We start from the raw sequence: 1,118,628 nt of genomic DNA, 5'->3' as shown, positions 1-1,118,628 counted from the left end.
ATTGTCCTCGTTCTAAGTAAATTCAAGATAGAAAGATTAAGTATCCGTATTTATGGTAAAATTATTTTCTTTTACAAGGCTTAATAATAATAAGAAATTTCAAAATTAATACGAATCTAAATAATTTTCAAGTAACATGAAAAGCTACAAATTTATACTCATCACACAATTATGTTCACCCGTACAATTCAAGATCATTATGTTTAAAAATTGAAATGCATCTAAACTATGGATATTTCTCGTAGGACATAAACATCTTCTAACAGAAATAAATAAAAGATGCGGTTCGAACTTATAGGAATTCGTATTTCGTTTTGTTTTCCACATTAATAGCAATTACAAAGGTTCGAGAAGTATGTTGACACGTTACTGCGTATGCTCTTTTGCGTCAGAGCGATATCGGGGTAGAATTTGAGTCGGGCGTCAAAGGGGATGAACCGGGACCGTTGGGAGCCGGCAGGGATAGGAGCAATCCGGTGATGCACCCCTGACAGTTCACTACGATAAGATCTGCTTTTCCGCCGAGTCGGCTCCATTTGAATTCTGTTTGTGAGCCCCAGTAACGCTACTCTTTCAATGTATTGTGCTTCTATCGATGGAAGAGAATATTACCATCTGCTGATTACCGGTAATCCTTATTCTGTGCTATTGAGTTTCCTTTTCTCTGCAACTCTTATAATATGATGGCAATAATAATAGTATGTGATGTTTGTAAAACAGGTATGAGAAGAGCTAAACTATCGTGAATTATGAGCGTAAAAATATATTTTAATATATTCGTATAAAATGGAAAATACAATTTGATTTATTTTTTAACAGGGCCATATCTTTTATTATTTTTGTCACGTTTACTTGTTTCAAACAATTCTTCCTTAGTTTTATAATATCTATACTTTTTGTTGACATCATGTTTCACTCTATGTTTGTCGTTATATATATATTGCTTTTAATACCGCACTTCGGTCTTCTTCTTACATATGTTTCCTTGCTATTTCGGATTGTTCCTCTTATACAGTATACAGTGGCGTGAAGAAGCTTTCGGAATTTCTCTTTATGTTACAATAAAAATAAAGAACATTTAGGTACGTAAAGAACTCTTTCACGTACGATTCTATCAATTAAATATTCAGTGTAGCTTATCATAAAACGTGCTTATGATAAAAAGATTTCTTAGCAAGTTCAAAAAGATGTTATATTGAAAACGATTCCACAGCATCAGTTCCATTTGACTTGTGATACAAGCTGATCATCTACTACACAGTGGAAGTACAAAATAAATCGTTTTTATTGTTACTATTGGCAAAATATGAAAAATGAAAAAAGTACGAATATTAATATTTGTACTTTAGTAATTCTTTATAAAAGAAAGAGGGAAAATACTACAATTTATGGCAGATATGTTATCCTAGAAAAGGTCTACAGATCATGATATATGTACTGTGTATATCTCTTTATCTATCGTAACACGAAGAGAAGTTCTAAAACCTTTTTCACACCATTGTATGTGTGTTAGAAATTATTGAAGAAAGATAAAACTGCTAGTTATTTGGAGACACGTAAGCTTCAAAATCATCTGTTTAAAAAATCGCTACTGTTAACTTATCAATGTAAGAAAGTACACTAGAAGACTAATGAAAGCTATCTCAAGTCATCAGAAATAGTAGAGTTTCTCAAAAAGCAATGCAAAAAAGTTACGAAACGAGATTGACACAAGCTCATAAATCGGAAATAAAGGTATCTGATTTAAGTTTGTTGTAAATAAGAATAGCAACGACAGTAAGAACGACAGCTAAGTATTAATTGCAACAAACTATTTTCGTGTATTCCATGATTAATAAGTTAGAGATCGTATCAAGCTTTCTCTCTTGCGGATTTACTTCGTTTTGATGAACGAGCGAAAAAGAAAAAAAAAGAAATCCTTATCAATAACAATTTCATTCATTGAAATATTTATTTGTAGATTTATGTTCTGATCAGTATATTATATTAAATGACGATTAAACTCTTTCTGAATATATCTATTATTATATTTCATAGAGTTCAATGATGAGCAACATTTATTAATTGTTGGTATTTTAATGATGTTTATTTAACCAAGGATACAATTTTTTGTTACATTTTGGTATTCATAATAAACTGTGAATTTTGGTAATGATGTGCTAGGCTGGATGACATGTTTCATAATGAGAACGATGTTCATCAACTCGCCAGGTTGGCCGAGCGGTCTAAGGCGCCAGACTTAAGTTCTGGTTCCCGATTGGGAGCGTGGGTTCGAACCCCACACCTGGCAAATATTTTTTTTTACAATATACTTTGGATAATAAATGGATTATAAATATATAATTATCAAATGTTTCATTATCTCTACCAACATAAGTTTCATTATGTAAATTTTATAATAATAGAAAGATCCCTATTATTGTCGTATGCATCCCAATTTTAACATAAGTACACTGGATAAAATTGTAATGTATAAGAAACAAGTTTAAATTGATATTCTAATGTATAAGTTCTTCGAACTTTATTGTAAACTTTAATTGCGAAGTATGTATATATTAAAAAATTCAACTGCTGAAGATCAATGATGTCGATAAAAGAAATCTCTACAATATTTACACGTGATATACATATACATGTATATAGTTGAGACACAGACGAGGCACAGGAATAGACGTAACATTCAATCGCAGACTTGCCATAGTGAATGATTTAATTAATGTTCTGTATCTTGTCTGTTGGGCAATGGTTAGGTCATCAGATCAATGGTCAATCATCAGGTCAATGATATGAGTGTTATCGATCGTAGATAATACAATATATGTTGTATGAATGGTATGAAGAAATCTGTGTTATCAGCTATTGAATTAGAGGTTTCCAAATGATCAGTGGATAGCAAAGCTTTTTAACAACTGTAAAAACATTGTGATTTTTTTTAATAACTACGATAAATTAAATAAATTCTGTATAACATCGTGTTTTAAGAAAATGATATCCATATAAAATAAAGGAGAATGTAGTTCAAAATTAAGATTTTCATTTTTTCTTACATTATCTTTAATTACTATTTATTTATACAGTTACTTTTAATACTTTTGGTCCAAATCAGTGCATTGCTTTTACAACGTATATACCGACTATTCATATTATTTTATTGGTACAAAAACACAACGTTATTTTAAATCAAAATGTTTCAAATGTCGAAGTTGTTACGTAACTGTAACGATTTGATGACATACACGAATCTTCTTTTACATATTTGGCAATGAAATAAATTTAAAAAGTTACACTGATCTATGCTATTGCTAAATCAAAGCAGTAAGGCAAATTGCACGATATAGATAAATAGATTTTTAATCCTGATCCTTTAAATAATTTCTGAACGAATCGTATTCTTCTATCGTTAGAAAACTTTTTTTTAAAAAACCATGGAAGAACCTACCTATAATATCTAAGAATGTAAAAGAAGAAGAAACAAAATACATATTAAGAATCATTAAGAATTATTAATATGCATGACATCCCGTTCCACTTGTATGCTAATGATTTTTTAAGAACCTTCATGGCAGGATTAAGGATATAAGTTCCGTATCTCTATATATAACAATATAGGATATTACGTTAATAATTCGTTTCATTTCAGTCCTATAGTTTATTTATGTATTTCATTAAAAATTTCGCAATAAATTTGATCGAAGCGAAGAATTTGACCGAACCCTTCGTTGAGATTAATTTATTCCTTCTTGGTTCTTTCATAATTCATCGCTTCGAAAGAGAAATTTTCATAGAATCCATTAATTGCTCGTTAATTCAATGCAGTAGTTCTGCTAATCGTATTCGTTGCAACGTGGTGTTGGCGCGTGAAAAGTTGCTTGTAATACGCATCGATTCGTGGCAGAGCAATAAAGTTGCCCGTTCCGAATGACACGATAAGAGGAAATGTTGGTCACAGAAGGCCGCGGGGAAAGGTCAGGACAGAAACGAAACGTAATTGCATTATAAACGCCTCAATACGCCCTCGGGATAGGAGGCGCGCTTTAATCGAAGACTCTTTATCTCCAGCGCGTAAATCATACCGAGCCGTCAAATCGGGCCGCTGTTCGCGCAACAAACGCAATGCGCTTCCCTGGCAATTACGACAAATTAACCGTGAAATGGCTCGTTAATAAGAACGTTATTCTCGCATAACATTGTGTCAAGAATTCGTTCGCGAGACGTTTGCCTGCGATCGATCTAATGTATATATATGTATATATATGAAATTTAATATATATCTTTGAACAAGAGTGATACTATATGAACATATCTTGCACGCTCCTATGTATATTTAAACAAAAATAATTGCTTATTTGATCTTTATTAAATACATCGAAATATAGGTTTCGAATCCATTTGAAATTTATTTACGGCAAATTTATGAAAATAACGTAGATCGGATTCTCTTACAAAAAGATTCTCATCAAGGTTTCTTATTTGCACAAATTTCCAATTTTAAACTTTACATATAAATGTCATAGATAAGGTTTTGAAGATATGGTATTCCATCGATTTTTTATTCTAAATAAATGTTATAAGGAGCGAATATTTGTAACGTTAGATTTCGATTATTGTTATATAAGTTCTTACGTTGCTTCTTCGAGTCATTATTCTTTTAGTATCATATTTATTCTGAAACGGTTGTAGAATTGATTCTAGTATCGATTTTACAACTGTTAATTGCAATTATTATTTATTGTATTTAGCTGTTTATGATCATGAATTATAACATATCTAAATCTTAGGCTTAAAAGTTACACGAAGAAAAAGAAAATATCAGGTAAAGAATTCCAAGCTTTATGGATTTACACGGAATTTTAAAACAGAATCTGTGTGCTAATACTTTTACGCATTACTGAGGTAAAAATTCAGTGTAAATAAACTGTTTATTTTTTAAATTGAAGGAGAAGATATTTTGGAACCTGTGTACCCGGATGCAAGAGGGAAATACCAAAGTACCGATTTCCAGGCAACACGTATTCTCTGAATTCCTCAAATTACAATAATGACACGTTTATTTATCATTACAGAGCAGATTAAAATTTTACACAATGAAATATAGCTTGCCTTGTTTCCGGATCTCACACTTCTTACGATTACCAAGATGTCGCTTATTTCGAGATCAGTATTTCTTTTTTAAATCTGATATTACATTTAATAATTATTGGCACTATCTTTATTACGATATATATTATTTATTTTATTACAATATCATGACACGTGCCTCAGCATTCTTACCAATTAATTATGTAGGTCAATGTGATGTTATTAGAATTCCATTGTTGCAGTAACATTATTGAGATGATTCATTTATTTTCAAAATTATATCTTGATGCTATAAACATGATAAAAAGCAATAAATTAGCTACATTTAAAGTAAGGGATATTTTCTATGCCTAATAATTACATAATATTATTGGTTTATGTATCAGTGAATTTTTCAACAATATGTACGTATATGGTTTATATTTATATAGTACGTTTATATTTTATATTTATATAGTTCTATAATTGATCGTTTATCACTCTATATTAACGTGATTTCTTTGACAACTACACCTTTGCTGCAACATTACAAAACTTACATGAACACGGAATATTTACATAAAATAGTATTAAAACGGTTCTTCGTTGCAATTAAATTTCAATCAAATGTTTTGCTCAATATCACATTGATTTTATCTACCTCAATTAAGAAAACTTTTTACGTTCTTATCATCGACAAATCGAAATATTCTCAAGTGTTTGTTTCTTAGGTGTTGAAATGGATTTCACGTTTAACCGTAATATAAATTGTTCAATTAACGTAATTAATTGATGAGTATTCTATACTTTGAACACATTAAGCGGAAATAAATCCATACTGAATAAACGTGAAACCTACCTAATGGTCGACGGTACCTAATAATAAATAATAGTATAAATTGCAAATTTTGAAAAAATAACATTTATTGGATAAATCTTTAGACTATTCTGTCGGTACAGTATCCTGTAACAAAGCACACAGTATACATATAACAACGGGCCATAATAAAAAAAGATAGAAAACTAAGTAATCCATTGAGATTTGAAGATATAGCGTGCTTGATAAAATCATCAAACGATGTGTCTCGAATATTTTATTTTTGCAGCGATTAAAAATACGTTTATAACCCAATTATGTAATTGCATATTTTTGACAAATTATTTATATAATAAATGACAAGTTCTGAACTTATATTCATATTCCTATTCGTTTTTGTTACTACGAAACTGTCGATGTATCATTCTAAATTCTATTCAGGTTCTAAATCGCTAATCAATCAATAAATATTAGATAGAAAATATAGTCTGTAGATGAGAAAGCATGATTAAACTCACAATGATTTTCATTAATTTCCCGTCAAGTTTCCGATATGTTAGAGATGCAGCTTGTACGATGAAACGACTCAGTAATATTGTGAAAGTAAATTTCATCAATGAAGAATATAGAATGTAGCGTCTACAAACAGTATTGGCACACGCTATTATTTTTCAATGAAGCATCTTCCATCATATGCTGTATTTCATTTTCATAGTATGAAATTTTATACGAGAGTACTAGTAACCAAGCGAAACAAAATTTAATATACTTCGATCTAATTAATCGACTAATATGTAAGTATTGAAAGTCGACTTTTGTGCGAATTTACATTTTTATAGGTACGCGTAACGAAATAGAATCTAAATGGAGATTTGTCTCACCTACTAAAAACCGTGACGAATATCTTACTTTGAATATTTTATATATATTTTTACATATTTCAATTTAGATTTAAATTTAAATTTAAATGCATGAAAATCCTAGCTGTAATAAATACAGTGGCATACCAATATTTTGTATAACCACTATACTTACAAGCGAGTTTATGCAAGAGAAATGATGAAATAACGAAGGGAGGAACGTAGGTCGGCTGATAAAGAGACGATTGGATAAAGAAATCCAACGACGATAGCCGTGTGACAGGCAAGTGAATGGTCAGAATCCGCGTTAATTTGGTTTTACGTTTCAGAGTGATTATACGTGCCTCGGCCGCGTAACGCAATACGGATTTGGGCGGTTCCTTAATCCGAAACAAAGCGCCGGTTTCGGTAGGCACACGTGGATGTGGAAGAGACCTCACACATCGTTTTACCGCGAGTTTCGTTCCTTTCCTCTCGTCGCGTCGCGTCGCGTCCGGCAGCGCGAAACACAACTTCCTCCTAGGCGGGACGCCTTCTTTCGAGAAACTAGATGCTATGTTGGGCTATAATTACGTGCAGCCGGTTACGCGACCTCTTTCTTTCCACCATGGATCAGAAATCAATTATTCTTCGAGGCCAACTTTTTCTCGAAATTACCCTGCCTCCCTGGAATTTACCATACACTGGAACTCCGTTTGTCTGAGCTCGTTGAGGGACGTGTTAGTTCGTACAACAGTTCACGCAATTAGAGTTCTTGCCGTTGGTTTTGCTACGAGTCTAATGCAATTAAGGGAGATAAGGTTTTCAGGAAATTGGTTCGGAATAAAAAGATGCGAATTGAAGTAGAAAATGCATTAATCGAAGAGTTGAAATGATAAATAACGTAAGTGTCGAAAGCATAGATTTCTGATAGAAACGAAAGCAAAACATTTCTGTTCATTTTACCACTTACATCATTTATCGTTCGAACGTTATGGACTTTCAGCAGTTATCACGTTTATGGATTTAAAAGGCGGATAAATGGTATTTATAAGTGAATTATACCTTCGTTTTTATTTACCACTTATGTATACCAAAATTGCTGAGAAAGTTGTGTTTAATAAATACGAGAGATTGAAGAATTTTAAACAAGTTGCCAAACAGGTGAAAGTTAAACACATGAGCGGTGTTTTGATTTGATTTCCCAAATAAATATTATCCTTAAAATGATAATATTTATATCATTGAGTGTGTTTTTAAATGGCTTCGAGTGGCTTAAATAAAAATATGCTAGATATCTTGATATTTTCCAACAAGTTAAAGTTATATAACGTTAAAATTACTGTTACACTGAGAAATGTTTATTGGATCACCGATGATACAAACGATAGTTTAGGTATTAACTTTGTTTATTAGCAGGAACTCAAGGAAACAACGCTATAATTACCCAATCTGTTGAAAATTCTTACTTTATTTCCGTTTGACCGTTATATAAAAAACGCAATTGTTAATTGAATAAACAAATGCTTCCATCGTTGTGTTACAAAATTAGTTGATATTATTGGACTAATAAATTGAGATAATGAAAGGTAATCACATCGTTAGTGTGATAATTATCGAAACCATAAGATAACAGTCGTTGTCACTGTCTACGTAACATTCTTCGTACAAATTTACTCAAAGAAGAGTAATGTATTCCACCTATTACGTCAGTTCTTTTACGTTTGTTCGTTTATTTGCAATAGATTTTTACACGTGACTTACAGCCACTCTCTGGCTGAGAGTCTTCATTATTACTGTCAACATGCAACAAAATATCCTGCTTCTTTGTATCGAAATATTGTTTAGAATATATAGGAAATTTTAAAAAGATTGGGGACAAGTTTGGGTTTAAATTCAGTGTCAAAGTAAGAAAATACTTTATTCAAAGATATCTTCCAAATTGCATCTTTGCGAATATGTACTTTGTGTATTTTTTACAAATTGATTACCAGTTGAACTTTTGCATACAGTTTAAATAGAAAATGAAAAAAAAATGATTTGAAACAGATAAAATCTTTATAAGTTGAAGCGTTGGGAATCGTAACATATAGAACGTAAGTAATCTTCGCGATTAGAAAATCGTTGATAATCGAATCTTTACGATTTTGATCATTATGATACTTCGATACATCAAATCAGACGTGTTCAAATTGTCACACTTTTGCGATTAAATTCTTTCGCGATAAAAGTTCGGACACACATCTGACTTTATTCTTATCAAAATATCTTGTCTGATATTTCTGAAATGTGTCTTTCAAGTCGTATTTGAACGATTATATTGAATACATAATAATCGTAACACTTTTCTGCTGTTTCCTATAGAAAAAAATATGAATTCTTCCAAGAATTAAATATCTATGTAAAAATATGAATTTCAAAAAAATTCAAATGAATGTTAGCGATTGACATTAGAAGCTCTAGATTGATGATTCTGTGCTCGAAATTGGAACAGGCTACGCTATACCTAATTAATGAAGGCGTTACATCCTCAGCATCACAATAGCTAAAAGAATTACGATTGAATAGATTTTTAAAATTGCATACAACGGCCATTATACTCACTGGTTGTAAAAATGCAATTTAATCTATTAGTGACAAAACTTGCATAGACGATATTATAATACACAATAGAAACTAATCATTCAGTGTCTGAAAAAGGAAAGACAACTGCCTTTACTTGTATCCCTTCACGCGTAGGCGTTTTTAGCAATCAAGAAACGCAACAAAGCAACAAAAGAAACGTCTAATTTGTGCGATAAAAGAAAATTCTTTGAAAAGTTTCTCAACCGCTCTTTAAAGACATTTCAATATTTAGCAAAAGAACTTGTTACAGCACCATACAATACATAATATACAATATTAATACCAAGATAATAAAAGAAAAAAAAAAAGATAGTTTCGACAGTTTCTTTAATCCACTAATCGTCGAGTACGTGTTATACATAGTGGCCAATTTGTTTGCAGATAGCCAACAGATTATATAGTCTTTAACACGAGTTGGAACGATGCCAATGTATTTTAACATGGAAGAGCGTATACTCTCGTATATTATGCTTATCTGTAAAGATATTGTCGTTTTGAATCCCCATGGATTAGAAGCTTTGCATAAACACACATAGTTGTCATCGTAAAAACAAATCGTAATTACAAGTTGAACGACACGTAGTTGCTCGCGTGATCTCCTTCGACGTACATATGTACGTAAGTACTAATGTGCAATATGTACTTACCATGGCAGAGTAAGATTTAGAGTTCTAAGTTCAAGTGGTTGAGCAATGTTTCGCGCTTGCTATAGGCTCTATGCTCGTGATCGTTGGACACAGCACATATGTATCTAATAATACGTTCAAATACAACGGTAAATTAACCTTGAATTAGCTTCGTTTCGAGACATGGCTTTTCGTTGTAATTAGTAGAGCAAACAACGGATTGTGTGCCGGGTCGCGTCTCCACGATAAATCGCGGCACTATAAAGCGTGTTCCAAGACGTTCATTTGAATACGATATACACACGTATACAGTATACATACAGGGAGTGTCAGGGTGATTCTACAACAGAGTAGAAAGTGATTGTGTATGTAGAATAAAACTTGCTCGCATAAATTTCCATCTATGTATAAGTTGAATTTAGAGATTTATTCTGAACACATACAAGTTTATAAATTATTATTATCAATAACATGATATTTACTTTGTACGAAATAGAGCTTTCCTTTATGAAAGAACGAAGAAAAATTAATCCATTTACAGCTGTTTCCTGTATACTTTCTATTCTGTAGTATATATGTTATACATATACGTACATATTTACTTTTATAGAAACTTGTACATACATATCGTAAAGTATCTTAATAACTTTAGCGATCAAAAATATTATCATTACATTACATAACATTTTGCAGGTGGAAGATTTTCGAAGATCTCAAAGTCACTTGTACTTCTTAAAGATAGCATACTGTAGAATTCTTAGTAGATTCATTTCTATTTTCAACTTCATTCATTCCTGGTAGAATAGCCTATGCTTAAACATCTTCTGCTTTCCAGAAGCTGCTCAAGTCTTACATGATAAGAGGTGCTCGACGCGGTACTCATTTGCATCGATCCAACATTGCAATCGTCCGATTTCTAAAAATAACGAAGATGTTCAAGATATTCAAAGTTCTTGGCACACTCTGCATAAACTTATTTAATGTACCGTCCTCTAGTTACGAATAACTAATATACTCACGGGTATATACTTCCAAAACATCGCGATTCAAGCTATCCGCGAGAAAGATTCCATCGAGAAAAAATCAGGAAATACCAAAGGCAACGGAGCTTTTATTGTCCCGCGATATGATCCAGCGGTGGAACGTAAGAACGGCCGGAGCAAGTGATTGAACGTCACGTCGGAACCGAAAGCTTCGTAGCTCGCACGATCGGTTTTCCGCGGTGGCAACAAAGATGGAGCGTTTCTTTCTCTGTGAAGCCTGACAAATGCGGTCTATTTGTATCGGGGAGCGTGACCGGAGGCTGAAAAGGGGATTGATTTACCGGCTCGCATCTCTGCCGTTAGCCGTTGGTGATTTTTCGTATCGGCCACCGTATTTATGAGACGGTACCACGTCGTATTAATGGGCCCTCGGTATGGTACATCCGGCCGTATCGACGCCACGATCTTGTCTTGAATCTTGGCCTATCGATACGTACCAATTCGACCATCCTACCTGCGACGCTATCTTCCCACGCGGATACGCTGTATCTTCGTCGTACATTGCCGGCCAGAAGTATTAGGACACCTACTGGCACCTACTGGTTACGCATACTGAAAAATTATAACAGATTTTACTTTGTTTAACATTTTACGTTGTAAAACGTAATGTAATACGATTAAATAACAGATTTGTAATAAAATAATTAGAAAATAAAAACAGGGAAAAGCATTCAATTTATGCTAAATATATCGATATTTAGTACAAATATATCTATCGAGATATGCTAATATTTATTGCCGACAGTATATATGCTCGTATATAGCCTCTATCGGTTGTGTGTTTTATCTTATTCCGTTATTTAATGGTATACGACACCCGGTATATCGTTCTGCCTTAGTTCTTACGGATCGTGAGATACGTCTTGTTTTCTTTTCTCGCGGGTTTCTCTGTTAGACGCTTCTTCGAGAAGCGGGTCTCGATAACGGCCCTGTGCCGCGACTGGCCATTTCGGATCTTCTACGTGGTGGTCGGTCCTCGTCCTTACCAAATTCGGTAGAACTCTCAATCACGAGGTTACGTTGACCACGGAACGAGAAAGGTGTCAGTTTTGCTTACTTTCTGGTGTTCGGAAATATCCACGGTCGATTCTATCTCAACCGTAAGACGAATAATTATCTTCCTTAAATACACGATTACTTCAAATGTGTTAGATCGATGCATGTGAAATCTTTTAAAGACACTTAGTTTCATTTAAACGTCAGATGATATTCGATCAAGATAATTCACACATATCGAATACACTTTTCCAATGACTAAATAGTTTCTTTATTGATTGATATTCGATTTGTTGATATAATTGGTTCTAAGATTTAACAATTCTTATATTCTATCATCGAGGAATATCCAAATATTGAAAGATATTTTTATCCGTTGAATCGCCAAATGAATGTAATACGTTCTGCGATTTGTGCTTCCGCGGAGAAAAACGCGACCCACGTGGGTAGCAGCGAACAAGCAAAATAATTGGATGATACAATTGATTCCACAGGGTGTATCGAATAAATCCTGCTTCGTTTTTAGCTTTCTCACTGAACTGAAGCAGTCCCAAAAAAAGAAAGTCCTCTTATTTACGAGGAAATTTTATACATAAACATTTCACTTACAAGAGCTTAATTTGCTTCGAGGTACTGAATTTATCGTAATAATAATTTCGTATTGTAGATTGTCGAGTTCGCTCCAATAACCATTCTCACGCGGTATACAAATCTTACAACAATATTTCAATTTAATTGATAATCCAGTAATATTGCATGTCTTGTTATTCTAATTATTGCCTATAATTCTTCTCTAAAAAATAATATATAATATGTGACGATACTCTCAGCTTTTACTTTGACTTTGGAGAAAGTTTGAAATACAATCAAACAGACCATAGTTCCATTGTTCACAAATTAATACATACGAATACAAAATATAAATTACGACGTGCCCTTCTAAGGTAGGATTTCACGTACATCAGACTTTATTTATGACTTGAGACAAAGTATGCCTCACCAAATCTGTACGGAATTTCGTGTCGGAGGAATAGTAAACTTCCAGCATGTATTGTACAAGCAGCCTCGAATGAAACATCGCTCCAAAACATTGGGAAAACATTCAATGTTTCGACGTCGACAGAACTCCATAAAAGGTACGAAGGATATATTGCAGATGCTAAACTTTAACATTCTTTGGAAACAGAAACTAGATTTAGGATGATATTAATGATAAACAAGAGGCATTAAAAACGTAAAACACATGGGATATCCATGTTCCTATTGAATAAAAATTGTAGGAAAAAGTAAACATTCTGATCGTAACGTAATCAATAGGTATATCAGAAATGTAATGAATCTTTATTTATTTTCACATCTTTTGTGTGTTCAAAAGTACGATTGATTAAATTGATCGTTTACATGTAAACAGGAAGCAATATTTATACTTTGTTGTATAGGAAATTGTCAAAGAATTCGATGTTTAACGATTTTTCTCCAAGTCCATACTTGTTTCTAAATCTATTTGCAAATACATTCACTTGTATCTGCCTATTCCTTTAACGGAGAAAACAAGCAATTCAACGCATAAAGATAGTTGCCCATCGAAATTAGAAAGTCAAATCTATCCGATGGTTCGGTTGGTATTGGGTAGACGCGGGACAGATAACTCGTTTTTCTTACGCGCAGTGTTTACGATAAGATTATGGTTTTATTATTCATATTCGTTTTAGGAAGTAAGCTGCGTACTAGTTCTTAAATCCATAACATAGACACTGATTGAATATAAATATGTGTTCCTTAAAAGCTCGAATAAATATAGCGCATATTTCGTGATGGAATTAAAATTATTAGATAATAAGCACTGCTTACATATTACGTCCTTAATCGCGTGAGAAATCCGGAACGATGGTAAGTTACTTCTTGAAAGTATGTAGAATTTTACATTTATTCCAATTTATTACTAATTTTTCATTTTTTAACGTAACGCGATACGAATAATCTTAATCGTTCTTAGTCACTGGAAATGAAAGAATCTGTTCCTTACAATACAGGAAGGAAAAGCATAATTAACGCAATCAACAATGTTTCCTCACTTTGTATCAATATTGAAGAAGTGTGACTTAGCGTCTCTTGCTAAATGGATTTCAAAAAGACATAAATCTACATTCTCGATCATAATGTAAATATAGTCTACTTTTAAAATCAGAGATAAAATATCAATTAAGAGCAGGAACGTGTTATGAAACAAGATGTGAATAAACGTAACGAAAGAATTTATACAAATAGGAATGGAAATGTGTATAGTAATACTTATAAGTATACGGTATATGCATATATAATAGGCAAACAAATGATATTAATTTAAAGTAAAAAAATATTTTTGCGAAATAATTAAAAATACGTACACACTGTTCGACTAAAAAATTTAACAGAAATTGAAGTATACAGACGCAAGATCTGAAAATTAATAGCACTGTTTAATTTCGAATCGCATGCTGCTCCACTGGTAATCGTCGATCGCCAAAATTAATACATAAGATGACAAAATATTCGCAAGCTCCAGTGAAGAGATACGAAGAGAAGCAAAAGTACGAGTAGAAATCAGCTTTACGAAGCCAGTGTGATGGGACGAGAAGGCTGGTTGGCCAGTTCCAGTTTCTCCAATGATTTGTAATTACTGCCACTAATATGATACAGTTGGCTACAGCGGCTCCCAACCGAAACATCTACCAAGATAGAATCGGAACAAAGGCTGTTGAACGAAGAAAGTTCTGGTTGATGGCGATTGTTGGACGAAGAGAAACCTGGCTGATGGCGAATAGGCCCATCACGAGCCCTCGGGCTTTACGATCTCTTACGGCGCCGCAGGTTAATCATTTGAGCCTTCCATTTTGCTCTTTACAGACTTTGTATCCGCCCTCGCTCTTCCTTTTTTTCTCAACCCCATTCGAAGAAACGGTGCTTCTGTTTCATGTTGGACCCTGGCTCCTGCCGATAGCTACTGTCTCGGATGATTCAAGAGGCGAAACGGCGAGATCGATGGACGCAAACGAACTCCGTCCAAAATTCCAGAAGCCCCAGGACCAGCTGCATCCCTCTGAATCACCACCCACGGTCTCACTGTCGTTTCCTTAAATCATGCCCGATGAAAAAAGCAATTATCACTTGTCGTCGAATGGGTTTGTCATCCAGCATGCGGACCACAGATGCATCGCTTCCCGGATGACGACGATAATGCGCGTAATTTTATCGGTTTCATTAAGTATTTGTAACGTTGTCACGGCTCAGCGTGATTCAACGCTGTATCGGATAAAACGAAACAGTACCGATCTATAAAATATCTCTGCAACTTTATGAATTACAGATACCATTTTGACTTTAATTTAGTTATTTTAATTGTATAACGCGATAACGGTATATTTAATTTCATTAGTAACACGTAATATACTGTATACTGTGTTCCATGCAGATGAAATTATAAAGAGATATCCTTAAAACAGTTATAAATAGAAAAAGTGTTATAAATAGCATTTGTTTTAAATTACGCAAAATATTTAGCATATTAGAAGTTATTTTCCTTCATATGTTGAATATATACTTTAATAATATATGAGATATGTTTGTCAACATATGTTAACACAAAGTAATTTATTTATATGATGACAATAGCCTATCACAACAAGTATAGTAATTTTCTGCGTATTTGAAGTTTTCTGAAATTAGTCGTCAATATTTGTTTTGGCAAAGGTTAAAATTTGTCTTTCTTTATATATTACAATTCCATATGACATAGATTGTCCCACATATGTCTTCCGGTATAGGTCTATTCATCGTGCAAGTGCGATCACGATGACAGCACTAGCCGGCGCGGTTCCGTCTCGTAGTCGTCGATTTCAATCTTGCGAGGAAACGACGTGACGAGGCGTGGTGTGGTTGAAGGGGACGTGCAAATTGATTTGCGGTTCGTCGTGTGCCGATATACGGTTCTGGCGCCACAACGGCATTCCAGCATTTCCGGAATGGCATAACTGCCTTCTCCTTCCTATCCAACTTGACATTAACGTGGGCCTGTTAACGAGAGAGGAGAATCGGCTACAGACGCGCCGCGTTCAGTCTCGCGTCCCTTTTTTGCGCTCGTCGCCATGATAAAACGGTAATACGATAAAAGCATTCGGCAAATTAAAATAAACCTAAACGAAATAACCATTTCAGAGATTGCCTTTCTCATTTCGTTCATTTCATTTGTTCGATTATTCTATCGAAGTGACGCGAAATTATGAATTAGTTTTATAAAATTATCTTTTTAAAAATGTCCACAGAAGTCAGGAAATAGCATGGTTTCCTGGATTTAAATGAAGTCTCCGATTGAGTCACAAGATACGATTCTTCTGTTTGATAGAAATTTGAACATAGAATTAATTTTTATATGCTATACGCGTGTGAAATCGCTCAATAAAACTGATAAACCTTTTTACATTTTATTTTTCGTATTTCGTTAGAGCATATAGTATTACGTAATATATATACAAAATACTCGAAAACACGCATCAATCACGATATTGTATGGTTTACAAACTGCACATTTGTAAGATTTGTTCAAGACCTTGGTCTTATCTATAATCTTACAAAACTATCATTTCCATATCTTTCTTCCTATGTATCTCGATAGTTATGTTCAAGGGTTATATTTTTAGATTAAAAAATGAAAATTAGAACGTAAAGGAATAATTTAGGAAACAATAGAGATTTCTATACTAAGCATAATTTTACTTCGCACGAGCTTCTCACATTGAACACCCAATTCCAAGGAAGAATTCATCCGCATTTTCCAAATGAAATATATTACTAAGTAATATGCTTGTTTCATTCTACAGATATCACTAAGCGACGGTTTACAAACTAACCGTCAGTTATGGATTAATTTCCTTAATATTTAAACGGCTGATGTAATCGCAGGGAAAACCTACAACCAGAAATTTTTGACTCGTCGTAAAATTCTGCGACAATCTAACTAACTCCTGAGAGCGCGTAAAACCGCGGGTGGTTGCGTTGCACCGTAAAGTTCCGTTTACACCCGAAACGCGAGTGGTCTTAAGCCGGGTCGAAATAATCTGTGGGAACCGGGACCGCACGGCACAATGGCGGGCTTATTAAAATTCCTGACTGTATTTTATGCTCGCGAGATGGTGGGCAACGTCGCGAGAAGGTACGCGAGCCGCGGTAGTAGGTATGAAACGGTGTAAGAAAAAGAAAGGGAATGGGACAAAGGTGGAAGAAGGGAAGATAGGGTCGGAGAGACTGTAAGACCGAAAAAAAACGAATACGGTATAAAAAGACAGAGAAACGGATAGGAGGAAGAGAAATTGAGGGAGACGGAATGTGCACCGAGAAATGAAAAGGGTTACGGCAGAGAAGGAGAGAGATGGTTGTCAGATTAACAGAGAGGAGAAGGGAGAAGGCCACGCGACTCAGAGAATCCAGGCGTAATCTCGCTACATCTACACCCACGCTTACTAACCAACCACTATACCACTGGACTCCACCGAGAGTATTTCGCCGTGACCACTTTAGGTTCCATCCTCTCCTCGGCCTCATTTCTCCTCTTTCTGATTGCCTTTTCCTTACTTTCTCTTATTTTTTATCGGCGCAGAACCATTTTAAGCGACTGGTACATCGTAGAAAAGAGTTAACTTTTTAGTTTCGTTAACTTTTAGATTTTGCGTTTAACTAGCATATCTTCCTTCTTAGTAACGAATAATTTTTTAATCGAATTTTACGTCAGTATTAAGAAAATTTGCATTGTATCAACGCAGATTTTGTAATATTTCAAAAATTAGACGGATAGAGAGAAAGCTAATAAATATTATACTATATCGCAGTACATCAATGAGCATAAAAATTGATAAAAAAATTAATTAGAATATTATTTCCAGAATTAGAATATTATTATATTACTTAAGTGTCAAACTCAGTAACTCAGTACATGGAAATATATTTAACTATTGTTAACTCTTACTTTTCAATAAAAATTTTCGCTATTTCAATATCCACGAGTAAGTTTCCCTTACTTCTATATTTCTATAAATTTTGCAAGATTTCAACAATTGGGATAGAGCAGAAACGACTCTTTGTCAGATTGTTAAATTACTCAATATTCCGAGATAAAAGCAGAAAATATAAAAGATGATAACGGCCCACCTTGCGACAGATATCACGCGCATCATGGAAATCCCCTTTCTGCTTATCGGCGGTATATCCGGCGAATACGATATCATTACACATTATATTCGCAACGAAAATTCTCTGTATGAAATGGGCTGTGGCGCATACGCAAACAGAGTACGTTACCCTCGTGTATCGCTCTCTCTTATCGCTCGACAACCGCTTATCAAGCGCCAGTCTGGCAGACTCCCTCCGCAGGTGAATACAGGTGTATATATATGTACCTATATTCGCACCTATCTCCTCACCTATACAACTTAGAGAGAGAACGCTCTTTTTGTATCTTCCCTGTTATCGCGAATTCCGGACTGGCGAGCTTCCATCTGCCACGTTCTAAACGGTAATAGAATTCTCTGTACTTGCTATTCGCTGATACGCTCCCGCATATTCTACATACATGCTATAATAAAAGAGTAGCCGCCTCCTCTCTACCATGTCATATTCGGTCCATAGATTTTGCTTTGTATTTCTTTACATATGCTCTATCGAAGATACGATATTATTTATTAACTCTGTAATTCGTTTCCGATAAGTGTATTACATATGATGATTCTGAATGAAGAATACGGCTACTGATACTATGGTGATTGGTTGTATGAATATTTTAATAAATACGATAAATGATAAATTGTGGACTATAAAGTCATAAGAATGACTTATACATATAAATGTGTATTTCATATTACGATATTTCCATGAAGCAATACGGTAATATACCTTGCAATAAATATTATACGAATAGAAATGTAAGAAAATTGATGACGTTTATCATGAATGATAAAATTCGTATTTTTACGAACATAACTAAAGGAAGGAAAGCTAAATATAGATTTGTTTTACCTTGAAAACAATTTCGGATATTTTGTATATTCTGACTTCCTCCTGAATGCATATGTATATGTAATTTAATTAATTTTCCTTAATAAATTTTATTACAATATATAAATTAATGGGAAACTTCTAATCGAAAACAGTCCATGTTATTTCCTTATAGAATCAACAAATACGTATGATACAAAATTTAAATGAGTAAATGCATGAGAATAGAATAAATTTATTTCATCAGAGAAAGGTAGATTTCGAAGTACTTTAATTCCTGGAAAAAATGTAGAAAATCAATAGTGCTTCGAAGAAGGCTATCGCGTGAACTAAATTTTACTTATCAATTTCTACGAATCTCTATAATAGACATGACCATTATATGTAAAAAAGTGTTACAGTTTACAGTAATAGAACTGGGTAAAACTTCGATGCATTGCCATAAATAGAAGACTACTCCTTCGTACGTGAAGAGGAATGGAAGATCGAGAGCGCGAAATTGAATTCCTTTATTGGAAGACGAGTTCTTAATTTAAGGAAATTCAAGAAACTCGCTGAGAAGTTTCTGGAAGAAGATTCTTGTCCAGTTGGCCCGTAGCCAGAAGCAAATTAACTTAACGAGGGAAAGACGGGCAGTTTTCACTGGAAATCACGCGGGTCTCGACCAGAAAGGGGAACAGAGAGAACACCGGTGAAACGAACGATCCTTCTTGGCGAAAGAATTCGCTGCCAATGGTACACCTTCGAAGACCTCACACCCACGAGCAGAAAACGGACAAGCTGGGCCGGAGTAACCAGGGAGGGGATCGAATTCAATGGGACACCATTGTTATTTATTCTCCTAGGTGTGACTGGTCCTGGTCCAACGGCCCACGTGGCTGCGATTATTTATAAAATCGGTACCGAATAGGACGACGTGCTGAGCATTAACGAGGACTGTACCACACGTCGTTATGCAATCCGTAACGAAACACCATTCTTCCATAAATAAGAAAAGAATGAACGTGGTGGATAATACTAGCGACACCGTGCCTACTCCTAATATCACAGTGGCTTTTACGTCAATCGAGCGATGATTTGTACTGCTATCTTACGCTCCGCGTAATTGGATGGTTCTTTAAGGTAATGCAATTGGAAGACGCGCAGGATTTAACGAGTACGTCATCAAAATATATTTTAGATAGATTTATTACCCCTTGTCCTTGAACGCTTGATTTACAGCGGTCGTTAAATTTAATAATGCCACAATATGTAATTGCTTAATTTAAGGTACACCAGTTAAGCACGGAAAGACCAACGGGCAAATATGATTAATCGTATTTGGAGATCTATATAGGTTTCGTTCAGACGCTTGGTTTTGTCAGACGTTGACACATTATCACATTATAACATTGCATAACTCATAATGAATGAAAGTAATATACTGTACGCATTTTATATTCCGCTTTTTCACATACATTAATGACAACAAATAGATATAAACCGAAATTATTCTAATAGATGAAAATAATAATACCAGAAGCATAAAATTTAATCCTGAGACAAGAAAGGAGATAATTATTGAAAAAGACAGAGATATAGGAGAAAGCGTGTGTAAAAATGTATATAATAATAGAAAAGTATAACGTGGAAAATGTAAGAAGGAACATCTGAGAATAAGATTGGTGTTCACGAGGTGGGTGTTTGAATTATTCATCGAAGAAGTATACGCTTAAAAGGTAGGCCAGAGATAAGCAGTAGAATTGTGCGTTGCCCGCGAAATGCATTAAAACCGCCAATAATCATTGCGCTCGCGCGGAATGCCAATAAATTATGCGTTGGCAATCCTCTTCTTAACAGATATTGGCGAACGAAAACGAATGCATCACGGTGGCCATGGACTTGGAACGTGGTAAACTCGAAAAAACGACAAGTTCTTCGTTTATCTACACCGCCTAACGAGTTTACGTCTTAATCACTTGATCGATCGATCTTAATCGATATTTCTCCCTTTCCTATAAATCTTCGAGGTTCCCCGGCTTCCACGATCGCGGAGGTCTCTTACGACAACATTCGCTTCTGTGATACGACTACCGGCATTCCACACATTCATTCGTTTTACCTCGATATTCTATGGGGTATTTCTTTACCAAACACTGATTTGCTTTCATAAGGTAGAATACGTATTGATCGATGGCTTTACGAATTATTATAGTTTTATGAAGTTCGATGTTGTATGACACTTGGAAGAATGTCGTGCAATTCTATAGCGATCGATAGAAAATTATATCTTATTTATAATATTGTAGTAGATATATATTTAGGATATGGTTTAGATATTTCATACAATGAGTTTTGATATAAAAATATTCTTTCATTGGATCGTAATAAGTTACTTTGCATTTATGTGAGAAATCACTGCAAGCGCAGTTTAATGTTTATGTATAATTTACATATTGAATATTTATTAGATACCTACCTTCATATTATTTTCAAAATAATTAAGACGCAGTATGTTACGATCTCTAAAATCATTGATGTTAAGTATACGTGATTCATCAAAAGAGTAAAAGCTTTTTCGTGATTATTAATATCGAGAATAGTCCATGGAATATTCCACATAGGCGCGTTCCAGATTTTTCAGATTAAACTTCGTTAGTACGTGCTGTGGCTATAAATAGTTTTAAAAAGGCGTGTAAATATGGGTCGTAAAAAACTTCATTAAAAAATTGCAACAAAAAATGCTAAATACAAAGAAACCAATACTTTGGCCTGCAAGAACGCCTGATTTCACGTCATTAATCATTTACCTGTGGGAGACCGTAAAAGACTACCTAAGTTAAACAAGTATTACTACACGCGATACACTTGATTTTATACTACTGAAACATTCACGATCGTTTCAGTCGAATGTTATTAGTAATTAATATTATCAATATTTATTTCCTATAGAAACTTGAAAGTAATAATAAGTAGTAAAAATAATAGCAAGAATAGCATGCGTTAATAACAAAAAGACAGATAAGTATACAAATACCTTGCGCATTCAGTATGTAGAAAAATTATACAGCTACATGAGCTGAATGCAAGGGGATTGAATTAAATTCCATACGACTCTCTGGCTGAAGTACTTACCTTCGGTGTGTGTTTTCGAGGGCGTTACAGAGCTCTCAAACAAGGTTTCTGTGGAACGTAACAAAGGGAAACCATACGCTATGCGTTACTGGTATTATGTATTGCTGCAAAATGACGGAAGGGTAAATATAACGAGGGTGATGAATATTTATAATAGCATTCTCAATTGATCTGGTCGCGAAAGGGATTTGCGTGCGTGTAGCATGCCGATGCATCGTGATCCACGTAAAAAATATATGGGGGGTGAATAATTAAAAAGAACTCCCGGCATGAAGCACCTTGGTAGTAACGTCCATAGATTTACGCTCGTTTTACGGGTTCAACGTATGACTGAGTTACGGTTAGTTCGTAATTTTACGCCCTACTTCGTGTACATGTCGCTTGATGAAAGGTCCGGTTGATCCACGATTCAGATATGGTATTCTTGAATATTTAACTATTTCGGGAAAATTGAAACTGAAATTAGCTGCGAACGTTATTGGTATTATTAAATTGTTTCATAAACGATAGAGATAGTAAAAACTTTATATTCTATACAATAAAAGATAATGAGAACGTGCAGCTGTATCTTCGAACAATTTGAGTAAATAGAAAAGAATGTATATAAAAATCAGGTCATTTTTCAAACACGCTGTAGGCGTATTCATAGACAATCACATATACAAATATTACTTTCGTTATTTGTGTATAAGTTTTTACATTATTACATTATGACTGTAATCGTACTTAAGGAACCTTTTCCATCATAGTTTTTTATCTTGACCTTCTGACAATAATAATAAAATGGTACTTTTCGAAGAGCGTTGCGCGGATACTTTTTTAGAAAGAGAAGAACAAAGAAAACCGACGTCTATAAGATAAGCATCACAAGATTGTGTCATTATTCGTTTTAGTAGAGAATGTCTTCGAATAACGCTTCTACTTTCGTTCAAAGTGACTTGCAAAAATATGGGAGAGGTCGAACGAGACTAGTAGGGGGTTTCCAGGCACTCACTAGATTCTTTGATCTGTTACGATTCCGCTTGTGCCATCTATCCATTCGAAAGCCAAAATCTTACTATTTTAATAATTCCAATACATTTGAAGAAAATTATTGTAACTTATGTATGTGCATTCTGTACATTTCGTATCTTTGAATTTCCTACAAATACACAAAAATCCGCAGTTATCACAGACTTATCGTTACTTAAAATACTAATATCTATCTACGTATTCTTTCGTTTATTCTTCACTATATCATCCTGATTTAATATTTTCATGTGCATTTCAATTATTTAACATTCCGAATTATTAATGTACAGTCAACTAAATAACGAAATACATATCCTTATTGCTAGATACATATATTCGTCGAAGCAAAACTGCTTGGAAATCCTCGAATACAAATTGGTCAACTTGAAATTTTTCACATGCAGAAGTTCGAACCGTGAAAGTTCTCCGTCATACCTTTTTCCTTTGTACATCTCTGCGTTTTCCTCCCCTACTGTGCGCGTTAAGCCGCGTACACACGCGCTAGTCGACCATGCGTACGGTAGGAACGTGGTAGGCAGAGGTGTAAAATGAACGAAAGCATATATCATGGTGCAGTAATGCAATATCGGCTGTGCCTTTCTTGGCCCAGGGGCCTGACATGGTGCCCGTATGCCCGTGTAAGTATAAGTAATGCCTGTTATTTGCCGGGTATTAGTTTTTGTGCGGGGCTAACTTATCGTCCTCGTAAACTGGCGCACAATTACCTGTCTCTACTGTGCGAGCAGCAATGGAGAGTCTCGCAACGATTGCTCGTGTCACGTCCAAGAGGTTACCTCCGTGAAATTACATTTACGTTCTACTGACAATAAAACGACGACAAGACGAATGGGCGAATTAGCGTAAAGGGAATTACATACATCAGAATGCGCGGTGCAATACGTTACCTAGAATCTGTCTTTATTTTTACTATTTATCATTTTATGATAATTTTATAGTGTACATCGCCCAATATTGTATGTGACTTTTAATTTTAAAACGGGGGTGGTTCGCAAAGTATCGAGGAATTTTATCACAGACTTTCGTGATTTTATATTTTCTTGATAATGACAATGCCGAAATAAATTAATAGTATCGGCAATTTAAGATTCGTGATATTTGAGGGATATTAATGTTCTTTAAAAAGTATTAATATATATATATATATATTTGATGAAACGTGTTTAATAACAGTGAAGTATAATATGTATCATTGATTACATTTTAGAAAAGTACAATTTCGAAGAATCAATTTATTTTTGATTTCTAAATAACCAAAAACGAATACACATTTATCACGAACTTCCCTTATTACGTGACTTGCATTAGTAGTAGTTCGATTAGTAACAAATTCTTTGCTTGAAAAAAAATAAGGAAATTCTGAAACAATCATGTTAATACACCATGCTTTTTATATTTATCCTTTAAAAGATGATTCTATTTAATAGTTCATACATTTTTTAGGAATATCAAGAATTATTGTACACTAATATCTACCTATAGTCCAGATTAATGACGCAGGACTCTGTGATTTACTGGGTTTTTCATTATTGTGCCCAGTAATTGTCCGTCATGACAAATATCTCAAGCATTTTTTGTGATAGTAATCAACGAATTATGCGGTCGTTATATAAGAAATAACGAAGCCTTCGTATGTTATCGTGTCGTATGAACTAAAAGTATGTCCATTACATGAAGCAATCGTAAATCTTTGAAGGTTCAGCAATAAATTGTTATCACTATTCATCTGAACGTTAGATTATATTGTAGTCTTCTCGACTCGAAAATTAGCTGTTCTTCTATGCTATACATTTGAATAAATTTGTATTATCCGCATCCAAAATTGTGCGGAATTTACAAATAAAAATATTACAGAGATGTTCGTGTTATCGCACAATCGGATTATTTATTATTATTGTTATGCAGTATCGTTGATATCTAACAGGTATTAAAAATAATAAAGCTTACGCCCAATTTATATGCAGTTGAGAGTTTCAATTTTCATAAATAAGCATATTAAAATGCACATAAATGTTAGAAAATGCTATATATGTATATAATAAAATTTCTAATAAATTGCTTTTAATAAATTCACTGTAAACAACTTATTGGCAAATATAAACCGCAATTTCAGCTACTAACAGAAAATTGAATTAGACAAATACCTCAATAAACTGACAGGATTAATAAATAGCCATTAATTTTGCTTCAATCAAATAAATGTACGTGCAGACTTGCAGGCCATTACTGTCGTGACACATAGCGACTCGTAGACACGATAATGTTATCGAATTCAACGAATCAGCCTTTAACTGCAAGTCAATGTTCTCGTCGATGCGCTTCGTTTGAAGCTATCAGATTTTCCTTTTCTTTTCCTGTCTTTTTTTCTCTTTCTTCTCCTGTTCCCTCCTTTTTTTCTATCCCATTCGTTATTTATCTTCTTGCTTTTTGCTCCTTCATTCTTACCTCTCGTTCTTTTTGTACTTTTCTTCGTCTCTGAACTTTCGTTTCGTGGTGCAACCATTTAGGATCGGCGACATTTCCGGTTAGTAGCAGCCGTTACAAATAACGACCTGATAAAGGCGATCACCGAAAGAGCAGTATTTATGTGCGTGTATATGTACTCACGGTTGGTCCAATTAAGACGACCCAGTGACGCAAGATTCCAACGATTCTCTAAGATTTATTCATAGCCTCTAGTCGACCACACGCAAAATCAATAAACGTTCTATGAGCTCAACGGATTGAAAAAAACTGATTTCATTTGCTGTTAATTATAGCAATTAACTCAGTATCAATTAAGAAGAAGAATTAATTAGAGGAACTGAGAGCGTTTAAACTGAACTGTGTATTTACGGTATAAAAATTGAATAATTAACCCGCTGATTGGCAAAGTATACAAAGTCTCAAAAGATTATATGGTTTTATAAAAGAGAATATGAGATACAATTATACTTATTACTTATCGCTATAAAACTATTATAAGAATAATTGCCCGATAGAATCTGTTAATAAAAAGCTCTTTGATCATTCGATATGTTTTCGTTTCCTAACAAAAAATATCTCTCACGAATTCGACGAAAATGCTCCTTCTCCAAAACACAAACTCTCAGAAATCAAATCACGGTACAATCAGCGATTAAATTTTTAACACTCGACGGTCAATAATCGCGTTTGATAATCATTATTAAATCAGAAACTTTTATTACGAAGTTAGAAGTATACAAGCAACAATTGAAGCGTTTCACGGTATCAATAATGACTTACTTAACGAGACAGGAAGTCGATGTAATCGATCCATTAATCTGAGACAGCTAACGACATGGGAAATTTATATCGATGGACTAAAAAAGAGTCTCACGCGGAGGTAAGAATCGTTTCCGTTGGCCTCGTAGAGAATTGGGAGGTCGCTCGTTCAAACGATCTCGAGGGTGAAAATCCAGTGAAAGTACACCTGGCGCTACCGTCACACGCAACTACAAGGGATGTCGTGGGGCGGGGTAACGCGCGAAAAATCTACACGAAATTCCCTTGAAATTTTTCCAATGGCAGTGTGACCACCCAGAATGCTCGCACATAAATTCATCCATGACGGAATTCATAACAATTAAAGAAAAAGGCGTCGGTGGTCAGAATACTGTGGGCTGCCCGTTTCAATGTTTACGAAGGTGAACTTCTCATTGTCGTGAAAGCAACCACGTTGGTCAAGCCATGCCGACTTTTCATTATAATATGGATTTTAGGGAAAGCTGCTTTCAATATCCTGTGACACATGCATTCAAAATGCATTGCCTTTCTTGGACGGTGGTGTGAGTCTTTTAGCTTCAATTTAACATACGTTTTATTCAGTATTTCATACTAGATTTATGTATTTTGAATAATTTGCAAGTGCGTATAAGTATGGGATGGATTAATCTTATTTTTAATTGGACGAAACTCTTTATGGAAATCTGTTATTAACATATATGTGCAATTCAATATTATTTTAATTTCAACTTTATAATGTGTATAGTGAAGTACGTATCCGCCTATATCGCGTAAAAATGGATTTTTTTTACCATTCTCGTTCTTATGATTACTTTCTTTCAAGCTTTTTACTTGCTTTGTGGGTAGCTAATCTTGTTGCCAGTTATAGGATTGTATTGTAGTCAAGCGTGAATAGCCAAACCATACCTAATTCAGCGACTAATGGTTTCATTGTGACTGCCCGCATTATGTCACAGGATAGCAGGAAAAACGACATTTTAAAAATTTGTAAATAGAAACGACCGCATAGCATTTCAATAAAAAGGAATAGTTCGGAAAAATCAAAATATGTCAAATGTAGTATTTATATTTATTCACAGAAACTTCGAAATCCATATTTTTTGCATGATACGACCAGAAAACCTTCTTCGGAACCCTCGACACATTTATACCTTTAAAATTATACTTGAAAAATTATCAACGAGAATATAAAAAAAAAACGAATAATATACGAATTCACCAAAATCAACAAAAATTTCTGTACTTACAACTTACAGTATCTCATCACTATTAAAAATTGAATTAAATAATAATGCCCCGATAAGATAAAACCAATCTATTCGATCTGCTTTCATCGATCTATCATATTCATTTCAGAGAACGTTCGAAATATATCAGGACCGATCGATGTCCGCAAAGAGTAAAAATTGAGTTCAGTCCTAATTGCACTGTTCCCCTATGAAACTTTGTTTCGAAATAGTATGGTCTTGTATCTGGTATATAGCGAGCAGGGATAAAGATCAAGAAGGGATCTCCTCTAATGATCGCATTGATCGCTGACTTAATATTCTCTGGACGTCCGTACTCGATTTAACGAGGGCGGCACTGCTGTGGACCACAAAGCACGCGTGTGCACGCAGGTGAAGCAACGGCCGAGAAATAGACCGGCTATTCTCGATTCGAGCTGGCCCCTTGATCGAGAAACGTGCACCGCTGACGCCAGTTAGCTGCAGCCGCCACCAAGAGAAACGCGCGGGAACCTGTCCCAACCAGGCCGACAGATAAGAAACTGCAAGATAAGATACGCTAATTGAGAGATCTTAATTGGAGGCCGCACAGGACCTTTTCGGCCTTTTTCGTTCGCGGACATACCGCCAGCGTCACGGTTATTTCTTCCGCGCGTTCGTGAATCTCTTAACTTCATACAAATATCAAGTAGACTTTTAAACTTAGAAACTCTTTTTCGCTTTTATTAATATTTAATTTCGCGATATATAGAATATCTTTTAACATAATTTTTTAAATTCTTGTTACGTATAAGGTGAATATTGAAGCGCATGATGGAGAATATCGAACGTTTTCTATCTTGTTTTCAACACATTTGGAACTTATCGCATAAATACCCTGAAATATTCCTTGTACACATTAGACTCTTGTACTTTTTCAGTAACAGCAATTTTTCTAAACTATAATTTTAAATGGAAATGCAAGAATTTTTACTGGGGATTAAAGAAGTTCATAGATGACAGATATTGAGCAGAAACTGAACATTATTAATAACATTAAATATTTCTTCATCGCTTAGAAACGTTTGCGTTCTCTCGTTCTCTAAAAACCATGGTTATGGCGTAGCGTGCTTAAGATTTACCACAAGATCATTTAATAAAGATCTCCATAGAACTATGTGATGAACTTGACGCGAGCAGTCGCACGACACAAATCTAGTATTTTTCGTGGTTGATACCATCTGTCCGAGTATAGGTTTCACGTGAATCTGGTCCCCGAGGTAAAAGACACTAGATCGTCTGGGCGAAAGCGGATCGCAAAGCAGGTATTATCCCGTAAGATAAAGTTTCCGGTGGCGGAGCTCAAAAACGTCCAACGACGAAGAAGGTAATCTTAGGATCTAGATGCGGGAACGCAGGGTACGGGGGACATATGCCGAGGCAGTGGCGCGTGAATCTATACGGGACTAAGGGGAACGCATAGTGAACCGAGGTGACTGAATGAAGGACAGAAAGGGGTAGGAAGAGGAAGAGAAAAGGGGGTGAAACTTAACGGCTTCGTTGATTCCCAGACGCGTGATTTCTAGATCAAACACTCGAGAGCGTTAAGAAGGAAGTTGGAAGGGGTGCTTATTCGAGTCGGCCGGTCTGTGTAAGAAAAGGGGGTGTCAACGAGCTGTTACGAGGGATCGAAATTGGGGGACCCACTCGTTTTTTTTTTTTGGTTATTCTCCGTCTCGTTTTTGTACTACCAATTCTTCGTATTTCGATCTCTCTCCTCCGATATCCCCGTGGTAGAGAGAAAAAGGGGGAGGTATACAGCCAAGAGGATTTTTGGACATTATTTAAGAAGCCCTTCAGAGTCTAGTTCCAAGGAAATCAACGGTCGGAGTTGGAGTGGCAGCGGGAGTGAGTCTTGTATCTACACCTTCCCGCCCTTCTTTGTATATAGAAGAACGTAATACCTTCAGAACCATCGCAGTAAACAGAGAATCCAATGGTCCCGATCCGATCTGATCGCCACGAGTTGTTTGATTTTGGCTTTCGGCCTCGAGTGATTTGAGCGGATTTGCGCATCGACGGACATACAAGTACTTCTGGACCCTGGTAAATTCATTCTCAGGAAGACTAAAATACTCGATAAAATCTTCCATGAATTGTATAATATTCATAAAAGCCGATCGTTGTTTAATTACGATATTATTTCCATTGAATTTTAAATAGCCGAACGTTTTCATATCTCGATAGCAAAAAAATCAATGCTCAAATAGGGGACTTAACATTCAAATGCATTTTGTTAATGGACATTAAATAATGCCAAAATAAAATATTTTATGTAATCCACGTTTGCTTCAAGTGTGTTTATACATATTTGTATAGAGCAGAGTGATTTTTAAGATGTTGCTTAAGTAACTATACGATTTTTATTTGCAGATAATACTTATATATGATAGAAAATATTAAAAGTATCTCATATACTATACATACAATTTATTGTATAAATAAGGGAACTCTTATATAACATATGATCAGTCTTTTAAAGAAATTATTTTTTACAAACGAATGGAAGAACCTCTTCAAATGGCAACCTTAATTATCATATATCAAAATTGAAATGCAAGATGAACTGAATTTTTATATAGAAATGTTTGTTGAATTACTCCATATTTATTGAAGTTTTGATGAATGCTTGTTTAGGTTTTAATATTCCCTTCCAATCGTAGATTGCTCGCGTATTCAGTTTATATTTCACAACTCGTTACCATATAAACGGTTATAAATCATTTATTTTTCCTTTCTTTATACAGACGTTTAAGACTGAAGGGTTGCTTAATTACCAGTATTAAATTACCGGAGAATAAATCTTTGGCAGAAATTATTTTGTAATAAATTTATTCACTTTGCATAACTCGTTGACATAAATCAAACGATAACGACTTTATCACTATCGACTGGTTTAACAGCCGCTCCTTTAACACTGCTTCGTTCAATCTCGTATGAGTAATTACTATTACTACTAATTATTTCTGCTTGCACTGTATGTGCAACTTTGTTCAAATGTTTTTATTGATACTGACTAAATGAAAATGGCATTTTCTTGTTCTAAACTGTATTATAAGTAATCAGTTGTTATAATTATTAATATATTAAAAAAGAGTAAAGTATTAATAAATTTCATACAATATCCAATATAAGTAAAAAAATTCTAAATAATATAGATATAAAATATATTCGAACTAACATTTAACGCATTTTACTTTAGAAATAATATTTAGAAAGGTAACAAAGAAGATTAAAAACCTAATAAAATGCATATAAATTTTTCTATCTCTCTTATTATTGTTTACTAATTGATTTGTGGCTAAGCGTAATACGTTTGCGTAATAGTAACGCATAGTTCTATTATGAATAGTAACGAAGGATGAGGTGTAACTGAAATAAATACCACAAGTATGTAGCAGTGTATGAGCGTGTATTTGACAGTGTTTTTTTCTCTCTCGTACGGCGGCACACATTATTAGAATTCGCAGTACGTACGCGATTTAAGTTGGAATGTTATATTATTGCTAGTTGCTCCAGGCGTGCTGCACTCGTAGTAACGAGCTGCTTTACAACGGAACCAGCATTCTCGATACGATTAATACTGAGAATCGTAAACGGTTCGAAAACGATTTCGTTTAGCTCAGATGCCGGAGGTCGTTGGACATCGACCAGATAATGGCCTTGTTCGGTCTTTCTCATAGAAAAATCTGAGTTCGTGACTTATTGGCCGATGTCCAACGTCCGCCGCCCATGGAAACGCAATTTCCGATTTCCCTCGACGCGTGTACGAGCGAAGCACGTCCGGGATACATCGACACATCGATTTTAGTGGGTAACAGGTGGGTCTCTATATTACAACGCGAATTACAATGTAGAATAACATTATCATCATCATCGTCGTCGTCGTTCGTTATACAACAATCATCGTAATAATTATTATCATCGTTTCATCGCAATCGATCATCGCGGTGTGCTTAAGACAAATCAGTATTAAATATCTTACATACACATCATCTTCCATATATATATTTATACTTTACCTTTTTTTTCTTTATTCATTATATATACTATCTATCTATAGGGTAGTCAGATTCATCTCTCGTGTTTCATTCGTTTCTTTATATCCTTTTTAGCCGTTCGCGTTTGTAGATTGTGAGAAAGTAAAAAAAAAAAAAAAAGAAACAAAGGAGGGATTGATAGGTCGCTTCGGTGCTCGAGGTCAAGGCACGCGTCAACGACAGGAAACTCGACGAATGTTTTTTTGTGCTATTTTCGCGTCATTAAAAATACTACTTGTTTTCTTTTCTTAAATTGCTTCTTAAAATGCTAAACGCAACTAGATACTCGTGTCGCTCCGAAATATCGAAATATGATCGTAGAAAAAATGTGTGAAGTTTCGTAATATAAAAACTAAATGCCAAGTGACTTGACATCGAGCAAACTCATGATTCTAAGGAAGTACGCTCGTCGAGAATCGTTACGCGCTTTCCCGCAATGTACGTCGATTCTTTGCTTGTTGTTCGATGCAATAGAACAGGAATAGAAGAAATTTTCACGCGTAAATATCCGTTCTTTTAGTACCGCTTCTAATTGCTGCAAACATCGCCGCGATTCTCGACGCAGTGTTACGTGACGCTACGCTTACACATACAAAACGAGTAGGTTAATTTTTACTGGTGGAGTTACAATATCATATTACAATACAATATTTATTTTTTTTTCTTTCTTCCTTAATGGTCAACAGCTGGCATTTTTTATTCTGTTTCGCGCGCGAAATTTTATCGTACTTAGCTTGCACGCGCCACGCACCGATAGATGAAACTGTGAAATGAAACGATGTAGAAATAGCATTTTCCTAATTTTATTGTTATCATACTTTCGTTGCTTCGAAATACAATACAATAAAATTAATGGCGCATTAAATTTGATCGATAAGAAAGGCCACGAAAAAGACATCAAAGAAAACGCAACTGATAAAGTAATTTCACGTGTTTATTTTCAGCTACATTTTCAATTCATCAAACGGAGCGTGGCATTTCTACGAACAATTTGCTGTCTACTTTTTTTTTTCTTTTTAGCGACACGTACAAACACCATTCGGGGTGGAAATAGGGCCTCTACGCACTGCCACTCGTACGAAAATGAAATTAACTAATCAGGTATTGAGTATTTTCGGATTTAAGACTGATAACGTAAAGATAGAAGGTGAGAAGAAAATAAGTACAACAATGAGAATGATATCGAATATGGTTACTTAAAATATCGTGAATATGAATAGAAATATCGTTTCCATAATTATTTACGTCAAATAAAAAAGAAATTGCATTGAAACGTCACACGTCCGCTAAACAAAAGATAATATTCTACATATTATACAATAACAAATAAACCGATTTCGATTAATTTATCTTGAAGTATTAAAACGCGTTCTCCAAGAAGACAAAGAGGAATGAATAAAATAATGACTTCGTACGAAAATTCATGAGCGATAATGAAAAAAACGAAAAAGCCATGAAATTGGCGATAAGTAAAATAAGAGAGAGCAGCGCACATTTCAGTACATATACGAGGAAAAGGTGTTCTCGGGCGGTTTGGTTTCCGTAGTATCTAAACATGATTTCAATAAATAAGCTACCTAGGGAGCGAGTTCTTTTTGGGAAAAAGGGGTAGACGCTCCTCACGTGGCGAATCTGCGAAAACGAATGAATCAGGGATGGCTCCATGCGACTTTATTTCGTACTTTAAATTACGGTGTACACGAGCGGTTGTCACCGATTTAGAAAAGCACACAGGAGGTAAAGCTACACGGAAAGAATTCTCACGAGGCCGAGGAACGCTACCCTTTGATTCTTTTCGTCGAGTCGCCACCGCTTCATATATTCGTGTACCTAACCTAGTAATACAGTCTGCGATAGCGTCCTAAGGATTAACTTCATTAACGATCATATAATATATTACACGCAGTCACACGCGTTCAGAGGCAAATACGTACGCACGCCAAAATGCACACAAATAATTAAGCTCGTACACGAACACGCAGTTTAAGCCGATACTCTCAGTAATTATTTCACTCTCATTCCTATCAGAAAATAGATTTTCTGTATGAATTACACCCGTTCGACGCGATGAAAATCACATCGAAAGTAATAATCATATTCATTATTTCAAATACATGTATAAAATACTCAGAGATCCTGTTATTATTTGTCCATTACGTTGTCCAACGACTGTTTTCTGAATAGAGTTTACGAAAAATATATATACACTATCGCGTATATTGCTCTCCTGAAATTACTGCATACCGATTCTCTGTTTAAGAAAGTCTCTCTGTTCGTTTGTGTGTATGTGTGTGCGTTCCGAGTAGTCGACTTTCACGCACGCGTGTATATCTTCTGCTTTTCTTATATTTTTCTTTTGTATAAATAATATCGATTAGAATAAAAGGTAAAAAACGGTCAGGTGAATGGAGCAGCCGTTGATAAAGTAGCGATTCGAAAACGACCGCAACGCGAGCTTCGACATCAACGCGACGGTGAGAACTGCGTGTACGTCGCGAGCACGCACGCACGCACACATTATTCATACACGCAGGCAGGCAGGCACGCATGCACGCACGCACGCTACATTAGGCGGCGTAATTAGCACAGCGAGCGAGAGAGTCTTGCGCAGCGTGAGCTCTACTGCGCGAGCACGCCAGAGAGTTACACCTTTTCAGCGCGTCTCTATACCGGAAATATTTCCTTCCTGGACAAATTCCATCGTCACGAATAAACACGCGATCCGAGAGTATAATTATCGTTCCATTAAATTCCGATGATCGACATCGAGAGAAACGTTACGGCTAATCAACGTGATTCACTTTCGATTTATTTTTGATTAAACCCGATCGCCTTTTATTAAATCCAACCTACGTACACTCGACATGCAATCACGAGATCGTAGAATCGTTTAAGTTCGAAATTTATACCGAAGAAAATAATTCCATAGACGTATGCTGTTCGTGCATCTCTCCGCGCATCTATTGCGGTTTGTGACAGCGCTTGAAGCACGGTAGCTATCCGATTGCGCAACGATTTAGGCCGATCGCGCGCAACATATTCATCCATCGCTAAATCGACTGATCCTAGACTTTCCGACGAATTCGCATTTTTTTTCTTTTTTCTTTTTTTTTTTTTTTTTAATTTTTCTTCGAAACTTTAGCTATTTCTCGTATAGTTTCGTACGCGGAACTTTGGATTATTAAACGAGACAACGAGAACGATCGATAATCGATGAAAATGAAAGAAACAGTACGCCGTTGACCGACGACTGCCAACTAATCGTATCAAAAATTTAGCGATGGAACGAAAGGGGGGAGAAATTATGATATCGTGCATACTTGCCTGAAAGGATTCAGTCGGGGCAAGTGTGAAATGGAATTTAACGACGCATAACGAAAGCTCTAGCCAACAAGACTGTCATCCTGCAAGTTGGTACGCTCGTGTCTTGCGAACAATTTTTCGTTGTTGCTCGTCTCTTCTGTGCAGCGAAATTGCGGTTGGTCGATAATTGTTGTACGCAAGCGAGCAGGAGACACACGAGGCGAGCTTAGCTTTGTTCGTTGCGATCAATCGAGGCGCGTGCTTCGAGCCGCGTTTCACGTGATGCCGCGTAGTGGGTTCCTGAAATCTCGACCGTACGTTCCACCAGCGTATTTGGCAGTCTGATCTCAGGTTCTCACAGGTGTAAATGAGGCAGTCTTGATCGGCGAGCCAGTGCGCGGCTCAATACTTGTTGGCCTCGAAGAGAGGACTCTCGAGCCGTCTTCGCGGTGCGGAGACCTTCTCGCCGGGACGCTTCCAACTTCGATTCGGGTGTCGATAACGATGCGTCGTATGAACGATCTCCCTCGTACTGTCGGCCTGCAACAGGGAGTTCTTCGTGGCCCTCATCACGGGCGACGGTTTCCTCGATACCACGTAAGGATCCCGTGGGTCCATTCCGCCCATGTCCGCGTTCACCAAGCTGTTGTGGTGATCGATGTCGGCGTGAGGATTGTACTTGATGAAATTGAAGCACTCCTGTCGACCACGGTGGTTCTTCATCGGTTTGCCAAACTTGTTAAAGCCCAGATACCGCGAGCTATCTACGACGCTTCTGTATGTCAGATACGAGCCGTTGTAGTCCTCGTAGAATTGACACATGGGACCCTTTTGCTTCTTAGGCTGGAAACAAAATAATAGAGTCTTTTCATACTTGTATTTCTGATGCCATACACAGGCTTGCGAATGTATTTGGACACTTTTAGACGTCATTTATGAATATATTATCTTTGCAATAAGTAAAGTATTTTTGTGGCTCAGGTAATATATATGTTGCAAAAAATAGGCAAGTATTTAGCTACTTCTGAATGATAATCTATACCGGAACTTCATTTATTTCAATTTATCAGAGAAAAGAGTAACAGTTCACGTGTATGATAGAAATTCATATAATAGGTGTTTACTTATTTTAAGTTTAATGACGAGGAATTCATTTAATCGAGCACTCGTTAAAATGTTGTTCTGAAACGAACGGAGTTATGGAGTCTTGCTATAAATATACTTTGTTAATAATCTTGTAAAATAATAAAAGCAAAAACCGTTGTATTCTAACTGCCAGAAACACATTGATGATTGAAATCATTCATATTTTCACTCGCAAATTATACTTTTAGCGAAGATGTTTTCTAGGTAGCCACTGGTAAAGGGATAATATGAGAGATGAATATAAACGTCTGAACCGTACAATCCGGTGCATTTACTAATGCCTATAAATTTACTCGCTCTTTCACGTTGATGAAATATGTCTACTAATTGGTAGGCAAGTAATTACCAGGCCGATGGGTTTCCATCGCTTGTTGAAGCAAATGTATCGCTGGCTTTTCTCCGCGAAGATGTACAACTTCCTACTGAAGTCCTCGGACTGAGTCGTAAGTTTTTCTGTAACATTAAACGCAAAGACAAATTCAATTATCAAACTGAATAAATTACACAATATAAACTGATGAATATTACTATGAATCAATTAGTTAATATAAATTTTCGATCGATCAGGATGAATTACATATAATGTAATTCGTTTTGCAAATTCCTAGAATCACTTCAAAATCACGAAATAACTAACTATTCATTTGGAAACTATAGATTTACAACCGTACACTTTCAGAGATTTGAACAATTTTCTCTAAAATGTACAAATAAAAGCTTCTTTCTCTTTCATTATATACTTTTTCATATACTTTTCATATCATTGGTCGTTGGCAGTTCTAGTGTTAAACTACTCATCTCCACAATTCAATATCTGCATATCTTAAATATAAAATAAAACAATAGCCATTAACGAATTATAAATTTCCAAAAGATTCAGTTAAAACTATCTCGCGCTAACCTCATGACCGACGTCGCGTTGAAGAGGCAAACGAGTAACCTAAGGAAAACTAATGGAGTTTATAAAATCAGGCGAAGGCATTAGTTATCGGGGACAAACCGCAGGATACAGGAGGTAAACCGTTTTGTGCGTTCGGTATGCGAGCTGGCATATTTCCGAGAAGAGACCTCGTCGAGGTTTATAGCGCGAGTTGTACCTACATCGATGCTCAGAGACCCTCTTCCAGGCACTCTTCGGCACTGAGAAAGGAAGAAAAGGTTGGCTAAGCTTGCCGCCGAGGCTAGTTGGTGCTAATGAAGGAGGCACAGACCGACCGGTGTGTACTTTGCCACTTAGCGGGTCCTGTCGTGCCTCGACCCCGAACCGTGCACGTTGCGCTATGCTTGCTGCAACGGCGTGTCTCCCTTTTTCTTTCGCACCAGCTATTACGAAATTCTGCCGACCCGAGAAGTAGGCGTCCTTTGTTCCGGATAACCAAAGAAAAGAAAAAAGGGCTGGCTTACAGGTGCACAACCGACGCTTTCGAGCTTACCATTTGGAAGAACAGAGTGCTTGTGAAACGACTGTACCACGAATATCGTGCTTGTAACGGGATTATTTTATTTGTGCACCTTCGGAGAGATTTCACTGCTATATATATTCCCCAAGGCCCTTTTTTTTTACAGTGTACTATGCTATTGTTAGGTATAACAATGTTTCTAGAATAAAGCGTTCCATGAATTGAAAAAATAATTGCCTGAGTTCTTGTCGTTATCTTCATATTTGTGGACTGTAATACGATGACTTTAAGAAATTTATACGAATCGATCACATGAAAGTATTTTTGAAGAGAAGAAGATATTTTGTAAGACAGAATTTAAGTTTAGTAATTTTGTACATTCGATATTTATAATATTTATTAGATACTTGTATAATATTCTGACTTATGAAATGATTGTATAGTAAGTGTAACTGGTATATAGAGTGCAGAGAATTAATATTTAAAATTGTTAGTTTTATTTATTTCTTCTTTTAGATATTAGTAGTAGTAACTAGACGCGAGAGTTTCCATCTTGAAAGAAGAAGATGTGCAACTTTCAAGAATGTATGTAATGGGGTTGTGCACCTTGCTTAGTTCACAGTGATAATGTAGATGGAAACTGTTTTCGCAAACATTTTAGCAAGAATTAAACAGAAACTAAGTGGATGCTTGATAACTGTTGAGAAAAGTTTTATAACGAATGAATGGAAAGAACGAAGCAAGATATACATCGCTATTCGAAGTTGATGAAGTCAATGATAGACATCGATATAGGAATTTAGTTAAATTCGAAAATATGTAAGAAATATCTTGTCTATTTTTTTTAATTAATTGTTTGCAGTGGCCAGTATAATAAATTATTATTACCAACTTGGTTGAAACTAAGGTTGAGTCTTATAATTTTTAGAAAAGGTAGCTTCGTTTTAAAAATGTTACTAGTTCGGGTTAATAGTTATCAAACGTTTGATCAATATTTTTGAGTCATTCTCTATAGATAAAAAATCTAAATTATAGTCTAATATTTCCCAAATCAAAATATGTTCATACATAAAGGAAGTTCATATGATTTACCCGCATTAGCTTAATTTCCCGACGTCAAAAATAATAAATTTTCGCTGCCGTTATGAGACGGGGTTTCTTAATTGATAGACGCTTGACGATATAAAATATGATGTCATGATTATGAGTTTTTCTGGCTTCTTTGTTTGCGGGCCATATGAGAATGGGTATAAGCATCATACGTAGAGAAAAGGAAGGAGGTAAGTCTGCAGGGTGGCCCATTTGCTGGAGCCTCGTTAAATTCAAGTGGTTCTCGTCGGGTACCTTCCCAACATCGAAATCAAGAATGTCCCCGAACTGCCTCGTAAAGTCCTTCTTTCTCTCTACTAGCTCACCTCTCTTTCCCTCCTTCGTTTTCCTTTTACATTTCGTTTTCTCTCACCGCCTCCTACCAGTCTTCAGGAACCAGAAAAAGCACGAGAGGACTTAATCGGAGACTGTTCTCCGGCAAACCTACCGTGCTCTATACTCCGCGCCAATTAATTGTGCCACTTTTCTTAATTAATTGAATTCACCTTTCAGCGGATGTCTATCGCGACAACATCCCTCTTAGTCAGCGGGTCAATTTGTTCTTTTCTCAGCTACTAAATTTACCTTATCTAGGTAAACGAAAATTCTTCTCTCCGTGATTAACGTTTATAAGTCAAGTGTGTCTCGGTAATATTAATATATTGTATTTGTGATAATTAACAAAGAATGATAATTCAATTAAGAATTAAATGCAGTAATTCTCGAAAACATTTGAACGTTTACTATGGAACATTTTTATGAATATCTTATGTGTGTTATACGAAACTTTTTGAAATTTCATTAAGATCGTAATGAGACAAAATTATCGTGATTACATTGGTAAAGTTTAGAATTAATTTGAAGATGTATCTATATAGGAATTATACATTAATTAGAGTAAACATACATTTAGTAAATATTTCGTATATTGCGTAAATAACGGTTGATACAAAGTACAGCATTTACGCCAGTTCATTTAACAATATCATTTGACCCGCGAAACAGGACAAACTTAATATCCGACGTTCTAAAGGTGATTGAATTGGTTCAATTTGTTACCAGGGCCATAAAAATATCGAAATAATGTTATCAACGGCTCATAATAAAGCTGAATATCGTTGTTTTCTTCGAACTTGATAAAGTTTCACGAAAATATATTACATTAAGCATCGTTTAAGCCGCTATCGAATCGGAAATTACCCGAACTGCCAGTTAAAAATAGTTCCGTGAAATCGACGAATACGGAAATATAATGGGCATTATCAGCGATAAAGTTCCGTCACAAGTATGGCAAAACAAGTTTGAAACTATCGCCAGAATTTTTCCCCCTGTTCCGTTCCGCGACGTCCGCTTTCCAATATGAAACACGATGTGTATGTACCTGCGTGGTAGCAGCGGAGAAAAGTATGACGATAACAACCTGACACTAATACCACTAACTCCGGAGACGATATGTGTATGCTGTTTGCTCGTTCCAGTTAGCCATTACCAAACTCCTATACTTCCGATACCTAGTCGCCGTCGAAGCAATCGGCGACGAAACTTCGACGGTTCGTTTTGATATGATGCTTATCGTTATCAAATAAGGGAAGTGAGATCGTTCTGGCGCGGCGCAACGTTCCTCGGGACAGTGACGACTGTATGCGTTTGTTAGTAACTTGCCAGACGTACGATGACTCGAGACAGGCGTCACCGACACACTGATTGCAATGTTTTGTCTAACCAACTGCTAAGTAATCTCTCTTCTCCTTGAAAGCTTGTCAACCAAGTTTCGCGTGCAACTCGAAGCATATCTCGTAGTTCCGAGGAAATTGTGCGAAGATATGGGTGGCATTGAACGTTCAATTCTATCATAAGTAGTTCTTTTCTTCGTATGTATCGAATATTATTTCTGATGTATAGTTAAAGAAGTTATTCATGAAAATTAGAAATGGAGAATGCGAGAACTAAAAAATATTGTGAAAATGAATCTCATATTTTGAAATAGATAATTTATTGAAATAAAGAGACAGGAAAGGTGTGGTCATTATTAACCATTTTATTATACACGTACCTAGATATAATAGATATAGCGTTGTTTTCCAAGAAATGTTACAAAAGTGAATCAATTTTCATTGATATTTTGAGATTTTTAATTTTTTAAATAATGTTTCGAAACATTGCTCGTTATATAATACTAAAATATTGAAAATATTAAAATATTACTTATCGTAATAATTATATTGACATAAAACTTCCCCAACTTTCATCTTTGAATCTAGTAGGCTCTTTTCAATTATGTTATATTAAAATCCTCCTGGGTAGGCAATAACGAAACAACATAAAAGTATATAAAATATAGTCCATTAAACAAATGGATTTATTTAAATAATAAAGAAAATTTATAAAAATTACCATCTATACAATCGATAGTTTATGATCTTAAGCCCGATATACATATAATATCATATAAGGCGATCAGGCAGAGGGTTGAAGAAGCAGCAAGTAAATGTTGCGTTTCGCTTCGAACCTCTGTCTTCCGTTCTCCAAGTATCCCCTTCTCCCTCACTCTTGTTTCCTCTGATCGGAGCCGCCACGAGATTAGAGGCTGCCAAATGAATTAAAAGCCAATTTTAATCAAAAGCGGGCACCGGCTTTTAGGCACGATTACCGCCGATAATAACTGGTAGGATGGGCCCAGCGCATAAGTGGGAAAGAGCGAGACAGAAGGAAAGAAGAATGGATCCCATATATTACTTCTACGTGCTCTTCGCGATACAGGAACCGATTCTCTGTTCGTTATAGGTTCGCAACTAATAGCTTTTTTCTATAGGAACCCTTGTACCCCCGAATCTTCGTTCATCGGAAATATCTTTCGTTTGTTACAAAGAAATTCTGCCATTATAACCGATAGTAAAATACAAAAGAAACAAAATGTACAAAAATCCTAAGGTATCGACGAAATTGAAAATCGAGTAAGAAAAATTTCGATATTTTTCCACGAGATAAATAATTGCTTGAGAACCACTGCAGCGCCACAATTTCGCGGCGTCGGCGTTATGAAAGCTATAATATGACGCGAAAGCGAGCAGGCCGGTACCGACCGCGTAAGCAGAGGAAAAAAGTGCAAAAGAAGGAAAAAACGCGGTTATAACCGCGGTTCTTGTTATAAGCCTGGCACGTATAATAGCGTTCCTGTCGTTAACACCTAAACGCACGATTGGCCGATACACGGGATCGTCCTCCTCGGTCAGAAGCATCCGCCGTGAACGCACGAGATTACAACGGCACGCAAATGAGAAGAATACATATAGATACCGGTTGTCCCAGTGCTGGTCAAAACTATGACAGGTGAAACCCTGATTTGCTCGACTGACGCGATAATCACAGCTCTCCGCGACTAGAATAATTAAATTCCAACCTGAACGAACGCCGCTGCGGTTGTTATCTCTCTTTCTTCGTTTTCCAATAGAGTTCATTTTCTCTTTCCATTCTCGTAGATTTCTTCTTCGTTTCAAAGTTTCACTACGTGAAAGATATCGTAACTGTTGGAGATGCTGCTAGTCATTTAAGAAAATTGGAGTTCGTAGGCCGATTAAGGTTGTTTAATGTGATAAAAATGTTATGGAGATCGATGTAATTACGACTATTATACGGATCGGGGAGTGTCACTCTGCTTTTCAATCGGATAATAACGAGTTAGTAATTATTATTTGTCTTAACGCCGATAATAGTTATTATCGAATTATATTTGACACGCGTAGATTACGCGTTTTCAGTATACGGTTAGTGTTTATCGTTGATTGTAATTATCGTTTTGAATATAGTTGTTGGTTCATTGAACAGATATGTTAGTATCAAATACTTACTAGGTATTAGAAATATGAAATCAACTGATAAATTCATATCAATTTGCCATTTTTTATCTGCAATTTTAATTACGTTATCGCATCTTCAATTGTATTATTTTACTTAAATCAGTATTTAAATCAATTTGTTGGAAAGCACAAACCTAATTTCAGAAAATTCTCGTACTTTGCTGACGATGGCTATTGTGATACTCTAATTCAAGTTTCACAGATATTTTGAAATAGGATTTTTACATAAAATAAATCTTTATTCGTCGGTTTATTCATAAGTAAGGAAGCTACAGAGACAGCGATAGTCACTCATAAACTATTCCTCATAATTATCCAACTTACAAAACGATGCAATATTCTCAAAACCGAGGTACCTAATTAGCGACAAGTATGCAAAGAAGCAATTTTCCACGCGAGGTTAATTATCTTTCGTATCCGCCGACGCAGGAGGAATTCGCGAAGCCGCTAGCCGGCAGTTAAAGTCCAAAGCTTCAAGGTCGCTCTCACGGTGTCTGAAACTCTCGTGCAGTGCGAGTCGAGTCGGTTCATTTCACGAATGGAGCTTGAGTAATCGTCGGTCCGGAGAGGCTCGTTGTCGAGAGTAAAGTGCCGAGAGAGGTAGGAGATACGGAGTAACAGAAGGAAAAGGTGGAGGCAGTGCAGCAGCAACGGCAGCAACGGCAGCGGTGGCAGCAGGAGACGAAAGAGGTGGAAAAAGAAGGAAGAGGTGGACGAAGGTGATGGATCTCGGGGAGGTGCAGACGCGGCGCAGCGTGCGGCGCGAAAACTGGCTCCTCTGTTTGCACAAGCCTTCTTCCCTCCTTTCAGACCTTCCTTTTCTCCCCTACTTCGTTTCTGAGAGTCAGAAAAGGAGCCGCCTCGCGCTCACGCCGCGGATAGGGCGGACAGCTTGTTCGTGCCTTCGAATACCTTTAGAAATTCCAAGATACCGCGAAATCATATTCGCAACGGTGATTACGACTGTGCCTCTGTTGCAGAGTTGGAAAGTATTCGAATGTTTTCGAATAAATATTCATTTAAGATAATTGATCTAGTAAATTCATTGTAAGGGAATATTTTATCCGTATAATTATTCCTCATGCTTAACAAATTATTCTCTCTATTTATTCGAATAATTATACGGTAATCAATAGAATAGTGCGAATAGTTGTTTGTTTCCACTACTTTCCTAAGAATTATAAAAACAAAATAAAGAGATATGAAAAACTAATTTATAATACAATTATATACAAAGTCTAAGCGACCAAATTAAGGATTCAACTGTTTCTGGATTTGAGTACATAATTTGCTTCGAGTAAATTGTTCACTCTAAAATATTTTATTCAATTCCAACAAACTGCTTTCGTCACTGCAAGTTATTAATTATTTTCGTTCTTAACACATTTACATACGATTTTGGAATAATTAGTCATGAAATTACTTGTCCATACGTCCCGATAAGCAAGAAACGATAAATTTCCTTCGTAAGGAATCGTTGCGGTATTAAGACTACAAATTTTTCTCTCTAGCTGCTATTAATAACTGGATTCCTAGGGGAATGACCATGAACTGTGGTACAGGCATGACGACGATAGTCCTAATAAATAACCATAAAAAGGAACTCGTCTGGACAGAGCCAATGACGAGATAGATAACGTCTAGTCGAAAACAATCGCAACAAAACGAGGCAACGGGACCGCTTTGATTTAACTTGGTTTCGTAGCTTTTCCTTTGGTGTAGGTTAACATACTTCGCGGAAATCGAGTTCGGTTATTAGTTCGTAAAGATAAAAGCGGAGATCGGATGGGACCCACGATGGCGCTTGGTAGCGAAAGCGAACGAGATAAGGCCCTGACCTTAGGTCGATCGATAAGAATCCCTATAAATTCAGATCTTTACTGCTCCAGCTTTAGACTTTTATTTCTTCGAAGGAGTATCTACTATTAATCTATCGTTCGGAATCCTCATTGGTCTAGAGAACTATCGATCGGAAGAGATAACGTCACGGTCGAGTGCCTCGTGTCAGCCAACTGTACGATTCGATTCAATTAACCAATCGACCTATCCTGTGTACAATGACTGCACACGTTGCGACGATGAATTTATTCGAAAGCCGTTTAAATGCTGGTGTCGCGTGACTGCTCTCGTTTCCAATCGTTAACGATAAATTTTATTATACTCGATCGATCCATGAATAAGACTTCCAATTCTACATGCCTTTCACTAGTTTATCATCTTAGTTAGCATATACATGTTGCTGATACGCTTCGACTGCGATTATTATTCTTTCAATGGACACGTTGATTTACTAAACCGTAAATGTAGATCGACTATTAGCGTAACAGCTAAAATTATTGTCTCCACCATATGATATGACATTACAAATACGAAGTTAAAGATTTATTTAGGCGTGGTTTTAAGAAATTATTGACTAGTAGATTGCAGGTGTCTACGCAAAGTCGCAGTGTCTACTCATATCCTTATGAATACAATTAAAAGAATAGAACATATAAATAGAGAAAATTTCTATACCAAATTCAACTTGAATCGAGTAACTAAATAGAGAAAATTTCTATATAGTAAATTCGATGTAATCAAAGTTATCAAATAGAGGTAAATCTTTGTATCAAATTAAACTTAATTTAATATAATTTGTGATTACAAAACTAAATGAAATTAAATATGGCATAAAAAGTTTTCTTAATTATATGTTCACTATTCTATTCAGGTATAATAAATTTATCGTTTCTTACACGATAAAATGAAAAGAAGATCCGTAGAATAAGTCGAATGTTTAAAGTGTAAGACAATTGATCTTCTGGTAAAGTAGCATGATTCATTAAAATCCTACTTACGGTAAGGGGCATTATGATCATCGCGTCCCAGGGCCTTGATCGTGCGGCCAGTTACGGTAACATTGCCGCTGCTGCAAGTCGAATAGAGACTCACGGAGCGCACCATCGCCGGCACCGCCCCGCACATCACCACCTGCAACCGACAAACAATTTTGTACCGGTCTAAATCTCTGCAAAACCAATCGTAAATTATAATGAGTACGTTATCGGAATTCTTGTCCATCTTAATAAAGAAAACTCACGGGGAAGTTACATGTTCGAACCGACGAAAGAAATCAGACATTTCTATTTAGAAATATAAAGCTTTATTAACCAATTCGATGGAAGTAAAAATCAAAAATTAATTCTTACTAAGAAATGATGTCCGAAAATTATTTCATATATTGGTAACATAATTGTAGGTAACTTTACTATAGTATGAATTTCGTTTTTATATTCGTGTATATAAATGTAAGTAGAAAGTTTATTAAATTCTTAGAACAACTTCGTCATACATACTGCTGATCTCTATTTTACATGTACAGGGTATGTCAAAGAAGTTGTCGCAGCTTTATTTAAAAAAGAAATTAAAGAAATTTATTGAAATAAGAATAACCATTTTATTAAATAGAATTATGTTTCCTTATATTTTTGCATCATTCTTTTCTGTCATAAAAGAAACAAAGAATTTTGTTAGTCGTCTAGAGGATTACAATATTTGAAATATAATTGTTGCATATTTGCGTCAATTTGAAAGTGTCCAAATACTTGTAAACGGTAGTGAATGTAAATCGGTGTATTATCGCAAGATTGACCATCGCTACTTGTTATTCAAGAAGTGATAAATGGCAGCAGCATCGTTAAAATAGACAATCAATTTTTAGTACATATTTTGAAAGGATAAAATAACAGACAGGAATTTACAAAGGATGTTTCCAGTTCGACGACCGAACATGAAAACGTTAAAGACGTCGCAATTCCTTCACGACTGCGGGCAAGAACATTTTTACGACAGATTCACATATCATGGCATCGAATCATTCGTTGAGTCGTTCACGCGGAACCTTTTTGCGGTTCATTCGTGAGAATAAAAATGCACAAGGCATCGAAGAAAGATAGAGAAACATCGTTACAGCAGAGACCACAAAAGATGAATACCGACAAGATTTGTTAACGAGCGAACACGAGCTGTCCATTAATGGTCGTAGAATCTGACACTTCTTTTATTCCAAGAATGGCGCCGTAACAACGTTATGATGGCAAGACTACAGATCTTGTCAGGCCAAGTAGGTGCTTTGTACAGTTAAAGTATCATAAAGTACTTCTCTTTTGGCCTAAATATAAAAATAATGTTCAATTAATTACGTAAAATCGTACACTTAATTCTCACAATACGTTCGCTTAAAAATAAAATTCGTATCTGTTTATATACACATTTTATAAAGTAGAAAATATCTCTGAATGGTTATTTCGTGATATTTATTGCAAGTAAATTTACATGCATATTATCTTTTGGTTCACTTGTGAAAAAGGTATCTCATCAGAAATTTTAATGGAGCCGACTTAAATCTCTTCGTTGACACACGCGTACAAACGACGAGAGACATAAAAAAGCCTGAGCGTAATAAAAAATATTAATTTATGATTATACATGCTAATCTGTTAAAATTAGTCAATAACTTTTACATATTACCCGAACCTTACGATGAGAAGTTATACTGTTTCAATTTCTCTTGGAAACTGACCACGGTTGAAAGTATGGATAAGACTAACCACTATAAACCCGTTGCTTTCGTATCTTTTAAACGTTAAACATACGGCTGTGGTTAACAGTTTTTCTAACAACGAGGTTGCTGCACGCGACCATTGCATTTTCACGTAGCCGCATTGCAGTATTATATATTCTAACGATAAACTCTCAATTTTCTAGTTAATTCCACGTCACCATTACGACGAACGTATGTTGTATTGCGGTTGTTGTAAAAGTCTTTTAAGAATTACGCGAGGGAACAATTCTAAACGCAAATGAAACGTCTTGGCAATTTTACGCGTTGGTTGTTCATTAAATTCTCACATAACTGTTGCATCGTCGAGGTTATAGTTATTCATTTGTATTAATTTCAATTTACTCGAGAACGATTTCACTAAGAAACATCTAAATTTATCGACGCGAACTCGTTTAATTACTTATTGGACAAACCATTTATCGCGCTACTCGCAACCGCTACTGGAGACACATAAACTTCGTTTAAATTCGATTCTGTCCATAACAATTCTATCGTAGCTATCGTCCTGTATCGTTCTTGATGCCTTTTATCGATCGTAGATCATAATTCGCGCTAAAGCAGAATGTGCAACGTTCGTTTCTCACACAATTGAAGTTATTATATTTAAGTTACATATTGATTTATTATGCTACTTAATAATGAAGTAGGAAAAATTGAAGCATGTTAATGAAATATGATTTATTCGATAGGTAATAGAAAACAATTCAATAAATTTTAATTAACTTATGATCTCCCATATCTATAGATAACCGTTGTATTCACGTATGTTACTGTGTGATAATCGTTGTAATTTTAATAAAAAACTGCATATTCTGATAAATTATAAAAAACAGTTTCAGTCGGTATCGTTTTAAAATAATTATAACGAGAAACATTAATTAGTCAGGAGATACGAAATCACTTTTGGAAGATTATTTCGATAATTATTCGGCTCGTTCACGTTTTATCGATTCCATTAATCGTTCTCGAATAGCTCAATTAACGATGCAATCAAGTTTATCGAAGTTAGCGTACACGAAAGCTTGAACTAACGATAGTAAGTTTCGAAGTTGAACTAATGGACGAAGTTCAAGTACGGAAGCTGGAACATAGAAACGTCGAAAGAAAAGTTTACTGCATACTTTAACGTACTACTCGAACTTAGAAAGAGACCATTAAAACGAGAATAGATGTAGATAGCCTCGTTTCGTGCAAAATGGAGACCCAAATTGCAAGGTAAATACTTTTACGTGTACCGGCTAAAAAATGTGCAAGACGTTGAATCGTATAGTTCGACGGTTTATACAAGGACGAACACTCAATCATGCACGACATTCAATGAAAAAAAAAATTGGAATCGACAAGGAGAACTGCAAATGACCATAAATTGACTTCTTCGAAGGCGTACCACTGACTACATACAGTCACTTGCAAAAGTCCATATACATTTTTTAAATTTGATATATTATAATAAAAATATTAGCTCTAGCGTAATATTTATAGCATCCAAGTTTATATTATGTGAGCACGTATTTTAAAAAATAACGGAATTTATTACACATATTAAAAGAACGTATTCAAGAAGAAGTATCAATTCCTTCAGGATATTCGTTAATATACCGAGCAAATTCATTTTCAATTCATTCATTCAATTCAATTAATATACTCAGCAAATCTTGTGCTGATATTTACGTATACGTGACTCCGTTAAAAAGTGAGTTTTTAATTTGTCCCTTTTTTCCTCAATAAATAAGACAAATATAGAAAACTTGACGTGTATGTAGACTTTCGTAACGGACTGTAGAACCAATTACTAATCTGTACTAGGTAAAATGCACGTGAACGTAATCATCGATTTTCAAAGTCCTAGAACGATTTTTAACATGCAATCCTGTCGAAACTCGGCTTCTTCGTGCAACGAGTATCTCCGATCTGACCTAGTCACCGTTCATACACAAAGAGCTGGCACGTATCCGCTTTTGTATCCATCGAATAAGTATGCAAGTTTACGGATTCCGCACGAACGTGGCCAAAGCCCTCGTTCAAATTTTACACGGCTCGTTAGAGGCAACGTATCTGGGGCAGCAGTATTTCCCTTAAACTATGAACATAACGCGAAAACACTTCAGGCAGCTGGAATTCTTTTTTGAATGTAATTGTGGGGAACTGGAACGGTCGTATCTCTCCTGGATACATAGATAATACAAGAGATATATATCATTTGGGATTCGTATTTCCATCGTGGAGATTTTTATGCCTGGAATATTGATAGCTCTATTAATAATGTCATATTTCAAAGTGACTCCAGACGTAAGTTAGTATCTAACGTCTTCTAGCGCAAATGTAAAGTATAATTTTGTGTTGATTTATATATTCGTCTCTTTTATCGAAATGAAATACAAGCGGACAAGTCTGTAAAATTTTACGATAACATAATAAATACGAGATTAATAATGAGAACATAATATAATTGTACAGCATAATTTAAGTAATTGACTATTAATGTTTTTAATATTTGAATGTATTCTTTTACAAGTACCATAAATCTGCATTTTTAAAATTTTTCGGAAGTTGACATGTAAATAAATGAAAAATATAAATTTGGTATATAAACTTTTCTACAGTTAATGTGCTTTCTACTTCATAGTTATATCAAAAAAGTTTATTTTTTGTTTCCAGCAACGTTGTGAATGTTTGAGAGCATTCAACTCGAAGATTATATCATTATTTATTAAAGAGTTATTTAAGATTATGTACACATAATAACATTAAAAAAATTTTCTAACTAAAATTATAATATTGTTTAATGTAGAAAATGTCACTTACCATCAGGAGGCACAAAATCTTCGCTAAAACGGCAAGCTGTGGTAACCTGCAACAAAAAAGAACATTCACATTGATTATTGCTTTTTCTGCCTGAAACGCGAGATAAATAAAAACCATTTAATCTACGTGTGCTGAATATAAAGACATAAGTAAAGAGAAATGATTTCGCGACTGGCAGGTATTTGCTGTTGCTGTTACATTTTCAATATTTCAATTTGTGGCACGCAACCTAATGGTTCGCGATCTCCGTATGATTTATAGTATGCAAATAAATTTCGCGTGATTATGGAGTAGAGTCCTAACCGACGGAGGTTACTATTAGTAGCAGTACAAATTGAAAGCACAGGAAGCCGTGGATCGTTTCTGACAGATAAGGAAAACGTATATGAGATAATTAGCGGTGGAACCAAATTACGTCGGACAGATTGTAGCCTGTGTAAGATTCTGTATTCTTTCCAAAATAAATAATATTTCTTCAAGTGACAGAGTTACTGCCATTATATTGCTTCGCGTCATTTTTCTTCTTTAGTTTGTGTTTAACAAAAAATATATTGTATCTTTTACAATAAATTATTATCGCAGCTAGAATTATCAGATTAGAAGTTTCCGTAAATGTTTTCTTTTAAAGTGGCAATGATTCCCGGATTGGAGAGAAAGTAAGTTTCTCAACTGGAAGAATATTTATTTTCTCAACAGATATTTCTAAACAATTGTAATTATATCTTGTACATGATAAAAAAGATTGTAGCAAATCACATATTGCTTGTGCAAGCTGTATAATTATTCTCCTTGTTTCCACACTTGTTCAGATAATATCAGAATGAAAATGATAACCATCGTATCTTCATACTTATACTTTATTTAATAAAATCTGGAAATAAGAAAATAAATAGCGATGGTATGTGCAATTATTTAGACGAATTTGAAGCTTGAAGGATAAGAAGAAAAATATAATATGCAAAAACAGTCATTACATTATTATTAAACTACGGATATTTATGCGCTTATAGGAAGATACAAAAATATACAAATTACACGTAATAACTTTTATATCTATCATTCTCGACATTTCGTCTACTCGTACGTAAATCTGAAGAACAAAGTAAACATACGATCACCCGGAAGCTATAATTTCGCATCAATGGCCGCGTTATCGTTTTATATAGTAAAGAAGTTGGTTTCACTTTCCACGGTCTATAAACTTTCTCGTTGATCATTGTCCTGAAAAATTCTGCATTCGCAACAGCCTCGTTAGTTCTGCCGTTCAATCAAAACACCGTAGCAACATTGTTATCCTATCAATGTCGTGGGTTTGTGAATTACGAAAATAGGAAATCGGGAAACGTGGATATTAAAAGTAACGGCGAAGAGCGCCACGGGTTGTAAATAATAACCCAGTTGCGTACGAGATACATGTGGTGAGCCGCTGCAACTCGTTGCGTAATGTGAATGCATCTCGTGTTACAGAACACAGGTGACCAGCAACACCGGCGCGCGGCAGCAATGACGTCGCGAACGTTCATTATCCGTTCACTTTAATTCTCCTGGGTTATTGGCTCGCTGATGGAGCCGCGGGGTGGACCAAACCGTTCCTTTCGTTCGCATCATCCCGCCTACCTCGTTCGAATGCGCTGCGATGCACTGCCGAGGAATTCCGTTTGCCGCGCCAATGCTCTTAAACCGTTTACTTTATTTTGCCCACGTCAACTGAATCTTCGTAGAAAACGATAGTAAACCCTTCTATCGAACTGTCTGGGAACTGTTACTTCTCGACACGATGTAATTTCATTTTCTCGGAAACTTAGATACTTTTCGATTGTGTTCACTAGCGTGTAAGAGAGAAACGCGGCGGTGTTGTTATTTGTGCATTACGAGATTGGAAATTACTCGCTGGTTTTTGTCGAAAACTTGTAAATTCATTTTGGATGAAGATAAATGAGATGCACGATTCTGACAGCTAGGTTTTTTGTTATATATCTTGACTGTTCTTTCTTTTTTTCATTTTGATGATTAGTAAATTAGAATTGAAAAATGGATTGGGTATTCTTAAATACGTATAATCGATCAGATTTTTATAAACATGAATAATTCGAATCGATATCCATATCTTTCTAATTCTGATATCATTGAAGTTGAAATTACTGAACTTTAGAACGATACTTTGGTATCTGCTTTGTATCATGAACTATTTTATATATAGTATTATTTTTTATTTTTAACTGAGTCATGATATGCCTGATTTTTATTTCTTTTTTATATAATGTAGGATATGAAAATACTTCCTTTGCACTTAAGAGCGCTACAAATATAGAATAGGTTCCAAATTTTTATTTCGAGTAATAATTACATATAAAATTAAGTGGAATTTGACATGAACACCGTATATTATAAAAATTTGTTATAGAAAAGTTGCTATCAGAATTGCACACGTCATTTATCTTTATCTAAAATTAATCTATAGCTTTGGCAACATATACGGCTTATGCTATATTTAATAAACATTTGATCGTTACAAAGAAAAATTACGATTACGATCTTGTCATACATTATTCATAATATTATGACATGCTTCACAAAAAAGACAAGCTCTGTTTTTAAATATAATAATATCTTTGAATGCAATGCACAATATTTTACAGCGTATGACAATGTCAACTTCAAAAGCTTTATATCATACGGAATGTAATTGAAAAACATTATACATTTACATATATAAATACGTATTTATTGAGAGTCTTTGCATTGAGACAAAGAAGATACACGGTTCGATTGTAGCATAAAATTTATGCGATGCTTTCATGCATTTATCATCGAGCATTCGGAACGATATACATACATCAAGTTATAATGTGCAGTGTGGTGTAGCAAATGTTGTCGACTCAAGTTTCGTGGTTTAATTGCACTACCACCATCACCGCGGAAATTGTACGAGTAGTTCATCGAATATAAAATGTGCGTTTCATACACAAACGTCGAAAATGAGTTAGAGTTATGGAAAATCATGAAGATATATCGAGCGTATTTTTAAAATACGATGAATATAATGATATACATAAATGAATGATGCATCAAAAATGTGCAGAAACGGTAATATGTATATAATGGCATCCTTATTATCGAATAATACATACGACAGCAAAACAGAAATCGATTCAAAGAATGAAAATAAAAGTGACGAAAATTTGAAGCCAAACGAAATTCCTCCACTTACGAAATTCGTACTTTATAAATTCAATTGTCAATAGAAGAAAACGATGTTTCGTTCTAAGTATGAATGAATATGATATGAATGAACATTGAAGTCTAACGATCACGCTTGCATTGCTTTTTGAAATTTCCATAGTCTACACAATTTTTAAAAGTCACAACGACTCCCTACAATTTTATATTACGAATTATTCATGTAACAATGATATTTTTCGAACTTACACATTGTATACTGCTCATTCTCTATTTGAAACATCTGTAAGTTTTCTATTTATCGTGATATTGACTCGCATAATTGTAAAGCTAGCCACGGTAACGTTTCGCTGACAGCGCAGGTTAACCATCTTGTTAACGGCCATGGATCAAGATGAATAGAAGAATATATTTTACTATACTTTGGTACGATGGTATCTGTCACACTGTAAGGTGTGGGATGCATTAATATTGAAATTTCTTACCAGTCATTACGTAACGGAGAAAATGTTAAAACCGCGGTGTTTCATTGGTAGACACGAGGAAGGAGGGAAAGGATGTTAAGGAGGAAAATTTCTAACAGCGTAGACTATGTGGCACCAGTTGCAATAAACAGCAGCATGCTCTCCGTGAAAAATCCAGTATTTCCAGTATTTCTAGTATTGACGAGAAGGAGTCACCGAGGCCGAACGCAAAGGTGGGTCTTCAGGGCGATTCCGCCATTACGAAGACTTCCATGTCGTACGTCACAAGATTCAAAGCATGCATTTAAGTGCTTTTGTTCGATAATATTTCGATAACGCCTTCGATCTCTAATTTTTTGTACAATTTTTTCCCACAAAAGTAATTTCGGTATGCGATATCTATCAATTCATTATTAAATTATCGTATCAGAAAAATAGTTTTAACAGTTGTTTACAATTTTTAATTGTAGTATCTTCAAGATCATTTATTTCTAATCATAATTTGAAAACTCAGTTATCGGATTTTTAAAATAAATTTTTAGTTAAAAAAATGTAGTGTAGTATGATTCAAATTTAATTTTGATATATATCATTAATAAGTAAATGAGAAATTTTACTAAAAATATATGTATCTCATATGTTGGGATATTCCTGTCTTAATTTTTTTAGAAATTCAATACAATTAAAATTCTATTTAATTACAATTACAACTTATAAACATAATAAATTCTTGTTCATATCAAATTCTTATATAGTTTCGTGTGACTAATATATTTTACAAAAACAAGTTATTAGCCATACAAAAGGGATTATTAATCCGACAGAAGTAATGTTTGGTTACGGACAATATTTCCTACCTTACTTGAATACGTCGTTAAATCTGTCATAACTCACCAAATCGCCTTAAACATATCTGCGCGTCACCACTCTGAAGTGTCATCTCAATCCATGCACTAAGTAAGAAGAATCGTGACACTGATCCGACTCAAAGACTGAATTATTTTCTTTTAATCGTCTATTCAAGAGATCACTGATCATCTAACTTTTTATTAGATTTATGAAGAAGCTGACGCGATTTACGACCAATAAATTTCACACACAGTAGAATACGTCCGTTCGGTTAATGACACATTAAACGTTTATTGTTAAACGTTTCGGAATGCTTTTAATCGGAAATCCTAAAAAAGCACAACAACAGTACGTCACTCGACAAATCTTCGTAAAGTCACAGATATTGAATGCTCGCGCAACTGATTCATAGAAGGTATATAAATTCGGCGACGTTTAAACGAATTCTTCTATAAGTGCTAACGTATCGAGATTCCCTATGAATTTGCCCGGATTAATCGGGATTATGTCATATCGATGTCAATCGCCTCGTAAATGCTGACGTAATGAACAAACGCTGAAATTGGTTTGAGGTAAAACTGTTCGTATCTTTGGGTCGTTGCTAAACAAGTGGTTGACTGTTCTTCTTTACAAGATTAAATCGAATGGACTAGGTCACCAAATTTTGCAACGATGACTAGAATCGACAGTTACGACTAGAACATTGAAAAGTCACTTCGCAGTAACTTAATAAAGGATGATCGAGGACGAATTATTAAAAGTCGAATTCGAAAGAAAATTTATGCACACGTTACGAATCACTTGCGTTTAGTTGTACGTATCACTTTTAATTTCGTTCCGTGACGAGTCTCGCGCAGGAACTTTGACTAGACTTAGACGATTGCGATTCAGGATCCGGAAAAGAGACACAAGTCAGTTGCGCGGTTTGCTGTCACCGACGCGAGATCAGCACGATGAATGCTGCCGAGGGTACAATCCGGCATGACATCCTCGGCCACGTGGGGACTCATCTAAAGGGGGATTTTAGTGGGGATATTTGTCGCCTGCCGCGTGAAAAACTGCCAACACTTGAATAGGCCCCGACTCGTCGATGAAAAACGCGGCTACCGACCCGACGCCGATGGCTCTCAGCTGGACACCGCCTGTCGGCTAAATGCCCCGCGTCGATGTCGTGGATGACGATTCTTTCATCCATCCTGACAAACAGCGTCGTCTTGGTGGTCATTCTTCTGAGACGATGTTCCTCGCCCCGATGTTACTTAATGAACTTTGCCAGGATAACACGTGAATTGAGTATATGCTGCATCTATACAAGGATATCGATAATGCATGTAGAATTTGATGTTTGGTGTCATCCTTAACGTTACAAAAGAGTTAAAAATTGTTCGTTAAATTGTAAAAAAAAGAACAATTTTGCTCATTGCCAAATGGCTGAGTAATTAGGTACCAATTTTCTGTTTCAAATTAATTTCCCGATTTCATTATTCCATAATGATAACCAAGAGAAAAATATGCGTTACGCGAACAAATTCTTTAAATTGTTTTAAAATTAACAAAATCTTCCGTATCGATACTTTTATATCATGCCCTTCAACGGCACATATTTTCCACATGACAAATTGATCAATTCGAAGGTTTCTATCGTTATGGAAAACCGAAGAAAAACACGGACGTCTCCATTGAAGAAACCATCAAATTTACTGCCTTTCTAGTGACCCGAGCACGAGCCGGCTCGTATGAATGCCCCGCCAAGCATTCGACTCACGAAAAAGTCACCTGGTGTTGCGTCGACAATAGCAAACCCGGGAATGTTTCTTAAATAAGCGTGGTAGGTTGCGACAAATCACGCGTGTCAATGAATTTCCGACGGCACCGGTAAATTGTCGTGACCGATCTTTACGCCACCGTATCGGCAGCGGTTCGTTTAACGTCGGCGAGTAATACGCGCGATCGAACGTCTATAAATTCCACTGCTAAAAGCCTACCACAAATCATTCTACAAACTCAATTTGTGACCCGATACGTATCATTGGCAATTTGCGTCTACGCGCAGAAACATGACAGATAAGTCAATTTTCGATTCCGTGACATTTGATCAATATGTGAATGTATTCAACCGACCGTAAAATTGGCCAGATAGCTAAGTTGAAATAATTCCTTGCAACGAGATATTTTCAGGATATTGTTATTGCGAATATTCAGTGTTCTATTCGCTGGATGTTTCGTTCATTTTAATTTAATATGATATCTTAATACAGTATTTTAATTCGACAATATTTTAAGTTATTTTCCAATTTTAATTTGTATTATTTCGTATATGTGTGGAAAAATGATATGCATAACATGCAAGCATGTTAACTTATCTAAAAGTCATATTGCAGCAGAATTTCGTGATCGTGTAGCTATATTTCCCAAAGGTAGTCTCGCGTTAACAGACTAGCGCGTTATCGCTTGAACTTGTCATAGTAGTCGTAAAACCGTATCTCTTAGCTCAAATGGGACTTAATACCTTCGACACTCTTTACCGCTTTACCATAAAATATTCCTGTCCACGATTGGTGCTTGTTGTATTGATTAGCATTTGAATATAACAGTATCGAGAAAGCAAGCGACATTTAGTATTTCGAAGCACTGTTAACACGTTAATTATAATTAAAAATAATTAGGCAATAATTATCTTCTATGAAGATTCATTTTAATTTAAATATTATATAGAATCTTCTTTCATAATTGAATTAATATTTAGCCCACTTTACACTTTTCCAAGTTACGAATTATCGCTAATAAAATCTTACATAACAGATCACGACTTTGATAATAAAATAACTGAAATTCCACCAGGAAATTTTAGTACAATAAAGAAATTTTTCGTATAACAGAAGTATATAACCTATAACTTGTAAACTGTTGCTTTTGAATACAGCAATTGGCAAATTATTACCATGTGATAATCGTAACACGTTCAACGGCATCAGACATTCTATCTGCGATAGATAACACATAAATTCGTGTGTATCACTAAGATACAGCAATAACCACTGTTGTGAAAGATGACTAATCTCATTATGTTACTAGATGACTTATTTCGAATTTATGTGACGTCTACTTTGTACGTATATATTACATCCACGAAGAGATCTTTGTCATTTTTCCACAAAAACTACACGTACACCAGATTCGTCTATCCAATTTCGTAACGTTCATTCGTCTAATTCGCACGAAAACTCAATTTTCAGAAACGAATGAATTTTTCCACGAAAAATGAAAAATGCCGTCAACTCGTCCACTTTTTCACCAGAAGCGTCACGAAATTCATCATCTAGATCTCTCATTTGCACGATAATTTACCACCTAATAATTTCAGTAAATCGACAAGTTACAAGTTACAAGTTAGCAGATAACTTGTGATTTAATAACTCCTATAATACGTATTTTAAAAGCAAATTACACATTATTCGATTATAACGAAATATGATAAAATTGTGAAACAAGAATCTGCAACCTGCAACTTCTAACTTCTCGATATATACTAATACTATTAGTTTGTAAATTATTATTGCACAAGAGGGCTGTACTAGTAACATAAAACGCCAGGTTGCGTAGAACTCAATCACGGAGGTTTTTTTCCGTGGCGCGTACGCGCGGCATGCAAATTATCTCGTTGATTGAACCAACCATTTTCCGTTGCACGACGAGAACACTCGTGACTGGAGACTGGTGGCAACGTGAAGTGGCAGATAGTAGCCGTCGACGTCGCCCGACGAACGGCTTACGTGGAACGGCTAAGGAGACGAGCAACGACTGAACGCATCCTGGAACGTTACATAGAGGACCGTCCTCGTGCGTCAAGTGTTCCACGGTCGAGAAGTCAACCTGGAGCAGACGGGAAAGAGAGAGGAATACGAGGAAAGAAGAGGAGAAGGAGAAGAAGATGAACAAGAAGAAGAGACACGCGAGAAGAGTACACGACGTGGTTTTTGCTACGGAGCCGCGACGTTCCGCCGGCGTCACATTCATTCTGACACGCTCCTCGTCACTCCCTTCTCTCTTTTTCTTCGATTACCGATAGAAAAACAACGATTCGATACCTATGATAATAGAGGGAATGATATAACATTAATATTTTAGTATATATTATTAATCTATTGGTTACATGGAAAATAACTTTCAATATTTCATATTCATTATTCATTATTCTGTATTCTTAGAACGTAAATTCATCTTATTTTTATATTTATTAATTTGTTACAGTGTACGTGATACACGGCGTTTGTAAAATGTATTGTATTTGCGCATCATTTTACTTAGTATAGTTTTTATCTATTTTATCATTGTTTTGCTTGGAGCAAAGAAGCGATAACGAATAAAATTCATGACAAATGGTATCGGAGACCTCGGAGTTGTAATTTTGATCTTTCTGACTGCGAATGAAAATTCTGCCCGCATTCAGCAAGAAAGTTTTTTTACAAGTTTAGGCGAGCCAGGAAACAATTTATTGTTATCTGACTGAACTAGAACCGATGCAAAAGAAAAACAAATAAATGAATGATAAAATAGTTATTAAAAAAAAGAGACGGATTTCATCTGTATAACTAATATTAAAAAATGACGAAACTTTTGGTTTCCATCTGATATTAATTAGAATTCTGAATTCACAAAATTCACGCATTCGTTCGAAATATCAAGGTCCTAGCTGCTCTTTTTCATTATCAACCATCATGTCGAAGATATTAAACCGTTTCGTAAGAATCTGAAACCTCGAAACTTTCACCGAATTCACAGTTTCAACACCTGCGATATCAAAGACCGTTTTGTTTCCCAAACAATCAAAGGCATAGTTTCATCGGCCACGTAATTCTCACGTGTCGCTTCTTTTAATCTACGGGCGTATATTTTTTCATGGCTAGTGTCACCAGAAATAGCCGGCGATGAATCACCGAGAAAACGGATCGCTTACCCTGTCGATCAAGCACCATCGAGTTGTTCCCCGCATTCCTGGCGTTTTACTTAGGTCTACTTAAAAGGGTTGGATAGCCCGAAGGCTCTTAGGGCGGATATCGTGTTCGAGAGATTCGTCCTCTCGGCTTGACCGGTTACGAACCAAAACTACTAAACAAGGTGTATCCTGCGGGATCATTCATTACTCGGCTCGTCTCGTTCGTTAAGCCGGTTAAGAAGGCTACGGTTAATTGAGTTTTAGGAATTCATTTCGTCGCCGATAACCTCTGCCGGTGGCCTTCTTCGTTCGCGTTCACCGTGACCAACGTCTGGGAATTTCGAACATGACAATATCTTTCGATAGGCCAGCGCCCAGCACTCTTCCCCATCGAAATCTAAACTTGAGCTTGTGGTTTACGTTCTATTAAAGCTTTTACGTGTATCTGTGCGTAACATACAAGTATTATACGTTATACAGTGGCGGATATATATATACATACATAAATGAGAATATTGTTTTTTCTTTTATTATTTACGTACAGTTAATCAAGTCTTATTAGTTGCAGTTTGCGATTATAGATTACTGTACAATTTATAGATTATTTTGATTATCAATACCATATTTTTTGTTTACAAAATTGTGGATTTACTCATATTTGTAAAAATATGAATGCTTATGTTTATAGAAATATGAATTCATACGAATATCCTCAGTCTGGCTATTTAATTGCTTTAATAAATATATTTCATTTATGCACAAAAGGATGTAGACAGGAAGGTAACGGTATAACTTTTGCAGAGTAAAATAATATGTGTTATTATGAATAGTTTTTGTGTTATTCACCTAGAAACAATGAAGTCAGTGTTATATCACTCATGTAACTAAAAAAAGTGGAGCAATTCGTGCAATGGCATATCGCTTGAACTCATTAGCCGGTTAGTGTGAATATGATTCATCTACGATTGCGACAAAGGGGCACGAAACGTCGCCAGATGACGTCAACGATTCAAGAACGTAAATACATGTCGATGTTAAAGAATTCTGATCATTCACTATGTTTAATTCAACACATATCTTCATAGTTATATTTATGGATGCATTATATAACATGTTAAACGTATAGTTTATGCGTATCTGCTTATTCCATTCATAATATCCGTAATGATTGAGAATGACTGTGTAATCCCTATTATTAAGTAGTAATTAGAATGCTATGCTATTATTAATATTATTTATTATTTAATTCCAAATGTCATTTGAGCGGAGTTTCAATTTTACTTTTATATCGTACAAGAAATTTTACGGACTTTTTAATTATCATATATTCGATAGCATGCATAACAATTTATCCGAGAATTTTGTTAGATTGGTATTAATTTTTCGTAAAATATATTTCTTGAATCTCTCTTTTCTTGCAACACTATCTATTTCTTCGAATAATACGTAATACATAAGCAGATATACCTGTTATAAGTTCTACTAAAAATTAACGATACAACAACGTGTTTGTGTCAAAGCAAACAAGGGAATTACAAGTAAGGGAATGAAAAACAAATGCTAGATATTAATTTCAGTAAACATGACCATATTTTCGTGAATATGTTTCTCTTTCATTAGCTTTGAGTCGGTCTTCTTTGTGTTGGCACTCTGAGTATTTACAGAGAAAGATCTAAAATTATACGAAAATCCTTAGCAGACTAAGTGGTTCACTGATTTATTCACGCAAATGGAACGAAAGGGAATAATATGTCTCGAGGTAAACGCGATTCATCTCGTACATCGACCCCATTGTTTACTCCGAAGATCACGTAGAGCGTTTCGAAGGTATTCGTTAATACGTTACTCTTTCTTATCTGGAGGAAAGTAGACTCGCTTCTCAACGAATTAATCTATGTGTGACAGTGAATGAAGTACAAATAACCGAGGAGGAGAATGAACAATGCAAATGAAGCAAATACTACAAATTAAATAGTCTCTTACTCTGACTTACAAATTATCTATGTTTTCTTGTAGATAACTGAAATTTATGATCTGCTGAGTAGGAAAAAGTTATCCTCAATTATTACCGTTAATTATTAAATACTATTAAATATTATTAAATATTATCGTTAATTTGTACACTGTGATCAAATTCAAATACAGTTACTACAAATCAATCGAATTGTCGAAATTAAGAATGCTACATAATGTAAGTATATATTCCCGCTTTACTTGAACATAGTTCCTTCAATATCCTCCACATTCTAATTTTCATCCTTCAAAAACATTTTGCCGGGAAATAAAAATTGCCATATAGTCGTAATCGTATCGTATCGTTTCATTGAATCTTCCCTTTCAACAGGAGAAACGCAATTCCCATTCGCGCTCTCGCGGATATCTGGTTATTTATCGTGTCACGTAACATCGTGAATTTCATTGTGAACAGAAGCAACAATACCGTGCCAATCATCGAAACATTGTCCGCGGCTGAAAGTGGAAGCCGTTTACATCGGCCATGGTAAAAAGGAAGTTTTATCTCGGAAAGTATCGCCGTTCGTTCTGGCTCATCCGCGCGGGCATTTGTTGTTCGACCTGTAATCTCTAATGGACTCTATGGGCATTTAAATAACCATCTCGCCCACCCACCATCACTTAACTCTCTCCGTCTTTTCTCCGAACCCTCGCACTATCTGGAGGCTTCGTACGCTCTGACGACACGAAGACAACTGCTCTTCTCCTGGCCTTTCCATTTTTTTACCGTTACGACCGGCCCAAACAACGTGGTTACCATTATTTGCCTTCGTCCTACGTGTCTTTACGAAATGTTCACACAATTGGCGAAAGACAGCCGTCGTTTCTCGAACCAACGTTTTTCTTCTCTTTTTCTTTCTTTTTCCTTTTTTTTTTCTTTTTTTGTTTTCGAATGTCGAATCGACCAAAGGAAGAGAAGAAAAAACGACGAGGATTGGGTTGGATCGCGCGAACCGTAGGAAATCGAGCGACGCGACGCGACGTCGCGGATAGTTTCTTCGACAAAATCAATGTCGAGAAAGCCACAATTCCTTCTCGTACGTAATGTTCACGATGAGTCAGTGGAGTTAGTCATACGAAACTGGGAGCCGGCGAATCCGCACAAGAGCCGGTGCACTTTTAGGGCACTCTCCTGGCAACCCGAGCCAACGAACCAAACTTCGCTTGATTATCGATTCAACACTTAGCAAATTCTTCTGGAAAGAAAATTTAATCAGCGAGCTGATGGAGGATCGTCCTATGATTTTCGCCTGGGAAGCGTGTTTTGAAGGATTTTCATCTTAATGTTCTAGGATCTATGCTTCTGTTTGAAACTCTTATATATTATAATCATGAATTCTAATTTGTTTGGATTCTTTATTGAAGTAGGTTTTACGAAGTATTTTTAGCAAAATATTATTCAGTGCAAATTGTAATAAAATACCAAGGACCAAAATGAATATAATTTCCAGCAAATCTTGTGTTTGCTATAGCTAATCCTTTCACAATGTAATAAAATAAAAAGTTCGATACAGTGATTATTTTAGGAAGAATCTTGAAAATAATTATTTCTTTGTCGTTGAAATATCCTTTGGTTCTGACATCAGATTTGACGTTTAAAATCAACGTGTTTAATAGGCCTTGAGTTAAAGCAAACATTACATACTTCGCATGAAGATACTTTGTATAAATTTCTTGCAATATTGTTATCTACATTTGTTGATCGAAGAATGAAAATTTATTGATCATATCGTCGAGTGTATACGGAATTGAATTTTATTTTTACGTAAAGAAACACCATATTCAAATTCAAATATCTTTAATGGAGAAATACGAAAGAAATTTATATCTTCGAATTGTTGGTACGTATGACCGACTAAGTTCAATTTTGTGCTCTAGGAAATGTCACACTCGAGTTGGAAAACTTTTGTTGAAAAAGATATGAAAGAGATGGTTAAAGAAATTTATATCAATTGTCGAGTGTTTCATTAAAGAAACCCACCATTACATGTGTAATAAGATTACTTCTACGTATTGTGTATTAATACGTGCTAAAAAAGGCACATCTTAAATTCCATACACCGGCAAAATATTATTTTCGGATCGCTTACGCGGTAAGAAAAGCATTCATGTGACGCGACGTAACGAACGTTTAAGGATTACCGATAACAGAAGCGTGGGAGTACGTGGAGATAAGCTCGCAAAGTGGACGATGGAATTTGTGTAATCATTTTTAGGAATTTCATGGAGATCGGTCGCGTGGAATGGAGCTCAAAAAGAAAAGGAGCGTTACGTGAATGACTTAACGCGCATCGTTCGATACTGACGTTGCACAACGTGACCAATATGGCCGAATGTTTACTTACCCCAGAAAAGGGTTATGATATGGAATTGTTATCAGTCGTTCATCGATGTTGTTCTCGACAGTTCTTAGTCGTAAATGATAACTATTAATAATTTCATTCGGCAACACCCATCATTACGTTTCACAATATCTCACTCTCACACAGCCAATATTATCTTGCAACAATAACAGATACAATTATGTCAAATATATGTTAGAGGAATTAATAAATATTGAGATTTTACTGAAAATAACATTAATGAAAAATTCTCAAATATGTATATAATGTATAGATGTTTAAATGAAGTTGTAGTGTACAGAGTATTCCAGGAAGTTGAGGTCAAGCTTAAGGAGTATGTAGTAAGTACGCATCAGACAAGCAAACGAGTCTTAATAAACATGAGTCCAAATATTCTACTATGAGTCTAAAATAATGTAAGAAACTGCAATCTAATTTTTGAAAATCGTGTGTATTTAGATATGTATGCATTATTTACATTTGCGTTTATATTTATAATCAGAGTCAATTCCTTTTTGCAACGTGTAATTTCATACATTATTAATTTACAAGTAAACGATAAAAGTTCAAAACCAAAAATTAGCAGTCTCATGTAAAAAAATACATTTTACATTCTTCTTTTCTAATCAGATAGTTTATGATATATAATGATAATTTGTTATGCGTGTTGAAAAAGTACTTGTACAAAGAAATAATCGATTATTCTGTTTGTTTCAAGTAATTATGCTATAATTATGTATCTATGCTTTTATTCAAAAAGTAATTGTATATACATTATTAGAACGCAATTAGATTCAATAATTTAAAACTAGGCGTTACAATATAAAAAATATCGATTAAGGAGATAAGAGGAGTTTTAGCAATTAGTAAAATCACGACCTTTAAAGATTTGCACGGTGTTAAGTGTATCGGAACAATTGAGAGCACAAGATCGATTTGAAAGTAGCGTGAAATGAAAGACCGAAACTACCCGGTTTTAACGACTTCTTCATCGCAAGAAGCGCCGCCGATAACCACAAAATTCACTTATTGTCCTTCCTCGTTCTACTCTTCTCTAATTGCAATATAAAAATTAAGATGCTGCTTTGTAAAAAATACATCCTAATAGCGTCAAATATTAATTGTTATTCGTTTGTTTTCTCGAAACTACTTTTGCCAGAGCTACGATTAAATATGAATTGTTTCTATAACACTGTGATGGACAATTTCTGTTAAAAAAAAGAACGTAATGTAGAGAGAATATTTTAAAAATTACCAATAGCTAATAAACAAAAGGAATATTCATTTCAAAAACATTGACATTAACATTGAAATACATTATTTTGTACAATGCACAATGACCATTAACATTCAAAATTCTACAGATATTAACATAGTCTATAAACGTCTATATACAATTCATATAACTTGATCTAATTATAACACGCATTTAAGAATCTACTTACTGTCCTTCATCTTTGATCGTTTTCCTTCCATAACCAATTTATGCGCACCATTTTAGATGTAATTAGCGGGTGATTTGCACTGAGTAACGATAGCGACAAGGCAAGAGAGGGGAAAAAAGAGAAATTGGAAGGCTGTTCTTAGAGTAGAACCAGTTCAGAGACGGATGTATGTAGTATGTGCGTCGAGTAAGGCGAACGGTCCTCTCTCGAAGCAGGAGGGACTTCGTCATGGCCGAGTGATATCCAATCAGGAAACACAGCCATCAAGAACGCGGTATCCAATTGGAGGTATCTACTATTGCTAATTACCGCTGATAGTCTTGATAGCTTAAGAATGATTTAACAGCGCCTAGGTGGTCTGCTATAATATTTTCGTAATATTACAAATAATAATTATATCGAAGTATCGAATTATATTCTTGTATTGAATACTATCGTTGAACGTAATGATTAGAAAATATTAACGATAATAATGATAATATTATGTTTCTTTGCAATTAAGAACGATTCAAATGAAGAAACTGTTATATCGATCTAACGTAAAAAAGGTTATAGATATTTGTCTAATTTGTATACTAAAGGATGAATTAGGAAACGACGTTGGTGGTCCAGCATACTTCTTAATTAGCTTTAGTAGCTCGAGGGTGCGTGGGTAGTCGAAACAGAAAAACAACCCTTTTGAGACCTTTTTATCGACTCGCAAACATGCCTTTATTCCCTAAGGGGATCTCGACAAGGCCCATCTTCTTTGAATCACAAAAGAACACAATGAAACTCAAGTAACCAATTCAAGACACGAGACATTTTCAATATTTGAGTTATATAATTTCCCGAATTCTGTAAATAGATTTTACAATTTTTGTCAATTACAATACTTGTTTATTCGTTTCAAGAGAAAAAAAGTGCTAAAACACGATGTCTTTCTGTCATCTTATTAATTCCTTCACGGTATGTCAAAAATAGTTGACGATCAAGTCTCTTGAAAGCATTGCAAAGAGACTTTGTACTTGCTAATTGAGCCACATCGTCATCATCGAGATGGAAATTCCGCGTAAATAAAGAAACATCAATAAACGGGAAAAGAATTTTTTCTCAATAAAAACAGTTTGTCTCCGTATCGAAAAGTCCTGAACAGATCTTTTTGGTGCAACGAATAAATTTGCCGCTTTTAAGTAAAATTTGTTGAATTCATTAAGATGCTATATCTAAAAGACGTACGTTCCACTGAAAATAGATATCATGCGCAAAATTATTAAATCGTTTTACTTCGTTCGCAAGGCAAGCTTCGAAAATGAATACAAGTAGATAACGGCCGCACTAGTCAGACGCACTAGCCAGACTTCGCCACTTTCACCGTTCTGTAACTTCGCTATTATAACTGTATATTGTACATATAAGAGCTGTATTTTGAAAATTCCTTATGCAAATAGTTACATGTGTCAAAACCTGTGTGAGGTAATACTAATTGCATAAATAATATTAAGAAACTTGTTAAATGCAATGTCGTACCTTTTTAAATGATTTTATGGTAAAATAACATTACAAGTAATATATAGAATTTCTGAAGTTCTAAAGTGATAAGTATATTAAACAATTTTTATTTAGCGAACTTTTCAATATTAATGAAATCAGAAACTACTCGTTTACAATATTAATATTTTTATTTACTCTATACGGAACAGTGCTATTATACACGTATTTAAATATTTAAATAAGAAGAAAAGCAAAAACTACCCAATGTATGAATTTTGCCGGTGTGAATTCGTTACATTCATTCTAGATAAGATAGAGACATTTTAACTGGCACAGTTCACATACACAGTTTTTGGAGGAGCTTGCAACTTACTTGCATTTTTATTCGTATTTGTGAGCACAGTTACATGTTCTCATATTCTATCAAGCTAGTGTGCAAACTAGGTACCTACACAAATACCAGGAGTCGCTCGGTCGAGGTACTTTTGTTTTTACGACTTTACGAGCCGTATCGCCGATTGCTCCGTTTGTTCAGGTTCAACGATCGACACCGGGATTCCGAACGCGGTTCATCGTCATCTTCAAGCTCGCAAGCACCGTCTCGTTCTAACCTTCGACCGAATTCACCCTCCTACGATCCTCGTTTCTTCTCTTCGGAAGCTCCCGTCGCGTACGAGAAAACTTAAGCCATTAGAGACCTCGATTGGTTCTCTAGAACGGTCTATCTTCGAATCTTTTTTGTACAGTCGACGAATTTACGAATGCACCGGTTTCGAAAGGAAGCCATGATATCTGACAAGATATTAGAATCGAATCGAGGAAACTGTGTGAAACGCTATTCATGATAAATGTGTCATTTCGATTTACTTTGCTCTTGCAATTTGATCTGGAACTGTTTAATGCTAACCTAGTTACAGTACCGGTACTATAATCGATCTCTGATAACGGTATGTGGATTTTTCCGAAAAATTTATACAAATTGATAATGAATTAATAATTAGAAACAACACTTGGATACTAACTTTTTTATGGAATTACAAGAAGATAACGCTACTGACTTAAAGGTACTCCAAAAATGAAAAAATCTGAAGACAATAAGTTTGTCCAATATATCACAAAATAGTCCTATAAGGTTTGACAATTTACTCAATTTACATTCTTATTTAAAAGTTTTAATACTAATATTTAATATTTTCAATAAAATAATAAAATGGTTGAAAATAAATGGTCCTCTATCGTATGGAAACAAAGTTATTCAATTATCTTACCATTGCTCCTAATAACCAAAATTCTACGGTAAATTATAAACGATCACGATGAAAGCACTATTTAAACAATCGTTAAAGCGTTCAAAGGGGACGTACGTAGAATGTTACCAACCCTCGTATAATTCTACACGAAGCTCCCTATTAAGTAGACTAATCCGAAAATCCTGGGGTATCGACAAATTTGTACGTACATGGTCGAGCCTTGTCCGAGCTTTCGCGTGCTATATCCCGGATACATATGCGAGTAGTTGTACAAGCGTATCGGTACACACCCTCCGATAACCGCAAACATTGTGTCATTGTCACGAGAGCACGCGTAGTATCGCGTGTAGGCAGACGCCAGCCAGTCCGCACGATGAATTATACATCGTGAATGTTTTCGGGCTCGAAATTTGCATCGGCCGAACGGCTACCGCCTGCTATTCTTAGCCCTGTGGGACACCCTTTCTCCCTTCTCTTTCTATCCCTTCGTCGTGCTCTCTTACTCCGTTTATTGGACGTCGAAAAAGCAAGAGCCTCGTATCTCCTTCTCTGTTCGACTCTCTTTCTCTGTTCGACGAAGTAAAAAAGAAAGAAGCAAGGGGCAAGATGTACGGCCTTAAGACCGGTCATCGTTTCTAGCTATATGGTAAACGCAGCCTGGCGCTACGTGCGGTCACGATGCGATCTCGATGAAACTAGAAATTAATTATCCGCGGTCGCGTGTCTACTAGCCTGAATTAACGAGCCAAATTTCTAGAGGGCCTAACTCCTAAGGACAGAAGACATCCTTCGCGCGTACGACACGCGATAAAATTAGAATGCCAAGAGTCGCTCTGACGAAATGAAGAATTATGGAAACCGCTAAAGGACGAAGGTTAAGTCGATTATTTATATCACGGCAGTGTTCCCAAATAACGAATAAATTTATATTTTTACGATTCGATGTTGCGTGATTGTAATATTGTATTTTAATAAGTCTTTAAACAACTAGACAATTGGTGTAGTCTTTTCAATAATGTTCTAATAAAATGGAAATAATTAAAGGTCTAATTGGTAAAACCAACAAAAGAATACATCGAATGCGATGTTTCTTTTTATTATAATCTAATCGCTAATTACTAACTAAATTTGACCAGGCGAAAATACATAGTGAAATTTTCCCGTTTGCGCTCCACTTATATTTTCCACGAAAATCTAATATCACGAAGGATTACTTTTGAGAGAAAACGAGGAAATAACTAAATTTGTAAAGATATACCTTTTAAATACACATAACGTAAAAACGCGTATATAAATGTACTACCTTCAATCGTCGATTAAACATTACGTTGTTATTACTATTATTGATATCAAATTATATAGTGTTCAAATTTTACAAAGAATACTCACTTTATAAACATATTTAATTACGTGGTAGAATTCGTGTTAAATCACGGACGATGTTTTGACGACATCAGCAATCCGAGTGCGGGGGACGATAACAACGTTTATGATGTCACATTGTGCGAGTTCTTGCGTGAAAGCTCGAAGAGACTCCGAGTATGTGCACGCGCGCAAACGGAAGTTTCAGGAATGGAACTCCTTGTTCTGGCGACGTGCAAGCGGACAACGAGGGCTGGAGAAGGAGCACTAGCATCAAGAGAGGAACGCTTATCGCGAGACACGCGCGATAATAAACGTCTGCTTTACGAGCGTGGAAAGTAGATACGTCGTAGCAACTGTACCGAGTAAACGAAAGGACGAAGGAGAAAATAAAAATGTGAGGGAAAAGAAGGGAAAGAAGAAAGAAACGGCGAAAACTTGCGGCGGGGGGAGGCGAAGCATGGGGGGAAAAGGGTTGTGGACGCGACTCGCGTACCAGCGAAGCGTCGCCGTTTGTTTTGCACGCGCCGGCGGAAACGAAGCTCCTCCGATAAAAGGCGGAGTTACGATCGAGCCCGAACTCGAGTTGGGAAAGAGATTGCCAACGTAATGGCAACTGTGCTCGCTGGCTGTGTAACGCGATTCGGATCGATATCGCATTAATTGCATGCCTTACCGATTGTGCATTCGCGGTTTTAGTAGGAGAGTCATTGATGACGCAAACTCCTTCCTACCTGCCTCGGGTTTTTCTCAAACATCTTTTCATATTATTTTACGTGTGTTTTGAACCTTAGCGAAGAGTCATCGATATTTGCTTTTGCTGGAAGACTATCAAAACGTTATTCTTATTGCGTGTTCGAGTGTTATCGTTGGGTTGTAAACGATTCACAAGTATGGATTAGATTAAGAACTGGGTAACTTCATTTTAGGTTGTATCGACTTCTCGCTTCTTGTCTCCTGATAAAACCCTTCTTTTCAAGAAATTGATAAAAATGTACTGAAGTTGTTGAACGATCGCAGGATGATTTTTTTTTCAGAACTTTGCAGAATTTTTTTCAGTGGAGAAACACGTCGTCAAAACGTCTCTGCCTCTCCCCTCTCCCCACTCTCTCTCACTCCCCTATAAGAACAAAGCAACGCGTCACGTTGATGCGTGCAGAAAGCACGGCAAACAGCTAATGCGCTGACGAAACCGCAAATGCTCTAGAATCTAGAAGGTCAACGTTACGAGCGGAGAAAAAGATGAAAACCGTGGCAGAAAGAGATCAGGAGGTCCGCGAATAAAGGCAATTGCTGTACGACACTGTGAGAACAACGGAGAACTTGGAGCTCGGTCGAGTGCGAAAAAAGTGCGAAACGAGCAAAAAAGCTGACGTGCGTCAGACACGCAATAGCGACGCCCCCGTTGTAAATTAGCTCGCAGGAGGTGAGCGGTACGCAGGTAACTCATACGACACAGACAAAGCGGAGGTAAAAGGAAGAAAGAACGCGCACACGAGAGGCAGAGGGGAGCAAGTAGGAAGAAGAAAACATCAGAGAAAGGAACCGCGACCACCGGAGCGAAATGTAATTGTGCGTGCGTCGTCTGAACGGGTCGAGGGTCCACCCGAACCGACTAATTAAGAGCTCAGGCTAATTCAATTATAATTTATACCTCGAGGGGTGAGCTTGTAGAGAGGAACCTCTCTTCTCACCAGGTTCTAGCTACGAGCAATCAATTATCCACGGCTAAACGCTACATGTCCACCAAGCAATAATTTACAGCGATTTCGACCTTTCGTCGAAGTAGATACCTAGATGGATACCGTGTGTGTACGAACAGGATCATCCTCGCGAATGAGTATCTACGGGGGATGAACGATCGCAACCAAGAGAGGAGACTGTCTACTACTAGACGGGATTGAGACGTTCTAGGTTATTTGTTTTGAGTGCAACGCGCCCCGCCCAGCTCGTCTCGAAAGTCTTCTTTTGGCCGTGTCGTCGTTGCGTCTTCGTCTCATTCCCCTGTTTCTTCGAGACTTCTCGCATCGTTCTCTTCTTCTGACATCTCCGACGGCACGTTTTTTCTCCTCGTCGCTATTGCTACGAGAAACGACCAAACAGGACCATGTACGATATCCTCGTGTGGGCGATGCACTTAGGACAAGGCATCCTTGGAATTCTGTAGGCTTAGACATCGATGATTACAAGAGCCGATGAAATATTTCTACGCTTCCGTGTCAAGGACTTTAACTATGCCATTAGATATCTGTCAGAAGAGTCGCGGCGTAATTGCGTTAACTATTCGTTGACCTGAATTAAATGGAACGCTCGTAATTGATCGCCTCGATTTACTGGCTCGATAGACGGACGCGTTTCCATCAATTGATTGCAAATCGAATTAATGAAAACGAAGCTCTTGCTGCATGTATATACGCCTTGATAATCTCAACAAAATTCAATTATCACGTTTCTCGCTGAAGATCGATGGTTTTGAAGTCAATTTTTATTCTAGTATAATATATATGTAATATGTTAGTCTAATTCTTGTTCGATGTATTCTGTTTTTTGTTCTGTAACAAAACGAAAGAAATAGTTTAGACAATAGAGAATATCGCATTTTAAAATCGTTCTTCGTTAAAAAATGGAAAGTTTGTTTTGCCATAACATTTCACACCCAGTAGCCTTCGGATCTTTTAAACAACTTTTCCAATTTGAAAAGGTTCTTCGCCCGGAGCACAGTATTTTGAACAAACATTTCGACACAGAGAGCGACAGAGATTTAAGAATTTATTAATCATTCGAATTGTATAAATTTCTTGTAAAGTTTCCACCTTGATGTACAAGGAGATATCTTAATTAAAACCAAGTAAATGTGAAAGATCTCTCAGGAACGATGGGTAAACTGCCTTGCTCGTCCAATAAAAATTTTCCCGGATCATAGTGAAGCGGGCAGCGCGTTTCGTAACGATCGATTAAAATTCCACGTTAAAACCGGCGCTCTTACAAAATCAATCTCGAATGACACCCGCGTACTTGTTCTTGTACGCCGTAGCTCCTGCTGCTTTTTATCGCCTTACCCGCTAATCTAGCCGGCAACCACGGCACAACGACCCAATCAATGTTTTCCTGGTATATACGGTTCGAATTCCTTCGTAAAGAGAAACAAGCGAACGATTGGCCGCGGTCTAATCGTCAGAGCAAATATCGGTGTGATCGCCATCGTAGCCGTCGCCGCCGACGTCGTCGAAATGCAAATTAGGAGAAAGCTTTGCCCGTGCACGAAACAAGGATTCACAGAAATCCTCGCGTGACTCGCGTGCATCCATCAACGATTCCGGGTTCGAGCGTGTACGACGAAATATGTGAACCATTGTGTTAGAATACAAATTCTATTTAGATCCTTCCCTGATAATATGATCGATGCATTTTTAAATGCTGCAAGTTAGTTACAAAGATCTAATCTGCTTTATGCAACTTCATTATCCAAATAATAGATACTATATGTCTTTATTTAATTAATTATCATTGTGAAATGTATAATTTATGACTGTATTATATACAGTGGCTATAGAAGCTATCGATACATATCATTGTTTTCCAATGAAACGTATCTTTCACGTTTTACATTTCATTTCCATAATGTCAAATTTTTCTAATTATATGAAGATGCTACTAAATGATACTTAAAATGATGCAGAATAGAATGTGATGTGCCAATACTTCTTACAGCTACTGTATAACGCATAAAATTCATAATCTTGAATAAACGATACACATTAGGTTGCTACTTAATTCGTATTTAATTCCGTATATTGTCAATGCTGATGAATTCACGAGCTTTGTTTGTAATTCAGAGACGAATGGAAGTGTCGAAAAATGTTACAGAAGTATCGATAAACTTACGGCTTTAATATATTTAGACATTTCACTGGTCGCTATTATGTCTCGACCTCGTCCTGCAATAAATCGTGGTGCTAAACTTGCAACTGCCTTCAATGGAAATTATGCAATATACATGCTACCTTTATGAGAATGTTTACTAACTGAATGGAATATCGCGATCAGTCCAATGTTCGCGGATAATTACGACAGAGTCGATATCGAAGAAGATCGATGAAAAGGTACTACAGTGAAATTCGTTCTCGTACAAATTGCCGTCTCTTACGTTCCTCACAATTAGTCCTATTAATTTGTACTCTCCCCACCGAAGGTGTTATATTTCGAACAATTTAAGGCTAGATAAATCGTTATTGATAATACATTGCATTCAAATTCATCAGCGTAGAATAAGCTTCTTTGACAAAACAATACTACAAATGCGTGGTCCTAAAATGTCCTATTCCAATACACGCAATAATATTAATTTTAGGCTACACAAAACTAAGAGATCTTTTTCATCATCTTACTCGTCTTCACCTTGCCTTTTCTTCCAGGAATCATAAATTCAAGCTGATCTTCAAAAATCAAATGCACCTAGACGATTGTTCTCGTATCCAAACGGCACTGAAATCAGAAATCTGAAGACAGTGGCGAGATTGAAATCTATCGAAAACCAACTCACTGTAGCGTTCAGGACAGGGAAAGCGGAAATGCAAAGAGGAAACTATGGTTCTTTCGAAACGACCAGTGAATAACAAAGACTCGAGGCGCGGTGATCGCAAGTCTAGACGTTGACAAGGGGAGAAGCAAAGAGAACAGAAAAGATGTGCTTCGTGTTCCCTCTATAAATACATTTACCTTGTTTGCAGAGCACTTGTAGTTGGCGGCTTGTATTCGTGGAATGCGACTCTCTTCGTGTTTCGATCGGTTTTCTCTGAGGGACGTGTGGTAAAATTTGGTCGAGAAGAACGTCAGTCAAGGGTTTCAAGACCGTGCACTTACGACATATAGTTCGTTGGTGTTCGTTCGAAAGTTATTAACCTAATTTGAGCTTTCGTGTGTATGCGTGAGAAACATATTGCACTCCACGAAAGCACGTGCTGCACCTTGTCGTGTCCGACAAATACTTGCATTGCAAGTATACGATCGTTCGATCTTATCTTCGCTCAAAGCGAGGTTAAATTAGATTGCTACCAAATGCAAGCTAAGCATGCACGAAGATTATTATTTACGGTACTTTAATGACATCCTGCCGTGCACCACGTGCAACTTGATTATCTTTATGTTATATGATACTGATAATTATCTTTTTCATAATTAATATCATTTTAATCGTTGTTGATTGATCACAGCTGTGATAAAGATTTCTCTACGTGGTTCAGAGACAAGAATGTGCCGTTGACTTTTTTTTTAGTCAATTCGCTGGTTAATAAGTCATGCTGGGACAGGAATGATTGTGGAACAGCATTAATTGCTACTGATCGATCATACAGCGTGTGACAGATTTTATCGTCACGTGTGATTTTGCGTCTTAAAAAAACGCCTTGTTTCTATTGGAATTTTCATGAGTCATATGTGGTTCAGGACTTTGGTTATGAAATTTATAGATCTGATGCTCGTAGGAATGTAAATGCAAAGTTTATTAACCCCTTAATCTACGATTTACGTTCGAGAATGCCCGTAATATTTACGTTTGTTCCGATCATCTACTACGGGCTATGCCCGTAATATTCATGTTTGGCCCGATCATCGTACTACGGGCTATACCTGTAGTTGTAGGCTAAGAGGTTAAATAGCTATTATTCGTTAATAGCATTTCAAAAAATAATATACAGATAGAATATCTATATATTTTATGAAACAGAATGACATCTAAAATGTGTAGCAATTAACCAATAACACAAAAATGTAAGAAACAAAGAACAAGAGTATGAGAAGAACACGATAAGCCCACCTTTGTCGATATCTTGATTTCGAATTTCTTAGGTCCACAGATATAAATTTCTTAAACAATCAAATAAAGAATAATCAAGTATAAACTAAGAGAATAGGAACAAAGAGCAACATACTCTTACAAACACGATCCCGACTAACACAATCATAAATACGTCATCTAATAACCATCGTGGATGTTTGAAACCGAGAAATTTAAAATAGGCGAATAATTAATACAAATTTATTCGTTGAATATCGTAACCGAGTGTCATTTTTTCGAAACGTATTGTATGAATAAGTTATTCATACGCGAAGACCTATGGTTTCGTTAATGGAGCGGAGCAACGAGAGCAAACCGTCCTCGTGCTGCAACGACATATTATACGTTCTTCTGGCGATAATGCCTTTGGTCAATAATCGTGAAGCTCAAGCGACACGCACGTAGACGCACTCAGGAGGGCATACGAGCTCGCACAGCCTTCGCGCAATGCTAACAGGCCTTTGCGGAAAAAGTTGGCGCCAAAAATATTTACCGTCCGACGGCCACTATACGAGAGTGTGCTGCAGCGCGGATAGAGACGCGGAGAGCCATCGAAACCGCGGTTACATCGGTATTTTTCATTTTTATTATGTCATTTCTCTTGTATCAAAAATCGCTGAATAGCGGAACGATTGAATATCGAAAGAGTTCGAAGTGATTTTTTACGTGAAAACTACACTGAACTGACGTTAAAATAAAAACAATTTTATCATGTTATTTCTCTGTTGGGAAAAAGCGTCAAATATCAAAAGAGTTCGAAGCGATCATTTACGTGAAAACTACGCTGGACTGTCGTTACAATACAATCAAAAACTAATCGCAGATATACAGTTTGCTGGAAAAGGTCAACATCTTATCGTGATATCTGCTAAAGATGCACTTCATACTGGTAAAAATATCAAAGGAATAAGAACAATTGCGCGATTTCACGTACATAGAGTCTTGTAAAACAATAGCGCCAGTGATGTAACTGCAAATAAGAAAAACTTGCGTAGATAAGCATATTTTCCTTTTCTGCCTCGTGCAAAATAGAGCGGCCTTAATGACCAGTAAATTTCCAGAAGTTGTATAGCCTAGTTTCAAAGGACATGATTCACTGCAAAACCGGATCGTTGTTTCTCTTTCACCGAAATAAAACAGTCAAGCGGCAGTTAAGCAGTTTTCTGGGTCCCACTTATGTAATAATACAAATTTAATTACTGTCAATTAAATTTTTAGACAGATCGCTTAAATTTTAAATTGTTTTCGGAGAAAAATATCAGATAATAATAACACAGTACTTTAAAAGACAATTTTTGTGGATTTACAACTTGCAACATTTGCCATTTTCTTGTAATTATAATTTATATGTTTGTCTAATTAAATTTATCATAATTTTTAAGAAACTTCGTATTTTCATAAAGGAAAATTTTCAAACTGTTCAACAAACATCAATTTAGAACTGTGCGTTATTTTCATTTTCTGCGACGTATAGACGCCATTGTATTCACAGTCGGTAATCTAATCTGATAATACATGGCTGTATGTCTTCTGTACGTCTTCTATATGTCTTGTGTGGGTGTGAATCGTACACGAAACAAAGAAATAAATGAACAAAAATGGAAACAAATGGAAAAGTTAAAAGAGAAAAACTGTAAAAACGGAGCTAGAATCGTAAAATGGATTTAAAGTGATAGCTAGATAAAAGCGAATGGTGAAAAGATGTTATCCTAAATTCAGTCGAGTTGTCTTTGCAAAATCGTGCGGTCATCGATCGACCGTTATGTAAGCGTCGTACAATTAGCTATACCGGTTATCCAAACGCGCAGCTAAAGTTTTATCGAGACTGCTATCGTGACTAATAAAAGACAAGTAAGCTTCACCTGTACGATGATAGGTCGATTATCGTCTGACTGATAGAAAACTGCCATTTAAAAATCAACACTGGAACATGTAATATTAATATGTTGACTAATATAATAACAATATTTTTTAATAACGATTAATAATAACTTTCTTTTAAAATCGTTTACAGTATGTATAAAAAAATTGTTAACAATTAACATTTATTTACCTTTCCCAAATATGATTGATATCTTGTAATAAAAAAATTGTATCGTTTAATAATATATAATGACAATTAATATGTAAAAATAATCATTCTGTAACATTTAATGCAATTATTTATTATACATTTAATATGCAATATTAATAGAGAACCATTACTTTAATTTACAAAGGGTAAGCAAGCGACACGAACCCATTCCACCGTACGATATATTAAAAATATACATTTAATTACGTATCATTTATCACAGTAACAATTAGTCTTAACGGTATAAACCCTCGAATTGCAAATGAATTTATTGGTGCCATAAAAATTTTCGGCGATTAATAACGAATTTTAAAATACTTTTTATGGAAATTTATCAAGGGAAATGAATGTACGGACGATTGAAATTTATTACGTTCAATGTTTCAAAACACGGAGGAGAAACTCGCGAACAGAATGATACAATATATTCGTAAATGATCAATATTTAATCGTTCTTGTACGCATAACCGGCCTATCTTGAACAGCAATTATTCTCAATATCAAACAGCCTTTACTTTTCAATCCATGGATGAATTTACTTTGGTATAAGGCATAAATTATATACGTACACGCAAAAGTGTTACGTATAAACGTATAGGTGCAGTCCGTTACGCTGGCACGAAAGGTATATCACTGTGCTTTATCGTAGCCATTAAGGAGACATTAAGTCTCTTTACCAAGGAGAACAGCTTGACGGAAAGGGTAAAAAAGGTTCGGTAGATTTCGCTTGCGAGCAACCCTTGATATCTGCCAGTTACTTCCAATGATACGATTCGGAACGCGTGACAATGTACGAACTATTTTTTTACGCTAACATCTATCTTATCGTTATCGGTAACCTATCAAGCATCATATTATTGTCGGAAAATTCTTGTGTCCCTCTAGCTTATTAATGACGATAATCAATTTTCTAGCTAAGAATAACATTAATTACTGTACATTTGTTCTAGAGATTTACTTTTCTTCACATTTACCTATATACTGCGTTTCATAATTATTGTATTAAATTATCTAAAACTTTCCAATTCTTACATACTGCAATCGATATGATAAGCACAAATACACTATATTGTAATAGCACTTTACGAATAAAAAGAACATTTTCATGTAAAATACGTAGATAAAAATGGAAGCGATCGGTAAGATCCAAAGATATAATTGACATCGTAGATTTTAATTACTTTTAACTTCCGTAAAAGGTAATATAGAACCGGCATAGTTATATACAGAATATTTTATTATACAAAAATGGAACTCGAGATGCAATGGAGTGAAATTATAACAATAACTTGATAATGCATCCCTCTTCGTTTTCAGTAGGTTTAACTATTCGATTTTTGCAATGTTTCTAATCAGGTTTTATGTCGTGTTGCATCTTGTAGCCCGTACCTCTGTAACAAAGAATGTTACAAACATAAGTTCGTAGTAACATAAGTGGCTGAACTGTATACGCTTCACGTGAATCAGTGATTACATTCTTAGCTCTTTGCAGCAAAAGTCAGCAAAGGTAAAGAGTGGAAAGTAACAGTCGTGTAATGTCGAAGAATAATGGGAGTACCATGTCACACGAGGGCCGATTCCAAGAAAATCAATCGATTTTATGTACGTAGAGCACAAGGTAGTGTACGTACTAAATTTGCTTTTACAACGCGAACAACGTGACACCGCAAATGAATACTCAGATGCGCAAGAAAATTACGTTTACTATCGAATTGGTGGGAAGGAGCTCGAATCGATGGAATACGCCCTATTTCAAAGTATCGATAGCAAAAATTGAGCGGTGAGAGCAAACCGAAAGAGAGGCAAAGGCAGAGCCGAGAGGCACATTAACATTCCGAACATAATTCCGACATAAATATCGGCTCGTAAGATATGCAAAGTGTGATCAGCAGAAAATATCCGGCAATTACATTCACTTTGGATGCCGCCTGCCCGCAAGGTAGTTGATATAGTGCATATCGATCGGAACCCTTCTGTTAAGCGAATCGTTAGCAACATGTCATTTGCGAAACAGTGACCCTTCTATAGTATCGACATTGTCGTAAAAATAGCGGCGAGCTAGATTTTACATAAGAATATGACGGAAGCATGGTATATGTGACTTCGTAGAAAAAGACGCTGGACCTTCCTAATGATAAGTTCATAAACATAATTCCTTCAAGACTGATCAACATTTTAAGCGCTTCGATCTAAACATATAACAAGATAAATGCGAGATTATCTAAATGATCGATGGATCGAGTAAACGAAGTATCCATAATCCGCTAATTGTGTAACAATTGTGTTATTGACATTTCTAAAATTGTTTGTATTACTAGTCGTTTCTTGGATTTTATTTCTCTGGTTTGAGTTACTTTGCGATTTACTTGAATATACAACACATGCGTATGTCGTTGAGGAATGTAGAATTTAAAACAGAAAAAGAGATAAGATAGTAGAGTTTGAGACAAGTACTTTAACACAAGTAATTTAACAAAATTATGACCATTGATTGAGACCGTGAAATTCTTTGTAGAGATAATTTTCATCATTCTTTTTTTTTTAGTTTGCCTTGCGTATTATATTATTTTTAAAACTGCTTATCATATTACTTAATTATATTAAAAGTAGCTAGTTTTCTCAAACATTTTAGCACTCAAATCAATGAGTTTGTCTTTGTAAGTAGCACCTTCCAAGCTAAACTTCTTTAACGAATCTATAATGTTATAAATATATTTATTAGCAAAAGTTAATAAATAACAGCAAACGATTGTATAACGCGTACTTAAATTTATGAAGAAACAATTAAATTTATTCATATAAAAAACTAAAATAAAACAAGGGAAGCAAAATATAGTACCCTTTAAGTAGAATAAAATACGCTTTATGAGACATATGTAGTTATTTCGAAACTATTTTATCGAAGTATAAAATACTGCGTGAATTTCTAAAATATAATTGCTACTAGAACACAATTATTCGTTACCTAATAACATTGTTTATGCTTAATCCAAATTAAAACCGTGAAAGGTATAACCATAACACCGAATACTCCCACTATAGGTGAAAAGTTTATGCTACGTATGTACACGTGGTGTTATTTAATTGCTTCGCATTAATCAAACACGTGACGATAAAAGTTCATTGTGAAGTGCTCTTTTTGTAATCGACGTGTTGGCGCTTTTTAGTCTCATATCATTCCATTATTTCTCACGAAGTATGTTTTTAGCCAATTATTACACGTTTGTAACACTTTTTAAAGAAATATAACAATATTTGCAATGATCTATACCTTGACATACAATAGATATGTCGTTCTACTTGTGTCTGAATTTAATCAATTTCAATAATCTTGTCGTATAAAAAAATGTATTACCAGCAGAAGAAATAAAACACTTCTGTGATATCCATGATTATCCATTGTCGAAGTTCGACATCAATTCCTACATTATAGTTCACATCGAAGAAAACTTGGAATTCGTTGAAAACGTTCGACGAATTTCGAAGATCAGCTTTCGTTGTCACGTCTGGAAAAAGAGTAGGGTCGCCGACGGACAAGATATATGAAGAAGCGTGATGTGGAACGAGGAAAGGCGGCATCGGCCGCATAAATAACGAGTTGATCGTCACGCGTGGCAATTCCGGTGGACGTTACACCGATACCGGACCGCACTCGGTGCAACAATTTTCACTGCCGATGGAACACTATGATTATCAGTTGCAGTACTGATATATTGTTGCGGGAGTTATTATTCTCTGATTGAATATGTAATTGCAATCTGGTTCGTGCGAAATAACAGCCCATTAAGCATAATCTCGCACGAAAAACTGTTCGATCGTGCGTAAGGTATTGTGAAATATCCTTTTTCGATACTTCAGCCGATGAGACGTCGCAGACAGTAAACCGCAATATGCCTTTGCCTTAAAATAATTTGTAATTTTCGATAATTCCTTCGACACTGAGAGTTCTGAAGTTTCTTTATCGCGATGTTCCTTTTAAATATACTTTTGTTATATCGTGATCTATTCAGAGCATATAGTTTTTCCACTTTAACGAGACAATATTAAGCTTACTTACGGCTTTTAATAAGATCAATAACATTGATATAGAATATGATAAAGTGAAATATAGAAGTGATAACATGAAATAACGAACGATATGATATAAATGTTTATAATCGAAGATAAAAATGTACAATTGCATTATTACTCGACAACATAACATTTCAGCGAATGTTTAGCTATAGAATGTAACTTCATCGTATATTTAACTGAACTGTGCGTATTTGATTTCGTTGAATATTTATCAACTGCAATACCTGTGTTACATTTCAACTTTGCTTTTGAAATTACAATAGCTTCATAACGATGAAATCATAAAATAGCGGTAACGTTTTTACGAAAAATCCCAAATTTATGAACTTAAATTTACATATTCATATACTTCTTTTTTGTTAACCTACATGCACACTGTATGATAATATATTTAGAAAATACTGTTTCAAGTTGCAGGCTCTTTATCGTCGAATATCGTACCCGTTTTTTCATTTATGTCACGATTAAATCTATCTCATCGTATACTTAATCATAATTATTGTTACTGTTTAGTAATAGCAGCGTCAATAGTTCGACTTGTTTCAATTAATACGCTTAATTTCCGATCAATAGGTAGGCAATTATTCAGTTTTGATAGGCAATAGCAGTTTTACGATTATCAATTATAGCCTCGACACATCGTTATTAGGATTATTACTGCTTGATCGAATGCGCAGTTGTGCTATAGTGAGTTCGAAATAACGGCCCATTAGAGTTGATCACGCGCGAAACGAAGGCGCGAGATCTTTCTCCCGACCCTAATCGATCGGGCTATTAATCCAAGCGAACAACAGGCCCACGAATATCTCCAAAATGTAACCTCGAATTTACCGAACATGTTGGCGTGGAAACGCAAACACGGGAACCTCATCATAGGTGGTCTTTCTACATAGATGATCCTACAAAATCATTTAACACTCATACTCCTGCAACCGTACGATGTCACTGGTTCTTCTAGTTAGCGCTTTTTCCTTCTATTTTTCCTTTGCAAGCTTTACGTGACATTTATCTATTAATCGAGTAATTAACTTGATCACCATGTCTTGCAAATCATGGTGCATGTGCTCGTTAACTAATCTACACTAATACGTAACGTACAGTTTATTTTAATACTTCTAGAGATCTACATACATGGAATACCTTCCATTTTGATAATTTTATGTTTGATAAAAGCATATTTACAAAAATTGTATCGATTAAAAATATAAATTCATAGGAATTTTTGTCGATACTTAGGATTTCTTCATAACTGTTATTGTACATAACGTTTGATTAAAAAAGTTGGACTTTCTATGATCCAATCTGTCCACGTTCAATTAATGTCCATCGATATGTATGAGTATAGCAGATGATACACCGTAGATACTTCAGAGGCACTCTATAACTACAAGTCGAGGCCGCCCGCGTCGTGAACTCAAGATGTTTGTTTGGTTTTCCCACGAAGAATGCCGTGAAGCACACTCGAAACTCAGGGGACCGTGCACGTCAAGTATCCAAGAGTTTCCAAGACTAGATACTTCGATCGTCATCGTTGGCGATGTCCTGGAATCGAGGTGCAACGAACAAGGTACGAACCAAAGTACCGTAACCCAGGGCATTTCCAATTTCAATGAGAAATATCATGCTCGGTTCGTCCATAGGTAAATTACATAAGCCTGGTAAACATCTTTCTTAATAGATTTCAACAAGATAATTGTATGGAGATCTCGAATAATAATCTACAGTACATTTTGATCAAAGTTGAAATAACAGTAAAATATAGTTCTATAATCATTGCCGATCGTCTTAGTAGATACAGGTAGCAGATTTTTCATCAAAAAGTGATGTAATGTTGAATAGAAGAAACACATTACAATTTATTGAGTATAGTACAATTTAAAAGCCATTTTATTTCCATTCAATTATTCATAGGCTTAAATTTCAAACTCTTTGCCTTTTTACTTGTTTGCCACTTTATTATTCATTTTTTAAGTAATTTGTCTTTTTCATATTTCTTTATATTCCATTATATTTTATGGTATATTGGCGAATATACATAGGAAAATTTAACAAATATATTCTCTGCAAACTACATTCATCAATTTTTAATTTAACAATAGAGATGTTCAGAAACCAGCGAGATAGAATAGAATGTAAAAGAAGGCGAAATAATACACTTGAAGTTAAATCTGTGTGAATCTGTATTAGAATGTGATAACTGAAACAACAGTTCCACAAATACTCTTGCCAACGTCTTAAAAATTACAGCCAGGCTGTCTGGTAGTAATACCCCCTGTTATCTTTCCACATGATATTTACAATACTGCTATCTCCCTAACAGTTATGCGAATATGAACATTACTTTACACTATTGTCGTTTAAATCCTACACGTATATCATTGTATTTGATAAATTAAATCTTCAAAAAGTAAAAGATTTGTAGAAGCGGGATACTTTAAGGCGAAAAATATAACGTGTACGTAGATATTATGAGCACATCTTTTAATTGTACGCATGTATACGATGCACGTGTTCAAGTTTTAAGTGGTATTGTGGACTACTTGTAGTCGATAAGGGATCGTTGGTAGAGACTAATTCAATAGACGCAAACTCATGAATTTTTTAAAACATTGTGAGGGGTCGACGGCTCTGTAAGTCGATACCGCGGCTCGAATGCCACGGTTTGGTCTTCGCTTTACTTGGAACTACCTCGGCCTCAAAGTACCTTCGATTTTTTATTGTCAGTGATGTGTAAGTTCATCGATTGTTATTTTTGCTGCTGCAGCTGACAAATTTTCCAGAGATACTATTTATAACGTTTGCAAATTTTTATTATTTAGTGTATATTTTCTTTATGCAAGTAATGACGATTTCACATCTATTACGTGTATCAATGTAACAATGTATTTTTCATTAAAATCTGAAGAAAAAAAAAAAGTAGAATGTAAGCGTCTCTCTAATAATTCTCAATAACCGATGACTTTCTAATAACTTCACGGGTGAGATAATTGCGCACAGGTTTGCTAAATAGAGAAGCGCTGTACAATTCTCGATAATATTGATAGGAATGAATTCAGACATCAATCTTCCTTTAAATATTTAGCTTCTCGATCACTGACCCGTCTCAACGAGATCGTCATTGTAAACGCGCCATTCCAATCACGTGGTGTGGCTCCAGCAGCACTGGATGCAGAGCTTATAACAGCAGCAACAGCAGTTCAATGTAGCTGACCGATGCGATACTCGCCTTTACCACCAAACGAGTACGATAACACACTTGCCTTGTTATCGTATCTGCATCGTATTTCCAACCCAGACGATTTCTGATATCAACGCGAGCCTACATCGCAACATTTTTCCCACTTTCCTTCTTAATTTTATCTTTACCTATATATTGTGAAGTTTGTGTTTACTATGCAACTTAAGAAGGTCCTCGCAGTTTTAGAAGATCGAAAACCCTTAAATTTTTATCTTATTTAATCATTAAATTTAAAAAGTCTTTTAATTTTTCGGAAATTTTAATTAATAATAATAAGTCTTCTACGTAAAATTTAAAAAATGGCGAGAAATATTGTGCCTTTGATAAGGAATGTTTTTAGCTGTCTTTTAATACTTCGAGTGAATTGTAAAACTTGTCCACTACACAATGGGTGGATTAGTCCTGGTGGACAATCTTCATCATCGCCACGATCCCCGGACTTGATGCCATCAGATTACTTTCTACTTTTACGTTTATAGAAAATTTCGATATGAAACATTCTTTTATGAAGGAAATACTTTAAAAACCACCCGAGTATGCAAAAAGCCATTCAGAATTTAAAAATATCATTGCGAAAACAACTGACAATTCCATATTAACTAGGACAAAAACTTTCGAAATCATAAAAACGTAGAAAGTAGGAACACAGCGTAAAATCCCATAGCAAAGAAACTCCTCTTTGAAACGCGCATTGACATCCTCGGTTAACATTGTTCGATCGTAAAATCTGTCTCGAAGAATTTTCTTTTGCGTTTCTGCGGTACTCGAGAAGGCGATAGCAGTAGCAGCACCAGCTCGGACAACTGGAATTTTTATCCCGGTAGCACCGTTCTTCAACGAGTTACGTGACGAGGATTCTGGGTTCGACGGCCGACAAGGGATTGCAGAGGTAGGAAGCAAAAGCCGGGGCGAACCCGGACAAAACAAGACACGGGGAACTCGCGACAAGTCAGCGGAATAAAGTTTTCTGAACGGCGGCAATAGTGGCGCCCGGAAACTTACGAAAACTGGAAGTGTCCCTTGGACTCAGGTTACTACGTTTTCTCGATGAGAGCCAACGGCCAGGAGGGGATGAAAGGGGCAAGAGGTGAACGACGATGGAGGCAATACTCTAAAACTCTAAACTAAACTGAAGTCGATGGCCGACGTTCTAGAGATGAGAATTCGCTGTAGAAAGAACGTTAGAGAACGACGATCGACTTGCTAAGTTCAATCTGTAAACAGAATTTTCTATAATGGGAAACTGTTACATCCTGAGTAATAATTCTCGCTAGTTTCAATGGAAGCGATGGTGGAAACGAGAACAGTGGATATGCAAATTTTTACTGAAACACACTAGTAAATGGTGTTTTATTATAAACCGCTGTTCAATGCGAACTACCAATTATAGAAGCAGGATTATAATTATAACGAATATTTATTCTGCAAGAGTACGGTGCATCCTTTGCTTTTTGGATAAAACGAATTTTTTGGTACATTTTTCAGAAAAATAAGAATATTATGAAAATATTTATTTATTGCGTTTAAGGAAGTCATTATTTCTTTCAAAATCCTGACGTGCTGCAATCTTTTGAAATCCTAATATGCTCCAAATTTTCTATTAATGCTGTACCTCTATTAAATTGTTTAGTTATTCAAAGTGTCTTATCTTCCGAATTGTTGGAATAAATGAAATTGTACGATATATATATTATAATAACGTAAAAATAAAAAATAAGCGACAAATGAAATTTGCCAAAAACTTTTATAGATAGAAAGATATCAATATAAACTTTAAGTCCTTCTACCAATCTTGAAAAATTACTAGCTAAATACACGCACACACACATACACACCCACTCAGAACGTTGTGATCAGTGCGTCAACGTTGATATCAAGGTATCGATATGGACACTTCAAGAGAAACACTGATATAATCTATTGTTACAATTTCATGTCTCTCGACGATAGCGAACACTTCGATAACTAAGCCCCACACAATTATATATAGATACAAGAAATATATTCGCCTAGTGGAAGATTAGAGTGAACTAAAAGAAAAGAAATACCTGAAACAGATATAAAAAGAGCTTCAGAATGTTGAAGCTTCACTATCGCGTATTACGAGTTCAAAAAGGGTTTGATATATAAATAATAAACAGGGAAACATTTTGATCTATTTAATTTTATATTAAAATAATGTAACCAGCAAGTGCAACCGAAAGATTGATGAAAGCCACTCCAAGCCATCAGAAATAATATAACGTTTTTCGAAAAGTAATATAAGAATTATACGAAACGTAGGAAATGATATGCTTATGATTCGCTAAAAAATAACGAAAATCTGTGCAAAATGTCAAGAACTTTACGATATCATATATTAAAAAATTAACCGCTAATCTTGGCTCCGCCGACCTTCTTATTTCATCTTCGACATGGCTGTCATCACTCTTGGCATCCCATTAAACTTTCACGACATAAAAATTAATTGCTGGCAGGGCAGTCGCTGCAGAAGACACTCGTTAGAGGGTCCTGAGATCCCAGTGACGTCAGGCATAGTAACGAGGACATGGGGGCCGACTTTCATGTCCTGTTCTCTACCCTTATAGAAGGTTGGCATGCATGGTGGTAGTCGATTCATCGAGTGGATCCACGACTCCCCGTCCCGTTCGTGCTACTTGGCCGTTCATTGTGATTTACACGATCATTAACGATACCGACCACCAGAGAAAGAGAGATTTACGCCGTTTCGGGGGAAACAGCTGTCTCTCGAGGATTATACCCAGGCCTATCTCGAGGAACAGGGCACATATGAACATTCACCAACTAAATCTTTTACGAGTGGTCTAGCTCGTTATTCCTCCAACCGAAATGATGCTCTCATCATCGACTTTTTATCTAGGCTATCAGGACCGTTTTGTACAGCAATAAACGATTCGTAGCTGGTCCTAGTTTATTTCAACGTATAAATCTAGCTTTATGACAATCTTTCGTATACGTCTTATTAATTGAGATATCGTACAAAATGATAATCTGTTAACCGAGTCGGCGGCATATGGCAAGAATCTTTTATGGCCACGAAATTAAAAGCTAATTGAATAACTAGAATTATTGATTTTTATATAAAATAGGTAAATAATTAAAAAATTTAATATCATTCATTTGGATTGGTTTGGTCGATCTGGAGTTACTAAAGACCAGAAAACTATACAAGAAATAAGGGATCCTTAATAAAAATATTATGTCTAAGTGATTGGCAACCTGAATGGCGAGTTAACGTGTCCTCTCCGGGTTGGTTGTTAACAGGTTAATATTAGAGCAAATCTATAACGATCGACCAATCCATGTTTATAAATATCAAGAAAAGATATATAAGAAATAAACGATTTAACTAAATACTTTCGCTTATTAAAGCAACAGTGAATCTTTTAATTACAGACATCTTTGTACAAGAGCATATAATCTTCCTTCGTAATGTGATACTATTTGTAAATCACACACTGGTTATTCAGATTACCAGCGAAAGGTGTAACGTATCACAGAGGTAATCTCTGGTTTCTCTCTTGCCGGCTCTTCTTGCTCTCGTCCATGGAATGGGCTGATTGACTTTTTAATTGAACCACCGCGTCAGGCAATTACTATGTACTTGTCTTCCTTCTGTTCTTCTTGCATATGATTTATATGCACGACTATCATATCGGTATGTGTCTTTAACTTGTTTTGGTATTCTTTTCAACGATTTACCAGAATCAATTTCTTTATATACGCACAATTGTTAACGATCGCATGTAATACGAATTTTATCCATCTAAAAATATTTCGGAAAAGAATAATTTATTTTGGATCAATTAGGTAAACTCGTAATTAATAATCGAAAAGTACGATTAGATTAATTTACAAGTAATAATGGGAAATAAAATTACACGAAAGAATTTAGAAAATTGAGAGAAAAAAAAGGGGAATCCTTGAAACTTAGCATGTGAAAAGTTTTAACAATAATTTGGCGACGAAAAGAACACACAAGGAATCTGATGAATCAGTCAGTCAATGTATCCCTTCCTGGAAGTAGCACGGCGCATCAATCGGTTATTAAGGATGCAAGGCGTGTCCGTAGATCACGATATACTGGCAGGAAGATAATTTATTAGATTATACGCGATATCTTCTCGGTACAGGTATAATAAAATCTATAGAATGCAATTTTATACATGTTTAAGCTATAATTAAGCAATCTTATACACCGGTATTAAAATATTTCGTTTTTAGAAACTCGACCTTTTTGTTTGAACAGCAATGTACTCTTAACATACATACTTTATATGTAATTTTGAAACCGCTTTATTAAATGCTAAATATTTTTGCTCATGTTGATTTTTAGCTGTCAAATAAGAATTTATTATTTATTATTTTATTATAGAACTTCAATTAATGCCTATAAAAGAAACTTCCGAACTTTTTGACAAGAATCTTTCTAGTAGAATTCTGCTGTGAGAAAGTTATAAAATCCTTATCTTTTGGTGATTTCTTCATGTATTTCTGGGTTATCTTCATATATGTCGTCATTACGTATAGTTATTATGTATACTTATTATATCAGGTTGTCCCAAAAGTGTCTTTCTTCTACAAACATGCCTTTCTCAACAATGCATCTTTGTATGAACATGATACCTGATCTGTCAAATGTTATGGTTTTTATCTTAATAGAACAAAATGGATCAGACATAATTCAATTAAATAATATAAAACAAAAAATGTTGTGCATCTACTGTTTTTTTGTAAAGCGAAAGAAACTTTTGGGACAACTTAAAAGATATACATAATTCATAAAGCATAATTTATGGATTTGTAGCAAGTTAAGACATGTGTTCAAGCGATAGCCCAATCTTTTGCATTTTTGTGAAGTATTTTATAATTTTTCGTAACTCCTTGAGGGACGAGACACATCCACTCTATTCAAAATTTTCCACAACTCTAATAGGTATCCTAACACTTACTTATGTATACGTACCCGTATCTTTTATTTTACCCGTAACATTTTCAATAACCACTATGACAAACAAGGATATTTCTACGATTCCATTCCAATTTTAATGAGTGAACTTAAAGTGCAAGCAAAATTAAGTTTTTAAACTTGCAATGAAAAAGATTACTGAAATTATTGTACTATTACTGCATAAAATTTATACACGTAACAGATCTATACATATATAACTATGATCGTGCCTATTATTCTTTAAAAATATTAAATTTAATACCAGCGAAAGAAATTTATACAATAATTTGATTTTCCTGAATTTTAAATTAATCTGTTATTGTATCTGTATAACAAGTTCCCTCGTTGCAAAATAAAATACTAATACAAAATAAAGGTATATATACTTCACTGATCAAAATCAGACTCTATAAATCTTTCTCACTCAATTCAAGACTAGCATAAATTCTCGATAAAGTAATAAAATCCCGCGAAGGATGGTCTACGGGTATACGAAATCGATATACGATGCAATAAAGAAACAGAAAATATCGGCTCGTAGAACTCGTGCGAAAGTTTTTTGCGCGTGAGATGGACGCGACAGCGGCAGACGAGCTGTTCCACGAGACACGTGGAAAAAAGGGTGTCGCATAATCGATCGCGAGAAGTGCTTTACGTATTTCCCTGTCGTCTATCGGAGAACAATGAGTCCTGCCACGCGAGCGCGTGGGCAGAAAAGGCGAACGAACGGTCCCCATTATTTCGCGAGGGTGGGAACGACGCACGGTCGCCCGTGCGAACCTAAGCGCCCGTATTCTCCCTCCTTCTCTTACATCTTTTATATTTTATACGAACTCGAGCACCAGCTTCTCCATATGCTTCTTTGCGGCGAAAATCTTGGATATTTCCCAGGGAGGCGACATTAAAAGTGCAATAGCCCGATCTCAATGCGGCCTCGACGTTCGGTTAACGACCGTCAGAAATGGCCGCATTTTGGCTCGTCTCTGCCGACTCTGGCTAATAACAAGCGAAAAAATGGAAAGATTCGAATGGACGCGGCAATCGTACTCGCGTCATTTGCCCGTGGTTTTCCCGTTTCCGGTTCGTATCGTTCGAGATCCATCAACGTAGATCGCGATTGTTAACCAGAAAACCGTATTGTGAGCTTTGTAAGCTGAGGGCTGGCTGCTCTTCTCCGCGTCTTTTGTGCCCCCGGCGATTCCACCGAATGCATCGATCGTTCTCTCCCTTGCTTTCATACTCCGAGATTTATTTTCCCGTTCGATAACGCGCTTTGCGCCACATTACATCGGACGTTTGCTCAAAGTAAATTACGTTTCATTATGTTTGAGGTACTTTCTATACGACAAACGATCCTTGGCCTGTGTGATATTATCCTTTAACTCGATTTCTGCTGTCCTTTAGTTGTTTAGTTAGAATCCTTTGAAATGTGCAGCGTATGTAAGCGTGTTTGAGTTTCAGGCTTGATTTATGGAACATTTGGATTATGAATATTTAAATAAACCTTTGAAGTAGGGTAACAACTTTCTATTCGACATTTTTTGCCTAGTATAGAATAGAGACTCAAATTGTCAAGTGAATTACCCAACATTTCAGAAAGTCAAGTTTCAAATACAATATTTAAAATATTCTATATAATGTTAAACATTCTTTTTATTTTGTGGTTAATCACAATATTATTAGGGACAATATTATTATGTACGGAAGATGAACATTATATTAACTTGTTTCTTGATAAACATTATTGTTATTTCTCATCGCCTGTTCCATTTAAAAAAAAAACATAGAATGAATTCAATCTCTAATTTCAATTTTTAATTTACATCATAATAAGCCATAGTCTGTGTAATAACGAAATTTACTCTGTACGAAACATATATGTGTATATTACATGTATACGTTATATATACCAAGACAGCTAACATCGGACAGATTTAACGACACTATCCATAAATATCACCTTCGCTTAGAGAAGGAGTAAAAGCAGAAGTTATAGAGATCTGTAAGCAAGAACCTATGAAAAAGGAAATATAGCGTGAAACGATGAATCCAAGTATAACATACGGGTGAAAGTAAATACACGTAGTATAAGCCAGTCGACCGCCCAAGTGGCTCGTTGGGAAAAATAAGAGTACCACCTTGTACCCGCTAGTTAGTCTTCCTCCCGCGAAAGCGGCACTAGCAGCTGTTGGAAACCGCGCGCGTAATTTCGAAGGATTAGCCGTTACCTTACACCGATTCGACTTGTACGCCCCGTAACGAACACCGAATGTAGAAATACCCTGAGCCAGCGCACTACCTTGCCTCATGCACTGCTACCTGGTAGCACTGGTAGCATTTAGCCGCTAGCACACAGTGGCGGGAGCCCGCTCCCGACGTTTGCCTCGAGGTCGAAGCTCAATCTGACGCGAGAGCCCTGGCGCCGATTGCCACACCGTGAACCATGCGCGAATAACTTAAACACTGTGAACAATCGATTGCTCGCTTGCTCGTTTCTCATCGAATATTGCGTCACCGTTGATGTTAATTGCGAAATCTTCAGATAATACGTATTATCAAAATATTTGGACGATCTCTTATCCCTTGAGCAGACGTATCTAGGACAAATATGTATGTGGACTTATTAAAATCTTAACATGGCGATTGGGATGTCAGATTAAGTATGAATTGTCGAAATACCGTTTCCAGTGATTTCTACATTATTCGAAGCATGTCGTAATCTGTGATTATCTAAGACAGTGGATTTGTCAATTAAGTACATATCGTTGATTTTCTACAAGAGTACTTGCCAAAAATGATGGACATAAGAATAGTGTTATAAGTAAATCTATTTGAAATACGAGGCTTGAAATAGAAGATTATTAGTAACTCGGTCATTTGACGATAAAAAGATCTGTTTCTTTTATAATCTAGGTAACAGTGCTTGTGTCATGAGGATTTTTAATAAAATATCGTTTATATATATATTGTTTATTATTAGAAAAAGAAACACTCTTTGAACTTCGAAATACTTCTTATAAAGCATAATTTTATTAGCAAAATAATTACATATTCGTCTTAAGAAATAATTTAATTTTAATGTTGGTTTTTGTATATACTTCAAAATTGACAATTTTTTGGGAATGTTGGGAATGTTTGGGAATGCTGTTGGTAAAACCATAATAAAAATTCGTAAATTTTCAATCGAAGCTATTTTGAAATAATCACTTGACCGAACAATTTTGTTTGAAATTGTATGCAGATTATTGAGTATACATTAAATCTCTAAATTTGTTTGACTAAATCATTGGATGAATAGATGACCTTCTTGCTAGTTATAAGCTCTTTATATTCGCTGATCTCAGCCCAAGGCGTTGCACGTGCTATCGTTTGCGGTATTGAAATGTACAACCTGAACGTATGCGTTTGGCCGTGTCACTCTTTCAAACGCTCCCCCGTGTAGTCTAGAAACGCGTGCTTATGTGCATGAAGGGAGAATGAGTACGCGCGATACGCACGGCGCGGCGCGTTAAGTTACTTTCATACCGTGTTTGTTACGTGGCCGTACTCTTTCAAACAGCGTTACGGAAATTCCTATTAAACAACGATGATGTTAGGTCTTTGTTAGAATTCTTGCTCTTGTCAATTTATTTAAAGTAATGTCCAATAGGTAGATATTTGAGAAAAAAATCATCAAATAAAATATAGAATATAAAAATGTTTACATTTCCATTCATTTACAGTTTCTCTTAAAATGATTTTGTGCATGAAAAAGCTGCCTAATAGAGGATAACTTTACCTTTTCTCGAATGCCAAATTTCTTTTCAACAACTTTCATATAGATTAATATGAAATAAATTTATTATTATTCTCATTATATGTCTTCATTATTCACGATTACTAATAATGACATTTCCAGATTTTTATGAACATTGAACAACGTGATTCATATTAAATTTCTTCTTCCCTAATATAGTTTGATAAAATTTAATAAAAAATTTAATGAATATTCATCAAATTCGAACTTCGAAAAAATTAGATTTTATATTCACCAACCTAGTAAGTGAATTAAAAAAACGAAACATTGAAAGAAATTATAGTTATGTATAAATTGAAACCATCTTATCCCCATTTATTAGATAACTCGGATACATGGACAGGTTTTTTGGTAATCGAGTATAAGACGAAATATTTGGAATTCTAGGGTATCGAAGAAGGGATGACAGAAACCAATGGAGCCTGTAATAGCGTGGCAATAGCTTGATCGGATGGCTGCTTCTACACGTTTAATGTCTCCAAGTAGATAACTTAGCTGATGTTACTTATTCGTACACCTGCTACGAAAAGAGAAATACCACTACCCATAAACGAGAACCTTTACTTAACACATTATCGAACCTCGTAATTGACCAAATTACTGATAAGAAATTGCCGGTCGATTTCTGAGAAAATCAGTCCTGTACTCTCGTGCCTTTCCTAACCGAGTAAGAAGCAGCAAAGTGCTTGACTTCGAGTCGGAGGTTGAAACAACGATAAAGGTAATGGATCTTCTATTAGAGCACCGAATAGGTTTAGAAAATCTTTTACTCGCCACTTTCCATTCTAATCACAGATCGAGAGACACTACTCTTTGGTATTTTTACCTAAATGACACCTAAGTGAATTAGGAACTTATTAAATCGAAAAGATACAGATTTCGAGAGAAAAAGAAAAAAGAAACGCTTATGGGCCTTCTCGGGTTTCGATTGCTCACATTTTCCTTCTCACCAGATTAGTCGTCACTGAAATTAAACGATCGTCTGACAATGTTTTACTAATTGTGGCAAATTTCTTGCAGTAGTTTTTGCACTGTTTTTTAGTACTTACTACGCCGTAACAAATATAATTTATGACTAGACATTAATTTGTGAGTAAATTAAACAAGTATAACTATAAATACATATTTTTATGAGTTTATACGAGACTAAAGAAATAAAGCGTAAATGAAATTTTGAGACATAGAAACGAGTGCTTTACTTTGGCCATTTGTTTACTTTTATCTCATGTAAATTCCGTATATTTTCATGAAATATAATTTAAGTTTTCATTAAGTGCATAAATATTCGTACCCTATTTATAAAATTATTAATCGATATTAATATAGATTCAATAGCAATCTGAGTACGAGGTCACTTGGATAATATTATTTTCATATTGCAATTGTTATGTATTTTGCATCGTGATATCGTGGTTCTACTGATTCTGGAAATTTGAAGGGAATGTTGGCACGCTATATGCTCACAATGCTCAAATCTATTTGACGAAGTCTTACCGCTATAGTATTCGATATCAATCCGTGACACGAGGCGGATAATATCGTTACCGCGACCTTGTTTTCCCTGATTGGATTGCCCTCGTACTTGTATCGGTATAGGCTACTATTCGATATACTCTATCGGAAAGAAAGAAAATGCTAAGACCTCCAATTCTATCAATCGTGATTGAGATCTTAGTTTATACTATATTTCAATTGAAACTTTATATCTGTGACTTAATCATACTTTCTAAGAATATTATACTTTTATACTTGCCATTGTGATAATAGATATATAATACTATATAATTACTGGATGTTATAATCTTGTGATAACATACCACAAATACTAACCTTAAACAAATAAAACATATTTTGGAAGAAGTAAAGCAAAATTCGCTCAAAATTCAATATGCAAATTTGCTTTATATTTACAAACTCAATCGGCAATCGTTATAACTATACTTCCTAATACTACTGTTTCCACTTTTTACCTACTTAGAAAGGTCACAATGTAAATTCTGCGTGCATAACATCAACATCAATGCTATGTGTTATGCAATTGACGAAACTATTCGCAATACTGCAGAACAAGGTTTAAAGCGTTGCACTTCACATATTCTTGCGACGCACGTCAATAATGGATCGAAGTGCATCATCGATCAATACAACCGGATTTACGTCCGCTAAAATCTTTCTTGTGTTCGCTTGTTATTCATCTTAGCACATGTGTCGCCAGGATTTGAAACGTTCGCGTGTTTGTAGCGTGAATTGAGCTTCATTACGTTCATCACGTCATATTCGTCGAACATTTTCACTATTCAGATCGGTAGCCGAGGAAAATTTCGTAAGAGTTGGATGTTTTGAAATTAATCTAGCATTTCCTTTTACATCGATCGTATTAGATCGAGCGTACGCTTGATTTTAACACTCGTTTGATTTTAACCGTAAGCGTTTGCTATCCTGCTAGAAATATAATATATCGAAAGAGCCATTAAAAATAACGCAGGGTAATTGGAAGCAAATGTAATTGACCGGTTTGTTATCGTCGACATACACGAGGTGGAGACTGATTACGTTATCAAAACATGTGTTCAATATGTGTAAAAATAACATTTGACCACCTATTGCTAGAGAATATAGCGTTGGCCAAATATCAGACAGATTTATATTGTATGGTGGTCAATGACCAATTCTCTTCTAATAGCAAAATAGATAACATTAAAAAGAAAGATTAGCAAATTGTCGCAATACCATTTTCTTCTGATTTTCAAATATTTATTTAAGATATTCTTCTGTATTTGTCTCAAATGCTTTAAAGAATTAAATAATAAATCTTTATAAAAAAATATATATTAAAAAAAAAATTACGACAATAATTATGCAGTATTATCGATTATCACAATTTATAGGATACGTAAATAAAAATTAAGTATTCTCATTTTCACGTGTCAACTAAATGATGAATTAGAGAAGTAAATTAATTTATTTCTATAGTTGAAGTAATAATTACGATTCTATTAGACACTATATATGGCGATTAATGAATGTACGTAACTAAGCTATTGTAATTATTTTACAAAACTGTGTCACGCAAATGTTTTTGAATTTTTGTTTTATTATTACTGATTTTACAGATAAATGAAACTGAATTGACCATATAAAATCAGAATCTCGATAAGGAATTGCACAAAGCTAACTATACATGCTATCTTACTGGACAAAAGAGAACTGTTACAGCAAGCGGGTTTTTGATTTATCATTCCAGAAGAAAGAAGAAGGAAGAAGGTTCAAAACGGTTTGCAGCAATCGAAGATTAGTCGAGATGTCGGAAACGGAGGAAGATAGAGCAAGAAAGAGATAAGAAGGGAGAAATACAGAAGAAAGTAGAACAGTAACGAGCGTGAGAGTCGGATAGTCTATGCGATCGTTGGTTAATCTAACGAGTCTCATTCAGAAAGCATTTTAATTGCGCGTTTCGCTTATCTAAAATATGTTGGCTTATCGTCGACGTATCGTTTGATTTTTCAACTGACAATTCATCGCTTTTGATAACCACCAAAGAAACAGAATTCCATCATCTTCATAGGTTGCATCCGATCGAGGATCTACGGATTGCTACGCTTTTATCCGTCGCGTCGGTCACGTAAAATTAAACTTACGCTTGTTCTTAGAAGACTTGTACGATATCTTGGAGAATGGGAGATTAGAACACGTGACAGATCGATGGCTTCAAAATAAATATCTTATTGAAGTGGCATTGTATCAAAGATTTGAAAATTTCTAGATACGTATGAATACCATCTGCCGAAAAATAAATGAATGAATATTATGATAAACAATTTTTTTTTATTTGAATATTCTTTAAGAATCGATATTTAGATAAGATTCTTTCATAGAGTAAATATCGGAATTATAAACAATCCACTTATTTAGAAAAATGTAATATTATGCATCGAGAATATGGTAATCTAAGAAAATTATGATATTACAAGAAAATATCTGTTTTCATTTCTTTTCGGATAAAATCAGGATTATTAATAATTTTTAAGTAATAACGAAATTTCACAACTAATGTATTTTGGATCTAGCTGGAAGATATAAACGCGTCATAAAATCTCCTATAATTTAACTTCAACCCTCAACTTTCAATTAGTTAAATTAAAAGTATTTTGAGTTTGACTAAAGTAAGACAGAATTCCAATAATGAAACATTTAACAGATTTCGATCACTAACACTATACTCATAGAATGTTCAAGAAGTACGAACAATGCATCAGCTATGAAACGCAGTGCAATCTTTATAAGAGCTCACATCGAACACGACATAAAGTCTCGTTTTATATAACTTCACTTTCTCAATGCGTGTCGTAGAACGGGAAATATTAGTTCCACGTTACACGTCTATTTGCATGGTTTGTAGACTGTATCACTAGTTCCTAACACTTCACCCCCTGCCAGCTAAAGTACCGTTATCCAAGCATACACAGCTCGACCAAGTTCCCTCTGGCGTTAAACGCGTTCCTCGCGCAAACCTCTAAAGATGTTCGCTTTCGAACGAGCAAAAAAATGGTTCCATTCATCGTCGCGTAACCATGAAGATAACAAGATAAAGGAGATAGAATTTAACGAAATACGCGGTAGAGCATATTTCAAGATACATGCTGTACGTGCTTGCTAAAACACTTACATTTGGTTCCGCGTTAGACGATGTAGATTGACGAGATCGTAAAGAGAGCGCGTAATCCGAAGCGGACGTCATCCCAGTATTCGTATACGAAAACCTTTGTCAGCCCGGAGTCAGGATCATTCACCACCGGTCGTCGCGTGCGCACTCGCGACCACTACCACCAATAGCAACACAACTATCGCACCACGGCTACCACCGACTATACAGAATGGGGTGATCGACAATGGATATCGAAACAAACAACTAAAACGCGCACGTGTAAATCACGAGCCACAGGAACGAACATTCAAGTATCCGAATATCGTGGCGGACATGCCGAGATCATTCTTTTACCCGATCGCTTTCGAACCATTTTTAACCCGATCGCACGCTAAACAATTCAGATGGAAGAAAAATCGGATCCTCGAACGATCCAGCGGGATCGCTTCGAGGTAAAATCTTCACTCGAATTTCAATCGCCGCTATTTTTTTCTTTCTTATTTCAACTTGTTCAAAATTAAGGAAATCGGATCACTCACGTGCTTAAAGTGAGACGCATCCAGGCGCGTTGCGTCAGCAGCGTCGACGCATCGCGTCGGGCTGGCCTTCTGGAGCTACTTTCAAAATCCTTGCATTCAGCGACTTCTTATTATGCGATTATCTTCTCTTGACGATACTTTTCACGGTTACTTCTCCCGGCGACTTCACTGATCGAATCTCTCTTACACTATCGCGCGAACACCGCAACAATGTTACTCTCTCGCCTCGTTCGATGATCGGCCAATGTACCAGGTGTATCCGTCATTAAGTCGAACCAGATCGCGAACTAACAGATTCACACATTACACTTTTGAACAGGCGAACTGAATAAAAAGCTGGTAAAACTTGAATAATTCGCGGAAGAAGCCGAGTGAAAACCGTTCGTGCACCTTCGATTACTTCGCGCACTGCTACATGTAAACACTGCGCCGTGGCGGCGTTCGATTCCCTCGCAGCCACCACCGATCGAGCAAACGAACATGTAACAAACCAAACTCCTCAATCGCATCGGACACTTCAGCAAGATCGTGTTCACGATCGTTTAACCCCTGAAACCTTTGATCCTTAAACTCGCACTTTCTCACCGTGTTTGTTACAAGATCGAATTGGAAACGGCGAAAACGGCAAGAACCCCAGCGCGGCGCAGGTAGCAGGAAACCACTGGGCGCACTTGGATTTGTGCCAACATCGTCGTGACTGAGCAGTCGGTGCGTTACTGGGGATCGTTGGCGCTCACCCAAAGTGGCGTGTTACGATGCGACGAGGGTGAACGGTAAAAAGCTCCGAGGAAAGAGAGAGAGAGAGAGAGAGAGAGAGAGAACTCCTTTCGGAGTGAGGTGTCCTCGTGTATTTGGTCAACCTGCGTCTCTCCTCAAACTTCTTCCTGCTTTTCTCGTGTATGCGATAAAAAACAAAAGAACGAAAAGAAGAGGCGGCAAAGACAGGTCGATGGTCGGTTGCTTTCTTTAGCTGGAATTTTGTTGGCAATACGTTCGATGTTAGATCGTTGACGATCAACACGTAGGAGCACGACGGCGCGTTGTCACTGCACGAGCACAACTACGACGTAGCGGCGACGGTGGCAGCGCAACAACACGACCGTAGAACGCGTAGCACGACGATATACAACTTGTGAGAGTCCCGGAGGCTCGGAGGCGCGCGAGTCAGCCCCACTAGTGTTCGCTCTTCGCTTACCTGGCCGCTGCCCTGCTGCCGTTGCTTGCCTAGTCCGTACCCCCACCCCTCTCGTGCTACCCCTCCACTCGTTGCGTACACGAGGCTGCCCCTCCATCGCTCTTACTTTACCCCCCTCTCTCTCTCTCTCGCTGTGTTACTACCCCCTCCCAACAATCTTTCTCTCTCTCTTTTTCTTTCTTCTTAACTCTCTTTCCCTTCTTTTCACCTCCTACCCCTTTTTCACTCCCTCTTAGTCTTCACATCTTTCCTGACTGCCCATAGACCCTATGGGTTACGGGTATCCTTGCAACCCTATCGATATTGTTCTATTCTGCAAGGTAAGAAGGTAAATACGTTAAAAAAGCTGTTGGCGTTACTTTAGGATCAAAGTCGGTTTGAACCCTCCGGAAGTTGAGAGAACAAAAAGAAGTAAGGAGTAGCACTTTTCTCGAGGTTTGGGGGATCGATCGTTGTTGAATGATTTCGATTTAAGTCCACGCAGGAGGCGTGTCGTTCGTAGTTCCTTTATTTACCTTGTATTCTCGTCGGAAACAATAATCGATATCCTTTTATCGATAAATGTACATTGGCTTCAATACATCGAGTAAAAGCAACACATCGAACATATCCATTGTTCGTATAATAGTCTTTCTTCGTAATTAGGTTCGTAATATTGTTTTCCTTTCATTTGCTTTGCTCAATTGCAAAAATTTCGGCATGATTAATCAATTTCACAGCTTTATCGACACATTTATTTCGTGTCGTTTTTTCCTTATTCGATTCCAATTTGGATGTAAATATTTACGTATTATACTGCATACTGCGTGACAATTTACACGACAATTTACGTGACAATTTAAAAATTCCAACATTCAACTCGTTTATTCGGATCAAACATACAAATCAATCGACAGATCAATGTATCGTACGTGAGAATTCACATCAGTGGCATAAACAACGTAACAACATTAACGTGCATCCTATCGATTGGATTCTTTCATATTCCGTCGTTACTTATTATTTTTATTTCGCAGCGAAGATGACGGCCACACGATATAAATTACGGCACGCACCTATACACCGTCTTCTTCTTTGTGTTGAATCAACCATACCGAGGATGACGCGCGGCTCTTACGCAATGTCCAGCCAGTTCGAAGTTTGTTTTCTCGAGAGAGTCAACGGCACAGTTCTTTTAATATACTTCGATAAATGTTAAAGTTACAGTATTCTCACGATGAACGTCCGACTGGTTCGAAGAGCGTCGAAGAAGAACAAAGGTGATCGCGAAGGAAAGAAAGTCGGATTGGTTGGAGAGCTGGTTCATCTCGCCCGGCCGAGGATGAGGTACTGGCTTGCAAACCGTACCGACTCACGTCTCGTCGAACGCATGCTCAACAACGAGATAATTAATTATCAATTGACCAGTGATTATCAGCAACACGCGTGTGATCGCCAGAATGTCAGACAGAAAGTTGGCGGATCACGCTCGTTTCGTGGAGTCGTTCGCTGCGTCGCTAGTGATGGAGAATTACATTGTGCGAGCGAACATTTCGCGTATGCCAGATACATAAGTACTGAGTACATCTCATAACTATAAAACCAATCTAAAATTTTTATTTCTTACGTAAACTTACGAAGCTATTCGAATATTCCTAGACATACGCTGCGAATATATTATGTGCGTTATATGAAACATTTTGAAAATTCATTAGCGCTGCTATGATAGCAGAATGTCATGATCGTATTAGCGAAACTTGACAAAAATCGAAGATAGCTTCAATATTCAGTAGGAGTATTTTTAATAGTTGTTGTATGCTTTAAATGGTTATTCATTGTATGTAACAATGTTCTTCCGTTTTTCTTTTTTCGTTTTCAATGAACGTGATCTATCCTTTTTGTAGAAGAAAAGGGAAAATTCTTTCTAAATACGATGTCAAACATGGTGTACTTCGTTCTTTTGTTATCGAGTTAACATCTAAAAATGTATAACACGAGATATAAAGATTGAAAGCTTTTGAGTGGTTTCATATATTTACAGTCATGAGACACAGTGTATTATGCAAAGTCTAGATTCATCGCATTCCGATGCAAAGACTCTTTCCATTTTCCTAGTTTTCATATGTGTGCGTTGGCAGTTATACTTTGCTTATGCGTAAGAAATGCGATAGTCTGTGATCCAGATAATAGTGAGACACGATCTAACATAAGAATTCAGCTTTGTATGTTTAAGCAAATTTAATAAATCTACGTCTTCTGTTGTAAATATAGCTTTGATGACACTATTCGTATTTTAAGTTACATTCCACAGAGTAGATGAGTTAATTCGTCATTTGGAAAAGAATTAAATTGCTAATAATTTCTAATAGTATCCCCAACTTTTTAAGAGACGGAAGATAATTGTGATCCGAGAAGGACAATATTTGCCCGGAGGGTCGTTAATTAATTTCTGTCGATACCCCGAACTGTTTGAAAAGAGATTGTCACTCGAAATTCATGGAAGACAGCCGAGCCAAGGTTTCTCTAGGTCTTATTAGAGTTCCGACTCGTTGTCGCCAAATCGTATTCTGAATGGTCTAATTTTCCGTTCACGGAAAAAGGACTGTTGTGTGAGAGAGTTTGGCACCTCGCAGGGCCGTACCATATTGACACAGTTCTACCGACATTTGCCCGTTTCTGTCTATGTAAATCTTGCGTGAAATCTCGATCTCTTCTCCTAGCGACGAAAAAAAGCGGTTATGTAAACCTAAACAGTTTATCGATAGTACTAAGTAAAAAGCTAAATGGAATGTTTGTTATTTTCAAATAACTTTGGCAAACGTTGGCGAGTATGTAATAGTACGTTCCTGAAGATCGGTACGTTTGATCCTGGAGAGACACGATTCTTTATCTTGACTATCTGGCCCACTGTTGTTATGCTACACGTTACACCGTTTTCCAGTTGCCCCGGAAGGAAAGAAACAAGCAGTTAGCTTACTGCTGAAGATGAGAAGTCGGCTCCAAGAAAAAAATGGTCAGAACGCTTACCCGGGAATAAGGAAAAATTTGGGTGCACATTTAATTACTGAAGGTGACAAATGCCGGTGCCAAGTGCAGGTCAAATTTACGAAAGTACCTGACTAAAATACCTGAGTCCTGCGACGGTTTAAGTCATCGTACAATGCAACAGGACCTCTGTCTTGCTTATCAGGTGGAACCAAGACGCCTACCGGGTCGTGAAACTCCGATTCCATTTACGTTCTACAAAGAAATACCCTTCTCACTACACGAAGTCTCCATCGAACGACCAAACTGCAAGATTTCACACTAGCACAAATTCATTTTTCGGTTTCTTTCTTTGTCGACAACTTTTTCTTTCTACAACTGAAGCACGACCCACTTTTTTCTTTTTTTTTTTTTTTGTTGGATCTGAAGCCTTTACTGCAACTATTATATTTCAATCATTACATTTTAATAAAATATATTTAAAATATACGATTATGTTCATCGATTAATATAAATGAACCTTTATTCTGAAATTTTCGTTAAGATAGTATAAAAGTAGTTGATAAAGTATAGAATTTTTCAATTGTTTTCATGTATTCATTTGTATCAATTGTTATCATTTACTCATGTAGCCGAAGATAAAACGATTGAAAATTAACACCGTATCAATAAAATCATAGTTTTATAAACAGAAATGTTAAACTTTAGAATTACCAATAACTATAGTATTGAATTAAAATTATTCATGTATACTGAAAAAAAATATTCTGAATGTCAAACAATAAAAATAAATGAGATTACACGCACGTTTCCTAGCTAAAAAAAGAAAAATCACGAGTGCAAATGTATATCAATTATAATTCGCCAAGATTCTTGTTGACACGTGACATTACATAAGTTATGTGCATTAGCTACGTCCTTCAACATTGAGTATTCGAATCACGAAGGAGGGTAATGATCACTTTTTATTCTTTGATAAACGTTTACGGTAAAATTTGAAATATCACGAGCCGATATTGATTAAATCTATCTTCTTTCTACGATTTATTGCTGTTTATCAAGGAAACCAAATTTCTCGAGAAAACACTGCCTATAACATTAATGTTTCATACACAGCACATGTATTTTCCCATACATTTGCTAATAAGCAAACACTAATTTAAATTGAAAAAAGGCTAACAATAAAATGTATTATTCATACTAATTGTACGTTGAATATGTAACTAATTGTTAACGTGTTTTTCTTGTATTCTTAATTTTCCACTTAATATATTTGTTTTCCTATCAATATCATTTAATGACTAAATATTCAGTCTTGAAGGTTAAAATACTTTTCTAAAGTAAAAAGACACCTGGACGAATAAGAGACTTAATCAGATAAGTTGGTTTATCTTTATGAGATTTGGCAGATTAAAAACTATCCACTATGGAATTTCTAAGAATTATATAATTACGATTAATATAAGAATATTCTATTGAATAATATTATACTATATAGTTATTATCACAGTTATTATAATATAATTTAATACTGAATTTTTTTATTCATAAATCAATTTTAATATTAATTTTTTGGAATTTACTGAAAGACTATCAACTTAATCTAATACAGAGTTGCTATCATTTGGAACGTCCTGATTACATTGATTGTTTTAATCACGAAAATTTCAATTACTATGATAATGTGATTTAAAAAATCCGTATACTTCAGATACGTTAGTCTGCTAGATACAATTCAACTAATTTCGTTATTTACGAAATTCTTTTCTCTTCCAAGTGAAGAGTATTCATGATATTACGTATATTATTTGGCAACTTTATTCTCGATTAATAAAACATTTTGTATTTTAATCTAATTAAATTATACAATATGTACGATATGTAACATTAGTCATAACGAAAATAAGTAGGTATATACAATCATATTTCTATCTTAATAAATGTTAATTTCTTAACAGCACTGGTATATAGGGTGTGCCCAAAATCGTGATACAAACTGAAAGGGAAGGATTTCCTAGGAAAAAATAAATGGAAAATGTAGAGTGACAATTTGTGAAACAAGTTTTCGGTTGCGAGAGAATCTACGATAAAATTTCGTCAAGTACACGTGCATTTAAGAGATAACGAGAATCGGTTAAATAGGTTTCTACGCATTTAGGCACTCTATTCGGTGATACAAGCCGAATCTCCTGATGATTCTCCGTGCAAAGTAAGTGGAAAACGTAGACTGACAGTTGTCAATATAAGACTTCATTTCCGAGAACATCAACTTTGAAGTTCAGTCTAGTTGACTTTCGTTACTTTTCAAGTGCACGGGTATTAAATTTCCGGCTTCCTTTGTACAGAAAATCATCTCCATTCGGTTTGTATCACTAAATAGAGTACCTGAGTGCGCAGAAACTCCTTCAACCGACTCTCGTTATCTCTTAAGTGCACGCGTACTTGACGAAACTTCATCATTGATTTTCTTGATAACGAAGCGTCGTTTCAAAAATTTTCACTCTACATTTCCGATTTGCTTTTGCATAACAAATCACCTCTGGTCGACGTAACATTTTCGAAGCACCCTGTATTTTTAGTAAATGCAGAAAGAAAAGATATAATTATGAGACTCATCGTTTTAACGAATTTGATAGTTCCAGTGTTTAATCATAAGACACATAAATTATCAGACATTAATATGCCTTACCATTTAATATAAAACTAATATTTTTGTATATTTCTGGATCTTAAAAGTTTCAAGTTTACATTTTTAACTTGATAATTTATACATTTCAAGTGATGTACATAGTTTCAATGATAACGATTAAAACCAGATGACAGCAATGATAGAAATGGAATACAAATATAGGCAGAAAATTGATTGAAGAAAAAGATCATAAGGTGACCCAAGTGACCGTAAAGAATACAGTACATTGTATATCACAAGTACATAAGTCACAAGGAGTTTCTTTCAGCTCGTGTAGCTTGCAGGCCGGTACCGAGCCCTGTGGCGTAGCAGCATAGTCTGAGTAAACCGCATTTAATCAGTTTGCGGTCGCGGCCCGCTCTCTTATATCCTTTTAATACGTTTTCTCCTTTCTTCTCTTTCTTTACTCTCGCGCGACACCACGTAATTCAACTCCCGCGCATATGTAAGCCAGCTACGCAATATCTACGCGCTGTACGTTCCTTCCTTTCTCCGGATAAATGACCAGAATGCCCTAAACACGAATCTTTTACAATAGTTCTAGTTACTCTTTGATCTTATCGGAAAAAGAAAAATAAACGGTCTACATATGATTATTTTTCTAGCTAATTCTTATAAACATTTTAATACTCATGAGCATTATTATTGGGACACTTCGTGAAATTTGTTGTTTTTTTTACTTCGAGAAGGTACGTGCTTTAAATAACTTATATATATTTCTGCAAACTGCAATACCTGTTTTAATATATTAGAAAACAATCAACTATATATGCAATGATAAAATATCCCGTATATTATCGTACATGGATATTAATAACAGTCACTGTATATGTATAACGCCAGGTTTCAAATCAAATATTGTATATATCATTAATTACACACGTTTAGATAATATAAGATGCAATTTCCCCTAACAGCTAGGTGAATAGTTTTAGTACAAGATAATGATCGGAATTCAAGATGGAATTACTTTATAATAGCTATCATTTAAGATTGAATCTTAAAGACATCGCTTTTTTAAATTCTAGCCTTTGCCTACGATAAGAAAGACATCCGCTATATATAAAGATCTTTGTGACTTGTATTAATTAATTCGATGTATGTAATACGATCACTCAATTAACTTATCACAAGACTCGATAAGTTTCAAATGAAACGGGAAGTGGTGGCGTATCCAATATTTTTAATCGACTATATAAATTAGCGTGATAACGATCTGCGTTATTGGTTGAAAACAGTATTGAACTTTGTATTCGTTTGTATTCGTTTAAATTCGTTTTCGTAGAATTCGGGAGTAAGAAGGTCCTGCGGCAATTTTTAAGAGGTTTTACGCCTGTTTCGGAGGCCGACCGGCAATTTGGTGGAATTAAATAATAGTCCGTCCCATTAACGTAACGATGCGGCTGAGGATGTCCCGCAGGATCCACGAGAGGATTTTGAAAGTGGATGGAGGCATACCAGGTACGTTCACGTTTTATTTCATCGTAACGTGCCACGAGGTATACGTATACCTTCATCTCAGAAGTCAGGACCCTCCAAGGATTCATCCTCGATCCTGTGTGGTCCTCCACGGCTCCTCGAATTATTACCAACGATTTCGGACATTCCTGCGTCAATCTTAAAATTTGTCAAGAATCTCAAACCCGCGATCACACGTTCCTGGTGATGTATTCCGAACGAATCGGCTGGGTGATCTATGAATTCACTGGTAAAACCGATTCTGCGTCAAAACGTGGTATATGTATGTATACATGTATGTAGTCTTGATATCGCATGGGAAAGATATGATATTACGTGTTATTTATATTTTTTTAAACGTTTTGTATATACTTAGTCCGAAAGTTAAATAAGAAAACAGTTTTGATATGGAATTGATGAGCAGTGTATTGAATTTTAAAATTGCTCTTCTATAAAAAAAATATAATTGACGCATTTTCACTTATAATCTTCGTTTATAAACTTTACAATTGCAGTTTTGTCATTCGTAGTTTCTCTGTCTCTGTAGTTTATATTCCAATTTATCCGAACGTAAGTAAGGTGAGAAATTTCTGTGTACTAGAAATTGCATTGAAATACGTTCACGGTCGTTAAATTAACTGTAGAAGTGGCAACAAATCCTTCAAAATCGACTTAGCATCCATCCAAGAAACATCGGATCCAATAAAAGTTAACGATTAGTTTCGTGCCAGCGATGAGAAAATGAAGACGTAGATGTAGGCATAAAAGGACAGTGAAGCTGATAATCAACGCCCGGCTCGATCCTTGGTAATACCTTTTAGGATGCTGCGCGTGAAACTCGAGCTCCTATAAGCGCAAGAATGTGCATCGAATGTTGCAAGTTGTCACGTTATGGTGCCTCTCACGGTAAATTTACAGATGGATTGGTAGTGATTTTTCTGGGACCTGAAAGAGACGTATTTGCCAGTGACGATATCTTTAGGTGATACACACAACGGACGGAATGCCGCGAGACCCACCGCAGCTTTGTGACACCACAACTTTCTGCTGCAATAACATTCGCGCCTTTACAACAACAGCTTGTCCTCTGAGACGAGAGATCCACTCTGCAACAATAATACTGCATGTGTGGCCTTCCCAGTGGTGCTCAAATTTTTCGCATCGTTCATCATCGACTACGTAAATCCAATTGTACGCAAATTGCGTATCTACAATTATTCCTATACACTTCGATTAATTATTTTCATCAATTTAAACTTAGAATTTTTTACCACGCTAGTGTTAAACATCTTTTTCTAAATATATGAACATCGTTTGCCATCAAGATATGAATTTATTATCTTCTTTTAAATTAGCCTAAATATAGGAAGCTTCATTCTAAATTCTAGACTAAATGGTAAAAGACAAATTTCGAAATTTCTCTTCTTTTCAAAAACATGATATTTTACAACAAAATCTACAGTGCTGACAGTATTTCTAGTCTTCTTCGTGCATCGAGATATTCTATAAATTTATATATATGGGAATATATAAATTTATATATAGCATTTATTAATAATATTACCATTAATTTTAGGAGACTTATTTACCAATTATAGATATATACATAAAGATACTCTTCTGTTTTAATTCCGTATCTATCGAAGATTTTAGATAATAATATAATTAACACGAAAATTCACTTATCTAATCGTAAAAACGTATCGAATTATGTGTAATAATATTTTGGATCAAATTCGAACTTTTCATCGAGCGTAAAATTGAATGAAGAAGTACCTCTATAAGATTTTAAAGAAGCCATAACCGATAGGAATGCAAGATGAAACGCGAGTCGGGAAGTGAAACGATGCAGGAACGTCGTCAAGGAAACGTTCTAAACTACGAAGGTAATATTTGCAAACAGGTAATAGACGCCTTAGGACGGCGCCTCGATAAGTGGCGGACTGTTCTCTTGTTGTTCAAACCGACGCGTATGTGTGAATGAATTTTCTGTTCGCAGAAAGCGCGGAGAGTTTCACAAGATTTCCATTCAAGGAGCCCTCTTTCGTTGCTCTTGCCAGCTTCTTCGCTGTCAATCACTGAACCGTGGATTGAAAAGTACACGGAAATAACACGGGACAATTTAAAGTCTGCCAAGGATCAGATACATGTGTAGTATCTCGTGGTGTAAGTATATACTTTGGAAGAATTAGAATACGGAAACGATAAGAAATTATTTTGTTGCAAACAATTTGTTACTTATTACGATATTTTTACGATAGTTCAAATAATATATAAAATATATAAAATGTGTAAAGTATAAAACGATTCGTTTATATCTCGATTTTGAATGAAGAGTAAAAGTACTCTAAAATAATATTAGTGTGATATGTCGCTCATGAATTGTAACGTTTAGACTATAATATATATGAACACTTTATTTTAATATTTTTCCAGTTGACCGCTATTAATTTAAAAAATTCGTAATTAATTAGATTATAAGTAATATGTAAATAATATTTTTCACAGTTCACATCTACTTCCACATAATTTATCACTCCATTTAGAATCAACTAATTCTAATAATTTGTAACGTGTGTTTAAATTCACGTTAATGGTTTAGGCATTAAATCCATTTCATCGCTTTCCTTCCTTGAAGCAACGAGAGTACATAATAAGTGATATCAGAGTCACATTGAAGCGCGCTTTAAATCGCAATGTCGCTAAATGCATACGTACTTACACACTCGTGATTTTACTCACATGCATGACTATGTGCGAGAGCGGCAATCGCACATATAATAGAAACACCGCCGCTGATTGGAAAATAAATTCGAGACATCGGCGTGCCTTCGATAAGATTGCAGGTCCGCTGTCGTTACTCTCTCGTTATCGCGACTTATTTATTGTCTGCAGATACACCTATACCGGTACCAAACCGCGATAGGATGAGCGCGTGCTCCGTTTCCAACGAAGATACCGCTAACAGTAATTCCCATAACCATTCTGTGATCATACTTTCTTCTTTTGATTTCCACTTTCCTGTTTCTTTGTATCGTGGTTTACTCTGCTCTGTTCATGGTGAAGTCGTATCGGCGCTCTGTGAATTCGATTCTTAGAAGTGGAATCCGTTCGAGAAATCTGACTATACCAGTATGCACTCCTCGAGTTTTTGTATTTTAATCTCATCGTTGTTTCAGCGAACCAAAGAACTTTCAGTTTCCAGTTCTTTTGGAACAAGGCAGAGAGAAAATTCTACCGCATTATATGCATTAGAAGTCAACGATGAATTTCTCAACAAGAATCTAACCACTACAAAACTCAGTCGAAAACAATAGATTAGAGATGTAGCGACGAAGGTTTTGGCCGACTAGCCGACTAACCGATTAATCGACTCTTAAGAAGCCGACTAGTCGGTCGACTAGTTTGGTCATTTTGGTCATTTTCAAGCACTTGTGCAAAACGCGTTAAATTTATGCTTATTTAATATTGCGAAAGCAACGAAGATTGTTTAATATTGTTTGTTATTTTTATTTTATTACGTCCTGTTTCTTAGTTTTAAAGAGATTTTTGTTATGGTAAAATTGAGAAACAGTGACCAAAGCTCCTAATTAATTGGTACTGATTTAGTTTATTTCAATAAATACTAGTTATTATTTCTAACTTTTTATGCAATAATTGTATTACATATAAATATGTGCCTATAAGTAAGTATACCGCATACTAGAAAATATTAAAATTATACTAACGACGGTAAAGATAGAACATCGTAATTTTATTTCTGTGCCCTATCAAGTTATCAGCAACACAGCTGATCAATCGGCTTTTTTTACCGACTACTCGCCGACTAGTCGTCGGCTACAATAGGAGCCGGATAGTCAACTTAACTGACCAATCGTCGACTACAAAAGTGGCCGGATAGTCGGCTTAATCAACTAGTCAGCCGCTACAGTCGGCACATCCACACGATAGATAATATTAAACAGATTTAAAAGTGACCACACTATATCTACACGTGTATTCCTAATTTCAAAACCTGATCCACCAACGTATAATATTTGATATTGTCCAATCATTATTTAAAAAGAAACCTTTTTATAAAGAACGCAATAAGGTTTAGTATTTCAATATATGCTATAGCATGAAAGCGATGACCGATTATTGACAATTTACACGTATATTTGTGAACGCGTGAGTTAAACGTGCGAATGAAAATTGCAGACTGATAATAAAAGTAAAACAATCGCGTGTCGAGAATTTATTCGAGCGGATGAACAGATAATAAATTTTTACTTAATGCGTAAACACATAACGAAGTTCACTAAGTATGAACATTGTCGCAAAGGAAAGGAAACAATAAACGAGCATGGCAGCAAATGAGATTAAACAAATAAGAATGATGAATAACAACGAATGTCTCTAAGGAACGAAGTACCAAGTGAACAATGTTCACTTATCGAAGATAATGCAATAACACTAATTCGTTTGCGGGAAATACGTACTCACTTTACCAAGAACGAACGTGTTTAACAATGAGTTAGGGAATTTCTCATTGTTGTGTGCCAAAGAAGACTCCAAGCTCATTGCGCGAAGAATGTAATTTATTCGTTACGGTAGTCCGCCTAATTCTCATGTGCCGTAAATATTAGATTTTTAAGAAAATGTAATTTTGTTGCTGACAATCACCTAATTTGGAGTATATACTATAATACTCACTGCACACGTACTTATTCACTGCTATTATCAAATACAATTTTGTTTTATAAAATTATAGTATCTTTTATACCACTTACATTTAAATTTTCTTTTGTCCGCTACCATATGTATATTATCTTACAAATCTATGGATCCAGTTGTCGTCCGCCGTCATCGACGCTTCGGAAACAAAAGATGTCGATTCACGTCCTCCATCCGTAACGTGTTAATTTTCAAATAAAAAAAAAAAAAAAAGAAGAGAAGAGGAGTTGGAAAACACAAAGTAAGGAGAAGCGTTGACGAAGAACAGAGGTGGTTGAACCACGTGGTCCGGTGAACGAAGGTTACAAAGTCCACGTGTCGACGTGCTGTAACCCACGTGTCAATGGGACAGGGACGCGCGAATACGTGCGCGGCTAATCGAAAGACTTAACGCGGCCCTTTACGCAAGCGCCAAGTACTAACCCGTCTGACGCAAGTAACACTGGCGCAAAGCCGTCTTATCAAGATGTCTCGCATAAGCTGTAGCTAAGAATCATTTAATTGGGGATCAGCCTGATCTTACTGTCCATAAAACCGAACGGTCCAGAACGATACGTAAGTGGAAGAAGCTGTCGGTCGACTTCCGACTTCCGCACGGACGGACGCTCACTTCGCATTTCTCTAATGGAACGGGCATATGGCGAATCGCGAAGAGAATGAACAAACGTGAAAATCTGATGGTTAGTATCTTGTAAGGCTTAAGAAAACAAAAGTTGTATAAATTTTACGTATAGCATAAATACAATTGTGTAAGATGAAAAATTGGAATTATAGTGAGTTAACATTAAGATTATGATTAAGTTTGACGTAAAGATTTATGGCATTTATGGCACTTTTTATGGAAATTTATAACTCTATTAATATAATCGAAGAATCTATCTATCTATAATCTATAATCGAATCTATAATTAAATATAAAAATAATATAATCTGTAATCGAATCGAAATAGAGAATTACTTCACACCCTACATATAAAAATATATCACATAAAATGTTACCAATATCAAGATAATTATCTGTAAATATCGCTTGAAGATATTTTAGCTGTCTTCCATAGATTTCCTGTTCATGGCGCCAACGTATCAGGAAAATGCGACATTTTTTAAAGAAAGTTGCAAGGAATTCTCAGAAGAATCACCAATGGAAATGAAGGCCAGATTAGAAAGTGATCTACAAGATTAACTTGATTATCAATAATTATCTCTAGCCGATTGTCGAATTCTGATAAAAGTTTCGCAACTGTTTTCCTTTTCGTAGAAGAAAAAAGGGTTTTATTCCTGCTTCTGTAGAATAATAATATCCCAAGGTCTGGCGTTCTACAGTGGCGCCGTAGTATTTAGCGCTGACAATAAGATATCCGTGTGATATCCCCGTATCGACAACGTCGCAGTAGTTTCGCTTATTGTTAATCAACTGTAAGTACTTTCTTAAGAAAATTCGAGAAAAATGTTATGTTTGTAGTCGTTATACGTGATTATGAACGCGATATAGATCATGAATGAACTGCAATCGTTGGGTTATATGATTCATTTATAGCACATATCGGAACTATATTTAACAGTATATTTTATGATAAATTGCACTTTACGTTTTATTTTTGTTCTTTGATAAAATTAAGCTTTTTTTCCTACTCTTAAATTAGCTCCCATAACATCTTTCCTCCATTATATTTTCAGTCGAAGTTATACGGATAATTTATTTCACATACACAAAGTAATTTTGTGCCTGTGTGTTTTATACGATTATATAATTTATTTATTAAATTTAATAACTTGCATAATTTAATTTTGTTTTATAATTATTTTATTCCGCTATTTACAGATAAATGTACTTATCGAGAGATTGAATTATTTTTATCGTATCGTACTTCGGCAATTCAAGTGATTACTCCAAACGCTATCCTACAGTTTCGTACTGCTGATAGATTAACGCAATGCTCGGATAATATCGGCCATGGTTAAGATTAACAGCCTTATCACCGATGTTATTCCGAATTAATCCACGATACAGAATTATGTGGATGTTTTTTTCCACAATATATATTATCTTTATGCAGAAATATTGCGAATATCGTTACTATTTGTATCTAAAAAAGTTTCTTAGTATATTAAATGTTACAATACATTCATAATAGATTTTTAATAGAAATGTTTAAAACAGATAGAAATATTTTTATCTCTAATTTAAATTTTACTTATATTTTCATGAACAGATAAGAGGTTATTTTATCATGGGACATTTAGGACTCTAAGAACAAATACCAATACAGTTTCAGCTGTTGTATTTCATTTCGTTCACTTGCCATTAAATACTAATTAGAAAAATAGATTATAAACAGAAAATGATATCCCTCGTTGAAGATATATAATGAAAAAACATGAAATGGCTTTGCAGGTCAATAAAAAATTTCATCACGGAATATATTTCACAGGAAATAGCAACAGGAAACTCTTACACATGGTATTTCCTTTGTTGGGTAAAACTCTATCAGATAACTTTTAAGAAGTTAATACGAGTTAAGCACAAAAGTATTTATTGTAAGAGAAGTTAATACCGATCAACACAAAAGTATTTATTGTAGGGGAAACTCGGTCAAAATTGTGTGGCTGTGTGTGTTTGGGTAAAACTGGGACATAGGTACGTCTATTTTTAAAACGATTTAAAATTTCCCAGCCGTTGTTATTTGTATTAGTTGCTCAAGAGAAATCGATACACGCGCGCTTTCTACTGTTATGATATATTTTGTATTTTTAAGTATCCAATTGTGAATTTTTATAATCTATCGAGTCACACACTCGTGGTATTATCATAAAAAAAGTAACGTAACGTTTAATCCCTTTAAATATTCATTACATGATAATAACGATTTAATGATGCTGCCAAATAATTATATGACATTTGTATTAAAATATCAGATATAATCTTTCAATATTTCAAAACTTTCTGCCCAATATACAAAGAATATGATATACTGAAGTAAAGGCGCCTTCCGGTGAGATGGCACCGATCAGCATTCCATTCTTTCATTTTCGCGGAAAAAGAACGCATTCCTGTTTGTCGATCACAGATAACAATTGCAATCATTGTGCCAATAGAATCCATCAGTTATTTGTTAAACACCCACTTGTTTTCTTCCTCCGACATTCTTCCCTTCAGCGCAGTCTTTACAACATCATTGATAAAGATTATATGCACCAACATAAGCATTGACAATTTTTCTTAATGTACAATATAGCGAAAAAAACATTTTCTTCGTGAAAATTTAATACTCACGATTCAAGAACAATCTTCCTTTTTCTATAATAATCAGATTGTTGTTAGTATATAATGTAAAATATAATGATAGTATATAATTAATAACTATAACTAATAATTTCCCATAGAGAAAATAATGATTTATGCGTTATCTTTTAAGTTAATGCTGAAGTAAAAAGTTGTAAGATCCTGTGTTGAAAATTATAACATTTAATTAACATAAACTATTAGAGGTATTCGGGATCATTATCTGTACGACGAGTTCTTAAATATCTTTTTATCAAAGATCAAGTGAGGTACATAACATTTTAGAATTCAATAATGCAATGACAATATTTGTCACAATAAGTGATTTCGATTTGGTGATGTCATTTTTAAGGATGAAAGTGCAACTCAGGATTCTTATCTAAATACACAGCAGGTAAGATTGTAGTTTTTTGTATCGAAATACCTTTGCTCTAAATGAGATTCCCTTAAATATTGACTTTCGGTGATAAGAAATTTTTCACTTTTAATTTCTCTTACTCTGATGTAGAAACAATTACATAATTAGGTTCAAAAGTATTATTGAATACACATCGCAAAGTGTTAGAATTCCAATCTGGCGCCTAATAATTTTCCACGCTTTGTCACTTGATACGTTCTGTCATCGTGCTATATTATGAACTATCAAATTATGTCTATGAATATTACAGTTATTTTCTACTACTTTGCTTTTCAAATACATTGTATGCACATGTCTTCCGTATCTCCGCAAAATCTTATTTTGAAACGATAAAACGAAAACCTTCGGAATTCCAGATATGTATTCGCTTTTCACAAAGCTTATCGGTAATTGTATCTATCCCATCTGAATCCATTAAAGTCACAATCTTGTACGAAATGTCAGTATAAATAATAATATAAGTGATATAATAACGAATTACAATAATACGGGCAGATAAAACTCGATTAAATTTTTCGAACGAAGAAACTAATTTCAAACTATAACTTTTTTCTAGCAATAACATTGCGAAACAAATTCCCGTCAAATTTTTCAACTTTGTAAATAATTCATATTCTAACAGTAAAAGCGAAGCTCGCAACATAATGCGATTGATATTAAAAAAGTGATATAGGCCTTAACCCATTGTTGAATAAGGATCATTATATCAATGATTTATGTCAAAGATTTTCTTAAAACGTCCAAAGCTCTTTTCTTACGACACTAAAACGAGATTAAAATGTAAAAAAGAAGAAAATTTAGAGAAGCGCGACTTGAAAAGGATTGCACGTGCGTTAACGTTCTAGGAATTCCTTTAACTTGCCGCGTCGCGGCAAGAATCAGAGTGCTATTACGACGTAATATTCCAGGATTATAGTCCAAGTACAATATCGGTACAAAGACAGATTAAGATTTGCAGATCAATTATTGATAAGGATCGGCTGGTAACAATGATCCAAGGTGGTAAGAAATCGGAAAACAAGGCGGAGCGGGGAAGAATGAGATCGATCGATCGGCCAGTCGGTCGGATGTGTGTGTTTCCATCGGACGTTTGCTCGCAAAGGTGGCCGCATTCTCGGCGCTTGGCGCCGCATGGCCGTCGCACTGAGTCCGGTAAACACGGACGAGAGTCAATAAGTCATAAAATCCAACATCTAGGCATCAGCCATTCGCCTATCTACGCTTTGCTGTAAGCACTGCACTGATCCATCGATAGAGTGTATCCTATACGTGTATTCCTTTGTGTGCTTAGTGGTAGCGATACAACAAACTTGCACAGTGATTGCAGTTTACAATTTTCGACCAATAAATAAATATTCAATTAGAGATATACCAATATAGTATTACTTAAGTAAGTAATTAATGATAACGATGAAAGATATTTAATTAAAGATAGATTAATTAGAATATAACTACGTCTGTTTGGACGAAATCCTGTCGATCAAATTGAATAGGCAATTCTTTTTCAGTCATATTAAGTTAGATCAAGAGAAATTCTTCTGACGGAAGAAACGATCAGTCACGGTGTTTAATTTTGGAGAAAGAAGCAATGCTCTGGTAAACCACAGACCACACACAAAACGGGGACCCATGAAATTGGCTGATATCTTGCCCCAGGGAAATATTTGACTTTCCTTTCATCCTGTATATTATTTCAGTTAAATCCTCTCGAACAGCAGTTACGAAGAAAAAGCGGACTCACCTCTCGCTTCTGATAGCTTTTACCATACCCTCCAGGAATTCTAAGAATTCTTTGCAAAAATCGTGTCGCTATATTGCGTTGGTTTGAAAAAATAGCAACTTACGATTCGACGAATCAATTTTAAAATTTCCGAAAATTATAAAACTAAACGAATAATAATCCAATTTACAGTTAGCAAAATGCATATTCTCGCTCCTTTCGAGAAATTAATCCTGTATCAATAAATCCAAATACCAACAGGGTCGAACTTCCTCGGGCATAAACTGCAACTTGAAAGGAACAAACAGCGATGATACTGCGAGGAGAACAAGAGCTTAGAGGGTGATTCGACGCGAGTGTGTTATAAAATTCGTCGAATGCGGAGTACATGAGTCGTGTTGGAGGATGAACAACACATTAGTCAAAGGCAGTTTACATGTTCGGCGAGTACGCGATGTAACCGGCGCGCTGGTATTTGTGACTTGTCTACCAATTTGTTTCAACGTTTGACAAATGCATTCGGCTGCAGGATGGGCAAAACTCGTCTGACAGAACAAAACGGCAAAAGGGAAAAGTGGGGAAAAATAAAGTGGCACGAATGGTACACGGTATGTCGTGTGACGATGGTAGTGGTGTGGTTCCGTGTTACTCTAAGCTTCTGGATCCCGGGATTGACGTTGGCATCCCGTGTTATCGTTGGTGTTGGTTTTGCTTCCGTTGTTGGCGTCGCTGTCTGTGACACGCATGAATCGCGATGATGTTGGTATCGATGATGACGGTGAAGGAAATGGAACGTTCGTGTTGGTAACAAACGATGCCGCTGGTTAGTGTGTGAGTGGAGGGGAAGGGTGTACCGACGAAAGGAGAAGAGGATGGTAGAGGGTGGCGGATCGGCGCTCTGATTTGGGTTACTAAACTGTAAACAAATTCCAACTTTTTGTTCCATCGATTATCGATCGGTGCCGAGTGCAGAGACCTCCGAGTACACTGGCACGGTATGCGCGGTATACTTACACACCGCTTCTATGAATAATACGAGCGGGAATACCAGCTAACGGGTGTCTCTAAGGGTACTATCTTTTTATAATACTCGATTACTACCCCGTCAAAACTTTTAAATTGTAATAAAATAGATTTATGTATGTATTTTCCAAAGTTGAATTCTTAGACTAGTATTACCTATTCCTATCGCTTGCATTGTTCTTTATGACGGATTTTTTATGCTTGTTTGTGAAATATTCATTTCAGAACGTGCATATATGATGTACAATTTGATGTAATAGAATTTAGTACTTAAAAGTTACTCCGTCAATATTTTTTAAATTGTAAAAATGCTGTAAAAAAATGTACGTACGAATATACATATTTTTCGAAAGATTTGCTAGTGCATTAGTTCAAGTGAAAAACAAGCAACAAGGAATTTGTAATGCGATACATTTTTCGTTGATATTCTGCGTTTGTAGAATTGCGAACATTTTGGAATGTAACTACCAGACAACAAGGATATCAGAAATATCTGTCGCATCTCTTAAACCTCTCGTACCTTAGAATAATTTGTCACCGTTCCTGGTCTTCTTTCGAAGTAGCAGAATTTCTTCGAAATCACTTTCGCGGTCGAAACTTTCTCGCGATATTAAACGCAACGAGGTGTTGGCAAGCGTCATCACGGAAGAATTTTTATCGTATACAAGACCTACGGCGATCCACCGATGACAATCGAGGACGAGGAAGAGCGCGACGCACATTTCAGATAAATATAAAAATGCAAATGCGAATGGAGAAGACGAGGTAGTCCGTGGTAGAAGGGGCCCGTGATCGTAAACCGACGCCACACCAGCGGAAACATGCGAGAATTGCAACTCAAACATGATATGACTCGAAGAAGGACGAAGAACTGGTGCTCTGTTCAGTGAAATACACCGGGCTACCGCGTAATCGGACTTCGAACCGGATTGAACGTCCAAACTGCGTCACTGCCAGATATCCCAAATCGGGAAACACCCTACATACTTCAATTACGGAAGAACGCGATAAAAAAATTGAAATTTTATTCGTTAATTTGTTAAAAGAACTCTTTAAAGAGAGAAGAGTTTCTGGAAAATAACGATTGAAGTAGCCAATGCAATAGCGAAGTAGCTCTACTTTCCAATAATTGGAATAAACCAACGAAAACAAACTTAAAAATAATGAAAGCTATAGCAATTTTGTAAACGCGATGTGAAATTGTAATCAACTAATAGTCAAGAAATTTTGGCATTTTTAAATATGAAACTTGTACTTTCTTCCTCCATCAATAAAAATAAAATTTTTAGTCGTGTCTTTATTGCTATAATAGATATGGATAATATCGATAAATATTCTATTTAAAAGTAAACAAATGTTCCTAAATAAACTTAGAAAAGATTCAAGCGACAGATTCATGATGGTTGGCGTATGTTCAAGCTATTCGGTCAGCATACCGGAGGATTTTCATACAGAGGATACAATGCATAGCGAAAAGACTGACGACATTTCGTCTTCTCGTTCCGCCTTCTTGCGGTCCATTTGGTAAAAGAGGCACACGGTTGTTAATCCTTTTAGCTGGGCCTAAGCCGCTATTCGAATATAAGCCGGATAGAAAACAAACGTCAGGGCCGCACGATGCTGAAGAACGTTTCAATGGTCATTTAGACATTGGTCTATTCATCGAAAGAGAAAAAAAGCAGATTCCACGACCTGCAAGAATGGGTCAACCTTTAAAGAGAGCGAAAGTAAACGACGGAACCTCGAATGCATCACAATGTACCTCATGCTGAGTTAAAGGATGCAATGACTGTATAGGAAGCCTTGCTTCGTGCCACCTCGTGTATTCTAGCGTCACGAGAGGTATTATGTATTAGCTCGAACGAAATATAATTTTTTACGCAACGATTAGCAGCCGACTTTGCCATTTATCGTTCGGGTAACGGAGATCGTAAATTTCAAATTCTGCAACTGTAATCAATCAATTAACGAACGGCTAACTTGCAAGAAAAATATCACACGAAAAGCATCGAGTCGCCTTTAGTGTAAACTAGTGAATCAACGTCCAGCGATTAAACCGTAAGGCAAAAACTATTCGATACGTGTTGTTAGTCCTCGAAAAATGGTAAATTGTTAATATCGTTATTTGCTATTTAACCCTTTCATTATGAACCATGTATACACCGTGTACCCAAATTTGAGGTACAAGCAAAGTCAAGGAAATTCTACGGCTCGAGAATAATAGAATTGAGTCGAAGGCTTCATATTTGAGGAAATTAAGTTTGGAAACTTGTCAGGTATACGTGTATGTGACTCATTCCCAACTGGATAGAAGCGAGCAATTGACAGAAGATTATTCAACGTTTTCGGAAATTTTGTCGAGTGTACCGAGCTAATTCTTGACCGAATGTATTCAAGTTCCATTTTTTCCGAAACAAAACCTTCTATTTTATTCTACATTTTTGACTTATTTTTGTATAGAGAATAATCACCTGCAAATTGCCTACTATTGTCTTGTCGGACTACAAAGGAAAGGACTACAAAGATCTTCGATATTTTCGCACGTACAATGTTTTTTAATCGCATAAAGCCGGATGAATGTCAGTAGGGAGATAAATACAAATTAAAATTCAATTGATGCAATTCCCAGTAAATATTCTGACACCTTAAACTGCTAATAAAATTACGAAATTGTTGCAAATAATGGCGCACAGAACTAAATAGCCGTGAAAGATTACTCTGTGAATACAGAAGAAAGGAAACCCAGAATACTACTTTGACTCACAACTGCTCCATTATTGCTAGATCCCCAACAAATGGTCATTGTCAGAAGCGTCAGAGGTCTTTGAAACGTACAATCGAGCCAGGATGAAGTGCAATGACCACGAAAGAAGAGAAGACAGATTTTGTCGACCTAATCTGATTAACTCGACCACCGTTTAGCAGCTTGTGATCGAGACTCGTGGATATCCAACATAAAGGACCCTATATCATCCCGTTTGCGCAGCTGTAAACAGACCTGCGCCTCGCAACATGTTGCTATTTTGCACTTTTGATTCACTACTTTTCTATTCTGTTTACTATTCGCCTCATATAGTAACCAAATTATGATAAGATATTGCTATTAAATGTTTGTCTTAAAGAACAGCTTGAAAGTTTTTAGTCATAACCTTCAATAAGATATATTGTTAATATTAATTTTAATAAAATTTTAATAATTCAAATTGCAACATATTTTTTACTTGGTAAAGAATTTTCTAGCAAATAGAAATTTCTCGAAGCGATATTATCAAAGATAACGAGACAATTCCTACTACATTTCCACATAATAAATGATTAATTATCTTACTAACAAAGAAATTTATTTTCAATAAAGTTAGCTTGAAATCTCAGTATTATGTTTTCCTAAACATCATAAAAGCTGAAAAATATATCTCTATTCTGAATTTCGAGATTAAAAAAGAGAATGCACCATCCTGTAAGGGTTAATTGTCTTCGTTTAATAATCATCCTGAGACCAATAAATCGAAAATAAATACCATGCTGGGAAATTATAATTACCCTTTAAAAATCTTTCAACGCCCTCGCGGCCCCTCGCTGAAAAATATTCTGGTTGAATTGAGAGGGGAGCGTCGAAAGATATTAGCGAGGCCTATGCCAGCCTTTTCTGCGTGGCTAATATACGAAGAGCGGTAAGGCGACGAATATAAAACCTGCCGGCTGCGGTCGTTTCTTCTTTCGGCCAGCACGACTAATAGCCGGCATGGTTTTGCAACTGAAAGGAACAGCGACGCGGTTGAATCCGCCAGCGCCAGTCCGCGTAAATTGCCTAATTTAGGCGCGAGGCCAGACGGGTCACCGTTTCTTAGCAAGGGCAATCAGGAGGTATAGTAAGGGGTTGCGAAGCTTGTTAGGCTACCGCACAGCGACAAAACGCGCGTGGCTTCTGCGTTAAAACATTCTCCTCCGTTTTCCTCTCAATTAACTCGTCTGGAATTCTCTTGAAAAAAAGGAACACGAACTAAGCAAGGAAGCGAATGGACGAAGGAAATATGTTTACATAAAAGAGCGAGAAATCATAGTGAAATATAACAGTGGGAGGTAATATATCACGTTGAGAGAATACGGGAATACCATATACAATAGTTGTTTTGATATATTGTATGATATAGATGTTTCTTTCTTAAAATTGGTAATAATGTAATAAATTACTTTATGACGCAAATAAACTATGTCAAAAGATATACGTATATTTTTACAATTTATTTACGATAATATTTTATGATTGAAGTTAATTAATCAACAGGAACGTTGAAATTAATTATTTTATACTGCATATTATTTTATGATAAACAGAAGTATTTGACCGCGAATGGTAACTATATACATATTGAAACAAGCTGTCGAAGATGTATTTACGTGGCTGTATCATTTCATAAAAGTGACATAATTAATGACTTTTTGAAATTACACTTTTCATATCTTCCTATTATAAATTCAAAAAGAATTTTGAAATTTAATAAACTTGAATTTTATGTACTTATTATAAACCGTACTAAGAGAGTAAGAAATGTTGATACATTCCACGTTCATTTTTAAACGATACACGTAAAAATAATTTAGTGCAAAGCTGAGAATAGAAATTTTCATAATTGCAATAACAAGTTTATCCTTTATATATACATAATCTGATTCTGTTCGATTTAGTATGGGTTCGTATAATTAGATCTATATTTTGATGTAATCGTTACTCGTACAGATTAAAATATATTCAGTCTATACAAAATAATAAACGATCAAAATAACAAATAATAAATAATAATAAATATCCGAAATTGCAATTTCAAATTCAATATTATGATAATACCATAGTCCTTTATTATACCATATCATACCATAAACCTGTATTAAGATAGTATCATATACTATCTACAGAGTTGTCTTGCATTAGTCATAAAACCATATAAGAAATCACAGAGATCGTTGTTTTTTCCAAATTCTTGGCATATCGATACCCGAGATTGCGTCGTAAAGGGACACAGTTATGGCACAAAAAGACAGTCGAAACGTAACAAAGATGTTGCCTTCTGTCAACGGAATAGCTGCGCGTAGACAAACGAGGGAAAGAAACGATAGAGGAAACGGATCGCGGACAGTAAATTTGCTTGATAGAAATACGCGTTTCTGTTATTACGGGGAGGTTGTGGGTAACAGGATGCCGGCACGGTACTGGTGTACGGCGCGGCGTAAAGTCGATGTATCACTACGTTCCAAAGCGAGCAAGTAAATAAGTAAGCGTGCGAATGGCTTGCCTGTAACTACTGAACCTCGACGAGCTGAAGCAATTTGTGGCACGCGAGGTTTGCACCATGCCTCGGGCCCTCGCCACGCGCCACTCGTCTTCTATATGGAGCACCCAGCTCACTTCACCTTCGAGATTTCAATCATCGAACCATTACTATCGTTTCCGATCGCGGCATGGACAATCGGTTACACATCCATTCCTCGAGACTATAATTACATTCCCAATTTAATTCTTGATATCCGATTAGCTTATTATCTACTGACCTAGATTTATTGCAAATTTCTTCGCGAAACTTCCTGCAATATCCCCTTAAAGCAACATCATAGGAAATTGACGATTAATCTTATTTGTTTAAATTTATTTAAAGGCAACTTAATTTTACTGTTTTTATTATATAATATTGAATTATATTACTGAATATTAACCTATAATATAGAATATAATGACCATTCATTCCGTAACAAGTAATAATTTTGCGAAAAATTCGCATATGTGCTGTAGCGTCACGTGTTGATTGTGGTTGTAACGTGGTATTCTTTACATTATATCGACATTTGGATAACGAAAGCGTGTTTAAATAATTAATTCACAAAGGTAAAATGAAATATGGAATGAAGAAGGTGTTGACACATAAGACCTGCATGAGCAAACAATTTGATTATAACGTCATGGAATTTATAGAAGGACCCCTATGCAACAAAAAGCTCCCGGCTACACGACTAACTTATAAATATGTACGAACAGCATGTGCGCGTATATCAAACTGAAAGGGTTCAAAGTCTTTGTCGGTTTCCTCGAAGCAAGCACAGCGAGCTGTATATCAACCAATGTAGCTCGTAAATACGACTTTACTTGCATCTACTTATTGATTCGATTTTAAATATTTGTCGCTTACGAACTTTCGTTGAAAATAGCGAATTTCTAGTATCAGTTACATATTACAAATAAAAGAAGATATTTATCCAAACCCTTAGAATCACAGGATTCGTGTGTGCGAATTTTATACGCGGTTAACAGAAATGATTTAATTATTTCCATTTTCCATCGGCAGATGTATTATAAATATGTACGTTTATTCCTAAAATCATTTACAGATTTTATACTACATCATTCGAAGATAGATATATTACATTAATTATCACATTCATATCAAAAGTTCTCACTAAAAGATCTCTCTCGTGTTTATATTAAATTATAAGATTTATCTCGTCATATTAAATAGAAAGCTATCCGTACATAATTTTCGACTTTACGCGCAAAAAATAAAGATAACAAAATAATTACACCTCTTTAGAGATTAGCCCATGTTTGTCAGCGTAACTTGGAAAGTCCTTTGTCCGTAGGAATTAATGTTCCCTTTAATAATAATTCACCGGATGTATATTGTGTGGAGCACGTGTTAAAAGGCTGTAAGACCTTGACAATATGAGAATGCAAAAAGGTAAATGAGAACCCCTGAGCTTGGACGAGCCGCGTGGCCGCGGAAGATAACCGAGAGCTTAATTGTTTCTGGTCTGGCAACTCTCTATGCAGTCTGCAATACGTAGCAGGCAAAGGTGTGCCTTTGTTCATCGAATCGAACGCAAAATTTGCATGCACCGCCGAACGTGAACCGCCCTCTGAACTTTGAACCATTTCAGACGCAAAAAACAATGACCACGCCTTTCTCCAAATGCGATTCATTTATGCGCCATGGTGATCTGCAGCCGTTTTCCCCGTTCTGGAATCGAAGCTCATCCGAACTTCGAACTTATTTCCGATTTAGAATCCGCTTTATCAGTCTTGATATCCCGATAGCTGAAATTTGCATTCTTCAGTTCGTGCATTTTTTGGTACTGTTCCAACAGATAACCAAAACTTGGAGATAAGGGAGCTTGCGCTTTGGGATCCAACCTTGCAACAATGTACTAGGTCGAGCGAAAAGTTTTGTCATCAAATTTTGTTTCATAGGTACACTTTGTTATAAGATTCACAGAAAGCACAGATTAGGTGAAATGTACGGTAGCATAGGGTTATTTAAGTCACATAAGTTTCAGTATTTTAAAATTCAATCTTCAATTTTACGCGGAATAATTAAACTCGTTGTATAAAAATTTGAACCAATGGTATAGTAGCCAATAAATTAAAATATATAAATAAATAATAGAAGTATAACGACAAATGTTAGGAGAAAAATGTGTTCTAATGAAATAAATTCTGAAGCTTTACGGGGATAAGCAATAATTCATCGCCAATCTATTTAAATCTCACTAAATTTCATATAAATAATTAAAAAAATAAAAGTCGGAAAGGAATCGCGTTGACTACAAGCGTGTTATATCCTGTATTTTCGAAATCAGCATAAAAATCATATAAATATTTATCTTATTTCATATCAGATCTGAAATCAACGTTTCCATTTCCATTTATTACACATTGTAACGTATCACTTTATTGACAGTGGTTACAAATAGCAACAAATTTTCATCGGAATGAAACTCAAGGACTAAGCGACCGGATACCAAAATCGGACACACACCCGTACATATTGTATCAGGCTAACGCTAAAAGACGCGAAGGAAGTACGATCGCGGAGGACCTTTTAAGAACAGAGTCTATTATGGCCGATTATTACGAGTAAATTTGTAGCAGTTTCGAACGGAACGTTGTGATTACCTCGCGTTAATCCGCGACATAATAAAGACGTTTGAATGCGTATTATTTGGTCCGGATCCGCGGATCCTGGCCTAATTACTATATAAAATGCTGAAACATGGCCGTTACGACGGAGCAATAAAAAGAGCACCAGCAAAACTGGCTGAACGTTTTGGCGCCTATAATGGCCACCCATATCCTTTTATGCTCCTTCCTCCAACTTTCCACTGTGACCGTCGAGGCCGACCATATAATACCTTGGTGTGCATTGAATTTAATGGAAAAGAAAGAAAAAAAGAAAGAACAGAAGAAGAAGAACAATTTCAGAGGAATATCCATATCACTCGCTATATTTATCAATCGTCCTTAGTTTTACAGCGTTAATCTATCGATACTTCAAGTTCGTCTTTGACGTTTTATTATCGTGAAAAAATGATGGCAAAGAAAGCTGAGAATGTAACGCGTTTCGCGAGTCCTCCATAAACATAGGTAGGTAGCATAATATACGATGCGACGCTTTACGATTTCTTATATACGCATGTGTGTGTGTATTTGTTTACGCGCGCGCGTGCGACACACGAGGACAAGATGGTGCACGTGTACGTGTATGTCAGCGTATGTACGTGGCGCTTATTTAGTGGCGCGTCGGCTCCTTTTTTCCCCTGAGGGCCTCGAGGTCGCGGGGTCAGTTCGACGGGGAACGAAAAATCTTTTTCTCTGTCCTTCCAGGTTCCTATCCAGATTGCGCGTATTTAGAAAGAACGGATATGTACGACTTTTTATAGATAAACCAGTACAAATAACGACTCATTGTGCTTTCGATAAGGAATGATTGCAACATTGAAAGTGAAATAAGATCTACTTCAATTTTATACCAGGCCAGTTTCAGTATTTTATTCTCCTTAGTTAAAAAATATCCGTTTCTGAAGGTATGTTAGAATGTTCGAAGCTCCCCATTTCTTTTCTTTTCTTCTTTTTTTTTTTCTTTTTTCTTTTTACCTCTTACGTAAAGTGATGTTATACAAGTTGTATCGAAATGACGACGAAATGTTTGAAATTGAACGAAGAAAATAAGGATGATAGGAGAAAAATGATAAAACTGCAGTTTTCTTCAGTTTCGACACAATAAATAGCACATTTTAATTAAAGGGGGTAGTATAATATATAGGATAATAAAATAATGTACATGTAAAATTTGAAGATCGCTATGAGCATACTAAACATTAAGTTTACCGAGGTTAAATTTTCCGCCTTGACGCATCAGCTACATTTTATCTCAGAATCTAGGTGTTGGTAGGACTGTATGGTATTAAATTTATAGAAAAACATGAAGGGAAACGACGATGTAGCGGGAAGGCAATTTCCAAGGTTTAAAATAACATTTCTCCATCCCATCTTCAAAATGATAAAACAATGTGCAGAATGTTGTGGAATTACGCAGAAGAATCGTAAATCGGTAGTTTGCGCGGTGAAACGGGATGGTCAGTAGCCATTCGGATTCGACAATAATGTCACAAATTTACAATCGATAAAGTCGAAAGGGGCGCGAGAATGTGCAGGCGGACGACAATTGTTAAAAACGCTGAGGAACGGTGCGAAAAGGAGTACACGGCTATTGACCGTAAATAAGCAAGGGAAAAAATAACCACGGAGCGCGAACATGGCTTTTCTCGAAAAAGCGCTCTCCTTTAACGCAGTCATAACTAATCGAGACCAGACATTACTTTCTTTTTACTTCTTTTTCTTTGCTCCATCCCCCTGTATTTACTTTATTTTACTAGAATCCTTGAGTTCTATGATATTTTTATATTTATTCTCAATCTTCTAGTTATTTGGTACTCGATGTTGTTTACTTCTATCCTTACCTCTCCCCGCTCCACTTCTTTAGAATAGGTTTCTTTCGTTACTTTCTTCTCTATCATCACACTCTTATTTACCTTTTATTAAGCAACTCCATTGATATTGTTTTTTGATTTCATAGAAAAAAAAAAAAGAAAATATATAATGCAGCGTAATTTGCTATCTACTATTTAACTCTGTTGTGTTCTTTCGATTATTTTCGACCCAATTGCATTTGTTTGTGAAACAAATATTTCAAGTTTGAGCAAAATGTATGACTACATACATAGTGGTAGCTAAAAGTATTTGCACATTAGGAAAGTGAGGTTTAATGGTAAATCATTTTATCAGTGACATCATGAACTATGAAGTATGTACATATCGATGCTCTAAAGAGGCATCTTTTTTAGGGCAGATAACATAAATAAATCTAAAATAATTTTATCTTCGCGGTACAAGTATGTTGATTTTACATAAAGTGCTAAAATATTTGAAAATACTTGGGCGATTTTATGGTGAGCGTGATATAATATTTGCGGTGTCATCCTGAACCAGAAGCTCAAAATTATACGTAATAATTGATCGACGAATGACGCAACAAGAGTACCTTCGCTAAAATATATAGATAGAATTACATATAAATAGAAGATTATAGAATTCTACATATTACGACAAGTAATTCAGGAAATTTAATAACCCGATGATGAAAAACGTTAAAAATATAAATATGATAAAATTTAACAAATGTCTGAGAATGAAACAAATCTCTTAGGTTCCATTTTTAATTGCGTCCACGAAAACATGAATTTACTTAAACACGTACAATCTAGAACTCACATTCTAGAAGTCACAATTATGCTTTTTCCTCTCCTACCAACACATTATTTAACAAGTCAGAAACAACTAGACTGTTAACCTGTAAAAAATCTAAATTTGCAAACGCGAGCTACAGATCTGGATAATCTGAGCGTACTAAAATTTTCGTTTCCTCATATTTTCCGTAGCAACGTGTGCCAGTGACCGTTCGTTTTCTGTTTTTTCCAGGCGTCCCGTTCCGCTCGGTTGGTACGCATACATTCCGCGGCCAAAGGCTGTAAACATTTTGGCACCGCGATACAAGAACAATAATTTAGTGTTCGCAAGGGGTCCGTCGAGTGCGGCGAGGCCCTTTTTGCCGGCACGGTTGGCTACGGAGGTACATTCGAGTGCTTGTAACCCGGCACGAACGCGCGCCGCACGACGTCGACTTGTCGATTTTTGCGAAACGACGCGCGTACCCGTCTTATTCGTGCCGCGGTCGTTCACTTGCCGATTCTCACTGCGAAGGATATAAGCGGATTCACACGGGACGATAATTAGCAGTAAATCACCGGGGCCAATATACAGAGATCGCTTTGGTACTCCGTAAAACACGGGGGTGGTGAAATTATAATAATCGCGCGCGCGTTGCGCACAAAGAAAAATGAAGAAACCTCGTATTTAAATCTTAAAAGGGAGGAGAATCGGATATCTTTCCTCCCAAAATTATTGCGAAACTGCAAACTTGATCTTTTTCTTCTTTTCGTTTTATGTAAGACTTCTTACGAACGTCTCTGTATATTATAAGTTATAACGTGCGATGAAGAATGTGAGATTAATATGAAATTGCATGAATTTTAATCGAGTAGTTGTGCATTTGAACATTTCTCTACCGTAATTGTATGACAAAAAATATAAAATTGATTTGACGAACTGATTTAATGCAATTCAACTGTTAGGTAACTAACTAAATTTCTAATCCAGTTGACAATTAAATGAACCCACTCCAATTGTTAATTGCAATTATACGTCCGTTGAACAATCATTCAATCCTTAATCTCGACCGATAAAATACTTCAATTGCAATCGATAATTGTTAATTGCATTAAATATTACGTAACATTGATCATAATGAGCACAAGGTACGGGATATTCGACTTCTTCCTGCATACTTCTTGCGTTTAAACTGAAATTTATAATACAAGTCACAATGATTACCTGTTAATTACAACAGCACGAATAGAAATGAATTTTTTGAGGGGAAACAAGTATGGCGAAAAGAAAGAAGATCCGGAGGAGCCGCTAGCCAGGTACAACCAGATATTCATACACGCGCAGACATATGGATGCACGTTATGGGATACCATATAGGTTAGCGCCGCGTTATTATTTTTAAGACTGGTTGGATTGAATTTTTATAGGTCTGTTGGCATACGCTTAGCGAATGCAGTGGTGCTCAAGCCGCGGGATGAATTTCAATTTTTATGGTATCGTTAACGAGGCAACACCGAATGCTTGAACACCATCAGTACGGTAACAAGGCCCACGGACAACCCCATGAGACGCGTTAGCATATGAATGCCAGGGTGGTGGAGCTACAAGGAACGAAATACAGCTAATAAAAGGAAGAAGTTTTTGAAAGGGACGCCGCGGTGGATCGGTTTCGTATAATAAGCCCCTACCTCCGTTTCAGAGGGTGTTAAGGTCCCCGCAAAAAAAGGGTTGAATCCACCCTTTGAACCCTACCACCATTGTTAAGAATACAAACGACTTTGGAACTCGTAATTTTCGATCGACTACCGACCGAGGAAATATTTTATGTTCTCGACGAAATCCCCGTATTTGTGTTCTCGCTCCGTGGCTAATCGTAAACGAAAGGCTCCTTTATGTTGACCAGATAAACTTGTCAAACGTGATATCGTAAATATTCTACGCCTTTCGAAACCTACCTCTATGGAAAAATATAGCGAGGTAGGATTATTATTCGAGTCAGGCAGACTTCAACATCCTAAAAATCGATCGTGAACTTCGTACAGTTATGAACTTTGTACAATGAAACTTGTACATTATGAAACATCATTAATCTTTAACGTAATAACAAGTCAGTCTATTTTCAAACGTAGGTATTTTAAAAATTGTTCGTAATCGAATTTGACGAATTACGAGGCAAATTACTTAGCTCCAGTCAAATATCCTTCTGATTCAAATAACTTGCATCTATCGTCGACATATCCATGTCACATACGTTCAACTAAACTTGCATCGAATGTAAAAAAAGAAGTGAAAACTAGTAAAATACAAAATTTGTATATAGTAGGTACAAAGAAGATCACATATTTATATGTGACATTTATTAAAATTTACGACGTGCTATTCCAGTCGCAAATCTAGTCAAAAAACGACTCAATCTGCACGCCTAAAAAATTTATATAGACCGTGAATCAGAAGATAGACCTCTCGTACCGACACCCATCGTGGGTTAAAGATCACGCGGGTCAGGGCCAGCTTAATTGACATATTTAGATATCGACTATCTATAACACGTTTTCTGCCTTCCTCCTTCCTTCACGATTCTTTGTACTCATATGGTGGATTCGTGGCTTAATAAACACAGAAAGCATATTCACCACCGCACGAGTATCGTCGCTCCGGCGGATCATAATAAAATAAATTATGTGGTGACCGCGCGTCAATGAAATCTTCTTCAATTTTTATCGTTTTATACCGTCGTAAATTCTGCTGGTGGGTAACTGTTACGAAACGCGCTGTTCCTCGTCGAGTTGGCTGTGATCGTTTCTCAGGAATCTCTGATTGATTTAAACCGTGAAAGGGTTAGCGGCGCAGGGCAGCCAGAAAAATAGGTAGAGAGGAAAGAAGAACGGGTTGCTCCCTATCCACCGATTCCGGAGTGGTAGATACGTACCACGTTCGGAAGAACAAAAAGAAAGGGAGTCGTTGCCCGATGCTGTCGAGCCACGAAATATACAGCAGGTACACCGAGTCGCGTTCTAGGACAAGAGAAGGAAAAGAAAGAAAACGAAACTGGGGGAACTGGAAGAAAGAGAACAAAAATTATGGAGAGCGAGCCTCGGCAGTAATAACATCAGCGGCTCTTAATGGAGGCATCAGCCAATGCTTGTGGCACAATTTCATGGGGTTTACGATGGCGTATATCAGAGGTCCTGCGGAGCGGATTAGCCCCCGGGGTATTCACATATGTCCCACTGTGACATTCGTACCTTTGCTTCTCGTCTTATACTTTCATCCCTTCGATTATTCCAATTTCGCTTTCCTGTATCGGCTTTCACTTGCTGAGTTCTCAATGGGTGCGACGTTGATTTTGTTATTGTGATTCTATTTATCACTATTCATCATCTATTTTTCAGGATAATTGGATTTAATTTAATATGGAAATTCTATGTGCTTTTATACAAAAATGTTTTTACAAAATTTGATTCTAAGTAATTGATAAATAGTTCGGCGAACTTAAAGATAGATGTATCGGCATAATCTGATACAATTCAAGTAATAAATACAACGTATAATAAGGAAAGTATCTTTGGATAACGATAAAGAACTCTAGTCCTTTACCATTTGTGACCGATATATTTAAAAACGTTTTATCTGAAAATAGAAGAAAAAGGGTTTTGTTGCGTGAAAAGTCTTCTTTTTCACTGAAAATGAACACGGTTCAATGAACGAGAGCTACAACTCCGTTTAAGATATTTCACTTCGGAATGTTAATGGTACAATTTGCACCTCCACTCGATGACCTCTTTTCTGCAATGTCTTATCTCTTTAAGGTAGTGAATCGAGCGTCATTTAGAAACGTTCATTCAAATGCATTCAACCGCACGTTTCAACCACGCAAATTTCACTGCGGGGAACGATTGTGACTGGCGCTCAATTTACGCTTGAAACGCGTTCAAAATGAACAAGGTTTTATGTCATTCCTCTCAAGTGAACATCTAATATTTTGGTCCTTGAGTTTTATAACAAGCAAAGGCATATTCAATGGTTAATATATTCTATAAATTTCTACGATTTCGTAAAATAAGCGATCAACGATGTTATTAAAATTTTCGATGTATATACTTATACAATGGAAAAAAACAAAGGTCGTCAGAAAATCGAAAGACAAGCAGAAATAAAAATTATTATCGTTATTAAGATTTTCCATATGTACAATATCGTTTCATATTAAAAGATTATGATAAATCGACATTTAAAAAGGAATGTAATTATTTCGAAAAGATTTGCAAAGGAACCTGATTGAATATCATCGTAATCTGTTTAGAATACTACAAATTATCATAAACGACAAATCTAATAAAGCCAATTTGCATAAAGTATGATTAATTGTAAGAGCGCAGCGTGACTATTTCAATGGCTAAGTATATAGCTAAAAAAAAGGAAGAGTAGCCGAGTTGATTGACAGAACGGCATATTGAAACACATTAAGTCAACACCAACCAATTAAGAGAAGCCGTCGAAGCTGATACCAGAGATACGATCCGACGAGTAGGAGGGCGTATACTTGGAGGGAGCAGGTGATGGGCGCTATTGTCTCGAGTCATTCTGGCTCCAACAGCGGCCTATAACTTCTTCGAGATGTCTGATAGCGTCGACGTAGCGCCGATTGAGATCGATATATGCCCGCGAGGACACGGCCGCTGACAGCTTGACCCGACTTCGGTAGGGTCGAATTGAGAGAGGTCAAGATCTTCTGGACAAATGCCACAGAGTTTCGTGACGAAGAAACCGGGGACATTCACCTTTAAAGCATTGTCATCCGTGCATTCGTAATTAAAGGGAGTTGAAGAAATGTAACTTGATTATTTACGACTAAGTAGATACTATAAAATACTCTTTTTATTGTTATATTCTTTCTTTTAAGGATTTATGAAATCTTTAATTTTATTTAATTTTGTCAAGTATTTTATATGTCCGAAAGTAATTAAATTTGGTAAAGTATATATTTTTTGTTAATTGCAATGAAATTTTGAAACTTATTTGTTGATGTATTTATTTATGAATTTTTATTGATATAAATATTTGTTTGTACGATGTATTCACATAATAATGTGATAACGTTCATGATGTGACAATGAGTATGTACTTTATAAAGTTATATGAAAATTGTGTGATTAAATGGCATTAATTTTTATACTTAATTTTGTAACTTTAACTCAAAATTTAATTTTTAGCTTTACAAAGGTAAAGGTATCATATCGTTTATATTTTGACATTACTATTTCTTTCTCTGTGTATAGCTCGGATATGTAAGATAATTTTAAGCCAGTTGAAGGTCTACAGAGACACAAGTCAGAGAATGGAGTCTGATCGAGAATGCCTGACATATTTTCGATGATCGATGCCTCGCAATCCAACGATCCTAGAGGAGGTTCGAGATGTCAGGTGCTTATGGGACACTGTGTATCTCCACAAGGCTGTATAGAAGCAAGAATAAAGGAATCTTGTTTTTTAAGGACAGACAGCGCTATCGCACCGCCCTCTATTAATCATCGGTCGATGACGGGTACTCGCTCGGTTTCTCACGCATTCGATTCATCAAACTTACGTTTCGTGACGAGCCATCAGCTCTTTTGTCTGTTATCGAAAGTTGGAGCTACTTCAAGCCTTCTTTGACTCGGTGGCGCTACCTCTGTCCTATTTCTTGTAAACAGTTCAACGTGATTGTGTTTGCCGGTCACGTAATTAACTGAATTATTAAATAGAAAACTGTACACTTTCAATGTCAATGTTGACATTCTTGACTAAACATCATTAATTATATCGTAGTGATACACGAAACAGTTGTAACACTTGGTGTCGCAATCCAGCCAATTGCTTAATATCGATAGCTTCCTCGAACGAAATGTTACTAATATCAAGTTCACTTCGTTGCATTTATATTTATATAGTTCACATTTAGTAAGTAATTATTTATTTGAATTCAGAATAGTCGCCTAGATCTATCGCGATCGTCGAATTTCGATATTTCAATTTTGTTCGTATGTTAGCAATCACAAAAGATTTGTAATGTTTTAAGGAAATACCTAACATAAAATTGAATTGAGGAATCGTATATAATTATAACAATTTTTTATATTTATCTATAATTTCCAACAATTGTAATCCATCAAACGTCTAGAGAATGTCTCACAATTGAAACTCGTATTATGTCTTAATCGCTTTATTAAATTGCCATTAGAAACGTCACAATTTTACATTCTCAATATAATATCATCGATATATTAACAAAATGTTTAAAAACAATTTTCAACGAGTCTAATCCATCAAACACCTAAAAAATGTTTTCTCTCGTTTCGCAACCATAAGAAATACGATGTAAAGATAAAAGACAAGAAGAATCTCTTCTGGAGGTGAATGTCACGATAATATGAGGCGAAATTGAATTTATAATCTCGGAAGTGCTGTAAGAAGAGCCGACTGTCGGTCCATGAGCTAGGGCGTTTGACCTGCCACCCCTCTGGACAAGCAACCCCCATGAAACACGCGACACGTACGATAAAACCATGTGTGCCACGTGTATGTGCACGCGTATACCCCCAAACCAACCCATGTTCCATCGGCTGGCAGCCATGGGAGCCCTTCAAGGGATCTGAATTAAATTTCACAGCTCGTGAACGAATGTCAGCTTTGTCTGACCAACTAGATGCCGCCAACGTCTTCCTCTATATGCTTGTTATGATGATGCGAACGCATATCCGTGGCCCTTCTCCCTTGTATCACGGCCAAGTATATTAATTATGAGGAAAGGTATCAAAAATATAATCTCGTGCAGACATCCACGTCGAGCGATGTTTTCAAATGAACGCAACCGTGTGCGTTCTGTGCTTTCGAAGATTGAAATTCCTATTCGGTTTCTTTCTAACTTGCATTTCTTATTATACTCTTTCTTTCGCTTCGTTTATTGTGATACGAGATACAACAGCAAGATATTTTTAAGTTTATTTTATTGGATTTTTATGTTTATGCAAATTTATGTTTTTATGGACACGGCTGAGAAAACGGAACCCGGGTAGAAGATCGCTTTACTCACTAAATCCGAGTAACAAATGCTATACTTCGGATATTTTATATTTCATATTTTACGTACATTCTGTTTTGTACGTCAACGCTAGGGCTAGAACCACGTTAATTCTTTATTTTTAAACAAATATTAATAACATTAATATTGACTTTTATTACGATAGAAACATAATTATTTACCATTCGTTCTCATTATAACATTTTCTCATATTACATTACGTAGTATATTAGTTGTATATATATTGTATATATATATTGTTATATATATTTATTGTAATATATTAAAGATAATTCAAATGTTGTTAACAATAATAAAAAAGACAATTGGAAGAGCATTGCATCGTGAATAAGAGATTGCGAATATCTCCGTTCCAATTATTCGTAAGTCGTCCACACACTTGACGATACCACCATAGCTTATTCGAAAGTATGCATACGAGACGTTATAGATTTATCAAGGAACATTTCCACTCTATTTATTCAATTTGACAAAGCATTTTGCTCGAAGGGTCCTTAGAACTGAATTCAATTCCAGTGACGCATTTCTGCGGGTCGAGAAAAGGGGTGACCTCGGGTGAACTCGGAAAGATCACGGGGATCTTTTCGCCAAGCGACCGGCTCATTACATTGTCTTAAGTTTCAAGTTCTACGAGTACCTCTTGGACAGGAGGTGGGACCCACAGATGAGTATGACGAGGGTGAGGGCTACGCGCGATACCAGGAGAAACTGATGTATAAGAATACGAGGAAGAAGCAGCGGAGAGGGAGGGAATATGGAAAAAGTGGAAGGGGACGATCTCGGAACGAAGGGCCCTCAGTGTCGTATTATTTCAGGTTTGCATACGTTTCGTGTTTCAGTCCATTATGTTCGCGAGAGGTTCTCTCGGTGCCGGCTTGCACCAAAGGAGTACTCATCGTTGCCTAAAAGGGACGCGAGAGAAAGCAAAGAAGGGGCCGCTAGGTCGATGCGCGAAGGAAAAGGACACGTGAACGAAGTTTCACGGATATCTGTCTGAAATCGTAATATCCTGGTATTACCGCATGCCAACTATCAAGCCGAAATACGCCGGGACCGTTACCGATAAAGTTGTCGCCGCGATGAAAAACTGGCAGGCAACGTCGCCGTACGCGTGCAAACCCACACCGAAAAGAATTTTTCTTGTTTCCCCCAAAAGAAATTAAAGGCAAACGATCGAAAGGATCGCGAAGGACGCCGTACGAGTCCGCCGGTCGTCGAAGCGTGCGACCAGTTTGGCTGCCTATCGTACATTCCAATCGACAGAAAACCCGACGCGGTCAAATGCGCGAAACAACTTCGTAAATGTTCCGCTCTCCCAATTGCAGCAGTTCTCCCCTCCCCGCCTCCCCGTATTAATTTCCTCGCACAATTTTTCGACATCCTCGTTCTCGTTCTCTTTTTTCTCCGCCGTTAACGAGTGATTTTCCAGCAACGACCGCCAGACAATGAATATCCTTATGATTTCGTTTCTTTATTTTCTCCCTTGGCATTTGTTTGCAAGGATAACGACCCGGGCAATGCTGTATTTCCTTAAGCAAAAGAACGAAGTTTTACGACCCTGCTTTAAATAGTAACGAAGGCCGTTGGTGACGAAGAAAAGGTTTTCAGGATGTCTTCTGAAAATATTGCTGCGAGCAAACGACAGTTGTAGCGTGGAACGTTAGAGGTATTTGTCAGCTACAGCGTAGAACGTTAAAGGCTGTATCGTGGTGGAAAATTATGAAGACAGTCGATCTTTACCGATATCCGGGTTATTCGTTTAATAGAAACCACAATCAGACGTTTCTGAAACCTTGAAGCGCAAAAATGTATTGCGAAACGAATATTTTTGTATTGTACGGTGGAACTCCGTTCATGTGAATTTGTCACAGAACAAGCAGACGCGTAATAAATGTTAAATACGGCCTTAAACATGGTTCAGTGATCTCTGCGATAAGTGTACTTACATTAAATATCTTCTAATTTTTATATCTATTTTCAAACTTGACCGATATAATTATGACAGTCGTGTATTATTACAATGTTAATGAAATTTCAAAATGTTTTATACAACACGCAAATAAAGTTTCTTATAAAGTAAATAGATGGATGAATCTATGTACGCTCTGAATAATAATTTGGCATAACCAAGAACAATCTGATATTAATGATGTAACGTAATTCAAAAAGTGACATTTTCGCACGTGTTCCGAATTTGTTTTTCAGGAACTTAAGTATAAAGTATTAAGTATTAAGTATACTGTGTCGTATAAATTTGCAAAAGATAATTGCACAGAATATTCTAAATAAGTATATAAAGAGAGAAAATAACCAACCCTGCAACGGTATCTTCTCCCTTACCATTGTTGCGGCTGTGACGTGTGTATCGCGAATTCTATAACAAAATTCTACGCTGTGACTGATTAGAAAATATCTTTCGTTGGAGAACGTCTGGACGATCGGCGGGATGCTGAGCCGATCACGCGGATATACGGACGAGATAACGATGGAAGGGACGAGAATGGGGTGGCACCGTTACACGCTAACACAATTACCGGACACCAAGCGTTTCTGCTCTCCTACAACATGCTGCTCTACAATCTCGTCTCTGTGGCACAGAATGACATAGGGTTATTGCCATACCACAGGCTACTATCTGCTTTCACAGATCAGCTCGTAATTGTTACAAATCGCTCGGTCTTCTCGCAAACATCGATCCGCTGTGCAAGCTCACAAGTAGTTAGCCGTAAAGAGACGAGCTAACTAGTAGGGAAATTATGGCATTGATTGGCCGAATTTTGAAGTTCCTGTTACTGGCGTACAACTTTCTAAATGTTTAAATGATACAAATTATTACAGGGTAAGTTAACAAAAATGTTTTCATATTTCTTGTTTGTATAAATCGATTTCTAAATATTGCCACTTTCATAGTATCCCTACGTGGGAAATAATTTCTTCCTTGCTACATAAAAGAAATTTGGTAGCCCATAAAATTAGTTAATTATCTATTTGTCCATACAAAAGTGATGACGCAATGTGCGAACATAAACATACTAATAAACATTAAGTACTCGAAATGCATGCTTTTATTAGCAGAATTGCCCACCATTTCGTATTCAAAATTTCAATATAAATCCAGTTAATGCAGCTTTTCAACTTTATTTGCTAATTAATTAATTCTCGTCGTCGAAACTGCAGAAATAAAACTTTACTAATTAATCGATATTTCTTAATGAGATTACGGGAAAGTAAACACAAGAAACAATCAATTTCATGCGTGATTATGTTTGAAATATACAAATAAACTGAACCGAAAGTCTTATTGGTAAGTCTCTTAATCGTTATCGCAAGTAATTACGTTAAAGTCATTAAAATGCTTTGGGAGAAAAGAGCACAAAAGAGCACCAGAGCTATTAACGCGGCATAGTAATAAAGAGGTAACGCGTCGTCGTTGTACTTAGTTGTTAGTTGGAACCAGCAATACCAGTGGATCATTCCGTGTGTAAAAGGGACAAGACATAGAATACGAAAGTACCTTGAGATGATTGAGCGAGCCCGGTAACCACCCTGAACCTAATTCCATTATGCGAAATGGTTATAAGGACTCGCTACTGCTATTATAATCAACATTACTAGCGTACGCAATAAATATACATTATTGTTATTATCGTTGGCTCACTCAGCGAAATCTCGCCATGAAGTACGTTCACGCGTATACATTTGCACTACGTATTGTCTATATCATTTTAACTACGTGATGTTTGTTGCTTCGCGCCACTATAATGATTTTCGTGCGAATAATTAAAAATCGTATTACATGAAACGTGATAATCGATCTGGATAATTAGAACGATATAACGATATTAAAAAGACGATTTATCCATTAGAATTTTTGATTCGTGCAAGATAACGGTCCGAACTGTTGTGTATAATACGATTTACTGTTCACGAGTATTACATATAAGCATAATTATATACTAAACGATATGGACTTCGGTTAATTGAAGTCATTAAAAAACAACAACATTAAATATAATTTTCAGATTACATTAGAGACAACCTTGTTAATTACGCACGCCCTTATATCCATATCTGCACAAATTATTTTAATGAAACTCATCCCATCATAGTCCGTATTTCACACGAAAGTTTCCAAAGCACGTGCACCGACTTTCAAAGTAATACATTTTACCTTTACAGCCGAAAATCTGATATAATTTTTCAGCGGATCCGCTAAAGACCGCCGTTTCGATGCAATACGTTAACCACATTTTCTCTTATGGTTGAAATTGCAAGAACTTGTACTCGAGTACCGGTTCCCGTCTTACAGATGTTATCAGGCGCCACTGCGATCCTCGCCACGTCTACCCTCGCGATTTTACAAAGAAGTTGCTTCTGTTTATAGGATATTGATGCAGCTCCATGTTTTTTTAATCGCCGTTTAACGAACGCCAATCAAGGTCTCTGACTTTCTGTCAACGATTTATATGAGACTCATATGTTATAAACAGAAAGTTGATGTGTTAATTATTGCGTTATTTACAGTCATTCATCAGTAGCGTGTTATCTTCGCGTGATATAAATTGTGAAATATTAAAAACAAAGTTGAAAGTAGTTAATGAAGACGTACTTTAAAATATAGGGCGTTCCACGTTATTTCCCGTTAAATGACACGTTAAATTTACCTGTATATTGTTGTTGTTATTATTAAAACGTTATAAGAAAAAAAAAACGAAATGTTAAGGCTACTTGCAATTAGTATCGTATACCACAGTATATTACCGAGAAAATGTTGCAAGCGACGTCCATATGTTTTCAAAATCCACTCTTTCATCTCGAGTTGTTTCAAAGCTTCTTCATTGACACGATAAAATTTGAAACAATATCTTCGATAAATCAATTTTCATTAATTACGGATAACTCTTCGCCCTCTTGTAACCGCCCTTTATCCGATGCTTAAAATTCACGTCCTCGCCTAAAGCAACCTCATTTGCTCGTTTCTTTTTGTCGAAAAGAAGATTGAATTAAATTAAATCGAATCTGCTGATTATTAATGCAAGGATAGACGGGATGATAGCATACATAGCTGAGCGCGGTGAAAAGCTGAAGACGCTTATCTCGCCGTGAAGCGAACGTGTCATGAAAAAAACCATCATTTATTTTCCTCTGGCGGGTATCTACTTGCAAATCACGATTTTCCGCGTTACATCGTACATGTAAATCGAGAACACGGCGCCGAGAGAGAGATTCCAACTAAAGATGTTGTCTGCGATCGCGGGATGAACCTTCGAAGAGGTTTGCAATCTCTTCGCCGTTGCGGAGGAAAGAGAGTTCGGACGGGAACCGGGAGATCACGACGATAATGATGATGACGGCGATTACGAGATGACGAGAGAACGATGAGGGCGCGAAGCATGGCAAAATGGCTCGTAAAACAAATCGACGAGACTCGTTCGATGTTGGCCAAGTTACAAAGGTGCGCCTCGGCCGTTTACGACCCTCGGCAGCGATCGTATCTCGACAGCCCGTTGACAGACAGGTTTAATATCGTTAGACCGTTTCATTTAGGATTCGTTTAAGCTCAGTTACATGCGTTGGCGCGAACGGTTTCATGCAAATAACGTCGTCTTTGGACTTAGGTTAATTATACGGACAACCACGCCATGCTGCAGGAGAAAAGGTTCGCGCGCTTTTCGTCTGTCACTTGCTCCAAATCTACTTATACCTATGTATATATGTATGATGCTATACTTGGATTTTCAAGCGTTTTGTACGATTGTGACTCAGTAATCTTTCTTCTTTCTTTTATTATGCGTATTTGAATCTTTCAAAGGGAATTCTTCGAAAAATTATTTCGCTGTGCACATTCTTCGTTATAAGTGAAAAATACGAATTATAAATATATTATCTTCTAAAGTTATTAGGTTATTATTGATTTTGTGTTCTAAATTATCATTAAGTTATAATAAAGTGTTTCGAAAATAGGGGAAATTATTAAAGATATAATTACGGACAATAATCTATTATTTATATTATTTATATTTATCGCTGTATAGAATTTCTATAGAGGTAAAGATAAAGATATATTCCCTCTCGACACGGTTTATATGTATTTTATATTGTCGTTTATTATATTTATTTTGCTTTATCGGTTTATATGTAGTACATATAACCGAACACATCTAAATCAATTACAATATAAAAGATAAAACCTATGCTTGTTCTGTGTCAATGTCAATATTATAAACCAGTTGGACATATGTTAATAACTACATATCTCAGTCCTATTAAAAAAGAGAATTGAGAATTGATGTACAAGTAAATTGTAATACATTGTATCAACGTATAAAATACATTGAAAAATATCCATTAAACAGACTGACGAAAACAGAAATACTCGTTTGAAAGTAGCCTCCGCTATCGGTAATCGTAAGTAGTATAATCCGATTACAGCTCGACCGTTCACTAAAGAAAACGCGAAAGCCAGACGAGTCACCATCACTCCATCTCGCGTCTTTTAAAAAAGCGCATTAATAAAATGGTAACTGGTTGCTGATACTCCCAGTATTGATGTTGATGAATAGTTCGATCTACCGATATTCGTAGTCCATTTTGTTGCTACACGCGCATATTACCCTTCAACGCGGATTAAGCCGCCTGTTGCTGGCTAACAAAAGGAAGAAAGCGAAGGTTTGGACATGTTTCAAAAATTTTGAAAACGAGCGTACATGTAACTTTGCGCGTAAAGGCGAGAAGGAAGGCGAGAACGGAATGCGAGGACATTGCTCATTAGCCACCGAGCAATCAGATTATAGAAGCTGCCTTGGCAAGCCTGGTGGCAGCCTGTTTCGTCCTCGGCTTGATTGGCCAGCGTCGATACTCTTCGCGAGACAGGGGCCCTTTCCTAAGTATTTTATCGAGAACCACGTTCTCCATCGAGCGGTGTTTCAATGATTTTATTATTTGGCGCCTTGAACATCGCCGTGTCATTATGCAACGGCTCTTAAGCGTAAACCCCTTATCTGTTGTGCGGCGATTACTTTCGCTCGAACTTGAAGTACTTGTTCTTGCACATTATTGGCCACTTAATACGATCGTTATATCTTAACTCGTTTGCACCGGAGAACAGAATAGGTAGCGCTTCTCTAGTAGTTACGTATCGCGGGAGCAATGTCTGTTAAACGTTAGTTTCTTTTGTTGTTGTTTCTTGCTTTATGTTAAGATAAATGCGACATCATTTTAATAACCTGAACTTTATATTTAAAGCAGAGCTGTTCCTTACAACTTTGTGATATCCAGGAAATGGAAACGGTTATGAAACATATAAAGATCGTTCACGAACCAGCTAAATCATAGCTTATGCGTCTTCGGGATAGCAAGTCGATAAATATTAGCGTTTTTTACCATGCTTGTATGTATGAATTAAGAAAATTAATTTTCGAGTCGTAATCAATTTAATTTAGATATTGTTGTGTCATATCCTTATAAAATAATTCCTAATCCATTGCTTTAGAATGAGAAACAAATTCACCGCTTTAACTATGCAGAATAGAAAGAAATGTTAGAGGTAAATTTTATCAAGTTCAACAGCTATCCAAACGATAAAAAAGATTTGCTTTTAAAAAGAATGCAATTATGTATACGTTAAACTGTGTTTAATATTTCTGTCAAAAATCGATGATAACTAAATATACAGGTTTATTTTGCTCTACGTATCATAGCGCATTTATTTGTACCTAGCATTAAGTTAATGTTTTACATTATGCAAGAAACTAGTAATAGTATATTACTTCAGCAACGGACTATTATAAAATGATTTTATGCGCTTCTATTCATAAGTTACTCCATGATTCCATTGATAAATCTATCGATAAAATAGTAACATCTAATACAGTTTCCTATCAAATACAGGGATTTGTATACATTACTCGCTACCTTAAATGTTCGATGATCGCGTTTTATTTACTTTTCCATAAATAAAAGATCACAAATGGTACAAACTGGCACAAACACCTTCAGCGTATTCAATATTAAAACCGATACATCTTCCTACGATCTGATAAGCGAAAACGTATGCTCCGTAAAAAGCACGCATCTTGATATAATGAAGACATTGCCACACTCCCAGGCGACACGATGTAGCTCGGAAACCGTTACAATTACATCGAAATATTATGAAGTATACTGAAAGTTATAATTACATTGTTGAAACGAAATTGATCGTTCCGAAGTTAAAGCGGTTCCTCGTATATCAAATTAGTAGTGAAACGATGGGCATGTAAGGGCACGACGAGCGTACGCGTGTAAGCGAAACGACGATAAAGAGGACAAGCACGATGAAGACGAGGAGAATGTTTCTTACGAAAGATAGACCATCAAAGGAGGGGGACAGGTCGAACGTGTGGTCAAAGGAAGGAGGAGAGAGATCAAGACGCGAAGCGAGGACCGATCAATCGAGGCGAAGTGACAGGCGGCCGGTGGTATCGCAAGCATCGACATGACGACAAGTGCCTTGCACACCGTTCCGAATTACCTGCGGGGCTATAAAGCGTCTCTTCATTTCGCTGACGTAGGTATACTCGTAACAGTGAGTCGGACCGAAACATGCTTGACAAACGCAACGATCTCGTAGGTCTTTAAATTGAACGTTACTTCGAAAGTAAGCTAATGAGTGAGCTAAAAATATATCTCTTTACGTTAGGTGTAGAAAAGGACGATCAGCTCTTTGTTTCATACTCTATGTACTTGCTTTCGTTGGTTGGTTAAATATATCTTCGTATCTAAACATTTTATTATATTACGTGTGCGAAAAAGAAACCTATGTTTTTAGTTGTATATTGCGAAGGAAATACATTTTCATTTTTGTAAACCACCGAAGTATCGAAGCTGTTGATATTATCTACTGACTACCTTTTTACTTATTGGCTATTTCGATTCAATAATTCAATAATTTCGAACCTGAAACCTTCTCTTCTAAGCACCTTCTCGCACTAAATAAACGAGGAATTAGAAGAAGGAAGAATATAATCCATTCGCTAACTTGATTTTAAGCATGTCATGAAAGAAACCTCAGAAAAAACATTGATTTATTGAATTGCAAAAATAACAATGTTTCGTACAAACGATGCAAGAGCGATTAAATCGTAAATAGGGCGGACACTAAAACTGTGCTATTACATCACGGTAACGTTTTATAAAGTCGTGGGAAATGAAAGAAGTGGCGGAAGGGCAAAGGAGCGGAATAGATGTTGTCGCGGCTAAATTGAGATGGTAATTTTTCGTTGGTAAGTACAACGCCGCAAAGAACCCCGTCATCGTGCTCATGTGCAAAAGAGGCGGCCGCGAGAGAGACTGCGAGCAGATGGATTAATGTAAAGGCGTACGACCCTAACAAGCGAATTATCTCCGAGATATATTGTGCCGCTTCACGGGTGGTTAACTCCGCGCGAGCAGTCCTCTCAAGAAAGAGGAGGAAAGTTAGAGAAGGACGAAGATGAAGGGAAGAAAATGAGAGAAAGAGAGCAAAAGAGAGAAGCAGAAGAGTCCCAAGAGTACCGATGACGAGCGGTAAGAAAGTAGGAGGAGGAAAAAGAAAGCGAGATCAAGCAGCTTCCAAGTTGAGATGACTGTGGCCAGCCTCCTTCCGCCTCGTCCCCGTCGTAATGCCTTGTAAGCTCTACTAATCCTTACCGGTCTTCTCTCTTGTTGATTTACCGAGATGTTTTCATTGTCTTTGCTGACTATAGCAACCGGTCGTAAAAAGTCGCGACAAGCGGTCTTTTCAGCGAACGTTATCCGTATCTATGTGCTGTCGATGCAATCGTTTCCTAAAAGAACCCGATCTGATTCTACAGCACGCTCCGATTATGCGATTCCATCGACTTTTCACGTTCACTCTAATCGTAAGAACTTTTTGATGATCCAGTAAAGTTTCTTTTCGTGTCGACATGGAAAATGTTCACGATCGATTTCAAGATACGTGATCGCTACGATAATTTGTATTTTGTCGCCTCTGATTTCGGTGGAGAAATTATACAGCGTTGTCTGATTGGATCGTGCAATTAATTGTGAAATTGTTAGTTAGATCGATGATGATTCGATTAATTACAACGTTGAATTGATGATCGAATGATTTTAGTCAGCCCGCTTTAACTCGTGGTCTTATACAAGAAGAAAGTAGGTTTAATAAAATTCATTATGCAACTATATTGACGCTGTCTCAAGAGAAGATCATACGATAATTTTAACTCTGTCGTTATATACATATGGAACTCTAGTATATCAATTAAAAATTTCTCCTTAAATAAATTCCTACAAATTCCTACGGTAAAAGTAACGTAGTTTTATATAACACACGGTTAAATGATAACGTGAAAAAGACATATTTTCGTGCAACCAACGAGAAATGTGTTAATACGTTATCTCATTCATGGTTATAATGATAAGCTACTACAAGACCAATAAATCAACTCGTATTGCATCGTGTTTCTTTTACCTGTTGTTTATTAGCTTCAGACAAAAGACCTGACAATAAACACACGAGTTTTTATCGTGCCACGACGTTATTACCGTAGCAGTCATAAATTTCCAAGCGAAAATCACCAACGTACGTCGAGCCAAAGACAAAATGTCCATCGCAATAATTAACACGAGTATCTAACTCTCTGGTGTCCTAATTATCGTTCAGACGTCCGAGAGGAGAGTTTAGTGACCCTCTCCCGATTTGCAGAAAATCCAGTTAAAAGCTGTCTGCCGCTGCAGATACGTAGAAGCTTGGAATCTTTGGTTCGGTGGAGCGACGACTTTTTCTTGGAAGAATAATATTTTCTTATGACGAGCGGAGAGAGGAAACAAACTCTCTCCTCGTGTCCCAACCTACCACGCCGATCAATGGGGGAACCGAATCCGCCTCTGCGTCTCCGCGATGAATTTTTCCACGGCACGCACCGACGAGCAGAGAATATAATGGCGGTACATTGCACCCCGAACATAAATTCTGCGATCAAAGTGCATCGCGTCGCACCAGGGCGAACTTTAAGGATTTTATGTGATTAAGTTCTTCCACGTCTCTCGCTCTTTTCCCTGGATTCCACCTTTCGTCTATCTCGTTCGTTTTCGTTCGTTTCACGAGTGATCCAGCTTATCCCTTTCTTTCTCTCCTCTTATCGTTTCACTCGTACACCCTCTCCTTCCCACACACCCCCGCTTTCCTCTGTCGGTTGTCTTCTTTTCTTTATCTCTTCGGCACTACCACCGTCTCCGTCATCGATTGGCCACCTCGTTCCTTGCCGTATACCCTTCCCGTGTCCATTCTTTTCTAGGCCGGTAGTACGACGCGATAGATCCTAGCGCTTTATCGAGTTCGACTCCAACACGGACGACAAATCGTCCAAGTTTTAAGTATTTTCAAAAGGAATCTATCCTGCGAAAATATCGCGGACCCGATGTTCAGACACGCTCCCAATACTTGTGCGATAGCGAGTAGGTGGTAGTATCGGAGAGTTTGCACGGAGAAAAGAAGAAAAGGGGGGTAGAAACGCGAGAGAGGGACAGAGTAGAGAGGGAAAGGGGAAAGAGATAGAAAGCCGAGGAAGCTGGCCATAAAATACGTGTGCATGGATGCATTTACGAAGTCGCAGGCCCGTGGCAACCAAGCCGAGTTTCTGCAGGATGAGGGATGAGGGTGTAGCAGGAGCGGTTGGTCCCTCTTCTCTCTCACGTAGTAAAGTTGCTGCCAGTTGTTTTCCAGAGGCACAAATTTATAACTTCGTCTCGCTTCGAGAAGTTCGAAGAGAACGAACGAAAAGTCATCGCAACCAGAGTAGGGGATTCGATATTAGTTTTTCGTAGACGAATTGGCAACGCGTATCCTGGTTACATGCGGTTTGTACAATTAGCACGATCAGAATGGATAATCTTCGTCTCGACCCACTTTTCACCGAGATCTTGACCAAGTTTCTAGTAGACGGTATATTTCGAGCGAAGTTTCAATAATGATGATAAGAAAATTTGTACGATATGGCTATGGTCGTTAAGGAAACTATGTAGGTTACGGTAAATCTAGGCATTTCTCGTTGCGCTTCAAACGTGAATATTCAGGTTCTTCGCGCGATTCGCGGGCCAAATAACCGTGTATCCGCGAAAAGACAGAAGCCAATGAGATAAGAATAACGATAATACTGATTTCTGATGGAAAATAAATAAAATAAAAGTATATCATTCAATTTTGTAACCGAAATCATTTTTCCTATCAAGTAATCGAAATCTTTTTAATCGCACAATTTGCACAAAACATCAAAACTTCAAGAATCTTGTCACGTATAATTTTTCAAACTGTTAATAAAATCTTAAAATAATAGGAATTACAATAACATTACAAACGAAAATTCTAGGTAACAAAAATATTAACGATATATTGACAATATTATAGACTCAAATATTTCTTAATTTCTTAAAAGAAGAAATACAGAAGTAGTGAAATTTCTATTCAGTTTTATGTAATTTCTGCAAAATATCAAAATACGTCTACAACATTTATCACGTATAATTTTTCAAGAAGAAAATAGGGTTTCTATTTTGTCCTGTAGCGATGTAACACTGTAAAGGAAAACCCTAATAGGCAAAAATTAATACGTCATGCGGTCGGCAACTCGAACGAACCGTATCGGATATTTTCTGGAAACGTGGTCAGCCCTGTTATTTTCTCACATTGGTACCGTGACGCGTCGTAATTTTCACTCGGCTAAGAATGACCAAGCCTCCAGGCGTTCGGAATTCAAGTCGAAAATTGTGCTAATCCCTTTAAAGTGACCCGTGTTCCGAATGATCGGTCGGCGAGGCGTAAGTAACACAACAGGTAGGTAGAAACAGAGGGCCACCGTGATTCTAGAGTGGAAGAGAGGGAGAAAGACAGAGGTTGAAAGAACAAAAGCAACGCCCAAGCTCTACAGGTGCTCTCGTGAGTGGCTTTTCGTTCGTTTGGATAACCGCGGACGAGTCGCCAAGGCGTTAGAGCAAACAGCGACCAAGACGAACTTTCTAATGCTACGCTAACGCCGCTGGTTGGCCCCTTCTTCTTCAGTCCCTCCAAGGTCTCCACTCTTTTATCCTACCTGTCCATTTTCAACCGCGAAACTGTTAGTTGTCTAGAAAGAATGTAGTTTTAATTTACGAGGAAGACACTTCGCGGAATCATTCTTGTTGGATTCATTCAATATTCCTTCACTGCATTTAATTTTAGAGCAAGGATGAAGTCAGTGTGAGAGAAATGTGATGAAAGGATTTTTGATGCTGCTTGGACAGCGATGACAGCTTTGAACAAATTTAATTAAGACGACGATATGTATATTATAGTTTTTATCGTACTTTGTATGCTTTTATTTTATACTAACAGTTATATTTGGATAAAGATTGATATTTAAGAGAATTTTATTTGTTTTGATATTGCTGTTTTGTATCAATTTTAAGGGGAAAGAGAAATATAAAATTTATATGGAAATGAAAATATTTTATATAAATTACATAGTATTTTGTAATTTATATAAAATTGTTTAAAATAATCTATAAACTTTTGATTATTTCTCAAAATATAAGATCCGTTATTTGCAAACGGAGTACATGTAAGTAAAAGCAAATACTCGTACGTACGGCAATCAACACGTTTCGATTTGTTTGCTCTTATCACGTTTCACGTGACTATGACTTACTCGGTAAAATTGCAATGTCACTTCACAGCTAACGTACACACAACCGAAAAGAATTAATAATTTTTAAGTAATTGGATTAATGTATTTGAATTCTAAAAATTTATTCATCAAATAAAATAATAATTTCAAAGAAGAAATAGAGAAAAAAATTAAAATTAATATCAAACGTACAAAACGTACTTTCTTCTGCAATATAGAGACAAGAAACGATCTGAAAAGAATTATTCGTTAAAAAGAAACCCTTGTTTATTTATTTACTAAAACCCTACAGATATTATAAATTGTATCCTGTGCTTGTGTTTTTTTAATTTATAAAATGTTCCTAGATTACGTAAAAGAATAATTTAAAAAAAAAAAAGAAAGATCAGAGAGAACAAGCCGCTTAGATTAATATGAAACGTGCAGAAGTTCGAACGGAGTAAAAAACATGAGAAACAACTTTGAGAATGCACCGTATAGATGATCTTTCGTGGGAGTGATAGCAGGACAAGCGCATTGGCCGGTTCGGTCCATAGGGATCGTCAAGGACCGTTTTACGATCGCCGATGAACACAGATCAACAATCGGGAGGCGATAGCCGTCTCAATGAGCCGCAGTAAACTGACTTTATTGTGGGATCTAAAGTGCAGAATATCCGACCTGCTCAAAGAAGTGCGAACGCGTCTCGTAACGGCACCTGACCCGCTCCTACCGGATGCACTTTAAATACTGGTACCAAACAATGGGCTGGACCGCGCGACGCCAGAATATGATTTACAGTACAATTCCTGCGACGCGGAACGTAAACAGGTACACAACGCCCACTACTTCGCGTTGTCGATATATAAATCGTGAGATGTCGCAAGTTTCGGAATGAAAATGGTGATACCCCGTTACGCAATCAGTTTGTCCGTGCACACGCGAATACTATATCATTTTGTTAGTTACTGCGCTCGTAGAAACGACTATGTGTGTTTTGTGAGTTTAATTATTCGATAAACTCGATAAAATACTTTTGTATATAGAATCACGAAAATATTCCAACACTCGTAGACGCCTTTATGAATATATTATGTGTGTTATGGGAAATTGTTACTATTACAGGACTTGATTATATTGGACAAGTTTAATACAAATCTGAAGGTACATTATAGAAATTACAAGATATTTGGTACAAATGTATGTAAGTAGATTAAAGGTAGACAGACAATTATCCGTTATACTTGATTACAACAGTAAATCTGAATACTCAGTTGGATCGTACTTAACGCTATTATACGTTTAAGACAACTGTTCATACCACATTATGTTAACCTCTTACCAAGTTTATGTTTGCAATAAATGTCACGTTACTTCTGTATACATTTTCAGATTTGTTCCAAATTTTACCGACATGATCATAGCATTCGTATCTCGTTACGGTGCTAATGAAATTTCAGAATGTTTTACACAGGACGTACAACATGAGCCATAAACGACTTTCTATGTTAAGTGTTCAAATACTTTCATGCGAACCAGTGTAGCTTACTTGGTAAGATTTAGTAGAGAAGATCCTTTTAACGAAATGAATGCAAGAAATTAAATGTAATACCGATAATAAGGTAAAGAGATTCAAGTTACACGAATTAAGTTGCTTGAATCCAGGTAACTCGGCTGAATAAAGCTTAATCGTTCGATAAATTCAAAATATTCCGTATATAGCTTATCCAGTAAGATTCAGTGGAGAGAGCTCTTTAATGGAATGAATACAAGGAACTAAAAGAGGTTAATAGTACGAAGCGCTGAATATGTACTTCGATCGGGCGTTTACCCCTGCTTGTCCGAATATATAACCACCGCCTCGGAGTTTATTTTTCAAATGTCGGTCAACGATGGGAATAATATAATTCGGAATAATATCGGACTCGATAATAATAATATCTATGCTAATTGTTCAGTGTCTTTTATTATCAGTCTCGTTCATCTTTCTCGTATCGAGACCGATATAAACAAGTTACAAGGGGATAAGCTTCGTTTTGTTCTCGATAATAGCGAACTTGCTTCCAACATCGAATCGGGGAACAGATTATAATATAATAATTGCGAAATTATAAAAATAAGAAGCTTATTGTCCGTTTGGGAAATAAGAAGCTTATGCAAAACTTTTATTGCTTATCGAGTCTGTTTAAGCGAACTGTTTACAATATGAGAATATATAATATTTATACATATCGCACAACAATTTCAGCGTTTTAGAATATTAATACTAAAGGACATAGATACTTAATTAACTGCCTTGTTTATGGTCGTCCTTCTTCGTTAGAAATGAAACCATTGACTTAGTTTCGTTCCGTGATGTTATCCCGAAGTAAAATCGGAGGAGAAAAGAAAGCCAAAAAAGATAATGTCGCTGCATGCTCTCTCACTATCTCACTATCCATTATTTTTCCTTTTAAACGACTTTTTGGCCAGGTCTTTTCAATCATGACAAATAAACTTGTTACTCGATGTTATTGAATTTGAAAATTGACCGGAAGTATAAAAATTTATGTACTATTTCATTCAGGGAAAGATGGGAGGAAATTTGTCCCTGCAACGAATAGTAATAAATGCAACAAATATTGGCACCATTTTTACTACCTTGGCAGAGTCAGTCTATTTATACACAGAGTGATTCAGGTCTTTTCTGTCAAACAATGCTAGCGTACTCGTATTATATCAGCAAAAAAAAAAAGACATCACATTGCCCTATGAATATTTTATAAGAAGGTTATAACGAAGATTAACAATTGCGGTAATAACGGACTGGTTTTTTATTCGATAATTCGCAAAAGTAAATTATTCGTATTTATATCAGTTCCATTTTCAAGTATTCTTTATATTCATTCCTAACAAATCTCAATATTTTCTTGATAAACTATTTCGTTAAAATACGCCAGAAATAAAAATCCAAGCCTCGCATGGGTCAAAGAATCGATCTTCGACCTGTCTATCTTTGAAACCAACGCTCATTTGTCAAACAAAAATTCATCGAATAAAAACTCAATCATTTCCAACTTCTTCATACTTTTCTTATTACTTTTTAATATACAGCATTTATGATTCCATATTTCTCTTATTTTCATTTATAGAATGTATTAGTATGATTTGATAAAAAATACCTGAATATCCTTTATATTAAAAGAACACTTCGTAAACTAAATTACTTTACACTCTGTTTGATAAATAATTTAACAACGCGATAATATTACGTTAAGAAACTGAACTATAAGACTCCAAACTATACCAGTCCCTGAATGATCGATAGTTGGAAACTTTATCTTGTATATTTCACGATATTATTGGAATTCACTGGAGACTACTTCGCACAACATTCCTTTAAGTTAGCGATGTGACGAAAAGAATGCGAAACTTACTTTTCAATGGTAAAACTCCTCGAATGCTTTCTCTATATCGATGTCTATATGAATATAACGCAGATCCTTCTTGCATTTGTTTTATGCGGACCGACATCGAATCCCGGGCTTTAAATTCGGTGAACTTACTACCGTCAATGACGCGTGCTATACAAACGCGGTACCCAGTCGGGCGCAAAGGGCGAACGTCACGTTACTTTACATTCTTTGCCGAATTTTACGATGTAGCTGTACGTTGTAAAAATCAATATAGGGAATTCGTATGTACATGGCAGCAAAGTATCGGAGCAAAAGGTTTCGCGAACAGAAACTTTCAGCTCGAAAAGGGAATCGCAACGTCTCCGCAGTTTCTCCCACAGTTTCTCTCTTGTATTACAGATAGTAAAGTTTTTTTAAATATTTAGATAAAAAATTTTTTATTTCACAGTACTAGGTATTTTGTACATCGTATTCGAATATAAAATGGATGAAATACGTTTGTTGCGAGTATATAATACTGCGTATTCTCTTGCGTTCTCTATTGTATTCGCGAGTTTACGTCATTTTTGTAGGAAAGTTTCTACGCTTCTCTAGCTATGTAAAAACTCGTTATTTGTGTATGCTAACACTTGGAACAAATAATAACCGAATCATAATGATGTTTTGCTCAAGGAGTGTTATTTTCCATTTCAAGGAAAGTAAAAAGATCGAGAATTGTTTGCGAGAGTGTTGACTCGTGAATTTCTTTGAAACACGTCTCTAATTCTTCTCTACGTTGATATTTCATATCTTTTTCCCTTTACTAAGTTGTTTCGTGGTCTTGCAATTAAAATATACGACTGCTTGCTTTCCTTCGAACATCTTAAAGCTGTTCATTAAAAAAGAAAAAGAATCTGTACTCATAAAAACATTTTTACAGATAAACAGATGAAAAACTGATAACCAATATTACATAATAAAATATTAATTGTTCCAATTAAATATAATAATGTCGTCAAACTGAATACGCAATATGTGTCAATGACAATATTAAATACATCCTTAAAAGCAGAATGTAGTGTTTTAAAGTAAAATTACCGTAAACTACAAATACTATTCTAAAGCCGATCCAAACGTTATCAAAATACGATATCAACAGCGATATCATATCACGAAATAACCAATTGCAAGTATAAGGGGAGCATTGTACTATCCATGACCGAGTAACCTTTCACACCTATAAATAACAATTCCAAATTATGTCCGAAAAAAACCACAATTCTAGTAACTTTGTTCAGCTCCAAACTCTTCTGAAAGAAAAAAGCAGCCGTGAAGGCGCTGCTTTCGACAAAGCTGCAAATAAATAACGACCTTCCCGTCGACTAAATGTCAATCTCGGTAAAAAAGTGCAAGCCGTCGAACAAGCTACATACACAAGGTACATTTTAGGGAGGCTCTATGTTGAGAGCTGTGCATCGATTATCGAGGAAGTATTTACGATCAACTATGGACGCCGATAATGTGGGCGGTTTAGCTCGTGCGAACGTGCACACTGCACACACGTAATCGAACATTTATGAAGTGTCCATGGTAATAATGAACCGTGATTATAATGCACACGTCCGAAGAAGTGCGTCTCGATGCGACGGCACGAACTCGGTTACACTGTTCAGGGTGAACGAGTCAAGGCCCCTGTGTTACTCTCTTCTGCATCGGACTTTTTCTTTCTCTCTCTTTTTCTCTCTCTCTTTCTGTCTCTTTCTTTCTCTTTGTGTGTGTGGCCACTATCCTATAGCTTGCAACGACCCAGTTTTGTTCATCTCCAAGATACGACGTGAGTACAAGTACAAATGGGAGAGTGGGAGAAGATAAAGAGAGGAAGAAAGGGGGAGGGCAGATGGGGGAGAAAAAAGAAGTAGGAAGATCCAGGAAACAGAGAGAGCGCAAGCAGGTAAGCGAGGAATCGCGATTGGATCTGTGCCAATTCCTCTCGGCAGATACGCCGATTTGAAATTCAACGCGATGAAAGGTTTGCCTTCTCTTCTCTTCTTCCCATCCCTGTTCGTCCACTTCTCCTTCGTATTCTAGCGCGCGCTTTCGGCCGCGTCCAACTCGCTAAACTAGTTCGACCCTGTAATATACGCGGGCTCTAAAGTATATATCCCAGTTCGCTAACCCAGAGACCGGAAGCACTGGCAGCCTTTCAAGTTTGGCAGGTTCGAAATCCTTTTAATTCAGATTGAATTCTTAATCGGTTGAAGTATTTTTTTTCTAATTTCATTAACCCCTCCGGTGGTAATGGAGGAGTCGAGGATGTCCTGTAGACCGAGTTTCACGTGGGTGATAGCGTTATTTGGAAGTGGCGACGTCAAAGAGAAATGCACGTTTACGTTTCGTTGTGAAATATTAGCATTCGTGAATCGTTCGCTGCGATTCGACGTAATGACGCAAGAGTTTGATCGGTTTATGAGAAAATTTGGTTGATTCTATGTACTCGAAATATGTGAAACGTGCAATTTTTAAAGAGTTGTATTTCACCGATACCTTTATACGTGTAAAAATTGGGAAATTAAAATTATACATGAGAAACGAAAGTTTCGACAAAATTGAATATTCATTTAGAACATATACAAGAACTAAATTGTCGAAACTTTTTCATGTCACCAATGAAAGTCTAACGCGTGTCTAATTTTGGTACCGAAATATATAGAATGTACTTATATATTTCAACTGCAATTTTTCTTCATATTGCATTGATAATTATAATATATTTAAATATGTTTAGAATCTCTGATCCTAGTCTACCATATAGTAAGCTTTCTTCTGATAAGAGAAAATTTTATCTTGAACCTGTTATGTCAAAAATTCCCTTAATATATTTGCTCCAGCATAAAAATATAATACAAAAAATTGATTCTATCTCAAGCATACATTTTTCCGCATTTGTGTGAAACACAATCGATCGTATTGTAATAAATAAAGGCAAAAGAAGAAAATATATATAGTGTTATCCAGGAATTTATTACTTAGAAAACAATGTGATATGAGGGAAGAAAAAAAAAAAGAAAAAGAAAGAATATATCATGTATCAGTGTGAATGTATGAACGATCCATGCGTAATGTTCTTATATAAGACTGGTTTAGGTTTGTAGGGGTCGGAAGACGGAAGCAGATTAAATAGAAACGGGTCGTCGATCACGGATTCTTTTGGAAATTCTCCCCCCCTTGCAAAGTCGCGCGTTACATGGCTCTTTGTACGGCCAGAGAACAACAAAATGAGGGGCAAGCGAGAACGTCGTTGACTCGGAAATATCGCGAAGGGTCTCGCTTTTGACGAAACTTCACGAGCCGTAAGAGCCATCATTGCGCGTGCAAGTATGTGTCACAAGGGATCGAGATGTTTCTTTCGTACGAAATTCTCCGTCTCGGCAATGTGTTCGACGAGTACGTAAAACCGCCAACAGAGAATACGTTTTTGTCTCTGTGAAAACAAGTCGCGAATTTGTTGCGTCAACTATCCGATTGCTCCGTCTTGGAAACTAATCCTGTGCACTTAGAAATTTCCGTTGCAACCCACTTACTGCGTTAATCCGTTGACACACGCGTATTTTCGACGCAGAAAACAAGAAAAGACGTCTTTTGGACGGAACCTTTTAATTTCACGGGATAAAAAATGAGAAGATTACTACAGTTGAATAAGAATGCGAAAATTCAACGAGGGATAGACGAGTCTATTTCATCTTTAATTTACTTTTATGTAATTTCCCCGTAAAGAAATGCTTTTATTTGAGAGATGGATAGGAGCTTGCTCCAATCAAAGGAGATTTCATAGTCGATACGAAAGTGTAAGCACTTTGAAAAATTAAAAAGAATTCTTCAGTTAAAAAATTATCATACAGTTATAATTCTACAGTACGTTATAGTTTTAAAGGCGTACCAACAATAGCAATTTGTTACTTACCACAATTTATAGATCAATGGTTCGATTATGTGCGAATTATATTAAAAATAAAATGCACACAGCTAGCTTTAAATTTGTAAAAATCATTTCCTTATAAATTATAAGAATAATAAAAATGTAAAAAAAAAGAAAGAAAAGAGACACAGCTTCTTTTTGCGTAACAAGTAACATAAATATGAAGCAACCGTAAATGAACCGGCATTTCGATCAACAAAAAATCAGCACAACGAACACAGATCGTTCAAGTCACATTTTTTAATTAAAATTTCCATCGAAATATTCACTACTAAAAATCATCGAAATTGTAAGCGTGTAGTTAAAATCCGTTACCGTGTAAAAAGTACGTGACAAATCCTCGATTGTATCCACATCGCGATCGCAAGTGTGTCCCGTGAGTGTTGCCTCGTAAGGTGTCGGGTGAGAAATCAAGTAGAAAAGTGAGAGAAGCTCAGCTTATCGAAGTAACTACGAAGACACCACGTACATTTCGTGCACTGACCTTATAACGAACATGTGTCTCCCGTGGTCCCTGGATGGACAGTCATTGGGTCTCACACGGGGTGGCTCGTAGCAGTCAGACGACGGTGGTTTAAATATGTATTCACGCACGCACGCACCGTGCCGGCACGACCTTGACGTGGCGGGTACTTGGCGACGGACACGCGTGCACGCAGCGCGCCGTCGTGGGATCCTCGTGGCCCGTCCGGATAGATCCACGAAAGATCGAACAGGTTCGAATCTTCCGTTAGCCGTGTCGATCCTCACCGATTACTTTCTCTTCGTCAACTATATTTCCTTCGTTCTTTCGTTCCGCTCGAACTTTTCTTGGTTTCGTTTCTTGCTGTCGTTCTCCGAAATCACCGAAATCACGGGGTAATCGAGACGATGACGACGACGCGAGAACACCAGGAAGGATGACAAGGAAGACAACGACAGATGAAAACGAAGACGAAGACGAAAACGAAGACGACGAGGACGACGACGACGACGGTGTCTCGTGGCGGTGGTCGATAGCGCGGCGCTCTACTGACGTCGCGACGCTTCGTCGTGTCGTGGCCCGCGGCTCCTACTCGCCCTCCCTCCGCTACCCCCCACGACGACCCACGACGCCCTCAACTCACTCCGGAACAACCCGGAAACTGACGAACCTCCACCCCCACTTCTGAAAACTACCCTTATTTTCTACCCCCACCAACACCGCCGCCCCCGCCGCTACCACCTCCACCACCCCCACCACAGTTACAGGCCGTCACCGCCGCCGCCACCCTTGCACGAAGGACGAAGGACGACGCGATTCGACTCTATCACGCGGAGGAGCTTTCCTCCTACACTGAGACTCTTTTTCTTTTCGTATTACTTTCTTCCCGAAAGGCGGACCGGTCTCTCTTTCTGATTTGCTGCTCACCGACCTCACCAACTAAAGATACGCGTCATCGACCAAAAGCCACTTCCGATCAGCCGATTTCTGGTTCACTGGATCCGTGACATTCGCGACGTTTTTGATTTCATTGACGTAATAAGCGTTACCATCGCGAAATACAAAGATTCCGCTTCGGTGAATTTTATTTAAGTACAGATCATCGAATTCTCTCACTTAGTCCGTTATGCGAAAGTGTGTCGGTTCCAGTAAAACGATTTCGTTCTTGTCAAGCAATTGCACCAGATTATGGGTAGTCGTGTTATTCGTCTTCTTTCTGCTAACTAATAACTTGTAGAATTTTTCTGTTTGATCGTAGAAAACTAGTTCTCATTTGTCAGTGTATAATCGGCTTTTACTTTCCTTTCGATTTATAAAAGTAACTTAATCTAGATTCTATCAATGGCATATTTCTCAACCGCAGGATACGTGACATTTTAAATTTCATTGTTGGAGTAAGCGTCGCATCGGATAAAAGACGCCAGATTTTCATTGAGTGGGTTTCTACAATGTATAAATCTTCAAACTGTAGTCCTCGACCCGTTTATTTCTCAAAGACACAAAGGCGAACCTAGCCGAGACTAGTAAGCGAAAGTCGGGAACAGCTTTGAGCTAAATTACAGTTATGAAGTTACAGCTAAATTTGAGCTTCAATTTTACAGTAGGTATCGTTTCAACGTTCTATTATTGTTGAACGAATTCGTTAAATCGCTCTTTTTCGCTTGTTTACGATTCGTTCGAATTTATTCGTTATTCCACTTTCCATCATTTCGGTTTAGCCATATTTAATCCTATTTTCGCAATTGTCGAACCGATTTCACAACTACTTTATTTATCACGCGACAGTAATTTCTCCGTCGACGTTTTCCGTTGTCTCCTTGATATAATTCAGTTGCAACGATTTCTAGGACGTTTTCGATTCGTATTTAGTTTGCAAAAGAAGGATGCGTGACGCAATCCACCGATTTCCTGTAATAATATCCTGGATTCCCTGGATTTATGACGTCACTGACGATTTAGATTTCGTTGCACCGGATGAGAGTCGTGAAATTTTCAAGAAAAGAGATTCAACGATATATAAATCAGCGAGATGCAGTCCTCGACCCATTTATCTCGCGGAGTTAGAAACGTTCGGACAATAAGAGAATATCAGAAAACTCTACGTCCAAACACTAACCGATCTTCCTAAAAATCATCATTCAACGATCGCATAATCTTTCCACAATACGCTACAATTTTTGTCGAAATAAAGATGTTAAAAATTTCTCGAGAAATAAAACGATTTTCATTTCGTTCCTCGTATTATATACACAAATACCAACAGGTATAATATCATATACTGTTCGAACACTTTAATCGATGTGCATGTATGTACATATTATATTGCACATAGAAATAATCATACATGAATTTTATCAAAGTATACAAATTAATGATAAATTAGTCTAGTATTTAGAAGTAATATTTACTACCGTTTCATGGAATCATATAAAAAGCCACAAATTTAAATTAGCAGTAAAAAATACAACAATAATACTTTAGTATTTATTATATATATTATTGCTTACATTTACTATTTTAATATCATTGATTGTATTAGCATCGATAATTTCTCTACCAGTTTAGGGAAAACTCTGTAATCTGACTTCTAATTCAAGAAATGAAGAAGCGAAGAAGGTATAGTTTGATCTCTATGAACTGGCTTTCTCGCATCAACTTAATCGTCCGATTAAGCTACGATGATTATAATAAATAAAATCATTGCAGTTCAACTTTTTAAAAATAATTTTATAATCTTGTAGCGGTACATGAGTCATAGGACGATTCGAATCGAGAATGACTCATATTGTTGTTTTGCCTGGAAATATTAACACCGTTACAATGTACGAAATATAATAATAAACAAATTTCGGACAAAACAATATCGCCGCTACGTGCAACCGTCAACTGGAGTCAAATTCAAACTTTCCGGTCCTCTCCTGACCAGCATAAGTAGACGATCATGCTCTCCAAAAAGTTAGTATCGAGAGAACGTAAGCATTACCTAGTATACGAGTATCGAGTATCCTTACAACGAGTAGCATCGAGCGAGCGACGATTACGACTAACTGTATTCTGTATTCTGTACTTAGAATAGTTTTAAATATATCTGACTATATCAAGTATTAACTTGTTTCATCATTTGAAACAACACGTTCGATATCCACCACAATATTGTTGAAAATGAGCAAATATTTGTGTACTTATAAGTAGCGTAAAAGATAATTCAACTTTGAAATAAATTTCTCGATAGATAAAGAGAGATAGATTCTCAGTATGGTATTCGTCAACGGAGAAATTAAAAATTCGTTCGAAAAATACAGCGACTTTTATCCTCATACTATACACAAAAGTGGCAACAAGTATAAATGCTGAATTCAACTTTGAGACTTACAGTCTGTCGCCGTAAAAATTCGCTGTGGAACTTCACCATACAAAATTCCTCATAAATCAAAAGAAGTAGATTTACGATTACAAATGTTCTTCGATTTGGATCTCCGTCCGACTGGAATTTTCGTTACGTGGTATTGCGTGCGCGCGAATGATACGCGAGGCACACGACTGCGTGCGAGGAAAGAAGAACGAAAGAGGAAAGAGAAACGAGAGAAAGAGAAAGAGAGGAAGAAAGGAGGGTAGGAAAGGAGAAAAGGAGAAGGAAAGAGAAATCCCGCGGGCAGTCGGCCGACCACGTGGGTGCCGCCCCCGTTGCCCCCGACATGGCCACGTGCCAAATAACTCACTTGGCACGCGTAAACAATTACTCCGAAACTCATGTTATCGCGCTACATTACGCGTATATATCTCACGTTGCCTGTCCGCAAGGCGTGCGTTTCGCGTCGTCTTCCGAGCGCTCAACCTTCAGAAACGAGCTGGTCCCGCGCGGGAAAGTTTCCTCCTGGGAACGTTCTCCTGAGGGATTTGTCGTTCTCCGCCGCTCTACAGATGAGACATACGTCGTATATACCATTTCTGCCTTGATACAATTATTCTGGCCAGAAAAGAATCTGGCTTAAATGCTTCCAACTTTCTATTGTTTGAAAATTATCTGGTTTCATTGCAGTTAATATTGTAAAACTAGTATATATGCAACATTGTGTTAAATATTATTGCATTACATTTGAGGATAAATTTGTTTTAAAAGAACAAGTTTTTGTTGAAAAATATGAATACCTTTACTTCATGTTTTTATCATGTTCTGTATGTAAAATTTGAATCTCGTTTAAGTATTAAAATTGTACAAAATGGGAATTTTGAATTGAAGAAATTTATATTTGTGCAAGTTATTGTTAGTTTTAAGAGTATGCGATACTTAAGAAATATTATTTAACAAACTGACGAGACAAAATATGTATGCACATATGTATTATAAAAATGTCAACTATTATTCTATGTTAACAATGGTATATATTTTAAGAGTAACAAAATCGTATTCTCTCGCAGTATACTCAAACTACTATATTTTCTACAATAGATCACGAAATATTTTATGTTCTTTATTATCGATATACAACGTAAAATTAACTTCGTATTTATAAATTAATATTATTTAAAATAGAACAATCCTAATAAATCATAATGCAAATTATTTTCGCAACAAGAAAACATGAAGAAGTACAGAACGTATTACATATAAGAAACATTAAATTAGGAAATCGTCCAAATAACAAATTATCAATTTTTTAATATGAAAAGTAATACGACAAGCTTGTAATTAATAATTAAATTCTTCGTGTATATTAACCGAAACACTGAAGTCCGATACCTGAAATTTATAAAATTTCGCTGACATCAATTTTTATTATAAAATGATTTAGTTCTTTCTTATGCAATTATGTTAAATATAATGTTTATAATTCGAAGGATTATTGATTGCTATCCAGAAACCCGGTAAAACTCTTGATATCGGTTTGTTTTTATTCATTGGATATAATATTGGTGATTAATTACTTTGGCTGTGAGCTAAGGTACGGTATCAGTGTACACGAATACCGTATTATGATACTCAATCAGGCCTATACGAGGAATTCGACGTTTCTCGGGCAGCTTCCTTTCCGTGTTCGTGGATCACTGGCTAGAATCCTGCATCTGCAGATCGTTTTGGGTATCGGCCAACGTCGATTCTCGATATCGAGGGTCGAGACCCGTGGTTACACGCCTGTTCAATGTTCGGAATTCGATATTTCCACTAAAGGAACGGCCTGAATCGAGTTTTCACCGATAAAGTATCCCCCGATGCTGCTGTCAAGTTACATTTCGCCCACTTGTCTGTCTGCGTGGTGGATGTAGCGCAAGATGCCTGTTATAAATTTTCGCAATCGTTACTTAAATAGGAGTGAGAGATCATTCTCGCGCCGTAGAGCTTCATTCAATCGTAAACCTGATAAAATATTTAGAATTTATATATATCTGCGTTTCATATATTTTAACTAATTTTAACAAACTGAGAAATACCAATCTGAATGTACAAAAGTTGAACATCTAACAGACAGATTTACATCTTTCTCAAGCATTTCAAAACAACTTCAATTGCATAACTTAAACAACGTCTAAATAATCGTGGTACTATAAAAATAGAATGTAAAACTGGATAAAAAAACGCTTCATTGAAAAACAACCATCGTAATACTTGACAAAAAATTCATATTTATAAGCGGTGAGCTGACGTGGACTGTAGAGCCTATTTAAGGAGATTCAGCGTGATCAGACTACCTCCTGTGCACGCACATTGTCAGCTTTCGTTCCGGTTATCAGCCAGACGAAATATATTCCGATTGTATAATAAACGGTCGTTCTCTGGCGTATAAGTTATGCAAATCGATGCCGCGAATGATTTAGATGATAAACTGGATCGCGGTGGTGGACCACACACGACGTTCGCTCGCACCTCTCCTTCGAAATTGTACGTTTGGCCGCGCTAAATCGTTCCTCAGAGTAAATCCGTCGGGCCGCTGTCGTATGATTTACGGAACCACTGATACGTCGTAATATCGATAAAAATCTTGCTCGATCTTAAAATCGTGCGACTTGATGCATCGCACGCCATCGTACGTTGATAAATTACAGCGATCTCTAGCTATGGAAGAGAGCTTGTACAATACAAAGTCAGAGATAGAAACAAGAGTCGTAAAGGAATAAACGATGTTGCGGGTAACGCGGCCGATGCACCGATAGAGTCAAATAAAACGTCCTGCCGACAAAGATACCGACTCGTTAACAACACTAGTGCCTCGGTTACGACGGTCTTTCGATTCTAGTTTGTGAGACCAAAAGTCGGTTTGAAGAAGATTCAGGTAAAATCACTGGCGGAGAATCGGAGATTTTATATCGTGCTTCAAAGAGTTGTCAGAACTCGATAATACCAACGAGAAACTCGTATAAACGAACTCGACAGTTGCGATCAAGGACCATAGATATTTATGGATGCTGGATTGCTGGGAATGTTAGGGTGGAAATAGATTGTTTAGTTCAGAGTAACAATTCATATTAATAAGTTTTCTGAGAAAACATTCCTCTTACTGCGAGAAAAATTTCCTGAGTAATACAATGGGTCGAGGTATAGAAAAATGCACTCTACTTAACTCTTTCGCGACTTTAAACAAGACATCTTACTATTACAATGTCGGTTATGCAACGCTATGGAGACATCTAGATATAAGTTTTTAAATTTGATTATTACTTTAGATAATCACACACGGATTGAATAATATAATTATCGAGAAATATATTAATGAAATTATCAATGTATAATATACAACGCGTGTGTGTGTAATATATAATAATGCGTATAATGTAATGCAATGTAATATATCAATATATTATAATATATAATAATATGTCATATGCATCTAATAAAATATATTCTCTTTTTAACATCAATTTTACTATGTAGACGAATTATTAAAATTGTGTTCGATCATGATTACAATCGTCTTTAAAAAAAGTTACTTATTATATGTAAAATACTTATCGGTAAGATAAAATACTCAAAAATCCTCTATTCTTAGGGAGGAGGTTATATTAAGAAACGAATTTCACAGTCATCCGGTTCTGTGATGATACCGTATTCGGTTGACTCGATACAAAGAATTCATGGAATTTCGCTCGGTTCAACTACTTCTTCATGGAATTCTTTTTATTCCGATTGATATCGCCGGCATTGTGATTCGCGGTTTATTTTCAGCGGAGAGCAGTCTAATTTTGCGAACGCGCCGGCTGCCATCGAAAAAACATGAACGATCGCGTGGGCAGACCTTTCTTTGCTTTCGTTCGTCTTCCCTTGTCCCCTTTTGGTTCTGGTCGCAAATTAACCGACGCGTGTACAGGCACGAACGCGAGAAGTGTTCGCGAGAGCAAACTGGCTCTTCTACCTTCTTTAAGTTTTGCGTGGTTGAATACTAATTTGTTGACACGCGGCGCGTTTAGGCGCCACGTCGGAGCGACCAAATTCCAAACGGCGCCATCCTGATATTTATTCAGCGAAATTCCTACGGTTAAGATATTCTTTATGTTTTTTTCTTGACGCACGGATGCAGTTATTCCTCCACGCTTTATTAGTGATCCCACTTCCGTCACACGTTACTACGTTTATTTTACGAACAGTTCGGAACTCTGCCTCGAATATATCATATCCTATTAGGATGCTTGCAATGGCACATGAATTTCGAAGTATCGTGCATGATAATAAAATGGAAACGTAATTGTTGTCCCAGATCTTCGTATGGATTTAATTAAATTTTTAACAAGTCATAATCAGGATCCTTTTGTATTATCGAACTAACATTATTAAGCTTCACAAGTTATAAGTTATTCGTAGGTATGTATCATTAAATTCTCTTGTATTATGATAACAAGTTTGGTAATAAAATACATAAAATCTTTTAGAAGTAAATTTCTCGAATTACAAGTTATTTGACTGTGTTATACTATTTACATGTGTGACTTGTGTCGTAAACTTGTGAGAACGAAATCTATAAACTAAATAAATTATTAAAGTAAGTCTAATAACTCAATAAACTATAAATCTAATAAATCTATAAACTAAATTAATGAAGTAAATCATTGTATATAAGGTGATAGATATACGCTTTCATTCATAAACGAAAAATCTACAAAATGTACGTAATATTAGAAAGTTAAAATTATGTACACTTAAATCTCTCCTACGATTTGTTAAAATTTAAAAGCTAGTTAATTTATCAAAAGAAATAATCTCATTAAATAAAAAAATCATAATTACCATTACGATAAAAGAAACCATAGAAAGACAGAATTACAATATGTATCTATTCTACATATAGTAAATACGTTTTTTAGAACGTACACTCAAAAGAGAACAGACGACGTATCATCAAAGATTTCAGTTTGTAAAAACAAAAGAAAAGAAGCACGAATTTGCGTCGGTGTCTACTGCGAAACGTTTGTCACCGATTTTACGTCATAATCGAACAGATGCGTTCTGAGCATTTTTCCAGAAGAGGTGCGTGGGTTTCGACGTAGCGTTAACGCCAGAAATTGCGTTGCCAGTGATATTTGCTAGCGTACAGTTTTCACCCTGATTTGCTACCCGTTTTCCATTAACCGCGTTACTTTTCACCGGTGACCTTCGTTCTGTCGTCGCTAAGGAGCCACGAATTTCGACCGATTTCACGTTTCGTCGACGACAGACGGTAGCTGGGATTCTGGTAGCAGCCCGCAGACGGAATTCCTATCTTGCTGCTCCCATCATCGGGTCGACAATGCAAAGGTTATCGACAATGGCGCACGGCCAGGAATAGCAGACGGTGCATTGTGTTTAGCAGTGTATAGGATATCCGGATAGAGGACGTCCACGAGTGCTGGAGCTTCAGGGAGAAAAGGGGTGGGACATTCGCGGTTCCGGATTCACAATCGTAGAACCGTTTGCTTGCATCATCCCGCGGTTCCAGCCCAAATATTTCTAGCTTATGTAACCGCTAATTGCAATCAGAAAGTAGGTCTTTTGTTAGCCTGATCTCGGTCAGGACATTTGCATATCGTGTCACGTCTTTAAAAGCTTATTCTGTTACTTTAAAATGTACAATGTAGTTTAAGTAATATTAGTTTTATAGCTTATCAGGTGACCGAACGATATTTGTACATATCTATAATTTGTTTATATTTTATACTCCACCGCTTATAGTATTAAACATAAAAAGATAAAGGTTACGACTGTATAAGAAAATATAAGATATATCCTAAAAAAATTGTTGCGAATAATTGGCAAATTTTTTGACATTTGATGGTTCACTGGACCCTTTCATAGGATAAGTGGGACACCGTTGCTGCTCTTCCGTGGAGAAGTTGCACGCCCCCTTCTTTCTCCTCCGTATGAATTGGCACATAAAATTCTGCACTTAAAACAAATAACATTTGTTTCAAAAATTTGTCTCTACAGGGAGTACTTAAAAAGACACAATGTTAATTAATCTTTAGAGAGATAATTCTATTACTGTTATTACTAAAATTAATTTATAATTTAATTTACGTCTTCAAAATTTGTGGTTGATTCTGACACGCATTTAAAATTTGATCCATTCACTTCTAAATGTTAATTTCTTCAGCTCGATAGTAACAATCATAGTACTATAATAACATAAATTTAAACGCTGAGAATTCACGTTTATGCTGCGAAAAATCCAAAGAATTACTTAAAATAGGACAAAATTTTATATAACTGCTAATAATGTTCAAGAGAAGACACACATTCTTCTCGTTCCAACAAACGGCTCGCAATTCCATCAAAGTATAATCGCCGTATACGCGCGACGTGGAGGCTGCGTCAGATGAAAAACAGATCGATCGAGTTCTCCTCGGGCAAGAGGTTCTGGAAATAACCGGGCAGCCGAAAAGCTCGACATTTAGGTTTTCCTATCATCCTGCCCGATTATTACCAATGCCGCCCGTTGCATCGTAAATACACGTTTTTAATATATCGACGATATAATTTGTTCAGCGACATCGAATATATTTCACCGTCGTCGACGTACATCCACTATTTGATGATTTGTAACGCGATTTCCGTGACCTATGCGGCGTCAACCCCGAGCACACATCCATGAGATAGGAAGGAAGTTACGTCGACGGCCCACACAGAGAGGCCGAAAGGGGATTCTCTCAAATAATCTTCGCATCGATCCGTTGAAGAAAAAGATTGAAAAAGGAAAAGAGGGTTCCCTGTACTGCGAACGAAGAACCTGCCTACGATGGAGGCTTCGATTCCACCCTTGCCACTCTTCTACGCCCACTCTCTTATGAATCAGTGGATGAATGAATCGACTTTGCCCTACTTTTCTACGCGTAGGAGTATCGTATCAGCCGGCTCGTCTGACATTTTCGCGACGCAACCACCCCTGGCCAGGTCAGCATCGCGGCGACGTCGTGGGCGTTGCTGACTCTATATCTACCCACGTAGTAGACAAAAGTCTGGGCTACACGACCACGCAAAAATTCATTTCCACGGTCGCTTCGTTTCGTTGGGAAAACAAAGTCGTATCGTCCGCGGATGCCAAACCGCGATGCAACCGCCGACGTCTGTACACACTACACACGTATGGATTGTACTTGGTTTATCATTTGTTCCACGTTTTCGGCGATTGTCGATCGCAATCAATCGGTCAATACCACAATCGGTGTCACGTTGCTTGCTGTGACGTAGTCTCTCGATGAATTTGCTACAGAGTCGTCGGTATGGATTGACAGCGAGGTTGGAGCGCGACTTAGAATATCGGGTAAATTTTGTGGGTGAAATTGTTTTGGACTTTATTAATCGTGGTTTGAAAAAGAATAAAGTTATTGAGTTTAATATTGATGGTTTTATTAAAAATATGTCTTGTGACATATGTGTGAAAAGCTCAGAATATAATATAATATTGTTATATATGTATTAATTGTACTTTCTTTCTTAAAGAGTATTATCATTTTTTATCAGAAGTATCTTTGCACTCTGCTTTATTGTCAAACCTTATTTTGGTATCAAGCAGTTGAAGCAATCAAAAATCAATGAATTATTATGCCAGATAGTATGCAGATTCAACAGCAATGAAGATTTGATAAGAATTGAAACATAATAAATTGTGACAGCAATGTCATTGAGATAATTGTGTCAAAATGTTATTGAAATGATTGATAAATATCGCACGAAAATTGACAAAGAAACACAAAATATAACGCATTGAACAGAATATATAATTATAACAAAAATTTTGTATGGAAACGAAATATAATGAAGTATAATAATTGTAGAGCTATATGTTTGTATTAGGGATAAAACTTACGGTGAATGTAACGAACCTGGAAATAAAGTACACTACGAAGATATCGTATAGTGTCGTAGTAGTGAGCGTAAACTGGACTGACGTCAACTATGTCCCTGGTATTTCGATTATCCATTAGCTTCGAGTAATCATTGAAAAATATAAAACGGAATTTCGCAAGCAAAAAATCACACTTACATACGGTATTCGTCCACACACTGTTACTAAACTGTCATGCAAATTAACAGCTTTCACCTATATAACGTAGACACTTCTTCATTTATTACGAACTTGATAAAACACGTTAAATGAAAACAGTAAACGAAAATATAAATACAAGATATATTTTTTGAATGAGACGATAATATTAAAACAAAATTTCCATGGGTGTGAAGTCTACTCTATGTGATAGGTAATTTAAAAATTAGTAACTATTATAATTATCAATTCAGGCATAGCTGATATGGAGAAGCCAGAACTGCAACTTTCTTTTAAAATTTACTCATTTTATCATTTTGTTTTACGAGCCTTTCTTCCAAAACGTTTCTGAATTATGACATGCGCTACAAGATACGAAGAACTTTCAATACTTTTTAATCTTTCGAAATATTTTATCGATTCATTAAGTTTGATTTTGTCTCGTGAACTCTTTTCCCGGAGTCTTTTTCATACTCTTTCCATACAAATTTTATGTACCTTTAAAAAATATTTTATCATTGATTATGTTTGATTTTTATAACTTATGGGAATATCGCGTGTTTCGCTAATTCTTACTAGATTCTAAATAAACAGGTTGGATAAAGTTGTGACAGGTGACGCAGCACAAATAAATCGAAGTGTACCGGGGTCGTTTACCGAACGTGAGCACGCGCTCGCGAAGCAGCAGCGTTTTCGCAAAGACTGAGAGGCAACGTCCGCCGTCGTGGCCGTTGCATCCTCTTCGTAAACGAATCGGCCACGTGCGTCGGGGAATTACCGTTTCATTATACTTCACTGCAAAGAGAAACAGAAGAACAGCCTGTGAACACGATGTTGAGGCAGGCTCGCAGTGTAGTAAGCATAAAATAAACTCGGAGACGCATGGGGTTCTACGTATGCCTCACGCACCAACCAATACGAATCGTGTGTAGCTGCAAATAATAACGACCTTCGTACAACGCATTTCAAAATCTGTGCAATGTTCACGCTTGGTACATCGTACACATTCAAGATCTCGTTGCGATAGGCAAAGAAATTCGTTTTATCAATTTGATATCGCGAATAGGAAATATATATGACATATTCAATTTTCCAACGCGTAAATTATTGTTGTACGCTGTTGTTTGTAAGTATTAAAATACTTGCTAGTCTTATAAAAGACGTAATAATTAATCAAAATAACGAATAGAATCAAGATTTCATGCAAAGTAACGATTCGGAATATGCAGTCAGAATGTTAAACATTTTTACAGGCAAGTTCGATCAATAAACAAATATACGCGAACCATCGCCAGTACCCTATGTATCTTGTAAAATCATGTAAAACCAATACTACAGAACGTACGTAAGAAGAAGGAAATGCGTATCATCGATCACAGTTATCATGAACTATACGAACTTTAAGCTATAGTCATGTACGATCTGTCGTTCGTTTGCTAGAATATTCGTAATATCTATCCCTCTAACGTTCCGCGAAATCGAGGATAACATTACGAAGAAGTGTTGGCGGTACGTAGTTGCCGCAATACAAGGAGGATCTATGCAAGAGCCGTATATAACCGATCGAACATGATCCAAAGAGGCGGAACTTCCACGTTCTTAGATATCGTGCCATTCTCTTCGATAGCCATACATAACTATCTATGCTCCCTTTTCTCAACGGTCTGCTATTCTATCTCGTTCTCGTTCAAGCGTTCGTTCATTCAGAACGCGAAATCAATGAACGTTATTTTGGGTGGAAGCTGCCGTCTACGAGTGACTGACGCAAGCTACGCACAGCTTTTTGTAACTGCATATTTGCGTTCGCGTTTTTACAAGCGTGCTTACGCGAAAAATATTTTACACCCGACCGAAGGCAAACGGATGTGCACCATTTTTGTATCAGACGAGTGAACTGCTCGATATTATTTCGTACGACAGCGTGCTTGGAAGTTTCTTCTGCTCTTCATAAGTAAGATATAAATTACAGGACAGATTTCGTTTTGATCCAAATTGATCGATTTCTATGTTTACTGATCGATTAAGCTAACATTTCGAAAACTATGTAGATGGAAATTGATTGTACTTATTCTCGCATATTTCCACTAATATTAATTATCAGCGTGTATTTGTAATTTTATACGTTGCACAAAAGAATTATATATTGGTATAAATAATATCTCTTTATAAATTCTGAGTATGTTACAGTAGATAAATTAATTTTTGTAAGAAATTTAATAGTAATTAATCAATGAGTTTTTATATATCTTTGTTTTATATTTTATATATATAGTTTTTATAATCTTACAATTAGGGTACTGATCTCTGTACATTCTGATGTATATAACTATATAAAAACATAATGAAAATGTGTCAAGAAGTGGCATTTATAAATGCTTCCAATTAACTTGAATTCACGTTTAATTAATGCCAAGAACTTTTTTCCGAATAAGAGGCCAAGAAATCTCTTATAATGTTATAATTAACTATAATTAATATAATTGCATAGAAACTGCAAATGTTTCATAATTACAAGAGACACTCACCACTTAGATTTTATTCGCTGGCATAGTTATTTGGTAATTATTCAATTTAGTATGTCAAGCGGTCGTACATAGGGGAAGACAAATGTACTCCGTTCAACCATGTAGTACAATAATTTACTGGTGCGTGACTTTCGACTGAATTAGGATTTGTGGTGGTCGGGGTAGACGTTATTTTTAGTTCTGTAGCGATGAATTGAAACAGCCCAAACTCGTTGTTTTCCAAACAAGTTATATGACAATACGATCACCACGTAATTTGCCTATCAGTTTATTTAAAAGAAATAAAGGATTTGTCAGAGATGTTAAATATAATTTTATATCGAAGAAACTTACTGTCTGTAATTTTTCAAATATGCTTCGTTATTTTTATGAAGTAACTAGTTGAAGTCGAAATTTATATTCAAAAGTGAAATTTTGATTTAAATATCATATTTCGATTATTCTATATTCTATCATAATCGATATTATTACAGAAATAAATATTTTTATTAATTCTTTATAACAAAAAGTATTAATATGAAATTAAACATTCCTTTTTTACATCTGCAAACAATGTACGAACGTTCGTTTGTCGTAAAACGAAACATTACACTTTCTCATAAATAATAATTTTTTTAATAACAATTCTTAATCGTATTCTCCATTCATACAGAGATATAATGTAGAAAAATCATCGTCATACGACAGAACTACAGATACCACAAACCGAGCTAAACGAAGGTGATAAACTTTATAAACTGTCTGCGAGGAGGTTTCTCTCAGTTTTATTGTTTCAGCCACGTTAAATCTTCACAATCAACGCTGTTTCATCATCCCTCGTGTCGGTGCAACATAACGAGGGTGTGTTCGGGCTTATTCATTTCCATCGCTTCACGAGAAGAAAACGGATAGTTAAATCTAATCGTTCGATGTTAAACGCGTTATTTCTTGCCTTCGACATTTTTTTGTTCTACAGTGACTAACAAATACATATTGGCACCGACCAGACTTTACTGTGTAAAATCCTGTAAAATGTAATTTTGGAGTCTAGAACCTAAATGTAATACAATTCATAATCAAATAATGAGCAAATAAAAGCAAATAATGAAATACGTGCAATGACTTTACAAATAATGCAAGTTTTAAGATGTAATATATATTTATGAAATTTCAGAATGTTCTACATACCTCACATGATATATTTATAAAAGCTTTTCATAGTAGATACCTTTAGGAAGGTAGATAATTTTATTGATAGCTTTCAAACATTTCAATCTGTCAATACGATCGATTAAAATTGTATAAATTTAATTCTAGGGAATGTTTCGAAAACAATAAACTTTTCCTTTTTTTATGAAAAATATTCTGTTATAATAAGTTCTATGGATATGGCAAATTACTATTTGTATTTATACGGTGTATCATAGATAAAACTTACATTGTACAACGTGTCGTTGATAAAACTTTTAAAGGGACTTAAATGAACGTTAAAATCGATCGGGAGTCGCGTAAAGTAATTTTCGGAATTTTAAAGACCGGTTTCACTGATTTACCATGTAAGACTCGTTCTTTGTTTACGGCGCAATCTCTTCCTCAATTAAACGAAATTATCTGCTGCCCGGTAGAAAAACGTGGTGGAAATTAACGAGTCGTAAAATTCTGGACGTTAATAATGACATTCTTACGCTGCGCCGCGGCGCTGTTTCGATTCGAGGTCGGCACCATCTCCAGAATATCGAAAGAAATACTCGACTTGAATGGCGTTCGCATTGTCATTTTTAGTAACGGTGAACAGCCAAACATAAAACGGATCGTCATAAGGATGTACCGAATTACGATCTCGCTCGCCTCGTGCACATCGAGACTTTTAAGGTGGTCAACGCGTTTCTTTCGCATCTTTCTCTCGGTTAATCCTTTGGTGCATGGGTTTTTCCGTCGTCGCGACATCTCTTTATGACATGTTCATAGCGGTCTAAACGATGCAAGGTCAAAGCCCGACGTGCAAATTTCTCATGCGACAACACGATGTAAATTTACGTATTGCATGCCATTTTGAAACATGAATCTACGAAGTGGACATTAAATGAATAATGCATCGTCATGGAAGAAAATATTTATATGGTTTGTACAAATATAAAGTAGATTTACATCGTCTCCCTCATGTGGTATACTTTTTTATTTGATTTACATAAATATTTCGTTAAAACTAAGAATCTATTATTTTTTAAGTTAATTTTATGAGCTGACAAAGGGTAAAGGATAGTGAGCATTATCATCGTTGTTATCAAGAGGTTTAACAAATATTACAAACTTTGTATCCTATTTTGAATCCTAAAAAGATAAACTTGTACCGGTAAGCCATGTTTTGTTCAGGCTTATAACTTCTGTTGATACTTAGTTGATAGAAAGAAAATGATCGAAGAATTTCTTTTTCTTCTATATTTCTTCTATATTATATTCTTCCTAGGTTATTCCTAGTTTTAACCGAAAATATTCTTATACCATAAAGAAAAGGCAAGTGTAATCTTCAAAACACTTTGACATGTTAAAAGGAATGTAAAAAGTCTTTCGTGCGTTTGCGACGAATCAGAAAGTATCGATTTGTACCTGATAATGTACCACCTAGCGCTGCGCAAACATCAATTATCACCTGACGAATTGCAACTGATACGCGAACAAACAAAGGAAAAAACCATAAGAACAGGTATTTAAAAATCATCGTATTTTATCGATGTTTCAAAGTCGAAAGCTCAGAAAAATCTTATTCGCGGTAACATACAATAATGTAAAATTTCGTACGAGAAAATATATGTTACCGTACAATATATCCATAAAATAATGGTTTTATAATTTCCTCGAATATTATACAATATGCTTGAAAATCTATTAAACACGTCTAACCGCAAATATTTCCATTCAAAGAACATGTCGTCGAATTATACGATCTCCGATGCGACACGAAACATTTGAACAATTTTTTAACGAAAATTTTATACAGCACATATGGGTGATATATTCATAAAATAATGTTAGGTGTTCAAATACCTTCACGAGTCCCTATACATGTATACTCAAAAATTTATCGAACACATCTAGCCGCAAATATTTCTATTCAAGAAACACGTTGTCGAATTATACGATCTTCGACGCGACCTTTCAACCGAAGCTCCAACTGTTACGGCCCAGTAAACCGCGAATATCTTCGCAGCGATAGCCGAACGTAAAAAAGACAGAAACAACGAAGGAAGAAGAAAGCTAGGCAGAGCGCATAGCATAGCGCGATAATGTCGCAGGACGAGCATGTAGAACCGGTTGAGAGAGAAGCAAACGCGCGGCGGTGATGCGGTCGCGCGCTCTCCTCGTCGCTGGCACGTGTGAGTGAAGTGCGCGTTGACAGAAAAGTGAGCGATGGCTCGTCAAGCTAGCTGCCGCTGACAATCGATGACAGCCACAGCCACGGGCACAAGCACACACACTGGACCACACACAAAAGTATAGCAGCGATGCGCGCGAGTACGTGCGTCTCTGTGTGGCTACCATAGCACGACCGCTCCTTTTCACGGTGCTCACCAATTCATATGGTAATCGCGAGCCCCGCCGCGTTATTCTGGCTTTATTAAGTGCACCGCGTCTGACCCATTTCGCCTGTCAGCCCAGCTCCAGGAATTTCTGAGTCACTCGAGCCACGATACACCACGCGACTAATGCTTACGGTCTTCCTCACATTTTGGGCCTTACAACTTTTAACCTATTCGTGGTCTTTTTAGTGAACTTGCAAGCTTCAACTTTTACGGTGTCATCTTTTAATCTATACTAATATTATAAGCAGAGAAGACCTGTACCTAGGTATGTGCGCATGTATCCGAGGTAATCAGTGAAGCTGTTCGATCGATTTGCATATTTCTTTCACCGTTAGAGAGCACATTTCCTCCAGATGGACACACGTTATATTTTATTACGTTTGCTCCTCAGCGAACAATGAACATAAATGCGACCCAAGTCGGATTAACGCAACTTGCTTTCCACTGTACTGTTACGCCTCACTCGATCGACAGTCGATCGTCGTTTCCTATGAATATTTCTCCAATGGTGTTTGCTATTTTGATTTATATTGCAAACGACAGTGAATTTAGAGTCGTGAAATTAAATTCAGATCGGTTCATCTCGATTCTACGCTGAGGAAGTCGCGGACAACAGCTAGTTATATACTTGTTAATATACTGCGGATACTTTCGTGAATACGATCGAAGACCACGTGGGAAAATTACGATTAGTGTATATTTGTGGATTTTTTAATTTTTATATTACTCGGTGACTAAAAAATTGTATTGTAATGTGAAAAGAAAAATGATCTCTGTGCAAAGATAGATATATTACTTTTTAAAACTAGGTAATAAGTCCGATATAAGACCAGCAGAACAGCTAATATAACAGTATACAATGTTTACAAAATACTCAAAAATGCATAGATAGCAAGAGCACGTATCTCATCCTAAAATTGTATAATAAAAGAAATCGTATAAAAAATCGGTTTAAATAATATGAAAGTCGACAGCGTACTGAATTAAAAAATTGCACTCCTATAGAAAACAGAAAGTATGACATATGATAATCCTCACCTATAATTTTTTATAGGTGATTGAACAAATAGAACTTCAACAGAGCTTTGTCCTGCCTACTAAATATTACAACAATTACCCTAAATAGTGCCTCAAATATATTTTTGCATTTTTCTTCTTAATTTATATTTCTTCGAAATTTCATGATTTTTATTTCTTCTGTTCCACGCCGATGTCGTTGTAACGTCTCGTAAAACTAAAAATTCCTACAAACTTGAACTCGAAATGTACGCACGTTAACAAAATGCACGATCATCGAGTCATTCCCATCGAACAGTAGTATAAGCTTAAAGTTCCGGTGAAACGACGACGAAAGAAACGTTCTCATCTCGGTACGTACCGTTGAAGCCGCTAATTTCAACTGGTTGCAGCTTGTGGAGCGGCAAAACGTGGTTAATCGTCGAGCTCGTTTCGAGGGATCGTTGGTGAAACAGCGGAATGAATAGCCATGGTTATTTGGCCGGAAAGGGTGGAACGGGCCGCCCGATGAAGGGAAGAACGACGCCGCGAGTCGAAAGCGGCGAGGCGGAGAGGGCGGACTGTCATAAATTTAAGCAACAATTAACATTCAGAGTCGGTCTGTTCCCACAGAACCGCCATACGTATCTGTATCGCGGTGAGCGGCCGTACAAAGTCAGCTTCGGCACTGCAGCTCCGTGAAAAAGATGCATGCACGCGAGTCTGCGTTCGGTCGGTACGCGGAGAAAGGAATGGAACGATAGACGCAAAGGTAAAAGGAAGAAGGAGCACGATACATCGTTCAGAGGTTACAGGTTAAACTGTTCTCTCAACGCCGTCCCTGATTTATTAATCATCGCCGCAGCCGCAGGCTACCTATATTATTATCCTCTTTCCATCTGCCACTTCATTTTTCTCCTCGAAAAACATCCGCGCGATTTTTAGCCGAAACACGACACCATTATACCGATGAAAGTCACTTTACATTGGTCGACGATGTACGATTGCCTTGTCGTATGTAAATTCATCAAAGTCGTCGTCATCAAAATTTGTAATGCTTGTTGATAAACCAGTTATTAAGTGTGAGTACGTTAACTAGAAGCAGGTCTGGAAATAAATGTCTAAAAGCAAATAATTAAGTAACGCAATATTCAAATACAAATTTATCCTCCTAAGACGTGACTATATATATGAGCGCTTACGTTTTATAAATATAAAATAATTCAACTGAGGATATTCGTAAAAATGTTTTATTTTTGTAGACACAATTGAAAAAACGAAAGCTGGAAGTTTGTTCTATCCATTGAATATTGTGAATGATGATACTTTATATCAGTTGCAAAAATCGTAACTATGATAAGAATGTTCTATGTATTTTTGTATTTATTTGTACATTCCGTGTATTTTTACAGTATTGTTATTACTTATAAATTAAAACGTTGATTTTGATATTCTATTATATCTTAATTGCTGGAATAACCTCAGCAGACGAAACATTATCGATTATTGAATCAACGTTGACGCGACGAGCTTCATATTAAATTCGGAAATGGATGCGACACTCCTTCCGAATTGGATGGAAAGAGGAACGAAGTGCTTTCGCCAACCAAGCTGCCTAATGCAGACATCGATAAGAGGTTCGACGATTAATATGGCATTACACGTGTACGCATAGTTCAAGATCGTATCGCGTTGCTACTTTGGTGCCAAGAAATGAATTTCAATTACAAATATGATCTGCTGTAACTATGTATATTTTACCACAAACAATCTATTATTATCAAAGTGCAAGCTACAAATTTTTAAACTACAAATATTCTGCTACATCAGTTTCCAAAATCTTTGCGATAGATTACAAAACATATCTTTAAGCTACGAATGTCATAATTTCAGACAAATATTAGTACAAATTTTGTAAATTAGTAATAAGGAAACCATTATTTTTTAACAAATACGTAGAAACCATTATTATGAAAAATTAAAACAAAATTGGTTGTCGAATGGAAATAAATATAAACTTTTACTACGTCCCAAAATAAATTCACGAAGAGGATTGAAATTAAAATCGTAGATATTAACTTAAATTATGTTATGGATGTTTATCACTTAAAATCATGTTGTTTACTATGTCAAATTATCTAAATAAAACAGATTCTGTGAAAAGTCAATTAACAGTAATACAGTTAGCAAGCATTCTTGTTAAAATGAAACATCTCATCGATTAATGTTAATCTTAAATTATTCATAGTTTTTAGATAAGATTGTTCGAAACTTGAAATCATAGTAAAATATTTGGGGCATTCGTAAGGCAATTTTTAGAGCAATAAGATTTAAAAGCGCCAGAAATAATTCTCGTGCGCCATCAGTCACTGCTTTCACGTTCGTTTCAAGCGATCAGTAGCACAAGTCTGTCACATAGCCACCAGTCGCGTCTTTCATACGATGAATTCGCGATAATTACATGTTATACTACTACCTACATGTATTTACACGATGAAAATATCCATGTTTATCGCGAACAATAGCGCACAATTAATGTAATTTCTAATCAAAGATAAAGAAAAAATGACTTTTAAATATCAATAAACTATTCCATAAATCGTGATATTTAAAATTTACTTATTGTAACGTTTTAACATTTTAAATAAATTATTACTTTATTAATATCATCGTTGTTACATTTCTTTCCTTTTCTCTAAGAAATTTAAGAGAAGAACAAAGTGCAACTCTATCACGTTAAAACAAAACTTGTCAATTTCCTTTCAAAATTTCAATGTTTCATCAATATTATTTGTTTCAACACAATAGATTTATTTTATCACTCTTCTTTAAAAATTCTCTCGTTATTGTACCTTCTATCTAAATACAATTTTTCGCAGAAGTAAATTGTCTTGTTTATCGCACAATACATAACTACAAATGTTCCGTGAAAATGTTATCGAAATAAACTGTGATGTAAAATTTCTATATGTATATGTACACTAAAGATATATTCAATACGATATTTTTAAAACACTTTCTCATTTTGATTAACAAAAGCCAGCTATAATTACGATTGTCAAGAGTTTTAATTAAAGATTTACATTATTTGTCCAAGGTGAAGTACCACGCGATTGAATACCTATAATAAACATCCCATTCCCTCCCTCTCATTGTTAGCCTTTTTGTATCCATCGATAGCATCGCTGGTTATGTATCACGACTTCGTGTAATGCAACACCATCCACATTTATCTGGACTTAACCGTACGATAAGATCTCGCCGTTATCGATATCTGTTCGTATCGATCAAAGGACTCGAGGATAATAAGAACATTCAACGATGTCGTGGGAGGTAAGAAGTGGAAGATCTCAGACTGGTCTTCTCGATCACACGAATCCAACTACAGTTCATTCGCACGTTCCGATTACGTGAGATTCGTACTTTGTTCGTTTTAATTAGAATCAGTACGGGTCCATGTTGTCATCGTAAGTTGTGCATAAATGCACGCGATATCATTATCTATTGCGTTATTGGAAAACAAGTACATATATCTCTCACAAATATCATCGCACTAAGTGATATTTGTTAAACTCAATTAAAATAGATTAAAATGTTATTGGAAGACAAATGTATCTCTCAGAAATACATCTCGTATCATAACGTTAGATGGTATTTTTTAAAAGCAATCGAAATAGGTCTGTTAGCTAATTCTAAAATAAGAAAAATTAATCCGTAAGAAGATTTGTAATTGTATTGAATGCTATGTAGATAGTTTCAAGTAAATAATGGATCACAGTAAAATCGGTTATTTGCGTATGTTCGGAAAAATCTTATGTCTCTCTTGTTCTTATTCACTGAACTCTGAAATTATTTAAAACTTTTCGATCTTTTATTATCAAGAAAAATGTATTAGTCAGCCACTTGTGTGGCAGTATTGTATGATTACATTTTGTATGAAATCAGCGGGCTCAATTATTTTTCCATGCTAAAATTGAACAATGACTAAAATCTGAACGATAAATATCCGAAAATTGATCGTCCATTTAATAGAAATATATAAAGCCCATGATTCGTTCACAGCTTCTCAAGAATTCCATCTCCATTAACCCCATTTATGCACGAGATACCTGCACTTTCTTGAAACACGGACTTGACACGCGAAAATGAAAAATACGATTATTTGTTTGAAGTCAAAGGTATTTTCGGAATCTTATCACGGTTTGAAAAGGGGTAACGACACGGGAGTATAAAAGCTAGAGATATCGCGGCTACTTTCATCAGTGAATTATTCAACGTTACCAGCGTGCAGCCGCGATCGTGTATTGCTACGAGCCAACTAGCGCTCCATATGAGCCAACAGCTGACTGTTTGCAGTACTAACGATGCACACTAATCGCCAATTGCAAACCGCTTTAATTATCGACTCATTGTTCGAGAACCGCGTACATAAATAAAGTGTGCGAAAGTACGGTGACGTGTAGCAACTTTATCTGAGGATGCCTCGTTCAGCCTCCGGGCTGCCACTGGTTACACATCGACATATGGTACAACTCAAGTACACATTGTTTCGCTTAGCACATTGCTGATGAGTGGGCTGCGGCCTTTTATACATTTTTGCGAAATTTAAAAATACACAGAATGCGTGTACTAATATAGAAAAGTACACAGAATATCCAACATGGTGTACTCACTATAATTTTTGACAGCTAAAATGAATATTTAGATTCTATTTTCCATTACCTGTATCCATAAAAGTATATTCGCATAGAAATCTACAATCTATTGGTGAAAAATAAGAAATCTCACTTTTCTATAAATTTTGCTAATTCGAAATCCTTCTGCGTGATTTAATTAAGGATACTCTACGAAATACAATGTTTCCCAAAATTGTTATACGTATCCGTAAATACTTCTATGTGAATATTTATAAAGGAAGAGGAATTGTATTTTGTCTCGCGAAGTAGAAAAAATAATGTACAGACATATTGGGAAATATAATCGATTGCCTTGTCAAGTCATAAGTTACCCAGGAAAACTATAAATTACAAGTGCTAGTCACAAGTCAAAGGGTAAAGATAGTTGGTTCGAAGAATTTAATGTACATATTTATCACCACTTCTTGCATCTAATGTCAGGACATACCGAATGTTCAAGACACTCTGACGCCAAAAATTTATCCTCCTTTTTCTGTCATAGAAATATTCGTAGGGAACTGAATCTAATAAAGTCATTTTTGTGGAGAAATTCTCTTATATAACAATACTTCTTCAATTACAAATTAAGTTCGTATTTGTATAGCACTTTAAATACCATGAAACTAAAGGAACAATGAGGATGATCTGACAAATCATCGGCTTTATAATATGCTAAGTATTCGATTTTTGACATTTTATCGTATGATATTACGTACAAACAATTTATCAAAACTTCGTGGAAGTAACTGAAACGATGGCGATGAGAAAGTTTCAGTTGACACCATGCAGCTCCTGTATCTTTTACTCTCGAATGGAAAAATCGGATAAGAGGGACGCGATCCGGAACGAAGGTAATCGCAGACCATCGGAGTTGGAATTGTAAACACGGCTTAAAGTCTGGATAGACGAATGCGGCGCCAACGTAACGCTGACGCAACACGTAAGAGGAGAGTAAACGCGAGACGATATGTCTCGCGGCGAAAGGCAATGTCGTATCATCCTGGATTTTCCGGGAGAACAGGCGGCTACTTCGCTTTTCGAGTGAATTCAATTGTCGCAAAAAAACTGCACTGCAGTTTTTATCAGATTACTGTTACGCAACAATCGATATTCCAATGGAAAGAAAAATGACAAAATGCAAATTGCGTTCTGAAAGAACGTTTCCCATTTTTCTATTTCGACAATTTTGCATATTCCCAGGTTAACAAGGATTCTGTGTCAATGCATGAATTTGTATAAAAATTTATTTTTATGTATAGTTTATATATAGTTTATGTACAGTTTTACCAAATTTTTACAAAATACTACGCGATGTATTCATACTTCTTTTAATCTTTCTGATCTTAATAATATCACATATTAAATATATAAATAGCTTTACGGTACCAAAAATTACAAACTTACCAAGAATAGACGTGAAGCGTATGTTTTATTAACCCTCTCACGTTTCATGCGTATACGCAACATTATGCATATTTTAGTAACTTATTAATTAACTAGTTGATGCGAATGCATTTATTTTTTGTAAATCTGGTCTTAAACCTTAGTACGTTATGCTTTGTTTATAATCCAGAAAATATGTTTTTATATCTTAATAACTAATAAAGTAAACAATTTTGCTGCCCAGCTAAACAAAAATTTGATCTTGAAAGGAGTAACAATAATACCAAAATGTTTGTGTTCCATACATAACGCGTTAAATCGAGGGTGTTCAGAAGGAACTTGCAAGCCATCGGGCTTTTGAAATGGAATATTTCAAGAATTTGTCGTTCGTTATACAGCAAGGATGATAGCAAATGGATTCCATCGTCCATCCTATGACGCACGCGATATTAATCAACTTTCTTCGAATCGCCGTACGCCCAAAGACCGAGATTATTTTTGGCCGAATGTTTTCTGCTAAAATTTCGCGATCGATGCGTCTGACGTAGCTCGTAACGTTACCATTCGCGTCAAAAACAGTCTGTTATTACCCTGTAGCCGACGTTTTTGGTGCGTCATACACACGCTATCTTTCTCCAACGGAATGTTCAACTACTATGCTTTCCCACAATGATGTCCCCGATATATTCGCGTTATAATACGTTAATTGTTACCGATGATTGGAATCACTAAGTTGATGAACTCGTCGTTTATTAGCAAATGAGACTTTGATTCTTACTTTTCATAGTATTTTATATAATTAAAGCAAATAGGGTGGTATTATTTATTCCAAAATATATACTGGCATATACAGGGTGGTTGGTAACTGGTGGTACAAGCGGAAAGGGGGTGATTCTACGCGAAAAAAGGAGTCGAAAATATAGAATAAAATTTTTTTTTAAATTTCTTTTTTTTTAATTTTTCCATCGAGACAACGATCTACGGTGAGATCCGTTATAACGAAACGTGATAAAGTGCACGCGTACCGAGCGAAAATTCAAAGTCGATTTTCTCGAAAACAAAGCCTCAAACGAAAAATTTTTATTCTATATTTTTGACTTCTTTTTTCGCGTAGAATCACCCCCTTCCCGCTTGTACCACCAGTTACCAACCACCCTGTATATTTCTGTATCGATTTGTCGATTAAGAAAGGGCACTAAATACAAGTTAAGAGAAATAATAAATAAATCTTCGTTTTTAAATAGTATAAAATTCTTTAACAACCATAATGATTATTAATTCGGACGTGACTAATATTACACTAGCACTAACTAACACTAACCAGTACTAGGACTTCCGACGTAATTTGTTCCACCTAATATATCGTCTTATGGACCCTTTTTCCAGAAAGTTGTGCGACTATCAATTTGCATACCGTCACAAGATTCTCGAATAAAAACACACGTACAATTTAATGATATTTAAAGATATTTACAAGTGTATCATGAATAGACAACTTTAACAATCACCTCTCCTACCTTTCCTAATCGAGTAAAAAGCGAGAAAAAGCTGTGTACCACTGAAAAGAGGTACAGAGGAACAAGAAGATCCACGCAGCGGCTTCCAACGACGTAACAAAATAAACGATAGCGAAGGACGAAGAAGAAAAGAAAAAGGAATGAAAAAGGAAAAAGAGGGATGATGAGAGCGAAAGAGAAGAAAAGAAATAGGAGGAAGAGAGGAAGGAGGGGAATTCGCAAAATCGGCGTGGCGAGGGCCTCGAGGTGGACGATGCGTAAGGCAATAAATATCGTGCGATTAGATCTTCGAAGCAGCCGCTGTTGGGGTTGCTTACGAACAGAGGGAGCGTCTATTAATCACTCGACGTTAATCAAGCCAACCGCTAAGTAGGCCGCGCCACGGCATTAAAGTGCATTGCCACGTATATCTCAGTGGCGCGGCGCTCGCTGTAGCATGCGATTACGCGACGAGATTCAACTCGGTTAGTCCGGTCCAATTTTACGTAGAAAAGATGCGTCTGTAAACAAATTGATAATAAAAATGTTTTCGCATATGATTGGAAACAACGACATTCGAGTCTCGTATTTGTCAAATCAATTAACTCCGCGAAACAAGAAACAGAGGAAATCGATGAAATTATGTCAGATAAGCATCGACCAAATGTTTTGACACTATATAATTTAAATATATAATTCTACACTTCATCTTCGTAATATCAAATTGTTGTAGTCATATCGAAATATTGCTAAATAATACGAAATTTGATACAGGTCTTAGACCTAATTAATTACTACGTGAATCCCGTAATAAATTCAGCGATGTCCAAATACTTTTCGTATTACCATTACTTTGGATATTTTTCATTGTATAACCATCGAAAAGTAAAATCGAATCACTTGAGTTCAAGTGACTTGATAAATACGAGCGAGCCTTACATCGAATCATCTGATTTCAAGTCGCTTGAATTCAAACAGTTTGACTAATGTGAACAAGGCTGAACAGATACGCGTACAATGTGTCTAAATCGGTGGAAATACTCTGCATAAGCATAGATACAGATAGACAAATAGGTAGACGAAGATCGTGGAAGAAGAGTGAAAAAGAAAAGTAGGGCTATCTATTCGAGCTAGGCCCACGTGTGATGAGCCTTCAGCCTCCTATTATTCGAACGAAGGCCCCTACCTACCGCAGACCACGCGCGTGCATCTTTCTCTCCCCATTTTTGAAGAATTAATCGAAACTAATTGCCAATCTGCGCCTAAAGGGAACCCGAGCCCTTTCGCCGCATAGAATTACGTCGGTCCAACTGCACGAGTTTTTCTCCTTCCGAAGACCCATCTTCCGCGAATATTCTGTCCGTGATTTACCGTCTAAGCTAGTCAGACAATTTCTGAAGAGTAGAAAATTTGTTAATATTACACTGCGGATTGTATACCGTGTAATCAAGATAAGTAAAAATAGAGTTTAAATTTATCGATGTATATTAATAACCATTTCGAATTACCACTGTCTGTTAGATAAGCTTCTTTGTGTGTCTAGTAAGCCAGGAATTATAAATATAATAAAAGAAAAATGAGTAAGAAATGCGATGCCTCGTTGTAATTCTACGATATTAAAGCATAAAAATAGCGAATATCTGCTAATCTTGTTTAATACTTGACATAGTTTTATTTAACATACCCAACATCTGTGTTTTTAACCCGGTTGTTTACCTTCAACAAATCCACTTACCACGATACTAAAAGCAAAGTATAATTCCGTGATGTTATATTTTGACACGTAAATGCTACTCGGTATCTGGAAAGTAGCTGCTAAAGTTAGTAGGGAACACTGGACGAATCCAAAAGTTATAAGTATTCGTTGCAAAATATTTGAAAGAGATAGTCGTTCGATATCTAACGAACGTGAATTCGAATTTTATTGCATCGTGACACGCGTATTTTGAATATATCGCGGCGAAATGTGAAACTTCCGTTAAACGGCTAGCCGAAAGGAGAAACTGTAAAAGCGCAGAAAGAGAATAAGAAATAAAGAAAGAAAGAAAGAAAGAGGAAGCCGACTCTTTATGGACTTGTTTGTCGCTGCGTGGCTTTTTACGAATTATTCGAAAAGTTTGAATCCGCGTCGAGGCGCATTCGCAGTACCGTTTTAGACGATCGCGCGGCAGTTAGATGAGATGATTTCCTTTTTCACAAGTAACCGAGTGCCGAGCATGAACATTTTTCTAAACAAAAGTTTGAATCACGAAGACCAGTTTGCAAGCTTAATTTGCCCTTTATCTATTTATCCGTAATCTATAGACTATCCCTAAAAACCGTTCTTGCAGAGACGAATTATCAAGATTATAATTAAAGTTTGCTAAAATATAGTAGGTATTTAATTACAAATTAAATTATTTTAATTATTTTTCTAAAGTACGAAATTACTTTTTCAGATAAAATTTCTCTTGCGACGTCCAACAGTATTCGACTAGGTAGTTTAAACGTATATATACACCGAACAGACAGCGAACATTCCTTTCTTCGAGTATGACCGAGAATGTTCCCCTTTATCTATTTCGCATCATCATCATCTCGTTTTGGGTCTCCTCTTGTTCAACCAGCGTATTCTCTTCGCAATGTGTCTGGCAAATCTGAAACAAGGCGAACAGAATTCTCAGATAGCCAGAAACGAGGAGGGTCGAAAGGGAGAAAGGGAACTGGTATAGACTGGGACGAGGTGGATTGTCGTTGTACAAAAATAAATAAAGTCTGGCAAAAGACTGAGAAAATATGTCGATAAATCTAATGTCTAGCTGAGATAGGTGGCGAGCGAATGCTTAGCGGAAAACTACTGTCTCGAAGGAAGACGAGCATTAGCCGACTCAAGCGGACTATTATTTCTCGTGATCGTTGCCAGGCTTGTGCAGAAGTTGCTGTTGAATTGTCCCCGTGTACCAGGAATCGCGGTGAGCAGGGCGACGATCCTTCCACCTCGAGCTCCGCTTTCCCCGTTGTCTTTTAGTTCGTCCAACTCAACTACGATTGCCTTACCGAGATTTGTGTACCCTTTCGAATTGTTCCACTCCGTCGTGACAAATTATACGCTTCTATATGTGTGATCTAGTTTCATAGTGGCACGTCGAATCGCCACGATGATATTTACTTCCGCGCGGGGAATCGAGTCCGCTTTCAAAAATCTTTCGCGTCCCAGTGACTCGCTGCACAGTTCGTCGTACTTTCTTGGAGAAGTCATTCGTACAGATTACCCTAAGCGAAATCAGCGACAAACTCTTCGTTCGATTGATCGCTTATCGTTTCTTGCCGCCTTTCTTTCCCTGTGATTAAGATCTGTTTTGAATTCCCTTATTTTTCACCTACGTCTCTCGCCGATATTACTTCGCCTCGTGAGATTGCAGATTTCGCGGGTCACCGGTATGAAAACTGATCCTTCGAATTGCGTTTAATAACAAAGCTGCATGGTTATTCGACAAATTGGAACGGTGAATAATTTACGGGCCTGCAATTTGAAGAAATTTATCAGGAACTGTGCGAAGATATCACCATTCCATATATTTATATTTTAGAAGCTAATAATTACTTTACATGTATCATACTATAGCTTTGCTTCGTATCGTATTCCCACATTTTGCTTATTTTATATTTCATACCCCTCCCATTAAGCATTGATTATATTATATCACAGTAAACATATGAGACAAGCAAAATAATTCAATTTTAAATACACAATGTCTTTTTTTCTCATAATTGCTATGTAATATCATAATACATATACATACGCATACACATACCTAGGAAAGTGTAGCGTGTAAATAACACTCGATGCAATTTCAGTAATTTTTCACTTTATTAATAGCAGGAGCTTTCGTGTATGTAAGAATTACATAATCTCCATTTTACATATTTTTATACTAAAAAAATAACACATGCGACATAAGTACATTTGGAATATTTTCATCGTACGAAATATATGCTTCAGTTTCCTTACATTTTTATACAATACCTCGTTAACAAAGAGCAATTTATGCTTCACGATGTTACACTTCCTTAACCACTACGTACTTAGATATTATACAAAAATATTTATTCTAACATTTATACAGTATTTTTCACAATTATAGGAATCAAAAGTGCTTGGGAAGAACCCTCTTTTTAAACTGGGTGATCTTTTAATACCACTGTATACCTTTACATATATTCTATATTTTTCGAAATATTTAATCACCTCCATTTAAACCGAACACTGTACACGCGTGGAGAGACTCGAAGAAATCGTATACTTTCCTTCTAAACTTATCTTTCTTTTTTTACATTTTCTTTACACTTAACAATCCTTATTAATAAAATATCGATAGACGCGTAACGATCGCTGTTGCCTAAAAGCACAGTGTATAATAAGAAACTACTAATATTAGAGAAGAGCAGGGTTTCTCTATTTTCTTTATTATCGAACAATTTATAATATCCGCCTTTACAAGCAATTAGTTTCACTTAAAATATTATTTCAATGACGTTTTTAATTCTTCTTCTACATTTCCCCTTCTTTGATATATCACGAATTTGCCACTCAGAACTTAGCCAATACTTTAAACAAACATATAACAAATAAATCTCATATTCAACTGCTCCGTTATTAAACATGGAAAATACGACTTATGATGTTCTTTACCCGTAGTGTTCGCATACATTTAGCGCAGAAAAAACAGCGTTTGTAACTTGAAGCGTTCGATGATTAGACATAAAATAGCTGATAGCTAGATACGTAATCTACATATAGTTAATTTATATTCTTCCTTGTTTCAAGCTACGTATCCAAGGCCACTGGCAGAGATCGCCAAGAGTCTCAGGGCGTTACTCGCGTATGACGCGTGCAATTTCTCGTGGAATTATTCCACGCACGCCAACGGCAGTTCGTGATATATGGACAGGCGCATAAAAGACATGTCCCTCCTACACGAGTGACCTATGACCGGAGCCGAATATTGAATCACTTTAATATCTCAGAACGAGACAAGGGACGTACGACGACGAGTCACGGCTCGTGTCCGACCTTGTCCCCTCTGTACGTTCTCCATCGTGTCTGTATCACGTGCAATACCTACCTACGTAACAGAACCAACGTAAAACATCGAACATTCCTTACTTAAACGTTACGAAATCCATTCCTCTCGCCCTCCAAATATCTAGCTTCGCGCGTTCAACGTGCGTGAATTCCGCGTGGTACTCAGGAACGCTCAGGTTCCAGAGGGTACAGTGGGATATGTTATAACGAATGATCGTAAAATAAATAAATGCTTTAACTAGACTGCTGATGTTTGTTCATGATCGGGAAATTTGAAAAATGCGAAAACACTCTATTTGAACATAGCATAGGAAAATATATAAAATATTTGAAATACAGAAAATTATTAGATGCTTAGAATATTGGATATTTCTATATCTAAAATTATAAAAGGTTTGCAAAAATATCTAAAGTTTAGTGAATGAAACGAATCTCTGGTTAGATACTGTTTGTTCGATTATATTCACAAAGATATGAGATAAACATCTGCAATATAATTATAACGAACAGTTCTTAGGACTAACATCACAATGTACGCTATTATATATGTATTTTTTACTCACATATATGTATGTTAGAACGAACTGATGTTATAATGAAGTTCTAGGACCAATTATTTCGTTCTACTATATCCCATTGTATATATATTTGTGAGGGAATACATAGAAAAATTTAAAGGTACATAGTTCAAGAACAGTGATACAAATATAAAACAGATACAATGGCGAAATACAGTAATTAAAGTATTGTGAATATTATAGGATCCTTAAACGAGAGTGCACGCAGTAACAATAATTTATTGGTAATTTAAATTACTGTTTCGGTCAAGCTTTGTACAACGTAACAACTTGCTTCCGCTCGATAGAAGTTGCGTCAATTTCTATTGAGATATACAGAAAAGTACTTAGATACGAAACGAAAAAATTAGGAACCATTTATGTAAAATATAACACAGTTATTGCTTAGCGAAATTAACGAATTCTAAGGACTATAAAAAGGTTTATTTGTTTATTTATTCGTTTATATAAGGGAAACTGTCTCATTACAAATCTGGGTTACAATATTTTGGAATTTTGTTCGTCATATCGTAGTACGCACGAGTAAAATAATATTATCGCGAAATTACAAAGAATGTATGAAAACAGTGAAATAAATTTAATTTCTGTTTGGATGGTCATGGTCAACAACAAGTAGAATGGAAGTTTTGAAGGGTTTGACAGATCCAAAAGCAAAGATCTTGGAGAGTTACGTATTTCACTGTTCTGCAGCAATTTTGAGAAGAAGGTGGAGAGGAGCGAAAAGATCTTGAAAGAACATTAAGTTCATTTTTACATTTATAAGTTTAAACGGAAAAATAAGATCGTTAATACGTCTTCATTCTTCTGGAGAGCAATGAAGAAAGGTTTGAATATAAGCTTATAACTATGATCGTTTTCTACCATAGTACCTTCCGTCATAAACCATAAAAATCTAAGAAACTTATATCTTTTTTGTTTTTTTAACTATTTTTTTATTTATCTTGATTGACGACAGTCCGGATTATGCTGGCATACTTTAAAATAGGCCTAATTATCGATATATAAAAGTGCTATATATATATAATTATATATATATAATATAATATATAATTATATATATATAGCACTTTTAAAGACGTTACACCTGTTACAGGTTGAGCATGAACGTTTGATTATGCTTAGAGATTTCTATGCCTTATTAATCGTACGACAAATACATTGATGGAAACAGAGTCGTGAATGTACTATAATAAATATTTCAATGACGTTTTTAATTCTTATAATATTATGATATAATAAATATACCCAACTCCGAGGATCGCAGACTTCTTCGATAATGTCGCACATTTACATTACGTTACGTAATTCGCGTTATACGGCATTTCGATATATTTAGTTCCAGTTCGTTCAAAGAACGTCAGTTTGCTAATCTGGTTAGAACAGATTGCAAGTTCACTTAATGTTCGATTAAATCGACTTTCAGATACACAGTATAATAAATAACACATTAACATGGGCAAATTCATTGGTTAAATTATTGATGAAAATAACAGATAATATGGACCAAGATGTGATCCTGGCAATACTCTTCATTTGACTTTGATTACCTTAGAAAAGTTATTACAAACGAGCACCATTTGGGTTCTGTTATACTTCCACGGGAACCAAAATTGTATAACTTTTATGCGATGGTTGATTGTCTGAGAAACCTTATAAAAATCAGTGAAGATAACATGAATTTACTTTCTTCTGTCAGGAGCTATTGATACATAATTACCGAAAACCGATAGCTTTGTAACTGTCGACCTATCAATTATATAACCATGTTGAGATTTACGCATAAGATTCTTACATTGTTTATGAATCATGTGTACAATAATTTCTTCAAAACATTTTAGAGAAACATCGGTAGATTTAGGTAAATAATTAATTTTAGACACGAACGTATCAATAGCACAGAGGAGATTACTATGTAGAAAATCTCTACCATTGCATCGGTGATTAGACTTTCGAGTTCGTCATTTCAAACGTTACAATTCAAATCTTCAAAAAATCTATCTCAAGTCCCTTTCTGTTTTGTTGCAAGGATACCAGCTTTCTTTCGCTCCTCCTCATCTTTGCTGCAACGAGCTTTACACATTGCTCATCCGTTATTTAGCAAACGTTGAAACAATCGATTTCAATGTTTAATTGCGTTATCTGCATCATTGATAAAATGCTTTTGTAGCTATCATTAAAGACGCCGACAACTGTAAATAGTTGCAATATCAATTGTATGTTTTTCATAAACTGATGTTTTTGGAGCCCTATAGTATAAATAGGAGAATTCAAACTTTCGAATTTATCTTTTCTATTGCGTAACAGCACTGATTTCAAAAGACGGCGTTTTAGAAAGGCTATCTGCCTCTATTCCGTCAAACGTAAAATCTTCAATGAATTCAAACTTCTGTTACTCTTTTGTGTAAATCCAACTTCGTGTAAGTTCGCATAATTTTAACACATCTTCTAAGTTGACTTCTTCGTAAATTGGGCCAATTACATCTCGAACAATTTGGGGAAGGAGACGTTTGTGCACATAATAGCGTAATGTGTTCTTTGTCTTTGCTTGTCGCCAAATGCACCAAGAATTTTCGTCAGTTGAACACATTTGCTGCTGAACATTTTCATTGGTTGATATTTTGTGATGGAAAGTACTTCACATGACTTTCTTCGTTTCTTTCTTACAATGAGAATTTCTCTTGATAACAAGATCATAATATACAGTCAATTCATTTACTAATTCATCAATAAATTTTTGCTCACTGCCTTGCATTTCGCAACAGACTTCCCGTCCTTTTCCTCATTTTCTTCGCATGGCCAATGTATTCCTTTTTGAGGATTACTTGGTCTCTAGAAAGTCTGATTTTGCATCAATTGCAGCTTTGAACGTTCTATTGTCCCCATCCTCTATATAATTTCTATAATATTACAGAATACTTTTTTTGTAATCTTTAGGACAGTTCTATACATCGACTGCATGTTCCCTGACGATTCTTCGTAATTGGCACTTTGATATGTGTGTTAAAAAACACGTAAAATATGATGTATTTATAAAATCTTTATTTTTATTATTCTTTTTTTATATTAAAACTTATATTAAAGCTAATAAAGAAAGTTTTTTTATGTGACTTCGCCAAATATTAACTTATGTTAATTTATGTTCACTTACATTAACTTATTTTAATTATGTGAAAATCAATTCATAGACAGCTTTAGTTTATTTTTTTTTTTTTTGGTACTTTTATTTGGCTTATTTGCAACTTATTCATAAATTTATTATAATTCATGTAGTAAGAAGAGTCACAAATAAAAGACTCGTTGCAAGCCTGTACATTTGTGCAGATTTCATAAATCCACCTACGCCATATAAGATAATGCACTTAATCAACTATTTCGAATATACGAAGAGAATCACAAAATACGCACATCTCTTCCGCAGACATTTGCATTTTTAGTAGAAACCATCCCCTATAAGAAGAATACATTATCAGTATAAAATAATGTAATATTAATCATAGGGGAAAAATATAACATTTCCTTCCAAATGCACCAATGTCTTGTGATGGAAAGTACTTCACATGACTTTCTTCGTTTCTTTCTTACAATGAGATAACAAAAGGAATAAAGACATTTTAACAAAAAGACATTTTGATACCCGTGTATCTGATTTTACCCACAATCAAATACCTGGCTTTATCTCGAACGAAGTAATTTATTAAATATTACATATTTACATTTCAACATGCGACAAGAATTCAGGTAAAATATTATTACCGTGTAAGGATTACACAATACAATTCAGTACTTACTGTAATAGATTCCTTAAATCCAAAGCGCGAAAAAGGCCAATTCGCCAACACAGTGAAACTTTTCAACCCGAAATTTTTAAACTTCGCTGCATGACAAACTATGATGTTCCTTGTTCTATGATTCATCTAATAATGATGCGATATTCATACGAATGTAACATCACATATTGACTCCATGTGCAACAATAAATTTATACATACATGCGCAATAATATGTACCTATCCGGCTATACATGTATACTTCTATTTTGATTTTCTGCCTCTGGCCCTTTTCAAATTTTGCCTATTCCAAGGTCGATGATTTTTTTAAATATTTTCGTGCCAGTTTTTTAAATATTGATCATCCTTCTTGGTCCAAAAATTTCCGTTTCAATCCATTCATATTCATTTATCACAAATTATATAAATATATAATAACTAAGTAAACTAAACCTAAATAAATATATAACTAACAAACTAATTAAATAATGATAAACGTATAATTAAGGAAGTAACAAAATAATCTAAATAATAAGGAATCATAAAGGCTGACAAGAGAATTACACGACTGTTGCAAGATACTCGCTCGACGACGCTCATTGAACTAATACTGGAACTCCAATTGTATACGAAATAACACAAAAGCGCATGATCTCTGTAGCTCTGTTAACTGTCAGAATTTTGAAAAATCGCTTTGACATAATGTACTCTACATATATTTGAAACTTTCAGAAGATTAAATAAAAAGAAACTGAAACAAAAAAACAAAAAAGGATTAAATTGTTATATATTTTTATAATTAATTTTAATTGATTTAATCTAATTAATTAATTTTTAATAATTTTATAAAAAAATGTGAAATTAAAAATTTTGGCGAGTTTAAAAAAGTGTTTTTAAAAAAATAAACTATAACAATTATTTAAATAAACTCTTTTTCTGCCGTTGTTTAGTTCACCCATAAGAAAGATATATAATAATTTAATCCGTTTTTGGTTTTTTGTTTCAGTCAAGAATTACGAGGTGGATCTTTCCCGCCGATTGAAGACTGTAGCGGCAAGACGTCCATGAAATAAGCTTAGAAATCTGTTATAATTTATTTTTTTTACTTTAAAAAAATTTTTTTGTATTCGTTAAATATATATATAACCATACCTCAAAATTTAATAACTTCATTTCTTTCTTTCTCTTCTAAAAAAAAATCACAGAAAAACGCTGTTTTAGAACATTCTAATTCAGGATACCCCCTTAAGACGATTACGTTCATGCTCGAAATATTTACTAACGTAAGATGTTACATTTAAAATATAAATTCTCTGTAACAGTATGCAGATAAATTTTTTTTCAATCACAATTTCATCAGGTTATAAAATCTGCAAGAAAATATCTTGATTTCAACGTGTTATTTATCTTCCACATTTAATTATATATACAAGTTATTTTAAATACTACGAAAACCTAGTAAAGTATAGTCTCCTCGCGTTTTACTTTTCAAACGATTCAAGCTCCATCTTATTGAACAAAGAATAGCTGCTTTTGTCTTTACGTGACATTGCTAATAACATTGATCGTATAACATATTTTCTGACAAAAAATTTTCTTAATCTTCATGATTTACAACGAGAATTTACATCTACTGTACTCCATTTACAGAATGCAAACGCCAACGACGCTAAGGAAATCAAGTAGAAATTCTTCTTCTCATCACATTGTTTCTTACCGTTATTAACATACGATACAATTAATGAAAAATATGAAAGGATCGAATTACACACAAAAATCATAATATGGAATGATTTACGAAGAAATAGCACAATTATTATGTTAAGTATAGGATGAAAATAAATGTTTGTAGCACAGTATTTACAAATCTCTTAGTCAAAAACATTTTCAAGTTAATACGCTTGAGATTTAAACTGTACAGAGATAAATACATTATTATCTACGAAATAAGTAATAAACCTAACATATTATACCTTAGTATAAGATAATCTTTTATTGCCATAATTATTATAAATCAATAATAATAAACAAGTAGTCCTTAATAAAAAAAATAGATTTTTTAAAGAAGGTCGCTCGAAATGATTTGTAAGGAATGAAGCCGATCGAGAAATTAAGGATTCAATGTATTTGCAGTCATAAAACATAATTAACGAGTCGTTTGAATTGTCTACACGTATTTAAAGATATGATATACAGTATTTGCAAATACTGCACTTAAGGCTAACTCTGCCCGAAAGATTTATTTTCACTCTAAAACTAAACACAGAGATCGAACTGTAATCTTTTGAGTCGGAATTAACAATAGCAATAATCGCCTGTAGTCAATTAAGTACTAGATCATAATCCTCGATCATGAGTTATTTAAATAATTAATTACAGAAGGAGAATGGTGATGGATTGGATCATAATAATATCATCGACAAAGTGTATTTATTCTCAGAAATGATGAAAGTACTCGTAAAATAATGTCAAGGAACATGTTGCATGGGGTAACGAGAAAGGGGCGTCGTGTAGGATGGCCGTCAATCGTACTGTACAAGTTTTCACATTTCATATAAACACACTCAAAGTATATTTTTATGCTTCTTTGCTGTCCAAGTCAGACAAATTTCCATAGTCATGTTAATTAGTAGCCGTTGTCCATTCTCGCAACTGCTTATTCCTTTAATGGCTAACGAAACCCTCGCAGAAAACTGCGAATTTCGGTAACAGCGAATTACACGGGATGTTGAACGTTTAAGTAAACGTTTCATGACTCCTAAATGGCACGTCGTCACTTGGTTTGATTGAATTTTCCTTTCGTTGGCCGCCTGTTCGATTGAGTCGAGACGGCGAGTAAATTTTCTTCGAACGTATCTACCGTGAAGTCCTGTTCTTTCACTAACTTCGGTAGTATCCTACTCATTTGGCTATTTTGCCTAATAACACCGGCGGGATTTCTAGACAGCGATACAATGCCATTTCGCACATGCGACTTTCGTTTTTGCCCTTGCAATCGCTTCAAAACGACAGGTTGCGTTGACGAAGAATGTGGAACGGGATGTGGAGGGATTTTTGGCGGTGGTAACCGAGTTGGTGGAACATGAGGTAACCTTACAGCGGGTGTTCTGGACGGACAAGGTGGAGGAAAACCTGGAATAGGGAATGCGAAACCTGGTCGAGGTGGCGGTGGACACATGGCTGGTCGCAGTGGCGGTCTGTACCTGAATGACCTCGGTCCGTACATAGACGAAGGACCTGGTGGCGGTGGTACTAGCGGCATGCCAGGTGGAGGTAGCATAGGACGAAAGCCTGCTGGCGGACCGCCAAAACTAAAATGTGGCAACGAAAATGGACCGTCTTGTGTGAAACCGCGTCGCGGTGGTACGAGACCTGGCGGCCCCATCGTATATGTTTGGGTTGGGTGTGGAAGCCAATCCCTCGGTCGCGCTTTGACTTTACCCGTTTTGCTTTTCTCGCGTGGTATTTTCTGCAACGCGTTTATATAGTTTTTACGCTCGATCTGATAGCCACGAGCCTCTTCGAATGCTGAAACAAATACGTAAAATTCGCTTGTGTAACAGGTATAGAAACAAACGGGAGAAGCTAAATTTCAATAAAGATATGAATTTTAGAAAGGAATTTTTCTTTAACCTATATTTTTTCTCATTTTCGTGTGTATCTATTGCAACGTAGTTGATCTTATTCGATGCGTTCAATATAGATAGAATTATAATTTGTCGTTATTAGACTGCGAATATTTATGCATTTGTGGAAGATTAAAATGTGTACGAATCCATGGCATGCGCATGACATACAAAACTAGGCACAGTATTCATCAAAGTAAAGTATTCGTTATAACATTTAGTAGGTGAAGTATATATATTTATTTAGTTTCTATATAATTATGTTTATAAAAGTATGAATTTTGTAATTTATGGTTCACTTACCTTTTAAACAGGTATCAACTTCCCAACCTAATTGCTGTACAAGATACCTGTAACAAAACAAATGAATTTATGTACATCATTAGTTTTATTAATTTAATTGCAAATTAATAACGTATTGATTTTCTAAAATCTTGTGTGTGTGTGTGCGTGTGTGTGTGTGTGTGTGTGTGCGTGTGTGTGTGTGTGTGTGTGTATATATATATATATATATATATATCGAATTAGGATCAGAATTTTGGGCGTTCGATGAACCTTCACTCAAATTTACCATAGCGGATATAGCTGATATTTATTCGACGATCGGATGCAATCCACGTGCAAGTAAAACTTTTCTGCATGAACTCTACCAAAATCCAAGTGAAACTGCCCTTATATATTCCTCTCCCCACCTCTCGGGCCAATCTTTGTTTTTAAGGAAAGCCATATAATCATTCCATCCCTCTGTCAGGTACACGTCCCTTCCGTGACCGTAGCTACGTTCAGTGACCTGCTATGTCATTTCGAGCCCAAGCCCATCGTCATAAAATCGGATTAGAACATTAAAACTATTTCTTATTTTTATTACTTAAGTGTAACAATAGTAAAAGTCTGGATTAGGGTATTGGGGCTTTTCCCAACATTCCAAAAGGGAAGTCCCGATGTCCTTTCATCTCCGACATATATATATATATATATAATCTTTCAACATGTAAAACATATTTGAGATAATCTTTAATAACCATATTTGATATTTTGCTTAATATAATATACTAACCTACAAATAAGATATCCCGAACGGTTTACGCCATGAGTGCAATGAACTCCCACAATATCGTCTGGAACAAAAGAACAAAGCAGCAATCTTCAATTTGCATTCAAGTACACATTAGCATTGTACATAGAGATATCGCGGATAACATAGAAAATACAAAATTTTACTTTTAAGATTCAGTCAAAATTCAGTCAAAAATATATTACAAATAGTCACTACTATAATCATCATATTAATACTTCAACTAAATTCTTTCCATTTAAATATTTTTAAAATAACTAATTTTTCAATAACATGAAGTTATATAGTTTCGCTCGTGGCACGATAGTGTGCCGACTATAAAATATCACTTTCGAAGGATCAACCTTTTGGTAATATACGAAAACCGCTTTGTTCTCAATTACACTATAAAGCAAAACTATACGATGCAGATATACTTGTGCGAGAAATCTTCGCAAACTGTTACAGAGAAATCTTACGAAACTTCTGAAACTGAATGTTTGGACGTCCCTTTAAATATTCGTCCCTTTATACTAACTAACGAAATATAGCCAATTTACTTAATTGGTTAATCAGTGCCTATCGTATCCCTTTGCACGACTCTATTTAAACCTCGAGCACTCCTCCCCCATCAAGCTGGTCCAAGTCACGGGTCCAGCGGCGCGAATTAGGCCCAAAAACCAATTTCGTTTGCTGATTGTCAATGTGTTTAAGTACTGAGCTACAGATTTATGACACGTTACTACTATTAAAGGTGCAGAGGCGAAAGCTTAATAACTCATCTGACCCCCAGATGTGCAATTCCGCGAGCACAGAGTTAACTTCTAAGCTTCAACTTTTTAAGCAAAAAGATTGAACAACGATAGATCTGAAATCTATAGTAAAAATAGCAATTATGCGTCTGTCTGTGTCATAGATCAGAGAAATCGAAGCAATACTTAACACCCGACTCAATAATTATATTTAAACCAAAGAACCGTAATAAATTCGCAGAATAATATATTCGTGTTGAGATATTAATATATAAGAATAACTAGTGATGTGCATTCAAAGGTGTTAACTGTAAAAGATATTTTCGAGGGTTCGGTGGGTTAATGACGTAAGAAAAGGATACTAAAAAGATGTACTCGCGCGAAGCAAGTCCAATAAGAGGAGCATACGTAAGGCGAAACGTACGATTCCACGGGTCATCAATTTAGCCCAGAGCACAGGGTCGGCACCTCCTCAGGCTCAGCAAGGGGCTGATTATAATATTACCGCAAATTACCGGTAAAATCTGCGACGAATACACGACGATTCGTGACTCGACTCGGCGCTTTCACGTAAGGGCCACAACACTGATGAAAGTAGCCGCGTAATAACGATCGCCACAACCCTATCGCCTCTTTTCTCCTTCAATTTCATCCTCCGTATTTCCCTTTTCCGCATGAGCTGTAGATAAGTACCGAGCACTTTAGAGCCACTTCGTACCTCTTTACCTCGGGTTACACTGGGAATTAAGTGGCCATCGAAGATCATGCGATATGTTGTTTGACCTTGGCGAGCTTCTTAAAAGGATCGTTCGCAGAAACGCGATGCGATTTATACGCGGAGCGGAGAGTTTGATATTTTAGCACTACTATGCAATATACCGGTGAATTTAACAGCAAGCTGTGGAAAATTATATCTTCGATGTTCGCAAGAGATGTAAAAATCACAATGCGCCCTTGGATATCTTGATGTGGCATTCTCAGCACTGAGAATAGTAGAAATACCGAAATATGCGCTCCGTTCGCAAGAATTTGACTTACAATAAAGAAGATAAACGCAACAAATCATTACGGTCTTAGTGAAACTTGTGTTCCGTATTGAATCGTTAATTTAAAATTATAATAAACTTGATATGTCTCATTTGGCACGTTTTAGTACGAAGAAATTTATACATACTACATTCACAAATTCGCTTATCCGTTAATTAATCAATAGCTTGTTAGAGTTATTAATAATGTACAATGCTGCGCATACACGGCATGAAGAATGAAAATGTTAACGTATAATATTATACAATGGTATATCAATGATTCATTTAAAAAATATGTCCGATGAAAAGACATTTAACAATCTGTGAGAAGAGATTGAGAAACGAAGACATGCGTATTTAATTCAAAAGAATGCCGGCACACAGAAGTAATTCAAGGTTGCCTGTTTTGTACGTGGAGAACGAGCAAGGCTGACTTATACCACATTCCTATCTATCACAGGGTCATCTCGTTTTTGCATACGAAAGAACAGATGTCGCGCAGAAGACAGGAATATTCTCAGAACACGTCGGCATCTAATGTAAATCTAGAGCGTGCACCCCTGCGGAGCTCCGACATACTAAGTCTGGTAAATAAGCCGATCTTCAGAGAGATTGCCAAAGACCTACGACCTTTTCTGATACGCTGTATTGATTTTCACAGATGATTAAATATCCAGTAATACATCTTTTCCTTCGGTAATATCAAAACTATGACATAGTAATTAATATCTTTTAAGCATAAGCTCTCGTTCTAACGTGTTCAATCTATTGTTACCCGTGGCTGATGATTATAGTTCATGTTTCTGTTGCTTAGATGTTTCTCAAACGTAACCTTGATTATCAGTATTAATTGAAATCACGTTGATCAAGCGATCAATCTTCCTACGTAAACGAATGGTTATGGTTCTACCCAAGGAGTGGTCATTCATTATGCGATATTACATCAATCAGTCAAAACAAATGGCATAGTTAAAAATTACATTCTCAAGATTATTCCTTTTCCTTCTTTAGATCGTCCCTGATTATCGTTAGGCTACGTTCGAATCATCGAACAATATCTTCGATATGGAAATAATATTTTTCCCAACACCAGAAAGGTCTTTCATTCCTCTAAAATGTAAGAAAGAAATTCAATGTAAATCCAATCCATGTTTCTATTCACCTTAGTGGCGGACGAGTAGGAACCAGGGATAGAGAACAGTTATGATATCGATTTCGGTTCTTAAAACAGTTATGTACTATCTTTATTCTGAATAACTGTTATAAGGAATCGAAATTTATCTCATATCGGTTGTACAACCGTTATTTTCTCACTTTTATAACAATTCTAAATCGATTCTCCATTTCGTATAAGAATGCCATTTATTATTTTAAAAAAACTTAAATTTATTAATCAACAGATTAAGAGAAACTACTACTTCGTAACATGAAATATAAATGGGGTCGAGGATTATAATATAAATATAAATGGGGATATAGGATTCAAAAAAATAGCGGTTTTAAAATCATTATAAGAACTGATAGGCACAGTAGATATTCGGAACGAATTAAAAAGTTTCATTTAATGATTGATAATAAAATCTCATGTACTCGAATTAAGAATTGTTGTCAAAACAACTTGAAGTTTAAGCGTAATTGGTCGGACAAGGTGGTTGCGAAATAAAAAAAAAGGGGGTATATAGGCAGAGGGGTGGAGGGTACTTGGTATTGCATGTCAGTCCTTGGTAAACGTTAAGGTTGGTTTTCGGGCTACTAGAGTAGTCGCGAAGTACGACCCGAAGCGACGTGGTTAATGTGGCAATATGATATATAAGCGGGAGGTATGTCGGCTCAAATAGCCTCTGGTAGAAAGGGACCATGGGTTCCCCTTTCGTGTTCCTGCATCTTCTAGTAAGAGCGTAAACTCCTCTGAAAATATATGTAAGAGCCGCTGAAACGGGGAAGGACTTTAACGTCCAGTCGTGCGCGTACATAAACATGAAAATATCGTCGATACATACAGAGAACGCGACGGCTTTTCGGCCAGCCGATTACTGCCGTCTTAAATCAATCGAACGATCGAACTTCTCGAATGTGCCTCGTATCGCTGGCTCTACACACGAACTATACACATGGAGCATCGCAAACGCGTATAAACGTGCACCTATACACATAGGTGATTCGTCGAGAGTGCTACATGACACGCAGGATGGATGCAAGACGATTAACGACATCTTATGTTCCGCGGCCAATAAATCACTAGCCACTGTAAATGGACTCGGCTTACTTATCTCTCACCTTGCGTACCTTCGTGAAATGCCGCTGCCAGAGAAATTATAATAACGTACTCTCGCGGCACGTACGACCGCGCCAGTATCGCTAACTGTCTAGATATTATATAGGCTACTGTTCACGCGACACCTTTAATTATACAATCGCGAAAGTTCATTGAAATGATAAATAGTAGTTACCGGTGTATAGGCAGGCAAAATAAACTCGCGAGAAAATGTAGGAATCCAAAGACACGTGGTCGAATATAAATCACTGATGCTATGTTACGTCTTACGTTAAACTGGCTCGAATTACACCGGATAGAAATAAAATCCACTAGATGGAGTTGTTTACGTAACAGTGCAAGAAACAGTGCTGCGAAGAATTATGAAATCCCTACGAGATCTAAATCCACAATTCATATAGGTAGAATGCAAGAAATCTATGTATTGTCTTGTGTGATTATTCATTGATTGGTTAAAATTTTGGATTTCTGATAGTAAATTCATCTTACAGTTAATATGATATTTTGCACTAGCTTTGAAGACGTAATTTAAATTTTATATTTAATCTCCTAATATAGCACTGCCTAACGCTTCCTAATATAGCAGCGATAAACCTTGATCTTGATTAAAGTGTAATATTAATAACATCATCATGCAATTTAGATATGTCTATTGTTTATAAATACACCTTCATAGTAGGTTCATACAAGATATTATCTAAACATACGTGATAAATTGTGAAAATCGGGGTACATAAATTATAAATTATTTATGATATCGCTCGATTGCCAGTGGAAATCACTTACATATTTACTGATTCTTTTTCGATATTAATCTTCTTGTATAGATATCAATAAAAAGTTCTGTTATGTATTACAGTCTTCTAATATAAATATTTTTAACGCTTCTAATGCAGATCTAACATACAATGTTACCGCGTTATAAAAAAAAATATCCGCGATTATTATTATCAATCTGAATGTAAAAATGAGAGTATTTATATTTATGTTAGGGTAATTAACTGTACATTGAAAATTACATTAAAATAAATTGCGGGAAAAGATACAAATGAACGTTTCAGAAGCCCATAATAATGAGGAAATATATCGAAATTGCAATTAAGAGTTTCTTCTTTTACACTGTGGCGTGTCAATAGGATAATGGGCGTTGGATGGAAGGTATTGATAAATGCTAAGTGACGGTCAATGGATGGTCGATGCAGCGGCGTCTTCGCTTTGGAATGTGTTTCGACACGTTTTTCAGTCAGCTCTCTTCCGAGTTTCGCTTCTTCGATTTGTAAGCTTTCCACGAACATTTTAAGCACTATAAACAGTATTCATTATTAACATGTACATCTTTTTTTGAATATTACACGAAGAAAAGACAAAATAACATGGAAAAAAAATGTTACCTGATGTTTCTATTTTATATTGTGTATAATTCTATAAGTAACACACAAGTTTAATCTTTAACCTTATAGTTTTTATCCCATGATCTACTTATATAATTGAAAGATATTCTTTATTCTTTCACTAATTTCTTTTAAAAATCGAGGTCTTCTAGAATATTTTTTATTACTTTTATGTTTTTTATACTATTATCTAATATAAAATAGAGTTCAAATTTTATACTGTTATTCATACACTATAAAACTATCATAATATATTTAACAGTATAATATTATCCATGTAAAATTGTCACAATTCTGTCACACTGTTCATTGATCTTGTCTGTCTCGTGTATGTAAGTACCAGATCAAGAATGGTTTGGAAGAAAAACAGAGATGGAATAGAAAGGGAAAAAAAGAGAACGGAAAGGTCCGAGGAGGATGAGAAGCGAATGAAAGAAAGAGGAAGGAGAAATGCCAAAGGAAAGTTTCTGCTCTACCGGTTGATAAACGGCGGCAGATAATTAACAACGCCCTGGTATACGTGGCTGTGCGTGGGCGATCCACTGCTTCACAAACTCTGTCCAGATTCGTAGCGTGATCACCGTCGTCATTCTCATTTTTCCTGGGAATCGTTTCTTTTTTCCCAGCCGCAGGAGCCAAACTGCATTTTACAGTTAAAATAACCGTACAAATGTTTCAGGTTCATTTTCATGGACTTAACCTTTACCAACATAGGAACACGATGATTTACTTAGACTCTTAGTTTCTTCGATAAACTATTTGTTGAGATAATATGTAATGTACGTAAATTATTTCTATAAATCACTGAGTCTAGATTGCGTTATATAAATTGCTACGTTTTAAATCGATGCATACATTACTTTCACATCGCAATACGTAATATTATAAAAGCCATGCAACTCTCTTGTCCAGACATACGTATTTTGTAACTACTTTCATCTTATTGTCATCATCGGTAATTGACATCAGAAATTAGTTACATTGTTATAAAGCGTGAGTGTGTATTTTTAGTATACTATAATGCATAATTACAAGTTTAATTTAAAATCTGAATTTAATCCGATTAATAATTAAAACCATTTTGCATTATATTCCTTTTTTCATAATAGAAAATCAATCAAACGACAAACAATTTCCAATAAAGAAATGTAATTTAAGAATTTTAGTAATTTAATTTGTTGTCGACATTTCCTCGAAAATTTTCCAAAACGAAAATTTATTTGACATTGTTCAGAAGGAAATATTTAAATCCTTTGTAGTTAAGAAAATTAAAGCATTTTTCGAATAAAGAGTTGAGAGAAGATATTTGGAATGTAGGATATTAGAATAATAGTAGACAAGATTGATGATATTACAAGTAGAATATACAGAGTCAGTATGATGTAATGCAGACTCACCTTCACCACAAGCTGACATAAAATCATCCATCGTTTTAAAGAATCTGAAAGGAAAAAGAACACATATATTTACCTTTGGAAAATCAAGAAGACGTGTATTCCGAATTTAATAAAATTTTGATTACGAGAAAGAAATGGAAAAATGTAATGTAATTTTTTTCTTCCAAAGAATTTTATCAATTTTCATCATATTTTAACATTTCTTTTACGATTATTCCTGACAAATTATTACAAAACTTAGAAAATTCTAGATACGTGTTTGACTTGCAGAGAATTTTTCTTACGATTACTGTCACCATATACCTGCAATTATTATCTCATTATATTGCAGTTTGTGACTAACAAGTTGTTTTTGAACGTAAGTTGCATTACGTCGATTTATATATATTAATGAAAGTTACTTGAAAAAACGTAAATTATTATAAATTAGTGTAGATACTATATGGTATCTATACTATATGTATTCTTATAACTTTTATACTTTGTACCTATTAGGTAATAAGTTGTAACAACAAATTATGAATATATTGATTATTTCAAATAAGTATACAAATGGAGTTTACACTTACGATAACTGTATTTCAACAATTTATTTTGTAACATAAATTAATGTTATAATGACATGAAAACGACATGAATCATCGTCCCTGCAATTTTGATTAATCTACTTATCGTGAATTGTAACGTAGCATGATAGGGGGATATTTTATAAGAGTTTGCGGATGTTTCTCATGCATAGAGTGTGTAATAAGAACATGAGGAGGAGGGCAAAGCGAGCGGCGTCCTTCCCTATACTTTCACGTTACTGATAATTTTTCAAAATAACTACAAATAGCGATCGAATTTCCATGGTGTCGATAAAAAAATAATCAGCTAAATCAATATTCAAATATGGTAACCGGTCTGGAGAAGTGACAGTGTAATAACTGCGTAATAGGCATGCAGGGACTCCGTAGCAAACGAACGAATATGGTAATGAAGCTTAAGAACGTGAATGTTACACACCTTGAATTGCAACGAATACACCAAGAATGGGAATCCACGTGTCAGGAAAACATTAACAAATGGAAAAATTGATTACGGTTTGTATGATCAAAATATTGTCATATTATATTGTGTCCTTTAAGCATACGTCGATATCGTCAAATTGAAAATTTAATTTATAACCAATAAAATAAATTTTCATCTTTCTTGACAATACATGAAATATAACAAAACACTTATCGATTATATAAATATAAGAGAGTTTATAATGTATTTTCTTTCTCCTTCGTTTAAGCTATCACCGATTTAATTCAATTCGTTAATCGTAGACTAATTTATGCTTAAAATTAATAACGAATGCGAAATAATAAATTTTTCCTCTGTCATTATACGATTTCTGTAGATTCATTGAACGGTTCTTTCTTATAACGCACAGCAAAGGAAATACTAGAGAGAAAAGATACGAAAGGAGGATGAGAAAAAGATCTCTGAAACTTTGCAGATTCGAAGATAGGATACCGCTTGTAATAATTCATTGGGCGGAGTCGTGCGTCGCCATCCCTTTTTTGTCTGTCCGGTTAAAAAAGGAGAGAACGGGAAAGGGAGGTCTTATTAACGGATTAAGCCTACTTCGGCTACTCGATAAATTATCGCAAGGTGTTCATTCCCCTTATACATTCCGTCGAGATTCCAGAAACATTCCGAACGCGCTCGGAGATATCTCGACTTTTGCTTCTGCTCCCTCCAGCCTGATATTAATACGACTTTAATTTCTCATCTCGCTATTACGCACGCTTGCATTTCAGTTACGACGTTTACGCTGAAATCTTTGCATCTTCGATTAAATGGTATCTTAAATTGGCCAGCTCGTTCAAGTAATTCGTAATATTGCTGGATAAATCGCACGAAACGACGTTTATGGTGGAAGTAGTCGCTATTAAAATTATCCGTATGAAGCATCTACGCAGCTGCTTAATTTTATATGCACGTTTTATATAAATAAAGATAACTGTTGAATTTCTTTTCGTTACAAATAGAAATTCTCGTGAAGCATTAAGGGTCAGCGTTGCTGACGTTAACGCAACAATTCACACTCAAATTTCGAAGTTTTCAGATCTTCAAATTCTTCGATCTTCGAATCTACAAATATGTTATTACGTAATAATGTTACGTTCGCGCGCTTATTACGCTTTATTCCGCTACCTAGTTCTTTGTGGGTTGAAGAATAATGCGTTGGAAGAAGACTTTGTTCGATTAACCTTTAGTAAAAGTAGTTTTATTTTGTATCCATTTAGTGTATCTTTATTAATAAATTCACCAACAAAAGAAACGAAAACTGTTCTGATAAGCGTGAAATCGTTTCGATTTCTCCTCCTAAATATATCTACGATGAGGTTGGTTCCACGAAAAGTTATTACTCGTCATTGTGTGAGAATAGGGTGGCCCAATAGTGCTTCTCTATAGAGGCTTAATAGGACCGTTTTAGTGCCCCTGGTCCCTTTTACCTTTAACGTGGACTTCCTATAACACCGATTAGACTAACACGATTACAAATGGTAACTCATTCACCGACTTACCGACTGCTTTCCATCGTCGTTCAGTATCGATACGTTATAAGAATAGGGATACGCGCGTAACTTATTACGTATCCTCAGATCTAATGGTTACCTGCTAGTAGACGAGAATTTTTCAAACTGAACTGATGGATGATCGTATACGACATAACTGATTAAAAAAACATGCATTAAAATTAATTTAAAGAATACATTATTAAAATATATTAAACATTTATAAATATATAAAAACACTATAAATACTATATGTTACTAAAAATATTCTTAATATACTATATATAAGAAAAATATTAGTAGAATATATATTTGTTACTAAAAATGTTACCAACAAATGCACAAAGAATAATTTTTAAGCATAAAAGTCTTTCAACGTTCTTAATTGTTATATGCTGACAATGCGTCATCGTGTTATAACTGCGTAACAATAGGATGGCTACTTCGAAAAATGTGTAAACACATACTTACGGTCGATGAATGATACGACAACTTTACAAATGTTTTGACGTAACATGAAAGTAGATTCTTTCACTAATGTATCGTATGCAAGTTAATTCACGAAGTATTTCAGTATGCTGATAGAAACTAACTCAGACGATAAAAGACGTTAAATATAATTCACTCATGTAAACAGATAAATTCAGATTATTATTTCAATATACGAATTCCACAAGTTCTTCAACGCACGCGTTAACGGAATAACTGAATAAAAAGCCTGTTTATTTCTACGAATCGTAGTTCCTTAACGAGCACATGCGGTAAATAGCGGCAATTAGCGTGAAATATACATGCAATATAGCTTCTTTTTACATAAACTAATTATCAATTAAATTATACGATACTAGAAAGATCTAATTACATTTTGCAATCTCCTACATAGTATTGACTTGTTTCTTCTCTCTCCCTCCCTCCCTCCCTTTCTCTCTCTCTCTCTCTCTCTCTCTCTCTCTCTCTCTCTCTTTCTCTCTCTCTCTCAGATATTATAATTTTTAAATTAAAAACTCAAATTTCTAGACTGCTTGAAACGATATTTGGATGAGAAATCCTAATTGTTCGATCGGTTAAAACAATTTTTAGATTTAAATTTATGTCCCATAATATTTCAAGTAGGCACTACACGTTCTTCCGTGTCGAGATAGCCGAACCTCGAGAAGACACATCTATCAGAAAAGAGATAGTACCCCCTGAGAATGAAATATCGAAAAATGGCTGCCGGAGATCCGCGTACCGTGGCGCCGGCGGTATGTGAAAAATGACGAGCGTTAAATTAATTTGACTTCGAATTTGAATTACAGATTCGACGTGGACGTGGAGGTGTCTGCGGACAAGGCGCTTCGCACCCTGCTCGCTTGGAATTTCCCCATTGAAAGAACCAGCTATCGAAACCGGGCATCATCAACGCGTTCCGATCATCATTGCCGCTGTTCTTGTCATCGTTAACGTTGTTCTTTCAATTCTTTTCATCTTTACCGAAAAATCGATCTCACCAGAGTTTTACTATGTAGGATAGACGACCATTATAATACTTTTATAATATCTATCATTCGACAGTAATATTATTCTTCTCAACTGGCAATATAAAAAAGTATCTAATACTTTATTAACATTTAAATGGAAGGTACTTATTGACATATAAAATGGAATAATTTCTTTCCTTGTATATCCATTAAACTTTTTGAATGAATGTCTTTTCATGTTTAAACTTAAATTTCTTTACACGTAATATGGCAATATTTTGAAATGATAATTCATTGATTCGTTGTAAAGTTTATTATTCGGTGAATGCAGATCAACGATATGTGGATATGATAATGTATTAGAATTTATTAGAAGATAAATATAATAAGTACGTTATATTTGTAAATCGTCGTGCATTAAAAATTATTTCTCAGCTTTAATAAATTTTCACGGGAAAATATCGAGGACTTTGCAATCTTCGTGTATCAATTTATGCACATATGACACGTGTTACGATATGTTTATCACATCACGACTGTGACTGTATAACGTATATTGTAGTTACGTTTAATTATTATTATTATTAGCCATACTGGATAAAAAATGTCTTGAATTGCATATGCATAAAGACAACTTGCACTTAATTTTGTTAAAAACTAAATGTACATATGTGTAATACATATAATAAAAAATATCCTCTATTGTCAACTTTTGATTTTGCACGTTTGATTTTATTTCTTGCATACCGCAAAATTTGACACGTTACAATGGATCTTTTCTCTCGTTCATGTCAAGAAGCCTTAGCTCGAATACCAAAAACATCGAAAGGGAGTTGCTGGCCACCAAATCGCAATATTTGGTCTGCATGAAATCATTAAAACTTCAGTGGCTCTACGTGTCACACAGTTCAATCGAAATAAGGAGATGATCATGAAACTGCGAAATGACGTTTACGGCAGCATGATAGTACAGCAGAAGCGAAGTTCATTTGAATATCGCACGCTGTGTGGTCTTGTACACGCGTATATCGCGCTACATATACGTTATGTATAGCAGATATATGTGTAAAATGAACCTAGAATTGCGATTAGGCACTTAAATTATCATTCAAATATAAAAACTGCTTACTAAAATTACTGTTTAACTTGATCGAAAAAGACTTGCTGCATAAAAACAAGATAAATCTCTTAATATAAAAGTTAATCGTTATTTAACGATTTCAAATAGTAAAACATTATTATATTCGCAATTTAAAGTGTAAGAGTATGTATCAAGGATTAATTATTAAACACTAAATGCATCATGACCGATAGCGGGAATAAAATAATTCTTAGACTTACGAATGAGCAATCGAACCAGGCGGCTGGTAAAAAAAATATGATAGTTGAAAGTAACATTACACTTGTCAAAATGTGATTTTTTAAATTATCCTATACAAAATAATTAACTTTGGCAACAAATTCAAAATTACATATCTTATATTTATGATCTAATTTACATTTTACTACGCTATGTGTTCTTGTAACAAACAAGAATGCACCGATGATTTTTTCAGTCTTCCGTACGAACAAGAGTGAGTAACCTATTTTTAATTACCCATAAAACGAACATATAAACATAAATATTAATGTATTCAGCGTAAACGTGAACATAAACATAGATGAACAAAATTATCAAATGATTAAATTTGTCAGTCGCATGTTTCATGAATCACTCACGATTATCATAAATAAAGCTTCATATAAGGAAAACATCTTCCGCCATACGTACCTTTCAACTAAACATTTATAAGGAAGATAAGAAAGAGAAGATCAATGATTTAGGAGCGAGCATAATATAATATAATATAATATAACTTTTTCACTAGGATTTAAGGTTATTCTATAGCACATGATTTTTTAAATTAGGACATATTAATATTCTTGATCTATTAACCTAGCAACTTTTTTTAATTACGAGATTAGAAGCTACTAGAAGGATACGTTAATTGTAGCTATTCAGTTTTAGCGCTTACGAAATGTAAATATAATATAATTTATTTTTGAAAAAAAATGACACGTCACGTATGACCATATATTTACAATTTTAATATCGAATTAACTCATCATCTTTGGTTACGTTAAACGTTACGTATACGTTAAACTTCACATGTTTGATAAACAAACAGATAATAAATTACTCCATTCTTAAATAGTCTTAAATACGTAATTACAATTTAAGATTTATTAGTAATTATCAAACTAAAATAAATGATATGTGCTGTCAAGTGTCAGTCGTACACGAAATATCGTTTAAATAATATAAACAACCATAATGATAAAATGTATTGAGTTAATTAGCAAGATAAGAGTTTAGAATGTAAATGTAGATATGATGTCAACCGGAAGCCATCCCAAGTCAAAAGGCAAGGATGATAATAAATCGTGAAATAAAATAAATATTTATAACATCATTTATATGGTATTTGAAGACTAAGCTCGCAAGAAGCATCATGGCGAACACCAGTAGATCAAATCGTTGAAGACTCTTATGACGAATATTGCTCGCCTGCCTGTGCAACCCCAGCAACCCCAGCAACCCCAGCAACCCCAGCAACCCCAAGAACTCCTGTATCAGCCCGACGAGAATTCCGTACGCCAGCTGCGCCACTTAGAGTACTCAGCCAACGCCGCGATCTAAGACAGGGAGTAGCTGTAGCATCTCGTCGTTTGAATTGTATGTCAACCAATAATGTACAACCATACTTATACATTTCATACTTATAATAATGGCACTATGATGATGTAACGTACTCGTGGTTCTGCGAGTTTCGATCATGTTTTTGATAGTACGAGTTGTTCACTTCTTCAGAGCAGGTCGGAAACTTCAGGTCTTTCTTTCTGGAAACTCTACAAGAGTGTCATGTCTGCTTCGAGGAAGTAAACTGGAATGTTCACTGAAACGGTGGAACAAAGAGCGACGTACTATCAAAAACACGGTCGAAACTCAAAGAACCACAAATACGTCATCCAATAAACATCATGAAAGTTTAACATTTAAAAAACTATTACATATAATCATAAAGATACGGTAATATGACAGTTTCACAAGCTTAATTATTACCTCAAATAATTTTTTTAAATTAAAATCATTGTCCACAGACGATATTATAGCAACAGGAGACAACACATTCGATAGCCTGGACACAGACGATAGTACAGGCTCTTCCCGTAAGTTATTTTCATTATTTAATTATCCGTGTATATTTGTAAAACGCGTGTTTCATTATCTCGAAATTATGACAAGTAACCGGATTTTGACATTAATTTCTGCACCTAGAACGAATTATACGCGAAATGTTTCGATGTGCTCCTTCGTCTACTCTTCAAACTCTTCCAACTCCCCAAACTCGTACAGGGAAACTAGCACAAACATCTTATCGACTCCGTAACAGACCATTACCACCAGAAAGACAATATCTACCCAGAATAGCTAGAATGACACCTTGTGGAAAATGCTTAAGAGTAAACATCATAATATGCACATATAGGGTATTGCAGGTACTTCCAGCCACGGTCTGTCAGTATATTCTATGAGTATAAATAAGGACAAAAGCGTTACATAAATACAGATTGTTGGAAGATTTATTAAAAATGGGAATACATAACAAGGGAGATAATATTATCCGATTTCATGCAACTAGTGACTTTTCTGTAGGGTGACTCTGATCCTAACAAAATCTGGCTGGAAAAATCTGGAACACCCTTTTTAAGCTGATAATTAGATGTTCGTATGAAACATCTAACGCTTTCGATACTAATTTTCAGATTTGAAGACAACGAAATGAAAGACTAATCGACGAAACTAAAATGTAATTCATACAAAGTACAATTACTACATTTCGAAAAAAACGTGGTCTGCTTTCTCTAGACAAATTGTAATCCATAAGATCACTCTCGAAGAGGATTTTTATATTTGAAAATAAAACTATTTCTTCGTCTTACGAAGATATTGTACATATCGTGTTAAACATTTCGAATTGCTTGTACAAAAGATATGGAAAGATGAATTTGGTAGCAGAGTATAAAGAGAAATTCTCTATGTTTGAACATGTTTAATGCATGGATCTCGTGGTCGTGGATAAGTGAATGATTCACTAATATTTGTATGACCGTTTTCTCGACATGGTATGATTATAGAAGTACTCTGCAAATACGCTTAACTGTTTTTCAATTAGAACCACAATTGTCCGCTTATACGAGCAAACACGTGTCGTTTCTATTGCTTCACCCAGTTTTCAGGATTATGTATTTTCAAAAAAAAGCAAAATTTGCCATTATATCCAAAATTCTATTTAATCTTCAACTTGGATCTTTGCGTTGTAGGTTATATATCAAACGATGGTAGGTCAGACTGTAAATGTTAATTGCAGATCTTGAGAAATGATAGAAAAATGGCCTTGAAAGTCGAAATTATTCATCACAGTGTTCGTCGTACGATGTAGGTACACCTATGTTTTCTCTACACGATTTTATTCATGTGGGAAATAATAGCAACACGAAGGAAGGTGACGCAAACAAAATACCTTGTATATTACAACGTGTTATAAATTTATAAAAATAGGTATCTTGTGTATATTTGTAAAACATGTATTTCGAACAAATGTGAGCAAATGTCGTGAATATATGAATATACAAGTTTGTATAAACATACAATGAAAAAGAAGTTACAACCTCATCCAAAAATTTCTATATTTAATATAGGCATTAGTCTATACTTTTATTTATTTTCCTATACTTCATTTGCTGTCCAGTTTTTGAACGTATACGAAAATTTTTCGAATTGAAGCAATGCATCGATAAATATTTCGAAAGACTTTACACATTTCATATGCAACAATCATATTTAACGTATGGAAATCGAAGTAGAATGTTCACATCAAAAAATGAAATTTTACTTTTACGCGTATAAATGTTGTAATATGTAAATTGAGGCGATCGGACAGTGTCGAGATTGAAAGAAACGCAACACTTTCTTGAAGGAATTCGTGGTTGGATATGGGTCGAATAAACCCATCTCAAATATTTTGATACGTATCATGTCCACCATACGAGAAACGAGATTCTGTGACAGTGTTGGCACAAAGATGAAAGAGAAACGTTTTGGGAAGCGGTTGTGGGTGGTAAAAGATGCTTTACGTTCTCTTGTATGCATAATATGAGAACGTGTGCGTGTTGCTTCATACTTCCGGTGCCGTTAATTCGACCCATGGACCCAGCAAACGTTGTTGTGAGTCGTCCTCGAAAATTCTCATCGTCTCTCTTTGTTTTCTCCATCTTGGGAGCATTGCCAAGATGACGAGAAATGCGTCTCACGCTTGGGACCACCCGGATGGATCGCTTCATTACGTAAATTCGCCACTATCTATCTTCCTTGGTTTCGCTTCTCGTTTCCCAAGCACGATACTTGTTAGCATTACACGTGCTATAAGCGCTAATTTAAAAAACAAAAAAAAAAAATACTAACTACATCGTGGCTTGTTTATGTAATTTCAAAGACAAAGACTAAAGAGAAAAAACATGATAAATCACATTCCTCTTTGGTGTTACCCGGAAGGCAATTTAAAAAGTCAGTACGCTATTAATTATTCGGCTTTTGATCGTACTGGCCAAACTAAACAATTTTAGGTGACTCATCTATGTTGTTTGCGATAAAATCATTTTATTAGGATAAGAACTTGAATTATAAAATCCCAATTACATTAAGATTCACAGCTAGCAACGATTCCTAATTATAATTTATAATTTGTGTATAATTTACTGACAAATTCAAAGCAACGTTTGAATAGAAATCACAATAAAAATCTGTTTAAAGATAACTTCTTAAAATGCAATAAGTATCGTTTTAAAGGTAACTGTTTATTTAAAATTGATGTATTTGTTAACCAAAACTGTTGATAAGAGACAAGTATACGGTTGTATCGAAAATCCAATTCCTTTCCCTATGTCTTCACGTACTCTTTGAACATCGTCAGGGTATTTCTCTGTATCCGTGGAATATATGAGCATTGTCTTACAATACAAGGCAGGGAACACGTGGAAACCTATGTTCGATGTCTCGACAAATAAAGACGTCGTTGCTGAAGCGTCAACACCCACGTGCATTGTCGCACGGCGCGTACATCGTAGTCGACTTGCCTCGAATCCTCACAGAACACGATTCAAACGTATTTAAGGAACCTGAATGCACATATTGTCGACATGATAATGAATATAACGTAACGTGATCTTTGTTAGGTATATCTCGTTACACTAACTTGTAAAACTTTAAATTAAGTTGCGCTAATATATACGTGATATAATAAATTTTAAGTTTAACATTTACTCGAACTGATCGGTATAATAGAATGTAAAAACTCTGTATCTGCCTAAAAAACTTTGCATATTTCTAGAGAGTAACGGACTAGCAATAAATAATTTATACCGACTGATTAAAACGTATGTCTATATTTTGGTATATCAAGGATGCATTTAATTACACGTCGTGCTATATTCAAGGTACAAAACCGTCAGATCTCGATTAAAAAAATCAACAAAAAACTATGCTTGTCCGGGATACGACCACGATGAGAATCGTTGGTTGTTCACATTCTTCTTGGCTATTAACAGACGATGTGAATCACCATTTTATCCTCGAATTATACAAATCGAGTCGGAGGCTTTGTGCGGTTCAAACAAACGATCGAAGGGAGCCGAGAAACTCCACAGTTTCCGAGGTCGTTCTCTGACCTACTGCGAGAGAATTCGGAGACGAAATCGTGTCAGTAGCTTATAATGTTACATACGTCCGTAATAGTTCCACGTTCACTTCGGAAGTTTTTACGTATATATGTGATAATTATAGAAATTAAAGTTTTTAAAATATACTCGATGTTTTTGTTTTAGAAAAATTTATCGTTTTTTACAACTTTGTTAAACGATATCTTTTCGAGTATCGAACAGCTAAAATGTTCTGTAAAAAGTTTCTAAAATATATTCGGTGTTTTTGTTTTAGAAAAATTTATCGTTTTTTACAACTTTGTTAAACGATATCTTTTCGAATATCGAACAGCTAAAATTCCATTAAAAAAAAAAAACATCTCACAAAATTGAAATTTCAATTGTTACGACATTTAATAATCACAGCACAAAAAAATTAGGCATCATAATTAACTCTATTAAATTCACCCTTAAATCCATTCTTAAATTCATTCACTGCATTAAATTCATTGCTTCAGGTTCAACAAGTTAAGGTTTCCTGGACGCTGTAATACGACTCGCTATATAGTGAGTACTTTACAACCTAAATTAGTAAACCAAAATTATTGACGAAACAACAATCGTAATTTTTACGCATTTTTCTTGCCGCGCATATTCAGGAGCAGAAGAAAAAAAAGAGAAAAGTATTCAGGTCTTTTGAACGAGATGATATATAATTTTTTCTACCATACCGTTATCTGTATAATGTGAAACAAGCGTCGATTGATCGACAATTATCGCTCTGATATTTGGAAGTATAGTAAGTACGAAATGCACGTGGCATTAAACTAGACAGATTGTTTAAAGAATGTATCTATTACTATTCTATAGGCAAGCTCCTATTTAATAGAAATAGTTTCGTAATATCACTTTCACTGTATACGAAGATAGTTCATTATTCTATAACTAGTAACAGATATAGTTAGTATACCTTTTAGTAGTAAATTTCCTTTCCAAAAGTGAAGAAACATTTATATAATTTATATTTCAATGTATTATAACCTCAATATCAATACATTTGCGTTTGTTTAAAAAAGAAAGTCGACTTCTACTGCACTTACCTGTTCACCAAGTCCACGGAGGGAATTTCCCGGCCATAAACCATAATTTTTTCATATTTGACACCAGAATTTGTAAATTCCTGTAACAAAATAATACCAAAAATAAACAAATAATCGTTAGTCACAAATTGAATTACATAAAAATTACGTCAAAGGTACATAACGATTGTTTGATCTCGCTTTCAAAAAAGAATTAATTACTAAAATTATATTAGGATAATTTCGTCCAATAATATTCCTCTTAGTAACAAATATATATAATTATTTTATGAAACCATAAGAGAATGATAATCACTGTCAAAGAAGTCCGGCTGGTTATATTAAACCAATTATATCTGACTGATCGGTGAACATGACACTGACGACGATGACACGCACTCTCCTCCGTTCATTTCTCCTTCATACCATGATCTCATAAAATCAAAAATTAAAACTAAAATAAATGCACCATAAAGACAACATCTATAGACATTTCTTCTTTCATGCTTTATTCTTCTACATTGATATTTATCAATGTATATACCTACAGGTTGTAACAATTTTAATACTATATATTCACCACTTCTTATACGTATTCGATAAATATCTAAAATATAAGAATAAATTACGATAACAAGAAATTATAATATCAATAAAATAATTCGTGAATTTTAGTGTTTTCAAAATGAGAATAAAATTGCTTAAATTAGATATTAAAAAAAGTTAATAGCATCTTTACGAAAACTCATGTTTGATACTAATTTAATCTTCCTAGTGAATGAACCTCTTTCCTCTAAACTACACCATTCACAGCCCAAAAATTAAGGGTTCCACTAAGTATATTATTAGGTATAATATGCTCTAATTAGACGCGGGAGACAGCAAAAGGTATTCGTGTTAATTGCCGATACCTTGCGGCACCATTGATGCTCAAAAGCGTTGTAGTATTTCTAAAGCATTTTCTATCATAGATTCCAGGCCTCTTCGCATAGCAAATGACTGTCCATGAAGGGAAAAAGGGAGGAAAAAGAAACACGGAACAACCGAGAAAAGTCTCCACTCCAGAACTTATTAATATAATTGATCGGTCTTAGGTTGTGACAGGTCTGACCTAAAAAAAAAACACATACACTCTCACTATGTGGACATGAAAGTTCAGCGATCGAGATGTCGACAGTCAGTTATTCCAAAAATCTAATAATAAGTTCATTAGCCCTCGTCGTCCCTTGATCCTTCGTACAAATTAGTTGGACGCACTCGACTAATTTTAAATACCAAATAAAGCTCGGGCTGACACAGACGAAACGTTAGGCTTTCGTGAAAGGAACCAGAGGTAAAGCGAAAAAAGGGAGGCGAAGGCGTGCGAACGAACGAGCCAAAGGAAAAAAGAGAGATGACAGATAAACAAAGATAAGAGGAGAACCGTGTAAAGGAGCCACGTTCTCGAATATCTGCTCGATCAAGGAACGCAGCTAGGGATCGCTTGCGAAGAAAAAAAAGACGAACATTTTTCGGTTTCAATTACGGAAAGATAAAAATATTCAAATCAATGGACATGATTTAGCATTTTTTGTATCGTTATTATGACAAATTCTATTGTAGGATCTTTACTACAATTAATTTATTTACAATAAATAGATTAAACAGGTGTTGGTTAAACAGGAAACGATGGTTGTTTAACGTGAACTATATACAATAACGTACTATAATTTAGGCAACTAGATGGTTAATTTGCAACACTCGTCACCACGGATCCAACGCTCTCTCTCACGTGGACCACACTCTCTCGACAACGCAATTCGCACTCTCTGACTTCTCGATTCACAATCTCTGGCTTCTCCATTGATACTGACTATTAATTCATCTTCGTCCCTTAGCATCCCTTTGTCTTTTGTCTTGGCCCCACCACGCACGTGTTCCGCAACCGCTTGTGGCCAGTGTCACGCAGATCTTTTCCGCGAAACTATTCGATTGAAGGACCGACGATACATCGTTGGTCTTATCGGCACTTCCGCTTTCTCGCGACATTGTTTATAGTTCACCCGATATCTCTTAGACCTTTCGTCCACGATACTACACTATTTTATTATATGAAATTTAATACTGCTCTTATCATCTTAGATAATATTCTTAAAACAGGGTTAACGTTAAACCGACATTTAACAGTAATTACAAACACATGACATTAATCGATAATTTTGATTGTTGTTTCGTACATATAATTTTATATATTGCAAATATTTTAGCTTGCCTGTTTATCATAGTAACGATCCGTATTTGTCAAGTCGATGATGTACTTGAGCCGTGGAAATGCTTCAAGCAGTACCGACGTTGTAAATCTGTAACAATAAATATATGCAACCAAATTATAAACATTAAACGTTTCAATTTCATTTACTGATTACTGCGATCATTACAAATAAAAAAAATCTCTACAAAAATTTATATCGTCCATTAAATAGTAACACAGTATTCATTCAGAACATATTATAAAACACATACGATATGACTGAAACAACACATTCATAAGAAAACAAAAACAGTGAAAAATATCTAATTTGTACTAAATATCAGGAAACGTTCTAATACCTACTGCCAATGGTGTATTTTTGTGAGTTTTATATAAAACATATAAATCTTATATTTATTTTATATGCATATTTTATATAGATAATGTATGTATAATATATACGTTATACGCATAACATGCATCCACTGTCTGAAGAATTACTCTTAAAGAATGCTCTCCCTATTCGTATTGTAGACAGACAGACAACTTCATCCCACAGTCGAAAGGGGGAGAACACAAAAAAATCCGCCGACTGTCACGATGGTCTGTGTTACGAGAGAATCTTTTTCAAGGGCGCGATCTGGACAACGCGATGATATATTAGGGGAACAAAGAATCTGGTCCCGAGCTAAAGGGCCGGTATTAAGCGGGGGTGTCGGCCCAAATAGTTTCACCATCCCTTTCAATATATCAAATTCTCCAAAGGCTTGTACCAGGGATGATAGCACGGGCCCGCTTGTCTCGAATAAATATTTCTCATAAATAAACAACCGTCCTGGTCCGTGTTTGAAAGTTATTAAAAAATCGAAATTTATTAGAAGACTAATCGATTTAAAAGCCATTAACGAACACCTTACGCGTTTCGACAGATTTATATCTTGAACAGAAGAAACTTGGTAAAGTGTATAAATTCATCTTTTTCCAATGTAGTTTTACGCTTAGCAAATGTTAATAATCGAATGATGTACACTGGCTCGTGAAAGTATTCGAATAATAAGGAATAATAATGAAATAATAATAAAGAATAATAAAGAAAAAAAAATAAAGAAAGTAATTCGAATTTCTCAAAAACGTTTTATGTACAATTACAGAAAATATTTTAAGAGCTCACTCGCATTGTAACGAGACATAACAATTTTAAAAATCTCTCAATTGAGGAATAACATTACTTATTTAATACATATTTGCTAAAAAATGAATGCAAAAACTTATCATGTACGTATGAAGTACTTATTATATGAGAAATTTAAGAGAATATTAAGGTAGTAGTATAGTGTGAAAATATGCAAAATATATAATAAATGCAAATTAATCGAATGACGAATTACCATGCTAATCAACTTACCGTTCTTTCGGCTCTAGCTTGTTGCACAGTGCCTAAAACAAAAAGAAGAAAACAAATCTAATGAATTATCTAATGAAAGTGTATAGGGAATAATTAATAACCCCGGATATTGGCACGTGAGTTGTATCTTCACGCGCGAAGTACTTTAAAAGAGACGTTGAAAAGCATATTCGGGTAGCTGCATCATTTATGAGAGTTACAACATTACACTGACCCGTATCTATAGCGAAGATAAGATAAAATACCAGTCATCTTCTAACTAATTAATGACGTGTACAAAACCGAAACAAATAAGAGGAACACGAGTATCATTCACGAATTTCATTTAATTTTCGAATGATCGATTGGCTGCCGTCTATTGTTAAATAAAGATAGACGATGATAGTGACAATCATAATAGAAATGTACATAACTTTTCAAACAATAATCGTACAATACTCAAAAATATTGTTCTAAATCTGTTATTACACTATTCTACCTCATTTTACAAATATAATACAAATATAGGCAGTATGATATAATGAAATAAAACCATAATTATCTCCAAATTCACTTTCTACGTTATCTAGATCATTCACTGTCAAGTTGTATGATCTCAAGCTTTGTTAATTAAATTTACCAATTTATTATTAACTAATTAAATTTATTAATAATGAAATGCGAATCTGATAAGGAGTAAACGATATAAAACGAACCACATGACAGATTCGAGTGAAATCAGCTACATAAAAAAATGGAAAAGCTTGATCGAAAAGTGAAGGAGCGGAAAGAGTAAACACACGTCTCGCATCTATTTCACATAGTTTGGATAGCGTACAGCTATGAACACGTAAATTGAAACTTTGCTTCGTCCGCTTGTAGCATCGCACTCGCTATGGGTGGGCTAATGATAATTACGGGTTTAGAGTCCGCGATCCGATTGACTGGGCGGAGAGATCGTATCTACGGATGAGTACGGAATGAGTATCGGTCGCATTAATAACGGGCTTGTGGTAAAACTTTCGTATCCAAGCATAATAATCCATTGTTGACTAGGTGTGGGACTTTGGTAGCGCTGTTATAGTTGCACCACATCTAACTTATGGAAGTGCAAGTAATCCGTTCATACTTCTCAGATTGACAAGCGTCATATATATATATAAAACTACGTACATCCTAAGTTATAAGCATTAAAATACCTACAGAAAGTGAGAAATATTTCATGAATGATTTTAGGAAATTACTAAAACGTTTAAGAATTATTACCTCGTTCAAACCTTACATAGAGATATATAAAGATTCTAGGATCTTAGAATAAATAAATATCAATGTGTAATCGAGACAATTGTACTTAGAAGACACAAAAAGAAATTCCGAAACAATTAATACATATTACATTTATTAAGAAGTCATATAAAAAGTGTTACCGTGCTGATAGTACAAGCCGAAAGGTGATGAATCTACATTAAAAAAGAAGTGAAAAATATACAATACAATTTTTCTGTATGACCGTGCGTGAAAATCCAGTTTGACAATTTGCCAAGTATTCTTGAACTTGACTTATCCCAGACTGAACAAGAGCAGATATTCGGTAGGAGGTAATACTACACTTGAAAGTAAGTCAATACTGTAGAATAGAATTTTGTCGTAAGTTGCTTTCTTTCCGAAAAAAATAAAATTGAAAATTTATTATGGGCGTGTACCAGTTTCTTAACTAAACACGTTCCAACTTTTCTTCAAAACTGTGCCTGAAATGGGAAAATTGCATTTTGCATCGTTCACCTATTTTCACATGTATTATATTAGAATAATCTTCTGTTGATCGTTTACGCATGCCTAGTTCGTAATTAGCCAAGTTTTAGTATATTTGATAAATTTTCAAACTCAATTTTCTCGAAAACGAAGCGTCACACGAAAAAATGTTTCTCTATATTCTTGAGTCATTTTTCACGTAGGTTCATCTGTTTTCGGCTTGTACCAACAGATATCGGCAACACTATAGTTGTCGAATCTAATGCTTACTAATTGAAAATTACTTTAAATGAAAATAATTCATATGCTATAATGAAAATACTAAAAGAACATGAATTTCAAGAGTAAAACAGTAAAAAGGTTGAGAACATATAGAAACGCGAAAGAGAAGAAGCGAGCAAGAAGCCGCAAAGAAGGAGAAATTGAAGCTGTGGGATGCTGCCCACCTGTAAAATTTACTAACCCTGGCCACGTCAGGGGTAGTTTATTTTTCGCACAGTATAGTACAGCTTCCTCTGGTTGAAAGCAGGGTCGGTCTCTCTGCTGATTCCACCATTCAATTTCACGATCCTTAGTCTAATATACGACCGCGACTAAATCAGGATTATCGACCGGCGAGCTGCGCCTCTATTGTAAGCCTTCGTGGCGGTCCGCACGAACTCATGCAAGAGCAGCTTTTTCGTGAGTGCATCTTCCCACCACCGGTACTTTCCTATTCGTTCTTCTAACTTCTTTTTGCTTTAGTTACAATCGCAAAATACCGTGTCATGTCGATACATCGCTTGTCCTACTCTGTTGTAATAATTATCAGGATTTAACGGTAGCTATAATTACGAGTAAAGAGTTTTATATAACCAGGTACATGTAAGTGTTTTCAGAGGAAAACGAACGAATGGTAGCTTTGAATATTGTAGAAATAAAGCTTCAATGTAAAACGTAATGGTACACGTTTTTACATTATTTAAGCTTTACCTGTTTCGTAACGAGAATAATCGGTAGATGTAAATACGATTATATCGGTAGGATATATATATACCTTAAAAGGTAGAGAGATATCTTTTTATTTGGAAAGACATTAAAAAATGATGTGTTCAATATTGCAATAAGTATAAACATATATCACAGTTAATTAATCTATATGATATTATGTCTATCTATATGATTTCGCAATATGACAAATGTAAATATAGGATGTTCATCATTGTCCATTTTATTTTCAAAAAATATATATGAGCAATATAAAGATAGATATATCTTTTATACTCGCTCATTTTAACTAGAACTAAAAGGATTAAATTTAATAAAAAATTTGAAGTAACTTTTAGCTAAATCCAATTAATTAACTTCATGGGATTATTAAAACCCCTTTAGAAAATTTTATACGGTTATTATTCATTTATGCATTTATTAGACATTTTTAGATTTCTCGCTATCTATTAGGTAGTCGATGAAAAATATATTCTAGGAAATAATTACTTGCACACACCTATATTCTTGATACACACACGAAAGAGAAAAAGCGAGGTACTGTGACGTAAATATCTTCACGGTGAAATCCGTGGACGCCTTTCGCGATTCTTTTCGTGAAATTTCTCACGGCAGTTCCGCTGAAATTACGCCGTCGCGTCGGTTTTGGATGACGGGGCGAGGACCTTCGAAGTATTACGGCCCACTCGGCTCGAAAGCATGAAAGCGCACCCCTCATAAATATTCCCAATAAATACTACCAATATCTACCGTTGGGAGACGCCTACGTCGCACGCCGGCGTCTCCTTTTTGCAAAAGCTCTTTGCTGCATTCGCGCCTGATCAATTTATTCATTTGTTACGATACTTAACCCATTAACACGTTAACTGTCAAGCGAATTTTATATATTTTTCCCTGGAAGCCACAATAGATGGAAATATACTAGGCTATTGAATTATTACAAAATATTATATTCTATTTGCGCACCTTTCTCTGACAATGTTATCTAAATTTGTTAGTCTGGAATAAATTATAAATAATACGTAAAATTATTAATAGCATTAAGCAAAAAACACTATAGAATTAATTTGCAAATACACTATAACGCATAAATTACAGTTCTATCAAATGATACTTTAACAATAGAACTACCAAATCCGTCAAAATGACGAATTTTTAATTTTATTTTTCCGCAATAATTATCGAAAACATACAGGTATTTTTATCAAACTTAATATCGAATTTTGTTTAAACAGACGCATAATCATACAGATTTATTTATTTTAATTAATAGCATTTGAATTATACTGATCTACATGCAGAGCATTTGCTACATATGAAAAACCGGTTGTTCTAGCGTTAATGAATAGTTTTAAAAAATATATCATCTATTTAAAGAAGTCTATAAACAACTTACAATCGAGCCAACCAGATTCGCCAATTCCCGCGGAACATGATTCACGACTAAGCGCATCAACAACGATCGTTCGAATGTTGTAAAAGTATTCTGATCGGCGAACATTGCACCGGCTGAACCAAACGACCTCCGTTGCACAAAACGGTTCAGACGATTTCTGTTAAATTCTCTTATGGACAAGGAGCAAGTTCGAGAGACGAAGGAAAGTACATAGAGAGAAGACAGAAAGGACAACTCGCGGGAAGAACATTTCGTTGCACGAGTGCGGCCAACGGTTATACTTTCTTATATAGAATCGTACAGAAACGCCATATAGACTACTATATGACTGCCGCCAACTGATATATACGCGACGCTATCTGTATCCACTTACTTCCTCGTTTGGCAAACGATTCGAAGCGATTTAAAATGGGTCATCCTAACTAGAAAGACATGTACAACAAAGGAACGTGTCGGGAGCAGCACCCGCAATCAAATTCTTGAATCATTTCCACCGATTATATTGTCTTCGATGTTCACCGAACGAAACACACGATTCTCGTGCTTTGCCTTATGACATTTAAATTCTTGCGGTCGAACAAGCGAATTCAACAACAAGGGAAGAATTTTTAATTCGTACGAACTACTGTCATATCAATGATATCATTTTAAATTGGTAATAATCCCGCGTGAATAATTTTGAATTTCCTTTAAAGTATCCATAAATTAGAGGAATTTACAATAGCATCAATAAAATTTCTAGACGAATCATAAATAATTCATCGTAGCCGGAAATTCCAATAATATGTCTATGGAAAGCATAAACACAGTGTTATTCAGTTTAGCATAGATCAAAACGATCCATCGAAGTCGAATAAGAAACGAAATGTAAATCCATTAATCTTTTCTATCATTTGCAGGCAGTAGGTATAGTTTTTCGAAAATGAAACGACTTTCCGAAGGTCCGTCGAAAATTGATTCACCACCTGTGTTGCGTGCCTAATTATTATCACAGAATTCGGCGTTCATTTATGCAGGTGGAATTCCGCGGAAAGAATATATTGACAGTTATCGATTAATAACTACTTGTTGAAATCTACTGCGCCAAGTAAGCATATGAACAAAAATATTCACAGAAAAAATTAATTTTTCATTTTCAATACTAAATAAAATATTTGTACTTTATTATTAAAATTTTGCTTCAATGCAATATCAACATTTTGAAATGTGACAACTCCTTAAATTCGCCGCTGTCACATTATTTATACCTAAGTTTAGAAACCATGTGATACCTGTGAAAACCACATGAAAAATAGCTCTCTGTCGGCAAGATGGGAGAAACAAAAAATTCCATGATTCTTCCGAATCCTCCCATCGTGTCAGTAGTGGCGATCGATTGTCCAAGCAATATTGGTACCGGTAGCTGTGGGAGTCCTTTAAAACGTCTCTCTATGTCGTTCTCCGATCTTTTCTCCGCTCCTTTCAACAGATCCGCGCAGCAGATAAACTGACAATTAAAGCACACTGTGCAGTCTGTCTAGAGAAATCGTTAAGTATGAAAATAACTGTCCTATTGGACTTTCCCAAGAAGAAAGAATTCTCTCGAAAAGAATAGAAAGGGCCCTGTCATTTTCCATAAAATTTAGTATATCATGGTCACGCTGGGCTCCATAGTTTTTATCACCTTTCCATCGACAAGGACATTTTTATTCGATCGTAAAAAAGATAGTACAAGCGTTTAGGAATTAATTACAGACCTTGTACGTCCTGATATGGCAGTATACCTTCGCTATTCTACGTGTAGTATGTACATAGATAACAAATTAGTATCGACTCGGCACGAAACTTTATAGACTGCCATTAGACACCGTGTGTTTCCTATCACCAGGCATCGTGAAAGCTCGCAGCTCAACGGCTGAGAACGTGTTTCTGGTTGAACATAAATAATAGAACCACGTCGGCAATCGCTATAATTCAATTCACACCTGATAACCGCGACCACAGAATTTCCATATTACAGGCAGTAATAAAATTAAAAATATTTTCGGGGCGGTCCGCACGCTTCGGGGGGTCCCGCCGCTCTTCTCTTCGCTCCAGACGAACGAGCCGAGGTTCGCGATCCTTCACGTCTGCTGTCTTACGAATTTGTTCCTCGAATTTGTTTCTCGTTGTCTCCGGTGGTCTTTCCTTCTATACGACAAATGGCAACCGAACCGACAAACCTAAATGCTGCTGGGAGACTACCACTTTTTTTGGAATTCCTACTTCGAATAGTGACTTATGCTCGGGAACAGGCAAATAATTCTTTTAACTCGTTTCACATTGTTCTATAAACGAATAGAACAACCATTTAAAATTATCTCGAATGAAATGTCGAAACGTTCGGTATTTATTCCTCTTTCCTTTAACAAATCGATTATGCTAAACTAGTGGACGCGTGTAAAACAAATTTGAAACGTATTGGAGTGAAACGTATGTATCCGAATAAAGAACGCTTTGCTTCGTTTATTAATTGGAAATTATAAAATAATCAATCTTAATCCACATAATCGTAATTCATACCTCGTTAAATCAACGTTCGAAGGTTTAAAATTCCACTCGACAAATAAATCACGACATTACGAAAAAGGAATCTATTATGGCCAAGCACCTAACGGACATCCAGCTGACAGTCATAAATTTCAGCCAAAAAACTGACCGAAGAATCAATTTCGCCGACAAGAAGATGAATTCGGTAACCTATAATCTATACACCTAATCCGTATTACACTCACAGGCGTTATTTCCCTGGCGTACCTTTCACCGGCGATTCCTGGGTCCGTCCAGTTGATTGTTTTAGCTACAGGGGTGAGAATACATTATACATTAACGAACAAACCGGCACGACCAAAAATAAGATTAACGACTCGCAGGTATTTACGACCGTGACTTGTCGGGATCGTTTAAACAAATGTTTGTTTCTTGGCTGAACGACTCCGCCTCGTCAGCCTTTCTTTGCAGGTTGTGCAAGGAGTTCCTTTGGATCTTTTAAGTGGCGGCGTACGCGCTCGTGGCACCACACCAATCACCCCCAAATATACGCCCACTTTTGTCATCCCCATCGGTGCCGCATTCTATCCGACCGCATTGCCAAGAAGTTCATTTTTGTGGACGAAACAGCCGGCGAGCACGCGTGTACTCGATCAACGAAATTACTTCCCAACGTTTTCCATTCGATCGTTTGTACGCGATCGCATGTACCTAAACGCCAATTTTCTCGATATAACGCGCAGATTTACGATGCACCGTTTACCTCCGTTTCCCCTGTCGCAAACAAATCAGGGAAGGACGGTGAAGAAATAACGTGGAGGAAAACAGCCAACAGATTATAAATTTGACAATTTCTTCGCATGCCGCTGCGGCATCTGATGAAAGATGTTACACTTAACGCCGTTGTAGATAACGTTGCTGCGTCCAAAACCATTTGAGGTTTCGAGACGCAAGCTGCGTCCAAGAGGAAAAAGTTCCAAACTTCTGCCTCCTGGACACGACTTATAGTCAGAAGTCTCGAACAGTGTTGAACGCAAGGAAGACATCTACAACAGTGCTAAGTATGACATTGTTAACCGTGATAACTCGATCCGTGAAAGCCTCAAAACTCTCAGATGAAAGATGGGAAGAAAGAGGAAAACTAGGGTTAACCGAAGATATAGAGGAAGAGGAGAAAATCAGACGAAAACGAAAGGATACCGCGAAGAAGGACAAAGAGGGGAAAAAAGGGAAAATGTCTGTGGGGACAGAGGGGTGGAAGGAGAGGCAGGTAGAACAGAACGGTGGGCACTGGCTCATACGCGCGCCATTCAGAAGAAATTTATGTACCAGAAGCATAAAGCCACTGCCGCGTCTTCCAGACCCTAGTGCATCGGAGACATCCAAACTACCGAATTCACAAATGTTCTTTTCTTCCCCATTCTCTCTGTCTTCCCCCTCTTTCGTCGAACTCATTCCTCTCTATACGCGTATTGTAGCTACAATTCAAACGGATGCTGCATTCCAGCGGATATAGTAATGTCGGATATAAGAAACGCGAATCTGATGGAGGTGGACGAGGAGAGAGAGAGTGGAGAGATAAAAGAAAAGTAACACTATTGCCCCTCAACGATCGTCGTTCGGTCTATGAGAAATTCCTTACGGGACGTCTGTATGCCATTATTCGATGCGTTTGTATTAAAGGGAGTCCCCAGTACACGTATAGCCGATGTCATTATGTTCCCTTAACGTTTGAACACAAGCACATAGTATTGTTTAAATGAATGTCACTCGGTACATCCCGGAATGGTTCTAGGTGGAATGGTAAGACTTCGACGTTAAAAGGACAAAGATCCTACATATCCAAGCAATATTCCAGGATCTATTCTCTTTAGACGAATTTATATCAGACTGTTGAATACCGTGGAAACCACGAGTTTCTTATCTCTGTCAAACGGCCAGAATCGATCAAAGTAAAGTAAAATAAAGGATTTTTATATGCACTGCTTGTTATATGGAATATTTGAATATTATACCAAAGGATTTATCTTTACATTATAAAACTCAACAATTTTGTATTATGAAATATTGCGTTCTTGCATTCGGCCCAATAAGAAGTTACTTATCCACACACAGACATATTTTATATACAATGCATCGTACAATTTTTACGCTGCATATTATAAATTGAATTTTGTCTAACTAGGTCTACTAACTTGTAATCCATTTTATCATCTAATTTTTAATTAAACCAGTTAATGGAATAACAGAATACCTGAATAGCAGAATAAGCTTCTAAGATAGAAGCAAAAAAAAAAAAGTTTAACTTCTAAGAGCGCAATATTTTAACGTTTTAAGCTTCCTAGAGTTATGTAAAAAAGATACGTATAAACAACACATACACACATAGTAGCGTAATTATGAAAAGAAAGTACTTAGCAAATTCTAGGTAATGATTCCACCTCTGTAATGATTTCGTAGAACGCAATATCCGTGAGCAGGTAAACATCAACCAGGCGGATTGGTTGCACGCGTATGCAACAGACCACGCACCCACATACGGCAGTAAGTACATAGTACCTGCGCGTAACGATGGCTCGCAAAATAAGAGAAACGGCGAAACACGATCGGGCAGGAAGATAAGGTTGGCTACTGCAAGATCTCCTTTACTCCGCGGGGTTCCCGGAAAGAGAGGGCCTCGAGATGGACACTCGCCATCTCATCTAGCAGAGATAGGCTGTGGCCCAGCTACCATATCTGATGAAACGCGATGGATGGGACAGCGTGACACTAAAGTACGAAACAAAAGTGTCCTTCGCGGCGTGCTCCGCTCTGCCCCACGGTATCTAAAACCCTATGTTTCGACCACCCCCTTCGGCACCCACACCTGGAACCACACGATGACCGCGTTGGGACCCGACAAAAACTTTTACTATCTTTTCGTCAATTTGTTACCTACTTTCACGTTAGTCACCGAGTCAGCTCCCTCTATAACGTTTGCCTTTTTTATCCTTACACTGGACACGTATAAAACTCGGAATCTTCCCCCGTATGAATACATAGCGGTGTCATTTTATGTATTATCATGTTTCGTGTAGTCAGACGTTCATACGATTGTCTACGGATTTTTATGCAAATTTATACTTTTACGAGTACAACCGAAGAAATAGAAGTTAGACAGGGACGTTTGTTTTTTATTTATTAAAAGTTATAACGAGTACCTTGTATATTTTATATATTTTCGCATAAAATGACCGATTTTCCACATTTCTGCCCTTTACAATCGCTAAAAATTTGTAGATGATCTTGGCAAAATTAATGTTTGCCTATGTTCAGGTAGAAATATACTCATATACAAAATTTAATAAAACGATTTAGATTCCTCATTTTATCCCAGTATTCTCTATTGGTCTGGTTAATTGGAGTTCTTGGAACAGTAGCCCGCTATTTCTCTCGATATCCATGATTTTTCGTTCACGTAATAGAAGCTGGTGTTCAAACAAATCGATTCAATCAGACGAAATTTCATGAATCATGCATTAACTAAAGTTTCGTTTAACTACATGTACTTCCACTCAGCTTTATTTCTTTACTAGCAGACGAAAATATTAGAACTTGATCTTCTCAATACATAAAACTATTTTACGATATCTCTTGTTCCTTCAGCCGTCGCTCGATTTCTACAAATGTTCGACGACGATTGCGTATAGAGATTCGCGACAGTGCAGAGAAGAGCTATGTAAGGCGAACAAGTTCTATCAACGAATGACATGTTTATATGGTTTCCTCGGTGTCGATCGTCGTGGAACTTGGAGAGCAAAATCGCTGTAGCGCAGTGGGTCTCTCGACGTGACGCACGATCCCCTTACAGGCGCCAGCCTGCTAGAAGAAGAGGCGGACGAAGAAGACGAAGAAGAAGAGAAAGAAGGCGTTCCGACGAAACGGAGCGCGGTGTCGGAGCCAGATAAGATCTCCGAAACGGGGATCAGTAATATTTTACAAAGTCATCGAAGTTGCTCGCTAACTTCGGCATAAATTACAATCGCCGTCTCCTTCTCTCTTTCTTTCGCCCAGTCTTTGGCGTTCATCCCTTTCGCGAAGTTCCCTTCTACGGCTATGGGAAGATGGGAAATTGTACTCATCGTTCCCCATCACGAGTGTTAAACAAACATTTACCATCGTTTAATAACATAGGACATCAGGCCCACCTTGTTGCAAGCCAATAGATCTGTTCAAAGAATACGCCAGAATCGAAAAATCGCGGGAATTAATAAACACGTGAATACTGGCTAAATAAATAAAGCTCTTCAGAGATTGAGGATGTTTATATGAACATAGTCGTGGTAAATTATGTATCCACTCGAGTATCGAACGAGGAGGTGGTATAAAACGAGTAAAGCTACGTATTGTTGATTTAACGTAGCTTGAACAATGTCATGCAAGTTTCGAGTAGTTTCTTCTGATATATTAATTGAAGTTGTTAGATTTATTTTACCATTAGCTGATAATCGTATTTTGTATAATGTGTACGAGATAGATTATGACATTGATAAAAAACAAGAAGTTATTATTAATTTCCATTGAGAAAGTCCTTCTGTCTTCCTGCTTTTACAGACGATATAGAATGAAGAAAATTTTTTATGAAAATTTCAAAATACTTTCATATTTTTACGATTTCTTTCTCGATAATTCGAAGTGATTGCAATAAATTGAGTTATTTAATTCAACAGATTAATTGCATAACGAAAGAATTACTCATTTAACAGTTTGCCATGATTTTAAAATACCATTAGTATAATCAAGTATGACCTTATTCTATTCACCCATATTATTCATATTCACCCATTTTAGCAATTAAAAAATGTTAGGTGTCAAAAAATGTTCGGCAATTCAATATCAGAAAAGTTAAAGTTCCTGTCCGTCCTAGATTTGTAAATGGACAGCACGATGTTTGTATTCAGACAGATTTCGAAAGTTTGGGATAAAAGTTGCGCACAACCATAATTCCTCCACCATGAAATCGTGTGTTTGCCCGCGAGATTAGCGTCTACGACAAGGCACAATACCGCCGTTTATTACTTCCGACAGTGAACAAACCGATTACCATCGTCGAAGCCCGTTACTTAACATTTCGCTGAAAGAAAAAAAGAAAAAAAAAAGAAAAAAGAAGAAGAACGAAACGAAAGCCAAAAAGTCCGAGAAACACGAAGTCCGGACCATGACACGAATACATTCTTCACTACAAACTTTGCCAGGGACTTGTTCATAAATCATATCTGAAAAAAATGTTTGCAGTGCTGTGCGACATGCGCTAGCAAAATATCACGTATGGCAGCGGTGAATGATGGTTTCGGTATGCCTGACAAATTAATTCGATGTCTTCGACGCGTAATTTTGAAGATTTTTAATGTTTCTTCGATTTTTATGTGTTCGACGATCCCTCAGCTACGAGCAAATCGCATGGTGTAAAAACTTTATGAATTATTACAGCCTGTATTATTAATCAGACAAATCATCGCGCATGTTAAATCGTACATCTACATGAATTCCTCTGGAAGAAAGGTTCGCATCATAAATATTGACGGAGATTTCATTCTGAAGGTATCCACGTTACAAAGTTATTTACAAGAAAGATGCTAATTTTATCATAGATCATCCGTCAAGTGAGCTTCTTTAATTTATATGTATCGAAGAATGAAGTTTTTCGAATCAAATTATATTAAAGCAGTAGAACAAACTAATAAAAGCTACGTTAGTTTAGCAACAGAGTATTGGAAAGTATTAGATTATGCGAAAAGTTTCTTTCGTTTCATAAGGTGATAACAGATGAACAACAACTTCTGTTTTATATTATTTTATTGAATTAGGTATGATCCATTTCGTTCTATCTCTATTATTATGTTCGTGCACAATGCAATAAACTAATATAAAAGAAAAAACATTGTGCGTCTATTATTTCCTCATAAAACGAAAGTAACTTTTCGGACGACCTAATAATTCTCGAAAGAAGGAAGGAAAAAGGAAGATTCGTGACTGATGTTACTCGTACTATATTCATTCCCGTTTCTATGAATTATTTCAACCGATACATCCAAGGAAAAATACGTCCAACACAGATTTATTTAAATAAATAAAATAGATAAATCATATTTTCTTGTAATACGCACGGTTTGTGACAAAATACACGAAATCACGATTTCTCGAGACAAAGCAAAGTGACTTTTACCTCCGTGAAAACAACGAGGGTGGTTAGCCTGAATGTAACCGAGAAGTTAACACGATAGCGATCTGAATTTTGAAGATTTCCAAGGGTTGAAATACAGATATCACCCACGAAGACAACCTATCCATTTTCGAGTGGATTCCAACCTGAACTTAAGTCAGAAATTAATATTCTTCTTCAACATGCAGAATTTGCCTACTGCGGTTGAACGGTCTCAGGGGAAAATCTCAGGTATTCTGGCTGAACTGCATGGAATGGTAAGAATGAAGGAATACTATACGATCCGATATGTATGTATGTGTGTGTATGCGCCTATCTGCCTTCTGATTTCCAACATTTACATCATTCCTTTTGTGCTAAAGAATGAGAAAATTTATCTCCGTCTATACATATTTTACTCTATTGTTAATCTATCCATCATACAATACAATTCATTATCTATATATTCATTCCACTTTCAATAGTATTAATGTACAATTGTTGTTAATTTTAATAACGAGCATTCTACCTTATATTTATTTTTCACTATAATATTAAATGGCAACGTACTGAATGAAAGATTCGCGTATATATAGCGAGTATCTACACTCACTTTATGAAATGCAAACGAAAAAAGAACTTTCGAAGCGATAAACATCGGCACGAGCGATGAAAACATTTCAATATTCTTCGCTGCTGACATACTGCAAGTAACGCGTATAACCATGTCTATCATTTCATCTTTTAGTCATTTATCTTTCGTGCTGCATCTTTTCTCACGATAAATAAGCCTTATGAAACTCGTAATATACAAGACGAGCAAAGTTAAGTGGATAAATGTGAAATATTAAATTTATCGCAAATTCGATCAAAAAGTGGTTTGATTATGTAATTCTAATAAATTAGCACGACTACTCGTACTCGTATAACGAGTAAAATATTCGTAAATGTGTTCCCACTGTTAATGGAAGAAATCACAACTCTCGTTCGAATTAGTCAAACTACCTGATTATAACGAATATATAATAATAATTCACAGGAAAGTTGCATGTATACTAATATTAATTATTAGTACCAATTGTATGTATACTAATATTAATTATTAGTACCTCTATTATCGTTCTCTTCTTCCACCCCTCGTTTAAAACGTAATAAAAATAATAATAAATATAATAAAAACCTTGTGCAAAGGATGAAAGAAAAGAAAGTTTATATGATAAACTCAAGCTCAACAAATAACTATCATAAACGCTAACTGGAACTATTGACACAAAATCTAAATAAGCAATAATATCAGCAAGTGATTGATTAGATTAGATGATAGAAGATTACAAGAATAGAACCAAAGACGAAGGAGATGCAGTACATTAAATGCATGAATTATAGCATCGATCGTGTAAAAGAATAGTAGCGTGAAACAATGACAAGTACGTACATACAACGTAAAACCTAAAAGCCAAGGCCGCGTTAGCCTAAAGCTAAGCCATCGCGAAGCGAGCTTCCAGAACGATCCTCGACAAGCATCCTCCATCCACCGATTCCTTGGCAAATTACACGCGTACGAAATTCAATCCAAAATTAAAATCGACTTTAAAGCGCATCTTTTACAATGTATATGGTGACTAGGGGTTATCGGCTTAAATTCATCGAGGACGGTGTCCGGAGTGAAAAAAATGAAAAGAAAAGAAAAGAAAGTAAAGGGGGAGAGAAAGGTAGAAAGCGTACAGCGTGTCGGCGAAGACGATATCACGTTTCGTGTGAGCCGATATTTGTTACACGTTCTTATAGAAGATGAAGAAGCGGTCCGTCGTGCGGTCTCAAGGCGCAGAGGTGAGCGAGAATGGGTGCTGGCACGAGTACGAGAGCACGAGCACGAGCACGAACACGAAAACAGGAGAAGAGAAGAGAAGAGAAGAGATGAGAAGAGAGGAGAGGAGAGAAGAGGAGAGAAGAAGAAGAAGAGGAGAAGAAAGAAGAAGAAAAGAGAGAAAGAGAGAGCACAAGCACACGCGGCCACGAGCTCGCACGGGTATTTCAGGGCCCTATTAACGAGTGGCCCCCCGCGGCCGGCGCAACGGGCCCAATCAACCCAACTCCAATTCCTGGCCCTCGCTTCGACTTGTTTTATGTAATGCCCGCGACGCCAGAATCAATTAGTCGGGGCACCCTCCTATTTTGCGTATGCATGCACGCCTATATGCATAGCGGTCAATCCCGGCCAAAAAGGTTCCGAACTTATTTGCAACTGTCCGCTGTTGGTCCAGGGGACGTCGGTAGACGAGAAAAACCGGTTCGCTTGGAGTTAGACGGAAATTAAATGACTCGAAACAAACGGGAATAGCGGTGCCCTCCTGACTCGTCTCCAGCCGTGCGTATCCGATTGCTAACGCCGATTTTCACATGGAAATCTATTCACCGTTGATACCACTTTTCATTACATCTGTAAAACACTCAAGTCCACAATGAACGTCTCTATACAGTCATTCTCAATTCCAAAGGCAGGTAGTTCTTATATTTAGGAGAAATACCTTCAAAATTGTTTCATTCGATACCTTTGTTTGTATATAAACCCTCAACTGATATCGAGTGGTGCGTAACCATAATAGTTTGATCGATTAATTTTAGAGTATCCTAATCTGTATTCTGATAATATGTATTACACAAAATATAAAATAAAAATTAAGACGAAGTATTCTAAATCAAAGTAGCTTAACCCAAACTTCTTTTAGATTATCTATTATCCATCGATTTAATCTTTAATCTAAATCTTCCAATATAAAGATACTGAAGAAGAAGTAACTTAACCCAAACATTCTTTACATTATCTATTATTCATCAGCAACAATTGAAGATATTATTTAATATATCAAACAATTTTTATTTCCTAGTATCTCTCGAAATTGTCCATAATCAAATTACAAATCTTTCGATATAAAGATACAATCTAAGAACCGTTACCTTAATAAAAGTAAGCAGAAAAACGAAGAAAAAATGTCACTGAATCACGTATGTATACGTATCCTGAAAATCAACAAACTTCAGTGAATGCCGCTAGATCACAGCACGACTGCGATACATACATCACACAGCGGCAACCAGCATGGGAGCGTACGATCGCACTTTGTTCAGCTACTAGGCAAACAATCGAGCTGAGCTATTCACGATCCAAAAAGCACTGCCGCGCATATCGAACGAAGTGTGTGCATACATCAAGCTTGTTTATATCTACGCTGGAGTCAGGACATGCAACAATACAGCAATTTGGCTTGGACCGATACCAGATCTCACGGAGGTGCCTTTCCCACCTTACCGTTACTAACACGGTCCATCGACAAACAAGCCTCCCTCGTTCCCAATGCCACACCAGTGGTATAGAACCAATTTTTATCCAATGAACACACACATTTTTTTCACACCTAGTATATATATTTTAAATCAACTCCTAGTTTCATTTTCTATTTTTATTGAAAACGAATAGTTAATATTTAATAAGTGCAACATCTAGGTTTCATTTTTCTAATTACATATTCGTACACAGTGCTATAAATAACAATTTCTTTCTAACAATAACATTTGACCGTACAATAGAAGTATTTAACAAAGAATTATTTACATATTTTCAAGCTACAATAAATGCTTCATATTTTCATAGAATATACAACACGATAATTAAATCATCCTCTCTTATACAAAGCAACAAATATATGTTATCTATATGTGTCTAAATATTGTCTGTATCTATGTTATATATGTCTAATATACTATACTGAATGTGAGTAGCTGTATATATATTTGTAAAAAAATAAATTTGCATAAATATTAGCAGTCTAATTATCATTTATTAAATCATTATGAAAGAGGCTCAAATATTAATTTGTCACGTGTCTCATTATTTGTACCTTATCGATCAATGTTACTGTAAATAAAAATGGTTTCTATACCACTGGCATGCATCGATTTCACGGTGGCCCGTGCCACGTATCTCGGAACGTGTACACGCATACCTAAGTCGTACGAGACGCACCAACGCGTATGGATACCGGCACTGTATCCTCTATTTCTGGAATTCGATGCGATCTTATCTCAGCTTCGAAGCCGCCACGACCCCCGCGAAGAGGATGTTTGATTTACTATGAAAGGTAAGAGAAAAAGAAACACAGTAAAGCGACTTCGACGACATCGACCATGCGTTTAACAGCGACGGTTCTAAAAACAAGATTTGCAAATGAAAATCATTTTTCTAACTTTCTTTTAAAGAAACTTTAAGCTTCAAATTTCGAAATATTTAAAACAAGATAAAATTTCTCGAGTAATACGTATCTTATTCTACTTCGATTCTGCTTATTCTGATGGTAATTGTATATTTTAATTATTACTATTTCAATAACGCAAGAAATATTTCAATTGCAAGATAACTTAATTATTCCATTCAATCATAAATTTTTATTTATCTTTCAATTTTGTGTATTTTACAGTTTGTATTCTATATTGCATACAAAAATTATAGGTCGTTAAAAAGAAACAAATTCTTTGACAAACTATATCTGAATTACTATAAATAAAAATATTGAGCAAAATCCTTTAAAAAACATTTGAATCAAATTTCAAACATACTTGAACGGTAAATTTGTAATTACATTTACAATTGCAATTATAAGAATCATATAACTATATTACATATTTTCCACTTATAATTAGTAAACTTATTGACGAGAACATTGCAGTTTGTAAATTTATTAGAAACGAAAAGTTAGGGTATGTGCGAAAAAGGTACGGAACCTATATATTAAATTACAAATTTCATTTGTTTATTAACAAGAACACTCACCTCTTTCAATGGAACTTTAAAGGGAAGAATTTTTGTACCACTGATTACTGTGCCATAGGGTTTATATTCCAACCACCTAAGATAGAAAATAATAATAATGAATAAAGATACAATACACTTAAATTATGTAAAATATGAACACATACATTTATTTATTCATCTATTTAATATACATTCATTATACATATAAGTACACATATCACTGAACAACTATAAGCATAAACAGATAATGTTAAACAAAAAGAAATAGCGCCGCGTGAGCACTTATTCGGATTCATTCTTGATAATTTTAGATAACAGAAGTTGAAATTATTTAACACTCAACAATAATGGCATTTGAAAAATTTTATTTAATATATACAATCGGAATAATGTATTTTAGTTTATATAATAATATCTATCTACATATATATAATATATATTAATATTAGAAAAAAGTACCGTCTATGAAATTACCTTACAATAAAGAAAAATGTGTTTCTCGACCGATAAGTTAACTACCATACAAACCGCATCGAGTAAATGCATTTAGAAATATTAAAAATGTAGTATTAATTGCGACTACAGAGCAGATAAACCTGAACACATTTGATAATCTTTTAATTCACAATTACATTCCTACCGTTAATATCGCTTAGAAAAGAAATATTAAAAACAATACAAGGAAAGTCAGAATAACATAACCTCTATGCAATGTGACCTCCGATTTAAATGATTGAACAAATAGTTTTAAATGCCTCATTAAACTCAATGGAATTATAAAAAATAAAAAATAAATAATACTTGCCTTTCGGGTATTGATTTCATCATATTCTTTGCTTATTTAGTATTATAATGCGGAATTATAAGCATAACACCGAAACGCAATACCACCAACACAGTTTACACGGTACACATACATAGTAGCAAGATGCAGTCGATAGTACTCGCGACGCAGAACGAATGAATGATCGATCTATCGATTTCTCGATTTTCGCGCGCGCAATGCCGCTATGTTGAAAAATTAATTTTATACAAAAAGTATTTATAAAGATTATTTCTCTTAACCAAATTAAAAAGAATAAAATACTTACCGTTTGATTACTATATGCATGAAAATTATATAGATTAATATTTTTAAATAAATTTTTCAATAAATTTTCAATCAAATTTTCAGTTATATATAATAATGCGTTTATTTTATATGATATTAATGATAAATATTATAATGTGAAATTTAATTTCTTTGACTTCATTTTCTAAATATGACTGTGGACAAGCAAAACAGAAAAATATTTTTAGAAAAAAAGATTTTATTAACTTGTTGGACACTGTACATCACCATCTTTTCTTGCTTTCAGTTGTAATATTTCATCTAATACCTTTTTTTCCAACTCCAGAAGTGCAGGTGGTTTTTTATACTATAAAAAAGAGATAAACATAACAGTTATATATAGATTGCAGACTTTTATGCATTTGTAGAAAATTTAAAGGTGCAGAAATGCATAGAATAATATACAGAACTATATAAAATATACAAAATATTTAATAAATGGAATCACTACTTAGATCCTGTCCTTCGACTTATATTCACAAAAATATAATATTGCATAAAAGTCTGCAGTCTAGTTATGTACATATATTAAAAATACAGATACTTCTCGTACCGTAATAATTAGCGTACTGTATTGATGTGTGAAGGATATTCTATCTTGTACTACTTTTAATCCAGCACGTTCTAAATCTGGAACTATTATCTTTTTAAAATATTTTTTGTTGGTTGTACGAACAGTTATTGTGTTATCATCTTCTGCTGTTACACTATATACATTCTGTGGATATGGCAAATTCCTTATGCGCCATTCAAGTGCAGTCTTTGTAATTCTTCTTGTAATAAATGGCTATTATAAAGATATATATAGTAGTGATTATTATTCATTATATCTTGGAAAATTCAAACATGTATTTAGATTAAATAGGTAATCATGTATTAGATACATGATATAATCTTATACTGTGCAAAATATACTTTACATACAGCACTTGAACTTTCCTGAATCCCACATGCTTCAATATTATTTTGTCTAGGTTCAGGGTCTCCAATTTCTACTTTCCAACCTACATCTTGTCCAAGTTTACCTTTCTCTTTCCACGCTCTCCGTACTAAAACATTCGTTTCTAAGTGGTATTCTTCTACCATTTCCCTACCATCTTCCATTAAAAAATGGACTTTTCTTTTTCCTATATATAAAAGTATGTAAAAACATTACATCTGATATAATTTTAAGAAGATGTAACATTGCTTTATGTAACCATATGTAATTATATACATCAAATTACATCTGACAACATATGTTAAAATAACATTTAAATAGCTGACAAAAGAAATAAAAATGCCAATAAAATCATATACTAGGCATATTCATATCTGTAATTTTGTAAAGCACATTTACATTTTACATCACATGTAAATGAATTTTACATATAATATATAACACATTTTACATATAATACATAATTCAATTATAGAGAAACGTTTGAGATTAATCCATGACATTATCAATAACAAACGTATAATACAAAATTTCAAATGACAGTGTTTATTGATTAAACATTTTGAAGGTTAAAACCGTACATTTAAAAATCTTTACATTTAAGCAATCTTTGAATAATTCTTACACAAAAAAGTTCAATACATAACGAAAGCTTTAAGTATATGACATTGGTATATTTTTAAATTATCTTACCATCTTGGATAATTGCAGTTTTCGTAGCATTTTGAATAAGTCTCAACCACTCCTCAGACGCCATTGGTAAATACTTCATCAATCTCCTAGCAACTCTCCGCAATTACATATATTTCATATCACGGTAACTATTGATACTTTACTAATATTCAAAATACTATAGTTAAAGAATTATTAAACGATTTGATTAGAAAGAAACATGTTTAAATATATAAATAATGTAAATATCATAATATATAAAATAAATTGTTAATATTTCTCATTAGCCACATTAATTATTTACAGCTGTTTACAAAAGGGAATACATAGGTACATACATTTCACTTGACTTATAAATAGTAAAAGTCCTTGGGACCTTGAGGGGAGAAGTTTTTATATTCATCACTTATTCAGGGAATATATTCTTCACAATACATTTACAATAAATTATATGCTATAATTTTTATATGATGTTTAACTTTCTTGTTATATGCTATGAAAATTATTCTTTTACTTACGTATTATATGACTATTCTAGTATGCTTTCTAGCATCACATGTAATATATATAAGCAATAAATATTATAATTTTTTGCAAATATATTGCAGAGGTTATTTATTATTATTCATAGAGAAATATATTGCAAAGAGCCAAAGAAATAAAATAGTATTAGGCAAAATTGGGTTTTGCGAAATGATCTATCAGACTATCCTGAATATTTTTGGTCTATAACACTGTAACTTCATTTAAAATTTCAACTTTTGTTCATATTAAAAAATCTATGTTACTTTTGCATATAGAAATATATCATGTAATATTTTTATTGTAAAAATTATTTTTGTTTATCAGCATTATAATTACATAGGTAACAGCTTTCACAGTTTCATTTTTATTTTTAAATTCTTAATTTTTCAAAAATAGCATGAAGATGGACAAGTATCATGCACATATTATATTAAAATGTATACAGTAATTTCCCCAAAGGTTTATTCAGCTTTATTTATACAATATAGAAATTTAATGACATAGGAGATCTTAAAATGACAATGTGATCAGATGGAATTGAGGTGTATAAATCTAGTTCGTTTGTACAATTCACGAACAGAGTAATTGTAAATTATTCTTTTTGCAGTAATTCTTAACAATGTGATCTCCATTCGCTAAATACAGTACGTAAAGGCAGCCTACACCCAATAATATAAATACAATTGTGTATGTAAATGTTAATAAAGACATGACTATTATAAATTGTCGGCGTAAACAGTATTTCTTTTTCGTTTTTAATCTTATAACATATATCTCAATTATTACTCTGCATATATGTATTTATACATATACATGTATATACATAAATACATATGTTCGATATTTATATATGTATAATATTTATAGAAAATTATTCTAACTATATTAATATATATATACAAAGACAAATGTGAAATACCTAAACTTTATTCGTCCCTTACTTTATAAAAATATGTGTATTTGTTATGTTTTCATTCATGTTTCAAACAATACTATTATTAATATTGTAGCAGTACAATACGTTGCGTTAAAAGTATCCACATAGTCACATTAATTGCTAGATATCTCCCCACTTTATATTACAATTTATCGTTAATATTTCATTTGAACGGACTGAAATTTAACATTTTTGGAGCAGTTTACTGTACAGAACACTAAACAGTTCATAGAACAATATATATTATTCGATGCTTTAACACACATTTTTTATTATTTAAATCGTTCCTTCCATTTAATTTCCAATTTAATAAATGCAAGTTTAATTTTGCATTCCTGTTTTTTATCATTGCAAATTACAAACATGTTGTCCAACAAATGTTTATTTCCCTAGCATTGCATATTTGTGCAGATATATTTTATCTCTTCCCCATTGAGTTATGTATAACAAACTCAATGTAACTCCCTTTTTTATACCCTACCAAAATATGCAAATATTTATGAAATTTGGCAAGTTTATATAATTTTGAAAGTGATTTAATTTAATAGACACGAATTATGTTGAATAATTATATTTCGATGTGATCGTAGATAGTTAACACCTACGTCAGTTATATATCAAATATATATCATATGTATATATATTTATAACTGAAACAACTGCATCGAAACGCGTTAAATCCTCTTCATAAAAATGTAAGTATATGTAATATACTCACTATATGTATATGTAATATACCCACGGTGCGTAAAAAACATACATGTACATATACATGCATTTAGGATTAAAACACACTTGTGTTATAAAAATAACAAAAGAGAATTGTAAGAAAATTATTTTAATTGGATTATTATTATACTGTTCCCTTGAATTTGAATAGAAAAAAAGTGACACTTAAAAAATTTTATAATATGATTCTTTTTTTTTTTTAAATGAGCTCGTGATTTTAAATCAACTCATAATGATATCGTTGTTTAAAATAATAAATAAAAATTTTACATTAAGAAATATAACGCAGACTTTTATAAATGTTGTCTACTTTTTTTCTATTTATATTGTTTATTGATTTATTTATGCTATATAACTATATGTACAATCGACATTTCTTACGTTTGATGATTATTCTTCAGTCGTAAAGAAACGTGAGACTCAATGTGAGTTTCTGCAAAACTTTTGAAAAATTTTTTCATTTATTTGAACATGTGTGAAATATATCAGTATTAAGTAATAAGCTTTCTACGCAAACTCGTCATTGTGGTATTTAAAATTGTAAGTAATTTTTATCTCAGCACCGCCTTTATGTTTGTTTTGCAAAAGTGCAGCCGGTATATGAAGAAAATAGAGTTCCTCTTTCCAAACGTTTTAAAACGTGATTTCTTGATAATTTCATTCCTTATGTTCAGGATCAGGTTTTGTTTTTGGTTCCATTGTTGTAGGACGTGGATGGTGAGGATTTGTCTGGTTCCTTGGCACTAACAACACATTTCCATCGGCAGACTGTTGAAGACTGTATTCGTAGGGATGATATTGATTGCCATCAGGATCGCGCAAGGACTGTAAATTAAATGGTAAAGTTGTTTTTAATTTTAGTATACGAATAATATTACATCCAATTATTAACTTATATTATTTACAAGCGAATTTCCAATTTATTTGCAAAATAAATAACTAATAGAATATACTAACTTGAAATACATGACGATAAAGTTGACTAAATTTGTCTTTTACACGTTGTCTTTCAATAAGCATGAATTCTCGTTCACGAATAAGCCTCATCTTGCGGTCTCTCATCTCCTTTACTTCGTCAGCAAGACTAATGATTTGATCTAGCTTACGCTTGCGACAGTTTTGGGCGGCAACTTTGTTCTTGCCCCGTCTTCTAATGTCACGTATCAAAGACAATTGTGCTTCGCTGAGATCATATTTACTAAGACGTTCGTTAAATTCGTCCATTGGTAGATTAATAATATCATTCACCGGAATAGGGACGTTCAACGCCCTTGCTCTTTTCTCATCTCTAGTTAGGTGTTCCTCGCTATCACTTTTACGTACTAAAAAAGGCATCAACGAAGATTACAAATGTAATACTATTGAATTATAAATATTACATGTTATTAAAGTATATTTTTATAAGTTATTAATATTATTAATATTTTTAATAATATTTTTTAATTATTAAAATTAATAATATGGTATTATTACATTATAATATTATTAAAGTATGCAACAATCATGTTGCCAGTTTGATCTATGCAATTCACCTTTTTTGTCACGAGAAACTGGACGTTGAAGAGATCCGGAACTTTCTGCAGGTAAATGGTACGTGTGATTATGATGAACGTGTTCTATAGCTGAACGTCCTGATGATATAAAAAAGAAGCAACTATTATTATGCTTAATACCTGACACTTCTCGCTTACTTAAATAATACATAATACATTTTATTTAAAATATTTTATCGTCTTAGAGCTCTGTAAGGTAAAGCTAAGAAATATCTGTTTGATATGAATATTCAGAAGCTAAGAGGTCAGTTTTACCTGATTGATGACGACTGAAATCTACACTACAACTATATTTTATTTCAGGTTGAGGCCCAGCTGCACCCTCGATCGGACCAGAATAGGCATTTCCTGGTGCCCCAGCACCGACTGTGTGCGATTCATATTCATATTTCATTGGAGTGGTAGGATGTGCTGTAGCTCCGAGAGGCGAACCTGCCATGTATGAAAAATAGATGTAAAATCCATTAAATCTTAATTACATATGATGCCACATTGTATCGATTGTTTATATATATACATATAAACTAACCAGTTCCTTGTTCCTGGAAGTATCGTTTTGCAAACATCTGATGTTTTTTTTGAGCAACTGGAGGCATTGTACGCTCTGTTTGACATCTTGGAGAACCAGCATTCCTTCCAGAAACGGAATAGCTGCAGTCGTATGACATGCGGTATTTGCTAATAACAAAATGACTAATATAATTACATAAACATTATTAATATTATGATTTACAATTTACGTCATTTACTTTCATTTATCGACAAAATTATATAGTCTTAGAAAAACTATAACTTGCGACAGTCGTATCTTACATGACTAATTATTAATTATTGTAATTTGTAAAATTATATTGCAAAACTTTATTTGTTTCATTACCATCTTGTTTTTATTATGTAAGAGCATTTAATAAAAATTTCAGTAATAACGTTAATTCGAATAAGAAGCGAGATTGCAATACAAAATATAGGAATTACTTATCAATTTGTCCGATTGGTAAATAATATTCTATTGAAATTGTTTCATTATTTCAATATAATTTAATCACCTAGCATAATCCATAGTATAATGAGAATCAGCTTGTGTATGGCTAGAATTAGATCCAGTTTCCATCCACTCGCCATCCGAAAGGGATGGTACACGTTCGCTGCCCATGCTGCTGACAGCACTATCACTGGATGCATCCATCCTTTCGTCTGTTACACCCGGAAGTGTCGTAACTCCTGTTGCCGAAGAGGTCGTACCACCAGCTGTCTGAACTCCTGACAAGGCTGCTGCTCCCGTTGGACCAGAAGCGTTGTTGTTACCATTATCTAGCATGCGCATGGTATACATGCCTGTAACATTTTATTTTAATAATAATATGTTATCATTATATATTATATTAATGTAATTTAAGTTATAATATAAATCATATAACTAAATCATATAATTAAATTTATCTAATAAAAGGATTTTTGTAGAACCAAAGAGAGAGAGAGAAAGAGAGAGGGAGAGAGAATTAAGGCAAAAATATAAATACGGACAAATATGAAAATAAAGACTACTTTATGAAATGATATATGTATATGATAATATGAAAAGGCGATTTTATGAAATGATCGATCTTGCATTTCCTTATTTACTTGACTTACAATTTTGCTTAGCAATGATGTCTATAGATACGTTAATAATTGCGAAAAAGTGTACTGTATACATACATTGCATTTGAAATCTTAGCACAAATAAAAGTGTTAATTCCTTTAATTAAAGCGGTTTTATATTACGACATTTTCAGTAAACGGATAATTTTAAGCGTCATCCACAACAATTAAATTATATTTAAGAATTATTAAGTCTGTCTTAAAATATCCACTGAAATATGTATTGTATTATATTAAGCATGCACTATTAAAATACATGAAATGATAGAATATTAAATTTTTAATAGTACATTTTTATAAGTTACACATTGTGTGTAATTATTTCTGTAGAAATAACATTTATTTTTACTAAAGTTATCAAGTTATGGTGCAAGTGAATCAGTCGTGTGTAATAAGAAACATTCGCATGATTTTATTAAATAATTACTTGAGAGACAGTGCATGTATATATTTCATTTAACGAACAGTGTGAAAATACACATGCCGTAAGAAGAGGAAGGCTCAAGCTCAAGGTCTATTGGTCGCGTGGATTACTTCTTGATCAACCATGCCTATTAATATGCGCTATATCTTCAAGATAAAATCAAGAAATCGTAAAAAAATTATACAATAAATGAAAGAAATATGTATAAGACTATGTTTATTTCACATGTTATCGACTCTACTTGCCCTAGTTTAATTTAGAATGAACTTATCGAAACATATTCTACATATTTATTCAACGAATCAAGCTTATTACCAATACGAGATATATGTATGAATCAATAATTTAAACATAAGATAACTAGTAAATTTTATCAAATATACATACGTATATAGATATACAAAATAAACACAACTTGACAAGTTTATCGGAGAATAACATATTGCGAAAAAGATAAAAATTTAAAAAAGAAGTCAATATCGGCTGTAGAATCCATGCCGGATATATGACAAGAAATTAACGCAGGAACGTTGCATTCAAAGAGATTAAGATGCGCTGGTACAGTGATACCGCGTTTCTTAGAAACATTCAGCACATTCAGCTGCAACAGAATCGTACGTGACTAAGATCAAGTTTCATTCGTTCTTATCAACTAATTTTGCGAAAAGAAATACAATGCTTTATTACCATTTCTATTTTTTTTTTTTACTCCTCACTATACTAACGACTATATACGTATCTCAGATAAGAGCTACGATATATTTTTAAATTGTTGATTTTTTCAATACATTATCCTTATTGATGCAAGTTTCTCAAGTAAGTTTGTTTGCCTCAAGGAGAAATATGTAAATTATACTGCGAGGAATAATAATGGTTTCACATTACCAACGAATGGGTGAAATGTCTGTGCGATTTAACATTTGATTAGTTGTATGTTTGCTGCATAATATCTATATATATTATTATTATATAATTTATTTATATAATTATATTATATATATTATTATATATTTAACTAGTATACGTGCTATATACGTACATTGCATTTGAAACTTTAGCACAAAAAAGAGAATTAATGCTTTCAATTAAAGCGATTTTATTAAACGCATTTAATTAAATCTCAATTAAAGCATTTCCAGTAAACGGATAACTTTGAGCACAACAATTAAATTATATTTAAAAGTTATTAAGTCTGTCTTAAAATATCCATTGAAATATGTGCTGTATTAAGCGAGCACTATTAACATACATGAAACGATACATATATGTAGTATAACTTAATGGTTCACACTAGGCTTGTTATACTCATTCAAATTTTGTTATTTACCATTTTTCATTTAATGCGCTGAAGTATATTCAATAACAGACTATCCGTTATATATAGCGATGTAAGCATGAAAAAATATGAGGTGCAAGAAGAAAAAATATAGTAAGAATGCACAGAGTAAATCGTTAAATTGTTGTGACTCAGCACTTTCGATCTCAGCGATAAGCTATCAGACTAACGAATTCACTTTTCAATGGAACCTATAAATGAAAAACGTATTATGATATAACATCATTCTTATTCAAGAAGCACGTAATTTCAGTCTTTAAGTATCGCTTAAGTGCTTAAGTCGAACGCTATTTGAGTTCAATAGATTCAATGCTGGTCACAGAGTTAATCCAGAGTACATGTAGGTCGATGGCATATCAAACACGTGATATACTCTGCACATTGTGAACTATGTATATACCTAACTATATATACGAATTCCAAAGCTCGCGCATATTATGTTTCTCTCTTCCTTCTTACGACAAAATCAAGCAGTCTCGAATATTATTTATAACTTCTTACGATTTTTCATCGTAAATCGGTTTGAATAAACATACTATAAACGAGACGCCAAAAATGTAAATAGTAGTAATTTGCATAGTTCATCTTTAACGAGACAAGGTCTACAACGAAGTAAGAACCTAGCGCGTGAAATATGAAAACACGATATTATTTTGCCGATCACCGATAAGTCGAGCATGAGTCGACGTCAAATGCATACGTTTAAATATTACTCATTCTCGGGAAAAAATTACCTACGTGGTATATATACGATAACTCCCATAGTCGCCATTTAAGCTCTAGAAGAGCTTAATCCAAAAATCAATGTTTTCGATCGATACGCTTTAACATCAGCAGAATATCCTCACTATATATCCTTCTCTTCGATTGATCGGTCGTTTCACTTTAGACGTATCTACGTATAAACCGGTACTATATCTCGAGAATTTTCAAGGTACAGTAAACGGTACAATACGTGTAGGAGTACATGTTCGAGAACGTCGCCGGCGTAAATGTGTTTTCTCGTAGTAACCAGCTCTTTAGCACCTTTACTTTACCAGATGTTCCTTTCTCTCTTTCACAACAATCTTCCGCGGCATATTGAATCTACCTCCTGCTGGTGCATATTAATCGCGCCGAGATAAACACAAATATATCTACACTGTGTCCCCCTTTCTTTACACGCAATTCAACAATGGCTCGGTGCTAAGGACAAAGATACAGTTATCAACTCAAGTTTAGATTCTTGCGATTAAGAATCCGTTTGTTCGTCGATACGATTCACTATGTTTTAATCGATAATCACTTCTGTCGTTCAACAATATCGAATTCGATATTGTTCACTATATCGACACATTTTAATGAATTAAAATAAGTGAACGCTTAATGAATCACAAACTGTCACACAACCGCATGATTATGCAAAATTTGATACGAGTCGTTAAAAAAAACTTTATTATAGATTCACGGAATCATAGTTCATCGTTGATGAGATGCACACAGACGGGAATCTATCATGGCCAATGATTTCTCCTCGGAGAACACATTATGCCCGTCTAGACTCGTACGATTACCGCGACATCACGAGATATGTTAGATAGGCATTCGATCGCGAACGCAGCGTAAACATAACTACAGTATTTTAGTTGGTGGCGCGTAGCCGAGAGGCTGACCCGGCGCGGGGCGTCACCACTCGCTTCAAGAGGCTGGTGACTAGCGTCACTTTTCACTTCGGCATTGGACGGACACCGACGACGGTGGGAGCGACGTCGTACAGCTACGTCGCGTGTCCACCGATTCGTCATATAGTCAACTCTGCGTACCCTTGGACAATTCGTTCATCGATCAGTAACTTAGCGTATTTCATGTTAATCTGTTAAGTCATCTAGCTACACGTTTTAAAAATACTATGTCAAGGAACGATAGCAATTGTCATGTATATAACACTATTGTAATCTATTTACTTATCATAAAAACAAAGCGATAGTTTTACTACATTTTCACGTTACTATTACGGAAGTATTTCGTTATTTACCTTAGAAACTTTTTATGTGTTTATTATAATATATGAAACATTTTGAAGTTTCACTGGTACTGTCAGGATACTAGTACTGTACCGATCTGAAAATGTATACGGATGTTACAAGACATTTACTGTAAGTAAAAAATTAGTATACGATACGAACAACAATTTTAACCATATAATAACAGGCGATAAAAATAGTCTTGCTGAGGCCATCCAAGCTTATTAATATAATAAATAATTTGATTGTTTAGATATTTTGCTCGTCTCTGTGAAACATATACTTTCACTAACTATATTGTAGCTTTTGTGTATATTTTCAGATTTGTTTCAAATTTTACCAATACGACTACTATGATAGTCGAGTGTTATTCAGTACTGATAAAATTTCAAAATGTTCCGTATAACACACGTATCCATATAATATATTTATATCATACATGGCAAGGTATATTTGTAAGGAGAAACAGTTACAATTCTTCTCGTGCGTATCAGTAGCATAGTATCAAGAGTCTACGGAAGAACAATTTAATTACAAATATCTCATTTTCCTCTTTTTCGTGTTCCATTGCTATCAAAGAAATAGTAGAGAACTGACCTTGCTAAAAACAAGTTCGTTTTAGCGCGGTCACAAACATATTTTATCATTTATACCGCTTCGCTATGATTGGACTTTAGAGTCCTGTCTGATAAACCCTTGTACTCTAAAAAAGTGGGAAACTTCCTTGTGATACGTTACGTGCCACTCTCTGTCGAATAAAACGAATGAAATCGTTTCTAGGTATGGCATACAAATTTAATTGATAAATCAAGTTTTTATTGATATTAACGTTGTATTTTTACTATACGAAGTGAGATAACAAGTAACTGAGGAAGACAGAAATTGATTGGGAATATCATACGATGTTGCTGTAGGATATAATCTCGAGTGCAATCAAAGCTGATAAACAAATAACAACGTTTTAAGATGAAAATTTATGGTGCGTTCTATATGTTATGAAATTTAACAAAACGCTGATTTCAGTAGAACGATGAACACAATCAGAAGAAATAAAAAAGTTGTTTATCATACGCATGGACTTTTCATGTTACTACGTTACTTCTAATTTTATCAATGACATAATAGGCTGTCTTGAAAGCGGTTGTATCTTCTTATGCGATATAAAATTTTCCAGACTAAAAGTCACGTTTCTTTTTATTCGTAAAAATCACATTCTTTCACTTCTCTCTTCATAATTAAATGCGCGCAAGAAAACATAGTATTACTGATAACGTCTTCGAGATATTAGCAGCAACATAAAAGAAACGCGAAAAATTGAAGTTGCAGTAAATATTGCTGCTTAATTGACGTATGCGCAAATGCAATTCCAGTATCTATATAATGGCGCGATTTTACGGCATACAGTTACTCATTAATTTTGATAAATAGACGGAACGAATTGTATTCCGAGTATAGCGATTTGCATATTAAATTGAAAATTGAAGAAAGAAGAAACGTGTTAGTAAGTAACACCAGTAATAACATTAACAAAGAAAGAACTTAAATAAAACTTTTAATTTGGGACGATCTTACTTATGTAATTCATTTCAATTAATATTTATTTTATATATTAAAAAGCAAATTGAGCTATTTGCGACATTAGAATCCAACGACGTCAGTAACAAAATTAAACAAATTTAAAGAAAGAATTTGGATTTAACATTTAATGTGACACCATCGATTTATACGATTTATTACAATAAAATTTTCCGCAATTCCATGGAAATGATCATCAATCAGCGCAATTAACGTGCGTCTTGCCCACATATAGTGCAAATGTTCGTCTATCGTAATCACGCGATATAACAGTGTAAGGAAACGTAACTACATAAGTATGCAGCCGACAGTCATTCGTACTTTCACCGCTGTTCGTGGGTGTAGTTTTGCAAACTTATCTGCCGCGTGTACGTAATTATCCCTTTTGTTTTGCATATCCTGCTGTTTTACACGGACGTTAAAAACACAGAAAGCGTTCTTTTTTTATGCCAGGTGTTATTATGCTGGAAAGAAAGAATAGGCTCGTCGAATCTAATTAAAACGGGACACATTTACGCTTCCTACAGCCCAACTATACGACATTAAAACAGCACATGCGACAATTTTACGCTTTATCGTTTACATCTAACTGCTGTAACATTCATTCGTAACCATCTGCGTCATCTTAAAATTGTCAAGGATAAATGGCGATCACCAAATTGTTGTCTCATGAAGCAAGCCTGCAAAATATTTTTATAGCGGGATAATATAATAATAAAGAGCGCTCGTAATAATTTACGTTGCCAGGTTCCAGGCATGACACGACAATTTTTTTCAAGTAAATATATATATATATGTGTCTCTGTGTGCATTCCCCTTAATATCTAAATAGTCTATCAAGATATCAAGTATCTTATCGTACCAACGATAACGTTTCAGGGGAATCGTTCAGAAATCGTTTTTTAAGAAAGTTCATTACCTACGAGAAACATTCTTCCTTCGCTGTTACGAGATGCACTTTGCACAGACCTGTACTCTCAAAATTCATCTGTAGCGAACTAAATAGAGGAGAAGCCTTTCGAATAACCGAGGTCGCGTGACTAAGCATCTCAAATATGGATGCGATATCTGTTCGCAAACCTCGCCAAGTGATAATAAAGCACATGCGGTCGCGCACGTAACTATTAATAGCGGTAGTTTCCGACTTGATTTTGGGTGACGCTACAATGTTTTTGTTTTTAATGCTATGTTTACGTCAAACGAAACTTATTACATGGTTTTCCTGAGATCTCGTTACAATTATCGATATTTCAATTTGTAGGCGATACGTTTTTTTCGAAGATAAACGCATGAAATACGAGTACACAGAAGACGATGAGTACGCGCGATGACTGAATGGAAAATAATTTGAAACGATAGTTTAATGTACGGAGAGGGAACGGCGCACGTTTGGCAAAAGTTGCAAAACACTTCATCGGCGTTCAAGTGTTAATTAATCACGATACAAGCGCAAATTTATGTGTGCAAATAGAAGTGTGACTGTAAGACAGAGAAGCAAAAGACGACACACCTGTGTAATACACGTGACACGTGACAAGCTCGTAAAGCAAATAGCCAACGCTTGTTATCGTAAATATCAAGCTAAATTCAATAGCCGTATGCTAGTTAGCCGAGTATGTCATGTGGAATGTGTAAAGAAAACAATATTACGAAATTAGAACGACAGCGCTTCACAACGTTTTATAGCAGTTTGTCCTCCAGCCGATAACCATTCGCGATATCAACATAATAACGTCGAATCGACGACCTACCATTGACGACTATATTTGTAATTTAAAATAAAAAGCAGGAAGAGAGAGAGAGAGAGAGAGAGAGAGAGAGAGAGAGAGAGAGAGAGAGATAGGCTTGAAGAAATGGCCAGAACGTTATCACATATAACTGCACAATAAATCGTATGATGTAGCATGAACAGATACACTCTTGAAGGATCATTTAAATCAAGCTGTATCTTCTCGTTAAGAATCGCTGAAATTGTTCATTACGCCGGAGTTATTAATTTTATAGTAATTACGATTATTTCAAATAATAAATGATTTTTTAACAAGCACGTATGATGAATCATGAAAGTATTTGATGAATGCGTTATCGCAGAAAAATTTTTATGGCCATATTACATAAAAAAAAACTTTTTGAAACGTTATTAATGCTGCAATAGCACATGACTATTACGTTTATGTTGGTAAGGTTGATCTAAGGCTGAAATTAGAAGTTAGTTTTAATTAAACAAAATAGAGTTGGTTTTAATAAAACAAAATACTACATAATTTCATTACAAAATTAGTGCGTTTAATGCAAGACGATTAAGAGCTGTGTTATGTATACTTTATATGATATTGTACTTTAAATAAAAGCGACTCTTTCATAAAGTATACAATGGTATTTTTGCAACGATTGTAATTAGTGGAAAAGGTGTTTTCACTAAATACAAGGAAGCTTATTAATGTAAACTGGATAATTTATTGATCAAATATTTTAATGGCTCCTGTGAAATATGTTTGCAATAACTATCTTCTAATTTCCATGTACACTTTCTAATTTTTTTTTCAAACTTCACCGATATAAACACGATACCTGGCATTTCATTGCGACGCTAATGAAATTTCAAAATATCCCGCGAAATACATACTGAAACGAACTTTTATGGGTATATTAAGCGTTCAAATTTGCGAAATACAAAATACAAAGATTTCATATAATAATGAATATTTATAACGAAAGGAACACTTCTAAAAAAAAGAGACAAAGATATTAAGCTTTCTAAACATATAACAGAAATCGTAGTGTAAAAACGTACATATTTTTGATTGCGAAAAAATGTTTTGCACGTAGACGATTTCATAGTAATTTTTCCTTGATAGAATTTAAAGACGTTTAACTCAATGTTTAAAAACACTTGTAATATCAGTAATACGATATAATTACTAGAAATGTATTCCTCTGTCCATGTGTCGTCGATCCAATTGCCGATCGAATAAACGATATGTATGAAGTTGCAGTTTGGTTATCAACTGGAACGCGTAAAATCATGATTAAAGATAAGATTTTAGTCAGCGATGATACAGTAAATAGCAATTGATACTGTCAGTATCGTCATAAAACTCTTAATCGTATTTCCATTCTAAAATTGTATTAGTGATTTTAAATAAATTAATCAAACAACTATGATTCAAATACTCTATTAATATATATATAATTGGTACGAGCATTCTTTGTAGTCGTAAATGAATACTATACCAGTACGTATCATAGCAAACTAATAAAAGAAGGATAAGGAAAAAGCGAAATGGAGAAGAAAAGGAAATTTGCAAAGTAAATGTTAGTATCTCGAACGTTATTATATTATATAATAGAATAACCTAACTACAGTGCAATTTTTTATTGAAACATAAAAAGAGATCATGTAAGTAAGACGTGAGATATCTACATAGCAAGTAGAGTATTTTGTTCTTTTGATGAAGTCAACTAATAAAAAAGTTAAATCTCGTGGAACTACAATAATTGTGCAAATGAATTCAATACAGTATTAAATTTTTTTTTAAATTTATACTTTACAATTTTTCCAGCTGGACATTCGGCAAATTTTTCTAGCTTATAGTATTAAATGAACATTAAAATCGAACATCCGGTATTTTTAACAATTGTATTTTTCATTAATATCTATCTTAATACTGGATCATTAACTAGGCAATACTTAATTTTGCAATATGAGAATACATGCGTATATACATATATACGTATTTATGCTATTCAAGTTTTTGTGATGTAAATCCATGATTAGAATCATGTTTGCTTTTGTTCACAATTGTCTAGTCCACATATGTTATCTAACGAAGATTGTAAACATTAAATTTCATTACCTTTGTGCGATATCTTATTAATGAAATTAACGATAAAATAAGACAAAATCAAGATATTTTTAATGAGATCAAGATTAAAGCGTTCAAGAAAAATATAGTTTCTGATTGTCTTGCAAGCACAAAGTATAAAATTATTTTTGCCACATGATTTTTAAGGATTTTTCACTATTTATTGAAATTCACGATGAAGATAATAAAAAAATTAACAACGTTCACTTTTTATATAAAATTCATTTGCTTTGAAGTCAGTTGTCTGTTATATAAAAACCATTTACATTACAGTTAGTTGAAATCATTAAACATAATTAATATAGTCAAGTGTAGTAGTATTAAAAAATGTTAACGAAGAATTTATTTTCTATTAAATGATTGAAAAAATTAGGTTCCTCCTTCGTGATTAAATAATGTTTATAGTTCCATCCAAAATAATTCTTTTCGTTATTTATAAATGACCTATAAATTTCCCGAAAAAGATTATCCTAAAGTATAATTCTTCTTTGCAAAAGATCACTAACGCATAAACAGACTAATTTTTATCATTCATTCATATTGACTGAGTATATAAAAATATCTCTACGTCGTTTTCTATTAAATTTAATAATATATTTAGTAGAAGAATATTTAACTATATATCTGTTGTAGACCGAGATGAATTATTACAAACAAGTTAATTTTACATTTGTAATACTTGATATATACTTCTTGATACATATAATTTCTATCTTAGCATAAATTTGACAACCGCTGCATAAATGAGTTGTTCTGAGTAAACAAAGATCTCTGAGAATTGGGACTGGAATGATGTCACGCGAGACATTATAGTTTCATATTCTACAATTAAGATCTTCTTTACCAATTCATGACAAACGTCTTTCAACAAAGATCTTGACGTCTCAAATATTTTCTAACAGTTCTTGACATACTTTTGGTCAAATTCCATATATGCTATATTATTTTACTGAGTTTCAATCTTCTTTTCTTATAATTACTCAAAATATGTATCCACGTAGAAGTTCCAAAAAAGAAAATAATTCCAAAAAATTAATGTTGTATTGAGATCGAGAGATGATTATTTCAACTATAATTATAATTAAGTTACTATTAATATTATTACTATTAATATCTACTATTAATATCTACAATATTAATAGCTACTATTAATATCTACAATTGTTAATGTGTAGTATATTTAAGCACAAATTAGAAGTTATTTCGATGTTACAAATCGATCGATATACGTTCATAAGACCAGTATTGTACTAATGCGGCTATAAAACTGAACAATTCTCCTGAATTGTAATCTCCCGTAAGTTGTAGCAAAAGCAACAACGACAAACAGATTGTACACACCATGGACCTTCTATTGTAAGATTTATTACATCAATAAATACAAAAACTATTTATGGGAGCAAATTTTAAATTAGCAGGTAAATTCTTTTCGCTGTCGAAAAACACAGTTTCACGAAAATTAAAGAATGCGAATTATGAGCATGTAATACTATATAGTTATTTATTTATTTACAATGTTAAATTGCTGCGCATTACTGAGATTTCATACTATCTTGAGCAACTGGTTGTTACAATAGACAAAAATAAATTTTACTGAATCATGTAACGGAACCGTGACTTTATTTGATATTCAATTCGCGTGATTACAAATTTAACATTTGCATAAGTGCGCGTCATTTATAGATATTAATATTCTAGAGCACTTTAATCAGATAATTATTCAAAGATAGATGTAATGTATAATATGACGTTTCTGGAGTAATCAGAAAATTATTATACAGAAAGAAAATGTTTACAATTTGCTAGGCTTGATTCGTATCTATTTTTCTTCTTTTTTTTTTGGAATCATAATTCCTGTTGAAAGAACATTTTTTTCATTATTAATAATAGAAATACATTTCTTTCGATGCTTACAAAGAAATTCCTAAACAATAAAATCTAAGACCAGCTTTGGCAAGATCATTATCAGATACGCTTATCATTTAGATAATTACTATATTAGCAAAATACAATTGCTTATATTTATATTTATATCTTCATTGTTTAAATGCTCCAAACAAGCTATATTTATTAAAACAATTCAAACAGTCCAATAACCCAATAAACCGAAACTCGTCCTAATTGCTTCAAGCGTCAAAGCAAATTGAATTTTATTAAACTGCCCCAATTGTTTCTCTATCATGCTCAAAGTATCTCGCTCAAGCGATCGTATATCGTTTTATAATAAAAGAAGTACTAGAAATAGCAGATAAACGATATCTTTATTCTATCTGCGGGGTAAGTATCTGGCTACGAAACGAATCACCGGTGAGGCGAGTGAATCAATTTCGTTCTATTATTACGATCGGCTGACGAGATGCAATGGCAAAAGAAGGGAATGAGTCACTTGCCGGCTTGTGACACACATATGCGAATACAGCCGCGTTCCCGTATGCACATGTGGCAATAGCCAGGCGTACGTGTCCGCGAAACTCGTTCGAGTCCTAGCTTTAAGCCATGGATAGCAGAAGAGGATTGTCGTGCTCTACCGCGGCAGTAATCGCTCTATCCCCTTCTTCTTCCGTTACTCATCGTTCTGGCGAATCATGCAAATCACGTTTCGAGTAAACATTCGTACATATACCGTATACGTACAATGCATTAATACGTCTACAATACCGTTTCTGTTTGCATTTTCGCCCGAACGCTTACGTAATGCGCGTCATAATTATCCTTAATGGGTGGCTGAATGTGTGCGATAGTATGAATATTTTGACTCGTTTCGATATTTTTCTTTCTTCGAAGTAAATGCGTTTAACTACTGTTCAAAAATATCTTTACATATAGTATTACGTACACAGTATGTATCCGAATATCTGTTCATTCTTGACAAGGTGTATTTCAATTTACAAATTACTGATATAAATGAGATCGCGGTATTTTTATTTCTTGTGATTATTGTAGCTACGTTTAATAGAATAAAATTGCTATAAACATTGAACCTCGTAGAAGAACTAGTTTGTCACTTCTTCTCAAGCTTTTTATCTTTAAATTCTTTAACTTCTAACTGAACGATCAGCATACATAATACATTCTCATGGCCTCACCATTAAGTCACCTTAAGCGATAAGACCTATTCCAGAGAGTCATGAAATATGTAAACAGAAAGATTTCATCGGGATATATCATTTGTTTATTTTAAACATGACCATATGTCTCGTATATCCTTTTCAATGGTACTATCACGTATCACGTGTAGTGGTTTACGAAAATATTTCAACTCATGTATATGTAGAAACTTTTCCTCCATATATTATGTATATTATTACAAAAAATGTTGTATAATATATCGAGCGTATATATATTAGCACTATATAAGAAGTTGCTGATTCATGAAGATATGAATATTTATCATTATCGTATCAGTATCATTGTTTTTGTTACTAAATCAAGTCAATTAATGCGCTTTTATTTATTCATATATAAACGATTTCACATTTAGTTATTAGGGCTAATTTTACTTATGGAACTAATAAGAAAAGATAAACGTCTCTTTACTTTTGTCTTAAAATCTTTGCTACGCTTTCATTGCATTTTAATAAATTTCGTTAATTCGTTAAAAGCATGCGAATTTAAGAGATATAAACATTATATGTATTATAGATAATTAATATTCAGTGATGTGATTTATTGTCATGAAATATTTTTAGGGAAGTTTGTAAGTTAATAATTTTGTTGATTTTTCCTTTAATTACTAATTCTCTATTATATTTTTTATGTAAAGCTTTTATGTAAACTTTTCTAAGAATGTTTTACAGCAAATCTCAACACTGAACACACTTTTCTACATCTGGTCCGATGAAGAATTGGAAGTTTACAACACTATTGCATTTACGTTCTTTGCGCACTTCAAAAAGGTAGGCAAATGGTTTCGAAGTTTATTTTACTACTATTCAAGGACGCAAAGAACACGTGAGTCAACTGTGTGCCATTTGGGTATAAGGATGGTTACTTCGTTGTTACAAAGAACAATTGATTTGAAAAGAATACATATATTAAAAACCCTATACGAGTTTTTGTATTTACTATCGTTTATGTACTTGTTGCCGTTTATAATAATTATTTCTAATTTTCATTTCTAATTATTACGAACCTTAATCCCTTCTCTTTCTTCATAATATTTCATACATCTTTAACAATTAATTGCAGGCTAATTTACATGAGTCAGTGTTTGCAATACATAATCAAAAAAATATCAAAGCTTTTACGATTACAAGTATTTCTTTATTTAATCTAATTTAGTTAAATTTGATCCAGTTTATATAGTTACGCATAGGCAATATTATACTCTAATATTTCATAAATTAACTAAAGGATAAGTGTATTTGTTTTCGGAAAAACCGATCTTAAATATTAATGCTTTATGTTTCCTTCAAAAAATCATCCAAGAAATGCATTTCTATTGTAGATAATTGATAAAAAGTAATTTCTTTCGAAAGCTAAACAAGAATTCGATTCTTAAATGGATTAACAGATAGTTATAGAAAACAGGTTACATAATAGAAATTAATAGATCTTTTGTTCTTGTATCAATGTATATAGATATATATTACTATTATTAGAACAAACGTGTTTTCTCTTTTTTCATCCACTTCAACTTTCTTTTTGGATCATTTATACCTTTTTTAATAATCTTATCTTCAAACGTCTTTTCTGATGCGTAATCTTACTGAAATGAGTAATTATCCTGATCGAAATACATAAGAAGTAAAGTTGCAATTTGTGTTAAGCTTCGCCAGTATTCAGTTCATCGCTTATTATGCTAAAAACTGTTCGCATTAAAGAAATAAGGTTTACCAACCAATAAGGTTTTTACCAACTGGAATAAGTATTGTGATATATTAAAAAACAAACGATTCTAACGCTGTCATAAATAAATAAATAAATAAAGCAATAATCTCTTAAATACTGTGGTATCCAAATATTATTTAATAAGAATCATTGTATCTGGATGTTTCGTTCAATAAACCGAATGTTTGAAAACCACAATAGATACATAATTGTACGTACTGAAAACTAGCCCTACAGCTGCTACTATGGTACATCTGCTATACTTTTTCTCTTTCACACATTCCTTTGTCTTATTCATTGTCATTGATACATGTGCGCCGCGTTTAGCGCTTTTATCTTGCTGTACGGATTAATGTGTATGCATCGTTATGATGAATTGCATGATCCGAGACAAGCAGATTCATAACAGAAATGTGATCACGGTTTTGCTGTATCAATGACGTCAATTTCCAAGATGCTCTCGATCTTGCTACAATGTAATTAGCAGACTGCCGATATTTATACATTTATAAGAGATTCGAAGATGTAAAATTGCATAGGCTATATATGATATGCAAAAGATACTCAAAGTGTTCAAAACAAAGTATATACTCGTTATATTAGTTAGAAAGTAGAACTTTTCACTGAAATTGCATTTCTTTAATTACGTCTTAGTAATGCAACTAAAATTTAAAAGATGTTTAAGATTCGATAATTTAACATACATGTAGGATTTAACAAGTTAAAATAGAATGAATTTTACATTAGATATTTTGTAGCATTGAAAAAGAGAAAAATTATTCTTTAGACATCAGCCTTCTGAGGATTAAAATAAGATATCTATTTTTGATGTTTCGCGCTGTGTAATGAAATTTTAAATAATAGTCAATATTGATCTAATGAATATTAATATATTATATTAAAATACTAAAATGATCAATGAATTTCGCTATCTTTTTTTACAAGTGAATAAATGAAATAATTTTTTATTTTACTTTCTAATTGAATTTTCATAATTTAATGCTTATATAATAAGCGTAGTGCATGAACCAAATGTATTATACTATATATTACTAACTTTAATTATTTTATTTATGCATATAAGTCTAACTGTCTTTACAGTAAAGATAAGAATACAAGAGCATATACGTTACAGTTATATATTGTTAGTGATTAAAAATGAAGAGAGAACATCCATCTAAAACATAAATAAGAGTTTAGCAAGGAGTTCTTTCATCGATGGAATTGTAAAAAATTATTTTAGACGAATAATTCATAATGGCTCATGAAAAGTTATGAATTTTAATATTATTAAAATGCGTTTAAAAAAACTATTTTTATTTTATTTATTCTGATAATCAATTTATAACATTATTAATGTTAAAAAACATTATATATTTGTTTGCTTTCTCAAGTATGTAGATATTCCTTCTCTGAAATGATGTGGAAAAGGCAAAATTCTACTAGAAAGGTGTTGCGATCTTATCTATTATGTTGTGATATTATCTTTAAGCCTGTATATTTGTAAACGTTGAAGTACAATATTTCTGCAAATGTTCACTAAGAAGTAACATTGTTACATGAAAGTGTTATATAAGAATCAAAGTTCAACTTATATTCCTAAGTATAAATAAAAATGTAATAGTAATGATTTAACTAACAATAAATTTGCACAATCATCACTGCAAACTAGAAAGGTAGCATTCATTAAATAATTATTTTTATGATACCATATAAAAATTACGAAAATAACATCAATAGAAATTTGAACAAATAGTAAAATAGCAGCTATTTAGTGATAATATACAATTTTTATTTATTATTTAAAGTTTTATTAGATGACAAAAAAATATTATCAACTGGCACTGAGAGTGTACTATATATATAAATATCGATATTTCTAGAAATGCTTTTCTTTATCTTTTAATGTATATGTAATATTTTTATGTATGTTTCGTTTTAAATAATTTGTTTTATTATAATATAGACATAGTAATCAAGTTGATAAAAATTGTTAAATAAGATAGAAATTATTCTAGAATGTGCGCAATGTTAATGTTATATAAAGGATATATTTTGCAATTTGAGTGAAAGAAATGATTTGGTATATAAACATTTATAATTATGATGCTATAATCATTTGCGGCTATTGTAAACTTAACATTCTCTGAAGATATCTATATAAAAGTTAATCGACAGGAAATTGCAACCACATTGTATACAAAGAAAACTTGACCTTGAATATTATTGGCCTTTTATCTAAAGCGACTCTAGCAGTTGTTTTCGTATGGTTTCTAAATGAAAGTAACTGATTTTTAGATAAATATTTCCCTTCAACCGACTTAAAAGATTCCACAATAAATAATGTATTTTTTATCTTTGCTGTAGTAATAAGTAATACAATTTTGGTACTAGAATATCATCAATAGAATATCATCAATAGAATATCATTAAGTATGTGAATACTTAACATATATTGTAAAATAACTCAGGAAATAAAGAAGCAAATACTACCAAAATACAACTTTGAAATAATTTTATGAAAACCAAAGATGTTTACTGACAATTATAAACAACACCATACAAATATTAAGATCATTTTAGACTTCCAAAATTATTATAAAGTATCGTATCGTTTATTTGTTTGAAAATTATGTTACCTTTGTTTAAGAAACTGTTTAAGTTAAATTTTTCATTCATAAATTATTCTTCTAATATATTTCTAATAAAAATATAACATTTTCAACAAATTATTATTTTAATAATTTATTATTTGTATTTGAAGTGGATATGTGTAAATCTGAGAAAGGTATAGGTTCGTTAATGCCTTACTACGATGTTGAGCAAGCTAAATGCAGTGTGGATAGCGCATGCGCACTGCTTCAAAACTCGATAGTTTATTCCTGAGAATCAGTTTCCTTTAAGTTGGCTGCTCTGTCATCTCTTTGTTCGTACTGGCAACGGTTTGTACAGGCAACGGTTCGTACTGGCAATACTGTCTATTCTACTCTCTACTCTTATGGTTGGGTGGTCTCATTCGTCTTTCGGCAGTTCAAAAGAAAAACGATCTGTTATATTGATCTGTACAACGCACGACTCTCTTAATTGCAAGCTAATTGAAATTTTCGCTTCTATTCTTCTATCAACAATCAAAACGTAAGTATCGTTAAACTAGACTAGCTTTGTTCATGGTTAATAGTGATCAGCCATGTTTGCCGGTAATCATGTTTTCTTATACTTTTACGTATTATATTTACTACGCGCTAGAGAACAAGATATTTAATTAGTATTGATTGTCATTTATATGTGCATAAATAAAACAGATGAAGTAGAGATGAAGTGAAGTAGATATCAATATCATAATTAGTGTATAATTAATAGTTTTACAAATATATGTTTTGCATTTCAACGCATACAAATAAAGCTATAGTACAAAGGGAGATCATTAAGTCAAAGAAAAAAAGACGGTCTGTTCTGTTTTCTAACATTTTTTTGAAGTTCTGTGTACATGATTGGTGTTTATATTGTGAGAGATATAGCTTACAGTTTGTATCGATCTCTATTTTCACGAATTACTAATTTAAACTGATGCCCTTGTAAACCGGTTGTAACGGAAAGTATTTTGGAATGTTTTCGAAATAAAAGTAAATAGTATAATAAATATCAATTGTAATTTTCTAAATATGTGTATGTATATGAACTACATGTATTATTTAGATTATTTTTATTTAATTTTGTTTATAATATTTTCAAAGTGTTTTATTTCAAATTGGAATATTATCTTTTAATTATTGTCTTTTAAATTAGATTATTGTTGTTTATTATGTAAACTTTTTTCTATTCTTATTGTAAAATAAAAATAAAATTTGTTATAGGATACAATGGATTGTGAATGGTCTGGAGAAACTCAAACTCAAACTTCTGTAAGTATTAGAATCTCAATACTAGAACAGTTTATGATAAAAAAAATGATTGTCATTTTTTATATTAGTATGAAAGTAATGGACGTAGTTATGGAAAAGGGCGAGGCTTTATACCGCACAACAATAATAATATGAACAATAATGAGTGGGATTCTAAAGACGCAGAAAATACCAAGACTGAGCAATCTAATACTGACAAATTTTGGCAATCTGGTACTGATGGTAATGATGATTATAAAGTAACAACCAGTAAAGTGGAAAAAGACGGAGAAGGAAGAGGCAGGGGCAGAGGGAAAGGCAGAGGCAGAGGAGGAGAAGGAGGAGGAAGGGTTGGTCGAGGAAGAGGTACATTTAAAAATAGGGATGAAAATGATAATGATAATAATGATTACAGAAGAAATAATAATTATGAAGATGATGCTGATGCTGGTAATCAGAATGACCAAGATGGTAGATCAAAAAAAACAGGTGTTGCACAAAGCAATAGTGCAGGAATGTCACAGAAACCTAAAGAACAGTATATTCCACCAGATTTACCCAGTGATGAAAAAACCTTATTCAGTAGTGGTGTTGAAATGGGCATAAATTTTGATAAGTATGACTTTATTGGTGTTAAAGTAACTGGAGAGGATCCACCTCCGCAAATAGAAAGTTTTGAAAATAGTGGCCTTAGAACCATTGTTTTAACAAATATAAAAAGATCAGGATACACAAAACCTACTCCAATACAGAAGAATGCCCTTCCAATTATAATGAGTGGTCGAGATTTAATGGCTTGTGCACAAACAGGTTCAGGAAAAACTGCTGCATTTTCAATTCCCATTATAAATATGTTATTACAAAGAGGTGCTGATCTAGGGGTATCCTCAGCATACTGTGAACCACAAGCTCTTATCGTATCACCTACTCGAGAACTTACTATGCAAATATGGCACGAGTTTGTTAAGTTTTCATTCAATTCAATTATAAAGACTGCAGTTGCATATGGTGGAACATCTGTTCTTCACCAAAAGGGAAGGCTTTCTGCAGGTTGTCATATACTTGTAGCAACACCTGGAAGGTTATTAGATTTTATAGATAGAGGAAGAATTAAGTTTTCTTCCCTACAGTTTCTTGTATTGGATGAAGCTGATCGTATGTTAGACATGGGATTTTTACCTAGTATTGAAAAGATTGTAGATCATGAGACCATGCCCACGATTAACAGGCAAACATTAATGTTTTCTGCCACCTTCCCTGATGAAGTACAGCATTTGGCAAAAAGATTTCTAAACAATTATTTGTTCGTCGCAGTTGGTACTGTAGGTGGAGCTTGTGCAGATGTGGAACAAAATTTTTACGAAGTTGCCAAGGGTAAGAAGAAAGACTTGCTTAAAGAAATTTTACAAAGAGAACACGATGCTGGTACTTTACAAGGTACTTTGGTGTTTGTTGAAATGAAGAAGAAGGCAGACTTTATTGCAGTCTTCTTGTCCGAGAGTAATTATCCTACTACCAGTATTCATGGCGACAGATTACAGAAACAAAGAGAAGAAGCATTAGCTGATTTTAAAAGTGGGAAGATGTTTGTTTTGGTAGCTACGGCTGTTGCCGCTAGAGGTTTAGACATAAAGAATGTGGCACATGTTATAAACTATGATTTACCAAAGGGAATCGACGAATATGTTCATCGAATTGGAAGAACCGGTCGTGTAGGAAACCGAGGAAGAGCGACTTCCTTTTTTGAACCTGATGAAGATGCACCACTACGTGACGATCTTATTAAAATATTGAAACAAGCAGAGCAACCTGTTCCAAATTGGTTGCTGAGTGCAAACTCGAACAGAAACTACATGCCAGGAAGAGGCATAAACAGATACGGAAGTGCAGACATTAGAGAGGTGTGTAACTTTCTCCATTATCATACTATAATTGTATATGTAATTATATTTTATATGATAAATATGCAGTAGTATTTAAAAAATGAATAATAATGTATATTTTTTTTTGTACAGTACGTAGGCGGATTTGCCGAAACAGTGTATATGTCACCTACACCAATGAGGCCGCAAGTAACAGTCGAGCCAGAAGAGACATGGTAGAAAAGTTTCTCTTTTTTTTGTTTACATACTTTTTGGTATTATTGTTAGGAACAAGGTAGTATACTTTGTTTCTTTATTCCATAAGTCAGAGGTACAAAGAATTTTCTATTCATTAAAGTTTAATATGTTTAATAGTATTCTTCAAGAAGATTAACAAGTAATAGTAAGTTTGTATTTTATCTAACCAAATCGTTACTGATGTTTGACTGAAACGAACCAGACTGGATTACTACGTACCTCTTTAGAATTATAAGTTATGTATAAGATCATATAATGCTACTTTTTGTTGATGCAATATGATACGCAATTTCCGAGAAGATGTGTATTCTTGAATACAGTTTAATACACTGCATTGATCGTACAAATATTAGTTTTTAAGAACAAATAATAACTTCATGATAACCACTTAGAAACAATAGTTTATTTTTATGAAATGTTACTCTCAAAATATTATATTCAGTGTTTTGTACGTTTCCTTTTATAATAAAAAATGCAATGACCAAATGCCTTATTTTGAATATCTTTTTAGTCATTTTTACCAAAAATATATTTACTACATAAATTTCGATTTCAAATTAACATGTATTTTTACGATATATGTATATGGGGTCTTAACTTATATACGGAAAACAAATTAGAAATTATTATTATTACTATTATTGGAAAGAAATTTTCATATTAGTTCGCGTAAATACATATGTAACACATAAATGTGTATGGCTATATAAAAAGAGATATTTTTTCGAGATATTAAAAGAGATTTTTTAATAAAAATTATTTTATTTACATTTTATAAAATTTTATAAATTAAAAAAATATTTTATACATATATTAGGTTTTAGAAATAATTAAACTTTTATATTAGCTTATAGCATTATAGGGGATGAAAATTCAATCAGTAGTGAATGAGTTAAGGAATCAATATAAATGATTGCGTATGTATATAATTCATAAATAATTTAAAAAATAAATTTTGTACATACCATCATTCATCGCCATATCCATCAGATGTAAATCCTCGTCATTAAGGAGAGATGAAAGAAAACCATCGGTGGTTTGATTGATCGAATCGGAAGTTGGTGTATGGTAGTACATCATATCCGCCGGCTCGGATTTATAAGCTGCTCCACTTTCTGCGCCCATTGGTTCGCTACTGTTTGTTAAATTCATTGACGTTGCTACGGCCGAACCCAGATTTGATGACCCACCTGTGGCAATTAGTATTTTAGTTCCAAAAGATTAGGTACTTATTAACATTTATTTTTCTATGCTGCCCTTTTTATTATATTGATAGCATTAACAATATAATAATACTATTAGTTAATTCTAACACTTGTACTACGTATAAGAATATCATTTTAGACATTTTCTAAAAACTTTAATACTTCTAATAATATACTATAACATTTAGGAAAATGTTCAGTATCATTTAGATAGCGTCTGTTTAAAACAATATGTAAAGATTGATCAATTAAAAATGTAAGAATTAGGTCTTTTATAAAAATGATGCATTTTATCTTACAATATTTCAGGAAATCTACTAATGAATCATTTTTAATACAGATGTTTGCATTTATATCTATTTGGTTTCCTTTAACTGAAAAATAAGATTTTGTGAAAGACGAAATATTCTCATATCTCATTTCTTCAAGATCAGCAAATTATCGTATAGAAAAATATAATACAAATGGTTACTTCCTAATAAGTTGACGTATGCCCATAATTTGTCGTATTTATTTCGTTTGATAATTATAGATTTGTAAATACTTTTGCATGTATTTTAAAATACGACATTTATTTAATTTTTCTTAATATATAAATTAAGTTATGTATAAAATGACCTATTTTTGGTATACTTAAAAGCCATTTAGAAATTATATAAATATGTAAATATATACACACATTGTATATGTACATCTTATAGAGAAGAGACACGAGGAACTTGATTTAATTTATGTAAGTATAAATTTTTGTGTAATGAAAGTAAAATGTTTAATGTAGATCACTCACCCACATTGTGATACGGGCTCGTCGCATTAAGATCACCGACCGGTGGGGCCAAAGTAGCATTGTGAAGCAATACATTACGTTGTGCTTCATAATGACTGTGGCTTATACCGTGCCCTGGGTATCCAGGATGTGCTGGATGTGCAAAGTGATCTGGTGCACCAGGTAGCGATAAAAGAGATGCTAGATCTTGCCACCGTTGTTCCATACTCATTGCACGCATGAATGGCATGCGACCCTGAAGCATGTAAATTACAAATTAGCGCATTTTCCACCTTCATATATTCTAACAAGCATTAATAATTGTATCAAACGATAAAAATACTATATATATATATATATATATATATATATACATTATAACGTTTTATTTTTCCATTCGAAAGGAATTTACTGCTCTTCAAAAAATTGTACACGCTAAAAAGAAAAACAGATACAATTTTCGAAAAGGTTTTTCTGTTTTCAAACAATGCAACGCGAACCACCCATATTTACTGCAATAATAGAAAGAATAGATCGAGTATAAACCAGATGCGCTACTCGAAAATAATACCAAAAATACAAATCTTGAAATGTTTGACCTCCGGAGATTCCTAGGCATTGAGATATCGCGACTGATTTGTTCAGGGTGTTTCCACCTCGTTGAAATTGCAAATGTCTGAACTTGGTTGAAGCATGTGAGACTGGATGGGAAATGACCTGAAGAAGTTATATTGACCATCTTGAGGACGGGGGATGGAAATACGGTTTTTAAAGGATTGGTAGCCTTTTATATACTCTGTTTGTTTCACGCGAATGCCAGTTAGAAAAAGAACCAGTAAAAGAAACATCAAATTTTACTTTTTCTCCAAATATCTTACATGTTTCGAATATTTCCTTCGTTATTTCAGGATTTAAATTTTCCAGTAAAATATAGCTTCTCACAAATCAAATGCTATATTTAATCTTTATTACGATATAAAAGCAATCAAAGATATTGAAAACAATTGTTGTAATAACAACAGGCATACGTGAACACATTTTATCTCAATAATCACATTTATATCAAATGAAATCTATATATCGTAAGAATTACGCTCTCTTTATATCGTGTTGTCATTGATTCATGTATCAATCCACTGTCACGTCTACAAAATTCCGCGGCTATCGAACCTGTCAAATCTCAAATCGGTGGATGTTCGGATTCTAGCAAGATAGAAACCCTGCTGATCGCGTAGGTGTTGGCCACACGTAAGGTCGGGCAAGATATTAATGACTTTGGTATACCACGTGTCAAATGTATCTTTCCGGCTGTGTAAGAACGCGCACCGATCATGATCAAATGTCAAACCATGCGTCAAGTATGGAAATTACGAGCAAGAAAAATTTTTATTCAAAGAATGATATTTCGATACGATAAGGAGAACAATTTCGTAGTCCATACGATCATAATTCAATAAATGAATTGCCCGTGTAATGAACGAATTATACAATGAAATATCTTCAAATTTAATAATTTTGATATCTCTTTAAAGAAATGATTAGGTTTTTAAGCACAAACTTCAAAGTAAGCGACCTTACATTTGTATACTATGTATATAATATACAAGAATATTATGCACTGTATGAAGAATTCAAATAAATTAAATTACATTTTTTGTTTTTTCAATAAACATTATAGCACAAGAGATAAAAAGACATATGTACGCTGGTTGCTTACAAAATGACCTAGTGTCCACTGAACGAGAGTTAATTTATCTCCTTTATCCAATCTGATACCATCGAGCGTATGTAGAAACACGATATTTCTCGTATCAAAAATATATTCAATGAACACGTTAATACGTTTTCTCTCTTACGTTTCGTCGAAAGAATCTATGAGTTATTAACACCGCTATCTTCCCTCTAACAACACACGTAATATTAATACAAGACTTGCTCTTGGCTCCATAAATCTCAAGTAACACAGCGAGTGTTAAAATGGTACAGGAACGCGTAGTAAAACGTCGGCGAGAAGTTCGCCAGGGCAACGGAACGGCATGGCAGGAACAGCAGGAAAGAGCTTGGCGCGGCGAGTTGCGCGTAAGTACAGTAGTGGCCAGTGGCGCTTAATGCACGTTGGTATTGTCGCTAATGCATCGGGCCGCAAGAAGAAGATGAATAGGGAAGCTGGCGTAGCGCGGATCCGGCGCGATTGTTGTTCGGCCGCATCAATCAGTCGCCGGTGCAATCTGTCGAGCGCGACGCCTTTAAGGTGATTCTCGCTTGTCAGCGCATCTGTCGGCTGTAGGCCGCGAAATGTAGGACGAGACGTTTGTTCCGCGACGATTTGTCCTGTACGGAGGCGCGCGGGTTTTCTAATGGCCGCAGCTTTACGCTCGTTCTGTTTCGATGCAACGCTCATGATTGAGCCGCTACGGGGAGAGAGAATGAAAAAAAAAAAAAGAAAAAAGAGAACCTTCTACACGCGTTTATACCGTTTCCAAGAACGCCGCTGAGAATTTGACACGCGCACACCAGTGGCCAGTTCACCGTGCTTAAACAATTTCTCATGGTCTTTCTGGCACTCGGTTTTCGGAGATCGGTGCTATTTCTATCGCAGCGCGGTTGTTGCACCTTCAGGAAATCATTTTATCATCTATTTCATGCGTTTACCGTAACGTTCGGTTACGGTTCTGATTTTTGGATCACCGCTCTTCCGTTGCAACAGAAATAAAAATTTGCCCGTTCTTCGGTTACTGTTTCGGGCATTTATGTTAGGGGGGAAATGAGAATGTGTTCGCTGAGCTGTAAGAATATCGATTATCGGCAATCATTTTGTAACATTTTGCTGCGGATATTTAAATGTTTATATTCGTTTCAAATATCCTATTACTAATATCATACTTCTTCGCACTTTACTGGAAATATCAAAATATCTAAGATTTTTGTGCCCTTTCCTCCTTTTATTGTATATCGAATACATTACGCAAAAACTTAACTCAAACAGTTTGTACGTTACGTTACTTCTTTGCACTCTAGTCCAGAAAATAAATTACCCAGACGATAAATGGAGACATTAGAATTTCCAAACACTATTGTTACTTAACTATAACTTTCGAACTGTGGATCCTTGAACGTTTCAAAAATTTCACGACATCGAGCTAAATTTTTGAATATACATATGCGAATGCCAAATATGATCTTCGAATATTGTATGCGTTTCTCCACTAGACTACTGCTGCTCATGATTTATGTATCAACATAATACACATATACTTCATACACATATACTATACTATATATATTCGCGTAAGTACCATACGTGTACATACGCATATCTAGAAGCGAGGTGCACGATCTTGCTTCGCGTATAGGAGATTCCGTCACAAGCCATATGAATCTGCGAGACTGTGAGGAAAGAGATCTGCGAGCGAACAGATGTTTGAAACGCGCTGTCGAGGACTCGCTAGTTTCTTCCGAGCTCTCTCTTCCTCCTTCCTTCGTCTTCTTAAATCTGTTTTCTATTCCTCTCTCTTTTTCCTCTCTTTTTCATAAATTTCTATCTTTACGCTTTTAATCCTTTCTGCGATCTAATCGAATAAGAAAATGATCGTATTTATTCGCAAAATGTATAATCTTGCACACTCGAAAATATAACACGTTCGTACGCCGATAACTTAACCATCTTTCAAGATATTCGGGACAACAATATTTCAATAACTCGATACACGTAACGAATATTTTAATAATAAAGATATTTCAATTTATCAATTGAAAGCTGAAGCCCTTTTTGATCTCTCGAAATATTTCGTCGAAGTTGCTCGTTAAAGTTGCATAATGTTTTTTTTTTTATCAATGTTATCGAAAATTTCGTTTACGTAGGCGAAAAAGAATCGATTTTGATTTATTCGTAACCTCGCTTCATAATCTCACGTACTTCTGTGCATTGCTGTTAATGCAATTGATTCAAACTGAAAGGCACGACAGCGATCAAGCAGGTATTTGATACCTGCCAGCATCGTTTACCCTAACGTCCGCGTCCCTTCGATCCTTGATCGCTTACCTACTTTTTTACCGTGCCACATCGTTCATGTTTTCGTACGTGACTGCCAGTAAGGTTCGTTTCTGTCACGAAAGTTGTGAATCAAAATATTGGGGGATAGCGATTCAATCCCTTGCACTTTACAGCCTATAAAAAAATATTTTGTCTCTCATATTCGTCGTTTCGTCTTACTTATTTAAAATTGTTTACGTTCGTTACGTACGAACGCGTTAAATTCGTTTGTTATCGATTTACTAAAAATCAATCTTATATACACACCTACAAGCTTTATTACATAAAATTCGATAATATTCTAATTCTATATGGTTAACAGAGCATTGCATTGTTTTAAAATAAATACATTTTTTTACAGCAGCCTATAATATCTGTATCTTTTACTTTTATTTTTGTGTTTCGAGTTCAGTATTGTAATTCACTAAGTATAATTAATAAAATTAACCGGAGCATTGAATCTCCTTCGAATAAGTACTCTTTTTATTCACACGATATTCTACGTTTCCACGCTCCTTCTCTTCCTTCTTTTTGATGTTCTGTTTCAACGCAGTTAACACAATCAATCACAGCACGACCGTCTTTTTTGGTTTTAAATTTGTTTCCACGTTTTGATACTCGGCTTGTAAAATAACGTAATTTTTGCCAACAAAAAAAAACTTATAATTTCGATATATTGAGAAATTACGAGAACGATAAAAAATAGAGAAGAGAATAACACTTTGTAAAATTGCTTCCTTTTGATCTGAAATCCTAAATTGTTGTACGTTTATTCGGAGGATAATTCGAGGATCGAAATTGTATTAATTATATTCGCATTTCTACGACTATCAAGCATGGAATTATCTTTACTCTTTAGACTTACGGAGGAGCTTGATGATTGCACAAAGAGGTAAATTCGTTTCACACATCTTAGATAGCTCATACCGCGACGCATTATGTATTTCACAGTGCATAAGTCCAGCAGCTGTTTGGAATCTCTGACGAACGGAACGGACTGTGACGCCCCGTCGCGTTTCTTGGTTCTTGGTGAAAATTGCTTGATCGTTGTACAAGAGTATATAGACTCACGTACCTTGAAAACGCGCTAAAAACTGGACTTTCCTTATAAAATGATCAGATGGTCGCGTCTCATGCGAAAGACGTGGAAATAATTTTGTCGTAATGGATTTGTCGCGAGCGAATTTTTCGTGTTGGAACAAAAAGATTGACAATTTTCTACTAACTCTTTGCCAAATGCATGTGGCAAAAACTACGTGTTAAAAGTACGCTCGATACAAGGAGCTTTTAGAAGATAAAAAATCATCAATAATCAACGAGACGAAAAAATGAATGGAAGAGAATAATCTTACGAGACTGGAATCTTCGTAACGTTTAGTAAGCGTACATAGTGTGAATAAGTATAAAAAAAGTCGAAACTGTTCTGTACGTTTTATAGCCTATCTGATATGGTTAAAGCGAAAAGTTGACTTTGTAAGAAATTCAGATGAAAAGATAATGTGCAATATGTCGAGTATACTCGTAAAAATGGTAAACACGTGGAAACGAAGACACTTGGTTTCGTCATATCGAAACTACCATAACGTTTCTCGAATATGTCGTTTACAGTTTACAAAAACTTGTACCATTTATCGTCAAATTGAATATAATTTAAATAAATGAAATGTAATTTAAGTAGGAAAACGTTTGCTTGTGCTGTAAGGCAAAAAAGCGGAGAAAAAAAGAATCGAAACGTAATGTATGAAACATATGTAGATTTTTATCCCGGTTTGATGAAAAAGTTGTGCAGTGTTTCATACAGGTATTCGACTTTATCGCCGAACTTGCTAATCACATCATCATGTCTTTTCGATTAATCATGAAAAAAAAAAAATATTTACTAAATTATCTATTTCATAAATTTGGCCACGTTAAGGGAACATCGAATTGTTATAAATTGTAAGGGAAAACGTGTACTATGACACTGTCAGATGGGCTGCTGATATCCAAAAGGTATTCTTTGTTACCAAAAACTTCTTTAACATTCAATGTCAAATTGGTCAGACTATCTATAATAGATCGACTTTATCGAAAACCTATTTGAGTTATAGAAAGGATGTTATCACGTTCTGTATGTACTTTAACTGTTTTTTAACGTTGCTTTAAAAAGCTCGTGTAAACAGATTATACGATAAAGATATCTATAACTCAGAGTTAGCCTGAACATTCTTTATATCTAATGTATTTATTCCATTTATTAATATAAATAATTTAAATTTTAAAGTAAGTAAAAATCACTGTCCCACCCACTATCAACAATTTTATCGCTCGTTAAAGAGTAACCGAAAAATATGTAGCACATGGAACGAAAGCAAAGTGGGCGATAGTTAACCGAATACAATAATCTCGACGCCAAGTATACTATCGACAAAATACAAGTAATTAAAGATACGCAGAGAAAGCATGCGCATTACTTATGGTCGGCGGTATACTCTCATGGCTAATGGGCCAAGATATTAATTATGATTCATTCAGATAGTCATCAGATTAATGCACACTGGCATGGGTTACCGCGGCAGGCTCGCGCCAAGTCCTTCAAGTATCGCCACAAGTGCATCCTAATGCCTCGGTCGGTCTCCCTCTTTCCTTCAGCTTCTCATTTCCATATTACATACCTCGTTTCTCTTATTAATTTCGTCTTACGACTCTGCTCGCTCGCGATCCAACATACTCGCCACTATCTTTCAGGCCGTAGCTCTCGGATCGCCCTCTCTCACGATCTCGGTTCTTTTCTGTTCCTTTATCTTGCTTCATCTCCATCTCGATCTCCATCTCGATTCTCCGTCTCTATTTCTACTTCAAGACGCGCTTTCTTTCCTCTCTCCAATCGTAACTCGATGTTGCGTGTAAATATTATGGAAAGTCCAAGGATACTTGGAGGGTTCTTCTTCGCCGTTCAAGGTTCTAAGCAAATATCCAAGTGGCATAGTAAATAAAGCGCTACCGCTCCTCTCGGTCTGGCAAATCCTTGTAGAAAGATATGCAACACCAAGTCCGTCGATCACGGTCAAAGGTCGGCCTGAATTTTTATAATTCCACGATGACCGGTGTCTAAGTGCTTGTCTAACTTTGTGTCGTTGCGAAACGTTAAGAGGAACCGGCGTATCAAACGATAGATGAGTTTTATTATCTGTTCGGTACTTCGTTAGGCGATTCCATTCGTTTATATTGACGGAAATTAGCAGAATATGGTAATTCGTCGTCGTTCTTTTGTTTTCTTTTCTCTTTTTATCAGAGTTGTCTCGTGTGAGTGAAGCCTTCGGTAGAAATTTTTTGTTCCCATACGTTTTCATCTTGTTTATATGCACAAACAACGTTATTCCTCCAAGTATAAATACATGTTTGTGCTTGTCTTAATCTTTACATGTTTCATGTCATATCCTTTACGTGTATAAAACAACAGTAAATAAATATTCAAAGAAATAGTAGTATAGGGTGGTAAAGATATATTTAAATGCGTATTTTTTTTTTTTTTAAGAATTTTCTATGTTTCCATCGATTGAAAAAATGTAACTTTCCCAAAATGAGAACATTCAATTTTCTGTACAGCTCTTTCTTTGAAAAAGGATCTTACATTTGAATCGATCCGAAAATGTACTGTTTTTAAGATAAGAAAAGGATTTGCTGTTTGCATTATATTCGTCGTGAATTATTTATAGAAAAGTGAAAACACATATCTTTGGGTATTTACCAGTATATAAATTATTATTTTTCGAATTTGCACGAAGATATTTAAATTGTTTTGCACTTGTATTTTCCAACTACTTCCATCAGCGCCGGAGGGCTGCGGCTGTAATTACTATTGCATTCTGATGCGCTCAGGTTCGTTCTCTCGTTACTTGCGCGGATCTCTTAAAGTTGCTTTTTGTAATTCCTGCTCGTTACCCACGTATAGAGCATCGTTGGCTTCTCTCGCTTTATTTTTAATCATACGATATTATTTTCGAACTTATTTGGAATACACCTAAAGCCATTTTATGCTATTCCCTGTAGCTTGGATATTTCATTGTTCTTGTTTTGTCATTAGGTCGATCAAAAAGTTCTATGGTTCTTGATGCTGAAGGAAATCGGAGAAATTAAAATCATCTTAATTTCTAGAAATATTCGATAGACATTAAAGTTATTAATATATTGCTATGAACTTTAATTTTCTATTATGCAATTACGATTGTCTTGTGTTATTTGATGGTTCGAAAATTTCAAGTATCAAATGCAAAATACATGTTATAATGATTTCCTTTACGATCAATTGGAAGTTTATAAAATAATTGCTATTCCATTTTAGAAACGTAAGTATGAAACGTGTGCTGCAACCTTACGAAGATTTATTGTGTTGGAACAGAATAAATTGGTGGTGACATTGGTCTAGAGGTGGTTAAGGTACAGAAACGATATTGGTAGCTCACAAAGGATAAGTGGCGACGAGTCGTAAAAATGTCTCACTTAATTAGCACTTAAATCCTTTTTGCAGATCCCTTTTTCTGTCAAAACTGTGAACGTTTAAGATTTTTCGCCCTTTACTGCCGAAGATGGAAATATTTTTACTGTGAAGCCATAAAGTACCTGCCCCGATCCTTCACGGTCGATACCTGCGAGTCTCACGAAGGGTTCGCCTTCTGGTTAAGCTTCTATATGGAGAAAAATTATGGAAGCTGAAGGGCTGCTTAACAGTATTACCATTTTCGAATTCTTATATTTCAATTTTGCTTTCGTTTTAGCAAATAAACAGAATATGTAATGTCTCCAATAAATGTAAAACGTAAAACTATAACAAAATCAGATTCTATGCAAGAGAAGAAGAATCACGTGTGCAATAAAATTGAAATATGAAATTACGAAATTTCATCATTTCAGTGAAAAGAAATTTCATTGAACAGTACAGAAATGGATAAAGCGATATAAATAGCAACATGCTAGAATCATAATACAAGTTTTTACATAGTCCTTATATAATGATGTAAACTGAAAACACGGAATTTGCATGTATCATTTCCTGGATAGTAGACTGATGAAATTAATCGTGAAATAAACGAAGTCAAAGATCTTATCGATACTACTATGAGTTAATATATTGACATAAAAGAAACCACGCAATTAATTAACATTTGTAATTTAAAATATACGGAAAACTACTAATAATGTATCGATTTCTTTACGTATAGAATAACTAGATGATCAAATTTGTGAAAAGCAGTCCGATTTATGTTAAATGTTTCCGATTGTCCAGATAATCCAACAGCGTACTACATCATAGTTGCTTCGTACGATATCAAAGGTGGTGCGACTCGTTCAAGGTTATCGCAGAAGAATACGAGCGAAGAATAAAAATGCGACGATACGTAAGAATATAACGTGGTAGCGAGTATAATGGGACGTATTATGTATATGCGCCGTCTGTATCTTGGTGTATGGTAACAAGTAGCAATTACAGGTGAGTGAGGTCAGTGTTAATACGACAGTCGCGTGAGAGAAGAGTTCCAAAAATGATATGGTTCGCGAGCGGCGACACCGTGTCTTCTTGCGTAATCTCTCTGTACAATACGCACAGTACAACCTTCTCTTAGGCAAAGGTCCCGGCAGTGGGCATATATGTATTAATTTAGCTTGCTCATTACGTATTGAGAGTCCTGCGGACGCTCAACGCTGGATATTACATGTTCGTGGCCATCATAATCACCGCTTTACACACTTCCACACTAGAGGCAAGGTCGCGAGATCCAACTCCTATGCGTGTGACTATATTACGAATACGAATTTCTTACCAATGTCCACCTAACATACGTCTGCTTTTTCTCTTCTTTATTTTTAGCAAAAGTCAATTTAGATCGTAGTGTCACGTGGAATTGTTTGCCTGCTATAACTTCAAGATTTGCGTTCGCGTGGAATTCATTTTCGAAGAATTTTGTTCTTAGTGCGAGAGAATCAAATTGGTAAATCTCTTTGATAAAACCGATATAAATGGACATAGAGCGTAGAACGTTCTTTTTCACGCGTGATTTTAATTCTTCGACAAAGACTTCGACTGAATGACAAAAACATATTCCTTAGAACTTATGTGAATCTATAAACATCATGAATTATAAAGTATCTATTAGAATTAATAATTCGTGAATAATTATTCACGAGAATAATTTATGAAGTCTGATTGATGGGGTTGGTATAATTTGACTTTCTTACATTAGTAAATTAACACGTTCGCTCTGTTGATCGGATTTTTATTGGCACCGTAAATCATTCCCGAAGAATATTTGTTTTTATATTGTACAATTTTACACGTGACGCATATAAATAGAGAATTTCATTTCTATCTTTTTTTTCTATAGGATGCATAGAATTTATAAATACATTTCTTTTACTTTGAAGCACTATAAATAGATAATATCTTCCAAATTATTGTTTCAAGTAATAACTACGAATTAAATTAAATTAAATTTGATTGAAGACTTTTCTACTTACTGCTTTCTACGAATTATTATGAAATTTTTCCTGCTTTCTACCGTTCTTTTCAACTTTCATTACCTTTGATTCATGCGCCGAGTTCGAGTCAATATCATCGTAAAATTATGTGCCGAATCAAATCCGAAGCATACGCCGCGAACGTGTTAAATATAATCATTCAATATTCATTCATCGATATAATATTCTTTCTGGAAGATAATCACGTATGAAAGGCGATAGTTATTAGTAAGGAAAATAATATGGCACATACAGAATCAGTGTAATAGTACGTACGCTCGTTACATTCGTCAGATATATAATTTAACTGTCGAACGATGTTAAACTACTTTTCAATCTGTGAATGTTCAATTGGTTTGTAAATCGATATTTCCCTGTTACGTCTTCTACTTCATTATGTAATTATTTACCTTGCAGTACGATAACGTGTTTCTTGTATGTACCTGAAAAAGACCTTCGTCCACAACGAGATTCCAACATTCTGAACTAGCTTGGTATTGTTGTTCGATGCTCTGTGAATGAGACTTAACGACAAACTGCTGCACGTCATTCATGTGTGTCTGTTGCAGTCAAAAAGCATTCGTTCCCTCGACAGTTTCTTTTAAAACAATTGAAAATCGTCGATTTCTCGAATCGAAGCGAACAATAGATCTCGACTGAGACTAATGAAGCTAAATTCTGCGACAGCGATAGCCATTAGCCATCGCAAATACACGAAACAAATATTTGTACTGTCTCTCGTATTCTTATGTAGCGATCAGTTCCTCCGTTGTCACCGCGAATACAGTATCATCGTGTAATTAATATTCGCGTAATGTCGCGGATTTTCAACAGTAAATCATGCACAAAAATGATCACAAAACGAAGCACGCACTTGTGTATAACTGTCACGGTGCTCTTAAAGTAATCAGATAAAACCGAATCGATTTATCAATCGATAATGCCTGTTGACTCTAGTCGATTTTTCCTCGTACCTTGAAGATTGCAACGAAAATAAATAATCCATGTATACCAAATTATACTATATCACGAAATGGGGTAGATTTCCTTCGAATCACACATTCTACCTTATATTCTTACTAAGCCTAAGTCAGTTTGAAATTTGGACGATCTTTGTCAACAGAAACACTACACTTCCTCGCGTCACAATCGCCTTTCTATATAATTAGCGATTTAACCCGGGACTCCGTTTCAACGATGTTAACGGGTCAAAGTTTTTCGACGAGGGAAAAAATGGCACGCTAATTTCCCACAAGGTTTACGTTTACTTCGAGCCGCATGTCGTCCGCGAGTGTTAGTCGCGGCCGCGTTGCCAGGAATACAACGCGATCACGATCGTGCTCGGCAAGGATCATGGTAGGGGTCCCCGAGTTCTCCGATTGGCGGCAGTTTTCAGGTGTAGTTCTCCACGTGCATGCACCAAGTCCTGTGCACGTATGCATTGCGTCACGTTCGCGTCTCTCGTTGCCCGACGAGGACTATCTCGGTAGGTCATTGTCACGATCCTCCTCCCGACTAACAACGTGACTTATTTCGCCGGCTATTCGCGACGTAAACGTAAAAACGTCCAACCTGCGAGTCTAGGAGAGACGTTTATTCCACGAAGAAGCTTAACACGTTGACAGCCGTAATAATTAGAAATAATTATTTTTAGTCCTTTCTGGCGAGAATTGTTTTATCCTTGAATAGGATAGCGGTAACGTTGTTCAAGTGTCGAATATAGAGGAAAGTAGCCAAATACGGAATATCATTTTGTTCGTTGAATTTCGCTTTTACATACTCGTCCGCAACAAATATACGATTTTTATGGCTATTCAGTTGCGTTATACAGGCATATACGTTCAATTTAAGAGAAGTCCTATGTTTCTAACGTTATGATCACTTTTCAATATTGAAGTAACATTAAAAAAAAAAAGACATAAATTGTACTTCGTCGTACGCAATAGGAAGCCAAATATCGAACACTTGAAATTAGGTACAATATCTTAAAAAAAGTAATTTTATTCTTCTTACTGATTACAACGCTTTGGTTCATAAAATCACATTTTTAAAAGATAAAAAGCGAGTTATTTGAGATAATCAGATATTCACACGTGAAACTCTACATGAGGAAATTCGTGATGTACTCAGAGTCTGCACATTAGACACTTGATCCATATTTCTCCAGCAGAGTATTGCGAGAAAAGTTCTTGCCAAAGTAAACCGGTACTAAAGTTTAGCTTCTAACTTATAACCGTTTGACAGATATTCATTTGTCAGAGCCTTAAAAATTGCATTATTCAATAATAAATTAGCTATACTGTTCGATACTTGCCTTTTAACTTGCATATTTTAATTTCCACTATTTCCCCCACCCCTCCAAAAAACTGTATTTTTCACTGTTCTTTTTTACTAAGAAGCACCATACGATTTACATGTGACGGTGTTTGAGAATCAATGAATTTTTAATATTCGCAGCTTTTGTAGTAACTTCTCTGAGCCTCAAATTGTGCATTTCACAACAGGCAACGTGTTAAAATCCCGTCTTGAAGCCGCGTCTTCTCTCGTCTCGTAGATTTCGATCTAAGCGACAGACGTTCGTTGCATTAACATTAACCGATCCTATCTCGGACGTTACGCGCATCTTATGTGTGTCAGTAGGTTCGAAGAAATGTGGTAGAAGTTGGAAAATATAGTGCAACCTCAATTACCGAAACAACTATTTCTCTTTGTAGCCAACTCCGCGTTTCTCCTTTCTGAGACGCGAGTTTCTTCCCGCTGTTATGAGCTCTTTTTTCAGTAGCGTGATTCGAAATGGTATTAACCTTCCGGAGCTCTAATCTATTAGGTACATAGGAAATCTTTTTAGTAATATCTTTTTGACGGACATATTGTTAAAGTGAATGAAATTTGCCGATGATAAGTAGCTATTATACGTGCAATACATTAACACCGGAGTCATCAATTCGTCATTTTTAGCGGTTAATATATCAAATACGAGAAAAGCTTTTTATAGATATCCTTAAACAGATACATTGTAGAGGTACGATGCATTAACGCCAGAATTATCCGTTTTATTAAATTTTCCATCGAAATTTTGTACGCTTGCAATAATACATTTTTGAAGATGCGAATGATTGTAAGGTACGTGGACGAAAATTCGAATTTTCCTTTGTATCATACGGTTTTCACGTAGCTTTCACTGTGGTCTTTTGGGTAATTTTATGTTTCGTGTTTCACGTTTCAGTTATTGATAATTCTACTGTTTATAAACTTTTCAGTGCTTAAAGACTTGAAAATAATTAGTATCTATATCCAGAGTAAAATTGTTAATATAATAAAATATATAAGAAATATATAATATATAACAAGTAATAATAAGTAAATATGTGACTATATTGGTTATATGTTATAATATATATTGGCAATATAACAAAATAAACTGATATAGGTATTCACATATTTGATAAGACAACTAGATCTTTGCTATTATATTCGTCGAACTACATGTGTCATTTATCGAAAACTGGTATTAGATATAGATAAGTTGTTTTAGAATTAAGTCATTTAAAGTGTAACAAATCGCACGCGACATATACATACATTGAAATTCATATAAATACATTGAAAATATACAAATATCAAGCTGTTTTGATAGAAATTTAATATCGAAGACATCGTTCGTACGTCGATGTGCTATACATATTTAGAGCTTGTAGATTTGCAATAAAATATCTTCGACTGTGTACGATGAATAATAATAACGTAAATTTATGAACAATACAAACTTAACAGACAATAACAGACAATCAAAACATTTTCTTGTAATCGTCATCCTGAAATTCAGATCAGTTTTTTATTTATAAAAATTAATGAAAATACGAAATTCATTGCAGGATAAAAATTGTTGGTTATGAATACTGGAGTTTTCTTTAACCTAATTGAGTTAGACATAGAATATACATAGTTTGTTAATTATAATCTGGAATATTTAGTACTTTAGTATTTTTTAGTATAAATGCATTTTATGAGAAAATGTATAAAACAAAATTTAACGAACTAAGATAAAATATATTCCAAGTCATAAATAAAATGCGATATTTATTACGTACAATCGCTTTTTAATTTGCTACAATTTTCTCATTCTAATAATTACTCAGTTCAAGAATGTAAATTTTATTCCCTTCTTTTTTCACCAGCAATTTAAATCTCCCGAGTAAATTTTCAAATAATCAATAATTATGATAATTGTATTGATATTTGAACAATTATGACAACTGCATAATTATATCAACATTAGTCACATCTATAGTGATCTACATGCCGCTACATTATTACATAAAGGCTGATATTGTTCGTATAAACGAAATGCATAGAAACGTGAACTAAACGTTTGAGATTTATCAACTGACGTTGAAATATGATTATGAGATGTAATTTTCAAGCAACCTAATGAGATAGAAAGATATGATTTCAGATCAATGGAATTATTCCACCTGTTTTCATAAAGCTGCGAGTATGTACTATGCGCTATTTATGGTTCATAAATAAAAACATTTAATTATGGAATAATTATACCAACTATATGCTGCCTTTGTAATACACGTATACGTATGTTATAATAATATTGTTTACGATATCAGCTAACTTTTAAATATCTATATTATTGAATAATTAATCTTGAAAAGGTCATCCTCGTAGAAGAAATGTAACTTCAACAATTTTGAAACTTACACAACTTATACAATCATAGAAGTTACAATTTATGAAATAAATTTTTAGAAGCAAGAAGGTATACCAGAATCGAATTACGTAGAGTTAATTAGTAAATGAAAGTTTTATTAGCTTGAAAACCATTTCCTAATAACGCGAATATTGATGATTCCTAACAAAAAGTGTCTGGATACTTGTTAATAATATAAACATACATATGAATATATGTTATATAATAATATGTAATAATATAAACATATACATAAATCGATCGTTGAATATAATTACTTAAAGCTAAACGGCGACACGTTTCATTAACAATCGTCTTACTCGATGCTGCATCGGATGAAAAAAAAAGTTAATGAAAATGCTAGTTTTTCTAGAATTACACAACTTGGCACATTGATATCCAACAGGAGATAACGATAAATTGAAGAAAATAAAATCAAGGTCGTACGTACTTGCAAGGAACGATGGTGTGGATGATGGGGATGATGAAACTGCGGTGTGTGAATCATGTCGCCGGTCTCAGGATCCTCGCACCTGGATGACTTCGCGACCTCGACGCTGCTCGAGCTGGTAATAGCCGACTCGTCCTTTGCACTCGTGGATTCTTCGATGCTATCTTTTTCCTTCTTCTTCACTTCCGGCTTCGTTTCCTATATAAGCAATCTTCATATTATAATGCCAATGTCAGCTTTTCGTTAACGACAAGTCGCTCGAATGGTTAATCAAACTGCACGATTTTGGGATATTTTACATTGTGAAAGATTAAACCTTGGCTGGATTTATTGTATTTTCATTAGGATCATTCGATTTTCCCGTATTACATCGTCCAAAAATGGATGAAATATTTTATCGGTATACCTGAAGTTTAAACTAAACGTATCTTAAATATGTATTTTAAATATCTCAGCTCATTTTAAGTAGGTAAATCTATTTAATCGTTTATTTATTTATTCCACTTGTATCGGAGTTGACCTTGTAATTGTAATGATAATACATAATTTCATTTACTATGCTTTTATAGTAAGTCGGGTATAGTCTAAAAAGAAACGGCTGGAAAATTCGTACAGGTATAATTGGAATTTTGATCATAATGTTAATATTAGATGAAATATTCTATTTTCTGTATACCACTACCTTGTATTTGTTATTTATTATTTCCAAAGATTACAGTGATGGATCGCAATTTTATATTTTTATAGATGGATAATAAATAGACAATCGAAAATTAAAAATTTATAACAGATATAAAACTTTAGAAAGAGCCACACGTTTCTATCTTGGGGAAGATTATCGCTACGTCGCTATTTTATAACGCTATAATAAATTCAGTTAATTAGATACAAAAATGAAGAACTAAATATTTTAACATCGACTTAACAATTCTACGATGGTGAAATAAATGATAAACTATCACACTGTATTTTTATAAAGTAAATTAATATAAATACAATTTACTGTAACGATTTGAAAAGTCTATTTTAAAATGTTTATAGTCACAAACTTAGGATATGTGTACTATAATTGTATAGCATAAATAAATATACTCTAAATTAGAGTTAAATGACTACTGAATCTTTCTAATGATAATTGTGAAATGATTTCAACAAACAGGATGGAAAGAAGTGACTCTCGTTTATAAGACATTATAAAATATATTAACACCTATCAAATATCGATTTTTGTTATATTCGTTTTTAAAGAGAAACACGGAATAACCTGAAATATTGCTAGCAACCATAGAAGAACAAGTGAAATCAATATATTACTCTATACACGCAATGCTAAAAATAAAATCCTTCTGCGTAGACTTAATGCGTACACTTAAGAATAATTAGTACATTGCCAATATTCATGCAAATTTATACTTTTGAAGACATAATTAAAAAGATAGAACCTCGCTGGAAAATTGTTTCATGTTGTAAGAGATACTACACTTTAGTCAATTTACATATTTTTTCATATTACATACATTCGTAATTCATGTTACGTAGAATTTTGTATTTTCAAATTTCTTACAAATGCATAAAAATCCGCAGTCTAACGATTAGAACGTAGGCGTAGAAAATAAGAAAAATCTCTCTGCCTACCGAGATATATGTCGCAAGAAGCGAAAGCTATTATTATTATTATTAAAGAAAAACAATTCCAAAAATGAATACGAGATAAAGCTCACTGAAATATCAGCAAATAAAGATCGAACGAACCTCTGATTGAGCCTCATCGAGACCAACAAGTTGTAATGCCTCCTCGAGGTTGAATCCGTCGGGAAGACCCAAAGTATCGTTGTTGAGAAGGCCTTCGACGTTTGCGCTTCCTAAGAGGCCACCTTCCAGTAAGTCCGAAGGGAAATCATTTTCGAGTTCTAAAGTGTTGGTTAATCCCAAAGAATCGTCGGCTAGCCCGGCCAACGGGTGATTGTCTAAATCTAACGACGCGTCTCGAAGGAGTTGATCGTCTTCTTCGATCGCGTTGTTTCCGTTCTCCCCTTGACTGCCGGAATTGAGGATATATTCACCTGTAACACAAGACACGTTGAGTTCAAGCAGATCGAACATTTGCCAGAGAATCAAGGTCATCGATATCGTTCAAGAGGAGAAAAATTGTTTAATCGTGAAAAAGCGTTATTACTCATATTCCAATCTGTCGCATCAGTCTCATCTAATAGCGACTTTTGTCCCGCCTGACTCACAGAAAGAACGCACGCGATCAAATTATCGGTTGACGAAACATAAGTAAGCGTAAACAGAATCGCGTGCCCAAGTACGACTCTTAAGGATCATTTAAAACTATTTAATTGCAGTTAAGATTGTATAGTACCGGATAGATTGCGTACTTTAATTCTCCACTATTACATTCCGCACGTTATTTATTGACAACTATAATTCATCGCTTGCTATCCTTCTTTCTACCAGCTAATAGCAGACCTCGAAATGTGAGAGAAATATTTTTGAGGGTGGGACGCGCGTTACGATTATATGCAGGTTTAAGAATCGTAGTAGTGTAAATCGGTTTGCTGCTATCTTTCGCGAAACGGCGTATCGTTGTCAAAGATTCAGTATATTTTTTCAAGTTGTGAAATGTACCGAGACGGAAAACAAAGTTATACATGGGTAGCTTAATCAATTGCGAAACTATAGAAACGATGATTCTAAGAATTGAAACTGGATTTTCAAAACTTTGTCTTACACCACTATAATTTTCAATCTGTCGTATATGAATAGAGTATATAAAAATATATATTACTTTGTATGCTGAATTCCAAGCCATGGTTCAATATTTAGAACTTGTATCGCTATATTTTTTAATATAATAAAACGATTAAAAGATTTGTCACAAATCTTAAACGCAGCAAAAGATGTTTGTTAGATCACGTACGTTTAGTTCAAACGTTTAATTCTTTGCACTATTATATCACATAATAAAAGTCGTCTTTCTTTCACATAGTATCCTTACAAACATTCTTCATATAAAGTTCACTAAATAAATCACTCGTGAAAACATCATCTTATTATTATTACATCTTAATATTATTGAAAATATTTCATCAAAATCAACACTTTACACGATCAGCGATACATCGTTATTACATGTACAAATGAATATTGGTAAATCGATGTGACATGTACGAATCGACGCATACATCCAAATCTGTAAAAATTCTAGAAACGTAATATTTCCACGAAAAAATCTACCACGCGTTATATTCATTTGACGATTGGGCGTTCGAACATGTTTAAAAAAAAGATTATACATAAAAATGGTTCTAGGAGGATTTGAGCAAACCGGATTCTCTGTGACTCGACTAAAACTCGAATCGTCTGAAGGCGCAGCACTCGAAAACTGACTGTAGCCGACGGACAGGTAAAATTTCGGAGGAGGGACAGGAAAGGAAAAAAACGTAACTAATTGAGGGACAAAGGGGTGTTGTTGAAGATCCACCTGCTGGTTTGAACAACCCCCAAATGTTCCCGCCCCACGGCCAATCGCGCGTCCCCGTTTCTACCCTACTTCATCCCTTACGCACGCTCCGAACGCGATCTCGTTCTACATTTACCTTACCGTCGCTCTTCAAAACACGCAACGCACCATCTACAATGCGTACAAATTTCTAAAGTGCTTGTTCTTCGAATCGATGCTTCACTACGCAAATATTGTACGTCCACTTTTCGTGAAATTTGAGTTTTCATATACAACTGATAGAGTCCTTCACTGTTCTTTACACGACTCGTAAAAATTACATTTATATTTATTTCGTAGATTTGTGAAAAATAATATTTTTGTTTATTGTATCTGATAGAGATATTTTTAAGAACCACGATCCATCTTCGTCGCTTTATGCGGTTGGAAAGGGTCAATGCACGATTTGCAACCAAATTTTATGATAGCATCGACGAAGATAAATACAAAGTAAAATGTATTTATTTATACATATTTATTATTTGTACATATTTATTTATTTATGAAGTAGCATCAAATTTTTAAAACTGTTTCTCTCGAAAAGCGCTGAAAGCGAACACACATAATATCTGTGTGGTAAGCAATCGAAATTAGGGTTCGACGTTCTCAATATTTTTTAGCTTCTAATGTAATGATGCATATGGGACATTGCATGTAGTTTCTTCAAAACGTCATACATATAGCCCTATTCATAAGTATTAGAATAGTTGCGACAAAATGAGATAATCCAGACAAATCATTAGATACTTAATTCCTCGACGCTCGTGCCCGTTGTTTAACTATGAGAATACGAGAATGAAAGAGTACGACGATGAAAGGAACTATGCGATGAATTTAGATGTGTGATACCGTACGGTAATAAATTAATTGCTATATACACGACCGTCAACGGATTGAATAATAATCTGGACAGTCAAAGACAATCTACCTGCAGAAGGAATTTCCGACGAACAATTACTCGCAAAGTAAAACGAAGTAATCCGCGGTAATTTTTACGTTCCACATATCACGTAACAAAGACATGGCTACGTTAATTAAAAGCAAAGAGCGAATCTTCAAAGTGACTCTTCGCTGTTGTTTCATAATTTATGTAAAACGGATAAGAGGACTAAATTTCAACAATACGTGACACCTGTATCGAGATAATAACTTGACATACAGATTATTTGCAGGGTACGCGACAAATCGATTGCAACTTTACCAATGGCGCAAAGCTTCGCTCTTTCCGCTAATTAGTCTCGTTTTGGCGTGCGCAGGAAAAAAGAAGTTAAGAGACGGAGTGAGAAATTTTCGACAGTAGATAGAGGTCTTTTCGTTTTTTCCTTGCGAGCTGATGTTATTAGAGATAATAATCTCATAAAATAATAATTCTTCGAAGGCTGCTCGAATACGGACAGGTCGGAGCCGAACGACAGGCGGGTCGGCAAAAGAAGAAGAAGAAGCTTTTCGTTCTTCTGCTGGTCATGAGTATGGTATCTGCGAAGAAGGAAGATCCCAGCTTGGGATGGCTATTACATTAACGAGTAGTGGCGGCCATTGTCTGGCCCAAATGCGTGCCAGACCGCACAATAATGGCCACCTATAATTTAGGAACTTCAAGCATTCTCCTCAACAGACTGTGCACCATTTTTTTTCAAATTTAAAGAAAGCATAAGATATATTAACCACGTATGTGTTCGGAGGAAGATAATTCTCGAGTTTTATTTATGAAAACTGAACGTCTTAGAGGCGCGAACGAATGAAGATAATAATAATAATAATAAAAATAATAATAACGATAATGATTTCATTATTTAGGAGAAATTGAATTGAAATGTAATTTATTTGTTTACAAGTTATTTAGTTTTTATTTCATGATCATTTGTAAAAGTAAAGTGCAATGTCAAGCTTCGAATGAAATATCTAAATAGATAATAAAACGTAAAAGTTGTTTCGTTTCTTTTCTATTAAGAAAGTTGTAAACGAGATTGATGAGCTATGAAACTGTCGACATTTCAGAAGTAGACAAAATGTTTCATTGGAAAATATTTTAAGATGCTATACGGTAACGCATGAAAATATTTCATACTTGTTGAAACCTCTTGTACATACAATATTTTATGCGTGTTACACGAAACATTCGCTCGTATAACGAGACTCTATCATTATCATGATCTTGAATGAAATCTGAAAATGTACCTAAAAACTACAAGATATTTAGTAGAAATAGTATATGCATTCATAGAGATCGTAAAAGTATTTAGATACACAATTTAATCATTGCATTTAATTTAAAGGACACTTATTATACGTTTAAGATGACTGCTGTATATACTAATTTTTTGTTCAATTTACGTTTGCGATAAATATGTTATAACTATTATGTACCTGGATTTCTTTGAAACCTTATCAGAATGTAATCACGACAACTGTGTCTTATTATAGTGCTATTACAAATTTAAAAAAGTATTGTATAAGCTATATATTATACCCATAAAAATGTTCTGCGGCGAATGTCAAAAATACCTTTGTGAATAGCTGCATGAAGCATCCATTCAAAAAGATTTAATATATTCTTAACAAATGTGTAAAAATATGTAATATTATTTTATCATATGTTTTTTTCAGTATCCTTCCCCTCTGTGCTGGAACGGACTTCTAGTTACATTTTGTTATGGTCTACTTTCCTAGTCATCAAACTTATATGTAATACAGTTACGAGAAAAGTAAAAAACCATAAAAGGAACTAACCTTATTCATTGATGGAATTTATGTAGAACTAACTTTTTGATAATCCAATTCCATAAGCTCTACGCTAAGACTTTACTACATACACGTTCGCGATAAATATACAGGGTGGTTGGTAACTGGTGGTACAAGTGGAAAGGGGTTGATTCTACGCGAAAAAAGAAGTCGAAAATATAGAATAAAAATTTTTTTTTTTAATTTTTCCATCGAGGCAACGATCTACAGTGAGATCCGTTATAACGAGACGTGATAAAGTGCACGCATACCGAGCGAAAATTCAAAGTCGATTTTCTCGAAAACAAAGCCTCAAACGAAAAATTTTTATTCTATATTTTCGACTTCTTGTTTCGCTTAGAATCACCCGCTTTCCGCTTGTACCACCAGTTACCAACTACCCTGTATATTCTTCTATTAGTTTGCCCGAAATGTTTCTTTCGTTTTACAAGGAAATAATAGACGCACAATGTTTTTTGTTTTATATTAGTTTATTGAATTATGCACGAACATAATAATAAAAATAGAACGAAATGGATCTTAATTCAATAAAATAATATAAAACAGAAATGTTGTTCATCTATTATCACCTTATGAAACGGAAGAAACTTTTCGGACAACCTAATATATACGTACTTTTTCCAATTTGTTTCAATTTTTACCAGCATAAACTTGATAGTCGTGTCCTGCTACGCAGCTAATAAAATTCGAAAATGTTTTATATAACATATATCATGTAGAATGTAACGTAGAATCTGTCCACGGTAACTGTACGAATACTTTTGCGGGTCGCAGTCTATACATATTTTTATCGAAACCCGGATAGAAACCCGAGTAGAAGGCAAAAGAAGAGCGAAAGAACGAGATGTCTCTGGGGAACGAATCTTTTCCTGTTTAAATCCAACGCAAGAGCGAATTCGCTGGATCACGGTGCGTCTAATGGCGCGGTTCTCAGTCTTCTTCGATTCTACGGCTTCTTTGAACTTGCGGTCGGCTTTTTCCACGGCCACGGGAACGTCGACAGATCATTTCTCACATTTCGCGCGCGCCTAACGACCATTTTCTTTTTCTTCCATAGCACCCCTGCACCGTCGCCCCTTTTTCGGATAATAATTCCTGCATTACTCGACAAAATTTTTCGACCAATGGCCCTTTGGGCCGAAGCGTCGAAAAGGTACCACGCCACCAATGTTCGTGCCTCTAATGCCGCATCCACTTCCTAGAGACTCGTACACGAATGTTTCAATGCCAGAGAGGCGAAAAGAATTCTACGATACGAATGCGCTAGCACGATTATCCTTACCCTTGTGGATGATAAATATATCGGGGACAAATCTTATTTGCAGGCCTTGACAAAAGGGTGCCAATGACCGATACCGACACGCTTCCAATTCCATTTGACGTCTCATTTTCCCGTTTGCTTAGTAGACGCGCGAATGGGCGTGCAACGTGCCCTGTGCGTCACCTGGTGCCACTATAAATAGCCTAACTTATAATCACGCTCATTGATTCTTGCTAGATCATTAATTGTTGTCGTTGACCGGTGTCATCGATGCTTATCGAGCAACGTTTACCGGAACGTATCGACCGAACAACCATACAGAATGTAGAATCGGAGTCTCAACGTTAGGAATGGTTAGAGTTCCTTGTCTTTCACGTTCTTCTTGGGTAGGATTTTTGTTGTAATATAAAATTAATTTTTGATTCGAAAGAAATATTTGCTATTACTTCGTACAAGATATAGAAAAATATTTCGGTTCCTTTAATTTTACTGCGTTCGTTCAATCGGTTTGGACCGAACCGTGTTGTTCTATCGTTGACAAATTTCCTACGTTTGAGCGAAATAAAACTGAGGTAATGTATGTATATGTTACTAGATATATGAAAGTATAAGAGTCTGGCAGTGACGCGAGAGTTGCACAGAAAGTTACACAAAGCATACGATCGCAATGTGAAATTGGCAATACGTTCAGATTTTAATTTGATTTCAAATTGATACGATCATTCATTGCACAAACTTTTGATTGACTCCCAACGCGCCCGAATATTTTAGCGATATTTTTCAAGATAGTATCATGTTCTCTACTTGGAATCTAAATTGTATATATCCATCAAATTTTTATATTATTTTCACATTATCGTCAGGTGATTTTCAACAAACGAATGTCCACTTCAAATATTGGACAGTATTGAAAATTTGAACTTTCAAAATGATCCTTTGAGTCCTTATGATCCAAGAATAGAATAAAATTTCTATGCAAATCTAAATCTCGTTGTAATTTAAGAAGTTCAGATTATTTATTGCCTATCGAATCCGTGTTATTATTTGTTGTAACCGCGCGGCTGCAGCCGTCGCAACCACGAAGTATCGAGAAACTACTTGAAAATTGTCTATAGAAATAAATTACTTTTATTTCACAAGCTTTAAAGGTACAATGAAAGAGCAATGACTTAAACAAAGATACAAAAACGATGTTAAAAGCGCCATTATTATTGTATTGAATGAAATCCTATAAACAATATAGTACAATGAATCCTGCTCGAGACATTTATTATCAAATTACATCATAATTACTATAAACAATTACTACGGGTAAACGGGTGCACATACAACGAACAGCTGTTCGACATTATCGAAGGTACGTTAATAATAAAATTCTTTCTCTATATCGACATACCTCAAGGAGTATAATCCATAAAACAGGTAATCCACAATGCGATTAGAACGAAACGATCACAGTGCATCACAGTTTTACAAAGTCACATTCGTGTCCGTAGCGGCAAAATTAATTAAATCGTACCTGAAAGATAGAACTTGTACACTGTTCACGTCACTCGATGCAAACAACTCGTGGAACCCTAAAGTAGAAGCAGCAACGACCCAATCACTGTTCAGACAAAACCTGCAGCACTTCACATCGCTCGTATACACTTTTGCGTAGAATCGTTTCTTATCTGTGCTTATTCTACTGAAATTTCTGGGACCTCGAAACGAGAGGAACGATTATTCGCAGTAGTACGTTCCAGTAAAGTTAGCTACGACCTGGCAAGCCTCATTGATATAGCGAACGCGCATTAACGATGGAAATCCAGAGAAACTCGAAGAATTCGACTTTCCGAGGGAATTTCCTTTCATGGTGACGCGATCATCGTGATTCCTGCATGATACCTCGTCGACACGACCTCGAGGAGAATCATAACAGCCGGCACTGGCAGATGATTTTGATGCAGGCACAGCATGGAGTCGACTGATAGTCTATCGCGTAGCGAGGCATTGCCTAACCATGGCCAGGAACAAGTATTGTGCCAAGCGACGGGTTCTCCGTTAAAAAACGGACCAATCACGACGGGGTTGGCTGTTATTCCAATATGGCTGCCAGACAATGCGCGCTGGAGGTCTGGAGAGAAGGGAGGGAAGGTCTCTACCCATAATGCCATTCTCCGACTCCCCACTGTGACCAGGGAGCGTATACCGAGTCTTGATCGGTCGACGTTGCCGCGTATACGAGCTTTAACCAGGGGTGCATCCTACTAGGACATAGCCCCGAGTCATTGTCCTTCGACTTTTACCCTTGCAAAAATCTGTATCGACGTCTGACGAAACTCGAAGATCGGTTTAATGATTCATCTTCCGTCTCTGATACGGCTATTTTGCAGAAATATTTATGTTTCATCTTCTACTCGTGTATATTGCAGTGCTATGGTCGTTATAGTATTGTTTATCGCGTTTAATGGTACTTTTCCCTTACATAATTTGTTGGAAAAATTTGTTTCCATGTCTTATGGTACTCTGAGATCGATTTAACGATTCATCTTCTGTCTCTGATACGGTTATTTTGCAGAAATATCTATGTTTCATCTTCTACTCGTGTATATTGCAGTGCTATAGTCGTTATAGTATAGTTTATCCCGTTTAATGGTATTTTTCCCTTACAAAATTTGTTGGAAAAAGTTTTTTCTATACTTTATGGAACTCTGAGATCGGTTTAACGATTCATCTTTCATCTCTAATAAATATGTATGTGTGAACTTTTGTTTATGTATATTATAATTATATAGTCGTCGTAGTATTGTTTATTACGTTGAATGGTATGTTTCCCGTGTAAAAATTCTTGCAAAATTTTTTTTCCATGTCTTATGGAACTCTGAGATCGGTTTAATGATTCATGTTCCTGATACGGGTATTTTGGATAAATATTTGTCAAACTTCTGTTTTATATTGTATCATGTTGTATATTATATAGTGAATATATTGATTAAATGTTTAGAATTATGCAGTGAAAAGAGATAGTACACGTTTGTAGGTATTTAGTTACTACAGTTTTGTGTGTTATATGCATTTTGCATATTTTTGTATTTTTCTCTCAACAATCTTTCCTCATATGTATAAAAACCCCGGTCTATTTATATGTATATTAAACAAATATTTATGAACATATAGTGAAAGGAGATGATATTTGTAGACCGTAGAGTACTTATTCTTAGATTCAAGTACATTAAGACATCGTTGACCAGACCAGGCGCGAGTACACTCGTGCTCGCATACAAACCAAGCTGTGTAATTGTCAAAGTAGAAAATTGTAGTTATTACTGTTTATCAAGCATCTGCACAGTGTCTGCGTAATTTTGATATTATCTATTTTCCTGCACTTTTGCATTTTAATTACGATTTTAGTAGCATTAAAGCTCCTACAAACACGAGAATTTTGTGACGAAGGATTTTTTACATCATACATAGATAATATTTCTACGTGCCGAATGACAAACAGATGGAAAATTTAACAAATGTGTGTAAACATTTTTTATATTCGCCTTATATACATAAACCTAAGTAAGATATAATCTTCTTATTATATATTCTTACAGTGTTCGAAGGAATTTACCTTTTTATGTCCTGAAGTCATATCATTTTATTAAAATTATGTGTAGTACAGATTCCAAATTTATTAAATATCATCTTCTTTTGCATAAATGTAAATAGCGCAGTCGGATTTAAAACAAGATTCTTATGCATTGATATAAATATATTTTACTGATGTCTGACGGTGACTAGCGATTCCCAGTGCCAACCAGTAGGTTAGACTCGACAGATGATAAAGGCTGTAAACCACTGCTGTTAAGATGGTATCTAAATCCTGTCAAATGCCTGTTCTATCGATACCCTTTATTCCTGTGTCGTCACTCTTATTCGAACTCTGTCTCGCGCGCGCGGGACGTATCAGATTAATTTCCTAATTACCATCGACACGGCCTCACTACCAATGCCGCATATATTACATATTACGTAAAAGTAATATCCTCAAATGAAATTTTTGGAACAAACCCTTCCTTCGATCGTTACTAAATACAAAAAACGTTATGCCCGCAACGATGAATTTATAATTCATGCTCAGGAGTTGATATGGTTATCTGTTGTTTAAGAAAAAGTAATTACCATGTAATTGTTATGATAGCCGTTATTTATTTGTCATTTTATCGATATCTTACGCTGCTTTATAGTTTTACATTTTAAGTGCATTTACCCTGTTTTTATACAAATATACTGAAAAGCTAATTTCGTCTTTCTTAATTATTTTTTAAGGGTATTTTTTAGCATGTCAACTGTACGAAATATTAGAAAGATATTCTTAATTAAGCGTATAATGTATCGTGAAGTATCGTATTTTGGTTTGCAAAAGTCAAAGAGAAAGATTGACTACATACGAGTGGTAACTAGAATTTCGGAGCATTGATTTATTAATCAATAAGTGCAAATCATTGTAGCCCATGGCGAACTATTCTGTATAAGCGAAATGCGATCACCGACAAAAGTATAACGTAACAATGCGTGCTCGATCTTCTGGAACGTTCGTGGAGGAACCAAGTCTAGGACATCCTCTGTATACGATAAATAATAGTGGCTGCATGAACTTGTGCTTTTCCAACATCGCGGCCCGTCTCCGCAATACGTACTGATAGATACGATCCTGGTTTTTAACTTTTTCCTTCGTTTCTTTGCGAAATGAGTACGCAGCGACACGATATAGACCTAATTTCTGTAAATTATCAACAGTATTTCGGAAATTAGAAAGTTAGAAAAATATAATACACTCCTTTTTTGAACAGTGTCGATATTTTTGTTTTACATAGAATTGCCTGAAATTATTCGTTTCCTTTTTTAAATCTATTCTAAAACGTTCTAAATTAAAAAAGAAAGAAAACGGAATACTACTAAGTACCGTCTTCTCTAATATTCTATTTATATTTATTGATAACGTAACGTAACGTTTGTTCGTGTAAAGTATTTGTACGTATAATGTCTCACCAGATCGTACAAACGTTTTGAATGAGTTAGAGATAGTAACTTCCTCTTCTACAATTTAATGACTTATACGTATAGTAAATAACGTATTTTATACGTTTAATAATAAAGTAAAAATGTAAATTATTGTTAAATATAAATGTAAATATGGAACACGCACTATTTCTTGATTTGTGTACTAAAAAAGAGCTGAGAAGTTCCTGCAATCTGGGACATTATTTATGGATGTATGTATCTGCGTATGTGGCAGTGATATGACGAAAAAGGTTATCAACTTACAGAAACCATTTGCATAATATTAATATGTTATGATTAAGTATTGGTTGTTGCACAAGATATTAATACGTTGTACGTTGTAAAGTTTCGAGAACTTTGATTTCTTCAAATCGAAATTAAACTACTGGGTAATCAAAATTTTCCTATTACGTGTAAACACGTAACGTCCTATCACTTTTTACACTGTGTATTTATGTAACCGGACTCTAATGTTTTTTACACTTGCTCCCTTTTTTCCGCAACTTACATAATACGCATAAAATAATGTTTACCATATCCGATTCACTGACAGGCTTTCCTATACCACTGATATATAAAAACCACATCTCATGTGATGTTGTATCAATTAATTGCATCTACTTGATTATTTAAGTTGCACCTGTGTACATAGCTCTTCGACCATAAATTACTTCTTTTACGGTGTTCAGTGTAAATATTACGCAGAAGTATTTGAAGTTTTTGTAACCATATGAAGGTAAATACCATTAAGTGATACGAGATCTATTATAATTGGATCGCATTAACTAATACACAAATACAATAGTGGTTAAATGCAGTGGCGTATAAATACTGTTTTATTCACCGTACACCACAAGATAGACGACTGTTACCGATATGTTAAAAATCTTTTGATACAAAGGTTGCTAACTTTCTTTCGTCAACGATATATATCTCAGAAATCTTATCTAAACCATATACCAAACTGTGTTTCAAAGGAATTAACTAGCAAGTAGTCGCTAATAACTGAAGATAAAACAAATTATTAAAATTCATAGTGTATCGATTTCTAGCTTTTCTTTATCTGCCACTATAGAACCTGGTAAAAAGAAGTATTTCATTGGAAAATAAGACTATGTGCCAATAATCTTTGTAGCCATTGTATATCGTATTTTATGACCACGTGAGTCTAAAGTTTTCATAGCGATGGAATTCTGTATTTAACCAACATTGAGCCGTAATGTATAGCCAGGCAATAGCAAAGGATTCTGTGAACGGGGTCAGAGACCTAGTTAACACCCTCGTACACACCAGTCATTCTGGATGTCAAGTTCTGCCGTCAATGAGCATTGTTGCCACCTCATACTATGACGTTCGCTCTTCATGTTTAGCTTGCACTTTTCGTTGGCCACGCGTTCACGAGAGCAACGGTAGCCCAGTCATGCTTAGGCGGTGCATTTTTCTCGTTTCGACATTCGAAAACTTCTTCTCTGATCGTATTTGCTTCCGTATCCGTTCCTCCCTTCCTCCCTTATCCGTTTTGCTCGTTTCAAAATAACGTAATAGCGAACTTTTTCGCGCGGAAACTGGAACGTGATGCCATAACGCTCGAATAGCAGATTTTATTTTAACTCGTTCAACACGCAATAAATTATCCGATTAATTATATACAATTTACAAAGTATACACGGTTGACGTATCACGAGATCCTTCTTTGTAAACGAGGTATGATCTTGTCTGGGTAATGTATGAAATTTGGCGCGGTGATATTGCAAGATGCAGGTTGCGAGGATCTTGATCTTGATCTTGACATCTTGGAAATTCAGAGTTTGCGAAGCTCAGTGACGCGTCTTCGTCCTTTATTTCGATGGAACAGAAACATATCATAACATATTATTTGTTAGTGTACGAGTTTTACCACCACAGGCGTAAAACGAAGCTTTCGAGAAAAGGAAAAGATCATGGTGACTGGAAATCTCTGTTTGGAAAGATGTTTAAATGAAATTGACTTGTATCCGTTACCACTTTTCCTTACAACGATGCCTTAAAAGAGACGTCTCGTTCCCGAAAACAAGATTTTGTTGAACCTTCGACGTGTTGCAAGTTGTCATGATGCACGAATTCTCTCTCGAGATGCAGTGGCACAGTGACCTATTCCATGACAAAACATATTTTGAATTAGTCGATCGCTAGCTTCGTGCGCTACTTATACACTGTGGTCCTAAATTCGTGGTACGAACGAAATCAGGCAAATTCAATGGCTCAAAACAAGATGAAAATCAAGAATAACAAAATTGCGTTTGGAGGTCTCATTTATGCCACTTCAAGTGTCACAAATATATTTTTCTCAGTACGAGCAAGCGGTTTTCATTATGTGCTTCAGTTAACTACAATTATTTTCAATCACGATTTAGTTTTATGCTTTTTAGATTTGATCGAAGATCTTCAAGAACGTTTGGGAAGTAACGAACAATATTGACGTGAGAGCTAAGTTTTTAGAAATGTTAGAATAATTTTCTTTAGGTCACAAGATCTTCGTTTCACTTTTTAAAAGGAATTTCTCATGAGAGCCAGTTGGAAAAATGGCTTGATGCAATAATGACAGGTTGAAGGTTGACTGAAGAGAGACTGTCTAGAAAGGGCTAATGGTACTTCAAGTGACAGGTCGACCTTAACCAACCTGGTCTGATACATATCTATCCTAAATCAACAGAATTCTCGGCCAAAAGCTTACCTTATGCCTTGGCTACCTTTTATTTAATGTTTGGATTTGCATTTTTCTCTATTCTTCAATTTGTATTTTTGTTCCTTGGATCACGAACGTAAAGTATAAGTGACATTTCCTATATTGGATAATCCATTTTGTAATCAATTCTGAGAAACAGATGTATTTACTGATCTTGTAAAATTACTAATTGTTGCGATTATCCGACGGAAATTGCGTATTATCTGTTATAAAACTAATCTTTCATAGCAAATTCAAATATACTTATCTACCGCACGTTCAATGATAATTTACGATATATCCGATGCGAGAAAATTGGAAAATCAAACCAATCACCTTCAAAGCTTGCAATAATTTTATCTTTTTCATATTAAATTTTCCAAACGTATTATTTTATTAAAACCAATTCGATGTACAAAATTCAGAAATCGTTCGATCTTCAATGGATACCTTAAATAAATTTTTATAATTTATGTAATGTCTAGGAAAAATGAATTGACACAGAACTAAAAAAAGAGGGGGGAAAAAGAAATACGTACAATTTGACAAAACAATTAATAACGACTTTCATATCTGACTAAAAGCCAGGCCCAACAATGAAAATCTTAACGAATCTTTGGATACGCTCGCCGCTTATGGAGCAGGGATGATTTGCAAAAAAATATCTAAGGAAATCGTAGAAGCAAAGCGGACCAGGTAAAAACTCTTATAGTTCATAGAAAAGCTCTATTGTGGCGACACGAGATCTTTGAAAAGGTAAAAAAAGGGGCGGAGGAGACACCACCGAGCTAACTTTTCAACGCTACCGGCAACTGTCGTTGTGTTCTGACTCGGATGCTTTAGCACAACTTTTATATTAATGTTTTAATCCATCGATTGAAATATTTCTGGCGCACAGTCAACGAAAGAGACAGTCTTTTGTCAAAAAGAAGAGATCTCACTGAAGGAGATAGAATTATAGCCCGTTTAACTGTCGCTGACTTCAGATGGAGTCGCCATATTTAATCTAAGGTGGGAAAGCTAAAGCGAGTTAAATACAGCTAAATATAGTAGCTTCCGGCTTAATGTAATTCTTTTGCCTCGGTTGGACAACGACAGATATCTCTATTACGTTAAATAGAAATCTTTGTGTCTACCTGCCTAAATCATAATTTCAATTAAAAGCTAACGTAAATTCAGCAAACCCTAATAAAATAAACTCAAATTTCGACTAAAACCTTACTAACAATTAGTAACAATTACTAATTTCGATAGAATTAAAATTTTTTACTTAAAAGGATTTATTTAGTACGTTTGTCGTTTCAATTATTATGACTGTTACAGTACATAATTATTTCTTTTTTCAATAATAAAATTTCCATTCTTTAGTCATAAAGTGGTGTTAAAATACAAAAATTCAACAAAAAATGAACTTATCTATGATATGATATTACCTGCGTATAAAGAAATGTAAGCATATTAAATTGACGAATGATTCTTACAAGCCGATATTCAAAATACTTTTAATAAAATGCATAAGAATCGTAAACACGACTACAGTGATTAATGCCGCCAATTAATGATTTAATTTACGATCTTGTTATTTTCCATCGATACGCGTTCGTCGACAAAACTCTGCGCTTCAAATTCAAATACAAATTCAAATGCAACTCGCGTAGAAAGATATATTTACGCAGGAAGATACTGCTTTTTTTCAATACGTCACATCTATTGTTGTATATTTTCATCCCTAAGCTTCCTGGAAGTGCCCTCCCGAATTCGTTCTGAATCCGTGGCGTGCAACGAGCCACGATATGAGTAATGATGCGTGCTCGTGTTATAGGGGTGGATACAGCAAGTCATGGCTCCGAGTATCCCTATAACCCCATACATACCTCACCATCCAGCTGCCCCCCAAACACCGTCCTCCATGGGGGTTTCTCACTGAAATAGCCGAACTAACATGGCGGAACACGTACGACTCCAAATATTGATTCCCTCTTGGGATTTACCAGCGACTTGAATCGCTTCCAAGGATTCCACCATTTTCTTTCAAATTTCACAAAAGAAATTAAATACAATATGCCGATCTTTATTACGAAAAATTTCGAACTCGTGAAATATCTGGCTGATAATATACTCGAATTACATTATATTCGAATTTATATTATTATATTATTATTTATACTATTATTATATCGAATTTATATTCGAAGTACGAAATCCTTCAACATCTAATATGAGTAATCTCTCCTTTTCATTTTCTCGTTGTTAATTCTTTTCTTGCTGAACTCAAAGTATATAACACTTTTCAATTTCTTCGTTACTATATTAATATACAGCGAATAATATGCATCAAGCTTTTTTTATTATATCAATATACGATGAATAACCTAACAGGTAAGCGTCAGGTCGCATAATATACCTACGCAAGTTTGATTATTACGCGTGAAGTTCAAGATGGAACTTAAAAATGTCCAAGTCTTACCAAGATTCATATAACTCTATCTAATCTCGCTAATAACGATATAAGTAAATATTGCGTGTCTGTCTTTTTATTATGGAAGGAAACTTAATAATTTTTGTATTTTATATGCTTGAGGAATAGGTGGTTCACGAAGGGTCCGTTCTCAATTCCGTATCCACTTTCGATGAAATTAGTCACGGTTGTTGCTACGCATCGAGCCAGTCGGATATTATTTTTTTCTCTCTTTGTGAGCGCTCGTGACGAATCGAAGCGGAAATTAATACAACACTGGGAATAAATTGCATTCGATCGTTCTCAATGCTTCTTGCTAATTTTATTGCGACGAAAAACTATGTATGGATAATATAAAAAACCAAGCGCCTATACTATATAAATGTACAATACAGAAATGAATATAACCATTGTATCAAGATAAACACGTTCGTCGTTCAGAATTAAAGATGACGTGATAGCTAAGTATTATGTAGTCTTTTATAAGATACGTTATACGTATTACCCATAGCAACATGCTTCGTGCAAGTTTGCAGAGCGTTGAACAAATTTACTGATGCGCGCATCATTTATTTTTTAATGACTCTTAAAATATTTATATATTTTTTTATACAAGTAAAATATTTATTTATATTGAAATAGAAGAAAAGAGTATATAGGTACGCATATATAGTTAAATGCGCGCACACGCATGGCGGATGCGGCCATGCTTTCACGATCTCTTCCCCCTTGAGATTTCTGTCGTCCACGCACGAATACGCACTGTGTACCGCCCGCGCACGTGGCAGATGTTCCATTTTACGTACTCACGCATGCGTTTTCCATGCTGTTTCCCCACCATTCGCGATTCTACTATCCCCATCCGATTTCACGTTCCCACCAATTGACCATCCGCTTATCCTTCAATTCCTATACAATTTATAATTATACCATAAATGACGATATATTTACAGCTAATTGTTACGCTAATAAGATATGTTTTTCTGTTATCGAATATCAACACGAAGAAAATATCGTAATGTTATCAAACGTCCTTGCTATGGAACTTAAGATATCTAATTAATACCTATATCTTTCGCTGTATTCGTCGATCGTTCAAATAAATGTTAGGAATCAGGTATGTTGCAAACAAGATAAAAAGTATTAAGTTTTTATCAACTATAATGAATAAAACAAAGATTTTAGTACTAATGGAATATTGAAAATAATTTAATTATACTTGCAGACACTTGTTGTTAGAAGCGTTTTAATTATCTGTATGTTACGTATATTATCGGTGAAGCAGTTACTATATTAATGAATCATGAAATTATCAGTTGTCACGAAAAAGGTATATGTTGGCGGCTAGAAACTATCTTCATACTTAGTCATATATCACATTATATTTTCATAGTACCGAATAATTGTATATTTTCAAATTATGTACTACTGTTATTTCAGATATCTTATGCGTAGATATCCGTTCTTTCTTAATTTTATTTATATAAAAAAGCTTGTAACTATATAACCATATAACTTATATTTATATAAAAACTTATTATATATACATATCTGTGTGTGTACAGTAGCTATATATATAACAGGTAGCAGTACGTTTTGTAAAAGCATCGAGAAAGCAAGATCCATTCGCTGATCTCACTGCATAGTGATAAAATTCTAATAGCGATCTCACGAACCGTGGCTAGCGAAGCGAATCAATAGTCAGTGTCACTTCTTACAGCTTAATCAATGCCAGCACGAAACTTACTGCTTCTTTGTAAGTGAGGGAGGAAACGGTCATCATTTGAAAAAAAGAAAAAGAAAAATAAATTACATTATCTTGCAGACATAAATATTAATATCCTTTTTCTGACCTCCAGATTAAAAAAAAGATTTCATTATCAATGTAGGTTAAAAGATATTTATGCTATTGTGCTTTATACACTATGGCAAAGCAATTAGAAAAGTAAGTAAATACGATTAAACCTTTATGTTGAGGTAAAATAATGAAATGAATATTACAATACAAATACCTGTTAATAACTATTTGTTGAAATCCTATTAACATGACACGAATAATAAAAAAAAGAAGAATGTCTGCGTGTGTAGATTGATAAAATGACATTTTCTAATTTTTATGCCTTATTAGATCGCTTTCGTTCGATATTCAACCTCAACCTATCTTCGATTCCTTCCTCTATTCGATGAATTATTAAAGGCAGAGATAAGTCTGTAAGTATATTGAAGAAGGCGGAGTCGGTCACGTTCAACGCCTATTACAAAATTTCAATGCGGCAATTGAAAGTCAATACAAATGACAAAATAGAAATGTATGTACTACATATGTCTATTTTAATACACTATATACATCCGATGTATGACATTAAGTAGAATTATTCTTCGTTCCAATTGTTTGCTGCTTGTCCTACAAAGTTATTATTTTAAACAGATTTATTTAATTTCGCACAGTCTGTATGCTAAATAAATGATAATTGTATTTCAAATAATTATTCACGATAGTTAGTGCAAATCAAATTAGAAGATTATTATATTTCGAAGGGACTTTAAATTACTATAGGCAGCTATACGTTCATTAAAGATAATACCAAATGCATGATAATTGCGGATGTTTATGTAAATTCATATTTTTATGAACATACTTATACTATACTTAAAGAAGTGGAGCTTAAACTAATTTTTTTCGCTTGCTATATAATATAATATTGTAACGAATACTTTAGATCGAATTCTTGCTTATTACTTACTTTCTTTTCCTATTAAACAGGAACATTCTATAAATGTGTTCGCTTTAATACAAAGCGCTTCGATCAAAATGTTAAATAAAAGCAATTCTTTTCTAAATTAAACATAGAACAAAGACAAGTAATTGGAGAACTAATAATAATCCTATCAAATAGGAAGATAATTCAATTCTCTGTCTCTTTTAAAAGTATCCTATTCGTAATTGAATTTATTCAACGAAATTTTTCCACCGTAAATAACGTAACATCAAATAAACTAATATTTCAGAAATCATGTTCAAAACCACGAAATTAGAATTCGCTTGGCAATACGCTTCACGAGATAAGTCCGAGCGAATTTTTAATCATGGCGGAACATTATCGATAACGTAAGAAAGAAAAATACATTGTGTCGATCGAAGGGGAACACTTTGCGGCGCACCCAAAGTCTTCGTGGCGAGACAATGCTATGATAATTTATTCCTCGGATATAAACTTTTTATAAGATCCGTCGTGTAATCCATCATGCTTCGTCAAATTGGTACAAGCGCCTTGTATGTCGACGGCATCATACAGCACCTTTTTATCCTCCTCTTTACCCCACCTCTTGATTCCTTTTTCACGAAAGCACTTGGTCCTCGTGCGTGAAGATCGCGATTCGCGCGGAGCCATGTCTATGTAACCGCCAGGAAACGATTTGTAATAGTGTTAGGGATTACGTGTTGCGAATAAATTTACATGTAATCGTAAGAAGTCCCTTCGAATGCAACTCTATATCGAGCTACAACAATATCGTTTTGCAATTTCCCAGCGGTCAAGGTATTATGGCGCTTGATTATTCACCCAAGCTTCCCAGTGCACTGAACTTTTACCGTAGATATATCATCCGCAGTTTAATGAATTATTTGTTCATTAATCAGATAACGACCGGCTTTCGTTCCAAAGGCAACCGTTGCGTGTCATTTTTTCCATTTTTTCCCCGCTTTTTTTCCTTTTTCTTATTTCAAAGAGCAAGGCAGGTTCTCAGTAATAGGAATGAGAAGGGCCATGTTTGGAAATGAAGACTGCAGGAAGAACGCGATAAGTCGTATTTCCCATTTTTTTCAGAGGCTGGCTGCTTTAAAATTCAGTACGTTGTTAATTAATTGTAGCAAGATAAATTAATCTTATTCGAGATAAGCTAGGTAATTCACCTTGTAATTTGGCAAATTCGGTTATGAACGATTCTTAAACGATCTATATTTGAAAACAGACTAGGTATTTAATTCTTTATTAGTAGCGTGACAAACATGCTTGATAGCTAGATAGCCATAATTTCTTACAAGAATATAACTTCTAGTCGTTAAGGAAAAAGAAGTTGGTTCAATTAATGCTAATATCCGCGATTGTGACTATTATGATTCAGTCGTGTGTGTATTACCTTATTTCTGGAAGTTATTTTGTTATTTACTTTCTTAGTTCTTATACGTATAATACCTCCTCGCCGAGCCAAATAAACCTGCTAAAGGGTTATTCGAACCGTTTTCTCGTTTTTGTTATTTTCTCTTGCTGAATCTGAAGTTACGCGGTATTTCCTCATTCCTTCGCTTTTATATCAAAGATTAATGAAGCTCCATAATACACAACGAGTTTGGTCATTGCATGCAAAATTCAAGATAGAATTTTAAGATGATGAATCTTAGATGACTCAAGTAATTCTACCTTACTCTGTGTTATCGAAATTATTCTTCAATTTCGCTTTGGGACTAAACACGTATCTTTTCACCATCTGCATAATATAAAGATATTGTCTTTGATACAATTAAAATATTACTAATATCAAAATACTATTTGTCTCAACAATTATATCTTTGGCTGGATGTAACAGGTTCTTCTCATTCTCAACTATTCTGCTTAAAAATATTTCTTCTGAATCATATGGCGACATTAAAATCCAAATGTCGTTTACTTTATACGCTAAAATTATTAGGACATAGCTATGTCAGGTAAAATGTTAAGCGATAAAAATACTTTTTTTTTCTCTCGAAAGGTCTGTATCTTGGTTGGAGCCCCGTTCGTTATTCTCTATTTTTCTCTTAGTAAATCTTAAAGAATAGCGACGCCCAAGGAATTTGTGCTTTCTTTTGTCGAGCGACTCATTAATCACACAATGCCGTACGTCGAGTCGATCGATCGACGACGAGATAGCCGCGTAATGAGCTCCGCTGCTCTTGTTAGTCTGGTCGGTGCTTTGTAAAACGAACTTATTATTGCGGAATCGAATTAATTTACTACACCAACGGTTCTGTGTCGTGCAACAAATAAGTAAACCGTAAATTGCGGTAAATTGTAACGGTCGCTCTTTAACTCTCGTTATTTTTCTCGTAAATGACAAAATAATTTATCATGCTGCAGCTCTGCATATTGTTTCGGAAATAATAAAAATGTAAAAGAGTCATGATGGTAATTATATCGTTTAATTTAAGAAACACTTTCATTTTTTAAAAACAATGAACACGTGCATATATATCAACGTATGGTAGAAAAATATTTTCTGTGTAATCTTGTTTCTCAGTATATTCGACTGCTGTTTAACGTAATGTTACACATTTGCATTCTCTCCCTACGGTGAAAAATAATTTTTAACGACGCGTGGATTAAAATCAAATCCCGCGTTGAATATTACCTATGCAGCGTAAAAATGAAAGGCAACGAATCAATTTTCTTTTTCGTTTTCTTTTTCACATACGTGCATTTCACTCCGTGCACATACGCTGGCTCAAAGTATTCAAACACTTACAGAAACTTTCTTACGATTCTATTACGTGTACGTGTAATGATACACGACGATCATGACTATAATTGATCAAATTTGTAACGAATCTGAAAATATCTACAGAAATTAGTGTATTTATCGCAAGAATATATTTTGCAGAAATCACGAAGATATTTAAAACCCCAAGTGCACATTATGTACCTACTCGTTATTCAGCGGGATCATTTTTAACATTCGTTATACATTTAAAACCGCTATTCGTGCTATGTATTAATTGTTTACTAAATAAACGTTACGTTAGCATCCTAGCGTAAGTATCCTGTAACTTTTATATACATTTGTCGATCCGTTGCAAATTTGACCAAAGCTGCCCTAATCACGAAAGTCGTGTCTCGCAACGATACCACTGAAACCTCAAAACATGTTTTTTTTATATAAAACATTCAATATAGACATAAAACGTATATACTAAATACTTCATGAGCCATTTTTGCAACCTATGTAAAATCAAATCGTCATACAGGGAAGTGCTTTCGAAGCATCCATCGATCAAATTTCTCGATTTTCTTTTTCCCGAAAAACGGGGAACAAAAACGAGACTCGAACGAAACAAAAAAAAAAAAGAAGAAGAAAACAGAAAAAAAGGAGGAAGAGAAATAAAGAACGAGGTTCGCGGATACGCCGACATTTTAAAAAGGTTTTAACGAGCGAACCTTCGTCAAGCGTCGATACGAAACACGACGTAGAGTGGATCGCGGTGGGCTAGGCGCACTCTCTGGTCGTCGCGACGTAAAGTAATTAAATGCAGAGAAGGGGAAACCGAGCGAATACGAAGGGCTGCTGAGGATGGTGGGGTTCGAAGGTAAGGGAGGGAAGAAGGCAGCGAGGGCGTTCCTGTAGCCACTCCCCGACTTCTCCACGAGACTTTACGAACTGGAACCTCTGGCTCTCTGAAATCTCTCACTCCCGCCGTACCTGGACAAAGTGTATCCTACCAGCCAGCCAAACGCTCAGCTTCGTGTTAGACGATCCTTCCTTCTCTGCATACGTTCATTCTTGATCTCGTACCAACGCGCAAAAGTGTCTCCACGAATTATTTTCCGATTGTCCGGCAACGTTCTTTTCACGCTGGTTGGCCACAGTCTTTCGGATTATGCAACAATTGCGCGAAAGAAATTCTCCTCGGTGAGGTCTCTATACACAGGAATGTACTTGCGCGAAATTTAACGCAACTATCAGTACGGAGAGGTAACAACAATGGAATGAAATGTTTTCGTTCTCTTTTTTTTTTCTTTGAGCTACGTTATAGGGGAAGAAGGTGATAAGTCACGTTGTTCATTTTTTAAAGGGAAGCAATTTAAAAATTTTATGAGCGTTAAAATGAATTAAATGTATTTATAACCGGCTATCGAAATTGTGTTTGCTTTTGGGGCTAAATATGTATTTTTCTTACTCGTTTAGTTAGATACTTATCAAACATGTTACTTGTCGGAATATAAAAATATGAATTGTATTAATAATTTTATTATTAATTAGGTATTGCATTTGCTTTTGTTGCAAAATTTCGTTGTGTATATTTTTCCACGATATTAACTATACATATATTAATATTACATGTACGAAATTCCTTCTGTTTTATTTGAGTTATCCGAGCGATATTGGAATCAACAACTTAACAGTATCTGTACTTACCATGACTTTTTCTATAACGTGGAATTGAGTATAATAGAGCGCGCAATTTATATATTGAGACATAAATTGTTGGAATGTCACGTTACATAATCGTTCATATAAATTTTGTGTCACAAATAAAACTACTAATACGATTTCTACTTACGATTTTATAAGACAACGCTTATCGCAATTTATAGTTAGACCACATAGTTGCCGATACACGTCATTTACGCTTTTCATAGCGTTAACATTCTTTTTTGCCTTCGTTTGCCGCCGTCACTACCGAATTATCTACCAATGACTAATCGATATAAAAATGATTCGACTAAGGAAATAATCATCGAGTAGACTACATTTAATCAACGCGTTTATGGTAATTAGATTCGTGAGAGGTGCGGCCAGGCGCGGTCGTGGCTCCTAACTGCAGCGAACCTTTAAATTGGCTTTTACAAATTGCAACGTTAATTTGACACGCTTTGAATAGAAGGTGCTACGCGAACTAGCTGTATATAATTGTCCCTGGTTTTTACAGGCGTATTAGGACGTCTACGGTATACGGACGGTGTCTATCACCTTTGATTGGCTCTTTAATTAGAGACTGATACGCAAAGCAAGCGTTCAAAGCAGCGCATAAACGTATTATGTAATCAAAATTATGAACACCTTTCATAGTGCTGCTGTGCTTGTTATATGGTTCTTTTGGATATATAAGTATCTCCCTAGTTATTCTCGCATAGTTTGCACAAATATCGCAATATTTCTTTTACAAGTAAAATTTACAAATAAAAATTTGATACAAGTTTTATCTTAAGTTGTTTAATTGCACGATAAAACTAATTTGCACTTACCAGTTTCGAGATCGACGGTATAAGGAAGGCCTGCCCATGGATCATCCTGTGGCTCGTCATATTCCTTTGTGTCTTTCTGGAAATGAAACACCGAGGAAATGTTCCTAGCAGCCAAGAATATATTCCGTTGAGCGAATAAAACCGGACTTAGTCACGAACCTAACTTTTTTCTTGTCTGCTTCAAGATACGATGACACCCAATCGAATCAATAGGAAGAACTCTTTGATACTGAGAAATGTTTACGTAGCCAATTCCTCGTAAACAAGCCGCAATTAGCAATTATGTTGGGTTTAGATGTCGTTAAATAAACGGAGTAATAAATTAAGAAATTACCGTGATAAATATCTAACAAATCTAAGACGTCAAGTGTCAATTGATTTCTTAACAAAGCTTTTCGCGTTTAGAAGACATCCAGTAAACTGAATTATTTATATTCATTTTAAAAACGTTATTCATATTTAATTCCCACTGAACATTATTTACAATGTTAACAACTTTGCGTCTATGTGATGTTTCATTTCTAACTTGTTTTCATTACTTTACAGTATTAACGTCATTATATTCATCTTTTCAACGTGTCAAAAATTTCATCGCCACTTTTCTTATCATTTCTCTACCTATCTTATCTATTTATCCTTCACATAATCTTTTGTATTACTGTTACAAATTTTTCTCAACTACCGACACTAGTCGTTCCATCGAAAAGAGACTGACAGATTGTTCGTACATCGTAGCAAAAGCTCGCAATATCACGGATGAAGCCGTTTTCAAATTTGGATACGGCGGCCGACTTTTGAAAACGCCATTCCGTTGATAATGAAAGGATCGAAAACGACGCCGCGTAACAATGGCTGAATTCACTCGGATGGCATTCGAGACCGTGAAGGTCGACGATCATAGAGACGTCATAATCAAGGGAACCTAACGGCAACGTGAAAAAGAAGCGGAGGGCGCTCATATGGCCGAGACCATAGGCTGGCCGTACCCCGTGTTATATACGGGCTGCAGTGAAATGAGTTTAATGAAAATAGCATTGTACTCGACCATTAATCATAGCGACTCTCTGATAGTAGCTATCCAACCACTGGCTTCTCTCTCTCTCTCTCTCTCTCTCTTCTCCCTTTCCTGGCCTCCAGCTTTTCATCCCCTTCTATCGTTGCCTCAGTCTCTTTTTCATTCAGTGTGATGTATCGTCGTTGAGTGGTGAGTTATACCAAGATCCGGGGTTATGAATACAAACTTCGATCAATCCTCTCTCCACCCCTCAATCGAACAACTCCCGCGAAATGAAACTAAGTGCATCGCAGTTACGCGCCATCAAGGATCCGCGTGCATTCTCGTGCTCACTGTTTCCTGTTTAGATTCGCAGCTAACTTTCCTCGCTTTAATTTTACTGTTAAACTTTTTCGACTTTAGAACTATATCGATATTGCTATATGTATAATCTAAACATAAGGATAATTTTGTTTTACGTAATTTTGTATGTACGAGCTGTTCGGAAGACACGTTGATCAAGTACATTAATTGGAAAGCCGAAAGAAGAGATGATATTATTATATCGCAAACGTTACTTTTCAAATTTACCTTGGAATGGATGGAAGTATAAGTTAATTTGTTTTTACAGAATTGAATATTCATGACGTATCTACGTAGGAAATGAAATTGAGAGATTGACAAAAAGTGGAGTTGATCAGTTTGGTTTCCGAGTTGATCATATATGTAATATCACATGTTGCATCAAATTGAATATTCACTTTTGCGTATACCTATCCTTCTGCTGATATGTCATTTAATTCAAAGGATAGCATTTGAAGCAATATATCGAAAATATGTAAACACAAAATAATTTCAGTTACCTAAATCGTTAGAATTGTTTGTTCCCATCTAGATACTCGTCATTGTATGTACCCATAATTTGTATTATACAGGGTGGTTGGTAACTGGTGGTACAAGCGGAAAGGGGGTGATTCTACGCGAAAAAAGAAGTCGAAAATATAGAATAAAAAATTTTTTTTTAATTTTTCTATCGAGACAACGATCTACAGTGAGATCCGTTATAACGAGACGTGATAAAGTGCACGCGTACCGAGCGAAAATTCAAAGTCGATTTTCTCGAAAACAAAGCCTCAAACGAAAAATTTTTATTCTATATTTTCGACTTCTTTTTTAGTGTAGAATCACCCCCTTTCCGCTTGTACTACCAGTTACCAACCACCCTGTATATAATTATTCATTTGCAATCTAAAGAATTGCGATAGTAATTAGGATATGATCACGAAAGTAACTGGAAACCAAAGATCTAGCAATATAACTATAAAATTTTTATATCTTATTATCTTTATCTTGTTTATTCGAAAAAGACATGGCTCTTCTTCTCAACGACACGGTCGCCCGTATGACAATGGAGGTCCTGTCATCGTTATGAGTTTGCATCGTTCGCGTAGCTCTCAATTAAGATTTTCGAACTACTTAGAGTCCGCTTATTTCGGCCGTCACGAACGATCTGTCGGTTGAAAGCATGGCTAGAATCTGTATTGATCTCCGCGAATATGTACGAAATCAATGGGCCACCGTGACCATCGAGCCAGCTATTGAAGTCGCCAGGTTGTTGCCAGTCACGGTTCTGCGAATAATTCGTAACCTGTCGTCTTTTCGAATTCGCAACACACCGATCCTGGCACCTTTTATCCTGGTTCTATTTTAAAAATGATAACTTCAGCTCTTGATTCGTTTGATTATTCTCACTGCCAACGAACATATAGATACGAAGTATACGTAGAAAGAAAATAACAAATTGTTTTTAGTCCGACAAAGACTAAATACATGCGACTAATTATAAGAAGCACAATAAGAAGTATAATACGTATGAAACACCTCGTATGTTTCTTCGTCTACAACTATACCTATCTAACCCTATACTGCAATAATTCAATTAATTAAAAAAAAAACAAGTGTTGCAATCAAAACGTCAAGGATCCAGCAACGACTAAAATTCTAGCTCGTTACTTGTAATTTCTATCTATATTTCTATAACGATTTGAAAACTATAAATAAGTAGTTGATTGAAACTATTCTCTGCCTGCGAAGAAGAAACAATTGTTCGAACAGGAACGAAAACGAAGTATGTACGTATGTGAATAATGAAACTATAGGTAAGTATGGATGGAAACAATCCCGAAATACAACATCACGGGATCGACCGCCATTTTCTCCCGAAAATTCATCCGACAGAAACAATCAGGGAAGAGAAGGAGGCCAAACCCACTTCGGTTCGCTGGGCGCGTTTTCAATTTCCAGGACCATCAATACGTCCCTCAGAATCCCCCTGCCATGCTGCTCCAATCTCTTTGGCCCTGCTCTCCCCTCTCTTTTTATCTTGCTCTCTCCTCTCTTTTTTTCTCGGCTACGTCCCGCGACCAACCGGCTTTCTTCTCCCTCGCCCTAACCCTCATCTTCCTTTCCAGCTTGCTTTATCGATGCCGCCCCTCGTCCAGAGGGATGCTGTACATCTATCATTTTAACAAACCCTCAGCGATTGCATCCCGCCAACAAATGAACGCCATCCGTTCCGATGTTTTTACGAATACATTTTAGCTGGCTCCTGTCGTTATGCAAAAGAAAGCGAGAAGCCATCATCGAGCATCGTTCTTATGTTCTTCCGATTATATCGAGAATTTAGCGATTCTTTAGGAACATAGGTGAGCGAAGTACGTCGTAGTAAGCGTCAGAAAAATGGAGAAATGATTTGTTCAGTGGGACGAAGGATAACAGAAACGAGTTCTCTTGTTTTTAGTGAAAATTCTTACTTTTGATACTTACGTCGTTTATCGTTTAAAACACTCTAATCGTAGGTAGAGTTTGGAGTTTATATTGAAACTATCGATGATCGAATTACAAATTTCTGTAGGTAAAGAAATTGAAGAATAAAATTGAAGAAATTGAAGAAAGAACGAAGAATACGTGGATAATATGGAAAGAAACAGGATTTAGGAGAAATTATATTTAGGGGAAAAAATCACAGGAAAATGTCTTAAAATGCATTGTTATAAATCTGCAAAGTTCCTAAATAAATTTATTCAATTTTAAATAAGTTTCTATAGGAAGTTAAAAAAGGGTCTTCTAGGACTTTGAGTTTCCATTAGATTGAAAGAAATTATTTCCTTCGTATAAATGGAGCAAGTCGCTATAATCGAACCTGTCACCATTGCGAACGCGGATCGTTTGAAATTTCAGCCGAAGTCGTAAATTAAATATTCACGCCAGTCACTCCGAATGAGCGCCATTATTTTACGCTGGAACATAATACGCTGTACTCTTCGAGTATTCTCGTCCTATTAAATTGGAATCAACGATAAAAGATAATTTAATAGTCGCAGGCAAATTTAGATCGAAATTTTACCATTAATCTATTAGCATCCCGTTTCATATAAAAACAGACAAACCGTATACTCAATATTATTAACGAAATTACTAAAAAAAGAAAAAAAGAAGCATATCGTATATTTTCCAATCAATCGGGCAAGAAAGTTTCCAAATTCCTCTGTTTCGAGAAACCTACAAGAATTCGATAAAAATCTTTCGAAGAACTTAAGTTCAGCGTTCGATCGAAACGAGGAAGATAGACTCGTATTTTTAAAGATATTCGCAGTTAAAACAATTTCAGGACTAAATATCGGGACAATGGCTGTCAATATACAGCGAAAGAAATTGGAGGAAGATGGGACAGAGGAGTGGACTGGCCTTTGTTCTCAGCTGTTCGCGAACCACACTTTGGATCGATGTGTCTGCTTTCGATCGGGATCGAGGATATTCCCCGTATTATTGGAGCCTCGAAGACGGCGGTCCCTTCACAAAGGTGGAACCCGTTGGAACAATACGATCTTCGAGGAGGAAGAGCCCGAAAGACGAAGCGAGTTAGATAGGGATTGGAGAGAGGAACGAAGGAACACCGACTTTACTACCGAAGGCCGTGAGAGCAAAAGAGAGAGTCAAAGTGGAAGAGTAAAGGAGACAAGAGACCGGAGAACGGAGAGAAGAGACGATCAGAGAGGAGAAGAGAAAAGAAGAGAAGAGAAAGAACGTCGAGAAGTCTGATGGGTTACCCGCCCAGAACGTCATGCAACGTCATTGTCGGTGACCACGGTATGGATGAGCTCTCGTTGGCTCGAATCTTCGTGGATACTTAAACGCTCTTCGTGCTCATCGACTGAAACGCGTCAGATGAAGGAAATCGACGTTGAAAAAAGTTGTGTCGTAGAATAGAAAGTGAATTAAATCAGTCGATCTGGAGTGAACTGCAGACACGATTTTAGATTCTTAAGGAAACTACGCATCGTTGAACAGGGTACAATAGAATCGTGACCGAATAAAATTCATTGAATCAAACCGCTGCAATCAATATAGGTACAATCATGCAGTCGTTCAGTCTTCGATTATTTTAAGTTTTCCGAACATATTTCCTTTTTTTTTTTTGGACACTGCTAATAATAATAAACTTTAACTTGTATTTACCCCAAGATCAAGATTTATACTGTTACTTACTAGCTTGTGGAATTCATGATTCTGAATAAGATTACGAATTGCGCGAATAGATGGAACGCCTAACAAAATTGATAAGACGAAGAGGGAAAGACGAGGTGGCAAATCTGGAGGAAGGAGATAAAGTACAGTAGTTTCGAGATATTCTCACGTACAGGAAATTAGAGGGAAGAGACAAGACGAGAAGCCGACAGTTTGGGGTTCGAATTATCGACCGAGATCATATCCGAGTGCGCGTGGGATGGTTCCTTCTAGCCTAATCTCTTTGGTATCTATCGAACATAGCTTCCATGGGTTCTGCAGGATTATACCTTTTGACTGATCTATGTTTGACCGATTATCACGGTGGGAGTCCACATGCAGACACTTGATAAGAATTAGGAGACCTACAGGGAAGAAGGGCAGCTTGTACTTGCTAGTGATTCGCACGTTCTATGAGATAACTTATATAGAACATAGTAAAAAGTACAGATATGTTCGCAAACTTCAAATGAATAAAATAAATGAAACAAATTCTCTTAAATTTTGTTCAAATATAATAGATGGAAGGTAGATTTACCTAACTGAATTTGACTAACTCAATGAGATATTTTCTAGACAAGGATTCGAGTAACGTTTATACAAAACAGGACAGTCGGTCGAGAGATTGTAAAGAGATAGCCACCCCGAGTGCCGAATTCTTCTGTTAGTCCATCGAGTGGCGTCACTTTTGTTTGATGCCTCACCGTCGACTTCACGACGAATCGATACCGATCTATCGACACGGATCGCTTGCCTCTCATGGCCGTATCCACTCGAGTATTAATACGATCAAATCTTAACCTTTTTTCTTTTTTTCTTTCCCTGTCGTTTCCGATGAACAATCAAACTTCCGACTAGTGAACTGTTTCGAACTCGACGACTCAACGACGACGAACGTATTCCCACGAAATAGTTCCGACAAGCGAGAACGTACATCTAAATCATGACTTTCTATCGCTGATAATCGTAAGGAAGACACAAAAGACGGAAAGGCTGAACGCCAAGACGAACTATCAGAAAAGATACACTACCGGACAAAAGTTTAGGTATCTGTGAAAGGTCCTTCAATTTTCCTACCGTTTAACTTACTAATTTTAATGCTTCTATTCTGTCAATGTTAACACGGTGATTCATATTATGCCATATCGTTTAACTTTACTTTCATCGGAGTATCGACTTTTAACCCTTAAGCCGAAACTTTTAGCCGATGGTGTACGTTAGAAACGCGAATTTGAATGTCACACGAGAAAAGGCAAAATGTTAGGTTCTCTGTAATGTGAAAGTATACGAAACTCGATAAACAATATGTCATTAATTGCTAATTGCGGTCCGTAAACGGGAGAAAGCGTGGCAGAGATCGAAGTCGATTTACGATTCGAAATTAAGAATAAGAATATAGGTACTTATCGAAGACAGATCGGTGGGTTCGGTTGAGCATGTTATGACAAAGATAAGGGTAATGTTACATACCTTTTCGTTAGTCCCATTGATCGCTTCCAGAGCTTTTAATTTCTCGATCTCATCGTCGGACTCCTTTTCCAACGTGGACGCCTTTTTCGTTGTTGTTGTTGGTGCTTCCACCAACGTAAATCCCAGATCCACGTCTTGCTTCCAGAGCACTTCGATTAAATCCATATCCTGAAACAATACGTAAGCGTTTGTGAAAAAGTGTTGGTAAGTTAGATACATAAATTGAAAAAAATGAAAAGAACTGTTACGTTGACACAAATTCATATTTTTATTAGATACAAATTTTTATTTTTACAAAAGTAATAAACTAAATAGAGGTTCGTTTCATCTAGTAAATATTGTAATATATGTTCCACTTCGGATATTTTACGTTTTTCTTTATATTAAATATGTATTCTATAAATTTTTGCTTTTTAGTAATTTGCCATAATTTCGTGAACGCCCGCTGTATATCAATATTTGTTAAATATTATAATTAATAATGTACTGTTAGAGGCAGTGTAAAAAGTATAGATACGATAATTAATTTCAACGAAGATAACGTAGAATGTCGTTTATTAACAATTTTTTAAATAATAAAAAATATGTATATATTCTTACAAGTCAGCAGAATAATTTTTACAAAAAAAAAAAAAAGAAAGAAATGGCATATGTATAGTCTGTGAGAAAATATTAAGAGATATCTAAAAAATGAAAAAAATATATACGTAAAAGATATTCGTAAAATTGCAGTTTAATGAAGAAAATTAATAACTCTGATATATAGGAGAGGAAATTACTAAATTTAATTATTTTTATACTTAGTGAAGTTTTCTTTTGGTTTTACTATGGCTTGAAGCCGTCGTGATATTGAATTTATTAAATCGATGTGTACTCTAGCGGAAATGATTTTCCATTCTTCTAAAATAGTTTTTTTCCTATCATTTCTTGATGAAATACGCTGACTTCGTAATTTCCCATTTCAGGTGGTCCCACATATTTTTAATAATGTTTATATCTGGGGATTGTAGAGGTATTTCTAAGTGTTTTCAAGTATTATACAAGATCGATGCTCCTGTGTTAGTAGCATTATACTTTGGACGGTTATCACGCATCATAATGAAAGTGTTTTTCAAACTCATTTTCTTTTGATGCAGATTATTTTTTAAAATACCTATGGTAATATTTATATTTAATATTAATATTCATTATAATAGTAATAATATTTATTAATATAATATTATATATTTTTGTAAGTTGCTAGATGTTTATTAATATTTTCACAATAGGAATAGATATCGCAGTCTTTTCTTCTTGAAAATTATTCTGAAGACTTGTAAGAATACGTAAATATTTTGATTCGATTAAAACCTTGTTACTATACGATGTTTTGCAATAACTCTGTTAAAGTTCAGTACTGTGCAAACACTTTTTACAGTGACTCTATACTTTTACGGAGTAGAGAATTTATAATTTCTGAAAACTGCAGTATGTACCTACCTATGTATCTGAATTTAGATATTGAATTTCATACTGATTTAGTTTATTCTTCAATATCCGTAATAACCCATTTAAAAAGGATTAGATGTCACTTATCGTAAATTGCAAGAAAACTTTTGCAAATTATAAATTGCAAATTGTAAGAATTCTATTCTACACTTCCAATTAAATTTTTCGCGTACTCGCACGACTAAAATAAGTATAATTGATGATTACATGTTTACGCGTAGCATAGTAATTAATAAGTACAAGGATTTCGTGGTAGCACAACAAGTTTTGCGTGCTCGCTTTATGTAAGTTAATAACGTTTCGATCACGATCGAGTTGTTCGAAATCGAAATCACGATCCTGAAGATTCATTTTGTTGCGGGCCAAGATGTCCCTCGCAGGGAGTCCCATCGACGAGTGTGTACAAAAGTGCATGATTAATGACGGGCCGAGTATCGATGCATCTCGAAATGGAGGAGATCGAAAGGAGAAGAAAGAACCTGGGAAAAAGGACCAATCACATGACGGGGCACAATTGTCGGGGCAGCTGGCCCGTAGCTTTTAATTGAGCCAATTTCGCCGAGTTCGTATTCAACCTCGTTAACTAATCTACAGATTTTCTTCGCTAATTTAAACCTGACCGTTATTACAACCTGTGCAAGAAGAAGTAATGTCGAGTAACGGCGACCGTAATTAGATTTCGCAATTAATTCGACTCTGTTACAGTTTTTAGTGAAAAATATTCGATAAAAACACTTTGGTTAAGATATCCATGTTGCAGACTACGAAGTTACAGAAGTTAAAGATCGATTAATTTTTATCGCTAATTAGAACGTTTGTTTTTAACGGTTGATCAGCAACTATCGGTAATTTAGTGGTTTTGTCAATTAAGTACAAATAAATGAAATTATATATATACACACATATCTATTTGCCTCAGCTTTAGGATATACGAAATTAACTTGTACTGCTCTTTAATAGATGAATATGCTCTTTTTAATTTAATAGCTGTAACAAGTTTTACTTATTCGTAAGGAGATAGCGGAACAACGTTTTCATATTATAAATAGACTACGTATGCGAAGATGTTTAAAACGATGTTTCAGTAATTTAAGAAACTTATAGATACACCTATACAGCTATACGTATGATTTAAAAGTGATCGATTTTTTAATCAAAAAAACATTGATCAAAGATAAATTGAAATTACTCCGGAGAAGCTTTCCTACCGTACATTTCTGCAAATATATAATAAATAATTCGCGTCCAATGAATCGTATTCGCGGATTAAGTGACTAGCAAATTGCAACTACTTATCGTGTCATAGCGGCAACAGGACGTGAGATTTTTGAAGTAGTATTAAGAACACAACGACGTCTTACTACGTCCAAGAGAAATGTCAAAAGCCTCGTTACGATTTCATTAAAAATTGTGAGTGAAAGAGGGAGAGAGATTGCATTGGTATAACAGCCGGTTATACAGATAGGTGAATGAAGACACGATTAGATTTGCTAATTTTTGTTGGAACGAGCAAGCGTGACAACTCGTGGCCTGCTTATTAAAGTCTAAGAACGGATTTGTATGTGTTCATTTGATGTACTTGTTTATACTTTCATAGAAACGTAAAATTTCTCTTATTTGTCGATCTCATTAGATCTCATTAGATTAAGGAATGCTGCTTGTTAATTAGAAGGCAATTAGAAATTCTGCTACATAAATTTAAATATGAACGTCTCGTCTGTTCTAAGTCTGAATAAAAATATGCAGTTCTTTAGTGGAACAATCTCTTTAAAACTTTCTCTATTATATATTATATTATTATATATTACATTTATAGGATGTATAGGTTACATCTCTTCTGTGTTATAGGAAAATCAAGTTGATCTGTAAAATAAACCAAACAATATAAAGTTTGAATAAATAGTTTTACTTGTATATATACATCGATATGAAATACAGATACAGTTAAATAGAAATACATGTCGTCTTTAACAGAAGGCTTAAACATTAATTCGCTTCATAAATTTATATCTAACATATCTTCAACTCTACCAAATAATACGAATTCTATTATTAATAATACTAATTCTATTTCACATTTAACTTTCATCGATATTTTACCAGTTTATTCTTGCAGAACTGTATTTTCAGAGCGGTCGCTACGTCCTTGATCAGATAAATTTGTTAAAAAAAGAGGAAATATCTAAAGCTTCACTATCGCAATTACCTTACGATGCAGGAGAAACGATTAAGCGTGTAAAACGATGGGATTATCAATAATATCACATATCTCTCGTTAGTTTGGAAAATTATTTCTTCGATCACAAGAAATACCGAATTGATTTTAGTTCAGTATTACTTGTACGTACTTGAAAGTTTCTTATCATTATAGCCGCTACGCGATCGATCATATATTCATCACGAATTAATTCCAAATATAATTTGAAATTGTTACAGACAATTCTGAACTATAAAATCAATCCAATAATACTTATTTACATACACGTGGGTAATCCGATAATTTTTCCAAGCTAACAAGAAACATATGATTAATCATTCCGCCGTTTTACACGCTCGATCGTTCTTCCTGCAACAGATCACGGTCCCGATAGAATTTATTTATTTAGCTCGTGTATACGCATAATTTCATATGGATCAATCGGAGGAATCATTTGATGGTTAATACACGGGGTAAAGACAGAGCCGGTTGGCTCGTAGCCATTAATCTTTGGCCATCGTTATCGGTGATCGCAAATTTTAACACGGCGCATCGGAACCGCAGGATAACGGATATGTTTCTGCATCACGCTCGATCACGAACGCGCCATCGAAAATTACTTCACCGAGCGTGTAATTTGATGCTCCGGAGGAACGAGAAAGAAATGGAGGACGCGATGAAAAAGAGAGCCAGAGCGTGGGTGTGCATAAGGTGTCGGCCATGTTGGAGAAACACAGCGGGATATCCGCCGCGCCCACAGCTGGGCACAGCTCTCCTCGAGAAATCGAATCGACTTCGATGCCTAGGCCAGCAGCGCGTTTCACCTGGCACCAGCGCGCTCTTTCCAACGACACCGACGCCTTTAATTTTTATTCGATTAGCCACGCGGCAAGATAAAGCGTCGGGATACCGACTCGTAGCAACCGAACGGACAGCAATTTCTTCTTTTACGTTCTCATTGATCCCTTTTTATCGCCGTAACGTAATAAATCAATGGCTATCTAATTGAGATTTTGGATTAAATACACAGAGAAAATATAATTTCAAGAGACAGTAGGTACAGTAAATTAAATTACGTGCTCATCATCGAAAGATCGCTTCGTTGCTTTCGTACGATTCCTGGGATTTGGGAAATAACGAGGAAAGTGAAACGCGGCCTAAGGAAATAATACCAAAGGGACGATTTGCGCGTAAAGAACATGCAAGTTCCGAAGCTGAAGAAAATTCGTATCTCCCGCGCTAGACGTTTCTAACTGTAGGTATGTAATGATAAATAATACACGAAGATATATACCGTGAGCCTAAATGAGAGAAATGAAGTCGTTGAAGTAAGACGAAAATCAAGAATAACAAAATTACATCGGATGGTTCGAATGTTTAGTCAAGAATTAGTCCGGTACACGCATTTTTGTCAAAAATAATAATCTTCCAATGCAATTTTGCATTTGATAGTGGCAACATTTTCTTACAATCAATGTGAAAAGTGAAAATAAATAAGAAAAAAAAAAAAAAAGAAGAAAACGGAAAGTGGAAAGCAACGGAGGAGCGAGAAAGAAATCGACGATTTTGTTACATAGGTGCAAAAGAGATAGCGTGGTCGTGGAATTAGAGAAGAGATAAAGTTTAGTCGTTTCGAGATTCCGAACAAACAAGATTGGCAGAAACGATATAACGAGGAGGTAAAATCGGTTAGGAGTGAAATTTACACGTTATAAGTGTCAGAACATGTGTCGAGACACTTTTACAGAGATAAGGACTTGGAGCTCTTTCCAAGACGTACCGATATCAATTCGAAACTGTTTCCTATTGTTTCTTTGAAAAGTCCTGATTTTCAGCAACTACAAATTAATTTTTGTTTACTGGGCAGGAGATAGTAGAGACTTGCTATGGTGCAAATTTCATCGTTTAATTGTGAATATCAATATCCAAATAACTCTTCCTAATCTTAAATGTTGCATGAATGAGCGTAACTTCTCAACGATTTCATTTACAATTGCGCTCTGGATATCGTTCCTGCTTGTCTGCGTACATACTGGTAATAATTACATAACTGAGAAGTTACCTCTTGCATAATAATTCACTGATCAAATAACGATATCACTGAATCGAGACAACTGAGAAATTACAGGCTACAAATTTCTATTTTACAAATACTTTTCACAATTTTACAATTTACAATTACAAGTTAAATAAGGCGATTACCTTGGCTGTAATTTGTGACGATAAATTTTAAGACTTCGCTCATTTCATTATAAATCTTGTTATTATCATACGAAGGAATTTATATATTTATCGATAATTTATAATACGTACAATGTAACATATTACGATAATATAAGTTCCAAAATTTTTTTAATAATATCAAATAAATAGAGCCTGAGTGTCCTGTCCGCGTAATATCGTCAACTTTTTCGACCATGAAGCTATGCGAATCGTATGTTTTACATTTTGAAAATTATGGAATATAACAACGATCTTCGTATCGAGATCACGTGTCCCATCTTGATTACTTATCTTGAAAAATAGTTTTGCGGTTGATTGTTTCTTCGTCCCTGAATAACAGGTGCAACGATCTCCACCAGTCTTGAATCGATCTGTCTTCCTAAAGGAAAAGACTTCGCTTCTGCGGGACACGAGCCGATGACTATACGTTTTATAACTTACTGCATCGAATGTCGATCATACAACACCGTGATAATGTAATTACTCTCCATTGTCGCCGATGACAACGAGTACAGCCAATCTTCTCGAATAATCAAACGCTTCTTCGGGGAAACGACGGTTTATCGTCGGTATACTATATAGCAACAGATCAGTTGCGTTCAAGTGGACTTTTCTGCAAAGTTTGATTGATTACACGATCGGTTAATTCGTGTTCTTGATACGATTCTTTGGTATTTGTACTGTACTCGACATTCTCAACGACACCGTGAAACTTAAAGGAATATTTCGTCAGAAAAGTATCGAAATATTTGTAACTGTTTTTAGCACTTTTATATGACACTTCAGGAATTATAAACTCGTATCGATTATTAATGATTTATATATCATGAAATATTAATTTTAACTATCAGTAATATTCTAGAAGTTATGACACATTATTTGAGGAAAGAATAACTATGCACTTTCGTTTGCAAGCTGATGTTTTAATCTACTTTTCTGGGAATCAGTGCTTTAGTGGTGCCAGAATAATAAAATTATGTATGTAAAAATGAGGAAACTGCATTACATATAAAGATATACGTAGTTTGATAAGTAAAGATTCGTCGAACATTCTGGTTGATAAGAGATACGAGTATAGATATTCTTATCATTAATTGATATTTATATAAAATATTCTCTCGGTATACAGAATTAGCAACAAACGATTAATTCTATTATCCTGAAGTCTAGAAAGATATAGAATTATAAAACGTATATATACATACGAACAACGATTGACATGGATATTTTATGAAAACCTTGATCCTCTTCTTGATAAATCCATGACATTGTGACTTCATATTTTCATGTAACCTGAAGTTCTCACTTTGTCCTCGAATTTCTTATATTTAAATTCTTCCTAATTTCTTATCTTTAAGCTTCACTTTTCCTATTCCTTTGTTCTCTAACATCTCTTACTGCGACCAAAATACTTACTTTAACATTGAAATTATTTCCATAAGGTGTTAGTTTATTAGACGTTAGTTGAGTGTTTATTTAATAAACGTAGAATGGAATTCCATTTATTGGAACGAAATTTTAGACACTGTCTGATTAAATAAATTCTTGAAGATTAAATCCACTTACGTGTCTGAACGTAAACATCCAATTACACGAATAAAAAGTCATAAGACAATGAAGTGAATCAGTGAATTTCTATTTATGAATTTCAATTAGATATACGATCTGTTTTTGTCTCTCGATGTGCACAAATAAACGGAATTCTACAGTATTCTTATCTTATGATTATCTTTTTCCAAATTAATCTACACTGTCTTACATTATTTATTTATTCATACTAATGGCCGAAGCATGTTTTAAAAACCCAGACCACAAAGCACTGGAGTCTTATTTTTCGAGAGAGATGTTATTTTCAAATCAATCATGGACTTGGTTGATAGTAATTAGTGATACGAATTTCATTACAGATTGCTATTGTAATCATTTCTCTATTTACACAGTACGGTATCAGACATCTCGCTGATAGATCATTAAGGACACACAATGTACATAAAGAAGAAAAAAAGCAGTAACACAGCTTATTTGCTAGCAATATTAAGCTATTAATTACTTTTTTTCACATCTGATAATGAACAAGCTGAACATAATAAGTGACAGTAAATTGTTCATTGAGTTTATATAGCGCATTATATTAAACAAAATATTGAAAATTTCGGTATATCTATCGTTGACACGGGCACAATATCTATCTCTTAACTAAAATAACAAACATAATTTCGAAATAGTTTATCAATTTATGTGAAAGATGAATCAAGAAGCCTTCGAGAAACAGGTACTATGAGCTCACGGTTATGCTAATTAAATTACACCGTATTCGAATTGCATCGTAATTAAATTACGTTGTATTTGAATTACATAATTCAAACTTTTCAATTAATTCAATCGCTAATTACCGTAATCGTGGGTATAATTGGAATACAATGCAATTGAGTGACAGCTCGGAACTCCGAAGAAGCGAGATAAATGTTTATACAATTCATCTTTCATATTTGTATTTTTTTAACGTCCACGCTGCGTATCTTCCACTTCCCATTCATGCGTGACGCAATTTTACATTTATGTCCTAAAATTAGATTATTCGATTGTACTTTCTAATCGTGCAATTACGAATCATATTGTAATTTAATCGAATAAGAGATATGAATTACGAATTACAATGTAATTGAATACGATGCACTAATCGAATTACTTTGTACATTGTAATCATAATTCATAGATTAATTCAATTGTAATTTTGTACACTTTCGTACGGTTTATAATTCACGATAATAGTTACCCATATCGATACGATTAAATACTCGATCTATGATGAAACGTGCGATCATCGAAATGTGAGAATGAAAAACTAAAAGGAAAAACGTTCGAAGATAAATGTAATACGAGTCAAAGATTAATTACACCAAATGGTGACTAGCGAGTTAGAAAAGTGGCTTGCCGGTAATAAGTAATCTTTACAAATTTATCGGTAATCTCGTTATGGCATAACGCCAGTTTTGCCTCTCTTTCGACGGCTGTTGTGTATCGAATCCTCAACAGAACAGTGTACTTCTTAGTCGGTGAACCTGTCAGGATGTACCTGGCTTTGAACGATAAATAGGCCTAATGGTGGTTCTACCGTTAGGTTGACCAGGCATTATCCTCGATTTTCACGCCACCCTTTCGTATCTAGCCGAGAACGTACCGACAGCTTAGATCCTCCTGTATCAGAAATAAAAACTATCTACCGACGTAGCTTCTTGTTGCGTTCGTCAAAAAAAAGAGAACGTTCAGAAGCGTTTGAAAATGGAGATCATCATCCCTGAAAGGTTCTACTATCAACGATTATTTGAATTATTAATATTCATTGCAAAGATTATCATCCGAGCTGTTACTATTAAGAATATTAAATTATTATTATCGTTAAGAAAGATTGCAATAGTGAAAAATGAAATTTCGTTTATTTCTAACGCAAAAGACAGAAATGTATCGCAAGAATTATAAATGATTCGATGCTTTGAAATTCAATTTTCTCAGTTTTGAAAGCTACAACGTAGAACAATGTTGCAATGCTTGATATACGAATACGATCTAATGCAACGAAAGTTATCATAATGATTTACGATCATAGAGTTACGTTGGATTAACGATGCATGAAGTGGGAAGTGTAACTAAATGAAAAATCCTAGGGAAGGATCTTTCTGCACTGCTTGTAAAGTAATGACTACGCTATAAATAAAAAAAAGGTAGGAACCGTAGCGAATGATGTTCCGCAAATCCTACTTGCTATTCATAAATTACTTAGTATTCGCGTAGTTACAAGTGCCTTTGAACATTTTGCGGTAGACCAAGATAGGCAACTGACCGCTAATGGGTCCCATGGGTCACGCCTACTCATCTTCTTGCTCCTTCCGGAAAAGGGATTGTAAAGGACCATTTTCTTACCGGTTCCGATTCATCTGTTTGATCAGATAGTAGATGTCACTGAAAGCAATTTTTATCCAAGTTTCTACAAATCCATCGAATAGGTTGCGGTATCGCGTAACTAAAGAAATTCATCTGGTTCTTGGTAAAGTTATTTTTACTTAGAAAAATTTCGCAAATTAATTGTTACTGATACGATTTCTCGCTTATATTGTACGATGATAAGTTCTTTAAAACATTGATTTTCTCCTTCTTAAAAAAACCCTTTTTTCGGTTGAAATTAAAAAGCGAAATCTAAATATAAAATTAAAGAGTCGCAGCAGCGATCGAACCTGATATGATTTGCGTATGTGTTTTAATTTGCTTTCATTTAATTATCACGTTACATCTATGTGTTATACTTGAAAACAACGCGATGAATGCAGTACCTAGGCATTGCGTGCAAATGGGTCGGAAAAATTGTTCTAATGATAAATCACTCGAAGATACCTAAATCGCGTTCACGGAAATGCTTCATTAATAATAACGAAAAATTACGTGTCGCGAAAATAATTCTGCATTACCATATGTCAAGAATTTTCGCAACCATTTTAAGGAAATTTCTCATTCGCCGATTCACACTCGGTCGCTCAATTTTTAATATGAAAATCCTTGTAAACATTCTTGGCTAACTGATAAAACGTTATCATAATCGTATTTCATACGAACTTTATCGGTCTGTACGAAAAAAATGTAAGTAGGTACCACATAACTGTTCAAGCAAATACAGGAATTACAATATCGAAATACAATCGAATGCGTAGACGTTCCCGTATCAAAGAATATCCGAGAAATCTAATCAATCATTATACATTAATAGGACGTTTTCTTGAAAAGTGTCCCGTTAGGTGATTCAAAAGTTAAATTCCTATAAGGTTGATTAAAGAAATTGAGCAACTTTCTAAAGGCTGGGTTACGTCTTCTACAAAGGGAGAAAGAAAGAAAGGAGGAAAGAAAGAGAAAGAGAGAGATTCAAAAGCATAAAGCATTAATTTCCTGGTTTTAATTAATGCGTCGTGCACGCAGCCGTACAGTAATGGCGGCCGAACCGTCGTACTACGAAGAGGGGATAAAGGAGGGGGAAGAGGGAGGCGCGGCTAAAAGGGGAATTTGATTAATGATCCTGCAGGATCTGGGACGCGAGGAGGGAGAGAGGAAGCGTATCCTGGGGGACGCCTGTCTTGCCACAGAGCACCGATCACTACCAGAACATACCTCCACTCTACGGAACACATTTTTCAGATTTTTTGAATACACTTTTGCATCGAATATTTTTGAAAAATAGTTCCAACAATTTATTCTTTCTCTGATAAACGAACGATAAAAGAGAGAGAGAGAGAAAGAGAGAAATATATAAAAGATACGTTAAAGCATATAGGACAGAAATATATATGTGCATATATATATACAGGACTATGAATGACAAACATTTACAATTAGAATGTAGAAATCAAATCAACAGAATGACGTAGTTGCGTAGGAATTAAAATTACGCAAGTTGTATAAAACTTACGCGCATGTTTACATTACGTTGAAAAATAAGTTGAAACACGTTAGGGTAAGAAGTAAATTACAGAACATAACCTATTTATCTTCTAAAGCAAAGCACCGAACAGTTCTTTTAATTTCCACAGCTATTCGCGTTATATAATTCGAAATAAAAAAGAAAACGGTGCTCCAAGAATGCTGAAAGATAGTTTGCTTATACCCTATTTTGAATATATGTTTTCCATGAAAAATTCCTGTTCCATAAACGTTGAAATAACTCGGGTCCCGTAAATTAATGGAATTACGAACATTCACGCACGGCAATTAATATTTCAACACGCTGAAACTCCGTTCCTCCTATCAATCACGATAAACGATCCTTAAACGCCGCTATCTCTAGAAAATTACACTTCTCAACAAATCTACCCGTTTTGTCAATGAATCATTTTGCGATAAAAAAGAAGAAAGGAAAAAAGAATGAACGAAACAAAAAAAAAAAGGAAAAGAAAAAACAAGACAAGAAAGAAAGATTGATCAAGGAAAGAGAGGATGTCGGTAGGAAGATCAGCCGTCTCGGCTGACCGAAGAAAAATAGTTTGGTTATCGACGCGGACTGGAGCCAAACCAGCCCCTATCTCGTGTCCCATCGACGTATCATCAATGTAATTCGTATAATGTATCCACGCAAGTCGAACTGGTGAAAGAGGCAGAGAGGGAGAGAGGGAAATAGGGAGGGGGAGAGCGTGCAGGAGAGGGCGAACGCGTACTTATGTTGTGGGATATATCGGTGAGAGGCAAAAGCAGTGAGGGGCGGTGCGTGTGTACAAAGGGAACGCCGACGATGCCGTCACGAACGTTCACCCCAACAGGGGCGTACCTATCTCTATCTCTCTCTTTCTCCTTCTCTTTTTTCAACCCCCGCGCCGCGATGTATCCGAGGTGTACCGCCAAGCCCACGTATTATGTATTCTCCGCTTTTTATTCGTATATACCTCGAAGACGTGCGTGTACTGTTGATCGTAGATGAAACAAGAAACGCTGGGCGATAATTTTAAAAGAAGAAGAAGAAGAAGAAAAAAAGAGTATGTGCGCGGCTCGACGTTAAAGAGGAAACTATAAATCTTATTATAATTATTAACGTATAGCGTTATCTTCTATTATCGCACGTGCTTTTCAACGTACGCCTCAGACTTGTCTCACTAATATCTGTACTTAAGGCATAGAACGCATTATAATTTTATCTATACGTCCATTTCGATTTAATTACTACGCGGATAGATTTCTTTGGCATCGGTGGATCGCTTTGAAGCGGCTAACTTATCGGATCAAGATGGAAAGCAAGGTAAAGCAAAGTTGGGAAATTTTGTTTTACATTTAACGTGATTTCGTATGGCACATATTTGTTAAGTGAAGTTTAGAGCAAATCATTTTGTACATTCTACATTATACTGTCTTTTGTTATTTCAAACACCTAATATTTGATTCTCTTTCGTAGCTTCAAGTTGAACGTTAATCGAACGCCATGGGAATGTCTCAAAATTCATTTTAATATACGTGATAGCATAGACGACATAGAATCTTTTGCTCGATAATTTTATACGATAATCTTAGCTGTAGATATCTTATATTAATCACATTTCCTACAGATTTATATATTTATTTATCGTTACGAGATATAACAGTAACATTCATAAACGATCCAATTTATTGCGCGATTTGTTAAACGCACATGCGTACTATATGCAGTGTACCTGTATAATCTTTTATATCGCAAATAGATGAGGCAAATTTTATTTTCAATTCGAAACAAGTCAACTTCTTCCCGGCTAAGTTAATCATCAGAGAAATTCTTTTCCTTTACGATCAATCTCGGAGTCATACATAATCGAACAGGTAGGTATGTTGTTTTTCTACACGATGTTAGGAAGCTTGATTCTTTCGCTTTTCTATACACGAGATTACTTTTTTGACGTCGGTTTCGCCGTTCCTCGACGATTATTAATAATTAACGTGTCCCGGCGTACGATGCTTCCGCGAAAACCCATAAAAATGTCGTTTTTGATTAAATCGACAAGATCCGCAGATCGAGCGGCGATTTTTTCTGAGATAGCGCGCGATCGGTTCGAAGCTTGTAATTACGCGGGGAAGAAAACCGGTCTTGCGTCCAGCGATTTCACGACGGACGCCTTCACTCGGTTATGGCCGCCATTAGTGCAAATAAGATTCTGGACTGTCAGACTAGCCGAACTAATCACCTCGTGTCCTCTTCGTACGAGACTTTCGAAGGCGTTAATTATTTCTACTGACTCGATGTCTGCCCTACGATTCACGTATCATGACAATATATTGCAGATACTTCGTACTGATTTTAAATATTCTACAGTAGACAACATCCCCACTGCACTGATGGTGAATTTTCATGGCAAACTTAATCCCAGTGTGAGCAATCCCCCGAGTGACGCCACCCTTTTTCTATATTTCTTTCGAGAATTCTTTATTTCGTAGTTAAAATATCATAAAACTTCCCCGAAAATCTGCCTTCTTTGATTTTCATGAATTTTATGCAATAAAGTTTTAAATGAGAAGGCGTTAAACTTATTTATATATTTTTGTAAGACTTTGGTTGCCTATGTAAAAGTTTAGATTTTCGGTTTAGCTTCAGATTAGTCAAAGTCGCTCGAGTTCGAGGAACCAGACTACGAGTAAATATTTAACCTCTGCAAGCTACTACTTCACTCGATGCGAATTTTCTTTTAATATTATCTCACCATAGGATCATTTTTTCGCTACTGATATTTTTCTTACTGAGCTAAAAGTACATGGTATCTTCTCATTTTGACGTTATTATATCAAAAACTAATCCCGTGGCTCGTAATGTACAACAAGTTTGGTTATTCGTCGCAAACTTCAAAATTGAACTTTTAAGATGTTAAAGTCTAGACAGTCTCCTAACTGTAGGTATCCTGTAAATTTCTTAGAAAAAGACAAAGATAGGTAAGAATGATCTTTGCCGCGAACTTGTAAAATTCGCGCAAAAGTTTATAAAATAAATTGTTCCGTGGCAGCACCGCCATTGTAAATAATTCCTAGGTAATCCTAATCTATTTCCAATTAGTTTATATACTCGTAAATAACTCTGTTGCGAATCGTAAACGTTTCGCATTTACTTTGTTTTCTTCTGCAAATATACTTGGAATTATCCATATAACACGATCCACGGCAATTGTGATTACGCGGAACGACCATCGACGCGGTTGATCGTGGAAAGTCGCGGGAATATCCAAGAAACTGTAGAAACGAACAGATGTTAGCGGGTCGCTTTGATTCGTCGTGAGCCGCGCTTCTGTGAGAATCAAACGGAGAACTGCAGTCCATGCAGTGCGCGTCCGCCGCGAAGAAACTGCAATTCACGATGTAATCTCTGGGGAACTGGCATCGATCACACGGGGATCTTGCTCGACGTCAAAATATTTCCAGAGACATTTTGTACGCCCCGGGAACGGAATCGCTTGATCCATCGGAAGCTGACCGTTAAATTTTGAATGTATTTTTCTGTTGTTAAACATCCGAAAGAAAGAATTAGACGCGACAGAATCGATCCCCGAGGAATAGCGAGACACTTCTCGAACTTCTGCCGCCGCGTCGCCTGGAATTGATTGCCTTACGATCGTGCCATAAAGCAATAATAATACATGGTTACGTAAGAATATCGTATTTGCAGCTTTGAAATTGTTCCTGAGAAATAATATTTAAAAAATTGCATAATAAGACTATATACAGCTATAAAAATATATATAAAAAATAGTATGAAGCAACGTGCCAATTATTTATCAGGTAATGTACATATTTAATGAAGTATGAAAGTACCTTGGTATATTAATGACCATATTTTTATGTACGATCATTATCTTGCCGTTACTGTTACCGTTTAAACGTTAACACGACACGTTTCTTATGACACAATATCGCTGCCATTCTACGATCCCACGTTCTGTTTCTGGTTTTCCTTGCTTCTTCTCTTTCAGCTAATTGGTTATAGCGGCAGAAGTGTTGCTTTATTGGCCAATTGACATTTACAGATGTCTTACATCTATACGTACATACATACTTTTTTACTTCGATACTTTTATTATTTCCAACTTCGCTTGAGCTTCGTCAACCTATTTTACGTTAAATTGCTCGCGCAGGTGAATAAAAATAACGAAAACGTAAATACTTTTCGTCATACGTATGGATCGAGGTATATAAACGAATAAGATGAAATATTTCGATACTTGGAAGAGACGAGTGTACTTAATGTAACGCTGGCAATTGAAAAACCAGATAATACGTACGCTGTATAGAAATGAAACATTTAAAGAAAGAATAGAAATGCGACTTATATCACGTTCTTCCCCTATAATTCTCATACTTCGTATTACACGCGTACACGTATTATGCCAATAGATAATAAGAAAAGTTATAAATTCCGTGATGATATCCGTATAAAAAATATGAGACGGTGAAAGGAGGGAGAGTGGGACGAAGGGAATAAGAAAGAGCAGAGAAAGCAAGATCGACGTGACTGGCCGTAGTGGGATGATGGTCCTTTCTTATCGTAGAATAGTTAGAAGGCGTAGCAAGGAGGGCCGAAGAGGCGGTTGACAAATGAAGAAGACGGCGTCCCTTTGAATTTATAGGCTATAAAGGAGTGTAAACGCATCCGGCACGAATCAACCGAGTATCGTGGCAACGGTGAACACGTTGCCGAGTATTCGGACTCACGGTGTCGATTAAAAAAATGTTAACGAGCCGGATATGGCTGACGGCAGGAAGGTTAAGGCAAGAATCGCGAATCCACCCCAGAGTTCGATAGGTCGGCAGCTTCAAGGAATTGGATGGACAGCCGATTGACGGAAAGAGACACCGATGTAAGTACCGATAATATCTCCGATATAACGCCTGCATTATACTACGCCGACATACCCAGACTTATTATACAACTGTCTTTGTTCCCATCATCGTAATTACTGGCCAATCATGGATTTTTTTCTTGTTAATGAACGAGAATTCGTCCCCTAGTTTATTATTGACGCAAACTGTCGAAAAGATGATTTATAAAATTGCTTAGCGTGAATTTGAAACGTTTGTTCAATCTCATTTTTATTTTTTTTTTTTTTTTTGTTTTATTTCTCCAACCCTACGATTATTTGAATTATTTCCTCGTTTTTTGGATATTTTTTTATTGTTGAATATAAAATACACGACATTTTCTTATTCATAGCTTAAAAGCTCATAGCGCTTCGTAATATACGAATTGAATTATTTCGTACGAAATTCGAGAGATTGTAAGACATTGGAGCTTGATTGATCCAAATAATCCTACGTTTCAGATACTTGATGTAATAGCCTTGTGATGAAAAGAAAAGGACTTCACTAACAAAAATTAATTTTCTTTTTAAAGCTATAATAAGTCAAATGAAATTGCGGTTAAAGTGACGTGGTACGTTCCTGACTTTCTCTTCTATGTTTTCTCGTGGTCCTCTCTTTCCAAAGTATTTCAGTATCATTAGTCATTGCCGCAACATTTCTCCTCGAGAAGGGACGCAAAACTATTCTACCTACTTTGTCCGTGATAGAGGGTGGTAAACGTGTTTATGGTAATCTTACAAAAATTCTACGTAAACGTCAAAGGTGGTCTGTCATAACCATCATTTTTCACAATAAGTTGTACATTTGAAACCTCTAGCGGCAGTCTTTGAAGAAACATCAATTGTCGGCTCATCTGACACACAAGTAGACATTTGCGGTTAAATTAATTAATCTGTGAATGTATAATATAACGATAACACCGGAATTATGGTTTTTTAAATTACCAACAAAACTCTATAATGCTATACACAATCACAGTCAGCAGGAACTTTATTACGCATAGAATAGAAATTTAATTCTGCGTAGAGGAGAAACTTTCTTTTAATACGAATTGAAATGAAATATTTCAATGTAACTCTTAAGCTTTTAAATTTTAGCAGAATTTTAATTTCACGTATAATAAAAATTTTGTTTATTACAAATTAATAATAACCAACTTGATATAATTTTCGTGTGTTAAAATCTGATAATACAATTCTAATACTTCGTTTTATATTTTCAAAGAGCGAATATGGAATCAGCAGAGAAAATAAGAATATTAAAAATAAGATGTAGTTTGAACGAACATAGATAATGTATGTGCTATGCCAAGGTACAGTTCTGAACCGTTCCAAAGAACAAGTCCTGACACATTGACAACAACCTGATGCGAGACCACCTTTACTACATCAAGGTGTTTATCTTACCTGTTATCTTGAAGCTACTATAATTTGTCAAACTGAAGCCGACATAACCGAGGAACGATCCTGATTGCTTGTTTAGTTTTGATTTAGGTTGCTATAATGTCGTGATTCGTAGATATACAGGTAGCTTCAAGCAATGTTATTTTAGTCAATTAATTTTCCCAATAATATTACTTCATAAATTCAATATTTTACGTAATAGAAATGTCCTATGAAAAGCTACACATATGTATAGGTGTAAAAAAATACACGTATTTGAATATATTTTCGCATTGAGATTCGATATAGGAATCTGCAATATCCTATGTGCTTCCATCGCCACCTATTGGAGTCATATTAACACTGGATAACAACTCAAATAATTTATACGAAGTTTCATCAACCGGTAACTTGGTAACTCTATTCCGGTAAGATGAATCGTATTGAACGAGGACTGCTCGTCTGTGGATAAATTTTATACAAAATGCGTGTACCGGAAAATCGTAATATTGAACAAGTGGAATTCAATAGAAAAACCAAGAATCGATCTTATTTATTTTTCTACACTCTTTAAAATTCTCCAAGTGCACGTAGAAACTTTCGTGCTGAATGAATTAAAATTGTATTATGTGCGTGAATTATATTTTCGTTAAACAGTAAGTATTCATCATATGTCGGATTTCAGAATTGAAAAATGAAAGAAACTTTACAAAAGAATTTTTCTTTGATAACGTTGATAACGTAATGTTGTCTCTTAAGTCTCTGCTTTATATTTATTATATTCTGCTAAAAACTATACTTAAACTATAAATTCATTAGAGGAGAAACCTATCTAGTGATATGTTACAATAAAAACTATTTCAGTATTCGAACACTCTGATAAGGCCATAGTATTAAATTTCTTAAAATATTATACATTGTTTACTTTAGCTATAGGTACATGTATACTTCAGTATCGATTTAAAAATTCTGATGCAAGAGATATGGCTCATACCCAATAAAAATGAGTATTTTAAGTAACATACTGATATCGCGTATCTTACCAATCTATTATGAATATTTCAATTATTAAACAAGCACTTTTCTGATAATTTCCTCAAATTGAAACTTTATTACGTAACGTATGAAAGAGCCATAAACTCTTCATTTTATCTGTACTTTATCTGATTGAATCTTAACTATATAAGCACAATTTTACTGAATCTAGTTTACTAAACTAATAACGATAAAACTGGCCGAACTAGTAGTTCGTGATATTACAGTACTACTACAGATACTACAGATACAGTAAATACTATCTGTTATATAATGTTGCTTGATATAATGCTACAATAAAAATGATGTAATGAGAAATGCTCCAGTAACACAAAATTGTACAGAGCTTTTGATTTCTTTCAGAAAAGAAACTTTTAATAGAAAGTAAATACAAGAAGAAACATATTATTGTTTGATAGTGATTTTATAATAGTCATAAATCTTTGAAAATCTGAAAAACACAGTAGAGTATCTTTGAAGTATAAAGTTAATACGATAATCATTTTCGTATACAAAAACTGGATCAAATAACATTGTATTCCGTCGAATATAAAATAAATGTGATTTTATTACTGAATTTATAATAGGATCTTGTAAAACTTGTAATAAGATAACTTCATCAAAAATAAATTATTACAAAATATTAAAAAATAATGAACTGACATGAAGTTATTGAAAAGTTCATCTGTTCTATTGGAAAAATTAATAAACTTTTGTAAGCAATGTTTGCAATTTCCTTCAATTACCTAAAGTTACTATGAGTAACGTAAGCATATAATGTAATCTACAAAATCTTTTAATGCGAAATCTATTAAAATTGGACACGAAAACGTGTTTAACTAGTTATGCAAATTTATGTTTTACCAAAATCATAGTTAATCTTCTATACTGAAGTTCTAACCATTAAACGACCACTATATTATTGTTTGAAGTACGTTATATATTTTGAAAAAATAGATTTTTAATAATAATAGATTAGTATAAATACAATACAAAATCAAGTAATACAAAATTCAGTAATTTGAAGAGTTTACGAATAAGATGTATTCTAGAAGCTCAGGTTTGTTTAAGATAAATGAAAAATACGTAAATTTTAAAAACAAATAACTACTTAATAACTACTTTAGTTTTCATTTAACTTAATTTACGATTTTCTTCTGCGTTTAGTTCAACTAAAAAGAGAACAGAACCATTGTATAATATTGCTGAATAGAATTATATAATTATACATTATATAAAAAAATAATTATTAGTATGTTACAGATATACGATGTCAGGAAATGAATCTTTAAAGGTGGAAAACTTTAATTTACACCAGCTCGATGATTCTAATCATTGAAGGAACGATTCATGCCAAGAAAATATATTATTGCGCCATGCTTTGCACGTGTCAACAGTATAATCATAGATGCATATACAGGGTGGCCTGAAAATCACTACCTATTCGCGATTTTTTGCAATTCCGCATTTGCAAAAGCTGGACAAAAAAATGTTTCGAACAAAAAGTGATCAGCTTTCAATCGACTACAGATCGCGATATTGAAAATTTCAAAAACAAAAATCGATGAAAGGTCAAGGTAAGCTCTATTTTTTTTAAACGGAATAATACATTTTGTTATACACCATTTGATGCATTTTTTTAATTCTCTACAAAGAGGTATTAAGGTACTTGTGTCGAAGAATGATTAGTTTAAAGGATAGTGTAAATCTAATGTCGTAAAACTTATTGTACGAAAGACAAGAAAAGACAATATAGCAGTTGGTTATTTCTATGGGTTCCCTTAAAAAAGATTTCTACAAAACAAGAAAGTAGAGGTGTCCTTTTCATCGAAGTAAAATCTTTTTTTTTCATTTTTAATATCACGATCTGTAGCCGATTTAAAGCTGGTCACTTTTTGTTCGAAATACTTTTTTTTTTTTTGTTCAGCTATTGCAAGTACCCGAAAAACCATGGAGGATGATTTTTAGATACGATCAAGCTGTATATCAATGGCAAAAGGGAATTTAAAATCAGAATTGTGATATTTACTAGTAAGAGCGAATCTACGCAACAAATTAATTTCGAAGAATAAGAATTTACTCTCAGATAAAGGAAATAAAAAAATCTTGAAAAGGCAATATGTTAAAACATGTATATTTGTAAATTATTTGTTTTACTTATTCATTTGCGACACTATAAAGAAACACAATTTTATATATGTACAGTACCTTAATAAACCTATAAATTAAGGTTATAGCAATTAAGAGAATTAACTAAATATTAAATTATTACAATTAAAAACATTTAAGTTGAAAATTGATTCAAGAGAATGAAACAGGGGAACAGAATTTTTATTGTATTCCATTAAATAAATGATTTTAAGTTTAACTCTATGTGGAATAAAGATGCTTTCGGCAATCGCCGCTAGAGGGTTCCCATAACATTCTGCAATATATCACTTTTCCAATATCTGACTTTTGCTTTTCAGTACTTGTGGAGTACATTGCTTTCCTGATATTGAACGGGTCTACTATACATTAAACTACAGATATTTAAGTAGTCTTAGCGATAAATCTATCGAAGACCAAAGCTAATTGTCCTTCCTAATATTTCTCCATCAACGTCCGAAAGTAAGGTTATGATATGGCATGTAGTAGCTAAGTACCTTCGTTTAATAACTATGGTAAGAATAATATTTTTATATTTCTGCTGTATCCTACGTAACTAATAAAAGGAGTTTGAATCGAACCGATTAAATTTTCTTTTTATATTGATTTTCTTAAATGTATAAACTTAGAGATATTAAGAAAAGAAACATACTTGGCAACTTTCGAAAATCGAAACGAAACGAATCGAAAGACCAAATGGTTTACTTGAAACAATAAATTTATTTTAGAAAACTTACTTAAAAAAAATGATGTAAATGCAGTAGTCAAAATTTAATAAAAAGCATAGAAGCAGATGAAGAAGTCTAAGCAATTCTAGATTTAGACTCTCTTTTTTTTCTTGTTTTAGATTTAGATTTTCTTCAACTTACCACCTTAGACATTTTGATCGAGTTAAATATTCCGTACAGTTAAAAAAAAGTAAATCTTACTTAAAAGATATATCACTGTGAAAACTCTGATAAAAACTTCGTTTTCGGTCTACACACCGCACTTATGTTTTACTGGATGTAGAACGTCACCGCTATTTTAGGTTGTGTTTCGTCGAAACTCACAGTTTTCACTTGAATACTTCACGAAATCAATTTACTGAGAAATCAACGAGCAATGCTAGTAGTGTTGCCCGAAAGACACTCCGAAAACAACATCGAATACTTATTGAAAACGATGTATCGATCAAGTAGTGACATCGACGACGATACTACTCAGGAGAATGACTTTAATGACGACGACGACCAGAATGAAGACAACGATTACGACAGATTGGTCTGTGCATGTGAGGAGATAACGACCAGTACCGGATAGGCATTGGAGTGCTCCTACCCATACCACGAACTGGTTGAATTTCGCCGCGAGCGAAAATCATGCTGTTTCTGGTCTTAAGTCGACTGTCGATTATTGTTTCCGGACTTTGATACGGGAGAAAGTTTTATATTATGGGACTACTAATATTAACCCAAACCAACCTACTGGCATTGGTTCACGAGCACATTCTAACGCTGTGATAAGATTATGATTGGCCAAAAGAATCGGTAATTACTCAGCTCTGTTAGCCTAAAGAATCTTTATGAAATCTGTATTTATTATTAGTCGATTTTTATCTGTGTGGAACATGTAAAGATACAAGAATGCATGTAATGTGTAAAAATATGTATACAAAGTGTTCAAAGTACAGCACTTATTACAATATTTACGATCAGAAAGAAAAATCAACGTCTACCTAGCTTTTTAAGTACCTCAAAAAAAAAAAAGAAGAGAAGAAAAACGGAAAAGAAGAAAAAGCAATGAATCTGTATAGAAATCCGAAGTGCGATTGCGAGTTTGTAGTAAAAGTAAACTTGTGCTATACTAGAAGATGAAATCGAGTATAAAGTTTGTAATGCGTAATTGATTACGAAGTTTGCAACATTTGCAACATTTGCATGTTTATACACGAAATTTCTATGATTATACATAAAATTTATAAAACTATCCGTTTACGGTGGAAGTTTTGCAAATTTATGACTATTTGAAACTAACATCCAACTGTATGATATTTCATATCGCACGAAGAAACAAGCGTTTGTACACTACTGTATACTACTGTGCGAATGGCGTCGAGTTACGTCACGCACTAGCGTTATGTCGGTAATTATCATCACAAATCACAAGTGAGCAGTGGTTGGGGAAATAACCACAGAGTGAGAGAAAATTGGCGGTAGACTTTCAGAACAGTATGTGTAGTTATGATTAATAGGATGATTAACCAACATATCAAGTTATTGTGCATGTTTAAGTTTCCAACACGCGGTCAGGTGTCTTAAGTTCAAGGTTTCCCGATGACTTCTAAGGCGATATTGTATCGAAGTCTGTGATCCAAAGATGAAGATTATAATTTTCGGAGAAGGCATACATTTTCTGATATAATTACACGTGTTTGTCGCTCTTTAAAAAAGATGACTAGGTACGCAGTATATAAGATTATGTAACTTACTGTATTAAGATCTTTTTACTTTCAGAAAATTCTTGTGAAAATTATTTAGGAATTAAATTCTTCTAAAAAGTGCAACTACCTTCGTATATAGGATAAAATAACATTTAATTAAAAAATAGTTACAATAATGCAGTTTTACGTAATTTTTGTAGAATTCAATTGTATTTAAATTTCTTTGAATTTTTCCTGAATTTATAAAAAATATTTAAGAAAATACGTTGCACTAACCTTTGCGTAAAATAACATATGCATATCTATTAATAATAATTAATAACAATTATTATTATTTTTTAGTTTAAGCAAATTTGTTGTATAATCAGCGTTGTAATTATGTACGCTTATTATGTATCTAAGGTGGGTACTATCTAATTATACAGTATGTTATTTTCAGCTAAAGATAATATTAAACGTACATGTATCGAGTGTTCTAAGAATAATATTAAGATATCTTAAATTGCATCGATTTAGATGTATGAAATTCTATTATTAGGGGGGAAGTACAATGAAATATTACTATTTAGGTAACACTTGAAATATAGTGTATAAAACAACGTGACATTGTTCTTAAATATATAAATATCTGAGACATATGCTATATTTTAATATATCAGAGTAGGTAAAGTAATTTGCTGTACCATCATGTACGTTTCATTGTTTTCGAATATAATACACGCTATAAATTATTACAATAACAGATGCTAATTTAGAAACAATTTAAACAAATGTTATTGATATCCTTAAAAGAAAAGTATGAATTTCATATTAGTTAAAAATACATATATATTTTTTATTTTTGTATGCGTATTTTTATACATGCTTACATTGCATAGCATAAAAATAAAATATGTATTACATTTCCTCTGAATCAGAAATAGTTCACTATAGAAATAGTTCAATAGATTAAGTTTGATAATCTTTTTATAAGAAAACGAAGCTAAAATATATGACAGTGACAAACAAATGAATAAGTTAAGTGTAATATGTATAAGTTAAGTATAAGTATATTTAATTAACAAAATGTAAAATAATAACGCTAAAAATTGTAATCGATAAATAAGTTTTTACAGTAAATCTAGACGAATCATTTTGATTTAACAAAATGATTTAACCGATAAATGGTAATAAAGATACCACTTGTATCAACTGATCGATTACTTCGATCTATCGATAAAGAAAAAGTACTTTGGACAAAACAGGATAATAGTGATACAATGCTTATAAATTATATTGTCAAATATAAATTTATATCAGTATAATAATTTAAAAAATATATATAAATGTAGCTAGAGTAATTATAATCTTCTATAAGCACTTTTCAGAACTTTTTACTTTCTATAATTTGTTTGAATGTATAATTGGAAAAAGGAGAAAAGCATAGAATCAAGATACTACGAGTTTGAGGCCAAATATGCGTGGGTACAATTTGCGAAGGTTACAAGAACATTGCACTCGAAAGAACGGACGTTGTAAAGCACAGAATGTAGTTATTTTTGCAAAGGCTGTTGTGACTGGTTTCGATCTTGTTAACCTTGGCTGAAATCTTTTTAAAACACTTTTCCCAAACAATCTGAAGAATTGCAAATAATCACAATTTCTTGTATTTTTAGTTAGCACTCGTGCATTTTTTCCTATCATTAATTTTTAAACTCTGAATCGTAATACGTAACTAAAACTGCTAAATGTTTGCACATTAAGATTAAGATGACACGAATGTACCGTGACTATTTTGCAATGTTACTTATTTCGTTTTTCTGATTCATAAGAGTGTACTATTTCTTGCTATATATCTAATATATGTTTTCATGTTAAAATAATAAATATTAATCGGAGATTTAACGATGAAAATAACAAATGGGGCGATACTCTTTAACCTCATATGCTATACATGAGATTTATACCTCGTATTTATACACGATAGAGATTTCATCGTAGTAATCCGACATTCGATATATGAAAAACTTACCATAAATGTTGGTACAATAAATCAACAGAACTTTTTCTTAACAAATTCTAAAAAACTTAGTTTTGTCACACAGAAGAGTAGGATATTGAAAATGTTTAAATAATGTTCATTACCAAATGAAGTTGGATTAATAGTACATACCTGAAACAGAAACAAAAAAATACAAATTTTTTTTACTAAGTAGGTACTCTAAATATAAGAATAAAATTCTACGTGCTAATGTTATATGTACATTATTAATATGTTATTTATTAGTTAATTTATTATTTTAGTTTCCCACTACAAAAAAAATATATATATATAATGTATATTGTATAAAATAGTTTTATCTATTATAAATTAATTATATATTTTATTTGTTAAAATTTATGAAATAATATTAAAATTTTATAATATTATTCTAATCATTGTCGCAATTATTTATACTTCGTATATGATGAATTATTCACTGATTTTTATTTACTATACATATAGATATTAAATAATATAACAATTACAAGTGTAATCTTCGAGATAAGCATTTCAAACAAATTATTGTGTAAAATTGAAATAATTATTTCAAACAAATTATTGTGTAAAATATGATTTTATTTTTTTCATATAGAAAGCATTATAACTTACAACACTTTTCACAAGAGAACATTTAATATACGATTAAGCAAAGTCTGAAACCTACATCATCATGTACAAAGACAGAGATCATTCGCGGCTGCTTTTTCTTCCTTCGCGCCATCTTACGTGCCAATTAACCGGAAGTAACTCCAATTTAGTAAATTTACGTAGAAAGACACACATACACAACGGCTAACCTAAATCTTGTCTCGGGTACAACACGAGTCGCACTAGAAGATATCCAACTGGGATTCCTACTGGTGAATACGTGCGAGAAAAGGTGTATACCTTTGTTCTTCCACCATATCGGGTCAGCAGGGTTATCATTTGCATATCTTTACTATGCTGATTTATGAAAATTTATGGATTACTATTTCTGTGACGCGAACGAAAAATCTTTACGCCTGATAAAGTATTTTAAAATCTTCTTTACAAGTCAATAAACACTCTTTCTATACAGGAAATATAGTGAATAAAATCTGTAACCGAACTTTATATAATGATAAATGGACAAGGTCAATTACGTATAATATATATATTTTAATAAATACTTCTTATATTGCATTTACGACTTTGATGTGTATCACAGCAATCTAGTGGAAACGAAATGACGTTCTAGAGATAATATACATATCATGAATCAGCTTAGTTTTCCTTCTACGAGTAAAATATAAATGATACGAGTATTGCAATTAAATGTATAAAGTATTTTTCAGCAACTATTAGTAATTTTATGGTAAATGTTTATCAATATATTAGGAAAATAAAATCAAGAATTATAAGCGTACAATTCTGTTCTTCGCAAGTGCAAATAAGAATTTCATATATTTCATTCATTATATCTTTCCTGTTGATAACTAAATCAATTCGCTAATAAAATCATTATATAACATAGTCTCTTTGAACTTGTTACATTTTTTAAAAGTATGTTTTATTATATACAGGGTGGTTGGTAACTGGTGGTACAAACGGAAAGGGGGTGATTCTACGCGAAAAAAGAAGTCGAAAATATAGAATAAAAATTTTTTTTTTTTTTAATTTTTCCATCGAGACAACGATTTACAGTGAGATCCGTTATAACGTACCACACACGTACCGAGCGAAAATTCAAAGTCGATTTTCTCGAAAACAAAGCCTCAAACGAAAACTTTTTATTCTATATTTTCGACTTCTTTTTTCGCGTAGAATCATCCCCTTTCCGCTTGTACCACCAGTAACTAACCACCCTGTATATATACATATATACTCTTCAAGAAGAGATAAAAATCAAAAAGCTTTCTATTAACGTGAATTAAATCCCGTGGGTAAATTTCGTGTAAATGAAGTACGAATATATTGAATATAGATGCAAACAATGAAATATCTCAGAAAATGTAAGAGATCGGATTTCTGACCAATGATGCGTGAAATCAAAGGGAATAAACGAAAGAGACATTTATTTGACCACGTGGTAACCTTGATCAGATATAGGAAGATGATGATTAGGTTCTCAATTAATACATATTTTCCGTTCGTATTATGTATTGAAACTATTACTTTTCGACAGCCATTTTAAAGCCAATCGCATCTCTTTAATGTTAAAAAATACCTTAAGTTTGAGTAGACTATGAAAGAGTCGTTATTTGTATTTTTCCTTTAAACTGAACTAGTTTCAAGACAACATTAAGAGAGATTACATTAAAAAGGGACAATTTTCCACTTGCGAACATATGTATAAGATAATTCTCTCCGAGTTATCAACTATCATATTAAGGCATATCAGACAATCTCTACTTCAAATATAACGCAATATTGCGAAAGCGATTGTCGTAAATAGATATTAAAATGTCAAAAAAACGTACGAAGCTGAATTTAAGTTTGTCTTGTCGAAGGCAAAAATAAACATCATTCAAGACGACTGTTAAAAAGAAAGATATAAATATAAAATTGGACAAGGCATCAGTGAATATTTCTTCTCCTTGAACTATACAACTAAACGGTTAATACTTCTAGGAATTAAAATACATAATAAAAATCGAAAATTTTAAGAGAGAAACAGAAATTAGATGCGAGACAACTACGAAGGATATTTACGAAAATGCTTAATATCCTAATCGCATCGAACTTCGAGGACAAATATGAAAATGTATGCGCTGTTAAAGAAATATTATTACAGAAAGAAGTGAAGGAAAAGATTCATCGTTGAAACAAGGACACACGCATTGCTGCTTAAACAATTAGGTATTATATACCTAGCTACGTTTCACTGCCATTAAATAGTAAAGAAGATAAGCTGCTAGACATTCATTGCGAGGTCTATCATACAAAATTGAAGGCAGACTACGCTATGTTTCCGAATATAAATACGTACAAAAATAAGCTAAACGAAAGTATTTGGAAATTTCTTATTATTTGAATACTTAATAATAATTCAATATATTATAATGTATTGAATACTTAAGCATTCATTATGGATAAAAGGTGAAAAATATTTCAAGCAAAAATTCCTGATGTTATGCATGATAAAAAGTCTTAACTGTGTTTAGTTAAATATATTTCCTTAATGTTGCTTAAATTTTAGTCCAGAACATGATTGCGAGCGGAAAAAAATGTAAAAAGATGCATAGTTGTATTTTTATGCAAAAGAGGAAGCCGTTATCGTTACTTTTATAAGACATATTACAAACAACGATACGGGTGTGAGAATTTTCACAGACCGAGCAGTAGCGAGTTTTGCATTTAGAAGATAATGAAACGATGTAGCGGAAAATTATGAACTTCTTATACAAATGTTAGAATGTAATTGGCAATTTTTTGAGGAAAGAAGAAAAGAAAATCATTAGCGGAAAAAGCGATTCGGCAGAGCGTCAAAGTTTTCTCCAATAGTTAAACGAGCAGCGCTAAGAGAAATTTTGCAAATAAGAGTTTGATTGTAATGAGTGCAACGATTTCAATTAGAATGTGATTCAAGTTTGACAAGAAAGCGGCAAAGAGAAAACGAACAAATATCTTAAATACTTGAGCAAATCATCCCTTAGAAAATGTTGTATGAAACACTGTTTGATTTTTGCAAAGACGTAATTAAAATTTTAGTTAAATATAAGACAGAAAATAAATTGAACGCAGTGTCTGTATATATTAAATCAAAGAACGTCACCGACAATAAAACCATCATTAATTATAATATATATCTTGTTGCGTTCTTTGAACTATTTTTGATCTCCTCAACTGTGTTCTTATATTTTTAAAGTTCCATTTGGTCTGCAGGTCAATGAGATAAATAAAAGTCAAACAAACTGACGTAAATTACAATTTTATTTAATCTAACTGAATATATATTTGAATCCACGACACGCCTTAGTCAACAATAAAAATTAAAAAACAATAAACCTATTTAGTAGTAATTTAACAGCAGTTTTATTCTTACGTTCATTTCCACTCGCTGTTTATTTTATCAACTGAACACAAATGGGTTAATTCTGGGAATGAAAACTTGCTACGAATTCGATGACATCAACTCCGCCCCCGATGTTTTCACACTAACAGGGTTTTACCATGATTGTCACAAATATTGAATATTTGTTTTATATAAACATATGTATATATAGCATTAACACCATAATTAATTATACCCAAAAATGAAGGTTATAATTATAATCTTATTTCCAAGAAAAATGTACGGGGAAAAATGTAATTTAAATATTTTTGCAATACGTCCTTATAAAATATTTTGCGAGATATTACTCTAGAGGAAACAAACTTTTTATAGATCGAATACAATCAATTAAAAGATTTTAATAATTTAACTACACGCCGATATTGCTAACCTGTGTACTTCCTTATTCGTAACACGAGTACAATAAATGAAAGATAAACACAAAGTAATAATAAATGTAAGTGACCTAAATGATAAGACAATACTGTCTATTTATAAATAGGAAACACCTGTAGTTTCTAAATGATTTGAATTTATTGAAATCTAGATTTTAATGGTCAGACCATTAAATTAGAAATTAATCTTGCAAGCAAGAACTATAACGTTTGATTACTACTATAAGTATACAAAGATAATATGAATGTTAATTAAAAGATTATTTACATATATTTATACCTTTTATATAGGCTGTTCTATTAAAAGGAATATACATAATTAATTTTACCATTCAGAATCTATTCAACCTTAAAATTTATTGAAAAATTTCATTTTTTATTAAAAAAACAGAAACTGAAAGGTTGAGACAAACAAGGTATATAAAGCACTTAAACATTTAACTATTAGCTAACATAAGTAGCTACATCGTGAATAATAGAATTCATTTTCACTGATGTAAGCGGCAATAAATGTCAACGTGGCTAAGTTACCACGTATGTATATCATTCTCGTTTTTAATATAAATATGTGGCAGTTGACAATGAACAGATACTTGAATTTTAACAAACAATATGTAATGACCAGTCGATCGTGCTAAGGTTATACAAATAAGTGATGTAAAGTTAAAACGCGCTTGCGAAACTCATATTTATTAGAGATACTTTACAAATATAGTTGCAACTTATCTGATTTCTCTTTTGCTCCACATATAGTAAAGTAAAGCGCGCATGTACAACTTGGGATACAGCGCAATAGAGAAAACGCAAGTGGATGCGGCAGAATGCCAATTATAAATACATGACAGAAGAAGAAAGAAATTATGAGTAATGGTAGCATACAAGATAAAGAGTGCTTTATAAAATCCTTTGTTCAACGAACATTGGACTAATAACAATTGACCCCTTTTATTATCAAATAATATTCATATTTTACTTGAATTTATTAATAATATTCTTATATATATTTATATAATAATTTATTTTATTATAATTTCTTAAATTAAGTAGTTGTTTGTTTTAAATCAAATGTTGAATATTGTTATACAATTACAATATAATATCTTTTGTATGTTGTATATTACTTTTGTTTTTCACGTTTATAAGTAATAATAATTGCGTAGAAGAAGAAATACAATATGCTCATTCTCTTTATAAAATATCATCATCCAATTGCCAGAGAAATTTAGGCAATTGGCACAATGCAATGTTTGTATAAACGAATATTGTTTCTTACTGCGTAAAAAGGCAATACATGTGTGTCCTTTGATAATAGATGATAATTAAATCCGTTAAATAATTCGCTTTGATTCTATCAGATTGTACCAGACGGCTGGTCAATTTATCGGCACAATATGTGTGACGCTATTCTTCAATAAAATAAATATATGTTTTATTAATGTGAATATTATATTTTTAAAAAATATTATGATATTATTTAATATTAGTATATAAATAGAAATATGTCCATAGCAAACAAGTAAAAGAAAAGTTATATTCCAGGAATTAAGTTTTAACAGAATTTTTATTTTGTTATCAATAAATTCTTAATTTTTTTTTTTATTGATAATAAACACTCAATAAATCATAGAATATACTCATACGCTGTTATTTCAAGCAAGAATATCTACTAGATTCCGAAAAAGAAAGCACGTTTCGAAAAACTTTTTCGTCAATTTTCAACGAATCGAGGTCGCATCTGGCATTTTCGCCTCTTTTTTTCACGAAACCGACCAGAAACGCGTTTATATTCGTGTATTTCCACACAATTATTTTTGCAATCGAGGCCGTTGTACGAGAATTCGCAGGAAATTTTGATGATGCAGTGCCACGCGATAAAAAGAGGTCTGCGATCACCGACAAGTCACATGTGCTTATAATCACAATATTTATAATTCATGATTAAAAACCAAATTTACTGATCAAAGAAAGATAAATTACCGCGATCAAAATATTTAATTACTGTACTAATGAAAATGTTAAGTTTCCAGGAGAACGAAAAGTCTTTGTAAAAGAGAAGCGTAGGGCATCGGTATCTAAATCTGTGACATTCTACAAATCTTCAAGTTCATTGAGTTAGTGACCAACTGATAAAATAAATGAGAAGAGTTTCTCATATATGTATATTGGAAAATATTATTTTGATTTTTATACTAATCAACTTACTCTTTGTATCTGTTATTTATAATTTTAAACGAATTTTAAAAACTGATATCTAAAATTAAAATCTCCACAATTGAGTACTTCTTTTTTCTTACGATAAGATTCCTCTTCGCGTGTAATATATAATTGAAAATTATACATAGTATATGTAAAAGTAACAAAATACGTTTTGGAATTTAATAGCCCTCTTTGTATATAAAATTTTTACTTCTGTAGAAAATATTTACCGTTTTCCATGTTATGTAACAGTTACAATTGGAATGGAATGAAATAAATTGATAGTTAATTAAATCGTATGATCCAATGACAAAGGTTGTCTGTAGAAGGAAGTATACACAAACAGTATGCAGAACGTGAGCGATTTACAATACATATATATGTATATTTATCTAATCAGAGAATACCTAATCGATTTACGGACATATTCATGATGTATAGTACAGAACATTTACATTTAGACAAAATAATAATTAGTTATCTTGCAAGCTGAGTTTTCTTAATTTTCCAATTCATAATTTTAAAATGTTTATCGCGGTATTATTTTTAAATACATATAAAATTTATTAATTTTAAAAGCATTACTTTTATTGAGATATATGTATTTAATTTTCTTTAAATGTGATTTTCAAAGTATACTTTATAAAAAAATATTCCTTGAAAATATTCTAAAAGCATGCGATACACGTCTAAATACTGGATTAAAAAATAGAAACGCAATTAATTAACCTAGTTAACTGATATGGGTGACCTGGATATTCAAGGGTATCGCTAAGAAAATGGTATCAGTAAATACTACTTATGTGGAACTGATAGAAAAATTGCTAAAATATAGCTAAAATAACATAAAATAACCTGGTTAACTTGTGTATTTTATTTAATTAGCTTTATTAATTAATATTATACGTTTCCTTTTATAAATATCAATAAACTAAATACGGTATATAGTGAAACAACTTTAAATGCCTCAACTTGCTAATATTGAATTTAAATATAAATAAAACGTTTCGTCTTTGTTTTACTGACTTCAAATTTAAATTATTACTTTTGGACATGCTTTATATATAATTAGACGGAACAAAGTTATTTAAATTACTTGAAATATTTTGTACCTACATATCAGATAATATATGGAAATACTCTCGTAATTTGAATAGTACTTCAATGCAAAATGAGAACCTCAATAGTACTCGGTCGGTGATACTAACACATAGGCAATATTCTTTATGTACACAAAATTTCAAATACAAGATAACAACAGTGATTGATTTATTCTAAACAAGTTTAAAAATAAAGAAATGTAACTTTTATATTTTCTTGTAAATATAAACTTTTCAATAGTATCAATATAGAAAGAAAATAAATATAGAATATAAAGAAAACGTTATAAGGTTAAAAATAAAAGAATATTATCGGAAATATGAATATACTGGTCTTCGGTCGACATAACTAAAAATATTGCAAAATTTTTGACCGCTGTAGGTCATTACAAGGACTCAAGGACACGTGATAATGTATTTTTGACAATACGATCGCTGACACGGCATACTGTTATTAAGTTGCATCTTTTAACTAAATTTTGTTTTTTATTGCGATAATATAAAATATTATCAAGGAGAGATAATTTGTAAAGAAATGATGAATAATTAATTAAATATTTTCATTACATAAAATAATGTTTAAGTATTTTAAAAATGTTTGATTATTTTCATTTTACTTTTATTTTAAATGCATGGTAATATTAACAAGTTATTATTAAGTTATTATTAACTTGTTAATATTATCGTGCATTTAAAATAAATGTAAAATAAAAATAATGAAATTAAAATAAACAACTTATGTACACATACTGAACTATAAAATATTTTCTCAGTTACATAAAAAAATGTTCAATTAAAAGAATTGTTAGAAGATTATACATTTTATAATTTTAAGATAGGAAGAGAAAACTCTGGTATATATATTTTGTACTATAAATTTATAATTTAAAAGTAATGAATACTGTCATATAAAAACAAATAAATCTTGGATTAAATGCTTTGCTTCAGCATTATAATTACTTTGTTGTATTAAAAAAATAAGTATAATTTATGTATATCAAACATATGTAAAATTATCCAATAATTTTAGTACTCGCATTAGTATCTTCTACATCTGAATTAATTATAATAATAATGATAAAAGTAGAGTAACGGTCAAATTAAAGTTAAACCCAAAAGTTACATTAACAAGTATAAGAAAAAAAATACCTCTTGAGTAAGTTCTGCCGTATTAGCCGGTTCGTCAGGACTTTGCGAAGAATTTGATGGGTCAGGTGATGTTATATTCCTAGTTAGGTCTGTAGAAAATGATATACTAGGTCCTGCTATATCAACATCTCTTCCAGATTCCTCAGTATTTAACAGATATGCATGGATGTCATTTAAACCAGAATTTATTCTATTATATCTTCCTAATGAATTTAAGTCTTCAAATAAATCTCTCTCATAATTTAAAAGCATAGAATCTAGATTTTTTGGGTGAACAAAGATAGGGCGATGAACTATTGTATGAACATCGGTGTGCCACCTAGACCCATTGTTTAGATCTAACGAACCTACACCTATGGTTTGAATATCCAAACCAAGGTAGGATTCTGGATCTAGTCTTAATAAGGAAAGTAGCAATGCTAATTGGAATAGTTCCTCGTGGTATAACTTTTTTATACACAACATTTTGTGTTTTTGATATTTAAATTACTTCCAATTGACAAATTTATTTATAATCCGAATTAGTTCAGCTTATTGTCACAATGGCTTGGCACGTTTTGAGGCAAGTTATCACAAAGAAACAAATGTTCATGTTGAACCGTTGTTTTGTTGATGCCTTAGATCAGTCTGAATATTTAATAACGTTTCCATGACTGTTCACAGATATAATATGCTGACTATGAATAAAATTTTATCCACTACTTTATAATAGGGAATCCAATATCGTGTCCTTAATTATTATTAATGTTATCAAACACCACTCTTTAAACTTTTGTTTTTTTTTTTCAGTGTAACCAATACAGAATTTAAATTAGATTAGGAAAGATGATTTTCAATGTTCTCGCTGAAGGAACTTATTCGACAGACTGTCAGAATGAAAATAAAGATTCGGAGCTCTCTTTAAACAAGTATAGGTCAGTTACACGAACACAAAAATAACCTCAAAACACACACTAACCACGTCAAACTTCGGTACACGTCGCGCACGTCCTACGCATGCCTCGAATTTCGTTTGACAATTCAAGGCGATACTTTTTTGAATTAATACTAACACTTCATTTTCACTGACACACCGTTGCAGCTCCAGTAAAAAGTAAGAACTTCGATTTAATTGTAGAAACTGACAGATACACGAACTACCGGGCCTAAAGCTGCCTTAAATTCGTTTCCATTAAATATTCGAGGCCCGCGACAAGCGCCAAGTACCTCCTTACTTAAATCATTTTGGATTAATGATGTTATAATTCTAACAGTGATAACGTTATACTAATGCAATACAGTGCATTTCACAGAGAAACGAACTAGCACACCTTCCTGGGAGAGATCGTTCGCGATATGTGACTCAGCATTCACTTCGGCAACGTCGTTTCTCAGGGCCGCACCAAGTCTATGCTTCTCCCTATATGTTTCCATAAACGACCAATCCGTTTGTCATTAAACTGTCCTCATTGGATTTAAATTTCTGACGTACACCATTTCTTATTCCAATTTACGGAATATTAATTTCTTTGTTTCAAATGCTAATGGCTATTGGAATACCGTGATACCGTAGGATGATGCAATGAAGATTACAAATTAATATACAAATACACGTGGTATTAACTCATTCGAGGTTATTTACGGCGTAATTTATAAAGTAGATAAACATAAATGTTTCAAAAGTTCATTTATACGTGTACATATTTGTATAGTTTAATTAAATACCGAAATTAAGCAGAAGATGAATGTAACGGTTAGCAGAGATATTCTGATTTTCGAAACGAATTATCGATGCTTTATTAAAGTGCAACATATTATACTTACTTATATAACGATGTTATTATTTCATTGCATTTTCACCAGTTTTTCTATTGCATGGAAGTTTGCACTCATTACGTAACGGTTTCGTTAACATCCATTTGCATATGCACAGATATAATACATTTTTTACTATTGCTTTATTGATATATGATCATTCTGATTTCAGAGTATACACAATAAAACTTCTCGAGATTATATTTACACGTATGTATAATTACGAATGCTGTCGTTCTTTTCTGTAGTAATAATTATATTTATAGTTATTTTTCTGTCATTTGAATTTATTCCGTTACTTATTATAAAATCACATTGTTTGAATGGATAATGATATTGACTAATCCTACTTGAATAGCAATAATAATATAAATGTACATATTTTCTACCATTAATATGTTAATAAAAACTATATAATTTGCAAGTTAGATTGATAGTTAAAGTATGGCAAAATGACAACTAAGGTATCTTTCTTCGTAGTTTTCATAGAAAACAAAAGTATTTGTCGATAATTCGATAAATCATGTCCGTTTAAATTCCTATATAAATAATTTTGTATTGTGATAAATGTAAATACAATTTGTAAGTGTAAAAGAAAGTTCTTTTAGAAACTTGTAATTTGTTAATACATTAGTATTTATTATTTTTAGGTACGAAAGGAACATAGAGAGGGAGAGAGAGGGAGTGAGGGAGAGAGAGTGGGAGAAAGAGAGGGAGAGAGAGAGGAAGGGAGAGAGAGAGAGAAAATGTGTGTTTACGCGTATGCCTGTGAAAGAAAGAGAGGGAATGGAATTGTATAAAATCAAATTAAAGGAACTTCGCTTACGGTCATGTTGGTACACACTGTGCGTAGTTGCCATATTTAAACTGTTAATACAAGTTCATGAGTGATCAAGCAAGTACGTGGACATGTATGGAAGCATTCACATGTGTGAATAAGTATATGTACATATGTAAAAATGTATGTATATACACTCACAAATTACACATATATGTACATCACAAATTTTCATACATTTAGTATTTACCTTGCTGATAAATTCTGCTAACTTCAGAACTATTGCCTTGTTGCCGGGTGACAATGGTGTCATACGCGGTAAATCATCTGTTTGAAGCATGTCTCTATTTACTTTTTAATTTTAAAACGTATATTGTTTTAAAACAAGTCACTTGAACACTGGGAAACACAGGGTGGAGACTCTTTACTGGTAATTACCCGCATGGAAGTAAAATACATTACGTCACTTAATTTCGAACAGCACTCTGCCACTGTAATAAATCCTTCTTCGAAGATATGTTGCGAACTTTCGTATTTTAAGCCACGTTTCAGTTAAAACTCAATGACAAGTATTTCTGTAACAAAATTTTCCTTCTCGCAATGATGCAGTTATTAGGATCAACGCAAAAGCAACCGTCTGTCGTCTCAGTATGAGATAATTGGAATTTTTCTTGGACTACGTCACTGAGTTACAACCGCGCTATTTAAACATGGCGCGGACAGCAAACACATCGTTCCGTTACGTCGATGTTTCCGTATCCGATGTGCTGATACGCCGGCGCACTTGATTGGCACCAAGATGTAGATTTTAAATATATGTTCAGTAGTTATGCATGCCAAATAACGGCTACACGTGTTTAATCACTAGAAACTCATTTAATGTTAAATTATTTACTAGTTATTAAGTTTTCGTTACTTACCTTGCAACATAGTAATATATTAACAAGCATTACACTTAATGCAATACAGTACCAGAAGAATAAAGATTTTGGCAGAATATAATGGAATTTTTATTATTTAATATCATTTGATGTTATGTATGTACATTATTATACACATATTATAAAATTTTTAGAAACAAGTAACATATCTTTAATTATTAAGCTGTTATACCTCTTCTTATAAATAATATTATTATTTATAAACAAATACAGTTTCTTCATAAATAAAATTATAGTTTTTTTTAGGAGACTTACAAAGAATGATACGGATTTCGTAATTTATTTTGTAATACATTTAATTAATTATATATATCTGAAAATAATAAGGACAATTCTAGACAAAATATCATAAGAGACATAATTTATATTTAGTCGCAACTGTTTTTGCAAGAAATGTATCCGTAATACCGAGCTATAAAAATATTTACTTTATATCCTAAATTTTTAGTTAATATCTTCATAGCTTCATATAGATGGATAATATGTACTTAGGTAAAAATGTTTATGAAAGAATGAAATGACGTGTACGTTATTTTAAACATATAATATATTCATTTGTATGCTTGTACATATCTCGCATTCTTTTATACAACAAAATATCTATGACAACAGTACAGTAGAGAACGGTATACAATATATAGTTGCATCAATAATTCATTCATAAATATGAGATGCAAGACAGCCTCGTTCTCTTAAGACATAACGTTATCGGGTCGTGATTGCATAAAATACATATAAGTATGTACTCATCTTGATTATTCTGATGTCCAGTCTTTCGGTAGAACTTTTGCATCGGTTTACTCCGCGTCTAGTGGATTCGATTTTTTTTTTATTATTTATTAAATCGTTCTTAAACTCGAAAAACAAATATATATTGTTATTATTCGATATAATCCTTAACACCACGGTAAAGAATGGTTTTTTTTCTAATACTGTTAGACCTTTGTAATTAGTGATAAAAAGAAGAAAATAATCGATAAAATAATAATAATCGTGCGTGACTTTCATGACAGTTACACTTACGATTAGACGTAAATCTATATTTTTTGTAAAGGAACATGACGATCTGTGCGATTTTCGCTCTTAAACGAAAGCGAGAGAACTGCGTATTACTTCTTAAACAAGTACTTTCGGCTATAATACGAATGTTGTAAAGTAGGCCAATCGGTTCGTGCTCCCTTCGTACTGAAAATGGCGAACCGGCGAACCGGCGAACCGAACGCTTTCGCAAATATCGTGGAGCGACTTCGTCCGTTTAAATCTTTAACAAGAGAGAATATCCGTTAGTGAAAAAATATGCTATTTACATGTAAGGTATCTAGTTGTGCGTCGATTCATTAATTCGCCGTTGGAGTGTATCAAAATCTACTTAAAGGGATGAACGATCCATGCAGTCGTTTATTTTCATAAATCTTTTTTTTTCCTTTTTCTAAATGTAAACATGCGTGTACAGTTCCGGCCAGAAAATCCTAATTCGATAAAAGTCGACGATATTTTATACCAAGAAACGTTACTCGTCGGGATTTCAAGTAATTGTACTCTGATTGAAAATATGTAAAAAATGGCATGAACCTCGAAAAAAATGCTATTCCTTTCTTTTCTCTTGTTCGCGGGGGGATTCGAATTGCAAGCATCGTCGGCAGTTTTTTTTTTATTGATAGATTAAGGATAGAGAGATCAATCGTGTCCTATGTGCTCTAACTAATTATAGTGAAATAACTAATTATATTGTGAATGTCTCTTTGTTAGATAACGAGTGCTTTGATTGTTTAACGAGAGTGATGAGAACACGTAAAATTGAATATTCGTGAGATCTGGTCGACCATTGGATACGGGCAGTGGAAGATAAGAGACGCATAGAAAATAGCTCTCGTGGAGTAAAATCCAAACGTATACAGAGTGTCTCGAGTTCTTTTCTGATTGGGCTAAAAATTTGTTTTGCGTTGAACCTAGTTCTTTCTGTACTATACATATTATACATATAACACCACCGCACCGAAATATCCTCGGTACTTTCTGATTTTTTTTCAGCGCGTTCTGTACAGTTATCTAGATTTTGGTGTTTTAACCTTCAAATGCTAAATCGATTTTTCATTTATTAGAAATAGTGGCAAACGAAATCGTTCTTTCTGTTTTAAATATTTCCCTGTTATATCGTTTTATATTTTATGTTTATTGTCGATAGAGAATTAGAAGAACGTAGAAAGTGATGTAAGTACACGACGAATGTATACCTAACGTTTAAGAGTGGTTAATTTCAATTCAATCACATTAGCATTTCAAGATTACGAATCATACCAAAATCACACGAATATTTCTTTTTCTTCTTCTTTTTTTTTTGTAAAGGCCAGCAGTTAACTTTGGCATTAACATATTTTGTATGCATCTAGATACCTTTTCTTTTAAATATATCCGATCACACAGAGCACACAATTCTCTTACGCTAATATGTACATACCATACAAAGCATCACAAGATTACATACATAAATTTATACACTTTTTCATAATAAAATATCCGATTCTCTATTATGCTACTTCACATGGAGAATGATCAGCTCCACGCGAGACATATCCCGCGCATCCAGTGTTCTGCGGTAATATAAATACACGACACACACGGTACATCAATTTTTCGCGATTATTTCCGAGGGACGATACAATCCTCGTAATATGTTCTTTCTTTCGAGGCCAAATCTTCACCGTTCCCACGAAACTAGAATTCTGTTTTGACGAAAGATTTGGCTGAATTAATCTGTCGAACACTTCTCCAATATTGATATGCTACTTATATTAACTGACTGTTCGTAACAATCGTTTCGGGCATTTTCTGTAATTACTTGATTAGTACTAACGCAATTTAACGTCGTTCCTTGATTTTCTTTTTTATGTATTTACAGCGAATCACACTATCCTTTACAAGAGCAGCTGAGTTTCATCGAAAAATGGATTTCTAATGATCGTCATCGATTATATTACATATTATAATGTAATTCGTTAATTTTTTCTTTTTTTACTGACTGTACAATTGACATTTACCGCTACAAAAATTTTGTATCAATAAAATAATCATGTAAATATCTTGTAACTTTATACTTGTATATATACAATAAACGTTAAACGGAATAAAAATCTTACGTACTCTAGCACAGGCCAAAATATTATTCTGTATTACTGATCGTATTTATAGCTACTCTTTTTTTTAATATAGAGCTTAGGGCTGACTCATGAAATATGTTAAGTAGCGTTTCTCGTCAAATCTTCAGCATTCCGTTGAATTACTGTACTGGATGGATCAGGAATGGGGCTTGGGCATCACGTGGAGATAACTAACTGTCACTCCTTGTAATAAAGTATAGTATTATTTGGGAGACTAAAGTGTCAACGTTAATAGGCGTACGTCGTTAGCCCTTTTCTTCTTCCCGGAAAAATTCGGTGGGTTAGCGACTACCCTAGGAACAACGTTGTTCTCTCCTCGCTATAATCTCTCTCTCTCTCTCTCTCTCTCTCTATTTATATATAATAAATCCAATCTGCACGCACTGCGTGTATAATAAATAAATACTTTCGAAAGTGCGTATAAATCGGTGTATAATGTGTTACATATAAACAATTCGGCTTTGTTTCGATTCATCGAAAGATTTCTTCCAACGGACAAAAATCTGATAGTACGAACTTTGGTATGAGTTTAATACTTCTTGGCACTCCTACACGATTGAACTGATATTTGTGCAACTTTACAAGTCACAAAGTACAAACCATTGTATAATATCATTAATAAACTCTCTTGTATCATATTAAGAAATTTGATAATAAAAGGAATGAAATGTTAAGAGTGAATTTTACAAATCATTTCCTATTTGACGGATAAATTGTAAAATTGTGGAATAATTTAGAATGTACAGCCTGTAAATTGTCAAATGACTAATATTATTAGTTGGTAAATTATTGTGCAAGAGGCCTCGCAACTTGACAAAGTATCGGTCGATCCTTCGTCCGTTGAAGGATCATTGATTTTTAACCGATGAGAAGAATCTTTTGATGGGTACGACGGAAATGGGTCATTTTTGATCTGCGAATTATTATGTATATACCTAACTAAGTGGTAAATAAACGGTTACCTTTTGGATAGTAACAAACGTCTTACTTTTTTCTTAGACTATATCGTGTCACACGAAGATATCATGTATCGATGAGCACCATGAAAAACGTAAGTATTGTTACGAAATGTATGGATGATAATTTCGCGTCATTCGTGTCCCATTCCCGATAAACAAAGGGTTAACTTGTGTGACTGTCCAAATAATTTATGAGCCATCGATCAACGACATCTGCATTCTGTTTTACCCAATGTATATTGAACTTGATTGTTTCTAGGCTTTGTTCTAATGCTCCCCGACCACTTCCGACATCCACTTCCTTAAAGAATTCCGAAACCTAAGACGCAACGTCAAAAATACTTATTACAGGCTCGTATGGAAAGGATTATTAATTAAATATGGAATTTTTGAAAGTTTCAGCAATTGAATCGTACAAAAATATGCGTAATCTTGCTTATTTTTATAGAATATACTTTAGGTACAGAATTACAGAAAGAAGAAGCCAGGATAATTTTATCCTTTATTAGAGCTATCGAGTATTTAACGATAAAATTTAAAATGATTCACTTGCAAGTAATACAATGATAAAATTAAAAATAATTCTTTTACAAGTGTTATTTGGAACATTATTAATAAAGTGTTTCATTATAAAATTGTGTTTAAGAAATGAAACAGTATATTTTTTACTTACCTCGTGGTAGTCGTATTCCGTGAAAAAGTCAGAAATTACAACAGATATAAGACTACCCATGGTCAGCGATCCATTTCCGAATAAAACATGTATCTGAGGCCAGTAAGCTTTGAGATGACGCCATGCAAGGAATTGACCCTCGGGATTGGTAGCGACAGAGGCTATAACAGTTTCAACGTCTTGTGATCTCACCATATCTCGATTTAACGATCGTAAAAGGTAACGTTGTAGCAACCAAGAATCTGTCGTCGCTCCTAACGCTTGCAACATTATTCGTTTCTCGCTTGGTACCTGAGTTTCTTGATAATTTTTCCAACAATGATTCCACTCTTTCTCACCACCAAATTTGATTCCTGTACAAAAAAAAAAATGTACGATGTAACGAATGATTGAATAAAATTTGATTCTTGTACAAAGAAGAATAAACGCAATGCAATGAATAAATATAATGAATTTACAAGTGAATGAATAAAACGCATCTAGAAATGATCTGAATATCAGTGAATCTGCAAATAAATAAATGGATCTACGAATGAACGTGGTGAATATATTAGATGTATGATAAAAATAATATTGTATCACCTGCAACGTATACGACGTCTCGTATATTTGGGGCAATTCGTTTGCCTTTTAACATCCAGTCTTCGAAAAGGTTTTTTGCTGGTTTTACAACATCGTCCAATTTTACTGATACAGCTGATTGAAGCACTGCAATTCTTAATAACCTGTGGAAAAGAAACGTAGCGAATTTAAGATACTCGATGTACAAGAATTGTACAATTATTCTAATCTTCCTAATCTTAGAAACTTTGTCAGTTATAAAAATGACTTGTTGGTGTTCTAAAGTTAACAAGATTTTATATTTACTTTTTCAAATGTGATCCCTCGTCTGCCCAACCAACGTATTTGATAACTGGAGTTAACAAAAGCTTCAAGAATGTGATATATCTTTTATATCCGGGACTTTCGCTTAATCTATCTTTCCAAGAATGTAAATATCCCAGTGCAGTAGTCCATGGCACATAATCTCTCTCATTCAAAAGATAAAGAGATAATTCAAGAGGTACGGTAGCGTTCAACTCGCCTGTTTCGGAAAGCGTAAACGCATCGTCAATAAGATTAGCACGGTCCGCTGGACTAAACTTGGTGTGATTATTCAATAATGTAGTGATGATTGATGCCCACATCTCTTCCGGGTAAGATACACGGTAAAATCCACTTTGATTCACATTGCATTTTATGTATTCCACGTCGGTAGGTATTTCGAACGTTACTGAAAATATGTAGTAATTTTTGTTTCCATGAGGTCGAAGATATGGTTCAATTTATTATCAGATAACAAGTTCACTCGTATCAAGAAATATATTTTCCATGCATGAATTTGGATTATATTATATATTACCTTTTAATTTAAAAATGCACGAATGAAACTCACGTTATTCGAAAAATGAGATCTACGAAACGAATGAAATTGCCAGCTAATAATTCATAAAGCCCAATAACTGCAAAGCTATTCGAAAACCATATAAAATTATACGCAATTGATTTTTCTTAATTTTTTGTACTTTAAGATTCATTTATGAACCACCTTGATTTCCCAGCTTAATTTTTCAATTAGATAAAAAACACAGTCAACGAAGGTCATTTTATTTTTATCAAAAATCATAGTTGTCAATATGTTCCTCTCCTTTTCCATCTAACATCGGCGGGAAAGATAAGATCGAAAATCAATAAATCTCCTATGTAGGAATTGTAGTAAAATGAAAAAAAGATCAATTGGAAATAATTTTATATCGCCTTTGAACGGACTCCTTTAACGATTTCTCGCTTAATGCTGTTAAACATCTCTAAAAAAAATGTTCGTTATAATTGTCCTATGTGTTACCATCGGTTAAATTCATCCATATGTTGTGAAGCTTGCGCGGTTCTTTGTCTGTGTAGTAGCTCAACGGGACATACCACTTGTAGTCAAAGGGCGATTTTGATTCTTGCAGTTCTGTATCGTTTTCTTTTGGCGAAATTAGAAATCTCTTCTGAGTTGCTGTGATGGTATTCCCATTACGTGTGATCGTAATCAGAGGAAAACCCATTTGTTGGGTCCATGTATCCATAATTGCCTGCCGACACATTGTATTTCATGGAACACCAGAAATTATAAGTTTTTAAAATTAATCGTTCAAACTTATACCTACTTTTACGTCAAAAGTATTATTTGTATGTTTTGTAAAGACCGCCCAGAGGTCGTTCGTGTCCGCATTTCCATACGCGTGCGAATTTAGATAGTCGTTCAATCCACTTTTCAGAACATCCTCGCACAAAAACCCCTCAAGCATGTTGAGTATGGAGGCGCCCTTACTATAACTGATATCATCGAATATAGCTTCGATTTCATTTGGATCTTTAACCGGAACGCTTATGGGATGACTGCTTGCCAAAGCATCGAGATCAAGCGCTGGTTGAGTTTTGTCTAAAATAAACTGATCCATCATGCTCCACTCAGGTGAGATATGATTCACTCCTTTGTATTCGAAGAAACTGGCCGCTCCTTCGTTTAACCATAAATCGTTCCACCATTTCATAGTGACGAGATTACCAAACCATTGATGAGCTAATTCGTGAGCGACAACTATAGCGACCCACTCGTGAGCATTGGTTGATGTCTCTTGTGGATCATAAAGTATTGATGTTTCTCGGTACGTGATTAGGCCCCAGTTTTCCATTGCACCAGCGGCAAAGTCAGGAATAGCTATTAAGTCTATCAGAAATTAATAAAATTTATATGTTAAAAACTGATATAGGATATATAAGGTGTTTCGAGTTTTTTCAGTCATATTTTGTCAGTATATCCTATGAATAGAAATAAGAAAAGAATGTTATAAAATTAAAATAGAAATGTTATTAAATGAAAGCTGTACTTCAAAATATAACGGAGTTTGTTAGCTTAATTGCAAAACATTTTTTTCTTATTCATAGTCATACAGTGTACTAGAAATGTCTGTTCAGAGAAACCTGGTACACCATGAATAAGAAACTTTCTGTTGCACCAATGAAATTACAATTACTTTTATATTCTGATTTGATTACGTACCTTGTTTAGGCAATGGATAATGTACCCCGAAAAAAGATTCAAAGTAATCCATTGTACGAGCAGCTGTAGTTACCGCGTATTTTGCCTGTGGAAGCATCGTCTCTGCTGCATAAACACTCACGGAAATATTCCTTTTAGTCAATTCGGAGACTCGTTTGAAGTCACAAACCACGAAAGCTACCAGGTACGTCGACATTTCTACAGATTCTTGAAAATCATCGCGAAGCTGAAAATGTTTGCAATAGATGTTGTTATTTACGTACATATAGTACAATTATAGTAACATAAATTATAGACTGTACTATATAGTATTCGTTTTTCTTCCAGTATTATTGTACTATACATTTTAACTAAGAAGCTTTGTAAAATTATAGTACGTTTAGCAACGTACAACAATATTTTGTAAATCAGATATGTAAAACAAGAAATAATAATAATGATATGTGGTTTCAAATATTTCATGAGGAAGAAACAAAGGAAAATGTTTGGCCAATAATAATATATCATAATATAACACTAATTTAATAAAATAATTTAACAAGAACATAACTTCATTAGTTTCGTACTCACCAGTCCGGTGCCCATGTAAAATCCAGCATCCTCGGTGTTCATCACAGGCATATTGCATAGCGCGATATGAAATCTGTCCCTAAATATCGAAACCTTAAATTTAGCCTTAAATTGTGGCTCGTCAAAGCATGGGAATGCCGAGCGTGCATACGTAGGTTCGAAATGAGTCGTGGCGAGATACCTATAGTCGAAAAAATAATTCAGTTACGATCTCGTTCAAAATGAAGATACGCCTTGAGCAATTTCCCAAACAGAAAATTATTACAGTTTCAGAGTGACCTCTTTTCTCCTTCTGGGGTGACATAGCTGCTAAGATAAAATCCTTCGAGTTCACTCGTCAGTTTCGAAATAAACCTCAAGTGTACTGTGTAATTCCCTCTCTTCCGAAATTTACTCTCTTCCAGTTCTAAATACAACTGTTGATGTTTCGGATATTCCAGTAATTTTGCAATTTTTAATCTGTGGCCTTTACGGTCCTGAATCATCTAAAAACCAGTTTTTAGCAATTAGAAAGTAGATAGAACATGATACTGATGTATGTACAGTGGCTCATAATAACGTATGAAATTTACATAAATATACATAATATATTAATAAAATATGTCTGTAAGTGTACGAATACTTCGAGCCACAGTACACGCATATTATTTTAAATACTCACTTTCTCATTTATTGTCAAATTTTTACTATGGAAGACGATATAGTTGGTCTCTTTATCGACATAGAATTCGATTGTGACCTGTCCTGCAAATGGAAATTAAAAATTATTTTTTTCTTCGTTCTTAAATATTTTAGTGCAGAGCATTACGGAAACATTACTTTTTTACTTCAGAAATTAATTTCCTAATTTTAAAGATACTGTAAGATTTCTGTCTTAGATGTCTTTCTACATATTTATGATAAATAACGTTTTGGAAAAGTTTGATAAATTAAAACAAATTCTTTCGCAATAAAAATGTAACAATCGATATTCTCGAACGTTAGCTAACAACTAGTTAACGATATACTACTTACCTTTTACTTCTAAGGTGGTAAGATTTGGATGGATAGTGATATTGTACCTAGTAGGATGCACAAACGTAGGTAGCCTCACGTTATTCCAAGGAAACACCTGTAACAGTTCCATTCAATTAAATTATTTTTAGACCGTTAGTTGAGCGAGCTACTGCAATTGCATACATTTTTTATCTTCGATGCTAAAGATATACTATTTATGTAACTGCTAGTAAAATATGAATGATCAACAATAAAATTGATCAAATAACCGGCAATCCTAGATTATGATACTTTAGACTCTAGGGTATGGAAATTTATAGTACTATAGACGTCTTGCAATTGATTTCCCGCCAAGACGTTTTATAGCTCGTTCACAGTAAGCTTCAAGCAAAGGCTCAGGCACAAGCATTGAAATGTGACATACAAAAGAACACACTTTGCATACACATATACGTACATGACATACCTATATATTTTGCATTTCTATACGTCCTAATTTTTTCTTTTTACGTACCGCGGCATAGAAAGGTTTCAGGTCAGATAGATTTTTCTCTTTATGTTCCAAAAGTAATATCTTCAACAACTGTGTTTTGTATTAAAAACTTTGCATCATTTTTGTGATGAAAACTAGTAATTTACTATTTTCTTATTTTATAATATACAGAATATAGTATATGATTCTTCAAATTTTTGTGGAAGATTAAAATGAATACTACGACTTGTATCTATACAAAAACATGAAATTAAAATTCTTTAATGTACTTATCACGATATAATCCTTTAAATATTCTAATATTTTATATATAATTAAATATCTTAATATTTTAATATATCATTAAATATATTTTTATAAAAATTTAATGTAATATCATTGTTCGACGATTATTTGAAATCATATGGCATGTATGAATAACATTGACGAATCTACATTATTCATTGTACCATTTGAGAACTTGAGTATATACGGTCGTTATTACTTGTGCATTATGTCTAGAATATGTGTTACGAAGTATATGTTTTGTTCCACTTCGATCGTATAACCAGCAGAGCAAACACAAATAACCATACCTCTCCATTAGTTGCAAGAGGCTCGCTACTTTTTTCATCGTCTTCGATTTCCAGATTGGGTGGCTTCTCTCCAGCACAAGGGCAGTCTATTAAAAAACGAAAAGGAGAAACCAATAATAAGCATCGAGTAATACAGAAACAAAATTGAAATGTTATTTACATTAAGGGAACGTTACATTACCATTTTGTGGTCCCGCGAAGGCAATGATGAGTGATATGGCGAAAAGGATCGCAAAAACAACGGTAGCTACGCAGAGAGCCCTTTTTTGAGAACACACAATTCCATTGTGCTCATAAATACTACGTTTGTGCAATCCTGTGTTACTGTCTCCTGGAACAAAGAGTCTCCTGAAGAATGATCAAGCGTCCATACGCTCCCTATTCTGAAGCATGAGAAACGCGTTGAATTTGTTTTGGCAACATTACGTATGTTGTCTATAATATCGAATGAAATATATATACCAAGAGGTACGAATATTATTGAAAATTGAAGAAGTAGGTGAAACGTATAAGTTCCCAAACGTGAAATGTCCACTAACGTGAGAAACAAGTTTCCTGTCCTCGGTTACACACTTGACCTAGATTTTTGACTGCCGAGCGACAGTCCACAGTGACGTTAATGCAGTTACTCCAACAAAATACGTGAAATGCTGTGTATATATCTTATCATCGAATGACAGCTCTATAACATCCAATCAATTTAAATTCAATTTGAATGGATTGGTAAGAATGGCGCCATTACAAAATAGTACGCTGAATACGCATAATTTTAAGAGACGTATGCTTAAAGCTTCCTTCAACGCAAGCGAAGTATAAAGTAAACAAAAGTTAATATCAACGTATATAGAATTCTGAGACAATTTTGCTCGAGAAGTTCACGTCATTTGAATAAAGTGGCTTGTTCTATACGATACATGTTGCAACATATTGTATGGTTCTGTGTCAAACAGATGTGTTTACGCACTTTGCAAGTGGTTCTATTTGTTGTCACAGGCAGGATGATAATTAGTTAATCGGTCAACAAGAAGATACATATACATAAACGCATGAGGCTAGCCGGGTTGCGTGTTTTAATTTGAAAGATCAGAAGCTTGTCTCTTATTGATCGCACGCACGTGCTTCTCGTATAGTCTATTCGTAACCCGGAGGGTCGTAAGTGGGCCATCTGGTCGAACGATTTCAAAGGAAAAGGAGAGAACCGCGTGTGAAGAAAAGAGAGGGAAAAAAGAAGCAAAGGAAAAGAAGGACGAGGAAATGAAGGGAAACCGTGAAAAGGAAGGGAGGTCAAGGGGCAAACAGAGCTGTCAGAAGTGGTAGGAGCTACCCCTGGTATGAGATTGCAACGGGAACGAAACTAGAGCCTGAGCTTCACTCGATAAAATCCACAAAGATTCTCGAATGCCTGTTCTGACGTGTCTCACCTGTCAGAAAGGCAACGTCATCCACATCTTGTTCGCTCATCGTGAACCGATTTGGCGGCGGTCTCCGACGAACGATTTCTTTTACCTGACCGTCGTTCGTAGCATATAAGATTTTGATCAAGGGCTCTCTCTGTTCAGCCAGAATTCGGGCGGTCGTACTCGTAGCTTGCCTGCTTCGCCTAGTAGTTACTTTCGTTGATACACCGTCGGTTCGAGTGTCAAGGTCAAGGAATCACCGAGGAAGACTGGCAGATTTACCTACTGGTTCACTGGGGGCTTGCGGTTACTTTAGGCTCAACCTTCTTTCCTTGTTCTCGTTCCGTTTTTCTTTTCCTTTTTCTTTCTTAATCGTTTGTCGTGCGTCTAGTTCAAAGCTTAATCGGCAGAAGCGAGCTTGCTCGAGTAGATCGACTCGAAATTCCTGAAGTAGCAAGCACGGGCACGAGCACGAGCACGAGTTGAAGAAGCACGGGCACGGGCACGGGCACGGGAACGGAGACGGGGAAGCTCACAAACACAGTCGTGAACACGAGCACGAGCAGAGGCACGAGCACGAGCACGAGTACGAGCACGAGCACGAGTACAAGCAGAAGCCCGAGTAGAAGCGCGACCAACGAGGTCCCGAGGACCCGCGACAACGTGACGCTTACGAAGTCACCGAACAGCTCGACAACGTCGGCGAGTCTATAACGCGCGACGTGCCTTGACATTTCATTGGTATTAAAACGTGAATATAGCGACTGCGGAGTTAGACAGAAATGGCGACTTTCCAAACCCCTTGGTGGCGGATCGCTTTACGGGGGTGAATTTGCAGCTCTCGCCACGCCGCACCTCGCTTCGCCTAGAGTTGCAGCGGGGGTGGTTGGTTGCTTTTACTGTGGCGCCATCCGTGACCCACCCTTCACAGTGATTCCTACCCTACTTGCCATTTTACTTCCACGCTTGGGTTGGTAAGAAGATTCTCTACCATTTTTGGTATTTCCCTCTGCTTTTCTTTAAGGTTTCAATACTCCGCGACTCGTATTTTAGCACTAAACATTTTCGCGAAATTATGTTATTTCATTCATTTCGTTGTTAAAATATCCGTGTTAAAATCATCATTTTGTTGTACATATTTAATGTTAGAAATATTAACTATGCAATTATAGATAAAAAGAAAAAATTTAATTCTTTGCGAAGTATTGTATTTCTTTTCTATAATCGTACACTTAACATTTGTACTCTTAACGATGAACGAATAACATTCTACTATTGCGCATATATTATATTGACGCATTATTTAGCAACGAAATGATTTAAATGATATAATTTTATGAATATTCTTTGTTTGAAAATTAATTTATACGATATTAACGAAAATATTCATAGGTAATAAATTCTTGTGTAAAAAATGGATTTTCATTTTAGTTCGCTACTAACACAATTACTTTACAAAGCTATTGAACGGGATATGAAGTATTGGCATTTTAAACATTCGATACGAGAACTCTCGTTTTTGCATACGATAGAAACACCGACAGTGCACACAAAAGCCATGCATATTCAATATGTGTTTTGCATTGTCATCGTTCTAGACCTAATAAAATGAGTTTTATCTTAATCGCTATATTATAGTTTGCATCGAGCGTGCTATGTCGTTTAATAATATTAAGATTTAGAACGTAATAGGACACTACAATTTATTTTACTTTAAGTATTTTAGAATTCTAAAATTAATCATTTCTATAAATTTAAGATAATGAAATTAATTAATATGGAAATAATTTCGTATAAGTATATGTATAATGCGATTAAAGTTTTATTTGAAGATACATATATTTCATATATACACCATTCGTATATTTACACATAGTAAGTATTTTTTGTCTTCTATCCATTCTAATTATCTATATTATCCCGAGCACGTTTATATTCCCGATAGCATTGACATGAAATCCACAGAGACACTAAACATGATTTTAGAAATATCTTCGACAAAAGTCAAATTAGAAAGAATCCTTCATAAATTTGTTGTTAAATAATTATATGTATATAATATTATAATTATATACAGAATTTCTGTTTAGTAAATAGTTAAGTAATTCTTTAGGCAAAACCAAATAAGGAGCGGAGACTGAAATATTTTTACGTTACAATGATTAATTAGTCGAGTCCCCTAATAATGCTAATGAAATTTCAAAATGTTTCGTACAGCATATACAATATATTCATAAAACGTGTCTACAGATATCTAGATTCCATACGATCGTTATAACAGAGTTCGTCTAGTAAGCTATTCGAGTTGGAACGATGGAAGCTGACATTATCAAGAAATGAACGCGAAATCAGCATAAGAATATACGAGAAAAAGATTGGAACACGTCAATGCAATGCAAGCACGGAATAAAATCCTGTCCTTGTATTAGCGATTATGGAGCTATCGAGGACCTCTTAGAAGTTTTCAGTTCGTAGTATGAATGAGGGTACTCGAACCGTTCGGATTGTCGAAGTTCAATATCCTTGACGGACAAAGTCTCCGCTGAATGCTGGCAATGGCATTCAAACTAGAGAAAGGGGCAACATTTCCGTTTCTTGTCTGGCTTTTGACCTGCGAATGAAGTTTTAGGGATACGGGGAACGGCTCTTATGTGAAACAGATCGATATCGTTGCAACATTTGTTGCCAACTCTGAGAAATCGGTATGTATATAAAAATAAATTATTTGGAATCTATATCTGAATATAAAAAACAAAGCTAACTGACCGATTCATCAACACCAAGCCCACACCGTTGTACGTGGAAACATGAAATTTGGATAGTGTACTTCTTTTTAGACGTTACGATAAGGTCGAATTTTGGGAAATACAAACCCTGAAGGGGTAAAAAGGAGGTCAAATTTTTTTTTTTAAAGGACACTCATATTTCACGAGTTGCTAATATTGCAGACGCGAAATTCAACATTTCGAGCTCCTCATTAAAAATAAATAAACGTATTTGAGCATATTTCAAAATTCAACCATTTTAGGGGTGAAAAGGGGAGTAAGGTGTTTTCTCAAAGGGTAACCGTAACCCTATATTCGCTAAAGCTGGAAATTTGAGGCTCGGTAAATGAACTGCTCGTTAAAAATGAACACGCTCGTATCTCATGGTCTTTCGAAATTCAACTCCTAAAGGGATGAAAAAGGGGCAAATCGATTTTTCAAAGGATGGGCGAATCTCTAAATCCACTAAAGTTGTGTTAAATGTGAAATTCAGAGAATAGATTCCTCAAGAAAATCCACGTGTGGTAATTTGTTAAAATTCAATGTTAAAAGGTATAAAAATAATATTCGCTTAAAATCTTGTCGTGTAAAAAGGAATTTGTCATAAATCTAGTAGTTCATTGTTAAATTGTAGATTTTTACGTATTTGTGATAAAAAGGATATAAAAATGTACAGATTGTATAAATGTATAAACATGTATAAGATATCTGTATGAAATATTTTTTCAAAATTCATAATAATATATATTTACAGGTAGCAAAATCTGTTATCATAATCGAATTTGTTCAACTTCTACGTTTTTAAACATTGCGTGCGTTTGAAAGATTTTGCCTCCTGATTTAAAATTAATCTTTTTATAAATAAATTGATTATTACGTAATAATAGTAACCGTGGTTAATTATACGTTAAACTGTATTATTCTTTATCGTGGTTTTTAGATATAAATAAAAAACCACAGTTATATATATGTAGATATGGGTTAGATTGTGATTGGGTATGTAACAGAATTATAAGGTCAATTAAGCAAGGTGTGTTATAGGACGATAAAAGGAGTATTTTATATAATATACACGTGCTCAATCTTATGTTCTTTGTTTAAAATAAAGGTTTAAAAATACAGGCCTTTAACACCTGCCAACAAATAATTTTCTATCTTTTAGATAATAATGTTTCTACCGAATTGTTTCTACAGAATTTCTATAAAAATTTAGATTATGCAATGCATGATATGAGAACTATCTATGTTATTTTGATTTCGTATTTAATTTTGGTCAGTATCTGTTAACATCAGCTACAATATCTTTGTGAATACATCAAATAATCATATTACATTTTACAGTAATGTTAATACTTTAAACCTAAATTATCTAATTATTTAGAATGTCATATAGGAAGGAATGTAATATTTATATTGCAATGTAATTGAATTAACATGTATCTTAAATAATCTTTAATAAATAATATATAAATAATAATAAAAACCTCTTTAACATATTCTTAAATCTTTATGTCAATAGTTCAATTAATTTGAAAGACACAATTCAAAGGAAATGATCAAACTTTTCTCATTTCTGATTACTTTCTAAAAATGTTTCCGGTAACAAGTCATTGCTTGTCGCAAAGACGTGCCGCTGATAAAGTGTTAATTGCTGAGCACTATTGTATTTTTATCTTCATTGAATAAAAAAAAGATTATTTTGATATAACTACATACATCGACTATATAAAAAAATATCCGGCCACGAACTAATACCAAATTCACGGTCTCTATGTTGCTCCTGAATCTTTTACAACATTGCACTACTTGTAGGCTCACTCGTAGCTTTAACTCACGAGGAAATGTATATTTCTAAGTTTAAAATGCACGAGACTCATCAATATTAGAATGATTTGTGTCAAAAGCTGGGTAACTTTTTAAGGCGGAAACAAACCTACATAAATACGTTAAAATAAAACAGGTCACAAGTTCAAAAGTTCAGACATCTATAAACGCTGTGATTCTATCGATATTGATCAGATTTGGAAACGGTGTTCACTAGAATAGTACATAAACTCGACCAACTTAAATATATTTTCATGGTTACTAGTTACTACTTGATTGTAAAAATTATTCTTGGATCATAATCGCGTTGTTTTCATATAAAGAATCATCACTTTACACGATAATAAAGTTTTATAGATACGATAAAGGTCTTTAGATTCTTATCAGGTACACGAACTTTATGAAACATAAACGTTTAATAAAATAGCAATTCTGAATCTTTCCTGATTAAACCCGTTTTTCATTTTGTGCTAAAACAACTTGATAAACACTTTGATCATAATCTATTATAGGTGTTGCATTTTTAACGATGGCAATTATTGTTGTTACAAGTCAAAATTTTGTCGATCAATGAAAAGATGGTATCTAAAGATATAAGGTCATGAATAATAGTGATATGTGCTTTGAAACCAGTAATTACGCTTAATACATACGCTTTTCAAGCTTTGTGCATAATAAAACACACACACCGTGACCGTATTTCAAACGTAAAAAAATGTACGTTTTGTGTTAATTTAAATTTTTTAAAATCCATTCCAAGCTAACTTCTATACATTATGATAAGAAAGTATAGAGAAAATCAATCTCTAGTTCTAATTGTTAAACACATTTGAATAAAAATACAAGTTTTCAAATTATGCAAAGAAATTGCATGTTCACCGCAGATTCGTTGCGTATAAAACTTGTTTTTTTCCGCAACAGAACCGCCAAGGGAACAATTTTATTTACTACGGTTGTAGAATACCGCTGAGACCATTTTTGTTCCCCAGTGTTAATGAAATTTCAGGTTAAGAGTCCGTACGAGGTTGGCAGTAAGTTAACTCATTAAAGAGAGTAGTAAACGTGCTTTCTCGGTGCAAGTGGATTTTTACTCACCTGAATTTATCGGCACCTCGGTGGTGGTGTTAGCGGTTCCGTTTTGCCCGGGACTTCGCGAACTCGAGGTTCTACCTAAAGGCTCCATCCGGATCGCCTCGCTGCTTTCTCGCGTCGAAGTTCCCCCTGGCATTTTGCTTTTCTCCCTCTGCCTGCCTTTTTATCCAGTAAGCTCGCACTGTGTGCAGTTTCGAGCGGAAGATGCACGCTTCCTTGGCTCCCTATTTCTCGTGACTCGATGCGAATTACATTCTTCAACGTTGATGCTTTTAGAGAACGATGCACTTTTGTATTTCTCTTTTGCATCCGTGTCAACGGATCGAGGAATTTTCATGCGAACTATGTAACTCTCATTCGTTCGACGCTTTGCTCTAAACATTCGTCACTTCTTTTTCACGATGTATTTGCTCGATCTATATTTAATACGAGTCGATAGTTTTCGTAACGTATTTTTATTATTTTATCTATTCGTCGTGTGCAGACGGATGTCACTCAAGGCGAAGAATTTTCTATACATTGGTCCCCGACACAAAGCGTTGGAAAATGTCATCGAGAAAAAGATTTGTAGCTGTTACAAAACGATAGTTCCGCGTATAAATTTCGTACAAATATTCGTGGTTTATAAAAGGAGTAGTCTATTAATCGTTTTAGTTAAATTTGAACCCTTAGTCGGGCAGTGCACGTGGATCTAGTCAATGATTGTTTTTACACTAATTACTTTCGTAACTATTGGATGATATTGTATTATAGTTCTATGTGTCTTTCTATTTTAATGGTAAAGTTCACTAGTTTTTGTAAAACTGTATGCGTGATATAAAGCTGCACTATATGTGTGCGAAGGCTGGTCATATTTTAAACAAATACAACAAGCAGTCATTAATATTGCAAATTAAAAGAGATTGTTATATTAAATATACGTATTAACTTTGTAAACAGTTAACTGGCTGGTGTTTGTTTGATTGCTTGCTAACGATGGATTAATAATTTCCTTGTAAAGTTGCGCAATATTTCCTTAGTGTATCGCTAGACATGGTATCTGAAACAAAGTACGAAACATATATACAATATTTTTATACGTTGTATTTTAAATTATTTTTATACATTATTCTCATCCTTCTCTCGAAAATATTCTCTAAATATATACAACATGTTGTTCGTAAACCTATGCATTGTTAACTACTAATATACACATAATGTGAATATAATTAATAAGTAATATTAAATGTAATAATATCATAATTAATTTTGGCAGATATTTCTTATTAAAGGTGTTTAAACTGTCGAAAACATTGTTTTTTAAAAATAATCATCGTTTTATATAATGTATAAAATATAATATATCTTCATATTGTATCCTTGAAGGACATACTTTATTATCTCTACATAATCCAAGATTCGACCTAAGACATTATTAATTTATACACGCGCCTTAAGAGTTTAAAAATCGATTAAATTTTTATAATGCACCATATATTATTCGTTCGTTTTATATAGATAATAGGCCAGCGTTGTTTGGTTATTATTGACTTAATCAGGCTTATAATTATAATACATGGTCGATATAATAGGTCAGTGCGATCGTACGTTTCACACTCAACGCATATTTTATAAAGTTATTTTTATAGCCACAACAAAGCTGCCAATTATATGCATCAGTGTCTTCGCTGTTTTTCACGTCCTCTTGTTTAGGTGTTCGTTGAGGTGTATTTAAAAATATATATATATATATATATATATACGGCGGGAAATTGTTCATACAACAGACACTGGATTGTCCTGTAGAACTTTCATTTTAAACGAAGGTTTTACCCGAGACGTTGTAATTAGAGTTGTCGAGGATAAGAGGACCGCTAGAATCACGAACGACACTTTCTTTCCATTTCGGTAGCAGGTAATTATGCATTTACCGAGTTGGGTGCTAATTCATCTCCATTATCGTCGTCTCTCGTTTACACGTACGAATTGTTTCTCTTTCAATTCAGACACGCTACGTGCCTCTCAATTTCATTAATTATATAATTACACATGTCCTACTCTGGTCAAGGTAAGTGAGTATTGTTGAAAATATCATCGATATTAGGATGTAAGTGAAAGTTAAATGATTCAGTGATAAATGTTACATACATAGATCCATGGTTTAATTGGTATAATACACGTTTGTACTTGGTAAATTTAAAGATGATCTTTTTTGTGCACTAATGAAATTGCAAGAAAATCAAGCATAATAGTATGAAATTTATTTAATACAGATTATTTAGTATTTTCTAATTATTCTGTTAAGAGATACATATATATATATTTATAATCTTCTAATAAAAAGGAATCAATTTAATCATGGCTACAAGATTCACATCCATGAAAAATTAAATTCATTATATTAGGAATTCCTTATTGATTTCCCGTAATCTCGATGAACAGATTACGAAGTCTATACATGCTGATCTCTCATGAGTATTAATTTCCTGGTAAACTCTTTCCCTTAAAGTTCCTCACGAATTCCAGCCACGTCTCTTCCTTCTTTTATTTTACATCTATATACACATTTACTAATTTTTTAGTGTAACAATTTATATCTTATCAGATACACAGCTGGAGCAAATATGGTACAAATTAAAATGTTTTCAAAGCGTAAATAAAGTCGATCATATTTGATGGATTACTCGCAATTTAGAAACTCTTTTACTTATTTGTCCCAATTAGAAAGGAAATAACAACTGAAGGTTCAAAAATCCAAGTATGCTTTCAAAGTTATCTTAACATTGCTATTTTATAGACATCATCATTTTTCTTCGAGTTAAAGCAATTGGTCGACATATGTACTTACATTAGCTATCGAATATTTAAAGAACTCTAATGGGGAAACACAAGGGAATTTTTACGTACAATGGAAATTCGTCTTTTGTTTTGTTAGCTTGTACAAAATCGAAACAATTATGCGTTATTGTTCGTAGTTATAGAACTTTCATACATATAACTATAAGTCTGACTATTTCTGCAGTCAGCCTCGTTTGCAAATAACTTAATAACACTTTATATGCACAACCTTACGTAATAAGTGATATGCATGTGCAAGCTACTGAAGGTTACGCGAAAATTGTCTGTAATTTCAGAATATTTTCTACATTGAAACAGAGTTTATTTCTACGACAGTAGATGGATTATTTTCTTAAAACCAAGCGTGTTATGCAAGATGCATGAATTATAAATATCTATATCAGATATAGATACTCTTAGCTATTATGTTTCCTTAAGTTTATTTAGTAGAAACAGAATTAGTAAATTTCTTGGTGAATTGCCACAATTAAGTGAAAAAGCAAAGTATAATTATTTGTCTTCAGTAGTCATAACTGAGTTATAAATTATGATAATACTAAGAAATTTTGTTTTACACGTAGATTTTTATAGATTAAAATTCATAGACAACATTTTTATCAAGTAACACAATGATCACAACAGTAACACAAGTATCTAAAAATTGATTACGAGTTGATTAACGAATGTGAATTTCTAATGTGAACGCATTTAATACGATTAGTATCATACGAACAACAGAAGCTTTGTAGAACGTCCGAGGAGTCTCTCAGATTTTTCTAGTTTTTTCTATAATTCTGAGAAACTAGCGTACGAAACGAACTGTTCTCTTATTCAGCGAGTGAATTTTCAACAGAGAGAGAAACAGTATGCAACTTTTTGTTTCATCCTACTTCCGTCTGCTACACAGGTAACAGCATTCGTGTGCGCGTCTAATACACGGACGCGGTACCTCGTGATAGAACGTTGACCCTGCCCATTTTCGCGGTCGAGAAATCCCTCCAAACAAACGAAGCTAATATAACATACAAAGACCTCTCTGTGACTTCCCACTATCCTTAACGTCTCTCAATTATTCGGTGCCCAGTTCAACCGAAAACCAAACCGAATAACGATAATACAAAACGCTGGATATATTCAATCGCAAAGAATTACACGACGAAGGTACACCAAGGTTCAAAGGATCTTAAGATCTAAATAAAGTATGAAATGTAGATGACTAACCTTCTGCAGGCGAGAGAAAACGCGAACACCGAGGAAAAGGATTTCCCTCGTCGAGGAAGAAATCCAGCTGGTCGATTCCATGGGGAACCGATCAATATTCTCGAGATTCGTCGATTTCGTTTTCTCGATACCAGTGGCGTATGTGAACACGATGAACCGGCACCTCACCGTGAGACTATCGAAACATTGTACCGGAAGGGTATATTTACGTACGCGGCGGGTCGAGCGGTTCGAGCGAGAAGAAAAAGGCGCGGCGTTTCTGTGCTCGATTCGGCACCAGTTCGCAACTGTACGAGCCACGATTGCATCGCCGAATGATTTAAGCTTCGCACAGGCTGTATGGTAGAGACGGGGCTTCTTTCGTTACGAGAACAGCCACCATCGTCACATGTATGCAGTCGAACGGTGAGAATGGCACTGAAGGGAGTTTGAGAGTCGAGCGTGGCTAAATTTCCGGACGCAGGGAGGCGCGGCGGTCAGGATCAGCCACAGGTTGCGCCCGTCTCGTTCACGCAGGCCGGGCATCTTGGCTGATCGCAAAGCGGGGAGGACACCCTCTCTGGCGAAGCGACAGAAAGAGAAATCGATTAACTTAACATCCAGTAGTATACGTTCTTTCTCGACGTCCGCGGCTCGTGCGTTACGATTTCGATCGCTTTCCGACTAGACTTTCGTGCTAACGTATTGTACGATAGCCGCTCGATATATGCACGTACGTACAGTATATAGGAATGAGATCGGGAATCTTCGTCACGGTTTCATGTTCCTTGCCAGTTTGAATTTTAAATAATTCCGATTCGATCGATCGAGTGGAGATTCTGAAAATATACGTGAAAGTATTTGAACACTTGGCATAGAAAAGTTTGGGTCATGACGAATAGGATGCAGATCTGCTGCTCTCTTGTTCATCAGTTTCGAAGCCAGTGAATTTCTTATTTTGTGCAATCGTAAAAGAAATTGTTGAATAATTTCGGGTGGTTGGATTACATCCGTTGGACAATTTACACATCGCGTTGAATATCGTTTTTATCGAACAAAGTCAATGCGTAATGTTAGGAAGAAATTTGAACGGAATGTAGATATGTGAATCTGAAATTGTCTAAATAGCGAGAGAGAAAGAAAGAAAAAAAGAAAGGAAGGATGGGAGGAAGGAACGAACATATAGAGGGTGTCTCAGGTAAATGGGATCACTTAAATATCTGCCTTATTTACAATTGTGGAAAGAATTTTTCCTTAAGATCATTTTTGCACGAGATTTCATTTATATTTTTAAATCGAATTCTATATATCTTTATCCATCAATTGATGGGTTTCTTTAATACTCTATATGAAAGTATTAAACAGTTCTCGTGTAACAATAACAAAGGCAAATAATTTTTATGAATCGTTTTAGACTACCTATTAGCTATATGAGATTAAATCTTTTTAAAATATAAATATAGTCTTGAAATAGAAATGTAATCTTTGTTATTTCCATTTTTCTTATTGTTTATCAACTTTCTAAACAGCCATGATTAATAACATTTTGAACTGACGTGCACGATAATTAAAAAGCTAATTAATCGATTAATCATTTTCAGACAAAGTTCGCTTTGTTACAAACTTCTCCAGAGATTGAACCTCAAATTTCTAGTTGATTGTTTGTTTATAATATTCTTTTAAATAATATGAATTCAATTCATTTGCCAGCAAAAGTAAATTATTCTTCTAAACGCTAAAACTTTTCAATTTTTCATGCTTTCACTTCAAATCGTTTCGTTTTTCGTTCAATCCCAGCGTAAACTGTCTAACTTTAAGAAAATTTCGCAACTTTTGCATTCTAATGACTGTGACAAATGCTATGCTGCACGCCAACGATGAATTACTGAACTAAATTACGTTTGTGCTTCAAAATTATCTATTTATATTACAATAAGGTCTAGTTCCATACAACCATTAGTTAATCTAAAATAAATTTATAAAAATCACTTGCTTTTATTGTTGTTACACGAAAATCTGCTTTTAAACTATTTATGTTTGAAAATGTTTAGTGTAAAAAATATTTTAACATTAATTTTGTGGAATTTGGCCTATGAGAGACAAGGAAAGACGCAAAGTTATACTCTGGTGTACTTCATATACAACATTTGATGAGATGAAAATTGAAATACCTTTTAAACTATGCATTTTTTGATATAAGTACCTCAATAGTCTTGTACAGAGAATAAAAAATCTCATCCACTGTTGTAAAAAAAATATATATATGTAGTATCGTGGAGGGAGGACCTGTGATGGTGCTCGATAATGAATACCACCACTCGACACTAACTAGTGTCGGACGACGGTAGCGCAGTGGTTAGCGCACCCCTCCCCCGCCCCCTCCCCCCTCCCCCGCCCCCTCCCTATTATCCCCTCCAAAGGCATTCAGCGCCAAAATGTAAATTACCGATAAGTCCTGTTTTGCGACCAAGTTTCAGGACAAAAAAAAAATCAAGCAAGAACAAAATTACATAAAAGCTCCGCCCCCCAGCGGCTTAAATCCAAAGAATAGACAAAAATCACAAAAAAATTGTAAAACACCGACACATAATATAGTATGGCTACGTCGTACCGTCGCGTATCGGTACTTTTGCCTAGCACACCATTACCAAAATTCACAGTTTATTTGAATATCAAAATGTAACGAAAATTGTATCCTTGGCTTAATAAACATTATTAAAAAAAAAAAAAAAGCAGTGGTTAGCGCCTTAGGTTGCGAACGTTCGGGACCCGGGTTCGAATCCCGGCGACCGGAGTCCGATTTTTCTTCCACGATACAGAAATTAGACGAAAAGCGGCCGTACCTAGCAGCGCCATCTGCAGTTTATACTACATATATACCTTAAAAACGACCGATGACCTTGAAATGTCATTAAAAAATGATCTTGAGAAAATATTCTTTCCACCGTTACATATGACCCTTAAAACAGTTTAATTTTGTTCTGAGAAAATATTTCGTACAATTATAAATAAGGCAGTTATTTAAATGATCTCATTTAGCTGATGATAATATACCCGGTACAATGATAAATCTAAGGTATCTGCGTGCGACGATAGATGGTATTTTCCCTGCATCTGGCTTCAAAATGCAAGCACATTACAAATAAAGCAAGTTCGAAAATTAATGAAATTTTAATCTTCTTTTTGTAAGAGAACGGTTGAGTTGCAATACATGGTTTCTTTGAGACCTTTCGTCCTCATGGACAACGGAGTACAATGCAATAAATGAAATTCGACCTTGAATTTCAAGGACAAGATGATTAGAGTCACGCGGTCGCGACACGTAATTTCCTCGAACACAACACTCTTTCGTCAGATTAATAGAAAAAACAACTTTTTATTAATATTCCATTAAAAGATACTTGTAAAAATTTGCAAGACAGTAATAACAAAAATGATCACCTTCACATGTAATAAATGGTTATATTCTATTGTAATATTTTTTTTTAATTTGTTTTGCATATAATTTTATATAATTCTATATAGCAATATAATAATATGGGAAGTTGAGAAATATAATAATATAAGTTAGGCCATTGATATTTTTCATAAAATAAGAATTCTCCTTTATTGTTATAAAGCATTCTCTCTCTCTCACACTCACCCACTTAATATATTTTTAAAAATTATAAATATATTTCGTAATATTTACTATTTTTGATCAATTAATTTAGTCTTAGCTCACTATACAATAATGTAGTTATATGGCACATTATCAAAATTGTTATCAAGAGCGTAATATTTCGATTACGTTTAAGCTTTTTCATACGAGAAACTATTGTTCGTTTCTATACGAAATACGAATATTTCGACATTTTTATTACAGCCAAAGTATTATTCTTACTAGTCACAAGTAAAAATTAATTTCTTAATATAATAATGTATAATTCAGTCTTACCTGAACGTTATTGAAATGTCAATCTACTCTTTGAATTATTTCTTCATAATTGCGTCACGATTGGGCCATTATTATAGGCCTATTGACAATTACGCTCATTATTCAAACGCATTTAAAGAACGACTCTAAGTTGTACCATGCCGCAAATGCTTGGTTGAAAATGCCTGCCAATCATCGATCAAACTGTTCTATCTTTTATTTCAGGAAGCAGTTTCATCGATTAGTGAACATGCAAAGTAACAAGTAAATGAACATTTCAGGCGATAAATAGAACATAAATACACAAATTATGTGCTAACTTATGTAATTACAGATGTAATATACAAGATATGAGAAAATATTTATTTTTGGGCATAAAAAAAGCATTCGACGAAGTCTGGTACGAAGGTTTACTGCAATTTACCAATTATTAAAATCTTACCTAAATAACCAAACATTCTACGTAAAAATAAATGATTCGTACTGAGACCTACAAGCAACAAACGCTGCAGTACTACAAGGAAGTCTGTTACGTCTAGTACTTTACACTTTATACACAGCAGACGTTCTAGCAACACAAAACACTACACCATGTATATAGCAATGAGTGGAAATCCACAAGAAGCAGTTGAGATCTTACAAACCTACATAAGTTCACTGATGAATGGTTGCTAGAGCAGAGAGTAATGGTCAATTATAATAAGTGTAATTACATTGTTTTCACTTTTCGTAGACACTCTAAAGACCACGCTTCACATCAATGAATACCGCAAACAAAAGTGATCAAATATCTGGAATTCCATTTACACTCGAAACTAACTTGGAAACAGCATGTACATAAAAAGATGCAACAAGAATTAGGAGGAAAAACGCGTCGTGGTTAACTAACCGTCGTTCGAAACTTAGTATAGAAAACAAACTACTAATCTACAGAGTATTATCTAGGGTATTTCTATATAGGGTATCTATAGAGAGATAATAAAACTAATATGGACGTACGGCATCCAATTATGGGATATAGTGGCTAAAAGCCACCAAAGCATTGCCAAAGTGGAAGCTATACAATCATACTTCGTACCATAGTAGACGCACTTTGTTACATACTAAATGAAGAACTACGCAAAGATCTTCAAATGTCCGCTATAAAGGAGAAAATTCAGTGAATATCCGGCAGACATAAAACAACACCAATGAACTACCCAAACGCGCTAGCCAAATAAACTGTACACTGACAGTGTCGTTTAAAGATTGAAAAAGAAACGACCGCAGCATCTAGAGTGACGCAAGATCAAATATTGAAACATTCTTGTATAGTGCTAATCCAATGAGATTAAAGTGTAGGAATCTACTGGGAGTTATTAAAAAAAAAAAAAGAAAAAATATGCAGCGCAAAACACGTACTTAATTACGATTGAGAGTAACCTATAGTTATTTGCATTATTTAAATATTATAATATCGACATCTGTGAATATTGGTATGAATGCAAGTAATTATATACTTATTATTCAAAGTTGTTGAATATAAATTATTTACATCTAAAAGAATGTTTCGATTAAATTTTTAATGTTACGAAGTATAATGCATCGACGTATTTTTTTCAGTATTCACTTCGTGTGTTGTATTACACAACATACATTCATTTTCCATTCATTGTTGTAAGTTTACCGCACTATTTATCGATGACAAGACGACAAGGTCTTTAGGTGTCGTCGTAAAACAAAGCGAAAGAACTCAAGTTATTCGAAGTTATTATTACTTTAGAGATCGTTTTAAAATTTACTTTATTACTTTGAATTCTATCTTTAAAAAATACGTCGTACTTAATACCTTTAGAATACTGATAAAATATATTTGCTACTTAAAATAGTGAACTACCTTTCCTAGAACATATAATTATCATAACAAAATATTTTTAGAAGTATGGAAAATCCGTAAATAAAGTTTTAGTTTTAGCAAATTTATGTACAAGTAGATAAGATAGACCACTTCAACAGAAGTTACATTATTCTATTAAATTAAATGGTAACTATTCGGAATAGAGGCTATTACGTCGATTTCAATGACCTTGAAATATGTTGTAAAAGTCAATATTCTGAGCAAGTATGTTCTGTTTAAGCGGTAATGCACAAATATCTGAGAAAATACAATGATACGAAAAGATGTTTCAGACAAAAGTGGTATGGTATAGCGAGGTACATGCTGAGCTTTTATCTACTTGACCTTGAGATGATCGTGAAACAGCCTGTAAAGGCGACATTAAAATTTTTATATGAATACCTCCATTTTTTATTATATATTTTTGTAGCTGACATTCAGATCTCATCAAAATACTATAAACTCTTATCTTCTGTGTAATCCACTATGAAAATATGAACTTTAAAATTCAATGTGCCGTCGGTATTAGCGTTACACGATGTACACCACAGAGACATATAAAAATCATTTTCATAAATGCTGCACTGCCCAAACACAAAATCGGAATTTTCTAATATTTCCAAAGTAGTCAGTCATTTCTGAGCAGTCACTTTTAGCTGATATTTTGTATTATTCTTTTGAATTTGAGAGTTTATATCATGATAGCAAATGGTGTGGAAGAGACAAGATTGTAATGTTCTGAAAACGTCTCTATGTCACCTATACGAATATGTGATAAAAATGGAAATTCCCATTTAAAAATTGTAATGTCACTATCATAACAGCTGCCAAAATTACCGCAAGATCAAGTACACGAGAGTATAATATATCTTCGTCCATGTCAGGCAATTGTTGTCTGAAACATTTTTTCGTATCATTGATGTTTTTCAAAATATTTGTGTGGTTTGAGATAAACTCGACATACTGTATATACTAAATCATTATTAAAAATAAAATTAATTTTTTTACTAATTTTAAAGGAAATATTCTTCAATCTGCCATATTAAACTCCGAAGGTCGTATACTTGTTTCTTAACATCTTTGTGAACAATCTTCATCCATAATTTTTGATACACGGTCCGTTTATTTTGAAAGTGACATAATTGAGGATTTTCCTTTGTTTTCAGATATTGAAGTGTTCGCGTTCCCACTGATTGAAAAATCCTAATAGGATCTTCTTAGTTTGTTCACGTCTGTATGCGTTTAAATAGATGTAAATACATTATACAAATAGATCTTTGAGAATGAACTAAATGTCCTTCATATATGTTATTATTTACTAATTATCTACGGAGACAAAGAATTAGAGGAAACACTAATCTTCTCTACTTGAAAATTCCACAGGGCGGTTTCCGATATGTTATTATGGATTTCAATGAGTAAGCAGGTTTAATATTTAATCTACGATTTGAGGGTCGCTGTGCACTCCGCTGCTCGAGCTGACCTACTTTCGTTCGTGTAAGAAGGTTTGCTCGCGCACAGGGATATTTCGGTTGATTTTTAATTGTCAGTGACTAAAAAACAAAGTCAGAAACGCAATATTTCTTATTCTTGATTTTCATCTTATTTTAGCCTCAAGAATCATCCCTCAAATTTTGTTACACCTGTAGCCGAAGACGCTCTATATACAAGGTGTACCTCATGATGCGATTCATTTTGCATACGTTCTTACCATTTGCGGGCATGTAGCAAGAAATGTTTTTAACCGTATTTTAATAGTGTTGAGTGTAATATACAGATGACGATAAAAGAATTCCGATTGCCGCAAATTAGTTTTTGCATTACGCGCAACAATATCTCGTTGTTATCCGTCCGGATTTTTCCGGATTTGTTCTAGTTTTTATGAATATTGCTCACTCGCTGAACAAACGGTCAGCCTTCATCGATCATCCGTATTATCATGCTATACGTGCGTTGCGTGCAGTGATCTGTCATGCGTCAGACGCATCTATACTAATATACCGGGTAGCAATGCATTTGTTTTTTCTAGGAACGATTTTTAAGTATTGTGTTCGTATCAGATGCATTAGGTACAATCTACATGCAAACACACCGCTACCCGTCTACAATTTATAATTTACAGAAATTTGCATCGTGGATATCTAACCTAAAAAAGCATGTAGCTAGAGTTTTTAGACTTCAGGCGAAGAAGTCCGGGATTTTAATGCTCTTTATCCCAGATTAATAATTTTATGAATGGTAAACTTATTTAATGGTGATATCAGTTCGGTCAGCTTTTGATTGCTTAGTCATTTCCAAAATATGTTATTATAACTTCGATTAAGATATTTTATATTCTACTTGATTATTTTACATAGGACACCCTATAAATACAGGGTGACTGAGAATATCGCTATTACATCGGGGACTATTTGACAGTCAACAACGACGATTACTATAGTAGAGACAGTTGTATTAGTAATTGTATTTTGTATAGTAGTTGCATTAGTAATTTGTATAGGCGTAATTTAACGTATAGGTAGAAGTTATTTTAAACGATTAATTGCCTGTTATTAATTCTACTACTGCGACGTAACGAAATTTGATATCACGATAGTATGGATAATTTTAATAACGTCCCGATTTGAAACATTAAATTAAACGATTATCGTGTTAATTTATAAAAAAAAAACTAGGTGAAAAGAAAAATTACTGGTACGTGTAAGTCAGTAAGAATAACGATTGATCGATAAGTTATCTATAATTTGATAAAGAAGCCGAGCGGAAATTTGATGCTTAGCGACCTCATAAGACCATATGCAGTCTTTGTGAAGATACTCGATACTGTATTTTATTCTTGCAAAAATGCATGTAAGTAATGGAACACTTAATCTTTACGTTATAATGTGATAAATTTTCTTTCTTCGTCTGATGGAACTGATTTACGTTAGATGTCATTTCATCTCGGTAAAAATGAAGTTATTTTGTTTGATGAATGGCACGCGATAGATGGACAAGGTATTGGATGGTCGATGGTTGGTATTATTCTTTTGACGTCTATATATGAAGGATTAAAAAGCTATCGGTGAGTGATTTACGATTATTTTTATAATTAAGATATGTGTTACGGGTGAAATTATCGAAATATATTAATTTGTTTCTTTCTTTGTGTGTATATGTGTGTTTAGTGATCATTTGTTCATCAATACAGCACGGTTATGGAAAACGAAAGATAGGAGATCTAGGACGTATGTATTTTATCTTTCAGATATTTTTATTTAAAGTCATCGGGATTTTTATTGCAATTATTGATACTCGATATCCTTAATTTTTGTTATTTTAGACATACGAGATATAACATTTGTCGTTCGTGTGAATTTATTTAAGTTAAGAGCTAATAAATTTAGAATCAAAGATTGTTATAATAATGATACTGTAAAGTCACTTTGAATAAGTAACTAATATGTAAATAAAATAAATAGTCCCATGATAAAACAAAAGTTACTTATTTTCTTCAAAAATACGCCTATTTATTGATAAAAAAATTAATTTAAACGAATTTTATAACAATTAAAGTATCTGAAACATGAATTTATCAAAACTATTTCTCAATATACGAAGCATTTTAATTTTGGATTTAGATTATTACTGTGTTTTGTCAAAGTTAGTTCTTATATCTTTTCCGCAATTTACTATTTCTTATAACATTAAAAAAAGTGTGTTGCTATTAAATGGAGATAAATATATTATTATTACCATAAATATATTATTATTAAACACCGAGAATACCATTTACTAAATATGTTTTGTTTCAGGTCATTCCTGTTTTCGAAAATACACTTCTTCCAAACAATTATCCACATTATTCAATTGATCATAGGATATTGCCTTATGCTAATTTTCATGACGTACAATATTTGGCTTTGCCTTGCTGTGGCGTTAGGTGCAGGTCTTGGCTATTGGCTGTTCGCTTGGGAAAAGTCCAGTGGTGATAATATTGATTGCTGCTTGTAAATCTTATAACAGTATTTCGTAATGATATAATTAATCCCGTATTATCGTGCTCTTAAAGCGCTCATATAGAATTAAAATTATAATGTAAATAATTTGTACATCATTTATGATATTGAATTTGTGAAAATAGTCCTACATATTTATTTATAAAGCGTCAATTTTGTTTCAGAGGCATTTGAAACAGTACTTTGACAGAAAATATTTTTTAAATGAAAATAAATGTAACTTTCTGGTATATAATAGTGTTATAATAGCACTAATATATAGACAGAATTATTATGTATGTATTATCGTCAAAGATTTAAATATAAATAGAAAAAAACTATAAACTCATAATTTTTTACATAGATCATGCAAAAAACAAGCGTGTACATAGAGTGTTAAATTTGCCTGTAATAAACATTTCTCTATAGTCATGTAATAATTATATCATTCGTCATTTATATATGTATAAATAATAACTTTCTGATAAATTTTTGTATAGTAGTCATAATTGACTAATTAAATGATGTTGTACAGAATGTACTATAATCAACTGGACACGATCGTTATCTAATCTGGAGTCACTATTTATTGTACAACATAATCAGTATTTCGATCATTCAGTGTATCGTCGGTGCAAGAGAGCTACCACAGGTTAAATATAAAATATTTCTTGTAGTACAAAAATAGTAACAAAGATAAGTTTAAGATGAACGCTTATAGTCAAAGCGGAGAAGCAATTTGCGGCACAAGCACAAGAATTGTATTTAAAAAAGAGTTCAAGACAGTTAATGATATAATACTCGGATGGGATACATTTAACAGTATAACGTTAGTTCTCTTCGTGGTACTCTTTTGTGTTTGGTGTATAATGTTCTTTAGAATGTATGATTCAAGTGCTATGAGTCATGGAGATCATTCAGCTCACCAACACTAAGAGCATTAACTCAAGATACACCGTTTTTAACAATACGTAAGTGTTACATATACTATTGAACAAAAAGATAAATTCAATAGACAAATAAATTATCTAGAGCACTCTGATGATAATTAATAGTTATTAATGCTCTAGTGTTGGAATTATCTATTAGCTATCACAAATGTATAAATATAATAACAAACAATAGTATCAATTCATTCTGTAGAATCATTTATTTCTATTATAATTCTTCTATACTTTTATATCAGGTCTTAGATATTAGGTTTTAGATATTAGGAACGATTCTTATTGTATTTTTATTCTTTCATATTTTTCTTAGAGAACAGAGAACAATATATTGCCATATTATGAATATTATGTTTCTGTTTTAGGTAATAATAAATTTACTTGTACTGCCCGAGAAGAATATAATAAGCCTTCAGGTCCGAAGTTTACCTACATCGTATTTTCAAGTGAAAAACGAATTTTTGATATTTGCGAAGAATTTCGGAAAAAGAGCTCGAAACAACTCTGTAGCAAGTGTATACTACCATTCAGGTTTTCTAATTTATTCTTTATATTCCATAATAAATGTAATATTTTATATACTATTCTTTTTAAGTTCCTCCATTAGGATATTTCCTACAGTAATTAATAAATAAAATTAGAAATACGTATTCCAATATGGACAATTCTAAGAAATATTATTCTGTACAGTTTGAACTGAAAATTTCACGTCCGGTGAGCAATCGTCTGATAAACAATTTATATCACTGTAACAAGCGTATCAGAAAGTGTCAGAGATTAAACGATATCCTCGTTAAGAATGGTAACGAGGCGTCGTAATCGTTTGTTCATTTGCCTATGCCTGAACGAAAATCATTATACCAAAACAGAAGTTTCTTTCTTAAAAACAGAAGAAAGAAAAAGACATCACAAATTGTTCACATATGTCCTTCCCATTTATTTTCATTCCTGTTGGCATCTGGTGGCATCTAGATACGGTTCACACAGGTAGTACGAACCGTCAAGTCATTATACTTGACACGACGAGTCTCGCACAATTGCACGCTGCGTTTTATTCACCCTTTCGTGAAAAGAGAGACAGAGTAAGGGTGAAGTACTCTTCGTCATGACATCTGTCACGAGAATGGTACAGAAACGTTAGATGGTACAGTAGGCGTAATAAAAATTTGCTGAAACTATTATCTACTCACGCAAATCATTTGCTTTGTTTAATGGTAACCGGATAGTTTCTGTTACAGTGATTGAATTTATTACGTAATTTGAGATAAATTTACGCGTTAAATATATTTCAATAATTCACATATTTAAAGTCAATGCCTTTATATTATAACTCGTCTGGACAACGCGGATGTTTATGCAAATTCATTGAAACGAATGGAATTTAAATAGAGTTTTATTTGTAAATTAAATATTGTAACAAATATCTTGTATATTTTTGAAGTACTCTGTAGAATCCATGTACATCTTTAAACTTCAAGTTTAAAAGAAAATATAAATATTTAATTGAAAAAGGTTGAATACCACAACAATATTATACATATACTTAGCTAGATGCAAAGTATAACACTCTACAACATATGCATTGCTTTGAAAATAACTTGCATTTCGGACATCAAAATTTAGTATTAGAATCCAGGTTTTTCTTGTAACAGTATAACACAAGAATAATTTTGTTAGATCGCTCTATATCCACCAGAAAATCTTCCTTTTTTAATTTACGATATCTAGTAACATTGTTAAATTGGTCGTAGAATAATAGTACTCGAAGTCGACAATAAAGGAACATCGCCAAGAACATTTTCGTCGTTCGATCGTACGGTAAATACCGTATCGGAGTCTCATTGTTTTCAAGATAATGTCACGTGCTTATTTCGGTTCTTCTGTCGCCGTTCGAGGGCAGAGTCGACGAGAGATCAACAGTTATCGCGCACCCCTTTCGTTTCAGCACTATTCATCCGCTTTCTTCCTGAGACACACCCTCCCAACTTCACCACATCCACCTGCCTTGGGCGGCCTTTGTGCATTAAGCCTTTTGAACCTGATAATCCATAGAGATTGCAGCTCAACGGTTCATGGTCTTTCGCCTTTTTTATTTTCTTTTCTTTTTTTATGTCACAACTTCCTCTTCGCCTTCTTCACCCCTCCCCTTCCTCTGAAACATCGCAATTTACAATATAAGGATATTCATCGTACGAAAACAGAATTGATTCGTGCGAAGCTACGATTCATGTATATGTATATGATCCTGTCCAAGTTCGTGAAACTTGCCAGCGAGTCGCGTTTTAACAGCTAAGCATGACTGACAGCCTGTGTATCCACATAATTAATTCTGAATCACGTACAGACCCCGTGTAGATCACTTAGCGCAGTTAAACCATACATGTTCATTGTAACGTCCAAATCATTTTCAATTTATCATTTCTATACTGTATACAGCATGTTCGATAAATAACTGACTAAAAATTTGATAGTGTGAAAATTAAACATATAAAACTTGATAAGAAAACGCTTCATTCAAAAATAAGGGTATGTGCCAATGCTATTTGTACGATCACTATTATATGATCAGTTTTAAGTTTTCGTAGCCATTCTGTATGTGAGCATTAATATACCGGTAAACTCGTTATTTTTCAAATCGCCTATTTTGACATAGTACTCAAGTAACACGATAGTCTCATTCTTTATTATTCCGCCAGGAAATAAATTATCATAACGTTCGGTTAATTTCTTTTTACTCGGGTTCCTATTTGTTTGTAAAGAGCACGTGTTTCCTTTCACGATCATACTTTGTATTCTTTTTAATGACGAGGAGGTATCAGACAGTTGAATGTCTCCTGTAGGGTGTATATGGTGGAACGACCATGATATATTGTTTCTATTCTAAGTTAATATAATAGGGCCGCATTGAGATAATGAGTTACGCTCAGAGAGATTAATTCTAAGGTGTCGACTAGCTTTTGTCATTTTCTGCGTTATAATTGCAGGTTCTACAACGAGGTGGTTGAATTTAATTTAAGATTAGGTTTCAACACAGCTAGGTGGTTATAATGTAATTAATCGATGGTCAATTTATAATTACTCGATACACGGTTCTATTGTCTTTTAAAATATTTTAAATACGAATACATCTTATAATACATGACGATATTACTAGATTTGTCGATATTAAAGCCACGTGGAATTTAATTATTATAATAACGCTATTAGCTACAAACAGAATCAAAATGTATGATAGTAATAATAACGATCAATATACTTTTAAAATTACTTGTTAGTCAAATATGCAAACTTGATGTTTATAAGAAGAAAAGTATCATCACATAATATAATTATCGTTATTAAAACTAGGAGCTGTATGCGCGTAATATATTACCGATCATCCCATGAGATGGTAGAACCATGGGAATGCTCTCCCATGCAGGTGGCAGAGCTACAAGTAGGAGAGACAGCAACTGGTCGATATTGGCGTGTTATCATATTACAAATCCAGTTGATGTTGGAATTCGACAAAAATTTTTGTTGACCAGTATAATATTAAAATTGAAGAATTAAAGTCGAAAAATATAAAGATCCTTTAACTTTAGACCCATTTAACTTTAAAGAAACTTTTTAACAAACAAATGAAAATCTTTAATCCAGCACAATTTCTTTCAAACTTCCAACTTTAAATTTGAAACATTGTTCGTTACAATAAGCAAATATAATTCGCTTAAATATCTATAGCATCATCAATCATCGTTAAAACGTTGAAGATGTATTATAAGCAGATATAAGATGCATTGGAAGAGCAATAACAAGTTGGCGAGTAAGTACACGCTTCGTTAGAGAGAGTCGATCTAAAGTGCATTAACGGGTATCTCGGATTGTCGCGGAATCTTAAACCTTTGTTTGCACATCGATCAAAGTAAAGCTTTCGCATCCGATGGGTGACTCGCGAGAGAAAGGGAAGGTGACCTGATGGATCGAATAATCGGAGGAGAGTCATCCCCAACCATCCAGACGCCGTAGCGCGGTGTGAGTAGATGTACGCGTGTGCGGCCGATCGATATTGACGTCGGCTGCTAGTAAGCTGTGCATTCTCCTTTTACGCACCCTGAAACGTCGCATTTCCTCTCTGTTGCAACCTTCTGCCCTCGTACCACCCCTAATAATGTTGTATAACCATGCAAGTAACTTGTACGCTTAATCGACAGCGCATTGCTTATCGTTAACGTAATCGGACAAATAACAAGCTACTCTGCTAATCAGATTGCGACGACGCACAGTGGTGGTATACAGACAAAAATCGAAATAATCATTGTTTGATTTTCGTTTTATTATTCGATGATATTATCAATTTCTAATTAAGTAATATAAATGTAAACAACAAGTCCTCCTCAAAATCGATAAAGGATTAGTAAAAATCGCTTCTACATCACAATCCAATCACTTGAGAGTTGGCTTACGCATTCGTTATACATTCTTGTTTGTTAATTCTCATTCGATAACGTTTGTTACACTTTGAATATGGAGATATTGGGCAAAGACACGCATAATTTTAATTTCCAATCTAAAAATTTCTCTTTTTCTTTAAAGAATTATTATAAAAGAAAAAAAAAAAACGGAACCATCCTCTAATTTTGATTATTCTGCCTCAAGGAGATATTGTACTGCATTGCTATATAATTCTTTTCCGCTGGATGTTGTTTATTTATTTATTTATTTATTTATTTTGTGAAATACATTTGTGATCGCGACTTATTTGAAGAGAGGATTTACGACCACGATTATTCCAAGGAAATTTTAGAAGTTATACAAAAATTCTGTTGGCTGCTAAATGCCAGTACAATATCTGACAAATTGAAAGGGAGGATAAGTGACATTTACGAGAAAAACGTACGTTTGACAAAGAAATAGGTATTCAAGATATTTAAACTGAGCCAGAGTGTAGGGAATAGAATAAATTCCGTTTATGTGTTAAATTTTTAGTAGAATTATATACATTATTAGCTGAAGATACTAGAACACCTGTGGAACTTCTTACATGATGGTTTACTAATCAATAATATTCGTGAATTAACAAGTTGCGAAATGTAGGATGCAGAGCCTCTTTTTGCCATTTTTCAAATTAACATTATACAAGGTATGACTCGTAATTTACAAAATTTATTTTATTCGTTTTGTCACCAAACCTGTTACTGTTATAGAAAAGAATTTGTTATACCTAATATATGTATGTATGTACATATATCTTTACTAGTTTACTAAGGATTTATATGTGCATCCTAAGACAGATTTGATGAATCTATGTAAAATTACACTTATTTACATTAAAAAAGAAGCTTTTTAAGTATATCTAACAATAAATGATATCGGCAATGGATAAAGAGATTCCTACAAAAGTTACACTGAAATATTAATTCGATTATCTTTATGTAAAATGAAGACAATTTTACTACTAAAATAAACAAATACAGTAAATAAACAATTACAAATACAGTAAAAAAATATTTCATCTTATATCTAGAATTTTACAGTAAGTTGCAGTAAGTTTTCAAATAATATATCTTCCTATAAATAAGATATTATTAATTACATTATTTATTGAGTACATTATCATTCATTATGCTTAGCAATTTATGCATTTACTTTAATAGATTTAACTTATATATTATTCTAGATTTAGAGTTCGAAGAATATTCAAATCAAGTGGAAAATGTATAGTTGCTTAATTAAATTTTAATGTCAGTCAGAAATTTGATCACTGAAAGGATATACATACCTGGCTGGTAGGTAAACGAATTTCCGTTCTCCGGTTTGTTGCAGTTTGGAAATTTCCGGGAAGATTGTAGTACATATCGACCAATGGTAATTACATTGCCGCCAAGACGACCAAAAAAGGAGTCGATGCGACCAGCTATATCCGTCTCCAAACAGAAAGTACTTGGCCACTATCCAAATTGACATCTACCTACATGTTGCTTCTTGTCGAACGTTTTGTTAGCTTCAAATATTATAATAACTTACAAGACTCGTATATTTCTTTCGAGAGCATAATAAATTCATTAAATTTCACGATAGAAACCTTCGTTTCTGTGGTAAAACATTTTACGCGTGCTATTATCATACATGTACGTTTATTTATTTATAGAATCATATTTTACGTGACTCACCTTTTTATCTAGTTTTAACGTTTTCTGTCTTATTCTAATCAGTAATTTTTGCATATTTATCTGTTCATATATTCCTGACATAAACGTTTCTGTAATTATGGTATCCTTCATGAGTAAGTAAAAATTGTCAATATTTTAATTGTAATATACAATTGTCAATGTAACTGCGATCTTCATCGTATTTGTGATAGATATTGAGGCATATTATAGATATGATAAGATATATCACGAATTGCATTTATTGATTATCCGCAATGTTAAGTATTTCCTGGATAATTTGCAATACAACATTATTGACTTCGTATTGCGAAATGCATGGTATTATTCCAGTTCGAGCTTACAATCCGCGACGGTAGTTGGCAGCACATGCTTTGTATGTGCATCCCATTTGCAGGATATTATTAATACAAATTTATGTATTTTGAGCTCGTCAATATTTTGAAATTAAACGAACTACATATATTGAATTTAAATTACATATCGCTGCTGTTTTTATCTTCCATTTTCTGGCATTCTCCCTCTTTCTGTAGGAGTTTCTCTAAAATAAATCTGACTCAATATTTAAAAACATGTGCAAAGGAAGAAAATAAGAGTGGTAAAGGGTAAAAATATAATACGATTACTCATGTAACGTTTCCCTTGTGCTTTGATTAAATATAGTTCGTCCACACTAAAAACATGCTAATAAATTCGTAGGAGTAGCATTTGCGTGTTTCGCATATAAAATTCATTTAAATAAGTATTATTTCTTTCAGGCCGAAGCTGTTTCGCATCAATATCGAACAACATCAAGCATAGGTGTCAGAAACTCGTTTATTAGGCTTAATTGTATTATATTAATCACCTCCTTTAAAAATCATATATCATTAAATTAAGTATATTTTATGTTATTGACCTCTTACTTATCTTATACTTATCATATTGTGCTAAAAATCTCGGACGGTTAATTTTCCATAAGAAGGTATTAAGTCCTAGCTATCTTAAATTTGTATACAGTTAGATTATCTACAATAAGAAAGATAAGTAGTAAGGCATTGAACATTCAAAGTCACCTTGATATTTCGTAAAATAGGTTATTCGAGAAACCGTTTTAGCATCATGTGTACCCTTCAATATATCATGCAATTTATATATGTAAAACACTTTTCTCAAGAACACATAAATTAGACACATAAATACCAACACAAGAAACACAAATAGTTCAGAAATATACCTTTTATCTATGATACAATTACAAACCATTTACATATATCGATAACGTAAATGGTTTCGTGCATTATTTTTAAGTTTGATATTTTTTTACTATGTATCTAAATATATTATATCGTGACTGATAATAAAATTGTTCACAATTAGTGTCAAGAAATATTGAAAATAATAAAAGAATTCAAGTATTCCAACGCACTTTGTTAATACCATATATATTTGTGAAACCAACCTTGCAGTTATATCAGGATTCAGATATTAATATTATAATGAATTACGAATGAAAACATTATGAAACATTGCGTCTCAACGAGCAAATTAAAACAGCAATTATAAAAATATGCATGTAAAAGGTTGCAAGAACATTGTTTCTATGGAGTGTACTGCGTAAGAATCTTATAAGTGGTCGTAAAAAAAAAAAAAAGAGTAAAGCGCGCAGTTGTTTAGAAGCTTGTATCGAAATAAGAATCTTTGACGTTCCTGCACAAAGTATATCTTACTTTATTGTAATAATGATAATAATGCAACAGAAATCTCCCTGGTTTCTAAATACAATACGATATTTATTATATTAAATTATATTTATTACTATATTAAGAATTTTATGAGATTCAAGAAAATAACTTTTTAAAGCAATTATATAATATAATTATATAATAATATGAGCACAAATTATGATCCTATATTAAAAACAATTTTTCTATTACACTAGAATAGATTCTTTTACCAATATCAATTAAATAAATTTTGAAGGAAACACCAAAATCGTATGACACATTTTGTTCAACAATTCTTCGGTTATACTGTTACGTTACATGATGCAATAGTGTAGTAAATAATGACCTCAGAGCGTATAAATTTCCATTAGCCTGTCATTCTACTTTTCACGGAACACATTCGTAAGAAAAAAAAAAGGAAATAGATCTCTGCCTAAATAATAGCGTTAAAATACAGCGAATCCTCGTCGACTAGTAGGTATACTAAAAAAAGCAAGATGTTTTAACGAAGGTGAAATATTTTGTCGGTGAAATGGTACTAGGATCGCTATACAACCCCTTAAGACGAGTCGAGGATCGTCAGTGGTGACCTTGGCCTCTGTGGTGGCTGGTTAGCACATAACGCAAGACACACATAAGAGAGGGTAATGCTAAGCACGCGATCCAATGTGTATAACCCAACTGCAAGGAAATCGCTGCGACAAAAGGCTCGCCAGACGTTCCGCGTTCTCCTTACGAAACCTGTATTACACTGTACGCTGTACACGTAGAGAGTTGGGTTGAATTTATACCCTTTCGAGCTCAGGCACACGTTGCAATTTGCACTTACAGATTGCTGACTACCTTTTAAATTTCTCAATGCCGGTCTGCTTCTCGCCCCGAGACTTTCGTCACGGCTAGCCAACTACGATACCAAGCACGAATTTCTTGCGACGAGATTCACATCGGCGACGTTGAAATTGTACGAGAAATTGCCGTGTGATACGATACGCTCATCGCGAATTAGACCTTATCGCTTCTCTGTATTCTTCGACCCTCTCTTTTCTCCTTCATTCGATCGTACTGTAATCGTAGACAAGCGTATAATTTCGTTTTCTTATGGAGCGGCTTAATTTTAAAGTTAAATTTTAAAATACGCGTAATGTTTAGGAGGGAAGATTATGTATAGTATAAAGCAGAGATACGAGACAATATAATTAATTAAGAAATTGATGTTGAAATATTTCAGCGTGATAGAATGGAATATCTATTGTTCTATTGTGCTTATTAAACCAAGTCTGCCAGTTTCGATGCCAATTTTTATGGAAACAATTTGGTGCAGTTTAGATATAACGTGTAATTTATATAATACTTTTTAAATTACTTTGGCTGTTTTTGTAAGAGCAGTAAGTAAGAAAATATAGTAACAAATGTCATAATTTTTATTTTAGTTTTAAAAATTTCCGGAAATGTTAAATAGTCTTTTATGGTAATTTATAATTACAATTCGTTACATACTGTAACTTATGATAATACATTTACATTTTCTCGTTCCATTTATCTACTTATTTGTCCTATTCATCTACTAAGTTGCTATCGTGTACTTCCTAAATTTGTTATTGGAAAGCACAAGATATACGCGCCAATAGAATCATTTCTGTTTGGACAATATCTTAATGAGACAGATTATAATAAGTGCAGTCACGTGAAAAAGAGCAAGGTTCGAGGCTCTCCTGGCCATTTTACGAGATTAAAGTCACACGTTGAGGAAGAAGCTTCAAATATCGTGCCGATGCGGTCTCAACCGCAGCGTCACTTCCTGATCGCACGAATGGCTTCTAACCCATTTTACGAGGAAAGAAGCCAGGTCGAGCCTCTATCAGCTGTCCATCTGGTTGGCGTGTGACCTTTCGCATCCTTCTGCACTCCACTGTTAGCGAATAACAAATGGAACGAACGTTACGGCTGATGGAATGCCGCCCCTTCTTTTCGACATTTGATAATATGACAGAGGAAATCAGCAAATGGATAAATAGCTTCGCTCTATTAATTTTCAATCTTCATTCAATTAAATGTAATTTTTCACTCATTCTTAATGCTGAATGTTAACGTAACATCGATTTCCCACTTATGGCAACATTAAATTAAAATATTATACACTAGCTACAAAAAATATTTGCATACTTCTACTTATTTTCTAATGAAGTATTTTTTTTATCAGGTTGTACATTTTCATAGAATAATTCTATTTCATAGAATTTCATAAAATCAGCGTAACAATATAAAAGCATTATTTAAATCATGACACTAAATTTACTGTGTCTATTTGGACCTAATTAATTAGTATGTAAATGCTACTAATAAATTCTTGTAGTCATATAAAAACACTACTAAGCGATATGAAATTTAATGTACTTAGATCCGATTAATTAATACGTAAATGCCATAACAACGATAGGTGGTATTGATACTTTTTGCAATTACTTTCACAGAACGAAATATTATAATCTGTTTATAATTTGATAGCGATACAGGAGACCATTACGAAATTCGCAAGAAATCGCATGTTCTGGATTTTCGTTGCACATGAAGGTGCATTTGTAAAAGTTTGATAAATTTACTGATTTACGATAAGAAAATACGGTCGAAGCACGGAAGTGGTCTATCCGCGAAGAAAATATGAAGAAATTACATAGCAAGGAAAGAGTCGAATGGCTGACATTTACGAAACTACTAGGACGTATCTGTCAAATATTATGGCCTGGTTTGTAACGGAGGAAAGTTAAATTTACTAAACGCGATTTATATTTGAAACAGTGAACCACTGATACGTCGAGAGGTGGTTACTATTAGTTGTACGTTGGATAGGACAAGGCTAAATTTATCATTTGATCTGAGTACGAAATATAAAGAACGAAAGATTAAGTGCATATAATGATAGTACTGCTTACTGCTATATTGTAATCGGTCAATGATCTATAGCTCGATGAAATGTTGAGATTAAAGTTCAGCTAATTATTCTTCGCCTCCTCATCAAAGATAACATCTAATGAAACGTAATAGTGTATGGTAATGCGTGATGAATACAGATACGTATTGTTGCATCGCACTTTATTCTTCAAGTATCGCAAAGCAACACGATGATCATTTACCTGAATGTACAATAATTTCATTTAAGGGTACAGGTATATTTCCGCTTTATTTCCAAACAATCTTGAATCGATCAATAGCTAATAATATGGAATTCATTTGCGTTATTTACACAACAGAATGATCTTACTATGTATACGTCCTTTCCTTGATGAATCATTAAAATTGAATTCAGTGTTAAAAGTGGTTCGTCAAATTTGATCCTGTGGTAACTCAGAAATATCGATATCTACTCAAGACTCTTCCGTCTATTCCTAGTTGGCAGAATTTTAATTTCAGTAATAAAAATAGCTAACCTCTTTAAAATTGCTACGAAATATTCTACAAGAATATTAACTCTATTTCTAATAATTTCTGTTCACATAATTCTGTGACGTCTTAACGTTGGTTACTTAGTATTTTTGTAAAACTATAATTGGTTACTATCAATATAACACCTACATATCATAATACTTACCTAAGCAACGTGTTACAACTATTAAAAAATCATTGCGTGATAAAGTTTATTACACGTTTTCATGTATATTCTTTTACAAGTGTATCATTGAGTTTAGGTTTACAAGCAGGCAGAAGGCGATATGGGAGGTCAGTCGCAGAACGGATCTATATTTAAGAAATATGCCTTGACCTCTCTTTTTCGTGACGTCATCGTTATCACGCATCCGAGTTAGGCAAAACGTCATCCGAGGTTTCCCCTAAGAGCATTGCTCTACCAGTGAAAATAGCCACCAGATTTGTGGTATAGTTCCATAATCGCGTGCGCACCATTCAATCTATCCTAGAATCAGCTATTGAGCTCTTGAACGCCAAATTTTCCCAAACTGATCTCGATGGTCGGATATAGCTCTATTCAAATCAGTTTCATGTCACGTCAATTGTTGGATAAAAGGATGGTTAAGAAAAGTGGCAACCAACGTAGTGGTTTCATTTATTTTTCCGCTTATTGTTTTATCACGGCATATTCTCCGTACAATACTCTTATAATAAATTGTACGAATATTTTCAAAATACGATGAGAGTTTAAAATTCCGTAGGATTTTCACGATTGAGAAATTTGTATGTTCTTGAATTTTTAAAAAGTAGATTTTTGTATCTACTTCAGAATTTGTATTTTCTTTAATCTTATCTTTATAAGTTATTAAATAAACAGATGAGAGAACATTAAAGCTATACAGTTGGAAATATCATCGATACAATAATATCAATACAGTTCGAATCATTAAAAAATTCTATTTTGATATAATAAATGGTTTTTGTGATTCGCAATTATTTACTTAAATATGCGATAATTTATTTGTATAGAGCTTTCCATAGGAAATGACGGAAGTTTATAAGAATGCTATCACACTCGATAAAGATTATTATTGTTCATTAAAGCAGAGGTTATCGTATATGATAAAAAATTCTACGTATCAGGATATGGTAATCGTCACGTACCGTCAGCACACAATCTGCTGTGTTCCAAAGATCAATACATCTATTCCACTAGTTGCATTGGTGATGTATGATCGTCAATAACTAAGGTCGCTAAATATTACGCGTTAAAGATAATTATGCGGCAACTCGGTATTTTACTCTCGTAATTAATAATATATGTAAATATAAGTATATATATTAATATGTAAATGTACTTATAGATCGTAAGGGCGGGATTACACCTATTACTTTATCGATTTATCAATCTTTAGTAGAGATATGAAAAAAATGTACGTTAGAAGATTGTTGAAATATCTGGTCTAATATCTCCGATAACTTTTATCAACATTGTTACCAGAGATTCTGATATACATATTCGAACATTGATTGAAAATTAAAATTAAACATTTATGTAAATCAATTTTCTTTTCCAAGTGTATGTCATATTATACTACTCAACTCAAAAATTTGTTAAGTAACGTTTAAACATTATTTTCCTCGTGAACTTAAAACGTTTCAAATTATCCGATCTTGATTATTCGGTACCACCATGGGACCATATTACAGAACTCCCTGTAGAATGCAGATGTTTTTCTCTGAGTCATTAGTCAGTTCAAGAGATGAACTTGACTGACTAATAAAACTGATATGGCGTTCTGGAACAGTAGATTAATTATTGAAAACGATGTTTGCGTTATATAAAATCTTTCTCGTTATATCTCAGTGTTGATAACACATTTATCAGGAACTAATATTAAGGTGTTAACGATAAGAGTGATTGTTATATTTCGTGGTGATATTACCAACTGGGCCAACGAATTACTTGTTATATCGTTGTCACGAGAAGAAAAAAATTATGTCATGGATAGTACAAAACATATTACTATATTTATCGTTAGCTTTACAGTAATGATAGGCTTTGGTTTCTATATTGAAAATGTTGAAGTTAGAAGAAATTGCATAATATTTTATGACTTGAGTTATTTTAATAATGTGTATTCATTAGGGGCAGGTTAAGGTTTCTTTAATTAATAATTATAAATTTAGAGATAGGCAAACTCTACTAACAAATTTTGAGAAAGATTTATTATACAATACAAATATAATATATAATGTATGTACAGGGTGGTTGGTAAAACTGGTAGTACAAACGGAAAGGGAGTGATTCTACGCGAAAAAAGAAGTCGAAAATATAGAATAAAAATTTTTTTAAAATTTTTTTTTCTTAATTTTTTTTTTAAATCTACAGTGAGATCCGTTATAACGAGACGTGATAAAGTGCACGCGTACCGAACGAAAATTCAAAGTCGATTTTCTCGAAAACAAAGCCTCAAACGAAAAATTTTTATTCTATATTTTCGACTTCTTTTTTCGCGTAGAATCACCCCCTTTCCGCTTGTACCGCCAGTTACCAACCACCCTGTATATTACATATATATGTTATATTGTATATTTATATTGTATAATTATATATTAGGTTGTGCGAAAAGTTTCTTTCGTTTTATAAGGAAATAATAGACGCTTAATGTTTTTTGTTTTATATTAGTTTATTGAATTATGCACGAACATAATAATAGAAATAGAACGAAATAAATCATACCTAATTCAATAAAATAATATAAAACAGAAATTGTCGTTCATCTATTGTCACCTTATGAAATGAAAGAAACTTTTCGCACAACCTAATATATAAGTTATATAGTAGAAATGTATGTTTTTTAAAATAATATTATTATCAAATATAAATACATAGCTTCGTAGTATTTTATTATATTATTTATGAAATACTTAATCCAAAAGAAGATAATTTACTGTTTATGCTTTTGGCACAATATTTGTAACTAATCGTGTTTATTAACTTTGAATTAAATTAACATGTTTGTTAGCAGGAGTGATAGTGAGATCAGTCCTATAATACTGGTTTGCTACCTGAAAAAATCACATACATTAATATAATATATTATAAGTAATACTTTGCAAAGAGTAACTTTACTATGCGAAGCTAATAAGTAGACGAAAAATAGTTTTTTGCTTATTATAGCTGCTACGATAAAACGCTTAGAACAGACATATTAATGCAAAAAGTTTCAGTTTCTTCAATATCAACTTTTTTAAAATTAATAATCAACATTTCTTAACACCATATTTCAAGATACGAAATAATATGATTAAAAGTAGTGTAGCAATGTGCTTTAAAAAAATAAATATATATCGCAGATAAATTCCTGGTCTTCATACAACTGACTAGTTTACGAAGTTTTTATTACACATTTTTAAGTCAATTAATATTAAAATAAATAAATTAATAGCATGGAAGGTAGATAATAATATTGTTATATGTGTTCTACATTGTTACGTGCTCAACTGCAGCCAAGAACTAAAAGATAAGGGACAAAAATACAGAAGTAAAAAAGAAATATAAAAATGAAAATGTGGCAAACACGAAAACATATGCAGTTCCAAGGAATATTATTATTTCTTGTTCTTGTGCGAAAAGATTCGTTTCAGATGGGTTACGTAGTCTTACCAATACGTCTTATCACCCTCTACAATCGCAAAAATTGCAACGCAACTTATTTGCAAGAAAGCATGCGAGCAGTCGAAAGGTAATTGCTACCTAGTTATATTATTTTACCGCATAGTAGTGTTCCACGTGCAATCCAAAAAACTACCGGTTAAAGCTTCAGCGCCCTGTTTCTTTTGTATCGTCGGGAATCAAATGCAAGGAAACCTTCCAATCGGTCACAAGTCAAGGTTACTTACTGTTGAAGTCGCATATAGTGTCATTTCGTTGAATGTAATTCCAGTCGCATGCGCTCTGACTGTTCCTGCAGAACGCTCCAACCCCGGAATTCAGATAACATTCTCCGAGATTCTCGCAGTTCATAGCAAGAACTGGAAGAATTCAGCGAACAAAAGTATTTTTATTAATTTACATGCAACTAACTGAAGAAAGAAAATCTGTTTAAATATCGTGCATTTAAGCATCCTACACTACTAACGCAAACACTACACAATTTTCAGCGAATTGTTAGATGTCCAATGCCATCTTCAACTTGTTTGTTCGATGTACGTCTTATTCAAGTGGTTCTAGATAATTGTACGACTACGATCGCAAATTCGTCATTTTCCTATTTACTCTTGCGCATTTTTCATTACGTAGATGTAAGATATCATCAGCTAGCAATTCTTAAGTATGTAATGGCAAAGTATGACGATATTACATCTCGAATGAGAGATAAAAAAGAAGCGAATAATATTCGAATTTCGCAATAAATCCATGAAATGGACGTGATAATTTCTGGCATTTAATAAATCATCCGGCAATGAAAATATGAATTGTCATGAAATTATTACCAGCCGATTATTAACGTTTGCCTGATAAAAATTAGTCCAAAAACGACGTTATATCTTTGATTGTCAACGAAAAAGGATAATTGAACTTAATAATTGTAAGGAGCTTTGCAAGAAATAATTTGAATGAGATTAAATTTTGGCTTTTTCTTATATGCAAAATTTCTTTGCGATCTATTATTTATCACATTACGAAGAGAAAATATATAAATTGCGGGTTTCGAATTGTTACTGGCGAATATAATAAAAAAAAAAAATTTTTGGATCGACGCGACAAAATCTTATGTAAGGGAATGTATTTGTGAACATTAATACGCCTTTCCTTGTTAACAGGTTAATTAACGAGTCGTGAAGTTGTACGCAGCACATATGTATATATTTTCGTACCTTTGCGTTTGAAACATTTCTTGAACTTGTAATGGTAACCCTTAGGACAAGCGCATACGGAACTCGAGTTTGAAGTTGGATGAGGTAAACAAACTGCGTGTGGTGTCACAGCAGAACACTGAATACTTTTATCGCAAGGTTTTCCATACGAAAGGGCTAAAAAGATATAATTGTACTTCTTGTTATTACGTTACGTTCTTTATACACTTGCGGATGTTTGTGCATTTATGAGAAATTGAAAAGTGCAAAAATGTACAGAATGCACAGAATAACGAAAGCAAAGTAGTCATAATATTTAGTAGGTGAAACAAATCTCCATTTAGATTCTTCTCTTTTAATTATATAGACACATAAAAATATGAATTCGCGTAAACATTCGCAGTTACATACATATGTATTATTCCATGTATCTGAAACTATGTAAAAGAAAATCTATCTTTTGTATTTAAAACGATGAATTTCCATCAAATATGATAATTTTTTCAATAAAACTTCGCTTCGAAAAATAAACGATTTATGTTACATTTTGATATATGTTTTAAAGAGGGTTCTTACCTTGAACACACGTGTCGACTGATTCAGCAATGTACTGTTCCTTATAAATGAAATCATTCGATTTGCATATTGAATCTTTTGGTACACAACTAGCATTGGAAATACAACTGGAATTGAGACCTGGAAGAAATATAATTTTAATAAAATTTCTGACTTCTTTGTATCTTTGGATATGAAATGATATCGTTTGAAAGTACAACAATGAAAGTCAAAATTACCAGGCACGCATTGCTTGTTTAATTCGCAATAATTATCTATACAATTATCTATACAAATCATGCCTGTACATTTTGCATTCTTGATCCGTTTTATACAATCGTTATCTACTTCAGAAATATCTCTAAGGTCTGGAATTAAATTGTATATAATATCAATGTTTACAAAAACTGTACAATTTATTACTGCGCGATGATTTTTAGTTTCAACGTATAAAAAGCTGCATATTACAAATAACTCATTATAATAGTCTGTTTTATGTACAGTGGCTCATGAATGTATTTGGACACTTATCATATTGTCTGCGTGTCTTGTATAAAACATTTTGAAATTTCATTGCAGCTGCAGTGAAACACGATATCATGGTTATATTGACAAAATTTTAAACCAATCTGAAAATGCATATATAAAAGTTACATATTTTCTCTAAATATATATTAAATAAAAAATTAGTATATAATATGGACAGCCTTAATATAAGCATTAATATATGGTAAGCATTCATAATGGTTCCACTGAATATCGAGGCTAATTGATACAATGAGTAATAATTTAAATACCTCTTCTTTGTGCATTGCATATTTGCACTAAATATCTTGTAGCCTTCGTATACATTTACAAATTTGTTTCAAATTTTATTAATATAATCATCACAGTCTTATCTTCTTAAAGTACTAATGAAAGTTCAAAATGTTTTGTATAACATACATAACGTATCCTCAAGAGGTTTCTGGCTGTTCAAATATATTCGTGAGCCATTATAGACATAACTTAAAACGTATCGTACCAGTTATATCTTTCATTGTCTTATTATTGGTTGCATGAGTTGGGCAGAAGCATAACTTACTTGCATCGCAAAATAACTTAGTATCGATACCATCAATATAACAATCTACGTTTTGGTGACACGATTCTCCTATCCCTCTTTTTATCCAACAAAACAACTCAGTCTCGTTAAACCGAGATTTCTCATTTCAAGCACATCGTTTATCTTTACAGATAGCATTCGGCCCGAAAGCCTAACATTGCACATCGTTTTCGCAAGTACCGTTACTACAATGAACAGAAAAGAATGTTAATTGTTTATAATAATAATACTCGTTTCGAATAGAATTTTGTGTGAAAATTTTTGGATCTATCACTTACCTGTTTCGCATTTTCTATTATCTTTAGAAGCAACTTTCTCCAGTTTACAATACCATGTGCCGTTTCGACATTCCGAACCTTCGATTTGAATTTCATTTGTTCCAGTTTCACATGATTCTCCAAGTTCTACAAGAATAGTTTGCGTTAAGAAATGTTTGTTTTCATCATTGTTTAAACAAAGAAGACATTTCAGAAAATTTTGCAATGATAAAATACATAGTTATAAGTCTCTTGGAACATTTCCAATCTTCTTTGATATTAACACTATCAGCGGCTCATCTGTACTAAAAAATAGTACAAAAATAAAAAAAATAAAAATAGAAAAGCGAATTTGGCGGATAGAGCATTTTAACAAATATATATAAATCTTTTTTTATGATATTTAACTTTCAAGCAGTGTTTATTGTTTGTTCGGACATGTTCCACATTTAATTCAACTGTAGTAGCCATTAATTTTTCATTAAAGTTTTAATGGATAAAGACATGTGAATAATTTTACCTGGAATACATTTCTCTCTTTAGTTGTGTTAAAAAAATTTGCACGATTACATCTACAAATTTTCAAAGATCCGCAAGTTGCATTTCCAAATTCTTTACAGTCCGCATCCTTTGTACATTTCTTTTCAATGTTGTGTTCTGTTTAGGATAAAAAATGTACTCTTTAAACTTTACATTCTTGTCGTTGTCATTTTAATTCCCATATTAATAAATAAAAGTACTCTCATATTAATAAAAAATGTGCTTACAAACCTTTCTTGATTGTATTTTTTTTTTTTTCAATATTATCATTATATAAGAGTCTTGACGTATTTTCATGTGTGTGCGAAGTATCACATATAGTTCTCACACGTACTGTTGATCCATCCTTTGCAATCGTTATTTATGATACATCTTTTACCATGCACTATGCAATAAAAATATCGAAACTATGGAAGAAAATTAAAAAATTGTTATTATTAACAGTGATTATGACGAGAAACATGAACATTTCAATCAAAGTTATATTAAAGAGATTATGATTACTTAAGTTATTGAAAAAATATTGATTAAATGAAGTATAAAGAAAATTTTTAATTCTATAACAACGTTACGAATTGAATGTTTCTCTGATTGAAATATAATATAATATAATAATCTTATTTGTACTTTTACAAGGAAATTGATAGGTTCTTATTCCAAATTTCTTACGCTATATTATATTCTTACGTTCATCTGTAAGTTACTATATTATACTATATTACTATTTTATTTTTATTACTTTATTTATTTTGGAAAAATGATCTACTGAATAATTGCAAAATATATTCTTTCTCATATTGATAAATTTTCTGTTTAATACTTGCATATATATTGTATAATACTGTAAAAAACGGACAATAATGTATCGTATACATTAGATGTATATAGAATAGAATAAATCATCAGTTTACAATAACCTACTTTATGAGACTAGAACGTATAAACGTGTTTTCATGTGATATGATTATATTTTATCAGTTATTATTATTTTAGAATCAGAAAAACCTACCTTTCGCATCTGAACGACAAGTTCTATATTTTCGCTGATAATATCCAGGACTACAGTTGCAAATGTTATTTATGCAACGTGACGCTTGGAAATCGCCGTTTACATAGCAATTGCCGTCTTCTTGGCATTTTTCGAGTAATCCTGTAAAAGTTTATTTCGTGAGAAGTTTGCGATATTATTATCTAGATAATATTGTGAAATGCACGATATACCTGAATATGCACGACATTTTCCATGTATATAATAATATCCCTTAGCACATACGCAAATTCCATTTCTGCATATTCCACCTCTCGATAAATACGCAGAGCACTGCATCGATTCTTGGTAATCGTCACCATACGCGCTGATAACTATAAATATCGCAGAAATAAACGTAACAACTTAATAACGACGCTCGGTGACGTATAATGACTTTATGATTAAACGGAATATTTTATCTAAGCTCGTTCTAACGTACAGTACAGTAGAAGCTCGATTATTACAACATCGATTAATGGAAAATCGATTTATCGAAGTTTTGTAAACGGTCCTCTGAAAGAAAGATTAAAAGATGAGAACAAAAATTTGAAGTTTTGTTCCTGATTAAATTCCAATTTCTCCGTCATTTGTTTACACCGTCAAAGATGAAATAAGCTAATTAGATCATGGTATTTTCCCGATTCCTAGTCTGTGATTTGCTTATACTTTTTATGCTTGTTCTAGTCATTTTAACACTTAAATTAAACACTTTTCTCAAGCAGAAAACACAAAGAACGAGTTGGATTGTTTTATTTATTTTTCTATTGTCCTACAAGACATAAATTGGCAATTTCAAAGTGTTTCACATTTGAAAGAAATGACAAACTAATTTATTATGATTAATTGAGTTACTATACGTTTTTACACGTAATGATAAACGTTTGATCATAAATAGATCATAAATAGATCATAAATAGATAGAACTTCCATCGAAAATATAATCTGGATAATCACATTGACATGTACCATTGATACAACTATTACGATTTACAGAGCAAGCAGACGTAGCAGTAAATTTCCAATCAATAAGATCTGTTAATAATGTTTCATTATCAGTAGAATACGTTTCTTTTGCTTCAATCCTGTGCGTTCAATTTAAAATCGTGAATTATAAGTTCCTAATTACGTGCGAGTTGAACTGTGATCGTGAAACATTAATGTTGCAACCAAATCATGTATCATCGACGGTAATTGAGGATCATACTTACTTTTAGATGTTTATGATAGTTATAAAAATATATTGAAGTAATATTGCGTGATGCACTTTGAAAAAATCCGTTAATACTGTCTATGATTTCTTAAACCAATATGACAAAAATGTGAGGGATTAAGATGTATGTATAGCTTTATTTGATGCGCACATTTCACGAATTACACAATCACATGTAATAATTGCATGGACATAATTTCTGAGCTAGACGCGTGCAAAGGAAAATTTATCTTCTTTGACAAAAAAATAGACAAGATATATATGACAAACAACACGCTGCGCTGTTAAATACTATTAATGAAGAAAAGTTATTTCACAAATCACTATTCGATTAACTCATTGAATATTAAAGACTCATACTGGAAATGAGCTAGACGTTCACTTGAAATTGAACGTCCTTTTGACAGAAATTGACTAAAATCTTTTACGGTTTTAGAATGAAAATATATTTAATAAGATAAAACAAGAAAATATATGTTATACACGTTTCAAAGTAACATATAAAATTAGAAAAATTCTTACCACTGTGTAAAAAACATGTTAAATAAAATAATAGACAAACCACTACATTTGAAATACGCAACATGTTTAGTACATCTGCTTCTAACTGAAACGTACAAATTTCCGATACGACGATCGTTGACGAATTTTATCAAGTTAATCGTATCTGATAGAAAATGTACACCTACATTGTTATCAAAAAAATATTAAATTATCTGAGCAAACAATTTTTCCGTAGTCATTTGGATTACTGTTCTCTTAATTTTCGAACAAAAAAAGGTGTTTCCTATAATTTCACGTAAAATATAATAATTTTATCAATGAGGACAAGAGTATTTGTAGTAAATATATATTCCACGAATTATTAAATTCCTGATTTGAGATTTAAATACACAAAATCATGTGTTTTAAAATTCTATAATTTTGAAAATTGCTATTGTTAATAATTGGTTAATAATGAAATAATATGAGGAAGATTGATATGAATGTATATAGGTAGTATAATGTCTTATATGTCTATAATCGTAGCTTATCTGATAATATTCCCGATTATACCAATTGTAAAGAAAGCATGAGTCTTCAGTAATCTTTATCTCTATAATCTATAATTATTAAATCAAATGGTGCTTATTTATCAAACGAAAATCGTCTTGTATGAATTACGATTGTTTGACATTCTTTGAAACTGTTTACAAAATATCATTTTCGAAAATATTAAGGGAATCCCCTAACTATTTTTTAAATCAGAAGGTCATTAGACATAAAGATTAGTTCAATACTACACACTTTTATTCGATATCTTTCTCGATAAAAATGAAAACAGACGTAAAAATGAAAATGTAAAGTGAAAACAAATCACTGAATATGTCATACAAGTAATATTTCCAATATTATGAAGTTATCAAAATACGTAGTATTAAAATTACAAATATTATTCTACGTACACAATATTTTCCTGGAACATACTTTACGTAATAAGTGAAGATGAATTTATTCCTACAGCGCAACGTCACGAAAATGTAATATCACATTCTGCGTCAAAATGATATGTTATATAACTTTAATTTGTTTCCTTTGTGCGTACATTAATAAAGAATCATTTTAGTTTCAAATCTAATAAAAAATGTCGTTGTTTTAGAATCGTGATTGAGAATATATAATTTAAGGAAATGCTTATTCGACAAAACAGTTAGCAAAACAATTAGCAAAACAAAAGCAGGTTTCTTTATTCACAACAAGCATAAAATTGTAGATGACCTATAGGAGATATGTCTTGACCTATGGACATCTTCCTCGTAGTATGAAACTTGTGGTAGGAGACTAAGTTTTATCGTTGATGCGACCTTTTATTTCTCTTTATGCTAAACTTTGCCAGGTCGAGGTTAATTTGTACTTTTGCGTTTACCATTTAATGTTCTTTCTTCCTCAATAGTTAGTTTATGGCAGATCGTTCATCATGAAGGAACAGTGGAGCATCAGTAATGGTAAGTTTATTCTCTTTATATTTATTGTTTTTATTACGCGTGCACATGTAAATTTTACAATGCATAATTAATTAATCTTCGTATAGTTTTTTTAATGCTTCGTTTCACAATTTGTAAAAAAGTATTTTTTTGAGAAATAGAAATATTTATGGAAAAATCACTTTGAACCATCCAGCAGTCTTTTTATATGATCATGGTTAACTGAAATTATAATTTATTATGTGACACTCTAATAAACGAGAGAAATATTCCATTTCAACTTCTTATAAATGTTAATTTGAACTTGTACTTACACTTAGTGTTATACATAAACATTCCACATATTCCACATATAGTTATTATCCCAGGAATTAACTTCTCCTGTTTATAAGGAAAAACGCCAAAGTTCAAACATGTATTAGTGCGTTCTTTTTAATTTCAGCATATCAATATGCATTTTTAATGAATTGAATGTTAATAACGTGCATAGATATCATCCAAAAATTGCGAATTTAAAGCGTTAGTATATCGAAACTTTGTTAAGAGAGTGTGCAGAAGACAAGTGATTCTGAAAGTGATTTTACTCCACCAGTTATTATTTAATTATATTTGACTATTTAGAGATACTTTAATTCGTTGTCATCAATCTTTTTCAATGCAACACATAAACTACAACTTATACTCTTTATTTCTTTTATCACAGAGAAGCTTATAAGTGTGGAGGAGGGACATGGAAATTCAATTCCCGACAAGAAAGGTTTCACATATTTGAAACCCGTGAGCACACACCACATATGTGAACAAATAATACAATGCGTGAAACTAATCCTGTACTTGGAACTGCTACTGTTTGTCGGATGGGCTTCTTACACAATATGGCAAAGTTATCATATCAATTCGATGGAAGCCAAGGCTATAGACAACATTCGAGAAGCAGAATCAAAAAATTTATTCGACCAACAATCGACGTTTGACAAAAGTACTGTTGCACCCGAAGAATTGCACACATCGGAAGATAAAGTAGTATTGACAAACACAATGGGACATGTAGAAGATTCGCATCACGATAAGGAACAGCCCTTCAATGAAGAACACGACATTATACCGATAGCAAAACCCGATCGAGATTCTCCAACAAAAGACAGTGAATCGTCATCTGTATTGAAAGTTGATAGTGCAAAAAACACTGACATTAATGAATCAGATAAAGAAACTACTGTATATAATTGTTCCGAAATACAAGATCACTTTATAACCGAAGAACCGAAGCAAGTAGAAAATGGGAAAGAAGAAAATTCGGAATATTATGCGCTTCTTTCGTTGCTACTACAAAATGCTATGAAGACAGAACCTATGAAAGATTATACCACCGATAGCACTATCAACTTGCAAGATGCTTCAGTATTAAGTGAACCAATCTATACACCTATAGATGGGCTTGAAAATCTGGAAATTCAGGAAGATCACGAGAAGGAAAATCAGGAAATTTGGGAGTACCTGGGAAATCAGGAAAATTGGTATCCGGAAAATATGGAAAGTCAAGTAAATCAATATCACGAAAGCGGGGAAAATCTGGAAAATCTAGATACCCAGGGAAACTTGGAAAATCAGGAAAATTGGGAGAATGAAGAAAATGACAAGGTTCAGGTAAGTGAGGTAAATCAGGATAACCAGGAATATCAGGAGAATCAAGAAAATATGGGTATTCTGGAAAATCAAGAAAATCAGGAAAGTCAGGAAAATTTGGATGTTCTGGGAAATCAAGAAAATCAGCAAAGTGCTCCAGGAATTCAAGAAAGTCCGGAAATTCTGGAACACGTCGAAACACCGATACTAATTATGGATGATGATTATTTCGAAAAAAATTGGAGAAAAGACATGCTTTCTATGTTCCGGACATCAAAAGACCCATACTTCGCTGATAAATCTGATGACCATTTAGAAAGAATTAGTGATATGCTTCGAATAGATTACGAGGATGGACTGGACGATTTGGATTACAGATTTGTACCTTATTTAAAATTGGACCCATCTTCAGGTTTAGAAAAAGAGGATACATGGGCATTGTCTGAGTATCCTTACGATAATTATAAGTCTGATCCGTACTTATTTTTGTAACGAAATATTGTACAGGGTATTCCACTAATTTTGTCCATTTGAAATATCTTCGTTATGAGAAATAGTATGCGAAAAAATTTCGTATAACAATTGAAAAATAATCCTAATATGGTGGCAGCAACAATGTCTTTATATGGGGCAGGATGAAGGAGATGTCGAGATCAATTTTCATTTCTAAGATAGATATTAAAGTAAGTTTTATATTTAGAATTCGTGATCTTGTCGAATTTAAACTCAAAAGAATAAACATTTTCTCTATTAAAAATGAGAATTAATTTACTCATCCCCTCATGTTATGTTTTTGTTAGAGCGACTACTATTTTTATCAGTAATATTATCATTCATTATTTGAAATAAAGAAGATATTTTAGGTGGATAATGTTGACGGAGCATTCTGTATAATACAAGAAAATTTCAGTAAATAATCTCATGTAATAATTTCTTGTCATGGTTACAGAAGAAGCAACCCGTAGTTACGATATCTATCGTAAAAGTATAGTAATAATTTGAAAATATGTGTTTCGTATTTCTTTGTATCTCTTTATAATTAATCTTTTAATTTAAATAACTTATAGTAACTTATTGAACAAGACAAAAGTGAAATTGTAAAAGAAAATGTTTTGTGAATTCTATTTGCTTATTTTGTTTTAATCCATATTTGGTTATTTCACATTCTGAGTCATCTTGTAGAGAATTAAAGTAATACTATTAGAATTTTAATACTAGTAGAATTTTACAAGTCGCAAGTTACAAGTTAATATGAATGAGCGATCCTAGTTGGATAAGAAAAGAAATGAAAGTTCACAAATTTCATGTTATCTGATTAATATATTTGGTAAAAAATTATAAAATCGTAAAAGAAAACTTTATAATCTACAGCTTGTAGCTTGTCAATTTATTAATATTGTTAATTGGTAAATTATAATTTTATTTATATAGGAATTTGGAGAAGCAACTTTAATGGAAGGCATGCTTTAAGAAAATCGTATTATACTTTGTCAGACACGCAATTGAAATTGCAATTGTGAAAAAGAAAATGTTTTGTGAATCCTAATCTTTATTTTATTTAAAATAAATCTTGTATGTGTTTACAATTACAAACATCATTCATAAATGTTCAATACAAAATCGTGGCATATTTTGAATTCCGCATATTTATTTTATTTAATCCATATTTCACAAACGTACCTGTTTATAATTACAAATATCATTCATAAAGGTTAACGCTATTTGACAAAATCATGTCGTAGAAAAATTAATGCATCATTCGCACAGCTGCGCATGGGCCTTGAACTTATTTATGCTAATATGTAACGATTTACACCAGAGTTAGTCTGATAACGTTTCCATACGTCGGCTAATAGGCAATTACTATTGGTCGGTCAGCGATTACGAACTGCTGAAGTAGGTCAGTCTAAACCATGTTTTTTGAAGGAGATCTCTATCAAAGAACGCACATAACCCTTATAACTTTTTATGATACGCTATAAATTGAATACCTGTGCTTAAGAAATAAATATGCCACTCCTGTTTCGTCTTTATATTAATTCTGACTCGGGACAACGAATTTAACTGGATGATTTGTATTTTCTTATTCTTTACTCGACGATACTACGTTTTCTTTCGATGTTAACGTCGTTATTCGAATACTAGATTTGGGAAAAACTACAGAATCGTAGGAGGAGATTCTTACGTGAATAACAAGCTTTATATCAATTCTATGGTATAATTTTTCTCGTAAGTATATCGGTACACTTGCAAAGTGCACTTAATGAGTTCAATCGAATTTTATATAAACTGATTCAACCAGTGATTCTGTGAATTCTATGTACCGTAAATAATTACAAACTCAATTCCATTTTTTAATTTTTCACAATATCAGAAAAAAAATTGACAAACTATATAATTATATAATTTCATACTATAACATAAAATAAACCTGAGGATGCAACAAACAAAAATTTTCTTCTTTTGAAGTCTGCAAGAAATTCAATTTTCTTTTAAACTTGTGTTTTTGAGTATGAAGAAATATAACCTAACTTTTTATTTTTCTACGTTTTCATTCAATATATAGTGGATTTTTCTTCATTTTCCATTACTTCTATTAATCTGTTAGATACGCTATCCGCTAACTTATTTAAAGTTTCATTTGTAATATCCGCTCACGCGGATTTATTCTTTTTTTGTAAGTTCAACTTTTCTTGCTAAAATTCGCTACAGATCCTTGGTCGGGTTCAGATCAGAACTCAATGTTGATCAGGATAATAATTTTATTGTGAAACCTAGAAATCACGTTTTTCGTAGTGACAGCTGTATAAGTAGGAACAATGTCTCGCTGAAAATTTGTTTTTTTATCTTTTAGACTCAGTTATGAAAGGCAATAATATTTATTAATAATTCGCCATTCGCATGATATAACCAGACAGGATTAATGATTTCTTGGAAATATTGAAACAATAATGCAGAAAATATATCTGAGTTTATAATTATTCACAGCACTGTAAAAGATATACTGTAATATCGTTGAAAATTCAACATTTCGCGAGACATTCAATTTCTTTTGAAACTATAGTAAGCACACAAACTAGAAATCTTTTGGCATATTTCCTTCCCATTACATTTTCCATATTATTACCATTACCAATCTAACAAAGAATAAGAAAGAAAGATTGCAGTGATTGTTTGTCAAGCAACCAAGAATTTAGGGTTAGGCGTGCTTTCATGATATCTGGCATATGTATTACAATACACAACACTTGCAAATTCTAATTCGTTAATGGCATTCTGCTATTTTTATAGGTTCTAAAGGTTAACATATTCTGTTTTAAACGCGATATGCAACAACTGAGTAACACGAGTCTTAAGTTGAGCTTCAACCATTCAAATGTACCTATTTCTGAATTAACTTTGAAATAATGAGTTTACTATGCTTTGCTTTCCGAAAGAGGGACAATTGTGAGCAACGGTCGCCTTTCTCACGAGCTTCCGATTAATAATAAACCATTTACAATTTACAGCGTGTATTATTCATCATTTGCCTCCTCTTTGAATATTTACCAACATCTTTTCAATTTTCAAATGTCGTCCCAAAAGTTTCTTTCGTTTTATAAGGAAATAATGAATGCACAACATTTTCCGTTTTATATTATTTTATGGAATTACGTATGATCCATTTTGTTCTATCAAAATAAAGATCACAACATTCGACAGATTAGGTTTCATGTTTGTATAAAGATGCATCGTTGTAAAAGATGGGTCTGTAAAAGAAAGACACTTTTCGGACAACCTAACATAATCCTTTTCTTTCCTCTATTTGAATTCTTTCGTTTTTCACTGTACAAGGTAGAATAGAAAGAAACAACACATTAGCTGCTCTCAGTGACCTTCTTCTTCCCAATCCTACAATACTTTTTCCTTCTTCTATTTAAATTCTTTCGCTTTCCATTATACAAGCTGGAATAGGAAGAAACAAGGAATTAGGAAGAAACAGATTAGCTGTTCTCAGTGACCTTCTTCTTCTCAATCCTACAAGACAGGTGAACCTAGACATTAATGTTACTAGAATTCCAATGTACATATGCCCATTAAGAATGTACATAAATTATATAGAAATCAATTATCTTGTTCATGTCGGGGTAATTGTTACCCGTTCAATAAAACACGCAAACGAACCACGTGAATATTCACGATCCACTTCCGATACCTTCTTCTTTCGAAAATACGAGACAGGCCCGACTGTTACGAAATCTTCGTGATATGTCGACAGCATGCAGTAATTGATGCTCGAAGGTAATACAATATACGTAGCGTGCATGAACACACACTTCTGCAAATTTCAACCATAAGATAGTAGGAACAACGTTATAAATTTCTCAACTTTCGTATACGTATTTCGGGCATGCATATTTGCTATGTTTAAACCAAACTATGTTAAATTTAATCGTCAGCTACAGTTACTTTGATACCGTTTACTTCCTTTATTTATAGAGGACAGCAGGAAACTCCTTGTATGCTTGCCAAAAGTAAATTGTTTAATTTAATCGATACAAAATGTCGTAAGATCAAAAAAATGTAATAACTGGAAAACGCAAAGAAATAACTTAGATTATAGTATTATTAACTTAGACAGAGATTGATAAAGTTAAGCAGGTGGAATTTACTATTATCCAATACCTAGATGAATAGATGAAAAATTAGTGTTTGCAGTGATTACAGATAAGAGCGAAATCTAATCCAACAACGCTTCTCTAACGTTTAACGATATACTGTTTCAAAGTGTGCTACTTTCTAATAGACTTAACTAGCCACCAAGAAGACGTACATTAAAGATAATTTTTTGGAAGTTCTCGTTGATCGTCTCTTTCCCATAAATGTACATTGTCTTCTCCGGAAAATGACCAAAGTCCTGAAGACTACAAAATGTCAGTGGCGATATCAACTTTTATGGCGGTTATATCACTAGAAGCAGGGTTGTAACAATGTTCATCAGAGTAGTGTTCGTTTACGCGTCGAAAAATCGGCTTCTATTGCATGAACTGCTTGTCTCGAAAACAAACAAATTAAAACGTTGCACTATCCACCTCGTTCGTCAGACTTAGCATCGTGCAATTTCATCTTGTCTCGACAGCTTCAAATAACAACGAAGGGGAAACGACAACTTTCAAGACATCCGGAAGGCTGTGACTCAGTATTCTCGAAAGAATTTCACAAAGAGACGCGCCACAATTATGCAACGTATTAATTGGCCGCGTAAATCGTTGTATCGCCACACGAGGAATATGTCTCGAATAAAATAAAACATTTTCCTCAAAACAATGCCTCTGCTTTGCTATCCTTAAAAAGATCAGTTACTTTTGGAATATCCAGTTCTCCGTTATCCTAGCATCTGTGGCACGAGCTTGCAAGGATAACAGGATTATCGATAAAGCCACTAGCAGAGGACTCAGAACGACAGAACGAAAGTTACGGTTCATTCACGCCATATAAAGTACCAGAACTTCATATTTATACATTAAATACCGATAGCCGTCGCAAGCTCGTGAAAGGGCGTGTGAGTAATTCGTGGGTATCGCGAGGATGGAAAGAAATTCTGCAGAAAAAATGCGGGTCCGATCGGTGGTTGTTCTTGACAAACTCAAGTAGGAGTAAGTAAAATTAAGTAAGTGTATTGTCCGAAAGTGGTCACATATACAAACAAAACAATGTAGCAACGCATGACGATGAGCGATAGTAAAGAGTACACGCTTTGAGCCTATACCGTTCATGGAAAATTCTTTCCATCTCTATATTATACTTGACAATCTAGCTCCACCATCTTGCCAACTTCTAATTGTTAGTTATCAAAGTGGGCGGGGATGTTAAGTATGTTAGGAGGACTATCAAGTCGAAGTTGTCGTGATTCGCTAGTTGTGTTACCGCCTATTCCTTGTAACTTATTATAAATCAATACAATACCCACACTGCCGACCGTACATTATGAAACATTTCCCAACTGTAATTATAAAAATTAATAAAATAATGTAATAATACAATTTAGGTTTCCTTATAACATGTGCGGTTAGTAAATGTCAATTTCAGTTTCTAGTTACAAAACCCATTTATGTCTAGCCTAGGTGTACTAATAAGTGTTCAGTGAATTAACGTTAGTGTTACAGTAGAACTCCACTTATCGAACAAACAACGATGTCCGATGAAGGAATTATAATTGTTATACCGCGGATTTTTATGCATTTATAAATTAAGTATGTAGAATGTGTATATGATTTTGTTGAATGGGTGTTTTAAGTCGAGGTCCTCGAATTTTGATGTCTCATTTTCTTTTATTAATAAGAAAAAGATTTTTAATGGTTAAGAAGTATTTTAACATATATGTAGCCAAATGAAAAATCACGTATGTCAGTAACGGTTCTTTCGTATTTTCCTCAATCTTAAGAAATTTGTTAACAATACGAAAGCATGATAACAATGTTAATACAGTAAAAATCAACCAATTCGTTAATACTGTTATATACGACAATGTATGTAACAACAGTGTATTCATAATGTATACCCAGATATCAACGCGAGCCACTGCAAGAATATGTAGGCAGCTGATAATTCCCAGAACACCTATTTTCAGGATAATAACCGATTCGCCGCGAAGTGATCCTGGATCAGTTAAATGGGCGTTCCACATTTCATTTTATCGATTACGGTATTTTTGACATTTTCATCCCTAACATTATAGCTAAAATTCATAAACATTTGTTTAAAATAAATCTTGAAATGTGTGGCAATCTTTTAGAATTATTTAAATATAGTTGAACTATATATACCTTCAAAAGTGAAGTTTTTATCCAGAAAATCAGTTAGAATGAAATTAACATTTTTAAATGAGATACTAAGCTTTAAATGAGGCTTGATTTTCTAATGGATAGGGGAGTTGTATGACCGTTAAGGTTTCGTGACTGTGTAAAACGAAACACGACTTTTCGTGTACTACTTCCTTCGAAACAGTGATAAACTTTGTGATTTTTTTCACATTTATCATATATGACCCTATCAAATTAACCTTTGCTACATCTAAGAAAACTTGTCAAACGTCGGTAAAACTGTCAAAAGTTGGGTTATTGTAATTATTAAATGTATTCTCTGAAAGAAACGTTAACAATCGTTATGTGATTTTACAGAACGATTTTTTATACTACTTTTATTCTGCTTTCTTCAGACCCTGTCTAGCTGTAAATTTGAGCTCATGTAGTATATCTCATGAGTCTTAAAATGTGCAGTTTTCAAACGATAACACCACCGTGTTGAGTTCAACGAAAATTTTTATTATCCCTTGTTAAACCTACTCATAAAAATAGACGTTTGCAGAAACTGTAATAAAATTCCTGGAAAATTTAACAGTTCATGGATGAAAAAACACGGTACAAACAAAATTGAAATTTTGATATCCCTCTAAAATATAACAATACTAGGCTCTTCGGTAATCGCTTTAAACACAAGTGATTATGATAATAAAATATTAATACCATAAACCATTACAAACTGCATATACATATAACGATGTACCACATAATGAATAATAATTAGAACAAAATATTTGACATTTTAATCACATGACAATATTTGTTGCAATTTTTAACTACATACTTATTAACTAGCATTCTAACTTTCAATAGCTCGAAGCACGTAACGAAAATATTTATAACATATCATTGCATATAACGATGTAAAATCTATTTAATGTATCTAGAATTAATTATATAACGTTTCGATTATATGACGGTATTCTCTGTAATTTTTTTTTTTACATATATCTATTACATATTATTGCAACTTTAACAACCCGAAATATGTAGCAAATATGCAGTTTCAAAAATCCATCGATAATTTTTTAAATAGTTAAATATTATTCTAATCCAAAATAAGCAGCCCAAAATACGTAGGAAAATATTCAGAAAATATGCAGTTTCGAAAATGTATCTATTCAATGTAATAAACAGTTGTTTGACGAAAGCGTGAAAGTACAATATATCGTGACGAAGTTAAAGTTGAGATGCTTTGTTCTAGCACGGAACCGTTCTATTTCTCCTGGCCACAACTCCTGCCACGATCGAAACTTAAGGGAGCGAAAGCATACTCCGATTCTTCAACGATGTGGTAGGCCAACCACGTTTTGGTGTAGAGTACTTTCTACTTCGGTGGTGGCAGCACATGGGGTACAGGGTGGGGATGCTTCAAAGGCTTAAAAGGCCTTCCAACGTCCTTGTAACACGCAGTTCTCGAATAGAACGTAATCGTATTCCGTTCAAATAAAAATCAACTTGAAAGCAACAGCGAGTAAATTTTTCTTCCACCTTCTCTCGCAAATTTAAACGTTATTACTTGTAATGATACTACGATAGTCATTTAGATATCAGTGTACATCGAAGCAATTTGAAAAGTTTGTGCGGACGTTAACTTCGTTGCAACAAAAGACGGTCAGGGTTGATATCTTGGTGAACAGCAGCGAGTGATTTCTGTCTTGCAATCGAAACTTTGTAACTTCGAAAGTTAGTGACTAGTGAACAAGCTGAGTGTTGAATAGGCATTTTGGCGGGTTTTAAGTACATATATCGAAGCTGCAACAAGTAAATCCGGCGAAAATGAAGAAGACGAAAAATCTTCAATTACTTGCGACGTTTCTTTTATTGGTGTTTTTCGTATCACCATCGTCTACTTGGGCTCTTACGACATTCGGCAAACCCAGCCCAACGCAGAACCAAAATTCTCCACCACCACCTACACCAGGTTAATCAAAGAGACTTATCAACTTAAGGAACAATCTGTCAATTCTCTCAATTAAATTAAAATGTGTGATTTTTGTCAGACATTTGAAAGGAAAACTTTTCAGATATTCAAATTCTTGTGACTTATTGGTCTTGACGATGACTCTTGCTAATTGTAACAATGCACTTTCGTATGATTATAAAGTATTACTTTACAGCACTGTTATCCAAAAGAATGTATATACCACCGTATTTCATATTATTTGTATTAAACAAATAGAAACTATAAAAAAGAATGTTATCATTCTTGGACAGATCTATAATTTCTAGACAAATACAAATAAAATAGCAAAATTTAGAAAGTTAGAAAACGCTTTCACGCATAAGGATTGGTTGTAATTTCAGTCGGGAAAGCTCGAGAATGTAAATTGGAGTCTGATTGCGCTGGAATCCAAAATACAACATGTATGTCGGATCATCGTGACGGAAGAACACGTTGTCTTTGTGGAGACTATTCCGCTCCTCTTAATGGCGCGTGTACCAATAAATTCAAAGGTAATTTATTCTTCCTAAACATTTTTAGAAACTTGAACTTTTTTATTTGTGACGATCCACGGAGTTTATAATTATTATGGTTTAATTGTTATATACATATGTGATCGTTATTATAATTCTTATTTAATTTATATAATTATACACTTGAGAATTTAAGATCGTGCATAGGAGATTATGTTATATTTATTTTAAATAAATCTTGGATTCAATTAAAAAAGAAAGATACATATTGAATTTCTTCGTACACAAGGTACTACTGTCATTTGCATATACTCACGTGCTCTCTTGCAATATGCGAACATATGATGGTGTTGGTACCAGCACCGAGGTTATCTATGCAAATTGAAAAGCTTTACGAATATCATTGTAGCTTGCTATACCCCAACACCAATTTACTTGTTTTCTAATATACTCTTGCTATTTCATGATGCAAACATAAAAGTCGATATATCACGTAATTTGAAAATTAGTTGAATATTGCTATTAAAGGTATTACGTATTACATTTTCGAATTGCAAAGAAATTAAATTCGTAGTGAATTACTTCGTATTAGGATTTTAATTAAATATTTAGAATGAGAGTTTTTAGATTTATATTAGTAATTATTATTGTAGATGCTTAATTTAGTAGATATCAGAGAAGAAGTAATTTGAAAATTTTGTTACATTGATTACGGGATTATCGTAAATAAAATGGTTGAAAGTTACGCGTCCGTATGAATTTAAAATGCATCTTTTACGATGATTAGGAACATTTGGTTCTGCTCTAAGAACAGATATAAATATATAGATATTGATTGTAGCAAGAGCAAAAGATTTTAACAAAATGATAATACTCCATTAAGATATGCAATGTGCGAATACTATAGAAATTCTAAATTAAATCTGCCAAACTTTGAAATGAAATTGTCATCACGCGTAAGATTTCGCATATAATGTAATATACATATATTTTAAGTATTCATAGCCAACATTGTTCATCCAAACGCTTATTACAAGTTCTATAATCTCTTTCTTAAAAAAGAATATTTGATAAATATTCATTTGAAAATTATTTCACTTGAATTTGAATTAGTCAGCATCCATATTCCAGTGAGATACCTTTTTATTATTAATTTAAATCTATGTATACAATATAATTACAAATATCATACTTTAAATGCTCTTACAGTTATCTAACGAAATAAATGTAAATGTAAAAATTTAATTCACTTCTATATCTAATTAATAACATACCTGATCAATGTATATTTCTATTGTAGCGTTACATACTTCATGTAACGATGATTCTGAATGCATTGAGGGTGCACATTGCGTACAACGGAACAATACCATGTCCGGAAAACGTTGCTATTGCCAAGAAGGATATAACGAAGAGGGTGTATTATTTTGCAATGGTATGTCATCACGTTCTTGGTTTCTTAATCTGTTAATCGAGTCATCTCTTAAGCAAAAATTTCTATAATCGCAAAATTAAGAATCACATGTAACTTGAAAAAGTTTCTAACTGCAATAAATTTTTTTCACAGGTAGCTCATCCGTCCTCATATTTCACACAACACTTCTGTTACTTACATTGAGTATTATGAAACAAAACTTCTGTTAATTTGAATATTGCAAGATGAACCTTATAAATTCTTCAAAATTTTGAACCTGCTAAAACATTGCTGAAGCTCTAAACTATGAATCAACCAAAAATACCATATTGTGTAGAGTTAGAAAATAGTCTTAAGTTTACCACAATTATAGTACAAATTTTAAATGTGTTTCATAACTACTATTGGGTTTAATAACTGTACTTGGAAAGTAACAAATTACTTATACGCGACATAACTTTAAAAAATATATTATATTTTCATTGCAAGTAATTGTGTTTAAAAATATATCTTTCGTGTATTTAAAATAAATACTACTTACGCATATTTAAAATATTTTATTGTATTTTTGGATAATTCATTTTATGAAAAAATATGTGCAATATCAATAGGTACAAAACATAATATATTCTAATTCTTAATTGTCCTATGACCTTCGTTATGATTATGGTATGTTTCAGTTGTCAATAGTAATGCAATTTAGTAACATATGTATAATCATAATTCAAAATAGTTAATTTTTTAAAATATACGTATTTCATATTTAATGTTGACAATCTCTCATAGATTTGTTTTGTACTATTAAGAATTAAATTTTATTCCATAGTGCAAACGTCTATTATACGGTATATTAAGATACTTAAAGATAATTAAAATATTTCAATAACATATCGTTATTTAAGTATGAATATGTAATGAATCCTTCACTTAAGAGCAATTTTTTCGTAAAACTTTGTAGTAGGGTTTTGTAAAATGTTTTACCTACATTTTATCGTAATTTCAATCTCTGTATTGTATGTCTATGATTATTGATTCTTATCTTTTAAATATTTATACGTATTATTAATACTTGGAACTTTGCAATAAAAATTATATTAGCGTAGAATATTAGGTAATTCACGGGACATATTAGAATCAACGACTTAGATATAAGTAAAGAGTTTTAATTCATGATCGAAACATTTTGTTCTGCAATTTGTTGTCTAGTTGTATTTAGTTGCATGTACACGTAAAGTTTATAATTTTCTTAGAGTATAGAACATTAACATATATGTACCATAATTATGTTTAACTTCGTTTGAATATTTTATAATGTGCTTATGATATACCGATTATATTAATTAAACTGCGAAGTCAGCTCTTCTTTTGAATATTATCGAAAGTAATGATAGAATTTGTTCGTTTCATGTAAAATTTGTCAATTCATTTCTAGACTAATCTAAGTTGATCTACACTAGTTTACAGAATACAAAAATTTGACTTTTTATATTATATATATAATATCGTGTTATATGATAAAATATAATTTCATTCAAATATCATTTGCGAAATTATGATCTACTCCTTTTGTATCAAAGATTCAGTAGCGCTACATAATTCTAGCTATAAATATACAAGATGTCTCAAGACAGATTATATGATCAAGTAGGAAGATATTATATCGTATATGCGAAAGACGGAGAAGAGAATAATGCTTTTTTATTTCATGTGTAGTCGAGAAAATTGAGTTTCAAAATTCATGAAGTATATATACGTGCACTCAGTGTGGCTATTGATCACTTCTATTTCAAATCCAATTTTCTCAAATATGTAACTTTAAACAAAGAAAGTAAAGTAAAAAGTTAAGTAAAATCATATTACTTGTGGGGTCGGTAATTAGCCATATCTGTTCGACAAATTTTCGAATTTAGTTTTCACGGAAACAGTGTATCAAGTTAAAAAAATTGTTTTTTATTCATCTTGGTTCTTAGCTGATTATATCACCCGCACTAGGACACTTTATGTTTACTAATTTTTATTTTTGAAGAACATTTTTTTAAAATTTCAATTCTGTAAAAAGTTCAGTTATTAAAATTTAACGTGCCTAATGAAATTTTATATGATATAACAACTTCATTCTATATATTATAAAAAAAGTTGTCGTAACTTAAGATATTATTATCACACAATTTTGTTAAATAGAATATAGTAAGTACTATTACAGATCGTTCAATTTAGTATCTATATAAGTAAAAAACAATGTCTTTTCGTTCACGATTTATTAGTAGTTACAGCTAGCAAATTTTAAATCGATAATCCCAGTGTAGCAGTTAGACGTACGTAAATACATATAATATAAAGTTTTAACATGCCAATAATGCCTCAAGTACCAATGACTGTATGAAACAAACTATGTAATAACTATACAACTAAATAATATGTATACTGATAATTTACGTTAATGCGAATTTATCAGAACACAAATGGACAGCAATATTTATTTCGATTATGATGCATAGCATTTTATAACATTTGTAAATTGATAATAGCATAATAACGAACTGTACTATTCGTCTCCACTATTTGAATATGTTATTAGCACGAATATATTATGCACTAATAAATTTTTTCTGTATTCTGAACATATGTATCACCGTACTTCTTAATAACATATTAATTGTAGATTATACGAGTCAATTATAAAAAGTAAATAAATGGAATACTTCATATATTTTGTTAATCGACCTTTTTATTATTTCTTTTGGAGAACTAATTGTGTTACAATGTTTCCAGTTTGTCCACCAAATACAAATGTGTCAGCAGGAAGCACGTGTAAGATGTCAAAATCTAAAATATTGTAAATTATATTAATGTTATTAATATTGTCATATATGCCTTATATTAATATATGATAATCTATGATAATAAAGATTAATTCGTTATTAACGAATGTAATTGTTGCTTCAAATAATAATATAACTTACAATTTTGAAAATGATTCTCTATTTCTTCTTTAGTCCAATTACATGAAGTTAAAACTAAGTAACCAGAAGGTAACAGAATTTTGTATATATTTTCTATATACTTTTGCCGTTTTGACGAAGGATCTTCTGGATGTAAGCTGATGGCATCGTAAGTTCCTTTATCATGTACTAATTTAAAGTCAATCGGTAAATTAAAATTTTCTGAATCGAGTATATCGCAAACTTTTAATTCGACGTGTGACATATTATTTCCCTTCAGTACTTCACGAGCTAAGTCCACTGCCTTCTCTGAATAATCTACACCTAGCAATTTTTCAAAACCTTGTTTTGTAAGTTCCACTAATGTCATTCCGTTTCCACATCCTATATCGACTATTTTGTCATCTTTGTTAAGTTTTAATTGCGTATTAATCCAACTGAAATATTGGACAGAATATTAATAAGGAATACATTTAAAAATATATATAATATATTTTATTTACATATATAATATATTTATATATAAATATTTGATGCTAAATAATTATACCAGAACTCCGATCATATAATAAGCAATAATATGTAGATATGAATAAAATTATAGGAGCTGCTACTATTATATAATTACTATACATATATATAATTATCATCATAATTATTCTAATTATGAGCTCAATCGTATAAAAACAAGTAGAAATTATCTTATTTGAATTTGAATAAGCGATTTAAAGATTTTATCTTCTCATGATACATATTTTAGTAGCTATAACTTACGAAAGATAGCAGCACTAGTCTCACGAGTAAAATACTGTACTGTTTACGTGAAAAGTGCTTCTATTATATATGTGTACTTGTATATAGGTACTTTCCGCGTTGTTACATGAAATTTTCGTGTCTTGTTCGAATAACTTACCGTATGACTTTTAGTGTATTATTTCTACCAAACCATATTTCACCTACATCTCCGTGTTCCTTAAAATTATCAAGTTCTTCTGAATAAATCCTTTCCCAACTGAAACATAATTGTGACATAAAGTAATGCTTATCGAGTGTTTCACATTTACGAATACGGTATGTATTACTTACTAATCAAGTGTGCCTAAATCCGATGGTCCGAGTTCTTCAATGTTTTTATCTGTCATGATTTTATTTTGACTGTACGAAGATTATGATTAAATCGTAATATTATGTATTAAATGTATTAATCCTAGTTATCTTTTGTATTTTCATTAAATCAATGATTTATAACAAAAACGCGTGTCTAAAATTTCATTTGACGTGAACATATAATTACTTACGTTATGCGGAATTCTATTAGGCGAACATAACCTCACTCCTAAGCCTAACCTATATTTTAATGATACAGTGAATAAGACATACCACATAAGCGTGATTGTGCAAGAATCACAATCCTTGCAAGTATTTGACAGATAAAATTGTCTTTTCGAAAGTGTTAATTTGTTAAAGATGGTTAGTAAATTAATGAACGTACTTCAAATTGGTAAGTAAAATATATATTATATACATTTTATATTTGTATATAGGTATTTTAGATTTTTTATTGTGTAGTTAAAGTAGTTTACACATACGTATGCAAACCATTAGATAGTAAAAATATACAAATTATATATTGTATTAAAATAAGAATATGAAAATTAAGTCTAGTACTATTTCATGTATTAAATATTTTGATGTTAAAACCAGAGTATGTTCTTATATATAATTTTTGGTATTGTTAATTTTTGCTTTAGTATTTACTTTTTTAAATATATTCTTATGTCGATATTCAGGGAAACAATGTGTAAAATCTTCCATTTTGCCTTGGCATCAATTTTCTACAACAAATTTAAAACAAAATGATGTTAAACCAAAAACTGGTATCTTAATGTTAAATATGGGTGGTCCCAGTAGGGTCGATGAGGTGCATGAGTATTTATTACGTATAATGACTGATCGTGATATGATTCAACTGCCATTCCAAAGGTTTAGTTTGATGAATTTTGATAATTTATAGCAACCAAATCAATGTTAAGTTAAGATTCCATGTAACAATATGTATTACAGCCATTTAGGTCCTTGGATAGCAAGATTCCGTACTTCTAAGGTACAGGCAAAATATTCAGAAATTGGTGGCAAATCTCCCATTTTAGAATGGACAAACACACAGGGTAAACTTTTGTGTGAGAAATTAGATAATATTTCACCAGAAACTGCACCTCATAAACATTATGTTGCATTTCGTTATGCTAATCCCCTTACTGAAGATACATTGCAAAAGATAGAAGAGTAAGAATGCTAAATATAGATATAGAAAGATAGAATATATGATCAACTGAAGATAAATACTGAATAAAGTTAATAAAATGTAACAAATAATTTTCTTTTAAGCAATATATATACATTTTCATTTTAGAGATGGAGTTGAACATACAGTTGTCTTTTCTCAATATCCTCAATATTCTTGTGCCACAAGTGGATCGAGTTTTATTGAAATATATAGATATTATTTGAACAGGTAGTTACTTATGAATTCTTTTTGCAATATTGTTACAATAAAAGAATTAAAAGCTGTTAGTGTATTATATACATTTTAAAGTAGATGTGAAGATGTTAAAATCTATTACCACTGCACTAAAGTGCCAGCATGTTTTAAGATATGTATTTTATAAGTATAATCATACATGGTATGCTATAAAAATTGTAATTATTTATTATCCTACAAATTGTTGAATTTGAAATTACATAATACTTAGTTTAATATGATTAATCATCTTTGACACAATATTTAATTTTTATTTTTTTCGCTGCATATTGATTATTTATTTGATAACTAATTGGAAAAGAGCTTTCACTAATATTTTATAAAGAAAAAAAAATATTCAGGCAACTCATACATTTTCATTTTCTTCAGATGTCACACGCATATATTTTTCCGTGTCATATTTAATTTGCTTAAGTCATGCTATAGTTGATTTTTTTAAATATTTTCTTTAGCTAGTATGAAAGGTATAATTAATCTCTTTGACTGCCCGATAAACAATCGACTAGTCTTTTAAATCTCCGTATTTACGACACGAAACTTTCGTCGAGATTTGAGAAAACTTAGCTTACTTATAAGTAGAGATTGGACAATACGATATACATAGATGTGTAATCAAGCATGCAACGAATATTTTTTTATGCAAAATCTTTTCTTAGCATGTCAAAAATTATTGTATATAATTTTTTAAAGATGAAGCAAACCTTTAAACATGTATATTATTTATTTTATTCGTGTTTATATGATTCATTACTAAACATAGACAATTCGACTTTTATAGAGATCCTTTATTCGACTTTTATTTGATAAAGATGCCGTATAAAATTATTCTAGCGTGCACATACTGTAAGCATTCTAAGCTATCTATATTTCTAATAAAAAAACATATAACTTGCAAAAAATGTGCTAATAAATTTACATATATATATACACATATTTATAAATAAAATCTAATGAATATATTTAATCACAAAGATTGATCATAATATCTTATCGTTTCACGTCTTTTCATTTTTTTTCGTGATATATAAAAGATTGTATAATAAATATTAATAATAATAATAAATATTTAGATAGTAATAAATATTTTAATTAATGAAAACATAAAAGCACAAAGAATTAACTTCAGACCTTAAAACGAAGAATTTATTAGAATATAAAATGTACTGCCATTTTAGTGCGCATTTTGCTTTATATTCATAACTAATCCTTCTGAAGTATATTTATCGAAACATAATGATAAGATAAATTAATATCTCGATACAATGCAAAAATGTATTAGATAGTACTCAGAAATTCATAATTTACAGAAAATTACCTTCTAACATGAAGTGGAGCGTAATAGATAGATGGGCAACGCATCCATTGTTCATAGAGACAATTACAGAAAGAATTAAAGAGAAATTAGCTCAGTTCCCTAAGGATATAAGGGACGATGTCATAATTTTATTTTCGGCTCATTCGCTACCAATGAAGGTTACTTTTCAGTATTAAGAGCAAATTGATGTGTATTACAATTACTTGAACATTGCGTTTTGCACTGTATTTTAGGCCGTATGTAGGGGCGATACTTATGCATCTGAGGTAGCAGGTACAGTTGCCTTAGTAATGGAAAAATTACAACATTGTAACCCATACAAATTGGTATGGCAGTCAAAGGTACAGACATTGTTTTCGTGTTATTAATCAATTTTATTTATTTTTAATTATACTGAAGCAATATTTCCTTATTTGAGGAGGATAAATTTATGAATACAGTTTTTTTATAAGATTTTAAAGGTAACTTCATTGTTAAATTATTTACTGATAATTGATAGTTAGCACTTGATTGCACAAGGCAAGAAACCGAAAATTGATGTTAATATTTAATATTAAAGTTAATATTTTCGTTATGTTTAATCCTACCAAAAAGCATTCAATAAGAAAATTATATATATTAAAAACGCAAGGTGATATTGGTTTTATTCTGAATGTGATGCTTTCCAAGTTTTCGAAATTATTCACGTTTTGTTAAATGGAATGTTATATGCAACGTATTGACATATTCTTTTTAAAAGAATGAATTCTGTCACACCAAATATATCATGCATAGTGAAACTGCTAGGAGTAAAATTACAAAGTTTTTGACATTTACTGGTTCATTAAAATTCACGGATTCTTTGATATGCTAAATGAAATACCGTTGCTGTATCCTCTTCTACGGAAAAGTCTATTTCTTTTTAAATGAAATTGTATCTCGATTATTGCACCTCGTTATAGTTCACTTGAAAATAAACAACATTTGCCACATTTTTCTTTCCATGGAATAGTTAAAACCATACAACGAAATACATTAAAATTTATGCTAATTTATATTCTGATTTATTACTGTGTATATTTAGGTTGGACCTGTACCTTGGTTGGAGCCTTTTACCGATGACGCAATAAGAGCGTATGTAAAGCAAGGCAAAAAGCATTTTATAATAGTTCCAGTAGCATTTGTTAACGAACATATTGAAACTCTTCATGAATTGGACATTGAGTATTGCAAAGAATTAGCGGAGGAAGTAAGTGTTGCATATTACTTTTAATTCAGAAAAAGAGAATCTAACTACGGAGAAACATTTTTTACCTTCTTTTGTATTTAGCTTGGCATTGAAAAAATACGGAGAACTGCTGCACCTAATGATCATCCTACGTTTATAGCAGCTTTGTCAGATATCGTTGCTTCTCACCTAAAATCGAATAAGCCAGTGAGTCCTGTGTTTTTAACACGTTGCCCCCATTGCGTTAGTATGAATTGTGTAAAAAGCAAGAATTGGTATGCGGAAATATGCAAAAATTAAAAGGGAAAAATGTTTTATTTATCGTACATGTCATATATTGTGTATATGTAAAAAGCAAATATATAATTTATACAATTTGTTACTATTTCTCATAGTAATATCAGTGTAAGTGAGATTAAGATTAAATATTTAATAATTACAATTTAGAAATTGTACAAAATACAGGTTATCTATGTAACATAATGTGTTGAATAAAATATTGATATTTCTTTCTAAATATTTTTGCTTTCTTTTTACCTTAACTCTAGTACATATTATATAGTACTCTGTACATATTACCTCCTTTAATATGTTTTTAAAAACATAAGTCATATCATAAATGCACTAGGTATTCTTAAATATTCATCTCTTACAGAATAAATATTACTTCAATGTAACATAAATTATATCTCGAACTTAGGAACAAATTTATTTTTCGAATATTTATAAAAAATACTTTTATACCTTAGCTTTTGCATAAATGACATTATAATACTCTCAATTTTTTAAATTTAAATTTTGGGAAAAGAATATTTTCATACAATGTTCTCATATTTCCCAAAAACATCTTACTTCCATTAAATAATTGTGTAGTATCAGCCAAATTGTGATGTGAAACAAAATGAATTTCTCTCAAACAAAAATTATTATAGATTATCAGTACGTAAAGATAAAATGACTAACAAGACTCTCGTAAAAAAAATGTTATTCGAAATTAGAAAACTTAATAAAACGATAATAAAATTATTTTCCTGTCAAAACTACTAAACAAAGAAAAATGATTTCTTATAGAAACATCGAGAAAGATTACTCGATAAGCTGTTAAAAAGGAGTATAATACAAGGTAGTTTCACAGCATTTATGACAGTAACCCTTCGATTTCTTTGCAGGTTACTCCCGAGGGAGTTATCGCGGCGACAGCAGAGAGCGTCTGCCGCGCTCTAGGTATCGAACGCGAGTGGCGCGGCGCTGGGTGCCGCGACGCTTATATAAATGCGCGGCGTCGGCAGGCGCGTTCAGTATGTGTCATGCTTTGCGAGCGCGAGCGTCGTCTGTGATGGCGGCTCGAGTGCGGTTGAAGATGCAATGCGGCACCGTCGTATTGCTCCTCGTCGTCATCATCGTGGTGTGTGGTATGGATCTTGTGTGTGGAATGTTCGAGCATCGTCACTGCAGTCACCAGCATCCCCGGGCGCACGAGGTAAGCGGTTACAAAAAGGACCTCGACCCTCCTCTTTTCTCTTTTACACACTCTTACTCTCTTTTCACCTTTGTTGTCTGCCTGCCTGTTCGCTTGGTAGACGCACACCAACCAACCTAACCAACTGGACTGCTAATGCTCGTTCTGCCAGTGCCACTTCCCTTTTATCGCTTTTCCTCACCGCTCTTTCTCTTCTTACCTTTCTTTCGTTCGACGATTTTCTCTCCTCTTTATTACGTCAAATCTCTTAGTCCATTTTTCGTCTCTGTGGGTATAAAATCGCGTGATTTCAACCAAGCGTGCGTTTCACGTGTCACGTGCTCCTGCTGTCCTCCTCGCACACCTGTATTTCGCGTGCGCTCCACTTCAACCTGAACCGATGAGCTCTGTTCTCTATACGCTACATCTTCAGATACTACTATCCTGTTGTTAAACATATGCATTATAGACGCGCTGTGTTGACATTTTCTCCATATTTATGACTCTAATAGGATTATAACGTACGTCATTCTAATAGGATTAGAAATGTCTGCTTTATAAGATTAAATGTCAACATCGAAAGTCGACTTCGATAGTCAGTTTCGTTTGTCGAGATCTCTCGTTCGTAATAACAGATTTATATCGCATGTGAAATTTCGTAAACGTGGTTGGCGTTTTTCGAAGACTAAGTTATGTAGTTGGTTTCGTTTAGTAACGTTTGTTACGTTTATAAGTGTATTACGGTAACTGTGAAATAAATAGCGCGCTACGTGTAATGTATCTACTGTGGAATGTGACTTTGATCGTGCGGAGAAAGGTATCCGTGAACTTGTTTTCATGCGCCGCTGAACCACGTGTTTTGGGAACGGGCACGCGCCCCTGTGTATTTAGTTGCACGACTTTTTGCTACTCCGCTTCTCTTGTAAGTGGTTATATTATTTTTCATTAACTCTGATTGAGATTTATTAATTCTCTTTTATATTCAATCAATTTTTATTTGATATATGGATTCCATAGAAATATGTTTTGCTGTGAATGACGGATTTCATTTTATATCAAAATATCTAAGTGAAAATTTTATATCATTCTTATGTTACGTTGTTGTTAGTAGAATTGAATTTTCTTTTATATGTTGGATATCAAAAAAAGTTTTATGGTTTTGTACTATATAGGCGCTAGTGGAATTATAGGATGATTTCATAAATGCGATGAAAATAATTAGGAGGCTACACGCCTGTAATAATGGTAAAAATACAAAGGTCTGTAATTGAGACTTATAAGAGAATATTCTATCAAACTTATTTGCAACAATATAATGCAAAAATAAAATATATTAAACTCATGCGCGTATCCATGTAGATCGTATATTTTACATGTATAAAATGAAAAAATATGATGACAGTTAGTTGTTAAAATTGTATTTTCTGAAAAAGTATTTTATTCTTTTTCACAAACCAAGATTAATATGGATATATGTATGTATGTATGCATTTATTAATAAATTCATTTTTTGAGACTTTTAACATCTGCACCATTTAGTAATTACATTTCTAAATGTTCTTTTTCAGTATTTACGTAATATTCATCTAATTTGAACAGTATGTGCATTACCGGCATTTTTGCATTTTTAAGCATTCATAAATCTGTAACACCCACAGTCTGGTTATAAATAATGATGTCTCATTTACAAGTAAGAGAAATGCAAATATTAATTACAATCTCAATAAATTGGTAATTGAGAAAGAGAAATTGAAGATATTGTAATAGAAATAAATTGTAATAAATTTCGATAAATCTCAATACATTTCAATAAATTTCAATTAATTTCAATAAATTTCAATAAATCTCAATAAATTTCAACCAATTTCAATATCTTGTATAGAGCTGTTCACAGGCCAATGTGGTTAACTCTACATTTCCAAAAAAAAAAAAAAGTCATCTGTATCATATCATATTATCATACATGTATAATATCATCAATTTTCCCCACTTCCTGTTTTGTAGAGATAACCGATTTGACAAATAAGCGGCTCATATAAAGTACATTGACTGCGCGCTCAAAATCCTTTCGTACGGCCATGCTTCAGATTTTAGGTCCTTTTTTCTTATCTCCTCATATTTCTGCCAATTTGCTTGCTCTGACACTCGAAGCGTGTTAATTTTAAACCTGATTTTTTTATAAACTCACTACACCCTGATCCGGCCAGGCTTGATGAGATTGTTCAGACTTGAACGGTTAAGTGTAAGCTTGGTAAAATATCATAAATCTGAAAACCGTTCTGTTTAAGTTGCGGTAAAAACTAATCTAAATTTAGAAAAATGTGAACGCGTGTGTTTTAGGCGTTCCACGAGCGCAGTTACAAAAAGTATGAATTTTGTGGGTTTGCGTCACGAGTAGGTTTAATTTCAGCATACTTTTAGGACATCGTGAACAGTTATTGAAATACCTTTGCGTGGAAAGGGTGGACGATACCTGGATGGATGTGGGGCTTTGAACGAATTTTATGACGAGGCCGTTTTGTGATGAGGAATTTTCCGCTTGGTCCGGTTTTCGACCATGCGAACCGTTATGCACTGATTTTAATTAACGTTTAAAACGCCTAGTTGATGATATCTATGAATATTGAGGACGGTAGATCCTAATAGTTTTAAGCTATTGATGATCACACGGTGAATTAATATGAAGATTACAGGAAAATAACTTGATAAGTTATATTTTTCTTTTCTTACAAGAAGACAATTTAAAAATTGAATTCTATTTATAGATTAAACAAACTTTTGCGCAGGTTGGCAAGTTATTATGTAATTGTTTGGTAAATCTTCAATTGATTGGCAAATTATTGTGCAAGGCAATCCAGTTATCGTATACGAATATTCGTATCAGAAGAATCTATAATATTTACAGTTATTTTGTTAATTTAGTACCAAGTTTACGTGTTATAATTTGTGCCTGTATGTTTAAGAAACTTTATGTCTATTAAGATTGTGTCACCGTGAGAAAAATCCAGATGAATTAACTGAGTGGTTGTACAACAATGTAGCAAACAATAGTTGAGAGAACGCGGTTAATTATGAGAAGGAAAAGATGTTGCAATGTCACTTGACGTAGCTGGACTTTTACTTTCGAAGAAGTAAATATGATTCTGTGAAGAATCTTATAAGAATGTAATATTGTTCGCGTATCTTTTCTAATAAGTGTAACATTCAACACTCTCGCTTAGAATTCACTTAGAATACTTTTTACTTAGTAATTTGTAAGAAGATATAATTTTATCAGAGAATTAAAGATAAATCATGCAAATACTTTACTTATTTAATTAACGGAAAGATACAATTCTTTGATAATAAATTACATTACAACTTACGATTAGATGGACACTTTACTATTGAATTAAATTGTTCTTAGTCACATTTTTTATTTCCTACACGAGAATAGCTTAAAAATTAGTTACTCTTCATTTATACGTAACTTTAATTTGTTGTAGAATAATTTAGTTACTTTTATCTTGTTGCAAATGTTTAAAGTTACTTAAAACGACTTTAGGTCGATGAGAATCTTGTTCTTTTAAAAGCAATTACGCCGAAAAGTCGAAGTAATTTCTAAATACAAATAAAGTTTTAAGCTTATCTGGTTTTATTAACCTGTTTGTTTCCTTTCTGAGCAAAAGTTATTCAATTTGCTTGAACGAAACAGTTTTATCATGTTTATTTCTCTGTTCCGTTTGATCTAGCAACAGTATTATTTCGTCGAGTTTTCGCTTGGCTGGCTTCATTGATGTTTAGTTTATGATCACTTAAAAACTTTGAAGTATAATCTATCCGTCACAGTCTCCGTTCCCTTAATTCAATCCTTTAATTTCTATCTTCAGTTCCCAAAAATATCTTTCCATTCATTAGGTATAGTCGTAGCAGTCACTATAGTAAATTATTAACGATTCATAATTTTTGACAAATATTATTTTCCTATCAAAAGCTTATGTTTTACCCACAGTTAAAGAAGAAATATTCAAATTCAGTAACAGATATAATATAAGAGTTAACAACCACCAAAACCCATTAGTTACCCAATTATAATACTTGATACGACAGATCAGATCCGCAGACTAAAAAGACATTACCCTTTAGATTTAAGCATTAAATTCAACTAGAATCAAACATACTATAAACACTTGTAATCCAAGTTACAGTATCACGCCAAAATAATTTACTTATAATTCTCAATGAGAATTGATTGTAAAAATTCTACCAAATAAAAAAAAAAGAAGAAAAGTTTATGTTTTGATAGGACTGTTCATTTTAAGTTCCTACAGTAATAGAACATACTATATGATAAAATTTCTTAAAGATCGAAAATCGATTAATTTACCGTACGTAGAAGTTACGCAAACATTTAAATTTATGGGATGCGCTACCTTTTTATCACAGAGCGAAGATTATACCTACGGTTTTTTGCATTTATATTGTGATTAGTTTCCGTAGAACGAACTACGTGGCTTATTTGCGTAGTAAAATTATTTTCTAGCAATTTTAGGCGATCATTAAGTAAAAGTGGTTCGCTCGTAAAAGCAAACTTTAAAAATCGTATCAAAGAGAATTTGAATGGGAATAAAAGTTTACGGCGGACGTGATGTGTCAGCGTATAATATATAGTGTGTCTGTGTTTATTGGTGTACTTGAATTTCGATGTTATGAGCGTCTACCCGTAAATTCGAAAAAGTTCCTCTCGGAATATCCGGCCGCATCGTCACGTGTTGATTTTTCCTGCTATTGCTCTCTGTCGTAATTTATAATTTAATCCGGTCGGTTTGTTCTAGAAGGACTTGCGGTGAAAGAGAGAGAGAGAGAGAGAGAGAGAGAGAGAGAGAGAGAGAGTTACGGTGGAATTGTGCGATCCTTTATTGGATTCTAGCCAAATATTTTCTCTGGCGTCGCTGTTGTCATTTTAATAATGCAGCATGCATCTTCGAGTTTCGAATTCGCGAAAGTTATAGGTTTATTTCGTGTCGTTGCTTCTCACGAGAGTTTTGTTTAAGAATTAGTTTATAAAACCACGTACGTACTACATTCTCAAAAATTCTACAAGATAAAAATAGAAAATGTAGCTTATGTTCTCCTTGATTCAGAAAAAAAAGAATAATACCAGTTTTACATATTTTAACTTCGTTTATAAAATACGAACTAAATACAGTACGTAATTTTGACTGTTTATACATATTTAATGAATCGGGATAATTAGGTAGTGTATGATACAATTTAAGGCAAGGAATACTTACATTAATTCTGTACTTAATTGTAGTGTGTTTCTAGTTTTAAAATTGATCTTATGAAATATGAATTCATATATGAATATAAAAGATATATATATACATATAGAAAAATTTAAATGAATTTAGTATCCAGTAAAATAAATGTCTGAAAAATAGTTAGTTTAAAGTAGCCATTTTCTGCAATTACAAATTATCCTTTTTCTGCATATTAGCTTTTCCTTATGTAGTCGTGATAATTTTGTGATTGAATTACGTATATTACTGACTGTATATATAATAGCTGTAATTATGATTACATATGTTAAAGAGATCAAGATACTTTTGAATGTTAATACAAATCAGATCAAGATACTTTTGAATGTTAATACAAATCAGATCAAGATACTTTTGAATGTTAATGTATATGTAGGCAACAAAGTTACTGTATCTTATTGCTTAATAATTAATGATAATTCGTCTATAGATGGAAACAGGTAGGTTTCTAATTCAAGCGTGTCGTTATTTTTGTGGCTATTACGAGAGTGACTGTTATGAAAACGGAATTACTACCGAAAATCGATTGATTGCGCAGTTCTTATTGCGCTACTATAATGTGCACGTTCATCGATAATCGTTTATGGGACGGATGTACTCGACTACTCATGAATGCACATTGAAAGTAGCATTCGATTTTCTGTTATGTTCTCAAATTATCATACTCGAGATCGTGCCACATTGTGATTTAAAAAAAGATAAAGAAGATTTGATCAATTTTGTGATTGCGTTTATCGTTTTACACATATTTGCACGTTATAGGAAATATTTGTATGCAAGGAGGAAGAACCTTGAACGACTGGGAAAAAATTGTCAATAAGTAGAAGGTTGTTATATTTCTATCTCTTTACTTATTTAATACGCATACTTTTGCATTCGTAGGAATCATTCATTTTCCTGTTGTATAATATTATCAATATTATTGTGTTCGCTCTCATTCATTTGGAAGCTAAGAATATACTGAAATAATATTTCCTTTTATAATGATAATATCGATTATCTCATTGCATGCACGGGAGCAATGAAATTACGAATTTCGCGATGCAAACTGATTAGCAATGGTATTTTCGTATTTAAAGCGTAATCGAAATTTTCTCGCGTCGAGCAGAATCGTTTACGTAATTGATCGTAACTTTTAGTCGAAACGATTTACTTTCTACCTGTGGATTATATTATCTTACATTAGCTGAAATCAAATTTTGGCTGGAAATGTACGTATATATGTATGTATTATATGTCAGATATTAAATTCAGTGTTTTAAGATTAGACTTGTATTGTTACGCAATTCCACGTATATGACTATGTGTACCTGCAGAAATAAATCTAGTTTTAAACTCCGCAAACAGAGTCGTAATGAATTTGTTGCTGTAAATAACTTCAAATAAAGTGAATATTCGTTACTTCGCTTAACAATTAGTATGAATTTGTTGGATGACCACTTATTTCTTGTTTAATAGAAAAATCCCAACATTTATAGATTGTTATAAATTTCCTCCTTTTGCGGTTGTTAGTGTTTCGCGAAAAGTTGCATAATTCAATTGACATATTGAATGAAGTACTTATTTCATTTCTGAAATTTAATATACAGTATAAAGGAAATTTGTATTTTAACTGCTTATTTGTTGAAGTATTTACATTGCGGAAATAACATCTAGATATAGCGATATTACATTCTTATCATTTGGTTTTATTTTCTTTAGGGTATAGATATAGACATTATAAATTATGTTAAAATGTACTGACGTACATAATAGTAACATATTTTATTTTATATTGTTTGTTTTTATTAATACAGTTTTTAAAATACACCGATCTTCTCCAAAACCTATATATTTCCAGAAATTATAATTTCGACTAAGTCACCAAATGAAAATGTCTATTATGCGAGTGTAAACAATCAATGAGACGAAATCATAATTCAGGTCTTGTATCGTAAGAACGAAATTCTTAGAATAACTAGATTCAATTTAATCTATACTTGATAATAATAATAACTTGATTCAATTTACCTTTAGATTTTGAAAGATGAATTGAGTGAGTTCGAATTAATTAGCCAAAATTATGTATACCTTTTGTAGGGACCGAAAGTTTGGTCTTCTGGTAGACGAATGAAAATGGATGGTCGACTGCTTCGCGCGCGAAACATTCTTTCGTCTTTTTCTTCCTGTCTCTCTCGTCATTCGTCTTTTCTTTCTTTTTACACCCGCTTTTTATCCGCTCAACTTTTGCGCCTCTAGGGATCGTACGAATTGCATAGCCATGCATATTCGAAACTTTTCCAGGGCTTTCTGCCGGTACGCTAACTTCAACCCTTCCTTTCCTTAATAAAGAACGGTCTATTTGGGATATGCCATCGATCCTAAAAATAGACCGCAATTTTCCACTTTTCCATGGCTTATATCGAGAATATTTTTATTGAAGCATACTTCTTTGTCAAGAGCACAAATTGTGCAATTAGAATATTTTTTCTTCTCGTGTCTCTTCTCTATAATCTATGCTGAAATGATCAATTGTCAATTGTTAACTCTGATAAATTGTGTATTTCACTCGATAAATTGCGATTGGCAGATTTATTTTATTTATTTGGTATTTAATTAAGATTTATTTAGTTAAAGTATTGGCAATATCAGATATTAATACTGGGAACAAGATAAATTTTATTTGAAATTCTGTGCCACGAAATATTATATTTCGTATCATATTTATTACTTAAAATGCAAATGGTCTGCTATATTTTTACGGTAATATGACTGTGACACAAAATATTTGAAGCTTTATTGCAAAATTTTAAGTAGATACAATGTACTTTTTTATATCTACATATTACAAGTTAAATTACATATCGTCGACCTGTAGAAGAATGATATATTTAAAAAATCATCGATACAAAAATGATTCACGTTGTAATTACTTAATTAACATATATACTATATATATATATAGTATATATGTATATATATATATATATATGTATATATAGTATATATATATAAACCTAAGTTTGTCTTACGTCATAAATGTAAAACTTAGAATCTAGCTCTTAACTAGATAGCTAATCTGCGAGAACAACATTTCTTTGGGATAATTATCCCATAAAATTATAGATACTACGTAATAAGAACAGTGTCACAGTCCAAAATAAAGTTGCCTCGATATTTTGTTAACAATAATATACCACCCTAAACAATATTTTGTTAGAGATTTTCGAAATCTAAAGACGTTGAAAAATCTCGTTGAGAAATTCATTGTTAAATAGATGAGTATAATTAACAATTTCCTGCTGTAAATTTTCCATTTCCAACTAATTTTCAGATAAATATATTTTTCCTATTGTTAGTTGTGCCATTTTTCTAGGAAACTGACGATATGGTGTAACATTTTGCGTAACTCTACATGTTAAAAGATAGTTTCTATGGTTGAGATAAAAGTTTTTTAACGTTTCTGCGTCTTAACAACTCCCAGTTAACCACATAAAAGTGTTACGTAATTGGCAATGTAGTAGAAAATGTGGACATAGCTGTGAACTGTGTCTTTATGAGGCAAGTGTCACGGAAGAATTGACACTACGTAAAAAGTATTATTTTTTTAATTATCGCTGATCTCTCTACCTCTGGTGAAAAACACATTGATGATGATTCAGATCAATAGTCACTAGGAATTTTGATTGTCGTGAGTCGCCTGGTGCTTCCATTGGAATTCTTGTCCGCTTGTTCACAGGTTTGTCATAGTTTTCACTGAAAACGTTCCGAATTAATCACGAGGGATTGTTTGAACAGACAATGGTAGTCATAGTAAACTCGAAGCGGACTGAATAGAGTCCAGAGGAGAGGACCATGAAGGTTCGAAGCAATGCCACAGTGCTAATTAGTACGACGTTCGTAGACGAATGTAATATCTCATCTTTAGGAAGGTGAGCAGTTTTAAATATTTAGTACATTTGTCCTTTGAACGCGCAATCTATTGCTGCGCTACTGCGATTATCTTAGGAAGTTCATCACAAGGCATTTTGTTTCATGTAGATGAATCTAATAATTTTAGATCTGTATAATCGGCTACATGGTATCTCACGTCTTACATAAATAAATATGTACAAAAAGATTGTCTTGTGTAACAGAAACATTCAAATTTAATTAAAAATTCTTCGTATATTTGAAGAGATCCTGTAGTGATGCTCAAAAGCCTTTGCGTACTTTATAAAATGACCATTTTTATTAAAATAAAATACTATCAAATTTCACTGCAAATTTCGTATATTCTATATTTAATTAGAAGGACTGAGAACTGTTTTATTATTGCCTCATATGTTGGCAAAATCCTCTGCTGCTAGATCATACTTTAATATTAATATTACTGTTTTACAAAAGATAACTCAGGAAGTTTTAATAAATTTAGATTGACCTTCGAATCATCTTCGATTGACTCTATTGTTTATTTCGATCGTCTATCGTAAATTTGAAGAAAATATTAATATGCGTAATTTCTCGTTTCGAATGTATGCTAAAGATTTCCTCATAATATATGTGTAAAGTTTTTTATTTGATTGAAATTGAAGCTAGATTGAGACATACGAGATTAACCTAATTTAAAGATTAATGATACTCATTTTCTTATATTAGTTGCAAACATCTCATTTATAATAATACCTATTAAATATCGTTGTTGTTAAATAAAGGTTTTGTCAATAACTTCCCCGTTGAAATTAATGTAATAGCTAGGAGAGTCATCGGTGTTTATCATTATACCAATTATGTATATCTATCATGCTAATATTATAATGCAGTATGTAAATGATGTTATCCAAACTATAATATTATACTAACAAGGGAAGATACGCGCAGCTATTAGATTACAGAAACAGATTTATTAATTAGTACAATTACATGCACTGAATTATTAATTTATGTAAAAAACATCTTTCTTCAGAAATTTATTATTTCTTCTTCTTCTTCTTCTTCTTACAGGCTCTCAATCAATTCTTGACAAAATCAATATTTACAAATCCGATGTGGATTATTGTATTATTAGATTGCGATAAGTTTCCAACAAGATGAACACTTGTAGAAACCTTTATTTGTATCCTGGCTTTAGCGTGTTACAAAGTTTCGTTGTCAGGTATCGAAAAGGGCCACTTTATTTCCTCACGGACGAAGCGCGAAAGATTTTCGGAGGTGGATCCTGCACGATCAAAGGAAATTCGAAGCGAAGTGGTCATAGAAGTAAACCAATCTGGTCCGGCTTTACGTCGGTTTCGTTCTTTGCTAAAAGTTTCTCGGTAGATGGGGCGGAAGACTCGGTGTAACCGACGGTACGCCTGTAGAGATGCTCGAGAGGGATGAATGAACGGACTTTCCTATCGATTGAACAATTGGAATATACCTATACATACATACATATATATATCTACTTTTGTCGGCTGACTTTTATGCATTCGTGGTTTTTTCGTAAATTAAAGGTCATTGATTCTTTGGACTTTAGACGCCGCACTATTTTGCAATATTTGCTTAATTTTATTTAAAATATACAGGGTGACCCATTTCGGCGGTAGATTCTGCACATGCAAACAATAAAAAAAAATTCATATATACATATGACCTGCTTGATCTTGTTTCAGAGCTATGACTAGTTTTTTTTTTTTGTTTTAACAAACTGTATCTGTATAACTTCGCGAGACCTATCCAACATGACGTCTTTGCTTCTAAACACAAACTTAGAAACATTTTACCATTGACTGTATTACCCTTTCCTTTTCTCTAAGTATTGTTCTGAAAGCCTTGTCCAATTCTCTCGCGAAGTAATTCGTCGCTGTCTTAAAACTTATTACAACTCGAAAAGAAGGTCAAACAGTGCATTTGTTTATATGAACCTTTTTTACCATTTTCATGTGCAGAATCCATCGCCGAAACGCTATATTACGCGAAATTTGCTTTCTCGATGAACGAAAATTAAAAATGTAATGTATAGATTTATAAAAGTAATGTACAGATTTATAAAAATAATGTACAGAGTTATAAAAGTAATGTACAGATTTATAAAAGAAGATTTATAAAAAAAAAAGGCTGAATGGATGGAACTTAAGTGGATTCCCTATAGATTGAATACATGTAATGTGCGCTTCGTTCCATACCTGCATTGTACTTTCCTAATTTTATTTTATTTTGTTACATTTAAAATTATTAATGATTAGACTGCAGACGTTTATGTAAATTTATATTTTTGTGAATATGAATACAGATGTATATTGCGTATTGACATTTTCCTATCCAAAGTATGTCTGTATATTACATCAGATCGATGAGACACATTTGCAATATTAAATCATCCAAATATTAAAATAATAATAGGCTAAACAATCAGAGACAAGATTCTATACTTTTCGACGAACTACGTAAATCTGACATATAACATGAATATGATGAATATTTTCCCGACAGCTTTCGACAGATCTGAAATCTATAAATTAAATGTAAACATTAAAATGCATTGGAAAAAGCGTTAAACCGGCCTGATGTATTGTGCAGAATTGTAGCACCGGTTGATTGTATTTTAATCATTCGGAGTATAAATAGTCAATCGATTCGCAAAGCTAGATACGAACCAATTAAATGCAAATTGTCGTGATACCGATGTCGCATAGTATGATTCTGCGATATCGTGGAGTACATTCGGCATAGGCGTAGGTAGTGGAAGAAATTAAAACGTGAAATGCCTCATTTGGCTGGAGGTTTTAAACGTATCAATATTTATGAACAAATGGTTCGGCAGTTACAGGGAAAGCGAATATTTGTACGGTAGAACGGATTTGCTGGATTTGCACGGGACGAAAATAATGGTAATCCTTGCGTCCCGACGCGGCTTTCCGTTAATTCGACTGTAACGTACGATCGATCCAGATCGAAATCGAAATCAGAACTGAACGCCGGTCCTCTCGCTGTTACAACCGGATCCGGCTGCTTTTCGCAAATATTTGCGCGTAATCGCGCCTTCGGGTGCGAGGACTTAAATTAAACTATTAATTATTCCGCTGCCGGCTGAAGTTAGCCGATTTCGAAAGTGAATCGTGCCTACCATCCACCTGGCCAAGAAATAGATTGTCATTCGACGCGGATTATTTTAAATTTATTAATTACAACGACATTCAATTATTATTTCAATTTTGATACTGTTTAAAATTTGCACAGTTGATTGAGAGCCATAGTAGTGTAAGTCAGTTTAGTGATATTTTTGATTAAGAGACTTATTGTTATAGGAAACTCGTTATGACATTTTCGATGGCATACTCGTTATCACGGTAGAAGGCAAAATTATAATTCAATGAATTGTGATGTTAAAGGAGTTATGATTTTAAAAGTAGAAATACGTGACTAGATTCCAGTATGTGAAACTTTGACTCACTTTCACTACTATGATTTTGAATATGTCATTTGTTTCATGACTTGAGAACTGCATATAATTTTGCTATTCTTCGTACCAATTCCTTTATTTATTCTATTGGTTGCATTGTATTCGATATAACAAATCGTTTCTTCAGTCAATAAATTATCATGATCTAATAAGAAAATTGTTACATATATGTGACTCGTGCAACTTTTTATCTTGTTCTCTGTACAAAATCCAAATATTAGTCAAATATTTGATGTATGTTAAGTATTTGATGTTTGTTAGTGATATAGAGTCTCGATGAATTACTAGCAACTAAACTATATGTTTATTTACTCTCAGCTATTTCTTACGTAATGAGTCGAGTATCTTGAACTTGTAGTACTTGTTTGTAAACAGGTTTTCTTAGTAAAGATATTTCGTGATTTAAAGGTTTCCAAATAGCGTTTCTGAATAAATAAGCGAAACGTATAAGTCAATACAACCTGGTATTTATTGCTAGTGTTTACAAATTCTGATTGTATATTAATTATGATTGAACGCTGTTGTATGTTTGCCAAATTTATTGTTTAAAGATGCCTATGTACACACCTGATATAAATCGTGAATTATTCATGTTGGAAAAACAAGTATATAATCCAATGCACATACGTAATGTTTTAGCTGGTTTTATCATGATCGTTTGTAAGAGAAAATTGTTAACATACTATGCGATTAGAGAATAGTAAAAGTATTATGTAGTTAAATAATATTTTATATCTTTTCTATTAAATTGATTATTTTATTTAACAGTTTGAAAGTTGTATACTTATAATAAACGATATTTTATTTGTTACTTTAATTTCCTAATCGTCTCCTTTTTTTTGTTTCAGGTAAGGAGCATCATGTATACATAAAAGGCCATTTATCTGTCAATTTTGCTTTGGAGAAATCGTAAGTAACGATTTTTATTATAGTTTGTCAATTAAAAGTTAGGTTCTTATAAAATATAGTAGACTTATTGAGATCTATAACTGAATTGCGGATGTTTATGTAAATTCATATGTTGATCAATACATTGTAACCAATAGATATAACGACAAATAATATTAGTTTATTTTGCATATTTTGTACATTTTTGTACAGTATATGCATTATATGCATTTTCACACGTTCAAATATTCCGTAAAAAAATAAACACTCGCAATGAATTTATTACACAGACACCGAATCACGATTCGAGGAACTCCTATTCCCTTTCTAGTGATTTTCTTCACGTTATATTAATTCTTTATCGTGTAAACAAAGTATATACCGGCTGTTACCATAAAATTAAAGGTACACGTTCTAAATCCATAAAATTAATAGAAGTCGAAATTACAAACTATAAAATTACTGGTATAAAATGAATTGCGCGCATGCTATCTCCGAATATAAATTCCAATCGTGAAAAATGAAAATGGTTAGAACAACTCCGATCAAATCGTATAAAATGATAATCGCGTATTTATACGAAACGCGAGGTGAAAATACACTCGATTCTTTCGCAATGTGTTTTCGTTAAGGATCTATCTTTTTGCGTGTATCCCATTTTCGACCGACCATAGAAGATTCGAATCGATGAAAACCGCGCGTTGTTCGCGATTGTATTTTCATAAGAGAAGTGTACGGTGGATAAAAAGTGGTCTCGCGTTTTAGTGATTTTACGAGCCGGGAAATAAATAAAGTGTTTGCACTACCACGCGCGGCCTCGCACAGCGCTGGTTCGATTCTTATTGCCCACCGTGTTCTCGTGTTCGACGGGATTGCAAAAGAAATTTACGGTAAACTGTGGATAGTATCCGAACGATCTACGCTTCGATGAAATCTGTTGTTGCTTTAAAGGACGTAGCCTTATCGATCAGGATCGCAGTACAAACGTTCGTTTCCAATAGTATCGGGACGAAAGATAGGAAGACGCAGCGTGCTACTTGATTTTACAATTCGACGAGTTATCCATGAAACTTTCCTTCGGAGCGTTCCGAGTTTCCCGCTTCTTGCCCAAATGGAATTTCCTACGCTAAACTTATTCCATTCGAGTGAAGAAAGGAAACACAATACAGAGGAACATGAAAGAGACAGAAATACGTGCGAGAGTTTGAGAGGCAAAAGGAATGGTAGGGGAGGCGAGAGACCAGGCGTTTGATATTTGAGAGAAGGTGTACGGAGACAAGATTATAGTGTTTTTTTTGTCGATAGGTTCTTTTGTGACGTGGGATATTTGCAATATCGGTATTTCGATTGGCTATTGCATGATCAAAGTCTTCAGTTTAATCGATCGATTAGCTGTCACGATTAAAAGAAGTTAAATTGGCATATTAATATAAAAGTAATAATAATAATTACTTCTTAAGAAATGAAACCAACGTTACAAGGTTATAATATATTCTCAGCTATTGGTTGCGTTTGTACAAGTTGATCTTCGTTTCATTTGATCATAGTCATACATATTGAAAGTTTGATGCTTTGACTATCAAAGTTTACTTTCTTTTCACGGACTTTCACAGTTCTTTTCTGTAGCCATTGAATACTCGCAGAATACTCGACATCAACCAAAAGGTTACGGCAACCACACGAACTCTATTGTGCATTTCATAATCCGAAGTTGGTAAGCGTAACGAACCTTGTTTACGCAAGCGATACTGCCTTTAGTATCAGAGAGTCTTTGATCTTGTATAATCTTTCCGTTAAATATACATATTTCTAAGCATTCGTAAAAATACGTTTCAAAGAAGAATTCGTTTAGGCTTATGAAATCGTCGCGAATTTATCTTTGATGTATGAACTATGGACGTATATTCATTATTCACATTAGGTATTGTAATCTGCCGTTATGGTGAAATACGTTCGCAGAAATTCGAGTACTTCGTATACGTACATGGATACATACTATAGCGCTATATGCAACTTGTGTGTCGTGTATTCACAGTGGACTGGAATGTATATTAATTGGTAACCAGACCTTGATGTAGGTCAAAGCAGCGCTTAATATCCATATCTATTGGTCAATTTACAATACCATTGCGCGTAATGGTCGAATATATATCTGTTTTTATCTCATGCATAAATAGAAATTTATTTTAGTAAGTGTTTTTTTTTTTATATTTCTCGTTTGTCAATGAATACTTGAGTTCTAAAATTCACTGCAATAACAGCGAATGCTGGTTCTTTATTTATTAAATTGTTCATAGTTAAAATTTTGGATCTAGCGAATTCTAAAGTTGATAACAATTATTCAATCACAAGCATATCTTTGGTGTGATATATTTCTGTGTAGGATACTTGGTCATATGAACGTTGTCTACAGGTTGTCAAACAAATCAGCCTACATTTAGCGGAAATACAACCTACATATTCTACTTTTCTTAAAAGAAACTAAACGATATCGATTTAGAAATCTTTCAGACGATTTCATGAACAACATTTGTGCAACTTACTGTCATACGAATAATATACTAATAATAATTATCATTAATATGTAATAATATATATTATAAATTTCCTTCGTGGTCTTAACTTCGTTCTTGCTTTTTATATGACTATTATATTTCTATGTGTAACAATTCTATAACACGATATAGAGAAATCAATAGAATCGTAACGGTCATTTAAATGGGAATATTTTCTTTTATAAAGATAATATTATAGACATAGATATAACTATAAATTAAGATAGATAACAAATAAGTAGACTATAAAAAATACAGTAAAATATAGTGAAATAGAAAATGTAGTAAATTGCACTAAAGCAGAAGATGTCTGTTCTTGAAAGATCACATTAGAGTGATCACATTAGAGAAATGCAGTATTAATTTAGAAACGGGGATGTTAGGTGTATTTGTAGGAGCATGTATGTCCCCAAAGAGACTGGAAGATGCTAATAGGTGCTGAGACAGTGATGAGAATCGAAGGCGCGCTTCCAATATCCGTCTTCATTAGTCAGATCGCAACACGAACTGCCTTCGGAAATCTAGATGGGTTGCGATGCTCTGGGTAGCTTGGTACCAGTACTTGGATACGCAGGTACAACTGGAGGGCACGAACCATCGTGAATTCGAGATTCTGAATTCGAATCGATTGGTTGGTTCTCCGGGACACCCGTTCGCTCGTCTAATCAGATCCTGTTTGTAGGCGGGCCACGATCAAGCCCTCCAGGCTGGAAAATCGAAGGGGTCGAAACTGTACGTACCTATACTGAACAAACCAAATACGCTAACAGAACAAAAGGTTGGTTTCATACAACACACGGTGGTCCGACTTTGTCTCCCATTTCTTCTCCGTCTCTGCGTAGTTTCATCAAATTTTTCCACTTTTTGGTAGAATTCTGAATGCACAGGTTCTTTTTTTTTAAAACCTCCTTTGATATTTGAAAAATACGCTGTCTAGTCATTATACTTTCGTTTCCATGTATCAAGTTGTTTTTCAATCGAATTAAAATGCTTTGCAAAAGTGCAGTTTCTTAATATTGATACACCATGACTGCAGAAATATTCGATGTAATGATTCACTATCTTTTTTTTAATGCCGCGTAAATTGTCTATAAACGGTAGAAAGCAATTGATTGTAGATTTAAACTTTCACAGAAGCGGTAAATATTACACTGATTCGCTTGTACGTAAGGCGATGACCGATTTCAACGGAAAATAAAAGAATTCTGAACGCAAGAATTTGAAAAAGAAATTAATTTAGAATTCTACTATGTTCGACAAGTCAGCCGGCAAATCCAAGTAAAGAGGTTTGTTTGAAAGAATTTATATCTTTCACTTTGATAAATCTTTCGAATAAATTTCTGACCATAAAATTACAGGTGATTCAATGTTGGTACAGCTGGAAAAGTGATTGCAAATTTTTGGTCAGTAATTTATATTTCAAAAAACCAATTGATGTAGAGTGAAACGTAAAATAAACGTAAAAAATGAGACGGTACCGGTATTTTACTCACCTTTTGAAATTTAAACGATGTCATTTCGAACATTGCTGTTCGGCGATCAACATGATATTAGACTTGTTTTACCTAAGTCGTAAATATTCGTACGCATGATGATAGCGGTGGCTCGTTCGTGCCATGAATTTCAATATATTAGCTAGCAGACCGTTTTGAAGGAGGACTGAATACCAATAGTTCGTCAACCTACTGCCTTACATACAGCTAATTGTAAGTTCAAGCGTCTAGGATACCATTTGAGTTGCAGTTACGACTGTCGAACGATACTATACGCGTCTTATTTTGCCTCAATTTTCTCATTTTTTCTAACTTCTGCGAACAAAAAAAAAAATTTATTGATGAAATTTTTTATTGATAGAAATTGATTGTAGAATGTATAAAAATAAATTTCTGTGTTTCATTTGCGTATAATAGTATTCTGTCGTTTTCTTCCTGTTGTTTTTCTGGTTCTTGCTTTCTTCCTGACGTTTACGTATATTCAACTGATTTGAGCAAAATTAGGATAATACAATCGAGAGAAAGTAGAGGAAATAGCGGCGTAATGGTTCCAACTTTTGTGATAAAATTATGTAAACTATGGCAATTTTCTTTTGTATTTCCTGATCGTATCTCTATTTCTAAAGTCTTTGCGGAAATACTCTTAAATTTTTTAACAATCTGCATAGAATTATTTAAAAGAATTTCGTGTAATCTGTAAGATTTATCTCTATAAATTTCCTTTTATTCTTTTTTTTTTTTTTTAATCAAACTTCTGTTGTTGCTGTTGTCAAGAAGCAGTTTATAACTTGTAAGTAACTTGTAAAATTTCGCTAATAATATTAGTTCAATTGTGCAACAATTGACAGTACTGACAATGGTTTTTCCCATACATCGCCGCACTTCAAAATAAAATTTATTACGTGAGATATTTACCGCTTACTCCTGATGGGTAGAAATCGGTTTTCTTTGTGTTTTCAATTGAATAGGTACGGTTTTTCGCGTAAAGGAAATATCTATCGGCGATCGTTCCCGTTCTCATTCGGTTTCTCCTTCTTCGACCAATCAAGATTGGAAGTGACGAAGCACTGCTTCTGTTCCCGAAAGTCACCCACATGCTCGAAATTGAACATTTAATCTTAACGACGTATCTGTCGTTCTTGGTCGTGGTCTCATGTTCGCCACTGAAAAAATTGTACTATTTGAGCGATGATAGATGGTTCCCTTGAATCAGAATCTGCATATGTACGGACGTAACATAAACAAGCAATTTTTAGCATATCGATATTTCTGTCGTTTCCATTTCATTGCAAGAGTGTCTCATGCGACTGGGCCAAAATATAAATTTAACTCTATTGCGGTATTCGAATTTTTATTTATCGTATATCTTCTAACATCAATATTTTATTTTTATTTATTTATCTACTTATTTTTTATTCATATGTTAGCCTTTCGCCTGTAATATTACAAAAATATATAAGTAGATAATATAAATAGATATATAAGTAACAATATCTTTAACTTTAATATCTTTTATTAGATGTATAATAGTGAGAAATAAGCATTCAGATCAGAAAACAACACTCAATATGTATTACGACGATCAAGTACGTATTCGAAATATGTTTTCTGATTTCTAATTTATTCTAGGAATATTTAAAAACATTGTATGTACGTAAACGTATTAAAAATCCAAATTTCACGATGTTTTTAATTTTAATTCTGGCTGACAGAATATTACTCGGTTTGGAATGAAGTAATCTAAACTCTGATTACTTTTATCCCATACGCGTAGTTTACCATGGGAAACAAAATATACATGAATTATTGATGATACACACTGCACGCCGACGGGAAATCAGATAAGCATATGACAAGATCAAACCATTCATTCCTTATAGCTTATAAGGCATACTATGCATGGTAGTAATATATTTATAATAATACGCGATAAAAATTTAAGAAATAAGTGAATGATTAACAATTTAATAATTTATCGAAATTGTAATCGTTCTCGCAAATGTATTATGTGTATTAAGGAATTTGAAAGTAAAGTCAGAAATTAAAATTGTTGGATACAATCGCAGTTGGCCTTCGTTGTATTTCAGCCATAGTCTACACGACGAATATGACATGGTATTATAAAACAAAGACGTATCCAATAATTCTATCCAATTTTATCTTTACACGATTGATAGATTTTCGATGAACCGTACAAAAACGAAAAAAAAAGATAAGAGGAAATATATGAAAAAATATAAGATTGATTAGAGACGTAAAAATACAGTACAAATAACTAGTTGTTTTCGAACAAACCAGATCAAATTCTGTAGTTGAATCTTCCTTTGCTTTTTATTCGATTGTAATATTTCTTGTTATATTATATTGTTTTAATCTATATAGTGACATATTATTAAATTTTATTCGCTGCCACTTTTTGACGGTAGACGCATTCCTTTGCATGAGACTGTAATTGAATCAGTTTCGCCGCTTCGAACGACATAATAAAAATACTAAAACGAGCTTCAAAGAATTAAATTCCAATGGAAATTTTTTAAATGACACCATCCGAACCGTGTTAAATCGAATTGGTTCGTGCAAAAAGAGAATTGTTTGTTTTTTAAATCGTGCTGAATTAAAATCGTGTGAAGCAAATCCGTTTAAAGACAAAATTGATTATATTTATATTTTAAACACATGCGATTATTAAAATCAAGTATTGGATATTGTATCCTCAATGGATTGCTCAAGAATGAAACAAATAAAGTACTATAAAAATGAAAGCCAAGCGTAGATGAATGTAAAGAAGAATAAATTTAAAGTCATTGTGAAATTTTTATATAAACCAACTGCGAGCGGGCGATTAGTTACGTAAACTTCAGAAATAGCTGTAATAAAAACGATTGGCTTATTACAGTTTGAATTGTTAGTGCTCTACTCTTAAGTTAGCCAATAAAGGGGATAATCATTGCTAGCAATTTAGGATGGTAATCCAAGATATCTCCTTCGAGGGCAATGGATATCGTATCACGCCGGGGTTCACCAAGACAGCTTTCTTAGAGTCGAACTACTCTAAAACAAACGTACCTAATCGTAACAGTAATAGTCTCACTGTATTCACTATTATTAGAAATTATGAGATAATTGTTTTCTATAACTAGGATCGACATATTAATTTACATATATATTTGGTGATTATGTTACGTGTAGATTATGGATGTTTATGCATTTTTGTGTAAAATTATGGGGTCTCCTTTTCTCGAAAATAATAATTACGAAATAACTTTAGTTAATTGTTGTAAAAGAATATGAAAAGTATACTTGTATAGATTTATACAAAAAAATGAAATAGAAGATTTGAATTTGTGATATTAACATTGCATTGCATTGCTTTAAAACGAATTGCTTAAATTGCGATTGCTTTAAAATATATTTAAAAATAAATGTTGATATATCAATTGTACCATACACGTATAAAGTAGTACTTTTCACGGGGGATCTATATTGTAATCTCATATATATTTCACGATGTTCCATTTCTTCTACCTTCAGCAATAACCTTTTCAAAGCAAGCTACTAGTCCGAATTTTGAACGTTATTGCGATTTGCTATGGGGCAAATGACTTTCGCTTGAAAGAGTATAGTTTTCGACTATAATCAAACGATAACGTGACTTCCATTCGGACGATCGTGCACGTGAAAGCGTTGCTCCGTTGCTCGAGAAAGTTAACGACCTATGTTCCGATATGCCATCAGCGCCGCATAACTGTTTGATGCACGTTCAGATGTTTAATCTGCGAATCTCTGCGCACTTGTAGAAATTATTGAGAATACTCAATATCGAAGTTAAATAAACGAACATCAACAATCAATTATTATTTCGCCTCTCTATACGTTGCAGCATCTTGTTGCAGTCATCTTACTTTTATGATATATTGTATCATGAACTTATCATATTTATCATTATAGTAAAAGATTAAAAATTCATTATAGTAAAGAAGATTAAAGTTTGGTTACATTAGGAAAACAATATTTGGTTAATTAGTTTCTTATTTAGTGTTTTATATTATTTATTTTGAGCTGAGTTACGTAGAACCATGAGAAGGGAAACATCATTGTCAAATAAAAGAAAATGTATTATTATAACAATTTCATTGTTAGTAAACGATATTCGTCTCATAAATTTGAAATTTGATCAATATTTAAACTGAGGACGATTGAGCATAAATGTCATTTGAGTTCCCCTTCGTATTGAAGTCCTTGAGTTAGTGGGAATGAAGCTTAATGATTCCTAGATTAACAAATTAAAGTTACCATACTTTTCTAGTCAGTGATGAACGGTTTATATAACAGTGCCAATAGTGTTGTACTAGTTGCTCAAAAATATGTCTGCTCCAATAAATATTAACAACGAACAAAGTATGCCGTGTAAGTTTTATTAAAAGTCTTTTCGAAATGATTTCTTTCAAATATTAGGATAAGATATTGTAACTTTAAATTTAACGTACTCTGCGAATTAAATATTCTTGATCATTCAGTTATCCATCCAATAGTACTTACTAGCAGCGACATTAATAACTCTGGCGTAACTTCCAACCTCATTTTTCTTCGAGAGATCGTGCGAAGTCATGCAGAAGTAACATTCTTAACAAAAAATAAAGTGTTTGACAAAATCAGCCCATAATGGTTCAACTTACAAGATTATACGTTTCGCTGAACCAGTTTTCTGTGCGGAACGTTCGTCATAACGTGTGCTTCTTTGCACGAACAGTCTCACCATACAATATATGTATACACATATACATCCGCACATGTACAGAGGTAAATGTATGATCACGCGTTATGAAAAAGTCATTTTTGCCCGATTTCATCTCGCGGTCTCTACGTTGGTTATCTGTGTGTGCTGTTCACGTATGCGCGCGAACCGTAACTATACTGGCGCGCGTATGTAGTGGAATTGATGCATACAGTTTTCTGCATATTTCTGTAGCTAGATACACATATCCTTGAATTCCATGAGCAACGAGGCGAGAGTGCCACAGATTCAACCATAAATTTCGATTTCCATCGCGACGGGAGACCATTCGATTCTACTTGACGACCTATATCTGTGATAGCGTAATGTACATACATAGGCCGGCTGAAATTCGGAAAATCATCTGTATCTATCTTATCGTCGAAGATCATCAGTGGCTATTAAAATTTTGATCTACACTTTTTAAAATACGGTAGGATCCTGTATATCATGGAATTTCTATACCGCAGAACGTATCTTCTATTTGTCCTACTGTATGTATTTTAACACGTTGATCGGCACGATGGTCATCGATGATGCACGTTTTACTAGATTTTTTAAAATGATTAAAATAAGATCAATTTCATGAATTAAAAGATTTTCAACGGTTTGAGTGATATAGATATAACGTTGTCAAGAAAAAGTATGCAAATACAATGACGTCTTGCGAAAATTAAACGTTATGGTGTAGTATATCTCAATCTATTGCGGCTACCAGGGCAAAATACACAAAATTCACGTGGTAGTCAACGTGTTAAGATATTTCAATCGTTTCAATATTTCACATGTTTCTGTTTTCATAATGTTAGGGCTCTTTTGCACGATCGAACTGGTAATACTACAGTAGAATCTTGTTCATCCGAACAGTTCATCAGTTATCACAGCTCGTATTATTAATTCTAAAAATTGAATTTGGATAGTTGCTTCTGAATCATGCTTAATTCCTAGTCAAAATATGCATGTTAAAATAACTTTAACAATAAGTATTTTTACATTTGTTCATAAAAGATAAACATTTCCGTTTGGTAGTTTAATCATTTTTCACTGTATGTTCACCGTACTGAGGTTTATGGTGAGTGGGCTGCGCTTAGTCAGTTGGATGATAAGGCGCGAATAACCCATCTTGGTATATAATGGGACACAAAATTCACCATTCTCGGGTTTATGCCGGTGCCTAATAGTACAATTTTCAACGAAATATTTCACCATTACAGTGTTTTATCCTAGAGACATTTTTTCACATACTCTGTTATTTAGTGTTGAGTTCACTTGATACTTATGATTCTTGAACAAGGTTTAAGAACTTCAAAAAATATAATACTTTCTTAGTTAAATTATAAGCTCTAGTGTAGTAATCGTTAGAAAGCAGAGCTTTTTAACATAATGTGTTCTAGCTACAAGAAAAATATTATCAAAAATTACCAACGAGAAATTCTTATCGTGTTCATGCCCACATATTTGGTATGCTAGAACAGGATAAAATTACGGTTAGTTGTAACATATTTTTTAGAATGAAATTTAAATGTGACGCTAGAAAATTGTTAAGGGTCTATGTATTTACGAAAACTATGTCCATATTATGTACAGCAAAATTCAAAATTGTACCGATAAGAATAATTGCATAAGCAAATGCGTACCCATTACACAATTTGTGGATCAAAACTGCCTTAAAAGAAACAGTACTTAATTATTACATTAAAATGTTCACGCATTTGTTAAAGTAAAATAAATCTAAATTAATATATTTAATATATAACCAGCTGCTTTTACATCTTATCGTATTAACATATAAATAAATTTTCAATTTCTGTGCTATAACTTTTATTAATTTAATGTTGTACCTCGCTAAAAATTAACTTGAAAACTTTCCATTACGTATATGTACATATTATATGTATAATGCTTTGTATCTCTATTTATATATACCATAATATAATATCTTGTAGTGTCAGTCTTTTAAAAATATTATAAAAATTAGAAAAAGTTTGATTTTGAAATGTATCTGAGATGTCTTTCTATGTACCATCTTACCTGAATAATCTTGTTGTAGAACTCAATCTTAATCGAATGAATATAAGAAAGTGAGAAAAAGCAAAGACTAATGAAAATGCAATTGTGTAGTTGCTTCTTATTGCGCATAGTATACATGGTATGCAATGTGTTCGTGCTATGACATCATGGCGCAGGTTTCACCAACTAGACGGTTGCACTTGGTAACTACGACACTCTAAGCATTGTTCACACTTTCACCTATCTCCCATTTTCCGTATCATTCCTCTCGAGCTCTCCTACTCTCTGTGTGATATCTAACGGATCGATATTTACGCGGGAACAGGAATGTCCCCTTAGTCTGTGTTACCCCGAAGAGAAAGAGCAAGTATTTGGCCGGGTATACGTTACAGCTTTAACTCGAGAGAAATGTTAGTTATGATAGTTATGATTCTTCGTCCTTATATTCAGACATTTTATCGTCCGATTCCGTTTCCGTTTCGAGGAAGCGAAGTATATCTTTGAATTTCCTGAAATGACATTCCTGCTTTTATGCTTCAGTGAAAAATATTCCGAGAGTGCCGTTTAATTAATTAATCAATTAATTTACTTACTTAAAGTTATATTATTAGTGACTATATATGTTATAATACACAATCTCGTCATATCACGAAATAATAAATGTAGTATTTATCTTGAATCGTATTATGTAACTATAATTACACTACGGATGCATATGATATACAGGGTGGTTGGTAACTGGTGGTACAAGCGGAAATGGGGTGATTCTATGCGAAAAAAGAAGTCGAAAATATAGAAGCTTTGTTTTCGAGAAAATCGACTTCGAATTTTCACTCGGTACGCGTGCGGTACGTTATAACGGATCTCATTGTAGATCGTTGTCTCGATGGAAAAATTTAAAAAAAAAAATTAAAAAAAAATTTTTATTCTATATTTTCGACTTCTTTTTTCGTGTAGAATCACCCCCTTTCTGCTCATACCACCAGTTACCAATCACCCTGTATAAAAACATATCAAATATGCAGAGGAAAAATTTATAAATAAATGGACAGTCACCTGAAGAAGGCTACATCAAACCTCGTAATAGAAACAGGATTATAAAATCCTATTGCAGTAGTCAAAACATACACACAATATGGTGTAATCGATATTATAAACATTTATATTTCTTAATTTATTGTCTATTGAAAATCTACTGGTCTAAAATTTCATGATTCAGATAGATATAATTCATCCCTATCGTAATTACAGACACACTTATTGAAATCTGTAGAACAGGAATTAGAGATGTTATAATATCCTTCAGTTTTTCTTTTTATTATTTTTTCTGAAAAGAGGCAAACACGGACGAGAATTCTTGGTTATTAAATGAAAAGTAAATTTCTTCTTATAAAGAAAAACTAAACTAAAACTTGTCTATCCAACAGTTCCTACTTTTGACATCAAATACACGTTTCCTTTGAGTAATTTTCAAGTATCTGGAATAGTGTGTTAACTAATATTTTTTCAGTATATTATTCCTAGTTGAAATGACTGGAATATCAAAGCTTTCTTGGTTGAAAATAGGGCTGACGCAGGGAGACAAAGGAACGAGTCGTACATTAGGGGCAAGAGTCTTTTGTTCGTGATGAAAAGTCCTACTGTGATGCTCGCGAACGCCCAGATTATATGTTCAAACTAGAAAAGTACCGAACTTTGTAACGTTTTTGATTGAAATACTCTTTCGACCGAGTTTGCAATTATTCCCGGATGTCTGTCGAACTGAAGCGACGCGCAGAAATTTAAATTCCTATGGCATTCCGACTTCGTTCATTCAACCGTATTATTGGAGGCGGACGTGCTCGCGTAAAGTAATTCGATACATCTCGGGCAGGTTTTCATGAAACTTACAAGGAGTATCTCCACGGTAATCAACAACGTATTGATTATAAGAAAAGTTTCGAGAGGAATAGCCTTTTTTTAAACTTTGTAATTGGTGCAAAACAGAGTGCAAAATACAATTGAAATGGATCCATTTTTCTTGTAATTATGGACCGATAATACTGTGACTGGTTTTAATCCTACCAGCTTTGGTATCTTGATGTTTGAAAATGAATAAACGTAGAAATATTTTATCGGTATATGTCGTTCTTCATTTTATGAAATCACGTACAAATTTTATTATAAACAAAACACATAAATAATACGTAACAAAGAATGACAAGTAATAACACCAATATTATTATACACAGTGTTCCTTTTATTTTTATCACCACATTCCATGTTTAATAAAATACAGCGTACATCCTTGTCACGTATCATTTGACGTTTTATGAAACCGCGTATAAATTTTATCGTAAACAAAGTGCAACAAGAAGTTCCAACTAGTTCCAAACGTACGTACGCAAATGGTTCGTTCAAGAAGATCGATGGAGCAGCAATCTGTCTTTAAAATCGTTTGGACTGATTCGTTCGTTCTTGCAATCCTTTTCGAAATGAAATTCGATAAAATAGCGTCTTTCCGTTAGAATGTCAGAATGTGAAATCGATCGAAATCACATCCCGAAAAATTGAAAGAAACTGACTGTGATCGTTGTAAAAATTAATCGAATCGTTGATTCGCAAACTGTCCTGATTTTTCGTCGAATTATTTTACGCATCCCGCAAGATCATAAATATGACGAATAAACAAGAGCTATCATAACTTGCAATCATTCATTCGGGTGAACTTAGGTGCACAGGTTATGCGTTTTGGCTTGATAAACTGGATTACGATTTCCTCTATATCACGCCCTTCGTGTTCGTTGTTCTTACCTTCTTGTTCGGTGTCTCCTTCTATTCCGCTCGTCTTTGCATGACTCTATATTATAGTCTCGTTCATTGCACCGCGTAAACCAGTAGCTGTACACGTTGAAGGTCCTCCGCTGGTCCCAAGTTTACGTCCCTGCGGCCATCCACAACGTCGTTTATCGAATATTGCAGTAATGTACAAGGCCAATACACTTTCAAGCAAAACCTATCGACCAGGCCTGTTGATGCGGTTCTCGTAGTTTTTCTCCAACACATTTTCAGTGTTCGCGCTATTTGCCAAACCCTCTGCCGGTAAACGTGCGCATCGCGCTTCAGTGTTTTCTGATAAAAGACGTGAAATGGTTCTCAAATTGCGTTATCATTTATAAAGATAGTATTTTGTTCGTGATTTGAACAGTTTTGAAACTGAAAATTTCTTTGTAGTTTTCAACATTACGATATCGGTTTTTCGACGTAAACGAATTTTAGATTAAATGTGTTGAAAATATAATATAATAGAAAATATAATATAAATATTTTCGAAAATATAGATAAAGAAAAAAGAAAACAATTCTATGCGATAGATAGAGTTTCCGAGATAAAAATTTTCAAGTGCGGTTTGATTTTCTAAAAATAGACAAGAATTGAAAAATTAATAGGTTGATATTTCTGAAACGAACTCGAAACCATCAAAATAATAATTGAATTTTACATGGGCTGTATAATATTTTATTTTTAATAAAATCCTTAACATCGACGTCAAAAAGTAATCGATTTATCGTCGAATGAAGTAGAGCCATTGACGAATCCCTACACGCAGAAATGACTCATACACTAGCCATTTCAGACTGTTTCATTTGGTTTTGTGGTGTTTTCCTCTATTCATAACTGTGCCAAAGGTATTGCTCAACTCATTGTCAGTTGTACGGTATAGGCCATAGCCTATAGCCTATAGCCATATATGGACTATATCAATGTTACGTCCACAGAGGGAATCTATTGTTTAACGCAACAATACATGACAATATCTATTGTTATGTTCGTCAGTATTAAATGTTGTGATATGATTTTTCGGTTTGTAAAATAAAAGGACTTCTACTAGATTATGACGTTTTATCTATGCATATAATGTAACAGTAATAATAATATTTGCGATATATTGTATGAAAATTCATATTTTTATAAATAAAAGGAACGAGTCCTGCACTTTGGATTTTCGAATATTTTTTTCCATATTACGTACATTCTGTACATTCTTGTGCTTTTAAATTTTCCATACATATGGAAGGATAGTTACAGTTTATTATACAATTAATATGGTATTATTTAAGATTACATCGTTTACGAGAAAAGAATGTTTTCTACAAGGGCATGTGTTTTCTAGAGATTTCTCGATATTTGGGTAGAAACTACCATGTTGTAAACTCAAAGAGCAGCGTTCATCATATGATGTTTAATAGACCCTGTCGCCGTCGTTGTAGCATTCATGAATTTTCAATCGTTCCCAAAACTGACAGTGTCCAGGTGGAATATACTTGATTCCTTCGAAGGAAACAAGGATGGCTTTTGCCAAAGGTGAATCGTTGATTAAAATTTCACTCATCGCGACGTAAATTATAGCGTAAATAATTAACGTAGAAACTGAATGAAATCTACTGTTTAAATAAGAGTCTGTAGCAAAAGAAGAATCTATTTTTCCGCTTTTATAAAGAATACGAAAAAATAAAAAAATCGATATTGAAGCTTCGTCGAGTATAAATATACTTACGCATAGTTTTAAGAAATATTTTTAACAGGACAGGTAACAGGGCAATCACATTGGCCGTTCCAAATATAATACGAAAAGACGTAAATGTCTTTATACGAAAAGGAGGATGAAAATAAAGAACGATGTCTCAAGGTTTACTTTCGAGAAAATCGAAATTGAAGCTTTTACCGAGTATAGACACTTATGCACTGTTTCAAAGTATATCTCTAATGGAATTGTAGGGAAATGCATTGTAATTTCTTGTAGCGAGAAGAAACATACTTTCCAAAATATACTTCGTAGAATGTAGATAATTTGAAAATTTTTTATTACATTATATTAATTTCTGGTATTGAATATATTCGTAACTAATTCACTTTTAAAATATAATAGAAGTCCAGAATAAAAGCTATTGTAGGAGATTGAAGAACAGAGAGAGATGGATTGACACATCTCTCATCAAAGATAATAATTGTACCTTTTCATTTAAAGCTGCGAACAGAAACTTCAGATTATCGACAGTAACTTTTAATGACTTAATCAACGTACGCTTCAAGAACTTTAGAAGTACCTTTGTCTTGGTTTATTGTAAAAGGAATTCATTTTACGAGGATTATTGTAATGTAAATTGCAATATAAAACTTGACAAGTTTTACAATCTTTTATTTACATGTCGGGCGACAAACTGTTAAATTATAAAATGTACAAAATATTTAGTTGTTTTTTGTTCATATAAGTTAACCACTCGCAACTACATGGTAAAACTCAATTATTTTGAAAAGAAAAGCTAATATTATTGCAGAATAATAATATCATTACAAAGTTAATATTTAATATGCTCTTCTTTATCATATTAGTATAAATATTTCTTTGATTAAAAGAATTCATTAGTACATTTAACTTGTATAATTTATATAATGTATATAAAAAAGTTGTATCATAATAAAATTTTTAGGTTCCTATATCTCTCGTTGAAAATTTGTTACATGAAAGTTTCAAAGGGCTGTACTGCTGTTAAACGCAAAATATAGGAACAATGGATCAGGTAAAAGAACCCAGTTGAAGAGAATTCATCGACATTTGAGCTCGATTGGCCGTCAGCAGCTTTGTAACAAGAGAAGACTCGTACCAAGCTATGCAATATATCGAGGATACGGTAAAGCAATGAATGCGAAGAAAAAGTGTGTAGTATGTTGAGTAGAATGGCATCGTTGTCAAGCACAGTATAGATGTGTGAATATATGTATGTATACATATACGTACACGCGTTTCGTCGAAATGTTGGATATGTTGAAACGATTAACGACATGAATGTGGTGGTAATGATGCGGTTTTTCAAACTTTGTTGCAAATGGTTCTCGACATACTGGGTAGTGTATTAACGAGTATTGTAGAAATGCACTTTAATAGAACGACGTGAAAAGGACATTGTACGAATTATAGTTATTTCATTGTAATCTAACTTATAGTTTAAACGATTACACGATTTAAATGATTATATATGCTGTGAGTAGTCAGTGAATCGGTAGAGTTGTGAAATATAAATGTGTATAAATGCGTGGAATGATTTGGGAACATCTATACATAGATTTCATTTCTTTTATTGTAGTCATAAAAATTTGCATAAACATTTGTAGTCTATTCACGAGCAGTTGATTGCATATGATTTTGTTATACAAGAAAGTATGAATGAACTATTATCGAAGAAAGCTATTTATAGATGGCTCTTTAATAGTTAAGAGACTACAAAACTCGTGGTCATTTTGTTATTTATTCTTATTTAAATTTTAATAAATATGCAATATACTTCTATATAAATTGTAGTTTTAAATACCGAAACCATGGACATGGTTCCGGGTTAAGCTCTATTCGTATAAAACGTTCCACATTTTATGACTTAACTTGATTAATTCTTTCTAGACTGTCATGATGATACGTCCCAGGGTAACAGTTTCATAAAAATTATTAGCTTGTACAACCTTTTATGTTACCATTGAGACCTGTTAAGATATGTATTTTCATTAAATAAAGAATTAATGAAGAATAATATATATCCCATCTTAAAAATTGCTCTTAACATTCTCTTTATTAATTTCAATGTGTTATAGTTTATACCATTGTAGCGTCTACATAACCCATTATAAAACGATTTCATTGACCTAGATCTTCCAAGGTCAGCCAAGGTCATTTGCCATCGTTTAAATTATCCTTTCGCTGAACGTCCAGAGAATGTTCTTCACTTTTTGCATTTGAAAGGTCAACCATGAGTATTAACACATTCGTTTGCGCGTATTCTGTCCATGAATAAACGAAAACTTTATCTCCTAGGCAGTTGTGTCCTGATAATTTGTTACTATCATTCGAGACTTCACTTTATCCGGAATAATAAGTTTTTTCTGAATAAACCATGTTCCATAAAATTCTGTTTTTTCTTTTCTTTTTTAAGTCAACGTGTCAAATCCGGGAATCTTATAATTAATGGAAAGCGAGAAGGTCATTATGCTTGCTTTTTTAACTCAATAACCAGGAAGCATGCTATTTAGTGTTCGTTGAAATTAACAGTCATTATGACTAGCAATGTAATCACGATGGAGTTATTATACATCCGTTTTTTGGTTGCGAGTGAAACGTTATCCAAAAGATTTTAAAATTGGCGAGGAAATCATCATGTTTCGAAGCGTGCTATATCATTCCTTTTAAGCTTTCGGACAATCAATATTGTTGTCAATATTATTCTCAATATGCAACATTGTCGTACGTAAGAAACCCTTGAGGCGATCGATATACACGGTGTAACAGAACATGCGGAACCCACTTTGCGAGCTGATCGCAGGCCTAAGGACAGTGAGAAAAGTTCGTATAAACATATGTTCTACCTGTCTTCGTTTATGAAATATAACGAATCTATTGCGTACGCAATACACCTATTGAAAATGTTGAAATACCAAGGTTCAGAATAGAACAAACTTTTCAACAACTTCAGGAAATGCAAGAAACCGTTCAGAGTGTAACCGCATCCATGACAAGATGTCCACAGGCTTGCCTTGAAACGCAAGGTGGCCATATTGAGCATCATCTGTAAAGGTAATTAGATAACACAAAATCAAGACAGAAAATTCGTTATATCTTGTAAACGAAATCGAAGTCTGTACGAACATATTTCATTGTTTTTTAGTTGTACAATCAGTTGCTCACGAAATGGATCCCATTCGTTTTGTTACACTCTGTATATTGTCAATACAATGTTGAGAACTCTGAATATTGCCAATATTATTGACAAAAATATTGGTCGTCTAATAACGCTGCTATAACAATGTAATTTTTGCAATATGGGTGCTATGTAACTTAGAAATCATATAACACTGAATTGATGCTCCGCGTTATAAGGGTCAGTGTACGTATATATAAATTAATTATATCCAGGATGATCAAATTTGTCAAGAAAGGTACGATTTCAATGGAAGTTTGTGACAACTACGTTGTCGCGGTCTCTTGGCTGCTCATCGCTCACTTTAGTCGACATGCGTGCGATGCTCTTTCATTTGTACAAAGCTCCGTAATTCCGCGACCTCTACGCTTTGTACTGTGAATACAAGAGAACGTACCAGCGGAGGCATTTACCGGCCTTTGACGGCTCATCCTTTAACGTCGTTTCTGCGTTTACGTTTCTACGAACGAACAAACGAGCATCGCGAAGCAATTTGCCTTTTCACCGATGGTATATTTATCCTGTGAAGTTTACATGGGACTAGTGCACTTCTCTTTGCTACAACATTCTACAAAGAATGACGTCCATTTTTATATTAATTTAATTTAAAAAAATACGATACATAGGATAGTCAATAAAATCGGAGTAGAAAGAACTGTACTGAGAAAGCTAACTCACATAGAGGTAGAAAAAGAAAATCTCGTATACATAACATATTATCATATTATCTAACATATTATCGATAACAATTATCTTAAACTGATGAATATTTTTGAAGCAATTGCAATTGTTTGAATATATGTGTGTCGCAAGTGTTTGAATCTTGTTTTGCAAGAAGTAATGATAGAATTAAAATATCAAGCATCCTTCTTGAAGGTAAAATAGTTTTGCTCGAGGAAAACATTTGAAAAATTATCTACGCCTTGTACGTGTCAACGTAACATTAAAATAACATGAAATATTCTTCTATTTTTCCCTCAAACTAGAAAATTCCGCTTGATACATAATCCATTCCATTGTGCGTAATAATACATAACGGTTAGCGAAAGTTTTCGATCAAAGTGTAATTCTATTTCGATATAATTTACATATTAATAGAATACTTTTTGCAAAAATTTATACAATATTGTATTTCAGGAGGCATTGTTTCATGCTGTATTGGTGCGACAGATTTTTATTCTTAGAAAATCTTTATCTCAACGATATAATAAAATTACGTTTTGGCCGCTGATAGAATCTTCCACTAGCCACTTTATATAAATATCATGTATTTCCATTCGGTAATGAAATCGTTAACTTTAATACGTTCTAATAGAAAAGGAATAAAAATACTCCCGGTATTTAATAGAGGAATTATTATTCTCGATTCTGCTGTTAGTATTTCATGAAGCAGAGCGTTCCAAAGGAAATTTCTCGCATAGTTTCGTCTCTATTCATATTTCAAATGGATCGAAACCCTCATTATTATTGGAGGTAAATTTTTCAAATATTTGGTATTACATGGTATGTAAACTTTTGATTGAATTTATTTCTTATTTGTTGGATGGGTGTACAGGAGCAGTTTTACGAAATAAGTATTTCCAAGTTATCGAAGAAAACATAGCGGACTAATTACTCTTAAATTAACAATTTACATGTACAGTGTTACGTGTACAGTGACCTACGAAAATATATGGACGCTCAACCCTTATAGAATCTTTTTACGAATATGTTACGTGTGATATACAACATATTTTTGGAACTTCATTAGCTTTATGACGAGGCATGATCGTTGTTATTATATTAGTAAAATTTTAAACGAATTTGAGATTTTATATACAAATTGCAAGATATATGGGATGAGATGAAATTAATGAATTGCTAGATAGGTGAAAGACGATTAGAAGTAACGATAAATATTATACTGAAAACTAATTACTCGAAGTTTTAAATGAAACAATCAACGCGTGTGACAATGGTTTAAAAATTGAATCCAGAACTAATCGTTTATTCATTGCTTTATCACGTTTTCTGATTACGTAAACATTGGGAAATATGAAAAATTGATTATTCATATCCTCCCTCCTCCATGAATTAATGTTACGTAAAATTTCATGCTGTTAACATATTCAAGGTCGGCTGGTCGGTTATATTGTGAACGTTGAGAATCACTGGTTATGCTATTACGCGCACTTCAGGTTAACGAATGGCTAGTTAAGCCGTTCGTTAGCTCTTCATTGAGCAATCGATCTGAACGATTATTCATCGCTGTATAGTGTGGAGTATCGTCGCAGCTTTCATAACAACAATGGGACATGATGCGGATATAACGTAAAAATTGGTACCCTATGAAATAAACTTAAGTATTATATATTATTGTGATTTATGGCATAAAAATTTTAACGTTATTCATGATCTGTATTTTCAAGTATATATACGAACTAACTGTATTTCTAACAAAAACTTGTTATAGAATGACATATTCTTATTATTGGGTTGGTAATTAAGTGATTGCGGATTTTGTCATTAGGTGATAATGACAAAACCCGCAAACACCTAATTGCCAACACAATATAATCATTGCATCTTGTACGATCGATGCATTCTAAAATTATTATTTGATAGTCATGTACAGTAATATCAACCATAAACTAACACCAATCATACGAAATTGTATAAATATGTTATGTATGTTATGCAAAATTTTCGAAGTTTCATTAGCTTTGACGAGACATGACCAACATTATTATAATGATCAAATTTGAAACTAATGTGTGAATACAATAATTACACGATGCTCACTGCAAGCATACACTTTCTAAATAATTGCTATATAATCTGGATAGTCGTTTAAAACTACCATCCTCGATAAATATAAAAATATAAAAACAAAGAGAATTTAAATACGTAGTGGAATACGTATATTGATAAATGGAAGCTTTTACTATTTAAAGTAAAATTGCAATTTTTTTCGTAATAGAAGCTTTTTCTATTTATAACTATATAATAAGTTATGCAAGCTGTAGGCGAAACTTCTTATACAATCGAATTGGACACTTGGAGGCTTTCGTTGAACGAAACGCGTTCCGTGTTCGTGTGATGTTTTATGGTATCGTTGACATGACAACGTTGATTTCACCTGTAAGAGAATGAAGCCTTGATGAAACTTCAGATAATTATCATGCCGTTATAATGAAATGCACGACAACGTAGGCAATCCATTGTTTCATCAACCGAAGTGGCGCAGGAGAATAATTGTTCTACGTGAGAAACTTGTTGTAAAATATGACAAAATAATCAAATTATAAGGGAATTAAGCATTGTCGTTGTAGTATTTCTTCTTCGCTATATTCTCTTTTCTCCGAACTATTTCTCTAACAAGTTATAAGTACAGTTGTTAGATGCATTTTTCCCTGCCATTCAACACGTTAGCACGAATCATATTTTTTATTTTATATCGTATTTTTTCATGAAGTACTTATGTTGTATATATTTCTTGCATATTTTCTACTCACGTTTAAACGAGGAATTATTACTTTTTCAATTGTGCTATTGTTTTAAAGAAACTTTAATATAGAAGTGAAAGTGAAATTTTTACACCGTGAAATTAATGCGTAATTATTGTTTCTAGTATTATACTTTTTATTATCAAACATATGTATAACTCGGTGCTTAATTTTAACTTCGTAATATCGCTCAATCTACTAACGAAGTAATTAATGCAATTAATTATCATACAGGAGTTTAGTTACATAATACAGTGAAATTGGACAAATTGATGTTTAAGTAATTGTCCTTACTCACTCAGTCACGCTTTGTAGTGCATATTCGTCTTGTCCAACTTTGAGCATGCATTTCTAACATAAATCAAAACTTGGTTCCTGAGTTGTAGTTTAGCTTTAGGGTATGGTGGTCCTTTATTCTGTATATTCCATCTGTACCTCTCCAATGCCAGGACCATAAATGTGATTCATTTACATATAGCGTATAAATGTAAGAACACAGCAGGTGCATAGTGAATATCGGCTGTCATGTCATACGCTTTCATTGATTTTCTTCTAAGATGAACTCGATCACAGTCTCAATTTTTGTCAACAAAGGATATTTTTTATTAAAATATATTTTAGTTTACCTCAAATACGTTAACCGTAGTTAACTGAATTTCCACGTATATTAGTTAGACTTCTATTAAAGGTAATGCGTGGGACAGGGGAAAGATAATTAGGAAGGTTGAACCACAGAATGCCGAATGGATATGGTTAATGAACCGAGTTCAAAAGCCGCTAGTGGCAATACCACCGCGATATTTGTGTGTACAGTAGTGTACACCTACCTACCGGTTCTATACGATTACGTTATGTATATATGTTGTACTACGATTTGCAAATTTTCTAGAATTCTGCTACGAATTGATCCATAGAAGAGAGCACGAATTGCTTACAATGCTACTTACAATGTTACTTGCAATTTAAAACAAAATTTTTAATATTCTTTTTGAACATTCTTACTCTAACGATTTAATAGACTGTATTTGATTGAATTTTTATATGATACAAAACGTTGATACGTCTAGCGATGAACTATTTATTTTGGAAGTTTCATCCATATTGCGTGAAACATTTCCTTAGTGTTGCAAAACTGTTACTTTTCATTTTAGGCTAACGCTAGAACTACCAAAATGACTGGTTTTTAAAAAATACGTAATAATAGAATATTTTTATATTTATTATTTATTACTTATCACTTATTATTTATTACTTTCTTGCAAAGAAAATTCCATATTATGTAGTACATTTTTGGTATTATTAATCCATCCGGGAACATGATCCTTAAATGGAGGTTGGCACATTTATAAAATTGTAGAACCAGTGATTTTGGCTGGTGGTTCTAGTGCTAATAACGTTCTACAGTGTGCTTGAGATATTATTTATAGTACCCATGGAGTTATCGAACATATGCATAAGATAGCTTTTGCTCTACTCTAAGCTCATACAGTTTAAGCAGTGTTTTTGACTAAGCTCCAGTATTTTGAGGATTACCGCGAGTTCGCTAGCTGAGTTTGACGAGTTTATATTTTTACGAAGATGATTAGAATTATCTATAGACTATAAGATAATGTCGATAAACTTTGTGTAAGTCATGTTAATCCTCAACAGGCGTGGTGCAGATCAGATCGCTGATAAATAAGTAATAAATGAAAAATTAGTAAAAAGACTTAGTTAGCAACTGTGCTTGCATGAGTTTACAATTAGTAAAAACTGCAAGTCGGATGAAAGAAATAAAAAGGTATGGTCAACGATTTAACCGCTTGAGAGTTATGTGTAATTGCTAGAAAATTATTGATAGTCTGAAAGAGTTTTTAAAAAATGTTTAATATTCGATATAATATTTGTAAAATAGCAAGATGTAATTGTGGCTACTGAATTTTGGCTCCTTCAGCAAGAATGCTAGTAGAATATTTGCTGTAGTCAGCAGGGTGTTCTCTCGTGGCAATTTATGCAGGCTGATGTGTCTGGGATTTTGGATGTCATGGGATCTTGCACACTTCACGCATTTAAATTGCTTGTTGCAATTTACAGAGGTACAACCGTATACTTGATCCTGGTAACATTGGATAAAGAGTTCATGAGAGTCAAATTTCTCCCAGTACAACCTGATGTTTTGTTGACATCTAATTTGTCTCTTAACTTGCAGTAGAGTTTCTTTCGACAAGCTCTCCGCATTGCGCAATTCTGCCCATTGTGCATCTCTCTAGTCATATTTTTTAGTCGCTAGGATTTTCTTAGACTTTAATTTCTAACCGTAATTTGCATCTTTCACGTTTGCTGGCATTTTGAATCGCAGATTTGTGTCTCAAGCCACTTTATACAATTATTACCAAATATTTTTTGTACCATAGCAACAATTTTTGTTACATTTTAACGTTACTATTGGTTAGCTTCTCCGACTTCACTTAACAGAAGGATTTGCAAAAGGCGCTATATACTTTTTAGTTTAATGTTCGCAAAACTAAATCATGTAGTTTTTGCTTTCCTTTTTTGTCAATCGCAGAGTAAATTCCGTAGTTTTGTGCGAAATATTCGTTAGTTTGATCCATTCGGCCCATCAATTAAACGACTGAAATTACGTCTGAAGGAAGAAGTCAAATTTCTATGAATTCGGTTTGCGCATTTAGAACGTGATATGACAGTGATACGGCCTGACAAGCATTGTCTAGTAATAACACGACTTTTCCTATACGTGTTTCTGCTGTCATTCATCTGATATAATTAACTCTGGTACAAAAACGAATTCAAACCAGATAGGAGAAGATTCATCGTTCGCCCAAGTTTTTAGTTCTTCGTTGTATAGTCTATTCTTAATAGGAGATTGATAGTGTGTCCATATTCGTATTTTCAGGCATAAATTCTATCCTTTTCTCTTCATTAATACCACAACAAAGAAAATCTTTTATTAAACTTAGTTTTGTCCAATTCTGTACATATAAAACGAGGAAACCTTAGTGAATGGTTATCAAAATTTTATATTAACCTCCAATTATATTCTTCCTATTCAACGTTACCCTATTGAGTGAAATCGATCAATGTTCTTCCTATATCACTGGAACAAAGGGAATTCATTACTGGCGCAGCGCTCTTCTCTTATACCGTAATCAAGTGGTGGTTCACGCGACCATTACAATAGATGTGAACATATTTGACGCATGCCAACAAGATTACATCTGACAAAAACACTTTAATTAATTTGCGAGAGATCGATTCGACGATTAGATCGATTCCTTTGGTCCTATTTTATAAAACGGAATAAAATGAAAGGAGTTTCCGGAATTGTAAAACCAATTAGAACGAACGCGAGAGGAACGAAGTGTGAGGGTGCGAGCTAAAGTTGGTGTTTCATTTCAAAGGATTACAATTAGGTTCTCCTCATTATCGCTGAAAGCTTTCACAGTCGCGTGCTCATGAGCTAGCAACGTAATAATCCGGTGACCCATTCGGCAAAGTCGCCAAAGTGGAAAACATTGCCGCACGAATAAAGGTGAACTCGCTAATTACGGAAAGAGGTAGTATGATTTCCTCTGACGGTGAATCTGTCTGAACCAGGATCGATGTGTCGAGGGCAATTTAATGGGTTACGTTTTAATGGCCATTAAATTCCATTCTATGCTATTTATTATTATATTTAATGCTTTTTATTATTTATATTTACGCTCATTATTTTAAGAAATGGATAGCAACGATTTCTTAATGATATACGTAAAATTTTAATAAAAATACATAATTTATGTTGTAATGATCGATTATGACGTGGATTCATATTGCTTGCCAGATACTTTGACGATTTCGGTAGTTGAACGAATAAGAATCTGCTCTTTTCTTCATTGCCATTACCAGTGAGCTTTTCCTTCTTACGCGAAACTCCAGACTAAACTACAAACAACCTTTAGCGGTTGGTTTAATTAAAATCTCCCAAATACGACGCGTCTAGCCCATTTATTGCTTGTCTGGCTGCCCTCCCCTTCCGAAGCATCTCCTTTCCGCGTTACAATTCTTGGCAGTGATGGTTGTTGGCAACCGGCCAAGATCAACCGGTCGACGATATGACCGTAGAAGGGGATGCATCCAGCCGAGATAACGTAATTAAGACTCTTACTTTGAAATCTCACAACGCTCACCCCACTTTCATCCTTTGGTTTCTTAAATTCACCACTTTCTACGGACTATGCCGTTTTTAATTCCACAATTCTACCGGCCATGACGTACTTATGTAATGCCGTGGTTTTCAATGCACGGAACAAAAGCTTGTTTGTTTCTTCATTTTTCATTGCCTGTACGATTGCGAGGTGCTTTCAGTGCTTAAACCGATTATTTAGGAGATTTGTTTTAAATCCCGGTGCTTCTTATCAGTATACTGTCGTCGTGCACAATCAACGCTTGAAATATACGTCTTTAACCTTTTTGAAACTGAACGTTTGTTTCGCCAGCGAGAAAAATTATTTCTTAGCAATTATTAACAGTAGAAATGCATATACCGGATGATTTTTTGAAAAAGATACAGCAGCGGATAAAAGAAAAATTCAAAACTGATGCACTATGGATTTTATCAGTTTTTCTACTAAAAATTTTTGTCACATTGATAACAGTTATTCTGTGGTATACACTGTAATATATAACGGAATAATTAGAAACGTCGACTTTTAAGCGCTTCCTTTGTCATTGTCCCTTTAATATTTACGCTGTACAAGTTAGCATTACGTGGAAATGATGTTGACGACGGGTCAGTTGTTGTTGCGCATAATAGAATAAGAAAATGAAGTAACGAAGAGGCTAAGAGGAAGGTTCTACGGTTCGAAGCGAGAAAACGGTCGGGCAAAGCGGAATAGGAGGACCTTTAACTTTGGAAACGTGGAGCCACTTTGTATTCCGAGATTCATTGTTCACCGCAACTCGAGTAACCTACAAGCTTAAGCCATGTATTATGTGGGACCGCCGCGGCAAGACGCCATATAAATGCTCCGGAAGGTTACTCTTCCCTGTCGGTCCTCATCCTGTCCGCGGTCTGGCTTGTCGTGTCGCGTGTCACTGTGTCTTAAACAATACCATTCTACCTGTAGAAATCTCTGCTTTCCATAGATGGAGACGTTTACTGCCAACAGACGTTTAGTACTGTTTCATATGTTCGAGCAGATTTCCTTTGTTTCGTGAGTTATTAGCTTTCCGTTCAAATGATTAATCTTGTCAGTTTTCCAAAGTATCTGTATTTGTTCTTGATAGTAATTAAGGCAATTTAAGTCTCTACGAAGAGATTATTTTCCATAGGCGAAGACATTTATCAATTGATTGACATGATATAAAAGACATTTATTAATTAATGTTTATTACTATTTCACGTCATCGCGGAGACTTCCCTTGTTTCGCGAGTTATTAGTTTTTGGTTAAGTGATCAATCTTGTCAATTTTTCAAAATATATTTGTTTCTAATATTATTAGAATAATTTAAATTTATGTAAAGAAATTATTTTCTATAGACGAAGACATTTATTGCTAACAGAGGTTTATTACGTAAATACCGTTTCATATCTTCGCACTGACATCCTCCGTTTTCTATATTTTTTACATTCGTTATCGAATTATTAGCTTCCGAGTTAAGCGATGAAACTTGTCAGCTTTTCAAAGTATATTTATTTTTAATATCATTCGAGTGATTTAAGTCTCTGTGAAGAGATCATGGTGTAGTATGTTGTACATTATACATGATCTCACGAGAAAGAATACAATATTTCAATATTTCTTGATTTTTTTAATTCTTCTGCCATTTGATGGCTAAAACACAGTGTTGTAATATTTGAATAAACGACTTGATATGTGGAAAGACAGATATATTGTTTTAAAAATAGGCGACGAATGTATAATATTAATGCATGTTGAAATGTTACAAAAAATTTTATTCAATTCAAATGAATCAGTTGTCAAACAATTCGACCGAGCGAGCACCTGAAAATAAAGTGATTGTTTCATTTGGAATTAACTTTTGTGAATTCGTGGAACTTCCTTCACGCGCTGTCACATCTCACAAACATTTGAAAAGTTGATTATTGCAGGCTTTTTTGTACTCTGTAATAAAAGTTGCACGAAGTTAACTTCCTGCGAGGATACATCATGAGAAATATTTAGAGCGTCAGCAACTAAAAATATGTGTATTTCCACTTCGAACAAGTGACGTTTAATTTGTAAAAACACCATGCGTTTGTTAAATCACCAACGGAAATATCAATATGAATGGTAATAATAAAAATAATTAAAATATAACAATTAAGTTGTTATGCACGGCAATTTACGAATTCTTTAGCTGAATAAATATGCAATTCTTTATTGATCTTTGTTCGTTTTTGGCAACTCGTTCTTTTAAAGAAATTTAAAAGAATTAAAAGCAATTTCAATTATACAATTTCTTGCACAGTCTTTTTCATATCGTCGAGTTACATCACAAATGAAAAGCGCGTGTAAAATATGATTTTTCAAAATATTTCATGATACTTATTTATACAACTGGAACGTGCAAGTCAATTTCCTTAAACTGTTGCTTTCAGAGTTCGCTCTCAAGTGATTAAAATGCACGCTTTGCTCCTCATCGTTTACGAATATACATACACTCACTCTTATATACATTTATACGCGAATGTATATGTGTGTGTGTACGCTTTTCCAAAGCTAAACAGCTACGAAACTAACGCCGTACTTAAGACTAAAGAAACTCAGTTAACGGCAGTTAAATAGGATTGCACACTCCAAAACTATCTTTCCTTCAAAGGTGAACTTTACGACCCTCAACATTTGATAAATTCAATAGTCTTTCGAGCTAAATATCAATCAAATTTTACCCTCAGATAATAGAATATTCGTTTAATGAAATATCATGATTTGTAATTAGTATTTAATAATAGTAAAGCAAAAAAGTTGACAGAAATAAATATATCAGTATGAGAATGTGTGAGGACAAAAATATCCTGTTCAAACATTCTTATGTTCTTTCAATCTTCTTTCAAGTTCTTTAAAATTTTAATTAATTCTTTAGATGGACTATATTAAACAATATAAAGCAACAATCAATCAAATCTTTACTTTTATTTACTAAATTTAAAGATTAAGAATCATCATAAATTTTAATATATCTTTTAATTTATTATCCTATAAAGTAATAGAAAATACTGCATTAATCACAATAATTTAACGTATCTACGTAAATATAAAAGTTAGAAAAATGCTGTGTGAAAACTTTTTATATTTTCTAACCTTTCATTGTATGAAACAATAATATAACAACAGCTTCTGAAATGTTTGTTCAATAGAAAGCATAAATTGGACATATTAACGCATCTTACAAGTGGGATTTTCTTCGTGTTCGAAACAGTTATTTTTCTTTCTTACAATAGTCTTCTCTTTTCGTTTTGCCAATATCCTTTTTGCACTATACTCTCGCCTCGTACGTGCTTGGGATTGTAGTTGCTTGGCGATAGAGCGTAAAATAAAAAACAAAAGGGATGGCAGTATCAAGGGAGGAAGGAGATAGAACAAGTGGAAAGGGAGGACATTGCTGAAAATGGGGTTGCTTGCAATTATACGCTATGCACTCGAGACTTATCTGTACTATAATATAAATCATAAGCTTCTGTCTTGGTTAATGCAATCCTTACCACATGTAGTTTATCATTGTTTGCTATATTCCTCTCACGTTGACAATAAAACGGTATTGTTCCTATTCTTTATACATATGTGAAAATTATACGTACGTATGAAACATGGCATTAGTAATTCATTTTTACGAATACAAATACTATTTGCGTTTATTACACGAATAATGCACTGAATAAGTTGAGCATATGTTGTGGTTCTGTAATAATGGTAGGCAGTCGGTAATTCAACAAACGAATAAAATCTTATTTACGAGAAATGAATAGATATGCTTAAACAAGTAACAAGACAGAAACTTGTCACTCTGTTCCGTTTTAACATACGAAGCTGTACGTCGTTTGCTAATCTAAATTGTACAATTTCCAGTAAATAAAGATATCTTCGCTGTTTATCTGAGAGCTATAGGCGATGTGCTAAAATCGTCTGCCATATCTTAAGGACAAAATTATAACACAGCAATTGCTACTGAGCAGTCGGCGAGATCTTAATTAGTCATTAGGGTTCGTCGTCTCTTTGGATTATGAGCGTAGTAGAGTACCTGTTCTCGGTATAAGATATTCTTAAAAATAGTAGCTAGTAATCCTTACCTATACTACAAATTTTAACAATCACAATAATGGCTCGTATATCGTACTGAATGCAACTCATAAAATGATATATTGATTGATGTTTTTCAAAATAATATTATTTTCCCTATGTTTAAGCAACAAAATATTATAATTTTCGTACCGTTTTTAGCTAATACTAAATAAAAAACCTGATAAGAAAATTACGATTAAAACGTAGTATCAGTAGAATATAATAAGATTACGTTGTAATCATCCTCTTGGAATGGATGTCGTATCTACGTTAAACAAATAAACGAAACACGAAATAAAACAGTGTTAATCCTAACACATAAAGTGAATAAAGCTTTCTTCTAAATAATAAGAAAACGAATCTTATCTGAAAATACAAGTAAACTCTTGGCACATTAATCCAAGCTAACTACCGTAAAACAAGCAGAGTCTTATATTCGACGTTCGGAATTTGTACTGCGGAATCCTCTTCAGCCCTCGTAAATCGGACAATCTACATGGCAAGTCTAAAAAGTAATGGGAGTGCTTCTGTAGTAACATCCATTACCGATTGGATTACAAATAGACATTATTCTTTCCAAAAGTTTCCTTGTTTTCGATACTGAAAATAATGCTGAAAGTTTTCGAATGCAGCTGCGTTCAATTGGCATGTTATAAAGTTTTAACACAGCGACTGGGTACCGATGAAACGAAGAACTGAAAATTGATAATAAAAAATAGCGAGGCTTTGTGAAACGCCCTAATAAAACGTTTCATACCTAAAGACAAATTTCCAGCTGACAATTAGTGGGAATTTTGATTTAGAAAGTGCTACATTGGATTCTAATGAGTGTTATTCCTTGTAATTCAGACACTGTACTCTTTGTGATTTGGAGTGCTATTCTTTTTAATGGCGTAACTAGTAATTTTATTGCAGCTCTATAGTCTGTAATGATGATTGTATTATATCTTTAAATAAAAAAGAAAGAAAACGGATTCTATTCTTTGTAATATACACACAGGGAACTATTGGAAATACGAGAAGTAAAACGGAGAATATTACTACTCTTTCTCTCTCATAATGGTAGCTCTTGCAGTACTATTATCTATAATGGCTGCTCCTTTGCCAGGGTGGAATGCATTTACAGTTGGTCTCAGAAACATTCAGACACCAATGTAATTTCAAATCCTGTGCTTTACATTTCGAATACCTACGTAACGAGGATTTTTCACTTGACAATTATATACTCTAAAAATAAAGGAAGCTTTTCATTTCTTATGTACAATTGTTGTCACAATTGTCAATAGAATTAAATAGACTACGCATATATAATTCCGTTTTACTAACTTCCTGTTATTTATTCAGTTGATCCATGATAAATTTGTAGGTGTAATTGTATATTCTAGACGTAATCACTTCCTTATCTTAAAACAAATTTCTAAAGATTTCTCACCTGTCCTTTATCGAAATATCAGGTTCGACGCTTTTATTGACAAATGATACTTTTTCCTGTTTGTTGATTCCAGTTTTTGATGAAGAATGTATAGACAATACAAGAATATATCAAAAACGTCACGTGCTTTCCAAACAACCTAACACGAACTTAGATGGACGCACGTCAAATATTACTAGATCAGATATACACAATGATCAAGTCCGATTATCCTTATTTTAACATATTTGCATAAAAGATAAGAAGCCATGTCATTTTCCATATTAACCAAACATTTTGCTCGTTTGTCTAACTCGTGTAGTTACGAAACAGCACACAGGAACCCTCTGCAAGATGACGACTGCTATTGTCGTTATTGGCTGGCGTCATTACGAAGACGATCGATAAAGCAACCGTCGAATAAACCGTAATAACTTTTCTCTGACAGGAGTTTAATCGTTGTCCCAAGTGTACCTTGGTCGATGTAGTATCGACAACAGTGGTGAGTGCAATAACCCAGGCGCTGTATCCACTTTCCCGGTAACCGTAATTAAACGCACGTGTCAGTGGCAATGATAACGCTTTGCGATATGTCGGCGTCGTGCACCAGATCCGGTGGGAACGTCGCATCCGCTTCAAGATAATTGTGAGCGATCGCTCATTACGAGCGTCGTTAACCATGAGAAGCGCCATTGGTTCGAAGCGTGCTTGTCATTGCAGACATTAGCCGATGATGCTTTACCGCTTTCCTCCTGCTTCGCAGCTCACCTAGATTGCCCGAAATGACACCTCGCGTCACAAGATGGGTCTTACATCACGTTCGTGTTCTCTGACCGACAGATTTTAACAGCTGTTGTTGCACTCACGTGGAATTAGTTAAGTACATATATATGCCAAATAGCGAGAATCGTCATTATCGATAGACTGGGATTTCCATGCAAATTTAAATATTTTCATAAATATAATTATGCTGTGATCCTCGAGTTTGTTACGTTCCAATCAATTGGGTCTAACCAAGAAAAGGACCTTTAATGTTGCGTGAAAATTTGTTGCATACAATTTAAAACGAGAAATTGCACATATTAACAACGATTGCTGTTTATTTTTGTGAAAGTTAAGAAATTTTTAACGATAGAGAAATATGATTCGCTGGAAAATGTTCCAAAGAACGAAGGAGCCTTGAAAAAGTAGAACATCGAAGGAAAATTGTTTTACCTAGTACGTGTTATAGAAAGCACTGTACTTTGGATGTTTTATAGATTTTTCATAATTTTTCCTATAAATATTTTCTTCTATAAATACCTTTTCCTATAAATGCATAAAAATTCCTAGTCTAGTTGTCTACGTGTTAACCGAGTCGTTCCTGGGTTAAAAGCTTCTAGAATTAGAATCGAAAATGGGTAAAGCTGATCGATTTTAATTATAACAAGCACGAGTTTATATATAATGATGCTCTTCAAATTATTTCTGCATATTCTCACATACAATGAAACACCATGTATACGATTCACTCTATTCTTGTCATGATCTTTTCCTATCCATATCTTTTTTTCGATGCATTTGTTACATTCCCACATAGGTACCTTTATCTCTCGTTCATTAATCACGCGGCAAATCCATTCATTTTTCTATTCTGTTACGCTAATCCATCAGTTCGTTTTTACACATCCTACCCCGCGCTTACCTGTCTTTTTCGCGTCCATTATCTATTTGTTGGATTTCGTTGATCGACGATTTTTGAGAAATTCCTCGAAAGGCACCGATAAAGTAAATTTTATGTGTTGTCTTAATCGGTCGTATGTTTTGGTCGAATCATGATTCAAATTACTCACTAAGATCTGTAAAATAATTTATTCGTCTGAAACGTGAAAATAATTCAAAGGGTTAAGGAATATCGAGATGAGATTGGGTAGGCTGATTTCATGAATTAACTTGGAAATTACCTTGTCTGAAGTGTCAAGAAGTATACTTAAAATAGCCAACTTGGTTGATGAGGTACTCCTTACTTCTTGATAGAGGGGCTCGTCTTAAATCTTTCTCTGAACGTGTAAAGGTTGAAATTTCAAGTCGTCTCTGGAACCACAGAATTCTAGTTTCACGCAGTTGAATACATCTTCCTGGCGTTTCCCTGATTTCAAGTGACAACCTCTTGGGAATCATTCTATCGTCTGTGATCTGCTCTTGATGAGTTGAATCAGTTTGCGCTCCTCGACCACTTTTGTCTTACATCTATATTCTGAGAATACTGAACATAGAATTACATAAAAACGTAGTTTGAAAATCTTGTTATATAATCAAACGTGGCGAATATTTCTTACAGAAAGCTTTGGTTTAAAACTTTTATCCTACGACTAAAAAGTGGGCTATATTTCTTCCAAAAACTTTGTTTTAAAAGTTTTGTCGTACGATCAAAGCATTTCTGACGAAAAATTCTAGTTAAAAAATCTTGATTAGAAATAGGGAATATTTGTATGAAAAATGTATGAGTGAAGCTATTGACTGGTCTTCGAGATTGGTAGAAGTCAAAATCTGTCGACACAAGAGCACTGTTGTTGCAAGGGTGACGTTGCGATAGGTGCAAAGGTATTTTGTAGTTCGGACCCGGAGGTCGAAATTTGTAGCAAAATTTCAACCTTATAACCATTGTATGGTGAAATGCAACGCTATGTGTGGGAGATGTTTCCGTACGTGACATTTTGCTAAGAGGATTTATGGAACTCCATGCGAATGGAAGTACGGTAAACATGGTTGCCTTGTTTTATTCTGCAGTATCATTATTTAATCAAATATCATTCGTTTGCTTTTCATAATTGTATGTAGCAGTATAAAACTGAAACTCCCTGGAAAATTTATTTTTGAGAGAGACAAGAAATTTTACATCACGTGTATGATATACTGCATTAAATAATTTAGAAATATATTTACAAAATAATTTTTATACCTTTCTTTCCTTGTTTTTCGTTTTAATCCAACACTTTTCTTTTCAACGACACTTCTTTTATGTTAAATACAATATTATTTCTTTCTTTGAATGTTTCAAGTAGCAAATAGAAATAAAAAAATTGAATTAATAAATTCAACAAACAAATTTCAAATAGCGAACCATACTATCTTGAAAGACGCTATATTAGAAAGAAGAAAAACTGGAAATATCTGGATTAACTAAATAATAATGAACATAGGATGAATTATTATTCTACTTGTTTGAATTTGTTAAATGTTTAATATTTAGTGTTCGTACCATACGGCATACAATTTTACTCAAATCATCATGCTTCTTCCTCCCATTTAACAACTTGTCGCTATTGTGCTCATCTTAAGTCATGGTAGTGTAATAACTCTAGCCATCAAGCTCATCTAAATTGAACTTCTTTTCACTCGTAAAGATAACACTCCTTCATTTTTCTTCCATTGAATATGCTCACGAATAAATTGCAGACGAAGCTCATTGTGTTGCTCCGTTAAAGGTTGCTTCAATTTCCTGCTCTTAATATTTTTAGCTTTCTGTAGAACGCATTTAATATTTTTAATACTTTTTAGTCTTAGCACATTCTTTTTATGCTCCACTATATCTTTGAAGTTTAAAGTCAAGAATATGACCAACGCTACGAACATCAATATGTTTGAACCTAATTAATTAGTATGTAAATGCTTATATAAATACAACGACGTATGAATACATTTTCATAGCCAGTGCATATTTTGCAACGGTTCGCTTCAATTTATAAGCCATAGATAAAATTGCACTGGTTGGTGAAATACATGTTGTACAAAACTATCTGTGAAAAATCAGATGAAGCTTACGATACAAAGAATACAGATGTCCTGAACAACTAGTTACACAAGATCGAATGGTCATATGAACCAGAAAGATATGTCGTTCAAGATTATAAATGTAAAATCAGAGAAAGATACGTCACGCAAGATTGTAGATTAAAGGATCAAGGGTATATGTTGCGCAAGATTGTATATTAAAGAAGCAAAAAAGAAGCACATCACAGTAGCATAGAATGAATGAATTTTATTTTGAAAAATTGTTACTGCATCCAGTCAAGTGCTTATTTATAGACCGCGGGTGTTCATGCATTTATGTGAATTTTGCAGCAACGGAAACGCGAAGAACACATGTAATATGCAAGAATACATAAAATATACAAACTAAAGAGCTTTTTTTAATGTAGATGAAATAAATCTCTGCATAAGTTCTCTATTTCTTTAATTATGTTTATAAAAATATGAGATTACACAACATCCTCAGTCTACTTGTGTATGTAATTTGGAACAGTCTATTAAACGTGTTTTTATACTTTATCACGATAAATGAGAGGGTTGAGAAAGAGCGAAAGGGTATGTGACGTTTATAAGGCATTAATTACGATCGTACTAGCAACGGAGTCATTTATCATGAAAAAAAAGGAGCGGAAGAAAGAAAAAAAGTGGAATGGAGATTAGATACTCATTCGCTGCAGTCATTCTTTGTAACTTTCTTCGTAAGATTCGTTTATATAAACATGTTCCCAATAATGATAGGTACGTGTAGCACAGGAAATAAGATCTTCAATTAACAGTATGTTATCATGGTTAGATTTTGTTACGATTAATCAAAAATCATAGGCGACTTACCATGACATTTTAACATTTAGGATTTAATACAATCGTAATGTCGCAACAGTCTGTATGCATAATTGTGCACAAGGATATTCCGTTAGATATGCTACTATTCTATTTGATACACTAATAATAATTAATCTCTATTACGGGTCAGATTATAATATCCACCAATTCAAATTTGCAGAGTATCAATATGTCGAGAATTGCACGTACGCTAATATACACGTATGTATATATACGATGATCCACATTGATGACTATGATCAATAATTCCACGAAATTAAGATTTGAGATTAGCTTTCATGGTAGCAAAATAATGTGCTTTGTTTGTTATCTTTTTCCATGCGAGGCCTTAAAAGTTTCAAGCTTACAATCATTATTTTAATGAAATTGTAATTCCTAAAGGTAGGTACGATTTAATAATCATATGTCGTGAATGATTCGTTCAATTCAATATTTTTGAAATTGTTTCAAAAACATGTTTCAACCTGAGTAATCCAATTGATCGCGTTGGAATATGAATACTATAATTAACTTTTATATAATAGATATAATTCTCTATTGTATTCACGCAACTCTGACGATCCTTTAGAAATCAGCTTAAACTCCGTACGCATGCCAAAAGTCATTAATTTAAGCACTATACATAATTATTCATGGGTTGTATCGTCCAACTACTATCGTGGTAACTTTGTGCAAGCTCATTTAACTTTGCTTAGCTATGAATTCACTTGGATTATAGCTCATTCAACTCATTGTTAAAAATCTGTAGATGTGATATATGTATATTTACATATGTAGAGGGTGTCTCAGTAACTCTGTTACGAAGCGATCTCTGTATCTCTGTATCTCCGCTAATTTTCGAAGAGACAAATTTTGTTGACGCGAAACTTTCCTTTTCACGATCGTATCTTTTAAGATTTACATGTTCCTCTATTTTTCTTTTAAACAGAACCTTATATTTTGTTAGAAACCAATCGATGCGTTTTTACATTTTCTGTACAAAAGTATTAAGACATTTCTGTCTGCTTAGATTCCATTTCTTTAATTAGCACATTTCTTTAATATGCATATTATCCGCAGTATCATTTTTATAACTATTAAAACCATGGATACTTAATGCTATACATATAAATAATCGAAATAAAATCAATAATTATGAATTATTATAATACGTTTGTACGTCGACGGTCTGATAATTTAATAAGCAAAATATGAATATTAAAAATGTGACGGCGTCTACGACAGAATTTACGAACTAGGAGTTCGTAACGGAGTTAAACAGAGTTCTATGTATCTTCAATCACTATATTACATGCATGTCGTATCATAGAATCTTTGATCGAAGCTGCAATTTACCTGACCTACTTTATGGAAGGAATGCTCTGAAACAAAGTTTGTTCCTTGACGTATGCATATTCCACAAAACTGTAAACATGTTATGTTAATTTTCTATAGATATTTAAAAAATTTACAAAAAAATTTATATAAATTTTGTGTATTTTTTATCACTAGATATTTTCTATCTTTATAATACACGCAAAGTAACAACGCTTCAATATGGTAATAAGCGTATTCAAAATAGAAATGGATCTATTCAGTATAGAAGTTCCAACTGTATCGTCCTTCGTTTCGTTCCTTCTTGTTTCTCCGCTTCTATCTATTTGAGAAAACATTAACGTTCCATTTTACACAAGGGAAAGATATCTCCGGAGTGTCATTTTGCTCTGAAGGAACGTTTTCAGGATGCACTTTTACAAGATCGCTTTATCATCGGTAACTCGTAAAGTTTAGTCGGTTCTCCAACGTATTTCAGTGTTATCGCTGAAAATCTTTGTTTAACACGCGCCAGAAGTTGAAGAAAAGGATACCGAATATCGACAAAGTAGAGGAAAAATTACATTTATTCGTGCTATAGATACTTATCAATATTCCTTGAAATTTATTGATAGAAATATAGAATTTTGAAGTTAAAATTGATATTATATATTAAATATTATTTGTTAAATATTATTTAATATACAAATCAAAACTTCGTTTGTATTTAAATCAAGAAGATAGTACTTGCATGGTATAAACAACGAGGCTGACTGTAAAGAAACAAAGTCTTTTTACACACTGTTTCTGAAACATGAAAATACTACTGGAACTCAAACCGAAGAAGATTTAAAGCGGATAATATTTTCCCGTAAACAGCGTTTGTTCATTTTACCTGACAAAATGCTATTGCTATTTACATTTCAACGAATATGCAGAAGGCAATACATATATCTAAATTTGTACAGCACCGAAGTAATTTGTTCGTCTCTTTCATCTCTTTCGTTTGGAAGTATAGGTAACGTAAAGTATGATTGATTGCCGCACTCTTGGAAAGCTACTATAAATTTAATACTCCAGCATATATCCGAAAAATGCATGTTATTTTTATAATGGCAAAAATCCATTATGTTCATGACGCTTCTGTTTTTAAATCGTTTTAAATAAATGGATAAAGATATGACGCATTATTTACTTATTCATGTTTCACTTAGTGGATTTATCAGCTATCATTAAAAGATTTATATCATTGGATCTGAGCTGTGACAGTTTGTTCCCTGATTCAATTATGTTATAATAAAATAGATTTATTTAATCACCAAGTTACAGAAAAATTAAAAAATCAACAAACGTGAATTGCGTATATTTTTGCATAAGACTTTTAGTTTATATTTGCAAAGAACTATAATTTCATATTTGTTTATCGTTAAGGAGAAGTGTTAATCTTAACTTATAATAACTTCTTTTTTACACTTCTATCGTGTTTAGTTTATGTGCCACAAATGGAGAGTTTCTGAAGTTAAGAAATTAATTTTCCTGCAATTAAGAAATTATGTTACGACGTGCTTTCATGCATACTTTCGTGTTGATCCAATGATATCGAATTAATCAATGTGGTCACTTATATGTACATATTACTTACGCGAGTCAAAATAATCTTTTTTTATTATTTAATTTGTACTTTACAATTTATCCAGCTGGTCATTTGGTAAATTTTTCTAATTTAATTGCTAAATAACATGTGGATGGCTACCCCCAGCGGGATACCATCTTCGAGTTTGACTATTTTATTTCTTTAGTGAGGTCAGTGGGGTGTTTTTCTTTTTAGTCTTCTTTCTAGGAGAGTTTTGCTCGCTTCAGCAGCTGGTTTGGATGTGTTGCCGTTCTTTCCTTGTATTTTTCTGCGTACATGCCGATTTCTTTTTTGGCCGTTGGTATTTTTAACTCTTTGCGTATATCCTCGTTTCTGAAATACCATGGGTCATTGACTATTGTTCTCGGTATCTTCGATTGTAACGACTCTAGTTTATTTATGTGGTTCATTGCAATACCCATAGCGGCATTCCGTACTTCCAAATTGGTTTTATTATCGTTTCGTAAATTTTTAGTTTATTTTCTATGCTAAGTTTAGAGTTTCGACTAGCTAGGCAGTACATCTGTCTTCTTTTTATCCGTATTTCGTCTATAATTGATTTAGTATGTTGTTTCCATATAAGTTATGTGCCTAAGTGGAGTCCTAGGTATTTAAGTTGACTTGTTTGTGTTATATGCGTGCCATTCAATTGGATATTTGGTGGTTTCCGTTCTCTTAGTGTAAATGTAATATGGTTGAGTCAATATAGTTACTCTGAAACTATACTAGAAAGATTAATTCCATGAGAATTGGAATTATGAAATTGAAAATTGCGATCAATATTCATTTTATGTATTTTTTTTTAATGTATCCTTTTACTGAGTGATATTATACATGGTATAAAAAGCTTTAGTTATATTTGTATGTAGAAAATATTTGCTTTACAAATATAACGACAGAAATACTAGCTTCTATTAAGATGTTATATTGTAACGTCTGTAAAAGTAGGATTTCATGTAACTTCTAAAATTGTATTGAACAAATACGTTGAAATATTACATATAAATATTAAACTCATTAAATACTTCAAAGCGAAGTCAATCACTGATAGTCATCTCCAATATTGATAGATGCCACGTGATAAATCAAAGCCTTGATTGAAGTTTCTGGAAGTAGCGTTTTGAAAGCAGCGGAAGATCCATCAGTTTGCTGGTTTCTAGTTATACGTGTTTCGTTACAAATCAAAGATTAGATCGAACCTCCGTCACTAAGCGTCAGCTTCGATGCTGAAAATCGATCGACGAGCATGCTGTTCCGTCTTTTGTGTACACAGAGAGCAAGATGAAAATTATAACTTGTTTTAGACAAGCGGAACAAAAAATATATAGGGGGGAAAAACCCGAGAGGATGAAAAAGAGTTTCAAGAGTTTCACGGTCGGCGTAGATACGTGAAATATTTTTGCTTGGGGGTATTTTTCGAGTTGAAACAGAATTTTTGACACGACTGGTGCATGAAAAACCGTCGAAAAGGTCGATAGAAGCCAGACAGGCTAAGAGTCAACTCTTCAGACTCCATAGCCACTTGAGTGAGCATCAGAGAGCAGTGAATTCGTAGAACGGACGAGATTCTTTCTTTTTAGGATGGTTTTATCGTCGAAAATAAATGACCTGAATTTACACAGTAAATCTGTTCAATATCCAATATATTATTCACGCTCATTACCTTACATTCCAACGATTTGTCGATTTCTGCGAAATATAAAACGTGTTTATAAATGATGTACCAACGTGAATTAAAACCAGGACAATTTCATTCTACACGTAGCACGAATCATTGTTCAGATTTCGAAATTTCGGAATAATAAAACATAGGTAGAAAATTAATTTTTGAGAATCATGTTATCATGTTTAAGAATCTTGCACTATGTAACAGACCTCGTTTCTACATTACAATTATTATTCAGGGCACTTTCAGAATTACCAAAGTTTATGACGCAGACATGTAATCTGTTATTTTTAAGACTGCTGCATACAAAGAAGAAGTATACTGTTAGATTTACAATCCAGAGGAACGGCGAACGAACTTAATAACCATATAATTAGGGTCACGTCGTCGCCTGCTCAATAACGAACGACGCCTGCCGTGTTATAACCTTGCTCGTATAACGAACGACGTTGGTGATGGGCCTACACAACACGTGAGTCACAGCTCTCGAATGTAAATGCACATATGCTGAGATACTCTTGATTGCGGGACAAACTATATTAAAATTAACAGCTGAATTAGACGCCAAAAGTGGACAATCACAGTTTTTTAAATTGCGGTTGCGTGATCAAGATGTTTTTCAAAGCTTAGACTATACCAGTTAGATTAATTTTTAGAGATAATTGTACAATTATAACTCGAAGCTTGGAAAAAAAGAACGATGTTTTAAATTGATACGATTCTTTTATAATTAACCCAGATATGTAACTATCACTGGTCATGCAAAAATGTCACTTCTCTAATTACGATATAGGTACTCGTGTACACAAATATTACTACATGTCAGATAAATGACAATTTGCTCTAGATTGTCCAAATTATTATTAAATATATAATATGTGGCACGACCATAATATGTGGCAGTCACATAATCTGATCAAAAATGTTTCAAGCAAAGTGGAAACATCTCTCTGTAGTCATTTTCGACCATCGAATTGTCCGGTTTGAAAACATCAAATTTATAATACGATGGCGCATGTAGCACATATTAGAAAAGATACAAAAGCGTAATGCAAAAGAGTGCAAATAATCAACAAGTATCTATACAGCACCTTGGTAATTAATAAATTTTGTTATCAGACTGCACGCTCCTTACACTTCCCAATTTTAGTTTAGCAAAAATATGAAAAATGTCGATGGTTTCCAGTAGCCTTAATGCGACTGCATACAGTTGAATTTTGTTACTGTCCAAATGTTTTTGACAGTATAATATTTTTTATGTTATCTGTATAATATCATCTTTCTCGCTCTTTGTTCATATTCCGTCATTTTCTCGGCTTCGTCTTTCTTCTTCATTATCGAGTCTGTTTAGTCATCCGTTTAATTATCCACGTCACCGTGGTCGCACGACTTTCTCCTACCTTTCAACAGAACTTCAATCATATTCGCGACCTGGTTGCTTCTTACTGATCTTACGCGCACGAGATAAGTAAATTGGGCTTATCAAGCGAGATGTATCTGACGTTTGTAATTAAATGAAAATTACGTTGAAATTATTCGGAACGGAACATGTAAAATGAGATATCCAGAATGGTTCCCATGTTATTACAGATAAGAAAAAATGCTTCCTACGAAAGCTTTCCAACTATTAAATTTCCCGCGGGCTCCACTGCAAATTTATATTGTAAGCGTGCGTATATTCCAGAGATACGTTGCCCTAGTAAAAATATACTAGATTGTGTACAGTAATACGTATCACAAGTGATTTAAATATAAATAAAATGAAGATAAGGGCGGAGATGTAAAAGTTGCTAAAATAATCTGCCTGCATTTGCATTTAAAAATACTCGCGAATAAAAGTGTTCATAAAGATTATACAGAACAGAATAAGAATGATTAAAAATCACTCGCTTTCTTATATCTTTATTAACATACACGTCCTGCAGATACTTTAGGAAAATTGTGCTTCAGATTTCTTTCAAACTTTACCGATATAATTATCACTTTTAAGTGTCGTATACATATTAAATCAATGTACGAATTTCCTCCATAAAAATTGTAACACTAATGAAAAACGTAAATCGTAATTGCTGTAACGTCGTTCGTTCGTTCGTACTCCTATACTGTAATACGGTTAGTATAGAATTCTTAAGAAACAGATGATAATCGTGATAACCTAGCCTTCCTTATGAATTGTAACATATTCATAAAAGATTCCTATAACTGTTGGAATAGTTTCGCGAGTTTCTTTCGTCGAAGAAGATGATGTGGAAGGACGATGAATTTTGACAGAGACAGAGGACGGAAGAAGCATGGAAGAGAGTAGAGCGTGGGTGGGAAGATTCTTCGTTCACGGCCGAGCGACAACGTGAATCATTTTCCCTTAAAGCTCCCTTTGCCTCGGGCAGTCTTCCGTTCCGAAAGCAATTTGCCCTGCCGAGCGTTGCGCCACGTATACCTTGGTGGGTCCAACGGACTGGCAAAAAAAGGATTCAGGCTCGTTACGTCTCTCGGATGAGGTAAATTCAGGGTGCAAAGGGTGGGAGGGGAAAAAACAAGCCAGAAATTCTCTTTCGAGCTAACCGCGAAACAGGGGTCCCAGTTTCCATTAGTCGGTCTCGAGGCTGTGTGGACAGCGTTCCGCCGTTGCGACTTTCTTTCAATTGAAAGGATAAAGTAATCCACTTGACCACAATTTACCGATTGTCATTTTTCTGTTACCTTCGTTTTTCAACGACCTGGCCAACCATTCTCGAAACGTGAAAGGAGGACACGTAAGGGAACAATGGCTAATGCGAGACATTGTGAAGTTTTGTCTCCCCGCGTTCGCCTGTCGAATATCGCGCATCGCGTATTTGTCATTCTGATAAATGGATTGTTGTTTGAATGCGGATTTGAAAACACGAAAACGAAGAGACTAGATGTAATCTGCAAGAAATAGAAGACCAGAGTTCTCAACGTGTATTAAAGTCATGGTTGTACTTCAATCCTTGTAATTCTTAGGGAAGCTATGCTCGTGTATGATTTCGTCAACTGTTCCTTATTTCTGATACCTTAAAATTGTTTTTAGCTATGTAATGTACAGAATTATTACATCGAAGAGTTATCTTATCTGCAATTTTTCAAATTTAGAAATTTTGTGTCTCGTCAAATGTCACTGTCTACCTGATTTGTTAGCAGCGAAAAGTCTCGGACAGAAAACAGCGTTATATTGACGAAAGTAACGCAATCGCAATAATACGGTAATATCGGAATCACGATGCAGCAAAGCGATTCTCGTTCCACTTTCGTCATCCTCGTCGCTGAAACTCGGTGGTTTCTCGGTCGGTGCTCGTTGTTCGAGACCAATCGTCGATCGACTCGAAATCTTTGGTTAAGTTACGCTCTCCTCCTCACGATAAATAAAGAAAAGAATATCTTGAAAGGATCGACGCCCGTGACTTCATCCAGGGAAAGTCTGGGCTTAAAAACTGTTCCTTTCTTATTCCTTCGTCTCTCTTCCTTTGGCTGAGTCGTTGTCTTCGGCTCTTTCTTCAAATTAATCGCGACTCTCTTGAGACTGCTCTCGAGGGAAGGTAACTTCGCCGAACTGAACTTGCATTTATCGGTTTTACGTACTTGCCGCTCTTTCCTTTCCTACCCCTTCTCCTTTTTTTTTTACATAATAACAAGAAGGGAAAGGAACTCCCGAGGGGCGCGTCCTTGTGCCGACGCGACGAAAACGTCTCAAATCGAACGAACCAATTTTTCCTCGATCACTCTCGATACTTGGAACATAGAAATTGACACTGTGATGATTGAACGAATAGTCACGAAGGTAATTTTCAGATCAAGAATTTTAGTAAGTATGGTTCAGCTATTTACTTCGCTATTTTAATGGGTGAATATATTGTCGATCAGCTTGTAATAATTAAAATTTCTTAATTTTATAAGAAGATGATGAGTATTGTTCTTAGCCTGTAGTTTCTCATTCATTCGTATATTTTATTAACATTTGTGTACTATTATTACAAAGATATCTATTGCGAATATATATTTAGTAAAAAAATCAATACACACTATGAATAGTCACTTCAAACATGTAATAATTGTTCAGAATTCTACTGAATATTAAGATTTATCAATATAATGAATAATTAACTGTTTGTTCGTACAACGTACATGATATATCCATAAATGATTTTTACAAGTGTTCGAATACTTCCGTGAGCAACTATACATTGTATGTATGTTGTGAACTAATAGTTAATAGTTACATAGAGCTAGTCAAGCGTCACTGCTTGTCATACTGTTAAAACACGTGCATACAACTGTATACATAAATATGTCACAATTGCGTGCGAGGTTAAGGCGTGCGTGTTCTTTGAATATACTGAACTCCGGTGAGAACGACTTATCGTGATCTACAGTGCGGTTCTTCTAAACCGGTTGAATCGAGGAATGGAAAAATATCGTGAATTACGAATTATTAACGGGGCTGTAGTTTAAAGGTTACACAGCGTAACAAATAGATTGATAAAAACGTAGCCGAGTCAAAAGATCGACCCAGAGTAATATTCCTTAGAAGCACCAACCTTCGTGCATTCCACGATCTTCCAGAAACATCGATATTCTACAACTAACTGTGCAAAGGAAGATACCGAAATGGAGAATTAAATACATCCACAGATGACGCAAGTATCGTGAACAGTTTCTTTCATTTCGAATAATCGTGCTTGATACAGATTATTATATTATTCGAATTTTGATTTTAATTAGTACATAATTAGAAAAGCAATTAAGCCATCTATAGATCTTCTATTTTCTAATTCATCGTATAGGTTCTTTTAAAAATCGATTATATCATGTACATATTTCCAAGGATTAAGGTTAATCAACTTAAAATTAATTTTCTTTTATTGATTCTTAATTCTATGATTACAAAAATACCAGATTAGGAAATGACCCGGTTTACAGGTTAAGATAACGAACCAAGAAGTAAATGAAAAAAAATGAACCGGTTTTACCTTTAGGACAAGTTAATAAATTAAATTTAAGGTAATTTCATTTTACGTCTTTTGTTAGATGTTTTAATGCAAATACATTTTGACCTGAAATTTTACGAATTTATTGTACTTTACTTTATCAACTGTTCCATTTTCATGATACACTTCACGAACATAAATAAGTGGATGTACCTCATTTTTGGATATGTCGATGAATCCGTTTTATTACATTTCTACATTTACTATTGGAAACTCATACTTCCTCATGTTCTTTCAGACGACGACATCTTCTAGGTTCTATCGAAATTATTTCCGTAGAACTTGGCAAAGGAAGATGCCGAGTCATAGCCTTGAATTTTACGTACATAAACTTGTTTATTTCTAAATTCTTTGATCCGCTGCCTTTCTTGATACGCGAAGACGTTTCTTCGATGGTACGTATCATCATGGTATGTGTCTACATTGCGGTCCACCATGATGCAAATTTACGCGCTATTTTAACTTTATTAAATCCACAATTTGTTATACGACTTGAAAGTTTTTGTATTCTTGACAGGTTTCTGAGTAGTAAAGGTACCTTCATTTAATGTTTGAGATCTGTTAATATTATTGTATTGTTACAAGTGTTTTGATTATGGGTGACCATAATATTATGAAATAGATTTGGATTGGTTTAGTTATTTAATTATAGAGAATTTTTCTTTACAAGGAGAACAAATTTTCTCGGAATTTTATCATTGGTCATTTCAATTTTTAATCGGCGTTATCGAAATTATACGGTCTTTACGACGAGTATAATCTCGTGTTGCAGCTCTTTTTTCTGACCTTTCAAAGTAATTTCTCAGAGTCAAAGGAAGATGGTATTATACGTTGTGACATACTATGCTAAAATATTTTGCTGACCGACTGCTTCAATGCTGTTAAATGTAACTTTACCGATTCTTCTTGTTACGTATAGTTATTCAACGTACATTCAATATTCAACTTTTGAAATGTAACTTGCACAGAATTTATTTAAAATAGCAATTCAATGGAATTTTAAAATACTATTATTGTGAAAATCAGGAATAAAATTTATTTTATGTGACGAGTGTATCAATGCAATAACGCTCTTGCAAATGATAAAACGCGTGTGATGTGCATTATAAAAATGATTGCGGTCTGAATGTATAATCATTTATTACTCGGTAATAAAGTAGGACATCCATTACATTGTGACAAATGCAGCATACTTGATGGATGATGCACATGTTATCGATTACAGCATGTGCATTGGAACGAGTACTACTACTTTAACTTTGATTAATTAAAGTATTGTCTATCTTCAACGGAAGCATGGAATCAATTTGAAGATTGTTCTTCTCAATAACTTAAGCTTGATATTTTGTCTTGTTAATTTCTAATGCAATTTAATGTAACGTTCTCGACAGAATGAAGATCGGAGAGATAAATAATTCTATGTAATTGTCAGTTGTGTTAAGCCGGATATTTCGATTCCGTTTTGACATAATTTCTGTTCAGTGGAACAGATCAATGATAATCGAGACAGTGACAAACTATTAATTATTTATATAATACATATAACGTAGGATACTTCACGGTTTTACGTCAATGTATAGACATAAAGTTCACTTTCCTAAGTTGCAAATTTGTTGTCATCTAAAATATTTCGAAGGCGATAAAACTGATATTCTCTGCTGAAACTACTCTTTGTGTAACTTTTCTCCGTTTACACAAACAATAAATTTCAACAGTATGAACAGATTTAGAGGAAATCTTTTCTGAATTTCCAAGTAAGCACAAGTACTGGCATTATTGTATTTTCTTCTAGAGAAACGATACTTCGCGAATTTTATAATTTTTCTCCAAATATTTGTACGCATTGTTCTGAAATGTTACTATGCATACATTCTCGTATTCTGCAACGTGGTTCGGTTCAAACAGTGTTCTTTGTATCCCGCGTTAGATGTCTAACGTTTAGAATTTTGACGTGTACATGTTCTTGAAATTAATTTACTTTTAGATGCATAAAATTAGACGCGAATTTTGTACATTTATGAGATTGTTTGAAGATGCTAAAGTACGTACAATATATCTATAATAAATGAAATAATATCTTCGAATTTGATAACATCTCTTATTGAGAAGATTAATCTTATATAATCTTTTAATCGCTACAATTAATAGTTTCGTTCAATTAATTTTGATGCTTTCATCATCTGGCAGAGTGCAACTGTTGTAATTTCCAGACGAAAGCCGTGACCTCTTTGAGAAAGTGTTTCATTTCTCCAACATCATAACTCTTTTTTTTATGAACTACATATGTATAGTGTGCGTCTTCAGAATGTAATTATTCGACTGGTATTATTTTGTGTAACGTTAATACGATTTACTTATCTCGCGTACTTATCTTATTGAAGTACTTTAACACTTATACGGTTTCGCAGTACTTCCGAAAGAAATATTAATTATTATCCAATTATCGTATTATCCTGGTGAAATATTATTTATTCTTCCAGATATTATTCGAGGAAAATATTACTGACTTTTCAATATATATCACAAGAAAATGTTACGTAGTTTTTAATTGTTTTTGTTCTCTCTAACAGAATTTTATGCACTTTGTTGGTATTCTGTTATGGCCAACCGTAGGTACACACACATATAACTCAATCTAGTGCATCGCTCACATTCCTAACTCGGTATGCAGTAAAGCAAATTTGTTGCATGGTAACAAAGAATTATGGTCATGAGAAAAAGACAATTATTAGAAAAACTAATATATGGACTCCGACACATCTGTATATACAAGATATTGTATCATACATCTTACTAATATTTGTTAACATAATAAATTATTTTTTAAGCACTTTATCAGATACTATTGTAGGAAAATGGTATAGTGCTAGTAGGTTACAATATCGTTTTATGTTCCATCAATCTATGTTTACACAATCACTATTCGTCACTAACTTCGTTACAACAGTACTTTTAAAAATACGCTGTCAACACACCATGACAACGTTGACAGCACACACCCGATATCTCTCAGGCAATCCGTCCACGATACTACACTATACTACATTCCTACACTATTATTATATTAATACTATACTACTTTTAGTTAATAACATCGACATATTTATGTGTTTCAGGTATGTAACACGTTTTGTGCAGTATACACCATAGATGGAACACAATCGACTTTCCCGTTAAATAGTTCCATACTCGTATGTATAACCATTTGATAAGTATAAACACGGTAGTATAAAATATTTCATAAAATTATTGATTGTGGATTATGTACATTCTGTGCAATTTCGCACTTCCAAATTTTTTACAAAGAATGAGAAGCATAAAAATCCGCTCTCACTTAGAAATCGGTTGTTTGCATCTATAGTTTTTGGATATGGTTGAGCCCAAAATAAGAATAAATGATGCTCGTAATCGGGAAACTGTTCAATCGCAGATTGATTTCTTGAGATATTCATAAAATTTCTAAAGGTTGATTTTTAATAAATCATATTGCAACCTGAACGATGATGCGGATATTGCGAATGAATCGTTTGACATTTACTAATAGAGAATGCCTTATAGATTATTGCAATTGTTTGAGTAACGTTACAACTCTGGCGATAACGTATAGCTTCGATTCCTCCTCCGTTCGAAGTTTTCAATGAGACCTAATTCGCCTCGTATCTCGTCGAGGATATTGACCTGTTTACGCAACGCTTCGATTCGTTCACGAAGACGCATTTTCCTACCGGAGTTTCGTCTTACGACTAGTATTTGTCTGTCATTTTTCCAGTGATAATTTACGCTTTTTCCTTATTTCTCATTTCAACATTTCTCGTTCTGTAATTACTTATGAAAAAAAATATTCCCAAATCTCAGCTACGTATTTCCAGACGTAGTCCGATCTTCATAAATTCGGTTACAAGCGATAAACAGCTGTAAACAATTTCGCTGTTCTACCTTTTCGAGAGAAATTGAACAGTCTGCAGCAACAAGGAAGCGGAAATCGAACAGTTTGCAACAAAGCGTGAATTTATTGCACGTTTGAAAAGCTGCTTGAGTTTTAATTGGTTTTACTCAAATCGCCGCACAGTAGAGTTATTTCTTTATTGCAACGGTGCTTTCAATTGCCATTGCGTATAACGACGTAGATCGCTAATCTAATACATACGTCGAAGCACAAAAGCGTTGTCAACGAGCGTACAACGAAGCCCGAGAATATTCTATTGTACGTTCTATTGAAAGGTCGCAGGCTTTAACGCAATGTCGAGAACTTTTGATTTCGAAAATGGCGGTAAGGGACCCAACGCTGGCGAATAACAGGAAGGGTAGGAAGGGAGAAACAGCAACATTGATTGCGTTCGCGCCTTTATGCTGGTTCGCGTGTATTGGCACAGCTTCTGCGTAGCGTCAAAGCGGTAACCGTGTGACGCCTAGCTTGTTACTCGATTCACGGTTCACCTTGCGTTAGCTTTGTGGAAGAAATCCTCCTCTAACAAAATTCAATATCCACCAAGTGGTGTGCGAACTCGTGTCGCAGAAGGCTAGACTCGTCAAGCTGCCATGCGTCACTTTCTGATGTAACATTCTTTCTTTCTCGGAAAACTCTTTTCCAGAGTTTCTATAATTCGGAAACTTTCTACGCAATGTTAACAGCGACGATATCACAGCGCGACATGCGATAGACGAAGGTGGAAATAATTGTTGTTTGATGTCAATTTTATTATTCGATTAAATCATCACTCTGTAAATATGTAATATAAATGTAAATGATAATTCCCTTCAAAAGAGAATTAGTAAAGATAGTTTGTACATCGGAATCTGATTCACTTGAGACTTAGCACACTCGTTCATTATATATTCTTCTTTGTTAATACTTGTTAAATAGTGTTTGTTACATACGGAGAATTAGATATGGAGAAGTTGAACGAAGATATGTATAATTTAAATTTACGATATAAAAATTTCTTTTTTTCTTTAAAGAGCAGTTTAACAATAAGCTTGCCAGATCCGGTTAAATGACCGGTTTCATAATTTAATTTAAAATGGTACATTCATTTTATTTCTCTTGTTCATCTAACTTTATGTAAATTCTTATACTATCTGATTAAACAATTTTTCAATCTTTGTTAATAGAAGAATTTACGTAAAGTTATTAAAAAAAGATAATCCTGTAATTGTGATTGTTCTATGTCAAGAAGGTATTGTGTTACATTGCTGTATAATTTTTTTCTACTATAAACTGCTACAATGGATGTTCTTTGTTTTTTCAGTAAAATCTAGTCATAATCACGACTCAATTGAAGAGCGAATTTCTCTTTTATTCCACAAAAATGTGTAAAGTTACACAAAAACTCCGTTCATCGCTAAATGCACAAAAACTGACGAAATGGAAGGCAGGATAAATGGTTTCTGCATGATATTTACGAAAAAATGGAGAGATTGTTCCCGGCATTGGCACTATTTGGTTAAACATCACCGTGTATGGTTAGACAAAAAAAGAAAATGATATTTAAACGGAGCTAGGAAGTAGGGAAAATATTAAAACAAACGTATCAGGTTTCAGGAAAACTGCAGATTATATATATTTTTTGATCCTTGTCCCAAATTCTCATTTAAATGCTGCACCGTGAGAACATTGGCTGTGCACCTGGCCTGCGAACGCACGTACCTGGTCTGCGAACGTGCGAACGTAGCCAGCGAATTTTGATCTTTTTCCCGAATGCTCATTCAAACGTCGCACTGCGGAACGTAGTAAATATTAAATCCTTATTTTCAGTGTTTAATTGCTTTATCGCATTTACGTGGAAAGCTTAATTGTGAAAATTTTAATTATGTTTTTATTATATTTCTTGGGCTAATAGTTTTTTTATCATTCAACTCTTATTTACCTTCGTCTATGTAGATATTATGGTAAAAGTGCAGTTTCACTTTGGAGATTGAAAATATTTAATATAAAGTAATACAAGGTATAATTTTTAATCTGCTAGAAAGCTAAGCCCCTGTTTCATAATTTTTGTACCAGCTCCTTGATTAAATATTATTTCTTGTAATTTGCAATATTCAGTGTTACGTGTTGTAATGGCGCATTTAACCAATCAAGCCAATGCTCGTTCTTTGTTCACTTTAGTAAAATTTACTAAAATACAGTGTGTATATATATAACAAATACAATGGTGTATAAATATCTTTGGTAGCCGCTGTATATTAAATGTAGATAAAAAGCGATTGTGCGTGTGCCTGTAAAAGCTTAAATTTATAATAAAAAAGAACGTTTAATAAACTATTAACTGAGAAACAGGGTATAACACAATTCCTACCATCGTATAAATTGTATGATCGTGCCGCTCCATAAGCGCGGATAAAAGATGATGAAAAAAGTAGTTTTGCGCTTCACTTGTCCCCTGTATGAAAGACCTTTACCCTTGTACACTGAGTGTTCAAAATGCCTAGCTGCGATTCTGTTCACATTACACGCAACGTACGCTGTCAATCCCTTTGATGTCCTCCAGAATAGCGATTTCAAATGAATCGGTTTTTCTTTGCTATAGACCGTAACATTCACCCCATAGCCAGATTTCAAAACGCACCAATTACCTTGCGGTTTTTTGCAACACGGCATAAAAAAATGTATATTTACTAGAGAGATTTATACGTGGTATAAGAACAAAAATTATTATTACTTTAATTAACCCTTTGGTATGTGTTTCCTTCAATCGTATAATAATAAAGTATATTGAAATTACTAATTTATGTGACACAAAATAGGAAGATAATTTTTAAATATTCATTTTTTATTTTCCCTTCTTTATTTGTATTTTCTTTTATCTGAGAATGGGTTTTGTAGCTAAATGGCTGTAAATTGCGTGCGTGTTTCCTGTAGCTTTGAATACTATAGACTAAATTACTAGTACAGGTATCTATTAAAATATTGTATTCTTAATTTGTAATTGGTTACTTACGGTTTCGATCTTATGTATTTTTCATTATATAAATTTCAGTACAAATCGAAATTACTTGAACGCCGATTTTGTTCGACGAAAATGTTTCACATTATGTAAATTTCATTAGAAGTTGAAATTATTTCAACGTTTTCGTGTTCGATTATAATATTCTTTTATAATATTCCCGTTTACTTACAGGTGCTCTATCCCATAGCATAATAAATCTACTCTGCCCCTTTTCTCTTTACTTTCCACTTTCTCCTGGGAGAGTCTCAGTCTCTGCCTCCTAATACAAATTTTCTCTCCATTCCATACTCACTCTTCTTTTCGTTCTCTTAATATCACTCAATCCCAATATACCTCCCCACTTGTCGTTTTAATGGACCATTTGCTGAGGAGGACATTTCGCTCCGTTTAAACGCATTTTCCCCGTCTACTTCGTTGCGATTGTCTTTCCCATATTTCCCAACGAGAATTCATTTTTAAAAAATTCAATTGAAGTTAGATATGTATTCGCTTGTTTCTCTAGCTTATTATCCAATAGTATTTCTTCTACTGAACACCCTCTGAAATTTTCTGTTGAAATATATATATATATATATATATATATATATATATATATATATATATATATACACGATCGATTTATCTTAGAAGAAAAATAGTAGATTGATATTTAATGTAAATTAAGTGCGTACGAGTTAAAAATGAATAACAAATTTAAGTGACATAGATATAGAATAATATATACAAAGAATAAAATCAGCTCGTACTTCGTGTACGTTTATCGTATTTTTTTGTCAGTTTTTATATGTACGATACATATAAGAAGTTACGTTAACAGTACAATCTATTACTCTGAAAGTAGAAACTTATATACAAACCTGATCGTAAATATTCAAAACAGAGTCATAGTTGGAATAGAATTAACTCGTAATTGATTTGTCGTTATTAATGTCTAATCTCTGATTTCAAAATGCTCAGGCTGATGAATTTAATTCAATCAAGTTCGATCTGTATTACATGAATAAGCAAAGAAGATGAATTTTAGTCACGTTGTATCATTTAAAATTCAATCTTATACTTTGCTCTTCGCTTCTTGTAATTTGCTCTCTATATTTCATTTACTTTTGCCTCACGGATTGATACAGTTTAAAGTTGAAGCGAATAAACTCCCAGCAACGATACCGTGATATTGATTATAGCCCGCGGTTATCTCAAAATCTACTATCGTGTACATAAATTTTGGGAAACGTGGCCGAAGCCAGAGGGACATTGTTGCGGCGATAAGGCGGATACGATTATAAAAATGAAATTGCCGGAGTGTGACAGTGCTAAGTTCTGGATTTAGATTCTATCGTACGTGCGGTAGAAACGCGACCCGTTTCTATAATGTAACAATATGATGCATGTGCTTTCCTAGCTCTTAGGCTAACCGGGTCGTGCAGTATGAGTTATGAACGCTGGTGGGACTGTGGCGACCCTGGAAGAACCGAGGAATGGTATCCGGCGTGTTTAACATCCGAAAGAGCTTCGAGAGTAGGTACCTGCAGTCTTACCGTAGTTCAAGAGAATCTTTGCCCGTTGCTGAATTAATATATCGTCGGGGCGTGACGTTAAGTTCGCTTTTCTAGCTACTGCCTTCCGGCGCTATTAATTTCTCGTTAATTAACGACCAGCATTCCGGTGATTATCGTATCTCATTCTCCCTACGGCGAAAAATAACTTTCGATTATTACGATATTCTGTAAGTGGACATTATTATATAATTGGAGATGTTATGGAATTTGTGGAATTTATCAGGATATTTGATTATTGGCGAAGAGATTTGATTCTAACAAATTCTTTCTGGCAAGATTAATTAAGATTGGGTAGTTCGTATTATTAATCGGTTGTAGTTAGCTTGAAATTCTATCGAAATTTGATAATATACGTATATTCGAGTTAGAAAATTAAAACCATTTCTCAATGGAGCAGGAGATTCTCAGTTTTACTAAAATATATAAAGAGATCTTCAAGGAGACGAAAATACTTATTTTACAAAGAGAGTTAGGAAATTGATATTATGATATAATAGTCCAGAAGAATATTTGATAAAGTAATAAACGTATGCAGTTCCATAATCACAGCAGAATAACGTACAGAAATTACAATAAGCTGCAATAATCGTTTATTTGACAAAAATTGAAATAACGTTATAAGACGTTTATTACGCTCCTTGTTGCGCTATATTTTATTCCATGTACTCCCCTATTCAAAAAGTTCTTTCAAGTAAGCCTTATGTTCGTTTATGGCAACTTCCTTAAGTATTTAGCGTGTCTATGTTTTTTCCGGCCCTCTCACTACTTGAAAATGACTTCTTGGTCTTTTTAAAAAGTACCACGAAATTGAAGTAATATGCTAAAAGAAGCGTATGGAGAGAATGCTGTGAAGCCAACAACCATTTACAAATGGATGGCGAGTAAGAAGAAGAAAGAGAAAACGTGGAAGATGATACTCGCGGAGGTCGACCTTTCACGTCGCAAATGAGAGTTTTGAACGTGTTCATGAACTTGTGTTATCAAATCAGTGAATCACTGTCCGGATAATCACCGAAGAGCTTAGTATCGGTCGTTTAGAAAGTTTAATGTTAAAAAATAATTTATCAATGCGAGAACTTGTTGCTAACATTGGCTCACAGTTTGCTGATGGCATTCTACGAATTTCTTGAACAAAGTGTACTATACACACTGGTATCAAAACTAATTGGTTTATAAATTACCGCATTCTAGTAGATGCAGCGTTCTGCACTTGCTAAAGGGTATTTTTCATTAACAAATTCATTTCTCATTATTATATTTCTCACAAAATACCATAGAGTTCTTTTCCATTGGAAACATTTCGTGCAATCGTTGCTTGTTAGCTGATGGCTTCCCAGCTCTCTAAAAGAGCGATTACATATCAAAAGCATGATTTTCATAGGCTACAAAGCAAATACTACTTAATAGTATTTTCTGTTTTTGATCGCCTCGTTTCTACGTTCTTTATCAGTTTTTCCAATTTATACGAACGAACGTGTTTTCTTTCTGGAGTTTCTGCGAAATGCGCGAAAGCATCATGAATATTTCACAAAAGTGGTAGGTCTGTGGAAACGGTGAGGCTAGGTGGGTGGGAATTGATCTCTCGTCACGAATATTAAAATATCGAAAAGAGGTAAATGAAAGGGTGAACTGCGGTGACGATCGCTTATGTTCCGTACAAACAGCGGAAGAATCAGAGAATGAAATGAAAAATGTAAGAACGAAAGGAAATGGGACGATAAGTTGAATAATAGAAAAATGTGATCCATATTCCAGGTAACGCAATAGTCGCTTGCTGGATACGATTATTTTAATCAACTTATTGAAAAAATATTTTTTATACTCTTCCAATCGATTTTACATGGACATTAACAATTTTAACCTAAAGTTTTGCTAAATATTTATACTCTTTGCTTATTTATACTCCTCGGGGGAGAGTCGGAAAATTCAAATTCGTCTTTGTTCGACGGTTGCACGTAGCGGCGACATTATTTTGCTCAGAGTTTATTTATTCTTACATTACGTGTATTCTAACGATCTTCATACTCCGAGGCAAAACAACATGATTTGAATTGACCTCTAACTCATGTGCCGCTACAAATACATAGTTTCTTTTCTCTATTCGTCTATATTTTAGGTATCAGGTAAAAACCAGTTGAATTTTACATATTCATTACACAAGATAGAAACATATGTGGCGGCACTCGACCACGGAAATTTCCAACGGCTTCGCGACACAAAGCGCTATACCTTCAAAGCGTAAAGTCGACAGGCCTAATGTACCATCGATATCTCTACAGTTCTTTCGCCGAATATTCGGAAGAATGCATACGCGGCACCGTCGCGGATTTCTAATAAACGCGCGCATGGTGGGGATATCGAGGGTCAACAAAGAAAAGAATCTGTTTGATTTCGAACTAAAAGATTCATTCTGCCCCGAGCTGCGAAGTGCGAAAAGTTAAGTGAAGCAAACACAATTAGAGAAACCGGGTTATTGACTCTTGATAGTTCAGTGTTAATCGTTGTTTGTTATTAATCGTTGTTAATCGTTAACCGTTGTTAATCATTAATCATGGTTAATCGTTATTTGCTGTTAATTGTTAAAAGTTTAATAAACGTTGTTGTTGAAAATCAAGAGTATTTCTTGTGAGCACCTTCATCGACGATAACCTTACATATTTAATTTTCTATAACTTGTCTACCGAGCAATTATTATATTTATTTATCATTTTCTAATATATTTCCTAGCAAAGAAATGATCGATTTATTATTAAGTTATAAATTTCGCGTAAAGAACCTCATAAAAGTCATAAAACTATAAATAGCTTCATTGTGCTAATAAGGATTTTACATTAATCGCTGTACGGTCACAAACGAAATCTTGTCTGAAGTCTAGTTTTTTATATTTTTAACCGAGAGGACATGGTTTTACTCATGCAATTTTTTATGGATGTTACGTTGATGCGTATAAAACGTTTTATAAAATGAATCTGCGACCGCACATATACGGTCTTTTTTCAATACCACATATATGCACAATATTTAATCAAAATAATTTTCACGTGACGGCGCATCTCCTAATGATAAATTTATTTTATTTATTTCACTGAAATTATTTTATCGTTAAACATATAAAAAATATCAGCGGAGGATATGTCATTCGAAATCATGAATTTCATTTAGTTTATTCACGATGATGTGTTGCATCTTAATCACGTAGCGAGACAGTTCTTGAATAAACTACATTACAAAAATAGCTGTTATTCGAAAACAATTTTCAATTATTATAAATGTACCTATATTAATCAATGCGACATTCAACGTTAATTAACCATTTTTATTATTATTATATGTTTATTAATTAACCAATTAACAATGCTTAACCAGTAACTTACGTTTAACTTAAAAATTGGCGAGAATAAAACAGGATAAAAAATCTCCTGTAAGTGCGTTATATTAAAAGTAAAAGGAAGAAATGCGAGGTCATTATCGAAAAGAGATGTAGATCATGTAATCACGAAAACGCAGTTAGAATGCTTTGTGCAACGAGGGAACGATTCATTGCGGAAAGTAAGAAGGATTCTCCGAATATTCGAAGATGACGACAGCTAAGGGAGTGCGAGACATAGCTGCTTAGACAGTCTGAGCATCATCCTGATTCTATTAAGATGGCGGCCTATTGGGCTTATGCTTCTCCAGTCAGCTCTCAAGCATACATATATTCTATTTACTATGCAGAGCACCTAGTAGAGGTGATAGATATCTTACATGGTCTATTTCCAAATCTACACCACAGCCGCGCAAGCAGGATATTATAAGGATGTTCATTAAGGATTGTTATTTCTTGCCTCATATTAAATTCTATCACTATACTTAAATAAATGGAACGATCGATCGTGTTCCCAATACGAAAAATAAAACCGGCGCAAACACCGACCCATTTGGATTAATTAATATTTTAGTATGCTTCTGATCAATATAGTAGTCTGCGTACATATCTTAATTCAGTTTAGAACAGATAAATTTACTTTCGTCGATAAGAACGTCTTTTTCTTTTATTCAATAAATATGCTAAATGCAACGCTACTTTAATTCATTAATCTATGAATCGAAGTTTGACTATTGGTCCTTTTTCCATTTCAACGATTTACTTACTTTAATTTAGCCTTTCTTTAAATATTATTTTACAGTATAGGGAATTTTTACCGCCAGATCATGCTCCAGTAGCGATTTTTCTTGTATAGAAGACAACTTTAAAAACTTCGTTCTTAGGTCTTCCTTCTTCAGATGGTGTAGTCTTGGGATTTTATCAAAGAATATTGTTTCTTCTTTAAACACAGACTCTTTATAAATCTAGAAGAAACATTAGCGGTGATAATTTTTCTAGACCCAAGGAGCAAACAATGAACAGGCACGAACCTAATTTCAGTGAGAGTCTGTAAAGTGTCAAGGACTAGCCACGTAATTAAGGTATTGCATGGGATAAATTATATCCTTTCGTCGGATCCCAAGTGACATTCAAGTAGAAACAGCTTTAAAACTAATTTTAGAAAATGTGTAGATAATTGAACTTGCTATTTTTGGTCCTATTATACGTTTGTTTCATTGACGCAAAAATTACGACCATTTTGTAAGGCGTAATCTTCCCCAATTTTCAGATCCACACAAGATTGTAATAATTCTTGCAATTCTTAACTTTCGTTAAAAGATATGTTTAACTACGGCAAACACATATCACAGTCAATGTATATTTTCTCAATCAATAGGCTGTTATTACATTTACATGTAGATTGGAATTATATCAGAAAGCAATTCAATAAATATAATAAGAAGGATTTTTTATTATTATCACCATTAAATACGTTTATTTAGTTCGAATTTAAAGCTAATTCCGCCAAATAGTTTGAAGCTTATGTTAATGCAATACCATATCCAAGTGTACCATAGCGTCGTAAGTGAATTACACTCGTTTTACTTCATACGGAATGTTCCTACGTCGCGCAGCCCTCTACTCGTTCACTTTTTCCGGCTGGAATTAATGGAGTGGATGGAGAGAAACTTATCTCAAGGGAGAACGAAGAAAATGTGAGGACTTGAAGTAAACCTCGTTAAATGCTTTGCACAGGAGTAGCAAGTGTAATCTGTTCTCTAATATGTGCTATCTTATATATATCTATATTTTATATAATATATATATATAAATATATATATATTTTATATTATATATATATATATATATATATATATATATATATATGTACGTGTAAATTGTGCTTATATACGAAGAGCCTTTAATTAGAATTTATGAAATGACAGCGTTAACATTTTTAATTTTGACTTTCTTTGGCGGCTAAAAGAAATTGCTTTAATGCGAGTGAAGAAACAGATACAAAAGGAAGAGATATAGAAAATACTTAAATGAGGAAAGGAAATAACCTGTCACTCTCAGAGGTATTTATATACAAATCTTTTAGAAATAAATGATAAATTTATGACGCTTCGTAAAATTTTTAAAAGCCGAGTAAAAGGACAGTCTTCATTGTATATTTAAAATGTTGAAGTACTTTCACACGAACAGTTTTGACCCTTCTTGAAGACACGATTGATACGATGAACGATACTATTACTATCGTGCATTCGCCAGAGATAAATTCTCGAGGGTGAATATCATTCGAAAAGGAAGATAGGCTCGAGGAGGTGGAGGAGAGGTCGATTTGGCAGATTTCACTTCACATCCATTTCACGGGCAGCCACTTACTCCAAATGGTGCAAAATGACGGGCAATTATTTACTACAACTAGTCGAAATAGTGAAAATTGGAAACAGCCGGTCTAATTTCATGGCAGAGTTACCAGCGCGGTCGCGACCATTGAATAGAATGAAGCAGGGCAGACAAGTTGGTTCCTGCTTCTCTAACGCATTCTCGTAGTCTTCTACCTATCACATGAAAACTATATCGTCGAATTTTGACGTTGCATTAGATGTTAGAAATTTATTCAATTTGAAATTTCTAATCGTTAGGTCGATAAAATTATTTAAGAGACAATATATTTTCATATTTCCTTCCTAAATTATATTTTAATATGTTTAATGGACAGATCTTTTCTATCCAACAAATCATCGATACGATTTTGAATTTTAGTTACAAATATAATTTTTATAATTATAAAATCTATGTCACCAAGTCACAAATTTTTCTAATCCACAATATAGATTCTCGTATCGTATTGATGGAAATTATCAAATACACTGATAGTTAATTCCAATAATTAATAAGATTGGAATGATACCTATAAAAACATGGCATCAATTTAATGCTATGAAAACTACGATCTTCTTCTTACAGCATGTTAAAAGATAATGACATAAATCCGATCATATTGTTTTATGTATATCATGTTCCTTGTAATGGTACGTTACCATACAGTTCTCCCTTTCATAAAGAGCCGGGAAGTAATTTAAAAATAAAATGAGACGACGACGTGTACACGAAACAGCAAGAGGTTCGCCATAACTCTTTTTCCATCCTAGGTCTTTCCATAATGTTAAATCCCTACCAACTCATTACCACGTGAGATGCAAATTGCGATAACCCAACGCAGGATTGCAACACACCGCGGATCCATATGTAGATTTGCTGTTGCTGTTCACGAGGGTGACCGAGTATAGGGGAAGCTTGGAGAGTCGAGCATAATACAAAGGATATTACAAAGCTTAGTATGCAAAGCGAAGCATCGAAAATCTTTCCCCACTCTCCTTTCCATCTTGAATCCTTGCTATCCCCGAATCCTACAGCCGTGCTTGCGTTATGCCAACATACTGAGCATAACGCTGGTTCTTGCAAGGTTATACCGATTGACCTGCTGCTCTGGAATTTTACCAGATGAGAAAATATCACATCTATTTCAGTAGATCGACACGATCAATAAAAAGTATCAACGTCTCCTGTTTCCTCTTATATGTACAGTGCAATTGACATTGTTGCTTAGAATGGAATAAATGTTCTCTGGAATTGACCTTCTCGCGTCTCTTTTTTATGCATTAGAAGCGTAGACTTATAGAATTAATAAATTCTATGTTGGAACGCAATACTATTATCATTATGATATTTAAATATCATATAATAACATATGCAGTAATATCAGAAAATACAATAACATTACGTGTATGATATAATGTGTTTCTCGTTTTCTTCTTTTTACCGAATATTTGATATGAAATTACAGAAAAACATTATAAGCTAAGCCAATCGATGTATATTGCCTCGTTTTCTGTCACGTATTTCTGCTTAGAAACTACCGTAACTTTTCTATTTCTAATTCATAAAATCTCCGCGATTTAGAATTTAACAAACATTTAAAAATTTTTATTCCTGCAAAAGTTTCTTACCAAAAATCTTGGAAACTATCTTCTATATCTTCTTAAATATATAATCTAGAATCTACGGACGAAACGCAATTAATTTAAAGCATATAAGAGTTTCTTATATGGTAAATGGTCAAATAATTTTGCGAGGCATTGTAAGCACGTAAATGTGTTCACACCGCGTGGTTAACAATGTTTCGAAACTCATATACATCTACCGTGTTGAAAGGCTTTATACACAGAAGAAATAATAGCATTTACTTTATGTAACGTTAACTTTGAATACTTGAAAAACCACATTGAGTAGTTGCATTCCGCGTCTTGCTTCCTTATCATGATAGACCTCCTATTGACGTATGGTATATACGGTTTAGTTGCGTGTTGGCATCGCACGCGATGGCATACTAGTCCGAACGTAGCCTACCAGCTCCTTTTTTGATGTAGCAATTAGACGAACATCGTGACGATAATTACGAATATACTCGATGTAGTCAATTTTATTCATACCACTTACCGAGCTACTAACTTCCGAGTATATAAATACTACAATTTCAAACTAATGGTTAAATGAAATTCGATTCATGAACCATTTACAAATTGCACCCAAATTGGATTTTATACGCTTATAACAAAATCTGGTAACATTAAACGTTTGAAACATCGATCATATCTGTCTGAGACTATATCGACATCTATATTACTATATTGCACCATATTATTGCACCTTGACTCTCATTACACGTTTCAACAATGGTAGATGTAAATAAAAGATAGTATATAATGAATCTTTCACGGTGAAAAATTTTCTAAGGTATCAGAATTCTAAGCTGGTTCACTTTATTGTTTTATTCTGTGGATTCTATGGAATACAAAGTGATTCCATACTCTCGAACACGAGAGTATATCGAGAGTATATTGCGATATACGCGAGAAACATGAAAATATTTGTTTATTAGTTGTGATATCGAAATATGCTACACATATGAAATTTATTAAAAAATATCGATATTTCTATCGCATAAATATCTACCCAAAATATGTTCCTACTTAGCAACCAACCTTTCTATTTCTAATTTATAAAATCTCTTGGATTTAGGATTTAGCTAAAACAGTTTTAGAATAATTTCCTTCTTGCAATTTTGCCTAGTTAATTTCTTAATGATCCCGAGTATCAGGAAAAATAAATAACGCATACGCGACCTATCTATTCTCTTTAGATTGTACTATTCCATCAGATTTTTTCTAATTTCTAATTTTCTAATTTCCTTCGTCTACTTTGGCGAGTAACTACTTCGGGCGAGAACGATCCTAAAAACAGGGGTCTCGTGAAATTGCAACCCCTTACGGGATTTCCACCCCAATGAGAATCTTTCTCTTCTTCGGCAAAAAAATTTCGTCGGTACGAAGGTCGGGGAAAAAGTTCCATCTTGACGTCTTTCCTCCTTGCGACGGAATTGAACCGTGTGACTTGGTAAGAGAGGAAGTGCCAAGGCTGCCAAGTATTCGTGCACGGTGAACGAAAACGACTGTAGCATCTTCAACCATTGCCAACACTACTACCAACGCTATCTTACCTCTAAACAAATTTAATTAAACTGGAGATGAGCGAGAAAGTGCCGCTCCGGGTAGAAATTGAAATTAGACGCACGGTTCATCGTATTTATTTTAATTTTTTCCTTACAGTTAGTCGTTACATTCTCCCGTGCGTGTTCCTGTTATTTTGTTTCTGCTTCTGTTTCAAGAACTTTAAGATTTGTATTTATTTATCGGTATACTTCGAACAATTGTTTATTTGAGATCTTTTAAGACTGTATATTTTTGAGAGTCTTCTATTGTATTTAAATGGAATAGTGGGTAAGTCAATGTAAAATAAACTATAAACTAAACAGAGAACGCGTACGATATAAAAATATATGAAACATTCATAGTTAATTTAATTAAAAAATAATTAATTGGGAAAAATAAATTAACACGTTGCTTTGTCGCCCATTTTCTGGCGTATGATTTTTGTTAAATTATTTTTCGGAAAATGGAAAGAAATATGCTTTAAATAGAGTGACATATTTTTGAAACTTTAAAAATCTCCTAGTATGCCATACCATAGAGAATACATTCGAAAATAATTTTCAATATTCGTTTCCCGGTTCAATAGAAATTACTACATTGTTGTGTCATATGCGTTTCAATATGAATGACAACATCGTTATTTTTTCTATTCATATGTCAACGCGTTCATAAAATTTGGTTACTTGTTCAAGGATACCTGTATGTTTAAAATCACGGAAAAATGTGTATCTCAATAGAACGAATAATTTTGTACAATAATTTTGTAAAGGTCCAACTTGCTTTCTCCTTAACAGTGAACAAAGTTGAAGAAACTTTCACGAAAAGTTTCGTACAGAAATCTCTCGAGAATTTTCGTCATATATGAGCCGCGGTTTTTTAGGGTTAATAAAAACTAATTTCCCTGTTGCCCCTTGAAACTTTTGGTTTTATGACACGCTTATTCTTTATCGAGGTCGAGAGAAACGATCATTTCAAATTACGTGCAATAAGTTTTGCGTCCGCCCACGAGACAAAGCTCAATATCTAGTTCCTTAAAACAGATCTAAGTGTATTAAATTTGTATTGTAACCCCTGCTGCCAATAAGTAACACGAGTAACATTCGCCCTGTTGCATTTCTTGGGTCATATTTGTTCGAATTATGTTTCGTTATTGTTAAAAAATTTCTTAACGTTGAAGAAAATGAAGAACAATTATTATTTATTTGGTGTGATTTCAATCTTGCTATCTTAAAATTACGGAAAAACGTTTATCTCAATGGAACGAATAATTTTGTATCTAATAATCAGATCATCGCTTTATGTTAATGTGACTGATGATATCTAATATTGTTAATTTATCATGGATATAAACTAAATAGTGCACATGATGCAGATACATAAACGAATATTAAAATTAAGAACAAAAATAAAATTGGAGTAGTCAAGAAAATATAAACAATATGATTGAACCTTCCTGTTGGTGTTATTATATTATTATGATATATTGTATTATTCCTTATGAAGCTTTATATGATACAATTTCTGTGCCATTATAACGTGCTGAAATGTTGTGTAGACAATTTAGCGGAGATGTACTTTTCTACCAATTCGAATTCCTCAGAGCGAGCGCAGGAAACCAAGATCGATTTTTATAGTATACCTGTCGTTACTGGAAAGAGTTATTTTACGATTGGTGCACGCAATCGCTCCTTTTTCGTTCCTTTATACGAACAAAGTGCCGAGTTCGACAATTTCCGGCTATCCGCTTTTCTCATCAGCTAAAAATCCGGTGTAAGTTCACTTCTATGTCAGATTTCGCAAAAAAGAAGTTAAAATGGTCTAGATGAGAGGTAGAAATAAACGAAAATCTATATAGCTTTAATCGAATAATGCTAAAAAAAATTAAAATAATTGTAATTTAATTAGTAATCGATGCGGAAACTACATAATCACGTATTTTAGTCTAAATTAAAATTAAATAGTTTCTTACTGTAATTACATTTTGGTAGCATTACTGTAATAAAGTCGACTGTTATTACTGGATTCAGATATGCAATTAGATTTTAATTAAACTATATTTAACTTTGTATTGTTGGAATTCTGTCAAATGGTACGGTTACTTGCACAGGGTTTAGCCGAACAACACGTGAAAGCGGACACAATGTGATTCCTTGTGGAAAGATTGGAAAAGAATATAAAATAATCTTCTTTTCATTCTGGCTTCATTCTTGAAAAAATCAAGTTTGAATATTTATCAAGAATACTTGAACATGGTTAATTTTGAACTGGACAGAACTAAGTAATCGACAGTAGGTTATTATAAGTGTGAAAATAAATCGAAAATGTAGAATAAAATTTCTCTGTTTAAGACTTCATCTTCAAGGAAACAGAGTTTGAACATGTTTAATTAAGAATCACCGTAGTAAATGCATGTAATAAATTCCCAAATTTATTTTTTTCGAAAACTATTCCGAGAATGAAAAAAATGTTATTTTACATCTTTTGATTATTTTTCCACAAGGAATCACGTCGTGTTCGCTTTTACATGTTATTCGAGCGGACTCTGTATTTCATTAATTGTCAATATTAATATTCAGTGTCTCGACAATTATCTGTATTTTATCGTCATGAAATGTATTGTATAAAAGTATGAAATATATTATATTACTACGTAAAATATTTGTTATTAAATATTTGATAGGTAGTTTAATTCGCCGTGAGTAATACGATGCACAATTACATCAAAGAGAAAATTCTGCGTTAGATGTACGTTGAATTAATTACTCCAAGCTGCTGTCTGTTATACCTATTATGTTCTCAATAATTGAACAGATATACATATGAGAAAACTTGTGACGATTGTATAGAACGCAAACGTATCGTATGGAATAATACATTTGCGCCAATATACATATATAAACTTCCCGTTAAATTTTTTCAAATTCTAACTTTATTTTTTAGATGAACTAAAATTGATTGATTTCACGAATAGAAATGAATTTCCTTTTTCACGTTTCTTCAATTGCAATTAAACTTACGCACTTTATTGTATGTTATATATTACTACGGATATATTATCCCATACGATACATTTTCTTACCTTTATTCTACATCACCTCAATTATTGAAAGCGTAATGAGCATAAGAGACAGCAGCTTCGAACAATTAATTCAACGTATATCTAGTACATTTGTTTGGACGTTTCAAGCAAGATCCTTATCTAATTTCCGTTTCTAGCATTAAGCAACATCAAATTAATTACCAGGAAAGGTGTTGTCGATATCAAATGCGTCTCGTCTCGCGTGGCTTGGATGTCAAGTTACGCCGGTTCCGAGGAATGAGTATCGGTCGAATTCAACCTGCAATCCGAGCTAGACGTTAATTGCAACACAGAGAAAATCCGTATTCGAAACTTAGCCTCTACACCACGGTTCTACCTCGTGTAAAACAAACAGCAAATAAGTATCATTTGATTGATTAAGCCCCATCGGATCAATTTGTGTTAAAATTCTTTTAATCAATTATCAATGCTCCAATATTTTACAATTATTTCGAAGATCTTGTAAAATGCTATTTAATATTACGATCTATTTAAAAGCAATTTTAATGTATTTTCCTGTTCATACAGTTACCCTATCGCAGATTCAGTTTAAAAAATACGTATAGAACAATAGGTTGTTCTACATTTTGCAATTTTCATTATAAGATTGAATATATGGATTCTTTATTTTTCTAGATTTCAAACCAGATAATTCTTAAAGGTTTTAACGAGTTTTTAATCATTTCAAAGATTTATCTCATACTCTGTAACTGTCGTAATAGTTAGGAAGGTGTATATTATTTTTCTCATAAAATGCGTTTGAAATAAATAAAATGGAAAAATAAAAAATAATTCTATCTTTTCATCGAAGAGATTGAAGTATTACTGTAGTAGGTAACGTGCATAATCATCGAATACGAAGATATTCAGAGAAATTTCAACTGAAGAGGAATAAGTTGTGCCAAAGGCGATTGACTTAAACTTATCTCGAGACGCGTAGTATAACGTTTATAATTCGTATTGCGGAAGTGATTTTCGCATATCAGGTGTACTCAGTCGCTAAAATCAAATTTGTCGAGCGAGCTACTTCATGAGCCGAGGAGCTGCACGTGGATTAACCTCGTTCTGTCTTTCAACGAGGTTCGTGACTCAACCTTGCTATCTTACGTTTCGTAGAATTTCAAGGATTCGTGAAGCTTACGATCATTTCGCGACGAGTGGGTTTACAGTGGTTTCGTTTCAATCAGACCAGCCAGCTTCGAATTGCAACATCGAAATTTATTCCCTTTCGACAGAACCTACGTGTATATACATGTCACGTAAAACTTAACCGCCTTTTCAAACTCTCATGCCCTTCTTCTTTATACTTTACTAGTTATCAAATGTTAAAATATTCCGATAGCACGTATTTCTGTAAATGTAATAATCATGGTATGATAGAATAATGAAATTTGCAAAAAAGTTGTTTAACTTGACGTTTGTATCGATGATGTAACTGCATACGTATCAGAACATTTATATTGTGTAGTTATAAATAAAGTTAGATTTTTTCTTATTGAGAAAATTTATTCTAGAGAGAAAAAAGTATCGTAGACAGCGAAAGAGATAATTTGTTTATGAGTTCAGTGAGGTCAAACGAGCTCTAATTTGGCACAGCAAATAGCAGAATGCACAACAAGAAACGGTCTGGCATGCAAGTTTCGATCGATTATGTCGTTGCTTTCGTATTGCTTCCGTTTACGTAAACGCCAGATTTTAGGCAGAACACGATAAATGTTCTGAACTTGCTATTGTTATGTTAAATGTTGTTCGAAAGTGAATAGTATATAGATCAAAATGTAATGGATTTAGTTAAATACTTCAAACCTTATGATTGAAAAATAAATTTTGTTGGATTTAATTGTGACTCATCAATATTTAATCCATTGATAAAAAGTAATTTGATGTAATATCATAAATAATAGTAGAGAAATTATATTACTATACATAATTAAATTCATTTTGATATCAGTCACATATAAAATGTGGCGTGATTAAAAATGCATAATTCCATATTGTATTTGTATGATACTATGAATATCAGAATTAAACAAATTTTTAATTATTTAACGAATTGGAATTAACTTCGAAATAGACATATAATAGCTTTAATCAATTCTTTAAATCACTAAATTTAATTGTTTAGCAAAGGCAATAAAACTCGAGCGTTTCAAACATTACTGAAACTGATTGAAGAGATGTTTAAAATTGAATCACTTTCGCTTGTAAGATTGATCTTGCAAAGTCTTAACCGACTTAAATGACTTCGAATAATTCTGTTTGTCGACTAATTGCCAACTTACTTGTTACTAACTTCTCGCTACCATGTAACTTCCACTAATTACCTGGCACTTCTCTTCGACACGCAAAAAAAAGGTCCAACTTGCTTTCTCCTTGACAGCGGACGAAGTTGAAGAAACATTCACGAAAAGTTTCCTACAGAAATCTCTCGAGAATTTTCGACATATATGAGCTGCGATTTTTTAGGGTTAATAAAAATTAATTTCCCTGTTGCCCCTTGAAACTTATGACTTTATGGCTTATTCCTTATCTTATTCCTTATTTTGTGTCCGCCTACGAGACATAGCGTATCATCTAGTTCCTTGAAACAGATCAAAGTGTACTAAATTCGTATTGTAACCCCTGCTGGCAATAAGTAACACGAGTAACATTCGCCCTATTGCGTTTCTTGGGTCATATTTGTTCGAATTATGTTTCGTTATTATTAGAAAATTTCTTAACGTTGAAGAAAATGAAGAACAATTATTATTTATTTGGTGTGATTTCAAGTTTCAATTTTATTGAGCTACGGATATTTAAAAAATATTACAAATTTTCCTCTCTTGCTTCCCCTGTTGGAATGCGACAGTCTTATATTAGGTTGTCCGGAAAGTGTCTTTCTTTTACAGATACGTCTTTTACAACGATGCATTTTTATACAAATATGAAACCTAACTGCCGAACGTTATGATCTTTATTTTGATATAATAAAATAGATCATACGTAATGCGATAAAATAATATAAAACGGAAAATGTTGTGCATCCACTATTTTCTTATAAAACGAAAGAAAATTTTCGGACGACCTAATATTATTTTATAGCATCCGAAAGTTGAAATCAAATAGTATTATAATTAGACTTTCATGAAGGTTTTCTTGTACTTTTATTTTAATTCCTTTATCAGATACGGCATAGCATACCAATTTGTATTCTTTAAATTCTACCAAAATTCTCTACAGTTAATGTACTATATTCATTAAGTAGTAACAATTTCTTTTTTAATTTGTTGTTGTACTCGTGAATTTACGAACCGTACTTTATTGTTGATATTTTACGAGATCAATTTTTCATTAGAAAAAGAAACAAAAAGTGCAGAACTATAAGGCTTGCAGAAATAGTGTACTTTTTCATTTGTAAATCGACTAGATGGAAAGTTAGCGTTCCTTTCGCTGTTTTCTCATTTGGAGAGGAAAGTCATGAATTGCGCTGGCCTGCGCGTTAAAAGTGTGACTAACTTCACTCGATCGAAACAATTCAGTCTAGAGTTTTAATCCGTTTTCCATTAAAAGCTTTGCAAAGCTCTAAAGGGTGATGTTTTATATTCGTTAGATTTTTCGTGCACAGAAATAACAGGTAAAGCAGCCGTTGCATCATTCATTTTGTTTTTCGTAGCCTGTAAAATAGGGTCTACTTGTAACAGGAACTTTGTATTTTAGAATACCCGGTGTATCAATTGACTTCCAAATTTATTGTAAATACTGTAAAACATTCGCACGTTTGTTACGAAACATAGGTCAAATATACATACCTATTCGGAAGTCTAGGGATAATTACCATATGTATTTGCTAGAAAATTGGAAAAAATTATAAATTAATTGCGTAATAATTAATTGTAGTGTTTCATTTAACCTGTTACTTTATACGATAAAAGAAGTACATGCTGTTAATTTATTAAAAAATTATATAATGCAATCCTTAAGGCTTGTCACGGATGAAATTCCACAAGAAATTTTCTATAATATAGGAAAACATGCCATCTTCTACGATATTATCTTCTCGTCAAAGGCTTTCATGAATGCTTATTGAATTTACATTTTAATTCGTTGCATCTCTTGCCTCTGGGTATATTGCATTACACCTTTTAAAGACGAGAACGTATCTTATTTGCATTGACATCGTTTGAGTTTCGTTCAATCCACGTTTTTCTCTTTACTCTTTGAGTAAATTGTAAAGCTATAATAAAGAAACGAGGGGAGAGGGAAGATCGAATGAAAGAAGATTGAGAGAGAGAAAGGAACAGAGAAGCATTACATCCGAGACGTACCAGTGAAATCGTTTTCTCTGAATTAAAGGATACGTACTTACGTACGTATATTTTGATAGACCTTAGAAATATGCAAATTCATATTTCCTACGATGTAATGAAGGAAATGGAAGCTAAGTAGAAAATTATTCTATCTATCGAGTATCGTAATATGTATTGTACAAAGCACTATACTTTGAATATTTTATATATATATTTTCATGTTATGTGCATTCTGTGCAATTTTTCATTTTCGAATTTCCCATAAACGCATAAAAATCCTCGACATAATCGTTAGAAACGATTATTGAATCTTTTGATAGATAACGTGATAAAATGAAGAATAATTAATGATTAGTACGTGGTCCTAGATACATAACAATTCGTTGTGATTTCAATTAAATGATAATTCGTTGATAAGCAATTAAAATCGATGAATCCGCAGTTGGAATGGTCGATGACTCGTGACTATCTCACCGCAACCGTCGTGTCACGCTATTCTAGATGCGTGAGATGCACGTACCAATTAGCGGAATAATCTCGTTGTTTAGGTCGATTGGGGCTACTTGCTGGCAAATCTAACCATCCTGCCGTGCATCCGGGTGATAAACTTGAACGGAATAGTAGTCTCCTAGGGGTACAATATCAGTCTACGTTCTCCATCCTTGTCTCGCTTGTTCCATTTATGAAATTTACGGCCAATGCCGTCTGTTCTGTCTACTCTCAAGGAGGATTGCTTTTCCATGATAAGGGCATCTGCGAAAATTCAATTCAGTGCCCATCGCGAAAGATGACGATGATGAGAAAAATGTGCATGTGATGTTAGTTGAACAACGAAGTCTTTCTCTAACGATGATGTTGTATAAATGGCTTTTATTCGATATATTTCTTATACTTAAATATTATTTTTCCTTTTTTATTCCGTTTACTGCGAATTTTAACATTTGGAGTTTTATCTGTGATTTATATTAAATAGACAGATTTTTGTACGGTATTAAGTATAATCAACCAGACAGATTTTTCATGTTATATTCTAAAAGCAACAGATATTATTATATAATTATATAACATCAGTTAAAATTCTTTAAGTTATCGCTACTGTTCTATAAAATGATAAAAATTGTCTAGTCGAAAACTTCTACTGTTTCAATACACTTTACTGAAACAAGCTTCGTTTCAAACACGATACTGATAATTAGTCAAATAAGCTAAGCCAAGGACGTTGAGCATACATATAAAATGTATAGCTTGGTACAAACGCGTACTACTGTTCATATATGTATCTTTTATTTATATATTCGCTAACCACGGATTAACGTCGGAATTTCCATAAAAACAAACTCAGTTGAAAAAGTTAAACTCCTCTGGAATAAGCGGATGCTATTGATACGCGGATTGCTACATATATTTACGGAATTAAAGCTGCGGTTATATGTATGTACACGAAACGTTGGTTACAAATTCAATTTATTACGAAACCCAATAATCCCGGTAATATTTTGAAAGAGACGCAAGCAGGCAATATGCAACTACGTGATTCATGTTACCACCGTGAAAAGTCAAAAAAAAAAGGTATATCAAGCGAGCTTCTGCCGAATTTTCGTGAAAAGAAGCTAACAGGAAACACGTGCGTAATACATGCGAAGATACCTATGCTTGTGTAAGGTATCTTTATGTTACGAGTAGCTGCATCCATTTCATGCATATGTAAAAGGACATGTATCTACGTATGTATAAGAAATTCCATGTTTTCAAATGATAGGAACGCTTGTACGATGCCCATGATGATGTAACTGCCTGGATGAAATGAAAGTAATTGGATAGAGCAATTTCGAATTTACGTTTGTAGAATGCATTATATTTGCTTTTTTATTTATACACAATTTTCCGTATTATCTTTTTCTTTTTGTATATTTATTGGCTACATGCTGTATGTAACACTTTCTATACAATGCACAGTATACAAAAAATAAGAGGAAATTGTGAACCAAGACCCATTCAGATAAATAAATAAATATATATATACTATACAAAAGGTAGTGGAAAGATATTTTTTTTAGATTAAAGTAATTGATAATCGAAAGCGAAGAATTGTCTCAAATTGTTTATATAATTGCGATGTACTACCATTAAACCCACTTTTGACTTTCTAGAAAATTTTACTTGTTAGTAATGTTATGTAGACTTGTTAGTATAATAACGATAGTACATAGACATTCTTAGTTAAAATTATCTAAATACCATTTAAAAACTGAAGGTAACCGAAGTTTTATCATTTTCTAAGTAGGACATTTCAACTAAGAATGGTAATATACATACGTATATTATCGTCATTGGTCGTAAAAGAACGTTCAGAATTTTTACCGAACTTATCTTTGATCCACTAAATCTTGAAAACAAGTATAGAAGTCCTTAGTTTTCCTTGGAAATATTCTTGGCGCATAAATAACGCTAGAGTGCCTTATTTATAAGTGCACCTGCGAATCTACGTACGCGCGTCTGACACAACGCTGAGACTTGTTACTTGTACGTACGAAGCGTCACGAAAGAACATAAATTAAAGACTGTCCGTTCTAAACAAGACTTCAACTGCATATTACCACTTTTTATGATACCTATATTTTTGAGAACACAGTTGTCATGGTTTATATGTTTTACTTGTATGCAGGAAGCGATAAGTAATAAACCTGAAGAATAAATGTTAAGTAATAATTTTACGTGATAAACATAAAGAATAAAACGATTCAAAGCTTTAATATCGTATATGATGAAATTAATCTAAAATCTTGTCATTTTAAATGATTCCTTTCCTTTCGTCAATGTTTTTTTGCTAGAATAAAAATGGAAAAAATCAGCATTCTTCCTACTAGTATGATTTTCTTTTAGCAGTAATTCTTTTTTTTTTATCTTTTAGTTATTTCTTATAATTACCAATAAGAAATCAAAGTCCATTGTACATCCATGTAGTGTAATCTTGAGAATAATTCAGTTACATTTTACAATTAATCATGATTATACTATGCACTATCCAATATCGTGCTTTGGCCTGTTCAATCTTTCCTTTTCCACCCAAAATGAAAACGTCAATATTGAACGCATTCCCATTCTTTTTTACTGTTTCATCAAATCCCTTCAGTAATTTTACTCTTGCGCAGAATTCATATAAAAGTCTCGTATGAATTTTAATTATAAAATCTAGTTATATTGTATTTTCATATTTACTATGCGTTCTATTCTGCGCTGCACGGTTTTATCTGTATTGTATTGAAACTGTTTTCGGAATACTATCGGTTTGTTTGTCTGCCGGAAAACATATTGAATACAAATATATATATGTATATATAAAACTGGAAAGTTCTCTTAGTTTTATTTTCAGATAAAATTTAGTCTGTTAGACACTTCTTCTTTGAAAACAGTATGCACATGGTGGATTTACTAATAATTCTTTATTATGTTATTTTATTTTATAAAATCAATAATAATCGATAAAATATTCGTTTTATTTGGAAACGTTAAAGAAAAACAATCCATGTTTGTTATTTTTTTCGCTGTATAACGCATATTGTTTGTTTAACATATAGATTTCAGGTGTATCTATCTTTCTCATCTCTTTTTTATAAATTCTAAAAATAGAATATTTTTGTCTATAGATTTCACTGGTATCGTTTGCAGTCTAAAAACACTGTCGATGTTTCGCGCATGTAACAATATACCTTTTTTAAACTGGGAAATTGAGTTTTAAAACTGTTATACCATCCCATATAAAGTGCCCTTAAAATATAAGTATAGTAAGAGACGAAATAGATATTTCTATTTGCAAGATGCAAGAACTGTTTCGTTTCAATATGCATTGACACAGTAATAAATATAATATAAAACAGAAGTTCTTACTTACAGAATTTATTACTGACTAACATTAGCAAAAAAAAAAAGAAAAAGAAAGAAAATGTTCTATTTCAATAGAAATGAAATATTAATATAACATTATTAATAATAATACTAATATGTTGCAATAATTTATAATACTTATTTTATTTTATAATACAGAAATAAATAATTTGTTTCAGTTTTTTTATTAACGTTGCTACATTAAACATGCATTAAAAAAGACAATGTTGATCGGCAATAAATAATATTTACAATTAATAATGCTTTTATAGTATAGTATATTTTGTAATACATTTTTGTTCCATAAATATGTAGTATTTAAATAAAACATTTCCTTCATTAATTCTTGACCTATAAACGTATGCTATAACGGTGAATGTGAAATCTTTTAATTGATTTCACTGCAAATGGAGATACGAAATATGAGAATCAAACTTTTATATTCATATAGAGGTACTTCTGTATTGGTACAGGATCAATATATGATATCTTTTACTCATCTCATATTTTTTCTATTTTAAACATACCACGTATCTAACGCTATTGATTAATGCACAAAAGGTATATATTTCATCACTTTTAATTGGAATTCTAAATAAATCGAATATTTCTATAAATTTACTTATCAATTCACTGCAATTATTTACTGTATATTAAACTATACTTCTCAAAAGTTCGATTTTTCTTTATTAATATCTTGACTAATTATTTTAAAAATTAAAAAAAAAGGAACAAATATTTTCTATTCTTAAGTAACTAATTTTTGATGCAATTATTCCTAAATAAACAAGTAATTTATAATTTCCTATTTTAAATCAATTTCTTCAAAAATTTGATTTTATTAATCGCTTTGGTTAACAAATCGGCGATATGCTGCATGTGTTATATTTACACAAGATAAACGCATATTTTTTCACGGAAAGATTGCAAAAACGATCGCGAAAAATCCTCTTCGATGGTTAAAATAGAAATACCTGTAACGCCGCGAAACATGTTACATGTCCTCTGGCAAATGCAACTCTGAAAAAGCCTCTGTAAATTACTTTTTGTGACGGTAAAAGCTGGACGTTGCATCAGGGGACGCAGGCAACGAAATCGTAGTAATTATATTCGTTTAAAACATACGTTTGGCATATATCATCAAGTTGTTGCAACAAACTGTATTATCATTAAGTATCCAGAAAATTCTATTTGTTATGCTTCTGAAATAAACAATTTGTAAAATATCTGAATATATTAAAAATATTTCTATATGTATATCAACTGTATGTTAATATTAACAAGTTTTTAAAGTTTGATGGTTCTAGTGTTAAACTTTATATCAAAAGAAGAAAAAAAAGAAAAAAATTTCCAACCAGAATAAGCAACCGTTCGCAGAGCCTGTCAATTCTTTGACTGATTAAGTCCTTTCCGTTTTTCTCGTGTCTTCAGAAAATACTTTCTTTCATCTTGTATTACCTTCCTCGAAACTTACGCAAAGAAAGTCTATCGATCATTTTGAATCTTTTCCACTTTACGAGGCGAGACAGGCGAGAAAGATCGAGCTGAAATCCGAAATCGTTTATCGAGTAACGTTTAGTTGTGAGCCAACGCCCGAATCAAATATTCCACCTGTAATGCGTATCATTCTTGTCCGAAACGAGATGGGAATGTCGAATCCAGTTCCTCGATCCCATTCCACTTAACTTCTTGTTCGATTTTTCGCGAAAGAGTTACTCCTGGTAAAGGTTTAGTTTCAGTGAAACGACGCCCTTACATCGTCGAAAGAGCAAAACGTAACAGCAAAAAAAAAAGAAAAAAAAGAAAAGAGAGAAGGTTAGCACTTCATCAAAAGCTGCCGACCAATGTGATGACTCCACGGAAATTATTCGTTTGTCCGTAGGTCAGGCGCGGAGAATCGAACAATCCTGGAATGGCATTAATCTTCCGTTGGCAATTGGCTGTCTGAGATGGTGCCGGATGCTGGCAAATTTTTCATTCCCCGTCTCTGTCCCTTCCACCGATTCTTCGAATATTTTCCTTCGCAAATATCGACGAAATTCTCATTACTTTCTCATTAAAAACTCGTCGAAGGTTGTCAGTAAAATTGAACGGTTGTCTTCCAAACTGAAAAACAAAGGGAAATATCTTGGTATTTGCCTCGCGGAAGTAAACTGATCGATTCCGCTTTTTATTAATTTCTTAAATATTTATTATTACATAAATATTAATATCAATGTAATGTGATTAATATTCGATGAATGAATGTCTTTCTTTTAGAAGTTTACTCGTCGCAAGAAGATGATATAAATAATAGCAAATTTAACGATGAATTTAAAAAGAGTACAATTAAAATACAATAAACGTAAAAGGAGTAAATCGAAATAGTTGCATGTTGTTTAATTTTTGTCAATGTTGAACTGAGATTCTACATTAGGACACGCGAATGAGTTAACATTATAAACCAATAAAATCGACGTCCGCTAGATATTAATTAACACCGATATGAACTGATTACCTTAATTTCCTGGGAATAATTAGCTAGCATCATTACGTTAGAATCAGGTAACCAATAGTGTATTTAGTATAGCAATACATCACGTAAAATTAGTGAAACGTAGCTGGTGTAACTGTCTATCGATTAACGTGTAATTACGAAATCGATATTATGTGATTGATATGGAAGATACTTCGAATATTAAGAGGAATAGTGTGTTGATGATAGTAATTGATATTGACTGTAATTGATGATAGCTTTCGAAGATAATTCTCGTATTGGATATTACCGTTAGTAATAACGACGCAATAACGTGTTTTAATATTTCAATGCCTATTTCTCGAAAAACCAAAGACGATGAAATTTTTACGGTGAGACATTTTGTTCATAAACCGGTATTGGTATGAAGTTTAAATAAAAAAATGAAAATTGAGGTGGAAAAAAGAAAAACAGAGGGATGATTGGTTCGTTTAGTTCTAAACTAATTAGCTAGAAAAATAATGTAAGGGATAAAGGGAAATGTGGTAGAGCGCAGAGAGGTCAGTATAGGACAGTGTACATAGTGAGCCCCAAAAGGGTGAAAGGGCCTTTTACGGTAATTTTGGGGCAAGTCGACTGTAATTGGGGTGCTCGTTGTCCCATTGTAATGAAAATTAAAACCTCACAGGTACTTTTTGCAAGGACCACAGAATACAGCTTTTGTATGTGTTTATTGTCTATGTCCTCAGTGGTTTAATTAATAACTATTATGTACTAAAGAGGATTGTTAGACATTTTTAAATAACTAAAAAATGCAATGTATTTTCGTTTTTCGAAAAGGTATAAGATCTTAATTAATGATCGACAGATTCTGTCGTAAAGTTTAATCTTTCATAAAATATTGGAGAACTTATATTTAGGCCATCTCTTCGATTATCGCATTTGCTAGATATTAATAAAATAACGTCTGTTTATTATTCGATGCATTATTCGTTTCGATACATAAAGAATTGGGAATTTTTATATTATATTCTTATTAAATCTTGCTCATTTATCAACTGGAAAATGAATTATTCTATGAAATAATAATGTAAGCGGTAGAAATGAAGAAACTACGAAGAATACCAAGTAGAAACATTAAAAATACGACATTCAACGAATGCATAAATTACGGTTGCGCCGGTAACTAAAAGGGAGGTAAAGAAACAGCAACAGAAGAAGATAAGAAAAGAGTTTCTTTTATAATTCATAAACGCGAATCTCACGATTAAAAGTTTGTAAGGATGGACACAAAACTAAACTAATGGAAACTAAAACACGAAGTTGTAGATATTATCGAGCTCATTGTGAAGAATAGCGTTAGGAACGTCAAACGTAGAAACAGGCAACGTTCCTTTGAAAATTTCTTTATTCCACACGTTTGAGAATGTTACTACCGTGTAACAATTTCAGTAGCAAAGGTGCGATTCTCTTGATTTACGATTTTGGCGAAACGATCGGGTTGATTTACGTCTTACAAACTCGCTGCTTTTATTTCCCTCTTTCGTGTCAACACGCACATCAGCTAACGTTGATATGCAAACTCTGATAAGTCGCTCTGTAGCCACACGTTTCTATAAAGTTATTATCTTTATCGTGTCATTGATCACACTGGCAATATGGCCGATATCATATCGCCAGATCATTTTTTAATTCTCTTCAAACATCTTACTTTACGTCCAATACCTTCACTGATGTTTCAGTAAATGTTCGTGTAAATAGTAACGATCTATCGAACGTTAGTTGATTTTAATCTTCGTGCAAAATATGACAAGCATTTACGATTACTTTTATCTTTATGGAAATACTGTAACCCGACAATCACATTGATTATAGGCTTTTTTATTTGCTACCCAAGATATAATCAAAGTTTTTTAGTAACCATAGTGTGTTGTTTTAATATTATTATTTTAGAAAGGTACTTAATACTTGAGACTTTATACTACAGTCAAAACTTTTTTATGAGTCTTTTTATTTTTAATAGAACTTTTTAGTATTTGATATAAGTTACTAGCTTTAAATTGCATGCACTTTTAGTAGACGATCATGCAGAAAAACACTTCCCAGGTTTCAATGGTGAAATATATTGTCAATATTCCGAACAATTTTTATAATAAATTTAGTTTCCATTGCACATCATTCTGGCATATACTTTTTTTTTATTTAGTTGTTTACATTCACAATTTGTCCGATTTGAACATTTGGGAGAATTTTTTGGCTCTAGCATATACTTGGTGTTCGATCCCTCGCGGAGAGACGCGATCGCGAGGAAACACGTCAACGGGAGTCGAAAATTCCCGTTACGATTAGATAATCGACGCCACGAAATGATCGATCCCCTATTTCGGTTAGGATAATAGAGGTGGTTTAATTGAGTAGTTACACTGATTCAACAGGTATAACTTTATGTTTATTCCAACAACTTTGTAGAGAAATGATTACACTGATGCGAATGTACAAGTTAAGTAAGTAGTTGACTTGACCCTCCTAGTGTCGTAGGAGAAGTCGTTGACTTGACTTTCCTAATGTCGTAGGAGAAGTGAGTTAAAGTGACGATGCTGTATCGGAGGAAAGCTAGTCGTGGGTGTGTCTAACGCAAGGGATCATCGGATTTGTTGGTGACAATTTTGGTTAGGAAGGGCAGTAGACATTGCTTCTGATTGGGTAAAAGAAGGTTGGTGGACTAGGAAGGGCCTTAGCCGCCCTCGATAGAAAATTGCTGGTGGGAAGCATCATACGTGAGAAAAAACTAACTTTCCCGTGTCAAACCATAGTCGACAATACTCTTTAGAAGGCGATTTAGAAAAGGGATATTTGTTTGGTCTGAAGGACCTTAGCTAGTAAGTTATTGAGATTTATGATGGGTCCTTGAGACTATTGAGGGTAGGCAGTGAGGACGAGCGGACATCTGGTTACCATCTTGCCCGCGGTGTATGGCCTGGTCTAGATAGAATGTCGCCCGACGTAACACTTGGCTAAATTTTTCTATAGCCGAACCTAAACTTAACTCAGTGATACTAATCATGTTTGATATAAATAAAAGAAGATAAATAAATGGGTTATTGGTTAAAGGTTTAATTAGATGTTACATTAATGTCCCATCGTCGCATCGTGATGCAAGCTTCACTCAATTTTTATTTCATGCGATTTTCTAAGTGTATAGTAAATTCGATTAATACTATTTATTATTATTTACATATTATTCCAGCTTTTTGCGTATAACTCAAAAAAACAAGGCCGTGCATTGTTATCATTATCGTATTGACTTTAAATATTAGTATTTACACTGCAAACAGACAGATAAGATATACTGCAACATTTCACATATCGTTAGATTCATGGAAAATTATTTGATCGCTAGCAAGCATACTGCTTCGAATACTATTAATGCAACCCATAAACAATTTATATATTTTTTTATTTATACAATATTAAAAATGATTATCCCTCTTAACAACGAGTTATCTTTGGTAGTTGGACTATATGAAAAAGCACCTGCCTACTGCAGAATGAGGAGTAATCCTAACATAAATTGTATTTAAGCTTTTTGCGAATATCTCGGAAAGTAAAACCGAGCGATGGTAACATGTAGAAGGAAATCTCGTTCAGAATGCTGACTTTGGCAACATATTTTAAGGCCCTTGAAATCGGTAAGGTATGCCCTTTCCTACATACATAATTACCATATTTAATTTTGAATACATCGGTTGCTTTCTTTGTCGTACAAAATATCAAGTTAATGCAACATTTTATCGTTAAAATCTCTGTAAATAGACCCATACAATTGCACCTTCCATTTTTTGGTCTGAATTCAGCGAAGGAAACTGTGATTGGAATTGGAAATTTCGTTGCTAGCCTCCTTCTTGTGTACGTATATACTTACATATATATCCGGACTTATGTAGTTCTCAACCAATTTCTTCTCGGAATTGATCCGTAATCGGACGGAGAGTATGAAAACTATTCGAAAGGGACTACATTGCAATCCTGCCTGAACCAAGTTCAAGAAAGGAACTCGAATAGAGTGTCGGCTCCGTAAAAGTGCAGCTGACCCTTCTAAACCTTGGCGAAATCCCATAGATATCTAGATCGAGGATTACATGAGCCGAAGAATTGTCTCTTAAACTATCATTTCTAAGATGAGTGTTGCCAGATATGAAGGACGATTCGCGTTTCCAGATATGAAAGACAATTCGCGTATGGTAGCGAGATCCAATCACGTCAAATACAGCGTTAATAAATTTAATTGTTAATTTTCTCTTGTATTAAATTTCTTTAGTCAGTAACTTAATCTCTACCCATCCAAACAAATTCATGCGTGTAAAATGCATTTTTCCAAATAATACTTTCATTGTCCTCGCTTAATTAGTTTCGTTATTTCGAGTTTATACAAATTATTAATCTCAAAATTGGACTAATTTGTAGGCATCAAATAACGAGAAACGAAAGGAGAGTATTAATTATATTATGTCAAATTTCTGAAATTATTACTACAATATTGAATATATGGTTCCTTTATAGTTTAACGTTTCACATAAAATAATAATTATTAATGATTTTGATCAATTCTTAATGATTTTTTGGATTTACCTCAGTTTTCATAAGTGTCACTCTCATCAACGGATTGTGTTTATCGCTTATTTTGTGGTAAGAAGAGGACAGAAAAGCAGTACCTAATTTAATTGTAGAATATCGTGTTTCAACCTGGTAAAAGGAAGGGGTAGTTATTATTCCTTTGTTCCTGTCTGGCTGCATTGAGAAAGTTTAAACGTATCGGCAATTATTCTGGAATTGTCAGTGATCTCTAGCCACGTCTGATCATGGACTGTTCAATATCCGCGGATTACAAAAGCTAATAATAAAACAATTATTGTCAGATCCTTCAATGGTTTATAGACCAATAAAATCACGATGTGACAACGTTATGATATATAATTAATTAATTAAATCACTATATTGAAATTATATATGAATATGTTATTAGCAGATGCAAAAATGTTTGAGATTACAGACAGATGTTGCGCGCATAAATTAAAGCTTTATGTTAAGAACTTCGATTGCAAAGAGATGGTCGGATCAATTGCTATTCTTGAATGATAAAATTTAGCGTTGGAGCTTTTACACATTGTTAAATATGTTGTTGGAAACGCTTACAATGTACAAGTAAAAATGAAAATTTCAACTGATTTTAATACAATTGATATAACAATACCATATTTTTGTGAATTTCTGACGACATTGTTACGCACATGGATAGGATAATTTGGTATAAAAAGGAAGGAGAAATATTTATTATATCTCTATCCTTGCTCATTAGTAGTCACATAATAATTACAATAATCGATTTTGCCACGTCATCATCTACGTTGATGTTGCTGTTTTCCGCTTCCTCATTCGTCAAAGTTGTTCCCGTAGTCATCTGCATGTGTCACATCAAATACCAACACTATGTAGAATGTCATTTGCATCAAACTGTGTCGTCGCATTCATCGATCATTCTACCACAATCTGAAATTCCCTAGTCATCGTATAGAAGTATAAACAGATTGTGTACCTTGTTTTTGCATCTTATGTGCTTTTATAATAATGATTAATCGATATGTGCACACGGTAATCCGTATATCTTTATCGTCTGATATATGTATCTTTATTTATTTTCAAGACAAGTTTAAATATTTTTAACGAATTATTACATTTTACGTGAACAGGACACCTTGTAATTATAGTATAATTTTTATAAATATTTGAAAGAACTTATACAATTCTACTTGAGACACGTTATAATTATACAGTGGACAATTTCTTGCAAAGCCACTTTCTTCTTTATTTTCTTTCGCAATTATAATACGATTATTCTTCTTTGTTTAAGTTTTCGAACGCTGGCGTTGAAATGAAACTCGACATCACTACACGTAAGCTGCTGACGATTAAAAACTTGGTGACAATTTTATGACGCGTGACGTAACTATTCGGGAACATTGAGTAGCACTGACTCGACCGTCATTATGAAGCACTGTAATTGGCTTCCTGAGAGGCAGACCAAGCCTCTCGGATATTTGCCGAACTTCATACCCGGAAGTTTGACTGACCGTTCAACCAGTTAGTTAGGTACCAGTTACCACATACATTCTGACTCTCGATGGAACAAGCGTATCTGAAAACTGTTAGCGGTTAGATATAGGTCGGTCCTTATGCTCTTGACACGCCACAAACGTTTACTATGTTCGCATTTGACTGGCTTTCAAACATCAATACTATTCAAACACAAACGTTGTAGATGCTAATACGGCTATTATTATGCTCATATTTTCAATTATTGTTTTTTACTTCTTCGTAAGAATATGATTATCAGATACAGAGAAAACTAATATCGTAAAGTGGGAAAATATTGGTGGACATGAATTCGTAGTTTTAGCAAAATTTTTACAATTTTTACAATCAGTACAAAAAAGAAGTTGGGGAAATGTTATGGTATGAGAATATTGGTATAGATAATTCGTATATTTTTTTTATCAAGATTTTATTTCTTTTTATGTGATATTTAAGAACAAACGTGATGTCGAAAAACAGACGAGGGAAAAAATTAATAGTAAGAAAAGTATTTGAGAAACTTAGACTGGGAAGAGATTTTAATAAATAAAGGGGTGGTAAATAATATTACGTGTGGATGCTTCTACGTTTATCTTTTAATCTTAATGATACACAGCAAAACGTAACAAAAACCTATCAATGTTCTCTTACTTTATGACAATTAATTTGCAATTTCTGTGTGCATGTCCAATGTGTTTTAGTATATCATTTGCATAAATTATGTATATACGTAAATGTTTGTTCGTGTGGGTAATGTTGTATATAGTTTGTACGAAAATAACTTACAGATATCGATTTCATAACGCAGATCTTTATTTCACGTGCATTAAATTTATCTGTAGATCGAACCATGTAATTTTTAGGATATCCGTGTATCAGAGGTTTCTATTTCGTATAAACATAAATATACCAGTACACATACATTAACGTTATTAATAGTGATTTTACATACGTTAGCACGATTTTCAACATGAATTGAAAATACACATGTAACGTGTATTGGGAAATTACAATCAATTCGATCAGTATCGAGCAGGTTTGAATGTGTTAAATAGAAGAAATTTTTGAAAAATATATAGTATCTATAGGCATTAAAAGAGAATTTTTACTGAATAACAGAACGCGAAAATTAGAAACGACTAGCAGAAAATTCGTTTTTTACTGATTGAGAACGTTACAAGTCATGTCACGTTGTTCTGTGTCGTTCGTAAGTAATTGCTACAAATAAAAAACGCGTGTATTGTTGCAATATATCAACACAAAAGGAAGGTTATCTACGTAAAACAAATGTACGAGATATACAAACAATTTTTATTTACTAAAAACGAGTGATTTTCAAATAAACATTTTTGTTTCATCCACGTATATTTTCCTTTCAGTTATATCTAGCTATAACTCGAGGATAAAGACAAATAAAATACACATTTATATAAGCTTTTATCATTGTTTTTATGCCCCCTATTCACCACTAAAGTGCGTTTCATACGTTACAAAACACTCTGTGTACTCAGTCAGCTAGAAAAATATCATATATAGCTAAAATAGAAACAGTTCAATATTTGGAAAGCTAGTTGTAGGATTGTAAATCATAAAACTCTAATAAATTGTCAAAACATAAAAAGAAAAAACATTATTTTCATATAGTTTCTAAGTATACTATTGTATTGAAGTTCTGACATCATTTTTGTATTAATAGATTTAATCTTAAATCTCGGTCTCGTTAAAATTATTTTCAGATGTATGAGATCTCTTAGTGTCAATTCGTTTACTTTAACAACATTTTGTACTGTTATAATTAGCAAATTTTGGTTCTATATAGCGCATGTTATTTTACAACTTCCTAGAAACTTCACCACTACTTCTGAAATTTATGTACTTATGGTCTTTAATAAGTTTTAGTTAAATGCGATGAGAAAGTTTTAGACGTACGGGATATTTAGTGTTTAAATATTGATATTTAGATCCTGTTTTACGGAAAATGTTCTTGAGCAAGACAGTACATCTTTTCGTATTGTACATCCGAGCAAGACAGTAAATCCTTTCGTATTTTTGTGATCTTAATTACCTGTGAATTTTGATCATCTGCGAATGTCGATAAACTTTTTCAAAAATCTTTCTTCCTAATCAAATATTATCTCATTATTATAATCTTCTACTTTCTTAATTTTTGTTAATGATTAAAAATTAATCTTCCCATAGGTTCCATCCACCTCACCTCACCATTAACGAATATTCTTTGTTAATCATTAATAACTGCTAAAATGTGATTAATAAACTGCTTCATAATTTTTTTTGTATAATATATTCGAATTTGGCACATCACAATTTTGCACGATAGTTCCAACTTACCTTGACTAATTTTTCATACGTCATCTAGTTGCTCTCACTATTTTCTTGATTTTTTTCTTTACGGAGTTCGATGGAGCTTGTTGTTAAAACAAATGAAGAGCATAGTGGCATAATTAACGAATCATTTGTTTCGAAAGCTTCGTGAATAGTCGTTTTGGGAATTTGCAATCTTCATATAAAGTACCATAGGGGCGACGTCTGCCATAGGAAAGATTGTAAGAGGTCAAGAGGGTTGCAGGTGCTACGCGACTAACGAGACCCTTAATTACTGTGACATGACTTCGAACTTATGAGGTGCCAATAAGAGGGCTTGAGAGTTGAAAGGATATAGGTCTACCAAATTTATAGTAATATGCCACTTGCAACGTGGCTTCTGCCCTTTATTACAATGCCATTTGTTACGTTCTTGGAGGATTGCTAATTGCCTAATAATCTTCTAAGACAGACGATTCTAAAAGCGCATTGAAGAAACAATTTGTTTTAGCGAGAGAGGATGTGTAAGGTTCATGAGAAATGCAGTGGGAAAAATATTTGTAGAGGTTGTTTAGTCATGTTCAACTCACGTCGGGGTTACCAATTTGTAGAGGTTTATGTGTAGACGGCGGTTGGTCGGTGAGGTTTAATGGACGATTGCTCGTTGTTGAAACCGTCGAATATATTTAAAATGATAAATTAGTATACAGATAATGCTCGCAGACGCTCGTACTAACCGATTCGCTGAGACAGTGTATAAGTCGTAAAATAGGATCGCTATTGACTCGTTAATTAGATCGCTGATAATTCGTTAATAACTGGTTAATAACTGATCGACAACTAACTGTAACTCATATGCCGCTACATATTCGTCATTTTAAAAATACTAGAGTGAGTTGAAATATGAATTTAAAATTCACGTGAATTTGAAATTTCTTTACTCGAGAAATCTTTTCGGAATTCATTTTGCCATCATCTTTTTGTATACGCTAATATGTGCTAATATTTCTATGCATAAGATGCTTATGCTATTAGTTCCCTGCGTTTCTCTCGTAAATGATAAGTCTGAGCAAGATACGAAAGAGGAAAAAGTCGAATGATTCCGAGTGAACTACATATTCAGCATCATATTTGTTTCGCAACTGTAAAAATGCATGTACATTTTGCAGCTGCACTACCTTTTCAAATGGAAAACTTCCTCTTCCCTTTTTTCCGTACATCAAATCCTCTCGTCATTCTGCAGAAAAGGTATTACGTTAACACGATCGAAAACTGATTAGTTTAAAAAATAACTTTTGAAATTTTGCAGAATATCTGTTACGTCGCGTGAGATGATCCGTGCGACGTCCTTCATTGTCTGACCGTCAAAGCCCAAGCACCATTAAACAGACCCTCAATGAACCTTTTTTTTTACGTAGAGGAATCCTCATGGACACTCCGCTGTTGCAATAATTGCGTAACAGCAGAGTAGTGTCGGACTCCTATCGACTAAAACTCCACGATGACCATCCTACGCGTATGACAGGGGTGCTCCCGGAGCCTCTTATGAATTAACTTCAGTTGGACTCCCTTCCCGCGTTCTCTTGTTCTAGCCAGTCCTAATACTTCCTGACTATTGAATCGGCGTTGGGAGGGGGGCATTGCCCCTAGCGCTGTCTTATTGATATTCCTTATTGATATTCAAGGGAGACTTGCCTTGTGCGCTTCGACCATCCAGCGCCCCAGAGGTATCATGTACCTCGTAGTCTGTATCATCGTCGTCCTCGTCGTTTCCAAGACATTTCCAGTTGAAGTTCACGATCCAAGAACTGTCGTGGATCACCTCCGACCTGAAAGTATCGTGGAACGCCTTGATCCAGGAAGTGTCGGGGACTAGATGTTCTACGACACTTCCAGGTCCGAGGTGACCCACGACAGTTCGTGAATCGTGAATTTCAACTGAAGATTTCTTGGAAACGACGAGGACGACAGACTACAAGGTAGACAACGTGCCCTCAACGCAACGGCCTTTAGGCCGTGCCATCAATTTTCCTTGGCAGCTACGGCATCTACGGACGGCAACAACTCACGCGGAAACGTGCATCTTGGATCGGGATGCAAAGAAGATCTTCCCACTACCGATCCGACCCTATCCAGCGGAACACGGGCAACAACAATCAAAGTCGAATTCCTCCACTTCAAATCGAAGTCCCACCTCGTCAAGCAGAAGATCAGCATCATCCCCGTCAACTACAAGCAGTCGGAAAACCGCTTGAACGCGCAAATCGTGGACATCACGAACGAACTCGCTTCCAAGTTCACCCGTCAGTCCGAGACGGACACATAAGAAGTGACGCCAACAATCCAGAACTCCAGTGAAGGCCGAAAACACCAGACCAATAGCCTCCGAGGTAATGATCTAGTGATCACAGCCCAAGTCCACATGCTGACCGACAAACAGCAACCGATCCGTTGCCGAGTCCTGCTCGACACCGGATCCAGCATGAACTTCATTACGGAAGAGCGGGAAAATTCCCTTGGATGAAAGCAAAAGAAGTGTTCGGTCCCAATTGGAGTTCTGGATACATTAACGACGACATCAAGTCGATACATAACGACAACGATTCCTTCCACTAACGGCAAATACGGACGTACATTAACGTTCCTCACCATTCCAGCCATATCGACCCTGATCCCAAGCCAACACATCGATCGCTCGACACTTAACATACCCCGAAATATCAATCTAGCCGATCCACGATTTCATTTGCCAGCCCCGATCGATGTCTTATTAAGCTCGGGTGCAACACTTGCGTCGATGTGCGTCGGACTAATTAATCTGACGCAACCGGACGAGCTGGAACTGCGTTTACAAAAAACACGATTCGGCTGAGTAATCGGGGGAAATCCAACTTCCCAAACCGCGACAAACACATTCTACGCATCCACAACGGCTCTGCAAGCAGACCTCACGCGGTTTTGGGAAATCGACGAAGGACCTCCGATTCAACACATCTCAGAAGCTGATCGACGATGCGAAGAACACTTTAGAGCTCACGTCCGACGCACCAGCGAAGGACGATACATCGTCGCCCTCCCATTGAACGACCAGTTCCCATCGCTTGGATCCTCCAAAGCGCTAGCGATGAAACGACTCGCATCACTCAACCGCCGATTCCAACACGACAAACGCTTTAAAGCCGACTATCGAGCGGTATTACAAGATTACCTGAATAGGGGACACATGTCAAGAATCAGTACGGACAACGCCGACGATAGCGGGTATTATCTACCACACCACGGCGTAATCAAGGCATCGAGCGAAACAACCAAACTCCGTGTCGTATTCGACGGATCGGCGGCGAGCAACACCGGAGTTTCGTTAAACGATACGCTCTATACAGGTCTCAAACTACAAGAGGATCTGTTCGATATCCTTCTTAGATTACGCCTTCAGCAGTATGTACTCACCACATATACCTTCGTACGTCCGCGGGGAGACGCGATTTCGAAGAAGCGCGCCAACTGGAGTCGTAAATTCCCGTTATGATTTGACTAATCGACGCCACGAATCGTTCGATCCCTTATTTCTTGTGGGGTAATAAGTATGGTTGATTGAATATGTTGAGATATGTATAATTTTCTGTGCTGGACTGGGTTAAATGAGTAGTAGAGATACTTGTATGTGGGTATCAGTGTGTGGAGGTATGTGTGTGCGCGGCGCCTCGAAAACAGATGAGTGTAAACTATTCAGTCGGTCAATAGTCGAGTATAGAAGAAAGTGCTGAGACGCGTGCAAGTGTGTATCGATGAATGTATAAGAAATCGTCTATAAAATAAATATATAACTATTCTAATACTAATTCCAAGTGTAAATTTAGTGTTCCTGTAACATTATTTCGGCTTCAAAGATCCACAATGCTCAACATGGTAGCAAAAATCGTGGTTGCCGAGATTCAAGGTTATGGAACCACGTGTAACCGGGGAGTTCTGAAGAGACAAAAAGGCTATTGGCAGAACAAATGATAGGAATCTGGATAATAAAGAGAACTGTTTTTGAAAAAGAAGAAAAAAGGGTGAAAATAAAAAACGAATCAAGATTCCGATAGATGATGAAATTAAACTTCAAATATTCGATGGACGTGATTACAAAATGTGGAAGAAAAGAATATTAATGTATTTAAAGTGTAAAAAATGGTATGAACCGGCTACACGAGAGAAAATAGACACGGATACGCAAGATAACTGGAATGAAAGGAATCAATGGGCGATGAGCTACATCTATGGTAGTGTAACAAATGAACAATTAAAATTTGTTGGTGATCAGGACACTGCTTTAAAAATAATGAAAAAATTTGATGAAATGTATATGAAGAAATCAAGAGCATTGCAAATTTGTATAAGAAGTAGACTAGACATAATAAGGCTGAAAGACTTTGAAGAATCAAATTCATTTTTCACGGAATTTGAAAAAACGATAAATGAATTAAAGAGGGCTGGTGCAAATGTAAGTGAACGTAAAAAACTCGACTACATGCTGAAAACATGATCGAACTTGTGAATTTTTAAAAAATAAAATTACAATGTGGAAAACGCGTAGCGAGAGGGAAAATGATAGGAAAAGGTCAAATATATTCAAAGTCGAAAAAGGAACATAAAGTGCCATGGCTGTGGAAAGTGCGGCCACGTGGTAAGAAATTGTACAAACACGTGCAGAGGTGAAAACAATGGCGGAAAAAATGGAGGAGCGCAATGGCAAGGAGGTGCGTATCAGCCGCAGCAGAATAGGGGTCGCGGCGAACGAGGTTTTACTCAAAGAGGACGAGGATATGGTCAACGAGGATTTGGCCTGCGAGGACGAAGCAAAGGCTGGCAACAACGCTACAACGGGACAAGTCAACAAGACGCAAATTATTCATACAACGAGGGCTACGACGACCAAGAAATTGGATCCTTCCTAACGCGAGTAGAGCGCGATAATAGTAAGAATGACATTACAGTATATACTAGCGATACGCGAAAAATAGGTTGGATATTGGATGTTCAGATCTATCATTGTAAATAATGACACTTATTTTGTTGAGTACGAAAATTAAAAAAAAAACCGATAAATGTAAAGGTAGGAGACGGTAAAATTCTAAAAGAAACAAAAGTCGGAAAAATTTTAACTTACTTTGAAGTAAACAAAAGGAGGATTAAAATTATAATGTCTAATGTATTTTATGTGAAAGAAATGGATAATAACTTGGTTAGCTATGCGAGAGTAACGAATGAAAATAAGATAGTCTCAGTAGGAAATACTTCAAAGATATATAACAAATACAGAAAGTTGATAGGGATCGCATTCAAAGATCATGGTTTATATAAAATAAGTAGTTACATTGAAAGGTAAGAATCTCACGCTAAAAATGTAGGAAAAATGACAAATAATGAAAAATTTCACAAGATCTTAGGGCATGTAAACTTTAATTATTTAGATACAATGTGTAAGAAAAAATTAGTTGAGGGAATGCCAGAAAATGTTGAGCAAGTACAATTAAAATGTGGTACATGTATCCAAAATAAAATGCACAATTTACCCTTCCAAAATAACCGTAGTAGAGCACGCAAGATTTTAGAATTAGTACATACCGATTTAAATGGACCTCATAAAAATACCGGGTTTGATGGATCCAAATATTTCTTAACATTTATAGACGAATACAGTAAGTGCGCATTGATTTACACTTTGAAATCAAAAGATGAAGTTTACAATTGTTTCCTTGATTATATAAACAAAGTTGAAAATCTTATTGGTAAGAAGATGTTACGACCGTTCGCGGAGAAACGCGGTCGCTAGGAAAACGCGTCAGCGAGAGGCGTAAATTCTCGCTACGATTCTGTTAATCAACGCCGCGAAATAATCATTCCCCTGTTTCGATTAAGATAACAGAGGTGGTTCAATGAATGTAACACTATTCACAGGTTAACATAAAATAATATATTTGATAATAATATGTTGAACACGCCACAAATTGTTTAACAATGAATAAAGTAATATACTATAGAAAGTTGACCCGACTGTACAATATCTTTCAATGAATTCGTTAGACTTTGTGATTTTGATTTTTCTCGTCAGACCTCTCGTTGTGTAACGTTTGGCTCGTCAGAAGGGACTGATCGCCTTTCGATCATTCCTTTGTCTTGTTTGGAAGACGATCCCCACTATGCTCGGGTCACGCCACCGCTCGCGCTTATGATCACGTATGCCGCCTTCTTGTGTGGAAAACGTAACGGACAAAAATCGACGTTTCTAGAGCTCGCTGCTTGGCAACAACTATGCGCTCATCGATACATTGTATATAATCCGCCGGGCAGATAAGACGATCTGCCTGCGACACTGTAGGACCGCGAGCGACGGTTAGAAAATACAACCTGTGGTACGCCTCGTGGCGTAACAGAAGATAAAGAGATTAAGATGCGATAATGGAAAAGAATATATGAACAAAAACATGTACAATCTAATTAGGGAAAAGGGAATTGTCGTAGAACCATGCCCACCTTATGTTCACGAGTTAAATGGAACAGCTGAGCGCTACAATAGAACAATCATGAATTCCGCTAAATGCTTATTACATGATTCAAAGCTGAATATTAAATATTGGCCGGAAATAGTTAGAGCCGCGGCGTACTTAAAAAATAGAACCATTACGAACACATATTAAAATAAAACACCATTTGAAATATTTTTTAAAAGGAAACCGAATATAAATAATTCAAGATTGTACGGAAGTAGAGTTTTCGTAAGAATACCTGAAATTAAAAGAAATTCGAAATGGGACAGAAAAGCAGACACTGGGATACTTGTAGGTTATGAAAACGTTGGATATAGGATCCTAGTTAATAATAAAATTATAATTGCAAGACAGGTAGAATTTATAGGTAAAGATAACTTAGTAGGATTTCAAGGAGAAGATGAGTCAGATAATGAAACAGAAAATTTTGATGACCATTCAGATTCAAACGAAATTCATGAAAATGAAATAAATGACGAAAAGGTGAAGCAGGTAGTAATAAAAAAGGAGAGAAATATACGTAACGAATCAGAAGAAAAATTTGAGGATATAGAAAATAATTTGAGAAGGTCAGGGGGGGAAAGAGAGAAACCTCAAGGATATAGCCAAACAAGCTCATATTTTATTTATGTGAATGTAGTTAGCGAAGACAGTCCTCAATCCTATGAAGAAGCTTTAAGTGGTGATGACATTGGTTCGTGGAAAGAAGTAATGGATCGAGAAATGAATAGTTTAATCAAAAATAAGACCTGGTAATTAGTAGAGAAACCAAAAGACAAAAAAGTATTAGATTTGAAATGGATATATGCGAGTAAATCTGATAATCATAAGAAAGCGCGACTAGCTGTTCGAGGCTTCCAACAAAAGGAAATATTGGAAGATTTATACTCTTCAGTGGCAAAAATGCAAACGTTGAAGTTATTAGTATCTTATTGTTGTCAATATGATTTGACCATTATGCAAATGGATGTATAAACAGCATTCCTAAACGGAAATATAAAATCGGAAGTATTTGTAAAACAGTTACGACGGGATCCATTATAAATATGCATTGAGAATTTTGAAATACTTATATTTAACTAGGAAATTAAAATTAACTTATAAAAGAAATTTGAATGCTGAAGTTATTGATTGTTTTGTTGACGCTGATTGGGCTGGAGATAAAGTAGATAGAAAATCGAAGATCGAGACACCAATAAAAATTTACGAAGATAATTCTGGAGCGATTGCGATATCAAAATTTAGAAACTTAACAAAAAATTCTAAGTACATTGAAGTTCACATCCCTTTTGTGAATGAAAGTTACGAAAATAAAGAGATTGACATTATAAAAGTAGACTCACAAAATAATGTAGCTGATATTTTAACGAAGGCTCGATGAATATATAAGAAATCGTCTATAAAATAAATATATAACTATTCTAATATTAATTCCAAGTGTAAATTTAGTGTTCCTGTACAATTCTCAACAGAATATAACGCTACTATTAACAGTTATTACATACTTGACTAATATAAGATTGCGTATGTGAAATGACAACTAAGAACGAGTACGACCTGTTGACTCCTTTCGTGTCGACGACGGTGAGGATATCTTCTGTCGATTGACTGTCCCAGAGTTGTAGATTCTGCTTGACTTCTGACTCTTGCTGTTCCTTGTGAGGTGCAGTTGTGTTGTCCGTGATGATTGTAGCTGCTGGCTGCAGATGTCGCTGCTGGGGTACTGCTGACTTTCTTCTGATTTTGATGCGTGGAAGAAAAATCGGACTCCGGTCGCCGGGATTCGAAACACGGGTTCCGAACGTTCGTAACCTAAGGCGCTAACCACTGCGCTGCCGTCGTCCGGTCACTAGTTAGTGTCGAGTGGTGGTATTTTGCTGTTGAGTGTCGCCACACTTGCACTGTCCTTTGAGTCGAGTTGATGTAGACTAACTGATGAGCTTTAACTGTTACTTGAATGTTACTGTGGAACAAGTCTAGAGCGCAAGTAAAAGAAGTTGAGTTGACCTTCCTGATGTCGTAGAAGAAGTATAGAGATGAAGTAACTGCTCTGTAGTCTAGAACACATGTCTAGAGGGATGAAGTGTCTGCTCTGTCGTAATGGGAACAAGTGAGGTTCGTTCTTGTGTGACTACGGAGGAAAGTTCGATGTGGGTGTGTCTTTTGAACTAAGGACGTGGATTCGTTGTTCACACTTTTCGTTAGAAAAGTGAGGGTAACGATCCGCGATGCCCATTGGTTATAGCCAACGTGAATAAATGAAGATTGGAGGTGGAAGCCCCCTACCGGCGTGGCTCGTGGGTGACTTTGTTCATAGGAAAAATCGGCTTTTCCGTTAGACAAATTCACCTTTTTCGTTAGGTAACTACTTTTGGTACTGCAAGTTAATAAGATTCGATTCATGGTAGGGCCTTAGGTTTGAGGGTCTGTCTAATGGTGCTTGGGCCTTGACGCTCAGACAATGAAGGACGTTGCACGGACCATTTCACACGACGTAACAATATCATATGAAAGAAGAAGAAAAGACGTAAGGCGATACTCATGTATTTATGTTTCCATTATCGTACATATATGATATATTCTTTTATTATTTAAAGTTAAAATATCTTTTAAACTAATTAGTTTTCCACTGTGTTACCCTAATACTTCTCTTTCTAGAATGACGAGAGAATTCGGCTTATGCGAGAAAAAGGGGGCTTTTCACTGAAAAAAGAAAAAAATAGTGCAACTGCAAAGCACATGCATTTTTGCATCTGCGGAAAAAATAGATATTATCGTGAATATGTAGTTCACTTTGAACCATTCATTCTTTCCTTCTTTCATTTTTTCCTCATTATTTATCGTTTGCGAGAAAAAGGCTGAAAACTAACTACTAGCAGAAACGTCCTGTATGTGCAACTATAGTAATAGCTGTTACGTCGGGCGACACTCTACCTAGACCAGGCCACACACCGCGGGCAAGATGGTAACCAGATGTCCGCTCGTCCTCACTGCCTACCCTCAATAGTCTCAAGGACCCATCATCAAATCTCAATAATTTACTAGCTAAGGTCCTTCAGACCAAACAAATATCCCTTTTCTAAATCGCCTTCTAAAGAGTATTGTCGACTACAGTTTGACACGGGAAAGTCAGTTTTTTCTCACGTATGATGCTTCCCACCAGCAACTTTCTATCGAGGGCGGCTAAGGCCCTTCCTAGTCCACCAACCTTCTCTTACCCAATCAGAAGCAATGTCTACTGCCCTTCCTAACCAAAATTGTCACCAACAAATCCGATGATCCCTTGCGTTAGATACACCCACGACTAGCTTTCCTCCCATACAGCATCGTCACTTTAACTCACTTCTCCTACGACATTAGGAAAGTCAAGTCAACGACTTCTCCTACGACACTAGGAGGGTCAAGTCAACTACTTTACTTAACTTGTACATTCGCATCAGTGTAATCATTTCTCTACAAAGTCGTTGAAATAAATATTAAGTTATACCTGTTGAATCAGTGTAACTATTCAATTAAACCACCTCTATTATCCTAACCGAAATAGGGGATCGATCATTTCGTGGCGTCGATTATCTAATCGTAATCTAAATCGGGAATTTACGACTCCCGTTGACGTGCTCCCTCGCGATCGCGTCTCTCCGCGAGTGATCGAACAATAGCTTTTCGTTGTTTCTCGCTGGAACCATACATAATAATAGTACTATTCATTTTTAATGTTCGAACAATAATATTAATAACAATTTTCGTTGTATTTACATATACACATTTGTTTAGATATCGTTCAATAATATTACAATCTTAGTTGGAGTGTCTTGTGTCTCCTGCAAAAGAATTGGATGCGTTTAAAATTTGAAAGATTATACGTTTATTTATGCAGAAGCTATAAAGAAACTCAGTTTTCTTTATCAAATGATTACGATAAAATGATATGAAGGATCTGATGTTACAATGACACGGGAATGATGCATTAATGACGAAAAAGGTTATGCGTAGTTTTATGTGTTAGAGGGCGTGAATGGCACCCGCAGCGTTGATCGTTTCACCCTTCCGCAGTGTAACGTAAACACCAGGCTATCTCGACACGATCCCCCGTATAATCTGCGAGAATTTTGTCCACGCTTGCAGTTTCGAATATTTGCATAAGCCCCGGGAATCCATGCTTTACGTGTATGAAGTGGCGAAGGACGAACAGCGCGCATATCAAAAACGAATATACCTGCTAACTGCGTGCGATTTACGTCCTGTCTCATAAAGCAAGAAATTCCCACTTCCCGTTATCTAACAAATGTCAGTTATCTGTAATTCAAAAATAATATAATTTTAAACTAAAAAAGTTTCAGTACTATCTTTGTTATTATCTTGTGTCAGCATAGATATTTTCTAATAATATTATTATTTTACAATGACTTACCCGGTAGATATCGTTATCAGGATAGTGAATATAAATTCAATAGCATTTTATTTATCTGAACTGCATTTATTATAGCGAAATTTTAATTGGTACTCGATCATGGAATTAGTGTAAATTCACTTACAGCGGTTATAAAAGATATCGTCAAGTTATTCTACTTATTATAACACTTACATACATAATTAATTATATAGTTAATTAGATCCGATTATACTGTACCATAAGTATTGTATCTAAACGAGAATTTCTATGATACGAACAAAACATCATAGATAGTGAACAGAATCAGTGAACCATTAAGATTAAATGAACCATTTGTCTCTTGGTCTTTAATCATGGGATAATTTTATATCCTAAAAATTAGCTAAGAATTAGAACCACCGTTTTGAAATAGGAATAAATAAATACGAAAGGCAATAAATTACGATAATAGATAAGTAATAATCGCAATGTCTGGTGCATTAAAAAGTATAAATATGTTGTGAAATGGCAACGTTAGGCATTTAAATAGCTACTTTTAAATGCTTTCTCTTTGGAGTTACATCTAGCGGAGTTGGAGAACTTCTTTTATGTAGCCTCCACTTCTTTAAATTGTTACTAGTCGAACGAGATCCCTAACAGAAGTATAAAGGGTGGTGTGTCGTTTGTATTCCGAACGCTTTGAAATTACTCGCGAACGAACAATTGTCGAGTAAGCCTTCTGTCTGCCAGTAATATTCATTTTCCTTCGCCTGGTATTCGAGACTTCCGCATCGAGGCTGGGGATTTGAGTGTTCGAAGCTTTTTCCATTTCCTCGCAAATCCCTTGCGCTAACACGCATAGTGGTGGTCCGACTTAACTTACATTTTCAACTTGTCCTTTTTCACTTTGCTTTTGTTTCCTTCCCCCTCCCCCTCTCTACTGCCCATTCTTATGGCTCTACTAAAACCTCGTTTATTCCGGATATCACACGAGGTAAATCGAGTGTCAATCAATGGATACGAACGCTTTTTGATGCTAGAAAAGCTTTCAGAGAACAAAACGCATCGAAAAACGTTAAACGAACCGATTTCATTGAACGCATCAATAATGGAATACGAAAAAGTATGGATTGTAACGTTCTGTTGTTTAACAATAATTGCGTATTAATTCATTTCACTTATTCTACAATTCGACAAGCTTTCAACAAATTTCATTTTTTGTAGATCATTCGGTTGCGATTTTATATGGTATATTTTTTTATCGTATTTTTTTTTTACAACACGCAGTTCTATTTGCGTACATGCGTGATCACTTTTATGTGAACAAATTATGTGCAAGTTACATGGCGTATGAAGAAGAAAATCTAAAATTTTAAGGATTTATGTTGATCCTAAAAATCATTAAAAAATGCTTGATATCGTGGACTCTATAACCAACATTTTAAATGTAAAAAACGGGTCCGTATTTTTTATGGTGTTTCATAATGTGTTTAATGTATCGAAAATAAGAAAACGCGACAGGCTTGTCTATATAATTTATCTTCTAATTAAACTAATATTGTTATTTTTTGTGTTTGAAACATTCGCGAACACGCTCGTAATTTGCGTATCAAGGTTCAGCTGTTATATAGTACATTTTCATGGCTTAATGGATGCAGAATATATCCATATTTTGAAACTGAACAAAATGTTAGATCCTTTATGAGATCTGTTGGGTGTTTCCTTTTTAGTCTTCTTTCTATGCTTGATGTGTTGATCGTTTCCGCTGTCAGCTGGTTCGGGTGCGTTGCTATCCTTTCTCTATACCTTCTTGCACATCTGCTAATCTAACTGAACAAAATGAACACAATTGGAGGAACCAGAAAAGGTGCCCCTCTGGGATAGCTAACAGCTGCCGGCTTCAATGCCATAATTCCTAGAAATAAATATTGTTTTACCTACCTACAATGTATTTTCTATTTTTTTTTTCTTTTTTAAACGTTTCGAAATTGACATTCCTCTGAAATAGAAATGAAAACGCAAAATTATTTCAACCTGAATATCAGAGAATTGCTACAGTAAAATGTTGATTTTTTAAATTTAAAGATGAAAGGTAATATCAGTAAATGCAAAAGTAACATTTAGAACGAAGTGAAATAATTATTATTATTACAGAATGAAATTATCGTTTTCAAGTTCTATTATTTCAAATAATTATGCAGTCTAATTTATTGTATAATACGTATCTTAATTATTTTGATGTTACATGTTCGTTATCTTCTATTTATTCTAAATGCGTCCAACACGTAGAAGGTTTGAAATAGATACAACGTACTCTAGTCAGTGATAATCAGTATTATTGTTATATAATTATTGTAATAGTAGTATAAATACATATACCTATTATATATATGCTATGTGCATAATATACTTCAAGTTCATTTCGCGGCTAATACGATATGAATGAAAATATGGTAATGATGTGCGCATTATCGCGAAAATATTGGTACATAAATAATATAAGTAATTTAAAAATCGAATATTTAAGGTTGTACATGTATAACATTTACCCTCTCTACGTTTTTTCTACAGAATTTTAAAGTTCTCTGTCTTTATTCTACTTTTTCTATAATACTTTACTTAAGGTAATTTGTTAATACCGTTAATGGATATTGTTACTCGAAAGTTACAAATTACTTTTATGTTTTATAAGCTTCCACAACACCCGAAGTGAAGATAGTTCCACTAGAGGCTATACATCTAACAATGTTTTAATTAAAATAATGCTGCTGCTCCTTGATAACAGGCTTGATTATCTTTTAACAACTTCACGAAACTTTTCTCATCATCGATAGTAGTTTCTTGACAAATAATTTTCTATAATTTCTTTCCAACCTAATAGACTTCTTTAAAGTCAAATGCAACGATAGTGCAGCAACATGTTTTCGTTAAAACTGGCTAAACTTTAGTCAGTTGCGTGTTTTTATATCATAAACTGCGGATATTTACAGTATACCTTTATGGAAAATATTATAGTATAGAAATACAGAATACATATAATATGCAAAAATATATAAAATGTATTAATTACGGTGTTTAATTTTATAATAAATATTAATTAATATCTTTATTCAGATTCGAGTTATTTATTTGTGTCTGTAAAATTTGTATAAACATTCGTCGCGTGTAGTTTTCTCGTGTCAAAATTAATAATTAGAAAGTAACAAAATACAATTCCGTTAAAACAGCAGAGCCGAATCAGAAGAGGTAAAGATAGGTATAATATTATGAGAGTTTACCAATAATTACTCCCTTATCCTGTACACAATGTATTCATTGTACATTCATATACACATGTTAAACTAATTTTAGATGAGGTTCAGTTTAGAGCATAATGCAAGCACGAGGTAATAAGTTTCTATTCTACTACGTTAGAGGTTGAGATACGTAATTCGAGACGTAAGTTATGACGTCCAGGATAATATGAAATTTAAATAATGAAGTTTAAGGTAGAAGTTTCGTGCCAAAGTACTAGTTGCTTCAATTTGGGCGTGTAGTTCGAAGTCTTGCTGCATATTAAATTTCATTTTTGACAAATTCTTCTTTGAACGTGGCCTTGAAGTTTTCAAGAATGTGGGTAGGTAAACTTCTTCAATACGCCATTCCCGTAAAATTCTGAACGTTCTTTGTATTGGACCGTACACCATCACTTCTTTATTCGAGAAAATTGACTCATAAATCACAAGTTCTATCGATGCACGTAGCTTTACAACGTGTTTATTATCTTGATGTACGTTTATAAATAATAATGAATTTTTCCGGAATATATATATTTTTTTTATTTATTAATATTTACAATCAATTCTCGCATTGAGAATTTTCAGTAATTTTTTCTGGCGTGGCGCAGTGACATGGCTAATTATTTATAATAAGTTAATACTTATTATAGATAAGTATAATTTATAAGTAAGTGTTATAAATAAGTAAATATTACTTAATATAAATATCTAATTAAATCTAGTGTTTAGGTCTAACGGGTAGTATCTTTCCAGCCTGCGGATCTGGTCCGCCGTGTCAAGTAATCCAGTAATTAGGGGGTTTCGATGTTTGTTGACTCTTTTGCTATATCTGTCGCTATATTTTGCTATTTCCTCTTTGACTGTGGGTATCTTGAGGTCGCGATGTATTAGTTCGTTGGTGACATACCAGGGTGCATTTATAATGGATCTTAGCGTTTTCGATTGGAAGCATTTTTTGTTGAAGTATTTTAATGTTGGAATTACTTGCTGTTCCTCATAGTTGGATTCCGTAGGTCCGGACAGGTTTCATTACGGTCTTATAGAGGGTAATTTTATTCTGTGTGTTTAGTTTGTAGCGTCGGCCAGTGAGCCAATAGAATTTTTTGAGTTTGTCCTTTAGTTGCTTCGTTTTGTCTGTGATATGATTTTTCCAAGTTAATCCATAATTGTCCAGGATCATGCCCAGGTATCTGACTGTGTCCTTGCTAGGAATTATTGTATTGTTGATGGTAACCTGGGGGCTCCGGAATATTTCAAAAATATTTTATAATGTGCTTGCTGTCATCGATTTATAAATATTAATCAATCTTTATATGGTATACTTTGCTTTCCTTTCTTTTTCATTCTTTGTTTCGTATAAATCATATCGAATTATATTCTGATAAAGGCAATTGAGTTGACTTAGCAAAGCACACAAGAATATATCTCAGCAGAGTAATTTTATTAGCCTCCATTAACTACCATTTAGCTGCAATGTTTTATGCTTTTACTATAATACCCTTTTAAAAGGATTTCATACTACGCTTGCTGGAAATACATATCGTAATTCAGTCTATTAGGTGCGATTTAAGTCATATGTACCGATATAACATAAAATATTATGCAGCGAAGCTGTGTATTTTCTGAAAGTAAATTCGCTATGAGCGTTCGAAACAACACGATATTTTAGTCAGTGGAAATGGACGAGTATAGTATTTGAAACAATTTATTCGGATGAACGAATTATATATCTACAATAGCTAAGATCATTATACGAATTTGTTAGGGATTAGAATAAATTGGAAAGTGCAAGTTGTAGCAAAGATAGCGAAGGATGTGAGTGACAGCCCCTTCCTCTAATTTACGGTTGAAACTGACAGGTTGACATTCTGTTGCAATGTAATAAACGCGAATGCTTACAAATCCCCTTCTCTGGACATAGTATTGAATTACTATGGATGCTAAATGCTAAGGGAAGGAGGGTTGAATAAAGCACAGGGTTTCCTCGTTTCCCCATTGTAATTAACGCCTCCACGTAAACCTGTGCCAAAGCTGAAACCTCGTTCTTACGTCAGTGTTTAAAGTTATCTACTCGATTCCCTTTTATCTTAATTAAATGCAATTAATGTCTGTTTTGCTCATTATTATAATTAAAACTTTTTAGATCAAAGGCAAGTAACAGTCGAATTTCGAGCTTGCTAAGTCGAACATTTTCAATTAATGTACATATTTACTCTTAAACTATAAATCCAGACTATAAATTTTAGATTATTAATTATTAATTACTAATTTATATTATATATGATTTGTTGTGTTTACCTATGTTTCTCGAATAATTAGAAATGATTTATGTCCGTAATATTCAATTTTATAAAGTATTTTATAATTATGCGAAAATATTTTTATGAATTAAATAATTCTTGTTTTATATAGTAGGATCATATCGTATTATATTAAGGATATCATTGTATTTTTATGCAGGCAAATTAATTGTTGATTCTCTCTTAGTAACTAATTTTTTAATATTTTGTTACAGGTGAGAGAAACTAATCTTACAAATATTCGAGTAAACGAGAAATATGGCATCTCCGTAGGGTAAAGTATTATTAAAGCAAATAAAATAATATATTAACATTTTTAAAAAGAACACTAAATCTGAATGAGTTTAATATAAATGTTACGTTACGTACAATATTAATGTTACGTTTATTTTAAAGATCGCATAAACTCTATTTGCTTGTATTAAATTTGCATTCCTCCAAGTGGGGTACTTTATACATGTGTTTGAAGAGACTTAAAAATTTGAAGAGCGTGTAATATTCACGGGAAACGTAAGAAAACGTTTGATCAACATGAGTCTAGTAACTTTTCAAAAATGAAGAATTCAACTATTTTCGCATAAAGAAATTTTTAGCTCAAAACGACGACAAAATTTCTACCCCCTGATGCTAAAACGAGCTTCTACCTATGTGTAGCTAAATTAACATTGTATATTTATGAACCATCTCAAACGACAAGTAATTCTGATGCATAGATTAAAGTACTGAAAATAATATAACAAGTACATCTTCTATAAAAATGATGAAAAATTTGAAAAAATTTCCGAACCTATTTCTACATATTTTATAATATTTAATATAAATTTGATATTGTAGCAATTTATTATAGTTTACTAATTTTAAGGTAATTCTGTAAAAATTTCGATCATTTTTTGTAAATTTTATTATTGAGAATCAATCTCATGAAATATCATATTTTTCATTAAAGCACACATAGATATGTCTTTTTGGAAATTATTATTCATTAAAAATATTTGAATATCTTCATTTCCAATAAAATATACAAATATTTTCTGCAAATTACATTATTATACATTTAATACTCGAAACCAGTAGCAGGAAAATTATCGTATTTATAAATAGGTGAAATTGCATGTACATATTTGAAATAATGCTGAACGAAAGAGAGATTATATAATATGTATAGAGAAGAAATAAAAATAGAAAAAAATAAAAATAGGAACATTTGCATTCGCTTGCAGGAAACTGTTATATGTAACCTCATTTACAATAGACGAACGTAATTACACGTTACTGTCACAACATGCTTCGCTCTAGAGACAGTATTTACTTAACGTGATTGATAAACAGTCCCTTGAGAGTCAGAGTACTAGTAGTACACTCGTGTTTCGGTCTGGTGGGCCCTCTAGGGATTCGAGAACGCTTACCTCACACGTCACAGAGACGTCGTACAGTGTAGGTACTTTACGATCCATGTTTCACCATGCCATTTATATCTTGTTTTATATTTTCTTTTGAGCTTACATACGATGCGTTGCTAACATCTAAATTATTCGTATCCTTCAATGTCTAAACGTTCTAGCTTTTCCTTAGAAGAGTTAATCCTCAATAAATTTCTGAATTATGCAATTTATAAATCGACTATAAAAATTTACTATAAATTTTTTTGTAATTACGTTGGAATACAACTTTCAATCAATGGAAAGTCTATATTAGTATATACGTAATTGCGTAAAACAAAATTAAAGTCATTCGTTGTATTTAAGTAAGAATTTATTCTCAATTAATCTTTTAATTAGACAGCTTACCTCATATATTTCTACACATATTTATGTACCTCAGTTTCTCAGCAACTGCGGTACAATCGACATGCTTATACTCGTTTAGTTAAGAACTGGTTTGGTACACGCGCTGAAAAAATTTTCAGATTTCCTGTCTTCGAAAACAAAGTCTTATGAAAAGTTTAATCAGCCGAGCTCAAGTGTGCTTGATAGATTTTCAATCTCGATTCTCTCGGAAATGATGTGCCATATGAAAAATTTTTATCCTATATTTTTGACTTATTTTTTCACGTAGAATCCTGTATATTTAGATAAATTTATTATAAATATTTTATAATCAAAATGGAATATAATATTCGATCGATAAAAACTCTATATTAGTACATACGTAATTTGTTATCTAATCGTATTGAAATAAGAGTCAGGTCATGAACTATATTGATTAATGCAGCTGATATTAAACGAAGCTGTATTTAATAATCGATTGTCCTTAACAGATAATTAACATCGATGAAATTTTATTGGAATTTTTATCGGATTCGTACATACAGAGGATGTTTGCCAGGAAAGTTTCCGACTAGTATTCGAATTGGATTTAACGAAGTTTCTTGCTTCGCGCGTTAAAATTCAATCTTCTCGGCGTAAAGTATATCCCGGCTTTTTGTTTCTCGGAAAGTAATTAAAGCGGGATTTCGCGTACCAAGCTGCGTCGTAATAACGTGGGAAAGGGATAGAAGCTAGAGATTCAGTTTACCCGTCGTTTTGTACGCGGCTGATCGCTGTAACAAAGGGGGATAAAAACGCACCCCTCATTCCTTGTTCCCTCCTCTCTTTTCGAAATTTCTCTTCCGCTTCAACATCATTCTGTACTTGTGGTGCACCGCGATACTCTCGCATATTATCACGGTGTCAAATAATCCCGTCGTCGAACGTGAATTTATGCCGCACACCCTACCAATTTCATTCTCTATGAACCGTGTTCACCCTTACGAGACGTAACTCGTGTTTTTGCCAATATTCTGTTCTCAACTTGCACCTTAAGATCGTAGAAATGGGAAGAGAAAAGAAATATACGAACGTCTAAAGCTTTAGAAATATATATAGTTTTAGGATTAAATTAATAAAAAATTAATCTTTCGGAAGATTACCTTACCCTTACTGATTGTTAGCCTTCAACATATTCTGTTTCTATATCTGTATATTATAGATATTTAGAAATATTTGAAAATATTAATTATTATAATAAAGCTGAAGTTAGGAACATTTTATAAACAACGCCTATAAAACAATCACGAAATCGTTAAGTATTATATTTTTTTATTTAGTTCTGATTCAATTCATTTCATTTTCATTTCATTTTGATTTAATTCGATATGTCAGTTTCTTCTAAAGACATAGCACTATTAGGTAAAGTATCTATGTCTATAGAATTATGAATGGGAGTTTGCTGTCGTCTGACCTACATTTCTTCCAGGAAAGGTGTAGATACATTTAGTACTGTGTGTAGTAATAGTAAAATAGACGCAGACGTTGTCTGTCACTGACCAATGCGCTATTAATTGTAAGAAAATTGTGATTGGTTAGTGACACAGTACGAATAAGAGGTCCGAGCGTGTGAGAAAGACAGCGATAGGGAATTATCGAAAAATTCGATTCTCTTCAAACGATGATATCTCAGCAACGGAAAGTTGGATGGAAATAAAACGAAAAGAATTCTACAGAGGAAGGTTCATTCTTTCTAACGACTACAACTGGACTCGAAGATCTTCGTTAGTTTTGCAACAGTAATCATTTAAACTTTTAGTAGTTTTAATAGATGTTATTCGTGTATTTAAGATTTCTCGGAATAAATGTGTATATTTTTTGAATAATGCCGAATAATGTTATTTATAGTGGTTTTTATAATAATCCATATATTAATTACAATGTAGAAGAAAAAGTTGGAATATTGCTCAGCTTGCGCATCACATTGGTTGAAATGTCTTCCATAGAACCGAAATGCATCTGTTAAGCAAAATATAAATTTCAAAAGAGAAAATTGGCTTTTGCCGTTGCATCCGCTAAATTTGATTAAATTTTTATCCAGGTGCAATTATTAATCCACTTGTGATTATATTTTTCAATCTAAATTTGACCTGATTCTTTTACGTGTGTTGGTTTCCTGTGTTTAAATATTTTCCAGGAAATGTTGAAAATTGCAATATTTGTAGCTAGATAATTATATTTCCTTTTAAACGACATGAATATACATTTTAAATAATCTCTTTTCCATTGCATATAGTCGCTTATATGAAATATTAACGACACAAAAAATGAAAGGTTGTGATTACAAATTAATGTACGTATAACTCAAAACATTGTAAGTATTTTAGTAATTCTTATATTGATTTATGTAAATCAATAAATTATTATTTTACTATTATTTTAAATGATTAAATTACCATTATTAAATTTTTTTAATTACTATTTTATTATTATTTATAGCGAGTTTCGTATCGAATTGTATTTTAAGTTGTACTTTGAAGATTATACCTCGTCTTTCTGTATAAATACACAAAGCTTTGCATATTTCGTCGCTAAATATTAATGTACCTATCACCAGAAATACTTAAAATCAAAACCGGATTCAGCGAGAATGCATCAGTTTGTGTGTTTATTCGTATAACAAGAGCTGTATATCATTATATAAGGTAAACGCGTTGTACAAGTAGCTTTCAAAGGCGATCATCAAACAATCGTCCCGCGTTTAAAATGGAGGTCTCTGCGTCAACACGGCTGATTCTGCATATTCTCTGACTACGCAGTTCCGGAGGCAACCCCATGCGAATCACCTCAATCTCCCCTCTGAGGATAAAAGTTGAGCTCTGTCTCGAGAGCCCCATCTAATGTTTGTCAGAGCATTGTATTTCCCGATGTTGTTTACCATGTCGTTCCAATGATAATAAACCAATCTTGTGGTCATTTGTATCTCTTGACGTTAATTTTAAAGATTCCGTTTTAAAAGAGGAATTGTTTCGTATCTCAAACTTGCAGCAATACGGTCATATTTTTTCTTTCTAATTTTTGGACACCCGGTCTTTACGGAGAATTTTACAGGATAAAAATTTATTTACAATTTTTAATACTACATAAATCAATTGTAAAAAACAAATGTTATTTCAATACTTTGAACCTTCTACATTTATAGTATTATAGTATCGAGTGTTATCTTTTTATTTAAATTTTCCTTATCTAAGTATATGTATCAAAATGGTGATTTATAAAAATGAATTATAAATATGAAAATAAATATGAATGAAAATAGGAAGATTTGTAAATCATAAAAATAAGAAAAAGGAGGAAGAGAAATGACAGAATTATTGTTACATATAATTATTAGATTTTTCAATATTAACCATACAAAGAGTTTATTTAGCAAATTGTAGAATAATTTATTCGCGAAACATACGGTTTGATTGTTATTACAAACACAATTAATCTTTGTTAGGACGCTGATATCAGCCTGCGATGCACATTTATAATAAATTATGTATTCAATTTTAGTTGATATTAATTATTTCTCATTAATGAAAATAAACGTTGGAGCATTGAAATTCTGGTTTATTTTGAATTCATTTGTAATATATGGGTATAATTACACGATGATGCATTTTGTACATTAGCATATATTTTAAACACGATTATACGAAACTGGTTTCAGTTATTAACAAAACATTAATTACACCTGTCGTTTATAAGTATATTTTCAGGTATGCACGTTTATAACTACGTAATTTTCAATACTGAAATATGAGAAGTCAAATCACAATAATTATCCGAAATTATTAATAAAAATTGAGTGCTCAAGTCATAGCATAAACTGAATCAAACTTGAGTTACCAACGTCAAGTTTAGCTAGTAGATTTTTTATGACATAACGTCGTTGCCCTCCTTACCTAACCTGCCTTAATTACCATTTAAAAATTAAAGAAGACTAAAGATTCATTATTTTCTTTGTCTCATCTTTGTTATTATTCTTCCAATTCAGAATACTTAGTTGTTATTTCGTAACAGTAGCACAAGTTTACCTAAGAGGTAATGCACAAGTAGAATTTCAAATACTTTGATGTATCTCGAAAAATGGAGAAAATGCTGGATAGAGTATTTTAAAGGAAAAATCAATCCTTAGAAAGATTAAAGTAATTCTTAATAACCGAAATGTTTAAATATGAAAAGAAGATCAAACCCAAATGAATAAAAGTTTGTTGTTCCAAAACTTTGTCCCCTCATTATTTATTTCTCAATGTATACGAATGAAAAATATGGGAGAAAGACGGAATCCTGCGAAAGTTGGCTTAATAGGATCCCTGTTTCGACATGGATCTGGCATACAGTTTAATAATGGAACCAGCATCCCATCTGTCTTTTGAACAGCGTGCTGCTGACAACCGAAGGTATGGGTTCTTCGAGACAAATGAAACAAAAACAAGTGACAGTACAAATAATAAAATAAAGGAAGAAGCTGGCACGGTCGGATAACCGTGCCTACAATAAATCTGTCAACATAGTAAAATATGCATCCGACGAAAGCGTGCGTCCTGCGCAATCAGAGCGCGAGCCTGGAACAAATGTACCCCACCAACCGAATGTCGGTCGTTATCGGAAAATAGTTTTGCGGCTCTGAATCGTAACGTTTCTCGTCAAGGGCGTTCCAAGCTTTTGCTATCTTCCACCCAAGGATTTCTCGGTATTACTTCCGTGCAAATTTAGTATCTACGATCAGTCATTCCCGTAGAACTAGTCTAATATTAGCTCGATATTTTACTTTCGTTAGGATGTCGAAATAAGAGTGCTCGAGTATCGGAATTAGATTTTAAATATTGAAATGTGACTGTCTTCTGATCCAAGAACCAAGTTCGGAGAAAGGTGGGGTCGAGAAGATTTTGGAAATAGGAAATAAATAGAATAATTGGCTGTATCTAATGTTTAATCTGTTTTACGTCGCCTGGTAATTTTATTTTCTTTTACCCTTCATGTTGCTTCGGATTTTCACTCACAGCGTTGTAGTTTTTACACTGCAATATGACGCGCTTGATAATATTTTAGATATGAAAACTTACGATAGTGAGATGTCATCATCTTGGCTTCTCGAGAACAGTCGTGTAACTGGTGCACTTGCACTTTGTACATGCACTTTGTGCCCCCACTTTCGTAAACATTGTAGTTTACTTCTTCAGGGCAGACCTTAAACTGCTTCAACAAGTGCAAAATACAAGTGCAATATCATGACATACATGACAGTAGCTGGTACATTACATTTTTCACAGATTGAGTGTTCTTGCTTGTCGAATAAATATTTATTAATTAGAGCCGCGTGAACTATCATCATTCTATCGATCCAATTGGACTGGGAAATTTTTTCCACTCGATATCATTTCCTCGTGTTAAGTATCCACGGATAGCTGAGTAATTTCTCGCAGTTAATCAGCGATTCAAATGTATCCCAGAAATACACCCATTGTCTCTTGAAACTGTAAAAATTAATAAATTTGATAACAATTTTTTGAATGTTTGCTTATATTTTTGTATCTCAGAAGACGTGGTGAATTCAGATATCAATCTCAAATTAGGTTGCACGTGAGATGTCGATAGCAGAGTCTCGAAGCGTCGTATGTAACCTCTCACCTTACCGGTTACATCAAAATATATGACCTCAAAACTCTTTCGAAACTGTCCCCACGGTTTTTCCTCCAGAATGTGGCTTAGTAATGCTTCGATGTGATCTTGTATCGTATGGAACTTATCCAGTAGCTGCACGTACCTGCTGACTCGAGGGATGTCGACTAATGTGGCCGTACCATGTGCGTCCCAGTTTTTAAACTTCGTGAATATTACAACAGAATAGTAAACTTCCAGTTAGAGTGGTATACTTTTGCATGCATCGCGATCTTTAAATAAATAAATACTTGAAATGGTGGTTTCAAAAAGATGTAAAAATCGTGTAATTTTTATATGTATTAATGCGTGATTTCTACACGTGATCGATCATTTTGGGATTATTGAGATTTTGGGAAATTGCGTTAATGGTATAGCTGGATCAAACATAAAATCAATCTGAAGGTAATATACTCTGGTTGATTTTAAATTAAATGGCGCTATCTAATGGTTTCCTTTGAAAGTTACTTTGATTTTGGGGGTAGATTGGTGTTCCCAGCGCTCACGTATTTAGAAATTCCAAGCCCACCCTCTGACTTCGTTAATACTATTACTCCTTCATTACTCACCGCTATCAATTGCCTGCGGATATTAAACGGGGTTTCATCTTTTAATGAAAGAAATTTAATTACCGTAAAAATAAATGGGCTGTTTTAATACTATTCGGTATATTATATAATCAAATTATTTGTAAGAAATATTTGCAAGAAATTTGCGTCTCCTTTATTATATTACTATTGTTTATTAGAATATTGTGACTAACGTTTCAGATACACGAATGTATTAACTAGTTGTTAATTGTTCTGCAGTGAAATGTTTCTGTTATAAACATTTCGTTATCGTATACTTTACTACTGCGATTTTTTTCATAAAGCTTCAATTCCACTAATTAAACCATATCAATTCCTTGTAAAAGTATGATAAATATAATATTGTTTCTGAGTGATTCTGCACGACTATAAAAATATTGCGTTATTAATAACTGTTTAAAACATACAAATTATATCTTTCCTTGTATATAATTTTAACTTTATATATTGCAGCTAGAACAGTTAAAGTATAATTAATTAATACGATTAGCTTGCAACTGGAAACTATTTAGAAATGATTATGCAGCTACTTAATAAAAAAAAAAAAAATGTCAAAAATTAGAGTAGATATATTGTTCAACGATGATACGAAACACAAATATTTATCTCGAATTTTACTTTCCCTAAACATTACCAAGCAACCTAACTCCTGATATATTCCAAGAAGCTGGCACGAGAAAAATCGATCGATAAGCGAGTCGAATAACAAAGTATAGACTTCGTTGCTGGAAACGAGATATCAACAAATAAATGCATCGATGATGCGCCATAAAAGGCAGTGGCAGTGTATATTATCTAGCAAGCGACAGGTTCCAAGTTTACAATTTAATGCATGTTAAATCGCTGGAGTAGAAACGAACGCCGCGCCATATATAATAGAAGGTAACGTGGTTCGCGAACCTCAGTCGTCATCGCTAAGTGAGAAAGGGTTGACGTCCCGAGAGATAGATAGATGGGACCATGTCGCAACATTATTGCTAGATAGGCAGTGCAATTAAAGCTAAAGGGTGAACAACGTAAGTGAATAAACCAAACAACGAGCGTACGAGAGAAAGATGCACAAAGATGAAGAGGACTGTTTCACATTAATTCGACATACGAAACATACAGTAGGCATTTGTATTAATATCACGGATCTGCTATGCAAATATGTGTATACGACGAGTAAACGGTAATGATTTAAACGAATTTAATGTCGCTATTAAATCTTGGTGGGTCTATGAAATTAGTGGAGCATGTAACGTGTATAAATATTTCGAGGAAAATCATCACACGTTTTCGGCTTTCTATATGTTCTTGTTCAGTCATATGAAAGAGTGTACAGAATTGTAGCTATTTCTTTTGAACGGTTTTTAAAACATCCAGCGTTTGAAAAATTGAATGCGATCTGTTTTGATGCGTTAGCACTTCAAAATCCATTCTTTCTTTGCCATTTTTCTGAAATTTCCATATAGAGAATATAGAGAATACGGCTTATTGTAAATTTTGACGTAACTTAAAATAATACTCCCAAGTTTCGGAAATGAATGTCGAATAATCTGAGCAGGTTTCAATATCTTCTTTTTTACTTGTTAGGTGCTCTTGCAAAAGTATCAATTCATATCTGTAGTCTGGGTGTAATTTGATTTAACGAAAACCGTTTGGTGTATAATTCAAATAGAAGAATTAATTAACAATACAAAATTCAGCACGTGTTGCCACATATCGTTGAATAATACATCTATGCTAACCCGATTTTGACGCCGAGGAAAATGTAGCTAGTTGTACGAACATACTGAGCAAACTTGTTTAATACGTAGCGGATAGAATATTTTAAAAGTTGCCAGTTTAATACTTAAAATATTTAGAAAATTTTCTTCGAGTCGTCCTTTAAGTTTGCTTTTTCATAAAACGGATACTAGTTAATAAAAGTTGACGGTTTATCAGAAATGCTATTGCTTTATCTTTAAAGAATCGTTTATTTATCCAATTGTAAAGCTTATATACAAAACTATTTATAATCGTAAGAAAATTTATATATTTGTTTAACAGATCTCAATAGATAATTCTATCTTATGGAATATTTCAGATTTTATGTACGACCCATACGATAAGTCGTATTAATTATATTTTTGTACAGTAATCATCCAGAAAACTGACATTAGGTTGATGCATACGAAATACGCAAGCTTCTCAAGCAACCGAATACGTTCGAATTATTAAAAAAATTGGCAAAAGTAAAATTTGACAAACTATATTGCCTATATCGCTCGATAAAATAGTCTTTCTATCGCATTATCTAAAACACGTCAAATTGCATAACAAATTGCGCTTCTTACGTTACTAATATAGAAGCGGTTGATACAACACTAAACGACAGAAATAAAAAGAGTTGCTTTTCTAAGATAGCACCTCACATAAGGAAGTTATGCAACAAATCTATAAAATAAAATAGGAGATAGAAGCAAGTTGATTGACCATATAACGAATTTCAACCTTGGCCGTTACTGTCGCGACGAATTTCGTGTTAGAAGCGTGGAAACGCGCGTAATATGCAAATTGCTTTAATTTATACCGTATCTGGAGACTGTTGTTTGGCCAGGTTAGCGACTGCTAGCCAGATTGGAGAGAGGTCGAGGTCTGGCGAACGTGCCTGAGCATCGATTGCCACGCTTTGCAGCGTACTACTTGTACCGTGGAACCCGATGATCTGTGACTATGCGTGCTTGACTACTGTTGCTACCATCTGTAAATCGCCATGCACGCGAACATGCGTGCATGCGCGAACAGCTTAAGTGCTGTACCTTTTTACCCTGTTCTTGTTTTTTTTCTATCAGCTATTGGATTCTGTGGCAAAATTCGTTCGTATTTCTTTGAGAAAATGTCAAAGAGTGCTACTTTCGTAGAAGATTTATGTGTTTAATCAACGATATACGTTACTCGTGGAAGCATGTGAACAGTTGGTCGTTCTAGTACTTAAATGTTGTAAGTTTGTTTTTCAAAATAACGTAATTAACCAATCCACGTATGTCTCAGTGATATGAAGAATACAAATTCATGATAAAATTCTACTTAGAAAGAGTCGTAAGCGGGAACAATAAAATGAAACATCATAAACTCAGCTTTTTCAATTTACAAACTAACGCAGATAGAACGGTTAAGAACTAGAACGACAACTTGTAGAGATCTTGTCTGAATATATTGTGCGTGTTGTACGAAGCACTTCGAAATTTCATTAGTACTGAGATGAGATCCGACTGTCATGATTATATTGGTGAAGTTTGAAACGAACCTGAGAATGTACATAGAAGCTACAAGGTATCCAGTCCAAGTATATGTTTCACAGTCGTGTCTCACAATTTCGAAATATTTCGTGTAATACATACAATATGGACATAAAATTTGTCTATCGTAAGTGTTAAAATATGGTGTTTTCCTTTGCCAGTATACATTGCAATTTTTATCCTATATTCACAAAAACCAAATTTGGCTACATTTCATACGAATTAATCATTAAAGATCCAGCAATAGTTACTTATAATGTTCTAAATTTCTTCTTATTTAAATCAATCAAATTTACTATCAACAAGTTCTGCATGTTCTGTACCATTCAAACTAGAAATCGGCGTATAGACATAGCAGCGTTGCACTTCTGCGAATCGTGTGGATTACTAGGCACTTGCTTCCGTGTGTTCGATAGCAGCAGACATGTCATAAACTCGTAATATAGCGTGTTGCTAATCAGTGAATACGGAGCTGCTTCCCTTTGGGCCTGACTCTGTCGTTGACCTGCATCTCTAACTCGTTAACTTCCGAACCACTTTGATCGACAGAGTGCTACTGGGTTCAAAAGGACTGTAGAGCTGAGACGATTACCAATTTGCTGATCAGATTAATGATTATCTACTATTTCTTTTTTCTACACTATCGTCTACTCATTCTAAACAAAAGCTAAAAAGGAAATTAGAATTTTATAAAGCAGAAATTTAGAACTGTATGTTAACAAAAATGTGTAATTTCGCAGTTCAGAAAGGTTGGAAGACAGATTAGAAGACCAGGAAAGGTATAACTAAAACTATTTTGCTAAAGTATAATCGTATAATATTTTATTTATTTTATAACATTTAGATTATTACTTTTATCGAACAAGTCTGAAAATGTTGTATTGTATTGAAATTGCTTGAAAGCTTCTCTAGCATACACTGTATCAATTGCGTTGTTAAGAGTAATAATTAAACTAAATTGATATGTCATTTACTCTATGTAATAATAGATATATAATTTACACGAGTTTCAAGCTATACTTCCCTTTTGTTAACGACATTAATTATCGAAATAGAAAAAGCTTGAATTTAATAATCTTATTTACGATATACCGCATAGCTGCGTGTAAACGCGAAAATGGTTCTGCACCGTGTATTGGCATTTGACCAAAGCGATCGACCGAATAAATTACATCGCCCGGTAAATTACTTCCTCTGCTCTGACAAATTACAAGGGATAGCCTGTTTTAATAAAGGTAAAATCCAATTTTTTATACATTCAGTAGCAAATCTATTTCCATTTAGAATTTCTTTTCAGATATATTTAAATGAAAATGTTTCTTCATCAATTACAACAGATTATTATTACTATTATAACGACATTTGACTCTAGAAATAATATTTAACAGTTACAAATCCAGATTATTATATTTCACAGATTTCTTTTAATTTAATTATTTTCTTCGCAGATTACATAATTTCGAAAGGCGATTTCCCAACGATAGAGGATATTCTCTTTCTAAACGTACCAAGTTAATACGCGTTGTGAATTTATAGCCTGGCAAATAGATTTAGAGAATTAAGAGTATCTTAATCATTTTTTTTACTACGAATCGTGCCGCGTTATTCATTTGAATGAGAATTCTGAAATACCACCGGTCGTGGACCTTTTTATCGTGCTCTCGTTGGTTCGCAAACCGACTGCTGCATAATTCATGGTATAAACGGCGTCAGCGAGCCGCGAACTGGACGAGCAAAGATCCGTAATATCGAAGAGACCTCGGTGCATCACAAACTCGCAGAGGCACCAAAGACTTTCCAGGTGGATTCGACTTCAGAAAAGAGGATTGGCTCGGCAGAAGTTGGAACGGTTAACAAACGATATCTATAACTGCGGCAGGCCACGCTGCATTAATTTTACAATAGTTGACAATGCACCAAGTCTTACATGAATTCCAACTTTGCACCCCGAATTTTTTTCTATTTCCTTCACGCTCGATTATCGTTCGTTCCAGATGCTGAGAAAATTCTTTTAATATCATTGTGCGATGCGTAGTGGACTATGGATACGTATCGTATGAAATTTAAATTGTTTATTTACAATTTCTTTAATAGCATATTAATATTAAATTAAATAAACGATTTGTCGAAGTATTCGTTGATTTTTAATATTGAATGTTATTATCAGAATTCATCACGATTTATTCTGTTTATTTATTAATTTATTCGCAATCTCCCTGTTTAGAGAAACTGATGAATATTTTGAATGGCTAATTAATTTCCTAAACGACAAAACTGCTCCATACCACAAACGATAGCTTAATATTCTATGGTAGCTGTAACGAAACATTGTGCTGGGTCTTTCTATACGTAATTTTGTAACTAATTATATTATCTATTAGAAAACTTAGTAGCAAAGCGTATTTCAATAATTTGATTGTATATTTATGATTATAGTACACAACATCGTTTGGTAAATTCTACGTTGTTACCGATATTGTAAATTTCGGGAAGCTACTGTTATATAGAAGGTCAATTGCCTTTGGTATTAATCGTAAAACTAAGCTACGTATAGATAGCTTTACGTCAAGATTGTATTGTTATCAGATGTTGTAAAGCCAAATACCCTGAGATTGCCAACGCAATCTTCGGCACTTTGAGGATGCCAATTTAGCTTAGAAGCCTAATTCCATAGTCTCTGCCTATTGTGCATAGAGAGGAAGCTAAGAGGATTATAGTCGTACATAATCAATGAATTATGAGATTGACCAAGGGAGAAATGACAGACAATAAGGGTACGTTTATATTATAATAAACCATTGAGTATGTACTGTTTGCGAATCAAATCAACTTATATTTATATATACATTTATATATATATATTTTTTTTTATATATATAGATTGTATAAAAATAAATTACATGTGTTCGAAACAAATAAATCTATCACAGTCATGATATTCAATCGTTTTCAATAAACATTCGACATAATGTTCAATAAATTAATAGTATCATGCTATTTTTATAATACTGATTAGTTTTGTTCATAAATAAGTGCTAGTATTTTTCCTCTTTATATGGAATTATTTTTATTGGTTTCAAATGTCAGAGGTTCTAAATTTTAACCTAATAATATCGTGAAATATTAATCAGGGCAAAAGTAGGCGAACTTATACCTAGAATTCTGGGTCATGTTTCGATTATATTTTAACTTCGATAAATATTGATTGATTGAAACCGAATTTTTATTATGTATTTTCTATGATCTGAAAAATAACTTTCTTTAGAGGCGAGAAGTTTCATTTAAAAAGTAAATCGGTGTTAAGATCCTTTTACGCACCTTGATACGTATCTATGTGTCATCGCTATAAGAAATAATGAGAGTTCGGAAGGAGCTCAACAATTTTAACACGATTTTCCTTTCCTTCTGTCTCACTGAACCAGAAAATGGTATGCTAGAAGTTCTTATTGGTTACGTGTGTATAATATGACATTAGATAAAAAATGAGAGAGATTTCTCCAAATCCTGGAGCTTAAGTTGAACAAATATAACCATAAAATAAATCATATTGCATTAAGCATTATTACACAAACTAATTCAAATGTTATAATATAATTTTGATTCAATTAATTCAAACAGAAAATTTATGAATGATGTAATTTCTTTATTGAATCTTAATTTTTTCTATGGCGTTTTAGAATTCGATTTTGAACAGGTGATATTTCATTAACCAAAATAAAATAAAAGTCTAAAATTCCAATGATATTTAAAACAATACATAGCATTTCACAAGGTAAAATCAGTAGTCTTGATGAATAAAGTTAATATATTCTTGTTACTTTTTATCCATATTAATCCATAAAATTTGGAATAATTCGGAAATTAATACTAGGACTTTGAAAAATTAAATAAGAGAACTAAAATTTACATTATTTAGCTACGTTTACAATGCGCTTAACATTAATTATCTTAGCTGTACAAGCCTTTCGTTCGTAGTTTCCTCTGTTCTTTAAGATCTCCATTTCTATCCTACACTTATTACTCTCAGGTAATATAAGGAAAGCGCCAATGCTTATCTTGTTGTTAATGGTCATTTATAAAACGTCTTGTCTCCTAGATACAAGGAACACACGGTGATATTGCTATCTCAATTACGATGAAGGTAGCTTTCGGAGAATTCATGGCATGTGGTGTAATATTACCACGTGTAGTCACATAATACTACTGCTAACACTGGGTGTGCGGAGACATATACCGTATTTTATACACACATACATTCTCTCTTGTATTTTTTTCCATTTTAATTTTATTCATTTATTAAAGATTATATTTTAACGCTACGTTTTATTTGGAACTTTTTCAATCAATTTTACTGATTTATTGATCTCCTCTTTTCAACATTGCCATTATGAAAGCTAATTCCAAGGATTTCCATCTAGATGCTACAATTCTACGAAGTTTGAAGATGTTGAAATATTTGTAGCAACAGAATAATTTCTTCTTTTAATCAATAAAACTTATACTTGTTTCTTTGATTTATTCAGTGCCTCTAACACATTCTTTGCGAAAGAATAATCCGTATAACCGTAATTTTCTCCAACATTTACAAACAACTTCACCATTTGATCCTCTTTGAACTGATTACTTTCATAATATATATCTACATAATATTATTAGTTGCCAAGCAAAATTACGAACGTTGAGAGAGACCTGCGAAATGGTATTTCTAGTAAGGTAGGGTTTATCAGTTTGTTAGTAAGGTACGCGTATAAACCTGACAGAGGTCGGGGAGCCACCAGGAATACTGAAAACCAGGACGAACCTGATGCGAAATCAAGGAGCTTGTAGGATGGAATCCTGGTAACCGCAGGAGAGTGAAACTTTGTAAACGAACCCGATGCGAAATCAGAATGTCACTACAATGAAAGTTTGCGGACGAATCTAATGTAAGTTAAGAATCTCTTAGAAAATCGGAAAACGTATAGATGATGATGGTGTAAAAGCTATAGAAAGAAAACAAATCTATTTACAGATGGCCGTACATTTAGTTGAAATTCGATGCGCGATATAGAAATCTGTATATTTAGAAATTTATTTGATACGAGAAAACTTTCATCCGGTTGCTTAACTTCGATTTCAATTTTAACCATTTTATATGTAAAATTCATTTCTGACTTCACTTCGATTTTAACCATTGTTCCAAATATGAAATTCGTTTACGATTCGCAGTATATATAGAAGTGCCTGTGAATTCACTATATTGAATTAGTATAACGTAGAGTTTGCAATTTAGCCTTACAGATACGCTATGTGTTGTACAGGCTAACAACTGGATATATGTACATAAAACTATACGAGTTGCAGGGGAATATACAAAGACGTGGAAATCTCCTTCGATACTTCTCTTTAAACCTCTTTCGTTTCTGGCCACGCATGTCGAATTACTTCATTAGCTCGAATACATCTGTCCCGAAGCATATTCTCAATAGAAAACAGAATTTACCCTTTCTGCAGTATTAATGCAATTCGAGCAATAGGATTCTATTCCAGTACAGCCAAATATCGTACAAATGACCCTATCATATCGTGAATGTGAACAATTTGAAATGTTTAAAAGGGAAGGAATATTGTTAACTAAATGTTACACTTCTGTTTGTACTCTTGTCTTTCTTTGTTCAGTTATTTGATAATATGAATTAGTTGAAACAAATTATTTGGTAAGAAGTGAAAGCTGAAATGATATTGCATTATGACAGGAACATGCGTCATTGATAGGTATCAGGAATACTTGTCAGTTTTTAATAAACGCGATAGATTTCAGTATTGACAGTTCAATAAATTACATATTGATCAAATTCAATATTTTCGAATTCTGGACATTTATCTATTTATTAATGTCATTGGTAAACTAAGGTTTAATAAATAAGAGAAGGATTTAAAATTTCGTTAGAATTCCAAGACATAAATAACGTTAGTAAACTGAAACAAAAAAGTGAAACACTAATTTTTTACGAAGTGGAATTGATTGATTTGTTTCTTAAGTAACTCATATGAGAATGCAGAACTTAATTAATCAATGATAGATCAAAGACAAATAAATGTTATTTTATTTTACTTTGCCCCTTTATATAAAAATTATTTGCGCAATGCAGTGTCGCCTTTCTCTACTCGCAGTTACTCATAGGTAGGTGATATCTCGTTATTTCCTTAATTTCTTCAAACGTATAATTAAGAATGTAATAAAAAAATTCCTTCCTTATTCGCTTGAAAAATGTGAAGAGTGTACCCACTAAAATTACGTCTTCCGAATAATATCCAAGTGTTTTATTAAATGAATGGACACCGGTATTGGTAAAAATTGAGTTGAAACGCGACTAGGTGCGTTAACGCATTTTCCTCATTCGTTGTAAGAACTGAAAGAAGAAAAAGTGATTCGTATTCATCATATTACGCGAATAATGGCCAAGTTCGTTGCATACGCGTTTCTTTCTATGCAGGCAATTTTCCTTTAATAAACAGATACAGCTGTAGTAGCATCATATGCGATGGAGGTAACATTGCGTTTTTACGATACGCGTCAGTGAATAAGTAGTGCGACTGTGTTTTAAATTATAGTATGTGTTAATAGTTCAGAAAAACTATGTATTATTTATCATTTTATTATATTCTTTAATTATTGTGATACACTTTAAGTATCATTCTCAATCGATAAAATAAATCAAAGTGCTTGTCTGTAACTTCAATGAAGAATTCAATAAATCGAAATGTTTTTATGTTCATAATTCGCGACAGTTAAACTTCAATATCCTCTTTTTATACTTGTTTTTTTCTTTGTTTGTCGACGACTCGTCAATGGCCCATGTCATCGACGTGTCACCAACCGAGGAACACGTATACGCGCTCATATACACACATACGCGTTTCATCTTTGCACTCTGCACAATCAAATTTTAATAACTTTATTCTTCGAAAAACCTTCTCCATCTACCTGAAATCTTCTTGAAACAGATTCGATATTCACTTCTGCTCGCCGACGTTTCCCATAAAAATTGCTAAGCTAACCTTCGGTGTTTGTACTACTGAAATTGAAGGTAGAAGAAAAAATGCTAGATATTTGATAAAGAATATTTAGAACATATTATACAAACGAACATAAACGTGAATTCTTATTGCATCGATTTTAAAATATAAGTCACATTCAATCGCCTTTTTTAAAAAATATCTAATCATCTTTCTTAAAAAATATCGCGATTTCATTCAGAAATTTACCTTGGAAACTCGATTCTTAGACGAAATCGCAAACGTAAGGGCAGCACGCGTGATGGAGTTTCGCAACAAGCTTGTTTCTCTCGATCAAGGAGAGTTCGTCGGAGCGTAAGATTTCCAGACAAGCTGCGACTCTACAGAAACGCCTTGCACAGGAATGCTTTTACCTGAAGCTCACGTGTCACTGACAGCAATGCAAGAGTCGTTCTCATGTACATACGTACAGGTATGCGAATAGAGGTATGTAGATACGTATTTCTGAGAATGTATCGTGTCTGTATATACGCCACTACGCAGAGTTTCCTGCGCAGCTACGTGGTCGAAGGTTTGTTCCGTAGACACGTACACGTAGCACAAAGCTGTGGACCGTGAGACAAGCTTTGATCGCCTGGTAGAATCGTGTACACAGTAAATGCACTTGGACGTTAGTGCAGTGGCATGTATGTGGCAGGACGCAACATGGGGATGGTAGGAACATCGTCTAGCGTTCATGGTCTTACTACGTACGCACCGTCCGTGGCAAGTCTTCCATTAGTATAAAAGCAGAAACACAGTTACACTTTGCTTCGACGTATGCCGCGCCATGAAATTAAATTGCTAGTTACAGGTCCTGTTAGTTCTGATTGGTGATTGTATAGTGGCATTTGATTTATGTACCGCGTAAAATGCTGAATATGAAACGTTATATAGAAAATATGTTAAATGGAGCTGTAATGTTGCAGAATATAACGTTAATTGGTATTTAAATATGCCAACAATGTGTGCCATTTTGCTATCACAAAGTTTTAATCGGCGTTTGAGTACGCCAATCGTGTCGTCTATACGATATTTGAATTTATACAATATTTATTGTTTACAAAATAATTGCGACGAATAAGATAATAAAGCTGTCGATAATTTGTTGAAGCAATTGTTTGTCTAATAACTAGGTGTAATGCAACAGAAGATGTTCTCTGAAAGTTTTCTTTATGAAGAAATTACTATACGAAGTAGTCATTATATTTTGGAAATAATTATTGAAATGTAAGTAGTTGTACAAATTATAACATTGTTCAAGTTAAATGCAGGAACAAGTTACATATGTTAAAATAAAAATCGTTTTCCCTATTTAAAAGCAATTTGACTGTTCTTGGAAGTTTTAAAAAATTCATTTGGAATTTCTTCTCAAATCACCAATATTCGTCTATGTATTAACATATACCAATCGTTTTGCATATTGTAATTGCCACTAGTAATAACATTTGCTAAATCACTACACATTTAAATTCACAATAAAATATAGGATTAATTTTTTGATTATTTACTTCCTGCTTTTCTCAATATTGAATAGCTTGGTGACACTGAAAAAATATTAAACATACATATATATTATGATGTTTACGAATATTAGGATTGTTATATTATACAAATATTTCGATATAAAATCACGTAATATTTCAGACAGACATAACGAAAATAACAATCGGCGATACAGAGATTTTTGGTCTTTCGGTCCACATAGTGGTATGTATCTGGGGATAAAGCACAACAGTTGGTTGCTACGGAAATTGTGCACCTGTCCAGTTTCCATGATCTCTCTATTATCCGTTCCCTCTTTCTCGTTAGCGAACATGCAATATATATTGGAAAGCTAGACGACGCGGAGGTAGGTCTGCATATAGAAAAAAGAAATAGGTGATTGAAGTTTCGAATACCAATATTCGTTTGATTGAACCGTCTTGCGTGTATCTATCCAAATATAGTTTGCGTATATATAAATCAACTTCTATTAGATTGGTAAACCAATACGCATACATATTGCGTATATACAAGCATTTATTAATCAGAAAAAGCAAAAGTAATAATTACAAGAGATATGGTAGATGTGGCTGCGAACAATACTACAGAAAAATTAAGATGGTTTCCTCGGCACATAAAGTATGGGTTTTCTGCTTATAGGATGTCGTATACAATTGCTTTTATTGAGAGAAAACCGATCCATAAATTCCAACCTATGTATATCGATGTATATGGGCTTACAATGCGTGAAGTTACGGTTAGGTAACTTTTATGAGAATTAACTGACAAAACACTGTGATAAGTTAGTTTTTCAAATATACAATACGTGAATATTCACCACTAGTTTGCAAGAATTAAAATCAATCTATCCGAGATTGATTCGTGTTTATTAACTTCTAACTTGGTAATTATAGAAATTTCTGGTTCGAAAATAATCCACTTGGCAGCCTAAAAAGCATGTCATTCCAATTACAATAATATAGAATCCTTAAATATGAAAATAACTTGTTACTACAATTTGTTACTAAAAATTTGATCGTTTTACTATCTGAAAATTTTATTATCCATATATTTTTATCTCCCCTGTTAATTCGAATATTAAGAATTCTACTGTACATCTTTAAACGCTGCTCGCTAAACATTCCATTTTTAAGATAATCGTTATATAGATCGTAGATAGCAGTTTAAAGTTTTCATCCCTGTTTACTGGTTGCTTCACTTTTAATCCGACGTTTCTAAAGTGGTCTGGTACATGGCCGTATCAAATATCGTGTAATCGGTTTCATTGTCACAGGAGAGGAGTTCGCCAGGAATGCAATTATGCGAGGATCCGCATTAAGTTTTAATCCGATCTAGTTTTATACTTGCGGAGAGTTTATGACTTGCGCGAAAAGCTTCTTAACGATAATGCGATATCTTGAGAGGTTAGGACAGCATTAACTTTACTATCCAAAGGGGCAGAGCATCGTGAAGGTTGGATCGAAGATCGAAGGTAAAGCGGGAGGGTAACGAAAGGCGCATGTACGTACGTATAACATAGAAGATAACGATGGTACGCTAAGCGTGTTCCGTCGTAACTTACAGACCACTTTAGCGCGTACTGACTAATATTCTCTTAATTATCAAACTTCGAGACTTCTCCTAATTTCCACCCCTATCACAGGGTTTATCAAGTAATAGGAAATGACAACGTATGTCTGTGTAAATTCCCTGACTGTAAAGATCAGTTACGTTAATTCTGGATCAAGTTTATTTCGCGTTAATAAGAAATTTCATATAATTTTCATGTTGATAATAAAATTAACGTTTAATAAGAAAGTAACATTTATAGAATTTTGGTAATATCCTTTTTATAATTGGTTTAAAGTTGTTATTGCATCGTATTGTATTTTTATTTACTCTAGTAGACCGAAGATGTTATTATTATTCATTTATTCAGATTTGTTTTAAGATATATTATACCAATGTAATCATTAGTGTCGAATCTCGTAACTGATGCAGCTAATGCTAATTTTTCACAATATTTTATATAACACGCGTAATATGTATATTCATTAAAAAATGCCTATAAACTTTCGAATAATTTCGTGAGTTAGTATATCAGAATATGCAATAATTGATTGCCACTAATACCAGACGCGACCTCAACGCTAAATCATGTTGCATGAATCCGATTGGATTCTGGATTCGTCCGACACTGCAAATTCAGAGTGCAATCTCGTGCTTCCAGGAATCACAATATGCGGCAAATGTTTCAAGCTTTTAACACGATTACAACTGAAATAGGCAAGTGTTGAGATGATAGCTAATCGATGAAATAGAATAATTTTGGACGTAGCTATATAGTTTTAGATATCAACTAATGAGAAAGAAATTCAATTACTTTATACGTATGATGTTACGAATGTACATACAGAGTGTCTCATTTTATTCGATCCATGCAAATACTTGCTAAACTGTATAAAAAAAATTAAATAAAAATAAATAAAACTTATCTAGGTGGGCGTACCTTCGAGATTTCATTGTGGCTCATTTTCTAACAGAACTATACACTTTTTTATACACTATTCGATGCATTTTTTAATTCTTTACAAGAAGTATTAAGGCACTTGAATCAAAAAATGATTAGTTTAGAAGATGTTTGAACTTTAACCTCGTAAAACTCTTCATATGAAAGATAAGGAAAGTCAACGCAATGCTTTTACGTTCGTTTCTCTTGTCTTCCATGCACTCAATTTGATGAAATTGGAATCGAAATATCTTTTAAACTAAACATCACTTCTGATAAAATATCTACTATATCTGATAATATATTTACTTCTTTGTAGAGAATTAAAAATTGTATCGAATGTGTATAAAAAAAACTATAGTTCCATTTAAAAGAGCATTGCTCATGTTAAAATCTCGAAAACGCCTCTACCTAGACAAATCTGGTCATTATAAGGCGTCGCTGATTTGAAGACGTCGTTTTATTTGAAACACTTTTTCGAATAACAGATTGTTTAGGAGATATTTGCAATATTGGGTCGATTAAAATGACACACTGTGTATACACAGTACAATACTACAACACCTCATATTCATAATGTCGCGTGAAATAATGAAATTTCTTTTTAATTATTTGATATTTAATCTGGATATTTAAGTTACATAAGTGTATTTGAATACACATATGTATATTCGCAGATGCAGTTAAACAATAAAGTTGAAAAAATTACTTAAAATTGAACGACTTATTTCAAGCGGAAATTCTCGAGTAGCTAATTATCCTATTATATGTGTATTTTCTTTATTACATAATATTTCTTGTATAAAAAATTTATATGTAATCTTATGTTCTAGCATCTATATGCTAAATGACGTTGCAATGAATTAAATTAAAGAGAGAAATTATTTTTGTAGGATTCTGTGATATTTGTCCTTATAAAATCCAGATTGTTCTAAATGTTGAGAAGTTTCGAAGAGTCTGGAAGGGTTGTTCAGTCAAGCTTGGAAACTCTTTTGCCCAGAATTCAGAACCTTCGGGCTATGAGTGAATTTGAAACTTTCAAACTTTCGGTCGTTTATCCTTTTGTTTTCTCGATCGATATACATATATATATATATGTATCTCTCTCTCTTACTTTCTCTTGCTTTTTATGCTGATTCAAGATATGAGAATATATCCCTTCTACAAAATCAGATTTTTATTTCTACAACGTAAGCTGCAAGTTGCGCAATAGCAGTAAAATTGCTTTTATTCTTCGAGGAAAAGATACGTGGAACATTATATTGGATTGATGAATACAAAATGTTTCTTAATTTCAATCACACATAGTTTCTTGGAAATATTGTGTACTGAATCAAAGTAATTTTCATATGAATCAATGTGCTTTTCCAACGATCAATTCTTTTCATTATATACTATATTTATAAGAATTATGTCTGTTTTACAATTCAAATACTCTTGGAATGGAATTGTCACATTTTCTTCGTTTATAATGTCTTCTAAAATTACTTATGCATTAAAACATTATTTAAGTCGAATAGAGATATCTTAAATCTTTCTAAAATGATAGATTAATATGATTGACTCTTTGATGACAATTTTTCCTTCTTTTAAGTTCATATAGAAAAATGTACAAACTGTTAATTTAAGTCGCTATTATTGGTTGCAAAATGGTATTTGATTTAATCGTCGTGGTTTTTGTTTTATAGGTTGTTCATGGCGTTCACATAGAACCAGCACATGAAGTAAAAAAGCGGAGTATCAGTCAGCCGGTTCGGATCTTACTATCGTACGATGATAGCGTCTACAGGTGAGTTTGCATGTAATTAATTATACATATAATTAACACATATTAGATATGCAGCTAAGCATACAATGCACAAGCGTTAAAAAACTGTTGCCATATAATGAAGGCTATGCTGATCTTGGAATATTATTAAAAGGTATTAAGAGATATTAAAAGCTAGTATATTTTCTTTCTTTTAGCTATTTGTAAGAGGTAATAGCTTTTCATGAGTAATTCAGCGGATCTTAAGGTTGGAACTTATTGGAACCGTTTATTCATCTAAATTTTATTTGTATTTATTTCTGTAGTTAATATATAAATATATAAACTTTTATGTATCTAGATGTAATATCGCAGAGTTCAGTTATTACTTTCAATATTCTTTCAGCTTCTATCTCAAACTTATTACAAATTGCAGTATTATACTATAAATTCGATACGTAGAAAACGTTCTTAAATTTCAAAGCTACATCCATTTGTCGTTACATTATATCAATACAAAACATAGACAAAATTCTCAGTGGCTGCAATTTCTGTTGGAAATTTGTCGTCTTATTTGCTTCTGATAAAAGTAGACGCTGATATCGCTAGAACACGGGTGTGTGACGCTGATACTTTAGCATCGAAACCGTATGTAGCACCAAGCTTCGTATTTCTTTTTACTCTAATGCAAAGACGTTGCAGCCAAGATCTTATATAAAGTACTATACGATGGGCAAGAGAAACGCGAGGTGTCTCGAACGAAAGTGATTTATGCATCACACGATACTTCACGTAGAACCTTCACCACCACACGCTTATATTAGTATCGATCGGCTGAACGAAGCTTGATGTATACTTGCTACACACCATCCATAACTTGCTGATACTTGATACACTTGAAACAAGGATATCAGGAAATTGTTTACTTTATGTTATAGTTAGAAACTGAAATTGAGAGTTAGTAATCTTTTAAACAATTAAGCTTGTAGCATATTATGAAATATTACCAGTCTTTGATATAATAACGAAAAAGAAGGAAGAAAATATACTTTTAAAAGAAGTTATGAAGGAAGGTATTCCTTAAGAGTTTCAGAGCTTTTGATGCACAAATGACTATCTGAGAAACTTATTCAGTTGTATAATTTTTAATAGAACTTTACGATCGAAGACCACAGAAGAAAATATATTAAGATATAATAAAGAAATCCACTCTTATATTATTAAAAATTGTTTGGAATTAAATGTGTATCTCTTTCTGGATATTTTAAAATCATTATTTATCATACACGTAATTATATGATTTAGTGGATTTATATAACAGGATGTTCCTACTTGAACATTATACTAAAATAGTTCCCTTCAACTATCAAATATGTCATGTCTTTCTCACATAGTCCTCAATATTTTTTAAATACAAAACGAACTACAATGAATGCCGTTTATCCACATAAATTATGCTCTTGCAAGTTATTTATATTGAAACTAACGCTATTTTGTGCATATAAATAACAAATCTCTCCATGAAATTATTATTTATTAATATTAATTATATAATGATATATTTATCGTTATTGCAAAAATGAAATGAAAGAGATTTTAATGGGACAATAAAGTGAAAGATAAAATAATATTCTCACATCCAAAGTTGTTGACGCGAATTCTTAAATAAAGTTGTGGGTATGTCGCGAACAGGACGTGTTCTGGGTGAGACGCGCTTTGCGTCGCTAGGAGTCGCAACGAAGTAACTTTTAACTTCCGGACCGGAAGTTCTGCAGTTGTTAAATGCCACCGTGGCACGGAGCATAACTTTCCGAGTAGTACTCCGTAAGTTCCTATCGTGTATTCAGCCTAGTTTCTCTAGCCTTGGACATGTATTCACAATATCTTAACTATATCTGAATGGATATCTAGATCGAGGGTTGCATTATCTGTTTCATTCCTACTGATGCAATTAATATATTAAAATGTATCTCCAACCTGATCCAAGATTTTCCAGTCAAACTTTATCACTTACTTATAGTTTAATATAGCTTACAGCTTAATTTCTATATAATATGAACAGTAAGATTATACGTATAAAGTAGCAACGCGACATACAATATAGTTTCGTGCAGAATATGTCACATTCAAAAGACTGCTAATAGTTTACTCTCAGACTTACAACTTATTAACACTAGAACTACCGATAGTTAACACGAAACTACTTCTACCAAAACCAGCCATTTTGACTGGTCTTTAAAAAATACGTAATAATAGAATATTTTTATATTTATTGATTTATTACATTCTTACAGAAGGAATACAATGTTACGTAGTACATTTTTGGTATTATTGATCCTTCTGGGACCATGATCCCTAAACGAGAGTTGACACATTTATAAAATTGTAGAACCGTGTTGACTGGTGTGGTATTTCTAGTATTAGTATCTAGCGCTCTAGCGATCGATCTGAAATTTTCTTGATAACTCATATCATCATATTGAATGATACGTAGTAAAAATTTAAGAGACGTATAAAACTAGGAAATTTTGACTGATATTGGTATAAGTAGACTCGGTACAAAATTATTTTGAGTTTGAATACATAAAAAACAAAATAAAATTCATTATATTATTCCTTTAGTTATCATTGTGGAAAGAAAATATGATATGAAGTAGGAATATTAAAATAAAGTTATAAAACCAGTCAATTTGACTGGTGTGGTGGTTTTAGTGTTAAAAGCAAGATGTAACCTCGAGAGACGAGCATTTCATTAAACAAACTTAAACGTATCAAGTTACTTATGCTCGAAAACAATTAGTTTGAAAGATATTCTATCTTGAATATTGCAAAATTCAACATGTGAAAGAAGTAATAAGTAGCGAAACTAGTAAGTAAGCAAGAAGGAATGTAACTTTTGTACTTTTATATTTGTGATATATTACATTCATATCATTTCTCCTATGTTTTACGGAATTAGGGTCAAAATATCTTTTAAACTATTTATTCTTACACACAAGTAACAATGTTTCTATACGAATACAAAGTAAAATTATGTAATCACGCAAGCGTATTTAGCAACCCTTTATATTTTTCGTGCAAGATTCATGGTAGTCCGCGCGAAATGAGATCTTTTCATCCGTGTGCATTTATACATATAAAATATATGCAGATCCATAGCTTGCATAAACAATGCTTATACAGTATGAAATGTCAACATTATACATACTAAAATAATTAATTTCCGCCTATTTATAACACGTTACCCATGTTATATTGTACAAAATATTTTCTACAATTTTTTTTCGGTTTAGAATCATACAATTTCTATAGGACAGATTGAAGGGTCGAAATTTTTTAATAAATTTAAAAATAAGCAAATTCCCGAAAAATGAATGTCTTTGGTCCACCGAACTAAAAGTCTTCAACTAATTTAATGCATGTTTTTCAAATATGTTGAGTGTGGGGTTGTTATTGATTTATGCTAGTACCACTTTGACAAATCAGGGATTGTAAATCATTCGTTAACATAAAATTGTTCAACGTCGTACACAACGATACAGCGAAAAATCTTACAACAAGTATAATAACATTTATTGATGCGCGATATAAGAAACTAAAAAGTAAACGCGTACTTTAAAACGTACAGTTTTTGTTTTGTTGTGTTCGTATTCTGTTAAGGATATACATCCAGCATAGAAATACCTATTCATTTAATTTCAAGTACGCGCTAGTTTCTTTCATGTTACTTTCAACAGCACGTAGCTAACACGACCAACAAACGATGTACGCCTTTAAGCTTACTCTCTCATTAAAAGTGACCTTTTTCGACAGCACTTCAAACACATATATTCCACGCCTCTCGTTAATAGAAAAGATTTTAAATTAACATATGTCATTATCAAACATTTGCCATCAGATGTCCTAAATGTGGATAACAAAAATAAAGTTTCATACTATAGAATATAGGAAATGTCATTTTCTCTAAGAAAACCACGTATATGTAGTATTTTTTAGTCCAACAAATTGTTAGTCCATCATAACAGTCAAAATATTTTCGCGCAAAATTTCACCAAGCAGTGTTCCTGAATTTTGTTAAAACATTGGCAAGAACATACTTTCACTGATACATATAAATGCGTTGCAAGTTAATTGAGAAAATGCAGCCAATTCCCCGTGAATTACGACGAGGCCGAATTTTCATTCTAGCTGCCCAGAAACTGTCGTCGGTAATTAATCGTGTTTTCTCGTTACCGATAATTAATCCCGTGTCGCTCGTATCGCAGCGAGTAAAAAAAAAAAAAGATAGAAAAAGGAAGGAAAGAGGGGAGAAGAGAGGACAGAATTAACCGATTAAGCCGGATCTATCGATATCGACTGAATTCAACCATTCGACGTACTCTCTCGGGAGATCGGCTATGGTGTCCAATCGAATAGAAAGCGTTAAAATTTCCGTCGACGACGAAAAACTTGGGCGCGTGCCAGATGAACCGCACTGTCTGCATGTGTAGGGTCGTTTCACAACTGACATACTCTTATTCAATTTGCCATCCACTCATGACCGTCGGCGATATTTGGGAAAGGTTTCCTTCATTGGAATGGATCTACGCCAAATGTTTGTATCTGATCAGAACAGATACATATATTTAATAAGTATCGATATGTGTATAGACGACTGTGAGTGGGCCTTTATATTTTGTAAATTGGTACGGACGATAGAAAACGGTGGTTATTAATTGTAAAAACGAATGTGGAAGGAGCTTTATGCTTAATGTTCAAGTTTAACTATTGCGAACTTTTAAAACACTTCGTTTTTTTAAATCTAAATGATACTTGAAGTGCATCATGATAATTAAGAAATGTATCTCATGAAAGTTATCCCAAGTGATTAGAAATAATTGACAGTTTTTAAGAGGGCAACTTATACGACAGGATCAAAGAATTAGACGAAACTGAAAGTGTATAATTAGCTCTTAGAATATTATCTCGTTCATTTTCTCTAATATTGTCAAATTTTCATTTATCTGAATTACGTCTATTTCCATATACGAAACAATGTCATTCGGTTGACATCCGATTAAATTCCCGTGATTCTATCGTCGGCCAATACATCAGCTAATGGTTTGTACCATTAGCCGTCACCGACTCGCGAAACAAAGCTGTCATAAACTGTCTCTCCTTGGGAGGTATTCTCGAAATTTCGACGCTGTCACGTCGCTGTCACGTCGCTGTTATCTTCAACCGCAACATCTTAAAATACTTATTTAATATTTTGTCCTAAAGGCTTCTACTTGCATCAGATTCGTGACAGGAAATTTTCTCCCCTTCTTCACAACGTTCGTCGATAGAACTAAAATGAAATCAATTATTATTATTATTATTAGTAGTAGTAGTATATTTTATGTTAGCCTCGCGACCATAAAAGAAACTCGGTTTACAATAAAAATAATCTCTCTATCGTCATACACGTTCTGCGCTTAACCATCCCCATACTTATCCATCCTTTCACACACATGACCTCATTTTACCCTTATTTTACTATTCCTTATCTACCGACTGCCATCTAACTCTTAACTATTATATATGTCTATTATCTATTGCATAAATCTTTACCTACTTGGCTAGATAGCGCCTTTCTCTTCACTCTTTCCTTTTTCTTTTTTCCCAATTTTCTCATCCAGTCTGCAACCCTACCTTTTCCTCCCTCATTCTCTATCTCTCCTACTCTGTCCCCCGTTTCTAATTTTCTATACTCTTTTGTCGTGTACTCCAGATTTAAACGAAATCAACTATTACATCAATTTTGAGCAGGTAAATCTACTGTTAGAACACAACCATAATTTATGAATCGTTATTACCAGCACACTATTATTATTCTTTCTTCGAACCTTTGTTCCTACCGTGAATTATTTTTGTTCATTATGCGATCGTACATTAATATCGCGCGAACAAGAATAAACTGTGTGCAGTTAGAGTACGGCATTAAGAGCGGTATACCAATTTATTATTTTCCACTTTAAAAGTAATGCCTACTACGGAGAAGCGCTTAACTCCTGCTTGAGATGCAAGAGAAGTGTGGCGTGCACCCTTGGTATTCACCAACTTTCACGCTAATATCAGCCCGGACGATGTATAGTCTTTGGCGTAAATTACACGTAATGAAATTTTGCAAGGAAATAAAGGGGTCGCGTAATCTTCGATTCTCGCGGCCACCGTGAAGGCAACGACGTGTAATTTTTCATTTCCATACATAAGATGTAAACTGGGATCTTTAGAAGATCCAGGACATATTGTATTATATATCGTAACATATATTTTGCACATAAAAGTATAGCTTAGTATAAGTATAAAGATATAGCATAAAAGTATAATCCAATGCCAATTTTGAAAAATAACTTGAAAATTTGTTCCCATATATATTAAAATAAAAACGATTATTCGCATTTAAAAATTACATTTGTTTCAGATTATTCAGTCGTTTTTGTTTCAACGTCTATTTTAATTCAATACGTTACTTTAAATTATCATTTATCTCTACCTTTTATAAGTAACATTTATTCGATGTCATTCTTAACGTTTTTATTTCAGAATTCCCAATCAATTCAAGACTACACCGATCTAAATTTACGTTTGTATTTCGACAATTCCGATGCACCTATGTATCTCGAAACTGGAATTCCCAGGAGAAAGAGAGAGAGAGAGAGAAATCGAAACACAGATTGTGGTAATTAGGCGTAGCTCACACTTTCGCGTCATTTTAATCTTCTTAATGTCACATCTACTTCAAATTGATTTCACATTTTCCTTCAAAATTTCCCATCGATTAAAAGTTATTTCGATCAAAGATTACAGAAATCCAAACTTACACGCACAATTTGGATAATTTCGATGCATCTATCCTAAAACTCATAGGAAATAGAGATAAAGTGATAGATGAGGTGGGGTAATTGAAGGAAGTTCGCAGTTTCCTATCAAGTTTTCAGGGTATTACGCAGGCACGCCAAATATCAACAGAGACTAGGACGCAGTCTGGGGTTACTGTCGTTAGCCGTTCGTAAAATATTAACGTTGATGGCGTTCTTTTCAAAGCCGTGCTAGGCCTTCACGATGGAAACACAGGCATGCGATTTCGACTCGTCTCAAGCATCAAAGGATCGTTCTAATTGGCCGTTTACATTCGCGCGTGTAAATTGTACATTGACCATCGCAGCTCTCGTTCCTCGCCAGGTTACACGGTCTCTAACCCCACGTCGCGTCGCCCACTTGTGCTCTCTCCTAGCTTTCGTTTTGGTCAATGTTTGCCCTGGCGCAATGGTAACGCTCTGCAACCGTACGGTTTGGGTGGAAATGCCCCCGAGCGGCATCTCGTAAATTCAACGGCTGTACTCCGTGATCGTAAATTAACCATAATATTCATATGTGCTTATCGGTACTGTTAATTACATCGCATATGTTTGCCACTGTTCAGAACGGCTAATGCATTATATCATGCATCGTAATTCGCGGCGTTATTTCGGCATTGCTTTTTTCTTCGTGGCACAGTACGGATTTTTGCTACGGTATGATAACAACTTGATTATTTATAGTCACATATTTCCAAATGGCATAATTATTTTATAGAAAAGCGGACAAACTGTTTTTATAAATTCGCCATAAATTGGACTGCAGATGTTTATGCGTTTATGGGAAATATTAAAATTGCACAAATTCACAGAACGCGTATAATATACAAAATATATGAAATATCCAAAGAATGATATACGTTATAATATTTAGAGAGTGAAACACATCTCTCCTTATGTTCTATTTCCTTAGTTGTGTTTTATAATACTGTACGTTTGCGTGAACATCCGTAGCATAGTCACCGTTTATTTAATCTATGTATTGTAGGATTGAGTGGTAAGTTTGTTCAGCTTTCAGTAATACATATTTCGAAGAATCTTATAAAAATTGTTTCAAGAATTTAAAGATACAATTTTTTTAATTTTTTTATGGAAGATGCAATATTCATAGGAAGAAATGAAACAAATAAATTACTCCTTAATTATATATGGATGTTATATGAAACTAATAACAATTGATGTAATCTTTCGATGGAATGTAAACGAGCTAATTGCTTAACCTAGTATAATGTACATAAAATGGAATTACCTGTGAAAGACAATGTTTGAGGATGGCAGGACAGTTTAATAAATCGTCATCTCTCTAGGATTATTTACATTAATAATGACATGATTAACAAGATCAGATTGACCATAGCACGATAGAATTCCTGAGTAAAGAGATTACGGTGTCTTAGAGCAGATTATGTGTACGTTTAATTAAAAATTTAATTGAATTTTAAGACAATTTGTAATTCTGTTAATTATACGTGCGTGTATATATTACACGCGTATTATATATTACAAATTATATATATTACAAACATTAGATATAATATATCTATAGATTTAAAGAAGTCGATATAGGAAAGTAGTCATAGTCAGCGAGTGGTCAGCCCGAACAGCGTGACGGATAGCTAAACATAAAGATCTACTGTGAGTGCTTTCTATCATATCGCAGAAAATGGCAAAGTGACCGAACAATAGAATAATATGTCGAGTGATGTTGTATTAAAAAATATAAAGAACTTCTGAAGTTATGAAATCTTTAAAATTGTTTTTAAACTTTTAATTTCTGAGTCTTACATCGTAAGAACGATAGAAGGATATTAATAGTCGTCGATCGTTGCGTACCTGATAATGGATATATATATAAAATAATGTATCTGTTCAAAATAGAATTCCTCCTAGTTGAGAATAGAACTGGACTTGGTAGAAATTGCACTGCTTTTCCAACTACTCATAACTCTCTTCTAACCCTTGAAACCGGCTTCAACGCCTTTCACGTCAGTAATGAACGAAACTTTCATATTGCTTTTTTAAGCAATACTTTAACTCTTGTTAAACTTCGTAATGAACTTTGGTGATCGCTTTGTCTCGTGGACGCCCTTTTGGATATTAAGATATTTTTAAAGATAGTAAAGTTATGCAAGTTTGTAGTTCTCCAACAGTTTTTTTTAAATATCTGATATGAATTTAAATTTCTGATATGAATGTGTTTTATCCAATGCTTCTTTTTGCTATATACAGTTAAACAGTTTTTATATAACGTTAAGCACTGAATTAACTAAGGTATTAAAAAATAAATTTGGCCTTCCTATGAATCAAAGGTCATGTATTTTCGACTAATCGCGGGGAGACGCAATCGCGAGGAAACACGTCAAGGGGAGTCGCAAATTCCCGTTACGATTATAGTAACCGACACCACGAGTTGATCGATCCCCTGATTTCCGTTAAGATAATGTATTTAACTGATATTAGTTTTTCCACTATACTTAAGGTTCATATTATAATAATCGATAGAGATAGATCCATCAATGTAGTTAATTGAAAAGAATATTTGTCCATTTAATCAATATAATTATTGGGAAGATTTCCAATCTATTGTAAAATACATGTAATACGTATTCCATTTGCAAATAAGTTATTTTTATTTTCTGTTAAAACCCATTAACAATGTCATTTAGTATTACAATCGTGCATGATGAGAGTCGAATCCCGTTAATTATCGTAATTGCAATAATTAATCCGGCTCATTTCCAACTGTTTTTGATTAATTCCTTGCTCTTGTACGCAGTCGTTTATTCCATCTGGTGCGTATAAACGTGCTTTGAAATTGGCCAGTTAAAAGCGCAGCAAATCAGATTGCATTTTATTGAAACATTGCATGCATTCGCTTTCAATTTAACAAAAATCTCTGTAGTAAATTTTCACGCGGATAAAGGACTTGAAACTTGATAAATATTTTCTAAGTTTGTTTCAGACATAGTATATATATACAGGGTGGTTGGTAACTGGTGGTACAAGCGGAAAGGGGGTGATTCTATGCTAGAAAAGAAGTCGAAAATATAGAATAAAATTTTTTTTTTAATTTTCCCATCGAGACAACGATCTACGAAAATTCAAAGTTGATTTTCTCGAAAACAAAGCCTTAAACGAAAAATTTTTATTCTATATTTTCGACTTCTTTTTTCGCGTAGAATCACCCCCTTTCCACTTTTACCACCAGTTACCAACCAGCCTCTATATATATGTATATTTTCGTCATTAGGTTCATTTACTTTCAGGAAAAGAACAAGATTTTATTTGTAAAATAAAATATATATTAATATTAATTATATTACAATTATGTAGCAATTTTAATGATTAAATGTACAATACTTGTACAGAAGTCCAAATGTTAAAATCGTTAAATATATTACAAGTTAAATTTAATCTACAGGCAAGTACAATTCAAGTTTCTCTGTATCTCGAAATTTAGAATAATTATAATAATGTGAAAAATTACTTTACGTACGTGGAACAATCGAATGAGATTTCAGAAATATTGAAAGCGATCTTGATTATTTTAATGATCAAGAATACAATTTCCTGATAATAAATAAAAATTCGATAAATTTCATGCAGTATAACAGCACTTGAACACGTTTGCCGAAATTATATTTAATTACTATTCAGTTATTAAATCTTCATTTCTTTAATATAAAATTTTTGTAGGGAATTATACCCACATACGTGTATTTACAACGTTATATTGCAGGAGTATTGACAGAAACAAGCAAACCATGCAGTTGTGCAATGAAATTGAAATATTAAATAAAGCCTTATATAAATGTCATCGAACTCACTTTGTGAATTCTCGTATTGCGTTATTCATTGCTTTTTCATAATCGTCGCTTTGACCACCACATTCGCAAGCTAACCTACGCAAGACATTCATAAAAATCGAATCAATGTGTCATATGTAGATCAGTATGAGATCGATAACACAATATAGCATTTATTAACATACTAATCATATCCATTTTCGCTGCACCAGTACTGTATCTTATATCAGGAAAAATACAAATGATTTTTGAAAATGGGGAAAATTCTGTTTCATTCGTAGTGCAAATACAGTGCGACGCATAATACCGCTTTGAGGACGTCATTATGTACTCCTTTAGCTGAAGATAGAAGTAGACGAGACTCATATAATGGCCGATCACATAGCGTACATGCCAGTGCACGTGATTCTCATGCTATTCAACTTGACTTTTGCAATGTATGTACTTTCACCGCATTGAGGCAAAGGTGTCCTAGAAAGCACGGCAAGGTGTCACGAGTTACGAAAGCAAGAGTAATGTTTCTAATACAATATGAATGGAAACATTTGTAATGTAAATTGATCGTTCTCATCTCCTTTCTATTAATACATTGAAATATCAATCTACTAACCAGTGGAGACAATTTAACTTATCAGTTGAATCGTCGATTTTTTAAACGTAACAATTCTTTAATTTATGGATCACCTATTCTTAAAAATAAAAATAATTAATAATTTTTAAAAATTAAAAACGTGTCGTTACAAAAGTTCAATTAGGACATTTAATTTAGTTTCAAAATAGAAAAAGGAAAAATAGAATTATTTTAGAAAATATCATAGAAAGATTTCTGTTGGATATATTTGGATTGACAATTATTTGAAAAGGTTGGTTAAAAAAGACAGTCGAGCTATATTTAAGCGTAAAAGGCACTATTGTTCCTGAATAACGGTAATTTAGCATTTAGCCTCTCTACTTGCTCCTTCAATTTTATTATAAAACGAAGTATAAGAAGTTGAGAAGTAAGTCAAGATGAAGGAAAAATGTTACGTAGACTAAATCTTGACTATTAAAAAAGTACTTAACACACTTTTCATACTAAAACTATTCTGAATATGATGCATGAAACATGATATTTCCTAATTATTTTCATTTTCATTATAAATTGTAAATTGTTATTATTATTATAAATCGAGCCACTGTATTAAATTCAGATTAATTATCGTATAATTAATGCGGTTGTTACACCACTACAGACAGCTCTGTGAATCCCAGTGATGACTGTGAATGAGGATCTGTGCGACAGAGTTTAACCATATAACGTGAAACCTCGAACCTCGTGGCTGTATTCGGTGGTTAGGGAATAACTTTACCTTGTAACGATCTACGCTGTAATCGTCACGATAATGATGAGGTGACATGCCCGGAACTTAACGATCATGTAAACGTGTGACCACATTATCAAACGTCGCGTTTAAAATATCCGGATTGTGTTCTTGAATCGAGGAGTCGAAACGATGAACGATATAAGTACCAAGCCTGAAGATAAATAAATTTAATTAATTCTACACATTTTTTTTATTCCCCCGTTATTATTTATTCTCCCTTTAAATCTATAAAATAGTAAACATCAAAAGTTCATAGCAAGAAAATTAACAGAAATACGTTTTTCGTTTTATTGGAAATGTTCACTTGAAACGTCTATGCCATTTACCATTTCAACTCAAATTTCCAAGAGAATGGCGTTACATCGCGAAAATCAAGAATGTTGATAGCCTCTATTGATCATAGTAATCCTTTCTTCTTTCGCATACGAGAACGATATAAGGAAAATACATTCTGACAAGAAGGTGGAAGAGTCAATTTTTCACGATAGAGTGATACTAGGGAAGGCACGTTCTTCTCGGCAAAGGTGAATTCGCATAAGTCGGTATGCGAAAAAGTGATGTGCAGGACTGCATGTTTTTGAGGATGGATTTTCTAGACAAATGGAGGCGCGGCCTGCCGGGGATTTACCATTCAGCCAGCACGGAAAACGTTCGACAGGGCATGAAGAAAGAAAGATACAATGCATAAGAATCAAATTGAGCGCGAATATCGAGCGTGTCAGTCTCACGGAAATAAAAATTAAAATACGAAATATTTGAAGATACAGTGGCTACGAAAAGTATTGGCATTGTATTTATTCTATCGTTTACTAATTAATTTTCCAGTATTGTAAAATGACTATAAAAATTTGACACTATGAAAATGAAATGTGAAGCACGTCTTCGACTTTATTGAAAAGACGTAACAATATTAAAATTGCATTAAACATTGAAACGGACGAATGATTGAATGGATGCGTTTTGCAAGACACAGCTTTTACAAACGATATGTATTTTCTCTACCAGTTCATATGAATGGATTTAAATACATTTGGCATTTGCTCTTATTAAAACATTACGCTAATGAAAAATAAATAGTCGATAATAATCTGGGATTTTAGACTTTCATAATTCCGATGTATTTTATCTTTTGTTTGAAGAATGTGAAATTGAATTTATTAAACAATATTTTCATTTAATTGAACATTATAAGCAATGCATTTTTGTTCATAAAATATGAGATTAAGAAAGGTCTACTATTTTGAACTTAATTAATTTAACTTAATTAATTAATTAATTTAACTAATTTCATTAAAAGAATTGTATAATAATTGCCGTAACTTCTTCTGCTTAGAAATTGCGGATTATGAATATTTCTCTGTCTAGCTGTATGTGTTTTTTAATATATTCTTGTATTTTTATAATCTATGCATGCATATATCTAACACACATATTATTACATACATATGTATGTACCACGTATTATCTACAATATAAAACTGTGTTAATTAGACCTTGAACTTAATTAAATGGCCCTTTCACTGATTTCTAATTATATTATGGAATCATATCCTATTATTACACGCAAGTTGTTATACCTGTGTAATTACCGTGTACATTATGTAAGCGGTATAATGAGTATTCAAGTACGTCTTTAGTGTGTACATACGACGTAGTATTATTTGAAATAGATGAAAATGTTCTCGTTGCATGTAAATATTCTACGTTCTACGTAAACTTATTCGAAGTATCGCGTGATAAATGCTGCGTTTGATTCTCTCTTCAATGATTTACGCAAGAATAGCATGCAGCCTTCCATCGTCAATCTAATAAACGATATATCGTCTGGCCTGTCAAAATTATCGAATGGAATTATTAATCGTCGACCTGTCATCTCTGGTACGTTACACTGATAGACATCTTGACGTGCTACATCGTTTTACGCTGTATTCAGATACACTATCGAAGTTTAACATACATCTTACGGAAATAGGTCTAGGTAACTATAGAATGTCCTTCTGATCATATGTATAAATGTATAATTACACGTACAATTTGTACGTCTAGTCATATTGTGTCTTATACTAGTCATATTGCTTGAATTCGAGCACGTGACTCATGATTTTAAGCTTATCCAAGCTGATCCAAGTTCTTTGTAATGGTTACAAATTATTTAAAGTTATACAAGTGTATTAAAAATGATATTCAATAATATATAATTAAAATTATTATACTAGTTTAAATCATGTTATTATATTATTTATTATATTATATTATCATATTATATTATTGTTGTACTATTATATTGTACTATTACTACAATTATTATATTATATTAATTTAAATCATGTACAAGTTAAACATTTATTCATATCGATAACATAAAGCTTCGTTCATACTGATCAAACTCAGCGTCATGACCAATGTGAACTTGTTAATCACTTACTTAGAAAACAACTTATTACAAGGATTACAGAAACTCACAAACAGCGATAGAAAGATTCATAAAATTATGTGATGAAAATTCATAAAATTTAACAAATTGATGATGTTTATGATATTTCTGACATATGGAAAGAAAGTGTCATCAACAGAAGATTTCGATAATATAAGAACTCTTCGATATTGTGTGATAACACGTGTCTAATCATACATCATATTTACATATAGTGCAAGAAATACAGAAAATATTAATAAAATATGCTTTTGCTAAATTATTGATAAATTTGCTAAATCGATAATAGTGATCGAACGTATAAACGTATACCAAGACCTAGTTATTAGATAGTGTCAGAGCTTTTACGCGTGGACATGCGTTTCATATCTTGATGGTATCTTTCGCCGGTTTATAGCTGACTGGTAGAGATCGCGGTCGGCCTAGGACCCTCATAACGCTAAAATCCATGGGCTCTGCTAGGGAAGAACTCGACGGGGTGCATGATATTTTATGACAAGGTGTAAAATATATGCATACGATACGTAACAGTAGACGTAGTCTCGTAAAAAGAGAAAAACGAGTTACAGGATGGGCAGAGTAGTCGGCCTAGAAAACCTTGCCATCTACCATGTAAAAAGATCGAAATTGAAGCGTTGAAATAATAAAGATGAGAGGTATCGTTACGCAGATCTATAATTACACATATACACCGTTGGTTCATAAGTATATGGACAGTTTGCTTCATTTATATTAACGATGCACGAATATTAGTAAAATATATGAATTAATGGCAAACTAACGATCAAACGCAATATTTTCTTGCATAACCGATAGATATACCTTCATCGTTTAATTAATTAATAATTTACCAAATTACGTATTGCGTATTACATCAAATGCGAATGAGTCAATATTATTAATGTATTTCAACATAATACATAAAATCGTGACCTGAAAAATAACAGAACGATCAGCAATTCGCATTTTCCATTATCGATATAAAATATTATTGGAAAACACAGTGTAAATATTATACAACCGATGATAATCAACTTTCATTAATTCTATTATTGTAATCGTTTTAATTCCGCGTTATTTATTGTTCGATTCCAATATTAACGGTCGAAGTATTTCACAATAACGGTTTTGTATATCTAAACACGACAGTTAGAGAGAACAGATTGATACAGGTTAGCACAATAGACTGCTCTCTGCAAAATATATAGTTTTTCTCTGCTTTTTTCTTTTTTCTTTTTTCTTTTTTTTTTTTAAGGGCAACAAGCGACTGTTCCATTATTGACGTTCGGCAGATAGAGGCAGAGGCGGCGTGCCCTCGGTTTTCGTTGCGGAAGTGCAGTAAACGTCGATAATGGGCGTGCATCGATCAACGTCCCTTGATCCTTTTTAATGCTAACCCTCGACGAGCAAACGGGCGAAATATCACACGACTGGCGCACATGTCGCGCACGAAATTAATGCACGCGATATCGCGCCCGAGCAAGCGTTCATTTGTCAGAATTTATATATATGCGTGTAAAAATCACGGAAGTTTCGAACGAACAGTCACCGGGCGCAGTTTGCTTCGAGTCGAGTCAGCGAAATCGCCGTTACAGACACCTGCGCCAGAATCGAGCGTGTTCCTACTATGTACGTACATACGAGCTACTGCTGAATATTCATTCCAACAACCGTACGCCTAGCAACTTATATACTTCGATAATTAAATAAGCCAACGAATTGCATTCCGTTAGAATTCTTTATAAATCTCGGTGTCGTGTTTCTCGATGTTGATTTCGCAAAGTTGAACGAACGTCGGTACGATCGAATGACGACTGATTTGATGAATCACTAGTGTGTTTCAACTTGGTTTTCTATACTTTGACAGACATATAAATCTTCTTGATATTTTCCGACGTCCATCTGCAAAATCAAACGAATCAACATTCGATGGAGTGATAACTGATTTAGCAAGTTACTTATAGTTTCGAATTAGTTCCGTGTACTATGACGGACAAAAACTTCTTCTCTAAAAAAAAATTAATTCTCTTCTAAATTCTCTTAAAAAAATTACTTCTCTAACGACATGTGATCCATAAAATTAGACGAATATCATTGGATTGAGCGACGACCGATTTAACGAGTTATTCGCGGCTTTATTTTTGTTCTTTATAAAACTATAATGAACAAAAGTCTGCTTGTCCTATATATTTCGAAGCTGATTCCCAAAGTTAGACGAACGTCGATATAATCGACTGATTTATCATGGCAATCGTGGCTCCGAATGAAATTTGCCAATTTCGTATCCTGTGTTTGTATTTCAATTAAAATATTTTTATTAGTGATTGAAAGGGACGATAAACGACATTATTTAACATTAATTCCGAGAACGTTATGTAATATTACTAAATGCCAAATACATTCGTTTAATTCTAAATATATCAGTATTTCTCGGAATGATGGGGCAATCGATGGTTGATATTTATTGTAAAATTGTTCAATTAATTCTCGATTCTGTGAAATTCACAAGGCATTGATTAAACTCAATAATTAACAAACAGCAAACTAATAGCTTACGCTAATGACGAAGGAATAGAGTTACAGTTTCGACACAAAACTATGTAAGCGCATCCCTTGCATTGAAGGAATTAACCTATGTACATCAATGAACTACGAATTATAGCGCTACAAAGAGAACGCATAATTCACGCAACCTCGCACCAGTCTTTAGTTAATACCGTCAATAATTAGTGATCCTGTTTCCCTAAATTGCCCATTGATTTTAACACGAATTCATACGCAATCAAGACAATCATTGTATATTCAGATGTTTTAGTTCTCTCTAGTGAGTAATTACAAGGTTGTACAATTATGTAAGGTAGAATTATTTCAAACTATATTTTTAATTTAAATTAGCTCGTTACTGTATCGTATACACTTTATAACACCACTAGCACATATTCGTTAACTGTAACTTAAACTTGTTACAATATAATATAACGATAAAATGAATATCGTAATAACGAAACATATCTTGGCGATTTCTCAGACATCGTGGAAATTTGATACCAAATCGGTGCTCGTGTAAGATGATTCTATGCCATTTTATTTCATATAGCGAAGAACAAGAACATATAAATCACGTTTTCCACGTCGATTAATGCAGTTAATTGAAGAAATAAATTTCAGCGTAGTTTATTGTCGCCAAGTCAAATATTAAAATGTAAATTGTTAATGGTTGTGGATGGAAACGTTGGTTGGAGGCACAACCTCCCTAACGGATATTTTTACCGCGAAATAAATCAGAGTTATTGTTTTCTGGAGAGCTTGCAAACTCAAGCGGATACACACCCCTTCACGAATTGCTCTGCTAATGAGTTTCTGTACTACGTGAAAACATTTTTTACTGGTAATTAATTAAATTACGAACAGCAACGGCAATATACGACGGGCACAGTTCGTTCTTCCGATTCCCCCGCGAAAATTAATATTTATGAAAAATTCTCCACTGCTTTGTTAACATACATGTTTCTTTTTATTATTTTTTGTTATGTCCGGTTACCGTATCTTATTGTGATAATACATACTCGCTATACCATGCGATTATCTTGGATTCGATTTACTTCGATGCTATGATGAAAATGAAGTTCACCGTGGCATTCAAAATATGTGCTAAAGTATTTGAAAACTTATAGTAACAACTTATAGAACTATTTATAGGCTCGCATAATTATCGGAACATAGAATATAGAATATGGAATATAGAATCTTATGAATATATTATGTATTATATGAAACATGTTAATATTTCATTGGTGTTATAACGAAACATAACTGCAACGATTATATTGGCCAAATTTAAAATGAATCTGAAATTGTACACGACAATTACATATGTACATGTGTATATTATGTGTGTATATGAAACTATATCTATTACAAGATATTATTAGAAGCATATTTTAAAGCACCTAGTATATTTTGATACACGTATCTCCGTAATGAAGCTGATAAATTTATTGACCAATTTCTCCTTTAAAAAAGTATTTTGATAAATATACTATATACATATGAGTGTATATTCTTTATCTACATTCTTATTGAATTTCAATTAATGGAAATCAATATTATTTATTCGCGAACAAACAAACCTTCTGACGATAGATAGATTTGACATAATAATACTAACTAAAATGATGATTGACAAAATCGAACATTCGGTAGCACGACGATGGCGGAATAAGTTGTCTTTAACGTTGGCAAGCGTCCTTTACGTTGGTTTATGCGGCGATGCTTTACTTTTATTCGTATTTGATTCTGGCTGGTGATTCTCGAGACGTGGTCGCTCGTCCAGGATGCAAATGATGCACTCTCTAGAATTAAAGTGTCTGGTCCTACACCTGCAGCCGAATGCAACGATGTGGAAGGGACGATGCGGTACCCCTCTTTGGTGGACGAGTACATCCCGCACAGTTCAGACTCCCTTTCCGTTTCCCATTTGTTAAATTCCTCTTCTCTGTCGACCCTCTTTTTTTCCTACAATGCTCGATGCTAGTACACGCTGTCCCGCTTATTGTTCATGCGTGTTGAAATATTCGATCTATATTTATTTTCTTTTGCTTTCTCCTCTGCAGTTTCATTTTTATTGTATTTTCGTTTGTACGAAAAGGAATGCGTGTTAGCAACTAAATAGTTTTTTATTATTTTCGTCTTTTTAATGGTTTTGACATAGTATGTCAAAGTAGAAACAGATAGTGAGTTTTCAGTTCGTTCAATTTATAAAACAATATCGTATAATTTCTTAGAACCACAGCTACGCTTTAAAACGATATAATGCGTATACAGGGTGGTTGGTAACTGGTGGTACAAGCGGAATGAAGGTGATTCTACGCGAAAAAAGAAGTCGAAAATACAGAATAAAAATTTTGTTTTATTTTTTTATTTTTTTTTTTTTTAATTTTTCCATCGAGACAACGATCTACAGTGAGATCCGTTATAACATACCGCACGCGTACCGAGCGAAAATTCAAAGTCGATTTTCTCGAAAACAAAGCCTCAAACGAAAAATTTTTATTCTATATTTTCGACTTCTTTTTTCGCGTAGAATCACCCCCTTTCCGCATGTACCACCAGTTACCAACCACCCTGTATAAATCATGGAATAAGCATGGTATAAGTTTTAGCGAAATTGATTCGTAATGAGATCCTTTAAACGGAGTATGATTTATTTTTATTTTTCGTATAACACACATGGTAATAAACTTCATTTTGTATCTACCTACGCACAATACATCCATTTACGTGTATTTGGCATTACTCAAAATTTTAGTGGAAGTATTCAGAAAAATGAGGAAAAGGATTATTATCGTAGCATAAGGCTCTGAATACATCAGCTGTAAAGTAAGGAATGGTACACTGAACAAGTGATCGCTTCTAAACGTCTGCGGAAATCCGCTGATCGTGATAGATCTGTGCATAACGTCCATAAACTTCCAGTACACTGTAAGGTTTATGGTCTCCCCTTAGCCCCACGAGACCTGCGCATCGTCCGCATTGCCTCTATCCTCATACAGCTGTAAATCACTACCGGATTCCTGATTCATTGGACATTCCCCGTATGCGGATTTTCACTGAGGTACCTTAAACCGCTCTCGCAACTTGACTTAACTCGCGCTTATTTATTTTGTCTAATTTGCCAAAACACCAACGCTTTTCTCCAGCTTTCTTCCTTTATTATTTATTCTCTCCTTCCCTATTTTATTTATTTTACTTGTCTTATTTATTTCATTTATTTTATGAAATGTATACAATACTTAAAGTAGAGCACTGATCATAATACACAGTAGACGAAACAAATTTATTTTCTGATTCCATTTTTTTAATTATGTTCATAAAAACATAAAATTGCATAAACATCCACTGTGTAACTATTGGTGACTACTATAGAATGTGCTTTCATTACATAGGCTTGTACAATAACTACATTGAATTAGTTCACTATTGAGTCGATCTGTTGATCAATGGAACCATTAGAATGCGGATTTTTATGCACTTGGAAATTTGAAAGTGGAGAATCGCAAAGAATGCACATAATATGAAAATATATATAGAATATCCAAAGTATAGTGCTTTCAATAATACTTGGTAAGTAAAACAATTTTCTATCGACATATAAATTATAACCCTAAACTATTCGCAAGGTAATAATTTTCTAAAACATGAATGCGCTATTTCTATACGTATCACTTGTAATTGATATGTTAATTACGTGGCTTTCGTACTTGTATCTAGGTCAACCGGAATTGTAGGGTTTATCGGAATTAAACAAATAATGTTGTAACCAAATCGTTAATACAACAGTCATACTAGATACTAGATATTACGGGCAATATTAGTTATTCAATGGTGATTATACAGATATAATGTTAATAACTAAACGGACATAGATGATTGTGTCTGCGTCATAAAGCTTATCGATTCGCTATTGCTGAATGCTATCTATGTACTCTGAATCGCTTCAATAGATTACGTGGAAGATGATAAGCTTCTGACACTGATATAAAATTATAACAATGAGTCATTAAAATAATATAATACGGATTTAATACTTCTATGGATACTATTTAGAACAAGCCTACTTTTGCAGTAATATTAATCGATATTAACCGTACAGTATATATGGTTCTTAATTCCTTTAGTATGTTGCACTGTTATAGTATGTTGTTTAGTATGTATATTTAGTATCAGTAGTAGTAGTATGTGTACAGTGAATTAACAAATTGGTATGAAGCTTTTATTTGCTTCATTTACATATATTGTTTAATTTCATTGATTTAATTTTAAATTATTTGCTTTGTAAAAAAATATCATTTACATGGAATATACATTATAAGAGAAATTGTATGATTTCTACTTCAGTGTACTTCTTTTGTAGATTTTGGGTTTCAGAGATTTAATTCACTTATCTTTATTTTTCTTTTCAAAGTAGAAGTAAAATATGAGAATGGAAGAAAAAGGCAGACTGCGGCCAACTAAAATCGAACCCGGGAGCGCTCATATCTTCCACGACGGTTAACCACATTTTAATGCACTCCACCAAGATTCCACGACACAAAAATATTATCGCTTTTATGTTAGAATTTAATGGAGTATGAAGTAACGAGTAAAAATGTATTCAGTTTTATTACTAGGTTATATAACACGAAGTAGTCTATGTCCTATGGAATCTTTTAATATAAAAAACTAGGATATTCAGTACATTTAGTGATGTAATTTCAGAAAGTTATGAAGGTAAATCGAAAATTTCATAATCAAAAAACTATTAGCGTAAGTCAATCTATTACTCGTAATGAACTTTATATTTAACATATATCTCTGTTACTTACAAAACAGTATATGATTCCAAGAAAGTGAATCTATTCATAGAATGTAAACTTTTAATAAAAGTATCATTTATTTATTATATATATTTTTTACTTGATATTATGAAATGAAACAATTATATATTATAACGACTGAAAGATAGAAAATGATATAATATTAAACATTTGAAAATTACTTGTAAAATTATGCATTTTTATTGTAATTAAATTATAATTCTTATTACTAATTATAATTTTTTAATCATGAAACTCTTGTTAATTACAATTTCACGTACTTATCACGTTTTACATCATTTTGGTTGCCACATGAATTCAATAATACATATACATTACGCACGATCTCGTTTACCTCCTATTCATGGAAGCCTCATTGCACTTAATTGATCTCCCAATTACTCCACATTTGCATTCGATGGAACGAGTGACACTGTTTTCAGCTTCCTAACTCTCAAATACAACTCTCGTTCGCTGATGTCTGATTCAAACGCATCGACCGCTATTCTGCGAATTACGATGTCATCATTATCGGTATTTCAACGCGCTAGTGACAGAGATGTATGTGGACAAATATCTTCCTCTTTCACGTTGCATAATTATTGTCCTCGTTACAGATAAGCAAAAATTGTACTGACCAGCTAGAAATACTCTGTATTCGTTGAAACGCCATGGGAAATTAAAATACATTACATTACATAGGATAAATCAGTAAAAAAATGCCACTTGGGATAACTAACTTACTAAATCTATTGACTTTATTAAAAAATATTTGAAGTGAAAATTGACGAGTACATTTTGATTTTTCGATATCTTATATTTTTTTAAATATTGAGGTGACCTTGAGTTTTTTAAACTAAAAGATAAATTAATTAAACAAAAAATTGCCGGGAGAAAATATATTTAATTCGCGCGATTATGCAAGCAAATTATGCCGTGATACATCAGGGTAAATTGATGCGATTACTCCTACGTATATTCCATTCTCAGTTACACGCGAACGATTAAGTACATTTACGTAAGCGTTTCTTTGGTCTGTAGCAGTTCTACGAATTTCATTCCGCCAGCTCTGCAACTATGTTCAGATGAGAATTTATTTAATTTGTTCATTATACTGGAGATCTCTCTTAATCCTCTCTTTATGTATCTATATGTATAATATAAACATAAAAATTATCAGTGTAATTGCGAAGTAAATTTCAGATTAATCATATTATAGTTTGTTAGTTTCGATATAGTTTGTTAAACAAGTATTTTTTTATTAAAGAAACAATAGTTGTCACTTGATGTTGGCCTATAATTCTGTTATTTCTATAGTAAAAAAATATGTTGAAAATGACAACGTGAATTCGCGCTCGCCATCCATATACAGATGCGCTAGTTACAACAAATAGTAACTAGAAGATAGTTCTAGATACAATCGATAGATTTAATCGATAGGTTTAAGATGCTCTTTTGTTTTTATCCCTAGTGCATGTAAGAAAGTGCAATAAAAGTTTTTCGGTTCAGAACGGTGTGATAGATTTATCCAAAGAATAAAATAATAGCTATTATGATTCCCACCTCTAAATACAGAAATGACAACAGGTTATGGGACCAGGTTCAATAATTAGTTATTAGTTTATTAATAGTAGTAATATTAAGGAGCACAGAAAATAACCTAAAAATTAAAAAAAAGTGCGTGATCGATGATTCAGTGTTGTATATCATAAGGGCACTTTATCGAATATATAATTGCTTACGTGATAATACAGTTATCAAAAGAACATAAAAATGTCGAGCGGGGCGAGTTTAAGTATGAAAAGCTAAATAAAGAAATAACAACAAAATAATAACTTGAAACAAATTTTAGTTCAACATATGACTTGTAAGGTATTATACATGATAAAAAATATAAAGAAATGTAAACAACTAATTATACAACTAATTATACAAATCTGTCTACATTTTCAATTTTATTCTTATTATTACTTTTCTTATTATTACCTTTTCATAGTCACGAAGAGTCTCGAATATTTTTTAAGCTACTCCATGATTGTATTAATGTACATCTCTCGTATTCTGTCGAATATACATATTTTATTTGTTACAGGAAGAGAGTAAAAATGTCATAACATGCGGGTAACAGGTAAAGCCATAGAAGCAAGTAACGAATTTTTGACAGACGAGTGTTGAAAACGATGTGACGTTTGTTATTCAGATACACACAAGTGACACCTGTTGGTTATATCTTTTGGAGAAACAGCTGGCAGACAAGCTAGCAGAAAAAGAAATAAATTTCGTACCATCATTGTTAAACTCTAGTGATAACTATCGAAAAAAAAAATGTACTGTTACAAATGAGTTTGTCACGTAGAAATAGAAAAATATGTAATTCCAAAGATATTTCTGTTTTGCAGTACTTTAGATACCGAAGGTTAAAAAATGCCCACTAAAAGTTGTTTTATCTCTTTTTTGCAGTAACTTGGATACTGAAGGGAAAAATGTCGTAAAAAAATTGTTTCGTTGCGTGCTTTTTACCAACTACATAATTATTATCAGTTACTTGCGATAAATATCCACACCAAATTCAAATGTGTTGGATGTGAGTAAAAATTTATTACAAATAGCAGATAATATAAAAATATACGAATAATCATAAACATATTATTCTCTATCTCCTTTAATAATACATCGCTATTTCTTAATTTATTAGACAATATCAGAATTAACAAAGCAATGAAAAATGGCAAAAATATTAATATTACGAATTGTTGTCAAGTATCGTTAGACACTTTCCCTTTTTAATTTTACGTTTCTAAAATATGTACGTAAATTATATTTAACGCTCGAAATTACGATTTAATACTATAATGAATTAACCCCATATAGAATCGAGGAAAACCATGAACAACAATTTCATATTAAGCGAAAAATTTGCAGAATATTATATAAAAAAGTAAAAATATCGCCAATTTTGTACGAGTTTCCGCTTCCTTAATGTGCAATTTATAATGTGTGAAGCGTACCTAATTTATTAGTTATTGTGTTACGTTCTTCTTTCTAATAGCATCGAAAATTTCAGACGTTGTGGTATATCGACTACATGCATATAAGCGGAACCTGTTGCATACGATACTGTATGGGTGAAACATTATACGAACACAAATGCTCGCACTCGGTGCATATCTGTTCGAAGATAAATTTGCATAGTTAGTCAGTGAGGCAAAAAATTAGTAAAAATGGAAGAAGCTCTTTTCACTTTACCTTCAATATGTTTAAAAAAGTAGCCGTAAAAGGACACAATTAAATTTCAAGACATTCTAGGAGAATTATTTGACCGATTGCAAAATATAAAATATATTTTGTTTTGGAGAAATCTTCCTTAAATATTTAAATTATATTAAATATTTGTTTAGCCAGTTTAAAAATGCGTAGTGAAAATTGATCATATATACATCCTCAATTTTTTATTGGGCGCTTTTCACGATTTAATCTTTGAATAAAGAAAAAATAATTTTATCCAATCGGACACGTATTTCACGTTCGAGCGACAAATAACCTCGATGTTAAAAACAATAGACACACATTTTTTATTTCTATTGAAAATCTTCGTTTCTACCATTCATATTTCACCATTCCAACTTTTCAATTATGGTTTCCATTCGTTTCAACGTTGCATTCTGAGATAGAAAAACAATGAAACGATAATATCGTCTGCAAAGCCTTAAAATGGATCGCTCGTTAGCGAGATGCGGCACGGAAGAAAATGGGAAGTAAACTGGTGAGTGCAGGGGAGATTACGAAATTGCGAAAGTGCATACAATGATTCGATGGTGAGAAAGCAACGAGGTGCTCCACGTGTGTCAAAGAGCATCGGACCGGATTTAACGGATCTAAAAGTTACAAGAGAATCATACGGTTCATAAGGCCTGAACCCAGTTCGTTATTCCTCTCGTTGTTAGAAAGCGAGAGCCGGTTATCCCTTAATCCGAAGCTCAACTCCGCAGACTTTAATCTTGCGATTAGAGTCTCATCCTTTGATTTCTTTTGGTACCGAACCTTAGCGTGCTTCCTCGTTCGGCTCAAATTTTAATCCGTTCCATCTGGTTCGGGAATGATTATGAAACTTTCATTTCTATTCTCTGTTACACAGCGATGTACGTTTCGTACGTTGATTTACTACAGGTGAAGCTACGCTTATATTTGAATCGAATAAATTTCCATCAACTGTTTCGTCGGAATAAACTTTCCCATTGGGAATTATTCTTTTAAAATTTTCATTGCATGCTCTCGTAGCACTTGATGAGCAGAGACGAAGCACAACGATTTTGAGTTTAGGAATTCATCGGTTTAAAAGTTATGTCACTTTTAAAACGAATGAGTGAGCTAATTTTCAAGTCGTTAGATTTTGATGTACAAACGATTTTTAATAATCTTGCATCGATTTTTCAGCGGATAGTCGTTTATATTTATATTACTTACAGACTGCTGGTATCATCGAATAATAAGATCAAAGTGGAACAATGATTATTTCGATTTTTCTCCACTGCATGCCGCTCTGTGGCTAAAAAAATATATAGTCTAACCAATATTATTCGTACTTCTCTATCTCCACGAGGCAATATCATAGTATCAGCAGAAACGAACGATCCAGCTGGCACGCATAAGATGAAAAAAACTATACAGAATTTTCCAACTTCCCTTCGTGTAATAATTTTTGAGCAGGCAGATTCCTAAACTTAAAATTGGTATCGTTGAACCCTATGCTATAAGTAGTTTTAGCAAGTATAGGTTTCGAGCGAAAAAGTTGTGTTCCCGGAGGTGAAGTTCACATTTTCGTGAAATCTTTAATTCGAACTGTACGATCTTCCTGAAATTTGTGGGATGTACGTGGGAATCTAGATGCAGGTAATTTTGTGTGCGAATCTAGATGTACAGTACTGCTCAAAAGTACATAGACAATTGCTTCCTTTAAACAGAATTCATTCTCCCAAAATTTGTTACAAATATTGTAGAAAAATCCTAGATGTTTACTCCTACAACTCGATAAAATTTACTTTTACAATTTAATATACAGCAAAAAAATTGTTGCTGCATCTGTAAGTGTCAATTTCATTCACTTTAAGAAGTTCCTTATTCAGACAACGTTTGAGTGTCAAATTATACTACAGATGCGACAAACAAGATTTTTCAACAATTAATAGAGAGAACATTGTGATTCTAGTAATGAATTATCTTCTTTTCACATTTAAAATTAAGTCTAGAATTGCCAACTAATTTTAATATTCAATTCTCAAGAAACAAATGATTTACTCTCATAGGATTGTTCATTGCAAAAAAAGACGTAAATAATGGTACATTTTGAGATGATTTTGCAGAACTGTTTTGGAACATCATCACTTTTTTTTACTTTTTAACTTATGAAGTTGATCAGTATGGGCTTCTGAACGATTCATATTATGCTAGTTTAAATTATTCCGGCAGATTACTTAGCTATTTCGTTTAGAATTGTTTAGTAAATCGACGACTATTATCTTGAAGATTCACGATCACGAAAGGTTACGGGTATACAAAAGGGCGTGCTATTCCCAGGCAAGGCATAGGCAGTTGCTAGCGTCGCCGTAGCTACTGTTCGCTGGTTAGGAGACTCTCCTCTCACGCCCATGCACGATTCTTATTTTAATGTGTGTGAAAATTACACAAACGAGTTAAAATGCACGTGATACACGAGTTGCACGTGACCTCGATTTAGCAGCAGCTTTCATTCTCATGCGACACGGACAAGACACTGGAAAATATTATTCTTGTATCTAAACTATGTATAGTATTCTGTATTTATTACATTGAACAGATTTTATTTACGACCAACATTGATTTATTTATCAATCAACAACTAACTAAAATAAGTTTTCTCACTTTGAAAAAGTTAAGAACAAATTACAATCAAAAGCTCTTATAATGACCTTATAAATCGTTAATTCGTGGGTACATTTCTGTACCATTCAGTTTACCATAAATTAAATTTCTTGCCGTCTAATCCTTAGAAAAGGAGAAACAAAAGTGTTATACGAAGTTTTATTACCAAAGTGGATTCTGAATTGCAGAATACGATAAATGCAAAAATACTTTACTATAAATAATCAGAATTATCTGACTCGTGTACGTTTGATAATAATTTTTAGTTTCATCTTTTAATATTCAATCGTCAGTTTCAAATAATAGTTAACATTTTCAAATTATATAAATCAAACAATTTTTTGAACACGACATATTCTATTGTACGAAACAACTAAATTTTTCGAGACACATTTTAATTGTATTGTCCTAGCCTTGAGAGTATAAACGTCAATCTTCAGTTAACTAGTTAAATTTCGATATAGGTTTTCCTGCAATTAATGGTGTCTCTGCAGCTTGTAGCCACATCCAAGGGCTTGTGACCCACGAGTTTAGGTCGTCGGTTGCACAAGCAAGGTTATAACACGGCAATTACCGTTGAGCAGGCGACGACGGGACCCTAATTAGTTATTAAGGTTCCTTCGTCGTCTCTTCTGATTAGAAATCTGACAGCATATTTCTTTGTAGGATATAGCTGTTTTAAAAATACATGTTCATATTATAAATCTTGACAATAATAAACGTACTTAAAATGTCCTGTGTTTTTCATTTTATCGCATGAGAATATTTTAAACGAATTAATTTGAAAGATTTCGAAAGAAATGGGGCAAATATTGCTTGCATATTTAACTTCCTTGCCCTCTAAATATCATTCATATAGGAGATAATAATCATTTATCATTATCATTGTATGTATTTGTTTAATGTCCTTATACAATTACAAAAGGGGAAATTGTATCTGAAAATTAACTAACTGAACGTAATACACGTATTATACATGACGGAATTATTAGACAAAATTCAACTAACACAAAATCGATTTTAAGATGGTTCTTGAAATGTAAGTAAATATAAAACGTATTAAATAACAGTAACATACAATTTATCGATGCAATACTGTATTTTTGATTTTTATTTATACCTTTCTAAATTTGAACGTAAACGATGTATAAATAATTGCATTACGAACAGAGATATCTAGATTTGTATTTAATATTATAGAATATATTATAGAATTAATAAAATTTGTATTATATTCTAATGTATTCCGATTAACATGACTAAAGCTAGACTTTTGTTTTTAGTTGAACAGGTATATTATGGAGAGAATAACCTTCACTCTATTAAACGAACTACGTTGACGAAACCCTTTATACATACATGGCAGAAGTTTGAAATTCCTCATCTTAGAAAATCATCTGAACTATGCAAAACGATAATCTGAACGCAAATGCAATGAGTAAAGACGTTCCTCTGTGTTGCATGAGTTTCCAGTCCAAGTATTTCAGTTTTGCATTGAGGCTAGAAGCGTCAGGTTGCTACGTTTCAGAGCAATGTAACTTAACGAGAGTCAATCTACTACATAGTTTAGTTATGTAGTACTGAACAATATACAACAAATATTAACTCTCCTCCGTCCTGCGAAACACAATTGCCAAATATATTTACAGCAATTAATTAGATATAATTACGCTTATACTGCAAGAAGGCGACAGCAAAAGGAAGGAACGAAAAAGTTTGTTTATTTGTTATGCCTGGGGAAAATATTTTCATATAGCAGAATCTTAATTATCAAAACAATTAATGAACACTTTATTATTGGAACATCGATTAATGAAGAATGTGGGGTTCTTGGTAACAAAGGTAGGAAAAGAAGAATGGATATTGAAAAACATTGTTACATTTTTATTCACATATTTTCATTCCTGTTTAGTATTAACATTTATCAAATAACTTAGGAAACGATCGATCTCCTTTCATGTGAAAAACAAAGTTATTTGATTTTCTAAGTATTGTGTCTCATGGTTTGTTCAGATAATCATTGAAAATCTTTTATTATAAGTAATAGATACATACATTGTTTCATACTTTAATCGTTCTTTACACATTTATAGGAAATTCTGAAAATATAAAAATACACAGTGTTCGCATAATGAAGCAAAGTACAAAATCATCTCAGAATATAATATTTTTATGATCTTTAATGCGTAAAAAATTGTCTATTTAAGTTCCGTTCTTTGAATTGCACTCATAAAATTAATTAGAATTTGTATAAATATTCAAGTCTAATGATGAGCATTATTTTATTCTTACGTGTGTATCGTTCAGTAACTGTATGTAAAAATATCGCAGAAATCGATGAAAAATCGCTCGTCTGTATCGATCCCAAGTTCTTAAAGATCCAGATCCTTTTTCCTAAAAAATGTGTTAAGCCTACATAATGACAGAAGACTTGTTTGTATTGATAGAAGCTCGACGAAGTAACGACATATCAGGCTGTCAAGCAGTCAGCCTCCACATGGAAATTCAATTTGAACTGCACCAGCTGCGAGTCCCGTGACGGCTACGGCTGACAATGCACGCGAAACCATATTACGGCAATACCGAGGCGAATAATCTGAAATTGAAATTACGGAAGTTAAGAGCTTTGTTCCAGGCTCTGGAGCGCAAACGGTAGTGAGAGAACGAGCACGACAATGCATGAATGCAAACGTGAGATCAGTTCACTTGTTCGGGATTCCTTCGGGATCTTCTCCATCTACGCTTTTCTTTTCATTCAGTTTTCCCTTTCTCTTCCTATTTCTCCGTTCCCGTTTTTCTCCCTTACACTTTCTCCCTTAGTTAAGCTCCGTGAAACGAGGCGAGAAAAGACAGCTACAATCGGCTATCTGAATACAGATGTACCGATTGTTCACCGTGAAATGTATTGTAGTTCGAAGATGGATCGACAATTTTTGTATACTTGTTAGAATCGAAAAAGACTTAGTCTTTAAATTCTTCTACTAAGATGATATACACATGTGTATAAGATGTGATTTTTTAGAAATAAAAGTCGCACTCCCAGGATTACAAAAGTAACAATAATTTCGAACAACAAATTATACACATAATCCTAATAAAGGATAAAATTCTTATTTTCAAATTCAATTTATAAAATGTATGTCATAAACGTTTACTTCGTTCTATTCAAAATATCGTAATGTGAAAGTGTACCTTATACATCCAATATTATATCGAATAGTATGAATTTCTGTTTTGCAATTGCGATACTAAACGTCGGCTATGTGTATGTGTCTACTTAGAAGTAAGCGTCCAGTACAGTTTCTTTGCCTTAAGTGGTCATTCCATGCCTATTGCCACCAAGTAGAAACCGAAAACTCGCATTAAGGAAACTCCTATAATCGTTAAGAGAAATGCGGCCTCCAACAATGGTACTGTTTGCTATGCATATAACGAAGCAGAGATTACTTGCTGCAACTTACTTAAATAGTTACAATTAATGTCGCAACTACTAATAAAGTGAATAAGCCACGCGTTTACGTTAAACTTGTTTCTATAAGTTAGGTTTGGAAAGAACGAAAGAAATCAGATTAAAATAATAAGAAATAAACAAAATAGTCGTCACGATTCGCGATCATATATATATATATATATATATATATATATATATATATATATATATATATATATATTCGACAAATGGACGACTTAAATAAACTTCAATTTCATAAATATAGCAAATAGTTGAAAATCTTGATATCTCATTGCCAGTATGAAAAATCTTCGATTCTCTGACTTTTATGGGTTATTGGATTCCAAAGTTCAATTCGTATCCGAAGTGTTGTCAGTGTAACGTCGGTGCAACGGAATGCTCTAAAATCTCCCGTGAAATATCGCATTTTCGTCTTTTCGTGCAGGTACGTTCGCATGTCTCAAATTACATTGCTCTCCGTGACTCCTACCGCTTTGATACACGACTCAGCTTCTATGTTAGGTTAAAAAGGAAAAGCTACCGAAAAGGGAAGATAGAATGGCTTTGATATTTTTATGAGATACAGGAATCTTGAATTATCAAGATAATGGTTGTACTTATTTATTTCAGTCTGATGATCTAGAATTGGACTCGATTTAACATAGTTTATTAATATGAAAGAAAGCTAAAAATTAAACTTACGGACAACCACAATGATTATTGAGATAATACAACTGTGTTATTTCGTCGCGTATATACAAATTCATGAAAATATTCGAACTCCTGTAGACGCCTTGTAAACATGCATGCACCTTGTAAACGTGTATGCACCTTGTAAACACCTTATGAACACGTATACATGATCATAATTTACAAAACGAATATAAAAAATTAAACACAGAAACTTGTAATAGCGAAGGGTTTAAAAAATTCCTGTAATTTAATTACATCAAACTCTCTTGTAATATTCATTAAAATTACATTTCAATTTTAATTTTGATTCTATAAAGAAGAAATGTGAGATGACGTCAAACCAGAAGATTAAAGGGAATGACTAAGTACGAGAACCTCTTTTTTGGCTAAGAACGTCGTTATGTCTACTGAAGTGTGAACTGAAGCGTTATCAAGCAAAAATTGCCACACAGAGTGCTTCAAATTTCACTTGTCGCGATGTAAAAATCTAAAACCTGAAGACGAAAAGCTTGTAAATTCTTAAAAATAGCGTAACTTAAATCTTTTGCTATTCAGTATTATATTATTTATTAGTATATTATTGTTTTATTTATTAGTATAGTATATTATTTATAATTATATACTTGTATTAAATATCTTGTAATTTCTATTTAAGTCGTCAGATTTGTTTCAAAATTGACCAATATAGCGGCGATAGTCGCAATTCACGCATAACACATTCATAAAAGCCGCCTACAAATATCCGAACGCTTGCGTGAATAATCGTGAATTTTTATCAAAAGCCCGTTTATCTCTTTCCGGCCGAAGTCCGGGTATTATCCAGCATTGTATTAATATCAGGGAGACCAATGCCCTCAGAAATTACGACCGGAAAGAGTTAATAATTTAGTTGTTTTAATTGGTGACTTTTAGGATATTCGGTATTCATGCCGATAGATGTTAATGTAAGCGTGCACTGTACACACGTAATATATGTAGGTGGAAATATATGTACAGGTGTACACGTGTGCGGATATTTGCTCCTGTTACTATATGCATAGCTGCTAGTTGTGTACTTGCAGAATTGGACATCCGCAAAGATCAGTTTATCTAATTAGATTTAGCACGAGCACCGTTGCGCTTCGTCACCGCTGATCCTCGTTATCCCGTCCAATAATTGGCGCCCTTCCAGGAGCAACGGCACGGATTTCCCGATTTATTGAAGCGCGTCTGGTTGCTGCTTCTGGAATTCGATTACAGTGTGAGAGGAGTAACTTTGAAGGGTATTAGTTTGCCACTAGAAAATTGACAAGCTACGAATTCGACGTCAACCGAACAAAATCGTCGTTGATAACGATAGTCGAACAACTATTCGTAGATATTCTGTTCAATTTTGCATTTCTGTTTCAATAGAGTCAGTCACGAAAATCTATTATATCCATCTACTGAATTTTATGTATCTGACTTGAAAACTAAAAACGTATTTTATCATAAAATCTATTATAAAACTATTGAAACTATTAAAACACGTATTCTATCATGAAATTATTTAGTATGTACATATCGATACTATTATTATTAGACTGCGGATATTCACGTAGACCCTTAACTTTACAAAGATTATTAAAATATGGGATCTAAGCAGAAAAGTTGCTTCGTCTATTAAATATAATATTATAGTGAGTACTGTACTTTGGATAATTTATATATTTTTGTGTATTATCTGCAATCTATACATTTTTACAGTTTCGAATTTCCCATAAATGTATAAAAATCCGCAGACTAATTTTGTTATTTATGTATTTCTAAAATGAATTTACAAAATTGCGGGATAAAATTACATTGGAAATTGCAAAACCCTTACTGATTTATGCTATTGGTACAAACCTCGAATTAATTTTCTACCACGTTACTTCATCGTTCTAAGATTAATTGTCTTTGACAAATTGTTGACCCGTCTAACCCCTAATTTGATATGCTCCGGTTTTCATTCGCTCCATGAATTTCATAAGTCTATGAATTTAAAGAAATTCCACGTAACGATGGTCATCCTAAGAAGTTACAGTGACTCAGACGACGGAAGATGCATTTCCAAAACGCAAACTTCTGTAAGACTTGTGAGGCGGAACGACCTTATTACGATAAATCAAATTTAAGCTCGATAAAATCAAATTTATCGAGCTTTCTACCCAAGTAAGGCCGGCTTTTCATGTTTGATTTGCGAAATCCGTGAACCTGTGTCAGCGATCAACATCGTGTCTTTGTATCATACGTCTTCTTTATAATAAGCTGTGTCTACAAATTTATTCAGAATCGAACGAAGAACCCATATTTTTCTATATGAAAGAACGATAAATATGTTTTATAAATACTTAAGTATTTTTGACAAATTCTAGCACTTACAAACATAAATATGCTATTTCATACATATACTAAAAATATAATAATACATTGAAAATGGAGAATTGCAAAATATTGTAGATATGTAAATCATCAACTCCAAGAAAGATTAGTAGCAAATCAAAGAGAAAACAACGAATTGACTTCTTCCTCCCAATTAATACATTTCCTAATGCAGATATCGTGAGAACAATATTTAAAAATATATTGTTCATAACGTTCATCTTGATAAATGATATCGACGTTTCTTAACATTTATTAATGTTTCCGTAATTCCATTTGATTTATCTTTCTGATTATTGCAGAATGAAAAACTATCGAGCAATTTGCATTCCATGTCTTCGAGATCCTCAAGCTACGGATGTGCGAAGCTGTGCCGGAAATGTGATTTGATACCGGCAGAGATGGAAATCCGATTTATTGAAAGGTCGTTCGTGGGCTCACGATGCACGTTACCATCAGCACGCCAAGTATTCGAATAGTTGCGATCGTTGCTCGGCTCGCAACTATCCTTTCTGTAGCGCGGCATCGAATTAGGTTGCCCGGTGAACGGCTCTAATGCGAAAATTACGAACATGGAATTCTCGCTGGCTTATAATTGATTCTACGCTCTTGCTCGAAGGATATCTGGATATTTGTAAATATACGGAATGGTAGATGAGGAATTTACCACACCAGTGATAAATTCCGAATTTCAGTCTCTATATGCATTGACTTATGAAGGTATTCGAACATCTAGCATAGGGAATTTTTGTGAATATATTATGTGCGTAATACCTTCAGAGATTTGATGTAAACTTTTAGAAACTCCATTAGCGCTGTAATGAGGCACCCAAAATTTAAAATCCACGTGGAAACGTGTGTACAAGTTTGAAGGCGTTTACTGCAAACACCGCGTAAAGCCACGTATACCGTTGACGAATTTCTGCAACATACACATAATCAGAAGTACTGAAATTACGATAGCAATGGTATAACTATAAATTCGTATATGTTTACACATACATGAATAAACACGATGAGGAATGGTAAATATGATTATTATTATATTCATCGTTATTATTGTTATAGATACACATGTATGTATATATATATATATATGTAGGTAAATTATTATTCTAGTCTTTAATGTTATTGGAAAATTATAAAGTATTCATTTGATTCAATGATTTCTATGAACTGCGTTATTGATTTTCCTGCAGAGAATGACCTAAAAAATCGCCTATTTTTAGTCTCGCGTTTTGGAATCGAATTCTCTGACAGACGACTCCTTATGATGAGACATCAGTCACGACAAATTTTCACCTTGAGCCGATAATTAGTTTCTGAGATGTGCGAGGTCCGAGAACTCAAAATTCATTCATGTATATCAGCCCTAAACATCGATCATGCAAAATACAGAATTTCAATTGAAAGTTTTTCACTAATCGAGGCATGCATGAAATTTCGATACCGTAATAGAAAACAGCACCACATTTTTATAATTATCGATTAAACTAAAACTGGATGAGAGTCAAAATATTACAGTACATGCGAAAGTGGTGCTCGAACTGTTGGCTATTAGCTTATAGCTACATTGGCTATGAAAGTTCTATAGTTTCTCGATCGTGATATATATGTAATGTATCACCACTTCCAACAATCAACATAAAGAAAAATGTCGATATAGTAAGCGATCTTTTCAACATAGCGTCCAACATATTGACTCGACCATTGTTTTTGAAAATCCAACTGTTCTGACGCGTCAATGTACTTCATGTTCCTTGATCTCTCGTATCCCAGAAACTAATTGTCGGTTCAACTTGAAAGCTTGCTGTGGTTGTGTTATGCTGTCTCACCATAAGCCATCGCTACGACATACAGTTTCAAAGTCGTGGGACGAAAGATGAGCGAAAAATATCCCTTGCCTCGCCCTCTTGCAAAATATATATACTTACATTTGAACCATAAACGCATCGTATATGTACGGTTTTAGCTCTGCCCGTGTAAAAATGAACCGGAATGTTCGCGTTAACGGAACAAAACGCGACGGTATTATCAGAAAGACGACCGAAACCCGAAGAACCACAAAGACTTTGTCTAATAAACATCGTGAAAGTGTAAAATCTAAAGGGTGTTTCATAATTTCATCGTGTTGTTTGTAACAGTAATGCGAGATGTATCATCGGAGATAAACGAGATAAAGTGAGATTATTAGAGATTGATACGAACGAGAAATTTGCCTGGAGGCAGCGAGGCGCGAGATTCTGGAATGCGAATTAAATCGAGCGTTATGCTGCAGTGTATACTATTGGACGGAACCTAGCGCTGAATACGAAAGCAGATAAACTGTCGTGATGTCGACAGAGGTATGAGCGCGGGCCAAGTCATGCGCAGCTCATATCTTTTCGGAACATCCCGGTTTTAGTGGCAGACAGGTATCCCCTGCTATATCGAAGATCCAAAGCGTCACCTTGCCGTGGCCAAATCTGTTTAGCGCGTGACAGGAATTCGAATAGATCGTTCGATTACTGCGTGGCTTTCCACTGGAACAAATGTTTTAAATGCTGTTTATCACGCTTACTTCTTCCTATACTTTGCTGCTAACGAACCGTTATCTCGCCTAAATGACTGTAATTTAACTTTATTTCGCTTTCTTGTTTCGCTCATTTGAATTGCCAGGAGTTCTCTCTCAGTTGCACCGAATTACAATAAATGTAATTTCTTTTCTTTTCTTCTTCCTATTTGTTCATTCGAATTATAAAGAATTTTATCTCATTCTGTACTGAATTGTCTGACAGTGCATCAGTGTCTGTCTTGTAGGAAAATTGTTCGTTTGAAGTATGTAATTTCTGAGTTGCTGAAGTAAAATACTAATATAATTATATTATAGATGTCTGTGTTTCAAATATCCATAATATATTGCTGTAGATGGGTGTTTTATCGGTCAATGCATTATATATCAATAGCCTTCGTGTATCGATCAACATCCATTTGGAATTTTTATCACCAAACTAATATAATATAATGTAATTGTCACTTATTTGTGTGTGAAAATTTTTCTAATGGTAAGATACCGAATACGTCAAACATCTAAAAATATTACTTGAAAAGGTTTTTTGGTAAAAGATAAACATTTTCTAGGAAACCAAATACATATGATATGAAGCTACTAAAAAGTCTGAGAAAGAAACGGTGGATACAGTATCATACGCGTAGAAGTATTTACATAAAATATCATATATACAATGCACATGCCAGCATTGCATTTGAATTTTTCTTAAATTTTCCTGCGCACTTCCTAAATAATTTAGCATTTTAACAAGCAAAATATTAAACACGGTTGAAAATGTTCTAGCCAGCTGTAAGGAAACATAATGCTAACGTACGCTACTAATGCATAATACATTATATCTTAATGAATACTCGCTGCGTGTGTATATAATATCAAGACTGTAAACCACGAAGAGAAAGCATTTCTCCGTTTTAACCATTTGTTAATTCAGCAGTCTATTAATATAGATATTCGTTAGCAGAATTAAAATAAAAATTGGTAGAAATGAAATCAAACTCGAAAATTCATCAAGAGTACCACGCTCTTTTACCTTTTCGCAATTGTAAATTTACACAAAATCATCGATCTTACGTTTCTAAATTTATATACACAACTAATTTCATGCAATTTCTTTCAACAAAAAATTGACGAAAAATATTTGTCTTAAACGCATACATAATATTTCTTTTCGGGGCAATTTTACGAAACGCAATAAGGCTCCCACGTTTCGTAGCTAAATTAAAAATGGGATATTAGCAAAAGAAAAAGGAATAGGAGCAGGCCCGAACGTTTTATTACGTCGCGCAGGAGGTACAGAAGAGAAGGATAAAGGATAGAATAAGAGGTAGAAGGCAAGATACCAAAGAGAAATAGTCGAAGGAGAAAAGAAGATAATGAAAAATGCGAGTTGAAGAGAAAGTAGAGGCGAAAACGAAAAAGAGAAAGATGTAAAGAGGCGATGTGCGGGAGTTGTAAAAGTAAAGGAGCTCCAAGAAGGTTATATTGCACGTAGGATTAAACTTATACAAGCAACCGTTGTCTCTTGGGCGTATTTCGGCTGGCATCGGCGCCCTATCCTCTTGGTTCTGCTTGATGCCCGCTGCCAAAACTTTTGCTCGATATCTCCGCGAGCGAAATGTCGCGTTATACAGCAACGTCACGACAACCAGAGATTACTCTCGAATACGAAACGCAAAATGACATTCCACGTAATCTCTGGGTGTAATTCTGCGCAGTCGATGAAATGTGGTGGCTCGCGACAACCTATGTAAGTTCAACGTTTTCGCTTCAGCATGAAAAATTAAACAGCCAGCGCGAATAAGTTAGCTTTACGGTTAGTTTAACCTATGCCACTCTTTTTACTTATTTCTGCGAAACACCATTGGTACATCTGCGATAAATATAGTTACACTTCGTTCAATTTTTTCTATTCAATTTTTGTTATTTCAACCTTTCCTATTTCTTTAAAATCGCCTCTCTGTTTAGAACTGCACCGACCAGGATTTTTATACACAATTTTCCATGATTTTATAGAGAATATAACGACTAAGTTAAAGTATCAGGATTAATCTCTTTCGATCGGATTTTTGTATTCGTGTGGAGTTCTCATTTAAAACTCGCATGTCGAAAGGAGAAATTTGTCGAAATGATTTGAAAGAATCTTAAGTTTAAAGCGTATACTCGTATATTTTCACAGTGTATTTTATTGTCTAATGTCTTGTCTACATTTTCCATGAAGATGGAATGTCTCCATCAGAACGAAGTACGCATCTACCAATTTAGAATTTGCACGGTCATCGTTCCGTGATATGGACGCATCGAACTTCGAGAGGTAGATATAATAGTATTATTTCGTGAGTCAGTCGGTGGTATGTATTGGTACGATATGATTGCCGTTCCAGCCGACTGCGGGACAATCTGAAATTCCCCTTAATACAGCTATGCAGATATTTAGGATACGTTTCAATGCCAAAAATCAAATTAAACTTTGTGAACGTTTGTGTAAAGGGCCATTTCAACGGAGTACATTGAACACGATGGGCAACTTTACAAGAGATCCGTAGATATATATGTATATAGAGTTAGCACGTCATATTATCAAACTTTTCACTGATAGCTCTTATCACCCATCTATGTATATTGTCTTAAATCTATTCGCAGTTACTCGTTTTACACCCGAATTTGAACTCCGCAGAAAATTATCGAGGTTGGTTTGCGGCGACACCGACCAAGATAATCCCACCATATAATTAACCACCAACAACCGTCCAGGGCTCTCATACCAACCTACACCATAACTCATGGCTAAGCTACCACTGCGTGTAGAGTTTTAAACGTTCTTATCCGTATATATAATTTTGTCAACTAAAAAAACTGGTGAAAAAGGGTAGAATAGGTCCGGTTGCTCTGAATTATAACGTTGTTGCTCTACACATTCTTTCCCTAGCTTTTTGTTATTTATAGAGTGTTTATAATAGTACTTGTAAGAAAACTTAATTCATTTGTTAATTTATGTAATATTATAGAATAGGAAACATATGAGAAGAAAATCTTCAACGCAAATTTAAAAAATAAATTCTTTAATTTCGCTTTAATTTCTTTTATACAAATATTACGTAATATCTCGACATCTTCTAATGCTAAATACTGGTCGCACAACATTAAAAGTTAATTCGACGTGTGAAAAGGGTTTCTTCATCCAATTTCATGTGTAAATTTATCAAAACTCTGACTAGTTTACCCACACTTTGAAACACTTAATACATTATATTTAATATATATTACCGCGATTCTTGTACAAGGCTGCAGTATACTGCTTGAAATCTTCGCTTGGAACAGTTTTACTTCCTTCTTGTTTCGGAACTGTCGCTCTAGTGTTTTTACGATGGGGTTCGTTGCCCTAGGGTACGCTACCTTGCACAAGCTCCATCGTGTTCTTTAAAAACAACTTTCCTTGCACGTGGCCTTTTCAATAGTTACTACTTGGTAACTTTCTCTTTCCCTAGTGAACCTAGTTCACTTCGTACCGTTTCCCAAAGGGAGATGCTGTACGCTTTCATTTGCATCCCTTTTTAAGGGGGGATACGCGGTATACAGCTATGTGGAAAATTAGAATAGCTTTGATCCATAGGGTAAAAGAGCTAACCATAGTATAAACACTATCTGCTAATGTGATGTAATACTTTTACAAATAGCGGTACTGTTAAAGAATGTAAAACGAAATTTTGCAACGTCTATAGATTGTATTTAATCATTATGTCATTTGGAAATTTAAATCCATAATTTACTGATCTCATAAAAATGGTAGAGAGTGTTAATATTATAGCCAGCAGCATACTTCAGAATATTCTTGCATATTAAATGCATCCTCTATATCTTCTGCATTTAAGTTTCTAATATTTTGTTTTGCGTTATTAGTGCTTCCGTAATTATTCAAATTAAGATATATACATATATGTTGTCATTATTGAAAAAGATATCAAATTAATTTTACTAATAGTAGATTGATGTTATAATAAGTTTTAATATATTAAATAATATGAAGACTCTTGCTTCTCTCTTTCTCTCTTATTCCATTGTTCTTTTTATTACTTACTCGTATCCAATATTTTTGTCCCATCACATTTATCGGTTTACACGTTTTTTGTTTGCACAAAAGAATTTGATTGGTAGTATTATTTGAAAAATCCAATAAATTTGACGCTGTATCAATAAGATTCGTGATTTTGCTGACTCGATGCCAGATAGCTTGGTAAAAAGGTCTTTGAAGAAGTACTACTATTACGCTACCACAAAGGAAACGTTTCACTCGCCATCGATCACAGCTATTGCAGGCCCGCAATCAATTTACGTTAACGGTCTGCTCGTTATTTTCTTGCCATTCATTTCGGGAAAAAAATGAATTTTATATCGAACCTTCTCGATAAGTACGTACGATTGTTTTAACATCATAACTATGATGAGTAAAGTTCTCCTTTAATATTTTCTTCGCTGAAATACGTTTATTATTCCCATACGTAGTTACCGTATTAGTTTGTAATTTATATTAACAAATTTACGCAGACCTGGAAATAAAATCGTGGAAAAGATATTAAATAAAACTAACTATTCGCGAAACAAGAAATATTGCTTTACGTAGTTACACTCATCAGTAGAAAGCACACGACCTTTGTTTGAACAATTTTTTTCGAAAATGTTTTTGATATATAGAGGAAGCTATATTTCTCATCCTCAAAGAAATACATGTCAGTAATTTTTCTACAATGTTTTTCATGTGTAAATTTTGTTAAAATTGGCGCGTTGCGCTCAAGTTGACCCTTGTAAGTGGAACAACCTTACTAATGAGCCGCCGGACAAAATACATTCTCCCTTCCACTTCTTCTTTCCTCTTGTTCTTTTACACTACAACGCCGCATCATACACTAAATTAAAAGGATCTTTTTATTGACTCAGGAGAGAAGTTTTTACAGTCGTTCCAATTAGCAATCTTTTGGTAAACCATATGTAGAAAAAAGCAAGCGATAAGTAGACAATTACTTATTTAACAAACTGGTGTCTAACTAATGTCGAGAATGCGTTGTGCAGTTTTACACGAAGCACAATTATAATACCACTGTGTATTTCTATTATATTTGAAATAGATATAATAAATCAGAATCTTACGATCACTGCTTAAAAATAAATTGACGTAATGTTGCAAATAGGAAATTCGTATTGACACTATATCGGGCAGTCAGAGATTTGATGTTCACCTCCGATCAGAAAATTTATTTTCTCTGAAATGACATTAATCGGATTTCCGCAGTGTACAATTTAAATTTCGTTTTCTATAGACGGATAACAAACGAGTGACAGCGAAGTTTGCTTATCCTGAGGGAATAAAGTTTAACCAATTATTATTGCCACCGGTACTTTTACAATATAAGTGTTCTAACTATTATATTTTCTATTATTCAATGAATTCTTTGTTTCTTATAAATTCCAAGTTTAAATAATATAATAATAATATAACGTGTTTTAATAAAGCCGTGTCTTTCGCTAAATATTCTATTGTTACGTGATTAATGATATTTCTTGCGAAAAAATGCTGCTCTTTAAAAAATCGATTTCTAATTTCATTCATTGTCAGTTACATGCTTCCAGCATATATCAAACTATTCAGACATGACTTGCTGCAAAAAATTTCGTTCGGGAGCTGTAATAGGAAAGCTTTCAAATTTCAAAAGAGAAGTTGCAAAAATTGATGGACGCATATATGAAATTTAAAAAACAGTATATCAATTTAACTGCAAATGCAGAAATCTTTTAAACTTTTGCGAGAGCGATGAAGAATATTAAATCTGAATTAAAAATTTGAAAATGTTAATTAGTACATGTTACAGCTCGAAACAATTTAAATTAAAAGAAAGTTACATGTCAGAAAGGAAAAAAGGAAACAGTGTACAAAAATTTATGTACGAAAGAAGGTTTTAATTTTGGAACATTAAAGTAAGCTGACTTCAAAGAAATCACAAACTTGTAACATATTCCTACGTTATTTTCATGAAAATAATTATTCTTTAAATATTCATTTATTTCCCGAGTATTTTAAAAAGAATTTCGCTATCTATAATATCCGTGACAAACCACCGTATTGCGTGAGACAGCCAACCACGACGTGTCATATATTATACTACCCTACTTAGTGTTCCTTAAAATCGCAAATACTTGCTTTTACTGCTACTGTGAAAATATATATTTTATTAAATATTCGAATTGATATTCCTACATTTTTAGACACTTATTTAACCGTATTTCACGAATATTCCTTCTAACATCCGATATTTTTTGAAGCAGTTGATTGTCTTATTATCAAATCTTTTCATATCGTAGACATAGTCATTGCTTAATATGTCATGTTTATCTTTATTCCCTCAATTGTTTTTTTTCCTTTGATAAAGAAGATTAATAGATAGCGGTTAACTTTCTGTTTGAAACATCGAGGGAATTTAATTTCCACTAATTATTAACAATATAAGCACAGTTTCCAACGTTTTGCAAGTGAAGCACAATCCACTAAAATTTCAAACCATTATCATTTCTTTAATTAATAATCTGAAAAGCGGAACGTTACTTATATGCAATGTCGAGAGTGAGAGGGTTAAAGCGTATAACTAACGTGGAGATTTAAGAACGTTTCTGCATCGTCACGGCACATATTGAAAATAAAGGAAGAGGAACGCGCTATTCGTTTTCGCTCGGCTTTATATGCAGCTATGTATCCGAAATCAATAAAAAGTTGGCAAATAAATAGCGGAAAGTGCTGGAGAAAGCGAGGCAACTGTGTTTAAACTGGTGCACTTTTTAACTTTCAAAACTTAATTCACCAAGACGCCGGCACCCTTGAGTACGTCGATAGGGGGTTAACTACAGCAAGAAGTGGTGCGATGAAGGTAGACGGTACCCGTACAGATTAAGCATCTTAATCACCGCCGAGTAAAACTGCAAATTGCTTGGCTAGGTGAAATGAGAATGGCGTGGGTATATGCCCACTTTTGCTCAAGAGAAGAGCGCTCGTGAAACAAAAAGTTCAACGAGTTATCCCGAGAATGATGAGAGGCATAAAGGAATAGAAAGAGACACATGCGTAAACAGAGGAAGAAGAGATTTACTCTGAAGTACAAAGGAAATGCAACAAGGAAAGAACACCGAGGAAATGGAAACAAATAGATAACAATGAAAAAAGGGAAAATTAAGAGAATTAATATACGGGAAAGTAGAATTTTAAAATGTGCGAGAGCGAATTGGTTGGTTGGTAAAAAAGAAGGTCAAGGACTGCTTGTGTATGTGAAGCTATACATGCAACGTGCTTGTAGAAGCATTTTAGGTGCAGTTGAGTAATCATCGCATTACGTTTTAGAAATTTAATAAGAATAATATAGCTAGGTTATATATGTATGTTGTGTGAAATTCTTATAATTATATTATTTTAAATAATCTAAATTATTGCACGTATTATGGAGCGATTAAATTGTCTTTCAGAAATCAGTATTCAACTAAACGAATGAAATTGGCGTTTGCAATTGTTGAATTGTATAATAATTTGATTACGCGAGAAATTCTTTATTTTTGGGGTCTTTTTATTTCTTAATTTTAAATCGGATGAATTAATTTTGATACGATTTGCATATTGCTACGACAAATCGACCAGACGATCTCGATGATTATAAATGATAGTGTTTATACATAGGCATATTACTTTATTGCATAGTTTTAAGGTTTCTCTTCTGTCGCCTGTGCACATGCGACGAAAAAGCAGCGAACAATAGTTTACCATAGGACAGAGTATATACGCAATCGTTTTTATGACCCATTTGCAAATATTCTTGACTGAACGTTCGATGTAAACGCATTTCACCACTATGTATGCTTTTCCCGCGTTCAAAAACTAAAAGCTCTTTGTGTTCCGTGCTAGAATGATTTCAACACTATTCGTTTTGTGAACATATCATATACTATACGATTCTAATTTGAAAAAATTCACGTGAATACGTATGACTAATTGATTTTTCATAGCGTATATATTTTTCATATATATATATATATATATATATATATATATATATATATATATATATATATATATATATATATATATATACAGATTTCTGACTCAGCTGATACATGTAATTATTTACTATTGATACTATTATTTTTCATTTTATAAAATATTTAATATAGAAATCTCGTCTTTCTGTTGCAGGCTGGATGATGAGAAATTGGACCTCATAAACGTAAGTAACTTAACGAAATTAATATATATCAAGCGTTAGAAAATTTATCGCAAGATATTTTGTTTAATTTTATGTTGCTGCGTTTTTAATCCACCGAGACCGATTTTTGTCATTTTTCATTCGTCCAGCGTTTTTCATCGATGTTAACGAAGTTTCGAAAACATTCATACAGTGCATATACTGTAATATATTCACAAGAAAAATCATGTGATAAATGTTCGAATATTTTCGCCAGCCATTGGCAACATATAATTATGACAGGTTTTCTCTGTTTCCTGATATATGTTGATATGCCACATATGGGGTAGAAATGGAGCGTGGTAAATGGACGCGTTCTATGTCGTATCAAACGTTACCGCCGCGGCATCTAGGCGGTCTAGTGTACCACGTCGCGGGCATAACTGTATGCGCCAAATAACCGGAAATTACCGGGCGCATTTCAATCAGAACACCAGGCAAGCTTCGAACACGCGGACCCATCGTTTACTCCGCATAATAGTCGGCCGTATGATAATCTCGCAAATCGAGCCAGGGTGCAGCCCCTGAAAACCGATTGCTCCGTTCTCTGGTAAACCTCTTCCAGTGAACGACTACGATCGATCGTCAAACATGGCAAAAGGGCATATTGGAACTGTTCACTATGTTTGTGATAGCTTCTAATGCAGATTCAAATTCGCGTCAATTTCTTGTGGGCGACTCTCAATTATGTTCATAGTATCTTATTAAGTATTGGAAACATTATTGCCAAGATTATTTCATTTTATTGCTTTTTATATATTATTGCAATTATAACTACACTATTTTTATCTTTGATTTTATCGTTTTTATTACTAGACATCGCTCTTTTGATTTTATGTTAATAAAGAATAGAATGGAAAATAGTTAAAAATAATTAGTAGCACTTTAAAAATTTAATTTATGATGAAATAACACTTTCCTTCCAGGAGATGGTTCACTTTTGAGATTAATCTTTACGGGCGTTTCAAAATGGTTAATTATTTTAGATGTGCCACTCTTATCAACAGTATATTTCTTTTACATTGAACTGTAATATTTTTCATACAATAATAACGTCTGTGATCAGGGAAAATATCGCGATGTATTTCTTTAAAGCACATTTTGCAAATTTTAATAATATATTTTTTAAAATGTGCTCATGAAACGTTACCAAAGATGCATAATATAAGTAAAGTAAGAAGTTTTTAATTTAGTTTCTAGATGCAGGGATATTTACAAAATAGTGAATTTATTACGAAATATTAGTCGCGACAATTTTCATAAGCATGTACTTACTGCACGGTCTTCTTTACTCGCGAGACTGTACAAACTGCATGAGCACGCGGCAGTAATTACGTTTCCTTTGAGGTCTGCCCCCTCATTAAACCGCAGTCGTATCAGAATGCTTCAACCACTGACACTAAGTTAGAATCTGTAACCGCTTAATAAGCTTTGATATATGTAACGTAATGCCTACTTACGTACTTGTGTACTTGTGAATATTTATCACAATAATTTATAGACGTTAAATGAAGCTATACAGCTTCTCTTTTGCAAATTACATAGTTATCCATTAACTTTAACTAGCTGTCGTTCCACATAATTCATAAAAATAAGAAACGTCACGAGTTAAGTTTTTAATAGTACGTTCTGAGAGAAATTCAAGCAAACAGACATAGTAATTAAATAAACACGTTATTTCGCATTATAAATTCCATATCTTAAATATCATCACGTAAGGCATTTATTAACGTTTATTTTCTAAGTCGCTATTGGCCATCATAAATAATTAGAATACTCCTCAATTTTCTCATATCGAGAAAAGTATCGTGGAAACTGCTGAAAGCATAAATTTGTAATCCTCGTTTCCACATGAATAATTTTTTTACTGCATAAACTATTTAAAAGTTCTCTATAACGATTTTATCGCAAAAACTTTTTAATTTAAACAGTTAATCTCCTATAAATTCTTACAAATGAGAATAATGATACTAGATCATTGGAAAATCGCATTGAATCATTTGGAAATTCTTTTGATCACATTATGAAGAAACTATGTGCTATTAAGGTTCCATTTGAAGGAAAAAGCAACGTTCCATGTACCAACCTAACGCACGAAAGTATACAAATAGAAGTGCATTTGCATAAACTTGGAAACCCGTTAAACGAGTATTTAAATGAAGGACTACTAATATTTTAGTACATCATCCCACGGAACCACCTTTACGTGATTCTGCTACAATAGATCGGCTCGATGAATCTTCGGCCACGGGTTATTCTCTGCCGAATTGTTCGCTACTTAGTCACTGGTAGGAGGAGAGAAAAAAGCCAGTTGGTTCCATGAATAAAATGCTAGTTATCGAGATCGTAAATCGCAATGTTGGAAGGGATGGCGGATGTTGGTACGGGTAGGAGCAGAAGCAAAGAGGGGGAAACCGTAAATGGTGGCGTTCAAAGTAGAAACAGTGTTCGCCAGGTCGGCCAGGATTCGTACATCACCACCCGCGGTTGATTTATTCAGAAAATTTTCACCGCGATACCGGTTCTAGCTCTGCCTTGCTCTGTAAGTCGAATAATTGCCACCCGTGAGAGTAAATGAATCTAATTGCATCTAAAATTTAAATAAGACTTCGAATTTGCATTTAATACTGACATCTAACTGACTGTACGGGATTCGATAAAGCAAGACTAATTCCTTTCTTCTTGCCTGGTCTATTTTCCATGATCACAACTTTCAATCCCTAAATAGTTTTTTTTTTATAAAAAAAAAAGGATTGATTGTATTGTTTTATTACTATTCAGTGTTAATGATTTCGCAACTAATGACTGGTTTCTGAGATGGCAGGTTGCGAATTATTTATATGCTTGGTTTAATCATTTAACGTATTCATGAATATTTTAGCTCTTCGCCTTTATGGAAAGCTACGATGTAAAATACAGATCTGGAAGAGATGAGACACTTTTTTATTCAACCTTCTCTCCGCTATTAGTAAATATATGAATTTTGTACAAATTTGAGTGAACAAATTAAAGCAATTTATATATTAAATCTCAAGTAAATTTCAAGTACCGGTAAATAGAAATGGAACCTACAGTACCATTCATAAATCACTAATTGTTAATATATGTAGGACAAGCGTAGATGAATGTTACAATTAGAGAATAAATTAACACTTATTAACCGCGTGTATTGCAAGAAAACAATTTTATAATATACATATTTTGAAGGCTGTATTACGTTCCCATTTTATTAAAACTTCTGTTTAAAATAAAAATAAGTGTTCTCTGACTTATGAAAGATGCGAGTAGAATAGCAATAATGCCGTACTATAGTACACACGTTGATAAAAGGCACTAGCTTGATATGTGATATAGGGAAAATTCCTCGCACCAGCGGAAAACGGAACAAGAACGTACTCCTAGGATGCTGATAAGGCCGCAAGAGTTACGCAATATTGTGATAAAGGGGAATACCGCCTCTCCTGTGTAGTGATAAAGAGGTACATGGCACATACGTCTATAGAAGGCAAACGCACAGGGACGAAAGTTGTATCTTGACCGAAGGGGCGAGCGACGTCGAAAGAAAAGAGACAGAGCGAAACGAAACTAACGAGGATAAAGGGTCGACGTAATGGACAAATGCGCGCCGAGATTCATGCCAGCACGTAAGAAAAATTGGATTCCCTGCATCGCTTACCTGCCGAGGAAACAATTAATTTGCTTGAAGTTAAGACAGTTACTCTGTTGATTGGTTTCGATATTATTACGATAATACTTTTTCACACATTGAACACGATATAAAAATTAGAAGCATATTTATGTATGTACTTACTTTCAGTATAGCATTTTTATACATTAGTACGGCTGCAAAATGCAGAAATACGAATGAACCAGGACGAGTTGAGAAATAACTTTTAGAACAAGCGTACAATGCTTCTGTAACAATGGCCACATCATCGTTGCCATGTGCATTTTTTCACATCGTGTATTTGTTCCCTGTCTCCTTTCCGCGCATATTCATAGCTTTCTGTTGATTTTCCATATGCCCCCAGTTTGAACATCTGAAATGTTTTTTAAAAATATAGGCAGTTCGTTGCGTACACGTTATAAAATATTTATGCTTCTGCATATTTCACAAGAACGACAGCGTTCATATCCGACAAATAATTGTTTTCCCTTTTTATCTTCCTTTCCTCCCATACAATCGGCTATTTCATTTGGTCTTTGTGCGGCTAATTCTTAACAATGATATATTCTGCAATTTAATTTTTATTCAACAATTTTTGCAAACCTTTATTCGAAATTTGTTCAACAATCGTGTACTTTTCTGTACTGGAATTAAAAGTTATTCTTGTTCTGGACAATCGTTATGTTCGAAAATGTGCAAAAATATGTATCATAACTAATTTGTATAAACCAAAGATACTTATCATTTATTTAGATATTTATCATACTTCCAAAATATCCAACGTTGAAAGAAAAATATATCTATTTAATTAAAAGATCCTAATCTTTCTAAAATAATATTTTCTTTCCCATATTTGATTAAAATATTACAAAACGAGGCAATTGTTTAGTAGTTACTTTAATTACAGATCGGCCAATGTAAAATTTAATGAAATAGTAATTCGGAAACTTACATTATAAGGACGCTTCGTTTATAACAAGTCACTTAGTTTAATCGTAATATAAGCTTTCTCCATGATTCGTTATAACATCGATAAACTGTTGGCTGTTATTTGATGGACGGGAGAAAAGCGTAACTTGGATCAGTGAAGCTGTTAACGAGGAGCGCCGTCTAGAATGCAATCGGTGAAAAATAATTAAAGACGATGAAATTAAACGTTTGCACGTCCATGGTGTTCGAGGCCCCATTTGTTCGGCACCGGTTTTAATTATCAGGCGCTTGCCATTAGGCCGATATTAATGACGCACGTTCGCCCGAGCGTAGCTCCCAACAGACTTCTACTACTTCTACGCTCAATACAACCATCCGACGATCGTTTGTTTAAAGCAGTCGGAAGTAATATCAGCCGTTTCTTCCTCTCGGATTCTCACCCACGCTTCGCCAAAACAAAAGGAAATGTTGCCTTACGGATCACACAGATTTATACAACGTATTCATTTTATCGATTGCTAGCATTCATTGCCTTTTAAGTGTAACGTGTACGTTTTAGTGTAATTATCTATTCAAAATGTCGTAAGATGTTTGAAACGATAATATAAATTAACGTTTCAATATATTTGGATACTTGGTGATTTTTTATAAGATATACAGCCCCGCTCGAAAGTCTTAGTTTAAATGTTACTTTACATTTCTTTATTAACTCATCATTAATTTCTACACATCCATATTCATATTTCTCATATAATTGTCTTATCAAGTGTCTGTAGATTTATTGGACGAACAGTATCTAAGCTTTGTCGCTACAAATCGAGTAATATATCCTGTTCTTCTTATTGTTATACCGTGTCTCTTTGCGTGCTATCATTTGGATGAATAAATCACCTCATAAGAAGTACGCATGTCCTTGGGGAAACTAATATGAACGAGACTTCTCCTAATGACAGTATTACATGTAGATATTATTGCAGTAAAATAATATAAGCATTATTATTTTATTCTTATTAACATCGCTAATAGAGTTTAAGTTAACTACCAACTATTTCATCTAATTTAATACGTATATAAATAAGAGAAGAAAAATTATGATAAGCAAAAATTTGTCTCACTGTCGTGTTCTCAAAATTATTTTCTTAAAATAAGGCTACGTATTTTTATGACAGTAGCGTGGCAGACCGTTTCAATCGTGACTGCAGCACTATGAAATATTTTTTCAATAAAGATGCCTCTTCGAACAAAATTGGTTGTAACATAAAAAAACAGGTTGCAAGAGTTTTAACCTACTTAAAGGTTCGTAGCTGCTATCGTTTCTGTTATTTGTCCAGAATCTGCGGCATTAACCGCCACTGTTACCTTCTTCAAACGATAGCAGTATGTCTAAATTGCTGGCACACGTCGCACTCTTCCAGTGCAGTTCGATCGGCGTCCATCTCATTTTTGCCATCTGCTTCCTTCGTTATTGTCTATTTTGTTATTTACAATAAATAGAAGCGCTCTGTTGTTTCCATCCTTCTTCCTTTTACTCTCTGCGAAAAAGCCGAGTACTTAAACAGATTAATAATAACGATTACCGAAGCTCTTATAGGAAAATTTGAACATAATTGGCTTCGAAGTAGTAGTTCGACTTACGTTGGATTTGCTGAAGGACCAGCATTTGGCGCGAAAATTAAAAATTATTAAATCTTATAGTAAAGATAAACTTATATACCAGCCTCCTTATTATTAGTTAGAATATAGCGTTTCATTTTTCAAAATATTTTTCATAAATATTTATAGGAATTACATCAATTGTACAACAACTCATTAATGTTTATTTTGAAAATTCAGCCTTCTGTGTCCTAAAACTCTAACTCTAGCCCGTATTTAAAATCTGAGCAACAAATTAGTAACTGTTTCGACCCTTTAAACATAGTCCTTTTGGACCCACGAGCAAGCTGTCCGCCAAAGAGACTCGAAGGCTAACGAGCTAGGGGTGTAGGTCAATGGCAGAGTCAGACCTGAAGAGAGGCACTCTCGTGTTCGCTAACTGCCTGCGCACCGTGTTCCGTGTTTATGATACGTATGTTGCTATTAAGCATACAAAAGCAGGTACCTAGGGTGGACCTATAACATGGTAACACAGAAATAGACAGCTCTGTTTATAAAGTAATTTTTGGGACTTTTTTTGTCTTGAATAATCGACACAAAGCTCTTTCAAGAACAACTCTTTCAAGATTTTGTAAGAAATAACATATATTAAATACCCGTGTTATAAATGCATTTGATTTAACACGATTTTAGAAATATAAGTATTACGAACAGACTGTAGATTTTTATGCAAATTCATATTTTCGGAGTTATAATTGGGAAAGTGGAGTCTCGGTAGAAAATTCTTTTACCTACCAAGTATTGTAAAAAGTTCTGTAGTTTGGATGTTTTGTACGTTCTTTTTTCTTTTTATGTTATATGTATTTTGTGCAGTTTTGTACTTTCAAATTTCCTATACATGCACAGAAATCTGCAGTCCAATTATGAAGTTGATACAGTGGAAGGAAAAATTACGTGATATTTAAACTATATCTTTTGATTTATTTCAGAATACTATCTTACCTGAAGCCGTACACTTTTGGGAACGAGCACTCATGGTCCGTGAGACAAAAAGCACTATTAGATTGAGCAGGTATTTTATTTTCACGTTTGAATAATGCATGTACGTTTGTCTAACGTTATTAAATACATTGCATAAACTGTCGATTGTCATATAAAATGAAAAAATGTATATTTATTCTGATTGAAATATAAATGTAGGCGAATAATTTTGGATAATTAATCAAATTAAATAAATTCTAGAATTAAATAATTCTAGAAGCAGTCTACTCCAATTACTATGATTTAGAAGGTAACGTATCGATGCTAAGTGCCAATGGATTCGCGATCTTTCGTATCGTACATGTTGCAAACCCATCGTTAATCCAATGGTAATGGAATTACTACCGTTTTTAACACGATCATTAGTATTCCAAATAACGTAATCAGTTCAAGAACTTGCATAAATCATTCTGTACGCATATCCATACACAACTGTCGGTAGCACGTTTATTTGCATAGCAACCAAAATGCTAAGGTAAAATTGTGAATATGCATTATACGTATTTGCGTAACGGGTTACCTGATTTATTGCCCTAATCGCGGATGTACTTGTGTTATTACCGTAAACGTTTCGAGTATTTATCACAGCCGTTTAATACGCACTTCTCGAACACTCGTAATAATCCTGAAGCATGTTTTTTTCTCCCCCCCTTTTTTTAAAGCTTAGCCTTGAAAAGCGAAGATCAATCAATCATTACGATGTTATTAACGTAACTGCAAAGTTGTCGCGATAATTTGATATTTTCAATCGAAGAAAATACGGTATTAATACAGACGACATGACGTTTTGACAGACGACAAACGATACTTTATCGAGAATCGATAATGAAGAAATAACAGAACTCTTGTAACAACCTCGATATATTGTATTTTCAACTGCAAAATATTCATTTTATACCTTTCTTTCCCTCTTTCTTCTTCCCTCCCTGTTCTTTGGGAATGCGACAGCGCAGGAAGCTAAGCATAGCCTCACTTATGCATTTCTCTCAAACTTCCACGAAATCCAAGGTGCTAGCAAGTCACAGATAACGAAATCCATGCGACAAATCAATTTTGCACGAGACCTCCGGGATTTCCAATGACTTTTGACGTTTCGGTTGGGCTTCGACCGGACGCGAAAAGACGTGGATCTAAGAAGCGAACCAGGTGAATAGGCGGAGTAGCAAGGATGGGTTTCCACGGTGCGGAAAAGAATTCGTTACATTATTCAACAAGCACGCGCGGAACACACACTAGACAGGAAGAAAACGTTTCTTATTTTCGCAAACTCTGCTCGTTTTTTTAATATTGGGAATTTGCCCCGTCGATACGCAGATGAAAAGGCATAGACAGTTCCAATCTAAGATCTGTAGGAAGACACAATGAATGAAAATTGAATTCGTAACGAAGAACTTGTGTTCTCTGTTTCTTTACCTTTTTTTATCAAATTTGCATCTTCAGATGGCATCAAAGCGTAAGAAATATACGTATGAATGTTTATCAAAGCAAAGTTGTTTCATAAAATGGGAATTTTTTATTTTAAAACGAAGATATTATTCTTTAGAGAAGTAAGGATTCAATCGTTTATGGTGCACGTATAATAATTTGTACAATTATTCTACGACTGTTTTACCAAACAAGAATACGTAATTTTGTCTATTATGTTCTTTAGAAGAACAAGGATTCAAGATTTTCAATTATTTAAACTTCGGTATTTAATACCGAATAGACTAAAGCCACGCCACTATTAGCGTCGAAAGAAATGATATGTCAGTATTTGGCATTAATTACTGTCAGTTGCGGTATATGCGCTGTTATCAAGGAACGTCATTTGTCTTCGAAGGAAGACGGACATGTGGTGTACAATATTGATCTGAAGCTTCGCAACGAGCAGTGTAACATTAGTTACTGACACCCAAGTTGGCTTCTATTATTAATCTTCATCAATATTGTAAATGAGATCAGATGTGTCCGTTAAATGCATAAACAAAGTAAAACATAGATTATATAAATTTATTTTAATCAATTTAATTTTACTAACTTATGAATGGATGCTAGTCAATGGGATAATACCGATATTTAAATAATTCCTTTTCTTTTGTGAAATAACTTCTTAAATAATATAGATTATATATACTCAAGAACAAAGGAAAAATTAAATTTCATAAAATAAGATTTAACATGTAAATGCGTTATTAACATTATTATTATCATGACATAAGTTCTAATAAATTATGATCGACGCCATAATGTAACCTACCCCTAAGTAGTTGACCCATAAGAAAAGTCGCTGTGCAATGAGAAACGAATAATTTACATAACGTTGACCCGACATCAGAGCTATAAATACGTATACATGAAAATAAGAATTGTATCGCTAATGATTAAAATTGGTCGATTGTAGTAAAAATTCACGAAGTTACGGTTCATTCGTTCGTTTAGGTACTCTAAAATCCATTAGGAGAAAATGCACGCAAGCGCCACTTTACCGCCACCAGTACCTGTTCAAACTTTTAATCGGATCGTTTCCCTCGTTTATTCTCTATCTCTTAGCCGCCATTCTCGCGCTACCTTTCTCTTTTGATGCACTTTTCTATTTTTCGTAGCTTTTACAAACCTATGAGATTCTTTTTTTCGCCCGTCGAATCAGCTTTCCGCAAAAAAGCCCTGTCGATTTCGCGTCAATTGAAATTTGTCAACTTTTCAAATTTCTCAAATTTCTCCAAAATATAAAAGAAGAAGGACAGAGTAACATTAATAGCAGACGAAAGTAGCTATGATTTTCGAATGGCATCAGCAAAAACATTCGAAAAAGTAAGAAAATGAACTGGTCGGTTTATGGCGTGGTTTCGTTTCTGCCATACGGTTTTCTTTTATCGTCTCGGCCAGATCCAATAGGGATTACGAAAACTGGATGGAATAGTTGAACGGGATAGGGTAGCGTCTCTCGCAGGATTTTCTCAGATCTTCTTCCTTCGATTCATAAATATCCCCTGGCTATAATACTTCGCTGAAAAGACTCCCATGAGTACCTGTGCGATATTCACTATCGAAACAACTTCTTCCTACAACATTTTTACCCTCTGCTCTCGACCATGAATCTGTTATTCTTGTCGAACGCGGGAGAAATTCACTTTGACGCGCCTGGTAAGCTAATATCCTCTAAGCTTCGGTGAAAATTAATATTCTGCTATACATATTCAACGTTAACTCGCTTCGATAACACCTTGTTCGAAGAATTTAGTTGGTCAGAACGTTCATCATTGATATGCGCGAATATTACAGTGTGTGATTAAGAGAACATATAGCGAATCTCGAACATTTATTATTCACGACATGGTCATTTACAAGCAGATTTTTATTCAGATTTATCTTTTTATCGACACTTTGCTCACTCTATTTTGGATACTTTACTATTTCGGAAAATCCGCGATTCATCTATATGGTAAGTATTAGGTTGTCCGAAAAGCTTCTTTCATTTTATAAGGAAATAATTGATGCACAACATTTTCCGTTTTATATTATTTTATCGAGTTACGTATGATCCAGTTTGTTCTATCAAACTAAAGATCACAACGTTCGACAGATTAGGTTTGATGTTTGTATAAAGATGCGTTGTTGTAAAAGACGTGTCTGTAAAAGAAAAATACTTTCCGGACAACCTAATATAATAGTGGAAATTATTTACGGTCGATCAGTGGAACGAATCCATTTTGCTGTCGTTTTTCTAGCTTCAACATGTATAAGGAACTTTGATATGGAGGAAACTCCGAACCCCCATAATATTATTACAGTGTGTAAGCAACAACACACGCAGCATCTTTGATCAGCCAACTTCAAATCCCCAAAGTTGTGTTTTGAATAAAACATTCTTCGAAACAAGCCTCGAAATCCAGGTTAATTTTGTATTAAGCTTCTGAACATGATAGGAATTTTCGGGCAATTTCGTGAATTCGATATTCGTATAAAGGACGCAAACGAGCAAAATGTCCGAAATAAATTTCGTACATGATAAATAAATCTACTTTCAACTTATCAATCGATGGAAATGTTATATACGCTTTTTAGATTAGTCGAAGAAACAGATTTGGTATGAGACGAGCTTACGGTAATGCAGAAAGTGTGTCACTGCAACAAATCCGCACTCTCGGTATTACCTGGTTTGAGTAAGTATGCTTGAGTAATGCTTTCAAACTGCTTCAGACTCCTTTAAGTTCACCAAATGAAGCGAAAATTCTTTCAAAAAACCCACTGGTGACTCTTTTCGTATTATGGAAAAAAGTATCTTCGAATATTCCAAAGTGTCTGCTTTCACAGAGTTTCATAGAAGATAAATGTAACGTGAATTCTGTTTCGCTTTAATATGTACACTCTTCGTCAAAAAGATAACCCAGGTGTGTTATCTTTAATTTCTCAATGACACATGTAAAGTTTTTCGTCTGTAACGTACAATATCAAAATTACACAATACAATATCGTACAATATCGTTGAAAATAATTAAAAATATTATGAGGTTTAGTGTGTAACAAAGAAGAACTAATCCATACTAAGGTCGAAATGACAATACATTCTGTTAATATGTTTAGAAATTGCTCAGTAGTTCATGATCTATTAACGAGTAAAAATTACAGTACAATATTATATAAATTTGTAATTCTTGAACTAAAACAGCGACAGTTATCAGTAGCAAATAATAAGTCGTAAAGTAATATACATTTTCTTAAAAAATGTTGAAGATTATGGCAAAAAGAAAAATACTGGTCGGCCGTCATCGTTATCCGATCGTGATAAGCGAGCAATTTTGCGTGTAGCTTCCAACTCGCATTTAACAACAAAGCAAATAATGGAAAAATCTAGTGTTAGTGCCAGTGTTTCAAGTGTTCGTCGAGTTCTACTATCCTGCAAAGATATTAAGAGGCTAAAATTGAAAAAGAAACCTTCGTTAACAACGAAACACAGAGTAGAACGTTTACGCTTTGCAAAAGAAAGAATGCATTGGAAAAAGAAATGGAGAAGGGTACTATTTTCAGATGAAAAAGGTTCAACTTGAATGGTTCTGATGGGTTAAAATATTATTTTCATGACATAAGAAAAGAGACAATGTCAGCAATTCGACGACAAATTGGAGGAGGTAGCGTGATGGGCCGGCATCGGTTATTTCAGCAAGACAAGTATCAAGTTCACCGTTGGGAGAATGAATAGTGTCCGATACATAAGTTTAATCAAAGAACAAATAAATAATCATGCAGAGCGCATTCCTGGACCTGATTAAATCTTTCAACAAGATAATGCACCTGTACACATATCAAGATTGGTTCAATCATATTTTAATGAAAATAATATATCTATTTTTCCGTGGTCTGCACACTCTCCGGAACTTAATATTATCGAAAATTGTTGGACAGAACTTGTTTACGGCGTATATGCAAATGGAAAGCAGTATCAATACGTACAAGAATTAAAAAATGCAACGCGAATGGGATACGTTAAAACAAAATTATATCCAGAAACTATATAGATCGATACCAAATCGTACAATAGAAATAATAGAAAATAAAGGGGGATGTACCCATTATTAAACAAGTATATATGTTTGATAAGTAATTATTATTAGTTACAATTTATGTTGATTATTATTTTCTTATTATACATGTGTTATCATTTCGTTCATAAAATAAAACAATTTTTTTTTTGTTACACACTATACCTCATAATATTTTTAATTATTTTCAACGAAGAGCATATCCTGAGCTCATAATGTTTTGATGTTGTACGTTACAGACGAAAAACTGTGCACGCATCATTGAGAAATTAAAGATAACACAGTTATGTGTTATCCTTTTGACGAGGAGTGTATATATTACGTGTGAAATAATCTAAAAATCATAAGTGTAAAATACTCTTATACTTAAATGCAAAAAGTTACCAGTCCTTTCGATATTACTTTCTTTTCCCGTGATAATAAATAAATAATTGCTGTACGATAATGAATAGCCAATTACCAATAAACGTACGCACCAATGAATCTTTTGTATCTTACTGGAATGTACATGGAACAAGAGTTTAGTTTAATACGATATTTTCATAGTAAATCCAATTTAAAATTCTAGAAACAACGTACTAATGATAAATATTCTTTTGAAATTGAAAAATTCTTCCTAGCAGTTACAAAGATACTCACGCTGTAACGTATTGCACCGTGTTACATCCAGACTGAATAACGCTTAATCCGTTAATCTGATCACCGCACGGTCGCTCGAATCAATTTACGTAATGTACGATCAGTTGGAGGATTCCTACCGGCCGAAAATCTGTGGTTTAAATCATTGAAATCTCCACAGCTGCTTCTCCATAACTTCCACTTTTATACGACTACCCGTCATGTGCAGTCTCTTTCATTATCGGTTTCATCCTTCTTCTCTTTCCTTCTAGCCGAGCTTCTGGAAAATTCTGCCAACGGCATAAGTGCCATCAAGTTTCCGATGCGCCTTTAAATTCCGTTTGGATTTATGATTTCAATATCGCTTTAACGATGGCCCTTAAAATCGAGCACGCTATATTAGTTCATAAAGAGAAAATCCTCTCCGTAAATATTTAACCAGTTTCCAGGCAATTTACCCTTTCCTTTACGAAATCTCCCATTCCCATCCATTTTCTTCGTTTTCTGGCCTGGCAGTTATCGCGGAGACGAAGGGGAGGAAAAAAGCAAAAGGTTTCGACCGTCTTTCTATCGCTGACATCGGGCACATTCATGTCGAGATAAAATCTTGCAATTTCAGGGGCTTCGAGAAGCTGCTGATACCGGTACATGTTATTCGAGGAAATTACACACATTTTTCTTTCTCTGCCTGTAGAAAGAGGAAAGAAGAAAATTCGAAAGTGTATTTGCCTTTTGAATAATCTATATATACACCGATTTTATCGTTTTTACGGAAGCATCAGATTAAAATTAACTTTCCTCGGCAATTTTATTTGTTTATCATCTGCTGTAATTATATATAGAAATGTTATAGTAATATTATTATAGCAAACGTTCTTTGAAAGAAACAAGCAAAGAGTTGGTAATACTTATCTTATATTTAACATATACATATATGTCTATTTGCTAGATTTTATATAATATAAATATAAATAATAATTGATACGTGTTTAAACATCAATGCTATAGCCACATTTTTGATAATTTTCCAGTGCACGAAATCTATTCCTAATTCGAGAATTTCAACATTAATAATATCAATTAAAGTATCCGCAAATATATAAAACAATAAATACATGTACCGTGTTGACGTTTAAAATGAACTTCTGAAAAATTTCCTATATATTTATAAACTACCTGTATAAATGTCTATATGTAATTTTGTGGGCTTTTAGACCTGTAAACCCATCGAGGACGATATAATAGAAACCGTCGAAGGTTCGAATAGTATCAAGACCCGGGATCTAAACTACATAAGCCCGCTTTTCACTAAGCCAGCTGCCGTATTTAATGTGATTACGAAGAAAACGCGATATTTGAAATTACAAACTCTACAGGGCAAGCCAAATCAGTTGCATCGATAGAATACTGAACTCTCGAAGCCATCCATTCTATTAATTGATAATCAATAGTCGTTCGAGTCCCTAAGTTTGTATCCATTCATTTCGTTATTTACATCCTTCGCTCGTGAAACCAAATAAAGATGCGTGAAACTCTTCGATTGTTTGCCAGTAATTCGCAGAATTTTTATATTCCTTCCCGATATGAAATTAAAAATTCCAATATACGTGTAATTAATCAATGGTTGTACGTAGAAAATGGATGTGGTCGTGGTAGCTGAATGTATCCTTGGGGAATTATAGATTTGTCGATGTAAGTCAAAAGATAAATAGAAGAATCTCACTTTCTTTCTCAAGTTCTTTGTCTACATACTCGCATCAAACTTTAAAATCTAAAACGTCAAGAATAACGATATTTTTCTACGTGTCGTGGAATACTTCTCGATCGTGAACGTTTATGTAACAGAGTGCACTTATACCTTCGCTGTCGGTTTTTCCCCAGGAGTCCGTTTTATCCTTCCTCCTATTGTAGTATTTCCCTTCCCGATGTACTATGTATACGTATCTATGTACTTTTATCGCATAAAAGTATACGGATCGATGTTATTCAAAAGTTTTCAGACCACTTGTCCCATGCTGGTTACGTCGATCATGTCTCTTAAATGTATAGCGTATAAGCTTAAAACGCAAGCGGAGCTTCCAACACACAACGAAGATTATATCGCGATTTTTACAATATTGTTCTTTTTCTTTTAAGAAAACACAAACTGCACTCGCCTCTAAGTATTATTATTGCTTGTCTTTCTTAAAGATAAAGAACGTTATATTTTCAAATTCTCGTCTGTTTTAGGAAATGCGAAAGTAGTCAAGTGTTCGTCAAAGATCATCACACTCACTGTATAGATACCTGTCGAACTACTACAATGTGCGGTGAAGTAGTCGTGCCCGAAGATCATCTTGACGTAAGAACATAATTAATAATTTCCATAGCAACGAACACGGAGATATTATTGTTAGGAAAATTGAAATATTAATTTATCACGAATATTATTATCAACAAAAGTTTAGTGTGCATAATGGGGGCTATGAAATGCACAAAAAGTTAGCAAGTTTCGATTATTCTCTTTTAACATGCCCTTTCAAATGTAATATATTATTAAAGTGATATACCTATATGAATAATTGTGAAGTATATATCAATTTTATATGTGTGTTTCGCGATACAAAACTAGATTATTCGTTGACGTCGAAAATGTGCTTAACATCTACATATAACTATATGAGCAAAATTTAATGCAAAATTGATTTATTGCTGCGATTTCGCTGATATTCAATCGCTCTGCCCGTTGCTAGACGTTTAAATAGAACATTCAAACTTTAACATCGTCAAAACTGAAATTATTAAAATATTCATGAATACTTATATTTGGATTTCTTTAGCAAACGATAAAAATGATGATAATTACGATATTTTTATTTTCCTTCTTTTCCCTATTAAAACATTAAAACGTGTGGGTCGGTTAAAATAAGAATGAATTTATCTAATGGTTATTTTCTACATATCAGATCGTCTCTGGCAAAGAAATACTTGAAATTGGATTTATTAAACAGATTCACTAACTGTTTCTCATTATGCTTTTTATTTCATTTTTGCGATAAATACTAATGATAGACCTAAGACAGATGGAAATAACGTTTTCGCCTTGTAGAATTAACAGAACTGTTCGCAGTATATTCAATGCAGAAAAATAGAATGTAATGCGTTTACTTGATAAACAGGTTTGTAGAACATGTAATGCAACAGGACATAATTGCGGTATTGCTGAAGGAAGTAGGGCAGGCCCAGGTATAGATGGTGCCGATTTTGTCTTCTATGTATCCGCGATGCAAACTGCAAGATGCCATAAAGGATTAACCGTGGCTTATGCAGCGCATTGCCAAACAGAGGCAGCGTTAGATAGGTAAATTATTTATCTGTGTATTTATCTAAATTATTATACGTATATTATTCTCTGCTACACATATATATTTATAAATTATTCTTAAATTCTTTATTTAATATTTATTTACATATTCTTAAATTTTCTTTATTTAATTGTTCTTTGTGATAGAATTCAATGCAACCGGAATCTCATTTGATATTTTGCAGACCGATAGCTGGTCACGCCAATTTGTGTCCGAACAGCATAAGCACGAAGCCACAGGAACTAGAAACATTATTAAGCACAGTGAAACATGAGATATTACACGCACTGGGATTCTCTGTAAGTTTATACGCTTTCTACCGAGATGAGAATGGTGAGCCTAGAACTCCAAGGAGAAGCGATACAGGGAAACCGATGTTAAACGAAAAGTAAATATATGTCGCTTTATTACGCTACTACCATTTCCTGCTTCAAAAATATTTCATCAATTATTGGTACTTTGTTTGTACCAAGACCGAAGCATCTTTTACAAGATGAAATAAAAAGAAAGAAGTTATCTTTTATATAAGAAGAATTAATATTATGATATAGTAGTAGAAAATTAATATATGATAAGATGGTCTATAGTCATTTCCATAATAGAGCGTCGTTTTTTCTATCAAAGATATTTCAGGGGAAATTTAAGGATCTTTATTCTCATGAAAGTTATCTTTCATAGCTAATAAACGATTACGTATTGTTAAATAAAGTTATCTTCTCCATGATATATTACATTTATTTGTAATAATCGGATCGTTATATTTGAAGGATTTCAATAAAAGTATAATATATCATCTGCCATGTAGATATGTACACATATCACATGAGAAAGCCGTTTCCTTCGAGTCTAACTAGCGTCGAAGGGAATAGCTCGCTTTCTTCAACGATCCATCATCCCGCAATAATGTCCCTTTGTCTTTCTCCTTTCTTTTTCAGCAACGAGTCTTTTTTCTCGCATATTCTCGCCCCCTAACACTGAGTCGGTGTATCTGCCTTTAAAATTGGAAAATTCCTTGTGTTCCTGGTATTCTTGGTTTCAACGAAATCGACGAACCGTAACGAACCAGGTTCCGGCCTTGTCAGACGAACACGTTACTTGCTCTTCGCCATTTCTTCTTCTCTTTTGGCGTTTCTCTTACATTGACTCGTAGCTTAGCAGTGATCTCATTCTCTCTTTGCCATCGTCTACCCTTCTGTATCCATGATCCATCTGACCGTAAGCTTGCGTGTTTTCATTCTTTCATATTTGAGCTTCTTTGTGTGGATCTTCGTATGTACGTTTTACGTCTATCTACGTACAATGGACACTGTGAGGATATATCTTGATAATCTGAAGAGATCTTTTTCTACAAATTCTGCTGTATTGCGCTTATTTTGTAAGCGTTTTCCTGCTTTGTTAAAGTTTTATAGGCGGAGAAACTGGATTCTTACGATTTGTTAAAAGTTCCCATGCTGCCGCAACCAACTGCTCTTGAGAGATATATTTTTCTTTTTTAGAAAAGATAGAGTACGCGATTATGGAAGTATGACCCTGGTAATAAAAGGGTGAGAACCCGTTAAAAATTACAACATGACGAATACTACTCTCTGGGTTCACGACACAACCTTTTCTACTGATAGATTCAACGACGTTTCGAAAAAACATTTGCTTAGGGGAAATATAGTTTTTCTCATAAGTAGAATCTTCAATAATATCTTAAATCTTAAATATCTGAAATAATACAAAATTAATTAACACGTTGTGAATGTCTTTCTTTGCATCTGTGGGAAATTTAATGATGCAAAAATACACAGAACGAAAAACATGTAACGCGTAGATATACGGGGTCATTGGTAACTGGTGGTACAAGCGAAAAGGGGGTGATTCTACGCGAAAAAAGAAGTCGAAAATATAAAATAAAAATTTTTCGTTTGAGGCTTTGTTATCGAGAAAATTGACTTTGAATTTTCGCCCGATGGAAAAAATAAAAAAAAAATTTTTTTATTCTATATTTTCGACTTCTTTTTTTGCGTGGAATCACCTCCTTTCCGCTTGTACCATCAGTTACCAATGACCCTGTATATGTGTATTATTACAATAATTATTATGATAATTATATTATTATATATATAATATATGATGTGTTCGTCATGATATTTAATGGGTGAAATAAATGTCTGTAATATAAAAATATAATTTCCGCATTAAGCATTGGCAGACTGATCATAGAAATTAAGATATTTATGTTTATTTCAAATACCTTGCTGTATCGTTGTATCTTTTATCATTTTACTACGGTGTCAATGAATTTTTATACTGATAACACTGGCTAATCCTGTTATATGCATATAGATTACAAACGCATCAGTGGAGTGAAAACACGATCAGGACGGTCGTTAGACGATATTGGCAGGTACACGGTGGTTACGTGGAAAGGTCGATGCAGATGATAGTCACGCCGAGGGTTCGTGCTGAGGCTCAGGCTCACTTCAATTGTCCAGAACTAGAAGGTGCGGAATTAGAAGATCAGGGGGAGGATGGCACGGCACTGACGCATTGGGAAAAACGAGTCTTCGAGGTAAATTACGTTTAAGGCGAATCATAAAAACATCAAACAACGAATCGCAGAAAATCAAGAATTAATTTACTTTTAATCTTAATAAAATTTGATCAGCTTTATAAATATTAGAATTGTACAATTTTCAGTGTTTATGTACTGTGTCTTTACGATTGTGATTTAGAATAATATTTTTTTTGGAACGTTAAAGAACTATTAAAGAAATCATCTGGCTACTAATATTTGATTTATATAATGCTGAAATAAATTTAATTTTTTTTACAAAAGATCGAATTTATATCGATTTGTAGTACTTTTGTCGTTGTATCATTTCAGAACGAAGCAATGACAGGAACACATACGCAAAATCCCGTTTATTCGAGAATAACCCTCGCCCTTATGGAAGACACTGGATGGTACAGTGCAAATTACTCAATGGCTCAAGAACTGGGTTGGGGGAAAAATCTTGGCTGCGATTTTTCGATGAAGTCGTGCAAGGAATGGATATCTTCGAAATCTTCGCGACTATCGTATGTATTTTTACGTTACGTTTAATTATACGTCTTCACAGTTAATGGAATAATTCCACCTAGAAATATTATAGAACATTTAGTGGTTCATGAATATAATTAAACATTGAATACAATAAACACAAACTCTATGCTATGTAAAAATGAAAAAAAATTATTCTATAGGTATTTTCATGATCAGACACTAAATATTTTTGATGTAACAGATTATTGTTTTTTAGAGGGAAGTCTATTCATCCCTTTTGTAACAAAGTAAAACAGGATCCGTTGCAAACCGAATGTACCGATGACCGAAGTTCGGTGGCGTTGTGTAATCTAATTAAATATTCATTGCCTCTGCCTAAAAAGTACCAGGTATGAAATTCTTTACATTTAATCGTCCTTTTTGCGAAAAAAATTTTTTTTAAATAAAATATTACTATAACTACGGAGTATATTTTTTACGGATAAAAGATAGTATTGTATCGATCTTTTGTTTCTTAGAACTTTGACTCTATCCCGCACGTACCAGCTGGAGAGGAACAATATTATGGTGGTTCAGTATCTCTGGCAGATTATTGTCCGTACATTCAGGAATTCACATGGAGAGCTCGAAACATAGTAGTTAGAGGCTCTCATTGTCTCTACGAAGAGAATAATCCTCGTAAGTTGTATCGCAAATGACAATGGAAATTCTATTCTGCTATAATATAGAAAACATCAGCTTTTGTTAAACTTGTTTTTGGAATTAATGCAAATTTTAACGAATTACGTAAATATTCAAGTTTAAAATGAAAGTAGAAGCTATCGTTTTAAAACGTTCTGCTTGTTGTTAATTTTCATAACGTAACGTTGAATAAATAGTATTCATAAATAATATACATAAATGGTATAGTATATAGTAGAATATATTAATTTTATTAATTGAATTAATTCTGAACAGATCCAGACAAAAACTTTGCTCTGGAAAAGTATGGCTCACATTCAAGATGCTTCGATCATACAAACCAAATGTGGGAAGAAAGGGCTTGCAAACAAGCTCGGCAATGGCAGCATTGGGGTTCCGGATGTTATCAGTATAAATGTGAAGCTGGTAGATTACATATAATGGTCAGTGACATAAACCTACTTTTATTTTGTGTTATATATTGTTATTAACATACGCCAGCCGCTCATATCCGCCACCATCATAAGCTATCATAAAGATCGATGGTCTTTCGAATTTTCTGTCGCGATACACTTGGCTTTAACTTTTTATACTGTGGCTGTTAAATATTCGTGACAATATTTAACACTATAAGATCGATAAATTATATCCTCTCCAACATATTTTATTGTACAGGTTGCAAATTACACATACACGTGTTATCATGCTGGTCAAGAAATAACTATCAGAATAATACAAAATGGTTGGCTTCATAAAGGAGCTCTAATTTGTCCTCCATGTAAAGATATCTGTCAGGTAAGAAAGAATATTATGTCAGATGAAATATACAGGGTGGTTGGTAACTGGTGGTATAAGCAGAAAGGGGGTGATTCTACGCGAAAAAAGAAGTCGAAAATGTAGAATAAAAATTTTTCGTTTGAGGCTTTATTTTCGAGAAGATTGACTTTGAATTTTCGCTCGGTACGCGTGCGGTACGTTATAACGGATTTCACTGTAGATCGTTGTCTCGATGGAAAAATTAAAAAAAAAAAGATTAAAAAAAAAATTTTTATTCTATATTTTCGACTTCTTTTTTCGCGTAGAATCACCCCTTTTCTGCTTGTACCACCAGTTACCAACCACCCTGTATATTACGCACCTAAACTCAAAATATATTTTACAAATTAGCGAAAATAATTTTTTTTTAATTTACTTATGCAAGATGTTCTACGAACAAACGAAATTTTACAAAATGATTTGAGGTTCTAAATGGGAGGTTTCCCATTCTAAATGGGGAATGTTTAATAAACATATTCCTGGTCCCAATCATTCCTGGTATAGTAAAATTTACCATCCCAGTTACCGTCCTTAACAATTATACTTAATCCCTTAAGTATAGCAATTCTTTCCTACAACTAAAAGAGATACTAAATATATGTATATACCTCATGTGTCTCTTTTTTACAGGCGGAACTGAAAGAAAAACACGAATACTGTAAGCCAGGAGATGAACATCCACCTGCGACGTATTATCACAGAGACACTTTGCATTGTGCGTCCGCAGGGACACTTACAAATTTCTCAACATTTGTTGTTTCAATTTACTTCTTTGTTTTTAGATGATGTGTCATCTGATCTAGGTAATATTTTTATCAATATTAGAATTAGACCGAGGAATTATAATAACGTACTATCAGAATGTCGTGTAAAAAGCGCTTCTTAATTACGAAATGCGAAGTGTTTGCTTAACGACATAGAAGTATGTTTGGAACCAAGTAATAGTTTCATAATACGAATATCAACCGAGGTGACAATTCTATTTTAATAGTTTATTGTAAAAAGAAATATTTCCTCGATAATTTTTATATTTCTGGACGTATAAAAATATATAGAAGTACGAATTTAGAGGTTCGACACGCGCGTACGGTTAATGTTCACGGTATTTCGTATTTTACATTTATGGCAAATGTATTTATAATTACAGTGATAAATTTTGACAAGGCATTTTTTTAAGTGCCAATAGTAATAAATATATAAAGGCTGATCTATTTTTGATGTGTCTGTTTATTCCAGAAAATATGTTGAATTGCAAGGAAATGAAGGATTTCAAGAGTTAACAAAACCTATAATTTTTAACATGAAAAGCAACAATATAAGGAAGTGAGAGCATAAGATAGATGTGACTCTACAGATAAGATGATCATTCAAGAACATTACTTCAATTTTATATGATATCAACCAACTCTTTTCAACATTTAATCTTATTGTTCTCATTTACTCTTCGTAGAATTTTAGGAATATAAGATTTATATGTTTATTCATTAAGTACAAAAGTATGGAAATGTATAATGTTATTTTTGCTTTCATAAAGTACAATGTTTCTTTTGAGTCACATAATATCAAGGAAAATTAAATACCTCCAACTATGACCTACTGTATTTTAGACAGTGTAGTTGCATATATTAGGCTCCGAATTTATTAGAGTTTTGGTATAGTTAATTACTTTTGACTTCTAAAAATGTTCATATAATTAAATGTATTTTATCACGTTGTTCTTTTTCTTTATTAAATAACTGATAATAGAAATCCTTTAAGATCTTAAAGTCTACAAAATTGCTCTCGATTTAACATACATTCTGAGATAAAATCACATAGAGATAAAAGTGGATCATCCTATACATATATAATTACTTACGATAATTATGCCGCCCATTTTGTTATCGTCTTTTTCTACGAACATCACGGTTTTTCACATTGAATGTACTGTGTAGTATCTAGGAATTTTGCTTCTTTTATGAATTGTTAATAACAGTCATTCAATGTCAGTTAGTACTAAATAGAGACGAATGATTACATTTGAAAGTATCAAAATATCTGTATAAGTGCCAATATATTACCTGTTTTCATTTATATAACAGTTTTAGTTATGTTATTATTTAGTAATATGTGTAAAATATCTTGGTAACCCTTATTCATCTTTTATGTACTCGCAAGAATTATATTTTATTGTTAATTTAGAAGTACAAGTATAATATAGCGACCATAGTCTTTTTTATGGATGCAGAGTTACATAAATTGAATTTTAACCAATTTTTTATGAGATAAAATGACTGTTGTTGTATGGTAACATTCAATCATTTCTAAAAGCTTGTAATATACATACACAGTTGTATTTCTTAAAATATCTAAGTTTTGATACATTTATATATTTTATGTACTTTGTAGTATTAATTAATGCTACAATATAAAATTCATCACGGAATATTTTTTACTCTCTTATTTAACCATTTTTTGTGTAAAAACCATGCAATTGTAGTACATTTTACATCAGAAAGTGAATAAGGGTTAAACGATAAACTCCTTGCTATAATTTCTTATTGTTACCTCGGAAATAATTTCAGTTACAAATTATAAAAACGTTTAACTGTAATTACAAAGCTTAGACATGTTATTACAAAGTGTTATTACAAAGCAAAGATACGTTGTTTAACATCGAACTTCTAATATAAATTTCAAATTTGATAATTAGTATTATACATACATATCTGTATATTTGTTGTTTATTTTCTATTCCTGCATTTGAATTCGTTTTATAGCATTTGAAATACCTAAAGAATTGGGCGATACTGAAAAACGAATTTAATTTTTATACAATTAAAGAGAGATGATACGAGTTTTGTTTTTATAGTTAGATTATAATAAATATCATATCCTTAAGTATAGGAAAGGTATTGGGAGAATTCAGCAAGAAATAGGAACATCTCGCGGTAGGTTGTTCTGAAAGTGCTGTGCGTTTATAAAAATATCAATAAACGTAAATGACATTTCTAAGAAATAAGCGCTAGAGAGTAAGCTGTAAATATTTTACGACTACGTATTTAATAAATAAGAAAACAGAAGAATTTTTATGAACATGACAGAATATATATTCACGAGAAAACAATTATGCGAATTGTTTCTTTATATTATATCTATGCATGAAACATGAACATTTTGTACACGTTACAAAGAAATTTTAACATTCCACTGCAAAAGATTTCAAGTTCAGAACAATTAATAACATGTAAATTATTAAATAATTAATTACAAAAGACTTAGAAAGTTAATATACTTGTAGATATAAAAAAATATTGCTTCATCACGTTAAAAGCTCTCACAGTTTACAGAAGAGATTATGCAAAGTGTACTTATCTATCAAATTATTTTTCTCGGAGCTGCAGTTGTGGCAGTATTAATGTGGTGAAACTTAGTGATTGTTTTCCTATACATTCCAAAGCAAGTAACGATAATTTCAGAAATTAATGTAATAAAATTGATGTATTTAACAATTTGTAACATAATTGTGAAATTATTTAGCTTATTACTTTTTGCCGAATTTTTAAGATCATCATATTAATTCTTTCATATCGATGTTTAATTTGAAAAAAACGTATTCTGTATATTTATTCTGTAGAATAAATTCATTTTCAAATTGAAAAAGAACTTTTACTATTTCTTTTTCTCCAGCAAAATTCTTTGAATAAAAATTTAACTCAGGTATGATCATTTAGTTAACTTCCGTAAATAAATATTGTTAATAATGAATCGATTGTAACTAGTTAATTGAGAAAATGTACGAAAATGTTCATCGTTTTTAATGAAAGGCAAGAAAGGATAGAGCTCTTTCTGTTATTAAAAATTGCATCCTTAAAGCTATCAAATAAAATATCGCTATGAAAGAATTAAATTAAACGATATTGTGTGTTAAGAAAATAGTACCGTTGTTCGGTGTATAATAACGACACCTAACGACTGAATAACAAATTTACGCTTTTCTAACATAATGAATGTTAAGTGCGGAATATTATACAAATAATGCAGAACGAGACTAAATGCATTTTAATAACATTACAAGGCCCAATTAATAATTATTATGAAAGAATGTGAAAGCATATACTGCGTATGAGAGCGTTCACAGGACCTATAAGATATATGTACCATAAAATTTATTAAAAGTTAGAAATACCACTGTAAAATCTTTATCTGATTATCTAATATAAAAGTAGATTGTTGTATGCGACAAAAGAAAAGTACAGGGGAAGAACGTGATATATGTATAAGTTACATTTTTTTAGTTTCTTGTCTTTTTAGTACAATAGCAATCTTAAAATAATAAAACCATTTCATTTGTACGTGTAAAATAAAGTAACAGTTTGAGTTACGAAGGACATTTTTAAATTTGATTCTTGAATTAAATTTGTATTTTGTTTATCCTGCTGAAAGGACATATCGATTGTTGTAATATTGGAAATGTCATTAATTTTGTACAAAGTATTATTGGATGATATCAATTCTATCAATTATTTTATTATTTTGGGGAGGAAATCTGCAAAAATAGACTTATCACATTTATCCTCTGCGATCAACCGCTTTAATTGTAAATGCGCCACTCTATTTTCAGATTACGAAAACGTTCTTACCTTCTGTGTGAAATACGTGTCTGTTTAGAAGACAGGAAACAGAAAAGAAAAATATTTCGCACAAAACGAAATTTTACGGTCAAGTAAGAAGCTACGATAGAAATTATGATAACGTAGAAGATAATGAGAAAGGGTAAACGAATTATGTCATAAAGGATTCTAAGCAGCAGTAGAAATCAAAGCACGTAACATTGTATGTACGATGAGACGCGTAGAAAATGTACCTTTATGATAGAAGCAAAAGACAATATTATTCAGAAAATTGATTTATATTTTAGTTTGTCCTGTGTCTCTTTTTTAAAGTGTCTTCCTTTTCAAATTTACATGTTATAAAATTTATGTATTATTTTACATGTTGCATCGAATGTACTATAATATAATTTCATTGATTTAAGCCTATCATTATGTAAGTGTGCCATGATTATAAGGAAATAACGTGTATGTTTATTGGGATTCAATATTGTTTCCTATATTATTGTTATATAAGGATTCTTACTGTTTGTATATCATCAAATCGAATTGTAATTTAATTACAAAAAAGGGACTTATAAAAAATTCGTTCATAAAAAATTTTAATATGACACGAATATTTTAAAACTAATTAATTAAATCCGATCTCAAATGTGAACCAATATATGAGTTTATTCGTTCAATGCGTTACATGGATTACAAATGTCCCTTCTATTTGTACTTTTCTACTGTGTATTTTATACTATTTTTATCTTGGAATATTATTCCATCATAGAGTATAATATCCTATCGAATCATCACTAAAGAATTATGTAATGTAGTTCTAATAATGATATATTATTATTTGTTTATCGTTTTAGTGAAAACATGGTTAGATCATTAATTCTGAAATTCATCAGTATGTATTTTATTATAAATTCTTCATACTTTTCAATTTCGTTAAATACGAGTCATGAAAAGTTAAACAGTTTTAAAAAGTCAGTCAACCAAATCATAATGGACCTATGCGTGAAAATTTGTACTATTATTTAAATAAAAATCATATCAAGAAAAGCTCGTATTCGAAATAATTACTATCCTTTAAACAACATTAATAACAATGCCAAGTAACTCGATGTTGCATTACTTTATATTTCTTGAACGTTATGTAAAAGCCAAAAAAGTCATAACTATTTGCTTAACAATCTGGATATTAATTAAGGAAAAAGGTGTCAAATAATACAATCAAATATTTACTGTTTTCTTAATTGTATCATGCAAATACTTATTAGAATTCATAAACTCCTTATACATAATTTTCTTATTATTCTATATATATATATATATATATATATATATATATGTATATATTTTATAATATTATAAATGTATGTACAACTCGACTCATCGACATAACATACTAATTGATTGTTTATTGACAAATACATATTTCTCATGAATATATATATACAGTGAATATAAAAAGTATTTATACATCATCGATTTTTGTTATAAGTTATGCGTCCAATGCAAATATTAGTACATAAGAGTGAAGCTTGGTAGTTAAACAAATATTTGTTCATCTGTGATCTTACGAATAAACTAATTGCAGTCAATCACCAAAAAAATACTTAATATTTTGTCCCCAATATTAAATATTCACATACAATGTATCTATTAATAATAGGATAATAATTGTCGAAATCCAGAATTTTGTTATATCCACATATAACAAAATATGAAATACCCATTTAGACTTTATGAAACTTTATGAACAGAAACAGAGTATCTACTATTCATTCATTCATTTATATACATCAATTTAATGTATCGATTTTATAAATGTTTTAAGTCTTTCTACTACTTATATATCGTGGAATTTCGTATATTTTAAACAATTAAACAATATACTTCCATATTTACACTTAATGAGATATTTAATTATATGAGATAAAATAAAGAATTATCATCTATGTTTAAAAGTACCAATATTCGCTTCAAGTTACGACATTGCAATAAAAAGTAGATGTTGAAATACTTTCTATATATATTGTATAATTCATACAATCTGTAATCGTACTGAAAACAGTCTCCTTCAACCCATACGTTGAAACTTGTTGAAAATCACACATAATTTAATATAATGTTGGAAAAAATATTCCTTTACTCTTCAGTACATGAGTATGTTTCGTGAGTATCTAATGAAATATTATAATTACGGGACGTTAATATTTATCACACAATACGAAATAAGTGTTAATAGGCGTTTGAACAATATCTCTATGTAATATTCAAGCGAAAATAATTTAGTAGCTAATATTTGTCGGTCGACCATTTTATCCTTCGTCAAAATTAATTTAGTTCCATTGAATTTATTAATTCTAATCAATGTTATTCCGGCAATATATATAATAATATATATAATATATATAATATATTATTATAATAGTCGATAATGTATCTGCTATATACTTGCACTATTATCCATAAGTTTAATTACATACACGTTTAGAAAATTTTTAATAAAATTATCAAATGGGTAGACATTATTGCTATGAAAGATTTCAGGATAAGGCAATGTTATTTAAGTACTAAATAAAAACAAAATGGATTTATGAAATTTTATAAAACACGAAATAAAATACTATCAATAAATAGAGAACGATGAATACAGTTAATGATAATTTATTCATCTTTATACATATTCCAAGAATTATATTATATATCAACAATCTATTTTACTGTTTCTTGTCATTTTTCATTTATTTTTGTGTGAAATATTATTTTTTTCACTTCTCGCATGATTCAACGTCATAAAACTCGTGAACAATAGTGCAGTGTATATCATATAATACTGACAATGAAAGTATTTATCGCCTTGCAATCATTTTTTCTTTGTTATTATATAACTGTTAGAAATTTTCTTATTATTACTATAAGAAAAATCATAGCATATATAATTATATTTGTACAAGTTACGCACATGTATTCATACATGTTAGTCAACAATCGCATGCGTTCACTTGACAATCTCATCAATTTATATTGAGGAAGTCATAGCTGTTATATTCCAATTGCATAACAATTTACAGATAAAACGCTACTTTAACGTAATGCCAATATTTTTGATATAATAATAATAATAATAATATGTTATTATAAATATGTATATGAATGAATAAATAATTAATATTTAGATGATAATAAATAGTACTATAATAAATAAAATAAGAGAGTACAAAATGCAATAATTTAATGAAAGCTAAAATAATAAATCTGCTTTTAAATTGAAAATACTACAATATGTTTTATTAAAATAAATTAAGAGTATCACAAATTATGAGTAAAACAAATTATGTTTTCGTCGAATTTAAAAAGTTCTAAAACCAAAATAAAAATCTAAGAAATGTAATTAAATTTCTTCCTCGGTATAGATCGGTTACAATGTAATATGTCTCTGTTACCAATACACAAAAAATTCCTTTGGTTAAGGCAATCATTTTAGTAAATTGATGACTAAAAAATCATTATTCCCGCTATTAGAAATGTTTTATCTAACTGGCATTTTAGCGTTTCTCTAGTCGTTCCTACACTAAGTTCTGAGTACTTAAAATTGATACGCGTTCGCTTATTTGATACAAAAATGATTTGTGCCCTATTTGATAAGGAGCTATTTGTGCTCGAGGCAACGTCAAATGTTTCATTTCATCGGTATACAGGAGCTTTCACGTTGTTGGCAAGCCAACAGGCAGTGTTTCGCTCTTATCATCTCTCAACATTAACAACACCAATTCAACCTTACATACGTTGATGTATCGTAGCATATTGGAAGATTAATGTACATCGTACGGTTATTTTTCTTGCAATATTTTGTTCAGTAAAATATTCCCAATTAAATGCGGTAGCTGTTACGTTCTCCATTTGTATTGTACGTAGAATCAAGCAGTTATCGGTAATTGTTTAACGAATAAAGAGAGAGTAATGTTGCATCCACGCGGTACATAATAAAATTTATGAACAAATGCGTTGTATGGTACATATTGAAATGAAGAAATAAATAATGAGATATAATATCGATCTAAAGTCTCGTGTAGACTAGCCAAGTTACTCGAATTCAATTTATTTATAACTTAGTAATTTCAGACACGTTACTACAAATTTGTTATCTTATTAATATGACTTAAAACATCCCTTCAAGTTTTGAGAACAAGTTCCTTGAGTACTTTAAGTTGCAAGTTGCTCTCTTTGAAGGGAGTACCAATTGCAATTTCAGTAATTTGAGCAAACAACCGAAACAAAGTAACTTCAAATTATAACTTGACTTTCATAAATTCAAACAAACTCAAATAACTGGATCAATCTGGTTAGTGTGAACGAAACTTATATAAAAGTGTTACATTATAAGCACTAAACACGTGTTACGTTTAGTATAAAAATACTAACACTCACAAACAGCTTAGAAACTTAATGAAAAAGTTGACCATCGTACGATGTATTAAATTTTGCATTATCATAACGCATTCGGAATACATTGCTAAATAGCGTACATGTATACATGTACATATATTGACATTTATGTATATATAATCTACAAATATTATGTTGCAAATGAATTTAAAGTTGAAAAAAGGTTATTAAAAATGTATATAATTAGTGTAATATTGTACAACATGGTACGATTTCTACTTTACTACGTGTACAACTTGTGTTACAACAACAAGTATTTATAGTTACTTTTATAAATACCTACAGGAAATATTATAGTAAATTTCCAAGTTAATCTGGAGTTCAAGTGAATATCTTTAGTAAGTTTACCTATTAATTGTTCAATATAATATTCAGATAAAAATAAACTCTTGTACTAGAAATTAGAAATAATGCAAAATGTACAAGATGTCCGGTCAATAAGATTTCCCCATTTGTTTCATATAAATTTATACGATAATTAAAACTAAAAACAGAACTACATTACATCGATCTTCTTTATTTAGTTATAGCGTATCTGTCAACCAAACACTAAACTGTGTCTATGTGCAATTTTGCAATTTTATGATAGTTTCTTCTCATCACTCTTCATTTGCTTATAAAATACTTATACAGTATACAGCGTTGCGTTGCTGGATATAATATTGACGTACACAGAGATACTATTATGTTTCTATCCAACATCATACGGTTATGTTTATGATCTAGGAATTTTGTTTTGTGAAGAGACGTTTATTAATAACAATTTCTCAAGCTTATATTACAGTCCCTGAATCGTCTATTTTGTAAATGATATAACAATTGTAAAGTATTCATATCTGCCATTTTCTTTATTTAATTCTTATCACTTTTTTGTCTTTTATGTAGTCAAATTTTGTTCACACGAATGGCTACTTCTATGCGTTGAAAACACACTCTATTCACAAATGGTCAGAAGATTACAATTTATTGCCGCACGATGCATAGTAATAGTAACAACAGTAACGACAACAATAACTATAATGATTTTAATAACCACGACAATATGTGGAGAAAATATATCTGTATTATTGTACCAGATTTAAAATATATAATATAATGTGTAGTACAATAGAATACTGTTAGTACTCCAGGAAAAGTTAAATTTTAATATTTCTAAAGAAATGTTACACATGATCCAATATTAAGACATATAACAGTAAACAAACTTAACAAATATGGTAAATATCAATCAAATTAGTATAAGGCTATATATACCTATCTACATAAATATCCCATTTAAGTTGCTCCATATTTGATAAACTTTTCTAAAACAATTGCTTTATTCAATTATCATAACAGTATAGTTTAAAAAAGAAGAGAAACATTATAACAGGTAAATTAAACATAGTAATTATTGCAACTTCTTAAATACTATTTTATACCTATAATTTGTGCGGTTATTATAAATATATGGTATTTCGGCAAAAAATTACAGGCATATATTTCAGCGAAATGCCTTTAAATTGAAACGATACCGTATAACAGACAATCGTTAATGATGCACTAATTATTAATGAACACTAATTGTTAGTGATACCAAGAAATCTTTTGCTTTTACTCTGAAATCATAGAGAAGCATTGAAACTATATAATAATTTTATATAATTCGCTTAAGTTTATTACTATATTTTATATTTTAATACTACAGACATGTACTTACATTTTAATTCAAATTATGAAAAATCGTATTCTTAACTTCCAAGACAGTACGCCTTGCATCTTTCGGTTAAATATCGTTAATCTATAATAAAAAGTCTTAAATCTTTGATTAGTAGGAAATCGTACTGTGTTCGTCGACGAACATCAATTCTGTATCGTTATTTATCGCACGTTATGCCTATCTTCGATAACGTGTTTAGTATTTCAGATAAATACGTCAACTGGATTCGAGGTCTCGAATCAAATCCGGCACGCTTTTGAAGCGCGTATTTTCCAAATAATATCGGCGATTACGTCGGATTTGCGCAGAGTGTTCGTGCCGCAACCTTTCTTCCTGCAACGAATATTCCATTATCGACGAAGACGAGTTATTTCGGAAATATTGGCGATGGGATGACTGTTCAATTCCAGCGTAGTGAATCACGGGGTGCCATTCTGCCGCCACGCTATACTAACTAGCATGCGTTGGAGATCCTATGTCCTCCGTCTGCGTGGCGGCATCCCTAACTGCAAATATAAAATTCTAATTAATCGTAACATTCTACTGAGATACAACGTTCTCATAGAAATAATTTTAGCGTATAGCGAGTAACAGAGTGAACTGTTTCAGAGGCAAATTGATATAATAGAACACTTTTCCACACTGCATATGTTGAGTTTAACCCTGTTGCGTTCCTTCAATCCAGTTTCTCTTATTCAATCCTATTTTTCTTTCGATCGAAAAGTTGACGAGTTTGCAGAAAAACTGTTACCGATACTTTTTAAATATTTATTTGCCATTTATTTTTTAGTATTTCTTGTTTTTTAAGTAAATATTTCATTGAAACATTTACTTAAAACCTACCTTATCCTGAGATTGATTTCCTTCGTGTTTTTAACGAACTTTATTGTTACATATAGTTCTTCGTTCAAAGGACACACCCATACCGAGCTCTCCGTCGTAATCACATAGGAACGAAATTCACTTCTTCTACGATATCAGGAGGGTTAACTCAACTTCCTCTACTTGCGCTCTAGACTCGTTCCACAGTAACATTCAAGTAACAGTTAAAGCTCATCAGTCAGTCTACATCAACTCAAGTTAAAGGACAGTGCAAGGAAAAGCAAGAGTCAAAAGTCAAGCAGAATCTACAAGTCGAAGACAGTCAATCGACAGAAGATACATCATCACCGTCGTCGACACGAAAGGACTCTCAGGTCGTACTCGTTCTTAGTTGTCATTTCACATACGCAATCTTGTATTACATTGAAGTTGTTGGATTAGTCAAATATGTAGTAACCTGTTAATAGCAGTGTTATATTCAATCAACCACCCTTATTATCCCACAAGAAATAAGGGATCCAACGATTCGTGGCGTCGATTAGTCAAATCGTAACGGGAATTTACGACTCCCGTTGACGCGCTTCTTCGAGATCGCGTCTCCCCGTGGACGTACGAAAGTACATGTGGTGAGTACATACTGGTGAATGCGGAATCTAAGAAAGATATCGAACAGATCCTCTTGTAGTTTGAGACCTGTATAGAGCGTATCGTTTAACGAAACGCCGGTGTTGCTCGCCGCCGATACGTCGAATACGACACGGAGTTTGGTTGTTTCGCTCGATGCCTTGATTACGCCGTGGTGTGGTAGATAATACCCGCTATCGTCGGCGTTGTCGGTACTGATTCTTGACATGTGTCCCCTATTCAGGTAATCTTGTAATACCGCTCGATAGTCGCCTTTAAAGCGTTTGTCGCGTTGGAATCGGCGGTTGAGTGATACGAGTCGTTCCATCGCTAGCGCTTTGGAGGATCGAAGCGATGGGAGCTGGTCGTTAAATGGGAGGGCGACGATGTCCTTCGCTGGTGCGTCGAACGTGAGCTCTAAAGTGTTCTTCGCATCGTCGATCTGCTTCTCAGATGTGTTGAATCGGAGGTCTTTCCCAAAACCGCGTGAGGTCTGCTTGCAGAGCCGTTGTGGATGCGTAGAATGTGTTTGTCGCGGTTTGGGAAGTTGGACTTCCCCCGATTACTCAGCCGAATCGTGTTTTTTGTAAACGCAGTCCCAGCTCGTCCGGTTGCGTCAGATTAATTAGTCCGACGCACATCGACGCAAGTGTTGCACCCGAGCTTAATAAGGCATCGATCGGGGCTGGCAAATGAAATCGTGGATCGGCTAGCTTGATATTTCTGGGTATATCAAGTGTCGAGCGATCGATGTGTTGGCTTGGGATCAGGGTCGATATGGCCGGGATGATGAGGAACGTTAATGTGCGTTCGTATTTGCCGTCAGTGGAAGTAATCGTTGTCGTTATGTATCGCCTTGATGTCGTCGTTAATGTATCGAGAACTCCAATTGGGACCGAACACTTCTTTTGCTTTCATCCAAGGGAATTTTCCAGCTCTTCCGTAATGAAGTTCATGCTGGATCCGGTGTCGAGCAGGACTCGGCAACGGATCGGTTGCTGTTTGTCGGTCAGCATGTGGACTTGGGCTGTGATCACTAGATCATTACCTCGGAGGCTATTGGTCTGGTGTTTTCGGTCTTCACTGGAGTTCTGGATTGTTGGCGTCACTTCTTATGTGTCCGTCTCGGACTGACGGGTGAACTTGGAAGCGAGTTCGTTCGTGGTGTCCACGATTTGCGCGTTCAAGCGGTTTTCCGACTGCTTGTAGTTGACGTGGATGATGCTGATCTTCTGCTTGACGAGGAGGGACTTCAATTTGAAGTGGAGGAATTCGACTTTGATTGTTGTTGCCCGTGTTCCGCTGGATAGGGTCGGATCGGTAGTGGGAAGATCTTCTTTGCATCTCGGTCCAAGATGCACGGTTCCACGTGAATTGTTGCCGTCCGTAGATGCTGATACAGACGACGATACGGCTTGGTGGCCGTAACCGCCAAGGAAAATTGATGGCGTTGAGGGCACGTTGTCTACCTCGTAGTCTGTATCATCGTCGTCTGTATCAGCATCTATGGACGGCAACAATTCACGCGGAACCGTGCATCTTGGACCGAGATGCAAAGAAGATCTTCCCACTACCGATCCGACCCTATCCAGCGGAACACGGGCAACAACAATCAAAGTCGAATTCCTCCACTTCAAATTGAAGTCCCTCCTCGTCAAGCAGAAGATCAGCATCATCCACGTCAACTACAAGCAGTCGGAAAACCGCTTGAACGCGCAAATCGTGGACACCACGAACGAACTCGCTTCCAAGTTCACCCGTCAGTCCGAGACGGACACATAAGAAGTGACGCCAACAATCCAGAACTCCAGTGAAGACCGAAAACACCAGACCAATAGCCTCCGAGGTAATGATCTAGTGATCACAGCCCAAGTCCACATGCTGACCGACAAACAGCAACCGATCCGTTGCCGAGTCCTGCTCGACACCGGATCCAGCATGAACTTCATTACGGAAGAGCTGGAAAATTCCCTTGGATGAAAGCAAAAGAAGTGTTCGGTCCCAATTGGAGTTCTCGATACATTAACGACGACATCAAGGCGATACATAACGACAACGATTACTTCCACTGACGGCAAATACGAACGCACATTAACGTTCCTCATCATCCCGGCCATATCGACCCTGATCCCAAGCCAACACATCGATCGCTTGACACTTCATATACCCAGAAATATCAAGCTAGCCGATCCACGATTTCATTTGCCAGCCCCGATCGATGCCTTATTAAGCTCGGGTGCAACACTTGCGTCGATGTGCGTCGGATTAATTAATCTGACGCAACCGGACGAGCTGGAACTGCGTTTACAAAAAACACGATTCGGCTGAGTAATCGGGGGAAGTCCAACTTCCCAAACCGCGACAAACACATTCTACGCATCCACAACGGCTCTGCAAGCAGACCTCACGCGGTTTTGGGAAAGACCTCCGATTCAACACATCTGAGAAGCAGATCGACGATGCGAAGAACACTTTAAAGCTCACGTTCGACGCACCAGCGAAGGACATCGTCGCCCTCCCATTTAACGACCAGCTCCCATCGCTTCGATCTTCCAAAGCGCTAGCGATGGAACGACTCGTATCACTCAACCGCCGATTCCAACGCGACAAACGCTTTAAAGGCGACTATCGAGCGGTATTACAAGATTACCTGAATAGGGGACACATGTCAAGAATCAGTACCGACAACGCCGACGATAGCGGGTATTATCTACCACACCACGGCGTAATCAAGGCATCGAGCGAAACAACCAAACTCCGTGTCGTATCCGTCGGATCGGCGGCGAGCAACATCGGAGTTTCGTTAAACGATACACTCTATACAGGTCTCAAACTACAAGAGGATCTGTTCGATATCTTTCTTAGATTCCGCATTCACCAGTATGTACTCACCACATGTACTTTCGTACGTCCACGGGGAGACGCGATCTCGAAGAAGCGCGTCAACGGGAGTCGTAAATTCCCGTTACGATTTGACTAATCGACGCCACGAATCGTTGGATCCCTTATTTCTTGTGGGATAATAAGGGTGGTTGATTGAATATAACACTGCTATTAACAGGTTACTACATATTTGACTAATCCAACAACTTCAATGTAATACAAGATTGCGTATGTGAAATGACAACTAAGAACGAGTACGACCTGAGAGTCCTTTCGTGTCGACGACGGTGATGATGTATCTTCTGTCGATTGACTGTCTTCGACTTGTAGATTCTGCTTGACTTCTGACTCTTGCTGTTCCTTGCACTGTCCATTGACTCGAGTTGATGTAGACTGACTGATGAGCTTTAACTGTTACTTGAATGTTACTGTGGAACGAGTCTAGAGCGCAAGTAGAAGAAGTTGAGTTGACCCTCCTAATGTCGCAGAAGAAGTGAATTTCGTTCTTATGTGATTACGGAGGAAAGCTCGGTATGGGTGTGTGCATTGAACGAAAAACGCGGATTCGTTGCTCACACTTTTCGTTAGAAAAGTGAGGGTAATACAATAACCGACAATACTTGCAGGATTAAAGGTACCTGCAAGCTAATGAGATTTGGTTTATGGTGGGGCCTTAGGTGTATTGAGGGTCTGTCTAATGGTGCTTGGGCCTTGATGGTCAGACAATGAAGAACGTCGCACAGACCATCTCACGCGATGTAATATACATGTCGGAGACGAAAAGGACACCGGAACCCTCGCCGGAACCTCGGAAAAAGCTATGAACATGTAACGAAAGTAATTAAATAAAGTACTGTTACTCGATCTAGTCGTATTTGGTTTGCGATAGTAAAGCCTAGACCCAAGGCGACCATCCGTCGCCGGACGTAGCCGCGGCCAACGGGACGGGCGTGCGATTTAGAAAAAAGGGCATGGAGCGATAGTATGACCCTCATTAAAAGGATACCCATAGAGGTACCCGGCAGTAAAACACGCTAACGGTTCCTTCGGACAAGGAATATTAGATATTGAGGCACGTACACAGCACAAGTCCAGTTAGCCTAGGACCGGCTATAAAACCTGGGTTTTTTTGGTAATTAAGATGCTTCTAACGGACAAGTAGTCTTTGTCTCAAGTTGACCAATAGACAGCGACGTCAACTTCCCTCACTTCGAGAACGAGGGCTATCCTGGACGGGTCCGATGATTTCGTGTCCTGGGAGACACCCGCATCAGAGTTGCCCTCGGTGGCATGATGGAGACGAGATTCATTCATTCTGGAGAGCTCGCCTACGAAGGTAGTCGCGCCTTCTGATCCGAGTAAGTGCATCCCGTTGGTCGCGGATTCGTTAGGGACATAGGGATACCAATTCGATTATCGCGAGTGTAGTCACCGTCTTTGGTTGTCGCGTCTGGAGTGCTTGCTCACGGAATACGAGTTCAAGTACGCGGGATAAGGTCATGATGGCCGACTCCGAAGGAGGCTCACCAAACGCCCCCGGCCCTAGCATGGGTCTTTCTCCGACATACATAAATATAGAATTTCCACAACTTGAGGATCGAAGTTTAACGGAACCCTTAAACTATAACCAGTTGGTACCACCATTTGCACGAACACATTAACGTCAATTCGATATTCTACTTTTGAGTAGTAAGTAAGCTCGTTAACAGACTCTCGAAATCGTCTGGAGACTCAAAGTTAAATGAAACTTTGTATTCTGAATTAGTCTGACTTCATACTACGTCATTTGATAACTTCATCGTCTTGCTATCTCCTATGTTTTATTATTGTATTACAACAAGTTTATTGTCCTTGTTGTAGATTGTAGTCGTGTGCACTATATGAGAGGATGCGTGTAAATTAAATACCATGTGCATACCTCACGTAGGCGTAGGGTCATTATGTAAGACATGTCCGGTCTCCCAAGGAAGTGGTGGCGGTGTATTGGCTAATGACGAAGAGGAACACCGAGCCATCGAAAATCGGTCTATTGAGCAACGCTCTAAACCTGCAAACCAACGTATCGAAATAACATGTAATAAATTATAATAATATAATAAAATATAATAATTATATTACACAACTTATATATCTTTTGACTAATAGAACAATGTAATTCTGCTTTCTAAATTAAGAGAAATTTTACGTTCTTCCGCAATCGATCGGTACGTCGGATTGTTGTACATGAATATACGTATAGTATTCTGTTCTGAAGCATTGCAAAAGTTGATTTACGTTATTGTTTTCATTATTATTACAGATTTATATTATGTTAGATTGTTATTTCAGATATGGAACGGTAATAGGCATTTCCACTCGGACAAAGACGTTTCATATTTATATCATCAGTTCCGGCAACGTCAAATATAAGAGCAATATTTCTTCATCTCGTACAGTGATAATAAGATTTCGATATCATCCAATTCAATTGAAATAAAAGTTTTATATCGACGCGGTTTCGCTAACTCTAGTTACAGTGTATGTACGATACCTCAACCACTTCCTGAACAATTTCAATCTGTGATAGATATACAGGGTGTTTAAAAAATGGGCGATACTTATAAGATGTAGAAAAGATTTAATCCTACATTTTCGACTTATTTTCGTAGAATAACCTTTCTGTCGATTACCCCTCCTGTCCAGCTGGAAACTAAGTAAATTCGTGTCATTTTTCCAATTCGATTTTCTCAAAAATCATGTTTTCGAGGCAATTTCGTTTATCTTTCATTTTCATCTGATTTTGAGCCCATATATATCGTCAAAGAGTCTTCCTGCCCATATTCGTGCCACGAGTTACGGACCAACCTGTATATTCTCCAACTGTCTCAAATAGGACATCTTAATTAATTCATCAACCCGCAATGAAAATTAGCAAAACGCTCCGGAGCGCATTAAATTACCGCGAGAACATTGGGAAACACGTGAGACCATTCAAACGTAAAAAATGTGACGAGCGATACCGAGTTCAACGAACAAGTGGAATTTACGGCCTCGTAAAATTCGAATTGAATTGCATCCGTCGCACGATACATTATCCGTACTTAAAAAGGATAAAATTTTTCAACCGTCTGTACACACGAATGTGTACGATAACCGAAATAAAATAAAAGCAAGATGAAAGTGCGATATCTGGGACCAGTGGTGCGTGCACGAGTCAGGCGTATTTCACCAGACTCGTAGAGCAAACGTTTCAGCGGTGAGTTGATAGTTCGGTTTGATTAAATGATCTTTCGAACTTGCGCTGCGAAATACACAAATCCCTGGTTTTTTCAACGAGAATCGTACACGAAGATTTACTTTGTTCATATATGAGAAATAAAAGTGGACAATGATATTAAGAGGAATTCGTACGACGAACAGATCTTGCAAGAGTAGCATAATAGTTATAATTGAGCAATTGAAATGGTAAATGACATACGATCAGTTACGAAAATCTCCATACGTCCTATAACAAGGTTTTCTGTTAGAATTTAATGTCGGAATTAAGATTAATAATCTGTGGAAGACACAATGTTTGTGTTGAAATAATATTATGTGATATTTATTAAACAATTATTACAGGAAATATAAGTGTGTTGTGGAATATACATAGTTGGCTAGTTATTCTCAGACTGACTGACTTAGTGACCCATGGCCCTTGAAAAGGTTTTGAACCCCACTCTCGATGCAGTAATGAGTGTGACCTGTGTAGATGTCTGTGTGGCGTCACATGTGCCACGGAACCTTCTAGTAGTTTCTCGACGTGCCCAATGTTCCATCCATATCCTTACGCTTCTTCCGCCGAATTCTCGAAAGAGCATGCACGCGCCAGCCGCCGCGGTACATCTCACGAAAGCACGCTAGTGGGGATATCGCTGGGCAACGAAGGGAAGAATCCGTTCGATCAATCACCTCATCTGTATGCGATTAATATCGTTGTATTCCAACACCCTTCCTCAACGATATTAGTCGCTGATCATTGATTCTGTAAATTGCACTTCTGTAACAGAAAATTCAATTTAATTGCACTTAGGGTTTAGTTAGTGAATCAGCTATCATTTGATCCCGTATTCTTCAGGTTGGCCCATGTAAATTGTTTCCTGCTGTTGTCTGCACGATTCTGAATGTAGTATGCCTTACTACTGGCGCAAACACTTCGTCGTAATCCTTTCCAAATTTTGTGAAAAAATTTTTCGACGAGTCTTGCCTTATATCTTACTGTCATGTTCTTCTAGGCTAATTGTCATGTTTAGTACTCCCATGTGACTATCAGGAGGAACTCCTTTATTTAATCTTTTTGATCGCCTTGGCTCTGAACCTTGAATATCTTTACTCGTTACTTTATTTTCCTTGTCTTCGTCTTCGGATTCATCTTTGGGTGGTCCTTTTTCTTCAATAATATTCTTATTGTTATCTCTTCTGTTTTCCTCAGTTTTATTTACTGTACCTTCAGTAACAGTCTGTTCTTGATGTATGCTTTTGATTCTTCCGAATATCCGACAAACCTTAATTTTTCTGCTTTCTCGTCTAATTTTCTTCTACACTCTTGAGGTATATGTGCCTATGCCATAGTACCAAAAGAACGAATATTTTTGACGTCAGGTAGTTTAGAGTACCATAATTCATACGGGGTCTTACCTGTGTGTTTCGTGGGTAGGGTATTTTGCAGGTAGTTGGCTATGTGTATTGCTTCACCCCAATACTTCTTGTCCATGTCGGCGTCAATAAGCATACATTTAGCCATTTCTATCAATGAACGATTCTTCCTTTCAGCGACTCCATTTTGCTGCGGTGAGTATCCTGCTGTATATTGAATCTTTATACCTTCATTATGTAAATAACTCCTCAGGTTGTTGTTGACGTATTCCCTTCCTCGATCCGATCTTGCTACTTCAGGTATCTTATTTAATTGATTTTTCATTGATTGCACAAATTCTTTAATATATTTCGTGGTTTCATGTTTTGTTTCCATCAGATATATTTTTGTGAATCTACTGAAATCATCAATTATGGTTAAAACATACCTGGAGTTGCAGTCTGCATTGGGCCACAAACATCTGTATGTATGAGATCCAGAATACTACTCGTCCTCGTTGTTGATTTTTTAGGGAAAGGTTTTTTCGTCATTTTTCTAATTGCTTTATCGCATCTATGTTTCTATGCCCGAAACGCTTATGCCAGGTATGTTGACAGTTTTCATTGTGTTCCCTTTCCTTAATTGTACACGCACTTTCGATAGTCGGCAGTAGATATAAGTTACTTGAGGCTTTAGCGAACACTTCTACTACTCCATCTTTTATAATACAGCAACCGTCGTTCTCGAAACTTACTTTATAGCCGTCATTCGTTAATTTTTTCACCGAGAGTAAGCTCGAGCTTAGTCCAGGCATGTACAACACATCGTCAACGTGCATGTTTATCACTTTACCGTTACTTGGGAACTTTATAACGCCTGATCCTTTGCCTTTTACTTGAACTGCCTTAACTTCGTCTGCTAGAAGTACAAATCCCTTTTCATCTGGATTGAAGCTAAATTTCTGGCTGCCGTCATGTGGCTCGTAGCCCTGAGTCAATAATCCATACATTTGTACGTTTTCTATCTTTATTACTCATTCCAAGGCAAAGTTCCTGGGAAATTTTCTCAGATGCCTTATGTTCTATACTCACAAAAGCTTGCTATTCTTCGTCAGATGTATATTCCATCACCTTATTTACTTTCTTTGTTTTCCATTTGGCGTATTTACGGCAATCCTTCTTCATGTGCCCGGGTTTCTTACAAAAGAAACATTTCGTATTAATATTACTACCATCACTTACTTTCATTACTGTTTTATTTTGGTCTGTTGCCCATCCTGAACCTCTGCGCCGTTTATATTCGCCGATGAGCTTTCCTTTGATGAATTCCATAGTGAGATCTGATTCCGGTCTACTTTTCAGTCTGCTAATTAGAGGACTGTATGACTCTGGTAGACTACGTAGAATCATTGCTACTGACATCTCCTCATCCAAGGGTTTTCCTAATGCTGTTAGCTGATCGAACATGTTCAACATTTCTGTTAAGTGTTTTTCCAAATTTCCGCCTTCAGCTAAGTTCATTCGACATATATCCTTGAGCAGAAATACTTTATTTGATAATGATGCTCTCTGATGGTAGTTCTTTAGGGCCTCCCATGCTTGCTTCGCCGATTTTGCGCCCCGAATGTGAATAAGCTGACTATCCTCGACAAGTAACCCAATTGTCGCACGAGCCTGATCGTCTTTATCTAGCCAATTTTGATCCATCTCGTCGGGTGCTGGAGTTGGATCTCTAATCACTGTCCAAACTTTATCTTTAATCAATAACAATTCGAGTTTATCTCTCCACGTCACGTAATTACTACCGTTAAGTCTTTGAATCTCGAAACGTGCACTACCCGTCATTGTTAATTTGCTATAGTCCGCACTTATACACTTATACACTTATGCTTTACTTTAAGACTTTATGTTAATTGTTTAATATTTACTTTAGTCACGAACTTATTTCAACACTAGCACATTGGGTCTGGGCCCATAACCTGTTAGAATTTAATCTCGGAATTAAGATTAATAATCTGTGGAAGTCACAATGTTTGTGTTGAAATAATATTATGTGATATTTATTAAACAATTATTACAGGAAATAAAAGTGTGTTGTGGAATGTAGATAGTTGGCTAGTTATTCTCAGACTGACTGACTTAGTGACTCATGGCCCTTGAAAAGGTTTTGAACCCCACTCTCGATGCAGTAATGAGTGTGACCTGTGTAGATGTCTGTGTGGCGTCACATGTGCCACGGAACCTTCTAGTAGTTTCTCGACGTGCCCAATGTTCCATCCATATCCTTACGCTTCTTCCGCCGAATTCTCGAAAGAGCATGCACGCGCCAGCCGCCGCGGTACATCTCACGAACGCACGCTAGTGGGGATATCGCTGGGCAACGAAGGGAAGAATCCGTTCGATCAATCACCTCATCTGTATGCGATTAGTATCGTTGTATTCCAACATTTTCCTTACTAAATTAAAATTTCACTGAATATCGTATAAAGTTAGAATATTGTATGCGAAGAAGTTAAAAGTTACTTCAGCAGCTAAATAAAATCCTCGCGACGTATTAACATAATCTATAGTTTGAGATAACGAGGCTAAGAAATGTGATTTTCGTCTACTTATCTGTCTGGATATTTTTGTAAAATAGCATATTTCGTTATAAAATAATTCTTATGATCCTATTCGATGATTATCACGATCACTAAAATTGAGAATTCGTGGTGTAAGGACACGTCCTCTCTTTGGGGGCACGTTCTGACGTTTCGTCAGCATTGCGGACAGCTTCATCAGGATTAGAATGACATACTGATAACAGTATGTGGGTTGTGGTAATTTGCTATTAAAACGAGGAATTATTTGTTATCGGTGCGTTGCTAACGAGTAGAATTCAATTGGTAAGTTGGACAATTAAAAATAAAAAAGCAGTTTCGAACATCTTCCTATACCATGATGAAACTCAGGCGGCTAACAAGCAACGTCACACAACAAAAAATTTTGAATTTTAGTGGAACCTTGTGTGTATTTAGAACATATTCGAGCGTACAAAGACTAATTATCTCTCCCTGTGAAGAGTCTCTTTATTTAAAAGATCTATTATTATTGTATAATGATTCATGTTTTATTACTGAATTAATGCAACGATATATTCAAAATTATTTCTCTCAGAAAGTATTCATAGAAGATAATAAATAACTTATAAGAACTATGTATGTACTTTCTGTCTAGGAAAGTTTCGGAGATATGTCAGACGAATAAAGTTATAGCCTTATTCTGTACACATTATTTGCTTTTCCGCATGATTTATCGAGAACTGTTCAATACATGTAATATTATCTGAAAATGTGAGTATCGTGTTTTATTGGAAAACTATCAAGGTTATACAAATTTATATTTATGCATCTTACGGTATTTTATAGAACTGCAATAAATTTTGCAGATATCTTCTTTGTAGATGATTATTCGCGTGGAATTAATGCGGATAACATTTATTTGTGTTCATTCCTGTGACATGATTCATACATTAAATGTATTTATATATTCATGTTTATGAAACTACAAGTGGAATAAATTATTATTTTCATAATGTACATCTAAAATGAGATCTAGAAATAATTTTGACGCGATAGCTGTGTATAAATTAATATTTAATATTTACTGTAATAAATTAAATTAAAAATTTGGAATATTTTGTAAATGTTATATCAATAAAATTATATTATCTACGTTTCATTTCATGTTAAATATGATACATTTCATAATATGGTATATGAAAAACAAAATAAGAAAACAATTTTGATTATGTTAACAAACTCAAAACAGCAATATTACATTTAGCGTTAAATAGACGCATATATAATTTATAGTATATTTCATTATTACAATATTTATAATAAACAAAACAGTATTATTTTGCGATGTTCAAAGATATAGGTAATTTTCTCGTTATTTAATTCAACACCATAAATTACGTAGTTTTTAACAAAAGGGAAGAGTCCAAACTTTTAGGTGTTCAAATAAATTATAGATGAAAGAATGTTAGACTGTTACAGACTCTAATCTTTTTTGAAGAATCAAGAGCGCTTTAATGTGATCAATGTTTCGAGCTAATTACAGTAACATGAGCCAGCCTTTTAATAGCATCCATTACTGGAGTTGACTGTGTTCTCTCGTGCACCGTCCATAAACGAAGATTTACAGCGGTCTGATAACAATCAGTTCCATTTAACCACCGAACATGGATGTCTTTTCCATAAAATGCATTATTCAATCCAGACGTTTACGTATTTAAAACTGATTCTGAGTCACAGAGTATCTATATTACTAACTAAACGTTAACAATAAATTAAGCTTTGGGAATATGTATATGCTGCCGCATATGCTGCAATTATTAGAACAGTTAAAATACAGATAATTAATATATCAGTTTAAATACAACAAGAAATAAATTGAAATCTCTTTGAAGAAGAAAAAGTGAACTATATAAAACTTTATCAAGTTTTACTTTTCTAACTTTTAATTCAAATTCCATTAAATTTCATCTTCTTGTAACCTTTAATTTAAACTTTTATGCTTAATATTTACGGCTGTAAAACATGTAGATACGCTGTTAGCAATTATACTTTTCTGAAATATTTAATATAAGATATTTCTTAAATTAATCATTACCATTATTATATCATATTTATTATTGTTTATTAGCGAGGCAAACTTCATTTTAGAAATTTTGTTTGTTTCGCGCCAAATGAATATTTATTTTCATACGTGTAAACATGAATTGTAATAGTGCTCGTATACGTGTATACAGAATTGCTGTGTATGGATCTGAATATCGATACAGTATCAAAACTATCATAATTGAATGTATCGTATTGCGGGTTTGAGTACACGAAGCTCTATTATTTAAATGCAATACGATATCGCAAACAATGAAATTAGTAATTTCGAATTAATTAACTTGGCGATAAATTACGAACTCGAAAATAACAATTACGTTACTTTTGAATATGCGACATATCTTTAGATAAGAACAGATAATTATTTATTAACAATAAACAATATTTATGAACAATATCTATATATGCGCTGCTAATTAATTAAACGTTAGAAATTACATAAACATTAATTCACTTGGAAAATTAAAAATAACTGTGAATTTGTCATAAATATGGTAGAAGTAAGTCCAAATCGCATGAATGTGTATGTAAAGCAATTTTGAATGCGCCAAATGAAGAGGTTAAACGGTACAGACAGATTTATGCCGTATATGTAAAAACGCTCTGTGGTAAAATACAAAACGTCTATAAATTTAAAATGCCATTCAGTGCCATGAACACTTTCGTACGCACGAATTCATCGATTATTGAGCTGAATGAATTTTAAATACAATGTCAATGGTATTGTTTTATGCGAAAATATAACGGTTTTGTCGCTGCGTTTGAAGATCATTGAACGTTATTCAGAAGTTTTTAGAACATAAAGTATTTTCGTTGTTTAAGAAAGTGTTTTATGAACGGACCACTCGAACATTTGATTTGGTCATATTCACAAGCATGTTTTTTCTAGCCACAAACAGATGAAAAATATTATATTTTAAATTTTCAGGATGATTAGATAACATATATATATGGTTTTGCATGGTTCAATCATGTTTTTACTAGCACGTTCAGCTTCCCTGAACATTGCAACTAGCTTCTTTCCAAATCACTAAAAGTCTCAAGCCTGTCCACAAATAGCTGCATTTGAAATTTTATTATTTTTAACATTAATTTATCTTCAGAATTATATTCACGAAACGCCGGAACAGAGCAAAACGTGCTGATAAAAACACGATTGAAAGCCAAAGAACCACAAATACGCCAGGTTCCGAATAAATTGTGCACGGTTATGAAAGTAATTATCATAAATTGTACGAAGAGAAAATAGCCGTGGCCTAATTTCTTTTTAAAAAATCCCCAGAAATTCGTAGTCGCTAACACATATTTCCTTTGCGATTAAAAACTTCCCTCGTGGAGCTGTAAACTAATTCGCGATTTATTAAAAAGCCTGGAAACGCGCGGCAAAAGGAATAGCACGGGCCGTCGCAATAATTTCTCGTGGCGAAGGTTCTATTTCAACAAAACTCTCGAATCTTTCTTCGTATGCGAGACAAGTAGCAGAAGCATCAGGTGTCTAGCAACAGTTCTCACAATAACGGATTCATTGGAGAGAGGAATGGCGAAAAGTTATTTTTACAGATGAAAAGAGGTTTAATCTTTTTCTCTCTCTAGACAGAGCAGATGGCTTTGCGTATTACTTCCACGATTTGCGAAAGGAAATGCAGATATTCAGACCCGTGGAGAAATGGAAAAAGCCAAAAAACTGAAATAGGATTTATAAAACGGAGATTGAATGGAAGATGAAAATTATGTTGATTTAGCTGACGCATGAATAAACAAATTTGCAGCACCATCTCCCGCACCAAAGACTATATCAAATGAACTATCTGAAAGAAGATTTCGAGTATTACGCGAAGGATGTGTCAGATTGTGCAATAAGTTTGCTCGTAGACACGTAAGAACGTCAAGTATCGTTGCTTTGTATGTATAAGATTTATTTAATTAACGACGTATGTCTTTTTATCGCCACATTTTGAGAATTTTATTTTCATTTTTATTTTCAAATTTTATTAAAGTTATTACTTACGGTGTTATTAAATGATCGTTAAATTATGTTTCATCTTTCTGTCGCATTAATTTACGCTTCTCTTATATTTATGGTTATTATGAACGTAGTATAAGTACGTAGTTAAACGAAATTTTTTCTCTTAACATTTTATGCCGGGGTAATACATCGTGCTATACAATAGTGTTCTTAAAAGATGAAATATGGATAAATTTGTTAAGGTGAAAATTATGAAAACATTAAATATATGGATTGTGCTGCCATTTCTTAGCATCGTATAGTTGCATCATATTTATCTTTCACGCTTAACAAGAAATTAAATAAGAAAAAGAGTCATTTTTTAAATATCTTCTTTCATTGATTAGTCACAATCGAATCAATTATAATAAAGTTATTGTTAAAGGTCATTGTTAGTAAACTGCGAATGTTTATACAATACAAGTAAAAAATGGAATCTGTGGATAAAATTGTTTTGCCCATTTTATTCTATAACGATATTTGTCTATTTGACATACTTTTGCACGAATTGCTAAAAAAAAGGTTTATTTCCTCAAAAAATTTTAGCGATTATAATGTTGGATTAAAGGTTTCTTTTTATTGAAAAATTTTAGTTTCTTCACATAAAAAGTAAACATATATCAATTTGTATGTTTAAATAGGTTTTACACAGTACTACAATTTTTTCTTTAAAGGAATATTAATCCTATTCTTTAGAATACTGAAACAACAGACATTTTAATTTTACGTATCTTTAATTTCTTATCCAAGGATAATAATAAACCAATGATTGAAACAGTCTCCTTTCACGAATGAAAAGAGTTCCGATATTTTCCGTTTTTTCTTTCTTTTATTTCTATCGATTACCAAGCTACATCTATTTCAACTTCAACGTCCAAAATGATGGAACCGTTGGTTTTCATGCAGATTGAGAGTTACATCTACGCGCAAAGATCGTTTCCGATTGTTTTAAATAAACTTCCCGATTAAAAAGATTTGAAAGTTTGTGTGACGGAACAAAAAACGATCGCGATCTGCAAACTAAATTGTCAGGAGAATGGTTCGTCGCCAGAGCTTCATACGGCTTATCAAAAATATTGACGTGTATTCCTTTTTCATCACAATGTAGTAATCCATGTGAAGATAACGCACTATACAGATACCCGTATTCATAACTGACTTTTCTGTTGAAACTTATAATGTGAATAGTTATTCAACATTCCTATTAAGCTTGTCAATTTACGCAGGTAAATGGGTGAAAGTTATAACTTTTAAAGAATCCGGTAAATATCACCCTCATAAAAGTTTTCTTTATAGGAGAAGCTATTACGGCGCACGTGCTAACTAGAAAGAAGCCAAGTTTAGTTGTAGTCCTTGCGAGAATGGAGATGTACGACTGGTTCAGTCAATTTCGAATAAACTAAATTCAAAATAAGGATTAACAAAATTGTAAATAGCCGCTAATAGCCCTCAGAGATGGATAGGATTCTAAATAAATAAATTAAAGTAAACGCGTGATTTTGTACGAAATATGAAAAGATATTTAATTACACTAGAAAAAGACTTAATTACAATGTAATGTATAATTTCTGTCATAAAATCAACTGGACAATTTTTTATCGTGACAACCTTCCTTAATGACAATTCCATGAATGAATAATCTTGGTAGAAAGTTTTTATTCCATTCATTAATCATTCATGGCATACTCAATGTTGTGAAAAGAATCTGACTTTTCAAACATTCTCAGCCTTCCGCTGCATGATTCCATGCTTGGCCAAGTGCGTGCGTACAATATTCATTATCTTATCCATTGTTATCGTTTACTTACACTCTACACTATGGAATCTGCATATCCATGTTGCCTTAATCTTTGTGTTACGACATGTTCAAAATTAAAAACTCTCATAATAGAAAATATAAGACGCCTGCTGCTTTACGTTGACATCTGACTTGCCAGCTTTATTAAAATTAAAAGTATAATACTGTATAATGTATAAATAGGTAGATATATTTATTATACAAGTTTTATTTTTTATTACGATTCTATGCTCTATTTTTTCAAGTAACTTTTCGATATACAATTAATTATTTGGAAATTATTAGAGAATATTTAGAAACTCGAAGACGTCAAATGTTTATCTGCATTTCATATAGGACGTGCTTCACATATTTTGCATTCAACGGATGCTGAATATTTGTCACTCGGCGGGCAGTTACATACACGTGACTTAAATGCCGTTTTCCGAATAAACACGTGGCGTACAGATCTACAGAAACATTTTAGCCAGGAATTCACAGAGTGCGGAATAATTGATATTAATATTTCGAATGTTAACATAAAAATCAAAACACTTCCATTTATTAGTTTTTAAACTTTATCCTGTGCGAATTTTATTTCAATATGCAAACGATTCTTGTTCGATACGAAAAACAGTAAAGCGTTTAATTTCACTTATTTGGCTTTGCTATACCGTAAAATAAAACAGGTATATTGGTGTGAAATTTCATTCACGGTACGATCAACATGACTCGTTTGAATGATAGTTTTCAGGAATGAAATCCTAACGTAAGGAATAAAATTCACTGTATTCTCAAAATACTTCGTTTGTCCGTGTGTAGACTTATGTGTTGATAAATTAAATGGCATAGGAGACGCACCTATATTTCTGTACTTACGTCCAGTGGATGCATGAGATATGCAAATGACGAATGCTGGCGTAATTTACATAAAGCAGTTTTAAGCAGCCGCTCAAAGTTGAACACTTTACACGGATAATCGTGTGAGACCCTAAACGGATAGCGTATTTTGTTGAAAATATTGTATATTTTGTAAATATTTTCCATTTATTTCTTGTACGTAAAGTAGAATGATTATGAAAGCTTCCTTTATAAATTCTTAAGAATACAGTAACACGATTTTGAACATTTAATAAAATAATTCTTATCCCAGAACGTGTTTATTTTTATTTTCTTTCGGAGAAGTTTATTTCAATGTTAAATGAGAAATGTCGAAGCACACGTTGAATAGAGAAAAGCAGGAAGAGCACTTTATCTCCTTGATCGCTATTCAACAAAAGACCCTAATTGCTCAATATCCGTAAACTCTACTGTAAATAGAATAGTAATTGTCTATTCAAGGTCGTTGAGGGGTAAATTCTATTACGTTAGACTAGAGGAAAGTAAAAAAGAGTAGTACGTCGGATGAGAAAAAGCTGGAAACAGTATATCGCTACGAACAAAAGCTACAAATATCACTTTATATAAGCGATACGGTGATATAAAAAGCAAATTGCGTAACATGATTATAAATGAAAGAATGTAATAGATCTTTACTGCAGCTGTAGCTTGTAATTTCGTCTTTGAAATATACGTTATACTAGAAGCCCATTTATTTGAACCCTTTGGGGCTAAACATTTCATGTAACTGGAGAATTCCTATAATCGCATAATTCTCTTCAGTATAATTTCTCATTAAATAATAGAAACTGAAATTTATATTTGCTTATTCAGCTGATAGGAGTTCGTTTAATTGGGTACCAACTAAAATTTTGTTTCAATAAATGAAGTTCCACTGATTAAAATTTCTAGCTTCCTCTGTGAATGGCTCTATTCATACGGCAATACGAGATTCTATAAACGTCCTTTACGATTGTACATTTACATCCATTTTACTGTAGATATTTATGATCGAAATAAACTGTATAATTACGGAGAAAGTTTGTTGTATGAAAAATTTTTTGATAATATCTTAAGACATTTAAAATTGAAATTTTATTAGGGAGGAAATGAAATAGTATTTAAACTAAACCACTTCCCTTTCAATAAAGTTTCACGCCATCTATATATTAATATATATATATATATATATATATATATATATATATATATATATATATATATATATATATATATATATATATATATATATATATATATATTATATAACATATATATATATATGCATATATATATATATATATATATATATATATATATATATATATATGCATTTACTTAATCTATGGAAGTATTTTTAAATTAATACATATTTAATACATAATTAATACATATTTTCACTTGCAATGTGTCGACATAACATTATATAGATATAGTTTTGCTACTATCAAATTATATTCTCTATTAAATTGAAGCTCCTACATACCTGATAAGTCAACTCCTCCCATACTGCAAACATCAAGACCACCTGTGCTAGTAGCGCAACAATGCTGTTTCGGTCCCAACGGTTTTGGCCTACAAAGTACCTGCGTATAAACAAGGAAAATTCAAATCAGTGATACGCTCTATTAAAAATGCTAAATTAGAGATGATAACGCGAACATGCGTTTATATGAAATTTATCGTTAAACATTGAAAAGAACGAAATTATTATATTGCAATGTATTGTGTTGTATTGTATTTATAATTACAAGAATTGAATTAATATTTAATGATTTTGAAATTTTATGCTTTTTAAAATTCTGTTTTCTATCGTATCGCTGTTTTGTAACATAAGTTTATGAAGTTGAAAAATTTAAGTTTTTTATTCAGATTTATTATAACAGATAATTGATAACGTCGATCCAATTTATATAATTGGAACATAATGCCCCAATCAATTCCAGAACGTTTGAAAACCATAATATTTTATATTCGAGTCTCATGGTTCAGCTACGTTCTGAATGGTCGAAGTAAAATACTGAAACTTCTTCAATAATGCATGAAGTTTTCTGTGTGAATTCGCCAACAAAGGTTAATATAGCTGAAGATCAGGCAATGTAAGTATCGACTATCGCGATTTCCTTTCTTTGAAGTAGACGAAAAGTTATAACCTGTGATATTCGTCTTTCTTGATCGAATCATTAAGCACATTTAGGAACTTATTAACGCTCAACATGGGAATTATTGAACCACGCTTTTGAATAATGGATTTAACTTAGACTTACTTAACAATGTCAAATATAGGTGCAGTTAATTGAACCAAGTTAATGTTCATTGAACCAAGTATTGGAAAATATAAGCAGAAAATTGTTTGAAACTTTAGTTTGCCTCGTGAAGTTAGAACTTCAATTTCTCCCAAATCAAATTATATTTAAAACGAAACTTTAAGTTATGTATTTTCATAAAAAGGAACCTATATTACTTTCAAGAAGTAAAATTAAAATTTCAATTTTATTAACTTTATTTTATCATCATATTAACAAAAGTGTTGAGCGTTTACTATCCCGTTTAGAATTTCGATTATGGTAGTACAAATTGTATTCTTCAGATAGAGAATTGTGCACACACGTAAATGAACATTGTGGATTAGTGGATTTGCTAATTACCATTGACCGGAACACGAGCGCGTGATATATCCAACCTTTGATGGACAAATGTTCCTACAGGGAAACATTTTGTTCGAGAGTACATTGTTCACCCTCAGGAGTACAAAATACTACTAAGAGAGGCCCCAGAAAATTTTCCTCGTTTATTAGAATTTCCACTATTAAAGGTAAACAGGTGAATTAATATAAGAAAAGAGAAATGTTTTAGTAACTTTCCAAACTTCAAATGAAATTTCTCGAATCTATCATTAAAAGTCCTTACAATAATAGTGACAACTTTGATCTTAGCATCCAAATTATTTTTAATTATACTCAGAGTGACGAAAAGGAAATAGTTACGAACCATTATTTGTGTATATCGATGTTCCAAATCCAAATTATTTTTAATTATACTCAGAGTGACGAAAAGGAAATAGTTACGAACCATTATTTGTGTATATCGATGTTAATAATTTCTGCAATTATCAATCAAATTTCCAATGAGATTCTTTGTTAAACGAATTCGACTAATTTACTTATCTGATATAAAAAATCACATAGTTTACTGTTTTTATTCAGTTTTAGCGAAGATTACATTAGTTCTGTATCTGCGAATATCCTGCGGACATACTACTATAATAACTCAGAGACTAACAGAGATCTAGTGGTACCAGTTTGGCAAATTAGTCCAAAGCAAGGATGAGCAAGACTTTAAGCTCCGTGATCACACAACACGTCAATCGTTGTTGAATATGTACAAGCGAAATATTTACAGTAGAGACTTTGAACTAATACGAAAACATAATTGACAAATGAAATTTTTTAATAATAGAATTAATACCTTTTTGTTTGTACTTCAAAAAGACTAAATTTCGTTTATTTGAGCAGAGGTTGTAGATAAATATTTAAAACTCCCATATCTTTCTAACTACATTATTATATTAGATTGTTCAGAATGTATTCTGTATGGAAAATTCATAATTTGGAAATCATTACATATCTTTGCAAAATTTTACTGCACAAATATTGCTTTCAATCAAACGACATCAAACGACAATGTTTAAAAATGCGAAGGAAGAATGTTCAATGTTACTCTTTATCACGTTAAAGGATAGTTTTAAAAGCTAAGTTTCTGACGTGATTTGAACAAAAAGATGGCTTAGTCAAATGTCTTGATATTTCTTCGATTCAATGCAGAATAACGTATTTTCCAATACTAATGGCTTAAAATTCATTGATATAAATAAGCTCGTGAGGAATTAATGTCTGGCGCCCCACTAATTTTCATCTAGTAATTTATTATCATAGCGTTATAGAAAACGGTGATAAATTACAGGTGATGATATTCGCGGAAATATAACGTGAAAACATTTAAACGCATTATCGTTGAAAAGATTGGACTGGAATTTACTGTGCTGGAAGATAAAGTGCAAACATGATTTATCACGTGAAACAGATTATACCGCTTATATAAATATGACTATAAATATATACGAATTCCCATGCAAAGTGGACAATTCTGAAAACAAGCACCAAGATTAAAGTGTTTGGCTCTGTAACTATAGAGGGATAAAGAACATCATAACTAATTCCCTTTCTAGACTGAATTATTCGAGCGTACAAAAAAGAGATCATACGGCATAAAATGTGACGAGATTACAGTGGCATGGGATTATATACCAGAAATTATGTATCTTTCTTTTTTGTCGGAATATTATGATTGGCATCTTTAGTAAAAGTGATTTCTAACAAAAACACGGGTTAATAGTATTAAGATAAATAAATAAAATAATCGGATGATTGTACAAAAAATTTGTATAAACATAATATAAAGCTTCTGCCTTGTATCATCGTTAAAAGAAAAATAGCTATGCTGTAAAACTAATTAATTTGAAGTTTCATATTGCCTATTACCATTTAAGATGAGAAACTTCAAAGTTGCAATTTGTGCAGGAAAAGGCTGTTTGGATTAGTTGGGTTAGCAGTAAGTAAATAAATTACATTTTACTTTCGCGTAGGAAGATAATAATATGCAATTTATTAGGATCATTAAACTTTAGTTTTCAGAGTTATTATTAATTATAGGATAATTTAATTGGAAATTGACGTTATTTACAACACATTCACTGGCAATGAGCGTGAATATATACACTAACGAAAAATAATCGTTAGGATAATTCATTAATCGTTGCTATACTTAACTAATGTTTTAGAATATTTTAAATTGCATGAATCTACATAATATATACATAACATACATATGATATATATATTATACAAATAAAGTTTAAGTTTCGAAGGATTCCGAGATTTTGAGATTTCAAATGTTGCGACTCTAGTTACGGGCTTTTTAAATGTATGCTTGAATTTTATAACAATTTCAATGCAAATAAATCTTACTGACAAGTAAGAGAAACGTCTTCTCCGCTGATAATCGCACAAGCTGAAGAGATTCCTCGAATTACTATCAAGGGTGCTGTGGCAGTATGAGCTGTTGTTCCATCTCGCTAGAACTATGTCTCCCTTGAGATCGATTTTACGACGATACAATTCTAGAACAAGGAAATTCCCTAACATCTCTCTATATCGAGTAGAAGATACCGTGATCATTTGTCTAGCCACTTCAAAGAAATAAGGCCTCACGATTTCTCTGCTATACCACATCAAATAACACATACATGTACTAGCTTCATTGAAACTTAAAGTATTTTTTAAGTACAAATCTGTTTCGCTGAATTTATGACAACAGTATATAACTTTTACCAAAATGTACAAACTAATGCCAAATTAATATCCACGAACAGTATTCATTTTTTGCAAGATTATAAATTGAAATTATCTATTAAAAGATTCAGTAATAGTATACATTTCGTTTGGTATCGGCACCTTAATAAAATAATCTTTAAATCAATTTTGAAAAACTTTCTTCGTCTGACTCGTAGTTTAGAAACTAAACAATCTGAAGATCAAGACATTAACGTTTTAGAATCATATGTATATAGCACACATGTGTAACGATTTTCTACAATAATTGTTCAAATATTTTTGTATTTCACTGTGTGCAGATCTTCCTCGAGTAAAATCACCATATTCAGTAGTTACTACAAAAGTGATCCCAAACGTGTCTGCTAATAATTACCTGGCTGTAATAAGATGCCATTTTTTAAAATCAAATTTTGCGCGATGAAGGGGCCAGCATGAGAGTCTCTCTGCTCGTTCTCTATATGGACATATATCAACGTGCTTGAGCAGAGAAAAATTGGTGGACACGGAAGCCGCAGCTCTGTGGACGATGGACTTGCAGCGGGATATTCTATGAATGTAGAGAAGTATGGCAATAAGCTTCTGTATAGAAGCTGAACCTATATACGAACTTACACTCTCACCACTATCGTTCCTTCTCATTCTGTCTTAAAGGTTGTCGACGTTGCTTGCCCACGGGCAAAAGCATCCATCCTTGTACGCCAGGACCAAATTGAACGACCTCATACTATTCTGATAAGGAATGGTGTAAAAGAACAGGATGACCCGTCATCGATAGATCAAAAGTACATTTTCAGCCACTCGATGGGTATTATAAAGTTGGAACTTGTATCTTTTAGTAATCGTGTTTAATATATAAAATACGTTTTGACATATGTCTTTGATAGATTTTTTAACATATTATACGATGAATTCAAATTTATATACTTTTAATAAATTAGTACGAAATTATTACTGGAAAATTGGCAAGATTCTTCATCCGTGTGATACATGTAGAATAGAACCTGTCAAAACTTTTGCTATTCTCTGTTCGTTTAATAAAATCGGGGGCGCGAACGTATTTCAATAGAAAAGTTTTAATGGTATTCAAATCACGCGAATTGCCTGACCATAAGAATACGTGGATATTTTTCGGTACGAGGTGGTAATAAATTCAATGAATTAAAAAACTGCTCTGTGTATGCACGAATTTTTGTAATCATAGTAAAATCGGGGAGAAAATTATTCTACGTAAGAAAATTAGTTTCAAATATTTTCTATGAAAGTCTTTCGTCCGAGCCTTCCTTTTCGTTGGAATTGATTTGGCAAACTGATCAAATATACAGAAAATATTACACGATTGTCATGCAATTTCACCACACATCGAAATATTCTTATTCTTTCTGGGACAAGCTCTATCTATGAAAGAACAACACAAAAATAATTCAAACGATTTAACGGATGTGATAAATCTCTACGCGACAGATCACGTTCATCTGTAATTAAGAATGACGAATTGCACGAATACATTGAAACTGGTGTAAAATATGCGCCGATATTGGCTGCAGTATTCAAACACTATAACTTAACAGCAAGAAAACGACAGTGTTATATAAATGTATTTGGATGTAATTTACATGACGATATAGATAGTATAATTTCTTCTTTAAATTAATTCTTTCTAAATGTTGACATTTATTCGTACAAACGTAATTACTCTAATCTTTGCATTAAAAATATTGTAAGTTAATATTTTCAAAAATGTTATAATAAAATTTCCAAGAAACGAAACATGATTTGTGGTGCACGTTCTCTTTCAATCCACTATGCTAACAAACATGCTGAACACAAACAAGTTAAATCGAAATGGAGACACACATTTCGATGCACAGAAATCAACAATCAACTATGAATTAACTATTGTACTAAACGATAACAGGCAAGCTAGTGGCGGACAGGAACACAAGCGTTTCCAGAAGATTAAAATTTACGGGACACCAACGAGCTTTTCGGAATTCATGGGCTGTAAAGTCGAAGCACGGAGATGTATGACCGCTACCGTGAGGGTCAACATAACGTATCTCGGGGACATGCTGAATCAGTGAACAGCAAGGGAAAAGGATGAAAAGCGCCGAGGAGAAGAAAGGATCGTTAAATTGCAGAAAGTATTGGAAACGGGCCATTCTACCTAACGCCTATTGGATCAAATAAATCTTATGTTTTCTGTAACGTTTTATCGTGCCACAACGTTTTTACCGTAACCACTCTACCGTTATTTTCTCACATTCGGGCGTGAAAGACCAAATTTTATCGCATATCGTACGAAATGCGAAACCTCCGAGATATTTACAGCGAAGATATGCTGAATAAATATTTTGAATAATCGTGCAATAATTTATGATAAATTGAAATAATACACAGATTAAAACTCTTAGGCCATCTACCAAATGGAAATATTTTATCCTTATATAGTATCATTTCTATATACATTCATTACGATTTAATGTATGTGTACATTCCGTATATGTTATTTATACATGCTATTATTCATTTAATTGTTAAAAATACGAAAAAATTATTGCTATCAGATAATTGTTAGATTCAATGGAATAAACTTACTGAAATATTTGAAACGTTTCAATTTCTTCTTAAATTGTTATTTATCATTTTTGTTTTAAATTAATCTATATGTTTTTATTATTATAAATTACACATTCAATATATATATATGAAGTATATGTGTGAGCAATAATTTATTGGATATCATGGTGCAAGGGTGAGCATTAACGGTGAAGTTAGACGAAGCGGATGGAACGAGTGGAGTACCTACTTCTCTTCGTGCAACCTCAATGTCGCCACAACTTCTTATCTTTTCACAGTACTCGAACTTGACATTTACCAGCGATATCCGTAAAATTATTGTTATTATTATTTTAACGATTTTTTAAGTTTCTCATTTTCTATAACTATATATATAAAGGAATTTGTTTTAAATCTTTGCATTTTACTGATATATTATTTAAAATTCTTATAAACCTTTTCTTGTTTAAGAAACCGAACTTATGCAAGCCTAAACGTCATTTAAACCAGCAACCAGTAAACCAATACTGGTTGGATTATCAGATTCACATGCAATGCTAGCAAAATGTCAGTATATGACAGCAAGCATCGTTGAATGAAGCATATGTTTCTATAGCTTTAGAGCTTAATAGTGATAATACTATTATAATAAACGATGACAAACGTTTCAGAATTCCGATTTCCGCGTATAAGTTGTACCTTGTATAAGCATGCTTGTGTATTCCTTTTTTCTTTTACATATTATTGTTTAACTCGTGTATTACCTGTTGCATTTAAGAGACAAAAAATAGAAAAGTAGATAAAAAAGCGTAGTATACTAGCATGAGATTTGTAAGCAATACGAGAGTAGAAAGAACAAAGTGACTTGTATTTTACAGTTTGTAAAAACTGAGAGATAAGTATGATTTAAAAAAGATGTATAATAAAGGTTAAGGAAAAATAGACTAAAATTACTAATTTCATTATTATTTCATTAATATCTAAATGATTTGTAATGCTAAATAATTATTATCAAGTTAAACATAAATTAATCACATTATTACTATGTATCGAATATATGTATGCGTATCCATATTAGAATTATTACAATATTTATTAATACGTCTATTTCTGTCAGATCTATTTTAATTATACCTGCACAATACGCAAATTTACCGTAGCACGTAATTTATATATTCTAGGTTTTGCAGGCGATTTTCATAACATAAGTTCACACGTGTACGAATTTAGTTGGATATTACACAAAACTGCTAGCTAAACGCTTCTCTTAAACCCTTCATACTATACACACTAGGAGGTATGCGGACCACGTGCATGTTCATGTTTTGGTATTAGGAAATGTCTATAACATAGCAATATACAGTGTAGAGTTGAAAATATAATGGAATGAAAATATTTTCCAAGCAATATTATAAACACAATATGTATAGTAAAATATCACTACCTAAAGTTACATATATATAAAAAAGAAAAGGTTGCTACATTGTATCACGTGATTTGAAGAAATTACAAAACTGACAAAAATATGTACTACACATTCTTCATGAAAGCAACTGATTTCTTTAGACACCCGGTTTGTGTACAGCTAAATCGATACTTAATGCGTATGCGTACAAGTTACGGCAAACGGCATAAAAATCAACAGAGCGGGATAAGCTCGACGTATTTATGTATGAACAAGTATACTCGCCCTCCAGGATAAATAGTTAACAATGATTAAAAAAGTTTTAATAAGAAACATCGTACTTATTGCATTAATTATTATATAAGGTTGCATCGTTAAAAAGAGAAACACGATATCTTTAAATAAAAATATAATAAATTTATAACGAGTGCGATAGAACCTTCCAGTAGAACTCATATCCACATTCCTGACTGCTTGTTAAGTGGAAAACGTAAACCATAGGGTTTACGTACGTGAAACGTAATTGATCGTACTCACCTTAGTGTAGAGTAGCTCCCTTGAAATACGGCGAAAGTGATTGTTGAGCAGCCAATAGAGGAACGGATTCCAGAAGCTGTTGGAGAGCGCAAGCCACGTGGCAAGGAAGTCGAGGAATGGTGGTGGTTTGCTTCCGGTACAAGCTGCAACGACTTCCTGAATTGTCCATGGTGTGACCATAACAATGAATCCTAAACTCATTGCAGCCATTGTTCGCGAGGCAGAAGTTGACAGTCGTCTCTCGTGAGCTACAAGCTGAAATATGTAAATGAAATGAATTCACTTAACGTCTCTTGCTCATTGTCGGTAATATATGTATATTACGTTAAACGTTTAAATGCTTCATGAATCAATTCTTTTTAAAGGATATTAATGATTTTATGATAATCACGGGTTCATAATAAGCGTAAATTTCAAGCTTGTTGAATACTAGCCTTCCCATCCTCGTACATTTCATTTGTATTCCTATTGTTTTTATGATTATTACAACGTTACGCAATAAAATCTTTGATATGACGTATATAAATGTAATGCATAATACAATTTGATGATAGAATTTTTTGATGTTGTTACAGTGATAGAAACACACGATGGTGTGAGATCTGACTGCCAAGCATGAAAAGATGAAAGAAGCAGAGAAAAGATGAATATAACAGAGAAGCTGTGGTATCACATAACGTTGTTATATTTACATTGGTTTTTCATGGAAAATTTACATGCTTTTGTTTAAATTGTTGGAAATTTTCTTCAATTATATACCTGCAAAGAAGGGAAAAATTTGAATGATCGAATTGCAAACCGGGTCATTAAATTCGAACTTTTTAACTGTCATGTCAAAGTGATTTATTCAATCGGGCTATCTATGTATGTACTCATATATAGCTGTTATCATTGGATTTAAATTTTCCAAGCCGCATATTCAAAATGTGCATTTATGTAACTTTAACAAAATTCTGCAAGCGTATATGTACTTTATCATTTGATATTTTTCTCCAAATAGAAATACTTTCTGTTCGTATACAGATATTGAGTAATAATATTTCATACTGCATGAAACTTGCAAAGTTTACGATAAAAAATTTCCGATATATTTTGAAAACTTTCGTATCGTGGTTTATAAATATGCAGAGCCTGTAAGAAACTTCTAATATTAAAAAATACGTTAAAGAATCTGTGATTTATCTTGCAAGCCGCTACTTTCTTCGTAATTTTCCTTACATAAATGTATGTTACGGATTGACATACATGTGTGTATAGTTTTAGTATAGTTAGTGATAATTCATCAACTTGTATCTACTTATATAGAATTTCCATCGTTACGAAATCAAACAATTTTTTTAACAACAATTATTTAGTTATTTTAATAACAAATATTAATAAAAATTAGTAATAAATCTTCGTAAGACGTACTAAATGTGATGATATTTTATTATATATTTTCAACGTATAATATATTAGCAATTAACTTCAAAATCAATTTGTGATACGAAGTGATTCACTATGAAAAAATAGGAAGAAAATATAGAAGATCATTTTTTCATATAACGCTTCGTTTCCGAGAAAATCAAATTTAAAAATTTGGTTAAATTAAACTTCTTTGAAGAATCGCAAGAAGATCATTGTACATACGAAAATGAGTAAAAAATGTCAAATAAAATTTTCGTTAAAGACTTCATTCTCAAAAAAGTGGAGTTTAAACGTGTTTAATTAGGAAGGCACAGCTACCTTTTTATGTAATAGATATCAATTTGTTAGCATTTTTTATTACAAATAATATGAAACAAATTAATCTGGAACTTTTCATACATTTTTATTATACTTTTATTATGTTACACAAATTTTTCCAGTTTACTGAAAAATGCAGCTTGGACTGCGTGTGAAATAGAACGCTCCGCAAAATTCGATTGATATGATTTTATTAGCCCTTTAGTTCATCCAAAATCAAAAATTCTAATGGGGTTATATTTTATACATACACAGCTATCATCTGATCTACGATCGACGCAAAAAAATTATTTTTCGAGAAATAATAACTGCTCAAATCCAAATATTCGAAAATCAATATTTTTCACAAAAAAAAAAAAAAAAAGAAAAGAAAGAAATTCACTACTCAAAATTTGATCTAGTATACACGTATGATAAATTTTCAAATTTATTTTTCTCAGGAACAAAACACCTTGTGGAAAAATGTTATTCTACTTTTTCGATTTATTTTCACACGTAAAATAACGTCCTGTCGATTACTTATTCCTATACAGCCCGGAGTTACCTATATTCAAGTATACTCGATAAATTTTCAAACTCAATTTTCTCGAAATTTGAGTCGAGAATGAAAAAATTTTATTCTATATCTCCTTCTTATTTTTTCATAAGGAATGTATGCTGGTATACGTCATTCGGTCGCAGTTCGTGTATCTTCAACGTATGACATATCGGCGATGAACTTCAAAATCAAAAGTTTTGTGATGAAAGCAATAACATTTCATTGACTAATTTTTGGTTAAAGAAGAACAACGAGGACATTCAGTAATACAGAGCGTCCGTTGAATAAGACGACCTTAACGTCTAAAAGGTAGGACGTCTAGTCGACTCGTCTTTTAGACCAGCTTGACACCGTTACGAAAGTCGCAAAGCGTTAAGCTCGTCAGCGTCAAAGCCTCTCATCGCACAGCAGTAAAAGGATTACGGATCTGCTCGTTTAGATGAATCCTTCCTCTTTCGCTTCTTCCTGATTCTCTCCACCTTTTTTTCCCCTCTCACTCACTCCCTCTCTCTCTTTCTCTCTCCAACTCCTCATCTTGTACTCCTTCCTATCCTCTTCCTTGCATCTCCTCGTTTCTTTCTTTTTTCTCATTCGCTTCATTTGTATTTTAAAGCATTGCGAGCTTTACTTTTGAACCAGGCAACCTTTCTTATGCAATTCTTAGAATTACATGATTATTGAGAAAATTAGAATAATTAAAGCTTTCGAGTGGTAAAAGTCAGGATTAATTAGTTCGGAGGCTTAACACTGTACAGGCTTACACTGTATAATGATAAATATTTATATAACGGGTAGTGAAAGGTGAAACGATAATTTAATAACAAATAGAAGAAATAAAATGTAATTCCTTGTTTTCCGATCGATATGAAATTTCGAACGTTTGTATAATTAACGTTAACGCTGAAACAATAACTCTAAAGAAATTCAAAAAGCAAGATTTAATTTTTCAGTTTTATTTATTTATTTCTCTTAACGGAAGAATCGTTTCACTTGTCAATTACTAAAACGTATTGCTTAAAATAAATAATTTCTATGTTTTTTGTATCTGAAACAGGCAGATGCTTTTATCTACTTTTTGTTGTATTATAAACAATCATTCACACGTACCCAAGAAATTTTTAATATGAACTCGTTATATGCATATGCAGGCTGTATGAATAACTATGCATATCTGCGTTATTCATAAGTATGCATAGCAACCGTTGTATGCATAACTCGCAGCATTTTCTATCTGACTATTACTTTCAATATTGCATCAATTCTGTTTAATTCATCTCTTGTTATAGCATTACGTATTCAATTGTTACAACTTGTTATAACATATCGTAACTCTCAATTCACGTTTAATTGGTAACGATACAACTATCTTTATGCATTTATGATAAATGCACAAATGTACAAAATGTACGTAATATGAACAGACGCATAATGATATAGTGTATATAAAATGATATTTCATTATTCAATAAATCTTTCAACTATCAACACTAGCCTTTATACTAGCCGTTTTGTAGGATCTACATGGACGAAATTAGCTAACTTGCTAATTGATCCTATTGACAATTTGCGTCATCTCTCTTGAATGGTACCTACAATGACTGAGCTTATGGACTTTAGACTAAGTTTCCTAATTCAAAATTGCGTTGGTGGTTACCAGATCTCAAAATTCAATTATCGATCCGAACGATGCGACGCTTTCCACGATATCTACGAGTAAACACTAGCAGATGAATCAACTGTCTAATTTTTCTAGTAGACACGTTTTACTAATATATTATAATACCACCTAGAAGATTTGTGTAATAAATCATAAATAAATTAATTTGTTAGTTTTCATAAAAATTAACTTCAGGTTATATATACATATAAAATTTCATACATGAAATCTCTGTATAGAGACTGTGTAAATTGTTAGTTGGTATTTGTGTCTTGTTAAAAGACAAACTTCTGTAAGAAAATGTATAATATTATTTATAACATACACGGTATTATACACATCTCTATATTATTGCCATACGACAAAGATAGTAATTTATCAGAAAATCCTTCTACAACTGCGTTGCGAGTGTATTGTACATATCTATACAATTGTAACGTCAACTTGCAACACACCAGCGATTCATCGAAATTGATTCAATGCGATCGCGGCTTCTACTTCCGGGCATCGACACTTCGCAAGGACACCTATAGTGGCCACTGTACCAACCTATCAATACATCGACGAATACGTTAGTGAAATGATCCATTGTATGCAAAAATTCACGAATGCAAAAGCCATGAATGCATTTTTTAATAAAGAACTGAATTAATTAAAATATTACAGAAGGTGAATTTCTTCCTTCGATTATCTCTCATTTGGCATTTTATTCTCCAAGGATACTATAACAATATGTAACCTTATTTACTCGTTTTCGTAAGCAACGGTATAACGGAACATTGTCTTATAATTTATCTGATAATGTGTAACGTATACTATAATATTGTATAAGGTAATCCCTTCATAAACATTAAAATTTCTTTAGTAAGAAAGAAAAAACACCTTTTTATCTGTTAATCGCTTAGCCACGTTAAATTTGAAAAGTTTCAGTGACGATCAATGAACAGAACCATTACAATTTAATTTACGTACGTGAAAAAATTCGTTGTGCCCACTGAAGATGGCAAAAAGAAAAAATGATAAACGAGGACTCTTTCACTGTATGTAGAAATTACCACATGCATTTCGTCAGTAGCCGATCTGTCCACATCGCGATTTATAGGACTGATAAGGACAACCGTCGATTCTATATGAACTGGGTAACGAGTGCGCACGTCAGCGATATTGGACAGAGGACGAGAGATTGAGATTCATCCGAGATCGGCACACAGTATTCCTCATTCATCATTTCATGTAGTATTGTAGTATGTGCATGTAGTATTGACTCTCTTTTATTTATAATCATTTTTTATATTCTAATAGTATACAACAACTGACTATAGAATACGAATCACTCGAGACCTCTAATACTATCTAGCTATTTTAAGAAATTTGAAGTATGGTTGTTTAAAAAAAGTAACTCTGTCAGCTTGTGCTATGGTACATAATAAATTATTTAATTGCTATATATATATATATATAATCTTCCATGTATTTATTTTGTATTAATAATATTATCATGTATTTGTAATCTTCCATTTATTATAAATTACAGTGTAATTTATGTAACCAAGGATAATTTGTTATTCACGATGTAGCCAGGAGAGGGAAGTTTTTGCATGTGATCTTAATCCTATAGCCAGACGTAGTATATTAAAATACCTTCGAAGCTAATGGTTTTGATATAGACAAAAAAAAACGAAGTTGACCTTCATGTGTATTTTCCCTGTCTATCTGCAAAAAGACTAATACTAGTATTAACACTTAATAACATCAAATTATATTTCCTTCGATGGTATTTAATTTTTATTTGAAATAGTTGTTCACTTATGAAATTTATGATTTTTTTTTATTAAACCTTTGAAACTAATTTATTTGATATTGTTACGTTGGCAGACTCACCCTGTATATAAAGTTTTGATAACTGAAAATGTGTTATTCTGTTATGGTCATAAATGTAAGTACGGTAATTGTGAAATCCATTCGTTTGAATTAGAGTGCTATGAGAAAAGAGCTTATAACGTATAGGTATTTCAACTCGATTTGGCGCTGGAAAGTTTAATTAAAGTTTCAAATATATCTGTTAATTCAATCGTTCGCCAAATCGAAATGAGATATGATGTAACTAAAATGTAAAACATCCGACCGACAATTATTTAAATATTATAAATGATGAACAAATGGAATACATTTAATTAATTGGCTTGTTAATACAAGGTATTGTATTAGCAGTGAAATTAATTATTAAGCTCAATGAGGCTAAGTACCTACAAAGAAAATATTAAAATCTCACATATAATTTAGAAATTAAGAAATTTGAAGCTAAAGAGCTTATCAAACAACAAAATATTTCTACAATATTTCACTATTATAAACGACAGTTTTGTTATCGCACATTGGCTTTTAGAAATGAATTTAATCGTGGCATGATATTCTAAAAAAATGTGCTCAGATACTTTTAAATGTAAGTACATGTGTAATGAAATTACTGGATGCTGTAACTTAACAGTAGAACTACCGAAAGTTAACACGAAGCTATTTCCACCAAAACCAGTGAAAATGACTGGTCTTTAAAAGATACGTAATAATATAATATTTTCATATTTATCGATTTATTACTTTCTTACAGAAGCAATTCCGTGTTATGTAGTACATTTTTGGTATTATTAATCCATCTAGGAACCCTAAATGAGGGTTGACACATTTATAAAATTGTAGAGCCATTAACTTCGACTGGTGTGGTATTTCTAGTGTTAGGATCTAGCGATCGATCCGGAATTTTCCTGATGACTGATATCATCATATTGAATGATACGCAGTAAAAATTTTAAAAACGTGTGGGAAGTTGTACAAAACGAAACTGGTTAATTGGAGTTCGATTGCAGGATCCTTTTATAGTTTGACAAGTACCAGTCATTTTGACTGGTATTGGTATAAGTAGCTTTAATACAAAATTATTTTGAATTTGAATACATAACAAACAAAATAAAATTCATTATATTATTTTTTTTAGTTATCGTTGCGAAAGTCATTACATAATTGCGGGGAAAGTAGAGATTTTAAAATAAAACTGTAAAACTAGTCAATTTGACTGGTGTGGTAGTTCTAGTGTTAATATTATCAGATATATCAGAAAGAAAGAAAATACTTTTATATACAGTGAATCACAAAAATATTTTGCCGATTGCCACGGAAAATTTGTGTGGAAATATTATGTATGCTACAGAAAATTTTTTGAAATTTATAATAAGCCTTTTCTGAATATATTATGTATGTTATATAAAACATTTAGCATATATGAATTTTAATGCATCTTGTGAAAAATAAAGAAGTATCCAGTAATTTTTTAATGACACTGTAAGTTGTAATATCATTGCTCCCGTGAATTTACCCCAAAAGTCTACAAGGAAAAGGCAAATTCCGCTCCGTAGACTGCATAAGTAAACCTTTATAGCACCAATGTAAAGGTATTCTAGCTATGTTCATGGAATTATTTTATTAATCATCGAGATTCTGGCAAACCTCAAGTGGAGAATCTGAATTCGTGAGATCTTCTCTCCCTGCGGAATATTGTATCGTACGATTTCCTAGCGCTTTCCATCAGTTCATAAAAATTTCATATCCACAGTGTGATTAAAGTGGTGGGCTTAATAACACAATTCGTAAATTTTGCCAAGCAACGGCCGATCATATCATAAATCAACGCTATAAAATTTCTACGTTATACGTTTCGACGATTATCCTTACAATAAATGTTATCGAACAGCTTTACGATTATACATCAATTTATTCATTTTTTTCTTTCTATTAGATTGCTAATTATGTAATTTGCAAATGTTTCAATGCGGACACTGTTTTTAAATCCTGTCACTGCACGTGCAAAATGAAACCTATACCTACTCTAGGGAGAATAACCCAATCAACAAGATTTAATAATTGAACAACCAATGTCACGATATCGTTTCGTAATACTAGATTGCTAAATAAAATGACAGCTTTTTAATCATCTCGTTAGCTCATTCGTAATTAAATAGATTAATTCTTTTCAGAGATAGAGGTAGGATTTGATTGGGTTATTTCGACAGACATAATTTAAACACGCACGCGATGTCACTTCAACGGATTTTTTAATTATTGAACAAGCGGTTTCTTGCAAAGATACAAATAGTATTTGAATTTATGTAAAATTAAAAGTGAATTTACAAAATAAGAGATATAATAGTAACGTATATTATGAGAAATGGTAAAAACAACATATCGTTTCGTAATATTCCAGATACATTTTACTGTTTCTTACGCCGAAATCTAATTACAATAGTACGTTGATGTCAAAACTGTTCCATACTCTTTGTCCTTTTGCTCTCTCAGCGATAGAATGATAAAAAATTCCTACAGAAGTTATAAACTTATAATCTCGGTACAGACCAGTGAATTTTTTTGATCGGATTTCTCGCGTGTTTCAGTAGTTCATTGAATTATACGACGAAATGCAATTTATGTGCTGCTGCCTTCGAGGTTTATGACGAGCGAAAATTGATTCTTGATGGAGCAGAGCTACGCTTCTGTAATGACTTTTGCATGTCACAAGAATATTTATAATTTCCAATTTAATACTAATATCCCCCACTTTTCAATGATGTTTCCACACAGATGAGAATCAAATTTTGCAGATTTAGATGCGTATACAATAGTTGCTAAAAAATACTATAAGAAGTCTAGAGATTGAAGTATTTTTTGGGAAAATAAAAAAAAATACTTAAAAATGTGGAATGTATACTGAACAGTCATAAAAAAGAAAATTAAGTAATAGTGACAATTAAAAATACTAATTTAGATTATCTGCAAGCCTTAAATATAAGAACATGTCAAAGATAATTTTCTAGATCCCAAAAATGGGTAATTTAATTATGAAAAGAAGGAACAGGTTAAGCCTGTTCATAATTAGTTGTCGCAGTTATCTTTTGTTGAAAATAAATAAATTGATTTTCTTGTTAGAATTCAAACAAAAGCTTTAAAAACTAAAACATATATAGTTTTAATCTTAAAAATCGGAAAGCTTGGATTTCATACGATATTGGTCTTAAAAATTCCGTTTTTAAGGTCAACCTCTATATCATCATCCAGCCCAAGTGTTCGACGATAGAAAGGAAAGGCCTTCTGCCGCTGTCTCATTTGTCAACCCCTGCCATAATAGTATTAAATTCATACTGGCCATATTTGTCGTAACATTTTTCCGCTGGTCTTAGATGAGTTCTCGTATATCCTAATATAACAGTGGCGAATACATACGTAACTAGGGATATTTTGTTTTCATTAAGCACGTAAAATATGTACCATTTATTTGTAATGTAAATTAATATTATTATACTGTAAAATGAAATATTAGTAAAAATGTAATGATTATGGGAAATATATGTGAAATGATATAAATAAAATTTAATTAAACTGTATAAAATAATTTTCATTAAATTTGAAATCAGAAAAAGAAATAATTCAACGTGATGTAAGAATCAATGTACGAATTGTAAGCAAAATGGAAATTTGTTCTTTTCACCGTAATCATTCTGAATATGAAAAATAACATAATACAAGAAACACAATACAAGGATAATATAGTACAAACGTAGTACTCCAACGCAGTATAAACATCTGCCTATATCATCCTCCACATTCAAACCGAGCATACTTAAATCTCTTACTCCGTCGTACAACTAGCATTCAATCAGTACGCGCATCCAATCCTCCTATTCAATTCTATACGCAGACTTCGCATTGTTTGCCAAACTACCCCTGCGCGCAGCTACCATGAGAAAGCGGTGAGAATATTTCGCACCTGAAATTCTGAAGATTGTTTAATCAAACTACGGCAGAATCTATTTCTCAAGCCCATCGCGCTGAGAGTTTGCAAATTCTCGTTTGAGTTACCGATATGCTCTTTGTATATCCAGTCGTAACGTATGAAATGTTCGCTTTCTTCGGATATTTCAGATTGAGTATGCTTCTGCACTTTATCAACGTCAGTTTGTTAATCAACGTTGTATTATCAACAGATGTAACTTTATGGTAAGCTGTTGCTATTACAAGAGGTACACCAAGCGTAGCACATAGTACACGATATCCATTAACTTAATGATTGGTCGCAATGCACTTACACAGGGCTAAAACCTTTAACATCAAAGATTGTAAATTATAGGTGTATTCCGCGAGAATTTGAACCGAAGAGACTCATTGGCACATGCTAATTATAATACATCTGAACTTTTTATGTGAATATACATATTATAATGTAATCATTAAATACGCAATTATATATAACATATATAATATAATTTGTATATAATTATATACATATGTAGTTAGCTTCGTAAAATTAGTAGAAATTACAGCCATTTTGTAGACGATTTGCTATTAATAAATCTGTTTCCTGCCATTCTAATTATGCTACCTGATGGCGTTCCACTACGTAATTGAGATATCATATATGTAGTATTTTTTGAAAATAAATAGCAGAAGTGAAATGACTATTCTATTTAAATTTAAAAATCGCTCCATATCATTACAATAAGGAGCGTGAAGAGTTTAATAATAATAAATGTACTACTTCATTACATCATATACGATATTACCTTAAATATCATAATAAGTACTATACTTAGGATATTCTATATATTTTTGAATATTATGTGCATTCTGTGTGTCTTTGCATTTTCAAATATCCCATAATGGAGTAAAAATCATAGTCTAATAATTAGACTCACGTATACATATAATTTAAAGCAGGATAATTTAAGGAATAAAATAAATAAAGCTATTAATATAATAAAACTAAAATAAATAAATCACTAAGAAAAATATATTAATTGTTACTAGCGTAAAATAGGCTTAGGACTTCAACCGTTAACTTCGCTCCCTTTATCTTGCTCTTTAGACAGAAGAGATGGTACACATGAATGCTCGTTTTCCTTGGACTCAAAGCTTGAACAATACTGATGCAAAGGCTTAACGTTGTCGTTTACGCCGGAGATCATAACACACGCCTAGGAAAACTGACCGTGTCGTTTCAACCCTTATGTCAACGTTGTGCAAGCGAGAACTTGTCAGTCCTCTACTCTCTTCCTACTCCTGTCCATAGCTACACTGCGGATGTTTGTTCAAATTCATATTTTTATGAAAACAATTTGAAAAATGGCTCTTAAACCCACTACAACGCTTCGATTTTTTACTTCAATTTTGCTCTTATTGTAATACATAAAAAAATATTTCAGTTCCAGATGAACTTGTCGAATAGAGGTAGCTATACAGGGGACTTCGAAATCATTGAGAAGGTAGCTGTTCGACAGGTTAACCGATTTTTAACGTTTTAAAAAAATTGTAACCTGAAATTGAATCAAATAAAGAATTTACTAATGTAAAATAAAATTTAAGTATAATTTTTTTCATTTAAAAAGGCCGGAATTATTTTGTATTTTCCAAATAGCAATATATAAATTGCCACATTCTTCAAACAAAAGTTCGTTATAAAGAAGAACGTAAAAATGTTCTTATTTTCAAAGGTTTTTGGTTTATAGTGTACGTAAACGTACGCTACGAACAATGGCGCTGAACTTGCGAAAAGATGCACAATAAGTAAAGGTAGAGGAGAATGAAACAAAACGGGATCAAATTCTTCGGGCATGCAGTGCACAAAAAGATATGAACAAGAGAGCTGTAATGAAACTTTTTTAAGAACTATTCATAAAAGTTGTATGCTAGTTGTATACAATTCATATACGAGTTCAGTATTTTCTTCCGCTTTGCTAACATATTAAACTTGAAAACTTTACGCTTTATACCATGTTTATCGTACATAATTTTAAGAACAACGCTAATTTAATAATTTCTAGACAAATCATATTGCTTTACTTATGTTATCTGAAACTATAGATTTTGTTATACAATGTATTAATAAATAATACACACGTGTCATATATAGATACATCACAAGTTTAAGGAAAACATATTTTCTATTACTTCTTTAGTTTAAAAAATATCATTATTACTGTTTCTATAATTCTAAAATATTTTTTTACTTTAGAAATATATCCAAAGGTATGATAAACATTGTCAACAATCCATAGATATTCTGCGCTCGGATATGAAAGTACAATATTACTCCATCTATATGTTAATATATAACATTTAACAAAGAAATTGATTTAAGTACATTGTACATGCAACACACGTCAAACGTAATGAGTTCATTTAGAATAATTTCCTTCACTCGAGTCGGAATTATGAACTAAAATGTTTCAGATAGCTTCTGTATAATTAAAACACTACGACATAATTGTTAACATAGAAGGAAATCGACATTAACAGGAAATTCGATCTTTTCATTCTTTCTTCTAATAATGAAAATAAACCTGTGATTTTCGTTTGCAGGTTACGCGAGATTTCAGCGTCTTACAAAAGCTTTCCGCTATAAGGAGGTAAATAAAGTTTACCTATGCCATTAACGGCGTCTTCAAAGTCATTATGGCTACAAGGCTGCGACGACTATCTCCACCACTTCCGTTGCAAAGAGTTCTTTAGGTGAAAGATTCATTTTTATCATGTATCTAAGAATTATTTCTTTATACTTAAGGTCACGTAGTTTTATTAAAATTCTATTACCTGAAAGTTACTGTGTTTATAAATTTTTATACTGGAATAATACTTCATACGAATTTAGCTAAATACTTATACCTTTGTACTGATATCTTTATAGTGGAATAAACTTCGAAAGTTCGAAACAATCTCCTTTGCAAGTATTCCTATCTAAAGTGTAACTGGACACTTCTTAGGTGACATAATAGCATAAAATGTCTTTATTAAAAGATAATAAAGAGCGTAAAGGATTAATCCCATAGGAAACCAAGAACTTTGATTTACGAAAGGATGTAATAAACTTCTGCATAGGAAAAATTCAGGATGAAAACGAGTATGAAAAGGCTGGTGCGTTAAAGGGCTTAAAGAGAATATTGAACAGAGCAGCCTGACAGAGATGAAGGATTTCAACGAAAACACAGCAGTTAGCTTTGAAAACGTCATCGAAGTTTTACGACTGTAAACACTGCGCCGCATCAATTTAAAAATGCTGTAAGCATGAAGAAATAAATACCGCAAACATTTAATGAGCCCAGGATTAACCGTTGCATAACGAATAACTGGGTCGTTTGAAACTGAAGTGGCAACGCAAAGTTCGATGCTTTCAGAGAAAAGGATACATCCAGCGAACGATAAACATATTTTTGTAAGAATACAAATTTCTTATTATTCTCCTCACGTTTCTGATTCATACAAAATTGGATATTGTGAATCTCGTTTCGTTACTTCACCTATTGAATATCATAACGAGAACTCTATTTTGAATATTTAAGGATCTGCGAATTTTTGTACCGTTAAATTTTCCATGCATGCATAATAATCTGATTGTATACAATAAAATTCAAATTAACAGATACAAATACTTTTCGCTGATTAAATGAAATTATTTTTTGTTTATTCGTATTTATATATATGTCGGAGATGAAAGGAAAGTTGAAGCCGTTCCTTGGAAATTTTGGAAACATCCTCTAGTACTCTAGCCTAGATGTTATCATAGCTGTAATTGTTCGAGATTTGTGATAGCGAGATTGGGTTCGAGGTGACAATTGGTCGCCGAACGCAGCCACGGTCACGGGATGGACGTTTTGCCTAACGGAGGTCTGGAGTGGTTGTATGGGTTTTCCGAGAAATGTGGTTGTGGCGGCATGCGGCCTCGGGAGCGGGCCTAGCCACGTGTGATGTTGCCTCGGAGGTGCTGATACAATGGGACATACATTGTATTAATAATCAAACTCCAGGCAGAAACTCCTAGCAACGGCGTTTGGAACTTTCTCGATGCTTCCAACGAGTCTGCCTAGCAACGGCGTTTGGAACCTTCTCGATGCTTCCAAACGAGTATAGAAAAATCTCCACGAGGCTGGCATTCTTGCGATTGCCTTGGAGAGTGACACATCGAGCATTTTCAACAATCGTATTTCTGTGCCTAAGATCAGTTTACGCTTAGTAAAGAGTTATCCCGTTGACCGTGGATTCGTTTGAACCCAAGAACATTGTTAATAGCGTTCATTAATCTCATTATTCGTTAAACTTATTTTTCATAAAACATATTATTCGTTAATCTTATTATTCGTTAAACTTATTATTCGTTAATCTTATTATTCGTTAAACTTATTATTCGTTAATCTTATTATTCGTTGAACTCAATATTCATTATACTTTGTAAAAGTCTTGTATATACGCGTAAATATAATCGCTGCTTTGTAAAACGGAGGCTAAATTAAACGAAGAGTCGTTACGCGCCCTAAATTCTAATGATAACCCGACATATATATTACCAAAAACGTTACGTATGAATTGAATGTCTATTACAATTTCGTAAATGTTTCATTACACGCATAATGACGTTTATTTAGAAATAAACAGTAAATATTTCATGCGTGTTACGAAACCAAAATGTTCCTACCCAAATGATATAAAAATGTTATAAAAGTTTAAATAAGGTAAAATATACAAATGTCCATGAGAAGAAAAGATTGTAGAGGTATTTGAAAATTTCTAGCGCACTTTTCTACGCGTTCCTATGAGGAACACTTTAAAAGAAATGCTCAATCTGCAAAGTGAAAGTGACAAATTGCGATATACTTCAGAAAATACGCACACTATTTCGCATGTACAACTTCATCCTGCGCGGGACTTGCTCGTGAATAAAAACGATTTTCCGTTTCTTCGCTTTCGTCTCCGAGGGAATCAAACTACGATTCAAACATTCAACATGGATTGTTTTACAACTTTCACACGTTTGAACTTAAAAGCTCGAAATATAATTAATAATACTTTTTAAATTGAACGAATTAACAGTTTGAAAAATCCGTAGTTTGTATTTCCTCGATATCTCGCCCCTCCCCGCCGATGATAATCCATAACAACGGAGAGTTAAAACCGCTATATCGAAAACCATTTCTAAAGTGATGCGTTTCTTAAATTTCTATCATCTCGAGATAGCAGTAGATGAAAACCGAAGAATGGCAGCCCTACGCTAATGAGCAGAAACGATGCGGTGGGTTACAAAAGGAAGAAAAAAACGAGAAGAAGACGATCTATCCTGCAGAACGCCCACGAATTGAATGTACGGACTCGATTCCATTTGATTCCTCATCGGGCTCGTTCCAGCTCGTTATCTCACAATAAGCGGGAGAAAGATGAGGTGAAAAGCGGAAATAATAAGAGGAAGAAATTGAACGGAACGTTCCGTGTTCTTCGCTTGTTCTGTAACCGTAGAATATTTGAATGAATTTTGAACTACAAAGTAGAGTATTTCATTTATAAGTTTCATATTTAACATTTTTCGTACGGTTCGTTTTGTTATTAATTGCTACATTATTATCTACTTATAGTTTATTATTTATATTCATTCCGTATTTCAAGTATCGAACAATCGTTATTAGAATATTTGTAGTGACAATAATTTGATAAATATACAGTTTTCTTGCTATATTAATCGTTATAAATGGTTCGATAAATACTGTAAATGATTTTATAGATCAGATTTCGCTCGGTCATCTCAGATTGAGATTTCAACTGAAATTATCCATCTGATAATTCTTTACGCTTCTAATTTTCTATGTTACTGTTTGACTAACCATAGACAGTATCGAGATTAGAGAAAAGGATATGGTAGAATTGGTAAGAATATGTTAAGTAAAAGGTAGTCACTGATTAACCAGTCGCTTTTCATAAATAAAAAAGCGTGGTAATTTACAAAACATATACAATAACACTAGACAACAACGACTATGTGGGGATTTTTCTAATGCTTGCTACGAAGGTTTTTGAAAAGATGGAACAATTCTCATTGCAAGTTTTACTGTATCCTCCACATTTCTACGATATTGCTTTTTCCGATTACAGGAGCTCTCGGATAAGACCATGAACACGAAGAAGCAGTTTTTACCTTTATCTCGCTGCATTATCTGGCAATTGTCCGCACGAAAAGGTAAGTGACTTTCACGCTGAGCCTACAGTCGTTTGATGCGCCGAAAAAAAGTTTTTATTATTTCAAGTGTCTCTTTGTCCCATTGTTCCTTATGGAAACGTGCACCTGACAGACGATTATTAGACGCGTCATTAACCTAAGCTAACCTAATTCTAGACTCGAACCCAAATCCAAATTCAAAGCGGAATCAATGACACGCGAAAATCTTCGTTTCTGCAAACAAAACAGCCCTAGAATCGGTTCTAGTATCGATTTTAGGATAATTGAAATCGCATATTTCCATGAAAGTAACGTGTTGTGTATTTTCTATTATCTACCTTCGTTGTGCAATTATTTCGCGATAACGCTATATTTAAGCTTGAAACTCGAAAATCATATTTTGCAAAGAATTAAATTCAAAAAATGCATCTCCTCAGAATTTGACGAGAAAATTTGGTCTGCGCCAATATTTCTCGGTACTTCAGTACTTATCTCAGCGATTGTAATAAAGCATTTCTAACTGTTGTGTTATAACGTCGTGAAAATTTGCACGTCTTAAAACTTCTGGAAACTATCCAGATCGCCAGTGGCGATTCATCGAGAGCAAAAAAAGGGCGAAACTCAAGAACGAAAAGAGAACTCAGATTGTGTAGGTGATAAGAAAGAAGTTGCAACTGATCGTGAGAGATAGTAGTCGTTAACTGACCGCGACGAATATCTCAATCTCTCGGTTCTTAAAGATCGAAAGATTAAATCGGGTGACGGATTAGATCTCGTTTCAAACAGGCATCCAGGCATGAGATAAAAGTAAGAAGTTGAGTGCTAGATCGTTAGAAGTGAAGAAAAAAAAATATACAAAATCTATTCTTCGAACAATTATGACTGATTTAGATATACATATATATATGTTGCGATTTAAATATGTACAATGATTAAAACTTTTATTTCATTTGATACAAAAATTCTTAATGAAGTGTATGATTTTTCCTAAATAGCTGCTTGCAGAGATTTCAACGCTCAAGTATTTTTTACAGATGGAAGTATACATATATTTTCATCGTGGATTTCGATTCGTTCGATGATATGTATAAAATGTATATCTGAGCAGATAATAATGAAAATGTATACAATGTTTTTATAAATATTGGTTATTTCATTTAATGGAAAACTTAATAGAGTGTATGACTTTCTTTTATATGTTGCGCGCAGAGATTTGAATATCAATGTATTTTTTACAGATGCAACGATAATGCAAACATACAAATATTTTCATTATATATTCCAGTTTGTTCAACAAGGTATATGAAATAATAATACGTTTGAATAATAATTTATCCGGTGTTTTTATAAGCGTTAGCGATAAATGAAAATATCCAATTCTGTAACATTAAAAGTATTGAAAATTCACATTCAGTAATTTATTAAAAAAGCAAATACAAAGTGTGATATATGCTTTTATGTTTTAATCGGTTTATTTTGAAATATACGAATATTTTTTAACAAAATAGAGTGGATCTGTACTTCACTGGCTTATATATTGTAAGAAATTGCATTTAACTCATAAGTATATTCTCTTTAGATACTCTTCTATAAAAGCTGGTGACCAATTTACTTAGACATTTCGTTCCGAAGTTCTAAGATGCTCAAATGCTGTGTTGTTTTTCAGTCTTCTTACTGGGTAGGAAAAGTAAGTCGCGAATCCTCTAAAAAGGATGTTGCTATTCTTTAAGCCAATAGCACAGCTATTTGCTATCACTAAATTCTATCGTATATCTTCTAAAAATCCTAGCCTGCAGCGTTAGGTGTCTACAAAATTTCAATTCAGTAACCATTCTTGGGCATGCAGATTGCGCATTCTCGCAAGCATACTCGGCCACACACGACATAAGCTTCTGCTACGTATAAATTCTAGGAAATATCGTCGGGTTAAGTGCTTTCGATGACCTTTGAAAGTACGTTGTCGCTAACGTATACACGTTACTTTAATCCTCTGTCACTTGAACAATTCCTTAGAATTCATTAAAACAGTTAAACAATATAGCGATAAAACGATAAATATAAATTATCACAAACAACGTGAAACATAAAAACTGATTTGTCGAATCTTGTTGAGCCAGTTCGAAGTTATTCACAAGACACAAATAGAAAAGCAGAGACAAGCGATGGCGTGGCAAACATTTTTCAAAACTTATGATCTTAAATAATTTCGTGTTTGAGAATCAGACATATTATTTATATAATGAAACTGAGAAACTGCTAAGAAGTGGAATTTGATCGGTTTGACTTCTCAGAAGTTCGTATAATGTATTAAAAAATTGTAATATATCAATCGGCGATTATCTACAGTCTACTGCGTTAATGACGTGCAAGATTGAATAAATACAAACAGATAAAGAATGATAAAGAGTTCGAATGTGTATATATGTAAAACTGACGAATTATACGATAATCGACAGTATATGCATGTCACGGCTTAATAGTTTCTATTGAAACGACAACGAACGTTCTCTTTTATCCCTCTTAGGTAACCACGCGCACAGCAAGCTTGCTCCCTTTTCCATGCAGAATCTTACACATCGGCACGACCGTGGTCTCGAGAACGCCTTTAGAAGACATTCCCGCATCCATTGACCTACATTGAAGCTATGGGCCATAAAAGGGAGGAAGACAGAACGATGGAAGAAGAGTACGAGGTAGACTTTCTTATAAATAAGCTGTTCGGAACGTATTCCATTAACCAACCGTACGGGTAATCGTTAAAGTTTCCTTTGAAAAAAAATTTTAACGACAGTTCGTGTAAAGCTATACTGTTTCTTCTATTTGAAGAATATGCACAATTTTAATGCACCGGCTGCTACACGTTGGTCATCGGTGATCTACACTTTAATGAAATTTTTTGAAACGATTAAAACAAGATAAATTTCATATCTTTTAAAAACTGTTCAACAACGCGGATACGATAGTTTGCAAAAATTACATGATTAAATAAAAATTTATGACGTAGTATATTACATTCTATTGCGGTTCTCTGAGCAAAATATATAAAATTAGAGTGAAAGTCAACGTTTGATAAAGATTTTGTTCGTGGGACTAATTAATGGTAAATTGTAATGTTGAAGCGTGATTCACACTGAGGCGAATTATTCACTGTTATGTAACTAACTCGAAAGAGTTTATGCCTTTGGAATCCTCTTTTTGGTGAAGCATGAAACAATCCGATCATTATCCTTTAATTAAAGTCGAAATTTGTTATATTTAACCACGTACATTTCAAATAACCTAAGCTAAAAATTATGCTGGACAACGATCGAAAAAATATTCATTTACAAGCTCGTGTCGCTGTCAATGAAATATCGAAGGCAGATATGACACGATATCAATCAATCAATATCCTTGACAAACAAAGGTGGAAGCTCAGACATTCCGATTATCAGTCGTCAAAAACATTCTAATGTTCAAATGAAAATTGAAGAGCTTCGTAGGAACAGAGGCAGTCGAAAACAAAATGACGATTGAAGGAAATTGCTTCGAAAGTTTTAGTCCTAATTTTGTTAATATTAACTACGTTTGAATTGATAATTATAATAGTTGTTAAAAAGCTCTTCTTCTTTTTGTATTTATAAAGTAAAGAAAACAAATATATTCATAAAATAATTCAACTATGTGACTAGAAAATAGAAAATGTATAGACTTTCTTTTAGCGTCTTTAACGCTCAAACGATATTCAAAGACACACTCCTCAACTAGCACATTTAATGTACGCGTCGAAGGACTTATTAAAGACAAGGTGTTTGTTTTATTTAACCAAGTCCGAGATATTCATTAACGGCTCTAAAATACAATATAACGTAGCTGAGTAACTCTTTTCCAGTATTAATTACGAATTCTGGTCGTCACCAAAGAATTAACGTAGACAAACAAAACAGAATTCTCCAGAACGGAATATCAACGGTTGAGAAGCAGTGAGTGTATATAATCAGCCACAGAAGTCTTCGTACATTCTATAACAAGGGTATTTTTATTAAAATAAAATTCCGTCAAGTTTCATGGGAAAGTTAGTGTATTCTACGCTTAGAGACCAATTAAGAACTACTTTGAAAGTAAAACAAGCCTTCTGTGATTAAAATATTAACATAATTTAGAGTTTGAAAGAGAAACTCTGTTTTCTTACATGTTCGAATATACTTCTGAAATAATACGCTTAACTATAAAACAACATAAATCAAAGTATTAAATTAGGTTAACGTACAATAAGTGATTTCGATTAAATTAATCAAAAAGCTACAGAAGGAATTACGATGGGCTGTGATAATTTTTTGAAAAAGGAAGCAACAGTTGATGATTGATCGATTTAGTTGTAAACTAATAACTTAAGGGATTAACACGCAATCGATTATTGTCAATATTTGTTGTTATCGGATTGGCTACTGTCATTATCTGCTTCCTGATCGACATTTCAAACAATTGCTGCATAAAGTTAGTTTTACAAAGTAATAATGCAGATGGACAGCAAACAGAAACAACTGCAAGCGGATAATACAATTAATAGAGAAATTATTCGCTTCGTTTAACTCTATAATATTTGAATGATACCTAAATAATGACATTCTTAAACATAATCATTTAACATAACTTTAATTATGTATGTAACAGTTAAGTAAATGAGAGCAATTAGAATACAGATCTAGAATCTATCATACAGATTTTAAATTATAAAATGATATATTATCATATAGATAAGGGTAATGTTTGAAATTACGAACAAATTCTGACTCATTGAACTGAATTCGTTTTAGTTTTCCAATAATTCCGAGCTCTAGCGGTGTCGCGCACTTAGCCTAGTTTACTTCGATGTCTCGGGGCCTTGGTGAATACGTTTCTGAAAGTGTATGCAGGAAAGAAGCTAATGACCCGTGGATTTTCGGTCGATTACAAACTCTCATCTACCGATGCCAATTATTTTTCACATTACTGGAAAAACAATACCGCATGTTCTCACATGTTACCCTTGATGACCATTTATAATATTCGCTATGTAGTTACAGAAATTTGACACATACGTATTAATTGCCTACATCCGACCATGTATCATTCTTCTCATTACATCTGTACAATAAATTTCTACGAAAATTTCGAGAACGTGAAATTTATAAAGCAACTACAAAATTCTGACTAAAAGTATAATCTATTACATTAGAATCTGGAAATATGAGGAATTTGATACGAATATTTTAATATGTCTATACATCACGAAGTTTTCATATTTTTCATTATAATATCATCAGCAAATTATAGTAAAAAAATTTCCCTTTGCGCACGCAGGAACCTTTCAATGATGTTTCAGGGTGTTTCATTTTCATCCCGCCAAATGGTGTCAGCATATTTCACGTTTAAAAATAGAATAGTTGATAAATTTTCAAGCTTCATTTTCTCGTAAACCAAGTCTAAAATGAAACAATTTTATTCCATATTTTGTTCTTATCTTTTCATAAGGGATCGTCTCATACGTTAGCTTGCACATGTTATTCGGCCGTATCCTGTACATATTTTATGTGCATTATATTTAATATCGTAACGCGTATAATTGACATTGTACGTATTGGCTAAAAACACACAAATCATGGACAAAACACTCAGACCAATCAGCCTCGTGAAAATCGACGATCCACGCGTTAGTTATCAACAGACTGTTCTAACAGAGGAAAGATTCAATTGAGAGCAATCGAATAATCGGGATTGCTCACGACTTGAGAAAACTCGATATTTATACAATAGGACTGCTGTTTATCGTACAGAAGCCTCCACGGCGTAGCGAGGCTTTAAGGTTTAAAGCACGAAGTAACGGAAGTGATTGATTCACTGACATCTAGAACCGCTAGCAGCGATCTCTACCTTGTGATAGGAATTGAACAGAAACTAAAGGGATAGATCATGTAGCCCTGACCGAAGTTTCCAACACTTATCTTCTCAAGTTTCTGTCAACTCGTTCATCCAGACGCTAGAACATGTAACTTTAACACCCAACGGATTTTACGATCTCACTATATCGCGAAAAGCATTGCACCAATGTTTGACTGCTATGGTTGTAATTGTAATGCTGTATAAAACATACACGAAACGTGTAAAAGTGCAAATGAAAGTAAAACATAAGTTTTTATGCATATATTTTATAAAAAGACACTCGAATTCCTAAAAACGCATCATTATAAGTTTACAAAATTTCTATGAAAAATTACGAACTTGTCATGTTGATCATTCTGACAGTTCAGAATATGTAGAGAATAGAATAAATTATGTAAAACGTAGAAAATGTTAACAGCCAAAATTAAGCTACGTCTTCTATGCATAGATGTGTGAATCGCTCACATAACAATAATAATATGTAATAGTATGCGCTTAAGTATGCCATAACGATTATATACGTGCTTATGGAAATACTGGTGCACGTACCAGTTTACTGGAATTTCTTCTGTATACACATAGTTAAACTAAATCCCTTGTACTAATTATCCTAATAGTTCCAGTCAAACATAAATAAATGCTAGATATTTATATGCATACAAATAAAAATGAAACATTATTGTATAAAACAATATTATGAAACTGATATTTATATATTTATACGTTAATGTAATTATATATATTACAGAATAACATTTTATAATATGTTAAAAAATTGACTACGAGTATATTGTATTTTTAGAATTTGAAACATTCCTAATGAGATCTCTATATGTTGTTGCGAAACGGTCATCAAAGAACTATTGATTTTACTGAATTTTAAAATTGTTTGCCTATGATTTATCGTACTTTTTTGTAGTTACCATTTATCAATGAAACTAATAAATATTGCAACATACAAAAAGAATATTACATCACAGACCTACGTATGCATTATACGGTAAGAATGTTCAATTAACTGCCTATTTGGATCAGCAATCGTTTGGGACAAGTGTTATTTACCGAGAGACTAGTTTTATTTTCTCTCACTCGTAAGTATTATTGAGATTAGGTTGTGCTGTAAAGCCATTTCATTAAGTATTATGTCTGATTGAGCATCAAGCAATTTGATGAATCGTTAAGCGAGCTATCGCGGTTTTGTTGTCAGCTGAGCTCTTTTTAAATTGAGCCTATTGATTGGAGGTTCGAGTAGTACCAAACTTGACTTACCCTCTCCATATGGCCTCCACTAACGACCTCCGGCGTGTTAACGCAAACCACCCTTTTCAGGCGCAGTTTGTTAACGTGGAAGGCTGAACCGTAGCAGTACATCAGCACCATCGTTGTAGGGAAATAAAAACAACAGCACGCAAGAATCCTGAAAATGAGGAAGATCGCAATAAATTTTCGTTCCTTTATATAAAGCAATTTTTCAAAGATAAGAAAGGATAACTAGAGTAAAAGGGATAGGTATAAAGACACGAGTAAACATGGATAAGGCGAATAAAACGCGAATAAATTGAAGCCAAAGGAGAGAAAAAATTATAATAGATAGATTAAATCTTACCTTAGCTTGTTTAATTTATGGTACAAGAACGATATTTACAATTTAGTACACAATACTGTACTCAATAAATCAATTGTCAAGTTAATTAATATTTTTAATGATTATTATTATGAATTTAAAAAATACCGAAGGGAAGCCCTGGCGAAGAAAGGGTCGCAGGCAAGAAGACCAGAGCCGTTAAAGTAGTAACCACCTCTTGGTAGTACGAGAGCACCAAAAATCGCCACGCTTGCTATCCAAGTAGTTGACATCACTGCCACGCAACCCTGCCGCATGTAATACTGCGTCACATACACAAAAAATAATCATTCTTTTTTTTTTTTTCTTTTTGAGCATATGTGATTATACATGCGATTATGTTTAATAGGTTGAACAATTATAAATTTATGCAGCGAAAGATTTGTTTCGCGCGTCTAGCTGAAATACGGAAAGAAAAGTTAGAGTAGTAGAAAATATATAATATGTGTAATTTATATTAACTTTTATCTGTAAATATGAAGAAGAAAATATTACATTTTTCTGAATATAATAATATAGTAACTTATGAGTAGTAATTGTTGTAACACTTCATATTAACCACCCTGTATATAAATAATACAATATGTACACAGAACTTGAAAATTCGTGAGATGCACGTGTATCAAAGTAATTCCTGATTAATGTTCAATTCTACTTTTTCGAAAACTAAATTACTTTCAAAAGACCTGTTCATAACATGGATGAAGTTTCGTAATTATCTCGTGTTTGCGTTGACACATTTCCATTGAATTTCTTTGTCCGCGAAAGAGTTAAAACTGAAACGAATCGGACGGGATATAATTTTAAATTAACGAAACAGTTGTTAAATTGACAGAGTTTTGACGAAAAAATTTTACTTTCTATATATATATTTATTTGCTTTCATACGTAGGATAATGGTTTGCTGATTATTTCCGCCTATTCAGTTTGGAATTATTCCTAAAAAGGGTGCACTTGACAAGTTTCCAAACTCGATTTAACGACGATTGGAATAGAAAAATTTTATTGTATATTTTCAATTTATTTTTACAAACGTTCTACCCTGCGTTTACAAAAATCGAATTTTCTTAAAAGAAGTACGATGTAAGTTGTTATTTCAGATAGTGTTAAATAATTTTCATGTACACTTAAAAATATGTATGTATACTTAAAACAACGAAAAAGAGTAACTCCTAATACCGTACATCAAATTATTACCGAGAAATTATTTTAAACCAACGCTATCCGTTACAGGGAGCAAGTAGTGATAATCAATATTTAGCCCACCATAGGCAATCTGAGTCCCTGACAAACTTTCAAATTTTATTTTCAACTTATCTAATAAAACTTCCAAACATTTGACGTAATGAATGATTTTATAACATAGTGGGAACATTCATAAGTACCCCACAATTTTTTTCAATTTTTATTTTCTAAGATTTATGAAACCTGGAAGAGGAAAGAAATAAAAATTGAATATAACCAAATCAATTTGTCTAATGTGTAAAAGTATATTTAGTTTTGTTAATTTTATTTACGTTGTCTTTATTTATTTTATTAATATAATGCATATATACGCGACAAATTGTTCAATATGAATTTCCTTTTCTCTCTAAATTAAACTTTTTAGGAAAGAGGTGGTATTCCATGCACTTTCAGCTTATTTTTTTACCTCTCCTTTCTACACGCTATACGTATAAAATTTTCAACCGTAGCAACTCGTGTCTTTATTAGAATAGTCACAAACTGCCCTCTAAAAGCAAGCCGATATTTTCAGCAAACGTGTAGCGGTACCGATGGTCGAGAATTAGTAACTAACATAGAAAAGCACTCGAACCGACTGCTCGAGAAATTAACCACAGTACGTAGCAATGCCCTATTAATATCCACTCCATTTAAACTAATTTTCGAAAGTAATCCAAGCGATAGATCATCATTCCCTAAGCTTACAATTCAGAGTCACAAAGTGAAATAATTAGGTATCATTCTGGTGACAAAAAATTTATTTCTTACGATAAATCTAATTGCGAATGCATTGAATCTACAAAATAATAATCCATCTATTTTTTACGTAGTTATTTTAGATTTACATTTGTTGTCAAAGAGTCGATAACCGAAAATAATTTTGAAAGAAATGTATTACTTTCAATGTATAGTGATTTATACATCATTTATTATAATATAGACGAATTCAAACCAATTTGCACAAATTACAAAATGTAGAGATCCTTTTGTACGCATCGAGTGTAAAAAGGGTTCGTATCGGGGAAATGTATTAAATTTGTAATAATAATAATGTACACGGTTTTGAAAGCAGGTGGAACACACATTTCATGGCACACCAAAATTCGTGTGATATGTACATATCATTAATCGAACAAATTCATTAATATGCTTGCGGTCAATATTTGGTTCGATCGAAATCAGTTCTGTATGTATATCATTTGTGAAAGTTTGTTGTTTCAAATTATTTAATGATTCGTTGAAAACTACACGCTAAACAATATGGAATTTTGAACAAATTCTTGTATAAGAAATACAAAGCAATTAGAGAAACTCGTAGTTCGCTACAGATTTTCGTCTTCCTTCGTTCGCAATGTTATTACTAACTTGATCTTGCAGTAAACTTACTTCTATGTATGTAGTTCTACGAATTAACTATGATTGCAGATCCAAGAACTTTGCCAATAAATGTTAACACGTACTTCCAACTACGGCGAAACTATGAAACAGTTTCTATTAGTTAAAATTAGTCGCCATCGAAATAAACTTCTATTCAAATTATCATTCAAATGAACTGTTTGTTTAATTTATCGCTGTAAAAAGTTTTTAATCGCGTATTTACTTAAGGAAGTCAGTTTTATCCAAAAATGACTCCTGATTTTTCTGCTCTCTGATGTTGTAACTACAAAGTTATGAAACAAAAAATAGAAATAAACTATTCATAATACAATAGACGAAGTTACCGGTAAGCATTTATAATAATATTACAATTTTCTTTATTTGCTATATTAATTATAGTATAGTAGTATATTGTATTAGTATCTTAATTTAGTATATTTATTTAGTATATTAATTTTAGGGATTTGTAACATCATTTCAACTTACGCGATACATAGGAAACTGAATTTTCAACTCAAACACGGCAAAATGATAGCAGAGATTCAAAATTGTCTTACTTCAGTTAAAATTAAACTACCGCAAATTAAGCAATTATTATTATATCCTACATGTATATTTCTTTTATTTGTCGTATTGTTCTTTGAAAATATTTCATAAGCAAATGTAATATCGACAAAAGAAAAGCCTTTTAATTTTAATTAACAAATCCCATGCACCTTACGTCAAATATTCAAATATAATGTATAATGTGTATTAAAAAAAAAAATCAATAGAATTAAGATCAAATCAAATCTGATCAGATGAGGTAAAAAATATGTTAAAAGAAACTTCGAATTGTTTCTAGACTTTGAAGATATCAATTCGAATATGCGTATAATAATATGCAATATACTCTACTATTCATTTTATTACGCGGATATACTTAATATTCCTAATTAATTAAAAACATAACCGGACAAAGTAACAATATTACGATATACGAAATTGCTTTTACGTTTGTAAAACCGACGTTATTTCTCCTCCCATCCAATAATGCATAAATATGTTATCGCTATTGTTTATATTAATCATGAAAATTGAAGTTTTTCACGATATTATTGAAATTTTGCAAGTGGAATCAGGAAGCAACATCGACTATTATTTTGATCAAACTAGAAAAGAGGACAGTAGAAACCGATGAACATTCAATTGGCGGAAAATTACGGACTGAATAGTCTACGAGAGTCAGCAAATTGTCAGATTACGTTCTTCGTCTGATTCATCTTTTATATTAAAACATCTTTTTGGATCAATTAAACATAAAGTTAAATTATTCCGAATTTTTTAAAGTTCGTTGAACTGTATTTTTGTGTCTTTATATAAACTTACAACTAATGTACATATCTCTAGAAATTATATGAAAAAAAAAATAACAGTATAAATATGAGAAAATTACATTTTTTCTTAATCTCATTTAATATTCTGATTATTTGTATATATTATGAGATATCATGATTAGCTGTGTAATTTGTAGCAAATTTTTTCTATCTTAATATGTGACATTTAATAGGTGGTATGGACTGGTCAAATTCAAAGTTCGGAGAAATATTTCATATACGCCAACCTAATAGTGTAGGTTGTGTGTGCACAAGTTGTAATATGCTCTAGGGAATGAATTCCACTCAAATATATGTACTATATAATAAGCAACATGTATCTTTTCTGTCCTTTTAACTCACCTTACTACATATTCATTACATCAGTAATTTCAATGAATAATCATAGTATGCATAGAAATGTAAATACTCGTACATTTCTTTATACGTACACTGCCTTTAGATACAAATATTCGATACTTTCTCATGCCTAAATAACTTACCGTTAATAACTTCCCTCCCATATAAGAAACATTTGCAATAAAATGTATCAATTTATCTTTATTTAACGCATCGATATAACCATATTCAAATAAACAAATAGGAAAAATCTTCAATTAAATATAACCATGACGATTCCCTAGAAAATACATCGCAAACTCGTTGGATTAATTGGAAATCCCTTGTAATAGTCATTTATAAATATCCCTATATAATAATCATAAAATAAAGATGTGTAGCCATACTGAAGCAAACAGATATTAATAATAACCATAACGGTTTCCCAAAGCGAAAATATTTCACGCAGCTCTTGAGTTAAGTTGGGTCTTAGAGGACCAGATCTATTTTATGTACACAATAACTCAGATAACGGAATATGATATCGGATAGTGAGCATAATATAATTTTCGACATAGGAGAATGAAAAATATTTCCGAGTTTTATGATCTGGCGTAAAATTCGAGAAGACGAGAAATTTTTGCGCGAGCAAGTCGCGTTGTTTTAAAGGCGAACTCGATTGTCTTAAAGGATCCCTCGGATACGACGCTTTTCATTGCGAACGAGTTCGACAGTCGAGTAAAAGTGGGAAAGCCGGCGATTTGGCTGCTCGACAAAAAGCTGAGAGATAACGCTTGCGGGGAGGAGTCATTCAACGGGTTACCTCGCATAAAAAAAGGGAACGAAACTGTCGTGAAATCGATTCGCTGTACATTTGTTCGTATATGGATACTGTGTCGGCTTAGCTTTTTTTCTCTCGCCTAAAAAACGAAGAAACCGGTGATGTGCATTTCATACGTCTATATCTATGTATTTGGCTATGTAATAAATTCGTTCTTTAGAAAAATGTCAAAGATCTTTATTCTTATATAACATGTATATTTAATTATTGGTGTGTACTGGTACGTGACACTGAGCAAAAGTCTCCATTTACAATAGATATCTCGGAATGACAATTAGTCATATTTTTAGAATGTAATATCCACACGCTGAATGTAGAAACGATTCTTTAGATGTTCGCTTCATGATATATTACTCTTTTGTAGCTTTCCCTGAAATTCATATTTTCTTCGAGCTATTTCATTATTCAAATATCAAACGAAATAATCTTCCATTTTCAATAATCATATTATCAACCACGTCAATGATACAGATTTTCTCACAGCGTCCCACGCGCGCAGGCAACATGTTATTTGAGAATAATTGAAATGAAAGCAATTCCGAGAGCAAATACTGTTGTGTACAAATTCGGTTTTATTGTTTATGGCTTTCAAATGTATGCAAAATATGATATTTAAAATTCAAACAAATATTAAGATCCAAATTATTTGCTACTTTATTTGAGAGAGGTAACTATGCTAAAATATTATTTGGTCTTAAGACAAAATGTAAATACACTTCTCGTGTTATCTAGAGAATAAAAGTAATATGATATTTGAAATACATTATTCATTACTTCAAATAGTTATTTTTTATTTTTGTTTCAAATAAAATTTGGTCAATCTGACGAATACATGCGTATGTATCTTTAAAATTTAAGACAGTAAGATAATATAAATAAGTACATTTTATTATATTTGTACGTATCTAAATAAAAGATTGTATATGTGTGTCTAGCGAGGAAGGACATTAGAATGAATACAGAATCCAATACAAAGCGTAGTAATCCTATTTTGAGAAATAAATAAAAGCGAAGAAAATAGAAAAGAGAATACAAGCGACACTCTGAAACTGAGATTCTCAAGGGATCAACTATAGTGTACACCACGGTGTATGAGATTCTTCGACTGAACGCACCTCTTGTACATATCCGTGTATTCTCAACAAATCCACTTATTCGTGCCAAACTTTGCGTGTAAAACTTCACAGCACGTTTCAATTGTTTGATACAATACAATTTTCAAATTATCTTCAGTCAAGGATCTTTATTCACGTTTCGTGATATTTGTTGAATATAATTTTTATATATTCAATTGAAACTCTCAACTTCGTAAAAACAATTTAAAGAAACTTGGCAGTGCATGAACCGATTTTAAAGTACTACCTTTATTCAAGTTCTATATTTAATATTCTGTTGAATATTTAATAATATTGAATCGAACTATTTATATATAAATATGCACAATACCAGGTATAAACTAATACATCATTTCCAAGTTAATCATTTTCGAATGTTGGTAATTTAATTAGAAAGAAAGAAGAACGAGTAACACCAAGCAATTCTTTACGCTTCCATGTGTGATCAAAGTTTGTAGACAATATGCAAGACATGTTATTAAAATACAAAGTAACTGATAATTATTTAAACTTCGGTAACTTCGAGGATTGAGTCTTAAAGCTTTGAAAGTTGTCCGGCCCAAAAGCTTGGTACTTAACATAAAATTAAACTTTAAAGTTTTAAACACTTAAGCTTTATACACCACCACTTTTGGTATCTTATCACAGTACTTGATATCATATTACACGTTCTTATATTTCATCGTTGCATTACTCTAACTACAGTGTCTAACATAAAATGCATATGGTTTATAGTTCGCCAGATGAATAAAAGTTTTAAATGAATAATCCCCGACGATTTCAAAAAGCTATCAAGTGTAATAATTTAGAACTGTAAGTAAGTACGAAAGCAAGGAATGGCGTCTGTTATTACTTCCCTTCTCTTAACCAGTGCTTGGTAACCACTAGTAACCGCAGGAAAGTGGATAGCGCGGTCGAATATACGGCTAAACCGAAGGAAACCACTGAAAAGATTACGTGTCGTGGACGAACTTACAGCTGAACTGCAAGAGCAAGCAATTGCTATGCTAAAAGACAGGAGATCGTGGATGAATTTACAGCCAAATTCTAAGAAGCCATTGAATGTACTGATGAAATAAAACAGGAGAATTTCTGGTACAAAACGCTAGCAGCACTGTCAGAAGACTAAAAAAAAGACGTAAACAGAATCTGGTAACATAATTATTAGACTACGGATATTTATGCGAATTCGTGTTTTTATAAGGACAAATGAAGAAACATTTGTTTTACTTACTAAACGTTATAACAGGTACTAATCTTTGCATATTCTATGTATGTACTTTTGCATGTTATACACATTTTGTGGATTTTGCAGTTTTTAATTTCTTATAGGTGTATAAAAGATCACAGTGTAATAATTACGTATATAATAAACAAGTCGTATGATAAAACATCTTTTCAAAGTGAATATTCACAATTTGCTCGATATCCACGCAGGCAAATGGCGTGGAACTTACGAGATTATGGAAAATAAAATACTTCACTACCGTAAAGTAGGTCGCTAAATTCACAAACACCGAAGAAGTTCAGCATTATGATTTTGTTGTTAAAAATCAACGGCGCGTCTATACAAGGAAACGCTAGTATGCGGGAAGCGTTATTTGAAATTATAAATCGTCTCGTACATCTCGTCGCTGGTGAACAACTATCAGCTTTACTTCAAGTGATAGAGGATTAAGTGGCTTCAGAGACCCTATCTGTGCACGAGACACTGACTCTGACTACGAGGTAAATGGATGGCAATAATAAACTTTAGTTAAAGGACTGTGATGAACAGTACAATACTAATCCTAAAATCTTCCAAGTGAAACCATTGTATATTGTTTCTAATAGAAAAATATAACATTACAGTCCTTGAACTGTGAAATTAACATTATTGCATTTTTTGCATTACTATTAGATAATTATTTCAAAGATATGTAATGAAATTGTTATTATTATGCAGCATCTGTTGTTTCACTTTTGTACTAAAACTTCTCATTAAAAGTTAGGAAGAAGATATCCTGACTATCACACAAGGTATGTTGGGTGCTTACGTAGAAAAGTCAATAGATGATGAATCGGAATAACTATAATCGTGGAAAATTTATTCTATCAATTCTGAATCTGTCACTATCGCCCGGCTATACTTCAAGCTGTTCCAAAGTCATGATAGATATGATAGAATGGTTGTTATCCTTTCCCTGAAAGTGAGGTTTCTCGGTGATCTCAAGGCATTTTTTTAATATCTATCGATAACTTCTAAAAATACATTGCCAGCGACTTTTCTACGTTAATCTAGGTGAATATGGATGGAAAAAGAAGAAACTCAGCTAAAACGATTTCTGACAAAATATACAAAATTTTAATGAATTCTAGAAGATCTTGGTATGATATTTCGTGTATGTCAATTTCCTTCTTTCTACAACTCTCAGTAGCAGATTTTGTAGGATATCAAAATAAATTGACAGCATCGATATATCAATTTTAGCGTGGTCCCATGCTTGAAAATTTTGGAATATTGGATTGACACGTTTATTTATTTGTACATATTCATCTCTCGATTATAGAAATGTTTACTATTAAATTATGAAAAACAATTTCAACTGTTTTCAGTACTACATATTTCCATTTTGAAGTGTTTTATCTACACAAATTATTTATAATTGAAAAATATACCCGTATATTTAACTTCCATTGTTATTTATAAATTAATTAATACAACTGTGTGAACATATAATATATACAGGGTGGTTGGTAACTGGTGGTACAAGCGGAAAGGGAGTGATTCTATGCGAAAAAAGAAGTCGAAAATATAGAATAAAAATTTTTATTTTTTTTTTTATTTTTCCATCGGGGCAACGATCTACAGTGAGATCCGTTATAACGAGAAGTGATAAATTGCACGCGTACCAAGCGAAAATTCAAAGTCGATTTTCTCGAAAACAAAGCCTCAAACGAAAAATTTTTATTCTATATTTTCGACTTCTTTTTTCGCGTAGAATCACCCCTTTTCCGCTTGTACCGCCAGTTACCAACCACTCTGTATATACAGGATGGTCTTTAGAATTATAGATGAAGAAAAATGTGTTTCATAACTTTCTCGACCTCATCTTTTATAGTGGTTTCAATCCATCAAAAAATAAATCGTAAAAAATAAGTTCTCTTGAATAAGGAGAAACATATATGAATGATCATTAAAATGTACCAGAAAAAGCGCTAATTGTATAGATACTAAATGACATAAGAAGAAGTAAAATGTAGATAAACAGACAACTTTTTTTAAGATTTACGATGACAGCAACAAAGACACTTATTAGATTTCATATTTTCAGAATTCTTCAAGTACATTTTTCTATTATCCGATCTTATTTTGCACACTATTAATTGATTAAATTATTATTGATTAAAACCATTATCTAAAGGTCAAGAAATATGAAAGTTGGAAAATAAGAAAACATTCAGATATGTACTTTTCAAGATAATAGCGTAAAAGGTGATTTAAAAAATTTTACCTTTTTAGATGTGTGTTTATGATAATGATGCGGGTGTAGCATACAAACGTAACGATCAATTGCCATACAGACGAGGATAACAGCGCTCTGCTGAGTTAAAGCTCCTCTAAGAAGTGCCTGAAACAATAAAATGTTCACAATTGTAAACAAATCTCTCCAAATTTTAATTGTTATTCATTTAAATTACAAAGGCAAGATGTTACGTATTAGTAAATACGAAAACAAATATACTCCCTCGTTCTTTTCTTTTCTGTTTGGAAACCGTATTCAAATCGCAAATCAATACGGAATACAATTCAAGTAGTACAACTTAACGTTGCGTTGGTCAGCCATTTACAACTCGACGATGTAATCAATTCCCTGATACAATTGTCGATTGAATTCTGCTTCGAAAGCAATCTTCTGATTCTGTTTCACGCGCGCACTTTTCTATTCACGTTTCACTTTTCTATTTTAGCAATCTAGCATGGTTCCAGCACGATTTTTCGCTTTTGGTCTACATTCTGCACTTGATCATATTTTTGCCAGTTATACCAATACTGGATTGAATATATTATAATTATTTATTACAAAAGGTCCACGATTTTCATCAATATACTGAACACTTAAAGATAATATTTGTGTTTCTTTTCATTAACGAGCTTGATTAACGTTAACAGGTCGTTTACAATTACGAAAAAGTCAGAATCACAGAAATGCGGATGAGAATATATACACACATTGAAAGCTCAAGCTAGTAGAAAAATCTGACAAAAGGAACCTTTTATCTAAACCAAGTTTGTCACGGGTCTTTACTCGTACGTGCATTTTTCAAGCTGTCTGAACAAATACAGATCGGCGAGCAGAGGCAGTACGTATCCGCGGGCAACTGTCACACTCCGTGAATACGGAGATCAACCGGACTAATAAAGATAAGCAGCACCTTGCGAAAGAACATATCTTACAACTGAACTGCGGATTTTTACCCATTTATAGAGAATCTGAAGAAACAAAATTCCACGCAATGCACATTTCTCAAAAATATGAATTTGTAGAAAAACCCCAGTCGTCTTATACCGTTTCTTGCTACACTTTCCAAATCCTCCTATGCACTAGCCGAGACATCTCACGTAACTGTATCTAAACACGCTCTTAGGAGCAATATTATAAAAATCATATTTTGCAAGTTCTTCATGTACGCGCGAAGCATCCTTTGTGTACCAACAGAGCTTAAGCGGGTTAAAGAAGATCTCCCGCTTGAAGTCAAAATGTCTAGTTTCGAATGTGATGTGCCAAAGGCGACACAACGTGATTCGATGAATCAGTGACGCTGGTGTATCCATAAAGTAGCGACCACGAAGAAAGGAGTTAGGGGACGAGAGACGTCAGAGGGTAGTATACGTTTAAGATGGTTGCCATGGTGACCGTTGGCGTACAGCCAGGAAAAAGCTCTGATAATCTGGAGGGGCTAGGATCGCCCTGGCCTCGTTTCGGGCTATCCTCGAGACACTCCCGAGAGACCTTAACCGAATATTTTCACCACAAAACGAATTTACTCAATCGTTCCTCTAAGCAATTCACAGCTCTTCAATCTCTTGGTTAGTTGCTTTACCCGAACGAAAAGTCAGGCTAACTCTCATCCGATGGGGACGAAAACAGTAGGGCACGGAATTGGAAATGTATCTTTCTTACACTGATGCGTGTTATCTTCATGCGTGACGTTACTGTTATTGTTGACAAGTATGCTACGTGTTTATATCGTCCCTCCAAGTAATTTATAACTCTTCGATCTTTTTATTAGTTAATATGAAAAAATCAGGTTGGTGTTTATACGACAAGAATAAAGTCTAGTAGGGTACACGATTTGAAATGTTTCTTCCTTGCACTCTACAACTTTATATTTAACATTATTGTTACTGCTAACGAAGATAATACATGTCTACGTCGTTTCATTAATTTAAAGGAAGACTAGCATAAGTTAAGCAGCAATGAATTTTGTGAATTAATTTTTTAAAACAGTTTTTGCGTGTTTCTGCTGCATTCAATATTAAAAATATTTCATAAAGCGTAGAACATATGATAGGTGAAATTCAATATTCTGAGTAGTGGGTGGTATGGAATAGCATTGAACATTCCAACCAAGGCTCAAAGGAGGAGAACGACAGAACTTTCCAATCAATCTAACATAACAAAGTACTTGCATGTGGATTATAATATTTTTTAAAAATTATTATTTAATTTATTCTTGTTTTATTATATCTATTATTGACATCTAGATACTATAATATTTCATTGAAACCCATAATGGTAAGAGATATCAATGTACAATTTATTCTATCCCATAAACTGTCAAAACTTTTATATCGTGATCTAAAAACGTCTGCTAGTAATTGCTATCTGAAGCTTTCCATTCGTATTCGTATTCATTCGATATTGTACAAAGTCTTTTTAGATTGGTAGCGTCGCAAACCATACCTTTTGTATCACGTGAACTGAATAATTCACACGATGATTTTATGTCAGCAATAAATGTTGTCGCTTGCGTTATTGGTTCTAGGCGAGGCAATAAAGTATTTCCCTCTCAATTGTGGCATTTTCGAGATATGTATTGTACGAATGTGTCACGATATAGAATTTTCTCTTAATTTATAATACATGAAATTGAATGTAATTTAATACTTTTATGATTATGATATCTATAGTTTTCTACATTCCAATAAATTAATAAGTTATTATTTTTACAATGTTGTCAATTTCATTGTTCATCGAATTATAGGTGCTGCTAGTGCTAATTGTTCGATAGAAATGAGAATAATAGAAACGTAAAATAGTTTAGATAAAGGAATGTTCGCACTTTTACATAAAACATTTAAGACAAAATGATATAAAATTAATATCTGTATATAAATTTACATACAAAAATTTACTGTAATTAATATGATTCGTCACAAAACGTAATCAATAGTTTTAGAAATATGATAACATCATAATGAAATACAGTATTACAGGGACACATTTAATGTATTGTCTGCATCGTCTGGTGCCAAGTAGTCTAGTTGTACTCCATTATAAACTCATATGTCATTTTATATGATTTTATAGTGAATTTATAATTTCATAATTTATATAAACTTTATAATTTTATAATTCATATTATGTTATATGCATGAATTCCTATTTGTTGCAAAACCATGGTATCTATCAAAGTTCATTCCTTTCTACAGCAAGTGAAATATTATATCTTTCTTTACACAAGAACTTCTTTTCCATTCTTGAAGTTTGAATTTTTAGAACCATCGACACGTGTCTTGTTTTTTTAAATCAAAATGTTCCTAGTAGTATCTCTGCTCTCATACACACACACACACAGGATTGACAAGGCTGAAAGGGAAGTTTCAGCAGGCTCTGCGTAATTTTTATTCAGTAATATTAAACACTTGATTCAGTAATTTTATTGAGCGCAGTGATGAATATGTATTTGATCCGTTGTACTGAATTTATAATCGTTATTGAGTTATATCATGATTGAAATGATGAATGGCATTATTATATTGCATACCAATTATGGAATCATTTTTAAACGTTATATCTTATTACTAGTTATCTATAATCAAATTCGTGTCTACAACACTCTATTTCTTCAACGGGTTCTATTAATGAAATGTTTTATGATACACATGGTTATTATACGATTTGAATAATTTTGCAACTTTAATTAAAAAAACTAATCCTCGTGGACTGAATTAAGTGGACACTTTTTGGTCTCAAATAGAATCAAGTCGTTTGGTCCAATCAAATTTTGGTACATTTTGTTTTAAAAAGTTAAAAATTAATTCTATCCACTACTGTGCATATGTAAATAACTGTAACGGTAAGAATTAGCAATTCAATCATGCGAAATAAAGACTAATAAAAATATAATAATAAAATAATAACATAGCTAAACGCATGGATCTTCCCAATTTGAAAAAGTTTTATCATATAAAAGAAAAGTTTATCTGAATTTCATAGAAAAATATTCCTTCTATAGAAGAAGCTTATCTGAAAAAGTTTTTATTTTATAGGATATCAAAATACATCACTATACATTTTTAAGTTTTCAAGACCATTTCAGTATTTTAAAACATAAATTTTAGAAGCAAAAATACAGTAATATCTTATCGTTTGATCCGTATCATTTAAACAGACATTTAAAAAAAATTTAGAGAAAATATATTTTCTAGCATGGAATTTAAAACTTTCCGATAATTTACATGATAAGTTATCGTGGATATTAAACCAGATGTCCATCCTTAAATCATTATTTATTACTAATATTGATAATAATTAACGACCTAAGTCACGCTTATAGTTTACAAGTTTAGAATCGTTGTTAAATGCCAGATGTGTAAAATAGTTGACAGTAAAATGAAGGTTATATATTAAACCGGAAAATAATATAACCGAATGTCTGATTTTACCAGGATCTTAAACTTCTCAAGTATCGAAAATACGATGCAATAAATTTCACCGTTACATTACGTCAAGCAAAGTTAAAGTAGAGGAGGAAGAAAAAGGGGAAACGAAAGCAAGATTATGATCAGGAACTTCGATAACGTGTAACTACCAACTAGTGGAAGAAATACCGGAAAAGGCACCGACTGCAGGAAGCACAGCTGCAAATTCCTGACGGTGATAATTTCCTTAGCACGGTATGAACAGGCTGCTGACATTTCCCACCCATTTTTCTTCGATTTCCGCTAGGAAATTCCCTAAGACGTAGAGGTTGGTGTACCGCGGTGTAACGTAATAAAATAAAAAAGATATATACACAATAATTCGCACCACCTATTGAATATCGATTATCAATAAAACTAAAATATTACTGTAGTATAGGGGAAAACCCTAGGTAATTAAGAAAGTCTGCTTGACGATGGGTCATCCACGTCTATGGAATATGTGCATGCCGAGTATACAGTGTAATATGGATGAAAAACCCTAGGTAATTAAGAAGGTCTACTTGACGATTGAAGGTCTGTGGAACATGGGAGTGCCGGGTATACCGAAGCCATGGTATAATAGGTAGCCGTGAGACAGTTGAAAGGGAGAGTGTTGTCAGCATTGTCAAGGAGTATGGTCGGCGTGAAAAAGAGCCGTTATGACGAAAAGAATGAGTGATGAATGCTGATTGCGTGTACATAAGCTAACAGAGCATCATATTTGATTTTGTGTTGGCGTGAACGATATTGAAAAAAATCATACCGTTATCAAACCTATTAGCACTATATTTTCCCACATTACCATATAATTTGACACTATATAAACTCATATTATACATGTTTTTAATCCTAAATTCCCATAACAAAAGATAATCTATATTATATTCCACACATTTTTCTCAGTGAATAAAGATATTAGAGTTTTTACTAATAAGCTCGTAAAACCTCACAATTTCAAAAAATATAACAGCAGACGGATAAGAAATTTCATTTCACCCCCGTTAAAGTTTCGTAAAGTCAGCCCCGCCATTCTTTTTGTTGAGTCAGCGCGAACTGTGGTGAGCGCGATTCGAACGTTGCACGATCGATCGGTGACATATGAAAGAGCTTTCTCGCCGGCCGATATATCAATCGCTAATGTAAATTTGAATTTTTATATGTTCGATTCGGTCCTCAGAAAATTATTGCTAGTGAAATTTTTCCTCTCTTCCTCTCTTTTTGTCGTACATAGTTCACATGGGTAATTATCTTTTCGATCCTTCTCTTTTTGGGAGAATTTGCATATTATAAAAATTTAAAAAAAGAATAGAAAAGTTATTGGTTGGATAATATTTTTATAGCTAATACATTTAAATTCCAGAAGTATCATATGATTCTAAGTGAAGTTCAATGTAAAAATCACAACATAGTATCTGTATTTGTATTTCTTAAAAATTAAAGCGAGATAACAGTTTGTTACATTTACTGAAATTTCTTTAGGATATGTTTCTATAATCTTTTTAAGTACGAATCCTCCATGAAAATGTGTGATCTTCAGCTTAAGGCAATCCCCAAAAAGAGTTGACTCACGCTAAGCTGATGCATCATGTCTCGCACACGAAGCGTACTACTTTGTTCCAAGACCAATTTTTAGCAGATTTCCGGGGCATAAAAGTAGCTGTAAATTAAAGTTACTGGATTTTGTTCGCCGTAATTCTGTCTAATTCAGTCACTGTTCAAATAGAGCCGTAACTTTGACTCTTTTGAATTTCAGTTTAATTACCATCAGTTGTAAACGAAATATAACAATTCACCAAGAATTACACATATTATACCGTTAAATATAAGGTGATTTAGGACAATGTTTATTCGACAATAATTAACAATTTCAAAAACAGATTTGTTGTAAAATTAGCAGTAAAAGTAAATTTATTCTTCAAGTTTTTAAAATTTATTCTTTAAAATTCTCTAAAATTATACTTATTCCATGTTCCAAAAGTGGAATTACTGTTTTTTGCTACTCTAGAATTTATATAGCAGTTCCTTTTTCTGTTATTAATTTCCTGGCTTTTGTTAGACATACAATTTCTAATAGTATAACTTTATTACGTGTTCCTTGCTAATGGAATCCACGTAATAAATTTTGTTTCCTACTTTTTTCATTATCTTCCTATGTTGCTTTCGTCTTTAGATACTAAATACTGTTTTACTTGTTTTTGTCCTTGTCTGGTACATTTTTCTAGCTCGGTTTCATTCTTGTCTAATATATGTCTAGTATATATCTCGTCTCTATTCTCATAATCATATATCTTCTTCCGTCTCTATTTACCACGAAAAAATTTAAAAATTCACAAAATTATGGGATATTCGACGAGACAAAGAATTCTATATTTTCTATAGATGAACTATATTTATACAAAATTAAACAAAATTTTAATTTTCTGGATTCTTTAATTTCCCTTGTCGACCAAGGATCAATACATTCGAAAACTGAATGTGCTTTTTTAATTTAAAATCTATAAAGGAGAATGAAGTAATTCCGAGAATTTTTGGGCTAGTCCCAATAGCTACTGTGGGAAATTTCCTCTGGCTCTTAACAATTTGGCTCTTAATTCTTTAGACAATTAGTCTCTCGAGTAGCAGTGCATGGGCGCCTGCGAAGAACCTTCGAAACCTTCTAATTTACGGCACGTATATGTGCCCCAGCAACGAAAATAGTGGTTTCTTTAAAGTTTAAAGTTTCGAGACACGTACCAGTTTTTACCAATCACCAGATCCCTCGTGTTACAACATAAACTGTACTTGCAGCAAAAAATTTTTCGTTTGGGGCTTTGTTTTCGAGAAAATAGACTTTGAATTTTCGCTCGGTACGCGTGCGGTACGTTATAACGGATCTCACTGTAGATCGTTGTCTCGACGGAAAAATTGAAAAAAAAAAATTACAAAAATAAAATTTTTATTCTATATTTTCGACTTTTTTTTCGCGTAGAATCATCCCCTTTCTGCTTATACCACCAATTACCAACCACCCTGTATATAATATTGAAATAATAAAGAATTCGTGATATTCGTGTTGCTCGTAGCTTTTAGGCATGAATGAAGTAATACGCGTAAACATTGCGCATCATACTCCATATTCGTAACAGAAACTTCATAGAGTACTGTCCAACTTGAGCTCACTTGGAAAGCCCCTTCTACTTTGCTTGATGAGAGTATGTATTACATACTCTGCGCTAATGCAGAACTACTAGTTTGTTGTCTTGTGTTTACACACGAGGTAGACAAACCAGGAAATTGTATTATAACAAATCTGTCAATTTTCTTGAAATATCCGTATCTTACGTCTTACAGCAATAACAGATAAAGCAGAACGTAAAGGGGGACTTTTGTGAATTACGCTGTCATAGAAAAATGAAGTGAAGGACGTGAAAAACAGCACCATCAATATGCTTACGAATAAAATAGAATGTCACATACATGTAGCTTTGAAACTACGTATAAAGGGTAGCTAGAATCAAAGAAGTGCGAGTGACACTTTTCTGATACACAGGAAATTGAGTTTAAAATTCAGATGTGTTTTAAAAGTTCTAGGTAATATCGTTACGAAAATTGAATCACATTTCACATTTGTCTTTCAGTTTGAAAATTATTGAACGTAACAAATTTATTATATTTGTATTTCTTTGGCATTAACTTCCTTTTGAAATCAATTTTTTATTTTATGAAAAAAGACGCAAAGAAACATGAAATAACATATTTCAGATAAAAATAATTATTAAACATTTAAGTGCGTATGGAGTAACAACAATTTTAATCATCTGATTTATAGAAATCGATTATTTAGATCTATCGTATTAATATTTAATTCTACGCTACTCTCGTTTAATCATTTCTGTTTTTAACACGAAAGTATTAAACATGTAACTCACATCTTTTTATCTCTAAATGCTTCAGGTAAAGCGTATTATTTTAAATAAGACAAGGTTATGCTCATACATATTTCAATAAACTGTCAGAAGTAACAAATATGTTATTTTATATAAAACTATTGTTCCGCTAACGGTCAACAGCTTAATGGTCAAAATGCCTATAAAGCAATAAAGTAAATAACAAAACTGTTGATCCTGACCTGAACAAACTTTTTAAGCAATAAACATGAGCATTATAATAAGTGAAATTATTGTATTATTTTTACGTAACATTTTGCCTTATTCTATACATAACAAAGTATGACAAATTATAAAAATCAAAGAAGTGTGGGAGACTTTAAAAAATAATCTTGTTCTAAACGTATATTACTATTAGATAAATAAATATTTAACAAATTTTACCGCACAAATTCCACAATTATAATATATATAATACATATTATATGTATAATAATATTATATGTATATAAGAAACACGAGTAACAAACACATGCAGTTTATTATAAGCACGAATATTACCTGTATTTGACAGACGACTTCACCATATGGCCAACATCCGTAGACGGCTGGTAAGAAGCCGAATGGTGTAACCAGAAGACCAATAGCTAGGTCGTTGCTCGCCAAACTTGTAAGTAAGTACTTTGGCTGCAATAAAGTTGAAGAGAACCTGTTGATCGTTTAGATTACATTGTTGGGGTGTTATTCATTACGCAAATCAATTTTGAATGGACTTCATTGAATATCACCTCGTATCAATTGCTTCTATTTAATGTTACATTCTATACATTGTTAGTAAAAACTTCAACGGCACTTATTCGACAAGCTATTGATTTTTACTCCAATTACTTTGGAACTAGATCAGTATTAAAAATTCGTTCACATTTCTATAGTTTCATTCGTTTTTACTATTCTCTCATCACATTTCGGATAAATGATCGTAACACTTTTTGTTCGTTAAGAGTATACTTCAATGTCCTGCATGCGTTTCCAAGCGAGACCGAAAATGACCATTTCCTACCATCCTACTTTTCTCAGTTAGTGATTCATTGCGCGAATGCCCTACTACTGCTTGTCACTAATCATCGACTACCATTCGTTCTGTACCAACGGAACAACTGCATGGACATCCATAAAACAAACAAAAAAGATCTGGTTTTCAACACAGCCTAACAGACACATTCAAATTATGGAAAATTCTAACGTGCCCTGCAGTTGACCAGTACACCAGACAGAAGCGAAATAATGCTGTCATAAACGGCCCCTGGCTTGTGTGACATTTTTAACACACGACACGAATACACATATAGTATTTGTGATGGCATACGTAATAGTGAACAACTGGATGAATAGAAAGGAATCAGAAAACATAGATTTGACGAGCAAGTGCTTGAACAAATTCGAAAGGAAACGTATCAATTAATTTCGATCTATATTATTAAAATTCTTATGACAAATATAAATATTTGTGTCATAATGGAAGATGCTTCGTAAGTTTCGAAATGAATTCTACTTAAATAATATGTATCTTTGGTAACTATCGTATTGTCATAAATGAAAAAAAAAAAGATTCTTTGAGAAGATGGAACAGTAATTTTAAATTATTTTATGTCTATTATATACGCTATTTGCTATAAATATAGTTATATAGCATATATACTATATCAAATGGAGATATTTTGTTTTTATGAACGGCTATAAAGATACATGATATCATTTTATACGTGTTATTTCTTAAAAAGTATTAATTTCTAGAATTTTGATAATTTGGAAAAAATATTGATTAATTTAAAATAAATAATATTATATCTAACAGCAAGAGATTTTTCTGAGAGATGTTGTCGTATAATTTTTCAATAAACTTATTTCGTACTATCATTTTTAGCATTTCATATAATTTATACGTTCATTATACAATTTTAGCTTTCTTTCATTGCTCATTCCAAATTCATTCTACAGGCATTTTATTCACATACATCCAACTTAGGACTCTATTTATAGAGCATTCCTAAAAAATTGGTAAATTAGGAAACAAACAGTAGTACTATGAAAGGAACGTTTGAAAATTCGCTTCTATATAACACCATACGAAAGTATCTGTTACAAATACGATTAATTTCTATTGTAAGACTACTATCATAGATTTAAGATCTGATGGTATGCCGCTGGGAGTAGCCATCAACATGTTATTTAGCAATTAAGCTAGAAAAATTTACCAAATGTCCAGCTGGACAAATTGTAAAATACAAATTAAATAATAAAAAAAAAAAATGTAAGATCTTTACACATTTCTGTGTTATACACTCATACATACGATAAACTACTGATATAAAAAATTCGAAAGAAATGTACTCACCTGTGCGTGAATGTATTTGCTGTATCGTCTGCTGTTTATGACGCATATTACTAGCAGATTGGCACAAAGAATACCGAGACTGAGTGCAAGAATTAAAGCGGCGCGTAACAATTCCCCTGGGCCTGGTCCAGTCCAAGTGCCTTCGGATGTGTCCCTCCGCCAACAGCTGCTGTTGCTCAACGCAGGTGCGAGCAAGATCGTTTGCTTGTGCTCCATGTCTCTTTTCATTAACGTTTTTACTTTGAAAATTTCTATTTAATCTCCTAGCCCAGACGAGACATTCGCGTCTCGTGTGAGGCTGGGCTGGTAAACGCGTTTCCCGACAATGTTTCATCTCTGCCGCACTGCTGCCCCGGCTAGGCTCGCTTCCCGACTATTTAATAATATAACTATATTAACTTTCCTCATTGTCACGAATCAAATAACTTGTGTATCTCGGTAGATAAAAAACGTGTTTGACATCCACCTTTCCATTAATTTAAAATCACGAATCAATTCATATTCTTATTTCGGATTCTCGCTATAAAACTGTATTCTCAGGTGGCACATAATGCCAAGGCACGATTGATTAGATTACGATTAGGGTATCTGTAACATACAGAAACAAAGTTTAGTTAGCAATTTTGTCATTTATCGTTCATACATAATTATTAAGAAGCTTCGAGTTTTTATATTGGTCAATGTTTTTTATAGATACTAAATTAAATTTAACTAGATTAACTGAAGAAATAGAATTTAAACACAGTATATTTGTTTTATCCATTAACAGGTATAGCAAATTTGGATATTCTGTATATTTTAATATCAGCATTCTTTGTGTCTTGCATTCCCAAATTTCGCGCAAATGTATAAAAATCCATAGTTTATTTATTAAGCGTAATTATACAAGATAGTCCTAGGGAGTAACAGTCAAACATAGATAGAATTAAAGTTTGTTAATGAAATATTTATAATATGGCAAACAATACGATGTTTTAGCCTTCAATATCAGTCCCAATTTTGCGTCATTAAACTTTTATACATGAATAACTCTATAAGAAAAACATACATCAAACATGCGCTAATACGTGTGATATAAAGATTTGATTAATTCATTGAAATGAAGCAAAATTAAAATGAGCTTCATAGAAAAATTAATTCAATTTTTTACCGCTGTCAGTTTCGTATTATTAAGAGTGCTGAACATTTTGAAATATAATATTAGCAGCTATTAATTATATCGATTATAAACCTATTATTATATTATATAAATTATTATGTTACACATAAACTTGTTATTATTCCCTTCGTACTACATATTTTTATTATAACTTTTTAATAAACCTTCGAACGATCTATCTTGATATATAATATTTTGCTGTTAAATTCTGGAATACTCCCTATTATATAAGTTGCATTGCTGCTATGCAATGTAAACACTGCTTACATATCTCGAGTATTCATAGATTAAGTAAGATACTTGTTATGAATAAACTAAAAAAATTATTGCACAATTATTCACAATCACGAAAGACATAAACATAATTCTTTTTCTTTTTTCTGGTAAATTGAGACGTTTCCTTTTTTTTTTTTTTTTTGGTAAATTGGGACTAATACAGTTTGCTACAAATCCTTCTAATTATTAAGAGATTTTTCAATTTTTGTTTCAAATGATATTGCAAATGATATTTCAAACAGTGTTTCAGACGATGTTTCAAACGCATTCATGTTTCTGACATGCGGTTCTGGCGAAGTCAATCAATTTCATTCAGTCCAGCTTCACTAGGATCCCAGAAAGATTAAGGAAAGAAATACTAAACTAGAACACTCTATATAGTTATTTCTCTTCTGTCAGAAAATGTAATATCTGTCACAATCCTTGTACTGTCGTGTGCAAAATGAAGAATATTCTCTGTTCTCGGGAATTTAGTTCTATAACATTAAACAAATATATACTTGAATAGTTATACAGATAATATCGAACAGTTATTTCATGAAAAATTATATATTACACAACAACGAACGTTTATTCAGCATTTATTTAAGCTTTGACTTTTACTTGTATAAATAAATTGATATAATAGGAGGCTGAAAATATGTACATTTTCTTAGGAAAGAAAGTTAATATTTCATACTTCAAAAAAGAAAAAACTCTTAGAAAAGATATTAAGAAAAATATAAAGAATATAACTACATGTGGAACATTTCAGAACATATTACATTTAACAGAATTATTTAACAATGAAAATTGTTTCTAAACAAGGAATTGGATTACGTAGATAACTTTATGTATTATATAAAACATAATTATATTACATAGAATATTATAAATAACGTGGTTTTGTTAACTTTCGACTAGAACTAAAAAAAAAAAAAAAAATAACGAAATACGAATGTATTGGAATTTCGACTTTCGATGACGCAACAAAAATTGTTCGGACCATTTCGTCTTCTACCACTTCTTCGTTTCATGCGTTTCATCGATTTTAGTACCACTCTACAACCAATCTCAGAGAATAACATTTTTCCATACATACAATCCCCAATATTCACATACATTTTTACCGATTTTTCGCATTTTCTACCATAGCCAGCCCTACTCCAAACATTAACCAAGCCAAATTCAATTCCAAATGTGTTTATTCCTTCATCGTTTTCAAAAACTTAACATTTCGATAATCTTCGATCTTACTACAAATAAATATTTTCTCTTAATCACTGTTTTCATCGATTTTCGCATTCTAATTTCTAATTCCTAATTTTCTACTATTTCTTGGTAATCCAAATTAATTGTTACGCTTTACGTGAATTTACCATTAAGTGTCCTAATATTTATAAACGAAGGTATACACAATTATAAAGGATATTTTCTTATCTGGTTTTCTGAATCCTACTCATTGTGTATCTTACGTATTTCCTCCTGGTTCTAAAAGTTTCAGAACCTTTATTCAAATTTGCTTTTCCATGTTTAACGACCAACAATATTTTGTATGCTCTATTGTGCTCCACTCTCGTCGCACATCAGGTATGGCGCTATTATATTTAATAACCCAGGTAAAGTATGTATACGTATAATAGAACTGAAGACAATACAGTACAAACTTATCTACCTTATAATACGTAGGAATGTTTAATCTCTTTCTACTAACGATCGTAATACAAATGCATCTCTGACCGTAATCACGATACAACTTTAAAATTAATATAGATGCTTCGATTTTGAAATCGGCTGAAAATATACAATGACTCTTCTTATGACTCTAAAGATTCGTTTTTAAGAAAGTCATTTTTGGAAATGTACTAAATTCATATTCGTTCGAGTGATTAGTATGATCAAAGTTTATCAAAAGAGTCTGTTCGATCGTTCGCGGAGAGACGCGGTCGCGGTAGATCGCGCCAACAGGAGTCGTAAATTCTCGTTACGATACGATGATCGACGTCACGAATCAGTCGATTCCCTATTTTCGGTTAGGATAATAGAAATGGTTGAATTGATGATAACAGTGAGTTAATAAATTAAAATATACACTTTATTCCAACAACTTTGAAGATTTAAGTATTTACGCGTGGGGTGTTCTCAGGGAAGTGTAACTAATAAGTTAATATGATGACTGATCAATGAACGAAAAATCAGACAAGATAGTGACTGGTCGACAGATGAAAAACCAGAGAAGTTCAGTGACGATGCTGTCTCGGAGGAAAGCTATTGATGGATGTGTCATTGATGGCAATTTTACCTAGGAAAGTGAGGACAACGGTCATCGCTGCTAATTGGATAAGGAAAAGGTTGATGAGTAAATACGGGTACTTGCCGCCCCTAATCGCCCGTGAATGGGCAATAAATCTAAAGGGTACTTCAACTTAAAAGATACTTATTGGGTCTGAAAGATCTTAACTATGAAAATGCTAAGATTTATGGTGAGACCTTAAGACTATTGAGAATATGCAATAAAGATATTTAGACATCTAGCGGCCATCCTGCCCGAGGTATGGAGTCTGGTTTGTGTAGAGAGTCAGCGGACGTAACAGAGTCCTATAAAATCGATGAACACTACTGTATTAAATAGTATTAAATACTACCATATTTAATTACACTGAAAGCCATTAAAGATTTGAATAATTTAATGGCATAATAGTCTTCTATGATGCGATTAAATTTACCGTTTACACGGGATATTTTCCGACATCATTAAAAGTAAGGAACAAGTTGGATTTCGTGAGTTGCTTGGGAAGAGTAACATTTTCTAAAATTCTCTAATAATTTGTCATGAGAATGTTAACATTTCAATATTTCTTTGAATCTGTCTGGTGAAAGCCTGACTGTACAAATTCAACTGGAATACGTGGGTGACCACAATTCAGGAATAGGTTACGGTTATACCATAATGTACATTCAGTGCAATGAAAATACCACATATAATTCAGCAAATTTTATAGGAAATAATATGTGTATAGCAATGGAAAGAATTAGAAGGAATTATCCCCTTTCAGTACCTAATTTTTGATATAGGTACAACAAATCTAACCATCTCGATATTAACGTCCGTAATTAACTTCGCTTTCGTATTACAAATAAAGATAAACTAAAGACATTTCCAATTAATAAAAAAAGTGCAACTTCAAAAATAAAATAGCCATACTTTCTTTAATATCACCGTTGGACTGAGAGAATGTAGATATATTCAACATATTTCACAGAACTAATAATTTAACAGGAATACGATATAAGCAATATTAAAACAGACGTAATAATTCACTGGAACAGTAGAGAACAAAAGGAAATCGCTCATATATTAAATGAAATCACACAGCATCAAAGGTATTTTATACGGTCATAATAAAATTTCCTTTCAAACCATTATGAGAAAAACAAAAAGGAAGAAAACTGAAACCAGAAAGAAGAAATGTCCGGAGGCAAATCACGGCATAGGGTATAACGGCTCCCTTTTAATTATTGCGAAACCTACGGCTACTGAGATTCGTTCCGGCTCGTTAGTTACGTACGTCCTCGTTATTCAACTCTTGCTATCGATTTTTCTTCATTTGCGTTTTCTAAGTATTTCCGCCGATTCCGAATTCTTAACTTTCACATCTTCTCTGCATACCGATTTAACACCATAGACATATCTCGTTCAATTTATTTTACCACTCAGCCTACCATTCATCAAAATCTTTCAACGTACATATAATAGAATAGGAGACTATAACAATATTTAACTGTTTTAACTGTTTTCAGTATTTATGTACTATGCTCGGTTTCATATATTACTGTAAGAGAGTCTTAAGCTATTTTTGATAATAACTGTTGAAGTAATTACTTGAAGAAAAACCCTACATTTTTTCTTTTCGTATACCTGCGACCCGGAAACTAAGAAAATAGAATTTAGTAAAGCAGAAAAAGAAGAAGAGATCCATATTATTGTACTCTTGAATATAATTGTTGTTTTGGGTTACAAGGACTAGAAACAAAAGAACTATAAGCAAATTGTTATTGCTGTTTCTTGTAGCCTTCAGCTACTTATAACTATACTTATTTCAATATATTTTTCTATTACAAATTCATTCACTCCTTCCTCTATCAGACAGCCTCAACAATAATCTTGTAATGACAATCATATTTTTGAAAAATATTTTCACGCGGTGTTGCATACTGTGGCTAACAAAAATATTTTGGACACTTATAGAAACTTTTTATGATTATATTCTGTGTATTATATAAAACATAATAATACATAATGTATTTACATAAATTTTCATTAATAATATTATTAGATACGTTGTATAACTGCATAATTTATAATAAATAGCTTGTTTCATTAATACGATATCGGTTACAGCTAGGAGCACATTGATTGGTCTCTATTAAAAATTCTAATTACCAATCAGTGCGTCTAATGAATACCACGAAGGTGGAGAGATAGTACCTCGGCTAACACGATATGGATGAAATTTTAGCAACGGTGCAGAATTTCCTCCAGATCGAACCCTTCCGTCTCTGCTACGTAACAGCTAAGTTTTTGATTTACTAAAGAAATAAAACCTAAGCAGATTTGATAGTTTGGATATTTCCTATATATTTTCGCATGTTTGGTGCACTCTGTGTACTACAGTACCTTTGAATTTCACCAAATTGTATAAATATCCGCATCTTACTAATAACTTATTACGATGTTAGATTTTAAACTTCCACGATGACTAGATGACATTACTTGTCGTTCTTCGAGCTTCGTTTTTTTTTCGATATTTTTAAAAGTATGTTGTGCAAGGAGACGCGAAGAAATAAACTGGAATATTCACGAAATATAAAGTACAACGTACTATTTCAATCATTGAAATCTGATTGAAATCTGGAGAATTAAAACTATATAATTTATTACAGTGTTTCACGCGATTTATAATTATTATCCTTAAGTATATATATCCTTTAAGAATTCTGTCGAATTTCTACATCCAAGTTATATATAATGCCTATTATATGTATACTAATTCATAGAACAAAGGGAAGGTTAAACTGCCAATTGAAATCATCCCCAACGAGTACTTTGTATCAACCCGACATTCCTAACGGTAGTAAGCATAAACCCTCGGTATAGACGAGTTAAGAGATTGCAAACTGTTATGGGAGCAACGGCTAGTGCTACTACTATATATGTGAGTTTATGATGCACCAATTGGTACTGAAAGATTAAGCTGTACGTCAAAGGTACAGAAAGATACTCAATTTTTCTCATATAGCGTAGATCTCGTGATAAGATCTTCAATATTGCGCCGTACGATACATTTATGCTGATTTTTCTAGATTACTTTTCTAATAACTGTATTTGTACATAGTATAAAAGTTATATCAACTAATATGTATTTTCTGTAGGTTAATACTCCACTGTCTCCCTAAGTATACAAATATTTTAAATCAACTGATTTAATAATTCTATGATTAATTTAAGATAATAGAAAATAAGATATTTATGCGAAATTTTATGTTTTTCCTTATTCGAAAAGGCAAAACTGCAGTAGAGAGAATGTTGAAGCCGTAAGAGACGAGGTTCTGGACTACTGGCGCACACATGATTCTTTGTCTTTAGAAGTTCCAGAACTTCGCAAGGAAATTTATTTAACTTTCATTGTCCCCTCAAAACTCTATACTCGACAGGAAACAGACGCGTTACAAGCCCAGGTTCCCAAAGGGTCATATACCTTATCGGTAACTCCTTCGCTCTTAAATTGACCAAGTCCGTAGGAAAATCTCGCACAGTTGCCAAACTGTCTCCCTGATTACATTCGTATCTCAACTCCCAGGGAAAACGCGATAAAGATCAAATAGGACAGCGGTGCTCTACCACCGTTTTGGCTTCTTCGTCGCATTCTTGTTATAATGAAATCAAGTGTCTATTAGTATAATGAAATCAATCTGTCTCAAGTCTCAAAGTCTCGAAGCAAGTGGAGTTTACTGTGAATAAATCTAATTAAATACAAACATTTATTATCCTAGTATCGGGGAAGAAACCCTGGGGAAAACTCCGATATACCCCAGGTAAAAGGCAATATAAGTAGGGACGGATGGGCCATATACCCATGCTCGTTTACAACAAGAGTAATTAAGAAAGGTATGTTTGACCATGGGCCATCCACATCCGTGCGCATACCAAGCCGTAGTATATAAGGGAGTTGTGCAGAGCATTGCAACCAGTACAGAGAGCATTGCAGAGAGTTGCGGACAGAATTGCGGATAAAGTTGTACAGAGTGTAACCAGAGAGAAGGTGTAAGAGATTTTTGTACTCCCTTACTCTCTACAATTGGGAGCCAGAGCCAGGATTGAACAAAACACTTTACAGAACTATTTGTGTGGTGATAGTGAAACTATGTTGAAATCAATTGAATCATCATCCACGATGAGCGAAGGATCAAACGCGGATAATGCCACTGTTGATGTCGCAGAAAGGTGCGTTGTGAACGATAAGTTAACGAGCATCGAAACAATGGAAATTGTGGAATTGAAAAAAGAACTTAAAAAACGAAGATTAAAAATAACCGGTGAAAAGAAAGTATTGCAAGATCGTCTGAAAGCTTTCATTGCCTTGGAAATCGAGCATGGTGAAGACGAGAAAGAAGAAGAAAATGAAGAAGAGCTCGACGTGTTCGAAACACCCGTGAGAGTCGACAGCAAGAACGCGCATGTTTCAGCATTTAGAGATGTGCCAGAGTTCATGAGTAAGTTCAGCGGTGACGACATCCTCGGTGTGAAAATGTGGTTGTCGGAGTTTGAGCGGATGTCCGATCTTCGCAATTGGACTGATACGCAGCGCGTAATATACGCAAAGAAGCTTTTACGTGGTTCGGCGAAATCGTTCATCAAAAACGAAAGACATTGTACAAGTTGGCAAAGAATGAAGGAAATGCTGAGTATACAATTTGAGGAAGCAGTGGACATGTACGAGGCGCATAAAGAATTGTTGGATCTACTCAAGGACGAAATTAAATGCAGAGAAGGGAAAGATGGTCCGTTGGTGATCGTGCCCAAAGCATTGCGGACTCAAATAGTCCAAATAATTCACGAACGTCGCCATTACAACATTGCTAAAACGGAGGAGTTAGTGAGGAAGGAGTACTGGTTTAAGGAAATACACCAAACTGTAGAAAAGGTAGTGATGAGATGCAATGTCTGCAAGCTTGCGGAGAGAAAACGATCAAGAGGAGCAAGCAATCAAGAGGAGTTGTTAAACTTCGCCGAAAAGGAAGAGTCGCCATTCGACACTTATCATGTCCTTCATATCGGGCCATTGCCCGCTACGAAGAGAAATCATGAGTATATCTTCGTGGTAGTTGATGATTTCACAAAATTTGTCTGGCTGTATTCCACAACACGGACAGGTGGCGCCAAGGTCGTTAACTATTTAAAGAGGCAGTCTGTGGATTTTGGAAATCCAAGAATAATTATTTCCGATGAGTCTACGGCATTCATGGCAAGCGATTTTAGGGAGTATTGCAGTACGGAAGGCATTCTGCATATTTGGGGCAGCGCTGGAATTCCATGGGCAAATGACCAGGTAGAAAGGCTAAAAAGAATGCTTATTCCCCTGATGAAGAAGTTGTCTGGACAAACGCCACACGAGTGGTTTAAGCATCTATTTACGGCACAGAAGTACTTGAATGCGACTCCTACTAGAAGTACGAACATTGCCCCATTTCAGCTAATGTTCGGAACACGAATAAGGATGCAAGATGATTTGCGGATCTGGCAGATGATCGAGGAGGAGTGGGCGGCGATGTTCGAGGAGGAACGTACTCAGGTGCAGAAAGAAGCAAGGAGAAGGCTTGCTAAGATTCAAGCCTCAAGTAGATGGGGGTTTTACATGTAACGCAAAATGGCGACATCGTACAAGACGGGGGATTTGGTACCGATCAAGAGGATTCTGGCCAGTCTCAGACTGAAAGTTCTGCGGGATGATCACTACACTTTGCAGCGGGAAGGCGAGCTAAGTTACTAATTTCACTAGTAATACTATCGATGAAAATACCGATGAAGTAGTATCTGTGGGGCGGTAATCACAGTACATCTGGTCAGGAGGGAACTGTTCCATATGAAAAGACAAGTCGAAAATATAGAATAAAATTTTTTCGTACAATTCTTTGTTCCAGAGAAAATCGAGCTTGAAAATTTGTCAAATGTACTTTAACTTAGCTAAGTACCGACTAGATAATAATGAATACACAATCAGCAGTATATTATTATACACGCGAAATTAAGTCAAAAATATAAAATAACATTTTTCCATTCAAAAAAAGTTTAAACGCGTGTGCATGTGACATATTTTCAAATTTTTTTTCTTAAAAGTGAAGCATTTTATGAAAACATGTTATTCTACATTTTTTACTTATTTTCACATGTAGCTTAAACCCCTCTCGATTACTTGCTCGTGTCCAATCTGGAATTAGCCAAATTTACGTATACTTGTCAAATCTTCAAAGTTGATGTTCACTACTACGATTATCGCTCCAACTTGTACTTAGATACTAAGGACAACGATTTTTGTTCTAAGAAAGACGTCAAAATTTTCAATTGGTTCGATAATAAAGAATGTAGAAACATAATTCTTGCAACACACATTATGGGGAAGGTCGAAAGGTCAACACATTCGGACGACAGATGCGTTCATAAAATGTATAACACCTAAGTGTCGAACAGTCACATGCAACAAATTTTCGTCCTCAGGCCTGGAAAAACTCGAGACCTAACTTTCTTCGACCATTAAAACTTTCATTCACCGTTAAAACCATCCTCCATCTTCTCCTCAGCATTGTTCGTTTCTACTACTTCTTGCCATCACCTCCATTTTAAACAACCACTAGAAATATTTGTAACATTTCGATGCACAAATCTTGTAAGTAATTGGCCAGAATATATTATATAATAAACTAGCTTCAACACATTCATTTTCTACACCTAACTATCCGCCCAAAGGATAATTGGTATTTATGATATATACAGTTAGAAAAATTTACATACAACTCGAACTTATTTGACTTACCGAGGCAAACTAGAAGCGTAAATTATCACAGAAACGTACACATTTACAGATCAGCTTAGAATGACTGAGTTTTAATACAGCAATGTATTTTCAGAATAAAAACAATGTATAAGAAAGCTCATATAGCTCACGAAACTCTTATACTGGAAATTATAAAATCTTTGATTTTGTCGGTGAATGAAATTGGAAACTTACGATGTTATGTTATGCCCACATGTTAAGGATAATCAATTTTTTAACAAGAAATAACGACGCAAAAATATAAGTACAACGTAGGAAACTTGTATCAGATTGAAGTAATATAGTGCGAAGTTAGAATGGCGTAAGTTTCAAGTATAAAAGCTTTCGTAACTTTATGAATGAAGAAGAATGTATTCACAACTCGGGACAAAACGTACTTGTGAATTTAAAACACTTTATGAACATGAATTGAACATGATTCCATACAACGTAAGATCAAATTAGCATATGCGAACAGTTTAAACGACAGAGATTCAATGTCATATTGGATTCTTGAAGCTTATAGAGTATATTATCGATTTCTTAGAAAAATAACACAATAAATAATAGTTATTCGAAATAAAGATACTAGTATACATCTACTTTAAAAACTGAAATAGATATCATAAATGTAACTTAAGAATTGAAATAAAAAATTAAAATTTTAGAATGTGTAATTATTAATTATTCTACTAATATGATTACTGTCTCCAAATTGAATTAAATGTTTTAAAAACGTGTTTAAACAAGAAACAATTATTTAAGTCCAATAAAGTGCTGCTTGTAATATATATTAGGCTTTGTATTGGTGGAACTAACAACTTCATAGAACTTTCTAATGAAATTGAAATACATTGAGAAAAATGAGCAACTGTGATCGGGAAATTGCTTTCTCTACAGGATATAAGTAATACACAGGCTTTCAAGAGTAGTACCTTTGAATCGATTTTATTATACATCATTTAAGCAGTGATTCTAATTTGTGTTAATTGTTTTTATCTCTACGTACTCTACTTAATTAAAGAAGATACAGCAAATTCTGTCTCATAAATATTGTGTTTTCATGATAAACAAAGTTTTTATGTAACTGAAATTATTTAAGATTCACATAGAAAGAAGGTTCTCTTATATATTTTTACACGTTACGTACACAATATCATTGTTACGAAAAAACTCTGTTTACATTTGCAAACTGCAATATATAGTTCATATTTCCGTATCATAAACAAAATGATATGTAAATAAGATAAAATGAATAAAAAAACACTACGGTGTCCAAATATTAATGTAACTGTATATATTGCTTATTATAAGAAATTGAGTAGTATCGATTGAGTACCGATGATGAATTTCGAAACCCAGTTTGATAGTAAATGACAGTTGTAGTGAGAGTAGGAGGAAAGATAAACAAGGACGAGAATTAAATCCAAATTAGCTTTATAATGTCAGAAACTAATAGGCGAAGAAAATGATGCAAGCAATTTCCTATCAACAGTGAAGATTCAGTCTCAGAGGCGGTGGATACATTTAGATGAGAAAATTAAGCTTTTTCGTGAATGGAGCATTCGTACTTTCTCCTTGCAAACCATCCACTGCTGACTTCACCCTAACGGAACAAACAAGTAGAACGTACGACAGGATAATGGCATGAAAGATATCCCTGTAAGAAAGGGGTAACTTCTATATTACAGTCTTCGAACGTTGCGCCCTACCTTAAGTAACAACTTAATGGAATCGTTAAGGATAATGGCGAGAGTCACCCCTCTGCATTGGAATACTCGGATTCATTCACAGTATTGATTACTAGAAGTAAAATATACATATATACATATACAATATATATATATATATATATATATATATATATATATATATATATATATATATATATATATGTGTGTGTGTGTGTGTATATGTGTATATAAATGTATATATATACAATGATGAATAAAAATATTGACGCTGATTAGCTTTTCTTGTAAAATTCTACGCAACTTAATAAATGGACTAAACAATTTAATAAATCATAAAATAAAATTGTTAAATTCTGAATCATCCTAATATTCCTTTCAAGATCTATTAAAAGTATTTGAAACTATACATAGATCAAAATATAAAATTTTCTTTATACAAAATGTTCTCGTCATATAGAATGCTTATAAAATACTGAACGCTGTCAGTGCAGAAAATTTTGGATAATCTCCTTTGTTCAAGAAACTAATCTCCAAACCTCAAACATTGTCCATACGTGTACAATACATTGGTCAATTAGCGTTAAAACAATATGAATGGCAAGTGTTTGGTATAAAGATAAATTGATAACATTGTATTTACGAATAGAATTATGTGCATCTATTTCCGTCTCGAGGTTGCAGGATCCGAATTAACCTTGATAGTGCATGATCCTATCGTGAATATTGCCCATACAGGACAAATGGTTTGATCGGATAAACGATGTTCTACGATGGGCCAGTTCAATATGTTCCAACTTATCGACTATTGACTTCAATCGTTCTGTTTGCCATTCGAATGTGACTCACCGAGAATATGAATATGACCCCATAATTATACAAACGACACGCTTATCCAATATTTTTTATTGACCCCCTAAAACTATCCGATCAAATTTCGAATTTATGTTTTCCACTATTACAGACAAGAAAAACGAAAAATATTAAATATAATAGGGTAGATGGAGAAGGATGAACAAAGAGGATGAAAAGTAAGCGGAGGAGATAAGAGAAAGATATAAAGCCGGAAGGTCGTCCTAAGCCGTTATGTAAGGACTATGTACAATAAATAATAGTGAAAATAATAAATCTTTTATAGAAGGTTAATTAATTTTATCCGAAACACAGTTTTCTTTTTTGCAAATGTATCAAAATGTGATAACAGCAATCTTCACGGATATTAATTTATACTACCTATTATAAATGCATTCTATTACACTGAGCATTCTCATCGTGGACATGAATAACCTTAGAAATAGATTAGAAGCAGATTAGATTAAACACACAATATAAACAAAATTTTCTCGTCTTATTTTACGAAACAAAATTAACGGCGCCCTAATTTTAGAAAAATTTCCACATTACAAAAAATATAATTACTTTAAGATTGCTTCCTAACATAGTAGCTTCAATGAAAGGTTAATGTAGAAAGAAAAAGTCATAATGTTAAATTATTCTTGCAAAACTAAATTTCATTAGTGCAATTTATATCACGAAAAGTGTCTATTTTCCAGTTTACGATTACAATGTATCATTAGAATGAGCCGAAGGTAAAAAATATTTGAATTGTTAACCACACTTTTTAAATATTTATTTTATTCATCCAGAATAGCTTAAGGTTGTAATAACTTAATAATGCAAAATTGGAATTTCTGTAGATTAGATTACTACACTAGGATATAGGATAGTACTAGTATTGATCCTCGGACACTCTGATTGGTAAGTAGAATCACCATAATGTTAGACTTAGGAGTTGGTAAGTTGAGCAGTAGCAAATTAACCAAGTAGAATATGTATAATCATATTAAAATAAATATTAATACATAATAGTAAAAACAATAGAAATAGAAAAAAAAACGAGACATTAGCTACACAACTAATTGAATTAATTAATTAAATGACACATAAATGAATATGATCTCCAACAGAAATATCTATTGATACGTTAAGTTAATTTAACGTGAGGGAATTAATATTATTCAAATAATCGAAAATTTGTAAAACTACAAATTTGTATAACTAGTGGTCTAAAATGTACTAGTATACAAATCGGAACTTCTCAAGGATTTACGTCAGTGCAACAATTGAAGCATGAAATTGAATATGCTTTACGTGGCCTCCGACCGATATCAGATCTTGTTGAAAAAATCTTTAAAAGCTTGAAAATCAAGTTACGAGTAAGTTCACGTACTACTAATGGTGGCCATATAGAAGTACGTGCACGGACACGCATATTAAGAAGCATTAATGAGAATGGTGCTATTTTATGGGTTTGAAGAAGGAATGGAAGACGAAGAGACTAAGTAAAAAATATCACGAATATACTGTCGGAAACAGAACTTTAGCGAAAAATATTTGATTAACGTTCATGAAAAATTAACATTACCCTTCAAGAAGAATGATTTTGTAGATCAATATCTTATGCTTGAACTGAAAGTCGAGATCAATTTTACAGCATATCCTTGTAACAGGTTTTCATCAATTTTGGAAAAAATTTCTTGTATAATCCGGAATATATATGTTTTTGCATCGTGTTATTAAAATATCGGCAATTAGCTAAAAGACTGACATATCTAAAAAGAAGTTTTTCGGGAAATCGATTTTAAATGGAAAGTTGAAGTGGAAAATTATTAATAACTTGGTCATTTAGAAATGAAAAAATTTTATTCAAAATCCAACACAATAATTTCTTTATATTTCTACAATTTTCATCGACCGTTTTTGCGCTTTAAGAGTCTTTAATAAAATATTGTTAAAGCGATAGCATCGAGTAGACTAACGTCACGTTAATATTAAAACGTCTATCTCCGCAAAGTCGAGATTAACGAAACCTTGATAAATTTTGATTTCTGAAATTCTCTGAGCTTAATTCAAGCCGGTAAAATAAAAAGAACGAATGAATGTGAACAAGAGAACAAAGCAGCCGTCGTACGATGCTTAGAGCTAACAGGAGGTAAGTTAACACTTTGGCTGACTAAAATGGAACTTTTATAATTTCCACTTTTTCCCGAAAAAAATGCTGCATTCGATTTGTAAGGTTTTCTTCATCAAAATCAGCTTAAACAAACTCGATACTACTTTAACTTAAAAAAAAAAAAATATATATATATATATATATATATATATATACATATCTTAACGTTTGCAAAAATATTCGGCTGCAATCAAACTTTTACTGATTAAATGCAAAATCAAATAACAAAAATACTAATTTGTGTAGAAAAAAAGTAGTAGATTTGTGTAGATGGTAGTATTTTTCTTCATACAGTTATAATCAAGCCGTCTACCGTATTAATAATTTTGTTCTTCATTGTACTTGTCCAACGACCCTACCAGTTCCTCTATAATGATGCTATTCGTCACTTTACGATGTCACTGTATACCATGATGGACCTAGTTGTTCATCACTATATATCATCAATAATAATTATCATTGAAAAGATAAAGTAGTAAATGTAATGTAAATAAATACGTAATTTTATATGGTATATAAGGAAAAAGTTATAGACGCTGGAATAATTAATTTTAGTTTTTAGCCAAAACAGTAACCCAATTCGCAAAAACCATATTGTGGTTGAGGAAGAATGAAAATATAACGTATAGATAAATGAATATATTTGATCTAATTTATTTCTCCATTGATTTAGTCTGTAAATTTGTAAAGATGAGGAATTCTTAAAGTCCACAGCGTGCAAGAGATAAATGATGTAAATGGTAAAATTATCAAAAACGCGGCTAGTTCTAGTGTGATATATATAATATATATATATTCCTATTGGAAAATATATATCGAAGAACAAAATTAAAAATAAATATAATACAAAAGAGAGTAAAAAGGAGATCGTATGATTTAATAATAAAAAATACTTGAAACTTTCTAAAAAGTTCGCAAGCACTTTACTTGGCGTATCGGCCTAACAATGAGAATAAAGCAAGCGGTGCTGTTCGTTCGATATCAGAGAATTCATGGCACGGTGCAACCTTCACTGAAAGTCAATCTCGAAACTTCTTGTCACATTTCTCCTACTACGGTACGATATAGTCATCAATTCAGGCAATCGTAAAGTTATGTACTTTAATGTATTAATATACGTATGAATCTACTGATACTATTATGTTTCAATATTATATTAGCATTTCAATCGTACTATTAAAAATATGCTAGCCAAGAACTCTACAAATTACATAAATTATCAACGTTACAATATTTATAATCAATTCAATCAATCTTAAACATTATAGTAGTCATGATCAAAATCAATGCTCCATTATGACTTTGTAAAAAATAATATTTTATTACAAAATGAGCTAATATTATATAATTTGGTGAATACCTTTGATGCTTTTCAAACTTCAATATGTTAAAAAGGACTATTTGAATAAGCAAAATATCAGAAAAATAGCGTTGCAGATGATTAGAAGTAATTCTAATTTTACTTTACAACTCAAATTCAACATCCAAACCTAAAGCTAAGCCTAACTTCAATCTGGAAAAACTCCACAAAATAAGAATCTACGACATATTTAGAGCCATAAATGAGATTCATAAATATGATACAGGAATTAAAATCATTCTTCATTTGTTATTTTTAGTTATTTGAATTTATTATCGATATATATTAAATCAAGCTTCTTTCTTAATTGTTTTCCGTTTATATCCTGTCGTTTAATTTGCATGTATATAGTTAGTTTTAGACTAGGTTTCAGTTTAGTTCTAAAGTAAAATTAAAAATACTTAGAATTGTTTGCGATATTTTTTCAAATGATTTTTTACCTTTTCAAGTAGCCCTTTTTAATATACTGCAGTTTCAACTAATTCAGAAGTACTCTCCAAATTGTATATTATTACAAAATAATACTCGTAAGATTAAAAATAGCTGTTCGTCTATAAAATGCAAAAATGATATATTCTTCTCTTTACAAAAAAATTATAACAGTAGAAAAGGTATTGGAAATTGGAATTGGATGTATGAAGGGTTCCTATAATAAAATTAAAAACAATGAAAAGCGTTTATATAAAAATATGTTTAATATTCATTGATACAAAATCAAATGATTTTCTGTTCTTTAAGTCATAAATAATATAATTAACTCTATATATAATAATGAAGGAAATGTATGGATTTTTGTACCGAGTTCTAGAAATAAATATATTCTTTGTTTGATGCAAATAAATAAAAAAAAAATGTCCAAAAAGATCCGAAAGGATTGATAAATAATAAAATAATAAAGGTACTAAAACAGTATCCTAAAAAGGGAAAACAAAAGAATAAACAAATAAATTAAGTATGATCAAAAAAGTCAATCCTTCCTATGTTCAAACAATATGTTCAAAGCAGGTTACTCAGATACTAGTTAAGATCTGACGCTTGAAGTGCAAATTTCATTGCATCTTTTACTTGGAGAGCCACTTGTGCATGCATATAAATGCGTATGTACTTCACAAAAGAAAATATTTGGAAAGAACATACGTTTTCATGGCGTACGATTTAAACGTAGCATAATTAATAAGCAAATGCTTCGAAATTTCAATATTTTTTAATTTATATACAAGATTCTTACATGTTCGCGTGTTTCTTTAATAAATCTGATATTAAATAATCAGGGCTGACATAAAACGGTAGAGAATGTTTTACAAATATTATTGATTATTTATGTCATAATTCAAACATTCCAACGTTTGCTCTTAGTTTAGTTTAGTTTACTAAAAATCCTTACAAATTTATAAAAGATTATTCAATAGTAAGTAAAGGTATTTAATTTAAGCTTCAAGATCAATTAAAAAGAAAAAAACAAACAGTTTTCCATTGTTCTGAAATAAATCTTTCTATTGTTTAACATATTTGATTGTAAGATATTATTATTATTTCGTTAAGTATTAATCGACCAGAAAGAGAATAAAATTCAATAAAAGATTACAAACTTTAAACTTCATGAATAATACACTGATATTATTTAATTTGCAATTATTAATATATAATTTCATTCATTGTGACCTATTGAATAATCATGAACACAAACGTGTAAACAAATCAAGTATAAACACATACCCTCATCTATGAAAAGATCATCACAGAAACCATTGATAAGTTTATTAATAGCACTAGAGGAAACACAATCACACGTAAAAGGATAATATTTCTCTCTCCCTCTCTCGATTTTGAGAACTCTTGAAAAGAACGATGAAAATCCACCACAAAACAAACAGCCAATTTAAAGTAAAACGAGAGAAATGTAGTATTGAAGCGCGTCAAACTGTTCCTTTACGATGAATCTCGGTACTCTTTCCATTCAAGTTCTCCGGGGAATCTGAAGTTTATGATTGTCAGTATAAATCGCGTGCGACAGCAACAACACATGAAATCACAAGAACGTTTTAAAAAGCAATGAATCAAATATAAAAACACAAATCTATTTTCAACTTCCAACTAATTGAATGAATGGTATTGACGATCGTTTTCTGTGATGAAAGAATAGAAAAAGTCACAATAACACGATATAGCTGGTGTACCGACGAGATAGGCGCTGAATGAACTGGAAGGACGAAACCAGAAAGACAAGAAAGAACAGAAGAGCATCACGACGACGCGAAGGCTGACGACGCACTGACTACCCGCCTGGCTGCTCCCGACAGCCGAACACTTGGGAGAGAACACCCATTCTCCCATTCCAATCCATTCTCCCCTACTGCACCGACACGCTCTGCTATGCCAAAACCCATCCTCCCACGCGATCCTCTCCTCTACTACTACCCTCTACACACCCTCGTCTTCAGTCTTTACTGATCGGAACCGAGTGATCCACTTTGCCAAACATCGAACACCCTACGACATACTTGTGGCTATTAACACACTACTATGTTACTTGGCAAATTATTAGGTCGTTTCGCATAAGTTCTTTATCGATTTTCAATCAAATATTGCTCACTGTAAGTTGGTCTGTATCTCATCGCAATCGAATAAATTTTAAGTTGCGAAAAATCTTCAATTCTGCTCCCTGTAAATTGATCTGTATCTTATTGCAAATAAATACATTTTAGGTTGTAAGGAATCTTAAACGCTGTTCACTGTAAGTAGATCTTTATTTCATTGCAGTGTAAATCGATTCTTTTCATCATCGATTTTCTATCAAGCATTGCTTTCTAAAATAGTTAAAATATCGATAGTTAGAAAGCCGACATGAAGTCTAATCTGAATGATTCTCAAAGTACTGATAACGCGTTGGTGTTTTTTAAGCAGATAAATCTACTCGATTCCATGTAACTAAGTAGAATTGAATCTTACAGACATACAAATGCTGATCTTGGCGGTCAGTAATGACTTTATCGTCAATGGTACTATCTTAAAATAAACCCATAGGTATTGCTTTCTGTCAGATTTTCTGAATGATATTTTATCAGTAGATCGTCACCCAAAGGAATGAAACCTAACTAAAAAATAGTAAAGCATAAATAAATATTTTATAATCACAACAATATTTTTAATTAACCAGGTTTTTTTATGCATTTCCTATCACTTCCCATATAAATGACTACTAGTCGTAAGCTCATGACTTATATCATATAAAATTATGTAAAATTCGTTTCGGATCAATATAAAAATTCTTATGTTTTTAACATTATTCTTTAGTATTTAAATGTAAATGTATCTCTCTGAATAGATTATTACAAACTACAAGCATTACGATCATGTTCTGAGGCTACGAAATTATGCGAGTAATACGTGCTATACTAATTGTAAGCAAATCGTACACTGAACTTGTCACGGCAACTGTATATGGAGATACGGATGGTGTTACGCCCTTTTTAGTTAATTATAGTTTAACGGGTAACCTCGTACGCTGGTGGAGCTATTAATCTTTCCCACTCGAAAATCCCATACGGCAAGTTGCGGTAGGATGTTTTGAATTTCACTGAGTGAATAAATTTAATATTACATTTATGATTACTTTAATCGAGTGTCGTGAAATTATATTGCAGCGATGAATAGCACAAAATTTAACTTTTCGATATAAACTGATAGCTACAGTTCGTTGTTAATTTGTAATGTGTCTGATTCCATATGTCTGATCACATATTGGATTTACTTAGAATTACAAAGCTTTAAACCTCGCTTAGATTAATCGAGCGACTTGAAGTTGACATGATATATATCAGATCAAGTAGATAACAAGTTCAGGCTAGTAAACTAGTTTCAAGTTACTTGAAGTTGGGTAACTTGAGTAATGTAAACGAGGTTTTAGGGATAATTTTGCAAATTTTTTAGACGTTTCTAAAAGATGTCTCAAATATAACTTCGTTATCACCGATTTGTGTTTCATTTTGAGTTGTGAAGTCATTATTTCAAATTTTTATGGTAAATCGTCAATTAGCTCATGTAAAATGTATTCTGAAAATTGCAGTGCAAGAGAGGCGACTCGGTGTTCTATAACTCAAAATAAGACGAAAGTCAACAATAACAAAATTGCGTTGGGAGCTTCATTTTCCAGAAAATTCAGTTTGAAAACTTGTTAAGTGCTGACTAATTCCTGACTATGCAGGAGTGAACTATTCTACATGCGAATATAGGTTGAAAATATACGACAAAATTTTCTCATTTGAAATCTCGTTTTCGAGGAAATCGAATTTGAAGTCGTCAAGTATACGTGCACCAGGCTAATCTCTGACTAGACATGTTTGAATTTGATTTTCTCAAAAATGAAACTTTCAATGCAATTTTGTTATTTCTGATTTTCGTCTTATTTTGAGTCATAGAATCTTCTTAATTTCATTTATATCACGACTTTCCAGACACAAATAAAACGAGTTATAAAACACGTTGCACGTAGGATCTCATTTATCTGATCTCATCGGGGAACAACCAGCTCATATATAATTGGAGTTCATATAACAGGAACGCAATTCTCACTGGAGAATTACTCATATTAATTACTCAGAAAGTTACATTAATCATATATCTAAAAACTAAATGTAACAAATGCCCTCGTGTCAGAGTACACCTGATTATGCATTATTTTAAAAGAAGGCGTATATAGGATGTCTTCAAGTTTAACAGCCAAACATTTTCAGCCTATTCTAACTGCAATGGATCTAATCAAACAGAAAAGCAATGTATATAGATCATTTAAAATTTTATTAAAAAGTTATAATAAAAATTTGACGTTCAAAATAACATCAACTCTAATCTCATGCTATCGAACTTTTATGTCTTTATTACTTTAAATATGAAGATCAAATCGTTTTGTTATTTTAAAATCAAAATAAAACCCTATCAGTAGACAAAAACATGATTTAAACATATATCATGTTCTTCCCCTGCAGTCTTCAACTGGCATACAAGAGTCTGGCTCTAACAGGATATTTCCACTAGCAAACGATACGTTTAGCCAAAAGCGGTGAATACATACTCCTACTCGTTTGACACTTATAGGAAATCTGAGCTTTAAACTCTAGGACAGTGAAAGTTATATACTCTCATCCGTACGTATTAGAACACTTGCTGATCTCGTACAAAATATGGTGACTATTCTAGATAGTTGGAGTAATAAATCGATTAACATTTTGCATTTATACCAGACGACAAAGATTCAAAATACATGGAAAAGTAGTGTGAAAACTAGTGTTTTTAAGAATTAGAGAAATTATACGTATATTATCTAAAGATATTATATCTAAATCCCATTGAAAAAATTTGATATAAAATAAATGCTCTAAAATGAAAATCCGAAATGAAAATATAATAGATTCTAACAGAAGAATTAGTATGTAATATTCAATATTATCGAATATTTAATAGCAGGTATGAATATTAATATTGAGGAAAACTATGATTGATAGATATGGTGGATATAAGCGAAGAGAATATTTAACTGTATTACGTATAATTAGTGAAATTTTTATCGCTATACTCAATGTATATATACACAGTCTTTACAATATAAGATTCCAAACGAGACAGTTTCTTAAAAATTGTAATAATTTCCTAATAACAATTTATCAAATTAATCTAATTTCTCTAATACTTCTTTGCATTGGCAGCTTATGTTAGATTTGTTAATATGAAAGAATAGTTTATTGAATATTTTTGGAAACTGTATTTTCGAAAACTGTATTTTCTGATGTAAGTATATCTCTTATTCCCCGCAATGTGGCAAATGTAAATAGAATAATTCGTTAATCTCGACTAAAAGAACTCGTTAATTTCGTTTCCATAATTTCCGTCCTCACCCTAATTCTCAGAAACAGTCGGATAGAAGTAACTTAATTATTCCCAAGCTAAATTCAAACCAGTAAAATAGAAAAGAAACTAGTAGAAATCAACGGAGGAACAAAGCTGCATTCAGTGCACCAAGTTAGAGACAAATTAACAAGAAAGATAACTTGTATCGTTTTTTTCCTTTTTAGTCACCTTTAATTAAAATTAATCGAATATTAGCTTATTCAATTTGAAATAATTCTATTAGATCCATACTTTAAAACTCGTTTTAATATATCAAAACTTTATCGCGATTCTTTTTATTGGGAAAAAAATAGAAATGATAAAAATTTCATTTCTTAGCAAGTGAAGTGATATCAAATCGTTCATCAGATCCGAGAGGCTTGGCTTTGTTCTTTGGTCCACTGTTATTCGCTCTTTTTATCCTCTGATCTGAGCCGAGCTCGGGAAATTGCAGGCGTAAGAACTTGCCAGGAATTCGTTAATACCGTCTTTAAAATCTTCACCGTATCGAAATTCACGGGTCATTAGCGTATTTGGTGAGTGAATTCCAAACTTTCTTTCCTTCGTGTTGCTTTCTTCTAACTTTGCTTTAATTGACTTTTCATATATATTATTTACTAATAAACTACCCAATATACGTAAGTTTAATTTTCTTTAACATAAATTTTTACATTTTACGGTAGGAAAGACAAGAGAAATTTATCTAACAATCTAAACATAAATCTGAATCTAATTTTAGTATTATAATACATAGTTAATATTTTTCTTGCATTAATTTTTTAAAAACAAAAGGACTAACAACCTTGGCGGAATTGATCAATTCTGTATGCTTCATACATCTCAAAAGTCGCTTTAAACAAAAAGAACAAAAAGCTTATAATCATCGTGATTTCAAATTTCAGTTTACACAAGTCAAGTTATTTGACTAGAAATTGACTGACTTTAAGTAAATAATCAATATCTAAAATATTAAATACAGAATATCTAAAATGGCTTAATTAGACGTATATATTTGTGAAATGTCTGTGAGAATGATAAAAACTCTGATTGAGTTTGTAACGCGAATTCGTCGCTAGTGGTCACTCCACGCTAGCAAGAATTCACACCTGGTAATTGAGACGGTGGAACCATTCACTCACTACTACTCTATCGGTTCGACTGAAAGAATGAAACAATACACAACACCGATCCTTTGTCACGAGTTCCTTTATTACGAACAGTCCGTTATACACAGAGTGTCTCAGTATTATGGTACAACCTAAAGGAGGCAATTGTACATAAGAAAATATATCGAAAATATGGAACAAATGTTTTTCATTTGAGGTTTTGTTTTCGAGAAAATCGATTTTGAATTTCCTCCGAGTACGCATGCACTTGACTATATCGTGGTTAAACGAATCACGATACACACCATATTCCGTAGGTTTATGAGTAATAATAAGACATATAATTCTTAAGATTTACTTTATTAATGTAAAAATTGTTGAAAATGTTGGCCACCGTACTGCATACACAGGTGTGCTCTCTGAATTAAATTTTCGTGCACGCTTTCCGACATATTTTCCGTTTTTAGTTCTGCGAACACCAAAATGGCCATCGCGTTTAATTGTGGAAAACTCGTGTAGCCATCGGAATAAACTTTTGATTTAATATATACGTTTCTACATAAATGGATAAAGTAAATAATGGTTTGTATCGATATTCATTTAACCACAACATAGTCAAATGCACGCGTACTTGGAGGAAATCCAAAGTCGATTTCCTCGAAAACAAAGCATCAAATGAAAAAAATTTATTCCACAATTTGTATAATCACTGCCCCAGGTTGTACCATCAATACCGGGACACCCTGTATGCAAAAGAAGAAACAAGTTAGACATAGAACAAAATTAGAACCATAGATATGACAGCGTTAATGGCACCAAAAAGTACCATGTCGCCTTTGATGTAGAACTTTATAAAATCACCAATATTTTATATATTATGTTATATATGAAATGTATTAATTTCATTTATTTAATTTTATCGCGTATCTACATTCGTTTACCTGAAAAAATCTCAGAAATTAATATTGTTGCAAGCATTTGACAAACAGAATGAATCGTTAAAGCTATTTAATAGTCAGAATGTGGAACGTCAAAGCTATTTGATAGTCACAATATGAGATGCCAAGACCAATGCGGATCGTGGCAGAAAATTAAGACAATTGGTTTTTACCGATATCCGACATATTGATTGTGTAGAAAGAAATGATAGAAATTTTCAATTGCACCTTACATTGTACGTATACTGCATAGATTGTAGCGAATATGGTAACAACTTACTCAAAAATGATCGAACCAATCGATTCGAAGAAGAGAACCGATTCCGTAACAGTATTATGACAAACATTTTAATACCATCATTTTCGCAATATGAATCTCTTAAAAGCTGATATTTTCATTCTGCTGTGTTAAAAAACTGCGAATGCAATTTTTAATAGATGGCTAATCCATTGCACACTGCAAAATTTCTATCATCGCAATCTAATGCATACAATACTTATATGTATATGCTTGTGTGATTCATGTAGAAATGTAATAAAAAGGAATTTCTTTACTGTTAATGTTAGTAATTTCGTTGATTGAATTCAATATAATTTCTGAACTTTCCATAGAGGGCATAAGGAACCTGTGATTTTTTACACGATCGGTATTTCAGAATGTGAAACACGATGTCTCATGAAGTGACAAATCTATCACGTACCTCGTCTATGAGGATATTACAGAATATCACCTACCACCTAATACATTCTTTTATTCGACATCTCGTACGCAACATTCTTTTATCATTACACTAGTGTCATTCCCAACGTTACCGATCTAACGTAGAATAAGGTTATAACATTTGTAGTGGTTAGAATTGAAACTAAACTTTCATAAAGAAAAGGAAATGGAATATTGTATGTATAATATAGAATATTAAATAACATATAGAATGGTTTCTGAAACAAAAAATAACTAATTCTGAGTAAGTAAAGCTCAAATGTCCTTTCGTAATAATTACCCTTTTTTGTTTTAATCATTTTTTTTTATACACGTTATTTCACTCTTGATCCTTTAATTACATACATATATATTTAACATACTAAATTGCAACTGTACAAAATTAATTAATTCCTTTCTATTAATTCAAATTTTAAATAAGAAAAAATTCTAATACTATTCTGTAAGAAATTATAGTAATTTATAAAGAAAAAAATTCTAAGAGCAATCGCGATATCTCATCATTCGCAACGTTACAGCAAACACGATCATTTCTTCGCGACACTAATACATAGAACAAACCGATGTTAGTAGTTTTTCGTAGCTTTAATTCAAAACGTAATTAACACTCGTTCGCAACTCTAATCCAATTCGTAATTAATCACTCGCAACACTAACAAAACAACCGCGATTTGCCCAAATTAGTGGTAAACCGAACTGTACATCGCCCAAGAAACAAACTACTACTACTACTACTACTATTACTAAATACTAGAAACACTATTACGAGTACAGTGACAAAGTAACAAAAGTGATCTCCGATCTTGTTAATGATTCATAGAATGGGAAGCCATTAACCTGTTAACTGCAGAATTTAGTTTCAAAAATCCCTTACGGGGTGCGTAATTAAAATCAAACAATAACGAATATACACGTCAAACGCAAAAGCCTACTTACAGACGCCTCTGACACTCGAGTTTAGCACACTACTTTCACGCTCTAATTTACTTACTATTTTCCTGAAATCGTTTAACCACGGCTAGCGAGAATTGCGTAAAACACGATATAAATACGTGTATATCTCAATTTTGATTAGAAATGTTTATAATTGAATGAGTATATGCGCCTACTAAAAAAAATGATATTACTGTGATAAATGAGATATGAAATTTAGTATTATTATTATTAGAATTTGATTAGGATTAGGATTAATAGTAATATATTTTTTACAATTAGAATTGTAATCCAATTATTGCTTATGAATTTTTCTTATATTTGAAATTATAGCGAATAGAGTAATAATAATCGAAAGGACGCAGTCACAGCTTAACCACACACACATACATACTTTGGAAAATACATCGTGCGCAATACGCTGGCGCATTGTCAATCACTAAGAAATTATTACAAGCGTACGAACTATGGTTATCGTGCTCATCAGCTTTCTTTCACCCACGTAGCACCTGAGCACGTGAATTAAGTTCTCGCAATGGATACAAAAAGAGTTAAACCTAGAAATCCTGAGCTAAAATATGATTAGTGTATCTATTTTTATCTAACGGGTCAATGATCTTTCATTTCGCATTTCCACGGCTTATTACAAATTATTACAAATTATTATGATTTTATGCTTTACATTACTAATTTAATCTAAGGAATCATTAAAATTCTAATACTGAAATAAGAAAATTAAGAATGAAAAGGACTCTATGTATCTATCAAAAAAGAAGTTCAAGCTTAGTAGAATGTAATAATTAACGCCAAGTTGAATATTAATGGGAATAGCCTCAGGTGATTCCTTTGTCAACGTACATTTTCGACAAAATGAAAGCAGTGTTTCAAACTTGTTGCTTTGATCCCAAAATCTGGCTGTCGCGAAGTGCCTTCTTGCATTTGATATTCAGTAGCTACATGATTATACGGAGAAATTTGAACTTCAACAGCTTTATGTTTGAAATAATATACGAGTTTATAACATAAAACATTACACAACTATGATATTAGATCTTAAAATAAAATATGATTAAATCAGAAACATTACTATAAAATAACTGTAGTGAAATCGGAGGATATCCGATTTCTCCGTTATATTCCGTTTTAGTAATTCCAACAATCATTATCTATTGAAATATTCACATTTCATCTATTTACGCATATTCAGTGAGCTTTCATCGATACTATTGATATGCAATTTTAATCATCAAAATTTGCAATATGCAAAATGACCTACCCTGAACTAATAAATAAAACGCATAAAAAGGAAACGTTGCTACTCATGGGTATAACAAATACCCATAGTCGTTATGCTCGCTAAAAATTCTGCGTAATACAACCAGTCACCCGTGTCGATACGGACCTTTCATCCTACGACATGATTGGGTAACCAAAGGAACGAAAATGCATGAGACTCACCATTGCATACGAAGAGTAGTGCCATCAATGTTACTGCGGTTCAGAAAATGCCATCACGAAGGAATAGGATCCCATGGTGCAACTGGAGATTGTGAAAAATCTTCAGAAGAAAAAGATAGAACTCTATTACATTTAAATCTTTAGTGCTAATGATGATTGAAATTCTAATAAACTTTAATAACGATAAACAATTACAATTCCAATCTACAAGCTTAAGAATTAGAAATTTAGAATCTAATGATCGTCCAAGCATGTTAGATGTTTCTATTTTATAGTTCAATACTGACGCTTTCAAATTTTATTTCAATAAAAAAATTAATAGTTGCAACTCTCCAAATTATCTTTTTGATTAACAATGATTCAAACAAAATATGAAGAAATAAAATTAATGGAAATATAATAGACAAGAATACTTACTACATATTTTTAACTCTTGAAGAGGTTAGATTCTTTTAAGAGAAGCACTGATTCTAATACCGAAAGCTGATATCGAATTTAAAAAAAAATATGAGAAAAGAAAAATAAAAGACACTACGAACAAACACTGACTCAAATTTCGTGCGTGAATTCTAACTGAATTTTCAATTATTAAGAGCTATTGTGCTCTAAAAAATATTGAAAATAACACTGCGCAACAAACATTGACTCTACTGACCGCATTGCGCGCGATCATAAACATTCTCGGAAAATAAAGCTGTATTAGTAAACACATAGGGGGGGAACACAAAGGAAAACAAAATGTTTTATTTTCATATTTTACTTTTTCTTCTTCTAAAGTGTTTATTTAAGAAAATACTACTAAATCTGTCTATTAATTGTTATTTGCTCCTCAATAAGAAGGAAATAACAAAGAAGTGTACACATATATAAAATATTGTTTACAAATCATAAAACACTTCCTAATATTGCCAAATACCTATGAATCGATCGATCGAATTATTGATATGAATCGCTTTGCAAAAATCCAAGAAATTGCGAGTGTTCGAGAGAAACATTCTAACAATAAACTATGTTTGTAAACAATGTTTCATAAATATGCAACTATGTTTGCAATAAATCAAAATATTCCACTAAATCTCAGAACACTGCATAAAAGATGCATCTAACCTTAAAATTAAAAGATATCTGTCATTGAGATTCTTTCGTAATAATAATAAAAATTGTAATAAAAGTTATGATTCGTTTAATTATTTTGAAATAAAGAAATAATTTAATATATCCATACATGAAAAAGTAATTGGTTTAATCTTTTTTACTTTCATTTTTATATTCATATATCAATGCATGATAATAATACAATTATGCATTATCAATTACGTATTATTATACAACGTATTAATTACTATGAAATTAGATAAATTATAAATTATAAATCATCGATCCGTCTACTAATTCATTCATGACTTTTATACGTTCGAGTTTACTCATGTAATTAACCAATAATCGATCGAATAATTTATACAAAAGACAACTAACACAATTTAAAATAATTACAGCCAACTATATTAACCTAAAGTAATAGCCAAACTGAAATTTTGCCTCAAAAACTATTAATGCAAGATTTGTATAAGTTAAAGCATTCAAATAATCGAATATATATTCAACCAACCAAAAGAAAAGCAAATATACTTAAAAAAGCTACTCAATTTTATTATACAGATTTATAATAAATAATTAAATGAATATGTAGTAATGAAATGGATTTAATAGTAGTGTATAAATGCTTACAAGATAGCAACGAAGGGTATTACGCAGTTAATAGGTTAACGACGCATTCCAAATGAGGATACACATGTCTGCGTGATGACTTTCGACAGTCAAATGACTCCCCGCGCTACAGGTACGTCTATAAGCTTAGCGAGGGGCGAAGGAGGGATAGCACAATTTGGTGGGATATAATTCGCGCGCGGTTTATTCAGGATTTGAATCTAATCTATCTATATTTGCGCGCACTAATTTATTTTAAGAAGACAAAAGAGAAAGTTCTGATTATATGTTATATAACTTTACAAGAATTATGTTAATATTAAATATGTAAGCATATGTAGATATTCGCATAAGGATGTCAAAGGAAGAAAATCGTTTTATTACAGATGAATGATGAAATTTAAGAAATGTGTAAGAATGTCACAGAAGTAAAATAATTTTATCGTTAAAGTATTAAATAAACTTTATATTATATATAAGTTAATATTAAATATTAAATTAAAAAATGCTATAGAAAGAAATTATTGATGTAATTAAAATTATAGGATGAGAAGATCAATAAAATTAATATTAAAATAATTGTTTTTATTTAGAAAATATGTTAATAATTTCAACAATTTCAACTATTTTAGTAGGTTAATTATTAAAACTTTTAAATATTAGATATTTTTAACTTCGATATTTCGCATTTCAATGTTATACATATAATATATGTGCGTGTTTTTATATCTTTTCTATTAGAGTTCAACAACATCCACACTTACAGGGTTTCAAAGAAGCCTTAACAAATCTTTCGAGTGTCAGTTCACATATAGCCACGATTCAACAGGGTTGTTCTATCGCGTTTCCGCGTTGTATGTATTATCTTATCGAAGAATATATCGAAAAACTGTAACGTTACAGTGAAAGAAAATGATCCTTTTGAAAGGTGTGCATTACTTTGTATCTTCATTTTTTGTTTACTTATTAATAAAGACACTACAAATCCTACGAATATACTTGAGAAATGAATACTTAACACAATGAAAAAGTTAAAAGTTATTACTTATTGTAAAAAGAATCTTTAACTTCGATAATTAATTTTCTAAAATTTGGAATCATTTTTCCAATTGTTCCTAAACATACTGAACCTTGTGCTGTGATTTTTAATCAATACTGAAAAAATATAAAAAATTATAGTTTCTACTTCGATAGATCTTTGACTGAAGATTTTTCTAAAATAACAAAATTCTAAACTGACATGTTTTTTAAATTCTTGAGTTCATGGAATAGGTCGTGACTTCAAACTTTTGAAAAAATAATAAACAATAAAAGATATAAAATATTCAAAGTAAAATTGTCATAAGCGCAGTTTTATAAAATAATATAAAACAGAAATAAATATAATATATTATTTTACATGTTTTGATTTTGTATATACACTTTCTCACTATCGATGAATAAATCTTTCTAAATATTTTAGGAATATTTGTACTATTTTTTGCCTTGGAAGCTCTGGGTCAGCTTAATGGTATAGTTGAAGCAAATTCATTCCCAAATAGCGACAATTACACTACTACGGACAGCTTTATCATTTTTCACACACCAAGTGAAGCACAACGTGATGGAAGAGAAATGGTAGCCGATGTTCTAGTTCATGGACCTAGAAACGACACAAATATTTCACATTTGAAGACATCTGTGATCTCTACAGATTGGAACGATTGGAATCCGAAACTTAAATTTCCTACGACCAGCTCCGAAAAACAGTACAAAATGGCAAATTTACACTTGAACAGAGGAATATTTGTTTTTGATTTTCTACGAAAATTTCTGTCACTTATTCAACCTTATGACGTACCAGTTGGTAAAGTATACAATCTTGAAATTTTATTCATTATATTATATCTATACTTGTGTTTAAAATTTAATAAACACTTTGTATTGATATCATAATTTCAATTATGATATATTTTTTTATATTTAACATTGTGTTCTATAAATAATGAAAGTAAAAATTACTAATAATAACAATTTACTATGATATTCGTTTCAATGTTTTATGTTCAATGCTCCATTGTAGAAACGATATTAAACAATCATTATTCAATAATTCTAAATGGCAGAAGCATTTTCTAAAACAATATTTTATATTACCTATAGATTTATTGACGGATGCGATAGAAAACCGGTTAAGTACGTCAAGATTGATTTCAGAGGTAAGACAAATTTTTCTATGCTTTGTACATGACGCATTTTATCAAAGTATATAATGAAACTTTTTCTTTAATTTGGTTTAATTGTTAATAGTCAATACGTCTGGAAACAGCATTGCTGGCAGTGCTTGGTATGTGCTGCATTTTGTGCTGTGTAATACCTGGAATTGAACTTTGGCTTGCATGTCGTCCAATAAGAGAAGATTACAAACCGAGTCAACATCCTAGCGCGCTTACATTTTTCCTGGCATTTTTTGTTTGTGTACTCGGGTAAGCATTGTTACAAATACTGATGGTGAAATTTTTAGATAGAAGTTGTTCTGCAACAGGTATAAGAAACTACGAGAGATCACTTTATAATACGATTCATCTCATTTTAAATCGCACAAAAATTGCAATCATAATTGTCGCTTTTTGTCTTCAAAACTTATGATATTTGCTGAAAATCGAAAAAAGAAAAATAAATTGTGCGAAATTCCAGCTTTCTTTCTCGAATAATTCATAAAATGTTCAGAATTGTTAAAGATCCGAGAACTTAAACGAAACAATAGATCAATTCATGATGAGACATTTATGTCGACAAATTAAAGGCATCTTCCATTAACAAGAATTGAACATTTAAGCATTTAAGCATTTAAGCTTTTTTCAACATTTCTTGTATACACTTGAAAATCCACTATAAGAAAATACAATAAAATTAACTTATACATTTTCTTTAAATTAATAACTTCTTCAAAACGTTGCTACAAACTCGCTTACACGTATTCATAAATCTGTCTAACTTATTTTTAGATTGGGCATGATTACAATGATCGTATGTAATGAGACAGTATCTGCAAGCGTGGAACAATTTCCAATTGTAGTTGAAACTGCCTTACAAGACTTAAACGATTATCATAGTAGCACAACGATTCAACTACGCAAATGCCTTTCAAGGAGTCTAGATGTGGCTAGCGAAGCAATTCTTGCAGATCTAGACAGTAAGTAGAATTTTGTTTTCTTCCACGTTGTACCTACAAATATCGTTTCTCTATATAATACAATAAACGTTAAAAATAATGGTATTGATCGCCCTCATAGAAACAGATTAAATTTTATTTGAAACATTTTTCCTGATAAAGATTAATTTGGGAGATAATTGTATGGAAAAATTAAAATGGAAGATCCTGGAAATTATCGTGTACAATTTAAAAATATAATTAAAAAATGTGAAGTTGAATACGACGTTAGGTACATTTTCGGAAGATAAAAAAAATGCGAAAAAATTTTTGTAATATTATACAATGACATCTATGAACGGAGAAATTAGAACATTCATGTGCGTGTAATGAAAGCTATAGAGATACTAAATATCTTATAATGGGTCTATCGTCGTTAATAGGCTAACCAGTCCTGCAAATTGAGCTCGTTAGTGTGAACAATACAGGGGATCGTATTATGTGCGTTTGTCATTGTACAAAGCCTGATCCTATCGTGTTACGTACTGATTAGTAAGAATATCTTATCAACAAAGTAATCTATTGATTAAATAGGATAGATCGTTTTAAATTATAATAAATCCATTTATTTAAACCACCTATGACTTGAATATTAAGAAAGTAATAACAGTGATAGATTGTTTAAAAACCTTACAAATTTACAACATTTATTTGATTTAATCTCATTCTGCAATTTATTACCGTATTATGTTAGTACATAATACAATATTTTAAATTAGGAATGTCTGAAAATATATGGACGTACAAATGGGAAATGATTAATCTTTATAACTAATGATAAAATATAAATGTTACATAAAGCGATGATCTGTTGTTGCATAACGCTTCCTTGGATAATCACACGCTCTCTCCCTCTCCTATTATTCTGCAACCCTAACCGAGTAACACGGATGGGGAACGTCACCTAACTGATTATGAGTGACACGTGTCGATTTTGTGTGATGAAATTTTATATTTATACAATTCAAAAATTTCAAAATATTACAATTTTTTTATTGATTATTGAAAATTGTGAGAAATACATGCATATAATCACACGTGATGTATAAAAGTATTTCATGCAAAGAGGTTGCGATTTTAATATTCGTGTGTGTATACGAACTTTTTTTTAGTATTTTTAAATAGTTAAATCTGCCATCTTAAAACCTTATAAAGCGAAAATTGGAATATTTAAAAAAGAATCATAAGACCAAAAACGAAATACATGTATGAAAGGGATACGAAACTTTGGAAAACTCTGTACATTATTGTTTTGAACATTGAGTTATAAGTTGACTCGCTCTTAAAATGTTAATATAAAATATAATTAATATAAAAATATAATTATATTATCTAATTTTTATAATGATATAAAAATTAGAATTTTGTATTTAACCTAGAACTTTGTAATTAGCAATGACGCGATTAGAACATTTAGCGATGTACGTCGCGCGTGACGCACGATGTAACTGTGTTGGAATTCGCGAATATTGAACGCTGATAGTGACTGAGGAGTAATCTCTAGTATGTCGCATGACTACCTCACAAGCGGAATTGAGCTGCATTCTCCTTAGTACAATGCGCCAAGCGCTCAATCACGCGACAAGCGTTCAAAAGGTAGACGTCGATTTCCCTTTAAACTACTGCTCGAAAAATGACTCAGTCCAGCCGATATCCGTGAAATCTATTATAGTCACTAATCGCAATACGAATTGTCAAGCGCTTTGACATCTCTATAAACACGATATTGTTCAAATTCTAATTATCTTCTTACGTATTTTTATCAGTTTATCAGTCATGTGGAATTATTATGGAATTTTAATGATGTACAAGGCAAATTATCTACCGCAAAAGCGGAAATATTACGTATTTATGTAAAATAAAAATATGTTTATTTATTGCAGATATAGAAGAATTATTAGGAAAGCCAGTGCAGAATGAATTATCCACTGAAACAGGACTAGATAACACATTAAATATGCTTGTAGATCTCGCAAATGGTAAGAGAACTATGTCTAGAGTATTCGTAATGTACCTATTTTAAACGTCAAAATAGTGAAATTAATAAAAGTAGAATAGAAAAAGTAAAGTAAAAGTAAAATCAGTTCTCTTATTATGACTGACACTTTAATTAGTGAAATGGATATGACCACGTCCGATTTTGCATGTTTATAACGACGTGGTTGTGACAAACATATTGTACACATTAGTTATCATTATAATATTATTATATTTCAGCCAGCTATAAAATTTCAAGCAATGTTGAATCTTTATTAAGCGATGGTGAAAATATTCGTAGTCTTGGGAAGCAATTAAGTCGTGAAATTGATGATTTACGTCGAAATTTGGAAAGCATATTGAGAGCTTGTACCGGACGCGATCGTCCCCTTTGTACCATTATTGATTCTTTTGGATTGCGATTAGCTTTACGGATAGATCAGGCAAATTGAATCCACTCTTATAAAATTAGTATATACTATTGTACGCTCAATGCAAAATGTATAACAACGGTATTTGTATTTTTATAGTTTCTGAGAGATGATCATTTGCTGCGTTTACGTGATTTGAAACGAGAAAATTTTACAGAAACTATTCGTCAAGCTCGAGGAGAGTATATGTACATTCCACAACATATTGCGAGGAATAGTTTAGAAGTTCGAAATCGTAAGTAAAAATGTTTGTTAATAGTGTATATATTAAGCATCAATGCGAACTGTGAGTGTAGGAATAATTTATGGAAGGATTGTGGTAACACAAATATTAGTAAAAATACTGTTAATAGATATGTATATTGCACGTCTATGGTTGAATTTTTAATATTAATTTATGATTTATTAATAATATCCTTATTATCTTAATTGCATTTGGAAATACAGCGAAAGATATAATCAAATAAAAAGGAACGTCTTTCAGAAATTCGACGCGAAGTGAATAAAATGCGTGCAAGAATCTTTGATGAAGCACGAAATATGGAAGCAAGCAATTCCGAGCTCGTTAAACAATTAGAATTTGCAAGGCATCTAGTGGATTATACGACACCATACATAATAGTCTTCGAACATGTCAGATGGCTTATAGGTATTGGTAAGTAATATATTTCCTTAAATTATATGTACATATGTATATATCTTCTAAAATTAAATTTTTTTTAAAGAATATGTATAGATATAACGATAGAAAGAGACAGGAATTTATATATAAAAGATATTGTTTATGAGAAGAGCAAATGAAAAAAGAATAAAAGAAATATAAAATAACTATAGTAGTAAATGAATAAAATACTGTGGCTTTTATTTATATTTTATAGGTGCCGTTCTATGTATCTTAATTGTCTGGCTATTATTGTTAGGAGCTCTTTCTTGTCGTTGTGGTTCTTCTGAAGATAAAGTACGACTTACACTTTTATGGTGAGTATGCTACATTTAATTAAATTTAGTGCATTTATTCTCTTAGTAATATTACAGTGTAAATAATACTAGATTATAAAATAATTTCCATTTGTACACACACATACACACACATTTTAATGAAATATGGGAGATATTTCTCGGTAAGATATACTTTTTTTGTGAGTCATTATACCTTAGAGAAACATAAAGACTATTAAGGTTAATACTCTCTCATAGAGAATAAAAAAGTGTAACTGTACTTAATTATCTTTTATTTTTCCTTCCTTTCTTACATCAATCAAACAGCAAAATTATGAATTGTGAAGTATCGATTGCAACTTTTACATTTCAGTGGTGTATTTATGTCTTGTTTCATCTCAATTATATTATGGGCAGTTTTTCTAATGACTTTGATGTTATCGAGTCATACAGAAATGTTAATCTGCCGTCCCCTTCATGATCCGAATTATAGTACAATGCAAGCTATCTTGGAAACTCGAATATTCTTAGGAAAAAGATTAAGCGTATCTTTGAAAGATCTATTCGAGTAAGTCGATTGATTTTTTTTTTATATATATTAGAAATGAAAATTTATCGTATCAATAATTTTATTGTAAATAGTACAACTAATAAGAGAAGTTACCCATAAAATAATATTCTAGTTAATTATATAAATAATGTTCTAGGAAATTTTAACAATATATAAATTGATGCATTGATTTACAAAATAATTAATAATCTGCAATTACAGAAAATGTCGAGAAAACGAGCCCGCATATCCAGCTTTTGGATTAGGAAGTACAATGAAGTTAGAACAACTTACTGCATATTGGACTTGGTCAAGCTTTACCAGAATTATATTAAAAATTAAGGTTGAATTGAAAACTTTAAAAATATTTACGCCATATTTGCGACAGCAACTACATAATTTATTATATGCTTGTGCCTTGAATTTAACAGAACATAGGATTATGGTATAGTAAATCCTTGATTAATACTTTCTATAGATAATTTAAATTTTTTGAAGTATTATTTGCCATTAGATTCAAGGAAGAATATTAAATAAAGATTTGGAAGCAATGTCAGATCAACTGGACAAAGTTACCGAACAAATGAGCGACAGATTGACAGCCAGAAGCTTGGAAACTATTGTAATAAATATGCAAGATTTGACTCTAAGGCGAGTGAAACCTTTAATGAAATTACAGGACGCATTGTTATATAAACTCGCTGCATTAGAATTGCAAGTGCAACCATTACGACAACAGGTTAATCAGTCGCTTACTAATTTGAAGACTATTCAATATTATATTGATAATCAAGGAGATAAGATTGCTCAATTGGTACGTATTATTTGACTTGCCGACTCGAAATAAAATTTAAAATTTTGTAATAACCAATGTAGTTAAGGTATAGAGAGGATTCGGAAATACAAATAGTTTACTTTATTTCACACACAACAACTACACATATACAGGGTAGTTGGTAACTGGTGGTACAAGCGGAAAGGGGGTGATCGAAAATATAGAATAAAAATTTTTTTTTTTAATTTTTTTTTTTTTAATTTTTCCATCGAGACAACGATCTACAGTGAGATCCGTTATAACAAGATATGATAAAGTGCACGCGTACCAAGCGAAAATTCAAAGCCAATTTTCTCGAAAACAAAGCCTCAAACGAAAAATTTTTATTCTATATTTTCGACTTCTTTTTTCGCGTAGAATCACCCCCTTTCCGCTTGTACCACCAGTTACCAACCACCCTGTATATTACACTTTGGAGACCTCGATAACCTTCTTGCACGCACGCTTGTTTTTGACCAACTCTACCACATTCTTTTAACGGCTTCCAACCGTCTTTTGTCTCAGCTCAGACCTAGACGCCCGCTGATGCTTACACACACATTCACATGTACAGTGTAAATGTATCATCTACCTAACAGTCTCAAAATAATCAACCATAAGTTCTACTAATTATCTATATTGTAAAAATAATCTTAACCCTTTGCACTCGAGAGGTGACTTTCAGTCACCACGGCATTCCGTATTGCAACTCCAGTAGCGAGCGAGAGACGATAGTCCCAGTTTATGCTAGATTTCAACGTCTCCAATTGATGAGAGTGCAATATTGTTTCGTAAATTGGTTCGTTAGCTGTTTGTTTCTTTGTTAGGAAGTGTAAAGTGTTAGACTTTAAAATGGAGATAAAATATTTAATCCCATATCCCACCGAAACTATGGTTCAACTATGGTATTGAAACAACATCTCCAACGTTAGTTCGGATTCGACAATCATGGCAAAAGTATTATAGTTTAGAAACCCTAAAAAAGCGATTTTCGGAAGTGAAATTAGCTCAAATGAAGATGAGCTTGATTTTGAACTGTTGCAAAATGAGATTAATTATATCAAGAATGCATTTTCGTGAATGTTTTATAAGTTATCATACAAAAAATACAGAAATTAATATTACAAAATCATATTTTCAAAGATGTAAATATAGATAAATTATTAGAATATAATGTTTTTGTAAGTTAATTTGTATATGAAATCATTTTACACTAGCTGTAAGACACGCGTCACGTATACGCTAAATCATCCGGAGTAGCTGCTACGCCCGGCCGAAAAATTCCTTGAGTGCAAAGGGTTAAAATATAGTTCTAGATAAAAATGTTAAGTTGAGTTAGAAAGACAGAAGACACTTTCGTTTATTTGATTGAACACCGTATTACGAATATTATACTTTTTGTACAGAAAACAAAGCTTTACACAGATCGACTAGCTAATTATTTAGATCAATGGAGATTCCATGTATTGTCCGAAATGGGTAATGGAGTAGCAAAGTGCCGACCGCTTTGGGACGTCGTAGAAGGAATTAAACTTTTACTATGTAGTCATTTTTTAGGTAATTTGGTACGTATATGTTGGAAAATATTATAAATATGCTTCAAAATATTATTCGAATAAGAGTTTACTCTTTTTTAACTTCTCAGAGTGGATACTGGTTTGCTACGTTTTTATGCATAGTTATTATGATAGCAAGTACACCAACTGCTCATATTTTGTCTTTGATATATAAAAAATTTCCATCTGTTACAAAAGACGCTACTCTTATATCCACAAGATCGTAAGTACCAAAAATTTTCTGTTTGATATTTTGGTAAGTATTTTGATTAATTTATGACATTATGCACATTGTGTATGGAAGATTTAAAAAGTTTTAAAAGGTAACGAAATAAATAGATAGAAAGAGTATTTTAGAAGAACTTATTTTAAGATACATATTTATGGGCAAATTTATAGATTAATTAAAAATTATTCAAAGATATTAAAAATTCCAAATAACTAATTATTTTAGAAATTTCATTAAGTACATTTATTATGCTAATATATAATATGTACTACACAATAATTATGTTTTTTTAATTTCAGAGCAGATCCTCCGACCGAAACCAACGAACAAGAAAATTGGAATACACCCGAGTAAGCATACATTTCAGTTAAAAACAATATTTCCATTGATATGAATTACATAATTATATAGCTAATACCCTTTCAAAATGTAAAAAATTATTTAAATTTTCTATAAGTAAGGATTCGTTTAAGTTTAGTATTGTTTAAAAAAATATGTAAGTGACAAATATGAAAGATTTATATTAAAGATATATTGTACATTGTATGTCTGAGTTATTTTCCAATCTTACTATTGTAGTATGGCCTTCTTATTGGTAGACTTTATTCTTTTACTAAGTTTGAACATAACTTGCTACTTGCTTTATCTCATCCATACAGTTGAGTGATTACACGAATCCAATTCACAATCATTCATCCAAGTACTAATATATTTTACATATAACTCAGTGAAGAATAGCTTTATAGGAATAGTTTTATCGCCATGCAATCATACTCAAAAGTCACAAATATATAGTAATGTGTATAGTAATTTATTGAAGCCAATATAATACGTAATATTTATAAATATAAGCTTGTATAAGTAAATATTACGTAAATATCAAATTAATAGAGGAAAGTATATTCAGCTAGATTATATCCATCGTAATAATAAAACAATTCATTTCCAGACCACCACCACCACCACCACCCGAACCCGAAGAAGGATGGCAATAAAGATTAGATATATTTCACCGGATAATTCATTCATATTTCTGTATTTCTGCATAATGTATTTTCAATTTTTGCAATCAGTACTTAATGCTTATGAAAGTTCTAATTGATTAAACGGTATAAATATTTGAAAAATTAAATTGTTGTTATTAATCTCAATAAATATACTACTTTTTTATTTATACATTGATTAATTAACTTACTTGCCCATATGTGTATACATTATGCGCATACATATGTTCATGTCATTATAACAACACAACTTTTCAACTCTAAGATTTTTTATAGTCAGATATGTAGTTTAATGTATATCTATGTATATTGGACTGTATTACACAAAATACGAACCTGTTCTATTGAGTAGGCAGCAGTAGCTTGTCCGGTAGATAAATCCCTGCAAAAGAACTCCTTACAACCAAAAAAGTCTTCACACAGCCAAAAAAGTTGAGTCTTCATTCTTGTTAGTGAATGACACGACGAGAAATTGACACCGTAATTTATCCTGCTCAGCACCTCCTGGTAATTGTGAAACTAAAGGTGGACAGTTTGCTGTTTTATGATACATTAAAAGTTTCATATAAAAAGAATAAAAAATTCACCTAGGTCAACAAACCGTACAGAAATATGAAATGAAAAATTTGTCAAATATAAATACGTATAAAAATACTAACTTATAGAAATCTTTTTGTGATATTATGTCTGTTATGCAAAACATTTTGAAATTTCAGTAACACTATAATAAGGTAGGACTGTATCGATAAAAATTTTCTATAGTAAATAGTCAAATAATTCTATGAATTACAGTAATTCTTCACATATAGATAACTAAATTAATGTTCACAAAATACTTTGTTTTTAACAAGCATTCCTGTAATTTATTTAACTTTTACAAATTCTGACATACGTATAAAAAAAAGAACACATTTAGTGTTCCGACATAGAAACAAAAGATGCACTACTAGCTTCACCCCACGAATTTTTGGCAATGCAGTGATACATTCCAACATACTCTTTGGTGACACGAGGTAATTGCATCCATGATGTTCGCATAAGAGGTTCCGGACCGACGCTGCTATGAACTGTCGCTCCTTGGGCTTCACCTATCCACATACAAATTGTAAATTATCACTTGTCTTAATAGATACATTTAATCGAACTAAATAATGTATTTATAAATTATAATTATTGAACTAAACAATGTATTTATAAATTATAACTATGTTATTAAAAGCGTACCTGGCAGTTTTAAGACTTTCCTCCCATCTGCTGCATGAAATTCCCAAAAAATATCGGGAACAGGAAAGCCTTTCGCTTCACAATTTAGTGCTAATCGTTGGCCAAACACTGATAAAACATCTTCTAAAGGAGATAAAATCCAGGGACGGCTTTGACACGGACCAAGATGCTGTAACGTCAAGGAAGATGAACGTTTCCGTCTCATTGCCTCTTCATGCAGCGCACAGGGTGTTGTGTACGTTTTATTATCATTACCACACGCCGGAGTTTGTTCCATACAAACGCAAGTGGCTTCTGGTTCGTCCTATATATAATTAGAAATCATATTAATTTAAATGAGTGTTCTAAAGATACAAATTTATTCTCTAACTCTTTTCTACAGAATGATTCCGCAACTGAAATATTCCACACCTATTTTTTGATTTAGAAAATGTATGTTAGAGAAGAGGTGTGAAGGTAGAGAATAGGTAAAAAAAAATTTAATTTTCGCAATTATACTCATGTTACAATTGTCCGTAATGTATGTACATATATTTTAGAAAATTGCGTGCATTAAAACCTTCTTGTCATTCTGCGTGAAAAAGTATTAAGTTTTCTTTTATGAAATTACAACATTCTAAGTGCTAAAATACATTGATAGCTTTTACAGTCAGTAGTGATACAATTTGATAATGTTTCTCTACGAATTCAGTAGTACGTATCATTGCTTTCCACGCCCTACTTATGAATAAAATCGACATCCGCCATTTCTGTATCTGCTTAACGAACAAGGCAGAAAGTCTTTCTTCTGTAACGATGATACAAGAAAAATGGTTCTGCTTTAAAACAAAAAATGAGATACGATATTTTATTAGAAATTAGCTAGATAATATTTCATATAAATATACCTCTTTCCGGAGGTCCGACCTTAACTTGCACTCATAATTTCTTGCACATAGACCATCGTTACGACGTTTCGAAGGCAATCCAGGTATACTAGAATTCCAACAAGGTTCGCCATCCAATCGAGCACATATGCCAGTTGCACAACATTTACATGGGTCGAGAACAGAACCTAATAAACATTTTCCAAAATCTCCAGGACACCTATATATAAACAAATCTTTTCAAAATTTACATTTACAAGATTAAATAAAAGAATTTACAATCGATTTATGTCACAAGAACAAATTTTTCGAAAAGTAGTATCTGTCGAAGAAATGTCGAAACTTTATACTTTTTATTTTTAATGATTTTATGTCCTATTCGTCTTATCCAAATAATATATTAATATATTTTGTAGTCCAGTAAAAAATCGACGATGATTATCTTTGTATTTAATCTAAACGTAATACAATAATAGTTTATAAGTTGCAATTTATTATATCAATGCTAAACTATCAAGTTCAATGTCCTCGCATCATAACTATAGCTTGTCTCTCCATGTATGTTATATCACTTTGACATTTTTACCTTCCATTAAAAAATCAGCATTAAAATTAACCATGTTTGTAAAGTAAATATAAATTAGGACACAGAATATAATTCATCCAAATAAACGTATTTCTAATCCTAATAATTACCTATAATCACCACACTCGATACATCCTTCGATGCGTTTCTTCTCTATGATCTCCGTATCTTCGTTAATTTCGATAGATGCAAAAGCGTTTCTTTCGAATATTGCAACACAGAATATAAACAAGTACGACAACGATAACACAGGAAGTGCTCCTTTACGCGTCATCTCGCTGACTAACAAGGCGAGAGTACTGACAAAGAGAGAGTCCCTTTCCTTGATTTCTTTCTAAGGGGGAGTAAAGATCCCCCGCGTTTCGCATAACATAACATTAAGAAACAATCATGTAATATAATAAATTAATACAGAAATTATATCTTAACTTAAAAATTATTAAGGTTTCCCATATACATTTTCTACATCAAATTTTTATTATACTATACCCCTACCTTAGAGCATATCCTTATTTATACCCCGCTTTACATTTTCTCAGGTTTCTCTATTTTATTAACAATTGAAGAACATTTGAACATGTTCAAGTTCTTTCTGTGCAATTTTAAAAAGAACATATGACTTTAACGAAGAATGTTAGTTCTCGGTTCATTTGAATTATATAAGTTATATACAGATATTTGAACATAACGTTACATTCTCTTAGAAAGAATTTATAGTAAATGCTTAAAAAATATTAATAACTTTGAAATCAATGAGCAATGTTTGAATAAATGTTTTACAGTTGCTTTCGACAAACAATAAAAATATTTAAAGATAAGGGGTAATTGACGTGTAAAGTCTTTAGAAACCTTTTTCTATTTGAGTATACTTTTAAAGACGCTATATGTTAAACGCTTGCAAAGAGATACTTCCGAAAGCGGATATTGCGAGAATAAAGCAACTGGCGTCTGGACAATCAATCAATTAGACGGTCAACTAGTTGAAATACTATTACCCACGCGACTCTCTGTTCTTATCATACAAAATCAAATATACGTGTACATATGTTTATTAATTCCATGTACACTTACAGAGTAAATAAAACTGCTCAATTGTCTAATATAGATATATTTCGAATTGTTTCTTAAGCGACTTGTAATAATTATTTATGCTATTTGTTTGTTTCAAACTAAATAAAATAATTGATTTTACATATAGGATCAGTGGATTAGAACGAGGGAAATTATGCTAGACTTAAGAAGATGACTAAAGATATATTTGCAGTATTTCTTACAATTATTTCAGTAAATCTAACAGACCTACACTCTCTAACAACTCTCACGCGACTTCTGATGAATTCTTTCATGGTTCAATCACTGTGTATTTTCGAGCGCATGAACAATTTTCTCGTAATAATCGTTTACGGCACAATGTTGTACTAGACGTAGTACATGTTCCAGTTTCAATATTTTGCATTATAATTTATTTTAATACAAAGTCAATATAAATGCGTTATTGATTACAAAAATATGAAAATACAGTCAAATTCTAGACGCACACCACATTCTTACTACTTTTTTTTTGATCCTCAAACATTAATCATCCACGCCATATTTACTCTTATAACTGGACTGCGGATCTTTATGCATTTATAGAAAATGTAAAGGTTCAAAAATGTACAGAATGAAATCATACATAAATTATTAAAAGTATGGTATCGTTATAACATTTAATGGTATAATCTTATCTTTCATGGTATCTATCGAAATATAAATTTACATAAACATCCAGAATCTACTTATATTAATAATGCTCAAAAAGCTAAAATTTTACTCCTTTGTTACTGTAACGTGAATTGCAATGGATTACTCCGCGCCAAATAAATCACTTTCTGTCAGGGATTAAAAAAAAATATATTGTAGTCTTCGTGAAATTAGTGAAGAGTAAAGTAGATGAAAACGGTGAATAAAATGATGACTTACCCCTTCCCACTTAATTTCACATAGACTAAATTATATTTCACATTGAAAAATATCTCTAATATCAATCTGAATGTGATCGAGTTAAGTAGAGCATCTCGTATATAAACAGGGGAAACACATGAAAATTTGTAATCAAATATAGAAGTACAATTTAAAAAATTATCAATCGAAACATATCGACATGTATATTTTTTATATTATGATATTCCTAACTATCCTCGAATATGATAATTTTAATTCACTGAGACACTGGTACTTCATTGAGATTATATTTATAAAAAAACCAGTTATTAATTATAATACATGTAATATTTAATAAACTTCTTTTTAATCTTTCTTTTCTTAATCTGATTCTGACCCTGAACTAACATCCGACTCATACTCTTCTACACTGATAGTAAATTTGTATTCCTGGTCACAGCCTAAATAAGCATCACTCATGAAATACAAAGTGTAAGAATGTTGACCAGGAGCAGGTGCCACAAAATCGAGTTTGACCTTCGCCTTTTGTTGTAGTGTCAACCTCTTAATTGATAACAAAGAATTAGTCTTCGGATCACCGATAACAACCCACCACCCTTCTTCGCGTTTTTGTGGGAAGAAGGGCGCTACAACTGGACCTGTCACTTCATCTTCTCTTTCAAGCTGTACAATTACGTTTACTGTACCACCACTGCGTAATTTATCTTTATCTTGAACTTCATAAGACATTTCTATGTTTGGATAACGATTACAAAATTTAGCAACATCTGCCATTTGAGTCTCAGATAATTGTAAAAGACGATTTCTATCATCATCTTCCAATTCCATTACATCAAATACCGTTTCTACTCCTTTATCCGTACAACGTTTGATAGTTTCAGGTGTAAAATGTGGTAATTGTTTGAGGTACGAATCCTTAGACCACATGGCTTGTGTAACCATCTGTGCTAGTTCCATAGCAGCCACAGCAGGAGCTAGCCAACCAGATGAACTAAGAACATCAACACAAGCTTGTATTAATCTTATAGCTTTGCTTAATACTAATTCTGTATCTTTTTGTAGTTCTGGACCAAGTAATATTCTGGATAAATGTGCTTGCAATAGAAGTTGTGCTTTCACATGAGGGTCAGCCATCCTTGTAGCTTGAGGTGCATGTGGAAGCCTTGTTGCCAAACTCCTTAACAAATTTTCTTCACGCTGCCTAACTGGAACATTTTCATATTCAGCAGCAGCTGAGATAATTTCCAGCAAACCTCTGATTTTGGTTTTATTATTTAAAGAAAGACTAAACAACTCAATTGTCGCATAATTAATATAATAATAAGCTGCAATCATGCCAAGATTCAAAGGCAAGGTGTCCATTTCATCTTCTACAGCGACACATTTTGCTTGCTCTAGGTCACTCAAAGTACTTTCAACCAATTCAGATAAATGATCTGATAAATGTCTATGTGTAACACCTTGTAACCCATAATAATTTGGGTTCTGTGTAAGTCGTCTATATAAGAAAGTCCATGTAAGATAATCAACTGCGTCTTGTTTATTTTCAATTGTTTTAGTCACAATTTCTGCATTGAAATGATCATGTAACCTATGATCTAAATGACTTTCTACAGGCAAAGGTTCGTTTAAGAATTTCTTAAAGAAGTCTTTCTTTGAACTCTGACAAAGAAGGACACATTTGGCATCGTCATCTTCTAACGGACGATTTGCACGTGCTACCATTTGTAAAACATCTGTAATTGGATAATCTTCGTATGCATGTGTCTTTCCATTGTAACATTGGGTATCCATAACAACAACAAGATGAGAGCTAATAGATAAACCCCAACAGAGGTCTCTCGTAGCAACTGCTATTTGAATAGCACCGCTATCGAAAAGTTGTTCAACCAGATGTCGATCATCCACAGACAGCCCTTCGTGAAGATAAGCAACACCTTGTGAGAGTGTCTCTTTCAATGTTTTATCTGTCATTCTATCTAAGAACGGTTTGATATCAGCTTCTTCTGCGTGGAAGAATCGAGAAGGTTGTCCTTCAGCTGCAGTGAATGTTAATAAATCTATGGCTGTTAATCTGGCTTGACGACGAGTAGGTACAAAAACAATGACTGGTTTATGAGATGCATGTCTAAGTATTGCATTATACACTGGTTTTGCCATAGCAGCTAATCTAGATGCATTGTGAGTAATATTTATCCCTTGTACATGCAACTCTAGAGGTACAGGCCTAACAGATGGATGGAAATTGAATGTTGCAGCAGCAGGTGCACCTAACCATTGAGCAGCATCTTTAGCATCAGCAAGTGAAGCTGACAATGCTATAATTCTGGTTGGTTTATCTAGCTGTGAAGAAATATATCGTGCCCTTGAACATGCAACCTCTAATACAGGCCCTTCTTCTCCGCCAATTAATTGAAGTTCATCAACAATGAAAAGTTGAATATTTTGTACATTTTTTCTTTGTTTCCATCTTCGTGATAATACATCCCATTTATCTGCAGTTGTAATTATGATCTGCCCTTTTGCAAGCAATTTTAAATCTGTTCCTGTTTCACCAGTCAGAAGAACTACCTTCCTACCTAGTTGTTGATTAAACTTTGATGACCAATCCACATAAACTAACTCTGCTAAAGCTTCTTTACTAACCATGTATACAGCTCTTCCTTCTGGATTTTGGGTAAGTAAACGTAATACAGCAAATTCTGCAATGGTTGTTTTACCTGAACCCGTAGGTGCTCCAACAAAGACATTATCATCTGAGTTATAAATAGCATTAAAAACTTGTGTTTGAATCGGATTAAATTGTGGAAATTTATCTGCATAAATGTTTTCGAACTTTGAATTACGTAACGCAGTAATTGGAAGCGGTTGTAAATCAAGTAATTCAGTTGGTGGTAAATTCTTTTCTGGCAAAATTAAATGTCGAAAACTGACAGGCAATTGAGTTTCCGCCCCAATCCATCTATCTGATACCACACGTAAAAAGTATTGTGGTGGTAAAGGTTCAAATACGGGAACAAAAAATTTGATCAAATGTTCGTCTGTTGCATATTTGGCCTTGAGTAAAAAATATTCATGGTGAAGTATCACTTCCGAATCTACATCTTCAACTAAAATCCAAAATGCTTCAGATGCTCCATGTATTTTTTCATCCCATTGAAAGTCTGGTGTAATAGTTAGTTCTACTCTTAAAGTAGAACGGGTAATCGGTTGAATGTGCGTCGATAGTTCTAGTTTTGGAAATTGATGAATATATTTATGAATAGTTTTACCTAGCTTTGGTACTCGAATCAATTCACCGATTTCATTCGGTCCTAAATCATACAATCTTTCCCAGGGAAAATTCTTCTTTTCTATCTTTTTTACAATTTCCTCTGGCATTTTTCTGAATTGCCTAAGAGGTGACATCGATTGCCACATTCTACGATCTATCATTTTACATAAGGATAGACATTTATCCCCTAGTTGTGCCCAACCACGAAATAAGACGATTTCAAAGATAGCTCTCATTAATCGCGATGCGGATTGAGTAACAAATACCATATCAGACATAAGAGCAAATCCTTCAAGTTTCAATTGAGAGATGTATGCTTGTAAAAGTACATTGACTTTCGCACTTGCTTCTTCTATACTTTCTTTTACTGGTATTGGTACTCTCTCCATCAATTTCTGTAATTCTAACTTCTCTTCTTCTCTAACGTTTATGTGTTTAAATTCACTAGATAATGAAAACACTCTAAATAATTCAATTTCACTTAGAGTACGTTTTAGTAATTGATTGTATATAGACATCGTGTCATGAGTACAATAATAATGCGACGCTATTCGACCTAGTTCAGTAGCTTGGAAATTTCCAGATTTTCGATCATATTTAATCAAACCACTGCGATCTAATGCTACTGCGGCAGAATGAATAAGATCTGCTCTGTGTAATTCAAGTAGTGGATCTTCTTTTAGTTTATCCTGGCTTATACTATATAAACTTGGACAACGAAGCATTCTAATGTATAAGTATGTGTATCCTAACCAAGTAACTGCATCTCTAATATTCTGTATAGTGCCTAATACTATTTCTGCATTTAACATATCTGACATTTTACTAATTAATTGTGATTCAATAGGTAACTGCTGATTTAGTAGGGATAAATAATATTGAAGTTCACTATGATTTGTAATAAGAATACCTTCACCTTTTGTATCATACTGTGGACGACCAGCTCTACCCAACATTTGCAACACGTCTAGAGCACCTAATTCAACCCATCTACCTTTCTCTGGATTATAGACTTGAGTTCCTTTTATGATAACTGTATGTGCTGGTAAGTTAACACCCCACGCTAAAGTTGCTGTGGATACTAGTACTTGTATATGTCTGTCAGCAAAAAGATCTTCAACTAATGTTCTGTCTACTCTTGTCATACCAGCATGATGAATAGCAAAACCATAAGGTAATAAATCTTTGAGTTCTTGATTTTTAACTTGTTCAGCTTCTGTTCGTAAAACTTCCATTGATGCAGATCCTTCTCTAAGAAACTGTCCTAATGTGTCTTTTTCCAAACACATATCTCTAATAGCACGTGCTGTTTTCCCAGTTTCTTTTCGTGAATGAACAAAAACTAGAACTTGATTCCTGCCAGCATGTTCCATTGTTTTCTCATATACAATTTCATTCATCACTTGAAAACGTTTCAATGCTTTCTTTTCTGTTACACCTATATATTGCTGTTCTAATGCAACAGGTCTAAAACTATTATCAAAATAAAATAATCCTGATTCTGGTTTTATACGTAAAAAGGCCGCGACGTCCTGATAATTTGGTAATGTTGCAGAGAGACCAATTAGTCTTACATCTTCCTGCGTTGTTTCAATATTCCTGATTGTTCTAGCCACTAATGCCTCCAAAACAGGACCTCTCTCATCATGTAGCAAATGAATTTCATCAATAATAATTAATCTAACCAATGAAGTAAAGGTCTTCTCTCCTCCTTTTCGCGTTATAATATCCCATTTTTCGGGAGTGCAAACAATAACTTGAGTTGCAGCTATCTGTTCCCTTGTTAATTGATGATCACCGGTTAATTCCGAAACGGTTAAATTATACGTGGATAACCTTTTACCAAAAGTTCCAACCATTTCTTGTACCAAAGAACGCATTGGTGCAACATAAATTATTTTGAATTCATCCGCGTTAATCGTACTATCTGCATTTATATGTTTTCCAATTTCACGCATCATACATAAAAGAGCAACATTAGTTTTACCAGCACCTGTTGGTGCACACAGTAGTAAATTCTCATCGCTTTCTAATGCAGCTTGATATAAACGACTCTGAATTCGGTTTAATGTCTTAAATCCTTCAAAAGCTGGTTGCACATATTTTGGCAATTGATCAACTGGGTAAAGTTTCTCGTTTTCTGCAAATGGTTTTGGTTTTAAAGCAGGAACATGAACTTCTTCATATCTAGAAAAGATAAAAGATAGATGATATAAAAAAAAGTAAATGATTAAAAATACAAAATTTTAAATAGGTTTCAAATAAATATAAATATCGTACCCTTTACGCTGCTTTCTGAAACTTCCATCAGGTAACTGACAACGTTTATTTGCCATAAAATGACTACCTTGTGCAAATATCAAGTCTTCTAGATCTATTAGATTTCTTGTACCCTGAACTTGCCCTCCAGGACCTCCAGTATCTTCGTTTTCTTCTCTCCGTTTACGTTGTGCCCTTGCTTCCATCGTTTCATCGGCATCATCATCACCTTTACCTGTATCTAATTGTCGCAAAATTTTTGCTAATACAGGATCATCATTCATCTTATTTCGAATTTTTTGACGTTCTGATTCGGACTGTGAGGATGCCAACATAGTGCAATAAGCAACTGCAATGAACAAAAATATTTAATTGCATTATATGTGTCGGGTACACATTGGAATTAGGATTAGGGGCGCGAAACGAATCGTCGTTTGGTTTACGCATTGTCGATAAGCAATAGAGAAGACATTGACTAGTGCAGATACGATTATTATGGAATTGGACAAGCAACCGTGGCAATTAGACACTCGAGAAACTAATGATAATGATCCTAGGTTCAATAACGAATCCGCGGTCGACGGGGTGATGGATGAACGTGCCCACAAAATCTAAGTCGGACTCTTTGTTAAAACGGTGAATACCCACCGAGCGTACAGACGCTAAGTGAGTCGCTAATACGATCTCGCGAGAGAATGACTTTTCGTCGCGACGATGCTGCAGAGGAAAACTATGATGGGGTGTGTCTAAGGACACGAGATCATCGGATTCGTCGAGGATAGTCCTCGTTCAGAAAGTAAGGGAAATTAACGTTGCTGCTAATTGGTCAATCTCCATATCGGTGGTTAGAAAAGATGCCAGCCGCCCTCGAAGGAAAGTTGCTAGTGGGAGACGCCGTTCGTTGAAAGAAATAGATCTCCCCTATCTTCCCGTAGTTGGGACAAAGACTGTTTATCTGTTTGAAGGACTTTAGGTAACTAGATCTTAGTGTTTATAACGGCCCTCGGGCTAGCTGATCACGTACTGTGGAGACACATCGACATCTGGCAATCATCTTACTCGAAGAATAGGGACTGCGTGTGGCCACGGGACAGAGACCGTTGGAATGTTTACTGTCGCGTGTCGCCAGAGATATTTCTTTTAAGGAGAGCTATAGAATTACTTCATACCTTTGTTAGGCAAAGCGTTCATCCCGTGACCGCGGCTACGTTCGGCGACTGGCTATCGCCTCGAGCCCAAGCTCATTATCACAAATTTTGAACAAATACAATCGGATCGAAAGACGACAATTGTTTAATTACGCCTATGATAGAATCTAGATTAAGGTGTTAAGGGATTTTCCCGGGGTTCCAAAGGGAGGACTCCGATGTCCTTTCATCTCCGACATATGTATTAACGAATCATTACATCTCTCTGTGAATTTTTCTTACTTGTATGCCTATATTTCTTGAGTTGTTTAATGAAGTCGAAACAATCATAACCCAGCAAAAGTACTAGTTGATTTTCACAGTCACGATCATCTCCAGCATCTTTTAAAACTGCTAATACTTCTGCAGCTCTTGCTTGTGAGACCATAGCATCATCATATATCCTACTTAATCTCCTTTGCAACCAATATGCATCTATATCCAAAGGATGTAATGGCTTTTCTTTCTTCATTTCTTCTGCACCACCCAACTAAAGAACAATACGATTATTTATTAACAAATAGTTTTTTAGGTTCATGGAAGTCAGTCTTGCTGAATATATTTACATTTTCTGCATGAATAGCCCTATCATCATTAGCTTCTTCACCTTCATCACCTTCATCATCATTTTCTCTAACTTCTCCATAAACATCTTCATCATCTTCTTCGCTGCTTTCTTCAAATTGCACATTAATTCCATATGTTTCATCAATATTTTCCTCATTTGTAGTAATTTTCTCGTCACTGCCAAAATCTGTTATCTTTTTTCCAAGGTTCACTAATAATGCAAATCTTTCTTCAGCTAATGGACCCAATAATAATTCTGTTTCTTTCTTCTTTTCTTTTTCCTTAAGCCGATCATTTTTTAAAACTGCTAATACTTCATCAGCAGCACCACAAAGAATATCTCTAGGTTGATCTCCTAAGGCTTCTTGAATAAAACTCAGTAATACTTCGTAGGTTTGACGTGTATCTTGAGTCTTAGGACGATAAACAATTCCAACCATCTCATCTACGCCTTCTGAAAGCAATGTTGCACCTTTCATCCGTGCAAAATCATATTGTGCTTCATCTCGTTTCTGACGCCTATTAAATATAAATATCTAATATAGAGAATAGTTCATTATGATAATGAATATGTTAAATAACTCATATTATTTACTTGACTTTTCGTTCCTCTGCCTTTCCTGGTTTAGTACGTTGTGCTCTATCACCCATTCGCGTTCCATCCAGTTTCCCAACAAGGGACATAACCTCACCAGTAGCTTCATCTCTACTACGTCTTTCTATTAATCGCACATCAGCTTGTAATACGAGATTAGAATTCTGAAACAAGCATACGGACATTTATTAATTGATAAAAATGTGTTTAATTTCTGATTACACTTAGAACTTAACCTCTTCGTAATGTAATCAAAGAATGCAAACATATCTAATCAAAATTAGACAGGTAATTAATAAATATACTAACAGCTTTATATTCGTACTGCAACTGTCTCGCTGCAGCGTCTGCCATAACTATCTTTTTTGCACTTAATTACTAAAAGATTGTAAATTACTCTTATTTTACACGCTCTTTTCAATAAACTCAAAACGGTTTTCACACAAAATTATAGGAGACTGAAAATATCGATACACCACCTAGTGACAGAAAATTAAACTACTGACAGTAGATCGAGTATCTGTATGATATGATCAACTGATTAACCATAGAGTTTATCCATTTTTCCCAAGAGGTAGCGCTTTCAGGGGACTAATTGTTCCCTTTGTTGCCCAACAAAAACATTCTTTCAATATTTTGTCCCTATTCTTTTATCATTTTTCTCTTTTCAAATTCTCTTTTTATATCTCATTTCCTCTTCTCTTTCTCCCTTTTTATGCCAACAGTACACGGTCAACCGAATGGGCTAACTATGCCCAGTGTAGCTTGACTTCGATGTTCTTATGAATATTCGGTAATTCTTCCGTAGGTAAGGCCGGTGGCAAATAAAACGAATTATATATTACCATGTGTATAGTTCCTGAAAAAGCGGCGGACCCTGCCACTTTCACATACCTATTGTAAGTATTCACTTTAACAATATTGTAAATTGTATAAAAAGTAAAAATAATATATACTATGATATATATTAATATACATATATCAACTCCAAAACAAATATGTGGTTCTTCATGTAAGTTAGCTAATTGATTATTTATAAATTACATACCAGTCATAGACTTATATGAGATTGTGGTTATATGATTACAAACGAGGTACAAACTAGACCTTATTTCAAAATTTTTATTTGCCGTATATTTTGGAGAAGACCTGAGATCTGTAACAATCTTATCATTTTCATGTCACATGCGATATTATCGAATTATTATAGTTGATTATTGTAATGACACAAACATTTCGTCTGTAGTAATTGTTCGAATTAAAGCTCAGAATTATCATTCCAATGAATTTGTTCAATTTGTATAATAATAAACACACAGGCACAAGTATCACAGAAATATAAAATTCTTCTATTTCACCGATAATAATACCTTATAATTCCATATTACTGTATATGTTCGACTACGTTTGTAAAAAAAGCAGAACTTTAAAAATTTCTTATGAATCATAATTATAAGTTACAATTTATGATTATCTGGTCCGAAACTGTCATAGCTCGTTAATTGAATTTTGAATTGCGCATCTACAATATTTCAATTTTGCGCGCCGTTTTGAGTAGAAGAGAAGACATCCGATGTCAGCCAATAGGAAAGCGGCAGGACGATGCTTGGCGCGAAATAATGTCATTCAGGTATCGGAAATCGTGGCGGTAGGATGTGTTACTTCGTTTGACGTGCGTGAGTTCTTGTTGCTCCGTTCTATTTCCATTACCATTCTGTTACCTTTTGCAGGCTACTATTAGGTTTGTTCAATTAATATGTTCTTATCTAATACTTTCTTAGATATTCCCATAATTATACTAAATAATTTGTCGAACTTTGTTTTTTTCTATACATGTAGTAATTTATGTTATAAGCTTTTGAGACGAAATTTAAACTTAGTTATTGTTTCATTTTAATATCATTGCTTCTGATTTTACATATATATTAATCTTAACTCTTTGGTTTTTTCGTATTCAAGTTGTTGACTGAGTGCTGAAACCATTTCGATGACTATGCTGTGAAAATTTGATAATATGTCCTTTACGGCTAAAAAGGCAGGTGTACTGGTACGTATACATTTATATTATCATTTAGTGAATTATATGTGATATATGTGTGATATATGTGTTATTTGTGGTTATACGCAGTTACAGTCAGTACGTATGTACAATTAAGATATATACAAGTTGTAAATTATAAATAAATCTATAATTTATTAAAACTACTAGAATGGAAATATGTAGATACGATTTTATTTTCGGATACATCAAATCATTTCCCTGTTTCAATCTACGTGTATTGTAAACTACAATTTTAAATTAAACAAAGTAAATTTTTAATATATTCTTATATTTAAACTTGTATATTTTAGTGCATTTCAAACACATATTCTTTGTAGTAAGATTGTCTGTCTGCACCTTTATGCATAACCTTTATTGTTTTTGAAACCGCGAGACATGTTTAGATGCGTCGAGGCTAAACGTTGCCTTTATATATTGTTATCCGACTATCCTTAGGCATGTTTATTTACTTCTTTTCTTCGATTTCTGGCAAACGATTTCTCGAATATTTACAAAACCCGACGTAGTCTCTTACTAGAAAATACATTTGAGTGCATGATTCTGACATTTGCGAATACACATATCCTTTAAATAATTTCTAATTTCATCTTTCATTCTATAAAAGGAAGTAATTTACCATTTGTAGATAACATCGCGTAGAATTGTGAACATCTCATGACTATTGGCGAGTGCCTTGTCTATGTCGTGACCTCGTCTGTAGATATGTATTACTAACGATCGATAATATAGAAAATATTAGTAAAGTATCTATATGAATTAGAAATTGTTTAACAACAGATGACAAATTCAGTAAATATCTATAATAACATCAACTGATAGTTAGAACAGAATTATTAACTAAGTGTTGCAAATTATATATTCATTTAATAAATTAAACAAATATACATATTATCGGAATATTAACAAAATCGATTATTATTTAACAGTACCATCAAAATTGTACAATTTGTTAAATATCGATCAAAATATAATTATATTACGGGCGAGGCATTTAATCAGTGGTTATATTCCATCATAACAAATACAAATGTATAAAAGGTATGTATTTCTTATACATTGTTAATTGCGTTAAATTACCATTTATCTAATGCAGTACGTATGTATATATAAAAGTCAAAGAAAATATTCTTAAGTGGTAAAGAAAGCTCCGATATAAACTAAATTAATGAGACGCGTTACTGAAATTAGGGCTTTTTTTAATTACGAAATTTAGTGAATAATAAAGCGAAGCTGGTTCGAATACTAGTGCAATAAAATCATCTCGTTATTCTGCCACATCGTTGCTATTCTCATTCGAACACGGGATTCGTCTATCATGACAGCATCCTGCGTGTCGAATTTATTGAAATTGTATATCGCGTGCGTCGCGCTATCCATTCTGCGCGTTCCAATACTGAATACGTTAATGCATCCCCTCTGACCCCATCGACAGCCACACGTAGCAGGCTGCGGATTCTATTTTATTAACATCATGGGTGGGGAATTTGAAATATTATATCGGGTTTCAATGCACGAGAATTACATATTAACCGTCATTAAGCTCCCGCGGATCGCGCGATCGCGTTTCCCTTACGAGACATTTCCGGCTCGCATGCATCCTGTGCGCGTAATAATGCGCGAATAATACAGTCTCGACAGTCTCGACGCGTCGTATGCATAAGTAACCGGCATTAAATTTCATCTTTCCTTAACGAATCCTGTGGCTCGTTTAAGAATCTTCGATACTGCCTGTGCAAGATCACACACAAGTTATTACAGAATTTCATTTCAAAGCGATCATCTATTATGCTGTGAATTTTAATAGACGTAATTTCAATGCTTCTTGCAAGATTACATGCAAGTTATTACAGAATTTTATTTGAAAATTACCATTTAGAATAGCCTGAATTGAGTATTCGTAACTTCGATACTTTCTACGCGGCTACATGCATGTTGTCGCGGAATTTCATTCGTAGATCATCATTTAGAACGGTGTTATGTGAACAGAATTTAAGTAATCATAATTTTGATACTTTCTGCATTACGAAAATACGCGAAAATAGATACACGCTATTTCTTTTGTTTTTCGGTCCGATATACTACGGAGACAAAGTGCTGGTCCGAAAGTGGATCAAACGAAACTTTGTTTATTTAATGCAACGTGCTATGCAGCAGTCGTGCTTCCACCTAAAAATCATCCACTGTTCAATTATAGTACTTCACTTTGGGGGTGTCGCCCGGCGATATCGACAAAGTTTCGCAGAAACAATGTTGCTCAACGTTAATGCTCCAGTCAACCGATGAATTTTTCATATACCACTTTCGTAAGTTCCTCGAGATCCATCATCGTATCGAATGATTCAGTTTCTACCCGATAATTTTTTAATGCTTCTCTATTTTTATTTACTTGACGAGTCCATTTTTAATCTTTTATCCAAGATATTTCTTTTGCGTCGTTTCGTTTATACATATATACCGTCTTTTGTTCTCATCGATTTAACGCGAAGCAAATATTTGCCCTTTTTTGCGGATTGATTTTCAATGTAGGAAAATGGCGAAGTCCGTGAAACCCATCCGAGAATTCAACGATGGACCACAAACATTGATCGTCCCACGTCACCCAACCTAATACAAATCCGTTGGAAACCTCGTGATCTCTTACCATATCGAGCGATTCAATTTCGATCTATCCGATAATTTCTAAATGTGACAAAATGGCAACGCCAACGAAACCGACTGGAACATTCGCCGAAGGACCTAAAATAGACCGTTTTCTCGTCACGTTTTATCGCTTGGCTGTATCAAATTTCGAGATACGAATGGTGATCGATGTACCCTGTCTGCGTATTAGTCTCTGTCGTTGTGTTGTGTACGGTTTTTTTTTTTCTTACGTTGCATGTTTCGTATCATCGGGAACAGTCAGCTCGACGGTCAGTGGTCAAAGTGCAGAAACGGCCATTGTGAAATTGATAAGACGACATTTTACGCGCAAACACGATATTACACACGTTTATTTATATCGCGATCGCGACGAGTTTGCGAATATTCTGAACGTGCAACCGCTTCAGGCGCTAGATACGCGCGTGTAGTAGCCTTTGTTTGGATAGAGCAACATTTTGTTATTCTCTCTTTTGTAGGATTTTGGTTTTTAGTCGGTATGACGTTCCGCTTGTTTATTACTTTTTAAAGAACCGTTGTTTTTAAGATACTGTGGGCAAAACGCGGGAAACGCAGCGTAAAGGAGGAGATAATGAAGAGCTACATCATTATGAAAGAAATCGTGTAACGTTGAGTGATAACGGACTCGTAATTATGTTAACGTCGTTAATTCTTCATGGAAACATGGGATATTGCGAAGTATATATATTACAATTAAATTCTTCTCTCCGAGTTTCATCCCGAAAGTCTGGCGAATATCTTTCATCCGAGAGGAACAGAAAGTAGAACTTAATTCAGCCTTTTCGAGTCTTTCGCGCGCGATTAATCATCCCTTTCGATCGTATCGCGATTCACCATTTATTCTATATATCATAAAGACGGGATCGACTAAACGGTGAAAATGGTATCGACTATTTTTATCGGAAAAATTCGAAAATAACGCGCAATATCTCGCAAAGCTAAAACCCAAACGATAGGAAGTAAAGCAGGATAACTTGCTAAAACTATTAAAACGAAAGCCAGAATACATTTAACTATATCGGTGTACATATCGAGTTAGTGAGAAATCAGTGTTGATTTTATGGATATAGAGATGAATTATATATTGCAATATTTGGCCAATTAATATTCATCGTTTTGGAAATTTCTCTATATCGCATTTATGAGAAGAATTCAATTTTAATTCGAACAATGTCCCTTTTAAATTCATTAACGTAATTGCTCTTGCAATTATTATCTTGCTCGTCATCTATGTAACTATTAAAGCTACTCGATCTACGCGAACTTCGACTTTCGAGTTTCGTTGAAACGGGAATCCGGTGTTCTATAATCGTGGAATACCAATCTGATAAACAGTTCTTATCATAAAATATCAAAATGAAATTTTTTTTGTAAGTGTATAAATAAATGTCTAATTAGTTAATACCAAAAGTAGAACACTGTATTTATATTTTTTATGGAAAGTAAATCAATTATTTATTTTTTCCATTTCGTCTTAATCTTTTGTCCGTTACTGCATATAGGAGATAACAGTCACTCGAAACTGTTTATTTCAGCACCGTCAAAGATTCGGAACGTTACTTTTCCATCGTCTTCAAATAAACAGCGTAAAAGTGAAATTTGTTACGTAGATAGCATCTGTTTCAAAGATTTATCAGTTATTTGTAAAGAACTTGTATCTTTGTATTTAACGACTATTCATCCTCCTAACTACGATAATATATTCAAATATCCTGCTTTAGTCCTGGAGTAGCATCTTGCGCTTTCTTACGTAAAAATGCTCGCTCTTCGCCAAGCCAATACACGCGAATTCACGAATTGTTCCCGAAACGGTTGAAATCGCGAAATAATTTGCGGCCGATCCTTGCGGCCAGCCGGAAATTCCGGTGCTTACGGTCACGTCTGGCATACATAAGTACTGTTCTGAAACTGATTTGATTCACTTTACACTTAACAAATTAACAGCGTTGATTCACTGCTTTGTGGGAGGCTTCCAACATGGGATTTGCAGATACTAGGTTACGCAAGCTCAGCATAGGGTTACGTGTCTCTCCTCCCGTCTTCACTCTGCCGCACTCTCTCTCTCTCTCTCTCTCTCTCTCTCTCTCTCTTTCTCTGTCTCGTTCTCTAACCGTTCGCTCTCCCTGTCTCGCGCGTTGCCTCTCTTATTCTATTCATAAGTATGCGCGAATTAATTACGAGACCCTCTCATTTGCGTCAGTTATTATGAACTTCACCGTAAGACCATTACTGAATTACAGCTAGAGCGTGGAGTGGACTGCATGCGGCTCGATGCTCGCGCACCTCGCGCGAGACAAAATCGAAAATGCATCTGTAAACAGTGGGGTCAGACTCGCTCATTTTTTACCAGTAGCCTCTTCTTCTTCCTGTTTTCTACCTCTTTGCCCCTTTTCTTTTTTTTCTTTTTCTCTCTCTTTCTCTCTCTCTTCGTTTTCTTCTCACTACGTGCGTTCAACCACTCGATGTTAATGTATGCGAAAAGTCTGAGAGCGATCGATCGATCGTTTCGCTCTATCTGCGTTCGACGTGCCTTTCCACGAGACAGCATCTTCCTTTCCTAGAGCGTGTTTACGACGAGACGCGTCTCGATCGTTAGATTTTACTGGAATGAGCGAGATCCATGGATAGGAGTGAGAACTCTGAATGGGAGTAAGGAAGATTCGTTCCTTTGGGGTTGGAATAGGCAGGCGATGTGGCTGTTTATGCAGCATGTTACGGAACTATTAGGGTAATTCGAAAGAGGGTGATCCCGATCGGTCGAACGCAGTCTCACCATCTCTCGATACAACGGATATTGTCGCAGAGTAGTTATATCGATGTTCGCATGTTAGGTAACCAACAATGATTCATTGAATGATAACGTTTTTTCTTTAAAAAGTATCATTTTAGAGTTGAAGAGTATTATTTAAGTTAGTTAATAGTTTTACAAAAATCCCTCTAACATTTTTAAGTCTTCTTCGATGCATTTTAATTTTTTTTCAACAAAATATTCATCGTGTTACGGAATTGCTACGATTGCATCTGTAATTATATCGTAGAAGGATTATGTCCAATTAAATCACGTAATTATATGGACATCACGACGGAAGTTCTTTTATAAAACCGGTTACTCCTCATTTGATAATAAATCAACGCATACGTCGTGAATCTAACTTCCGACTACTAGGATGCGTTATTATCTGAAAAGTCGAGAAGTTTAAACGTCGTTTTTATTATTTTACGTTTTACGAATTTACTCTGTCTAATTTTTCGCCTACAATCATCCCCCATGCAATTATTACATAACTATTTCGATAACACAAGCATCGCAGGAAAAATACCGAAACGAAGTTGAAACGACAGCTAATTATCGTGCCTCTTTCCTATTTTTTCTTCCATAACTCGGACATTCGGTGGTTTAGCTGGTTCGCGGTTCAGGTTGACCGTACGTTTTGAAATCATTTGCAATCAAAAGCGAACACGGACCAGTGACGGCGTCGGTTCGTTAATGCAGACGCGTTTTCGCCGATTTACTGACACATTCCGCCAGTGGTGGCGGATTGTACCCTGACCTGATTCTACTTTCGAATCTATCTTTAAATCTCTCGACTGCGCGTACCACGCTCGGGGGATGTTCGCGTATCTGGCCCGTGCTAACGAACCCCCGGCAAGAAGACAGCTATATCACCCGGTTCATCCAATTTCCTTCTCCCTACGCTTTTCTCTTCCTCTCTTTTCCTCTCCTTCTCTGTTACAAGAGGTTTAAATAGTTCGAATGTGAAGAAATTTAAAAGACATTCAAGTTTTCTGGAATCGCGTATCGCGACTTGCTTGTTCGTTAGATTTCGCGCCTCGACGAACTCGAGGTTTCACGATTTTTCCACCATTCGTTGATGTGGAATGGACTGATGAACACGCGTACGGAACATCGAATTCGACTACAGCTATGCAAAAATTGATTTCGGCCTCGGACATAAAAGTGGCGTCCTCTGTTCCCCTCCTCTTCTCTTCTTCGTGCTTCCTTCTTTATTTTTTGTTTATTTTTTTTAATCGTTATTCCGTCTCGCCAAAATACATACAAAAAATGGCATTTCATTTGCCAGGAAATAAATTCCCCAATTTTCGAGTGTATTTCAATTTTCAAGGAGGTTGCGAACACGTGTACGCGTTATTCGTTCGATCAATGTATTCCATTATAATGCGAACAAAAGGATCGTCGCGCGTCGAGGTAAATTGAAACACCGTCGCGGGCATGTCGCCTTTCCATTTCAATCTCATCTTTCGACGTTCCTTTAATTGCTACTTACAATTAGTTGTCGAAACCGCGACAGCCATGGATGACCAACTTTCCATCTGCTAGACGAAATAAAATCTTTTAAGCTGATAAATGTAGAGGTACGTATCTTGTATCTATGATCGGTGGCAATGTACGTAATCGAGTCATTCGCAACTGTGAAACAAGTTTGTCCATGGCGAACAAAGTTTTCGTATATTTCGCAGAAAATACTCGGTTCCGAGGAATTAAATAACATAATGAAAAATATTAAACCTTTGTGTTTCTAGCCTCGTTAAACGTTTTATCGTATCTATTAGATTGTCCGAAAAGTTTCTTTCGTTTCATAAGGTGATAATAGATGAACTACAATTTCTGTTTTATATCATTTTATTGAATTAGGTGTGATCCATTTCGTTCTATTTCTATTATTATATTCGTGCGTAATTCAATGAACTAGTATAAAATAAAAAACATTGTGCGACTATTATTTCCTTATAAAACGAAAGAAACATTTTGGACAACCTAATACTTCTTATTTAATAGGTTTAAAGGCCCTTCGTAATGTCACTAAATTTATGCATCTTCGAAGCTAATGGAAACATTCCACCTTGATCAAGTTTTGATACATAATAATCGATTTTACTTGCTGCAAGTAAATTGGAACGTAGAACGGCGAAAGGTTAAGAGAAGAATATGAAACTGTTTACGATGTGGCAGTGAAACAAATTGAATGAGTTGTAAAAAGTAGGTATCTTATGTTACATCTTTCGCGCGTAGAATAACACGGGAAATCAATTTATGCGGAAGAAAATCGTAAGGTTCCATTGAAAAAGATAACTTACACATTGTAACCGTATTAGCGTATCTGTGAAAAAGAAGTTACAAAGCAGGATGACTTTTTCGTACTTCGATTAAGACAGTTATAATTCATTTACTACAATTATTCTACATATTTCTATAAATTAAATTAAGGTACGACTTGTTCTTTCAGGATCAAATGTCAGTTGTAATAATAACATTCTCCAAATCCGTATAAATTTGCTAGAAGAGTGACGTGACGAAGGAACATAACTTTGTTGGAAAATCGATTTGATATAGACAGTTCGAAGTAGAAACTTATTAACTATTCAGTCATTTGGTAATGAAAAGTTTTTGTTCCCTTTCCAATTTTACTGATAGTCTTTGCTTTGAAATTCTCTGAAATGGAATATTGTTTACTATTAAACAAGAAAAAATGCTACTACGATTTAAATACTATAATTTTATATAGTATAAATAATTAACTGCCATCCTCGTAAATAAACTCGCTTTGAGAGTTGATATTTATTTATAGATATTTCAAAATTGTTGATTTTCGAGATGTCTCGTTAATTTATCACCGGTGATACTGTGTCTGTAATTCTAATTACTGTACACGTTAATAACTGTTATCCCACAACGGTATTAAATCGATCGATCGTTGGTGGCTCTGATTTCGAAGAAAAGCGACTGATAACGACACCAGGAACACCGTCAACGTCAGAAAACGATTGTTCGGTGTACTAGAATCTCAAAGAAAATTGTAAGAAATAATTGTGTCAGTCGGTTGAACGAATTATCGATAAGTTCCGGTATACGTACCGAAGAAACCGTTTTAAGAGAGAGAGAGAGAGAGAGAGAGAGAGAGAGAGAGAGAGAGAGGGTACATAATTCTCTTCCGATGGTTCTAATCATTTACCCGGCATCCTTTTCTTTCCATCGTTCGTTCCGTTCAACGATGTAGTAGTACTTAACCCTGTCCCTTCATCTGCTCTTTTCAATTTTGAAATTTCCATCCTATACAACCTACGTACGGAACTTACGCTTCTCGAGTACGAAGCTCTCGTTAGAGAGATCGACGAATGGATCAGAGCTTTGAAATGGAACGGAATTATGAACTGATCGTAGATCTTCCTCGTCCCTATTATTTATTCAGTATTGGTACATATCTGTACGCTGCTTGGACTTGAATATTTTATAGAAAGCATTGGCCGTGTCGGCGCTTCTCGTGGTATGATACGAAGGCTGGATGCGCGTTGACGATCGAACGAATCGTAAAATCGATGAGAAACGAGCGTGAAGGTATCGAGGAAAGACCTTTTTTACCGGATTGGCGAAACCACCAGATCAGGCTTGGCCAAGTCGAGAAAGGGAAGCACCGTTGGCGTGGTTTGTTACGCTGCTATTTTCTTCACTTCTCTTCTCTTCTCTTCTCTTCTCTCCTTCGTCTATACCCGTCGGGATCGACCGTCTTAATTAACGAACGATTTTTGCGGAGGTCAGCCGAGTGAAAAGGATACCGTCGAGACTTCGGAATCGGACATTATATTATACGAAATCGATGGATTCGTTCCATCAAAGAACCCGAGGCTTTTCTGACTCCTGTTTAATTTTATAGCTTGGCCATTCATCGTCTTCTCATCCCCCCCCCTTTCTCTACTTTTGAATAAGGAACACGACGGTCAGGCGAATTCGTTTCACTTGCAATTAACTTGAAAAACTTCCGGTGCATGGCAAACGCATTCATGAGCACCGATTAAAACGTTACGCTAGCTGGTTTAATAAGAACAAATTTGAACTTGGAAGTCCGGCACGAAATCTCATAATACTTGAATTACATACGCTTTCCTGATTTTTCTTCCCTTCTTTTCCTTTTATCTGGAGACGCGTACGAAATAACTAAGGTACTAACATTTTCATGAAGCGAAGCCCTGATTTCCATCGGAAAATGAACGCTCGAGGTTTTATACGCGATTAAAACTACCCTCGAGACGCGGATTCTTTAAACCGGTGCACGCTATTCCTTGGTCCGCCTGGTATCTCGTTTCATCCATCATCATTATCCATCATCTCGCTTTCTCCTAGTTAGGACGTCAAACATCGAGGCCGAAACTTCTGGCCGTTTCCCCTACCATGATCCAGATTCCGGCTCGAAAAGATTTTCAATCGTAACCGACATTCCATCATCCTCAAACGCATCACGACCAACGGTCTGCAGGTGTGGACACCGGCTACGAGTAAAACGGTTGCTTCTCTCCTCCAACCTCATTGTTCCATTCTCTCTCCCCCTCCCTTGGTATAGCCACCCTTTTTCTCCCTACTCCTGTAGGTTCGTCGTCATGTACTTCTCATTCTGTTCACCGAGTGGCCCCCTCTTCTCCTCTCTTTCTCACATCGAAAGTGGACACATGCTTGGCCCTAGTCACCGTCCCTACGAATTCCAGGGATCAATGCGTCGGTGCACCAAAACGCCTGCGCCACCCCCTTGAACCCCACCACACCCACACAACCGCTTAGCCGAGCAGCAGCAGCACCAGCAGCAGCAAGCACCAGCACCAGCAGCACCACCATCAGCACCAGCACCAGCACCAGCAGCGCAGCAGCGACAACGGTGGTGACGAAGACGGTGGAGACGGCGGTGGCAGCGGCGGCGGCGGCGGCGGCGATAGTAGTGGTGGTGGTTGCTGGTGGTAGTGGTAGCGGCGTCGGCGGCGGTGGTCGTGGTGGTGGTGGCAGTAGTGGCGGCGGCACGAATAACTTGTACCAATACAACATCCACCGTTGGTGGAATACGAATATACGTAAAAGTACATAGACCCCAGGACTTTGACGGTGTCTGTCGTAGTACTGCTGGTGTGTATAAGACGGACTCTCCTCTCTGACCTGGTGTCGCACGTCTGTGTTCCATCCCTTGGTCATGTGAATTTCCACGAAGCGGGAAGAGTGGAAATTCTCTTTCTCTCTCTCTCTCTCTTACTCTCTCTCTCTCTCTCTCTCTTTCCCCCTATTCCACGACAGAGTAGACCAACCAAGAGAACTTTCTACCTTCTCCAGCGTTTCACCCCTACTATCAAACAACCCCTATAGTCCCTCCACTCTTCTTCTACACGGAGGATATATCCAACGTCCCTTTTCTCCCTCTTCGAGCGGTCTCTCCTACAACGGCGAGAGGGCGCTCCCCTCTCTTTCGACGTGCGCGGTACCCGAGCCTCGGAAATTCTGAAAGCGGTTCGCGCCTGTGCAACTCGCGCGGGGGTGGTAAGGGACCGAAAATCGAGGTGAAAGGAAACTCCGCGGATCCGGCCTAAGGGTCTCTCCTAGGGCTGGTGCGTATTCGGTTCTGAGTAGAATTTTTCGACGTGCGTCGTTGAATAACGACGTGTGCTCGCCTGATTAAAAGAAACACCTGCGTTCGTTCGTCATCGACGAGGAGGGACGGATCATAAAATAGCAAAGTACGAACGCGTCGCGTTGCCGCGTCTCTGGCCCCGTTACTTGATTCGCGAGTACGCGTAAACACGCACACAGGTACGCGCTTAGTCGCGTTCGTTGTGGGCAAATCGGTGTGTGACCACAGTGACACATCACGATACATTCGGATTTACATATCTCATCCGTGGCTCTTTCGGTTCTTCCTCCGTTTCTCGCGACCCTATCGTGTGTGTGTGCTTGACCCGAGGACATCGTCGCGCGAGAGATAAGCCCTTCTCACGACGGTGAACAACGAACAACGAACCCAGGGACGAACGAGTGGAGAAACAGAGAGAGAGAGATAAAAAGAGAACATTTACACGAGACCTCTGATACCCCAACGACGACTACGGCGGTGGAATCGTTCGATCGCTGTGGTGGTGGTTTCTTCCTCGCGTGACACACTTTTGTCGTCAGAGAAGAGAAGCTCTTCTTCTTTGCCAGATTTAACGCGAATCAGAGAACACTAAGGTCGAGACTTGTTCGTCGACGTATATCCGTCAGTAAGTGCGAGAATTCCATCGTAAAATCCTCTCAGTGATAGTTTGCTTCTTCTGTGTATCGTGAATGTGGAGCTGTGAATCAGTGATCGTTTGGAAGAAAGGAAAAGTTTTTTCTTGGTGTTTTTGACTGAGAGAAAGGAACCGTTGTTGTTTCCTTCTTTCTTTTTTGTCTCATTCTCGTTGCTCGCTTCGGATAAATTACGTCACGAGAAGAGGCAACATTTGATCGTGATCGAGTGACTCGAGTAAAAACCGTGATTGTTGAGTGGTTACGCCGTGCCATTTGCGAACTCGCCAGGATTTTCCATTAAAGACCAGTGTGGATCGTAAGTCCCGAATACGGGGGTATCATGTATCCCCGATTGCAGCCCTCCTTTGAGGGTTAAATTCTCGCCGATTTCAACGTCTCGGCTTCGCCGTCTCGACTTGATCCTGCGCTACCGTGTAATTGTGTACTCTGGAACTAGACCGAACTACGTCTTCTTAAGGACTACCCGATTTCGGCGCAAAGAGCTGGTCCCACTGAGGACTAACCGTGTACCACATCCCCGCGCTGAAAGTGAGTCTCACCGCTTTGATGCTAACCTTTCGTGTGTTCCACCCTCTCGTCCAGTTGCTAGCTGAGTTTGCATCGTGTAGCTTTAAGACGCCTCATACACCGTTGAATACCTCTGGATTTCTTTAGACCATCTTATGCATTCCGTTTTGTAATTCCGCTGCATGATGAGCCGATCGACAAGAGGGTCCGTTACTTACGGTCTAACAAAGCGTACCATTTAATGACGTCGAAACTCGATAATCCGCGGCCGTGGATTTATTAAAATTTAATGAACCTCGTCGCGTATCGAGATACCGTATAGATGTTCCTTTTTTCTTCTTCCTTTTTTTCTTGCTATTTCTTGTTTCCTCTTTTCTTCTTCTTTCTTTTTTTTTTTTTTTTTTGTAAGTTCTCCCTCGAGTCAGCAACGAGATAACGGAACGCAGTTAATGGCATTTTAGAGTAAGACGAAGGAAATCCAATTTATCCGTCACTTTGTCGCGACTAAAATCCCGAAGGAAGTTCAACCGTGTCGACTGGTTTACAACGAATTCGATCAACAAAGCGAAACCTTATTTCGTGCGAGCCTCGTATGTTGACGGATGATAATGCGTTTATCTTGCACGCTTTTAACGCGTGTATAGTTCTCGTACGGCTTTTGCAATCACACCGCCTTTTTTCCTTCTACTTAATTATCCGGAAATGTTCCGATTGAGATCGTAAACTTCGAGGTTTTATCCGTCGACGCTGTGAAACTTTTATTCGTAACAGAAGTACGATAGCCGTGTTATTACCATCCAGTAAGAAAGGGTTTTCTACTACTTCTTCCTTTCTTGAAAGATTTAGATAAAAAGTCGGAATTGTAAAAACTTCTTTCTAAAATTGGAGTTTAGTGTCGCATCAACTACAGGTTATTAAAGAACTTACTGTAGGAAAATACCATGTATTATTAACCATGTACGAAATATTAATATTATGTTAATATTAAATTTCATCGAGTAACTTTGTTTCCCGAAATAGAGTTTTGTTGGCTTCCAAATCCTACAGAACAGATGTCTTACTTTTCTTTTTCACCGACTGTTTTTCACCGACACGCTAGTAGGAAATTGTGAAAAACACAGAAAAGTGTATTACGAAGCTGGAACGTTTTACCGGCTATGTTTTAATATCCGATCCGCAAAAATCGCGCACTAGACAGAAACGTTGATCGTAGTTGATTACAGTATCGCAAGAGAGCGGGTAGTTTAATAATTCTGCAAAATTAACACGAGCAACGGTGAACCCTATGACGCTGTGTTTCCAGGATAATATTTAGCGGGGATCGTTGGAAATTTTTCAAGGGAAATACTCAACGAAAAGATCGTTGGTTGAAATCGCATGCAAATTCCTCCGCCGCTAATGAACTTTCTCCTGCTCTGCAACATATTCATTTCACACGCGCTAATTACACATAATTTTCTAAATGCAAATGCCCGCGAAAATCGTCGAATATATGCATTTGTGATTCAACTTGCGCTCACAGACAGACGCGTGTTCATTCAATTTTGTCGTCCCTTGACTTTCGTCTTCGGGGTTGTTCAACAATTCGTTATTTATGCAAATCACCGTGGACCTTCGGCAGACTCGGCTAGGGGGAAGGAGAAAGAATTTCTCGAAGGCACAAAGGGATCGAGAAAATTGACGTACTGCCTCGGAAGATCCTTTTGCCTCGCAAAGTACAATCATGTATTCCATTTTCTAATTCGATATTCTTCGTCTTTTGTTACGTGGAAATCAAGTTTCTCGATGTTATCCTGAAACCGGTAACGCGTTCATCCTCATAAGCGGAAAATGTCGACCAAACGCGAGGGTCACTGCTTTGAAAGCGCCAATTTGAACATCATAGGATAGAAGATACGATAAGTTCGCTTTAATTGATTTTTGGATGTTGAAATCGCTTGGCGACTGAAAAAGAGAACTTTAATACGACGTGGACGAAAAAAAGAATAAATTATTAGGTTCAAAGACGTAAAGTACAGTTTAAAGACAGGTGATGCATATCCATGAAGTTTCGTGGAAATTGAGAGACATCAGTGAATATTTATGCATTTATGAAGAAGTTAAGTGTGCAAATGTCTACGGTATGTACATAATATGCAAAAAAAAAAAAAAGGAAAATATCAAATATTCAAAATAAAGCACCAACTATCGTAAAATATAAAGAGCGAAATCTCTGCTTAGATGCCATCTTTTTAGCGATGTTCATAAAAAATTTTGCATTTGCATAAAAAGACACACTTAATTCGAAATTGAAGTAAAAACGCAATTTCGTTGAGACGGGATTCGTCGAAAGCGTATTAAGTTTTTAAATTGAACCTTTATAAAAAAACGAAACATCTGACTGACATTTTTTAATATTATCATGTTTCCAAAGTTAGCGAACGCTTGACGGAAACGTAAAAGTTCAAGAATATTTCTTGGAAATTGAAACACATTGTAAGATATTATTGATGAATCATGCCGTGCATAATTGATCTCGTTCGCGTTATTCTGTGCTAACTATAATCTGATGTAAGTAGAATAACATTTCGCAGACGAACAGAATCTGATTTTGCTCGTCAAATGGTGGCAATTCTAGCACGAATGACATAAAATTTTGATGTGTCCCTGTAATCATATTTAACTAATGCTTAGTATGCCATGCAGGTAATATAATTACTTCGTATAATTACTACAATTAATATAATTACTTCGATACTCATCTTTATACATTATGAACATAATACAATAATATGGTAAAAGTACATTCACTGACACATAATCAATATTCGTTTCTTAAATCCAAAAATGTATTTAAATGCGTTCAATATAAAAGTGGTTACTTATCTGGGTCAACTAATTTAGTTTCACACTTAATCCTATAATCTAGCGTTATTTCAAAAAAGAGAGAACTATTTAGCACGTCTGTATTGTTTTTATACATTGTGTGTGACACGACAAATATTTCTGTTTTAAATGCTTTCCCGAAGAACATCGCCATTGCGATACTTAAGTAAACCATAGTATTTGACACAATCGTCCGGCAAATATCATGCTTCACTACTACAAAAGGTATGATCGTAACTTCGCACGTAGAAGTTTGCAGATCACCAATCTGAACGAGCTCACAGTTGAATTTTTAGTGACCTTCATACATTTATGATAATAAAGCACGATATTTTCAAGAGATCGTATAAATGTAAAGTACATTTAACGTTACTGCGGATAAATTGCCTTTGTACGTCTACGAGTACAAATTTTTCAATAGCTATTGTCTTAAAATATTTATGTGACATTGATTTATAAAAATTAACGAGTAAGTAATCACCTTTTATTGTTTCTGCCTTTTAACGTGCATTATTAAAATTTAATTATGCGGACACACCGAATTGAATATTTTTACATCTATTGAAGTACTTTTCGGTATAAAAGCTCGATTTTGTGCGTTCAAATGATTTTATAATTCAAATCATATTCATGTATCTAATTATACAGAGTTTTTAAAAGGTTATTTATTTGAATGTAAAAAAGTAAAACTACAAAAAGCAATTAACGCTTTTTGAAAATAATATTATTCGAAAATTCTTTATCGCTATATTTTAAAGCACGTGAAAAGTTGTACGATTCTCAGTTAAACTTTTGTTCGATATCTTGTATCGTTTCGTAAATATTTACGATGATTTGAGAATATTGTCATCGTAATTTCTTTGAAAGCGTGTTCCCATCCCTAAGGCTGTCTGTTCGCCAAGACAAAGAATAGTTTCGTTATTAGCGTCACTCAAACTACATTTCTACAATTTCCTCCATTTAAACAATACTTAAGTGTTAGATGGAATGTGACACTAGGTTTTCACGGAACGAAGTTGACTCAGGCACTTTTCTCGTGTTATAACCGCGTGAAAGCAACGTTATATTTACACGAAGCATCCCTCGAAACGGCCACAAGAAGCGCAAAGGGATCGAGAAAGGAATAAAAAGAATAAATCTCGACCGATCGATAGGGCACTTAACCTGTTTAGCGCAATTAATCGCATTGCGGGAAATGAATCTGTAACAACGTTTATCGGAACGAGCGGGTTAAAAGTTACGTATTACGATGGTGCCGGAGATTCAAGGGAATCGAGAACGCGTGAAGAATTTCTCTTTAATTCTTATCCGTTCCTTTTGTTAATTTGATACGTTGGGATAATTATAAAATTGCAATATCTACATTCCTCTCACGTACATCGTTTTGTTGTAAAATATGCGAACAATCTCGTATGTAAACGCAAAAAAATTTCTCTATTCTCAACGAATATTAAACGAAACAAATATTAAACGTGACTTGGAAATTTCCTCTCGTAACTGGAAAAAAGAAAACACAGTATTCAATAATACAAATTCATGGAAAAGATTATAAAAATCAAAAGTCGCGTGAACACCTTTAATTCACCACTCACGTGAACTAAAAGTCTTACTCCAGCGAGACACCTGAAAACAAGTCAATAATTCGACGTCTAATCGTTTCGTTTTATAAGCGACGTTACGGGACAATGATGGAAGGTGAAACGCCGGAAATTGACGTTTTCCGTTAAAATCGAGCTGATACCCCCCCGGAAGGCTCGTTTACGAGGCGTAATTATAAAACAGCTCGGACGCTCAAGGCCGTCGAGCTCGCCATAAATTCACACCCTACGATCGAGTAAAGCCTTCTTCTCGGCATGCGACGTGCCATTGATCATGGTAGATAGGTAACTCGCGTGGTCGAGGGTTCCGACGCTTCGTTCGACGTTAGTTACGTTAATTTCTACGAGGCGTCCCAGTTTTCCACGAGTTGGCTCCACTCTCTCTCTCTCTCTCTCTCTCTCTCTCTCTCTCTCTCTCTCTCTCGCGCGCGCGCGCTCTCTTTCTCTCTCGCTTTGCCCTTCCAGCTATAGCCAATGCTGTCAGGAAATTACGGGACGTCGTTTGTGTTGTGTTGACAAGCGATCCTTCTCTTTGTTACGCCACCCTTTTTTTACACAGCCACCCCCCATATGCTAGTGGATCTCTCGGCACCCCGTTTCATGCCTGTCCCCGTGTCATTAGTCTTCGTAGTCGAGTATCACGCTCAGTTTTACCCATCTTCTTTCTCTTTATTCCTCTCTTCCTTTTCCCCTTTTCACTTTATATCTCTTTCCACCTCTTTGTATGTTTTCCACCTTCTTTCCCCTTCCCCTCTATCTGACTGCTGTTGAACGAGCCGATTGCCAAGCTGTCCAGATTGAATGCGAATCGGATATTTATTAATACGACCGCGACGACAGACGCCCCCGTCTCCCGGAAGTCTTAATCGTCCCGACCATCCCAAGCGTGTTGAATTCAAGCGTCATGCCATAGGGCCATAGGGGACCCAGATAACGCCGCTGGCTGTGCGTGTGTGTGGTCGAGGGGTGTTTACTGCTGGAAGCTACGAAAGGGATTAAGAACTTATGACACTCGAGAACGGTGCTTTTGCCTGACCTCCACTAGGGTAAACATTTTCTCGCGGGATCATCGAAACGAATCGGGCGCCGGTTAAATTAAATTCACCCGGGACGAGGAGTCTTTGTGTTTGTCTTGTGCACCGTGTATACATATTGCGCATAGGTTTCGTTTAATAGAAAATAAATTAATTCCTTCGTATTCACTGACCTCTCGCGTTTAATGTGTTTGATTTTCAGTGCGTTCGTTTAATTAGAAGAGTGACTAGGCGAAGCAAATTTTTCAGGAAATCGGTTTAAAATAGAACGTTATTAATCGCTTGTTTAATAATAAAGAAACTTGTCTTTCATTTAACATTTAAATAGTAGTGTTTGCGTTTTAATGTGTCAAAGAAGGTTGGAAAAATTGTTTGACGTTAATGCGAGCAATGAATCTATGAATGTGAATACTTGAATTATGAATATGTATAGTATATAGATATATTGAATAATAAAACATATTATTATTGCTACGTATTTTAACAGATACTTCAGACTGATACATCAGTCTAGTGATATTTGACGTGAAGAGATGGTATTATTTCTAATTGATAGCTCGTCATTAATTTGTACACTTTGGTCAAATTCAAATGTTGTTACCACAAATCAATCAGAGTGTTGTGATTCTCGTGAACGGTAGTGGATATAATGCTGATAGGAAACCTATTAAGAAGATACTTGTCGTCTTATCTGCCCCTATTTTATCACCCCGAACGTAAAAGCTGCCCCAAAAATGTCAAAAGCTTGTCTATTTTACTGATAAAATAGCCGGGCCGACCTAAGTACTCCATGATGCCATAAAACCAACCTAAAGAACCAAATTCCTAAGAGGTAGAATAAACCCAATTACATAAATCCCAAAAAGGAACCAAGAATCCCCGACAGAACCAGTTAGAAATCAGAATCTTTACTAGCCAGTTCCTTCCGATTCCAAAAAGCGTACATTTCAAATAAATCTACATATTATCAAACAGACTCGATTTTATTTAAATAATAGTTTTTGGATTACAGAAATGTGCCACGAAAGTATTTCAAACTCTACTAGAATACTTATTTAACCATCGATTAATCCTACAATTATATAATTAATGCTACAATCTTCCAATACAATTTTCTTAACCGATACAATTTTTTAGTGCAATTTTCTTGACCTACATAATATCTTGCTACAATCTTTTTGATCGTCTGCATATTTTTAGCTGCATATTTTGTGATCGGTTGGCTATCTTTTATTCGAGTGTTGAATGTACTATGAAAGGATAAACAACGAAAAATCAGTTATTTCGCAAAAAGTATCACATCAGAAAGAATCTTTTCGTTGCTCACGTTATGAGAACGTTGCACGAATGACATTGCATCGTGTTATACCCAGACCATAGATGAGGAAGGGTTAAGGACGTTCCCGCGAGCGCCTTTGAATGAACTATAAGTTTCATTGACTGTACAATTCTTAGCTAACAACTAGGGATAGAGTAACGGTGAATGAAAATGAATAAAATAAGAAGACAGAATAGGAAAGCCTTTGACTACGTGTATCTAAGTGAAATTCTCTAAACTGTATCGTTAAAAGACACAATCGCAAAGTGTACCTTACAGCCCATGTTTCCATCGTTAATGATGATGGGTATAGTTTGATGATATACGTCGATATGTCGCTTTTAGACGGCTGTGATTAGAATGATGGAAATTACAGGGATATTCGTAAAATGTTTCTGAAATATTCTAGAAATAAATTTGGAAGAGAAAGGGACAGAGAGGATGAAGAGTCACTGGAATCTAAAGCAATTATCGTTTGAAATTAGTATATTGACGCGATAATTTGATGGATAAAAATTTCGAATTAAAAAGGTCGAAATACCTCGGAAGAAAATTGAAACTGACGACGGCCACCTATTATTATAATGGATACAGGACGAATAGAAGCGGCAAAGTTTTTCTTCTTTTCTCTAGCTTTCCTTCGATCTATCTCTTTTTCTCATAAAGGCAAGGGGTGAGAAACGCGAAGCTCGCCTGGCATTTTGACGGGTCGATGAAAAAACGAAGCGGCGAACAACAAGATAAATCGGCTTGTTAAAAAAAGTACCGGGAGGAAATTTCTACAGCAAGTGAACTTTAAACGTATTATTAGTTCGCCGTCGAATATCGCGCTCAGAAGTTATGCGAATAACAATGAGTAGGATTCTGAATTATCTCTGTATGTGTGCGCACGTATACATGTATACGCACAAACTCATCTTTTATAATTAATGATTTCTTTAATAACCCGCCAGGGATTTTAATTCTTCTTTTTTCCTTTTTGTATTTTCCTCTCCTATTTTCTCTACATCCTCTCTTTCACTCTTTACGTATTCTTTTTTCTTTTTTTAATAATATCACGCATTTCACGAGAAAGCTTCCATAATATCTCGCCAACGAGCTCTTAGCTAACGAATTGAGTGTTATTAAAAAATTTAAAGCATCGAAGAGCATCCCTGTTTCCTTCTTTTCTATTTTTCCTTCTTTTTTCAATTCTATTAAGTTTACGCTGCTCTGAACGTAGGTAGAGTGATAGATTACATGGAGAAGGTTCTGCTTTGAATGTAGCAGGTTATGTTAATGCGAATGGTAAACAGATATACCAGGGATAAACAGGCCTCCATTGATCCGTGGGAGCAGGGTGCCAATGAACTTTACTCTGACGATGAATCGTTTAATGATATTCCCAGGCCATTACAGGCAATCATTGCAAGAGTCGAGCGTGAAATTTACAAGGTTTCATTAGGGCCGCCGGAACTCGCTGAACATACAACATCAGACCGCTAATAATCAAATTAACCGACCCGTTTTAAATTCCCTAATACACGATATTCTCGAAAATTGCACGCTTTCACACGGTTTAATCGACACTTGATCGGTGGGTATGTACGTACGTCAATTTCACCGTCGCGATTTCCACCAGGGAACGGCAAGGGGTAACGAGAAAGAAAAAAAAAAGAATGAAGAGGAGACGCAAATCATCTGCGTGACTCGTTTAATATCTGTTGAAAATGAAGAAACAAGCCGAGCCAGCGAAATGCGCTTTTAAATAACTTTTCAACCGAGCAGCCTCGTTACCGTAGAGTTGAATAAATGCTATTGCCATACGCGTATTAATGCGAGAGTTACTTGAACGTATTGTTACGACGTATCATTCGAAACGGTTCATTATAACATTACAACCTCTTGCTTGTTTTCACGATTACCCGTGCTACAACTTCCAACGTCAGATTCCGTGGCTTTAACTTAGGTGCACTTGTTTCGCGATAACTACATCTTCCCTTTTCGAAATTTTCAAACGATCTCAGCAACTCGTTACACCGAACCGAAGAAAACAATACGTATAAGGATAGAAAAGCGAAAGAGTAAAGTAGAAAAATTGGAAATTTGTTTCTCCGAGCTATTCGTGGGAAATCGTCGGTGTCTCTCTCGCGAAAACTTAAATCACATTAAACCAGGCTTTTAGTATTGGTAGTACAGTAACTATCTAGGAACTGTCTATATATTATCGTCGTTGGTGTGGTCCAAGAAATCGACTAAAACCATCGAACCCAGGCTAATGTCGGGGAGAATGGTTGATTCCGAGGCGAAGGCAAAGAAGCTCGACTGTTTCCGGGGAACAATGCGATTTCCCATTGTCGAGATCCCTCTTTTCTGGGCGGGCTGGCTGGCTGGCTGGCTGGCTGCTGCCGGACGTGATCGATCGTACTCGTCACGATCCCAGAGCCGGCATAATGAAATTTATCAGGTCGATCGCGGCCAGAAACGTTGCATGTCAGCGACATCGGCCGGGGTAACGAAGGGCGCGGCGTGGTCTGCGTGAGACCATTAACCGAGAATTTCATGATACGCTTCATTGCACTAATCCAATTTAATTAGAACGGCTCGGATAATAAGCCTGTAACGACACACTTTGCTCATTAATAACGATCAGACGCTACGGCCACGGAGCTTGCCCGGTTCGCTGAGAGTCATCCGACGTTTTATCGTTCATCGTCTGTCTTCCTTATCGCATATATCTTCCACGATGTAATGTACACTCGAGAATTGTGTAATCCGGCTGGAATCTTTGCTCTTTTCCACCTGGATTTCCACGATTCGCCGAGCTCTCTGAGGGTATACGTGGAGATCAGAGATTATAGAAAAGCGGGGAATATACACAGGCCGATTTGAAGGTACAAATGAATCAAAGAAGAACGAAGGGTGTAGAGTGGTAACAGGAATACTTCTTGTTTTGGTAACGTGTTCATCGCAGATCCGAGTTAACATGCTCTTTTAAGAGACGTATATAGTATGGACTTAAATGCGAGATACGAAGTAAATGAAATTATTAAGAAAATTTCAGAAGAGCTCATGTTAGTTATTAAAAGAGTAACAAAATTTGCAAGCATAAAGTTTCTTTTACGATTGAAGTAATAATCCTCCGATTTTGAAAATTTTCCTCCGATTTTTGACGTTATTTGCCATTAGATCATGCTTTGTCTTATATTATAAGTATATTATATTAATTTGTCGTATAGTATAAGTTTGTTAGATGAAAGAATATCATTCGATGAACTTTCATCTTAGAAGATTGTTAGTTTGCTTTTAGAGTAAATTTTTATAGATATCGAAAAATTGATGACTTTTTGTACGCGTGTAGCTTTTATACTTTATATTGTATATTATATACTTATTATATATACTTATACTTTATATTATAATCTATACTATATTGTAATATAGAAACAGGTGTTACGTGAAAATGACTTGTTAACATGTAGCATCGTATTTAACGAAAACCCGAGTTTCAGCGAATGTATTAATATATGCTTGAATTTACTTTATCCTTAGTGACAAAGCTTTAAGCACGAAGGATTAAGACGCCTACAGACAAGCAATTAGCCATGCGTAAGCCGTTTCTTCGAGGCAGATTATTGTTCGTCGATAGAATCCTCCTGGCTTACGTTTTATCGTTAAAAATAGCGTAATTGGGCATACATATATTGACAAGAATATTCTCTTCGACAGCCATTATTATCCTATGCGTTCCTCATTAATCATCATAATCGTATGACTAATACCTCTATATAGCGAATAATGAAAAAAAACGAACCAATGAAAATAATTAAGATGGAACGACAACGGAAAGATATTTATTTTTCGCAGCACCATTGTATTTTATTTCCATTGTTATACCAGACAACAATCGATCTGTTTACACCAAAAACTAGTCTCTAGCTTTCGCATGAGAAAGAAAAACTTCAATCAACTATTACAGCATGTTTTCATATAAAACAAAATTCCAGTGACAGAGGCGATGCTTCTTTAAAAGGGTTTGGAGATACAGTAGCGAGGTTGTAAATTGAGAAAGACTTATTAAATTTTCATAAATTCAACTAACTGTATTATGAAAACTTTGTTTCTATTTTCCGTTTTCTATAATAAATTACTTGCACTTTCTACAAATATAGAACGGTTTTGAAATTTGTATTTTCAATAAATTACAAACTAAATTAAGTCGAACTCGACATAAGAACTTCTTCCATTTGTAAGATGCGTTTGCCATTGTAGAATATCCCGCAATTCGTGATACAAATAGGATTAGGCAGATTTTATGTCTCAAAATAAGACGAAAATTACATTGGGGTGTCTTATTTTTTGGAGTGACGAGTTAAAAAATTACTCGAGTAAACGTGCATTTGGTCAATTATTAACTAAACGCGTTGAAAGATTATTTTTGCAAAACGGAAGCTTAAACGACAAACCTTATCCTACATTTTTTATATTTTTATATTTAGAATATCCTTCTATCAATTTTATACTCCTGTCTATTTGGAAATTAAACAAATTCACATGTACTTGTGAAATTTTCAAATTTAATTTTCTCAAAAATTAGGCCTCCAATACAAATTCTCTATGCTTTATTTCAGCTTATTTTATGACATAGAATCTGTCTCACCCTATTTGTACCATGAATCATGCGATACTCTGTATACTCAACAACTCCGTGAAGGGTCGGAGAACGCAATGGCGCGAATGTTGTCTTCATCAGGAACCTGAGAACTCATTGATACAACGCATAGGCGGGGATCAACTTTCTGATTTGGAAACACATTAATGGAAAACTTATACCTGTATCAAATTCATCCCAATACACCGTAAGAGTTGCGTTATATAATGTAAAAACACATGTGTACGTAAAAAGAGCCGATGTACAAAAAATGTCAGTCAAAAAGAAAAGAGATAAAATTAGATTTAAAAACCAGAAAGACTGCAAACAGGCTAACTGCACGTAATTGATCCGATTCGAACGAAATTGATGGATGGGATACGAAAAATGGTTGGAAAGCAGAAAAAGTGGGATGATATTATATAATGACATATAACCATCGGAGAAACGAGACAAAAAGTGATATCCGACTGCGGTGAATTGATATTATTTGCTGACAAAATTGCAGCATTTTTCAAATGTTTCGTTTTAGCCCGGCACGTGTCGAATAAACAATGCCCGTTTCGAAACATTTTAAAAGCAGCGTCAATTCATTTGTCCCGGCCAAATGACATTTTCGTTTAAACATTAAAAAAACACGCGTTGAAAAGACATTTCACTCCCCTTAATAGTTGAAAATGCAATCGGTTCTAGATCGACGCAAATATTTGGAAAACTGTAAAATTCCAAGACAACAGTCGGGAGCATTGTTTCTTTGAATGTAAAAAAAAAATATTAAATAAAATAGAAGAATAATACCAGTCTACTACAGTGAACTGTATTCTTACGAAAAAGTTTTCAAATGGTCTCAAGAGGATCCAATCAAAATTATATCATCTTCTGTGATTCGGCGAGTAGAGTTCAACCTATTGACAATATTATAGTTTACATAGCGATGATGTTACGTTAAAGTGTGAAGAAGTGTTCCCCCGAGTATTTGGGAAAGCCAATACTATTAATATTATTTGGATCCTTTCCAACTTTAATGATGACCAAAGAAATAGGAAATTTTATAATATCTCAAAATCTCTACTTTATGACACCTTCGTATTTAAACCAGAATTGAAAATGCACCATTATTATTGAAATCTGCAATTCTTACATTATTACTAGCTGTTACAGATAACTTTTACGAGAACAAGTTTACTTTCTCTTTTCTTTCAAGAAAAAGCCATATTGCAATATCAAGGATCAAGATAACATACACAAAATTACACATTTTTTACCTCCCGGAGAAAAGTCTTTCCATTATGCGATATGCATTATATACCGTATCCTAGTAACAAACATTCAGTTTGTCAGTGTACCTTGTGGGTCTAAAAAGGCATTATATAAACATAGGTCGTTTCAAAATTTTGTTAAAAAGTTATGACAAAAGTATAAAATGTAAAAGAAACGGTTGCAGAATCACGGTTACTGTGATATAATGCAAAGACTGATCAGCGATATTCACGTTCACTCTGTTTCTAAAAAGGTATCTAATTAAATGTTTATCTCGAAGTATCTCCATCTCAAAATGATGCAGTTACCGAAATGAAGCAAAATAGAAATGAAATTTACAGGGTGATAAATTCTATTTTCGGCTGTTGTCAATTTTGTATTATCAAGGACGATAGGCAAATTATCTTTGCATATTGCTACTGTTCCCTCCGTATTTCATAATTTTGTTGTGACCTGTTAATAGAGCTTTAAACGACCTATGCTTATGTAACATTGTTTTTTTATCTAGACCCTTACAATATATTGACATTGTTGGCCGTTCAAACCTCGGACACCCTGTATAATACAAAAATCATTGCGAACCATTTTATCCTGCGCTGTAACAAATTCTCTACTGCTTAACTACAATCTAATATTAATTTCTCTTCTATAAAAAGCAACTTAAAGAATTTGAATCAAACATCGAAACTAAATTAAGCTAAAATATTCAATAAAACGAGCCGATTTCTCTCAAAAATTATAAGACACGATCTATGATCTCAACCGAGTCGCTAATGACGAATTAAAAAGGAAAACAAATAGAAGAAGATTTGGAATCGCACCTCGAATTCGTATTATAGCAGAGTTTTTGTGTGAAACAAACGAGCTGGCTGGCAGGAAACCACGGTGCAATAAGTCACGTTTCGGGGGCGCCGCGAAATCGGCGAAAAAGAGGCGCATGGTCGATTTCTCTTCGATGCATAATGCCCGGTATTAATTTAATGAGTAGTAATTACCGGAGCGCTCGTATATGTGTGCAAGTGCATTCGATGCGACCATCGAAGAGCTCACTCCCGCACACCTTTGTGCAATAAGCATTACGCGGTATCGGTTTTGAATTTCTGTTATGTGATAACCAACGCGAATAATGACCAGGCCGCGATTTCATGCGGTAACGATTGATGGTATTATAATTTTAATACGAAATGAACCGAAAATACTCGCCACGGCGTGTACCGTATATCACCGGAAGGGGTTGAATCAGCCAGAAGGGTTTCCCTTCCGCACTACTCGACAAGGATCGAAATTGCTCGTCGTCACCGATTTCCACAGCCTAGCCGTCTCGAATCAACCGGCTATGAACGCAACCAGACGAATCGCGTTTCAACCGGCTGTGCTTTCCGACTTTAGGATCCGACTTCCATTTTCAGGCGCGTGTACCGACCTAGGGAACCGCGAGGAAGGAACGTGAAACGAACCCAGCCGGCCTGTTATTCGTGTCACTGAACGTAACGATGTTCGTGAACGACATTGGATAAAATTCAGGATTTCTAGAAACGGTAATCGCAGGTAAAAATAAGAGGGAGAAACATTTAAATTGGTGTTCGATTTAATAATGCCCTGAAACTCTTCTTTCGTTTTAATCCCTTATATGAGCGTAAATATTTCGTACCGCTTTATAACGCATATATTATTTTTTCAACGGAATATCTCATATTCTGTCTATCATATTTTGTCTATAGATGTGGGACAAAAGTCAGATTTGATGATATAAATGGAGGTAAAAATTTGTGGAATAAACTGAACAGCGATAAAAAATACAAGGGTTAATGATACAAATCTAGTTGATACGGAATATAGAGCATATGTATGCTATATTTATTAAGATTAGCTTTTAATTGGGAATTTATTGGTTTCTATATATAATTTCAGGGTATGAAATATAATATTAAATCGTTTTATAAGTTTCATCATCCTTTCGACTAAAATTTGGCAATTATAAAACGCGAATTTCTTGCATACTATCATCATTTCCCATTTAGAGCCTATATTTTTTAATCCCTCGTAAAATAACATTTCTGTGATCTAAAATTCGTTGGAAATTTTCCTGCTGAAATCATTTATATCTGTTAATTATTTAATATTTTTAGTTGCCATTGTTGCTTTATGTCTGTTTTTATGAAATTCATGAAGCACACAGTATTTCCAATATATGTGATATGAATTTTCACTTGTCATTAATTCTCCCACCACTCTGCCGATCTCCTTAGAATGTTCATCTGTTAAAAATGAAATATTGCTCAAGGGAATAGACAGCTAAAAACAATACGGTGTGGATAGGTGAGAAACAATACTTCATTGAAAATCAATAACGGAAAAAAAACGATAGCACTCGCAAAACGACCTAATACGATATGACAAACGAAAGCAACGAAAGCGTATAACTGGAAAGATAACAAGAATTAAAGGAGAAAAGCGACTCTGCAAATCGATGGATCCAAAATGTGCACGCGTGTGAATCTTTTCTTCTTTTCATTTCCATAAAAATGTATTCAATGAGAAAAATTAAAAGGCAAATATCTCACTCAAAAGCACTGCATAAACATCTCATTGCGAGGTATCTCGTTCAGATGCGAATAGATTAAAGGTATACGATAAAAAGGAAGTCATAACTGACTCTATTAATCTTTCTAAATATCCTGCATCTTAAATCAATGACGCCTAAGGTAGCAAAAAGTTACACAAAGGAACTGCACTCGTTGAGAAGACTCAATTAAACGGACAGGTTGACGGGTAAACTACATAAGCAACGAAATAACGATCTCAAAGTCGAGACAGAAGGATAGGAAGAAAATAGAGAAAGGATAAGAAATAAGCGCGACGTCCTCCGCTCGTATATTTGAGGCAGCACGAAAAATACCAGAAACAGTTGATGCTTCTCACATTATTCGTCAGAGGTCAAGCGAAAAGAAGACGACAGCGACGCGTCGGGGGTCCGAAGCTTAGTCTCTTCTCCGTAGCCATTCCGGAACTTTATTTCCCTGAGGATCGCTCTGGCGGAGTTTATCGCTGAAGGTAACGGTGTTCCCTTCGTTGCTTTCCCATTCCTTTGTCCCTCGTCTCTCTTTCCTCCTCTTTATTCTGTTATTTCTATCATCCGCGTTCATTCCCTTGGTTCCCGGTCGTACTTTCTGCCGATCACCGTCCTCGATCCGCGCACATACGTCTTTCTTGATTTTCGTCTCGATCGACACAATCAGGATTTCAGAATATCAAATTCTGTTTGCTTAGGATAAAAGGCCACGGCGCCGAACACAGTACGGCAGACACAGCTTCTTCGATTTCTCGGTTTACCTCCGCCCTGTTCCGCTTCAGCTCTCATAGATGTCGGTTGTTCTGCCACCTGGCGTAATCAACAGCACCCCCTTATTGGTCGTCCGTGGCGTAATTCCCGGGCCAGGACCACCTTTCGCGAGTGGCATTAACGCGACTCGAAAACGCGAAACACTTCGGAATAACCTACTTCGGGAACAACGTGGACCTGGCGTAGTTTTCAACGACTCGCAACTTCATCCCCCTCCGCCGTTTCCTCCCCCTAGTTCGTAACCCCTCGCCCCTGTGGGGCATTCGTTACACCAATTTCCCGTGGTATCGGCGGTTAATTGGGCGAAATTAAGAGGCACTGTTTATCGAGTGCCATGTTGCTAATTTATCGACGCTATCGTGATATTCGTGACACGATATTGCATCACTTCAGATTGCTTCGATATGAGTTACTTATATTACCATGAGTTGACACTTAGTTTCGATAGTTGAAGATTGATTTGATGTATGCGAGGAACGAATGTTGTAGGTTTCAGTTCTGTCTATGTGTATATCGTTAATGGCAAATTACGTGACTATGAACGATCGTCGATGAAGTTTTCTTTCGTTAGGTTACTCTGTGTTACCATATTATTATTATTATTATTGTTAGAATTCTAGGAATCAGGATTACAATTTTTAGCAACTCCTGTTTAACGCACGTGACCCTATTGTAACTATTGATCTATGAATTCTATCTATAGTATCTTATGAAGGATATACCTTACTCCTATTCTATTTTATTATTATTTATTATTAATTGCTTCTTCTTGTAAAACGGATTAATTATTTTCGCTTATAAGCGTAAATGTAAATATAATAATACAAATGTGTAAATATAAAACGTGGACAAATTTATGTGACAACGGGTTAAGCATTCGCATTTACATATATAAATTGTGCGATAATAAATCGTTACAAAGACTGGAAAGTTAAAATTACAAGATATTTACTCAGATAAATAAAATATCAACACGATGAAAGCAAATTGCTAAAATGAGTATCTTATTAATGAATCCTTATCAATGGACAATGTTGTAATACAACATAATGGTACGATATTACTCAAAATTATAGTTACGATAAATGAAAGGAAATACGAAGAAGAATCTATGGGAAACGGCTCGTTTTTCGAACAGAACAAGACGGGTTTCGGGAACGAAACGAGGCGAGGAAGGTACAAGAGAAAATCACACGGAAAATGACAAAATCTCTGAAGCTGATGAAGACGCCTGTTATATGGTTGTATCAAAATTACAATGAGAGACGTCTGGAATTAATAAGCATTTCTTTGTCTTTGGGTAGGGAAGCGTCGGCCGAAGGAATACGTAGGCGCTTATGAATTTAAAGTTACATGCAATTGGAGTTTCGTGTCGTAAGAAATGGCGGGATATATACGGTACAGACCGAGCAGTTGAGAGGCGTGTTATTTCGTGGGATGGTTCTTTAGTTTAAAATCGTTCCAGCCGTTAAGAGTTTTCCTTTTTACGAAGAAAAGTTTCATCGACGGATACCGAAATACCGGTCCGGTTATGAATTCAGAGGGAAAGATAACTTAAAGAGCGACCATTTCTCCACGGGAGAGACGAAAGAGCAAGGGGATAAAATATTTAGGGGTGTACGGCGTCTTAGGCGTAAGATACGAGATTTAAAGTTTTAGGTGCCACTTTCAGAAAAGGTTGCCCGCCGGCACCCTCTATCTCCGGATTCCTGTTCCGCGATAGGAGGACTACTTCTGGAGTTAGTGACGTTCGTCCACGATCCCCTTTTCTGTATCTATCTGTGTGTACAAGCTGCTCCGTAACGCGCCACTACTATGATAAGACGATCGACCAACTTCTGAAACGTTAGGGACCAAGACTATGAGCACGTTTTCTGCTATGATCATTACTTAATTTGTTAATTCGATCTGATACCGCAGTTAAGTGAGTCGTAGAAGCCTGTACTTGAGGAGGAAATCTGTACAAAACTGTGTACCAGGGCCCTCTTACACAATGGAACTAATATTGTTAGTGGAATTGTGCAAGTTATAAATTACGAGTTATTAGCATCGAGTTATTTTGCATAATAGTAACGAGTTTGATAATAAAACAAATGAAACTTTACGAATAAGTTTTACTAGTTACGAGTCGCTTGATTATAATTTTACGCAAAATTGTGAATCTTGAAACAAAAATTAAATGGCGTCGAAAGGGACGTGACTCGGTATCACTGGTTCTTCTACAGATATGAGGGTTAATTAATTACGTTCTTCTAAATGGAAAGATTTTTAATGCGTTGATCGATTAGATCTCGATATTTTATGTAGAAAATCGTCGAATCAATTCTTTTCGTTACACAATTTGTTTCATAATGTAAGAAGTTGCAAACGTAGGAGCGTACTTGTACGGTTTTCTGTGCACTTTCTTTCCCCTTTCAAAGTTCCAAAGCTCACAGAGACCTTTCAAGTTTCGTAAAGCTTCCTTGTATCAATTCAATAAAATCGTTTCTTTTCAAGAAATTTTGGATCATTAAAAATTCCTTATTCGAAAGAAGTTGTTGTTAACAAAAAGAAACCACGTGATTGCGTTTCTCGTTTAGCAAATTTGTATATGCCACTCAGGTTTACTTAGTTACAAACAATCTTGCGACCAACTCTTTAACATAGTGTTATTATGACACCTCTTTTCGCTTTGCAATTCACATGTTGCAGGCCAATTTTCTCGAGTTGCCCTGTCTCAAGGTTTACTCTCGACTGACCTTCTTCTCAAATGGATATTACCGAGCCCAGTTCCTCTCGGAAGCGTGCACATGCTTCAAAATTAAGAATCTAGCGCCGCAAAACAGCAACGTTTAAGGCGATATTTTCCCGACATCCGTATCACAATCGAGCGAATAAAATCCAATAGAACTCTGTGTCAAACCATGTACACATATCCATAATATAATTCCAATTTATACGGTTATAATCTGATCGACCAGATATACCAATAATTTAATTATAAGTACCTCGCCAAAGGTGAATATTTCGCTATTAATTATCATTGATAGGAATTTCTTCGTAGTTCTATCGGCATTAGATGCTCCAATTAATCCCACAATTCGACGTTTTGTGGGAGTGGAAATTTTCATTACTGCTCGCGAATGACTGAGTTTTAACGTCAAACGTGCGTAGGAGTACAGGATATTTTGAGATTAGGGTGTGAAAAGAAGAAGGTAGAACGTGACCAACCGTACACTCCACGCTCGTCGACGTTTATATATTATTTTTCGTTAAGAATGATTATATACTTTAAGAGCTTTATGGACAAAGGACCCATAAAACAAAATAGTAAGTTGAGTAAATTGTGTTAGAAGTTTTAGTGACAGTTTTAGTACCAACTAATCGTTTTACTTCGTTAGAGGAAATAAAATAATGTGTAAAAAAAACAATTATGTCAGAAAGTTATGCAAAGTGTGCAAACAATTGATCCGCGTCATAGAAATTAAGGGTTTTCCCTTATGTAACAAAAACTTCTGCAGTATGCATATTTACTATTAAAACGTTCCAAACATTCTCACACTTATCGTTAAATACTGAGTCACAACGGCGACTTTCATGAAAACGTTTACGTCTCGGACATTACGAAATGTTAGAGGGAAACCACCCTTAGATGGCAACATGGCTGCGCGGGCTCGACCAGAATGACATAATGCCGAATCATTACACACCCCTGCAAGATAGCGTGCAACTTGAAACCAAGGGAAGAATAAAACTGTAGAACGATAACCGTCGAGTGCTAAAGAAAGAGAGAAATAGAAAGAGAGGGAGAGTGTTGCGCGCAAGCGGTGACTCAGACACTTTGAGGCAAGAAGAACGTTGAGAAATGGAACGAGTCGCGAAACTACCAGCCACACAAGAACACACACCTTATAGAATTCCATGAGCTGCCTCGTAAACGCGATACTTTCTAGCTGCCAGTGGGAAATATTGGTCCGCGAGTCGTGGGCGAAACGCGTCGCACGCTGTGAGATATTGTGTTCGTTAACGAACAAGAGACAATGAACACCGCGATTTACGAGATTAAACGAAAACGTTTTCGGAAGCGTACCGTTTGAAATTGCTTCGAGGATAAACGTTGTCGCGAAGATCGTCATAAACGAACATGTTTTACAGCTTCCGAAGATGTTTATCACGTGAGAGATTTTCACGTCGCGCGAACGATAACATTTGAGATTCTCGATTCGATAACCGATACGATGAAAATGGAAGAGATTCGACGCGGTATTGTTTGGATAAATTTGATAGAAGTTACACTATCAATGGAAAGTTTGGATAAAGTTGTTCAAGAGCTTTCACGTTTCTTTCTTGTGATATAAATTATATATACATGGTGGTAAACAAAAGACATGTTAACTTTCTATAGGTAAATACATTTTTTTACATTTTGGAAGCAAACTTCTTTATGATCGAATTTTATTTTATTTCCTGTTCTAGGTCTTTTAACAGATTTTTGGAATATTTACGAATGTTTATTTGTATGGTATCTTCGAGGATATCTCTCCGAAAGACGACACAATATTCTTATGGAGGAAGCTAATCTTGCACTAAATTCTGCTTTACTAAAGTTATTTAATACGCTGATTAACGCTCACAACTAAATTAAAGTTGGAGCCTGAGTGCTTCTTAGTTAGCCTGATTGCTAATCTAAACTATATCCTAAACTGGATGCTAGCTCGTCTCGTCTTCGTGGTTTCTAATTTTATCTCAACTTTTGAACTGGTCGATTAATATCTGACATTGCTTTTCGTCTGATAAACAATTTCTAAGCGATCATCTTTTCCTTATGCATTCTAGCGTCACTAGAGTATTTTTTCTTGAAGAATGTGGATTCGTTATTTATTTTATTAGTTCCTGCATAACACATGCTCACTGATTCAGATAACGCGACTACATTCGTCCTATTTTTCTGTTTTTGATATATTTATCCTGCTGTACCTATGTTACACGATATTTTCCCATATTTTCGTTACTTGAAGATTAACTGAAGTGAATCGCAGATGAGAAAAATAAATTTTAAAAGACTTTGAACTATAAAAGACTCTCTGTCGTGATATGTGCAAATTCTTTCAATATATTTTATCGATCAGCTACGAATCCCAAATTTAAGAATAGTCTTCTTACATATTCGTCTGTACATCACTGCGTTCACAATAGGATAAACTTGATCAAATAAATTCATAAACTGAATAACATTATCACGGTGTTAGAAATATCAGGAAATAAATCAAGTTATCGCACAATTACACGACTTTCACAATCTCAGAGAAGCTGATTCGAAATTACAAGAAATTAAAAAACTTCAAACATAGAATTAATCGTTCGTGAGATGAAGATTGTATGATTTCCATAATGAAAAATGTAGTCATTTCTTTTTCCTTTCTTAATATTTAAGAGTTTTACGATAAAAGTAATTCTTCATGTCGGGAAGTCGACCAAGTTTCCCCCAGGTACATAATATATGAGTCACACGAAAGCCAAACTTCTCGATCAAACTTCATCGAGGTTAATTCTGTTTCTAAGGAATACAAATACTAATCATTATAACACGGTATTAAAACTATCACGTTTATAAAACATTTATAAAAAGCGAAGTTTATTGCTCTGTCTCCTGACCTCTCCAGTATATAACGATTCGATAACAAATTAGATAATAAATCAAATAAAATTTTGCAACCAAATTTTACAAATTCCGATTTTTAAATTCATCAAATTATATTAGAGAAATCTACTATATACAACCTCTAGCTTATTTCGTCAATATTATTAACTGGTAAATCATCGTGTGAGAAAATCCCAATATAGCTTCACGTATCGATTCTTTACTCTTACTGAAAAAAGTATTGTAAAAATATCAAGATACGCAGACTGACTTATCGCCACGTAATCTAATGCCAGTAATACTCCGATCGGATAATTATTCAGTTTCATATGGTTAAGAATCCCCTACCCGCATAACGTTATCCGTACAATCTTCCCATGGACAATTGAATGAAGGTCGTATCCTTCTCCTGGTTGCAGTTACGACATGGAAGGCAACTAATAATGTCCGATGTCAAAGGTAAAGTCGAGTTCACATGATAGAAGCAGCTTTCGCCGTTGGAGACAATCGGTAAAATCCGATCCGACGTACTGTCGTCGGTAGTCGTCGGTTAACAGAAAGCCAACAAAAGGGTGAATCCCCCTTCGGGCTGTTTCCAGTGTGCAGTCGTGTGTAAAAATAAAATACCGCTGCCGTACGTCCGACGTAGGGGAAAAGAAAAACGAAACACAGTAGCTACTGCCTAGACTTGCGTTCGCTTTATACACGTGCAATTTAAAAAGAATATAATCGGATCCCATTAGGAAGGCCGATAATCGGGTTAGATGCGCGAGAATCGTACGGAGCAACGTGATATTAAACAAGTTTCGCACCGTTTTACCGTAGCTGGGGTTCGATCGCAATTTTATGAGTCGCCGACAAAACGGAGCCGCTCGAAAGAGCACGAGGATGGCGGGTCTGGTAAGGATGTAAATGGATAAAAACCATGTGTCACGGAATATAGTATTCGAAATAATCGCGCGTCCAACGAGAAACATAGATCTCTGTTCATCCCTCGCGCACCCTCTTTCGCCTCCTGCACCGCCGTCGATGCAAAACGTAACGAAATGGAGGCGAAACACGCGAAAGAGAGGAGGTAACTCGCTCGACGTCTTACGACTTATCGCACGGCTTTCTGAGATCGTACAAAATGCACTCGACCCAATTCAGGAACGACGAAGGAAGAGAGAGAATGGGAAAGAGAGGGGGGAGAAAGAAGGACGAGGATAAGAGGCGGTTGGAAAGAAGAAAGGTGGGACGAAAGCAGCTTCCTATGGACAGGAAAGGGAAAAGCAGTTTGCCAGGGAGCATCGAAGCTGGCCGAAAAGACGTTAGGGAAGCCCGTCACGTTCTGCCCAGCGTGAAAAGCATCCCTGTAAAGGAAAGGAAAACGAGGGAAAGCGGACCCTCGTTAGCCGTTCTGTTATTATTTCGATTCTGGGTCGATCGTTCGATCACGACGAAAGGAACCACCGTTAAGAGCAGATCGGTACACGACGTGTCGTTAACCATTTGTTCATTGGACAACAAAGCTCTTCGCTTCCAAGTAAACGGTACGGGCTTCTTCAATTATTTCTCATCTGTGAATGATTTAGAGAAAAATTCCATATTAATTACTCTACGAAACGAGTCGTACGAAATTCTTTCTCCGCTTCCTACTGTGTCTCTGGTTTCAGTTTCTGTCTTTTGCCTCTGCTCTTTGTATATTCCGGCAATGAAAATGTATTAATACGTTGGAGACGTGCCGAGCTATTGTCGACGATTCGAAACTCGCGTATCTGGCGAATCAGTATTATGTATTACCGTCTGATGCGGATTAAAATATAATAGGAAACTGGAACTAACTAATCCTATAATGAACGAAATATGATCTACTTGTCGGAGGGTTTCTTCCAGAAGAGACTGTTTAGTAACGCTAATTATTCTTCGCTCGATCAACGTATAAGTTTGACTTAAAACGTCGTAGTTAAAGGAATTCCGGAAGTGGGTTCGCATTACACGTCGCCACGGGCGAATAAACGAAAAGCTGATAAGGTTAAAATATGTATTATAAATTCAGAGAGTGTCGACGTAAGCCATAATAAAAACGGGAAGTTGTATGAAATATTCTTTAGAAAATTTCACGCTACATCTGACACCTGTCTGTTACCGTGAAAGCTTTTAATTCGGTGGCTGCGAAAAATCTCCGGTGATGCTTCATAATCACTAAATACGTCGATGAATGCAAAATCTCTTTTCACGTGGAAATTTTCAAAAAATCTCATAAAATCCAATTTCGTTTCACTTCGTACCTAAATACCTGCTGCATTTTCAAACGTTACATAATTTGACACGACACAATAGCTCACGGAGGTATTTGGACACTTATAGCAGCTTTTTCCTCAATATATATTGTATATTATATTATATAGAAGCTTTCTATATGACATACGACATGATACGAATATCATCATCACACTAGCAAAGTTTCAAATAAATCCAAAACATAATACATTCACAAAAAACCTTCTACGATCAGTGTTCAAATACTTTTATGAATCACTTTAAATCTTCGTTCGAATCTTGTTCCAACTACGAGCCGCCAGATAAGATGTGACGTTTACAAGGCAAAATTTATTTATGAACGAACGTAGCTTTTGGTTAGCAGAATTTTTGCGTGGTTTTAATCGAGACAGCTAGCATGATTTATTAAAGAGACGCACAATGCAGGAGGAAGCTGACAATATGATTATAAGCTTTGCACGCGCGACGTTGAACGCGTTTTAGCCGGGTATAAATCAGTTCACGTTGTCGACGCGTGTAACACGCACGGTAGGAACGAGAGAATATCACCACGTGCCAATGGGGCGGCTGTATCCGGTGAACTCTCTGATGCCACGAAGTAATCAGGTTTATCTCGTGGTTGCACACAGAGACAGGCACTAGTTGGTGACCACTAGCACGTTGTGTCGTTTAGAAACGACAGTACGTTGCCAAGTGCGGTGGCAGTGCCACAGGCGGCTGTTGGCCGCTGATATCCAAGTTTAAACTAAAATTGACCGCTATTCTATTTTCTTCACTAACTAATAGAGAACTAATATTTTCTCGAACAATCATAAAATATGGAAGAATAGATATTGAATGATTTATTTCGCAGATCATGAAATATTCCAATTTCCGATTTTTAACGTTAATTCAAAGTATCAGAAACGATCGATGAATTAAATTGCATTATTAATGAGTGAATTGTGCACAATCATAAAAATAATATTCGTTTAATTCAAAAATTGGTAATTGTCTGATTAAGATTATCTCAATTTGAACTGTCTGAAAACTATATGTTGGTACCATTTTTATGAAAAGGGATAAATGTAAGTATACAGTAGTTCACGAAAATATTCAAGCACCTACTACGGAGAGTTCATATGAACGTACGTTATAAGCAACTTCTTGAAATTTGAAACTAATTCGATAATGCATATATGTATAAGGACTATAGTACAATCCAGTACAGGATTTAAGCAGTGAGTAATTGGCTCTATTCGTATATTTTGACGATCCTTCCGCACTGTATAAATATTTATGGTAAATATCTCGTAATTTCTATATTGTATGTTTTGAGATTCGTGTTAGATTTTACCAATAAAGTCACAATATAATGGTGATAGTCGTATCTCATTAAAATGCTAATGGAATTTCAGAATGTTTTATATGATATATTCATAAAAAAAGTTTCTATGAATGTTTAAATACTTTCATGACCCACCCTACATAAAATTCATATGCATAGTATTTACTAAATATATCACTTTTAATGAATCTCAAAGCCTTTATGAATATATATATATACACAATAATATATTTCAACATCTCGAATAATACAGATCTTTCTATGAAAGTTAATCTTTACGTACAATTTTGTTAAATTAAAAGTTTCATCACTTTCTCTCATACGCATATAATTTAACGCGAAAATATTTCACAGCTTTATATATATAAAGAGTTAAGCGATTCATTAATTAGATGAATTAAATTAATTAACATCGAAACGATATGTAAAACGGTAAACGGTATGAACCGTCATATGCATTCGTTAAATGTAAGAAGTCTGTTTGACGATTATTTATTACGCTTAAGTTTGTCATGTCAATAACTGTTCTTGATATTTTCAATGTATTGTTTCAAACGTAGGCTGATTAAACAGACGTTGAAATAAAGAACGTTCACGGTACGCTTGTACCCTAGCTAATATTTAGAAATTGTATGAATAATGAACCACCATGGAATACGTATTAGTATCCTATTTCGAAGCTACCCGATATTCCCCGTTAAACTAACGTTGTACCCGGTCAGGCAAGAAGATAGACTCGATTAGCGAGATGGACTCGGTCTGATCGAGGTAACTCGCGTACATGCATGCTGAATCATTAATTTTTACGTCAATTTTTTATACGTTCACGGTTTAGTTAATTTCCAACCAATTTAGCAAGTGTTAAAAGGTATATATATATAGCCGGAGAAGTTTAAAAATTGACAATTTTTAAAAACGATAAATCTAAATTTTTATATTAATCTTCTTATTGAGCGAAGTATTTTTGTAATTTCTTTTTGAAATTTTTCGTGATATATTGTTGAAAAACAAAAGAATATCGGAAGTATTTAACCATGCTAATCTCCTCGCTTCATCTTTATGTTTTAATAATATCTATTGAAATATAATATCGATTTCGGATCGTATAAACTCAAACAGAACAGTAGGATTAAAAAGCTATTTCTGTATTGGTTTAGAGATGAAAGAAGAAAGAGAGAGTTTTTTATATCAAATTCAATTTAATTTATAATAATTTGTAATCGTTACTTAAAATACAAAATTGAAAGCCAGTTTACATTCGTAGTGTTTTAAAGTATAATACAATAAATGTATCTCTAAATCCTGTATTATACTATATAAAAAAAAAGAACAATGAAACTTCTCATAATTCAGTTATTTGGATTTGCAAGTAATATCTCTGTATTTACTCATCGTTATGTAACTGTTAATAAATATATATTTTCTCCATCGAAACTGTAGATATTTCTAAAAGTAACAATATTGCTAAAGAAATATTGAAGTCAGCTTACATAAGCAAAACACAATCGTAAAAATTAATAAGTTAAAGACGTATTAAACCCATAAATAACTCATCCGTGAGGAAAGCTTGACTTTTTATTTCATTGTTATATACAATCTAGTGGAGGACTTTGGTAAATCGTAATAAATAACTGTATTAGGTTAACTTTTATATAATATAATTAGAGTCTAGAAAGATTACACATCTGTGTAGCAGGAAAAATACAAATGTCCCTATTAACCTCTGTTTGCAGATAATATCACGTAAACTGTAGATATTACAGTTAGATAACAGATGCGTTACCCTGAATCTACTTGGAATTCTCGAAAATTAACCTGCTATTGATTATCAGTTGAGGAACCCTTAATCAAGCTCAAGTACACGTTCGATTCAGATGTCCAAGAATCTCAGTTTATGGTGTTCTCCTCTAACAGATTAACATCTAAACCCATCGAACAGTTTAACTATAACGGGATAGAATACACGATTTTATAAAAAGTGTGATTGATCGGTCGTTGTACAAACTCGCGAGAGAGTAAAATGGATATAGTACAAGTAGAAGCAGACGGGTTACGTCAGACACGAAGCGCGAGAAATTAGTAGTAAAGGATGCATAGTACAGGCAATGCTCGTTTCACATGACAAGTATGTTTAAACGTAGCATCTATAAATCTCCATTATACTGTATATTATAACCGAGAAACAGCGAGTCGATATTCCTTTCATATCGTTAATGCGAAAATCACGGGCTTATATACGACCGCGTTTATTCACCCAGGATTTTGCTCTTTCACCCTCTTTCATCCACCTCGCCCCTCGCCTTCTTTTCTTTTCCTCCGTTGGAAGCCAGTTACTCCTTATTTCTTTTACGGGAAGGAAAAACACCGTTATTCATTAGTTCTTTTCCTCTTTCCCGTTTTAATAATATTCCACGTTTCCTTTGTCCATCTATCAATTTCCACGCTTATCTTTGTTTCCCCCTCTTCGTTTCACCGCTATATCTATGATACTGCTACGTTGCTTCCTTTTATGAATCTGTGGAGTATGCGATTTCTTGCGAACGATATACTAACCGAAAGCTTGTATTTCATTTCATCGTTTACTTGCACGTATATATACTCTTATTACTGCTGATATATATCGTTTTCTCTTGGATGACCGAAATATGACAGCGGTTTCCCCCATTCTCTGTCGGTCTCGATTCCTACCGGTTACCGTCACTTTTTCTTCCCCCTCCTTAGAGTTTCTACGGCCTAGGGAGCTTCTTGTTTTTCGACGAGGTAAACTTCAATCGCCGATACTCGTTCCGTGCACGAAACGATTTGCGGAGTCAGATAAACGTCCCGCGAACAATGCCCGTCGTAAATCATGTCCTTCCGAATATATTGATGCACTCGATGGCGCTGGATGAGAAAGTGGATGAAAGTGGATCGGCCACGAGCTTTTCAGAAACGGTTCTCTTCACTCTTGATTCACGGTTCGCTTTTCACCTCCCTCTGCTGCTTATCCGGCTCCCTTTTCTGTCCCGGTCTTCCTTTTTCTCTCTCTCTTCCTCTCTCTTTCTCTTCCACCCCTTCCTCTTCCCAGCCAGACTCGATTAATCCTCTATACCACCCTCAGTTCGTCGCACTCTGATTCTCCTACATCTCTTCCGTTCCTCTATCACTCGATCGTTTTTGAAAGCACGTCACTCTTTTCGGCCTGCGGAACACGCGACGGCAACAACGACGATGACGACGAGTTTCATCGATGCGTTAATTACTCGTCTATTATGAATGAAACAGCATCACGAATGAAGGGAAACCGTCGACGCGAAATCATATTTCAGAAGGGGGAAGGGTGCAGGCAATGCGACGACGAAAAGGGTGCGATACGAATAGGGTGCGAAGGGAACGAGATATATCGATGGAAAACGATTAATATCCATCGGTTCGGCGGTATATACGGAGGTGCACATGGGGTGAATCTATAGCTCTTGGATACGGCGAGCGCAAATGTGTCTGCAAACACTTGAATCCTGCATAAATAAGCACAATTCGTGACCGATTGTAAATTCGTATCTTAACGGGCCTGGGAATATCCGAGCTGGCAAAGGGAGCCTGGTAAATGGAAATTTTGCGAAACTACCTCGAAATCAGGTTTTTCCGCGGGGTTGTATTTGGGAAAAATTATATAATATAATCGTGAAGTTTCTCCAGGGATTTTATATAAATTCCGGAATTTAGATAGGATTTGAGAGATTTGAAAATTTTGATAATTTGACGCGTTCGTTAGCATAATTGGTTAAAGTAAAATATTTACTATGAACCGTGTTTTCTTTTTTCTATATTTTTGTACAATATACTGAAGAGTAATACACCTTTAACTAAAGTACATTCTCGGACAGCCATGCATCTCACGTTCCAACGAAAATCTCAAATACTGCTCGAAACAATTTTGTTTCACGTTATAACTACCAAATGGAAACGATGATTTATAACTTTCTTTACAATTACCAAAGACACGTAACCAAGTTTTGGTAAAATTAACACTTTGTTGTAATCGGAACGTGGTTGTATAATTTATTTTATTCTCATCGTATTTTAAAATCCCATTTTAAAAGTGTGCTCTGTATCAGAAGTCCTATAGGTATTCACGTGCTGTTGTTCGTTCGGCGGACGTCCATTCTGCAAATGTCTGTATTATGAATGCGTACAAACGTCTACTCTTTCAAGCGCACATATGTACGCGGGCATCGTATGCCGAAGATAATGCACGCGTGACGTGTTTAAAACAATGTCCTCGCGCGAAATGGACACGCACGCACCAGTTCTCGATACCACTTTTTCTATTCGCCACGATCCGCGAACTTTTCTTTTCTTTTTATAAAAAGGAAAAAAGAATAGTTGTCTCAAAGTTATCTGCTCAAATAATGCACGACGTATCGAGCCCAATCTTTTAATTTAACAGAGCAGGAGAAAAAAACGAAACGTGATAATATGTAATACATTAATAGCTGATGACACAGTATTATGTTTTTTCGTGGTCACAGTATGAACAGGTTTCTCATGCATAATAATTTGCCAATTAATAATAATAGCAATTAATAGGTCACGAAATACAGATTATGGATTACTAATATCTCGCTATTTTACAACATTTCATCAAATAGGACAATTAGGGAATTTGCAACTTGTACAATTTATTTGTATAATTTCCTTTGCTTTATTACCAAATTTGTTGATATTAAATAACGGTATTTATTAATGCTGGCATTCTGTAAGTCGTGACATTTTATTAACAATACTAGTTAAATTATGTACGACAGGGGATTGGTGGACCAATTGTCGATTGAGTATAAGGAAAAATCAATACCTTGTATTTATTTGTACCTACAAATCGGGTCACTCCATAGCTAAATAAAAATTTCTATAATTATAGAGTTAAAAAATTAGAGCAGACAGACCACATTCAATCATAAATAGGACTAAATAAATAGAACCCAAATAGAAATATCCATCTTCCAGCTTACAAATTGCAACGAATATTTTAAATATTTTGTATGTTATTGCACTTTATACAGAGTTTCCTATAAATACATAATGATCCGCCGTTTAAGAGACAATAAATGACGTAGAGGATACGATATTTGACAACGAATTCTCCAAATTCTTATCTTAATCGCAGAAAATTACGACCTTTTGTCTTGAGATTTCTATCAAGTTATCAGCCACGAATGTTGTAACAGAAATAAAAGTATCTTTTGACGTAACACGTAATCGTTCGCGTAATTAAATAACACTTGAGCAACCATGAACGACAAGTCGGAAACAAAAACTGAACGTCTAGTTCCAGTGCTCGACATACGGAAATACAGATTTAATTTGATTCCGTGCGCGCGCTGAACTCTCGTAACGCCATGAAACAAACTCCAGTAATTAATATTAAACCCGTTGCACGACCAATCGGTGATCGTCGATTACTACCCCGCCCATCAATTAAATACTGCCGGCATTTTAAACGGAATCCGCGTACGATGCTGTCGCTAACCGCCCACACTCGCTCGCCCGCACGCATACACGTCCGTTTGTGTCCTCTCCGCTCGAAACACCGACCACAGGTAACTTGTGTTTCCGTACCGCGTACACGTTAACCGTTTCCGGTCCCGCCGTTGCATTCTGCAAGTTTATTCTATCGCAAAAATAGTTTTTGGGATATCGATCACGTTAGGATAGAACGAAAAGATCAAAATTGTGCGATTATTTTTTAATATTTGACAAAATCTTGCCTCTACTCTTGGAAGAGTAATCTGGAGATCAAAGATGCAAAGGCCAGTTGCTGTCAAACGAATCTCTAAGGTGCCGTTAGGTTTCTTTGAAAACAAAAAAAGTAATTTAAGGTAAATGAATGTCATTAAAATTTGTCGTCTATCATATCCTAATTAATTACTTGCGACATTTCAAGTCTTAAAATCGAAGGACCGTTGATGTCTAGCTATCATCGATCACCAATATAATATAATGAAATATGATCGAGATGAATAGATGCCCTAATATTTACGAACGATGCTGTACATAGTTTATTTAAAAAATAAAAATATCGATTCCTTTTTTAACTACCTTTGCACTACGCATTACGTTTTATTTTGATTTCATTGATACGAGTTTTGTAATTTTGTCATCGTATTCGTCTAGCATGAAATTGGTGTGTAAACGGTATCTAACAATTGTTGATTTCATTTCCAACGTTATATGTTTAATTATATAAATATTGATATTTAATTTTTCTACATTACTCCTCTGATCCATATTTTGATAAATATGATCACTGTTCCAATTAATACATAGGTAATGTTGTTGCTTTCCCGACAAACCGTGTATTTCGTGTTTATTCACGTGTATTGGCGATACAGAAACGATGGCGGGACGATCGAATTTGCCCGGGAAATCACTCAGCGTGAGAAGGTGTTTTCCCCAGGAAAAATCTATCCGGTGTTCAGGCTGAAATATTATTACACGGCTCATGTACACGAAACTCGGGACGTCACGTATAATTGAGTTTCTAATCTCCCGCTATTAATCCTACCCCACCGGAAGGCATGTAGCTGAAATCGGTCGGTTGACGGAAATAAATCACCGACGTTACATCACGATCACCGGCTCCCTATAATTTTACTCTCCACTTATCGTATGTCTCAATATTGAGCCCTGAGCATAAAACACTCGGGGTTCTTCTTCATCTTTTTCCCCCTTCCTTGCCCGTCCACGTTAACTTACGGTGAAATTCCAACAGAGATCACCGGTCGTTAACTTTAAAAGACACGATAAAGACGTGGTTAAAGCCATCATAACGCTACGTGACTTGGAAGTTGCATAGTATTCGTACTTGTTCATTTTTCTTTTATTCGTGTTAGACTATTTTTTAAATTTCGTTTTACTTTGTTCTTGGAAGATTGCTATTAATTACATCTTTTTTTCTCTCTTTCTCTCTTAAAGAAATCAAGGTTGAAGGAAATACTCGACGATTAGTAGTTATAACGTGCAAGATTTAGATCCAGAGACTGAGATTTATTATACGAAGAAGTTTGGAAGTTAAACATCGTTGGAGTTCTATACTATTATATGGCGGTTACATTCCACCACAGTAACTTATACAATATTCTATTCATATTTCCGTAATTTTATCTTGTTTTAATATTTCTTCCTTTCACAAAAATCCAAAGTCTGGCTTTAGAAAGGTTAAAAACGTAATGAGTGAATAATTATGGCATACAAGTTATACATCCACGAATTCAAATTTACTAGTTAGGGAAGTTTGGAAGATAAACGCCACTAAAATTATACACTATTTTATAGTTTAAAATTCTATTGTACTTTATTCTTTAGTTCTTTATAACCTCCTTTCTTTTATGACGAGACTAAATTCTAACTATAGTGAGACCACAGGAAATATTCAACGAACAGTTTTAACATGCAAGATCTAGATGACGAAGTCGGATTTATTACTTGGCTTGGAAGTTAAGCGTCAGTGAACTTACATTCTATTACATATGTAATAGTTACACGCTATAAGAACTTACACAGTATTATATTTAAAAAATTTTATTCTACTCCATTCTTATAGAACTGTGATTAATTATAATTTTCTTGCTCTCATGAATCTAGCTACAGCCATGTTAAACAGAGTAAATACTCTGTGATTAATAGGCACAACGTGCAAGCTTTATACGCGAAACTCAAATTTATTATTTATGAAGGTTTGTAATTTAAATACATAGCACTTACACACTATTATCAGATACAGTAGTTACATACCATTATATCTATGTTCATTTTATATTTCATTTTCTTTTATTCTTGTTCGAATTGTAATTAATTACAATCCTTTACCTATCACAAAGAGAAGAATAAATTCTGTCTACAGAGGATATTAATGTTATAACGTGCACTGCTTTCAATGTGCAAACTCGGAATCATGATTTAGAATTTAAAAAGTAAATGGACTATTTCTCGATATTAAACTTGGCCAAAGGTACATTGTATATTGTACGTAGTTGGAACATTTTCGAATGTGACAAACGACAATGCCAAAACTCGACGAGCAGCGTTTGAACAGTCGAACGAAAGACGAATCATTGCAAAGCGAGGCAAACGTTTCAAGTGATATTTTACAGAGGAGAAACCCGTACAAGGACGTTTCACGCTGGTTTCGCGTTTTGTGAAAACCATTGCTTGCATGTACCTACACGTTACGCCGTTGACTATTAATCACAGCACGAATCGAGGTGCGGTACGCACAACCGTCATTCAAGCTTTCAGCCGATTTTCACTTGGATGAATATCGCTTTGAACTCGTGCTATTCTGTGTCTCCTGACATTCGCCGATCAGACAAGCACATCAAAAATATTGATACGCCGCAATTTATCCAAATTCGATCGTATACCATTCAAAGACAATATCAATACAACAATAATAATGGTTGCGCCCTTAAGCTTCAAACGTGAACTCTGGAACGTGAAATTGAAACGTGTAAAAAATTTGCACGCTTACAAATTCAATTCTTATCTATTTTCAAACATATCGTTATCAAAAATTTGAAATATTGTTAACAATTTTATACGATGTACATTGTATTTCCAAATATATACAGTATCAGAGAATTATTGATTAATACAACGAAAGGTGGCATAGAATTGTGAGAGGAATATTTTCTGTTTAGAAAACACGAGACTAATTTCGCTGTAACTTTTTTTTTTTAGTTAGAAAAATTTAAAAAGACAGGTCTCGAGCGCTCGTTAACGAACAACCCGGCAGACGTCGACCCTTTTCCATCAAGCTTCAGTAGAGTTTCGAGTGAGAAACTCTTCGAATTTAAATGTGAGAATGAAGTAGCATAGTCTCTATATCAAGCACAATGCAGTTTGTGACATAGAATTTTACGGAAACACAACGTAACTGGGCAATGTTTGATGGATCGAAATCTTATACGCTGTAATAAATAGAATTATGTACAAATGCTTCTTATAACCACTGTATATTTTGGAATTTATTTCATAGTTTACCGATGTGATCATGATAGTAGTACCATTATGTCATATGTCGTACAAACTTTTTCTCCGAAAACAGTTTGTTGTGTACACAGAAGTGTTGAATCATTATACATTTATCAGATAAAAACTATTCCTTTTACTGTCCTTTATGATCATGTACTTATTTGATGTATAACTGTAAAACATTTTATATCAAAAAATTCAAAAGAACTTTATAATGAATAAGTCACTAAGTTGTTTAACCAACAATCCTTTTCACTGAACCTTTTCTTGAAATCTCTTTAACTTAATGCACCTTGACTACGCGTGTTCTATCGAATATCTTTTGTCGAGTTTTTTTTTTTAAAGAAACGTACACAAGTAACATATCGCACTTTAATAATTTCTGTAATTCCCCGCTAACGCGCCTGTTGTGGCGAACGTGTCGCCAGCAATAAGCACCTCGTTGACGCCAGAACACGTAATGGTACAGTCGCGTTCTCATATCATCAGAGAACAATGCTTGTTTACTTGTATACGTGGCTAATCTAATAGTTGGTCTTATCGCCGCTCGTTTAAATTTGCATTAATCCCTTTCTCGTTTCCATTCTTGCAGACAATATAAATTAAACTTCTTTGTTGTCCTGTTTTTTTTTATTGCCTCTCTTCTACCGTATCTGTGTTTCCCTTTCCAACGAGGAAATCGCCTAACGCACGAAACTACGATTTGCAAACAGTAAACGTTGATTCCTTTGTTGGACGTCGTTCCATTGTTCCGTTGAATCGCCGCTAATCACGGGTGCATTACAAAATTGCGTTGATTAATAATTAACGATGATTTCGCTCCACACGTAATCGAGTTTCTCCAAATAATATAGATTCGTTTCCGTTCGTCCAGCAATCCATCGTTACGAGCGTAATTAAAAGCATGGAAACGGTGCGATCAAGCGTTCCCTTTATCATTATAATTTCTCTTAATTCCATTTTAACGATCTTTCGCTCGTCGATCGATGGCCAATGGATACTCTAGCCGACGTTTGAACACGCTCACGATTATCGGGGCAAACATGTAAAAAGCTGTGTGCCAGGGTAAAGCCATATAGTTGGTATATCACTCTTGTCTCTATAATTAATTCAAAAGGACGACTGCCGTGTGGCAATTATTTACTGATTCACGAAAATATTTAACCACTTACCTTAGAAAATTTACATGTCCATATTGTATGTTATATATAAGACATTTAGAAATTTCAATCGCATTATAACGACGTCTCATTATAGTTTCCACTGCCTTGATTATATCGGTTAAATTTGTAACAAGTCTAGCTATGTATATGAAGAGTAAATGTCGCAACGTTCGCATTCTATTTTTGTTATTTTATGATCGTTACGAAAGAATTTAGTACGTACAATTCTTATTATAGGATAAAAAGTTATAGAAGATGAAATATAGAATTTTGTACGAGTTACACGTACAATTCTGTTCCCACCTGCTGATACGAAAGACAATACGTGCAACTGTTTATCTGTAATTAGCCTAATGGCCGTGGCCGTGTCGTTTCGAAAGGATGATAGTGATAGTCCTCGAACTAAACCTGCGCTTCTCTGTGCTCGCCGTCTAAGCGATACCAGTGCGGAGATAAGAGCATCGATAGACCGTGTACGATGCACAAACTGCCAGCGATGCTCGAGATTCCTGTCAACGGTGATTCATTTCGTCTAACGTGAGGACATCGATTTCTCTAATGCCTTCCCGACGTATATTTGTTAGAAGCAGCGCGAGCTAAGACTTGGCGTTAATTACTCAAAATAATCGCTTTAGAGGGTGGTGTGTTATCAAGCGTTGAAAAAATGTCACAACGTAAGAGAAACTTCGATTTACTTACTCAAACGTCGAAGAATATGAGGAGAATTCTTGGTTAGAGAGCGGATTATTTGCGTTTAATCTAGGGTGGGATTTTCTTGAATCTCCTCTGTGATTACGTTCTTGTTCTTTGCTGGCCGTTGCAAAAGATAGATTGTAAAAGAAAGAGAAGGATAAAAATTGGAAGTAACGACTGCGGTAATTACGTTCCATTTGTTCGATGTAACTTTGTGAATGTCTGTATAGGGTTTCAAAATGGTTGAGTTGATATCGTGTAAGCAAAAATGAAAAGAAAGAACAAAATTTTCTCGTTCAGGGCTTTGTTTCCGAGAGAATCGAGTCTGAAAATTCGTCGAGCACACACACACTCGAATAACTTTCGGTCGAACGCGTTCAGCGTGGCTGTCAATATCTGGATTTTCTCGAAAACGAAACCTCAAAGGAAAAAAATTTTATTCTACGTTCTCGACTTGTTTTTACTTTTAGAATAACCTGCTGTTACAATAATAAGTCTTATTCAGTCAGGAGTTGACCAAGTGAACATATACTCTTCAAACTCAATTTTATTGAAAACAAGGCCTCAAGCGAAAGAGTTTTGTTCCTTTTATTTGTATTTGTTTTTACATATAGAATTCATCCATCCTGAAACACCATACAGTATAGAAGGCAAATATCTGAAAAAGTAATAAATCTAAAAGTGTGTGAACTGTAAGTTTCAAAGATTTTTATATGAAAATTTATATTTCCCTGTCGTATCGAATAACTTGAAAAAAAAGAAGAGAATAATGTAAAGACGAGAAACGTAAAAATATAGGCGAGTTTCGTTCCTAACGTGATTCACAAGAAACGACCAAACTCTTTGGCCCTTGCTACACAGCATAAACACATTTCATCTATCCTTGAAAGGTCTTAGCCAGTATTCCGTTGCTCAGTGTTCAGACGATAGCCATATTGGTATTCCTTTTCAGAGCGTGCTTCGAACACCTGAGTACAAAGCAGCCACTTTGCAATAGTTCAACCCTGACGCCCGTACATTTCTCCGGCTACCATTGCGCATACTTTGTGTTTTAGCTTGGATTCACACAGTGCCGCGAGTTGCTTGCAACAGCCTTACAGGGCAAACAACAAAACCCCAGATTCGCACAGGTACTTTAATAAATGTACTTTTATTCGCTCGGAGCATTTCAAACATATCTTGTAATGTAACTGTATTATTATTATTAGATTGCTGCAGATGAAATTTTTTTTTAACGAAACATTAAGCCATTACCTTGGTAATCTTCCGAAGTTGATAGGTTTTTGATTTAAGGGTCACCTTTTTACCTGTCATTTTATCTCTCTTGGTAATAAATTATATCATTTTAAAATGTGCAAAGACTAAAACAATTTTAATGGAAATTGATTTTTCTTCGTTAATTTAAAAATCCATGATTATAGAAGCTTTTGATTAAGGCTGACCTAATTAATAAGTTTTAGCACATTGTTTCTTTAAAACATCGTATACTTAGTGAAAATAATTTCTATATCATTCAATATACTTCTCCGACAAAAAATCTTAGTGAGCTTTAGCAAAGCTTAACTAACCTGTTAAGAACGATGCAGTAAAGTACTACATGAAAGCTACGTAGAAATCTATTTAAAAACAGAGGAGAGAAAGATGTTAGGAAAATACATTGTACTGACTTTCATAACCGCAGCGTTAAGCACCAAGTACCATAAATTGACTGAGAAAAACGGAATTGCCAATAAAACGTTGGGTTATTAGAAAGTTCCTAGTGGATGAACTAGGATCTCAACTAAATGGTATAACGCAAATAATAAAATGTCTATCTGCATATCTGCAATAACATCGATATTATATTCCTTAGAGATTTCCTTGCAGCTTTCCGTTCACTCAAAAGAGCACTTGTATCGTTGACCTGAAACAGCGCAGAGTTCGCGTGGCCCGTTGCGTGAAATCAATACCGCAGGCGCACGCAAGTGTTTGCCTCTTCCCTTTTTTCTCTTTTTTCCCTACCCTTGCCTTGGATTCTCCGCGATTTTCAACCACTTTGCTTCCAGTTACGCCGTTCGTATAACCCACGAATACCATTAAATTAAATACACGGGAGTTCGGTGGTGGCACGGTCATTATTGCCGGTTCGATTGATCGCCGAGAATCACAATAAATGGAAAGAGGATAAAGGGGGTATTGTGCCCTTCCTTTCGACTCCGCGTCAAATGACTACAATTCGGCGGATCAATTTGCGTAATTGAATTTACCTTACGCTTTTCAAAACGATTCCAAACGCCGATGTAGTTATTATTGTGCACTTTAAGTATGCTGGATCGATTTTACTCTTCAGAATTCGCGTTTGATGTTTTCTTGATAATATAATAACTCGCGCCCGACTTTCGCGTAGACTCGTACAATAAGTAATACCGATATAATCTTCTATTTATAACCGGTATAATTTCTAATGTTCGTGTATATTGTTGTAGCAACACGAAACGAGTAACCGTGTCGAAAATTGCTGACGGTTGATGACAGCTTGTTTGATAATGCAGAATAAATTTTTATTAATTCTTTCGTTTCCAGATTAGAATTTTCAACACTTGCCTACACTTCGTATGATAGTTTCTCGATCGTGACTATTTTATTGATTTTAATACAAAGACCAGACTACCTCGATGAGGCTATGTAATCTCTAATTAGTAGATTGCGGATGTTCTCGCATTTATGGGAAATTAAATTTTTACAACTACATTTCCTCCAAAATGAGATAAATGTGAAATTTACGAGCGACGTACTTTAATAATTAAAACAATGTGTTTTAATATATAAGATTTCTCTATCAGATTACTATCGTTTGACTTTATCCACGGTTCTCCGAAATTAAAGATTTTATCGGTTGCGCCACTTTTCCTCCGTGAATTCCTCGTACAAAATTCCTTATAAATTGTCTCTGTTGCTTTATTAAACCAACAAATAACGTACGATATCGTTAATTTAAAGCAACGAGAGAACTTCGATTATTTCTTCGAATTAAATGGAATTTCACTATATCCAGAGTATTCGCCACAGAAACCACCGGAACTATTTTCTCAACCATCCTATCGCACGTTTACAATTTACGAAGAAGACAAGGAACAGTATAACAACCCGAATATACCGTATGCAAGCGAGTTTAACTAATTCATTAGGTTTCACCGTGGAAGGATTCGAAATCCGGGGCCATCGGCAATTGCGGGCGAAACTTGCCCTGGGATTTTCACGGAGAAACATCGGTCACGGTGTCTGTAAACAGACCAGAACACACAGAACCGAGAGGAAGCGGGATAGATAGATATAGAAGGCGACAGAGAACAAGGGAAACTTGCAGTGGACTAGCTGCGAAAATACTCGGATTTATCCAACGGCCAGAGCATATCAAACTGTAAAGCAAACTCCTTTGTGTCTTCGTATAATCGCGAAACTTTCGTTTCAATGGACCCGCTGAAAAACGCAGCCGAACGATCTATATCTGCGTGGCAGATATCGTCCCTTTTTTTTCGCCTGAGTTTTTACAATCCGATATATGTTACGCTCAAAATCGACCTGCCTTTCTCTTTTATTTTCGCTTTTTCTCCCTATATGTCGGTGGTCTGAATCTACATCGCGGTCGCAAACTCGCGGTAGAAGCAAAGTCAGAGAGGTTCTACGACTCGAAACAAGACGAAAATCATGGATAACAGAGTTACGTCGGAAGCTTCGTTTTCGAGGAAATCAAGTTTCGAAGACTGTCAAGTATACGTGTGTATAATTCGCGTCAAGACAGAAAGTAAACAATTGAGAGAAATTTATTCTGCGTGCGAAAATAAGTGGAGAATGTAGAACGAAATTTGTTCGTTTAAAGCCTGGTTTTAGGGAAATAAAATTTGCACGTGTTTAGTCAAGAATTAGCCCGGTACGCGCGTACTCGGCAAATTTTCAAATTCAATTTTCTCGAAAGCGAGACTTCAAGCGACACAAATTTTGTTCCGCATTTTCGACGTTGTGTGTTTCCGTCGCTAGAATAACCGCCAGTTATCCATTCCTGTTCAGCTGAGAATTAGTCAAATACATATACGTTAACTCACGAAAGTATTTGTACATTTACCATATAAAATTTTTACATTGTACAACATTTTCAACTTTAATTGACACTGAAACTTAAAATGTATACGCAAGTTATACGATTATTACATTGAACGTATGTTTAGTAAAAAAATGTATTACACAACATGAATAACTAGAGATATTCCCATAGAATGTTGAGATATATTGATATAATGAACGATTAAACCTCAAGCTTAAATATTTCGATGACTTCCACGAAATGTATACTTGCACTAAATATCTTGTAACCTCAGGGTTGTTTCAAACTTTGCCAACGTAATCAATAATCGCGATAGTCGGATCTCATTACGGTGCTAATGAAATTTCGAACTGTTTCGTACAACATACATTCGTAAAGGTCTGACCACAAGTGTACAAATACTTTCTTAAGCCACTGCGTTTTGTTATTTATCCATCACGGATTTTTATCCACTTAAGAAAGTACGAATTTGGAAAAAATGCATATTAAACTATTAAAAAATATATAAAATATGCAAAGTAATTATATTCTCGAAAATATGAATTATTATGAAAATATTAAATATGAAAATATTAATTCTCGTATTCGAATATAGATTGCTTCATATGTATTCGTAATCGAATTTTGTCAAATTTCAATATCCTTCTAACTAAAATAAATCTGCTATGAATTTAGAAGCACGATGTACACGCAGACCGAAAGTATCGTAGAACGAACGGTGACCCCGGAACCTAGCTTCCTCGATGTCATAATTCACCTGCACTTTTACCGGCTGGACGATACCAGTCGAAAAAGTTGCACACCTGCGCTTGGCACCGCGACAATACATCCTCGATGCACACAGGTTCTCTTGTGTTCGCGAGCGTTGGTGACACTGTCGGCGGGCTGGTCGCGTGTGACTTCAGGGACGTGTGTGTTTGGCGTGCCACAAAGGAAATATTGTCTACGTGGCAAACGCAGGTGTGTCCGAGCCTTCGCCGCCAGGCAATACACCTCGACGTTGCGCCGCGATCGCGATGTTTGATCGATCCTGACCATTGAAAACGAAAGAGTCGCGTGACATCGAGCGTCTGGCGTGACGTTGCGACCGACCGACGAACCGCCCGATATTAACGCGACTGTTGAGCCTCCATGCTCCGGATGTTTAATCGGGAAACTGGCTACGATCGTCAGACGATCCGACTAAAATAACCAAGGAACAAATAGTTCGATTTCTGAAAGATGGTCATTTAGGATGAGAAAATAAGGATGTTCAGTCGATAGAGGAAGGCATTGTAAAAATAGCGTTATATTTTTCCTGTATGTTTATTTTCGTCGTTGCATTTTAATTGTCGTTAGACTGCGGGTTTTTATGCAAATTTATATTTTCATAGAGATAATTAGAGAAATAGAAGATACACGAAGATGTGTGTCATCGAAATAGAGAAATGGAATGGTGTTAATAAAGAGAATGAAGCAATAAGTATCAGAACAAATGCTATAATCTGCGTGTTTTACATGTATATTTTTACGTGTCGTGTAATATATTCGCCGTGTTTTTGCATATTTGAATTTATTTAAATGCATAAACATCCGCAATGTAATTACAATTACAATCGACCGAATATATCAACTGTATATTCAGCTGTAGACCGTAGGTAAATAGCTATTACATTATAGATTTAGCATCGAAACTAACAAAACCAGTCAGAATGACTAGTAGCAAATTTGTTGTTTCTATAATTAAGTATTAAAAATATGCAAACGTTATTGGTAATATTAATGTTTTCTCTTATTGAGGCAGAAATATCATTTCATATATTTATTTATTTTCATTGTATTTCAACAATACTAATTAAATATATATAATACATTTACACGCACGCTATGGAGATCGATAGTTCTAGCGTTAACGTGAAATAAACGCGTAACAAGAATCTGACGTGGTCTCCCAAGGAACTGGCGCTATTATCGCAGACTATCGAACCGTCGACGTCCCGGATGTTCAATCGGGAAGCCGGTCACAACCATCAGACGATCCAACGGGTAACAGCAATAACTAGGAAACAATTCAAACATACAGACTATGTTCTGGAAGACGATCGTTTAAGCTAGGAAAGTAAGAATGCAGTGGATTCCATTGTGGGTTGATCGGTAAAAGCTGGAAGCCAGTTGGACCTGACGCATTCGCCAATTGGAAGTTGAAGCGTAGGAGTAATTCGAGGACTTCAAGTTCAGTGTCAATATTCTGTAGAAGTTAAAAGTCGGAAAGGTTAATTCTGAGTCTGGAGATGGATGTTCGTATGCTTGCCTCCGTAGAAAAGCTAAGTGCTGGGAAAAATACAGATTGGAAGTACATAGCCCGGGAAAGTTTTAGTTGATCGAGTGAATTTTTGATACGTTTCACGCAAACTCCAAGCAGAAAAGTATTTTCCCATCCTTTGATCACTCATTGAAAACGACTAGATTAATTCTACATTTTATCGTCATTTTTATACAATTTATGGGAATTTGAAATATAACTAGTTTTAGCATTAATTTGAAAAAGTATTTTACCATTCTGTAATTGTTCGCTGAAAAAGAGCACAAGAATAGTACATGTTTTTTGTAAATCTTTTCTGCAACGCATGCAAATTCAAAGTAGAGAACTTCATCGGCTTTAGGAAGAATTTTTATCATTTTTTAATCTTTTACCTTGCAATAGAAAACATTATTAATTTCAGAAAGTATTCTAACATCTTGCAATCAATTATCAACGAGGATTAGAAGAACTCTACTTCTTTTGTTTTTAATTTCAATTAAATTTGTATTTTCTTGCACATCTGTGATTAAATTATAAAACGTGGGAGTAAAAAATATATTAATAGAAACAGATAGCATTGTTGACTTGATGCGAAGCGAGTGATAAAATATGACGACTGTACGGATAAAGGTACTTCTTCTCGTGCACTTAACAAGCTTCTTCGATTCCAAAGAGAGAATTTGTCTGACGTTACTCCTGGCAACCGGAGCGCTATTCAATAACGCACAAATTCGATATCGTTAGGCGTTTAGTTGATAAACGGGAAAATTTATACGCTAGAGAGAAGGCAACGTTACGTGGAAATAGGGAAATGGTATAGTTTCCGGTTTTGAATGCACTCAATTGGAAAAACGGTATCGCGCGTTACGCGTTGCATTTTTCAACTTGTCAAATAATTCTGCTTTAGCTTTTTTTAATGCGTGTCACTGCGAAACCGAAGCCCTCCATATTTCAACGTTATCAAATACTAGCGCGTGTTGCACCTTTCGAATCCTCGAGTAATCCAATTTTGAGGTTTTTCGCGTATACTAACTGTTATTGAACTGACATTTCGCTTACTGATAAACTAATGGCCTCGTGAATAAAAATCTTTCTTCCCTTTCTCTCTCGAACAATGGAAAATCTAATTTCTATTTCGTCCTTTTGATGATACTATCGTCGATATGCGTTAGAAGTAAATCTCGTTCTCCGCCGGTGAATACACGCAACCGTACAACCACATTCATCGGTATTATCCAACATAAAACCTGATAATTGGCTCGAAACATCAAGCAAACGATGAATCGATCAAAATTTTATATTCGTGCAAGATAACGATTCAAAGTACGGGGATAATGATTCAAACAACGTAACGGAATCGGTAACGAATGACGTAACGAATCGATAAATCGAATACAGAGATTTGTGAAAGTTATTCGCAATAGTTGACTATTGTACGTTGGTATTCGGAAATCCTCGGTTTAAATCATTGGCTGTGAAAATTCTAGACGAATTCAGCAGAGTCTGCTAAAAATTTCAATCTAACTCACAGGAACATTGAAAAAAACGTACGAAGTTAAAAAATGACATATGAAATAAGGAAGGTAATAACACGAATATTAAAATTTATCGCTGATACAGGAAGAAAAATGTAAATGAGCTGTACCTCTCTTGAAATTAGGAAATTGAATGTTTGCTTCCAGTTTACTAGAATTATGTATGTCATAAATTGTAACTCCATCGCTCGTAATACGCTTTTGTTAATTTCTTATTTCTTTACAGTGTCTGTAAAGAAAGAGAAATGTAAGTATTCAAGCTGCAAATATAAGGTACTACTGCTTGATGCGCGGCCCCAAAAGCAATCCATTGAAAACCAAAAGGATCGAAAGTAATACTTTACCGCCTTCATTCTTAAAATGCATCTGAGGAATTGAAAAACCTTGCAATATGATACGATCATCTTATCCTATCGTACACATAGCTAACCTTTTTCGGATATGATTCAGGTTATAAAGCTGGTTTACGACATACTAAGTTCGCTAATATATTCCTGCATATTGCGCTTTTCAAACACTTGGCTGGCTCAACTTCGGTACATTAGCATGCTCGATTAATCCAGCTGTCCTCCCTAGAGAGAGAAAGAGAGAGAGAGAGAGAGGAAGCACGGGAGGTTGCAGCATAATCCAAAATGATCTTCGTTTACTTACACCAGAAGTTTATATAGAAAATTTATCATAGAATTTCCAGGCCGGTCTTTTACGCCTCCGCCCTATTATTGGATCTTCATTTTTATTCTCGAAAGCTGCGTTGAATATTCAACGTTTCTATATGAATAATACCGAATAAATGAAAATCATTCTCACTCGGCCGGACTGAAAATGAGGCAACGTATTTTCCCCCACAAAAAATACACAGCTACCGAACAAAAAGAAAAACATCCGCTCGTATACGCAGCTAGAAGTGAAACAAAGACGCGAGATGAATAATTGTCTTCCATACTTTCCATTTAATTGGATGAAATTAATATGACAAATGGTTAATTACGCACGGCGAGAGATCGGCGCTGTATCTTTGCTTCGTAATCAGAGCGAGATTACGGGAATGCTCGATATGCTAATGAGACGATAACCTCAAAGTGCGGAATCGTTGGTACAGCCAACGAGTTCCCTTCTATCAGACACCGATACGTCGCCTAGCAAACAGCAATTCACTAATGTCCGAACAATGTGTACGATGTGCATAGGATAATTCGTGGAACGGGATACGGCGAGCGCAGGCAGATTCGGTAATGGCATCAATCACTTGTTATAACCAATCAGCCGTACGGTTTCGTTATCCTAAACCCCGTTCTCTATCCGCTTGTTTTCGCTGAGTCGCGTTTTGCTGAGTGTTTCGACACGGTTCGTGGTATCCTTATCCAGGAAATTACATCGAAATACGAGAATACCAATCCTAGCGAAGAAAATCCGTGTACCGCTTTTGCTTCCGTTCTTTCTACGATTCAACCTTCCATCCCCGCGCAGACCGTCATTTCCGCGAGCCGAGCGCAATTTCAAGCCCTGCGCGCGGCGTTCCGCGCCCGAAACTTGTTTGTTTTGCTGTGTTTCGAGCGTTTGTCGCGTCTTGGCGGATCCATTCCCATGGACCTGGTTGGTGCCCATTATTTGCGACGCCACGCTCGCTTCCACTTTTGTCAACTTAACGGCCACTGAATTTATCCTGGCCGAGAACGCAGTAAACTTCGCCGCGGTTTGCACCAGTCGCGCGCCGCTTCCCCGGCAGACTCCTCGGAATCAGACGAAGAGATAATCGTTTTCGCGAACCAAGATATTAAATTTCTTCTTGCGGGAACGGTTTTTAGAAATAGGTTAGTGGACTGCGGTTAAAGGAGAGGGATAACGAGATAGAGCAAGTGAATTTAGATGGGACGGTGGATCGGCGTGAGCGGTTTTTTGGGATATACTTTTCGCCGATGGTCTCGAGCGAAGATCTTCTTTGAACAGGTTCGGTTAGCTTAGCAGGTTGAAGAAACTGGTGCAGAATATCGTTCTTTGAACGAGTAGTTAGACGATAGGTGGAAAAAGAGCGCGCTTGGAAGAAACTAATTACGAGGAAACAGGGTCGAAAGAATACTTAATTAAAACGTTCTATTTGCTATTTTGAAGCTGTAGAAGTTTTGCCATTTTCTTTCTGCCATCTTCGTTCTTCTTTGTTCGATTTGAAATATTATTCGCGGCTGTTGTACGAGTTCATGCTTTTACTGAAATCCGTAATGAAATTAAATTTAAATGGAGATTTGTTTTGTTTATTAATTATTGGAGTCAGCATTTGCTTTGAACTGGTATTTTATACATTCTGAATGGTTGTGTACTTTCAAATTTCCCATAAATGCATAAACATCCGTAGCTTAAATACAAATTTACTTCAACAGTTAAGAACACGGAGATCTTCAAATATCTCAACATGTTACGAAAGATGGAAAAATGATAGATGAATTTTAACGAAAGAGAACAATATTGAAGAAGCTGGAATATCATCCTTTGAACGTAAATTGAATTTGATAGATGGGAGAAATAGAAAGACGAATGGAAGAAACTAATTACATATAAGAAAGCAGAATGAAACCATAGAAAATGATATCGTCTAAATATTTGAGGATCACTGCTTGTGGAATTTTTAGGAATAACAGAGTACACGCGTTTTGATATTTAGTTTCATGTAAAATACACGTAACAAAATCATGATACTGTGATACCATGCGAAATAAAAACTGCGATTCACACAGTTTTTACCTGCAACCTTTTTTTTTTTTATCATTGCTTTTCCGTTCAAAAATAAAACTAACACGTTTAGTAATATTTTATTTATAGCAATAAAACTACAAAATATTGCGATATAAAAACATAAAAAGAAATAACATTTCTTCCTAACAACATTTATAACGGTAATAATAACGTAACGAAGATATAAAGAATAATATAAGATTTTTTTATCCAATAATTTTTTGATCCGCATAATACAATACAATACAATACATAATACAATGATTTATCTAATAGAGTTTCATAAAGCTATTATTATATTTCAAAATTTTATATTTCCTTGAATGTTTAAGAGACATTGGAATGGAGCTTTTCGACGATATCGCCTTTGAATATAATAGAACGCATCGAAATGATGCGAACTAAAAGATCGTGCGGTGACTTTACATCTTTACTGCACCTATCGGTTCAATTATACTCGAATGATCGATATGTAAATATATTTTTCATCCAATTCTTTTCTACAAATTACTCTTTATTGTTATGCTTATTTCTTTCCCTTCTTCTGTAACAACGTGATCGCGATTTATAACAGAAATAAAATAAATAATATTGTAATAATAAATTACAAATTATAAAGTACGAATTTCTTCTTCGGAATTCTCGAAATTTGTGTCAAATAGCAGTAACCTGATAATCCATTTAAGTAAAACTGACACGTAACATTTCAATTATTTTAAACCCGTTAAATCTGTGCAAAAGATCTTATTTGTTAATAGCCGTAGCTCACGATTTATAAAAGTTCACTGGTAATTATTCTTAAATATCGTATTTTGAAAATTGAAAAGACGCGTAAAAATCGAACTTGAGAATTGAACATTGATTTGATGGATACAGGAGCTACCAAACGACTTGTTTATCTTCAATCAGCCAGGAAATTTCCAGGAATGATGTAGAGAATTAATGGCGTGGGCCACAAGGATGATTCAAAACTGAGCAGTGCGATCAGATTAACAATTCAAAATTTCGGAAGCATTCGCATGTCTCTGATGGTTCGACGTGTATATGGGAATTAACACGCGTTCATTGAATTATTCAGTAGCCCACTTCGACGCCTGGAATCCTGCTGGAAAGCAAGTGGTTGGTTGCAGTCTCCGACTTTTTAATCACGTCGGACCGTTCGGAATGCGATACGAAACCGGATGCCTTTCGTATTCCGACGATGCAAATTATAAGCCGCACGAATACATTCCATAGGATAATATTAACAATTACTATTTCGATCAGTATGTACAACAAAATTTATTCCCTATCTTGATCTTCTGATTTAACGAAAATTTCATCTATTGGACTTTTAATCCTTTAATGAGTTACTGAGACACATTTATGTTCTGAATTCAAAGTTTGAACTTTTTTTTAATTTAAACGATACTTCGCGACTAAAAAGGAGCATTTTAATATAAAATGGCTAAAGATAGAAAGACTTGTTAGGTTCAAAGATATAGTTAATGAAGTTTCGTAGAAGGTATAACTGTTGAGTGAAACGGTATTTTAATCTTATAACGAGGAATATTTTTGAAATTACGAAGAAGCTGAAAAAATAGACGTGTGACCTGAAAATCAAATAAAGAATAATTTTAATAACACGAACCGAGAAATTCATTTATAACAGTTATTGCTTTCCAATTCGCTTGTCAAAACGAAAAATTGTAATCGACTGCAAACCGTTTCTTATGAATAGTACAAAATTCGGTTATTTTAAACGAAGTATGTTACATACATAAATTCACTAGATCGTAAAAAAGTATTTAATTTTTCGACTGTGAAGAAGATTTAATTACGACATACGTTTCTGCTCAAAGGAACTAGTTACAGACTTCATTAAACGCACATGTGCATTCGCTCTATATGTTGGAACAAAAAAATGCAAGCATATTTCTGACAGGATATGTAATTTTATTATGGTATAGATAAATTTGATTATTTGTTGATTCATAAAAAAATGATAATATGATATTTCTTTTGGTATCCATTAGTCTGTCGTTGCTTTAGACGTTTTACCAACACTCATGCATCGCTATCATAAATCGATTATAGCGTGTAAATACTCAAAATTGGTAGTGCAGATGCGCAGACTGTTAAAAGGGATCAATTTAATCTTCCAAGTTATTAAAACGAATAAAAACACAAACTCACGAGATATGTATCGTAACGACGTCGAATTTTGTATCATCGAAACATCAAATGATCCGTTTGTCTGTACACGACGTACACGAAAGTCGAGGGACGAATACTTCCTTTCTGGTGATTTATTCTCGAATGGGGGCATGAAACAAAATTGGGAAAGTGGATTTTATTAACGACCGTTGGTACATGAATACTACCCTGCTGCGAGATACATCATATCGTGCAATGATCGTTCAATCGTTTATCAAACCATAGGCCGCGAAAGCGTTCGGAAGCCGTATTAGGGGGTGGAGATTCGAGTCGAGTGTAGGAAACACCGCGTCCAACGTTAATACAATTCACAATAGCCTGGAACGATCGGTGGATCGGAAGAGAGGATCGTTTAATTCGTTAAATATTTAAAGGGCGACTGAACGGAACGCGTTTCCCCGCCATCGACCACTGACAGGGGTTGCATTTTTTATGAACGCACGGTGAACGCTAATAATTACAGACTGGTTAATTACAACGATCGAATAACGATTCCAGCCGAACGAAAAACACAACGATCAATGGAAACGACTCCGTTACATCGAGCACGCCGCAAATGAACTATAATCGGGCAAAAGCTCGCGGACTCACCCTCTATCTTCCCGTGGAAACAGCCGGCCAGCTCTACGATGACACGCGTTTTAACGATCGAATTCAACCGTTTCATCGTCGAGATTAATACAAACTGCACGAAGCAATTTCTAGACGAAATTTTCCACTTGCCAGTTTCATCGTTTTCCACCGATAACAGGGCGAAATATTCCAACGAATCGAGAGAAACGGTAAAGAGAAAGACAGGGAGGGACGGGGGCAAGGGATGCTGAACACACATCCATCGTGCGATGCGTCGCCAAGCGAGCGAGAAACGGTCGTCGTTGCGAGCGAAACGTCGATCGCATTTTAATCTAGAGGGAAAATCGTACCGCTACAACCGAGAACCCCCGGGGTGTGTAACTAGTTTGCAGTACGCATTTGTTAAATCCAATCAGCTCCCGCGGTGCCAAGTGAACCGCGATTCGTTTCATTGGCGTCGAGAACGTGTAGCGTTCGTCCTCGTAGCGTTCCTCGGCTGTTGCCCTCTCGACCATACGGAGGGAAAGATTCGAACTTCGTCCCTCTGCCGCGCGCCTCTGTAAGCCCTTATCCCCTTTGTCTTTATCCCCTCGTCGCTCGTCCTCGGTCTTTTTGTTTCATGTTCCACGAAATCGTACAGGAAGCGGTCGGAGGTACGAGCGAAATATTGGATTAAGCAGATAAAGGTAGCACGAACCGCAATAAGTCCTCCGGAGCGTGTGCACGCGAGGGATGAGGTGGGGAACAATGAAACGCGATACGGGGGGTGAGATAAGAATGAAATTGCGTTATGGCCGGTCGAGCCGTGGTTTTCGATTCGATGCGTTTTATCACTTCCACGCTGGACACCCTGCTACAATTTGTCCTGGCTACGGTGGCCCCGAGACTGGCATCGCAGTGCGCACAAAAGGTGCTGCATCCTCAAACTGTCAGACAAAAAGCTTGCTTTTTCTTTCTTTCGTTCGTGTCGAAATTCGAGTCGAGGCGACTGAAACGAGTACGATTGCTACTTGATACTTGATACGCCATCTATTTCGGGAATGAATGGTTCCAGATTTCTACATGTACGAATGAATTTACCGAGACGGTGACGCGACTAGAAAAATACATTCTTTTTTCTCCTTTTTTTGGAAAATATGCCGGAAATAGAAAATTATTGTACGGCTATTTGGGAATAAACAATTGCTTTTCCCACAGAACGTAGATGACATTCTTTGAATAGCTTAGGCCTTAGACTTTTATATAGGATCAGACCGAATAATATGTAGCAGCGGGTACGATACGATTGCTTTTGAAAACGTAAGAAAAAAATATGGAATAAAATTTTGCCATTCTCGACTTAGTTTTCGAGAAAATCGAGTTTGAAAATTTATCAGGTATATTTGAACGTAGCTAATTCCGAATTGTACAGAAATAAATAACCGATGGCGAGGTCGTTTTACGTGTGAAAATATATCGAAAATGTAGACTAAAAAGAATTTTTTTACAAGACACTTTGTTTCCGAGAAAAATTAACTTCAAAATTTATCATACGCGTGTATTAGGCCGATTCTTAACATGTCCATGCCCTATTTTCTTGAAAATGAAACATTAAACGAGAAAATTGTATTACTCGGCCGTATATGTATGTTCAACGTTTCGTATAAAAGTCTCACCAATTATATAGTAATCATTCTATCTCTCGATTATTGTATTAATTACCTTTGATATTCGTATTATTAAGTTATTAATTATATATCCAGATGAAACATCCTATTATGTGATATATATATTTTTATTTGGAAATGTTTTATTTTCGACCTGTTCAATTTTTAGACTCTAAATCAAATAAAAAAGATGAACATATTTTCCAAACATATTCTTCGAAATGAATCGTTACACGTTAGAGCTTATCCGAATTGTAAATAGAAGATTTCGAAAGATATTTGTTCCATCTTGAACATTTTGATTCGTACGATTCCGCAAGATTTCATCCACGTCTTTAACGAAGAATGAAGTTTGCAATTTGATGCGTTTCCATCGAAATGGAAAAGCATGTCGTACGTCACCAGTCGGTACGTTTATAAAGCGTTGCCTGGCAAACATATCCTTCTCTGGAGTACAATTGAAATTCTGTCGGTTCTAGTAGTGCAGATCAATAGATGACGATTCGTGTAAGCCAGTATCGTATATTGGTGTTGCTGCTTAAACGTACGTTATATGAAGGGGATATTCGTATTACCGATGTTATGTTATCGTGTAAGCCGATAACGTACTGTGAAAATGGAAAAAATGAATGCCCTATCACGGATCGAAGGTTCTGCAATTCCGTTCTTCTTATGGAGATTGATCGTCTCGGTGCACGGTATATTTCACCGAGATTGTTGTATCCCTCTTTTGTCCCACGTAATTCTCCGGAACGTACGTGATATTTCTCATTGTCCTCTTATCAATTATTTCCCAATGTGTTACCCTTTTTTTCGAAAATAACAAACATCGTAAAAAATAGAAAACAATAAAATTCGTAATCCAAATTTTATTAATCTGAATGGAAAGTTCTATTGCAAAATATTGCTCAAACTATTTGTAGTACATTCAAATGGAGGGATTTTTGCAAACCTATAAAACGTCCAATATATCGCGGAAAAAAATTATTTATCGTTGAAATTTATTCACATAGCACAAAGATAAAAATTTAATCTCGAGGATTCATAGAAAGCAATCGATCAGATTTCATATTAATCGTAAGGGTACAGTTACGAGATTGCACTCAACGACAGAAACAAAATTATACATAATATGGAGTATACTTGGGATTAAATTTCAAAATGAGATAATAATTCTCAGATGTTGTAATAATTTTCAAATGCCTATTCGGGTTTAACTTCTGTACAAATGAGTATACTTTGTTAAACGTAACGAAGAAAAAACACGAAGGTTCTTCGATGTTTAAATTCTTTATTTTTTTCACTTTCAAGGCTTTTGTCCTCTCGTTTCGAAAGTAATAAACTTTTAACAGCACGAGAATTTCTGCGTATTCTACAGTTTGTTTCATAGCGTATTGTCGTTCACGACGCGACGTGGCTTTAATTTGTTTCCAAATTACTCGAAAATAGCTAACTTTATCGCGCTAGTTCCCTTCCTAATTAACATTATGTAACCTGTTGTTACATCAACATGTAATTTACGTGAAGATCGATATTCTAAACGGAAATCGCCTTACGAAACGCTCTCGTTTGCACATGATCTTCGCGTACGCACGCATACACGCGCAAAGGATACGGTCCTTTGTTAAATTTGGTCAGTCTGTAATCAATCGATGACCCGTCAATTACCAGTTTCCGACTTAATTGGCAAACACGATTGAAGCGAACGAAGGGACGAACGGGTTGTGAATCTTGAATCGCAAATCTGACGATTCATATACGAAACACGGTTTTCACATCTTTGGTGGATCTTGTTAAAAATTCTTCGAACAACATTTGCTTCATCGATGCTATTTGATACGGTGAAGCTTCTTATACTCGGACATCTGTTACCAGAACCCTCTTGCACAATAATAATAATTTGACTAATAATAAAGCGACTGACTATTGGTCAATTGACAACTTACAATTGTAGGTGATAGACATACAATACAGTCTTAGACTTTGATCAGATTATTAGACTTTTCTATTGGTTTGGCAACTAAGTGATTACGGATTTTGTCATTTGATGGTAATGACAAAATCCGCAATCACTTAGTTGCCAACACAATATTTAATTCTCTTCAAATACTTTGAATATGATTTACGTTAGAAAACTACGAGAGCGCTAACATATTTTAACAAATTTTTGCTATATATATAGTTATGTACAATGTACATATATGTCATTACATTCCTATTTAAAAAATCTTGTATGAAATAAATTCTGATCTAAATTTCCTTAATAATTTAGATTAATTGTCACACATTTCGTATAAAACTAACTGGTGTCCTAATACTTATGAATGGACACGAGTACATAGAAGTTTCCAAAATTATGATACAAGCGGTCGCGAGATAATTCTACATGTAAAAATAAGCCGAAAAAAGGAATAACATTTTTTCGTTTAAAGTTTTGTTTTCGGGAAAAATGAGTTTGAAGTACGGTCAGATTTACGTGTACTAATTCTGAATTTCGAGGTAACCGATTATCCTTTCTGCTCGTGTTGGTATTTGTAAACATGGACGATGTCACGGTTTGTTTTCTCTCATTATTGTTATTTTATTCCCACAGTCGCCACATTTGGAACGGTTTGATAAATAAGCATAAAAGTATTATTTTTCAAAAATCTTCTTATTAACGTAACAAAATATTGACCGCGTTGCTGCATACATACCTCTGCTCGTCTAATCGATTTGTTATCGGCACGAGCAAAAAGAGAGCTCGAAATTTAGAATTAATAAATATAAAATAAATATAACTAAACAATTACGTGCACCTAACGGATCTTCAAACTCATTTTTCTCGAAAATGAAGTCTTAAATAAAAAAACCTTATTCTTTTTTGTCAAACTTTTACATGTACAATCACCACCCGACCGCTTTAACCATAATTTCGCAAACATCCTGTATATCTCTCGATTAGTTTGAATACAAGAGACTCTACTCTATTAAACTAAGAAATCGCAGTGGTAAGTATCGATAAGAAACAAAACACACAAGACAATTGATCTTGCCACTTGTTGGAATCATAAATAGTTATGTTATCGTGTCTTTGGTCAAAACTGGAACTTTTTTCGATGTAAATACGGCGAGTTCTTTTTCCGTGCCGTCGCGTCAAAAACATCGGAACGAGTGAGAACTTGAAGGGAACAGCCGGCGGTGAAATTCTAATTCTAACTTCGGTGCCGTTTGTAATTCAGTTTCACAAGCGTAACGTGAATCTTCATTACGAACGGTAACGTTCACGTATTCCGTCATATCTATGTAAATACGCGTGTACCTTTTCATCCTCGGTGTTCGTCCTTTGCATAACAAAATAACCTGTGCAGGACACTTTCTTTCTTCTGAAAAAAAAAGAATTGTCCTTTGCGAGAGCCACAAACACTCTCCTTTGGATTCAACCGCATCGGCTGCTAAGTAGCTCGTGTACTTGTTACTTTCCGATACGAATTTTATCCTTTTTATACTTTCACTAGTTTTTTATCCTTTTTTACCGTGTGTCAAAGTTGTATTTTATAAAAAATTGTCCCTTGGACAGCTACGCCACAATGAATAATGAAAAAGAAAAAAAAGAAATAGCGAAACTTTGGTATTTTCTTTCTTGCTTTTCCGAGTTACAAAATACACAAAAAGCTATACTATATAATGTTGAGAAAAAAATCTGCTGAAACAATGAAACGAGTCTCTGTAAACTTTTATGCACGGAGATTTTACTTTTAAGTTATGTGTAATCCCTTTAATTCTTCTTGTCCGGGCTATACGCTAGATGTACGAAAAAGCGAGTGGATTATGTTGCTGCATCATTAATCCTCGACATGGTAAACAGTTTTGTTCTATTTAAGCCTGCGATGCTCAAAAATCCGGTCGTGTTCCACAATGATTCAAAAATACGGTAAAATTCGGGGTAATGCCATTCGTTACCCTGCTATTTTTGCGTCGCCCGCTTGAAATCGTCGCGAAATTCCGAATTGCTAAATGTTTGGCAAAGTCGCGAATAGTCGTTTTTATAAATACAAACGAATATCAAAATCGCGAAATTTCCATTTCCGCCCTTTTTTGCTTGTAAACACAAACAAAAAACGAAACGCGTTTACGAATATCGAGCAAACACATTTCGACATCGTCGTTACTCGATGAATAGTTCGTAAACGATCGCAGTTATAAATCAAATAAAAAGCTCTATAAGAGCAGATTCTGTGCGGTAAATCGACCGATTCTTCGTAACGAATCAAGGCCTGAATACTATGTTTCGTAAAGTCTAAAGAACATCGGTGATACTTTAAGCTTCCATTGGTAGCAAAGGACAGTTTCACTAGCGTTTCCTGGCTGTCCCCGTTTATATTCCGTATGAAAGTTTCGTGCAAGACACATACACACCATTACGTACACACACAACAGTATAATACTCGCGAGGGTAAGCGCGTTGCATTTACGCCCACGTGTACACGTGTGGAAAATATTTCACGGTGCAATTCGAGTCTACTCTGTACTCCACTCGGTCTGTGTGTCCGACGTGAATGAAAAAGTCTTGACGCATTACCTGTGGGAAATATCCGGGCATAATTCAAAAATGTTCTTGCGGGCCACAGTTCCATAAAGTTAGCTGCTTACACGACACACAGGCGGAATCCGTTCTGATTCCAGAATCTCTACTCTCCTCTCTCTCTCTCTCTCTCTCTCTTTCTTTCTCTCTGTCTTTCACAGAATTTAATTAAGCGTTAAACTTTACATTAACACGGCATGATTAACTTTTCGTCGCGTTATTAGCGGCATGGAAACGGATGGTGAATCGCTCAACCAACGCAACGGTTGTTTCTCTGTGGATAAGAACAACAATGGAAACGGATGGCGAGGAACAACACCGGAAACTAAATTATTTCACGTGATCACAGGACACCGGTTGTTAATATTGGTGAACAAGCGATGAACGAGCAATTATAATTAAATATCCGTGTCGCTTAACATTAATTAGAACGTTAAAAAGTTTCTTTGTGTCAGCGCCGCCAACTTTTCAAGTCAATTAGAACATTTTCGAGCGCGGCGTAACGAGGCTCGCGCGTCAAGAGAGTTTGGTCAACCGGGTGAAATCTAAATCTATTAAAAAAGTTATTTCCCGCGAATAAACGTTTATCCATCGCGAGTATAAAGGCGAGAGAGAATAAGAAAGTGTGTGTGTGTATGTGTGTGTGTGTGTGTGTGCGTGTGAGAGAGAGAGAGAGAGAGAGGGATAGAGGAGAGGAGAGGAAAAGATGAAAAAGGAACAAGGCTATACACCACTCCGCGACCAAGGACGTCCCATTGAAATTCAAAGTCCATCGTATAATCGAAATAATGATGTAGTTAAAATCTTTTGTCGAGGACTCTTTTTCGGTCGCGCGAGTGCCTTTGGCCGTGCGACCCTGTCGTCGAATTAATCACTCTCATGGTAAACGGAGTCATCGGGCGAAAGTAATCGAACAACACTTCTCTTTCATCGATCGAACCCGTTCCCACCAAGCTTTCAAAACTTCCGATTCGGTACTTTAATGAAAATAAAGAAACGATCGCATTTCCATTGAAAATATATACTTTATATGTTTCTTATCTATACAGTGGCTCACAAATGTATTGAAACACTGATTGTAGAAAATTTTTGTTATGAATATATTATGTGCCTTGTATGAATATTTTGGAAATTTTATTATCACCGTAATGGGACACGATCGTCGCGATACGTTTTAGTAAATTGAGACTGATCGACAGCATACTGTAATAAATGTTACATCTACGGGTCTAAAATAATGGGAAATGTTACTTATCCTGTTTCTCCCTTGTCGTTTTCAAGTGTTAAAATATTACCAAATATTGAAATTTATAGATATAATAGATAATTGACCGTTTAGGTGCTTTCATTATCTTTGCGAAATATATACGTACATTTTCAGACTCGTTTCGAATCGTTTATCGATAGAATTGTGATGATCAAGTCTCGTGGTAACGCTAATGAAATTTCAAAATGATACTTTGTAGCCATTATATTTCATATATTCGTATTTCGTCGTATATACATATTTCCTGCTGGTTCAAAAGAATTCGACAAATTGTCGAAAATCGTAATTCAGATTGCAGAAATTCTTTGTGATTCGAAATGGATAACCGGCGAACATTAAAACTTAAAGCAAGGAGACACGAAAATCCTCGAGCCCCAAAGAGACAAAGAAGCGACTGTCGTGCCATAAATTTAACCTGCCTCTGCTGCTTTTGATACAAACACAGTGAATACACTTGGTTGAGCAAAATATAATGAAAACCAGTATTATCTTGCGGATAATTAATATCTTATGCTAACAATTAAAGGCTAAGACCGTGTTTAATGGAATAGAAAAAAGGAAGATAGAAAAGAGAGAGAAAATACGCTTGTTTTTTAGAAGAAAGGAGCGATTGAACGGCTCGAGGTGATTCATTGGCGATTCTCAAGGGATGAAAAGGGCAAAACCGCGAGGCACGAACGATATCCGCAAATTAACCTGAATTGAAAAATAAACGCGCTAACGTCGGAAGAATACGACGGAGACGTTTCAAATTAAGGAGGAAACACTCCGAGTCTATGACGGACTATTTTCTGCCCGTATAATGCGTCCTTCAATGGGCAAGCTGCTTTTCTACTCTCGGGCTTAAAAATATCCCCTTTATACGACAGCGCGTCCATACATACGGCCCCGTTCGAACAAAAGAATTCCCCCCCGCAGAGGTTGACGTCTTAGAAAAGAGGAACTCGTCACGGAACTCTCTAATGGCCGAGATTTTTGCGGTCCTCGGGATATTGCTTTAAGTAGAAAGTTGGTGAACATCCGTTCCCTGACAACCAGCAGCCTTCTCAGTCGCGAAGAATAAGAACCTGCTAGCTAACGAATATCGGATAGCCGCCATTCTATAAATAGAATGAAATGGTTTAACCGTTCGAAAACGACGTTCCATGTTTCTCAACCTATAGTAGGCTATTACTGTGTGTCAGCGTATAAAACTGAAACGAATTTGAAAGGGAAAACGAGTGTACTTTAGAAAGGAGAAGTTCGAATAACAGCTAAAATGTCATTTTTCAAGAGAAAATCTTTCGTTCGCGTGCAAATCACTTGATGGTGAAAAAATAATTTGTGGCACTACGAAGGATATTGTGTAAGACTATCTAATGGTTTATTCCATTTGGTTTTATATTACCGAGGCTATAGTAATCTGTTAAAGGATACAACTGATTTGGAAAGAAAAGAGTGCGTTAGGGAGAGGACGGTAATTTGAAACGATTGTATGGCTAGAACCACTAGGTGATTCAAGAGGTCTATTTGGAAAGGGGACTAATTGAAAGGTTGAAAGGAAAAGTAATAGGTACAAGTGACCTTTAATTTCAAGGAATTTATAACAAAATCTTCTAAATAAATATAGATATTATATATTTGATACAGAGAGCGCACAAGAAAATTTTCATTTCAGTTAATTACATGTTACATTCACAAAAATGTATATGAGAATGATACTGATAGATTTTTCAGATTTTGTAATCTGCAAAAAGTAATTTTTGGAATATTTAATCCCACAACCAAATGCAAAAACACCTTTATAATATAGTGACATGGAAATGATTGTTGAATTTAAGGGTTGTTTACTGTCGTTTTCATCTATTTCTCGTATTTGCTTTATTCGAACCGAATATGCATTTTCGCCAAACCTTTAGATCGGAGAAAGCAAAGCTTGATGATAAACAGTTTTCTAAGACTGTTAAAAGAACATATTCTTCATAATTTATGTTGTAAATGTAACTTCTATACGCTTATAAGAATTATCTCCTCTTTATTTGTTTACTTAAATAATTATCTAAAGTTGTGTCTCGTGTCTGCTGTGTTACGCACAGTGGAATAATCTGCACGTTACACGTCTGATGACAAGATGATATACATAGGCTCGTGAAACCTGACGACGTTAAGGCGTTTAGACATGGCAATTGCTACCTGTCTAGCTCGTTATAATACTTGCCATATAGTCCAACTTTCTCCAACTATCGCGGCAGACAATCTGTTCTAAATTTCCACACAAAGCTATCACATATTCTGATTAACTTCTTAATACGTAAATTTATCTTTGACTTATCTTCGGTGAGAGATTATTAAACTTCCTAAATAATTAAAGCTAGCTGATAATTAAAATAGGTATTATGTAACATTTATTTTACTCAGTTAAAGGCGAAAATAACGCATAAAGGTTGTACGACAAGCATTACCGAGGAATGTAAATAAAACAATCTCCATATTGTTTTGTCAAAAAACAAGAAATGTAATATAGTAACAGACATTTATTAAGATCCGTTATATAAATTGAGAACAACAGAATTCCATGATATGAAGAAGGAATAGTCGATCATATAAATATCTCAATTCCTTTAAACTTCATCAGTGGATCTGGATCGAAGAAGGAGCGGAGAAATGTGGTTCAATGATGTAAATTCATTGAACAAAGAATTGCAAATGAAGCGTTGCAAGAATACAATCTTGACCTTAATAGATTAATATCCTACCTTGAATCCATAAAAATCAATGGCTGTGACGAGCAAACGATTGAACAGTGGGCGTATACGTCACGAGTGTGTGCGTTAAGTATTATAATTAAAACAAAGGCATTATGAATGACAGCGAATAAAAATATACTTGTTACTTCCTGTTTTCCTTCCGTATATTAATTAATAATGAACTCAATGAGTTTCAACAATATCGCGTAAGAGATACATAAGAGATAGTAACCCTTGTTAAAGCTGTTCTTAAAGCTTCATTATGTTTTTCGTGACAAGAATCGCTCATCGTCATTTAATCGATGTAGACAGAATGAGACACTTATCTTCCAACAATCCTTGATACGTCGACAGCTACGTGAAATGCAAACATTTCGCGTTGTATTACACGCGATTCAATAGGCAGGAATGCTAGAACACAGTGGGACGATATCACAAGCGTTTGTTTCTTCTGTTCCTTCGTTCCCTCTATCGATGATGGCATCAGTACACCGGCTTCACAAACAGATACAGAAAGGTGTTTCAGTGGTATAGGTCAATCAAGCAGAGATGATAAAGAATGGTAAATAGCATGTTTTTTTTGTTTAGTAAACAGTCTGATTTTACTTTATAACAAAAAAAAATGTGTACTTTTGAAGCGAAGCTTTAAGAATGTATTTTTTGACGCCAGAGGAAATGAGCAACCATTGGTTTTTTCTACGAAGTGTATATAAAATTTTAAATAACTTATATCGTATAATAATTTTACATCGTGAAAGGAAGAAAATAGAACATTTCAAACGGATTGTTTATCTAATAAACAGACGTCTGATATTGCTTTATACTTTTGGAACAGAACTTTAACAAGGTATTTTTCAGTTGTTGAGAAGCAATTAAAATATTGGCTTCTTAAGTTTTCGTAAAACTTTGTATGAAACAACTGTTCGATCTTGCTTTCTTTATATTTTTGAAAACAGGCTGAAGAATAAATTTTAAAGAATATAAAGAACAAAGAAAAAAATTTCGAGTGAAATAGCGTAAAATAAATGTCTCTTATCTGATAAATCGTCGTTTACAATGTCTTTATTCTTTTGTGGCGAAGCTTTAAGAATACATGTTTAATGACTGTCGATAAAAAACAAATACTGGCTTCTTTTATGAAATCGTATAAAATATTGAATGAAGAATTTAACACAAAAATATTTATGTTATATTATATTATATTATACACGAAAAATATTTTCCCTCTTCTTTTAAATTTGATCAATTTCTCGCTTGAAACTTTAATGAAACTTAAAAGAAGAGGATTGCTCGTCGATACCTAAAATCTGCATCTTTAACACCTGCCATTAAGAAATAATCCACAAAAAATATTCTATTCATCGTACATTACAATCCAGCAATTTGATTAATCTTCAATTCCGGAACATCCTGTCTATATTTGAGGAAACGGTAACACAGACTTCACTGAACAAAATTCGGTTAGCTTAATATGTATAGAAACAACAGACAGACAGTGAGTATATTTGCCGAACGAATTCGTATTTCGGCAATCCTACGAGTAGAGTGATGGTTTCCGTTCATTAAATTGATTGTAAATTAGAATTGATATTAATATTGGAATAACGTTGATTTAATTACAACCATCAATTCGATACGTTGGAGCAGGCGCATTATTATAAAATCATTCTGTTTCATTTCCAACAAAATATATATGTGTGTGTATATATATATATATATATATATATGTGTACGGAAAGACACTGTTTGAGGCCCACTTAATGGATGTACATTCAATTAACGGAAAGTATATTTGAACGAAAAGACCGGCCGTGTATTTTGCCCGTGTGCAGCGCAAATTGGGATGACCCTTAAGCAACGGGCATTCGGGAGAATGGTAAACAGTGGGACACCGATTTTCACCGAGAAAAATCGCTTTTTTTTATCTTTCTGTTTAACGACTTCGTATTAAATACGGTATTAGTCGACGGATATTTGTAAAAAAACAGACAAAAAAAAATATCGAGAGTTATTAATTCGAGCGAATAGCTTTACAACAGCCATCGAGCCCGCTCTCAATAGAAAGAAGATCGATTCGAAAATATAAAGAGGGTGTTAAAAATCATTCCGCTTTCATTTCATTGTCAAATACCATTACCATCCAAAACATCGTAGTAATTAATATTGTCAATTGCATTGAAAATATTCTGGCTGAAATAAATGATTGAACGAATGGGTAACATCGACGTCGCGTGATCAACTAACGAAGCTAAAGTATGTAATATACTCTGTCTATCAATTGCATATAGTTGTCGTATATCGCATCACATATCGACAACTTCGTAGTTCAACTTTACTTGCCTTTTGGTATCTTCTCGTTACTTTTTATTTTCGTCATTCGTTTTTCGGGATCCTTGCTCCGCTGTTTCTCTTTTGTTCTTCTCTTTTATTATCATAATTTCTCCCTTAACATCTCGGCGCTACTTTTTAGTTTCGAATCTCTTTTTTCAGTGTCTTTATTACTATCTTTATCATCAAAATTTCTTATTCCTCGTAAAACAGCGTTCTGTCGTCTGAATCGTCTCTAGAATTTCCACCATGATAGAACTGCTTCCCTAAATGTGGTAACTTTTCTAAATCTCAATTTCATCACGGCAGAATGTTGTATCCGACGAAAGTTTGGCCGAAGGGAAGCCCATGGGGTGAAAGATTATTATTTCCCAACGTTGATCCGGGATAGATACTGCTCACGGAAGTGGCTATACTCGGATAGAGAACCCCCAGAAACACACATTGTAGTCAAATAGCCTCTAGGAACAATTTTGGGGAGAAGGTGACCCTACTAGTGACCATTAACTGACCACAGGATGAACATCCTCTGCGGCAGGTAACCTACCAAGGGTTGCGTGATAGTATGGATACGTGATAAAATGATGCCACCAAAGTATTGCCGTGAGGAAGCCTTTTGGGGATGATAAATTATTCCTCATTACTGGCCTGGAATTGGACATTGAACAGTGTTCATGAAGGTTATTGGAGTCAGAAGAAAGCCACAACCGGGTACGTTTACAGTAACCAGATATTCGCTAGATTTTGGAGAAATTGATCGCTAATTGGCCACATGGCTCGAGCTTGTTCGCGCCGGATAACTGATCAAGGGCTAATTGAGACCCGTGTTAAATTCTTTGACATTTTGAATAATAATTATAACGGTGAAAACTTGGATTCAGAACATGCACGTACAACGAATACTATCTGTAAATGGTACATTTGTCTGGTATTAAGAAATTAGATAGAATAATTTATAAGTTGAGAGTCAGAGTTAATATGTTTGAGCATGTCAGCAAGAAATCGATGCTCATAAATTCAGTTAGTTTGTATACTTTTATTTTATTATCGAAGTTTTGAAACTTGTTAGTGTATCCATAATTGCACGGAAATGTATGTACATAAATAATCTTTCTACTGTTGCCTCGATACTCGAAAGTTAGTCTTTTGAAAAGAAGAAAATAAAAGAACAGGTGTCATTAATATTTAGCTTCAGCTCGATTATCAATCCTTATTACATCAAGTTATAGTTGAAATTCGATCCATTGCAAGTTGTTAATTAATTTTGATGAGTAGCGTACTTAGAATGCTGCATGCACCCTTGGGTGTTGCTCCATCAATCGGTACCGCTACTGGATCCTTCAATCTAGGATCTCGTTATACCGTGAAGGCCACTAGACAATCTTACCGTCTCCCCACAAAATTAGTTCATGTTTGTGTAATCCCTGTGATAATCCAGAAGATATTGCTTACTTCCTCATTACATACACGTCTATCAGTATCGCGGAGAAAAAAATGAGATATCCGAGGCAGAAGGTGAGAAAAAAAGAGAAGAAAAGACAGATGTCTACGTGGTCAAGGCACCCTCGAGAATAATAGAACACCGATAGATCGCTATGGCACGGTCCATTCAGTTTTTCCGCAATCTTTCTTGGCGGAACCGTAGCCGGATTCGGTAATCATTCGCCCTGGACGCAGCTGATCTTAAAATTGGTTTCTTATGTGCCGTACCGTTCATCATCGTAAGAAACGAGTCCTCGGCCAACAGAAAGGATTCGGCCAGGCTGCGAAAACGATAGGACGTTACATTGAAAAACGTCATATTTCCAAGCCAACGGACGACCACGCTTTTCATTTCGCTCGCCTTTGGAAATTTTTCCAACCTTTCTTACTATAAAATGGCTGAATAATGCGATGTAGAGGACGGATAATTCGTTGTTAGAAGATAAATAAAAATTGCTTTCAAACGTAGGGTAGTGCGAGAACAATAGAATCTTCTTATTCGAAGAGTTAAGAGAGCAATTAGGGAAGCAGTTAATCCTCTGATTTCATGTGACGAGTCATATGTAATCATTTTGTATAAAAAACACACTGGATGCAGAAACTACGTGCACACTATTATATTTATTATAAGATTTAGCAATTAATTAGAACAAAGAATATTAAATATCGTATTATTTAGTAGTACTTTCATTATTCTACAATTACAAACATTTGACGCTGTGCAAATGAAATAATGTAACAGTTGATAAAAAAAACGCTTTATTAGGAAATAAAGGTGTGTGCAAATATTTTTTGCTGCCATAAGTATAAATAATAATTGCATGTCAAAATTCGCAAATAAATCCACGTTTTTTTACGAATTAAGGATGATTTATACAAAACAAATATACCATATATTTTAAGACACATCGCCATGCATATTCATAAAAGCTTGGAAATTCATACCTATACTGCACAGTGCACATATTTATTTATGGAAAATTTTAGCGCATAAAAATGAATACTGAAAATAAAAATCAAAATACTGAAAATGCTCGAAACATAATATTTATCATAATATTTGGCGGTTAAAACAAATTATTCAGATAACTATATTTTTATTCGTTCTTCTTTCTTCTTTCATTACAAAGATATACGTAGAATTACCTTGCGAACAAAAGGGAATCACGTTCAGTGAAACGAAGAACGGAAGAATTAGGCGCGACAGGCTCGTACCACGAAAGCGGCTGATAGAATCCCGGGCGAAAAACGGAGCGCGGCGTTTCTATGGTCTGAACTTGAAAGTTGATACAATAGGGTGCCAGAGGCATTACAGCCGGTCTCCCTTTCTCCTCTTTCACTTGTCCCTGGCGAAAGAAGCTCTGCTCGAAGCTTTGCTTAACCCCGTCGGAAGTAATCAACAGCCGTGCAAAGAAGTGAAATGGAAAGTGTAGGCCGGAGAAGTGTATCTACGATGAGATAACTTACACCGCCACGACCCTTTTCCTCTTCTTCTCCTTCCGCGTCTCATTCCCTTACGTACTTTCGTCGCGGATGTTTATGCAGATTTCGTGGACGTAATATTCCTCAGCCACTTGATGGCGTGTGAGACCAACTAGAATTGCGTACACCATGGGGTGAACCCTGTTTCGCCAAGTAGTCGCCTCAAAACTATACGCGATTACGTATTCCTTTGAGCAAGAAACTGTAAATTTATTGAAAGTATTCGTTTACTTCCGGACGTTGCATATTCAACGAGCACGGTCTCGCCAGTTTCGTTTCATACTTGCCAGTTGCCGGCCTCTTTACTATCCTTGCGACATTCCCAGAAGGGGAGCAATTTCCCTGTTCAGAAAGAAATTTCTTCCCCGGCAATACCGATACTCCCCTGTTTATCTCGAGCAAACGATAAGTGCTGTCTCCTCTCCGCGAAAATTTAGATCATCACCTTCCCTACTTGAACCAAGATAAATCTTAATAAAAATTATATTAGTAGAAATTGCTAAGTATTGGAGCACCTACAAGATGGAGATACCTACTTGTTAAATTTGTTGAGAAACTGTAGCAAATTTTAATTTATTAGTTATGTTACGTCACAAGTGTAACGTGTGATACGAATAAAAGGATAGATTTGTAATGGAATACTTGGAAAATGAGAGAAGTGGAAAGCATTCAATTTTTACTAAATATCAGCAGATGGCCTGATACTTATATGTAGTAGTATGCCCTCTCGTTCTTAAGTATTGATTTCATGTGCAAGGTGATAAACGATTGGCTGATTAGAATTTTTCATTTTTGCGAGATAATGGTCTAAAATATACAATAAAAGTCGGCAGAAATTATTTATATAGAATTATAAAAAAATAACGAATTAACACAATTATATTCTAATTTAAATTTCCTTTGAAAGAATCGAATGAAACGAAGATCTCTGATTAGGATCCAAATCTGAAACGTTTGACTCGAATGTGACTAAAATTTACATCCGATTTATGGAATCATTTGCAATATTCATAGAACTAGAATCTATTGTTATTTAATTGCAGCAAAAATATACAAAACGTGCAAAACGTAATACTCATTACGATGCATTGTGCGTGAAAAAAATTGCTTCACTTCATATTTATAAAAATATGAATTTGAATGAACATGTGCAATTCGCTAAAACTGATTTTCCACGTACAAATAGAAAGAAGTTAATTGTTCTTCGTCAAATGGAGATACTCTGTATCTGGCGATAGTTTACAAAAACGATTAGAAAAAGCAAGTGATCTATGTCCGGTACTAGTAGCCAATGAAAATCGCAATGGAACGGTTGCCAAGATACACCATTCACGACTGACCTCCATGCAATTCATCTCTCTTTGCAAACGTCATCGATTCGTTGGCAAACCCAACCAACACCATGCACCATGGTGCAATCTCTTTAATCCAACCCTAAAACCCTCGCTATATTCTCCCCTCATATCTCACCCGGTGTGTCAGGAGTTTCATTGTCTCAGTCGAGGGACGACATGTCACCAAGTGGTGATGTTAATAAAACCCAATTCCCGGGAAATTATACGAACACCCTCTGAACGAGCCCCGTGGGCCTTACATGACAAACGTACAACGTCAACCTGAAACTGACCCTTCCTGTCTTTTTTAGAAATATATGTTGTATATTATATAAAACATTTTGAAATTTCATTATAGTCGCAACAAGGCATGATACTGTCATGATTATATTGATAGAACAAATATGAAACCAACGTAAAAATGCATATACAGTGGTGACAGAGAGTATTGGCAGATATCCTCATTTTCCAATGAAATGCTTCTTCGCCATATTCTACATTTCTTTTCCATAGCATCAAATGTTTATAGTCATGTAAAGATACTGTTACTTTTGGTAATTGCTATAAAAATTACGTTACAAATTACCTATTGTATTTCTTAAAGCTCATAAAATTCTATTAATAAGCTTCGATATTTAGTTACATACAGCATAATCAATCTTAAGCATGTGTATGTTTATTTAGTGCTAATAACGATCTCTAATATAAGGAATAATTGACTGCAAAAATACTTCGATGATTTTTGCGGGGTTTATGCTCGTAATAAATAGCTTGTAACTTCTATGTCCATTTTCAGATTTGTTTCAAACATTACCAACGTAATCAAAATGTAATGAAATCTCATTATACCGCTAATGAAACATTAAAATGTCTCCTGTAACGCGCACGATAAATTAACAACGAATTTATATTAATGATACATACATATGATACATATATGATGATTACGTAGTAAATATGTTTATAGGTGATTATAAATAATTTTCAAATTATCCTTAATCTCTTAGGTACGATGCACCACTATAGTGGCTTTCGTGGATGTCGTCTTATATTACGACGCGCCACTATAATGGCTCTTTCTATTGATTCATTCGTTTACCGTTTGAACTAAATGATCTTTTTCATTTGTCTTGCTTCACACTTTTTTTGTCCTCGCAATGTTTTAAAACAGTGTTAACAATATGCAGACAGAATATATAGTCTTTGTTTTCGATACGCCAGTGTCACATATCATTTGTTGCTTTTCGTTAAAATAAATATACCATTATTAGATGCTCTTTTTAACATGTCGATCCGTATCCTTATAATTTTTTAGAATCTTCAACATCAAAATGTCGCTTCAAAATAGAAAACAAAGAGCAATGTGGAAAACACTATCGCGCTATGAGTTGTGACGTGATCTATGTGTCGTTAAAATATATCACACTCAATTGTATTATTAATTATTAAAATAAATTATTAAAGTTAAAGTATATGCGTCATATCTCTAAGAAAAAGTATAATTTAATTATCAAAAACTTCATTCCAATATGCTTGCGTAGAAAACAGCATTATTCGTCACACATTGCAGTGCTGTATCGTTTACGCGTAATTCGCGTCAAACTCTACCGTACAAAGAAACAGTCCCGCACAAAATTCAACCGTAGCTAAGAAGTTAAGATAAGAGAATCCTTTCAGAGATCCTTTTAGAGAATTACAAAATCTGAAAACTAACTGATCTTACTAAATGGTCGGAAATATTACATAAATTTTACACGGTCAGACAGCTGTTTTAAATCACAATGTGACATCGCTTTGCTCTTCCGTATCAGGCCTTAACTCTTTAATTTACGACCGTGCCATATCAGTTCCACACGATTTGCATTCTCAGCCTGAACACACGTAGCCATTTTTACGTTGTCGTGTAGCTGATTGCCGCGAATCGTTTTCGAGAATGAAAGTGGCATCGGCGATCGAATCGATCGATCGATGCGCTTACGCAGCAACTCTCAAGAGGACTTTTCGTCGTAGATCCTCGGCGAACGTGTACGTGATCTTTATCGGCAGTAGCGCCGGGCAACAACGTTGGCCGTGTACAGCTATCTCAATGATAAATCGTGACAGAACGATACGTGCCTTCGATACAAGATCGTAGGACGGGCACGGTCAGCCGGCTGTCGGAGCAAGTTATCAAAAGCAACGAGCACAGGTTCGAAGGTAGAATGAAACGGAGAGAAACAAGAGGAGACGGTCTAAACGTAGAAGAAAAAGGGATAAAAAGAGAGGGATGGACCGGTTATTGCGAAGGCTCTCTATCGAGCAATTCCATCCCGAGGAGCAATTCACCTACGATGCTTGGTGTCTCTTGTACGTCTCCTCTCCTGTCCCTTTTTATTCGAAGAAGGTTCCATGCTCACAGAAAACCGAAACGAAAGAAGAGAGAGAGAGAGAGAGAGAGAGAGAGAGAGAGAGAGAGTACAAGCCGGATGTGTCGCCGTATCGTTCCTTTCAGAACACTGACTAATTCGACGTTCAGTTTCTTCCTGATACTGTCGCCATATTTCCGCCTACGAACCTTTCTTTCGCATGTTACACCGATAAGAAACGAGTTAATTGTTCGCTACCGTAATCATCCACCAGGAAATGTTAGGACTTTTTTATTTGGAGAAATTTCGTCGAGCGATTTCTAAGAGGACGATGGACAGCGAAAGAAAGGGAAAAAGTACGGTTTTACTTTTACGTGGTTATGGTAATACAGTGGTGCAGAATAATTGAGAGCAAGTGGAGGAGTAACCGCTGTAATTAGCGGCAAAACGAAGAATATGTATATATCTATATATATCGCTCATCCATTCGTTCGTAGATAAAAATGCTGAAACAATGAAGTAGCTTCTTCTTCCGACAGCAACATTTATGGCAGCTGTAAAAAGAAGGCAGCGACGACAAAATGGAGGATAGAAAAATATTCCCTTTTTTAGTTAAGAATAATCCGTTCTCGTCAAAGGGGAAGGAAAGGCCGGGAGACACGAGAAAAGGGGTGCGGTGATAGTCCACTGGGACGTCCACGGCCACACTCCCTCGACCTGTTAAAGTATTATCATTCCGCAAGTTTCCATGCAGGCTTCATAATGAAGTATTCACCTGCTCGTAATCCTCATTCTACTTCCTGCTACGCTATTCTCTTCGAGCTGCCTTGGCCAGATACCGTTGCGACAATGCACCGGGAATTTCCTCGACGAAAAAACCGCATCCCTTATGTACGACCAGTTAATCCCATTTGGCTTACAAAACAGTAGGCTCAGCTCTCTCGTTCGTTTTGCTTTCGTAATCCATATTTACTGCCGCGTGTACGTGTACAAGCGGTCGAGTCGCGTCGTTCGGCTGTGTGTCGCTAAATGAATACCACCCCTAAATGAAATGAGGTATCGGAAAACTGTTGGCTGAAATTTTTTCACGATTACAAAAGAGGTGTTCTGTGTTTTGCGAGATATGAAATATTTTTAGGTGAAGTAGGTATCGAGTTTTCAAGGTGACTCTTTTTTTCCTCGACCAGCCCATTCAGGGATGATTGCAAAGATGCGCTGATCTTCGGACGACCTTGAAAGATGATATTTGTGTCTTGTTAATGGGATGGGTGCGACGATGGCGGCAGGTACTTGAAATTTATTTTTCTTTTTTACATTTTGCTTTACCACCTTGTAGGCCATGGAAATGATCTTTATCGTCTTTGACACACATTTCACTGGCTATGAATCATAATGGTATAGATCAGTCCAATATTCCGCGTTCGTTATTATAAGAAACTATATGAGGTGATTAAGCAAAGTTATCGCAATTTCTCGATGAAAAGAAGTCCGATTTTTTATTCTACAGTGATATCCTTCGGTGGTAGAATTTTATACACAAAAAATCCGAAACAATCCCCGGATATTCACAACTTAGGGAACAAAAATATAGCTCACATTTCAAAGAGAAATCCTCGTACAGTGTCCATTTTTTCTAATTAGAAAAGTACGCACGATATTAAACAGCCGTCTAAATATCACAGAGAGGAGGTATTCGCGAAGTTGGTAAAGTAATCGATGTTCAAGCCAGAAAACTAAATTTAACCCACATTTGCTGGAATACTCGCCGGTACTTTCCAGCAGATCCTAATTATCCGCTGCGGACCAATTCGATAATTACACTCGTACGTACAACCGTACACAGAAAGGGCGTTAAGTAGCCTCTCCTCGTTAATTGTTCGAACTTAACTCTCCCGCTGACATTTACGAAATTGAACGAAAAATATGTGGAACCCACGAAAAATAAACTCTCATTGACTATATTTCTTCCTTCTTTTCTTTTTTATCTCACACGACTGTACAGACTCCGCTACCCTTGCTCATTAAACCAGAGACAAACCTTTGCTCAACGTTCGAGCTCGAGATCGCTGTTGAACGAGCTGGTCCAGCATGGCACGAGACTCCCACCGCGCTATAGAGATATACTCGAGGCCGAGAAATGAGAAACGAAAGCCACTTCTGCTATCACTTTACCAAAGATCTACCTTAACCGTCGTTCAACAGTTTCAACACTCGCGTCGCCGTATTACCAGCTAGCCAACTCTTCCGTTATCTCCACAGGCTTCTCTCGAGTGTCGAGTGTCGCAAATACCGCAGCGAGTAGTCTTTCGCGCAAAACGATCGTTTCACACCAGCAGGGTAACCCCTGCTGTCGTAGCTGGTGAAAAATTGAGTACGTCAGTCCTCGACACTACGAGAATCCTGGTTTTAACACTGCGGTATTTACGTTTATCGCCAGCTGTTATGGCACATTCGAATCCTGAAATTTGTATCTGTGTGACGATCAAACGATCGTAGATTGACTGCTGTTTTTTGATATACGATGATTGAAAGGATTTGAAGACGCAGAGAAACCATTTACGAATGTATATTACAGGTGTTAGTATCAAACATTTTGCAATTTTTGTCGACGCTGTAATGACTAGAGTGCGGATATTTGTGTAAATACACATAAAATACATGTAAGAATAATAATGATAGCAATAACAACTAAAACAGACTACAGAAATAGAAAAGGAAGTGGATCCATAGGAAAGGTTCAGTCAAATTTAAAATTAATCGGTTAACTGAGAAAGATGAATTAGTAGATAATTCACTTTTCTAATTTGCCATATATAATAATTTATTCATCATCGTATAATTTAAGTGAATCGTGCAAGAACCGAAACGAATTTGATTAAAATTCATTCACCTTTGTTAATTTTTAATTCCGTGCTAAGAACGTCCCCAATCAGAAAATGATCCAGTTCTCGATTTAAGCAAATGCACAAATATTTCATCACCTTCTGCACGACTAATTATAATACTTTCAACTTACTTAGTTATTATGGATCTCGGCTAAAAAGGAACTCGTCGCCTGTTCCCCTTCAAAGGAATGCATAGAATGAAAGGTTCGATCTAGAAACCGAATTCGATCAATAGAAAGTATTTCGAGCGTCAGCCCTTGCCAACTGAAAAGTACGCGGTATGTACAATCGTTGGTGATGTTGCCGTAAAATTTCAATTTTCTCGTATCGCAGTGTCTGGGAAATAGACTAGGCGTTGGCCACGAATGCTTAGCCATGGCGAAGGGTCTTACATGCACATTCGACATACGGTGTTGTAAGAGTTTTAGAAGTAAGCCAAAGGATCGATACCGCCAAAATCGTTCAATCTTTCGACCTCCTCTTAGGTACGTACAAGGTGTCCCAATAACAACTCTATCCGCCTCAAATATTTTCGTTGTTAGTAGAGTGTGGATATTTCTGCAAAATTCATCTTTTTATAAACACAACTAAAGACATGGAATCTAAATATAGATTTGTTCCACTCGCTAAATATTACAATAAATATTTTATTTCAGATATATTATATATTTTAGCATATTATACATACTATGTATATCTTTCCATCTTTTAATCCTTCATAAATTCGTTAGAATCCTCCGCCTGCTGGTAACATATATCGTTAACTAGAATGAATATAAACGATTCGAGCAGACGAGGATCATTTAAGCTTCGTTCAAATTAGTCAAGTTACCTAAGTTCAAGCAACTCGAAACCGTTTCACTAGTGTGGCCCTGTTAATTACTTGACTTGAAATATCTCTTCACCGTCAATCTTCATTAATCAAGTCACTTAACTTAGTTGCTTATAACCACTGACTAATGTAATGTTTTACTTGACTTGATATATCCTTTTAAGTTTCAAGCGATCTTGAATTCCTTCCTTTCAACTATTCCTTCACTTAAAAAGTAACATAACGTTATCTCTAATTTCGTGCTTGCTGATATTCCCTGCATCTCTTCTTGAATTTCGCATTTAATCGACGAATAATCAAACCTTTCTACGGACATTCTGAAGTGACTGTTATATCCTCCTTTCATCTCTACGGCTAATTCTCTTAACAAATATCTACGTATTCGTAATTCATTAGATTACTTTAATTCGAATGATTTCAAGTTAAATAATCCGTTTTGTGTAATCGCAAATGAAATCACTATTGAAATCAAATTACCCGAACTCAAGCAACTTGAATCAATATTTAAATTCTGTATAAAGATTTACATCACCATTACAGCATCTTGTGCGCTCATAGGACACTTATCGTTAATTAAAGTAACCATAGATAGATGTTGCAATTAAAAAATGAAAATTAGATTATGCTATGTTTAGAAAATTTCATTACGGACCTATTTTGCTGAAAGTTATGTTTAAAATTAGCAAACGTTTCGCGAATTCTGGACGAAAGCATATTGACACAACGTCAGCTATGTATATTGTAAACGTAGCCACGAGCAGAAAGCAAAGCCTTATTTAAACAAATTTTTTTTATGGAAAGTTACACCTTGCTTGGTAAAGCTTTACTTTGTGAGATGTCCTATGCTATATACCCTGTGCTATATAAAAGAAGAGAGAAGGAGAAAAAGTAGGAATTTATGTTAAAGCTCGAAGACAGGGAACGCTAGCAAATCGATAACTCGCCAAAGAATAATCCTTTAGCATACGCGATCACAGAGATCTCACGTTTTCGCTACATTGCCTAAGAAACGTTTGACAAAGAACCAAGGAGAATAGAAACGTTCATCGAACTTGGAGGAATCGAAATGACGATCGAATGATTTTATAATCGATAAGCAAATCTAAATGATTCATAAGAAACTGAAATTTTTTTTATTTGATCATCGCCATATCCGATCAGCCGGACGATATACAATGTTCACGAATGGATCTCGATTTCATCGAACGATAAAAAAAATAAAGCTTTGCTAAAAAATAACCGTTTTATCTGCAGATGTATCTATCCGGGATTCGTTCCCGTAGTTTCTAAAATAAATACATCGAAATAGCATCGTCCCGAATGTTTTGTCGATTCTAGATAGCAATCGCCAAACCGCGATATTTCAAAACCCTAATTATAAAGCAATTTTGCCCAATCGAAATATACAGCGTTATATCCATCAACGTCGAGTCGTCTACCTGAAATATTTCTAATATTTTTGAAATGTTACTATTCAAATACCGCATGTCAATATTTTGTGATAAAAATATGCGGAATAATAAGTGATTTGTAGAAAAAAAAGAAGATGATAAATTTACTGAAACTAGTAGCATAAATAGTATTATAGTGAAAGGAAAAGTTAAGGTATGTGTACAGCTGCTTATAAATAGGGAAATGCTTATAGGGAGTTTATAAATAGAGAAATGCTTACTCGTAAATTTCACTAATTATATTGTAGAAAGTTTTATTTCTATTTTTTTCTTATATAATATAGAATTTAAAAATATATTTCTCTTATGCTATGAAACTCTATACTTAAATATAGAACTGCTTTCAAACTTCGTTTTAAATTTTATCGGTATAATCATAATAGTCGTGTCTCATTATGATACTAATGAAATTTCAAAATGTTCTGTATTACACAGATGATACGTCTATAAAAAATTTCTACGAGTGTTCAAATACTACCACTGTATATAGACAAATAGTCATTTAGTAGATTAAAGAACGAAAGATCTGAGAATGAAAAATCTAAGTTTTAAGTAACCGAAGATGTAGATTAACTGACTCTGTAAATGAAAGCGTTTTACCATGTGTACACTCTATTACAATGTATCTAGACAACTGTGTAGTCATTTAGTAGGTTAGCGACAATGTATTTTTAAGGGTCGACGAAGGCAATTAGCCCGACCTTATTCATGGCAGAGACTTAGTCCACGTGTGGCCAGTGACAGTACTTGTAATTAATTAGGAAATGTACCAGCATCCATTTGTCAAGCAATACGGTTGCAGTACGACAGATGTCTAGTTCATTCTTCTCGAAGAGTAAGAAATGCCCTTAATGAAACTTATCTAAATCAATGAGTGAGTCACTGAGAAGCAATTCCCTAGCCAGTCCGATCTCTCTATCTAACTCCGTTTGATTTTATCCTCTGGGGAACATTTGAAAACGTATATCGAGAAAGACCAACCACATCAAATAATATTACGGAGCAACAGATTCTGATAAAATATAATAAAATAAATGCAGAGATCATAAGACGTAAATGAGGATCAGAGGAACAACAGTTATAATATCGTTTTATGAAAATGAAAATAGGATTGATTAAATTTGTGTTCTACGTAATACTGTTTTAAGAAAGTTACTAATTGTTCAAGATTATGTATTAAATATTTTATATACCAAATGTTATTAAATATTTATAATTATATGCAACTTGGTTCATAAGTATTAAGACACTTATATAATTGATTTAAATTGTGGAGGAAATGATCAATTAACCACAAATTAATTATTGCATTGATGCAAGATAACGGAGCGAGAATTTATAAGATCTGTTACTCTGAATTATAAAAGGAACATAACGTATTAAGAATGATATTTTTAGATATGGTTTTTAAAATATGAAGTGAGAATTCTATTAAGAGCATATCACTGTAAATACTTTAATCTTATGCTGCGTATTTAATTTCTCTGACTAGTACAGTCAGAACATCCTTCAATTTTAAAGGGCACAGACATCAGAGAAACGAGTTCTAAAAATCTTTAATCTTCAGTTTTCTTTCTGCATTTTTCACGTCGCTAGTGTATACATTGTTATCGATCCTCGCAGTGAAAACAAATAAATATTAACAAAACGTGGACCAACGCTGTGTCCCGCAGTGATCGAATACGTTGCAACGGCCATAGTTGAACGTCACGGCGCAGCGTGAAAGTTAATACTTTCTCTCCCAAAATTTATTACTATATAAATCCCTCTTCCAAAAGACAGTTATTCCACTTAAAAACAAACGAATATAACCTTCTTATATCCTAAACGTCCGCACTTGCAACGGAACTATTGCCACTATGTCACTTGTCCCTGTAAACCATGGGCCTTCGTAGTTACCTGTTTCTGTCATTCTTCTAGATAACACAGATATTTCACGTGGACAGTCTTAGTGAACCACCCTGTACACACGTAACGTTGAAATATGAAAACCGTTTTTCTTACGTTTTTATAGTTCCCATTTCTCTCGTTGCCGAATCGACCAAGATCGGTCCAAGATCAAAGTGCACGTAGAAAAGAGAGTAAAAACACAATTCGAAACTTAACAATCCCTAAGGAACTCGTAAAAGTAAAAACTATTTTATCACCATCCTGGCAATCGTGTTTTGTAATTTTGTGTTTTACAAACGGTCGACGATCGTATGTAAGCAAACGGCACGTTATTGTCGGGGTTGATACCGAAAAACGATATCATTTCCGTGCATTGATTACACAACATCGGAATCTACACATCAGCGAACTGCTACTCGTCCGTAAACAGAGTGGTTGTACAGATTTCGAATCGAAACTGGCAGGAATCAAGAGCACCAGCCAGGATCGAGAATCGATCAGGAAACGAGTCGTTTCACGTAAAAGCCCGCACGATATCGCGTTGTTTGGTTCATTCTAACGCCAGCAACGCGTAGGATGTTGGTCAAGATATCGCGTAACAACGTTCGTGTAACAAAGCGTTTCCAAAGCGGAAGATCTCGCGATACGGAGGTTCGTGCGGAGCGCGCTCAATCATCCGCTCGATTCCATCGAGCTTTCAGTGAAGGCAACAAATTATCCTGTTACTGGTCGTGTATTCGTTAATAATTACCATCCGGCGCGCAAGATAGTTAACCGTTTCGAATTGAAGGTTTCGAGGAAACGCGGCAGTGGAAGAAGAATTGGATTCGTGCCCGTGCAAAATTAAATGTTAATAGATCGTTTAACATTTTACAAGTTATCTTCTCCTTTTTATATTTGTTATTTTCAATGCGAAAGCTACAGGTAAAAATGGCTGATAAGTTACGTAAGTCAATCTTAAAATTCAATATTCTGTCAGTCAGTTGAACATGGAAATTATTGTTTCATTTAATTGGAAGAAAGAATAAGGGAAATTATAAAGAATATATATTTTAATGCATATAATATGCGAAAATATATAAAGCATTTGTTACAATATTTACTGAGTGAAACGATTTTTTTTCTATTTAGATTTTATTCCTTTAGTTCATGAACGTATAAATTTGCATAACATCCACATATTTATTTTCTATAAAGATCTTGCATTAAGACTTTGAGGTCGTTCCTGGCACTTGTTCCTCTCTCCAAAATTATCTACGAATGTAATTCCCTAATTATCATGAACAATGTACCAATTGAGAATACACGAACATATTCCTTGTAGCGGGAGTATGTGATCGCAACGCATTCGCTGCAGCTCGTTTGTACAGTGAACAATATCTGAATAGCCATCATCCTGATAGACATATAACTTGAACAATAAAGCTAACTCTGGCTGAATATGGCTTTTCAGATGTTATGTAATCAATCATATCATTGGAATCGACTAATTTGTAGAGATATATATGTGAATATTGCGAATCAGAAGTTTATCTTCCCTCTTGTATCGTGTCTTTAATCTAACTTTCTCTTATTTAACATATAAAATACAAATTCAAAATCTTTTTTCTTTTATTAGCATTTTTTAAATACATTTCAGTTAACTTACATGCAGCCATAGATGATAGAAAATTCATATATATAAACATTTTGTAAACTGAGTGCGTTTGTTGTCCGTATCAAGCTATTATTCCAAATATGACGGGTTCGCAGAAGATTCTTGTATACAACGTATCTCATTATAATTGAGAATATATTCAAGTATAACAAGTATAAGTAGGAAGGTAAGCAAAAACTTTTCACGAGAGCCAATAAATCACATATGCCACTACGTGTTGCCGACTTATATCTCCGTGACAGCTTGTAGCCGCGACAATCATCCAATATCGTTCGCCACGAAATTATTAGCGGTAGCACAACCCGCTTCTTTCTCGTAACCGCAAAACAGGAAATGTTGCATCGCGTCGAAGCAGATAATTAACGTGGCGGCGACATTCCACGGCGAGTCATTGTGCTGGAATAAAGTCGTTCGCGCATATCCGTCCTCCCTCTCCTGAAAATTGTTAGTTTCGCCTCAATTAAAAATAATGAGACTCACGGCTACCGGACTACCGTTTTCCACGAAACGTTCTCCCAGTTCGTTTATGACGAGCTAGACAAAGAAGATCTGCCGCGAAAACGCAGAAACAAGCATTGCGAGACCGCGCGAGAGGAGGATAGCGCGCGTCAGCTCGTAAAATTTTCTGCTCCCTTGGAAAAGTAGAAAAATAGACTTTGACGAATCGAAACCACGGAAGGGTTATCGATATTCGTACCGTACGTCTGCGGGATCACGTACGACGAGTCACGTTCTCGATGAAATAGAGATATTATCATGCGCTGGATAATCGTGACGCGAACCACCGACATCGTAGCACCAGTCCTCGTTAATGACTACCATCCAGCCAGACCCTGATCATTTCGATCTCGGTGGCCCGTATAGAACGTTCTACAACGGTTAGGTCATGCAAAACCTCGTACTAAAACGTTCTACCCTGATATCGCGTCTATGTTTAATCCTAGAAAGAATCTACCCGATCTTTCTCCCTCGAGATACTATGTTGCACACGTAAGATCTGTTCTGCGTTCGAGTAGATTTTCAAAGAATTTAAGTGGAATTAGTGATGAATTGGTACTTTTAGAAGTCTTAAGTAGTCGTAAACTCTTCGAGAATAAAGTTGGCTTAGGTATAAAAATAACATAAATTTGAGAAACGAAGAAAAGTACGCGATCAAAAGAAGTTTGTCGTTGTCGAACAAGCTTGTGGCAATTTTCGTAAAGGGACCTGCACATGGTCTATATCATTGACAATTATTACTGCCAAGATGCTACGCGGTATATACTGCACTATACTGCATTTGGAATTACGTTTTATTTATCGCGTATCTTGTGCGGTATTTTGAGCAATTTGTAAGCTAGAAAAAGACCGTGCTTAGTCATAATAATCCTTTTTCTACAAAATATTATATAAAGCACAAATAATGGATAAAGCAATGATCTAGAAGTCGAGAGCAATATTCGCATATACGAATTTATTGATAGAGATTGCTTCGAATGATGGAATTATTTATTCCAATCACTTTAGAATGAATCGGAACACGTTTCGGCAGCTTCTAAAATTCTTTCCTTAAAAAGAAACTGAGTTACGAATGTACGTGCCTTTCTATCGATTGGAGAAAAATTAGCGGTAATCCTGTGGTACATTGATAAAAATTTCAAAGTTGAAGCGTGATGCTCCATCTCGATTCATTTTGCTCGTGCCCATATTCCGCCGATGAATTAGAACGATGAGCGTTCATCGTGACACGAAACCGGAATGTTCTTTGAGTCAACACTGTGAATATTGATTAAAAATTAATCATCGCCAATATCTTTACCACTTATCAGTATCGACGTTTTGATCGCAAAATATCCAAATCGTCAATAATTTGAATCCTTCGATATCGACCACATACGATCAGTAATATCGTCGATACTTCGCAATATTGGCAATATCATGGATCGTATACAGGTGCCTTAAATGAGACAACCGATTGCAACTAGTCGAACGTGTAATTGAAGTTCAAAACAGGACGACACGCGAAGAGTACCGTGGACGAGGCATTTCGTAGTGGTTCGAGTTGAAGCGAATGCTAATTGCTCTCAAGTTAATTGAGGGTACTAAGAACGAAATTGTTGTATAAGTTTGCGCAGCTACTCGGCCCGGCAAACAAAGTGGACAATTGCCCTTGGGCGAGCGTTCGTACGTGCTCTAAAACCCTGTCTTGTCCGAATGAACGACTGCGAAACACCACGTGAAACAAGAAAGAATAAAATGTTGAGGGATGAATAAAAAGAAGAATAAAAAATTATGATAGTAGAAATAACGAACCATCTCTATTTAACTTGAATCTTTTCTACGGATAGATTGACAACCTGTTTCTGATCTCACAAGTAAAGGATGTATTCTGGCGACCTGCTTTCGTTTCGTACGCGTGCATTCGAACAACGAGACGTACACGTGAACGCGGAATACGTGCACATACATCTGCAATGGCACTTAACATGCAAAGTCACGCGCGATACAACCGCTGTTCCACCGATACCACGGCTTTACCTGTGTTCAACTCTCCGTTCTATCTTTCTCGCGTACGCGAGCTAGGGATACTTTAAGACGCAAAGATTTAGACGAATGCATTTACACTGCAAAGTGTATCCTGAAGGAGCAGTTAGTTACAATTTCTGTTCCATTCTAAAGTCGTTGCACTTCACCCTGAAACACGATGGTAATAAAACGCTAGGATTTTTCAGTTTTATTACGGACCACGCTTGTTACGTGACGATCGAAGATTCGATTTAAAAAGCATCGATACTGATATCCGTCGCTTAAATTATGGTATTATATTATCCGTTATATTTAAGAGGATTTCTAACGTGAAATAAAATAAATAAGTTAGGAAGATGATGTTTAAAAACAAATAAATTAATGTAAATGTTTTGAATTCTAACAAGGAGATACAGATATTTATGACGATCGAAAATGTAGGATAATTGAGGAGAAATGGTCCTTGTTTTTAAAAACGTCTGAAACTTATACTCAAACTGAATATTGTACTTGATAGTTTATCTATTTCTTTTAACACATGTATTCGTTATATTCGTATGTTATATCTATTCGGTGCACTTTCGTATCTTTAAATTTCGCATAAATGCACAAAACTCCTCAATCTACTCGTCACACAACACACAACCTGCCACTCGTTGAATATCACCAGCTACTAAATTACAGCACGAAAGAGACGTGGTCCATCTCTGCTGACGGTTCTTCTCGACCTAATTACCCTACAAAGAGCAATTGCCTGTTCGTGTTCTCCCTTGATACCCTCGCACGCAGCTAATTTCGGTATATAACTTTCCGTTCTTCACAGTGGAACCGGAGAACACGAAAACGATCGGTTTCACGCTGGCTGGGGGGTTAATGCAACATTTCCGGGCAGGAAGGATCAGAACGGCAGCTAATTCCGGCCGGTTCCGTATTCTTGCTGCATATCAGGCGGCAGCGAAGTCTGTTGCAATAAACACTGGTCGCACTTTAATTCTGCCAAAGGTTTTCGCCTGGTCTTACTCGAGCCCCCTAATCTTAGACCGATTCCATGCATACGTAAGAAGCATTGGCAGACGCCACATGCGAGCGGCATGCTAACTCTTTACAACTGCACTCTGCAGACCCATTTATCGATCGATGTGGCAAAGGAAAGGTTTCCATTAACCGGGCGTACCAAGGCGTGTACGTACGTGCCATACAACTGTTTCATCAGCGGTGCATTTACCGCTTATACGGGCCGTGTGCCGAGTCCTAAGCTATTGTAACTAGCCAATTGCCATCTAGAACGATCGCCGTGGCAAAGGTGGACCAGCTACTTAGCTTATAGCACCGGTGTATATGTACTGGTTAGCTTGACCTGTATCAGAGCACATTATATTGGCAACGAATCAATAATACCTACGCATACGCGTTACGTATGTAGCTTGTCACGTGTGTATATGCATGTGTCTATATTCTATCTCTATCTATATGTATATGTATATACATATGTGTATAAATATATATATATATATATATATATATATATATATATATATGTATGTATGTATATGTATGTATGCTATTTCTATCACAACGTCGATCTGATATCGCGTCGCATCTGCACGGAAATTTATGCAAAGCAGCGCCGCTTGAATGGAAACCCTCGGAGAAGGGCAAAGCGGAGAATGAACCCGATTCCGTGACCCAGCCATCGTCGGGAAACAATAAATCTCGGATAACGATTGCCAACGGAGAAGAGAATCCAGCTCGGAGTATCCCGTGCCCTCTTCGAATGTAGATATAGGAAATCAACCCTGCGGCTCTAAACGCGCGGCAGAATTATAAAACGGAGGGACGCGTTTATAACCTATCGACTTTCCGCCTTTTTAATGATCCACGTTTACTTAATACAGCTAACGTTCCATGTTAACTCGTCCGTGTTACCATTGTTTACTACGTTTTCAAGCAGCAATCGTTTTGAAAACATCGCGTACGATTACGAATGATACCGCTGAATTTTCAGCTACCTTTCGTTTCCACGAAATTACTCAAACGTTCTTATACATGTATATGTGTACTTATACGTATGTACGCAATGAAAATTGAGTATAACGTTACGGTATTAATGTTCGATATCAGTTTTACTTTTTCCGCGGATTCGCGTTTACCTTTTCATTTTTCGTCGATGCCCGGCTGTAACGAATTACCCTGAGTAACTTCCGCAGCGTGGAACCGTGGCCGATTGCATTTTTTATGTAATTACGGGACGCGAGTATGTGTCTTGATGCATATTAAATGGCGATGGTGGCGGACGCGTGCGCGGAAATTATTAGATAACCGCGTTAAATGAAACGACGGCGATGCCGGATAAATGCAAATTCGGTTTATCTGTAATGGCTACCCTCCGCGTTCTTTATTTTTGGTCCCTACCATAGCCGGTGCCTCCTCTAATAACAATTTTACCATCGTTGGGCGGTAAATCATAGGGTATCGCACGTTTAACCGCGTGAAGAGCATTTCCTTTCGACCAATATTTGCGGAAACGATCGCAGCTAATTCCTCTACCTCCTGTCCCATTTTTAATTCCGCTTCGCCGAGAACCCGAATTCTGCCGTTTTTACTGCGGCAAAATCAATATTCGCGGATATGCGTGTAATAAACATTTCCTTGTGAAAATATTTCGCCGTTTTATACCGTGTACGTGCATGGCAAATAAAAATAAACGTCGAACAATTTTAGCGCTTTTAAAACGTTTTACCTTTATTTCAACTCTAACTCCTTTCCCTTTCCTTTCTCTCCTTTTTTTTATTTCCTTTTTTTTTTTTTTGTTGGTTTTTCCAATACACTCTTTGCCGTAGCTGAACTTTACATCCTGTATCATATGAAATTACGATGGTACTACGCAAAAATTCGAACAATAGATTTTTATGGTGTAATCCGGATCGTGGAACGCAGCGCTTAGATGGGATGAAAAGCAGAGAGGACAGGGAAGAGCGGGTAGGATGTGGAAGAAGGATGGAAAACGCGCGGTTAGACATTAACGCGAACGATCCTCTCGCGATAAAGGCACCCCGTTTGCCCGATTTATCACAACTATCTGCATTCGTCCCGTTTTATTAGCCGTAAAACGATTCTTGTTCTGTGCAGCCAGACGAACGGAGCTTTAACAGGCCAATTAACGCGACTGCCGGCGATCGACCGCAAGAAATAAGTGTATGTTTCTATTTCCGCCACGTGGACAGTTTAATCAGCACGTGCATTGACAAATAATGACGTGTTATCCAACATAGCAGCGTAACCATCGAAGAATTAATCTCTTCGTTAACGTTTGAACAGGAAATGACTTTGATACGTTCTTAATGGGGGCAAAATTAAGGGAAAAACGATGGAACATACGGGTCAATCGAGATTCGTGGAATTCCGAGTGTATCGCGAACTTGATAAACGTTATGACGGAATAATTGAAAATGTGCAGTACGCGAGAATTGGAATTGCTTGTATATCTCCGCGAAGCGTTTAATTTTCCGGATATACATCGACGAACATGCAAAATGTAAACAAACCGAGATCAAGATATTTTACAAAGAAATATTCTGTTTATAAACAATTATTGTAAATTATTTACGACATTGTCATAAGAATATGTTTTGTTTTAACCATCAAAGACCATGTGAAACAGTAAATTAATACGTAATAATATGTAATAACGTGTAAATGTTACGTAAATGAAGAGTTTAAAGATGCAACGAGGCACATAGTGCGCATAATTTGTAAAAATATATAAAATATTCAATGTAGTGTAATTGTTATAATACATATTTAATTAGTGAAACAAATTTGCTAAGGTTCTATGTCTTTAGTAGCAGTATTTATAGAACTATAAATTTGCAGTCTAATCATGATAAAACATAAACAAAGTAAATTATTGTGTTGGATAGATAGAAGAAAGAAGTGACGAAAAAAATGTTTAGCGAATTTTTAAAATTCAATAATATGAAATACCAATATTATTGAATATATGAAATAAACTTATCTTGCTTTTCTCGTGTACACTTTACATATATATATATATATATATATATATATATATATATATATATATATATATAACTACATTTAATACAATTAAATTATATGATAATTAAAAAATTTCTTTTTGTATATCTCTTCTCTTTATCACTAAAATAAAATATTCAACCGTCGTAACAACAATAACCAAATCACCCGCAGACAAATGTTGGTCTAAAAAAGTATTCTTTAATCATCTTTGCAATTGCATACTTCCCTTTCCTTTTCTTTTTTCTCCGTTTGATTTTATTCGAACGCAAATTAAAAAAAAAAAAAAACGTTATGGAAACGGTAGGAAAAGTTGGAAAGGGAAAACAAGAGTAAGGATACCGAGGAGAATTAAAATTCGCCATATCAAAAGGATCCGCGGTCTTTTAATATGCAAATCGTTGAAAAGCGGCGCGCGGCACCCAGCTTTGGATCGCTTCTCCACGACCTTTTCAAGGATGCCATACGAAACGAAGGCAATTTGTTATAAATCAGACATAAGTTGTTTCGCGTTTCAAATGCATACGAAACACGTGAAAACAGAGCATAAAAAGGGGGTGGTAGGGTGGAGAGGAGGAGAGGAGAATACGCGGATCTACAACTTCGGTGCTTTCCTTTAAAAGACGATTTAGGTACGAACGCGCACTGTCCCGGAAAAATCAGAAAAACAAAGAGGCCATTGAAGATGGGACGGACGCATACGAATTCCTGCTTTATAACCGAGAAACCAAGCTTATTCGTCTTCTTTTTTGCCTTTTTCCAGGAGGATTCGAAACCTCGCAAGGATGCGGGACCGGCTATCGTGGTACATGGTCTTTTTGATCCTGCCGACAATTCTTCTGGCCAGGTCGCTCGATAAAGGTAAATAATTTTCTCGGAGCATTTAACCTTCCCTGGCTCTCTCGTTTCTTCCCTCCTTTCTCTTGTATTTCCCAGCCTGGATATAAGGATCTTTTGTACTTCTTGGCATCCGTTTTACCCCGATGCAATTCTGGCTTTCCTAGTTTAATTCCAGCAAATGCTCCGAGGTTCGAGTACAATCTAGTTAGGCGATTTAATTAATGATCGGTTGATTCGTGAGATACGGCACGGGCCATGATATAGCGAGATCGTAAAGTCTGTCAGTAGTGAAAGCCATCGTGTTTCGGCCGTCGAGACAAAGGAATTGACAGAAATATGGGGGAGCATCGCATCGTTCAGATTAGTGGAGCTACCTGTATTCAAGAAACCTATTTACCAGCGTGACTGTCGTTTACTTGACTTGAAATATCGTTTCAGGCTTCTTTGTTCTAATTGAGTTTAATTCAGATTGATTCAGATAACTTGTAAACCTTTTATCCCTGTGTTTTTGTTTGCCACATTTGTTTACTGATATTGGCTCAAAACAATCTTTTCCTGAACTTTGTGTTTGGTTACATTGTATGTATGTATTTTTAATATGGCCGTAATTGTAGTTAATATCAGAATTAACATTTGGTACACGTACATAACCACTTCCTTTGGATATTATTTTCCATTAAATATCCATTTCACTCAAACGACTTCAATCCAAGAGATTTAACTAATCTGAACGAGTCTTTAGTCAAGTTCAATTCACGTACATAGTTTCAAAACTTTTTATCAATATAAACATTTCACTTTGCATGATTCAAAATATTCTTTCAAACTCAAAACAAGCTTGAGACAGTTTTTCTAACTACTTTATCATTTCTACAAACAATTATAAATCGAGTCCAGTTTGTTAAAGCAGTAATTAATGGTTATGGATTTCAATTTGTAAATGAAATATCGTTAGCTATGAATTATTTCTTTTTATCGCGCGAAATCCTAAAACAGAATGCAATTAGGCGCCCCCTAAAATAATAGCTACTATCTCTACTCGATAATTTAGTTTACGACATTGCTATGTCTTTGCCTGCACTGCGCGATTTATCTCGGTCATAATTATTCTGAAGAAAACATTTATCCTAAACGACAGAAAATGTATTTTACGGAAATGCGGAGGCAGGAAACAAGGAGTGGAAGAGGTATTAACTAGGTGGAAAACGTATTAACCCGTATAATTGTCCGACTGTTGGATAAAACATTTATCGAAACTTCATTGCCAGGAATTATGCTTCCCATCAAATCCCAGAAGCGGAGATCCTCCTCGATTCCTCGAGCACCTCCATACATCCTAATCTGTACGAGTCTGCATTCAAAATCCGTTCGTGCAAGGAGCCAAGTACGTCGAGCGGACTTTAATACTATTAAGTATGCATTAGATAAAGCTTATATCCCCGGTGTGCAATAAATAAATGTCCTCGCGCGACAAAAGGAGACATCAGATCTTCTGGGAAAAGAGAAACAGAAAGAAGGAGAGGGTAACGCGAAAATAAGGGAGAAAAGAGAGGAAATATAGCGGAAAACACGCTAACCCCACGAAAAATCCTCTCTAGCGTGCACTTGCTCCCTACTCAAAAGTGGCTATGAATTGGGAATTCTTAAAGAAGAAAGAAAAGAATACAATCCTGCCCAACTAACTGGTCGGAGCAAAGTAGGAGCACCTTTCCCTCGTAGACTCGGCTTCTTGTCTCGTTGTATAAGGTTTCGCATTGTCTCGTGGAAACAAAAGGCAGGTAGCTTATGCCCTGCATTCAAAAGCTCACAAAGTTCAGTCTCAAGTGCTTGTCTTTCGCCTAGACCCTTCCATCACCTTCTTCTTCCATCCTCGTCCTCTCCTCCTCTCTGTTTTCGCCTGCTCTTCCGTTCCTCAATTTTCTCCCTTTCCATTTACGGATTTCTATATTCACCAACACCAACTTCGCTTCATCGGGTTTCCTTATTCTCCGCTATTCCCTTTGCCAAAGCACCACAGTTACTTTCGAATTACCCGATGCTTGTCTCCGTCGCCTATCCATATCTCTACGCCGCCTCTTTAACTGTTAAACTTCTTCCTCGAATGCGCTTCTTTCCGCGAACTACTTATATTTAACTCAGACAAACATAATTAATTAATTAATATTACGATCGCGGAGAAATGATGTTGTATCACTGAAGCGAAATTATGTTTCGAATCATGGTATATAAAAGGTACTGAGTTTGTATTTCTTAGCGGGTGTGTCTTTAGCATTTTGAGTCAAATATTTATAGTATTCGATGAATTAATGACGAACAGTCTTTTAGCAATCTTCTGTGGATAGATGTTTTTTTGCACTTTCTGTGGGCAAATTTGGTGATTTATGATTCAGTTGAAAATGCTTTATACTTTTCCAGCCTTCCAAAATATCTGAATTTCCTTTTCCTTTCTCTGGCTACTCATCAACGTCTCTACTGCATTATATATTCATTTGTTAATCCTCGTCTGGCAGAGGATTGAAATCGTTTCATTTTATAAAGTAAAAAGAAAGGAATTTTTAAAATTATGGTATAATTGTGATATAATTTTATTATATTAAATGTGATAGCGTGTTAGTCTAATTTTATTTTTTTTTTTTAATAACGTTGATTATATAATTTCACAGAGTAATAATACGTAGATATAGTTTAGAAAATATGTCGGAAATGATCGAACTTTTGCTGTTCTGGGATCAAGTCAAATATTTGACATTTTTTAAATACAAATCAAAATTCGAAGCAAACAAGTTCAAGAATGGAATTTCGTAGTTTATTTACCAAGAATTAGATGCTTTCTAATTATTTAGAAAGGAAATTATTTAGTTTAGTCTTAACTAAAGTTCCTAGCATCCCTAGGTACAAAGCGTTATAGAACAACTCGCGAGATATTCGGCTTGAGATCTCACGTTGACAATCTGATCCATCTATTCATTTCCGCTCTACGATCCCCAAAAGCTTTTTCCTTTGGCGTTCGCTTTTCTAAACACAACACGTTCCTCGCACTACGTAAACTCTCGAACAATTCTCCTCATACTATCAAGCGTTGTCATATACAATTCTTCCTAGTAATCACCGAAACATTTGAACAGTCAATCATTATGTTACGCTATTATGTTATGTTGTTACGTTTTATTGTACTATTATTATATTACATATACGTTCATTATGCTAATAGACCACAATATTTTTTACTACCTTCAGCATTAATTATATGCTTAAGACTACTGTCCAAGCTGCATATTAATTTTTTAATATACAAAATATGTAAAATATGTAGACTAAAGAATATAGAGACTCGTTGTTATAATTTTTAATAATAAAGCGAGCCTCTATTTAAGTTCTATTATATTAGGTTGTCTGAAAAGTTTTATGAGGTGATAATAGATGAACAACAATTTCTGTTTTATATTATTTTATTGAATTATGTGTGATCCATTTCGTTCTATTTCTATTATTATATTCGTGCATAATTCAATAAACTAATATAAAACAAAAAACATTGTGCGCTTACTATTTCCTTATAAAACGAAAGAAACATTTCGGACAACCTAATATTTCCATTTCTTAATTCTGTTCTTGGTGAAGATTTTTATTATTCTCATTTCTTGATTCTTATTCTTATGTAGTTCTATTTCTTAATTCTATCCGTAAAGATATAAATTTACATAAAAATCCCCGGTATAATAATTAGGATACTTCATACAATACTAATAATGAAATTTCAAAACTTTTCGCGAATCGCTGTATGCTCCGATAAAATTCGATCATTGAGCAACTAGAAGCACATTTTTTTTCTTCAAGAAATCGTTCCGGAGAACTACGAAGCATTGACAAAATTCTTGCAAAATGTTTCAGATCGACGCGTTCCTTACAGCATACCGGCAGACTGGAAGGCGTTGTGGTTCAGTAACCTGGACGATCTGCAAAGAGTAAATGATGCAAACGATAACAACACCGTCTCGAACGTCACGGTGCAGTTGGGTGGAACCGCGTTTTTGCATTGCAAAGTTCGAAATTTGGCAGATAGAACGGTATCCGACGCTGAGGTGAGTGACTCTGCAGCTGTTATCGTCGTCTTTAACCCTGAAGAACATGAACTGTACTTTGTCATTGGTACGCCATAGAGCAAGAAAATTGACCGACGATCGCGCACCTGTTCCACAGATATCCTGGATACGACGACGTGACTTCCACGTCCTGACCAGCTCCACGTTCACGTATACGAACGACGAGCGGTTTCAAGTTTTGCATCCCGAAGGCTCGGACGACTGGACTCTTCAGATCAAGTATGTTCAGGACAGAGACAATGGGACCTACGAGTGTCAGGTAGTTATTAGACTAATCATCCTCTAATTTTGGGGTGAAATTGATTTAATCGTCTATCGCGAATTGTATGGATACCTCGAGTATGAATGTATAGCACGTTTTGCTAAAAGTTGAATTAACAGTACGATAGAATTACTCAGATTTATAGAAACTTGTCAGGAGACAAACAGTTCATGTGATAGGATCTCATTCATTGTGTGTATCATCTATAATTTTTCGTATAATAACATACGTTCAGATAAGTAGATCCAACCAGTAAAAATTCATTCAATCGGGTCATAACTAAAATTTCATTCGAATTCAATGGTTACGAAAAGTAAGTTCCCACTTGCGTATATCCTTAATTTGCGATGTAGTATCTTTTTATTAGGTTCTACATATCATTTTCACAGTATCGAGTTTTTGTAATCATATGAAAACACTATTAGATAGTAGGGCATGTGGTGTATTTGCGTCTAATTAACTGGTACGTAAATGTGGCTACTGTAGATGGAAGTTCATATAAACAAAGTTTTACTGTAGAGTATGGTTCTACAATCGATCGTTTTAATGCACACAGCTTGTAGATATTTCGACAGAAGACAATGTTGAACACAAAAAGTACATTAGGTGGTTGGATGATACAGTGCAACTTAAACAGCATTTCTTCTCAAAATGTGCTTTAGATCTTTATTCGAGATTTCCATTCAATTATTAACGCGATACGCATTATCTGGTACCTGGCGAATTATATACCTCAACGAAAGACTCTATAGCAGATTCACCGACGTTGCAGCTTCTCTAGTTGCTGTTGCAACGTAATCGTGCCTCTTGAAACGAATCGATTTTAATGAGGCCTCGAGAAAGCAAATTCACTAGAGCAGATAAATGAGATGTTTAAATGAACCTGTTATTTTTTTACTTTATGATAGCCAGACTAACTCAATTCTATTCTTTGCGAAATTGAATTATATCCACAATTTTACTGTTCATTTATTATTTTGTTCAAATAAGAGGGATGTATTCACGTTGCTCTATATGAATATATTATGTATGTTACAGGGAACGATTTGAAATTTCATTAGCACTGTAACACGACGCTGCCATGGTTTTATTGGTAAAATTTAAAACGAACCTGAAGATAGATATAAAATCTATAATATATTTAAAGAAAATACGTACATATGTATTTCACAGGGATGACAAAAACATTTGAAGTTAATCAATTATTCAGTATGTTAATAAACTATTTAGTGGGACCATCTTTAGCATTAACAACACATTCAAGAAATTGTTCGTCTTATATACTAATCTTTTACAAAGTATATGTCTTGTAACTTCTGTATACATTTTTATTTTAAATTTTATATTGATAATCGCATCTCGTTGCAGTACTAATAAAATTTCAAAAAGTTTTGTATAAAACACAATGTATTCATAAGTTCTTTGTGATTGGTGTTCAAATACTTTCGTGAAACACTCTTCCTGAATTAAAAATTCGTTCAATCAAATTAGTTGAGTTAAGGAAGTACACGGAGTGCCTACTAAATTTATGCAGAAGTTCGTGCATGATATACTTGCAAATACGTAAAATGTACCTACTTGAAGTGAAACTCTTTAATGTAGTTTTGCTCTCTGATCGTATCTCAGACACTCATATAAGTTAGTAGATATCATATTAATTAGTATAGATAAAAATGCAATATAATTTAAGTCTAATATAAAATTAATCCCGTCGAGACACCCAAGTTGAGTGACTTTAAATGTGGGTGTTAGAGCGATCGAAATACGTGTTTCCAGCCATTCTCCAAGTTTATATAGATTTTATGAAGTGTCAGCTATTCATCACAAATAAATATTAAATTTGAGTAATGTTCCTTATTTCGCTGTAACTTTAGTAGAACAGTACTTAATTCCAAGACAAGACAAGGAGCTATGACAAGAGCTAAACAATCAACAGTAGAGAAACATTCTTTCAAATGTAACTGATATTTGATTGAATGTTGTCAAGTGTTCAAATATTTATAAACAGTAAATATACAAGATGTAAACTATTTTAAGTAGAATGGTACTAGAGCTAGACAAGAGTCTACGTCGCTAAGTTTCTCGAAAACAATTTTGTTTTAAACAAGTCATTTCAAATTTTAAACGCTTCTCCTCCTCTTTCTCTTCTTTTCCTTTTCTATCCTTTTCTCCTTCATTATGCTCAACGGAAATTGCTAAAAAATGATACAAAATAACTTAGGTCAGCCTTAGATCGTTAGGAACAAATTACTAGACTGAAATGAATGTGCCTTTTATAAACGTACAGTGCGAAACACTTAATGCAGTCCATTCTACTATAGATTCGAGAGTATCATATGAAAACGAATATCGATATACATACCCAAAAATATTCTTTATGTACACGTATATCTTTTGTATCGCATTGATTGTAATATAGCGTTGTTTATTTCCCTTCACAGGTCGCGAGGAGTACAGGGATACTATCACACTTTGTCAATCTAAACATAGTTATACCAGAAGCATTTATATTAGGAAGCGGTGAACATCACGTGGACGTAGGATCCATTATAAACCTCGTATGCATAATAGAAAAGGTAAGAACCCGTTTTAATCGCGTTTTATTCATTCCATCGCAATAAATATTTCCATTTTTCAACGTCTTGAAATGATTAATGCGGTTTTATTCAACTTTTCGTACAAATGCCTGGTACCAGCCATCTGCGCATTTCTTTCATCGTACCGGCCTTCCAACGTCACTGTAATGGAAACACGAATTTTATCGTATGTAATAAAATACACGTCTGTCGGGAAAATGTTATATCAGGTACCATTGATACGTGAAAATAATCGTGTCGCTGATATAGGGAACGACCATGAATAAAGCCACGCCGTGTGCAGTCCATCCGCTTAACGAAGGTACATAGAAACGTACAGCTTGCAGTTCGTGGGAACATTGAATGTACCTTCATACCGGCGTAGAGCGGAAAAACCTCTAGTGAAATAGGCACAGCTTAGTCACGAATACAAGAGTGGAAGTGCATTAAAGCGGCATTGCCGGCAGCCGCTGCAAACTCGACACTATCGGGAAACGAAAATAAAGTGCGCCGTTTTTTACCCCCCTCGCATCTGCATGCATGCGTGTGTATAACGGGTCTCAGAAAGACAGAAAATCATGCGTCTTAAATCTTAAAATCATGAGTCTAAAAGGAAACAGGGCAGAGTCGATATCTTAAGACTACACCACTATGGATACCTGTAGACAAACTGTCGTGACAAATACTTCAGCGCAGTCAGATAGAATGAAACAGAACTATTGGAAGGTATTTGGATGATAGTTGGAAGGATATTCGACTCAAGTTAAGTAATTTGCCTTGTAATTCACCAAATTTGGTTGTAAACAATTTATAAGCGACCTACATTTCAAAATAGGCTATTTAACTCGGTGGCGTGATAGACAGTGACACTAGTCATGTAAATTGGATATACATAATTATGTAACTTCTACTCGTCAAAAGGAACGAAGTTTGTTCGAATAATATTAATCTCCGTTGCAATTATCGTAATCCAATAACACGCGTATATTAATCTTCAACAAATTTCCAAGCTCGATCTCGAAAACGAGACGCCATATAAAAAATTCTTGTTCTGTGTCTTGGACTTATTTTTTCCCATATAATCACCTTCCAGCCGATTGTATTACGATTACTGAAACATCCTGTAGATTCTCATAGAAGCAGTTACATGGTTCTTTATTCGTTCTTGTTTCATTTGTCGTAATACGCATCTACTATATCTAACCATAGCTTAGCTCGCTTCCCTGTGTCTATGGCGATACCGAGCAAATGCATCTAAGAAATTCTTCCGTGCGAAATTGATGGTATTAACTAGAGAGCAATATGGCTTCCGAGGGAAGCACCCTATAAGAAGATACGGTATTCATAAGTACATTATATATCGTGTTAAGATAATCTCGTGCATGTGAACTCGGCAGAAATAATGTCGAGACATCGTCAACATGGTCGACGAACGTTCGAAACAATTCGAAACGATTTCAAACGTCTCGACGAAATCGTTGAATCGGGAAACCATTTGCGTTTCTCGTGCGAGCTGCGGCCGGGATCGAGTCACTGGAAAGGACGTCTACTCACGTTCCACGAAATTCGCTACAAGTGGCTGGCTTCGACGTCCTATTTCACTTCGTGCACTTCACAGGGGTAAATGTCGCACGATTCAGACACCAGACGCGCATCGGAAATGTTTCGCGCAACACCGACGCGATGTTTCTTCTTTTTTGTTCTTTTCGAGCAAAGAACAAAAGCCGAAAAACGTGTTCCATTCGCGTCCAGGAAAAAAGTAATACTAAACTGCATGTCGCTGCATCGGCATCCATCGATCGTTTTGGCAATTATCTCGGCTAGACTTAATTACGCTAGGTGACGACCAGATTTTTGTTGGTCCTCGGTATCGGGAATCGATACGAAACGCTCCAGAACGCATTAAAATGACATTTCGATTGTCGCAAAACTGAAGGAATATAAAATACAGTTCGCTGGAGATTTGTCATCATCTTTTTAGTAAGATTTTTTTGTAAAATTCAGAGATATTCATGGAAACTATTTTATTCGTTTCACGACGCTGTCTCGTATAGCACATTGTCAGTATACAACAACTACTATTATTAAACAACGTAATTACGTTACTCTTAGTATTTAACGATCGTTTGACTAACAATCTTTATAATGAAAAAGCTAAAGTTGTAAAGTAAATCGCAAGTTGTAAATTACAGGTTTCTTCTTTACAATTTTATAATCTGATAATTTTTTTAAATCGGTCAGGGAACTTATAATTTGCAAAATCGACTTGTAAAATTTCATTTATTTTATTATCAAACTTAATATCGTACAATGGTACTTATTAATGGTGATTCCTGATCGTTTGTGACATAAAGTTTCGCTAACGGTATTACACAGCTCAATCGAGTGCGGCAGAGTTGCCAAGAAAAAATAATTTTTATAGGTAAATATTACTACGAATTATTTGAACTTATAAAACGATATAGAAAAATATCTGGCTATACAGAGCGCCAAAAGCGATAAATTAAGAAAATTCTAATAATTGTACAACGAATGACGCTATTTATAATTGCGTATATTGCGTATAAAATATATTTGACAGGAAATGTTCGTAGGTCGACCGTATATCGTTGAACGTCAAAAAATTCAAGAAATGCGTACAAGGGAAAATAATGCTTTGATGAACGTTCTATAGTAAAGATTTATTTTCACCATTTCAGAGTCCAACACCGCCGCAATATGTTTTCTGGTATCACAATAATCGAATGATAAATTACGATACTACGCGAGGCAGCAGCGTAACCGTACAAACCGATTCCAGCTCGACTCAAAGTCGACTGACGATTCACCATGCGGTGGAATCGGACACAGGCAATTATACGTGCAGCGCCTCGAATACCAAGCCGGCATCCATCTATGTCTTTGTCACAGAAGGTATAATTTTTAAAGCAATAAAAATATCTTTTTTCTCTGTAAAAACAAAATAATTAATTTCCCTTTTCGTTACGAAACTTTTCTTGCGCAAGCTATCTGCAGTAAAATTAATTTTCTTTTTTAATGAAATTTCATTTCGATTCATTCTTAAAGAGAAGATGTATTGTAATACGACTCTCTAAACAAATGCTCTCACTAATTGCATTACTTTAAACGTTTCAGGTGACAAAATGGCTGCGATACAGCGCCGCAAGACGTCGGCCGCCGAGAAAAATTTCTGTGAATTGCTAGTACTAATTGTCACCATTGCGATAGAGGTCGTTTTAACGCGATAAGCGTTTCTCTTCGATATGTCCATAATTATTATACCGTTACTTCCGTTTGTGATAGATAGGCTACTATTCTGCGATTTTAACCCTCTATTCACACTTTCCTTCTTTCCCTTTTAAAAGCTGAAGACATCGTCGTACCACGCGATCTTTTATTTCTCTCTTTGTTCGTCCTTCCTAATTCTTTGTCTCGTTATCTCTATTTCCATATATCATCATTGTCGTCTTTGTTTCTCTTCTTCTTCTTCTTCTTCTTCTTCTTCCTTTTGCTCTTTCTTTTCTTCTTCTTCTTTACTACGTTCAATTAGCCGCGATCGAACAATCGTTAAGTCTTATCATGTTTTTCTTCATGGTAATTTTTTCTTTTCCGTTTCAACGCCGAGGTTGCCGCCGGCTGAATCATTTCGACATACGAGATTTTCATGGTAGATCGTTCTAAGTGTCCACGTGTTCACCAACACATGGCCGAAATTATAAAAATACTCGCGAATAATCGCGATTTCTCTCTCTTTCTCTTTCTCTTTTATCTCTCTTCCTGTCCATTCCCTAACTTCTGGTTGCGTCTGTCACCTTCTGCAGAAGTATAAAATAATTTTAAATAACGCAAATTCTTCCTCCCACCGCGAGAGGACAGCGTTCCGGAAAGTCAAATTCTCCGTGACGGATGAACGAAACGCGTGATGCAAAGTCACGCGAGATACGTATCGAACAGAAGCACTGTCTTAGTTAATCCTCCAAGGAACGAATCAAGTGCAATAAATTTAAGTACGTATTATAAAATATAGAATTATATCGTTGACGTTTATAACACGCTCTATCCTTGTTTATTATAATCTTGTTTTCAGCGTGAGATATTCGTTATTAAACTACATTTGAAAACAAAAAAAAAAAGACAAAAATCTGTGATCGTGTCAGTTTTTATATAGCGATAAACTGTTTTACAGATTTAATTGTTTGTACGGCGTACTTTACCATCGAAGTCTTTTCGAAACCGGCGGCACACATCGTTTCTCGGTAAAAAAAAAAAGAAGAAAGGAACGAAAATCAATTAGTCATGATATTCCTCGAAAGCAATATGGATCCATGGATCGCGTCAAGTTAGGTTTACGTACCGGGTTTATCCTCTTAAAAAAATTACAATAGATCCGTTTGATGGTCGTGAGCAACAGTTCTACGTCGTGGCAGTTTTCTACAAAGTTTTGCGCCGCTTTCGTTGAACGAACGACGATGAGATATTACGGCAACAGACACGAATTAATCAAAAGGCGGTCGGTGAATTAAAGTTTGAGATTGACGGTGTTACCGAGTGTCGCAACGAATTTGCGGGGCTTTACATACCTTTCAACAACCTCCGGCCCTTCCGGTTCGATTCTCATTCTACGTTCTTGTAATTAATCACCTCTCAGGACGTTTCAATTCCACTTTATCCGACGCGAATCTAGCCTACCTTTTGTAGTTTCGTACATGCAACCTGTAATCGCGAGATCGATACTCCATGTGTGTACTTCTTGCGTTCTTCTTTGTGATTAATATCGTTGCTACATATACATGTTATTACCACGACAAATATTGAAGAAATATCATCGTTTATGAATAATTTGTGTTATTTTTCAAAAATTTACTCGAGATTTTTATGAACGATCGAGATCGAATATAATGTTATATTCCTAAGTGTAACAGCTGAGGTAAATAATATAGAATTTAAAACAATGAATGTAAAATGTATCAATACGGTATTTCCAACATATCGACGTCGTTTCTATTTCCGTTTTGATTTTGAAACGCAACTGCCAAAATTCAGTATTCCATGCCAACTCATCCTAAGGTGCTGCTACACGAATAATTGTACAAAATACTATATACTTTTAATTATTCTTCGTTCTAAAATAAGCCTTGGATAAAAAGAAAAGTATTGCGAAGGATAAAAAGAAAAAAAACCTCGACAGATTTTTTTACACGATTTATCTAACTTTCGACTTCCTAGTAGAAACTGTTGTACACTTACCAACATTTCGTCTGCATTTGACAATGATTTTTAAGCAGCACAGAACGACGTTACATATCGTGAAAAACTAAATCCTTGCCATTGTTCTGAAAAGATAAAAACCCAATTAAGAGAGAGAAAAAAAAGAAAAGACGAAGGAAAGAAATAGAAAGTCGCGTAAATGGAAAAGCTTAAATGCGGACGAAAGGTTAAAAACAGGGATCAAACGACAAGTATTATATCTAGAAATGTAACAGGAGATGTTTGATAAAATCCAGGGCAAGCGAGAAACTGCCATATTGTTTGACGTAGCAAGACCTTCGGGCTGAAACGTTTCATAAATTTCGATTTTACAACTGTTCGAAACAAATCTGCGTACTAGTTAGAAACTCTGAATATATAATACATATATATATATATATAACGAAGTTTTCTTATTCCAAGTAAACGATTCACGTGAGCAGGATCGCGTGCGTATCGCGTGACACCGCTATCGATTGAATAAAGAAACGTAGAGGATGAACGGGGACTAAGGGAAGAAAGCATAATAAAAGAAGCCAGGACACACGAACTCTCGATTCGATCGATTCATTCATTCGCTTCCTTGCTTTCACATTGTGTATCCATCGTCGTAAAAATTATTTGCAGAACGATGCCTTTCCCCGAGAAACTTTTCCATTTCATCTTTTATGATTTAAAAAAATCCCATTCAACTTCGAACACATCGTTCACGCAATATTGAAGTATAAGAGAGACCTCAGAAGCTAGTCGATCGTAACTATTTAATAACTCGGATCACGATTTATGAAGCTAGACTAAACTAAGCAAGAGAAACGATATTGTATGCGTTAAAAAAAACGAAGAAAATGAATAATCGAAGGAACGATAAGTCTTTGAGAACATTCTTCGATACAGTTTTGTCTGAATCTTCTAGAGGATAAACGAAATACAATACAAGTGCGAGAGAAAGAGAGAGCGAAAAAAATATTATCTTGATCTCTTTCGAAGTAAGCAACAAGTTTAATAGAGACATAAGATCAGTAGGATAATAAACGATAAGACTTTAATACTCGAAAACAATTCGATCGCAATTTTACGCGTTCTGCGTGTACATCTCAAAACATCGATAGTGTATCTGCCATAGAAAATCTCTGTGTACTTCAGCGTCACACTGTATACAACTTCATATAATGTTTTTATAAATTAAGTTTGTTGTATGAAAATGGAAGGAAATCGACACGTTATCGGTAATTGAGTGTCATTCGATTCGTTCCTTTTTTTTTTTTTTTGTTATTAAGATAGGCGTTTGCGTAAATCAAAACACCGACACACGTATACACACACACATACAAACACATGGTGAATGAAAAGACAAAAAAAGGAAAGGAAATTTCGTACGTTGCTTAACGTTCGCCCGCCTTCTTACGAATCTTTGTGTCCTTTTATTTCGAACATTTATCCGCAAATCCGTTGAAACTGAATTTTAATAAAATCCACAATATAAAATATCGCCTCTTTAGTGTCTCTGTATTATGCTCTGTCGAATTTTCATAAACCGGAACGATAGAAATCTTGGAGGAGGGAGAAGGGAAAGAGAGACGAAAGAAATAGAATATGAGAAGAAAATGAAAGAAATATAGAAGTATATCTCTGAACCACCGTAGCAATTGTCTTCGTTAAGGTCTCGATGACAATATCTTTTAGTTCCGTAATAAATTATCGAAGTCTACACGTGCGTGTTCGTGCGTGCGTGGTTGCATGCGTGTAATATAAGTCTGATTATTATAAAAGACCAACTACGTCGTCCTAATTATAAAACAGATACAGCTCGTTTGTAGATGGTTCACGATCAAAGAAAAATTTACGTGTACAAGCGGAACATATACGTATATATAATATATAAATATATATATATAAATATAAATATATAAATATAAATATATAAATATATTATGAAACGTAAGAAGATCATCGAATGTGAAAAGAATAATTAGATGAAAGAAGAAATTGATCGTCGATTAATAAATTTATCATCAAAATTTACCTGCATCTCAAGGCTACAACGTACGCATGAGAGATGATACGTATCGAATACATAGGCCAATACCTACTAATTTTCTTATAATCAATTATCGAATACGAGTATATGGCAATAAGCAACTGTGGTAAACCGTCTCCAAACTATCAGAATCATTCAAAAAGAAGAAATTTCTTCGCGACGACGCTAAAACCATAGGGAAAAGCGTACGAAACGGTTTCATTCGATCGTGTCAAACCAAAGTAAAGCCGATCAATAAACTTATAGGAAAGCGTTTCTTTTTCACGGAGGGACCGTTCAGTTCATTCGTAAATCAATGCGGAAGACGCTGCACGTTTTCCTGACGGCTTTACTTCCCTTTGACGTTCATCGCCAAACGAAAAATACCAAAGAGAAAGAACGATCCGTCGATATTCAATGACTTTCCTTGTGATCTGGCGAAACACCGAAGACGAGATCGTTCAAGAGAGATCTCAACGAACCTGAATAAAGTTGCAGAATCCTTAGCCGACGTATTCTGCGGCGTTCATTGGCGCAGGAGTTCTTAACTTTCTCTTAAGATCCCGGATCCCTTCAACCAATTCAATTCACGACGATCGCCTCTGTCTTGATTCAAGACACTCACAGAAAAAGAAAAATGAAAGAGAACGATTCAACGACATTGATCGAACTTTAATTGTCCTTTCTAGGTTGTCGGGAATGGATTGATAAAATATAACGGGTAGAGATTCTGTGTTTAAATTGTACCATTATCCCTGCATCCCATTTGGAACCCTATTTCTTCCACTTCAAGGGAACACCAGGACATTTCTGGTTAAGAACATTTGTATTATCCTTCTGGAGAAGAAAAGGTGAGCTCATGATTTCTTCTTTATCCAAAGATACACTGGTACGATAGTATTTTCTCATTATTCGTAGTACATTACTTGAATTCAGTATTGGAAGAAATTAATTAAACTTGCGTTGTAGAGAAATGAAGAGAATATTCAAAGGAAAGTTCAATCGTATAAGGTTTTGTATTCGAATAAGTATTCCATATTATATCATGCAATATTATCCTTTGTTTTTTTTTTTTTTTTTTTATTTAACTAATTTCTTTACCTCTCTTATTATATTTTTTTTATTATTGAAATATCATAAAATAAAAAATATCTCACGTTGCAGCACGTAAATGTTCAACAATTTAAAAATAGCAACAATAATTCAGAAAACTCTTCATCATAATACTTTTCAACTTTCCAGTGAAGAAAATGTGTAGTACAACGAAAGATGAATAAGTTACTTCCGATGGTAATATTAAAAGAAATACCTTTTTGTATTATTTATGTCGAAGTAGCACAATTGTAATAAAATATAAAACATCTTTTTAAACATAATAATAGTAGAACAAATCTGTCATCGAAATATTCGAGCAACTTAATATTTTAACCAATCGTAAGATATTTGATTAAGCATTTTTATTTTAATCGATCAGTATAAAGACAGGTATATTGAAAGCAAGAAGTATAATTATATCGGCAATATACTACGAATCAAAAGTATTCAGTTAAATTGAATAATAACAAGATGAAAGTTTCTTTCATTAACTCTAACAATATTAACAAAGTGATAAAGAATACAATCTGTCAATAAAATTAAAAAAAAAAAAGATAGTAACATCAAAACACCACAAATAGAGATCTAATAATCATGTTGGATGGAAAAAGTTAAAATATATGGCTGTTAAAAAATTTTTCAAATTAAAGAAAATCTTAAGAATACTCAAAAAAGATTAAAAAATTGTGATGGAAACAGATATATTGAATAAAAACCGAGCATTTCAAAAAGTATTTTTAGATTTATTACAAAATTGAACATTGGAGTATACTTATATATACAGTATACATAATTCTTAATTTTCATACATCACATGATATAAACTAGAAATTTGAGTTTTTAGAATTCCATTAGAAATACGAAATCAAAGGCAGAGCAGTATTAAATCAATAATTTTTAACTATTTTTAAGTTCGACCTTTTTTTATTTAGTGACCATCACTAACAAATAAATTTTTCTGTACCCTTTAAAATTAACGAACATTGTATCATAAAAAAGTAAAAAATCTAATAAAAAGCGTAAATTCATCTATCATTCGTTGATGCAAATCTTCTCAGTAAAATTCAATATTACTATCTCATAAACATTTATATATAACAATAAGTACATTCTGTAAAATATTTATTAGACATGGATCGTTATCAGTTTTTTTAATGAAATATAAAAAGTGGATATATTAAAATACGTGATTATTTTAACAAAGTGTTTGTAAAATCTGTCTTATGATGTATGTATGGTAACCCGGGATGAAAATCATTATTGCATGATAAACAAATTTGAAAGTGGTCAATAATCTAATTGTTCTACAAATTTCAGGATATATGATTTATTTTAACACTAAATTAGGATGATATGTAGATCACTATGGCAATACTTCAAATTAATTTTTAAGAACTTAAATAATAAATTCCATTTAATGATTCTCTCAGTAAATGTTTGCAATCGTGTATAAGAGCAACGAAAATATTTCAAATCAATAAAAACATAAATCATTGCCTACATATTTGCTTTAGTTTTTTAAAATATTTTTATTTTCTTTCAATTTTTATCTTTGGCAAACTTTGATAATTCTATTATTAAACGCATAATCAGATCACATATAATTATCTAATTTTAAGGTCCCTTTACTCTTATCCCATTACTCTTGATTATATTTATGTAATTTTATTGAATAAACAAAATATTGTAAATTGATTTAACAGTATGCAACATGTTAATTTACATATAAAAATCTTAAATATTCACTGCATATGCTAATTTATATTCATCTTTTGATTAACTTAAAAAATATTGAAAAATAAGATCACTTAAAATAACATTTGTATTACTGCTAGAAATTTCACTTTATAGCATTTAAATAAATGAACAATCGCTACTTTTTTTTAAGTTCCGAATTTCTTTTCAAACGAGTTGTTAATTATATGCACATGCTTGCATACATAGAATCGTTGTATACAGGAGGTATCATAGAATGTAATAAATTTTGGAAATAAAAGATTCTTTAAATAAAAACATGATTTTTTTAGTATTTGTATATCTTAATTAATATTCTTAATAATTAATAATAAAACCAAAATATATATAACATGAATATAATTGCAATAAGTTGCATTATAGTGTTTCCTACAGTATTTAGTTTTTCAACATTTTGTATATACATATTCCAGTTTCTGTTTAATATTTGTTTTATATTAAATATATTTTATGAGTTTTATAAAATGTTCAATTTCTTGCAAGTATTTTGTTTTAAATACACACGTAGTGCTAAGTTATCTTATTTTTATATCACGAATCTCTTATTTCCTTATGATCACTTCCTAATCATCACTTACTTCCTGTTCCATTAAAATATACTAGTATATAGAATGGAAAGAAATCTTATAGCTTATATTAGATCAATATAAATCTGTAAAAGAACTTGACAAGAACCAATATCTTGATTACATTATTCTGCATGAAACTGAAAAAAACGACATAAGAAAAAAATAATTGCTATTTAAGTGACGATTATAACGTATACATAATTTTTTATAACTTAGAAATATTAAACAACACACAATACAAATTAATGTCATATGGAGCTCTTTTGTAATTAATAATACGATTCTTTTTTTTAGATAATATAAATCTAGATAACAAAAAATATATATTTTACAATACCATTACATTGCTATAATTTTAAATAGATTATCTTCGTATAGATTACGCGGTAATCTTCGCAATGAGAATTATAAAATTGGATCACTCTTCTCGTAAAACAGTTAAACATTTTTTGAGCAATTCCGCGTGTGCCTATAAACAAAAATAGAAGTATTTTTAAAACAATGAGCAACTATATATTTGGACAGAATAAAAGCATTCTTACTTTTGCATGTTTTATTTCAAGTTCAGTTAATTCAATAAGATTCTTTCTAAAAGCAGTTACCCTCCTCGTTTTGAAATCCACTAATTCTATAACGGAAATTAATACATTATTTAAATCATTGTGATTGTTTATTACATAAAATAAAGCGTCATAATATAAGCGTCATTCTTTACCTTCTTTTCCCTTTTCTGACATTTGCTCAAATTTTTCACAGGCTTCTGTTTGAGCTTGTTCTGCCTAAATTAATATCTAAAGATAATTATAAATTCGACAAAAGTACATAATACTACCAATTTTAAGAACTTTCGTAATTCTTTTTTAACAATTATGCTTGGCAGAAACACATGCAATATTTCGAATAATTATATTATTTTAAAATAACGTGTATTTTTCACAATTTTATTAGTAAAATATGACCTTACAAAATTAATTTTTTTATTATTTGTTTTATTGTAATATTTTATAATATTTTTACTTTTTATTCGAGACTAGATAATATCAATGCAAGAAAGAAATGTTCATGCAAATTTATTTCATGCATGTTTAATTAAATAATAATCTAAAATATATCCACACTAATTTCAATCTCTTCCTTTTTCTCCAACACATAGTAACTATATTAATTCTACGAAAATGTTCGTATATATTGTTTATAAAAGTAATACAATCTATAACGTAAAAAGTATATATCCTTTAAAACAAAAAATGATATTAGGATTATACACTACAACAAGGCGGCAAACATACAAATGGAGAAAAACACACCTCAGCAACCTCCACTGCCTTGATGAGCAAAAAGATGAAATCTTTAGTTAGATATACAATATATACAATATATACACATACATATACGTATATATACTACATTTAGTAACTGAAGTAACCCGTTTGTTATAAATACTACAATAATAGAAACGTCTCAAGTAATATACTTACAGCATGAACATCTTTGTTTTTGGCACGAGCTTTCTCTAGAGCACGGTTTGCAGATTCGTACGCATGTAGAGCTTTCAATCTTCTAAACAAAAGCCGTTTAGCTGCAGCTGTATCCCTCATGTAGTAACGTAGAGTGTCTGATAATTTTAAATCTTCATCAGATGCTACCCGTCCCTCTACTTTCTATTACATTGTAACATTACAAATATAAATAATATGAAGAAATAAATTAAACTAGTTAAATTGAAAAATCTTACCCTTAATTTCTCAAACATCTCTGCTATTTTTGTTAAAAATCTTTCTAATTTACCATTATCAGTTGTAGCTAATTGCAAAAGATTTGTAGAAATTTTAATATATGAATCTGCTACATCTTTATGTTTGGCAGTTTGCCGATCTGCACGAGCTGTTGCTTCTTTTAAATTATGATGATAGGTTTGTAAAAACGACATTTCTTGATCAAAGAAATCGTTTACATCTTTTACTGTTGCAGACAAATAGTATTCATCTGTAGTAGTGGAAAATGATTTTACCAAACCACCAAACATTTCCATTTTATTTTTCCCTAAAAAAATAAAAGATTTATACCTTTTATTCATATTACAGACAATAAGAAAATGCAGAATCTTCCTTAAGGAATTAATATAAATTTTACCTCTCACACAAAGATCTTGATCATATTCCAAAAACACTCTTAAATTATGATCATTACGAAAAACTGGATGATGTGCTAATCTAGTCAAAAACATTTCATGCATAGCAACAGTTTTTTTAAACGTTGCCAAGTATTCACTGTAAAAATATCAGTATATAAATTTATAGTTTTGGATCATTATGATTGAAATATATTTTAATATTTGTATATATAACTTACGCCTCCAATTCTTGTTTCATTTTATTAAATTCCTCACGTGTCATGTTACCCTCACCCTCCCCAAGTTTTTGTAACTTTTCACGAGATGCATCAAAATCTGGTCGTGGTGGACAAGGAGGAATCTAAAGATACATATTTTTTCTGTTCATTATTTAAAATTGTAGTTATGTATTTAATATAGGTCAAAAAGTAAATAAACATACAATATAACCAGCATATTCTTCATTCTCCTCGAATCGGTCATGTAACCATACAAATTCTTCATGTTGCCTTACAACTAAGTTATCTGGTTTTTGAAATTCTGGTAATGTAGTTGTTGTATGTACAGTGAATTTTACTTTATCCTTTTCACTAAGAGCATCTGAAATATCCACCTGTAATGACTTATCAGAAAGATCTACATTGTCAGTATGAATTGTCTGTAAATAAAAATTGCCAAAATTAGAACAATTAAATTATCAAATATAAACGGTAGTTTCAGACATGAAAAAACATTAATTTTCTAATCAATGTTATTTTACATAATAAAAAAAGAAATAACAGGAAACTAACGTAAATACCTTTTTAGGAGGAACATTATTTAAAATGTCAGCAGTATCGCATATGCCGTCCTGAAACATTTTTTTAAATTAAGAACTGTATACTAAATATTTACAATAAAGTAAAGCTTAAACTGCACAGTATTAGGATTCGCTGGGAAAGTAGATCGGTGGATAAATGATAACAGGTTCCACCTACCATCATGGCGTCCAAGCGTCTCTGACACGTTCCCTATTTTATCGTATAGAACTATACGAATTAAACTGATACCGATCTTAATTGCAGAGTTAAAAAATTGATCTTATACGTTCGAATGAAATTATTTTCTTCTTATTCATATATATATGCTTTTTAGAATAACCATTAGTAGAAAATTTTCCGCGAATAAAATGGACTTAATCGACACATGAATGTCAAAATGTGGTATTCTTGAAGTACATGTTATCAAATCAGCTGTGAGAAAAAAGTAATGAAATGTAATCAGAATACTTAAAAACTAAATGAAATATAGTTTTGACAGATTTAAAATTAGTTTCTTGTCGCATTTATCAAATATGTACATAACATTAATCATTAAATTTCTATTGAAAAACAAATGATTTGTTAATCTGTTGATAATTTTGCATTTTATAAAGAATAGACATAATTAATATATTAAACACAGCATTTTGTGTTTTTTTAATATTATTTGTATTTATTTAAAAAACAATATTTCCAGTTATTTGCTATATCAATTTAGTGCAAATACTTTAATATGATAATATAATAGCAAAAACTAGAAACAATAATGATAATAAAAATGTATGTATTTTTGTAATATGCTGTAAACTATAAATTATTTTTTATACTTTTCACTTATTTTATAATTTAAGAAAATGACGTACTTCAAATATCTTACTGAATAATTTTGCATATATAGCCTTGAATTACTTTTTGATTCCTGATCGACCTGTGTAACATATGTACATGATCGATTTAATTTAAGGCTACGTGTACATTGATTTCAGTGAATACTTTATTATAAACTTGTTTTTATTATTGCAATTACTTCTACGTAAGTTTGAAATACCTATAATACTTTATATTCTGAGATTCTACTGCATGAATTATTACACTGTAATAATAAATTTGTTCCAAGTGTATTATAATTAATAACTGTTAACGTATAAGTACATATTTGTTTTAATATCTTTTTTAATTTGTGTTAATATTTCTTTCTGTGTTATTTATATATATTTAACATATATTTTTTGGTATCTAGTCTTTTACTTATTTAGGTTATAATAAATAGGTTATAATAAGCAATGTATTTACAAATTCATACATATATATTTATATATTATAATATTATGTATACTTGTATGAAATTTATAATATTAAGGAATGTTTGTTATCATAAAAACATTCAGAATTATGTAAAGTTGTAATTTTTTTAGTATTTGATTAATTAACTTTATATCTTCTTTTATGTTTGTACATAATTATAGTTGTTTCATGTATAGAATATTATTTCATACACTCTATGCACAAATCTATTATATATTATTTATGACATTATTTTTTTTAAGACTTCAACTATGGCTGATCAGTATAATAAATTATCATGGAAAGGTAAGTTAATAAAGAACATAGTTTAATCATCTATAACTTTTGAATTTTAATTTATTAATATTTCAATGTAATTATTAAACTTTTATATATGTTTTTTATATATGTAGAAGTACGAGACATGTTCAGGACATGGAGAGAAGATAGTGAACGGCGAAGTAAAGATGTAGTTGATCTGTGGGAATCTAAATTATTGGGAAAAATTGATCAACTTGGCAATGAAAGTAAGATGAAGTAATTTTTTATAAGATATTTTTAAAATGGTATTAACTTTCTACAATAATTTGTAATTTTTAAATAGAATATCTGGTTTTGGAACAAGTCTGCATAGCCGCATTGGATTGTGATCGTCATTCTTTAGCAGAATATTGCATTAAAATATTGAAAAGAGAATTTCCTAGCAGTTTAAGAGTCCATAAATATCATGCTATGCATCTGGAAGCTTTGGAAATGTAACAATTATTTATGAAACAATGATTATTTATTGCATATTTCTATGCCATATAAAAGAAGTTAAATATTTGTAGGTATGATGAAGCATTAGAAGTTTTGGATTCTATTATAAAAAGAGATGAAACAAATGCAGCACCAAGAAAAAGACGTATAGCTATATTAAAAGCAAAAGGTCGGATATCAGAAGCTATTAAAGAGCTTACAGAATATTTAAAAAAGTTAGTGTTTAGTTGAAATTTTTTTGATGTTTTAAGTTTTTAACTTATTGTATTAATCATAGATTTTATATCCTTCATGTATTACAGATTTATGAGTGATCAAGAGGCATGGCATGAATTATGTGATCTATATTTACAAGAACAAGAATATTCCAAGGCTGCATTTTGTATGGAAGAACTTATATTACACAATCCACATAGTCATTTAATTTATCAGAGATATGCAGAAATAAAATATTCTCAGGTAATATTTTTTATGTAACAGTACCTGAGGCCTCAAAACTTTCACTGAAATAAATTTTTACTTATTATTAGGGTGGATTTGAAAACATGGAATTAGCAAAAGCATACTTTTGTCAAGCTGCAAGATTAAATCCAAATAATATCAGAGCTTTGTATGGTTTACTGTTGGTAAGAATCAAAATTAGAAAAAAACATGTAGTGTTAAACTTTTACTATAAGCTTAAATTTTTAGGCAACCAATAATATTGCCACATCACCTAAATGTCCCTCTTCTAAAAAGAAAGATGCAATAAAATTAAGTGAATGGGCAGCTAATCAAATTGAAAAGCAATATGAATCAAAAGTGTCAGATGAGAATATTAAAACACTTGAAGGATTATTAGGTCAGTTGCAACTGGAAGTTTAAGTATACAAATTTATATGTATGTATGTTACTGTAATATATGTAAATGTACTGTTCATTCCTTACAATTTACACGCATATATAATTTATTATTTAATACAAATCTTTTGACATAAATAGTTTTTTAGTATGTCAAGTAAATTTGCGAATGTATATTAAGATATTTACTATCCAAAATACAGTAAAGTATTATTTATCTTATTTAAATAATTCTTAAGATCATTTAGTAAAAAGATTATAGAACTAAATGAAGAAAGTTCCTTATTCTTTTCATAATCTCTAGAAAATGTTAGAAAATGACATTTTATTGATGGTTCAGAATTTTTCTTGTTATGAATACTTTCCCACACATGTCCTGCTTTATTCTTTAAAATGCACATATGGCCATAAAAAGTAACAGTTTAACAAAATTTATATTCTCAAACACGAATTTGAAGGAAAATAAATGTTTGTTACACGTAAAATAATTACAGTCATCTTTTTGGATTTTCTTTATTATTCTGTTCCCAAAGTTCTCTTTTCTTTGCTTTTTCTACAGCTTTCTTCATTCGTTTTTCCCTTCTACTTTCATTTCGTAATGCAAAATATTGTTCGCGGAAGTCGATTAAATTGGTAGAAATTATTTCATCTGATTCCTGGAAGAAAAATTTGAGAATTTTGATCAAATTATTTTTAACATTTTTTTAACTAATAGTTGTATAATATATATTTTGACACATACCTTTGGATCTTTTACCTTTTTATAAGTCAATAACCTCCGACTAGTATAATTACTAAGTACTTGTTCTGAATTAGCTACTAATTCCAAACATGGATGTGTTGGTAACTGATCCTCCGAATATTGATCTCTATAAAAGTAGTATTTTATACTTCATTCTATAAAAATAAATATTGTAATATCGATAAACAACTTTTTATAACCTGTGACTTACCTAAATAAAGGAAACCAACATACTAATCTACCATTTAATTTAAGATGTTGAGCTGCAAAAGTTAATAAATCCTTGTATATTTGAGGTAAATCATAACCAATTTTAGATGGTATATGAGATGAAGCTTGATGTTCTTCTATCACTGGATTTAATTTAGTTGTACCTATCCTTTCTGTTGCTTCTCTGATACCATAAGGAGCTATAATTAATAAAGAGATGAAGGCTTTTACAGTACAACTTATAAGTTAATGAAAAGAGCTGATACTTACGGTCTGTTATTATAGCATCTATACACATGTCAGGACGCCATAAAGGATAAGAAAAGTCTGATACAACTACATCAATATAGTATGATCTTTTTCCATATTGACTCATATTTGTAGCAATATTTTCATCTTTTTCCCTAATCTGGTCATTATTTTAATAATAATTTAATAACATCATTCAGTGTAAGCAAATAAATTATTTACCTTTTGTGATATCCTACTAGGCCTTGTACGCCCATGCAGCATTAAAAAATCTATATCTGTTCCCAATGTATATCCTCCAAAATGAGAAGCAGCAACTAATAAAGATCCAGTACCAACAAATGGATCGAGCACAATGTCCCCCTTTTGAACTTGAGCTTGATTAGCCATTATTAATGACAGTTGAGGATCCATAGACGTATTACCAATAAATTTTCTGGTTTTCAGCGATAATTTTCGAATTAAATCCCTCTGTCCACTTGTAATCTAAAATTTCATTATAAAATGTGATATATATGTAATAGATTGATGTAACGGTACAATATAATTATGCATACCCATCTGCCAAAAAATAATTCATATGGTTCTTTAGGGATGTTATTAGGATCTAATCCATAAAATTCTATATAACACAATGTTGTGTCTGGATTATTTAGTCTTACTGGTCCTTGTAATGGTAAATAACTGAAAGACTATTTATTACAAAGTTAGATTAATATCAAAATTTTACATAATTTCAGTTTACAAATTTATAAGTTATGTACTTACATCAATTTTATTTACTTTTTCACCTTGAGAAAAATGTTTACAAAATGTTTCAACTATTACTTTAAAAGATTTGTGTGGACCAGCATATTTATTAATTTCTGAAATTGGATAAGTTTTTAACTTGTTATGCAAATTTTCAACTTTTTTACTATTAGCCCACAACTCTAAACAAAATCGCACACAGACTGCTCTGCTTGCAATTTTATGTGCCAGAGTTTCTGAAGGTAAATTAACTATCCAATAAGGCTATAAAAAAATCATTTATTGCATAGACAAATGTATTAAATATTATATTATATTATATTAACAAAATAAATGTATTTTCTTACATGTGTGTTTAATTTAGAATGAGTATAAATATTTACACCAAACATACCAAGAATAGATTGCATTTCCTAAAAAGATGAAGTATAAAAATTTTATAGAACAAACAGGTAAAAATTAAATTAAATAAAAAATTACTTACAGCTGTACGAAAATCAATGTGTTCTTGGGCAAACCAAAACAGATATTTTTTCCACTGGTTATTCATTGTTATTGCTTTATACATTTATCCATATTCAATTCAAATTACATTATTTAAATTGTAGTATTAATTATATTAAAAGTATAGCACATATACTTTAATATTGAAATACAGCTTTAAACTAATTTTGCATAAACTAATGCAATTCAAAAATTTAAATTGAAGTAAACAATTTGTGTTTATAATACAGACTTTTTACTTTACTACATCATTTAGATTTTTCAACTAAAAAATTAAGTTTCTAACTTTAATATAAATTATTACATATTGATTAAATTGTAATTATATGTAACTATAAGCATTATTTAGCATCAAGTAACATAAGATCTATGATCTAGACATTAACCAACGTGATCAACACAAAAAGATATTGCACACATTATACGCGCATGCTTAATCGAAACCATAGATAAATAAAATATAGTGAGTCGAATATTATTGAATATTATGCCGGTATAATATCATTATTATTATTTTTCATTATACAAAACAGTGAAGAAGCGCTCTTATTAGAGAGTAAAGTTGCTCAATTTATTTTGCGATATATTAGTCTTCTATAATATATTAATAGCATTAAGTATAATACCATACGAGGAAATATTAATTAAATCATAATATGTGGTAATAAAGAGATATTAATTACAATTATTTAGATGATATGTTTTACTAAATGTTGTTTAATAATCAAAAAGTGTCATAAGATATTATATGAAAATATAAATCTTGTAAAATATCAGAAGGTGAAATATAAATTTCAACAACATAAATATGAAAGAAAAATAGGAAAAGCAAAGAAGTTGCAAGAAAAAAGATGTACATAACATATAAATGCAAGAAATAGCATAAGTCATATATATATATATATATATATGTATATTAATTAAATTATGAGCATAATAATATAGCAAAAATATCTCTGGAAATACATATATACATATAATATATAGAAACATTATATATTTAAAATAGTCGATAAAAGAGAAAACTATAATTTCTTAATCGGTAGATCTACAACATTGTAGCTAATAGAACAGTGTACGAGGGGGCGCTATATTCGTAGTAAAACTTCTTGTTGTTCTCATTCTAAGGTGGAATACTACTCGTCACTGTTTTCTGTTGTGTTTTTAGGCTGGAATCGGGTGAAAAACATGCCGTTTCGATAATCGAGTGAGAAACAAAAGGCTCTTAGAAAGAGTTGTTGTACATATGTTTGAGAAAAGTGCTGTATTGAAAACGTGTGTGAATAGTACAGGTGTAATTTAATAAGAGCAGGGGAGGCTGGCGATTTAATAGGATATTGATTTGTCCGCGACTGCCTTGCTGGCTCCATCGCACACACAAACCAGGTAGCCATGAACGTCGATATTTTTGGGGCACTGCCTGGTGCAACGTGTCGGCCGTACATATGCCGTGCTCTAATGTGTTTGCAGGCCTGATAAAGCCCAAAATGCAGCCAACCATTGGCAATATGTGTTAACGATATTAGACAAAATTACGGGTTACAACGACTAGGTACATCTATTACGATCATAACGACTATCAAAACGGCGACCAAAACGGCAACGACTACAACGATAACGGCGACGGCGGCGGCGGCGGCGGCGACGACGGCGACGACGACGACGACGACGACGACGACGACGGCGACGACGACGACGACGACGGCGACGACGACGACGACGACGACGACGACGACGACGACGACGGCGACGACGACGGCGACGACGACGACGACGACGGCGACGGCGACGACGGCGGCGGCGACGACGACGACGACGACGACGACGACGACGGCGGCGGCGGCGGCGACAACGACGACGACACCGACGACGGCGACGGCGACGGCGACGGCGACGGTGACGACGACGGCGACGGCGACGGTGACGGCGTCGGCGTCGACGGTGACAACCACGACTGCGACTAAACAGGCAGCTGAGACGAACAGAACGATAATTACGACAGATACGACGAATTCGATAGTAACGGCAGTAACAGCAAGGGCGTCAATTACGAAAAGAATAAAGTGGTGTTATTACTTCATCGTGGATATTTTACAGAAAATTTTGCATTGGTTGTGTTCAATGCAATAGTTGAGAAGTTAAATGTGTAAAGAAAATACCTCAGACACAATGGATGCAGTAAGCAATGGAGCTTCAGGAAGTGCAGTGGCTTGTCCAGTCTGTACCCTCTATCTACGCGAGGGTATCAGCTTACAAAGACATTTGGATACTCATCCAAAAGAACAAGTCATCGAAGCTCTTATCAAAGCTAGTACCAATTCCTCAAATGTGCAACAGACACAGTTATCATCATCAGCACCTCCAGCATCTCCAGCTATACAATCATCCCAAAATACACCTCAAGTTGCACAGAATACTCATCTATCGGCTCAATCTCCATATCCTATAGGACCTATTTTCGAATGTCCACCTATCGGTACTGTGATGCCACCTCAGTTTGCTTCATTTAGTTATCAACAGTTTGTAAATAATGGCACTATGATGATACCACAATATGCAATGGCTCCACAAGCTAATCAAATGATGCAAATGCTGTATAATCCATATGGTATGTATCAGCAGCAACAAATACCAACTGTTCAAATGATTTCGCCAGTCACAGCCATACCAAACACCACTAGAGTCAGACCAGTGGTAACTATGGCTGGTGAAACAACTGGTAGGACTGCCATTGCTGTACCTGTAAATAATTCCGAGCCAAAACAAATTTTACCTGAGATTTTACCTGAATCAGAGCAAGAGTCTGAACAAATGTTATCAGATATCAACCTTCCAGTTTCTCCTCCATCATTAAACGAAGATAATTCTATGCAGCAAAATGAAAGTGAAACTAGTACAATTCAAATAGAGCAAGAAGGAGAGGAGCCCCTTGGTTCAAGTACAGATCAGCATACTGTGCAAGATGAATATGATAGCATTCCAAGATCATTGGCAATTACTTGTAATGTCAATGTCACTACAGATGATAAAGTTGAGAGTGTATTGCCGGATATTGACAATGGGGAATCGTCGTGTGTTGTTACTACAAATGTGCAGTGTAAGTCTATTCATTATGAATCGTCAGACATGCAGGAGTATGTACACAGATATGAAGATGATGACGATAATAATAAAGTTATTATGTCTGAAGTATCACCAATGGTAACAGAAAATGAGACAGAAAATGCAACTAATGAAAAAGTTCCTCACAGAGAAGAAATAAGCAAAAATGAAGGTACCTCAGCAGAAATGCCTGTAGAAGATACAGTTAAAGCACCAGCTCAGCCTGAAGTAGAACAATTAGAACGTCTTTTAATCACTATTATGGAAAATGAATTTAATAATACTCCACAGAAAGAATCCAATTTTGAAGATGATAAAAAGAAGAGTAAAGATACAAAGAAAAATACTTCTCCTGAAAGGGCTGAAAGTGTAATACATGAAATAACTAGTAATAATCCCATTGAATATGAAAACAGTTGTAAATCTGATGTAAAAGTAAAAGTTAATCAAAGCTCGGAAATTAATATAGGTAATGATGAAAATAAAAGTTCTTGTCTTTTATACAATTATAAAAACAGTTTGTCTGCACCTCCATCACCTATTGTACAAAGAAGACCCCATAGAACCTATTCTGTTCATTCAGATTTTAGTTCAAATGAACACCTTAATTTTTATCCAATTGGTTTTGATGCAAGCACATTGCACGATGAGGAAGATGATGAAGATGAAAAAAATGAAACAGAAGATAATTTTGATGAGGCAGATATGGAAATAGAGGAAATACCTAGCCCACATACTCCTTTCATTAAATATGATGAAAATGCAGACAATGTTAGATCTCATACTCCATTATCTGCAAGTAGTGGTATTTCTGTATTAAGAGTTAGAAAGGATCTTAGTAAACCATGTTCTCCTGCTTCTGTCCATTCATTTTGTCATATGGATGCTAATGGTATAAGCCACGATGAAGAAAGTAATGTTGAAATGGATGGATCACCAGAAAAAGATCCTATTGATTGTTCGTTAGTTGAACAAGATGTGAAAGCTGATCAGTCAGAACTTTCCTTATGCAAAAATGAGAAAAAAATGGAAGGAGATTCTGCATATCAATCTGGAATTAGTGACCATATGAGTTCGTTTTCTACAATTCATTCACAACATTCTCAGCAATCAACATTAATGGATGAATCATATAACATGTCAAGTAAAAGTAATAATCATGTAAATTTATCAGAATCTAGTGATGTCGCAAGTAGTTCTGACTCAAAGAGTTTTCATTCATCTAAATCAATTATACAAAAACAATCTGTGGAACTCCTTAGTTTAAATGAAGATGCCCATGCAGGTCCAATGAATGTGTTTGAATTTGATGGGCTTCAAATCTTAGTTCCTAGTACATTCATAAGTGATTCTTCACAAAAAGCAGTTAGTGGAACCAGCCAACAATCTATGGCAAGTAGTGAAGGTGGAATAGGTATAGATGAAGAAGTTAAAAGCATTAATATGAGAGCTGATGAAACTATGCCACCCAGAGGTGAATTATCAGAACAGGAAAGTAATGGATGTACAGAACAATCAGCTTGGCAGGTATGTAAGCTGCTCTTTGAATATAAATATATTGTTAAAATTTATTATAAATATTTCACATAAGAGTTTAATAGATTTATAAAATAACAAATGTTTCAACAAGTAATTTAAATATATACAATTAATTTAATTTAGTTACTACTGAATATATTTTGTAAACAACTTTTCTATAAAAACTGATATTAAAAGTTATGTTTATATTAACAAATTTATTCTGTATATTCAGTTATATGCTGGTCAAGAATCATCAAGAATGTCAACATCTTATGATCTAATGGCACGTGAAAGTTGGGAAGAATCTGATGGATCAGACAATGAAATTACAGGCCCATTATTAGATAGCAGATCTTTAGCAACACATTTTACATCAAGTTTATTTTTAGATCGAGATAGAAAAACTCCTACAAAAAGAATGTTCAAATGTTATCATTGCCCTGAAGTATTTGATTGTCCGAAAGAACGCAGAGTACATAGTACCACCGCGCACAAAGAAGCTGGTCCGAGTAGCAGTAGAGAATCTACAGAACAACCTGAAGTAAAGGATATTAAGTTATTGGATGGCCGTATGAATGTATTTGAAGATATTTTTGTACCAGGTTTACATGTTCAACAAGTTTATCACCAGCAACCACTGTTACATCAACTTCAACCACCACAATCATGTACAGATGTAACTACAAAAGTAGAATCTGATCAAAAAATTGAAACACTAGTAATACCATCAAATATTGAAGTGATCTGCACCCTTTGCAATCAGAGATTTAGTAGTGAAAAATCATTACAACTACATCATAGAAGAGTACATATTACAGAAACAACAAAACGAATTCGTGAGAGCACCAAGTGTCAGATATGTCACGAAGAATTTCCTTCGGTTCTATTGTACAATGCCCATTTAAAAATACATCCATTAGAATGTAGTCAATGTGGAAAGTATTTTTATAGAAAACAAAATTTCAAATTACACATGAAACGACATTTAGGAATTAAACCATTTCCATGTACTGTTTGTGACAAAGCATTTTTAACAAAACAGAAGTTAGATGAACATACCAATGGTCATACTGGGAATGCACCTGTTAAGTGTAATCTTTGCAATGAAACATTTCGCAGATATTCAAATCTAACACAGCACAAAAATAGACATCATTTGAACATAAAAAAGAAATTAAAAGATTACATATGTCATTGTGGTGAGGTTTTTCATACAAAGAAAAAGCTAGCTTGGCATAAAGAAACACATGATGAAAAACCCAAAGCATGTACATATTGTAACGAAAGATTCATTCACATGGCCAGCCTGACTAGACATATGCGCCGAGCTCATAATAAAAGATTCGTTCCAGATGCTCAAAGAGAGAGCGAAAATGTTGAATGTCCTGTATGTAAGTGTATTTATTTACGATCTTCCTTAGCAGTGCATATGCGAGTACATAATGGTGAAAGACCATATGAATGTCAAGTTTGCTCTAAAGCATTTAGTACTAAGTGGAACTTACAATTGCACAAATGGACTCACGCTGCTCGTAGCACCAAACCTTTCAAGTGTAATCAGTGTAGTGGCGCGTTTTACCGGCACAGTGATTATACTGCTCATATGAATTCTCATAGAAATGTGCGTCCTTATACCTGTAACTATTGCGGAGCGCAGTTCATACGAAAATATAATTGTTTAAGGCATGTAAAGGAACATGAAGAGAACAAAGCATATACATGTGATGTTTGCAACAAAACTTTTCATAGATCATATTATCTGAAAGAACACTTGCGAGTACATTCAGGTGCCAGACCATATACATGTCATATTTGTGGAAAGTCTAGCGGTACGAAATCCAATCATAACAAACATGTCAGAATTCATCATGCACGAGAACCTGTAAATACCGAAAATTAAAAAGCGAACGAGATTTTTGATCCAGTTTACTTAGTCAATATTTTTAATCATCTCACAATGCTTTATCGTAACGTTTTACCTCTTATTCTTCTATGTGCTGAAAATTTTTTTTTTAAACTGAAGCAAACAATAATTCAGTACAAAAAAGTGATGAAATAAATGTAATACATCTATATATATTACATCTCTTAATCTTTTACAAATCTCGTTCGTTTCTGTTATTATTTCTTAAATATTTTAATACAGAGATTTTAAACTTGAATTACCTGCTAGTATTATTACTAGCAGTATTTAACTAGATAAAGGGGTTTAACTTGCTTTAATCATAAAAAACAAGAGGACGATTTTACGTTGTATTGTGCATTGTGCATTGTGCATTGTATGTTGCACTTCGTAAATTTTCGTCATATAGTCTGCTAAATACAATGACTCGAGACTGTAACTACTTAAGATAATAAAAAATTTTTAACAAATATTAACTGGTACATGTCTGAAGATTTGAATAACTTCCATAAAGGAAGACTATACGATGAAATGCTTTTTGCCAACTTATACTAATTAACTATTAGATAATAATAACTAACTGATCAATATTATGGAATCATTAAGCACTTTTATGTGTTGGTCGTTGTACGAAATTTTTTTACAATAACTGTTTTACACAAAGTATATATATTACGATTTTATGTATTGGCATCGAATGTGAGAAGGAACTGGGAGAATCGTATTTATTTGCATTGAATTTACTACGCATAAGCTCATATCAATAATTAGGATTATTAATTATCACAAGGTAGTTACGGATCTTAGTTATATTTATATATTTTGCAAAATATATAATAATTTTTATCGCTAACTGTAATTCCAAGACTGATCGATGTTGGTTCCTCATATTGCTCTCCGATATACATGTATTCAATATATGTATGTCTTAAATGGCAAGCAAGAACAATCGTGTGTGAGGTTATTTGAAATATTTGGTATAGTGATACTGTGACAAATATCTTAATAGTTAATTGTTTTATATTAAAATATTTGGCAGATCATGTATCATTTAATTTCTAGAGAGCAATATGAATGAAGGGGCGCTAATATATTAAATATATCAAAATTGTGTTACTATAATTATATTACGTTCGATGGACGTTTTGTTACGAAAGCCGGTTCCCATAAACTGTTACCGTAAATTTCAACAAAACTGCATGAAACATTTTTAAAATGGTTATAGTGTTTCTATAACACACTTTGAGTTTCATCTTGTTAATAGTTATTTAACAAATTACATTTTAGTTTCGTTAATAGTTAAATATAGCAGTTTTCCAATATAGTCGATCATTAAGCGGAACTTATTTACATGCATGACCAACATCGACGTCCAAATGTGCAATCGTTTAGTTAAGTATATGTATTCTACTTGAATGCAATTGTAGATAATGTAAATATGTATATCAGTTTTATTTTATAACAGAACCGACAAATTCTGTTGGGAACTAATAATTGTCTAAGAACGACTTTTACTCTTATGAGGATAAAAATAGGCTATTAACTATTACCATAAAAAGAAACTATAAATCAGCAACACCTGTATACCTTAATAAAAATTATGTATTGAGGTACTTTTTTAAATAAGTTTTTCTTTGTATTTTTATTACAAGTACCAATACCATATTTGTTTCTTGTTTGTAAATGGGAAATGTAATGTAAAAACAAATGATAAAATAAGAAAAAATATGTAAGAATATTGCAAATTGCGAATTCGATAAAAATATTTAGAACAAATGTTTTATGGATTTAAAAAAATGTGATATATTTTTCATTTGAAAAAGTAGGTAAATGAAAGATTAATTTTAAGTAAGTGTTATTTATTAAAATATAAGTGAAATTTATTTAAATGTACATACATATATGTATGTATCGTGCAATTATTTGATGAATACTTTAAGAGTTAGCAAAAATGATTACTATTTATTAGAATATTTATTGATAAATTAAAGGACAAGTGTAATAATTTAAATACCATGTGTGTATACCTCCAAATATAACTCTCAGTTACTCGTAGAACTTTACTAATTTTAAAGTTAAGAAGATGCGATATAAACAAAATTGGTTTTGAATAGATGTGTTTATTCTGAGATTCAATATATTTTACATTTATAAAAATTAAAATATTCGCTACTTTTACTTAAAATACTATAATCTATTGAATATTAGTACAAGTATAATTACAAATTAACAAAATAAAGCAAATAGTTCTATACTTAATATCAAACATTATGTTGGAAAAAATAAATATGAAACAACATCTTTTATTTTTGGGATAGATTACATTTGAAACTCTCCATATAACAGATTTCGTTTATACATATATAGCATCAATTTATATTTAAAATTTCATATATTAATTTTAATTCGGAAGAATTAAATATTAAAATGCATTCAGAAATTACAAACATCAGTAGTTTATAGCATTGATCATAATTTTTATATTACTATACTTCCAGGTTGCTGTTGCTTAAAATCAGTAAAAAAATTCAGCTGTTTATTTTGACATAAAAAGGTATGAAATCAGATTTTAATTTTTAGATCTGATTTGAAACTCAATCTTTTTACAGAAAATATCAGCGAATAACATCAACGTTTTTTACGAGATTTAGAAGGTCGAATGTTCTTCTTAGCAGAATTAGAGGTTTCTGGAATTACTATACGACCTGATGCTATTTCTTCTCGCAATTCTGAATTTTCGACTTTGTTTTGAGCGTCAAGATAAAACATTAAATCCTGTACTTGCTCTTTTAAATTCGTTATTTCCGTCTGCTTTGTCTTTTGATACTCGGTCATTTCATTTTGCAGCATTTTATATTTATCTTGCCAAGAGGCTTGATTTAATTCCAATGCTTTCCTTAGTTCCTTTTCTTCAGTTAATTCTGCTTGTACTTGTACCAATTTATTACTAACTTGCTGTAGTCGTTTATCCACATTTTGCTTCTCCCGAGTCAATGTTGCTAATTGTTCCTAAAATATGTAATAAAAACAATGAACTTTCTCTTTTAATTTTCAAGAGACAAGTGGTAATAAAAATTACCTTAGTTTTGGCATTTTCTTCCGATACTTGACCCACTTTTTCTCTAAGTTCTGTAGTTTGTAATACAGAATGCTGTTCTAATCGCGCTAACCTATCCTCGAAATACTGTCGTTGAGTTTCCAATTGCGATGTTAAAAGATACGTGAATTCTAACTGTACAGAATCTACTTTTTCTTCCATTGCTGCTCCTTCAGCTTTAGTTGCTGTAGGTCCACCTTCAACCATTTTTCCATCTTTATTTTGCAGTAATCGATGAACAAAATTATCTCCGACATAATCCCAGACTCTGTTATTTCCTAATTGCATAGCGTAACAGTGATGTGTCTCACGATAGTGCTGAAAAGCATGTCCCTGGTGATATCGCGAACATCCTATATGTCCACATATTAGACAAATCCATAAAGCATCATTGCTTTCTCCAGTATCTAGAAAATATTTATACAATTTTTATTTTATTTGCGATATTTTCACTAACTTCTCTTAATTCACTTCTTTTTATCTAAAAAAAATTATTGTTTACATACTACATTCCATGCAGTAACTGTCTGCAAATGATTCTGGTGTTTGAGCATATCTACAAACTGGACAGGAGGTATCTCCCCATTTAGCTAAACAACTTGCATGAAATGTATGGTTGCATAATATTGTTAAAATCCCGTCAACACTTTCGTCCATTCTCTCTAAACAAACTGGACAAAGTGGTAATTCTGTATGTCCAGATAAAGGCATAGCGTTATATGTCACTTCTACACTGTACACAAATACCATGTGACAAATAACATCTGGTTCAAAAGAATTATATGGAGTGCCATTAAAGGAACCATAAAATTCTGTTGCTGCATTCTGAAATGTTATGCAAAATGTAATGTTATAATACAGTAAAATCAGTATATGAAGAAGATTTAATTCATTAAAGATAATTACAGCAGATTTGAAGGTAATCAATGCCATATATTGATTGGGACTACCATCTCTAAGTATCCTAAAATGCCGAACATCTTGATGACAAGGTGCTGTAAACCTTAGAAGATCATGACAGGTCATTGTAGCTGGAACTGAGAGAATGCAGATAGTTTGGGTACGTTCTGCTGCATGGTGTATATCCGTTAATTTGCTAGAATTTATTAGTATTATTACATATTATAGTACAAGACATAAATGATTGCAATTTATTATTTACATAAATGATGCTCAAAATTAAAGGGTGCTCACTTTTCCTTATACAAGTGTATAATTCCTTTCGTCACTTCGACAAATGGGTTCCCAGAGATAAAATTGATTTGATCACAGGCACAGGCACTTGCACCAGCTATCTCTGAATCATCATAGGTATTTTCCTCTGAATTAGCTCTAGAGGCAGAGCTAGATTTGCTAGTTCCTTGAGAAGGAACTGCAGAGTCTTGATTCTCTGTAAGATTTGTGCAATTTTCCATGTTTATTTTGGATGGTTCTCTGCAACCCCTCATCTTAGTAGCCATTGCGCCTGGATTACGAAATCCACTGTGAATTAATCATGATACAAACAAGATATGATCTTTGTACTTTTAATAATTATTTTTTAACAATCTTCATATATTAAATATTTGAAAGCATCTTTTAAGGTGTCAGAAAAAGCTTTTAAAAAATTAATAATATTATCTCATTTATAAAGAACAAAACGTACAAGATAAAGAATTATGTAAATTTGAAAATGATATCTTACAAGCCTTACGTCTATTTGAGCGTATATAATCAAAAAGATATAAACGTTCTTTCTAAAAAATTTTATTTATTCTCTTTCGAATAAATATCTTATTTTCGAAGTTACATGAATTTTATAGAAAAAGATAATAATATAAACACGACATTGTTATGACAAACAACATAACCTTAAAAGGTTTTGTAAACAAAAAGATTAACCGAAGCGATTCATTATACAACAAGTAATGTATAAATAAGTAATAACAACTGAATGTTACTACTCTACTTATACGATACACATAAATATTTACCATTCGATTCTTCAGAATCCTCGTCAATAATCTCGACGCGAATAACGCAGAGAGACACCGAAATAGGAGAAGAATTCATCCCATAAAATAATACTTATCGCGCATTATTACAAACAAATTTATCATTGTGATCACTATTCTTAAGTACTTTGTTAACCCTTTAAGCAACCCCCATGATTAACTAACAATGACCTTACAAGGTGTTACACCGTTTTCGATTAATAGGTTAAATTTATCTTTCACTCATTGCTCTTATATTTAATTGTCACAGAAATTATTGTAGACGGATTACATTCTGATTGTGCAAACTTATGAATACGATGAATCATGGAAAGTCACAATTTGTTGTGTAGTTCTTTTCTCTTTTCGCTTATCATTCACCAATCAAATACAATATATTCTTTCAAATCGGTAACTCCCACCTTTAAAAAGTAGTCAGTATCGCGCCATCTGATGTGCATTGTTATTATTAGAGAAAATACCTTTTTTATTATTATGAATTATGAATCTTATAAAGTCAGTACTAATTAATAATTACATATCATTATTCAGTGTGGAAAAAATAAACATGATACAACATTGTTTTAAGAAGCGACAAAAGTTTTATTAAAGTTTTACCAAAATTTTCTAAATTATTCTTTATAATCATTATTAGGGACAATAGTATATATTCATTAAATATACAACATAATATAAATAGGCTTTACGTTTTTCTTTTTAGTAGTAGCTCTTCAATTTTTGAGCGCATATTAAAAAAAAATTGCCGAACAGAATTATATAATTGCGCTAAGAATATTAAATTAATTTCGTGAATAGAAAAATTTTATACAAGCTTGTAAAAAATATAAAATATTAGACACCATGGATTTCGAAGAAGCCTTACATATTTTTTAATACCGAAACATGTCACTGTATAAATATAATAAAAACTCAGATAGATAACTTTGAAAGCCTAAGTCGCTATGAACCAATTTCAAATTACAATGAATCTTCTTAAAAAAATAAAAGGAGGGCAAGCGTATAATAATGTTCAAAAGCTCCAATAAAAATTGTTTTTATCGTTATAATATTACGTTATCATGCTTGTTCTTTTGCGTACGATTTGAAAAATAATAATATATAATATTTCTCGTTTGATCCCATATCAAGTATTTTATAAATAAAAAAGGACGATATGATGTCCTATAATATTTCTTAAATATTTTAAGAAAATAATTGCGACTTAAACTGTTTTCAAAAGTTACCTGATTAAGCGTAAAAATTGAATTATCTTCAAATTTTAAATATGCTCTCCATCTGTTTTTAGTTGCTCTCTTGCTTTCTTTTCTTCTTTTTTTTATTTTAATACATTTCACTTTTGCAGTCACAACCTAAAACTATATAGCGTAGGCATCGAATAGAGAATATAAACATATATCGAATTTTTGTTCTGTGTTCGTCAAAATCATTTTAAAATATAATTGTACGTTTAAATGAAAAGCTTTAAGATGAAATAATGGAGCTTGAAATAACTTACGATTCATGAAGAATTTGTTCTCTACAAATATATATTATTAATTTTTTTCGTATTTAAATGGTCAAGCGTTGTGTGTACTGGTGTATACATGTATATATATTTAATTAATATAACAGCGATATGTGTTATTATCGAGCAAAACTTTGAAAACAATAAGTTTATAAAAAATACTTTTTGAATTGTTAACATTATCATATCTGTACTCTTTTGAATTGATTGAAATGATGACTGGTCTCACCGAAGCTAACTGAATAAATCTCCGTCGCTAGAATATATTTTACGTTATTGCTTTAATAACATGCAAACTCTATTTAACACAACAATCAACAATAATAAATAATAACTATGCAACTACGAAGCGAAATGAGCAATCGGTTTAATTTCTATCAGTTCGGACAGGCTCTAATGATCAGATTATTCAAAAGAGCACAGCTTACATTAAGAAAATGATTTTAACAATTTCAGTCGATAGATCTCCGACGAAATTGTTAAAAACACTTCCTGGATTGAACAACGCTAAAAAATCGAATAAAACGAGCGCATTTTTTATACTTTTTAACTGCGCACATTATGTCTATCCTCTAAAATTTATTTATTTACTTTATTCTCGTAAATCTATGATAAGTCGAATGATGCTAGAAAAATAAATGTTTCTATTATGCGAAGAAAAATACGCTTCGATGATAGGAGGGATGATATCGGAGATCCGCTTGCGAACTCTTTGCTATTCTCTCACTCGTCGTGTGAATCGTACGTCGCATCGGTGCACGAAAGAATAACAACTTGTCTATCTAATCTACGACATAGTCGCATAATAATCACCATTTGCCAACAAGTTATAAAATTTTCTGAAATCCTCTTGCAACAACGTATGCCTACAAAGTGTATATGCATACAAGGTGTATGATGATAAGTCGAATTTTATGCACACATATGTCCTATTCGTCTGAAAACGAGACGCTCTTAACATATCATGTATTAAGTTGTAACATTTTTTTTCGCTTTGTAGCATTTTCCGCTTGGTAGTATAATAAAAACAGGATAAATTTATGTTACAACTTAATATACACGCCGTTTCCATTATTTTTTTTTTCTTTCATTTGGGCTTTAAAAGAGATTGTTGTATAGTGCGCTTGGGGTCGAGTCGAATTAATTGCCTCGAATAATATTGTGCGACAAAACTATGAAAAATTAAAGAAAGTATTCTTGCTTTTCTTCTTCTTTTCCTTTTTTCTATACGATCAGCGTTTAGAAGGTAATTATCTTTCAATCAGTTGGTGGCTAGAGTGTGCATAAAATACTTTCATCGACGCACCATTTTAAATACATGTGTATGCGCGTATATGTATATGTAATATGCTTCCCTTTAGATTAACAATTTGCGCTAAACAGCGTGGTTTTCGCTACAAATCCAACAACTGCAATGGACGGTTGCGAACAAACTCAATGCAACGATTCGAGGAACAACGGCTCGCGCTCTTCTTGCTCTTCTCGCTGTTTCGTTCGAATAGTAGAGAATTTTTTAAACGTTAGTCTCGATGTTAACAATAACTCCGTTCATCGTGCTTCGTTAAAACGACATAAACTCTGAGAACGGTTACCATTTCCATTTCATTTTACTTTCTCGTAAACGGCATCTCTAGAAATCCTGAAGGCAAATATCAAACATCGCGATTAAGCTCTGATTCGATGAAGCGAAATAATATCTGTTTTAATGATTCAAAGCGATTCGTCGCGTTCAACGATCGGAGAACGCGTCGTAACAAAATTCTGTACGCAATTATTAAATCGTTGATTTACAGTTGAACGAATTGAAGGAAACACAGATGCCCAATTTTATTATGTATCGCAACAACCGATTGACGTGAATCTATTGATGGGATTGAATTACTCGTGCAACGAATACGAGAATTAAATGCGTTCCTCTCGGATGCGATGATTTTCTGTATCTCTAACAGCGAGTTCTACCATCTTTTTTTTTCTCGTATAGTAACGTTACTGTTTGGAAAGTAATCGAGATATCTCTACGAGTAAATTGTTTTGTTCGGTTGATCGATTACTCTTCGTAGCTTCATCGTAAATTATAAACTTTCATTGTACGCCTTAAAAAAACGTTAATTAACAAGAGTTCTAGAATCGTACGCAAGATTGTCGATGATCGCTATCACGCGCGTTTCAAATCATTATATCGCGTCGGTTAATATTTGTGTAAATGTTCGAACATTCGGTACGCGATTCCTTTTCACGCGAACAAACGTGTTTTCAAAATATAATCGCCGCCGCTCGAACGTCGGCTCATGATAATTGTCGAATTTCGATTTCCTACGTTCGCTTTCGACGAAAAGATAATACGTATTTTTGTGCGGTTTCTCGCGCCTGACGTTCGATTCAGTTACAAACGCGACGTTACGAGCGTTTTGCTGTATTAGCTGGCATAACTTTTTTCCCATGCTTTAATCATTCATACAATCAATAAACAAGTATCCTCTAACTTTCGACCGGTGAAATATATATAATAAAGCTTTTCGTTTAGTCTCTTCGCTGTCAGCCAGCTGGTAAAGTACTTAGAAATGACATGATTTCCGAATTCGTACATTTTTAAAGCATCTTTGCGTCCTTGTGACGGTGCAGTTACGCTGAAAGCGGTTCGCTGAAAGACTGTTTTTAAAAGAACTCGCACGATCAGGCATCGTTTTGCGAAAATTTAAGTTACTTATGTGCTTGCTCCGTTATCGAAAATTTGTCAATATTTTTCTCGACATTTTTCTCTTTCTATTATGCAACACAATCGCAACAAAATACTAGGCTTCTGCCAATACGCTAGCATAATACATTGTCAGACATCACTAACGATGATTGTAGGGTGCTGTCAGGCAATAACTGATGTCGCTAAATAAATCGACGTCCAGATTACTCGGGTAAAGTCGAGAACGAAGCAATTTTCCGCAAGTGCTACGTCGTTGTCGAAGGAGTTTCCGGCGATATTGGTAAAGGGGGTGTTTGTCGAGTAGATGCTCGTCTGGGCCAACGTTGCGGAGAAACTGGTGGCGTCGGTCTTGGTGTGTTTGGTGCGGACCCAGCCGCTAATCGCCAATTACTACTGGACATCCCTGATCTGCCTACCGATGTTAGGCTCGTGCTACTACTGCTGCAAGCCACTGCAGCTGATAGGTCAACCCTCGACACCGCTCTAAGAAAAAGTATCATGTTAACCGTAAAGGCTATCGTATTTTAGAAATCACCTTATAAATGATGAAATGATTCATTTCATCTATTAAATATTATAACATCACATATGTACGTATTTTGTACGTTTTTACATCTTTAAATGTATATACAACGGTGACTCGCATTAATATTTGGACATTTCATGTTCGATAAGATAATGAACGATGAGCCAGATAATGAAATGTATAATGAAATACATTTTATTATCATGAAATACATTTCATTATCTGGCTCATCGTTCATTATCTTAAAACGGGTATGTGCATTAAATAAATGAAACATATCTATATTTCTTTCTTAATATATCAAAACACTATCAACTATTATAAATAAACGTATACATAACAACAATGTCTGGCATATCATGGTATCCGAATATCTATGCATGTCACTATACATCTGTACATTAACTGCTTTCGTAAATGCTCTGAAATAACTCTATTACTTAAATATCTTATTATCTACGAAGGTGTTGATATTCTATAATAATATTACTTTGCTTGTAATAGTAAGTTTATTTATAATAATAAATAAAATTACCTGGAAGGAGGTGCAGATCCTCCGGTATAATAATGCAAACCAGCAGGACCACTTCTTGGTCTCGCTGTTGAGAGCACGCTGGTTGATCGGTGCATAGCCGGTGAAGGTGGTGCGGATGGTAGCATTCTTGGTGTTTGCGGCGGAGTTCTGCCTGTATTTAAGCTGCTAGTACTGCCTGTGGATGACTTTCTTCTTGGACTTCTATATGCATAAAGAAACATCAAACGTATCAAATGATCAGTTCCATTTCTCCTTTTCACGAATTTTCATGAACATCAAAGAAAAACGAGGATGAAAGATTATATACATATAATAGGCGCGTTATCTGACGCTGACAAACGGACTCAGGTTGGATAGAATGACACAAAGAACTAACAAACCTTTTGGAAGATTGCCTGCATAGTCCAGTCGGACAAGGACGGCCCATGGCACATTTTCCCTCGCACACTTCTCGTGCCAGTGCCATGGTTTCGTAATTTCTTAAAGTAGTGCGGCACACTTCTGCATCGGATTCCGCGAGCGCCAGGCTTGGGAATCGTTCTTTCAACCTACGTCGTTCCTGCGTCAGTCGAGAGAATTTCCAGGCTAATTTTTTAGATTAACAACCCATTTTCTCATGCAAAAGAAAAAAGTTAGGTTAAGGTAGAGTTATTTGATTCAGAAGGATATTTGAGCAAGACTAAGTAATTTGCCTTGTAATTCGACAAATTCGGTCATGGACAACTTTTAAGGAATCTACGTTTAAAGACAGACTATTTAACTCGTTGTTAATAGCGTGATGTACAGTGAAATATTTGTAGTAGTTCTATTATATGCAGTTAAATATTATATGTAGTTTTCTACAAGCATATAGCTTTTACTTATCAAGAGGGAAGTCGTAGTTGTTATGATTAAGTAGCGCGTACGTATTACTTTATTTCTGGAAATTATCTTGTTGTTTATTTTATTACTGGTTATATAATACCTTCTGGCTGACTCAAACAATCCGACTATACAATTATTCGAGTCATCTTTTTCTATTGCACTTGAAGTATACGATATTTTCTCGTTTTTTCGTTGTCATATTACAGGCTAATGGTGTCTCATAATACACAAGTTATATGTACAGTTCAAGATTGAATTTCAAGTTATTGAAGCTTACGCGTCTCAAATAACTCTACTATATTCTTACTACATCATCGAACAAACGTCGAAGGTTCGTCGTGTTTATAAAGTAGCATCTTTGCCATCGTTAAAGATTCGATGAATAATCTCGAACGATTTTCCTCTCTCTAATTAGAGAGAATCGTTCGCATTTTTATTACATCGAATCTCTTGCAGAAAAAAAAAGAGAAAAAAATGTAGCATAAGAAGGATCGGCCTCGGGCTATTCTTTTTGATCGTTAATTTGAATACCTCGTGCAATCGACTGGATTCGAAATCTTTCAACTGTTGCTGAAAACCGACGTTTGGATTGGCAATGGAACGACCTACTCTGACAACTTTAAGTGCCTCTTTCCATGAAAGATTGGTGGTACTCATAATATAGGCCACTGCTACTGTAACGCTTCTCGACATACCGGCTAAGCTGAAACCGAATATCGTTTTGTGAACGATTTTCAGATCGGTTGTTAAATATCGTTTAAAACCAAAGATTAATTGCTTCATATTTTTTCTTCTTTTTTTTTCTTTTTTTTCAAGATTTGATAAAGGCTAAGCATTGGATTGTTCAGAAAATTTGTAGCATCGCTGGTAATCAGTCATTCTGCTTTATATTTTTATTGGAAGACGTTTATTTATCTTGAATATATGTTAAATAAAATTGAAATAAATACTGTTTTTAATTGGCTCTTAATCCTCGGCAATAGCTTAAATTACGTTGCTTAATTATAGGATATTTCATGTATATGTATTTTAGCTGCACGTGATAATGATATCATATTTGTATGTTGATAATAATATTTGTCGAATGAAGTGAAAGATATAATTTCAAGTTAAGTAAACTGCAGTAGTCACCTATGACCCAACAATGATAAGTATTAACCGAGGGTCCCATAATTGTTGATAAAAAAGAAGTCGTTTTTTTACAATTAAAATGCACTAATGCTATTTTGCTCTGTCCGTCAATGATAATAATAATATTCGATAAAATTCCAGAAAGATAGGACTACCTCCGAATATTCACTTACATTTTGCAACGAATAAAATTTTCTGAACAGTCTGATATATTAATAGATATATTAAAAATGATTACGCACCAGTGTATTAGGACGTTTCCACCGCGTAAGCGAGCAGCGTGAATAAAATCGTTACACAAAGAGAAATACTGAGATAGATTCTGATCTGGACTATCCGCCGCCAATATGCATAGATAATGTTTGTCCTACAAACAACATATCGAGCTAACTTCGTAGAATTCTTCGAGCCAAGTTAAACACTTTATCTCCGGATATACTCACAGAATGCAATCGACGAGCCGTGTCGTGAATCGCCAGAATATGTGTAATTTCAAACCGTTCCAATTGGTCTGCATCTTTACTATCGTGATAATTCCCGATGTAAAGACCGGGAAGAACCTATTTGCACAAACAAATAAAACAGCTCACAATATACATATAATCATAGTTAAAGTGCGAATTCTTATACAAATTCACATTTTTATGAACTCGATAAGGAGAATAGAACTTAGATAAAGATTGTGCCGAGCGTTTTACTTGAATATTTTGCAACTATGATTTTACACATTATGTATATCCTATATATTTCTGAACATTTGAATTTCCCATAAATCCGTAAATGTATAAGTGCAATTCTTCTCCTTGACTTGTAGCGTTTGAAATATCTGTTTACGGATCGTTCGTTATTGGAATCATTAGATTCTTAACGAGCGGCGTTTTGAACTCACGCGCGAGTACACATACGTTTCGCATTCAATTGGCGCTGCTTCTTCTTCTATCGCAATTAGCGTGAAGAGAGAGAAAAAAGTCGAGCGCTACTCGAGATACGTGAACGTTGAGATAGCGTTGAAAAAAAAAAAAAAATGAGAGAAGAGTCGATAGAGCAGCTTTTTGATGCAGGTGCTCCACTGTTAATCATTCATCTTTGTGGATGATCACTCGAACGTGTTTAGTCAGGTGAGACTCGCGGTAATCGTCTAATCGATACCGCATTCTTAAGTGAGGTGTCTCTAGACAATCGCGAGAACAATAGTACCAGCTCTTAACTTTTCATCGGGATCATCGATCGAAATCTAGGCATGCATCGTCGACCGATATTATGCATCGTACGGTACCTACCGACAGTAAGCGTTAAACCGTCGATTCAACGATTAATATCGAAAGAACTGTTCGATGAGTTAGTTAAACTGTATAATTAGCTAACGCGACAATTATATACATATATGTATTGCATCAGGACATAATATTAGACCTATCATCTAAGTATGTTACAGTTATATATGGCTAATTAGAAACATGATAAGTCTATTATTTTTTATGTTGCTTGATGATGAGAAGGGAGTATTTATGTTAAGAAGATACAAAGGTAAAAGGGTACAGGAGAGAAATTGGTAAGATAAGGAAAGGTAATATAAAATTGACAATATATTAAATTTAAGAACCGTCCCTCTGTAGAATATGAAAAATATGAATCCCGTGATTTTCGTAAGTAATCATGTTCTTGCCTCGGTAAAAGTCATTTTACCTGGTTTACTAGTTCTACATATCATCAACGCGACATATAAAATAAAAATAGAAATTTGTTAAATATAACGAACAAGATATACGTACACAAGGGAAAAGATATCTTGAATTTTCGGTATCTAGGACAGATAAAATTAGAGGCGACGGTATAATGATTTTACAATATGCACATACATAATAATCACAAAATAAGATGTAGGAGCACGTGTATCATTAGCATATTTTTCAATACAGGTTAAGGCACGCAATAAGCAAAATGTCAAATATTATTTCATCATTAAAATATTAATATAACTATGCTCTTGTTAAATTATTATTGCATGTCACAAATATATATGATGTTTGTATGATTTTAACCACATTCCTTCCGTATTATTTGTGTCTTAATAGCATTTATGATTCGCATAGATGACAGAAATGGTGACAGAAAATATCAATTGAAACGCAACTTATCTGTGAAATCGTTACTCACCTTATTCATGCCATTCCCCATGGTGTAAATTTATGTTATTCCGCGCGAAATTCCCTCGGGCCACAGCCGGAATTATAAATTCACGGTAAAAAGCTATCAGTTTAATCGGTCGACGCGCTTGGGACGATTCGATGACGATCTTCTCTTATCTTTCGTCTTTCGAGCTCACTCCCCAATGATCTTATTGTTGGACAACAATATCGTTCGTGGCCGCCGTCGCGTCCCTCCTTCAGCATCATCGTTGAAGGTTCTCGAAGCTGGTTACAAGTTCTGATTGACTTGATTACGTCGCCTAATTGAAACCTTCGAAGTCGTCGGGGATGATGCTCATAATGCGGTATGTTCGCACCAGCATTCTTACGATATTCTTTTCACTAAAAAATCGTAATCTAATTCGTATTTCAAACAATTCTATATTTCTTTTATTATTTTATTATTTTAATAGTCCTGTTTCCTTCTTTTTTTCCTCTTCTTTTGCTTTTATTCGATAATGTTTCATTGGACTTTGTACGGATTATAAAAAGCTACTAAAACATAAGCTCGCAGTCTCTCGCGCGAATTACAGTAGAACACTGTCACATAACGAGAACCGAGTTATTTCACGTTCATTATCTTCCACCTACATTCGTTCATTATTCATACGAAAAAATGCAGGGAGAAGATAAAAACGAAAAAAAAAATGGAACACTTTGGTGCCATAAATCTTGCTCGTAACCGAAGATCAAGCAGATTGTCACGAAACCCCTTTTGAAGTGTGTGTGTCATAGCATATGCGTTTCTCTGTACTTTTCTGTTTTTTCCACCGAGACCTATCTATGCAAGCATTTACAACGTATTTATTCCACTACACCGCGTTAAAAAACGACTCGAGCGTGCAATTTCCGACGATCGTGACTTCGTAGAAATTTCTAATAACGATCGACGACAAACTTTCACGTGTTACGCTCGTGAAAAATGGATTATTATCGATAAAAGCGATAGAAATTTATAAGCGAATTATAATGCGGAAAGATAATGAAAATAATATTATTTATCTTCGATCGAACAATCGTTTATATGTTGATATCTTATTTGCTCTGATTCAATGGTAGCAGAAGCATAATAAACATAGCAGAACGAAAAGGAACTCGTTGCAAGCGATCAAGTTATCATTCGCTAGGAAAACGGTGCAATTTAAAGGCGAGCTTTTGTTTCATTTGGTGCCGGATGAAATCTATATTTTTTGGCCGATTTTCTCTGACAATTTAAATGCACGATGCATTTGTAGAACAAGGAGAATGAAACGCGACTAACGGACATAATCGTTATTTGCCCCACGGCGATAAATTAAAAAGTTTTCGCTTCTTTGGTTTTGCCGTATTAGTTGGAATCCTGCCAAATACAAAATCGAAGCTGGTCTTGCGTGTGCTGATCCTGCCAGAAGTCAAATTCGACGGGACAATAAATTCAAGTGAAGAATTAAGAGCAATCGGACTGAGGGACTAAAAAAGGATGGATGAAATAAAATCGCGCGACTTTTTCATCGCGATGACCTAAATGGCCACGGATAGGACTAAATGTTTCTCGCGATAATAAAATGTCGTTTCTACTATGATTTTTATCCTTTCATAAATATTACATAACGATAGTAACGCTTACACAAAATAGAATTGAATTTTGCATTATATCAAATGCATGTAATTTTTTTTACGCTTGCAATTAACATCATGGAAAATCAACTATTATAATACACGTAAATTATTGAATATTCAAGGCTTCCGTTTGTTAGATATTGTAATTCAAATGAAATATATTAAGCAATTCTTTTACATATAAAACTTAATGAACTAAAATGAATGAACTCCTATCGTTATTTTTCAATGCAAACTCAATCGTATCATTTCAATGAAATTGGACAATTTTCGTGCATAGCATCGACTTAATCCACAAACATAATGTTGTTTGTTTCAGTTGTCATACTTCAAAATGTCATGCATAACGAGAACAAGCAGAAACATAAGCATCGTTCTTTCGTGCATTCACGTAGGGGGTATAACTGGCAACTGCAATTTTATTTTTGCACATTCAATTCTTTTAGCACGTCTCAAAATTACCGCATGAGATCCACAGCAATCGAATTAATTAAGATCCTCGTCGTATTTACTTTGTTCGCCTTGCAAATTGTGGCTTCCGCGTTAATTGATCTCCTGGTTATTGTAACTCGTTGGCTGAATCGAAAGCTGTTCATTATGAACGAGTGAAAAGCGAAAGAAAAAGCAAGGGAAACAGGAAAGATAACCGTGAAAGATTACAGTGTGTAATGAGTGTGAAAAATTTTACAATAGGTGGACCGATTGATCGTACGAGAACCGTAATTCACTCTACCTGTCGACACTTTCACGTAAAGGCACCTTTGCTAATTAACACGGTTGTGTACGCGCACGTAGACAAGCAGTGAAGCAGCCGATCTAATGGATAGATACGCGAACCGCGTAACGCACAGGCTCCCTATGCGTACTATTCGGTATCCGACTCGATTGGCAGGAGGGTGCGCCGTATCGAAACTGTCCCGTTGTCTCAGTTGCGAGAAGCGTTGCTAGAATCTAGGGGCACCAGTCACCGAGAGGGAGAACTATCGGTGGTGGGGATAAAAGTGTTGTGGAGGGGAAAGTAAGGCGCGTGCACGGGACAGTAGAACTCGTTGAATAACGGAAGGCCTACCACGGTAAGGGTGATGAGTTAAAACATGTATAAAAACACTTGAAACGGATAATCTCGAAAATCTGAGACGATTAAATGCTAATTATTTGATTAATGTTTGATTATTACAAGAGCGTTAAGTGAACAATGATCGTTGCTTACAGTGATAGACGATTGTTACAATGTACTCTTGTAAATTCAATGAAAATAAAAAAGGTGTCGATGTTGATGATTCAAATAATGATTTAATCTATTGAGAAGTGCAATTACACGAGTCGAGTGTTTAAAGCAGCTCGAGCGGTTAATAGATCATATAAATTTTCAAGATTTACCGTTCAAAGTTGTACACTTAATGGTATGGAAGATTATGGACAAGTGTTTATTGTTACGCAAATGTGTAGCAGAGCAGTAGTAGGAAAATATTTATTAAAAAAGATAAAAAGAGAGAAACTATCATATTTTGGACTGTTGGGAATGACTGACAACCGGTAGGCGGCAGTGTAGAGAACAACACTGTAGCGCAGCCGCCGCTCGATAAAGCCATCCTCTTGCTCCTCTTTTACGTTCTCCTTCTAATACCCTCCTTTTCAACTGCATGATATACCTATGAACCACGACCCTGCCCCACAAAGTAAAAACCTGGTCGACTGAAACTTCTTGGACAGTTCGGTACACATATACCTTTAACTAGGGTACACTACCTATGTAACGAAGTGCTAGTAACCCTGGACTAGTAGGATGCTTCGTTACTAACTTACGTCAACTTCCCAAACAGTATAAATAAAGGCTCGTTATTTAATCAATTTAATGAATTAATTAATTTTTCTTGGATCGAAATTTTAAAGATTTTTTAGTTAGAATTTCAAATCTAGTATTTTTTTGTACTTACAATTAGTTTCGTAAATACGATCAGCTTTGAAATTTTTCTTTTAATTTTAATATTAATTTTAGTTGCTTAATGTTAAAATTTTAGCAAAAAAAGTATAAAGAAATGAAAGAGGCAAAACGTTATTGTTAGATTAAAAAGAACTTCTGATTCAATACAATCAAAAAGGAATTTGTATAGTCTACGTGTAGTAGGAAATAGGGCGGAAGAATCTTCTATTCTTTTTTCCCTCGCGTTTCTTATCCAGTACTATTACAAGCACGGAGATCCACTTTAGTCTCTAAACAAGTACGCTTCAGGTCTTTTCTCTTGCCGGTTTCCTCGGTCGTTCTTTTCGTATTTTCCATTATCTTTTTTTTTTAAAGAGAAATGAAAACCAAAGACGATAAGCCTGTATTAATCTTTATATGCTCGGTTAAGTAGCGCAAATCATGGGCAATTACAAATATCGTATGACAAATAATGAAATAAATTTTACAAAGCTGAAATAAGGTTTCGAAGATTTAAAAACGAATAACAGTTTAACAAGAAAAAGAATTAACTGGTACGAAAAAAAAATGAAAAGAAAAGAGGTTTTGCAATTCCCTTAAACAAAGTCTCAGTATAATTTTTTATTTATTTATTCAATTTATACATACTAAAATAGATAATAATATTATTACAATGTAGATGACATGTAGACACAGTATAATATTAAGAAAGTAGCAGAAAAAGATTTCCAAATCATTTTCGGAAATTATTCGCTCTTCGATCTCTTCAGGGAAGGTATATGATCGTCTTTGGATTGCGTACAAGAGATGACCAATAAACCCAGAATAACGAAAGATATACCGCACCACCAAGTAAGCGACGTTGATTCGTTAAAAATCAAGGAACCCGTAAGAGCCTTTAAGAAAAAATAAATTAGATCTAAATATGCATTCACTTTTCTTTGTGTTCTCGTTTTAGTGTATATATATATATATATATATATATATATATATACGTAATATATATATATATATCGATAGAAGAATAAGTAAAATACCGAGCAGATATAACTGGTGGCGGCGCTAGTTATTGTACATGGTAAAGAAGATCCGCTAGCATTGAGTGCTTTTACGAAAAATGCGTAGCCCACGGTGTTGCTTATTATCATTAGTATTAAAAGTACTCCTTTAAGCAGCAATCCGAACTTATTAAGAAACACATAATTAGTTTTGAATAAAAATAGTGGAATTTAATTTATACACAAGATTATTAAATACTCTTTATGCAACTAATGGTTGCGAAGAACATCACTTACAATGGAATCCACATCGGCACCACCAGCGAGTTTACCAAGTAGACTTCCGATAGTTGCAAAGAATCCACTGACGACAGCTAAAGGAATATTTGATCCTTGCTTTGTTTCTTTCATATATAACGTCGAGGAAGGTTGACTTTCTTTCAATGTCAACGAAGAAGAAAGTTTACGTTTCATTATTAAGCACCGCTGTTAATATATTAAATATATTAATAATAATAAAATAATGACATAGAATTATTTTCAATCCATATCACTTTTAACTTTACTGATGTGAAACTGAGATTTCTACTAGTACCGTAAACAAAGTATAACATCCTATACTTTATGCGCGATGACTACAGATCTTGTTTTCATGGCGGGAGTATTAAAATGAATGAAAAACAAATCGATTTTCTAATTACTCATTTTATTAAAAATCTTCGTGCTAATAAAATATGAATAATTATGTATATAAGGAAGACACTGTCCTTTGTTACTTTACTTTATTTAATAATTCAATTTGTAATATCCTTATTTACTTACACAAAAAATGAGAGATAGAAAAAAGGTTAGATAAGTATACAATTCACATCAATTATAACAGAATCTTTCTCAAAATTTATCGACTAATAGATATTCTTACATAATTAAACAAATAAAAATGTACTAATGAATCGTTGAGATAAGTTAAATTCCGAGATTCAATGACTCAATAAATTAATTTGATTATACCCAAGAAAGAACGGTAAGATAACAATGTACATACATACATTGTGTATGTCATAAATTAATAGCGATATTTGAATTTCCAAAAAGGTGCTAAGCACTAAGTTCCACGATCTTCTGATTCGATATGTGCTACAAATATACCATAATCTGTAGAAAATAAAATGAATACACAGCATATAGCGTGTGTACGCATAGAGACTGGTCGTGCGTAAGAGATACATAATTTGAAAAAAGACAAAGTTAGCGCGCGGTGAAGGGAACGCGCGAATGGTTTTCTACAGGTAGTTTAAAAATGGCGACTGACAGGTACGCGTTTCCTCGCGTGCACGGCGCCGCGACGAGATCAAACGCGACGTGATTTTCGTGAAATTAAAAGCAAGAGGTTCGTCCACCCTCTTCGGTTCAATTTCATTTAGTGGAATCGTCGCATCAGAGAGACCGTAAAAATTATGTTACGTTTTGATCAATCAACACGGTGACTTTCTCTCTCTCCGCTACGTCGTGTACTCGCGAGATTCAGCTCCACTTTTCAGTTCAACTTGGCAAGATACTAAAATTTCCTACCTTCATCTCGCCCGTTTTCCGAACCGAACGAAAAAAGAAATAAAAGACGAACGAATGAACGAACGAACGAGTAAACTTCCGCATTCCACTGGATCGCGAACGAATAAGTGAACGAGCAAGCGATCACTTGCCGATGTGAGTAGATACCGCGATTTGACACCCCCCAGTCTTAGAACAGATTTCTTTCACCTGCATTAACTCTCGAGTTACAATCATGAAATGGCATACACACTCGCATTTCCGTTTCTAAGTCAGTTCCATCGATATTTTATTCATCACTGATTCAATTTTTTTCTCCCACTCTTCACCTGTATTCTTCTATTTCACCTATTTTGTCTTTTATACAAGGAATATATTGTTTTTTCCATACGTTGAAATAAGAAACAAGAAATAAAGAATGAGAAAACAATGCCACCCAATATAACACCTTTGCATATGTTATTTTCGTTACCTGTTGAAATCTTTTAATTATATAATTTATCATAAAAAAATTACACTATATCATGTATAGAGTAAGATAAGATTAAATTGTACATTTTTATTTTGTGATAATTTAATTACGGATAATTTTATAATTTTTCATTAATTTTGTTGCTAATTGTTTTATTGATTTTTTAGTTTTATATAGAAAACATAATTTTATGTGAATTTTTTATTGCGTTAATGCTTTGATTACATCATATCATGTTTAAACATTGTAAGGTTTGTGTAAAAAACATTTCCATAAAGTAACTCTTTCAGAATTATTAAGTACAAATGCATTTTTTTCATAAATTTAAAAAAAAATGTGATGGAAGCATATTTTGCTTTAAGAAAAAACTACAAAGCAACGTTAACTTATTGTTACTGATTATATGATGAGTCAAATAAGTATTTTGGAACATTTGTGTAAATAATGTACATTTACTTACCTAAGTAGTTGATAAATATGACAAAGTTTTGGATAAAAGTATGATATCATTCACAATGAAATACCGAATGAAGAAGCAGTTAATTTCACACAGATTTTGAATCTGAAAGAGCAAAACTTGAATTATAACAAAATGATGTCTAATGTATGTCACAAAATTTTAAAATACCTTGAAATGCATTCATGGTTTTATAAGTGTAAAGGTAATCTCGTTGGCTTCAAATCCCGTTTTATCATAGTCTTCCCGATAAGAGTTCTGTTTCATGTGTATTGAAGATACTAACACATTATAATACTAAATAATACATACAAAACAAAATATAATCTGTTTCTTTTGAGTAGGTAAATACAGCTGTGAAAATTACAAAAATATAGCCATGGAACATTCAGATTTAGTAGCAGAAATGGTACATGTAGAAAGGTTAACAACACAAGAGAGATTGCATTTGGCTCGTCACAGAAGACTCCAACAATTGAAAGTATGGCGTCAACGTGAAAAAGAATGGCTACGACATCAAACCAGACATACAAGTAACAAACGTCACATATATTTTAGTGACAGTGTAATGCTATTAGAAGCTGCAGCAAGAAATGACATTGATGAAGGTAATCTGACATAATTTTTATAATATTATTATTTGCAATTACTTTTAATATAACTGAGTATATCAGTCGGCATATTAAGAAGTAGCATATGCTTTAGTGAGGCGACTCTTGAAAAAAGGAGTAAATCCAGATTCAACCAATGAAGATGGACTGACAGCTCTACATCAGTGTTGTATAGATGACAATGAAGAAATGATGAAATTACTAATCGAGTTTGGAGCAAATGTTAATGCAGAAGATAGTGAAAAATGGACACCATTACATGCTGCTGCTACCTGTGGCCACTTACACTTAGTTAAAAATCTCATTGCTAGAGGTGCCAATTTATTAGCTGTGAATGCTGATGGTAATATGCCTTATGATATTTGTGAAGATGAAAAAACATTAGATTGCATTGAAGGTAAAAATCTTTAAAATACATATCTGTAATTAAAAATTACTTAAAAAATGCAAGATTACAAAAAATATACAGGAATGTTCTTTTGATTTTAATTTGTTTATATAACTGTAGGAGAAATGGCAAGACGAGGTGTTACTCAAGAATTAATAGATGAAACTAGGGCTTCAATAGAAGTTCAAATGTTACGAGATTTACAAAATATAGCTTCTATAGGTGGTGATCTAGAATATAAAGATCATCAAGGTGCTACACCTGTATGTATACCAATTTATTAAGTCCATTAATTTTAAAAAATAATTGTCAATAATCTTTTTCTTTCTTCAATTTTAGCTTCACATTGCAGCTGCAAATGGTTATTTAAGGGTAGTTGAATTTCTTTTAGACCAACATGTTTCAACTGATGTCGAAGATAATGACAAATGGCAACCAGTTCATGCAGCTGCTTGCTGGGGCCATGTATGATCTGAATTACGTTTTTTGTATTAACTAACTTATTTAAATTAAACCCATTTTCTATATTCATTTTATCTTTTTAGTTGGAAGTTCTTGAGTTACTAGTACAAAATGGAGCTGATCTAAATGCAAAGAATAAACACGATGAAACGCCAGCTGGTAAAAATATTTTTGCTAATATTGGAGATTATATTTTTATATGAAATATTAATCAATTGTTAAATTTAATTTTATAGATATCTGCGAAGATCCGGAAATTAGAGAAAGGATAGTAGAACTTAAAACAGAACAAGAAAGTAAACGATTGCGAGAAGCACAGGGAAGACGGGTACGTAGATCTCAAAGTATAAATACACGTACTCAAAGCGTAAGAAGAACTTCGATAAGGGATAAAGTTTTGACTACAAAAAAAGATGCTCAAGAAGAAGCTCGTCTTAGATTACAAGCGCAACAGGTAACAAAGAAAAATAATATTTGTTGTTGATTATGTAATGTTAGAAACAATTAAAATCAAACAACAGAGAAATTATGTTTCAGACATACGTTGGCGGTTCGACTACGAATGTTCCACAATCGGAAAACGAAGCCAACGTACGAGAAAATACAAGTAGCGAAACAGATTCTAATGTACCACCAACAGCTGCACGTAAAGCTCCTGAGGGGAAGGATAATGAATCTTTCCTTCACGAGGACGTCGATAAAGAATCAGGTATATTCCAAATCATGTTAAACTCGCACTGGTTATGGTTAAGTAGAATCCTCTGGTAAATGGTAGTTTTATGCATAAGATTTGTGCAAAAAAAGAAATACGTTACGTGTCATGTCCATTTAAACTGTGCGTTTGGTCGCATAACTCGACCTTGTTAACGTTGTATAGTTATTGTAACTTTATATTTATCATGCGCTTATTATGTTTAAAACAAAGCAAAATATTCCTTAACGAATTTTTGATAATCCAAAGAAATGAATTAAAGACTGGCAGTTAAAAATTATAAATGATCGTTATTATGTTAGTATAAAGATTGGAACTTTTACTATAAATTGGTTAACAAAAGTATTAAGCATTGATCATTTATCAGCCCTTTCTGTTTTCTGTTACTACTGCGTCGTGTTCCTGAATAATTGCGAGGTCAGTTTTCTATATCACTTTCTTATTTCTTTAAACGTATTTTTCAACACAGCGATGTATTATTTTTTAACTTCTTACGTGATTGTACGTTCGAAATTTTCTCTTGTAACAGTTGAATTATTTTTATGTGCTGTGTATATATAATATGTTTTTCTCTTTTTAAAATATCTTTATAGCATAAAAATATTTCCCCGAATTAAACTTTTTGTGGCAAGGGCTAAATTGCATTGGCTTAATTTTCAGTACTTTTTTGCAAATAATATGTTAGCATTTGGCAAAGCTTATTGGTCGTTATGTGTGAAGAGACATTATAATAAGTTTAACAGTCAAAAACCAAGCTCTTGTAATGTTGTTTTTATATTTACTACTTAAAATGTTCTAAGCTTAAACGCACATTCATAGTACACAAATAACTTAATACTCTCTCTACATATATACAAGTAGGATGAAGACTTTTACTGTAACAGTTTCCCAAAAAATTACTTTGTGAAGTAAATAAAGTATTGCAAATGTAGCTTCATTTGGTAATATTACTAGTATTTCATATTTTACCAAACAGATTAACTAAACTTGAATCTATATTGTAATGCATCAGTAATCAATATTCAATGAGCACTTTCACATAATACTTACATATCATAGGAAGTTTGTGAATTAAAACATTAAACATATCGATTTGCTGTAATATACATACATATATATTAGATTTGTGAAAAGTTCTGACATATTCTTTATTTACTCACATTATAATAGTAAATTGTCATGTTTAGCAAATAGACGACAGCTACTGCTATTTATAGGTATAAATAAATAAATAAATATATATTTATTTATTTATTTATATATATATATAGCTCTTGTTTTGTTTGCTTCTTATTGATTCTGTTTTGATAACAAAGCATTTTAATATTTACGATTTTACGTGTACATGTTCTATAATTTAATGTTTGCCTAATGACATAAAAAACTTATATAAAACAATAAAAAACAATGTTAAGAAAAATAGAAATAGAACTTTCTCACATACCTAACATATTAGTTCTGCTAATGATTAACTGTATTCATTCAATGTTAGTTACGTACTCACGCGATGTTTCTTCCCGTCTTTTAGTTTTATCGTTAAATGATAAAGCCGTTACGAGGTCAATTGTGTCACGACATTATGTTTCGTATTATTGCTAATAGGAGTCTATAATAGATTCCACATCAAATCAATCATACTGATAAAATGTAACATTAACAAGCATAAAATTTGTCTTAATTTAAAAGTAAAAAGTTATACAATTAAAAATTTGTTTAAATATCTTGATACATATTTAAATTGTTGATTATTACTATAAAGATGTTGATATAAAATGTTGATGTTTAATATCATATAGCACACTTGTTATCTTTTAAAAATAATAAAATTTATGATGTTATTGTAATATTTATATTGCATACTATTATATTTTAATAAATTTTATTGCATAAATCAAGGAATTAGTTAAAAAATGATTGATTTGACAAATCTTATTACTTTATTATAATAAAAGATATGTTTGGACATTGACACAGCTAAAAATAGCGTTAATTCATATGTCTAGAAAAATATTAAGTCATTTTAGTGTTCCAGAGAATTCAACTATTATTTGCTTTGTATGTACATACATATTTCTGTATACAAATATTATGTTTAATGCATACGAATATTAAATTGTAAACTAAATCTTTTGTGTTTTATAATACAAAAATTTGTATAAATGCATTCATATTTTAAAACCTAAAGATTTAGTTTACAACGTGATAAACTAATAAACAAAAGTAACTTATTATCCACTTTTTATCGGGGTAAAGAAGAAACCGATATGTTGTTAAAAATTTTCTTCTTTCTCCTAAAAAAGAAGTCTGAGAACATGATAATAAATACGATAGAAGGTAGGAGACGAAGGATAAAGGTGTTTTTATGTAGAATAAAGAGAACATGTTTCTGGTGCTCCGTCATGCAATGTTTCTAATGCTTATTGCTGAAGCATGTACCGCTTAGCGCATGGCTGCTAATTTTCATACTAGTATAGTTTCTTTTGAAGTGCTATTTCAGTGTATAAAAAGGGGAATTAGGTGGAGGGTAATACAAGGTGGAATGGGATGAGAGGGAAGGAAAGCAAATTTCACGTGAACCAGAAGGAACAAGAAATAGCATTGGATTTACATGTTTGCCTCGATAGTGACAGGGCCCGACTCGCCGATCAGTAATCAGCAGCCGATCTACGCGTCAGACAGCGACACCAACGGCAAGATCAACATACACGTCTCGGTAGTTTTTGTCAAATCATTATCGGATTTGAAGAAACAAAGGGCACAAAATCGGCATATATCCGCTGGATCAATAGATGCTAATGGAAATGGTATTCCCGGGTCGCCTATCTCCAATTCTGAACTCAACACTGGCAGGGATTTTCAGAGATTCACCGGAAATACCAGCGACATTGTCGGTGATAATCATTCTGAAAAAAGTTGCTGTACTGTCATGTAATTATTTTTAATTACTTTCTTTCTTACCACTACCTAGATTGCGAATTTTTATGCATTTTTGTAAAATCTAAAAGTACAAAAATGCACACAATGCATATAATATGCAAAAACATAAAATATCCAAAGTAGAGTATTTATTATAATATGTGATAAATGAAACAGATTTCTATTTAAATTCAATTTCTTTAAGTGTAACTATAAAAATATAAAAATCCGCAGTCTACTCATCACCTTCTTTAAAAATCATTTAATTCCATTTTATTCTTGTTCCCCGCAACTTTAGTACCTTCGTCAACATGTACTTATAAATCTATGTATCTCTTCCATAGAAAACCGTAGATAATTGTACCAAACGAGATTCTTTTATTTAGATATGGTGCAAACTAACATCTGTTTCGATCTTGTATTTTAAGTACTGTCTAATAGTTTCTTAGACCTTGATTAATTTTATAAGCTGTTCGCGTACGATTTTGAAAGGAAATCGCGTGGGGTCTTGAACAGATGATGCGCTTACAAATTCGAGATAACGGGATCGTATAGATTTCTAATCTGTATTGTACTTAAGCGAATATTTAAGTAACTGCGATACAATTAACTAAATTTATAGTTAAGTTTCGAATATGTACAGAATTTTATTTATTACAGCGTAAAAATAATGTATATTTCAAACAATAATTATTGAATTGTATATTGCGCAAGAACTCATTTTTGCGGCTACTATGTATGATATCGTATATCGTAGATATTTCTCGTGTTTTTTATAAAAATGCTAATTATAAACAATATTTTTTATATTCATTTAGATATACATATTTCTACGAATACTTTTATTTGTAAATTTTGATGTGTGCCGTTATTCCGCAATAGTATATATCCTGTATTTTTTCTTAGAAATATATCTTGAATTATATGATATTCAATCAACATTAATTTCACATCCTATAAATACGCATTGCATATTTTTACATTTCAATGAGAATTTACATCCTAACATTATTTATATGTCGGATTAAGGTTGAAATTTTGGGCGTTCGATGAACCTTCACTCAAATTTACCATCGCGGATATAGCTGATGTTTATTAGTACAAATATGGGCACTACAGGAGGCTATAAGTAATAGCGGCGATAGGATGGTCGAGATGTTGATGACAACGAATTCAGGTTCGATAACGAATCCACGGCCCACGGGATGACGAATGCAATGTGATACACGTATAACTCCACGTACAAGTCAAACTTATCTGCATGAACTGCCCTTATATATTCCTTTTCCCACTCCTCGGGTCAATCTCTGTTTTTGAGGAGAGCTGCACAACTATTTCCTACTTCTGTTATTACACGCCCCTCCCGTGACCGTGGGTACGTTCGGTGACTCATCATGTCACCTCGAGCCCAAACCCATCGTCAAGTGCCCGTATAACTATTTCTTCGTTTATTGTTTAAATGTCGTTGTCGTAAACATCTGGATTAGGGTAGTAGGTTTTTCCGAACATTCTAAAAAAAGGTCCCGATGTCCTTTCATCTCCGACATATATTAATTTCCGTACTTTTTCCATTTATACAAATTTTATATATGCATTTCTTTAATCATCAGATTTACGAAATGGAAATTGAATTTTGATTACATTCATATTTCATTCACACTTTTATTATTTTCATATGTAATAAATATACTCATGTATGAATCAGTAAAGAATGAAACAGACATTTTTACTATAATTACATAATGTTTCTATATTATACCAACTTAATAAATTAATTCTATGCACGGTAAAATATCATCTTTCATTTTAAATATATTTGGAAATGTCCCTGACATCCTCCATCGTTGAACGTGGTAATCACGTGCTCACGTTAATCGAAGCTGATTAAATTTTCAAGGAAGACCTAGCTTAACGAAAGCTACGAAGAAAGACATAAGTATAAATGCATAAAATCAATTGCATTTTCATTACGTTAAATATTTTTCAAATCAATATTTCTAATCGCATGAAACATTTACATTTTATTGAAGTGAACAAATATTCGAACAAAGTTGCAAAGATTCCAATTCAATTGTTGCAAAACAATTTAACTTCGACTATTGTCTTTAACAATATTAATGAATGAATGATTCTTCTTTTGGACCACTTATCAATAGATATTTCTATCAAAGATGGTGACACCAAATTTAACCCTCTTACTACGCAGGAGTTTCATCGCAATCAACTATCGCTATTTGGTATGTCATCATTAATTTGCACTATTTTACTATATTTTTCAATCAAGTTATCTTTGATTAGATTTATTATATTGTTAAATCCGACTTTTTGACGATTGTGGAATGATGCATGCCCAACCTATGTGTCTGTACTATATTTGACATTATGAAAATGCCAAACTTCCCAATACTGCCATGTTTCAATAAACATTTGTAAATGAATAAATTATATCAGATATTATGTATCACTGCAAACATCATATACACAGGAAATAAAAGACGCGATAATAACCTCTCTGCATGATCGAAGCTGTGGATGACGAGCTACTGAGCTTAGTGTGCAGGGTACAATAATTACATCAGTCGGTCCAGCAATTGTTATCTAATGTAACGGACACATGTGGCTTCAATTTTCTGATGCAACTCAGGCGAATAACTTACTGAACTCCAGTTAAATTGACAATTAACACATACCCTATATACAATGAGATTTGACATCGATTAATGGCACAGTATCTCTCGCAAGTGAGGTTAATATCGATATTTTTAGCCACGTTCTTTGATCCGGTATTTTAAAACACGCACCTTTTAGTTTTAGGCTAATGATTATATGTATCCGATTTGTAAAGAAATACTTACAGATATTTTACTACACAATTTGTAAATTTTATGTATGTATGAAATGCACAGCACCATTTAAACATTAAAATTATAATAAAATATACGAATAACCTTTACCAGTCTTTACCGTTAGGAAATATATATGTACATACTCTGTGGCGTCACAAATGCAATTTTTGTATAAACTTGTTGGTACTAAATAACCAACACAATAGTAGAAAATGTAAGCAGAAATGCTAAGGCAGCAATATCGGATTATTAAAATTGAAAATTGAATTGAGATTTAAAGAAGAGCTACTTACTAACAAAATATGTATTCCGAGAAAAGAGTGGTGGTAGTTCGTATTGAAGAGTGGGGAAAAGAGAAAGAGGAGGGATACTGTGATAAAAAGTAGAGCTGCTGAAGCACGCGGTAGTTACTTGTTCTTTTCAGTCATCAGCGGTGTATCGTTCGTTGAATTTGGAGTGAATTTTTATTTTCCCGTTTACATTTACGTTTTATCGTAAAATAAGGTAAATAATTTTTTTAATATCATTTAAAATTAGCTTATTTTAACTTTAATGTATTTTTATAACACTTCTACTAAACAGAAAAGATGTTACATATTGATACTGCTTAAAATATCACATGAATTTTTCAAAAAGTAAATTTTGTTAATAAATATTAGAATAGAAAATAATAATTAAAACAGAAAATTCAGTAATTAAAAAAGTAAATAAGTCAGCAAATTGAATTACTTTTTTATGATTAACAATATTTTATTATTTTGACAAACTTTGATTATTTTTATTAATCTTTTTAATCTGTCATCAATAAAAGTTATGTCATAAATTTCAATTTGTTAATCAAATCATGTAACTAAACCATCTGAACTGCTTGTCACGTATAGACAAGCTGTTATATATTAGTTTATGCTTGATTCTTTATTTCAAAAAGTCACATAACTTGGCTAATTTTCAGAACTTTGTTTCTATAGGTATTTTTGTTTGATTATATATTGATGGAAAGTAAAACAGTTCCAAAAATATTTCCTTAAATAATTGAAAAAGTAGGAAGTTCTAATTTACCATTTACATAATTTTCCTTTTTTATGAAATAGTAAGATTTAAAAAAATTTTTTGGTGGTGAATAATATTTAATGATGGTACATAATCACACAATAGATCCATCTTTGATTACATGTTACCGTGTTCATGAGATCAAACTACAATAGATTCAAGTATATTGAAGTCAATGAATAGCATTTTAAGCATCTTGTAAGATACATCAATATATTTTCAAGTATGTACTCTATTTTTATACTTCTAATTCTGATATATTGAAATAGTTACAGGATTCGAAAATATATTCATTTTTGCATACATTCGAAAATAAAATTAAACAAATTAATTAATGTAAATTTTATCGTAAGAAAAAATAGTAGTATTGCGTGTTTAAATATTGAAAAGAATTTTGGATTTTAAAGTATGTTATTACAGAGTAATACATTTCAAAGTAATTTCATTAACGGAAACGATGAAGGTGATCAAGTTATGTGGTTCACCCTGTATAATTTCTTCACGCTTTTTTTGTACACGCATCTGATACAAGCATCAGATCCGTAATTTATACACAACGGGTGTCGTAAAAAAGGACTGTTTCTAAGCATAAAGATACAAGGTCAATATATGGCAAAATAATTTTTTAAACAAACGAAATCTCCAAACAGGTGTCGATACTAAAATACTTACAATTAATTTTACTCATATTCATAAGCATTTTATTAGGTCTAACACTAACACCCGTTAAAAACATTTCCAATGTTTAAAATTCTAAAATTCTACTAATATCGAGAAAGAATTAAGAATTTTTGTGCTTTACATAAAAGAAAAATGATTTTGTTTGATAAAATCTTCGCTAGAAAACTAATACTATTCTGTCACTAGTCATCCTCAGCTTAACCATTACTTAGCAGGTTTCAGGTTTCTTTATCGGATCAAATCAAAACATCATTACGGCACGTGAATCGAATCATTTTCGCTTATATCCCTTGCGTTGATATCATAATCTAGCATAATCAATTTCAGTTAGCATTTTTGTAATTGTATCAAGTACTCTCTTTTATGACCTTCTACGTGATTTGGCACGTGTCGATGACGACAGTCGAACAAGATGCCAGGACAATTCAAAGAAATCCAAGCAAAACGTGCAACATTCGGAATGGGATGCTTTTGGGCTGGCGATTGTCTTTTTGGCGTTTTACCCGGTGTAATTAGGACTTGCGTTGGCTATGCCGGAGGACAAAAGGAATCACCAATCTATAGAAATATGTATGTTCTTATACTATTTACATTTTCTTTCTCTAAGAATAACTAAGTATGTCTAAAACTTTTTTTTTTTAGGTATGTGCAAAATTTGTTCTTGAACAATAGTTTATCTAATATCATTTTTTAAAAATATACAATAAAGATAATTATCTACAAAATATCACTTACATACATATATTTTTATTAATTTTCCTAGTACAAATATTAATACCTTCTACATGTTTCTTTTTTATAACAAATTTATTAATCGCTATATATCAGATAATACCTCTGTAATGTATTTATGATCTGTAATACCGTAATCTATTCTATTCTCGTTTACAGAGGAGATCATACGGAAGTCGTCGATATCGAATATAATCCAGACGTAATATCATATACACAATTACTCGCTTTATTTTGGCAGAATCATGAATATGGTCTCACTACAAAGATCAAGAGACAGGTAAATGTGTATAATGATTTTTATTATAAGTATAGAAGATGATTATTTTTTGCTATTGGTTCCAGTATATGTCACTGGTCTTGTATCATGATGAAGAACAAAAGTTGCTAGCTGAAAAGTCACGTGAACAAGAACAGCGGAAGCGTACAAATCTAATTCTCACCGAGATAAGAAAATTCGAAAAGTTCTACCCGGCTGAGGAGTAAGAATTATGCATTATAACTATAACAATCTTTCTCGTAGAGAAGTACAAAAGGAAATGATTTTGGATCGATACATTATTTTAATTAACATTGTTATATGATAGAAAAAGAGAAAAAGTTCCATCTATTAATGATGTAATATTATTTGATTTGATCTTTTACGTTGATTTTTATTAGGCTAGATATATATCGTTCATATTTACTTAAAAATTTTAGATTCGTCCACAACGAATTAAAATATTTAAATAAGTGATTTTCAATATTTTTAAATGATTGATTCGTTTTTATTTTTTTCAGTTATCATCAAAAGTATCGACTTCGAAATCATCCATGGTTAATCGAAACTACTGGTCTCACCAGCGACGAGGTTCTTCGAAATTCACCTTTAGCTGCTAAATTGAATGGTTACATTGCTGGTGCTGGAACGATCGAACAATTTGAAAAAGACTTACCTAATCTTGGTTTAAGTGAGAAAGCTGCGCAGTATTTACAGAAATATGTAATCGAAAATCAAGGAAACGGTTTATATTGCTAGCTTAAGAATGTTTAATAATTCTTCGTATGTAGTACAGATCAAATAGGATTTATTTCCTCGTAAGAAGAAGTTTTTAAATCTGACAAAAGACTTTCTTACGCAATGCAGGTTTTCTGTGAACCTGTATTAAAAGAATATGTCTGGAATCGTTCGCCGAACGATTCTAATAATGCGAATGAGGGTTTAGCTCGATTTTAAAACGTAGTTATGTTCGGTAAATATCCTTCTTGTTAGTATTAAAACCTCTCGTTTTCTATCATTTTTATTGTAGTATGTAAGTTTTACTAACAGGATATTAATGCTATACTTCATGCATAAATGAGTAATAACAGGTTTGTTTGCTCAGCAGTATCGACATGTCGTTTTTTAAAAAGAACTAAAAATTAATTTGCAGTAAGATAGGCTGTGAAAGGTATATACAGATAATTCTGTTTGCAATAATTTGTTTTTTGATCACTTCGTACATTCTATAAGTTTTATAAGTTTATCGCGTTATTATTCATCCTAAAAAAAAAACAAATGACTATAGAGCATACAACTGAAGCATGCTTTTTAAATTCTTCAAGTTGTAACTTTTTGGATAATATTACTATTTCGCTTTGTGTAATAAACAAATGTTTATTACATATAAAAATACAATTATGTAATATTTATTAAGAATTATGACCACGAGTATTAGTAAATGTATATAATTTCAAGACAACTGCGTTGTCAGATACGCACGCTTACGTACATATAGATATATGGTATGGTGAAGTGAGATACGACTGTATATCGGAATTTAATGTGCTTCTAACTCATTTACTTCACATTATAATTTGACTTTTATATATACTTTACTTATATAAAATTAATTTGCATTGCGAAAAAATCAAAATATATGTAATAATCGTTTATAAAAATCAGTAAAATTGCTGAAAAATTAAAATAACGATTACGAGTTCTACAAATACTTTAAATACTTTTCTTTTTGTTTCTCTTCTGTATTTTCTCCTCTCTTGATTATATGCATTGTAACTTTTAAGAATAGGTAAGTTTGTCTACAATTCTTTTATAACTTTCTTATATTTTTTTCTTTGTAAATTTCTTATATTTTTCCAAATATTAACAGTTTAGATATTATTTTTTGTAACCAATATCTTAATCACTATATGTATGTATAGATACCGAATTTAAAAGGCGCTGCTTGAGCAACGCGCATGTGTATACATACACGCGCATACACATACAAGCAAATTCGCTTTATTTTTAAAGATTGTTATCGCTACTCCGTTACAACATTTTTCTGTTACACACATGGATGTGACATTGAATAAGTATGTTCCATTTAAAAATACGTATTAAAATAGTATCAACAGTCGGAGATAATGTGTGTCAATTTTTTTAATTGGAAAGATTGTGAGAATCATTTTTTCTAAATAAACACAAAAAATTCATGGGAAATTTAAAAATTCGATTATAAAGTATACAAATTTTGAATACGATATAGATTCTGTAAAAGCATAGTTCAGTTATGCTTAAAGGTTATATGATAACTGCGTTCCTGATTGCAGTTACATATTCATCTTTTCCATACACAAATGAACGTAAAGTAAGTATAGGTACAATAAGTAATTAAATGTAATATTTGATATTTATTTTTATGCCTGTATATTCATCACCCATTTATCAATATCGCTTGTAAAAATAGAGCCATATATTTACTTTATTTTATTAAAAAAATTTTTTACTTACAGTATATCTGTGATGCCGATGGTTGTAAAATATTAACAAATAACTTGAATAATAATATCTCATCTATAAAATATTGTACAAGCAAAGATATTTCCACTGATGTTAATTTTTCAATAATAGAAAATAAAAATGAAGCTTCTGAATCTCCTGGTAAATAATAATATATATTTATATCTAGATTTTCAGAAAAAATAATTAGACTAAAGTATATATATATAATAATAATAACATTTTAAGTATAAATAAAATCTATTTATGTTACATTATAAAATTTTTATATCATATTTAATGTTTCACAGCTATTATACAGATTAATCTTAAACCACCAAAAAGTATATGTAAATATGTATTAACTTTGTTAACTAATGCATCAACTAGTGAAGAAAATTGTGTGAATTATAAGTTTCACAACTCTTATGGAAGTGAAACTCATACTAGGAGTACCATATGGTTTGTTTCAGATAAACAGTATCAGGTAATAACTTTTAATTTTGACATTGTATAAAATGAATAATTTGTTGGAAGATTTAACATCTATTCTTTGTTTTTTTAGAACACTATTGGAATTTTTGTTCCATATATATTTACTGCATGTTATTCTGTTCAATTTTCCTTTGATAAGGATGTAAAGATGTTAAAACGTAATAAATTTATAAAAACTAAATATAAACGAACAGAAATCATGACACCAATATTTGAATGTACATATGACTATAATATTGATAAGTAAGTTTATATTGTGAAGTATAGATTGATTAATTTGTACAATATCTATTAAGAAAATAGTTATATAATACTTTTATGTCATATTTTCTTAAATATTAGAATTTTATTTAAATTTTGAAAATTTAATAAATTTAGAAAAATGGGACTTCTTGAGGTACTCCTTTATAAACCTATGGTTACAGCTGGAGTAATAAGGTTGGGAAAACTTTGGTATGATTCATCTGGAAATGAAAGCTGTCCTTTTAATAAGAAAGAATTTCCTAATGCTGTTTGGAGCTACGATGTTTTGGTAAAATTTTAATAATACATAATATATAGATTGATGATGTTTCATATTATTGTGAAATATTTAGACTCCTGTGTATATGTTAAGTTATAATTTGATAATGTAAGTAAACTAAATTTTTATAAAATTTATATATCATTTTTAGGACAGTTATTTAGGAGATAAAAATGATACCTTTAATACAACTTTGGTAAGTCTTATGTTTGATATTTCTCAGTTATACTCTAATATCCTGTTATGTAATTAAAATTTGTTATTTCATTATTAGTTAACAAATGAAATATATAATAGAAATTTGACATTTCAAACTGAAATTTCACAAAAGGTAAATTATTGTGTTTCAATATTTTTATATCGTGATATAAGATGTCAAGAATACACTTTATGGGAACCACCTGACATATGTTCTTGGTACCAAAGTAAGTAAACTGATATTATTATGTTCATATATCTTTCTTAATTTGTTGCTTAAGATAGTCAATATTTCCCAGTTTGAATTTAGATGTATAATAACTTTTTTATTGCTGTGTAGTAAAATATAATGGATGTTTTATTTACAGGTTGTCAAGATATTACTATTTCAACTTTTGGTGTACCAACTAAAATTAATTTTGATACAACTTCTTATTCGTACCTGCCAATTACTATTATTACATTAACTATATTTACAATTATTGGAATTATGTATCTCATCTATATCATACATATTTATAGTATGCAAGGAAAAAGCTTTCATAGAAATATTTTCAATGGAAATGTTCTTAAAACTAATGAAACTAAATATAAAAAAGAAGAAAAATTTGAAGACGCCAATGTTAAAAATACAGATATTATATTGCTATATCCTAAGGGTTCTGAATCGTTTATGGCATTGATGGCAGATTTTCGCGGACTACTTAGCCATGTTTGCCGGTGTGTTGTAAGTTATTTACAATAATATACAGTTTAAGAAAGACTACAAAGATATAATTTACTACAATTGAAGATGTGATTTTCTATTACAATGTAACATTGATTAATTGTAATATCTATATACCTTACAGGTACACGATTGGTATGATGGCATGGAATGGAATTATGTGGCCGAGGTCGGTGCTTTTGATTGGTTTGCAGAAATGCTCCATAAAGAATGCCGCGTTGTTTGGGTAGATACTCCAATAATGCGTGCATTAATCACACAAAGATTTAACAATAGTTTATCTCTTAAAAATTTAGAACAGTATAGTTTCATAAATATTGGCGATTTCCGTGACGTAGTATTTCCTACAGTATTTAATTTATCTAAACGTAATATCGGAAAATCGACATTACATGAGCCTAAACATTTTATTGTACGGTTAGTACAAATTTTATAGTTACTACTTTTATTTAAATAAAAGTAGCATTTATATTACCTTTTTATATTTTGCAGATTAAAAGAATTTGACAATTTTGAAAACGATAATGATCCTTTTGTTGATTTGTCTCAGCATATGAGATACTTTATACCTCAGGATTTAAACTTGCTGTGTTCTGATTTGTAAGTTTTCATTACCAGAAATACGTTTATGTAATAATTTTATTATAGAAGATAATATAATGCTATTACGTTCAATAAGTAATATAATATAGATATTACATATATTTAAAAAAATACATTAATATTGCTAATGAAAGCAGTATAAATATGAATATTGTATATCTTTTTCGTACCGGTGCCGATATTATTATATTATCAGCTTTTACAATGTATATATGTATTTTAGGTCAGCAGTGGACTTAAATATTATTGTGCCATTCACAAGCCAAGAAGATCTTATAAAACAACATTTACATTATGTAAAATTAGATTTTTATAAATAAATATTTCAATTATTTATAACTGTTTATAACAATTAGTATTTCTAGTTGTAAGTAAACTACCCCTACTTAAAAGTACTAAAGTCCGACATGTCCCTATACAATATTAATGGCTATTCAACATTTCAAAAGTCTTATGTTTAAATTTGTTGACAAAATATTTGAATTTATGAATAAGAAATATAGCAATCCAATTTGATGCTAAATGCTAATGGAAAATTTAATTGTTTTATATTTATGCATAAATTAGAAACACGTGTCCAAATAATTCAAGCATGAGAAGTACTTTTCTAGGGGAAAGATATGTTTTTGACTTTCAGAATGACTGACGAGCGGCAACTATTTGTTTATAGATCTATATGTTATAAATAAGGTTGAATAAAGTATGAAAGTTTAAAAGGAATTAGTAATGAAAACAATATGCCGAACATTCGATAATTGAATGTTTATTCAAGTTTAATTCACTTCATTAATGGAAACATACATAATAATAGCAGTTATTCAAACTCGATGTCTGTTCCGTTAATTGTTGATAAAATATGAATATTATTTGTATTCAACTGATCTTTTAAGTAATTGTTAAAACTACGTACTTTCAATGATTTGTATTATTTGACGTCTTTCTTATGGTTAAATATTTTCATTTGAACATAACCAACGTATAATCTCAAAAAAATGAAACGTTTAAAGAGTGAATTAATTAATGCTACAATTGAATCATATTTAAAACGACGTCATTATCAGGCAGGTTACGTTCTTATTTTTACTAAAAAAATGTTTTTTGAAGTTGAATTACAACTATTAAATTGACATAACCTCTTGTTATTTTCAAATATCTATTATAGACTAGCGACATTTTTTGTAAAGGCAATCAAATACATTGCCGAACAAGTGATGAAATGACTCTGAATGCAACTGCTGCTTCTGCTACTTCCCAAGATAATTCAATCATTTTTAGTGCCATTAGCATTGATGTTACTGCTGCAGATCAAGCGTATCAACGGTATATCTCCTTAAATTTTTGTTATATCTGTTTCATTATATTAAATTAATTATATATAATCTTTACTGAGAGATTTCATTTTTAAAATATATTTTTTTCTCTAGGTTGAAGATGTGGGTAAATATTGTACTCGATGATAAATTAAAAATGGAATTAAAAGGGCTTCTATACCCTGTATTTTGTCACTTGTATTTAGAGATGCTACATACTGGTAACAGGCAAGCAGCAATTCAATTTCTAAAATCACATCAAAATGAATTCAACAGTGAAACAGAGAAAGATTTTTTAGAAGAACTATCCAGTGTATTTTCAGTACAAGATATTGAATTAAGACCTTTAGTTAATTCATTTAGAACTAGAAAATATAAAGTGGATATGTCAGATGTTGCTCACTTATGTCTTCAACAATTTCTTTCAAAACATGGTCATATAATATTAATGCAGGTAATATTATAAAAAATGTTATATATTAATTACAAAATAATTATTTATTTATTTTTTGTTATATATATAATATAAAATATAATAATTTAATAATTATTTTATTTTTAGATAATAAACACTCATGTAACAATAATTAAGAAAATGGATGTGCCTGAAACAGACACAGAAGGATGTGAAGATGCAAGTATACGTTCTGAGGTGGGGATTAATGGATATGTAGAACAACCATCAGGTACTGGAGCTGACCGTGAAATGAGAGAATTACAAGAGGCTATAAGATTAATTCGAAATAATGCTCATCAACCTCTACGAATATTTGCAGTAAATAATGCTGTTGAAAAGTAATTACACATATAGGAATTTATTTATGTAAAAAATTAATTTCGTTGAAGATCAATGTAGTAATAATTAGAAAATTGCAGAAGTCATATAAAATTTATTTATTTATTTATTTTTATAGTGCAAGTAGTGGTGCCATTCCACCCAATATGGATAAATTAGCAGTAGGGTTTAGTACTACAGAGATTAGACTGTGGGGTATAAATGAAACAGTATTAATTAAGCCAAAGTATGAAGAACCTTCCTTCACATTTGCCTCTGATATTCCATTTTTACATAAATTTTACGATACGTCGGATGGAATGTAAGTTCCTATAATTTCAAAATCTTTTTAAATTTCAGTACATTAAGTACATAGAATAATATAATATTATACAATTTTGTATTTCATCTTAAGGATTGAAGGAGGGGCAGTGATACTTAGAGGACATACAGATGTTGTACATGATTTAAGGTTTATTCCAGAATCGGATATATTACTTTCTGTATCTAGTGATAAAGATATGAGGGCATGGAGACTTAATGATTACACATGTGCCGCAATTTATAGGTACGTATTTAAATTGACTATGATACACTATAACTAAAATGTAATTTGTTACAGTGGTCATAATTATCCTATATGGTGTATGGATCTTAGTGTATTTAATCTATATGTAGCAACTGGTTCTCATGACAGAACTGCCAAATTATGGTCTTTAGATAGGATATTTCCATTACGTATATTTGCCGGTCACTTTTTAGATATAAATGTATGTATTTCAAATATATAAAAAAAAAATATTCCCTTTTATATATTCAAGGATTCATATACTTAAAAGAATATGCAAAAAAATAAATTTAAAATTTGCATTAATTTTGTTATATATTATATTATTTTGTAGTGTGTCAAATTTCACCCAAACGCTCGATATTTAGCGACTGGGTCTGCTGATAAGACTGTGAGATTATGGGATAAGGACGACGGAAATTTATTAAGGGTATATATAGGCGCGCAGTCAACGATTTATAGTTTAGCTTTTAGTCCAGATGGGAAATATTTGGCAGCTGCAGGTAAGACAGTTTATAATAATATTTCGTAAAATAATATGTATTTTGTAATTTATTAATTGAGACTTTATTCTAGGCGATGACAAATCTATTTCTATTTGGGATTTATCAACTAACGCATTGTTAACTGAACTTAAAGGCCACGAAGACACGATTATGAATTTAGACTGGAGTTGTGATGGTCAATACATTGCTAGTGGAAGTTTGGATGGCACTATTCGTTTATGGCCTACACATGATCATGTTAAAATTGTTAATAGGTAATTTTCAATACTACAAATTGAAAAGATATTTATTTTTAATATTGAAACTATATTTTAATTGTACTTTTTTACAGCAATTCATCAAGTCTAGTACCTGAAACAGAATCACCACAAATATTCTCAACTTTTTGCTCGAGTATCCTTTCTTTACGTTACTACAATAAAAATAATTCGCTCGTGTGCATTGGAACAGTGGACAATTTGTAATATACGGAAAAAAAAGAATATTAAATACGATATATTTGTAAATCCCGTCTTTTATTATTCCTTGTAAGTGTTATTACACGGGGAAATATATATTTAATACTGTAACACCATAACACAAAAACGCTAAATCTTACTATTAAAACCATTTAATATATTATGTAACAAATGTTGAAGTAATTTGTTTGGCATAAAATCCGAGAAAAAAGATAAATGTAAACCATAATATCGACCGCCATGTTTCGATATTTCTAGTTATTCGTAAAGGCTCAGTTGTTCGTATACTGAAAACAAAACGTTTAACAAACGTTAAGTATTTTTTGAAAGGTTCGCTTTCTTATATTTCATTATAATTTTAGATATTTAATATGAACTAATAATACGTTCCTGTATTTACTTTTTATTTAATTATATACCATTTCTTATTAAATGAGTAATTACCATGATTTTATCTGCTTTTCAACAGTTTTAGTTACACTTGATTCCAAGAAAGAATTTTGTTTGATAATTGATCGGTCTTTATCCCTTGTATTATTGGCTATGTTACAATTCATACTACTAATGTTATTACTTTGGTCGTTTCTTAAGAGATTGTTATTTTCTTCAATGGAATTTCTTCGCGGCTCAGTGTGCTCAAAAATGTCACGTAATTCCACGACACTATTTGTGCTGCTAAAATATGGAAACATCATTTCATTTATTTTTCTTATCGTTTTAAATATATTTTATTATTGTTAGACAGCGGAATAAGAAAATAGTACAAACTCCGTTCGGTTTAATTTTTCGTTTTCCCACCTCTGCGTTTCGAAGCATAACGATGGCCGTCTTAAGTTAACTCTTCCGGAAACAGAGTTACGTTGCCTAGGAGTTTCCTGAATTTAAAAAAAGAAAAAATTTCTCTATTTAATTGTAGCTTTTTCTTGTAATTTTTACACAGAAGATATAATAGTATGACGGAAAGTATTGCCTTTATGTCCTGTGCACTCAAGGGTCGCGAAATTGTAGCGATGCTCGCTCTTCTCCTAGTCATCTGTAAATAAAATTAGTTAAAAAAGAATTAATTAATAGCGAACATATTCTGTTGATAAATCTACAATTTCGCGTATATACAGCGCAATATATTGTATCTTGTCTAATACATTACTAATTTTCAAACCATTGTTCGATTATTGCAGGGTAATCCATTTCTGTATCTAAGTTTAGGTAAATCATCTCCCACCTCTCCAGTAGTTTCTTCTATCATGATATTGTTCTTCAACAATATTTGTCTGAAAAATTATAATTTTTAAATATTATTAAATCGCCTTGAAAAGAAAGAAGATTATTTTTTATGGCAGATAATTTCTAACAATTAATTATGATTATATTTTATTTTTCAGCATGAGAAGAATATTAATTTAATTTACGAATATTGCGAGAAACACAATGAGATAAATAAACAAAAGGAAGTTTTGAGGAATATGCTTACTTGACTTCTGCGATATCTGCTGCCAGATTTTCGCATCTGGATCGCAATAACTGCAAATACTTGTCACCTATGAAGATTGCTCGAGAGATTCTATGCTCCTGGTACACTGCTCCGAGTGTTTCAGCGGCGCAAGAAACTCTATGGGCCGAGCGTGCTATCATGTCTAACTGATGACGGACGTTTTCTATTTTGTCTATCGACTCTTGATCCGTGCAAAGTGGACACAGACCCTTTAACGGAAAATAACAGGTAAATAATAATAATAATGATTAATAGTCTCTGAACATATAAAATTCTTTCAAAAATTGTAAAACGGTTTCAATATTAATGCTTTCTGAGTTTTTATGAATTGGCTGTATTAATTTATTGCAATGACAAGTTAGTTTTTTCAAAAATATATATTTACATATTTTTATAATTGGTATAATTGATATTTGGAAAAATTGACAAGAGATCGATTCATGAACAACAGCGATGAGCGATGGAAGAAGGTAATAAATTATATTTACGTTTATATCTTCTTGCATCTTTTGTATTTCGTTCATAAAGTTTCGTTCCGATTGATCTCGTTGACGAAGCGACAATGCCATCCTTCGATGCAGAGTGATCCTATCCGTACTAAGTCCTATCGAAAATGCAATATATTTGCGCTGAAATTAAGAAAGCGGGTCGATATTTACACAGAATAAAACTAAATGTACACTCGTTAATTTCGTAATGTTACGTATATCTGATAACTTATTAACCTCGAGCTCGTTCTCTGGTATATTTTCCCTGTAACAAACAAAGAGGAAAAAGAGATAGAATTAATTCAGATCTGAAAATGCATATACGCTATCGTTCAACGAAAATAGTCGGGCACTCGCGCTTATCTTGGACCGAATGCAATCGAGTCAGAAAATCATTGATGAAAGGATTTCTAACGATTTAATCTTTTTTTCAAGACGAGTTCCATATTCAAGTAAATAGAATATTCAATATTTGACAATTTCATATTCAACGAAAGAACTATTTTAGTAGCATGTAATTGGTTGACGAGATAGTGGATTTTAAAATTGCATCCACGTGAAAAAGATGAAATGTGACGTATGTATGTTTCCCCTGTGGTTTTCGGATAGAGAATATACACTGGAATAAATTAAAAAGATAGTACTTTGACTCGTGTGTACCTGTATACACTGTCTATATCATTGGAGCACGATAACCCCATGATTTGTAACCTAGTGTCGTTGAAGCTAGGAAAAGCTGGAAATTCCTTTTGTTCTTCATCGAGCGATTCATCTTCTTTGACGCATCTGCAACGACGTTTCGTACGATGGTATCGTTCGCAGTCGCCTTCCGACAGAGATCTCCTTGCGGCAAAAAGTTTCTAGTGGCAAACGATATCAAACGATACACATACATATATTCGCGAAGAATATCATTTTGTTTCTTAAACAGATACCGAGTTTTCAGCGTTTTTCGGCTTCTCTATAAATATCTCAATGCGCGAAATCGAAAGGGAATTTTAGTAAAAGCGTCCGTACGCTTTATTTCGAATTTCCCGAACTGTTATATGTGCTTCGCGTTTTGCTTCTAGAACAAATATTATTTTTCCTATCGAACGGAATAGATCGCCAGATGTAATGCGACCATGTGGTACAGCTACGACTCAAGGTACATACATACACAATATTTCAAACGTCTGGCAATGCCGAAGGTCTCCATCGCAAATGCCAGCGCAGTTTATCAATTTTTCTTCCTTTTTTCTCGCAGATTAGATTATATTCTAAGATCGGAACCGTTTAGCGGTAAATCATTCATTTCGCAGAAATAACTACGAGCATGTTTAATACGTTTCGAGAGATAATTGAGAATGATGTTCAATCTACCTACATTGCACGTATATACATTGTAAGTATATACATTGTAAGTATTTGCATGTGAAGTAAATGCCTTTGTTTTCCTGCAAAATGACTGTTTATCAGTTTTTACATCTTATTTTCATAGTATCGAACCTTTATAATTACATAACAGGATCTAAATACATAATCTGTCATTATACATATTTCGTGTAACCACCGTACGCATTAGGACACCTATTCGTTATATTTATTGAAAACTTAACTTTATTTCATCCAGTATTTTACGCCATAAAATCAATTAATTACTACATTACAATTATAGCATAAAATAAATAAGTTATACAAATGTATAACAAGATGAGAATAAAATTAAAACGATATGAATAAAATGACAAATCTATGATAAAGTAACCAGAAAATAAAAATGACGATAGCGTTTTCAATTCATCAGCAGGTGTCTTAATGCTTGTCACCAGTAATATACGTTTCGATATTTTTGCGGAAAACAAGTATATTTTCTATAGGAATAAAAAGAACAAGTGATATTTTAAAAAGATTACCAACTTGTCGCTCCACTCGTTCCAGACAAAGTTCCTCAACATCCTCCGCCACTTTTTGATCATGGATTTCCCTTAAGTTGAGTTTCCTGGAGGGTTCACCCAACGAGATAGACAACAAGGTTTGTGACAACGGGCTGTTACTTTTCGATCGTGACCTCTCATTCTTCGTCTCGTTTCGCGTACATATCGTGGCGTGCACAGTCCGTTCGATCGAATCGTCCTCGCTATCGGAACCCATCGAGCTATCCTCGTGACTCGACATTTCGGCATCGACTGATGTATATTTCCCAAGACGACGGGCACCCGACGCGTTCACAAACGAGCGGGGATACTCCGAATCTTTGATCTTAACCAGATCTGCGAATCAGAGAGAAATAGATCTCCAACAATATACATCTTATTGTATTTTTAGGTTTTTTAACTTGATCGAGCTGTGTATAGACTTTCTGCGATTTACCGGTGCACGTGATGGCTCGTGAACATGCTGAACGCGTTTGCGGTGAATTTCCATGTTGCGGCTCGGCCGTTCCATTGGTAGCAGAGCTGTTCGTTTCAGCGTTTCCAACTTTTTCTTTGGCGAATGATCGAATAGTATTGGTTAGGTCGGGTGACGAATTGGTTTGGCGCGAATTGATCACGGCACTTTCGTCGGCGACCTGTGATCGAAAGACAACAATCATTAAGAGTAAGAAGATTATTTTTAACTCTTAACGGTCCACTGGTGGGTTCTAACTTTAGACTAGACTCTGTTTAGCTGTCTGATAAATCATGTAATATATATAACATAGTTCTGTGGAATACACGATGATGCTGGAAATTGGGCCAAGGTTTTGTTCCTTTTCCTTCTTTTTCTCGGTTTCTAGATGATATGTGAAAGCGATACAATTTTGGAATTCTGTACACGTTGCGTTATAACCCTTAGCTATAGATCATTCGTAAGGAATTTTTATTCCATTACTATAATATGATAATATGTAAGAGTTTTAGAAGATTTAACGTTCGAGCATTTTCAATTGTATAAAATCAACAAACAACTATGTATGATCAAATAAAAGAGTTATATCAGGAAACCACCGCGCAGAAGTATTTAAAAGAGGATTCATTTCCGAATGAGTTCGTTCTTCATTGCGACCGGAATAATCCTAAGAAAAATATTTTCGATGCAGTAGATTCAGCGAAGTTCTACGAAATTAATTCGACTCGCAAATCGTATCAGAGAATCAGTTTGCCATGAAAACAGTCCGACTGAAATATCCTCCAAGGGAAAATACCAACAGGAACCATTAAGAGTTAAATCGGGAGACTCATAACAATCACGGTCCTTATTAAGTTTTCCAATCTTTTAGATAATAACGCTTTCTTCTATATTCTATGTATCCATTGTAATATATCGAACAAAAATTAACTCGTTAAATGGATTGTCTTGTAACCGGACATATATATAACGTTGTTCTACGTTAAATGTTTTCTTCAAAAAAGTTAAAAATCTTTTTTGTCGAATAAATTCGAGGTCCGCAGCAGAGTCGATTTCAGTCACATCGATTTCAATTGTTGCAAATACGAATGCAACGCGTTTTATACGTTTTATCTTAAACATAAAATCAAACATATATAAAGAAGTACTAGATAAAGATATTATTAAGACTGAAAGATTACGATCTGAATGACGAGCTAGTCTCGTCTGCCCCAGTTAATAGATCGAAGACGTTGAGATATTCTTTCGCTTTTATAAAGAAAGATAAACATAGCCAAGGATCGTTTTTGTTACGAGTTTTTGTTACAGCTTACTTTGTACTCGTAATTCCCATTATTATTCAACTTATAGTGTTTCCCGATTGACGTCTCGGTAATCGTGGCGTAATTATCGACGATCGTGTCCTCTAGAACTTGAGGTAGCTTGAACCCTATCGGAGATAATGATCCAGCTTTCGAAACTTGCCCGTTATTCGACGAGGGCTTTTCGCTGAGCCGACTCGGTGAGGAGCAGCTCAAAAACTTCCCGTTCTCGTTCAACGAACGATAATCATCGACGAAATGTCTTTCCTGCAAACTCGCTTGTTGATCGATCTGACAATTCTTCGAATCAGCGTCCTCTCGAGTTCTTTCGATTTGTACGGACGGGCTGCTTGACGTTCTTCGAAAATCCAGCGTCTGTTTCTCCTTCCCTTGATCGACCTGCGCGATCACGTCGAACGATCGATAAAATACAGACAATTTTCGTTTTGGAATTTTCGATAAGTCAGTGTCGTTCGATGTCATATAATTTGTCGCTTTTATAGAGGCTTGTTGCTTCTGATCTGCGTCCACTTCTTGTGATCGAGGCTGTTTCTCATTATCACTTGTGGATTCGTCCATTTGATGGTTTTTAATTTCCACGGGTTGTTTTAACGGCTCTTCACCGTGATATCGCTATTCCTTTTGGACGTTTCACTTTTTTCTTATCTATTTAAATCACAATTCTCTAGTATCATATTTGTATATTGCAATTAGATTAATGGATTCTTATGCGAATATCTTTATGGAGATTCGTTTCACGAACAAGATATTCAGCAAATTGTTGCAATTATTTTTTACGATTACGATGAATTTAGTGGAATTCGATAATGTGAATTCACTGAAAAGAAATTACAGAATCAGATGCGTTGCCGCAATGTTGGGTTCTTAATGAGTTAAGTCTAAAGATCGTATTAGCCATTAAACCTCGATCAAGCACAGATATATCGTTACTATTATTATTATTTAAATTATAAAGAAAGATATGAACACACACGCATACATACACATTGGAATATTTTTTAATTATCTTACAATTAGAATAATCTATCTGCATTGTAGAACCATGAGAAATCAGCATACGCAAGAGACGCGGTTATGGTATGATATTCAATTCCCAGCGCGGGCAAGTTCGCGAAACACCCACGGAAAGTTGTAACACAGTTAACAGCACTGTGCTAAGGAGATTATTGCGTAATACCGAGCGGCGTATCAATGTCAACGAGTAAAGAGTGTAGCGACCCGCGCGTCAAATGAACCAGAACATTTTAATCAACGAGGATGGGAACGCGCGGTCCGTTTTACAGTTGCCTTTTCCTCTTGCCGATATAAACAGTTTGCATACATTAGGCCTGTACGTTAATTAGAACCGTCACCGATTTATCCAATTTAGCGCGGCGATCATACCATTGAAGGAATAAATTGGCTTGTCCTTGCCACTGGATGGACTAATGTTAAACATGTGCCCGCAACTTCTACGCGTTAGCTCATTAAGACATACGTACGTACGTGTGTATGTAGCTCACCGATTTAGATCGCTGTTCAAAAGTATTTCGCATATTTGTTCATTTCTGACGGGATACGTTTTAATTCCAAAGAAGGATCGAGTACCTTAATTACAAAACTAATATTGTCTAATTTGTATTGTATCGAATTGTATTAATATTGTATTGAATATTGTCTTCAAAAGTTTATGTAGAATAACAAAGTTTGTCAGATCTTACAGAATTATCTTGGTACTTGACAAAGTTCCGATTCTTTAATCTTTGAATTAGGAGTCGTAACTGATAGACATACCGTTGATATTGATACAATCAACGATGCGAATAAAAGAATTGTATGTTGGTAAATGAGGTTTCATTTCCGTTATTGACACTTCATCGTTATGACATTGGAAAAGTGATTTTAAACAGACTAGTGAATATGCAATGAAATACTGGCGCTTCTAACGATAAGAATTAAACGAGGTACGGATTTTTCAACAAGATTTATAACAAAACAAATTTGAGAAATTTCTTTACTCCCGGACTGTCTATTAGTTGCAAGATACAGATAAAATAAAAAAATTCTTCTAAGCTTGTAAAAGGACCATGATCGTTAATATGCAAGCAGCGATACTTAAAAAATTGGACGAAACTCAATAGATATATTGGATATTAATATACTGTTGGGCAATTTTTAAACGTATAATTACAATTTACTGTTTGTTAATTCTTCACGCTATTTATTTATGTGCCGTGCTTTGAATCAACTAAAATATCTGGGTACTCGCGAGCAGTAATCTATATAGTTCAACAAGTTTTAATTGCAATCGCAAATGTCCATCGTGAATGCACGCGTGCGACACAATATTCGCCATCAGCTACTATTTGCTTAGAAACCACTCCGTTTGACATCGATATATTTGTCGAAAACTTTAACGGATGAGTTGTATATAAGTTGCGTACGATTTTCCTAGAACTTCGTAGATGTAAACTGCCAGATATAAGTATCAAAACACCTATTCGTTACATTGGTTGGATAACTCCGACAAATATTTTTATTATTTCATTCAGTATCATAGAAAAGATTCGTGATTATTATATTGTAATTATATTACGATATAAATAAATTAGAAAGGGATGCGAATGAGATCATAGCGATGCAAGTGAAATTATAGATTCGTAATAAAATACCTAGAAAATAAAACGTTTAATTTATATCAAATGTAAATGTCTTAATACATACAGTTCGTAGTGTCAACGACATTTTCTATCAAAAATCTAATTCTTTTAATATTACTGGTTAGACTGTCCATCGTTTATGATTGATTTAAGTTAATCAAATTACGTCACTTTTCATATTTATTACTGTAGTATTACCTAAGTACAAGGTACAAGTTCGCTCTAGCTTGACCGTGATACTGAGATGGAGAAAAGATCCAATTATATATAATAACATTAAATATTTCTACGATTTCACGCGCGTGGAAATTAGTCGCGCGTCGTGTGCATCGTCGCGAGAATTTGGATAGGAGACAGTAGCTAGGACAAACAATTTTTACATAGTCAAAAGGATACTTGAAAATGTATATTATTCCGTCCGGGCTATTTAATTGAACGAGATTTTGCGTAACTTTCACCAGTACCGATTTATCTGATCCGAGGGGCGCGGGAAACTCCGTATTCTTTCCACTTGCCTTCGACGAGAATCGCGTTCACAAGATATTGAGAGTAAAAGTATACTAAACTACATTTCTTCTGAATGCGAGCTTACAGCCTTAATTTACCCAGATAAGCTGTATTAATGAAAGCAAAGCGGAAAAATTAAATTTAGTAATTCTAACTGAGATAACATTACGAAATTATTTATTGCATCGAGTATTTTGCGCTCGTATCTATTTTAGACAGCGGATTGCTCGGTTTGGTGAATATCGAAGTTAGTTCCTTAGTAGCTTTGTAGTTGGTTTACTTTCCCATTTTTCAAGATGTACCATTCGCTTAAAAATCATAAGACGGATATTACGTTTGCTTACGAATAATTCATATTGTAAAAATTCATCTACAATTTTATATTTTGTACGCTATTAATACGCCGAAGATTTTATCGAAAAGAGTATGCGATTCAAGATTTGCAAGCAAATATCAAAATACCATTCGTAACAGGAAACGTCCACAGACTTTGAAGACTTTGTTTTCTTATCTCTTAAGTAAAGCCGCGTTATACAAGCTGTTGCGAAATAACGACTAATTATTTTTAATCGAATAACGCGAAATGAAGATGGCATATAGGGAATAATAAATTTCAGATTCTTTTAGTTTCAAAATTTAGTTTTAATTGGATGGGACATTTTTATCAAACAGATCGGCGTAATGGCAGAATACGTAGAACAGCGGTTAATAAAACGCATCATTATAAAATAAAGCTTCTCTTACCTAATGTTGCGATTTTAAACGACTTGGAGATTCACGTGTTCCTGGGTCTGAGCGCATCGTTCGTTCGCCCTGTCCCTCATAGAGAAAAATGGTGACGGAAATCAGGTTTTGCGTGCTTCGTGTCGTTCATTCTCGTTTAAATCAGCAACAACAGGGTCATAGATGTGAAATAGAGTAATAAAAGCTGAAAACAAGCAATGGAATACGACTGGCACGAACGCCGCAGCCACACTGAATGCGAACGCGTGTAAAACTGTTCTCTTTCTCGCTCTACCATCCTCTCTCCGACAGGCTCTATCCTCGCCTTTCGAACTTCTTCCCTCTTTTTCCCTCTTTATACCGGTTTTTGTCTCTTTTTCTCACCTCTTCCACTGCCGTTTTCCTCCTTCGTATCTCTTTCGCGTTTTCATACTTTTTTCATCCGGATTCAAATGTTTTCGAAACGTATTCGGTAGGTATATGTGCATTATATTGTACACGCGTACATTATAACACGCGTCTAGACGCAGCCGGGGAATCACAAACGATATCTGTTCAAGCATTCTGGTAATTTGTATGAAGCATAAATCGCCTCTGACACGATTACAGTAGTAGTGTTAGTTTTTTTATTGCTCATTGAAGATGTAGGAAGTATTAATGCCATCATCTCGTTTCATAAGTACTAGCGTTTATTATTTTATACTTTGAATTTACTCTATTTTATTCTAACATAGAATCAGACAGTGATCAGTGAAATTTACGATCGATAATAGTTGGGAACACTGCAAATAGAGTAATTAGGATAGAAATGGTGAACACTAATGAATCAGAAGGCAATTCTATTTTATTTTTGTTTTGTTTTATAATTGCGATAGTCGCATGCATTAACGCAATATTAGATAACTTATGTAAAGTAGTATAATTGGGAATTACTGCGTGTTTCTAAATATAGACAGATTTCCATTCATTTCGATTACATACTACAGTATGCTATAAAAAATATAAAATTTCATACGACAGAGAATATTAAAGCTGGTAACTGGATATTTGCCATCGAAATGTTAACAATTTTTTAACGCGAAACAGATCTTCCTTCTGTCCTGGATATCGGTTTTCAGTTATTCATTAATTTCGTTTTTGATTTGCTCGATTATGGAGCCCTTTCATTCATTCAGCTGCATATACGTTTTATCATTGTTGCGCGCTATATGCTAGTAATTCATAAAGAGACGACGCTCATTTGTTAATACGAGAAAATCATTTGTCTTTCCTATCGTTATGAATGCAGTGGCTGATATTTATGGGTTCTATGACGTACGTGTAAAACTTAATCAGAAATTTTCTTGAAAAATCAACATGAGGTCATAAAGATCAGAATAATTGTAGCATTAACGTGAATTTCTTATAAGGAAACAAAGTGGAGAGCCTAAGTTGCAACTTCATCGTGATACACGTACGATTATAATTTTTAATACGATCTCAAGGAAACACGGTTATTTTTATGCGAGTGCATTTCAGGGAAGGTATTCAGGCCAATGTCGTACATGTGTGAACCCCCAAGTTCTATTTTTATGGGAAACCCTGCGAGTAAATACCCGTGTAATTTCGCGGTTTTCTGTTTGATGTAAACGAACGTGAATAAGTTTACCAGGAAATAAAATCTAGGTGACTGAATAAGGAACAAACTACCAATGCAAGCCATTGCATATATAATTTCTATGTATCGTTGATGACTAACAATATATCATAGATCTAATTCTCACGGGTTTAATATCGAGGAAAAAAGAAAATTCGGATAAGAAGCAGGAAAACTTGTCTGAAATTCTTCATTTACGTATACGAGCTTTTGTTACAGAAATAAATGCTTATCATTCACGGTCATCCAACGATGACCCAACTTTGCATTCTGCGTGCGGATTTCTCATTTTTTCGTTCGTTTTATTTTCTCGATAAAACATATTTTACCGAGTATATTTTAATTTGACACGAACAAAATTCTTAAGCCTTCGGTTTATTTAGAATCGAATATAAATGTATATAATCTTAGGTATATATATATAAGTGAGTCATTAAGAAATTATTTCGAATTCAGAATATATAAAAGATTCTCGTTTATATTTCAAAAATGATATTTTAAAGAATTTTAACTAATATTATATAGCCGTATAACGGTTTATTTGTTTTATCGTTTTGTTTAACTTGTTCTTATACCCTTTGGTAAGTAAACATTTCTCAGATATCGCTTTTGGAATATGAAGTGCAAAATTTACGCCGGAAACTTTCACACGCCACTGTAAACGTTAAGTCTCGATGCAATAAATATATTATTATTATTATTAGTTTCTTTATACAGAAACTATTATTTTTTTGATAAAATGTACTTCACGGAATATACAGGGTGGTTGGTAACTGGTGGTACAAGCGGAAAGGGGGTGATTCTACGCGAAAAAAGAAGTCGAAAATATAGAATACAAATTTCTTTTTTAATTATTTTTTTAATTTTTCCATCGAGACAACGATCTACAGTGAGATCCGTTATAACGTACCGCACGCGTACCAAGCGAAAATTCAAAGTCGATTTTCTCGAAAACAAAGACTCAAACGAAACATTTTTATTCTATATTTTCGACTTTTTTTTTCGCGTAGAATCACTCCCTTTCCGCTTGTACCACCAGTTACCAACCACCCTGTACTTCGTTTTGACTGGAACAAAATCATTCAGCTGTATGTCAATTAAATTTTCATTATAAATGAACACAATTTTTATTATCTAATACAATAAGTATTATCTAATAATAATAAGTATCATCATGTAGCATTCGAAACGTTGGACGCTATATAAACTTTTGTACAATATGGAAGCGAACGATGAGGTATCATTCAGGTAGCTTTGTGACAGAGGTCCTTGAACCAACGACAAAGAGAAGTGTCGCGTTATTGTTATGTTTATACAAGAATTATGCTTTTCAAACGTAAAAAAATAATATTTTGTTTGATGGCTGTGTCAAAATCTATTGTAAGTGTCCATTAGTTTTCACTGACTTAATATTATGTAAGAATTTTTATCTTAACTGCGATCAATTGTTGCGTGATCGTTAACTGTACTCCAATTATTGTAATTAACAGTACGTCAAGAATCATCGTTAAATTAATGTCAACTACGTATTATCGACGTGTCTTCTCAAATAACCATCAATCTCGATCTTAATATACTTTCGTCATGACATAATTCCAAATAGGTCTCTGTCTACAAGATCGCTTTATCTTTGTACCAAATAACATCGTCCCGAGGTAATTGGCAATTTGTTGTTACGGCGTCATTGAGGAATCATTGAATTTTGAAGGAAAAGCAATATTAAATTAAATATTAGCAAATATAAAGCAATATTAAAATAAAGAATCGTAAATTACCGCGCGCAACGTTAATTACATTGTTCAAATCCGGTTCGCGACGTCCATAAGGAGGCATCTAACATTCAATACGTAATACGTTAATCGCTGTACATCGCATCGCAACATGCCGCCTATTCATCATTGATTTTTTAATTTTGTCATTTTCTCTATTCCTGTTCTTCCCACCAGGAAGACCAAAACATATGGGCGTGAATCTTTCTTCGAGTCTTTCCCTTCTATCTGATTCATGGCATCACTCGTGCTTGCTTGATCATCAGTTTAGTCTTGAACTGTACGCCACGCGGATTGGTTTATCGGCATCGTTTGTTTCACTTCTCATCGCCGTGTCAGTTTTGTGTACGTTATTACAGAAATGTGCAGCATCGTTCGATCGAATGCCTTGTTCTTGCTACTCCTCGTCTTAGCGTCCGTGACCAAAGAAGAACTCTATGGTAAATAAAATATCTATTCCGTGTTCGTGTGTAACTTATGTCTCTGTCTGTGTTTTTTCTCTTCTCGTCGTAATCGTCTTCACGTCGAACGATTTAAAAATTCATGATCATCTCGCTTCAAAAAGTGTTTAAAACTGCGATCGCGAAAGACGGTAGAGTTGTTATGTCTCCGCCCACTCAACTCGGATTTTCTAGAGAGAGAAAAAGAAAAAAAAGGAATATTTTTACGTTTTGAACTCTTCAACTCTGTCTTCGTCACGACCGGAATTATGATGTACCGTGGTTGAACATTTTCGTCCCAATAAAACGTATATCGTCGTGTTAAGAACACGAACATAGTGATCTACGCGAATTTTGTATTGCACGACGCGAACGAAATACGTATTTATTTTACAGCGACTTACGAAAGTGTTTGGACCCTTATTATATCACATTTTTGTAAATCGACTAGATATAGGCAAACTTTGAAAGTAATTCGAAAATGTACATAAAAGAAAGTATAACATACAAGACGTTTATCTCACACGTGTAATTAGCGTTAAAAGCGATACATTATGCCTATCGGTAAAATGGACAATTCACTGTTTAAACAATTTCGTGATCTTTGTGAAATGTATGTTTGCAATAAATATATCGTAGCTTTCATATCAATTTTCAGGCTTGCCTCAAACTTTACCAGCGTTATCGCGATACTCGTATCGTGTCGCGCATTATACAAAACCTTTTGCATAACGTAGATAATATATACAGATAAATGTTCTATGACACGCGTTCAAATAATTTCGCGAGCAACTGCACTTGCTTATTGTAGATACGTTTTGTGTACTTTTATGACGTCACTCTTATGTATTGTAAGGTTAAGCCTTTCTTAGCTGGCAACTTCGCACCGATCATGTGGAGTAACGTTTGTATTAAATTGTTTGCGTGAAGAGGCCGAGTTAAAGACAAACATGAAATTCAGCCTCGTTAACAAGACTAACAGGATGTTACGCGATGAGTAAAAGCAATATTACCTCTGGTTTCTCTTTGTTCCTCGCAGAAGGAAGCCATTGCACGATGGAACAAGGTAATCCAGGTGTATGTAGGCAATTGTCCGACTGTCCCTTCAGGATGCAGGAAGTAATGGAAGGTAGAAGACATACGACTTCTTCGGGAAGATGTGGATTCGTTAAGAACATCGAGATCGTTTGTTGTCCCATAAATATCACGAGGAAGATATCACCTCGTCCAGCTGATATTGGTATGGCTCTTTGGATAATGTAATTTTCTATGGTTAAAATACTTTGCGCGTGATCACTCTTTCTACAAAGCATGTACTTTCTTTGGGGCTATATAGATTTTTGTATTAAAAGTTAACTTTCTCCATAGTTTCCACAAATTAAAGATTCTATCATTCGTAATTAAAGGTTCTGTCACACCATTGCTCCTTTAAACCTGTTAATTTGTATCGTAAATAACGAGTCCGTCTTTGAAACTTCCACCTGTTTATATTATAATCGAACTATAAAACCTATTTCGACGTAGCAAATTGATCTTATCAAAATTAGTTTTCGACAATTTCTTTTCATTAAAAATCTGCGTAGGAAGTTTACACTTCGCAGATGTTTTTAGAGATCTAGGAAGACCGGAAGATTCACAATCTGGAAGTAGTTTATGACACAATTATGTTGGTCGGATGGTATAAAAAAATTTACGCGCGTGTTAGATACAGTCGCTTGCATGTGTGAAAAGTACGCGTATATAGTAGATCGGAGTCTGTAGAACATCATCAATGATTGAGCATATGGAAATATCAGAAACAGATGTACTAGGAGTATAACATAATTCTAGTAGTTAAAAAGAAGTGAGCTGTCTGAAAAGTAACGATAAAAAGAACTGTTATAAAAAGGTAATGACACAACTTAGTCTCATGTACCTTTTTAATATTCTGGAATGTTCATAAGAATAGCGAAAACGCACGTATAAACGAAATAATAAGATAGGACTTGGTAATATCGGTTTGGTTCGAAGCATATTGGATATGAAAAAAAATTGTCTCTCTACGAAAAACAAAAAGCTTGATTGATTATATTTTTCCTGTATGGTTTACGAACGTTAATGTGATAAGAAACAAAGCATGCTATGTTTTAAGTCGTATTGATAAAAAATTTTCCTTATTGCAAAAGATTAGATTATAATACTTATTGGAAGAAAGAAAAACGGTAAAAAGAGCAGTTTAGTTTTGTCTCATAATTATAAAACTAGCATAAAAATTCTATTTGAAATTTTCATCTTACTACGTAAATATTTAACTCAGCATACTTTATAATGAAATAATAACAATAACTTTTCTAAGTTTAATTATTCAATTTCGCATACTTCTAGTCTTTTGTCACGTTGTATTCTTGTACCTCGTATCTGTATAAGAATTAAACATTTCAGGGTAGTTTTATATTTACGAGATGCGGTGTACGTAATTTATTGTTATGGATTTTATAAAATAATAGTATGAAATTTTAATTACGTAGAACGAGAAGCGAGGAATAGATTATAATACAAATTTACTATCTTAACATATCAAATTGCATGCATTTTATCTGAATCTGAAATGAAACACGAAATGCATAAAGATACGTCAGAAAGAAATTCCTTGATAAAATATCGCGATCATATGCGTATAAATCACCTACTACGAAGTTGATTTGCATACTCTATTTAAAATTTAAATGGTTAACCTTCCTTTTGGTCCAGGATTTATGCGCAATGCGTAAAATTAAGTACACGTACTACCAAAAAGAATACGTACCTTCATTTTGGAAATTTTCTTTTTCTTACAACCATTGTTAAAGGCATATTAATCTTCTCAAAACGTATTTTGCCGGATTTATTACCACGGCTCTCTTGCATAATGCAACTAACATTGTTAACCCAGTTAAAATTTCAATAATGATATTGAGATCTATTGAAAATGACAATGTGAGTTCGCGCTTGCCATCCATATGCAGATGCGCTAGTTACAATAAATAGTAACTAGAATAGTTATAGTTCTAGATATAATCGATAGATTTAATCGATAGGTTTCAGATATTCTTTTGTTTTTATCCCTAGTCCATGTAAGAAAGTGCAATAAAGGTTTTTCGGCTCAGAACGGTGTGATAGAATTATCCAAAGAATAAAATAATAACTATTGTGATCCTACCTCTAAATGCAATAACGAGATCAATAATAATACCGTGTCACAAGTTACAAGTTGCCAGTATTATCGAGTTACAAATAGATTAATATATTTGACGATAAAACGAATGAAATTTTACAAGTAAATTAGAGAAGTTATAATTCTGTATTAATCTGTGATTTGACTTGTAATAAATTATTGCGCAAGAGGATTAAAAAATTTTTATCGAAAGTTCGATCGCTTTGTATCATTTATTATGGTAATGCATTTAATTTTTAGCTTGCCAAGAATACAATGAGCAGAGCTCGCAATTGTACGATCTATCATTTCACATATATGGTGGAGTTGAGGCTAAACCTGGAGAATTTCCATATGCAGTCGCTTTAGGATATGCAAACAAGGACCTTTCCGAAAATCCAGCACCTATCACTTACGAATGCGGAGGTAGCTTGATCTCTATTGAACACGTGTTAACAGCAGCACACTGTGTGAATAATATAAACGAAAAAGTTCCAGTCGAAGTGAGTATCTTTGTATGATTTTTTGTAAAATAATAAAAACCTGTACTTTTTTATCTATCTTCGTTCTTGTTGTACGACTTTGTGACTGTTTGTTAATACACGATATCGTGTGATTTAAAATTTACATATCATGTATCTGTCTATCTTTTTTAGACATTATTTCGTTTACTACTTTAACGTTTTATGTCATTGCATTGTTGTGAAATAAGTTAATGCGAGTCCATCAGAACGAGAAATTGAAATCAACCGTGCTTTTTCCCTTCATGATCAGAGAAAGATTCGGCGATATATGGTTAAAGAACATTTTAAGTTGCACATATATTACCATCGATTACGTTTATTTTGTTTGTCAAATAGCAAAATTTAATGTAATTCGCGCAATGTTTCTGTATATGCTCTGTAACAAGTAACTTCCCTACGACGTATGTAAAAATTTCTCTTGAGAGAAAGAAAGATAAGATTATTATCTTACGAATTAACATTAGATAACGTTAACAGATTTCTTTAATGAACTTTTACTCACTATCCCAGGTACGAGTAGGAAACGAAAGCATAGTAGATATCGCGGCAAACGTGCAGCGAATCCCGATAAGCGACATAATATCTCATCCGAAGTATAAACGCAGTGTGAATTATAACGATGTTGCCATTCTGAAGTTGAAAACAAAGGTACTACTTTCCAGTGCGGTTTATCCTGTCTGCCTTCAAACCCAATTCTTAAATACATTGAGCATGACACCGAAAATGTCTTTAATAGTGATTGGTTGGGGTGCTACAGACTTTAGCAGTTTGGAGCCAAACTCCATCAATTTGAGGAGGACACCCGCTCTTAGGTATCATAAATTTATTATTTTAACCGTAACTGCTAAAGCACAATTTCTAGAATTTCGAGATTTTATCGAGCTATAAAATTTAATGTTGTTTCTAAAGTTTTCCGCTTCGATGTTGTTTCTTTTAAAATGACGTTTTTACATATTCGCATTTTGAATCGTTGATGAAACCTGTAGGAAATGTGAGCTAAGTTTAAAGCGTCTTCTCCCGTTCGTCGTCGTAATTTAAATTTTGTTACTAAATTATTTTATTATGTATTTTATTATAAATTATATATATTATTAATTATTTTATTACTATTATTATTATTATTACATCATCAGTCATATCATTTCTAAAATTCAGATTATAATTCTCTAGGGCGCTAAAAAATCTTTAGCCCGAGAGAAGCACCAAAATGTCTTAACTCGTTCGAAATTACAGACTCGTGGATAGAGAAGAATGTACTAAAGACTACGTAGGATTTCCAAAATTACCCAATGGCATCGACGACAGCATGATCTGTGCTGTAGACACGAATCTCACGAGGGGAGCAGATGCCTGTCTAGGAGATAGCGGAGGTCCACTCTTACTATTCAGCCAGCAAGGCGTTAAAGTAGTTGGAATTACGGCTTTCGGACAAGCTTGTGGTGGTTCCAAACCCGGCGTCTATACGGCGATATATCCTTATTTAGATTGGATCGAGGAGCAGGTGTGGATAAGAAGCAACGAGAATAACAAAGCTGTCGTGAAGGCTACGAGTAACAAGAGTGAACCTGTCATAAACCTGTCATTTATTAATCCTATCTTTAACATCACGTACACGTCTCACTGAGACATGGCTTATACGTGTTACACATACCTGGAGGATATTCGCATAGTAGAATTGGATTATGTTACGGAGACAACGGTGTATATCATCAGTTCCATTTTTCCGATTTTCCATCTAATTTAATCGTGCATGATACCTTAGATGATCTGCTGCATCTGCTGCGTCATATCCGATACAATCGTATTTTTTTATCGTTAGAAAATTTCTTATTGTTATGTGCGATTTTTTTATAACATTTGCGCTTACGTTAAAGATTTCCTCTAAACGTTAAAATTCCTCTTTTCGGATTGAAAGTACAGCGAGATTCATAGGTGGAAAATTGAAGGGCCGCAGCAGGGTTAATAAATTGTATAGTGATTCGTAAACGAAATTTAGTAACTGAACAGTCTACAAAATATCGAAACTTTTTAGTAGAAAAGTTGGTAATTGAAGACCGCAGGGCAAGAACACGAGCTAAGTTACGTTTCCCATTTCTTAAGCAAACAGTTTTAAAGTAGTAAATTAATCTCATGTTATTAAAATCGTCTTTGAATTTGACTTTGAAGCTAATTTTACGGATAACTTAAATCAGTGTCGTAATATTAAATTATTGAAAGTAATTCAAATATTGCTTACCTTGAATCATACCCCTCTCTGGTAGAGAAATTTATCAATTATATTTTCAAGCCTCAAAGATGAACTTTAATTAAGTGTCCGAACCCCTAAATTTTTAGTATATCCAATGTGTGTCATCGAGAAGGAAAGAACCATAGGGAGTAAACATTAACAAAACCCTCTTTTATTTATTCACATTCTGTACAAATGTTATTTTACATAATGTAATTATGTGATAAGCGTCGATTTGAATACTCTTCGAAGTGAAGTACAGTTATTAAAACCGAACGTAGGCGATCTTGGAATAAAGTAGAAACCGTTGTTGGCGGATAAACGTAAGATGTATTGATTGTATGCTTTTTGTAAAAAATGCAAACAAAGAAAAAATGCTTTCTAAACAAAATAAAAATATTTTAGACGAATACTCTGAACGGTTAAATACGTCTAACAAGGGCCTCGTATCTTTAAAGTCGTTACTCTTTAAGATATCCAGATGCAAAGAAATATACCAGCACCAAGATTCAAAGCGATTCCATGTAATCTAAGTTTACGATATAAGTTTCCACATTTTCCTCCAAGTGATTAATACATTAAGGACCAAACGAAATGTAGGATTATTACAAAGCATAAATAAAGAATGTTTTATCAAGGTACAATGGCGTGTGAAGATGTTTGAATATTTATAAAAACTTTTTCTGAATGTATCATGTGCGTTATGTGAAAAATCATGTCTGAAATATAGGCGATGTGATACAGCTATCGTGATCACATTGGTGAAGTTTGAAACGAGTCTGAAAATTTACGTACAAGTTACAAGATATTTGTAGCAAATATTTTTAGTACTAATTATATATTTTAGGCAACTAATCATACTGTATGCTAATTTTTTTAGTAAACATGTATTTGCAATAAACATCCTGTAACTTTTATATACATTTGAAGGTATATTTTACTATTATAATTATGATAATCGTGTCTTATTATAATGCTAATAAAAGATAAAGTTTGTTATAACACATAATATATTCAAAAAAATTTTCTATGTGTCAGGTGTGCAAATACTTGACAAAAGTCCATTGTGTAAATTAGAGAGATGAAATCAATCTTCATGACTTAGAAAGGAGATAATACCTAGTATTATCGTGTAATATTTCAACTTCTTCAAACTTTATCAAAATGTAGGATCTAGATAGAAGAAGAAATACTATACAAAGAAAATATTTTGCAAGTCTTTGGAATATTCTTTCGTAATTGCTGTGTTAAAAAATAGAATTCTGTGATATAAATTCGTTAGAATAATTGAAAGTACGTTGACGCAACATTGGTCCTTAATGATTTAAAATTTTGCAAACCATTGAAACCATTTCAGCATAGATATAAATGCACAGTTCATATTTCTCATAAAGGTAAATCGTTAAATCTATTATAGAACATCGAAATTCTTATTTATTCAACGTAGGGTGTACAACGATTATAATACAGTGTACTTGTACGCGATGTAATACTGTTAACGATCAGGTGCAATTGTATATATGTATTTTAATTTACAACTTAACGAACGAATTCCAAAGAATTTCATTATTTCCGCGGACTCGTTCGTCCGCGACGCGTGATTCAAATGAAATTAATCGGGAGTCGTTTCGTCGATCACTAACACCGTAAAGCTTCGTTCACATTAGTCAAGTTACGTGAATTCAAGCCGCTTGAGCACGAGTAACATAATTTGAAGGGAACACCTAACACAAGGTAGAATATTTTTATTAGAAAATAAGAATAAAAAGGAAGTAATTACACGCTTGTTCATAAATATTAAGATACTTGCTGGTTTCGTATGAAACTTTTAATCCGAGGTATAATCTAAAGTCAATTTTATTTAAAGTACCGTGGAAACGATTAATCAGAATTTTATATTCGTGTAGCATAAAGATGCTTCAGATTATTTCAAATCGAGTCGGCTGATGAGGATAAACATAGAAAATTATAAAGATATTTCAACTCGAGTAAATTACACGCTGGTAAAGAGGTAACAAGTTACACGAATTTAAATTGCTCGAGTTCATGTAATTTGACCAATCTGAACAAAGCTTAACTTCTTAACAGTAAAGAGTTTCGTGCGTATAGAAAATTGAAAGGAAAGATATTTCCGTCGTATTAACTACGTACGTGTTGCATTCCCATCACCCATAGACACCTTCCACTCTCGTATCAATGCAATTTAATTTTCTAATCAATTTGAAAAATCCTCTGAACAAAAGTTATTCGACATATAACATTACACTAGCAAAGAAAGAAAATTGATTTGTTATACGATTAGGCAATACAAGTTAATTGATCGAATTATGATAGTCTGTCTATAAAATCAATCAACAATTCTCTAGCATATCGTTCTTCATCTTGAACTTCATCGATTCATCCAATACATGCTATAGTAATACGAAAAAGTAGTTTTCTCAAAAAGACATGTTTCGGAAGGGATTTCTAATCTTCAGAGCCTGTCGACGCTAAACGATCCTTGCAACTTAAATCTCAGCTCTTGAATTTTCACCCCCATTTGGTAGCTATCGTGTACAACGATCTGAGAAGTTCCAGCGCCCTGTTATCCGACGCAACAGTCTCGTCCTCCTGCAAAGAATTATTTTCATCCAACGTCGCGGTTTTTTCCGATCGTCTCACGATGCTCGCCGAATTTTCTGTAGTTGTTCGAAACTTGCGGCTCTTTCTACTCCTAAATGTGGTCACCGGTGGATCCGTGACTAATGGAGTGGTCGAGGCACTTTTTGCGTAATTAATCGACCTAACAGCAGGCAGACTAAGCTGATTAATTCCGGCCACCGCGTTCTTCGATTCCTCCGACGAAAATTCGTTCACGGGCAATCTAAGCAACGCGTTTAGCAATTCTTCCCTTTCACGTTGCAACGTTTTATTCGCTGGATCGCTGCAGTGTCGTATTAAAAGTAGAACAAGTTGTCGAACAGTCTCGTTGTTATCCGCCTGTTTCATCACCCTCATCAACGTGTTAGTACTCGAATCGTTTAATTTACCGAACAGTTTCTCAGCAATTTCGTTCTCTGTTCCATTTAACTTAGTCGTCGCCACTGTATAAGGCAATAAAGAAGTCACCAGAGTGTCATGAGGCAAAGACTTCGTCGACGTGATAGAAGACGTTATGGTCGTCGTGATACTGCTGCGTGTGGTTATCATTGGCTTCGGTGTCGCGGTGTTTTCAGCTGTTGACGAAGTAAACGATGTTGGAAGCAGAGAAAATGTCGTAGGCGAATCTTTATCCCTGGACAATCTCTGCGATGAAAACAGGACATCTTCTTCGCTAATGAATGACTCGTCTGAACTACTCGATACATCTTCACCCAGAGAAGGCGTGTTTTCATAATCTACTCCTTCTCGACTATCAGTGATGCTAAACGTTCCTGTTGTAACAGTGGAGCCAAGGTCTGACTCTAAATCGTGATTAATTCTCTGAGGGTCGACGAACACCGAAGTCTCCCATAAATGAGTAACAGCTGGAGACGAAGTCCAGTGGTCACTGTTTAATATCTTTGAATCTTCTTTCTGATCTACGGACTCGAAAGAATCGTTAGAATCGTCATTTGCGCAAGGCGTAGTATCTATGCTATTTGTAGTGGAGGTTGTTAGTTCAGTAACGGCAGCTATGGTTGTTATAGGTTTCTCTGTTGTCTCGATATTATGTTCGTCCACGCCATTGTAAAGATTTCTAAACTTCATGTAACTGCTTCGTGACGTAGGCAGGGAAATTCCAATCGGTTTCGGTTCGGCTAATAACGACTTGTGACGGGGAATTTTATGAGGCTGATTTGTAGAGGTTTCGTAACTCGTGATTGAATCAAAAGTAGTCGATCGAACGCTATGCGTGGACATAGGTGTGCTAGAATAACTTTCATGCCTCAACGACCCGAGAGTTTTATCATTATCCTTTCGAATCGTCTCTGGATGATCGTCGAAAAACGGAGGATTCAATTGTTGCTCAGGTTTCTTACTCGTCGACTTTTTGTTCCAATTGTAGGTAACCATGTGCACGAACACGGATGGAGAGGGAGGTGTCGGTGAAACGACGTAATTGTCGCTTATGGGAGTGCTGGCGAATAATTTGTCGAGTGATTCCGTGACAGTCGTGACGCTGTTATTCTGGAAACCCCCAACGCGATTTTGATTCCCAGTCTCATCGGACGAAACGTAGCTACTTGTCACCGCCGACTCGGCGTTTCCTTTGCCCACCTCGTTATTCTGATTGTAGAATCCGCTTGAATCATACGGTGTACTGTTTGGCTCTAAAGTATACGCGCTCTCTGTTGGAGGAACGGAAGTCTCGAAATACGTGCCAGTCACAGGACTCAACGATATCAAGTTGGTACTATACTCAAACCCGTCTTGAGAAAATACTTTGGGAGTAGTGTAGTAAGTGCTTGCTGATGTGCTAAAAGTATCGTAAACGCTCTCTTGGGTCGTAGTGGTTGGTGGTTCAAAGGTGGTAGGATAAATGGTAGTTAATTTCTGTCTTATATCGTTACCATCGTCGGAGAAATCCAAAACTTCGTCTCTTTCTCTGGTCGGGGAAGTGTTATCTTCGATCAGATAGGGAGTAGTAGTGCTCCATAAATCATTTTCTTCCGTAGTTTTGGATGGCTCGGTTGGTCTGATCTCCGTTAATACCTTCTTAAACGATTCTGGATCCAATAAATAGGCGGACAAAGCGTGTGTGAACACTTGAGCCAGCTCTCGAAGTCTAGTACTGTTAGTCTTTCGAAGATCATCCAAGGATCGCCCGCTTTGTTGGAGCTCTAAATCATCGTTATAATCCTCTCTGTAACCACTAGAATTGTCTAGACGATCTTCCGTAGTCACATTATTCGTCTCCACCTCTTCGTTCAATTTAAATAATTCCGTGTACGAATCGATAGTGTGCCTGGTTAGAAGACTGGTCGGCACTTGGACCGTTCCATTACTCTTCTTCGAAAGTGCCGATTCCTCCACATCCTCTGCAGACTCTATATTTATAGAGGAATCCGTAGTTTCGTTCGAATCAAAGTTCTCTGTGGCTGTAGAGAAATAGAGAGCTAGAGAGTGTAATGTCGAAGGAGCTGGAGGAACGGAAACGTTCGACGCCCTCTCGTTTTCTTTCAACGTTTCCGACAAACTAGATACACTGTGCTCAAGATTCTTCAAAGAGTGTAGCATACTCAACGCGTGTTCTCTTTCGGAAAATCGCGCTGCATTCGACCTAATCTTACTTGACGACGTCGGAGTAGGATATTTCAGTTTTGGTATCAGAGTTCTTGGAGAGGTATAAGTCGTCGTATAAGTGGGCACCGTGGGAGTATATGGAGTTGGTTTTGAAGTGGTACTGCTAGAACTGTACGCGTAGTTTCTTGTAAACGGAATATAAGGACCTAGTGTAGACATCACTTTACCCTGTTTGTACGTGAAACTTCTATCGTAAGGACTCAGATCCTTCTCGGTCACGGTGTTCTGTTGATAAGCCAGAGTGCTTCTAAAAGGTTTCTCTGTGGTTGTGCTGATCAAATTTTGTCGATAGCCTGAAGATATCGTGGAGGGGTTCTTGCTAGTCGGTATAGAATCGTTGTTTAACCTATTAGACTGGTTATCGATCGTGGTTCGAGTCGCTGGTCTCTCTGTGCTGCGTCCAAAATTGCTGCTACGGAAAGATGCAGTTGGTGTGGGAGAAAAGTAGCTTGTAGTATATCTCTGCTGCGAAGAACTCGGTGTTATAGTGTTTTGACGATAGACATCTGTGGTCACGTAGGAACGAGTCGTAGGAGGAACTGTTCCTGTGTTCCCGATAGTTGCTCTATTATTATCCCTATTATCGTTACCATCGTAATAATTCTTGTCAACGAAGCTGCTTCGAACGTTAGTCCCTATAGTTCTCGCGTTTCCACGATACTCGTAGTTGCTATTAGCAAACAGAAGCGATTCGGTGATCGGTTGAGTATCAGAATAAGTAGATGGATTCGTTAGAAGACTACTACTTTCGGTGGTAATCTCGTCGTTACACGGAGGAGTAGCAGTGACCGTCGAATACTGTGTCGTCGTCTCATAATAAGTAGACGTCGTGTCTGTAAACGACGGGTAATCGTTCCTCTGTGTGGATACGTCGTTTTCATTATCCCGTCTCCACGTGGTCGAATCATAAATAGAATTTCTCGTAGTAGAATCACGATTAATGTACAATTGATAGTAATACTGGTGCGTATTTCCAGTGTTTTCGTTGAACCGATTCCCACGATTGCCAACGAACGCTGCGCTTTCTGCAAATTGCTGAGACTCTTTCACGGGGCTTGTATTACTTCCTCTGAATGTAGTTGACTCTGTATAAGCTGGCGTGACCCTTTGCGAAGAAGTAGAGTTACTCCTATTCAGACTTTTAAACTTCAATCTTTTCAGAGCTCCTTTGTCATCACGTTGACTATTCGAGTTTCTGTTCGTAACGTAGTAATTTTGAGCCTTTTTCGGGGTGCTATAATAATCTTGACTGGTCGTCGAATATCTATTCACGTTCCCTTCGTCGGTGTTTCTTGTAAATTGATTGAATTGCTGTTTCAAGTTGGAAGGTTGATTGTTCGAGTGAAATCCATTGCCACCAAACAGTTGGTTACCGTCTCTCTGTGAGTTTGATTCTTGACTGAAATTGTTGCCAGAGTCAAAGTGTCGAGAGGACTTGATCCTTTCTCTGTTTGGTTGCACCTGATTTTCTTGCGGAGGCTCTTCATACGGTTTAATCCTTCCGTTCTGCTTACCATCGTAACTGAGATTCTGAACGTCGTAATAGTCTTGTTGCGCGCCTGATTCGATCGACTGTGGATAATCTAATTTCGATTTTCGGGATTCGGCCCGTCTTCGTTCTTCTTCAAATAACTGCTCGCTACTTTGCTCGTACAGTTCCGCGGATTTGCTACAGTCCACCTTGAACCACCAATCGCAAATTAGCTGCGATTGTTGAAAGATGGTGCCATTCGGACAAAGAAATGAGATTTTTCGCCCGTTGTCGCAGATATGGAATACCTGAACAGAGAAATGTTCATCGTGATAATTCATTGCTTAATTTTTGTTCATCGTGTACCATTACGGTATCATTTATGTAAACGGAGTCTGTGTAGTTCGGCGGCCAAAAAATATGAGAATATGAATGAGAATATAAGAACTAACAATTTTCTTAATCTCTCTTTTAAGAAATAAAATTTAATATGTAGGCCATATCAAACGAACTACGATGACAATTATAACACGTTATTTTCTTAAATCGTTGGGTTTTCCAGAAATAAGCAGTCTACAATAATGGAAGTGAAAAACCCAGTTCTGCAATTGTCTATTCCTCAAAAAGAGCATACATTGACACACAATACATAATTATACATCTTCGTAATGTATAATATCTTGTATCTCATAGTCGCATCGGTTGCCTGACTCATTTGATTACCAAACATAATCATACGTCATTATTATCACTCGTTTTGAATTTTTATTCTATTTTTAACGTGTTTAAGGTCGTCGACACTTTTAATTAAACTTCCTTCATTTAAAAAATGTTTGTTTACTTGGTTGTCTATTTCGTAATCTTTTCTTACTTTTTTTTTAACTTCGAACAGTTTGACGTTATTGGTAAAGACAATTTTTAGGAGAAAGTTTCACAAGTTTTACGAGTTAAATGGTCTATTCATCAGTTTGCTCGATTACGCTATCGCGAGACGAGATATCGCGATGTCGTAACGGTGAATCCCGCGTTTGATTAAAGTAATTATATTGCGGCAAGATATATATTAAACCATTTATTACTTACTTGACAATTCGTCTCCAAGTCAGCGTAGTAACCACCTTTCAGACCGCGACAGCTGAACGAAGTGGCTGGAATTGTCGTGAGAGCTGGAAAATCCACTCCTGGCTGTCCTGTCACGCCTAAATTACAAGATCATGTTTCATTGTACGACTTGATCGTTATCTTTTAAAAATCCACTGACGTTTTAATTTCCAACAGCGAAATTTCTACTTTATTTATTTTTTCTTTCTCCTTCATAATTCGTGAATACGGTGAAAAATTTAAAAAAGTGTGCAGGGATTCCATTAAGTCATGCAAGTTAATTCTTTTACATGCATTTAAAGCTTCTTGTAGTTGCTCGAAAAATGTTTTATTTCGTGTCATTCAAAACGATTCTACCGCCTATAGCATATTACCACAATCATTTATTCTTGTTCTTATAAAACATTTTCTTTTTTAATTAATTCATAATCTTGAAACTTTTCCTTTAATTTTACTACAAATTTTCCAAACAACCTAATATACATTCATGTTATTACAAGACTCTATTACAAGACATGAAAGTCAGTATTAATTGATAATCTGATCTTCTTTTCTTTTTCCATCGATCGAGATCGATTTCTTGGTGATCCACAGCATTAGTTGTCACATCGGTCAGTTACAAAGGATATTAACTAGATGCATGCACTTTATTCTATTGGGATAGAGGAAGCTGAAAGAGAAAGCGGCTGGTGTACTTATGCAGTATTATTAATAATACCCGCTCCTTTGAGCCATTCCTTGAGAAGATCCACATTGCCGAAGAAGACTGGGAAAGAAAGGCGAAGAAAGTATTTTAGAGACAGAACGGAAGAGGGTTAAGAAGTGTTACTTTCGGTGTTAATAAGAGTATGGCTTAGAAACCTTGATAAATTTGGTACTCGCCATTCTTCTCAGATGCCAGCCTTTTCACTATTTTTTTCAACGATTCCTCGTTCTCTATGGATGCTTCTATACTGGATAAATCCAACTCTGACGAAAGTTCTGGCAGATTTGCTTTTTTGTTACTAGTTTCTGACTAGAAGTGAAAGCAATTCGTAATGAAATTATATAAAATATTAACCGTGTTAAGTGTATAATAATTAGACTAAGGATTTTTATGCATTTATTGCTTATGGGAAATTTGAATGTACATAATAATATGCTGCATAAGATTGGAACACTATAAATATTATAATGATGTTAGTATACTTGCATGTGAATCAGTTAATTATCTATATTAATTAAAACAACACAATATTCATAAACATTTGTAAAATGTATAATATACATGGAATATTCAAAGTAAAATACTCGATACAATACTTAATAAATGAAACGGATCTTTTAAATTATCTTAAAATTAAACAAAAGTTGATTAACTAAAAATCTTGATTTTCAAGGACTTGAAAGTTTTTTAGTTTCGTGAGCTTCCCAGTATAGCATCTCTAACTATTATTTAAAAAATATGCATTCGCATAAATATCCATAGTCTAATAACAATTCTTGTATGACAAGTAGTCTTAGAATATTTGAAAATACTTTGCTATTTTTCTTAACACATTTTTATAACTTGTTTCGTATTAATAGCAGTGTGAATAAAAGATATTGAATGTAGATATGTATTGTTATTTCACACGGTAGAAGCTAGAAACGTTAATGAGCGATCATAGTCACCTCTGCTTCGCAATTGCTGACCATGAAAGTGACCATTGAACCTGAAAAACCGAGTGACACTTAAACCTCAAATATTCAGAAACGAAATTTATTATCAATTCCTCGAAAAATGATACTTCATTTTCCGTGTTTTAACATTCAATAACGCTAACGTAACATCCTCGTAATAAAAATCATACATATATATACGTATGTAGATTAAAACATATCGAGAGAGATCGAGAGATACTTTAATCATACTTACATAAAAATATAATTACTTCGAGATATGCCATTCTCGATAAATTCTTGTGCATGATTCTGTAACAAGATATAAGCAAATTCAGATCAATCCAATTTCTTCGTAATTAGAAAAATATCAAGTATCATAATGAGTAATAAGTTCAGTCACAATATCTTAAGAAAACACGTCAAGTGTTATTAATTTCATATGAAATCTATCTATATAGTTAAAGAGAATTTGTTTATCCCATTTCTTTATAAATTTATCTTGTTTTGTATTTCATCAAAAATTCACACGTAGATATTTCTACATTCTTAATTTATTATATCATTCTTTGCAATGTATACAGTGGTGAAAAGCTATTTTTCGCTAAAGCAAACTTATTACTCAATTCAATACATATACAATATATGGATGCCATATACACATATAAGAAATAATAATGTTGTTATCTATAAAATCAAAATAAATAAACAAATTACACTACAAATATTCTGTTATTTCTAGATATATTCAAAAACGATATAAAAAAATGAAAATATAATAAAAGCTCAAATTTTCAAGAGAAAAAAAAAAGCCACTGCCGAAACCCGGGATCGAACCAGGGACATTTAGATCTTCAGTCTAACGCTCTCCCAACTGAGCTATTTCGGCGCTGAAAGAACATCTCTCTATACTGAATAATAAGCACTTATTATACAATTCGATCAATACCTTCTATTAAAAATGTTTAAGCAAAAGTTATTTTAGAATCTAAACTAATAATTTAGGTTCTAATTAAATTTCATAAGATACGGTTCTAACAATAAAGGTTTTTATGAAACGAAGCTTTAAGTAAAGAGATGACATTTAATCGCTTATATTTCATACTATACATAAGCCTTATACATTCTCGTGAACTATTAACGAGAATAAATAAAATACCAAGAACCTTGCTTAATCGTGATAATAATCTCGTAAGATTTATGTAGAAACATATTTTATAATTGCCCATGGAGTTATTATTATCTTAATAAAATCTTCGATGGTAATAGTTCTTGTTACTATTTTATTATTATTCTTTTATTAGATCTATAATTAATAGAAGATTTAAGTACCTTTACTATGCAAACAAATTTATGAAGAAATGCGATTGAAACAGATAATAACATATACATATCAATAAAAGGTAATAATAAAATATATGAGAAGAAAGCAGATAAAAACGAAAAATAAGATAACAAGATTAAAATTCTATGACGTAGTCGCTAAAAATATGAACATAGTACGTAACATAATAATCTATTTATATCAGATACAATTTTCTTATTTATTATTATCTCGCCGGGAATAAAATATTCGAATACTCGCCATAGAAAATGTATCTGATATACAAAGCTTTTCTTTTTTAATACTCCAATGATACGCGATTCATCATGATATTAAGTATAGTGTTCTTTATAATATTCCATTTCCTTATCTATACTCATAAAAATATAAATTTGCATGAATATCCACAATCTGTTTGTCAAGCATAAACTACTTCCTACAGACCGCATATATTACATACATTCTATGTATTTTCCAGAAAACTAAAAAAGCAGTTATCGTTTCCTCAATAAATTCCTACCCGATAAGATCAATCAAATATTTTCCTCCAACAAAAAAAAAAAAGAAACAAGAAACAAAAAAAAAACAGAAAATAAGCTGCAAATAAATTATCATAACTCCTCGATAATGTTTCACGATCCTCCTACGCTCATCTCACTTACACGTAAATCAATGATAAACGGCCAATTCGAATTTACTGGAAGAAAACGGCCCGTTGAATCGCGATGATACGATCGGCGAAGGACTCGTGCGCGAACGTAGCTCGTGATTACCCGTGAAAGCGATTATCCTAATCAAATCCCTGGCCGTGGTAATGGGGTTTCCATTACGCCGCAATCTGTGACGAGTAGAAACACCACGTCACGATATCGGCCGTGGCTCAGTGACATTCAATCGAACATGAAACATGCTAGCCTCGTTGTCGGAAGAAACAGATAACCCCAACGTGCTCGTTTTACTCCTCTCTTCATCTTCCTCTTCGTCTTTGTCGTCGTAGCAGGTGACGCAACCCCGAAGACGGTAGAGAATATCTTGTTCATTCTCACGGTTCACCGATTCACCGGACTTTCAAAATGATTACGGTAGTCATTAAGTTGCTGGTTGGCATTTGATGCGACGCGCAATTTATGGTTAATCCTTTGGGCAAACCGCGATGAGTATTATAACGAAGTACTTTCACTCTCTCTCGGTTTGCGACGCGCGGACTCCTCTCTCATTCGATATGAATCCGGCTCGTTGTCGTTTCACCTCGTCGATAACCGGATTCGTAGCTTATTGCTTCCTTTCCGTTAATTGATATTGGCTGTTTAACGATCGCCACGAATTCCTGCGACCGTGTCCAACGATCATTTTAACGGAACTTCGTTCCTCTTCCATTATGGCGTACGATAAGCTATCTTCTTTTATGTTGTTTATTATGTTATTATATTCTTTTAAAATGTTTTTAATTCCTTCTTTATCTAAAAATGTCTTAATTCCTTCATTTTTCAAGACTACAGTGATTAATAAGAGATACCGTAAATTACGGATGACTATGCAAATTCAGATTTTTGTCATCATAGATTAAGGAAGTGGAATCTAAACAGAAGATTAGATATTGCTTTATTTTAAACGTGCAATCTGTGCATTTTTGCATATTTAAATTACGCATAAATACTTAAACATCCGCAGTCTACTTATATAACGATATAATGAACTATATATAGCGATCATTCGTAACGCGTTAGGAGTTGTGTATGGTTTTGATTTCAATTACCACGATGTTCAATAACGAATACGATATCGCGTTAACAAATAGTAATTCGAATTTATTTTTGCTTTTATTTCTTCTCGTTGGAAGTAGGAAGTTGAAAAATCAATTTGCACTTCGTAATGTACGTGCACTAACACCGTTGCATCTCTTCAATCATTTTCGATCCAATTACGTTTTTCTATCATTAGAACAAAATGTTTGAAATTGAGATACGAAGTAATCGTCGTTGGTACGATTTTTCGTTTCAATTTTATGTCAATGTTTTATTCAAGCTATTGGTTATTAAATCAAGTACGATGTAATTCATTTCTACCAAAAATTAAACGGCACGTAAAGAGATAGGGAGTCATTAAATAAAAATATTATCGTTTTCAAAAAAATTAAGCATTTCGCGTGTCAAGTTAACTTACTTTTCCCGATTAGTAGATTAAAATATTAAATATTATTTATTATTGCTTAGTCCGTGCTTTCGGCTTTGGACTAACTTTCGGTTTTACATCTCTTATGTCTATTTCTCTTCTTATATGTCTACCTCCCCTCTTTTCCACTCTATTCTATTGCACTCCCTTAATTATTCTATCTCTAAAAACTAAAACTAGAAACTACAAATTAACAACTAATAACTAAAAACTATTGCAACTTTGGTCTTTAGCCTCCTTGCTGTGCATCCTTCCTGTCGTTTGCCCTTCTCTTCTCTATTATTGCTTTCAGTTCTGTTAAACCTTCTCCAATCTCATTTAGCGTTTTTCCTATGTCCTTTGGTCCTCCCGTTATTTCACATTCTTCTATTACATGTCTCAGGTCCTCTTCTTTCCTTCTACATAATCTGCATCTTTTTTCTCCCTCTTCTTTCCAGTATTCCCTTGCTTTGGTCTCGTTTCCACATCTGAATCTTGCCAGCATTCTTCTGTCCTTCCACTTCATCCTCCCTTCTAAGTACTTTGGTAATTTTTCTTTGGCTATATTTCTGTACCGTATATTATATTTGGATTCCCTTATCCTTTTCCCCCTCTCTTCTGCTTCTCTCTTTCTTCTTTCTTCTATAATTTGGTCTGCTGTCATCCTTTCTTGCTCCTCTCCTGCTTCTATTTGCGTCCCTCCCTTTCTCACCTCTTCTAGTCCCCTCTTTCTCTTTCTTGCTCTTTTCCCTTCATGGCCATTTCCCAAAATATTAAATATCGTTGAAGTAAAAGTAAAATTGAAACATTAAATTTTAGGACCGCAGCAGAATTAACAAAGTATCGATAGAAACTTTTGACTAACTCTGTTGTGCACGATCATCGCTCAATGGTGTATTATTAAAATTGTACGTGTTCTAACGAAACGAGAAGGATGGCTATTGCAAACATAATTCTATTAAAAAGTTCCCTGCATTATGGGACGAGTCCACGGTCTCGTAACGATTATTCCCCGTCCTAGATAATTCCTAATTATTATAATTCTCGTCGAAACTTCGACTTGATTGACTTGACTTCGTCTAATAAAGGAGTATTTCGGATTTTCAGCGATCGATCCCTATAGCATCGCCATAGCAGAAGGGAAGCCTACTGCAGGGCACGGGCGGATAGTGATGTTGAAACAATAGCCGGCAGATAGCGAAATAAAACTTGGCGTCTTAACGAGCGCGTACTCGCATACGTACCGCCTTCCTCTTTTGTAATGCTAATTCAAAGGAGGCAATTATTTCAGGAGTAACTGGTAACCTTCTAGTTTCTCGAACGACAGTAAGTATAGTCTTTAGTAACCGAAGAATAGGTGCGAAAATGACCGTGTTATTATGTGCAACATTTAATGAAAAATGAGAAAATTCGATGAATAAATGAATATATGTATATATATATTCTCTATTTAGAAATTGTCTTTAAAAATGATATAACTTCACTTTCAACAATACCTAATATTTATCTAATATTCTATATTTTTAATATTACTGAATGTAATTTTCAAGTTTAATTAAACATTTCTAATAATTAAACTGCGAGTGTTCATGGAGATTCAAGTTTCTTATGAAGATAATAAGGTAAATAAAGAAATGGAACATAAATAACATTAAATAACACTAAATTAAATTAAATGAGACATATGGAAGCTAAATTTGTTTCATCCACTAAATATTACAACAAACATTTCACTTTCAATGTTTTATATATCTTTGCCTTACATTCTGCGGATCTTTTCAAATGTAAATGTCTCGTAAATGTATAAAAATTCGCAATCTAATAGTAATCGTGAATCGATGTCTCTTATTAAATACTCGCACGAATATAAATATGAATACTTTCATAGAATCCCTCTTTAAACGTGATATTAATTTTCAATAATTTACCATTTTTATCACTCCTTTTTGATGTTAAATATATTAAATCTTTGCTTTAAATACGTCAAAATAAGCGGAGCGGGAATGGTTTTTTCCAATTAAAGAGACAAGATAACATTGGTAATACGTGTACGGTAATAAGTATTATTATCGGAATTATAATCGTGATTAAACAATCGCAGAGGGGAGCTGCGGTTCTTTTCATTAAGTCACACGTTCGTTTCCGGTTATTTTGTTCACCTTTGCACACTCGAAATCTAACAAGGCGATACAGGAGAGCATCGCGTTAAGGTAACAATCGAATGAACGAATCGAGTTGTCAGATATTATCAGAAACACTGGCTGCGTGTTACGAGAAACAGATTACTTTTCCCAATGAAGTTGAATCGGGAAAGTAAAGATCGTAAAGCTGCTTTGGAAGGCAAGACCGGTTGATTAAACGAAAATCTTTATTCGTCGACCTTTATGTAGAGCAAGGTACAAAGTCGATAATAGAAAAACCTAAATTACGCAAAACCTGAAAGAAGACATTGATCTTCTTACATTTTCTTCGTGTCCTTTACTTGTCTCCTATCTCCGGCACAAAGTTTGCTTTACAATCATTAATCTTACGCTAAACTGTTACGTTATAACTAATAGTCTTTCGGCATGTCGGCTGGATAGTTCTACTCTATTATCTTATCAAGATGTTGAAATCATTTAATGGCTGTCTTGCGAGAAACTTGGACAGACGATTACAGGTTTCAATTGACTTTTCGATCGTTAGCTTAATGATTAAGTTAAAACGATTCGTGATAGCTCTCGGATATACTATTGAAACTGGAGAATTTTTGGAAAAGAAATCTCTTTCCTTTCTTTTATCTTTATATGACTGCTTATAGTCAAGTCAAACGTTATAATATGTCGTTAGAGACTCAGTTGAGATCATAGGTCAAATTTGACAATTTTTGTGAAAAATTTGGTTCGTTTTAAAAATTTCAACAGCTGAAATGTTTATTGAAATTGTACAAGTTATCTTTGACAAAGGAGCAACCAATATTAAAGTATGATTTAACAGCAGAAAATTTGCCGCGGTATATAGGATGAGATGTTTGTTTTAGTTGTTTCTTTATTATTTTTACATTAAATTGCACGTATGTACAACGGTAAGCAAGTATGTATTATTATTGATTTTGTCAGTATCGTAGAAATATATATCACGTTCGGAGATTTACTGTTGCTTGTTTTAGTTATCTCGTTATTACTTTTAATAAATTACGTATATAGTAATGTTGGAAAAGTATGCATTGTTTGATTTTCTCAATATCAGAAAAATGTCTTCCACGTTCATTGTTCAAACAACTTGTAAAATTGAAACAGGCAACGAAATCTTTCTCTTTTGCCATTCGTTCAGCTTCGTTGAGGCGAATAATAGCGAAGTTAATTACATGAATCAGCCGTAACATTTTTCGAAGTATTTTGTTAGAGCGTAAAAGAAGAAATTTTCCCTTCCATTTAGAAGGTAAAAGTAATCGTTAACTTTGTTCCTCTAATCATGTATTTCTTTGTGTTGATTCAGTCGTTTAGTTCATAAACTTTTTTCTCTGATGAAACCATTCCAAATTTTTAAGAATGAAGATTTCATCTTTTTGTTCCCTTTTTTTCTTTTTTAAAGAATTTGATGTCTTATTATTAGACATTAACAAAGAAACCGACGTGTTTTTGAAATTTTTCCCATGTGTACGTGCCACCTTACGTAAAGCATTGTATTCATTATGGGAGAGTTCTTGTAACTGCTTGTTTCTTTCGTGACTGAGTTTTGGTGCTATAATCCCTTCGTACCGAGGTATTTGACTTCGTGTCTTTTTCTTCTTTTGTTTCATCCCGATAATACGTGTTTCCTCCGATTACGTGAGATTTCGCGAATATAAATAGAAGAAGAATATTCGTGAAAGATCTGAAGTACAGAAGCAGAGGTGAGATAATCAGCGAAATTTTCCGCCTTAAATCTTGGCTTCATTTTCTTCAAATTAATATTTCACTCTGCGTCAATCTTCATTCAGTTTCCATGACAGATTCATGGAAGATTCCGTGGAGAACAGAAATCGAAGATTTATATATAAAAAATAATCTTCTTAAGGTACAGCAGTAATAAATTTCAGAAACTGTAAAAGTAATTCTTATACTGTCGTAAATACTAAGACATCTATCAGTTACATAACGAAAAATTCGGATAGAATTGACTTTATGTAGTATTACATCGTATATTATAAATAAAGCATATGTGTACATACAATGCGAATGAAACAACAATTTATAACAAAAAGATTGGAAAATAAAAGTAGCGAAAAAGCGTTCGATTTATATAAAACATCAGCAGAATCGTGTTGTACGATTCAACTAACAGAAATAGCAAAATTTTACGAGTATAAAATTGCCCGTATTAATCGATATTTACAAGTAAATTTTACAAATTATAAATTATCTGAACAGCCTGTTTAACAAAAAATTAAAAATTATAAAAAGGAAATCTATAATCTATAGCTTATAATTTATCAATTAATAATTATTGTACAAGAAAATCCAAGTGTTCCAGTACCTGTGACCGGCGATGTACATTTTACAACTTTCTCGCTTCTACCGTTACGTCTTTTTACTAAAAAGAAACATAACGACAAACATATGGAACAAAATTCTGTCGAATAAAAAAGAAAGGAAAGGTACAAAAAAGACATCTACTGTTCGATTCATCCCAGTCGTGTGATACACAAACATCATGAGAACGCGAGGACGCGCGTGTTTTCGGTTCAGGAAATGCTGAACGCTCGAGATCGTTATAGAGCGGCGCCTTATGAAACATCCTGTTCACGAATATATGTCCGACACATACGAGAAGGCACGGGACTTTCGGTTGTACTCTCGGTGACGGGGAGACAAGCTCGTCGTGTCGGAGAGAAGCGGAAGTGCAAGCCTCCTACCGTCGTTGGCAACGGTGTTTATCGTGTCGCTGTTGACCCTAAACCACGGAAAATCCGCCCGCATTTAAGATCCCAACTGCAGAAGAAAGGTCATTTCAGGCCACTCACCGACGCCTTTGCCGGCGAGGAAGATCGTCAGATACCTTCAGAACGAATCTGATTACCGTCCCCGTGGCAAAAGATCTTAGAAAGCGGCGAACCGACCACGGCAACCAATATTGAGTCACGTTGAGACGAGCTGCGAATCTTCCGCACCGAATCGACACGATCCTCCTTGAGTTAGTAATGCGTTTTCATTGCAATCCAACACGGCGTTTAACTAACAATTGTCGTTTCAGTCAGTCGGCAATATTCACTAGAGGAATCGTGGCGCTCTATAATTTTCAACGAAATTGTCGCTCGAAACGGAGAATGTCGAAATAATAAACGCTATGATTATCAGCGGGAGAAACGATACTTATTTCGTCAATAATAAATAGGTGGAAGTAACTGGAAGATCTCTCGGTTTCAAATTGCTTCTTCGCGGATGTCTAACGTTACAATCGAGGGGCTTTTTTTTCAAGCTATCGCTTTCGTAAAAACGTTAATAATAAGCGTTAATAGCCTACTAAATATCGAAAATACGTCGACTAAATGGGGAAATATATATCGAATCGTGCGTAAATTGATAAAGTCCAACGATGAAAGAAGGGAAATGGAGCTTAAGCGCTTCTCTGAATTGGTTTAATAATAGAATTGCCAAACCTGTCGAAATGACGAGCTGCAGATCCTTTCTCTTTTTTATTATTAAACGTATGAAAGTACTTTCGATAAAATTGACGTTGATTTTTATTGGAATGGAAACATAATTATGGAGGCTGTGGAGAGAAGTGGACGATATTTATAAAGTTCTAGACATCAAGACAATGAAGAAAGTTCATGTACAAAAACGTCGTTCCCAACTTTTATATCCCGACGCTGTCGTTCGGACGAAAAAACTTTCAACAGTTTTAACATTTTAATAAGAACTTTAACAATTTCTTCATATTCTCTTCAAACATAAATCTGCAAACGATAAAGAAATACCATTAAGTCGGAAGCAAAACAAAAGAACATAGCAGAGTCAATTATAAACTTTATGCATTTATGAGAAATTTAAAAATGCAAAAATGCACAGAATGCGCGTAATACGCAGAAACATATAAAATATCAAAAGTTCGAAACTCGTTATAACATTTACAGAGTGAAACAGAATTTCCGTGTAGATAGTATTCATTAAAGTATGAGTTTGTATAAATATCCACCATCTAATTATAATTACCTGATACGTATAGTAATTTAGATACGCGTTAAAGATCGGCAGTTCTAGTGTAAATGCACTGAGTTACCGTATCACTAACAGAGACGGAAGCGCGACGGATGACTTATACGATTTATTGAGCAGACGTTGATCCGGAAGACGAGCCCACTTTCGCCAGCAAAGTAGCGTGCACGGTGTACACGTTAGGCTACCTACGACCTCACAGGACACTAGGCCCGCTTCACACATGCGATTGCGATTCCTCACGGCCTCTCTTTCAGACACCTAAGAAACAGTGATTGTCCTCCGCGTTTTCTCGCGTGATACGAACGTGACGAAGGAGGGTGGCCGCGCTGGTAGTGGAACTATGACATAAGTGAAATTACGAACACACGTGCTACCGGTATACACACGCAGACACTTTCTGCGCCGGCTCTGTCGCGATCCTATCGCGCGCGCTACCGCGATTATCCATTACGGACGTAATCATAAAATAATGAGGATGATTTTCTAGGATACTTATGAAATATTATATTCAGTAAAAAAGAAACTGGTATATCCACAGGGAAATAGGAGAAGAACGAACAGCTCTTATCTCGTGATTTATGTCCTTTCTTCTTCGTCTAAGCAAATTATGATATTGTTCGAGTTACGGGCGTTAAAAATATACAGTGATTATTCATTGTTTTTGAAATGCGTAATGCATCATTTTGAGTTTAGTACGGAAGATAGGCAAGAAAGGTGAAAACATTTCCGTATCGATTTAAAGATTGTTAAGAGGAAAGGGATGTAAAAGGGGGATGCAGATACTCTCGATGGTTTCTATCTCGTCTACGAAAACTAGATATCCTATTTTCCCAACGAACGTGATGCTTTCTACGTAATATACGGTAACAATCCAGTTAATTTCTCAGGAACGTAAAATGTTACGTCTTCGAATGCTAATTCATCTCTATCTGCGCCTGAGTATAGTAATGCGTCTTACGTTATTAATCTGTAACCACGGCTTTCTCCGCGAAATTGTTGCTATGTAATAATAGAACAGGAGAAGGAAAAAAATAGAAGAGAGGAAAATGGATTTAGTTTTGCTCGTGGAAACCGGAACTCGGAAGCGAATCTATTCGGCGGATTTATAGGTTCTGACGTGCATGACGTTACCGAGGAACAGCTTGGTAGAAGTGTGTTCCTTCCATCGTGAGATACAACGCAATGTCGACCATGGGAACCCCTTTTCTTTATGTTTAATTAATCACAGTCATAATTATGCTGTTCGACGGAGCTATATTGTTTTAAGCCGCTTAGTATTTAAGCCGCTGTTTACGTCATACTTGTAGTGTCACGAAAATGGGTCAATATTGAGAAAAAAATGTTGAATTTGAAAAAAACATATATATATTCCATTTAAAAAATATAAAATATCTAAAAATAAAATGAATTAATGTTAATGGCAAATAATAAATTTTCGAAATATATAACATACGTATAATTACACAATATTATATTCTATCTGTAAAGTAAGACACAGTGTCACGAAAATTAATTATTGGGAAAAACATTATATTTTAAAAGTATGTAATATATAATTTTATATCGTTACATTCGACTTAGGAAATAAATGCTTATCAACGAAGAATTATGTAATTTTCTATCGCGTAAAATACTAACTTACCTGTAGAAAAAATCAAGATTAAAATATTTAGATCGCTATAAAGATAAAAAGCAGTCATTATTCCAGTAATTACATGTTTAGTAAACTACTTTAAATTTAAACGTGGAAATTTATGAGAGAGAATAAAGTTTGGTATAATCAGAGGAGATTATGGCGCATACAAGACCATAACGTGAAGCTCGATATTCGCATACTATGCATTGGGAGCACAAGATACCTTTGCCATCCTTCAGTAGTTTTAACAAAGTTTCTTTCGATCTTCCTGCGCGGTACAACGAAGTTTTCATTCCCGCCATGCCGTAGAAGAATATCAATGAAAGCGGAAAACAAAAGAGGTCTCAGTGAATTGGATCAACGATAAAAGAGGAACAAGGGGTGGTTTCAAAACTTTTTTTCTCGGTTTCTCTTTTTTTATGCTATCAATATCGTATATTCTTATAATTTTAGCGGTACATCTTTTTGTTAATCGCCTTTCACGCATTCAACCTCCTTCGTGTCGATTATACGTTCTCGGATTCCAAAAAATAAGGGTTCTTTTTTGTGCGTTTCACAATCGAGGAACATACCGCATTACTTTTCCCACCGCTACGTATTTTTGTCAATTTTACGATTCTTATAATATATATAACATCTCCATGATATATATATACACACATAATATTCATTTACTGCTCTCGCAAAATGAAAGTTAAATCGGACAAGGGTTTATGGAGCAGATCGATTAAAAGATATGATCGATGAGAACAGTAACCAATGTTAAGATATTCTACGAGGTGATAAACCAGTCATAAATGCGACGAATAAAAACTCGATACAGAGTAGACGCTATACTTCAATAAAACAATCTCGATATTGTCTATACAAATACATCTGCTGTACATACATAAATTACAGAACAATCTATTTGTATCAGGTATGATCAGTAATAGTTTGCTACGATTGTACTTATCATTTATTATCACCATCTAAATCATATCACTTCTTACCTCCTAATTCAGAAGCGTAAACGTAAACAATACGTAAAACATTAACGAGTTACCTTATCCTACGTATATATAGCTAAAGAACATTTCTAAGAAATGACGAAACAGAAAAAGATACCGCTAGTCTCATTCATCAACATCGCACGTTTTCTACGGTTTCTCAAGAAATAGTGTGAAAGCACAATCTCCCACGTTTATTACAACGCGCGGCGAATCACAACAAATAGAATCAATGCCGAACGATTTATCGTCAATCAAGATTATACATACGTACGTACGTGCGTAACATCCAATATCTCTCTTCTGTCACCCTTGCGAATCACTTTGCTCGTATTCCTACGGAAACAGCTCGAGGATACGATAAACGGCACACATCACCCGGTGACACGGGATAAAACGTTTGATACTTTCGCTCCCGCTTTTAGAATCGTATCACTGATCGAAATATGAAAAATAGAAAATAAAAAATACGGCGATGTCCCGCCAACAACGAAGAACAGAGTCGTACGAGCAACAATAGTACCACCGGTACTCCAGAGCAATCGGTGTACATCAAACAAGTTGGATGACGCGCGGACCAGGACCAAGTTGAAGGGTGCGCGTCGCGAACGAAACGTAGGACGATACTGAGGAGCCGTCCGCTAGGCATGCAAACCTCATACCGCGCAAGGATCTCGCGAATCCTCGCTTCTTTGTCCATCGACTGTCACGGCTCGCTATCTCTATTCCACTCTTTCCATTCACGTTTCCAGCTGTTATCCCATCTCGCTTACGCTCGCCCCGCTCACTTCCTCGCTTTCTCGCTTCCTCGCTTCCTCGTTCGAGTTTGCGATCCTCCCTCTGATGTTAACCTCTCGCGCTCTCTTCGTCTCCTAACTCCCTTGCATAGACGACCCCATACGTATATGTGTGTCAGTATATGTACGTGTGCGTGTACTAGGTGTATCGGACAACCTAGCCGGCGAGCGCACGCGCTATACGCGCTGCTTACCTTTTACCATCCTTACCAGAAGAGAACAACCTCACACCCACTCTCACCTTCTCTCTAGGTCCTCCTCCGGCTTCCTCTTTCTATCTCCTTCTGCTCGCATTTCCTGTAACCCTCGCGCGCTCCTTGGTCATCTTCTTCCTATGTGACCCGATGTTATCTGTAATGCTTTCTCTTTTCTTCGTTCCTCAGATACATTTACACCTTGCACAGATTCTAACTCTCACGTTTGCGTGTAAGTAGATATGTAGTACTTGTAGATGTATGGTATCACATCAAGCGTATACGTATAACGTGTATGGTTGTGTACCTTCTGTTGAGTTGCTCCTACATCTTCGCGTAATCATCGTCTTCCCCCTTTTTAATTCGCTCTCCTCTTTTTTACGCTTCACTCTCGCTCTTCTCTCGCTTCGCTCTTTATTACGACTCGTGTCGCAACGCGCCACTCTAAAGCGTTTTCCTTCGCGTCTCGACCTTCTCTTATCCTGAAAAAAATCCTCTACTTCATCCCCAAGAATTTATACCTGTTGTAATGTAGCCTGTTTTAATTACCCTCCGGCTTCTCATTTTCTGTGTTTTTTTTAATCACACCGTCCCGCGAGATTTCAACGTATCGCAGATTACCCAAGTTTTCTTCTTTTTCCCCCTTTTGTTACCCGTATAGCTGCTTATATCGCTGTGTTTTTATCGAGATCCTCTAGAAATTTTTCCCGTGAAATCGAGAAACTTTGATCGAGATTACATCTCTCGTTAAACAGACTTTTCGTTAACTCCGAAGAAAGTGAATAGGATGCATGACGGTACGATTACGCAACAGATGGAAACTTCTCAAGTGACATCGGAAAGAATCAACAACTACAGGCAATGAATTTCTAAATGTATAAACGAACAAATATTTTACATTTCTCGCATCCTTCCCTTAGCGAGTTAAACAGAACTCGAGCGGGTGAAGTTAAAAGAGGTTTCTTTCGCTTCTTTAATATTCATTCTGCTTGACGAACATTTCTTTTTTTGTCCTCCTCTTTGCACGAATCTTTCATCTTGAATAAATCGTTGTTAGGTATTCCCAAAGTATGAAGAAACTAGGGAGATTGCGCGTGTTCCTTACGAAATGCAGCATAATATTTATGCATTTGACTGGAACATTCTCAAAAAGAAAAAAGAAAAAAGAGAAAGAAAAAAAAATGAAATATTGTAGCTAGCACCGGACAAATATCTGTGTTCTTTAAAAAGAAAAAAAAAAGAACTTGCACACTAAAGACAATCGACGCGCGCGCGCACTGAATATTTTCACACGTTTTATGAAATCACGGTCGCATGTAAAGTATACGAAAGGAAAGTGAGATACATCTTTAAATAACTCCGATACATCGTTTTTTTTCTTCTATGTATGTATGTGTGCGCCTGTATCTGTCGACAGGAGTGTGTGAGTGAACGAGTGTGTAAGTGAATATGTAACAGTGTATGCGTGTGTATACGTGTACATCTTTCATACATTTATGAGAACGTAATTCCATCCATTTATAATTTATACAAGAGAAACTGTGTACAAACGAATAATTTTATTCATGTCCTTGTTATAAACTCTGTATTGTGGGAACGAAATTTGTACAGAGATTTCGTAAGATGTACCGAGCTCGGCGAGTAAAGGATTTTTACAGCCGAAAATTATTCTTAATAGCCTCGTACGTACGCTTGGAATCTTTTTAAAAGATTTACGACGAACGACGCGTATATGCGCGTAATAGAGACATTCGAATTTATTTCATTTACGCGTTTAATAAATAGAAAAATTAATAAACAAGCGTCATACGAAGATACTGAGAATATTTCTGCTTTTATTTTTGATTCGGAAATCGCTCGTTCCACCTGATAAGATACATCTTACGGAACACTGTGGATCAATAAGATCATTGATATTACTATTGTTTAACATTCATGATTGCGCGACTGGCCTGAATCATTGGAAATTTTCTCTCAAATCAAACGATCACGTTCATAGAAACACATAGAAAGTAAATTGCCTCCTGTGTTTCTTTGATTTGGGATCAATTATCGACAGTCGTGATATCTGAAGAAATCTCAACGTGGATATGATGGTCGCGTGGACTTCGAATAATACTACTTTGCATATAGGTATTGTCAAAACGATAACGGTTCAGTTGATTTCCCTTCGTAACTCCTCAAGTACCTGTCCCGGAGCAAATCAACAAGTTCACGATAAGAACCACTTCCAGACTTATTCCTGTTTTAGCTGCTTGTCTCGAATAAATTCGTTCAAAATGCTTTCGTCCAAGGCGTAACATCATCGGTATATTGACGATGCACGCAATTACGTCAGGCAAGGCAGTGATTATAGCATATACTGTTGAGTCATCTCACGTCAAGTCGATCAATTGTTTCAAGAAATTTTTCACAATATTCTTGTATATATTTATTAAAAGTTGCTTAAACTGTATTTTAAAAATTATGAAAATCATGGTAAATATCAATAAAATATCGTTAAAATCTTCCTTGTTCCTGTAAAAGGCAAGTTCATATTCTCAGTGTATAATCATTTTTATCCAATGAAGTAATCATGTTTAAAAAAAAATAAAGGATATCTTCGATAGAAATTTGGCAATTGGATGATTTAACGTGAAATAACCCTTCCATATCTTTCCCTACCTAAAAGTATTTCTTTTATTAACATATTACATGGTCTAGCTCCCTGTTGCATAAACATTTATTATTCACGTCCACTGTTAATAACAGTATCGTTCTTTCTTACGAATAGCACGTTACAACGATACTAATTTTATCTAATGACTTTTAGTGTAATTCGGAAAGATCGCGGATAATAAACTACAGAATCTACAGAGTCTACCTTAAATAGTTCAAATAATCCCGTTTCTTCGATTGATTCATTTCGACTATAGTACAATGTTACAAGCATGATTCTTGGTTGGTTGTGGTGATGTATCGCTATGGATCCATAGATCCGTCCAATGGCGAGATCTAACAATATAAGTAATGATATCTTATGGTACGCGATGTATAATCAATCGATGAACAAGTAGTTCGAGCACTAACGTTTCTTTTCGTTGATTCAGAAACGTTGCTTAATGGAATCCCGCGTTGCGTAGTTCCAAACATACTACCCCAAGTTTATTCGTGTAACACGGCTTTCAGACTTTCTTAAACGTTAATAATGCTTACTTTTTTTTGTACCCGCCGTTAAATCAACGTGGCTTTGTCTGAAATCATATTCACGAGTTCTGAATTGCGTTCACGTATAAAAAGGATCATATAGAAGAACAATATCGATTCATCGGATACTCAAGGAAGTTAATCGTGCAGCAAGTTTCAAAAGAATATTCTCGTTACCAAAAACCTCCCATAATTTACAGGCAACATTAATAACTTTTATTTAAGAACCAATTAACGTAACATAAAAAAACAGGAAGAATAGGACGTGTTCGTTAAAAAATTATGCAATGAAAATGATTCGAGATAAGGGAAAAATAATTTAATAATTTTAGAAGTATCCAATTAACATGAGAAGCTATAGAATGTTATAGAATAATTGAACTTCTACAAGATATATAAAATTTTAATAAAATGTAAAATATCGTAAATATCGTAATGATATAAAAGTATAATAAAAAAAGTAAAAGTATAATAAGAGAAATAATGGCCTTTTATTCAGTAGCTTCATTCAATCATAATTAAAGTTCCTCCTAAATAGAAAATATAACAACGTGTTTGCAACTTGTGCAAATAAGTAGCTTTCTTGAGCACCCGATGAGACTTCTAAAGTCATTGACAAAGAGGAAAGAATATATCAGGTGATAAGAACATAGAAACATTTAAGATGCTGGCACTTGAAATGAAGTTGAAGTTGTTCATCCGTATTAATCGGATGAGAAAGGCAGAGGAGCTTTATTACTAACCTCTTCATCGGAGGCTTGAGTAAAAGCTCCTATTGCCTGTTGGACTTGAGGAGCGGTAGGTCCACTAGTAGGATGCGCCGCAGCTTGTTTACCAAGTTTTACGGCGTCTTGCGTTGCTTGAGACTCAGTCCTTCTAATATAAGCAGCCTCCTTTTTAGGTGGTACTACCGGCTTATTTGGCGGCACTGGAGGAGGAACACCGCGAGATACTGGTGGCTTTTTCGAGGGCAGCATACCGGATGCTTGAATCGCCGAACCAGAGCCAACATGAAAACCAAGCTTTCCTGTAGCTTGTGTCGACGGTATAAGTTTTACCGTGCCTCCAGGATTTACAGGAGCAGGTACAACCACACGTTTGTCTACAGCCTGAGGAATGAATACACAGGAGATCCGATTTAACGTTCCGGTTATCCCTTTGAAGCACCCCCACTAGAAGGGCACATATAGACGATCGCTGCATTTAAGATAATGATTAAGAACAGAAAGAAAAAAAATGGGACAGTCGAAATTATACCAAATCACCAATCTAAAGCAAAGAAATAAATCAATTGTCAGAGAAATAGTAATTGAAGATGTTTGAAGAAGAGATCAGCTTGTTAAGCTAAGCAATTTCATGATAGATATGTTTATTAATTTTTAACTACAACCAGAACTGCGTTGATTCCTAGTAACTTAATATATCATTTGGTAAAATGACAAAAGAGATTATTATAAGGTAATACGAATTTTATTTGCTTACGAGCATAATTAAAAAGAATTGTAACGTTCTACTATAGAAACTGTATGTAGATCTACTTTTCTTTGTTAGAATAGTTACATTACACAACTTGAAAAAATAACAGGTGAATAACCAAACCATGGTAAAGTTAGCAATAGCAAATACAGGGTTGCAATTAGGAGGGCAAGCAGGGAAAATTTGTAAATAAGGCTCAAAAGTGAGTTGCATACAAGTTTTAATTAAGGAAATAATCAATGTACATACTAAGTAGTAATCTTATGTACAAAATAAGAATAGCATAATACATAAGTTAGACTTAAAATTTGATGGTGTAGTAACTTATATAAAATAATACAATGTGATATAATTCAATGTGAATTAAAGTTTACAAACATGTGTGTGTGTATATGTGTGTAATCAGAAATAAAAAGATGAATTTTTTGTCATCTATATGATAAAAGAATATTCAATTACAACTATAACAGTGTAACTATAACATGATATAAATTTATCATAATAATTTAAAAAATTGTAATAATAAAATGTTTATGAAGTTTCGTTGTAATAATTAAGAAATACCTATTGAATTGAAGAAACATGCAACGCATCTGCAAGATGTGTGCATGCAACATTAATATTCATATGTATACTTATAACTTACTGTGCATGTATGAACACCTTTATTTTCTGCTTTGCAATAATATTTTGTGTATTTTACATCTTACATTTGTTTTTTGTATAAAAATATAGAAAATATCTATTGTTCATATTATTATTCTAAATATATACATCGATTGTTTTTCTAGCTTAGCAATTATATTGATTGTTTTTCATGTCATTATAGTAAGTACGATCAGTAACGTACGTACGTGTTAGAAGAAGAAATAAACCAATTTTACCCCAAAGCAGTTTCTGTTTGTTACACTGATTCATTAGAAATAATATAAAAAGTCAAAAAATACGCAATAACTGTGCGTTCTATAACAAGATGATAAGACATATTTATATTTATCATTATCATGCAATAATCATACAATAAAATTATTCTATATAACATTCAACCTGAACAAAATATAAGACTAGAAAATCCTATTTGATTATGATACACATATAAAATAATATCATATAATATTATTAAACCTAATAGATTAATTCAATCATATTTTGATTATTTTTAGAAGCACTTTTGTTATCATTAATAATTATAACGATAATAATAATAACAATATTTAACACTTAAATTTTTGCTTATATGATCACTTTTATAAGTATAATTTACATATTCATAAATTAATTTATGTATTTTAGTGTTCTATTCATTTCTTAGCAAAATAAAATTTAACATAAATTATGGATATAAAATTATCATGCTTGTATGCTTATATTATGAAGCAGTGTATTAAATTAATGTATTTCTTTTTAAATCTCATACAAAGATCAATAATTTATTTTTATTAATAAATTTTACTTTTAAAATAATTTCTTTTGAAATTACATACAAGCAATATACTGTTCAAATGTTTCAATTCTAATAACATATTATTATGTTGCTTTTGTATATTCTGTAAATTTTCATACAAAATAGATGCATAAAACATAGTGGTGTTTTAAAAATCAACATAATTGATTGAAATGAAAATATGAAAGATTTTAATATTATGAAAGCTATATTATGAAAAATGATTTTTTACAAGTATATGCATAAATATGTACTGTATAATATTTTCAAATTAAAGTAGAATGTGAAGGAAAATGGGGATAATTTACCTGATTTTCAGAAGACGTCGCAGTTTCTCCACTAGAAGATGTAATGTTGGACGTGTACGTGACGCCGCGTAATGCCTGCCCAGGAGTTACTGACCTAGCAATCCCAGTAGCTACAAAGAAATTAGTATAAGTGTTATTTCACTACTTTAAAATATCTATATTCAAAATATTGAAATACAATTAAAAATATAATGTATAATATTGTTCCCAAAGTATCAGCACGAATTGTTTAGTTTTATGTAATCTTTAGAATAAAATCTTAAATATAAATTATTTATTGTATTAACCCTGTATCAGTCTGAACCAGCATTAAATTATAAATTATCGCATCAACATCAAATAAGTAGAAATAACAAATTCATATCAATATCAGGTGCATTACACTTATGAGCAAAAGCTATAATTACCATTCCTTTTTCAATTAACAGTCAAAATGTAATTTATTAATTCATCCACTGTCATGCAATATAAAAATTCTCTTAGAGAAAATATATCCAAAATATTTTAATTCGTTTATATCCTATTTCAACTTTAGGATAACTGCTGTTCTTACTTGGACCGCTGACAGGAACACTAGATACCGTGGCAGTGGGCTGAACAACTTTACTACTAACCATTGGAGTCCCAGTACCCAGCACTGTACCTTTAACTGCACATAAGATGTAATTATAAAAATATTCAATTTCTTTTAGCAATTATCAGTATTCAACATCATAATAGATATTGAGAATATTATTTGCTTGCTATTAGTGCTTACTAAAATAAGTTCTATTTATGTATGTAACTGTAACATTTTAATTATTATGCACAACATACTTGTTTGTGGTGCACTAGCAGGCTTAACTGTAGGCATAACAACTAAATTAACTGGTTTGGCTGGGGGTGGTGGTGGAGTTGCACCCACACCTCTTGGAGAACCTCGTGTTTGAGACTCTTTCCATACATCCATTTCAGTTCTAAGTTTATCTAATTCTAATTCGAGATCTTTAGCCCTCTTTTCTTCCTTTGCTAAGGCTTGTTTATATTGCTGTCTTTCCATGTCAAATTGCGCAAGTTGTTTCTCCAATTCTGCTTCCATTTGTAATGACTTTTTACTTTCTTCTTCGAGTCCTTCAGCCATAGAATCTATCCGAACTTTTTCTTCGCTTAATATCTGTGCCAAATCTTCTGATCTTTTCCTTTCTTCTATATACTTCATAATTATCTTTTTGCGTTCAGCAAGTAGAAGAAGTACTATTTGCTTCTGTCGAGTTTTTTCTTCCTCTAAAGTTTCATTTGCTTTCTTTAATTCTAATTCCAGTCTTTTTTTTTCTTGTTTCTCTAATTCTAATTCTTTTTTCAATCGTGTCCTTTCTTTTTCCAAGCCATATGTAATATCATCACCCTGGGCAGTATCATGTTCATGTTTTCGTTTTTCTTCTTCTAATTCCTTGATAACCTGAAGTAAACTAAGTATGAATATACAATTTACAATATTCATTACTATTTAAGTAACCAAATATGATATACATACTGCTCTGTGCCTAAGCTCTGCTTCTTTAAGAACTTTGGCCATTTTAAACTGCATACATCTTTGTTGTGTCACAAGTGCTTCTAAAGTAGCAACTTGTTTATTTATTTGATTTGGTTCATGTTCACTGACACTACCTACTAATACAATATCACGTGCAAGTGCAGCATGTGGATCTGATGTCCCACTCAGATATCGAGTACTTAATAGATGTTTCAATTTTTCTGACTATAAAATACACAGAAAACCTATTTATGTCTTAAATATTCAATATCATATTGTTACTATAACAGTTAATATCAATTATAAAAATGCTTCCATTAATGAAAAATAAATTACCTTTAATACTGCTATTACAATATCTCTTGCCTGCAATTCTCCTTCAAGATGCCCTAATAGTTTTAATAAATCAGTTTTGCTTAATTCCATTTTTGGATTACGCTACAAAAGAAATGTAAAAAATTATTATCAATGAACATATAATCTGCATGATAGATTATTTTCTTCAAACAGAAATATTTCCAAATATATATGACTATATGTATACATACTTTTAATGTATTGGAGGAATTCTTATCAATTGCCTCTATATTGTTAGGTTGTTGTAGAGTCTGTTGATGCTGTTGCTGCATCGGTGACGGCGACGGCGATGGTGACGACGATGGAGACGAGTGTTGTTGATAGGATTGTGAGGATGGTGTAGAAGTAAGAGACTGCATCTTCGTAGTGCAGACCGAGATGGTCGTCGACGATCCGGATGATCCATTCGCCGGTGAAACACTCGAACTTACATTCATAGCATTTTGACTCTGTGATGCCATTTTTGAAAAAAAAAAACGAAATATCGGGGGGGAAATTCACCCCTGAAGAAGACGTATAATTTCAGGGAAAAGTACTTAAAAAGTACTGAAAGAAGGTATTCCGCGGTTAAACCGATTCAACCTTCGGTATTAATACTTTCATTTGAACAAAGAAGACTTCGGCCCGGAGAGCCAACTTCGGGGCACGCCACATCGCTTTAGGATTTCTCTTTTCCTTTTCGAGCTCGCTTAGATTATGCCGAAGGAATTAATCCGGCATTTAAGTTTATCCCCGATTATTGACAAATGTAGCACAAAGCGTAATTCACAGATAGGAACCTATCTCGTGAAAAGTGCTACGAAATCCATTCATTATCGATTATTTCTTATCGAATGTTACGACTCAGAATTCGATATGATTTCAACTTTATGGCAGCGGTAAAATTAAAATCTTGTTTGAATGTATTACTCATATACTTGCTTTCAATCTTCGCTATCATTTTTATAAATTTTTACAATTTGTTATTAAATGAATAGAACTGATTAGAGAATATAATTACTAGACTGCGGATTTTGATGCATTTATAAGAAATTTTAAGATGCAAAAATGCTCAACATTTATGTAATATAAAAAAATATATAAAATATCAAATATATATTACTTCTTACGATATCTGATGGATAAAACAATTTTTCTATATATGTTCTATATTTTTACTTATAATCATAAAAACGCGAATTTGCATAAATATGCGCAGTCTAACAATAATTATTATTAAGATTTGAGATTCTTTTGTCTAAAGTTTTGAAACAGTTTATTATTGCGTAAAGATCTTAATTTATTCATTTTTATGTTCATATCTGAAATATTTTTAATACATATTACTAAATAAAAAATGATAAATAAAAATATCAACTGATGTTTCTTCTAGTAAAATAATATTTTTACATTCATCTATTTTTAGGCGTAAAATATATCATTTAATAATTCTACACCATTTCATATAACACACTTGGCTAATAATAAATAACAATGAATTCTGTTGACCAAAATTCATTTCTTAATAAACCTAAATATCGTCTTAGAAAAAATAGAACATTACTGTAACTTACTTGTTTCTCTATCTCCTTGATCTCCTAGATCACAGATAATGTAGAAAACCTTTGACAAATTTGAAATCTTATCAATTTTATCGGTATATTGATTGATATGCCAATGAAAATTTGGGCTATTGGTGACACATCAATGACTAAACTTATTAGTAAGTTTTATTCTTGCAGCATGTCATCGTCGAAAGACAATAGTTTAGAACCTTCATATGAATTTCAATATTCTAACGATGATTTTTCGGAATATGAAGATGAAAATACGCCGCAAAATTCGTAAGGGTTCATCATTTTATTTATATATATAATTTAAAAGTTTCAAGTATGTAAAAGTTTAAAAAAATTTCGAGTAATCTACGTTATAATATCATAATTTAATATGTGTTTAAAAAATGTCTGCTTAATTAATAGTTACCTTACTGAATTTACTCACTTAATTGTAGGCTTCCAAGTTCATCAAATACATTTTGGGATATATTTAAATATTTTCCAATAAAAAAGGAAAGTGCATCTATGCAAAATAAAAAATGGTTGGATATTTCTATGCAAATTATTAAAGTATTTGTATATGGTATATTTTTCTGTATTGTCCTTTGTACTGGTTTAATCTCTAAATTTGTAGTCATTTTTGCTCTATCACAGCTCAAAGATGAAAAGTCTATACAGTTCTGTGATTATTATTCAGGTAATTTATTTAATATTTATCTTCATTAATTCATATCATTATAAGTTTATAATTGTGCTTATAGTTCCTTAAAATTATAAATCTCATTACAATTATGTTCATAATATATTTACATGTAACTCTTTTTTAATATAAATTTTACATTTTATACAAATAAGGGTACTATTTCAGTAACATTTAATGTTGTAGAATATCAAGAAGAACTGGAAGCAAGGATTTCCAAAAAAGGCAAAATAATTTGGACATGGTATATTATTGCTATGTTCCTCATACCAGAGTGTTTCACAATACTTTATGCAATATGGTATTTTCTTTTCAAAAAGAAAGAAAAATTGCCTGCAAAAGAAGCTATTATAATTCTTTTTGTTTTGGAAACAATTCAGTCAATTGGTGTTGCATCATTAATTTTCTATAGTCTTCCACAGCTTAATTCTGTGGATGTTGCTGCAATCTGTAGTTGTATTTGTTTTATTCCTACCATTTTAAGTAAGTAACTCTATTTGTAAATTAGTTATGAAAAATATAGTTAACAAATTTATACTATTATTACAGATTTATTTATACAATATCACAAATACATAAGAGCAACTAAGATATTTATAGTAGTTCTAGCATCCAATGTTTTAGCAGTAATTGCTCAAGGTTCAGGAACAGTTTTATATTCCTTTCTGAATTATATACAAGATCCTCTAACATGGATTCTTCCTATATCACTTTTGTTATCTTCCTCTCGTTGGTGGTATAATTATGTGACACACAATAGTTATTGTGGTAAAATTTGTGCATAATTTAAATCTATTATATCTTCTGACATGTTTTTTCTAATCTACAACTTTTTAAAAAAATATAATTTTTTATTTAGGTTTCATAAATTTATTAGCAAAAAATAAGATAGATTTATCAAATAATTGCAATGTATTACAAGGATATATAGCATTATGGAGATGTTTAATCTTTATTTCAAGTACTATAGTGATTTCAACTTTTAAAGAAATCCATATACAAGAATTTTTTGAATTTTTGGGACAGAATGAATATAACATAGAATTAATCAAACTATCAAATAAAGATAATATTATAGATACTATTATAGATACTACTTCTGCACCCCTGTATACCTTTTTATTACAAATATTTTGTGCTTTTGTCATATATCAAGTAGGTAAGGTATACATTTTTATTATAAATATGATAATAATAAATTATATATAGTAATAATTTTTTTTATTTTATCTTGTATAATTCTAAAAATTGTTTAATACCTTTACAGCAATAATTGCATATAAAACTCAAATGCATAAGTTTGGCTTTGCCCTACCAATAAGTTTAATTACTCCAGGGACGATCTTATTAATAATGATATTTTGTGTATCAAGAGAAGAAGATTCGTGTGCATTTCATAATTTAATACCAGATTATTTATTCTTAAATACACCTAAATATAATAGTATGACAGAGTTTCTTTTAAATTGGCATATCTGGTGCTGGATAATATGGTGGTTATCACAGATTTGGATTACAGTACAAATCTGGTTAGGTGAAAAGGAAAGACTTGCACCTATAGAGAAAATTTTCTATCATTCTAGTTATGATGCATTCCTAATTGATCAATTCTTAGGATTAAATAAGAGGAGACATGAAAATTATCATGTTGTTGAAGAAGTAGAAGAATCTTCAGACTCTATTACAGAATTTGAGGTTTTACTTTGTCTAGTATTTCAAAATGAAAGTTTGTTTAACTGCTGCTTTCTAGCTGAAACTTTTATTTCAGAGTAGCAATTCAAATGAAATATGTGATTTTAATAATCCTAATTCCACACTTTCTCAAAACACTATAAGTAACAAAAGAAATGCTTATGTTCCTGTAATTTATGTTTGTGCAACTATGTGGCACGAAAATAAAAAAGAAATGAACGAATTGATTGGAAGTATTTTAAGATTAGATAAAGATCACTGTGCCATGAAAGTTACACAGAAGTATTATAAGATTTCTATTAATGACTATTATGAACTTGAAAGTAAATAATATACTTATAATTAATTATGCAAGACATGTAGGATATTTTAATTAAAATCTTTAAAGTATTAAATAAAAATGACATATGAACTGTTTCAGCACATGTAATGTTTGATGATGCATTTTGTTGTATGCATGGTTGTATTGGATCTTGTGACCATAAAGAAAGTGAAGTATGCATAAATGAATATGTAGCAACATTTGTGGAATCAGTGCAGGAAAACATAAAAAATCTTGGTATACTCGATTTACCACCAACTAAATATCCAACTCCTTATGGTGGTCAACTAGTTTGGAATTTACCAGGAAAAACACGTTTAACAGTACATCTTAAAGATAAAAATAAAATCAGACACAGAAAACGATGGAGTCAGGTGTACTTAATCATATTACTCTTAATATGAGACAAAATTATATTTCTATAAATTTAATTCAAATAGGTTCTTTCTTAAATACATAAATTATATCTTTTTATTTTGTACTAATTACTGATATATTTTAGGTCATGTATATGTATTATCTTCTTGGTTATTGTTTCATGAACTCATCAACAGATCTTGATACTAAAGAATTAATAGCAGAAAATACTTACATTCTAACACTAGATGGAGATGTTGATTTTCGACCAACAGCTGTTAAAGCATTGCTAGATTTAATGAAGAAAAATAAGGAATTAGGTGCAGCTTGTGGAAGAATACATCCCATAGGAAAAGGTACCTCCATAGATATCTAAGTTTGACATAAAAATTTAATATGTGAAATATATTCTTATTTCTCCTAAATTTATTTTAATATTTATTAAAAATTAATAATTAAAGCATTTTGTAATATAGTTTTAAAAATATATTTTCATATGTAGGTCCCATGATTTGGTTGCAGAAATTTGAATATGCTATTGGGCATTGGCTTCAGAAGTCAACAGAACACACAATAGGCTCTGTTCTTTGCAGTCCAGGTTGTTTTTCTCTGTTCAGAGCAAAAGCTTTAATGCAACATAATGTTATAGCTAAATATGCAATAAGGTCAACTGAACCAAAACATTATATTCAGTATGATCAAGGAGAAGATCGATGGCTTTGTACACTAATTTTACAAGCTGGTTGTAAAGTAAGAAAATGTATATTTATACCTACATTATACTTCAAATCATAATTTAAAAAAAATTAATTATTTTTCTAAAAAATAAGGAATTAGATTTAAAAAATGCTTTATTAATTTATTATAAATACCTTTCTTCATTTGTTTCATTCAATTAGGTGGAATATTGTGCAGCTAGTGACGCTTATACACATGCTCCGGAATCATTTGAAGAGTTTTATATTCAACGTCGGCGATGGATTCCATCAACCATGGCTAACATTTTTGATTTACTAAATACATCAAGGGAAACCAGGAAACTAAATAATAATATTTCATGGCTTTATGTAACTTACCAATGGATTTTAACAGGTAATTTGGTTCTATAAATATGTATAATTAATAAATGCAGAAATAGTTATTCATATATTATGTATTAAAAATATATATGTATATCTATTATTTATTTATTTATTATATTACTTTATGTAGGTAGTACAATTATAGGGCCATCTTTCATTTACTTAATGATGGTTGGGGCATTTGTAACTTCCTTTGAATTAAATAATTGGATAAGTTTCTGGTGTAATTCAATTCCAATTGTCATTTTTGCTTTAATCAGTTTTTTTGGTGATGTACACAAACAGGTAATAATCTAAATTATCCATATACAATGTAAATATAACCAATTTAAAACTGATAATTAATAGAATTAATAGAATTAATTAATAGAATTAATTTACAAGTTTTTATTAATGTTATTACAGCTTATAGCAGCAGAAACTATCTCTGTCTTATATGGTGTAGTAATGATGGTTGTATTAATTGGCATAGTATTACAAATAGCAGCAGATGGACTCCTTGCACCCAATGCTCTTTTATTTCTTATTGTAATCGGTCAGTTCGTAGCAACAGGCTTTTTGCATCCTCAGGAACTATCATGTTTACCTTACGCAATCATTTATTATATTACTGTGCCATCTATGTACATGTTACTCATTATTTTCTCTATCTTCAATCTACATAATATTACATGGGGAACCAGAGAATCCAAATTGCACAGACAAGTATAACTTTATAAAAAAATTATCTTATTGTTTTAGTATTGTTTCTCATACATTATGAATTATAATTTTTATAGGCATTAGAACAACAAAATAGGAAGCTAAAGAAATCTGAACAAGAGGGAACAGTTGCTAATAGATGCTCGAAATCTTTTTTGCACAATTTGTGTAAATGTAGATTTTACACTCATAAAAATTCGAAGAAATCAGAAGAGTACTTAGAATTTATCTATAATTCTATAAATGAAATTAATATTCGTTTAAAGCATATAGAAAGGTATTAAACTAATGAAAACTCAGAAATGCTATAATAAATATATTATATTTAAATTCACTAAAATTTTTAGTACCTTAGAGCTCAATAACATATTAAAAGGCAATATAGAAGAAAAAAGCAACGATCAAAGTAAAATATACGATGAAGTAAAATTAGAAGTGTCTGAACATTTAAACACAAATACAGATACAGGAACAGAATCAGAGACTTCAGAATGTATCTTTACTAATAACAATCAAGAAGATCCAAATTACGTAATAAATCCTTATTGGATACAAGATGAACATTTGAAAAATGGAAAAATAGATTTTCTATCATATGCAGAAGAAGAATTTTGGAGGCAATTAATTAAAAAATATTTACATCCTATTGAAATTGATGTGGAAAGGCAGGTAAGTGTGATTTCTACAAGAAAATAAATAATTAAAATTGAAAAATTAATAAAAACTTTTATGGAAAATTAAATTTTGTTGTAGCAAAAAATTTCAGAGGGGTTAATAGATATACGTAATAAATGTCTTTTCAAATTTTTTATGATAAATACATTATTTATAGTGGCAATATTCTTGTTGCAAATAAACAAAGATGTTTTGCATGTCCAATGGCCATTTGCTGTTAAATATAACATTACTTTTATTAATGACACACATGAAGTAAGTCTTATATTCTCAATAACTTGGGGTTACTATGAATATCATTTCTGACTGATTTTAATCTCATTATAAATGAAAAAATTTTTCAGATACATATACTCAGAAACTATATGCATTTGGAACCAATTGGATGTCTCTTTATTATTGCATTTGTTTTCATTTTGTTCATCCAATTCTTAGCTATGTTAACTCATAGATTCACTACGTTTATCCATGTTCTTGCTAATGTGAAATTGAGTTTAACATGTTTTAACAAGGTAATATTATAAAAAAGAATTATTGTCAAATATAATTTAATTTAATTGATTTAACCTTCATATTTCTTTCCAGAAAGAAAATTTGCCAAATGAATTAGTTACCAGTACATATGCAAAAAATATAGCTGATGGTCTCCAAAGTACAGTAGAATATCAAACAATACATAATAATAGGTCTGAAACCCCTTCAAGAAAACATAAAACTGTTAGAGAATTGACGGAAGAATCTCAAAATCCTACGAAGCGACCTTCCAACTTTGAAGTACTTTTCAATATAAAATTAAGGAACCCTGATATATCTGGTATTTAATTTTAGTATAATATACTTAATAAATTATATTTTAATAATAATATTTAAAAGTAATATTTTATGATATATAATATTATTGTAATGATAAAATATAACAAAAATAATAATTATGCTTTAAAATAATCTTATATTAAATGTATTATTTCAGGATTTAGAAAAACAATATCTTTAAACACACCAAAAGGTGTACTAGAAGCATTTGAACAACATCGTTCAAATATTTTAGCAGAACATGAGTTGCAGTCTCAAAATAATGCAGCTAATGAGAAAGAAATATATCCAAAAAATAAAAATTCAAAAAGGCCTGCATATGATAACCCAACATTTTTAAATGACAATAATGAATAAATTTAATTGACAGTATATATATGATTTTATATATTTATTTTATATACGTTTATTACATTGAACAATAAGATCTTCTACTTTGTACAATCACTACGAACATCTGTAAATTATGGATCCAAAATAAATTTGTTAAAATAAAGATAGAATTTGTTTAATTTGTTTACTTATTTTCATAAAGTAATAAGAAATGTTTTAAAAAATGTATAGTTGGCAACATTTACCTTGTGCTTACTTACACACTTGCAGTTTATTTGTTTAAAATTTATTTTCATCTAACATTTTAATAAACAATGAAAAACAATATATGTAAGTTCAAGAATCATTTGCAAGCACAATCAATAATTGAACACTTACACTATAAGTAATATTATAATGTAAACAGCTATAGTACTGTCATAAAATATACATATAATATATATGAATATATGAATACATGGTGGCGCCTCTATCACTTAAAAATTTTGCTTTTTCATAGTACTACAATTTCCACTCTAATAGTATCAGCCTACACCCAGTGAAATCAGAAAATAGTGAGTCTATGTGAAAAAGTAAGAAAAAGATGTAGTATAATATTTTTTCATCCGAGACTTTGTTTCCGAGGAAATCGAATTTAAGAATTTGACAAGGATATATAAATTTGCCTAATTCCGGACTGGACAAGAATAAATAATCGACAGAAGTTTAAACTACATGTGAAAATAAATTGAAAAAATAAAATAATATTTTTTCGTAAGATACTTTCGTTTTTTCGAGGAAAATAGATTTGAAAATGATTATTGAGATTGAGATATCATGTGCGTGTATCAAACTATTTCGTAATTAAACATGTTTAAACTTTAGTTTCTTGAAAATGAGATTTTACAATGAATAGGAAAATATTATTGAATATTTTTGACTTATTTTCATATGTATATTAACTAATAACCTCGTGCTCAATGTTTATTCATACCTAGTCCGTACTTAGCCAAGTTAAAGTATATTTGACGAATTTTTAAACTCAAATGTTTCGAAAAAAGCGACATATGAAAAAATTTTACTCCATATCTTCGACATATTTTTTCACGTAGAATCATCTTCTGTCCAATTGTTCTACGATTACCGTCTCACCCTATATATCATATTTTAGTTATCAAAAAATGGACACGTCCGAAAAATAATAGTATGTCTAAAGAAATATTATATAAAGAAATATAAAAATAATATGTGTAAATAAATATTGTTACATTAAATTGAGATACTTTTTTAAAAAAATGAATGTACAATTAATCAATTCCACAAGTTGCATTTATAACATGCAGGGCGACCACGCATCGATATTTTAGAATCTGGAAGAAGTATAATATATTATGCGAGTTAATATATTACAAGCATTTGTAATGTTTCATCTCTGTGTTAAAAATATTTAATACATATACAAATATGCATTTTTTTATTTATTCAAATATACAAATTTATTTTTTACGTTTTTTAAATAAAAATATTATAGAACAATTAATTATTATATTAATATAATAAATGATGTTAATAAAAACACTTTACTGTTCATAATTTTTTGATATAAATTGCGATTGCAGCGTTCTATAATAAGCGGCCGACTTGTAAAGCACATCTGTGACATTAGAGCGCCTCATCCCTATCATGAGAGTTACTAAATTTGTAACATGTCTTTACAGTCTACTATGATGTGCTACTATTAGTACGATTCTGACATCTTCTGACTGACGAACAGTAAATAAGTACTTACTTATAGTTCTAACCTTCTTTGCTAATGATATTAACATTTTTAAAATGATAAATTCTCCTGAGTCTGAAAAAAATAAACCGATAGATTCTGAGCAAAGTTCTTCAGAAAGTTCTGAAGAAAATAAAGATGACAATGAATCTGAAAAATCGTTGAAAACAAGAGGTTTGTCAATTACAAAGGATAAACAATCAATGTATTTAGAATCAAGATTTAATAAATAAATTAAATACTGTTTATATACATTATTACATTGCAGACAGTGTAAAATCAAGTGATAGTGATGGGGAAGCAAGCCCAGCTCCTAAAGAAAATAATAGTGGTTCTGCTTCAGAAGCAGACAATGAAACAAAAAAGTCAAAACCGCTAATAGATTCTGATTCAGAAAGTGAGGCAGGAGATAAACAAACTTTAGCTCCAACAGCAGATGCTCTTTTTGGAGATGCTAGTGATATTAGTACAGATGATGAAAAGGACAAAGAAGATGAGAAGAAAGAAAAGAGCAAAAGTAGAAGTAGAAGTACAAGCAGAAGCAGAAGCAGAAGTAGAAGTAGAAGTAGAAGTAGAAGCAGAAGCAGAAGCAGAAGTAAAAGTAGGAGCAGAAGTAGAAGCCCAGAGAGATCTGATAGTGGTGGTGAAGGCCCTAGTCAGGCTGTTATTGAAGATGTATGTATAAAATAAGTTATTTATAATTAAAAGATTCTTCACAAGCAAAAGATATTTACAATTTATTATTTTTAGGATGTAGATAAAGAAAAAGAAGAAGAACCAGAACCTCCACCAGAGACAAGAATTGATGTAGAAATCCCAAAAATCAGTACAGATTTAGGTCGTGAAATACATTTTGTAAAACTTCCAAATTTCCTTTCAGTGGAAACACGACCATTTGATACAGAAACATATGAAGATGAAATTGATGAAGAAGAAACTTTAGATGAGGAAGGTCGAGCCAGGTTGAAATTAAAAGTAGAAAATACTCTTCGTTGGAAAGAAACTTTTGATGAACAGGGTAAAGTTATCAAAGAAAGTAATGCCAGGTTTGTAAAATGGTCTGATGGCAGCATGTCTCTACACCTTGGCTCTGAGATTTTTGATGTATATAAACAACCACTTCAGGGTGATCATAATCACCTCTATATTCGACAAGGAACTGGTCTTCAAGGACAAGCAGTGTTTAGAACAAAATTGACATTCCGTCCACATTCTACAGAATCCTTCACTCATAGAAAAATGACAATGTCTTTAGCAGATAGATCACAAAAAACTTCTGGTATAAAAGTATTATCTCAAGTAGGAACCAATCCAGATCAAAATAGATATGAAATGATTAAGGTAAATTATGTTTGTTTAATTTCATTTTATCATGAAATTTGTGTATAACACAGCACTTAGGTCTATTATTATACAGAAAGAGGAAGAGAAATTGCGCATGGCAATGCGAGTTCAAAGTAAAACAAAGAAAAGTACTGCAGGTAGAGGAACTACTGGAAGATCTGTTGGTGGATATGGAGCTGATGCTTATCATGATGATGGTTCAGATGACGAGGGTGCTATTTCTCTTGCAGCAATTAAGAATAAATATAAGAAAGGAATGAATATTCCTGTTAAAGGTAAGTTATACTTAACTTACTTAAATAAAATAAATAAATTACTTAAAAGACATTGATCAAAAAGTACTTGTATATTTTTATATTTTCAGCATCAAATATATATTCATCAGATGAAGAAGGTTCAGACTTTGAAACATTGAGACCAAAAAAAAATATCAAAGGAAAGGTTCTCAAAGATTCAGATGAAGAATCGAATTCTAGGAGCGCCTCAGAAAGTGGAAGAGAAGATGATAACCAGGCTGATAATGCCAGTGATTAAAATATTACTATTTTACTAAAGTATACATATATGCTTTATAATATAAATGTAATACTTTGTAATATAAATGAATAAATTAATATTTTTTTTGACATAATAAAATTAGAATCAATTACCTTTTCCTATTAACGTACAATAACATAAATTGACAGATAAATTAATAAATAAATGTAATATCTAAGATATTTTTATATCATGTAATATAAAAACTCACGAACCTTCTATTATTTTGCATATCATATATAAGATATATAAATTTATGTTTTTTGTTGTTTAAAAATTTCACTTTTTGATTTAAGTATGAAGAGATGATACTTTTATTCACAATTTAAAGTCATTAAACTAAAGAAACATCAATGAGAGAGTGGATATTATATGGTGAAATATATAGATAATAAGATCATAAGTATGTAATAGTAATCATTGAAAATAAAATCAAACATGTTAAAAGTTATTTAACTAACCAGTTATTGTAATGACATATATATATATATATATATATATGTATATTTTATCCTAACTTCATATCTATCTTTTATTAATTTACGCAAGACCAAATAATATGAAGATATAGTATTCTGAGGTAGTGGTTGTCAACGTAGAATAAGCACAACATGTAAATATTCCGGTTTTACAAAATTGAAGATACAAAAATATCGACAGGTATCGGATAGAAAGATAAATAATGTTTTTTGTCACGTCCCTCGACCTGCACAATCTGTAGCGCGAAAATAAAATGGATAATTTCTTTCAAATCAAGGTAATTTAAAACGTTTATTTGAAACCGTGTTTACAGTATTTGAAATGAAAGGCAGTTAAAGTCGCTAAAAGTTATATCTTGTGAAAACTTATCTAACTATGTCTTTATATTTACCTAATTATGTTTTTATAACGATATTAAGGTAATTTAAATTGTAAACAAAGTCGGCAGTTGAACAAACGTTGGGGATCTTCCCAAACATTTTCAAAAGACATTTTTTCATCTCCGACAGATATAAATAAGTGTAGCGACTCAGAGAAATCAGTAAGAATATTTACCGTTCGTCTATCGAGTATATTAGTTACCATTCGTCTATCGAATATTATAAATTAATTACCGTTCGTCAACCGAATAATTACCATTCGAAGACTTAGTTATCATTTAGTCAACCGAAGAATTTTATATCCGTCAGTCTGTCAGACAATTGTCAATATCGAAATCGAGCAAGATTTGAATAAATCATTACATATTGTTAATTTACTTTTCGAACAACTTTAATCCTCTCCCATGACAGTATTCCCGCACATAGCAGGTTAGCCGAAACTACAACTTATTGCCAGTTGCATTAAACGTCAGTTAACGCTACCTTCTCGTCGGCAACTAAATATAACGTAACATTTTAATTCTGTCAATTTGAATTTCAATTGGTGAATTTTGAGAAATTCCTAAAATTCTCTAAATTGCAGAGTGAGGGAAAACCATTGATTTGTTTCAGGATCTGTATTTCTATAACTGTAACATATAATTTTATAAAATATTAGATTTATACTAAAAATATTGCAAATGTTTTAATACCATCTCAGCTTTTCGTTAAATTATATTATAAATTTCAATGTGCAGATGTGAAACGGTGTAAAAGTTTATTTACATAAACTATTGGTAGCACTGATTGGAACACAGTGCAATACAACGACCTGTATTGCAAAAGCATTTTTATCGTATGAATTACTGCTCTTGTGATTGAGAGTTATTATTGTAAGTGTAATTTGTGAGTATAATTCCTGTTTTGATTAATGGTATTATCTAATCATGTGATGTACACTTCTAAATACCTATATATAAATATATAAAAACTAATGAGTTTCATTTAAGAAGTATTATTTTTTACAAATAAATTTTAGAGTAATGGCATGAGTTCTATTAATTATATTTCTGTGTCATTATATATATAATTTTACCCTTAGGTTACTTGACCATGTGATTTTATATATATTAAGTATTTCCACATAATTTTTGCAGCTTACATTCATTTAATTATTAATATGAATATAAAATGTAAAAATTAATTTATATAATGTTTGCTTATTAATATTAAAAAGTTAATATTAACTCTTTGTTGTTGTAAGGAAGTTTTAGATGCAATTACAAAATTTTTATTTCAACAAAAAATGATTTGAAATATAATTTTAATGATTTTAATATTATAACAATTGAAACTTATTAAAAAAAAATTGGCCTACTTATATATTGTTAACGAAGTTAATTATTTCATTACTTATAATTGAACTATTGGTTTAAGGCAATTTAACTTATTTTCTACTATGCATGATGTAGTATAACCTTAAAACTTCTCTATTTTCCAGGAGGAATTTAAAATATTTTCTACAAGTTCTTTTATGTTTATTCAATTTAAGGATTTGTACAGGAATTGTGATTTTCTTCATTTTACAGTCATTTTATATTAATATACAGGTATTAAAAAATCTTTTCTAATATTTAGTATTAATTAAGTTTGTTGTGTATTAAAGGAGATAAAAGTATATTCTATGATAAATACTAAGTTACAGATTATCTCATTTTAATTTAATATTTTATTTATGTAGCTTTCTTGAATAAATTTTATATTAAATTATATGTAATATTCAATTAATAACTATTAATAAATAAATAATAAGCAATAAAAATGATTTTAGGTTTTTATACGATGGTTGCCCACACTGTGCTTCTTGACTTTACAGTACCATCAAATGTAATAGTAGATGTGGAGAAACGATCCAATCTAAAAATAGCAATTGCTAATGTCCTTCAAGAACACTTTGATAGTCTGAAGCCATTAACTGAATCAAGCATTGATGGAAGCTTTTTAGTTTTATATACAGGTCCCAAAGGTAGTCTAATTACAGTTCGAGGATATACTGAAGGCTTAATCACTGTTAACATTGAATATTATAAAAGAGATGAAGAAGAAGCACTTTTGGATTTTGAGGTACAGTCCTTTATATTAATTACAGTAATTGTTTTGCAATACATAGTTGCAAATTTCATAATATTTAATTGCCTCTCATGAATATCAAGTACAAAATCAGCTTTTGTATCTCTCAAACATGGGGTCATTACAAGGTACATCTTGTTACATATGATATATCATAATAATGACTGTGCTAAAGATGTCCTCAAAAAGATTTGTTCAATATGAAAAACGTGAAGATTTTTGCATTCGTTGAACCGTGATTTTTCGTTTGCCGATTTTTGCCGCTGAACGCTAAAATTGTAAGATAAACGTATTGTAAAATCATCTCGTTTGACGAATAGTATTATAGAAATAAGTAAAAATTTTACTATATGCGGAAGAAACACGCATAACAAAGAAGACCTTGTAGCAGTGGCGATACCTGGAAGCGGACGTTGCGATGGCTCTGAACAGCCAACGCAGTAAGCGCCTGCCACCAGTAAGGCGAGGAACCATATATGACCTCTATCTGACACTATCAGGTAGAAACCACTCCCCAATTAGTTCCTATTAGTTTATCTATAGCACTTTAAAAATGTGCGAATCGTTTCCGTTGCACTCTAAAGACAACAGCTTCGGTCGATTACTTTTTTTCCGGTCAACGTGTATTTTCCTCCCGCCCCACCCCCTCGGTATTACTTTTTAGTTTTTCCGCAAAGGGAAAATGACTTGATTCATACGTAAAAAAAGAGAGTTGTTACGATTGGTGTAACAAGATAGTTTCTGTTTTTTTTTATTCGTCGGTTCGCTTGTCGCGGCCACCTTTAGTTGGCCAGAGAATTGGAGACGGCGTTGCAGGCGGCAGTAGCCTCTACGCGTTCGCACTCGCTTACACCGATTAAACGCGGCGGACCTTTTGAGAGATACTTTCCTACCGCCGGTGAGTTTTTTTATTTATTATTCTGTTTACGGTATAAGCGGAGCATTTTATCCGCAAGATTTTTCATTTCATCATGCGTCGTTAACGAAAAATGCTTTCGATTCATTTCCTCGGTTCTATGTAATTTACTTTCCTATACTAATCATTCTTTTCATTATTCATCGTGCGGAAGTAATATCGATTACTTAATTGTTATTCATTTATTACCAACAAGTATTTTCATTTCTATATACATCTTTTATTTCCTTTCTTCAATAAAAAACACATTTAAACTATTTTATCTTTGGTTGATCAGTTTCTTTGTTACAGTTTATATCTAAACATAATGAGTTGTTTAAAAAAAGACAGCAAATATCAAAAATCAATTTTGTGATCTTAAATGATTTTAACAGCTATAATTCTGTGGGACTTTATATTTTTATAAATATGTTAAGTGAATAGTATTCTTTATTTCTTCGATTTACATGCTATATCAAATATACATGAGACTAATAAACATAAATAATATGATAAATTTAGTAATCCACATGTGACACTCCTAAATCTTCAATATTTTCATTCTTTTTAATTTTAGTTTTGATATAAGAATCTTTGTTCTATGAGATTTATGCTTTGCATTGCATGCATCTATTAAATGCTTTCTTATGCAATTACTTATATTCTGTAAGTTTTCAGTATGGTAATAAAATTATTTCCTTTTTTAAGATGACAGACTACTTGAATATGACATTGACAAGCTGGTTTTTGAAGCACGTTCTCCCTATCAAAAAGTACAAATTGTTCATTCAAAATCACTGGGAAATCTATTGGTTCTTGATGAATTACAAAGTAAGAACAAATTCTATATTTTCAAAGCAATTTGAAAACATATTTAGTCAGAACATCCTTAAAATTAAATCTCGCAATCTTTAGATATATCTGAAGCAGATCTGATATATACAGAAACTTTGATGCAACGTGGTAAAGAAAATTACACAGGGAAAGAAATAGTTATTTTAGGAGGAGGAGATGGTGGTTTACTTTGGGAATTGCTTAAGGAGAAACCAAAATTCGTAACCATGTTAGAGGTATGACAGACTAAAATTGCAGAAGTTGTATTATTACATGTATTAGTAAATTGCTTTACCAAAGAGAATTAATTTTCTTTTATTAGATTGATGATGTTGTAATAAAAGCCTGCAGTCAACACATGAGAAGCATATGTGGAAACTGTTTGGATAAAAGAAAGGGAGAAAATTATGAGGTAAATTTTATAAAGGCAAGATTCATTTCTTCAGCTACAAGTAAAATTACTAGAATTTTTTATGGAAGATTGAAAACTTGTAGATTATTGTTGGAGATTGTGTAAAAACTCTAGCACACATGATTGAGGAAGGCCGACAATTTGATTACGTTTTCGGTGATCTCACAGACATACCAATTAGCCCAACCCCACATGGGGATGCATGGGATTTTATTAGACTAATCTTAAACTCTTCAATGAAAGTTCTAAAGTCTACAGGAAAATTTATGACTCATGTACGTATAAACGTGTTAAATAATTTACATTTCTACAATAAAAATCAACACTTGTTTATATAAGTAATCTTCTATTTTATTCTTTAGGGAAATGGAGCATCTTGTCCAGAATCACTAGAAATGTATGAACAAGTTCTTTCACAGCTCTGTGTACCCATAGCTTTTACCAAAGATAGTGCTTTTGTACCCTCTTTCTTCGAAGATTGGGTCTTCTATCAAGTATCGTTAAAATGATGGATTAAACCTATTGTATTGAGGTTTCAAGTGAGGTATTTTTACAATCCATTTTCTCTCTTATGACCCAAATTCGACCCTAGTCGCAAATCTTCTGTTAACAAATCGGTTCCTGGAAGAGATGATCCTGATGCTGGACATGAAATCCCAATTGACACTACTACGCTGGCGTCTGTACATACAAAAGGTGGTGGTTATCTGTATTTATTTGTTTGTTTAGTAATTAATAAACTATACAACGGTGCTCAATTATTTTTTCTACTAACTGTCAATAATCAAACTAAATTACCCAATAGTTTATTACAAACAAATTCAAAAGCAATACAAACACATTACTGTACAAATAACTTTAATAAAACAGAGATGAAATTACATGAAATTGTAATGACACATATATAAACATACTTTTTATTAACACGTCTTGAATGTTTTTAAAATTTTAAGGTTGTATTTATTGATATGTACTAAGTAAATAATATTTTGTAGATGTACATAAAAACACGAAATACTGCATGAGGTATAATATGCATCAGTAATAAAAAGTTAAGGAATATACATAGAACTATCATCTAGCTAAAAAACTGATTTTATTTTATATTAATTATTTTTAAACTAAAAATATCATGTTGTTCTGCAAAATTTTATAGAATATAATTTATTTATTTATTATTATTATTTTATAATTTATTATATTTATATAATAAATTAATAAAATATTTAATTGTTGGTGGATAGAGAGATATAAATTATGACTATAAATATTGATTATAAGTTGATAAATAATATTAATCAATCTAAACAATTATTTTCTTATTAATGTTACATTAATGTTATGTATGTAAAATAATATTAAAATATTCCTTTCCTTCCTTTATTAATGATAAAATTATAATTAACAATTAAAAATATTTATAACTAGTAGCCCCTCAATATTAATAAAAGTATAAACTTATTTACTAATTATATTACTGATCTTTAGCTACTAAAGAGAACATCTTGTAATTAATTATTATCCAACTTACTAGCCAAAACATGGAAATCATTATCTAACAAAAATTTTGATAACTGGGAATCCCCATCTGTTTCACTCTCACATATTACATCCACATGACCATTCTCTCCTAAAATCGTCCACAACAAATGAACAGTCTTATCATACCTACATCCATCCGAGTACGCCTCAGTCACAAAAGCTTTACCATCAATCACACCATGAACACACACATTACATTTAAATACACGAGAATACACACGCAAGCAATTAGTTTTCCCTAAACCACTATCAGACCCATCGAACACATTTATAAACAGCATTTCCGATTTTTCTTCTTCCGTGCACGAATCCCATAATTTCCTTCTAACATCCAAAGCAGTTAACCTAAAGAAATATCCTAATTACCAAAACAAACAATGTCCATCACTAGGCATCTTCAACACAGTACTCGCAGTACAGGTCTTCGTAAAAGCTTCCTTCCGCGCACTCGCTAATTCTTTAGAGCTGACATCCGATCTAGTTGCTACAACCTTATGAAAATTATACACACTTTCTTTCCGCTTCTTCTTCGACGTCACCAATTCCACATCACCTTCGTACCTCTCTACACGAGGTATTAAATTAACATCCTTTTCCACTTCCAAGCGCAAATCCTTCTCTCTAATAACATTTTCATCTTTCTTACTCATGTACTTACGACGCGTATAATTAACAATAGTGTCGAGAAAACCCTCACGCATTTGCACATCGATAGTGTCAGTATTTACGCTATTCACTATCTCACTCTCAGTTTCATATCTTCCCTCTACAGTAACAAACTCTTCTATCTCAATACATCTGATGCTCTCAAAAAATTCTGCATCTAAAGAAGATCGAGCCCTAGTCTGAGACAAACAATCTACCATCTGGTTCCAACACTCCTTAAACGCATCCAAAACAGAGATACGCATAAACATACGCGCCAAACATCGCATAACATCTGAAAAACCAATCCTTCGTAAGACACGCTTCTCCTTCTCATCACTCACAAACCGTTCAATCTTTTTTCCAGCCGCGTATCTCTCCCTATACGCAATACAATACACTGCTACAATCACATCCATCAAATCGGTTGAAGGTACCCTATTCAGAGTACGAATATCATTTCCATTAATAGTCATTCGAGTGTCAAAGGTTAACGCCGCTGAAAAAATTTCATTTAAATTAAAAGACTTATCACCAGAACGTAAACAATGACCATATAACAAATTAAAAAACTTATTATCAATTTCAATATACTTCCGAGTAAAACTAACAACAGGATTCTCACGAATTTTAAATTTACATTCTGCAAAAAAAGAATCAGAATAATCCCAGGTCGCGATAACCGTGACATTCGAATCTCCAGACCAATAATCGAAACGCGCGCTTAATTGCTTCGTCATAGGTGGAACACTGCAATATGTAAATTTAATAAACATATTACCGCATCGTACATTATTCCTCTCAATCAAATAAACACGACCCTTCGGCGTCACGACCACCTGCTCCGTTAAGATACACATATAATCATCCAAACTATGAGAGTAATTCAATGAAGGATCATTTACAAAAGAAAAATATATTCTACCATTCTCCTTCACAAAATTTATACGTTGTTCAGTTGATGGATGGTTTACTTTGCCAGTCACTACAACGTCTAATTCGGGAAACGCTCGTTGCAGAGCGGCAATATCCTGCGGTAACATAGCATAGTCTACCGCAAACCTTTTCTTTCTCTCACCTAACTTATGCTCATTCATCGGATCCCGTAAACTCTCGGCAATGTGCTTCTTAGACACGTTTGCCAAAGCGGTCTCTAAATTCAATCCCCCCGTCTCACATAAATGAGCGAAGGTCGCGACTCCTTGATTAACTCGAATTGCTTGATCATCGTTATCCCCTAAACCGCCGATTCGCGCCCTCGAGAACATCACAGATCTCATAGCGTCACTCAGCAAAACCGGCTCATGATGCGTACTCACATGGTATAAATTTGGACTAACACAGAGCAGGTAAGGAATATAACAATCCCACGGCGCCGTAGCGTACAAGTACCCAAATACTTCCCTAATATATGGATAACTACCAAAACGACTTTTGATTATATTTAGATCATATCTCAATTCGCCTGTCGCTCCGTTAATCGAGGAAAAAATCCTCAAATAACAGTAACCTGGCGTATATAGAGTACTCATCGTAGTGGACACCACTATAACGAATTGAGATTTTCAATTTGAGATTTCCTACCTTATGAAAAATTAAAGATAAATATATTGTGAAAACAATACGCCGAACAAGTTGCTTAGATAAATACAATTTTCATGTTTCTAAGTGGAACTTTGCACAAACATAAGCATCTGATATTTCAGGTAACTTTTCCACTTCATGAATAGTTGGTTCTATTTCTGTCTCTAGAAGTATTTCATCCAACCACTGTTGAACTTGCTCTGTGTGTCTATGAGAATTATGTTGTTCTTCTATGATATTACTCCTTGAATTCCTATAACTTTTTGCAATTTCCTGGTCATTAGTATCTTCAGTAATCTGAAGATTGAAGTTATTTTTATTTGATTCTGTATCTATCTTTGAAGAATGATTAACACTTTTTTTAGAATCCTTTTCTTGAAAATCAGAAATATGACTGGAATTTCCTGATAAATTTATTATATTAGACGATTTCAATTCAGTAGAACCATCATCTATGTTTTCATCTTCTGTCATACAAGAAAATTCAGTTTTTGTATTAGAAGGAATAACTTCTGTATTCTTAATAGATTTATCAAAGCAGACATAATCTTTATTTATATCTTGATATTCTTCTATTTTATATGGTTCTAAATCAGTTACAGCTGTTGTATTGGATCCTATGAGCTCTATTCTTCCAAATTGTTTAATTTGTTCTTCCAATGCATGTCTGTCATTTAATATTGCTATAGATGGAGGAAGAATTTCCTGGCTGGATAATGCCAAAGATATTTGTTGCCTATAAATTGCTTCTGATTGTCGTAGAAGTTGCTTTTCTCTAGCATACAGTGTTTGTGCCAATTGAGCAAAACATATTTTTACTTCCTCTTGGACCTCAAAATTAATTACATTATTTTAATTACAACACCTATCATGTAACACCAACTAATTAACAAAATGTAAAATATTTACAAAATAAGATGTAACTCTATATAAATATCATTAATGTTTTTAAAGAGATAAAAACATTTGTATATACATAAGGATGATATTGTATTTGATGATATTGTATATACATAGATGAGGAATCATTTATGTATATCTATCAAATAATTGAATTATATGCAATAATCTAAATAGTAACAGTTCAGAGGTCATAACCTCAAAATAGTAATTATATAAATATAATTATCAAATGAAATATATACAGAAAAAATTACCTGAAGAAATTGTTTCTCCAAAAATGTTCTTTTGTTAGCTATTAATCTTATTCTGTCAAGATGATTGTCATTGTCCGTATTTTCTTCATTTTTTTCTATCATGATATTTATTTATGTATTGTATTTACTAAATAATTTTACAACGTAACTTTATTAGCAACACCACAAACAATTGATATTATTGAACAGTTAGTTAATTTTTTAGTAAAGACATCACTTTAATACACTCCTAAAAACTACTTACAAGGAATTCCACTTCTAATTACTTTGCACTTGTTAGATTAGCTGCGCTGCCATCTTGATATTTGAAAGAATCTTATTTTTCTTTAACGGAAGTAAAGTGTTAAAAGCGACAATTATTATATATAACATAAATATTTTTAAAAATACACCACTGAAAATTAATAAAAGAAGGTATATAACAATGAAACATAAGGAAACTTCGTATACTACTATACATATATCCTTACTATACTTTATATATTTCATGGCTTTTTCATTTGCATGGAAGCGTACATATATAATTATATATTTCATAAAATAAATATATAGTATAATTTTTATATTGCTAAAAATAACAGCATATAAAAGTTATAGATATTTATATATATTATACTAACAAAAACTAAATAACTTTTTAATAATTAACTTTATTTACCAAAAATGTTACCATACAGATTCTTTTTCTTAATTTTTCTTTCTTCATATGAATGAAATTCTTATTTAGCATGTTACATTTTCTAAGAGAGAAACATGCGTAACATATATAACTGCAATAGATACTATTAAAATAACTAGTTATAATAATTTTCAACTAAATATACCGTGAATTTTGCCAAAACAATTTTTAAATAATTTTCGACTTAATTATATATATATTAATAATTATTTTTTTCCTATTAATAATGTAATGGATATCTACTACCATATTTTCTATGCAAATCTACAATTTTTATTAAGAATAAAATTTGCACATACATTTTCTGCAAAATCACGCGTAAATCGATATATCTTTTATATAAACAAAAAACATTTCGGCTTAGCGATCAATTAAGCAGCAAAATATAATAATTATGGCAGCGTAGATATGTGTACTATATAGTTACATTCAAAATGTGCAGTAATTTTTGATTTATGGTACATGTCCGATATTGCTAAAATAAGTTATAGCTGCTAAATTTGTAATCAGACTTACGCGAATAGTTTCGGAATTTAAAACACTTATCAAGTACTTGAAATTTTTAATTTTAGAATCCATCTTATAAACAACATCGGGAGATTATTTTCTAAATGCATTTCTCTTGTGAACTATTCATGTATGCCAAAAATTTCATGTGCTTTAAATTACTCTATAATATACTTAAGCTAAAACTAGATACAATTCTGAACACTTTAGTTCCTTCTGATAAGAATCTAATATATTATTATCTAGACGATAAAAAATGTTCATTTAAATAACATGAATTTCTTTGGTAAACAGGAACACAGCAAAAGTTTTTTTTCGAACGAACGAAGAAAGTAATTTTATAAAAAAATTATACGAAAATAATGATGTCAAATGTTGTCATTAAATAGTTAATTCGTTAAATTAATGGTAGTCAGAAGGTATTAAAGATTAAAATAATGAATCCCTTTTAGGATCAAAATGAATCCATGGCAGTTAAAGTGGTGTCAGTTCGACCGATGGCTGACCCATTTTCATTCGTAGACCTGTTACGTCATCCTCTATCCGTACTAACAACTTGTATTTCTAAACATAAAAATACAAAAGAATGATTAATGTTTTATTAGATATCCAAAAAACTTATGAAATCTTAAGCGAAATAATAAATAAGAGTTATTTACTGTAGACGTATCTCCTGGTGTTGTCTTCCAGGCATAAATCATGTAACCAGGTATACAAAGCATCGAAGATAAAGCCGTCATCCAGCCAAGCACGTGCGACCACCATGGATATTCATAGTCTAAATATTTTACAGGTGTCCATTGTACGAGATTGAAAATGAAGACGCCCTATTAAAATTTTTAAAGATTGAGAATAATAATAATTCTATCTAAATTAGACATAAATTAAAGCTAGACGAGAAAATTAGAAAGTAGTCTCAGTAATCTTTGACTTATAAAATAAAGAATGAACTCTACTTACAACACAAATCATGGGGGTGGTAATAGTCCAACATAGCTTCCACCACATTAGAGGGTAATATCCTATCATGTCTCTTATAGCGTCGTAAAACCGATTTACACCAAAAGCCCAACTTATCGAGATACACTCGAAAAAAATTAGGAAGAGAAGACAGAACCCAGACACTGCGTATGAATCCAAGATTTGAAAGACGTACATGCCACCTTGTGAAATACAAGATAATCCAATAATGTAAGAAAGCACGCAAACTATCGCAATGAATAGTTCCTTACGCCGGCGAAGCAACTGCGGCCATTCGTCCACCTTGAATGTTAAATATTTTACAAGGGATTGAAAATTGTTTATTAAATATACTCTAAAGAATTTTACTCACCATGGCAGTAATAAACCCTTCCATAGTACAAAACTGAGAATCTAAACCTATGAGAAGAAGCATAAAGAAGAAGAGACAAGACCAAAGGGGCGCTCCAGGAAGTTGAAGAACCGCAGAAGGGTAAGCTAAGAAAGCCAATCCTGGACCAGAAGCGGCGACTTCTGCGACAGGTTTTTGTTGTTCGTGGGCCATGAAGCCTACCACGGAAAATATGACGAAACCGGCGAACATGCTCGTCGAAGAATTCACCGAGCAAACGATCAATGCGTCTTTGTAAACGTTATTTGTAAATTTATTGTAACTACCAAGAGCCACTAATGTACCCAAACCTAGTCCGTATGAAAAGAAAATTTGAGTAACAGCGTCTATCCATACCTGCAAAGTTCAATAAGCTGTTACTAAAACTGAATAATTGTTACAATTATTTTTATTCAATCATTAAAAGAAAACGATTATTGCAGTATAACTGTATATAATTTACCTCGGATTCTTTTAGTTTGGAAAGATTTGGACTGATATAAAATCGAATGCCTTCCATGGCTCCGGGTAAAGTAATGCCACGAATCAGAAGGATCGTCAACAAAACATAAGGGAACAAGGAGGTAAAGTATACCACCTTTCCAGTCCATTTAACACCTTTCCAAATACAAAAATAACAGAGAATCCAAACCAAAAGGAGGGTACCAGCTAGTTCCCAACGAATATTCCCGACGTGTTCCACGCCCTCACTGATCTGAAGTGCTCGACGTCTACAAAATAGTATTTTATACGCTCAAAGAAATCTTTTATATTGTTACTATAATTGTTTAGTCGAGCTTACTCCCAAAATTCTTTGACCGGATCAGTAAGCTCTGTGATTGTCATGTTGACGTCGTTGACGGAACATACTTTAACGTAATTATGATGTCTAGTAACTTGATTCCAACATATTAGCGAATCTCTGTCGTAGGGATTTACACAATTCTTCGTGTTCCAATAGTTATTACAGCTTCCCCATGGTAATTCTGATATAAAAATAAAAGTCCATATAACTCGTTGAGCTTTCTATATGTTTATCAAATTTATTTTTACTCTATATATAAAATACAATATCCTCGATTAAACTAACCACTGCGCATGGACATAAAAAAGTAGAAGATAGCCCAAGCAAGAATGACGATGTAATAAACATTCATCCAACAAGACATGACAGCGGCGGCATATCCGATACCCTTAAACAATGGCGCTATTTTGAAGACACCGAGGCCACCAACGGTAAGCATCTGGCCGAGAGCTAGTTCCATAAAGAACATTGGAATTCCAGCAAGAACCAGTGTTAAAAAATACGGAATTAAAAATGCACCGCCACCGTTCTTGTAACAGAGATATGGAAATCTCCAGACATTTCCCAGACCGATTGCTAGACCAACCTTCGAATCGAAGTGAATTAGTATAAAATCAATACAATATAAACGTTGAAGAACAAGTAAGAAATAAGAAATATTGTAATTGATAAAGTTACCACGCTCAAAATGAAATCTAGCTTGGTACTCCATGTACCACGTTCTGGCAGTGGCTTCGTTTTATTAGATGCGGATGCTAGGTTCAATGCGGTTTTGTCAGGATTTTCAGGATCCGCGAGTTCCGGTTCTCTCGATGCTTCCGTCATTTTGAACGATTTATTCAGCTGACCGTAAAAGAGTTCCCTCGTTTTCGATGACCTCTCTCGCGTATTCCTTTATTGGCCGCGGAACTACCGCGAAGACATAACAGTGCTTCTGTTGGCAATCAAACGTGTCATAATTTTTATTTCTTCGTCTATTATATATTTTTCGACTATCCAATGTATTGACTTTCTATAGAATATATGTATCAAGTTCATATGAGAGAGGATTATGAGCCCTCTTATATGGATTATAAGCAACTTTCAAGGTTCGCTGAAAGGATGTAGTTTGCAAAGAACGAGTTTGACCGAGTTCTGTTTCCGGGACCGGATGCGATTTGTGTTTTGCGGTGTGGAAAATCTACGGAAAACTATTACGCGTCGAAATTCAAGGATACCAACTATAGTTTAAAACTGTAATCACTGACTATACCGAGTCATATGACTGGAATCTAACATTTTACTCATTTTTTGTCCGATTCTAAGATTTCTCTTATAATAAAAACTGAAGGAAGTTATTGAAAATTTAATTAGACTAACAAGTATTTCAAAATGACTGAAAATCAGAAGTAAACGAACAGTTTAGTTACAGAAACAGTATTATAAAGAGATAATGTTTCGACGATTCTTGAAGGACTCGTCGCTCTTTCTATCGCAGAATCGTGCGAGAGTCAAATGTGAAACGAAAGTAACATGGTTTCTGACGTCAAGATCAATAAGAAAAATTAAGGCGTAAAAGTAATATCGATGCGATCCGGTTAAATACGAATGTCCGGCTGGGGAACCCTGTAATGAATATCCGAGTCCGTACGCGTTCCCCCAAAGCTCATCCTTCCCCGGCCCCTTCGCGGCCGATCCATTGCCTGGCTCCCTCTTCCTCTTCCACGCTCATAAAAAACAGCTATATTCTAATTAGCCGAGAATGCGTTGTTCCGCATAATCGACATTGCTATGATCTTGAATTTCTCGCTTACTATTAATTGGTTTCTCGCTTTTCCAATTCAACCTCCACTTGCGGCTTTTCCTTTCGTCGATCAGATCTCCGTTTCTCGGTCAATGACGCGCCTAGGAATGTCAAGTTGCTCGCACGTGTTACATGTTCCCCATATTGTTTTACTTTGTTCTTTCTCAATAAGATAATTTGCGAAATAAAATCTTATACAAGACATAGTTTCATACAAACCTAACTTTAGCCAGTTATCGATCTCACGACACTGTGTCAGCCGTTTATTGCGCTTCCGTGGTCACCGTGCTTCCTCCTCGTGAATTTCCGGTGGTTCGTGAGAAGAACGGAAATGAAGGAAGGACCGCGCGAAAGAGAAACGCCGATTTAGCGGAACTTTCTCAGGAATCAAATTAGATCGTATGCACTGCACTGCACACTCTTAATCTTTCACGCAACAGCTCGATCGGGTCGAACGGGCGGCATTCTCAATGTTTCAAGCAAAGTCCTCGATGCAGAAAAAGAGTGATGTAACACTTTGATTCGACGGAACTTCGATTCGGTAAAGTAATATTCGGCGATCAAGAGCTAACGGGTTCTCTTGATCCTGGCGGTTCTAGCGACGTTACGATCATCGATTACTACGTATGATGTACATAAACGACGAGAACTGTTGCAACTGTTCGTTTTTTCCTCCCTTGATCTCCCTTTTTTCTCTCAACTTTTGCTCGTCTCGTCTCGATGTCGATGTCTAAAAGACAATCTGAGGGACGATGTGAATGGTTAGCCGGCCCGCTCAGAACTGGAATCAGGAGTTCACTTTCGACGGCGAACTAGCTGAAATATCAGGGGTACAAAATCGGGGGATCCCCCTTTTCCTTTTTTTCCCCCGGTCCACCCTTGCCGTTTACATCGGTGTCACGCGTTTAATCCGCGCGCGCTCACTCGTGCTTGCTCGCGCGCACGAAGCAAGAGGGGACGAGGAAAACAAGGAGAAAGAGGGTCACCAAGATCGCAACAGTATATCATCATCAAGTTGACGGCTATCCCGACGATGCTGTGCTCTTTATTGTCAATGTTTAGATATGTACATCTACATATCCATTCATTTTCTTCTATGTATCGATAACTTTCCAATTCTAGCTCGCAATACCATTACAACCTTCTATCGCTATTATTCGATCGCGCCAATCTCAAGTACTTGAAATTGCAATACGGATGGCAGAAAAAATGTTTCCTAAGAATGTAATTAGAAAGTTCTATCATAAATATTAACCACGGGGGTTCCTTTTTGGTCAATTGAAGAAAAGAGCCTTAAAATAGAGAAACATTATTTATGAGGATTTTTGTTATTCATGAAATAACATCAATTGATCATCTGCTCTATACAAACAATATTGTCAATCATGTTTCCAAGTGTACAACTTTGAACACTTCACAATATCTCATTTTTCGCGTTATTATCCTTATTATCAAAACTGTCTTTTTTTGTATATGAAATAAGCAAGTTTTTGTACTTTCTGACGAAATGAAAGAGTACGATAAAGTAGGTGAGCAAGACTAGGAAGCTAGTATATCCGGAGGGTTCACGTGACACCGATCTATCGCTACATCCGTTCTGGGTACACTCCGTAATATAGATCATCAGGATGATCGACATTAACTCACACAAATCCCGAAGCATCTGCTATAGATAGAAATCACTCTTCGATCTATGAAATTAAGTAGATACCTGAAAAAATTTTTTGAATTCCTTAGAAAATTTTACGATTAATTCTTAATCTTAGAAGAAAAGAAGTAGTATTCGTGAAAGTTTCTCTGATCAAGTTGAAAAAAGTGACCCTTCGTTGTAAGAACAACGAATTTGATGTATGGTGCCCATGTGTTCGAAACTTTTGCATGAAACAAGAAATTGTTAACATAACTAATTTTTATATCTTACAAGCGCGCGCATGCACGCGGTTTGATTGCTCGTTAACGGTCAGCACGGCAGAGGGGAGCATCCCCAATGACTAGAGGATGTGCGGGAAGTGGCGCGGGAACCGCGTTAAGAATTACTTTGCGGGTCACATCTTTTTTTTACGAATCGAGCTACCTTTAATTTCGCGAAGTACGTTAAAACTTCTAATACGCAACAGAGATAAAATATATATTACACAAAGAATACAAAAATTGATAACAGACAAGTAAAAATACCAAATATAACATATATATAAAATTCGGAATAAATTATAACATTTAAAATATTGGTTAAATAACATTTCTTATTGAGTTCACACCTTTTGTAACACATTGACTTGAACATGATAAACATGCATATATAGCTCGTATAATTCCATTAAATTCTTCTTTCAACTGTACATAAAATGGGTAGTTTCATATAAATGATGAATGATCTATTAACAATTGGGGAATAATTATTTTGTTTTTAATTTAATGTGCATAAGACAAATGTATTGACATTTTTATTATTGCCTGCAAACAAAATTAATTTACTATTATATATTGTATGTTATTACTAATATATACTATTTTGCGTTCAAAATTAAAATAAAATAGCTGATAGCAGATGATACCTTGTGATACTTAAATTTTCTTTTCTAAAAGCATTTATATAGGTTGGTATTATTAGTTTATGTTGTCAAATTTGGCAACCTTGTGAAGACTCTCATCGTGTGGTTGGAATTACTTTTCCTAACCTAACAAAATATCTGTTTCCTAGATTGAAGAGCAATATACTATTTAACTTATAATAAGCAATTAAGGAAATAATCCTTTTTACTATAATGGCTGAAGCAATGCGTCAAACTGTGGCTGGAATGTTAAAAGGCATTGAAAGGTGCATTATTCATTACTCATAAGTGTAATCTAATTCATATCTTACATATGATTTATTTTAATAACACAAAAAATACATGGAAATTCAATATATTTCTTTCAACATTTAGTTATTAATTTATTTGATCTCATTAAAATTTTATTTATATTGTTATCATGAAGAACATATTACAATCATATACATTAAGCATGCATGGCAAATAAAATAACTGTAAATATATTTTTTATATTTTATAAAAATTTCAGATATAATCCGGATCATTTAGCAACGCTAGAAAAATATGTTGAAATACAATCAAGAGAGAATGCATACGACTTGGAAGCTAATTTAGCAGTTTTGAAATTGTATCAATTAAATCCACACAGGTTTAACATGGATATTACTTGCCAAATACTGTTGAAGGCTCTAACAAATCTTCCTCATACTGATTTCGTACTTTGTAAATGTCTTCTCAGTGAACGAATTGTAAGTTATTCATTTATCATCTTGATCTTTATATTTTCATCGAAAATATTTTGATTTATAACTTATATATTAATTAAGCATGATTTTAATTCAAGAACATATTTATAATATATATAATAAAACATTTCTTCATACAAAATATATATAATTTCTCATTTACATTTTTTACATAAATATGTTGCTAATCTACTTTTTATAATTAATACATAAACTGACCAATAAGTTTAAAATTATTTTTACAGATGCAAGAAAGTCCTATTAATCAAATCATGTATTTGGGAGATATTTTAGAACAATGTAATTTCCAACATTTTTGGGATAGAGTTCTTTCTATGTCTGATCTTTGTGATAGGATTGTAGGATTTCAAGATTCTATAAGAAAATTTGTTTGCCATGTAGTAGGAATTACATTCCAAACAATAGATAAAAATCTCTTAGCACAACTTCTTGGAGGAGTTGATGGTAATGTTTTTTCACATTTTTTAAATACTTTAAAAGAGATTTATGAAAATATTCACAAAAGAATATTTTGTTAAAAAATATTATATCAAAAAAGATAATTATTCTAAACAACATAAATCCATTAAAGCGTGAATTTATAAACTAAATTCCTTGAATTAATATTGTTAATATGTTTTACTTATCAATATTATGTAACATTTATATAAATTTAGAAATCTGTTTTTTAAGTACAAATTATTATACTACCTTAAAATATGTATGAATACAAATTTAATAATAAAATAATTTATTTCAGATACCACATTAAAACATTGGGTAAAAAAATATGGATGGAAAGAAGAAAGCAAGTCCATTATTTTTATAGCTAATCAGGATGAAAATATTAAAACAAAAAATATTACAGAAAAAATAGATTTTGAAAATGTCGCTGGTTTAATGGCTGCTTGTCTTTAAAAGTTATATCTTCAATAAATTTTTTGAACAAAATAAATTTCTTACTTATTTTATAGTATAATACTTTTTTATGTATAATAATTTCATAACACATATAAATATAAAAAATATACATTCTGCACAATTTAAATACAAATGAATTTCATTAATATTTTTAAAAAATTGAAAATTGGTATTGAATTTTGCATAAACGAATATTTCGTAATACATATGAATTCATAAAATTTTATAAAAGATATACTAAAATGTTTAATTATATGTATTACAAGATTTTGTTGAAATTCATTCATTGACATTACATTCAATACAGTTACTAACACTTGATTCAATCATGTGAGTATTAAATTTGCAAGTATATTTAGACATATTTAATCTTATGGAATGACTCACAAATACTAAAATATACATTAATTTAAGAGTTTATCTTGAACTATAAGTGGATATAATTTAATGAGGGACTAAATAATAATTCATCAGCAATGATACAAAATTTGTATAAAATTAAACCTTCAAACATCTTTCCTATGTGTTACTTTTTCTACATTTTTAACTAAATATGAGATTATTTAAAAAAGAACTTTATTAAAAGACTAAAAATTATTAAAAAATATTAGAATGCTGTAAATTTTCTAATTTTAAATAATTAAACGTTTTTAATAATATTTAAGTATTTGAAGTAGACAAATATAATATGTGAAAGTCTTCCTTTTCCTTCTCCTAAATTTTGTAATGTATAATATCTTATTTTTTTGCAAATTGCATTTAAATAATGGAGGCTTTCTTAAACATATAGAAAAGTATTTATGGCAAGCAAAGCCATAAAAGAGCATTTACATCTCAATATGTGATTAAGTATTCATCTAAACTTCATGATCTATCAGGTACGCATCTTTTCGGAAAGTATAACGTGGTGGGTTTTGGCAAGGAAACATCCATAGAATTGGATGGCTCTTGCCACAAACCTGAGAAAGTAAAACCAGAGTACGTGAACTGTTTCTTTTATAATGATGATTATTCTGCATATGTTCCATTATGTTTTCTTCTCCGAGGATACCTTGAAATTGGTCTACCAGCATTGCGATGACAAACATGCCAAACAGTGCTGATTCCAATACCAATATAACACAGTGTAAGCTGCAGAAAAAACTTCTTGATTAATTTCATTTTTTTCTGACAACATATTTCTGTGTGTACTTCAAATAATTTTTAGATTTGAATAAACTTTACATGTAAATTTGAATATTGTATGAGAAAAAATTACTAATTATTTAATCTTCTCTCAAAGTACTCTTATTCTATTATTAGAAGTTGAATTTAAGTTAGAATATAATTATATAGTTATTATTTCAAACAATAATGAAATATTTGAAACACACATACATGCGACTCTGTTTGACAGCTATGTCATTACTGCACCGAGAACATTCTAAAATCCATGAGGTTATCACCAAGCCTAGTGCATAGAAGGCCAATATTCCAACATAGACCAGAAATTGAATAAAGTACTTTTGATTTTGTTCTCCAACACAGTTGTTTATCCTTTGAGCAACGTTATAAATTAAGTTCAATGTAAAAAAATATCATTAAAGTATATAAATCATAAATCTGCTATTACTGCATTATTATTTTTACTATAATAAATGTTTGGTAAAAATACTAAAAAATAATACTAAGAAAATATCATAAATTCAAAAGTTAAGAAATAAAAATTACAATTGAAAATAAATAATAACAAAGATTAATTATTAATCGCTATAAATTGCATAATTTTTAATTGAATTTAATATTTTTTACTACTCTACAACTGTAAACATGTTTTATATTCCTATAAGTTATAGCATACCATGGACAATGATGATCCATTCGCCTAACACATCGTTTACAAATTCTACAATGACATGCTTTGGGAGGTCTATATGTTTCGCATCTAGTACAAACAGTCCAACTGTCTCTCTCATCACATTCAATTTTTGTTTCTGGATTATCTGTATGAATGTCAGAAAAGTCCATACGACTTTGAAGTAGTGGCACAACACCAGGATCACTGCAGACTGCTTTCAAATGTGATATTATCAATAATAATACAATAGTGTTGAAAGCCACAACATGAAAGGGACCCCACAAACTGTACATAATAATATACAAAATGAGATTAATTGTAAATCAGTAAATAATTAATGCAAGTGCATTTCCTGAAGATGCATCTCTAATTACAAGAAAAGTGCAATAATGTAATAAAATGGAAAAGAAACATTCCATGAGCAATATTTTATTAAGTTAAATTAAAAGTATATTAAAAGATTAAAATACACATATCCATATTGATATAAAATTTATGCAAAATCAACTTCGTACAAATAAATATAAAACTACAAATAAATAGGTTTACAAACATAGAATATTATTAAATGCACCTGTCTTGCAAACTATGCAGGATAACCCAACGTACGACGACGTAATCTGCATAGAAGACAGCAACATATGTAATTATGATACACACAATCCCACAGGGGTCTTTTACAAACATTTTCATTTATTCCATACTCTTTGCTAGCAAATATATCAGCTATCGTCACAGACTTAGAACGAGTTTATGTAATTTCGTTCTTCATTGAATTTACATTATACGAATTCAATTCAATCTTTCTTAATTCCATTTAAGTTCAAGTCTTTTATTCTACAATTGCACTAAAACATCAAGTCGGAACGTATTTATAGGCAAACAGTTGATTTATTTCACTAAATAATGTTAAAATGTTAGCACAAATATTAAATTTTTTGACCAATACTGATCACTATTGACTAGCCTAAACTGACTGCCATGATATTGCTGTCATAAAATACCACGTGACATCCCCTCCTACTCCAATGTAATCTTTTCCCCTGACTGAAAATATATTTTAGTTTCTTTATTAACATTGTAATGTTCAATAATGAAATGCTGTTTAACATGATGGACATAACCTAACAATTATTAAGTTTCAATAATAAATACATAATTTCTTTATTTCTATAAATTTTAAATAAAAAAATTAAATATATATTAGCTTTTGAGCAATATTTTATAATATAAATTTCGTAATTTAATAAATATTAGGCAGCATAATTATGATAGTATCAAATAATCTAATTGCATTGACAAATTGATATTAACTTCAAGAAGGAATATTTTCAATTCAAATGTTATTTGCTTTAAGTGGATATTTAAATGGAAATATATGAACGTGGCATAGAATCGCTTTGTGTAAATATACAATAATGCATTATTAAACGAAAACTTTATTTACAGAACTACTCGCAAATAAAAGTAATAGCGATAATAATAATAATAATTAATAATAATAATAATAGTAATAATTAATAATAATAATTAATAATAATCGAATCATTATGAATCGATTAACGATAACTATAACAAGTGAAAGAAAGGGACAGTAAAAGACAGAAAGATAGGAAGAAAATAATGGTAGATTGCTACATCGGTGACTGTGATGGTGTAACAGTAGCAACAGCAGTTGAATAGACTTCAATAGTAGTAGTTAACGGTAGCTGTAGCAATAACTTGTATTTTGGACTTAATTCTCATGTACAGACTTAAGTTCTTTAATCTGCTTAATAAGATACGCCTTCTCATCATTGAATTGTTCGTCTTCGGAACGGTCAGTGTGGAAGCGCGTCAAGAATTCGATTAATTTTTCCTGATTACGCAGTAATATATCTAAGATTGGTTTCGGTTTATTTGGATTCGCCACGAATACCTAAAAAGTTACAAACAAATTTTTCTGATTATTTTCTAAATCTAAATAATAATGATGATTCTAAACTACGTAAATATACCTTAAAAACATGAAACGCTTCAAACTGAATATTACGTGATTTTTCTTTGAGCATATTCATCATCAATTTCAAATTATCAGGATTCGAAATATATCGTGTCATTACCTGGAATTTAAGAACTGTCGAATTAACCTGCTCTTAAAAAGGTATATATATATATATATATATATATATATATATATAAGCACTCATACACATACACGCGCGCGCACATTATACATGTACACATATATATGCTTTCTTTAACTACTAATAATTATACATACGGTAAAATTGTGTCTATCGAGTAAGAGTTCCCCTAGCAGTTTCAAACTTTGTCGTCGCGTAACATAGTTTTCTGAATTCAATAACCTTTGATAATGAGAGAAAACTTTATCGTAATTAATTTCTAAAAACTCAGCGCTCAGTATTTTATGCCTGGTAAGTAATTCCTAAAAACCAACGTACCGGATGCACCAAGAGTATTCTTTACTTTAAGTACGATATATCATGCGCTTATCATCGCTTACTTTGAACGTAGAAAACGCGTCGGAAGCTATGTCGAATGTTGACACTTCAACGTATCTGAAAAAATTGTAAAAGTCGTCCGAATAAATCATGATTTTTGCCAAGGCCTCATATCTTGCACATTCTCTTAACATAGTGCCACAGTTTAAAGCAATGTCTTGGTGCTCATATCTGTAATTATTACATTTATAAATTAAAATATTTCATATTTATATTTAACAAGTAGAAGATGAATATCGTACTTTACCAGAACTTACCCAGACATGAGAGTAAACAATATTTCCGGTTTAGTACATATATACTCTACTGTTGGAGATCTGGTTCCAATCTGTCTCCGTAATATATTATTAAATACTTGAGCAACATCCTTCTTTCCCTAATGAAATATCATAAAACATATTAAATATAAGAGTATATGAGTATATTAATAAAGAAACAAATAGTATATCATAAATGAAATATTAAAAGTTTGAAAAATTGTTGCACAATTTATAATTTGATATTATATTGTAAATATATCTAAACATACCTCAAAATCTATGCGACTAAGATTTTGCACAAGTAGAAGCAACAAATTACTATTATACAATTCTTGGGCCAATTGGGCAACAACAATATCTGCTTGAGGCTCTGTTTCAGCTGTTCCATAAAGCATATTTTTTATATGTACCAAATTTTTACTGACATCCTCTTGAGCCTAAAAATTGATGTATTGCGTCATAGAAACCGAAATGTAGTCTCACAACATACCTTTTCTACCTTCTTATCACCACGCTCCAATGCATTTACTGCTTCCTTAAGAGCTTTTACCACCTCCGCCGGACTCTTTTGAGACTTTCCGAACAGAGGCATGTTTTTCACAATGTACAGACCTTGCGGAATATATGGAAACAATAAAAAACTGTTAGATCTCTTGTTCTAGGAAATAGTTTATATATACTGTAATTAATACAATTAAATAATGTGCACTACTATAGTACATAACCATTATGTAAATTCCAAACATAGAAAATCCATTTGGAAAATTCATTCTAATATTTTGTGCACAAAAACATAATAAAATAAAATTAAAAGAAAGTAAAAATAAAATTATATCAAATTTAGGTTAAAAAATTACGTGATTTAATTGCTGCAATAGTAAGTGCTCCAAATTTTGAATTAAAAGAGGCTATGTATGGTATTTTTCATATTCCAGACTTATAATATCCTCATATATGTTTATGCGAAGAATCTTTTGTAGGATATACTCCTGTTAAATATTTTGTTCATATATTACAAGATTTGCAATAAATTACGCCAAACATATTTCTTCAGGTTATATCTATACATGTAAATGTCAAATTTGTTACAGGCTACGACCTATTATCATCAAACATGATTTTATAAATATTAATTGTGTCTGTTTTCTTATTTCGAAAGTACACATTCGAATTAGCCTAAAAATTTTGACTTTCGCTGAAGTCAAGTTTAAAAATTCGTAAAGTGATTTAAAAAAAATAATTGAACCGACAAACACTGCAAGAAATATGCCGAATGAAATAGTTGCAACAAAAATGGAGGTCGTGTATCAAGTCGATCAACGATACAATGACGACAGAAAGGTTCAGGTAAAAAAAAAAGGAAAGAAATCAACAAAGCAACATAAAATTTATACATGTTTATAAAAAACATGAATGATATAAAATAAAAATTTAACAATTTAAAGAAACTAGAAAAAATCGAATTGCGACTTGTTAGGGTGCGAGTTTGTTGAAGAAGATAATAAATGTTTAACCTGAGCGTTTCAATCGTCTCACGAGCCTTAAAATAATCTTACCATTCAGTCAGACCCTGAACGAACCCTCAGCCTCGGTTCGAAGTATTCTATACGATTCTTTTAAAAGCACACATATAAGGCAACTACTTTTCAATTCAATATTTCGTGTTAAAAACACAATTTATTCTATTATGACAACTCTATTGATAACAGATCCCGAACCTATGCAATGTGATATAGTTTCTTTTAAAGAACGCTACAAATGAATTATTTGTCTTTGAAAACTTTTGACTAATTGCACGATTCTGTGACGTCTCTTATCAAAATTCTTTCGCGACTAATGCCGAATCTGCAAAAACATTATTGGTCTTGACTATCTAGAAACTTTCGTTTCAACCAATTGGAAAGCTTTGAAATTAAAATCACGCATCAATTCACTTAATTAATACGTAATCCTGCTATTTAAATGAACTATTTTTTATTCTATTTTCTTATAGGTATAATTACATAGTTTTTCTTAGATGTATTGGAAAATTATTTAACCTGAGAAATCACAAAAAATGTCTCGTTTGATGTTATTTTGAACTACGTAACTATTCTGAATGTTTTTTATTAATTAATTATGTTTCAATTAATTAAAATCATTAGAAATATTCTTAGGATTACTTTTTACATGATATATTATATATTGAATCATGGCGCGAAAATTTCATATACTTTACCGCTTATTTTTTATACAAATAAGACTATAGTGAAATAGTGCATAAATTTTAATATTGCACTTCATTTGAAATATGTCTTAAATAAGAAGTACTTTTAAATACCTATCTTAATTTAAAATTCATGTGTGTTTAGAATCGATAATAAAGCAAATAAATTACGAAACTTTTCTTTGGAAGTAATAATTACTTTTAAATATTTAATTCTTTTAAAAAATAGTATATTTGATGGAATTAAATATTTGAATGGGATTAATCTTTCCACTATTTACTATGTATAGTAAAGTCAATTGCGATGTACTACGCGTTCTTTTTAATTTACTACGCGTTTATGTTCAACATAAGTTATTTATTGGACAAAAGCCGACAAATGGGTATTACCAATCTGAAAAGTGAAATCCCAATAATAGTGTTTGGCATTTTGTAACACTAGAAACAGGTTTTTCTTGCAGATATTACAGTGCCCATAAACGTGGAACAGAAGAAGCCACGTGACTGGGAAAGCAACCAATCAGCTGTTTAACTTTGTCATGCCGCCAAGCTCGTCTCTATTCTGTACTGTGCACGCGGAAGCTAGATTTGTGTTGTGTGTGATATTTTTCCAATGAGCGTTTTCATAAAATGGTCGCATTAATACGATAAAGAAACAGCTAGCTTTCAATTTTGTGCGTGCAATAAGACGTTCCTTGATCGGTATATCGTTGAATTCTGTTCTCAAATGGTTCTATATCATAGTCGCCATTTTGGTGATAGACCGAGCCAAGATTAGCGAGTGTACCTATGATCTTTTTATTTTCACTCGGCATTCGGTCGATCGTCGTGATCGTCGGTGACGCCGGGACGAAATTCTAACCTCGAGGATGACGCAACAAAACAAAACGATGAACTTTCTCATACATGACGCGAACGGTGAGTATGCCGAGTGCGCGCCAATTATCAGCATGCCTCGCTTCGATGATAATGCCTTGATTTTCTCTCATTTTCTTTAAAATCACGTAGTTTCACTATCGTTGCCTTGTTCCCGGTTTCATGCTCGTGTTTCTGTTATTTTTCTTTTGATTCTTGTTAATTGCAATTTCATGTTGACTCTTCTTTTTCCACATACATGTTAGTCTTATACTCTGTTTCTTTCTAAACTATCTGCACTGAATTTATGGAAAGATGTTTTTATTTTCTTCTTTATTACTAAACAGATAAAATCAATTTACTTCTAAGTTGTTTGACTTTAGATTGTTTAGGAATGTACTTATTTGCTTGTCTTGATTGTTCAATCGAAAAAGGTCACTTTTACTTCACAATGCTTATATTCAAGTTTGAAGATCCTGTTCAATGTGTTTTTAACATAGTTAAGGTATATTAGTTCCTGAGAGTCTTTGTTTAGTTCAATAATTTTTCATGTTTATGTTTATCAAACATTTAAATTTTTCATTAATTACTATTGACTTTGTATTGTTTGATGTTATCATAATACACTTATAAAGTTGGTCATACGATGAAAAATGTATTTTCTGTTGAATTAAAAAAAAATTCATACATTGATGTTGTACTTGTTTAATTATCAAAATAGTAATAGAATATTTAATATCATTTTAGGTCATCCACAAGTAATAAAAGTAGTGCAGAGTACTGCTAATAAGGCATTGGGTGGTATCGTCAGTACAACAAATGCAGGTGGCCTTAAAGTCTTTAAGACTCCGAGCCAAGAATCTCAGGTATAATAAACAATATATGTATAATAATTTTATTTGCCATTTGAACCTTTTTTTTATTATAATATTTATATAAGGATAATTCAGTTTTTCATTTTAATATTGAATTCAGTGATTTGTCTCTGATATTTAGGTTTTGTCATCTAACGCACAAGTTCTTAGAACTATTAGTCTGCAGAGTCCTTCAACTCCTGGCCAAAGTGAGTAACTTTTTCAACAATTATTTTTATCTAGTCACCTATCTCTTTATGTATTTTTTCTTAACAAATTTAAAAAATTAGTTTTTTGTACATTTGAAACTTTTTGCATAATTATTTCTCATATTATCGGTTATTTGAAAAAAATATTGTAAACATAAGTTACTCTACTGCCAGAAAAATATCTTATAGGGAATATAAATTTTGTTTAGTTGAACATACCTCCAAGATTTCAAGGTGACCTTTGTTTTTTTAAATAGGTCTATATATTTTTATTTAGGTAGCCATGTAATTCATTATAAAACGAATTCATTTACCTATACATGTTGATCTTTCAATGTCATTCAAAGATGTTTATGGGAATTTAAAATTTATTTTCTATGAATAAAAACAAGATTTCCTTATCAGAGTGAATCTGATTTGATCATAAAGATGATACAAATTTACATTAATATTTATATTCATTATTATGTTTCTAAACAAAGGACATTCTTCAAATTAATTTGTCTTGTAATGAACTACATGCCTAATAGAACGAAAATGTATAGTTTCATATTAAAAAATAAAAGTCATCTTGCAATCAGAGGTGTAATTAGATAAAATTTATGTCCATCATTAGATGCCTTCTTTGAAACAAATTAATTTGAAATATCTGTTTGAATAACCACTATTTCAAGATATAATTATGTGAAAATGTTTATACGAGATGCCCTGTAACGCAGTAATATAATTTCTTGTCATTTAATTTTGAAATAAAGGATATTAAAACAATATTTTTTATGTGTAATTATTCTAGGGTTGGTTACAATACCATTACAGAATACAAAATTAGCAACAACCAAGGCTGGTGAACCTGTACTGACCAAAACTATTCAATTAACATCTGCACAAATGGTATGCTTTATTCAAAATAATTACCTCTGTTGGTAAAATTTTAATACTAAACTCATTAAAAGTTATAGGAATATATGAACTGATTGTTTTGTTTATTTTGTCTTACAGAGTGATATAAAACAGGCAATAGTATCTCAACAGCAACAACAACAGCAACAACAATCTGGTAATCAACAAATTGTGAAAGATGCAAGTGGAAAAACATATATTAGTCCAATATTGGATCATAGTGGTTCTAGAAAAAGACAAGATGTTGAGGGTGGTGATTTTGTACCAGAGTAAGGATTTATCTATTTTAATGAAATATTTTTTTATACATGTATTTACTATTGTCTTCATTCTATAGATTACTTGTAAACAAATTTTAATGATTAAGAACGTAAATATTTAAAATAAATTTTTAGTAACATATATTTATCATTGATGTTTTATTTTCTTGTTGATAGCAAACGGAGAAAAACGGAAAAAGTAGGTAAAGGATTACGTCATTTTTCAATGAAAGTTTGTGAGAAAGTTAAAAAGAAGGGAACGACGTCGTACAATGAGGTTGCAGATGAACTTGTTGGAGAATTTACTAATCCTGCTCATATAAACTCTTTAACAGATCAGGTATGATTTTCGCCATTTCTTTTCATTTTTAAAGTAATACAAATAAAGAACAACGTATTATTTTTTGTCTTATAGCAATATGATCAGAAAAATATTAGAAGACGTGTTTATGATGCTTTGAACGTTTTAATGGCAATGAATATTATTTCAAAAGAGAAGAAGGAAATCAGGTGGTTAGGTTTGCCAACTAATTCTCTTCAGGAATGTTTGGCACTTGAAAAAGATAAAAAGAAGAAAATCGAGAGGATTAAAGCGAAAACACAACAATTGCATCAATTGATCCTCTCGCATATCTCTTTTAAAAATTTGGTGGAACGTAATCGTGCCAATGAGAGTCTGCGTGGCCCACCAAAACCAAATTCTGCCATACAGCTGCCATTCCTGATTGTGAATACTAGCAAAAAGACTGTCATAGATTGCAGCATTTCAAATGACAAGTATGATAATAGAAACAAGTGATTTTTTTATTACTGTCAATATTATATTTTAATTGATAATATTAAATCATGTTGGTTACAGAACCGAGTACCTGTTCAATTTTAACGATAAGTTCGAAATTCACGACGATATTGAAGTTCTAAAGCAAATGGGTTTAGCTTTCGGTAAGCAATTTGTTTTATATTTCTTTTTGAACTTATCAGTCAGATTATTTAAAGAGAAATAATATTTGATCAGGTTTAGAGAAGGGTGAATGCACAGAGGAAAATTTGCGGAAGGCCAAATTAATGGTTCCAAAATCTCTGGAGAAATACGTGGAACGTACGTATGATTCATAATTAAACAATTGTTCAGATCGTTATATGAATTTTATATTTCAATGCTTTACTTTAGAACTAGCATCTGGTGATTTGGAAAAATTCATCCCAGTGACCATTCCTGGACCAAGTACCTCAATGGAAGATCTGGACACAAAATTGGAAGGCTCTCGACCTCCTTCATCTTCTCATACTTCACTTTCAGAGGATGTTCTATCGCCACCCTCGCAGTATTATTCCGAGGAGGAAGATGAAGAAGAGGAAAGTGATCAAGATGACCAAGCCGATAGTGATCTCGAAGTTAACTAGCACTCCGAACGATTTTCTCGGGGCTGGACTCAGGGTGAGTAATTCATAATATATAGAATTAAAGAAATCTTTTTAATGTACAAAAAGTGTAAAATTTGTATTTTACAGGATACTCGTCACTGTTAGCAGCGTACTCGACATGGTCGTCATCGATATCGCTCTTAAAAATGTCATTCTTGTGCGCAATCAAGATGCAAACGAGTGACGGTAGTCGAGGGTCTCTTAAATATGGAACCTCGTTGTCACCGTTAATAAAAGTCTGTTAATGAAAAATGAGGATGGTCAAAAAGTGAATTAAATGTCGATTGGGGCCAAGGAGAAACACACAAAAAAACAAATCGTGTAGGCATAAAACACAAAAGCTTCAGAACGTCTCGTCTGAAAAAAGGAGACTCTCGATGCATGACGATCGACAGGATCCATGATTATGCGGCGCGACTGAAACCCGGGGTGCTATTTTAATTGTGCATCATCTTAACAGGTTTATATGACTAGCATCTATGTATTGTAAATTATAATCTTTACAATGATATCGATATTAATGTGTACGAGACATTATGACCAGTACTCATTTTCTTATGGCACGTTTATAATTAATATCGCCCAAGCTAATATGCCGAGATAAATGGTATTCTGAACAAGGGCACACGTCTGATTCAATTTCGAACTAAAAATAATAAATTGTAATAATGTTATTGCACTGTGTATATCAATTTTCTCTACCTGTATGTGTTTAATTGCTTTTCCAATAGACATATATTTGCTTGTTTAAAACTTTGATTATAAATTGATATAATAGAACATAATTTATAAATATGTAATATTAAGAATAATTATTTTAATTTCAGTTTTTATAGTTATTTATAACGATCATATATATGTATTATATAAATTCAAAATTTGTTACTGTTATCTGAATCAGTTCAAATAAAAGATGAAAATAGATTTACTACAAGTAGTCATAAAAGCAAATCTGTTCCATATTTTTTACTTCAATTTCTACTATATATCACAAAGCATTTTAAATTAAATATTTACAGAATGCTTTATAAGTTGTTTTTCTTTTTCATTATAATTACTCTTACTATTGCTATTATCAAAATTATAAATTTTTATTCAAGATCATCATCGTCATATAGATCATCAAAATCTGAAAGAAAGCATTATTACTCATAAGATATCAATAGTATTTGTTATGCTATCAGCATTAATTAATTTTGAATGAAAATATTATCTTTATTTACCATTGAAAAAATCCGCATGTACTGCTTTTTCACTTGCAGTTAAGTCAACCAACAAACGACTACCTCCAACCTAAAATAATTTTAATAAATTCATGATTATCAATATTCATATTGGTTTATTTTTTCCTTCAGAACAATCATTTACAAACTTTTCGAAAATTATCAATATATATAATTTGGAGAAAAAAAATGATGTTTAGTTCATCATTTACTAATAAAAATTAATGTTTCAACGTAAACATAACCTTATTAAACTGATACGTACCTCTTCTAATTCGATGTAAGATCCAGCACCTTCTGGAAACATCTCATCTGCTACAAGAGTAGGTTTCATTTTATTACAAATGTGAATTAAACAAGGACTGTGTAACTTTTTGCAAGGCTATTATGGCTGGATATATGTACAATTAATAACAACAAGCTACTATGTAATAGTAATATGTTATCCAAAGAATTTGAAATCTTGTATCAGCGCCCTCTCGAGAAAATTGACGAAGCTACACAACCAGGTATGTATTTTAAATTACTTTTTAAAATTCTAATGGATATTTTCACAAAAAAATAAGGATTAAACAAAATGGTATTCAACGATATCTATCTCTGTTTTTTTTTAAAAAACTGTAATTATTATTAATCGTAATAATATACTCATCATTGACAATGACGCGGCTATGTGCACATTAAAACACCTTAATCCGTATCTTACAAGACCAGCTTTTCTTTTACACTATATACAGTAGCTAAATATTGTATTATTTCATTTTGCAATATAATAAAACTATTTATATATTTATATATGCACGTATGTGTTTTTGAATTGTTGTAAGTGTCTACACTTTCTATTTTTATATGCAGACACATGCAACAAATTATAACAAAATCCATCAGCTTCTTTAATTTTCTTTCTATGCTTAGCATAAGCAAGAAACAATTCGAAATTAAACAATTCTGCTTGGCTTGCTTCTTCTCTGTACAACGTAATAGGCTCCTCTAAGGCTCCGCTTATCGCCGACGAATTTTTTCTCCGGCGTCCAACGACGTATAACGTTATTCTTCGTCTCAGAATTCAGGAGACTATATAATTTAATATTAACATCTCATTCGACCCTAGAACCAGCTGACTCGATTATTATATTTTACTAAAATCACGATTAAAATCACGATTGGAATTCTTCTGATTTTAGTTGGGATTATATTTTATTTACACGTTGATTAAAGTTAAACTTCTTTTTCGTTGAGTCCGCATATTCAATTGCATTTAACTGTAACTCTCTATATTCTATGTAAAATCAATCATACAGATAACAAAAAATATACATATCAAAACTTGAAAACAAAAAATCATCATCTTTGAGCGAGATAATCTTCGTGATAGCTTTGATTTATTAGAACGATCTACAATGATTCTTTTGTACCCCATATTGTTTGTATAAATATACAGAATAAAATATTGTACAACATTTTCTAAATGAGGAGATTCTTGAGCTAAGGTAACATAATTTTAAATGTTTCTACGGTTTTGAGAATCATACAAGAGCAAGAAAAAGAGATAGTCGAATATAATAAAGTATAGGTATTTGTAGCATATTGCACCGTCATTTTACATATAGTTTATTTTGACTTATAAAAAAATGCTGATTAGACCACTCTTTTTATGAGTCATAAAAAGTTGTCGTTCAAAATGAATATTGTAACAGCAAGAAAAAAAAAGAAAACATTTATAAAACATTTCATTTGCACGTTTTCATAGATCACAATTCCATCGTTACGAAGATATGATTTCATTAAATGAAATCGTTCTTAAAATTGATAAATAGTAAGCAACAATATTTAAAAGTGACACATGAGTCACGAATTATTTAAAAACGTTTAAATAACGTTTTGTTTTATCCCTTTTCTTTTTTTGTTAATTCTTTTACAGACATTTCATTCAGTCGTACAAAATTGTATCAAAAATCGTACAAAATATTCGTACAGAGGTACAATATCGTGAAAGTACGATACATTAGAGCTCTTATATTTTTCAACATTGATCGTCAATAATTTAAAAAGAACAAAAGAAAAATATTTAAGAAACATGTAATTATAGTACTGTTAGCTCAGGAATCTCTTATACATGGATACGGTACTTCTAAAGGGACACTCTGTACGCATGTAAAACAATATTAAAAAGTAGAAAATATAGACAAAACTATCGTTTGACAATACTAATTTTTTCTATGGAAATCTTTATGTATTCCGAAAAATAGCATACGACACTCGATTTTAGTACGACTTCACATCGTAGTTGAATAAAAATAATTGTTGCAATTAAAAAAAGTAATAAGTACAGAAAAGCGGACATATGGGAATTTGATTGACTGGATCTAGGGTCAAATACATCGGTCCGCGCAGAGAAATTCCGTACCCCGGATTCCGAGCGAAGAAGTTACGTTTTATCTTCGTCACAGAATGAAGAAGGAAACAAAATTTATATTTGTTTCCGCATAAGAAAATTGTCCCTCTATCGCTGGCATACACGGCGAAGGTCCAACGAAGACAAACATTTTTTAATGTATAACGAATTCCAATATGGATATGGACGATTATTTTTGATTACTATTTCTCATATAGTCCTCTTTTTTTAATGAACATCCATAAGAGTGGATGCTTATTTATCATCGTAAAATTACGCAGTTATCCTTAAAAGGGAAATTCATGTCCCCCGGAAATGAGTTAAAAAATGAGATTGTTCGGTGTCAAAGTAAAAACGTAAAAACCAGAAAGAGCGAAAATGAATTAACTATCGCATTATAAACTATACTACTGTGTAAAAAACGTATTTCCATCCTATGTAGAACTTACTTACAATAACAAATACAATAAATTATTAACATTGTACTCGGTATAAAATATATTTTAATATATATATATTTTATATATATACATATATATATAATGTATATATATACATATATATAATGTATATATATACATATATATAATGTATATATATAATATATAATATATATATAATATATATATATATATATATATAATACCAAATGAATCATAAAAACGATGAGAAATGCGTGTTGATAGTTCTTACGAATTTACTTTGGTAAAAAGTATATTATTACACGCCTACAATGCTAGATACGAATAGATATATCTAACAACGGACATTCGGTGACTCGTATATTAAAGATAACTGCGTAATTATAGTTGATGCATATTATTGCGGTAGACTATACGATTAATTGATCTAATTCATCGAAGAAACTGCTACTGCGCAGTAAGATTGTCCTCGTCTATAACTCGGCTAAATTACAATTTTTTCTCCGCCCGAAAGTTTATTACTTCTTTTACTTGTTATGTTCTTTTCTGCATTTTTTAAATATATATTATTTCTACTATAATGTCAATCGACCATTTTGTTTGGGGAGAGGGGGGAACACTCGAACGATCCAGTAATTATGGGGGGATACTGAACGTTTCTGCGCGGCCCAGGATTAATTTGCCTGGAAGATCGGACCGCGTGGTAAAACACAGCCATCACGTAAGCTTCGCACTGATTACAAAATCTCTCACGCAGCTTCTCATTCGCACACTCACCGGTCTTTCACTCTCTCCCTCGTGTACTTACAGCTCTCATCCTCTTATCGCATGTATTCCTCTTATTCGACTTAGACTAAATACAATCGTAGATTACAATTATGTACAATTAACTATTTCTTACTGTGAAAGTTCCGACGAGGCCGCGTACGAAGTAATCTCGAGAATCATCCCCGTTTTAATCCAACGTTCTTTTAATCGTTTCTTCCTATTTTTTTTTTTTTTTTTTTCAAGTTCTCTGTACACATACAATACACACGCATAATTCAGACATACACGCATACACAGGAGAATTCGTGTAGACAAGACAAAAAATGTTTTTTCTTCTTTACAACATCAGTCCGTTGAATTCACAGTAGATTCCATGGAGATCTTCGTCAACAACCTCGACTGTTTCTTCAATCTGCTTTCTCTTTCATCAAGGAAAAACAGACATCTGGTCGCCGCCGCGAAATGGCACGCCCGTTTTCATCTCTCGAGTATTGTTTAAGAATAAAACCGGATTATTTTTGTTTTTTCTCGAGGAGTATAAATTCTTCTCATTTAACGTAGGAGAACGTCCGTTGAAGCGAGTCCAGAACGAGTATATCTTAGAAGTCGCGCGACCACCTTGTTCCTCTCGCCGAAATGAGCGTTTTTGTTTCGTGATTCTGTTGCCGTAAGAAGGTGAAATTTATAAAAGAAATTCATTAATATGAACAAAGAATAATCATCGTATATACATAAGATAATGATAATGATTAATAATAATAATATTAATATTAATAATAATAAAATATAATAATAATAAAATAAAAAACATGGTCTATAAATATCATCAACAGACTAATGCAAGTAATTCTTACATACAATTTTGTAAAAAATGTTGTATCAAGAACTATCGTATCATAGGCTTAGTGAAAACAGTTGATAAAATTCATACTCCGTACTTTATCAATTATATGTACAACTCCTATTGAAAATCTTGAACCTAAACGGATCTATCTGCAAAACAAAAAATGTTTGATCACTAACGATTTGATTATTAATATCAATCTATTTATCGAAGTAGTATTATTCAGTTTAATAATATTAGTAAAATATTTGACCTGATTTAAAGCAAATACCAAAAACTTGAAGTTTTGAAGCCTACGACGACATCAGTGTTGTCTGTCTCTTTCTTAGATCTTTCCACTAAGCCAACGATACGCTGCAACAAATATGATAAAAAATTGTCTTGTAAGAATATGCAGTACCTCGATCTTCTTGGACCGTATCACTTGGAGGAACAGTTTTTCACCTTATTACGGCAACGTGCTTTCACCGCAAGCGTGTATCGAGTCCGTTTTCTTTATCGATCGTAAAAATCATACAAGCACCGTGTGTATGTGTTCTTGTCCTCTGCTTCATTACTCCACGAGTATCATTAATTATCACCTAACTTGGCATCCCTGCGGTATACTTGTCGCGGCAGGACACGTGGAGGAGTCCCTCTGCACGGAACTATTGTTCTCCTCCTCTTCTTCTTCTTCCTCCTCTCTGGAAGATTCTTCCTCGTCTTGGCCCTTGATCGGTGGATTTCTCGTCTCGTTCGAAACTTCAGGACTTCCCGGTTTCTCCCTCGTTAAACTGGACTCCTCACCGTGGACTGGTGGGCCCTTCAACTCGTAGCCCTCTTGACAACGTGTCAATTTTAACCTAATCGGAGTGACTTTCGCCGAACGAACGTTTCTGGGTGCACTACCACCAGTATCTGGGTCGGTAGGTTGTTTCTCTTCGATGTTAGCAGCTATCGATGGGTAAACAGGCTCGTCTTTGACCGGTTCCGGAGGTGGAGGACCTACTCTACTATCAGTCGGATGTCGTTCCTCTTCCTCCTCTTCTTCCTCATCCGTGAGCAAAATCGGTAATTCGTCTGGAGAATCATTACCTTTGCCGAGTCTTATTATTAATTTCGGAGGAGCGGTTCCACCCTCGAGGATACGTACCCTAGCTTCCTTTCTACTCGACTGTCGTTTCTTTCGTTTACCATTTCTATCCTTTTTACTTTTCCCTCTTAATTTCTCATCGTTATCGAAACCGGCCATGATCATACGCCTGAATTTCATACTCTCTCTCTTTAATTCCTCGATGCTCGGTGTACTACTAGGAATACTGCTCAACCGCTTTTTCGGCGGTCTGATCCTCGTTCTATCATCTTGGCCACTTTCTTGGCCACCAATTATGCTGTTACCGATCTTGATCTTCAACTTCGGCGGACCACTGTTCGTAGTAGTGGTCGTGGTGGTCGTAGTCGTCGATCTACCGCCACTACTCTGCCTGCCTCTCCTACGATCCGTGTTTCCGACTGGAGCGTTACCACTGGAACTAGCACCGTTAGTAGCGCTGCCCCGCCTTCTCTCGACGCTTCCCTCTTCCTCGTTAGTATCCAAGAATCCGGCAGATCTTTCTTTTCTTCGTTTCTTCTCCATATTCGCATCGACGACTGCCTTGTAGTCTTCCCTCGTGGGTATACTGGTCATCGAGGCAACTGCTTTCGGTATTGTTATCACTGTGCGATTGATCTGTGGCATGATGATTGGTGCTGACGTAGCCAGGTTTCCACAGCCTGGCTCGTCCATATTCATATCCTGAGAACAGTACTGCCGGAGCAATTCCTTCTTTCGCATTCGTCTAAGGTTTGAGGTTCCGGAAGCGATGGAAGCACTGGTAGCGGCTGGTGTGATTATCACGGGTGCCTGTTGTGCAAGCGGTGGTACCGACGAGGTAGCAACGTAATTAGCATCCAGGAAAGGACCTTTGATCTTAACCTTCAGCTGGTTTCTCGAATCCGTCAAGGAGACTTTATTGGCGTCAACAAAGCCAGAAGATGAGGCGTCGATACTCGCATCAAAATTCGGCTTTGAACAGTCTTCTTGACCTTGCTTGATCAGCGCGGGTCCGAATTCTTTCTCGAGGTCTTCTTCGATATCCGGGAGAGCAGGATCATTAGCTGAGACGCTCGTGAACGTACCCAGGAAATGATTCTCGTACGTCTGACCATGCAAGGTAGAAGAACTCGAAGCATCAAGAGTGGAATTGTATGTTCTCATATCGACAGGGCCTGGAATAAGTGGTAGGACGGTATCGAAGCTCTGTCCAGCGTTCGACTGACTTTCCACGACAACAGAATCATCATGACTTGGAGAGCAAGAGAGTCGTCTGTCTTCCAGATACTTCCTACTACCTCCAGGGCTGGAGAGTCTTGACTGAACGCTTTCTCCGGAAACCATGACCGTGGAATCTCTCCTTTCGACTCCGGCCGTCGCGGCATCAGTCGACTTCTTTCGCTCTCTCATAGTGCGTAAATCGGCAATATTCGCCTCACTAGTTGAATCTTCGTCGGAATCGAAGTCGTAAACTGTGCCGACTAGTTTGTTCTGAATGGAGTCATCGTGTTGACCGATACCCGCGCCGGAGACCAGAGAGAGTCCTGAATTTTGTCCGCTTCTACCTCGACCTCTGCCTCTTCCGCGTCCACGCCCTCTGTAACCGGAGTGTTGCGCCGAATTTTTGGCACCTCTGCCACGACCTCGCGCTCCAGGTACGTTTTTCTGCGTTTCCTGTCTCGGAGATTTTCCCGGAGACTTCCCTTGCAAAGACGTTACACGGGCAGAGGTCCTGGTAGGTTTGGAAGGTGACTTTTTCCCAGAATGTTGGCTTTTGCTGTCTGTTAGAGCTTCTTGAAGGCTCTCGACAACGGTGTCGCTGGCATGACTCTCTGGTGCTACGGTATTTAAGAAATTTATTGGCAACGAAGGTGAAGCGGTTACTTGCGTTTGTAATTGTTGTTGCGTCCTCTCTATAGGTTCTGCAGGTGGAACGGTGACTTGTGGAGGTGGTGGCGGTGGTGGTGGAGGTGGTGTGACTATCTTAGTAGGTGAGACCATGGCTGCGGTAAGCGCCATGTTGTGCGAGGAAGACGTGAATGCTGCGGTACATGGTGAAGCTTGTAGATTAAGCGAATCTTCTAGCGGTTTCACGTGTGGCAATAACGATTGAGCTCCTGGAAACGCAGCTCCAAATGCTGGCGGAAAAAGAGCTGGTCCGGGAGAAGGGTAAGGTAAAGGTGCTGCACAGGACTGTGGCGGAAATAGGCTGACCGGACCGGTACCGTAACTCGAATCCGCGTAGTATGTTGTTTCCATAGAACATGGTGGAAACGGAATGCTCGGTACGTTCTTGTAAGGTGGAATGGAATGATCCTCCGCGGAAGAGGCGGAAGTAATCGAAGAAGATGTAGATCTTCGGGAAGGCAAAACTTGACTTTCCGCCCACCTGGTGTCTGGACGACCGTTTATATCATTGTACGGTGAATTTTGATCGTACTCCTGCTGTCTGACAACGTCGTCCTCTTTATCGAGCACCCTGTCCATCATTTCAGCAGCCTGATCCTCTTCTGATGCTGGCAAACTGATCAAATGTCTGCTCATCATTTCCATAGGATTTTCTTCAGGTATCTGTTGATCGAGTATCGTCCTTTCGTGTGGCTCTTGCTGACTATGTAGAATCGAATGTGATTGCTGCAAAAGATATTGTTCCTGGATACTCGGTGCGGTCAAATGAGTACGCGCGATAGAATCGTTCTCTGGAATAGTTTCATTAGAAAAATGATTGCTGTATCGACGATTCTGCGTCTCCATCAAAGCATTCAAATGTTGCACATCACTCAGTTCAAAACTATTGATGCTTGGTGGAACCCATCTCTCGTCAGTCTCCGCTCGATCGAGCTTTGATCGTTCCACTAAGCTTACTTTGTTCGCCTCACGATCCTCTTCATAGGCCGCATACCTATCGTTACCGCTCGAGTAACATGTTTTCCTCTTTTCCTCTACCGTACTCTTATTATAAGTGCTAGGACGGGTTTCAGTAATAGCTACCTCTTCTTCGGAAATTTCAACATTTTTCACGGTTAGGACTGGTTCTGCAATAGGCTCGAGGATCTTTGTCTCTTTTTCTGCTTGAGTTTGAGCAAGTTGCTGTTGCTGCTGCTGAAGTTGCGGGGATTGTTGTGGTTGTTGAGGTTGTAGTTGCTGCGGTGGTTGTTGCTGTTGCTCGTACGTTTTTTCTATTGGTGGTTCCTCCTTTTTGATTTCGCCATCCACAGGCACTGCCTCTAATTCGAACTGACTAGAATTTGATTTCTTCGAGAGTTCCATACGCAATTTTTCAACAAGATGCAATGTTTCCCTCGCGCTATCTTCTTTCGAATCTTCCTTGAACCACAACTCATTATTGAACGAGAAACTTAATGGTACACCCCGTTCTTCCGCATCTCTTGATATACCAAATCCATCTTCGTTCACTATTTCTTCTGTTAACATATCCTGGTCAAAATCAAACAATTCCGAAACACTCGCATCTTTACCATGTTGTGGCGAGAAAATTGATCTATTTGCAGATTTTCGTCGTTTTTGATGTTCTTTTTCAGAATTTTCAACTCTTTCCAAAACAGATTTGACGCTGTCATCTTTGCTACTTTCTTTCTGCACATTGTCTTCCACGGAAACGGGCTGAGGTTCGATATTTTGCGGTGGTTCAATACTTCGTTGCTCGACAATTTCCTCCAGGTTCTTCGTTTGATTCCGATCCGTTTTCTTCTTTCCAGCTATAACTTTCTCAATTTCTGGTACCTCAGAAATATCCTTCTTTATTATCTCTTCCTCCACTTGTTCTTCCGATTTTGGTTTCTCAATAATAATATCGCTCTCGTTAATATGGTTTTTACGATCTTCGTTTTTCACAGCTTCTTTCATTTGTTGACTTTCTTCCACGGATCCCTTCTCTTCCTTTTCCTCGTCACAAGCAACTTTCTCAACTTTCACCTCCGAATTTTTACTCTTAGACATCTTATCGTGATGTTCACGTTTCTCCAACAATTTATCTAATCCCCTCAATGATTTTTTCGGACTGTCCCTTTCCGCTCTACGCTGTTTCATTTCCTCTTCCAAAATATTGATCGCGTCCTTGCCTCCAATCTTTTTAACTTTCTTCTCTTCGTTCTTTGAAGAATTGTCCATGCATTCGTTAGTTTTTCCTTGATCAACAATCTTTGGTTCGTCTTTTCTACTCTCCTCTTCATTTTTATTTTCTACTATCTTGACAGGTTGTTTGTCGGTTAACCGTTTCTCCGGTTTCTTGATCGTTTCTTTCCCACTCTTTTCATCCTTCGCGACAGACTCGTTCGGTTTTCGCTTTCTGCCTTCGGACTTGGTCTTCTTATCTTCTTTCCTTGGCAAGGACTGCTGCTTACTAGCTTGACCCGACTTTTTGGGAGGTCTGGACCCAGGAACACTTCTTGCCCCATCATGATCTCCAGACCCAATGAGCAGATCCTCATTAGTCTCTGTTCCTGCTGTTGCGGCTCCCGCTGTTGCTGGTTGCTTTTGTTTGTTGTCTCTTTGATCCTGCTTCTTGACAGTTGCTTCTTGTTGTTGTGTCTGTGGCTGTTGTTGTTCTTTAGAGGTTCTACGAGATTCCTCTCTCTCAGTAGGCGGCTGAAACTCAGGTCCCCGCCGCCCGTCGGAAGTTTTAAGCTTCTTCTCGGGCAGCTTCTTGAGTTTCCGCCCTGAAATTTGTTTTCTTTCAGCATCCTGTCGTTCTGGTGACGTTTTATTAGACTGTTGCCTTCTATTTGCTGTGCTTGAAATTGTAACCGGTTTACTTTTCGTTCTGTTACCAGTATCACTTTCAGAGGAAGTAGAACAAGAAGAACCGTCCACCAATTCATCTGAGAATTTCCTACGTTCTGGATTTTCGGAATCACTGCTACTTTCTGAGGAACTACTACAACTATTACTACTACTGCTGCTATCGCTGTTGCTTGAAAGCACCGACGACTTTCGGTCGCTCGGTTTTCTAGGTCTTCTCGGGCGACTCTCCTTCGAGATGATTTCCTCTTTCCTTGAGGACGATTCTTCTTTCTTAGAAATCAATTCGTCCTTTCTGGATGAAACTTCCTCTTTTCTAGAGGATGAGGAAGAAGAAGATGAAGAAGAGGATGAAGATGACGAGGAGGATGAGGAAGATGACGACGATGAAGATGATGAGGATGTTTCTTCCTTTCGTGAAGGAAGTTCTTCTTTTCTGGAAGAATCGTCCTTTTTAATTTCCTTTCTCTTTCCTGCTTCTGGAGATTCCTTTTTCGATCTTCCGTCAAGCGTCTCCTGTTCGATTTGCTGCGTAGTCTTAGTACCCATGCCACTTTTGATGTGTTCGGCGGCCTTCTTGGCAGCTTGTCTTTGCGGCACATATGCCAAAATCTCCGTTCCATCTTCTTTATCGAAATCATATACATCGTTATTTTTAGTTTCCTTCGACTGTTTGTTTTCTCTCTGTTTTTTATTAGGGGTTTTGTCTTTTGATTGCTTCGACGAGGAACATTTCGGAAGTTCCTCGACAGGAGACTTAATTACTTCTGGAGTAGATTCAGGCACCGAATTGTCTTTTTTGCCTTGCTGTGTGCGTTGCATGATTTCCGAAGCTTTCTTGGCAGCTTGTCTTTGTGGAACGATTAATGCGGAAGGTATATATTCTTTCTTTTTAGAGCCAGTTTTATTTTGATTCTCTTTATTCTTCGATCCTGTATTATGATACGTTGATTCGACATGTCTGGGATCTTTGCCAAAACTTTTTTGTGAATTTTTTGACAAATTTGCTGCGGAAAACTCTTTCACCGCTGCTTTTGTGATTAAAACCGCAGAATGAGATGCATGTTCTTGGGAGTCAGAGTCAGTATCTGAATAAATAGTGGAAGCGGTAAAATGCTTCGTTGCGCCACCGCTTAACATTAACAGTTCGTCGCTTTCACTACCAGAAGCACTTCCTAATTCTTTCTCCATATGTTCGAGCGTATGCGATCTACTATTCACAAGCTTTTCATTTTCACTGTTATCCCTAAGCGCCGAATGCAATTTATCAGCCGATTGAACAGTCTTTTTCGTTTTTCTTCGCGATAGTTTAGTTTTCGTCGAAACGTTAGTTTCTTCTTCCGTACTCGACTCAGTTTTCGATTTTTCGGTTGTCTTCACCTTAGCCGCGTCCGTTTCACTACTACTGACAGATGATAGATCACTGCCATAAAGAGTCTTTCTTCGGACAGAGCCGTTGAAGTATAACTTTTTACTAGAGGCACCATTAAAATCTTGTTGTTGTTGTTGCTGCTGTTGTTGCTGCTGCTGAGTCTTCTTCTCTTCACTAGTCGGAGAGTCTATACCAGCGATTCTGGCAATAATCGTGTCAAAGTCGTGAGTGTGATCCTCCGAGTCAGGGTGGGAATATAATCGGTCGTATATCGAAGGTCCATGATTTGCTTCCATTACAGCAGCGGCTGCTGACGGTGGTAAAGGTGGACCAGACATTAGTAAAGCTTGCTTGTGGAAAGTCTGCTCTCGTAATCTGAGGAAGGTTCGACAGAGTTTTTCTCTTCTGCCAACCATGTAACATAGGTTTCGAACTCTTTCCAGATCTTGGCGCAATTGCACGAATGTCCTCATCTTTTCAAGATCTGCTGCTTGTCCTTGATTACGCGATCCACTACCCGAAAGTTCTCCACAACGCGGTGCCAAAAGCGGTTTGTTATGACCGGCCTATAAAATTAAATGAAAAAATTAAGAAAAAATAAATTTAACATAAGAAAGCTGTTCACTTATTTCATTTATGATTTTCTGCTTATTCTCGATATAAATGTTGACTTTATAAAGAAACAACGCTAAAATTAGTGAAGCGAAATAGAATGTTTAAATAGAGTGTAGGAAAAATAAATTTAAACAAGTAATTCAAACATATTAAATCAATAAGCCAAATTATTATACTTTTATAATTATAATCTTAAATAGAAAAATCGCAGATTAACAACAATCATTAGTACAGAAGCACATAGTAAACAACAAAAAATTATTATTAGTTTCAACTAATATGTGAAGTTTTCAAATCTTACTTACCCTTCTTTTGAGCTTCCAATAATTATAAATATAAACAATGCCATCAGGATCGACATCTAACTGCTGCGAAGCGATATCCTTTAAACTCACGTGTTTGTCAAATTCTGCTTCGATTTCTTGTAGTCTAATGAAAAATAGACGAAAATTTATAATAAATATAGGAAGTTGATAAAGAAAAATTAACGAAATAGTGATTAAACACATACTTTGCTGCACGTGCTTGATTTTTCTCTTCAGAAGTCATGTCTTTTCTCTTACGTCTTCTAGACTCCGCATCTTCGGAATCTGATCCTGCTTTGTCAGCTCCACTTCCTATAGTGCTTCCAGTACCTTGAACTTTATCTTTCGTATTTGTTCTACTATGTTTCTGGCAGTAAGACTGTAAATAAAATTTACATTAATATTCACATTATTATTCTTCAATACCAAAAAATTGTAATAATGATTAATAATTTAGTACTTTTGGAATTAATATTTTCGATTATTTGATAAATAGTACCCTTAATTTTACTCCATCGTCTGCCATTTCATCTTCAATGATTGCCTTCATCTCTAAGCCATATTTGAAGGCACACGTTACGTGATACGCTGTCTTACACGTCTTTATACTGCACTGGATGCAAGCACCGACCCTCTCTCGACACAATACACATATTAAGGCCCATCGACTTTGCTATAAAGAAAAATTTATTATATGAACTTAAAATTTTTACTTTTTTTTCTATAAAATTTATATTGAACATATATGTATATATATATTTTATATACCGGAATGCTGGATATTTTAGTAATAGGCTCCATTCTCTCGACACAACCAATACTGACTTCTGGGATCCATAAAGCACAAGAAACATGAGCCCATTTTTGGCCACTACGAGTACACTTCATAGCACCACCTTTGTTAGGACAAAGAACACAATCTGGTCGTTGACTTAGAGAACAAGTTCTGCATAGCCATGAACCATCCGGTATTGAAGTAATTCCATAACATGCTTGATGTACACATATATTGCAGCAGTCACAAAATACCATTTCATTTCCTTCCTCAGAATCAGGCTAAAAAAATAATTTTTATTACTATTCAGTATTATTAATCCTGTTTCATGAAATTAATCAGAAGATACTTACAGATCTGCAAACATCGCAAATCACATTTTCATCATACTCAATACCAAGACCTTCCTCATTCTTGACTATAGTTTGTATTCTTTCCCAACAACGAACTTCCAGTTCTTCTATCACACGTTCCAATTGCGATTCCGTAATAGGCAATTGTCCAGCCTAAAATTATAATGCAATTATAAATTATAAAATTATATAATAAAACTATGCAATTTTGAATAAACATTTACTTTCATATTTTGGCTGTAAAGAATAAAATTATTATACATATATAGAGTTTTATTATTCATATCCACTAAATCTACTAAAATAAAACAATAAATGACAAATATAGATTATTTATTCAATCAAATAAGAAATTTTTATTGACTTATTTAACGAAATGTTATGTGATGAAAACTAGTCAATTTCAAGCATACCTGTGCACGTTCACCGTTTAATACATCCAACCAAGCAATATCAGTATCATCAAGGTCATAGGCACAAGCTTTTTCTGCTCGTGCTGGAGTTGTGCTTAAATGATGATCTTCAGGGTTGAAATAATCATCACGAGATATCCTTACGAACTTTTTAGGTCTATGAAAATTTTATCATTAAAGAAAATTAGCAAAAGACTATTCATTTATATTATGTTAATTATAGTTATTAATATGTAAAGTGATACATGTCTAAAATTAAACTAAATATCAGGAATAAGAATCACATTTCCATCAAGTATAAATCATTTTCTAGCCAAATATAGAATAGACATTAGGTTTCAAATAATTTTTAAAATATTAACATTTCTTTTTAGAAAAATAAGATCAGTGGTTTCTTAAAGCATTCTATGAAACCTCAAAGATTAAATTTTAATATGCAGAAAGGATTTTTCTCTTGTAGTAGTACTTGCTACAGTACAGCAATTACCATGTAGATAATAACAATAGTGTTGTAAATTATAAGTAACATTATAATAATTGTTTCGAACAAAATTATTTATTAAATTCAATATAACTATTGAATATCTATCATATTCAAAACTTAGTTATTTTCAGACATATTTAAAGAAGATATAATAAAGTGTAAATATGACTTACAATTTAAATTCACTGTGCTGCTTTATAGGTGTAGCTTGTGTGATAGTGACTGTTGGTTCTGGAAGGGAGTCTGGGTTGACAGGTACTTGAACACCTCTCTCCCATTCTTGCTTCCATTGATCAGTAATAACCCAATATTCATTGGGACTTAGTGGCTCACTGTCAGGTAATTTCATTGCGCTAATCAAATCCTTACGAAATAATTCTGCAGGAGCCTCAGCAGAGGAGCGATTATATATACTAGAGATTTTAATGTCACAGAGTGGTCTGGGGGTCCAGGATGCCCCTCCTTGACTGGACGACGCCATCGTCTCCTCCTCTTCTGAGGGCCCCATGGTAGCTGCCAGCGACGACGAACCCGACGCTGGGACCAGCCTACATTTGCGCCTTTTGATTGCGCCTGGGTAAGACGCCAAATCATTGTCGTTTCTATTTATTCGTTTGCCTCGCTGTGCCATTCTACTATACCAAGTGAGCTAGCGGTACGTGGCACGTGCAGGTGAGCCGCGCACACCCTAAAACGTTTCATTATTGTAAATTAAATGAATAATAAAAAAAATTTGAAGCAAAGGTACTTATTTAATTACTCACTACATAGTCGTCCATGTATTTATTATCTAGAAAGCGGATTCCTCTTGGAGCTGCAACAACAAAAATATAATTGTGGCTTTAATCTAGTTAAAAGAAAAGCTAAAAAAATTTAATCAAAACTTCTTCAAATAATTATCAACTATGTCTTAACACCAAATATGATTCCCTGTGCAAAATTAATTGTTCTTCATAAATAAAAGAATATTTATACAGGAATAACAATATTACATGATTTTAGTAAAAATATTACATAAAATAAAATTTCCATGCTTAGATACAACAAATGGAGTATATCACATTAAAATGAAAACAAAGCAATATATAAAATCAACAATTTATGCATTAAATTGTATAAATTTAAATTAATAACTGTTTGCAAAGAAATAATAGAAAAAAAGAATCAAATCCAGTAAAAATAGTACATAAATGCAATTATAATACACAGCAGTAACTGCGTAGAAAAAAATATATAGAATACGATCATTGAAACATATTTCATACGATACACACAATAATGTTCATCAATTAAGTAGAAATGTATTATTACACATAATAAAAATATAAAAGTGACTATAGATAAAGAATTGGTATTACACAGAGATCATAACTGTAAGACACAAAGCATTACTTCGCAAACTGAATTTGCAAAGATAACATTTGAGATTAGAACTATTCGATAACATGAATTGACAATTCTACTAATTAGCACACATTAAGATGTTTATATCAGAATTCTAATAATGAAAACACGTTTGAGAGCATAACACTCGGACAAAAGGACTGATGGTATAGACCGATTGTATTGCAGGGGGTCTGCGGCCGTTGATCCTCGATGGCCGCCGCGGAGAGGTTATAAATGGGGCAGTCCAGCAGGAAAAGTTATTATTCGAATGAAAAAGTTTTCCCGTAACGTAACAAGGCGTCGAGTAGTTGGAAAAACACAATAATCTTGGTGAAACTGATCGCCGTGGCGGGTGGCATGTAAACATTGCGACGAAGTTACTCCGCGGCGACGCTCGAGCGGCACCGAGGCTCGACCGTGAACGATCGCTGTATGACTTTCGATGACTCGACACGAGGAAGTCGAGGTTCGCGGTCGAGAATAGACGTCTAGAAGAAGATCGGGCGGAGAGTCAAAAATGCTCACGGGTCCATTGGGCTGGTGGTGCTCCTGCTGGCCGACAACATTGACAATACAGATGGCGACAGGCTCGACTCGCACACGAATCTCGATACACACGTATACACATCTGAACGCACACGCAGCCGAATTTCAATACACATGCACAGAAATGTAAGTAAATACGCACACGCGACGTAAGAACACAGGTATGCACGAACGTGAATATATACGCACACGATGTTGATACGAACACGCGAGCACAAGTTCGACACGCACACGTAAACATGAACACGCACGCGCGCGCAAGAGAGAGCAAGAACGAAAGAGACAGAAAAAGATAGAAATGGTCGGAAGGCAGTAAATGCCTTATTATTGATCTATCGACGGAGAGGGTGATTTCGCGCGCGATGATGCACGTGACAAATAATAGCCGGTATGTCTGATCGTGAATGATCGAATTATTCTTCGATCGGTAGCTCCGAGATGGCAGTAGTCCGAGTACGCCTCTGTCACGGCAGCCTAACCAAGATGTCCTCATTAGCAATTCGAGTCGCAGCCGCGACCAGCTCGGTTTTACTCACTTCGTGGCCCGAGGGCTCCTGTCGAGCTCACTCGACGCCCTCAAATAGCCTCCGTAAGGACACCCGATGGCTTTCTTCCTCGCGCGGTGCACCGAATCGATATTGTATTTACATTAATGTGGATACTGCTGTTTGGCGCCATCATGCCTAAAAAAATAACTGTCTGTGCGCGGAGTCACGTGACCCTGCGACACGGTAAGATCCCACGATTGCTTTTATCCATAAGCCACTATGAGCTCTGGAAACTGAGCAGAATAAGAATTTGTGGAATAAGTTATCACGAATGTTTCTAATAAACGTTGCTTTATTCTAGTTAAAATCCACTAAGAATTAAATAAAGAAACATCGGTTTTTTATTTAATAAAAATTCATGGTATAAATGCAATTTTTAAATATTTTCTTCATTTAGCATTTATGTATAACGTTTACTAATGTGTTTTGCGAATGAACTCTTTTTTCGTCAGTTAAATTAAAATTCAAAAAGTATTTAAATGGAGAGGAGAAAAAAGCTATATTATTTAAACAATTTATTCCTAGAAATGTTTTACAGAATAAGCCACTATATCATCTAGGATTTTTGTTAACTAACTATTGTACGATGTGCCCGTAAAGTAACTAGTACCATGATCATATAAACAGGTCCCGACACCCACTAGGGAAAGCCGTCCGAAAATTGAATCATGAAAACTCAACATGGGAAGCAACAGAGTTCTCGTTTTTGGAAGATAGACAAGGAAGAATAAAGTATCTCTGCCTCTGATTGAGACATTCGTGGCATATCACACATGCGCAGAACACGAACCTTCTTGTCTTTCAAGTTGATTTTTCACGACTCAATTTTCGGACGGTTTTCCCTATACTTCAGTATCTGAGTACCGAGATTTGTTTATGTAATCGTAACTAGTACTGCTACAAATTTTAAGAACTAATTTTGATGCTTGACTTATGTTCATTTGATAGTAGATAATTGCTATAATAAATAGACACATATGTATTTATACGGAATAATTTAAAATATTTAACATATTAAAACATTCATCTTTTTCTTTCTTTTGTGAAAAAATATTTAATCCCTTTTTTAACTTTTTTAAACATATTATGCATGTTTTATAACATAGGATTTTCTTAAAATTCAAATAGCATTTAATAGCAGCTTTTTTATTGTGCTAAGGTTACAGTAAACGGCTTGAGTACAATTTTATTTATTTTTAATATGTTGTTACAAGATCCAAAAACAAACTAAAATAACAATATTTTTTAGGAATCATTTATACATTATTGATGTACAATAACATTTATAAAATTATTTATTGGCAGTTAATAATATATAAAATTCTATAAATTCTACAAGGAATATTTCTTATTTTTTCCATACTCCAGTGATAGATACCTACAAAACAGTAATAGGAGTCTTTTAAGAGAAAAAATACTATTTTTATTGTTTTACTTTTAGAAACGCAAAAAAAAAAATATTCTGTAGTTGGTTTACAGCAATTTAAAATAAACAGACCATTAAATCGTAAATCAATTTGCCATGTTTATGTTATGAAGGTTATATTGACATTAGTATAAAGGATGGAACAGGTATTTTATGGAACATTTTTTTTCTATTATTGTTGAAAGTTTTACAATATAATAATTTATTATTTTTAGGATTTGAAGGCGAAAATCGATCAGGCTTGTCGAACAGCCGAAGAATTTACAAAACTTTATTATGAAAGTTTAGATAAGCGCAGATATGTAAGTAATTTTAATACTGTTTGAAATTGTTATTTTATACAAATTAAACAACGAAATCCAAAAAATTAAGAGAAATAAGACAAATAAATTTACAGAATATATATATCATATTTATTTTAGCTTATATCAAGGTTATATTTGGATACTGCGACTTTAATATGGAATGGGAATGGTATTGAAGGCAAAGATAACATACAGAAATTTTGGACAGATTTGCCACCTTCAGATCATTCTGTTTTTACTTTAGATGCTCAACCAATAACGGGTAAATAGATCTATATGTTGGACAATATACGTTTTAAATACCTTCAATTTTTGTTATTCTTAGTTATAAATTTATATGCTTTCATAACATTGTTTTTCTTTCATTATATTTTGAACAAAAATTACTATTGAATATTAAATATACATAAATATATTTAATTATGGTATTAGGTCCTGAGGTGGCAGATCAATTAACATTTCTTGTAAAAGTTGGAGGGCAAGTAAAGTATGACGATAAAACGTCAAAACCATTTAACCAAAGCTTCTTAATTGCAGCTATGGGAGATAAGTGGAAAATTGTAAGCGATTGTTTCCGAGTACAAGAAGCAATAGAAAATGTAAATTGAAATATAAAATAAGTTAATTTATATGTGTTTTCAAAATTTTCAAAGACCTTCTTGATTCAATATTCCTTTTTATTTCTATCGTCGGTCTTATATCAATGTATAAAGCGATATTAAAATTTTCGTATTAATGAATCAGTACGTTGGTCGATCATTTAGGAATAACTTTACACGAGAAAAAACTAAAAATAAATATAGATATAAATACTTAGACATAAACATTACTATGATACATATCGTATAAAACATCGATTTCATATCCTTTGACGGTTCATCAACTTAAATATCCAATGATTAATAAGATTTCGAGAAGTTCTAAATGTACATCTTTCTAAATGAAATACCTATCAATATATAGTTCGTAATACTTCTTAAGGTCTATAAACATTGCCTATAATTACTAAAATTTTGAAAAAATCACACATAACATTCCCTATTTATATTAACTGTGTTATACTTCCTATCAGTTAACATTAATGAGATTAAGAGTACTTGATAAAACGAAATTTCATAATTAAATGTAACATGCAATAAGATTATAATACAACTATCTAATATATAATAGACAAGACTGTTTGTAAAGCATCATTCTTATAACAAGAATTGAAAATTGTTTTAAAATTATTAAACATATTTAGACTAAAAGATTACTTAAAATGTTATGTGTGATCCTTTAAAAATAATTATGTATTTACAGATAACATTTTATTGAATACTTTACCTTAATAAACTAAGAATTGATTTAAATTCCAATTAAAAATCTATACATCTAGGACTTCTCAAGAAGATTCGTTCGTACGATCGCTCGTCTTTCTTTCCCTCCCACCCTCTCTCTCCCTCTCTTTCTCGCTTTTTTTATTTGAAGATAAAAGATAAGTCGATCGGTGTATCACAGGTACAAATGATGTAAAAAAAAAAAGAAAAAAAAAGATATAGAGAAATGATTGGGTGATCGGACCGAAAGAAGAGAAATTCCGGTTCGCGTAACTAGCGTTGTCGATCGATGTATTCTAGTAGCCATATGTAGGCAGTGTTACAAGGAAAAACGTCTTGATTGGCAAATCGAGTGGCATTTTCATTCTCGTTGCATATTTCTTATTTTTAAATGATCAAGTAAAACATGAGTTCAGACTCCGGAAACTGTTATTGGAAGACTACCAAATGAAAGTTAGAAATAAACGTTAGAAAATTATTAAATTGATATATTTAAGTGTAAAGAACTTTCAAAATGGTAAATGCAATTTGAATTCGAGCAGCATACTAAACGCAGTCATTTAAATTGATTAATGAATTCATTTACGATTAAGTAGAATTATATTACACTAAGAGAATGATAAATAAAATAAAATGAATACTAATTTTTATTTAAAGTTGATTGTTTTTGCTTTCTTTTCCTCGATTTCTTTAAAAAGTATCCGGAGTCCTTATTTTTTACTAGTGCTCTATGGAAGAAAATCTACGCGATGCGTAGACAAAATAAAATATTTCGAAATTTGATTAATTACACCCGCTGATTTACATAAATATATACAGTAAAACCTTGACACTATTTGATCATATACAAATCTGATTTTTGATTATTATAATACTTGATCGAACTTTCCATTATTCAATATTAATTAGTAATATTAATATAACTATCAATTTAAATTGACAAGTATTATATTTTTGGCTGATAAATTTTTATATATCTAAGATAAGCATATTTTAATAATACATGCTTAGTATAGTTATTGCATGAAAACAAATTTACGATAGATATCAACACATCAAACAATCAAATTTTTATACATATTACAAACAATAAATATTTTTAAAACACTGAAACAATATATCATAAATGAGTTAAAAACGGAATAAATGATTACTATTACATATGCAAATAAAATAAATGGGGGTTGATTAATCGAAAAGTCCATCAATTTAAGAATATTTTTTCTGATTAATTTCTCTAATCAAAGTTTTACTGTATTATTAAGCATACCTGTTATTCGACTTACTCTATACAAATACAAAAGTTGTTACATCCTCTCACGCATTAAAATGGCTTACTCGCTTAAAAGTTTTCGCACTTACGATGTATAATCTAGCCTAAGACTGCGTACGATATTACGAAGCACGGCGCGAGAAAGTTCGATGAAAGAACACCGAGATGTTTTACTCGACAACTATAATCACTACATTTATCGTATAGCGGACGAGTATGATTCACGTAGAGTTTTCACTTATACAGGATACATGTTGGATCGACGTAGAAGTAACCATAATTAATTTACAAAAAGAAGAACCAAGTGTTCAGTGTACAAAAAGTATCTTTTTCTGTATTCATAAGATTAATATGCGTTCTTTTGTCTCGATAAACTGCGATTACTCGTCCTTTTTCTATCAATTTAAAACTATTATTAAAAAAATTTAAGGAACCAGAGTATATTTGATCCTTATTTATATATTTATCATACTTCTAAATTCACTTTGCTCTTGAGAATACATATTTCTTTTCTTCTTTTTTTCTTTTTTTGCAAAACTCAATACATAAAAAATATAAGTGAATTACATTTATGTACTATGTGGTCTTTTTTCTCGATATCAAAAGAATAATACTTTTATTATAATAATATCTCAAAATCCGAAGGAAAATGGCTAATCGCAGTCTATATTAAGAAATGTATTGATGAAAAAATCGAGAGAGAAATATATATATATATTTTTTAATTTAGTATTTTAATTTTAGATTTTTCTTACTTTTCCATCAAATCAGTACTTGATTGAGGCCGAGATCGACTTGAGGCCTTACTCTAAAATATCCTTGGGTTTGCGTACTCTCTCCAGGAGCAAAATTATAAAAGTATTTCTAGGAAAATCATTGCAATAGAAACTTTATAAAATATCCATTGCAAAAGAAGTATTTTAAATGGATCTCAACTGAGATTAGATAAGAACCATAAAGTTGTTTGACGTTCAACACAGAAGTTAAAACATATAAATCTGATACAAGACTTCGGAAAGATTTCCGAAGGTGTCCAAAACATTTCATTATTGAGTAACAGACAGGGACATTGCAAATAGTATTGGATGAAAATGAGGACGAGAATAAGGGTGGAGATAGAGAGAATGATGTTAATTTCTCTAATTTATCTTTGTACGGTATTGACAACATCCTTTATCGTGTTTTGGAGGTCAGTGAGAAGTCTTGTATTCTCTGCAACATTTCGAGTACCAGCTGCACGAAGTTGTCGTGCCTGAAGCTCTAACCTTCCAAGAAGTTCGCGAAACTGAAATCGCGCATGCGGTGCGATACCACTGTCTGCGAGATTAGCGCACATTCCATGTAACAGCCCTACCTTGTCTGAAAGTTGAAGCCAGCTAGTCATTACTATCGTTGAGTTACTTTTCAAATTTAATACGCTGTTCTCAATTAATGTTGAAAGCTCCAGTACGATCTGTTTTGCGGTTTTTGAGTCTGTATTCTGTTTACTTAGATCGTCTTCTGCATGTTGAGATTTCGTACAGTTTGGTGTTGCATAAATTGAAGAACCAAAATGTTTAGTTGAAGAACACAATGGTTTTAGTGGTTTTGCAGGAACAACTGGTTTTTCTGGTTCAGGTGGTGGCCATAGTCTAGTATCACTTTTGCTACCAGAACTAAAAATATTGATCTATGTTTTATGACTATTTATATATAATATTGAATAAATTGAAGATTTAGAAAACTACCGTTTAGTAAGCAATATATAAGTATTATAAAAAATATAATAAACGTTTATGTACCTCTGACTACGGGTTGAGGCTCCGCTATGATCTTCAGGTGAATCTTCTGTCTGGTCAAGAGTTTCTTGTTTACCGCTACTTCCTCTGACACTGAGTTTTGGGCTGTGAGGTTGACTATCACAGGATTCTTTATTTTCCCAAAGCTTCTTTAAACTGCTGATGCTACCAGTGCTTCTGCGCTTATCATCTTGTTGTTCTTCTGATTCTGAAGATTGTTCAGTGATAGTACTTTTCTCCTCTAATGATTTTTCCCTTTCTGCATTCTCAACTTTTCGAAGTCTGGCCTTGAAATCGATTATTTGTCCATCAGATGTCTCCTCCTTCTGCGGATTATTTCGCTTATCTACTCTCTTCAACTTAAAACCGACACTTCCGCTAGAGAGTATCGACTCAGTTACTGGAGAAGATATGCATGAATCTTTATGAGTATTATGTATTTGAAGTTGTTGTTCTTGGATTGCTTCGTTGGTTTTTAAAGTTGATACAGCGTACTCATTTTGAGCGTGTCTAATATGATAAGAAAAATATAACATATATATACATGCTTTAAACAACAGTTAAGATGCAGGAAAGCAGAAACAAACATATAACACACTGATATATAAATACCTATTACACACAATGTATGTATATATATTGGGATTTACCTTTGTCCAGAATCCATATTAAAACTAGCACAGAGTTCCGAAAGTAACTGTGATGCTGGATCCAAAAGAGCAGATGGAGTACTGCTTATTACTCCAGGTTTTTTCGTAGTAGTACCATGTTTAGTTTCTGCACTTTGTTTAATTTCATTTATCAGCTTCAATTCCAACATCTCTTTCATTCCAGGCTTCCGTTCAAAACTATCAGGAGGTGAATTTGTGGAAACTGGTGGTGGAGGTGGTGGAGGAGGTGGTGGTGCTTCTTCTGGTGGTGCAGCAGGCTCGATTGTTTCTATCCTGGACTTAAAACCCGTTCTTTTATTATCGGTGGGTCTACACGAGTTATCTTGAGTTTCTCTGCGTCTCAAATTAACTCCAAACCTCGAACACGCTTCTTTTACAGAGGGTTCTGCGTTACTAACATCATTCCTGTCTTCTTGATGCTCATTTTCATCCTCCTTTGAACGCCAATCTGTACTCTTTGCTTTTCTTATGGATAAAGGAGAATTTCTTATTTGAGAAATTTCGCTGCAAGAAATAGGAGGTGGTAGTTCAGCTTGTTCTTGCCCAGAAAAAATTTCATCTGGTGGAGGAGGCAAATCTGCGGGTGGAGGAGGAAACTCCAAGTCAGCTAACGACGGTTGAACAGATCTCGATGGGCTCGCAGTACGAAAATTAGAGTTACTTGAAACCCGAAAAGTTCTTAAACCGACAGCATCAGACTGATTATTCTTTCTTACAGCTACTACTCGAGTACGGGGAGAATTTGGAGGTTGATAAGTATTAACAACACCGCTTGAAGAATTACTACGAGTCATTTGAGGCTGACTTCGTAAATTACTTTGACGAGGAGAAAGAGATCTGTGTTGCGAATTGTCGATAGATGCTTCATGTTGTTCCACTGTACCAGGTGTCATGGAAGAAGCTACTGTCGTCGATTCCTGATTCGATGGCATGCCACTCTGACGTAAAGACTCCAAATACGCGCCAATTCTAGCACCTTTTGGCAATGTACCGTAACGATTAATGGCTCTTTTTACGTTCTGTACTTCTAATGCACCAACTTGTACCAACTAAAAATTAAATAAAAAACTTTTATTTATGTGACAAGTTTCAAAATTGTTTGGAAGCTACTTTAATATTTCTTTGCACTAGAGAACTACCTTTTGTGGTAATGGCTCTTTCGATGGATAAGGTCTTGGCTTAATTTGTTTTTGTGAACAGGTCAAGCCAGGTATAGGTTCCGGAGACGTTGAAGGTTGAGTGATAAAGTTTGGTTCCGCTGTACCCTGAGAACCCTCTCCATCCTCCTCGATTTCACAGCCTCCTGTAGCAATCGTTCCTTGAGCCATCGTCGCGAGATCTCGCGCAATACCTGAGTTCCCATTTAACAACAAACCGTACCGGTACATATTCTCTTTCTGCTTAGAGTCCTTTCGCTGAGAGCGAACAAGTTCCGTAAGCTCACATAACGAAATACAAACAGTATGTTCGAAAATTAAAAGTAGTCTCCTTTGTACATATTAAATTTTCTTTATATCAGTACTTTTTATAAGTTATTTAATGAATTTATAAAGACAAATTAGTTATAACACAAAAAAGATGAAAATATCAAAATGAACTCGTTCTTTTTTAACCTTCAGTTTTACTATAAAAAGTTAATTTTTTATCTAATTCGAAAAAGAATATAAACGCAAAGAGAATTGAACATAAAAAGCTGGATACAGAGCTTACGGTAGGAAACTGAAGCAGTACGTGCACGTATCAGTACGCTCGATTAAAGTAGAATGAAAATACCTTCGAGAATCTTATCAATACCATTTAGATCCGTGGCATCGTCGAGAGTCATGGTGTTCGTTTCAGTGTTTTGAGAGTCTTGCTCTTGATAGGCAGAGTCGCGGAACGAACTGCACGACGACAGCAAGCTGTTACCCAATCGTTATGTTATCGTATCACCATATAATCAATATTTGTCGGTGTTCGAAATCTCGATTATGTGAAAGAAATTTAATAAAAGCAGATTTATGCGAATAATGTGGTAGATAAAGTATATTCCATATGTGTGTATATAATATTTTATTATTTACTTATTATTGTAACCAGATCTAAAAAAATTATAATAAACATATAATAATCGAGGTTTCGTTACACCGAAAACAAAAAAATTTCATACCTCGTTCTTTTTGGAGGGGCAGGAGCCTGTTTCCCCTTTTTGTTCGTAGAACGTCTCATTTGTACGATACTACTATTGTTCTTACTCGACATACCACCTGTGAATGTACTCAGTTTCGTTACTGAACTGGTAGTATCTACAATAAATAAATGGAAGTTCGTAAAATGCTGTAATATTAAAAAGTTAACTCATTTTAAATAAGATTAAATAAGGATTGACTTAATCCTAAACATATTAATGCATTATGTATAATCTGCAATAATAGCATTATCACAAAACAATATTTTATGAAGTCCATACATGTATACCTGAAGAAGATAATGGTTCAGAAACTAGAACAAGCCCATGGATGTTTCCAGTGCTACCAGTCTGAGATTTTTTGTATGAAAGTAAAGGAATTTCTCCTCCTCCTTGCAATTGCTTTTCAACTTCTGTAAGCACAATTTTTATACATGTTTATACGAACTATTTACATTTAAAAACATATCTCCATCTTTGATGTTTGCATGGAATTGATAGATTATTTTACCTTCTGTAATACTAGATTCTTGAAACATATTTTCAAGAGAGTGGTGAATTTCTTTGAAAGTGGGCCTATCAGCAGCGGACCACTGCCAACATTGCCGCATCAATTCATATACTTTCGGTGGACATCCAGGTGGACATTCCATTCTGTAGCCTTTTTCCAACATATGATAGACATCGGTCAAATCAACACCAGGGTAGGGAGACATTCCATAGGTTGCTATTTCCCAAAGTAAGATGCCAAATGCCCACACATCAGACTACAAATATATGATACAAATAAAGTACAAATGTAATATAAATAAAACAAATTTGAGTAAAAATTCCTAAAACTGTATTATAAGAAAACTTGTTTTACCTTCGTAGAAAATTTATTATATGCTAGTCCTTCTGGAGCAGTCCATTTTATAGGGAATTTCGCTCCAGCGTGAGCCGTGTACGTATCATCTCTCATCAACCGGGCCAAGCCGAAGTCTGCGACCTTCACCAGATGATTTTCACCCACTAGGCAGTTTCGAGCCGCTAGATCTCTGTTTCGAAAGTCGCGATGTTAACGCGAGCTCGTTTCTTAAGAGGAGAGGACGATGAAATTTAAAAAATTTCTCCTAACTAACTGAATGTACTTTTTTGTGCAGAATATGCATATCATAATCATCACTGTAATCTGCCATTACTTTTCTTCAGTGATCCTTGTGACGCTATAAATCGCTCCCTAAAAACAGCTACTTACAAGAAAAATACTTTAAGTGCAACGATTACTTTTCTGCATAATACATACCACCTTAAAGCTAATTCTTTACTGATCACGAAACTATACTATTTTAAGACATGTAGTTATAGTTTGCGAGATAGAAAAAATTAATTACTTCTCGATATGCACTATGTAAAAAAGTGAACATTACATTTTATGTACTTTACTTGTTAGGTCTTTTTAGTGCCTTCTTTTGCAAAAATTTAAGTAATCCCCAGTACAATTTTTTATTTGGTCAAAATTCTAAAATGAGTATGCAAATATTTTTATGTGCTAATCATAGTGACAGTGCATAAGATCAGGATAAAAATATAAAAATATGTTTTTTAAATAAATATAAATAAGATTAAATCATTTGTAAAAAGAAAGAACAATTAAAATACACACCAAAATTATTTGAGAATTAGTTTGTTCATAAAATAGAAAAATACTGATAAATATACTTTCGTTCCATTCTTTAGAAATATGTAATAACATGTATACCATATAGAAACATGTATTTATTCTAAAGTATGAAACAATACCTGTGAATGAAATTTCTGCTTTCCAAGTAACTCATTCCACTGGCGATCTGTGTAGCCATATGCATCAAAACGACGGCATTTATTTGATGTTTACTCTCATTCCGCAAATAGTCTAGCAAATTTCCTTTGCTCATGAACTCTGTAATGATGTAGAAAGGCGGTTCCCGAGTACATACACCTAATAACTGAACTAGATTTCTATGCTTCATTTCCTTCATTATTGCAGCTTCCTCCAGAAAGTCTTTTAGAGCCATTGTATCCTCCTATAAAATAAAGGTATATAAGAGTAAACCAAAAATAAGTAAAATAAAAAATGATATAAATAGTAATTATAACTAATATATTAAAAGACTAACCTTTAAGGTTTTTACAGCCACAGTCATATTATACCTCTTCCATACAGCTTCATAGACATCACCATATTGCCCCCCACCTAATTTATGCCTCATGACTATGTCTGTCCTATTAATTTCCCATTCATCAGGTTCTGAAATAAATAATTTCAATACATTTCATCTTTACAATGATTATATAATTTTACATGAGTATCACAGATATGATACATGTTATTTTTTTCCACATACCTGGGCTAAGTGGGAAAACAGTAGGTTTATTGTGCTTTGGTGCAGGATAAAGTAATTGTGTAATTAAACCATCAGCAAGCATTGAATGGTGGTGTACTAATTCTGCCAGAGTATTAAATTTGCTTTCAGTTGTAACAAACATCTGAAATATTAATATTTCATAATACCGTGTTTATATCTTATAGCATATCATTTAATTACTAGTAAGATATATGAAGCTTTATACCTTTCCCTCACTGTCTTCGTTAATCCTATAATGGTATACCCTACCCTCATATCGCAGAGAAATACTGCGTTGACCTGGACTGCTTTCTGATTCACGAACCAGAAAACTACCATTTATACCAGAGCTTAGGAGATACTCTGCAGCATTCCTGGATATCCTTCCATGATACCAGGAGTGTTTCTCCAAGGAATTTACTGGTGTAACATAATTTGAAGGAACCCATCCTACTTGACCAGTACTTGAATGAGCTTCACACCATTCTCCACTCTTATTATAACTTAGAATACGAACTTGTTCTCCTAAATTCAAATTTATAATGTACAACATAAATTTATATCTTTATATTTATACAAGGTGTCCCAGATATTTTCTCCAGATTTATAATAAGATATTTATGGACTTTTTATAATATATTTTAATCTTATTTTTACTTATAAAGTGCAAAAAAGTTTGGAACACCAAGTATGTTTTCAAAAATAATTACCTTTTTTAAGACTGAGCTGATTTTCTCCACCTGCTTGAAAATCATATAAAGCCACAAATAGTTGAGGATCATCCTCTTCTTGTGCCAATAGGTTTTCCTTACTTGTCCACCTGTGATATACATATTTTAATATTATTCAGATTCATATTAAATTAATTTGTATATATAAAATATACTTTATTTTTGAAAATTGAAGCATAAAATATTTATACTTATGTGTTGTATGATGAAAAACATTCAGAAAGTAATAAAATTATATAAATGTTATAAAGTAACCTGTTTGCAGCCTCCAAAAGTCCAGCAGAAGAAACCACAGTATGTTGTTGAATATTCACTTGTTGTGAAATTGACTGAATGCTGGACCCATTTGGTGGATCACCATCTGGTAATGCCGGAATGTGAGGTAGCGGTCTGCTTTGTAAAAGAGCTTCTGCACAACATCATAATACTGTTGTATGCATATGACTACAAATTAATGTAAGAAACTTAATTAATACAATTTAATATCAGTATTTTCATCTGCATTTTATCTTTTCGAAAAAGTTATGATGCATCTCTTTTCACTAATAAAATATACAAATGTTAATATCTTATTTAAAAAAAACATTATATCTACTGAAAATATTTATTTTCCTTCTTATTGAATACAATCATATATGACGCATTAAATTAACAATTATGATTAATTAGATATTAAATTGTTTAAGATAATTTACAAAATTAGAAATTATGCTGTTCAGAATAACGGAAACAAAACTTACAATGCAAATAGATTCTGTTATCATACATCTGTGTTAATGACTAAGAACTAATTTAGAATATTAAGTCATTTAACAATTGTTTTATCTTTATAATAAAATTATAATAAAACAATTAATAATAAATTTAATAAAAGAAATACATAAAAATATATATATATACATATGTGCATGTATTAATTATATAACTAAATTACAGCCTATTTTTGTACATGTCGTTATTTGCAACTTTATTTAATATTTTCCTGATCTTCTATATTCATAATCTGTTATAAAGCAAAGTGCATGAATGCAAGAGAGAAAACTAAGTAGAGAGGGGAAGAAAGCGTGAGGGAGAGAAGTGGAAAAAGGACGGAAGTAAGAAAGGAATAGAAGATAAAAAGCGAGAGAGTAGGAAAATAAGAGAAGGAATTACCGCTGTGCTCTGTAAATATATTAGAGCCGACAAGACGGGATTCCTTGAGGTTCCTAGGCTGTTTGCGCGTCTGTCGCGCAGCAGAGCCGACAGGAACAATTCTCTCCTTAGTTTGTTGAGCACCCATAGTTCCCGAATTGGCATGCCCTTAGATTAATCCCGGCCGCAAAACTGCCGGGGCCGTTCACTCGGCACATTCACTTTCGGCCTGACAGTCTAACTCCCGATCGCATCTCTCGTCGGCCTCTGCCGACGACGAGAACACCCGAGACTCACCAATCTCACCACCGAACGCGAACCTCCTATTCACATTTTTGACCACCATTCAAGATCGACATTCTCGCCATGTTTGACAGCTTCGACGTCGACGATAGCTCGATTCGCATCGTACTGTTTACTACTTTTACTTACCACCAGAGTCGTTTCTCTATTCTCATTGGACAATCAATTTCTCGGACAAAGATTTCATTGGCTAACAGCTTTGTTCACCGATAACATCATCCGAAGTCTAACAAAGTTCTTTGTTACTTATTTCTTATTCTATTTTCCCTCGCAAATATTTCTATTCGTTGGAACAAACAGTCAATATATAATAATATACTTAAAAATGTTTAATTATTTATCATTCTCGATATAAATTATTCTTTTATAAAATTACTATATTTAGATTCCAGATCTATTCTCGATTTGTTCGTGTACATTATTATTTTTCTTTCTATTAGTAAAAGAAATGTTATAAGACGGAATCATTTATAAAATTTGATTACATCTGTTAATAATATCAGAGATATTATGATGATGAGGAATTTCCTTTCTGATAATATGCGTAGTTAAGAGAATACGAAGAATGGTGGAGTATAATATACAAAAAATAGGCGTGATAGTGTGATATGAATTCATATGGAATATGAATTATATCAGATTAACGATTACATTGTACAATATTATAATCATATAATATATATTTTAATATATCTATGGTCAGCAAGGTATCAAGTGTCGTGATTTTGGAACACGGCCAACGCTTCTAAGATACGTCAATGACTGAAGCGACGGCAGCGCGATATCGGAAACCCGAGCTTATTACGAATAATACGAAAAATCCCGAGAATTGCCGAACTGATTCAGTGACGTCATGCTAAAGCAGAAGAGATAAGACAGCAAAAAAAGTGAAGTTCTGTTTTCTAATATATCCGCATTTCGTGTAGATATCTTTGTTTGCTACGTGATTTCGAAAAATGTCGTACGCATACCTTTTCAAGTACATCATTATTGGAGATACAGGTAATTATCTGATGCGTCTACTAAAGCAAATTTTGAATGATTTCTACATCTTACACTATGTCGACCGTGACAGGACTCATTGTTTTCGTTTCTTTCGACGATAATATTTTTGATTCGTAAACCTTACAACAGTTTTAGGAATTCTAATGCGCGTATTTCACAACGACATTTAATGTTACGAATTAAATATTTCTTTCAATGTAACATCTGTACATAGCTTCTTTTTTATAATAATTTCGTCAACTTAAAAGGTGTCCAATTCATTTATTTATGTTCAGAACAGATTTCATATGAAATTTTTTGTGCTATATATGTATATACGTAGTATTATTAGGAAATGATATTAGATGTTGTAATTATGAATCAGCTATAAATATTTTATAATATTGTAATTGGCTTGTTTACTTTCATATATATTGTTTATTATATAAATGTAATATATCTTTGAACTCTTTGCTTTGTAATGTGAATAAGATAAATAAATAAATATATTTTAATATTATAGGTTTTGGTTTTTACTTTTTTGGTTGGATTCATTGATTTTTAATTTTATGGAAATATCTCCAATCTGCATTAATTGTTTAATGTAAGGGCATTTTATTTTTAAACAGGGGTTGGGAAATCTTGTCTACTTCTTCAGTTTACGGATAAGAGATTCCAGCCTGTTCATGATTTAACAATAGGTGTTGAGTTTGGAGCCCGTATGATTACAATTGATGGAAAGCCAATCAAACTTCAAATTTGGGATACTGTAATTATTTAATTTTTTTTTGTGTTGAATTTCACAAATGCTTACAATAGTGAATTTTAAGGAATAATAATTGCTTATACAATTAAATTGAACTTATAGGCAGGTCAAGAAGCATTTCGTTCTATTACACGATCATATTATCGTGGAGCTGCAGGAGCTTTATTAGTATATGATATTACACGTAGAGAAACATTTAATCATTTGACCACTTGGTTAGAGGATGCAAGACAACATTCAAATTCTAATATGGTGATCATGTTAATTGGTAATAAGAGTGATCTGGATAATAGAAGAGAAGTGAGGAGAGAAGAAGGTGAAGCTTTTGCAAGAGAACATGGACTTGTTTTTATGGAAACCAGTGCAAAGACAGCAATCAATGTAGAGGATGCATTTATCAATACAGCAAAAGTAATTTATGAAAAAATTCAAGAAGGTGTATTTGACATAAATAATGAGGTAAAATCAGAGAGTTAGAATAACAAAAACTTTATTACAATATTGTATTTTTGACATTATCATTTAATAAACAAAATTTAAATGTATTTAGGCAAATGGTATCAAGATTGGACCACAACATTCACCGACAAGTCCTAGTGGATTAGCGGGTACTGGTGGTCAAGGAAACACGCAAGGTGGTGGGTGCTGCTAGGGGCTGGGGGTTGCCTGTCCACCGCTTAATCCTTCTCCAATTTAAATTGATCTTTTTACTCCTGCTCCACATTTTATTCTCAACCAATTACATTGTATATTTTTTTGCGTGCGTCGCATCATGAGGTAACAAGTGACTCTATTGGTGTATTTATTATTTAAAAATAATAACATATACATACGTATTAAATAGGAATATTATAAGGGAAAATGTTATATATTGCTTACATCATGAAACCTAATAAACTTTTAATTTACAGATTCTGGCTGATGTAAATTTATTAGTTTCAAATATGTTCATTACATGCTTTCTGTACTTAATTCCTTTGTAGCAGTATAGTAATATTAGTTCTTAAATTACATCCATAAAATATTAGATGCTTTTCATATACATATACAGATAATTTTATTTTTAATGTACTAGAAAGAAGTTAACGTTATTTTATTAATGCAGTGCTACATTAGATTTTTATTCATTTACATTTAAAATTACTTAATTTTAATTGTAATATACGAAAAAACTGAGAAAAAAATTAATTACTATTGGATATTGATAAAGCGGGAGAGGATAGGCACTTCTATTTAATGTTTTATATTTGTTCACATTGTATATTGTATGTATTGTGCACTGATCTTAGAATCTGATTTAATTTAATAATGAATCATAATTGATATACATATATAAATCAAAGTGATTTGTCAAAAATATGATTTACACTTGACTACCTAACGCGACACCATGTATATGTATGTATCAATGTATGAAATGACGAATATATAAAACATATAAATCAATTTTATTGTGAGGCCTATCTAACCAAAAATCATATTATTTTATTAATTATGATTGGTATTGTTATTTTTGGTATGTCTTGGAAATATAGTATTCTAATTACAACATATAAACTAAGACATTTTTATAATTTTTATATTTAAGTAAATATGTCCAATAAATTTAAATATTTACTAAAGATAAATTCTGTATTTATAACCATTAGTAGTAATACCAATCAAGAAAATAGAGAAATACTAATGCTACCTGTATTTTGTCCAATTAAATGTAAAAATAAACATAGTATACATGCACTTTTATTTTGATTATAAGTTTAATATACTTTAATATCTTAAATATTTAGAAAAATTTTAGGTAGAAACTGTTAATCCAGATAATATTCTATAAAGAAAAAAGAATTTATTTATTATAAATGGTTTTTGTACCTACTGCAATATGCAACATACTTTTTTCGAAATATTCTATGGTGTTTTAAAATATACTAAAAATAGATGTATGTAATCTAATGTCAAATGGATGTAATAATCGAAACTTATTACCACAATAAGTATTCAATTTTTACACCCGTTTAAAATATTGTACTGTTGTATCCTTAAAATTAAAATATGTATATCAGCTTGAAGAATCACAATTATTTATCAAATGATATTATTAAACATAGGAAATGCATGATATATTGTCTATTTATAATAAATTTAATTTACTTTTTTTATTGAAATATACGTGAGCATATCATATATATCTTATTTTATTCTGAATACATGTTCAACGATTTCATTTGTACTCTTTACAGCACTACATGTTTCAAATCGAATCTATTATAAATTATGATATTAATATTCATTGTAGCGATAGAAGACCTGGCAAATCATTTATGAAGATTCCTTACTTTATTAATGTATGTTAATTAAGTCCATTTCAATCGCGTTTTTTTTTGTTTTAATTAAATTACGACAATTAAGATTAGAATTATTTCAAAAGCAAAGTATGACCTCATTTAATAATTTAACATAATTTGTAAACTATTTTAGTCAGTTTTTACGTATTATATTAACTTAAAAAAATGATAAAATAAATATGCAATTATAATAAAAAGATATGAAAATCATATAAAAATTGAAGTGTATGAAAAGCAACAATAAATGGTTAATCAAATAATTAATGCATAGTGGTATTTTTAAAATTGTATTATATTCAATAACAAAAACGAAAGAAATAGATAATTGTATTAAACATTACATTTTTTATTGACTAGAGATTTTAATGTTATTCAAAATAAATTTTGGTGAATGTATTATGGCTATATGTATTTTGAAAGAACTTAAAACAGGGAAGATTATATATAAGCGTTATACCGGAAAGAGATAAATAATGCACAAATAACGAGGTGATAATGATACTAGCGAAAGAAGAAAGAGGATGAGATAATAAAAGCGGTAACATTGAACGATTCGTTGAAATGTGGACGAAAAACGTAAAAGTACATGTTACTTTAAAAGCGAGTTTACGCGCCAGCAGGTTTCACAAGTCAGCTACGCCATTGGAAGAGCGCTCGAAATAGCGGTTTGACACTGAATGCACGCTACATCTATTGCTATATTCCAAGCGATTCACTGTATTCCATCATACTCGCGAAGGAGAGCACGTATTTATTTCGTATTTAATACGAATTTCGATTTATATAATAATAACGCTATCTGGCTATTATTTAACTTTCTCATTGTTATCTTTAACATTTATCCATCGTATCTGATATCGTATCGGTGAATCCGTACTACTACGTATCGATGCATTTCTAATACGGTCTTCAATTAAAAGAAATCAGTTAGATAAATTGATTTGACGTTTGCCGCACTTTTCAAAGCCAGACGCGTTAATATTTTAAAAGAAGTGCTAGTGCGCATTAATGAAGTTCCCGTTTATGATAGCCGGATCTATGCTACGTAATCTTTTGAAACAATTCGTGTATTGAAGGTGTAATGAGTTTGACATATAATTGTGTTTTCTAACAAAGCGGAGATCTAGATTTAATGACATAGACTGTTGGATTAGTTTTAGGTACGTAATGCGAGTTTCAATTTTTAAATGCATGATATATTTGCGAAATAAGTATTTAAATGTATCGATGCCTTTTAAAATGAACGTAAGGTTATATTTTTGCTAAATCAGTAAAACTATACTAAAAGCGATATTTTCTTTTTAAAGTGTACAGATGTTTCAAACTATTAAAACTAGACGTATACGATGAAAATGCGGTCCTTGACCTCGTTCCAATTCGTATATCGTTTCAATGCCTTTTATAGGTTAGGAAATGTGTTTATTATGATATTGTACGTATTTGAAGGCTTAAGTCATTGACAGTACTATTTCTGTGTACAGTTCTCAAATTTCGAAAATTTGTATTCACGAGAAACATTTATATCCGCCATTTTTGACATTAATATTGATAACGTGATATTGTATACATCGTTCTAAGAAAAATCTGACATCAGCGAACAGGAAACCGCCTCTTTGATGTTCTTTCACGTATATACAGACACACATTCTATCATATGCACCGTTTCTTTTACCGGTGAACAAAATTGGAGTAATTTTTACATGAATATCATTTTATTTAGGTACACATACTTGAATTATGATGGTATTTATAAATATTTATGCCATCATACGACATGCATGTAAACAAATTTAAAAAGGATACATATTACAAAATTGTACGAATTATACATAAACACATTACAACATATATTATTGTATTACTTGATTTTTTAAGATAATATATTCATACTTTATACAGGAATTGTAAAAGTTACTAATTATTTTTATTTGTTTATATTAACATATATTATTATTATTTATACAAAATTTCGAAAGAAAATATGTGTACATACATATAATAATTGTGACACTTGACACTTACGTAGAAAATTAATAGAACAATAGGAATATGATGCTTCCATGGTCAAGGCCCTGTATTTAAATTGAATGAGTTCAGTTGCGACCATAATCTACATATCACTTTTTTAGCAGAGGATCAAAAAACATCAAGTTAATCAAAACATGTCATATTTTCCGAAAAAATAAATATATGCGGCCGAAGGAAATGTTCGCACCAATTATCGCATACCGATACAAATAGTTACAATACTGACACAAATTGGAATTCAATATTATTTACCTTGTCACTATATTTACAAACATCTTTATTTAGTACAAACTTCATAGTTATACACACAATAATTGATATTTTATCCCATTACACGAAGTAATCATTCATATTATCATTATCTTCTCGAAATACGAATGTTCCTTTTTGTATCAATGTATATTTTTAGACAATACCTTAGCAATTTCTTGTTTATGTTTATGTTAGCTACAATTTGTAATTGAATCGTAATTGCATGTCAGAATTGAGTATTGTCAATGTTGCGTTTATTTCAGTTGTTATCTTTGTTTTGCTGTTGCGATACACAGGGTCTTTGACTTATGCTATAATGAACTACATACATATATACATACATACATCTCGCTTGGTTCATCTAAATACACAAGTGCAACCAGTGCAGTACTTTCTGAATGAACGTAACCGTATAGCGGCACTTTTTCTGGCACAAGGCATCGTTAACCGTACCGCTGCGGTGACACCAGTCGGAGGGTTAATGAACATAAAAGACCCATCATTTAGACTTCCGAGATTGGACACTTCGAATACGTATTTTATGAATATTGAACGATTTTCGCAGCAAAAGTTAGAATAGTCAAGAATTCAAAGAAAATTCTATTGTAGCATATTTTGCAGTATTTTACAGTCCTGCTTCTTTTTTCAATAGTTCATATCATTAATATTTGTGAATTTCTATGCATTTATGGCAAACTTAGAGGAGCGAAAAATACATGGGATGCATATAATATGCAAAAATATATAAGATATCCAAACTCATTATAATATTCAGTAGACGAAACAAATTTTTGCCTTGGTTGTTTCACTTATGTTCATAAAAATATGAATTTATATAAGTGTCCATAGCCTCATTATTGTTTTAAGTTAGAAATAAAAGAAAATTTAATACAGTTTAAAAGTGAATCAAAACTCTTCATTCTTTGAATGCAAAACTCATATATGTAAATTATGGTATGTTACTTAATAAGAAAAATGTCACAATTCAAAAGTTGTTTTAATCCCTTTGACACTGGTAAACAATACATATAAACAATATTTTATTGAAAATTTAACTTAAAACTCAAAGTCTATTAACTAAACTCCAAAAGAAGAAGATTTTGTTATTGTCAAATGGTAATTAATAATTTTCCACTTCATATAGTCTATTTTAAACGAATTTCCTGAAAAATTTACGTTTCTTAATTGTGTCATTCTTCTAATGTCTGTTACAGCGTTTTATCAGAATCGAAGTTAGCTTCAATCATGTATCTGATAATGATAACGTACTGATATAATATGTTTCAGTTTTAACTTTAACTGACGACACAAATTACGAGGGCTTTGAACCTTTCATTGCTGACATTTCTAAAGTAATGGACAATAGTGAATCTTTAGTGACATATAAATTTCATTTATCTCCTTTTTAAAAAGTGTTTAAAATGTAAATATATTTATAAAATTATAAGACTATATTTAACCGTGATAATCATTGTGCAATAGTTTAACTCTGCTGCAATTCTCGACTTTTTGAAGTTTCAATCTTTCGCTTTAGTTTGAACCGAAAGAAGGACATTTAACGTTCTATGAATCAAAAATCACGCGTATCAATAATAATTGTCACATATTTTCCTTAAATTTAAGAATTCTTTTAACGGCAGAGAGATAATTAGAATAATAAAAAAAATAAGAATTTTGTAAAGTTAATCTTGTGATACATCATTACTCTTCGTAAAAAGTATCGAAATTTCTACATTTTTTTCAGGCGATGTGGAGCAACGTAACGTTGTCGAACGTGCTTGTTTAACGCATTTCGACACGACTGGCGAATTGGTGAAACGATGACTTTTCATACGGACTGACCATTAGGATTCCTGTTTACACGTGCTTTAATTTCTATCGCAGCTGTTGTACGCTATTATCATGACGGGTGTCGTTCCGCTCACCGATAAACAACTCCACCAGCTGGTAAATGAATCTCATAGAAAGATCCTGTTTCGTCTTTTTAAATGCTATGAATGTCTTTAACATTGGAACTATTTTAGACTTTTTGCTTTTACAATTATTATAAGGATTAATGTTGACTTTTATCGAAATGAAAACATGATTATATATGAAGATCACAGAGGAAAAATATGTTAAGTCACATTTCCTTTTTAATTTTTAAAAACTTAATTTTGAACTCTAATACTTTATCAAACAATCACATATTACCAAAATTGTCTTTGTATTAAATATAGCTACAGGGTTTTCTTGAAAGATATTTACGTAAAAAGTATCGATTATCTGATTAAATATATATGTATATATTTTAGACATTAGACATTGACTTTATTTGTCATTTATTGCTGTATAAGCGTATATCTTTAAACTGAATAAGTTGTTCCCCCTTTTCCCCTGTAACCTTCATATATAAATATTTATTCTGATCATATCACTTTAATTATAACTATTTATGTATAACTAATTATGATTACTATGATTTTAATGTTTAACGAAACTCAAGACGGTATGTCATAAACAAATTGTAATAAATGATTTCTAACTTTTAGAGTATCTCTATAGGGAAAGCTGTAAACCCTACAGAAACACCCGTAAAAGAGAAACATGTGCGAAGTATCCTTTTTAACAAAAGATTCTTCAAAAATGAGAAGACCATTGACCATCTGCGCCTATAAATGTTTTCCGAATTATTTTATACCAACTTCGAACTTTGAATTTAAAAATACTTTATGTATTAAAGATTCATGTAAATTTTTAGTGCATTATATTTACATAAAAATCAACTGTCAAATATGAAGATGACAATAAGAATTCAATCGATCAGTTAGTATCTTAATTTTTTCAATGAAGCTCTCGTGCAACTTTCTGTTCCAGTTCCAAATGAAGCTTTAATTCTAGCAAAAAATTAAATAATTTTCGCGAGTCTATAGTAGAATTTAAAGGATGAATTTACTGTTTGAGTAATTATCTCAAAAGATATAAATGTACATTAACAAATTGATAGATGATACAAATTAATGTTTCTTAATTGTAGCAAATAGGTAATCCTATATCTTTCTTCGTAAAATCGCATTTTTAATACGTTAAGCAACGAGCAAAAGATTAACAGCGTGTATTAGGTATTGCAATACGTTATATGTTCCTTACAGAGATATAGGTGCGATTATAGGTACACATCAAGAGAAGGGTGGAGCGATATTTTGGACGTATATGTTACGGCAGCCACTGCAAGAGAATCAGATCGTCGCCTGGAAATTTTGTCATGTGTTGCACAAGATACTACGAGAGGGTCATGAGAAAGTGATTCCAGATTCCCAACGGTATCGCAAAAGATTGGAAGACCTCGGGAAATTATGGCAACACTTGCGGGAAGGATATGGCCCATTAATTCAATTGTACATAAGATTGCTGATTACCAAGTTAGATTTTCACAAACGAAACCCACGCATACCCGGAAATCTTCAAGTAACACCGGAGGAACTTGAATCTATAGGGGAGAACGATATTAATGTCTAGTAAGCTTTTAACTTAATCAGTTCACAATAGAACTCCAGTTATTTGAATTCCATTTGTTAAAACAGAAGTTAGCAAGGTGAAAATTTGACAAGTATCATTTTTGTTAATCTCTCAATTATCTAATCGTATAGTTCGTATAATTATTTGATCCTACGTATTATATGACCGAGAAACAGTAATAAATAACAAAGGAAATTGGTGAACTCCTATTAATATTATCTGTTTATCCTCCAATGAGTTCAGATAATTGGAATTTTACTGTATTTGTATTTTTAGCCTTTTATCCACGTTTTATGATCTTTTATAATCTCTTCTAATCTTTTCTGCTTAGTTTCCAAATGTCGGTCGAAATGTTCGATTACATGGATGACATTTTGAATTTACAACGTGCAGGTAGGTACAAATTAGATTCTCGTCTATCACGATGCTTTTTGTATTGTTCGAGTTTCTGGCTTCCTTTCGATCGATGAGAAACAGATCATCTTTCTCATACTTTCTGCTAACAAACGCTTTGCACGAGTACCTCAACCTCCGATGCATTCTCTTCCTTCTTAGATGAATCATTTTGGCCGATTATACTAGAGTAGTTTTGGCGTGAAAGTGTCGATTGTGCTTGTAAAATGAAAGCAACGCGGTATCAACTTAGGTTTCGCTACGTTGACGTAATTAATCTACTGGAATCTCGATTATCCAGATCGAACTGAACCAAGGCAGACCGGTTAAATCGAGATCTGCATGCTGAATAAATGAACGGAGGCTTCATTGACGGATGAACAGAACAATTTACATAACGGTAATATCTTTTTATTTCGTGAATTACCGACGAAAAATCTAGCTACCAAAGGAGATTCGTATTTCCGAATAGATCCAACGTCGAATATACAAATTGTAAAAACAGAACCCGATACTTTGTGGTGTTTGAACGAGCAAATAGGTACAATTAAGCCGATCGTACCAGATACATTTATCCTATCGTCTCGTGTATTATGGAAGCTGAGTGTATCGCTTTTGTAACTTCTCGATCAAAATCTGCCTCAAAATTTCGTTATGTCGATAATATTACAGATTTGTGTTGATATTAATTTATATAAATGAAACGTTTCAGTTACCACTTCTTTGAAGAACACACCCTCCAACTCGATGACTGTAAGTGGACAGTGTCGGCTGGCTCCACTAATCCCCTGCGTTTTAGACGCATCGCAGCTTTACGATTATTGTGTAAAAATATTATTTAAACTTCATGGTGCTCTGCCTGCGGATACTTTAGCCGGCCATCGCGATAGATTTTCTAAACAATTTCAAGAATTAAAGAAATTTTACAATACTGTTAAACAAAGACAGTATTTTAAGCATCTTATAACGATACCTGCGTTACCTGAGGTAATCTTGAACTATTATCTTGTAATATTATTTTTAATGTAATTTTTATATAATAATATCTACATATAATATTTTTAATATTTATAATATTATTTGTAATATAAATTACATTTGTAATGCGGTATATTTGTTCTAGAATCCACCAAACTTTTTAATACAATCTGAGTTTCGAGCTTATGTTACACCGATAGTAGTATTACCACCAGAAGAATCTTTGGACTCTGACACCGTAGTTGATCTCATTGATACTTCCGATACAAGTTCGTTACCAGGTGATCAACTAGATTCCACGCGAAATGGTTCGATTTCACCCGATGCAATAGCAGAAAGGTAAATTTAAAAGTTAGTTGCATTTGAAATCTATATGAAATTTGAAAGTTACACGAGGCAATCGTTTGTTGTTTTAGAGAAAGTCTCATCGATCATTTGCAACAGGAAATTAATCGACAAAGACAAGAATTACATCGTGTATTGACTGATCATCAGCGTATCGTTGGGGATCTTCAAATTCGTGTTACTCAGTTGGAATCTGATTTGCTCCTTAAAGTATGGCTATCTTGATTATTTGTCAGCATACTTATTGTAAACATGATATTTTAATACGCATATTTCTTTAGGGTAATGAAATTGAACAGGAAAAGCAAGTTAATCAAGACTTTGTCAAGCAGAAAGCAGATATGATGGTGAAAGTTCATGAAAGCGAAGGTTAGAACTGTTTTCACTTGCATTATATAAAATATTGTGAAAAACATTCATAATATAATCTTTGTTCTCTTTCTAGAAAAGTACAAAATCTTACAAGAGAAATTTCAAAAATTGAAAGATGCATATTCAAAGTTCAGAGACGAACATATCAATTTAATTAGGAAGGTAGGATTCTTTTAAATATTAAAAAAAAGGGATAAAAAATATTAGATGTTGAATTTGGGTATGTTTCTATGCAATAGAAAGCTGAAGTGGATAAACAGTTAGGAATGTTAAAAATGTCGCAACAGCAAGCTGAACGACGAACGTTTGAAGCAGAACGTCGTCTTGAAGAATTAATACAAGGCCAAGCAATAACAGAGCAAGAAGCACGAAAAGCTGTTGAAGCTCAGCATGATTTGGATGATGTAAAACAACAACTGAATGACGCGAAAACTGAAAACTTGGTTAATATTTCTCTTTCTTTTCTTCAGTTTACGTTTACGTTTGTTTTTATTTCGTTCCGGTAAAGATGTAATATTTTAGGCTTTGATTGCCAAAAATGATTTTATAACTTCTGAAAAAACGGCTTTAGAAGGGGATCTACATGATCTATTAGCACAGAAAGAAGAATTAGACCTAAAGATCGAAAAGTTGGAAGTTGAAGCTGAACGATGCCGTAATGAAATGAATACGTATACACATACTATGTTGCATGAATTATTGCGTAAGTGTTTCATTCATTTGAGAGTGAGAAATTATTTGCGTTCATCTATTTGGAATTATGAACTTTTATTTCAGTAAATTGTATTTCTGAAGCGGAAGACATTATGCAATACTCATTAAGTGCTATTGATAATCCAGCAATGTCGGATTTAACTTGCACTTCTCAATATCTTGAAAAATTAGAAGATCCTATTCTAAAATCGTTAGATACTTTAGATGCAGCGTATACCGGTTACGTATGTGATACAACGAATGGAAAAGTACTCATTAAAAGTGCAATACATGTTGCATATATTTTGGGGCTTTATATTATTCACGCCAAATCTACGTCCAATACTACATCTAATATTGCATTGGGCGACAGTAAGTTATAAATTGAAAAGATTAATAGGAGATTAAAAACCATATACTGATTTTTTATTCTATCATAGAATTGACTGACGAGTGTAAACAGTTAGGATTACAATCGTTAACTATGTTTAATCACATAAGAGAAAAATCACCCGTGACTGTGGGTCAAATCAACGAAGTAAAACAGCAATTTAAGAAAGTGTGTGATCTTGCTGCTACATTGTCTAATGGACAAGGCACTGTTGAAGTTATTGGGAATTTAGTAGAAATGGAATTATTAAGTATGGATAAAGCAATAGAAGAAGCTGCAAATAGAATACAAGTAATTATTTTTTACATTCTATTATGTCATAATTAATGTACTATTTCTAAATGAAATATTTTATAATGTTAAATCAGGATATGATAGAGAAATCTCGTGCAGCAGATTCGGGATTAAAATTAGAAGTGAATGGAAAAATTCTAGACTCTTGTACAGAGTTAATGAAATGTATAAGAATGCTAGTTAAAAAATCACGACTATTGCAAGCAGAAATTGTGGAACAAGGGAAGGTAAATGTATATAATATTTAATATGATATGGCACAATATGTATATCGATGAGGATGGGATTCCAACTCTTGTCATACATATGTGTAAACATCTATTTTGAATTTTAGGGCACTGCCTCTGCAACAGAATTTTATAAACGTAATCATCAATGGTCCGAAGGACTTATATCTGCAGCTAAAGCAGTAGCAATGGGTGCCAATCTCCTGCTGTAAGTACAAACAGTTTATTGCAATGTTTGCTTGTTTACAAAATTTTTTAATGTTTATAGAGAAGCTGCAGATAAGGTTGTTGCTGGCAATGGTAAATTTGAACAACTAGTGGTTGCATCCCAGGGAATAGCTGCGTCTACAGCGCAATTGGTAGTTGCAAGTAGAGTAAAAGCCAATAGAAATAGCTCTAACCTAGCTGCACTTTCTGAAGCATCAAGGGATGTAACACAAGCAACAGGAAGTGTTGTTGCAACTGCTAAAAATTGTAGTCAACTTGTTGAAGAAAATGGTAATGTCGCTTTTTGGGATTTGTTTTAATATTTTCCACTTGTAATAAGAAATTAATAATTATTAATATTTTACAGATGACTTAGACATTTCTGGACTAACTTTACATCAAGCCAAACGATTAGAAATGGAAGCACAAGTACATGTACTGGAATTAGAGCAAGCTCTGGAGACTGAAAGATTACGCTTAGCTGCTTTACGTCGCTACCATTATCAACTTGAAGGCGAGAAAGAATAATCAGTATGTATAATTACAGTAAATGATTAATACTGTTATAAATCATAATGTTACCTCCAAGTAATATATTTTCAACGATTGATTTCAGATTTTTGCTAACGTCTATATGAGATTCATGTTGATAACAGAATTTCTCATAGGCACTAAACAGTATTGAACAAAATGTTTATAAGTGGAAAGTAAACAATTAAATTCCATTATAAAATAATATATTGCAAAAAGGAAATCTATTTGGATTGTCCGAATTATTGTAATATTTGCATGTTTAATGTTTAATAAATACAATTTTATTTCTTTTTAATGATAATTGAAAATATTTGAACAGAAATCAAACTATCATATTCCTTTTATTTCATGTATATGTATATTCTTTTATTTCCCGATAACGCTTCTTATTTCGTACCATCAGCTCAAAATAATCATAGATGTAATTTCCATACTTCTCCAAATTTTTATATAAATTTTGCTCCTTCTCGGTGTCTCTATACTTTTACGAGAACAACCATTTATGTATTTCGATAAATCAATTTAATTTTTAATTATTATTTAACATAAAATTGGAAAAATTGATGAATCAGATAAAAGTTATCGTTATAAAGAAATTTTATCATATCGGCAGTCACCGTGGATTTCCGCGACCTATCGGAGATGTGGTTGCTGTTTATATAAGAGTCATGAAATCGTAATTCGCGTTCATTCAACGTTCTGTCTTCGTACGAAGCGGATCCTAAACATAGCCGGCGTATTTTAAACTGTAAATGGTATAGATAGATGAATGTTTACAATATTTACATTTTTAAATTTAACGAAATAAAATAGAATTTCTAACGATTTATACGTATAATTTTAATTGTTAATAAATATCGAATATTATTACAATGAGATTTATAATTAACAGCAACAGATAAGACTTGTATACTAGAAGGCGGCTGAAATTAGTGTACAGTGGTATCTCTTGTGTAATCACTATAGAGATATAAAGATAGAGTGCGTGATCGAGCTGGGAAAGTGAAATAAAAATAGAAAGAGAACGCTGTATAGAAGCCCTTTGTATCCTTGTCTAATACCTATGTATAATATGCACATTCATGCACTAAATATAGAAGTGTAATATCGATTAACGAACGATATCAGTGTGCATGTCTGATTAGACGAAGACACAAGGAACTTCTATGGAGCATTCTTTTTCTATTGCCATATCATATCCATTTACACGGTAACATATAGTTCGCGTACTCTATCTTTTATATGTATTTTTATGATAATCACCTATTCGTGGCAAAAATTGATAGTTGATGTCTTTTATTCAAAATTATTCTTTAGAAAACAGTATCGACCTAAGGTTGCGTACTCTATTTATGCAATCTGCAATTCTTCTGCAAAAAAAATCTTGCGTACATGTGTTATACATTGTAATGCATGTACCAAATAATTCAAAATTTTGTCAATATTATTTGACGTTTCGAAAAGATATTCTTTTATATATAATAACTTAAACCATTACGTAATATAAAAATACACTGGTTGGCCCATATTATATCTCATCTATGATTAAATATTTAAAAATTTCCAATTCAATCATCTCTATCAATAATTACCTTATTAGAAAGGATATCATAATGTTTAATAAAGTGATACTTGAACTAAAAGAACCAGGAGGCACGTCAAATCGGATGTATTTAATAAAATATATCCAATACAACTAACAATATATGTACTCTGAAAAATAAAAATCATGGTTCATGAATCCATTGATCCGAAGCTTGTCGGAGTTTTCCACTCATAAGAGTATCACTCGTCCTGTTCTAAAGAATAGAAAATAAGAGATTGCTATACTTACAGACCATAGACCTTGTGTACGTGCGATCGATGACATCCCTTCCATAGGTCGTAGTTCGACGTTGGATTTGCAGACTTTTCAGAGTCGGCGCGATGGTGGTTCCCCGTGAAGCGCCCTCGCTGGATACGATTCTGCCCTCCACAGTAAATCTATCAGAATAAAACGAAGGCTTGGCGTGTGACTGTCAGCATTACGTGTTCGTTTTACGTGTTTTCGTGAAAGCAGTTGACACCAACGATATTATCAAACGGTTAATTTGTAAGGTGAGGAATCAACCTTGATTTGTCTTTCATAATAATTGCTTATGGATTTGCAGCTAAGTTCATGGGAAAATTAATGTCCCTGTGGTCGATCGTAAGTGTTAGGTAGGACATCGGGTATTATATAAAGTTCCTCAATTCCATGATCGAGTGTTTCTGTATTCACGATTAGTGTATGTGTATCACTTATACGGAGCACAAGTGCTTACATATTGAAAAAGTTGATTTGTCTTGTAATGTTAATGAAAAGATGAATGTTGGTGGTAAAAAACTGTCGTATGTGAATTTCTGTTGACGAAATATATATCCTGTATTTTAGACCTGGTCGTATAGTAAGTGCATTCTTCGAATATGCTGACATTTCGCAAAATTTAAAATATCAGTTATCCTGCAAATTTTTTTGCGATTAATAATCAGAATGTATGATACAATGCTTTATATATGATAGGATACAATATACTGTAATATAGTAATCATAAATTACTGTTATTATACTGCTGTATCTTATTTAGTTACGCTAATTTACATGTAATTTTGAATTTTATGCTTACAAAATCTATTAATTTTCCAATGGAGAAGTAAAACTAAATTAGAAGAAAAAGAAGTTAATATCGACCACTGACTTCTACGTCAGATATTGTAGGTGTTTTCACGTAACCGATATCGACAACAACGTGCCAACTCCGTGCCCCTGAATGACGCTTCCTGAACAGCTGATTGGAACATAGAAACGTGTCACGTTATCAACTGATCGTTCACGATACGTATTTATGTTACCACTTCGCACAGATACCGCGATATCACGAATAACTACGCTATATTCGCAAAATAGCGGTATTTTAAAATCAGGCGCATTCATCTATGAAAGTGTAAACAAAAGCCGAACTTGCGCTGTAATCAATTCGGAGATCGGCTGCTTGTTTCAGCGCGTATAAAAGATGCACTGGCGTGCTAAAAATATTATCGTTGATTAAATGCAAGAACACATTCCATAACCTACGCAACTGAATTTTATTGAAATTTTCATTTTCTTTTTTTAAATATACAGTAGAATTTCAAGAGTTAAGAAAGAGGTTATGTATAGTTACGATGCATTATCATAAATGAAGTCTATGAATAGGCAAACTATATGAATCATTTCTTAGAACGTATATTTACTATACCTTTACCTTAATCGATTCATTAACGATCACTAATTTTTTTTTTGATGAGCAGAGAGGTTCGAGGTCTGGTTGTAACTTTCTAACACGTACTAAAAAGGTAGGTTGTCAACTTATAAATGTTAGTGAATGCAAAGGACTTGAGCCTTTGTTTGATAACTTTTTCGGTTTGTACGTCAGTATATACCATTTTTATCTCTGAAATGTTTCTGATAATTTGTTTCACGGTCATCGTTTCAAGGACTAGAATCGATAACAAAAATTTAAGATTATATCAGTACTATTATATTTATCATATTTCGCAAAAAAGTTTAACAGAAGCTACTACTTAAGCAAATCAAAGGTAACCCATAAAAATGTTTGCCTATTTTAAATTAAAATATTCCAAATAGATTCGTATAAATAATTAAATTTTCATTACTGCCAATTTGTTTTAATATGAGAAATATTTGTCCTTTTTGTCAGTTAACATCCTTTCATAACGATTTTTGAACGATATTCTCAAATTATCAGCGAAACGACGTCATACGAGACAAAATAATATCACGTTTCGAGGACGCATGCAAGGACAAACGCATAATTTATTTCTCCTTGCATTGAGCTAACGTTTTGGATGTTACTAATGCTGCATCAGCTAATGCAGCATCGCCTATGCATCAAATCAGTTGTATATAATATGTAATCCTCTTAAACGTCTTTTCTCAAGAATTATTATTCCTCTGCGTTGATGTCTCACTTTTAAGCAGACAACAATTACACATAATCTTAATTCTATCTTAATCGACAGCCATGGATTTGTTAAATTTTGTATATCAATACTTTTGTATGTATATGTACAGTGATGAATAAAAGTATCGGTACAAGCTATAGTTTGTTTTATAAAATTTGGTGAGAACTAAAAACAGCATGATGAATATGATACTTTGTTTGATTTTCTTGTGAAATATAAGAAAAGTCGAGAATTATTATGATATTGATTTTGTTTCTTAAAACGTTTATGCAGAATGTTTATTTAGAGTAAATATTATAATCAAAGTTTCTATTTCGATTCCTATAACTGTTTTTATGTCACTTTTAGCATTGTTAGTTTTACATCAATTTAGGTTAGGTTTGTAAAGGAATCAGAGTCCTACAATCAGTTCATGTATCAATTTTACAGTGATTAAAATTTTACGTTTCAGTAAAATAAGTCATTGTGTACTATTTACAATTTATTATTAAACTTTATTGTTGAACTGCTTACTAATAATGAATTATGATTTAAATATGCATATGTAAGCTATAGGTTCGAAGGCTATATTTTACATATTTATACAAGATTTTGCAGAAAAATGTGGTTCTATTCGTCACTGTATATAATACCGTATATGAATTAAGTTTCTGTTTAATAAAGTTTGTACTGCTCCATAATGTTTCGAGATATCCTGCTATTAAGTTAGAGCCGCATATTGTCCAGGTGCGTAGCGTTACGCAACGAGGTAACCCTTGATGAAACGAGTTATAATAACGTGACCCTCAAAGAATATTCAACAAACATAGCTCCGCTATAATTGTATCATGTATATGTATACAAAATAAGGCCTAGTAGCTGTACTCTCTCATGATTGAATGTTTTATATTACATAATAGGTACTTTTATTAATCCTGTTACGGCCCATGAATTTTTCACGTAATAATTTTTTAAGAAACTCTTCAACAAAATCTAAGACCAAAACAACGCAGCTGGCTTAAATGGCTATTAACTGTAATAAAGGCTCAAATTGATAATAGGTTATTAGATAGTGTAATTAAAAGTCATCCATCTTAATAGAAGTATTTACATACGAACTCATACCCTTCAATTATTAATCTAAAAATTCCACGTTCTCATCGATCATATTATTCAAACCCCTTTAAAGAACAAGAATAAAAACAAGGCTTTTGCGTCACTCCAGTAGTATTACCGGAGCCCTATCATCAAAACACTCTCCCTTCCATCCATGCTTGAACGTCATCAGTCATAACTGCTTTTAAAACGTCCAAAAATGTCTATCTTATATTACTTATACGTATACATGTACCTCACACTGATGATGTACAATTCTTTAATCTTCCTTTGACGTGTCCATATTTTTGTTTGAATGAGTTTGTTTATTTATTGACAAGATAAGAAAGCCCAAAGTATATATTGTACATAAATATTGATATAAGCTATCCATTGGTCAAAGTGGTCAACTTTCTTTCCGGAACATTTTAATAATGTTTAAGTTAAGTGCCTTATAAAATTAGTAAAATTTAGTATCTTACATAATTTCATCAATATTCTCTATTCTTTGTTTTATGGTGTGAACCAATTTGGCAAATAAGCGGCTTATACATACATAGTAATTTTTCCAAAAATTCTCGTAATGCTGGTAAAAGTTTGGATATTCGCGACGCAACCGATAAAATTTTCTAACGGACGCAGTCGCTTATTTGGGGGAGTAAACATGATCCGAAACATCACGGGCATTGTACTCGGGAAGGTGAGAGCGTGTCGAGCGGAGTGGCTCGGCTGAGCACGCGGATGCTTGCTGATGTGCACGTGATTCCAACGTGCCACGATTCCACGGCATCGACCGAGTTCCCCTTCCCCGTATCCCACTGATGCAGTCTCACACCACGCGCACTACGCTATTTATGTACATCGGTTCATGGTAAAATCCTCGTTTTCATTTTTGTCTTACAAAGGGCTTGGAAAAGTGAGATCAATCAGAACTTTCTTGCACAATTGAACTAATATGTATTATAAAATAGTGAAATTTTGCCAGTAACAAGTCATTAGATTCTCTTATATTGAGTTTGATGATAAAGCAAATGAAATTATTGAAGTAAATTTTGTAAATTACAAGTTATCCGATTATTTAATATAAAATTGTAAACTCGTGAACTTGTTATTTGTCAATTCATTAATATTATTACGATAGATTTCTGTTTATATGAACTTGTCGAGAAACAAATAACTTATATAATTGGTGTACATACAATACATACAGTATGATTTTTCTCATCACCTATGATTTTTTGATTTATGGAATAGGAATTCATGTTCAGATAAATGTATCTAACCATCGCGGAATTCATTTAATCAGGTAACAACTAAAGTTTGGTTCAAATAAATGCAGTCAATATAAACGGAGGTCTGTTGTAATCGGTAAACTATTGTGCACTCGGAACGTAGAATTTTTGTATTAACGATTAAGAAATATAAATCCATATGTGTGTAAATATTTACACAGATTCTTCTCTATTTATTTCCTCTTATTTGTTTGTCTCATGACACGAGATTTAGGCCTTTCCTTTTAACTTAAACGCGATATCTTCTACATAGAAGTTAACCATTTTGCAAAGACAAAGATGCTGCTTGAAAATAGAGGTTAAATTCGAGATTTAGGTACCATATATATGTTGTCGATTCGTGTCATTCTTACGAGTAAAAGTGCTGCTCTCCTTCTCTTCAGTGGAAGATTTTCGCGTGGTAATAGAATCGTGATGGCATGCGATTTCTGTAATCATTCTAAAAATCGATTTTTGTAAACATTCTCGTAACTCGTTGCTTACACGTACAGAACTAGTGAGAAACATTCGATGATCCAATTTTTTTATCGGTGGGATTCACGCGAAAATAAGTTCGAGAAGGTGCACGGTTGTGTAGTCTGGAAATTTTCTAAACGGTCGTCTGGTATAAAATTTAAAGGGTTCGGATTACATGCGTACATTTTGCGACTCAATTCGTGCTTGGAAATAAAAACCTTTTCATATCGTAATGTGGTGACGAAATTTTGTTGAAAAAAAGGTATTTTGTTTGTTCTTTTGGTAAAATGTACGATCGATTCTTAGTAGGAAAGTATCTCTTGATAGTAGTAGGCGTTAGGTGTAACGATTTCTTTTCTTTTTTTTCGCGTGATTGATTTATGTATGTGTATCACGAAGGCATAAGAATATCGTGTGCAAATTTAGAAAGCCAACTGCGTGTTGCTTTGTGTCCATTTAACAATATTTACAATGTTCCAGAGCACAAAATATACATTAACTATGATGAGAAATTATTGGGTGCACAAATAAAAATAATTTTATGAAAAAATAAACACTACTCTAATAAAGAATACCTAGAAATTGTTGTTCCGGAGAAAATAGGCATGATGCATTCATTTGGAAATAATGGAATTTATCATGAAATACTGATTTTTTAAGTTTATGATTCACTGTTCTCTTCATAGCACTCAGTATCATGTGATAAAGTTTTCAATAATAAAGATGATTGCGTGATAGAACGACTTACACTCGATTTTTAACAAGAAATTGTCTAATTGATAGATATACGTGAGAAATCTTTAGATTGCGCTTGAAAATAGAAGATTTTTGTCAAATCATAAAATCTCTAAATACTGACATCGTAAACATGTTTTCAAACGATAAGGATAGGTAAAGGAAAAGGAGAACTATGAAATAGACAAGTAAAGTGGTCTAAGATATGGCGGTGAACATGGAAACAAACAGAGATATTTTTAGATAATTGTGGAGTATAAGTATTTTTGAGATATTATTGTTATTATTGCGTAATGCTAAATCGTACTGTGAAGTTTCTTTGTCTTCAAGTAGCACTGAACGCATCGCGAGAGTCTCTTTGTCTTTTCGAAATACAGGATGAGATCAGCTGCTTGTTGGTTCATTCATAGCGCATAAATTGCGTCGGTATACGTATTTGCATAACTAATAGTCATTTTAGTACAAGATAATAATTTTCCAAAAAGTTTGTATTGTTATTTGATCCTTCTGCATTCTTAGAGTGATTTTCCACTAAATCGTATCTTCCTATCGCTAGAAAATTATTTACATCTGAGAAAAATATGAAACAATTCTTATTGCTATATGTAATTTCTTGTTCCAATTTTATGTTGAAGATATTCTTAAGGAAGGTGAAATTTCTCTCCATTTTTGTTGTAATATTATCCACTCATAATAATACCACCGCAATGTTATTTTTAACCATTATAAATAATATTTTACTTTCTTTTTTATTTTATTTTTAGCGAATAGTAAATATAACGATAATAAAAATCGCGTTCGTTTAGCTTTATTGATTTTTCAAATAACAAAAATATACTCTGGGTTGAAATTTTATCCGTGATAGCGTTAACGCGAATTCCTTTAATAATAGCTTTTCTCGAGAATTAAACGTTTTTTCTCTGTTCAAATGAAAATAAAACCATGAAAAAGATATTTGAGAATATTACAATAATCTTTATCATTTTTTCGTTCGAGTTTCCGTTTTTCGTTGTGAAGAACTCATCTGTATCACAATGACTTACAAAACAATCTTTTCAATTCAATCTAGAATTCTTTAATACATAAATCCTTGGAATAATGATGATCAATGTCTTCTATTGAGCTGATCGAGTAATGGTGTAACACCTGGTTAAATGAGATAACACACAGTATTTACGTCTAAAATGTAACTGTTGCAGAGGATACTCTGCAGGACCTTTTCCAGAAATAATTCAAGTATCGTTAATCGTGATGATGAACCATAGACGAGCATGATTTTATGTACTTTGAACGACTGTTATTGTGATGCTATTAGATCGTAGTTGCTCGTGTGGCATATTTTATTTCTGGTATGTTCTTTCGTCGTAAAGAAACGATAATAATTTGATATTATGTATTATCGGTCGAAACTATCCTGAGTATCAACAAAGTATCTGTGTGATAGAATATTGTGATCGTAAAACGAATTAAAAATGTATCTATTTTGAAGCTTAATTCTTTCTTAATTATGATGTCTTTTGATTTCAAGCGTTTAATTTACTAGTATATCAGTGATATCATTAATATTATTTGGTCATTTGAAGAAAAAAAAAATACATGAAAGTATCGTTAGACATTCTTTCACTTGTCGGAATTAACGTGATTAATATTTGGATGCACGTTGACTCAATATTGTAGCAACTTATTAATTGAAAACATCAGATAGAGAGTGGAATAATCTGAAAATTATTAAAACACATACAAAAGCTTGGTAAAAGTTGGTTTGGCTGACTTTGTGTGAAAATTGATCGATTCTGTTCTGTACCAAGGGAACGTATTAGCGAGATATTCTCTAATACCATTTATTCGAATGGTTCAGCTGTTTTATTGTATAAGATTATTAGATAAACAGTTTGTAAAGTACATATGGTGTGATAAAAAAGCTTCAAACAGCTACTGTTTGTACGAGATAAAACGCGTTGGTCAACAATAATAATCGACTTCAGTATAACGGAGGCATTGACAAAGTAGTTTTCTTAAAAATAAAATAATAAATCGTATTTTTGATAACAAAAAGATAAACGATTGATGTGCGATCAAAATATGGTATAAAGCACGAATAACAGTATCTTTTTACTTATTGCGAATGACAAACACGTTCTTACACAATGCAAGCTGCATGAGGCACTATGCTCCTCCTCGAAGCCAAGGTTAGTATCGTAATTGCAGCTAATTGTATTTTGCTGCTGTTTCTTAGCTCTATGTGAAAACAATTTAGTTTCGTCTAGGTTTCCTTCCTTTAGAAATCCGTCTTAGAAATATTAGTGAAATAGCGAAATAATTGCTTACAAGATGATGAGTTTAGAAAAATCACTTGGAAATATTTAAAAGAGGAAAAGATTTATTTTACAGAACAAAGTCAAACAAATGCAGTTAAATTATTTCTCAATTATTCTCGCTATTATTCGATGAGTGGATGAAATGTGGCAAAATTATTACTTGCACTGGTTATTACGTAACATTGCGACGGTATTATTACAGGATGATACTACTAAAACAAAATTTGCGTGGACTGGAATTTTCTCTATTATAGTTTGTTAACGATTAAAGGATTGCTAAAAAATAATTTAAAGCACCATTTAAAAAATTATTTTTAAAATATTTGGAGAATCGTAAAGTAAGGAATAAATATATGGTACTCTCATTGGTATTGTTATCATGAGTCCTGCTCCTATTTGCTATGAGAACTTTGTTCGTTATGCGAAACAATCAAAGACGGTTCTAGGACAAACCTAAAATAATTCTTAAGTATCTACATTGTCTTCTTATCGTGTTTCATTCTATTTCAGTACAGCATGAAGTAAGCATTTCCGGGATCTAGACAAACTGTCTGTCTCGGTCTGTTTCCGCGTGTTTGATGTGACTGCAAATTTCGCACCTATGATAATAACGATGCCAGTCAGGTATAATGGCAAAAACACAATGTATTAATGCTAATAGATAGAATTAATTAGGTAACGGAGGAAATGTAGGCGTTGACGTTATCGTACGTCATTATCATCGAATTTACTTAGTCAAACAATGCGTTGAAAAAGATTGCAACTGCGTTGCGTTATTCTCTCTATTAAAATGGTGAACTCCTTTTAATTGACCTCGTTAATTAACCTTCTCATAATTACGTTGTTGTCAACAATCGTGATAAAGAAGATCATAGTTTGCTCTTTTTTTTTTATTTTCTATGACCTTCTTCAATCACGATTGTTGACAACACCGTAATTCGTTTTGTTTTTTTTTTTATACCTTTTAATATCTTTGCTATCATGTTTACTACAATGTAAGTATTTTCTAACAAGGCCAAATAATAGTTTAAAACGCAGTGTTTCACCTTCAAATTTTTCAAGTTTCAGTCTTTTAGATCTTCAGATTTCCAGACTCCCAAGTTTGTTACTATGCAATAATATTGCATTTACATATTTTTCACATGTTATTTCACTGCTTGGTTCTTAATGAGTTAAGGATCCAGTAATACTAGATCTAAGGTTAGGTCTGTTCTTTCCTCGTTTATTCTATTTGCCCCAAATTCTTGTTTGTTGCTGACGATCGTTTATGAGTCAAGCAATTATAAACGTATCACGATGCAAATATTACAAAAAGATGCTCGTTGTTTATCGAATAAATCATGGATTATAGAAACTGATAAACAGAGGAAACGAATTTCACAGGCAACGTTTATCTTATCTTCTACTGAAAAACTCGGGCAATTATTCTCGTAAACGAATGTTTAACTCAGATTTTGATAATTTCTTGACGATAACTGAACGCTGGCTATTATGATATTTCGTCTGAAACTAGTATGAGGACCAACACGATTCTTCCTACACATAACTCACAATTTCTATCTTTTTCTATTTTGTCTGTATTTTTATTATATTTCACAATCGAGTGTGCTTTTTATTTGCCGCTTTATTTTCATTTCCATTTACGTTCACGTGTACAACACATGATACTTGGTTTTATTTAAATATTGTAAATCGGTCCTTATCAGCATCGTTGCTGTCGAAATAAATTTGTGCAATTTAAAGCACGATACAGCACATCGTGAAGTATTTGGAACAATTGGCGACAATTTCTTAGGGGAAAAATTAATTTCGTCTTAAGGCGAATCTTGTCTGAAACTATTCAGCGACTATTTGCCCGCGGATTCGTATGACGTACGATGAAAATTGGACAGCATCGAAGGGTCATCGCGAAGTTGATAACATCCATGTCACCACTTGATCAATAATAAACACATGGCTACATACATATGCGTACTATTTGAGTCAAAACAAAACAATGTCATTCTTTATAAGCACTACCATATGATATGCCATATGATGTGTCACATGAGTGCCATATGATACATCAAATTAATAATCGATCATCGTTATTTTATTTTATCGCATTGGAGAGCACTAGTGATCAGGAAGGTTAAATCAAACATTTAAGCGAATCCAAGTAGTTAAATCTACTGAAAGATTCGGGAAAATTTCGAAGTTTATCGATCGTTTTTACAATCTTTTACGTCGTTTGAGAAAAGAATCAATTACCCTGTTCAGAGTCTATTCCAAGATATTCAAAGTCCAAATTAATCTTTAGTTTTTTTTTTTAACACCTTTGTAAAAATTACGAGTTTTTAATTCTTCGTTTTTAAATCAACATTGAATTTTACTAAGACAAAGCCACGATTTATTTTCACTAATTTATCTATTTTTAATATACCATTTTAATATCAATTTATTATCGTATTGCATTAATTATAGTCTTTTATATATAACTTATTGCATTTTCATCGTTCCTTTACGCTACTTGAAACGATTAGCCAATTCGATATTGAAAGTATTTATATTAAATATAGAATCTGGATATTGATATAGAAAGTATCTCTAGATACTTAAACTAAACGTTAAATATGAAAGAAATTTCTCCCCTTTTGTTTTAATAAAAAGACCAAAGATATTAATTACGTTACTAAAGGTAATTTTTTGATCGCTTCATTCAGCGCGATATTCGTTAAATTTACTTATCGACTTTGAAATAAGTAAAGACATAGAAATAACCACATTTCGAAGAATATTGATTACTCGTTCAGCAAAGTTGCGCTTTAGGAATAGAACATTCTGCCGATAAGATAATGTTTATTAAATATCGACTATATATAACTTTCATACATCTGAATAATTAATAACGTATATCAGTATTTTTATTGTCTCAGAACATGTTGTGTTCCCATATTCATTGATATCGTGTTGTCTATATATCCAATATCTATTCGTTATACGAAAATACGAGATGTCAGACGGTTTTTCATGATCGTTATAGAAAGATTACCTTATCTTAGCGATGAATAACGCGCGATATATACTTTACATTCTCCGAATTACTTCAATGTGATTTCAAGAAATTTCCAATATCAGATGAAGATTTCCATCGTTGTTAACACGTTGAGAATAAGGCAATATTTTTGCAAATTCTCTAACAAGATATAATTATAGTCAAGCAAATTCTCACCTGCACACCTTTAGATACAAAGACTACTGTTTCCCCGCTGAGTTTTAATTTCACGTTTTTTTCCATAGACTACGATTGGATGTAATCATGCAAATTCTCATATTAGTCAAAGATATCTGTTGCTGTAACACTAGGTAACATCGCAACGCAGTTATTAATACTTCTTGCTTATAAAATACGAAAATTGTGTATCTCTTATATCCGATACCAAAAACGCAAGAAATATTGTTGATAGAGAAATAATTTTTTTATTATAAAAAAGTATTCATTCTGGGTTCTTATTTTGTTACATCGTCAAAAGGCTATATATTCACAAATTTATTTATACGATAGCCTTCTTTTCCTTTTTATTTGTTATCGGTGAAGAAGATACAAGAAACGATTCTCACATCATCAAGGTCGTTCTAGCTGCACAGGAATAACCCAGTAGAATAAGTACAAGGAGTTGAAATATTTCTTTTTACTCGTCAATAAAATAACAATCAGTGAATCGACGAAAAAGAATGATCTCATCGCGTTATTCCCAAATAATTTTCGAATACATCGATTCACGATAAAACGTAATGTCGATAATACGTGAACTATTATCGAGAAACGTATAATTACGCCTCTTCTATTGCCTTTATGTACTTCTATTGTTCGGAAACATATTCCACGAACAACACGTAGGGCACCCCAACGAAGATCATAGAATTTGCAGCACGGAGTCTCGAAATACGTGTTCGAAGAGTTAAATCGATGGCAGTCGTCATCGAAATAAAAACACGAGCTATCTCCGCCTCATTCATGCGTCTATCACGAAGCACTGGACGAACGTGAGGGCGTCGATATAGGAGAAAAACAGAGGTTGCACGTGGTACGCGAATGCTCGTACCTGCTTACGTTCCGTTTCTTCGGATCCCTACCATGACTCCTTTTCTGCCTACCATGACTAACGCAGCTTGAACGAGAAAGCCCGTCCGGGTATAAAAGTGAAGGAGCGTGAGCGCGCTCCACTAGTACGTTTTACGCGTTCACAGAGCAACGTACTCTGTTTTTACCAAAGTTCTTATTTTCTTCGTAATTCTAAGTCGTTCCCTTCCAATCGTTCTTTCGCTACGATCGTTCGTTTGCCTTCAACCAAGTTTCAACTTAATATATTCGAAAGTGAGATAATTCCACGAGCGTTTGATCTTATTGTGAATTCGAAGAATCGAGTCGCGAGATTCGTTGACGAGATTCCATCCTCTTGAAGAAGACTGAAATTTTTCGAGAATAGATTTAGAGGAGAGTTGTTGATAATAAACGAGCACTGTGAAATAGAAGTAAGAAAAGCCTGATACAGAATGCCTGTCGAATTGGAGTCAGTGGCACCGATCACACACAAGCCCTTCTCACCTTGTAACGGGTATGCATGTGTTTTAATCTCGTTTAGTGAATTACGTTTATTGAAAGAGAGTTGAGGCCAGCGCAAGTGTGAAATTGCCTCGATTATCTTGATATATGATATAGTCGTATACGTACCTTGGTGGAGTCTTGTGTAAGAGGCAACAGCTGACGTGTAGAAACTGGGGCTAACGGCGTGTTTCCGCTTGCGGTTGCGGCTGCTTCAAAATTTCCGATACGTCGCTTGTAATTTGTTGGCCTTGTCTGGAAATTTTCGCTGTTTAATATAATTGATATTAACGTAGTAAATTTATTTTCTCGCTCGTAGACTTTTATAAAATATAACAGTATCATACCTTTTCGTACGGCGGATACAATTTCGCTCTTCAAATCGTTGTATTTCAATTTTGTTTTCGTGAAATGGACGAGATCTTCGACATTTTAGAAAAGATCTTAGTATAAACTTGAAACGAAGAATCGCGTATATAAGCGAGAATTCTTTCGTTTTCGACTGAATCGAAAATGACTCAAAGAACGTATCAGGGTTGACATAGCTTGCGTTATATATGTGTATATATAAGCTTAACACTCAGAAACATTCCAAAAATAATTTACTCCGTTTTTACTCCCGATACTTTGTATCCAGACTGCGGATGTTCATACATAAAATTTTAATTCTGCAAAAATACATACAATGCGCGTAATATTCATTGTACGAAAATTAGAAATGAAAAAATATAATATCCACGTAATAACATTTAGTGGGTAAAATAAAAAGCGCAGAACGAAATATACGTAATTTACTCATATTCAAAGTACCCTTCAGCCTATTCATTGGTGTCTCTTTGCAGGGAGAAGAAGATGAACAAATTATGCAGGCAGGTGTCCATCGACAGCCCGAGCGTGACGGGTCGCGAATGGGTGTTCAGTTTCGACGTTCCTGTTCCCGATGTTCCAGCGCACGGAGCCCGGATCCGGGTGATGTGTGCAGGTGCTTGCTACCATCCTCGTCGTTCGCCAAGCCTATCCAGCCTGACCTCTGTCTCCAGTGGAAGCAGTTTAGCGACAGATGTTTCTTTAGAGGGTGACTTCCCAGCATCGTTGCCTCATCACGGAGTCCGTGATGCAGCTCTGTTCCCTGGATACGAGGTAGCAGGAGTGATCGAGTCCCTTGGAGCGAATGTTCCCGAGGACTGCGGCTACACGGTTGGAGATCGAGTGATTCTTTATCCTTACGAGGGAATTCCAAATGGATACGTCGAATACCTGGTCGTTCACGATCTGAAGTATCTTATAAAGATCCCAGACAACGTCAGCCTCAGCGTAGCGGCCATGTTACCAGCTGGTGCTCTATTAGCCATGAATACTGTTTTTGCTGCTCATGAGCACGTTCAAGCGGTGCTGAAGCAGAGAGGCGAGAAAAGCGTTTGCAAGATTCTAATTGTTGGCACTGGCGGTCTGGCACTTTGGGCTCTGAGAATCGCGGCGTATCACTTCAGCAACATGAAGGATAGAGTTACCATTACAATCGCTTCGCTGAAAGACGATGGACTGACTATGGCTCAGGAATTCCAACGGTGAGTTGTTTTGAATGTCGGATAGTACGACCTTGTTGATGTTAGATGGTAGACGATAGGAACTGTAAATATGTTTCTTGTTGTAAATACGTGTCTTATTGCAAATACGTCTTTTACTGCAAATACGTCTCTTATTGCCAATATGTTTTCTTTGCGACGAAGAAGCGAGATCCTTCGAGGGAAATGATATTCTTGGTGTTGTTAGCTCCCGAACAATGAATTCTCGACATTTTGACCTGTCATCTGATTTTGGACATTACGTTTCTCTAGAAACTCAGTGACAGTAGTAATGTTTCGACAAACTCATAGCCTGGAAAAGCTGAAGATAAAGTACTTTCGATAAACTAATGAATTTTAATTCAAATAGATTAGAGGTAAAAGATTCTCGAAAAAATCAAGTATTTTCATTAAGTTGGAACAAGGATTTCCTACCGTTTCGTATTTGTTGACTAACAGTTGAAAATCCAATTCGTATGCGTCATTAAAGACTCAAGTAGTTCTCTTTTTATCTAAAATTCCGTAATTAAATTGCATCTTATCAAATATAAACAAATGCATATCTGGATACACTTAAGCATTAGCGTATCTATTGAGAAACTTATATCACATGATAACAAATAATCATGTGATATCACATATAAATTTTTTAGAGATTCACCATGGGAATTGACCTTCTCTTGAAGCTAGACTCGCCTTTAATTGGTTGCTAGATGAACAACGCGTATTAAACCGAGCATTGTTCGTCGTTGATCTTTGAACTAGGCAGCTGGCAATGTTTGGTCGATTAGCAAAGCCGTTTTGTTTTTGTTATTCGAGCTAATTGATCGTGTCGACACCAATGATAAAGTCATTTAGATACATCGACGTTCTGCTCGATTCCATCTATCTTTTCCGTGATTGCTATTACATAAATTCGTATCTCGGATCTCTTCCGCATACTTTTATATACGCGATGCGTCATCCGATTTGAATATTATATAAACCGATAAAAAGGATTGAAAAAAAAAAAGATCAAAACATGTCGTTGTCTATATGTATGTATAACGTATTCCAATTTCTGATAATCACTGCACTCTGTCGTCTTTCCTTTGCATGTACAGCTTTGAGCAGTCAATTACCTTTAAATTACTGGCGATCGATGTCTCCCTCGTTCTTTTTTGCCGGCAATTATTATGTTATACCTACCGTGATGTGTCATCGTTGACTATTCATCTACATATTTATCTACACGTTCATTTCCATACATAAAAAGGTAAAGAAAAAAGGGAAAATGATGAAACTCACTATGACTTACAGTTATCTACTTAGTTAGTTATCAACATAAGTTACATGTCCACGTGAATATTCCCAAATAATAATTACAATTAAGAGAAACAGAAAAATGCTATCTTATTATATATAAATAGACATACGGGGAAATAGATTAAAGTTATTATTTTAATCTATATGGGTGATAATTATTAAAGGTATTAGCGCATTGATGTGTGGGTAAATAAAAATTGTCGGCAAACTAGGTATCGGTGAAATCGTGTCGATAAAGACATTTTCGATGAAATGATTGTCGGTGATTTAAAGGTAACTGTTTGAGCACTTGTCAGTAAGTAGTTGGTTTAGATTAGTAGAAGTAGTATTGTTTGATATGTAGTATTGTCTGTTATCCAGTATCACGTTTAGGAATAAGGAACATGACTTAGATATCGAAATTAATTTATTGAGAACCAAGCAGTGAAATAGTGCATAAACGCAAGATTATTGGGAAACATGAATAAAGTAATTTATATATTGTAGATAGAAAAAGAGAGATGTATTACAATAATGGATACTTCATGAAAGCTCAGTAGCATACTACTAATGAGCCTTATATGTGAAAAAATGTTCAAGGTATCTGAAGTACAGTGCTCATTGCAACATTCAGAGGATAAAACAAATTTCCGTTTAGGTTCCATCCTTTAATCGTATTCAGAAAAACATCAATTTTCATGAACATCCACAGTCTACTCGCTAGATATATATAAATCAGAGATACAAAAATAACTTCCATTAAAAAGAAGATAGCTTATACTATTTATAAAATTTCGTAAAATTATAGAACCTGGATCTCTGGAAACAGCGATGAAAAGAGTTCCCTTAATAACTTTCGTAACAAAATATTACAAACCAAAATTCAATAACATATAAATTGATCGAAGATATTACAAACGGAATATTGCATTACACTGAACATTGGTTGTTAATGAATTGACAAATCAGTCCCCTGTAACGATTTAAAAATTCAAACTCTATCCCAACAGCTCGATCTTACAACTAAATAACTTCCCTTATCGAAACATATTTCAATAAAACATATTTTCATTAAATCCAAATAAATCCGATTTGGTTCAGACAATACCTTGATCGCCTAAATTCTTCTACCCTTTTATCGAAAACATCGTTTTAATTTCCATTCTATCCCTTATACATATGGTGCAAGAAATTAGAGTAGATAGCTAAATAACCGAGTCCATCTGCATCCTACCCGAAGTCCATTCGATTTATTCACCAACAGTTTCCTTTCTCACTACAGCGTGAACGTGGTACAATGGAGCGAGGATCTGTACGAGAAACAGCTGATCGAGCGCACGATGGATGCCTGTCAAGGTCACGTGGATGTGGTGATCGATTTCGGTACAACCTCGCGCAGTCTTCATCGCAGTATGCAGTGCCTGAGCAAAGGAGGCGTGGTGTTCGTGATCAAAGAAGTGGCCGATCGATTGCTACCAAAATTCAGCAGACGCGCGGAGGAATGGCAACAGAGTATCAAATCAGTGGAGGCTGGTACTCTGGAGCAACTTCGCGAGTTGGTCGAGCTGGTGGCTTCCGGTGAAATCGAGCCCCCTCCACATACCGTTTATCCTGCAGAAGAGGTTCTCGACGTGGTCCGCAAGCTGTGTCACTCTGAGATTCAAGGTCGCGCGATTTTACGTTTCTATCCAGCGGATTAAAGGATTTTCTGGAACTAAACATCTTGTGCCGCGCGGATCGGCACGAAAAGCGAATCGGAAAACGACCGAGGAGATTTGAAGAATAGACGGTAGCCGGATCAACTTCGGTTAATTAGGTATTGAGGCCAACGTGGCTGAACAGTGTGGATACTTCGAACACTGAAGCTTCACAGAGTAATCGAGAGCATGGGTCGTTGAATAATGTTTCTCCTCTGCACGAAATGCAGGGAGCAAGGAGAATAATGATATAGTTGTCCTATGGAAAACGTTAGATCACTGGGCGATTAATTTATATACAAAGTAATACGATTGATCCTTGGATGAAGCGAAACGAGAAAAGTTGGACGATCCACCGTATATCACTGCGTATCTATTTATTATGGTGTATTATACGATAATGACTATCTTTGGATCGGTTCACATACTTACATATATTGCATCGTTGCTATGTGCAGTACCGATAAGTGCACACTTACTCGCATCTTTCGTTTCGAAGGCGTTTAATCACGCTTCCCAGGAATTTGTTGAAAATCATCGTAAAATTGTATGGTCATAGAGTAGAGAGTAAAGAGGTATTCAAGAAACGATGATGTCATGGAAACGTAGGGAATACCACAGAGAAAGTTTTATCGCTGAATTGAATACACCGTTATGCATGCGAGATTTTCCATGGCTCTTTCGCTAATATCGTGGTATTGCTTTCACTTAAAAGTTGTTAACTTAAGAATGTAATTATATATTTCATTTCCAACGTCGAAAGACTTTGCCAATATTACCTAATGAGCTGTTAATACATTGTTGGCCAGTTATTTTACATAAAAATTAACGCGTACCACCGCCTATTTTATGCAAGATCGAACAATTCTACTTTATACATAAAAACACAAGTTTACCTGTAACCGATCAACAATGTGTTAAGATAAGATTGTAATATAAAATATATTTAACGCTCGAGTTGTTGAACTTTAATGATCTGCGACTATAACAAAGCACAATCTGCGATAAAATTTGAAAGAAACGTTTCTGAATACCTTGCCAACCATTGAGAGTTTAAGAGATAACAGAGTTATCGACTAATAACTAAGTTAAGTCTCGGGTAGATTTTAACCTTACATGGTATATATATATCGGATACACGTATAAGTCCGATGTATCAAAAGATGATTAATGGTACTGTTAAATATTTAATGTCAATTGAATCGTAATGGTCGTCATGATTTCAAGTTTTTAACATGTAATACCGGCCTGTAATTGTTCGTTGAGGAATTCGATTAGGAAAGACAAAGTTATGCGGGGAGATTTTGTAATCAGGTCATCAAGTATCATCGTCTAAATGACATAAATCATACTCAGAACGCATTTCGCACACGTACTCGGAATATAATCGAGCAATTAAAATGTGGAAGGAAAACACCTCCTAATTCGTTAGGTACAAATAATGAATCATATCGGTCGGCGGTTTTACGAACGAAACTGTCATCACGTGAAAAGAAACGTTGCTTTACCATTACATGTAGATTTGGTAAACGTTTGCATTTAACGAACAATATAACATTTATAAAACACGATTGTCTCGTAATCGAGACACCAGAATTACTTTCGAACGTGTTATCACGTTTCGGGGCATTTTCGCAAATTATGCTTAGGTATCAGTATTCCTTTATCATATAGCGCAATTTAGGATAAGTTGATCATTTTGTGCGCGTATAAAGAAATAACTAATCGTATCTCATATCGCAGTTATTACATCTCTACCTTGAAAGACTGTTTTCTTTATTTAAGTATAATTAACTTTTGTCCTTTTTATTTCCGTTCTCTCTTTTTAATTTTTCATTGTAAACCTAGGCGATAATTTAACGGCGTGGACACGTGTTACCACACGTTATTCTACTGACTGTTCGTTGTGGCAGTAATTGTATTATATTATGGTGATAATACAACAGATTTATTAAAATAATTGTACTTGTTTGTATTGCATACTACACCTTCATTTAGATCCTTGTTGTCTTCCTCTACATGAATTCTTGTGTTTCTATTCGTGTATATCGAATGACTGACATTGAAATCGATAAAAATCGTTAATTCGTCGAAAGTAGGTTAATCGATTATACAGAGGTTTCAATTTATAACGAAAAGATCGAGTATGCTCAAGGACTTACTATTAACTAATTAAACTGCAATTTGCTTTTTAAACTGCTCTCCATTACCTTCTCTCCAATGAATTCATTGTCCTTAATTATAATAAATTGTTGCGGGTCGTCATATGTGCCAGATTATTTTTTTCTTTGCTCAAGATTATTATTAATTCATGCAGCTAATGAAATACTTAATATTAATTTATAAATAATTTCTGAGATCACGTTCTTCATTTACATGTCCAGCCTGTAATACAATAATATCAATATTTAGTTTGTACTCGAGTATGTAATTTATTTTATATCTTCAGTTTCTTTTACTTTGTTGCGCTTCTTCCTCCTGTGCCTCCTATCGATACCATTGATTTATCGGTAATTATTTATAAAACGGATCGTTTCTACATGCCTTATTTGCCATACTCTTCATTTTGATTATGGGAAAATATTATAAAGTAATTTCAGCTGATCCTACTTCAAAATACAAATTAATAACTATTAATGAAAATATAGGTCATATTAATGATTTCTTTGGTAACATAAAATACATATTGCAAGTATCCTCAATTTGGATGATGAGCTTCAAGCAGAGAAATCTGCCTTTCTTATTCATTTGTGTATTATCTGATGTGTATTATTAATTGTTAATTTGCGTTTAATAAATTATTTAGATAGACTAATATTGACACAAGAATTTTATTAATATATTTATAATTTGATAAATATGGAACAATAACGATAATGTATAATATTAAATATATATGTACATATTTTTATATAAAATGCAAAACAGTATTGATATTTTATAAAGTTAATTAAAAAATGTGTATAACATATACATATAATATATAGATATTTCAAATGTATATAATATGTAGACAAGTTATATATATTTGTAAATAAAACAATAAAATTTTAAGATTATTTAAAGTGACACATATTTATAGTATCACAGAAGTAATGCATTATTATAAGTAAAGTTAAAATATACATCTTTCAATTATATTTCACACATATATGTATGTATTAATAAATACTGAGGAAGTACGTTTAAGCGTAAAACATGTAAGCATAAGTACTATTATTAGAAGCAAGTAATGTTATAATACTTTTCTATGAAATTAAAATATACGTGAATGATATGTATTAATATTAAATTAAAAATAATATCTCGAGCAAAACCTAATATTTAATATAATCATTATTCAATGACTTAATTAAAATTTTATAATAAATGAAACTATACATATGCATTGGAACATTAACATCAACAATTTAATACATGAACATACTGAACTGATATTTTATTTGCGAGTTTATTATTTTTCCGTGGGTGGATCCCGTAAATAGTTCTTAGGTACGTAACCTTTGTTACCGTAACGATCCTCCATAAGCCACCATTCATCATTTCCTTTTTCATCATGAGGTCTAACGAGTCTCAATGCTTGTCCTTTAACGACAGGCAATGTTCCAGGTATCTTTGTAGAAAAATCATATTCTGCATAATAAAACTGGAAAATAGTGTAATTTAGTTTAACAAAAAAAATTTCCTTAATATATTTAACATGTTCAAATCGGCGTGACCCACCGTTGGGCCACAATCTGCACTTCTATCTGGCGGCGTAGGTCACCGCTGAATCATATCTTTTTTTACCATCAGGCGACGTTATCCACCGGTGATTTACGCCATTTACGTTTCCAATTTTAATTTATAAAAATGTAATTTAACGGAAACTGGAATAATATGTTATTGGGGAAGGCGCGTATGGAAAGAATTGAATGTGTTAATATTACTTACTTCATAGTTTAAATTTTGATACTGTTGAACTCTAGGAATTTGTTCAATGTTGCCATAATAGTGACTTTCTTTCTTCGTGTCTTCATTAATGTTAAGGTCTAATAATTCTTCCAAATGTGATTGGGATGTAGTTTTGATTTCTTTTTCAGGAGAATCCATGCAAATTAGATTAGAAGATACAGATGTATTACTGTATCTATCTGAAGTAATAACTTCATTGGGTAATTCAGCTTGTGTTACTTGTTGAAGTTGCAAACTTTTTGAAGGTAAAAATCCTTGAGCAACACCGTTATCTACAAACCATCTAGTGGCATCACCCATAGGATCTTGCTTCTTAATCACTGCGACTAATGTCCCATGTGCTGCACCCATATCCAAAGAGGAAGTGCTTGCTATATTTTCTGTAACAACATATAATTTATCACTAGAGTATTTCTTTCTTAATGCAGTTCTTTGTCTTTCCCCTTGTGGGCACCACGTGGATTGAGTTTCTTCTATCCGTGAGTTTAATCCAGCAAATGCAAAACGAGTTATTTGGTTCCACAATAAACTATGATTAACTAAAAATGACTCCAAAATGTCCGGACGTGATAATTGAGTCGAGGTCTACACATATAAATAAATATGATTAAATTTTTAACCTTTACATAATTGTACATATCGATTGTTTTATTTGAAATACCTCGCAAAGAGACAAATATCTTTTGGTAATTTTTCCACATAAAAGTTTTCTAGCTTGTGCAAAAGCACTAACACAGTCAACTAATACTTTTGTTCCAGCATCAATCACAATTGGCAATTCTTCCATTAGTTGATGTGTTAAAGCTTCATAATTACTTTTTGCTGTTGATAATTCATCTTGTGCCTATATAAAAAATAAAATGTCGTAATGTGTCTATACAGTTTAATCGCGTTATTTAAAGAAATAACTAAATACAATAGAAGCTCACAATTCTTGATTCTTTATATTTTTCACTTTTAGAGATAGCAGCGTCATAATCAAGTAATTTGTCATGTGTCTTTGTTATTAACACAGCAGGTCCCTCTAATAAGGTTGCTAAACAATTAACTGGTGCACTAACTCTATTTTTCAAACATATCTTCAATTCTTGTACGAATTGTGACCAAATTGTGGACCTTATGTCTCTAAGTCTCATTGCTTCAACATTAGGTGTTCCTTGATAGTATTGAATCAAGAAATCTGATATCATTTCTCCAGAAGTAGATTCATCGCTTAAATATGTAAGGCACTGTTCAGCATCTTTAGCTAAATGTAAGACGCATTTTTCAACAGATCTAAATTGTTTCACAAGCTCTTCAAATTCTGGGTCAACAGCAACATTTGTTAATCCTAAACTAGCAGAAAATCGTGTACTTAATCGGGTAGACATTTTTGCCACAGAATGCATATTAAGTTTAGCCATTTTTCTTATTAATGTGTTGCCATTACCCAAATATTTTGATACTAAGTCTTTCCTACGTTTATATTCGTTAATATGACTGGCAACAGCAGTCATAGTTTTCCATGCTTCCTCAACTGTAGATTTATCCGGATGGTTGTCATCAGTACACTATAAAATAGTTGCCTAATTTTAAGGAAGCTTATAATACACTGGTAATACATATATAAGTATTAGCATGACTTACCTTTACTAACTCATATAATATAAGGGGATACTTTAATATTCGTTGTACTGGCTTTATAAGAATAGAACTCATATCAAAGCAAGCTACTTGATACCGCAATGTTTCAATTCCTTTGTTGAATACTTTCATTATTTCTTCATTATTCTCATACTGAAATCATATAGTAATCTATAAAATACTTAACATATAAAAGGTAAAAAAGAAGTGATTTTAATATAATAACCTTCTTTAATAAAAATAATGCAGCTTCATGATTTCCGCAATACTTTACATAGACGCCTTTTAGTTTTTCAGCCATTCTTGTGAAACAAGGACCAATAGTTTGTAATTCTTCATCACACCCCTTCATTGCTCTTAGTATCAGATCTAATAATTCTTCTGCAACTTGAATAACGTCAAAAAGATTTCCGAATAAAGTAGTCACATCTATTCCCAAAGATTCAAGTTGACTTGGATTATGTAAGTTAAATGTTTCATATGTCATCCTTAAGTCGCGAACATATTCCTTTTCGGTAAGAACTAATTCCGATATAACATTCTGTCTTTGGTCTGCCCTTTTCCGTTTAATTTCTAAATTATCATTATCAGTAATGTTGATTTGATGATTCATATTATCTAGAATTGAATTATTCTCTGTTACACCCTTCTGTAGCGGAGTGCTACCCGGTGCGGGTACAGGTGGTGCTGGTCTATGAGGTTCTGAAAGTCTTTTTGATTTTTCTTCCTTTGTTCTTTCAGAAATTGCGTCATCGTGTCGTATTATTACAAAATCTTCCAAAATACTAACATCTGATGATTCTATAGGCAATGGAGTCAAGTAACCTCTTGGACATAAACCAACTTTACCAAAGTGATCTTCAACGTTAACCCAATCTGAATTTACCATATTAATTACTTTAACTGTATCAGCTTCAAAAATAGTCAAATCTCCATCCATTTGGGCTTTAAAAGTGTAATCCACTTTTGCTACAGTTCCAGGCACTAATTCATCATATTGTATAGTGTTTGTTTCTTGATTACAGAAATTTTGTTCATTGTTTGTTTCGCTACAATCAACTATGATGTTAACATAAGACATAGGAAAAATGCCTTTTTGATTATCTATCGTACCTTCTAACCATTCTGAATCTACATGTTTAATGAGATGTACCACTTCTCCTGCTCCAAAATTAAGCTCATTTGGAAATTGAGCACTAAATGGGTATAGAGTTATAGCATATGGATTTACATCTAATGTATTCAGATTATTGGTATTTTTTATATCTTCTGTTACACTTGAAGAAGTTGGTTTGAATTCAGGAAATAAATCATAATAATTTGGTGCAGGTTCTTCCACACAGGATTTTGCAGAAGGTGTTTCTTCAATGTTTCTATATATACTTTCATTGCAATTTATAGATATAGAAGAATTATTGTCCGTAACAGATGCTATATCTAATTGATCTGTGCTGTCATTTATATAAGATATAAACCCTTCTGGAAACATACCCATTTTTCCATCATTTGTTATTCCATAGCACCAACCATCACCTAGAATTTCTGTGACAGTGACTATTTCACCTTCTACCAAATCAAGTTCTTCCTCAAGCTGTGCTTTTAAATTAGTTTTTATTCTAGCTTTTTTTCTTGTAATTTTCTTCTCCAAAGCTTTCTGAAAATGATAGAAATTAGTGTTTTTTAATGGTTTTCTTATTTATATAATAAGTGCAATTTAATTACTAGATTAAAAAGTTAATTTATACAAATAATATACCTTCAATAACTTAGTGTCAATTTGCCATACATGTGTTAGTGGAAAAATACCCTTTTTAGAATTTACTTGACCTAAGTACCATCCAGATCCAACATCTTGTACTCCAACAATAATTTCTCCTATATTCATGAAACATATGCATTGGAATAGTTTCGTTATTTAAAAGTGTATATATGTACAAACACAAATTACCTTCGGAAAAACATAGATCTCCATCTTGTTGTCCTGGAAAGCTTGCAATTGATACAAATAAACACTCAGAATCATGGAATGACGGAATTTCTACTTTGTGTAAGTGACTTGAAGGAAATTTTCCAGTTCTGCCACGAGATTCTCCATAACACCAGTGCTTATCTATGATACTATATACCTATCCCAATTTTACAAAAAGAAGAATGTAATTATATACAATAGGGTTATAAATAAATGTTTATGTACACATATATTTTTAAAAATACCAAGAAATGTTCTCCTTTATGTAAACTTAACTCTCCATCAACAATCGTTAAAAAGTCGGATAAAACTTTCGTGAGTATTCCTGGTTCCATTTTTATATAAAACTTAATTTAATCCTACTTTTAATTTTGGAAAGTCACAATTCACAATTCTGGAGAGATTGACACCTTGTCAGTGTAGTGTGTCGTGATAAGATCTTTAGTCACGTGGCAAGAACATCTGTTCATTTACGTCGATCCTCAAATTTAACTCGTGCGTTTGAATATATCACACGAAAACATAGGAATTAAGTATTTCAAGATATTATAAGGTTTATAAATATTTCAAACATACGTCGAAAAGTTAATTTAATAATTTTGTAACATATACTATGTATTAAAGGAAGTAGAACGTTAATTTTAATTGAAAAGTGCATGCAATGATTTCTTTTATTTAGAACAAATTTATACAAATACGAGTATAATTAAAACTAAAATCTATATTTATTTTGACCGTGAATATTAATTAATATAAAATGATATATACTCGGGCATTATTTTCAATTTTCGAACAGTTTGATACAAGAGTCACATTTTAAATAAGGTTAAATATTTTATTTTAAAATATATAAGTTTTTATTCTTTATTTTTATACGTTTTCTTTCCTACTTATTGAACATAGAGGAACAAAAGTCCTTATTTAAATGTAATGTTATTTTTCTTTAAAATTAAGTTGAATATTTTATCGACATACATGCTAAATTTGAGGTTATGAAAGTATGTGTACAACTGCTTTTTGGAGTATTTATTTTTAAGTTATAAGGAGTAAATATTACATAATTATTAAATGATGCAGTGTTCAAAAAAGCTTGTTATGGTTTTAAATAAATCACAATATATAATAAATATAAGAAGAAAATTTAATATACTAAATGTTATTCATCAGTGTAAACATGTGTCTTATACAACATTTAAATATGAGGAGAACGAAGAAGAAAAGAACACCTATGCACAGGTATCCCAAGACTGCTTGGGAACAACTGTTAATGGAAATAGAGTATTTGTGATACAACCATATATAAAATGGGGTATTAATAAGAAAAGAAATACTACACCTCAGTTGCAATTAGCCGAGGCAAAAGCACTCATTAATACTTTAACTAATTGGAGTGTTGTTGGTGAGAAGCTAGTTCCACTACTTACTTTGAACAAAAATAAGTTAGTAGGTGTAGGAGCTCTTGAAACGTTGAAAGAAGATATTGGAAAATGTCCACATGTTACATGTATATTTATTAGTACAAATTTATTGAAATTTGTACAAATTGCTGAGTTGCAGAAGGCTCTTCACTTACCAATTTATGATCGTTATTCTATAGTCATTCATATTTTCCGAGAACATGCAAAGACCCCAGAGGCAAAATTGCAGGTAGCTTTGGCCGAACTTCCATACATAAAGCAGAAAATGATGGATTTAACCAATTATCGTATTGGACGAATAAACTATACAGAAAAAATGAAGAATATGCTACAAACTAGGGAAAAAAAGTTAAAAAATGCACTACAAAGGTTAAAAGAACATAGACAAAGGATAAAACAGCACAGAGTTAATTATGGTTTTCCAAGCATTGCTATTATTGGCTACACAAACGCTGGCAAGACATCTTTGATAAAAGCATTAACAAATGATGCTTCGTTGCAACCTGAAGACAAATTATTTGCTACTTTAGATACAACAGTACATGGAGGATTACTTCCAAATATGTTAAAAGTATTATATATCGATACCATTGGCTTTATTCAAGATGTACCAGAAATTTTAATAGAGCCATTTATAGTAACTTTAGAAGATGCTATAAGTGCAGTATGTAAACTCTTATTTTTTTTATTATATTGAAATCTACTAGCTTAAAGTAACTTTATTTAATCTTCTATAGGATATATTAATTCATATATTTGATGTGAGTCATCCTGATGTTAGAGCTCAAATTCAACATGTTCAAAAAACAATAGAGCCTATGGTAGATGAAAATAAAGTAATAATTAACGTTGCTAATAAATGTGATGTAATAGAAAAAGATGTCATAGAAAACGTTATACCAGAGAATACGTTTGCCATTTCTGCTACTAAATTGACAGGCATCGATTTATTACGATTGAAAATAGAAAAAGAAATTACAAGTACACCTAATTTAATAAAGAAGCGTATTAGAGTAGGAAATGGAAGTACGGAAGCATCGTGGTTGTACAAAGAAGCGACAGTTCTAAGCGCTGAGCCTGATCCTAACAATCCACAATACTTAATAATGGATGTATTCATGACATTACCTATATTTTATAAATTTAAACGAGTTTTCAATCTCACTCGATCTAAATAAATTTGTTTAAATCTATTTCTCTACCATGTGTTTGTTGTAATATAATTGATTTATATTGACTAATGCTCATATAATTCGTTTCATTTTATCAGTTTGTTCCATTCTATTCACCCTCTTCATTTAATAGTAGAAAATACATTATGGAGCATAAATAAGAATTTTGATAATATTTATCCTCATAATAGTTTTTCTAATTTAGTTAGGGTCTTATTTTCTATTGCATGAAACTATAATCCAACAATTCAAACTAATATTTCGTTTTCCCTAGAAAAATTAAATGAAACTTACCAACCTCAAAGCTCTCCAGATTAAGTCATCTTTTTCAAGTCGATTTTCCCTTTTATGATAGCCATTCCGCACACGTGTTTCGCACGTGTTTCTCTACAGTTGGTGCTTCTGAATACCAGATGTATGATACATAACTCGAAATTTCAACCAAAGCATTCGTTGCGCTCGTTAACTGAATTAAAGCTTTATTGTGTGTACTCGTATATCTTTACGACTGTCAAATCTAGACGTAAAAACAAGCTTAGATATCTACTTTATTTTTACGACTTCAAAACAGGTAGAAAATTAAGATTAGTATATGTATACTGAATTGTCTAGTATTATACAGAACATAGAAATATTTTAGAATGGAGATGAATAGAAATTCTAATTTTACAGATTCAAAATAAATGTTTAAAAATAGGATTCTTGAATGAAATGTTTCCAAGGGTTTCATATGCAAATGTTCACATATTAAAATCGTGCATCGCATTCTAATATAAATTGGCCTCAGACGCGACGCGTGGGTTGCAGAGGATGCAATTTCGTGTTATCGAAGAGTAGAATTCAAGCGTGGAGGATGGCTCGTAGAAAAAAAGAGATACGAAAATCCGGCGAAGAGTAAACGAGATAAGGAGGTTCGTTATACGTACTCGTACAGCTCACTCTAGCTAACTGCAGTTTGATGTACGACTCTTGATAGCTAACAAAGACGGTAGCTAAACGGGATGCAATTACTTACACTATTATAATGTGTAAGTATATGAATATTTTCAAACTATTTTACGTAATATAAAATATATTTCTCAAATGAAACTTTTTAATTTACTTTTGATAATTTTTTAATTTTTGATGAGAACAATTGACCAACAGAAAATTCACTGACACATTCTTTAATCATGCTTTCTTATCCAACTAAATAAATGCATCTTTTTTTATCATACATACATGTGGAATTTCAACTATTTATACATGTATTTGTATTTTTTTACAACTGATAAATGATAATTAGTATACATTTTAATCGCATAAGGGCTGGTTAAACGAGAGTCTGTTACGTAACAAATAGACCACTCTTTCTCTTTTTATCGAATTGTACCAGAAGTCAAAATACTTACGTACATCAGTATACGTCAATCAAAAAATAAATCCTTAAAATTTTATCGAGCAATCAACGTCAAATATTCGTGCGTGCTTAAAGTATTCTTTTTTCGATGAAACTATCGGTGGGTAACAGTTTTGGAAGTGGCGTTTATTAAGAGGCGGGTTTATTTGTCTTATCTTTGTTGGCGAGTGCAAGAACGATCATCCGCCGCAAGAAAGTTCGCGGCGAGGGTGCCGGCGACGTGATGTATAATTCATAGAGCCGGTGTTTCATGCATATATAGATATAGAGAGCGTCTTAAGGAATTAATCGTGGCGTCGTGTGGAAGAGTTTCGATGCAAGTCGTTCGTTCTTCGCCGAGGGAATTAATGAAGGATTGATATCGCGATTATGGCCCTTCCCTTGCGGAAAGGGTCCGGTGTGCCAAGAGAGGCCGATCGACAACCGGGCAAACGGGCCGCGATAATTAATTACGAGCGTGACGTCGCTTTAACGTCGTTAATTTTCATTATCTCGATTGGAATTCGCTTGTAGCGCACCGTGTACCGCTTTCGGGCTTGCTAATTTCGCGCCTCGTCTCAACCTCTCCGCGGAAAAGGCATTAATAATTCCGGCTGTCCTTGCAAAATTTGTCACCTACCGTGGCCAGGCCGCGGTAACGTTAACGTTGGTCACGCACACCAAACACTTTCATACAGAGTAGCTATGCTTTCACGGATGCAAGGATCCCAGCAATGCACTTTACATGTTGTCTGGATTATTAAAGCGAACCAAGTGAAACCTAATTATCGCGGTGCCACTCCTGCCACTGGCTTTAGCCGAACGACTAATTTCCACCGCTTTCCTACTGTTTACCGAGGTAACAAAGCAACAACTTTACATTCTCGCCGCTCCCAACCTGTGGGACGACTCTAATCTCCGTAATCTTTGCGTGTCTACGCGTTACATGTATCATTACCTGTCGTTGTTTTGCACTCTTCGTTTCTTACATTCTTCGAGAACAACGTCTCTTTCGTATTCATATCTTATTCGCATAGACCGTCACATCTTAACTGGATCGTGGAACAGAATGGGGTTAGTGAGAATTTTATGCTGTTGTTTCAAACGAATACGTGACATATGTGAATCCTTGGTCTCGAGGAGCTCATTTTTATTTCTAAATCAATGCATTGTAAATTTGGCGTAGGATATTCATTGCTACGATGTTTCTCTTTATACTGGATCTCTCAGTTGTATAGCATAGTTCAACTGATGTTAGAGAAATTGTATAAGCGACAAGTAGTAAATTATTGGAATTAATTAAATATTAGTAACTCTGCATAACAGTAACAAGTCTGGTGATAAAATAACTTAATATTTTATAGAAATTTTACAAATAAATTTTACAAGTTACAGCTTATTTGATTATCCTGTTTCAATCTGTAAAAGGCAAACGGTAAACTTTTTATTTTACTATTTATATTATTTTATAGAAGTTAAATATTATGATTATATTGGAACATTTGAAACAGTGACTGAGCCAAGTAAATCGTTAGAATTTCCTTTCACAATTGCAACGTTAAGAACAGAATTCCATAATATAAATTGACTCTGGAGAAATTACAAATGAAATGTTACGCAGCGCAATGTTGATTCTGAATAGATTAAACAGGAAAAGTGACAGGCGAAAGTGTCGATGATATATCACGGACAATTCTGATTTTGTAACTGACACCAATTTTATTCGCATGCTATATATAACAATGTCTTTCTCAGCATATTGTTCCAGGCACGTTTATTTATAAAGTGAAATGGAAGGCCTTTTATACATTTTGTCGGACAATTCTGTCTTGTTCCGCGCTATCTAACGAGCCAATGATCGTATTTCTTTCACTCAACGTGTCACTCCGCCTCGTGCTGTTAGCGTTGCTCGTTTATCTGGTACCTCAACTACAAAGCTGTAGCTTAACCGGGCAACTGTAACCCAACAATTATACGAACGATTGACTAACGAATGTCGATCGGCGAGTGACTCGTATAATGCAATGATTGGACATCGCGCTGATTCGGTTGCTGTTACAGATTCAATTACGGCTCCCACGGCTTGATATTTTGCGACGCCGATTGAACGGCCCGAAATCGGCCGTAGAGAACTTTGATCTCCGACCGTCGGTGGTCGAGAAATCGAATTAAACTTGGCTATACGCATAAATAACAAAAATGGTGTCTGTCGTTTGTCGCCACTCTCACGACTTTATCTGCTACATTTTTAATTAGATATGTAGTAAGGTAGAGTTGTATGAGTCGTCTAAGTTTCATCGTTTTGAAATTCAATGTTGAACCTTGCACAGAATAATTAAGTTTATTGTACATATGTATATTATTATAGATATTCAAATTTGGAATAACAGGAGAAAGACATGACGAGTAACATTTTTCGTTTCATCTTTTTATTCCATCTTGGAAGTAAATATGTATTTCTGTCTATATAATAATATAAATATTTTTTTTTCTATATGATATATAAATAAGAATGTTACTATACGTCTTAAACAAAAGATGCCCGGTAGCCAGTATGTACATAGTACATAGCGAAGTCGATTCGCGGGATTGATAATATGTTAATATTAACTTAACACCCGTCGTCTCATATTTAACAACTGTTCGATGCCACGACACAGACGACACAACACTCGTGTGTTAAATAGTTCGTAACCTTACCTTAAGATTAAGTCGTTAAGTTCTATCGTATGATGATTAATTAAGCTGCTGGCACGACACCGGTTCGACGAGGCATACATTTCGTCTGTCGACAGAGTATTCTAGCGATCAAGCTTCCAGGATTAATTGCATCGTTAAAGTCGTCGAACAATGTCCCGCAATGAGAAATCAACGCTCAAGTGGGCCCCTTTACGTGCCGTGACCGATGTTCGCGGAATGGATATCAGCTAAGCCGAACAGCGGAGCCGGTAACTTCAAAGAGACGGAGAAAAATTTGAACGGTCAACCCCGCGTACGAATTCGCAAATTTTTTCGTCAAACGATCAACGCTGTTGACTTTCCACGCCTATATCTGAATATTTTGATGAAATAACATAAGATATATTTATAAAGAAATGGAATGAATAAAAATCTCTTTAACTATAGATAGATTTTACATGAAAGTAATAACACTTGATGTATTTTCTTAAGACACTAATAAATACAAGTATCAAAAAATTTGCTTATATCTTGTTACGGAATCGTGCACAAGAATTTAACAAGAATGGCATATTTCGAAGTAATCATATTTTTATGTAGGTATGACTAGGTTAAATAAACAATTTTTAAGTATACCAAATTTTAACGCTATTATATAGAGAAATTTTGAACATCACAATCATTGTGATTTGTGTTATGATTGTGAAAATGTGTTAAATAGAAAATCACGAAAAATGGATACTTTTCGTTTTTACCCTTCTCATATTTCTCTCTATTGCGCGTTTCTTCATAAGGGTCCCGGTGAAGGGATGCGTATTTACATATACATTCATTCCTCTTCTATTTTCTCCCTCTATACTTGTCATTAAAGTTGTGTAATGTTATACGTATGTAACTCTCTTTGTTTGACGCGATACTATAAAATCGGGATGAAACAATGATTAAAATATTATCACGCGATTGTCGTTTGTTTCATGGGTTCGAAGAAACAAATGGAAACAGACGAACGTAGACCATTAGAGTATTTCGTTCGTTTACCCAGTCACAACACGATTCAACGGGGCGAGTGCTAGACCCGTATATTGAGGAATTGGGACCCTCGTTTTACAAACGTATTCCCTACGTAATAAATTCTACTTATTTCTTAACCTACAATAATCCTACGCAAAGCCTTTAGGTAGAAAATCTATACATATTTATCTACTTTAATTTCATTTTATTCAACAAAACTTACTTTATATTTATTTGCACTGTTAAAAACCCTTTGTCGGCGATCAGTTTTTATTATTTAAGAATGAATTTTAATTCTACTACCACCGATACTTCTAACAATAATTAATAACCACAAAACATTGCTTCTATATCGCTGTATCATAATGTTGGTTAAGAAACAGAAAACGTATTCGGTAGGTTGGCGCCCTTGGTCGAGGTTAGACGGTCCTGCGGAGAGGCTCCAGCATTGGCTGTTTCGCGGGCGTGGGAGCTCCGCAGGGGTTCAGTTAGTCTGCACGGGTAATAGAACTGCGCTGGGGGTGGGCGTAAGAACGAGGAACGGTTAGTATATCTTCGCGAAGGGTAGGAGCAATAGCCGGTTGGCGCAAGTGCGGCGGGGATATCGTGGCCTGGCGGAGCCCAGTCGAGTCCCGTGAGTCCGGGAAAGCACAGCTATTAAGGTGGTACGTGGTGGTGGTGTAGGCGTCGTCCGGGACTGAGAATTCGAGGCCGCCATCGAGAAGCATCTCTACACGGTGTGTCTGGTGCGTTTATGTGTGGTCGTCGGTTCCGCGTGGTACGCATCGAAAAACCGGCTCGATTCGTGGCTGATTTCCATTCTACCTTGATAACATTGAAAGAGAGCCTTATTCTGTTGTGCCGCGTGCTGTAAGAGTGTGTAGGTGAGTGTGCGTGTGCCTGATAAAAAGAAAGGTTAGAAAGAGAGTAAATGTAAAGAGATTAGCGAGTGGGAATCGAAGAAGAGAGAGAAAGATAAGTAGAATATAGTCGATGCGTGGTAGTATGCGTGGAAAGAGCGGCTGCTCGACCGAACCCGGCGAGGAGGAGGCGAGAGCTGTCACTTCGATCGCCATTTTAGCGCCGAGGCGGTGAAGAACCACCGGGTATGCACGCCGGTAGTGGCGACGAAACGGAGCGCCCTGACACGATGAACGGTGGTGCTGTTTGTGGGCTGTGGCTCTTTCGGTGACTTCCTCTCGAGTGTGTCTCGTGTTTTGGCTATCGAAGGGACCGCTACGCGATACATGATAGAAACGGGGGAAGAGAAAAGTGGTAAGCGCGCGTCGATCAGAATGTGTCCAGTGTATCTTGTGTCGTGAGAGCTACATATATATATATATATATGTATGTATGTATGTATGTATGTATGTATATATATATATATATATTTATTGTACATTTGCTGTTTGTCCGCCTCTGTCTCTGGCCCCAACGCTTCAGTCGACTTGTGTCACTTTCTTGGTGTTCCATCTAGTTTGGATATATATAGTTTCTCTTATTTCGTCGTTTGAGGTTATACATAAAAAGAGGAAATGTCATGTCGCATGAATCAGTGAAATTACCTTGCTCTAATAGTGTATTCGTTGTTTTTCGTCGGTGACTTGATTATTTTATAGTCAGTGGAATTTGGAATCGTGTCATAATCTTAACATAATCTAGTCCTCGACTAATTCAACGATCCCGTGCGCGCCGGTGACAGTCAAGTGTCGAACGTGTATGCGCGTGGTTAACACGAAATAGTGAGGAAGAAGGTGGTGGTGAGAGTGAGACCGGCGAGGCGCATACATGTGAACATAACGAACACAAGAGAGAC

At 33.7% G+C, this 1,118,628-nt stretch overlaps 52 protein-coding genes, 7 long non-coding RNA genes and 2 other non-coding genes across 133 annotated transcripts; 29 read left to right on the top strand and 32 right to left on the bottom strand.

The window, feature by feature from the left end:
- The first annotated feature begins 2,206 nt into the window (after positions 1 to 2,206).
- TRNAL-UAA (transfer RNA leucine (anticodon UAA)) lies at positions 2,207 to 2,290 on the top strand. Its single transcript has one exon. It is a non-coding gene; the product is annotated as a tRNA-Leu (tRNA).
- Positions 2,291 to 31,076: 28,786 nt separating this feature from the next.
- Positions 31,077 to 157,484, bottom strand: LOC138182567 (fibroblast growth factor 18). 3 transcript variants are annotated; one of them, XM_069118567.1, is made up of 5 exons: positions 156,986 to 157,484; positions 49,925 to 49,970; positions 45,354 to 45,486; positions 36,517 to 36,623; positions 31,077 to 35,867 (listed from the first exon to the last, which is right to left on the bottom strand). In XM_069118567.1, the coding sequence occupies exons 1-5, from the start codon at positions 156,997 to 156,999 to the stop codon at positions 35,427 to 35,429; spliced, it is 741 nt and encodes a 246-aa protein (XP_068974668.1). In that variant the 5' UTR covers positions 157,000 to 157,484; the 3' UTR covers positions 31,077 to 35,426. The 3 variants fall into 3 exon arrangements, with proteins under 3 accessions (XP_068974668.1, XP_068974667.1, XP_068974669.1); XM_069118566.1 differs by lacking the exon at positions 156,986 to 157,484 and adding an exon at positions 98,413 to 99,590; XM_069118568.1 differs by lacking the exon at positions 156,986 to 157,484 and adding an exon at positions 97,895 to 98,395.
- A 37,386-nt stretch (positions 157,485 to 194,870) lies between these two features.
- Positions 194,871 to 237,885, bottom strand: LOC138182611 (RNA/RNP complex-1-interacting phosphatase). Its single transcript, XM_069118643.1, has 9 exons — positions 237,859 to 237,885; positions 237,076 to 237,192; positions 219,445 to 219,476; positions 218,061 to 218,148; positions 215,831 to 215,910; positions 203,981 to 204,024; positions 197,141 to 197,201; positions 196,387 to 196,433; positions 194,871 to 195,985 (listed from the first exon to the last, which is right to left on the bottom strand). The coding sequence occupies exons 1-9, from the start codon at positions 237,883 to 237,885 to the stop codon at positions 195,231 to 195,233; spliced, it is 1,251 nt and encodes a 416-aa protein (XP_068974744.1). The 3' UTR covers positions 194,871 to 195,230.
- Positions 209,505 to 213,047, top strand: LOC138182612 (uncharacterized). The gene is made up of 5 exons (XM_069118644.1): positions 209,505 to 209,566; positions 210,464 to 210,708; positions 211,134 to 211,202; positions 211,312 to 211,496; positions 211,800 to 213,047. Exons 1-5 carry the CDS (start codon positions 209,505 to 209,507, stop codon positions 211,803 to 211,805), a joined length of 567 nt encoding a protein of 188 aa, XP_068974745.1. The 3' UTR covers positions 211,806 to 213,047.
- A 464-nt stretch (positions 237,886 to 238,349) lies between the features above and the next one.
- LOC138182570 (protein DPCD) lies at positions 238,350 to 240,133 on the bottom strand. Its single transcript, XM_069118570.1, has 5 exons — positions 240,115 to 240,133; positions 239,802 to 239,894; positions 239,093 to 239,295; positions 238,722 to 238,955; positions 238,350 to 238,475 (listed from the first exon to the last, which is right to left on the bottom strand). Exons 2-5 carry the CDS (start codon positions 239,878 to 239,880, stop codon positions 238,371 to 238,373), a joined length of 621 nt encoding a protein of 206 aa, XP_068974671.1. The 5' UTR covers positions 239,881 to 239,894; positions 240,115 to 240,133; the 3' UTR covers positions 238,350 to 238,370.
- Positions 240,134 to 241,718: 1,585 nt separating this feature from the next.
- On the bottom strand, positions 241,719 to 352,650 carry cnc (NFE2 like bZIP transcription factor cap-n-collar). Of its 8 annotated transcripts, none has more exons than XM_069118541.1 (13): positions 352,517 to 352,650; positions 315,584 to 315,751; positions 308,554 to 308,629; positions 284,605 to 284,915; positions 282,853 to 283,050; positions 267,193 to 267,427; positions 266,166 to 266,390; positions 244,571 to 244,859; positions 244,054 to 244,202; positions 243,780 to 243,956; positions 243,504 to 243,602; positions 242,929 to 243,293; positions 241,719 to 242,796 (listed from the first exon to the last, which is right to left on the bottom strand). In XM_069118541.1, exons 1-13 carry the CDS (start codon positions 352,604 to 352,606, stop codon positions 242,629 to 242,631), a joined length of 2,550 nt encoding a protein of 849 aa, XP_068974642.1. In that variant the 5' UTR covers positions 352,607 to 352,650; the 3' UTR covers positions 241,719 to 242,628. The 8 variants fall into 8 exon arrangements, with proteins under 8 accessions (XP_068974642.1, XP_068974641.1, XP_068974640.1 ...); XM_069118540.1 differs by lacking the exon at positions 352,517 to 352,650 and adding an exon at positions 349,695 to 351,051 and having other exon boundaries at positions 266,166 to 266,360; XM_069118539.1 differs by lacking the exon at positions 352,517 to 352,650 and adding an exon at positions 349,695 to 351,050.
- On the top strand, positions 263,205 to 265,321 carry vas (ATP-dependent RNA helicase vasa). Its single transcript, XM_069118550.1, has 2 exons — positions 263,205 to 264,981; positions 265,096 to 265,321. The coding sequence occupies exons 1-2, from the start codon at positions 263,233 to 263,235 to the stop codon at positions 265,180 to 265,182; spliced, it is 1,836 nt and encodes a 611-aa protein (XP_068974651.1). The 5' UTR covers positions 263,205 to 263,232; the 3' UTR covers positions 265,183 to 265,321.
- A 2,871-nt stretch (positions 352,651 to 355,521) lies between the features above and the next one.
- On the bottom strand, positions 355,522 to 378,772 carry LOC138182923 (endoplasmic reticulum aminopeptidase 1). 5 transcript variants are annotated; one of them, XM_069119370.1, is made up of 15 exons: positions 378,752 to 378,772; positions 370,801 to 371,836; positions 363,901 to 364,050; positions 363,720 to 363,805; positions 362,670 to 362,766; positions 362,317 to 362,399; positions 361,935 to 362,140; positions 361,656 to 361,836; positions 361,086 to 361,311; positions 360,190 to 360,752; positions 359,883 to 360,114; positions 358,865 to 359,270; positions 358,580 to 358,722; positions 357,998 to 358,350; positions 355,522 to 357,643 (listed from the first exon to the last, which is right to left on the bottom strand). In XM_069119370.1, the coding sequence occupies exons 2-15, from the start codon at positions 370,931 to 370,933 to the stop codon at positions 357,488 to 357,490; spliced, it is 3,015 nt and encodes a 1,004-aa protein (XP_068975471.1). In that variant the 5' UTR covers positions 370,934 to 371,836; positions 378,752 to 378,772; the 3' UTR covers positions 355,522 to 357,487. The 5 variants fall into 5 exon arrangements, with proteins under 5 accessions (XP_068975471.1, XP_068975470.1, XP_068975472.1 ...); XM_069119369.1 differs by lacking the exon at positions 378,752 to 378,772 and adding an exon at positions 374,836 to 375,262; XM_069119371.1 differs by lacking the exon at positions 378,752 to 378,772 and adding an exon at positions 374,836 to 375,262 and having other exon boundaries at positions 363,901 to 364,047.
- On the top strand, positions 375,437 to 386,838 carry LOC138182924 (high affinity copper uptake protein 1). 4 transcript variants are annotated; one of them, XM_069119374.1, is made up of 7 exons: positions 375,437 to 376,012; positions 378,956 to 378,994; positions 379,065 to 380,831; positions 381,773 to 383,456; positions 383,537 to 383,670; positions 383,774 to 383,833; positions 384,401 to 384,726. In XM_069119374.1, the coding sequence occupies exons 4-7, from the start codon at positions 383,451 to 383,453 to the stop codon at positions 384,597 to 384,599; spliced, it is 399 nt and encodes a 132-aa protein (XP_068975475.1). In that variant the 5' UTR covers positions 375,437 to 376,012; positions 378,956 to 378,994; positions 379,065 to 380,831; positions 381,773 to 383,450; the 3' UTR covers positions 384,600 to 384,726. The 4 variants fall into 4 exon arrangements, 3 of the variants coding, with proteins under 3 accessions (XP_068975475.1, XP_068975476.1, XP_068975477.1); XM_069119375.1 differs by having other exon boundaries at positions 375,451 to 375,547; XR_011173938.1 differs by lacking the exon at positions 375,437 to 376,012 and adding exons at positions 384,769 to 385,554; positions 385,893 to 386,838 and having other exon boundaries at positions 378,793 to 380,831; positions 384,401 to 384,683.
- Positions 386,839 to 398,450: 11,612 nt separating this feature from the next.
- Positions 398,451 to 405,822, bottom strand: LOC138182625 (prion-like-(Q/N-rich) domain-bearing protein 25). Its single transcript, XM_069118658.1, has 9 exons — positions 405,801 to 405,822; positions 405,326 to 405,496; positions 405,114 to 405,254; positions 403,200 to 403,412; positions 402,442 to 402,690; positions 402,224 to 402,343; positions 401,669 to 401,824; positions 400,691 to 400,822; positions 398,451 to 398,583 (listed from the first exon to the last, which is right to left on the bottom strand). Exons 1-9 carry the CDS (start codon positions 405,820 to 405,822, stop codon positions 398,489 to 398,491), a joined length of 1,299 nt encoding a protein of 432 aa, XP_068974759.1. The 3' UTR covers positions 398,451 to 398,488.
- LOC138182576 (uncharacterized) lies at positions 403,592 to 404,459 on the bottom strand. Of its 3 annotated transcripts, none has more exons than XR_011173830.1 (3): positions 404,336 to 404,459; positions 404,085 to 404,221; positions 403,592 to 403,869 (listed from the first exon to the last, which is right to left on the bottom strand). It is a non-coding gene; the product is annotated as an uncharacterized LOC138182576 (long non-coding RNA). The 3 variants fall into 3 exon arrangements; XR_011173832.1 differs by having other exon boundaries at positions 403,592 to 403,864; XR_011173831.1 differs by having other exon boundaries at positions 404,332 to 404,424.
- Positions 405,823 to 408,176: 2,354 nt separating the features above from the next.
- On the top strand, positions 408,177 to 411,571 carry LOC138182400 (probable serine/threonine-protein kinase DDB_G0283337). Its single transcript, XM_069118199.1, has 2 exons — positions 408,177 to 408,329; positions 409,012 to 411,571. The coding sequence occupies exons 1-2, from the start codon at positions 408,302 to 408,304 to the stop codon at positions 410,424 to 410,426; spliced, it is 1,443 nt and encodes a 480-aa protein (XP_068974300.1). The 5' UTR covers positions 408,177 to 408,301; the 3' UTR covers positions 410,427 to 411,571.
- A 6,603-nt stretch (positions 411,572 to 418,174) lies between these two features.
- On the top strand, positions 418,175 to 421,270 carry sosie (oogenesis-related protein sosie). Its single transcript, XM_069118571.1, has 4 exons — positions 418,175 to 418,700; positions 419,084 to 419,233; positions 420,495 to 420,629; positions 420,762 to 421,270. Exons 1-4 carry the CDS (start codon positions 418,556 to 418,558, stop codon positions 420,836 to 420,838), a joined length of 507 nt encoding a protein of 168 aa, XP_068974672.1. The 5' UTR covers positions 418,175 to 418,555; the 3' UTR covers positions 420,839 to 421,270.
- A 2,048-nt stretch (positions 421,271 to 423,318) lies between these two features.
- Positions 423,319 to 424,765, bottom strand: LOC138182569 (EEF1A lysine methyltransferase 2). Its single transcript, XM_069118569.1, has 4 exons — positions 424,637 to 424,765; positions 424,464 to 424,562; positions 423,572 to 423,987; positions 423,319 to 423,434 (listed from the first exon to the last, which is right to left on the bottom strand). Exons 1-4 carry the CDS (start codon positions 424,690 to 424,692, stop codon positions 423,340 to 423,342), a joined length of 666 nt encoding a protein of 221 aa, XP_068974670.1. The 5' UTR covers positions 424,693 to 424,765; the 3' UTR covers positions 423,319 to 423,339.
- Positions 424,484 to 641,715, top strand: Invadolysin (leishmanolysin-like peptidase, invadolysin). Of its 2 annotated transcripts, XM_069118549.1 has the most exons (17): positions 430,833 to 430,995; positions 443,624 to 443,684; positions 492,724 to 492,798; positions 545,872 to 545,930; positions 569,684 to 569,784; positions 614,779 to 614,809; positions 622,007 to 622,089; positions 630,428 to 630,539; positions 631,357 to 631,538; positions 631,727 to 631,930; positions 633,874 to 634,099; positions 634,415 to 634,608; positions 634,815 to 634,962; positions 635,092 to 635,251; positions 635,531 to 635,697; positions 635,930 to 636,049; positions 636,701 to 641,715. In XM_069118549.1, exons 7-17 carry the CDS (start codon positions 622,052 to 622,054, stop codon positions 636,854 to 636,856), a joined length of 1,707 nt encoding a protein of 568 aa, XP_068974650.1. In that variant the 5' UTR covers positions 430,833 to 430,995; positions 443,624 to 443,684; positions 492,724 to 492,798; positions 545,872 to 545,930; positions 569,684 to 569,784; positions 614,779 to 614,809; positions 622,007 to 622,051; the 3' UTR covers positions 636,857 to 641,715. The 2 variants fall into 2 exon arrangements, with proteins under 2 accessions (XP_068974649.1, XP_068974650.1); XM_069118548.1 differs by lacking the exons at positions 430,833 to 430,995; positions 443,624 to 443,684; positions 492,724 to 492,798; positions 545,872 to 545,930 and adding exons at positions 424,484 to 424,621; positions 429,784 to 430,094 and having other exon boundaries at positions 634,830 to 634,962.
- On the top strand, positions 424,927 to 429,107 carry FeCH (ferrochelatase, mitochondrial). The gene is made up of 8 exons (XM_069118565.1): positions 424,927 to 425,051; positions 425,341 to 425,533; positions 425,615 to 425,836; positions 425,964 to 426,065; positions 427,400 to 427,565; positions 427,641 to 427,748; positions 428,471 to 428,635; positions 428,717 to 429,107. Exons 1-8 carry the CDS (start codon positions 425,018 to 425,020, stop codon positions 428,912 to 428,914), a joined length of 1,188 nt encoding a protein of 395 aa, XP_068974666.1. The 5' UTR covers positions 424,927 to 425,017; the 3' UTR covers positions 428,915 to 429,107.
- A 5,092-nt stretch (positions 641,716 to 646,807) lies between the features above and the next one.
- On the bottom strand, positions 646,808 to 748,293 carry LOC138182565 (trace amine-associated receptor 9). 9 transcript variants are annotated; one of them, XM_069118556.1, is made up of 12 exons: positions 748,207 to 748,293; positions 746,896 to 746,961; positions 746,479 to 746,578; positions 718,870 to 719,457; positions 717,036 to 717,161; positions 708,152 to 708,268; positions 698,515 to 698,669; positions 698,052 to 698,199; positions 674,946 to 675,200; positions 666,541 to 666,640; positions 653,055 to 653,183; positions 646,808 to 647,313 (listed from the first exon to the last, which is right to left on the bottom strand). In XM_069118556.1, the coding sequence occupies exons 4-11, from the start codon at positions 719,095 to 719,097 to the stop codon at positions 653,056 to 653,058; spliced, it is 1,257 nt and encodes a 418-aa protein (XP_068974657.1). In that variant the 5' UTR covers positions 719,098 to 719,457; positions 746,479 to 746,578; positions 746,896 to 746,961; positions 748,207 to 748,293; the 3' UTR covers positions 646,808 to 647,313; position 653,055. The 9 variants fall into 9 exon arrangements, with proteins under 9 accessions (XP_068974657.1, XP_068974659.1, XP_068974658.1 ...); XM_069118558.1 differs by having other exon boundaries at positions 746,896 to 746,927; XM_069118557.1 differs by having other exon boundaries at positions 746,896 to 747,158; positions 748,207 to 748,277.
- prom (prominin) lies at positions 727,495 to 759,001 on the top strand. The gene is made up of 17 exons (XM_069118657.1): positions 727,495 to 728,182; positions 749,648 to 750,031; positions 750,328 to 750,383; positions 750,475 to 750,650; positions 751,173 to 751,360; positions 753,262 to 753,357; positions 753,596 to 753,798; positions 753,886 to 754,021; positions 754,271 to 754,441; positions 754,665 to 754,764; positions 755,099 to 755,293; positions 755,498 to 755,720; positions 755,790 to 756,089; positions 757,496 to 757,654; positions 757,735 to 757,868; positions 758,174 to 758,224; positions 758,824 to 759,001. Exons 1-17 carry the CDS (start codon positions 727,495 to 727,497, stop codon positions 758,867 to 758,869), a joined length of 3,306 nt encoding a protein of 1,101 aa, XP_068974758.1. The 3' UTR covers positions 758,870 to 759,001.
- A 705-nt stretch (positions 759,002 to 759,706) lies between these two features.
- LOC138182321 (insulin-like growth factor-binding protein-related protein 1) lies at positions 759,707 to 762,657 on the bottom strand. Its single transcript, XM_069118049.1, has 4 exons — positions 761,665 to 762,657; positions 760,990 to 761,188; positions 760,103 to 760,406; positions 759,707 to 759,966 (listed from the first exon to the last, which is right to left on the bottom strand). Exons 1-4 carry the CDS (start codon positions 761,826 to 761,828, stop codon positions 759,791 to 759,793), a joined length of 843 nt encoding a protein of 280 aa, XP_068974150.1. The 5' UTR covers positions 761,829 to 762,657; the 3' UTR covers positions 759,707 to 759,790.
- A 131-nt stretch (positions 762,658 to 762,788) lies between these two features.
- l(3)72Ab (U5 small nuclear ribonucleoprotein l(3)72Ab) lies at positions 762,789 to 771,843 on the bottom strand. The gene is made up of 6 exons (XM_069117970.1): positions 771,690 to 771,843; positions 771,381 to 771,544; positions 770,785 to 771,304; positions 770,462 to 770,708; positions 769,053 to 769,380; positions 762,789 to 768,959 (listed from the first exon to the last, which is right to left on the bottom strand). The coding sequence occupies exons 1-6, from the start codon at positions 771,732 to 771,734 to the stop codon at positions 763,859 to 763,861; spliced, it is 6,405 nt and encodes a 2,134-aa protein (XP_068974071.1). The 5' UTR covers positions 771,735 to 771,843; the 3' UTR covers positions 762,789 to 763,858.
- Positions 763,841 to 936,331, top strand: MsrA (methionine sulfoxide reductase A). 3 transcript variants are annotated; one of them, XM_069118056.1, is made up of 5 exons: positions 763,841 to 763,857; positions 934,449 to 934,631; positions 934,953 to 935,073; positions 935,139 to 935,275; positions 935,574 to 936,331. In XM_069118056.1, exons 2-5 carry the CDS (start codon positions 934,474 to 934,476, stop codon positions 935,809 to 935,811), a joined length of 654 nt encoding a protein of 217 aa, XP_068974157.1. In that variant the 5' UTR covers positions 763,841 to 763,857; positions 934,449 to 934,473; the 3' UTR covers positions 935,812 to 936,331. The 3 variants fall into 3 exon arrangements, with proteins under 3 accessions (XP_068974157.1, XP_068974155.1, XP_068974156.1); XM_069118054.1 differs by lacking the exon at positions 763,841 to 763,857 and adding an exon at positions 931,320 to 931,721 and having other exon boundaries at positions 934,465 to 934,631; XM_069118055.1 differs by lacking the exon at positions 763,841 to 763,857 and adding an exon at positions 932,809 to 932,834 and having other exon boundaries at positions 934,465 to 934,631.
- On the top strand, positions 773,015 to 884,128 carry dpr12 (defective proboscis extension response 12). Of its 4 annotated transcripts, XR_011173760.1 has the most exons (9): positions 773,015 to 773,121; positions 773,340 to 773,427; positions 870,379 to 870,476; positions 874,347 to 874,537; positions 874,656 to 874,817; positions 877,262 to 877,396; positions 880,096 to 880,309; positions 880,532 to 881,403; positions 881,583 to 884,128. XR_011173760.1 is itself a non-coding variant. In XM_069118044.1 (8 exons), exons 3-8 carry the CDS (start codon positions 870,401 to 870,403, stop codon positions 880,642 to 880,644), a joined length of 891 nt encoding a protein of 296 aa, XP_068974145.1. In that variant the 5' UTR covers positions 773,015 to 773,121; positions 773,340 to 773,427; positions 870,379 to 870,400; the 3' UTR covers positions 880,645 to 884,128. The 4 variants fall into 4 exon arrangements, 3 of the variants coding, with proteins under 3 accessions (XP_068974145.1, XP_068974146.1, XP_068974147.1); XM_069118044.1 differs by having other exon boundaries at positions 880,532 to 884,128; XM_069118045.1 differs by lacking the exons at positions 773,015 to 773,121; positions 773,340 to 773,427 and adding an exon at positions 784,381 to 785,686 and having other exon boundaries at positions 880,532 to 884,128.
- Snx6 (sorting nexin 6) lies at positions 888,384 to 891,417 on the bottom strand. Of its 3 annotated transcripts, XM_069118024.1 has the most exons (11): positions 891,170 to 891,417; positions 890,992 to 891,042; positions 890,635 to 890,850; positions 890,432 to 890,553; positions 890,213 to 890,349; positions 889,815 to 890,122; positions 889,558 to 889,740; positions 889,387 to 889,404; positions 888,795 to 888,858; positions 888,622 to 888,707; positions 888,384 to 888,548 (listed from the first exon to the last, which is right to left on the bottom strand). In XM_069118024.1, exons 1-11 carry the CDS (start codon positions 891,173 to 891,175, stop codon positions 888,498 to 888,500), a joined length of 1,242 nt encoding a protein of 413 aa, XP_068974125.1. In that variant the 5' UTR covers positions 891,176 to 891,417; the 3' UTR covers positions 888,384 to 888,497. The 3 variants fall into 3 exon arrangements, with proteins under 3 accessions (XP_068974125.1, XP_068974124.1, XP_068974126.1); XM_069118023.1 differs by lacking the exon at positions 891,170 to 891,417 and having other exon boundaries at positions 890,992 to 891,163; XM_069118025.1 differs by lacking the exons at positions 889,387 to 889,404; positions 891,170 to 891,417 and having other exon boundaries at positions 890,992 to 891,163.
- On the top strand, positions 891,878 to 894,089 carry LOC138182319 (ER membrane protein complex subunit 2). Its single transcript, XM_069118047.1, has 8 exons — positions 891,878 to 892,025; positions 892,540 to 892,582; positions 892,690 to 892,803; positions 892,881 to 893,031; positions 893,107 to 893,250; positions 893,338 to 893,494; positions 893,566 to 893,661; positions 893,726 to 894,089. Exons 2-8 carry the CDS (start codon positions 892,549 to 892,551, stop codon positions 893,897 to 893,899), a joined length of 870 nt encoding a protein of 289 aa, XP_068974148.1. The 5' UTR covers positions 891,878 to 892,025; positions 892,540 to 892,548; the 3' UTR covers positions 893,900 to 894,089.
- LOC138182308 (tRNA (guanine(10)-N2)-methyltransferase homolog) lies at positions 894,361 to 896,737 on the bottom strand. The gene is made up of 9 exons (XM_069118021.1): positions 896,311 to 896,737; positions 896,174 to 896,239; positions 895,845 to 896,090; positions 895,634 to 895,768; positions 895,299 to 895,562; positions 895,098 to 895,236; positions 894,829 to 895,027; positions 894,618 to 894,744; positions 894,361 to 894,531 (listed from the first exon to the last, which is right to left on the bottom strand). Exons 1-9 carry the CDS (start codon positions 896,392 to 896,394, stop codon positions 894,370 to 894,372), a joined length of 1,422 nt encoding a protein of 473 aa, XP_068974122.1. The 5' UTR covers positions 896,395 to 896,737; the 3' UTR covers positions 894,361 to 894,369.
- On the top strand, positions 897,723 to 898,298 carry LOC138182622 (protein qua-1-like). The gene is made up of 2 exons (XM_069118656.1): positions 897,723 to 897,800; positions 897,857 to 898,298. The coding sequence occupies exons 1-2, from the start codon at positions 897,723 to 897,725 to the stop codon at positions 898,292 to 898,294; spliced, it is 516 nt and encodes a 171-aa protein (XP_068974757.1). The 3' UTR covers positions 898,295 to 898,298.
- LOC138182292 (uncharacterized) lies at positions 898,473 to 904,482 on the top strand. The gene is made up of 2 exons (XM_069117989.1): positions 898,473 to 900,959; positions 901,186 to 904,482. The coding sequence occupies exons 1-2, from the start codon at positions 898,473 to 898,475 to the stop codon at positions 902,851 to 902,853; spliced, it is 4,155 nt and encodes a 1,384-aa protein (XP_068974090.1). The 3' UTR covers positions 902,854 to 904,482.
- LOC138182303 (BRCA1-associated protein) lies at positions 905,022 to 908,358 on the bottom strand. Of its 2 annotated transcripts, none has more exons than XM_069118013.1 (6): positions 907,927 to 908,358; positions 907,148 to 907,435; positions 906,860 to 907,049; positions 906,460 to 906,778; positions 905,936 to 906,360; positions 905,022 to 905,865 (listed from the first exon to the last, which is right to left on the bottom strand). In XM_069118013.1, the coding sequence occupies exons 2-6, from the start codon at positions 907,411 to 907,413 to the stop codon at positions 905,485 to 905,487; spliced, it is 1,581 nt and encodes a 526-aa protein (XP_068974114.1). In that variant the 5' UTR covers positions 907,414 to 907,435; positions 907,927 to 908,358; the 3' UTR covers positions 905,022 to 905,484. The 2 variants fall into 2 exon arrangements, with proteins under 2 accessions (XP_068974114.1, XP_068974113.1); XM_069118012.1 differs by having other exon boundaries at positions 907,148 to 907,418.
- Positions 910,053 to 919,916, bottom strand: LOC138182315 (dual specificity protein phosphatase 22-B). Its single transcript, XM_069118036.1, has 8 exons — positions 919,727 to 919,916; positions 917,363 to 917,736; positions 915,649 to 915,765; positions 915,448 to 915,572; positions 914,606 to 914,777; positions 913,591 to 913,769; positions 913,211 to 913,411; positions 910,053 to 912,632 (listed from the first exon to the last, which is right to left on the bottom strand). Exons 2-8 carry the CDS (start codon positions 917,381 to 917,383, stop codon positions 912,395 to 912,397), a joined length of 1,053 nt encoding a protein of 350 aa, XP_068974137.1. The 5' UTR covers positions 917,384 to 917,736; positions 919,727 to 919,916; the 3' UTR covers positions 910,053 to 912,394.
- Positions 921,524 to 932,626, bottom strand: LOC138182326 (transmembrane protein 42). The gene is made up of 4 exons (XM_069118060.1): positions 932,340 to 932,626; positions 922,213 to 922,401; positions 921,955 to 922,101; positions 921,524 to 921,813 (listed from the first exon to the last, which is right to left on the bottom strand). The coding sequence occupies exons 1-4, from the start codon at positions 932,394 to 932,396 to the stop codon at positions 921,664 to 921,666; spliced, it is 543 nt and encodes a 180-aa protein (XP_068974161.1). The 5' UTR covers positions 932,397 to 932,626; the 3' UTR covers positions 921,524 to 921,663.
- MYPT-75D (Myosin phosphatase targeting subunit 75D) lies at positions 922,965 to 930,414 on the top strand. 3 transcript variants are annotated; one of them, XM_069118017.1, is made up of 9 exons: positions 922,965 to 923,622; positions 924,740 to 925,003; positions 925,089 to 925,403; positions 925,515 to 925,657; positions 925,734 to 925,859; positions 925,940 to 926,015; positions 926,093 to 926,310; positions 926,394 to 926,565; positions 926,991 to 927,770. In XM_069118017.1, exons 2-9 carry the CDS (start codon positions 924,775 to 924,777, stop codon positions 927,017 to 927,019), a joined length of 1,308 nt encoding a protein of 435 aa, XP_068974118.1. In that variant the 5' UTR covers positions 922,965 to 923,622; positions 924,740 to 924,774; the 3' UTR covers positions 927,020 to 927,770. The 3 variants fall into 3 exon arrangements, with proteins under 3 accessions (XP_068974118.1, XP_068974115.1, XP_068974116.1); XM_069118014.1 differs by lacking the exon at positions 926,991 to 927,770 and adding an exon at positions 929,193 to 930,414 and having other exon boundaries at positions 922,967 to 923,622; XM_069118015.1 differs by lacking the exon at positions 926,991 to 927,770 and adding an exon at positions 929,193 to 930,414 and having other exon boundaries at positions 922,981 to 923,622; positions 925,101 to 925,403.
- Positions 923,330 to 924,746, bottom strand: LOC138182331 (uncharacterized). Its single transcript, XR_011173763.1, has 3 exons — positions 924,567 to 924,746; positions 924,399 to 924,500; positions 923,330 to 923,938 (listed from the first exon to the last, which is right to left on the bottom strand). It is a non-coding gene; the product is annotated as an uncharacterized LOC138182331 (long non-coding RNA).
- Positions 936,332 to 936,482: 151 nt separating the features above from the next.
- On the top strand, positions 936,483 to 940,427 carry LOC138182300 (uncharacterized). Its single transcript, XM_069118010.1, has 11 exons — positions 936,483 to 937,402; positions 937,548 to 937,695; positions 937,845 to 938,020; positions 938,099 to 938,271; positions 938,407 to 938,560; positions 938,703 to 938,747; positions 938,826 to 938,976; positions 939,118 to 939,476; positions 939,601 to 939,893; positions 939,969 to 940,076; positions 940,303 to 940,427. The coding sequence occupies exons 1-11, from the start codon at positions 937,325 to 937,327 to the stop codon at positions 940,397 to 940,399; spliced, it is 1,782 nt and encodes a 593-aa protein (XP_068974111.1). The 5' UTR covers positions 936,483 to 937,324; the 3' UTR covers positions 940,400 to 940,427.
- On the bottom strand, positions 939,316 to 940,087 carry LOC138182332 (uncharacterized). Its single transcript, XR_011173764.1, has 2 exons — positions 939,952 to 940,087; positions 939,316 to 939,757 (listed from the first exon to the last, which is right to left on the bottom strand). It is a non-coding gene; the product is annotated as an uncharacterized LOC138182332 (long non-coding RNA).
- A 371-nt stretch (positions 940,428 to 940,798) lies between the features above and the next one.
- wda (will decrease acetylation) lies at positions 940,799 to 943,709 on the top strand. Its single transcript, XM_069118011.1, has 10 exons — positions 940,799 to 941,140; positions 941,242 to 941,399; positions 941,504 to 941,843; positions 941,952 to 942,184; positions 942,304 to 942,486; positions 942,580 to 942,732; positions 942,787 to 942,934; positions 943,067 to 943,235; positions 943,309 to 943,492; positions 943,570 to 943,709. The coding sequence occupies exons 1-10, from the start codon at positions 941,072 to 941,074 to the stop codon at positions 943,700 to 943,702; spliced, it is 1,770 nt and encodes a 589-aa protein (XP_068974112.1). The 5' UTR covers positions 940,799 to 941,071; the 3' UTR covers positions 943,703 to 943,709.
- Positions 943,710 to 943,832: 123 nt separating this feature from the next.
- Positions 943,833 to 953,845, bottom strand: LOC138182296 (inositol 1,4,5-triphosphate receptor associated 2). Of its 6 annotated transcripts, none has more exons than XM_069118002.1 (13): positions 953,259 to 953,845; positions 949,360 to 950,185; positions 948,029 to 948,227; positions 947,576 to 947,928; positions 946,337 to 946,536; positions 945,914 to 945,941; positions 945,677 to 945,817; positions 945,168 to 945,397; positions 944,856 to 944,967; positions 944,667 to 944,729; positions 944,495 to 944,571; positions 944,141 to 944,368; positions 943,833 to 943,983 (listed from the first exon to the last, which is right to left on the bottom strand). In XM_069118002.1, the coding sequence occupies exons 2-13, from the start codon at positions 949,924 to 949,926 to the stop codon at positions 943,857 to 943,859; spliced, it is 2,325 nt and encodes a 774-aa protein (XP_068974103.1). In that variant the 5' UTR covers positions 949,927 to 950,185; positions 953,259 to 953,845; the 3' UTR covers positions 943,833 to 943,856. The 6 variants fall into 6 exon arrangements, with proteins under 6 accessions (XP_068974103.1, XP_068974101.1, XP_068974102.1 ...); XM_069118000.1 differs by having other exon boundaries at positions 944,465 to 944,571; positions 953,259 to 953,844; XM_069118001.1 differs by having other exon boundaries at positions 944,141 to 944,371; positions 953,259 to 953,816.
- LOC138182313 (serine protease snake) lies at positions 945,283 to 962,475 on the top strand. Of its 4 annotated transcripts, none has more exons than XM_069118031.1 (5): positions 945,283 to 945,416; positions 958,122 to 958,322; positions 960,516 to 960,757; positions 961,289 to 961,590; positions 962,012 to 962,475. In XM_069118031.1, the coding sequence occupies exons 2-5, from the start codon at positions 958,139 to 958,141 to the stop codon at positions 962,400 to 962,402; spliced, it is 1,119 nt and encodes a 372-aa protein (XP_068974132.1). In that variant the 5' UTR covers positions 945,283 to 945,416; positions 958,122 to 958,138; the 3' UTR covers positions 962,403 to 962,475. The 4 variants fall into 4 exon arrangements, with proteins under 4 accessions (XP_068974132.1, XP_068974133.1, XP_068974130.1 ...); XM_069118032.1 differs by lacking the exon at positions 945,283 to 945,416 and adding an exon at positions 947,038 to 947,060; XM_069118029.1 differs by lacking the exon at positions 945,283 to 945,416 and adding an exon at positions 956,648 to 957,082.
- A 1,748-nt stretch (positions 962,476 to 964,223) lies between these two features.
- thw (chitin-binding domain protein thawb) lies at positions 964,224 to 988,264 on the bottom strand. Its single transcript, XM_069117976.1, has 7 exons — positions 985,044 to 988,264; positions 972,740 to 972,795; positions 972,496 to 972,536; positions 971,704 to 971,857; positions 971,561 to 971,608; positions 970,825 to 970,940; positions 964,224 to 970,049 (listed from the first exon to the last, which is right to left on the bottom strand). Exons 1-7 carry the CDS (start codon positions 985,052 to 985,054, stop codon positions 965,535 to 965,537), a joined length of 4,941 nt encoding a protein of 1,646 aa, XP_068974077.1. The 5' UTR covers positions 985,055 to 988,264; the 3' UTR covers positions 964,224 to 965,534.
- On the bottom strand, positions 973,300 to 973,372 carry TRNAF-GAA (transfer RNA phenylalanine (anticodon GAA)). Its single transcript has one exon. It is a non-coding gene; the product is annotated as a tRNA-Phe (tRNA).
- Positions 988,265 to 988,417: 153 nt separating the features above from the next.
- On the bottom strand, positions 988,418 to 994,824 carry Naus (cortactin binding protein N-terminal like nausicaa). 2 transcript variants are annotated; one of them, XM_069118008.1, is made up of 8 exons: positions 994,232 to 994,823; positions 994,020 to 994,121; positions 993,684 to 993,908; positions 992,987 to 993,608; positions 992,724 to 992,819; positions 992,171 to 992,280; positions 989,686 to 990,051; positions 988,418 to 988,989 (listed from the first exon to the last, which is right to left on the bottom strand). In XM_069118008.1, exons 1-8 carry the CDS (start codon positions 994,499 to 994,501, stop codon positions 988,975 to 988,977), a joined length of 1,806 nt encoding a protein of 601 aa, XP_068974109.1. In that variant the 5' UTR covers positions 994,502 to 994,823; the 3' UTR covers positions 988,418 to 988,974. The 2 variants fall into 2 exon arrangements, with proteins under 2 accessions (XP_068974109.1, XP_068974108.1); XM_069118007.1 differs by having other exon boundaries at positions 988,418 to 990,051; positions 994,232 to 994,824.
- On the top strand, positions 994,737 to 1,002,381 carry LOC138182290 (chitin synthase chs-2). Its single transcript, XM_069117977.1, has 20 exons — positions 994,737 to 994,918; positions 995,762 to 995,863; positions 996,031 to 996,272; positions 996,462 to 996,758; positions 996,825 to 997,043; positions 997,135 to 997,434; positions 997,543 to 997,970; positions 998,044 to 998,290; positions 998,389 to 998,663; positions 998,792 to 999,002; positions 999,149 to 999,396; positions 999,546 to 999,738; positions 999,859 to 1,000,013; positions 1,000,134 to 1,000,433; positions 1,000,508 to 1,000,707; positions 1,000,778 to 1,001,099; positions 1,001,184 to 1,001,360; positions 1,001,450 to 1,001,617; positions 1,001,691 to 1,001,919; positions 1,002,076 to 1,002,381. Exons 1-20 carry the CDS (start codon positions 994,737 to 994,739, stop codon positions 1,002,273 to 1,002,275), a joined length of 4,695 nt encoding a protein of 1,564 aa, XP_068974078.1. The 3' UTR covers positions 1,002,276 to 1,002,381.
- On the bottom strand, positions 997,664 to 1,003,637 carry LOC138182330 (uncharacterized). Its single transcript, XR_011173762.1, has 2 exons — positions 1,002,497 to 1,003,637; positions 997,664 to 1,000,314 (listed from the first exon to the last, which is right to left on the bottom strand). It is a non-coding gene; the product is annotated as an uncharacterized LOC138182330 (long non-coding RNA).
- Positions 1,003,638 to 1,004,047: 410 nt separating this feature from the next.
- Atu (Another transcription unit) lies at positions 1,004,048 to 1,005,952 on the top strand. The gene is made up of 5 exons (XM_069118018.1): positions 1,004,048 to 1,004,181; positions 1,004,276 to 1,004,682; positions 1,004,758 to 1,005,348; positions 1,005,425 to 1,005,626; positions 1,005,716 to 1,005,952. The coding sequence occupies exons 1-5, from the start codon at positions 1,004,064 to 1,004,066 to the stop codon at positions 1,005,883 to 1,005,885; spliced, it is 1,488 nt and encodes a 495-aa protein (XP_068974119.1). The 5' UTR covers positions 1,004,048 to 1,004,063; the 3' UTR covers positions 1,005,886 to 1,005,952.
- Positions 1,005,953 to 1,007,468: 1,516 nt separating this feature from the next.
- Sms (spermine synthase) lies at positions 1,007,469 to 1,011,751 on the top strand. Of its 3 annotated transcripts, none has more exons than XM_069118035.1 (9): positions 1,007,469 to 1,007,620; positions 1,008,229 to 1,008,337; positions 1,008,559 to 1,008,851; positions 1,009,246 to 1,009,357; positions 1,010,461 to 1,010,583; positions 1,010,668 to 1,010,822; positions 1,010,909 to 1,010,998; positions 1,011,082 to 1,011,273; positions 1,011,361 to 1,011,751. In XM_069118035.1, exons 3-9 carry the CDS (start codon positions 1,008,570 to 1,008,572, stop codon positions 1,011,505 to 1,011,507), a joined length of 1,101 nt encoding a protein of 366 aa, XP_068974136.1. In that variant the 5' UTR covers positions 1,007,469 to 1,007,620; positions 1,008,229 to 1,008,337; positions 1,008,559 to 1,008,569; the 3' UTR covers positions 1,011,508 to 1,011,751. The 3 variants fall into 3 exon arrangements, with proteins under 3 accessions (XP_068974136.1, XP_068974134.1, XP_068974135.1); XM_069118033.1 differs by lacking the exon at positions 1,009,246 to 1,009,357 and adding an exon at positions 1,009,644 to 1,009,755 and having other exon boundaries at positions 1,007,471 to 1,007,620; XM_069118034.1 differs by lacking the exon at positions 1,009,246 to 1,009,357 and adding an exon at positions 1,009,644 to 1,009,755 and having other exon boundaries at positions 1,007,487 to 1,007,633.
- A 3,006-nt stretch (positions 1,011,752 to 1,014,757) lies between these two features.
- On the bottom strand, positions 1,014,758 to 1,016,164 carry LOC138182320 (uncharacterized). The gene is made up of 2 exons (XM_069118048.1): positions 1,015,927 to 1,016,164; positions 1,014,758 to 1,015,600 (listed from the first exon to the last, which is right to left on the bottom strand). Exons 1-2 carry the CDS (start codon positions 1,016,026 to 1,016,028, stop codon positions 1,014,842 to 1,014,844), a joined length of 861 nt encoding a protein of 286 aa, XP_068974149.1. The 5' UTR covers positions 1,016,029 to 1,016,164; the 3' UTR covers positions 1,014,758 to 1,014,841.
- A 392-nt stretch (positions 1,016,165 to 1,016,556) lies between these two features.
- Positions 1,016,557 to 1,022,492, bottom strand: Gat-a (GABA neurotransmitter transporter-1A). Of its 3 annotated transcripts, XM_069118005.1 has the most exons (10): positions 1,021,271 to 1,022,492; positions 1,021,062 to 1,021,152; positions 1,019,947 to 1,020,202; positions 1,019,554 to 1,019,854; positions 1,019,266 to 1,019,449; positions 1,018,927 to 1,019,194; positions 1,018,446 to 1,018,820; positions 1,018,073 to 1,018,375; positions 1,017,772 to 1,017,939; positions 1,016,557 to 1,017,676 (listed from the first exon to the last, which is right to left on the bottom strand). In XM_069118005.1, the coding sequence occupies exons 3-10, from the start codon at positions 1,020,091 to 1,020,093 to the stop codon at positions 1,017,587 to 1,017,589; spliced, it is 1,836 nt and encodes a 611-aa protein (XP_068974106.1). In that variant the 5' UTR covers positions 1,020,094 to 1,020,202; positions 1,021,062 to 1,021,152; positions 1,021,271 to 1,022,492; the 3' UTR covers positions 1,016,557 to 1,017,586. The 3 variants fall into 3 exon arrangements, with proteins under 3 accessions (XP_068974106.1, XP_068974105.1, XP_068974107.1); XM_069118004.1 differs by lacking the exon at positions 1,021,062 to 1,021,152 and having other exon boundaries at positions 1,021,271 to 1,022,490; XM_069118006.1 differs by lacking the exons at positions 1,021,062 to 1,021,152; positions 1,021,271 to 1,022,492 and adding an exon at positions 1,020,667 to 1,021,044.
- Positions 1,022,493 to 1,023,673: 1,181 nt separating this feature from the next.
- Positions 1,023,674 to 1,025,286, top strand: eIF3k (eukaryotic translation initiation factor 3 subunit K). The gene is made up of 4 exons (XM_069118057.1): positions 1,023,674 to 1,023,869; positions 1,024,115 to 1,024,334; positions 1,024,577 to 1,024,796; positions 1,025,092 to 1,025,286. The coding sequence occupies exons 1-4, from the start codon at positions 1,023,817 to 1,023,819 to the stop codon at positions 1,025,247 to 1,025,249; spliced, it is 651 nt and encodes a 216-aa protein (XP_068974158.1). The 5' UTR covers positions 1,023,674 to 1,023,816; the 3' UTR covers positions 1,025,250 to 1,025,286.
- On the bottom strand, positions 1,024,704 to 1,028,197 carry Dnz1 (DNZDHHC/NEW1 zinc finger protein 11). Of its 3 annotated transcripts, none has more exons than XM_069118052.1 (4): positions 1,027,699 to 1,028,197; positions 1,027,093 to 1,027,374; positions 1,026,630 to 1,026,788; positions 1,024,704 to 1,026,383 (listed from the first exon to the last, which is right to left on the bottom strand). In XM_069118052.1, exons 1-4 carry the CDS (start codon positions 1,027,728 to 1,027,730, stop codon positions 1,026,110 to 1,026,112), a joined length of 747 nt encoding a protein of 248 aa, XP_068974153.1. In that variant the 5' UTR covers positions 1,027,731 to 1,028,197; the 3' UTR covers positions 1,024,704 to 1,026,109. The 3 variants fall into 3 exon arrangements, with proteins under 3 accessions (XP_068974153.1, XP_068974154.1, XP_068974152.1); XM_069118053.1 differs by having other exon boundaries at positions 1,027,775 to 1,028,195; XM_069118051.1 differs by having other exon boundaries at positions 1,027,664 to 1,028,191.
- A 311-nt stretch (positions 1,028,198 to 1,028,508) lies between these two features.
- Positions 1,028,509 to 1,031,700, bottom strand: Mo25 (calcium binding protein Mo25). 6 transcript variants are annotated; one of them, XM_069118041.1, is made up of 8 exons: positions 1,031,410 to 1,031,700; positions 1,030,353 to 1,030,465; positions 1,030,123 to 1,030,290; positions 1,029,851 to 1,029,969; positions 1,029,596 to 1,029,764; positions 1,029,353 to 1,029,517; positions 1,029,087 to 1,029,191; positions 1,028,509 to 1,029,007 (listed from the first exon to the last, which is right to left on the bottom strand). In XM_069118041.1, the coding sequence occupies exons 2-8, from the start codon at positions 1,030,443 to 1,030,445 to the stop codon at positions 1,028,825 to 1,028,827; spliced, it is 1,002 nt and encodes a 333-aa protein (XP_068974142.1). In that variant the 5' UTR covers positions 1,030,446 to 1,030,465; positions 1,031,410 to 1,031,700; the 3' UTR covers positions 1,028,509 to 1,028,824. The 6 variants fall into 6 exon arrangements, with proteins under 6 accessions (XP_068974142.1, XP_068974139.1, XP_068974141.1 ...); XM_069118038.1 differs by having other exon boundaries at positions 1,030,344 to 1,030,465; positions 1,031,410 to 1,031,699; XM_069118040.1 differs by lacking the exon at positions 1,031,410 to 1,031,700 and adding an exon at positions 1,031,368 to 1,031,386 and having other exon boundaries at positions 1,030,344 to 1,030,465.
- Positions 1,031,701 to 1,032,553: 853 nt separating this feature from the next.
- Positions 1,032,554 to 1,037,236, top strand: Dp (transcription factor Dp). The gene is made up of 11 exons (XM_069118020.1): positions 1,032,554 to 1,032,977; positions 1,033,662 to 1,033,780; positions 1,033,911 to 1,033,977; positions 1,034,771 to 1,034,868; positions 1,034,977 to 1,035,146; positions 1,035,315 to 1,035,477; positions 1,035,553 to 1,035,914; positions 1,035,997 to 1,036,079; positions 1,036,153 to 1,036,236; positions 1,036,309 to 1,036,575; positions 1,036,650 to 1,037,236. Exons 1-10 carry the CDS (start codon positions 1,032,929 to 1,032,931, stop codon positions 1,036,539 to 1,036,541), a joined length of 1,428 nt encoding a protein of 475 aa, XP_068974121.1. The 5' UTR covers positions 1,032,554 to 1,032,928; the 3' UTR covers positions 1,036,542 to 1,036,575; positions 1,036,650 to 1,037,236.
- A 3,580-nt stretch (positions 1,037,237 to 1,040,816) lies between these two features.
- Positions 1,040,817 to 1,052,995, bottom strand: rno (PHD finger protein rhinoceros). Of its 7 annotated transcripts, XM_069117969.1 has the most exons (11): positions 1,052,538 to 1,052,995; positions 1,051,881 to 1,052,037; positions 1,051,468 to 1,051,620; positions 1,051,108 to 1,051,395; positions 1,050,839 to 1,051,012; positions 1,050,546 to 1,050,718; positions 1,050,340 to 1,050,463; positions 1,042,659 to 1,049,985; positions 1,042,468 to 1,042,568; positions 1,042,229 to 1,042,363; positions 1,040,817 to 1,042,029 (listed from the first exon to the last, which is right to left on the bottom strand). In XM_069117969.1, exons 1-8 carry the CDS (start codon positions 1,052,993 to 1,052,995, stop codon positions 1,042,792 to 1,042,794), a joined length of 8,721 nt encoding a protein of 2,906 aa, XP_068974070.1. In that variant the 3' UTR covers positions 1,040,817 to 1,042,029; positions 1,042,229 to 1,042,363; positions 1,042,468 to 1,042,568; positions 1,042,659 to 1,042,791. The 7 variants fall into 7 exon arrangements, with proteins under 7 accessions (XP_068974070.1, XP_068974066.1, XP_068974067.1 ...); XM_069117965.1 differs by having other exon boundaries at positions 1,042,468 to 1,049,985; XM_069117966.1 differs by having other exon boundaries at positions 1,042,309 to 1,042,363; positions 1,042,468 to 1,049,985.
- LOC138182334 (uncharacterized) lies at positions 1,052,572 to 1,053,107 on the top strand. Its single transcript, XR_011173766.1, has 2 exons — positions 1,052,572 to 1,052,703; positions 1,052,799 to 1,053,107. It is a non-coding gene; the product is annotated as an uncharacterized LOC138182334 (long non-coding RNA).
- Positions 1,053,108 to 1,055,601: 2,494 nt separating this feature from the next.
- Positions 1,055,602 to 1,057,204, top strand: Nxt1 (NTF2-related export protein 1). Its single transcript, XM_069118061.1, has 4 exons — positions 1,055,602 to 1,056,416; positions 1,056,486 to 1,056,572; positions 1,056,693 to 1,056,837; positions 1,057,008 to 1,057,204. Exons 1-4 carry the CDS (start codon positions 1,056,408 to 1,056,410, stop codon positions 1,057,181 to 1,057,183), a joined length of 417 nt encoding a protein of 138 aa, XP_068974162.1. The 5' UTR covers positions 1,055,602 to 1,056,407; the 3' UTR covers positions 1,057,184 to 1,057,204.
- Positions 1,057,205 to 1,059,554: 2,350 nt separating this feature from the next.
- Abl (tyrosine-protein kinase Abl) lies at positions 1,059,555 to 1,068,430 on the bottom strand. 9 transcript variants are annotated; one of them, XM_069117979.1, is made up of 16 exons: positions 1,068,033 to 1,068,430; positions 1,067,136 to 1,067,289; positions 1,066,860 to 1,066,969; positions 1,066,376 to 1,066,674; positions 1,066,150 to 1,066,291; positions 1,065,922 to 1,066,052; positions 1,065,566 to 1,065,828; positions 1,064,649 to 1,064,820; positions 1,064,295 to 1,064,550; positions 1,064,074 to 1,064,196; positions 1,063,766 to 1,063,901; positions 1,063,390 to 1,063,517; positions 1,062,756 to 1,062,967; positions 1,061,596 to 1,062,665; positions 1,060,949 to 1,061,455; positions 1,059,555 to 1,060,822 (listed from the first exon to the last, which is right to left on the bottom strand). In XM_069117979.1, exons 1-16 carry the CDS (start codon positions 1,068,157 to 1,068,159, stop codon positions 1,060,312 to 1,060,314), a joined length of 4,341 nt encoding a protein of 1,446 aa, XP_068974080.1. In that variant the 5' UTR covers positions 1,068,160 to 1,068,430; the 3' UTR covers positions 1,059,555 to 1,060,311. The 9 variants fall into 9 exon arrangements, with proteins under 9 accessions (XP_068974080.1, XP_068974084.1, XP_068974083.1 ...); XM_069117983.1 differs by having other exon boundaries at positions 1,062,756 to 1,062,919; XM_069117982.1 differs by having other exon boundaries at positions 1,063,411 to 1,063,517.
- Positions 1,068,431 to 1,069,149: 719 nt separating this feature from the next.
- On the top strand, positions 1,069,150 to 1,070,974 carry Rab2 (RAS oncogene family member Rab2). The gene is made up of 4 exons (XM_069118058.1): positions 1,069,150 to 1,069,316; positions 1,069,928 to 1,070,067; positions 1,070,167 to 1,070,523; positions 1,070,615 to 1,070,974. The coding sequence occupies exons 1-4, from the start codon at positions 1,069,271 to 1,069,273 to the stop codon at positions 1,070,714 to 1,070,716; spliced, it is 645 nt and encodes a 214-aa protein (XP_068974159.1). The 5' UTR covers positions 1,069,150 to 1,069,270; the 3' UTR covers positions 1,070,717 to 1,070,974.
- Positions 1,070,975 to 1,073,033: 2,059 nt separating this feature from the next.
- Positions 1,073,034 to 1,082,913, top strand: Hip1 (Huntingtin interacting protein 1). Its single transcript, XM_069117996.1, has 19 exons — positions 1,073,034 to 1,073,566; positions 1,076,431 to 1,076,633; positions 1,077,218 to 1,077,281; positions 1,077,826 to 1,078,183; positions 1,078,516 to 1,078,577; positions 1,079,290 to 1,079,564; positions 1,079,701 to 1,079,894; positions 1,079,972 to 1,080,110; positions 1,080,182 to 1,080,269; positions 1,080,346 to 1,080,434; positions 1,080,512 to 1,080,715; positions 1,080,795 to 1,080,975; positions 1,081,050 to 1,081,337; positions 1,081,406 to 1,081,647; positions 1,081,725 to 1,081,877; positions 1,081,985 to 1,082,085; positions 1,082,146 to 1,082,375; positions 1,082,452 to 1,082,615; positions 1,082,701 to 1,082,913. The coding sequence occupies exons 2-18, from the start codon at positions 1,076,589 to 1,076,591 to the stop codon at positions 1,082,610 to 1,082,612; spliced, it is 2,874 nt and encodes a 957-aa protein (XP_068974097.1). The 5' UTR covers positions 1,073,034 to 1,073,566; positions 1,076,431 to 1,076,588; the 3' UTR covers positions 1,082,613 to 1,082,615; positions 1,082,701 to 1,082,913.
- A 1,549-nt stretch (positions 1,082,914 to 1,084,462) lies between these two features.
- On the bottom strand, positions 1,084,463 to 1,099,214 carry LOC138182329 (uncharacterized). The gene is made up of 4 exons (XR_011173761.1): positions 1,099,063 to 1,099,214; positions 1,097,410 to 1,098,949; positions 1,097,192 to 1,097,317; positions 1,084,463 to 1,084,601 (listed from the first exon to the last, which is right to left on the bottom strand). It is a non-coding gene; the product is annotated as an uncharacterized LOC138182329 (long non-coding RNA).
- Drat (Death resistor Adh domain containing target) lies at positions 1,096,669 to 1,103,568 on the top strand. 2 transcript variants are annotated; one of them, XM_069118026.1, is made up of 3 exons: positions 1,096,669 to 1,097,075; positions 1,097,905 to 1,098,630; positions 1,101,176 to 1,103,568. In XM_069118026.1, the coding sequence occupies exons 1-3, from the start codon at positions 1,097,014 to 1,097,016 to the stop codon at positions 1,101,609 to 1,101,611; spliced, it is 1,224 nt and encodes a 407-aa protein (XP_068974127.1). In that variant the 5' UTR covers positions 1,096,669 to 1,097,013; the 3' UTR covers positions 1,101,612 to 1,103,568. The 2 variants fall into 2 exon arrangements, with proteins under 2 accessions (XP_068974127.1, XP_068974128.1); XM_069118027.1 differs by having other exon boundaries at positions 1,096,671 to 1,097,075; positions 1,101,194 to 1,103,568.
- LOC138182333 (uncharacterized) lies at positions 1,103,287 to 1,104,383 on the bottom strand. Its single transcript, XR_011173765.1, has 2 exons — positions 1,104,068 to 1,104,383; positions 1,103,287 to 1,103,993 (listed from the first exon to the last, which is right to left on the bottom strand). It is a non-coding gene; the product is annotated as an uncharacterized LOC138182333 (long non-coding RNA).
- A 485-nt stretch (positions 1,104,384 to 1,104,868) lies between these two features.
- Positions 1,104,869 to 1,109,748, bottom strand: LOC138182293 (rho guanine nucleotide exchange factor 38). The gene is made up of 9 exons (XM_069117990.1): positions 1,109,400 to 1,109,748; positions 1,109,134 to 1,109,311; positions 1,108,942 to 1,109,060; positions 1,107,412 to 1,108,839; positions 1,107,189 to 1,107,338; positions 1,106,492 to 1,107,112; positions 1,106,224 to 1,106,406; positions 1,105,542 to 1,106,147; positions 1,104,869 to 1,105,254 (listed from the first exon to the last, which is right to left on the bottom strand). Exons 1-9 carry the CDS (start codon positions 1,109,487 to 1,109,489, stop codon positions 1,105,063 to 1,105,065), a joined length of 3,567 nt encoding a protein of 1,188 aa, XP_068974091.1. The 5' UTR covers positions 1,109,490 to 1,109,748; the 3' UTR covers positions 1,104,869 to 1,105,062.
- A 174-nt stretch (positions 1,109,749 to 1,109,922) lies between these two features.
- On the top strand, positions 1,109,923 to 1,111,824 carry LOC138182306 (putative GTP-binding protein 6). Its single transcript, XM_069118019.1, has 2 exons — positions 1,109,923 to 1,111,236; positions 1,111,310 to 1,111,824. Exons 1-2 carry the CDS (start codon positions 1,110,223 to 1,110,225, stop codon positions 1,111,748 to 1,111,750), a joined length of 1,455 nt encoding a protein of 484 aa, XP_068974120.1. The 5' UTR covers positions 1,109,923 to 1,110,222; the 3' UTR covers positions 1,111,751 to 1,111,824.
- Positions 1,111,825 to 1,118,628: the final 6,804 nt, after the last annotated feature.

The sequence above is a fragment of the Bombus flavifrons genome, chromosome 8, assembly GCF_040668555.2.
Source record: "Bombus flavifrons isolate JBK064 chromosome 8, iyBomFlav1_principal, whole genome shotgun sequence".
NCBI lineage: Eukaryota > Metazoa > Arthropoda > Insecta > Hymenoptera > Apidae > Bombus > Bombus flavifrons.
The sequence above is the reverse complement of the archived record's forward strand: the minus strand, read 5'-3'. Positions and strand labels throughout refer to the sequence as shown.

Bases quoted from the DNA above. Each gene is read 5' to 3' on its own strand.
- LOC138182300 (XM_069118010.1), top strand. From the start codon at position 937,325: ATGCTTAAAGGTTATATGATAACTGCGTTCCTGATTGCAGTTACATAT. The intron at 938,272-938,406 runs GTAAGTTTATAT...TAATAAATTTAG, and splicing joins TATGACTATAATATTGATAA to AAAAATGGGACTTCTTGAGG. The intron at 939,894-939,968 runs GTTAGTACAAAT...TATATTTTGCAG, and splicing joins CCTAAACATTTTATTGTACG to ATTAAAAGAATTTGACAATT.
- LOC138182321 (XM_069118049.1), bottom strand. From the start codon at position 761,828: ATGACGCGTAAAGGAGCACTTCCTGTGTTATCGTTGTCGTACTTGTTT. The intron at 761,189-761,664 runs GTAATTATTAGG...GTTTATATATAG, and splicing joins ATCGAGTGTGGTGATTATAG to GTGTCCTGGAGATTTTGGAA. The intron at 760,407-760,989 runs GTATATTTATAT...AATTATATATAG, and splicing joins GGTCGGACCTCCGGAAAGAG to GACGAACCAGAAGCCACTTG.
- MsrA (XM_069118054.1), top strand. From the start codon at position 931,656: ATGGTGACACCAAATTTAACCCTCTTACTACGCAGGAGTTTCATCGCA. The intron at 934,632-934,952 runs GTATGTTCTTAT...TCTCGTTTACAG, and splicing joins TCACCAATCTATAGAAATAT to AGGAGATCATACGGAAGTCG. The intron at 935,276-935,573 runs GTAAGAATTATG...TATTTTTTTCAG, and splicing joins AAGTTCTACCCGGCTGAGGA to TTATCATCAAAAGTATCGAC.
- LOC138182293 (XM_069117990.1), bottom strand. From the start codon at position 1,109,489: ATGGAACCAGGAATACTCACGAAAGTTTTATCCGACTTTTTAACGATT. The intron at 1,107,339-1,107,411 runs GTTATTATATTA...ATATGATTTCAG, and splicing joins CATTATTTTTATTAAAGAAG to TATGAGAATAATGAAGAAAT. The intron at 1,106,148-1,106,223 runs GTATTTCAAATA...TTATATGTGTAG, and splicing joins GATATTTGTCTCTTTGCGAG to ACCTCGACTCAATTATCACG.
- dpr12 (XM_069118044.1), top strand. From the start codon at position 870,401: ATGCGGGACCGGCTATCGTGGTACATGGTCTTTTTGATCCTGCCGACA. The intron at 870,477-874,346 runs GTAAATAATTTT...AAAATGTTTCAG, and splicing joins GGCCAGGTCGCTCGATAAAG to ATCGACGCGTTCCTTACAGC. The intron at 880,310-880,531 runs GTATAATTTTTA...TAAACGTTTCAG, and splicing joins CTATGTCTTTGTCACAGAAG to GTGACAAAATGGCTGCGATA.
- Abl (XM_069117979.1), bottom strand. From the start codon at position 1,068,159: ATGGGTGCTCAACAAACTAAGGAGAGAATTGTTCCTGTCGGCTCTGCT. The intron at 1,064,551-1,064,648 runs GTAAAACAAGTT...ATATATTTGTAG, and splicing joins ATAATAAATTTTCTACGAAG to TCTGATGTGTGGGCATTTGG. The intron at 1,060,823-1,060,948 runs GTACATAAACGT...CAATATTTTTAG, and splicing joins GCCTCAACCCGTAGTCAGAG to TTCTGGTAGCAAAAGTGATA.
- Dnz1 (XM_069118051.1), bottom strand. From the start codon at position 1,027,782: ATGAAAATGTTTGTAAAAGACCCCTGTGGGATTGTGTGTATCATAATT. The intron at 1,027,375-1,027,663 runs GTGCATTTAATA...TATTATGTACAG, and splicing joins CTGCATAGTTTGCAAGACAG to TTTGTGGGGTCCCTTTCATG. The intron at 1,026,384-1,026,629 runs GTATGTGTGTTT...TTTTTTCTGCAG, and splicing joins GCTGTCAAACAGAGTCGCAT to CTTACACTGTGTTATATTGG.
- LOC138182612 (XM_069118644.1), top strand. From the start codon at position 209,505: ATGTGTTCTTGTAACAAACAAGAATGCACCGATGATTTTTTCAGTCTT. The intron at 210,709-211,133 runs GTATGTCAACCA...CATTGTCCACAG, and splicing joins AGCATCTCGTCGTTTGAATT to ACGATATTATAGCAACAGGA. The intron at 211,203-211,311 runs GTAAGTTATTTT...TTCTGCACCTAG, and splicing joins CGATAGTACAGGCTCTTCCC to AACGAATTATACGCGAAATG.
- LOC138182611 (XM_069118643.1), bottom strand. From the start codon at position 237,885: ATGATGAAATCAATACCCGAAAGGCAA. The intron at 237,193-237,858 runs GTATTATTTATT...ACATAATTTAAG, and splicing joins AATCAATACCCGAAAGGCAA to TGTATTGTATCTTTATTCAT. The intron at 215,911-218,060 runs GCAAGCTAAAAT...ATTTTGTTACAG, and splicing joins ATCGTTACTATGATAAACAG to GAATTTACAAATTCTGGTGT.
- Dp (XM_069118020.1), top strand. From the start codon at position 1,032,929: ATGACGCAACAAAACAAAACGATGAACTTTCTCATACATGACGCGAAC. The intron at 1,032,978-1,033,661 runs GTGAGTATGCCG...ATATCATTTTAG, and splicing joins TCTCATACATGACGCGAACG to GTCATCCACAAGTAATAAAA. The intron at 1,036,080-1,036,152 runs GTAAGCAATTTG...ATATTTGATCAG, and splicing joins GCAAATGGGTTTAGCTTTCG to GTTTAGAGAAGGGTGAATGC.
- LOC138182924 (XM_069119374.1), top strand. The intron at 383,671-383,773 runs GTGAGTGATTTA...ATGTGTGTTTAG, and splicing joins GAAGGATTAAAAAGCTATCG to TGATCATTTGTTCATCAATA. The intron at 383,834-384,400 runs GTATGTATTTTA...GTTTTGTTTCAG, and splicing joins AAAGATAGGAGATCTAGGAC to GTCATTCCTGTTTTCGAAAA.
- Nxt1 (XM_069118061.1), top strand. The intron at 1,056,573-1,056,692 runs GTAAGTAATTTT...TATTTATTTTAG, and splicing joins GTTTAGATAAGCGCAGATAT to CTTATATCAAGGTTATATTT. The intron at 1,056,838-1,057,007 runs GTAAATAGATCT...TTATGGTATTAG, and splicing joins AGATGCTCAACCAATAACGG to GTCCTGAGGTGGCAGATCAA.
- LOC138182567 (XM_069118566.1), bottom strand. From the start codon at position 98,432: ATGCGTCTCACTTTAAGCAC. The intron at 36,624-45,353 runs GTAAGTAGGATT...TTAATGTTACAG, and splicing joins TGATCATAATGCCCCTTACC to AAAAACTTACGACTCAGTCC. The intron at 35,868-36,516 runs GTAATTACTTGC...TTTTGTTTCCAG, and splicing joins GATGGAAACCCATCGGCCTG to CCTAAGAAGCAAAAGGGTCC.
- LOC138182306 (XM_069118019.1), top strand. From the start codon at position 1,110,223: ATGATGCAGTGTTCAAAAAAGCTTGTTATGGTTTTAAATAAATCACAA. The intron at 1,111,237-1,111,309 runs GTATGTAAACTC...AATCTTCTATAG, and splicing joins TAGAAGATGCTATAAGTGCA to GATATATTAATTCATATATT.
- LOC138182570 (XM_069118570.1), bottom strand. From the start codon at position 239,880: ATGAAGTATTTACCAATGGCGTCTGAGGAGTGGTTGAGACTTATTCAA. The intron at 239,296-239,801 runs GTAAGATAATTT...TTTTATATATAG, and splicing joins AACTGCAATTATCCAAGATG to GAAAAAGAAAAGTCCATTTT. The intron at 238,956-239,092 runs GTATGTAAAGTA...TCTTTATAATAG, and splicing joins TTCAGGAAAGTTCAAGTGCT to CCATTTATTACAAGAAGAAT.
- Hip1 (XM_069117996.1), top strand. From the start codon at position 1,076,589: ATGACGGGTGTCGTTCCGCTCACCGATAAACAACTCCACCAGCTG. The intron at 1,078,184-1,078,515 runs GTAAGCTTTTAA...TTTTCTGCTTAG, and splicing joins GAGAACGATATTAATGTCTA to TTTCCAAATGTCGGTCGAAA. The intron at 1,079,565-1,079,700 runs GTAATCTTGAAC...TATTTGTTCTAG, and splicing joins CGATACCTGCGTTACCTGAG to AATCCACCAAACTTTTTAAT.
- LOC138182569 (XM_069118569.1), bottom strand. From the start codon at position 424,692: ATGACAGATAAAAACATTGAAGAACTCGGACCATCGGATTTAGGCACA. The intron at 424,563-424,636 runs GTAAGTAATACA...ATTATGTTTCAG, and splicing joins GATTTAGGCACACTTGATTA to TTGGGAAAGGATTTATTCAG. The intron at 423,435-423,571 runs GTAAGTTATATT...ACAATATTTTAG, and splicing joins AGAGAATCATTTTCAAAATT to ATTTTGACATCTTACACGTG.
- LOC138182292 (XM_069117989.1), top strand. From the start codon at position 898,473: ATGTGTAAAGAAAATACCTCAGACACAATGGATGCAGTAAGCAATGGA. The intron at 900,960-901,185 runs GTATGTAAGCTG...CTGTATATTCAG, and splicing joins CAGAACAATCAGCTTGGCAG to TTATATGCTGGTCAAGAATC.
- Drat (XM_069118026.1), top strand. From the start codon at position 1,097,014: ATGCCTGTCGAATTGGAGTCAGTGGCACCGATCACACACAAGCCCTTC. The intron at 1,097,076-1,097,904 runs GTATGCATGTGT...GTCTCTTTGCAG, and splicing joins CCCTTCTCACCTTGTAACGG to GGAGAAGAAGATGAACAAAT. The intron at 1,098,631-1,101,175 runs GTGAGTTGTTTT...ATTCACCAACAG, and splicing joins ATGGCTCAGGAATTCCAACG to TTTCCTTTCTCACTACAGCG.
- LOC138182290 (XM_069117977.1), top strand. From the start codon at position 994,737: ATGCCGAAGGAATTAATCCGGCATTTAAGTTTATCCCCGATTATTGAC. The intron at 1,000,014-1,000,133 runs GTAATAATCTAA...ATGTTATTACAG, and splicing joins TTGGTGATGTACACAAACAG to CTTATAGCAGCAGAAACTAT. The intron at 1,000,708-1,000,777 runs GTATTAAACTAA...TAAAATTTTTAG, and splicing joins CGTTTAAAGCATATAGAAAG to TACCTTAGAGCTCAATAACA.
- vas (XM_069118550.1), top strand. From the start codon at position 263,233: ATGAACAATAATGAGTGGGATTCTAAAGACGCAGAAAATACCAAGACT. The intron at 264,982-265,095 runs GTGTGTAACTTT...TTTTTTGTACAG, and splicing joins GAAGTGCAGACATTAGAGAG to TACGTAGGCGGATTTGCCGA.
- LOC138182326 (XM_069118060.1), bottom strand. From the start codon at position 932,396: ATGGTGCTGTGCATTTCATACATACATAAAATTTACAAATTGTGTAGT. The intron at 922,402-932,339 runs GTAAGTATTTCT...ATATATTAACAG, and splicing joins AATTGTGTAGTAAAATATCT to CGGTGCTTAATAATGAAACG. The intron at 922,102-922,212 runs GTAAGTGATGTT...TTTCTTAATAAG, and splicing joins GTGCCGATGTGGATTCCATT to TTCGGATTGCTGCTTAAAGG.
- Snx6 (XM_069118023.1), bottom strand. From the start codon at position 891,051: ATGTTTCAGGACGGCATATGCGATACTGCTGACATTTTAAATAATGTT. The intron at 890,123-890,212 runs GTAAAATTTATA...TTATTTTTTTAG, and splicing joins TCAAGATCTTTGTGTGAGAG to GGAAAAATAAAATGGAAATG. The intron at 889,741-889,814 runs GTAAGATTTTTC...ACAATGTAATAG, and splicing joins AGATGTTTGAGAAATTAAGG to AAAGTAGAGGGACGGGTAGC.
- Gat-a (XM_069118005.1), bottom strand. From the start codon at position 1,020,093: ATGACGGAAGCATCGAGAGAACCGGAACTCGCGGATCCTGAAAATCCT. The intron at 1,019,450-1,019,553 runs GTTAGTTTAATC...TTTTTATATCAG, and splicing joins TTTTATGTCCATGCGCAGTG to AATTACCATGGGGAAGCTGT. The intron at 1,017,677-1,017,771 runs GTAAATAACTCT...TTTTATGTTTAG, and splicing joins CACCAGGAGATACGTCTACA to AAATACAAGTTGTTAGTACG.
- Mo25 (XM_069118038.1), bottom strand. From the start codon at position 1,030,445: ATGCCTCTGTTCGGAAAGTCTCAAAAGAGTCCGGCGGAGGTGGTAAAA. The intron at 1,029,765-1,029,850 runs GTAAGTTCTGGT...TAATAATTACAG, and splicing joins TTGTTTACTCTCATGTCTGG to ATATGAGCACCAAGACATTG. The intron at 1,029,192-1,029,352 runs GTATGTATAATT...CTTAAATTCCAG, and splicing joins TCGATAGACACAATTTTACC to GTAATGACACGATATATTTC.
- Naus (XM_069118007.1), bottom strand. From the start codon at position 994,501: ATGGCATCACAGAGTCAAAATGCTATGAATGTAAGTTCGAGTGTTTCA. The intron at 993,909-994,019 runs GTAATTTATTTT...TGTATTTTATAG, and splicing joins TTGTAATAGCAGTATTAAAG to TCAGAAAAATTGAAACATCT. The intron at 993,609-993,683 runs GTATGTATATCA...AGTTTACTTCAG, and splicing joins CAGAGCTTAGGCACAGAGCA to GTTATCAAGGAATTAGAAGA.
- FeCH (XM_069118565.1), top strand. From the start codon at position 425,018: ATGGTTAGTAAATTAATGAACGTACTTCAAATTG. The intron at 425,052-425,340 runs GTAAGTAAAATA...GTCGATATTCAG, and splicing joins AATGAACGTACTTCAAATTG to GGAAACAATGTGTAAAATCT. The intron at 427,749-428,470 runs GTACAGACATTG...GTGTATATTTAG, and splicing joins AATTGGTATGGCAGTCAAAG to GTTGGACCTGTACCTTGGTT.
- LOC138182565 (XM_069118556.1), bottom strand. From the start codon at position 719,097: ATGAAAAGAGACATGGAGCACAAGCAAACGATCTTGCTCGCACCTGCG. The intron at 717,162-718,869 runs GTGAGTACATTT...ACTTTATTGCAG, and splicing joins GCAAATACATTCACGCACAG to CCAAAGTACTTACTTACAAG. The intron at 666,641-674,945 runs GTGAGTACGATC...GTTTATACGCAG, and splicing joins GGGAGCTACTCTACACTAAG to GTACTTTGTAGGCCAAAACC.
- eIF3k (XM_069118057.1), top strand. From the start codon at position 1,023,817: ATGGCTGAAGCAATGCGTCAAACTGTGGCTGGAATGTTAAAAGGCATT. The intron at 1,023,870-1,024,114 runs GTGCATTATTCA...TAAAAATTTCAG, and splicing joins ATGTTAAAAGGCATTGAAAG to ATATAATCCGGATCATTTAG. The intron at 1,024,335-1,024,576 runs GTAAGTTATTCA...TTATTTTTACAG, and splicing joins GTCTTCTCAGTGAACGAATT to ATGCAAGAAAGTCCTATTAA.
- Atu (XM_069118018.1), top strand. From the start codon at position 1,004,064: ATGATAAATTCTCCTGAGTCTGAAAAAAATAAACCGATAGATTCTGAG. The intron at 1,004,683-1,004,757 runs GTATGTATAAAA...TATTATTTTTAG, and splicing joins GTCAGGCTGTTATTGAAGAT to GATGTAGATAAAGAAAAAGA. The intron at 1,005,627-1,005,715 runs GTAAGTTATACT...TTATATTTTCAG, and splicing joins AATGAATATTCCTGTTAAAG to CATCAAATATATATTCATCA.
- LOC138182308 (XM_069118021.1), bottom strand. From the start codon at position 896,394: ATGTATAAAGCAATAACAATGAATAACCAGTGGAAAAAATATCTGTTT. The intron at 896,240-896,310 runs GTAAGTAATTTT...TCATCTTTTTAG, and splicing joins ACATTGATTTTCGTACAGCT to GAAATGCAATCTATTCTTGG. The intron at 895,237-895,298 runs GTAAATAATTTA...AATAATGACCAG, and splicing joins CTAGTAGGATATCACAAAAG to ATTAGGGAAAAAGATGAAAA.
- LOC138182625 (XM_069118658.1), bottom strand. From the start codon at position 405,822: ATGACTAGAACAAGCATAAAAA. The intron at 401,825-402,223 runs GTAAGAACCCTC...ATATCTTTTTAG, and splicing joins AGTCGACACGTGTGTTCAAG to CCCTTTCGTATGGAAAACCT. The intron at 398,584-400,690 runs GTAAGTAACCTT...CTACTGTTCCAG, and splicing joins CACTATATGCGACTTCAACA to AACGCCATATCAGTTTTATT.
- LOC138182303 (XM_069118012.1), bottom strand. From the start codon at position 908,005: ATGAATTCTTCTCCTATTTCGGTGTCTCTCTGCGTTATTCGCGTCGAG. The intron at 906,361-906,459 runs GTATGTAAACAA...AATATTTTCTAG, and splicing joins CAGTTACTGCATGGAATGTA to ATACTGGAGAAAGCAATGAT. The intron at 905,866-905,935 runs GTAATTTTTATT...TACATATTTTAG, and splicing joins AAGAAAATGCCAAAACTAAG to GAACAATTAGCAACATTGAC.
- LOC138182400 (XM_069118199.1), top strand. From the start codon at position 408,302: ATGAAGGAACAGTGGAGCATCAGTAATG. The intron at 408,330-409,011 runs GTAAGTTTATTC...CTTTTATCACAG, and splicing joins ACAGTGGAGCATCAGTAATG to AGAAGCTTATAAGTGTGGAG.
- LOC138182622 (XM_069118656.1), top strand. From the start codon at position 897,723: ATGAACGTCGATATTTTTGGGGCACTGCCTGGTGCAACGTGTCGGCCG. The intron at 897,801-897,856 runs GCCTGATAAAGC...TAACGATATTAG, and splicing joins GTGCTCTAATGTGTTTGCAG to ACAAAATTACGGGTTACAAC.
- LOC138182296 (XM_069117997.1), bottom strand. From the start codon at position 949,926: ATGGACGAATCCACAAGTGATAATGAGAAACAGCCTCGATCACAAGAA. The intron at 947,929-948,028 runs GTAAATCGCAGA...TCTGATTCGCAG, and splicing joins ACGAGCCATCACGTGCACCG to ATCTGGTTAAGATCAAAGAT. The intron at 945,818-945,913 runs GTTAATAAGTTA...TCTTAATTTCAG, and splicing joins TACCAGAGAACGAGCTCGAG to CGCAAATATATTGCATTTTC.
- LOC138182320 (XM_069118048.1), bottom strand. From the start codon at position 1,016,028: ATGATAGAAAAAAATGAAGAAAATACGGACAATGACAATCATCTTGAC. The intron at 1,015,601-1,015,926 runs GTAATTTTTTCT...ATTAATTTTGAG, and splicing joins TGGAGAAACAATTTCTTCAG to GTCCAAGAGGAAGTAAAAAT.
- cnc (XM_069118539.1), bottom strand. From the start codon at position 350,159: ATGTTGTGTATAAAAAAGTTATACCACGAGGAACTATTCCAATTAGCA. The intron at 315,752-349,694 runs GTATTTTTTTTC...GTATTGTTTCAG, and splicing joins CGGCAGAACTTACTCAAGAG to GATATGGATTTAATCGAAGT. The intron at 243,957-244,053 runs GTTAGTTTATAT...CATACATGGCAG, and splicing joins CTTCCAGGAACAAGGAACTG to GTTCGCCTCTCGGAGCTACA.
- LOC138182313 (XM_069118029.1), top strand. From the start codon at position 957,004: ATGTGCAGCATCGTTCGATCGAATGCCTTGTTCTTGCTACTCCTCGTC. The intron at 960,758-961,288 runs GTGAGTATCTTT...TCACTATCCCAG, and splicing joins ACGAAAAAGTTCCAGTCGAA to GTACGAGTAGGAAACGAAAG. The intron at 961,591-962,011 runs GTATCATAAATT...TCGAAATTACAG, and splicing joins AGGAGGACACCCGCTCTTAG to ACTCGTGGATAGAGAAGAAT.
- Rab2 (XM_069118058.1), top strand. From the start codon at position 1,069,271: ATGTCGTACGCATACCTTTTCAAGTACATCATTATTGGAGATACAG. The intron at 1,069,317-1,069,927 runs GTAATTATCTGA...ATTTTTAAACAG, and splicing joins CATCATTATTGGAGATACAG to GGGTTGGGAAATCTTGTCTA. The intron at 1,070,524-1,070,614 runs GTAAAATCAGAG...AAATGTATTTAG, and splicing joins TATTTGACATAAATAATGAG to GCAAATGGTATCAAGATTGG.
- LOC138182315 (XM_069118036.1), bottom strand. From the start codon at position 917,383: ATGGGGAATGGCATGAATAAG. The intron at 915,766-917,362 runs GTGAGTAACGAT...TTGTGCAAATAG, and splicing joins TGGGGAATGGCATGAATAAG to GTTCTTCCCGGTCTTTACAT. The intron at 913,412-913,590 runs GTTTGTTAGTTC...TTATGCATATAG, and splicing joins TGCAGGCAATCTTCCAAAAG to AAGTCCAAGAAGAAAGTCAT.
- sosie (XM_069118571.1), top strand. From the start codon at position 418,556: ATGAAGAAGACGAAAAATCTTCAATTACTTGCGACGTTTCTTTTATTG. The intron at 418,701-419,083 runs GTTAATCAAAGA...TTGTAATTTCAG, and splicing joins TCCACCACCACCTACACCAG to TCGGGAAAGCTCGAGAATGT. The intron at 419,234-420,494 runs GTAATTTATTCT...TTTCTATTGTAG, and splicing joins GTGTACCAATAAATTCAAAG to CGTTACATACTTCATGTAAC.
- prom (XM_069118657.1), top strand. From the start codon at position 727,495: ATGAGATGCAATGTCTGCAAGCTTGCGGAGAGAAAACGATCAAGAGGA. The intron at 751,361-753,261 runs GTAAGTAGAATT...TATTTATTGCAG, and splicing joins AATTCTTGCAGATCTAGACA to ATATAGAAGAATTATTAGGA. The intron at 754,442-754,664 runs GTAAGTAATATA...TATATTTTATAG, and splicing joins CAGATGGCTTATAGGTATTG to GTGCCGTTCTATGTATCTTA.
- Sms (XM_069118035.1), top strand. From the start codon at position 1,008,570: ATGGTTGCCCACACTGTGCTTCTTGACTTTACAGTACCATCAAATGTA. The intron at 1,010,823-1,010,908 runs GTATGACAGACT...TTCTTTTATTAG, and splicing joins AATTCGTAACCATGTTAGAG to ATTGATGATGTTGTAATAAA. The intron at 1,011,274-1,011,360 runs GTACGTATAAAC...TTTATTCTTTAG, and splicing joins CAGGAAAATTTATGACTCAT to GGAAATGGAGCATCTTGTCC.
- thw (XM_069117976.1), bottom strand. The intron at 972,537-972,739 runs GTAAGTATGATT...TCGGTTTTTCAG, and splicing joins CGAAGTAATTATATTTTTAT to GTTCAATGGTCACTTTCATG. The intron at 971,609-971,703 runs GTTTCTAAGCCA...TTTCTTTCCCAG, and splicing joins CGAGTACCAAATTTATCAAG to TCTTCTTCGGCAATGTGGAT.
- Invadolysin (XM_069118548.1), top strand. From the start codon at position 429,915: ATGTGTCATGCTTTGCGAGCGCGAGCGTCGTCTGTGATGGCGGCTCGA. The intron at 614,810-622,006 runs GTAAGTAACTTA...GATTTATTTCAG, and splicing joins AGAAATTGGACCTCATAAAC to AATACTATCTTACCTGAAGC. The intron at 636,050-636,700 runs GTAAGAAAGAAT...TCTTTTTTACAG, and splicing joins CATGTAAAGATATCTGTCAG to GCGGAACTGAAAGAAAAACA.
- rno (XM_069117962.1), bottom strand. From the start codon at position 1,052,995: ATGGCACAGCGAGGCAAACGAATAAATAGAAACGACAATGATTTGGCG. The intron at 1,051,396-1,051,467 runs GTAAGTATCTTC...TTATTTTTTTAG, and splicing joins TTTGCGATGTTTGCAGATCT to CCTGATTCTGAGGAAGGAAA. The intron at 1,050,464-1,050,545 runs GTATGTGTTTAA...ATTTTTCATTAG, and splicing joins AATCAAGCACGTGCAGCAAA to ACTACAAGAAATCGAAGCAG.
- MYPT-75D (XM_069118014.1), top strand. From the start codon at position 924,775: ATGGAACATTCAGATTTAGTAGCAGAAATGGTACATGTAGAAAGGTTA. The intron at 925,004-925,088 runs GTAATCTGACAT...ATTAAGAAGTAG, and splicing joins AAGAAATGACATTGATGAAG to CATATGCTTTAGTGAGGCGA. The intron at 925,658-925,733 runs GTATGTATACCA...CTTCAATTTTAG, and splicing joins ATCATCAAGGTGCTACACCT to CTTCACATTGCAGCTGCAAA.
- LOC138182319 (XM_069118047.1), top strand. From the start codon at position 892,549: ATGGCTGATCAGTATAATAAATTATCATGGAAAG. The intron at 892,583-892,689 runs GTAAGTTAATAA...TTATATATGTAG, and splicing joins TAATAAATTATCATGGAAAG to AAGTACGAGACATGTTCAGG. The intron at 893,251-893,337 runs GTTAGTGTTTAG...CATGTATTACAG, and splicing joins CTTACAGAATATTTAAAAAA to ATTTATGAGTGATCAAGAGG.
- LOC138182923 (XM_069119370.1), bottom strand. From the start codon at position 370,933: ATGCCAGGGGGAACTTCGACGCGAGAAAGCAGCGAGGCGATCCGGATG. The intron at 361,837-361,934 runs GTCACTCTGAAA...TTTCGACTATAG, and splicing joins ACCCCAGAAGGAGAAAAGAG to GTATCTCGCCACGACTCATT. The intron at 358,351-358,579 runs GTGATACAATAT...TTTTTTGTACAG, and splicing joins AGACGTCGTATACGTTGCAG to GAATCAAATTTGGTGGTGAG.
- wda (XM_069118011.1), top strand. From the start codon at position 941,072: ATGAAACGTTTAAAGAGTGAATTAATTAATGCTACAATTGAATCATAT. The intron at 942,185-942,303 runs GTAATTACACAT...TTATTTTTATAG, and splicing joins GTAAATAATGCTGTTGAAAA to TGCAAGTAGTGGTGCCATTC. The intron at 942,487-942,579 runs GTAAGTTCCTAT...TTTCATCTTAAG, and splicing joins TACGATACGTCGGATGGAAT to GATTGAAGGAGGGGCAGTGA.